This window comes from Pan paniscus, chromosome 9, assembly GCF_029289425.2.
Source record: "Pan paniscus chromosome 9, NHGRI_mPanPan1-v2.0_pri, whole genome shotgun sequence".
NCBI lineage: Eukaryota > Metazoa > Chordata > Mammalia > Primates > Hominidae > Pan > Pan paniscus.
The window spans coordinates 89,129,454-90,054,298 of NC_073258.2; the positions used below are offsets into that span (position 1 = coordinate 89,129,454).

Genomic DNA, 924,845 nt, shown 5'->3' on the forward strand with positions numbered 1-924,845 from the left:
ATTGTTAAGAGGAAAATTATGGTGCTAAATGGCTACTTTAAAAAGTTAGAAAGATTTCCGCTTGAACCTAGGAGGCGGAGGTTGCAGTGAGCTGAAATCATGCCATGCACACACCAGCCTGGGTGTTAGAATGAGAGTCTGTCTCAAGAGAAAAAAAAAAAGAAGAAAGATTTCAAATTGACAATCTAACATCACATTTTGAGGAACTAAAAAAACAAGAACAAACTAACCTCAAAGCTAGCAGAAGCAAAAGAAATAATTACAATCAGAGCAGAACTGAATGAAATTGAGACCCAAAAATCTATATACAGAATCAATGAAACCAAAAGTCAGTTCTTTGAAAGGATGAACAAGACCAATAAACCGCTAGCTAAGTTAACAACAACAACAAAAAGAGTAGAAGTTCCAAGTAAGCTCAATCAGAAATGACAAAGATGACATTACAACTGATCCCACAGAAATATAAAAGATTCTCAGAGACTATTATCAACACTTCTTTTGGCACAAACTAGAAAATCTAGAGGAATTAATAAATACCTATAAGCACACAATCTCCCAAGATCAAATCAGGAAAAAACAGAAACCTTGAGCAGACCAATATCAAGTTCCAAAATTGAATCAGTAATTTTTTAAAAAATCTTCCAACCAAAAAGAGCTCTGGACCAGATGGATTCACAGCTGAATTCTGCCAGACATACAAAGAAGAGCTGGTACCAATTCTACTGAAGCTATTCAAAAAAATTGAGAAGGAGCTACTTCTCCCTAACTAATTCTACAAAGCCAGCATCATGCAGATATGAAAACGTGGCAAAAACACAATGAAGAAACTACAGACCAACATCCCTGATTAACATACATACAAAAATCCTCAAAAAATTCTAGCTAAATGAATCCAACAGCACATGAAAAGGTTAGTTCACCATGAACAAGTAAACTTCATTTCTAGGAAGCAAGGTGGTTGGTTAAACACATGTGAGTCAATAAATGTGATTCACCACATAAAGAGAATTAAAAACAAAAGCTATGTGATCATCTCAATAGACGCAGAAAGAGCTTTTGATAAAAGCCAACATCCCTTCATGATAAAAACTCTCAACACACTAGGTATCAAAGAAAATACCTCAAACCAAAAAAGATCCATCTATGACAAACCCACAGCCAACATCAGATTGAATGGGCAAAAACTGAAAGTATTCCCTTTGACAACTGGGACAAAGTTGGAAGCATTGCATTATCTGACTTCAAACTAGACTATAAGGCTACAGTAACCAAAACAGTATGGTACTCTACAAAAACAGACACATAGACCAATGGTACAGAGAAGAGAACCTAGAAATAAAGCTGCGTACCTATAACCACCTGATCTGTGAGAGATTCAACAAAATAAACTCCCATCCAATAAATGGTGCTGGGATAGCTGGCTAGCCATAGGCAGAAGAACAAAACTGACCCCCTGCCTTTCACTATTTACAAAAATTAACTCAATATGAATTAAAGATCTAAATGTATGACTGTAAACTGTAAGAATCATAGCAGAAGATCTAGAAAACACCATTCTGGACATCAGCATTTGGAAAGAATTTATGACTAAGTCCTCAAATGCAATTGCAACAAAAGCAAAAATTGACAAGTGGTACCTAATTAAAGTAAAGGGCTCCTGCACAGGATTTGAAACTATTGACAGAGAAAACTGACAATCTACAGAATGCAAGAAAATATTTGCAAACTGTGCATCCAACAAAGGACTAATATTCAGAATCCAAAAGAAAGTTAAACAATTGAACAAGAAAAAAGCAAATAACCCCATTTAAAAATGGGCAAAAGACACTTTTCAAAATACATACAAGTGGCCGAGAAACATGAAAAAAAAAATGCTCCATATCACTATTCTTTACAGGAGAAATACAAATCAAAACCACAGTGAGATACCATCTCACACCAGTCAGAATGGCTACTACTAAAAAGCCAAAAAACAACACATGCTGGTGAGGCTGCAGAGAAAAGGAAACGCTTATATATTGTTGGTGGGAATGTAAACTAGTTCAGGCACTGTAGAAAACACTTTGGAGATTTGTCAAAGACCTTAGAGATATCATTCAACACTGCAATCCCATTACTGGGTATATATCCAAAAGAAAATAAATTGTTCTACCAAAAAGATACATGCTTTTGACACATATCATTATGTTTACAACATTTTACATTTACAACTGTTTTTAGGCCATTCTTGCATTGCTATAAAGAAATACCTGAAACTGGGTAATTTTTGTTTTTTAAGAATATTTTATTGGCTCACAGTGCTACAGGCTACACAGGAAGCATGGCAACAGCAACTGTTTCTAGGGATGGTTCAGGAAGCAGAAGGCGAATGGGGGCAGGCATATCACACTGTGGAAGCTGGAACAATGGAGTGGAGGTGCCACACTTTACAAAACCAGAACTCACTCACTATCACAAAGACAGCCATGAGGTATCCTCCCCCATGACGCAAACACCTTTAACCAGGCTTCACTTCCAAAATTGGGTATAACATTTCATATATATATATACTTTATATATATATATATAAAATATATAAATTTTATTTATATATATAAAGTATATATACTTTATTTTTAAAAATTTTTATTTTAAAAACTTATTTTAGGTTCAGGGGTACATGTGAAGATTTGTTACATAAGCAAATTCATGTCACAGGGGTTTGTTGTATAGATTATTTCATCATCCAGGTATTAAGTACAGTATCTAACAGTTATCTTTTCTGCTCCTCTCCATCCTCCTACTCTCTGCCCTCAAGTAGACCCCAGTGTCTGATGTTACCTTCTTTGTATTCATGAGTTCTCATGATTTATCTCCTACTCATAACTGAGAACATGCAATATGTGGTTTTCTGTTTCTGCATTAGTTTACTAACGCTAATAGCCTCTAGTTCCATCTATGTTCCCACACACACAAAAAAACATGATCTTGTCCTTTTTTATGGCTGCATAGTATTTCATGGTGTATATGTACCACATTTTCTTTTACCTATGTGTCACTGATGGGCATTTAGGTTGATTCCATGTCTTTGTTATTGTGAATAGTGCCGCAATGAACATTCACATGCATGTGTCTTCATGGCAGACTGATTTATATGCCTCTGGTTATATACCCAGTAATGGGATTGATGGGTCAAATGGTAGTTCCACTTTTAGCTCTTTGAGGAATTGCCATACTGCTTTCCACAATGGTTGAACTAATTTACACTCCCACCAGTAGTGTATAAGTGTTCCTTTTTCTCTGCAACTTTGTTAGTATCTGTTTTCATTTTACTTTTTAATAATAACCATTCTGACTGGTGTGAGATTGTATCTCATTGTGGTTTTGGTTTGCATTGTTCTAATGATCAGTGATATTGAGCTTTTATTCATATGCTTATTGGCCAAATCTATGTCTTCTTTTGGAAAGTCTCTGCTCATGTCCTTTGCCTACTTTTTAATGAGATTATTTAATTTTATCTGGCAAATTTGTTTAGGTTCCTTATAGATGCTGGATATGCATAGTTTGCAAATATTTTCTTCCATTCTTTAGGTTGTCTGTTTACTCTGGTGATAGTTTAATTTCACATGGAAATGCTCTGAAGTTTAATTATATCCCACTTGTCAATTGTTGCTTTTGTTGTGATTGCTTTTGGTGTCTTTGTCATGTAATGTTTGCCTGCTCCTATGTCCAGAATGGTACTGCCTAGGTTGTCTTCCAGGGTTTTTATAGTTTGGGGTTTTACATTTAAATCTTTAATCTTGAGTTGATTTTTGTATATGATGTAAGGAAGGGGTCAAACTTCAATCTTCTGCATATGGCTTCTCCATTACTTGTTTTTTTCAGCTTTCTTAAAGATCAGATGGTTGTAGGTGTGTGGCCTTAATTCTGGGCTGTTCTGTACCATTAGTCAATGTGTTTCTTTTTGTACCAGTACCATGCTGTTTTGGTTACAGTAGCCTTGTAGTGTACCCTGAAGTTAAGTAAAGCTAGCTTTTCTCTTTTTGCTTAGGATTGCCTTGGCTATTTGGGCTCTTTTCTGGCTCCAAATAAGTTCCAAAATAGTTTTTTCTAGTTCTGTGAAGAATGTCATTGGTAGTTTGATAGGAATAACATTGAATCTACAAATTGCTTTAGGCAATATGGCCATTTTAATAATATCATTCTTTTTATTGATGAGCATGGGATGTTTTCCATTTGTGTGTGTGTCTTCTCTGATTTGGTTATCTGTGCTTCTAGGTATTATATTACTTTTGTGGCAGTTGTGAATGGGAAGCCTTCCTGATTTGGCTCTCAGTTTGGCTGTTATTAGTGTGTAGAAATATTAGTGATTTTTGTGCATTAATTTTGTATCCTGAAACTTTACTGAAGTTTTTTATTAGCTGAAGGAGCTTTTGAGATGAGACTACAGAATTTTCTCGATACAGAATCATGTCATCTGCAAAGAGGAACAGTTTGACTTCCTCTCTCCCTACTTAGATGCCTTTTATTTCTTTCTCTTGCCTGATTGCACTGGCTAGAACTTCCAATGCTGTGTTGAATAGGAGTGGTGAGAGAGGGCATCCTTCTCTTGTGTGGGTTGTCAAGGGGAATGCTTCCAGCTTGTGCCCATTCAGTATAATGTTGGTTGTGTGTTTGTCATAGATGGCTCATTATTTTGAGGTATGTTCCTTCAATATCTAGTTTATTGAGAGCTTTTTAACATGAAGGGTGTTGAATTTTATCAAAAGCCTTTTCTGCATCTATTGAGATAATCATGGTTTTTGCCTTTAGTTCTGTTTATGTGATGAATCGCATTTATTGGTTTGTGTATGTTGAACCTACATCACATCCCAGGGATGCGGCCTACTTGATCATGGTGGATTAGCTTTTTGATGGGCTGCTGTTTGGTTTGCCAGTATTCTGTTGAGGATTTTTGAATCAATGTTCATCAAGGATATTGGCCTGAAGTTTTCTTCTTTTGTTGTGTCTCTGCCAGGTTTTCATATGAGGATGATGCTGACCTCTTAGAATGAGTCAGGGAGGAGTCCCTCCTCAGTTTTTTGGAAGTTTCCTTTGGAATGGTCCCAGCTCTTCATTGTACATCTGGTAGAATTTGGCTGTGAATTCAAAAGGTCCTGAGCTTTTTTTGGTTGGTAGGCTATTTGTTACTGATTCAATTTTGGAGCTCATTATTGATCTGTTAAGGGATTCAATTTCTACCTGGTTCAGTCTAGGGAAGGGTGTGTGTGTCCAGGAATTTATCAATTTCTTCTAAATTTTCTAGTTTGTGTACATAGAGGTGTTTGTCGTTTCTGATGGTTATTTTTAGTTCTGTGAGGTCAGTGGTAACATTCCTTTTGTCATATCTGATTGTGTTTATTTGGATCTTCTCTCTTTTCTTCTTAGTCTAGCTAATGGGCTATTTTATTTTATTTTTTTTTCAAAAAACCAACTCCTGGAATCATTGATCTTTTGAATTTTTTTGTGTGTCTCAATTTCCTTCAGTTCAGCTCTGATTTTGGTTATTTCCTGTCTTCTGCTACCTTTGGGGTTGATGTATTCATGTTTCTCTAACTCTTTCAGTTGTAATGCTATTTTATTAATTTGAGATCTAACTTTTTGATATGGACATTTTAGTGCTATGAATTTCCCTCTTAACACTGCCTTAGCTGTGCCCCAGAGATTCTGGCATGTTGTATCTTTGTTCTCATTAGTTTCAAAGAAGTTATTCATCTCTGCCTTGATGTTATTAACTACCCAAAACTAATTTAGGAGCATGTTGTTTAATTTCCAGGTAATTGTATGGTTTTGAGCTCTTTTCTTAGTTTTGACCTCTATTTTTATTGTGATATGGTCTGACAGTGTGTTTGGTAGGATGTTGGCTATTTTGCACTTGCTGAGTATTCTTTTTTGTCTAATTATGTGTTTAATTTTAGAGTATGTGCCATGTGGCAATGAAAAGAATGTGTATTCTGTTGTTTTTGGGTAGAAAGTTCTGTAAAGGTCTATTAGATCCATTTGGTACAATGTTGAGTTCAGGTTCTGAATGTCTTTGTTAATTTTCTGCCTTGGTGATCCATCTAATACTGTCAATGGAATGTTGAAGTCTCCTGCTATTATTGTGTGGAAGTCTATGTCTTTTTGTAGGTCTCTAAGAACTTGCTTTATGAATCTGAGTGCTCCTATGTTGGGTGCATGTAATATTTAGGACAGTTAGGTCTTCTTGTTCAATTGAACGCTTTAGCATTATGCAATGCCCTTGTTCATCTTTGTCTTTTTGATCTTTGTTGGTTTGAAGTCTCTTTCATATGAAATTAGGATTTCATCCCCTGCTTTTTTCTGTTTTCCATTTACTTGGTAGATTTTCCCCTATGCCTTTATTTTGAGCCTATAGGTGTCATTACATGTGAGATGGGTCTCTTGAAGATAGCATACCACTTGGGTCTTGATTTTTTATCCAGCTTGTCACTCTGTGTCTTTTAAGTGCATTTAGTGCATTCAACCCCTTTACATTCAAGGTTAGTACTGATATGTGTGGATTTGATCCTACCATTGTGTTGTTAACTGGTTATTATGTTTGTGTGATTGCTTTATAATGTCACCAGTCTGGGTATTTAAATGTGTTTTTGTACGAGCTCGTAGCAATCTTTCTTTTCTATATTTAGTGTTCCTTTTAAGATCTCTTGAAAGGCAGGTCTTGTGGTAATGAACTCCCTCAACATTTGCTTCTCTGAAAAGGATCTTATGTCTCCTTTGCTTAGGAATTTTAGTTTGGCTGGATGTGAAATTCTTGATTGAAGATTTTTTTTTTCTTTAAGAATGTTGAATATAGGCCCCTAATCTCTTCTGGCTTGTAGGGTTTCAGCTGAGAGGTCCACTGTTAGCCTCATGGGGTTCCCTTTGTAGGTGACCTGCCCTTTCTCTCTAGCTGCCTTTGATATTCTTTCTTTCATTTTGACCTTGGAAAATGTGATGATTATGAGTCTTGGGAATGATCTTCTTGGGTCAAATCTTGCAGGACTTCTCTGTATTTTTTGAATTTGACTGTTGGCCTCTCTAGCAAGATTGGGGAGCTTTTCATGGATGATGCCCAGAAATATGTTTTCCAAATTGTTTGCTTTCTCCTTCTGTCTTTCAGGGATGCCAATGATTTACAGATCTGGCCTCTTAACATTTTCCCATATTTCTCAGAGATTTTGTCCATTCCTTATTATTCTTTTTTCTTTATTTTTGTCTGACTGTCTTATTTCAGAGAGCCAGTCTTCTGGTTCTGAGATTCTTTCCTCAGCTTGGCTTATTCTGCTGTTAATACTTGTGATTGCATTGTGAAATTCTTGTATTTGTTATTCAGCTTTGTCAGATTCATTAGGTTCTTTTTTCAACCGTCAGCTTCTGTATTATTTTATTGTGCTTCTTAGTTTCCTTTAATTGGGTTTTTCTGTTCTCCTGAATTTCTATAATCTTTGTTCCTATCCATATTCTGAATTCTATTTCTGTCACTTTCACCACCTCAGCCTGGTTAAGAACTCCTGTTGGACAACTGATGAAGTCATTTGGGGGACATACAACACTCTGACCACTTGAATTACCAGAGCTCTGGCATTGGTTCTTTCTCATCTCTGAGAGTTTGTGAGTTTGTGTTCTTTTTAACTGCAGTGTAGATTGAATACAGTCAAGAGACTTATTTTCCAGATGTTTTCACAGGGCTGAGGCTTTGTGCAGTGTCCTTATTTGAAGCTGACTTCTGGTCTTTGGTTTTAGTGTGGGGTATGTTAGCAAGGTATTTTTGGTGTTGAAGCTTTGGGGTGTTATCCAGTAGGTGGAACTTAGGCAGACTGGTCAATTGGTAGATTCTTGCTCAGTTGTGTGGCTCCCCTATGTTTTCTCACAGTTGCAGCCACATTCCCTGTCAACACTCTGAAAGTGTGGGTTCCTCTCCCCCTTGAGTGCTGGCTATAGATCGTGGCTTGGCACTCCTGGGCTGCCCACTGCATCTCTGGGGAGATCTCAGTGTTTATGTTCCTTCCCCAAGGTGGAGGCAGCAGATGAACAGACCTTAGCAGTAGTCATGGCCAAAGGTCTTTTACTTGTCTCCTGGGGGTTCCAACCTAGAGAGATGCAGGTCAGCAATTTCTCAGTACACTCAGCCCAGGATGGAGGGTCCATGCTATGGGCCTAAGCAGGGGGTTTCCTGTCTAGTGACAAACAGTGTGTGTGGAAGGGGGCACATGGCAGACAGACTGGACTTCTTTTTTTGTGTTGACTGTAGCTTTTTGAAGGTGTAGATAAGGCACTTAGGGTCTTTGCTCCTTTGTTAGTCCAAGGGTAGCAAGGGCAGTTCCACTGTAGAGACAGTGGCAGAGAGGCTTTCATTTGCCCCTGGGGGATCTGACCAGGGAGTAGCAGAGCTACGGACTCAATTGCTCTGGCAGGGGATTCCTGGAGGCCCAGGCCTGGAGGACCTGCCTGGTGAGGAGATATGGGAACAGGCACCCATGTAACAGTCTGACCACTTTTCCGAAGGGCTGCTGTGATATGCTGGGTATTCAGTACCTAGTCACCTCAGATTTTCTAGTACCTGGAAGTATCAGCAGAGAAAGCTGTCAAACAGCAAAGAAGCTGGTCTGCACCTCCCTTTAGGAGCTCCATGTCAAGGAGGTATAAACCTGTTGCTGGCCCAAATGCACCTGCAGGAGGTGGCTAGAGACCCCATTTGGGAGGTCCCACCCAGTGAGGAGGAACAGGACCCACTTAAAAAAGTAATGTGGCCACGTTTTCATAGAGCAGCTATTCTGTGCTTGGGGTCTGCTTCAGTCCCTGTCACCTCAAATTCTCCAAAAACCCAAAGCTCAGAATGGCTAAGTCACCCAAATAGTGAAGTTGGTGGCCTGTCCCTCCCTCTGGGAGCTCTGTCCTAGTGAGGTTTCAAATCTCCGTCAGCCAGACAGCACCAGACAGACTGGCTGGAGACCCCAGTTTGGAGGTCCCGCCCAGTGAGGAGGAACGGGATTGGGGACCTGCTTTTAAAAGCACTCTGACCAGGTTTTTGTAGAGCAGCTACGCTCTGCTGGGGGACTGCTTCCACCTCCAGTTGGCTTGTACTTTCCAAAGCCCAAAGACTGGAAATAACTAAGTTGCCCAAACAGCAAAGATGGCGGCCTGGCTCTACCTCTGGGAGATCCATTTCAGGGAGATTTTAAATCTCTGTCAGCTACTGGGGGTGGCTGGAGATTCCAATTGGAAGGTCCTGACACATGAGAAAGAATGGGATAGGTGAACCACTTAAAAAAGCATTCTACTCAAGCCTTTAATCCTAGCACTTTGGGAGGCCAAAGTGGGTGGATCACGAGGTCAGGAGATGGAGACCATCCTGGCTAACACAGTGAAACCCCGTCTCTGCTAAAAATAGAAAAAAATTAGCCAGGCGTGGTGGCAGGCGCCTTAAGTCCCAGCTACTCCAGAGGCTGAGGCAGGAGAATGGCGTGAACCCGGGAGGCGGAGCTTGCAGTGAGCCAAGATGGTGCCACTGCACTCCAGTCTGGGTGACAGAGCCAGAGTCCGTCTCAAAAAAATAAATAAATACATAAATAAAAGCATTCTAGCCCCTTTTTGTAGAGCAGCTGTGCTGTGCTGGGGGATTGCTTCCACCCACAGTTGGCTTGGATTCCCCAAAGCCCAAAGGCTGGAATGGCTAAATTGACAAAACGGCAAAGATAGCAGCTAGCCCCTCTCCCTGGGAGCTCCATATCAGGGAGGTTCGACGCTACTACTGGTGGCTGACAGAAATTCTAAGCCAGTGAGTCTTACCCTGTGAGGTGCCATGGAGTGGAGCCTGCAGACTATTTTGGCTCAGCCCCTTGAATTCAGCGCCTCTCCAAGGGATAGGTAAGGGGGTATAACCTCCTGTTTTGCCAGAGTTGCAGCTACTTTTGCTGGAAAGCCTGGAAAGCCCAGGTATCTAAGGCTCCCGGATATTTGTGTGTTCCTGAGCAGCTTCTCTGCTGACATTCCACGTAGCTCTATGTGTCAGACAGAAGATCCTGGTTGAGTGAGTTCACAAGTGGATTTCCTGACCCAAGGGTTGTAATGATCCATAAGGGAAGCATAAATTCCCAGGATCGCACATTCACTCACCACTTCCCTGGGTGCAGGAGGTTCCCTTGGCTCTGTGTCGTTCCTGGATGGGCCATTATCCTGCCTTGCTTTTCTTCACTCTCCATGGACCAAACTGTTTCCTCATTTGGTCTCAAGGTATGTACCTGTATGTTTCAGGTGAACATGCTATGTTTACTCACCCCTTCCATTCCTCTCCATGAGCACCACACACACTAGCTGCTTCTAGTCAGCCATGTTGGCCACCCCCGAGATTACATTTCAACATGAGATTTGGGTGGGGACAAATTTCCAAATTATATCAATAAAATTTAAAAATGTGCTGTAACAGTACTGCTTCTGTGTTTAACTTTAGTTCTGTATTTAAATAATTTCAGTGCTAACATTTTTACTCTAACATGACAGTTTATCTATCAAAAAGTTACAACTAACTTAATAGTTAATAATGAAAGACTGGATGCTTTTCACCAAAATAAGGAAGAAGAGCAAGAATCTTGGGTCTTATCAGTTCTACACAATGTTGTACAGGAGCTTCTAGGCAGGGCACTGTGCAAGAAAAAGAAATAAGAGGCATCAAACCTGGAAAACAAGAAGTAAAACTGTCTTCTGTGCAACATGTACAAAACCTATGAAATCTACAAAAAAATCTAACAGAAAAAGTGATTTTACCAAGGTTGCAGGATTCAAGGTAAGTATATAAATTATATTCTCATCTACTAGCAATAAATGATTGGAAACTGAAATTTAAAAGATCACATACAATTGTATAAAATAACATTAAATACTTCATAATAAATCTGACAAAACTGGGCAAAATATGTACAATAAAAGTTACAAAATATTGCAGAGAGAAATTAAAGAACATCTAGATAAGTGAAGAGATAAACCATGTTAATGACTAAAATGTGTCTATGTGCAAAATTGTAATTTTTTCAAACAAATAGATAAATTTAATGCCTTTCCAATCCAAATCCCAGAAGAATTTTCTGTAGATATTATCTCATTGTTTCTAAAGTGTAAATTCATGTTACAAGAACCAAAACAATTTTTTAAAAGAACAAAGTTGGATAATCAGGGTGATGAGGTGAAGGAAGATGGCCAAATAGAACCCTCTAGCGTTCATCCTCCCTGCAGGAACACCACATTGAACAACTATCCATAAAAGAAATCACCATCATAAGAACCAAAAATCAGATAAGCAATCACAGTACCTAGTTTTAACATCATATCAAGGAAAGAGGCACTGAAGAAGGTGGGAAAGGCAATCTTGAATTGCTGACACCACTCCTCCTTCATACACTGGCAGCAGCTGTGTGGCATGAAGAGAGAATCTGTGTGCTCAGAGTAGAGAGAGCAGAATGATTGTGGGACTTAGCACTGGAACTCAGTGTTGCCCTGTTGCAGCAGAAAGAAACATTCAGCCAGCATCCATAGAGAGAGCATTTAGACCAGCATTAGCCAGAGTGGAATTATCCATCACAGTAGTGGAAACCTGAGTTTCAGCAAGACCTACACCAAAAGCCAAAGTGCTCTGGGGTTCTAAGTAAACTTGAAAGGCAAGCTAGACCACAAGGGCTTCAAATCCTGGACAAATCTTGTTGCTATGCTGTACTCAGAGTGAGTGAACTTGGTGTGTATGTAACCTAGCAAGACACCAGTTAGAGCAGCCAAGGGAGTACTTGCATTTCCTCTACCCCAACCACAGGCAGAACAGCTCACAGCTCTGGGAGACTCCTTCCTTACCCTTGAGAGGAGAGGAGAGGAGAGGAGAGGAGAGGAGAGGAGAGGAGAGAGTGAAGAGGACTTTGTCTTGTAAATTGGATACCAACTCAGCCAGAGTAGAATAAGGCATGAGGTAGAGTTATGAGGCTCAATTTCAGACCCTAGCTCCCAGACAGTATTTCTAGACATACCCTTGGTCGAAAGGGCACCTGCTTCCATGAAGAGAAGGACCCAGTCCTTCTGGGACCTTCCATGAAGAGAAGGACCCAGGCAGAATTCATTACCTGCTAATGAAAAGAGCCTTTTGTCCTTGAATAAACATCAATATTAGCCAGATATACTCACTGCAGGCCTTGGATGAGACCTGGGGCTGTGCTGACTTTAGGTGTGACCCAGTACATTCCCAGCTGTGGTGGCCATGAGGAGAGAATCCTTTCCTTCTGCTTGAGGAAAGGAGAGGAAAGAGTAAAGGGGACTTTGTTCCTAAGCTTGGATACCACCTCAGCTACAGTCGGGTAGAGTATCAAGTGGCTTCCTGGGGTCACCAATTCCAGGACTTGGCTCCTGGACAGTGTTTCTGGACCCATTCTGGGCCAAAAGAAAGACAACTGTTCTGTAGAGAGGGACTTAGGCCTGGAAGCATTCACAATCTGATGGAAGAGGCCTTGGGTCTTGAGTCAACACTGGCAGTACCCAGGCAGCACCTGCTGCAGGCCTGGGGCAGTGGTGGCCATGGGGAGAGACTCCTTCTACATGAGGAAGTGAAAGAAAAGAGTGGAAGGACTTTGTCTTGTGGCTTGGCTGTCAGCTTAGCCACAACACAATAGAGCACCAACTATATTCCTAAGGTTCTTGAATCCAGGCCCTGGTGGACAGGGGGATCTCACTACGCTAAGGGAAATGCCACAAGTCTCGCTGGATTTGCCACCAGTTGATTGAAGAGTTCTTGGGCCTTGAGTGAACATTGGCAGTGGCCAGGAAGTTAAGTTAAGACACCCAGCGCTGTGCTGGCTTTGGGTCTTACCTAGTGCAATTCCAGTGGTGGTGGACACAGGGGTGCTTGTGTCACCCCTCCTCAAGCTCCAGGTAGCTCAGTACAGAGACTCTTTGTTTGGGGGAAACTAAGGGAAAAGAACAAGAGTCTCTGCCTGGTGGTCTAGGGAATTCCTCTGGATTTTACCCAAGATCCAAGGTAATATGTCTATGAACACACAGGAGTCACAGTATTATTGGGCTTCAGGTACTCCCTAATACTACAGCCTTATCTTCAGGTACAGATACAGCTGCAATGACCAAAGATGTAGATCATAACATTCAACTATCTTTGAATACTTGTAAAGCCTTCCCAATAAGGTTGGGTACAAAGAAGCCCAGACTGAGAAGACTACAATAAGTACCTATCTCTGGCCACGCGCGGTGACTCACGCCTGTAATCCCAGCTACTCAGGAGGCTAGGGCAAGAGAATTGCTTGAACCCGGGAGGCAGAGGCTGCAGTGAGCCGAGATTGCATCACTGCGCTCCAGCCTGGGCAACAGAGCGAGACTCCACCTCAAAAAAAAAGAAAAAAAAATCCAGTAAAATATGGCCTCACTAAATGAACTAAATAAGGCACCAGTGACTACTCTCAGAATAACAGAGACATGTGACGTTTCAGACAGAGAATTCAAAATGGCTGTTTTGAGGAAGATCAACCAAGTTCAAGATAACACAGAGAAGGAATTCAGAATCCTATCAGATAAATTTAGCAAAGAGATTGAAATAATTTTTAAAAATCAAGGAGAAATTCTGGAGCTAAAAAATGCAACTGACATACTAAAGAATGCATCAGTCTTTTAAGAACAGAACTAATCAAGCAGAAGAAAGATTCAGTGAGCTTGAAGACAGTCTATTTGAAAATACACAGAGGAGAAAAAACAAAAATAATAAAAAAGAATGAAGCACACTATAAGTTCTAGAAAGTAGACTGAAAAGGGCAAACCTATGAGTTATTAGCCTTAAAGAGGAGGTAGAAGGAGAGATCAGGGTAGAAAGTTTATTCCAAGGAATAACAGAGAAATTCCCAAGCCTAGAGAAAGATTATCAGTATTCAAGTACAACAGGTTTACAGGACGCCAGATTCAACCCAAAGAAGACTTCCTCAAGGCATTTAATAATCAAGCTCCCAAAGGTAAAGGATAAAGAAAGGATTCTAAAAGCAGCAAGAGAAAAGAAATAAATCACATATAAAGGCACTCAAATACATCTGGCAGCAGACTTCTCAGTGAAAACCTTACAGGCCAGAAGAGAGTGACATGACATATTTGAAGTGCTAAAGAAGAAAAAAAAGACTTTTTTATTCTAGAATAGTATATTCAGAAAAAATATCCTTAAAACATGAAGGAGAAATAAAGATGTTCCCAGACAAATGCTGAGGAATTTTATCAACACCTGTAAAGGGAATTCTTCAATATGAAAGAAAAGCATGTTAATGAGCAATAACAAATCATTTTAAGGCATAGAACTCACTGGTAACAGTAAGTACATAGACAAACACAGAATATTATAATACTATTGTAATATTATAATAGCACACTTCTCACACCTTGAGTAGAGAGATTACTACACACCACTCATACCTTCAGTAGAAAGACTAGATGAAACTATCAAAAATAATAACTAAAATAACTTTTCAAGAGAAAGATAGTATAGTAAGTTTAAATGAAAACAATAAAAAGTTAAAAAGTGAGGGAGGGAATGAAGTTAAAGTGCAGAATTGTTATTAGTTTTCTCTTTGCTTGTTTGTTTTTGTAATCAGTATTAAGTTGTCATCAGTTTAAAATAATGAGTTACAAGATGTTATATGCAAGTCTCATAGTAACTTCAAATAAAAAAAATACAGATACACAAAAAATAAAAGGCAATTAAACACAGCACCAGGGAAAATCACCTTCACCAAAAGTAGGACAGGAAGGAAACAAGGAAGAGAAGACCAGAAAACTAATAACAAAATGGCAGAATTACTTACTTATCAGAAATCACATTGAATATAAATGGACTAAACCCTCCAATCAAAGACATAGAGTGGCTGAATGGATGAAAAAAACAAGACCCATTGAATTTTTGCCTACAAGAAAGACAACTCACCTATAAAGGTACATATAGACTGAAACTAAAGGGATGGAAAAAGATATTCCATACCAATGAAAACCACAAAATAGCAGAAGTAGCTATACTTATAAGACAAAATAGATTTCAAGACAAAAACTATAAAAAGAGAAAACGATAGTCTTTATATAGTGATAAAGAAGTTTATTTGGTAAGAGGATATATAACTATTGTAAATAGATATATGCCAAACACTGCTGCATGATGATATATAAAGCAAATATTATTAGAGCTAAAAAGGGAGATAAACCTCAATACAGTAATAGCTGGAGACTTCAACACTCCACTTTCTGGACAGGAAATCAACAAAGAAATATCAGACTTAACCTACACTATAGAACAAATGGACCTAACAGATATTTATAAAACATTTCATCCAGTGGCTGCAGAATACACATTCTTCTCTTCAGCACATGGGTCAATGGGTCACTCTCAAGCATAAATCATGTTAAGCCTAAAAGCAAGTCTCAAAAAACTGAAAAAACTTGAAGTTCTAAGAAGTATCTTCTCTGACCACAATGGAATGAAATTGGAAATCAATAACAAGAGGAACTTTGGAAACTATACAAACTGGAAATTAAACTTCCACCAAAATTAATGCTCCTGAATGACCAGTAAGTCAATGAAGAAAGTAAGAAGAAAATTTAAAAATGTCTTGAAACAAATGAAAATAGAAACACAACATACCAAAACCTACAGGACACAGCAAAAGCAATACTAAGAGGAAACTTTATCATAATAAGCATCATGTCAAAAAAAAAAAAAGAACAACTTCAAATAAACAACCTAATAATGCATCTTAAAGAACTAGAAAAGTAATAACAAACCAAACCCAAAATTAGTAGAATAAAAGAAATAATTAAGATCAGAGCTGAAATAAATGAAATTGGAATGAAAAAATACAAAAGATTAATGAAACATAAACTTGAGTTTTTGAAAAGATTAAAAAAATAGATAAATCTTTAGCCAGACTAAGAAAAAAGGAAAGAAGACCAAAATAAATAAAATCTTGAATAAGGAGACATTACAATCGCTACAGCAGAAATTCACAGGATTAATAGACTACTATAAGCAGCTATATGCAATAAATTAGAAAATCTGGATGAAATGTAGATACATACCCCCTGCCAAGATTGAACTGTGAAGAAATCCAAAACCTGAACAGACCAATAAAAAGTAATCAGATTGAAGCTGTAATGAAAATCTCCCAGCAAAGAAAATCCTGGGACCTGATGGCTTCACTGATGAATTTTACCAAATATTTAATGAAATAGTACCATTTCTACTCAAACTATTCTGAAAAATAGAGGAGAAGGGAATACTTCCAAACCCATTCTACAAGGTCACTATTACCGTGATAATAAAAACAAAGATATATCTAAAAAATACAGGCCAATATCACTGATAAATATTGATGTAAAAATCTTCAACAAAATACTTGCAAACCAAATTCAGTCACACATTAAACAGATTATTCATTGTGACCAAGTGGGATTTATCCCAGTGATGCAAGGATGGTTTAACATATACAAATCAATCCATGTGATATATCATATCAACAAAATGAAGGGCAAAAATCATATGATCCTTTCAATTGATGCTCAAAAAACATTTGATAAAATTCAACAGCCCTGCATCATAAAAATAAAAAAAAAAACTGACTATAGAAGAAACATACCTCAACACAATAAAAGCCATATATGACAGATCCACAGATAGTATCATCCAGAACAAGGAAAAACTGAAAGCCTTTCCTCTAAAATTTGGAATAAGACAAGAATGTTCACTTTCACCACTTTATTCAATATCGTACTGGAAGTCCTAGCTAGAAAAATCATACAAGAGAAAGAAATAAAGGGCATCCAAATTGGAAAGGAAGGAGCCAAATTATCCTTGTTTGCAGATAATAAAATGGAAAAAAGACTCCACCAAAAAACTATTAGAACTGATAAACAAATTCAGGAAAACTGCAGTATACAAAATCAACATACAAAAACCAGTCACGTTTTTACATATCAACAATGAATAATCTGAAAAAGAAATCAAGAAAGCAATCCCATTTACAGTAGCTACAAAAAAATAAGATACCTAGGAATAAATTTAACCAAAGATATGAAAGACCTCTACAAGGAAAACCAGAAAACATTGATGCAAGAAATTGAAAATGACACCAAAAATAGAAAGATATTTGTGTTCATGGATTGGAAGAATCAATATTGTTAAAATGTCTATACTACCCTAAGCAGTCTATAGATTCAATGCAATTCCTATCAAAACACCAGTGACATTATTCATAGAAATAGAAAAAAATCCTAAAATTTATATGGAACTACTAAAAACCTAGAGTAGCAAAAGACATCCAAAGCAAAAAGAACAAAACTGGAAGAATTGTATTACCTGACTTTAAATTACACTACAGAGCTATAGTAACCAAATCAGCATGTTACTGGCATAAAAACAGACACAGAGACCAATGGAACAGAATAAAGAACTGAGAAATCCATGTATCAATGAACTAATTTTTGGCAAAGATTTTAAGGATATACATTGAGGAAAGGACAGTCTCTTCAATACATTTTACTGGGAAAACTGGACATCCATATGCAGAAGAATGAAACTAGACACCTATCTCTCACCATATTTAAAAATCAAATCAAAATGGATTAAAGACTTAAGTTTAAGACCTCCAACTATAAAACTGCTAAAATTAAACATTGAGAAAACTCTTCAGGACATTTTTCTGAACAAAGATTTCTTGAATAATGTCCTGCAAACCCAGGCAACCAATGCAAAAATGGAGAAATGGGATTACATCAAGTTAAATGTCACAAAGGAAACAATCAACAAGGTGAAGAGACAACCTGCAGAATGAGAGAATATATTTTAAAACTATCTATCTGACAAAGGATTAATAACCAGAATATAAAAGGTGCTCAAACAACTCAATAGCAAAAAAAAAAAAAAAAAAAATCTAATACTCCAATTAAAAAACAGGCAAAATATTTGAATAGACATTTCTCAAAAGACATACAAATGGCAAACAAGCATATAAAAAGGTAATCAACACCATTGATCATCCGAGAAATGCAAATCAAAACTACAATGAGATATCATTTCACCTCAGTAAAAGTGGCTTTTATCCAAGACAGGTAATAATGAATGTTTTGCAAAGATGTGGAAAGAAGGGGACCCTTATACAGTGTTGGTGGGGATGTAAATTAGTGCATCCACTATAAAGAATAATATGGAGGTTCCACAAATAACTAAAAACTCTGATATGATCCTGCAATCCCACTACTGTGTATTTATCCTAAGGAAATGAAATTAGTATGTTGAAGAAATATCTGCACTCCTATGTTTATTGCAGCACGATTCACAATAGCCCAGATTTGGAAGCAGCCTAAGGGTTGATCAACAGAAGAATGGATACACAATGGAGTACCATTCAGCCATAAAGAAGAATGAGATCCTGTCATTTGTAACAACATGGCTGTAACTCAAGAACATTATGTTAAGTAAAATAAGCCAGGCACAGAAAGATAAACTTTGCATAGTCTCACTTATTTGTGGGAGCTAAAAATTAAAACAAGTGAAGCCATGGAGATAGAGAGTATAATGATGGTTACCAGAGGCTGAGAAGAGTAGTGTGTGGGGGTAGGAAAGTGGGGATGGTTAATAGGTACAAAAATATAGTTAGAATGAGTAAGTTCTAGTACTTGATAGCACAACAGGGTGACTATTGTCAATGATAATTTATTGTACCTTTAAAAATAACTCAGAGTATAACTGGAATGTTTATAACATAAAGAAAAGATAATGACTTGAGATGATGAATACCCCATTTACCCTGATGTGATTGTTATGCATTGTATGTCTGCATCAAAATATTTCATGCACCCCATAAATATATATACCTACTATGTATCCATAAAAAATTTGTTTAAAAAGAAAAAAAGAACAAAGTTGGGGGACTAACCTTCAAGAAATATTATATGGCTACAGTTTACAATTATGTTTTTAATCTATACAATTATGGCATTGGCAACAAGATAGACAAATAGATAAATGGAAAAGAATAGAACCTTCAGAAACTGGTCTGCATAACTGATTTTGATGGACAATTGATTTTCAACCTAAGTGCAATGGTAATTCAGTGGGAAAAGGATTGTCTTTTCAACAAATGGTGGTGGAATAATTGAATATCCATATACAAACAATGACTTTGATCCATACTTCACAGTGTATTTTTTAAAAAGTAACTCAAAATATATTTGAATCTAAAAGTAAAACCTAACAGCATAGATAATTTAGAAAAAAAAAGAAAACCTTTCTTATATTGGTTAACAATTAATTTCTTAGTTATGACATATGAAGCACGATCCACAAGAGAACAAACTGATAATTTGTAGTTCATCAAAATTAATACCTTCTGCTCTTTAGAAGACATTGTTAAAAGAATTACAATACATAGCAACAATCTGGGAGAAAATACATCAAATCATGTATCTGTAAAGGACTTGTATCCAGAATATATAAAACTCAATAATAAAACCTAAAAATTTAATAATAAAAAATGTAATCAGCAAAATATTTGAACAGACACTTCACCAAATAAGACATAGTGGTGACAAATATATACGCAACAAAGTACTAAACATCATTAGTCATGTTAAAAATGCAAATTAAAACAAAAAATGAGATATTGCAATATAGCTATTACATGGGTTAAAATAAAAAAAGACCAACCAATTGGCAAGCATGTCAAGGAAATGGAACTTTCATGCATCGAGGCTGGAAGTATAAAATGGTACAACCACTTTGAAAGATAATTTGGCAGTTACAAGTTAAACATATACCTACTATGTGGTCTAATCATTCACTCTTTGGGTTCTATTCAAGAGAAATGAAGCATATGTCACTCAAAGACTCATATATGAATGTCCTAGAAGCTTTATTTATACTGTGCAAAACTTGAAACAACCCAAATATCCATCAACAGTGAATGAGAATCTGTGATATATCCATAAATGGAATATTATGCAGCAATAAAAGGTATAAATTATTGGCTGGGTGCAGTGGCTCACGTCTGTAATCCCAGCACTTTGGGAGGCTGAGGTGGGTGGATCAAGAGATCAAGACCATCCTGGCTAACATGGTGAAACCCTGTCTCTACTAAAAATACAAAAAGTTAGCTGGCGGGCACCTGTAGTCCCAGCTACTCGGGAGGCTGAGGCAGGAGAATGGCATGAACCCGGAAGGCGGAGCTTTCAGTGAGCCAAGATTGTGCCACTGTACTCCAGTCTGGGGGAAAGAGTGAGACTCTGTGTCACAAAAAAAAAAAAAAGATGTAAATTATTAACACATTATAACATTGATAAATCTCTAAATAATTATACCAAATGAAAGAACTCAGACAATAGAGAGGACATAAATGTATGATTCCATGGACATAAAAGTCTAGAAAATACAAATTAATTTATAGCAACAAAAAGTAAATCAGCTGTTTCCTAATGGGAGAGGGGTGCAGGCAGAGAGCAGCCGGAGAGAAAGGTTACAAAGGAGCGTAAGTAAACTTTTGTGGACAATCTATATGTGCATTGTCTTTACTATGGTGATGGTTTCATGAGTGTACACATGTGACAGAACTTATCCAATTGTGTATTTCATAAACATGCAATTAGTTAAACATTATCTCTCCATATCAATTTTTAAAGTAAGAAAATCAGAACATCCCCATGAGGATGGGCCAAACACTTTAAATGAATAAAATTAATTAAACTTTTCAATTTTGAATGTGAAAAATCTTAGACTTAAAAACTGTGATGCTGAAAAGAATGAGGTATTTAATTACAGAGATACAAATAGGCTAACAATCAGTTGAGAAAACATTTACTGTGTCTTAATTTTTTATTGAAAACATACACACACACACACACGTACACACAGAAAGAGGAATAGAATAATGAAAGAGAAAAAATTAAATGAGAGGAAAGAAAAAAAAACAAAAGAGCATCACTTCATTTTGAGCCACCAACAAGTATTTAAGAAGCCAATGTCCAGTTTTGAATATGACTTTCCATAAAGAAGTCTAGACCTTAACTCTTTTCCTGACATAAAATTTGAGAACACTTTGTGTGGGACCAAGCAGAACAAAGAGTTTGTAATGGAAATTGGTGGATAAGAATGTGAGAATGGCAATAATAACCAGAATTATAGTTATTATGTTCATGATCCCTGCTGACCTCAAGAACAGCCTCAGGGTGCTGGGTAGCCTGGGCATGTTCTAGCATTATTATGATTCTGTCTGAGAACTTATCAATTCTGTGTATTCATCTCAGCAATTTAGCTCATAGGCAACATGCTGCCCACCTACCAGGCATATGAATTAGTCATGCAGCAAAACATCCAGGTAGATAGAATTAAAAATTCATGTTATGAGTGGAGGCTGCAGGTCCACTTCACATAAATTTTTGCTATTATAGGTAGAGTCCTCTCAGTAGCAACCTCTAGATGTGAAAATTTAAAGTGACCAGACATCTATTGAATTGAGAAAAAGATGAATAGGATCTCTTGAAGTTCAGAATAGGCTGTCCCTTTACTCTTTGGTACACAGAACTGGCAGCTCTGTCTCTTGTCCTACCCACAACACACCTTATTCCTTTGCTCAAAGCCCATGCATCATATAATCTCTGAGAGAGAATTATAGAGTTTAATCCTCTGTATTCTCCTAAATAGCTACCAGCAGTAAAGCAGCAGTGAGGATTTTTAATTTTCAAGGAAATATATCTTTAGCCAAAATGGTAATTGCATTATAAGAATACATGGAAAATATAGAAAAAAATCAGTGCTGCTGTGTCTCAAAAAGATAACAGAGCCAGGTATAGAGAACTCAATGCCCCATTTCTTATGTCTGCTTCTGTTAACAGATCTTGCCCACTCCTCTTCTCTCTCTCTCTCTCTCTCTCTCTCTGTGTCTGCCTCCCCTTCCCTCCCCTTCCCTTCCCTTCCCATCCCATCCCTTCTCTCTCTCCCCCCGCTACCCCTCTCCACAGATTGGCATCCTATATTTAAATTACTCAGGCTCATATGAATGGGCTACTCTCTCTATTGAATTGAACTGATAACACCTATTGAATAAGAATATGATTACGATGGTCGTGGGAACATGAAGTACCTACTTTGGATGCCTGAAAACAGGGATAATAATACCTATCCAATAGGATTGTTGTATAAATTGGACAAAATCATATATGGAGAAATCCAACAGAGTTATTGACACATAGGAAATTACAAATCAATTAAAGACCCAACTATAAAGGGCTTGCCTCCTGTGTCAAAGATGATATGATTTAGCATTCATTAAACACTTACTGTGTGCCAGGCACTTTTTGAATGGCCTTAGGTAAATTATCTCCTTTAATACTCTTAACAACTGTATGTGGTATGTGCTATCATTTTCCTCAGTTTTCAGAACCCGGAACCTGAAATACAGATGGGTTAGTATAAAGTTGAACCTTAAAGCTAGCCAGTCTGACTCAAGGGCTAGTGCTCTTAACTTCTATGTTACACCAACTTCTCAGGTTGAATTTTAACTTAAAGACAATAGTAATCTCTTAAAGGTTTAAACTAATGCAGTTTTAGAAATAATTTTAGACAGACTTGGTTTTCATAAAGATCACTCAGATGATAAAATAGGGAATACTTTGTGGTATGAAGATTACCATCTCTCAGTATTGCTAGTGAAATTAGGAGCAAAAACAATCATGTGCCAAGCAATTGGAGATATATGTGGTTCAAAATAACTCAGATAAATATATAACAACCCTGAAACCATTTGATGATTTTAAAGGGTTCAGACCAAAGTTAACCTACATGCTATTTTTTTCAGAAAGCATAATTCTCCCTCTTTTCTTTTATGAAACAAAATCTAGCTTAATGGCAGGACTAAGGACTTTTCAGTTACTGACAGCATGCCAAGCCTTGGGATAAAACAGCTTTGGGCTCATAAAGAGATCAGTCAGGTATTCAGTATTTGCACGATCAGATTGCAAGTGATACATGAGGTCTGAGTTTAAATATCTCCAAAGCACAGGCATTCAAAAAAAGTAACCATGTGCTGCAAATTCTACATTCTAACAATTGCAACTGGAAGAAAGCCTAATCAAAAACAAAGAAAAAAAAAGTCTCATCTTTATTCCAGCACGGTGCCAGTTTCCATTTGCAAGTTGATGACAAAAACTTAAATTTTTTTGTGGCGATTGGCCTTCACTTCTCAATTTCTCTTCTCTCTCTCTCTCACTCTTCTAAACACACACACATATATACATACATATGTACATATACACATAAATATGTAGACACAAATATATATATATACATACATATTCATGCATTCTTTAGTGATCAAAAAATTTTACTCTGATATATTGTGTTTAAATAAATTCAGCTCCTGACAACATGGATATTCTTTTGAACACTTTTAAATAACTCATGTTCTCTTTGATTCCTTGTGTTATTTAGTAATTTAATTTTATGTTCTGGATTTCTTCAAAGCCTCAGAGCCTGCATCTATAAGTAATACATTCAAAACAATAAGAAAGAGCCTGTTATTTTCTAATAGAAGTATCATTTAATCCAGCAATTCCACTACTAGCTATCTACTCAAAGGAAAACAAATCCAGGCTGGGTACGGCAGCCCATCCCTGTAGTCCCAGCACTTTGGGAGGCCAAGGTGGAGGATTGCTTAAGGCCAGGAGTTCAAAACCAGCCTGGGACACATAGTGAGACATTGTCTCAACAAAAAATACAAAAATTAGCCAGGTGTGATAGCATGGGCCTGTAGTCCCATCTACTCAGGAGGCTGAGATGGGAGGATCATTTGAGCCCAGGAGTTCAAGGCTGAAGAGATGTTCATGCCATTGCATTCTAGCCTGTGTGACACTGAGACCCTGGCTCAGAGAAAGACAGAAAAAGAGAGAGAGAGAGAAAGAGAGAGAATTTACTTAATGGGTAATGGGTATAATGTACATAATTTGGGTCACGGATACAGTAAAATCCCAGACTTCACCACTGTGCAATATATCCATGTAACGAAATTGCAGTTGTACCCTTTAAATTTATATAAATAATCTCATTAATGGATATATACCCAAAGGAATACAAATTGTTCTATTATAAAGACACATGCATACATATGTTCACTGCAGCACTATTCACAACATCAAAGACATGGAATCAACCTCAATTCCCATCAGTGATAAAATAAAGTAAATGTGGTCCATATGCACCATGGAATACTATGCAGCTACAAAAAAGAATGAGATCATGTCCTTTGAGGGGGATGGATGAAGCTGGAGGCCATTATCCTTAGCAAACCAATGCAGGAACAGAAAACCAAATATTGCATGGTCTTGCTTATAAGTGGAAGATAAATGATGAGAACACATGGACACATAGAGGGGAACAACACTTTCTGGGGTCTAATGGAAGGTGGAGGGAAGAGGATCAGGAAAAAATAACTAATGGGTACTAGGCTTAATACCTGGGTGATGAAATAATCTGTACAACAAACCCCATGATACAAGTTTACCCACATAACAAACCTGCACATGTACCCCTGCACTTAAAAGTTAGAAAAAAAATAGTAAAAAAAAAATATACATACACATTTAAAAAAAAAAAGTCACCCATCTAATACTTTGCTGTAGGAATCAGTTAGCTTTCCCCTTTTTGACATATCTATATCCCTGTACATAATATGTTATGCCTTCCTTTCTCCACTTATGCGATGCTTTATTTGCTCCTACTTTCTACTTTTCATTGAAAAGCACTCATGTATTTTTCTGTGTGTTTATTATGAACCTAATGCAATGAAACAACTAAAATAAAATTAAATTCATCATAGTTTATAATGTCATTAGAAAGGTATGATACAGAAACAGAAAATAAATGTTAAATGATTTGGCAAGGGTAGTTTATCCTACAGAAACTTGGGTGAGAAAGTCTGACGAGGATGAAGGTGAGACTTGGACAGTGCTTTGAAGATACCAATAGCTTCCTAACTGATCTCACTGTTGCCAATCTTGCTCTTCCTCTTATGATTTCCTTACCAACAGATAACAACATTACAAAAGCAAAGATCTGATCATAATATTTCTCTGTACAAATTCCTTCTCCCCACTGATTACATCCTCACCAGCATTTAATTTATTATTAAAATTCAATGTATATGGAAATAAACCCAGATGCAAAGTTGCAGACTTTCTTCCTTCCCAGAACCTTGAATATCCTCCTAGTTTGTATTCTAGTTCCCCCATCGACCCCTGCCCCATTTTCCTGGGTCTAGATACCATGCTCAGCTATTACTTTGCTGGATCATGATACACTATGCCCACCTACCTCACCCAGGCACTAACTCACTGGGAATCTTTAGCCAAAATTTAGAATCATGTTACTGTCCCTATTTGTGCCCCAGAAACTTCAGCAGCTATGTTCCATCAACTTAGAAGATGCCTCCTTTAAATATCTATACTTCCTGGATCATACTACTATATTTCCCTGGAATCCATAAATTGAACTGTGACTTCCTTTTATTCTATACCAACTTACATCTGAAGTGGTAGATTACTTCATATGGGTAGATTTAGAACACTGTGTTTCATTTGACTCTTCCATTTTACTTTCTCCAAGAAAAAGAATGGAAGATAATAGGAAGCAATATGTATAAGACTGAATTAAGACAGAATTATTATCAAATTGAAAGACAGTGAGTTATGTTATTGGCTTTCAACATATATCAGACAGACCATGCCTCCTTGTCTAATAATAAAGACTTCATTTGGAGGTCCCAGAACACTAAATGATATGAAGCTATGGGTTAGGGGATGGTCAATTTACAGAGGCATGGGATCCTGGTTAACAAAAATTTTCTAGAAAGAAAAGAACATGAGTAAAGCTAATTTAGGGCACCATGATACATCTACTTATGGACATATTTGTAAACTACCAAGACCACCCTGTTTTATAATAGCCCAGTCATAGGTAGAATAATTACCTTTAAGAAGAGTATAAAGGTACTAATGCTAAAGAAAGCAGAAATAATTCTCTAAGTCATTATTGGCTAAGAGTGTTGTATAATTTGCAGGTACATTTAAAGGAAGAATTATAACTCAAGGCCTACTGCATTGCATTTCAGAAAATATACATTGAAAATAACGTGACATAATAGAGAATAGGTAAATGTCTGTAGCCATGGGCTCGAATACTGATTCTTCCAAATACCCTGAGCAAGGATCTTGGTCTACTGAACCTCAGTTTTCCTATCTGTAAAATGGGCTTTTAAAACCTGTTCTATTGATAGATTGTTTTGAAGAATAATACAAGTAATGCACTGCCATTCAAAAGGTAATTATTTTATCTATTGTCATCGCTATTTAGGCAGGCACAGTGTCTCAATATCAGGTTAATATAATGTCTTATTTTTGACATGTAAATGGCCATTAAGTGTTTTAAATCCTTCTTTAACTAAACAGGAATTTGAAGATCAGCTTTTGAGTCCAGAGATTTGGGCAGAGGCCAAAATAATTCAGCTGCCAGCTACAAAGTACCACAGCAAGTGCCAAAAACGCTACTCATTTTTGAATGAGAAAAATATCTCTGCCAAACCAAATCTTAAGGGTTTTTATAGTTCTTTCCCATATGTTCCTATAAAAAGGTCATTTTTTACATCTCATTTTTGAATGGAGCTGTCAGAATAACAACTTTCAACTGTTTCCCAAGCCTCAAAAATTGATCCAGTTAAAAAGAATTTGAGGATGGGAAGTATTTTTAGAGAATCCAGTGACTTGTGCTTTGAAGTCATGGACAGCACAGATTGAAATAAACACAAATAACTGACCTCTAGTTTGTACTTGGTCCATCCAGGTCTGCTTCTGGAGAGACAGCTCCCAAACAAACATTTCAGAACTCACAGCACCACCTTCTGGGGGTAGTATTTGGGGCAATATTTGAAATATTTGATAACCAGTCATGTTACAACTGACTAGAAAATACCATTTTCACTCTTATTTACACCTATTCCATGGCCAGATTAGAAAAACGAAGAGGAAGTTTGTTAAAGCAGGCCACACAATCTCTAAATTCCAGGCGGCTAGAATTTCATATGGTCTGGGGAGGAATTAGTGGTCTGAACTGATTGTGCAGGTCCCTGTCTCCACCAGGAGGAAGGGGCATCATTTTCCCATTCCCATATTGGCACTCTGTGAGCTAGCAGAAGCCCTTGGAGATTGAAATATTACAATAAATAGGTCTGAGTTTCTCAGAACTGCCATGAAACTTCTAATATGTGAAAATGTCTGGAAAGTTATAGAGTGGAACTGAAATATCTTCAAGGGATACAGCCTTCCAAATAGATAATGTTCAAAGAACAATTGATAGTGGTTACTGAAAACTAATACAACTGTTTTGAGTTTACATCTCCCATATCTGAGATTCCACACTAAACAACTTATATAGGGATTTTGCATATTATTCAAATAGAAAGCTAGATTGTTCACAACTCTGTCACTCAACTTCACATATTCTTACCAGCTAAGATTTTCCTGAGTTTAAATTTTTGTAGCCTGTATTGTGGAAATCACAGATTTATTGAATGTGCATTTTCAGAATCACTATCCATATCCATCTTGAAATATTTTTGAGCTATGGGAAACCAGGTGAGCATTTTAAGCAGGAATGTGGCATTGTCACCACTGGTGTGGTAAGGACTGGAAGAGAGCAAGACTGGGAGTAGGAAGGTATGTTAGGAAGCCATAGCAATGACATAGGTTACAGATCATGATAGGTTAAGACAGACATGTGGAGAGACAGATGTAATAGGTATTTAGAAATCAGAATTAATAGCAGCTCATGATTAATTGAATGTTGGGGTAAGGAAGACGAATAAATACCATAGTTTTCTGATTTTTGAAAAGTTGGTGAATGGAGATGCCATTAACTAAAAAGATGGAAATGAGCTGCCTTTGGGAATAGAAAGATGATGTATTCAGACTTGTGCATGTTGCATTTAGTAATAGGACTTGTGCCTTGTATCAGTGGAGAATGAGATACAGGGTTTAGAATTATAATAGGCAGCCTTTATGAGGACCCCCAATGAACTTACCTCCTGGTATATTCAGGCTTCATGTAACACTATCTCCTTCAGTAATGTGCTTCTGACCAACAGAATATGGAAACATTGAGGAGATGTCTCTTTCATGATTAGGTTACAAGACATTATGAATCCTGTCTTGCAAGTACACTCTCTCTCTTGCTTTCATAGCTTGCACATTTTAATGAAGCAAACTGTTGTGTTATAGAGGCCCACATGGCAAGGTCCTGAGAGTGGCATCTGGTCAACAGACACCAAGAAACTGTCAACATAAAATAAAAAAATTCAAAATCTATTTTAAGAGAGTTTATTCAAGCACAAAGGTTAAGGACTGCAGCCCAGGAAACACTTCCAAGTTGCCTTGGGAGTGCTCTGGAGAACAAAACAGATGCTCAAGTTTTTAAAGAAAAAAAAGATGAATCAGGAGAAGGAACAATTACAAAATTTTTTTGTCAGGAATTCTCATTGGTTCACAGAAATAACGTTAGTTAGCAATTGGCTATACATTGTGGAACTATAGGGTGTATGGCATTTTATGGCTACTTGGGATCAGTTAGTCTAGAGCCTGCAAAGGAAGTGGCTTGGAGAGATAGTGATTTAGCTCAAGAGGGAGTGAGATGTGACTGTTGCCACATGTTAAATGCTTTTCTGGGCCTGATTATTTAAGGGAGCTCACATGCCTAGAGGGAAAGTAAAGTTTAAGGAGGACCAGGAGCCTGAAAAGAATACTGCAAAGAAATACAGATCTGAAGTCTGGGAATTCCAAGGTTAAAGAAGGTGTGACCAAATAAATACCAACTGCTGAAAGACTGAAAACTATTTTCAGCAACAAGGTGGATTTTATCTTGATGTGAACAATTTCACATTAAGTGACCTGGCAGAAGGCAGATTTCAACAGACTGAGGAGAAAACACAAAGTGAGAAGGTAAAAGAAATTTCCTTGAAGACACTTAAATGTTAAGAAAAGTATAATGTGATATTTGCAGTAGGTGAAAAGTTGGTAGCTGATATGGTTTGGCTCTGCGTCCCCACCCAAATCTCACCTTGAATTGTAATAATCCCCATGTGTCAAGGGTGGGACCAAGTGGAGATAAGTGAATCATGGGGGCAGTTTCCCCCATATTGTTCTCATGATAGTGAGTGACTTCTCATGACATCTGATGGCTTTATAAGGGGCTTCCCCCTTGCTCTGCACTCATTCTCTCTTCTGCCGTCCTGTGAAGAGGTAACTTACGCCACGATTCTAAGTTTCCCCAGGTCTCCCCAGGCCTCCCCAGCCACGTGGAACTGTGTCAATTACACCTCTTTTCTTTAAAAATTACCCCATCTTCACACCAGTGTGAGAACAGGCTCTTATAGTGGCTTTTTGGAGGAGAGAGAGACTTGAGCTTATTTATGTGATAAGGCCTCCTTGGTCATGCAAATTTTTATTACATTTTCTGTTATTTATACCATAGCTATTTTTCATAAGAAAAACAATAAAGGAAATAAGTACGCTTAACCATTCATAATCCTCTTGCCCTTTTGAAGGCACTAACATATCCATTTGCATTTTTCATAACAAAATACAGCATGATTTTTCCCACATATAACGTAAGTACTTCTTAATGTTGTTATGTTAGTGCCATAGTTGTTTTTAATATTGTATAATATATTGTCAAGTTTGTGTACTATAAATGATCTATTTTCTATTTATTGGGCCTCTAGGTTGTTTCCAACTTTTTATAACTGTAAATGATGCTGTGATTAATTGTGCAAAGTTGCTCCAAAACAAAAACAGAGAAGCTTCCCATAAGAGTGTTTCCTGGATGCTTGCCAAAGTCAGTACTCTTCATGCCAAAGGGCTCTGAACTGAATTCAATAAAAGTTCATGCAAATACTGCTGGGACTATTCCTTTTTTTTATTTTTTATTATTGAAAACTTCAAAAGCCCAGCAGATGGGTAGATCAAATATACAGAAAGAGATCACTGAATGCCCAGATTGACTTTAAACTTTCTGTGAAACCAAATGTATTCTGTGAACTTATTCTAGGTTGATATCTTTCTACCAACATCCTGAAGTACATTAAATACAGCAGAGAGGGCCTCAATAATCTTTCTTCTTTTATTTATTTATTTTTTTATACAGGAAGGAATGTTGCTGTCCTTAATACCTCCCTTGCTATTGCACTTGCAAGAAAAATAATCCACTTTCCCTTGGAGGGCTGAGTGTGCTGCCAAAAAAAAAAAAAAAAATTGAGCTTATAGCATTTGTTGCAAATCTGCTAAACATTCTGTTTGCCAAATTCTTCCTAAAAATTGCTACCACATTTCTGGGAAGACACTTGCTGAAAGGAAAAGCTTGTACTGCTTTAGCAGTGGTCAGCTGAAATTCAACCTCTTCAAAGTAGAGCTTGTCATCCGTTGCCCACCACCTCCCTCCTGACTTAAATTCTAGGAGGCCACCCTTCTTTTATTTATTCTAGTTTAAGATGCTGAAGGTGTCTTCTTATTTCTCAGGACTTGTGCAATTACGATAGTTTCTTACAAAAAGATAAGGAAGAACAAAAGAGATCAGGATCTGAAATATCAACAAACTCCTGGGAAAAGCACAGGAAGAACATCTTGAGGGAAGTATGGTTAAGAGCTATGGTGCTAGAACAAAGAGACCTGGATTCAAATCCCAAGAAAATGGATGACTTCCTTCGCTTGTCTTATTCCTTATGTGTAAAACAAAATCTATACCAGGAATTCAATGAGACGTTGTATGCAAAGAGCTTACCATACCACCTAGCACAAAGTAAGACCTTGATAAATGGCAGCTATCATTATTATTACCAATAAAGGCAAAACTAACTGGGTCAAAAATAAAGTATCCACTTGGTGAAGCTGCTACAGGGGACAGTCAAGGTATAAAGAGGCAGCAGTTGGGTTCAAGGGGAGGGGCAGGGGGAAGATAATATTTGCTCCTGGGTACAGCAGGAGCACAATGATGGGGAATCCAGGTGCTGCACAAAATGCCCAATTCTTGACAGCACGTAGTGAGCATTAGAAAAAGTCTCTCCATTGGCAGAAGGAATCTAGTTCCCAGGTGGGATTTTACTGGTCAGAGTCTTGGCTCTAGAGACAATGATAGCATGAATAAGACTACATCTCCACCCCAGAGAAACAGACAAAGGGCTGAGGACTGAGAGAGCCACTAAGGGTCAGGGAACAAATGGAGAGCTCAGTTTCCCAACAGGTCTGACCCCGGGTGAGATTATGGCTCAAAGCTGAGTTATCTAACTGGTCTAGCCACCTGAATCTCACCTGCCAAGCCTTTTCAATGGTTCCTCCCAGCCTATAACTGAAAGAAAATTTTAAATAGTAACAATATTGGCATTTTGGAATGGCTACTGCCTAGGGGAAGAGGCACCCATACACATAAAAGTTTACTGCCAGTACTGGGGCTTACACATTTTCATAAGCCTAATGGAATTTTATGCAAATATGGGATTAGTAAGTGAACTTTTCTGGAGAAAGGATCCATAGTTTTCATCATTCTCAAAGCAGCTTATGACCCAGCAGGCATGAAGGATCAATGCTTTAAGTAAAGATGTTACAATCTACCTCTTCCCTTCTCATCCTTATTTTGATGAAATGTTGAGTGAGTTGAATGGTCTCATCTTCTATGGCAGAATTTTCCCACAAGCTTGGGCCTTCAATTATCACAATAACTTCCCATTTGCTCCCCTCACTTTTTCTTATAAGGGTTTATCACAACTTCTGGTTCATTAAGACATTCTATTCTTATAAATTGTGGCCATGTATTTAATACATTTTATACCTTTTATAGTCATGTCAGTAGGTTCTGTTGGGTGGGGATTACTGCAGAATGGGGTCAATCTGTCACCTTGAAATTGAAGGGAAGTGTCTTAATCTTCTCTCATTGCTTCTATCTTCCCACAGTCTCTTGGCCTCCCATGCCTTTTACTACGCCCCTTGCTTTTTCAAAGCTCAGCACAAGTTCCAAATTCTCTTTGGAAGCTTCTGGGATTACTTCAGCCCTCAGAATTCTTTCCCTCTTCCAAAGTATATAACATTCATTTGGTGCTGGGAAAGTATATAAAGGAATTAGCATGTTGTAGACAGGACTTTTTCAACCTCAGGACTATTGACATTTTGGGCTGGTTAATTCTTCACGTGGAGGCTTGTCCTGTGCACTATAGAATATTTAGCTGTATATCTGGCCTCTACCAACTAGGTGCAGTAGCACACTCCCATCCTCGCCCCAGTTATGACAACCCCAAATGTCTACCAACATTAGGGGCAAAATTACCTCTAGTTGAGAACCAGTGTTGAAGAATGATCCCCATGTATCAGGTAACGTACTAGATTATATAGCTTTTATTTCACGGGTATATCCTACTTTCCTACGTTTATCTTCCCTTTAATTCAGTTCACTCACTTATTTTTAATTTATTTTACATTGCGTCTTAACCTTCGCAAAGCACTTTAAATCTTTTTAAAAAACAAGGCAAGTTATATGTAAACACTCGTTGCTTCTTTTAAACCTTGGCACAGCCCTTTAAAAAAGATATTAGCAATGCTGTTTAACAGGCAAAGACACTGACTACTAGAAATCTCTGTTCAATAACTGAACAAAGTCCAAATAACAAACATTGGTGGAGCAAAGACTCAATATCAGGATTTTCTGGTTCCAAAGACCATGACATTTTTGTGCCACAATGCTATTTTTAAAAATTGGTACACATTTGTGCATATTTATGGGGGTACATATGGTATTTTGATACATGCATAAAATGTGTCATAATCAAATCTAGGTATTTAGCATATACATAACCTATAACATTTATCATTTCTGTGTTGGGAACATTTCATATCTTCTCTCCTAGTTGTTTTGAAACATACAATATATTATTATTAAATATAATTACCCTACTGTGCTATCAAACACTAGAACTTATTCCTTTCAACTGAATGCTTGTACCCATTAACCAACATCTCTTTATCCTCTCCCCCAATACCCTTCCAGCCTCTGTTAACCATTATCCTACTCTCTACCTCCATGGGATCCACTGTTTTACCTCCCACATATGAGTGAGAACATGCAATATTTGTTTATCTGTGCTTGGCTTATTTCACTTAATATAATGACCACAGGTTCCATCAATGTTGCTGCAAATTGCAGGATTTCATTCTATTTTATGGCCCAATAGCATTCCATAGTGTGTATATATACCATATTTTATTCATCCATTGATGGACAGCTGACTTAATTCCATATCTTGACTATTGTGAAGAGTGCTGCAATAAACATGGGAATGCAGATATCCTTTTGATATACTGATTTCTTTTTCTTTGGATAAATACCCATTGGTAGAATTTCTGGATCATGTGGTAGTTCTATTCTTAGTTTTTTGAGAAACTTCCATATTGTTTTCCATAATAGCTGTGCTAATTTACATTACCACCAAGAGTGCATAAGAGTTCCCTCTTCTCCACATTTTCACAAGTGTCTTTTTACTTTTCGTCTTTTTTATAATAGCCATTCTAACTGGAATGATGTCTCATTGTGATTTTCATTTCCCTAATCATTAGCGATGTTGAGCATTTCTTCATATACCTACTAGCCATTTGTATGTCTTCTTTTGAGAAACGTCTGTTTAGATACTTTGCTCACATTTTAAGGAGATTGTTTGGGTTTTTTGTATGCTTGTTTTTGTTTTTTGATGGTGAGTTGTCTGAGCTCTTTTTATATTCCAGATATTAGTCCCTTGTGGAATGAACCATTTGCAAATATTTTCTCCCATTCTACAGGTTGTCTCTTCCCTTTGTCGGTTGTTACCTTTGCCATGCAGAAGCTTTTTAGTTTACTATAGCTCCATTTGTATACTTTTTGTTTTGTGTGCCTATGCTTTTGAAATATTAACCATAAAATCTTTGCCTAAGCTAAAGTTCTTGGGCATTTCCTATGTTTTCTTCTAGTATTTGTATAGTTTCAGGTCTTACATTTAAGTCTTTAATTCATGTTGAGTTGACTTTGAGTATATGGTGAGTCATAAGGATCTAGTTTCATTCTCCTCCACATGGATATCCAGTTTCCCCAGCACCATTTATTGAAAAGGGTGTTCTTTTCCTAGTGTATGTTCTTGGCACCTTTGTCAGTTGGCTGAAAATCTATGAATTTATTTCTGGGTTCTCTAGTGGCACAATGCTGTTTTGTTTACTTTCTTTCCATAGGCTTATCCTTTTCACCCAACTGAATTTTAGCCTGCTGAACTAGGATTGCACCTGCTATCTCTTGGGAATAGTGCCCATTTCTTATAGTGGCATAGAAATAGTCAATCTAAAAGAAAAGCAGACTTTTAGTTCTTCAGAAACCCCCAAAAAGAGAGAATGAAGGTATAAAAATCTGATATTAAAAGCACTTATTTTCTGTCATTTATCTTAAACTACAGTGAAACTATTCAATACTTTTGAAGGTCCAGAAAATACATTACAGAAAAAAAAAAATCATCTCAATGATTACTTTAATGCACAACCCTTAGTTTTATGGCGTTTCCCTCATTTCCTCAGGAGAAAGCTATTTCTCTAACTTATTTCTTTCAACCGATTGCTAGGATTTCAATCTCTTTAAGACCTTTTGCATTAGAGGAAGAAAGAAGTCTGCTATTTTTTTCTCAACTTGAGGAGTCTGAAGTTTCTCACATTCTTTCCCCATTTAACCACCTACAGACTTGAATTTCAAGAAGACAAATTGTCTTTAAGAACATAAAGTTAAAAACCAAAGTATTACATCAGCATCACATCCTCAAAGTTGGAAAGGAAGAGGTTAAATTTCTTCTACTAACTCTTAAAAGAGATTTAAAGAAAAGGGATATTGAAAAATGGACTTCTCAAAGGAAAAAGGAAAAACACACACACACAAAAGGCATGTGCTGCATTTTCTGCCTGAGTTAGTTTATCTCCTGAATTTCCAGTTTGCTATCACTAGGAGGACATAGTATGGCATGACCAGAAAGTCTGCTGAAGTTCCAATTATTTTATGTCCCAGGCAATTTCACGCAAATTTGCACTTTTAATCGGAACTAAAATTCAATGAGGTCAATACTTTACAGTTAATATTTCATTAGGCCCAGTGACTGACTGACCCACTACCAATACACAATTCTAAGTCCATGTGCTGCCCATCAAAGAAGATTCTGATATATCTAAAGCTCCCCAAACTTGGTCAGGAAGATTCTACTTAGCTTTAAACCAAAAATAAACCTTCATTAGCGTTAAGAGATATAACTATATTAACATCACTATATTTAGAAGAAAACTGTTATATTAATCCTTCCAAACCACCACACATGGATTGGCACTCAGAGTACCTGCCCCAAAGAAATGAGAACAGGATTTCTGGGAGGTGGCACAAATCTTGGAGATGATTTTAAAGAACAAGGTGAGGTTACTGGTCTCACAACATTTAAGAATGGAAACATTATTTTGCCATTTTTCTTAATTGGAAGGCAGCAGGTACAATAGAAAGTTCTGGACATATTGAAGCATAGATTTATCTTTATTAGCTGGAAGCTCAGGCATGTTACTTTACCTCTCAAGGCCCATTTTTAGCAAGAGGTGGACTAGATAACCTTCCAGCATTAATGTGATGTGAATCTGTTATGCTTACTTTATCTTCATGCTTTTAGAACCTAAATAGGAAAATCAAATTATTATGACTTTACATTACCTTCAGTCTTTTTCACTTCAAAGTTGCAATGTCTTTTCCCTGGCTGGGTCCTGTTACTCATCCCTGTGGTAGTCTCTCAAACTCCATCACCTCTCAGACTTGTTCTCTTCCCACAGGCAGCAACACAAGAATGGTGGTAGTGAGGGATAAAAAAATTTCATAGTAAAAAATAAAATTAAAACCATATGCCTAACTCATAAAGCTTTTTGCTTTTCTCTGTGGGTTTCCTTGTGCTAGTGTTCCTCTGTAGGTTCTTTTCACCCTTAAAAAAACAAACAAAAAACCCCTCATAAGCCCTTCTCTATCCTCTTGTCGTAGAGCTTATTTATAGAATACATCTTATCTGATTCCTCATAGCAAAATATTATTTTACAATTTGAGTTCAGAAAAAGATAATATTTATTTACTCCTTACCATATGCCAAGCACTGTTCTACATACTTCATATATATATATATATATATATATACGGCATTTAACCCTCAGAGAACTCTATGAAATATGTATACATATTCCTTACTATCCAAATCTATTCAGTTCCTGAGTTCTGTGAGCAAGTTTTTATGATCAGGGAAACTGCATTGTCTTTAATTATCTTTAGCACCTCCATTTGGAATGATGAAGGGCCTGAGTTTAGATAGCAAGTAATGCTGTTAAAAATGCAAATACAAATACATTTAGTTCCTTTGTTGCAATGGTAATGGTTCAGAGAGGACAAATTCATTAGCCAGGTATGGTGGCATGCACCTGTGGTCCCAGGTACACAGGAGGCTGAGGTGGGAGGATGGCTTGGTCCCAAGAGGTTGAGGCTGCAGTGAGCATGACTCAAAAAAAAAAAAAAAGTCAGAAATTTGGACAGTGAGAGAGATATCTAAGCCATTTTCTCTACTTTTACAGCAAAGAAAGAAAAGAAAAGGAAGGAAGGAAGGAGAAGGAAGAAGGAAGGAGAAGGAAAAAGGAAGGAAGGAGAAGGAAGAAGGAAGGAAGGAGAAGGAAGAAGGAAGGAAGAAGGAAGGAAGGAGAAGGAAGAAGGAAGGAAGGAGAAGGAAGAAGGAAGGAAGGAGAAGGAAGAAGGAAGGAAGGAGAAGGAAGAAGGAAGGAAGGAGAAGGAAGAAGGAAGGAAGGAGAAGGAAGAAGGAAGGAAGGAAAAGGAAGGAAAAGAAAAAAGAAAAGAAAGAAAAGTAAAGAAAGACAAGAAAAGAGGGAGGGAGGGAAGGAGGAAGGAGGAAGGAAGGAAGGAGAGAGAGAGATGAAAGAAAGAAAGAAAGAAGAGAAAGAAAGAAAAGAAAGAAAGAAAGAAAGGATGCACAGTGCATAGGTAGATAAGGAAACTTCCCAAGGTTTCATGGCTAATAAGATACAGAGTCAGAACTCTTATCCAGGCACTACAGCTCCAGAGTCAATATTATGCTTGTGTTAGACTGCCCAGCTAAATATTATTTTTCTTCTTTGTGACCTGTGGCATCATTCATGTAGATAATCCTTGTAGATTTTCTGGGAATGTCTTTGGGGAGGTTAGCCAGAGTTCCCATCTGATTTTTTTTTCTAGAGCTCCATTTGTTAAAAGACTCTGAGTATGTGTTCTATTAGCATCAATATAAAAAGTTCTAGATACTGACACCAACTGCTTTTTGTACAGCTTAACAGTCTAATCGCATGGTTTGTGGAACCCTAATGTTCCATTTAGTCACTGTATTTGATGAAATCTGCAACATGGATGATATAAATGATCTTTCTGTCATACAGAAACAGGAAAAGCAGACTTCGACAGTAGATAAATCCAAGTTGAAATGTAGTCTATCTTAAGTTCTTATTCTGGGCAATCCCTCCTATAATCTCTGAAAACCTAGGGCCTCTTAAATCATTGCTTGTCCTCAAGCAAACATGTTGTATAATCTGACTTCCATGCCAGTTAGGTTCACACCAGTATTTAGCCATTTAATATTTCCTAAAGTATTTAATGAATGACACCAGCAATGAATTTACTTAAGAGCCAGTCAGGGCCCTCATGAAATACCGCAAAATCACAGGCACTCTACATCATGATGAGTTGTTCTCATGTGTCAGCCGACTGCTGTCCAACTGGAAAACTAGAGAATAAATTCATGCTTACATGTTAAATAGAATTGCGTTTGTTAAACTGACAGATAGTATCTTCGTGAATTTTAGTGAAAAAAATATTTATGCTTGATTTCAAAGATCTGTTTATATGTTCACATAGCAGTGAGGCTGGGCACAAAATAGGATGGAAATTACATTCAATCAGTAACAATAAAAAGAAAATGTATCTCATCTCCTTGGAGGCCTTCCAATGATTCCGACCCTGGCTATGCCTTCCAGTGCTGTTTCTGTGCCACCATGTGGTGAAAAGATCAAAGGTATGTGGCAGCATGCCAGGAGGTCCAGGAAGCCAAACTTTAAATGGTGCATACTCCTGGAGCCCTACTGCAGTTCAAGGAGGGTAAAAACATCATTATAGTGAATTTTAATGCAGAAAATACGTGGGTTTTGCACAAAACTCTGAAACTCAGAATGTTAAGGTGAAATTTCCAAGCATGCAGCTAGTATCCCTGGTGATTGCAGATACTCTGGTGGGAAATGCTGAGATTCAGTGCTCGAAGGTGCTCAAAGAGAACTTGGTTTCGAAGATCTAGGTTTTAAGCATGACTCCATCACTTGCCAGCTGTGTGATCTTAGACACATCTCTTGCCCTCTAAGTTGAGTCTCTATCTGTGCAAAGAGTTTAAATTACATGATCTTTATGGTCCTTTCCAGCTTGAAAAGGGTGTGGTCCGTGTTTATGTTTCAGAGCTCTGACTGCCTTATTCTCCTGTTACATAATTTCTAAGAGAAGGCATATGTTACTAAGCATAGAGGTTTCATATCCACTGTGAAATATCTCTGGGAGATTCCAAAAATCTATTTAAATCTAAGCTGCTAGTATTTCACTCATTAAGCTATTATTGCTCACCTACTGAAGACTAACCAATACTCCCAAATACAAGATACACACCATAGAAAATAAATTCACCAATATCCAGATTTTGTCAAAACTCTTATTTCTTTTCTCTGAGGTCTCAGACTCATCAAACATCCAAGGATAATTTTAGGATTCACTAGGCATTATCTGAGTATATCTTCCTGTCATAAAGGTTCATAGTTTTGTTTTTAATTGAAATATCTTCAAATGCTTTTCCTTCTTAAATAAATGCTTACATAGGTAACATAAGTGAATCTTACTGAGTCAGTGATAAAAATTCCCTGAAGTGAACATAAACTCTATAATGCAGTTATTTTTAAAACTTTATTTTAAAAATATGAGCATCTATTTTAAAAGTTTTGATAATTATTGTCATTATTTTCTTGTGATTGGTACAATTTAAAAATAAGTCTATGTTTTCACATTGATTTAAAAAAAATAGCATGTTTGAATTACAAATGATTAAGCAAACTCTATTACTTCATAGCTGACCATCTTCCAGAAAATTCCCACTTAATTGAATACTTAGAAAAAAATGGCCAGTGGCCGATTGAAAGGTATATTAAAATTAAGGGCAGTTTTAATTCTAAAGACAAAAATCTTCATGGAAATCTATTTGTAAGCTTCTGAGATTGCTGCTGAAAGTCTACAGTCTGTGAATATACCAATTCCCCTTTACAACTGATGCAGATCATTATGAAATACTGGAAGGCATACCCTACAATTTAGGAATTGGTGTGGCTGCCACTGCTATGCTCTCAATTGCACACTCATCAGTTCCTCTGTGGATCCGGAAGTAGCCATCCTCACCCCAGCCGGTGCCCCAGCTGTTTTTAACAATCCAGTAATCCATCCCAGAGGCTGAGTCAGTGCCATAGCCCACAAGCAGAACAGCATGATTAGTCAGCTCAAAGGGGTTGAAAGGGTCTCTTAGACCAGTGTGGTGGTAGATCCCCTTTTTGTAGTGGAGGAAGTCATCATATACTTCAAAAGCAACTGCCATGGGCCCATGATGGACCAACTCAAGCTTCATCAGGGCTTCATTGCAGCCTCCATAGAAACCTCCCACATAGTGGTACTCAGAGGAGTAATAACGAAAGCAGTCTTCCTTCATTTTGCATGGAGAATCAGTGCCTGTGTAGGGGAAGCAAGCTTCTTCCACCAGCCCAAAATCTTGGGCGTACTTTCCTGCAATAAGGTATGGGAAGCCGCCTTCACAGCCTGAAGATGAATAACACACATGGTTACCCCTTAGTAGAAAAAGGATTATCCCATTTTCTATTTTTTCTTCTTTGCTCCATTATTCTTTGCATGTTACCCCTGAAAGTTGTTCTTAGCTTAAGCATCACTTCATTCATCCATCCATTTTCCAACTAGCTAACTATCCTTTCATCCTCCTTCTACTTAACAGATATCTAATTAGCACCTAATATGGATGTAGCTATGGCAAAGTGGTTAAGTGGGGAGGCTCTGAAGCCTATATAGGTTTAAAGCCAAAGCTGTGTGAAGAGTTTAACTTCTCTGTATCTCTGCTTACTTACCTGTAAAATCTAGATGGTAGTAGTACTTTCCTCATAGGGTTAAATTAGTTACTTCATGTAAAAATAGCAAAAGTTAGGTATTATGGTCATTGCTAAGCAGCCAGACCCCACATCTTGGCTCTTTCTCAAGCAAGTCTTTTCCCTGACAACCTCTTGCCGAAATGTCTTTCCTACCTTCCTCATGCAGTCCTGGCCCTATTATATATATTATAACTGTGTACTTTTTCTTCACTGTTCTTCACACTGTTGTTATAATTATTTAATCTCTATCTCTTACTTAACTGTAAGCTTCATGAGGATAAAGATTGTCTTGATATATTATAGCCCCTATAGCCTACAAGTCACAACTAGTATTACATATTTTAGAAAGAATGAAAGGCTCACTGGCAAATAATCACTCATCAGCAGTTTCACTAGTGAGCTGGGAAATTCCTAGTGGCCAAATCTGGGCTTGACAGCATAAACCTTAAAATGGTAACGTTTCTCCCTCAATCAATTATAGCTGTGTTTTCGACATACATCACATACAGCCTGATCTGAAAGCCTAAGTACAGATTTTTTTTTTTCATAACAGGGCCTCACTCCGGTTGCCCAGGCTGGAGTGCAGTGGCATGATATCGGCTCACTGCAGCCTTGACCTCCTGGGCTCAGGTGATTCTTACACCTCCGCCTCCTGAATAGCTGGGACTACAAGCACACACCACCACACCCAGCTAATTTTTTGTATTTTTAATAGAGAAGGGGTTTCGCCGTGTTGCCCAGGCTGGTCTCAAACTCTAGGACTCAAGAGATTCACCCATCTCAGCCTCCCAAAGTGATAGGGTTATAGGCATAAGCCACTGCGCCCAGCCCTAAGTACAGAATTTAAAATTCTCCCAGAGAGAAACCAGTGTTAGTATAGTTTTAATAAAAGTTGGGTTTTGGAGACGATGATTAGAAGTGAAACTCCAATGCTAAAAGCTGTGAGACCTTCAAATTATTAGAAAAATTTCTTAGTTCCTGTTCCCCGCCCATAAATAGGTATTATACTTACTACTTCTCAGAGTTTTGAGCATTGTTAGGCAATATATGTAACAAGCAGAGCTCACTCAATATATAGTAACTATTGACATTTTGCTGGATGGTACAGTAAATTCCATGAGCAATCATCCATTAATAAGTGATAGGGCCAGACTTGCACTCAGACTATAGACACTGCGCTCTCTCTACTGCATCATCCTTTTGCCTTTGCCAACAACAGCCAGCTGCACACAGGTAAATAGCTCATAAATGGTGTCTGAAATGCAACACTTACCTTGAGCATACTGGCTACAAGACACAACCTCCTGAGGGCTTAGGATTGGGGTCTGAGAATTGTTGGTTAGTATACGGATTCTCGCTTCTAGCATACCCATAGAAGCAAATGAGTAGCAGCTGCCACAGGATGCTGGCGATGAAAAAAAGACACATAATCCAAGAGACATCTGAAGCCTCACAGAGAATCATGCAAAAACCTTAGTGAATCACATACATTAATGTTTATACTGAATGTTGTTGTTTATAAGAATCAGCACAATAAGAAGACTCAACTAACAAGCATTGTTGAGCTTATTAAGGCAATCATTAAGATTTCATCCTTTTTCATCAAAAGGCAAACATTAGTACATGGGACTTTCTTTGAGAATATTTTAGAAACTAAAAAAACCCCTCATAATTTCTGAGAAGCTTTTGGCAATATTCTTGATAATGATGAAAGGATTTATGTCTACAATGTTCAAAGCCATCAGGTTGGGTGAAAACTGTGGAGGAATACATGTGAGCTGAGCTTTCAAATATCTCTAATGCAATGAGATGAAGGTTTATGTCCCTCCAAAATCATGTTAAAACCCCAATCCCGAAAGTGATGGTCTTAGGAGGTGGGGCCTTTGGGATTAGTGACCTAATACAAAAGGCTCCAGAGAGAACTCTCATCCCTTCTACCATGTGAAGTTATAGAGAGAAGTCAGCCTGTGAGTCCTATTTCCTTTTAACTACTGCCATTTCTGATGTTCCCTAAAATTCTCCCCCTAAAAATCTCAGATTGACCATATTGTACACTGTTTTGCTACTGAGAGATTATCTAAATTATGAAGATTAGAAAAGCACTTGGAAGAAGGTCCTGTGAATTCATCTAGTGTACAACCTGCTCACTTGATAGATAACGTGTAACGGTGGCTCAGAAAGAAGCAATGAGCTGTCCAAGGACACACAGCTAATAGATAGCAGGGACAAGTGCCTTACTGTCTCCTAAGGCAGGATTAGTGTCCTTTTCAATTTATGGGTCTGTGTCTACTTTAACAAATATTCAGATTTTCTCTCCCTGTCTCGTAGTCACTAGACACAGCAAAATTAGCTTATATCTTTTGTTTTCAAAACCATGCAGATGATACTATCCATAGGACCCATCCTTCAAATGATGGAATGTCAAAGAACATTGTACATTGTACACTGAACATATAACTGTGTTCAGCAGTACCTTCCAACAGTGAAGAACACACTGAACTAGGAGTGAGGATACTTTTTTTTTCCTCCTTTCTTGTTTTGCCCCTCATTAGCTGTGCAACACTGGACAACTTACAAATACACCTTGGCGCCTCATGAAAGGAAACCAATGTCAAAGAAATAACACAACCCAGGAGAGTCTGGAAAGGGTCCCTTTCTGACCACCCAGCTTTCTTGGCCCATAGCAGCCATGGAAATAATCTCTCTCAGTACTGGTCATTAAACTCCCATTATCTGACCATCGATCACTGTGGGAGGCACAGGCTGCAAGTGCATTCAAGGGCTCTGAATGTGTTCTATTTACAGAGCAATCACAGGAACAAGGGAAGAAGATAACCTTCATCAAGCCCCTGACCTGTAAGAATGTGTCAGCTACCAAGGTAATTAATGCCTCATTTCAACAGCCAAGGCCAATCTGATTCTAAAAGAGCCATTTATCTCTTAAGAATACTGCAATGCAATAAAGAATAAGAAGTGAATCTAGCCCAGCCAGAGCTCTGCAGTAATCAAATTTCTACAATCTCAAATAGATAGTGTGATCTTCATATGGTATAACTATGTTCAGCAGCACCTTCTAACAGTGAAGAACACACTGAACTAGGAGTCGGGAGTCAGGATTCTTTTTTTTCCCCTCCTCTCTTGTTTTGCCTATCATTAGTTGTGCAACACTGGGCACTTGACCTTTTGACATTGTTTTTTTCTTTTTAATCTTTTGTGTAAAATGAATTGGGTGGAGCAGTTTAAGGTCTCTGCCTTCCTGCTCAAATAATATAAACAGCATTTTGAAACAAGACTTAAATGGACTAGACTTTATGCATTATGAAAACACTCTGTATTTCCTAATTAATGTGACCCAGGAGAGGCACTTCCCTTCTCTCTTAAAAATACAATAATAAATAAAAACAGCATAGCTGGGAGAAGAACAAAGAAAGCCCATTCTGCCGTATTTCTAAGCTTCTCTTCCCTCTCATATCTCAAAGTATTAAGAAATCTAGGTATAAGGCTTGTTCTTAAATCTGTTTTCAAGTGTAAAGGTAAAACCTCATTTGTCCTCCCACTATTTCTTTTTTCTTTAATTTCAATTTGCTCTCTGACTACAGAAAAGCTGTGAATTCCCTTAACTGCAGCTAATTCTGAATTCTGGGTTATACAGAACACTGGTATTGGCAAAGTTGGTGGGAATTTTCAAGTAGCCCAATTAGCGGGAAGAGAAAATACTTTTTTCCCCAACTTACAGTATAGAATACCAAAAGAAAGTCAAAAGAGGAAACTTTAAGTACATTATTTTCTCAAGTACCTGACAAGATACTGTAGATGAGGGATCAATTCAAAAGCAATTAATCCATCAAAGCCCTCTGTTTTGAAATTGTCATTTCTCTGTACAAATCATACTTATAACAGTCAAAGAATAAAGAACATGGGAGAAAATAACAGCTTTTACCAAGCTATATGAAAACCAATGTCAAATAATTTGGCTTTAGAAAGTCGAATTTCCTTTCCCTGAATTATTATCTCATATAACTTGTCAATCATATCTTTTGGGAAGGGTTTGCTAAACTATTCTACCTTCTCTTATGTTACCAATGAATTTTAAAAATGCTTTATTAAAGTAGTTATCATGCTTTACTTTAATGTTTTGCTTGTATGTCTTGCTAAACTGTAAATCACTAGGACAAGGACTATGTCATATTAGTCTTCATTTCCTCTGCCATTAAAAAAATCCTAACATATTTTAGATGTTCTCGTAACAACACCAGAAGCAACACTATAGTATCAGTAGCTCAAATTATATCATGCCAATGCTATCATGTGCCAGGACCTCAATGATAAAGTCAACACATAATATGCACTATGAATTAATCCTCTCAAATAGGCATAAAAAATCTATTTGGTGATAGCATAACTTGCAATCTCTTAACATGGACCCTTCAATTTCACTTTCCATTCATTTCTCAATTATCTTCAAATTTATCTTATTTCCAATCCCACTTTCCAAAGAAGCCCTCCCCAGGAAATTGAGACGGTAGGGAAAGATTTCAGGACCTATACTTTCTTTAGAGCTGAAGAGCCCAGAATAACTGGTAGAAAAGCAAAGAGACGAGACCCTTGGTGTCTGATGAAAAACAGAAATGTTGCTGACTGGCTGTTATAAGACCTACTTGGGGCTCTCAACATTCAGAACACTGCAAGAATTCAGTGAGATGGGAGCTTAGAGGGCAAGTGATGAAAATGAGACATGGCAGAGACTGATTATCACTAAAAGTTTAGGAAAGGGAAACAACAGTTTATCTTTGGGTACTATAAATTTATAATCCTCCCAGGAGACACTAATCAGAATGTTTCCAGACAGCAAATACTAAACCTATTTTATAGTAACAAATCAGCCATGGGTAGTATTATCTTCAAAATGAGCTTAGAAGTAATAAAACTGAGTATTGCATAGATTCTCCAAGTCATTGTTGCCTACAACTCAGGATAACAAGGTAATTTGCTATCAAGTGCAGTTAGAGGACATGTTACGAAATCAACTCACATTGTATCAAACTTCTGAAAATAACTGGTAACATTCAATAATAGGAATACTTTTCATGAACCTGGGCTCTGCCCTCATGCCATCGCTCAGGAAGCTGGATTAATACTTACCATCACATATCGTATTCTAACGTAAAGTGAATTGAAAGGTCCTTACACAGCTCAAAAAATCTACCAGGAAAATAATTTAAGGATTTATTTTACGGGTTCACGTAGTAATTAATGACAAAATTAATGGGGGTGGGGGAATAGAGGAATAGGTATCAAAGAAAGATTCCAACAAACCACTTGCAGAATGGTACACAATTCTTTGCTTCTACTAGAATCTTTCCTACTAGGAGGACAAATGAGTTTGTCTTACATATCACTCTGATTGTCACTAGCTACCTGGAAAATATATTGAGAAGAGTACTGAAGAAATGCTAAGCGCAGTAGAAAAGAAAATTTTTTACCAAAGTTTGTCATGGATATAAAAGGAAAGAATAATTCATAGGCCACCTATTTTCTATTTCTGTAATAAGGGGATCATGCCCATTCCATCTAGGTATCCCCGAAATCCATCACACAGAGCAACTGTTCAATAAATAGTTCAGAACAAATTAATAAAAAACAGGCTTATTTTTTTACCTTGGTTTCGAACAGGACTGACAAAATTGATACCATGAACATTTCTCCAGTCCCAAGATGTTGGCAAATGCAAAAGCTTTTGCTGTATTTCAGCAGTCAGTGGTGCAGGTTTGGGCCTAGAAAGGAAATATACATTTGATATCAACATATAATCTTTCCTTTGAGGATGATTTCCTAAACTCTACTATAATTCTATGATTTCAGCTACCAGACTAGCTAGGATCTAGGTTCAGACCCAGAGCACCTGTTCTATGAGTGATTCAATGTGTCAATTACACAATGGAGTTGTGTAAATGGCTTTCATTCGCTGTTTCTTTTTCAGGATCTAGTATTGATAATTTTCCCTTGTGAAATGACACTGGCTTTGTATATCACTGTGATGTTATTTTTAGTTTGCCTGAATAGCTGCATTCTTACTCATTTTTGAAAGATTTTTGACCAAGAAAGAGATGAGAAGTAGAAGATATAAGAAGGGTTTAGAGAAAACAGAGGAATCACTGATGTTTGACTTAGGAGACAGACACATTGGTAGTGGGGTGGCTGTAAAAGAAGTGAAGTTGGCAAAGGGAAAAAAGGGTCTATGTGAGGCAGGAGAACAGGTTCTGGAGGCAGGGAACATAAGGCCAATTCACACTGACTTCCTAGAACTAAATAAAGTGGAAACACTTCAGCAATGGCAGGAATGTGAAAGGCTTTGTCACTTCACTTCATCCTCTCCATTTACATGGGCCACAACCCCCAGGAGTAACACCCTCTCCATTAACACAGGGCCCATACTGAGTAAATGACTTTGTAACTTAACTCCACCCTCTTCATTTACATAGGGCATACACCAGGTAACCAATGGGAAACCTCTAGAGGGTATTGAAACCCCAGAAAATTCTGTAACCAGGGCCTTGAGTCATTTACTTAGGCCCACTCCCATCCTGTGGAGTGTGCTTTCATTTTCAATAAATCTCTGCTTTTGTTGCTTCATTCTTTCCTTGCCTCATTTGTGTGTTTTGTCCAATTCTTTGTTTAAGAAGCCAAGAACCTGGACACCCTCAACCAGTAACATAAGCATAACACAGGCTGACTAGCTCCGTAAACAACAGATAAAACTGTTTCATTATAGAACCACACCTTATATGATAGTGTTGGGCTGTAAAACACACAAAGGAGAGTTGCCTAGGCCCATGAATGAATGGACATTTTTGGGAAGTGAGAAAATTGTTCTAACAGCTTCTCTGTATTAGCGATTTCACACATACATACACATGCACACACACACAAACGCACACACACACACACACACACACACACAGAGAACCACAGCTTTAGACACATTCGACTTCTTGGAGTTTCCCCAAGACTGCCAAATGGCCTCTCTGTTCTGTATCTTTATGCTGCTGCTCCTGTAACCTCAAGTGCCTGTTGCTCACCACTTAAAACTCCCCTAAGAGTTTTTCCCTAACTTCTAATTTTTAAAACTGCTCATAAAGTAGCCTCCACTCACCAGCCCCCAGCGAAAACTCACTTCCTCTCTCTCTCTGCTCCTCCAAATTTTTTTTTAGGGCACTACAGTCACAATGTGGTAAAAATTATTTTTTGTTACTATAAACTATTTGAATTTCTTATTCAACTGGGCATTGTCATATCACACTGTTCTAGTTTTTCAGTGGTTACCACATGCTTTTTACTAGGCTAAAATTTAGTCAATGGCAAAGATTCTTTCTGGGCTACTTCATGCCCTCTGCACCTATCCACAAATGGTCCCGTCTCTCACAGCTTCTCTTAGAGATAACACACGTTAAGAATACATGACAAGGGGCCAGGCGCGGTGTCTCACGCCTGTAATCCCAGCATTGGGAGGCCGAGGCGGGCGGATCACGAGGTCAGGAGATTGAGACCATCCTGACTAACACAGTGAAACCCCGTCCCTACTAAAAATACAAAAAAAAATTAGCTGGGCGTGGTGGCGGGTGCCTGTAGTCCCAGCTACTCGGGAGGCTGAGGCAGGAGAATGGCGTGAACCCAGGAGGTGGAGCTTGCAGTGAGCCGAGATTGCACCACTGCACTCCAGCCTGGGTGACAGAGCAAGACTCCGTCTCAAAAAAAAAAAAAGAATACATGACAAAATGGAACTGAGATGAAACAAAGAGAAAAACAACAATGATTTCTTCAAAAATAGCAATTGTAACCTTGACAATTGTATAGACTAGAGAAACGCTAGTTAATTGTTCACTAATTTTTTCTCCTAAGCCAGTCACATTGGTTGAAGATATACATGATACAGAGATAAATATAAGATGGTCATTAACAATATGGAAGACAATGTTAAGAGACATAATATACACAAAGATTACTATAACAAGTAACAGTAATGCTATAAAACACAATTTGGACAAAGTCTAAATAATCAAGGATCATAAAAATCTGTGCCTCATAGGTAATTTTATATACAGGGTGAGAGAAAAAACAAAGTTTGGACATTTCTTCTAAGATGTATAAATAAAAACTAAGATGCAAACAAACTATTTCCATCTTTGAATGGAAATAGTTTCTGTGGTTTCACATTGAGAGAGCATGTTAAAGAAGAAACTCAATTTTTTTTAATTCTCTCACTGAACACTATCAACTGTCAACACAAAAGACTTCTGTGATCAAATGCATGTGGGTTTTTCCCCACAAATCAAGCAAGCAACCAATTTCACAGTGAATACTAGCTGGGTGTCCTCCAATCCAGTTTTGACACTGTGTACCTAGAGATGGCATCAGATCTCACAGGCTGAGGGCTCCATCCCACAAAACTGCCCCCTACTTCCAATGCCAATTGAAAGCCCTAGGTTGTTTACCTGTGCTTCTGACCAACCAGCTATAATGTGGGGATCCTATGACACCCTCCTTGGGTTCAATTAATTTGCTAGAGTGACTCACAGAACTCAGAGAAATACTAACTAATGTTTAGTGGTTTATTATAAAAGATACTACAAATGAAACAGATGAAGAAATGAGTAGGGCAAGGTATGGGGGAAGGGGCACACAGCTTCCATGCCCTCCCTGAGCATGCCACCCTCCAGGAACTTCCACGTGTTCAGCTATCTGGAAGCTTTCTGCACCCTGTCCTTGTGAGCCTTATATGGGGACTTCATCAAATAGGCACAAATGACAACCATGTAGAGATGTGACTGGACATAAAGGGAATGATGTAAACACAGCAAGGCCTGTCCAGATTCTTCTGAGCCTCTCTCTGTTCAGCATTCCTTCCTTTAGGGTATGACACAGGACATCTTTGGAAATGAAGGTCTTATGATCCAAGATCAGAAAGGCAGGAGAAAATTAGAGTGCTGCCCTGGACAGGTGAGAGGAGGGCGGAAGAAGATCAGAGAGAGAGAGATTCTGTTTTCTGAGGCCTACTTCTGAGGCCTAATGTGCCCCAAAGTTAAAAGATAGTGACAAGGGCTATGGGAGTTAGGAGCCAGGAACTGTGGACAAAATCTAGTATGTGTTAACTAGCTGTCTTGTTTAAACCTAAGAATATACTAATATAAAGGATAAAAAAGAAATTTAAGTTTGGCAGCATAATGTAATTTCAGGGCATATGATTTTATCACTTACTATCTGTGTAACATTTGGCAAGGAACCTAACATTATGAAACTACAGTTCACTTCTATTAAAGTGGGTATAATCATGCTTACCTCAAAGGGTTGTTATGAAAATTCAATGTAATAATGGGTAACAAGTGCTTAGAACAGTGCTTTTCTCTGATAAGTCCTTAATAAAATGGCAGCTGTTATGAAGATAACATCCATATCATTAACAGGACTAAATAAGATGCTGACACAGTTTAAAGCAATTATCTGGCACAAAACAGTCATTTCAATATTAAGTTCCTTTTTTCTACCATCCTATAAGGCAGAGATTTGCCCATCATTGCACACACAAACAAAACAAAAACAGTGTGAGAACTAAGGCTTAATGATGTTGTCAAAGGTGTTTGACCCAGAGCAACTCCATCTTGAATAGGAGCTGGGTAAAATGAGGCTGAGACCTACTGGGCTGCATTCCCAGACAGTTAAGGCATTCTAAGTCATAGAATGAGATAGGAGGTCAGCACAAGATTCAGGTCATAAAGACCTTGCTGATAGAACAGACAGGCTGCAGTAAAGAAGCCAGCTAAAACCCACCAAAACCAAGATGGCGATGAGAATGACCTCTGGTCTTCCTCACTGCTACACTCCCACCAGCACCATGACAGTTTAAGAATGCCATGACAGGCCAGGCTTGGTGGCTCACATCTGTAATTGCAGCACTTTGGGAGGCCGAGGTGGGCAGATCACCTGAAGTCAGGAGTTCAAGACCAGCCTGGCCAACATGGCAAAACCTTGTTTCAACTAAAAATACAAAAATTGGCTGGGCATGGTGGGTCATGCCTGTAATCCCAGCTACTTGGGACGCTGAGGCAGGAGAATCATTTAAACCCAGGAGGCAGAGGTTGCAGTGAGCCAAGATTGCTTTACTGCACTCCAGCCTGGACAACACAGTGAGACTCTGTCAAAAAAAAAAAAAAAGAATGCCATGACAATGTCAGGAAGTTACCCTCTATGGTCTAAAAAGGGGAGGCATGAATAATCCATCCCTTGTTTAGCATATAATCAAGAAATAACCATAAAAATGGACAACCAGCTGCCCTCAGGGCTGCTCTGTCTATGGAGTAGCCATTCTTTTATTCCTTTACTTTCTTAATAAACTTGCTTTCAATTTGCATTGAGGACTCGCCCTAAATTCTTTCTTGCACAAGATCCAAGAGCCCTCTCTTGGGGTCTGGATCAGGACCCCTTTCCAGTAACACTGTGAAAATGAAGAGAGAGCAAGAGGAGTTTGGGGGATAAAAAGGTGAGAATTACAAACATTTTGAGTACAAGATACAGGATTGGCTCTTAATCTTTTGGCCCACATTCTTTACAAATCTAGTGAAAGCGCTAGATTCAGAAATGCTCATAAACAATAAATGCTGTCTGTAATTTCAGCAGTTTCAAAGACTCCCTATATCTCAAGTTAAGCATCTTTGAGAGTTTCTATTAACGTCATTGGATTCTTAGAACAGAACTAATTTATATACAAAAATGCTAGTGAAAAATCAGGAAGCCAGACTATAATATCTGCTTTCATATTTCCTACTTCACTCAATTCCATCTCCTTATCTTAAACCTTCTATAAAGCTTTAGTCATGAAAACAGTCCTTCATAAACCCAGTCCTTGTCTAAAACAAAAGTGGTTGGCTGGAGGGAGAAGGGAGCTTTAGCAGGAGTCCTCAGAAACATAGCATATGACACTTGGGAAAGCAGCTGTGACTGAGGCTCCCATCTTTCAGGCAGGAGCCACAGTCTCCCTAGGCTCAAGTGCTAACACTCCTCCTCTTGATGCTTGTTTGGATTTTTGTTGTTGAATAGATCTCAGCTTCCTGTCTCATACAGATACATTAAGACACATTAGGACTTCACTTTAGTGAATTTGAGAAGGGGATATGATATGCTCCGTTTTCCAATTTTGATTAACTAGAGCATTTCACAGACAAGAAATTCCCTAGAATAAACTTTGAGAAATACTGCAAAAGATTCTTTTAAGAAAGGGGTAGAATTATGGGAGGATGCCATCAGTTGGACAGGAAAAACCTTCACATAGTCTCACAGTTGAAAAATGCCACACCTTAGCATTATTAGTCTGCAGATGAAAAAGTTAGTAATGTTGATATGGACAGGAGACAGGGAAATACTGGGTAGAAGAGGGTGGTCCCTCAGCAAAGGCCCCACCCTCAAGCCTGAAGACCCAAGGCCCTAAGTGAAGACAGGCATTTCTGTTTTCACACCAAAAAAGGTGCCTTTTGGCCCACCATGCCCCCCATCCTTCCCCCATATAAACCCAAAATCTTAGCAGGCACAGACACAAGGAGCTGAACAGCCAGAGGAGCAGAGGAACAGAGCGGCACAGAGCTGCGGAGAGTGGTGGGGCAGCACAGCAGAAAAGGAGGGAAGAGGTATCTGAACCCAGAGGAGAACAGGAACAAGTGGACTCCCCGGGAAGAACACCTTTCCTCTCCATCCTCCTTCTCTTGCTGAGAGTCATCTCGCGGAGAGCCACCTCCACCACTCAATAAAACCTTGTGCTCATCCTTCCAGCCCACGTGTGATCCAATTCTTCTGGTACACTGAGCAAGAACTTAGGCTGTCACATTGGCCTCCTGTCCTTGCAATAAGGCATGGGGTCTAATGACCTGATTAACACAAGCCATCTGCAGACGGCTAAGCTGAAAGAGCACACTGTAACACATGCCCACTTGGGCTTCAGGAGTCTCCAACATCCACTCCTAGACACTGCTGTGGGGCCAGAGCCCAAAAGCACCCCCCACGGCCTCTGCACCTGCTCCTCTGCATGCTCCCCCTAGGGGTTTGGGTGGTAGGGCAACGGGCAACCAAAGGTGTGAGAAGCCACACCTCTGTTATATGCCTGCGAGGGGGATAAGGGAACTCTCACATTTCAAAGTGTTTTAGTTGAGTAATTATTAATCAATTAGTAGTTTATTCAAATAATACAAATTTGAGCCATGAACTCTACAGATATTAGAGGATTAAACATTGTATTCTCTGCGAATTTGAGGCTATTTCAATGTATTAAGGAAAAATAACCTACCTATATAATTTTTCAAATTCTGCTAGCTCCCCATTGCTTTCCAATTCCTTACCCCTTAGTCACATGATCCTAAAGCAAAGTATGGCATTACAGGACTTATCTGTGGCCATTTAACAAATGTTAAGGAACTATATTAGATAGATGTAGATCCTAAGCTAGATCCAGCTATACTTTCAGAAAAATAATTTTTTTTAAATTACCTAAATTTCTGACTAGACAGATTCAAAGTATTATGATATAATTTCCCAAACTAAGAAATATACCATGGGGCTTATGGGTAAAGACGAAAAATGCCACCTCTGGTTGAGAGTAGTAGAGCTATACTGATAACTTTTTTTTTTTTTTTTTTTTTTTGCTGGACATCAAAGCATAGATAGGATTTTGAGACTTTTTTTTAGGTGGCAAATTTTACAGTTACTGTAGGCAAGTTGAGGGCTATTTGAGGCAAAGGGAACAGCACAAATGAAGATGAAAAATGAAAGTTTTCATTCATTGTCATATCGTTTGAAAGCAGGGCAAGGTGATAAATATAGTTATGGTCATAATTAGATGGGTTTGGATACCAGGCTAAATATATCCATTAGGTAGTGGGCAGTAACACAGTCTCGTAATCACCCAACGGGTTCTCCTTCCTCACGGCCTACACAGAACTGATTATCAAGACAGGGAAATTGCAATAGAAAATGAGTTTAATTCATGCAGAGCCGGCTGTATGGGAAACTGGAGTTTTATTATTACTCAAATCAGTCTCCCAGAACTTGGTATAAGAGGATGAAACTAGAAGCATTTCATAAAACAGCTAAGAATGGGAACTGGGAGAGGTAGCGACCAAAAAGATGGCAGGCATGAAACCGCCTTTGCAAAAATTATACCAGTGAGAAAACTATGAGAGTGAAAGAGAGCTGAGCTAACCCATCCCCCATCTTGCCTTCCACTTAAATATTCCTGGGCTATTGGGCCAAGCTAACTTTGGAAGTCATTTCGGCTACAGTTTAAATGACAATGGGCCTTGCCCTGAAACCCAACCACTTTTGTGAAGCTAATGGAGGCAGTCAGGCTGTGGGGAGAAGAGGAACCTGAGTCCAGCTAAGGCGCAGACTTGAGAGATTGTCAGCCATTATTCCAGAGGTTATAAGACATGCAACTCCATCAATTACTCCAGCAAATAACATCATTATTGTAGAATCTAAGACTGGCTTTTTGAAATATCTTTTCAGGGAAATTTTATATGTATTTTATTTATTATTTTATTTTATTTTATCTTATCTTATCTTATTTTATTTTATTTTATTTTTGCATGTCTGACACCCATGGCTCTACCTGGACCCAGCAACCCCACTCCTATGACCCCACCTAGAAGCAATTCAGCCCACAGGAGGACAGCTTCAACTCCCTGTGATTTCACCCACCCCAACCAATCAGCAGCAAGCATCTGTTACCTGGCCACCCCCACCCCCACCCCTTCCCCCAAGCTGCCTTTGAAAAACCCCTACCTATGAGCTTTGGACAAGATAATTTGAATATGAACTCCATCCCCCACGTGGCGTGGCAGCCTAGTGTCTCTTAAGCTCTTTCTCTACTATATTGCCATGGTTTTTCTTTATGCAGCAGGCAGGAAGAACCCCTCACGTGGTTATGGGCAGGAGGCTAATCCATAGCATGGGGGAAACAGGACAAAGCTGCATGCCAGAGTGTAGAAAATGGAAAGGGGGCAATGGAAACAACAGACATGTGAAAGAAAAACTCATAAATAGGACTTGGAGAGTGACAGAATATGTATCAATAGGAGATAAAGATCGTTAACAGATCACATAAAAAGTTACAACTGGGATGACCAATAAAATGGCGAGCAATACTGGTAAGACTGCTTAGGAGGGAGGATGGTATTCAGCATTCATATTTTTATTAATGATAAAATGTGTGCTTTATTACCTTGGGATTTTTCGACTGTGGCCACCACTTCTCCTAATCATATCTCCCAGGGTAAGAGTCTCATATTCCATGTATGTAGTTGCAGTCCAAGACTTCTGAATGGCATTGATAGCTTTCACAAAGTTGTGATCATACTTGTAGAGCCTATTAGAATACCTGTCCCCAAAAATGAGATCATTTCAGATATAGTCTTTACTGATGTAAATAGAGTAATTAAAACAGGCATTCACACTCTGTGCCTAAGTGGAAAGTGGTACAATCTTTCAGGAAGGTAATTGGCAATATGTATCAATAGCCTAGAATAGCCTGGCATGTCTTCTCTAAAAATAAAAGTTCAAGTTAACTAAGATGCATGTATAAGGATTTTCCATGAAGTACTTTTAAACTACTAATAGATTGTAAATAACCGAAATAAATATTCTAAGATAAGGGACTGATTAATGATATTTCATTTTCTATATAATGTATTCATTTAAAATGTCTAGAAAGTTATTTAATGATATGGAAGAGTGCTCACAACTATATTATATTAAATATGAGAAGATATCAAAGTTTATACATAATCATAATCAATTTATCAACTCTTGCACAGTAATATATGTGTATTATATGTTTATTAATGTATATGTATAATACATACATATATATGTATGCACACACACACGCGCGCACACACACTATAAATGCATTTTTAAAATGCCAAACATGGTTACCTCTGAATGGTGGCATGAGATGCCAAGCTTTCCCCTACTCCCTACAGTTTCTACAGTGTACCTTTATAACCTTTTTAATAAGAAAAAAGAGAACAGCAAAACCTGTATGCAACATATATACAAAATGCAAGCATTATAACCATATGATACTAAAAGAAATTATACTTTATGGACATTCGGTTTATACTTGTTACTCAGAATTTAGTTCTTGAACCAATATCAGTAGCAACACCCAGAAGTTTATTAGAAATGCATACTGTAAGTACTCAGCCCAGATCACCTGAATCAGAATCTCCTTTTTTTTTTTTAACAAGATCCCCAAGTGATTCACAATAACATTAAAATCTGAGCCACATTGGTTTACCTTGTGCCAAATGCTTGGATATATGTAAAAATAGATTCAACACACAAAGAGCATATTTACAAAGTAGAAAAATTCAGGAAGCTGATTATTCACTTAATTAAAACATTTATCATACCTGTGTGCTAGATGCTAGGAATTATAGAACTCACCATATTATTACTATTAAAAAAGAGTCTGTGGTTTCAGAGTGACTCACTATCTAAGACTTCCATAAACATTCAACTATGCAAAACAAGATATAATTAACCTGAGGAACATTTTAGGCATACTGCAAACTTTTCTTTCTCTTATAAATCATGTGTGTAGAGAGAGAATTTTGATATGGTCTAAAAACCTAAGAGCACTGAAAATAATCAGAAAAACGTGCAACCAGGTTGATAATGTTTTAATGTTTTTGTCGAAGTTCTTTCCCACTTGTTGCAAAGTGTGAAAAAACCAGAGACGTACCCTTATCAAGCAGATTATAAAACTGTATCATATGTATGACTACACTAACACAATAACAAAAACAAGTTATAGTTGTTTCATTGTTTCTTTGGGCAAAAGAATGTATTTTAAATTGTAAATAAAATACTTTTGAGATATTTTCCGACAACGCCAGTCAATATTTCATTGACTGTAGATATTTGAGGAGCAGTAGCCTGCTCTGTTTCCCTTGCTTTATCATTAACATCTAGCAAAACCTCGTGTGTTGACATGTGCATTAAAATAATGACAAGATAGCATCCTACGTCTTAAATACTATTATTCTTGGTGTTTAAGATCCAACAAGATTTAAAATAATGTATCTTACTATGGGATAACAGATCATTAAGAGCTGAAAGAGACCTCAAAGGCAATTCAGTCCCACATGCTCATTTCACAGGTGAGGCAATGTAGGTTCTGAGCACTCCGGTTGGGAGCTTCTTCACTAAATGAGAGAATGTTTGGAATATCAAATAGAGTACAATAGTACATAGCATATCCTAAATGATAGGGTACAAAGTAAACAAGTTAAAAGTAAATGTGTAGCTCTAGGATCAAGCCAAACAAAGCTATTTAAAACCTAAACTTAAAATGAAGGGGATGGATTAGTCTAGATCTTGCCCAGCACCTTTGCAGACAATTCATCCTCCTTTAAATCATCTCTCTTACCTCTGTGCTGCAGTCATTCATTACTAATGTTGCCTGGCTTGGGATGATTTGTACATGTACATTTTTAGTGGCTTTTACAACTACATAAAACAGAAAAAGTAACAACATTTCATCTCTTCCTTCCAAAACTAATAAAGTCTAATTTGAAATCTCCTGTTTGTGTGGTTTAGTCAGTTATAGATTTAATTTAACAGTAAGCATTAACTGCAGTTTATAGTCTGAATTGTGTCCCCCTCAAAATTCATACGTTGAAATTCTAACCCCCTGTATCACAGCCATATGACTGTATTTGGAGACAGAGCTTTAAAGAGGTCATTAAGGTAAAATTAGGTCATATGGGTGGGCCCCAATCCAATATGACTGATGTCCTTATAAGAAGAGGACATTAGGACAATCAGAAAAGACTGTTTAGGAGCCCAGTAAGCAAGCAGACATCTGCAAGCCAAGGAGTGTGGCCTTGGAAGAAACCAAACCTGACAACACCTCAATCTTGGACTTCTAGCCTCCAAAACTGTGAAAAAACAACCTTCCTTAAGCCACCCAGTCTGTGGTACTTTGTTATGGCAGCCCTCGCAAACCAACAGGCTGCATAAATACTAAGAACTTTGATTTCAGTTATTTATGGTCTTGTTTAAAAGTTGCCCAATTAGTATCACCTATACTTGTTGCAGCATAAACATACGTATCTACTTGTATCATGCAACATGTTATTACATGGCAATAAGCAAAATGGCTTTTCTTTATTAGTAATTTGCAATTCTGTGGTCCATTACACGATTTCATTTAAAGTAATCATTGGTCCATTACTTTTGGAACACTTTGAAAAAATACTCTCAATAATGTTGGTCAATTTATTTTTCCAGTAAGGTTTTACATAGCATGCCTAATATTTCTAAGCCAAAGACATTTTGTATAATCAAACTAAAATTCCAAAAATGTACACACATATTCATATATACTATAAAACAAAACTAAACGTATGTCTCATTTGTAGCAACTCACTTTTCCTGAGAATTCTTAAGGTGTGCTGTGTTGACATACACATTCTCAGAGGCAGTTCCCACCTTCTTTCCGGTGAAACAAGCCCAGTTCCGGCCCAACACATCATGCACCCACCCAGTCATTGTCTCGTTGCAGTAAGTGGTCACCTTGCTGCCCTCTTCTTTATACTACAAACAAATAAGAGAAAAGAAAACCAAGTAAAATCTGGCCCCTTTTCACCCTGTGCCAATCAAAACAAAAACTTCACCCTGAGAGGTTACATTGTGAGAATTATTCTAGAAAAAGAAGACATACAAACTTTTCTGTGGTTAGCACTGTTGGCCACCAAACAAAATGTATATAACAAAACACTTCCAGGAATGAAGGCCAAGGGAAAACAAAACAAAATAAAACAAAAAAGAAAGAAAACAGACCATCTGGCATATTCAAGGCATTTTTCAAAAGTGACTTCACAGTCCTTACAAGAAGACTATAAGGATGCAGATGATAATAACCACATTTTACCAAGGACAAAAGGAGCTCAGCTCAGAGATAAGGAGCTCCTACCAAGGCAACAGGCTAAGTGGCAGAAACAGAATTCTCCTCAGTCTATCACACTACAATTTTCCACTGAGACAAGGGCCACACTAGGAAACTACAAGAACAAATGATGAACTTTTTTTTCCCAGGGATGGAGTCTTGCTGTGTCGCCCAGGCTGGAGTGCAGTGGTGTGATCTTGGCTCACTGCAACTTGCACCTCCCAGGTTCAAGCGATTCTCTTGCCTCAACCTCCCGAGTAGCTGGGATTAAAGGTGCTTACCACCACGCCTGGCTAATTTTTGTATTGTTTAGTAAAGACGGGGTTTTGCCATGTTGGCCAGGCTGGTCTTGAACTCCAGACAAGTGATCCACCCACCTCGGCCTCCCAAAGTGATGGGATTACAGGTGTGAGCCACAGTGAAACAGAATCCTTTTTTTCTGTCAATCTCTCAATTTATTAGCATATTCTGATCATGAGGGGGCTAAAGTAACCTGAGTATTAAATATATTCTTTACACTTTATTTCAGTAATATGGCCTTTTGTCTTATTTCAGTGTTAGAACTGTAAAATAACTATTATTTTTAACAGATCCAGGATTTGAACTAAGATGCTCTGGCTCCAGAGCCTAGTCACCCTCATGTTAGAACATCTCCTCATGGAGGCGGGGCACATGATCCAGGATGACTGTGTAGCATGTGGGAGACAGAAAGGGAAAATGCTGTGCTAAACTTCTGAGGAGAGACTTGGGCACAGACAATTTCAGGCTCTGACTTAATTTAATAGAAAAGACTATTTGTAGAACCTTGGGCAAGATTTTACGAGGCTTTAGTTCTCTTGCCTGTAAAATATGGAAAGTAGAAAAAAAAATCCTCAAAGGTATAAACATTCTGGGATTCCATGATCAAATGCAGGGTTTGGTAAACACTTCCTATAATGGCCAGACAGCAAAGACCACTAGGCTTTGCAGGCCACTTAGATCTCTTGCAACTGTTCAACTCTGCCCTTGTAGCACAAAAGCCGTCAAAAGCAAGACTCAAACAAATTGGCACAGGGGTCAACTATGTTTCTATAAAACTTCTATTTACAAAAACAGACAGGGTGGTTTTGGCTCCAGAGGTTGTAGTTTGTGGACTCCTGCTCTACTCTAATACACATTATTTCACTTGTTTGCAGAGGTTGGCAAACTTCTTTTTGGACTAGATAGTAAATATTTTAGGCTTGCAGGCTGGAAGACCTCAGTCACAACTACTCAACCTAAAAGGTGCAAAGGGAATACATAAATGAATGAGCTAGGCTGTGTTCCAATAAAACTTTACTTACAAAAAGAGGTTTGTAGTTTGCCAACCCTCAGTTTAGAGAAATGTGTGGGCTAAACTACACTTAAAGTTAAAATTACCTTATTGCATCTGACTCTCTGAATTCAAATCATATTTAGGGGGAGAGTTAAAAATGTATGGCTTTAGAATCCAGAAAAACTGGACTTGAATTGTGGGAATCACCACTCACTATGTTATATAGCACAGGAAAAGTTACTCTGGGCTACTCATATCCGCATCTTGCTTTTATCTTTGGTGATATTCATGATATTCTCTTTTTTTCAGACAGAGTCTCACTCTGTTGCCCAGGCTGGAGTACACTGGCGAGATGTCGGCTCACTGCAACCTCCACCTCCCAGGTTCAAGCGATTCTCCTGCCTCAGCCTCCCAAGTAGCTGCGACTACAGGCATGTGCTACCAGGCCTGGCTAATTTTTGTATTTTTAGTAGAGATAGGGTTTCACCATGTTGGCCAGGCTGGTCTCAAACTCCTGACCTGAGGTGATCTGCTTCCTTCAGCCTCCCAAAGTGCTGGGATTACAGGTGTGAGCCACTGTACCCAGCTGGTTGTTCATGATATTCTGAATCCCATATGTCTGCTTCTAGTGAAGAATGGCTTCACTAGCATGAGTTCAGTTCCCAACTACTCAAGTCCCTGCTAAAACCCTACTCAATATGATGACCATGGAAACAAAGGCCCAGGACATTGTTGGGCAGCAATATGAGAGGGTGTGTTGTGTGAAAAGGTTAATAAAATTAACTTCATACTAAACTATGTAAAACTTCTACTTTGGTAGATCGAAACAGTGTAACATGGTAACTTTATAGGATGCAACCTAAACTCCATAAAGTTGTATTATGTGCTTCTCTCTGGCACTGGCTCTTGATCCTATTCTCTTCTCCTTGGTTGCATGCTGATAAGGCAGGCCAGGTAGGGTTAGGCCGATGCTCCCTCCCACCTCTGCTGTTTGAGGAAGCAGTCTGACAATGTTTCCAGAGTTCTTAAGAGCTACTTTATAGATATTGACACACATACACAAACAAAATGCTACACACAGGAAGACATTCACTGCAGTATAACACAAGTTAAAAATAAAAACAATAGAATGTCCTAGAAAATGCCCCAATTTAAAAAGTATTAGGTAAACAATTTATTCAAAGGAATGATGTGTAACACTGTATATGATAAAACTGAGTTCTATAGGAAAGGGGTGAGCAAACTAAAATTGGAGAAGGCTGCCTATTTCTATAAATATAGTTTTACTGGAGAACAGCATGCCCATTCATTTATACATTGTCTATGGCTACTTTTGTGCCACAATGGCAGAGATTTCATACTTTATAAATATTGTACAGATTACTCATAAATCTTACAGGTTCAAGAGAACACAGAAATGATATAGTCTTGGGGGACAAAAAAAAGACCTAAGGAAGTGGTGGAACTAGAACTAAGCATCCTACCCAATGCCATCCTCCACTTCTTCCTACAATTTGTCTTCTCACGAAGAGCCAGAGAGCTAAACAATTACTAAAATCACTGATGGGAGATACCCAGAAATGACAGAAAAGGCTTTTTTTTAAACCCAAAGGGCTTCCACCTATATTATTTGAGCCTCATGATAATCTCTTTGGGATAAAATTTCTTTCTAATGAAGAAAAGGTGACTCTGCAAAATTAAATGGAGAGGAAAGGATTCAAATACAGGTTTACATGTTACAAAGGTCATTGCTTTATCCACTGTATTCTCTAAAAAAAAAAAGTTGCAGAGAATTAACTGACTAATGAGTCACGTTCAAATTGTTGCCCAAGGCCTTTAAAGGGCTGCCTAAAATTTCTAGCAGTCCTCATAGGTGTTTTCCCACTCTTCAGGTACCTATGTTGCCTTGGCTCTTTCAGTCTTTTTACCATGCCTGCCTAGGGTTTTTGACGCAGAACAGAAAGAAAGAATAATGCCTTCAGGCCTAGACTACCTAGACTGCTCTGCCACTTATTGGCTGTGTGGTCCTGAGCAAGTCACGTTCCTCTCTGTACTTTCAGTTTCCTCATCATTAAAACAGGAGCAATGGCCAGGTACAGTGGCTCATGCCTTTAATCCCAGCACTTTGGAAGGCCGAGGTTGGGGGAATCACTTGAGGCCAGGTGTTTTGAGGTTACAGTGAGCAATGATCCAGCCACTGAACTCCGGCCTGGATGACAGAATCAGATCCATTCTCTAAATAAATAAATAAATAAATAAATAAATAAATAAATGAAGCAGGGATGATAATTACAGACTCTATCTCATGGGCTGTGTTTTATGTATACTAACTCATTTATTTTTCACGATAGTCTATCAGGTTGTTCTTTCCACAAAAACATAACTATGACAATAGGATTTTTGTTTATTCAGTACCTAGAAAACTATCTGGCACTAGGAAGTAATTAATTACTAAATGAGTGAATAAATGAATAACAGAAGAGGAAGAACAACAAATGTCAAGTCCTATTTCAACAGTTAACAAGGCACTGAGAATAGGTAAGTTTATAATTAACAGAGGTGTGGTGATGCCAATATATCACAATGTCTGACAGTCCAAATCACAGTATTACTTCAGAAGTGCAAATGTTCCTCTCCAAAGCTGCTTCCCTATCTGTAAATTTAGGTTGACCTAGAAGTTCCAAAAATTTCCCTTCAAGCTTTCTAATTGCAAATCCTTATATCTGTGGTTGTCTTATTTTTTTTTTTTTTTTTCAAGATGGAGTCTTGTTCTGTCACCCAGGCTGGAGTGCAGTGGCGCGATCTCAGCTCACTGCAACCTCCGTCTTCCGGGTTCAAGCAATTCTCCTGCCTCAGCCGCCTGAGTAGCTGGGATTACAGGCATGCGTCACCACGCCCGGCTAATTTTTGTATTTTTAGTAGAGACAGGGTTTCGCCATGTTGGCCAGGCTGGTCTTGAACTCCTGACCTCAGGTGATCCGTCTGCCTCGGCCTCCCAAAGTGCTGGGATTACAGGCATGATCCACCATGGCCAGCCTTCTTATTTAACATTCATAAAGCCAGTAATTCTTAATAGACACACTATTTATATGAGTAATCCTAAAAAACTACAACTTTGTTTTTGTTGTTATAACTTAAGCCCTACACATTCCATTAAATTGATGGAATTATTTTCCCTTTTAAAATTTTATTTTATACTATTCTTTAGTCTTCACAATCTGAAATAATGTATCAATTTTAGAACCTGAAATTATTCTGTAAAAGTACAGAGCTGCAATGCCACTCTGCACGACAACAACTTAGTAAAAGAGAGGCATTTACCAGCGGGGAAGCCAAGTACGCAGTACCTTAAGGGGGACCATCCACTGTACCCCTGTGATTTTCTTGATTTGAATGTTTTCGGGGTATGTCATTTTTTCCTGTGAAATACTTCTTTTGTGATTTCTGACGTTGTATCACCAATTAAGAAGTTGAAGTTTTGACCCCGCTATCCAGCTTGAAATGCAGCCAAAAAATTTTTCTGAGTTTTCACTTATATAAACATCAGTCTCTGAAGACTGCCTTGCACAGATGAGATAATTTAAGTTTCCATTCATTTATGCTAATTTCTACTGCAACAAATAGATAATTTCCTAAAATATGAAGATCAAGCCCTAGTATTTAAGTTTAAAAAACTATTATGATTCAAAAACTATCCATTTGCTTCTTCAATATTACCATTAAGTTGCCACACATTCTCAAAATATCCCTTCTTCAATTTCCCACTCATTTTATCAGCTATCCAATTAGATCTACCTAGTCATAGGGAAATTTTGGAATTGAAGTTATTTTTGGGAACTGAAGTTATTTATCTTGGATCTTTTACTTGACTGCTTTTTGACACTGAGGAGAGGGAAAAAAAATTGCTTAAACCTGTTCTACTGTTTTCTTGATTAATAATATACTTAGCCAATGTCTGAATACTTACTTTACATAACAAACTTGGCTAGAAGACAGAGGCAGTTTAGTAAAGTGGACTCCGCCCTTTAAATCCAGTCTGTCACTTATCATTTACGTAACCTTGAGCAAGTCAAAACTAGTGAGCCTCAGTTACTTTATCTGAAAGTAGGAATGATATCTATAACTGATACTACTTTACTGGACTGCTATGAAAGATATAGATGAAATTGAAGTTGGAAGAGTTAAAAAGTTATACAACATTAAACAAGTGTCTATACTAACATTACCATCATTACCATGAAGGATACTTCATCCATGCCTTCATAGAACTTATATTCTATCCAAAACTGCCAACTGGGCAGCTGACACTGGGACCTATCCTTTCAAGCAGTGGTTTCCAGCGGAACATTGGAAACAAAGTGTTGTAACTCCCATATATATTTCTAACATAAAAATACAATTGGCCGGGCGCAGTGGCTCATGCCTGTAATCCCAACACTTTAGGAGGCTGAGGCGGGTGGATCACCTGAAGTCGGGATTTTGAGACCAGCCTCGCCAACATGGTGAAACCTTGTCTCTACTAATAATACAAAAATTAGCCTGGCATGGTGGCACATGCCTGTAATCCCAGCTACTTGGGAGGATGAGGCAGAAGAATCCTTTGAACCTGGGAGGTGGAGATTGCAGTGAGCTGCAACCATGTGCCATTGCACCCCAGCCTTGGCGAAAAGAGGGAAACACCGGCTCAAAAATAAATAAATAAATAAATAAATAAATATATAAATAAACTAAATTGAAAACTTCCACTATTATTTAATATATGAAACAACATTGGTGTGCCCATCAGATCTAATATCAGATGTTCATCTGTTATGTACAGTGTGCTAGTAAGTCCCTATAAGATAGTTAAGGCACAGCATATTCCCTTTTTCACATCTGCCTGCTTAAACTGACTTGAGCATCTTATCTGAACTAATCAGGCTAACACTCATAAAATGAACAAGTAGTTTAAAATATACTTGCAAAGAAACAAGGATTTGCAAATACTAATGATGCAAACATAAGAAAATGGCAAAGTTTATAATTACCCTATTCTGACTTCTGTCAAACATATTGACAGAAGTTTTTAAAAACAGATGTTTTGAAATGGTTCCATCACTATAATTTTTTTTTAGTCTTAGACATCAATAAAGCAAATGTTTCAGTTAAAATTTGTCTATTAAAATTGTCATCCCTAATACCAATTGATAATTATTCTAAATCCTTCTAAAGCTGTGACACTTTCATACTTTTAACAAAAATGTGTCAAAATCTACTGAAATTCTTTAAGATTTTAAAACACATCAGAAAATTTTGTTTCCAAATGTTGAAAATTTACAGTCATGAAAATTATCAGTAACAGGGACTCTAACATTACTTTTGGCAACAAAATCATAATAATGAAGAATATTTTACATTATTTTCAAATTATATCTTCTTAAAATATATTTTGGGTAGGGCACAATTTTATGACATTAATAAAGTATTATTTAATCGCTTAATATTTCACATTTTATAACAAATGTAGTACAGTGATACATGTATATATAATTTTCAAAATGTACCTATAGATAATTTAGAATACATAATAAAAAATTTAGACATCTCAGTCTAATCCATCAAGATGATTTGTAATTTTGAAAAGAGTACTTTGCATGGAGTTGAATGATTTGATGATTAACCAAATATGGAAATATTATATTCCAGCAACATTAAAAAACAAAAAATGTTTCCATTTTTGCCCTTTGTTTACTGTAGAAATCTATATACGTACAATTACCTCCATTTGCTGTCAGAAAGGAACCAGGCAAATTTTACTGAATTGGTATTTTGCCAAATCCATCAGAGAGTGTCACATCTTTTCTCAGAAAGAAACCAACTTCCCTATGTCAGTTCCAAGGAATAGCTATAGTTTTCTGCCTATTAACTGGACTGAACCATGCATTTAAAAAGTCAAATTGTAATAAAATGCAAAACTGCCAGGAAATAGTTACAGTGGTTACAGCCAAGCAACTTCCAGCATTTTACTGAAGGAACTGGAAGTTTACATGTGAAAATGGAGGGTCATAAATCTGCTTATTTCCAGTGCTGAAAGGACATTACATTAAAACCAAAATACACACTCCAGAATTAGCTAAGAAAACAGCAATTTACTGCACAGCAAAGTAGTCAAAGTCCCTGGGCTCATTCCTCACTTACTTACTCATAAACTCAATCTGTAAAGTTGGAAAAAAATCTTAAGAGTTCATCTAATCCACTCCTCAGCTCATGTTCCTCACTATACTCAACAGAGGTGAGGCACACCATGCAGCATTTCAAAGCTTCGGTCCTCCAGGCTTTGGGGAACCCCTGCAGTCAGAACACTCAGGATTTCCCTTGATAGCTAATTTTGTTTTTAGTAGTTTTGAAAGTTAGAACATCACTGTTTTTAACTCTGAGCCCTATCTTGGCCTCTATAGGCTTACACAAGATTAAAACATAAATAAATAAATAGAATAAAATATAAAAGTCTAATCTCTTTTCCACTAAATCATCCAACATATATGGCCTGAGGGTCCACCGTAGCCTCTAAGGACACAAAGGTAACACTTCAAAGAACACATCAATAAAACAATACCACATGATATATTACATAATATTCTTTATTTTACAAATATTTATTGAAGGCTTATTATTGGTCATATATCATGTAATACATAGGGAATCAAATGGTTAGTAAGATGGAGTTGATCCTTGCCCTAATGAAGTTTAAAGACCAGAGAGGAATACAAACAGGCAATTATGACACAGAATACTAAGCCTTATTATATTCAGGGATCTTCTGACACATGTATCTGCAATTTTGTACTCACTGAATCTTCTCTTCCATAATAAAAGCATGTTGATGCAAAATTACTCAGATAAAAGAACTCATTAGTAATTTTTAAAATTCCATATTAAATATATATACATATATATTTTAAATTTTTTAAGTTCCAGGGTACATGTGTACGATGTGCAGGTTTCTTACATAGATAAACATGTGCCATGGTGGTTTCCTGCACCTATCAACTCATCACCTAGGTATTAACCCATTTATGCCAGAGGTTGCAATTTGTTGAATGTGAAAAATCAGACCTTGGCAATGACCTTGAGCAGGATATAAAGAACTTCCACATGCTTAGCATTCCAGAAATGGAACACTAGGCATAAATGGGTTAAGCCCAGAATGCATTAGCTATTTTTCCTAATGCTCTTCCCTCAGCTTGACCCCCCACCCCCTGACTGGCCCCAGTGTGTGTTATTCCCCTCCCTGTGCCCATGTGTTCTATTGTTCAGCTCCCACTTATAAGTGAGAACATGTGGTGGTTGGTTTTCTGTTCCTGCATTAGTTTGCTGAGGATAACAGCTTCCAACTCCATCCATGTCCCTGAAAAGGACAGGATCTCATTCCTTTTTATCGCTGCATAGTATTCCATGGTGTTTATGTTCCACATTCTCTTTTTCCAGTCTATCATTGATGAGCATTTGGGTTGATTCCATGTCTTTGCTATTGTGAATAGTGCTGTAATAAACATACATGTGCATGTATCTTTGTAATAGAATGATTTCTATTCCTTTGGGTCTATATGCAGTAATGATATTTCTGGTTCTAAATCTTTGAGGAATCACCACATTGTCTTCCACAATGGTTGAATTAGTTGACATTCCCACCAACAGTGTAAAAGCGTTCTTATTTCTCTGCAACCTCACTAGTATGTTGTTTGACTTTTTAATAATCACCATTGTGACATGAGATGGTATCTCATTGTGATTTTGATATGCATGTCTCTAATGGTCAGTGATGTTGAGCTTTTCTTCATGTTTATTGGCCACATGAATATCTTCTGGGAAGTGTCTGTTCATGTTCTTTGCCAACTTTTTAATGGGGTTCCTTTTTTCTTGTAAATTTGTTAAGTTCCTTGTAGATTCTGGATGTTAGACCTTTGTCATATGGATAGATTGAAAAAAATTTCTCCCATTCTGTTGGTTGCCTGTTCACTCTGACGGTAGTTTCTTTTGCTGTGCAGAGCTCTTTAGTTTAATTAGATCTCATTTGCCAATTTTTGCTTTTGTTGTAATTGCTTTTGGTGTCTTTCTCATAAAATCTTTGCCCATTCCTATGTCCAGAATGATATTGCCTATATTCTATTCCAGGGTTTTTATAATTTTGGGTTTTACATTTAAGTCTTTAATCCATCTTAAGTTGATTTTCGTATATGGATTAAGAAACAGGAACAGTTTCAATTTTCTGCATATGGCTAGCCAGATATACAGCAGGATTAATTGAATAGAGAGTCCTTTCCCTATTGCTTCTTTTTGTCAGCTTTGTCAAAAATAAGAGAAGAATCAAACAGACACAATAAAAAATGATAAACAGGATACCACCACTGATCTCACAGAAGTACAAACAACCATCAGCAAATACTACAAACACCTCTATGCAAAGAAACTAGAAAATCTAGAAGAAATGGATAAATTCCTGGATGCATACACACTCCCAAGACTGAATCAGGAAGAAGTTGGATCCCTGAATAGATCAATAACAAGTTATGAAAGTGAGGCAGTAATAAATAGCCTACTAATGAAAAAAAGTCCAGGACCAGATGGATTTACAGCTGAATTCTACCAGAGGTACAAAGAGGAGCCGATACCCTTTCTTCTGAAATGATTCCAAACAATTGAAAAGGAGGGACTCCTCCCTAACTCATTTTATGAGGCCAGCATCATCCTGATAACAAAACCTGGCAGAGATACAACAACAAAAAGAAAACTTCAGTCCAATATCCCTGATGAACTTCGACGCAAAAAATCTCAATGAAATACTGATAAACCAAATCCAGCAGCACATCCAAAAGCTTATCTACCACAGTCAAGTTGGCTTCATCCCCAGGATGCAAGGCCGGTTCAACATATGCAAATCAATAAACGTCACTCATCACATAAACAGAACTAAAGACAAAAACCACATGATTATCTCAATAGACACAGAAAAGGCCTTTGATACAATTCAACATCGCTTCATGTTAAAAACTCTCAATAAACTAGGTATTGAAGGAACGTATCTCAAATAATAAGAGCTTTTTATGAGAAACCCACAGATAATATCATACTGAATGGGCAAAAGCTGGAAGCATTCTCCGTGAAAACTGGCACAAGACAAGGATGCCCTCTCTCACCATTCTTATTCAATATAGTATTGGGAGTTCTGGCCAGGGCAATCAGGCAAGAGAAAGAAATAAAGCGTACTCAAATAGGAAGAGAGGAAGTCAAATTGTCTTTGTTTGAAGATAACATGATCCTATATCTAGAAAACCCCATCATCTCAGCCCAAAAGCTTCTTAAGCTGATAAGCAACTTCAGTAAAGTCTCAGGATACAAAATCAATGTGCAGAAGTCACCAGGATCCCTATACACCAACAAAAGGCAAGCAGAGAGCAAAATCATGAATGAACTCCCATTCCCAATAGCTACAGAGAGAATAAAATACCTAGGAATACAGAAGAAGTGAAGGATCTCTTCAAGGAGAACTACAAACCACTACTCAAGGAAATGAGAGAGGACACAAACAAAGGGAAAAACGTTACATGCTCATGGATAGGAAGAATCAATATCATGAAAATGGCCATACTGCCCAAAGTAATTCACAGATTCAATGCTATTCCCATTAAACTACCATTAACATTCTTCACACAATTAGAAGAAACTATTTTAAAATTCATATAGAACCAAATAAAAGCTCGTATAGCCAAGACAATCCTAAGCAAAAAGAACAAACCTGGAGGCATCATGCTATCTTTCATACTATACTACAAGGCTACAGTAACCAAAAAAGCATGGTACAAAAACAGACACATAGACCAGTGGAAGAGAATGAAGATCTCAGAAATAAGACCACACATCTACAACCATCTGATCTTTGACAAACCGTACAAAAACAAACAATAGGGAAAGGATTCCCTATTTAATAAATGGTGCTGGGAGAACTGGCTAGCCATATGCAGAAAATTAAAACTGGACCCCTTTCTTACACCTATACAAAAATTAACTCAATGTTAAATTTTAGACAATGTTACATTTAGACTTAAATGTAAAACCCAAAACAATAAAACGCCCTAGAAGAAAATCTAGGAATGCCATTGAATATATTTTTTACATATCATTTGCTTTGGTTATATTTACATCCTGAAAGTCAGCTTGAAATATGCAATTCTTTTAAAACTCTGCAGGAAGGTAACCTGATAATATTCTTTAGAGCAGGGAATCAAAAAAGATGTATATGGCACCATTCCTGATTTGTCTTTCTAGAATCCTACAAAATTAATTCTTTGTAAGTTGGTAATACTTGTGAAAAGTCTGCAAAAAGAAAACTGTGGTGCATTTTCCAGGTACCTACAAAGTTCTATGTGCATTAGGTGTTGAAGATATACAGGGAGAAATACAGATTTTCAATCTGGAAAGAGATGAAAACATGCTACCCAATCACTCCATTACAGCATGGCATGAAAGCAGAGGTACCTGCGATATGCAATGGGAACCAAAGTTCTGATGTTTCTCACGGTAATAGAGAGAGCCGGGGAGGGTTTCAGAGAGCAGCGTCATCAAGGTCCTGAGTGATAAAGAATTTATCAGGTCCAGAGGTGCGATAGATAAAAGTTTCCAGGTGGGAGCAGTCCACTGTACTCTTAATTCATCTTTATGAAATACTTCTTCTCAGAATAGCAGAACAGTATACCTCTCAGATCATACAGAGTCATCTGAATCAACAGAGTAAGGATGACAAACTACTCTCTAGAGAAAAATTATTCTATTCAAGCAGAAATGCAAGAGAGGAAAGTCCACCTAGACAATATGAATTAAACATAACCCCATAATTTCAGGCTTACCAAAGCTGAAAGAAGTCAGCTCTAAACCAACAGAGCAGGAAACAAGACCATTATTTGGCAGGAAAGAGCTAGAAGATAGCAATCAGTTGAACAATACTGTAATTAAGATTAGTAAATTTGACTATGACACTTAGTTTGTACTTAATTTGAAGTTTACAAAGCTCTTCTACCAATTTCCAAACTACAAACTGAAGGAGAAGGTAAGTTTTGGTCTTCAATGAAAAAACCCTGGTTTAGGCAAGAAAGTCAGTAGCCTAATAGCTAAGGAAACCTAAGCTTCAAGGCAGTTCTTCTCTTAAAACTTCAACATGAGCCCACGCAACATTAAACTAATATCCATGATGCTCACAGACTGGAATTTACCAGGAAATCCAAATATGCCTCTAAATACCATTTACTTATTTGTGAAATGGCTTTTTTCACTGTTTAGCCCCAAGGAAGTCTTTAGGCTTGAAAGACAAGTTCTAGCATTTTACAGTTAGAAACTCTGTGAGCTTAGCACTGTAAGAGATTAATTTTCTCTATCTATAAAATGAAACTAGTTATATCTACTTTACAGAACTTTTGTAGCTTATAGTATGTCAACTTCTTAGCACAAAGCTTGTACCTAATGAAAAAAGAAAAGAAAAAAAAAAGGGTGTTTACGATACCATCTTTCTGGCCAGAGGTACTGGAGGTCTATAATCTGTAGAAGTATACTATAGCAGTCTGACATATCTGAGAAAGCCTCTTTTTTCCCTTCTTTAAATATGTCCTCCATAGGACCATCTTCCCTTCAATAACTTATATCTGTGAATCTCAACAGATCCAAGGGCCTTATTTTCTCCTTACAACAGGCTCTTGGGTTCCTCAAGGTAATTAGAGAAAGGAAAGACACTCAGGCAGAGACAGTTAAACTGTGAATAAAATTTACGCTGTGAATAAAACAAAACATACACTTCAAATCCTGACAATCTTAGAAAAAAATCACTGTAATAGAAGGGATTTCAAAAGAGAAAAAGAATAATGTGTTGTATATTGTTCCTTTTATTAAAAAACTGAACGGTGAAGCCACCCAAGATTTTGCATCTTCCAGAATTTTTTTTTCCTTTCTCCTGTGTAGTCTCTGGTTGTTCACATTCCAAAATGATGTTTACTGTTTTCCAAGGGAGTGTTCAGGAGGGCAGCTGCCTTGGAGGTAGGTCACCAGGACTCCTTTGCATTTTGCATGCAAATAAAGACTCCAGAAGGGACTGTAGCTGCTAGAGGCCTTTGCTAGCTGCTACAGGTAGGTCCACACTGTCGCAGGCTGCTCTGTCTCTTAGCCCCAACGTCTGTTCATGGCTGTGGTTTTAAAAGAGTCCCTCAACAGATGTTCTATTTAATAACTACAAGACAATAAAAACTAGGGTTACAAGCCAACAAGGATCATATTGTCTCTTAATATTTAATCACATCAATTTCTTTGAGTAAAAAAAAAAAAAAATACCAGCACTGATATTTGAGATCCTGGTATTTTTTTGTAAATGTTAAGACATTCACGAGAAAGATGCCATTCTGAAGCTAAATGCTTAAGCAACATGTATTGCACATGCAACCAACATGCTTTAGAAGCACATGCATCTGAAGGTAACTGCCACTGAAAAAAACGAATATGTTTCTGAAATATACTTAAGAAACAGGCTAAATATAGTAACTTAGATACATTAACATGTATACCTTGCAAACTTTAATTTAGGCTCAGTGCTGCCTGAATCCACATGACTAGGTACTAGGCTATTTATCCCATTTACACAACAAATTACCAGGGTTTATCTTTTCTACTGGTGGAGCGGTCTCCCTAACTAGGAGAAAGAGTGAAGAGTTAAGGATAAAATTTTGTAAACTGTATTTTGAGAACAGCTTATTTTTTGTGGAAAAAAAAAATAGTGAACCTATCTGGGAAAAGTTTCCTATTGCATCTTCCTCCTAAGCTACCACCATACAATATATTACAGACTCTGAGAAGTTCTGAAATAAAGAAAACTATTTAATACATTCTATATTTATTCAACTACCAGAAAGAACTGAGAAGAAACAGCTTATTAATTTCAACCCTAATGCTCACTTTGATCTGTTATTAGTGGCTGTATGGAACATTGCTGAAGCTTAACAAGATAACGTGACACAACTGATGAGCAATTCCTACCTGGCAGATGTGTGGGCCACTGCTGGTTCATTATGAAGTTTGGAAAATGCTAATATAAGATAAACCTATGGTGCTTTCAATACTTATCCCCAGTTCCCTTTTTCATATCTCACTTCTGGTATTTAAGAGCCAAGTAACAGAGGAAGGAAAAGGGGAAAGAATATTATGTTAAAATGCAAGGAAGGGTAAGTCTCTATTAATTTTACTCTCTAATCACCTATTTCTTCATCAACATTTTAGACATTTATGGATCCAGTTGAGCAATGATTTAAACATCTATTCTGAAAATGTGAAGAGAATGTAAAGAGTGAATAAGATTCTCTCCTCCTCAGTGAATAGTCTATTAAGACTATTTTAATAGAAGCCAGTTTTACAAAGCTGGGTCATGTCAGATAAGTGATGAGTATGTCAATTTCTCTGTAAAAGCCACCTTCTCTGTGGAAGACAGATCTAAGCTGCTGTGGCCTCACATGTTTCTCTCTTGAGGGATTCTTTTCAAGAAAAGAATAAACAACCTAAGGCAGCATAACTACTCTACGAATGTGAACTGAACTTGAGTCAACCTTTTTCTTAGCTGGGTCTTTACCCTTTTCGGTTCACGTCTACTTAGGTTACAAGTATCATTCTTGGGAGAGCTGATTTGACATGTGAAAACAGAACATAATAAAGTAGAAAATTACTCACATAAAATAGTGCAGACAACTTAGAAACAGCAGACAAGCAGGCTCAAGCAAGAAATTCATAAGAAAACCATAATCTCTCCAGTCACCCTCTGATGAATAAATAGGCATTAATTTGCATAAGCCATCAGGAAGTGAGGAAGCTTGCTTTTAATAAGAAAGTTAGAAATTTTTCAATGGAGCTCACCCAGTTTGTTCCTCAGATGTGGCAAATCATATATCCCCACAGTTCCCAGCTGCATGAACAAATGACTGATAAAATCAGTGACATCCTACAAAGAGTTTACAATGGTAAACTGAGTCATTATGTTGAGATTAAGCATCATCATGAAAGAAGACATAAAATAGTTAGGCGGGCACTCAGTGCTAAACTTCTGATACTTTTCCTCCACTGAAATACTCTTACAAGTAAACCCAAAGTTGTTTAAAACAAAACAAAAGACAAAATGCTGAGCTTGATATATTGAATCCATATTTTAAAAAGTATACCTATCTCAATAAGTCTTCTAAAATTGTCATATCTTAATAATGAACCCAGAAGGCTCAGTGAAAAAATGTCACAATATTCCCAAATCTTTTATTGTAGAAACACAGGCGACATTTCTGGCTGTGTGATAAGCTTGAAATTTATTAATCATTACCACACAAACTGAGAAATTAAATCCTCTAGTATGGATTTCTCAACATAGAGTTCTTGTTTCTGTTTGTTTTGTTTTTGAGACAGAGTCTCACTCTGTCACCCAGGCTGAAATGCAGTGGCACAATGTCGGCTCACTGCAACCTCCACCTCCCGGGTTCAAGCGATTCTTCTGCCCCAGCCTCCCAGGTGGCTGAGACTATAGGCGTGCACCACCACACCCGGCTACTTTTTGTATTTTTAGTATAGAGGGGTTTCACCATGTTGAGGCTGGACTCCATCTTCTGACCTCAGGTGATCCACCAGCCCCAGCCTCCCAAAGTGTTCTTGTTTTGAGTAGCAACTTGCTTTAGAAACACTGATGGTCATTTTTTTTTAGCTTATAGTTCTATTAAGATTGGAAGGCTCCAAACAAGAGCTCAATTAGAAAGCCCTAAGATTTGCTTCACTATCACCAAATAAAATTTCCAGCCATAATGAGTCTACTTCCCCTCTACATATTTCCTCAGCCCTTGAGTAGCTTAATCTTCAAAATAAAATCTGAGTTCCTTCTCTATTGCTCCCTTTTAGAGTCAGTTTCTTTTACTGCCTCAGAGAAAGTAAAATGAGCAACAGGAAAAGGTTAGAAAGCCTATTCAGGCTGGGCATGGTGGCTCACACCTGTAATCCCAGCACTTTGGGAGGTCTGGGCGGGCGGATCACTTGGGGTCAGGAGTTCAAGACCAGCCTGGTCAACATGGTGAAACCCCATCTCTACTAAAAATACAAAAATTAACTGGGCTTGATGGCGGGCACCTGTAATCCAATCTACTCTGGAGGCTGGGGAAGGACAATCTCTTAAACCCAGGAGGTGGAAGGAGCGAGGACCTGGGAGACAGAGCTAGACTCCATTTCCAAAAAAAAAAGCCTATTCAACAGGAGGTCATTTTTTGGAGCTTAGTTTGTTCTACAGGACTTCCTGTCTCTGGGCAATTTGGTGGAGAGAATGCTACACAGAGGAGCTTTATACATGATCATCATTAAAAATGAACAAAGTACATAAGAGCATAAAGAAGAAAAAATAATCACATATCCAGCCATCATGTAAAGTCAGACATAATTAAGCATTTTCACAGTATTCTGTTTCGTGTTGTTACATTGTGTGTGTGTGTGTGTTTTGTTTTGTTTGGAGACAGAGTCTCACGCTGTCACCCAGGATGGAGTGCAGTGGTGCAATCTCAACTCACTGCATGCTCTGTCTCCAGTGTTCAAGTGATTCTACCGCCTCGGCCTCCCAAGTAACTGGGACTACAGGCGTGCGCCGCTATGCCTGGCTAATTTTTGTATTTTTAGTGGAGATGAGGTTTCACCACGTTGGCCACGCTAGTCTCCAACTTCTCAAAGTGCTGGAATTAAAGGCAGGAGCCAAGCTAGCCTGCATTGTGTTTTTAGATAGGAGATTGCCTGCAGGTACTTTTAAGAAGTGCAAATTTGCTAAAGTGTGCCAAGTACAATGAAATGGTAAATGCTACTAAAATCTGATAATCTTAGAAACTGGCCTGTAGATAGTATTGTCTTTTGTTTTGGCCAGCCCAGTGTTTTAAAGGAAATTTGAATTTGAATGCCTCTAAGACTGTTTCCATCTTGCCACAGGCCTAATTACTCCTTATTAGTTTACATAAGGTTATTTCAAATGCTTAGATACCCACCCACCTGAGTGGGCCCTAAATGTAATATGCAACTCCCATAAAGTGCTCAGATAATAAAATGCCTGGAGGATGCTGAGTAAGAAAAGATCTTTCATTTATTATTATTATTATTATTATTATTATTTTGAGACACCCAGGCTGGAGTGCAATGGTGTGATCTCGGCTCACTGCAACCTCTGCCTCCTGGGTTCAAGCAATTCTCCTGCCTCAGCCTCCTGAATAGCTGGGATTACAGGCATGTGTCACCGCACCCAGCTAATTTTTGTATTTTTAGTAGAGACGGGGTTTCTTCATGTTGGCCAGACTGGTCTCAAACTCCTGACCTCAGGTGATCGCCTGTCTCGGCCTCCCAAAGTGCTGGGATTACAGGTATGAGTCACCGTGCCTGGCTGAAAAAAATATTTTAAAAACATACCTAGTACCTCCTGCTCAACTCAAACTATGCAAAAACTTTAGATGTCAAAGTTTTATTCCTTCCAAACTTTTATCTAGCTTGAAGTCACATACAAATATATGTATCTCCATCCCTACTATACCCCCAATTTCTCAAGCTGTTAAAACCAAGTTTTAAAATGGCTTAGAAATCTCAAATCATAAAAAGTGTTTCTCTTTCAGATAAGCCCTGAATAAACAGAACTTAATAAAGCAAGTTTCTAGCAATAGGAGCTATTCTGATTGATTCCGAAGTGGAATGCCGAGAATGGCGAAGAAGCTGTGTCTCTCCTGGTGAGATGCAGGATGCTGAGGGAAGCAGAAGGTAAAAGCAGGAGCCAAAAGAATGCTGTGGTGTGGAAAAACTACTCAACGTGCTTTTTCCTATTCTCAGTCAGCAACAACAATCAATACAAAAGACTTCGGTGACCCCAAAATATGTAGGAAGTTCTCCCCACCAGCAAGCAAGCAATCAATTCTGCAGCAGACACCAGCTCAGTGCCCTCCAGTACAACTCCAATGCTACCTACCAGGAGACAGTTTCAGATCCCGTAGGTTGAGGGCTTAGTCCCCAAGACTGCCTGCCCACTTTAGACACCAGTCTCAAGTCCAGGCCTCCAGAACTTCTGATGGACTGGCTTCAAATTGGGGTTCCCATAACCCCCTCTTTGGGTTCAATTAATTTGACAGAGTGGCATAAAAACTCAGGGAAACATGTTTATGATTTATTACAAAGGATATTTGAAAGGATATAAATACACAGGCACTTGAAGAGATACATAGAGCAAGTTCTGGATGGGTCCCAGACACAAGAGCTTCTGTCCCTGCGGAGTTAGGGTGGACCACCCTTCCAGCATGATGAGTTCTTCTTCACCTTCCTGTCAGACCCTACGTGTTTAGCGCTTCAGAATTCCCTCAAATCTGTTCTTCTTGGGCTTTTATGGAGCGTTCATTGAATACACATGATTAAAGCATGGATAACCATGTTGAAATATAATTAGGTTATAAGGACATGATCTAAACCTAACAAGGCCTGTCTGTTCAGATTCTTCTTGGTGTCTCTGTGCAGTGTTCCTTCTGCTATGGTATGGGGCAGAATACTCTCTGGTATGAGGGTCTTAGAACCCATAATCAGATTAGAGTTCTGCAGTGGGCAGATGAAAGGAGGGTAGGAGAAGATCAGAGAGAGAGATTCTGGTTTCTGTAACAAGGGTCTTGGGAGTGAGTTATGAGCCAGGAACCATGGACAAAACCTATATATGTCATAACATACAAATACTCTGCATGTACCAACTACTCAACAAACTCGAGCAGCAAGAACAATAAGAAACAATCTACTTCAAGCATATCTGAAGCATATATAAAGAGGATAAAAGGAAGCAAGTTGTAGGGTTCCAGTCAGTGGAGAGGCGTGAAAATCCAATTGATTTGTAGGATAACAACAACGATGGCAGGTAAGCATGGCAAGAATTTGTCAAATATTTCTGTAATGGCAGTAGGTTGAGTATGTTTTCGTTTATGTAAGGCTCTTTGAATAGCAAATACTACTCAAGTTTTGATGTTTTCTCTTTTCACAAAAATAAATTTTAATGTAAAAGATGCTTTCTAATTCTATAGGAACAATTCTCACATGCAATACTTATTACATGGGCTTGTGTTTTCCTTGAGTTACGCATCCTTTCAAGCACGGTTTCCCCAGCTGCAGGAAATACCCTGACGCTTATGGTAAAATCTGTAAACTTTCTGTATTAATAAAAGTCACCCATCAACAGTGGATGACTTTATTATTCAAAGTTAACTCCATCTTAATATCTTTCTTAAGTTTTTAAACTCTGCTCCCATCACTCTTGCAATTGGATTTACTAAAATAACATGATATTTTATCACTTTGCAAACTATGTTTATCTGGAACTACCTGATTATATTAAGTTTCAAAAACAAGTATCCTATTATATTCTACTCTGCCTAAGGAAATTATGGTGCTTGTCATAAGACCTAATTACTGACCAGAGTGGTTGATTTTTCTGCAGAAAAAGAAAACATGGCCCTGATAATGGTTTTGTCAAATGGGCACTTTAAAATAGACATATCCTGAAATCAGTAGGGCAGGAGTATTTTTTCTATTGTCATTCCTAATGAAAGAATAAGGATTCGATCAATGCCATCCAGAACCATATGATTAGGCAGGGTTCTACCCTCCAACAGCATATATATTAATTCTTTCCAACTCATGGTTGGGAACACATATAACTTTATTTGGCTTTAAAAAGTGATTTTCTATTGACCTAATGTGACTAATGTTCTTAGGCAATGGCAAAACACCAAATGTGCTTACACCGTGATTCACAAAAAGTGATACAATTCCTCATTCAGCCACCAGCTAATTCCCTCTGTCCCTGCCAGCTTTGGACTACTATTTAAGCTAAGAACTAACTGATGAAAAAATAATAAAAGAAGAAAACTGCTTTTGTCTATATCTATTACATCTCTGGTAATTAAATAATGATTTTAGAAGTTTCCCCACCAGTTTCTCCAATTCTGCAGAATTTAAGAATCAAAAGTTTTCTAAGTCAAAAGAATAAACTATGTACTTGTCTATTTTTACCTACTCCTCATCTCCTAAATAATTTATTTAACCTATTTCCCAACTGAATTCCACTTCATTCATTCATTTTTTTTGTAATAAATTGACTAGGTGTCTATTGTGTGTCAAAGAAGAAGGGATAGAGACAGAGGAAAAGAAAATGACAAAAAATTATGTACAAGGTTTATGGTACATGGTAACAATTGCCTTGAATATCTCTTCCTTTGCACATGCATTCCACATGCAATTGATTCTTAATCTGAAGTCAAAGAACCTTTGAAGGGCTGTGACAGAGTAACTGTAAGAGGTCTGCAAAGGCCTAGGCTCATCAACATATACACCAAAGATTATTTTCAGGTTAAATATACCACATATACATTACAATTTTAAAAATTTATATAGATACTATTGTAAGTACGTTTTTTACAAAAAAAAAGCGTAGCATCTGGAAATGATACTAAAAATAGTTAACAACTGGTTAAGCATGGGTTTCCACTAATTCAGTGGACTGGTGGCCATCAACAGCTAGCATGGACAAACTGGTTTCCACCAGCTGCATATCATACCAGCAAATCCAGTTGAGGAGAGGCAACCTCTTCCTCTCTATTTCATCTTTTTTTTTCCATATTAAAGAAGGTCCTTATTTTAAAAATATTTCTGGGAGTTATTATTCTAAAAAATATTGTAAACTTGCTTGGACCGCCATAACCTTGTGACAAACCACAACTCCCATGAGAAATTATAACAAGTTTAGAACTAGGCCTTTGTTGGTGCTTTGTCTTTTATCATATTTAACAGAGTTACTCCCTACTTTCCCACTTCTTCCCAGATGTTTTAAAGGCTGTAAACCTTTCACCATGAAAAAGTCTGTCTTAATTTATACTCTATGTATAATGAGAAACGCCTAGTTTCAGGCTTATGTATCCAATTTACTTGAACCATTTAATATTTAGCTTACAAGAAAAGTTCCAGCTTGTGAATAACAAATGAAATGGGCTGCAATTTGTGCTAAACTATTTTAACCCTGAGTATGTTTGCAATTGGAATAAGTGTGTTATGAGAATGAACAATAGTTCTTTCCTAATGAGAGAAGGAAACAAGCTGGGTTGACTTGGCTACCTTTCACTTTAACCAGCCTAAGGGAGTAACTCCTAGGTTCTCTCTTTCTCTTAGTTTAGAAGAAAAAATCACTCAACATATTTAGTACATTTAAGATAATGAATCATTTAGGCCTATCACTACCTCACAGCCAACAGGTAGTGATAGGAAGGACAGCATAGTAACTGCAAGAAAACAAAATGTGTAATCTCTGTATCTTTCCTACAGATTTAGAACAAAGCCAAATGACTATGGCAACATTTAGAAATAAAGTGGTAGTAATAATGAAAATAAATTAAGAATTTAGTCATACTTACTAAAATGTAAATTTTAAACATAATTTATACATATTCAAATGTAGCATTGGTATTTCATAAACCTACTAAAATCATAATTTTAAATAAAGTGGCAAAATTATACCAACTACTACTACTCTTGGGAAGAGTGGTGTCAATTCCGGTCATCTTCTTAATCTAAAATTAAAATTCTCAGGGTCTACTAATCAGAAGAGGTTTCAGATATCAAATCATTGAAAATGTAAATCCAACTTCCAACAAAACTAACCTTAAAAAAGGCAAACCACTTGTAGTCATTCAACACAATCTCAAAGCCTTGGTTGTAAATGATGGTGAAATGGCCAGAATTGCCAAGGTCATCATATGCTGTATCCAGCTTCTGAAGGTACACCACTACTTTTTTTTCTTGTGGTCCTAAAGAAAAAAAAAAAAAAGCACAATAAAGGAAAATTATTTGGATTTCAATAGGGGAAAGAATCCCCCAATTTCAATTATAATTGTGCTGCTTTCCTTTCATGCTACCCAGTTTAAGCACAGTCTGCCTAGTGAAGAAACCAAAGGCTCCATCTTGTTGCCTCAAACAGTTCCCGCTCCGAGGCAAGACTGTGAAGTTAGGCTCTAAAAATTTGAGATAATGCAAGCAGAAGCAGTGGCTCACGCCTGTAATCCTAGCACTTTGCGGGGCTGAGGTCAGAACTTCAAGACTAGTTTGGGCAACATAGTGAGACCCTTTCTCTACAAAAATAATTTTTAAAAATTCGCTGGTTATGGTGGTGCATTGCCTGTAGTCCCAGCTATTTGAGTGGCTGAAGCTGAGGTGGAAGGATTGCTTGAGCCCAGGAGTTGGAGGCTGCAGTGAGCTATGATTGCACAACTGCATTCCAACCTGGGCAACACAGTGAGACCTTGTCTCAAAAAAGAGAGATATGCTATGCAGCCCAGCAGGCAGGGAGACCCCCAAAACTACAGTACCTTTCCAGAGCATCCCAACACTGAAGAAATTTTTCCACTGAACAAAAGGAGAAATGCGGAATGTTGAAAATTACAGGCTTCCAGAAACGGAGAAAAGGCAAAATACTAGTCAAAAGTGGGAAATGCAAGAATAAAAGGTATGACAACAAAAAGATAAATAAACAGACTATCAGATCCTAAGGAAGACAATGTGCTAAGCCCAGGAGAAGACACAAAATGATCTATTCGGAGAAGAAATGGGGTACCTTTCTCCTCAAAGGCTCTACAGTTTAGAACCTCATAATCTGAATCCTTCCAAAGTTTATTCAGCAAACTAGAGGTTTGTATCCTATAAAACCAATTAGTGCTGATAGGAATGATACGTTTAACCTTCATAGATGAGGGCTTAGACCTGTGGGTGCCTTTAATTACTGAATTAAGGCCAAAGGTAATTTTATAGGCAGAGCCTTCCTGAAAATGGTTCAGCTGTGTCCATCTGGAGAGTTCTGTATTTTAAAGTTTTTCCATGTTTGAGATTAATGCTCTGACATGGGAGATTGCATGTGACAGGGCAGTGCAAATCCTGATCTCTTTCTGCCCCAACCTTCAAACTTAAATTAAAAAAAAAAAAAAAAAAAAAAAAGGCCGGGCGTGGTGACTCCCGCCTGTAATCTCAGTACTTTGGGAGGCCGAGGCGGGCGGATCACGAGGTCAGGAGATGGAGACCATCCTGGCTAACACAGTGAAACCCGTCTCTACTAAAAATACAAAATATTAGCCGGGCGTGGTGGCATGTGCCTGTAATCCTAGCTACTCGGGAGATTGAGGCAGGAGAATCGCTTGAACCCGGGAGGCGGAGGTTGCAGTGAGCCGAGATCCCGCCACTGAACTACAGCCTGGGTGACAGAGCAAGACTCCATTCTCAAAAAAAAAAAAAAAAAAAAAGTTACAATGTTCAGGATTATGAAATGCTATACAGTCAGTTAAAAAGGTATTTCTTTAGTAACAAATGACTTAATCTTTGTTCTGTTGACAAGAAAATTATAGCTGATTTTTTACTGACTCTGCAGAAGTCACAGGCTGTAAGAGGGTTTGGGTAGACCACAGTGTGACTCTTCTAACTAGTGATTGTCTTTTTTCCACCCCACCCCCTTCACTAGGTTCTTTGTTCTAGGGGTAACCATGTTATCTGAAGGCATATGGAATATCTCCAGTACGTTCAAACACTAGGTATTTATTGAGAGCCTTCCATGAGCCAAACATTGTGCAGACTCTGGGCATTTCTAATTACTAGGTTCAGAGTTAAGTTTTCTTTGTTATTAATTTTTTAAAAAAATTTTACCTCCTTGCAATGCATGAAACAATGCAGAGTGGTACTAGCCGTTTTCTAGTACTCATCAACACACGCTCAAACCAAAATCGCTGGGCAGAAAGTCCCTTTCCCACCATCTAACAAAAAGAGAAAACTTCCTGCTAGATCCTCGAGAGTCTTTGAGCTCATCTATCTTCACTAGTACAATAGTAATAAAAAATAAAAATAAATTTTAAAAATAACGCTACCAGATCGGACTGGAGAACCAAACGATTGCAGTTCCCAAGTCTCTCTCAAAGCAAACAAAATTAAGCGGGAGGAATAAAAAAGTTCTTGATAAAAGTGTTGAGTCCCCAAGATAACCAAGAAAGTGTGGAGTTAGAAGTTCTCAGCAGATGAACTTTAACTTCGCGAGCCTGGCGGGGAAGAAGGTCCCCAAGGGTCCCCGAATCCAGTCAAGATGCTCTGGCCACCCACAAGCGTCTGCCTGGGGGGGAAGCGGTAGTTGGCGTGGCGCTGCGTTACGGGCTCAAGGGCAGAAAGGACGACCCAGAGGACTGCCGAGCCGGCGGCTTACCCATAACCGAGCAGTTGACATCGCGCTGGGAACCGCTGGAGCCCACCTGGAAGACCCAGGTGCCCAGCAGGTCAAGATAAGTGCAGTTGGCAGGTGTGTCGCAGCGCACGGCGCGGTCGCCGGAGAGAAGGAGCAGGAGGGCGGCGAGCAGCAAGGCGGGCCCAGCACCCATGCTGCAGGGAGCTGAGAGAAGAGGTGAAGAATTACCAGGAAGCCGAGCGCTGCGGGCTAGCGGTGAGTCCACCGCGAGGCGCGCGCCTTGAAATAGCTACGCCGGCCCGGAAACCCGGGGGCGGGGTCACTGAGCAGCAGGGGATTGGGGGTTGGGCGCCAGGCGCGTGCCCGTCTCTGAAGCGGGGACTTGGGAGGGCGCGCTGCCCCTCACTTGGCTGCAACTGGACCCAGAAGTAGGGAAGAGCCCAGGGACAGATTATTATTATTATTTTTTTTAATTTGCCGAGGGACGTTTCAAAATTTTGCACGGCCAGGGTGACAAAAAGAGGATTTAAGAGCCACAAGCGGTCCGCACATGACCCAGACTTCTTTCCTGTGCAGTAACGTAGGGAGAGAAGGAAAGGGTGTGGAGGGAATAAGGGAGTGGGTCAGGTGAAAGAGCGCGACAGAGGGAGAGATCTAGCAAGTGGAGTTCTGTTTTACTTGCTATTCTTCCCCTTTAGTCTTTTTTCTCAGGTCCAGTTGCCTCATAACCAACTTTTTGTTTTTTCCTCTGAAAAACTTCGCTAGCTAACATCAACTATTCCAGCTGTTTGAGAACTTATCTTCCTTCCGTTTTCCAGTTCTTCCTACTTTTTTATGTGCTTGATTTTGTTTTGTTTCCTGGTAAATGCTGTTTGCCTGTTTGCATTCAGCAGAATTCAGTTGTTGTGCAAACCTGCAGTTTTGGTGTATTAGCGTTGTGGGGGTTTTCCCTCTGGCACGCACACACATGGCGCTCTCAGAGATGATATTGCTCAACCCCTTTTATGTTACAGAGGAAAAGCAAGAGGCCCAGAGAGAGGAAGCGGCTTGCCCAGGGTGAGAAGGTTGAGGAAGGAAGCTAGCCAATGGGAGAAGGCTGGTCTTATGAACCGTTCTAGTGTGCCAGTCTGATCGCCAAAAATTATTAGGTAGCACTATTTCCAGGTGCCTCCTTGCTCAGTTTAAATATCACCTTTTTCCGTAAGAGCCTCCCGTTCTTTCCTGGCTTTTGTTGGTAATTGGGGCTCCTTTCTCCCACTGAGCCTACTAGGTGTCAGGCCCTGTGGACGCAGTGATGAACAAGACAGACCTGATGTGTCCCCGTTTTCTTTGGGATATGAATTTTTTGCCCCCTTTGCACTGGTCACAAATCAATATTCATATGTCCATTTTTTTTCCACCAGATTATAAACATTCAAAGAGAGCAGGTCCAAATTATTCACTTATATCTCCCTAGATTCTGGTTTATTCAGAAAGTGTCCTTGAGTGTTAAAATAAGTGTACTTAATATTCTTATCTTGGTTGCCAAGCTTGAAAGCCAGTTTCAATGAGGCAAAAGGAGTTGTCCTTGAAAGTTCAGAGGTGAAAATACTCTTCAATGGGGGCACAAATTTCAAAAGCCTGGGGCGGGGTTGGTGGGGGGGGGGTTGGGGAACACCTTGCTTTTAGGTTTTATATACCTTCTTAGAATTAAAAGCTGACATTGTATAATTAAGCTAACACACTATTTATTTAAAGATACCCTGACAGATTAAGCTTCCCTTCCTGAATCTCTGGGAAGGTGTGTTACTGATTGTTAAAACATTAAATTTGTATTAGGTCATCAATATTGAAGAGCCAGTTTAGGTGGAAATTTCTTTGATGAATGTAATCAAAGCAACACACTTAATTGTAAAGAAAGTTTAAAACAGTCTTTATTCAATGATTGAATAATAGAAAAAGATCTTGTGGACCTCTTAGTCTAATGGATTCATTTTAAAATTGGGAAATGGAGATTCAGAGAGTTAAATCACTTGCTGAATGTCATATTGCCACTTAGTAAGATTTAAGAATGAACCTCAGGCACATTGATTTTCAGTTTAGTTTATTTCTACTAATCTAATAATTCCCATACTGTTCTCTCTCAAAAATAACTACTAACTCTCCATTCCACACACACACACAAAATTGATTCTCAAACTGATCAGACCCCAAATCCTTTACTTTCTGAAATGAAATTAATGTATAAACTGCTTACACACTTAATAAAAAGAAATGTAATGCCAAATGTAATATAAAGAAGAAATCAGATATTTTAAATATATTTTTAGTATAATAAGTTATATCCCATCATGTAAAATGTTCAAGTATGACTGTGTTGGAAAACATAATGAGGCACTCAGATACTTGCTCTTCACACTTCTGTAACCACCCAATGGATTGACCTGGCCTGCTGCCTAGACAGAGCCAATTTATCAAGACAGGGGAATTGCAATGGAGGAAGAGTAATTCATACAGAGCCAGCTGTGGGGGAGACGGGAGTTTTATTATCACTCAAATCAGTCTCCCCGAGCATTCAGGGATCAGAGTTTTCAAAGATAATTTGGTGGGTAGGGGCTTGGGAAGTGGGGAGTGCTGATTGGTTAGGTTGGAGATGGAATCATAGGGGGTCTAAGTGAGTTTTTCTTGCTATCTTCTGTTCCTGGGTGGGATGGCAGATATGGTTGAGCCAGATTGCTGGTCTCAGTGGTGTCAGCTGATCTATGGAGTGCAGGGTCTGTAAAATATCTCAAGCACTGATCTTAGATTTTACAATAGAGATGTTATCCCCAGGAACAACTTGGAGGGCGGGAGGGTGCAGACTCTTGGAGCCAGAGGCCACATGACCCCTAAACTGTAATTTCTAATCTTGTAGCTAATTTGTTAGTCCTGCGAAGGCAGACTGGTCCCCAGGCAAGAAGGGGGTCTTTTTGGGAAAGGGCTATTATCAATTTTGTTTCAGAGTCAAACCATGAACTGAATTACTTCCCAAAGTTTGTTCCACCTATGCCCAGGAATGAAAAAGGACAGCTTAAAGATTAGAAGCAAGATGGAGTCGATTAGGTCTGATTTCTTTCACAGTTATAATTTTCGCAAAGGTGGTTTCACTTCTATGTAAAATTGTAGAATCGTGGTAAATGTGATAGGAACTTTTTTCTGAGAACACAAATGATTTCTGATGAGTTATAACTCAAATACCATATCAAATAATCACTCAAACACCATACCAAAGTTGTTGATGTTAGACAATTCTTGGTCAAATTCCCAGGAGAACAAAGTAGAATTTTCTGTTGAAGGTTTATCAAGAAGTTGCATTCCCAAAAATTCAGTATATGTTAAAATTATATAAAGCAAAAGTGAGCTTATGTGCAAAACATGGTCTGTCACTAGGCTCCCATCATTAAAAGCAGGTTTACAGAGAGGCAGCATTACTTAGCAGTGGTTCTCAAAGTGTAGCCTAGGACCAGGGACATCAGCATCTGTCTTAGTCTGTTTTCTGTTGCTAGAACTGTACCTGAGACTCGGTAATTTAAAACAAAGAACATTATTTTTCATAGTTCTAGAGACAGGTAAGTCCAAGGTCAAGAGGCCCTATCGAAGGGGGCCCTTCTTGCTGGTTGAGACTCTTTGCAGAATCCCAAGGTAGTACAGGGTATCACATGGCAAAGGGGGTCATGAGAGATGGCCAAACTAGTGCTTATTACAGACCCACCCTCATGATAACTAATCCTTGATAACTCCATAATCCATTAATCTATTAACCCCTGATAGATTCATCCATTCATGAGGGCACTGCCAATCACTTCTCAAAGGTCCCACCTCTCAACACATGACTTTTGGGGGACAACCTATATTCAAACCACAGCATTCTGTCCCTGGCCCCCAGAATTCATGGCCTTCTCACAATTCAAAATACAGTCATTCCATCCTAGTAGTCCCAAAAGACTTAATTTGTTCCAGCACCAACTCAAAAGTCTAATGTTTCATCTGTGAGTTTGTGAAATCAAAACAAGTTATCTACTTCCTAGATACAATGGTGGGACAGGTATAAGGTATGCACTCCCTTTCCAAAAGAGACAAACAGGCCAGAAGAAAGAAGTAACAGGCCCAAGCAAGTCAAAAACTCAGCAGAGAAGACTTAAATTTTAAGGCTGGAGAATAATCTTTCTTGATTCCATGTACAGCATCTTGTGCACATTGGGGGATGGGGTATTTCAGGAGGCCTCAAGGCACCCTGGTGCCCTCAACTTTCCCAGGCAGGTATTGCATGCTGCTGGTGGCTCTACTGCTCTGGGGTCTTGGTGGCAGTCTGGCTCTTACAGCTGCATTAGGCATTGCCCTTAGGGGGGCTCTATGCAACAGCCCCAGTTCCACTGTTCCACTTCGTATTGCCCTAGTGGAAGCTCTCCGCAGTAGCTCTACCCTCAGACAGTCCAACACATTCTTCAAAATCTAGGTGGAGGCTGCCAGGCCTCCACAGCTCTTGCATTCTATGCACCTGCAGAATTAGTACCACATGGATACTGCCATGGTTTACCACTTGTACATCCTAGAGCTGCAGGTTAATCTGCACCTGTGGCTGCCTGAACCACAGCTGGGGGCGCTGAGGAGCAGTGTGCTGGAACGCAGGGAGTAGAGACCCAAAGCAGCCCTGGGCAGCAGTCCATCCCCCGGAATTATTCTGCCCTCTTAGAGCTCAGGGCCTATGAGGAAGGGGCAGCCTCAAAGATCCCAGAAATGCCTCTGGGGTTTTTAATTTCATTGTCATGGATAGCCTTTGGCTTCATTCTATCCATGGTGACCTCTTTAGCAATCTCTTGACCATACCCAAACACCCCTTTCACTCTTAAGGTGGCCAGCCTTCAAATTTTCTAATTTTTTTCTATTCTGTTTTTTCTTATATCTTACTATAAGTAGTTAAAAGAAGCCATTTAGTAGCCTAAATACTTTGCTGCTTAGATATTCCTTCCACCAGATATCCTAGCTTATCACTGTTAAGTTCTGCATTTCATAAAGTCCTAGGACATGGACACAATTTAGCCAAGGTCTTAGCCAGTTTATAGAAGCAATGGTATTTACTCCAGTTTCCAATACCTTGTTCCTCATTTCCATCCAGGACCTCATTGGAATGGTCTTTTCTATTCATATTTCTATCAGCATTCTGATCATGACCACTTAAATGATCTCTAAGGAGTTTCAGACTTTCTCTAGCTTTTTGTTTTACTAAACCCTCACCAGAATCACCCTTAATGCTCCATTCACAGTGATACAAGCTTTTTCTAGCGTGCTCATCCAAATTCTTCCAGACTGTTCATTACCCAGTTTCAAAGCCATGTTTATATTTTCAGGTATTCACTATTAGCAACAGCCCTACTCCTTTGTACCAATTTTCTGTGTTAGTTGATTTTCTGTTGTTATAACTGAATAACTAAGACTGGGTAATTATAAAGAAAAGACTTTTACTTCTTACAGTTCTGGAGGCTAGGAAGTTCATGGTCAGGGGGCCACAACTGGTGAGGGTCTCCTTGCTGGTGGCGACTCTCCAGAGTCTAGAGGTGGTGCAAGCCATCACACGGTGAGGAAGCTCACGAGAAATGGAGAAACTGGCTTTTATAACACATTCACTTTCATGATAACTAACTCACTTCCTTAATAGCCCATAATCCATTAATCTATGATTGGATTAATCCATTAATTGAAGGCAGAGCTCTTATGACCCAATCACCTCTGAAAGGCCCCACCTCTCAACACTGTTGCATTAGTAACCAAATTTCTAACACATGAATTTAACACATAAATTTTAGTGGACAGCTATATTCAAACCACAGTAGCATGCCCTTGGAATTTGTTAGAAATGCAAATTCCTGAGTCCCATATCTACCAAATAAGAAAATGTATGGGTAAATCCCAGCAATTTGTGTTTTAACAATTACCTTTGAGAGGATCCTGATATAAACTAAAATTTGAGAATCACTGGCTTACATATTAATGGCAAGGACTCCAGCCAGACTATCTCTATTTGAAGTCTGGTTCTGACACTCAGCAGCTGTTTAATTTTGAGAAAGTTATTTTACTTCTTTTTGTGCCTTGGTTTTCTCACCTGTAAAATGTTTGGAATTATATTCCCAATGACTACTACCTCACCTGGCTTCGAGAAGACTAAATAAGATAATACAGATCTCTGTGGAGATCTGACTACATACATGTATTACTGTGTGTATTTCTATTGGAATATTTTCCTTATTAATTAGACAGTAGATTCCAAATCTAGTTCAATGTAATCCTAGCAATCTGAATAACTCCTAGCACAAAATAAATGTTCAAATATTTGTTGAATAAATGAACATTATGATTGATATAAATTTGTCTATAATTCATAATATTTGGCAAAGAGCAGTATGATTTCTATGTTCTCTGCCTCATGAATAAATTGGAAAAACTATGCTAGAATACATATCAAAACTAAGAAAGATCTTAGAGGAAGAATTTGATATATTAATATTCTACTATGTTGTTTGCTATTGTATATACCTCTGTAATTAGTAGTAATGATAATGATCATAATAATTTTATTTACTACTTTACATTTTACCAAAATAACAAACATACATTAATGTTATCCCATTTAATCATCTCACAATTGTATGAAGAAAGTATTACCTGATTTCTATTTTATCTCTGATCAAACTGAGGCTCAAATAATCTATTAGAGAGCAATGCCTGTGAAAGAAAAAGGAGGGAAGGAACAGGAATAAGAAGAGAAACTCTCAGATGACAAGGTAGTTCTCTGACACCTGCTAAAGAAGGAAGGAAAGAGGACTGGGGCAAAAAAGACTTAGAGATACACCTCTGAGATAGCCTCGGCCAGCCTAGCAGGGAACTCTGGTGCAAAGACTGCCCATAAGGGAGCTTGGCTTAAGCCCAAATGGTCAGGCTTGATACCTGTGCTGCACTTAGCAGTTGGCCTTGATTGAAAAGCTGAGGTGAATCCTGAAGTCGTGATGGCTGGAAGCTGTCAGCAAAGGACACCCCTATGACAGGTGCTCTCTGGAAGAGAAATGGGAGCAGAGTGCCACCATGGCAGCCACAGTGGGGAAACTTCTGTTTGAAATTTTGGGTTGATTCAAACCATAAAAAGGAGGCTGGACTGTTTGTTCAGGCCTTATGATGTCCTGGGTACTGTACTGTTTCTGTCCTCCTGATCTTCTAGGCAGATGTCAAAACTCTCTCTCCTATGACCCCATGCTCCTGCATTCTTAATTGATTATAATTATCTGAGTGAATGACTGTCTTTTCCATAAGGCTCCATGCTCCTTGACAGCAGGAATATATTATTTTCATACATCAAGGTTCATCACAGAACCTGGTCAATGTTTATTCATTTATTCACTCAATAAAATGTGTAAAAGAAAGGAAAAAAGATACGAAGCTAAGCAGGAAGGAAGGCAGAAGGAGAGAATAATGAAATTTCTGTGCAAGAAAACTCAGCTAATTAGGCCTTACTATCATGGTGGATGAAAAGAAATAACAGGTTTGCTTTGGTAATGCTGCCCAGCTTGGTTGATTGCACAATACCAATGTTTCTCAAAGTTTTGCTCTCAGGACTCCTTTGCATTCTTAAACGATATACAGAACCCAAAGAGCTTTTGCTTATATGGTCAATATCTGATAACATTTACCCTATTCGAAATGAAACGTAAAAAAATAGAATATTGACTTATTCATTTAACAATAAAAAATGAAAGTAACACTCTTGAAGATATAGCTGTAGTTCCAAAACAAACAAACAAAAATTAATGGGAAGAGCAACATTATCTTATAGATTTGCAAAATCTTTAATATCTGGCTTAATGAAAGAGTGCTATCTTATCTACTTCTGCATTCCACCTATTGAAGTATGTTGCTTTAGTTGAAGAATATGAAAAAACCAGCATTATACAGATATATAATTGAAAATGAGGAACGTAGAGAACTCCTGCAAGGATCCCCATAGGTCCTTGGAGCACACTCTGAAAACCTCTTCACTGTAATAATTTTCCACTCTGAGATCTCTCACTGACAGCTATCTCAAAAATATGTGCCCTTTGTCATAAGGCAAAGAGGGATGGGCAGAGAGTGTGGTTGGATGACTACGACACAACTGCAAGAATGGAGAAACCACAGAAAGCATAGCCCTTACAAATTGTGGCTCACTAGTGTTACTTTTGTATATCAGGCATCTGAATATTCTAGGTTTATTCAGTTAAGATATGTAAAAAATAATAGGGGAACATTTTTTAATGTGATGGAATAAGAGTTTATAACATTAGAAAAATAATCATTATGCTTTGTATTTGAATAGCTTATTATCAGCTGCATAGTACATTCACATTTTATGTCAACCTGAGAGTCATCTTCCAGATATTATTACTCCCATTTTACAAATAAGGAAACTGAGACTCGGAAGTGATAAGTGACTTTTTAATAAAAATACAACTGGTGAATAGAAAGCTGATAATCAACAAGACTTCTGGCTTTAAGTCCAATTGTTAGAGTGGAGTTAAGAGAATGAGATTTTGTCTAATTACTGATGCAGACAAATATGAAATCAAGAAAAACAAAGATTTTACAAATGAACTATCCACATGATGCATGTTGAGTCACCTGTGGAACTGTGAATTACTGAGATAGTTTCTACTGTGTGATCCCATTCTCACTTCACTATTTCTGTTAAATAAACCAAGTTTTTGAAACGAAAATTTTCAGAAGCATTATTGTTTGCTAATAGATGAGGAGTATCCCATAGACCACACTAGCAAGAGCAACGCTGAAGAGACAAGGACAAAATTCATGAATGTGTCCACTTTGCTCTGTTTCCACCAATACCACTCAGGTCCAATATGCCATAATTTCTTGCTGGACTATAGCAATTACTTTCTAATTTCATTTTCTTTTCATTGAGTTTAATGCACAAGCCAGGAACCTAAGCGCCTTCCTTGGCTCTTCCCTTTCCTGTCTCCCACCCCGTATCTGATCAGTGAGTCCGACTGAGTCTACCGTCACCACTTTGCTTTTTTTAATTTAAATGTGAATCATTAATTCCCTTGCTTAATACTCCTCAGTAGGCTACCTTTTTATCATGTTTGAATAAAATCCCACAAGACCCTGCATCATTGGCCCCATCTATCCCTTTGATCCTCTAGTTGTTCACTCTCCCAGGAACCTGCTTTCTCTTTGATCCTCAAATCCTCTAGACTTCCCTCTTCATTACCTTTTCACTTTGTTATTTTTCTCTGCCTGAAATAATTCACATCATTTTTCAAAAAACTGCTCATTCTCACTGTTCGTGAAATTCTCACTGATAAATATTTTACCTTCTCAGAAAGACCTCCACTAACCATAATATCTATGGTGGCCTTTTCCAGCTATTCACTTTTATCACTGTCAACTGAAAAATGAGAAAGTTAATACAGAAAAGAGAGCTTTGTTTCTTATAAAGGGTTGCAGCCTGCAGGGTGGCCATTCTGACAGGCCACGAAGTGTAGCCTCTGGCCAGAAGCCAGAAACAGATATTTTGAGAGTGAAACGAATAAGACAGGGATTTATACTGAATGAGGTGGACAAATATACATATTCAATAAGCTATAGGAGGAGTCATGAATATTCATGAAAGGAGAAATACGTGCATGTGCAATTTTGCTCCATGCCTCTCTGTGGGACCCATGTGCAAAAAATGCGGCATTAGCACCATCTGAGGGTGGAGTTTTTAGCCTTCTCATATCAAAAGGTGAAGCAGAGGACGCAAAAACCCTCACTACTCATCTTCCTGTAGACTTCCAGAACCACTCCATGGTCGGTGGTCTCTCATCAGGAAGGAATGATGGTTGGCTGTCTTGTTGAAACAGCAAAAAGAAGGGGCAGCATCAGGCATTGGTTGATACTACTGATGGAGCAAGTACTTCCAAAGGGCTGGTTTCTGTTTAACTCAGGGTTGTCCAATCTTTTGGCTTCACTGGGCCACATTGGGAGAAAAATTGTCTTTGGCTATGCATGAAATACACTAACACTGGCCGGGCGCGGTGGCTCATGCCTGTAATCCCAGCACTTTGGGAGGCCGAGGCGAGCGGATCACGAGGTCAGGAGATGGAGACCATCCTGCCTAACATGGTGAAACCCTGTCTCTACTAAAAAATACAAAAAATTAGCTGGGTGTGGTGGTGGGCGCCTGTAGTCCCAGCTACTTGGGAGGCTGAGGCAGGAGAATGGCGTGAACCTGGGAGGTGGAGCTTGCAGTAAGCCGAGATCATGCCACTGCATTCCAGCCTGGGCGACAAAGCAAGACTCCGCCTCAAAAAAAAAAAAAAAGAAATACACTAACACTAACAACGGCTGATAAAGAAAGAAAGAAAGAAAGAGAACGAAAGAAAGAAAGAGAAAGAAAGAAAGAGAAAGATACACACAAAACTTAAATCTCATAATGTTTTAAGAAAGTTTACAAATTTGTGTTGGGCCGTATTCGAAGCCGTCCTGTGCTGCATGTGGCCCATGGGCTGTGAGTTGGACAAGCTTGCTTTAACCCTTAGGAAAGAAAGTTTAATGGTGGTTAGGAAGCAAGGGGGCTTAACGAGGCATGTCCAACTTCCCATCCCACTGTGGCTGGTAACTCAGTTTTCAAGGTTTCTCTGGGATACCCTTGGCCAAGAAAGTGTCCATTCAGTCTGTTGAGGAGCTTAAGTTTCATTTTTATTTTTCATCACGCTATTTATTTCCAGGTAATACTTAAAATTGCCTGTAATTGTTGGAATTTCTTGTGTATTATGTATCTGCTTCACTGGAATATAAACTCTATGCAGCTTGAGCCTTGTCTGTCTTATTCACTACTATATCCCTAGCACATAATAGGTGCTCAATAATATTTATTTAATGTTGATGGAAACTACTTACTCTCCAGGTTTAACTTTAACAACAACAACAACAACAAAAGAGTCAGGTTTATTGGGAGCAAATTTTCCTTTGCCAAGTATTTGTGTCAATAGATGATAAATTTTATATTTCTTCTTTTTTTTTTTTGAAACAGTCTCGCTCTTTCACCCAGGCTGGAGTGCAGTAGTGTGATCTCAGTTGTAGCGTCTGCCTCCCGGATTCAAGCCATTCTCCTGCCTCAGCCTCCTGGGTAGCTGGAACTACAGGCACCCGCCACCATGCCTGGCTAATTTTTGTATTTTTAGTAGAGATGGGGTTTTGCTGTGTTGACCAGGCTGGTCTCAAACTCCTGACCTCAAGTGATCCGCCCACCTCGGCCACCCAAAGTGCTGGGATTACAGGCGTGAGGCACCGTGCCGAGCCAAGTTATATTTCTTACCTCATACTGTTCACCTTTGGAGATATTCATCTAGCACAAGGACTTCATTTTCAGAGATATTTATCCAGCCCAAGGGATCTGGTGAGCCCCAGCAGCATCAGGGATGTTACATCAACATGCTAGTGTGGATTAGTTTGGAAGCTGTAAAAGTTGACCCTGGATGACTTTACATATATTTAGCTTGCTAACTTCAATTCAAGTTATAAACATGCGTTGGGCAATAGGATGTTAAACCCTACGTCAAAGGGTTTATGTTCACAGTTTTGCAGTGTGACTTGACTCCTCTTCTCCTTATAGGCTATTGCTTAGAGGGAAACATGAAGGCAAACAAGGCCAATTTTAAACAAGCAAAACTGTAGAGAGTCTTGGCATGAAGAGAGCAAAGCCAGGCCAGCAGCTGGTCTAAGGATGGCAGGTTTAAAGGTCAGAACTATCAGTTTCTCCCAGTTGAGAGATTTCATTTCTTTTCCAAGAATCAGATAACTTACCCAAGTAATGACAGGGGGATATTTAAAATATTGTATTTGCATAATCAGTTGCAGAAATCAGGCTCATTAATACATGACTTTTCCACTTTATTTTTTATTTTTATTAGAGACAGTCTCATTCTGTTGCCTAGGTTGGAGTGCAGTGGCATAGTCCACTGCAGCCTCCAGCTCTTGGCCTCAAGCAATCCTCCCACCTCAGCCTCTCAAAACACGGGGATTATAAGTGTAAACTGTTGCAACTGGCTTCTCCTTTCACTTTAAACACAACGCCCTTCAGACGGATAGCTAGCTAGCTAACTAGCTAGATATAAAAATAGGAAGAACGTGAATAAATAACTTTGCTGCAGATACGAAAGACTAAGGTAACAGAACTCTGAAGAATAAAAGACCTCATTTTCATTGGTGCCTACTCCTTTCTTGTCTTTGTTTCTTCTACTTAACTATATTTATATTTATATTGTATGATGGAGACATAAAATTCTCTAAATTTTACTTAACATTACACCAAGTGCCTTTTGCCATTGTGCTGTAATTGTCATTGTTCTTTTCCTTAACTTTCCTTTCCCCCCTTTCTCTTGCCATACACACCCTGACAAGCAAGGTAACGTATGTTCACTCCCTGGTGTGTATCCTTCCCTCTTTTATTAAACTTACTTAGCCATTTACAAATATGCGTAAGAAGTAGGGGACATATTACTTAAGGGCACAGATTCTGGAACCAGAATGCATGGTTTGAATCTTGGCACTGACCCTACCTGTGTGACTTTAGGAAACTTACTTATCTTCTGTGACTTGGTTTCCCCATCTGTAAAACCAAGATAATAAGAGTACTTATCTCATAGGGTTATAATGAAGTTTTAAATAAATTATTATGTGAAATGCTTAGAACAATAGTGTCATAGAATAAGCACTGTAAAGGTGCTATTATTATTATTTTGATGCATCTATGTATGGATTTTTGTGGCTTTTTATTTTCATGAAAAGGGAACATACTATATACATTTCTTCTCAACCAAATTTTCTTTCTTTCATTAATTCTCCTTAACCTCATTTCATTCTTAACAAAATTCTTCCATTCTTAAAAATACATTACAGGTATCTCTTGACATCAAGAAATTGAATTCATTTATAGAAAATAGCTGAATGGGATTTAAGGTCTGTAACACATCTATTTAACTGTTTTCTTATCAATGGACATTTGGATTATTTCCAGGTATTTCAGCATTATCATTTTTTTGCCAATGCAAACAATGTTGCAATTAAAATTTTTGAACATATATCCTTTCTACAGATACTTTTATTTCTATAGGAATGTGATGAGAACTAATTGCTAGATCAATGGACATTGCTGGATTAAATGTCCAGAACAGACTTAGCTAATCACATTTCCACCAGGAATGTCAGTCCTTTCACGTCCCACCTGGCCCTTTCCTCAAACACTTCCATTCTCTTCTGAGTTGCTTTAAACATTTTTTTAATTTAAATATTTCGAGTTGTTGAAATATTTCAAATAATTGTTTTTTAATTTTAATATCGTCTCTCTGAAACACCTAAAACCTAGTTTTCTATATGGTGTGATATATAAGTTAAGTTGTCTTTTCATCTAGTCAGTGTTACCAGAACCATTTAATAAATAAATATCATTTTCCAGCTGAGCACGGTGGCTCATGCCTGTAATCCCAGCACTTTGGGAGGCTGAGGTGGGCGGATCACGAGGTCAGCAGATCGAGACCATCTTGGCTAACATGGTGAAACCCCGTCTCTACTAAAAATACAAAAAATTAGCCAGGCGTGGTGGCGGGCGCCTGTAGTCCCAGCTACTCGGGAGGCTGAGGCAGGAGGATGGTGTGAACCCAGGAAGCGGAGCTTGCAGTGGGCCGAGATTGCACCACTGCACTCCAGCCTGGGTGGGGGACAGGGCAAGACTCCGTCTCTAAATAAATAAATAAATAATAAAAAATAAATAAACAAATATTATTTTCCCTCTAAATTTCAATAACAAATTCTGGAGTATTTTGCTGTTTTGTTTCAGTAATTAGCTTTAAAGCAAGTTCTGTCACTATTCTTTTTTATATATTTCTCAGCTTTTCTCTGGCATTTTTTCCCCTCCCTGTAAATTTTAGAATCACAGTTTTTGTTTCAAGATTTTTTATTACTTACAAAATTGTATATTTTTATTTAATGAAGCATTTGATGGATCTAAATTTGGATAGAATTTTTTTAAAAAAAATCTCATCTACCCTGATATTTTGTTTATTTTTAATTTATTAATTTCATCTTTTATTAGTTCTAATTTTTTCTTCCTACTTTGTCTCAGTTTGTTTTTTCTATTCTAATTTATTAACATAGTACTTAGTACCTCATTTTCAATCTTTTCCTTAAATAATAAAGACACATTAGGCTCTAAGTTTTCTTCTAAGACAAACTTGCATCCCGCAAGTTATAAAGTGCTTCTTTTCCTTTGTATTAAAAAGTTTATAATTTAGGTTTGATTTCTACCTTGTTCTATAGGTTATTAAGGAGTCAGTTTCTTATTATAACAAGTTCAATTTTTATTATAATTTATTTTCTTATTTTAGTAGTTAGTTTGGAGAATGTGGCCTATAAAATGTCAATATTTAAGATTTTATTAATGCTTTCTTTGTGGCGAATTTTATGAAATGAACATATAAAAAATTATATTTTACTGCTCAACAGGCCTGTGATATACACTCAATATGATTGTATTAAATATCTTTATGAACTTGCTTTTTTTTCTTTTGTCTATTACAACTTTCAATTCTGAAAGAGTAATTGAAATCTTTCAATGTAACTTCACTCTAATTTTTCAGTTATTTTAATTATTTGTTCTTAATAGATTTAGTTGTTATGCTATTTGGTACACATCCATATATGTACATTATATCTTGTTTGTAACTTATACTTTTTGCCTATTCATAAGTGTTGCACTATAGCCCTCTCCTCTGGAAATTCTGCCTAAGCCTTCAGCCACAAATGTTCTCTCAAACACTTGTCAGCTTGCCGGTGCTGGGTTTTATCTCATTCTAGCATCTAGTTAAGATTGAATTTACAAGGAGAGAATTCCAGGAATGCAAATTCATACTGTTATTAGGTGGCTTATGTTTTTAATTTCTAATTTTTTTTTCGTTTTTTGACTTCTATAATGTTAATAGGCCTTCTCACTGATGCAGGGTACAAATTACTGACAACAGTATTATTAATAAACTAGAAGGAACAAAGAAATTAAGTTAAAGGTGAGTGCTTGGAGAGAGGCTGCAGGTATGGGTATAATTCATTTTTTTGTTTGTTTGTTTTTTTGAGATGGAGTCTCGCTCTGTCACCCAGGCTGGAGTGCGGTGGCACGATCTCGGCTCACTGCAACTTCCACCTCCCAGATTCAAGTGATTCTTCTGCCTCAGCCTCCCGAGTAGCTGGGATTACAGGCACACGCCACAATGCTCAGCTAATTTTTGTATTTTTAGTAGAGATGTTTCACTACGTTGGTCAGGCTGGTCTTGAACTCCTGACCTTGTGATCCCCCTGCCTCGGCCTCCCAAAGTGCTGGAATTACAGGCGTGAGCCACCATGCCCAACCTCATTTTTATAATAACAGTTACTGTTTATTAAGTGTCTATTATCTATAGACAATTTGTACATATTCACACTGTCTAATCCTTACAGGTGCACTATAAGGCAGGCATTATTTACTTCGTTTTGGAAATGAAAAAGTGTTACAAACAAAGAGATTAAGCATCTCAATAAACATGCAGTTAATAAGTAGCAAAACTAGAAAGCTTGGTTGATTTTCAATTTATGAAAAGTTAGATACTTATTTCTTCCCAGTGTACCACACTGCCTTACTTGTATACAGACTAAAAAGATATTCTGGTTATACTGAATAAATGGTCATCCATATATAATATAATAAATATAATACTTTTTAAATCTTAAAAACTGTATTTATTCAATAAATATCTATTCAACATGGAGTACCTACTGGTAAGTGTTGCAGCTACTAAGCAAGAGGAAATGACAGGAGAGTAGATATTTTTGGAAAAAAGTTCATTCAAATGGGGATATGTATTTGAAGCACCTGTGGGATATAATAATGGAGTTGTCTAGTAAAAGGCTGGGAATATTGATGTGGGACTCGGGAATGGTCATTCACTCTTGCAATAAATATTTATTGAGCATCTACTCTCTTCATGGAATAGGCAGACAGTGAGAATACTTACAAGGTGTTCAGGTTACCTCAGGCGCTGGCTAACACAGTTTTTATTAGTCATCACTAAATAAAGGAGAGCTGACGTTACAAGCATAGAGATCACCCAAAGAAAGGCTATATCATGCAGGGGAAAAAGGGGGAAAGAAAGGGCTGAAGATAGTTTAAAATAAAATTTAACAAAAATGTTTAAGAAAAGGGGTTCATAAAAGAGAAATTAAGATATGCAGAAAAAGGACCAAGTAAGAAAGAATGATATGATGAAAGCAAGGAAGTTTTGAGTCTAATATTTGATGAATGAATTTTTACTTCAGCCATCCCTAAGTCATAGCCAACTTTGGCTTCTATCTTCAGGACCATATGTCAAATTGGTGTCCCATTTCTTGGGCTCCTGGCAAATATTCCCAGCTTATTGGGACACTGATCAGAAATCTAGAGTCAACAGCCCCCAACTTTCTAGAGAACTTAGGGCCCCCTGAAACTGCAGTGTGGCCACTCCTGACGCACATTACTATGAGCATGTGGTTCTGTGCTACAGACTGAGCAGCATGTTAAACCTGATAGTTTTCATTATACCGTTATACCACAATGTGTCATATACTGAGATGCTTTTTAAACATTTTAAATGTCAGCTTATCATTTTTCTCTCATAAAAGGGTACAGAAACATTACCACAAGTTGAACTTTCTAGTTGCTTAGAACCTGGAATGAGGAGGAATAAATAAAGATTAGTGTCCCGTGCTGGACTGTCTTTCTTGATTTTTCTTTAGAAAATTGAAAAGCTGTAGGCAACAAATCTGTTGCATAATTGCAAGAGTTAATTAAGAAAAACCCATCTGCGTGTGATTCACATGACATGTCTGAAAGTCAAAATGAAACTATCATCTAATTTTCTGAACTAAGTTTAACATGGTTCCCTAGAAGGCTGAAAAAACAAACTGTTCCCTCTGTGATTATAATTTCTGATTTTGTTAAATTGAATCCATTAATAGAAAAACCATTGATTCAGGGGTATTATTAGGTATCTCTATAGACATAGAGACAATAAATATTTAGAGAATCTCTATGATTCTCCCTAGAACTCAATTTGCACAAAACTGTCATTTTAAATCACAGAAATACTCAAAATATCTGAAACATATATTGGAAAAAGTATCTGCTAGGAGCCAAGAAACCTGGCTTATAATTATATCTCTCTCACCAACTCATTTGGATGTTGAGAAGATCAAACTATTTCTGTGATTCATTACAGGTTAAATTAGGGATAATTGCCATGCCTGTCTCACTAGATTTTTATGAACATTGAAAAAAATTCACTTTTTCAATAAAGATTCATTCATTCATACAAGTGCATATTTACTTACTCCATGCTAAGCTGTGTTAGCAGCAAGGAGTCAGCAATGAACATGGCAAATGAGACCCTTGCTGTCATGGAGCTTAAATTTAAGCCAGAAATAAAACTTCAGGTACATGTGGGTTGAGTATCACAAAGGTAAGTGTCAGTATCATAATGATAACGTATGGTAGTTTATGAAGTCAGAGAACTCTCTGAGAAAGTGATAGGCTGAGCTCTGCTGGGTAAGAGTTGTGTATGCCAACAGCATTTAAAGTCAAGGGAAGAACATGTTGAAAAGGTCTATAGAAATTTGAGGAAGTGTGAATAATCCAGAATAGCTAAAACCATGAGTGGTGGAGAAGAAGTGAAAGACTATAGTTATGAAAACACATTGTGACATGGCTAGTGAGAATACAACATGGTTTGAACATTTTGGAAAGCATTTTGGTAAAATGAAATAAGAATCTCAAATAATCTTTTTAGCATTTTATTAGATAATTTCACATCTGCACAGCTATCCTATTAAAAATAATATAATACACAGACAAAATTAAGAACAATGATGTTTATTAATGTATATTTGTAGTAGAGAAAAATAGAAAATTATATAGGTGTGAGCAAAAAATTACAGTTTGTGTAAATGAGGAAATATTTATAGCTAATAAAAATCTGTACATGGAGTTCATAATAATAGAAAATATTTATTTAATAATATTAAAAGAAAGAAGGAGGGGGCAAGGCAGACATGGGCCCAGGTAAATAATAATCACTCCATGAATCTCTGTCACAATTGAGGAACTCTCAGATGAGGATATCCTAATTTTATACAGGGATTTCTGGCAAACCTCTCCACCTCTCCTCTGGAAAAGACAATATCTTGATTATGCCGGATTGTCTCCAGGAAGGAGATGGAAACATCTCATCTTTGATATCCTGGTCAGCAAATAAATCTGTCCTTTGACCTGTAAGGAGACACCATTTCTAGCTTCCAAGAAGCTCTTTGCTATGGGAACAACCTTGAAAAAACAGCCTAACACAAGATCTATAGAAATGCCATGGAGAAATGCCTCTCCAAAGTCCTATTTTTTTTAACTTTTAAATTTTTTTTTTACTGTAAATATTTTTTAATGTTTTAGAAAGGGTTACTATTATGAGCACATGACATTCATTATTGTGGGAAAAACAGAAAGTTGGCTACGTAGTGACTTGAGTTTCTTCCTGCCTCATAAATGTTAGCTAACCTAGGAAAGTTTCTGACAGTAGTTAGATGTAGCAACTTCTCTGAGCCGTTTCCATTAAATGACAGCTCAAGACATACTCTGTCTAAACTTGAATCTACTTTAAATTATATGATTTAGTTATTCCATGTAGCAGGGGCAAAAACCCAAACCTACAATTGAATGAATAATTGAAATTACTTAATTTAAAGGAAATTTCCCAGTCATAATATTAACAGTATATAGTTTAATTACTTGAGTCAAGTGATCCAATACATTATGTGCAGAAAGATCTTTATAAATATATTTTAAAATAAAGTTCAAGTAGTTTGACTCTATGCACATGGAATTAGAAATATTCTAATTCCACAGAATATTTCTGGAACAAAAACAGAACTTGCAGTTTTGAAGATAAATGTTAAAAATTGTGATAAAAATTACTGGATAGTTAAACATAAGAGGCAAGGAAACTATAAAGTTCAAGAATATGTAGCTTATTATTTTCTCCATTCAAATCCAGTATGATGTCCTCAATTTGTAAGATGTTATGCAAAGAATATTGTCTCAAAATTACATTAGAGAAATAACTTTAGCGTTAGAAGACCTAACTTTGGCAGCTGCTTACTAAATGTATTATCTTGCGTAAATTCTCTGAGGTTTAGATATTCTCATAATGAAACAAAGATAATTCTTGGCTGGGAGCGGTGGCTCACGCCTGTAATCCCAGCACTTTGGGAGGCCGAGATGGGCAGATCACGAGGTCAGGAGATCTAGACCATCCTGGCTAACACGGTGAAACCCCGTCTCTACTAAAAATACAAAAAATTTAGCCAGGCGTGGTGGCGGGCCCTTGTAGTCCCAGCTACTCGGGAGGCTGAGGCAAGAGAATGGCTTGAACCTGAGAGGCGGAGCTTGCAATGAGCCGAGATGGCGCCACTGCACTCCAGCCTGGGGGACAGAGTGAGACTCCGTCTCAAAAAAAAACAAAAAAACAAAAAAACAAAAAAAACCAAAGATAATTCTCACCTTAAAGAGCTGTTGTCAGGATCACATGTGATGATATATGTGAAACTATTTTGTAAACTGTAAGATTTATAATAGAAATGTAAAAGTTTATTACTACTAAACTGAGTGGTAGTGACTTTAATACGCAGAATATGATAAAGGCTGTGAGTTTTAAATACAGTGTGAGGAGAGCATGAAGAAGGGAACCATTAATTCTTCTAAAGGCAAGGAAGAGATTTGAATCTGAGGAGGAGAGGTTATAGCTAGTCTGTGATGGTGCAGATGTTTTGCTTTTAGAGTAAGAGCGAGAGTGAGAACTAGAGCTAGTGAGCAAGAGAGAGAAGGAGAAGATGAAAGAGAGACAGAGAGACAGAAAAAGAAAAACTGACTTAGGTAGGGTGACTTAGCAGAGGGAAAAATTTGGCAAAGAGACATGAAAGTTTCTATTTTGTTTGCATAAAGTTTCAATGTGACAAAACAGTGAAATTTAGCTTAGGGGTAGCAATTTTTCTACTAGTTTATCACTGATGTCTGAAATTTCACTTTTATGATGAATTCCTTTGGGTCATTGAGAAAGCCCTCCCTGTTATACCAAGAATGCTTAGTCATTCCTTCTTCTGTACAACAGCTACACAGCGTACCTGCTTTCATCACCATGTTGACTGCATGCTTCATTTAATCTATTTATTTGTCTGCCTTCCTTAGCATCTTTATAGGTGGTGGGCATGGCAGGAAGGTCCTGTAATTGACACTATTCAGGTTTAGAATAGGCTCCAATAAATATTTATTGAATGTAATTGCCTGTGGTTAAAATACAAACACTTCTGAGAACTGTAACAAAATACGCGTACATTATGGCCTCTCCACTAATACAATTTAAAAAATCACTTCTAACATCAAAGTTAGCTAAGATTATTTTTCCCACAAAAATCCCTTAGGGATACTAGAAAAAGTGGTAAAAGATTTGAATTTATACAAAGCCCAAAGAGAACATCACAGCAGGAGGGCCCTGGGCCCTGAAGTGTGGGAGGTTTCCAGAGATTAAGAAAAAAGGAAAGGAGAAACATAGAAAAATAAAAAACCTTCGTCCTCTTCATATTTTTTCTAAGAATCTGCTCTCCCAACCTTCAAGAAATTCATAGTTCTTTTGAGAAGAAAAGAGTAGCAAGCAGAAAACAATAAACAAGGAAGAACTTTATATCCGGGTTTTCCAAATTCAGACCATGTGAAGTTGATTTATGGAGTGGAGGAAGCAAAATGCATCAAAGACACATATTAATCAGTAGTATGTCTTCTATTCATGCATGACTTTCTCATATGTGCATATTAATAGACCCTGTTGCGATTAATAAAATACAAGTTATATAAGATAATTCAGAGCTATTTAATCAAAATATATGTTATTTAGCAACTAACTATAAAGGTAGTACTACCAAGTTGGGGAAAATGGAAGTTGTCATTGACAAACAATTTTTGTTTGAATAATTTAAAATGAAAATGTGGGAAGGACTACTGCACACCAGCTTTGAAAGACTGCTTTTGGCATTTCCTACCTCTGAGTCGTGAAAACTGATGTCAGGCCACACTCTACCATTAACTAGCTGGTCATTTGGGGAAAACCACTTTTTCTCACCGAGTCTTTGACTTAATTTTTCTGTGCTAGTAAAATGTGGATTAGAATAATCAAGAAAGAATATTTTATAATTGTGAAAAGTATTTGAATGAGATTCAGGCATGATAATTCCCCTGTATAAAGATTTACCAAAATTCCAGTGATGTGAAATTTGGTTATTTGAATTTCAGAAGAAAGGAGAGAAAACTGCTTTTATCAAACACCTGCTATTTCAGATATTTTGAATTACCTTAAAAATATAATCCCCATAGGCCGGGCGCAGCGGGTCATGCCTGTAATCCCAGCACTTTGGGAGGCTGAGGTGGGTGGATCACCTGAGGTCAGGAGATGGAGACCATCCTGGCTAACACGGTGAAACCCCATCTGTACTAAAAATACAGATATATATATATATAATATACAAATATATATATAATATACAAATATATATAAATATACAAATATATATATAATATACAAATATATATAAAAATACAAATATATATATATATTTCCCATAAACCCTGAGATAGTATAATAATCTGCAAGTTACTTATCTTGTAGAGAGTCCACAGCTTGTAAATAGCAGTGTCACCATTCAAACCTTGGTCAGTGTCCAGTTCCCATGCTCTGTCAGTATGCCATATACCGAATGCACCCAATTTTTAATTTTATAAACATAAAAGGAAAGATTCTTATCCACTCAGACATGAAAAATCTAGCATTATCCTGAGCCTCTGCTTTCTCTTTGCAAATTACCCCTGTAGCAACTCAAGAAGCATTTATAGTAAGCAAATATCTGTTACTTTAGGAAAGCTTCGGAGTCAAGAAGCTAAGCCACCTTGCACAGCTCACAAAGCTGCAAGGCATGATCTTTCACTTGTTGATGAGTAGAGTAATTTTTAACACCCTTGTTTTGAAATAAGAGTAACTACTGCCTAGATGGATCCCATAGCACATAGAAGTGTAATGTGGGATGTGAGAGGAGGTGAGTGGCTACAGAAGGTGAGGAGTGGAAGGTGCACGCAAGCTTCAAGGGATTAGTAAACTAACACTGAAAAGAGGAAGTGGTTTCTGTAGCTGCTGATAAAACCCTCATATGCCCTGTTGGAATACATATGCCACCTAAACTCAATGTTAATTTCCATTTCTTTTTCTCCTTTGCTTCATTTTTTCTTGTACAAATGAAGGGTGTGAAAGGGAGGAACAGAATGTTTTCACAGGGGGAAGTATTTTAAAACTTTTGAGTCATGCTTTCTTTTTCCTAAAAGTAGAGAATTTGACTATGTTTATTCTTTTAGTTTTGATATCCTGATATCACAGTTTTACATTTAAAAATGTATTTTAAATGGGTAGCGATAAAACATTTAAAAACATTTGACATTTTTAGAAATAGACAGAAATGGGCTTATTCAAACATGGAAAGCACAAAGCATCTATTGCTTTTTTTTTTTTCTAGCAAGTGAATATAGCTAAATAGAGTAATACTGCTATCAGAAGTATATACTCATTGAATGTAAATTCAGTATCTCTCGAATGGGGTGAGGAGATCAAAGGAGGTTTTACTGAAAAAAAACTTAACCAAATAAGAAAAAAACAATGTAGGAATGGTTTTCAGTTATTAACTTTGCTAAATAATTAGTAACAAAAAATTACCCAGTAAAAGAATAATTTAATGTTTTACCATTATGTTTGTTAAACAATAACCCAAAAGCATGTTCGCCAGTCCTGTATCTTCTTTCTCACCCCATTCTGACAAGTTTCGCAAAATGCATCAGTCTGTATATTCATCCCTATTTACCTTCACCCCTATTCATCCACCTGCCCCTATCCTTCAACCTCCACTGAAGACCAGGAGGAGAATTGTTTTTCTCCTCACCATTAAGCGGTACTGAGCACATCTGTTTTATCCTGCTGTAACCTCATTAACTAGCAATTACCTGTTGAGTGGATGAACTAATTTTGTTTTTTAAGGTGAAGTGTCTCAAGCACAGGCAGAACCCGCCCTCCCCAGTGGAAAACTGAGAGCCCTAATGTTCAACTCTGGTTTTTGGCTAAGATAGCTGTTTTCATGAACAGAAGGCCTTCTCTGCATTTGAGCAAGGAAGAAGGGCAAAGCCAGCTCGAGCAATAATTGTCAACTTTGAATTCTCACTCTTTCTGCTCCTTAGTCAGGGTTTTTCTACTCTCCCTAGCGGTAAATGATTTGCTTCTCCCAGGGAAAAAAAAAATAAATTTAACGTGAGTCTTTAGTGATTGCATTTCAGACTTCCTTTTGAACAAGTACGTATTCTTTACTAATAAAGAAGAAACCCGGCCGGGCGCGGTGGCTCACGCCTGTAATCCTAGCACTTTGGGAGGCGGAGGCGGACGGATCACGAGGTCAGGAGATCGAGACCATCCTGGCTAACACGGTGAAACCCCGTCTCTACTAAAAATACAAAAAATTAGCCAGGCGTGGTGGCGGGCGCCTGTAGTCCCAGCCACTCGGGAGGCTGAGGCAGGAGAACGGTGTGAACCCGGGAGGCGGAGCTTGCAGTGAGCCGAGATCGCAGCACTGCACTCCAGCCTGGGGGACAGAGGGAGACTCCCTCTCGAAAAAAAAAGAAAAGAAAAAAACCCAATAGAAACATGAACCAGAGATACATATTAGTCGTTTAAATGAAATAAAATAATTCTGATCAATACTTCAAGATGCATATTAAAATATATATTAATTTTACCTATAAGATTGATAAAAATGTAATAGATTAATCATATCCAGTTTGGATGAAGACATGTGAAAACAGGCACTTTGCTGTACTATTGATGGGTACAATAATAGAAATGGCATTTCCTGAAGAGCAATTTGTCAATGTTGATCAAAATTTTAAGTTCATGTGGTGCTTTGACTCTACAATTCCATGGATAAAAGGTTAATTACAGTTCGGGCACAGTGGCTCACGCCTGTAATCCCAGCACTTTGGGAGGCCGAGGCGGGTGTATCACCTGAGATCAGGAGTTCAAGACCAGCCTGGCCAACATGGTGAAACCCCGTCTCTACTAAAAATACAAAAATTAGTCAGGCATGGTGACGCATGACTGTAATCCCAGCTACTCGGGAGGCTGAGGCAGGAGAATAGCTTGAACCTAGGAGGCGGAGGTTGCAGTGAGCCGAGATCCTGCCATTATACTGCAGCCTGGACCACAAGAGCGGAACTCTATTAAAAAAAAATAGTAAAGTAATTATAGCATTCTTATAAACATAAATAGTGAGTAATATGCAAGTGGTTAAGAAAATTAAGGAAAACACATACTATTGGCCAGACACGGTGGCTCACGCCTGTAATCCCAGCACTTTGGGAGACTGAGGCGGGTGGATCACCTGAGGTTGGGAGTTCAAGACCAGTCTGGCCAGCATGGCAAAAACCCATCTCTACTAAGAATACAAAAATTAGCCAGGTGTGGTGGCGCACACCTGTAATCCCAGCTACTCAGGAGGCTGAGGCAGGAGAATAGCTTGAACCCAGGAGGCGGAGGTTGCAGTGAGCCGAGATCCTGCCATTATACTCCAGTCTGGGCCACAAGAGCGGAACTCTATTAAAAAAAAAAAAGGAAAGTAATTATAGCATTCTTATAATCATAAATAGTGAGTAATATGCAAGTGGTTAAGAAAATTAAGGAAAACACATAATATTGGCCAGACATGGTGGCTCACGCCTGTAATCCCAGCACTTTGGGAGGCTGAGGCAGGTGGATCGCCTGAGGTTGGGAGTTCAAGACCAGTCTGGCCAGCATGGCAAAAACCCATCTCTACTAAGAATACAAAAATTAGCCAGGCGTGGTGGTGCACACCTGTAATCCCAGCTACTTGGGAAGCTGAGGCAGGAGAATCGCTTGAACCCAGGAGGCAGAGGTTGCAGTGAGCCAAGATCGCGCCATTGCACTACAGCCTGGGCAACAGAGCAAGACTCCATCTCAAAAAAACAAAAACAAAAGCAAAAACAAAAACAAAAACACATACTATGGAATATTTATGGAGTTGTCAAGAAAAGAATAAGAGCTTTAAATACAAACATAGAAGGATGGCCAAAATACATGATGTGCAACAAAAGTTACCTGGTAAGAGAATATGTGTAATTTTATGTTTGTATATGTATTTTTAAAAAGTCTTAGATAACCAGAAAACTCTTAACAATGGTTGCTTTGAGGTGGGGTAGGAGGGAAGGTACCATGTTTGTAACTCTGTGTTCCAAATGTAACTTTCTCTGATATTCTAGGAGGCTACGATTTTTATTGCCTGCTTTTCATATTGTAAATTCAGCACAGAAAAATTTAAAGCAAAATTTAAACTCTATTTAAGAGAACTGTTTTGTTTTTCTATGTTCCTTTTCCCCCACTTCATATATTATTTGACTAATACATCTGTGCCATGCATCCTACTGGACAACTGCAATGCTGCAATGCATAGGCAAGCACACTCTTATACACACACACGTCCCTGGTCTCACAGAGCAAACACCCTCCCCAACCCCAGCCATACTCCCACACTAATGCCTCTGCTCTTACAGAGTTAACAGACTTTATCTGTGTACATATATTTGTTTACATTGCTGTTACATAGAACTTATGCCTACTATTATTTTGTGTAACATAGTATTTTATTATCTGAATTTAGTAATAATTACACTGAATATGCCATCAAAGAGAAGCCTCAAAATATATATAATTATTCCCCTATAGTTGGGCATTTGGGATATGTACACCTTTCGCCTTTAATGGATCTGTAATCTAGTGAGTTGTTAGTGTCTACACATAAATCGTTGAGGATGCTAAGAAGAAAATTAGGGATGGGATCCCAGAGATTTTTCCTACAAATCCTCTTACTGCACAGACAGACCCTAGTGAAGAAACAGCTATGTTAATACCTTCTGCTTCTTGTGTACCTCCTATAAGCCAAACACTTTGCATTTGCATCTCTTTTAATTGTCACAGTAACAGTACAGTACTAGTATCCTTATTTTACCAGTGAGAAAAGAGAATTCAGAAAGATTTTGTAAGGAGGAAATGACTCACCATCACTTCAAAAAGTCTCCTCTTACTAGTGCCTCCTTCAACTCAGGAACTTGATTAATGCTTACATAATCATCACATTTAATCTTCCTACAACTCCAGTCAGATACATATCCTTATCTCAAATTTATATCTGAGGGAATTCAAAGAAAATAAAATATTAGGTTCATATCAGAAACTCTTCCTATGAGACACTCTTAGCAAGGGTATTGGGCAACATGAAATGGTGATGCCATCTCACTGTGAGACTCCCACCCCACCCGCAATACAGGGTTGAGGCCTCTGTTGCAGGTTTTTCTTGATTTTCGTTACTGGATAGCCTCAGTCCTTCTTAGGTGAGATCATGCTGTTCTTCTTCCTTCATATATACCTAAGACTACTTTTTCCATTTTGGTTGAAACCAGAGAGATTATAAAAACACAGAATCACAGGCTGCTGAGGCACTTGATGTGAGGAGCGCAAAGACAAAGAGGTGGCAAGGTGAGTTTAATGCAGAGGCTGAAAATACATTTATCTTTGACATTGTGTAGTGATAAGATCACCCCTAAAGAGAAGCTTCTGTTCCTTACACAAACACAATCCACCAAAGAGAGTTCAAAACTGCTTCCCTGCAATGTCTGGAATCTTGGCGTTCAACCTATACACATTCATTTATTAAAGAACAGTCTTGTCACTCATTTCAGTTGTGCCTAAAGACAGAGACAGATCCTCAGGCTATTTCACTTCCCCAGAGATAGGAGAGGTTGTGGGCATAAAATTTTAAGTTAAAAGATTTGAGTTAGAATCATGGATCTTCTTGTGATTAGGCTTTGGCAACTTATTACAGCTCTGAGCCAGTTTCGTCAAAGCGAACATTAGGTTTTTCCAAAAAAAAAATCATTGTGAAGATTGAATACAGTTATTTAGCATAGGTGGCTATCATCATCATTCATCATCATCATCATCATCATTATTTTACAAGTCAAAAAAACTTTATATCTTCCATCTTGGGTTATGTGGTCCATTCTTTCTAATCCCCATATTTGGAATTACTCTCAGACATTAACTCATTTCTCATTTCCCCTGATTTCCTTGGGGTGTGCCCCAGTTCTCAGGGTCTATTTCTAGCCTTCAGACCCCATTACTTTCCAAGCTGCCAAGTGACATCCTGGGTGACAATGCTTCTGTTGTGCACCATCAGGGCCAATCTGAGCAAACCTCCCTTTCGTGGTACATTGACTTTGGCCAGTACCAAGAAAAGCTTTGGCCAGTACCAAGAAAGCTTCTAAGATTCCAAAAAAAGCTTTTCTGACTCCTGTAACCTAAACCTTTAACCTTCCAACTCTGCGTTTTCAAGCTTTCTCCCAACTTCATTGTCATTCATTTATTTTTGCGCAAAGAGTGATTTGTGTGAAAATTTTGGGGGAATTATAACGTGCTATAGAAACATTGAAATTGCTATTGTTTCTGTCTTCCAGCCAGCTGCTAGTAAATTCTTAGCATTAAATTATAATCATTAAAACTAAAAGCATGAAAAACCTCATTTACATTTTGATTTCTTCTACATTTTTACATCTACAGCATACAGAGGTACCCTTTTTTATGTTTTGGGGGAGAGGGCTTTACAATCTCATCTTTATTGTAAAGCACTTTTTCAAACATGGTAGGACCTAATGCAGTCTGTCTCTCAATTCAGTAAAGCCTTCCTACATAAGGAAAACCAGGAATAAAGTTGGGCTTATTTAAGATGAATTAGATGTATTTAATTCTTTATCAAGAAAAGCAGTTTTATTGGTTTCAATTAATAATCTCAAATTTATTAATCAAGTGTTGACAATCTACAATATTTGGAAAATTGTTTTGATAAAAAGATACATAATTTATAATTTATTATGAGGCATTTCTTTGCAAGCAATTGCTTATTATATGTTCAAACCCTTTTTATGGGTCAAATAATGTCACAGTAATGTTATTTAAATCGTGTTTTGCTCTGCTACCTCATAGATACATTGAGTCAGTTGATAAATATTTGTCTTGCATATTAATAATAAATGTCAAGGAATCCTATGAAACATGAAGAAAGAATATGAACAGCCACTTAACATGAGAAGTAATAGAAATAATCAATAAACACTTTAAGAATGCTTACAGTTTGAATAAGAAGCAAAATTAAAATGAGGCCTTGATAAATGTATCATATTGCTGCTGCAGTGTTGGATCCTGTAGTCCCCATTATTTGAGAGGCTGAGGTGGGAGGATCACTTGAGCTCAGGAGTTTGAAGCCAGCCTAAGCAACACAGCAAGACTCTGTCTCTAAAAAAAAAAAAAAAAAAAGAAAAAAAAGAAAAAAATTATATTGCCCAAAATGTAAAAGATTCATAAAGATTCATGACACCCAATGTTAACCATAAGTTGAGGTAGCACTGTTCAATAGAACTTTCTGTGATGATGGAACTTTCTGTATCTGTGGTGTTAATTATGGTGACCAAAAACTACATGTAGCTAGCTATTGGTCAGTTAAAATATTGCCAGCTAAGTGTGGTGGCTCACAACTGTAATCCTAGCATTTTGGGAGGCCCAGGTGGGAGGACTGCTTAAGGTCAGGAGTGTGAGACCAACCTGGGCAACACAGTGACCTTATCTCTAAAAAAAAGAAAAAGAAAAAAAATTAGCTAGGTGTGGCAGCAGGCACCCGTAGCTCCAGCTACTCTGAAAGCTGAGGTGGGAGGATCTCTTGAGCCTAGGAGTTTGAGGCTGCAGTGAGCCATGATCACGCCACATCACTACAGAGTCTGGGTGACAGGGCGAGATCCTATATGGAAATAAATAAATAAATATTGCCAATGTTACTAAAAATTGAATTTTTAATTTTTTAAAATTTAAATTTAAATAGCTACATATGGCTAGTGGCTTCTGTGTTGAACAGCACTGGTTTGAGAAAATAGGCAGTTCAATAAACCTTTTATAGTGGTATAAACTTATATACCCCTTTTAGAAAATAATTTGAAAAAATGTATTGAAAAAGCGTGCGTATTTTGACTTAGCAGTACTGACATTGGCAACCTGTAGTACAATAATACTTGAAAGTATTCAAGAACTCAAATAATAATGTCAGCATAATTTGTGAGAATTAATAATTCGAAACCAATTAAATACCTTAAATAATCATTAATAAAAAAGAAGTTAAATAAATTGTCATATCTTCATACTATGCCATTTTGTACAGATATTTTTAAAAGTATATGTTAGATCTTCCAATACTGACTTGAAAAGCTATCCATGACAGTCTAAGTGAAAAAATAATTATATAGTCAAAGTATACATAGTATGGTAAATCAATTTTCCAAAGGGAAAAATAAAAAGTTTGTGCATGTGTATTTGTCTATTCATAAAGACAAACCCACCAAAGGGTGGGTTTATATACTGAAGTGTTGCTTGTATATTCTGAAAGCATATTTTCTTCTTGAAATTAAAAAATCTATATAAATATGTTAATTTCTTATTTTACACTCACTAGACCTTAGCCAGGATTCAAATTATGCAAAACTTGTATTCTATCTTTTAAGATTTTACAATTTTATAGAAAAATAGACAAAATATTTCATAAACAATTGTGAACATTAGAATGTTGACTACACCAACATAAGAAAGGGAGAGGATACATGACTCTACATTTAATCTCAGTTTGGAATGGTGTTGCTAAGGGTAGTTGCAATGTTTGTGCGGAAGTGTGGGTGAATGATAGGTGCAGAATCAGCTGCCTTTCAATGCCAAGATCACGTGGTATTCATTCTGTACGGAGACCCACAGGAGTTGCTAACCAAGTGCGGCCTTTTGCTGATAGGGATCTCCTTTAAGCTTTTCTCAGGTCTTGGATCAAAGGAAGCAATCTTTCTAAACTATAAATTTGATCTCACTTTGTCTTTCTCTTACTTAAAAAAAAAAAAAAAAGCTTTAGAAGTCTCCACACTGTTTTCAGAATACTGTCAAGTCCAAACTCCTTAGCTTCTTGTGCCAAGACCTTCACAATCTGTCCCCAGTTTAATTTTTCCACCTTTATTTTGCACTACTTCCCATTCACTTTCCTCTCACAACACATTACTCATTTTTTCCTGAACTTTGACAAGCACTTTTAAACTTTCATGTCTTTTTTCACACAGTTTTCTCACTAATGCCTTTAATTACACCCCTCTGTCCTTATCTACCTGCTGTACTCAAGGCCTAGCTTAATGTCACCTCTTTGAATCCCTCCTTGATTCCCATAGGCAAAATTAATTTCTCCCATGCCCTCTGTTTTCTGAAAGTCTCAGTAATTACTTCTATCTTAGAAACAATGTTTACACATCAAATTAAAGTTAATCAAATTAAAGTTAATTATTTGCATCACTCATTATCATTTTTCCCAATTAATGATGAATTGCTGGTATCATGTCTTATTCATCTCTGCATGAAGTAATGCATGTATAACCTGGCAACCTGGCGTCCAATAAGCCCTTGATATATGGAGCTATTATTTTGTTGTTTATATTAGTGGTGCCACCTCAAATGTATATTACAAGACTTGGCATAGCACATACTTTAAAGACTTCTCTATCAGCTAAACCCTGGTTGAAAACAGTACTGTGACGTTGCTCACCCCTATGCTTTTGGGAACCCTAAAGTCTTTATCTTCCCTACTTTTAGCATATCATGCTGCTAATTATCTTTATATCTTCATTTAGTGTGTCATTTGTTCCAGAAATACTTATTTGAACACCCATTATAAACCAGATAGTTTGCTAGACACTGAGGATATAGAATTAAATAAGATGATAATTATTTCTGCCTTCCTGAAGCTTATCATCTAGCAGGGAAAATAATAATTAAACACAAGACTATGTAATTAAAATTTCATATCTGCTCTGCAGGAAAATCATAGGGCATTGTGAATAATTATTTTAAAAAGCTCTGACTTCATCAGATGGGTTAAAGAAATCTCCTTGAGGAAGTAATATTTAGGCTGATATCCAAATAATGGGCAAAAATTAAGTAGAAAAAAGTGACCAGGGATGGTGATGGAGGTGGGAAGATGGGAAAGAATTTCAGACAAAGAGAACTAAACCCAGAAAAGTAGTCAGCATGTTTTATAGAGCCAAGTTGTTCAATAATGAGTATAACTGTAATTCTCAGTGGTACGTAAATCCTGGCCTTTTGCTCAGTGTTCCCGGACCTGAAACCTATTTTCAATATTTCCCTTCAAACCTATGCCTGATCCCCATGGACCATGTTCCTACTCAGACTCTTCTGTCTGGTTGCAATGTTCCATCTCTCACTTTCAAATTTTACCCATCCTTCCAGAGCCAATTCTAATCCTGAGGTTCTATCTTATCCAGCTCACCTGGCAACAATGACACTTTCCTCTCCATCATTTCCATGTCACTTTATTTCCATCTATCTCACTATCTATATCTATATATGCAATTCATATTTGATTTGTCTCTATACCCCCTTCTCGAAAAGAGGTCTGGCAGAATCCCTGTACCAAGTACATATTTAATATATTTTTATTGAATAAAAATGGCTTTTAATGAGTCATGTGTGACACTGATGAAGTAACTAAGAGGGGGCATCAAATGTCTACAGAGTTTAAAAAGCGAAACTATTCAGTCAAACATTTGTTTAGTTAGAAGTTGAATGTGCATTTATCACATGTATTGTTGGAGGCCAGTTAGCTCAGTTGGTTAGAGTGTGGTGCTAATACCATGTGTAGCATGTAAGGTTGCAAACTTTGCAAACAAGGAAGCATGAGAAAATCGACACAATTCTTGCAACCACAGTTGGAAATCAAGAGCACAGACGTGTAGCCTAGTACTTCAGTGTTTCCCTACTACTATCCCTTCCTCCACACACATATTATGACAAAGACATTTACTTCTATTAGTTTTTAAATAAAAATTCTAAAATTAACCTAGCTCTCTCCCTCTGAGTACCTTCAGAAATCTATGGTTTGTGGAAGCCATGACACTATTTTCTTGTGCAAGGTTAGCATAATTCAGAAGGACAAGTACAGTCTCCTCCTTTAGCTCTGAGGCTGAGAGAGGCATGTATGTCTCTGGGTTATGGGACCAACCTCTTTCTCCTGAGTCTACTTAAAAAGAAATATTGAAAGATCTCACTCTATCATTATCTTCCCCTTGAAGCATCAGTACATCTTCCTTCTGACATGAAACTTTATTTTTCTTTGGGCAAATTGAGGGACTCACATCTCTCTTAATTTCAAACCTTTGGGATAAGATAGCTATGTTGTCCAGGGCTCTGGGTTGGTTAATAATGATCTTGGAGAGTTAGGACTTAGTGTTTTCAAAATTTAGTGTCTGCAGAGGTTCCTTTGCTGTACATTGAGAAAAAACCCTAATCTATGGTCACAGAATGAACTGCTAACCTTGGCTGGGCATCTTATAAATGTGGGCCTTTGGTCATAAGTGTGCAAAACAGGAAAACTATTGATCTTGTATCAGTGGCCCCTTTTTTACCTGGAAAGGATGTAGAGTGTGTAGAATTTTTAAAATGGGGAAGAATTTCTCCCCCGACTCCACCACACCCTGTCGTAGGAAATTCTATGCCAAGGTGTTTTCATCTCTCTTTAAGTACAGTAAAATAAAAAAATTTAAAATGAAAATAATGCGAATGGGCCAGGCATGGTGGCTCATGCCTGTAATCTCAGGACTTGGAAAGGCTGAGGCTGATAGATCACTTGAGGTCAGGAGTTCAAGACCCGCCTGGTCAACATGGTGAAAACCCATCTCTACTAAAAATACGAAAAATTAGCCACATGTGGTGGCACAAACCTGTCATCCCAGCTACTCGGGAGGCTGAGGCAGGAGAATTGCTTGAACCTGGGAGGCAGAGGTTGCAGTGAGCCAAGATTGTGCCACTGACCTCCAGCCTGGGTAACAGAGCAAGACTCTGTAAAAAAAAAAAAAAAAAAAAAAGAAAGAAAGAAAGAAAGAGAGAGAGAGAGAGAAAGAGAATGAACGAACATAATGTGGATGGAGCAAAAATGATTGAAGTAATTCTATTGAACTCTTCAAATTACACTGACAGCTACTGGTTAAAGAACCCAATTGATTAATATTGATTCCTTAAGGATTCAGTCAGCTGAATCATAGGAGTACATAAAAAAGAAATTTTCTCAACAGAGGAAACTTCACTTGATCATGAGAACAGGAAATATGTTAGTCTCAGGTTCAGATTGCACCAAATGGTTTATATTCTCATCGAAACTGACTCTGAACCAGCTAGCTTTGCTCTCTCCTGCCTCCAGGTTCTTTTTCTTTGCAGGGTTAGGCACATTTGCTTTTCTGATTCTGCAGCTTTTTCTAAACCAGAGGCAAGAATAATCTCAGTGCCAGATAAAGGAGATATAATTTCAGTGTAATGTCGCTCTGTTCTTTTTTATTTTCCAAGAATTTTATGCACATTGTCAAATGTGACTGAAATGTGAGGGTTGCTTATATTTTACTGGTGTTTTTCTAGAGATGGAGGCTTGGAGGAAGAAGAGTCTGTAATCCATAGCACCCTGAGAAAACATCTCTTCTCTTGTCTGTCTTCTCTCTAGCTACACGTGCCTTCAGAGCAGGGAATTTAGTAACTCTCACTACTACATCTCCAACACCTCTCTTATAGTCTAGAATGACAGTGAATGTCTCTGGAATAAAAAAAAAAAACTTTGCAGAATAGGAAGATTAGTTTAGAAACCTGGAGAAGTTTTGCAAGATTAAAAAAAAAAAAAAAAAGACCTCAAGGGGACATGAATGTCATCCATTAGTTTCTTAAGACTACACAATTGGACGTGAAAAAAAGACTTCTCAGTGTTACTATAGACAGCAGAGAGCAAAGTCCAGAGTCAGAACCCACAAGTTTGTGGAAAAAAATATTTCTCCTCCAAAGGTCTAGTGCTTTTAAAAATTATCTTGAAGACTCGTGTAGTAGCTACATCTGCTAATGTGAGTTGAGTATTTTCAGAAGATTAAAAGGAAGTTGGCATTAAATTGTGATTACTATCATTCCTTTTCAAGTACACAGGTTATGCCATGCATTTTATGACACCGCAGGCTCATTTGCCCTGTGAACCTCTCTCTAACCTCCCCTCCAGTTGAGAATAACTAATTATTCTGCATTAGGAGAGTACTTTGTACATCTCTTGGCATAGCACTGCCACACTGAAACATATTTTATTTGCACCAGATTGACAGCCTTCATGAAAAAGGAAATAAACAAAAACTAAGGATTGAGTTACTATGTCAGACACAGTACTGGATTTTCTTTAGCATTCTGTACTCTTCTTTATTGTTAGACTAGCTTGAGGACATTGGTATTATTTTCCCCATTTTTCAGGTTAAAAAAAACAAACTAAAGAGAGATGAACAGAAACTGACCATATGCCACACGTATAGTAAGCGCTATTCCCAAGATTAGAACCCAGATCTGACTGAGAAGAGATCTCAAGCCCATTTAACTCCACCACACTTAAAGGCAGAGGACCATAGTAGCATTGGTTCTAGAATCAGTTTGCCTGGGTTTGTATCTCAACTTTGTCTCTCACAGACTACCTAATTTTTATGAATCTCTACTGTGGTTAAATGTACTATAAATGAAAAAAGTAATAAGTACACAACACATAGGATTGTTGTGAGGATTAAGTAAAGCAATACTTATTAATCATTTAGAAGGGTTCCTGAGACATGGTAAGTGTTGAGTAAAGGTTAACTATTTTTGAGAACAGATAATAGATCATTTTCTTTTGTGTCAATAGAACTTAGCATGGTCCATAATTCGATGTTAGGCAGTTAGTAAAGCCTGAAATAATGATTGCGGATTTTAACTATATGTTGATGAAGAGGCAGAATTAAGAAAACTTACTAGAATTTTCTGGAAAATATTTCATAGTTCATACAATTCAGGAAATGTAGTGTGGGGTACCCTTATTACTCGTGGATACTCCCACAGTCCTTTTTCACCTGTGTTTTTTCAAAGCGCAAGCTTTTGAATGTCAGTTAATAAATGTGGAAATGATAATGAAATTAGAAAAATGTGTGACCTTAATCACAATGATTTTCAGGCAAGAATTACCAACTGATGCTAAAATTGGTAGATGAGGATGTCCATTTCTGCTTAAGATGTAGAATGTGACAAGAGAATGTCTTTCCCTTCTTAACAATGAGAAAAAGTTAGACAATCTACAAAATCATAAAAAATTTTTTGAAATCATAAGAGAGCTGACATTGCAAGGCAAACCAACTGAATTCCAATGAATGGCATACTACTCTGAAAAGGGATGGGACAAAAGAACTATTTCATTTCTGACAGAACATAAGAGGAAAAAATATTGCTGTCCTAAAAGCAGGTACAATGTTAAAAATCAGTTACAATGTTACCAAATTCTTTAAAGCAATGTGTGGGATAGCTTATTCATGACCATGAGAACCTAAACACAAAAGGAGTTGGCCCTAACTCACATGTTCTTTTCCACAGGCTTCCAGAGGTGTTCATGCAGAAGACTGGATGCAGGACCCTTGGTGGCACCAGTGTGCAGATGAGCAGATAGTGACTGATTGCCACTGGGGTAAGTTGGAAATTACCACTCACTTCTCTGGATTCATGTCTCAAATAAAACAAATTACTAAGCCACTGAGAAAGAGACAACAACCCCTCCAACATTAAGGGCCAGAAAAATGTCCTCTGCTTATATGAAAGTGATTACATAAAATGTAGGAAAACCTTCTTTCTCCAGGACCCAGAAAAAGACCCATTCCTTCTGGGAGAAGGGTAGAATTAAAATATCTCTACCTCTTGGAAATTTGAAAGAAAACTTTTGGGCCCAGGTTCCTGGACTGATACAAAGCAGAGGTCTGCTACAACTGGAGTATGGGCAGGATCCAGGGGGAAAAGGGGAGCAGGAATGCTGAAAAGCCAAAGCTTCAAGGCCCGGGTGTATAGGATCTGCCTAAGACTGAGACTGGGTCATTAGAGCCAAGAATCTCATCTTCTCTCCAAGAGCTTCAAACTGAGTAACCAGCAATAATAGTCTACCAACTGGGACCAGGACAAAGGGTGGTAAGAGATTCTCTCTGTGGTAGAGAATGGCTGAAAGCAGGGGATGGATCAGCAATACTGAAAAAAACGTTCTGGTACCCAAGGAACCACTCTAAGCACAATGTACATATTCTATCACTGGAGGAATTGGAAGTGTGTGGTACACTTCAGGTAACAATAGCAAAAACAGTTACCAAATCTAGTCTAACTACTAACTAGATTGACTCAACTCAGAAGTAGAGGTACACACATTTCCAAGCGTAAATACTATTTACTTTTGTATCTGCTGTTTTTCCACATACAATTACCAATATTTAGTAACAATTATGTTCTGTACCCACAAAAACAAGAAAGAATGACCCCATTGTCAAGAATAAGAAGCAAGAATCCCAGCACTCTGGGAGGCCAAGGCAGGCAGATCATGAGGTCCGGAGATCAAGACCATCTTGGCTAACATGGTGAAACCCCGTCTCTACTAAAAAATACAAAAAATTAGCCAGGCGTGGTGGCAGGTGCCTGTAGTCCCAGCTACTCGGGAGGCTGAGGCAGGAGAATGGTGTGAACCTGGGAGGCGGAGCTTGCAGTGAGCCAATATCGCACCACTGTACTCCAGCCTGGGTGACAGAGTGAGACTCCATCTCAAAAAACAAACAAACAAACAAACAAAACAAAAAAAAGAAGCAAGAAAAATCAGATTCAGAGTTGAGTCTGATAGCTGAAACTATAGTTGAAACTCTCCGACTGGAACATTTAAATAACCATGATTAATCTAATAAAGGACCTAAAGAAAAAGGAGAATGACATGCACAAAGAGATGAATTTCAGCATAGAGATAGAAACAATAAATATAATCAAGTGGAATTGCTAGAAATTAAAAAAAGATAAGGGAAATAATATTGAATATTTATAATCAGACTGCATGCAGCTGAGAAAAAAAGTAAACTGGAAGATGTCCATAGAAATTATCCAAACTGAAACATAAAAATAAAAAAGATTGATAAGGCCAGTATACAAAAATGCATGCTAATTTTACATACTAGCAAGGATAATTTAGAAATTATTATTATTTTCCTTTTGTTATGGGAGATAAGATGCTATTTCTTTGAAGGCCCCTTCTCTTCTTTAGCTCTTGATTCCACTCTTTTATATTTTCACGAATCCTCTAATCTTCGTGTGTTTCTGTCTCTCTCATCAGCTATTTTACTCTTTATTAAATTATTTGCTTTATCATTTAGACTCTCTAGTAGTTGCATAAAAAGAAGCACAAATAAACCTCTTTGACTCCCTGTCTCTCCGCCACCTGCCACCCACCTCACTCCCTCCTCAACATACACCTACCCTGGTCTTTGTTCCCATTACTACCCTCAATCAGCTCTAGTCAAGAGAACAAGTATAGTGGTTACTTCTCTGCCATTGACTTAGCCTATTAAGAACTCTTGACCAGCAGTCACTCCTGCTTTCTTGAAACATTTATTTATTCTGCCTTCCTTAACACCACACATTTCTTTTTCTGCCTCACTGAGACCTCATTCTGTCTCCTTTTCTGGCTTAAATTATCCTATTCAACCTCTAACTGTTGATGTACTTTAGGGTTGAGTCTCAGATTCTTTCTGTTGCCTTCTTACATTTTTTCCTATAGAAAAGATCCTCCAGTAATAGGGTTTTAAGTACTACTTGTATGCTGATGTCTTCCAAATTTCCATCTGGACATCTTTTGTGAGCTCCATCCTTGCATACACAACTAAATTCATGACATTTTCACTTTGAATATCAATAGGCATTTCAAATTTATCATTTCCAAAAAAGAACTGTTAACTCTCATCCACCTTCAGCAAATCTATTTCTCCCATAAACTCCCTCATCTCAGTAAAAGATACCATTATCTGCTCAGTTGCTCAAGCCAAAAACTTAGGAGTTGTTTTTGATTGCTTTCTTCTGCTCACTCCCCATGCCCAATGCAGCAGCAAGTGACATCATTTGTACCTCTCAAGTATATTCTGAATCTTTCCTTTTGCAGCATGTCTATGTGCATCCAAGCCATTTGGATTATCATATTGGCATCCTAACTGGTCTTTGTGCTTCAACTCCTACTTTTCTAAACTCCATCCTCACAGAGCAGCCAATGTACTTTTAAATATATATATATGTGTGTGTGTGTTATAGATATGTGTGTGTATAGGTATGTATGTATTATATATGTGTGTGTGTATGTATATATATATACACATATAATACACATACACATATGTATATACACATACATATATTTTACATACATACATACATATATATATATATTTCCTACTGTGGTCTCTATGGTTTCTGACCACCTCTCTGATCATAACTTCTTTCACTTTTCCTCTTACTCACTGTTTTTCAACAACACTGTGTTTTTTTCTTGAACAGAAAGAGAACTTGCTCCTGCTAGTTCCTTTTCATTCATATGGAAGCCTAAGCATTTTATCCCCAGGAGGGCTTCCCTGACTATTGTAGTTAGCATCCTACTGCTTCATTAATACAGTTCTAGCTATTCTCCATATTCTTATGAGGAGGTGAGTAGAGACAGCAAGATGGGCATGGGAAAAAAGCTAACAAAATATTGTCTCAGATTGAGACTAGCTTCATTCTAATTTCACAGAATCTCTGGAGAAAAGTCTGCTACAGTGTAAATATCCCTTTGGAGTAAGGCAGTGGCCTTTGGTACTCCTCCATCAGTCATTGTTTTTTTTTTTTTTTTTTTTTTTGCCAAGGTCCAAGGGATGGACAGTGAGGTTAGCTGACCTCCTGAGCAATGAGGCTGCCATTGACCAAGGACAGTTCTTTACAGAAGGGAGAAACTGTGGGTGGTAGACAACACTGCTACTTCCAGCAACTGGAGGGGTCAGGGCAGTGGGTAGCAAAGAGAATATTGGCAGGACATCAACAGCCTCTATTATACAATGTTCATCTTTGGGGTTTGTTCAGCTTTTTAAATATGTAGGTTTGTGTCTTTTGCCACATTTGGGACATTTTTAGCCATTATTTCTTTGAGTATTTTTTAGCGTATCTTTTTTTTAACTTTTTTATTGTGGCCAACTTAGTCTAATATAGCTACCATTTTTTCCCCTCTTCTTTTGAACTGAATTAAATTTTAGGTGGAAAGATGGGTATAGGATTTGAATAACATAGTTTCAAAAATTCTTTTTAATTCTAACATTTTATAATTTTGTAATTGTAACAATATCATCTAAGTTTATTCATGATAATAAATCATAATACTGACACAGATTTTATTTCACTTTTCTAAGCATTTGATTTACATTATGATACATAGTCAAGTAGTGAGACTTGATTATGCTTTTCAGAATTCATTAGATCTGTAGAAATTACATCCAGGTCTGCAATCACACTGACCCACCCTCAATCATCTTGTTTACATTCTATTCTACCCTAGTCAACTCTAGCTGTAATAAGCCTACTGGAACTTTAACATCGCATCTTCTGCGATTGCTTTCCTTACCATTGTAGGCTAAAATTACTCCTCTCTTTACTCTAGAAAATGATAGTACTTAGCACATTACACAATGATGTCATTAATTTTGTATAGCTAAGGATGATCTCAGTGCCCAAGATTTTCTAGTAGTTAAATATTTTCTCATCTCAAACACATTCAGAGTTCCTTCTGACTTTTACAAGTCTTACCCCCATTAAACTCATTTAAATCTACAAAAAAACTGGAAAATAAAGACAAAATCTGTTTATCTTCTCATTATTTTCCCTTTTATTTCTGTCAGCTCTTGAAATAAACTGGTTTTGCCTTTACATCTAATTTTTTTTATTTTATGCAGGCTGAAAAGGAATTTATTTGTTCGAGCAAATAATGTCATCAACTTATAATGAAAGAATGTATACTGTTTTCAACTGGCTGGAGATTGATATTCCTATTTAGAAAAATACTTACTATAGCATGACAATAAGATGTATGGAAAATAAAGGTCTAAATAAATTGCTTGGAACAAATAGACTTGGAACAAAAGCAAAGGTTGTTGGCTCAGATTGCTGGGCAATACATGAGACCAATGTTTCACAAACTCTGTGTTTCTCCAGCTGTTAATAGATTTCCCCTGAAATGAACAGTTAATTTCCTGGTCAAATACATCGGAGGAAATGCAGTATAGTGTGATTTAAAAGATAAATTAACCATTTAAAAATGTTCAGAAGTCCTACTGAAAAGAAATCCATTATTCTTAAACACTTATGCAAACATCTCTCAGTTCACTAATAATTTCAGATCAGTCAGGAAACTTTTGACTTGGACTATGATACAGTTATTCCCAAGTATATGTTCTCTTGTATTAGTTGATTCTGTCAGTCAGTGTTTGGTTGCAGAGTACTGACTCTACTGTAGATAATTCTAGGAGAAATAAATTATAAATGTGTGCTAAATGGCTAACAGAATTTGGGGAATAAATGAAATAACAGACTTTTACGCAGAACTTCCAAAAATCACTTGGAAAACCACATAACAGAACTGTGTCTCTAAGGGTTTTTCTCTTTCCATCATAATCAGGAATCTGACTGTTGAATTGAGAAGCTGCTGCTACAGAAAGTTCCATACCCTCTCTGTTTTGTTGTGACCCACACCAGCAAAATAGAGGTCTCACACCTGGCCTTTCTCTGTACTTAAAACAATTTAAATTCAGATTTCACTCTTGTGCATCTGATTGGTGAAACATAAACATATCCAGAATCTCAGCTTCAAGGGAATCTGGATAATGTGATTTTCAGCTTTCCAGCCTCTGCTTCACAGTATCCTATACACCATAATCGTTTTGTCCCAACATATACTGTATTGCAAGATGCTAAGGTTTCTGATGATGCAATGGGATGAAAAAAAATTCTAAAAATTCTGGCCAGGAATGGTGGCTCACGCCTGTAATCCCAGCACTTTGAGAGGCCAAGGCAGATGGATCACTTGAGCTGAGGAGTTCAAGACCAGCCTGAGCAAAAGGTGAAACCCCATCTAAAAAAATACAGAAAAAAATAGCTGAGTGTAGTAGCATGCATCTGTAGTCCCAGCTACTGGAGGGCTGAGGCGATAGGATGGCCTGATCCTGGGAGATTGAGACTGAAGTGAGCTGTGATCACACCACTGCATTGTATGTAGCCTGTCCAGCCTGGGTGACAGAGCAAGACCCTTTCTCAAAAAAAAAAAAAAAAAAAAGGAAAAAAATCTAAATAAAGCTAGTTTCATAAAGTTTCATGAAGCCAGAGATTTATTATATGAGCCTAATTTAATGTTTGTAATCAAATGGGTACTCAAAAAACAGTGTCATTTAATGAATAAATGCATGAGATTATAGGATCACCCTGCCAACCCTGTTGTTTTCCTGAAGATGAAACAGAACTCTAAAGCGGTGAAATGACCTGCTTACATTCTCCACAATGGAATCCATCCAAGTTCTGTTATCTTAAGTGTGTTCTCATTTTATTGTTCCATATTCTCATATTGTAATACAGTGTTTTGCCTTTTAAAAAAGATTACAAGGTGAAAGCAATGCATAATTGTGTAATCGAAAGGAATAAAATTAAATAGAATTAACATATTAACGAGCAGTTAAAATATGCAGAATGCTATGCTAAGTATTGTAGGAAACATAAATACAATATAAATTCTTATCCTTCTAAATCATCAACAACATTAAATTCTAATAATGGACTTTCTGTCTCTATACTACCATACAGAATGTTAGAGCAACATTATACATGTAATGCCTGTAGCCAATTTTATTTACATGCTCCTAAACTTGAAGCCCACTGGTTTATGCTTCTGTTAAATAGCTTTCTTTATTATTTTAATGTTTAAAAATCTTTTGCTAATTTTACATTTACTAGTATTTTCTTCCTTAACATTATTCTCTGTAGTTATTGGCAAATGACATAAGGAAGGTTCTTACATTCATCTATATTTAGCCTTATGTAACATGGAGAGATTTTCTGTAAATTGTAATTCCATCTGTTTAAGAAGATTTCTGTTAATACCTGTATTAGTCTCCCATAACAAAATATCATAGATGGGTGGTTTAAACAACAAAAATTTATTTCTTACAGTTCTGTAGGGTGGGAAGTCCAAGATTAAGGTGCTGGCAAGGTAGGTTTCATTCTGTGGCCTCTTCTTTTGGCTTGTAGGTGATGACCATCTGGCTGTGTGCCCTCATGACTTCTTTGTGTGCATAGAGGAAACTAGATAACATTCGTAGGACTAAACAGTACCTGTGTTGCTATTGCTTCACAGTAGCAATAAGGTTTATAGTATGTATCTTTATCATGATTAATCTTTAAATGATGTTTTTGTACTTCATATATAATGAAAGAAATTTACAGCAGAATATTTTCATATAGTTTCTCTAATACTTTGTGGTACTGTTATAAATGTTTATTATAATCTTCAGAACAGCTGCTAAGAAACTTAAAGTTATAGCTAATGAACTAATAATGGAGATAATATGAATATCATACTATCTTATATGTAGAAAATCATAAAGACCACCAAAAAACTGTTAAAGCCGATAAATGAATTCAGTAAAGTTGCAGAATACAGAATTAACCTAAAAAACTCAGTAACATTTTTAGGCAGTAACAATGAACTATCCACAAAGAAAATTAGGAAAACTATCTCATTTATGAGATATCTCATTTATGAGATATGAGATAAAAAACTCATTTATGAGATAAAAAACTATTTATGAGATAGGAAAACTATCTCATTTATGAGATATCTCATTTATGAGATATGAGATAAAAAACTCATTTATGAGATAAAAAACTCAGTAACATTTTTAGGCAGTAACAATGAACTATCCACAAAGAAAATTAGGAAAACTATCTCATTTATGAGATATCTCATCAAAAAGACTAAAACAATTAGGAATAAACTTAACCAAGGAAGTGAAAGACTTACACACAGAAAACAACAAAGTATTAATGAAAGAGATTAAAGGCACAAACAAATGGGAACATATCCCATGTTTATGGATTGGAAGACTTAATATTGTTAAAATGCCCATTCTACCCAAAGCAATCTGTAGATTTCATGCTATTGCCATCAAAATACCAATGGCATTTGTTAGAGAAATAGAAAAAACAATTTTAAAATTCATATGGAACCACAAAAGACCCAGAATAGCCAAAGCACCCTGGAGTAGAAAGAATAAAGCTAGAGTTATCATACTTCCTGATTTCAAAATATATTACACAACTACAGTAATTAAAACTCTATGGTACTGACATACAGACAGTTATATAAGACCAAATGAACAGAATATAGAGCCAAGAATTAAACCGACACGTATGTGGTTAACAGATATTTGAAAGAGTACCAATAATACACAATGGAGAAAAAATAGTCTTTTTAACAAATTGTGTTGGGAAAACTGGGTGTCAACAAGCAAAATAATGAAATAGGCTTTCTATCTTACACTGTACACAGAAATAAACTAAAAATGGAGTAAAGACTTAAATGTAAGATCTGAAACTGTGTAACTCCTGAAAGAAAACACAGGGAGAAATCTCCATGACATTGGTCCTGACAATGATTCCTGGCTATGACACCAAAAGCACAAGAAATAAAAGCAAAAATAGACAAGTGAGACTATATGAAACAAAAGGTTGTCTGCACAAGAAAGGAAACAATCAACAGAGTAAAGAGGTGACCTACAGAATGAGAGAAAATATTTGCAAGCCATGTATAAGGGGTTAGTATATAAAATATACAAGGAACTACTATAACTCAATAGCAAAAAAGTATGACTTAATTAAAATATGGTCAAAAACCTGAATAGATACTTTTTCTGATAGAGGCATACAAATAAAAGGTCAGCAGTTATCTGAATAGATGCTCAGCATCACTGACAACCAAGGAAATACAAATCAAACTGAAGTGAGATATCACCTCACACCACCAAACAAAAGTTGAATTTTGGTGAGAATGTATAATACTTGGAACCTTTTTACACTGTTGGTGAGAAAGTAAAATAATGCAGCTGCTATGGGACACAGTAGGGAGGTTCTTCAAAAAATTGAAAATAAAACTATCACATAATTTAGCAATCCTACTTCTGGGCATATACGCTAAAGAATTGAAATAAGGATCTCTAAGGGATATTTGTACTCCTGTATTTATTACATCACTCACAATGGCTAAATTATGGAAGCAACTGAAATACCTATTGAAAGATGAATGGATAGAAAACAATTGTGATTTTTTTGCTTACAGTAGAATATTATTAAGCCTTAAAAAAGAAGGAAATTCTGCCATTTGCCACAACATGGATGACCTTGAAGGACATTATGCTAAGTGAAATAAGCTAGTCACAGAAAGATAAATACTACATGATTTCACTTATATGAGGTATCTAAAATAGTCAAACTCAAAAACAGGTAGTAGAATAGTGGTTACCAAGGAGCAGGGGGACAGGGAGTTGTGGACTTGTTGTTCAATTGATATAAGGCTTTTGTTATGCAAGATGAATTAGTTCTAGAGATCTGCACTATAGAATAATAGTTATAGTTAACAATACTATATTATGCACTGAAAAATTGTTGAGGGTAAATTTTATGTTAAGTGTTTTTATCACAAAAAGGAAACCCACAACCAAACAATTAAACAATGGGACATAGGAAACTTTTGGAAATGGTGGATATGTGCATTACATTGATTGTGATGATGGTTTCATGAGCATATGCTATGTCAAAACTCATAAACTGTATACATTAAATATATACATTTTATTGTATATCAGTTATACCTCAATAATGCTATCTAAAATAAACTAACAAAAGAAGAACAAATTAAACCCAAAGTAAGAAATGGAAACAAATAATAAAGACAAGAAAATAAATGAATAAAATTAAATTGGAAAACCAATAGAAAAAACTAGTGAAACCAACAACTGCTTCTTGTCAAAATTCAATACATTTGGTAAATCTCTAACAGCAAGAGTTAGCACATTTTACTAATATCAGAAATGAAAGGGCAGGAGGAAGCATAAATATATATTGTTCTAAATTTAACAGAATATAAGAAAATATTTTGAACAGCTTTATGTCAAAAACTTCACCACATAGATTAAGTGAACAAATTCTTTAAAAGAACAAAGTAACAAATTTCACCAGGAATAAATAAATAACCCATATATCCTTGTATCTACTTTACTTAGTTTATTTTTATCTTAAAGGTATGTTGAATTTTGTCAATTGTTATTTCTGCATTTAATGAAATAATCTTATGGCTTTTCTTATTCAGTCCAATAATAGTATAGAAATTACTGGTTGACTGATTTCAAATAGTAAACAAAACTTGAATTTTTTTTTTTTCTTTTTTGAGTTGGAGTCTCACTCTGTCATTCTGGCTTGAGTGCAGTGTTGCCATCTGGGCTCACTGCAACCTCTGCTTCCTGGTTCTCCTGCCTTAGCCTCCTGAGTAGCTGGGATTACAGGGATGCACCACCATGCCCGGCTAATTTTTGTATTTTTAGTAGAGATAGGGTTTCGCCATGTTGGCCAGGCTGATCTCCAACTCGTGACCTCAGGTGATCCACTGGCCTCAGCCTCCCAAAGTGCTGGGATTACAGGTGTGAGCCACTACGCCAGGCCCCAAACCTTGAATTCTATAGTAATCCCTTATTTGTTCATGATATATTTTCCTTTCTTAAGATACATTTCTGATTTGACTTGCTCATTTTTTAAAATTATTAATATTAATCTTTTTTTAAGAGTATCTTGTTTTGCTGCTAGAACAATGCTGGCCTCAAAAAATAAATGAGATGTGTTATCTGATATACTAATTTCAGAGTTTCAGGATAAATATGAAGAAAAACTCTAGCTCTTCACGGTCAAATGATTAAGAAAACAAAGGTAAAGGGAAAATCTTGAAGTCAATCAAAGAGAAAAGAAACAATTTCTACCAGGAAGCAAAGATATGAAATAGCAGACTTGGCTTCTGAAACGAGGCCAGACAGAAGACAATAAAGTTGCTTATTTGACATATGGAAAGCAAACACAGAAACAGCAGCTCACCACCTACAATGATGCCCTGTGAAAACATCTTGCAAATAAGAAAGCAATGTGCTTCTCAGACGACAAAAACTGAGATAAATTATTGCCAGCCAATTTGCATGAAAAGAGATGTTACAGCAAGATCTGGCAAACTGAGCATGATATCAGATGAACTTCTGAAGGAAAACACACAGACACACTCATGCACATGCATAGACACACTCATGCACATGCATAGACTCACTCATGCACATGCATAGACACACTCATGCACATGCATAGACTCACTCATGCACATGCATAGACACACTCATGCACATGCATAGACACACAAAGACATTTGGACACAGTAATAATGTGGGTAAATATAACAGACTTTAGTTTTTTAAATGTCTTTAAAATATAATTGCCTTTAAAATATAATTTACAATGTGGGTGTATAGAACAGATTTAATATTTGTAAATATCTTTAATATATAATTGAAATCTCTTTAAAATAAATTTGTCCTGCTGCTTAGGTTTCTCTGAAGCTTCAGGAACTCTGGTTTATTATCTTTCATTACATTTGAAAAAGTCTTGGCCTTTATCTCTTCAAATATTTCTTCTGCTTCATTCTTTCTTCTCCTCCTGAGATTCCAAGTATGTGTATATTAAATGATTTTGTCTGGTTTCACAACTCTTCCATGCTTCTGTTTGCCTTTTAGCTCTTTTTTTCCTCTTTGTGTTTTAATTATCTTCAAGTTATTGCTGCTTTCCATTTCTCTGACTATTCTGCTGAAAAGCCTGTTGAAGTAATTCTTCATTTCTGATATTGTGTTTTTATTTTCAGCATTTCCATTTGATTCTTTTTAAACTTTCCTCCTTCCTTCTGAATATCTCCCATCTTTTCATGCATGGATTCACCTTTTCCACTACCCGATTCCTTCAGTGTATTAGTCATTGTTATTTTAAGCTCCCTGTCTGACTGTCAACCTCTGAGGTGTCTCCATGTCTGCTTCTCTTCATTTCTTTTCTTTCTTGAGCATATGTCCTTTTACTTGCTTTATGTGTTCCATAATGTTTAGATAAATGTCAGACATTGTTAGTAAAAGGAAGAAATTGAAACTAGATGAATAAACTGAGACGAGGTGACTAAAATTTATGCCTGGAAGTTTTCAGTTTTTTCTTCTATCAGGCAATTTGAAGGGAAGGGTTGAGTAAATCTGGTCTGTTGCTGAGCTGGTTTTGGGTTTTTTGGTTGCTAGGTTCCTTCTGTGTACCACAGACTTCAAATTCCTTTAGTGCAAACCCCCACTATCTTGTGCTTAATGCATGGCCCAGAGTGCTAGAGGCTTTCTCTTAGAATTCCTGTTCCACCGTTGGCTTTCTGTAGGCCTGCACTCCTAAACCACATTGGCGGTTTCTCTCTGAGCCCTTGCCCTTCCCTTAGTGATAGGCTGGTGATGTTTGTTACTGAGAGTAAGGCGGGAGCAGAATTTTCTTGGCTCTCCTGCTGCAGCCTCAAACTTACATAGTCCCTGTCCTAGTCCCTGTCCACAGAAGCCTCAGCATTCCTTTCTATTCCCAAGTGGCAGCCAATCCCCACCTTATACTCATGCAGGGCCTAGAGTACAAAATGGGCTTCTCCAAGTGCTCCTCCTCCACCCACACACCTAGCCAGGCGCAGCATCCCATGTCACTAATGCAGCTCTTTCAGGTCTCTGTCCCCGTCCCCACCTTTCTCGTGAACACGTGATGGATGCACATGGAAAACAACTAGTGAGGCCAGGTGCAGTGGCTCATGCCTGTAATTCCAGCACTTTGGGAGGCTGAGGCAGGCGGATCACCTGAGGTCAGAAGTTCCAGACCAGCCTGACCAACATGGAGAAAGTCGGTCTCTACTGAAAATACAAAATTAGCCTGGCATGGTGGCACATGCCTCTAATCCCAGCTGCTTGGGAGGCTGAGGTGGAAGAATTGCTTGAACCAGGGAGGTGGAGGTTACAGTGGGCCCAGATTGTGCCATTGCACTCCAGTCTGGGCAACAAGAGCAAAATTCTGTCTCAAAAAACAAAAAACAGAAAAACAAAAACAAAAACAAAAAAAACAAACTAGTGAGGGCTACTCTGGGCACACTGCCTGTGGGGTATCCCTGCTCTGGAAGGGGCAGTGAAACAAACAAACTAGTGAGAAAGAATGGGCTTCCCATGTATCTAGGACTCCCAGGATATTAAACTCACACTGATCTACATCTAGCTTTTAGAAATTCATTAAAATATCAGTTGTATTCTTCTAACTGCTTTTATGATGATCATCTCTTCCTTCTGTGTGCTCCCAAATGTAACATATTTCATGTGTCCCATCTCTCATCAGGAACCCATCACTCCTTAGGATTCCATTTCCTTGATTGCTTTGTGATCTCAGTTCTCTGATTGGCTCAAATACAATTACAATTTGTAGACTTTTTTCTACTTTTTCTCATTGCTTGGGTGAAAGTGATGTGATTTTTCAGGCTTCTATATCCTAACTGGCTTATCTTGAAATTTTCTTGAAGAATATAGATCATTTAATTGTAGATATCTCTCAATTTGGGTGTTTCATATGTTTGTGTGTATCAGCATGGTATATGGCATCTATTAATCACATTACTTGTGACGTTAACTTTGATTCCTTGATTGCTACATTTCCGAACTGAAAATTACGTTTTTTCCACTTTTTACATAATGTTGCTATGGGGAAATACTTTGTATATTTGTAAATATCCTATATTCTCTCAAATTTTATCCACTAGCTTTAGCAAGTATTGACACATTTTGCCTGGATCAATTATTATGATGGTTGACAACTTGTAATTTTGTAATTTTATATTTCCTTATCCATTTCCTTATCCACTGGGAGGACAAACTTTCCATTTTTTAAATTTATATATTTACATATTTTATTTATATCAGTGTGAACTTAAGAATTCTTTATTCATGGGCTATAATCCTTTGCTATCATTATTTTAATGTTCTTTTTTTTTTTTTTTTTTAATTAAGACGGAGTTTCGTTCTTGTTGCCCAGGTTGGAGTGCAACGGTGCGATCTCGGCTCACCGCAACCTCCGCCTTCCCGGTTGAAGCGATTCTCCTGCCTCAGCCTCCCAAGTAGCTGGGATTACAGGTGCCCACCATGACGCATGTTGGTCAGGCTGGTCTTGCACTTGACCTCAGGTGGTCCACCCGCCTCAGCCTCCCAAAGTGCTGGAATTACAAGCGTGAGCCACTGGGCCTGGCAGTGTTCTAATTTTTCTAGGTTTGCCCAAGGGAACCGCTTAGAGCTGGCTCCTGTGTCCTTTGACAAGCCCTATCATTATTTAGACTCTTCGTACTTTCTGTTACTAAAAGATGTTCTAGATTCATCTTGTAATTTCTCTGCTCCAGCCCATGAGCCAGTCATTTCTCCAATGAGTGCTCATTTCATTTCATGGAGAATGGTATTTAGAAGTCAAGATATGGGCAGTCATTTTTATTTTTAAAGTAATACCCATAAACTAGGAAATGACATGAAACAAATTGATAATAAGGAATTAACCTACAACTTGCCTGGAACATAAGATCCTCAATATAAGTTTATTGAATGAGTGAACAGTATTTAAAAAGTAGATTTTAGTAGGTAGTCTGCATTTGACAATTTTATCCAATCCCGCAGTTTTTCTCCTCTCCCCAAATCTCTTGCAAGAATAATTTTAATTCCCCTAAGTTTCAGATTTAAGTCTGCCACTCAGTTATTTAAATATGCTCTTATATTATCATTTGCACAAAATCTAAGCTTCTTGACTTAACGTTACAGCTCAGACCCTAATTTATATGTAAATATCTACGCTTCCATTAACTGTGTGTTCCAATGAGAATTTGCTAACAACAAAAGACGTCTTACTCTATCCCTATATCTTTCTTATATTGTTCCATTGGTTGAAAATATATCTACCTTACAGAACAAATGTTACTCATCCATGAAGCTTTCTCTGATTTCCTCTAGCTTGGAATGATTTACAAATTTTCAAACTCATAAAATGATGGTCTATTAGTTTATTTATATTGGCTCATCTCTCACACTTCTCATATAAGAAGCATACTAGATTTGTATTACCTTTGCAAATAACATTTGGATAGATTGACCACTTACCACTTTGCCAGGACAGATGCATTATAATACTACTTAGAACCAGCTTGTCATCACTTTGAGAAAAAAGTTCATTATTTTAAAATGATGAAAGTATGCACCTGGCCAGGTGCAGTGGCTCCTGCCTAATAATCTCAGCACTTTGGGAGGCCAAGGCGGATGGATCATGAGGTCAGGAGTTCAAGACCAGCCTGGCCAAGATGGGGAAACCCTGTCTCTACCAAAAATACAAAAATTAGCCGGGCGTGGTGTGGCGGGCACCTGTAAAGCCAGCTACTCAGGAGGCTGAGGCAGAGAATTGCTTGAACCTGGGAGACAGAGGTTGCAGTGGGCCAAGATTGCCCCACTGCACTTCAGCCTGGGCGACAGTGAGAGACTCCGTCTCAAAAAAAAAAAAAAAAAAGAGAGAAAGTATGCACTTCATTATCAAACAGTTTTAACATCTAGAAAACATATTAAACATAACAGAAAGATGCACTTCATTATCAAAGAGTTTCAACATCTAGGAAACATATTAAACATGACAAAGATATGATCATATATTGCTTAATTCTATGATACACAACTAGCTAGAAAGATATGTTTATGTCAATTTTACAAATGAAGCAACTGTAAATATTTACATGGATTGCCAAGGTCAAGTTACTAATAAGTGGAGGATCCAATTCTAAAATCTAGACTAACTTCAGATCTTTTCTACCTTCTCCTATAACAGGAAAGCTCCCAAATATTTATAATAAACAGACATGAAACAATACAAAAACAAAAACAAAACGATTAATGCTTATTAAATGAGGTGTGGAAGGAATAAACGATGACATGATTCAAAAATCTGACCACTAATGCTTATCTAAATAAGGCATAGAGCTTGTTAGATGATCTTGCATTGAGGTTAATGCAACAAAGGGAACTTTATAGGCTGAAGTTCATCCAGGCTACATCAAAAGGCAGTTTTAAAATAATCAATGGGAATAAGCTTTGTAGCTCTAACCTCACCTCCTATAGAAAGCTTTATCTAAAACTCCCACACTGGCTTATGTGCCCTTTTATGGGCTCCACAGAACGCTCTCTCTTTATCTTTATACTTGTACAAATATCATTGCATTATTTTTTCTCTTCTTTGTGTCTTTCCAGATAGAATATGAACTCCTTCTTTAGAGATTTGACCATTTTTAAATTATTTTGTGTGGTGCTGAACCCACTGAGAGCTCATGATAAATAGGTAACAAATGAATGTCCTTGTGACCTGAAAAATCTTCACATGTATTTGTATTTAATCTGCCCAGTGATCAAAAAGTAACTATAGCTACAGTATTTGTCATAATTTATCTAGCAAATCTTTTGTAAATATTTGTGTTTCCAAAGTGTCGGGTGTTTTTTTCAGAAGCATAAATTAGTTTTTTGAATTGTCCCTGTCTATAAAAGAATTAAAGTTATTTCTAGGTAGGTTTAAACTATTATTAAATGATAAATATTATTAGATACAATATTAAAGGAGATTGGCAAATTGAAGTAATTTCTGTTGCACTGAAGAATACTTGTATTTCAAAAAAGATCCTTGAGTATTTTCAGAATTTCCCTTCATTATAGTGAAGACCAAATGCAGTGAGACTCTCTAGTTTCCTTTTTATCTTCTATGTGTGATTAAGGGAACCCAAATACTCTAGTGCAATGCTTTCACATTGTTTTAAAACAGAAAAACCTTCTAGTAAAATACTGCATGAATGATAAGTACAGAAAATATATTCGGAGTTCTATTTTGTCCTGATTGCAGTAGAACTGGAGAGATTTTATTAGATGTATTCCTTCCCACACTTTTCCCACTTACACACACACACACACACACACACGCACACACACACACACACGAGTCTCTTAAAGTTCAAGGCAACTGCAGGGTCCTGCATAGGGAAGACTGAAAACATTTGCACCAGAATGCATCATTAACAGGTTATCAGAGGTTGAATAACACCCACTCCATCAGGTCATTCATGATTCTTAATTTTTAAAAGTCCTCCAGGTAATTCCAATATTTTGCCAGCTTTAGGGATAACTAAACTGGGTTCTCTTTAGGGTCTCTTTAAAACATATGACTTTAGTATTGTTTTCCCAAAGCCTAAATTTTTCTCATCTTTTTAAAATGTTCTTATTTTTCTTCTTTTCCTCCATACTTTACTTCATTTCTTTTCTCTTCATTTTATTTCTTTTATTTTTTTCTTTCATAAATCATTCAGTCCAAAAACATTACATAGCGCACATTGTAGATGTCTGTCCTGGGAGGACACCCATGGTGGCACAGAGTGGGAGACAAAGCCCAAAGGGAATGGGAAGGCATTTTTATAGGACGATGCTACAGTGATGGCCTCACAGCCCAAGAGTGAGGGAGGTGGCCTAGCACAGGGTGCTGGAGTAGGAATTGGATGAAGAGGATGTCCTTATGGTAGGGCCAGAGCAGTAGAAGGTACTGTAGCTTGAGTGGAGTGAGGAGTGTATCCACATTGGAGGCAGAGGGCAGGTCAATGAAGTATGTCTAAAACTACTAATGGATATTTTGGTTCCTCCAAAAGGCCTAAAATCTTCCCAAAGGCACTGTGTTTCCTCCATGACCTGGCTACTGCTTCCTTCTACCTTTACCTCAACTTACTATATTCCTACCCCACTAGCCCTCCTTCAGTTTCACCAAGGCTCACACCTTGTTCAATGTTGTTCAACTTTAGGCAATTCGAGAGCTCCTTCCTGGAATTCTCTTCCTGCCATTTCCCATTTAACAAACTCCTAACCATTCTTAGAGATACACTTAAAAGCCATTTCTTTGAAAACATTTTCCAAGCTGCCAAATTAAACTAGACTTTATTGTTATTCTTTCTCATAGCACAGGATTCCTTTCTACAATAACTCATGTTTTAATGTATAATTATATAAGTACTTAAGTAACTAATTGATTTAAGTCTATCTCCTCTATCCAACTGCAAGTTCTCTAAGAAAAGGAGCCATGTATGTTTTGCATCCCACAGGGAAGTGCCTAACTTACAGCAAGTACTGTATGCATACTTTTAAAAAGCTTCAATTATTAGATGGATGTTTGTATGGAAAGATGGATGAGGAGATGGATGAGAGTAATTGAGTACTTAAAAGCACATTTGAACAAAGAGTTTTACATCTTGGGACATGTATTAGTCCGTTTTCATACTGCTGATAAAGACACACCAGAGATTGGGAAGAGAAAGAGGTTTAATGGACTTACAATTCCACATGGCTGGGGAGGCCTCACAATCATGGTGGAAGGCAAGGAGAAGCAAGTCACATCTTACATGAATGGTGGCAGGCAAAGAGAAAGGGCTTGTGCAGGGGAACTGCTCTTTATAAAACCATCAGATATTGTAAGACTTTTTTATTATCATGAGACCAGCATGAGAAAGACCATCCCCATGTTCAATTACCTCCCACTGTATCCCTTTCACTACATGTGGGAAGTGTGGGAGTTACAATTCAAAATGAGATTTGCATGAGGACACAGCCAAACCGTATCATTCCACCACAGCTGCTCCAAAACCTCATGTCCTCATATTTTAAAATCAATCATGCCTTCCTAACAGTCCCCCAAAGTCTTAACTCATTTCTACATTAACTCAAAAGTCCACAGTTCAAAGTTTCATCTGAGATAAGGCAAGTCCTTTCCACCTATGAGCCTGTAAAATCAAAAGCAAGCTAGTTACTTCCTAGATACAATGGGGGAACAGGTATTTTTAAACACAGCCATTCCAATGGGAGTAATTGGCCAATACAAAGAGGCTGCAGGCCCCACAGAAGTCTGAAATCCAGTGGGGCAGTCAAATCTTAGAGCTCTAAAATGATCTCCTTTGACTCCATGTCTTACCTCCCAGTTACACTGATGCAAGAGGTGGGTTCCCCTGGTCTTGGGCAGCTCTACCTCTGTGGCTTTGCAGGGTACAGCCTCACTCCTGGCTGCTTTCACAGGCTGGCGTTGAGTGTCTGTGGCTTCTCCAGGTACACGGTGCAAGCTGTAGGTGGATCTATCATTCTTGGGTCTGGAGGACAATGGCCTTCTCATAGCTCCCCTAGGTGGTGACCCAGTAGGGACTCTGTCTGGGGGCTCTGACCCCACATTTCCCTTCTGCACTACCCTAGCAGAGGTTCTTCATGAGGGCCCCAACCCTGCAGCAAACTTGCCTGGACAGCCAGGCATTCCCATATATCCTCTAAAATCTACGTAGAGGTTCCCAAACCTCACTTCTTGACTTCTGTGCACTCACGGGCTCAACACTATGTTGAAGCTGCCAAGGCTTGGGGCTTGCACCCTCTGAAGCCATGGTGCGAGCTCTACATTGGCCCCTTTCAACCACAGCTGGAGCAGCTGAGACACAGGGCACAAAGTCCCTAGACTGCAGACAGCACAGAGACCCTGGGCCTGGCCCAGGAAACCACTTTTGCCTCCTAGGCCTGATCCTGTACTGAGAGGGATTGCCGTGAAGACCTCTGACATGCCCTTGAGCCATTTTCCCCATTGTCTTGGGGATTAACATTTGCTCCTCATTACTTATGCAAATTTCTGCAGTAAGCTTGAATTTCTCCTCAGAAAAAGGGATTTTCTTTTCTATCGCATTGTCAGGCTGCAAATTTCTCAAACTTTTATGCTCTAATTCCCTTATAAGATGGAATGCCTTCAACGGCACCCAAGCCATGTCTTCAATGCTTTGCTGCTTATAAATTTCTTCTGCCAGATACCCTAAATCATCTATCTCAAGTTCAAAGTTCCACAAATCTCTAGGGCAGGGACAAAATGCTGCAGTCTCTTTGCTAGAACATAACAAGAGCCACCTTTGCTCTAGTTTTCAACAAGTTCCTCATCTCCATCTGAGACCATCTCAGCCTGAAACTTATTGTTCATATCACTATCAGCATTTTTGTCAAAGCCATTCAACAAGTCTCTAGGGAGTTCCAAACTTTCTCACATTTTTCTCTTTTACTCTGAGCCTTCCAAACCTCCAACCTCTGCCTCTGCCTCTACCTCTGCAGTTCTGAAGTTGCTTCTACATTTTTGGGTATCTTTTCAGCAACATCCCACTCTACTGGTACCAATTTACTGTCTTAGTACAGTTTCACACTGCTGATAACTGAGACTGGGAAGAAAAAGAGGTTTAATGGATTTAGAGTTCCACATGGCTGGGGAGGCCTCACAATCAGGGTGGAAGGCAAGGAGGAGCAAGTCACATCTACATGGATGGTGGCAGGCAAAGAGAGAGAGAGCTTGTGCAGGGGAACCCCTCTTCGTAAAACCATCAGATATCATGAGACTAATTCACTATCATAAGAATAGCCCAAGAAAGACCCTCCCCCATGATTCAATAAACTCCCACTGGGTCCCTTCCATGACACATGGGAATTGTGGGAGCTAAAATTCAGGATGAGATTTGGGTGGGGACACAGCCAAACCATATCAGGACATTATTCTTTTATTTATTTATTTTTATTATTATTATACTTTAAGTTTTAGGGTACATGTACACAATGTGCAGGTTAGTTACATATGTATACATGTGCCATGCTGGTGCGCTGCACCCACTAACTCCTCATCTAGCATTAGGTATATCTCCCAATGCTATCCCTCCCCCCTCCCCCCACCCCACAACAGTCCCCAGAGTGTGATGTTTCCCTTCCTGTGTCCATGTGTTCTCATTGTTCAATTCCCACCTATGAGTGAGAATATGCGGTGTTTGGTTTTTTGTTCTTGCTATAGTTTACTGAGAATGATGATTTCCGATTTCATCCATGTCCCTACAAAGGACATGAACTCATCATTTTTTATGGCTGCGTAGGATTCCATGGTGTATATGTGCCACATTTTCTTAATCCAGTCTATCATTGTTGGACATTTGGGTTGGTTCCAAGTCTTTGCTATTGTGAATAGTGCCGCAATAAACATACGTGTGCATGTGTCTTTATAGCAGCATGATTTATAGTCCTTTGGGTATATACCCAGAAATGGGATGGCTGGGTCAAATGGTATTTCTAGTTCTAGATCCCTGAGGAATCGCCACACTGACTTCCACAATGGTTGAACTAGTTTACAGTCCCACCAACAGTGTAATAGTGTTCCTATTTCTCCACATCCTCTCCAGCACCTGTTGTTTCCTGACTTTTTAATGATTGCCATTCTAACTGGTGTGAAATGGCATCTCATTGTGGTTTTGATTTGCATTTCTCTGATGGCCAGTGATGGTGAGCATTTTTTCATGTGTTTTTTGGCTGCATAAATGTCTTCTTTTGAGAAGTGTCTGTTCATGTCCTTTGGGCACTTTTTGATGGGGTTGTTTGTTTTTTTCTTGTAAATTTGTTTGAGTTCATTGTAGATTCTGGATATTAGCCCTTTGTCAGATGAGTAGGTTGCGAAAATTTTCTCCCATTTTGTAGGTTGCCTGTTCACTCTGATGGTAGTTTCTTTTGCTGTGCAGAAGCTCTTTAGTTTAATTAGATCCCATTTGTCAATTTTGGCTTTGGTTGCCATTGCTTTTGGTGTTTTAGACATGAAGTCCTTGCCCATGCCTATGTCCTGAATGGTAATGCCTAGGTTTTCTTCTAGGGTTTTTATGGTTTTAGTTCTAACATTTAAGTCTTTAATCCATCTTGAATTGATTTTTGTATAAGGTATAAGGAAGGGATCCAGTTTCAACTTTCTACATATGGCTAGCCAGTTTTCCCAGCACCATTTATTAAATAGGGAATCCTTTCCCCATTTCTTGTTTTTCTCAGGTTTGTCAAAGATCAGATAGTTGTAGATATGCGGCATTATTTCTGAGGGTTCTGTTCTGTTCCATTGGTCTATATCTCTGTTTTGGTACCAGTACCATGCTGTTTTGGTTACTGTAGCCTTGTAGTATAGTTTGAAGTCAGGTAGCGTGATGCTTCCAGCTTTGTTCTTTGGCTTAGGATTGACTTGGCAATGCAGGCTCTTTTTTGGTTCTGTATGAACTGTAGAGTAGTTTTTTTCCAATTCTGTGAAGACAGTCATTGCTAGCTTGATGGGGATGGCATTGAATCTATAAATTACCTTGGGCAGTATGGCCATTTTCACAATATTGATTCTTCCTACCCATGAGCATGGAATGTTCTTCCATTTGTTTGTATCCTCTTTTATTTCCTTGAGCAGTGGTTTGTAGTTCTCCTTGAAGACGTCCTTCATATCCCTTGTAAGTTGGTTTCCTAGGTATTTTATTCTCTTTGAAGCAATTGTGAATGGGAGTTCACTCATGATTTGGCTCTCTGTTTGTCTGTTATTGATGTATAAGAATGCTTGTGATTTTTGTACATTGATTTTGTATCCTGAGACTTTGCTGAAGTTGCTTATCAGCTTAAGGAGATTTTGGGCTGAGACAGTGGGGTTTTCTAGATACACAATCATGTCGTCTGCAAACAGGGACAATTTGACTTCCTCTTTTCCTAATTGAATACCCTTTATTTCCTTCTCCTGCCTGATTGCCCTGGCCAGAACTTCCAACACTATGTTGAATAGGAGTGGTGAGAGAGGGCATCCCTGTCTTGTGCCAGTTTTCAAAGGGAATGCTTCCAGTTTTTGCCCATTCAGTATGATGTTGGCTGTGGGTTTGTCATAGATAGCTCTTATTATTTTGAGATACGTCCCATCAATACCTAATTTATTGAGAGTTTTTAGCATGAAGGGTTGTTGAATTTTGTCAAAGGCCTTTTCTGCATCTATTGAGATAATCATGTGGTTTTTGTCTTTGGTTCTGTTTATATGCTGGATTACATTTATTGATTTGCGTATATTGAACCAGCCTTGCATCCCAGGGATGAAGCCCACTTGATCATAGTGGATAAGCTTTTTGATGTGCTGCTGGATTCGGTTTGCCAGTATTTTATTGAGGATTTTTGCATCAATGTTCATCAAGGATATTGGTCTAAAATTCTCTTTTTTGGTTGTGTCTCTGCCCAGCTTTGGTATCAGGATGATGCTGGCCTCATAAAATGAGTTAAGGAGGATTCCCTCTTTTTGTATTGATTGGAATAGTTTCAGAAGGAATGGTACCAGTTCCTCCTTGTACCTCTGGTAGAATTTGGCTGTGAATCCATCTGGTCCTGGACTCTTTTTGGTTGGTAAGCTATTGATTATTGCCACAATTTCAGAGCCTGTTATTGGTCTATTCAGAGATTCAACTTCTTCCTGGTTTAGTCTTGGGAGAGTTTATGTGTCGAGGAATTTATCCATTTCTTCTAGATTTTCTAGTTTATTTGCATAGAGGTGTTTGTAGTATTCTCTGATGGTAGTTTGTATTTCTGTGGGATCGGTGGTGATATCCCCTTTATCATTTTTCATTGCGTCTATTTGATTCTTCTCTCTTTTTTTCTTTATTAGTCTTGCTAGCGGTCTATCAATTTTGTTGATCCTTTCAAAAAACCAGCTCCTGGATTCATTAATTTTTTGAAGGGTTTTTTGTGTCTCTATTTCCTTCAGTTCTGCTCTGATTTTAGTTATTTCTTGCCTTCTGCTGGCTTTTGAATGTGTTTGCTCTTGCTTTTCTAGTTCTTTTAATTGTGATGTTAGGGTGTCAATTTTGGATCTTTCCTGCTTTCTCTTGTGGGCATTTAGTGCTATAAATTTCCCTCTACATACTGCTTTGAATGCATCCCAGAGATTCTGGTATGTTGTGTCTTTGTTCTGGTTGGTTTCAAAGAACATGTTTATTTCTGCCTTCATTTCGTTATGTACCCAGCAGTCATTCAGGAGCAGGTTGTTCCGTTTCCATGTAGTTGAGCGGTTTTGAGTGAGATTCTTAATCCTGAGTTCTAGGTTGATTGCACTGTGGTCTGAGAGATAGTTTGTTATAATTTCTGTTCTTTTACATTTGCTGAGGAGAGCTTTACTTCCAAGTATGTGGTCAATTTTGGAATAGGGGTGGTGTGGTGTTGAAAAAAATGTATATTCTGTTGATTTGGGTTGGAGAGTTCTGTAGATGTCTATTAGGTCCTCTTGGTGCAGAGCTGAGTTCAATTCCTGGGAATCCTTGTTGACTTTCTGTCTCGTTGATCTGTCTAATGTTGACAGTGGGGTGTTAAAGTCTCCCATTATTAATGTGTGGGAGTCTAAGTCTCTTTGTAGGTCACTCAGGACTTGCTTTATGAATCTGGGTGCTCCTGTATTGGGTGCATATATATTTAGGATAATTAGCTCTTCTTGTTGAATTGATCCCTTTACCATTAAGTAATGGCCTTCTTTGTCTCTTTTGATCTTTGTTGGTTTAAAGTCTGTTTTATCAGAGACTAGGATTGCAACCCCTGCCTTTTTTTGTTTTCCATTTGCTTGATAGATCTTCCTCCATCCCTTTATTTTGAGCCTATGTGTGTCTCTGCCCGTGAGATGGGTTTCATCAGGACATTATTAGGAAAAACAGGGTGGTAGATTTAGCTGGCCACATCTTTTCTAAGATTGTTGGTTCCAGAATTTTTATGGGTATGTGTGTGTGTGTGTGTGTGTGTGTGTGTGTATCCAGTGAGAGAGGGAGATGGGGAATTGCACTCAGACCAACAGGTATAATCTGTAAAGTAACTAGTACTGTACCTCACATATAATAGATGTTTCATATGTCATCATTATTGAAGAAATGAGAGTTTATATATGTAAAGAGTGAGTACTCTGCAGACACATTTTGCCCTAGATGTGTTAGGGTTGATTGTTAGAATCTTTTTAAATTTAATTTAAGAAATAAACATTTTTGAATACTGGTATTATTTGGATGGGCACCCCCTCCAAATCTCACGATGAAATGTAAATCCCAGTGTTGGAGGTGGGGCCTGGTGGGAGGTGTTTGAGTCATGGGACAGATCCCTCAAGAATGTCTTGGTGCCCTTTTTGCAGTAATGAGTGATTTCTCACTGTGCGTTCATAGGAGAACTGGTTACTTATGAGCATTTGGCCCCTCCCCGCTCCCTCTCTTTTGCTCTGTCTCTCACCATGTGACATGCCTGCTCTCCTTTGCCTTCTGCCATAATTGTAAGCTTCCGGAGGCCCTTACTGGAAGCAAATGCTGGAGCTGTGCTTGTAAAGCATGCAAAACCTCAGCCAATTTAATCTCTTTTCTTTATATATTATCCAGCCTCAGGTGTTCCTTTATAGCAACACAAATGGACTAACACAAATATTCTTGCATTTTGTTTAAATCGAAATCCCTAGAGCAGGCAGGAGAGCTCCAAACATGAAAAGGCTCTGTCTATTCCCATCTTTATATAATTAGAAGCAACCTAGTTTCCATGTTAGTTTAATGCTCTGCAGAGTAAAATGGCAATGATAGAAGTATTTTCAACTAGGGTCATAACACGAACTCTTTTATTTAAAAAAGCAACTTTTAGCTTCAAGGCTTCAAGAAAAATGAGGGCATGAAATATATTTAGTTGTCTTTATTTGTTATTTTAGTCCCAATTCTTAATTCTACTTAGTAACCACTTGGTAACATTTAGTTTCTTAGAAACACACAAGGATCAACGACTTCAAAGCTAAAATTCAACTTCCTGAGAAACGAATTTGGGAACAAGATCTTAATACTAACACAAAGGTGAACCTTACATACAGTAGTTCCCTTTCATCCCTGGGGGATATGTTCCAAGATCCTCATTAAATGCCTAAAGCCATAGATATTACTGAACCTTACATATACTATGTTTTTACCTATACATACATACTCATGGTAAAGTTTAATTTATAAATTAGGTGCCATAAGAGATTGACAACAATAACTAATAAATTTATTATTAGTTAAGTATTGTTAAGTAAAATAAGGGTTACTTGAACACAAACACTGTGATACTGTGACAGTGGATCTGATAACCTGATACTGTGACAGTGGATCTGATAATGGGTAGGAAGCAAATACAGTGTGGATAACATTCGACAAAGGGATGATTCATGCCCTGGGTAGGGCAGAGTGAAACAGCCCCTGATTCATCACTCTACTCAGGACAGTGCACACTTTAAACTTATGAGTTGTTTATTTCTGGAATTTTCATTTAATATTTTTGGACAGCATTTGGCCATAGGCAACTAAAACCACAGAAAGAGAAACCATAGATAAAAGGAAACTACCATACAGGGAAACAGTTTGGTGTATTTATTTTTGTCGATTTCCTGTGGGATGAAAAAAATCTGTGTATCTGAAATGCAAAAAATATTTTAAGACCACTTTTTTTTTTTTTTGCTGTGTACCTCAAATTTAGAACTTGACAAAAATCAAGTTTCTCTCTAGTATACATGAATAATTCGTCATGTGCTGCAGTCTGTCTCTGTTTGCTTACACCAGATATGCCTAGAGCTTCCCCACAGTGTTTGGGAAATAATAGTTACAGAATTGTGTGTGGTTCTATCACATAATTTCTTGATAAAAATTGACCCAGGAGCTTAATTTCCCTCATCTGGAAGTCATCCTTTCTCACTTCTTACAGAAAGAAAGAAATGGAAGAAGTTATGAAATGAACTCTTAATGGTAACTGTAGAACAGGCACGATTTTAACTCAAATTTTATCCTACTTCTAATAATAATTCTTAGTGTTTGTCTAACATTCTATAGTTCATATAGTATGTTAATGTTTACTGAGATATATTTTGTGCTTGTTTATATAGGATTCTTGAATGTTTGTGTGTTTCCCATGTTTATATACCTTAGTTTAAATCTTGACACCACCCTCTTTTCTGATGAGAACCTCAGTGCTCATTTATTGGGTTTATGCCATGGATGAATTCTACTAACAAAAACACATACATGCACGCAGAGACACATGCTTAAGGAAGAACATCTGAGCATAATGTAAAATCCAATGACAGGGAGAGGACAAATGCATAGACACTAATAATACAAGGCAAAATGTGGTATAATATGTTAAATAAATGATACAATAAAAATGCCAAAAACATTCTGAGAAGAATAGAAATAATTATTAGGATTATTGAGCTTCTATTAGACACTAGATACTTTGCACTATACGTTGTTTTGGCCATTTACAATTATTCGGTAAGATAAATGACATATCTTTATTTTACAGATGAAATTTTTAAAAAAGAACCTTGAAGTCTGTGAGTGACCAATCAAAGATGAAAATTAATAATGGAAGACCTGGGATATACAATCAAGTCTAAAGCCTAGATATCTGGTTATTTTAGAAAAGCTTCATAGGCAAGTGTCAATGGAGCTGTGTTATTTGAGCTGAGCTGCACCTTGAAGAACCAAAAAAATTATAAATGGAAAAATAAAACCAAGTGCCTACACCAAAAGAATTCTAATGCTTAGAAGAGTTGCAGAATAAAATATGTTGCATGGGATGTCAATAGTAAAGGTCAAGATAGAGGACAAAGAAACACAGAGGAAGGAGGTTAATGGAATGAGAGAAGAAAGTCTTTTCAGAGGAAGTTGATATTTCACCTGAGTTGTAAAAGGTATGTACGTAGAGAAGAAAGGTAAGTGAAAGGGGTATAGAGCCACTTCTGACAGAGGGACTAGAGCTTACAGAGACATTGAAATGCAGGATCACAAAATCATCAGAAAATAGCAGGTAGTTCATAATGGCTGGAGCCTGGAACAGAGATCCCAATGCACAGGACGTGTGAGTGAGCCAGGGAATTGGTGAGGGAGGATGTGTACCCGTGAGAAATGAGTCTTGTGATTAGCAGCCAAATGGACCTCAAATGAAACTCTCCCCTTGACTCTATTCACAGGAATTTTCTAACCATTATCTTTTTCCCCTCTTAGGCACACACATGGAACTCAGTTACTATATATACATATGTCATTTTCATTTATTTATTTTTATTTTTTTATTTTTATTTTTTTTTAAAGTAGTCTTTTTTTTTTTTTTTTTCTTTTTTATTGATCATTCTTGGGTGTTTCTCGCAGAGGGGGATTTGGCAGGGTCACAGGACAATAGTGGAGGGAAGGTCAGCAGATAAACAAGTGAACAAAGTTCTCTGGTTTTCCTAGGCAGAGGACCCTGCGGCCTTCCGCAGTGTTTGTGTCCCTGGGTACTTGAGATTAAGGAGTGGTGATGACTCTTAACGAACATGCTGCCTTCAAGCATCTGTTTAACAAAGCACATCTTGCACCGCCCTTAATCCATTCAACCCTGAGTGGATACAGCACATGTTTCAGAGAGCACAGGGTTGGGGGTAAGGTCACAGATCAACAGGATCCCAAGGCAGAAGAATTTTTCTTAGTACAGAACAAAATGAAAAGTCTCCCATGTCTACCTCTTTCTACACAGACACAGCAACCATCCGATTTCTCAATCTTTTCCCCACCTTTCCCCCCTTTCTATTCCACAAAACCGCCATTGTCTTCATGGCCCGTTCTCAATGAGCTGTTGAGTACACCTCCCAGATGGGGTGGTGGCCGGGCAGAGGAGCTCCTCACTTCCCAGTAGGGGCGGCCGGGCAGAAGCGCCCCTCACCTCCCAGATGGGGCGGCTGGCCGGGCGGGGGGCTGACCCCCCCCACCTCCCTCCTGGACGGGGCGGCTGGCCGGGCGGGGGGCTGACCCCCCACCTCCCTCCCGGACAGGGCGGCTGGCCGGGCAGAGGGGCTCCTCACTTCCCGGTAGGGGCAGCCGGGCAGAGGTGCCCCTCACCTCCCAGACGGGGCGGCTGGCCGGGTGGGGGGCTGACCCCCCCACCTCCCTCCCAGACGAGGAGGGAGGATGCTCCTCACTTCTCAGACGGGGTGGCTGCCGCGCGGCGGGGCTCCTCACTTCTCAGACGGGGTGGTTGCCAGGCAGAGGGTCTCCTCACTTCTCAGACAGGGCGGCCGGGCAGAGACACTCCTCACATCCCGGACGGGGTGGCAGGGCAGAGGTGCTCCCCACATCTCAGACGATGGGCGGCCGGGCAGAGACGCTCCTCACTTCCCAGATGTGATGGCAGCCGGGAAGAGGCGCTCCTCACTTCCTAGATGGGATGGCGACCGGGCAGAGACGCTCCTCACTTTCCAGACTGGGCAGCCAGGCAGAGGGGCTCCTCACATCCCAGACGATGGGCAGTCAGGCGGAGACGCTCCTCACTTCCCAGACGGGGTGGCTGCCAGGCAGAGGCTGCAATCTCGGCACTTAGGGAGGCCAAGGCAGGCGGCTGGGAGGTGGTTGTAGCGAGCCGAGATCACGCCACTGCACTCCAGCCTGGGCGCCATTGAGCACTGAGTTAACGAGACTCCGTCTGCAATCCCGGCACCTCGGGAGGCCGAGGCTGGCGGATCACTCGCGGTTAGGAGCTGGAGACCAGCCCAGCCGACACATCGAAACCCCGTCTCCACCAAAAAAATACGAAAACCAGTCAGGCGTGGCGGCGCACGCCTGCAATCGCAGGCACTCGGCAGGCTGAGGCAGGAGAATCGGGCAGGGAGGTTGCAGTGAGCTGAGATGGCAGCAGTACCGTCCAGCTTCGGCTCGGCATCAGAGGGAGACCGTGGAAAGAGGGGAGAGGGGAGAGGGGAGAGGGGGGAGGGGGGAGGGGAGAGGGGAGAGGGGAGAGGGGAGAGGGAGCTCTCATTTTCATTTATTTTTAATATATTTACACTTGATTTAAACCAGGAACTATTATTTCATGGGATGGAGCTTAAGTGAATATATCTTAATGAGAGACCCTGATCCTGTCTGCAGTTTTGCAGGATCCGTAATGTGATTTGATTACCTTCTCCAAGGATGAGCAGGCCCTAGGGGACTGCATCACACTAATGAAACTTACAAATCAACAAATTTAATGCCAATATTGGGTAAAGGAAATGTCATTTAGTGAGAACCTACTCCATACAATAGTAGACACTTCACTCATATTATTTAAATTAGTTGTCACTACAACACAGTGATGTAGTTCTTTCTTTATCCCAATTTTATAGATGAGAAATTCAAATGAGATCATTAAATAATCTCACCTCATTTCAAAGCTACCAAGTTTTGAAGCAAAGAATCAAACCTAAGATTCTTTGATGTCTACTTCATGCAATGGGCAGAGAATACTCACAGTGGCTGAAAAAAATGATGATGATGATGATGATGATGATGGTGGTGGTGGTGATGATGGTGGTGGTGATGATAATGATAATGATGATATAATTAAAGTAATTATAATTTATTGAATGCTTACTTTGTGAGAGTAATACATTATATACCTTATCTTTTGTAACCTTCAAACAATTCTATTTGATGGGAAATTATTTCCATTTTAGAAATGGGGAAAGAGATGTTCAGAAAGTTTAAATAGCTTTCCAATATCCAAACCTGGTTAGGTGATGGGGCAGATATTAAAACCACATCTCTCTGACCACACAGAACTTTTCACCACTAGCAGAGTAAAAGAATATCTGATGAAAATAATACCTGAGTAGGAGAGTCAGAGTGAAGAGAATATATTAGTTGAGAGAATATTTCATCTAGGTTGTAGCAAAGAACAGAAAACCATTGACATTCTCCCAGTGAGGACACTGATCATGTATCTTTATAACTCAATGAAACAAACATTGAACACTTTATACCGTTGTTTTTCACTTTTACTAATAATTCTTATCAGTCACAAAAAGCTCTGGTGACTGTCTGTATTCATGATAGAAAATATGTGTTCTAATTTCAGTATATATGTCTCACCGTTTAGTAGGAGAAATTTTAGGTAGTGAGAAAGAAACAAATGTCTCAAACCTGAGCAAAACATTAATACTTTTTGATACTTTAAGAATCGTTCTTTATCAATTAGTAATACTTCTGATTAACATCCCAATCAGTGAAGTTAGAGTTTAGCCTACAAAGCTGATACATGTGTGATAGTATTACAAACTTAAAATCTTGTGAATAGATCAAAAACTTTAGCAGACATTCCTTTCTAGTACCTAGACTAACACTCTTATCAAGATAATAATTTTTTGTCATTTTCATTTATTTTGGCTTTTACTAGAAAGACACTCTTTGCAGAAGCAACATTTGAATTGGCTTTCTTTGAAGTGAGTACTCTTATTGACAGTTTGAAATAAACCTAGACCCTTGCTCAACATCAATACATCTGGGAAATTTTGTCTAACATTCCTTTGTTCCTTTAACCTAAACTCCTTGAAGAGGGGATTGACTTATTTCTACTATAACCCAGTTATCTGGTATGAGATTTGGTAAAAATAAACATGATTTCTAAATGTTAGTTGAAGAAATAAATATTTGAATGAATTTACCAGCTTTAGACCTTGTTTCAATTTTACATTGCTTACATTTTGGAAAGATGTTCCAGATGAGCCGTCTCATTCATTTATTTTTATTATTTTGCAAAGAATGTCTTTGGGGGCTGCTTATCAAGATTTCCTGTGTGTGTCCTGTCTGACTTGGTATCCTCCAGGCTCTGGTGAGTTTCCTCACCAGCCTGGGACACTTCCGTTTTTCCTTCTCCACTAACTCACATCACATTTCGGGATAGGGCTTCTAACCGCTCTTTTAATAGACACAGTTTTTAACAGCATTCTATCTTAAACATGAATAAACAGTTGGAATGTAGGCAACTTAGAGAATGTTTAAACAAATGAGAAGTAGCTGGAAGGTTGAGAAAAGGTCACTACAGTTATTGAGAGGAGTCTGACTCATGAAACAAAACAAAACAAAGCAAAACAAAAGTTACTTAACTGACAAAAAGCAAATCAGAGAAAAAAAAATCATGAGAACATTTTGGGTGGCTGGCTGAGGCAATACCAAAACTTCAAGTGATGAGAATGGGAAGTTAATCAGAAAAGACTGCTCCTAGGGTGGTGAACCTAGTGTGACTCCTGGAGGGAGGCTTTTTCCCAGCTGTCTTTCTGACTTTTCTGGGTATCTGCATTCTCACTTGTTAAACAAGGGGGTTATATTAAAGTAGATATAATATTATTTCCATTTCTAATCTTTTACATTGGGCTCTAAGTTTCTAGCAGACTAAATTCTTATGTTTTAGGGAATATAGTTAATCTCATATAGTTTGGTCTTTATATGTTTTTCTTCATTATTTAACCCATATTTATTGAGTGACTCTGGTTTGAGCACTGTGTTAGGCAGTGTGCAGGCAAGATGAGTAAGACAAAAGCACTATCATCGAATGCCTCATAGTCCGAGGGACCACCACATTATTAACAGTGACGTAGCAATCAGGAGAAGAGGAGATGGCTGGGACAGGGAGGAAAGGATGCAGGGATGGAGATGGAATGAAAAGGATAAGACCGAAGGAAAATATTTTATCATCTCCTGAAATACATGAAGGTTACCATTTTATCTTAGAGAATAAAAACTGGTTATGATTTTTGTTTTTACTCCTTTGGTTATAAATGTGTTGAGCTCTGGATCAACTTGCTGCACTAAGGATGGTAGTGCTGACTGGGATTACTTAAAAGGTTAATGAGGAGTTCACTAGCCTTTCCATAGTTTCTATAATAGAAGATAGTTAACTCTTAGTTTTATTGATGTGGGGCACTACCTAGCCTGGCCTATAGATTTGTGTTTACCATGCAGTAGCTGCTTGGAGATCTGGGAGGCTGCTTGGTGATTCCTCATACAGCTTGATGCTGACCTGAAAGATTAAAATGCACAGAGCAGCAGTGAGAATAGAAGAGCCTAGAACTGCTTGGGAAATTTGAATGCTCTCTTGGGCCATCCAGGTGGGCAGAATATGTGAAACAGATGGGCAGAAAATAATAGTAAATGGTATGGGCTAGTAATTAAATGGAAAGAGCGTATTTCACCTACATGTCTTCAGATTCTTGTTTCTTTCCTCACTCCTTCATGCTGTGAACCCTGTGCCTGAAAGCACAGAACAGCCAGCCCTAAGTCTCAGTTTGAGAGTTATCGTGGCCAAGACAATTCTTTCCTTCACTATGGCTTTCGAGGCATAATGCCTGATCATTGCATGGCATACTGTAGCAGTTAAGTAAGGAAACATTGTTTTGGTTGCTGTTCATTTGTTTTTATCTCCCCTTGTCTAAAAACATGCTTAGGTAAGTAGTAAATATATCACTAAGATGTTATTGGGAAACAATGCTGGATTTAGAGCTAAATATATGTAATTCGTGTAAGGGATTTTAAAGCATTTTTAAAATTAAAATAATGCATAAAGAATATAGAAATACAGAATACAGGCAAAATCCATATAGAAATGCATACAGAAAAGAGCACATAAAAGCACAAACTGAACATGCCTACATTAAAATAAATCACAACATTATCAACATCATGGAAGCACCAGTCCACTTCATGCTCCTCTCTAAGGATTATTTTTAATATCAGTTGGCAAAGTGTCTGCCTTCTAGAGTCACCAGTAGAGTTACAGGTTAATTTACTTATTACTTCTCTCTTCATGTGATGAGAGACGGTGGAAAACATAAGGGCAGGAACTAAGATTTTTTCTCCTTTGTATCCATGTATCCATGATACATCGATTGCAATGGCTCATACAAAAGCAATCACCATCTCAAGTTTTGTTTTAAAATATAAACCCTGAGACAAACATTAATAAGTAAATGTCTCTCAGAACCCCTAAGGAAACAAATGAAGGGTCTGGGAAAAGCTTGAGGGTGGCGAGGTGTGTATCAGTATTTCTTGAGAGTGCAGCTCATTGGGGACTTCCCTGATCCTGGATTCAGAAATGCTGGCAGCAAGCAGGAAAAGGCAGGTGTTTGAGCTGGATAGAAAGAAGTAAAAAGGGAGATGAGGATTCAGAAAGTGAAAGTGAATAGAGATCAGTTTTGGATTTTGTGTTGATGACTTGACCTCGCTTTCTTCATCTGTAACATTGAACCAATAACACTTGTTCCGGGATTCTTCAACAAATTTCTATGTAAATTTATTAAGCTGTGGGTCAACTTGTAGTCTCTGGAGCCCAGATATCTAATGAGAAGCTGCAGAAAAAAGTCCCATTGCCACATCACATTTAGTTTCTAGACTCATCTATTTGATTTAGCTTTTTAAATGTATGTAGAGCTCTCAGCAAAGAGGGATATTCTAAATATCTCTCTGAACATTAAAAGGCTAGAATAGAAGGGTGATGATAGTGAAAGGGGTTAACTAGTGTTTTTCATACATTAGATAATTCACAGCTGCTTCATTTTTCATACATTAGATAATTCACTTCAATGAACAATATTGAATATTCTTTGGAAATGTGTTTAGTGGAAATTCCCATTTATGCTTGTCTAAGTGGGTTGATGAGGCTTAGGTAATCAAGTTGCAACACTGGGGAAAAAAAGAGACCAGACAAGTACCAACAAGGAAATTCAACTGAAGTGTTGTTGGTGTGCCACATAGCCATGGGAAAATGAGGGCAGGATCAAAACTTGCTGGAAACTAGCTTCTCTATTTGTTTTCCTGTCTTTCTTTAACTGAAGTATAGGGGAAATTTTGATAGGCATAGATTTCCTTTGGATATCATCTCTTTAGCTACAGATTTGCCTCTGATAATTTCTGATTATCCTTATGCCAGTCTTGTGTTCAAATGCTTCTGAGCACCAACTAAAAGAGATCATACTCTATACAATGTAGAGATTCAGTGAGCTGTGACAAAAGAGTGCAATAGCCAGTCTGGAAACATCTGTGGGAGTTTTAATTAGAGGAGAGCCACAGGCTAAATGACTGACAGAAAAAAACAAAGAAAGTAGATGACTCATCTCTGAGCCAATGACAACAGGAGTACTCATGGATTTTCTCTGCTTTTAAACACTGTGGTTGGATTAAGTGTCTGAACTCATTCCCTGCATGCCCTATATTATTGAAATCTTTTCTTTTGGTTTAAATTTCCTAATTTATGAGTCTTTCTCAATGGTAATCATCTTTGAATAGTAGATTTCTGATATCTGAATTAGAAGAATCAGAGTAAAGCCATCACTCAATGAGGGCTGGTAGTGTGGTAGTATGATTTCAAGGACACCAGAAAAGCCTTTACTCACATTTCTTTCCAATTGAAGTTCCTTGGTCCGAACGCGAAGAATTCCTTGTTTCACCAAATGCAATCACCATCTCAAATTTTCTTTTAAAATATAAATCCTGATACAAACATTAATAAGTAAATGTCTCTCAGAACCCCTTAGGAAACAAATGAAAGGTCTGGGAAAAGCCTGCAGGTGGGGAGGTGTGTAAAAGTATTTCTTGAGAATGCAGCTCATTGGGGACTTCCCTGATCCTGGATTCAGAAATTCTGGCAGCGAGCAGGAAAAGGCAGGCGTTTGAGCTGGATAGAAAGAAGTAAAAAGGGAGATGAGGATTCAGAAAGTGAAAGTGAATAGAGATCAGTTTTGGATTTTGTGTTGATGACTTGACCTCCCTTTCTTCATCTGTAACATTGAACCAATAACACTTCTTCCAGGATTCTTCAACAATGATCAGAAGAGACTCTTTTTCCTTTGTCACACAAATTAATTATTTTTTTTTCTTTTTGTAAGACAAATGGTTTAAGTTTGGGATTTCAAGATAAATGTGTGTATGTGTGTGTGTGTCTGTGTGTGTGTGTATACAATATGTATTTCCTATTTATGTTTTTTGGGCCTTCTTTTGCTTGAGATTTTAAAATTTTTTTGAAAGACTTATTAAAAAGATCACCTCCCTCTTTAAGGATGAAGACAGGAAACTAAAAGAAGTCTGCCCAAGTTCATAGTTCATGGACATGATTTGATCAGTAATTCAAAAGGGCAATATGACCTTATGCTTTTTTAATCTTTCTTTGTTACCTAAGTAATCACTGGGAAAGGCTTTGATACTATATTCGAGATTAGAGCCACAAGTGACTTGATCAAACTTAATTTTTTCCAGGAGAGAGAGGATGGTTTCATGTCACATGTCTGTGAATCGTGACCCTACAAGCCTTTGAGAACAGTTCAGGATCACTGCACTTTACATCTCTAGGTTGAGAAGAGCAAACTTGATAGTGTATGAAAAGTGCCTAGCAGAGAGACTGCACTTAATAGGCATTCGGAGCAATTTATATACTAAACAATGATGAGGGTGGCTTCCCTGGATTTTTTACCCCCAATGTATTTTAGGCTACAAAGTGGACTGTCTTCTTTCACAGATAGAATAGGTAAAACATGGGCTGACAGAAAATTCAAATTTCAAGACACACTATATTTGTTTTATGGATACCCAGTAATGTTGTCACCACTAAATTAGCACATTGTGTTAATACCAAGCTTACTTGTTTACAAAACTAACCAACCAACCAACTAACCAACCAACCAAAGCAACAAATAAAAAACCAACTGAGTGATTCAGCAACTAGGAATGTTGAGATATCTTAAAATTTTTAATTCTCAGTTGACTTGGAGACAATTTCATGTACTAATTTAGACTTTTTCTGAAGCATTTTTTAGTCTGTAGCAACTCTTGAGGTAAAGAACTTCATGAATTTATTTCTTAATATAAGAGATAAGTCTCCTCCTCCTTCTCCATCTCCTCGTTCTTGTGGTTAAATTAACTCTTTTAAGCTTCAAGCAGAGTTTCCTAGGTGTAATAGATTAAAATTTCCAAATTATGTTTACCCATAAACACAATCCAATTTTGTGAGCATCCTTCACCAGTTTGGCTGTCAATCATCACCAGTCTATTGCCAAATATTTCATTCCTGTCCTTTCCATCACACAGAAAAAATTGGACTCCCACTCACTTTGATGTTAGGCATACTCATGTGCTTCACTTTTCTTCATGAAATCTGAATGAAATTGGCATATGGCTGCTTCCGAGCAGAAATTTTAAGAGCCATGATTAATTTGCTCCCATCTCTTTCTCTGCCAAAATAATTGTTGAAGATTAAACCCTTATCAGAGTGGGTGCCTGCGTTACTAGTATGAGCTGTGCTGACCTGAAATTTACAATGAAAAAGAGAAATAAATCAATTATTTTTTGGATGCTGAGATTTGGACGTTGTTTTTAAATGTAGTACAACCTAGCCTATTGTGATAAAATAAAATTGCATTACAGATTTGCAACTTTTCTCTCCTCAGACTAACAATGTTGGTTTCTAATCATATCTTTAAGTCAAGGCAAACATGTGCCATCTGTTGATTCTAAGGTCTTCTTATACTTTTTACTTTCTTTTTTTTTTATTTTGGCTGAGCACAGGGGACTTTATTGATGGTTCATGACAAGGAGGGGCTCCCTAGGCATCTCCCTCTTCAGGGGGTCTGCATGGAAACTGTGAGGAGGGGAGATTCTCAGTGTGGTGGGGAACTGAGTGCAGCAAGGACTCCCCAGCAGTGAAGGCCTCTCTCTTCCTCTCATGCTCTCGCTCGGGTTGGCAGTCCAGGGGTCTTACTCCTTGGAGGCCATGTGTGCCATGAGGTCTACCACCCTATTGCTGTAGCCAATTCATTGTCATGCCAGGAAATGAGCTTGATAAAGTGGTTGTTGAGGGCAATGCCAGCCCCAGCATCAAAGGTGGAAGAGTGGGTGTCACTGTTGAAGTTGGAGGAGACTACCAAGTGCTCAGTGTAGCCCAGGATGCCCTTGAAGGGGTCTTCTGATGCCTGCTACACCACTTCTTGATGTCATCATATTTGGCAGGTTTTTCCAGATGGCAGGTCAGGTCCACTACCGACACATTGACGGTGGGGACACAGAAGGCTTTGCCAGTGAGCTTCCTGTTCAGCTCAGGGATGACACAGCCTTGGCAGCACCTTGGCTTGTCCACAGTCTTGGCGCACCAGTAGAGGCAGGGATGATGTTCTGGAGAGCCCTGCATCCATCACACCACAGTTTCCCAGAGGGGCTATCCACAGTCTTCTGGGTTGCAGCGATGGCATGGACTGTGGTCATGAGTCCTTCCATGATACCAAAGTTGTCATGGATGACCTTGGCCAGAGGTGCTAAGCAGTTGGTGGTGCAGGAGGCATTGCTGATGATCTCGAGGCTGTTGTCATACTTCTTACGGTTTATGCCCATCATGAACATGGGGGCGTCAGCAGAGGGAGCAGAGATTATGATCCTTTTGGCTCCTCCCTGCAAGTAAGCCCCAGCCTTTTCCATGGTGGTGAAGATGCTGGTGGACTTCACCATGTACTCAGCCCCAGTGTCACCCCATTTGATTTTGGAGGGATCTCACTCCTGGAAGATGGTGATGGGATTTCCCTTGATGACAAGCTTCCCATTCTCAGCCTTGATGGTGCCATGGAATTTGCCATGGAATCATACTGGAACATGTAGATCATGTAGTTGAGGTCAATGAAGGGGTAGTTGAGGTCAATGAAGGGGTCATTGATGGTGACAAGATCTACTTTACCAGAGTTAAAAGCAGCCCTGGTGACCAGGTGCCCAGTATGGCCAAATCCGTTGACTTCCACCTTCACTTTCACCATGGTGTCTCAGGGATGAGGCTGGTGATGCACGAGAAGATGAGGCTTTCTGTCAAATGGGAGGAGCAGAAAACCTATACTTTCTACTTTCTTTCTATACTTTCTGATAAAATTCTGGCTTTAATTTCTTTACGTTTTACCATCATCATCATCATCATCATCATCATCACCAACATTATCAGTGATGTGCTTAACAGTAAATTCCAAGCTCCTAAATTTTAAGGGATAAAATAAGTTATTTTTCCAACAGCCTTATTTTAGAAATGAGACAACTCAGATCCTCCTAAGATAAGAGATTTATCCAGGACCATACGGTAGACTTCTTCTCAATTTTAACTTGCAATTTTTTTTAGGTCTTTGTACTTCATAACTCATGCCATTCATTTATTTATTCATTTTTGTGGTTTTTTGTTTGTTTGTTTGTTTTTTAGTAGTGTCATCCATGATGGATATTCATTCAAGTTAAATTTTTAAAAAGTAACTGCTGGCTAGTGGAAGAGCCAGGATTAGTCTCAATGACTGTAGCTTGAGAACAATGCTAAGTGTATTAGTTTTTTTAGGGTTGTCATAACCAAATAGCACAGGCTGGTGGCTGAGACAACAGAAATGAATTGTTTTCATGTTTTTGTTTGTTTGTTTGTTTGTTTTGAGACAAAGTTTAGCTCTTGTTGCCCAGGCTGGAGTGTAGTAGCGTGATCTCAGCTCACTGCAACCTCCACTTGTGGGTTCAAGCAATTCTCCTGCCTCAGCCTCCCAAGTAGCTGTGATTACAGGTGCCTGCCACCACGCTGGGCTAAAATTTGTGTTTTTAGTAAAGACAAGGTTTCACCATGTTGTCCAGGCTGGTCTCGAACTCCTGAGCTCAGGTGATCCACCTGCCTCAGCTTCTCAAAGTGCTGGGATTACAGGCATGAGCCACCATGCCTGGCCTTGTTTTCATAGTTCTAAGGACGAGAAGCCCAAGACCAACGTGTCAGCAGGTTTAGTTTCTTCTGAGGCTTGTTTTCTTGGCATGCAGATAGCTGCCTTCTCATTGACCACTCCCTTGGTGTTTCCTCTGTATGCACACACACCTGGCTTCTCTTCATTTGTCTAAATTTCCAATTCTTGTAAGAATGCCAGTCAGATTGGATTATGGCCCACCCTGACAGCATTTTACTTTAATCACCTCTTCAAAGTTCCTGTCTCCAAATACAGTTACATTCTGAGGTACTGGGGTTAGGGTTTCAACATCTGAATTTTGCGGGCACAAAATTCAGCACTATGATATGACAAATTGATCACATTTTAAATTAAAAACAAAGCAAAACCTAAGGTTAGAATCTCAGTATTATTTCTAGCAGCTTTGATATTTATGGAGTATCAGGTCATAGAATTTAACATAAAATATTAACGAGACTTCAGAATCATTTGCCCATCTAACAAAAGGCATTTAATCCCAGTTTTTACAAAATATTCATCCTGATTTAGCTGATAGTTGAGGTCCTTGTGCTGAGCCATCTGCTAATTCTGTGGAAGACTGACCACACCTTTGAACGGGGAGCCTCCCAGGTGCCAAATAGAAGAAATTGTGCAGAATAATCTGACTCACACTAACGATAGTCATCATCCTTACCTTCTCCTTTTCTCCCTCCCTTCCTTTTCCTTTTCTTTCCCAGGTCTTCTGTGAGTACACCGACAATTTCAAACACTATACTAGGAACTGAATTTGGATAAATCATAACCTGCCCCAGGGGCTCACTTCTAGGAGAGGGAACAGATAAGTAATTGCACAATTATAATATAATTATAACATACTATATAATGCTCTAGGCTGTATGAGTATATGAAAGAGGAATTTATAAGTCACAATTTGGGGAAAAGAGTCTTATAACTTACATCTCCACAAATGTTTTTTCTTTTCAGGGGATGCTCCTAAATTACCGCCATTATATCACAGGAGATAGAACATGTATGAGGCACAATGGCAAAGCATAGGATCAATGTTTTAACTAATGAATGGTAAATAGGCTCCAAAAGAAGATTGCCCATTAAAGCCATCCCCTTGAGAGGCTATTAATGAATTCCAAAGATGTTGCCTTTCCTTAAAGCTTTTTTGGAACTTGTATTTGGTTAGACTCTGAGCTCTTCTAGAGCAGAACAAAGCTTAACTTAATGCATGGTGCATGATTAATGTTTATAGAACAAATAAGTGAACTCAGAGACAGTGGCTCATTTTTAATACCATAATTGGTGAGTAATACTTGTTCCTGGGGTGTTTGGGGTTTTTAGAGGCTTAAGACATCCAGATTTAACAAAACTGTGATCAGACTAACAGTGTTTAGAGTTCAAAGTGAGGCATAGCTCTACAGTAATGGAAGTGGATTTCTTGCAAACCATCTCCAAAGAATACCAGAACAAAAGCAGGAAGAAAAGAAAGTGTGTTTTTTTTTCTTTTCTTTTCCTTTCTCTTTTTCTTTTTTTTTAGACGGAGTCTTGCTCTGTCACCAGGCTGGAGTGCAGTGGCATGATCTCGGCTCACTGCAACCTCCGCCTCCTGGGTTCATGCCATTCTCCTGCCTCAGCCTCCCAAGCAGCTGAGATTACAGGCACCCGCCACCACACCCGGCTAATTTTTGTATTTTTAGCAGAGACGGGATTTCACCATGTTGGCCAGGATGGTCTCGATCTCTTGACCTTGTGATCCACCCGCCTTGGACTCCCAAAGTACTGGGATTACAGGCATGAGCCACTGCACCCGGCCAAAAGTGGGTTTTTATGAATAGTAACGTCATCCTCAAATATGAAGAGTATTGGTTGTAATGTTGCTTGGAGGAAATTGATAAGCACTTTTTAAGAAAAGTAGATTGTATTAGAAGCATGCTTTCTTTTTTTTTTTTTTTTTTTTTTACTTTAAGTTCTGGGATACATGTGTAGAATGTGCAGGTTTGTTACGTAGGTTACGTAGGTGTACATGTGCCATGGTGGTTTTCTCCACCTATCAACCCGTCATCTAGGTTTTCAGCCCCGCATGCATTAGGTATTTGTCCTAATGCTCTCCCTCCCCTTGTCCCTCACCCTCCAATAGGCCCCAGTGTGTGATGCTCCCCTCCCTGTGCCCATGTGTTCTCATTGTTCAACTCGCATTTATGAGTGAGAACATGTGGAGTTTGATTTTCTGTTCCTGTGTTAGTTTGCTGAGAATGATGGCTTCCAGCTTCCTCTATGTCCCTGCATAGGACATGAACTCATTCTTTTTTATGGCTGCATAGTATTCTATGGTGTATATGTGCCAATTTTTTTAATCCAATCTATCATTGATGGGCATTTGGGTTGGTTCCAAGTCTTTCCTATTGTAAATAGTACTGCAATAAACATACTTGTGCATGTGTCTTTATAATAGAATGATTTATAATCCTTTGGTTATATACCCAGTAATGGGATTGCTGGGTCAAATGGTATCTAGATCTTTGAGGAATCATCACAATGTCTTCCACAATGGTTAAACTAATTTACACTCCCATCACCAGTATAAAAGCATTCTTATTTCTCCACATCCTTGCCAGCATCTGTTGTTTCCTGACTTTTTAATAATCATCATTCTAATTGACATGAGATGGCATCTCATTGTGGTTTTGATTTGCATTTTTCTAATGACTAGTGATGATGAGCTTTTTTTCATATGTTTGTTGGCTGCATGGTTGTCTTCTTTTGAGAAGTGTCTGTTCATAGCAGAAGCATTTCTTCTGGGAACAAAAGTACCATCCAAGGATTATTTAAACACCAGAGGATTTTGAATAAGCAAAAATGTCCTTTGAGCTGACTTTTGGGATTGGAGCCTGTGAGAACTGCATTACTCAGCATGGCATGAAAAGCATTTGGAGTTGCTAGGAGCAATCCTGGAAGTCCACTTTAAAAAAGATCATAGGGAAGAGAAAGAGAGAAGCCACTGAGATGAAAAAAGAGCCCATGACACTAGTGTGCCTGGGTGGACAAAAGACAAGGGGTGGATTGTTTCAAATAGAGGATTGGTTCACACAGGGATTCGGTTCTTTGCTCCCTACACTGATGTTACAGTTGCAAGCACCATATCCGCATGATATTGTTGATATTTTTTAAGATCAAGGAAAAAACCTGAAAGTCCATATCTGAGTGAAAGTGGTGTAAGTCAGGGGCAACATTCAAGGAAGATAAAATAATTCATAAATAGAACTGATTTATGGGAGCAGGAGCTCAGAACTGGAAGTAACAATAGAAACCCAGATCCTCCAGAGATTCATAGAACTCTTAGAAAAAACTTCGACTATGGCCTGGGGGTTCTGAGTAGCCTTAGCTTAAGTGGAAGCCTTACCCCAATTGACACATGAGTTTCATATAAAAGATAGCACTAGACAAAATCTGAGCACCTCTATTTTGATTATAGAAAATTGGTTCTGAAGCTTTTTTTTTTCTTTTCAGGAATTTTCTTCTTTCTTTACTAAGAAAAAAGTTCCACCCTGCTACTGCTGCCCCTACAGAGTCGATCATGGTATTTGCTGGGTTCCCACTGTATTTTCTAGAGGTTTACATTTTAGCACCTGTATAAGTTTTGGATAATTTAGAAATTTTCTGCTCCTTTAGATTCTGAGCTACTTGAGGTTGGGGAACATGTCTTATTTTTGTTTATCCTGAACCCTTTGTTTCTATCAAATATCCAGTAAATGTTACTGAATAAATGAATGAATTAATGATTAAATGTATGTATGCATGAATCAATGAATGAAGATGAGTATCTATGCTCCTAGAAGTTATAACCTAAATACAGGGAATTTTAAGTAACAGAGTACAAGTCTGGGCATAAATCAAAACTAAAGCTTTTCGGCCGGGCGCGGTGGCTCACGCCTGTAATCCCAGCACTTTGGGAGGCCGAGGCGGGCGGATCACGAGGTCAGGAGATCGAGACCATCCTGGCTAACACGGTGAAACCCCGTCTCTACTAAAAATACAAAAAAATTAGCCGGGCGTGGTAGCGGGCGCCTGTAGTCCCAGCTACTCGGGAGGCTGAGACAGGAGAATGGCGTGAACCCGGGAGGCGGAGCTTGCAGTGAGCCGAGATCGCGCCACTGCACTCCAGCCTGGGCGACAGAGCGAGACTCCGTCTCAAAAAAAAACAAAAAAAAACAAAACAAAACTAAAGCTTTTCAAATATCAAAAAGAATTTTGTTTGACTTCCTTCTTAGAGACTGTTTTGGTTTGCTTGTTTTAAACATCTTTCATCTCCATCCCTTGTTTTCTGGAATTTCTATAAGCTATCACCATCCTCCCCACCACCACCCTGCTAAAAAAGGCCCTTTTCTGAGAAACAGAAGAAGAAATAAATGAAATTGGTTTGCATGCCTTAGTGAATTCTTATGATGAAAGGGTAACCTGGAAACAATTCCCATTACACTTAGCAAAACCATTTTTCAGTCTATACAGCCCACTATCTAATTACAGTATTGGAATACTGTTAAGAATGGAGCAAAGTTCAAAGAATCAGTTATATCCCCAATCAAAGCGACCGGCCACACTTTCAGTAGCTGGTGAGAGTGAAGAGGAAGTCACTAAACCAGAAGATCTAATCAGTCTGTTTATCATGTGACAAGAAGATCTTAAGTATTCCTATTGCTGTTCTTATGGAGTCTTCATGTCACCCAAATGGAGGCAAGGGACCTCTTTAAAGAGATCAAACAAGGTTGGTAACAGAAGTCCACATGTGAACCTGAACCCTGGGGAGGGATTATTGAGAGAAAACTGGAAGCGTCAATTTGCCCTGTTCCCCAGCTTCTTCGGAGACCTATGTTGAGAGCTGGCCAGCATGAGTCAACTATTGTTGCCTGGCAGTCATCCAAAATACAGTCTATTACTGGAGAAAAAGCAGTGCATGTGGGAAGGAACTCAGCCCTCTTTTGTGGGCCTTGTATTGTTACTGCACAGCAGAGGATCCAGATAGAGGAAACTAGCTGTAGTGGCATTTTTTTAAAAAGGATAATACTTGATTTGAACAAATAGAACTGTGTAGCCTCCATAAAATTCTGTTTATTTTGTTCAATTTGTTTCCAAGTATCTTTGGTACAGTTTAATCCTGGTGAGGGGTATGATGCCATGTAAGCAGAATAAAAGGTTGACATTAAGAAATCATTTTAGGTCTAGAAATAAATGTGGGCTGGAGGAAGGAAAGGATGTGGTCTGGTGGCAAGGAGAAAAGAGGGTGTGCCAGGTGAGAGGCACATGAAATGTGAAATCCTATAAGCCAGTCTGTTTCTGGGGTTGGAAGGCAGGGCTATTGTGTAAAGAGCAAGGCTAGAAAACCACTGTGAGGCTGAAGAGTAATTATATCCTGGGGAGGAGATGCTTCAGCCTCTCAAGTCAGATCCACGGACATTTGCTTCGTTGTTTGTTTTGATAAGTAGGGGCTACTGTTCACATCTGAGAGGAACGACATGACTAATGTGATGCTCCTGATAAGTTCTCAACCTTGGTTATATATTGGAATCACTTTAAAATTACTAATGCCTTGGCATTTTACGAAGGTCTCTAGGTGATTTTAATATGCCACATGCTAGAAGGAGCACCCTCACTTTACTTGGGCAAGTTCAATCTTACAATATACCTGATAGTACTTCTTGATTTCTTTGACTTTAATGACCATCTGCAATGTGGTTACCTGCTGATACAATTGCCTCCTAAACTAGTGGTTTTCAAATGTCAAGGTGCATAGGCATTTCCAGTATATCTTGTAAAAGACAGAAAAAAAAAAACACAGATTTGACTCAGTAGATCTGGGGTAGGGCTTGAGAATCAACGTTCTAACAAAAATCCCCTCTTCTGTTCCTCAGAACACACTGTGAGTAGTAAGCTCTTGAATTACAACTCCTCACAGCCTTGTTCCCACTTCCATTTGGTGTAGCCCTCAAAAGTGCAGGCTTTGGGTTTAGAACACTCTGGCCTCTACCCTCTACTAGCTGAATGAGTCTGGGCCAGTTGATTAACCTTAATTACCTAGTTTCTTTGCCTATAAAATGAGGATAAATGAAGGTTTTGTGAGTACTATAAAAGATTAACTTAAAGTGGACTAACAGTGCAGGGCCTTGCACATGGTTAGTCCCTAGCTTTCTCTAACTCCTAAGATGCTTTGTCTTGTCACAGCTCCTTTAATTATTTTTTGGTCTCCTACTTTATAACTTCTGTAGAATCTTATAGAAATTCTCAACTGACCTCTAGTTCTTGGAATCCTCCCAACTTCCCCAAACTGTTGCTTCTTTTCTGGCCTCTATTCCCTTTCCACTCAGCCTGTGTTCTCTGGTCAATCATGTAGACCATGGCTTCTATCCGTTCATTCATTAAACAAACATTTACTGAGCACGCCATATGTGCTAGGCATTGTGATGAGCTCTAGGAGTATATTCAATGCATTCAGTGGTGGGCTGGTAAATGTTTCATGATGGTGTAAAAATGTATGTTTATGCACACATACATAAATGTATACTTTTTAATATAAAACATTAATATAAAGAATGTATAGTGTACAATTTACTCTTTATTTTAAATGTAATATAGCCATTTTGTTTCCACAGAATTTTTTTATTTTATTTTTTGCTAAACTATTGTATTTTTAGCCAAGCTATGGTTGTATCTGATTAATGAATATAGTTCATATAAGAATATTACTTGATTCTTTTGTATTAATAAGATTAAAGTAAAATTAGGTGGTAAGTTGTAACTTCCTTTGTTTGTCAATATCATGAGCTGCTTCTTTGCTGAATCACAGGTTTTAGATACCGGAAGAATAATATTTCTTTAAATTTTTGTGTAATGGCTATAGACATGACCTGCTTTAAGCTTAATCTGTGCTGTTAACATTTTTACTATCATTTTCTCAAGTCTAAACAATCAAATAAACAATACATCAAGATGTCAACTACGCCGGGCGCAATGGCTCACGCCTGTAATCCCAGCACTTTGGGAGGCCGAGGTGGGCGGATCACGAGGTCAGGAGATCAAGACCATCCTGGCTAACACGGTGAAACTCCGTTTCTACTAAAAGTACAAAAAATTAGCCGGGCGTGGTGGCGGGCGCCTGTAGTCCCAGCTACTCGGGAGGCTGAGGCAGGAGAATGGCGTGAACCAGGGACGTGGAGTTTGCAGTGAGCCCAGATCGCGCCACTGCACTCCAGCCTGGGCGACAGAGCCAGACTCCACCTGGAAAAAAAAAAAAGATGTCAACTAGTGTTGCTGATTTATTTGGTATCAATACATCCACTATTGTCAATTTCAAGCTACCAACATAATGTATTGTAATGGCAAAAACTACAATTACTTTTGCGCCAACCGAATAATGGCACTGAACAGGAAGTTGAAAAGATGTGAGGTAGCCATCATTAGATAGTATTTCCACCATAAGGATTGAATCGGGGAAAATAACTTCAAGAGAATAAATCGTAGTAAACACTATGACAATAAACAGGAAATGAATTAGAGCATTTATTATGTTTTGAGAATATAATTTGTTTTTTAAAATAATAGCTATGTTTAACAAACAGATGGAAAAATTCCTGAAAATTTAATAATAAGCACTTCTTAGCTAGTACAAGCCAGCTGCAACACATCAGGTTTGTGCAGTAGACATAGTCACTGACATCATGAAGCTTATACTCTAGAAATGGAGGCAGAGAAATAAATGAGCATGAATCTTATAAGAAGGGCCCCTCAGCCAAATTTGATGCTATAATTGTGATAGGCAGAATGTTGGCTTCCCATGGACTTCACTCTCTGGTGTTTATATCCATGAATAGGTTATATTAAATGGCAAAAAGATTTTGTAGATGTAATGTTACAAAGCAATTGACCTTAAAATGGTGAGAGTATCTTTGATTATCCAGATGGGCCTAATGTAATCACATGAATCCTTAAAACAGAAGGCAGAAGCAGAAATCAGAGTCAAAGCACAAGGATTACCAAGGCACCATTGTTGGCTTGAAGAGAAAGAGGACCATGCAGCAAGGAAATAGGGACCACAGTCCCACAACCATGAGGCACTGAATTCTGCCAATACCCAGTGAGTGTGGAAGAAGACCATAAGTCCCAGATGAGAGCTGCAGCCCTGGATACTACCTGGATTTTAGCCTAATGAGACCCTGAAAAGGTAAACCAACCACACTGTGCCAGATTTCTAACCTATAGAAATAGTGAGATAAATTTGTGCTGTTTAAAAGTGCTACATTTTTACAGCACAGTAATTTGTTACACAGCAATAGAAAACTAATAACAACTAGTAAAAAAAAAATTATCAAAATAACAGTAATCCAGGAATAGCAGGGAAAAGAATGTTTCAGCACTTTCAGGGATTTAGAGGTGTTGAATATGCCTGAGTGGCATGTACAAGAGAAAGAAAAATGAGAAATCAAGATAGAAAAAAAGTGTTCCTTCCTGAAGAAACTTTTAAGCTAGGAGAATATTCTGAATGTTTTCCCAAGAGCAAAGGGAACCAATACATCATTTGTCATGATCAATTTATGTTTATGGAAGATAGATGAAAAGGGTGTTGAATGGCAGGAGGCAGATCATTTAGGAGGCTTTTTCAGATCAAACAAGCATGGTGAGGATGGAGAAAAGCGGATTGCGGTGCCTTACCCTATATGCTCACTATTGTCTACTGTTTGTTCTTTCTCTCGTTTGCTTTTTAGTTGTGCTCAACAATCACTGTTTTAGCACTCTGTGCCAGGCACCATGCCAGGCAGTGTGGATACCACTTCAGGCTCCCAGACCTTGGTAGGGATCATGTTGCTGCCCTTTTTCCCCCAGAAGCTGTGTAAAGTAATGTAAATACATGGTTTATGAATTCAAAAAACTAGTTCTGCCACTTATAAAGTGAACAACCTAGGGCAGGTCACTTAACCTCTCTGAGTTTCACTTTCCTGATTTGCAAATAATTGCTATAGCTACTTCAGAAAGCTATTGTGGCCAGGCGTGGTGGCTTATGCCTGTAATCCCAGCAGTTTGGGATGCTAAGGCAGGAGAATTACTTAAACCCAGAAGCTCATGACCAGCCTCGGCAGCATAGTAATACCCTGTCTCTATTAAAAATAAAATAAAAGAAAATAGAAGGCTATTGTGAGCATCAACTATAGAGTACATAAAAACTTTAAAAGTCATAAATGCTTTCCAAATGGTGGGCTGTCTTCTCTTCATCTCTTTACCTTGCATGTGTTCCAGCTTATCTCATGTTCTTTCTTTCTCCCATGTCTCTTTCATTGTTGTTAATAAATTAGTTCAATGAATAATTATTTAGAGTCTATTATATACTATTCACTCAGCTGGAAGTTTTTATGTATTTGTTTACACATTCTCTCACGCACATATCTACACACACACATACACACACACACACACTTCTTGTTCTTCAAAGAGCTTACTCTCTGAACACTTAAGGCTATAACAACACTCATATTTTTAAGTAAAATATAAAAGTAGTTACAAAATATATAAGATTTTGCATACCTACATTTGTGTTTATATAGGTGTGTTGTGTGAAAGAAAAGAAGATAGAGAAAAGTGTGACTATATACATAGAAACAAACATTGGAAAATGTACCTCAAAATGTTAGTACATTTCTCTCTGAATAATTTCCTTTGTCTTTTTTCATATTTTTCTGTATTTTTCAAATCGCCTGCTATAAATACACTTTATGAATAGAAAAATAACTGAAAACATTTTAATAAAAATATGAAGTAGCAAATACTATAAAGGAATTACATGTAGGACATTATAGGTCTATGTAAAAAAATTTTTTTTTCAGAATTAAATGATGCCAGAGTAGAGATGAATAGAAATTTTGCAGGAAAGAACCTACAGAATGCCATTCTAGGAGGAGGACCCAGGAGAAGTAGAGGCTCAGCATGGAGTGGTCAAGAAACACTATCATGTGTATATAGTTCCTGTCACCTGAAGTGCAGCTTGGGGTAGAGCAGGAGACAACTCCCGAGGAAATCGGGAATATCATGCTAGGCATCTTAAATTCTATCCTACAGATGCTAAGACATTTAATCAGGGGATTCACTAATAGTCATACTTGCATTTTTGGTAGATTACAGCGGTAGTAGTGTGACATATGGGGAAAGAAGAGGTTAGAGGCAGGTGAGAAGCACGGAGACTCCTCAGGAAACCAGTTTCAGGTAAAAAAAAAAAAAAAAAAAGATGATGAAGGCCTGAACTAAGACAATATATTGGGAATGGAGAAAAATATTTTACAGATGATTAGGAAATATTTAGGGCTTAATTCCTATGCTGCTTAGGTCGTACTGTGTGGCTAAATTAGTAACACCAAAACTCACATAAAAGAATACTTGTATGCGTACATATCGTGCCTGCGTAATTTTCCCACTGGAAGAAGAGTCTCAAAGGGGATGGGAAGGCCAAGAACTGACAATGAAGATTTCACAATCTGTCTTTAGACTAACTTCTGCAAGCCCAGACGAGGCATTTGGGATGAGAAATTGCTGCCCTCTGTCGCAGAACCAGGCTGTGGAGAGACAAGAAAGAGCAATGAGTTGGGGACAGGATTCCAGAGAAAGACCTGCAGGACTTGAGGGCAGATAAGAACAGATGAGCAAATGTGGAGTCATGTGATGGTCACAGAACAGACTGTGCAGAAACACAATTTTGGAAGAAAGAGAGGGAGTACTTTTGAGTCATTTTTAGTTTCTGCGGCAGCAGGATTTCCAACTGGCATAAAGATAGTCAGGAATGAACAGAAACAGTGAAGGGCCTGAGTGTGTCATGAGAACAGGATATCAGGACTGGTTTGCTGTCAGCCGGAAACAACTTGGCTGTCCCTGCTGAGGAGGGACCCAGGGCATAGGGGGGAGTGAATTTTGCAACTCTTTCCAGCCCATGTTTCACCATATTCAATATCTGCCTTATGTTTGGGCTAAGTGAGCAAATGTTTTTGTGGTATAATTTTGAGGCTTCCCTTAAACTTCTCTTCTTGGTCATATAAATAAGAAGAATCTAAAATTCTCCAAGTCAAGAGCAAATCTTCTCCTTCCTTACAGTGAGTGTAGGGATTCAAATTCAAACTGAGCCATATGTGATTGATCTCAGCCTTCCTGCTAGCAAGATTTGATAGACATGAAGGAGATGGGATGTCGGTACGGATAAGAGAATCCTAATACAAGATGGAGAGGGAAAACAGAAAGGAAGTGTTCTGGAGACAGTAAGGCTTTGCAGTAAGTGCAAAGAGCCTGGGTCCAGAAGTCTGAGGCACCTCTGACACTTGCCTCCTGGGGTGATGCCCAGATAGGATCATACCATCATTTATTTGAAGAGCTCTCTGAATTATGTTGCTTGGAGAAGTCAAATCTGGACTAGTCTAAGGGGCTAGACTACTTTAAAAATAAGATTCTTTCCATTTTCATAGTCAGACTCTATGGACAAGTAGGACTTAAAACAACAAATATTTGAAGCTTATGCAGAAAATTAGAGGAACCTTATAAAAGTGAGTTTTCCATAATGAGATAACAGAGGATTTAAGCTGAACTAGCATAGAAGACCCTAGGTTAAAGTCACAAGAGTGTACTATTTTTCAGTGAGGCCTGTTCTAAGTTTCAAAGGGCCATTCCTGCACTAGTTCATCACTAAAATATATTTGGCATTTGGGAGGGTGTGTTTTTACTCAAAGGACAGTTATTTATTAGGTGAAAAGCCCCAAAGCACAGGAAATATGAGATAGCAGTAGGTAGTAGGGATAGGGGGCCAGGGTTGCTCTTGACCTCAAAGTCTTCAGAATGAGTGCTAGGAAGTAGCCTGTCATGTGGCCTCCAGGAACCTGAAAACTGGAGGAACCACTTTTCTGAGAAGTCTTACTCAGCAGACATACCACCCACAGTTTCCTCTTCGCAGTTTCTCCAACTAAGACAAGAACAGCTGTCTTAATTCTTCCTCTCCCCCCCCCGATCAATGAGGCTCAGAAAAGCCAGTAATTTGGCTTTATTCTTCAGAGGGCAGCTCTCTCCCAGTGGTAAACACTCTAATACCCTCCAGGGGACTTTTTTTTTTTCTTTTTGTTTATTGACTTTCTAAAAAATATTTCTTATCTTTAACAGATTTTTTTTAGAGTAGAACAGTTGACAATGAGACAGAATGAGGTTTTATCATTTTAATGCTGGTTAAGCCTATCGGGATATGCAATAAACATTTATGTTATTGTTGTTGTTGTTGTTCATAATTTGTTTGGGTTACACTTCTATCAGCTAGTTTTTTTGTTTGTAGTGACCAAAATTGTCCTGGGTTAGGGGGATGTGGGTGGAGTAGAAAAGTCAAAAAGGTGGGATAGGATTTCTGTATTAATTACTGGGTAAAATTGTGTGTGTGTGTGTGTGTGTGTGTGTGTGTGTGTGTAAGACCTTGACTTAGAAAAGGTAATTATCTTTCTAATTGTAAAAAACAGAGCATATAATTTGATGAACAATTTTAAAATTGACTTTTTCCTTTTTTTTTTTTAACAGACTAGACCAAGCAGTAAAAACTGAATTTTAATTATCTACTGGAAATTCCTCCAGAATAAAGGGTCTGGTTCAGTTTCTATATTGACTCTATGGGTCCCAGTCTGTGAAATGCCAAGGCTTGGACTGACTAGAAGTCTTCAGATTACCTCTCTCTTCTTTCCACCCCTACTGCTTCTTGCCTACCATATGCCATAGTGCCAGCCGGCAAAGTGTACCTGTTTAATTCTCTAGGTTAGAAAAAATTTCCTAGATTTTTCTCCTTGTCTTTCTATGTCCAAATGCTACCTACTTTTTAAAACAAAGACAACAGGCCAGGCATGGTGGCTCACGCCTGTAATCATAACACTTTGGGAGGCCAAGTCGGATGGATAACTTGAAGCCATGAGTTTAAGACCAGCATGGCCAACATGGTGAAACCCATCTCTACTAAAAATACAAAAATTAGCTGCGCATGGTGGTGCACTCCTGTAATCCCAGCTACTTGGGAGGCTGAGGCAGGAGAATCACTTGAACCTGGGAGGTGGAAGTTGCAGTGAGCCGAGATCGCACCACTGGACTGCAGCCTGGACGACAGAGCGAGGCTGTCTCAAACAATAAATAAATAAATAAAATAAATAAATTAAAACAAAACAAAACACAGACAACATACCTCCTTCATCATGAAGCCTCCTTTAATTCTTACAAACAAACAAAACCTTCCTAAACTTTCAACGGGCGTTTAAGAATACATACCAGTGTTTCATTAATCTTTAAGGAGAATTTAGTGCATGCTAGGTTCTGGGTTAAGCATTTTACATTTATTAACATATGTAGGTAGATACAATTTTTACTTCAATTTTGCATTTGAGCAGAAAGGTGCAAAGATGATAAAGTGACTTGCTCAAGGACATGGGTAAATGGCTGAGCCACTTATTTGCTGTATTAATAGAGATGATGTCCTTCATCGTTTACTGATGTTTTTACCATGTCTTATCCATACCTCGTTAAGTCTTTACATTTTACCCATTTATCAGCTAATTTATCTCAAGAACATACTAGTGATGTGGCTATTACCATTTTCTTCATTTTATTAATTTTTTCATCTGTTTTCAGGCTATAACAAAATATAATAAACTGGGTACCTTAGAAGCAACAGAAATTGATTTCTCATCGTTCTAGAAGCTAAGAAGTTCACGATCAAGGTAGCAGCAGAGTTGGTGCCTGGCAAGGACCCATTTCCTGGTTCATAGATGATGCCTTTTAGTGGTGACCTCAGATGATGGAAGAAGTGAAAGAGCTCACTTGGGCCTCTTTTATAAGGGAAAAAATCCCATTCCCTAGGGCTCTACCCTTATGACTTAATCACCTCCAAAATGTCCCACCTCCCAACACCATTACATTGGCGACTAAGTTTCAACCTGTGAATTTGGAGAGGACACAAATATTCAGACCATAGCAATCAATGAGTACAGCTTTACCCGTCCATGGGAAATATGTTGCAGAGCAAAAATTGGGCCAGGTAATTTGACTAAGGATTGCATCCTTCCCATGCTTCTGAGCAGCCTTGCCTAGCCTCAGTCAGGGTCAGCATGACCATGATTTTTTTGGCCAGACCTTCTCCTTTACCACAGCCACCTGAAGGTCTAAATTGTGGAGATGGGCAGGGCATGGCCCACACTGGCCCAGGCTTAATTGAAAAGCCTCCTGAAAGAGAGTGTGGGCAGTTCCTTCTGAAGTTATACTACTTCCAACAGAACTGGGGGTATCACTTTATTACTGGCCCATCATAGTTGGTCATAGAATATTAGGAACCAGGTCAATATAGAGATTATCCAATGGCTTTCACTGGCCCACATCTTGGTATTGGTTCACAGAATGGTTCCTCCTCTTCTCTGAGAATGGAATAAAGGTTCAGTCTCATTTGGCCAATATACACTGTCTTAGCTTGGGGTGTTATAATAAGATGCTACCAACTATATTGTTTAAACAATAAAAATTTATTTTTCACAGCTCTGGAGGCTGGAAATCCAACAACAGAGTGGCAGCATGATCAGGTTCTGGAGAGGATCCTCTTCCTGTTTGCAGACTTCTTATTGTATATTCCAATGGTAGAAAGAGAGCAAGAGAACTCTCTGGAGTCTTTTTTTTTTATAAGGGTGCTAACCCCATTTAAGGAGGTTTCCCCTCATAATCTAATTATCTCTCAAAAGCCATACCTTTCAACACCATTGCATTGAAGGTTAGGATTTCAACATGTGAATTTGTAGTGGGGTGATGGGGAGAGGGACACACAAATATTTAGTCCATAATGCATACTAACAAAAACTGGGGTAAAAGGTCACTGAAGTGAATCCTTGCAGTATTAAAGGACACGTTATAGTTCATTTATCCTTTTGGTCAATAAATATTGAGCACACACTATGAGCTAAATTCTAGGTGCATGTTAGAGCATTGGTGGTACCACAATAAAATAGCCTTTTCCCCTATCCTCAGGGATTTTATAATTTTGTGAAAGAGTTATGCAGATAGGCAGTTAACCTGCAGGTGGTGATTGCTCACAAAGAGAAAAGCAGGGGGCTGTAAAATTAGAGAAGCTAAGCTCACTTACCCTGTATGGAGTTGGATACAGAATGTTTGCTAGAGGAAGTGGTGCCAAGTAGATTTAGATAAAGAAGAAGGTGGTGATGACAGGACGGAAGTGATCGAAGGAATGAAAGGTAGTAGAAAGGAAATAGCATGCGAGAAGCTGTAGGAGAAAGGAGAAAGCGCACTTCCTGGCAAAAGGGATAGCACACACATAGGTTAGAGGTAAGAGGGCACGGCAAGGCTGCAGAGGCCTTGGGAGCTCAGCATGATTCGAATGCAGTTGTACAGGAGGACTGGCACACACTTTGCTTCTTGGAGGTTACAGCAACTGCTACTCTCTGAGGGTTGTGTTACTTATCTATCTACTCATCTAACAACATGTCATAACACACTGAGGGAATTCCTCCAGACCTTTGAACAAAAATGTTCTAACTTGGTTCAAAATAATTTACACTCAACATTCTTAGTATCTTGCTTCAAAAATAAATGGACGAAGAATAGTGTTCTGGCTACAGTTCCGTGTAACAAATTGCCCAACTGTAGTGGCTTAAAATGACAATTATTTTATTATGTTCACATAAGTGTAGGTCAGGGGCTCATAAAGGGCTAAGGGAGGAAGCTTTGCACACATCTATGGTGTGAGGCTACCTCCTAGACAAGACAAGTAATGGACCACTTGGCTTGTTTAGTGACTGTGTGGTAAACAGGGGCATGTGAGAGTTTGCTTAAAGGCAGACTTCCTCCTGTGGTCAGTTTGGTCCAGCCCATTCAATTGTGCCTTGCCTGGCCTTCCAGTTTCTGAATTCCTACTTAGCATCTGAGATGGCTTGACCCTCATTCTGCACGAGAGTTTATAAATGAACTTTTGTGACTGCACCAGACTTCTAATGTCACAATGGCTCCGCCTGCATACCCTTCTACTCTATGTGGTTTCATTCTTCTTCCCTTCCTGCTCAGAATTAAGTCTGAATTGAATGCTCCAATAGTCTCATAGATATTCTCATAGATATAGATGTTCTCATAGGTATTCTTATATATCTTGGTTCATTCCTGAGGGTTCTTGAACCTCTCAGTTATTTTTTCTTCTTTCACCCCTGCATAATTTGAGAAAACTTATCAAAGCTGGGAATAGGAACCATGTCTCACTGGTTTCTTTTAAAATTTCTATTTAAAAATATTTACTTATTTTTTTGAACAGGTAATATATTCACATAGATAAAAATCCCAAGATGAAAATATAAATAAATAGGTTCCCTTCCTCCATACCATGTGCATCATAAATCCCCCCAATTTGTCTAGTACAGGTTCTCAAAACATTTACTGAATTTTTATAGTCAAGTTCCTCAATACGTACACCTAGTACATTGGTTGGATTTACTATAAAGCTGACGAATCTTAAGCCTCAGGGCTCATCACCTTCTGGGGCTCCTTCCAGGTCCTCTTCCAGAATCATCATCAACTTGCTTCTATGTCTTTGTAAAATATACAATTGTAATACATTTAAACCACATCATTTCTGTCTGTTGCCCCTTTCCACTGCAACCCCTTGGCATACTCTGCCTCCTATAAAGGGGCATTAGAGTAGCCTGTGGCAACTTTAGGATATAGAAAAGGGGAAATCGAAATAGGAGTACATTTTATTTGGGTTTAGTGAGAGTTTATGAGCTTTGCGGTCTTTTTGTAAATAGCTAAGCAATTGTTAAGTATAGCAATGACTGTCAGTTCTATTCCTAACCGCTCACCATGAAGTTTACTTAGTATCATAATGTGAACCTGCAGGGCCAGAGTTATTCTGCTATATATAAAAGTGTCCTATAGCATCTACAATTGGGAGTATGTAATGGAAAAGAAGATAGTGTTTATTAATACAAATATTGTTATTTTTCTGAATTTTGTGATGTTTGTGGTATCCATCAGCACTTTTATATTTGTAAATTTTTCCCATTTCTTTTCTTCATTTTCTAAACACTTTTCATACAATTTATTTGTTACTTTGCATTCCTTTTTTCTTAGTGCGGTGTCCAAAATTGTAAGAATCCTTTATCCCACAAAAAATTGATCCTGTCTTTTACAGAATTGCCCAGCAGATGTCTTTTTCATTTCCTTTGCTTGTGGTTTGCCCATCTGTCAGCTGTGAATGACCCAAACAACGTGACACGCTATTTCTAACTCAACAGTCCTGGAACTTTCTTGACCTTTGACAAAGCCACCAGATCACCATCACCATCATTATTGTTTATAGAAACATGAAAATTCAACCATAAAAAGTCATCTTGGGCTAAGCATGGTGCTCTAACATGTAATCCCAGCACTTTGGGAGCCTAAGGTGAGAAGATCACTTCAGGCCAGGCATTGAAGTTCAGCCTGGGTAACATAGCCAGATCTCATCTCTACAAAACATAAAAAACCGATTAGCTGGACCTGGTGTACATCCCTGTATTCCTGGCTACTCCAGCAACTGAGGTGGGAGGATCATTTGAGCCTCAGCCTCTGGACTAGCTAGGACTACTCCCCAGTAGTGTGAGTGGTGTGAGCTCTGATCACACCACTGCACTCTAGCCCGGGCAGCAAAGCATAACCCCTTCTCCAACCAAAAAAAAAAAAGAATAAAAATAAAAAAGAAAGAAAGAAAGAAAAAAATCATCTTGGCTATGTCAATGCCAAAGTTCATGAGTTGAGAGATGAAGAAGACAAAAAAGAAAATCTTAAAGACATGATAAATTGGGGCAGGAGGCAGGAGATGGCTTCTTTGCTGCATTTTCTCCAAAAAACATTTCTGATTTTATTTCCAATTTGCTTAGCAGGTATGCTCACTCTTTCACTAACCTTGAGAGACATTGTCAGATGTGCATAAGGGAAGAACATGAAGGACGACGGATAAACTGTACACAGACACAGCACATGGAGTCTGAGTCATTTGTTTTCTCTGACAGATCTTTACCATGCTGGATTGGAAGAGAAAAGACCATCACTAAAGCAAATGGATCAAATGGAATTATAAATCAACTCTGTACTCTACAGGATTGACTCAACTGCAGACATCTCCAATACACTCCCTCATGGCTTTATTTTTTCTGCTTATGTGGAAAAATAACAGTAAATACAGTTAACTATCCCAAGACAGAAGAGTATTATTAAAAAAGAATACAACGTTATTGATTTTTCAAGACATAATCAGATATTTTTAAACTCTGATTTAATAAAACATAATGTAATTTCTTTTATGGGATTTTTTATGCTTTCCCAATGTTTATTACCCTGTGTGTTTCACACTTCAAAATGAGAGTATCGTAATAAGATCACTTGAGAGGATCCTGATCTAAGTTACAAAATCCCCATGGCCTTTATATCCATGTTGTCACATTCCCCCAGTCATCTCTTTCTACTTTATTGTATCTATTACCCTTTATACTTATTTATGTTTTTCTATTTACTTTATATATACAATATCATGGGGTACATAGTATAAGAGGAAGGAAGGCACTAGAAAGTATTCCTAAGTTGGTTTAGGGAATGGGAATAAGGGTAGGAAGTTAGGAAAGCTTCTTAGAAAGTTATTAAAGCTTTTTAAAGTAGTACTATGGCTGTTTTGTTCTCCATTCTTTACCTAGCACGTAAGGGTTCTTGACATTTGGGAGTTATTGTGATATAAGGAAGGGATATATGAGTAGATAAAAAATTATTTTCCAGGTAGACAACAGCTTGTTCAAAGAAGAAGGAATGACAGAGATCTGTATTTATTATTCATTGAAGGCCTACAATATGCTAAAAATGCTATATGGATATGGTTAAAGATAAATTTGAGTAGTGATCACATTAGTAAACACATCCACATCAGACCTGACAGCTTCACAGTTTTCAGCAATATTCAAAAAGAATATTACTTGGAAGGAACCAGGCAGTTGGCAATATAATTGGGCTACAGCTGAAACCCTCAAACCTCTGAATTGCAATTTGTATCAGGACATAAGTTCCCTTTGTTATTTAAGTCAGTTTGAGGTGGGTTTCTTTTATGTGCAACTGAAGCAACTGTGCTTTATGTCAGATAAGATAAAGATTAAAAAGGAGAAAAAGTGACATGTTCTCACAGAGCTGTTCTAAATGTGGTCTGAAGAACAACAGCAATAGCAGTACTGCCTTGGAACTGGATAGAAAGGAAAATTCTTGGGCCCCATCTGAGACCTGCTGAATCTCTGCGGGGGCAAGCTAGGCCTCTTCATTTAACAAGCCTTCCAGGTGATTTTTATGCAGGCTGAAATTTGAGGCCTGCAGTCATGTGAGTTCCACAATCTGCATTTCTAATAAGCTGCAGGTACTCCTGGAAGGCAGGCCACCTTTTAAGTAACACTGTTGTAAAATATTCTGTTTATTGAGTGGGCTCAGGCGAGGGCTTCAGAACTTCAAGGGATGTATACTGCTTTCCTCACCAGAGGTAAGTCCCAAATAACTGTGAACACATTCAGGCTAGTTTCTTTCAAAAGGAAGAAGTGAAGCAGCTGGGAGAATCTCTCTTCGCTGTGTCAGCAGATCAACAGTAAAGAAATATTTATCCCGTGGAGCGCGGTGGCTCACGCCTGTAATACCAGCACTTTGGGAAACCGGGGTGGGTGGATTGCTTGAGGTAAGGAGTTCAAGGCCAGCCTGGACAACATGGTGAAACCCCATCTCTACCAAAATGCAAAAATTAGCTGGGTGTGGTGGTGGTCGCCTGTAATCCCAGCTACTCGGGAGGCTGAGGCAGGAGAAGTGCTTGAACCCAGGAGGCTGAGGTTGCAGTGAGCTGAGATTGCACCACTGCACTCCAGCCTGGGCGACAGTGCGAGAAAAAAAAAAAAGAAACGTTTATTATCTCTTGTTCTTTGGCTACTAGCAACATGTATCAGTCTTTAATGATGATGAACAAACAAAAAGTGAAAATATTCTGAGTAATTAAAAGATAAAGAACTCAGTGCAGCTTGCAGCAGCAGAAATGTGTAACCGTTCTCTTTAGAGTAGTACCACTGGATGACTTAGTTACAAAGATCTTGTACTCTTGTGTGTCTTCACTTAAGTGTGTCATTCCCAGCAGGAAAAGATCGGCTTAGCATTGGGCCCTGTTATCACCCATGTGTTTAGGGTTTTTGGGAGTTCATGATTGGCTGGCTTATAGTAATCACATGCAGCAGCTGAGATGCTGTTCGGATAAAGAGTTGCTGGAGATACAAAAACACAGATGTTCACGATAATGCCTCTAATACAGAAAAAATAAGAAAAAGAAAGTAATATATGGAATAGAAAGTTATATAAGAAAGCCAAAAGCTGAGGGATTAGAATGAATTTTGAAAAGTTATGACACTGATCTAACATGATGCATATATTTAATAAGAATACAAATAGTTAGCATATGGTAGTTACTGTGTATTCATGGTAGGTATGATGCTTGTTTCATATACAGCAGGGTTTCTCAATCCGGGCACTATTTACATTTATTTCCTGTTTTTTGGTGGGGTGGGGTGGTGTCTTGTACATTGTACTATGTACTGCAACGTCCTTGGTCTCTACACACAAGATGTCAGTAGCTCCCCCATTCTTCACTCATGACAAACATAAATGTCTCCAAACTTTGCCAAATGTCCCCTGATGTCAAAATTGCACTTGGTTTAGAACCACTGATTGAGATAAATTAGATCTTGGGAAACACATGCTCCAGTAAGAATAATTTTCAAATAATTTTAGGTAAAGTAAGTCTTGCCTTTGAAGGTAGGAGGCAGGTACCCGTTATCAGTGATTAGTAACTTTCTACTGATTCATTTAGATGCAAATGAATGTAAACATCTTTATCCTTCAGGAGATGTCCTATTTTTCCAAAGCATGTATTGTATAGGGGAAGGATAAGTTTTGGCAAAAGAGTTAACCATTTCTTGCTCTTTCTGACTTGGTGGCATTTGAAAATATAATGCTTTCTGAGGTTTGGGTAGAAAGTTGAAGGAAGTAAGGACACTACAGATCCCAGGTGGTATGTTCAACATTTCCTCCTATCCAGAAGACTTTAAAAGAGAAAAATGATCGTGGAGTTGAACATTTGGCTCCACAGATGGTATTGGCAATCATCTGAATTTCTGGACAATGGCCTAAGATATTGGAATGATGAAACTTGGATAATGTAGCTCATCTCACTGAAGTGGGGGACACTTGCTTGTCTGGAATAACTCTTCTCAATATGTGGTGTGCAGAATACCAATTCTTGGGCCTTATCACCAACTTACTGAGTTCAGCAGGAAAAGGGGGTTGGAAGACACTGAGTTAGCTTCTGTAAATTAGCTTTACAGGTGCTCCTTATGCATTGAGTTTTGAGAATATATGGCCTACTAGATAGCTTTTTTGTCAATTAACAGCACTGAACTATGGAGAAGGTGAGAGAAAATACTTTAAGATACAGAGTAAAGACAGAAAAACATCAAGTATTTTATAACTCTAAAAAAAGAAAATAATAAAGAAGACCAGAAGGGGTATATGTTCATATTCATATGTGAAATTGAGATTAGCACATCAGGCAATCAATACAAATATATTAAAATTACTGAGACTTTCTGGGTTGAAGCTCAAACTTGGAAAATGGTGGCTTAAGGGTAAGCTCTTTCCAAAAACAGTACATTTTTGTAGTGTGGGAGTGTCAGATCCCAGGGTCCAGGTCCAGCCCATGCTGTGGTCCGAGGGGAGTGAGTGGATGGGCAGAAAGCACACGTGGGGGGCTGGGGGTGGGGTGGCAGCGGGAGGGCGGAGGAGGGTGTAGGCAGGTGAATATGGTTTTATTCAGCAGCCGCTCTCATCAACAACTTACTTACACTAGCTCTTTACACTGTGCACCTTTATCTTGGCCATCTACTCCGGCTCTGTGGCTCCTGCTCTCCCCATGCCTGCAGCTGCGTGGCTGGCTGTCCCTTGCCTTCAGGGTCAGCAGCTTAACTCTTTCCCTCCCTGGGCACCAGTGCGGGCCATGCTGTGGCTCTCCTTTGTCTGCAAGATGGACAGCTTTGGCTCTCTCTCTTTCTCTGGACACCAGAGCTTGCACAAGAGCCATGCTGAGCCAATCTGAGCCCCAAGAGCCCCTGTACAGTGTTAGCAGTGCAATTATACCTTTTACAGAAAATAGTGGTTCAGAACCAAGTATGAACTTATACAAACAGGTTATATAACAAATAGAGGTGTGCACCTGTGCGCCAAACTATCTGAGTCATGAAGGCCTGGATATCTGCCTTGGCCTATCCTTGACCAAAGCACATCTATGTACCTTACACTCCACCCCCTAGGCCGAGAGAGACATTGGTTTTGGACACACAGGTTATGCATATAAGCTTTGCACACACAGGTCCAGTACATACGTATAGGCTTGACACATAAGCCTGACACATAAGCTTTGGGCACACAGGCCTGATACATACATAAGCTTCTGGGCATGCAGGCCCATTACATATACAAGCTTTGATAAACTGCCCAGGTATTGGCGCAGATTACAGTAGGTGTCACTTCCTTGGTGATTACCATCCACATTGCCCTGAGTTTAGCTTATTGGCGACTTTGCCTACACTTGGTTTTAAACCACATGGTGTCAGTACTAGGCTGGGCTGCACCAGCAGTCCAGGCAGCAGTAGCACCCCAGCTAGACCCAGCTGTGTACCATGCCCTATTAGGAATGGGGGGATGCCCTTCCTAATGGTGAAGGCTCAGGGTCTAGGGGTGCCTCACGCCCCATGGCCTTATCTTGTATTAGGACTACAAGCCCTAAAACCTCTTGTAACTCTGCTGCTAAGGGAGTTGTACTCAGCATACTCCGCTGCTCTAAGTAGGCACCCTACTTCATTAAAATGGATGTCTCCACCATCCTTGTCCAGGGGCTCATTATCCACGAATGCACCCATCCAGCTACAGGGCAATTTGCCTGCATGATGACTGTAACCCATCCTGCCATGCTCTTATGGGCCTGAAGGGCAGCATATGCAGTCACTAGCTGCTTTCCCAGTCCAGGGGCTGGTTACCCAGGAACACACCCATCCTGCTATTACTAACTGCTTCTCTATTAACACCAGAGCTCAACTCCCTTCCACAGCTGAGACTAACAGCCCACTGGCACTTCCAATCACTCCATGCACTGCTATAGGCCCCAGCCAAAACTATCTGTGGTTAGATGTACATCTAGTGTAAATGGGCACCCTTGATTTACTACACAGAAAGGCTGTCTTAGCCTCATCATCCTAATTCCAGACAAGAAAGGGCACTGCCACTTTTCAACCTGCAAGAGAATCAGAGGTTAACATTACATTATTAACAAAATCACAGCATATGTTGGGGCCATACAATAGCCCTGCAGCAACACTGTGAAAGTTCATTGTTGCCTTCCCATGAAGGCAAACTGTTCCTGGCTCTCAGTGGACTGTCCCTATTCTGTTGTCAAATGGTCCATTAAGCCCATAACAGACATCACAGTTACCAAACCATGCAAAACATTCAGCCCCAGAATGCATCAGGTATGGGAGAGACACAGTGCATACACAGAGAGCCAAGCGGCCCATGCCAAGATGCAAAGACACAGGTTTTCATTTTCACTGACTGGTCTTCACAGCCATTAATAAATGCAGCTCTGCCTGGAAATTTATCCAGGTTCAGGGACCAGTAGATTGCCAAGTCCAAAGGTAGCTCTGGTTGTCCGGTGCCCCCTACAAGCCGCGCTTCTCGACCAGTTCTCTTATCAAACAGAAAAGGCTTTACACTCCCGCTAACGGCAGCAGGTACTCTTTGAAGTGGAACGCTAGGGCAGGACTGGGTCGTGAAGCAATATCCTTCTCCCAAATGACCTGCACTAAGTCTGTACGTGACTGCCGACATTACTTGCTTAACTCCCACAACTTAGCGGGGACACAGGCAACAAAGGTAATGTGTTTCACCACAGTAGTGGGGTCTCTGGCCCATCCTTGGGGCCTGACAGCTGCTCATGCTCTATTTTCAGGTGGATCACTGGGTGAGCCTGCAATGGAGGTTCTTCCTTCTCCCCGTGCTGCGTCCTGCAAGGACTGGGCATGCACGCCCTACAGCACAGTCACAAATGGCCATCTGACTCTGCTTGTAAAGGCATGCTTCTTGTCAATGCTTGCACTTCCAGGTGATGCAGTGCCTTCTCCACACTCCCAGGAGACCCATCCACTATCATTTATGTTTCCCATCCATGCAGCACCGCTGCCACCAGGTACCACAGCTCATGCTGCAGCCTCATAGCCAACCAGGGAGCCCTCAGGGACTGAAGATCTGCCCACCTCTTCCCATCCACATTTGTCAATTGTCAGATCGTGGGGTCCAGGTCCAGCCCATGCTGCAGTCTGAGGGGAGTGGGTGGATGGGTAGAAAGAGCACTTAGGGGGCTGTAGGCAGGTGAATATGGTTTTATTCAGCAGCAGCTGTCATCGACAACTTACTTACACTACATTACAGTATGCACCTTTATCTTGGCTGTCTGCTCTGGCTCTATGGCTCCTTCCGCCCTCAAGCCTGCAGCTGCACCACTGGCTCCCCCTTGCCTTCACGGTGAGTAGCTTAACTCTATATCTGGGCACCAGCGTGAGCAGTGCTGTGGCTCCCCTCTGTGCATCTGCAAGACGGGACAGCTTTGGCCCTCTCTCTGGGCACCAGCACAAGATCCATGTTGAACCAAGCCGAGCCCCAAGAGCCCCTGTACAGCTTTAGCAGAGCAATTATACCTTTTATAGGTAATAGTGGCTCAGAGCCAAGTATGAACTTACAAAAACAGGTGATGTAACAGATGGAGGTGTGCGCCTGTGCCTCAAACTTGCTGAGTCATGTAGGCCTGGATATGCACCCCGGCCTATCCTTGACCAAAGCACATCCATGTACCTTACGGGGGGCAGGGTTCTACTGTATATCAAAGTGAGTATACTGTGGAAATCTTTACATTAGATTTTAGAGTCCATTTTCGTGGGGATAGCAGGAGAGGAACAGAGGTGACATCATAGTAGCTGTACATACAAGCAGCAGATACCCATAACAGAAACGAGCAACATGTCCCAACTGTCATGCTCGACCCATATTTCCTTCAGTAGGGATAGCATCATGTATAAGAGGCCAAAGAAGGGAACTAGAGCCAGTGAATAAGACATAGGATTTACTGAGGGGACTCACATGCAAGGTGGTCCAATAGTAGCAGGCTAGACTGGAGAACTGCAACCACTTGTAAAAAATATGAAGTTTATATAGTATTTTCACTTAGCACCCTCCCCTTAGCACAACCTCCACCTGGCAATCTTCATTTAAGCCCATACAAAGGGCCTCGATCCTCTGTATGACCTGTATTCCATGGGATGGACTGAGGGTTCATATGTTCCTCATACATAAGGCATAAATCTCCAGGTTGGCCACTCCCAGATTCCTTAGCTCAAAACTCTGAACACACATTCTTCTTAGACCATAGGGGCATTCTCAGGGTATGCTGTTACTGCCATCAGGTGCATCTGCCATACACCAACCAAAGAAGCACACAAAGCCAATCCCACAGCATCTGCAAAAAACACTCCTTCAGCTAAAAGAGTAACAGATTCTTGACTCTTTGATGATTTTGTTCCTGAGAAAGAGAAAGTACCTAGGGGGAACTGACACTTGAGGCCTAAACATATAGTGAAGTGAAAGAGACTTGCCTGTGAGTAGAAAGCTGCCATATGTTGCTAGTTTGTAATAGTGAGAGCAGGAAACAGTAAGCATAGCCTGAAGTTTGCTTTAAGAATCAGATTTGAAGAAATTCGGAGAAAAAACGATAATGACACAGCATCATAAGACATCTGGAAGGGAAGTCTACTAGAGAAATAGGAAAGTTCTAAAAAAAAAAAAAAGCAATTCACATTGTATATTGCAAGTGGCCTCAACCAACAACAAAAAGACATGATTTTAAAAACCAGTGTTGTCATACAGAGAGTTTGCTGAAATGGCCAGATTTTTAAAAGTAGTATGTATATGTCAGAATAATTGATCAGATATTAAATTGTTTTGTTTACCTTTGTTTTTCCATCTCCCATTCCAAAAAATATTTCATCAGGCTAATTCATTGCCTCATTATTTTCTCTAGAGTGAGAAACAGAAGCTTCTTAGATCTATCACTCTTCTTTATTTTTCTGTAAAAGACTTAAAACTTATGGAGATTATGCTATTCATGTCCCTGAAAGGTAGAGATGACAGTGATATAAATACTTTTGAGAGATTTCCTTAGCCTGGGAAACAGATAAAGGTTGATGGGTTCTGAAAACAGCAAGTTCTCATGTCCCATTATGATTCACCCTCCAGAGTGTTTTCAGCACCATAGAGCATATGGCTGTGTGGAGCAGCTAAGGATAGCTGTATGCTATCCATATGGTAGCCATTGCCATTACCCAACTTAGATAAGATGCCTGTGCCCCAGGGAATCAGCAAGGCAGGATCATGTACGTTAGGTCCATGAACATCTAAGAAGCCATCCGTATCGGCTGATATACAAGGACGTTCCTAATACTCTGGTGCCTACCTTGGAACTTTCACACAAACTTCGATAAAATAGTAAAGAACTCCAACAATACATTATATCAAATTTATTATTAATAAATTATGTTGAACTCTTACTAGTTGTGTGATGTTGAGAAACTTAATTAGCCACTTGAGCTTCAGCTTCATCTTCTGTAAAATAGGAATGATATATCTTATAAGGTATGGAAGATTAAATAAGATAATGTAAATATGGTGGCAACATAGTGTCAGAGACATAATGGGAACTGAGTTAATAATTGCATTCTTCTTTTTCTTTTCCAAGTTAAAAAAAAGTTCTTGAGATTTCTGGCTGGGCTGACAATTGAAGGACTATTTTAAAGTCTTCATAGGAGGACTTAGCCCACTCCTTCATGAGTGAAAAAAACTGGAGATATATTTTCTTGAGAGACTGAGAGAGGCTATGGATTTGGGGAGACTCAACAGAACAGTAAAGCTCCGTACTTAAAACAGTATGTATCGGTCACGTTTTGCATTCCTATAAAGAAATACTTGTGGCTGAGTAATTTATAAAGAAAAGAGGTTTATTTGGCTCATGGTTCTTCAGGTTGTACAGGAAGCATGGTGCCAGTATCTGTTCAGCTTTTGGTGAGGGCCTCAGGAAGCTTACAATCATGGTGGAAGGTGAAGCAGGAGGCAGGTATATCACATGGTGAGAGTAGGAGCAAGAAAGAGAGGGAGGATGTGCCACACTCTATTAAACAGGTTGAGTGTGAGCTGGGCAAGAACTCATCACCAAGGGGATGGTGCTAAGCTGTTCATGAGGGATCCACCCCCATTATACAATATTTACCACTAGGTCTCACCCCCAACATTGAAGGTAATATTTCAATGTGAGATTTGGAGGGGACAAACATCCAAAGCAAGTCAGGGGGATTAGATTAAAGTCTATATTGAAGGTAAGATTTCCCATCCCAGATCCATTTGTTCAACTAGCTTCAAAATGTCAGTAGCTGGGCTTATATCCCCTGATAGAAGTTTAAAGGATTCTCCTCTGGAGGAAAAGTGAAAGAAACACAACTGATTCAGAGATGGGGCCTACATATACTGAAATTTGGAGAAGTGTAAAAAAAGTCTAAATACTTCCTGGTCAGTTTAGAGTGATATATACCAATTAAGAAGCCCTGAATATATGCACAGAACTTTCAATAAGCTCTTTAGGGTCTCACTTTTAAATATGAATAAGAAACAATCACTGAATATTGTGGGACATACCTAAAATGAAAGACAGAAATAAAGCAAACAGAAACGAAAGAGGAACTTAGAAAAATTACGGACAATCCAATAAGTAGAAGAAAATATGAAAGAAATTATAATTAATAGCCACAGAGATAAGGGAAGATATTGTATTGGTGAGCTGTAATCCAGGTGCTTTAAAAAACAATCAGAAAGCAAGAAAATTATCAGAAAATAAAATATGGTATTCAAAATTTTTAAAAATGTAAAATGTTTAGAATATAAAGTCAATGAAATCATCCACAAAGTACAGCAAAAAAGGCAGAGATAAAAATGGAAGAAATAGGCCAGGTGCGTTGGCTCACGCCTGTAATCCCAGCACTTTGGGAGGCCGAGGAGGGCAGATCATGAGGTGAGGAGATCGAGACCATCCTGGCTGACACGGTGAAACCCGGCCTCTACTAAAAAATACAAAAAATTAGCCATGCGTGGTGGCAGGTGCCTGTAGTCCCAGCTACTTGGGAGGCTGAGGCAGCAGGATGGCGTGAACCGGGGAGGCGGAGCTTGCATTGAGCTGAGATAGCACCCCTGCACTCCAGCTTGGGTGACAGAGCGAGACAATGTCTCAAAACAAACAAACAAATAAAATAAAATAAAATTTAGGGCATTACTTTAGAAGGTGTTGTTTAACCAAAGGATTTTGGGAACAAAAGGAGCAGGAAATGGAAGGAAGGAAATTGTCAAATAAATGATAAAAGAAAAATTCTTAGGAGTTTCCTGGTGGAAAAGGCCCACTGAGAATTCACCCAAAGAAATAATCATAAATTTACAATGATAAAGGTTCATTTTAAATTGATCTAGGTAGTAAAAAACAGTATATATAAAGATTAAGATGTATAAAATTTAAGATTCTTTATGTTAAGAATAAAAAATTGTAGATAAATGCATTAATTTTTTATTATGTACTAATCTAAATTTTGAGAAGAAATTTTTTTTTCAGTGTAGAATCATAGCCCAGCTCACTAATCAATCAGGTATAAGGTAAATTTAAAATAGTTTCAGCCATATAAAATATTTGTCTGCATGTAGGTCTTCTCAGGAAGCTGCTAGATATGTGCACCACCAAAAAAAAAAAAAAAAAAAGGGAGTAAACCAAGACAGGACAACATCGAATTGAGGAAGCAGGGAACCAAACACAGGAAACAAGTGAGGAGAATTCCCAGAATGATGACAGAACTTCCAGGTCTTCCACCATGCAGCACAACTTATGTAGACCAGCATCCGGAGCAAAGTACAGGACAGGGAATCTCAGCAAAGTCTCTGAGGGGGAAATGGAATTGGCTATCTGACAGGTGTTCTGTGTATAAAATTGTGTATAGTTGTCGAAAAAGTAGGGCCAAGGCGTAGCTATATATTTACTCTAAACGAATGGGACAAAGAGGAGGTTTTAACACCAGTGTAAGTAGGAATTTATTCAAGAAAATAGATGTAGTGATAATAGGCTACCTGTTTCATCAGTGAATAATATTTATAATAGCATAATTATACAAATACTAAACACAGATTTAACCAATACTTGTCATAATAACTATAATGGGGGAAGAGAGGGATGAAGGGAAAGGGAGAATAAAAAAAAGTTAAAATCCTCATTTTCCATAATCGGAAGTCAATTAAGAATGTTTAAATATGATCACACAGAAGATAACAGTAAATATGTATTTTAAATTTTTTTGCTTTGTAGTAATGTATAGGAGATTGCAAAAAAAAAATGTCGAAGAAATCTCATGTACCTTTCACCTAGTTTTATAAGAAACTGCCTTATTCTTCCAGACCGGTCGTACCAGTTTATATTCCCACCAGCATTGTACGAATGATCCAGTTTTTCTGCATCATCAGGATTTCTTGTTATCACAAGTTTTCATTTTAGTCATTCTGATAGATGTCTGGTGGTTTCTCACTGCCGTTTTAATTTGTCTTCTTTTAATGGCTAAAGATACTGAACATCTTTTTATATGCTTATTACCATCTATTCATGTCTATTGCTCATTTTCTAGTTGAATTCTGTAATTTTTTACTGTTGTGTTTTGAGAGTTCTTTACGTTTTCTAGATACTATTCCTTTGTTGAATATGTGGTTTCTAAGTGTCTTCTCTCAGCCTGGATCTTACTGTCTTTTTATCTCCTTCACAGGGTCTTCTGCAGAGAAAAAGTTTTTACTTAAAAAAAAAAGAGATCAGTTTTACATTTTATGGAGCATGGTTTTGTGTTAAGAATAGGAACTCTTTATATCGTTTTAGGTCCTGAAGATTTTTGCGTATGTTTTCTTCTTCTTTTCTTTCTTATTTAAATTGACGTGTATTTTTCCCCCCAATCTGTATGTCTAATTAATCTGGCATGATTTTTTTGAAGACTGTAATTGCTCCATCAAATTAGCTCTTGGACCTTTGTCAAAAATCAGTTGATGATATTTGTGTGGGGCTCTTTCTGAGCTCTTTGTTGTGTTCTATTGAATTACGTGCCTATCCTTCTGCCAAAACTACATTGTCTTCATTGCTGTAGTTGTGTAATAAGTTTTAACATTAGGTAGGGGGATTCCTATCACTTTATTCTTCTTTTTCAAAATTGTTTTAGCTATTCTAGGTCCTTTAACGTCTGTATATGTTTTATAATAATTTTGTCTATATTCACAAAAGTTTTTAGTGGGATTTTAATAGAAAGTTTGTTAAACCTATGGATCAATTTGGGGAGAATTCATACCTTTACTGTTTTCGGTCTTTCGATGCATAAATGCAGTATGTCTCTTCATTTGTTTAGGTCATCTTTTATTTATTTTATTAGTATTTTATAATTTTTATCATATAGATATTGTACAAGGTTTTTATATTTATACTCAAGTACTTTGTTTTCTTTGGAACATTTGTAAATGCCATTTTGTTTTTAATTTTGCTAGTATGTAGAAATGCAATTAACTTTTGTGTGTTGATTTTGTATCCTGCAACCTTGGTGAACTCACTCATTATTTTTAATATTTTTTTGGTAGATTGCTTGGGATTTGCTATGTAGACAATCATGTCTTCTGTGAATAAGGATAGTACTACTTGTTCTTTTTCAATTTATATGCTATTTATTCATTTCTCTTAACATATTATGCTGGGTAGAATTTCTAATACTATTAATATGTTAAATAAGAGTGGTGAACACTTTTTTTTTGGTTTTTGTATCTTCCAGTTTTAAAATGTTTTTTTAAATATCATTTCTTTGGTAATATTTCTATTTTTAATTGTTATAGGACTATTTGTAATGTTCTTATTTTTGTTACATGTGCTTTAATATCTGTGTTAAATAATTTCAACATCAGATTTATCTCTATGTCTTTTGATTGTCTTTTTGTGTTCAAGTTGAGATTTTCCTCAGCTTAGCATAGGACCTTTTATCCCAGCAGAAACCTAATATACATTTGCAGAATTGAATTTACTTATATTGAATTCTTTTTTTTTACAGCAAAGTGTTTTTCTCATCCCAGAAAGATAATAGAGCAATGAAAAACCTATCAACTTTAGGAATTTTGATATTCATATCTTTCCAAATGCTTTCTCTCCCCAAATCCAGCTTTCTAGATATGTAGCTTCTCATCCAAAGGAAAGTGTTGGTGTGGTGTAAGCAGTGCCAGATCCAACTCCAGCTCTCTTTACTGTTTATCCCCCCCTACCCCACCAATGGAAAATTCACAGGAAGACAGACTAGGCAGCTTATGTCATCTTGCTCTGGGAAGCAGCCGAAAACCAACTTTTAAACTCTATGTGATGCCTAAAGCAAGTTACTGTCTAGCCCACATGTCTAGTATTTTGATCCTCGGTTCTTTTATTTATATATATATATATATACACACACACACACACACTTTAAGTTCTGGGATACATGTGCAGAACATGCAGGTTTGTTACATAGGTATATACATGTCATGGTGGTTTGCTGCACCCATCAACTCATCATCTACATTAAGTATTTCTCCTAATGTCCCTCCCCTATTCCCCCAGCCCCCGACAGGCCCCAGTTTTCCCCTCCTTGTGTCCATGTGTTCTCATTGTTCAACTCTCACTTATGAGCGAGAACATGTGGTGATTGGTTTTCTATTCTTGTGTTAGTTTGCTGAGAATGATGGTTTCCAGCTTCATCCGTGTCCCTGCAAAGGAGATGAACTCATTCTTTTGTATGGCGCATAGTATTCCATGGTGTATATGTGCCACATTTTCTTTATCCAGTCTATCATTGGTGGGCATTTGGGTTGGTTCCAAGTCTTTGCTGTTGTGAACGGTGCCGCGATAAACACACTTGTGCATGCGTCTTTATAGCAGAATGACTTATAATCCTTTGGGTATATACCCAGTAATGGGATTGCTGGGTCAAATGGTATTTCTAGTTCTAGATCCTTGAGGAATCACCACACTGTCTTCCACAATGGTTGAACTAATTTACACTCCCACCAACAGCGTAAAAGTGTTCCTATTTCTCCACATCCTCTCCAGCATCTGTTGTTTCCTGACTTTTTAGTGATTGCCATTCTAATTGATGTGAGATGGCATCTCATTGTGGTTTTGATTTGCATTTCTCTAATGACCAGTGATGATGAGCCTTTTTTCATATGTTTGTTTGCTGCATAAATGTCTTATTTTGAGAAGTATCTGTTCATATCCTTTGCTCACTTTTAGATGGGGTTGTTTTTTTCTTGTAAATCTGTTTCTTTGTAGATTTTGGATATTTGCCCTTACAGGTGTCCCTCTTATGGGTAGGCAGAAAGAATATTTTTGGTACAGCTATTTTTAATCAGAATAAAATATCCCCTGAGGTCACTTGAAGTCAGAAAAATAATACTACTTAATATAGAGCTCCATTTTAATTCCTCAAGTTCATTTATGAGAAAGATGTATGTCTTTAACGGATCTTAGTCTGTCAATCTCTTTCTCCTACGCTTAATGTATTGAATAAGCCATGTCTTTATCCTCCAGAAACTCACAATCTGGTGTGGATATGGCCACATTAACAAACAATAATTGTATATACTATTTGATACCCTTTAGGTATGTACAAGTTTCTGTGGAGACATAGGGAAGGAACAATGAACTATTTCAGGGTCTCTGGAAGGGTCTATTCAGTGTTTGAAATCTATGGCAAGTCTTAAAGATTGAATAAGAGTTTATTAGGCAGAAGAAAAAGGTATATTCCAGAGTGGGAAGGCATGGGTAAAGTCATATGAAAGAGCCTGGAGTATTTTTCAGTGACCACAGAGGAGTTGAGAATGGCTAGAGGACAGCATAGATGAAGGCAAGTGGCAAGAGTTGATGCTGGAAAGGGGTGCAGTCTCCAGTCCTCCTGGCTCCTTTACGTCATCACTCCTGTCCCCTAGAAGACACTAGGGCAGGAAGTTTATGAAGAGCTCCACCTTTATCTTTCTCCAAAGTGTCTCCTTTACCCAGTCTTTGCACCATTTCTGTTTGTTCTGCTTCAGACTTTTTGAATTTACTTCTGGGCCTCAGGCTTTTGTTCTCAACCCTTAAAATTTGATATTATGCATTCCTGCTAGTTTCTGTGCACCTCTTTTAATACATGACTCCTGTTCTCTGTCCCAAGAAGACTTTCTGAGAGCACCTCAGTCCTTGGAGGCTTGTTCTCTAGTCCTGCAACTGTGAGTGGCACTACGTTAGGGCCATATCACAAAATGCATTATGCAGCATGCTAGGGAGTTTGAATTTTGTTTTGAGGCCAACAGTGAACTATTTATGATTTGTAAGCAAGGGAGTAACATGAACAGAATGGTATTTTGGAAAATATGTCTCTGGCTGCAGAATGGAAACAAACTGGCAAGTGATAAGAATAGAGGCAGGGCAATCCACGGGCAAGTTTTTTAATGGTTGAGACAATGTATAGGTGATGAACAGATAACAGAATGGAGATAGGGAAACAAATTCAAGTGGGAGCTAAATAATGTGTATACAAGGGCATAGTGTGTGAAAGAATAGACTTTGGACTGGGAAGGGTGGGAAGGTAGGAGGAGGCTAAAGGATGAGAAATTACTTAATGGGTATAATGTACATTATTCAGGTGATGGCTACACTAGAAGTCTAGACTTCACCACTACACAATATATCCATGAAACAAAACTGCACTTGTACCCCTTAAATTTATTTATTTTTAAAGGGGTCAGTCAGTAGGTGGAATGTCCTGTTATTAACAATCATCATAATCAACTTAGGCCAATCTTCCCTTTTACTTCTTAGAAAGACCTACTAATTTATTTACGTTTTTTCTTTTTTTTTTTCTTAAATTCTTCTCTTCAACTAAAATAAACAATTATTAATTCACAGAAATAAACCTTAAAAGGTAACTTTGACATCATCTAAGACCCTTCATTCGCTGATGACAAAATAGAGGCTAAAATTGTCAGAGGTCACAAATACAGTTGTTCTCCTGTTTTCTAATGTAGTTTTCATGCCATTATACAGGGCTTTTGTTTTTCTTTCTACTCCTTATTTTTGCTTACATAAATTCTCAGTCAAATAAAACTATGCATTGTTTTCACATTCTGAGCTCTTTCTCCAGGGAGCAGGCAGGACTTAGAAAGGTCTTGTGAGAGAGAAACAAAATCCATCTACAAGTAGCAAAGATTCTACTCACCCACAGAGTCTCATCCCTCAGTCACTGGGCTGTAGAGCTCTCTCCTGAGTTGTTTTGTGTTATCATCCCGCCTGCTTCCAGCCTGGTGCTTATGCCTCCCCCTGGAAAGCTCACAATGTCTGGTTGGGGTGACTTTAAATGGAATGTCACCCCAGTGACACTTTTGTGGCTTTCCATCAGCATCTTCCATTAAGTGCAGCCAAGTGAGTGTCTGATGGACTGTGCAAAAGAGGCAATTTCCCAATTATGAGGAACTTCAGTTGTTTTAACAGTACCAAACCCTGTCATACACTTCTACTAAGGGAAGATACTGCTTTTTAGTAGTCACAGAGTACGATTCCCACACATAATAGTTTCTGTACTGCACTGTTTACCTTTAAAAGTCCATCAGCTACTTCCATGTAACTCGCAACTGTTGTTAAATTAAATTTCTAAGTCAAATAAACAATATGTTTTTGGGGGGGATTCAGGACTAAAGAGCTTTGTGAATATCAAATAGCTTTGTCTAGGTTCACTCCAGGAATATTTCTTTTTTTTTTTAATCCACTGTGTATAGCTAGTTTCAGAGTTTGAAGGTGTCCCAGAGTTCAGGAATGATTCTGTGTTGTTTACATGCCATTGCTAAAACTCTTTAGTATTTCTTTAGCCTCTCCCACAGAGAAAATTTCTCCCCAGCCTTATTTTTTTCTTTCAGTGAAATTTCTCCTTAGTACAAAATGAAATGCAGCTTCAGAAGTATCTCAGTATAGAATTTATTTTTCACAGATGAATATACTTACAGTTTCAAAAAAAAAGGAAGTATTATCAGCTGCAGCTCATTAGTAGACTTTATGATCAAGAAGGGACTTCAGAGGTCCTGTGTCTGATAGTTTGCAAATCAAATCATACGTCAGCATCAGTGTCACCATCTACCAGGAGGGATACGGAATGTGGGACAAGAAGAAGGGGAATCTGAGCCCCAAACTCCTACAGAGGAGAATGGTGAAAAGAATAATCACAAAAGGCTAAAGTATTTGCTGTACTGGTTCATTGGTTGGTGGGTAGAAAACATGGATCTAATTTCCAGATGAGGAAAATTGGACAGAGAGAGTCAAGGGTTGCTCAGTGTCACACAGCTAGCCACTGGGCATTTGGAGTAGCAACTCTGAGTCTCTTGGCTCTACGGTTGTTTTTGTTTTAACTTTTAGCTTCAGAGGTACAGGTATAGGTTTGTTATATATGTAAATTGTGCACCATGGTGGTTTGGTGTACAGATTATTTTGTCACCCAGTTAATAAGCATAGTACGCAATAGGTAGTTTTTCTATCCTCACCCTCTTCCTACCCTTCACTCTCAAGTATGTCCCGGTGTCTGTTGTTCCATTCTTTGTAATGTGCATCTTGTATATGACACCATAGCTGCTATTGGGTCCACGCTTATGCCAAGTAAGACTGTCAATAAAGAGAGATGGAACCTGCCTCTCTTTCCTTAAGAGAACAGCTTTTGGAGTCTGAGAGGTCTGAGTTTGAACTCGTCTTTCTCCACTGTGTGACTTTGGGTAAGATGTCAGGTTTCTAAACTTCAATCACTTCATCATTAGTATGGCAATACTGATGGCAAATATATACTATACCAGGTATATATGAAGATCAAACAATAAATGTATACTTTTTTTTTTGCTGGAGCCTGGCAGTATGCTTAATATAAGTTATCATTATTATTAAGATTTTTAATCTTAACCATGAGTTTCCCCCTCATTTCATCTCTCTTATAAGGTGGGAGACTTCTCTAGCTTCCACTTTATTCTTAGGGTCCTCATTAAATGCTGCTTTCTACTCTTGCCTTGGGACTCCAAAGAGAGGTCTTTTAACTACAGACTCTTTAAAATTCCCTTGAGACGTTTTAGTAGTGAGAAAGCACCATCATGTCCTACCAATCAACCATGACATTTTCCTAGAATATAATCAAATATCATCACTCTAACAAAACATTGCCAGATGCCTACATTGTCTTTAATAATGCAATCAATTGTCCTTATAATAACATTTCTGTCTTAGACATGAACATAATCTTTCAAATGCTTGTAGGCATATTTTTAATGATTTATCATCTTTAACTAATCAGTCACTAAGTCTTATAGATTATGCCTTGAGCTCCTCCCCTCAGTCCCATTGCTACAGTGTTGGTTCAGTCCCTGTTTGTCTTTTCCTTATCCTCAATATTTCTCCATAGAAGTCAGGACTTTTCACTGGCACCAGAATGGTCTTTCTCAAACACAATGATGAGCTCATCTTTCCCTACTTAAACTCATCAATGACTCAGTATTGGTATTCTCATCATCCATACCTAAGGATTCACTTTAGGGTAAAAATCAAAGTCCTTTATGAAGATGAACCCCTTATGTGAATAATTTTGCCATCTCTACAGCTATGTTTCTTGCCACTTTTCTGAGATCTGCATTCCCATCTATCCCCTCCACACTGTTGCAAATTATATCTATTTGAAATGCCTTTCTACAACTCTGTTTATACCTCACATTCCCCTTCATGTCACTTTTTCTGCTTATTTTGCTCCTTTTATTCTTCACATTTTTAGACCATCACTGTGGTACACAAAATAATGGCTCTACAAAGATATTCATTTCCTAATCCCTGAAATCTCTTATTATGTGTGATGGTCAATTTTATATGCCAACTAGGCCAAACCACAGTACCCAGATATTTGGAAACTTGATTTCAAAATATTCAGAACTGTAAGATAACACATTTGTGTTGTTTTTAAAAATAATTTGCTACAGCAGCGATAAGAAACTAATATAGATTTCAGTATCTAGAAGTGGGATGTTGCTATATAAATACCGAAAATGTGGAAGTGATTTTGGAATTGGGCATTGGGCAGAAGAAGGAAGAATTTTGAGGGGCATGATAGCAAAAACCTAGACTGCCTTAAATAGACTGTAGGTATAAATATGGATATTGACTACTCTGCTATTATGGACTCAGAAGGAAGTAAGAAACACAGTAGTGAAAACCTATATTGTCTTAAGAGAACATCATAAACAGATTGTTGGTAGAAAAATGACATTAAAAGTGCTGCTGGTGAGGGGACAGAAGAAAATGAGGAACTTGTTACTCAAAACTAGAGGAAAAGAGAACCTTATTCTATAGTGGCAGAAAGCTGGGCTGAATTGTGTCCTATAGTTACATGGAAAGCATAACTTGTAAGTAATGAAACTGGTTATTTACCGAGATAGATTTCCAGATAAAGTGGTGATGATATCAACCAGTTTCTTTTTGTTGCTTAGTAAAATAAAAGAGAAAAGAAATAGCTTGAGAGAAGAACTGTTAGGAAAAAGGAATCAGAACTTTATTATTTGGAAAGTTCTCAGCTTATCCAAATTGTAAAAGATGCTGAAATTAGGAGATTCTCTGTCAGGAAAGCATGCTAAAAAAAAGGAAAGGAAAAAAAAGGGAGGCAGGGAAGCATGCTCTGGACAGAATACCAAGGGTGTGCAGATCGATGATCAACGTTTTGCCAGTTGTTTGGAAGGATAAAAAAGTCAGAGTATTCAGTCACATGGTAGGCTCTTAGAAGAGACTGGGAATGTGACTCATGGATCCCCTCAGCCATATAAGTGGAAGTCAGGAATAGAGATGGAATTATATAGGAAAGAGCTGTGGGATGAGCCTCTTGTCTAATGGAGTGAATTTCTGAGACATACATGAGAGTCCCCCAAGGATTTTAAAAATGTTCTATCATCAGAAACACTGCTAGCTTGAACTGAAAAAGATGGAAGGAAGACAAAATACAAGAAGGCTTTTATATTCCCCAAATTCTGCAAGAAGAAACAGGCTGAGAAAATGCTTCTGCTGCAAACACATGCTACCCTTCATGAAAAAGGAAATGATGACATTGGGGCAGAGCTGGGAGCTCAGATGGCAGAGCTAAAAACTGTTAGACCAAACTGCACCATGTTGTAAGCTGCCTGCTCTTTTGCAGACCTTGGTCAGAGGGAAACGTTTCATGGGAGTTCGGGCCTTGAGAAACATCCTGCCTAACCACCTGACCACAAGGTAGTCAGAGTCCCAACTAAAGAAACATCCCTATCACATCTTGCTGGACAAAGTTCCAAGGAACACCACGATGACATTCCGCTTTAACAAGAGCCAGAACTGCCTCATTATGGGAACATCTTATCAATATCTTGCCAGGCAGCAAGCTACTGACCAGACCCCTCCCACCCATACCTGTAAATTGCCCCAGCCTGTAAGCTGCGGTGGGATCTGACATTGGGCTGGTTCCCCACTTCTATAGGTTTTATGCTGGGCATAAAGCCTGCATTTACTGTTGAGCTGCCCTCTTTCTGTGTGTGTGTGTGTGTGTGTGTGTGTGTGTGTGTGTGTGTGTGTGTGTCTTTAACCCTTGCTTTCCCTTGAAAACCTAACACAAACCACAGAGGATAATTCCCATGCTTTAAATCCTAAAGAAATTTGTTCAGTAGTATTTCAAAGTAGCTTGGGACCAGTGACTTTTTATTTCCTACTACCATTTTCTGTTCTATTTTGGGGAAAGAAAACTTGTTTTTTTGGGCTTCACAGGTTAATAGATTAAGAGAAATTTAAATAAAAACTACAATGAGATATCATCTCACTCCAGTCAAAAAAGTTTTTATCCAAAAGACAGGCAATAACAAATAGTGGCAAAGGTATGGAAAAAAGAGAACCCTTATGCACTGTTGGTGGAGATGTAAATTAGTACAGCCCCTGTGGAACAGTTTGAGTGTTCCTCAAAACACCAAAAATAGAGTTACCATGTGATCCAGCAACCCCACTGCTAAGTATATACCCCAAATAAAGGAAATCAGTATATCAAAGAGCTATCTGCACTCCATCTTTATTGCAGCATTATTAACAATAGCCAAGATTTAGAAGCAACCTGAGTGTCCATCAGTAGACAAATGGACAAAGAAGATGTGGCATATATACACAATGGAGTACTTACTATTCAGGCATAAAAAAGAGTGAGGTCCTGTCATTTTCAATATCATGATAAAACAGGAGGTCACTATGTTAAGTGAAATAAGCCAGGCACAGAAAGACACACTTTGCATGTTCGCACTTATCTGTGAGAGCTAAAAATTAAAACAATTGAACTAACGGAGCTAGAGAGTAGAACAATGTTTACCAGAGGCTGAGAAGGGTAATGGGAGATGGGTGGGTGTTTAATGGGTAGAAAAATATGGTTAGAAAGAATGAATAAGATCTAATAGTTGATAGCACAAGAGAGTGACTATAGTCAACAAAAATTTATCATACTTTTTTTTTTTTTTTTTTTTTGATGGAGTCTCACTCTCTCCCCAGGCTGGAGTGCAGTGGCGCAATCTCGGCTCACTGCTAGTTTTGCCTCCCGGGTTCATGCCATTCTCCTGCCTCAGCCTCCCGAGTAGCTGGGACTACAGGCACCTGCCACCACGCTTGGCTAATTTTTTGAATTTTTAGTAGAGACGGGGTTTTACGGTGTTAGCCAGGATGGTCTCCATCTCCTGACCTCGTGATCCGCCCTTCTTGGCCTCCCAAAGTGCTGGGATTACAGGCGTGAGCCACCGCACCCGGCCTATGGTACATTTGTGAAACTGAAAAAGTGTAATTGGATTGTTTATGACACAAAGAAAGGATAAATGCTTGAGGTGATAGATACCTTGTTTACCCTGATGTGAGTACTACACATTGTATGCCTGTATCAAACTATCTCATGTATCCTATAAATATATACACCTACTATGTAATCAACAATAATTAAAAATTAAAAATTTTTTAAAAAGAGAGAAATATGCTTGTAGGTGATTATACCCAGGATCTCACCCATACCTGATTTAGATGTTTTAGTTGATAAGATTTGGGACATTTTAACTGACATTTAGATGAAATTTTAGACTTTGAGTTGATGCTATAGTGGGTTGAGACCTATGGTGATGTTGACATGGGTGTGTTTTAACTTGTACGTGGGATGAATGTGAAGCTTTGGGGGCCAAAGTGTGGACTGTCATAGGCAGAATAATGGTCCCCAAATATATCTATCTCTTGATTCCCAAAACCTGTGAATATGTTCCCTTACATGAGAAAAGGGACTTTGACGATTTGATTAAGCTAAACATATTGACAAGGGAAAAAATTCCCATATTATCCAGTTAGGCCCAGTGTAATAACAGTGTTCTTATATGAGGGAGGCAAGACTGTAAGAATCAGGGAGATATCTGAAGATGTTGCCCTGCTGACTTCGAAGGTGAAGGAAGGGACCACAAGCTAAGGAATACAGATGGCCTCTATATGCTGTAAAAGATAAATAAATAGAATCTCCCCTACTGTCTCCAGAAGGAAGACAGCTCTGCCAACATCATGATTTTATCCCAGTAAAGCCATTTCAGATTTCTCATCTCCAGAGCTGTAAGAAAATACATTTGTGTTGTTTTAAAACTATTAAGTTTCTGATAATTTATTACAACAGCAACAGGAAACTAATACAACCATCTTTCTAGGAAGACTTCCCAAGTCTTTTCCACCTATATTCTCTATGAAAGTAATTTATTCCTTCTGAAATGCTTTAGCATTTTAATCTTGCTTCTATTATTATGCTTACACACTAATTTTTATTTTTATGGTGATGCATTAGGTTGAACTCATTCTCTTGCTTGGCTGCTATATTCTCTAATAAGAATTTCTACTCTAAGCTTATGCAAATCCTTAACCCCTAGATCACATGGATTTTTTGTCTTACTTTTTGTTTTCCTGAATGTTGGTCTGTTTTGTTGCATACCTCTGTGTCCAGAGCTTCTTCCTCTTTCTCTCCTTTTACACAGAGCTCACTGGGCTAGCCGAAAAGTAAATGTTGTTGAAGGCATTTGTGAAACTAAGCTAATAAATCTGTACCCTAATGAACCATCTGTCACATTTCCTGGGCAACAAATGCTGGAGCTTTCAAGCAGAGCCTAGAGTATTTGGTAAAGATCTTCATATCTACCATTGAGAACAGACAATGTTGGTGTAGTGCCATAAATCAGCCTAGTGATCAACAGTGAACAGTTCAGAATTAAAGGTCAGAGTGTTATAGGTTTTTTTAAAAAACTTATTGTGTAGAGATTTATGATCTATTAAAGAAAAGATGGTGCTGAGCTTTACAAATATTAAGGTGAATACATATTTGCTTCCCTTTCTCACCAGCTGAACACATGGGAATTTGAACAGATAGCTAAGACTTCCCTACTCAGAAGGGTGAGGCAGTCTTGGAATTTTCTTCTAAGTATACCGTGAAGCAGAGAGCCTTCTCCCTAGTGCCTTAGTAGACAACTGACAAATTGGTAGTTTAGGTAATATTGGTCCAGAGATAAAGACTAATATAATGTGACCATGCTTATTTTGCTTTTGCTGTATTTGAGCTCAAGATTTAACCATGAGTAACTAAATAACTATAAATCGCACACTCAAGGGAGCCAAAAGCCAAATAGAAGATGAAAAGTAAAATGCTCAGACTGGGAAATTTGTAGCAAAATACAATTGAGGTAGGCCACCACTGATAACTCGAAGTTAAAAAAAGAGCCTGTATGGAAATTCACCTATAGTACATACACATATTTCTGGTTCCAAAAATTAATTTTTCAAATTTACAAATTAGATGAAGAGAAGAAGCGGACACTTTGAGACAGTGATTATTATTTTGGAAGATCAAGGGGAAAATATGTCCAAACATAAAATATAAGGAGATGGCAGGAATGAAAAAAAAGATAAAGGACTTGGAAGAAAAAAAACCAAAGGATTTAACTTGCTGTCAATAGTACTTATAAGAGAAAAAGCAGCTGATGTAAGAGAGGTAATGATTAAATACATGATAGAAGAAAATCTCTCAACATTTAAATCTTCAAATTTAAAATCCTCATCAAGTTCCTGGCAAGACTGATAAAATAAAGATATGCACATACACATATTCTGGTAAAATATGTGAACTCTAAGAGTAAAGATAAAAATTTAAAAGTTTTATGATATAAAAAGCAAAGTCACAAAATTAAAAAAATAGCATTGGAGTATGTTAGACACTTAGTCTGAAGTAGTAGAATCTAGAATATGAAGAATAACATTTTTAGATGACAAAGGGACTGCTACACTAGACTCATACACAATTAAAACATTATTTATATGTCAGAATAAAAGGAAATAATTTGGAGATATTGAAAGATTTGCAGAATATATCTATTTAATAAAAAATATTGTTTAAAGGGTTCTAATGAGGCAAGAAATAGAACAGACCAATGAGTTATAGAAGAAAATGAGGTGGTGAGCAACGAATCAATCTCTCTCTCATTCTTTACTTCCATGTAAGGATGTGTGTAAATGGATAATTGTAGCCTGGTAATGAATAAGAAAAAACTTGAAGAATGACTCTTAAACTAATATAGGCATACTCTAAGGGAAAGTTGATAATCACTTGTCATTAAAATTTCCAAATTATCTTAAGAAATATAGGTATTCAGAAAGTAGTAGACAAGGTAGAAATGTTAAAGGTTTCTAAGCTTTTTATCCAGGGAGTAAGATAAAGCTTAGGGTAGTAAAATACATTAAAATGTTTATCCTAATACAAAATGCTTATCCTAATACAATTGGAAATATGTCAAGGGTAATATGGAATATGGAATGCAAGTGAAGATGATTGTTGGTATCTTCTTTTTTATAATAGTGAAATCATAGATTTATAGAGATGGGTATTTAAGTTTCAGGAAATAGAGAGTAATAGTTGTTTCAAAGAATGCAAATCTCACATAATATAAAAAGAAAAATTATGAATAAAAACCTACTATAATTGAATTGAATTGGAAAAGTAAATAAGGAAAACTTACATAGTGAACATACAGTAAAATAGAAAGAATGAAACCAAGTATATCAGTTGTTACAACAAATGTGAGATGGGTCTCATTAAAATACAGAGCAATGGAGAAAATACATATATTTTTGATAGATACTTTCAGACAATTGAGTATTCATCAGTAAATAAGTAAAATTAGATGCTTACCACTTATGGAACAATATACTAACTTTAGATAGTTTGTAGACTTACATGTGAAAGAGAAGATTATAATGCTTTCAGAAGATTACATAAGAAAATATCATTATGACCTAGTGGTAGCTCAAGATTTAAAAAATTAAATATTATTGTCATTTTGCATAAGGAGAGAAGGGAAAAATTAACCATAGGGTGAAATATTAACACCTTAAGGAAAGTGAAAAAAGACATAAAGAGATATTTGCAACATGTATAACTGGCAAGAAACTTGTACCCAGAATATATGAAGACATCTGAAAAAATGATAATAATACAGGAGACTAAATAGAATATTAAGTAGAAGATTTGTACTGTTAACATCTATAAATAGGAAATTCAAATGACCAATAAACATTAAAAAAATACAGAATCCGAAAAACTTAAGCCAAACTATGCCTGAATAATAAAAATAGAAAAGTCTGACAATACTACATATTATCAATGATGTGGATAAAAATATATTCTTATTTCCATTTGTAGTAGTGTAAATGATTTCAGTTACTCTAGATGATGGTTTGACATTATCTAGTAAAGCTGAAGATGCTCATGATCTATGATTCAGTCATCCTGCTCCTGGTATATATCCTAAAGCACTAGGATACATCAAGAATGTTTAGAATGGCATTGTTCACAATGATCACAACTTTAAAAAAAAAAGAATGAAGGAAAGAAAGAAAATTTTCATCAACAGGAAAGTAGATAAATAAATTGTGGTGTTTTCATAAAAGAGAATTCTATATAATAGTAAGAAAGACTAAACTTGAGTTACATGCAAGAACATGAACAAATTTTGCCAACATATTTTTGAAAAGAAGGAAAAGAAATAATGCATATGGTATGATTCAAAACAAGGTGTGCTTTTCAGACTTAAGGATGGAAACAGTACTGTAGCCTGGATAATACATTATCTCTCATAATATTCCCATACTCCTATCAAATGTTTGTAAACAATCTGTAGTAAACTCTTCTCAAATTCTATAGTTTATATGTATCACCTCTTTCTGCTGGCTTCCTAACAGATTCGATTGTCAAAATTATGGTACATTTAGTTTGGAAATACTATTGTCGATGATTATATTTTCCAAAGATAGCCACAAAAATATTTTTCATCACTCATGCTCTTCCTACAATGCTACATATATCCTATAGGTGGGTGACATTTATGTTTTCTCCTTGAAACTGGTTGGGCTGTGACAACTGTGCGGTGCTATTTGACCTCTGAAGGTAGATCAGAAAAGGTGACACAGCTTCATCTTTCTTCTCTTGGGACTTTCACTCTTGGAACTCAGTCACTGTGTATGAGAAAGCCTAATCAGCAGTATTCAGTGATCGTTTCTAGGTGGTTATATATAGGTATGAGGTCCCACCACATGGCCAGCAAAATCCAGATGTCAGTGAGTAAACATTCAGATTCCAGATCTCAGCTACTGAGTCATCCCTGGTCATTGAGTCTTCCATCAGAAGCCCCAGGCGTCATAGACTAGAAACAATCTGTCCCTACTATACCCTTTCTGAATTTCCCAATTTATCAAAAAATGTCTTTTCCCCACTGCTGTGTATTCTAATGAGACCCATCTCACATTTGCTGTAACAACTGATAATACTTGGTTTTATTCCTTTCATTTTACTCTCTGTTCAGTATATAAATCCATAAGTATAATAAAATAATGGTTGTTTTTTGTCACTAAGTTTGAGGTCATTTGTTATACAGAAAAAGAGTAACTGAGAGAGATTTGGGTACCAGAATTTGGGTGCTTCCATAACAAAAACCTAAGTGGTTATCATTGACTTTGAGACTGGATACCAGGCAAAAGCCAAAAGAGCTTTAAAAAGAGGGTTCATGAAGACAATAGAGTTTTGAGGAGGCTATCAATGAAGGCCTGAAGGCAAGTAAGTAACCTTTTATCGGTAGCTGGAGGAAGGGGGACCCTTGTTATTTAGGAGTGGAAAGTTTAACAACACTATCACCTGTGGCAATAGGGAAAATGAGATACACACCTAAAGAATTTGATGATCTAGCTGAGGAGGTTTCTAGGAAGACTGTTGAAAGTGCCATTGGGCTTTCTCTCACTGCCTTGAGAAATATGAGAGAAGAGAAATGAGCCTAAAAAAAAAAAAAGCCAAGTCTTAATGAGCCAGGATTTGCATAGTTCAAAAATGTAACTGTATATCATTTCCAACTTCTCCAAAAATCAAGCAATTCTGAGTTTAAGAAATGGGTACTAGTTAAAGATCAGAATTAGGGTAGACTGCGGGATCATTTGTTAAGACTGCAAAATGATGCAAGGTGATATCCTATAGAACATTTGAGACAGACAGACCCTCTGAATGGGATGCCTTCAAGATCCTCTCCAGTAGGGTTTCTAAAAATTATGAAGGCATTGTCTGATAGAGGTCTTATGGTATGATAAGGTGGAGAAGAGCTTATCTCAAAAAGTTTTTTTTAGGTATGGCTTTTGTCTGATGACATGACCTACGTATTCACTAAATTCACACACAAGAAATCCACAACTCCCCTTCCCTTCCCTTCCTTTCCCTTCCCTTCCCTTCCCTTCCCCCTCCCCCTCAGTTCCCCCTCCCCCTCCCCCCTCCCCTTCCCCTCCCCTCCCCCTCCCCTTCCCCTCCCCTTCCCCTCCCCTCCCTTCCCCCTCCCCCCCCCTCCCCTTCCCCTCCCTCCCCCCTCCCCTTCCCTTCCCCTCCCTTCCACCTCCCCCTCCCCCTCCCCTTCCCCTCCTCTTCCCTCTTCATCATTTTAGACAGAGAAAGAGAGCACACAAAATGAAAGAAAAAGGCCTTTGGAACTTCATATTCCAATTCCAGCAGTCAGGCTGAGGAAACTTCTCAGTTACAAACACAGGTGATGTATTATGTAAAAGGTGTATGATTGAGAGGTAAAAGCAAGAGCCCCAGAAAACATCTTCCAAGTAGTAGTACTGAAGCCTAATAGGAACAAGCAACGTGTGATTTCAGAACTTCTATGGAGTGGTAACTCTTGTGTGCTTCCTGTTTTCCCCTTTTTTGAACAGGAGTTTTTGTAACAGTTTAACAGTTATCCTATGCCTGTTTCTCCATTGCATGTTGATGCAAGAATGGCAGACAACATGTCTTTTTAGATCACTGGTTTTCAAATAAAAAACAACAATACTCGAGGAATTATAACTGAGGAACAACACCTGAAGAGTCTAATCCATATGTGGACCTTATTAAGATGATAAAATCCTGGGCTTTGAGCTAATGCAGTAATGGGATGACTCGAGGGTCTTGGCGAGAGAGGCTGTGTATGTTTTGCATGTGGAAAATATATTAATTGTGATCAGTGAAGGGATTATGGCAGATTGTGTTTTCAAATGATGACTGCATTAAATCACATGTGATATTCTTACAGCATAACTCTGATGCTCCTTCCATTGAGAGATGTTGCTTCTCCTTGATTCTAGGTTGGCTTCTCTTCATGGCTGAAGTGAATCTCTCAAGGTAGGGTTATAAAAAGCAATATAGCTTCTACCTACTTCTCTTGGGACATTTACTTTCAGAACCCAGCTGACATGCTTTAAGAGAGCCTAAGTAATCATATGAAGATATTATATATAAGTGTTCTGGCAAAACGGGCCAGCTAATGTCCCAGCAGATAGCCAGCGTAAATAATCAGAAATGTGAATGAATGGGTCTTAGATATTTCAGATTCCAATTTTCAAGTCACCCCACACTCTGAGTCTTTCCAATTGAGACCCCCATATATTATGAAGTGGGGATTACCCTGTTCTTTTTTTGTCCTTGCTTAATTCCTGACCCACAGAATCCATTAACATAACAAAATGAGTGTTGTTCTATGCCACTAAGTGTAGGGTGGTTTGCTATCATTGCAAAAATAAAAACTGGAGCAAATAAAAACAACTAGAACATCTAAAGTTTTTGGTAAAAGCCAGGATTTCAGTTAACGCTAGGGCTAAGGAAAATTAATATGATCAGAAAATACAGATGAGTACTCTGGTATGCTGACAATTTTATATATCTTGACCTAGATATGATCCTTAATTTATAATTGTTTATTTTGCTGTAAATATATGTTTTATGCACTGTTCTCTATTTTTGTATTTTTCCACTTAAAAATACTAAATAAAAAAGCTGATTTAAATTTAAATAAACAAACTTCAGAATAGAATACCAAAACTATTAACTTGGATTGCAATATGTTCATATCTATGTTAGTATCTTTGAAATGTTAAATATTGTATCTGAAAATGCTAGCATATATGGCTCTTTACATATGAGTATATTTTATTTCTTTTTAATTATACTTTAAGTTTTAGGGTACATGTGCACAACATGCAGGTTAGTTACATATGTATACATGTGCCATGTTGGTGTGCTGCACCTAATAACTTGTCATTTAACATTAGGTATATCTCCTAATGCTATCCCTCCCCTCTCCCCCCACCCCACAACAGGCCCCAGTGTGTGATGCTCCCCTTCCTGTGTCCATGTGTTGTCATTGTTCAATTCCCATCTATGAGTGAGAACACACAGTGTTTGGTTTTTTGTCCTTGTGATAGTTTGCTAAGAATGATGGTTTCCAGCTTCATCCATGTCCCTACAAAGGACATGAACTCATCATTTTTTGTGGCTGCATAGTATTCCATGGTATATATGTGCCACGTTTTCTTAATCCAGTCTATCATTGTTGGACATTTGGGTTGGTTCCAAGTCTTTGCTATTGTGAATAGTGTTGCAATAAACATACATATGCATGTGTCTTTATAGCAGCATGATTTATAATCCTTTGGCTATATACCCAGTAATCGGATGGCTGGGTCAAATGGTATTTCTAGTTCTAGATCCATGAGGAATTGCCACACCAACTACCACAATGGTTGAACTAGTTTACCGTCCCACCAACAGTGTAAAATTGTTCCTATTTCTCCACATCTTCTCCAGCACCTGATGTTTCCTGACTTTTTAATGACTGCCATTCTAACTGGTGTGAGATGGTATCTCATTGTGGTTTTGATTTGCATTTCTCTGATGGCCAGTGATGATGAGCATTTTTTCATGTGTCTTTTGGCTGCATAAATGTCTTCTTTTGGGAAGTGTCTGTTCATATCCTTTACCCACTTTTTGATGGGGTTGTTTTTTTCTTGTAAATTTGTTTGAATTCATTGTAGATTCTGGATATTAGCCCTTTGTCAGATGAGTAGATTGCAAAAATTTTCTCCATTCTGTAGGTTGCCTGTTCACTCTGATGGTAGTTTCTTTTGCTGTGCACAAGCTCTTTAGTTTAATTAGATCCCATTTGTCAATTTTGTCTTTTGTTGCCATTGCTTCTGGTGTTTTAGACATGAAGTCCTTGCCCATGCCTATGTCCTGAATGGTATTGCCTAGGTTTTCTTCTAGGGTTTTTATAGTTTTAGTTCTAACATTTAATTCTTTAATCCATCTTGAATTAATTTTTGTATAAGGTGTAAGGAAGGGATCCAGTTTCAGCTTTCTACATATGGCTAGCCAGGTTTCCCAGCACCATTTATTAAATAGGGAATCTTTTTTCCATTTCCTGTTTTTCTCAGATTTGTCAAAGATCAGTTAGTTGTAGATATGTGGCACTATTTCTGAGGGCTCTGTTCTTTTCCATTGGTCTATGTCTCTGTTTTGGTACCAGTACCATGCTGTTTTGGTTACTGTAGCCTTGTAGTATAGTTTGAAGTCAGGTAGCGTGATGCTTCCAGCTTTGTTCTTTGGCTTAGGACTGACTTGGCAATGCAGGCTCTTTTTTGGTTCTGTATGAACTGCAGAGTAGTTTTTCCAATTCTGTGAAGAAAGTCATTGGTAGCTTGATGGGGATGGCATTGCATCTGTAAATTACCTTGGGCAGTATGGCCATTTTCACAATATTGATTCTTCCTACCCATGAGCATGGAATTTTCTTCCATTTGTTTGTATCCTCTTTTATTTCATTGAGCAGTGGTTTGTAGTTCTCTTGGAGAGGTCCTTCACATCCCTTGTAAGTTGGATTCCTAGGTATTTTATTCTCTTTGAAGCAATTGTGAATGGGAGTTCACTCATGATTTGGCTCTCTGTTTGTCTGTTATTGGTGTAAAAGAATGCTTGTGATTTTTGTACATTGATTTTGTATCCTGAGACTTTGCTGAAGTTGCTTATCAGCTTAAGGAGATTTTGGGCTGAGACAATGGGGTTTTCTAGATATACAATCATGTCATCTGCAAACAGGGACAATTTGACTTCCTCTTTTCCTAATTGAATACCCTTTATTTCCTTCTCCTGCCTGTTTGCCCTGGCCAGAACCTCCAACACGATGTTGAATAGGAGTGGTGAGAGAGGGCATCCCTCTCTTGTGCCAGTTTTCAAAGGGAATGCTTCCAGTTTTTGCCCATTCAGTATGATATTGGCTGTGGGTTTGTCATAGATAGCTCTTATTATTTTGAGATATGTCCCATCAATACCTAATTTATTGAGAGTTTTTAACATGAAGAGTTGTTGAATTTTGTCAAAGGCTTTTTCTGCATCTATTGAGATAATCATGTGGTTTTTGTCATTGGTTCTGTTTATATGCTGGATTATGTTTATTGATTTGCATATGTTGAACCAGCCTTGCATCCCAGGAATGAATCCCACTTGACCATGGTGGATAAACTTTTTGATGTGCTGCTGGATTCAGTTTGCCAGTATTTTATTGAGGATTTTTGCATCAATGTTCATCAGGGATATTGGTCTAAAATTATCTTTTTTGGTTGTGTCTCTGCCCGGCTTTGGTATCAGGATGATGCTGGCCTGATAAAATGAGTTAGGGAGGATTCCGTCTTTTTCTATTGATTGGAATGTTTTCAGAAGGAATGGTACCAGCTCCTCCTTGTACCTCTGGTAGAATTAGACTGTGAATCCATCTGGTCCTGGACTTTTTTGGTTGGTAAGCTATTAATTATTGCCTCAATTTCAGAGCCTGTCATTGGTCTATTCAGAGATTCAACTTCTTCCTGGTTTAGTCTTGGGAGGGTGTATGTGTCCAGGAATTTATCCATTTCTTCTAGATTTTCTAGTTTATTTGTGTAGTGGTGTTTATAGTATTCTCTGATGGTAGTTTGTATTTCTTTGGGATCAGTGGTGATATCCCCTTTATCATTTTTTATTGTGTCTATTTGATTCTTCTCTCTTTTCTTCTTTATTAGTCTTGCTAGTGGTCTATCAACTTTGTTGATCTCAGAAAACCAGCTCCTGGATTCATTGATTTTTTGAAGGGTTTTTTGTGTCTCTATCTCCTTCAGTTCTGCTCTGATCTTAGTTATTTCTTGCCTTCTGCCAGCTTTTGAATGTGTTTGCTCTTGCTTCTCTAGTTCTTTTAATTGTGTTGTTAGGGTGTCAATTTTAGATCTTTCCTGCTTTCTCTTGTGGACATTTAGTGCTATAAATTTCCCTCTACACACTGCTTTAAATGTGTCCCAGAGATTCTGGTATGTTGTGTCTTTGTTCTCGTTGGTTTCAAAGCACATCCTTATTTCTGCCTTCATTTCATTATTTACCCAGTAGTCATTCAGGAGCAGGTTGTTCAGTTTCCATGTAGTTGAGTGGTTTTGAGTGAGATTCTCAATCCTGAGTTCAGTTTGATTGCACTGTGGTCTGAGAGATAGTTTGTTATAATTTCTGTTCTTTTACATTTGCTGAGGAGTGCTTTACTTCCAACAATGTGTTCAATTTTGGAATAGGTGTGGTGTGGTGCTGAAAAGAATGTATATTCTGTTGATTTGGGGTGGAGAGTTCTGTGGATGTCTATTAGGTCTGCTTGGTGCAGAGCTGAGTTCAATTCCTGGATATCCTTGTTAACTTTCTGTCTTGTGGATCTGTCCAATGTTGACAGTGGGGTGTTGAAGTCTCCCATTATTATTGTGTGGGAGTCTAACTCTCTTTGTAGGTCTCTAAGGACTTGCTTTATGAATCTGGGTGCTCCTGTATTGGGTGCATATATATTTAGGATAGTTAGCTCTTCTTGTTGAATTGATCCCTTTACCATTATGTAATGGCCTTCTTTGTCTCTTCTGATCTTTGTTGGTTTAAAGTCTGTTTTATCCGAGACTAGGATTGCAACCCCTGTCTTTTTTTGTTTTCTATTTGCTTGGTAGATCCTTCTCCATCCCTTTATTTTGAGCCTATTTGTGTCTCTGCATGTGAGATGGGTTTCCTGAATACAGCACACTGATGGGTCTTGACTCTTAATCCAATTTGCCAGTCTGTGTCTTTTAATTAGAGCATTTAGCCCATTTACATTTAAGGTTAATATTGTTATGTATGAATTTGATCCTGTCATTATGATGTTAGCTGGTTATTTTCCTCATTAGTTGATGCGGTTTCTTCCTAGCCTCGATGGTCTTTACAATTTGGCATGTTTTTGCAGTGGTTGGTACCAGTTGTTCCTTTCCATGTTTAGTGGTTTCTTCAGGAGCTCTTGTAGGGCAGGCCTGATGGTGACAAAATCTCTCAGCATTTGCTTGTCTGTAAAGGATTTTTTTTATCTTTCACTTATGTAGCTTAGTTTCACTGGATATGAAATTCTGGGTTGAAAATTCTTTCATTTAAGAATATTGAATATTGACCCCCACTCTGTTCTGGCTAGTAGAGTTTCTGCCAAGAGATCAGCTGTTAGTCTGATGGGCTTCCCTTTGTGGGTAACCTGACCTTTCTCTCTGGCTGCCCTTAACATTTTTTCCTTCATTTCTACTTTGGTAAATGTGACAATTATGTGTCTTGGAGTTCTTCTTCTTGAGGAGTATCTTTGTGGCTTTCTCTGTATTTCCTGAATTTGAATGTTGGCCTGCCTTGCTAGATTGGGGAAGTTCTCCTGGATAATACACTGCAGAGTGTTTGCCAGCGTGGTTCCATTCTCCCCATCACTTTCATGTACACCAATCAGACATAGATTTGGTCTTTTCACATAGTCCCATATTTCTTGGAGGCTTTGTTCATTTCTTTTTACTCTTTTTTCTCTAAACTTCTCTTCTCACTTCATTTCATTCGTTTCATCTTCCATCACTGATACCCTTTCTTCCAGTTGATCGAATCGGCTACTGAGGCTTGTGCATTCGTCACGTAGTTCTCATGCCATGGTTTTCAACTCCATGAGGTCCTTTAAGGATTTATCTGCATTGGTTATTCTAGTTAGCTTTTCCTCTAATCTTTTTTCAAGGTTTTTAACTTCTTTGCCATGGGTTCAAACTTCCTCCTTTAGTTCAGAGAAGTTTGATCGTCTGAAGACTTCTTCTCTCAACTCATCAAAGTCATTCTCCATCCAGCTTTGTTCGGTTGCTGGTGAGGAGCTGCATTCCTTTGCAGGAGAAGAGGCACTCTGATTTTTAGAATTTTCAGTTTTTCTGCTCTGTTTTTTCCCCATCTTTGTGGTTTTATCTACCTTTGGTCTTTGATGATGGTCATGTACAGATGGGGTTTTGGTGTGGTTGTCCTTTCTGTTTGTTCGTTTTCCTTCTAACAGTCAGTACCCTCAGCTGCAAGTCTGTTGGAGTTTGCTGGAAGTCCACGCCAGACCCTGTTTGCCTGGGTATCAGCAGCGGAGGCTGCAGAACAGCGAATTTTGATGAACAGCAAATGTAGCTGTCTGATCGTTCCTCTGGAAGTTTTGTCTCAGAGGGGTACCCGGCCGTGTGAGGTGTCAGTCTATCTGTACTTGGGGGTGCCTCCCAGTTAGGCTACTCGAGGTTCAGCGACCTAGTGAGGAGGTAGTCTGTCCGTTCTCAGATCTCAAGCTGTGTGCTGAGAGAACCACTACTTTCTTCAAAGCTGTCAGACAGGAACATTTAAGTCTGGAGAGGTTTCTGCTGCCTTTAGTTTGGCTATGCCCTGCCCCCAGAGGTGGAGTCTACAAAGGCAGGCAGGCCTCCTTGAGCTGTGGTGGTCTCCATCCCGTTCTGGCTTCCTGGCTGCTTTGTTTACCTGCTCAAGCCTCAGCAATGGCGGGAGCCCCTCCCCCAGCCTCACTGCTGCCTTGCAGTTTGATCTCAGACTGCTGTGCTAGCAAAGAGTGAGGCTCCATGGGCGTAGGACCCTCTGAGCCAGGCGTGGGATATAATCTCCTGGTGTGCCATTTTCTAAGACCATCAGAAATGCGCAGTATTAGGGTGGGAGTGACCCGATATTCCAGGTGCCATCTGTCACCCCTTTCCTTGGCTAGGAAAGCAAATTCCCTGACCCCTTGTGCTTCCTGGTGTGAGGCAATGCCTCGCCCTGCTTTGGCTCACACTTGGTGTGCTGCACTCACTGTCCTGCACCCACTGTCCGACAATCCCCAGTGAGATGAACCCGGTACCTCATTTGCAAATGCAGAAATCATACGTCTTCTGTGTTGCTCATGCTGGGAGCTGTAGACTGGAGCTGTTCCTATTCAGCCATCTTGGCTAGAGTCCCAAAAATCATAAACCTATTTTGTTTCTTTATAAACACTCTGATTAAGAATAATTCCCAAATTTCTATTTTTAATTGCTTTAATATGAAATCGTTTCACAGTCTTTTAAGAGATTTTCCTCATTGATAACTGTATATGTTCTTTATTTGAACCATGAACTTTAGGCAGAACATGAGTACCATTCTGATAGAAATATGTAAATACCTAGCACTTTCAATTATTAATGACAAATATTTCTTTTTAACTTTACGTTTTAATTTTTGTGGTTATATAGTAGGCATGTATATTTATGAGGTATGTGGAATATTTTGATACATGCATACAATATGTAATAATCACATCAGGAGAAGTGAGGTATATATCACCTCAAACATTTAGGCTTTGTGTTACAATTTTCTAGTGTCATTTTCATCAAACCTTTATGTTTCAAGCAATAATATGTCACTCATTGATATTTTTTGGTTGAAATAGTCAATTTGGCTTTCTTCTGACTCTTCCACATCATCGATATTCCAGGCTTTTCTGACTTTTGCACACTATCAAAAAAAATTCTAGACCATGGTTCATTGTCGATGTACTTTTTTCTCCTGTAGATTTAGAAGATTCATTGAAATGCAGAAGTATTAGTCAAAACATAATTGGAGGAAAATGATAAACCAGTGCTTCCTCTAAAGCACAAAGTGTTTCATAAACAATCCTCAGATTAGCCTTGTGACTGACCATAACTCAGGCCCACTGTAAGACAGAACCATGACTGTTTGGCAGATGCTGCCATGATAGCAATCTAATGCCCCAGTGGTATTCTGTGGCATCCTAAAAGAATCAGTGTAAACCAATGAAATGAATATAATACTTTGTTATTAATCTTGCTGTTTAGCACAATTACAATTCTATTAGTTACCAAATGGTATGAAATTGTCTTAATTTGTAAAGACAACAACAACAACAACAAAAAGCAGTGTGGCTATTTCAGTACTGAACTGTTAAAATGAAGTTCTGAGAACATAAGAACCAAGACAGTATGACTGGAAGCAGGTAGACTTAGATGGCAAATTTAAGAATCTAAGCAAATAAAGAAGGAAATATATTCTGCGTCAGATGGCAGTGAGTGTCATACAGAAAAATGAAGCAGGGTTGTCGGGAGATGTTGAGGTTGGATTTTCTGTTTCATGTTGGAGAGTCAGGGAAGACTTCCAAAAATGTCAGTAACATCATTCTGTTATGATAATTTACTGAGCTAAAAATTTATAATTTGTGTACTTTTCTGTGTACTGTTTCAAAAATATTTTAAAAATTCAATCATCAACAATGTTTCAACTATTCAACAGTTTTACTCATTTAAAAAATTAAAATGTAAAATTCATGACTTTGAATTATTTTTGTGGTTTATGCTTATCTTGTGGACTGTTATAGACATTATATAAAGTAATATATGTAGTTTTATTATTTATGACTGAGAAAAGAGGGATTACTGAGAACTTTGAAAACTATTAAATCTTCATGCAGATGGTATAATATAATACTAAAGAAAGAGACTAGAGTTTCAGCCAAAATTTTGAACATTTTTTGATGTTTTCATTGGTACTGTCTCCAAATAAAAGTTCCTCTGGACAATGCAATAATTAGGTAAGTCATTTTAATCATTTTAAAATTATATTTTCTCAGTAAATTTTATATTTACTTCTAGTCAACTCATAAATATCAAGGTGAATTAAATAGTATGTCTGAGGAATTAGAAATTGTAAATTGGAAGAATTTTTATGACAGCGAAATTGGCATCTCTTGTGTTCTAGCTGCAGAAATGGTTTGTAAATTGTAACAGGTCTTAGATATTTACCTTAATGGAAGTTATAAAATGGAAATCATTAAATATTTGAAAATTAACTTTTTAGCTAGGTTTGGTTTTTCTAAATGATATATTTGACAGAGATGCCAGTATTCCCTTTCCTTTCATAAAAGATGTATCACTAATAAAGCTGATAGATTAATTAGATAAACAGTTCAAGTAATTGAATGTATAAAACAAAACAAAGGATTCATAAAAGAGAAGTGAAACTAGAAATGAAGAAACATAATATACTCCTTGAAGCAAAACAAAGTAACGGTTCTAAAGGCTTAGATTGAGATTGTCTACAAGTTATATGAAAATGCGCTTGTTGTAAGATGATAAACATGAAAGTCAAAATAAAATTTTCCATTCCTTTCAACTTGTTGAGTCCTGAAATTTGGCGCAATGATAAGTGCAAAACATTATGAAATAGCAGTACAAAAATAGTAATAAAATCAAGATAACAAAATCACATTCTAGTAAATACTTAACAAAATCTAATAAATGATTTTCCTCATTTAGTAAAAAGTAGAGAGATTGAATATATGTTTTTAATTTGTTATTTTAAATTATTATGGACACATAACACGTTGTATGCTTGTATCAAAATATCACATGTACCCCCAAATAAGGTATGCTTTTATCAAATTGTACCCTATTTTTGGGGTACATGTGATATTTTGATAAAAGCATACAATGTGTTTTGATCAAATCAGGATAATTGGGATATCCATCACCTCAAGGATTTATCATTTCTTTATGTTAGGAACTTTCCAATTCCACTCATTCGTTATTTGAAAGCATAACAATGAGTTAATGTTAACTGTAATCTCCTTATTATGCTACCAAATACTAGATCTTATTTCTTCTATCTAACTGCATTTTTTGTACTCTTTAACCATGCCTATTTTCTCGCTCTCTCCCTACAACCCTTTCCAGCCTCTGGTAACCATCATTTTACTCTCTCTGAGTTCAATTTTTTTTTTAGCTTCCATTTATTAGCAAGAACGTGCAATATTTGTCTTTCTCTACCTGGCTTATTTCACTTAACATTATGTCCTCCAGTTTTATCCATGTTGCAAATGACAGTATTTCATTTTTAATGGCTGAATAATATTCCATTGTCTAACTATGCCACATTTTCTTTATCCATTTATCTACTGATGGACACAGGTTGCTTCCATATCTTAGCTATTGTGAATAGTGCTGGAATAAACATGAAAGTGCAGATACCTCTTTGATATATCATCTTCCTTTCTTTTGAATATATATCAAGGTGTGGGATTGCTAAGTGATATGGTAGTTCTATTTTTAGTTTTTTGAGGAGCCCCCATACTGTTCTTCATTCTTACTGTATTAAATTACATTCCTACCAACAGTGTATGAGGGTTCCCCTTTCTCCATATCCTCATCAGCATCTGTTATTGCCTGTCTTTCGGATAAAAGCCATTTTAACTGGAGTGAGATGATATCTCATTGTAGTCTCAATTTGCATTTCCCTTATGATTAGTAATGTCAAGCATTTTTCACATATCTGTTGGCAATTTGTATGTCTTATTTTGAGAAGTGACTATTCAGATTTTGCCCTTTGATCAGATTACTTTTTCCTATTAAGTTGTTTGAGCTTCTTATATGTCCTGGTTATTAATCCCTTGTGAGATGGGTAGTTTGCAAATATTTTCTCCCATTCTGTGAGTTGTCTCTTCACTCATTGATTGTTTCCTTTGCTGTGCAGAAGTGTTTTAGCTTGATGTGAATCCCTTCTATCCATTTTTGCTTTTGAAGTTTTACTCGAGAAATCTTTTCCCAGACCAATGTCCTGGAGTGTTTCCCCAATGTTGTTGTCTTCTAGAAGTTTCAGTTTCAAGAATTAGATGTAAGTCACTAATTCATTTTTTTAATATTGCAAGACATAGGAGTCTAGTTTCATTCTTCTGCATATGAATATCCAGTTTTCCTAGCACCATTTATTGAAAAGGCTGTCCTTTCACCAATGTATGTTCTTGGCACCTTTGTTGAAAATGAGTTGACTTTGGATGTGTGGATTTATTTTTGGGTTCTTTATTCTGCTCCAATCATCTGTGTGTCTATTTTTCCTGCTGGTGTCACACTGTTTTGGTTACTATAGTTTGAGACTGAATATATTAAACTCTCATGTAATACTAAAAGAGTATAAAAACATTTTGAATGTAATTATTGTTTAAGATATACTCAGAGAGGATTCAGCACTATGAACAATGTTATCTTTGTTAAGAGACTTTTTTTTTAACTTGTTGAGGTTACATCTTTAATGGAAGTATTCATTAAAAATACAAATGTGGTGCTCTCTGTTAAAATCTGTCAAAATGTGACACAGAAAAAGGCATTTATCTAACAGCTGAATCAATCAAAAAACACCCACCACCAATTTCTAAAATAAACTAATTATTTTGAAATTATAAGAATGATCTAATAGATAATTATTCCTACAGCTTGTATCATTTAGTATTTGACTTAGAGAATAAATTTTAATGTTTTAGACTTAGAATTTTCTACATCTCTACCAGTTATTAAATATTTCTAATACTACACAACTTATCACCTTCTAGGTTAATACATGTTGTCTTTATTTGTTGTATATTATTGTGGTTTTCTGTAAATTAGAATATAAGATCCTTAGAGTCAGACACTTTCGTCTGTTGTGTTCTCTGCTTTTTCTGCAGTACTCATAGAAGTAACTAGCACATTACAGATGCTTCATTTCATCCTTTCAAGAGAACACACACATTTTTACATATTAATATAACTAACATATGTAGTCATGTACTTAGCTATAAAACATATTTAATTTTTTAAAAGTAGAAAAAGGATTCTCTGATAGAAAGCTAACATATTGGAAATAAATAATAAAATAACATAAGTACTTGTAACCTTTAGAAAATGGTAGAAATAAAAATCAAATTACTTAATTCCTGTAAAAAGACAAAATGTGAACACTTCAAACCAAACCCATGGGAGACAGCTAGAGCAATTAACATAAAAAATGCATAATTTTATTTTGTTATTATTATTATTTTTTAAGGCAGGGCCTCTGTCACCCAGGCTGGAGTGCAGCTGCTTGATCACAGCTCAATGCAGCCTGGACCTCAGGGGCTCAATCAATCTGCTGCCTCAGCCTCTTGAGTAGCTGGGAATACACATGCAAGCCACTACACCCAGCTACTTATTTTTTCTTTTTTCTTTTGATAGAGATGGGTTTTGCCATGTTGCCCAGACTGGCCTTGAACTCCTGGGCTGAAGCAGTCCACCTGGCTTGACCTCTCAAAATACTGGGGTTGAGGTATGAGTCACCACACCTGGCCAAAAATGCATACTTTTAATATCTTCATTATTAAAGAACAAAAAGACTAAAATCAAGAAATCTAATATGTATAACACTAATTTAGAAGATAAAGCAATTAAAAATCATCCAAAACATAAGTAACATAATCAATAACTTTTCAAATTAACAGAATTAAAAATAAATATATTAGAAAAATGAATTCTGAAGTTGTCATTTGAAAAGGCCAGTAAAATATATAATGCTTAAGCGAAACAGTGAGAGAAAAGAAAAACAGTTGAAATTAGGAATGAAAAAATATATACAGTTGAACCTTGAACAATGTGGGGGTTAGGGGCACCAAAATTTTGCACACTTGAAAATCTATGTATAAATTTTGACACCCCAGAAACCTTAACTACTAATACCCTACTATTGACCAGAAGCCTTACTGATAAGATAAACACTCATTAGCACATATTCTGTATGTTATATGTATTATATACTGTATACTTATATTATAATAAAGTAAGCTAGAGAAAATCATAAGGAAGAGAAAATACATTTTTAGTACTGTACCGTATTAGTCAAAACCATAAGTTTATGTCATCTGCTTACAAGATGAACCATCTGTCTGAATTAGTCGCCAACTGTAGCTGCAGACCTCACTCTACGGTATATAACAAGCAATTCAACTTTCATTGTTTGTCATGACTTTTCTCTGCTTCTCAGGAGTTCTAACTTCATTAGTGGCACGTTGTTGAGCCCCATGGGTGGTTATTCAACGTTTACAATATTGCAATAAACACAGTGAAAAGTTTCTGAGAACTGTAGGAGATCAGTCTTTACTGTGATACATAATTTACTGGAGAGACAAGATGCTTACGTGATGACTAGTGTCACATGGTATTTTAAGTGAATACTCAGGACACGGGCTCGCTGCAATAGCAACAAGAGATAACTATGAAATTTTTACAGTGTTGCAGTTAATTTTATGCAGTTATGATTTAATACTGCATCTTTACATTTGTTTACGTTTCTCTGAACTGCAAATGGTGCCATGTATGGTCTGTGAGTGATCTTGTGTGTGTTTTGATAAATTTTAACTTTTTATGATAGATTTGTGTGTATGTAATGGTAGTAAATGATAAAATAGACTAGTATCTACATATATCGTATACATTCATGACATGCATCACTTGTCCTTAATATTTTCAGTATCTCTAGACTACATGTTTCATCTGTAAGTTTTTTCAAATTGTCACGAATCTTTAAAAACCCCTTCAATGTATTTATTTAAAAGTCTGCCTCTAAGTGGACAGCACAATTTAAACCCATGTTGTTCAAGGGTCAGCTGTACATCCAGAGATACATTTCCTCATGAAATTGAAGCAAACACATATAAGAATATTATGTGCAACTCTTTGACAAAAACCTTAAAATCTAGAAGATGCAGAGAGTATCATAACAATTGTTATGATGGTTAATTTTACATGTTAACTTGACAGAGTTGCCAGCTGCATTTGGCGGCCACTTCAGACAATTCATTTTGTAAACAGATGATATGAACTTATGGTATTGATTAATACAGTACAGTACTAAAAATATATTTTCTCTTCCTTATGATTTTCTTAATAACCTTTTTTCTCTAGTGTACTTTATTATTATATAGTATATAATACATATAACATACAAATATGAGTTAATCAGTGTTTATGTTATCAGTAAGGGTTTTGGTCAATAGTAGGGTATTAGTAGTTAAGTTTTGAAACAAATAGCTGATAAAGCATGCTTCTTGGGTTTGTCTGTGAAGATCTTTCCAGAAGACATTAGCATTTGAGTCTAGGCATAGACTGAGTAAAGATCTGCACTCACCAATGCAGGTGGGCATTATCTAATCTGTTGGGGGCTTGAATAGAACAAAAAGGTGGAGAAAAGGCGAATTTGCTCTCTTTAGTTAAGTTGGGACATGTATCTTCTCCTGCTCTTGGACTTTGGTGATCCTGGTTTCCAGCTGTTGGATTTGGACGGGGACGTTACGATATTGGCTCCCCTAGTCCCCAGGCCTTCCAGTATGGACTGGAGCTACAACAAAGACTTTCCTGGGCCCCAGCTTGCAGAGAGCAGATCTCGGACTTCTCAGTCTCAATAATTACTCATATACTTTTAAAGATATTTATATATATAAAGATATATATATCTGTATTTACATATATACATAAACATTTTTATATATAAAGACATGTGTATCTATATATGTAAGATACATAGTTTCTTATCTATATATCTTACATATATAGATACACATGTCCTTATATTAAAAAACTATATAAATACATAAATATATATTATATATTTTACATACATTTTAATATATATTTACTGTTTTCTATCTATAATATATAAATATATAAACATATATAAATGTATAAAAATATCTTGCATATGAAGTTCTTTATATATATATGTAAAAATGTGTGTGTGTATATATATATATGTATATTTTCCTATTGGTTTTGTTTTTTTGGATAGTCCTGACTCAGATACATATTAAAAATTGTCTAGCTGGGCGTAGTGGCTCATGTCTGTAATCCCAGCTACTTGGGAGGCTAAGGTGGGACGATCACTTGAAGTCAGGAGTTTCAGATCATCCTGGACAACATAGCAAGACCTCCTTCTCTTAAAAATAAAAATAAAAAATTATTTGGGCTGTAGTTCCATCTACTCAGGAGGCTGAGGCTGGAGGATCGCTTGAACCCAGGAGTTCGGAATTTGAGGCTATAGTAAACTGTGATTGCAAAGGTGAGCTCTTAGAATGGTGTTTGTTCTATCACTAAAGTTTAGACAAGTAAAATCACAGATGTGAAATTTGGGCCACAGCCATCTAATGCCATCCAAGGGAGTAGAAGTCTTACACCAAGACAGGACCTCCTCTATTATGAGGCGCCTATAACAGGTTTGCATATAGTATCATGCAGTTACACTTCTGATTCGATGTACAGTCATCCCTTAGTATCATGGAGGAATGGTTCCAGGAACCCTCATGGATACCAAAATCCACAGATGTTCAAGTCCCTTATAAACAATGGTATAGTATTTGCATATAAACTATCCATATCTTCCTATGTACTTTAAATCATCTCTGGATGATTTCTAATACCTAATACAATGTAAATGCTATGCAAATAGTTGTTATACAGTATTTTTAAAAGTTGTATTATTTTTATTGTTTCCCATTTTATTCAGTTGTATATATTAGAGTCTACCACTGAGAAATGGACCTGCCCTCCTTGTGCTGAGCCTGCAAAGCTGAGGTCCAGACTGTGATGCACGATAAGTTAAACATATCGAAGTGATAAGGAAACTGTGACGGGATTTCTTGGCACTTAGGGCCACTCTCTTTGCCACAAATGACAAAGACCAATCTAAACTTGTACCTGCATGTGTTAGCAAAACTGGTCAGCAGACTTTAAAATACAGTAGTCCTCCCTTATCCTCAGGGAATACATTTCAAAACTCTAGTGGATGCCTGAAGCCACTGAACCCTATATACACTATGTTTTTCTATGTGAAAACCAAGTTGACTGAGGGACTAATGGTCAGGTAGTATATAGAGCATGGATGCCCTGGAGAGGTTTGATTCACATCTCAGGTGATATGGAGCAGGGCGGCATAAAATTTCATTCATCACTCTACTCAGAACAGCGTGTAACTTAACATGTATGAATTGTTTATTTCTGGAGTTTTCCATTTAGTATTCCATTTAGTATATTCCATTTAGTAAATGGAGTGTTCCATTTAGAATGGAATTCTGGAGTATTCCGTTTAGTATTTCCATTTAGTATGGACTGAGGTTGACCAAGGGTAACTGAAACCATAAAAAAATCATTATCACCAGTAAGGGAGGACTACTGTAATTTCTACTTGCAGTATCTTTCTTATTTTCATCATAGTATCAGAAAAGATATTTTTAGTGGAATTTGATAAATATGGAAACTGAGGTTCAGGGAAGCATAATGATTCGACCAAAGTCATAAAAACAGTTGAAGAGCACAAAAACCCAGTTTTTCTAAATCCTGGCCAAGTACTTTTCCCATTATTTTCCTGTAATTCTGTCAGTACTTAACAATTAACCTATAACTATGTCATATCAGAGATCTGTGGCTTTCAAAATCTGTTCAGGAAATTAAATTATAATTGATTTGTAAAATTTATTTCATCATCAGAGTGCATTTCTGTTTATTCTTTTTCTGATGATTAAATGCAATGGGATTCTCCAATGTATTTGTGTCTTAATTGCTTTGAGGCTCATTAAGTAGAGGATTTGTCACTGTTTTATGCAGTGCTGTTGAAAAAATCATTTGGAATTTATATTAACAGACTGGTTGGGTGTGAGAAACACAGTATCATCAATGTTTACTTGGAGGTAATAACAGAGTTTTAAGTTATGTTAAAGTGGATTCCCGTTATACAGGACCAATGTTAAAATGATAATTTTCTATGCACATATTAGATATATTTATAGGATAAATACATGTGATATATCTTGTAAGCCTAGAATTATCACCTTACCACATCTTAACCCAACAATCACTCCAAATGATATGTGAAGCTCATGACTCCAAAATCTATACCTCTACTTGGGTTCTTGAGTGCCATGTTCTGTTTCACATCTTCAGTTGCATATTGTTTATTGTGAATTTCCTTTTTGTACTTCAAAATCTACCGAGCATAAACCTGACACCAGTCAGTCTCCCTGTGCAAACCTGCTGCCCCCTTGTTCCCCAGCTCTCTTTCTGCTCCTTCTTAGTAACCTGGAATCATCTTTACTTTCTTTGTCTCACAGCATCAAAGCTTTCCCCCTAAATGTCCCACTGAGTTTATCTGTGAAATGTCTCTTGCATTCATCACATCTTTATAATACTTTAATCAAACACGTATAGGGCTCAGTATATGCAGGCATTAACATATTTAATCAAGTAACTCTCTGGGGCCACAAAGCTATTTAACCCTGAGAAAGCATTCAAAACCAGGTACTCCGGTCCTAAAGGGTCTTAGTGACTGCATTGTGTTGCCTCCTGCTGCCTGCCCATTGTAGTACTACCAACATGATTCAGCTTTGTTAATAGCCCAGATGGTCTTTCCTGCATCTAGTAACTCTCCTTTTCCAAACCATCAAAAAGGGAAAAGGGGGTAAAGGGAGGGAAGGGAAGCACAAAAAAAAAAAAATTATCTTGTTCTTATTACTTTATCTTCCTCCCGCTTAAAACCTTCAGACACTCTCATTACCTACCCCTTTCCTTCCTCTGCTCAAAATTCTCCCAATATATGCCTTTCCTGTATAATATGATCCCGACCAGCTATTGTCACTTTCCTTCAAGTAGCTCCTTTGATCGGTCTCATCTGATAAAGTGCTCTGTCCTGCCTCAGTACCTTGTATCAGTGCTGTTCCCTGCTTTGGAATGCCTTTTCTATGTCAAACCACATATTCAGTGCTACTGGTTCCTCAAAATCAAGTTCCTCTTTTAAAGCTCTCCTCCATAAACATATTTTGAGTTTTAAATTAAGTAATCTCTTGCTCTCTGTTCTTGTGCTATCACAGCACCTCATTTATAGTACTGTATGTAAATAATTCTAGCGTATAGGGAAGATGGAGCCCATGAAAATGGAAAGAACAATTCCATTTAGGATATAGAATACTCCTCTATGGAATGCCGGTGTTAAGTAAACCACCTACTTCAGTAACCTTCTTTTACAAGTAAGGAACTTAAGATCTTATGAGAGAAAGGGACTTGTTATGTATTGACAGAAACTGCTGTCTCTGATTCCAGGATATTTAATCAATACTATCCATCTGCCTTATCATCCATAAAATAAAATGCTAAGCAGCCACTAAACATGATGATGGAAACCTTGGAAAAAATATCTATGGAAATGTTCAGAGAAGAAGATTAATAAAATGTTCATTGTATTTGATTTTATTTATATAAGATTATGTATGCATATGCACAGATGTGTGTGAGGTGTGCATGAGAGAGGAAAAAAAGAAATAGAGACAGAGAAGAGATATCTGTCGAAGAATGTTCATCTAAGTTCTAACAATGTTCACGTCTGTGTAATGACATTTTTTTCTACATCATTTTTGGGATCATTTAAAATATTTATTACAAGAATACATTATGTTTATGATTAGAACAAAACACAAAATGGCTGAATTAATATTTGGAAAAGGATAGGAAATTACTTCCTTCATATATTTACTTGGGAGATGCAACACAGATTGTATTAGAGGATCTCTGTCATTTTTTAAAAATGTCCATTTTGATGGTATTTTCAGAAAGGACTTTTTAACCAGGTAGTAAGGACAGAACTGACTACGTTCTCTGTTCCTTTCAAATTCAACCTTAGGTAAATTAACAAAGTTGCTGTAGTTCTACTCCTATTAAAAAGGAAGAACACAATTTCCAAATAAAACATCTGTATTTTTTTTCCCTGAGGTATTTCATGATCATATTACCCAAGAAGATTGAAAGTTTCCTGTGTGTTTCCTTTAACAATCTGTGTGACATGTTTATAAGCAATTTAAAAGCATGGCCAAAAGGGACATGGATGGACTGAAGGATCACACTTTAAATAAATTCCATTTAAAGGTCACATTATACCTATGCAGTCTTCCCAGAACCAGGCACACTGTAACTTTTAACAGCATTCCTGATTGACTCACTGAGAATATTTCACTAAATCTCTGACTGTTCCTCATAACAAGGACATGAGGATTCTGTTTAAACAAAAATGTTTTAACATTCTGGGAGCAACAGATTTTTTTTTCATAGGCATGTTCTTTGATTGTTTGTCCTGGTTCCCATCAGTTGGTACACTTACTTCTGCCTAGTTTCAGCATCTGTCCTGCCCACTTAAGAGCCTGTGCCAATGTGCTAATCATAACTCCATGTAGTTATAATTTGGGCAGCATCTGTTATTTCACATTGCTGAGGCAGTGCCATGTGGTGCCAAGAGTATGGGCCTTGGAGCCAGACAAACTTGGGCTTGTGCCTTGGTCTTACCCATTACCAAGTGACCTTAGATAATATGCTTAACTTATTTGAACCCCAATTTCCTCATGTGAGAAAGAGAGTAATACTAAATCCTGGTCATTGTGAGGAATTAGGAAATCAGTGTATGTGTTTGTAGAGTGTTTAGCAGTGATTGGCATATTGTAGGTTCTCTACAATGTGTAGGTATTAAGAATCTAATTAAAACCTCTTCACTTCTCTCCTAAGTGATACCATGATGCTTTTTCTCTATGATAATTGTGATGTGAAAACTGTTAGGTAGTTCATGGTCTTTTCTATAGCAATATGCGTCATTTGGACTTTAAAATATTTTATTTTACAAAGTACCTCTGAATATAGTATGTTACCACAACAATCCCATGAGATGTATAGGTATACATACATATATATACACATATACACAAGAGCACACACACAAACATATAATATCCTCATTTAACTGATGAGACCATTGAGGCTAAAATGGTTAAGCCTTAAAGTACTTTAGGTAGGAAGAGGGGAGGTTAGTAATAGAATCCAGGTGTTCAGAAATGAGGAACAATTGTCTGTATAACACATCCATGTAGCCCCCCAGCTTTTGACTGCTAGTTTACAGCGATGGCTGCAAGTCTTGCTTCAGGTTGGTCATAGAAACACAACTACCTATTCAATTTAAAATATAAAAAAACTTGAGTTCTTACTGTTTGTCAGGCATACTGCTGGATATTTGTACAAATATCACATCATGTAATCTGGGTAGCAACTCTCTGGAGTAGGTATCATCTCTATTTTACGGATAAGGTCAGTTGACTTGTCTGTGGTTGCACCACCACTAAGGGTTGGATGCAAAAATGTTTGAAAAATATTGGATAAAATGGCCTATAAATCCTAACGAGTTATTTACTTTTAGGCTTCTTTTCCCCAAAGACATTGCTTATGTGGAATTCTAACTTTTGGAAGTGAGTCATTTTCATAATTTCTGAGATCAACTAAGCAAATCAAGAGAGCACAAAACTAAACAGCAATAAGAGTGATCAATCTACAAGTGCTCCAACCATATGGATGAATTTCCCAAACATAATGTTGAGTGACAGAAGCCAGATACAAATAGTATAAATTGTATTCCATTTATAGAGAGCATAGAAAAAGACACATCCCATATAGGATGTTAGAAGTAAGGAGAGTGGTTAGTCTTTGGGAGAGGCAGAGGCAGAGGCAGAAAGGAAGCAGAAGGGGCCCTTCTGTGTGTTGGTTTCATCTGTGTTCAGCTTACACTTCTGGTATGTACTCTTTTCTGTATTTATTATATTTAATAGAAAGTTGTTAGAAAACTATGTGCTTGATGCTACATGAAATTAACACTAATTGGCTATTAACTTTTAAAAATATGGTTAGATATGTTTTAATTTGGGGCCTCCTTCGGGTTGGCCTTTCAAAGAGCACAAACCCAGGAAGTAGTAAGAATGACCTCATTTGGAAGCCTGGGGATACTGGTAAGAAGAGAAGATTCTAAAACTTCTATAGGGAGTGTAAGCAAAAAGGATTTTTCTGCAGAGGCTCTGTGTTCAAAGAGTTTGCTGAGCAAGGAGTGTAGCAGTGCAGAGGAAAGTCAGCGTGCAGTCAGCAACCAGCAGCAGAGCAAGGTGAGAGAGCTGATCCTAATGATCCTGGGCACAGGCTAATAAAAGTCAAATAAGCAGCATGATGGAGAATAAGAGTTGAAGCTTTGGATGAATTGGCTTCAAATCTTAACTATTATATCAAGGAAAAGTTACTTAAACTCAATGAGCCTCATCTACCTTTTTTCTCAAATGGGTATCATAATGCCAACATTGTGGTATTAGGAAGATTATATGGGGTAATTATATCAAATATATATTAATAGCATAGTATTCAGCAGGTAGTAAATGCTGACTCTTCCCATTCCCTCATCTCCACACTTTGAATTTTAAAATAAAGATTAAATGTGAATATTTGGAATCAAAAGGCAAGGGCTTTCCAGGTATCAGGAAGAAGATAATGCAGTGCAGAGAGGTAGCGAGACACAGCCTGTGTGCTGGGGACAGGTAGAGTTAAGATTTAGGCTGGGATAGGGTTATGGAGGTTCTCAAATGGCAAAGTTCAGATTTTGTGTTTTAGGTCCTGCTGAGCTGTTAAGCCGAGTTTCACTTAATGCAGGCACTGAGGATGGATTAAGATTGGAGAACACCTGAAGATGGAGATGGCATCATGGAGGTTCTTGTTTCACTCCAACGATGAAGTTGAATCTGAGTGAGGCTTTAATATAAAATAAAAAATAAACCATCCCCCAAGCTGCATTGACTTTATGGACCCAGAATCCCACTTGAGAGAAATAATGTAGAAATTTGACATCAGCAGGATTAAATTTCCCATCTTTCAATCAGATTTATTGAGTATCAACCACAGCTCAGCTGTCATGCTTTCCCAGTTCTGTTTGGATTAAAGCTATTCTGCTCAAAAGGTTAAAAAAAAGCCACTGACAGTGAGCTGCATGGAAAATCCTAACACAAATCGCTTGTTGTCTCCCAGATGCTGCCTCTGGCACGGTTTTTCTGGGTCAGGCTCTTTATGAAGACACTCAACCTTCTCATGGGGAAAACAAACAAACAAACAAAAAAAAACCCAAGAGTTTTAAAACAGGGACCAAAAGGAATAGCGTATTTCAGTCTTCTACTCTGGTGCAATAAAGAGGCTTAAGAGGGGAAAATGTTTCTTGTTTCTTAGGAGTGAAGAATAGTACTTTTACAGTGAATAATATATGCCCCCCAGCCCCACACCGCCCCCCCAACACACTTTTTTTTTTTAAGTCATTTGGTCCAGGTGAGCTTTTCTGCTATAATCAGGATATATGTCCATGGTGCTCTACTCTCAGAGTGTGACTTACTCTGTAGGTGAAAAACATACAAGCACTTGCTTCCCTTGGTGTGGGGTAAAATGAGACTGGCATTCGTCCTAGGTAACTGGGCATTGTCCCCATTTCTCTCACCTCCTCAGCCAGGGCCATTAACTCAGTGTGGCAGCTTCTGTTGAAAGAAGCCCCAGTTAGTAAAACACTGTGCCAATAAAATAATCATGTACTCTAGGGGAAACAGCCAGCTGTTACGTGCCATGCTGGAGTGCTTTTCAATTTGGAGACAACCATCCTTTTCTTAACAATGACTGCCAAGTACAGATTTGTCATTCACTGAAGATGTGAGGAAGCTTGATATTAAGACCTGTTTCTTTGTGTCCTTTCAATATCAGGTGTAAGAGATGAGAAAGTCAGGGAAAAAATAGAAAAGGACAAGAAAATAAATGGCCTGACTATGTCATTCATAGAGTTATAATGAGGGCTCTACAAGTTTACTACTTGCTATCATCATCAGGATGATTCAGCGTTTCAGAAGATACTCAAGTATACTCTTTTCCCAATTTCCCTGTCTCTAACTTACACATCACCTCTAGCTCCAGAATGAAGATTTCAAAAATACCACTTATTTATTCTCTTCTGTCTTTTTCCTTTAGGACATTGTTTCTATGATCTGAATGTTTGTATGTTACCAAAATTCACATGTTGAAACCCCAGTAAATAATATTCAGAGGTGGGGTCTTTGAGAGGTGATTAGCTCATGTTAGAGTCCTCATGAACGAGATCATTGCCCTGATAAAAGAGGCCCAACAGCTTGTTTGCCCTTTGTATTATATGAGGATAAATAAAAATGGGGATGTCTATGAAGCAGAAAGCAAGCACTCACCAGACACTGATCTGCTGGCATCTTGATCTTGGACTCCTCAGTCTCTAGAACTTTGAGCCACACATTTCTGTCATTTATAAATTACTGCATCAAAGGCATTTTGTTACAGCAGTCTAAGTCGACTAAGACAATCATTCATGTCAGTTTTCCTCTCTGTGCTCTAGCAACAACTTGGACCAGGTCCTCAATAATTCACACCTAGTCTGTGGCCATATTCTTTTGGTTGTCTTTAGTGCCTCCTGGCTGTACATTTCAGCTCAATTCATCTTCTTTAAATGTCAATTTTATTATAACATTTCTTAATTTAAGCTCCTTTAATAGTTTTGTCTCTGAAAGTCCATCACCTGGCTTTCAAGCTCCTCTATAATATGGTCCCATCTCAATTTTCTACCTTTTACTGTTACTTAATACCTCTCTTTTATTTATGCAGACTCTCCATCTGTTCATTAGTCAGGAACTTATGGAACACTCAAGCCCATTCAACTATGAGATCTGGCACATAAGAGAGTTTCAGTTAAAATAAATCTGTGAATCAAACCTCCCCTTTCCAATCTTTGCTATATGGAGTGGCCTTTACTGATCCCAATCCAAACCCAGCAATCTTTCCAGGCCCAGGTGACATTCAAGCTCTCCAGGGAACCTTCTTCTATGCTGCTCATTTTTCTCTGAGTTTGTACAGCACTGGCTGTATTTACTGCACCATGAAGTGTTTCATTAGACACCAATTTCTCTTTTAGTTTTATATGTTTTATTGTTTATTTGGATAGTCTGATATTTCAAAAGTGAGCTCAAACTTTGTGAAGAAAAACTACCTACTTTGGGCTATGTTGTATCTTTTTCGTAAGTCCACAATTAGTCAGGACTAGTGAAGGATATTGGATAATTTGGTGTGTCTACCCAAGTCAAACTCTCTTCTCGTATAATATACTCTTGCACATAGTTTTGGCTAAGTAAACACTGTAGGCACCTTGAATCTTCCCTTGTAGTTTATCAGACCCAAGCAAACATCTGAATCAAAGTTTGGCTATCTCAACTGCTGCAAAAAGATAACCTGTAATTTGCATTTGGTTTACATATATTGATAAACTGAATTAGGGGGAAGTAGAAAAAAAGAGGTGAATTTGTTGCACACACAACTACTGAGTTATGAAAATGGCGGGCCTCCTGGAGAAGACTCTTGCCCTTTACTAAGGTTTCTAGCCCCAGCTCCTAGAATGCCCAGCTACACCAAATGTCCTGTACTAACATTTTTTGAGCCCCAACATATTCTAACCACACCTCCCTTCATTTTTTTTCTAAGCTATAAATAAGGCCTTACTTATTAACATCTCTTCCTAGAGAACATACTCCTTTGGGAAGTGACCAAGATTTTCCTTCCTTCCCTGGCCCTCTGCCTAGATATTTTGGCTTTTTATTCTTTGACTCAGCCATTCTCACCATTTTTCTCATGCTTTCCTTTTCTTTTTCTGTAGGACCTTACTTTGGAACTAGAAGTGAGTGAGACTGACATCCCAAGGCAGCAATAAATTACACAAATTTCATGAGCCATAAAACCAAATGAACACAATAAATTAATTTATCATGGAGCCTTCAACATATTTGTCATGAGAGTCAAACCAAATGTTTTCCAAAAGACTCCCATGAAATAAATTAAAGACAAAATTAATATGTATCTTCCCTACAAAGACTGAAATAGAGCAAAACCAGAGTACTAACTCTTGTAGGAACAAAAATCCAAACGCCCAATCATATTTCATTTGATTAGATTAAACATTGTTTTTTGCTGTTAGATGCAGTGGTTGACAGTAGTAACAATTTCTCATGTTTGGATAGTGCTTGGTAGGTTACTAGGTCCCTTCATACCCATGTAAGGAGTGGTTAAAAACAGACTCAAAAGCTATGTTTCATAGTGTATTGATTACAGCTGTGTGAGCTCGGGCACATTTTCTTATCTTCTCTGATTCTCAGTTTCTTCTTTTGTGAAATGGGAATAAATTGGCATCTATATCATAGGGTCAAGCAGAGAGTTAATGTCAGTAATATACCAAACACTTAAAACAGTGCTCGTGCATGATAAGCACTTTATTAATTTTAGCTATACTAGAAAGCAGTTATTCCATTTGGCCCTCATAATCACCCTGTGAGGTAGACTGTGCAAGGATAATTATGAGTATCTTATTTTCGAGGAAATCAAGACCCAGAGAGAACAAGTGACTTGTTAATGGTAGTTGTATAACACAAATCTAAGTTTAGGCCTTTTCAATTTCAAGTCCAAGGATGTTTGATGATAAAAAGTCGGGTAGACTGTGCAATTTACAGTCATTGCCAAGGAATAACTGCCTCTTATATCAGAGATGATCCCTCCAGTAGCTGTTGTTAGTGGGGACCTTAGACCCTAATGACTGGACCGAGTTGGGCATCTACTCACACTTCAGTCACAATTCCTTTCTAGGGATTTGGCATTAGATAGAGAATAAGAGTATAAATAAGGATAAAACTGAGATAAAAAGAGTGAGAGACCCATGGGGGCTACAACTCAACTGTGTAAACTCAGGAACTCTGGGTTGCCATGTTCCTCTGGTTGCCATAATCCACCAGGTGGCTGGTGAGGCAGAACTGAGAGATCAAAGCTGAATACTGCTTTATTTGCCACCCGTTTTCCTATTTTTCTTTTCATCCCTTCCTAAAGGATGGCTACATTCCTTTTAAGGGTTTGGTATTTTGCAAGGCTAATGTTAACCATGGGGAGGTAATGTTGACTACTGATTAAGAGCCCTCTGGACTGGGCTATTTGGATTCAAATGCTACGCCTCTCCTTTATCAGCTATGCGACTTTGGTTAAACCTCTGGTGATATGAAAATACTCTGCTCATATGAAAATAGCACCTACCCTACCAGTACTATGAAGAGAAGGTAAATAAGATAATAGCTATAATGCATTCTTAATAGTTCCTGGCGATGTAAATGTTCAATAACTAGTAGCTGTTACTCTGTTTATAATAAATTCCCACTTAAGGCTTACATCAGGTCAAAATGTTCTGCAACTAAAGTGTTTTAGGACATCATCATTTTCCAAGCAATCCAACTTGAAAATCTCAGTCAGTCATCTGACTTCTTTTTTCCCTTAATTTTCTGAATCTAATCAGTCACTAAGTCCTATTGATTCTTTCACTGGGAGCCCCTGCTACTGCTCTGTCCTATATATCCTCATTTCATCATATGTGGCCCACTGGATGGCCCACATGTCTAGCTGTCTTTTACACTCCTCCCAAAGTAAAGGATTATAGGCTCTGAACTGCATTGCAGAATGCAGTTGATCTGCCCTATCTGAATAAGAGCTGTCCATTTCAAGTAGAAAATATGTCTCCTATTCCCCACAAACTCTAATTAGAGAATAGCATCTAATCTCAATCTAGAGTTCAAAGCTCTTCATAATCTGGACCCCACACAGCATTCAGTTCTCATTTCCCAATTTATCCTTGACATCACTTATACTCCATCTTCATTAGACTGATTATTCACTTTTCTTAAATCCATCTAGTCCTTCTGTATCTTGATATCTTTGTTCCCTCTGGAATCTTTCCTGCCTATCACAATCCTACTTATTCCATGAGCCTGAATCAAGGACTTTGTCTCACAAGAAATAATCCTTGCAGAATGTTTAGGCAGATTGAGGAGGGCAGGGCTTGGGAAGAAAGATGTTCCTAGCACATCCCATTTTTCTTGCTGTCTTTTGCTTTCTCACTGGTAGGCGGCAAAACTTGCAGACATTGTATAAGAGGTAGAGTTCATCTCACAGATAATGTAAACTGACATGTTATTGAAAGGCTACAACTGAGGAATTTGGCCTTTTTAACATCCCCAAACAAACCACAAAAGAAAGCTACAAAGAGGTAAAAATTGGACCATTTAAATTATCTTGTTTCCTCCAGAATAACGAGAAGGCTTTGTGCGTGTGTCATCATTCAAGTCAACAGCTAGTTATTTGGAAAGAAACTACAATCCAGATATGTTGAACAAAATAGTGATGTGAAATGAAAGTATTTTCCCACAAGTCATTAAGTGTGTCATGTGCAAACCATTATCTATGTCCCCTTCAAGGGTGTGGGTCTCATTTCTTAACTTAAGGGAAAAAGACAGTTGGGAACCCACTGCATGTATGTATTGGGAAGAAACCATTTTATTCACCTGCTGTTTACTCTGTGCCATACCAACATTCTTTGCACATTATTAATAATCACTACAGCCTTATGAGTAAGAAACCAATATTATTTGCATTTTTAGTTGATGAAACTGAGTCTTTGGGAGGTAAAGTAACTTGCCACAGATGCCAGTTTAAGTAAGATTTTTTTCTTAACTCATGGTACCACTAGTAAGTAGAAGAGCAGGGATTGGAATGTAGGTTTGTCTGACTCCAAAGTCTGTGTATGGTAGAGGTACATCCAATGACACCCATCTTTGACTTCTATTGTCTTCTTATATTTAATATTCATGCATATATATGTATATATATATCTATATATATCTGTCTCACATAATTTACCAACCAAATTGGTACACTTTGAGAGTGACAGTAGGTACTATCAAAATTATGCTGGTTATTCCTTTTCACAATTGCCAAGAAAGAACAACAAGGATTTTATTTTTTTTTAAGTTCACCAGGTGGTTCTGACAAGTAGGCAAGGTCATGCATCACTTTCTAAGAGCCTCCTTTTACTTATTCTAAACAAACTATCCCAGCAGTTCAATCAATAAACAGTCATGTATTGGGCACTCATTATATAGTAGATACTGGGTGCAGAGGATATAGCCCTAAATACAACAAATCCTGATCTTATAGCACTAAAGGCAGTTAAAGCCTTAATTTCCAGATAGGTCAATCCTGGGAGAAACACTGACTGTAGGATAAACTCTTGTGGTTTATGAGGAACAAGTCCCGAGATTTTCACAAATTTTCAAATGTTTGAAGAGAGAACAACAAAGCCAAGGTGAAGGTTCATTCATTAGCTAAGTATAAGAGGTTTTCAAGTATATCATGGAATAGTTAAAGTCAAGACTGTAAAATTTGTGAAAATAAAATTTCTGCTAAGTTCACAATAAAATAAAAATTTATTATTACCTTATTTTTTATGTTGTCTGTTCCCTGACTGACAGCTGATATTCAAAACATATCTTTACATTTGCTGCTTTCTTATTTGTTTGTGTAATTATTTGATTTATCTTTCCTCCTGGATTAGATGGCCCAAGAGAGTGACAACTACATGTTTCTTTTCACCATTGCATCATTAGTGCCTAGCACTGTGCCTTACACATAGTAGGCAGTCATAAACCATCTGTTGAATGAATGAATGCATGAATGAATGAATGAGAGAGACACTTGCCCTAGTCATCATATGAGAATATTCACATTCTAAAGGATTTAGAGCACCTACAGGTAGTACCTTTGGGAAACTTCATGTTTCCCCTGATGAGTTTAGTATTACTAAATCATTTATGGAAGGCAAGAAAACCTGTCACAGACTTTGTCAAATTAATATTTTTAACAGGAATTAAACGTTATAAATTAAAGGTGGCTTTTATTTTAAGAGAAAGCCAAAGGTCACACAGTAAATAAGAAGACAATGAACATATTTGCATATAAATTTTGGTGTTAATTCCTGGGAAAATAGCCATTGCCAAAATTCTTTCCAGAGAAGCTGTGAGTTTACATTCATTTGGATGAGATTTTTTCCACTTTGAGTGTGTGACTGTTGTGTATGTTGAGTAGCATTCTTTTTCTCTGCTTCTTGTGCTTTTAGGGGGCCAAAGATCTGTATAAATTCCTTGGTTATAGATGGCCTTCATGTAGTGGTTTTCTTAAATGCTGGTTGTTTGTAGATTGTAGCAACAGTGTACTACATGTGTGAGCAGGCTTGTTGTCTCTTACAGAGATGGGAGGTGGAGGTCTCTGGAACTTTGTTCCTCAGTGCTGTGCACATGTGTCAGCAGGAATTATATTGGCTTTTGCAGTTCACTCTACCGGCCTGTAGGTGGCACTTTCAAGTATGAGCTGCCTGAGTGCTCTATAATGGTGTCAGGAGAAGTTGTGATGACACATATAGGTTGACCTTCAGGCTAATAGGTGGCACTTGCAGGCGGGAGGTAGTTGTGGTGGTGGCCGTGGAAATTTTACTTGACCTTTGTATCCTTGGCAATGGGCTGGACCCTGGAGTTTCCAGGGGTTCCCGTCCTGTGCTCTGCCACCCAGGCAGCTGGAGGAAGCAAATCTGGGTGGGGCTGGGACAGGCAAACCTGTGACCATGCTCTCTGAGGTGAGCACAAGCCCCAATCCTGGCACGGCTATAGGCACACTCTCAGGCAGCTGGGGCCAAGGGGCTGAGTTGCCTCTCCTGTGCCACAGAGTCTGCTTAAGGCAAATTGGGTGGCCTGGGGTTTTCAGCCCAGCAGGCAGCAGTGGGACTGGCCCAGCTCCCACACCCCTGGTGCAGCAGGTCTCCCTCCAACATTCTGCTGCTGACAGCAGGCCAAAATGGTTAGGCTAGACTCAAGCTATCTGCATTCAGATCACTTAGTCATTCCAGGTGTTTTGGGCTGTGAGACTCCCTTGAACAGAAACCATGGCTATCAGGCCTCACCCTTCCCAGTCTAGTCTTATGAAGGGAGGGATACCCATCTCCCATGCTACTACATGAACCTGTGCTACACTTTTCTCTTTGTTCTGAGTGGGGGGTTCCTCCCTGACTCAAGATCACTACGAGCGGGCTTTGTCTGCCAGTCTAAAGGTCCACACGGGTCATGGAACTCTCCTGTAGCTAGGATCTCAGAGGTCTATGGCAGGAATGTTATGCCCTGAGGTTCCTTCACTCATCCCTTCCTTGGATCTGGGTCCAGGTCTGGAGGCTGGTCCTGGCACCCAGCAATGCTGAGCAGGCAGCCCTGCTCCCTCTCTCTTCACTCATGGTGTCTTCTGTTGCCTCTTTATTGAATTTCGGTGTTCTCTTTCAAAAAATCTTTTCAACGTGTGAATGTTTACCTGATATTTTGGTTCATCTTTGTGGCAGAGGCTCATCCTGGCTGCCATCTGGAACCCTTCCCTCCAAAATGTTCTAATTTTTTTCCTTGCTTTGTTTTTCTGTGTTCCTCCACCACCCCCCTTTCACTCTCTCTCTCTCTCTCTCTGTGTGTGTGGTGAGTGGTGTATATGTGAGTGTGTGTGTTTCTTCTTTATATAATCTCATAATGTGGAATTGCTGCTTTGGAGAACAAAACTTTCTCTCTTGTTTCATCTCTTATCCCAGTAGGAGAGCTAGTTACTTCTATTTTCTTTTATCCTGTTTCTAATGGGTCTTAAGGTTCTAATAATAACACTTACAGTGTGAGAGTGACTTTGAAAAGGAATCAGAAGAAAATAAAAAGTGTGATGTTCACTTGTTCTGAATCTTGTATATGAGGGTTTATCAAAGTTGAAGAGATCATTTTCTCTGGTGGAGCTGGCCTAACTTGGAGAAAATACGTTAGTCAATGTTTGGCTGCATATTGACAAGTGTTCCCTGCTAGATTGTACAAAGAGGTTTTTGGTTTTAGTTTCACAGAGATGAAAAGAGATATTTTATCTCTAAATTTTTAGATATCACTTAAATTTTAGACACAGGGAATCTTGAGATTAAATGATACACAAGGCAATGTATATCCTTGTGACAATAGCCAACACAATGCCTGACACATAAAAAGTGTCAGTAGATACAAGTTTTCTTCTGTACAAAACATAAAGCATAAAAAGTATTAATATCTTTTTTGAGGTCATAAAACATGACAAAGAATTTTGGTTTTAGAATAGTATTGCCAGGCCAAGCATTGCTGCTCAATACATGCCAGTTGTGTGATCTTAAGTTAAATAATCTTTCTGTACCTTGTTTCCTCAATTTAAAATAAATCCAATTCTGTAGCAGTTTGTGTTATGTTTGGAATATACAAAGAAAGCCCAAAATAACAGTTGCATATTTCCTTCTTATGTAAAAAACTTACAAAGGCGGAAAAGCCAGGGAAGGTATAGTGGCTTCTGCTATCATCAGGAATCCAAGCTATTCCTATTCTGCATCCTTAGCAAGTGACTTCTATACTTAAAATCACTCTACAGTCCAAGGCAGCTGTTAGAGCTCCAATTATTTTGTATATATTCTATGCATCAATACCCTTTAATGAAATTGGGATTCTTTTTCTAAGGATGAATGAGAGAATTGCTAATGTGGAGGAATATAGAAATAGTTGCCATACATTATGTCTTTTTTTGCAGGGTTGGTAGGATAATTAAACAGGATGATGTGTGTAAGATGTCAAGGACAATGTATGGAACATAATAATAGAACACATAAATGATAATTACTGTTGACAAATATTATAAAGCAAATCAGTCACAGAGTCAAAACTTACGTCTAGGACTCCAGATCCCCTCTACATTTCATTTCTCATGTATTAACTAAAGATGAATGAGAAAAAAGTAGTGGAGTATTTACCAGAGGCTAATATATAGTCTTTAATAGGGTAAACCTATACTTGATCCTCTCAAGACCTGGAGGTTTACAGGTTCAGAAAGCTGACTTTGTTGATATATGGCTGTGAATGTGTCTCCTAGAACAAACTCACAGTAAACAAGTACATGGAGATTGATGTATGGTTACTAGGATGTCAATTATTAATTTACACTGAGAAGCATAACTTCTAAAGGAAAGGATACTGTAATCTTTTGCCCAGATATCCATTCCATGATGGTGACCTAAGCATAACTCAAAATTTTATTTGAGGATTATTAGTGAATATAATGACAAAACAAATAAAATAAAATGACCTTACATTGGAAATTGCATCATCTGATTACATCATCTTTTGTGTACTATATTGAGGTGATACTTTCTATATCGGTTTTTATTTTTCCCCCATCATCTAAGCCTCTGTCTTCCCCTAAAATTATTAAAATTAGTCTTAAGCAAATTATTTCTAAAATTTTTTATCATTTAATACTGTGTCATATACCTAGGTGTTTGGTCAGATCCACTTAATCTGAACTTCTGGGAACTTCCAGAGAAGTAGCTTAGAAACATGTTTTTAAATGTTCCCCCAGATGATTCTGCTGAAGAATTCTTTTAAATCTGTTTTTGGGAATCATTAGGCTAGTTTACAATTTTCTTTTTTCTTTATTGAGATAGGATCTTGCTCTGCCATTCCAGCTGGAGTGCAGTAAGACGATCATAGCTACTGCAGCCTCAAAATTCTGTGCTCAAGAGATCCTCCTGCATTAGCCTCCTGAGTAGCTGGGACTAGAGGCACATGATATCATGCCCAGCTAATTTTTGATTTTTTTGTAGAGATAGAGTCTCAGCATATTTTCCAGTCTGGTCAAGCTCCTGGCTTCAGATGACCCTCCTACTTCCATCTCCCATAGTGCTGGGATTACAGGCATGGGCATCACACCCAGCCAGCTTATGACTTCAACATCCTAATGAAGTCAATACATTGATGTGAGAGAGAGAAGGAAGGAGATGTGAAAGGGATAGCCCAGATCTCTCTGAAAGGGTACTTTACTCTGCAGCAAAGTATTGCCTTCTTCCATCTCCTTCAACTTTCAACCTTAAGTTCTGAAGGACCTACTTTCTATTTGCTTGGAAAAAAATGTTATAATGAGCGACACTTACTAACTTTGTCTTCAAGGAGTCCATCAGTACTTAGCAGACATACCCAGTGAGTTAAGATGTGTGGAAAATGACTTACAGACTAAACTGGAAAGACAAATTATGGGGGTAGAGGGTAGAGGAAGGAACAACCACAATTGACTGGATGGATTAGTTGAGGATCCAGGAAGGCAGTTACATCTAAACTCGGCCTTAAATAGTGGGTAGGATTTTGACGAGAAAATGCAGTTAGGGCAAAGTGAACACTGTCTGCATAGACATAAAGGCCTAACATTGTAGAATGGTCTCTTTTGGTTTTAGAATAAAAGTCAACATTGTTTCCTCTCTTGACTTGACTATCAGGTGATTCCCCTAACTTTTGGAGAATTTCAGGTGAATGCCAGGTGGCACCTATGTTGAAAAGTTGGTTTCTGAATCTTGGAGATCCTAGTTTAAAGCCAAATTTTGTAAAGAAGCAAGGAAACAACAGCAGAAAGGGAACTGGCTTGAGATTAGGTCAAGCCCTGTCAGAGATGGAGGTAAACGGTTTCGTTTTTTCTTAGGTAGTCTTCAGAGACCAGGAGTTGTGTTGACACATATGTTCTGACTCATTAGCTAGACAGCTTTAAAGAAATAAAAGCCTCTTGGAGGTTATTGTAAAAGTTTTGGCTTTCACTGTCGTAAAAGTCTAGGAAGATTTTGAGCAAAAGAGTGTCTTGATCTGACTTATATTTTAAATAAATCATTCTGGCTATTATGTTGAAAATACACTGGGGAAAGGAGCAGGGAGGCAAAGTGGAAGCAAAGAGACCCTTTAAAAAGCTATTGCTGAAATTCAGACAAAAGACAATAGTATTTTGAACCAGTTGGGAGTGGATTGGTGTGAAGTGTTCTGGTTCTGTATACACACACATTTAACTGACACATGGGAATTGTGCCTATTTATGAGGTACAATTTGATGCTTCTATAGATTTATATCTTGTATAATGATCAAATTAGGGTACTTAGCATATGCATTACCTCATGCATTTATCATTTCCTTGTGGTAAGAACATTCAAAAGCCTTTCTTCTAGCTGTTTTGTAATATACAACACCTTAGTGTTAACTATAGTCACCCTGCTGCGTAGTAGAACACCAGAATGTATTCTTCTTACCTAATTATAACTTTATTCCCATTGAACAACCTCTCCCTTTTCTACTTTCTACTTCTATTATCAACTTTTTCCCCCTAGGTTTCACATATGAATGAGATCATGTGGTGTTTGTCTTTCTGTGTCTGGCTTACTTATTTTACTTAACATGATGCCCTCTAGGTTCAACCATGTTGTTACAAATGACAGGATTTCATTATTTTATATGATAGAATAATATTCCATTATGTATATATGCCACATTTCCTTTATCCATTCATCCATTTTTAACCACTTAGGTTGATTCCATATCTTGGCTATCATAAATAGGGCTGCAATAAACATGGGAGTGTAGATTCATCTTTGACATACTGATTTCATTTCCTTTGGAGATATACAGTATTAGGATTGCTGGATCATAACCAATGGTTCAATGAGGAAACCAAGGGGAAATTAAAAAAAATTCCCATGAAAAAGAAGAATAGAAACACATCATACCAAAAACCATGGGGCATCGCAAAAGTAGTTCTAAGATAGAAGTTTCTAGTGATAAGCACCTGCCTCAAAAAGAAGAAAGACTTCTAAAATACCACAAGGAGCTAGCAAAACAAGCACAAACTAAGCCCTAAATTGGTAGAAGAAAGGAAATAATAAAACTCGGAGCAGAGAAAACAAAATGGAGACTAAAAATCCTTCAAAACATCATTGAAATGATGAGCTGATATTTTGAAAAGAAGAATCTACCAGCCTTTAGCTAGACTAAGGAAAAAAGAGAAAACACTCAAATAAAATTAAAGATAAAAAGGAGACATTACAACTGTTAACATAGAAATATAAATAAACATAAAAGACTAATATGAACAACTAAACAAATTTCATAATATAGAAAAAAATGGATAAACATCAGGATATATACAAATTATCAAGATAAAATTATGAAGAAATAAAAACTCTGAACAGACTAATGATGAGTGAGAAAATTGAATCAGTAATTGAAAGTCTTCCATCAAAGAAAAGTCCAGGACCTGATGGCTTTACCGCAAAATTCTACCAAACATTTAAAGAAGGACTAATACCAATTTTCCTCAAACTATTCCGTAAAACTGAAGAGGAGGGAATATTTCCAAGCTCATTTTACAAGGCCAGGATTACCCTGATTCCAGAACCAGACAAAGACACAACAAAGGAAGAAAAGTATAGACCAATATCTCTGATGAAACTTAGATGCAAAATTCTCAACAAGATACTATCAAACCAAATCCAACAGCACATTGAAAAGATCATTTACTATGATCAAGTGGGATTCATCCCAGGGATGCAAGGGTAATTCCACATATGCAAATCAATGAATGCGATATGCCACATTAACAGTAAGAAAGACAAAAACAATACGAGCATTTCAACAGACAAAAAGCATTTGACAAAATCCACCATCCTTTCATGATAAAAATTCTGAACAAATTTGGCATAGAAGGTATGCACCTCAACATAATAAGGGGCATGTATGATAAACCCATAGTTAACATCACACTGAACAAGCAAAAGATAAAAGCTTCTATTCTAAGGTCAGAAACAAGACAAAGATGCCCACTTTTACCACTTCTATTCAATATAGTACTAGAAGTGCTAGCCATAACAATTAGGCAAGAGAAAGAAATAAAGGGCATCCAAACTGAAAAGGAGCAAGTGAAATTGTTCCTGTTTACAGATGACCTGATCTTATATGCAGAAAACCCTCAAGACTCCACTGAAAAACTCTCAGAACTAATAAATAAATTCAGTAAATTCACGTGATTCTGTACATATTTTGATGTTAAATGAGAGCTATGAAGACATGAAAAAGGAAGAAAGGAAAAATGAAGTCAAGGTTAGATTTTGACTAAGCAACTAGAATCGAGTTGATAGGAGATTGAACAGAAACATTTCAATATTTTAGTGCTTAGTATAACAGCTAACAGCTAGTATTTTTCATAGTCCTTTATAATTACAAAGGCATTTGTACACATTATAAAATTATTTTAACTTCAAAGCAACACTGAAATAGGCTGGACACAATTATCTTCTTCATTTTACAGAAAATAGAATTATGATTCAGGGAAATTCAATTATGTGGGCTAAGATCCCACAGCTGGTTAGTAATGGACTCCAATTTTAACCCAGGTCTGTTGAAACCAAATCTAGGTCACTGTCTGTCTGTTTGCCTCTTAATTTGCTATTGCTCCAATATTTATTCAAACTAAAAGTATTTCTACTTTCACACTATTTTCTTATATTCCAACCTATGTAACCAAAGCAGCTGTCATCTAATACCATTCTGTGGAGATGCAGACACAAGGTGAAGGGAAAGAGGAATGTTAAACTGCATGACTGTGCTTCTCTAAGAAACAAACACCCTTAGCCATGTTCCTTTGTGACCTGAAAGTGGCAACTTCCTTTACAAATGCTGTGTTATAGCAGAGTTTAATAAAAAGGAGGAGAAAATGTGGTATTGTGAAGGTAGTCCTTACATCAGGACAGAAGTTAGAAGATCTAGTTCAAGTTTTAGCATTCGAACATACTGGATATATGATCACATTCCTAACAAAAAGCTAATGCAAATCTTAGTTAGAATGGAGCTCATTATAATGGAGATTAATAATAATTAACAACTAACATATGACATTGATCATAAGCATTATTTTGCTTCAGCCACCATTTATCTTGCAAAGAAGGCCTTCCTTCTTTGGTAAGGATTTTATAAGGATTTGGTAAGGATTACCTTTGGTAAGGTAAGGATTCTGAGAATGTTAGTAAGAAGCAGACCTGGGGAGATTACAAATCCATTGCTTTTTGTATGAACCTTCCCATTCTTAGTCCTCTGGAAAACCTAGGTCAACCTTCTCTTTATTTCATTTACCAATAATTTTGACTAGAATTCACAAACCTATTTAAAACTTTAAAATAAAAATGCTATCAGCTGGGCACGGTGGCTCACGCCTGTAATCCCAGCACTTTGGGAGGCTGAGGAGGGCAGATCATGAGGTCAGGAGTTTGAGATCAGCCAGGCCAACATAGTGAAACCTCGTCTCTACTAAAAATACAAAAATTAGCTGGGCATGTTGGCGGGCACATGTAATCCCAGCTATTCGGGAGGCTGAGGCAGGAGAATCATTTGAACCTGGGAGGCGGAGGTTGCAGTGAGCCAAGATCGCACCACTGCACTCCAGCCTGGGCAACAGGGCAAGACTCCGTCTCAAAATAATAATAATAATAATAATAATAATAATAATAATAATAATAAAATAATAATAAAATAAAAATGCTATCTAAAAGCTTGCTGAGCCCCTCCTTTCCCTCTTCTACCTCTCTGTGCATTCTCTGTCCAGATACAGTTTGTCACTTCAGTCAAGGCTAGATGCATGGCAAGGAGAATTTATATTGAGTTATTTGCCTGGTTCAGATAACGGCATGTCTCTTAGCACTCTGAATGCCTCTGATGCTACGCATGTCCTTCCTGAGCAGCAGAGGGTCATGTGATGGTGAGATTGAGTTAAAATAAATTAATCAAAGTGGACTGAGTAGGGAAAGAAAGGTATAATCTTGAAAAGCTACCATTTTCATTTAGACATTATCCCATGCAACATTGCCTATCTGTTGGAAGAATGGATTTTTAGCATATTGTCCACACAGATAGATGATGTTAGCAGTGGCTACAATCTCTTGGCCAGGGCTTCTGAGCCAGAAGTGTATCAGACTCATCTCTGCAGAATGCTGAGAGAAATGCTGCTCTATACCCTGTCTCACTCCTTTGCTGCAAATGTTTGCAAACTGGCAATTGCATGAGCGCATGATATTCTTTATTTTAAAAAAGTGAGAACTTATTTGGGACCATCCTGAATTACTCTCTCCAGGAAAGAATTTGGAAGGAAGAAAGAGTTCCAATTCTGATTCCAATTTTGTAGAATCATTTGAACCTGGATGTCATCCTGACCTTGGCTTGCCAGCTGCTCTGTTCTGCCTCTCTAGAATCCTATCCATTTATGGTTTTCAAGCCACCTGTCAGCATGGCAAGCAGGAGAAAGGCTACAGCAAGAGGGCAAATTAGATGTAAATGTCTCCGTGGGCTTTCCTGCTAATGAAATTATACATTGAACAAGCAGGGTGCCAAACCAAAGAGAAACAGCATGCTGGAGCAGAAAGCCTTTAGAATGAGAGCTAGGAAATGGGTACCAGTCTAATCCACAATGGCTTTTGCATGAGAAAAATGACACTTTATGTCTTCCATTTCGAGTTACAGGCTCATAGCAGGTGCTCAATCCTTCTTCCTGGTTGTGACTCTTTTATGAATTAATGGTGGCATTGGGCAAATTAGTACTCTCTGCAACCTCATCTCTAACTAAAAAAGACATGAAAATTAAACAAATACATATTCAGACACAATATTGCTAAGCACAATTCTAGGGTTTTTTTAAATATGTAAGTTTAATATACAATGAATGCCTTAATTTATAATTGTGTTTATTCTCTGGTTTCATGTGTCCCCATCACAGTGTTAGTTCCTAGTTACACGAATATTCAGAGATATGGAAATGATAAGCTGTGGTAGGTGGTCTCCATGGTCTTTCCTAATTTTCATGATTTGTAGGTTTTACAGATACGGTTTGGGTCTGTGTCCCCCCCAAATCTCATGCCAAATTGTAATCCCCAGTGTTGGAGGTGGGGCCTGGTGGGAAGTGATTGGATCATGGGTGTGGATTTCCCCTTTGGTGCTGTTCTTGTGATAGTGAGTAACTTATTGTGAGATCTGGTCACTTAAAAGTGTGTAGCACCTCCCCCTTCTCTCTCTTTCTCCTGTTCCGGCCATGTAAAATGAGCCTGCTTCCCCCTTGCCTTCCGCCATGATTGTAAGTTTCCTGAGGCCTCCCCAACTATGCTTCCTGTACAGCCTGCAGAACCATCAGCCAATTCAACCCTTTTTCTTTATAAATTACCCAGTCTTAGGTATTTATTTATAACAGTGTAAGAATGGACTAAAACACTGATTTTCCTGGTTATCAGGAAATTAGGATTACATAGACATACAGTTGTCAGTGTTACTTAAAACATATAATACTGCATCGATCCAAGAGTGACTGATTAAAGTGTTGGTAATGGGCAGTCTCCTAGGCTGATACAAGGAACAAGCTATGAGAGTTTAATGACTACCCTCTCCTGGGTAAGCATATCTCATGCACTCAACTGCCATACTTCTAGGCAGCCCATCTGAGATGTGAGGGCAACTTTGAAGACAGGGAATATGACATTTCCCAGTTCCAAGACCACAGCGCCTTTAGGTGGCCCTCTCCTATAGCTGCAGCTCTTATCCATTAAGTAAATTCTTCCCTTACCCATTCAGGGCTGGGGATCATGGTAACTTCACATTGTTACTAGTTCTGCTAATCCCTAGTTAATTTCCTAACCCTGCTCCTGTCTTTGTAATTTTAGTGTATCCATTAACACATTTTCAATAATCATTTTGGGTGTGCTGTTTCCTGCTCATTCGCTTTCTCTTTCCTGAGATCTACTCCCTTTATCCACTGTTTACTGGGCATATTGACTGTAGTTTTACAGTCATCTCAACTCTGTAATCCAATATAGAACTCATCACAAACCTGCTCCTCAGCTCAGCAATTGATGCTATTCTCTGCTAGTCAAAAGACAGCTGGTGGCATCTTGGACCACTCCATCTCACTCTTTTTATATCAATTTATATTAATCCTCATTCAGAAAATTTTCTAAATTCACTGCTTCTTCACCATCTGCACAATTCTTGCTCTGATTAGTTCCCAAGTCCAGTAGATTATCATCTACATTGGCCTGACTTCTCATCCACTATTTCTTTGTTTTCATGACTATCAAAATCATATTTTAGAAAAAAAATTTACACATGCAAATGTACTCTTAAAACCCTTTGAAGTCTCCTTATCACTTTAAAGATAAAGTCTAACTTTCTTGGTGAAGCATATAAGCCCTTAAATTTTTTTAACCTGTTTTTGCTGTTTTCCTAATATTTATAAGAACTCTGTACTTCAATTCCACCAAACCACTGGTTGTTTATTACAGATAGTTGCATTTCAGACTCATGTCTTTGTACATGCTGTTTCCACTGTCCAGAATATCCTGTGGGTAGTAGTCCCTCAATCCTACCTCTAGCATCACCTTCTCTAGAAAACTTCCCTAGATAACCCTCAACAACTAGTCTGGGTGCCTCTTAGTTGTTGCAATGGCTCCTTAACTTCAGGTGATGGCATGCCCCAGGGCAAAGTGCTCTGTGTTCTGCTGGATGAAATACCACCACTTCGTCCTTCTCTATGCCCCATGAACACCAGTACACTTATGCCTGCTCTTCTCCTTAAGGTCCTATCTCTTTCCTGGCTATAGAATGAGGCGTAGGATTCAGATGTGGGCTGTTTTGGAGGGAAGCATCTTATTTATGTCTCATGATGTAAGATGTGCTAGAATGATTGATGGATCTTGGAGTCTGAGATAGTTTTGAATCCCAGGTCTTCTGCTGACCAGCTGCATACTTTTCAAGAAGGAAAAGTTTGGAGAGTGTTATACCAACAAATAGCTTGTTTAAGAGTGATGTTGAGTCCCCAAGTTTAATGGGGTAGTTTGTGGTAAGAGTATTAGTGAAACTGGCTCTGTACTTTGCCTTTGAGCCAGCCAGAGCTAGGATTGAGGTATTTATTGATCAAGCTTATCTCAACTACAACATGGAATGTCTGTTTTTCACTTGTGAAAAATTATTGCTCAGGTAGATATAATTTAAAGCTTCCATTTCTATTATAAAGTTCAGTGATTTTTAAGCTAAAATTAACTATAAGGATAATATAAAAAAGTATTATTCAGTCTTTGATTAGTGAACCCCTTTCATAGAGATATGTAATCTCACAACATCCCTTAGGATTAAAAAGGTGATAATTTTTAAGTAGTAATGATTAAGAAGTAACTTTAAGCTTAAAAATTTATTTTTGATCTATATATATAACAATTACATATTACATAAGATTTGCTCCTATATTATCTTTATTCATTGATATATGTGGATATGTGCATGTGTGTATATATTATATATTTATATAAATATAGATATATAATATATATATAAATAATATATATCTATATATTATATATATATTATATATCTACATATGGATATATAGATCTTATAAGATCTCTGTACTTCAGTTCCACCAAACCGCTGGTTTGGTTATACAAATATAACCAAATCAGAAGTATATTATATTTAATTATATAAATTAAGGAGTATATATAAAATAACCAAACCACTGGTTTGGTTATATAAATATAGTTATCTAAATATATGTATATATTCACAATAGCTAGGATGTGGAAACAACCTAAATGCCCATCAGTGTATGAATAAAGTATATACATACAATGGATTATTACTGTAATATACAGCAATAATACTATTGAAAAAAAAGAAATCTTTCATATGTGACAACATGGATGAACCTGGAAGAAATTATGTTGAGTGAAATAAGCCAGTCATGGAAGGATGAATGCTGCATGATTCTACTTATATGAGGTATCTAAGACAGTCAAACTCATAGGCTAAAAGAGTAGAATGGTGGTTGCCAGGAGCAAGGGTTAGGGGGAAAGGAGGAGCTGCTAATCAAAGGGTACAAAGTTTCAGTTATGCAGTTGAGTAAATTGTAGAGATCTGCTGTAAAACATTGTGTCTGTAGTTAACAATAATGTATTGTGTAGTTAAAAATGTTCACAAGGGTAGATCTCATATTAAATGTTCTTACCACAATAAAAAAAAAGAGAAGTTAAAATGTATGTTTATACTGCCTTAATGGTGTTAAAGTTTTAGAATAACTGAAATTTTTGGTAACACTGATCTAAGTATGACAGTTGTTTTAACTTATAAAAGAAAAAAGATGGACAGAAGGGGGCTTACCTGAATGAAGGCGGCTCCAGAACTGAAGAAGTCTCTTCACTAAAGTCATATATAATGCAGTTTATATTCTTCTAAAGTTTCTTTCTTTCTCTCTCTCCAGTTTTAAGTATTTTGATTCGAACACCAGGTCTTTGCCACATTTCCCATTTTTTTTTGTAATTAAGTATTCCTTATGTATTTTCATTACTTACTAAGCAGAAACAATTTCATTCACTTTTTCATTTAATCTAATCTGGTTATAAATGGCTATATCAACTCATTTCTTATATTTACTTCTGATATTTGTTGCAACAACATGAGTGATTAGTATTTTTTTGTGTGTTTCAATTGTTAGGGAAAGATACATATATACACAAGAATATAAGCAGCAATAACTAATTTTGAATGGGAATATTGCCACTCGTGTTTTATGTTTTATATTTTAAATATTTTATTAGTTAGATCTAAACTTCTAACACTGCTACTATTACCACTACTACTACTACTACCACTAGTAGTATTACTACTAAAGCAGCTAGCATTGAAAAAACATACTGTATGTTCCATGCTATGCTAGGCACTTCATAGAGTTTTATCTAAAAGGTTAAATATTTATTGAATAGTAATAAAGTGGGCTTATGTCCTAGTTTGTTCAAAAGAGTCCAGATATAAGCAGTTTTCCCAGGTAAAGCCATTCTCCAAATACCACTAACACTTTATTTAACTCTCAGAAATGACCTGTTTTGGACAAAGCTTACATATTCACTTTAGAAATTGTGCATATATGACATTCTTCTTTTACACCTGATTTAATGGGAATTCTTCTAATATTTTGTTATTAGTATTATATTTGCTATAGGTGTCTGATTTTTTTTGCCACCTTCAGAAAGTTTTCTTTTAGTTTTAGTTGCTAATTTATTTTGTTTTAGTCAGAAATGAGTGTTGGATTTTATCAAATGTTTTTATATTATATATTACATTTTCTGTTTAATATGTTAATGGAGTAAACCATATTCATAGATTTTTCTAGTTTTGAATAAAACTTACAATCTAAGGGCAAAATATACTCCTTCATAAAGTATTTAATAGCTTATTAGGTTTTATAGTGTTATATATAAATACTTTAGTATTTTAAAAAATAATGATATATATTTGATATTTGATCAAATGAAATTTGACTATAATTTCCTTTTATTTCCATATTTGTCTGATTTGTGTACCAAAGTTATGAAAGCCTCATGAATAAGCTATAAATATTTCCATATTTTTTCATCTTCTATATTTATATGTTATGGTGTAATTTACCTGTAAAACATTTAGGCTTGTACTTTGTAGAGTAAGATATTTTAAAATTCTCTTTTACAATATTCTATCATTATGGTCTAGGGTTTTTTTTACTTTTATTTCAGTTTGGTAATTATATTTTTTTAGAATAATATTCATTTTACCTATATTTTCAAATATATTAGCATAAACTTCTACTTAGAAATTTGATATGTCTATATTTCTATGTATATATTTTTTATTACTAATTTTGTTTATGTTTATAATTTGTGTTTTCTTTTACTCAATTAGATTTGATGAATGTTAGCATGTGGGTCTTTTCAAACAGATGACTTTTTTTTTAAAATTTCATCAAATTTATTTTTTCCCTTCCAAATCTATTGAGGTGCTTGTGTATTTTCATGTGATAAATACATCAATAATTTTTCTCACACTGAATTATTATTACTGAGACTTAATTGTGTTTGGACATTATTTCATTTTGTTTTAGTTTTTATAACGTTTATTTCAGAAGACCGAAATTGTTTGCCCTAATTTTTATTTCCATCAAAAGGGAAGGAGAGCTATCATGGTTACTTGGGTCTACTCTTTTTTTTTTTCTTTTTTATTATACTTTAAGTTCTGGGGTACATGTGCAGAACGTGCAGGTTTGTTACGTAGGTATACATGGGCCATGGTGGTTTGCTGTATCCATCAACCTGTCATCTACATTAGGTATTTCTCCTAATGCTATCCCTCTCCTAGTCCCCCACCTCCTGACAGGCCCTGGTGTGTGATGTTTCCCTCCCTCTGTCAATGTGATCTCATTATTCAACTTCCACTTATGAGTGAGAACATGTGGTGTTTAGTTTTCTGTTCTTGTGATAGTTTGCTGAGATGATGGTTTCCAGTGTCATCCATGTCCCTGCAAAGGACATGAACTCATCCTTTTTTATGGCTGCATTGTATTCCATGTTGTACACGGCCACATTTTCTTTATCCAGTCGATGACTTTGGTTTTAATTTTTTACTTTTAATTTTTTAAAATGTTTGCTTGTATTACTTTCATTTGTTCAATATTAATTATTTGTATTGTATTTGATTTTTATTTATTTTACAACATCTTCAGTTGAATGTTTGTTTTCAGTCTTCTTAAAAACATATACATTTATGATAAAACATTTTTTGAGTACTCTGGCTGTTCTATAGATTTTAATATACAGAACTGTCACCAATGTTCATTTATAAACAGGATGTGATTTTAGTTAAGTTTTTCTCTTCATTCCAGAAAGCTATCTTAAAAGAGAGATTGTAAGTGAACGTATTTCTTTTGGATAACTTTTGTTTTAAATTTAAGATTTCTTTTAGTCAGTGAATGTAGCCTGTTTAATTTTTGTTTCCTGGAATTTGTTAAAATTTTCTTCCTGGTTTAATCCAAGGTTAATATTTATGAATGTTTTAATGATGAGAAAGAGAATGTCTGTCCTCTGTTAATAGGAACAAACCTCTAAGTAGATGTGTTTGATTATTCTTGCTATTTGTGTTACTTAATTACATAGATTTTTTTTTCTTTTGCCTTCTTGATGTATTTGCCAGTTAAATATATTAAAGCAAGTCATTGTGATTGTGGATTTTTTTTCCTCGTGTGTTTCCAATAATCTTTGTTTTATAGGCTTTGAAGCCCTATTTTTAAGCACATATAGGTTCATCACTGTTCTATCTTCTGTGTAGATTTTTTATCAATTTTAAATATTTCTTTTAATCCTTTTAATGGCTTTTATTTTTAATTATTTCTTATTGGACATTAATATTCTTACACCTGCCTTTGTTTATCATTTGCTCCTTTAAATGCTTTGTATATATCAGAACTGGTTAACTGATGGTGCTGGTTCAGCAAATACCATCACTTAAGGACATGGTTGCATTATTCTTTTTCTGAGTGCTTCTTAACTTTCTTTAATTTATTTGGGCATTTAAGTCTGTTTGTTGGCCCTGTGGTCATCACTCACATTTTTCTTGCGCTCCTGACCTGTGCTTTGTCAATCAGAAATGGTTGTATCTTAGTCTTATTCTTTAGGATCTGACTTTTGTGCTTGTCTTTCTTTTTCTTTCATTCTATTTGTTGTTGTTGTTGCTGTTGTTTGAGACAGAGTTTCATGATCTCGGCTCAGCTAAGTTTTGTATTTTCTGTAGAGGCAGGGTTTCACCATGTGGCCAAGGCTGAACTTGAATTTCTGGGCTCAAGTAATCCGCCTGCCTTGGCCTCCCAAAGTGCTGGGATGGGTCACCCGACCAACTTTGGTGCTTTTTTGTTATAGCCATACAAAGAATAAGAAAGCATTTCCACTGGCTTCTTTCATACTGACTGGATAGAACTAGCTAGGATGTTCTCCTAATTTTGTTGCTAAGTTGTCTCGGGTTATTAGAGTGGGTACTTGTCTTCCCAAAACAAGATCTTTTTTTCTCTGTATACATTTAGATTGTTTCATTCCTCTTTGAAGAGTAAGATGAATTATTAGGGCTAATGATGGGATTTAAGCTCTTCAGAAAATATGATAGAGAGTACCACATATATAGGGAAGTAAAGGGCTAAAGTCATTATCTTAAATATGCAAGAGTAGAAATGCATTTATGTGGTACGTGTTATAGATGTGTTCATGTAGTTTTGCTCTTATGTTTTTAAATTAGAAAGAGTTTCTGAAAATAGCTTCTGGATAATGAGCTGATAGACTTCTACTGCTTTTGAAATACATTTCACTGGTTAGGCAACATCTATTAATGCTGTATCTCACATATTGCTTCATCTGAGGCTGTTGAAGTTAAGGAAACTTAATTTCATTTGGTTCAAAACGTTTTGAACAAAAATGAAAGAACATAAATTGTAAAAGAAATCCCTCAGCTTGACCCGTGAAAGTAAAGTAAATGTGCTGACAGAGGTCTAAGAAATAAAAAAATGGGAAGAGAACGAATAATAAAATTGAGCAAGACTTCCAATGGTTCAGTAAAATGGCTCCTGAAGACAATGTTATAACTCTATCAATCTGTGTTTACTTCTCTAAAGGCCTAAGGAGATCATCATGGAAATGGCAATGAATTTTGAAAACTAAAAGAAAAAGTGTGTATAAATTATAACTTTTATATCATAGCATTTCCAAAATTCTTTTCATGAAACTCTACTCTGAGGAGACAGCTTCATTAGCAAAGTTAATGGATATTAGAATACTATAAATTGGGCCGGGCACGGTGGCTCAAGCCTGTAATCCCAGCACTTTGGGAGGCCGAGGCGGGCGGATCACAAGGTCAGTAGATCGAGACCATCCTGCGAATGGTGAAACCCCGTCTCTACTAAAACTACAAAAAATTAGCCGGGCGATGTGGTGGGCGCCTATAGTCCCAGCTTCTTGGGAGGCTGAGGAGGGAGAATGGTGTGAACCCTGGAGGCGGAGCTTGCAGTGAGCCGAGATCGCGCCACTGCACGCCACTGCACTCCAGCCTGGGCGACAGAGCGAGACTCCGTCTCAAAAAAAAAAAAAAAAAAAGAATACTATAAATTGGTAACTTCCGAAGTGAAGATAGCCATTTAACTTGGAATTACTACATTTTTCAAACTTTTAAGACTCTAAGAACTTTTATGAATCATCTATTACTATTCAGCAGTTCAGAAAAGCCACAATTTATTATATTATGTGGTTTTCATGGACATAGAACTTGTATAATTTAAAATATAACATCTATCTCATCATAGAAATCTGATAGTATGAAAATTTTTATTTTTAATGTCAATGAATAAAAATACAAGCTATACATAAATAAGCCAAAGTGTCTGATACGTATATCACATAGCTATCCTGTATATAGATCATACCTCAAAGAGACTTATGTCCTGGCAAAAATAAATGTCTTTGTCCTGGTGTAACAGTAATTTAAAACATTTATTCTAGTAGAGGTTAGGTGTTCCTGGAAACTTTTGGTTCAGGATTCTAAGAGTGGCTGGAGAAGATGAGTTTAAACATTCTCTTCATAGAACTTATTTACTAACATAATAACCTAAAAGTAACAAACAGAGTGAGATGTAATAACTGATTCTGAGTTTTAAAATACTGTGAGAGAAAATGTAAACACCAAGCTTTTGCTTAAGGAGATAATTTCATTAATATAATTCTGCCTGTCTATGTACTTACCTACCTTTCTGCCTAGCTATCATACAAAGTAAATATTTGCAAATTGTTTATGTTCTAAAACTGATCATTCATGTACAGCATAACCGAAAACTTGGCCAGCATTCAGCAGCAATTATAACAGAGGAAAAGCATTCTCTCTGTGGTGTTCAGTATCAGTTTACTAAGTTGTCCTTGATAGACAGTTCCAAGGTTGCATATGAGTTCAAACCTCAATAGGTTTCCTCCAGGATATATGCTTTAAGTTGGACAGGAACTTGTTAAGCTCCACAAATAACATTGATATAACAAATTTAAGCTTCCTGCTGAATATTAACTGCATACTAAATACTGCATTGCCACTAATAATAGCTACTATTGAGCATTTATCAGGAATGTTGAAATGATAGAAACTTCACAGATTATTGTAACTCACTTCTGCGTTTAAAGCAAGAGGAACAAGTTGTAGAGAAATCAGAGTGATTTATCCAAAGTCAGTTGGTTACAGGGTAAGAGATCCTGGCTTTTAATTCAATGCTATTTCTATTGCATCCGCTGGTTTTAAATGGCCTTCCGTAATTTGATGGAGTCTGATAAGGCTCTTTGGATTTTTAGAAGGTAATTTCCTGTACCTGGTTTGTATATGTCACTTCATCCTCAATTTTATGTGAACATATTACCATTCATATCACATTAGAATAAAAGATACTGAAGGGAAGAGTCTGACAAAACAGATAAAATGGCTTTCTTTGTTAAGATCAAACACATTCTGTATAATATATGTATCTACATATGTATATATATCATGCATTTAATACAATGTCAGAAGCATAAATCAAATATATTTTTAAATATACCTTGTTTTTCTCTTCCATACATCAAGCATCTGCCTTATATTCTGCTGTTAGTTTTTCACTAATTTGTGTCCAGGGAATGTATATTTGCTCAAGAATCAGTCAAAGTAAAACTTTTTTTTTCTGGAAAAATTATGTAATATGCACATACATCTACACACAAACACACATATACACAGAGACACACATGCAGATGGACTCAAAAGTCAAATGTCTATATAAATATGTATGTTTGTAAACACACATCTATACACACAAATAATCTATTTTATCTGTGTGATGTTACCTCTATCAACACATATAATTATGAAACTATTTCTATAATTTGTATGTCTAGATACATAAACAATGCATATTTCATATATTTCTTTTTTTTTAAGTACTTCTTTATGTAACAGTTGTTTGTAGATGTGTTTGGGGACAACATCTGTGGTTGGTTTGTGGTTGGTTTATATTTTCATTTAAATCTATACAGTCCACTGCTTACTTTGTAAACCCCATAATTCAAATGTATAGATCATCCAGTATTCAAGATTAATTAGTATCATGGCTCTTTTCATCTCAGAAAACACTATTAAGACAACATTCTAAACATTTGAGGGGAATAATCTTAAAATCATATTATAGGTTTTTTAATTTTTTTGAAAAGTAACTGGCTTCACAAACACCAAGTACAACATGATTTAGACAACTGAGAAACAGGCAAGTATATTTTGAAGTGCTAAAATAAAACATATTTATACAAGTACAAAGCAAAACAATGCTGATAAAAATGTTAAACTTTATGAAAAAAAATCATTTGCAATTCACATCAAAATAATTTAACATTCTCTATTATTTTAATAGTACAAGCTGCCACAACAGAGAAAGAACAGATACACGCACACAATTTTAAAACCAAATCAGTTATAAGTGCAGAAAAAAGTAAGTACAAGCACTTTTAGCCCACACAAATCTTTTAGGATTGGCACCATCTTTCTAAAACATCTATAATCTATATAGATTTCTAATTACAACACCATCAGCAGCTGCCATTGATTTCTAGAAATACACACAATATACATAGTATATTTGTTCACATTGGGAAGATCAGTGAAATTCAACCAACTATTTTATACATGCCTCATTCTTCAATAGACAGTAGAGACTCTCCCAGGCCTCAGACCCTCTTCAAAGTGAATTCTGACTTGTCTTTATGCTTTCACTGATCTGTATTTTTTCACAGTATAAAATTGTAAATGGTAACTATAGAGATTCTGACAGCTTGAGGGTTATTAATAAGCTGTTGCTAAATGTGAACTCACATAATACCTTTGAAGTCTCCAAAACATGTACATTTTACTGGGAGACTAGCATAGGAAATGCTTTTGTTTTTTGTTATTCTTAAAAAGAGCATTTAATTCCTGGCTTGGAAGTCACAGAACTGCAGCAGAGCTATTATACAATTCATTTACAGTCAGAAATAGCTCCTAGTCTTCCTGATCACTTGCTGGTAACAGCAGTAGTTTGGGAAAGATAGTTACTTTCAAGGATTAGCACGTTTGGGGATTTGCTTTTTTTCCTTGCTTCAGTCAAATCTCTTATAATTTTTCTTTCCATACTCCCTTTCTGTTCCCCATCCCTAGCCCAGAAAGACGGTTCTTCCCAATTCAGATATGTTCTTCTTAGGCTGCCCCCACTCCTTTCCCAAAATAGAAGGATGAGTGGACTGCTTAGATTAGTCAGTATAACTTGGTTAAACCACGTCTTCTTCTTTCCATCCTGGGACATATCTCTCATTTAGGGTCACTTTGCTGAGCCTTAGCATATCCCCTTCCTTTTAGTCATGCTGGTCCCGACTGAATTATCACTGGGCACCAGGAACAGATTGTTTTGAAGGAAATTCAATAAGAATGTACCCAAATGAATTGTGAAGTTCATATCCTATAGCCCTAGAATGAATATTCAGTTCTCTTTGTACTGTAGAGTTATTACTTGGAACCTGGTATTAGAATTGGCAAAGAGACAGAGTTAGCATCATTCCAAAATAAAAGATCTCAAGAATGCGTTACTAATAATCTTATGTCCAACATACAATGTATTCAATGGAGTGGCAAAAGTTACAGAAATACAGAGAAAAATATATCTTGTTCTCTTCTAATTGGATAAATCATTTTTATTATTACAGTTGATTATGATAGCATGTGGAAGTATCAGATGGCAATTTACTTGCATTAAATTTAATTTCTAATGAAGTTTTTTATAAGGTAGTGTACTTTTTAAGAGATATGTTACTAAAAAATAGAAAATGAATTTGACCATGAACAAAGTTTAAACATGTTCTTCAGTTGGTCAAGAGTGAAACGTATTGTACTTGAGAATAAAATGAAAATCAACATAAGGATTTTATGAAACAAATTTTAAAATGTAGAGCATATCAAGAAAGGTTTTTAATACCTAAGAAGTCAAGATAGGAATCCTCAGGTGAATGCCATCCTTTTGATGAGGATCCAAAGGGTATTAATACCTCAAAAGATTTCCATTTGTTTTTCAGATAGAGGCAGACATTTGCTTTTAATGAAACCATGAAACTTAGCTAGATTTCACTTACATTTTAAAAGCCTCAGTGTAATATTTGGGATCAGGGTGCTGTGATGATGTTATTTTCAAATCTAGCATGGGAGGCTCGATTTCTTTTAAATTAATACTTTAGTACATTAATGTTAGCTTTTAATGTTTTGTATTGGGAGGTTTGACTTAAAGTTGCAAGTAAGAACAAATAGCAGAAAAGAAAACTCAAGCAGAATATTTATTAGAATTTTTTAAAGTGAAGAATGATAAATTATGCCAATGGACTGACTTCTATTTCTCAGTTTATTTTCTGTTAAGTAGATGTGAAATAAAAAAAAAATACTTACCAAAGTAAGGATATTGAGCTAAAAGAAAAAGTTTTATTTATTATTCTCTCTGCCAAAATATACTTCTGCCTCACAGCACATATTTTTCATAAGGCTATCTTAAGTATAAGGCTGGGTCAACTGAACTTTAAATTTATAGGACACCTCCTCCATTTATTACTATCCTTATTTAAAAATCAAAACATTTGGTACCTGAGGATAGCTGCAATGGGAGGAAGAAAGAGATGACAGTGGATTCAGGTCTTGAACTATGAATTCTACCTATTTGAGACTATCAAAGCACACTTGTTTCTGTTATACTCTAAATCTCTTTTCTGCAGTTTTAAAAAGTGACAGTATGAAGTGCACAAAATCATATTAATCATTATTTTAAAAAAGAAAATAAGAATTGCTTTGCCTCTTTTTGGAATGGCTAAGAAAGACTGTGTGGTTAATATTCATTAAGGTTCCTCTTTTTTAGTATTTTGTATTGCTTTGAAAAATCTACATTTGTCATAGTTCATAGCTGCCCTGTTTAAGCAGCCAAGAATAGTTAAAATCACTGCTCACTGGCATAGCTAAATCTCCACTAAGCTGACTTGACACAGTTAAAATTGTCAGTGTATTAAGATTGTGTTAATCCTTTCAACAACAGTCTCTCAAATCATGACAATGTCTTCATGGGGTCTATGGACCACTCTTCCAGTGGTGGGACTCGAAAAGAACAAAGGAGCTCTTTGTGCATCAGGTTCTCAAAATAAAGGAATGAAGAAGCCCCAATGCATATTTTAATATTTTAGTTGGCAATGCAAACGGAACAGCATTCCTAAAGAGTGGCCATGTTTCTTGAAAGAGATAGCCAGGCTGGAGCTCAAGAATGATTATTATAAAGAGAATTTCCAGCTACAATGCACCCCAGTGAGGGAATTACAAAACAGTATTCCAGAAAATATTTTTTTTGCTACTCCAGTATTGATTGGCAACATGGTGAAATAGTCAAGAAATTTTCCACTGGTTTTCTTGGTTAATGGAGGTGAATCTGAAATAAGTAGGTGGAATCCCCGATGCAGGCTTTTGGAAGAGTATTTCACAACCCAATTGGAGAGGAAAATCTCTGGTAGAAGCCCTACGTAGTACATTAGCGCAGCACTCACTATCCAGTAGTGTGTTATGCATGGGACACATTCACAACGCCTCCGTAAATACTGGACCCAAGTTACTGCTTTTCAAGGTCTTTACAGGAAAGAAAAACAAAAAGAAAGAAAAAAGAAAGAAAAAAGTTGATGTTTTGGTCCCAGATTTTGAGTTTGTTAGAAAATGTACATTCATGTTTGGTGAATCAAAGACTCTTCTGGGAAAAGAATTAAAGTAAACAAATAAAACTTTTTACAGTTGCTTATTAACTATGCTCTTCACCCTCCGTTACGCTGTTTCACACGCACTGCTTCCCTAGAGCAAAGCACTTGGTATGGAACTGTTTGAAGAGACGCCTTGTCAGCCCTCAAAGATATCAGCCGTGTTTCTTAAAAGCCCATGTTTTCTAAGGCCACTAGAAGAAAATCTGCCAAAAGATTTGTCGTCGGTTTCTTCGTCGGTTGTCATGAGATAGCACTATTGATCTCGCGTTTCCATTAAGGGGTGCCCTTGGCATCTTCCCCCTGGGCCGTAACCAGGCGACTATGCTTGCCATTGTGTGTGTGAACACGGGGGGCTCCGCTCCGCACGCGCAGGCCGGCGCGCTTTCCAGGGACATTCACAACGACGAGGAGCTCTGAGTGTAATCTCTTATGATAAGAGTGTCATATTTGGGAGACGATGGGATACAGAGGGCCGACTCGGACACTGGCGAGTTGGGGGTTGTGCTCCCCGAGTCCACCGAGTCTCTGAAGGGGGACGGCGGGGTGAGAGCCACCAACTCCTCCAGGTCTGGCTTGGCGGCCGCAGCCTCGGGACCGGCCGCGGGGCTCTCCCGGGCCGCGTCCCCAGCCGCCTGCGCCCCTGCCGCGGGCTGCGCGCCGCCCGTGACCTCGATGGCCGGCAGAGGCTGGATTTCGGCAAAGGTCGTCATGGTCGTGGGCAACTGGATCTCTTTGGGGATCAGGTAGGACGAGCAGAGCGGGGCGCCGACGCCGGGGCTGGGGGCCGCGGTGGACAGCATCATGGAGTTGAGCTCGCTGATGTTGGCCGTGAAGCGGGTGACCACACTGCTGATCTGCTCCATGAGGGAGCCCTGCGAGGAGCTGCTGCGCGCCACAGGCTCCGAGTGCAGCGACGGCACATCGTCGTCCGTGCGGCTAGCCGAGCCCGCGCGGTGGCTCAGCGTGCTGATGGGCGACGGTGAGCGCGGCCGCGCGGGCGCCGGGAAGTGCTCCTCAGCCTCGGCCACATCATACAGCGCCTTGGGGCCGGCGTCTGGGGACTCGGGCCCGCCTGGGCCGGCGCCTGCGCAGCCCGCACCGCCCGTGGCCCCCACGCCCCCAGCGCTCCCGCCTGCGCCAGCGCCCAGGCCGCGGCTCTCCGTGCTCTTGGGGAAGGGCTTGATGACGGCCGTTTGGTTGGGGTTTTCTTTCTTGTTGATGTGGATGGACAGGCGCTGCCACAGGTGCTGCCCCCGGCTGCTCTTCTCATTCTGGGCCCACGTGACGGATTTTCCATTGGAACTGAGGAGAGAAGGGAGAGGAAAGGTGACTCAGCGAGGTGCCCAGGGGGCTTGGATGCCGCTTCCCCAATGGTGGTTGCTCATGGGCCCCGGACTGGGGAGGACTTTTCTCATTCTTTCAGGAAACACAGCATCAAAAGGACATTATGGAAAGAGACCTTGGGAGTGGCTTTCCTTTGCTTGTTTTGAGTTAAAGACTGCTTTCTATATCAGGGCTTCAGTTTATCATAATCGTGAAAATGTGTCAAAGGGGATGCTTGTCAGGATGAAGGAGTGTTTATTAGGATTCTGTGGGAGTTCTGAGCCCACCTGTGAGTGCAGCAGCACACAGATGCAAGGGCTTGCAGTGTCCCGGCTGTGTGCACAAGTGCCTGGTACAGGACAGGGGCTTCCTAGAGTTAGTGGCCTCTGAAGGAAAACATTACCACTAGGACCCAAACTCACCAACAATCATCAGAGAGGAGGGAAGGGGTAAGAGAGTCAGGGATTACCAGGAGGTAGTCAGTGGTTCCAGTTCCGCCTTTATTCTGGAAGTTGGTATATATATAACTAGGGTTTTCTGTCTGAACCCCTGATTTTGAACATAGTGTTACTTAGGCTGCCTTACCTGCTGGAAAATAAAAATTTAATGAACACACATTTCTAATGAGAGCTTCTTTACTTCATAGAAATTCACCTCACAAATGTATTTTGAGTTCTATACTTCAATAACAGTTCAATGAGTGAGAGTGCTGTATAATGCCTTCGGCACTTAGCAGAGTGATCTCAAATTAGGATCCTGGTGAATATTGTGGGACTGATAAGTTTTTTAAAGGCCTTTCGCTCTCTTTCTCCTTTGCACTTCCACCATGGGGTCTGAAAGCCACTCTCAAGATGTGATTGGTGCCTCAGCCTCAGCGCCCTAGTACCTCTCCTTACCACTAAAAGCTGACACAGTAGCTTCTGAAGCTGCAGACGTTCTTTCAGAAACTTTACAAAGGTCAGAGAATGTGGCCTGACACTCAAGATTTTTTTTTATTTTTTATTTTTTAGACTGAGTTTTGCTCTTGTTGCCCAGGCTGAAGTGCAGTGGTGCCATCTCAGCTCACTGCACCCTCGGTCTCTGGGATTCAAGCAAATCTCCTGCCTCAGCCTCCTGAGTAGCTGGGATTGTAGGCATGCGCCACCACGCCCAGCTAATTTTGTATTTTTAGTAGATACGGGGTTTCACCATGTTGGTAAGACTGTTCTAGAACTCCTGACCTCAAGTGATCAACCTGCCTCAGCCTCCTAAAGTGTTGGGATTACAGGCGTGAGCCACCGCGTCTGGCCAGGAATGTTATATGAAGAGATTCTGGTGTAGTTTCCCATCACAAAGTAATCCAAGATCTCTGTTACTAGGGGGTCTGTTATTTTCAGTCAAGACGGCTCTGTTCTAGGGGCTGTGACCAACAGATAGCCTTGAGCAGCCTGACGACAAAAGAAGTTGAAGACTACAGTTTTATCATCACAGCCTATGGTTATTAAACTAAATTCTGTGTAAGACTCATCTAGGGCATTTGTCAAAGATATAAGATGTGACCCCAGGAGAGTCTGATTGTCTGGATTGGCTTCCAAGGATCTATGCTTTTGACAAGCATTCTGTTCTTCTGCTCCCAAAGTAATTCTGAAGCACTTTGTTTCTCAGATTCTTTCACAATCTGAGAAACTCTGGCAGAAAGCCATCCTTTTTTTCTAAATCCCCATCGCTCCCCTTGGGCCCCCTTGCTGGAGGGCTGTCTTGCCTTTGAGGGGCTGGGGCGTGTACCTCATTTGGAATCCACCAGCCTTGAGGCTGCCTGACTGGCCCTGCAGGATCCACTCTGTCTGAGAAACCCACTCCCTTGGTAACAGACTGCCATTTCTGCATCCCCTTTAATGACATGCTTTTTGCCTCTTTCCACACTGCTTCCCATTTCTTTATCTGTTCCTTTCTACTTCATGGTCTTTCTTTCTCCACTCTTTCCTGTGAAATTTCTTTCTGTGTAATCTACCCAATATATTGTAGTCTCATGTCCTTCAGAATCCTGGAATATGAGCTTCTTCCACCCCACTCTGCCCTTCCTGGAAAGGATGAATGAACCATTTCCAGGTTTGGAGGTTGCTGTGCATCCATAGTAGCAGAGGGGGCACTGCCAAACAGTTGGTGTTCCTTTCTAGTAGTTTCAGGATTTATTTTTCAATTTTGCATTAGCCTGACTTACGTGTATTACAATTCTTTTTCCCAGGTGTCCACTAGCTTCTGGAACATGGCAGAGAAGAAATGGGCCAGTTTATTTACGAGATTTGATTGGGAGGATGGTTGCCAACTACACCCTTTCTCCTATCAAAAGGATAAGAAACAGGTGTTTCGAAAGGTACAAGTATTATTTCAGGTCACTAAGGCCCCTTTTAATACAAAGCATGGACTTGAAATCAGGAGACTAATTGGATTTATTCCACCAACTTTTACCTTAGGGACACTCTTGCTCCTAGTACAGAGAGGTTTTGCAAACACTAGCTTTTAAAAGTTTCTCTCTCTCTCTCTCGAATGCCTTTAGTTGAACATGATGGAACATAACTTTGGATGTTAGCAGTAACAGTCTTTGGAATCACCTGTAGCCATGCCCCAAAACATGATAGCATGTTGCAAAACCTCTAGGTGAGTGTGTGATGAGGAAACCATCCTAATCAACCAATTCTGTACAAAGTATTGACATGTTTTTCCTGGCTGTGCCTTTGCTTACAGTGCCCATGGCCATAAGGGAGAAAGACCACCAGACCATCTGAATAACGTGAAAGTGGACACAGGAAACACCAGACACCCAGAGAAATGGAGTCCAAATGTGAGTACTTCATTTCATTCTTTTGAACATGAAAGCTTTTTTTTCCCTGAAGTAAATGAGAACTCTTAAGAAAAAAAAACAAAACAAACTCCCTACTCACGACATTATTCTGTTTATTAGTAGAATGTACATTCTATGAAGACACAGATCTTATCTATCTTTTTCAGTGACACTCAGCATGATCTTAATAAGCATTTGATGGATGAATAGGATTTTTAAGTTAACAGGGCCACTGTGGGGTGTCATGGAAGGTGCAATAGAATAGAGATCCTAAAATCCGGTTCTTATTCTGGATCTGCCATCCCAGATACTTGGAAAAGAATAATATTTTTAAGCCTCGGTAAGAAGCAGACAGTGTCTCATTTGGTTAAGGTTGTTTTGAGATTAAATGAGACAATGTAGGTGAAAAGAGCTGGTAAAGAGAAGGTGTCTAAGGATGTTCAGTTTTTGTATTTTATGTGAATACAGCATTTCAGAAAATAAAAAGTATACTCAATGCCATTTTGAACCCTGGTTTAAGGAACAGAGAATTCAGTGCAAAGTAGAATATTTGGTAAGCCATAAAACCTTTCAGGTTCTTTCTCTTTTACCTGACCTGGAGTTCCATGATCCGTGGCCTCTTCACACCCTAAACTCTCTCCTTGGGTGATCACCTCTACCCCATTAAATTCCAAATTAACCTTTTTCCTCAAATGCTTTCTCATTGTGCTACATCCTCTCTTCCTTTTTGCTTAACTGTATCCTCTTTTTTTCTTATTTTATTTTACCTTAATTGTCTTGTCTTAAAGAAAGCTTTCCTGACCCTGCTAGGCTAGATTCCTATGGCACCTGCATTCAGGCATATCATAACTCTTTGCTATATGTCTATCTCACCTGCTTGATGGGACATTATGAAGGCACAGATGGAGGGTTTGCTCTTTCCTATATGCCCAGTAGTACCCATGCATTGTTTAGAACATGGTAGTGCTCAGTAATATTTTTGGGCCAATGATTGAGTAGATAAAATGCAGTTTATTTTTAAAATTTATACTGAATTGTTTTCCTGTTAGAATTAAGTTTTTAAAATAATTCAGTGTTAATGAAACTCTATTTTGCCTTATGGATCTACTTTTACTTCTTATATACCTCCCTTTAATCAATAGTACTCAATGTCTACATATTTTAAAAATTTCATTAAATATGAAAATACAAAGCTTGATATCTGCCATGAAAATCACAAAATAATTACTTCTTTATAACTCATATCTGTCTTAGTAAAATTGCTCAGTGGTGAAATCTTATCGAGGCAGTAGTGATAGTGGAAAGAGAGAAAGGACCCAGATTCTCAGTCCAGGAACTGACTCAGAATGATGTTGAGCAAATCACTTGCCACCTTTGAGCTTCTTTCTTTATTGGAAAAAGAAAAGAAAAGAAAAGAAATAAACCTCCCTTGCCCACCTTGCCTGATGTCTGGGAAAAAACAAAAGGATAATACATATGAGGGTACTTCATAGAGCATAGCCCTTCTGCAAATGCAAGGGGTTATTCATTAACATTAAATCTTCTATTCAGTTGAGCTAAGATGTTGTATTTATTATTTAGGCTGAGATTTTTTTTCAGCATCCATGTTATATGTTTGTCCTTGGGGGCTGAAGTAAGAAAAATGAAAGGGAATTTTTCTTTACCCATCTATGGCACGTCACCTTCCCTCACTGAATATTTTGGACATTAGAAAAGGAGAGGGAAAGAAGAATGAAGGAGAAAGGGACAAGATGAAATGATCTGCCACATCTGAGGAGGGGGCCAAAAGTAACTTCTTGCTCTCTTCCAGGCACCATTTAACCCTTTTGCAAAATATAATATGATGCCATCTAATGTTCTCTCTGTTATAATTATTTGCTCTTTATTTCTGAAAAACAAAAAGCAGCATATCAATAATGTTATTTGAGGATTAAGTTTTTTGTTTATTTGTTTCATTAGTTTTTGTTTACATTTTGGGTCTGCCAAAATGACACTGTCTATCTTTATTCTCAGAGGTTTATTTTTCCTGTTTTTCCCTTCCATATCAGACACTTAGCAAATTTATTCATTTTCAAGCAGGCTCTGAATCTCATGTCAATGACCTCACCCAGTTTCTCTATTCCTCTGCTCAAACCTGCAGATATTAGAGTATTCTGCTATGGTACACCATCATTAGGAAGCAAACATTAATAAAGGAAAAAAAAGTTTGACCATCAAAGAAGTCAATGGAATTTATAATTCAATACAGGAATACAGTGTTAAGGTATTCACAAGTGTTACAGAAATGAGGATGGAAAGGAATGTACTGACATGAAAACTACTGTGGAAAAAAAAAGACTTTGGGTTTTTCTTATCAGGATTAGAAAAATTCAGAGAAAAAGTTGTTCACTGAGGAAAGAAGTTTCAAGGAAGGATTTGCAAATAAAGTGGTTATTAAAGAGGAATTAAAGCTTGGGGATGTTAAAATAGCATGGATAAGCAAATCTCAATTAATACATGTATTGCATATATGGAAAGGAAACTAATTCTACATGTCTAATCCCATGAAACTCCTCCAACAGCCCTAAGTGATGTGGATTTTCACCTCTCTCTTAAGTAGCAGTGGTTACATGTTTCCACGATAATTCCCCCAGAGAATCTTTCTTACCAGGCATTTAATCCCTAATAAATTCCTGGTGGGAGGAGAATCACTCGACCCTCTCTTAACTAGTCTTTGGTTTAACAGCAACAGGAAGCCTTTTCAGAAGCTACATGTTCATTCACGGTGGGTTATTAAAGTGCTTAATGGTGCTAGTACAGTCGCTACTTCCCCTGAGTCCTCATAAGGAGCAAGCACCTTAACAAAGGAGAATATGACACGGGAGCATATGCCAAGCATTGGAATTGTGTTGAGTCATCACAGATATTTCCTTCTCAAATCAAACTATTTATTTTGATCCACAATTCTGTTACCTGGACTCGGCTTCAAAACTAAACTACTCTAACTGGTATTAGTTGGTAAAGTGATACAAAATTACAGCTAGATACAAGGAATGAGCTCTGGTGTTCTGCAGCATTGTAGGGTGAATATAGTTAACTATAATTTGTTGTATAGTTTCAAGAAGCTAGAATAAAGGATTTTGAATGTTCACAACACAAAGAAATGATAAATGTTTGTGGTCATCGCTATGCTAATTACCCTGATTTTGTCATTACACTTGGTATACATGTAAGGAAGCATTCCGTATCCTATAAATGTGTACAATTATTAAGTGTCAACTAAAAATAAATTTAAAAAAATCTCACTAAACTACTCTTCATCCTGACATTTAAGTTCTAGGTCTTAGCTGAGATGCTTTAACAGCGATTAGCAAGAATTTTAGATTTTTGTACTTTTTTTTCAAAACAGGAAATGATTTTTACCAGCAATTACTATAAAGTCAATTATAATTTAGTAAATAGAGAACAAAGCCAGACATAGCTGTTTTGTGTCTAGAAGCTGCTGCAGTCAGGAAGACTTTGTGGAGGAATTCAGCTTGATTTAAACCTTGAATAAAACATGGAATTGGGATTGGTGGCAAAGGAGAGGAGAATCCTGGAATGATAATAGTTTCCATTTTAATAGAACTTTTCAGCTCACAAGGTGTTTTCACCTATGGCATCATATTTTACCTTCATAACAGCTGTCTAGGATAGCATTTATCAGAGAGTTTTTTAATTACTTATTTACAAGTCTGTTCCTGCACTAAACCTAGAGCATTCCAAGGGCAGATGCTACATGTATCTCCTGTGCTTAATATGGTGTCTGGTGCAGAGTAGTGCAGAGGAGTGTTAGTGAAATAAAGTGAACTACATGATCTTGAATGTTTGATATAGACAGGTATTATTAACCTTCACTATAGATATGAGAAATGAGGCTTATGGAACTTAACTAAGTTGAGCAAGTCAAAGTAAATGGCAGGACACTTCCCCAAATCTGATGCTAAATCCAGAGTCATTCCCATTGTCTGTGTACTGAGTGCCAAGATACACACAGGAACCAAGGGGCTAACAAGACATACCCCTGTGGAGCATCCAAGATGGCAGTGCCCCAGGTTTTGCCCATAAAAGAACCTGATAAATTCTAAAGCTCTGCATCAACATTGCTGAGATAAATCCTGAGGGACTGTAAGATAAAAGTTGTCCCAGGATGTTTAGAATGGTTGCTGGGAAAATAATTCCTGTTTAGGCAAAAGACTCCTTTCTATCTTAGAGCACCTCAGCTGAAGCTTGTGACTTAAATCTGATGTACGAAGGGGATGTTAGTTATGAGGCTTGAATCCTGGGTGCAGATTCACCACCAATATGTTTATTGTCAGTGAAGTCTCTTGGTTTAAGAAGGAAGTTTCTTGATTATCCTGGTTTTTTTTTTTAATTGGATAAAATGGGCACATGCCTTATATCTGTCAGTCCTAGTCCCATTTCCTGTGGAATTCTTGGGATGCTGAGCACTGTATCTTTGTACTATTAAAACAAATTTAAATCTACCATGGACACCATTATTTTGCTTAATGTCAATCTTGTTGGTTTCTCAAAGACAATAGAAATCTTTCCTTTCTCTGGACCCTTAAAAATTAATTGGGTAGGTTAATTAAGACATTTCCTTAATATTTCCAGATTAAGATATTTTGTTAATATTTCCAGATTAAGATATTTCCTTAATATTTCTAGATTAATTGTGTACCCAATTAATTGGTTATACAAACATACAGCTATTCCTGATTAATGTTTACTTTTTTCTTACAATTGTAATATATTGGCTTCTGTACACACACACACACACACACACACACACACACACACACACACACGTTTCTGATCCCCTCATTTACATTCTTTTAATCTTTAAAAATATCTGTGCATATGTGTTGTCATATGCATGCTATTAAATTGACTACAAAACTGAGGATTAGAGAGGTTCAAAGAACTTGTGTGCATAAAAGTAGAAAATACTTAAGGTATAAACATCTTGGTAAAGCCAAGATTTTTGATGAGCTACTGATTCTTGAGGAATGGAAGACAGTGTGTGTGAAAGCTTAGTGTGCTTTGAAGGCATGTGAGACACCGTGGCAAAAAAAGTTTTAAAAAATGATTAATAATAAATAACATTTGTGTTGAAGAATCAGTTCAAACTAACTCATTAAACATGGGATTAGATAAAATGATTGATTTAAATTTTCAGAGCACTCAGCTTTGCTGAGTAACTTTCGTCTACATTTCAATATTACCATTATACATAATGGGAATATGCCAATAAGATTAGTTGGACACAATTCCCAAATTTTATCCATATCTTTAGGTGAGACTAAAAGTAGAAAGTATTCCTTAAAATTCACTTCCCTCTCGAAAGCATACAAGTTTGGACTTGATGACTACATGTCAGGCTGTTCCCATTTTGGCTTGGCATTTTCCATTAGAAATGATTTTGATTTCCTTTTTCACAGAAAATTACAAGCTAGCAAATCTATTGTTTCAGATAAAATATATGCATATATATTGTATATAACTACTGAATTATCTACAAAAACTATACATTTGTACATAAATGTGTGCATATAGATGTGTGTGTACATATATATGTCTATTTACAAAATGTTTTTCAAAGGCAAGAACAGCAGCCTCACACAAGGCTTTGACCAGCTCCTCCTTTTTTTCAGTAAAAAGAGTATTAGATAAGAAGAGAATTGAGCAGAAACTGAGATGAGAGAGTCATAGAATTCAAGTATTCCTGTTACATTTCTGTATTACATTTTTTACAGGCTAAGAAAAGAGACTGTTCAATTTAATAATATAAAAAATAGAATATGTTCAATTTAATAATATAAAAATAGAATATACTCTGAGTAGTTAGTAATTCTTTCAGAAAAATAAGGAAAGATAATTAGAAATCTGGTTAATATTTGTGGTATTTAATAAAGCTAGTAAATTTAATTCCAGTCACCAAACATTAGTTAATCTTTTTGGTTTTTGCTGGTCTTATAAGGACTTATCTGGAAAAATGCTTATAATAAGATTTCAAGGATTACTATAAGCTACTCATCATACATAATTTTGATGCTATGTTTTTTGATTATTTTTTTATAAAATTAATTGGTACATGGTATAGAAAGTAAGAATGACAATAGATGGTTCATGAATAAATAGTTTCATGGTCAAATAAATGGTTTCAGGGTCAAATAAGTTAAACAAATTAAACTAATTTCTGATGAATTTATCAATTTTTTATGTAACTATTCACTGAGAATTTCCAAGAAGGGCATACGAGCATATATGTTGGCTCCATTATTGTTAGCCATACTGTCATCCCTGCTTCCCTCCAATCCTGACCACCATCCAAATCTTGGCCTTATTATTGGTACCACAGATTTAAAATTTTAATGTAGACTATTGATCTTGCAGGTTCCATCAGAGCAAGTTTTATTTCTTTATTAAGATTGTCATTTCCTTTAGGGTGGAGATTATTTTATACTTCCCCAGACACCCCATGGTCCCTAAAACAATGCTACCTACATACACAAAAATTATCCAGGCACTTTTATTGAGTGGTGGATTGAATCAATAGACTTCTTACACTGTTGAGTACTGAAGATGTAAAAGTGAACAATACATTTTTGTTTTGTGGCCTTAAAAACCTCAAGTTTAATGAGAAGACACAGGAAACTAGATAATATGCAATATCAGATGTAAAGGTAAAATACATTAGAATTATGAAGTTGGGCAGAGTTTAGCTAGACTAAGACTTTTAAACACATCAAGGAGGAATGGACATTAGAGTTGGGTTTTGAAACCTGAGTAGGTTTGCTAGGTGGAGCAGCAATGGGAGTTCCTTCTCCCTGGAAGAAGATGGATAGAAAGAGAAATGAAGGATAATCCAGATAGAAACACAGCATGTCTTAAGTCTTAAGATGTGCTGTTGTAGAAAATAGTTAGCATGTTTGGAGACTTGTATATCTGGGATGTCTGGAAAGGAGAACATATGTACAGAAGCAGAAGGAATAATGGTCAAATAGTTAGGTTAGGGTTAGTTTATGAAGAACCTTGTATTCTGAGTGCATGAGTTTGTATTTTTTTCCTGGGTGGCTGATAACATAGTGATTATAGTGTGTGAATTGCAGAATCAGACTGAGCTGGGCTCTAATATGGGCTTTACCAATTTTTTAAGGAAGATTAAATGAGCAATCATGGAGATAAAGCATTTGACACAGTGTCTCATGTATCTAAGTACTCAATAAATGTTGGCTGCTTTTATAGGTAAACATGGGAGAACATGAATTTTAAAACAGGGAAATTATATCATTGAATTTATTCTTTTGTTATCATTAGATTTTGTTTTACTTACTTTTCCAGAATTGATTTTTGAGCAAACAACCATGGTGGCAGGGTAGAGAAAGACAAGACAAAACAGTAAATACGTAAAAAACAACCTTTCTAAACTGGGTGGCCTTGGATAGTAAGAGCACATGCTAAAATTTATTGAATGCCTATTGTGTGTCAGGCAATATGCTAAGTGCTGTACTTATATAATTCCATTTAATTTTTACAGCATCACAGTAAGATAAGTGCTATAATATAATCTGACGTTTATAGAAAATTGATATTAAAGAGTTGAAATGACACTCCGAGTTCACACACTGGCTAATGCCAGAACCAGATATTGAAGTTCCTTTGATTTTAGAGTTTTCATGAGATTGCTCTACTGTGTATGTTATTTTATTTCCCTGATCCTCATTTTCCTGTGTGTACCATGGAAAGAAAAAAATTATACCTTCTTTATATGTTCTTGGGAGAACTTAATGCAGAACCTCCATGAAGGGACTTAGTATAGTGTGGGATACATGGTAATCATAGCAATGTTACTAATTCTTCTTCTTCTTATTTTTTAGAATATGTTAGAATATTAATATGGAATTGATTTTGGAGATAAAGTGAAGGTTATTGTAGAAATTCTAATCTATTCTCAAAAACCAGCTGGCTTCTATTGTCTTTACTGGAAAGGCAGAATCTTTCTCTTATCTATGGAGTTTAAATTATATAACTACATGCCTTACACTTTCTGAATACTCAATTTACATCTGTTATTATGTGTTATTCTATTACTTTTAATTCTGTTTGTACTGGTACAAACTATAGCATGTGGTAAGAAATGGGGACTTAATCTGAGGCATAAACTCCCCTGTGTTAGAGGAGTTTTATATTGCATTGCAGTTATCTGTTTTTCTGCCTGTTTCTCAATACACTGCAGATTTTCAAGGGCATTAGTCATATCTTGGTCATCCATTTATCTCTAGAGTCTTTTGAGTCCTTGGTTCATAATAGGTGCTTAATAAATGAGCTTTACCTGAAGGAAGAAATAATTGAATGAATGAAAGGCAATCCTAACACAAGACATTCTATTTGGGGCTATCTGAGGACTCATTTAACAAGGACTATTATGACATGACTCTTACCAAATTCTCCAAGGTTTTATTAAACATATATACCTACTAAAATTAGATGCTGCATATCACAGGAGAAAATCAGTTACTCAACTAATTGAAAGTTAATAGTTTGCATAGCTTATATCACAAAAGAGTAATACTAATAATTCTCTTTTTGTTCAAAAATAACCCCATCCCACCCTCCTTCCTTCTGGCACTGGAGGGGGACTACAGAGCTGTCTATTTCATTTGACTGACGGAACCCTTCCTCAAAGAGAGACTAGGAGGCTCAGAATGTCTTTGTTTCTCCTTCGTGGCCTACATCATGAGCACATCAGAAAGCAGATTCCAGCCAGGAGTGGTGGCTCACGCCTGTAATCCCAGCTTTTTGGGAGGCCTAGGTGGGTGGATCACAAGGTCAAGAGTTCGAGACCAGCCTGGCCAACATAGTGAAACCCCGTCTCTACTGAAAATACAAAAAAATAGCCAGGCGTGGTGGCGGGCATCTGTAATCCCAGCTACTCAGGAGTCTGAGGCAGGAGAATCGCTTGAACCTGGGAGGCAGAAGTTGCAGTGAGCCAAGATCGCACCATTGCACTACAGCCTGGGTGACATTGCAGACTCTGACTAAAAAAAAAGCAAGCAAGCAGATTCCAAGTACTCCAATGCCATGCCCCTGCTGACACAGAAGATAATAACATTCAGTGTTGAGGTTTCAGTCATTCAGTCATTCCTGAGGCTGGACCATCTTGCTAGGAACTCACATGGTAACAGTGTTTAGAGAATTTCTGTTCTTAGAGCCACCTCCCTGTTTAGGACTCTCTTTTACTTCTCCTGCAATCAGGAGGATTCTGCTCTGAATCACACTTAGACTGTCCACTGTGAAAATATGAAAAGATGACAAGTTATACTATATTCCGACATGAGGTTAAAAAAAAGCCTCTTCACATAAAGGGAAAACAGCAACATATTTCAGGAAGCTAGTGTGCTATGGGGACATGTTATATTCTCATTCCTTTCCCAGCATGAGGGTTGAGGGAGGAAGACAGAAGTAAGGGAGCATCTGTCTAAGGCCCTGCTAATGTTACAGATCAGAAAATAGTGCTCTGCTCTGCTTCAACTGTAAACATTGTGAAATGCTTTCTTTCCCCACCAGGCAACTTGGCTCTGGGATAATCATCCTAGGCATGAATTCATAGAGTACTGTCCATTCTACAGCTTCATTATACAAAACAGGCAAATGAGATGCAGAGTGACACTCTCGGTTTTCTGTGGTTGTTTGAGCTCCCCTTAACCCCTCCCTGGAACTAGCTATTCAATAATGGCCACAGAGGAGTCCCAGATGTTTGCAGAGTAAATGTGATGCTTGGCTTTGACTCCTGGAAGCAATAGGGGGTGGAGTAGGGATGAATTACAAAGAAAGGCCTTATTGGTTGACACTAAAAGTACCTATAAAAGTCTCACATACATAGAGTTAACCTTTCTTCAGCCCTTCTATTCAATTCCTGAGTAAGCAAATTTGGATTAACTACTTCAACCCCTTACTTAGAAACGGCTTCCATCACAGTTATCTCCTCTCTGACAGCTTTCTCTTAATGTTCATTTTAAACTTATTTCTCCTGGATAAATATGTGTGTGCAGGCATGTGTGTCTGTATTTATGTGAACAAATGTGAAGTTGGAAAAAAAGATACCAAGACCTTGTGAATTTTGACCTCTCTTTTCATATGTCTCTAGGCCTTTTCTACTCCCTAAGGGAAAGCTTAAGCATGGCAGGTCTCTCCTCTCTCTCTCTCTCTCTCTCTGTCTCTCTGTCTCTCTCTCTCTCTCTCTCTCTCTCTGTGTGTGTGTGTGTGTGTGTGTGTCAGTTTTTATATAGTGCTAAAGAAATGAGAAGGAAGAGATACTAGGAAGGGAAGATCATTTGTTCCCAATTAACTCTGCTTATCTGTGTGGCTGAGGTGGATGATCTAACACAATTTATTTTATTATTTATTGTAGTATGCATTATTCCCCTCTCCTCCACCAGGATATATCAGTGTAATAAGCCTTTCTATTATCTTGGCTATATCCAAACAAGTGAGGAAACAAAAATTAAATGATATCTTGCGGTTGTAGAGAAACTCAGACCATTCTTGCTGGAGATACATCAAGTGAATACCTTTGTAGATCTGTACCTGACCCAAGGAAGCCTGGTATGTTTATCTGGGATCTCCTACTCTCTGTGTACTACCCTCTCTGTCCCTTTCCCCTCATTCTCAATTAAGACAGCCTTGAGCAAATTTAATTACTGGGATGATCAGATCTAAAGCTCTAAGTATTGACTAAACACTGCTAAGAGCATCGAATTGCATAATTGAGACCAAATGCTTGCCACAAACAGCTCCATGTCATCTCCTACATGAATGGATTACTCTAAAATACCAGTTCATGCACTGGCTTCTTTGAGATGACCTAGGAAACTTGTTACATGACAGATTCCTAAGTTGTATTGCCCAATATTTTGCCTCAGTCTGTTTGATAGTCAGCTAAGTTTGCCAGGTTTAGGAACTCCAGTTTTAGACCTCAAATTAGAAGTCACTCTGGGAAGAGCCCTTGAGCACTCATTTGGTGAAGTCACTTTAACCTTGTCCAGCTTACTCTGGTGCTGTTTGCCTAATTTTCAAGGATATGAATTATGCTACTTTGTTATATCGAAGTGGAAGGAAAATAGGAGCCCCAATAGCATTCTGTTGAGTCACTTCCACAAAATGATCCTCTGAGACTCATTTTGCAGATGCATTGAGATCCAAAGATAGCTGTATGAAGGGATTGTAGGCATAAGGCCATCAGATACACCAAAGTGCACACATATATGCCTACACATGTACACACACTATCATTGCCTTGTCTCTGAGAACCATAGACAAAGTTGGCCAAGCCCTTGGCCAGGGCTGTTGTGAATGATTGCTCAAACTGTATGCTGAACAGTTCTGGGCACCATTTTCATAGACTGAAATATGAATAGTCCACCAGCAGTTGTGCAATATGGTGGGCCTTGGAAAAATTTAGTTATTATTTTGAAAATAGGAAGGAGCCCACCACTGAGGAAGCAAACAAAATGTTTGTGGTGAAATTTCAACAGGATTATCTTCTTGTTATGCAATTAGGTCTCAAGCTCTGCTCTCAGCACATGGACACGCATATGCACATACTGTACTTATTGAATTTTTCCTTTTCTCTAATCCAGGATGATTTGCAAAAGTTTTCCTTCCATACCTCTACACCACAGATGGATTGAGAAATGTCACAACAAATTAGAAGTGAAGAGTTAAGTCATGGCAAGTGACTCCTCAACTCAAGGCTCCTTCAACATTCTGGAACTGTTTAATGTCAATCTTGACTTTGTCTCCAGGGCCCTTTTCTTTTTTCTTTTTCTTCTTTCTTTCTTTCTTTCTTTTTTTTTTTTTTGAGACAGTTTTCACTCTCGTTGCCCAGGTTGGAGTGCAATGGCATGTTATCAACTCACTGCAACCTCTGCCTCCTGGGTTCAAGCAGTCCTCTGGCCTCAGTCTCCTGAGTAGCTGGAATTACAAGCGTGTGCCACCATGCCCGGCTAATTTTTGTGTTTTTAGTAGAGACGGGGTTTCACCACATTGGCTAGGCTGTTCTTGAACTCCTGACCTCAGCTGATCCACCCGCCTTGGCCTCCCAAAGTGTTGGGATTACAGGCGTGAGCCAATGCGCCTGGCCCCAGGGCCCTTTTCTTAAAACCAAATCCCATGCAATAAAGCACGTTTATTTCATGCAACACAGCTTAGTTAATGGTTATACTTCCAAATACTCCGGTTTACTAGGTACAACTCAATCAGGAGTGCCTAGTATAAAGGAACATGCACAGCACAGCGACAGAGAATGTTCATCACCAAACACAAGGAAGCAAAGGAGATGCAAAGCTATGGTAGCTAGAGGAGGATTAGCTTTCCTGATTTCAGTTTGAGAAAAGCCACTTGTCTCTACAGTCCACTAGTTTGGCAAGGCATTTGCCCTTGGCTGTGAGATGATGTTACATTCAAAGTAAGGTATATTAATTTCCAGGCTTGTCCAGGATCAGGGGCTGGAGTCTTCCTTCAATAGTAATCCTTTCCTTAAAACCAGTTCTAAGCTTTGTATTTGTTTTATTAAGTGATTGGATAGCACTGAAATATGAGTTTCCTCCAATCTCTTCCACTTTGCAAACTCCAGAACCATTTGACCAATAAGTTAAAACCCAGAGGAGGACTGACTGTGAGCTAAGGCTTCAGACATGCAAAGCGCACAACCCTGGGAAACAGCAGCATCTGGGACAGGAGGCTCCCATTACTACACATGAGGGCGTCATAGGTTTTGCAAATCAAACACACATAGAAAACCAGTAGTAGCCCGGGTTGGACACACTGTATGAGTTGCACAGTTGAGTGAGGACCCAGACCAGGGAGCCACATGTTCCTCTAGCTTGCATACATTTATTTCACACCACCTCAGGCCACTCATAGTTTGCTTACCTGCTCATTGTTGCTCTCCCACCATTCCCCATACTCCCTTTGGGGGTGAAACACTCTATTTCCGACTTGTGCTGGGCCAGTCTCCTGTCTTTGTACCTGGTGAGCATGAACAAGGACAGGAGCAAACAGAAAGACGTGATTGTGTGCTTAACTGCCAGGCTGAGGAACGGCCGTGACTGTGGAGATGGTCACTCTGTGCCAAAATGGGGGTTCCTGCTTCTCAATGCAATGACCAACCTGTGATACTTATTAGATGAATGTGATGGCATATGGACAACATCAGGGATGATGTTGTTACTTTTTGGTTAAACCACATGTAACCCATTCTTTCACATTGCCTATTAAACTGAATATGTCACATTTAATAGTCAATGGTAAAGGTGTGCAATTTCTAGCATCTTAGAAAAAGATGAATATCAATCAACACATTAGAATCTATTCAGTGCTTACCATGTGTCAGACACTATGCTAGAACTTTACCTAAATTGTATCCTGGCAACAGCCCTGGGCCAGAGGCTTTGTTATCATTTCCATTTTACTGATGAAGAAACCTAAGATTATAGAGGTTAAGCAAATTAATCAAAGATTAGTTAATTAAGTAAGTGGTTGGGCTGGATTTTGAATACAGGGAATCTAAGTTTAGAACCCACACTTCAGTCATTATAATGTGTTGCCTTCCATTATCAAGTTTTAAAGCTAATTATTATCTTGAGCAAGCCCTCATTGAGTGATACCATTCTGGATGTTGTTAGACATTGGCAATAACAGGAGAGAAGACATGTTCTTTGGATATTAAAAGTTTCTGTAACCATTAAGCTGAAGTTTTACTGTCAGTATTGGGATGCCGCCATTATTTTTGTATTATAATTGGCAGTTCACCGCCCTTTGAAGATACCAGATATTTCATCTAAAATAAGTGATGAGATTCCCAATATTACTCTTCTACGTGGTGCATCAAGATGAGTTCTTGTATCTCAATGACAGTTTTTTGAGCTAACATGATTTCACAGAAATAACCTCTTTTACTCATTGGTTCGATTCTGTAAGGTTTTTAAAAAAGAACTGTTATTTCCATTTGCCAGATGAGGAAGCTAGATTTACTTAACTGACTTCATGAAAGTCACAAGCCTCATCAGTAGAGAATAACCACTGGTAGAGCTTGCAGGGGCCCAGAGCTCTTAAGGTTTTATTACCTTTTCCCTAATTAAACTGGAGCCTGGTATAACACCACTTCATCCATCTTCCTGGTATCCAGTAGGCTATGATAAAGGCAGTTACTATAATAAGACTTGTTTATCTCAGTACAGTCACACTCTTTTTAGTTTATTTTCCTGCTGTTTCAAAAGTAGTATAAAATAAAATAAAATGCAACAAAGTCAACATCATTATTGATCCTGGGGCAGAGGACTTCCTCTTAATTTTTTTCCCTTCTAAAATGTTTAAAGTATCTAGTATTTGAAGAAAAATGGCTTATTACATCAAGCAAAATGAATTTAATGGATTACCTATTTAACGGACATTAGTTGAGCATTTATTAAATCCTAGGTAATGGACTTTGCACTACAGATGTAAAGATAAGTAATCTGCAGGCCCCACCTGTTAGAATTTACCTAACAGTAGGAGAAGGAAGGAAATAAGAAATACGTACATAAGTAATTTTAGATGTAGGCATAAAGAAGAGAGGAAAAGAACTTAGAGACTTTGTTAAAGGAGGTAAATCATCAGACCAAGCTAGATTGAGTAGACTTAATTTTACCAAGAAAATACCTTAGAAGTACAAATGGCCAAATGATGCTCAATGTTTCAATGCAAAGTATTTTGTGCTTCTTTGTGAATTGGATTGTTCAAGCAAAATACTGCTCTACAGCTCAAATTAAAAGAATATTGATAGAATAATAAATTATTGGTGGTCATTCACTTCCTTACAAAGGGATCCTTAACATATTTTTGAATATCTTCTGTTAGGCTAATTGTGAATTAATCATTAAATATTTCATAGATGAGTTAAGAAACCTACAGTCTTCATGCTTATAAGCTCTTCTCTTTCTTTCTTTCTCTCATGACCACACACACTCTGCCAGGTGACCTCTGTTTATGAAATATGGAACAGATCCTAAGCATCTTATTCTATCAAACTCTAACCTCTGTGAAGAAAAAGGAATGCTTACACACTGCTAGTGGGAATGGAAATTAGTTCAGCCACTATGGAAATCAGCTTGGCAATTTCTCAAAGAACTTAAAGCAGAACTACCATTTGACCCAGAAATCCCATTACTGGTCATATACCTAAAGGAATATAAATCTCTCTATCATAAAAACACATCCATGTATATGTTCACTGCAGCACTATTCACTATAACAAAGTCATGGAATCAACCTAAATGCCCATCAACGGTAAAATTGATAAAGAAAATGTGGTACATATACATCATAGAATACTATGCAGTCATAAAAAGAATGAGATCATGTCCTTTACACATGGATAGCACAGGAGGGCATTATCCTAACCAAACTAATGGAGAAACAGAAAACCAAGTACTTCATGTTTTCATTTATCAATGGGAGCTTAACACTGAGTACGCATGGACACAAAGGGAAAAATAGACACTGGGGCCTCCATGAGGGTGGAGGGTGGGAGGAGAGTGAGGATCAAAAAACTACCTACCAGATTCTATACTTATTACCTGGGTGATGAAATAATCTGCACATTATACCCCTGCAAAACACAACTTACCTATAAAACAAACCTGCACATATACCCCTGAACCTAAAAGTTTAGAAAAACCATAGAAACAAAACGAAAAACAAAAACAAAACCTAACTGCTTTTGGTAAAAGCTTTCACTGACATATAAAAAAATAAAATAATGAAAATTCAAAACAAACAATAATAACAAAACTCATTTTAAAAATGTGAGCAATATCTTAGACTTTTTGGAACTTTCAAGCAGTTTTTGTATTCAATGCAAGCTGAAAATGGCATTAATACAGAATGGGAAACTCATCATTGCTTTCAGATAGGACCCTACTTGCCTGTCTGTACCTGTAATTATATTCACTAGATATTTAAATAGATCATATTTTTATTCATTCACTTACTCATTATCCCATTTACCAGTAATATGCTGTTCAAAGTTACTAATAGCTTTAATAGTCTCAACTGTTGAGTTTAAAAACTCAACATTTTTTTCCAGTTGAGTTTATTTTAGAAATATGGAATTGTCAATTAAAAATAGTTTAAGCTTTTCAGAATTTACAGCTCATGGAATATCAATTTTAAAATTTCTTTTACATAATAAATTTATATATCAGACACTAAAACACCTATACACTCATACTTGTAAGGCACTGTTTCAAGTGCTTTGCAAGTATTAACTCACTTTTCAAATGAAATGTTTAATTTACTATAGTTATATTCAAAGTTATAATAAAAAGTAATAATGACAAAATATTGAGCATGCCAGGCTGTTTGCTGTACACTATTGTAAATTATTAAAACAGCCATACAAAGCAGCTGCTATTATTCTCATTCTGAAGAGGCAGACACTGAAGATCAGTGTCAGTAAGCCCAACCTCATGTGGTTTATGAGCAGGGAGCCCAAGGTTAAAAATCAGGTTTCTCTGATTCTAATGCTCATGCTATTTCCATTAATTTTTCCTCCAAGTAACAATGTTACTATGTTTAAAAACAAAATTACAAAAGCTTATTATTTACCTTTTCTCTTCTTGACCCCGTTTTGCAAATAAGTAGCAGAGTTATCAAGTACAGGCAGTAGAGAATCTAGTGATAGGACTTTAAATTTTGTTACTTCATTTAGGTCCCTATGCCTGTACCAGGCAGGTTTAGTTGACATCATTCAAAACCGTTTACTGAATAGTCCATGTGCTGGGCACTGTGATAAGGAGCATATGGGTGATTATGTCATTGATAAGGTCACAGTCTTGAGTGAGAAGATGAAATGTAAACAGATAATTTCCAAACAATGTAAGAAGTTTTATTATAGAAACAAATACAAGAAGGGTTACTTAACCCATACTAGATTGGCAGAGAACACTTTAGTGAGCTATGATACGTAAGACAAATCTGAAAAATTGAGCAGACATGCACCGTGAAGAGAAAATCAGGTGCAAACATGTAGAGAGGTTTAGCAGCATGGTGTATGCTGGGAAACACTGTTTAGTAATTTTTATTGTAAGAAGTATAAAATAGGAGGTCAAAGGGGAAAGCAGATGGAGAAGTATATAAAAATGATGAATTTGCTTGTTGATTATGAGATGTCATTGTGGAATCCTTATGCTACATAAAACAGGATCAGAGTTGACATTTAGATAAAATGCAATGGACTTGAAGGAACAAAACTAGAGAGATAGAGAAATACTACTACAGTTATGCATGTGAGAGATGATAAGCTAATGCTTAGGGTAGTGATAATACAGATGAAAAATAGAGCACAGTCTCAAGACTATTTGGGAGGCAAAAATGAGCAGGATTTATTGGATGATGAGTATAATAGGAAGAAGTATAGAATGATACCCCAGTTACTGTGTTGGATGGTGCAGTTAACTGAGTTAAGAAAATTCAAGAGAAGGAGTATATTTGGGGAAGGAAGTAAAAAGCTTCATTTTGGAATATTTGATTTGAGATGCTGGTGGGACATCCAAGTGGACATATTCAGCAGACACATGAGTATAAACATTTGGAGGTTAGAGGATTGTTATACACAGGGGAGCTCTCAGCATACCGATGGTTACAAATACAATGAGAATGGTTGAAAATATTCAGAACAGGAAAACTATGTAGACAGTGGAAAGAAGAGGTGAATAGCCATGCTCATTCTACCTGTCCAAAAACTTTTATAACACTGTTAGTGTAAGCATTCCCTTAAAACATTTACTGGAAAAAAAATCTGCTGAGTGCCTTGTATATGCTAGACATGGAGTTTAAGGCTCTTCAATCTTGTAAACCTGTAAGTTTTTTTATAAACTCTGGATTTCTAGATTTATGCCTAATACAGCTTTGACACTTTAGTTTATAGGCCAGAAGCTTGGCATGAAAAACTCTCACAATAGATTTAATAAATTTCAGAATGACTTATTCTGAAATAAGTTTTGCTTATCTTCTGTAAAGATTTTTGTTGTTGTTGTTGTTCTTCTTGTACCTTCTTTGTCCAGGAAGTTCTAGCTCTTCTGTACTGAGTTCTACAAGAGCCAATACTCATCTGGTAAATCTAAAAGATATGCAGGTAAGAATAACTTAGGATCAGATAGTAAATGTAATTTTCCATTATTATTTGGATAAAAAATTTCATTTCTTCACCTCAATTCCTCTTTCCTACCAATATCTACTGAATATTGGATTACTGAAACTTCTATATTGGCTATGTGATTCAGAATGCATAAATGAGTGCAGAATGAAGTGAAAGACTAGAAGAAAATAAACAAGTTTAAATAATAAATGTGTATATTAGGTGAAGTAGCAGATAGATGGAGAATTGTGCCTGAAGCTGGCAGAAAAGGAGAGATTTTGATATTGGAAATAATGATGCCTTATGTGAGGCTGATCAAGTTTGAGTAAGTGACCAGGAATAGGAACATTAAAATGTATTAGAACTGGGGGGAAGAAAGAAGCTTGGTACTCATCTGTCCTTTATACAAGCACTAAATTCACTCAGAATGATAGCCGGGCTTGGGATAGACAGAAGTTCTTTATCCAGAAGTTGGCAGTAAACAGTAGTTATAAATGAAGCTAAAAGATAGAGGGATAACTAGATTCCATGAGTCTAAATTCAGTCAGAGCTTTAATTTTCACATTTTTGTATGTAAGGGTGTGAAATATGCCTGGAAGCAGCGTTGAGTTGCTGACCTCCATCTCTGTGTCCTGTGAAACACATGATATGGAAGAATAAGAAACTTTACTTGAGAGAGATATGGCATAGAAATGTCCTTAGGAGGGAATTGGGTTTCAATTTAAGAAAACAACAGTAAATGGAGTGTTTAGTGAAGCGGTTGAATAAGAAGGGGGGTTTAATCATTAAATAGGAATTATAGACAGGGACTCTATATGGTTTGGAAGGGAAAGGTCAGTGGATGAAGCAAAGAGCAATATATAGAAGTAGAATTTACAAATGTGCTACAACTTATGAGATGCTAGGAAGATTCCATTGATGAATTCTTTCCTCATTTTTCTCTGATACCAAGGAGCAAATGTTCTCCATCCTGTATGAGTGAGGACACTCAAGATGCAAATGCTGTTGTGAGTATCCCATGGCATACTTAGAGACATGTTTTCTGATAGATATTGCAGACTCTCTGAGAACATATTTGGTTAAAAATGAGTGGAGAAAGAGCCTAAGTTTCCTAGAGAGTTCAAGAATGGAGGGGAAAAAACACAAACACAGCAAATAAGAAAGCTAAAGGCACCAGAGGCACATTTCCTTTACTCCAGTTTTGTCATAGGCTTATCCTGCTCCAGGTTTTGTTCTTTCCAATAGATAAAATTGTCTTAAAAAATAATTTTCTTTCGCCACTTTCTCTCTCACACTGACATCTACTATGGCCCATAGTCTTCCCCTTGAAGGAGCATTGTGCTAAGCCTTGTGAGCACTTAAACTCATTTTCCATTCCTAAGCTAGCTGTCATTCAGCTTAGTGAAAACCACAGGGAGATATTTTCTTATATGTGTAGAAACCACAGTATACCTATTTTACTTCATGCTATAATGCTTTAAACTATTCATAGAAAAAAACAGCATGATTTCTCTAAGAAGTCTGTGAAAGCGAGTTGGAAAATGTTGCATATTTCACATATGTCTTATGTGTAAATTTTAGTAACTCAATATGGAATGGACACTAATGAGGCAGGAGGGTAAGTCTGGGGAGTAAGTGGGTAGGAGTGTGTTCTTCAAGGAAACCTCTCATTTAAACCAATATAGATGCATCCCATTTACAAAGCAAATTTAAATTCTCTCTTTCCTCAATTACTTTTTATTATTTAGAATAGAAGTATGGTATGAGCAGAGAAAAACAATATGGGAGGAAAATAGTCTTTTTGGCCAAGAAAGTGCCAAAAATAGTAAAAGTTATTGAATGAGGGACATTTGAACTATAGTCATATGACAAGCCACTGTGAATGTTACAGAAAATCCTATAAGGGATTTTCATACCAAAATTGCAGTAAAGATGGCAGAGTTTTAGGACTAAGCTTGAGCATAAACATGGAAATGCAGAGACTTAAAGAAAAATGACCATGTGAATAAACGTTAAACATAGCGCCTCCATTATGTAAGCCCTCAACCAACATTTTCTGAGGGAATACCTCCATGAATAAATGAATAAAATGGAATTGTAACTTTAGGGATGATCAAATCTCCAATGAGATTTGCTGTTGTTATTTGTTTTGTTTTTAATAGTAAATAGAAACTGAAGACATTCTGTACATGTTGGTCAAGAGATCAAGGAAGATGGAAAATATTAAAGATGTTTACAGAAATTGGTAACTAATGTACAGAGTTTTGAGATAAAGTAATTGTAGAAAAAAGGAGGAAAGAACAGACCTTTTTGTAATCAGTCAGCATATACTGCAGGCCCCATCTGCAAAACATACCTAAAATCTGACCATTTCTCACCAGTATTTATTACCTTGGCCCAAGCCACCAATACCTGTTAAAATTTTAACAGTTTCTCAAACTGGTTCTGCTTTGTCTGTTACTAAATTTCCCCAACCCAGACCAAACCCATTCCAACCTCCACCCAGCAAGCAGAATATCCTGTCAAAATATAAATCTTTTCATATCATTCATCTGCTCAAAACGCTGTTAGTTACCCATTTCTCTGAGTAAATTATGAAATTTTTTATCATGGTTTACAAATCCCTACACTTATCTCCCACTCCCTGACTATCTCTCTGATCCCAAAACTCACTTTTTCTCCCTTGCTCACATTGCTTCATCTACAATGATCTTCTTGTTGCTTGAAGACACCAGATATCCTCCCAGCATAGTGTCTTTGCTTTGGCCATTTCCTCTGCCTTTAATGCTTTCATTAAAAATATCCTCAAAGCTTACTTCTTTCAAATTTTTGCCTAAATGTCACTTTCTCAATACATCCTGCCAGACCATGCTATTTAAAAAGGCAACTACCACTCTACTCTTTCTGTTACCATTTCCTGCTTTTATCAGGAACACTTATCTAAAATAATTTATATTTTACTTATTTATTTTATTTATTCTCTGTTTTCCCCCAGTGGAATCTGTGATAGAATGCAAGCTCTATGAAGTCATGGGTTCTGAACTGTATGCTTCACTGCTATCTTCCCAGTGCCTATGATAGTATAGGTAATAATATTTATTGAATGAGGTATGCATGAATGACTGATAAAAAGGAAAATTAAATTATAAATTTCCAGGAAATTTGCATAAGTAATGAGGAGCCAAATGTTAATCCCCAAGACAATGGGGAAAATGTCTCCAGAGCACGTCAGAGGTCTTCAGGCAGCCCCTTCCATCACAGATCTGGAGGCTTAGGAGGAAAAAGTGGTTTCGTGGGCCAGGCCTCGGGTCCCTGAGCTGTGTGCAGCCAGGGACTTGGTGCCCTGCATCCCAGCCACTCTAGTTATGGCTGAAATGGGTCAACATAGAACTCAGACTGTGGCTTCAGAGGATGCAAGCCCCAGGTCTTGGCAGCTTCCATGTGGTGTTGAGCCTGTGGGTACTCAGAAGTCAGGAATTGAGGTTCAGGAACCACCTAGATTTCAGAAGATGTATGAAAATGTCTGACGTCCAGGCAGAAGTTTGTTGCAGGAGTGGGGCTTTCATGGAGAACCTCTGCTAGGGCAGTGCAGAAGGGAAATGTGGGGTTGGAGTCCTCACACAGAGTCCTTACTGGGGCACCGCCTAGTGGAGCTGTAAGAAGAGGGCTGCTGTCCTCCAGACGCCAGAATGTAGATCCACTGACGACTTGCACTGTGTGCCTGGAAAAGTGGTAGACACTCAACACCAGCCTGTGAAAGCAGCTGGGAGGGAGGCTGTACTCTTCAAAGCCACACAGGTGGAGCTGCCTAAGACCATGGGAGGTCACCTCTTGCATTAGCGTGACCTGGATGTGAGACATGAAGTCAAAGGAAGTTTAATATTTGACTGCCCTGGTGGATTTTGGACTTACATGGGACCTGTCACCCCTTTGTTTTGGCCAATTTCTCCCATCTGGAATGGCTGTATTTACCCAATTCCTGTACACCCGTTGTATCTAGGAAGTAACTAACTTGCTTTTGATTTTACAAGCACATAGGTGGAAAGGAGTTGCCTTGTCTTGGAAGAGACTTTGGACTGTGCACTTTTGAGTTAATGCTGAAATAATTTGAGACTTTAGGGGACTGTCAGGAAGGCATGATTGGTTTTGAAATGTGAAGTTATGAGATTTGGGAGGGGCTGGGGCAGAATAATATGGTTTGGCTCTGTTTCCCCACACAAATTTCATCTTCACTTGTACTCCCATAATTCCCATGTGTTGTGGGAGGGACCTTGTGGGAGATAATTGAATCATGGGGGCAGTTTCCCCTATACTGTTCTCATGGTAGTGAATAAGTCTCACAAGAGCTGATGGTTTGATAAGGGGAAACTTGTTTTGCTTGGCTGTCATTCTCTCTTTGCCTGCTGCCATCCTTGTAAGATGGGACTTGCTTCTCCTTGCCTTCTGCCATGATTGTGAGGCTTCCCCAGCCACGTGGAACTGTAAATCCAATTAAACCTCTTTCTTTTGTAAATTGCACAGTCTCGGGTATGTCTTTATCAGCAGCATGAAAACGAACTAATACAGTTACATGGAAGATACTTATTTTTTAAGATATTTGCCTTTCCTTTGCATTGTCACATTCTTCTTAACAAGCCATCCCATCCTTACCTTCACGATGTAGACACTGATTAGACTAAGATGATAATAGTAATTATCAGATTCACTTGCCACTTTACTCATCAGTTTTAGCCAATGATCATGGGAGAGAGTCTTCTGGAGACTTCTGAGAACGATTTCTTTAGTATTAATAAAACACTGGAAAACATAGTCTCTTTTTCTGTGGACAGTGGTCTGGATGTGATACCTGACAATGCTCCAACCATATGGCAGGCATGAGAGAAGCTAAGCCAACATTTCAAAAACTGTGGTCCAGTGATTCAGTGGTAGACTGGAAAGGTCGAAATAAGTAGGTCCTTGAGCCATTGTGTCCTTTGAGCTACTGAATTAGCCTTTTTAGTGTCAGAAATTCTTTTTATGTGAGATTAATTTGTTATCATTTAAGCCACTTTGAGTTAGGTTATAGACTTTCTGAGGCTGAAATCCTCCTATCTGCTATACTTGGTTTCATTAGTTTTTCTTCCAAAACTGAGTCTAAGAATTTCTGAAATTGTTATAGCATTTACTTAGGTTTGACTGTTTATAAATACTGTGTGTGTCTCTGTGTGTCTACACATGTGTGTGAGTGTATATATATGATGAATCTAAAGAAGTTACTACTAACAAATACTTTAGTTTTACTTAGATGTTTGTGTTCTTTTAAATAATGCTCCTTTCTATATGTACCATTTATATAAAATAAGTGTGAGAGTTAATAAGTTAGATTTGTAAGGAGCAAAAAAGAGAGAGATCGATTGGGTAAAACAAAGTATTATTTTCTCAATAATCCACACTTAGAGAAAGCCTAAACAATTGGTCCTTATAATCATGGAAGAAATACCCTTGTTCATTTCCTGAAAGCTATGCTAGTTACAGTCATAACCAGTTACTGTGGGTTTAGTGTTACATTCTTAAACTGATTAGGTCATGGGAAATGATTCAGCTCATAGTACTGAAGCCTTATAACTACTCTGAAAACGCTTTTGTTCACATATATTGAAGAATTGGCATGGGCTTATACATATTTAACAAAAATTGTTTGCAATTATCTTTTGTGTAATTTGAATAAGAAAGTGTCACACACACAAAAAAGAAAATGAACCTCAGTGTGCTTATGTGCTTATTCCTTATTAGTCAGTGACAGATCCATATACAAGTAATCCTGGCTCAACTCAGTGATGATTTAGGAGTTCTTTCCAGCCACCATCTTCTTTGAGACCAGTTATAGCAAATTTTGGAGCCAGTTTTTATTTGTTAGCTCTCTCTTTCCCTTTGCCTCCCTGCCTTGAGACAGAATTTTTCTGACTTTAGTTTTTAATCTTGACTTTGCTGTAGTTATTGTATCCACTCCCCCTTTGTACCAACACAAAGCTTTATAACAGCTTTGAGCACATTCAATTCTGTTCCCTTGTTGGTTCCTTGAACACCAGCCAAGACCTCAGCTTTTCGACCTCAGGTGAAATTTGGATCAAACATCTACCTCTAGATGATATCTTTAGTGATCACCCAGAAACACAGTTTATAATTTTAAAACATCTTAGGGAAAATATATGAGGTAGAATGCTGCACATTGCATCTTATTCTACAGATTTATTGCCACATTCCTTTTGGGACCATCCTAATTTTGGATCTTGGCAGTCATAAAGTGAAGAGAGAAACTATGGTGTAATATACTTTTGAATAGCATTCACATTATTATAGAAAAACTTTCCCTATATCATTTAATTTTCTTAACAAACTCAGGAATATAATTATCCCCATCCAGCAGATAAGGAAACTGGCTCAGAAAGCTTCACAATCTGGTCAAGACCCCATAGCTTGTAAGTCTCAGAAGTGCCACTTGAAACCAGATGTTTTACCTCCAAATCTCATGCTCTTCATTAACAACTTACTTTTTCTTTATTTCATGCTTAAAAACCCCTTATTTAAATAATCTGATGGCACATTTGAGAGACTGAAAAGGTCGTACATGAAGTTAATAGTGTATACTTAGTGGAGCTAGGCTTTGAGCACAATATACGCTTATTTTTTAAAAGGTCAAATTTGACTACATAATGGTCAAGTGGAATAAATCACCCTCTGGCCCCTTGTTAACATGCAAACAGATTGGCATTTCTCTGGCTGGAGTTTTCCTAGACAGAATACACCAAAAATCTGAAGGCTGTAAAAGAGGCATCACTGAGAAGAGCTGACAATCAGTTTCGATGTGTGGGATACAGTGTGATAGCAGAAGACAGACAGGGACGAGATGGTAGAATATTTTAACAACTTCAGAGTGTTACAAAGAGAGCTGAAGGAAAGCCCAAGTCAGCCTTCCAAGTCTAACTGATCAGAGGAAAATTCTAGATGAAGGCAGAAGGGAAGTCATTATGGATCTTTAGGTTAGAGGGAAACAGTGAAAGCCACATTTAAAAAGACCAATATTATGTAGTACTACTGCAAGGTAATTCCTTTCTTCAATATCATCTCTCAACCTTCTATGTATCTATATATGTAAATATATTGGAATGATTTACTAGATATTCCATCAGATCTTGTGGTCTCCATGCGCAGAAAAACATCTTTTGCACAGACTTGAAATGTCAACTTGATTCCTTCAGATAAATCAGATTAAAAACAAAAACTGAGCATGATTAATAGCTCCAGAAACTAATGGCAAAGTGAACATAAGTTGCAAAATGATTTGAGAAATTGCCAGGTAACATATTTCACTGTGTTCTGTGAAAATAATGGAAAGGTAAAAGCTGAAAAGTGGGGAAGCAATGCAAATAAGGAATTAAAAAGTAAAAAATCAGCTGTATTGACTTAGTAATTCTAGGAATTTATTCTAAGGAAACAATTCAACATAAGCTCAAAGGTTTCTGCACAAAGATTTTTTCCTTCAATGTTATAGAAAACAGAAAAAAAAAAAAAACCTCAACAAAAAAGAACAAACCAACCACGGGAGAATAGTTTAATAAATTACAGCATAGCAATATTATGGAAATGTGTTAAATTTTGTATTGAGTAAAGCCTTTCATTTAGCTTCTGAAGAATTCCCAAAGGATGTATTTTAATCCTACTTATGATGAGAGCTTGTTTTCAGATATGAATCATCATAAGTCATTGCCATTTTATTGTGTACTTTCCTTCAACATTACTATTTGTTACACAATCAATAGAAATTCAGGAAGATACAGATTTCAAAACCAATCCTAAGGTGCTTTACAAGCTTTATACAACATCCTCAATAGGGAAAACTTTTCAGGGAGGAACAAAATGTTAACTATAAGAAGGGTCTCCATAGGAAACATTTCATTATGGCATTAATTAAAAGTTGCTAGTTTCTATCTTATAGGACTGAGGAATTTTCAGACAGATAACTTACTGTTTCTAAAGAGAGATAGGTAGTTTTCCAACAGAGATTTTTCCTCACATTTTTATACATGAACAATTGGAAATGCAGTGAAGTCAGATGAAGCTAGATAATAAATGTAATAACAGCCATCACTTACTGAGCACTTGGAATATTCCAGACACAATTCTAAGTCCCTGAATTTACTGATTTAATCATTACAACAGTCTTTTGAGTTAGGTACTATTATTATTCCTACTTTACAAATGAAGAACTAGGACACAGGAGATCAAGTGATTTGCCCAGGTTACTGGAATGGTCAACTGTGAGGTAAATTGCTTCTCACTAAAATGCTGGCTACAAATAGTAGCTGTGCCATTTGTTAAACCTAGTTCTGTCTTTAAATGGCCTAAGGGATACAGGTAACTGTACTATTTTTCAAACCTTATCATTTTTTTTTCCCATAATCTCCTTGGCTTGAGCCACTGCCTATGCTTTTACTTGAGCCCTTTCTACCCTTTTGGATAGGAAGACTGATTCCTCTGTGATACTAACTTTGATTAAAATTTGCACCAGCAACTAAATTTTCTCAGTCTGGGGACTGATGGAGCTTAAACCTCAGTGGTGCTCGATGGAAGCAGATTTGCTTTAAAGCTGATGGAGTGTCAGGGTCCCTCACTCACAGATGCCCCTGGCAAGGCCCTGTTTCTATTTTTGTATTCACATTTTGTAATCTTTTTGTAAAGCTTTTTTGTAAAGCTCCCCAAGTGGAAGGAACTTTAGGTCTCACAAAGCCTGGATCTACTTGTTTACCAGAGTTTGCCTTTGACCCATAAGGGAATCATAAACTGTGTTTATGTTCATAGGGTTAGTTATGCTTTCTGAGTTACAATTTCTCCATATATACAATGGAAATATTGAGGATCAGGTAAGACAATTCATGTAAAATGCTTGATTTTATAGTTGTTTCATAATGTTCCTTTCATATCTGTCATTTTCTTCTGTACTAATAACTTCTATAACCAGGCAGGCTTCTCCCAGATAGCTCTGATACAAAATATTTGTCCTGTTTCCTCCACACACCCCCTCATACTTACGAAATAGTGCTTCCTCATACGAGACATAACCAATATAATCTCCATTAATTCTTTTAAGTTAATGCATCTTTGATTTTCTTACCTCCATCTGGACCTACCTCCATCTGGACCTACTTCCATCTGGATCTGTCTGCTCCCACATACCCTAATTTATGCTGCTGCGATTTAGGCTGGATTTGAAAATGATATAGAGACAAATGATGCTCTTCTCTTTACTTTGTCTCAGCCTGTCTCCCTTGTTAATCTGTAGTAGGGCCTATTCTCTTCCTTCATACCAATTATTACAAATTATAATTAAATATCTGCCTGACTACTAGTTTAGTAACTGTCTTTCTCACTACACCGTAAAGTTTATGGCTACCTGGGCACGTCTGTTCTTTTAACAAGCATCTAGGATAGGGCCTAGTATAGAGCAGCAACTCAACAAGTGAAATGGTAAAAGCAGGGACATTTATGAAATGCAAGGCAGTACTATTTATCTAAATCTAACTACATCAAAACTAGCCTCCCCCTTCTATCACACACAGAAGTTCATTCACCAGTTCTTGTCTCAACTAAATCATTCCGTTTGCCACCCTCCTTTCTTTCTCTAGCCTTCTTCCTTTACCTTTGTTGCCCTTTTAACCCCTCCTGTCCTATCTCAATGCATAAAACTTGTCTTTTTTTTCCTCATTCCTTTGTCTTTGGACAACTTAGAAACAAAAAAAGCTTTCTACATTTTGCCAAGAAGCTTAGTTTCCATTTATTTCAGGATTTAAAATAACTGGATTTTCACAAGAACAAGATGAGATGGGGTGGAGGAAGGAGATTGGGATGTTTCTTTTGCCTATATACATGCGAGGGGTGAAGACTGAAGGGAGGGGAATCATGCTTACTTTTGATAGATGCAGCTGCCCACGAGTGGGAATGACACCCAGGGAGAGAGAAGCAGTTCTGGAAAGTCCTGGGCATGCAATTACAGGTAGCCAGTGTAAGTTGTGCACTTACATGGCCATCAAAAGTATCATCTCCACTTCATGACACGGGGAGGAGGGAACTCAAATCACAAGTCTATGACTAGAGATTACCTTTCCACTGCCTCTATTCTTCATCACATTGTCTTTATTTTTATTTCTATTTTTTATTTTTATTTTTTTGAGACAGAGTCTCGCTCTGTCATCCAGGCTGGAGTGCAGTGGCGTGATCGTGATCTCAGCTCACTGCAAGCTCTGCCTCCTGGGTTCACGCCATTCTCCTGCCTCAGCCTCCTGAGTAGCTGGGATTACAGGTGCCCACCACCACGCCTGGTTAATTTTTTTTTTGTATTTTTAGTAGAGATGGGGTTTCACCATGTTAGCCAGGATGGTCTCAATCTCCTGACCTCGTGATCCGCCCGCCTCGGCCTCCCAAAGTGCTGGAATTACAGGCGTGAGTCACCGCGCCCAGCCCCATCACATTGTCTTAAGAGTATTATTTTAATAAAGGTAATTATATTTCTCCTGGTATTAGGATAATGTTTTATGTTTAATTATAATCACACATGATTACAACAGATGGATTTCCTAATTCTGTCATTTCCAAGCAGATTTCCACACTGCTGAGTGTCTATCACAATAAAGGAAACTGAGATTACTTTAATTTCACAATGCAAAATATCCAAAGAAACATTTACTGATGTTTCTTAAGTACTTAGTATTTGCTAGGTCCTAAGCTAGGAGTTTCATTGTGATCTGTTATAGATATTAGGAGTTTATCATGTCAGAGTGTGATAAGCTAATGCATGAAGTTAAGTGGTATCATCTGTATACATACAAGTATATAAGCATATATAAATATATAGACACAGATACATGTATATACACACATACAATCACACACTTATACATATATAAACATACATATAGATAGATATACCATAGCTCTTCAGATTTGTCTAACTTGACTGGGCTTTAGTTTGCCTGAGATGGGCAATATATTATGGTAATTAAGTGTACTGGATTTGGAGTTAATTAACATGGATTTTATTCTCAGCAATACCACTTACTAGCTATATTGTTATGAATAACTTATATAACTTTTTCTCAAATTTTCTTTTCGCATAATGGAAGAAATACCACGTAATTTACAGGATTGATGTTTTATGTAGATTTTAGCATTTAATTTCACTAAGACACTTATATGGTTTGGCTCTCTGTCCCCACTCAAATCTCATCTCAAATTGTAATTCTCACATGTCAAGGGAGGGATCTGTAATCCCCATGTGTGGAGGAAGGGAGGTGATTGGATCGCGAGGGGGAGTTTCCCCCATGCTCTTCTCATGATAGTGAGTGACTTCTTGTGAGATCTAAAGGTTTTACAGGGGCTCTTCCCCCCTAGCTTTCTCTTCTCTCTCCTGCTCCCTTGTGAAGAAGGTACCTGCTTAACATTTGGCCATGATTGTGAGTTTCCTGAAGCCTCCCCAGCCATGTGGAACTGGGAGTCAATTAAACCTCTTTCCTTTATAAATTACCCAATCTCATGTAGTACCTTTATAGAAGGGTGAGAGCGGACTAATACACTATGACATATGTACTATTATTATCCCCCTTTCACCGATAAAAATAACTGAGGCACAGAGTGGCTGGGTAGCTTGCTGAAAGTCACACAGTTAGATGAGGCAAAGCCAGGACTCATATTTGGGCTGTTGAACACTGAGGCTTGTATTGCAGAACACTAGATTAAAGAAAATAACCAAAATTACCAAAGGCATGGCTAAAAAGGAAAAAACAAACAAACAAAAATCAAGTAGAGGGCAAAGAATAAAGAAGAGAAAGAGGAAGAGCAAGCATACCTAACAGGCACTATACTCAGAGCTTTTTAAACATTGTTTCAAACATTGTCTCTTTACAACCCTAGGGAGGGGTATTGATGATCCTGTTTAAAAGAGATCTATTGGTCACAAAGTTTATAAATGTTGATGTTGGAATTCAAAGCTAGGTTCTTCTGTTTGTAAATGATATACTTAGACATATATTGTGTATTTTCTAGATACCTGGCATAGTTCTTGGTTTTCTACTTGACATCCAGAAAATACATTTCACAGCCTCTCAACTCAAGGAGCTTAGAATCCAATGGGGATGATAAACATTGGCTGTCATAGACAAACAAATAGAGCACACTAAACTCATGGTAAAGATATTAACACCTGCCGTGCTTGGTGGCTTATGTCTGTACTCGCAGCACTTTGGGAGGAAGAGGCTGGTGGATCACCTGAGGTCAGGAGTTCGAGACCAGCCTGGCCAACATGGTGAAACCCCGTCTCTACTAAAAATACAAAATTAGCTAGGTATGGTGGCACATACCTGTAATCCCAGCTACAAAGGAGGCTGAGGCAGGAGAATCACCTGAGCCCGGGAAGTGGAGGTTGCAGTAAGCTGAGATTGGGCCACTGCACTCCAGCCTGGGCGACAGAACAAGACTTCATTTCAAAAAAGGTTAATAACACCTAGGTGTCCTAGAATGAAAAAATAAATCTCCTAGAACTAAAATGGAAAATGCCATGGTGTAATTTGAACTTACCCTGGCCTGAGAGGCACAAGCTTGGCACACTGTGCACAACAACTATTTGTTAACTGCATAAGCGATAAGAGCTGATTAAGTGAAAAGACATGATATTCTTTATCTGTTACCTTTCTTTCTCACATGGGGCCTTGTAGAGCTGACCGTTTAAGCTTTCTCCTTCAAGCCTAGGAAGAGGGCAGGGTGCAGAATGTGTCATTGGAGGAAACAAATGGGTGCAAGCTGACTGCCTTGCTTGTGACTGTCACGTTCACCACAAATAAAATAGCAGAAGGTTTCTGAAGGCAGGGACCATGTATGTATCCCAGTGCCCACAACAGTGAGTGGGGCCTGGCAAGACTCAATAATAAAAAAAGTGCTGAATGAGAGAATAAATAAATGAGAAAGAAAAATATTATTTCAGGGAAGACATAGAGAAATCAGAGAAGAGGAAAAAAAAAAAACCCACAACCAGGACCCATACCATCATGTTATCCTTTTTTTTTTTTTTTTTTGAGGCCTTTCCTGTCCTCTCTCATCATTATTTCCCTTTTTGTATACCCACAAAGGATCGAGTTATCTATACTTCTTTACTAACATTATTTTTTATGAGTCTGAATTTATTATGAAGAGAAAAGTTATCTGGGGGAAGGATGGTATTGTATTCATTTTTATATCTCCAGTGCCTAACCTATCATCTAGCCCATAGCAGACAACATGGTTGCTATAGCTTGGAAATGTCACCAAAAGTTCACGTGTTGAAAACTTAATTGCCGTGTAACAGTATTAAGAGGTGGGACATTTAGGGGTGATTTTGTGAGGGCTCCGCCCTCACGAATGGATTAATGTTGTTATCATGGGAGTGGGTTAGTTATTGGGAGAGTGGGCTCCTGGTAAAAAGATAAGTTTGTCTCCCATTTGCTCTCACTCTCTCTCTCTCTCTCACATACACATACACATACACATGCTCTCTTGCCCTTCCACCATGGGATGACCCTCCCCAGATGCTGGTGCCATGGTCTTGGATTTCCCAGTCTTCAGAACTGAGAAATAAATTTCATTTAAATAGTGTTACCCAGTCCGTGGTATTCTCTTATAGCAACACAAAACAGACTAGGAAAATGGTGAAATGGTACCTGTTTATTATGATTGCTTGGGTCATAACATTCACTGAGCAGACAGCCTTGCTTTCTGTGACTGACTTCTGGTCACTCTTTTCTTTCCTAGCCCAGCCTTGTGTTTGCTGTCTGGTTCACATTTTAGACTTTTCTACTCCTTGTATTATGGACTTCCTTCATTTCACAAAGCTTAACTTCATTCTCCGTAAATGTGTGCATTGCCTCCTTGTGTCTCCTTGAGTGAAACTCCCCACTAACCTCTGTTTTGGGCTTTCTCCCCACTCCTGTGAGGCTCTGCTGCCCTCTAGGGGGCCTTGTTCATCACACACTTCTCAGGGCCCAGTTGGATCTGCACTTGGCAATACAGTCCTAGTGTAGGAGTGTCATGACAGTGCTGCCAAGCCTCAGTGCTCCTTTTCCTGCTCCTACAGTCCCCAGTATAAAAATGTGTGGCTATATAATGCAGTTGATTTAGGAACATTAAACTTGGGCATAAGCAAGCAAGAAGTCTGTCAAGAACTGAAACTCATTACAAGAGGAGGCTGGAAGAGGCTACTACAGGGTCTCAGTGCTCTTGGTACCAACAAAATCCTTGGCTATGAGTATCACACCTGCATCTTGATAGTTTGCACATTATATTAAGGTTTGCACTATAGAATCCGGTAGCCAACTAATGAGAATGTTCTATTTGACGAATTAACGTTGATTTACATCTTTGCCTGGGCCTTTGGGAGACAAAAAACTTCCTCAAAGAGATGGGACCTGAAATTGCTTTTTGCTAAACCCTCAACCAACATCTGGTTTCCATACCCAATGATGACTCTTAACTCTATCTAACCTGACTCATCTGCAACTGGAACTATTGACTACTTCTTCATCTTTGAAACACATTTTTCCTGTCATGCTATCACTTGTATCTGGGTCTCAGTTCTTGGACTTTCTTTATTTATCTAGTCTCTGGGCTCTGTTCTTGGTTCTTCCAAATTGTGCTTACAAACAAACCCCAAACTCTCCTAATTATTGGTCCAATTTTCTTGCAGTTTCCTGGACTTGTTCACTTAGATGTCTCTTAGAAATTTTAAATTTAATAGTTCCAAAAACAAACACATATTTCTTCAAACCTATTCTCTTTTACCTTACCCACCCCAATCCAAATTATTTCTAATTTAGTCCTATTATTATCAAATGCAGTTGGCCCCCCCTCCCCCACCCTTTGATTCTCTAGCCTGAACCTTTCTTTGAGCTCATAGGACATAATATAAACATGTCCAAACTTAGTTATCAATTTTACCCTTCAAACCTCTTCTCCTTGAGGTTGAATTACACAGGTCCAAATCCTCCATTCACAAAGGTAAAATCTAGCACCCATCTTTAAGTATTCTCTTTTCTTTATACGCAACATTCAATCAGTTATTAAGTTTCATCATTATACATTCTAGTTGAAACCATCGTGATTTCTCACCTATCCTGTTGCAATGGACATCTGATTTCCCTCTTCTCTTCTTGTCACTCTAAATTTTATTCTATCTACAGAAACCAGAAAGATATCTTGAACATATTAATCTTATGATGTAACTCCTCTTCTCAAAGCTTCCGAAGCTTCCTATCACATTCAGGACAATATACAAAATCTATACCTCACCTAGTCTGATCCCCAAATACCAGTCCACATTTTTCTGTTGTCATTCTCTCCTTTTCTCATTTTACTTTAATCACAATGGAGTTTTTGCTAGTCTCCTAAAATGAAAATCTGTTTCCTGCCTTAAGATCTTTTTGGTTGTTGCTGTCTTTGCTTGGGATACATACCTCCACCTCCCAGAACTCTGTGTGTCTTATTTTCTCGCTTCATTCTTCCTTCTCTTTAACTTATTCAGAAGGCTGTTCATGACACTATATCTAAACGTATCTAAAATTAGTCCCAAATCAATTTCACTGTAATACCTCATCTTGCTTCTCCTTTTTTAATGGCAATTAATACTATGTATTTGTTTATGTTTTATTGGCATTCTCTCTGACTATAGTTGAAGTTCTTTGAGAGCTGAGATTTTAGGTTGTTCTTCATTTTATCCTCAGAGCATAGAACAGTTTCTGGCACACAGCATATTCTCAATGAATAGTTACTGAATGTGCTAATGAGTAAAGTCAAGATATTAAATTATAGCTAAAGTTCCCCAGAATTGTCCTCTATTACAATGACTTTTGCTTTGCTTTATGTTTAATAATTATATATGTTAAAACTTTTGTTGCAGTTTGCTTGGAATTTGGCTAAATGGAGTTTTCTTTTAGGAAGATGTATACACATATATATGTTCATAGCCATTTCAGTGAATGGTAAAGTCTTAATATGGGCCCTATGTGTTCAAAACTTCTGTAGACTAGATAGTGAAGAAAGACTTTGTACGTGGTGTAAGCTTGATGCGTGGGGATAAATTTCATGCTAATGAGATTCATGTAAATGAATTTCTGTAAATTCAATGAATTTACTTTGTAGAAACAGCAATGTACAAGAACAATTTGAGTGGTGAGGGAGCTTGGTTTATGCAGAAGATTAATGCTGAAGAGAAGCATAAGGTTAAATTGAAAAGGTAAGAAGAGCAAGCTGAAGATACTATGAGGAATTGCCAGTAGTGTATTTTTCAACAAAAATGGGGAGGTATTGAATATTTTTTAGTTGGTCAGATGTATTGGTTTCTCATTCTTCTATTAATTAAGATGTATAGATATATGATATTCAATTGTATAGCAATTGTGAAAATTAAAATGAGGATACAAAATCAAAACATTAAAGAACAGTTTTACCTATATCTGATTAAAAATGGGTAAATTGAGGACCAGGAAAAATTAAACATGATTGCATTTTCAGAGTGGGAAGTAGAAAAATTTGTTGCATTTAATAGAAAACTGGGAAGAAAGAAACTATTACAAATGGATTTATTTGATATAAAAGAAAGTGAGTTTGGATATGTTAAGGTTGAGGTGATCCCAGGTATGAAAGTGGAGCTATCTAGTTGTCATTTGTAGACTCACAACCAGAACTCAAGGAAGACTAATACTCCAGAATTGAAAGTGTAATGATGGGATGGTTGAATTCTCCAAAGAAGAGAACAAAAGTAGACAGAACTCAAGGACCACAGATTGACCTTAGGGAATACCCTCAGTTAGGAGATGGGAGACTGCCTCAAGTAGCCCCAAACCTTATCTTTGTGCCTGCTGTTATCTCTTGCTGGAATGCCTTCCCTATATAAGCAACTCAAACACTCCCATTATTCTTGTACTCAAGGCTATCTCCTCTATGAGTTCCTTTAATAGATCACTTGAGAGTTGAAATTCTATACCTGATTCCATCTTTTCAGACTGACAGGCAAATATTTTTCAGCTAAAGAATAATGGAGGCTATAATAAGGCATAGTATGAAGAGCACAAGGAGTAGGCTGGCAGTCATGGGTTCACATCAGCTCAATAACAAGCTGGGCATACAGGCTCAAATTATTTCACCTCTCTGAGTCTCAACTTTCACAAGCATAAAAATTAGCATATTTTTATTTTACAAGGCTATTGTACAATGAAATAAGATATAATATGAAATAGCACACAGTACTTTGAAGGAACTTGATAAATATGTTTTCTTCTTTAACCAGCCACCAGATATATCTCTATGCCTACCAACTAATGGAAATATTTGATCTACAAAATGCCTTGTGGGAGGTGGGGAAGGGAAGGAGTTGGGACATAGAAGGTGAGACCAAAAATGTGTGTCCAGATGATTGAGAAAAGGTAGAAAACTTATTTTAGCCAAAGGGCTAGAGAAAAGGATATTCCTATCTTTTTCTTGTTTAATTTCTTTCCTTGTTACCAAAGGAATGCTGCTTGGGAGAAGAGAGTTGTTACCTCACAGAATTATGCCTGAGGCATACTTTTCTCTCATATTAAGTGTTATGTTCTGAAGGAAATATGATTTGCATGCACCAGATACGGTGCAGCAAGACCACTTCTAAGCAGGACTAATGTAAATAAAAGGAAAATTTCTTGAGACAGAATTTTGAAAATAAAACTGCTTAGTTTACCTTACCATTCAGAGAATTTATAACAATTAATCAAAAACATTTCAATCAAATTTAAGTAGTAACAAATGAGGCCACTAACATCACATGCAAATTAAAAAAATCCACTGTAATCACAGCACTTAAAAATATCAATTCATTATGCGAAGGGAGTGTTTTAGATGCAATTCATCAAAATCATCCAGACATAGTCTTTAATAGCTCCACAAATATACTTCAATTATTACGGAGCCAAACCATTTAATTAATCACTACAAAGTATTTCTTCCCTCAAAATAAAACACTTTAAAATATATCATTCATAACATTATAACCTGCCAGATCTAAATCTTCTTAGCATTTACCTTCTACATCTCCAGTGAGAGACATTAATATATTTAAAAAGTATATTACTAGGCACTAGTGGAGCGCTTGGAAAGTTGACTTATTCTCTTGGAAAATGAACTACTATTGAGTGTTGATTCACATTAAGGGAGGAGCTAAGACTTCACCAGAGACTAGAGAAGTAAATCTTTGCTGGTCACCCAGCACATATTTATCAGATAACTTGCTAAAAACAAGCACCAAATTAGTTGCTGAGGGTGGAGGGAAAGAAAGCAATGCCTGCAAGAAATTTACAGTCAAGCACAGGGGAAAAACATGCAAATCAATGGTACAATATAACCTGATGAGTTTTATAGGAGATCTAGAGAATCTAATGGAAATAACAGTTGATAAAATAAGTGAAACACTTGGGTTAGGAATTGGAGAGTAAGAAGGCATTTTCTAGGTAATAGAAAGGGAGATAAATTCAGGCATTAGTAGAGGCAGGAAGAATACCAAAGAAATGGCCAGGAGGCCTGGCACAGTTGCTCATGCCTGTAATCCCAGCAATTTGGGAGACCAGGGAGGGTGGATTTCTTGAGCTCAGGGGTTCAAGACCAAGTGGGGGCAACACGGTAATACCTGGTCTCTACAAAAAATACAAAAATTAGCCAGGTGTGGTGGCATGCACCTGTGGTTCCATTTACTTGGGAGGATCACTTTAGCCCAGGCCATGGACGTTGCTTATGCCACTGCACTCCAGCCTGGGTGACAGAGCCACACCTTGTCTCAAAGAAAAAAAAAACCCCAAACAAAATGAAACAAACCAAACCCCAACCCCCCAGAAAACAAACAACAACAACAAAAGAAATGTCCAAGGATTGTTGAAATTGGGAACTATATGCAGTTTGGCACCGTGTTATAGTATGTGTTTGGAGGCTATATAGTATGGTATACATTTTATATAGCCATACTATATGACTATATAGTATGTGTTTGGAGGTATAGTATGGCACTGGTGGTGGGGGCTCTAGGGGCTTGATGTAGCAGACTGGTGGCTGGATCCAAGGTTGGGAAGGCCAAGTCATCAAGGGCCAGGTCACTAAGGCTCTGTGAGCCATGTGAAAGAGTTTTAGATTTTTATATTGTAAGGCATGTATACCCCCTGAAATCAATTTGAGTATTGAATAATGTGATTACATTTTCACTTTAGGAAGATTACGCTGGTAGCTGCTGGGACAGGGTGGTGGATCAACAAGAGAGATTTAGAAAATTATGTCAGCAGTTCAGACAATAGGTTATGAAGACCTCATCCATGAAGATATCAGTGTAAATGCAAAAGATAAGGTAAAATTAGTAGGAGAAATGACTGGTTGGATGTGAAGGGTCAGAGCAAGTAAAAATGTTAAGGATGACACAGGTTTGGGCAATTAGTTGAAGTTACAGCTTTTATCCAGAGAAGAAATAGAAGAAGAAGAAGAAACTTCAATCAAGGTCTGGAGAAGTGATGATAAAATCATCACTTAATTTCTTGGTCAAAATAGTATTTTCTTCTAATGATCTGATTTAAATATTAAAATTATCCAGATTGTCAAGTACACTTAATTCTAAAAATTGACTTAAGTATTTCTACTAGGTAGGTGCTTAAGAAATAGCTGATGAAATGGAACTGTACCTGACCACTTTCTAAAATATATGTTCCACAACAACTTTAGAAGTAGTTTTCATTTGAAGAAAGGAAATAAAAATAAAACTGATAAAATGAAACCGTGTACTTCATCTGAATCTGTCTTTAGGACACACATCCAACTCCTTGTACCAATTTAGTTCAAGTCAGCCCTGCTTGCATTATGCAGACATTTCAGCTAAGAAACTTAAATGTGCTTCTTGTGTACATTTGCTTTCATGACCAAACCATATTGTCTTCAGACGTTGACTGGATTATAATACAGATGAGTACCTCAGACAGTGGCTTTATATCTTCTGAAAGAGAAACTGATAAGGGAGTGGGGGAATAAAAAAAGAAAACAGGGAAATGGATAGTCATTTATTCAGTTTATCAAGAGGCTTAAATAGGAAGATTCCTAACTGAAATCAAGTTTTAATGATGATAATTTCCCAAATGTCTTTCTCAATACTGACATTTCATTGATTCCTACAAATTCTTTACCAGTCTTTCAAATACAATCTTAGTGTTTATAATTTCTGGTAGCTAAGCTAATGGACTCTAGAGACAAACTGCTTAGATTTGAATTTAAAGTCCAATCCTTTCCAGCTGTTTGTCCTTGGGCAATTTATTTAACCTCACATGTCTCAACTTCCTTATTTATAAAATGGGGATACTAATGTTACCTGTCTCATGGGGTTGTTTTAATGGTTCAGTGAATATCTATGTGGTATTGACAGTAGTACCTGCTACTGTCAGTCTCAATTTCACATGTCTCAATTTCCTTATTTATAAAATGGGAATAGTAATGTTACCTGTCTCATGGGGTTGTTTTAGTGGTTCAGTGAATGTCTATGTGGTACTGACAGTAGTACCTGCTACATCATAAATGCTCATTGAAGTTAGTTATCATTAGCCCCTATCATCCCCTTTCCACATCCTACACTCCACTTTCCCTTCTGTGGGTTCTGCCTATTTAGACTTCAGCTGGAGTGTCCAAGAACTTGACTTTAAATCCTGTGATAGTTGCAAAAACAGTCTGACTTCACTCTTGGTCTCTTTTCTCATCTACCTCCCACCAGCAGACCTCAACCTCTTCATACTTGCATTGAGCACTTACTTAGGTATAAAATGTTGCAGACTCGGACATATTAATTTTCCCTGATAGTAAAAGGCTACGTGCCGCTTCACAATTCTTTTTTCCCCCTCCAGAAATGGGATGAATAAGCATGTGACAAGGCAGATTCGATTCTTATTCACAAGGTCAAGCTTTAGAGAAATTGATACATTTTAGTAGATTTTAGAGCTAAAGTTCTTAACCTCAACAGTTGAATTCAAACCTTAGTTTAGCCACTCACTGCCTTGGGCAAGCTTCTTTCCCTCTCCACACTTCAGTGTCCTCATCAGTATAGGGGTCTAATAAACTTTTCTTACAGGGTTATTGTAAGAAGTGAATTAGATTAAACAGAGAGTACACATGGGCACATGGTACATCACCAATCAATGGAAGATCATGGTAGTTTGACTCTGAAGAATTAACACTGGAAGCAGAACTCATTGAATTGTAAAGGCATTTTCACTGTCAAAAGTGACTGGTAGGAGGATATTTAGGCAAGGCTTCTTCTATGGTGTGTGAGGTGTATGTTTTTAAAATCTAGCATCAGCATTCTAGGAAACAGCTACAGCTCATTTTTTCCAACTTTTAAATGTCACATTTTTTTTTTTTTTTTTTTTTGAGTCAGGATCTTTGTTGCCCAGGCTGGGGTGCAGTGGCATGACCATAGCTCACTGTTGCCTCAAACTCCTGGGCTCAAGTGATTCTCCTACCTCAGCCTCCTGAGTAACTGGTATGATAGCTGTCTGTCACCACATCTAGCTATTTTGTTTAATTTTTTTGTAGCGATGGGGTCTTGCTGTGTCATCCAGGCCGGTCTTGAACTCCTGGCCTCAAGTGATTCTTTCCCACTGGCCTCCCAACATTCTAGGATTATAAGCATAAGCCATCGTGGCTGGACTGTTATATCATTTTTATGGTTATGGAAATGTGATATCAATGATGATCAGCAAACCAAGAGATGAAATTTAGAAATTTGTATTAGGAATCTTCTTCAGCTGGTCCATCTGGGAATCAGCACCTCTACTCTTACCATTGCTTCTGCAAAAGTTTGTCTCTGCTGCTTACACTGAGCTCTCTGTGCAAACCCACAGTGGTAGTCTTTGATTATTGCTACACAAGCTGAGTGCATCTTGGGCAGAAAGGCTTTCTCACTGGAGTTGCCCAAAGAACTTCGCCTGCCACCTACTGGCCAGGAAAGGGACCTGGTCGACTGACTGCTGGGGGCCAGGTTAGGGGTTGAGGGGAGAAGAAAAGGAGGAGGAAAAACAGTCCATAGACTGTTGACACACAAGGTCTGATTCTTCTCTAGCATTACTGAGGATGGTCAGAAATGCCCCGGAGTTTAAAGGCTGTCTGCTCCTCTCAGCCCATAACTCGTAGTCTGTCTGGCACTATTCTCCCTGGAGATATAGTCACAGAGCAGTGTCTGTACAGTGAATGCAATTAAACAAAAGCCTCTAAAAACTTCCAAGGGGAAATTAGATAACATGTGCTTTGATATAGGGATTTGGAGTTTGAAGGTGAAAAAGACAGCCAAGACATCAGAAGTCTGCAACTGCTTAGCTCCAGTTCATCACATTAGCATTCTGCTAACATGTCTTTTTTTTTTTTTTTTTTTAAGTTTTTCACTAAAGTCAATTTGCTCAGTTTTTCTCAAGTACCGTCAGACATTTTAAACATTCTTTAGATTAAGACAAGTCCTGAAGTTGGACTTCTGTTGTGAGTGAATGATGAAATCAATTTTTCTTGGGTTTTATTGGTTAATCAATGAAAGGGAAAAGCGCTTGCTAGTCCATTTGGGCTAGAACATTTGGTTCTCATTTTGCTATGCTGGCAGGCCCTAGCTCTGTGCATGGACGAGAAAAGTCTACTTTTGTCCTGGTCCATTCTCCAGCAATAAGCTGTACACTCAGCTGTAACCAGTGGCTAGATAGTTCCTGAGAGATGTGTCCACAGTTCACTCAGAGTTCCTGTTCCCCCTCATTTTCCTCTGATGTTCCTTCTGTGCCTTTTCTGCATTGTCATAATGTGTCTGCCTGAGTCAGAGCACAATGTCTGGTGTGCCTGACTCTCACTAATGGGCCAAGTGTGGTCCTGCTCTCTTCAGCTTCTAATCAAGACTCCAGTGGGATCCAGAGTAAAGTGAACAGGCCACAGCATAGGGGAAAATTAAGATGGATGGTATAGCACAGCAGGAGCTTGTTTATCCCTGAGGAATATAAGTAGGGGGAATTGGTAGGACTTGCTCTCATTTTTACACCTTGTATTACCACGACAGTGATTTACTGAGTATCTACTTAAAGCCAACCTAGGGATGAATATATTCTTGTCCTCAATGATCTCTGGTAGAACATGCATGTTGGGGGGAAAAATACAGTGACTTTCTGTGTGATACGTATGACCAAAGTAAAACCTTGTAAGATGCCATAAAACCTCACAGGAGTTTTGGGTAGGGAAGACCAAAATCTCCTCTCCTTTTGCCTAATCCAAGATAGTCTACCTTTTAAGGAGTGTTGTGGTTAGGAAAGGATCATTCATCTGGGATCCAGATCTTATGAAGGGTGTATTAGTTTTGTATTGCTGCTTTAAAAGTTGACCACAAATTTAGTGGCTTTAAAGCAAAAGAAATTTAATATCTTACAGTTCTGGAGGTCAGAAGGCTGAAATGGCTTCCACTGAGTTAAAATCATGGTGTCAGTAGGGCTACATTCCTTTCTGCAGGCTGTAGGGGACAATCCATTTCCTTGTATTTTTCGGCGTCTAGAGGCTGCTTGCATTCCTTGGCTTCTATACCCTTCCTCCACATTCAAAGCCAGCAGAATAGCACTTACAGATGTCTCTCTGACTCTGGCACCCCGCTTCCCTCTTGTAATATCTTTGTGATCATATTGGGCCCACTGGATAATCCAGGATCATCTTTCCTTAACATAATTGCACCTGCAAGTCCCTTTTGCCATGTAAGATAACATATTCACAGGTTCCAGGTAATAGCATGTGACCATGTTTGGGGGCCATCATCTGGCTACTAAAGAGGACTTCCAGGTTGATATTATTCTATCCTATTACTTCCCTTGTTTTATTCATGCTATTGAAGATGTAATAAGATTTTTTTGTTTAATTTAGCTTTTGTTTTTACAGCAATTCTACATGATGATGCTGAGATACTAGCCAACTTATATCCCAAGTTCTTTTCTAATTCCCTGTTAATTAACTATGTTCCTGCATCTGGCACTGATGCAGTTGTTTGTTTGGACCTGAATGTAGGGGAAGGGCAAATAGTCTTTTGGATTGGACATTGGCTCCTAGTGAGGTGAAAAAGTGTTCCCCTCAACCAGAAGTAGAGAAGGTGGTTGAAGACTTTTCACATAATCTCTGAGACTGCTATGGAATTTACCAGATGGGCAGAGTGGAGAGTATGCTTAATAACCAATAGCAAGCCTCTTATAATGGCAGTGTTATTATCTTACCCTCAGGTGGGCCAGCAATGTCCTAGAGTTTAATGAATCTGCAAAACAAAAGTTTGAATATGGAGCAAACAGGAAGGAGGGAACAATTACCCACTTGACATATCCTCTTGAAAGCTTACCAATCATGGTACTGTGGAAAGAACATGCTGTTTGGACTCAGACAACCTTGGATGTCAGGACCATTTGTGTCCCTTACCAGCTATGTAATCTTAGATCACTTAACCTCCCTCAGCTTCAAGTTTCTCACTTTTAAAACAGAGTTAATAATATCTGACTCATATCACTGTTGTGAGCTTAGAATATGTAAGTCCATTGTTCTCAAAGTGAATCTATGTTGTGATTCCTAACCCAGGAATGTCATCATTACTTGGAAGTTCCTTAGCAAAGCAATCTCTCTGGCCCTACTCCAGACAAACTGAATCAGAAACTCTGGGTTGGGAAGTCTTACCCCATAAAATAGTAGTATGCAAAACACATGGAAAAGAGTCTCACGCGACTGGGACTTACTTAACAAATGCTGATTGTAATTATTCTTTTCACTGGGAGCCTCATTATATTCACCACGCTTTTTGCTTTTCAGTTACTGTTTGTTTTGGAAGAGCATGGCCAATGACAGATTTATGTTTGTTTACCAAGTTGTGGTCTCTCTTTTTTCTCAAACTAAAAAGTCACATAAATAAATGAAAGAAACAGCATTATTAGTTTGTATTTCTGGCTGTGCCGTTTTAACTCAGCAGAGGGGGAGTCACGCACTCTGGCAACTTCTTTATCCAGAATGTGCTGTCGTGATGCCACAGAGCAAGGCTAGGCAGAAAGCTTATGCACCTGAGAGATGCTGTGACTATTTTCTTCAATTGCTTTTTAAAATTTTTTGACTAAATATACATGAAAAACATAAGTGCACACATACCTCACCAAATACAGCTTCATATTATATGATGCATAAAATTTATTGCAGTGATTCATCATTTAGTTTCTATGTAATTAAGTAAAGATGGATCCACATGTTCTGGGCCAAGTTAAAACTCATATTTTTTTATGAAGAATCATAAATGCACTGCCAAACCACAACAGGAATGAGGGAAATGGCTAAACCTCACAAACCGCCTTTAAACCCTGAGGAAAGTCTGACTTCTAGAGAAGCAGTTAAGCAGAAACTTATTAACTTGCCACCGAAGGATGTAATGAAAATTTGGAGTGCCATGGATCCCCAGGATAGAGCAATGATTTCCTAGTAGTTCAGGCAGGATTCCTGAAGTCAAATATTTCCATGTCAGTAGCATTCTAAAGAATAAAGTCATGTAACCTACTCTTAGATTGTCACCAGGACTGTCTATTAGGTGGGGTCATGAGATGACCCCAGGATTAGTGAAAAGAAAACTCACATTTCATGGATATGAACTGTGGGACACATTCTTTTCTTTTCTTTTTTTTTTTTTAGATGGAGTCTTGCTCTGTCACCTAGGCTGGAGTGCAATGGCTCAATCTTGGCTCACTGCAACCTCCACCTTCTGGGTTTAAGCAATTCTCCTGCCTCAGTCTCCCAAGTAGCTGGGATTACAGGTGCCCGCCATCATGCCCTGCTAATTTTTATATTTTTGGTAGAGACAGGGTTTCACCATGTTGGTCAGGCTGGTCTTAAACTCCTGACCTCATGATCCGCCTGCCTTAGCCTCCCAAAGTTCTGGGATTACAGGCATGAGCCACCATGCATGGCCCTGTGGGATACATTCTGTATTATGTTCACAGTGGACCTTTGAGCACAATACAGAGTGAAATGAATATTTTTGTCCTTATTTTCTAGAGGCTCTGAGAATTTAAGTGCTTATTCTAGGGTCCTGGCTTGTAAATGTCAAAGTCAGGATTAGAATGCCTGTCTTCGCTGACAAGGCTCACTTCCCTATACCACACTACTTCTGTCAAATTATGACATGAGAGACACCGACGGCTACCTTGTTCCATCAGGGTCACTTGGACTGATTTGCCTATATACCAAAAAAAGAAAAAAAATGTTGCCTTTAGGGTTATTTCTCTGAGACTAACAATCTGTGTCAAAATATGTGGCAGAAATACATTCATCATGACCTTATTTATCAACAGTAACAAGAACAAAATGAGATACATGCTTGAGAAAATAAATCCACCAGTAAAGCAATGTTGGAATGAAAAAGAGCTTTGAAGATACATAGACCTGCGTTTGAATCCTAAATTTTGGTTCTACCACCTATTAGTTCACTAACTAAAGGCTATTAGGCCTCTATGTGCTTCCGTTACTAATTTTTCTTTATATGTGGATAGGCGATGATAGTTTCTATTTTAAAATACTATGTGAAGATCCAATGAGATAACAGATAAAAGTACTTAGCACAGTATCTGTCATAAAGTAGTTGCTCATTAAGTGTTTACTGCATAAAAGATGAAGCAAGCCATTATTAATCCTTATCATCATAGCACAGATTAATTTATCTCTTCTCTAGCAGAGAGGAGGGGAAGTTTTGATTGCATATGGTGTGTGGAGGCATCAGGCTGATGCTGGGGAGGTAGCCATGAGTATTATGGAATTGGATGTCTAAAGTGGGTGTTAAGAAGGGAAAAGAGGCAACTGAAAGGAAATTGGGAAAGCTGGAAGGTGGTTGGCTGATGGCTCCTTGAGGCTAAGCTTATAAGGAAACAATACAGGATCCTCCTCTGCCCCTTCCCTGTCAGCTTCATCTCCTGTTACCTGCTGACACACATTTTACATGCTTGTGATTCCCTGCACACACCATGTTGTTTCATACTTCTGGGCTGTTGCTCCTGTTGTTTCCCAGTATGGTGTATTCCACGGTTTTCACGTGGCTTAATCATCCTTTTTTTTTTTTTTAATACTTTAAGTTCTGGGGTACATGTGCAGAACATGCAAGTTTGTTACATAGGTATACACGTGCCATGGTGGTTTGCTTCACCCATCAACCCATCACCTACATTAGGTATTTCTCCTAATGCTATCCCTTTGAGATTCAACTCAAGTGTCACCTTTCCTGAAAGCTTCAAATTGGACTCAGTTTATTCTTCAGTGACTTCTGATTTCTCTGTGCATTTTTCTCCCTCATCACTTCATACTCTAAAACATTGCTTTGTGTGTGAATTGATCTCCCCCACTACTCTGTGAGCTTTTCCAAAGGGCAAGCTTTGTGTCTTGTTTATCTTTATTCTCCCAGAACTCAGCAATGTACCCAGTATATAATGATTATTCTAAAAACTCTGGTTGAATTACACTGGACTGAACCAAGGTGGGAAGCATAAGGATCCTTTGCCTATTTCATTTCACTTCAGATTAGGCACTCTCTCCAAAGAAAAGTAACTATATCAGGGTTTGTGACTCAGCTCTTGGCGATTTATGGCCAGGCGAGTTTGTAAATACAGCCCCACATTCGAAACAACAATCCCAGCTTGTTGTTCTCACTGCTTTTGCGAGCTGTCATTCCAGTCAGTGTTTCTGCAGTTCCTCATTCATTGTTATTATCCAAAGTAAGCACCTGTTGAATGCCATTGTGCTAAGGGATAGGTGGGATTTGGAAAAGGGTTGCAATTTCTGCTGTTGAGATTTCACAGGCTGCACTCCTGTAATTTTGTTCTAAGGGGAGAGAGTGGGAAAGGGTTAGATGACTTGAAACATTGACCTGCTGGCAGGTGGATCATGAGGTCAAGAGATCGAGACCATCCTGGACAACATGGTGAAACCCCATCTCTTCTAAAAATCCAAAAATTAGCTGGGTGTGGTGGTGCGCGCTTATAGTCCCACAACTTGGGAGGCTGAGGCAGGAGAATCGCTTGAAACTGAGAGGTGGAGGTTGCAGTGAGCCCAGATCATACCTCTGCACTACAGCCTGGCAACAGAGTGAGATTCCATCTCAAAAAAAAAAAAAAAATATATATATATACAACAAACAACACAAAAACAAAACAGCATAATTCTCAAAGTATATTTATAAAGTTCTATTTTTTTAAGTTTGTGGGACTTCTTGGAGGGAAAAATTAGTAAATAGAAGCAGAGTAAAAATGTGGTTTATAAAGAGCTCATAATAAAAGTTTATAATAAAAACTTTGTAACTAAAAATATTATACCAAAAAGTAGTGTAAGTCTTCTCAATTCCTGTAAAAATATTATACATAATAAAAATAAGTCAGTCAGATTTTATTCTCATAAAGAAAATCTATACAAATATTTGAAAATCACCACCAAATTTCAGGCAGTTCTTAAGGTTTAAATTTTATCTCAGAAGCTTTTGTGTACTCTATTCACAATCAAATTTGGTTCATTCAGGATATGATGGAATCAGAAGTGTGCAGTGCAATAAAGATGCAGGGAGCAGTTTTCAAGGAAATTCCTTGGCGGGGAGTTCTACTCCTCACTCATTAATCTCCGTTTTTCCTCAGTTAGGGCTGCCATGTTTGTCATAAGGGCTGGAATAAGGAACACAGCTTAAAGGTTACCTGAGTGGGCTATGAAGCTAGCTTCCTTTTATTCTAATCCTTCCTCTTCTACTTACTATCTGAATGGGGAAGTCAATTAGCTTCTGTTTGCCTCAGTTTCCTCATGTGTACAATAAATGAGCTAATAATGCCTACCCCATAGATTGTTGTGGATATAAAAAGATTCATTACATTTAAGGGGTTTAGAGCAGTGCCTGGCCCATAGCAAGTGCTCAATAACGATTACTCCCTAGCTTCAGCCTTTTCTTGTTCACTGGCAAATGCCAGTGCAGCTCAGACTTTAGTTATTTATCCATGTATTCATTTAACAAACATTTTTTGAGTATTGAGTATGTGATTGGCACTGTGCATGGTGCAAATGATACAGAAAATGAGTAAGATACAGCTCCTCTCTTTAATAAGTTCATGGTATAGTGTGTGTCTGTGGCGAGGCTAGAGATGATGGTGCAAAAGAGTCTTTCAATTAAACAGACAATTCTAACGTGGGATGATAAATGCTCTGTAGTGAGAAGCACATGGCTCATTTGGATCATAAGGAGGGGAACTTAATGCAGTCTCAGAGGGCCAGGAGAGGCTTTCCAGCAGAATTGGTATCTAAGATGAGTATGAGTTGGCCAAGTGAGAGTTGAGGGTGAGATGGGGTAGGTGTATTTCATACCAAAGTAGCTGCCTCTCTAGAGGCCCTAGAGCAAGGAAATTGTATAAGGATCAGTGTGGAAAGTCAGGCAGGGGGTGGCCAGAAGCAAGGCTAGCTAAGGGTGAAGGAGTCAGATTAGCAAGGGCCTTTCCTATTATGCAAAAGAAATTTATGGCTCTATCCTGTCCTACTGGGCAGAGAAGCCCTGAAGGCTTCTAAACAGGGTTTAAAACACTTAGATAGTTTTTCTTGTTTGAATGAGTATCTTTTAAACATTATTTCTAATTTCGGACAGAATTTACTACTTCTACCTTTGGGTCCTTCTGTTTCTCTATAGGCTCCTATCATGGCACTGTATTGCTTTATTGAACTTACTGTTTCTAATCCTGCCTTTCCTGGGAGACTGAGGGCTTCTCAAAGATTGTTTTTTATCTATCTCTGTATCCCTAGGATCTGGAACAGTTACTGATGCTGCTGAGTAGGCATTCAATGGAAGCTTGATTTTAAAAAGAAAAGTTGATTTTAGAAAGAAAGCATTTTTTTTCTTATATTTTTAAGACAAAGCATTATCAGATAAAATCTGGCCCATCAAGTCAGCAAAGTGAGTAATCTTGTTCACTCTGAAGGCAGTGTGAGCTCCATGAGGTGCTGCCCAACAGATCTCTAATCCACCTGTCCTTCTGTGTGCTCTTTATTAATCACTGCATGGCAAGCACTGTGCTAGGCACCAAGGGAGATATAAATACGCTGAAGACAGCATTAGATAGTTGTGAAAATGTTACATATGTATACAAAACAAACTCAATATCCCGAGGGCCTAGCACAGTGGTGGTATTGCTCAGTCCTCAGTCAATGTCTGTGAATAAATAACAAGTGAAGAAAGGGTGAGTGATATGTGTGAAATATATGGAATACATAATAAATGCTCCAAGAGTCCAGATGGGGGAAAATCTGTGAGATGGGTAAATCTGATAGGGTCTCATTGAGGTGTCCTAGCCTTGGAAGATTAGTAGGATCTGGAGAGATAGAAGGAAAAGGTGGAGGACTCTAAAGAAAGAGAAATAGCATGAACATCACTTCATGCAGACTAATAATGCCTGAAGGAAATATAAGCCATTGGAAATTATGAAAGCTCTGATAACAATTGGAGTATATTGGAATTCACACAAATGAACCAGTTTTCTAGGCATATCGTAATTCGGCCAATGAATGTGGGGAGACCAGCAGTTGCTTTAGCAGACAGCCAAAGTGGGCCCTCGTGACAATGCTAATTAAAGCAAAGTTAATTAGTTAATTAAAACAGAAGTGGCAAATGGCAGTTTCTAAATTTCAGTTAAGGTGGAGGCAACACTAATGATTCTGCCCCCTGACTAGAATCCCAGGGGAGGGTTTTGCCTTCTGAGAAAATTTATAACTTCCAGCTGTAGGTCTCTGTCATCAATTTAGCCATGAAAGGCCCATTGCATTTTAGAACCCCAGTTCCATGTGCCTGGAAATTCTGAATCTTGCAGAGCTAGAACTTTAGATTCATCAGATTCAATGCTTTATTTAGGTCAGAACTGGCCTTGTGTTCATTTGTCAATTTGCAGCTGAAGTGAATGCCTTAAACGGAAGCCTGGCATTATCTGCTTGACAATGATTTGATGCTGCACCATGTTGTGCTGGAAATTAGTGTCTAGAACCAAAATGTTAATCACAGGGACCTCTATACATTGATGGCATAAATAGCATGTTTCCATATAAAAAAATCTGTAGTGACTCATTTCCATTTAAATAAAAATCTCCCTTTGCTATTTCAGTGAATTGAATGACTGATTCCGGGCCCTTTTCTATTTGTGCTCTAGGTTGAGCCAATTTAACTTCACAGAAAATTGTTGGATCTGTTAGAATTACCTCTGTTGTCTCCTTAGGTGCTCAGAAAGCTCAAAGTGATTCTTTCTCCATGATGAGAGGTGGAAATTTGCTTCGTCTAGCCCCCTTCTCACTAAAGATATGAACTACTCTTCAGGCCCCATAAACATGTCTTCTCTTGGGTCTATGATGATGTTTTCCAAAGTAAGTTCTTTGGAGCATCAGTTCTTCAGAATGTTAAGAGGTTTACTTGGAAAAAAATGGTCTTATATATATGTTTGCAAAATGATAGAAAGAGTTAACAAATAGATGATAGGTTTCTACAGTGCAAGACTTCTCAGTGTTTATCTCCAATAAGAGAATAGAGTTTTTTCACCTTTTTGACCAAATAATTTCTTTTTCATGGAGCTATTTAATTTTTCAAAGAATACACTAATTTTCCAAAGAAAACAGTCCATATATGCTTAGCTCTAGTAATCATCAGCTAAGACCTTAATTTAAAAACTGCTCCATTACTCATTAGTCATGAAACAATAGGCAAGTATTCTCACCGTGCAGGACCTCAAATTCCCCATCTGAAAAATGGGAGGACTGTTGCTTCAACTTGCAGTATTTTATGACAATTAGAAATGTTAGACTAGTTATACATACAAAAAGTTCTGTAAGGTGGCAGAACATAGTAGGTAGGTAATAAATGAACCATTTTGGGGGACTACTCTGATTTGAAACTTTTTTCCAGTCTCCTACTTTGTGCTCCACTTCTTCTTACTTCTTTCCTCTTCTTTGCCCTCTTCTCTGTTCCATTCCTCTTCCTTCTGCGACTGCTACCACTGTGACTACTACTAGGTGCTAACATTTTAGGCACTATGCACTGGATTATCTAACAAACACCTGACACGCCATTTTTTCTTTCCATTTCCATGATAGAGATGGAAGAGGCTAAATGTCACTTTCCCATATTCTCTTATATTAGACAGTTTGGGCCAGTGAGACACAAGGGCAATTCTTATGGGACTCTGGGAAGACTTTTGTTTTCCCTAATGAAAGTACACAATGTATGGAACCATGACAACTATATTACAACCATTAGTAAAAGGCCTAGAGAATGGTAGAAGTGTTTGCCTTTGCATCACTGAACCAACACCCAAAGAAATCTCCCTCCACAATTTTTATAACATGAGGAAAATGAACTCTAAAGAGTATAAGTGTTTGAAAACAGGCTTTCTGCTACTTGCAGACACAATTCTAAAAGGTTGAGGTAGCATTTATTGAATACTTTCTATGTGCTGGTACTAAACACTTAATGCATATTACCTCATTTACTACTCAAAATAGGAATTATTATCTACCATTTTACAGTTGAGAAAACAGACTAAAGTGCCTTATTCAAATTCATAGCTGAATTGAAATCCAGGTGTGGTTCCAAAGCCAGAACTCTAAACTAGTATGCTGCCTTTGCATTTTCCATCTGTGTACATACACCTTTCCAGGAGCCTGTACAAACTTTTGGAGACATAGTTACCATAATCTTAGATATTATTATAGTCTTCATTTTGAGGTACACAATTAGTATCCTCTTTAAGATAGAGAGCCCTTACCATCTGCCATTCCATGTGGAAGGGACACACACGACCCCATGCAGAAACAGAGGGCACACCCAATCTCAGATTATAGCAGCCTGTTTCTTCATACACCTGACAGAGGACAGCAGAACAGGGCTGGGTCGAGCATGGTAGATGCTTCTCCACCAAAGACCTACATCCAGAGACTTGATTTACCTATTTAAGCCCACATGACATCCCAAGAGATGGGCTCAATAGCATATTAAAATTTTCATGCCTGAGAAGCACAACTCATGGAAGCAATTTAGAAGAAAATGTAAAAATATTAGAAATACCTGAATTTATTTGTTTCCCATTAGCTAAGCTGAAGTGTGGTGAACCATGTGTTATACACTGGCTTTTTATAAAAGTAATTATCAAATGGGAGCTGAATCCCTGCATAACCAGCTATATCCTATAGTGTAATAAATATGCTAAACATCACAGATTTTGTATCACAGAGAAGAAATATTTAGTTTTGGAGCTCATGGAAGCTATAGAGGAAAGGAATTTTAGTTTGCATCTCTTTCTAATGACTGTGGGTTAAAAAGGAGAGCAGATATCAGATGCATGTGATACAAAAGAATTATAGCTTTCCCTGCCCCTTTTTCTTATCCATATCAAAAGCAGGTTCTAGCTTGAATATGCCAGTTGATGTCAAAAAAGAAATCTCCATATAATCAGACTGTGGCCTGTGTCAGCTATAATCACATAGACAGATCAAGATTTGCCAAGATTGCAGAAAGAACACCAAACACTAGCCAAAGGTTTCTCTTTACCCTCTTTCAGATTCTAACATCCAAATGCACAGATTTCAAAATTGTAAAAAACTACATGGCCCTGTAGGAAAAACAAGTTAAAATATTGCAACAAAAATCTTTAGAATTTCCGTTTTCTAGTGGTTGGCACTATCAGTAAAATTTGTTGCTTTTGTTTGTCCCTTTGTTTATTAAATTAGAAATAAAACAGTTGAAAATATTTATTGAATGTTACTAGAGAAACATTATAACTATAGTAAAGCAAGGGATCAGTGATCCGATTCTAGAGCAGAGACTGATGACCACAGGAGTGAGAGAGATATCTGTAATACAGGGCACTGTTGCCTTAATCTTATAAAAGTTAATAGTACAACTAGGGAGTAAGAGTGTGCACATTTGAAGACAAGCAAAAAAAGTACCTACCACATTAATACCATCCCAAATTCATTCAACAAACATACCAAAAATCATTATTGAGCATATTCTATGTGTCAAGCACCCTTCAAGGTACAGGTAGGTATTGGAGGCACAGTGATGAGCAAGGTAAAGAAGGCCTCCATCCCTAAGGAGCTTGCTCTGCTTAAATTGGAAGACAGGATGTGCTATACAGAATGGCAAAGAGCTGGACAACATGAAGATCGAGATGCCCTGTAAAACTCAGATTGTATAATCAATGTCTCCATAGGTTTGTGCTGCCGTTTATAGTGCTGTCTTTGTTATTAAGATCATCCAGATTGTGTATTGGGTACAGTAACTTTCATGAGTAAAAGAAGACTGACAATGGTTAACTTAGTTAATCAAAATAACAAATACTTAAGAAGGGCTTCCTATGTGGCAGACACTATACACATGTTAACTTATTCAGTCATCACAACCAGTCTATGAAGTATGCATTTCTTTATCTCCATTTTTTCGGGGGAAGAAATCAAAGCATAGAGAGGTTAAGTGAATTTGCCTAAGGTTCTGCACCTGCTAAGTGATGCTGCCAGTATTTAATCCCACTGCTCTCCAGCACTATACTGTGCTACCTTCAATAAAGTGCCTGCTATGTGCCAGCCATTACACATATTATCTCCTTCACTTTTTACAATCCAGTTTGTCAGATGATAGAAATAAGGTGCAGAGTAGCACTGCTGTTGTTCAAACCCAAAACAATCTGGCTAGGCAGCCGGTGTTCTCTGCCACCACTCCATGCTGTCTCCCTAAGGGGCTTTCTCTAGTGAGTTTTTTACATGCTCAGACATAGACTCACAATTCCCTTCCTCCATCAATATCCTTGTTTTATATACCAGGCTTTCCTGGGAGATTCTGTTTACAGATAGGACTTGAAGAAAAGCTGATAAAACAAAAGTTTGAAAAATAAATTTTCTTAGCCAAAAGGAAAGGCTGATCTTGCAGAAATTTCAGAAAAAGAATGGTTCATACAGGAGTCAGGAAGGCAGATGGAAAATAGGCCAGCAGGTTAGATATATGAAAGGCCTGCTGTGTACAGACCATGACATTGCCAGGATTTATTGAAAAAGAAGACATGAGTTACAGTTTAATTGAATGTCGTTTACAATGTATGTAGAAAGAGATGAGAAGTGTAAAACAAGTAGAAAAGAGTTGAAAGAGGTAAGAGTACAAGTTAATAATGTAAACGAACTGGACCTTGTGGATAAAATCCAACTATCCTCTGATTTATTTTCAAACTTCAGCAGACATAGTATCTTTACCATCATAATAAGTCATACTTTGAAGATTTAGGGCTGACAGAAAAGTAGGACTTTCCTGCAGGCTAAGTGATAGTATAGGAGAATAGTTCAAGAAATGTTATTTAGATATGTAGCTTCCATTTGAAATCTACATATCTTCCATTTATTTATCTAGATTTTAGAAATACTGTTAAATTTCAGAAGAGTTAGCAGGGCTGATGTCTTGACCAGCTCTTTTGATTACACATTACACTTCTTAAATAGAGGTGATACTTAGTCCCAGTTATCAACAATTGGTGTTGCCTTTTTCATACTTCAACATTTTTCCCAAGCCACTGATAACATGATCTTGTCTTTTGAAGTGCTTTGGGATCATTTATCACATAAGGAAGTTCCTTATATGGGGGGAAATCATTGGCTTCTGGCTTTAGATTCTTTTCAGATTGAAATGGTCGAATAACTACTACCTGTGATATTGAACTTGGGGTGGGATGAGACTATAGGCAACAAAGAATTGGGAAAATGACTGGTTGTTTTTATGTGCAAAGTCACTTTGTTGTTTTGCCCTTTTCAGCTGCTTAGACATCTCCTAAATATTTCATCTTGCCCATTAAGAACTAAAATATAAATCCTACATTCTTGTACCTCTATTGGATGGGCATTTAAGTACTCTTCTGGCTTGAATAAGGTTTAGGCACGTGCAAGTGCAGTCTGATGTGTCGAGTTCTTGGCATTTTGCTCTCAGTATAATCTTTGTTAGTAACATATTTTTACTGTGTTCTGGTGAACTAGAATTTAACCCACAGTATAACTCTGTCCCCTCAGAACTTGAGGGTCCTTGCCTTGGCTTTGTGAGCTAACTCTGCTCTGTCTGCCCTCTCGACCTCACTCCCCCTACGCTGTAACTCTGCTTTATTAGAGATTTTGACTTCCATGTTTCTAGACTTGGCCTAAGTAATTGGACCCACATCCCATTAACCCCATAAATGCCATTTTATGAGAAGGTCCATGCCGTAAGTCACCCTGCCTCACATGGTTTCATTTACCCAGATTTTTCCCATTTAAAAGACCCAGGAAACACATGCCTCTGCTCCAGTTTTAGGGGCCAGCATCCCTCTAAGCCCCCACAACTTTTACCTTAAGGTTTCCCCAGAGGAGCCCCTTCTCTTCCACAGGTTGACTAGGCTGCTGGATCTGCTGGCTGCGGAGGATGACTTGCCATCCCCTACATGCATGCGCACCACGGTAGATGTGGTGAAGGCGCTGCGCACGTTTCTCTCTGGTTTGGCCAGGATGATGTACACCTTCGGCACAAACATGCAGCCTAGGGCCACTGTGGCACTGAGGCTGACCGAGAAACACATGGTGATGATTTTGTAGTTGCTGCCAAAGTAGATTGGCACAAAAGCTAGCCATATAATGCAGGTCGTGTACATTGTGAAGGCGATATACTTGGCCTCGTTGAAGTTAGCTGGAACATTTCTGGTCTTGAACGCATAGAAGGTGCAGCTCAAAATCAACAATCCATTGTATCCAAGTGGAGTGACAACTCCTAGGTTGGTGGTGTTACAGATCAGGTAGACTTCTCGAATGCTTGGGTAGTCATGCATTATGTCAGGAGGCTCCATTATAAAGAGGGCAACGATGATGCCCAACTGGATGCATATGAGAATGAAAGCAATCACTAGCTGGGCACAGGCACTCATGAATCTGGGCTTTTTGGTACAGATCTTCTTCTTGCTGCCAGCCAGGATCCTTGCAATACGGTTGGTCTTTGTTACAAGGGCTGAGTAGCTCATGGCTGGGGAGAGACCAATGCCAATTCTCTGAAGGTAGCAGTAAATCTGTTTGGGCTTCGCAATGAGGCAGAAGGTACATAAGTAGCCCAGGCAGATGCCAGCAAGGATAATGTAGCAGAGTTCCCTGCTTGAGGACTTGACTACTGGTGTATCACGGTAAATGATGAAGACTACAGTAACAAACAGGGTGGCCAGGAGGCCAAGGCAGGCAAACACCACAGCTGCAATGGGTTCAGGGTCACCCCATCGAAGATACTGTACTGGGATCAAGTCACAACCTGCAGAGACACAAACACATATTGTAAAGGAGGGAGAGATGTTGACTTGGGTCACATATCCCTAAGTTACAAGCAGCTGTTTATGACCATTTCAGTTTGTTCCCCATCTACCTTTCTAATTTCAGAATCTCCTGCTACTTATTGTTTCATGTATTCATTCAGAAAACGTTAATGATGATATTACTGAACATGTACATGGTCTGTGATAGGAACTATTCTAGGTTCTGAAACAAAATAATGCAGAACATGTTTCCTGCTCTCATAAAAAAAATCAGTGGCCTTTTAAACAACTGTAACTGTGATAAGGGTCATGAAGAGGTATAACATGGGTTCTAAGCAGTCTCTTGAAGCAGCAAAGGCCTCCTACAATAGGAATGAGCAAATAAATTTGTTGGTTTGATGGAGTTGGGGATTTCATGGGCTTGGCAAACTTACAGTTAAACTACATTAACTGTAAGGAAGAGAGGCATGAAGGGAAGCCACCGTATGACAGTGTAACAAGTGGCCTAAGATGAGGCTGGGAGGTAGGCAGGAAGGGGATCTTGCAGGTTAGAGAATCCTAGATCAGTAGGAAGTTATTCTAAGGATCTTTGTAGAGCAATGACAAGCTCAGATTTGTGTGTGCGTGTGTGTTTTAAACATTTCTTTGGTTTCTATGTGGGTTTTGGATGAGATAAAGGTGTGCACACATTTAAGACTTATTTTAGAGCCATATAGAGTGTTTGAATGGATGTGGGAGTGTGTGAAAAGTGAAAAAGATATGAAATATGACCAACACTAGTAAAGAAGAGTTGGAATTTTCAGAGAATCTTGTGGTTTAGATGTTTTAGAAGATTCTGTTAAAAAAAGGAGGATGTTCATTTTTATAAGAAAACTGACCCCAAAGGCAAACAATTGGCAGGCAAGGGAAGTGCACCACTCTCAAAATCGTTCCTTATTCTTTATTTATGATATGGAGTTTTTAAATTATTCCTTGATTATATAGCAGAAAAATAGTGACAGAATATAGCATCATTTGGATTATCTGTCTTTTACAATTTTTTAGGACAGTGGTTCTCAAAGTTGCCTACACACTAGAATCACCAAGACTACATATATACATATTTACACACATATATAAAATCCTGAGACCTGGGTGTCCCATTGGTTGAGCTTCTGACTTAATTTGTCTGAGTGTGACATGGGCATCAGGATTTTTTAACAATACTGCAAGTGCTTCTAATGTGCAACCAAAGTTGAGAACCATTGTTCTAGGAGGATCATTCCTGTCAGTTAGACTTTAAAGAAAATGGACTTGAGATAGCTTCACTGAGTAAGTAGGAAAGGAGGCAAGTAATCTGGAGCATTGGGCATTTGAGGAATGTAGCAGAAATGACTAATTGCATGTCAATATCTATTCTCCCCTTCATTATCAGCAATAGACCTCTAATTTCATTTGGGATGGTAAAGGCATTAGTTACAATACTACATTTTTCATCAACCATTGCTGTGAAATGTGGCATAGGAATAGGTTTCAGCCAATAACATGTACACAGAGGATTCCTGAAAGGAAAATGACTCATGGTAGAAAGTAACCTTTTTCCCTTCTTTACTTTCTTCTTCTGCTGCCTGGCACATAAACATGATGGCTACAGCTCCAGCAGTTGTTTTGGACTTCAAGGTAACTTGAAGGACAGAAAATGTGTTCTGGGTTTGGAAGAGAAAAATAGAGGGGGCTCCACTCCCTGAGAACCATGGACCCCCCACTACCTGTAGACTATGCATATCCACATCTTCTTTGTTTAAGCTCCTTTCATTTATTTATTTTTTTGATATATGCAGGGAAAACAAATCCTTATTGATAAGGAGTAAAGTTTTCCTATTAACTTGTCCTATCCCATGATCAAGGGTGTTGCAGTCAGTGGCTTTGAATATCAATGGTTACTGGGAGGTAGGGGAGGCAACAACAAGTAATGACAGCAAGGAAGCATGTAGTTCTTTCAAAATATGCCTAAGGGTAGCTTCGTTGTAGAAAGGGAAGGGAAGAAGGGAAGGGAAGAAACAAAGGAAAGAGAAGGGGAAGGGGAAAGGGAAGGGAAGGGAATTATTCTTCCCCTTATTTCTGCCCTGCTGCTGTTTTGCTTTAAGATCTCGCATTTCAGATAGTACTATTAGTACTATAATTAAAGTCATAATGGATTTAATAGGAGTTATGAGCTAGCCTGTGATTCTCAGCACACTTTGCAAAATGTTTCTATGGGAAAATGTATTCTTACTCTAAATAATTGTGCATTTAATATTGAAACAAAGGGCTTTAAATTTTAAAAAATTGTGGATAGCTCAGACTAAATATAACTAAATACAAAACAGTTGTGTTATATGACCTCATTAAGTATAAAAATACATATCTCATTGCTAATTAATATACCTATATCTGTATTTCTAGTCATCTACATTCCCATGTGCTTCCTATATAGTTGGAATTCAACCTCTGATACTTTAGTATGCCATAGAGTTTAGGCTTATATTTACAAATTTGCTCCTTGGAGAGGCTGTTTTACCAAAAAAAGTATTAATCATATATATATATATATATATATATATATATTTTTTTTTTTTTTTTTTTTTTTTTTTTTTTTGAGACATAGTCGCCCTTTGTCACCCAGGCTAGAGTGCAGTGGTGTGATCTTGGCTCACTGCAACCTCTGCCTCCCGAGTTCAAGCGATTCTTGTGCCTCAGCCGCCTGAGCTGGGATTACAGGCACGCCCGGCTAATTTTTTTGTATATTTAGTAGAGACGGGATTATGTTGGCCAGGCTGGTCGAACTCCTTGCCTTGAGTGATCCACCTTCCTCGGCCTCTCAAAGTGCTGGGATTACAGGCATGAGCCACTGTACCTATCCCATTCCTATATTTATTATTTTATATTAGTTCATTTATAGCAATGATTTGACAATAAAATTTATTAAATATATAGAGGTCTGTTTCTACTGCTAGGTCATGTGCTGCTAATGTCCATAGCAATTTACTTATATAGGAAACGTTATGTTTGTATATAGGGCAGGAATCTTTTCATTACCTAAAAGAATGAGCTGGAAAAAGTAATTAAACACTTAATTTTACCCCAGTTTTTCCTACTGTTCTGCTAAATCTTAATTGTTTTCATCTTAATGTAATTAAGTTTAATTTCTAAATACTTTGCATAGAATAACATTTACTACTATTTTTATCAGATGTATTTTTGAACTCTTCATGTTCAGCTTACTAACATCTGTGTGAAACTAAAGAAAACTCATTAGATATATGTGTTAAAAATGTACATGAGGCTTGTCTCTAATGTGATGTAATTATTTTCACAAATCTTTCAGGATTTATATATTAAATGAATGTTTCTTTTATTTAATGTAAACCATTTAGAAAGTCTTACATTTAGTTTGATGCCTTCATTGCAAAAAATACTGTTGTAACTATTCTCTAAGAATAGCAAACTGGACTCTGATTAAAGGGTTATAATCACTGAATCTTATAATTGAATTAGATCTTAGAGTTTCCAAAAAATGGATGCGTATCACAATCACTTGGGAAGCCTACAAAACTGTAACTCAGGAGTCTAAACTCAGAAGATTTTGAGTCAGTACATTGTGGTGGGGCAAAGGAATCTTTATTTTGAATAAGCAACTTCAGTTATGCTATATTAGTCTTTGGTGCAATTTAACCTTAGAGATTATCAAGCCAAATTCTTACCCATTGTGCAAATGCCTTATATGATAACTCCAAGATGTAATCATCCTAACCTTACTTAAGGCTTTTTATAAAATATATCATCTCAAGGGCAGGACTGGTGGTGGTGTGGGGAGATAGATTGAAAAGGCAGGAGGCTGTGATGGCAAGTGAAGACTGGAAATGAAGAAACCAGTCAGAAGACTATCACAAGGAGACAGGGATGATAAAGACAAAAACTAAGTAACTGTACTAGAGAAAACAATTAGTTGGTAAAGACATTTCAGAACTGGAATTGAAAGAAATTATGAAGAAGATAGAAGAATCAAGAAGAAAGGCTTTGTAGCTGATAGCAATACTGTTAACTAAGATGAGGGCTTAGGAAGCAACGGGTCACATTTCATGGGAATGATATCTAGCTCCAGTTTGAGCATGCTGTTTGTACTGAGTCTGACCTAGTGAGCTTTGAAAAGCTATCAGTGTGGAAGTTACAGCTTTAGGAATCATCTTTTTATAGAAGCTGAAAATGAGAGACATGGAAATAAACACAACCAATGAGGAAATTCTTAGATGTGGATGAGAGCAGAGCCTAGCAGTCTGGTGTAACACCAATACTAATGAATGAGAGAGGGAGAGAATATGTCAGGGAAGATGTAACATCAGACAGAAGGAAGGAAGTGTATCAGAAGCCAAAGGAAAGTATTAATTGGATGGCCCACCACAGTCTCCTCTAAGAATATCAGTTCTGTTTTACTTCTTAAAATTCTTACCCAAATAGCTTGCACAAAGCTTCAAGCTTCAGGTTCACAGATATCTCTTCTGACATTAGATAATTATATGTTTTTTCCCCTTCACTAGTATTAGATTTATTTCTTTTGAATAAGGGATAATATACTTTCTAACATGAAACAAGGTCTACCAAATCTCAGAATCTTGAAATAATGCTAACCTCATTATGATATAAATTTAAATTCTCAGTGATAACTACCCTTACTATGTACACAGTTGTACAAATATCTGTGTAGTTATTGTTCCTAACTTCCTTATTTTCTTCTAATCACTGGGCATTTTTTCCATCAATGGTTGTATTTTTTATCCCTGTTTCATCCTTACTGTAATGGTAAGTTACTGGAAGTGTATGTAGAGGTTACCTAAGAGTCTAAAGCGCATATAATGTATAGTTTTATTATGAATTTAATCAATTTAGCATATGTTATTATATTTTAAATTAAATAATCTTGATCATGTCAGTGAAATTCCTTCCTAACAAGCATATTGCCATTTCTCTGGTTCTCAGAAAATGCACAGTATTATATTATTTTCTAGAAATGCAGATGAAACATGGATTAGAAAACTGCGGTCCATTTTCTAATAACATCTATTTAGGTATCTATTCGCTTTTAATTTTTCTTCCCTTTTATACTTGATTCGTAAGTCTGTGGTTCTCTTGTATAATCCATCTTTTCAAAACTTGAACTGACATATATTGAAAAGACAAGTTTTTCTTTTTTTAAAGAGGGAAAGTGAGCTGCCAAAACTATATTGTCCACTTTCATTCTATTACTTCACTAATGTGTTTCCCATAAGTCTAATAGCAGAATGGATGATCTACTGATTTTCTGGACCCCTAAAAATGATGTGACTCCTCATTCACAGCTGGTACTCATGCTTAGATTGTTAGTTTTGCAGTATTAATATTCCTGTAGTTACTAGTTTCTAGACTGCTGCATTTTTCAAACCCTGTTCCAAGTGTCTCTTCAGGGAGAGATGCCTGATGTTCTGTAAATTGGGCTGAACAAGAGCTCCTTACCAAGCTCCTACATTCCTGTATATTTTGGATAAAGGAAGTTGCTGTTTAGAATCTCTGAGAATAAGATGTATGTGCTCTCAGCTGCTGGTTAGGTCATTTCAGGTATACAATGAGAAGGAAGATATAAGATAGATTATAAAAAACTGATCTATTAAAACTAATATGGGGATACAGAACTGACAAGGGGCTGTTGTGGGTTTCCTCTTTGATATTTGAGCAACAGATCTGTCCAGAGCACAAGGTGTTGACTGGTGACTAACAACATCATGCTTGCTTTCCATCTATTTAACCAATAAGCCATCTTTCTGCCTTTCCTTCTTTCTTTACCTCTCTGGATTTGGATCTCATGGATGTTGAACTGGGATCACAGGGTGATACAGAATCAGAATTCTTTCTCTAGTGTTCATATCCCTGATCCTTTAATATTTTTTCTTTACTTAGCCTGAGCTAAAGTTTTTCATCACTTCCATAATTCAGAGAATTTGAAATGGTGGGTGTCTGTGTGTGCTGTGAGACATTGAGGAAACTCATTTCTCTCTGTAGCACTTACTGTATTTATAATCTATTTTGTGGTAGGGGGAGTTTGATTGACTGTATCATTAAGGTCTGTCTTCTCTACTTGACTAGAAGCACCCTGATGATAGGGAGTTTGTCTCTTTTGCACACAAACGGGTCCTCAGTACTGAGCACAGTGCCTCACTCATATGGTTAATATAGCATTTTACAAATTAATATATTTTGTATACAATTAAATAAAGAATTCTAATTCTAGTGCATGGATAAGTCATTCTCAAAAAACTTTTGCGTTGCCTTTAGAAGTCCCAAGTTACAGAACTATTATGTAGTGTTTTAGACAGAAGTCTAAAATCAATTCACTACACCTGAATTTGAGTCTAGTTTCTGGAACCCAAAGAGGGCAAAACTAGATAAGCAGCTCAAAAACTTACTTCTGCCTAGGGATGTGACATGTTTCATATTAGAAATATTCCTCGTGGGCAGGTGCAGTGGCTCACGCCTGTAATCCCAGCACTTTGGGAGGCCGAGGTGGGTGGATCACAAGGTCAGGAGTTCAAGACAAGCCTGGCCAATATGGTGAAACTCCATCTCTACTAAAAATACAAAAATTAGCCAGGCATGGTGGCAGGTGCCTGTAGTCCCAGCTACTCGGGAGGCTGAGGCAGGAGAATTGCTTGAACCCAGGAGATGGAGGTTGCAGTGAGCCAAGATTGCACCACTGCACTCCAGCCTGGGTGACAGAGTGAGACTCCATCTCAAAGAAAAAGAAATATTCCTCATGCTGACTAGTCATTTGGGACATTTTTTATGACAGATTAATCTAATTTTGAGTAATTCATTGGATCTGGGAAGTATGTATAGAGGAAAGAATGAGACAGTAACCAGTAAAGTCATTCTTTAGAAAGTGCCATCCAACTATGAAGGTCAGATAGATGTACTTTTCTTAAGGAGGCTGTTAATTGTAACTTTTCTTTTCTTTTTTTTTTTTATTTTAGCATAGAAAAAAAAATAGAAAAGTTCCCAAGTTTTCTTCAAGGAAGGCATATTCTACAGTTGATTGATTTTTACCATTACCTTAGCACGAAACAAAACATGGCATGATTGCTTTCTCCAATAAAAAGAGAGTCTTTATCCAAGGTGTTAAGCAAGTTTTATTGGTAACTGCCTCAACAGGAAGCTGCCATATTCCTCTTTATGTCAGTATCAAAAAAAAAAAAAAAGAGACTAACATTTATTGAATGCCTACTATATATCATGTGTTATTCCAGAAATTTTATGTAATCATCATAATAAAAAATGAGGTAAATATCATTATCTCTATTTTTCAGAGGGGACAATATGAAGTTTAATTAGATATGTTAACTTTCTGGGACTGAGATTAAAACTCTGTGGTTATCTACTAACTTATTTATTTATTTTATCTTTGCTACATCAGGGGAGGCAACTTGGCCAGTTACTCCTCTGAAAGAAGTCCTGAGTCTATTTAGTAGGAAACAGAATCATGATTAATTAACAATGTCTGCATGGGCAAGGTGGGGCTAGTGGTGGCATAAATATTTGATAGCTTTATCTTGATATAAATCCATGCTTCCTCTTGAGAAATCTCATTGGTTCAAACCCTTCAGCAAGATTTTCATTCTGGGCTATATGTCCTTAGAGTTGCTGCCAGAGACACTGATTGATCAGTTGTTTTTCTTGGGTTCCTAAAGTTTTCTAGCATAGAAAATGTTCTGAATGATCATTCATGGGACATTCCCAACTTTGCTACAGAGTAGACTCACAGCCATCCATTTGTCATTGGACCTAGCCTATTCCCCATCCTTCAAGGTTTATTACACATCTCATTTTAGATTCCCTTAATAGAATTCCTTCACAGAGCTGAAAATTCAGAGCTGTAGTTTTTATTTTTGTTTTTTAATTGGTTATATTTTATAGGGGAATTTGAAATTGTGTGCAAAGATTTATTTTATAATTAAGACATAAAGAATGATTTAATAGTACTGCAGAGTACTAAAGGGAAATGTGATCACAGATGCACATTTGTAGGAAATAGCTTTGAAAAATATGACTTCCGGTCATACTGCACATGAATAAGAGTGGAAAAACACAGCATGTGAATTTAAATAATAAAGTGTGCTGACTGGAATAATTCCCTCCCTTTCTACTTTTCTCCAGTCCCTTTTTACTAGCTAATTTCTCCTTATTCTTCTACTTTCCAGATTCTCCTTGATGAGTATGACTTTTCTGATTCCCTGAAGCTGACTGACAGGTTCCTCTCATGTGGTCAAATGGCTCCCTGGGCCTGTACCCGTCATAGCACTTGCATTCTTACTAATTGTGTATTAGTATTGTCTCTTTGAAATGGTAGATTTAGCAATTTGAGAGGAGGAGACTGTTTCTTTGCTTATTGTATTTCTAGTGCTAGTCATAGTACCTGGCACACAATAGGCAGTTAAATAAGTTTAATGAATGAATGAATGAATGATTAACAAAGAAGAGGGCAAGTAAGGAATAAGGAGGCATGCCCTTCATTTTCAGCTTGCACACAAATATTTCCTATTAATATGAGCCTTTTACTCTATGTCTCAATTTTTTCATATATAAAATGAAAATAATACAGACTTATCTTATCTATAATTAGGGTTTTAATCTGGAGAAACCCTTGCAGAAGAATTCACAGATGAGAAATTAAAGACCAATGACCTGAAAAAGGTCAGTGAAGCAATTTCTCAGAAATAGATTTATGAAATGCTTAAAGTTGTTTTTGTATTTTATTGAAATAAAACATTAAACTCATCATTTTAAAACCGATAGGGTATCAGTGGAATTTTGCACACATAATAGGAGCTATAATTTGGATTTTACGATTCATTTCTATTTATCCTTGCTAGCTTGCCAGACCCTTGTCAAGATCCCTTTCCTGCAGTTTTAGTCAGACTCATAAAATTGCTTATTTTGCAAATAAGCTGCATACTAAAAAGCACTTTCCTACTGTAGCTGGTCGTTCATCCAAATGTTCAATAACTTTCTGATTTTGTGACTCAGAATTTTGCAACCACTCTCCAGGCCCCACTATATTCCTTCTGTGTTCCCATATACCCTTGATTTTTTTTTCCTTTGAGGCATACCAGGATTATTCTAAGACCTGAAATTACATTACCTTTCCTAAGGAAGGTTGCAAAATTGTATGCATATTCTGCCACAGATTTTACCTCCTTTTTCTCTTTCCAAGCCTATTTGTTCCTAAATTTTAAGTATCGTTAAGTATTCTCCAGTTGAGCTATGGGCATACATTTAACTATTCAAATGCTCATGTTTATTACAGAAAGAAAATATGGGGACAAAGTGCACACATGTAAGAAAAATGTACAAGGGGAAAGATTAATGCCTCATCCCACCCATTAAAGAGATTGAACATTGTTCACACAGCACAGCTACAGCATTTCACTCTTGAGCACCTACACCATTCATACCACTTGGTCCACACTATGGTGATAGAAAGGTAATTGTTTGTTCCTTTAAAATAATGTATTGACCAAATGCTCAGGCTCTGTGACTTTACTCTGCTAGTCATTGTATTGAACACTTTATTCTTATTACCTTCTTTAATACCTACAAGGTCCTCATGCGATAGGGACCATTATTTCATCTATTTTCAGTTAAGGAAACTATTTTCTGTTGGAACTAAAGAGCATTTGAAAGGAACCACAGAAAGAGAAACACAGACATAGAGAAAAGCAGAAGAAATGTAAAGGAAACAGCCAAAATGCAAAAGTCAGATATGCAGAGGAAAAAACTCTACAGCATAGTAATGTATCAAGAGAATTACAATGTCTTTGGGAATTATTGCTGATAGTTCAGATGGGGAATTAGCAAAAGCTTTAGGAGGGAAGGTGATAATACCTATCTGCCTACATCTCAAGGATTAGTGTGAGGACCATATAAAATAAATTGGACAGTGGCATAATAATTATGAAGTGAGAGAAAGTGGAAATGGGGAAGTCTATATACAAAACGGTGTGACTCAACATCTGCTAAAGTGCCTGTTTTATTAGATTATCCTTTATTATTCTGGGGAAAAGCCAGGCTACTTTCTCTCTCTAGCTTGTTTAGGTATGTGTTGCCCCAAGTAAATGGTATTATGTTGTCTTAAATTGTTTGTAAGTACAAGACAGCCCATAATGCTTTGAATTTTTCATCACCTCAATTAATGTGATTTTTTAAGAGGTGTCAAGATAGGAGGAATTTATCTGCTTCATATTACTCATATAATATATCAATGCTTTGTGAAGCATTTTCCAAGTAGGTTAGATAATGCGATAGTTAGCACTGTATCATAATGTTTCTTGTTCTAAGGGGAAAATGTGATAATTTATTTTGGGTAAGCTACATTGACCAAAAACTGAAATCAATGAAATCACATTATTGTCTTCAGTCTGGCTATGTCAGAGTGGTTTTTGACCACAATGCCATTGTTTTGGTCAGACCACAAATTTATCATTGTGAAGAAGAACATGGTGAACATTTTTCATCGAGTGGTTTCTGGCAAGATGAAAACTGGTTTATGTTCTTTTCAGGGACCTGTTTTGATAAGTTCCACTAAGAGAGGGGCTTTCAGCCCTTTTTTTCTTCTTTAGTCAGTGGCGTTTACAAGTTTAAATATACTGTCTTTTTGACTCATCTTGTAGGAAGAAAATTATTAAAAGTTAATGAACATTGAGAAATTGGAAGAGTAAGAAGGCATTTTAGAATTTATCAATGTGTGTAAGCCCTGGAATCTCGTTTTAAAAGAACCAAAACACAACATTGTTGTTTTTAGTGCTAACTGAAACAACTTTATCAAGCTTATTGTTTGAAAAAAAAAGACAGTGCACAAAATTTTTCATTGCATTTTAGAGATCCTGTTAGAAAGAATCCAGTGATTCACAGTCACTTCCATATTTCTTGCAGCATCATGTCAAGGAAAAAGCACTAGTTTTACAGAAAGATGGAACAGGGTCTGAGCCTTACTCTCCTGCTTACTGTGTGATCATGAGCATGGATATTTTCAATTTTCAAACTCAATTTTCTGTAAAATGGAAATCATGATTCCAACCTTTTTTAAAGTTTATTTTTATAATTTTAATTTTTATGGGTATCTAGTAGGGATTCCAACCTTTTTGAGCTGTCAGGAGGATTAGGTGATAGAACACAAACTTCCTATTCTGATAGGTGACAGGTACTCAATACATGGGGATTTCTTACCTTTCTTCCATCCTATATTCACTTCTTTAGTGAATATTCATTGAATATCTACTGTGTTCTAGCAGCCTGGTATTCTCAAATGAGGAAAATATACAAAAGTTACTGTATTTTGGCTTATATCCTAGCTGAAGGATCAACAGTATATGATCAGTGAAAATACATTAACACATAAACAATATAAAATAGTATGAGGTGATATAAGAGGTAGAGAAAAGAAGAGGTAGAACTGGATATGAGGGGGGTTAGTTTGTAGTATTAAACGGGTTGCTCAGGGTAGACATTTGAGCAAGGACTTGAGGAAGGAAAGAATAGTGGTCATGTGGTTATCTGCAGTAAAGCCTTCCAGGCAGATAACTGCTAGGGAAATTACCCTGGGATAAGAGCCTTTCTGACCTTTTAATGGAAGAACAAAAAGACCAATGTATTGGGAGGAAGAACCAGATGAAGTGAAGGGAAAAGTAGGTCAGACACATGAGAGAAGACCAGGTCATACAAAACAGGAATTTGTAAGTACTTTGGCTTTTACTTTGAATGAAATGGGAAATCATTGTAGATTCTTATACAATGGAGTAACATGACCTGGCTTATTTTGTAAAAAGATATCTCTGCCAGGAATGTTGAGGAGAGACCGTAAGTAGGGGCAAGGGTAGAATCAAGGAGAAAAGTTAGGAGGTTATTTTCAGAAGAAAGATGATTAATGATGATTGTTAGGCACTTTTACTGGAGGTAGTGAGAAGTGGTGGAATTTGGGATATGAAGGATTAGCCAATGGGATTTCTTTACTGACTAAAGGATGTGCAAGACGTCAGTAGATTGACTCCAAAGTTATTGGTCTTACCTAATGAAAGAATGGGTTTATTATCAGATGAAATGTAATAGTAAGGATAAAGCAGCCTGGGAGATTAAGAAGGTAAAGACCTGGATTTCAGTGATGGAAGTGTAGAATTTAAGATATCTATTAGATATTCAAATAAATATGTCAAGTAGGCAATGGAATATTTAAGTCTGGAGATTAGGTGAGAGATCTGGACAAGATACTTTACATCGAAATGTTTATTGTGTAGATGATATTTAATGACACGAATGAAACTGGGTATGATCACCAGTGAAGCAAGTGTAGACAGAAAAGAGGATAAACACTGAGCTCTGGAGCACTCCAGCGTAATAGCCTTCATTTTATTTGAAATTCATAAATGTAAAAATATCAGTGGCAATAGATGCTAGATCCTTTTTGGGAAGGTTATTTTTTTATTTTTATTTTGCCAGTGAGGAAAATATCAAAAGTGTATAATGAAGTGATCAGTGAAACTAGAAACCTTTTTTATCAGGGACAATGATAAGATAGAAAAACAAATGGCAGGTGCCGTGTAGTATTGTCACGGCTTATGGCTTTCTGGGATTTCCAAGTCACCATTAAACTTCTGCAATTTATTCATTTAGAATCAGAAGGGCTATGAAGCTAATCTAAACGAAGTTAAAAGAGATGTTTATAACAGTAAGCTTAGTTCAACGAATAAAAATTGTCTACTCTCTGCCATTGATTGTGCTAGACAGTCATTGACTTAAAGGGATCTTACTTTCAAATGTAGAAGACATTTAATAAACACCTGTTAGGCCAGGCACAGTGGCTCACGCCTGTAATCCCAGCACTTTGGGAGGCTGAGGCGGCCTGACTAACAAGGTGAAACCCTGTTTCTACTAAAAATACAAAAAATTAGCTGGCATGGTGGCATGCGCCTGTAGTCACAGCTACTCAGGAGGCTGAGGCAGGAGAATTGCTTGAACCCAGGAGGCAGAGGTTGCAGTGAGCTGAGACAGCGATGTGCCACTGCACTCCAACCTGGGCGACAGAGCAAGATTCCATCTCAATAAATAAATAAATTTAAATAAATAAATAAATAAATAAACACAGGTTAAAACTTTCCCCAAATTTTCTTCTTCATTCATTCTTAAATCAATCCATCTATCTCTCTATTCATTTTTCATCACTATATTTTAAAAACTTATTAACAGTAGAGTGATAATAGTATTCTTGAACAGTTAATGCATACGAAACTTTTTGTATGCTATAAAATAGCTCTAATAATCTTATGAACTAGTTACTACTGTTATCTCAATTTTATGGAAGAGAAAGCTGACACAGATAAAAATTTCCGTGCTTTAAGTCGCACAATGAGTCACTGGTGGAGTGTGAATTTGAACATGGGCATGTTTGACTCCAAAACCTTTTGATTTAAACCACTACACTCTTAGAAGAAAATAAAGATGAATTGTTGCAGATTGGTATTTTATGCAGCACAAATTCTCAGCTGTACTTTGTTACACTACATTTGCCATAAATTCAACTTCCTTAGATTGTACTGGTGAGTGTGTAATGTAGTGAACTTATCTAGAGAAACCTAAAAAGTGCTTTAGAGACCTGGGAATTCTATTGTTAAACAAAAGCCACTTTCTTTTACAGCTGATCACCATTATGATGTTTGGTATTTAGGAAAGGATAGTTCCCATAATAGAGGCTTTGATGAAAAAGCGACCGTGAAATGGTGGTGTACTTGCTCTGAATGTTATACTGGAAAAAATATTTTGAGACACACATACATTCCTTAGATATGACATGTATCATTCCTTATGGTCTTTTTTTCTGCCTGAAAATTCATTTCTGCTTTACATCTTATTTTCACATACATGAATTCCCTTTCCACCCAGAAGCTACCTCTGAACTTCCAAGACCCAGTTAATTTCCTCTCATCAACGTTTACTCCCATCCTAGCACTTTCTTTCCTTCCTTCATTCATTTCTTCATTTCCTCCCCTCTCTTTTATTCCTTCATTATACAAACATTAAATTGGTTCCTACACTATGGCAGGGATACTTAATGTATTGAAATTGCCTCTTTATTTGCATATGTCTCTGCCTAGGCTCTGCGATACTTGGGAGTAGGAAGTGGGGCTCGATCACCATTGTGTGCCCAATACTGGATCTAGTGCTATGTTTGGCACTAGTTGGAACTCAAATATGTGCTAATGAATAATTTCATCCTTTGTGCCACCACTGCATTTGGTGTGTGGTTTAACTATTGTATGCATTATATGTATAATTTAATGCAATTATTTAAGTAAGGTTAGGTACCTTCCATTTATATTTGTATCATCAGAACTTAGCACACTGTTAAAAAAAAGAGTAGGAATGTGATAAAATCTTTTGCTGAATGAATTAATGAATGATAGATAGCCAGCTGTATAGCATATGCTCCTGTTCAGATTACTATCTAACCTAGAAACCAAGAAGCTAGATAGCAGAATTCTGAAAGCTATTCCAGTTTCAATATTAACAAGAAATATTTATTAAAATTGTAATAATAAACTAAACTTATTTCTCATCAAAACTCATCAGAAATTTCCCCTAAAGAATCAGAAACAAATAATATTTAATAGATGCCAAGAATTTTCCCTCCTTTCCTCGTCTAAGTTTAATTATAATAGTCAAATAGCACATTTTAAGCACATTTGGAATAAAAAATATCAGAGCAGCCTGGAGATAATTAACATGTGACCAGCTTGAAGCCGATTTTTTTTCCTTCTATAATTTCCTGAAAATATGGGGCTCTAAAATGTGATTGTGGGGAGAGACAGGTAGTATAGCATAAAAACCCCAGAATCATAGCACCTGGGATTTCTTTTCCACCAGTTTTGTGGTCTTGTCCATGTATAGAATGTTCCTGAGTTTTGTTTCATTCAACCGTAGAATAATAATATCAACCTTAAAGGATTAAAAAAGATAATGCTTAAGATAGTTATAATAATTGGAAATGAAAAGAAATCTTCCCCATGTTTTTATTTAATGTGCTTATTTATTAAAAGGTAAAAAAAAAAAAAAAGTCCCAAGAAAAGTAGGACAAGCTGAGGAACACAAATTAAATGCACATTTTTAAAAAGAGAGCAATTCCAATGCGGGAGTTATAAAACCTGCCAGTGGTTACACCTCTTGGAGCTCATCCTCTGCTCCCTCCTTGATTCTTACCAACATCTCTTTGTTTAACTCTGCGGCTTTTTTCCTCTTAAGTGAAGAGACAAATGTTCCAACCTCCAAAGCAATTAGGTAACTCAGGGAACCAAAGGAACTTCCTAGAGAACGTCCCTATTGACATTAAGCTGTTGATACATATTGCCTTGGATGGAATAAAATGGAAGCGTTTTACAGCTTTGGACTTACGTAAGATACATTTCTTTTATGATTGAAAAGCAGGAGATAATGCTAACTTCCTGTCATAGGACTTCCCACCTGGTTACTTCTTGAAAGACAGGCTATTTTTGCTCTTTCCTTTTACTTAGTTTATTGGAAGGTTGGCAGCATCTGGTAAGCCCCACCTGTAAGTGTTTCTGTGGCTTTGGACTGGGGACCTAAAGATCTTTAGAGCTCTTACTACTTATATCTCCTCCTAAATTCTTTGATACAAAACAAATTAAAAAATTCTTTCTAGGACAGTTTTTGCAGATATGTGGCAGGGAATGGTGTCCCAGAAAAAGTGTCTTGGCAAATGTTTTTCAGATAATTCTCTGAACATCTAGCTCAAATTGTTGCCTTTTATTACTTTTTCTCCTTTCTCTCTCAAACCAGACTACATTTTTCTGAGAACTAATTACCTTGTTCTATTGATTTTAATTCCTAATCAAATCTTTGTTGCTTTTGATTCACACTACATTATCCTTACCCAAACCACTGGTAGATTCACATGGATTTTTGCAAAATTTTCTTACCCTTATCCTCTCTTTATAATTCCCAACTTAGTCTTATATTTTAAAATCTTATCTTTTAGTGTTAAATATTTAAATAGCGCAAATAGTATGGAATCATTTAAATTATAAAATTTTTAAATATGCAGAGAAAAGTATAAATGGTATGGAACAAATAAAATCTATATTAAAAAATGTTAATATTTTGTCATATGTTTCAAATTACACACACACACACACACACACGTTAAAGCTATAACTAAAACCTGTTTTGTAACTCCCATCTAACTCCCTTTCTTCTCTTACTAGATGATACTGCTATTCTGAAATCTGTATCCTTCCTTTTCATGTTTTTATACAATATCTACTCTTCACATTGTGACTATGTAAATAATATTTATAAAGCAGCCCATCATGATTGCATTTTCTTTCTTTTCTTTTCTTTTCTTTTTGTTTTTGAGATGGAGTCTCGCTCTGTCGCCTGAGCTGGAGTGCAGTGGCATGATCTCCACTCACTGCAACCTCTGCCTCCTAAGTTTCCCAGGTTCAAGCGATTCTCCTGCCTCAGACTCCTGAGTAGCTGGGATTACAGGCATGCACCACCGTGGCTGGCTAATTTTTTGTATGTTTAGTAGAGACAAGGTTTTGCCATGTTGGCCAGGCTGGTCTCAAACTCCTGACCTCAGGTAATCCACCCAATGTAGCCTCCCAAAGTGTTGAGATTACAGGCATGAGCCACTGCACCTGGCACATTTTCTTTCATATTCAATTTTTGAATATTCCTGGAGATAATCACCTTGCTTAAAACTATTCTCTCCACTAGAATGTAAACATTATAAGAGCAGATAATTTTACTGGTTGTGTTCATAGAAATATTTTCAGCATTTAGAACATTGCCTGAGATGGGGTTCACAACACTGTACTCCAAAATATGGCACTTTGGCATATTGAATTTTTTAAGCTGAAGGAATTTGAGAAACAGCAAGTGCAGAAAGACTTTATGTCCTTCTCCCACCCTTCACCCCTGAAGCAGGTCATAAGACCCTCATGTGAGAGGTGCCCTTCTTAGACCTGGAGGGAAGGAGCATCCCTATCTCAGAGGAGTCTGAAGGAACAGGCCTTGCTAAGTTTACCTGAGTTTACTTAGGCCCTTTGTCCTATCTTCTTTCTCTACAACTCTTCATTTTACATCAAACCTAGCATACGAACAGCCAGGTTTAACTGCTTCTTCAGGTCCTTAGGAAGGTTCCAGTGTTACATAAAACTTATATTAAATAAATGTGTATGCTTTTCTTTTGTTAATCTATTTTTAGTTACAGGGGCCCCAGCCAATGAACCTAAGATGGATAGAGGGAAAATATATATTTCCTCCCCTGCAACTGGAACAGTGAAAGTGCTAGATACACATTTATTGAATGAATGACTAGATGACTGAATGAATAAATCTTTTTAAATTTCCCTTAAGATAAACTTTAAAATATTTACCATAGTTTACCAGGCTCCCCAAAAGGTGGCCTTTGCTTTCTTGTCTCATTTCTCCCTTATACTCTCAGTTCCATTTCAGTTCCTGTGTTCTGTGTCCACAACACTCTTCTCTTTCATTTTAGTTTGGCCAGCTCCCATCATTACTCCAATTTTTGCATGCCCACAATTCATTGAAGAGGCAATTTTAAATATCACCTAAGTTAGCTTTTACTGTTATGGGCTCTCACACCATTCTGGCCTTCTCTGTTGTCAATACTCAGTATCTTATTATTACTTGTCAATATTTGGAAAAATTATCTCCATGAGGGCAGGGATCCTCTTTATCCTATTTACTGCTAGCATAGGTACCTGTTAATTATAAGACAAAGGAATAACTGCTTGCTGTCCTCAATGAAAATAAGTTGAATTGAGGACATGGGCTATGTTCTGACCTCATCCTCCATTTATTTCTCATTTCTTTCATGTCTTCTTGGTTTTCATACCAGATTCTTTATTTGTCTACCTAATTCTGGTGTTCCTAAGAATTTATGACTGCTATTGAGAATATGGCTGGCTTAAACATAATTTTAATGATTTTTATTGATGAAGATACATTCTCATAATATCATTCAATGCTCTGCATACATGTTTACACACACACACACACACACATATTCACATGTATTTATGTGTAAAAAAAGGAACCTGTAATCCTACCACCTGTAAACAGCTTAACGTTAGGTAGCCTTCATTTAGGATATTTCTATGAAAAAAATTTATACACATACAAAAAGTATATGGCTAAATATATAGGTAGACATTAATGTCAGTTGATTGCTACTTTAAGTTGTTTTCTGAACAATTGTTTAATTCCAGGTGGGCTGAGATCTCTTAGCCATGCTGATAATCTTATAGGATTGTGTTGACATAAAATGAAATAACATTTCCAAGATGCTGCAAACAGTTCCTGTCACATAGAAAGCATTATATATGTACTGGTTGTTATTATCACAATGAAGGCACTGACCCAAAGGTAACTTGAGCTGTCACATTATAGGCTGAAGTAAGGTAACTATAAGCCAAGTGCATATAAGAAAGGCTTGCAATATTTCCTAAAACTGGCCCCAAGCCTTTCTGTGGCAGGCTTTGGAATAGCTGAAGCCATCAGGATGTTCTTCTAGCTAGCAATTCCGAGTGATGTGTTACTTTGAATCAGAGTCACTGAGGTGGGCTTGCACACAGCTATAGGCTCTTTGGAAAAGTGCTGTAGATTCCAGTTAAAGGTTAAACTTCACATAATATCAATGCAAAGGCATTCCTAGGTTTGGCATTTTTCCCCTACCCAGACCACCCACACACATACACACACTCACATGTATGCACCTAGCCAGAGACAAATCATTTTATTCTTCTGTTTGAAAACCTCCACTGGCCCCACACTGTCTATATAGGATAAATTCCAAACTCGTTAAAGGCTTTACTCACAGGCTGGCCTTAATACCTACTTTAATCTTCATTTGTAACACTCTCCATCATTTTACTGGAGGTTGACACATATTTACCGAAAGCTTACTCTATGTCAGGCATTGTATTAGGTGCTGAGATTACAAATATGTTTAAGGGACAGCTATGTCCATAACATTTCAGTTATGGACTCCTACTAACATTTCAGTAGGAGTGGCAGATATGTATACAGATCATTAAAATCCAGTTTGCAAAGTGATTTAAAGGGGAAAGCAGAATTTGTTTTAGAAATACAGAAGGGGAAACTTAGCAGTCTAAGTATATCAAAGAAAGCTTCATAGAGAAAGTAACACCTGAACAGAGTAAGGGAGGGTAAGTGGGAGTTACTCAAGTAAAGAAAGAGGGGTAAGCACATTCCAGGTGGAGAAGACAATATGTACACAGACAGGGAGGAATAAAATAGCATTCTGTGTGGATGAGAATTATGAGCAGTCTTTGACAACAGAATGTAAAATGAAAGATGGAAAGCAGTGGTGATTGAAACTAGAAAGATCATAGGAGGGTGGGAAAGAGGACATTTTGTATGTCATGTTGAAAGCTTGGAATATATCATACAGAGTTATAAAACCAGTGGTAAGTTTTGAGTGATGGGATTCAGGACACACTACCCTGAAGTGTGGCACCTTGGCATTTGAGAAAACAGCAGAAGCAGGAAGGTAACTCTCACCTTCCCCCCAACATTCTCCCCTGAAGCAGGTCATAAAACTCTCATTTGACAGGTTCTCTCTCTGTACCCAGAGGAAGTGAACATCTGTATATCTCTAAAAATGCAAGGTCACTGACAGCAATCTGAACAAACACGAATAGCTGAGTTCTCCCCAGCTAACTATCATTAGATCATGCTTTTTTAATCCAATCATACTCCTCAATGACTTACCACTTCTCTATCAAACCTAGCATAAAAATACACAAGTTTTCCTGTTTCTTTGTGTTTTCCTTTCCCTATGTAAAACTTATATTTAATAAATGTACATGCTTTTCTCTTGTTAGTTTGTGTTTTGTTCCAAGGATTTAATCCACAAACCTAGGCTGGGAAGAAACGATAATTACTTTCTCCTACATGAGCAAGGAAATAAAAAAGACAGATCTGCATTTTGGATACATTATTCAGTAGCAAGGTCATCTTCTCCGGTCAGCACCTTCTTCAAGTAATGTGATGACACCATTTCTTGTGTGCTTGGAAAAAGTTTCAGCTTGCTGTCTCCTTTGTTGTTTTAAAGAAGTGTTAGACAAAGCATTGTTTGCAAAATCTAGGGAGATAATGGAGTACACTTTAATTTGGAATTCTGTGTGAGCTATGATCTAAGTTATTGGCTCTTTCCAACTTTAAAAATTTCTGTTGTTAAAAGCACCTTGCTTAGGAAATTTTAAATATTTATGTCTGCAACAATTGTCTCAAAATAATAAACTGTGCAATTCCTGTCATTAAAAAAAGATCTGAATTCTCCCTGAAAAAATAGCAAGATCAAAAGTGGATTAAGAAGCATGTGGCATAAATCTAGGGGCAAGGGAATTGGAAAGTTACTCCAATATTTAAATATGAGATGATGAGAACACCTCTTCTGACACTGTTCTCCTACCTGCTTACCCATATACAGACATTCACATGTGCTGTTACCCCAGACTGAAATTTCTTCTTAGTTATTATTTGCTAAATATTTATATTTATAATTTAGGTCGCAGTTAATTTTTACTTCTTCAGAGAGAAATTATATGACCACAAATTTAAATTACGACCTCTCGGATATTTCCATGTTTTTATTCCTGTTCTTTGACTTCATATACAATTTGTCAGTGAGGCACACAAATAGCCCATTAGCAAACAAAGAGCTGACTAGCCATGTGCATGTGTTGTTTTATGTCTCTTTCCCCACAAGATGGTAAGATGTATAAGGACCAGGATATAGGCAATAAGTGACACAGGAAGCATTGCTGTTTTTCCACCTCAATTTCTCAAGTATCTAATATTATAATGAAAATAGTAATAATAAAATATTTATCTGTTGAAATAATGAAAGAGTGCGTTCATTCTCAATATCATAGTCTTACAGAACATGAGACAAAAAGTTACATCTGTATATTCATTCACAAGGTGCTTAGCCATGCAAGTTAGTTGACGATGCAAGACAGTTTTTTATTTTCACAATAATCCAGTTTAAAATTAGAAAAAGATGTAAATAAATAGTATAAAGAAAAGATAGGAATACTGCTCCTCACCCTTCTTCAAGAAAACCAATCACAGTATTTTTTTCTTTTTGGCATTTTTACTGTGTGTGTGCACACAGGCACACTATAGATCATCTATTCAACAAAATTTATTTAAGGCTTTGTGTTTAGAACTGGGGAAAACAGGATGAATAAGAGCATCAGAAAGCTCACAGTCTAATGGCGAAAATAAGATTCAAATGCGATCAAAAGGCACTTGGATGTTTTATTAAATCAGATTTTTTTTTAAGAAAAGCAAAAGTCTCCTGTATACATACCAATCACCAAAAAAAGGTGAGCTGTCTTGAAAGACCCAGGATCATGGAATTTTTAATAACCAGACTTTTTAAATAAGTGAATACAACTACTATGAGTAAAATCATTCATCCTGGGAGGGATGGAGTCTAATACTGATGACTTTACGATCTTCTAGCCTCTAGAAGTTTTGTGCTAAATCCATCTGAATTCTAAAACCACTAGACAACCTGACATACCACATGGAGGGCTCTCTGCCTGCAAGGCTTTTTTCCTCTTTTTCTTGCATACTCAGTTCATGGGTGCCCTCCTCATGCTCCCATGTCTATAAATCTATGTCCTCTTATTATATTGTAATCATATTTTTTCTTTTTTGCCTCCTTTATTAATCTGTGAACTTCATTAAGATAGAGGTAGTACTTTTATTTCTATATTTTTATTTTAGTGGTAGGAAAATAAGCACTTGAGTGCATTTAATAAATGTTTATTGAAGAAAAATTGGAAGACAGTATGAAAGGAATCATATTCTGTTTATATATTGTAAAAATTAGAAAAGACTATGAAATATAGACTGGAGAACATGATGACATATTCTTTAACATCTGTTGGCGCAAAGAAGCAAAAGCTAAAACAAAACAAAAAAGAAAAAAAATAAACAAGTAAAATCAAGTCTTGCCCTGTGCCAACAATACTTAAAAGCTTATCAGTTGGAGACTCCTGATTTCAATTAATAAAAACAATTAAGAGAAGAAAAGAACTTTAGATGACATTCTGCCCAATTCGGTGATAGCTTTTTGTTCTTGGATATGTCATGACATATTTTCCTCACTGGCTGAAACTTCTTTCTCTTCACCTAAAATGACACACATAACTGGGACCCTATTTAGGAACTTCTGGGAATGTCCTGGGCATGAGGGAAGAATGCCCAGTAGACAAGCTAGGAATACTGATCTAATTTTGGAGTGAAGACAGACATATAGGCAGATCTCTCCCAGAGATCTGAAGATTTGAATAAGTAGCTCAGACTTTGGGAAGCTTGTGTTCCCAAGGAAATTATTTGTTCCATAAATAAGACTACCCAAGATGAGTAACGCTTGGGGATGTGACCCCCCTCTCCCACGTCTGCACCTTTTTTCAGTTAATTTATATGTGGTGAGATTGTGATAGATTACCTGTGAGATCATCAGTGGGCCAAGACCCCAGTTGGCATGCCTTGCATGTGTACTCATCAAAGACATACTCATTCTCCTTACAAGGTGTACAGGTCCAACAACAGCTGACTTCTCCCTTTCGGATCACCTAAGGCAAATATTTGAAATTTAGATTTTTTTTTGCATAGATAAAAATCCAACAATTCTATATTCCAATGTGCTGTTTTGCAAAGCAGAAAGGCCTTTCGCATACATTATTTTAAATGTTTTCAGATAAGCAGTACAATTTTTAATATTAATTTATAATTAAAGAAAATAAGGCTGAGTTTAAACAAGTCCAGCGTCATAAAGTTAGCTTGTGGCAGGATAAATAATTAAATTAAATGCAAGTCTTTGGATAATTAGCCTTGGAAACCTGTATTTAATTAAGTACCTGTGCTTGTGCTCATATGTAGATACACATAACTGAATTCACCCCAGGATCTGCTCTGCTTCTCCTTTCCTTAAGTTAAGAACTTCTGCTCCCTGGATTTACCTTAGCTTCCTTCCCTCCATTAGTTGAATAATTGTGAGCAAAAAACATTGTATATTTCCTAATCTTCTAAAATCTGTCCATATTGATAAAAATAATTAGGAATTTGTATTGGGTAGAACATAGCAAAAGATTAAGATTTTCCTGGAGATGATCTCTTGGTCTCTTTCTACAAAAAATCTGATTCAACAATTCAGCCCATTCTTTCCTATTTTGGTAGCCTTGTTTTGTTTGAAGGTAGATGAGGTCACTGAGACTATTATATACCTCTTAATCTATCTGACTTTTTTAAGGTAATGGAAAATAATTGAAATAATTTAACAGTTGAAAGAGTCACAGATGTTTTTCTTTCGAAATAGATGTACCTTTTCTTCCCCACCATTGGTGCATGAAAAGCCTCTCCGGAATAGACAGCATTCATTAAATGTTCTTTTAAATAATTAAAACTGTGATTAATATTCAGCAATGACCAGACACAGTAATGATTACACTTTATATTTCTAGTCTTAGATGCTGACTCTAGTAATGACCTTTGATAATAACATCAGCTAGATACCTATAGCCAAATATAATTGTAAGCTGACAACTGTTTGTTACATTTTTGTAGTATTTCTTGTGTTGACTCTTAAAACTACAAAAATACAAGCAGGGAATAATGGCAAAAGGGCCTGAAATAGCTTTTCCCTAAAGTAACTAAATAAGTGAGGCAAAATTGCCCCTTAGACCTGATTAAAGTATTCTTCATAATAATATCGACTATTTCCAGGCTCTTTAGTACTTGTCACATACTGTTATCCCATTAAAACATTAGAACAGCTCTGTATGAAGTAGCTGGTTTATTTTTTTCATTTTCTTAGGGGAGAAAACTAAGGTAAAGTTAGCTCACATAGCATGTTAGGGTAAATAAGGGATCAAACAATGTATGTTGGACTTCAAATGCTCATGCTTATAAACATTGAGTCTTACTGGAAGATAGACTGCATGATATTTTGAAAGACGCAGGGGAAAGAGCACTGGCTTGGGAATCAAGTAGCACCAGGGTTCTAGTCTTATTTATAGCCACTAAGTAGTTGTGCAGCCTTGAGTAGTCCTCCAGCTAATGCTCAGTTTCTTTTAACTGGACCTGTTGCTTTTAAGATAATAATATCTACCTTATAGGATTTCCTTAGGATTAAATAAAACAACACAGTGATTTGTAAAGTGTAGAACACTCTAATAATGTTACCTATTTCATTAATAATATGCACATAAATGTCCATATACAGAAATGAAGAATTTCATTTTCAAGGTATACCACACTTGGCAAAACTATCCTTGAACAATTATTAGATTTTGTAATGCAAACAGGCATATTGCAAAGCTGAAGGAGTGTCTTTCAGAACTTAGCAGGGATTAGCAAATAAAAGCAGCTGCATTTCCCCCCACTAGAAATACCTTGATTTCTTATGGTTCAGTTTTCATTGGTTTGTGAATTTCAGGTGTTTATTAAAATAAATTCATGCCCTTTTCCAAGAAGAATTCCAATATTACAATCTCTTTTTGAATCAATAGTGATAACTTAATATGTTTTCCTCTGATAATTTAGAAATTGTTTTATGTTTTCATATTTTATGTTCTGTTTCACATCTATTTTGAACACGAGGTAGTGACAATTCTCTTTCATGGCAATTTAACATTCTGGAAGTAGTGGTGCTTTCTTTTTTATTTATTTTATTTTTTGAGACAGAGTCTTGCATTGTTGCTTAGGCTGGGAGTGCAGTGGCGCCATCTTGGCTCACGGCAGCCTTGACCTCCCCAGCCCAAGAGAGCCTCCCACCTCAGCTTCCTGAATAGCTGGGACTACAGATGTGTGCCACCATGCCCAATTATTTTTGTTCCTTATTTTTTTTGAAGAGATGGGGTCTCACTAAATTGCCTAGGCTGATCTTGAACTCCTGAGCTCAAGGGATTCTCCCACCTCGGCCTCCCAAAATGTTGAAATTATACTCATGAGCCACTGCACCCACCCAGCGGTGCTTTCTTTATGAATAACAATATATAACATATCTGAAACTTTACTAGACTAAATCCTTTCATGGAAACTAAGTTTACAAACTCTGGACAATGCCATGAGATGTTGATATCATGAATGAAATCGCTGTTAAACCATATTAAGAAAATCTTCTAAATTGTACATTTAATAGAGTAAAAATGACATCTGGTTAGGAAAATGGAGTTTGGGATTTTTAAAAAAGGACTAAGCAAATATTATTACAAAATGACCAGTATTAAAAATATGATTATAGGCTGGGTGCGGTGGCTCATGCCTGTAATCCCAGCACTTTGGAAGGCTGAGGTGGGCGGATCACGAGGTCAGCAGATCAAGACCATCCTGGCCAACATGGTGAAACCCCGCCTCTACTAAAAATACAAAAACATTAGCCAGGTGTGGTGGCACGCACCTGTAATCCCAGCTACTCTGGAGGCCGAGACAGGAGAATCACCTGAACCCGGGAGGCGGAGGTTGCAGTGAGCAGAGATCGCGCCACTGCACTCCAGCCTGGAGACAGAGCAAGACTCCGTCTCAAAAAAAAACAAAAAATTCTGCATGTGGAAGTTACATTTTCCCTTTCTTCCTTCCCTCCCTCCCTCCTTCGCTCCCTCCCTCCTTCTCTCTCTCTCTCTCTCTTTCTCTCTTTTTCTCTTTCTTTCTTTTTGACGTAGTCTCACTCTGTCGCCCAGGCTGGAGTGCAGTGGCGCCATCTACGCTCTCTGCAAACTCTGCCTCCCGGGTTCACGCCATTCTCCAGCCTCAGCCTCCCAAGTAGCTGGGACTACAGGCGCCTGCCACCTCGCCTGGCTAATTTTTTTGTATTTTTAGTAGAGACGGGGTTTTACCATGTTAGCCAGATGGTCTCGATCTGCTGACCTTGTGATCCGCCCACCTTGTGATCCGCCCACCTAGGCCTCTCAAAGTGCTGGGATTACAGGCGTGAGCCACCCCGCCCGGCCCTAGAAGTTACATTTTCAAAATGTATTGCTGTGAAGGGTCAAAAATAAACAAAAATTATGTGGTAATTTACACTGTGTAATCTTTCTACAGGAAGCACTGGAAATTATGAATATTGATATTCTTGGTGGATATGTAAATAATTGTACATGAATTTAAACCCCTCATAATGAAGAGTTTAACTGCAAGATAATTGGCCAAGATGAAAACCTCTTTTGTCTTGATATAACAAGTGTTAGCAAACTTTTTTTTGTACAAAGGACCAAATTGTAAATATTTAGGCTTTGGGCCATACAGTCTCTATTGCAACTCAGCAACTCAGCTATCCAACTCTGCCACTGTAGCAGGAAAGTAGCCATGGAGACTATATAAACAAATGAGCGTGGCTGTATTTTAATAAAACTTTATTTACAAAGACAGGTAGTAGGTCAGATTTAGTCTGTGGGCCATAGTTTACCAGCTGTTGCTGTATACCATAATAAGACATACAGAAAATTTCAGATATCTAATATTTTGAGCCATTTAGCAGACATTAATTAATTTATTTTTATCTTCATTTACCTTATCTTTCTTCTTTCTGGTCTTATGCTTTCCAAATCTTCAGACCTACCCTTTGAGGGCCTTACTATCAGTATTAAAATATTTCAGTTTCAGTCTTAATCACAGATGAAAAACACATGAAATGTCTTCTAAACAGAGTGAAGGTAAGGTTGATTGAAAACACCAAGTCCAATGGCTCTAGGAATACACTGCCTGAAATGTGGTGTGGTAGTGCTTCAAGAACTGTTTGATTAGCAAATAAATTATTTTGATATCATTTTTCCCTACGGCATTGCATACCAATAGCTGCCCTAACTCCCTTTTTATTATATCTTTGTCTTCTCTTCCTTCATTGAATTTTCATTTCCTGTAAGTGTGGCCACATCTTCTTTAGCCTAAGAGTAATTTTTTAATGTCCTCAAATTACCAAATTATCCATTACATGCTTTTTTATCACATACTTCTTTTTCTTACACTCTTTATTTTTTTCAATTGACACATAATAATTGTACATATTTATGGGTTACATAGTGATGTTTTGATACACATATAACGATCAGATCAGGGTAATTAGCATAGCCATCATCTCAAATATTTATTATTTCTTCATGTTAGGAATGTTCAGTATCCTCCTTCTAGCTATTTGAAACTATAGATTACTTTTAACTGTATTCATCCTACAGTGCTAAAGAACACTAGAATTTATTCCTCCTATCTAGCTGTGATTTTGCTTCCTTTAACAAAGCTCTTCCTATCCCTCTCTTCCTCCTTCCCTTCCTACCTTCTAGTATGCTCTGTTCTAATTTTTACTTCTGTGAGATCAACATTTTTTATCTTGCACATATAAGTGAGAACACGTGATGTTTAATTTTCTGTCCTTGGCTTATTTCACTTCACATTCTGTTCTCCAGTTCTGTCTACGTTGCTGTGAATGGCAGGATTTCATTCTTTGTTATGGTTGAATAGTATTCTATTATGTAGATAAACTACATTTTCCTTATCCATTCATCTTGATACTCAATTGCCATTACATTCTATTCAATCTGGCAGGCCCAGATGAAGGGTGAACCCTCAATTTTCATGCCTTTCCCTCATTGTTCCTCTTCTTTGACCTTTCTCTTCCACTGACTACCATCTTATGTGACAGTGTGCTCTCTGGTTGTCTATCTCTCTGTACCTGTTGCTGCTCAGCCTCTACCTTTTCTTCTTTTTTTGTACTTTGAAAGCAGAAATTCTCCAAGGTATATTCTTGGTCCGTATTTATTTTTTATTTACACTTTTAGGTTCTGCAATTTTATTTATTTTAATAGCTTCCACTTTAACTCTATTCAATCAATTCCTAAATCTGTATTCTTAGCTTTATTTTTCATTGCTCTAGACCAAGCTTTTAATCACTGGATGGCTATTTTAAAACCAACATGCCCACAAACTAACCAATCGCCTTTTCTCTAAAGCCATCCCCATTTTTCTATTCCTGGAAATGCAACCTTTTAGTTACTAACACTTAGAATTTCAGTTGATTGTGTTGACTTCTTTATCTTCCACAACTCGGCATCAAATTGGTTGTCAGCCTGATTGAATCTACAAATGTTTTCTCCAAATGTGTCTTCTGGCCCCTTTTCATTCTGTTTCTTCCCTAATTCAAGGCCTTGTTACCACTATCACAGCATCCTTCTAACTTGTCTCTTCTTTCTTGTTTCATAAATCTGTTTATTCATCTTCCTTACCACAGCTCAACTTATGCCAGCATCTTGGTCAAAATTATTCTCTGACTCCAGTTTAATAAAAATTAAGTTCAATGTATTTAGTATGATGTTCAAAACTCTCCACAAATCTGGGTTCAACTTATTTCAACTTTCTCTTTTATAATAACCATTTAGAGCATTGCACTCTAGATTATTCTCTTGTTGCTGGACAGTCTTCAATTGACCACTTTTGTCCCTTTTCTTTTACTGTTCTTTCTATATGAATGTTCTCTCCCTGAAATCATATTCATTTTCTATGGTCCATTGTTTGACATTTTATTCAGTAGAAATATCTCTATCCCTTTTGTACAAACTTATATAGTCCTCTTCTTTTCTTTCTTAACAAAATCATCACATTTTACATGATATTGCTTATCTGTGTCCATGATATTTTCTCACATAGACTGTAAGTCTTCTGACAATAAAGCGTGTCTCATTTATTTTTGCCTAATCAATATTAACTATTATATGAATAAACATTTGATGAATATTTATTAAATAAATTAGAATTAGTGTCTTTTCTAACTGTAAACTTTATTCCCAGGAAGTCATGTCTTTAAAGGCTTGTATGAGCAGAAACGGTGTGGGCAAACATGACTCATCAACTGGTTCAATCAAACCAACTAATAAGACTATTGTGAGTTGCACATGGGATTTCACAAGGAATGAGTGGGAATTTCTGACATTAGAAGCTTACAATATAAAAAGTAAAATAAGTGTCTAAAATTTTTAAAAATAGCCAATGATAATTCACACTGTTGAATTTACAACGAAAATGAAAGAAACATAGATTCCATTTTACCTTGATCTGGCCTTTCTCACATGGTTCACTGCACACAGATCTGATGATGTTGCTTTTCTTGGACCATACTTCATCATCATCCATTTTTAATTCTCCATTGTCCCAACTTCCAACGTTGATATAATCAAAGTAATCTTTTCCCATTTCCTTGAAATTCATTATTTCATACCTTAGGAATAAGAATATGATAATTATGCAGCTTAAGATGTAAATATTCAGCTTTGAAAAGGCAATATATTTTATTCCCAAAAATGTGTCTCTTGTCATATAAGTAGCACTGGAATTTTCCATGACAGTACACTTAGAATAACAAAAAAAATCTGTCTATTTTACTTTCTCTGCAGAGACCATTTTTGTACTTTCAAGCTTACACCTGAAATAGAAAGTAATCCCATGTGAGAAGGTGACTTGACCCCAGCAGGATGAAAGACAGTTTCGAAATAACTTCAAGAAGTTTAACCGAGTACTGTTAGGCTTCTACAAAAGAAAGGTTTTTGTCTGTATTCAAGTAAAATGATAAAACTTACATTTACTAACCAAGTGAGAAATTTGGTAAATCTTTCATCTTATTTTCAGCTTTAGGGGATATAGGGATAATTTACAGAGGGCCTCATTTTACCTTTCTTACTTTGCCCATTATCAATGGCTAAATTCATTGTACAAAGATAATTGTGAGAGTGATGTTTTAAAAAGTTTGAAAATAGCTTCTAAAGCACCTCATGCAATGTAAACATCCTGGAAGAGAGTAGTTCCTTGTGAGTTCTCAGCCTTTGCTAGCTATTGTTTTTTGAGTATGTGGATAGAAATGTAAAAAGAGAAAATCAATGTGCTAACTTACAAGTCTTTTCTTATAAGTAAGCTCATTTCTAGAGAACAATCTCTGAAATAATTTTCCAATTTGAGGATATTGGATAAGCGATATCACCACTATCTCAGTTTCTACAGGTATGTCTCAGGTACACACTGTGTTCACGTAATATTTTATACTGTTTACCCCCTCAGGACTTATAGTACTGACAGATAGACATATAAATGCCTCCTCCAACTTCCTATGCTCAGCATGTGTAGCTATCTGGAAATTGATATGAATGGAAAATGTTCTCGCTTTTGGATTCAAGTGATGAGATTACTATACACAAACCAATGTTCTGTACAGAAATACTGAGAACAAAACTGGCATCAATCTATTGAAACTTATGTTATAAAATGATGCCATTCTGTTTTCACTCCCAGTCACATTTTTTACTGTAGTTTTTTTTTCTTCAGAATACTACCTCATTCTTGTTTTGTTGGTTGTTCAGTAACTTGATAATTTTCCTGCAGTCAGTAACAATTTGGTGTAACTGTCTAAATTCTACTTCTAAATCAAAAATACCAATTTATAGGATACTTTCCTTCCCTCTCGGTCACAATTATCCTGTGGCCTCTGTGCATGCAATGAGTTGAGATATTAGAGCACAGAGCACTGAGGTAAAAAGAACTCACGTGTTATGTCATTGGCTACTTCAAATATATGAGCTTTAAGTATTCAAAGGGTGACTTTCTATGAGCAAATAACCTTTGAAGATTCTAGGATGGGAGAAAGAGAAATGTCAGTGTCAGACTTGTTTCTTTGCTGCTGATAATTTGAAGAAATATGTGGGTGTCATTCCTTACTCAAAAATGAGCTGTCAACTCTGTTTCTAGCAATTCTTAAGTCTGAAAAGTTTAGTTCACACTGTTAATTTTACAGATAATGGACTGAAGCTCAGTGAGGTTAATTAGTACAGATTACAGAGTATGTAAGCATCAGAGCTAGGACCTAAACCAAGCCTTTAGATTTCAAGTCTGCAGTTCCTTCTTCCTTATTAGACTGCTCCAAATCCTGGGTACTGCTCCAAATCCTGGGTAGAGCTAAGAGATCATATTTTCCTTGCTTAAATATTGTAAAAATTTGAAACAATTTATATAGTAAGGCTTTTATCTCTATATCCATGCCTCTTTGTTTTATGTATGACAAATGGTAAAAAGTAAAGAGATCCAGTTTTTGAAAAATAAACATGAAAACTCTATAGATTGGAAAATCACATTTGACAGGGAACTTGTTTTAAGGAAAGTTAAACCTTAATTTCAGTTGAACTCAATAAATTTGTTATAATTACATTAGAGACAATGAACCCTCCCTTTGGAATTAGCCTTTAGATTTCTGGTCATTGTTTCTTAATACAAGGCAAACACAAAGATATTATCACTCACGGCTTAAGCTGTGAAAATAGAACATTGCTTTAAAAATCTTTTTTTAGTACACTAAAAAAAGAAATAGATAATATGTCTCCACAAAAGAATATTCTCCCGTTCACTTGTGAATTGGTATGAGCCTTTTTAATTTTCAGAGATAGAATATAGCTTTTATTCTCCAACAAAAGGAAAATAAAGTGAGTGTTTAAAATATACTCTTATGTAACTTTTAGTTAAGAATCAAAAGACATAATGGCTTCTTGCAATCTTTAGCCATGATTCAATCTAGAAGACTGTATTTTGTTTTCCAATAAAATAACAGGAGGCCAGGCACGGTGGCTCACGCCTGTAATCCCAGCACTTTGGGAGGCTGAGGCGGGCAGATCATGAGGTCAGGAGATCGAGACCATCCTGGCTAACATGGTGAAACCCCGTCTCTACTAAAAATAAAAAAAATTAGCCGGGCGTGGTGGCAGGCGCCTGTAGTCCCAGCTACTTGGAAGGCTCAGGCAGGAGAATGGCGTGAACCCGGGAGACGGAGCTTGCAGTGAGCCTAGATCGCGCCACTGCACTCCAGCCTGGGTGACAGAGTGAGACTGTCTCAAAACAAAACAAAACAAAACAAAAAAACAGTAATTCAGTGTGCTCTTTGTTTTTGATGACTTTAGTAAAGATCCAACTTGCACATATTCAGTGTCAGAAGCAAAGATTAGTGTGTCATTCCAATCACAAGACACTTTAATATAAATCTCCAGCCCAGTTTCTTTTTTCTCCTTCCCATCCCCTTCCTCCCATTTATCTCCTCCTCCTTCTCTTCTTCCTCAATCCTCCTCCTCCTTCCTCCTCCTCCTCTTCCTCCTTCTTCCTCCTGCTCCTTCTCCCTCTCCCTCTCCCTCTCCCCCACCCCTTCCCCCTCTCCCTCCCCTTCCCTCGCCCTCCCCTGGCCTTTCTTTTTCATTGCACCTCTTGGTTTCTATATTTCTCTGCTTCTGAAATGTTTTTCTCAGCACAGTGTGTTTGTATATGTAATTTATCTTCTTTAATACCTGTCCCTTCCTTCCCCTTACTCTCTAACTCCTCATGTCTGCTCTTCCTTAACCAGCCAAAATTTAAACCTAGAATATTCTAAATAATTTTAAAAATAAATTTTATATATTGCTCAAAATCAAAATAAACAAAATATGTTACAATAACAACAACAAAAAGTTCTATTAAAGCATTTAAGGTAAACTAGAGAAAGTCAGGTTTCAATTGAACAGAAATAAGGAAATTTCTAAATGGCTAGAACTCTGAAAATTAGAGAAGATTGTCTTCAGATGATAATGAGGGATTTATTCAAGGGGCTGAAACAGGGTTGTTGTTAGAGAAAGTGAAAAATCATTTGGAGAAGACTGATGAGTATTACTTTTATGTGGGTCCTAAGGCTCTTTCAATCTATAATTTCGATGCTAAGGTGCTTTTGTTAAAAATTCTTAAATGTGTGCTAAATTATTTGTGGGTTGGCATAATACATACTCCCAAGCCCTGGTCCATACAACAAAGCAATTACAATGATCTGTGCCTTTGGGGTTGGACAATCATAGAGTAATGAGAGATCACAGAGTTAGTTAGACCAAAAATGTGAATGGCACCTAATAATGCAACACTTTTATACTGTATGTTAATACATTGAACCATTTCAAATGTAATATAAGAAAAAAAAAGAAGGTAAATTTTTACTTGATGATTGTGCCTGAGATTTGTGTATGTCCTTGCCCTGTTATTTAATTGACTATGCAACCTTGGACATGTCTCTTTCTTTCTATGACACAGATTTTTTTACCAGGAAAATCTGGATATTGAAGCAGAACATCTGTTTCTATGAGCAGAGACATATATCAAGAATCCGCGTGCACACAAAGTCGTTATCTGCCATTTCTACTATTCTAGCCTCGTATTTTCTATTTACCGCATCTGTTTGTGCTCCTCTGTTCTTTCTTTCCTGCCCTGTTTTGGGACTTTTCTTTTCTTTTCTTTCTTTCTCTCTCTCTTTCTCTCATTCTCTTTCTCTCTCTTTTGTTCTTTCTTATCTCTCTATTGGCTTTTAAATACTCCTCTTTGTATTAAAATTTTTGTGGTTGCTCAAGAGATTACAATATGCATTTTTATTCTACTTAATATTGAGTCGCTTAATGTAAAATATAAGAAATTTGGCTGTGTGCAATTTCAAATTCTTTTTCATTTTTGCCGTTGTTTTCAAATACTTTGCACCCATGTACTTACAAACCCCACAATGTAATGTTTTAGTTTTTTGCTTTAATTAGTTAGTTGTACTCAGTCTAACATTGGGTGTCCATGTTTCCCCTGCCTATTATGGTCAATTCCGGGTGGCAGCCACGCATCTTAAACTTTAATTCTCAATGGAGTCCCTAAACCCGAGATTAGCAAACTTTTGCTGTGAGGGGATGTATGGTAAATATTTTAGGCTTTGAGATGGTTTCTATTCACCTCTGCCATTGTGGTGTACAAGCAGCTATAGCACCTAAATAAATCAGTGTGACTGGGTTCCAAAAAACCTTTCTTATAAAAACAAGCAGCAGACTCCATGTGGTCTGCAGATCACAGTTTGATGACTGATGACTGGTGATCTAGTCTGTTAATGGTAAAATAGTAAAGGTCCATATTTCTTATCGGTAATTGTGAAATCTTTAGAGCTCTGAAATTTTTTTTTTTTGTAACTCACTTGGCAGCAAAACATGACATTACCTGAACTTTATCTAGGGTTGAAATGTGACTGGAACTAAATGAGGCTATTTATAGTCTTGTTTATCACAATGTGAATATTCGTATGTTTTGCTGCAGAAATATTAATGTGTTTATTAGGGAGTGCTATTACATATTATGTTAGGGGCATTATATGATTGTTTAGGCTTTTGTAAATTCAAAAATTCTGGGTTCTGTAACACCTGGCACCATGGTTTTCATTAGAGCATTGGGTACTGATAGTAGACTAATCAGATGAGAGATTTAAAAACCATGATTAAAACGTGCTAACAGTCTGCAAGTGTGTGCCAGAGTGAGTTGCCATCTCTCTTAGCTTCCTCTGTTTAGGATCCTCCACTTTTAACTCTGGAATTGTAGAGGATTCCTTAATCACCCCAGGATCCTTTGCTTTCTCACTCAGCTGGGAATGCCTTTGATTTGGCAGAATGCTTTTGCTCCACAAAAATAACAACCTAATGTCTACAAATAAGTTTTCCCAGAATATAGTGTCTTTAAAATTTTGATCCTGGTTGATTAATTGTCAGGCTGTTGTATAATGTTAGAAGTTGAAGCCCAGGAGACAGAGTTAAAATTTTGACTCTATCATTTACTAGACTGTGTTTTTGGGCAAGTCATTGAACTTTTGTAAGCCTTGGTTTTCTTTAGCTGGAAAAAAGAATGGTAACATTACTTACCTCATAGGATTAAAAAGTAGAACACTTGGCTTAGTGTTTGGCTCAGAACACACACTCAATATATGCTAGTTATAATTTTTTTTGTAAAAGTAACTGGATTATTTGGAGAAACAAAAGGTGGTAAATCACCTTTTCCTGAGTCTGCTTCATGCCCTTAGAGGCCAACTCTGATAATTTATTCATGGGTTAATGTTATACTCAAACCTGGTAGTGCAAGGATAGACTCGAAGCAATCCTGAATTCCCAGAAGTTGTTTGCAAAATTTTAAGTATGTTGTTCTTGAAAGAATATCTATACATTTTGTCTGAGTCTTGAAGGGATGATTGTTCCAAAAAAATATTAAGAACCCCTTACAACATATTTGGATGATTATGAATAAGGTAGCGATGTTCTGCCAGATCCATCAAGGTTTCCCATTGGAATAGAGCTGGACCTTCTGAGGCATCTCCTCCCTCCCTGGTTTGCAGAATGGTTTGGGTACCTGATATAAAAACTCTTGAATTGGTGGAGCTACAGTCATCAGATTCTATCAGCAAGTCCTAAGCTGATGTCAGAACTCTAGAGATGCACATGGGAATAATAAATTCCTGTGCAGATATCTGAGCCCAGGCCTTGACCTGAGCCTAAAGACTGAGCTCATTGGTCAGCCTGCCCTTAAAAGATTTACAACTGTGAAGTTTTGTTTGGCCCTGAGAAAATGCTTGTATTTTTTTCCTTCATGGATATACGGAAGAGCCAAAAAGTAGAAAACAACATGTGAAAATTCAGCTTATTTTGGCAAACAGCCTAGTTATAGCAATATTCTTCAAGTCTCTGGAATAGAAAAAAAAAACCTGGGTTTTCACTTGGCTGTATGACCTGAAACTAGCTATCACTTATAAGTCTGGCATGTGAAATAGTAACAGCTGCATTTGGGATAAGCTCCAGCTCATCTTAGAATGTAGAAGTGTGATAAACCAAGGTTGCTGACAGAATGTGTGGGCACGTGTGGTGTGAATTGTTGAGGATTCATGAAATCTTTTGGCAGGGTCACCTACAAACAGAGTGTATAGACAGTTTTCCAAGCACAGTTGTTAAGTATGAGCTATTGCTAGAAGGGCACTGAGAGACCAAAGGACCCTATTGTTTTGATACAAGGCTGAGTGAAGACTCAGCCCTGCTACAATCAAAATATCATTTCAATGGCATTATTCCTTATAGATTAAAAGTGTCTATAAGTCTTAAATGACTATGTAGAGTCATTTAAGAATTTGGAGTAGAAGATAAATGTGAATTATGGTAAGTTCTGGGTACTTAGTGATTTCTCTGGGGACTGACCTATACTTATGAGTTTATGTTCCTCAAGTTCCTCTACAAATAATAAAAGGTAAAATTTCAGAGAAAAAAAACAATTTAGTCCTTAACAAGGAAGAAAGTGATCCAGCTGGAGAATAATAAAATAAAATATGACTTATAATTCACTTGCTGTAGGTACAGCAAACAACAGAACAGAACCTCAGCCCTATTTCTGGATTACCAGAAATCAAATTGTTCCTATTTCAGAATAGTTCTATTACACAAGAAAATATCTGAATACGAGGAATAACATGACAAGCATGTACAGAGAAACCACAGAGATGGTTTTTATTTATCTGTGATCATGTGAGTTTCCTGCCTCTTAGTTTAGGTCTCTGAAATGTGATGATTCGCAAAGCACATTTTGGACATCAGCACAAATGCTTTTTTCCTGGCCACAGGAAATGGGGCTTCTTCTCTCTATCTTTGCTCATTTGGGATGTCAGGGAAGGGGAAACATTACCAGGAAACCTAGATTAACCACAAAGGAGAGAAAGAGACATTTCAGGATCAAGAGTTGGCTGTTATTCAGTCTCTACTGTCCAGAGGAGAATTGTAACAATACCTTCCTGGAGAGTCTCCATTCTCATCGAATAGGATCGTATCTCCAGAAACCCCAGTAAAATTGGTTTTCATCAGGGACTCCAAAAGTTTCCGTCCATCAATTGGCTTCATGGCATCACAGAGTCCTGCATAGCCTGGGCAGAGGGACATCTGCATGTTGTGGAGCCCATAGGCCATCGAATAGATGGCGTTGATCACAAATCCCATTTTGGAATCCTGAACATGATGTGTTTTCAGAGTCAGAGAACCTGTTGGGAAACAAATTAAGCATAGCTTTGAGATACAAATCTACTCTCGCGACATTCCTGGGTACTGAATAATGGGTTACCTGTAATTAGAGAATGTACTGGAGCAATTTTATCAGAGTTAGAACCATGGGTAACACTGAGAAACAGTACCAACATAATGGGCCTGATAGTTATCTTCTGTATTCAGGTTTTTCTTCCAAAACTCTGAAAAAAGTTCTGAATCACCAACAGTAGCAAGATCCACTTTCTTCCGAAACCAAACTCTAAGTATGAATGCAGGATAGAACTGTATTTCTGTACCATAAAATGTATCTTAAGGACAGATTCATTTCATTAGTATGCGCTGTGATAATATACCTTTTTGGTTCAGAAATCCTCAACAAACCTCCAGTTTCTAAACTACTATGTTCTCTTACCTGGCGATACTAGATATTCCACCATCTGATATAAATTTACCTATTTAGATTTATCACCCAGTACTTCTAATCTCAAAGCATATGCTCTCTGTAAACTGGTCTATTTGAAAGTTATAAAATGTAACATTTAAACTCCTTTAATTCATTAATTAATTCAGTAAACATTTATTAGAGTCAGAATATACACAAAGCTGTGTAATTTATCATCTAGAGAAAAAAGAGATGATTTGAACATGGAGCTTGTACATAAGAAACTTGTCCAATAACAGAGATAAATTATGTAAATACAGTGAAAGGTAGAATATAATAAATCTGTAAAACATGTGGAGGTAAAATCTATAGAGGCCCAAAGGAGTGAGAAATATTCCTTCCAATAAAAGGTTCTTGGGAACTAAGGAACTAAAGGAACTAAAATTTGTTATTGATGATTGATTTGACAAATATGGACTTAGTGCCTGTTATTTCTAACTGCTCAGAACTTGCTCCGAGTGAGGGACATCATGCTGAACAAGATAGAAGTGATTCTTGCTCTCATTTACTTAGAGTCTAAGGGCAGATGAGCATCTATCTAAGCAGGCAATTATAATGTGTTTTGATAAGTGCTGAGACAGGACTGAATAGTGAATCAGAACCGGAAGCTCTCTGAAGCTGAGCATTAAGCTAAGTATCAATCGGATGAAGGGGGAGAAAGAGTGGTCCAAGCATTTCTGAAGAATAACAGATAAGATAGAGCATGCTATGTTTGGGAGACTTTAAGGAAATCAATGACCAGCACAGAGAGTAGGAGGTAGGAGAAAAGAGAGAGCTGAAATGGTAGAGGAAGGCAGAGATGCTTAAGCCATGTTAAGATTGCTGCCTTTTGGCTAGGCGCGGCGGCTCACGCCTGTAATCCCAACACTTTAGGAGGCTGAGGCGAGTGGATCACCTGAGGTCAAGAGTTCAAGAACAGCCTGGCCAACAAGGTGAAACCTTGTCTCTACTAAAAACACAAAATTAGCTGGGTGTGGTGGCAGGTGCCTCTAATCCCAGCTACTCAGGAGGCTGAGGCAGGAGAATCCCTTTAACCTGGGAGGTTGCAGTGAGCCAAGATGGCGCCATTGCACTCCAGCCTGGGCAACAAGAGGGAAAGTCAGTCAGCCTCAAAACAAACAAAACAAACAACCAAAAAAGATTACTGCATTTTATGATAAGAGCTTTGGGATCCATTGAAGTGTTGAGGCTAGGGAGGGACATGATCAGATTTCTGTTTTAGAAAGACCAATCTGGCTACATTGTGGAGAAAGGTTTAAAGGGCTGTAGGAGTAGGACTGTCAGGGAAACTCATTAAGAGGGAATGCAGTGATCCCAATGACAGAAGAAAATGTTCCTGCCTGTGGAAGAGGCCATGATTATGGCAAAGGTGTCTAGGAAGTGAAATCTATTTCCAGGCCTGGTGATTATAGAATGAATAGGGTTAAGACATATAGGAAGAGTGTGGTTAAAAAAAAAATAGGTGAAAGAAAGAGCTGAGGTAAAGCCAGAGCTTATCATTTTGGAAGAAATGTTTTCTTTAAGAAAGGTGTTTTTTTTTTTTTTTTTTTCAACAGCAACAAACAACAACAACTCTCCAAAGATAGTATGTTGCTTTATGGCTTCCCAAATTGTAGAGGCTTATCATCTCCATCTTGATTGCTGGCCCAAATACTGACACCTTAAATTTCCCCAGTAGAGAGTCTCCCTAGAGAAACTGGCATAGTGCATTCTGACATAATATAAGATGGGAAATCCTGCTTCCATCTCAGGACTAGACAATGGTCCCAGGCTACACTCTAGGCAAATCTTACAATTTCCTTCCCCACACAGACTGGATTCATATTTCCACATTTTACCTCACACTGCTGGAAATTCCATTATTCTAGTTGCCAAGTCAAACACTTTTGAATCACTTTTGACTCCTCTTTTTCCTTCATACCTTCACAACTCTTATTTGATTTATCTTCAAAATTTATCTGGAATTAGACTACTTAGCACTAATCTACTTCTACCAGACTCAGTATATATCCTCTCCTGTCTAGATTACAGCAATAGTCTTCTAACTGGTTCCTGCTTTCTCCTTTTGCCCGTCTTCCCTGCACTCCAGCCTGTTTTTAGCACAATAGCCTTAACTAGAAGTCAGTCATGACAATCCTCTGATCAAACTTCCCAGTGACTTTTTTCTCATTACTAGAAGTAAAAGCCAAAGTCCTTGCAATGGCCTTCAAAGATATACAGGAGCGTGCCTCATGGTATTTCACCCCTTATTCCTTTGACTCAATCTCTTAATACTCTTCTCGTAAATTATTCCGCCCTAGACACACTGACCTTCTCCCACATCTTCAAACATGCTAGGCATGCCCCTGCCTCTGAGCCCTTGTAATTGCTGTGTCTTCTGCCTAGAATGCTCTTCCCACAAGATTTGTGCAGGACAATTCTCCAGATGGCCTTGGACTGACCAGGTTTTTCTCCCTTTCTTGCTTGTAGTTCTCAACACTAACTGTATGATGGTCTGATAATGTAACTTACTGAGATAGAGAGAGACTGGCTAGAAGAGCCTAGGCTCTGTTTCAGTCTCACCAGAACAGCATGTCCTTCAATGATTTAGCACGGTAAGTCATGTGACCCCGGGATATAACACCCAGGGCAGGCTGCTTTCCAGGGTCCCTTATCTGCTATGCAAGTGGGTTACATGCAATTGAGACTCCATCCACCCTAGGCGGATTTCTGAGCCTTGGGGGAGCAGCTCACAATGAGTCCTAGGCTTCTGATGTTTTTTGCTGCCTATCTGTAAGTAATAAACCCATTTCCCATAACTTGCATATGAGTATGTTCTGTCACACAAGTTGGTAACCAGTGCATGGTGAGCTTGCTTCACAAGTTGCAGGGCATGTTTCCTTCCCAATTTATGACTTTACTCAGGCATAATCCTCTCTGTGAGACCTTCTCTGGATATCCTGTCTAAATTGCATCTCTACCTCCCCCCACCAACACTCCCTATCTTCTTTTGTGACATTATTTTCACTTTACCAACACCTAACATATTTTATAAATTTACCTTATTATCTTGCTTATTGGCTGTCTCAAACACCACTCACTAAAATATAAGCTCTATGAAAACAGGGATTTTTTTTTTTTTTTTTGAGACAGAGCCTCACTCTGTGGTCCAGGCTGGAGTGCAGTGGCGTGATCTTGGCTCACTGCAAGCTCCACCTCCTGGGTTCACACTGTTCTCCTGTCTCAGCCTCCCGAGTAGCTGGGACTACAGGAAACTGCCACCATGCCCGGGTAAATTTTTTTGTATTTTTAGTAGAGATGGGGTTTCACCGTGTTAGCCAGGATGGTCTCGATCTCCTGACCTCGTGATTGGCCCCCCTTGGCCTCCCAAAGTGCTGGGATTACAGGCGTGAGCCACCGCACCCAGCCCGGATATTTTCTTTTTTGTTTTCTACTCAGTGCCTAGAACAATTTCTGGCACACAGTTGGCCACCAATAAATATTTGGTGAATGAATTAAATTAACAAACTGTCTTCTCTAGACTACCCTTCTATTTTACTTTTTCTCCCTAATCCTACACTAATACTAGTCCTAACCATTTTCTTCCTCTTACTTTTATTTAGGTTCAGGGGTATATGTGCAGGTTTGTTACATGGGTAAATTGTGTTGCTGAGGATTGGTGTATAAATGATCCTGTCACCAAGATAGTGACCATAGTTCCTGATAGGTAGCCTTCCAAACCATAGCTCCCTACCACCCTTCCTCTTCAAGCAATCTCCAGTGTCTGTTATTTCCATATTTATGTCCATGTGTATTCAATGTTTAGCGCCCACTTATAAATGAGAACATGTAGTTTTTGGTTTTCTATTCCTGCATTAGTTCACTCAGGATAATGGTTTTGGGCTTGATCTATGTTGCAGCAAAGGACATGATTTTATTTGGCTGTGTAGTATTTCATGGTGTATATGTACCATGGTGCATGGTACCATGCATGCATATGTACCATGTCTTTAACCAGTCCACCACTGATGGGCATCTTGGTTGATTACATGTATTTGCTATTGTGAACAGCACTGTGATGAACATATAAGGGGATGTGTCTTTTTCGTAGAATGAGTGCTTTTCTCTTGGGTATACACTCAGTAGTGGGATTCATGTCTGTTCATATTATTTGCCCATTTTAAATGGGTTGTTTTTTGCCTGCTGATTTGGTTAAGTTCTTTACACATTCTGGATATTAGACATTTGTTGGATACATAGTTTACAAATATTTTCCCCAATTCTGTAGGTTGTCTGTTTACTCTGCTGATAGTTTCCCTTGCTGTGCAGAAGCCCTTTGCTTAATTAGGTTCTATGCGTCAATTTTTGTTTTTGTTGCAATTGCTTCGGGGAATTTAGTCATAAATTCTTTGCTAAGGCTAATGTTCAGAATGGTATTTCTTAGGATTTCTTCTAGGGTTTTTATAGTTTTAGCTCTTACATTTAAGTCTTTAATCCATCTTGAGTTAATTTTTGCATATAGTGAATGGTAGGAGTCCAATTTCAATCTTCTGCATACAGCTAGCCAGTGATCCCAGCACCATTTATTGGATAGGAAGTCCTTTCCCCACTGTTTGTTATTACTGACTTTGTTGAAGATCAGTTGAGTGTAAATGTGTGGCTTTGTTTCTGGGTTCTATATTCTGTTTCACTGGCCTATGTGTTTGGTTTTCTACCAGTACCATGCTGTTTGGGTTGCTGTAGCCTGGTAGTATACTTTGAAGTTGGGTAGTGTGATGCCTCTGGCTTTGTTCTTTTTGCTTGATTTGAGATCTTTTTGATTCTGTATAAATTTTAGGATGCACATTTCTAATTCTGTGAAAAATGAAATTGGTAGTTTGGTAGAAATAGCAATGTATCTGTAAATTACTTTGAGTGATATGGCCATTTTAACAATATTGATTCTTCCTGACCATGGGCATAGAATGTTTTTCCATTTGTTTGTGTCATCTCTGATTTCTTTCAGCAGTGTTCTGTAATTCTTACAGAGATTTTTCACTTCCTTGGTAAACCGTATTCCTAGTTATTCCTTATTATTATTTTTAGCTATTGTAAATGAGATTGTGTTCTTGATTTTGCTCTGAGCTTGGACATTATTGGTTTATAAAAATGCTACTGATATTTGTACATTGATTTTGTATCCTGAAACTTTACCGAAGTTGTTTATCAGTTCTAGAAGCCTTCTGGTGCAATCTATGGGGTTTTCTTGGTATAGATTCATATCGTCTGCAAAAAGAAGTAGCTTGACTTCCTCTCTTCCTATTTGGATGCCCTTTATTTCTGTCTCTTGCCTGATTGCTCTGGCTAGGACTTCCAGTACTACATTGAATACAAATGAAGAGAGTGGATATTCTTGTCTTGTTCCAATTCTCAGAAGGAATGCTTCCAGCTTTTGCCTGTTCAGTATGATGTTGGCTGTGGATTTGTCATAGATGGCTCTTATTATTTTGATGTATGTTCCTTTGTTGCCTAACTTGTTCAGAGTTTTTAACATGAAGGGATATTGAATTTTATGGAAGGCTTTTTCTGCATCTATTGAGATGATCACTTGGTTTTTGTTACTTCTGTTGATGTGGTAAATCACATTTATTGATTTGCATATGTTAAACCAACCATGAATCCCAGGAATAAGGCCTACTTGATGGTGGTTAATTAACATTTTCATGTGCTTCTGAATTCTGTTTGCTAGTATTTTTTGAGGATTTTTGCATCTATGTTCATCAGGGATATGAGCCTGTTGTTTTCTTTTATTGTTGTGTCTCTGCCAGGCTTTGATATCAGGATGATGCTGGCTTTGTAGAATGAGTTAGGGAGGAGTACCTTCTTCTTGTATTTTTGGAATAATTTTAATAGGACTGATACTAGCTCTTCTTTGAACATCTGGTAGAATTTGGCTTTGATTCTATTGGGCCCAGGACATTTTTTGGCTGGTAGGCTTTTTATTTCTGATTCAATTTCACAATTTGTTATTTATCTGTTCAGAATTTTTATTTCTTCCTGGTTCAATTTTGAGAGGCTGGGTGTTTTCAGAAATTTACCTATTTCTCCTAGGTTTTCTTGTTTGTGTGCACAGTGATGCCGACAATAGTCTCTGAGGATATTTTGTATGTCCGTGGGGTCAGTTGTAATGTCCCTTTGTCATTTCTAATTGTGTTTATTTGGATCTTCTCTTTCTTTCTTTATTAACCTAGCTAGCAGCCTATCAATATTGTTTAATCTTTCAAAAAACCAACTTTTGTTTTCATTGATGTTTTGTATGGATTTTCACATCTCAATTTCAATCATTTCAGTTCTGATTTTGATTATTTCTTATCTTCTGCTAGCTTTGATGTTGTTTGGCTTTTGTTTTTCTAGTTCTTCTTCCTTTCCTGGGTGTGATGTTAGGTTGTTAATTTGAGATGATTCCAACTTTTTGATGTAGGCGTTTAGTGCTATAAACTTTCCTCCTAACACTGCTTTAGCTATGTCCCACAGATTTTGGTATGTTATGCCTTTGTTTTCATTAGTTTCAAAGAATTCATTTATTTATTTATTTATTTATTTTTTTATTATACTTTAAGTTTTAGGGTACATGTGCACATTGTGCAGGTTAGTTACATATGTATACATGTGCCATGCTGGTGCGCTGCACCCACTAACTCGTCATCTAGCATTAGGTATATCTCCCGATGCTATCCCTCCCCTCTCCCCCCATCACACAACAGTCCCCAGAGTGTGATATTCCCCTTCCTGTGTCCATGTGATCTCTTTGTTCAATTCCCACCTATGAGTGAGAATATGCAGTGTTTGGTTTTTTGTTCTTGCTATAGTTTACTGAGAATGATGATTTCCAGCTTCATCCATGTCCCTACAAAGGACATGAACTCATCATTTTTTATGGCTGCATAGTATTCCATGGTGTATATGTGCCACATTTTCTTAATCCAGTCTATCATTGTTGGACATTTGGGTTGGTTCCAAGTCTTTGCTATTGTGAATAGTGCTGCAATAAACATACGTGTGCATGTGTCTTTATAGCAGCATGATTTATAGTCCTTTGGGTATATACCCAGTAATGGGATGGCTGGGTCAAATGGTATTTCTAGTTCCAGAACCCTGAGGAATCGCCACACTGACTTCCACAATGGTTGAACTAGTTTACAGTCCCACCAACAGTGTAAAAGTGTTCCTATTTCTCCACATCCCCTCCAGCACCTGTTGTTTCCTGACTTTTTAATGATCGCATTCTAACTGGTGTGAGATGGTATCTCATTGTGGTTTTGATTTGCATTTCTCTGATGGCCAGTGATGATGAGCATTTTTTCATGTGTTTTTTGGCTGCATAAATGTCTTCTTTTGAGAAGTGTCTGTTCATGTCCTTTGCCCACTTTTAAAAATATGGAACGCTTCACAAATTTGCGTGTCATCCTTGCGCAGGGGCCATGCTAATCTTCTCTGTATCGTTCCAATTTTAGTATATGTGCTGCCAAAGCGAGCACTCAAAGAATTTTTTGATTTCTGCTTTAATTTCATTTTTTTATCCCAAAGTCATTCAGGAGCACATTGTTTAATTTCCATGTAACTGTACGGTTTTGATAGATTTTCTTAGTAATTATTTTTAATTTTTATTGTGCTGTGGTCTGAGGGTGTGTTGGGTATGATGTCAATTTCTTTGAATTTGCTTGGACTTGCTTTATTCCTGAGCACGTGCTCATCTTAGAATTATGTGCCATGTGCAGACGAGAAGAATGTATATTCTGTTGTTTTTGGATGGATTGTTCTGTAGATGTGTAATTAGCTCCACTTGGTCAAGTCTTGAGTTTAAGTCCAGAATATCTTCATTAGTTTTATGCCCTGATGATACGTCTGACATTGTCAGTCAGGTGTTGAAGTTCCCCAGGATTATTGTGTAGCTTCCTAAATCTCTTCATAGATCTCTAAAAACCTGTTTTATGAATCTGGGTGCTCCAATGTTGGATACATATACATTTAGGATAGTTGAGTCTTCTTGTTTGTATTGTAACTTTTACCATTATACAATGCTTTTGTTTGTCTTTTAAAAATTATCGTTGGTTTATAAGAAAAGCTACCCCTGCAGTTTTTTGTTTTCCATTTGCCTGATAGATCTTTCTCCATGTCTTTAGTTTTAGACTGTGGGTGCTGTTACTTGTGAGATAGGTCTCCTGAAGTTAGCAGACAGTTGGGTCTTGCTTCTTTATCCAACTTGCCATTTTATGCCTTTTAAGTGGGGACATTAGCCCATTTACACTCAGGATATAAATTGATATGTGAGAATTTGATCCTGTTATTGTGCTATTAGCTGCTAACCATTTTTAAAGGATCCAAGAACACTTCCTTCATGAAGACCACCATGATTGCAGATATTAAAATTAAGTTGCACTTTGAACTCTGGATCATTTTCTCTAGACCTCTCTCTGACACTCTATATACCTTATTATAGAATTGTGGGAATACTTCAGGGGAGCAGAGTTTGAAACATCCATTTCCCAGGTCAGTCTTATAACCTACCTTTCCCTATTTAACATGCTAAGTAAAGAAGAGGTTACTCACACGATCCAGAAGATTGGGTATTCAGTGACAATCTCTGAGGCCACACTTACGTGCTTTACCTTGACCCTAAGCCATGTTCTGCAACTCTGCGTCCCAACCACTATCAGAGTTCAGCAGTACATGTTTTTCTGGCTGTTATAAAAGGTGGGTTTGAGTCTCATTCTTTTATTTTTCTCTCTTTTGAACAGGGTATGGAGATCTATGTTTGAATCCTGTTATGTGTCTTCCTGGCTCTGTGGCTTGGACAGGTTACTTCAATTACTTAACATTCAGTTTAATCATCTGCTAAATGATGACCCTTCTTTTACAAGGATAATATGAGAATTAAATGTTATAGAAAAGTCATAGGTACCTCACACAGAGCCTGGCACAAGATGCTTCCTAAGTAGTAACTGTGTCAAAATGTAAATCATAATAACCTTTAGTCACTATATATTTCTGGTCAAGACTTTAGAGTATAAAAGTAAGTGAAAGGTCTCACCTGATAGGATGCCCATTAGACTCTCAGGCAGTCACTATTTAGCTTTTTTTTCTGATTTTGGTTTATGCCTGGTCCACAATAGACAGCAACTGGTGCAAAGGCAATTTTGAGCCTTTTTAATTTGTAAATTAAATCACAGTGTGTAGGGCATGCTTACAACACTGTTTATTGCATTGAATGGGGACAATATTGACAATTTGCATTTGCTTGGCACTTTTCAACATAATTTTGCATGTATCTGATATGTGCCTAAACACTACAAGATAGACATGCACAGCAGAAACTATCCACACTGTATATATAAAGAAACTAAGCTGTAGACAAGTAAAGTCGATTTTCCGTGGTCACTCAGGTGGTAAAAATCAAAAGTAGACAGAAACTTGTAATGTCATGACTAGTTTTCTTGTTACACTATATTGTTATTCATTGGAAAGAAGAAATCCCTGTATCACCTTTTTAAAAATTATTCTAAATAAGAGATAAACTTAGGGAAAACAAATGGCAACGATATTGAATTTTTCCTACACAGTTCCATGTGTCTGTTCTCTCAGATAATGCCTGCTAGCACTGCCCAAGACCTGGGCCCAGGTATGTACAGAAGGGGCCGATCAAAAACAAGAGCTTAAAAGCTGACGGATGTACATGTTTGTTCACAGTTCATTAAATCATTTGTTATTATTGAGCATCTGGGAACAACTGGCCTATTTGAGCAGCATTAGGATCTTGTAGAAGTGCCTGGTGACTATTTTTCCTAATCACCCAAAGACCCAAGTGATTGCAAACTCCTCCCCCTCAAAATGATAATAATAAAAATAATAATAATTGGAAAACCAACAAAATACCAGAAGAGAACAAATAGAAGTTTAACTTTTGTAATTTCTTATTAAGTCATTTTGATGCTTATGTATTTTACAGAAAGTCATCATGATTTGTTTCAGCATTCATGAGGCATCAGGACTTCAAGTCATAGAAATCCAAGTTTAAATTCTGCCTGTGCCATTTCACCTACTTTCCAGCCTTCTTCCTTCACCAGAGAAGGAAGCACATAGCTGACCTTTCACCTTCTTCAGGTAGCTGAGACAGCTCCATTGAAATGTGTGCTAACAAAATCAGGACTTTACAAAATGCTTTAATCTCATAAAACCCAATCAGCTAGAGGCTATTTCCACTATAGATTAAGAAACTAAAAAAAAAAAAAAAAAAAAAAATCAAAGTTACTGTGAATAGCTGGCAAGCTTAGCTTTTTTTTAAAATTGGGGCCAGATGTGGTTGGTATCCACATTTATAAGAGACATTTGTTAATACGTTAGTCTCAATATTATAGATGTGGTGAATATATTGGTAAATTGGGGAATTTTCTTGCCTCTTATCTCTCCAGGTTTAGGTCCCCATCTATCTTCACTCCCTCCATAATTCCACACATGGCTGAAGGGGGTGAATATGCAAGATGACATCGCACTTTGTGTAGAGAATGCCTCTCAACTATTAAGAGAAGCAGAGCATAGCATATAAGAGCACAGATTCTGGAAGTAGACAGAAGGTTATAATCACTGTTCTGCCATTTTCTTGCTGTTCATTGTTACTAGCAAGTTAGTTAACCTTTCTGTGCCTGAAAAAAATGGTTTTAAAAATAGTATCTAGCAGACTGAGATGATACTTAAACAAGTTTATACTAACAAAGCATTTGATAAAATAAATTGATTTATGTTACCTGGTCCCTGACCCAAGTTTTGTTAATAATAATATGATTTCTTCATATTCAAAATATAAAGATCTGGGAGAAGTTTGTTGCCAGAGGCATTAGCAAGTGCAAATATGCCTAATATGTTCTTTGAGGAATAAAAGAAATGCTGAAACATAACAAGGGGAAGAGAAATAGGATATGAGGCAAGAGAGATGGGGGTTGGATAAGATAGGGCTTTGGAGTGGTTTTTTTTTTTTTTTTTTTTTTTCTTACCAGAGAAACATTACAATCTGATTTTCATTAAAAATTTTTTACTTTGCTGCATGGAAAATAGAACAACAGTGGGAAAAGGGGGAAACACAGGAAATACTGTGACAGAATGCTGAGAGATTATGGTAGCTTAGTCCGGGGTAGGATTCTGAATATATTTTGAAAGCATAGAGGATAGAATGTACTAATGGATAGGATGTGGAGTGTTAGGAAAAATAAAGAATGAAGGATGAGTCCAAGTATTCAGTTAAGTAAGTAGACGGATTAGAGTGTCATTAATTGAGAAGTGAGAAATCACTAATACATAATTATGTTTCTGTTCTGTTTTCCTATAATACTGGTACTGATTTTTATCATATATTAAACATTCAATACAAAAATTGCCTGTTTACATAACTATCTCTAACCTGGATCTAAGGCTCAGTTTTGCTGTCTTGTAACATTGGCGGTGATCTGTCACTGATTTCCAGGACACTGTGGGCTCCCTAGAGACAAGGATTCTGTGCTCCTCACAGATGTAGCCCTTGTATCTAGCATAGCACCTGACATAAAATTGGCTCTATTAATATATGTTAAACACATGAATGAGGCCAAAGGTATGACAGGGTGCCTCAAGGAGTGTGATCAAATAACAGGTCTCATTCTCAGATTGTCAAGTCAGTTTACCAGACAGAAAGCATTCCTTTGTAGAACAGCACTTGTTTAAGCAAAACTAAACATAGCAATGCCAATTTACAGCAGGATCTGTTAGGTGGGCCAGACAACCCCATTAAGCAATCTTGTGTATTTTTACCATCTAATAAAACTACATGGGAAAAATTTTGGTCCAATCAAGATGGAGTAAGCACACTCTGATTCTCCCACTGAATACAGCTAAAAATCCTGGACAGAGCTGGAGAAGCTAGTTGAGAACTCTGAAAAATGAGTAGTAATAAGTGAATTGGGGAAAAACAACAGAACTCAAAACATCACTGAATCATGCATGAGTTTCTTGGACCTTTTTCCCCAATATCTTCAGATTTAGACTCAAAAGCAGCCAAATCGTGGAACTGTGCACCAGATGTAAGCAGAAAAAGCTCCAACAGAAGTTTTTTTCCAGTCTGAGGAAAAGAAAATGACACCCTACAAATCAGAGAGCATGGAGAAAATTCTATTTTTGTTTTTTCTTTTCTTCTAGTTAAGCCCCCAGGTAACCCTGGCAAGGTGATGATAGTAAGTGGTGGGTGCAAAGGCAACAGTGTCTGGGTGGATGCTTATAACTCTAAGGATGGAAACCCTTCTCTGTGACCAAAGGAACTGTATCCCAACAGTGTGCGGGGAAAATTCTCTGTTGGTTTGTTCCTTTCTCTAGCCTTTCCCCACTTGGTTCCCATGGCAGGGTGATTTCAGGAACAGAAAGTGAGAGGCAGAGGTGAAAACTAAAGTCTCAGATTTATAGCCAGAAGACCAGGAGGTGGGTAGGAGAGGCTGGAACCTGGAGTGGGACAGGGAGACAGTAGGGCAGTGAGGTGGGGAGTGCTAAGAAAGTAGTCCTATAGCATTGAGTATGAACTCTTAGTTTCCCCCTAAGTTGTACAGGCATTGATTTGACTCTGGTCAGCATACCAACTTTTGAGAACTCAACCATGGGATGGAACAATGCCCAGGGCTAAAGACTGACCACTCAATGAGGCATATGTTTGATAAACTTTGATAGCACTGCAAAGGCTTTGAAAACTGATAGTTGGAGGCGCAGCCTAAGAAGGTAAGTGGGAACTTACAGACTAAACTAACCAGGTTGTTTGCCTATACTTAAAAAAAAAATCAATATTCTCCATTAGATTTAAACAGCACCCAAGATTGCATAACATTATATTTGAAATGTCCAGAATATGGCAACTGTATACAATTATTTGGAAGTGATGTAAAGAGCCCAGAAACTTTTACTAATCTTCTTGCTTCATTTTTAAACTCAGACTGTTGATACCATCTTTCTTTAAATGATTTAGTAGAATTCACTGAGTTATATTCAATTCTTTTTTCTTGCTTCTTTGGCCCTAGAGAGAAATTCTGGCTCATTAAATAATTTATTAGTTGACTCATTCAGAGATTAAGTCATTGATTGAAAAGACATTTATTGAGTACTTACTGCATGTCAGACACTGTGCTGGATGCTGCTGACAGAAACATAAGTAAGATGAATCTGTGTCCTCAAAAAAAAAAAAAAACAATGATTCAACATATAAGTATGGGCTCAGTGGTAGAAGCTTGTGGGGACCAAAGGAGTTTCATCTTATTAGGCAAACTTTAAAGTCTTAAGTGCACATAATAAAATGGTTTGTTTTATTCAAAGTTATTTTCTTATCCAGTAAATGGTAGGCATGTTAATTAGTTGGCATGATAGTGCACCAAAGAACAGGACTTCATTCAGTAGTATTTACTTTGTTCAACAATTATTTTTTAGGGTCTGCTATGAGCCAGGATTAACCTAGCCATGAGGTTCTGTACTAAGCCGACTTGACTTGCCAGGTGCTCTCTGGCTGGATCTGCCTCACAGCAGCATGTAGAGAGGAAATGGAAGCAGGAAAGGGCTGCTTTTCCTTCTTTTTTTCTTTATTCAAAACTACATCCTTGAGTTAGACCACTTAACATTCACTCCTAATTTTCATATTGTTTAAACAAATCAGAAGCCTCCAAAAGGATTAGCAGAAACTACAACTCTCCAATCTGTGATTATAATTTAACTTTACAGCCGCTCAAAACATGTTCTTTAATTCATCAGGGAAACTGGAACTTTGAAGTAGCTGTTAAACAAAGGAAAATCAGACTGTCTTAACAGTGCAGAATCAAAGAATGTCTGAGATGCAAGAGATTTCAGAGAGCATCTACTTCACAAGCTGAAGAAAGGAAGCCCTTGGGCTGAATTTGGCCTTTAGATATGTTTTATTTGGCCTAAATGCCGTTTTATGGAAATCTCACATTAATATCAAGCTTTGTGGATTCTCTTGATAATTCAGAAGATGTGACAACACTGGCTCCATATTCTCACATGGCAAATGCTCTGGACCCTGTCTCATCCAAGATTGTGACCTTCTAATTTGGTCCAATAAACTAATTTTAAAGATAAGGAAAATAAGACCAAGAGGACTTCCCTAAAGTCATACCTCTAGTTAGTAGCAGCTAGCCTTAGAATACTTGCCTCCTAATTTCTTGGGTAGTGTTATTTTCATTACGTGAGGCTAAGGAACCACTGTTTAAGAATGATTTGGCAAATTAACTCATGACCATAGAATAATAAAACAAGCAGCAGTTTATTTTTAAAAAATCTTGAGTTAAATCTTTGTGTTAGTTCTTATTCTAGGTACTAAAATACTTTCAGATTGTCCTCACTGTTTCTTCTGTACCCATTAGTAAGTAAAGGATAGTAAAAGGAAGGAAGATATAAGGGAAGGGATCCAAGTATTTTCTTGGAAGATGATTATACATCTGGAAAACACCACTGGATAACATACTATAACATTGCAATGAAAAAAAAAACTGCAGTGAATCAAATTCTCCCTACTGTCATTTATTTTGTGAATCTACTCATTCTTTATGCATATGGCAAATGGATTTCAGTTATGCACAGTGGATGATACCATATTTTTTCTGCTGTGACAGAAGGGCAGAACATCCCTCCCTCCAAGCCAGAATTAATCTTTTGCCATTATATGCTCCCACAGAAATGTGTTTATATCTCTATTACAACACACAATACTTTCTGTCATGCATTAGAATTATCTATGTGCTTGTCTATGCCCACCACAGAGTAGGAACTCCCTGAAGGCTAACATTTGTCATGTTTATCTTGGATCTTCCATAGTTTCTAACACCATGGCTTAGACTAGGCAATCCATTTCTTCATTTTGCATTTGCTAAATGCCTATTCTGTGCAAAAGCCTCTAAACATATCATGGGATTCAGAGATTACTTCAGAGTAGAAAATCAGCACTATGTGGATCAGACACACATTGATCTTGTTTATCATTGTATTTCCAGCACCCAGAACACTGCTCGACATTGTCAGGAATATACCAGTGGATCATACTTATGATGGTTGAAGGTGGAATAGACTTACTGTATGGAATCTAACATAAAGTGGGCCCAACAGAGAAATGAATGTTGTAATGAAGGTGCAGGTAGCTTTTTGGGAACATAGATCAAGTTTAATAAAACAAATGACTAGCTATTGATTTAGGGCTTGGGCGGTGACTGGTGTTGTAGGGAAGAAAACAAATAGTCTATGAAAAGGGTGGAGTAACTGATGACATCACATAAATCATTCATCCTATGCCTAACACTATACTGCCTATTCTTTGTCAGGCAGCATGGCAATACTGGAAACCCAGAGCTGTATCCACATGCCTGTAGAGACACCAGTTCATAATATTTGCAGTGTCTCCAGTTTATTTTGTGCCCGAAATACAGGCAGTTGACCTCTGAATGCTCATATTGAAATGCAAATGAACACAGCAGCTGCAGAAAGAAGAGGCTTCTTCAGGGAGCTTAAAAAATTCAACAGGGATTGCACACTTCTACGTGCAGAACATCAAATTTTAAATTTAAATGATTCACCATGAACAGCCAGTTGGCAGCCCTCTGATATGGATATATTATTTTAGATACCATATCTCTCATTCACATTACAGTATTTTGCAGAACTTCCATATGGTGTGTAAATGAAAGAATTCCACAGGGACATGAGGGCTAATGGTTATGATATTATTTAAAAGATTGTGTGGCAAAAACCATAGCATTAGAGTCGTCTTACTATACTAAGATCAAACTCCTAGGCCAGACTTTTCCCACTTGGCCCTGTCTGTTTATCTTCATCGCCACCATTCTTTTCAATGAGTTATATTTTAACTGTGTTTTATAATGTTTCCTGAGGATGTGGCTTTCTCATTTTTGTCCAATTAGCTTCTTATCATACGTTAAGACACAATCTAGTGGTCACTCTACGATGAATCCTTGATAGCCTTTCCCAGGTAGAATTGAAAATGATTCTTTTTTCAGGGCTCCCTCACTTTGAAAAGGAGAAAATACTTTCTTCTAGAGTTGTGAGAATTAGAGATAATACATATGGAAGTTATGACCCCACAACAGGTACCAAATAATTAGAAACTTGCTAATTGTTATTGTACATCTAGTACAATTTACATACACAAGATCACTATTAGTATATTTACATAATTGACACTTTCCATCTTTGAAAATTTGAGAATTACTGTGCTTATTTATTCACACAGTGTTCTAGAGTTTATGCTTCTGACAATAAGAGATGCAAAAAATTTAAGTTCCTTCAAGATTTTATTTCTAATTAAAAATAATGAGCATGCTAAATGAAGATTCCATCTCTTATAATAAGCACTGTAATTGAAATGAAGTGGAAAATTGCAAAAACGAATTACATTGCAGTATGTAAACCTACAAAGAATTGAACCAGAAAATGCAGAGTTCACATGTTGCACACATGAGAGATTAATCATCATCTCTAATACAAGAGATTTGATTAGGGTAGAAAGTAGATCTATATAAAATGATTAATATTGAATCCTTTTTATCAAAAAGTATTTATGAAGCTCCCTCTTCTTAGTGTAGTGGCTATTGTACCAATGGTACAAATTTTGTAGGACATAGATATTCCTTTAAAATCACAACATTATTTTCAACCATGGCAATAATTATTTTCTATAAGCCATTTTATTCTGAAATATTTCAAAGGTAGCCATTAAAGAAGAGATAGGAGAGGAAAGTAGCACCACAGGTGCTACATTCTAGATGCTTTACACACTTATGACCTCATGTAGCCCTCACAGCAAACACATAAGCTAAGCATCATTTTCTACCCTTGCTTAGATGAGATCCAAGAGTTAGAATAAAATGCTAAATGACATAAAGCTAAAACATACCTGGGGAGAATTTCAAACCCAGTTCAATCTGACTCTTTCAACTATGCTATCTGCAGTATACCTAAAACAAACATTTTCTAAATTATTATCATGTTTAGAAAGAAGTAACAAAGATAAGAAACTGCTTAAATACACTATCCACCTTACCACTATGAATACACATTTATTTCATTATAACCCAGACTTCAATTCCTTTGATTTATGGGATCACCCAGCTCAGCACATAGCTCAGGAGCTGCATGCTGGAGGGAGCTATGAGGAAGGGGTGGGGGCGGCAGACACCTGCCTTTTGACATCTGATCTTTTAATCAAAACATGATATATATGCAGGTATTTATTCAACGAGTATGTATTGAGCACCAACTGTGTGCCAGGGTGTTCTAGTTAACAGAGATTTCAGTAAATATTTGTTAAGAATCTAGTGTGTCCTAAAATCCGTAAAATTGCAGTAGAGGAATTAGTCTCATGCGTATGCATATGGTTTAGCTTATTTGGAGTCATATAACCTAGGTTTGAAACTATTTTGCCACTTACTAGTTGTGTAATCCCGGGCAAGTTATTTACTCTGTCTAAACATTATTGGATTTTTGTTAAAAGGACACTAATAGTAATTATGTCATAAAATTTGATGGGAGCATAAAATGAGATAGTATAGGGAAAGTGTGGGTAAGAATAGAGCCTAGCAAGCAACTGCTTGTTAAGTGTTAATTATGATAATGATGATGGTAATAAGATCACTTATTTTTTATTTTTTATTTTTTTGAGACAGTTTCACTCTTGTCGCCCAGTATGGAGTGCAATGGCACAATCTCAGCTTACTGCAACCTCTGCCTCCCAGGTTCAAGCGATTCTCCTGCCTCAGCCTTCCGAGTAGCTGGGATTATAGCTGCCCACCACCATGTCCGGCTAATTTTTTGTATTTTTAGTATTTTTTTGTATTTTTGTATTTTGTAATTTTTTGTATTTTTTGTATATTTAGTAGAGACTATGTTGGACAGTCTGGTCTTGAACTCCTGACCTCAGGTGACCTGCCCGCCTCAGCCTCCCAAAGTGCTGGCATTACAGGTGTGAGCCACTGTGCCCGGCCAGAGACCACTTATATTGTCCTCAATTATCAAATTAAGCTATAGAAATCTTCATGATTGGGCTGCATAGAATACAAATTGCTTTTCTAATTTTGATGGACCCCTTATTTTACCTAGATTATGGAAAACTATTATTCTTTCATTTGGGAAATTGAAGTAGCTTTTATTCTCCTGTATTCCTTTTACTTGACTGCCAAGCAATGGGAATGTAACCCAGGCTCAGTAAATTGGCAGCTGTATTCCAGGAATCTGGAGAAAGCTAAGTACAGCAAAAGAATGATCAGTATTTATTTGCAATCAAGTTCACGATAGGGTGCAAATGTAGTCATACTCTGGCCAAATTGCTAAAAGCAGAGTTTCCTGCTGCCTGGAATCCTTTGGACCTGGGCCAACTTTCCAAACTTGGTCTTCTAGCTACTAGTACATCCAGGTGGTGGGGGTGGGCAATATTCTTTAAATTAATACTATTTACTTCATTTATTTATCCTAAAAAAGTCAAACTAAAATTGGTTTTTAGTGATTGCAACAAAATCTCTGTCATGAGTCAAAATGTTGTTTGGAAAAGCAACCTACAGTCAACTGGATACATATTTACTAATTATTTAAGTTCCAATTCAACTATTGATTTTCATAATAATTAGTGGCTTGGCTCTATTCAGTGTTTGATGGGCTTGTATGAAGGCCTATAGTCCAAGAGAATTAAATTATTCAACTTTATATCAAAGTAGAACCATGGACCAAAAGTTTTCCTGAGCCAAATTATTTAAGAAAGAAAATGCAAACATCAAATTCAGTTCACTACTGGCTTCTCCTGATCTGGAATAGCATATGCTTTGCACCCTGGAACCTGATTTCACAAGGGAGAATACCTTCCAATTATCTGTGACTATTTGAATCTAGTAATTCTGTGTAGAGAAAGAATCACCAGATGAATTTTCTTCCTTTTCTTGTCTGCTGAATAAACTTAATTAAACATTGCCTGAGAGGATAAGAGAAAACCCGGGGCCATGCCTTATGGACGTACTCATGTATGTACTCCAAAGAGAATGATAAATATGGGAGGAAGGAACAATGACAAGAGGGAAACTGAAACAAGAAACTAAAAATTTCAGGCTGGGTATGGTTGCTTATGCCTCTAATCCCAGTGCTTTGGGGGACCAAGACGGGAGGATCTCTTGAGCCCAGCAGTTTGAGGTTGCAGTGAGCTATGATGGCACCACTGCACTCCAGCCTGGGCGACAGAGCAAGACCCTGTCTGTAAAGAATAAAAATTTAAAAATTCAGGCATCAAGGGAACCCTTATTGCAGAAAATTTTCTATGTGCTTCTTAGACAATCAATTAAAACATATGTTTTGCTTTCTAAATTTTTCCATGTGATGTTCAATAATACCTATTCAGGATTTTTTTAAAATCCCCCTTTGAAGTTATTTACTATGTTTCAGACTTAATTTTCCTCTGTGCTAGAGACAGAGGTAAGATTTTGATACAACTAAGATGGTGTTATTGCTAGGGGATCTAGGAATACAGAATTCTATAAAACTATAGCCACTGTTCTGCATGAGGTTTACTTATGTGATACAGTCTTACCAAACAATGACTGTACCTCGTATGTGAAATTAAAATGCCTTATTATTCAAAACATGGTCATTTGGAATGAAATAAACCTAAATTTTACATCAAGGGGACCTATTCCTCAGCCTCAGATGCAAATCTTACAATAGTAAGATGTGGCAGCTCTACAGGGAACAGGTTAAAGAACTCAAGGGTGCCGAAGTTCCAGAGAGCCAGGATTTCTACCTCACTCAGAGAACAGGGAACAAAATGGCCAGGCTTGCCTCCAGATAAGAATGTGCCCCACTTCAACTTATTTCCATAGCAAGAGTGTATGAGGAAAGAGAGAAAAGGCTATACCCGTGTCCCTGACTTTGAATCCATAGTACCTCTGCACTCTATCACAGGTGGCCCAGTAAGTATCCTGGAATCTAGCCAAATTATTATACAAAGAGTAATTTTTTTCTAAGGAAAAATCCTTAGAAAAGGAGTATTTGGTGGATTTTCTTCTCCAGGGGTCACAATTTGACCTTCATATTTAAAAATTATTAAGCACTAGCATCGTACTGGCATTATCCTATAGAATTGTGGGCATGAATAGGCCATGCAACTTACTCTTAAGATGTTGTAACCTAGAGGGAATGTTTAATTGGAGAGAAAGGGAGGGGGGCAAGGGCTGAAGAACTACCTGTTGGCTACTGTGCTCACTACCTGGGTGATGGGTCTAACCATACCCCAAACCACAACATCATGTAATAAACCTTTGTAACAAATGTGTGCATATAGCCCCAATTCTAAAATAAGATTTGAAAAAGAAATGAAAATAAAAGCAACAAAAAAATCAGACAAACAGCAACAACACAAATCCAAACTCTTCCTAGAAAAGAAGAGATAATTTGTAGCTTTGGTCAAAGGAGAAAGCTATAATGATTTCTCCTGTGCCACAGTCTAGGCAAAACACAAAAATTCCAGGTAGAATTCAGAGGCAACAGGCAGTGAGCTCTAAGAAATGTCACACATATAGAGCAGGTCTTAAGTGACTAGCTTATTTTTTTTTTTTACCAGATTACCTCACACTAAACTTTCACAGACATACTTCTTGGCCAATATTTCCAAAAATTTTGTAAATTGAGAGCAGCCTTTACAGGTTACACCAAATATAGAGAGATTTAACAACTTGCCCAAGGTTACAGAGATAGAAAATGGCAGAGAAGCACTACTGCTACACACAGCTTTGTATAATGCCATGGATTACATAGCTATAGTATAGATAAGAGGTTTTAGACCACAAAACATTCTTAAACATTGCTTTTATATTTTGCTAGAATTTCACAGATGTAAAATGTGACAATTAAAGCAGAATATATAAAACAGTCTAATCGGAAACCTTCTGGCAATAAGAGTTTGCACTTAGTTTATAAATGCACAAACCTCTCCACTGTGACTCATAGAGATTTCTGACTTCCGTTTATTTGAGTTTCATTTCTCCATACAATGTAATTTTTGGTTGAATTCTTTCTTAGATTTACATTCTTTTATGTGTTTGGAAGTGTTGCGATTCTTGGCTCTGTGAAATTGCTAGAAAAAAAGTGCAGAAGAAATATTCCTAATATTGTTGTAATTTATTGAGTTTTATTAAATGCCAGAGACTGTGTGTTATGGACTAAATTACGTCCCCTCAAATACCCTCAATATGTTGAAGAAACTCTAATTCCTAGTGTGATGGTATTTGGAGATGAAGTTTTGGGAAGTAATTAGGTTTAGATGAGCTAATGAGGGTAGCCTGTTCATGATAGGGTTAATGTCCTTAAGAGAAGAGATACCAGTGACATGATAAAGAAGATACAAAAAAAATTTGTTTCATGCCCTGAATTTCTCTCCCTTTCTGCCAAGTGTGGACATAGCAAGAAGGAGGCTGTCTGTAGGCTGGAAAATGAGCCTTCACCAGAACCCAACTATGTTCACATCCTGATCTCCGGCTTCCAGCCTCCAGCGCTGTGAAAAAAAAAAAATTTTTGTTTAAGCCACTGTGTCAATGTTATTTTCTTATGGCAGCCCAAGCTGACTTAACACTATGTTAAATGCTTCATAGGTACTATTCCATGTTCTTCTCATAATATCTCTATCTGCTAGGCATTTAATATTATCCCAAATTTACAACTGAAGAAAGTGAAGAAAGAAAGTTTAAGCAATTTGTCCAGTGTCATAGAGCTATTAAGTGGCAGAGCCAGGATATAAATCTAGCCTGTCAAATGCCAAAGCTTGTACAAAACCACTTTACTGTGATGTCTTCAGTGTGCATAACTTTTTATTTCCATAAACCCACCACTCACAAATCAATCAATTTAATCACATTATCACATTTATTAATATGAGATACATGAGTTTACCCTGTATTTCTTTGTGGAACATTTTTTAGGTCTGATGGACCCAGCTCTTCCTGCAGTTACTATCTGAAAGATGCACATTAGGGATAGTTTCTAGCCTTCTATTCACTCTTAGTAATTTTGCACCAGGGATTCTTCATTACCACTGCATGTCATTAAGATGTCAGATATACTCCTCCTAATTGGCTGTACAACAGCCACATGTGCATATTTCAAATTTGAAATATTTTAAGCAGAACTCATCTTCTGTACCTCAATCTCACCCCTTTCCCTATTTCTCTACTTACAAAATTTTCTCAATCACCTAAAATTGAATCTTTTAAGTCACCCTTGCCTTCTCCCTTTCCTTCAGCCCTGCAGAGGATCACCAAGTTTACCTCATTCTTCTGTCACCTAACAATAACTTCTGTGACACCCTCAAATTCCCAGCAGCTTAATAAAATAAAGGTAATCTCTCCCTCACCCAACAAATTCTGAATTATACTGTCAGATTAATATTTTTAAATATGGTTTTTGATTACATCGTTTTCTTCAAAATTCTTCAACAATTAAGATATAGAAGAAAATTCCCCAAATCATGGTTTGGCATGCATGATTAAAAAAATCTTTTCAAACTTGCATTCCCAGCCTTATTTGTTACAATCTATGACACTGAGTAGGACATGTATTTTCTCAACTCCATTATTCAGTTTGCCAAACTGTTTAAGCTTGAAATACTCTGCCTCCAACTCCCTGTCTCACAGCCCAACTAAACTTCAGGATTCAACTCAAAGACTAGCTATGTCATTAATCCCTAATTTCTGCAGATGCATGCATTCTCTACTTCTCTAATGCCTAGAGCCCTTAAGTCACATTTCAACTATTTTCTACTTATCATGTGTAACCTTGTATTGAAGGTATTCCCAGATAAATTATAAAATACCTGATGGAAGAGATTAACCGCTAACTATTCTTGGCCTCCTCTCTTGTAACTCTTAAAACAAGTTCAGGATCTTGCTTAATGGATGTAAGAAGTGATAATTTGATAAAGAAGATATGAAAGAAATTTAATTCATGCCTTGAATTTGTATCAATACTTCATTGGAAAGAAATCATGTGCCATTTAGGTTATATTTAATATCTGCTCTGATAGTCATGAACCCTTGAGCTGATCAGTAAAATGTTTTCCAAGCAACAGCTCAAATATCCTGGATCTATTCCAAAATAAATTGAATTGGCAGGGTCAGTGGGAATCACTATGGTAACAGATGGATCGTTTAACTCTTGTAGTCACTTTGGTGTAGATTGGCATTTACATATCATGACAAAGCCCTGCTGCTGTCCATCAGGAGCAGGAGAAAGGTATATCAAGTCAGGGTGATTAACAATAGCTGCTATGACAACAGACTCAAATAACCAGTAGCTTAATACAATAAAAGTTTATTTCTTGCTTATATCACAATCTAATGTAGATTGTGAAGTGCTCCTGAGTCTTTTAAGTGACTCAGGGAGCCAAGCTCTTTCTAACACATGATTTTGCCATCTTTGGATCCCTTTTTTTCTAGTCACATGAATGTAGGAGGGAGATTGAGACCAGGATCTTTTGTGAATTTTTAGAACGCAGGCCTCTAAGTAGCACACATCACTTTAGCTCATATTCTATCGACTAATTCTAGTCAAGTACTGCAAAGTAGGTTTGTAAATGGTGCTTTCCTATGTGCTCAGGAAAAGGAAATGGATTTGCTGAACATCTAGCCTATCTTTGCCATGCCAAAGCTTCAGCACCTGAAGGAATTTGATATCTGGATCTGATGGTTATTATTCTGGAAGAAGGACCCTGAAAAGGCATTTGCCCTGGGTCTATTGGTAGCGGCAAAATTCTTTTAACATAAAATTCCTTCAAATAACCAGACCTTCTTTAGTAGAATTCCATGGCAGGGCTATGCTCAGTAATACCCAACAACTTTGCATTGGTATTCATTCTCTAGCTCAAATATGTCAGCTATGCGCCATACATATCTATAGTCAGCTGCACCTTACCTATCCCACTTTATTTCTACCTATGTATAGTGTCTTCTCTCCTTGTTTTAATCTTCCTAATCCATTTCTGTCTGTGAACATGGCAGGCAAATTCTGAGACCCCCTCCAGAGTTAGAGGGTTTTGGGAATTAGAATGCCTTCTTTATTGATCACGGACAAATAGAAAACCTCTTCATGATGGACTCTTCTACTCCAGCTCCACTTCCCTATTTCCTCAGGCTATTCTCTCTACTTGGCCACTTACCCATACCACACCCGCTTACCCACAGGATACCCATGCTGTCTCCTCCAATTGCCCTTGGATACTCTGACCTGAACTGATTTCTCCTGTCCACAGACTTCCATGACTTACTCTTTGACTCACACATTCCAGTGATGTTTGATAATCAGACAATCTGCTTACAGCTCCATGGCAGTCAATGTTATCTGCTACAAAAAAGGCCAGTTCAAGTCTTGTCTTTGTCTAAGTCCTCTAGTGGCTTCATGTCTCAATTGAGTAAAAGCCAAAGTCAGCACAGTGGCCCACACAGCTTTCCAAGATCTCACCTTCTGTGACCTCTTTGACATTATCTTCTACTTGTTTCCCCAACTTACTTTGCTCCAGCCACTTTGGTCTCCCATCTGTTTCCTTACCTATGACAGTTCCCACACCTCTCCAGGCTTTATTCCTGTGATTTCCTTCTCCTGAAATCATCTTCTCCCTTAACGACTTGGGTCACACCTTCCTCACTTTCTGGGCTTTATACAAAGTTTCTCTCTTCAGTAAGGTCACCCTCCCCAACACTCTAAATCCTATCTCCCTGCTTTATTTTTCTTCTAGCAATTATCACCATCTAATATAATACATATTTCACTTATCTATTTTGTTTTACTCTGTCTCCCCTAACAGGAATGTATGTTCCACGAAGGCAAGAATTTTTGTCTGTTTTGTTTACTTCTGTAACTCCAGTATCTAAAATGCCTACTGATACATAGTAGTTATTCAATAAGTATTTGCTGAAGGGATAAATGACTCTTCTAGTTTTAATCTTTTAGTATATCTTTTATTCCTTAGCAGAATGTAGAGACCCTGAAGTTAAGTACTAGATCATATATTTTCCTTGTATTCCACTCCAGGGTTGCCCAATGTTGCAAAGGGCTTAATAATAATTTACTAATGTAATACACACACACACACACACACACACACACACACACACACACACACATTGTGATGGAGTTTCATTCTTGTTGCCCAGGCTGGAGTACAATGGTGCGATCTTGGCTCACTGCAACCTCTGCCTCGCGGGTTTAAGCCATTCTCCTGCCTCAGCCTCCCAAGTGACTGGTATTACAGGCATGCACCACCACGACTGGCTAATTTTGTATTTTTAGTAGAGACGGGGTTTCTCCATGTTGGTCAGGCTGGTCTCGAACTCCTGACCTCAGGTGATTTGCCCACCTCGGCCTCCCAAAGTGCTGGGATTACAGGCATGAGCCACTGTGCCCGGCCATTTATTATATTTTATAAGTCAAGATCTTTCACATCATTTCTTAGTGACCATATCTTTGATAGAAGGCTCTCCTGTCTTCAGTACCATGTCACAGCTGTGGGGACAGCGGTTTCTTTATTTAGTAGACATCTGGACTAGGTGTCAGTTCTCTGTAATTTTTAAAGGTAGTGACACTGGCAATTACTGAAATGTCAAAACACTAGGCCAACCATGAGGGCTGTGGCAAAAACCTTCCCACATAGTTGTCATGGTGATGTGGGCAAACTCATATATAGCATCTGACACTCAGCCATAAAATTGAAATTAAAGTTAGGTTTTTATAATATCTTAGAGAATGGCACCTGTTATAAAACAGGTATACCGTACCAAAACACCTACATGCATATGAAGAATAAGGTTATGAATAGGCAGAGGAAACATCTGTTTTTTGTTTTTATATTAAATGTTATATTCTAGTAATATGCTGTAAATCATCATTCCTAGCCTAGATATTATTGGGATATATATTTACTAATACCACATATTGTATTTCTTTTCCACAACAATCTAAATGCAAATATTTTCTAAAGCACAATCGACTGTAAGTGTAAAGTTTTAATATAATATTTCTTGAGATCCTTTCATAGGATCTTTACCTATATCATGCCATTTTATCCCCATCATGACTCTAAAATATAATTATTGTCTGAATTGTATAAATGAAGAAGGCAGGGCTAAGTAACTGGCCCCCGGTTACACAGTGAGTGAATGGTGGAGCTGAATTTAACATAAGTGATCACTCCAAAGCTCTCACTCCTGTTCATTTCACAGCATGGCTTACCTGAGCCATCTGAGAGACTGGGAGAGAATGAATCACTGAGCAGCTCAAAAGGGATAAGCTTAGGGATTAAAAGCAGGAGGAGAAAAACATCCCTTTGTAAAGTAAATTTCCATTTGGTTACAGACATCAAAATCACAAAAGATATGAGAGAGAAGGGACTTGGTTATTTGCTAGAATTCTTTGAAGCCTGAGAAATAAGTCTGAAAGAGGATTATTTTATGTTTTATAGATATATATGTATAAAAGGACAAATAGATATTTGTTCTTATACATTTCTGAACAGGTTTATTAAAGTACTATTGACATAGAATAAACTGCACATATTGAAACTGAACACTTTGATAAGTTTTCACACATATATACTCTCATGAAACCACACAAAAGTCAAGATACTTAACATATCACCTCCACGACGTTCCTCCCGCATCTTTGTAATCCATCACTCCCCGTTCCCATCCCCAGGCAACCACTGATTTGCTTTCTGTCACTCTAGATTACTTTGCATTTTCTAAAGTTTCATAGAGATTGAATCACACAGTATGTACTTTTTTTTTTTTTTTTTTTTGACAGGATCTAACTCCTTCATCCTGGCTGGAGTGCAGTGGTGCAATCCTAGCTCACTGCAGGCTTAAGCGATCCTCCTGCCTCAGACCCCCAAGCACCTAGGACTACAGGTATGCGCTGTCACACCTGGCCAATGTTTCTATTTTTTTGTAGAGTCGGGGTCTCCCTATGTTACCCAGGTTGATCTCGAGCTCCTGGCCTCAAGTGATCCTCCTGCCTTGGCTTTTCTGGCTACTTAGACTCATAATTATTTTGATTTTTGCTGTGTTGTTGGGTGTATTAATTGGTCATTCCTTTATGTAGATGAGTAATATTCCATTACATGAATATATCACAGTTTGTGTATTCTTTCACCTGTTGGTGAATATTTAGGTTTTTTTGGCGTTTGAGCTATTACAAATAACATCATTTTGAACATTATTCCTTAAATACTTAGGAGTAGAATGGCTGCACCACATGGTGGGTATATGTTTAACTTTTTAAGAAACTATCAAACTATTTTCCAAAATGGTTATAGCATTTTATATTCTCATCAATAGTACGTGAGAATATTTGTTCCTCAACATTCTTCCCAACATTTGATATGACCAGGCTTTATAATTTTATCCATACTAATAAGTGCATAGTGGTATCTTATTGTGGTATACATTTTTGTTTTCCTAATGATTAATCATATTGAGCATCTTCTCCTGTACTTATCTGCAATCCTTATATCTTCTTTGATGAAATAAGTGTTCATCAATATTTTGAACAAGCATGTTTTGAATAGTCATTTTATCAAAGAAGATGTATGGTTGGCAGATAGGTATAGGAGATGCTCAATATCAGTAATCATTAGGAAAGTGAACATTTATACCACAATAAGATACCACTATACACTTATTGGGTCATGTATCCTGTAAACACATAAACCACAAAAATTAAAAATGACTAAAAGAAATGGCTTTTCATTTTGCTCATTTTAAAAACTGCATTGTTATTATTTTTTAAGAATTTCTCATCTACCCCGATTATAGGTAAATTATATAGAAATTCTTCCAATCTGTGCCTTTTCTTTTCCATTGTCGTTACAGAGCAAGTGTTTTTAATTTTGATGAAGTCCAACACAGTCATTTTTTCTTCTACTGATCGTGTTTTGCTGTCACGTATAAGAAACCTTTTCTAACATAAGGTCATGAATGGTTTTTCATGTTTTCTTATAGATATTTTATAGCTTTAGATTTCACATTTATATCTATAATTTTCATTTTTTGAGATGGATCCTTGCTTTGTAACTCAGGGTGGAGTGCAGTGGTGCAATCATAGCTTACTACAGTGCTGAACTCCTGGGCTCAAGCAATCCTTCTGCCTTGGCCTCCCGAGTAGCTGGGACTATAGGCAGGCACTACTGTGCCCAATTACCCGACTAAATTTTTGCATTATTAGTTTTTGTAAAGAGGCAGGGGGTAGTTTCACTTTGTTGCTTAGACTGGTCTTGAACTCCTGGCCTATAATGATTCTCTTGACTTGGCCTTCCAAAGTGCTGAGATTATAAACACCAGCCACCGTAACTAGCTAAAATTAATTTTTAGTTAATTTTTATATACATTCATACATCACTTAATGACAAGGATATGTTCTGAGAAAGGTGCTGTTAGGCAATTTCATCACTGTTTGAACATCTTAGAGGGTGGTTATGCACAACCTACTAAATACATAAGCTATATGATATAGCTGGTTTCTCCTAAGCTACAAACCTGTACAGCATGTTACTGTACTAAATACTGTGGGCAATTATACAAAGGTATAAGTATTTGTATATCTAAATGTAGACAAAGTACAGTAGAAGTGTGACATAAAAGGTTTTAAAATGGTATACTTCTATAGGATATTTACCATGAATAGAGCTTGCAGGACTGGAAGTTGTTCTGGGCAAGTCAGTGAGTGAGGGTGAGGGAATGTGATGGCCTAGGACATTACTGTATGCCACTATGACTTTATAAACAATACACCCTTAGGCTACACTAAATTTATAAAAAATAGTATTTTTCTTTCTTCAAATTAACCATAGTTTACTGTAACATTTACTTTATAAACTTTTAATTTATTTTTAACTATTCAACTCTTTTGTAATAACACGTAGCTTAAAACACAAGCACATTGTATAGCTGCACAAAATATTTTCTTCTTTATATTCTTATTCCATAATCTTTTCCTATTTTTTATTTTTTAAATGTTTTTGTTAAAAACTAAGATACCTACACACATTAGCCTAGGCATGCACAGGGTGAGGATCATCAATATCACTGTCTCCCACCTCCACATCTCATCCTACCAGAAGGTCTTCAGGGGCAATAACACACGGAGCTGTTATCTCCTATGATAACAATACTTTCTGGAACACCTCCTGAAGGACTTGCCTGAGGATGTTTTACAGTTGACTTTTTATTTCTTATAAGTAGAAGGAGTACACTCCCAAGTAATGATAAAAATATATAATAGGAAATACATAAACGTTATTATTTTCAAAATTATGTTGTATACATAATTGTATGTGCCATACTTTCATGCAACTGGCAGTGCACTGGGTTTATTTACATCAGCATCACCACACATATGAGTAATGTGTTGCACCATGACATCACTAGGCAACAATAATTTTTCAGCGCCATTATAATGTTATGAGACCATTGTTGTATATGTGGACCATCATTTACTGAATCGTTATGTAGCACATGACTCTACGTTGCAAGATGTAGACTGAATTTTGGTGGGGAGGAAGGGCACGTGGATATACAAATTTTTCAGTAGCATTTGTTAAAAAGCTTATCCTTTGGCATTTAGATTATTTCCACCTCTTGGCTATTGCAGCTAATGCTGTGATGAGCATTGGGTACAGCTACCTCTTTGATATACTGGTTTCATTTCCTTTGGATATATATCCAGAAATAGGATTGCTGTATCATGAGGTAGTTTTATTTTTAATATTTTTAGGAAACTCCATCCTATTTTCCATAATGGTTGTAACAATTTACATTTCTACCAACAGTATACAGGGTTCCCTTTTCTCTACACCCTTGCCAACACGTCATCTCTTTCATCTTTTTGATAGTAGCCATTCTAACAGGTGTGAGATGATATCTCATTGTGGTTTTGATTTACATTTCTTTAATGGTTAGCAGTGTTAAGCACTTTTCATATATCTCTTGGACATTTGTATATCTTCTTTTGAGAAATGTGTATTCAAATCCTTAGTCCAGGTTTTAGATATGTTATTATTTGTGTTTATGTGTGTATGTTTTAATTTTGCTATTGAGTTGTTTGCATTTGTTTTATGTTTTGAATTTTATCAGATATATGGTTGCAAATATTTTCCTCCATTCCTTAGGTTGTCTTTTCACTCTGTTGATTGTTTCCTTTGCTGTGCAGGAGCTTTCTAGTTCGATTAAATTCCTTGTCTATTTTTGTTTTCATTGCTATGCATTTGGGGTCATACCCCCCAAAAAACCATCGTCCAGGCCACTATCAGGAAGATTTTCCATATGTTTTCTTCCAGTAGTTTTATGTTTCTAGGTCTTATGTTTAAGCCTTTAATTCATGTTGAGTTGATTCTCGTCTATGGTGTGAAGTAAGGGTCCAATTTTATTTTTCCACATGTGGATATCCAGTAAATGATACTAATGTATTAAAATTTTAGTTTCTAATTATTTACTGCTATTATATAGAAATACAATTCATTTTTCTATAATTCATATCTTCTATTACAAAAATGTAATAAACTCACTAGAACTTAGTTTGTAAACACCACTGCTTTTCTAGAAAGACAATTATACCATCTGTTAATAGAGTTTTACTCCATTCTTTAAAATCTGGACATCACTTATTTTTTTCTTGACTTATTTCACTGACTAGAACCTATAGAATTGAAAGCCAACCTCCTTTCCTGACCACAGGGAAAAATATTTTTAGTAGATTGAAAAAGATTCTGCCAGGCACGGTGGCTCACGCTTGTAATCCCAGCACTTTGGGAGGCCAAGGTGGGTGGATCACTTGAGGTCAGGAGTTCGAGACCAGCCTGGCCAACATGGTGAAACACTGTCCCTACTAGAAATACCAAAATTATCTGGGCTTGGTGGTATGCTCCTGTAATCCCAGATACTCAGGAGGCTGAGGCAGGATAATTGATTGAAACTGAGAGGCTTGAACACAGAAGGTGAGGTTGCAGAGAGCTGAGATTGTGCCACTGCACTACAGCCTGGGTGACAGAGCGAGACTGTCTCAAAAAAAAGAGTTTCTGTCTATTTTTAGTTTGTGAGTCATTTCATCAAAAATTATTATAATAGGTTTTCTCATTAAAAAATATTATATGTTAATACAATTCCGTGGATCAATTTTTGAATATTAAGCCAACCTTACATTTCAAGATAAACACCACTTGGTAATAATGTGTTATACTTTTTAAATGTGTTATTAGTTTTTGTATAAGGTGTAAGGAAGGGATCCAGTTTCAGCTTTCTACATATGGCTAGCCAGTTTTCCCAGCACCATTTATTAAATAGGGAATCCTTTCCCCATTGCTTGTTTTTCTCAGGTTTGTCAAAGATCAGATAGTTGTAGATATGCGGTGTTATTTCTGAGGGCTCTGTTCTGTTCCATTGATCTATATTTCTGTTTTGGTGCCAGTACCGTGCTGTTTTGGTTACTGTAGCCTTGTAGGATAGTTTGAAGTCAGGTAGCGTGATGCCTCCAGCTTTGTTCTTTTGGCTTAGGATTGACTTGGCAATGCGGGCTCTTTTTTAGTTCCATATGAAGTTTAAAGTAGTTTTTTCCAATTCTGTGAAGAAAGTCATTGGTAGCTTGATGGGGATGGCATTGAATCTATAAATTACCTTGGGCAGTATGGGCATTTTCATGATATAAAGACTTAAACGTTAGACCTAAAACCATAAAAACCCTAGAAGATAACCTAGGCATTACCATTCAGGACATAGGCATGGGCAATGAATTCATGTCTAAAACACCAAAAGCAATGGCAGCAAAAGCCAAAACTGACAAATGGGATCTAATTAAACTAAAGAGCTTCTGCACAGCAAAATAAACTACCATCAGAGTGAACAGGCAACCTACAAAATGGGAGAAAATTTTCACAACCTACTCATCTGACAAAGGGCTAATATCCAGAATCTACAATGAACTCAAACAAATTTACAAGGAAAAAACAAACAACCCCATCAAAAAGTGGGCAAAGGACATCAACAGACACTTCTCAAAAGAAGACATTTATGCAGCCAAAAAACACGTGAAAAAATGCTCGCCATCACTGGCCATCAGAGAAATGCAAATCAAAACCACAATGAGATACCATCTCACACCAGTTAGAATGGCAATCATTAAAAAGTCAGGAAACAACAGGTGCTGGAGAGGATGTGGAGAAATAGGAACACTTTTACACTGTTGGTGGGACTGTAAACTAGTTCAACCCTTGTGGAAGTCAGTGTGGCGATTCCTCAGGGATCTAGAACTAGAAATACCATTTGACCCAGCCATCCCATTACTGGGTATATACCCAAAGGACTATAAATCATGCTGCTATAAAGACATATGCACACGTATGTTTATTGTGGCATTATTCACAATAGCAAAGACTTGGAACCAACCCAAATGTCCAACAATAATAGACTGGATTAAGAAAATGTGGCACATATACACCATGGAATCCTACGCAGCCATAAAAAATGATGACTTCATGTCCTTTGTAGGGACATGGATGAAATTGGAAATCATCATTCTCAGTAAACTATAGCAAGAACAAAAAAACAAACACCGCATATTCTCACTCCTATGTGGGAATTGAACAATGAGAACACATGGACACAGGAAGGGGAACATCACACTCTGGGGACTGTTGTGGGATGGGGGAAGGGGGGAAGGATAGCTTTAGGAGATATACCTAATGCTAAATGACGAGTTAATGGGTGCAGCACACCAGCATGGCACATGTATACATATGTAACTAACCTGTACATTGTGCACATGTACCCTAAAACTTGAAGTATAATAATAATAAAATTTAAAAAAAGGTATTATTAGATTTGACTTAAAAAATTTTGTTTAATATATTTACATCAATGTTCATGAGGTCTATATGAGGTATATTGGGGTATAGTTGTTTTGTTTATTTGTTTGTTTTGTTTTCCATGAGATATTTTCATCTGGTTTTGGTATCAGTAATTCTGTCTTCGTTGATTGAATTAGGAAGTATTTCTACTTCTTTACTTTTCTGGTAGAGTTTACATAGAATTGATGTCTGTTTTTCCTTAAATGTTTGGCAGCAGTTCACCAGTGAAACAAATCTGGGCCTGGAGTTTTCTTTGTGGGAAAATTTTTAACTACAAATTCAGTTTAACAAATATAGGACCATTCATATTTTCTCTTTATCCTCCAGTGAACGTTGGTAGAATGTTAATTTCAATGAATTTTTTTCATTTTATCTAAATTAAGTCATAAAGTTGCTCATAGTATTTATTTTCTTTTTCATATCTATAAAACCTGTAGTGATGTTGCCTCACCCATTCCTGATATTAGTAATTTGTATTGTTTCTCTTTTCTTTTTTTCTGATCAATTTGGTTTTTCAATTTAATTGATCATTTAAAAGAAAGAGGCTTTAATTTTATTGAATTTTCTCTATTGTGTTTCTGTCTTCTGTATCACTGATTTTCACTCTGATCTATTATTTCCTTTTTCTACTTACTTTGTGGTTAATTTGCTTTTCTTTTACAAATTTCTTGAGGTGGAAGCTGTGGCCATTGGTTTGTGTTTTTTTTTCCTAATATTTAATGGTAGAATATGTCCTTAAAATATTGTTTGAGGTATCTGAACTACGTGTTTTTTCCATTCTGACTCCGTTACCATATGATTGCTGGGAACAGTGTTCTGTTTTAAGTGGTTCTGTCCCGGGTCATGCGTGTTTGATGAATACTCAGCTGAATGCTCAGGAGGGAGCCTCTACACATCTCCAGCATTCTCTCTTCACGCAGTTCTTTCCTCTCTGATTCTGTGCTCTACAAACTCTAGCTTTGTTGATCTCTCTGAACTCAATTCCATTTTCTCACTTTAGAAGGGTCACATCTTTTATTTCTTGTCTCTTGAGAATAATTGTCTTCATTGTTTGAGGTCCAGTGTCTTGCAAACTTGTTTTCGGAATTTTGTCTGGTTTTGCTGCTGTTGTTATTTCAAGCAGGAGAGTAAATTCCATTTTTATTACTTCATCTTCAAAAGAAGCAGCCATTTTCCCATACATCATCATATTTAAGCCTCATGATAATCTGCAAGTTCATTTTTTTTTTTTTTTTGAGATGGAGTCTCGCACTGTCACCCAGGCTGGAGTGCAGTGGCACAATCTCTCCTCACTGCAAGCTCCACCTCCCAGGTTCATGCCATTCTCCTGCCTCAGCCTCCCGAGTAGCTGGGACTACAGGTGCCTGCCACCACACCCAGCTAATTTTTTGTATTTTTCAACAAGCTTATCAGGTCTCAATTTGGTGAATTTTAAATATCTTTAACACACCTTGGGTTCAAATTCTAGTGCCTTAGGAGTTTGTAGAAAATTGGTCTTTTTAAATTAAGGGCTTTCTTCTGGGATCTCATTGAATATTTTTTGACAGTGGATATTTATCATTGAAAACTGCCTGCACTAAACACTTACTTGAGTGGATAATTACAATCATTTCTTAAACTCTGGAATTTAAATAAGAAATGTGTAAAATTATTTCTCTCAAAACTTTCATAGCTGGGGCTTTGATATGGCTTTATGTTCTATTTCCTTAATGCTGACTCCAACATGGACAAACTTTCATTCCTTTGGCAATGAAACATATCAAAATATAAATAATTCAAGAATGGGTATTAAGCCAATAGTGTCACATGAAATTCTAATTAATTTTGTCTGATATGAAGACACAAATGGGCTTCTGATCGGGATATTTTACTACATGCACTAGTATCATGTGATCAAAATTTTTCTTCGATGTCTGTTATTATTGTTCTAGTACAGTCTTTCCTAATGTATGGTGCTAATCAGTGTTAAATAATAATGTGAGTTCAGAGTTCTGAGAGTAAAAACTTGAACTGTACTTTTTCTATTCTCTCACTCAACAACAATCATCACAGAAGACTTCTGTGACCACATGTGTGGGGTTTTCTCCATGAATAAGCAAGCAATCAGTTCTGCAGCAAACACCAGCTGAGTGTCCTCCAATTAAATTCTGATACTATCTACTTGGAGATGGCATCAGATCCCACAGGTTAATGGAGTCCTCACAAGACCACCTTCCGTCTTCCCACCAGTAATAAGTCTGGGCCTCCAGAAATTTAACCAACCGGCTCGAAGGTAACATTCACATGACCTCTGGTTGGGTTCAGTTGATTTGCTAGAGTGGCTCACAAAACTCATAGAAACTTACATTTATCAGTTTATTATAAAAGATATTACAAAGATACACATGAAGAGATGTATACAGTGAGGTATAGGGGGAGGGGTGTGGAGCTTCCACGCTCTCCCTGGGTGCATCATCCTCAGGAACCTCCATTAGTTCAGCTATTGGGAGTCTATCTGAACCCTCTCTCTTTGTAATTTATAGAGATGCCATTAATTAGACATGACTGACAATACTGTAAAAATATGATTGGATAAAAAGTGTAGATTCTTCTTGGCTTCTGTGTTGGGGGTTCTTGCATTGCTATAAAGAAATACTTGAGACTGGGAACTTAATAAGAAAAGAAGTTTAATTGGCTCACAGTTCTGCAGGCTGTACAGGAAGTATAGTACAAACATGTGCTTCTGGGGAGGCCTCAGGAAGCTTTTACTCATGTTGGAAGGTGAAGCAGGATTACACACATCACATGCCAGAGCAGGAGCAAGAGAGAGAGTGGAGGCTGGGACAAGTGCCACACTTTGCAATAGCTAGATCCTGTAAGAACTCACTCACTGTCATGAGAACAGCACAAAGGGGATGCTGCTAAACCATTCATTAGAAAACTTCCACCATGATCCGATCACCTACCACCAAGCCCCACCTCCAACACTGGGGATTACAATTTGACATGAGATTTAGAGAGGACACATTACCGAAATATATTATGCTGCCCCTGGCCCCTCGAATCTCATATTCTCACAGTGCAAAACACAATCACTTCTCAACAGTTCCCCAAAGTCTTAACTCATTCCTGCATCAACCCAATCAACAGTCCCAAGTCCAATATCTCATCTCAGACAAGGCAAGTCACTTACACCTATGAACCTGTAAAATCACATAAGTTATTTACTCCCAAGATACAATGGGGGTTTAGGCATTGGGTAAACATTCCCATTCCAAAAGGGAGAAATTTGCCAAAAGAAAGGGGCTACAGGACCCATTCAAGTTTGAAACCCAGTAGGGGAGTTATCCAGTCTTAAAGCTCCAAAATAATCTCTCTTGCCTCCATGTCCCACTTCTAGGGCATGTGGGTGCAAGGGGTGGGCTCCCACGGCCTTGGGCAGCTCTGCCCCTGTGGCTTTGCAAGGTTCAACCCATATGGCTACTCTCACGGGTTGAAGTTGAGTGCCTGTGACTTTTCCAAATGAAGGGTGCAAGTTGCCAGTGGATCTACCATTCTGGGGTCTGGATGATGGTGGCCCCCTTCTCACAGTTGCACTAGGCAGTTCCCTGGTGGGGACTGTTTGTGGGGGCTCCAAGCCCACATTTCCTATCCACTCTTCCCTGGTAGTGGTTCTCTGTTGGGGCTCCAACCCTGCACCAGGCTTCTGCTCGGGCACCCAGTTTGTCTCATATAGCTTCTGAAATCGAGGTAGAGGCTGTCAGGCATTCTTCACTCTTGCAGTCTGCATGCCCACAAGCTTAACACCATGTGGAAGCCACCAAAGCTTATGACTTCCATTCTCCAAAGTGGCAGTGCAAGATGTATGTGTTCTCCTTTGAGCCACAGCTAGAGCTTGAGTGGCCTGGATGTGGGTAACAACATTCTGAGGCTGCAAAGGGCAGCAGGGTCCTGGACCAGGCCAACAAAAGCATTCTTCCCTCCTAGACCTCTGGACCTGTGATGGAAGCAGCTGCCACAAGGGTCTCTGAAATGCCTAAGCGGCCTTTCCCTCATTATCTTGGATAGCACTTGGTTCCCTTTTAGTTGGGCAAATATCTCTAGCAAGTGGTTGCTCCACAGCCTGCTTCAATTTATCACCTGAAAAAGATCTCTTTCTCTGCCACACAGTCAGGCTGTAAATTTTTCCAACTTTTATGTTCTTCTTCTCTTTTAAATGTAAGTTCCAATTTTAGGTCATTTATTTGCTCCCACATCTGAGCACAGACAGATAGAAGCAGTGAGGCTACATCTTGAACACTTTGCTGCTTAGAAATTTCCTCAGCAAGATACTGTAAATCATCACTCTTTAGTTCAAACTTGCACAGATCTCTAGGGAATGAACAAAATGAGCCAAGCTCTTTGCTAAGACATGACAAGGATGACCTTTTCACTAGTTCCCAATAACTACTTAATTTCTATCTGAGACTTTATCCGCCTGAATTTCACTGTCCATATCACTATCATCATTTTGGTCACAACATTTAACTAGTCTCTAAGGAGTTCTAAACTTTCCCTTATCTTCCTGTCTTTTCCTGAGCTCCCCCAAATCTTTTGACCTCTGCTTGTTACCTGGTTCCAAATGTGCTTCCACATTTTCAATTATCTTTATAGCAATGTCCCACTCCTTGATACCAATTTCCTGTGTTAGGTCATTTTTACATTGTTATTAAAAAATACCTAAGACTGGGTACTTTATAAGAAAAAAATGTTTAATTGGCTCATGGTTCTGCAGGCTGTGCAGGAAGCATAGCACTGGCACCTGCTGCTGGGGAGGTCTCAGGAAGCTTTTACTCATTGCAGAAGGCAGAGCGAGAGCAGGCACATCATATGGCCAGAGCAGGAGCAAAAGACAGAGTAGGATAGAGGTAAGGTGCCATGCTTTACAACAACTAGATCTGGTGAGAACTCATTCACTATTGCAAGAACAGCCTCAAGGGGATGGTGCTAAACTGTTCATTAGAACATATCCCCCATGATCTAATCACCTCTCACCAGACTCCACATCCAACACTGGGGATTCCAATTCAACATGAGGTTTGAGCAGAAACAAATATCCAAACTATATCAGCCTTTCTGTGCAGCATTCCTTCCTCTAGAATATGGAACAGGATCCCTTCTGAAGGAAGATCTTATGATCTACAATAAGATTAGGGAATAATCCCCAAAAATGTAACCATGGAATCCTTTTCTCACACTAGATTACTGTTCTCTCCAAATACAATCTTGAAAATGTTAACGTGGTGCAAGGATGAGGAATCTCAAATCTGGGTGTTAGCTGTAGCAGTTATTTAATTTAATTTTATTTGGCTCTTAAAGTACTATTCCTGTATTCTAGCTACTCTCTCCCAAGCAATTCTTTTCTTTCAGTAGACTTTTTTATTTTCCCCAGTCATATTTTCAGTTTGAGAGATACTCAAGTGTTCTGAGCTATGGCTAAGCCATTAATGAACATTTCAAAGGGCATAAAAGATGGCAGAAGACAACATTCTGATGCATAAGGAAGTATCCTCTAACAACCCACTTCAAATACTAGTGAGACATATTCATCAGAGAGATTGTAGACAACTCTAGATTGAAACTTACTTTAAGAGAAGAAGAAACACTTCTAAGCTAGTGAGACTAACCTTTTTGAATATAAACTCTTTGAATGTGAAAAACTTGCACACATTCTACAAATATTATTTGTACTTTTAGTATTTTTGATTTAGTAAGCACATAATGGCCGTAAACAACTATGATTTCAATAATTCTTAATTTATGATTTTGTAATGGCAACAGTTTGTACATACACACAAGAATATGCAAGGCACACTTCAGTCCATGAACAATGGTCAGTTATATGAGGATTTTAGACCCAGGCAAAGTATCTACAGTGACCCAGAGTCCCTGCATCCCATAAATTGGGGACTGCGGTCCTAGGTCCTCTAGCTTTTTAACACTATGAGAAATAAAGCAGCATTTATCTAACAACATTTATAAAATGCTTGCCTTATATTCAAGGCATTGTGATAGGGATTTGGAAAACAGAGATGATAAAGATAGCGCCTCTCCTTGAGACATTTATAATTTAATGGAGAAAGATGAATATAAAATGTTTGCATGCTGGTCTAACAATTTGAAAAATTCTACTTATTTGTTGATGTAATACAGCAAGAAAAAATTCTATTGACTGTAGTTACTTCAGCATCTGTGGATGGTATCATTTTTCTTTCTGCAGTAAATTACTTTCTGTGTGGCAAAGTAACTTTATCCCAAAGCAGTTTTGGGTTCAAAAGGTGAGCATCTCTGTCCAAGGGTAGAATTTTTGAAGAATACAAGGAAACAAAGAAACAGCTAAATAGCTCTACACATGAAGTGGAGAGAAACTTGTGTTAGTGTGTAGAAATACTGAGAAGAGAGGAGGGAAAGATTACAGAGAAAGAAAGGGAGAGAATTAAGCACCACGGTGGCAAAAAGCTTGTAGAGGAGTGGGAGTGTGTACAGGAGAGCACTGTGGGGAAATGCTACAGGGAAAGAAATTTATTTTGGTCACTTTATTAGTGACCAAAGGGTCACTTTTATAGGGGAGTGGTTGTTAAGGTAAACACTTAGACAGTAAAGCATTAATGTAAAGAAGTTCAAAAACCACAATGGTACATGAATTGTTAAGATAAACACACCCTGATAACCACCATTGAATCAATAAATGACATTGCTACAACCCAGAGAAATCTCATTGCCAATGTACTTTTACATTGCTCTGAACCCGTTCATTTAATCTTCATTTTATTAACAGTAGTTTGGTACACATAGTGATGGTTGTGTGAGTAGTTCCTTGGGGGAACAAAAAATGGGGAAGTATATCTGTGCTCAGTGTCTGGATTCCCTTGTAGCAAAAAGAAGACAAAAGGTAAATGAGGTGAAAAGTGAGAAAATTAAAGTCAAAGTAAGAACAGAAAACTGGAGCGATTAGAAACCATGAGAGTGTAAATTCATTGGAACTGATACATGTCTTGAAGTGGACTTTTCACTGAGCAAGATTTAGCATGTACAGAAACACAGGAGCTTAACTGGGCATGCAATTTTAAAATGAAAGATCACAATTCATGAAATGGTGGGAACACAGATTTTGTGGGTTTAAGAAATAGGAGATGAGGCATAAAGAATATAAATGACCAATTTGAAGAGTTTTGACTGAGGCAGAGTTTGGCTTCCTTTTGTAGACATTGTAGAACCAAGGATGATCTTTAAGAATGGGAGTAACATTGATGAGATTTGCTCTTTAGGTGAAGACCTTTGAAACTAATTTTTAGTATCAAATGGGGAAGGAAAAAGCTGTTATCAAAAACATTAGATAGGGGGATTTTAATATTTAAGGTGAGGGACAATAAAAATTATACTGAAAACAGTAGAACAGAGACGTGAATTCAGGTAACAATGAAAAGGAGGGAACAGAAGTATAAAATGGTGTAACAATAGAATGAACACTATTTTGTCACCAGTTGGCTATGCGGATGGAAGAGGTGAGGACTACTCACTCCTACACCTTGAGATACAGCATGGATGAGTGTATCATTTACTTCAACTGGGGATATAAAAAGGACGAACCTAAAGTTTGAGGTGGTGGTTATAGAAGTTATAATGAAGTTAATTTTAGATGTTTAAGTTTGAGATGCTTTTAGGAAATTTAGGTGAAAATGTCTGTTTGTTGTCTTAAGTGACACTCCTGGAAACTACTGGAGATGACAGGGAGAAATTATAGAAAAGATACAATAAATGAATGTCAGCAAGTGACAGTATGGCTGTAAAGGAAACCATCCTTAAAAAATAGAATAGCATAGTTATTAGGAAACAGTTTTAACTTAATTATTTGTAGCTTACTTTATTACTGTTAAATATACTATTAGAGAAAAATTATACTCTTAATACTTCTTATTACTTTTAATTTATTATTAAATTCGACTTATAATTTAAGTTTTCCATAATTGTGCCATTTAAGTAAAACATACTGAAGTCAGGCTCACTGTTAATAGTATATATTTCTGGACTCAAATAATACCAAGTAGTTAAAACATTTAAGGGCCATAGTAATACTTAGATTTAAGTTTTTAAATGCTTAGAAGGAAAACAAAAATTAACAAGGCTACAAACACTTTAGACATTGTAAGTGACAAGCTTTATTTATACAACAGCATTAGGATTTCAGAAGTAGCAACAACTAAGAATAAAGAGTAGAGGAAGAACTGGTGTTAGGTAGGATGGAGAAGGAAGCAAATGAAAATTCCTTTACTGCATACTTGAAAAGGTGAAAGAAATGGGAAAGTCAAAAATCTTAAAGGCAGTGAAGATATATAGAAGCAACAAAGACAAAATGAACTAACACAAAGAGAAGAGCAGCAAAGAAGGAGGGTGTCATCAGCTTCTTTTGTGGCCTAGGATACTTGCAGGTTCTGACTGCAAAATTCAGTTTGAGGATCTCTCTTGGTTAAAATGAAGGAATGTTAATTTTCTAAGGTTGCCATTACAAAAAAAAAAAAAACACAAATTGGTTGGCTTAACACAGTAGAAATTTATTTTCTTCCAGTTCTGGAGGCTAGAAGTCTGAAATTAGGTGTCAGCAATGTCATACTCCCTCTGAGACTCTGGGTAGAATTCTTCCTAACTTCTGGTGATGACCGTCAATCCTTGATATTCCCTGGCTTGCTTCTGCATCAATCCAATTACTGCCTGTGTCATCCCATGGTGTCCTCCTTGTCTCCCTTTCTGTCTGTATGTCTCTTCCCCTCTTTTTATAAAGACATCTATCATACCGAATTAGGGGCCTACCCTACTACAGTATGACTTCATCCTTATTAGTTATACTTGCAATGAGCCTGTTTCTAAAGAAGATCATACTTTGAGGTTCTGGCAAAAGACATGAATTGAGGAAAAGGTAGCAAGTGGTAATTCAACCCAGTATAAGGCACTCCTTAAAAAAAGTATAAGACACTCCTTAAAAAAAGAAGAACCAGTAATGCTTTTGGTTATTAAGATGACGCTTTATAAATTCCAGGAGCCCCAAAAGTATGGTAACCATTTTCTCCCATGATTCACTTGCTGATTCTGGGGGCTACAAGAGAGGCTCAAGAATCAATTCACGATGCATTAAAGACTTAAACGTTAGACCTAAAACCACAAAAACCCTAGAAGAAAACCTAGGCATCACCATTCAGGACATAGGCATGGGCAAGGACTTCATGTCCAAAACACCAAAAGCAATGGCAACAAAAGACAAAATTGACAAATGGGATCTAATTAAACTAAAGAGCTTCTGCACAGCAAAAGAAACTACCATCAGAGTGAACAGGCAACCTACAAAATGGGAGAAAATTTTCGCAACCTATTCATCTGACAAAGGGCTAATATCCAGAATCTACAATGAACTCAAACAAATTTACAAGAAAAAAACAAACAACCCCATCAAAAAGTGGGCAAAGGACATGAACAGACACTTCTCAAAAGAAGACATTTATGCAGCCAAAAAACATATGAAAAAATGCTCATCATCACTGGCCATCAGAGAAATGCAAATCAAAACCACAATGAGATGCCATCTCACACCAGTTAGAATGGCAATCATTAAAAAGTCAGGAAACAACAGGTGCTGGAGAGGATGTGGAGAAATAGGAACACTTTTACACTGTTGGTGGGACTGTAAACTAGTTCAACCCTTGTGGAAGTCAGTGTGGCGATTCCTCAGGGATCTAGAACTAGAAATACCATTTGACCCAGCCATCCCATTACTGGGTATATACCCAAAGGACTATAAATCATGCTGCTATAAAGACATATGCACACGTATGTTTATTGTGGCATTATTCACAATAGCAAAGACTTGGAACCAACCCAAATGTCCAACAATGATAGACTGGATTAAGAAAATGTGGCACATATACACCATGGAATACTCTGCAGCCATAAAAAATGATGACTTCATGTCCTTTGTAGGGACATGGATGAAATTGGAAATCATCATTCTCAGTAAACTATCACAAGAACAAAAAACCAAACACCGCATATTCTCATTCATAGGTGGGAATTGAACAATGAGATCACATGGACACAGGAAGGGGAATATCACACTCTGGGGACTGTTGTGGGGTGGGGGGGAGGGGGGAGGGATAGCATTGGGAGATATACCTAATGCTAGATGACGAGTTAGTGGGTGCAGTGCACCAGCATGGCACATGTATACATATGTAACTAACCTGCACAATGTGCACACATACCCTAAAACTTAAAGTATAATAAAAAAAGAGAAAGATTTTCAAGAGAGAGATTCAAATCTCTCATTGTTTTGTAATATTTGTAAGAAAAGCTCACTTGAGGAATGTAGACTCCTCACACTTTAGTTGGCCTTTTCCTGAAGATATAGGCCAAATTTTCTTTCTGAATCATAGAAAAAAGAAAAGACTACACAGAGAATAAGTCATATGTGTGACATGGTAAAATGGCTTAACAGTGGTGTAATTGGGTAGTAGGAGTGGAGAGAGAAATGCAGCAGAAGGAATGTTTAAGAGGAAATTTTTAAACTGATGCAATTCTTTATTCTACAGGCTTAAGGAGCTCTGGAAACCCTAAGAAAGTAATATACAAAGGAAATAACACCAAAGTTCATTATGGTCATTAAAACTTAATATATATAATATATAATATATATATTATAATATGTAATACATATATTAAAATATATAATATATATTAAATATATATGTAATATATTTATATGTGTAATATGTTTATTACATATATACATACATGTGTATGTATATATTATATATCTTATATATAATATATATACACATATACACATATATGTATATATAGTGTATATATTACACACATATGTATTACATATATTATATATTATATATGTAATACATATATTATACATTACATATTACAGATATATGCAATACATATATTACATATTACATATATTATACATAATATATTATATATTACATATATTATGTATTCTATATTATATATTGCATATATTATGCATTATATATTATATATGGCATATATTATGTATTATATATTATATATTACATATATACTATATATAATTTATATATTACATATATATTATATATATGTAATTTTAAAATTCTTGAAATTTTATTTGCTAATTTTATTTGCTATATTGCCACCAGGGGAAACACATTAAGAATGATGGCTAACTTCTCAATGAAATCACAAAATCTGAAAGAAAATGAAATGACATTTTTTAAGAAAAAAATAAGAATGAAGCAAGCAAACAAAAGACAACCTGCCAATATCAAATGCTATACTCAGTGAAAATATCTTCTAAAAATAAAAGGTGAAATGAAAATGTTCTAAGAAAAATATACACTAATACAACTTCCTGGCAGTATATCTGCATATACAAGAAATACTAAAGAAATTTCCTTGGGCTGAAAGAATTATAGATGGGAGCATGGAAGTACAAGAAGGAATGAAGAACAATAGCCTCAATAAATATAAAACTATTGATCATCTATGATAATCATAACACAGTCCTGTGGTATACAGAGTACATATAAAAGTAAACTATATGGCAATTGCAAAAAAAATTCTGAAGGGGTATATAGATTTAAATATTTGCAAGCTTCTTGAATGTGATAAGAACCAACTTAAAATATTCTATATTAAACCAAGGACTCAGTTGGTAATTTCTGTTGAAAACTCCAAATAAATTATAGAAAGAGATGAAACAAAAATGTTAAGAGAAAGGGAATAATAAAAATTATTGATTAATACAAAACAGCAGAAAAGACAGAGGAATAAATAGCTAAATAACAAATTGGACAAAAAGAAAACAAGTAGTAAATGAGAGATACAGTAAGGTAATAAAAAAGCCAAACTTCTGTTTTGTCAATTTTACAATTTATATAGCTGACAAAGGACTCATGTCCATACTATATGAGGAATTTTTCCAATAGATATTAAAAAGATAATAAACTCAAAGAAATGTTCAAAAGTCTTGAACAGACACAAAAGAGGATACCAGCTTTCCAAAAACATGAAAAGGAGCTTAACTTTGAAATACATCATGAAAAAGCCAATTGAAATCACCGTATGATAGAACTACACACTCACAGATTGTCAAATACAGAATAAAAAACCAGGTATTAACAAGGGTGTGGAAAAACTTAAACTCTCATACATGATAGGGAAGAAATGTTCAATTGATATTGGATTACATAAGAAACTAGGGTCAAAAGTAGTGGGTAGTGAATATTTGAGTACCTTTTATTGCACTTCATAGTAAGACATAAATCTAATAATTATTTTCCTGTATCTTTGAACTATATATTGACTATTATATAATGCAGATTTGATGGTGGTTTTTAATCTGTTATATTTAATTTATTTAGCATGTTGGCTAAACTCTAGACAAATCTGAGTTCAATTTTAAGTTCCAATGTTTAATAGTTATATGACTGGAGGAACTTATTTTGTCTCTCTAAATCATGCTTTTGTTATATTTAAAATGAGGATAATATTATATATCTCTCATTAAGAAGAATAACAGAGGCAGTACATATAAAGTGTCCATGCCTATGTACCAAATGACATCTGTTGTCAGACGAGATTCCAAGGGGGTGGACTAAGTGGTGCTTTCCATGACTGCAGTAAAGAACAGATTCTGAGCAGAGATCACACCAAGGTGCTCACATGAGAGATAGAGAGCTACAGCAGCAAGGTCAAGGGAGGATTTTACAGAATGGTTTCCATAGAAATAATATTTTCATGGAAATCAAGTAAAGTTTTCAAGGCTGTATTTAAGCAGGACTTCCAGGAAATAAAGAGTCAGAGAAACAAATAACTATTTTCAAGAGGAGGCATTTCAGACCAAAAAACAGTGGGAAAAGAAGAAATTAATAAAGAAAGAGGGTGCAGGCCAACTGGAAAAATTCCCTTAAATATACCGGTTAGTGTTGTCACTAATTCCTCATAAAGAGGAACTAAAGATGAGATCAGAGCTACTGCTTACCTTTCAGAACTCCTTCAATGAAGCTACACATAGTAATAATTATACAAACATAGAATAGACCACAGAAGGACATATGATCCCCAAATCTCAAGAGAGAAAAGAAATCTGTTTTCTTCAGAAACTAGATATAACTGTTAAAATATGAAATTAGCTACAAATTTGAAATTGTGAGCCATAAGTGACAGTGCTATTTTTTCTCACATATTTTGCCATAAAAAATGAAAGCAAAGGAAATGCGTAAGCATTTGAGGATTTGGTCAGAGTTACAAGGATCTGAAGTGGGAGAGAAGCAAACATACTCTCACACTATGTTGCAATGATTTCTGGATTTCATTGATGGGTGTATTATCCCACACTCCAGCATTCCTCCCTTCCCCTTCTACCCAAATAGGAACTGATATGAGATTGCTGGGTTCTTGTTTTATGAAGCAATTACATTTAAAAACAATCACAAACCACCATTGACTATCTCCATCATTTCCCAAAAGAACAAACTGATACCAGAAACATAGGATGAACATGACCTCAGAGGGAGAAATCTTTATGAATAGCTCACTAAATTGTTTCTGTTTTTATCATTTTGTTGCTGGTATGTGACAACCTCTTTGTGGACTAGAATTGGGTAATGGACCAGGATTTCAAGCCCACTGCCCCACTGAATTCTGGTGTTCCAGCACCATGGGTAAAGGCATCTATACCACCAACTAACAAAAACTTATCAGAGCAAGTATTTACTCTAGTAAGATTTTAGATAATTTATTACTATTTATATCATTCAAAAATTTGAACAATGTTTCATGTTCAATTTGCATTTTCCTGCAATGCAAATGCATATGGGTTTCTTATAACACAATGTAGGATAAGTCAGTTCCAAAAAAAAATCCTTTGTCAATTTTTACAAACTTTAACCTTTGCAGGCACAGATATTTGATAGACAGATGATACAGATAGATAAAGTATATGCTGGCTCTACCTGGTTATTAGAATCAAGATTCTTTTTGGACATGTTACAAATAATATTAACCCAAGCTCTTATTTTAAACACTTAGTTATCATATCACTTATAATTTTCAATTGCAATTTTTGCTGGCATTACTATCTCCCTTCCAAGATAGTAAACCTTTGAGGGCAGGAACTAGCTTTCTCCATCTTGGTATCCTTACAACTAAAGCAAAATTTGGTACATTCTTAGCATCTTGTAAGTATTTGTTGAATGCTTGAATGAATGGCTCTACATAGGTTACGTTTCCTGAAACATCACAATTTTATATAGCAAATCCCTGGTACTATTTTATGGTTTATTGATGGAAGTAGCAACTCGATCTGTCCTTCAACACTCATTTATTCATTCTTTGTACATATATGAAACCGTTACTATGTGCTTCCACTGTGCTAACTACTCCGGATAATAGAAATGAGCAGAATGCAGTCACTGCATTCAAGGATGTCAGAAATAGTTCCATTCTGGAGCTCATGTGATGTTTTTAGCACAATGCCTTATGGAAATACATTCAATTTTTTGAATGATACAAATAGAAATGATCTAATCACATAAAATATCACTAAATACTTGCTCTGATATGTTTTTCCTAATGAGACTAAAACCTGTTTATCACCATAAGTGGCAATATCCACTCTACTTATGTAAGAGTCCTCCCTTGTAACATATTACAGCCACTATCCCCATGACATGGTTTACTTAAATTGGAACCTTAGCCTTATGCATTTTAAATGAAATAATAAATCTGCTTACTATTGCAAGTCTTGTTGTATTTGCTGTTCTCCTGTGGAAACCCTTCCAGTCGGCACTGAAAACGATGCTGCCAAAATTCTTGAAACCAAGGGTTTCGGTGGTTTGTTTCTGGCCGGAGCTTCAGATAATAATCATCAAACCACTTGACATCGGGAGATTGGAGCTTGATTGTGATGCCACCAACAGCTTCTCGCTGATATCCATCTGTCACATCATACCTGTCAGCCCAGCCATCACTGTGGGGAAATAAAAAAACCCTCAGCTTAGAACAGATATCTCCTAAGCAAATGAGTCCATTTGCTTTCCTTTTGACAAGATTAGTCATTAAATGGATACCTCAGGCCACATGATGGTCCTATATTACACCGACGTGATTATTGATATAGAAGCTTGTTAGAATAAAAAGTGCAATAACACCATGGAAATTTTGGGCCTAAGAGTGCTAAAAGGCACTAACCTCACTTACCTTAAACTGCAGAAAATAACCTGGAGATTCTGGCACAATTTTACTGGCTGCAAAATATAGTATATACATGGAAGCTGCATAATATCATCATTCACATTTTTAATGGACATTTAATAGCCAGGTAAAGTTAACTTTAAATACATTATTTTCTTTGGCTTTATAATAATAATTATAATGATCATAAAATAAGAATTAAAAATATTCTCCAACATACCTAATATTAATTAAATCATCCTGTGACACAACATTTTTGTTCAAATTTTACAAATGAATAATAGGTTTAAAAAACCGTTTGCTGATTATGGTTACTCTATTAAATGTTGATTTGCCAAGCCTCGAACTGAAATCTTTGTAGTCCCTAGTCCATACACTATTTTCTATCCCATGGAATCTCTAAAATACATTAAAAATGTACATCTGAAATCACATTTTATATTAGAGTGCCCAAAAGAACTTCTGAACAATGTGCCATCAAAAGTGGTGAAGGGATCATACTCCTCAACATAACTATCATTCTATGCACTGCTCACTCAAAGTTATTTAGGAATTTTAAGATAAAAGTTTTTGAAATCAGAGGGCTCATAATATAATGCTAGAGGAGAGTATAACAGAATAAGAAAAAGTAAAGTCTTCTACAATGATTTGGAAAATACATGAAACATTGTATTGGAAATAAAAATAAAAGGCATGAAAAGATGTTTGTATACAATTTGGGTACACCCTAGGGCATCTAAGGAAGAAGGAAAGTGACTTGTCCCTCTTCACTGCCATTGGTATATACACAGTTTGTGCTGTATGTCTGCTGGAACCCGGTGGTACTGTCTTTCCCTGGAAGAAGTGCAAGTGCTTGTAAAGGAAGTATGGGGAAAGGGAAAATTTGACTAAGTTACAAGTAACCTCAAAGAGAGAAGAGAAGGAATATAGAGAGATTTAAGGGGAAGAACAGACTAGAGCCTCCTAAATGCAAAGCAGGAAAAAGTGTTAGGAGGTGAGCTGGGAGTAGGGGCAGTGGGTAGTGGGGAGAGGACGTGGGAAGAGATTTACACTACCAATCACTGCTTACCTCGGTGATATTCAAATATTTCCATTTAACAGAATGTTAATTTATTTTTACTTTCCTTTCAATGCATTTTTGCCCTTAACATTTTTTTTTTGTATGCAGAAAGCATGGTCCAATATTTTGCATAAAAAATCAGTGCCAAGAAAGTATTATGTAAGTAATTAATTTAAATTATACAGAAAGCATGCACTTTTTTCAGTATGCAGTGCTGTGCCAACTTTGATATAAATATTGATAATTGGGAGTTATTCCAAATGTCATATATTACTTATTAAGATATCATAAGGGCTTGAGATGACTTGAGATATTAGCTAGGGCATCAGTGGGTGGAGAGAAGGGAAAAAATAAACAGAAAGAACACTGTTTTTCTCTAAGTCCTCCATGGCAAAAAGATATTAAAAATTACCTATAGTGAAATTTCAAAAACTTTTGTGGCAGATCAAGACAAAAATATAGTAATGTAGTATGTTTTGTCCCAATGTTGAATTTGGTTACTTCACACATTATCTTCCCTCAAGTTTCCCATTTTCAGCTCCAGAAGATTTTATTTAAAGCTGACAAGTTGAAATGAAGTGGGCTTGTTTGCCTCATTTTCTCCTCTGTTTTGGAGGGTTTATTATATCACTGAGATGAGAGTGTGGGTCTCATTGGCACTTGAGGAGCAGCATGGGCGTGTTGCAAATGGGACAGGAAGCTCTGTTTGTCAAGCAGAGACCCATTCTCCAAGGAAGTGGGAATTTAAATTGCTCCTTTTGTTAACATTAGCTCGCTCTTATGTAACACTATGATTATGAATATTACATAAGAAATGTAAGATTATAATGGCTCCAATTTACCCTTCACAGTTCATTCATTGAATTTAACAGGGATTGTAAAAAGTTTGTCTTGATAAACTTTTTTCAGGTGATATTTCCATAAAAGAAAACTGTCAGGATGAGAGTGATAATTTACTGATCTCTCATCATGTACTTTCTCTGTTTTTTTTTTTTTGAGGTATATATCTTTTCTGTAAGTTTAATAACTTAGAAAACTATGATGTTTTATTATTAGCCTTATAAGTTAGAGTTGTGAGTTTAAAATAATTTTTGTTTCAGATGTTTCCAATTAACAGCACAATATAAATCATAAAGGAGATAGTGTGTAAACAGAAAATCCCAATATCTATGTGACAAAACAGGGTCATTCTATTTAAATTTTTGGATAATATCTGCTATGTTAATCCCAAAAAAGACAACTTAACACTGGCTAAATTAGAGGGTGCTGTATTGACTTTAGCTTATTAAACATTAACATTTTTATATAAATATGCTTTTAAGATTTGCATTAAGATGATAGGGCATCTTTAAGTATGATGCAATAAATTCAGCAGTAAAATGAAATGCTAAGAAAAAACCTTTCTGCCACCTAATGCTTTCTATTACTTTGATAGAATGGACCTTCAATATTCTTGTACTACTTTAATTTTTTGGGTGACATGTATTTTACCAAAGCAAGAGAAAACAAAGGGATAAAGATGGGGAAGGAAACTAACATTTACTAAAAGTCTACCACATTTAAGGCACTTTACTAGATTTATTATTTATCCATCCATCCAATTTCTCCCTCTTCTCACTGGTGGGCATTTTGCCCAACTCCTCATAATCCATTTTATTATTTTCCGTTGTTTGGATTTACAGTTGATCATCATTATTTACAGATTCTGCATTTACAAATTTAGCTACTTGCTGAAGTTTATTTGCAATACCAGAATCAATATTGGTGGCATTTTTGCAGTCATTCATGGGCATGCAGAGAGTGGTACACATTTGAGACTACTGAAGTTCATGTCCCCATCTGAGGTTGAAAAAGGTGACTCTGCTTTCTTGTTTCAGTTTTCATACTACAAACTTACAGTATCTATTTAGCACCATCTTTTGCACGTTCGTGTTTTTTATTGGTGATTTCAGTGTTTAACTTGGCCTCCAAGAATAAAGCTGATGTGTTATCTAGTGTTTCTAAGCACAAGATGGCTGTAATATACATAGAAAATATAGTCAGCCCTTCATAACTGTGGGTTCCATATTCACAGATTTCATCAATAATTAATTGAAAATATTTGGAAAAATAATAATACAAATAAAAAACAAGACAGTATAATGACTATTTATATAACATGTATGTTATATTAGGGATAATAATCTAGAGATGGTTTAAAGTATAATGGAGGATGTGTACAGGTTACATGTGAAAACTAAGCTACCTGGTATAAGAGACCTGAGCATCTTTAGATTTTGGTATTGGTGGGGTGAGAGGAGGAAGTGTCCTGGAGCCAATGCTCTGCAAATATCAAGGGACTAGGGATAACTGTATATAGACAGTACATATGTTAAATAAGTTGCATGAATAAAGTGCTGTTGCTGCAAGTTCAATGTTAGTGAGTCAACAATATATATTAACTAAGATGTCTTTAAACAAGAACACACATAAAACAAGGTTATGTTTTGACTAGTTGATGAACACGTTGTGACGAAAGGCTCACAGCAACCTAAGCTTGTATTTCCTCCAGGAGTAATGGTCATTATTCACTAATTTACTGTTTGCTGCATGTTTATAGAACATTACTGTGAATGATAAGAATTGGCTGTAATTACATATAGTCTTAATCTGGATGTTGTTTTAGTCAGGTTTGTAGCCTTTCTTTGGCTGTGGAATCAGAATAACTTGGACATTTAAAATAGAAAAATCATTCTTAACTTACTTAGCTTGGCTTAACTAAAGGAGGATTCTTTGTACATATGTACTGGATTCTCAAAACACCTCACTAGCAGATACTTAGATCCTTTAAATATTCCCTGCAGACATCTTAAGGACATGCTAATCTAGAGAGAATTTACTTTCACTTTCTTCCCAAGATTGCATTACCAAAAATATACTCTCTTTCTCTACAATCTACTCTTCCCCTTTCTCCTTTCAACTCTAATTCCTATGATTTCTCATAAAGAGAAACTCATGAAAGCTTAATTTTTCTTTCTTTTCAACAGACAGTTCTTGTTTAAAACAAAATTGACTCTTGAATTACCCTGCTATTTTTTTTCCTAGGTCTCTATAACCTTCCTTCTTTTCTTCAACATTTATTAAATATCTACCCATCTTAGACTAAATTATTTTGTCACAATCAATAGTCCCAGTATCTCACTGGTATAGAACAGAGGTTTATTTCAGCCTTTATATTCACTGCAGATGGCCTATAACTCTGTTCTATGTCATCTTCATTTTGAGTTTGAAGTCTAAAAGAATAGTCTGTTTCTGGGACATACCAATCTTGTAGAGCAGGAGTCCCCAAACCCCAGGTTTCAGACCAGTACCTGTCCGTGGCCTGTTAGGAACCTGGCTGCACAGCAGGAGGTGAGCCCTGGGTGAGTGAGCATTACCTCCTGAGCTCTGTCACCTGTTAGATCTAATGCAGAGGCATTAGATTCTCATAGGATGGTGAATCCTATCGTGAACTGTACACGTGAGGGAGCTAGGTCGTGCGCTTCTTATGAGATGGAACAGTTTCATCCATGAAACCAGTCCCTGGTGCCAAAAACGTTGGGGACCGCTGTTGTAGAAGGAAAAACAGATGATAGGGGAATCATACAATGGTTCTTAAGATTCTGCTTAAAAGTGGCACATGTTATTTCTGCTCACGTTTCACTGACTGAACAAATCATATGGCTAAACCTGACCTGAATGGGACAGGCATCCATGGTTTTTCCCACGGAGAGGAGCAGTGTATATTTTGAAGAAAATGCAATTGACAGCATCACTGTGTGTTGAAATTGTATTGAAACTGAGAAAAAACATGAGTTAAATAGATTTTAGAGACTCTGCTCCAGCAGTTCACAAGTCTAGTGGAGGGATGAGAAAGGAGGACAGATATAAATAAGTGACCACATACAAATGATTATTATGGGCATGTCCTAAATGCAGTGGGACAGCAGATCAATAAATAATTGACCAACACTTCTTAGGGAGATAAGAGTTGAACTAAGTTTGAAAAGTATGGATAATAGAGTGATACCAGCATTTTGAAATATTGTTTTCTATATATTGAAAGAAATTGTTAATCAAGGAATAGTGAATATGGAGCATTGCAGCTATGTAGGGTGCACAGGTCAGAGAAGTAATGAGAGGGTGAGCTGAAGAGAATCAGTTGTGAGTGTTCTTTTGTGCCATCCTAAAGATTTCCAACTTTGTCATACAGGTAGTGGGGAACCAGTGATGGCTTTTAAAGTGGGAAATGATACAAAGACATGATGAGAAGTAGAGGAACTCTGCTAAAAGCTTACATGACAGATTAGAGCTGTCGGAGATGAAGGTTAGGGAATCAAGTTAGAAAATATGTTGCAATGGTCAAGGAAACCAATGGAGAACTGAATTAAGGGAGTGGCAGTAAGAATGAAGAGCCATATTTATAAGGAATCTTAATGTAGAACCTCCAAACTTGTGGGGCATAGAAGGTAAAGGAGCATTTTAATGATTTGTGGGAGGAGAATAACAACATTGCATGTAGCTCCATGTCCTAGGCTGGACAGTATTGGAAAAGAACAGGTTTTTTGTGAAAAAGGAAGAAAATGAATATGAGTTGGGATCTGTGATGTTCAGATTTATCTTTATACGATCTCTCACGTTTCTTTTTCTCCTGGATTTCTACATATTCTCTCCATATGCAACCAGTTTGAATGTTAAAAATGCAAGTTAACAATGTTCGTACCTGTAGTTCCAGTATGATATTAACCTACTCTGTTGTATTATTGTATGTATGTTTTTGTTTGCTGTGCAATAGCTGTTGGCACTCAAAAATATGAGAGAAAAATGGTAATTATACATCTGTAAAGATTTATACCTTACACCATTGTATGCTTATACTAAAAGTATTTTAACTTTATAATTATTTCTATCATTCATTATATTAAATTTATGAAATATAAAGCAGACCAATAGTTATAGTTATAAAATAATTATGATAGGACTTAACAACCAATAGGCAGAATATCACAATCTATTTTTGCTAGAATGTGAAACCTCCTGAGTGCTATATGCTAACAGGAATATATAAAAATAAATCTTAGACAATTATGAAGATAAAAGTCTAAGGATTATGGAATGTTAGGGCAGCGATGCCAAATAATTTAAAAATCTATCTCCCTTAATGAAATCTAAATCCATAAAATGCAGACAATATAATTTTTTCTTTCTTTCTTCATTTCCTATCAATATATGTTATAGGTTATTGCTATGGAAAACAGAAAAATACACGTAGCCCTGAAAATTGCATTGAGTGATCCTTTAGTAACAGTCTCAATGTTTTATTCATTTCAATTTATTAATTCACTAAACATTTGAATGCCTCCTCTGTGCCAGACACTGGTAGGTTCCAGGCCATGCCCTCAAGGAGTCAACAGTCCATTAGGCATGACCTGCCTGAATGGGCATTGCCAGCTTCCAGTCCATTGGGTTTTTCTCACTTATCCTTCAAATTAAACATTCCCTTTCCTTTTAACTCAATCTTTCCATAAACAGTAGAAATCATTAGATTTCCAGTCACTGAATTATCATTTACTGAAAATCACATTCCTTTCTTGCCTCCCTAAGATTATTCTCTGATCACCTCAATTAGTATTCTGGATATTTCCAAGTTCTTAATTCTTACATTTATAATCTCTTGATTTATTTATATGGAAGACTAATTATATACAATGGGCATGGATTTTCACTAGTTGAACTCTCAAATGGCAACATGGTTATTTATTAATACTACAACTCCATGGAGATTTTAGGAAGGCATCCCATGGTGCTACCTGCCATAGGCAAACAACATAAGTACGTTCTGTACCCAAAGGAGCAATACCAATCTAAAAATGTTGGAATCTGCATGAATATTCCTAGAAGTTAGTGGTCTTTAAACTTGTGTCAGGAAATATAACTATGTGTGGGGCATGCTAGGGCCACACAGTTATTCCTGCCCACTGAAATCATTAGTTATGCTTATCATGATGAAACTGGTACTGCTGAGACGAACCTCACACATCCTGTTCATCGGAGACATAGAACATTGATTCTTATTCCTTAGATATGTTAATAGTTTCACACTCCTAAGCCTTTGGGTGTGCTATTCCCTCTGCACAGAGTGCCATTCTTTTAACTTCTCACATGTTTTCTGATTTGATAAAATGTAATTCATCAAGCAGACAGATTTAGCTTGAATGCAACTTATCAAAAAGCTCCTCTGGGCTTAATGGTTCCTTCTGCTCTGCTTCTAAAATACAGTGACATTCATTGCTTTATTCACTGAACAAGTATTGTGTAACTAATATTCTAAATATGTCGATATAGTGGTGAACAAGGAAGGCAAGATTTCTGCTCTCATAGAGGTAACATGATGCTTTTAGTTTTGCAATTGTCATTGTATTAAAGATAGCTACATTTATTTTTCTTCCCCAAAGTAGACTACAAATTTTATACTTTGCACATCTTTGTATCCTTAATGCTTATTATAATGCTCAGTACATACCAAATACTCAAGAAATGTTTAGTATAACTTGTTTAAAAATTAGGTTTTAAAAGGAAAACTTCAAATAACACAGATTTCTTTTCAGATAACGACATCTACTCATTTGTTAATTGAGAAAATAACACTGTCAAATGTGCCTTATAAATGACTCTGAAAGGCTGAGTTGATTCCCCCGTGCAGAATGGTCCTCTTGTTATCTACCTGATGTTATTAAGGTTAATGAATGTATTCATTAGGCTGCATCTCAGTATTTTTTTTTTCAAAATCTGTTTGCAACCCACATAATTATTATGGAAACTGCTGTTCTACCCACATGTAATCATCATCCTGCCAAATCTCTTAATAATAGATTTTAACAGATATTTTGGGATTTAAAAAAATTCTAATAGTGGGAGTCTACGGACTACTTGGCTGTTTTCACATAATATTGCTCCGTGCACCCCAGGAGGAGTAGGAAGTCTCAAATCTCTACACACTAGTGAAAAGCAAGGAAAAATATTGAGACTCTATTTTATTTTATTTTATTTATTTTTTAGATACAGTCTCAGTATGTTGCCCAGGATGGATTCAAACTCCTGGGCTCAGCCTCTGGAGTAGCTAGGACTACAGGCCTTTGCAACTGTGCCTGGCTTTGAAATTTTAAATTAAGGTTCTTATGAATATACCCCAGCCAACACTAATGAATTAATTCCAAAAAGAATCAAAATCTAGAATTGTTGAGAAACAGATAATGTTATCAACTGAAAATCAACTTATTTCTGAGGTGTATAAATCTCAATATTTCTCATTTCAAAGGATTCATAAAAAGTAAGTAGAGGTAGATTGGAGGAGTGATATCAGAACATTCAAAAGAAGGGAAAAAGTCAGGAACCTGAAATTTGCCACCTGTATATCATAAGATAATTTCCACTGTATGACTTTTTCTAAAGTTCTGCAGGCCTTAGAGATAATTATTAGCCCTAGTTTTTACATCTGAGGAAACTGGAGGATTAACTAGCCTTATAACTGAGGAAATCTGAGGGATTAAATAACCTACTCAAAACCCCATGACAAATGTAGAGGGGATATAAACTCAGATCTTGCTAATTCCAAAACTCCAGCACCTTTCATACTTCATAAACCTGCTAAGTAATGACATACAGTAATGACAGCAGAGAACTGTGTCTTGATGAATTTTATTTAAGAGACATGTATTGGAAAACAGGGATCAGATTGTATATTGAAAATGTGTAGGTAAGATTCTAAAATGGCATCCAAGATCTCTGATCTTTGGGGTATACACACCTCTCTTAGTTATTCAATCAAACACTCATCTAGATAAGTGCTTCTCTGGAAGGATTTTAAAGATGTATTTTAGGTTCCAAACAAGCTGACTTTAAAATAGGGATACTACCCTCCATAAATCTGATCTAACTAGGTGAGTCCTAAAAGGGACTGGTGATTTCTGATTTAAAAAAAAGATTCAAATGAGGGGGACTTGACATGAGAGAGCTAGAGGAGAATCTCCATTGTTGGCTTTCCTGATGGAGGGAGCTACAGGGAAAGGAATGCAGGTGGTCTCTCAGAAATGAGTATGGCCTCCAGCAAACAACCAGCACCAGAATGGAGACTCAAGCCTACACCCACAGACCACCAAATTCAGCCAAAAACTTGAATATATTTGGAAGCAGATTCTTCCAGAAAGCCTCCAAAAAGAAATGCAGTTCGCCAATACCCTGACTACAGCCTGTCTGACCCTGAGCAGAGAACCCAGTTGCCATATCCAGACTCCTAACATCCAGAAAGTATGAAATAATACATGCATTTTTCTTTAAGCTGCTAATTTTGTTATAATTTGTTACACAGCAATATGAAGTTAATACTCACTTCCCAACTCTATTCTGCATTTCTTCAGTTGGAAGGCCAATGCCTGTTAATATTTGAAGAGATAAAATCTTAGGCGGTCTGACCTAATTCTGGGTGTGGTCAGTATAGACTGACTTACAAAGACGTGGGGATGACAGGAAATAACAGATAGTAAGAAAAACCTATTAGAATAGTTGGAATATCCATCCTGTCTTGATTTTGGTCCTAGGATGGCAGGCATTATCTCCTCTGGTTTAATGTCTTGTGGCTCCAGGGATGCTTCCACGTCATATGCATGCTTTAAATAGGAGAGGCTGATAAATATCTTTATAAATAGATTGATTACATTGTGTGTTACCCAATCTTTTGTTTCTCTCATCATATTATAGCCATTTGGAGAAATGCAAAAATTGAGGCTATTGTATAAAATGTGCAACAATTTAGTAAGCAAAATTATCCATTTCAACAGAGAAAACACTTTGAATGAGCTATTGTATCCATAGCTTTATATAACCTTTTCTGTTTTTTCATGAAGTTTCCTTTCTTAGGATGATCTTCCAGTTTTCATGCTATAATCCCTTCTTCCACTGAATTGGACTAATTCCTTCTGTTAAGCTTGCAAATTTTTATCAGTGGGACTAGTGCTTAGAGTTTCCTGTTACATGACTGTGCTAGGATAACACCTTTTCAAAAATATTTCTTCTCTTCTTAATTGCCTCTTTTATGAAGGCCAAACAGCCTCTGAGAGCACAATCAAGGTGATTGCACGGTGCTAAGTGCAATATTAAATCAGTAATTTTTTTATTGAACACCTAAGCAATAAGACAGTCTTCAAGAGGATATCAATGAATATAAACCTCACCTCCCAGTTTGTTTTATTTCTTTTTATATCATAACAGGTCACTAGGGACTTCATAATTTCAAATCTATATTTTCCTCATACTTTCCTCAAACTTCCTGCATTATTTAACATTACTGATTCATTTAGTAAAATCTAACAAGTAACATTGTACTTGCTAAGTTCTCTGCAGAGTGCTGCATATGAGGAATAAAGAGAAGAAAAATTATCATTCCCTTCAACCTTAGAGTCAGGTAAATGAAAAAAATTACTTGAATGATAACTATGATAATGTATGTAGTGTTTTTTTCCTACCAAACATTGTCCTAAGCAATATATGCTTATGCTTATATTCTGCTAAATATTATATATACAGTTGGCCCTCCGTATCCCTGGGTTCTACATGTGTGGAATCAATCAACCCAGATTAAAAAAAAATTGGAAAAAAATGGATGGTTGTGTCTGTACTGAACATGTACAGACTTTTTTTCCCTTGTCATTATTCCCTAAACAATAGAGTATGGCAACTATTCACATAGCATTTTCTATTCTTTTTTCTTTTTTTTAAAGATAGAATCTTAAAAATCTTGCTGCCCAGGCTGGAATGCAATGGCATGATCTTGGCTCACTGCAACTTCCGCCTCCTGGGTTCAAGCAATTCTCCTGCCTCAGCCTCCTCAGTAGCGGGGACTACGGGTGTGCACCACCATGCCTGGCTAATTTTTGTATTTTTAGTTGTGACGGGGTTTCACCATGTTGGCCAGGCTGGTCTCGAACTCCTGACCTCAGGTGATCCACCTGCCTCGGCCTCCCAAAGTGCTGGGATTACAGGTGTGAGCCACAGTGCCCAGCCTCACATAGCATTTTCATTGTATTAGGTATTATAAGTAATTTAGGGATTATTTAAAGTATACAAGAGTATGTATATACTATATGATAATGATTTGAGCTATTATAAAAGTGACTTGAGCAACCACGAATTTTAGAATCCACTGAGGGTCTTAGAATCAATCCCCCACAGATACTAAGGAAAGACTATATGTATGAAACTGAAGTACATAATTTTACATGTTCACATTCCACATGAGGAAACTGTAGCTTGCAAAGCAAGCAAATTGCCCAGGGTTGCACAATATTTAAACCCACTCTATCTAAATCTAGACATTAAAACTGAACTAGAACAATGTATTAAATGTGATCTTTAATACAAATCTGTGTCCAAAGGTATATACATAAAAATGTAGATAGAAGAGATAATTTAATTTATTTACACACACACACACACACACACACACACACACACACACACACACACACACACCCCTCTTGGAATTTCTTTCTTTTTTTTTCCTTCTACCTGAATCGTCAAATAGAGAACTGCCTTAAACCATTAAATTAATATTCTGATAAAATGTCTATCTCTATATTGTTCAGTACCCTGTCATTGTTAGTAAGAGTCTCTCTAATAACATGGAAAAGACCAATTAGAAGATGCTTAAGAGACCTTGATTTCTGTACATAAACACAGAATGGGCTCATTTCCATTCACATTTCACTTTGAGGCAACATGTTTTTCCTGGACAAAATATCCCCACGACACTCAGAAACCTATTGTGAACTTCTCACATTTATTTAATATAGTTTCCAGATAAAACTTATAGGTATAGAGGAAGAGTAAATAATCAAAAATTACACTGGGATTCAGATTAAGTTTTAGAAATAATCATTGTACAAGAAGTGACACAAAATTCAAAACCTAAGTTCCTGAAAAATTTAGGTATCATATGCCCAATAACTAATCCAAGTAGACTTAAATTTTAAGTCACATAATAGAAACTGAACAGCTACTTCCACATTTTCCTGTGATAGATTAGGCAAGCCCTCCTCTGAAGACAACTAGAAAGGCTGAATATTTTTTTTAAAATTTGTTTAAGTTGTCAGAAAGCTATCTAGTCAGCCAGTACTGAGGGGGCCATGATCCATGAGAAAAAAAAAAATGGACTGAAGAAAGACTTTCCCTTTGAAGTATGTGACAATTCATTGAAGTTGAACTCATTGATAAGAAGCTAAGAAGTTGGGACAGAAGCACCAGGTGAGCTTTGAACATTTTTGAGTTCTGGGCTAATATGACATTTAAAATCTTATCAGTGAATATCTGGGAGGGAAAAGAAGCACAGATATCTGAAGCAGATATTATTTCCTCCCTTGAATTCTTTGCTAATTTGTAGGCATTTACTGAAAACGTCAGAAGTGGCTAAGAGATTGGACAGATGAGAAGAGCTTTAGGCAGTCATACTGAATTGAAGAAAAAAAGAATTGTAATTGTTCATTAGTCCATTTCCTGTTGTTTATAAGAGAATGCCCACAACTGGGTAATTTATAAAGAAAACAGGTTTATTCTACTTTTTATTCGGCAGGCTAAGAAGTTCAAGGGCATGCCTCTAGCTTCTGGTGAGGGCTTTTGTGCTGTATCACAACAAGGTGGAAAAGGAAGTGGACACATGCAAAGAGGGGAAACTTGAGAGGTGTTCTGACTTTATAATCACTCACTCTTCCAGGAACTAATCCATTCCCATGAGAATCAATCGAGTCTCTCAAGAGTGAGAACTCACTCAGGAGGAGAGAGGAGCAACAAGCCATTGATGAGGGATCTGCCCTCATAACCCAAACATCTCCCACTAGGACCCACCTAACAACATCACAGGGGGGATCAAATTCCAGCCTGAGTTTTATTGAGAACAAACAAACCATTGCAGATAGTAACCACTTTGAGTTTTTATTTGGGATCATTACAGGCTATATTTTAGTTGTAAAGACAAACTGGAAAGTGATAGGCTCCAACAAAAATGGAAACTGCTTCAGATCCTCTCACTATCAAGCTAGCTTAAAATGGTCTTCCTCTCTTTTAACTGCTATAAACAAGCAACAGCAAATTCTCTCTGGATGAACATACAACCAGATGTAGCCTTAGATTACCTCTACAATTTTTATACATGTTGTCTATCATTTCAGTAGTAAATGGACAGGCATATAAAGCATTAAAGAAAAAGAATGAAATGATTGAAAACCAGGAAAAACAGTCAATGAAATCAACCCCATCCCAATCATTAGAATCAATAGAGTGAATTTAAATACAAATATGAATAATATATTCAAGAGAATAGATGAAAAGTCAGAGAAGTAAGTTGAAAGCAGTAATTTTTTTAAAAAAGAGAAATTTAAGAAACTAAACATTTAAAAATTTAAGAACTCAATGGATGTGTCACCTTCAGCAGAATAAACACAACCAAAAATGAAGTTTAGAAAACTTAGAGGAATAGAATATATCCAGACTGAAACATGGAAAAACACAAGTTTTGAATATAGAAAAGTATAAAATATGATGAAAACATCTAAGTCAGATAATTAGTTTTCCAGGGGGAGAAGAAAAAAGAGAATAGAGTAGAAATCATATTTGAAGAGATAATGATGGAGTATTTCCAAAACCAAATGTGCAACCAGCATGAAACCTACCAAAACACAGATTAATAAGTATGATGAATCCAAGCAAAATGAATATGAAGTGATTCACACTCAGGTTTATCATAGTAAAGCTGCTAAAAATGAAAGGCAAAGTTATTGAAAGTAAAATACAGGAAGTGAGAAAAAGAAGCACATTAAACCCTCCAAAACTAGAGGTCATAGAAAAATAAAAATTTATGGAGAATTGCTTAAAAAAAGTATAGTAGAAAGAAAAAGGCCAGGCGCAGTGGCTCACGCCTGTAATACCAGCACTTTGGGAGGCCAATGCAGGCAGATCACAAGGTCAGGAGTTCAAGACCACCCTGGCCAATATGGTGAAACACCGTCTCTACTAAAAAAACACAAAATTAGCTGGATGTGGTGGCAGGCGCCTGTAGTCCCAGCTACTTGGGAGGCTAAGACCGGAAAATCGCTTGAACCTGGTAGGCGGATGCTGCAGTGAGCCGAGATTGAGCTACTGCACTCCAGCATGGGCGACAGAGGGAGACTCTATCAAAAAAGAAAAAAAAAAAGAAAAAAATGTCAAAGTCAAAATTGATTCTTTGAAAAGACTAATAAAACTGATGAACATTTATGAACACTTGGCAACAATGAAAGAAATGAGAAATGCACAAGTTATACACTAAAAAGTAATTGTAAAAGGGCAGCCAAAAAGAATATTGTGAAATATGTTATGGAAATAAATTTGAAAATTTAGATAAAATAGAAAAATCCCTACATAAGTATTAAATTATGAAACAGAAACAAACATAAAACAGAATAATTTTATATCTCTTAAATCAGTGGAAGTTTATTTAAAACATCTGCAGAAACTCGCACACACACACACACACACACACAAAGACAGAATAATTTTATATCTCTTAAATCAGTGGAAGTTTATTTAAAACATCCCCAGAAACTCGCACACACACACACACACACACACACAGAGTCTGGACCACCAACTTCACTAACAAATTATTCTATACCTTTAGACGAGAAATAACACCAATACTCAACAATTTTTTTTCAAAAAAAAGCAAAGAGGAAAACTTCATTTTATAAGTCCAGAAAAACAGTAATATCTAAATATTAAAATGATTTCAAAATAAAGACAAAATGTAGGCCAAACTCTTATAAATATCAATGAAAAATCTCAAATAACATATTAGGAAACTGTCCAGCAATGTATAGAAATGCCAATACTCATTCAAATTTGGTATACCCGAGGAATGAAAAATTATTATTGTTATTATTGTGGTAAAAACGGGTAACAAGAGGTCTGTCTTAACAAATTTTTCACTGTACAGTACAATATTGTTAACTATAAGCACAATATTGCACAGCAGATCATTAGAACTTATTCATCTTGCAGAACTGAAACTTTGTATGTCTTGAATAGCAGCTCCCCATTTCCTTCATCCCCCCAACCCCTGGCAACCACAATTCAGCTTATGCTTTTATCAAGTTGACTATTTTAGTCATCTAAGTTGAATCATGAAGTATTTGTTTTCCTGTGATTGGCAGACATTATGTTATTTCACTTAGCATAATGTTCTCACAGTTTATCCATAGCAAAGTGGTGCAACCACTATGGAAAACAGTATGTAGCTTCCTCAAAATATTAAAAATTGAATTGCCATATGATCCAATAATCCTATTTCTGGGTATTTATTTTGAAGAGATATATACACCCTCATGTTCATTGCAGCATTGTTCACAACAATCAAGATGTAGATACACCCTAAATGTTCATTAGTGGATGAATGGATAAAGAAAATGTGGTATATACATATATAATTATTTTAATTTTCGAAAGCTGGTCAGCTTAATTTACCACATTAACAACATAATGCCGTCAATACATTAAAGAAAACGTGACAAATTCAACATCATTCTGATAAAATGACCTTGGCAACCTAGCTAAAAAAGATAACTTCCTTAATCTATGCCAGAGTCTTTACAGTGAAGATAACACAACAGTAAAATGTTGAAATATTTCTTCCTGATATCCAGCATAAGTAAAAGATGTCTTCACTCACTACTTTTTCCCAATATTTTATTGAAGGTTCTAGCAAGTTCAATAAGGAAAGATAAGAAATAAAAAGGAGTAAACTGTCATTAGCCAAGAATAATGCAATTATTTACCTAGAAGATCTGAAATAATCTATAGATATACTACACATACACTATTACAAATAACAAAGGAATTTAGAAAATTGGTGCATACTAGTTTGGCATACATAAATACATTTAATTTCTATATATCCAAAACAAATACAAATTAAAAATTTAAATATATTATTTAAAAACCACTTAATACAAAGAAATAAACCTAAATAATATGTGCAAGATCTATTCATGCATGCAAGATAAATTATGGGAGATTTTACTTGATAAAGAGTTATACTGTATTCATAAATTGGATGAATGAATAATATACAGTTAATTCTCTCAAAGTCGATTACAGATGGATTGTAATCTCAATCAATATTCCAGTGAGTTTTCCTTGGTGGGGTTTAGGTGGAGAGGATATTTACAAGTAGGTTCTAAAATTTATAGGGAAATGTGAAAGTTCAAAAATAGCCATGATAACCTTAATAAAGAACAAAGTTTATTTGAAAAATGTAGTATTAGATATTAAGGTTTTAGAAAATTAGACATAATTTGTTGAAATTATGGGACCAATAGAACAGAGTCCCACATGCATACAGAGACTTAATTTCTAACAAAGGCAACACTGCAAAGAAGTAGGAAAAAATGCTCTAATAAAAAAGATTCTAGGTGAATCATATGTCTTTATGAAAAAAGAGTCTTGATACTTAATCCACACTGTTTACAAAAATCAAAATTCAAGATAGATTGTAGACCTAAATAGGAATGATAAAATAATAAATCTTCTAGATAATATTAAAAGGAGATATTTTCACCATAGAATAGGAAAGATTTTTCAAAAAGGGCATAGAAAGAACTATTAAAGTCAAAATTGTTAAACGTATCTATAATATAACTAATAGCTTATTTTCATCGAAAGACACCACTAATTGAATAAAAATGTAGGCCACAAATTAGGAGAAGATCTTGTAGTGTGTGTGTATGTGTGTGTGTGTTGTGTATACAGATGACAGATACCAAAATGATAGCTAGATAGGCAAAAAGATAGTCTGAAAACGACTCATATTTAAAGTATATAAATAATTTCTATAATTTAATATAAAAATAGAAAATCCTATAGAAAAGTAAGTGGTCAGGAAGCTTGAACACTTCACACCTCACAAAATATGATTTGAAATGACCAGTGAATGCTTTTAAAGTGGTTAACTTTAATCATTAGGAGAATACAAGCTAAAACCACTACGAATAGCACTACTCACAGACCAAAATGGCAAAAAGTTAAAAACGATTGACATAGTTCAGTATAAAATGAAAAGCAACTGCAATTCTCAATCATTGATTTTAAGAGCATAGGTTGGTACAACTGCCTTGGAAAACTATTTGGCAATATCTCCTACAACTGAATATAAGCATACAATATAACCCAGCAATTCTGACCCTAAGTATGTTTCTAACAGAAATGCTATTAAATACACACCAAAATGCATACAGAAGAATGTTCACTGACAGAGCAGGAGCATCGCCATCTTGGACAAGCCCCTCATTCTAAAGTTCACCTTAATAAAAAACCATCTAAATCCAAAGAGCATCAGCTTAGTGGGTAAGGTCAGCACGACCATAAGCCAAAAATAACATCTCCAACAACAAGAAACATTCCAAAATCCTCCCCAAGCAGAGACATGCTAGACCCTAGATAACCCCAGTCCAGGCCAGAAAGATGTCTGCCCCAAGATAACCTCCCCTTCTCCCAGACAGATTCCAACTCTGCCATAAACTTCTCCACATACACAAATATTCCAAGCTTGTAATAAGTTTGCTTACCCTAAAACCAATATATACTCTTAGTCTGTAAGAGAAAGTGCTCCTGACCAAGATCGTCCAAGAGCACCTCTCAGGTTTTGTCTAAAGTAAACCTGTCTTTAACTGCCAGCTGCATTTAGTGTTTGTTTCCTCTTTTTTCAACTCTTACATTCACAGTAGCACTATTTGAAATAGTCTCATTTTAATAACAACCAAAATGTTCATCACCAGTAGAAAGGATAATGAATTGTAGTTTATTTATATAATACAGTAGTAGACAGCAATGAAAATGAACAAACTACTGTTACATGAAGGAAAATGAATAATATAATAAACATAATACCAAGTTAAAGAAAATATACGGAAAGGAGAAGATTATACATATTCCACTTACATAAAATTTTGAAGAAGACAATAACCCAGAATATTGGAAGTTAAAACATTGGTTCCTTTTGAAGAGTGTGTTAGACTTGAAATGAGCAAGCTGGAACGTTGGGACCTTGCTCACTGGAGCACTGGTAAAGTTTTATTTCTGGATCTGATTGGTGTTTAAATGGGCTTGTTAATTTCATGCAAATTCAATGTACTACACATCATGGTTTCTGTGCTCTTTTGGTTGTACATTATAATGCGTTAAAATATTTTTATTTAAACAGAAAACTTAAAATTTAATTTCTGATTAGTCAAGAAATTTATAATGCTGACTTGTAAATTTTCAGCAGCAAATTCTGCTTAAAGGAGATTCATCATTAATTCATTTCATTCTTAGGAGTCTTCAAATGCTCAGGCATCTTTAAGACTATCTTGGAGTCCTTGGCCATCACTTTTTCAAAAATCCAGTGATATAATGATAAAACCGATTATAGCTAACATTAAGTTATATTATCCATATTTAGGCTTAAAAATTGAAATTTGTAATTCTTAGAAAATCCTTTTGGAATCTGAAAATAGTGGACCAAATTCAGTACAGTCCAAGTACATCAACATTTATTAAGTATCTACTATGTTCCAAGCCTAAGTCAAATTTGATGACAAACATATTATATCTGTCCTAAATCAAGCTTATACTCTGGTGGAAGACTTGAAGAAAGAAAGACTTGAAGAAGGAAAGACTACAGAAAAGTATAATTTAAATACAATTGAATAATATGTATAACAAAGACCTATACAAAATGAGACACGAGAAATTGGGCCCATGTCTTGAAGAAAAGTAATTTTATTTTTTATAAGTTGATATCTGGTCTCAAATCTAAAGTGTCAAAGAGCTGACAATTGGTGAAATGTACAAAAGTAAGGATAATTTTGAGAAAACTCTCTTGCTGAATACAGCAGAAATATTTTTACTCAAATGTGATAGGAGCAAACACTATGGTCCAGGAAACAAATGTTCAAAGTAAAATATAAAATTCTAGGCCATATTTATATAATACATAATAATTACAGCAATAATGTTATAAAAAGACATTGCTAATAACTGGAAAAACTGAAAGGTACTAAAAAGTAAAATGGACATGATTGAGACAGAATAAATCAATCAGCAAATACATATTAAGTGCCTGTTATATGTGAAGCAGTTTATTATATGCTGAGGGTACAGTGGTAATCAAGACAGAGAAGTTACTGTATCGAGTCTTGAAGTTTTTGCAAAATTGTCAGATATAAAAATGGAGATGGCATTTGCAGCACTGCAAATATCATGAACAAATGCAAAGAGGCATGAATCCACATTTTTTTATGTAGGGAAAATTCCAGCCACTTAATTTTCACAGAAATTTAAAACGTGAACATGACACAGTCTAATTTATACTATTTTATAGATGACTCTTCTTTGCGAATGGATTTAAACGTTTTCCATTTTCAAGTACTTATTAGGAGGCCATTTCCATAAGTCAGGTGAGAAGTGATGATTTGAAACAAGGAAGTGATTATAGGATGGAAAATAAGGAACTGAAGTAAGAAATACTGTATTTATGAGGACAAAGAGGCAGGGTTTTGTGACTAATATTCTATGGAGTATGAGGAAGGAAAACAAATCTAGAATGACACCGAATTTTCTGATTTGAGTGATTAGTAACATTTACTAAAGAGAAATACGTTTCTTGGGGAAGTTTAGTTTTAAACATGTTAACTTTGAAACGCTTGTGAAACAATCAAGTGAATGTCACAAATGCAGTTACACATATAATCTGAAATGTAGAGAAGTCTGGCCTGAGATATTTAATTCAGATATCATCAATAAATCTATATTTGGTAGAACTGGTAAAGGGAATGTGATCACCCAATGAGGATGCTGCATGTTACGAGCAATTGAGAAATTCATTTATTATAATTTTTTAGTCTGACAAAATTTCTTTTCTAGTTTGTATTGCCCCCAAATGGTTTAACTGTACTGGCTGTTCATACTTGAATGTCCAGTTAGAGCATAAGTCATATCTCAGAGAGAAAGAGATAAAAATCTGTTTAGGGAGATGTATTGAGTAGAAAACATGAACCCAGGCTACAAGAGAAGCGTAGAGAAACAGGCAGTGCCAAATGGTTCATAGTTCAGTATCTGTAATTTCAGATCAGGGGATGTGACACTATTTTGAAAAAAAAAAAAAAACATACTCTAGAGTATAATTACCAAGCATTTCTGTTGTAGGTTGTGTTTGGAACAAGCAGATGTGAAGGTGAAGCTTAGACCTATATAGAGAGAAGCACTGAGAGGATTCAAACAAGTACGAGGGAAGAATCAACACATCTCATTTGTATGCTGGATCTAAGAAATGTCAGTGTCAGAGTAAAGTGAAGAATCATTCAGGGTTGTATTTAGGTGTGAGAGGGAGTGTTGGGAGTCACTGACCTTTGCTGCATTTGAGATGGTTGACTACTTTCTCCTGGAAAATCTCATCCCATGGCTTCTATAGTAACAAATTCTCCTAACACTCCTCTTGCCACCCTGTTTTCTTCCTCTCTATCCTCTAGGTGAGTCTCTCATCCTACAGGCCAAGTTTAGATATTTCCTAGAGCTTTGTCTTTGAAATTTTTCTATTGCACTTTTGTATAGTTTCCCTTTTGGATTTTATCCTATGACTCCAATTACCATTTATATCTAATTACTTCTACATATCTATCTTTAGCCTTGTTATTCTTCCTGTGCTCTAGATTAAAATATCCAACACCTACTAGACAGCTTGCTCCAGAGGAACCTCCAATAAAACTGGCCTAAAATATCAGTACTGTTCATTTCACCAGTAGAAATTATTGCCCTTTCTGCCATATATCTCTAAAGGAATGCTACCATTGTTCCTCTAATTGTTCAAACAAGGATTATAGATTTGGGGCAGTGTCACTCTTTCTCACCAGGAATCTGCTCCTTCCAGAGACAAAGTCATGATGATTCCATTGACTCAGTGTCCTGGGAAGCTATTTTTTTTCCCTTGATTGTCTCAGTGATGGCTTTATTTTGAACCTTATTATCTCTCACTTGAATTAGGTGCTACTGTTCTCCCTTTGCTGTTATGAGTGAGATTTCTAAAACACAAATGTAATAATATTACATCTCTGCTTAAACATTTAAATTTGGCTCTCTTTGTCTTTAAATAAAGTCCAAACTCCTTGAGGAGGCACGTAAGATCCTTTATCCTGTAATTTCTCAGTAGTCTTTCTTTTCATTCCCCTTTTCTTTCTGTATGCCACATTACTGTAGGTGCCTGCAAGATATCACATTTTTTATTAATCATCCCTACTATGGTACTTCATGTTCACTTTGTCCAGTGCTTTTTGTTTTCATTTTCCTATATTCTGGCTGTTTTTCTAACCCCATTTCAGATGCCTTTTATTCTAAGTCTTCTGTGATCCTACATGTGGGAAAAAGCAGTTTTGTACTTTAAACACTGTGTGCTTAATTCTGCCTTAGCGTGAATGACATTGTAATTTTAATTGTTATGTGCTTCCCTTTTTCAAGACACTATTTCATTCCATCGTCCTAGCACTTCACTGGATTCATTGCTTGTCAATAAAGAAGGTGTCTTTAATATTGAGTAAATGGACGGAGTGAGGCAATTGTTAGAGAAGAAAGACTATTATAAGAAGAAAGAGAAAGATATGTCGGCAATTTAAATGAGTAAGGATCTTTGGAGGTTATGCTGAGGTTTAGGCTCAAGGAAGATATGAGCCTGTCTGCAAGAAAATTAGAGTATTTATGTCTTCAAGAAAATTAGAGTATTTTGGTTAACAAAATTTTGATATAGGAAACAACTTAGAACAACCCGAAGCTATATATAAGCAAATGGCAGTTATTATAATGTATGCATTCAGAGGAGTTGAACTGTAAGGTTATTTACAGGAATAAAAGTAGTGAGAGTAAGCTTTAAAGAAAAGACAAGACTTAAACTGAGTTTTCTCCCCAGTTAGTTACTCTGTTTGGACTTCCGTCACGTCATCCTAACCCAAAACCTTGGACTCATTGTCCCATGTTTCTCACAGAGTCAAAGACGTGTAATAGGCATTCTGTAAATGTTTGTATAATCAGCAACAAGCAAGAATTGGGAGTCCAATGTGGCCATGTAGAAGGTTAAACACAGGATTGAATATGGAAGTACAGAAATAACAGATGGCCATATTGAGAGTCTAAGCATTCTCACACGTAAGAGAATCATAGTATTTGTAGAGTGATAAACATCCAATGCTGGGAACTGCAGCTCTGGTTTCATGAACTCTTGGATAAAAACCCTGAGGCTAGTTATAATAAAGAACTCAGAAAGGGGGATCATTAGGAAAGTCAAAGTATTTTATCCTTTAGGGAAGTTACCATCATTCTATAAAAGATAATTTAATGTCCTGCATTTTATTATAACACTCTCAAACAATTCAGTTTATAATTCAGTGTTTTATTCTCCTAATTGATTGATTTTTTAACCATGATTGATTGGAGCCCCACTCCCAGTTTCCAGAGAAACTGAGTGAGTTGTAAAGTTCTTCAAAGGACATTATTTATTCAGTTTCACATGCATTATTTGTAAAGGTAACAAATATTTATTAGGCACCTATTATATGCCTATGCTATCATTTGAGATACAATGACAAGCTGTTCTTTATTCACCTCTGCCTCCACCACCACCCCATACACACTTGAAGTTCCTTGGGGGCAGGAATTGTATATTGAATATATTTATATTCCAGTGCTTGGCAAATAGTAAACATTGAATAATTATTTATTAAATTAATGAATGACAATTTAAACATTATAAATACAATGACTTAAATATGCACAAGATGCTATAGAAACTATAAAATGAAGAATAATTACTTACTGCCTAGCACAATATATTTCAGAGAGATTTTCAATTGTGTTGATAAATTTTGGAATGAATAAGTGTATGAGACACTATGAATCCCTCAATTCAAATACTCCATTGTTTTCTAGATGCTATATAATGAAAATACTTTTAAAGTGAAAATTATAGTCTTGATAAGTTAATGCATCTTCAAAACTTGAAGTTAATTAATTCATTTAATTAACACATTTTTATGTAGCACTTACTGCGTGCAAGGCATTGCATTTAATGCTTGTGCTCAAATGGGGACAAGAAAAAGTCATTTTGTTGAAGTAACTCAGTAATTCATCTGAATTTGTAGAACAGCTAATTATATGAGAAATAAAAATATAATCTCTTCTGATTACCTAAGTGCTTGAAAAAGTACTTGAAAACTGTGGAAGTATGGTTAGAGTAATAGGATGAAAGGTTGTATGGTAAATTAATTAAGAACTATACACTTCTTTGATGGGCCACCTATAATTTCATATTTGTATTTATGTTAATGTCCAGTAAAGTTAATTTTACTATATTCATTTATGTGACTAGAAGATATATATACAACACGTAATAACTTTTATTCAGTTGTACATTTACAGCATTATCTAGAAGCCCTGACTTTTAATATAATGGGTAATGTTTTTCTTCCAATATTCACTCCTGTGCTCTCCTGTAGTAAATTCATATTTTAACTCTAGAGGGTCCAGACTTGTCTCTGTCAACCAGAGTAATTCTTCTCTTTGCTTTAGTTATTAGTTTAGGTAACCTTAGTCAAGCTGTTTAGCACTTAGATTTCTCTTAGCCTACTCAGAACATTTCCTGGGAATTGTGGGACACAGATATTCTCTTTCTCTCACTGGACAATAGCATATGAGGTTGTAAGGCTGGTGATTGCTACAGTGATTCTTCTACAAGAGAAATTAGCCCAAGAATGAAGTTGAAATATGGAGAATTACAAAGAAATGGAGCCAGAATCCTGATCACCCTATACCTTAAGCCTGACCACTTTGAACTTTTTAATTACATAAGCTAATAAATCCTCTTTAATGCTGAAACCAATCTACAATGAATTTTCCATTATTTACATCAATGGCAAAAATATTAAATGTTATAAGGAGGTGTTAAATTGAGATGTGATTATCAATTTCTCATTAATCATTAGGCTGCATCTTTCCATTTGATTTGCTACATTAAACATTTAATTATAAGAAAGAGACATCTTATTGAATATTAGAAATTGGCAAGATTTTAGCTTGATAATGCATATTACCACAATACATGGAATGCTGTTACTATATTCAGATAATTAGTTACCAACAGTTGGGCTGTACACATTTAAAAATGTTGAAATTAATAGATAGTATTGAAAATTGACTTGACTTAAATTAAAATCACAATATATAAAGTGGAATTAAGATTACAAACGTGATGCATTTTTATTCATTTTTAATTTCTGAATTTTAATTTTTTTTTAGAGACAGTGTCTTACTCTGTCTCCCCGGCTGGAGTACAGTAGCATAATCATAGCTCTCTGCAGCCTCAAACTGCTGACCTTAAGTGATTCTCCCATTGCAGTCCCCAGAGTAGCTAGACCTTCAGAGGTGTGCCACCATGTTCAGCTAATTGTTAATTTTTTTGTAAAGATGGGGTCCTTCTATGTTAGCCAGGCTGGTCTTGAACTCCTGGGCTCAAGTAATCCTCTTGCCTTGGCCTCCCGAAGCACTGGTATTATGGATGTGAGCCATGGTCCCCAGCCATGTTGCATTTTCAACTGCTCTAGTCCATCTTGAACTTCGCCTTATTTGTCCATTATCTGGACCACACCATCTACATAATTACTTCTTTCATCTGCTCACCATCAGTACTCATTTTCAACCTTTCAACATAGGTTAGCAATTAGCTCATACTTTCTCCTCCATAATTTTCTCATTTATTCTTTCATCTCTTCAATTGCATTTATTTAGCATATCCTGTATGCCAGTCATTGAACTCAGGTACAAAATACCCACTGAATATACCTTTGATGCCATAAGAGTTAAGAAAAATGCTAATACCAAATTTAAATGATATTTTTTCATTACAAATTGATGACCACAATGGAAAGAAATATAATGAAGAAACTGATTTTATCTACTCTGAGGCTAGAAAGAATTCCATGAATAGTGAACATTTAATCTCAGATCCAAAGATGAGTGGTAATTAACTAGGTGAAGAAATATGCCAGTATTTATTAGTCAGGTAAATCAATATCCCAGGAAGAAAAAGTATCCCATTTGAAGCTCTGTGGTAAAAAGAAGCTTGACTCATTTAAAAAAAAAAAGTGAAAGAAGGCCAGTACAGTGAATGAGGAGGATAGTGGCAAAAGACAAACTCCACATCATATGGAAATCACAGGCCATTTTAAAGAGTTTAGTTTTCATCCGAAGTTCAATGCAAATACATGAAATGTAAATAGGCAATGAGAGGATCAGATTTATATTTTAGAAACAACTTTCTATATATTAGTTACAATATGAAAAATTACAGAACAGAGGCAAAAGTGGAAGATGCAATTGCAAATTAAGTTTCAGTTGCACTGATTCAGGAGAGAGGACACTGCAGTTTGGATCATGGCAATGGAGATGGGAAAGAGTGAGGACATTTAAGAAATACTGAGGAATGGAGCTATGAAATTTTCAGAAGATTATATGACTTCTAAATTTCTTGCTTAAACAACCATTAAGAAAAAGAACACAGAGAATAACTAGCTTTGGGAACAAGATTATGAGATTTATTTTAAGTATAGTGACTTGATATTCAAGTAGAAACATTACATATACTACTTTAGAATTTCAAATATTTTACATTGAAAATATGAATCTGAGAATGATGAGTCAAGCCTCTTTTGGTTGCAGTATATATATAGTATGTATATTCAATCTATCTATCCCTCTATCATCTATTTTCTATCTATCAGTCTATTTGGATTTTATTGCCTTGTATTACTAGAAAGTTGACTCAAAGTTAGCTTCACATATGATAATATCCTGGGGCTCAAATACTTTTATACTTTTATGAGTCCCTTTAATTTAGAAGCTGAGAGGAAGCTAGATTGAATTTGGCAATTCTGGAAGGTGAATAGTTGAACAGCATGTGTTATTATTCTCAGCAATATCTCTGTTGCTGTCACTTAGCTTCACCATACTTGATTTATATTAATTCAGTAAGACAAAAGCTTTACCACATGCTCAACAAATCGATTTTAAATAAGGCACCATTCTATTTATGAATACACTTTCTCTTAAACCTTAGTTTCACCTTCCTCATTCTTCATCTTCTTAATCTGTTTAATAAAAACAAATAAGACAAAAACGCCTGAGAGTTGAAACAACTTCAATTATTAAACCACTAATTCTCTTACACCAAATGTAGTCTATTCTCTGCTGTTGTGCTGGTAATCTATGGGGGTTAATTCTGTGACATTCTCAACATCAAACTAATTTAAAAAATTTTTTTTTATACTTTAAGTTCTAGGGTACATGTGCACAACATGCAGGTTTGTTACATATGAATACATGTGCCATGTAGGTGTGCTGCACCCAATAACTTACTCGACATTTACATTAGGTATATCTCCTAATGCTATCCCTCCCCACTCCCCCCACCCCACAACAGGCCCTGGTTTGTGATGTTCCCCTTCCTGTGTCCAAGTGTTATCATTGTTCAATTCCCACCTATGAGTGAGAACATGTGGTGTTTGGTTTTTTGTCCTTGCAATAGTTTGCTGAGAATGATGGTTTCCAGCTTCATCCATGTCCCTACAAAGGACATGAACTCATCATCTTTTATGGCTGCATAGTATTCCATGGTGTATATGCGCCACATTTTCTTAATCCAGTCTATCGTTGTTGGACATTTTGTGGAGAAATAGGAACACTTTTACACTGTTGTTGGGACTGTAAACTAGTTCAACCATTGTGGAAGACAGTGTGGCGATCCCTCAGGGATCTAGAACTAGAAATACCATTTGACCCAGCCATCCCATTACTGGGTATATACCCAAAGGATTATAAATCATGCTGCTATAAAGACACAGGCACACGTATGTTATTGTGGCACTATTCACAATAGCAAAGACTTGGAACCAACATCAAACTAATATTTCACACCTTGATTTTTCATCATGTCTACATCCCACCTTCTATTACATCACCCTTATTGTTTTCCTTCTAGGGCTTTCCTGATGGTCTAAAAAGCACTCTGAAATAATTACATAAGGAATATGGAGAAGGAGGAGTAACAATATGAGATCCACCCTGTAATTCATCACAGCATCAAATACTATGTGAGAAAGATAGCTGAGAAGTATAGATGAGAGACAATTACAGTAGGAAGTATGCAATATTCTGTGGTTTTTGTAAGATATCCTCATGACTCATTCTATGTCTCAGAGTCACTGTCTTCATTGTCTCTACACCTCAGATTTTTCCCTTCAAGACACATGTATGGACTTGCTCTCAGAACTCTTGTCAGTATTTCAATTTTTCTCATTGAATTTCACCATTTCACCCTTTCCAGGACATTCAAATTTACACAATTCTCAAAATCTTTTTTTTAAAAAGAAGTCTTAATTTGCTCTCATCCCCTCCTGAGTTATATTTCTCTCTTTCTGTTTACTTTCAAACTTGTATTAATGGAGCACATTTTATACTTCCATTCCTTTATTAATTCCTTGCCTTCTGAAAGTCATCTTCTCTTCAAAACTTCCTACAAAATTGCTTTGTTAAATGCTAACGTTCTTTTTTGCAATTTACTTTTTGCTCTTTGATTTCTCTTGAACCCTTTCTTTTTGAAATTCCTTCTTCTCTTAGCTTTTGTATCCCAGTGCTATTTGTTTTGGAACTACTCTTCTGAATTCTTATTTTTCCTTTTCATTTCTGGATCATATTTCCCCTACTGTTTATAAACTCAAGAGGTTGAGTTCTTCCTTTTTCTTTTTTTGAGATGGAGTCTTGCTCTGTCACCCAGTCTGGAGTGCAGTGGTGTGATCTTGGCTCACTGCAACCTCCCCTCCTGGGTTCAAACGATTCTCCTACCTCAGCCTCCCAAGTAGCTGGGATTACAGGTGCCCATCACCACATCTGGTTAATTTTTGTATTTTTAGTAGAGACGTGGTTTCACCATGTTGGCTATGCTGGTCTTGATCTCCTGACCTTATGATCCACCCACCTCAGCCTCCCAAAGTGCTGACATTACAGGCATGAGTTACTGTGCCCAGCCCTCTTTTTGTTATTCATGTTGTATACTCTTTTCTTTTTGTGAAAGTGGAAAACCATTTTCATGGTTATTCCTTGTCCTACTCATTAAATGATCCAAACTGTAGCCACCGACTATACTACCACACATTTAGCTATGAAAAATATAGTGTTCACCTAGGATAGCAAGATTACCAATACTTGTAGTACAATTTAAAAATTATGGTTACTGTTTGATTTAAATCCAATAAACTGATTTTAAGTAACTGAGAGTCAGGGCCTCCAATAGATAACTTACTTCCCTATGGATTTGACAATCATCTCTATTGATATTGATTCTGAAATTTATTGTATCCAGGCCAGACCTCTCTGCTTGAGCTCCAGGCTCATCTACTCTCTATGTATCAGTATATGCCTATTTAGGACACCAGGAAGGTGGCTGAACTAAGGAGGCAGGGCCTATGAGATGTAAAGCAGCATCATGCAACTTTCTTGTGAATAGAATATAAACATTTAGCAACTACCTAGCCTTGGGGAATAATGATTTTAAGTGCTGAGCTTACAATTCAAACCAGAAAAAAGCAAACAATGGCTATAATCAGGTTATGTTGTTGAATATAACCATGTGTATCAGTAATACACAGGACAGTGAGATACCTATCTACTTAGCTATGTGACAACTATCACCAGAATATCAGTTACTCAGCAACTGAAACATTTTTTTTTCTGTTTAAATCTTGCTTTCCTTCAAGGATATATTCTGGCATTAATTACTTTTTGACAGTTACCCAATCCTCCCTTCTCTCAATAATGAATTTATTTTTCATATATCTGCCTATGATGCTTTGTTTATATTTCTGTTAATGCAGTTCTCTCTAATCATAGTAAGACAGGGTATATTAGGTGTTTACCTGTGCATGCTACAGCTAATTTCTGCTCTCTATGAATTAAAGAAATATGGACTTTTTCCCTCCTTTCTCACTTCTTCCCTTTCTCTTCACCTTCATTCTTTCTTTCTTTTTTTCTTTGTATTTCCCACAATGTCTGGCTCATTATAGGTGCTCAATAGCTTACTGGTGTTTAAACGGAATAGTTTTTTTTTTTTTTTTAAGTAATCAGCTGACATTTTAGGCAACCATTTCATATTAAACATTTTACATCAATTTCATTACAACTTTAAGTAGTTAATTTCTTAACTCATAACAGAAAACAAGATACTTCCCTCCCAGCTTATATCAGCATTATGTTATTAATAAAATTTCTATCCTATTTTTCCAGGCACTTTTCCTTCTAATAGTTGCTGACAATGAGTCATAGCTACAATGCCACCACAGGCAGGTCTCAGGGGATCATTGTCCCCACAAGGCAGTGCATTAATTTCACACTGTGGTTCCTTAATGGTATTGTCAATGCCCCCATGGGGTATGGGTGTTTGTGAATCCCTGATGTTTCCTGATTACTTGGTTTGCACTCTATTCCTTCTCCAAAAAGTCATTCCCACTATGCTGTCACCAGCGAAAACACTGCCTAGTGGTACATCATGTAAACTATGCACATAGTCACATTCTATTACTTTAGCATTTTATATTGCACCTGTTGATTTTATTTATAAATTGATTTTCCTTCTGCTAGGCTAAAGCATGTTAATGATTTTCTGGGTATAATGTGATAAGCTATGCATGGAACTTTCAGATGAATCTGTCAGTTCTCATTGTCTTCAAAACTCACTAATATTCCCTCAGAATATTTTGAAAAGCCTTATTTGGAAATTAGTTTACCATATAAATTAATTTATAGTTGGTAGTTTAAAAGTAACTCTTTCTGCTCTTGTGTGAAATTCAACATCTACTTTAGGTAAATGTAAATTTATTATATAGGAAAAAATAATTTAACAGCTAAAAATATTTGATAAGTGCTAATATGTGTCAAGCACATGTCTAGGTACTGGTAATATATGATAAGAGATAAGAAGGGCGTTTACTTTTATGGGGCTTTTGTTAGAGAATTTAGCAGAAAAAACAAATACACACATACTCATAGATAGATAATATATTTAGATAGCAATACATGCTGAAATAAAACAGTAAAATGCAATGGAGTAGATAATAATGCTGGAGGGGATTGTGGCACTGCAGCTAGACTGGTAAGGAAATTGCATTTTGAGATGGCAGCATTTGAACTAAGACCAAAAAAATTAGAAGAGTCACATGGAGGTCTATGAAAACAATGTCCTGGGAAGAAGACACAATGAATGAAGAGGCTTTGGTGCAGAAATAAGCAGTGGTATGTTCTAAGAATAGAAGGAAGAACATTGGGGCTGGAGCATAATGTGCCAAAGGGAGACTAGTAAGAGATTACTTTGAATAGGTAGAGAGGAACATGATCACATTTGATTTGTAAATCATTTTATTCTAAATATGATATGAAACCATTGGAATGTTTTAAGCAGGGGAATTATATGATTAATCTACGCTTAAAGATTATTCCAGGTACTCTGTGGAAAATGTACTAGAGAGGATCTAAAATGAAATTAGAGGATCAATTAGGAATCTAATATGCTAATCCAGGTAAGGGATGAAGATAGCTTGGAATTGAGAAGTGCAAATGTTAGCGATATATTTTGAAGGTAAACACAATGTAATTTGCTGTTGAATTGGATGTGCGGAGTTATAAATAGAGAGGAGCAAAGGGTGAGCTTAAGGTTTTTGGCTTGAAGAAGGCATGGTAGAAACATAACTGAGGTGGAAGTGTCTGGTGCTGAAGCAAGGTTTAGAGGCATAGACTCCAATATAGTTTGGCTCTGTGTCCCCACCCAAATTGTACTCCCATAATTCCCACATGTTGTGGGAGAGACCTGGTGGGAGATAATTTGAATCATGGGGCAGTTCCCCCGATACTGTTCTAGTGGTAGTGAATAAGTCTCACAAGATCTGATGGTTTTATCAAGTGTTTCTGCTTTTGTATCTGCCTCATTTTTTTCTTGTGGCTGCCATGTAAGAAGTGCCTTTTGCCTCCTGTCATGATTCTGAGGCCTCGCCAGCCACATGGAACTGTAAGTCCAATTAAAACTCTTTTTCTTCCCAGTTTCAGGTATGTCTTTATTAGCAGCATGAAAACAGACTAATTATAATAAATTGGTACCAAGAGTGGGATGTTACTGAAAAGATACCCGAACATGTGGAAGCAGCTTTGGAACTGGGTAACAGGCAAAAGTTCGAACAGTTTGGAGGGCTCAGAAGAAGACAAGAAAATGTAGGAAAGTTTGGAACTTCCTAGAGACTTGCTGAATGGCTTTGACCAAAAGCCTGATAGCGATATAGACAAATAAGGTCCAGGCTGAGGGGTTCTCAGATGGAGATGAGGAACTTGTTGGGAACTGAAGCAAAGGTGACTCTTGTTATGTTTGAGCAAAGAGACTGGCAGCATTTTGCTCCTGCCCTAGAGATTTGTGGAACTTTGAAATTGAGAGAGATGATTTAGGGTATCTGGCAGAAGAAATTTCTAAGCAGCAAAGCATTCAAAAGGTGACTTGGGTGCTGTTAAAAGCATTCAGTTTTATAAGGGAAGCAGAGTGTAAAGGTTCAGGAAATTTGCAGCCTGACAATGTGATAGAAAAGAAAAACCCATTTTCTAAAGAGAAATTCAAGCCAGCTGCAGAAATTTGCATAAGTAACAAGGAGCCAAATGTTAATCCCCAAGACAATGGGGAAAATGTCTCCAAGGCATGTCAGAGATCTTCATGGCAGGCCCTCCCATCACAGGCCCAGGAGGCCTAGGAAAAAGTAGTTTCCTGGGCCTGGCCCAGGGTCCCAGTGCTGTGTGCAGGCTAATGACTTGGTGTCCTTCATCCCAGCCACTACAGCCATGACTAAAAGTGGCCAAGGTATAGCTTGGGCTGTGGCTTCAGAGGGTGCGACCCCCAAGTCTTGGCAGCTTCCATGTGGTGTTGAGACTGCAGGTGGACAGTAGTCAAGAATTGGGGTTTGGAAACCTCTGTTTAGATTTCAGAAGATGTATAGAAATGCCTGGATGCCCAGGCAGAAGTTTGCTGCAGGATTGGGGTGCTCATGGAGAACCTCTGCTAGGACAGTGCAGAAGAGAAATTTGGGGTTGGAGCCCCCACACAGAATCCTGACTGGGGCACCACCTAGTGGAGATGTGAGAAGAGGTCGACTGTCCTCCAGACCCCAGAATGGTAGATCCACCGACAGCTTGCATCATCTCCCTGAAAAAGCTTCAGACACTCAACATTACCCCCTGAAAGCAGCCAGGAGGGAGGCTGTACCCTGCAAAGCAACAGGGGTGGAGCTGCCTAAGACCATGGGAGTCCACTTCTTGCATCAGTGTGACCTGGATGTGAGACCTGGAGTCAAAGGAGATCATTTTGGACCTTTAAAATTTGACTGCCCTGCTGGATTTTGGAGTTGCATCGGCCCTGTAACCACTTTGTTTTGGACAATTTCTCCCATTTGGAATGGCTGTATTTACCCAATACATGTACCCAAATTGGAACCAGGAAATAATTAGCTTGATTTTGATTTTACAGGCTCATAGGTGGAAGGGACTTGCCTTATCTCAGATGAGGCTTTGAACTGTGGACTTTCGGGTTAATGCTTAAATGAATTAAGACTTTAGGGGACTGAGGGAAGACATGCTTGGTTTTGAAATGTGAAGGCATAAGATTTGGAGGGGCCAGGGGCAGAATGATATGGTTTGGCTCTGTGTCTCCACCCAAATCTCATCTTGAATTGTACTCCCATAATTCCCATGTGTTGTGGGAGGGAACTAGTGGGAGATAATTTGAATCAAGGGGGACCTTTCCCCCATACTGTCCTTATGGTAGTGAATAAGTCTCACAAAATCTGATGGTTTTATGAGGGGTTTCCGCTTTTGCATCTTCCTCATTTTCTCTTGTGGCTGCCATGTAAGAAGTGCCTTTCACCTCCTGCTGTGATTCTGAGGCCTCCCCAGCCATGTGGAACCTCCTTTTCTTCCCAGTCTCAGGTTTGTCTTTATCAGCAGCATGAAAACGGACTAATACAGACTCTCATGGCACTGACCAGATTTTGCCTCCTATTACAGTTTTAAGATTTATCTATCTCCTCTACTAAACCCACAGAGAACAGTCATATCTGAGAGTTCCATTCAGGCTGACTGGAAATGTTATTTCCTTTCCCAAGCCCTGACTACTCCCAGCATTTCATCTGGCCTATATTTATTCGTTTGGCTATTTCCTCCCCAAAGCCTTCCTTCATCCTACCCCACCATCTAAATTAGGCTCTGGTACAACTCTAGATTCACATTCTCTGACAGTAGGAAAATCATTCAGAAGTTCATCATAAAAAATATATTCTGGCCAGGAGCAGCGGCTCGCGCCTGTAATCCCAGCACTTTGAGAGGCTGAGGCAGGAGGATCATGAAGTCAGGAGACAGAGACCATCCTGGTTAACATGATGAAACCCTGTCTCTACTAAAAAATATACAAAAAATTAGCCGGGCATGGTGGCGGGTGCCTGTAGTCCCAGCTACTCAGGAGGCTGAGGCAGGAGAATGGCATGAACCCGGGAGGCGGAGCTTGCAGTGAGCCGAGATCGCTCCACTGCACTCCAGCCTGGGCAACAGAGCGAGACTTGGTCTCAAAAACAAACAAACAAAAAATACACACACACACACAAACACATACATATATACACACACAGACACACACACATATATATTATATATATATAATATATATAATATATATATTATATATATAATATATATAATATATATATTATATATATAATATATATAATATATATATAATATATATATATATTCCACATGTGCCTACCTGATGGAGGAAAATGAATTATATGTGCTCTGCATCTAAAGCTATTTCTATATAGTTGCACTAGGAAAAATGGTAATTTTCAATACTATATATACCCCTGTAGGGTGCTTTATATTTACAAAACCTCTGTCAGCAACATTATTTAATTAACTCATCTGAGTTCTCCTGCTAGTTAACTATTTATTAGTATTACTAAACTCTATATGAGAAAAGTAAGGGTCAAGACTCTTCAGACATTTTAATTAAGATTATGAGATAGTGATAGTACTGAGAATCAAATTTAGAACTCTGTTACAATTGCAATCTTCCTTCCGCCCTAACACAGCTTTTTCTGAAGTCCCAAATATTTAATTTTAACCTTGATTTAATTTTTAATCTTTTGCTTTCCTTCACTACATGTATTCACATACACACATTCACAGGTTTTGCATATAAATATCCATTTACATTAAGAGGTCAAGAAGCTTGGGCACTTTGGAAAGGTCTTGGACAAAGTGAGGAGAGCAGTGACAAGTGTGATTATAGTTCTGTAAAAGTGAAGCTCTATAAAGATCTTCCCTCAGTACTGGATGTAAATAGTAAATATTTAAACTCAGAATCAGTTTAAATAGATGTCCTGAAGGCACTAAATAGTGGATAAAATATAGTTTACATTTCAACAACTAGTTATTACATAATCTCTTTCAATTTTCCTTAATTGTACTTAATATTAAATCATTTTATTCCCACTATTGGGGTATCAGAGGATATTTACAACTATAATAAGGGCAAATGGACAATAAGAAAACTAATTTTCTGATGCTTTGGCCCTATGAAGCCCAGATAAGAACTGAGAAAAATATACTGTGGATTTCAGTACAAAGCTCAATAGCATCCATAAAATATTGACTAAAAGTTGGAATTCTTAAATTTTAATAAGGCCTATTTGCTTTCTTAATTAAATATAGCCTAATGAAAAGTAATTAAGGTACATAGAGAGATCTAGCTAGAAATTTTTTTACTAGTCCTGAGAATTTTGTTTAGTTATATAGACAAGTTCCAAAGGAAACAAAATCATCCAATTATTTATTCACTATTGTCAAAGACATCAAAGATGAACAAAATCTCTCTATTTTATTTGCTCACAAAATTAGAAAATTATATTAATTATAAATATTCATAGTTGCATAGTAGGGAAATAATTGTCTTTGGATCAGAGAGACCTGGGTTTGATTCTAGCACCTCATCTTGTTAGGCGATTAGACCTGGAACAGTTAGTTAACCTCCATGAGACATGCTTTCATTAGCTGCAACATGTGAGACAAAAGAACCAAATCTACATATTTATTGTTATCATTAATGTTAAAATACTAAAAGCACCCATATAAAACGGACACGAAATGAAAGGGGTCATTGTAAGATTAAAAAATTAATAACGTAATGCTCACAGAATCTAGTACAGTACCTGGGAACTTGATAAATATTTGTTGAATAAATAAATACTAGATACTGCTAACTGTGATACTAAATAGGCTACTCAATGTTTCAGTAGTTTCCTTCCCATTTGTAAAAACAAAACATGCCTCCTTATTTCATTCAACAAATATTTACCAAATGCCTGCTCTGTATTAGGCACTGTGTTAAGCTCTAGCTACTGGGAATAAGTTCAACTTTCAGAAAAATTAGTAAAACACGTCCCTGAATGAACTATTTCCAGACACTATGATGGGTTTGGCAGCACAAAGAACGATATGACCTTATAGAAAGTGTTCCCAGTGTAGTTTCGAGGTGTGAAGACTTCTTAGAGAATAACTGAGATGTATAAGCCATACAAAAATGGCAGAAGAACTGAAGTGATGAAAGTAAGTTATAGGTGAAAGGAACAGTATAAATACTAAGAAAGCATGGCTTATTCTGGGCTCGTGTGGTTTTGGTGTGAAGAACTTGTATACTGCAGATAAACTGGCTAATTTTCTTAATTTGTCACTCATCAACTTCTTTAGATGCTGATCTTAGACAGTCCCTAAGACACTGTTGTTTTCCCTTTCATCTGGATTCAGCTTTAGCAGATCACTTTCTGATCCCCAGCTCTGTTTTTCTTCTACCTGCTCAGCTTTAAGGTCACGCCTATGCCTTCTGGTGTCTGACGTCAGTTCATGACCTTCACTGACTTCCTACCTGTGCACTGTTCTTGCCAAGAAGTCAGAGGCTTGGCTGTGGAGCATAGCGATACGAATAACCAGCAGACACTATCTAAGACTAAGCCAGGGAGGTATAAACAGGCCTGATCTCTTTATTCCAAAATTAAAAGAACATTTTTTTTTTGTTTTGTCCTTTATTGAAGAGATATATTTAAAGTTCCTTCCTTATGCCAGACATTGTCATAGGTACTGGGGAATCAAAATAAACTGTCCTTTAGGAGCTTGTTCTCCAACTGGGTAAATAACATAAAACCAAATACATAACACAGCAAGGGAGGCGCTGATAAAAATCTATGAAAATGTCTATAACACAGAGATGATTCTTATCTGGTAGTAAATTTTTTTAAACTCAGATACATAAGAATACAACTGAGCATATATAACAGAGGCATCACAGTTTTATTATTTTCTGCTTTATGATTAAATCAACTTTTTTTATTACAGTAATGGTTTTACAATATGAGAAACTTGCTTTACCCTGAATTTCAGATATTTGATTCTAACTTAATTGTCCACATTTTGTTTTTGAACAGAAATCCATTTGCTTTTTGGGAGAAAAGAAACTCCATCATTATGGGAAGGCATATTATAAACCTTGAACAAAAAAGTAATATCATGAAATAGATTCATTCATTAAAATAGGATATTATGCACAACTCCCCAGTGATATTTTTATTCATGCTGCTTTATTTTTTTTAAAAAAATGAGTTCTGAAATGAATTAATTACAATTTATTTTTAAAAATTTCCTAATTCCTAAGGATCATCATAATTTGGCATTGATAGGTAAATAACTAAATTCTGAAAACTGCTGAGAGTGCCTATTTTGGATTTGATGTCACAGTAGGTGTGGAGATGCCTCAAATGAATGACAAGGTCCCTCCCCTCAAGGATTTGTCACTTCAGTCACAGACAGATAAAAGCTGTTCTGATGTGGTGTGGAAAGTGCTCTTTTATTATAAATCAGGTTGGGTTGGCAGTAAGAGGGGGCCATACAAGATTTCTTGGCCAGAGGTACAACCTGCACTGAGAATTAAAAGGAAATTCTATAATTGTGGAATCCACATTCAATTTCGACTTCACCTCTTTATTCATCTTTCTGCTCAGTGGTTTTGTTTACCTCTTTAGATGGAACCTAAATAGGTAGAGTTTGGACAAGAAGCAATTTAAAACCAGCCTATGGATCAATTTTTTAGTCTGATATGTGAAGTTTGTAAAGCACAAAGAGGCTCCCTGCCTTTAAGGTCTTCTGTAAATAAGTTTCCACTGACACTTGAAGAGAGGGTGGAAACTAACGTTAAGCCCTTCAAATTGCAGAGAGTGATGGGCTGAGAAGGGGGCTGGATGAGGAGAGCAGCACAAAAGGTGGTGTAGGAGAGGATAGTATATTTCTAATAAAGTTAAGTAGAGGCTTAAATCAAACACTTTTTCTACCATAACCATAGTTTTATTTTTTTCTTGATCACTGGAGAAAGGGTCACATTTTTACATAATTTAATTATTGTATTTATCCATGTAGTCATTTTCCCATATTTGTGAGAATAATGTATAAATGTGTCAAAATTTTGGTGTGTGGTGTTTCAAAAAATAATAGTTACTTTAGCCATGTAGAATAAACTTAAAGTGACCTTCTTATTAAAAGTACAAATCACTATGCAGCCAAAGCAATTAGAAATATGGTTGGATATAGCAAAGATTTCACCTACATCCATAGTTTTAACCAATATCTCTTTATCATTGACTATTTTATACCTCCTGATCATACTTCTCACCTTCTCTTTGCTATGTCTGCTCTCTGCCATCTGGGTATTTTACAGACTTCAATCTCAACATCTACTTTCATTTTGTATTTTCTAACACTGTGATAGATGTGCATTCACTCATGTATTTAAGCTGGAATTTTAGGGTTTATCCTGAGTTCCCACTTGTCTCTTTTCTATGACTTACACGCCCCAAAGCCAGGCATTTAATCAGGATTCTGTTCTGTTATTCTATCATAAAAATCTCTTAAACAGGAGTCTTTTCCTATTAGACAAGGAATACGACAACAATCGACAATCTGGTTCTACAATAAACTTTTTATAATGTAAATTTTATAACATGATCCTCCCCTTTGAAGCAGCTCCCTGTGAGCAACAGGAAAGTCCGAAATACTTGCTTAGCATGGCCTATGGGCTTCTTCAAAATCTGGCCTTAGCTGGTGCTCAGTTCTCCTAATCTGCTATACCTCTCTCCAGAGAAATATTCTGCCCCAGAAACACTGGAAGCTGCACACCATTTTCTTTTGCTTCTTGTTAATGCCTGCTAAAGTCTCAATGTTCAGCTCAAACCTCATATCCTTTATGAGATTGTTCTAGACCCAGGATAGTTAGAACCTCTCTTTTATCCTTTCTTAGCTCCCTTACCTTATTATAGACTTTATCACTAGGTACTATACTAATTCATTTTCTGATCTGTCATTCATTGTGGGCTCTTTAAAGGCAGAAACAATGATTTGCCTATATCTGTCTTTAGCAATTCCTATTGGATTTTATACAGAGTAAGTGCCCAATAAAAGCTTATTGAATGTTTTAAGGCATAGATGCATTAATGGATGAATGAGTGAGTAAATGAATGAACTAGATTATTATTAGCTACAGAATAGCTTCAAATAAAGAAGAATGCTGAATGAACAACTCCAATCCCCCCATAGGCCCTTATGACATCCGAAAGTCCCATCACTGATGTTCTCTGTCACCTCTAGTGAGTCACTTAGTCTCTCATCTGTAAAGCTTAATTAGTGCTTCAGCAATAAGCTCAAGCTCTTAAAATGCTAAGTGTTAAATTCATTGCTTCAGAAAAACTGTCATGTTCATAGTCATTTGGAATAAAACTGTAAGATATGCAACAAGACTCCATTTTCTGTTAAAAATGCTAGGTTTCCTCATGCCTAAAATAGACTTAATGGCAGCTGGCTCCCAGCTACTCCTGAAGATGTCACAGCTTCAAACATGGGGGTATTGCCACTTCTGAGACTCGAAGTTCCTTCTCTTAATTTCAGGGCCACCCTCCATGCCTCCATCCTGGAGGCCTGCACAGGGTGGGTAATCACAGTCAACATGAGGAGAAACAAACAGGCAATTCTCCTAATGGGAACAGTTAACTGGCTCACTGTCAGTCAGAAGGCTGGCAATTTTATAGCTTCTCCACTGTGCCTGAATCACTGCACTGAGTGGTCTACTGCAGAGAGGAGAAAATGGAGTTTGTATCTCCTACGGCTCTTAACAGACTGCAGAATTAAGGAAAATATAAATGGAAAAAAAAAGTTTAAAGCTATACACGAAGATTACATAGCACAGAAACAATTCAATTCAATTCAATTCAATTCAATTAAACACATGTGTTTTTGAGGTCCTACTATCTACAAAATACTATGTTAGGTACTATGGGAGAAGCACTTATAAATGGGTGAGAGAAATAGTTCTGAGCTTCTGCAGTTTCATACAGAGAGTTGTACAATTTTCCACTAATATAAATGAACATGTATAAAGGCTAGTATGGAAATACAAAGTAGTGAGGAGATAGGAAAGGGAAAGGTGATTTCTGACTGGGGGCCTGGGAAAAGCCTTTCGAGGAAGCAGAACCTGGGATTTTGGGCAGCCTCTCAAACAGTCTCCCTCATTCCTGTCTGATTCTGAAAATGTTGAGAAACAAAAGACGGAGGAAAAAAAGTATTCACCATAAATACTGATGACACTAGGCTGGGAGCTTAGTCTAATGTCAAATGGGTTTGCTGAAACTGACCCCTGAAAATAGGCAGACTTACCCACCGATCACGGTACTGGGAGACTGGGCTCACCTCTCCATATGGATGGGCTGCCCATGTAAGACTTAGAACCCCAGGATAGCTCTTTCTCTAAAAGAATTTTCAGTCCCTAAGGAAATAAGGTAAAGATGAGCTGAGCCTAGTTACTCTTCTGAAACTTACCAAATAAGTCACTCCTCCTCCTCTGAGAAGAGCCTAGAGCCACACTAATTGATCTCCTTCTAAGGAATGAAATGTTAGGTGTGGGCAAAATACATTCCTAATGTGTGATAGGATCTTAATGGTGAGAGGGACGGAAGGACATCTCAGGCTGGGTAATAGATAAATGTGAACTTTGTAAGCAAGTCCTGAGGAGACAGAAAAATGTCATGATTAAGAACACTCTTTTTGTAGTAAAACAGACATGGTTTAATCTTGACTCTTTTTTGATCTGAATAAGTCACCTAAATGCTCTGGCCTGGTTTTCTAATCTGCAAATTGGAGATAACAGTACCCGTTTCATAGAACTCAATAAATAGTTGCAATAATATTTAACCACCAGCATAATTGAGCATGGGGATATGCTGCATAATCAGACACTTCCTTTACAAATTAATTTTGGAATTTTAAGTTTTATTAAATGATCTATTTCCTTTTAATTTATCAGCTTGGTGAGATCAAATTCCTGTGTATTGTTTTTTTCTTGAAGTGAACTGTACCTTTTACACACAAGTCTCCTATATTGCTATTATATATCAGTACAGGAGGAGAGTGGTATGGATTGTGGGGACAGGAGAGAGCAGCATAGGCAGGTACAATGAATAGCACACAACAAAATGTAGAGGTGAATGCAAGGATGTGACAAAGTGTAAGTGATGTGGTATGAATTTAAATGAAGACTACCAAAGGGGAATACAGGTGGAAAGAACAGCAGGCATAACTTCATTTCCAGCTCCATCCTTCTTAGAGAACTATTTTTTTTTTTTTTAATGAGAGCACACCAATGAGCTTGAAAAGTGTTAAACTGAACCAAAAAATGATATCTCTAATTCTTCAGGGTCCCAGATGCTTTTAAATGCATGATTGGACAATCATAAAACTATCATGACCATATAACTGAAGATGATTTAAGAATGTACTTTCTTGGTTATTTAGAGAGCAATGTTATGGGTGTTTTTCTTTTATTATATAGATATGATTGCTTATGATTGCAGTATCACATTAGGTTATTGATTACATGGTACTCTCGGGACAGATTATTTCTCTTGTATATGTATATGCTAGGATGCTAAAGGACATCTACCACACAGATAATTTTTGAAGAAGATGACTACATGAAATACTGAGATCTTCAAATGGAAGCATTTTTAAACTCCTCAGTGAAGCATCTACTCTCACATGAGCTCTGAACTTAACCATATAAAACATGGCCTTGTACCAATTTAATGACTGATGCAAGAGAGATAAGTTATGCATGTGGGTCAAAAGCTATGGAATAATTGAGAGGGTTTATTCACAGCTCTCTAGGTATGACATCTGACAAGGAGAGAGAAAGAAACTAGCAAAGAGCTTGCATGTCTTTTCGTTTCCATCAAATATATTTTCAGAAGCAGACCAAAAGGAGTTGTCTCTGAAATTTAATAACCTCTAGAAATAGTTACATAACATGTAGAAATAAGTTTGTTTTATAATATGCAGTTCTTAGATGTTGAAAAAAAAAGATTGCTTGATCATTTCTTAACCCAGCCATCTTCCAAGTATGTACTTCCATTATTTATATAGTGGAGCTGTCCTACTTGCTTTGTAAGGCAAAATACTGAAATTCACTAAAAAGAACTTTTCACACAAAGGTACATTTCTACTTTGTGTGATATTACTTACTGCTTTGAATGGCCTCAGGTCAGTATTTTTAGGAAATAACTATGACTTTTTTGACTAAGTCCTGTAGATCCCAAGTAATTTTTATCTTTCCCATTGCCAAAGAAACATTCATATAAGTCTAACAAGATGACTTAGATTAAATTCACTTTTATATTTGAATATTTCCTGGGGCTTTTCTATACCTTCCAAATACAATGGTCCTGAAAGGATATTTGTAATTGAGTTTTCAAGGAATCAACACCTATTTTTGGTAGTTGTGTTATTGAAACGGGAGTGTAGTTCCCTTATCCCTCTCACAGGGCGTGAGACAGGGTGTGGCTCGCTTCTTCCATGCTCTGCTGCTAGAAGCCCTAGGGGAAGCATGCAGAAGGGTAGGTTGTGTGGAGCATTTATGGGCTCCCACCCCATCGGCGTTGTCCAGGGTTGAGTGTTTGCAGCTCCAGAAACCTCAGTGGGCATGTGTTACAGTTTGCTCTTTCAGTTTTGCCCTCTTCAGGCGACTTGTGTGAATCAGCTCAGTTAGACCCTCTGCCTTACCACAAAGACAGAAGGCTTTCTGTATCCTGGATTCTTGCCCTAGTGTACCAGAAAAATTGGGTCACACTTGGGCTTGGAGGATAGATACAAAGTTTTATTAGCTGTCAGTGAGATGGATGGGGAGGCCAGAAGGGGGATGGAGTGGGAAGGTACTCTTCCCCTGGAGTCCGATTGCCCAGCGGTAGGGCTCTCCTCCCACTGCTCCTGGCTGAATTTCACTGTTGATGGTCTGCCAGCGTCTGCTGGTTTCTGTCTGTGGGTGTTCTCTTCTGCTCCTCTCCATGTCCAACTGCTTGTGTCTGTGCCTGCTAGGGTTTCGGGTTTTTTATGGGCACAGAATGGGGGCATGGCAGGCCAGAGTGGTCTTGGAAAATGCAACATTTGGGCACAAAAACAGGAGTGCCTGTTATCACTTAGGTCTGTGGGCACAGACCCGAGGGTGGAGCCTTTGTCAGGGACCCCACCCTTCTCTACCCAGCACTTCCCTGCCTCCCTGCCTCCCTTCTGTGGTTAAGAATGACATGTGATTTGAACATTAAATAATCATTATGTCCACCTTGGTGGGGTATGTGGTTTAAGTGAAGTGGTCATCTGTAAGATAATAATTGGGATTTCCAAGTCAGACACACCTGGATTCCGACATTTGATATTTGATAATGAAGCCCTGCTGGGAAAATTATGTAACATTTCTGACTCTAGTTTATTTTTTAGCAGAATGGGTTTTATAATGTTACCTATCTCATTGAATGGTTGTAAAGATTAAATGACATGAAGTACGTAAAGTGCTAGCACAGTATTTGGCATGCAGTAAGCCCTCAACATGTAATTTGGTGTTATTACCTTTGAATAAGATAAATGGAAGAAATCTTTGATAACTTATCACTAAACTCCAAAAAAAGACTAAATTTCATGTCAAATGATTGTGAAATTTTAAAAGAATCTTTGGAGAAGGTGATGCTATATCTCTGTGTATGTGATTTTCCTTTAAAAAATTTTTCTTTCTAAGCCTACCAGCTGCAACTTAAGCACATATCCTTTTTTCAATATTTCCAGATTGGCACAAGAGCTGATTTGGCATATAATTTATGTCTCATGTGTATACAGTATGTAGTGTATATAATTGCTATATATAGTATTTTTTATAAAATGTTCATCATAGAATTAGATTCTAAGTCAGCAATTCTCTTTCAAATGCAGCTGCATCCAAATGACTCTTTCCCTGGGGAAGGAAATTTTTTATTTTCCCCTAAGGTCACACAAAGCCATAAATGTGAAGAGCAGCTGACAGAAGGCAGTTTTTCTCTGCGGCACTTTTTCCTGACAGTAGTGCCATGGTGACCCTTGTGTTTGGTTCTGTCACTAGGATTGATGCGCTTTTGTATGGGTTCCCAGAGGACCATTTATGTTTTGCAATTCCTTCCACAGATTAGGATAGTGCTTTGCAAGTGCTCACTCAATACTCATTTGTTAACCAACAGTAAAATACTACAAATGGATACCTGTAGAAGCAATGCAAGATCATGTTCTTTATCTTCCAAGTTTGTTTACTACAATGTACAAGTGCAGCCACAAGGTACACATTATAAAGATTTAGTGGTTTCCTAGCCTCAGATCCATGGACTACATAAATGCCATGTGATATGAAACTTACTTGAATGAAGCAGACCCACAAAATACATGCACAATTGTGACTAGGAAAGTGCTTTTGTCTAGACAGAGGTTTTATAACTTTTATTAATTTCCTAAAGGATGAACAATTCAAAAATCAGGGATGATAACACTGACAAAAGCTCTAAAGTAATAGATTTCTCTTTGTATGCAAGTGAACTCTTTAAATATATAATCACATTTTGCCTGAGAATGCTTTCATGTTTATATCTTGGCACTACTTCCATTCAATTGTGCTAACCAAAAACCCAGAGAGTCATACTGGACATCTTCTTGCTCATATGTAATCCAGTATCAAGTGCTGTCAACTTTACTGACTAAATTCTGTTCAAATCCATCTGCTTTTCTCCAGCTCTGCTAGCACAGTTAATCCATGCTATCATCATCTTTCATCAGGAAAACAGCAATAGACTCAAAATTCTTTACTGTCATTCAGACTCGTCCTCTGCCAATCCATTCTCCACAGGGTAGCTAGGGAAACTTTTAAAAATGCAGATCTGATTATTAACTCCTCTGAATAAAAAGTGGTTTCCCATTTCTCTCAGGGTAAAGACAAAAGTCCTGAACATGACCCTATATGGTCAGGCCCTGCTTGTCCTGCAGATTCTCTTTATGCCATGCTCTTGTTTGGTCTCTCTATTCCAGCTAGAATAACCTTCTTTTTATTCTTTATGTGTGTCATGTCCTCTTCTACCAAGGCTTCTCAGCATGTATTGTTTCCTCTGCCTGAAATACTTAAAAACATTTTTTCTACAAATTCACTCTTAGTGCTTCTTATATGCTGCACATATTACTTTAGCAAAATCTTCCATGACTTCCACTATTATACAAATTCATGAAACCATATGCTCTGTTTCAGAGAACTTGTTACCTTGCTAGCACAATGGGCTCAAGAAGAGAGTAGTTATTGGCTACGTATGGATTCAATAGCATGGGATCTTATTCTCCAGATTTGATCTAGTTACTGCCACCATCAAAGGATCTGCCTAGAAGTAACAGAGACCACAGCTGAGTCCCCAGTGTGGCAATATGTTTTTATTTCCTTGTTAATAATTTGATGAATGTGAATCTTTCCAGTTAGACTGCAGGCTCAGTGAAGAGAAGTATTCTTAATGGTCAAATTTTCAGGTCTTGGCATTGCTCCTGGTACAGAGAAGACATCCATATGAACAGACTGAATGAATGAAAAAAATGGTCTCCTTCATTAAGCATAATATTTGTAAAAGTAGAAATTATGAATGTATGGTGGATTGAACAAAGTGGAGAATTTACAACCATCTTCCTTGAGATCAAATGCCCTTTCCATCTGCTCTCTAGCTATATGGTCTCAGATTATACAAGTGGTTACAACCTATGAGTAAGGACTATTGCTATTTCAAGGTACAGATGGAGAAAACTGAGACTTAGAAAACGAACAATTCTGCATTAGTCTCCCATTCTGACAAAACAAAAAACAACAAAAAAAACCAAGTTATTCTCTAAGGGTCATTCTTACTTACGGCCTCTAAGAAATTTGGGAATGACAATGTGTTCTATATTCACAGTCTTTACATGGGTCAGCTGTGAAAGTGACTTAGACTTGTAGGTAGAGACAGAGGCTTTGAACCTAACTTTTCACTACAGCATTTTTTTAAAAAAGCATATGAATGAAAAACTCATCGTGGAATCAGATCCCAAGCAGGGTTGAGAGTTTCCAAACTTCTCCCATTTCCTAGGCCTTATCTCTTTCTTATTATCCTTTAAAATGTGTGCAGTAGAAGCTGTGAGGTGCCATAAAGATTTCTCTTCAGGACCAAGGCAGTCATTCCTTTGGCTGCCAGGAGTGTTGATTGCTGACAACTCACAGCTGAGTCTCTGTCTGGGCCTCTCCATCATCTTCATCTAAGAGCAGCTAGGAAGCTGCCTTACCCTAGGCACTCCCATTCCATGGGGACAGCCTGCTTCGAATGAAGGGTATATGTACAAGTATAAAAGCTGCCCTCTTACTTCAAATAGAGACAACTCTGGAGGGGGCAGTAGAATTTCATTATAAGATGTAAATGTGATACATGTGGATCAAGCATGAGCAAGACTAGTAGACACTAATTTGCTGCACGAGCAGAGTGTCCAGGTCTAATGCCTTTCACTTAAATATTGATTTAAATACGTTATATCAGCATTTCTCCCAGAGCTAACACCTGTGGCTGCATGAGAAGTCTCCTATGACTCGATGTCAGAGGAGACAAAAGGTAAGCTTGATTCATGAATGAGCAAGTTCTGTGTATGTTTATAGCAAAAGAGATTTGAGGATGACACTGTGCAGTTGGAGGCATTCTATACCATAGACCTTAGGGGAGTCCTGAAAGATAATGGTAACAGGAAATCCTCCCAATGGATAAAACTTTAGTGAATATCTACTTCATGAGGGAAGAAAAGTGGCCCAAAGTGAATAAGTATGAATTATTGGACAGAGTTGAATGGCTTGGCTGATTGATTAGGAAAGGCCTGCAAATAAAATAGATAAAAGGTAATCAGGATCACCCAGAAAGACTGGGGAAAAGGTATGTATGTGAACCTATGGGAGTGGCCAGGGTATGAAGATCTTTGTATTTCATGTTAAGGTTTATCAGAGACCATCTAGTACACAGGAGGTATCAAACAATCATTTAATATTAGCTATCCTCTGTTATCAGGCATCCCATTGCTAGCATGATGGGCTCAAGAAGAGAGTAGCTGTGGGTGATACATGGATCTGAAAGCATGGGATCTCATTCTTCAGAATTGATATAGCTACTGCCACTTTCAAAACTACAACCTAGAAGCAATAGAGACAACAGCTGGGTCCCCAGTATGGCACAACTGCTCAAGGAGACCAACCAGCTATTTGGTGGAATGTTGTCTGCATTGTACTTCTACTTTGAAAGGGCAAATAACTTATTTTGACTGAAATCAAAAGTATTTTCCATGTGAAGATTTACTGTTCCTTTTCACAGGGTCTCAGCTAGAACCACTATGGCAGCTCATAGAGTAATCTACCACCATGGCATCCTTTATAATGTTGCACTAGACAAAGGGACTCACAGAACAGCCAAGGAGGTGTGACAGTGGTGACATGTAGATGGGACCCACTGGTCCTACACATTTGGCACCTACCAGAAACTGCTATACATATACAGCAATGGGACAGGCTCTTCAAGGTACAACTGAGATACTGGCTTAGGTACAATGCCCTGCACGGATGGGGTGCCATTTTATAAGATGAAATAAACAGCTTTAACCAATACAGTGTTTCTGTGTCCCTAGGAGGCAGAATACGTTTGTGCAGCAATAAGACAATTGATATATGAGTGGTCCCACTTAACCATCACTCCAAGTGTCCCATTTGGGTTTTCTGTGCTTTTCATCTCTACAAATCTGGATTCTGTGGCTCCAGAGGTCCTGCTTCCCAAGGAGGGAATGCTTCCAGCAAGGGACACAGTGAGTTTCCCAATAACCTTTTAGATTTAGCTGCCACTCAGCCACTGTAGGCTTCTTGAATGAAGAAGTCAACAAGCAAGGAAAGAAACCACCATCTTGTTAGAGCAGTGGGGCTGCAGATACACAGTTTTTACCATGACAGGGAAGAGTATAATCACTGGGGTGTCTTTTGGTACCTCCTTGCCATATCTTGACAGAAAATTGACAAGTACAGTGGTCATGGACTAAGAAGGACATGGTGATCAGGAAGTCAGACCTCTCAGGGATGACATTCTGGGTCACAATTAGATAAGCGATCAAGACAAGCATAGTCAAGGGTTCTTGGAAGAGTGAGGGAACTTTAGAATGCACCGGAGAGGATAACAATAGCAACAGCTGAGGATTCAAGGTCAGCTTCAGAGGTGGGGCCTGTAGTTTGTTCCACCAAACTTGCTTTGTATATTTTCCCTGGAAAAGAAACCAACCAGAATCTTTGAGCAGCTATTTCTAGTAGAGACTGTTAGGTCATGATTCTGTCTTATACATTTTAGGGAAGTAGAAGTTACGGACAAAGTCATAAATCGATACATGGAGGTTACATTGGTTTGGCCCAAAAAGGTAGAACATCTTGAAGCAGGGGCTTACAGGTCATAAATGCGTTCTTTAATTTGCAATTAGTTACAGGAGTAAAACTTTTCTAAAAACTTGGAGTGAGAATAAAGGAATGTTTAGGTTAAGACAAGGAAGGCTGTTAACCAATGTACTGGGTCAGCGTGACCTGTAGGGTTACATGACTTAACTCTTGTCTGGCGTACTTAGGTAATGTTTATAATTTGATATCTTATTATCAAAAAGAGTGTCTTTTGTTAGTCTCATGATCTCTATTCTAACATTAATGCTGGCCAGTTGTTGTGTCTAAAGTCCAAAAAGGAAGGGATAAAATGAGTCATATTTGACCTCCCTTCCTATTATGGTAGGGAATTCAGTTTTAAGGTTGTCTGCTGTCCCGTTAGCCAAGGGGGCATTAATTCAGTCTGTTGGTTGGGGGTTAGGATTTCATTTTTAGTTTACACACTATCTAGTTACTATGAAGTAACTATATCTACCATATAGCCTGTGGTAGATAGATACAAGGAATCTGCCTTATCTGAGGTATTCCCTATCCATGGCAGCAATCTTCCAATACAGAGGTACAAAAAGGAATAAATACCTCAAACTGGGCCTACCCTGAAAGGTTATCCAGCTCAAGAGTTTCAAATGGTCAGTGAAAGATCTCTGTTGCAACTGCCTCAAAGTGCAGCTTCTCTTTCTGTCCAGTCCTGCTTTGTTCAGCTCTCACAGGTGTCACCAAAATTACTATCCAATAAAACCCCTATATTTGTTGTGATCCCAAAAAGAAATTCAGCTACTCCTAAATGTTTGGTGTTTACTTGGCTTTCTGGGAAGGTAACATGTAGTTGACAGTAATATGAAAGATATTTTAGGACCATTTCATATGATCACAATCATATGATCCATTGAAGACTCATTGATAAGGTGTTATGGACTGAAATGTGACTGCCCAAAATTCATATGTTGAAGCCCAACCTCCAGGACCTTAGAATGTAATCATATATGGAGATAAGTATATAAAGAGGTGATTAAGTTGAAATGAGGCTGTTTTTGTGTGGTCATAATCCAATGTAACTGATGTCATTATAAGAGGAGAAATATACACCAGGGGCACCATGCACAGAGGGACAGCCACATGAGTAGGCAGCTTGAGGTCAACCATCTGTAGGTCAATGGGAGAGGCCTCAGAGGAAACTAACCCTGCCAACCAACTTGATCATAGACTTCTAGCCTTCAGAACTATGGAAAAATAAATTTATGTTGTTTAAGCCATTCGATCTGTGATATTCTGTTAGGTCAGCCTAGCAAACTAATACCTAAGCATGCTTTAAATTGGGGGATATTATATCTTGTTTGACTTAATTAGCAAATATTTTCTCAACATGGGCAATCCAAAATGAAGAATCCAGTCTAAAATGTTGTTGTATATAAACTCTAAAGCATTGGTAGATGTCTGTAACCTGGAGAAAGGGCTGGGTCCTCTCCCCAGATAACCCCGTTCTGTCCCATGTTGTAAACCCTTTACACCTCCATGGATTAATCAAGATCACTAAGACAAATATTTAAAGAAAGAATAATTCTCTTTTCAATCACAGTAGTTCCTATTTATTTTACTGTACTCTAAAGAATAATAATTGCAATCTTTTGCAAAGAAACTTGTCACATTGGGATAGTACTGGACACCTGAGGGATGGTATGTAGACATCTCATGTTACCTTAGAACACTTTGTCCCCAATCTGTGATCACAGTGGGACTATGGGTCAAACCAAACCTAGTTCAATTAGGGGTTTTTAGTTTGAAACAAAAGGTTGGGCAAATGACAAGCAATATGTGTTGGGTCTGTGTCCTCAGCCAAATCTCACCTTGAATTGTAGTTCTCATAATCTCCACATGTCATGAGAGGGACCCGGTGGGAGGTAATTGAATCATAGGGGTGGTTACCCTCACGATATTCTTGTGATAATCAGTATCTACCCCTACCAACTCCTAATTGTGTGGTTTCTCACATCCTGGCTTTTTGCTGTCATCAGTGTGAAGTGGGAAGGATCAAACTATAATCATTAAAATAATAATACAATAAATGCAGTACGACAATACAAGGTCTAACTTTTATAAGCACTGACAATATGCTAAGGTCCTAATAAATTCATGTGCATCAACCTCATCAACCCTTCCAATACCTGGGATATACCTATCTTAGTCAGTTTGGGCTGCTTTGCCAAAATACCAGCGACTGGGTTTTTTCAACAACAAACATTAATTTCTCATAGTACTGGAGGCTAGGGAGTCCACAGTTAAGGCCCTAGTAGCTTCGGTGTTTGGTGAGGGCCTGCTTCCTGGTTTACTGTCCTCTCACTATATCTTCAGATGGCCCTTTTGTGGTGCATGCATATGGAGGAAAAGAGATGTCTTGTCTCTTTCTCTTTCTATAAGGGCATTAATCTCATTATAAGGTCCCACTTTCACTACATAATCTAATCCTCTTTATCTTCCAAAAGCCCACCTCCAAATACCATCACATTGGGGCTTAGGGTGTCAATATATGAATTTGAGGGAAACAGAAACAATAATCCATAGCAGTACCTATTTTAAGAAAACTAATGCTAAAAGCAGTGAAGGACCTTGCCCCAAGTTAGGTGGTAAGAAACAGGGCCTGATTTTAAAATCAGAACTTACTCTCCATTGAGACCACACTCTTAAACACAGAGCATCAGTAAAAGTCATGTCTACATAGAACACCAAACCTAGGATGAGAACCACTGATAATTCCTCTGCCAAAGAAACTCAAAGCCATTTCTGCCAGAAAAATAAGCCCAGCATATAAGAGGAACTGCACATTTTGAACATTATGTTCTCATCTCTGAGACTGTTCAGCCAGATTTAATGGACCAAGGAGAAAAAGCAGTTGAGTAACTGCTTGACCCTTTTGCCCTCTCCATGCCTGCCTTTCTTCCATCTATCTAGACCTTAAATAAAACATGGGACTAGTCTATTTGCAAAGTGCTGTCCTTGGTGCTGAGGATGGAAAATGAACAAATTAGGCACAGCCCTTTGCTTTCACGGAGGATTTTTTTTTCTTCCTCTTCTTCGCTCTATACTTTTTCTGTTCTCTCCTAACTACCATTTCCCCATTCACTCTGGAAGGAAGCTAGTTTTTCCTATGATAACTAGCCTTGTCTTCCCTTGGTCTGTGAAATGAATGCATGGTCTCACTTCATATTGTTTGCATAAACTCTCCCTCTACCTCTTTTCCTTTATTTTGTAATTTTCCTTTCATCTCTTATTTTATCTCACCATCTCTAGCATCAGCATAAACATAACATATGATTTTATATCAAATGTTCAAGAGGTTCTAATCTTGTTACAAGTGTGTAAGAAACTACATATGTTATAGGTAAGACAGTTAACACAATAATTACCCATATCATAAAAGAAGCAGAATATCTGAGACTCACTTTCTACTCTGTCCAGTGTGGGGTTGGATGAGATCAATGGGGGTTCTTCAGCCTGGAAGCACATTAGAATCACCTGACGAGCTTGAAGACTCAGCAGTGCTTGAGCTGCACTCCCAGGGACCCTTACTTAATTGACAAAGTGTGAGTACTCAGGATTGGTATTTTGAAAAATCTCCCCAAGAGATTTTAATGGCAGCCAGGCTGGAGAACCACTGGACTGGACCATTCCTTTAGGTATTTTCTGGCTTTAGGATTCTGTCACCTCTAAATGTATCTTTTAAAAACAGATGCTAGAAGTATCACTGTTTTGAAGGCCCACATTTCATCCCCACACCTTATTTTGGTTAATTAGCTTTTGTGGTGAGGATGCACTATAGCATGGTGAAGGTGAAGGTTTTGACATGGAGTTAGGTGGTGCTGCATAAAATGTTTCCTGAGTAGAGCAGGGTTTTTTTTTCTCCTACCTTGCTGCCATTCATCATCGACTGCAACATCTTTTCTCTCTGCTTTCTGCTAATCTCATCTCTATTCCATCTTCCACACACTTGCCAAGAATGATTAATCTTTAAAAAATCCAATCTGATCTTATCTCTCCTCTATGTTTCTCTCCCCTTCAATAATTATTTCCCTTAGGATCAAATGCAAACTTCTTGGGTATGTCACCCAAGAATCTGTCTCCATCTCTCAACTTATGACATTCACAATACATATATCAAACTTATTAAACCAATCTATTAAAGCACTTACTATGTATCACACACTTTTTAGAGTGCTTAAATGTATTAATTTACTGAAGCCTTACCACAACCCTAAGTGTTAGATTATCACTATTCTCCATTGTACCAATGAAGAAACTAAGACTCACAGAGATTCACTAACTTCCCAAAGGCACACAGCTAGAATTTCATAGTCTTGGGATTCAAAATCTGACATTCTTTTCCCAAATCCTGTGCTTCTTGATGAGTATGTGTTATTACCTGCCTTACATAACCCATCAAAGTTCACTTGTTTTCCTTCTATTTTGAATGTTTATCTTCCATCAGATCTTCAAGTACTGATCAATATCTGTGATCTCTGAACGTCCAGTTGTGTTACCATTCCTGGAAGAAGTCCCTAAGCCCTCACCCTTCCTCACTCAAGATTTAGGGCTTCTTCTCTACTACCCAGGCACATTGTTTCAACATCTGTGTCCTGGCATTTATTGCACTATATTGTAATTTTCTATTAAAGTATCTCCCTTAAAGCAGAGTAAAATCCAGTCTGTGAAATCCTTGAAGGCAGCAAATATGTCTCTTATCCCTGTATTAGTATCCTCCACCACATTGAAGAGTGAAGTCCCCAATATGAAATGTTCTTTTAGTAGTATTGCGATACAATTTATCATCTAACCCAGGAAATTTTGGAAGGTGCTATTAATAATTTTCCTGTGATGATAGGTATGAACCCAGATGGATGGTCACCTTATTTTTAAAACTGCTTTCTAAGGTGATTTTTCTAATGCCTTGTCTACCAAATCCTCTCAGAAATAATACAGAAAATGTTCTGCCTTTAAGTATTTTTTTTATTTTGTGAGTCAGATTGTACAAATTCTCCAAGATATGAATGCTTATAATTGCTCAACATCTACACCTTTGCTTGTAGCTTAGTGTAAGAATTAGCAATTGAATGGAATCAGTATCTTGTTAAAGGAGGTGGTACTTAGTTAAAATGACAAATGAATGGTGTTTTTGAGGAAAAGTTCTTGAAGTTGACGATCTTATATTTAAGTTTATTGCTGATTGACATGTACACATATTGCAATGTTTGAGGATCAGTGAAGTAGAACCTTCTTTCTGTGTCTTATTTCTGCTGGAAGTGCTCCAAGGAATGATTCTGCATCGCTCTGCACAACTCATTTCTGAGTCCCTCCAGGAGAACACTTGTGGATGATCAGATTGATCCTGGCTTAGTGATTAAGAGTGTGGTATTGGTACTTGAGTATATGGGGTTCCCTCCTCCCATTAGCTGTGTGATCTTGGATGGATTACTTAACTGTGCTTCAGTTTCTTTATCTGTAAAATATTACAGTACCTATCACATATAGAAATTTTGTGCATTAATATCTAAAAATACTTAGGTCAGTGCCTGGGATTTGGTAGGTTCTATATAAGTATATCCTAATTAAATAAATGGATAGTGTCACTGTAAACGTAAAGGCATTCTTCTCTTTTCCACCCACATGAGGGGAGATAGAGATGTCTTCCTATCCATAACTACTCCACTTCTCTCATATATGACACCTGTCCATATATTTTTCTCTGCATCTGGCTGAGTGTGTTGGTCATCACTTCAAGTTTCTATGCCACAGGGCCTCCAGCAGATAATATAATTTTGAGGTTTAAATCATCTAGAAATAATTTAAAGTAGACAGGAGGATGTGTGTAGGTTACACCATTTTATATGAGGGGCTTGAGCATCTGTGGATTTTGGTATCTGTAGGAATCCTGGAACCAATCCTCTGTAGATACCAAGGGATGACTGTGGCCAGCTAATGAAAAGTGTTACTTTCCATCTAATATATAAGTTCTTTAGGATTATTTGGAGAGAAAGGACATTTAGCAGTACAAGATTTGAAAATTCTTTGTGCCTTTAACTAATCTCATATCATTAAAACCACATGCTTTTATTGACTGAAGAGCATTAAGTAGTGATAGATCAAAGAAAGATCAGGTAGCCTACAAACTTATAATTACTCTGTTACCATCACTGGAAGGCATTTCTGATTTTCCAGATTATGGTCTTTGTTTTATCACCTTCATGGATTTCACCTTATTTGAGAAACACCTGCACTACAGTTTTCCTCAGTTTTCTTTATATTCCATATTTGAAAACTTAAATATGTTTAAAGAAAACACTATGTCAGTACTATAAACATAGGAGCAAAATTGCCATTTAGCTTATCATAAATAGAAGACAGCCTAGAAATAAATATGATGACAAGAAAACAGTGATTAAGCAGATACTCCTGCTTGCCAACATGTTGAGTCCCAGGTTTGCTCCCCTTTTATTGCAAAAATACCTTAGCACATTTTTGTAAGTAAATGTGTCCCAGCACCAAAGGGAGACTGTCTTCTAGAGTTGATCTAAAAGGCTGAATGAAACAGGGAATAATTTTTTCAGCGTGAGATTCAGTGGTATTTAGTGCCTTTTCTTTTCATAAATCTCTTGTAGACATCTCACATTTTGGGAAATATTGAGAGGAATAGGAAAGAAGCAAAGCAACATAATATAAAGACTAAAGACTTTGAGGTATGAGTATTGTTTTCGAATTGTGTCTCTGTCACTTAACATGTAGTTTGATCTTACAAACTATTTTCCTTTTCTGAGATTGTTTCCATCTCCAAACATTGAAGACCACATCTACACCAGGGATTTAGTGACAATCACATTAGACAATGTATGTAAAAGTTCCTCCCACACTAAGCCTCAAACATTCAGGGTTTAGTAAATAATTTACTTTTTCTAAATTTATTTAAAATTTATATAGGAAAATTAGCTTTTTCTATATCCAGCTCCCAAGATTTTAGGAGTAGTAAAGACTTGCTTTCCTAATTCTATATTGGATCATATCTGAATACTCTAGAGATACCACCTGGTTCATCACCCATAATATCTCTTTTGCTAATTGGAAAAAAATTCCTAAGAGCCTAATACGAACCAGACATTGTGGTAGGAACTAAGTTACAGAAGTGAGTGATTAAACACTTGTCGGCAAAGGTCTAATGGCAGAAGCAAGTTAGCAGAAAATTATAATACCATATTTAATCAGTTCTGGTTAGCCCATTTTTTTTTCATATTTTCACATTTATGTGAAATGTGCCTTATATTTGATGCCATCTTGTAAAGATGAAAATGGTAAGTACTATTTTGGAGAGAAGTCCCTGGACTTCTGGTGCTCTTGGCAGGGCAGGAAAAAGTAGACCTCAGAAAAAGCACTCCAAAGGAGGAGTTTCTTAGTGATATGGACCAAGGGAGGAGGAAATTGGCAAGAAAGGGAGTGGCATGTGCAAAGACATAGCCATGTAAGGGATCATGTTCAGGGCCCATGAAGCATTCTGTGCAGCAGCAGCATGAGGGGAGAATGAGGGGATGGACCATGAGGATAAAAGGTGAGTTATAGGTCAGATCATGGAGAGCCAGGGTAAGTGATCTGGACTTTTTTCTGAAGAATAAGAAATCCTTTAAGCAAGGATCTGGGATGACTTGATTTGCAATATCCATAGATTTCACTGGGTCACTGGCATGGAAGAAAGTAGGCAATGACATTGAGGAGCAAAATGAGGAAGAGACTTATCAGAAATCAAAATCCAACCCACCTCTCTGAAGTGAACTAATCAAGGAAATGCTCTGGAGAGGAGGTCACCTCAGTGTCATCCTGAGGGGTCAGAGCAGGAGCCAGCATGCTCTAGACATGAATCTGTGGCACTGGGTGGCTGGGCTGTTTGCCTGGACTCACCCTAAGTCAACAGAGGCTGTATTTCCATCACCATTTCCGGGCAAGCTTGTGCTTCTGGCATCATCTCCATGTGCCCTGGGGGCAAATTTAGCTGAGTTTTGAATGTGTGAATGCCCCATTATATCTGAGTGTCTGAAAATCTCTCTCTTCACAAACATGCACTGAACAAACAGAATCTGTTCTCAATAGGAAACAACTGTGCCACTGGAGTTGGCAGGAGGAAGTTGGAAAGAAAGCAAGTCACAGCTCTGCTGCCTACCAAGCTGCCTCTTCCAGCTTCCTGTTGAAGGCCCCTTTGGTTCTCTCTCCACAAACCAGAGGGAAAATGCTGGGTATTCGCATTCACAACTTCAATTGTTTCAAATTAAACTCCCCCAGGAGCCGAATTACCTGAGCTAATGTATCTCATTATTGTGCCTCAGTGCAATCTAAGAGGTTTCAAATAAGATTTCCTGAAGATAGCCATTATTCCTTCATCTGTTCAAAAATAAGGCACTTGCAAAATTGCAATCATGTTCACCACAGAAAGTGTTGCTTTGTTTGGTTTCATAAAAGTAGTGGGTAGAAAAAACATATTGACAACAAAATAGAAAAAGAAAGGTCTAGAAAAAATAGTCTCCACCACATCTGTTAAATATTTTATTGAAGCCCCTTGTATTTTTAGGGCCTGACAGAAAACCTTTGTTGAGCAGCATGCAGAACAGTGTTGCCTGGGCCTGCCTCGCTAGGGAGAGCCCAAGAGGCATGAATTCAAGCAGACCTGGGATTAAATCATGGTACTGTCACTTACTACTTAAGTTTTTCTTTTTAAGCAAGTCACTTAAGTTACTCAGAACTCAGCTTTCCACTCCCACAGAATATGTGTTAGGAAAATATAATATGCTACTATAAATTGCTCCATAATAATAGGACTCTAAAGGATAAAAATTGTTCAAGAAAAATTTGAAGAAGGCAGTCTCTGGCTTTTAATTCTGCGAATTAACTTGAAAAATATTGAGATCTATTATGTGTGGCAGGTAGGTTTGTTGAGTGTGTGTGTGCATGCATGCGTGTTTGTTGGGGTGAGGGGAGCAGTGAGATTGAGAAGGTGCATTCTAGGTAGAAGAAACAGGATACGTAAAATCTCTACAAAAAGAAGGTGCATCCAAGTTTGAGGATTTAAAAAGGCTCATGTGACAGTAATGCTGAAAAATGAATTAGAAAAATTAGACTATACAGGGTGAGTTGGGACCAGGAATGCTCATTTAGTGCTTTATAAAACTGGTATTTATCTCATTCCCTGGAGGGAATAGATGGGACACTCAGGTTAAAATAATTTAGGGAAATTTGAGGAAGATAAATAAAGGGACTGTTTATAAAGGTGTCAGCAAGGTGCAATGAAATCACTAGTGATAGTGCACCATTGGGGCCTACTTACCAGACCTAAAACAAAGGGATAATGGGAGGGAGCAATGGCCTTGAAGAGACCCAAGGATACAAAAGTTTGAATGAAGAAGGGCTCTGACAGCAGAGTTTGTGAAAGGAACACAGACAGCCCTACAGGAAGGAAACTCAACAAAGCCATAAATATTCTGACCTCACTTGCCTTCCTCTGTCTATCCTCTTGCTGGTACCTTCCACTGACTGAATTCTACCGCAGCCAAAGGCAAAAGAGCCTACTGATGCCATGATCCACTTGTGTCAGCTCCCAAGGCACTAGCCAGGGCAAGGAAAAAGGGAGAGTGGGTCTGGAGGAACAAATGAAAGGGACATTCTTTCTAAAGGAATATGTCTAATCAAATGGCAAAGAGAAGCTTCTAGCCTCAAAATCCTTTGCCTTCTAGCACCCATGGTTCTCATGCTGACAGGTACTTCTCCACTCTGATTGCTTGAGTTGATGGCCTGTACTAAGCACTTGTTGGCTAAGTAACCATAAACAAGTCATATCATCTCTCAGTTTCTTCATCTATAAAATATGAATAACAATAGTAATTTTGATTGGGATTATTGAAAGGATAAATGCAATAATACATTGAAAACATGTAAAACAGTGTCTGACAAATAGCAGGCACTACAAAAATGCTTCCTCTCCTGACTCAGATTATTGACATTTCAAAGAATAAGGAACAAAAGTTTAGAGACTTTTCCAAAAACATCATATAACTAGTCAATGTGAGAACTCAGAGAGAGAGACAGAGAGAGAGAGAAAGAGATTCCACTTCAAAATAGCAAGTCTAATAATGGTAATCTACACTCTCCCTGACCACTCTCCTACACTGTGAATTCCTTTAAGGCAAGCATTATGTCTCGTTCATTTTGCATCTCAGGAACCCATTACGCACAAGAGTTTTTTCTCAGACAGTGTTTGATGAATGAGTATATAAAGCACAGTGACAGAAGGTATAGAAGTAATTACTAGAGGACAGAGGAGAACTTTCCTTGCAAGTCTAAAATCCTTCTCTCTTGTCTTGTATAACTAATTCTATAAATAACAAGATATAACTTGGCTTTTTCAACAAGGTACTGAGATTCAGTAATATATTGTAAAAAATTAACATATTGTATGATTACTCTGAGGTCCATTATTTTTGTTGAATATTTGAATCACCATTTCTGAAGTAGCCCCGTCTCCAGGACATCCCATGTATGTCCTACAAGCAGAGATGATCTATATCTTGTAGGAGCATGTTAGAGCCAACATTCTCTGCAGTCTAGGGTGTTTGTTATGGTTTGGTAGAGAAATGATGTCTTATTTAACATATGTTTTTAGTGGTCTCATTGGAGTTTTATTTATTTCATCTTGCACTGAAAGTATGACGACAGCCTGGGGATTCTCTGTGAAATTGAGTCTGAAAGTGTATTACCAAGGTGATCATCTTAACATCTTACTCGCATGGAAATAAGGTAGGATTCTTAAATTATAGTAGAGGCAACTCAGTCATCTTAGGGTTAAAATGGTCTTATAATGAATACTGTTCATAGTTTGATGCCCATAAAACCACACAGAAAATAGACTAGGAGTCAGGAGACAGGGGCCATGTCACTGATAGTCAGACAGTTGTTTCCTAAACATTGAATAGTTGTCAATTTGGCTTCATGTGAATTCAGAGTAATAACTTGCCTTGCCACCATCTCAGCAATGACATTAGAATCAGATGCAATTTTATCTGTGAACATGCTGTGAATAATGTAAAGAATAATGTAAAGCCAAAGTTATTATTCTTCTGTTTACTGTATTTGACAAATATACATTCTTTTTCCTATGTGGTATCTTTGATATTCAGTGAGGTTTGTTTCTTCCGTTTGGTCAAGGCCTGGGGCTATGACAAGTGTAGGTAGGCTCCAGTTTACGAAAAGGAATAAATGCCTTCTATTCCCTTCTAGATTTGGGTAAATATTAGTGGGTTTATGGCAAAATTTTGGAATATTCACAGCTTGCAATTGTATACCAGAAAGCATACTGCTATATTGTGCCTCTTAGTCACAGTGAACATTTAGTTTAAAAAAACAAATATTTATTAATCACGTATTAAAATTCAGGTGCTGCGTTAGCTAAGGGGTCTCTAAATAAAATTAATAAAATTTGCTGTTTCCTAGGGATGTTCATGGCTTATTACGGTGCAGTGCAGATATAGAGTAAGAACTTTGGGTAGATAACCTGATGTCTCTCCATACCTCCATTTCCATCATGTGTAAAATATGGATAATTATATCTACCACTTAATGTTTCTATGAAGATGAAACAAGTTTGGTCATTATAAAGCTTTAATACATTGTATGTCATGTAATAGGTGCTGAACTAATGCTGACTAGTTGTTTATTATTAGGAAGGACACACAAAGAAACAGATCTCTCTATATCTGCTACATAGTGACAGACAGAAATGATGCTGTTATATGAAGAATATTTACCCATCTTCTTTTACTCTCCCAGGGTGGAGGCATGTTTTCTTGTACACTCAAATATTAGAATGTCACAGACATGAATATGATGTTGCAGAAATCATAGAAAGAAAAACAATATTTTTTCTCCAGTGGGAAATATGTGTGTTTCTGTTGGTCCCTGCCAGCATATACAGGTACTCTCTGATGAAGGGACATTTTAGGAGACTTAAATTCATTTGGGGGCCTAAATGATTAAAATGCTACAAAAGAAAAAAATATTCCAATTATCTCTAGGAATTTCCCAAAATTTTGATTGTTCTTCATGAAATTAAGAAGAAATTGAAAGCAAATTTCTTTCAATTGCTTTCAATTGAAAGCAAAATATATTTCAAGGACTATGCAGAAACAAGATTGACACTTTGTAAAATTTTAAGATTTATGAATCTTATGGGCTATAATTAACTTATCAAGAATCTTTTCGAGTTCAAATAGGTGGATGTTTTTCTGTGCAAAGAACATAGATTTTAGCTTTCATATCTTTCAATTCTAATTTGATACATACTTTAGGATTTTGTTTTGTTGTTTCAGTTAACCAGTGACAAAGTGGCATAGAGAATAACTTTTGGAGAAACTTAGAAGGTGGGGAAGTCACAACAGGCTACAGTAGGCTGTGGTTTTCTTTCTAAAGGATACAGGCCATGTACTGGGTTTTTAGGGCCCATTAAGGCAGTGGTAGGTGAAAGGGGAGGGGTAGGAAGGTTTCTCAGTGAGCAGTAAAGGCATCCCTGATGTCAGGCATGCATAAAGGTGGTGGGTAGAGGGATCAGCAGACAGGCCAGCTGCAAAATGTGACATCTACATCCATCTTTGGGAAAGCATTGTGTTCATTCATGGTAAAAATGGGGGAAAATTATTGTGGTAGAGACATTCTTAAAAAAGTGATGGAAACCTAAAGCATATATTATAGTTTACATGTATAACCATATAGTATTACAAATCTGGACAGTCCTCCAAATCCCTATAATCTCTTCTTTGAGATGTAGTTGCAGTTTGATTATTTCCTAGATGGTAATGAATTTGCATCTGCTGCTTGCAAGTGGATTTACAGTCACTTCATAAAGCCCTTAAACACACTTGTGGAGGAGCTTCATGCTCATCAGAATTAGTCTGGACTCATGTTTCCTGTGATGCATATTGAGTTCATCTGTAGTACAGCTGCATCTACAACTCTGTGAAGATGCAAACTGCTAGTTCTTCCTGAGGACAAGTCAATGTGAAAAATCCCAAATGAGACTGTAAGTTCCACTAGCACTGCATGAAAAATCAGAGCCTAGATACAGGCCAAAGACCTATTTTGGACCCTAACCTCTGACTGAGTTTTCTTCAGAATTAGAATATATTTTCAAAAGGGACATAAAATTATTTTCACAAAGATATTTTGGGGTCTGTACATCACTTGATGAAAATGAAAGATGGGGAAGGGAATTAACATTGAATGACTGCAAATATACAAGGCTTTTATGTATATTTTGCCTTCATAAAAATCCTCTGAAATAGACATAATTATCCTTGTAAATAAAAGCATTACTAGGGCAGTGGTTGTTGTCAGTGCTTAAAATAGTACCTGTTACATACTATAATAGATGCTCAATTAGTATTTGTGAAAAAGAGTAATTGAATTGAATCTTGTAGCTGAAGAAATAGTAGTAAAGAAAAGTTAAGTACTTTTCTTAGGAACGACCTGCAGAGAGACTTTGGGCTAAGGCATGGTGCATGTGGGAAGTGAGAAAACTCAGATTGGGATGCAGGTCTATCTGACTGCAAGACATATGATTCTTCAACTATATTTTAATATCCCTCCCTGATGGCATTTTTTCATGAAAAAAAAACTATATAATTCTCAATAAGGTGGATGTTACTGATTTCTAAGTTATCTATGAAGCAGGCAGAGCTGCTGACCTCCCTGGATTATTCTACAACGAAATCCTCCCCTCCTGATCAGTAGAATAGAGATAGATTTTACACGAATCTTTGTCAGCTGCCTCAAATCCTTTTTTTGGAACAAGGATGAGAAAACATAATCACACAAATAAGTAATGCTGACGGTGTACTGTGATTTCATTTTCATTTCAACAGGTATTTACTGTGTGCCAACTATGTTTTCCTGCTTTGGGTATGCAGTATTAGAAAAGGAAGATATAGTGGAGAAAAGATACAATTCCTGCCTGAATTTGCTCAGTTTTATTTTCGGTGGAAAGAAGAATCCAATCAGTGCTTTTAAAACCTGGTTGTATATAAGAATAACCCATGGTGTTTGCTGAAAGAACAGAATTAGACTATCTGGGTTTGGGTCTGGGAATTTCTATTTTTATCAAGAGCCCCAGATCATTCTGATGCACAGCCACATTTAGGAAACACTGAATTAGATGCAAGCTAGAATCCCTTCCAGCTTTTGAATTCTATGACTTTCTATCATTACAGAACTTTCTCACAAAAATAGGGAGAAAAAAGAAATGTATGTTTCTGCCAACAGAGCATTAAGGCAAAAAAAGGATGAGAGTTTGTAAGGCGGAGATTTTGTTCTGTAAGGTCAAGGGCAGCTTGGGCCAGCACCAGCCCAAATTCTAAATGGTTCAGGCCAGATGTAGATTCCCTAGGTACTTGATAGGAAATAGCATGGATTATGTTGGAGGGGTAGTGAAAAGTACAAAAGAGTAGGCCAGGAAGGTTTAAATGAGTGCATTTAGCATAGTGTATTGCACATAGTGAACTGTCAGTGAATTTTTGCTTAAGCGATGATTATTATTAGGGTGGTGGGTGGGTGATTAGGCTGAGCATTGAGATAGGAAAGCACCCACATTTGATCAGCAGTTAGAAAGGAGATTGAATTGGCCCCAATGAGGAATACCCAAAGGAGGTTTTAAATAAGACAAATGAAGCTGCATTCCCTCGGCATTCTATGTAGTGTGTGGGTGATTTGTATTGACTGCTTAATGCTTTCAGAGTGCTAGTCAACAATGTTAAGATACAAATATAATAAAAGAAATCAGGAGAGGCTTAGTATTTCTTGAGCACCCAAACTGTACCAAATACTGTAAAGTGGCTTGCATGTTAAACCATTTAATGCTTAGATTTACCCACTGAGGCAGGTGACATTAGTCTCATTTTCCAGTAGGGAAACTGAGACTCAGTTATATTTAACCCATGGTTATGTGAAAGCCATGGTCTAAACTTCAGGCTGAGTTGAGAAGTACTTACCATTCTCTTTTAACTGTCACTTAGAAAAATCACCATGATGGTTTTTATTCTAGCATATGCCTTAGTGACCATAAATTCACTCATTTTTTCTAAGGTCCAGAATGCCCCACTGTTTTATTTGGTTTGCTTTGCACTTTAGTTCAGGTGTGGCTAACTCAAGGGACTTAAACTAATTATGAAGAATAAGCCAGCCCTGTTGTTTGTACTTCCAATGGCTTTTCTCTTAGTAACATAGTAAATTATCATGTATGTCTATACCTTATTAGCAAAGCTAAAGAATGCAACTGTTTTCCTTCTTTAGAAAAAAGAAACTCAGTACAAAATCACCTTCTCTAGACAAAGCCACTTAAATAGGAATCAGTTCTCTTCATTACAGATAATCAATATAATGGCCATTGAGAATTACATGCTTTAAAAAAGAGCCATTTATTAGTCTTTGTGTAGGCTAGGGTTGTTTTATAAACACTAAAACATAGACAAACAGTTGTTAATGTTTTATTATACATAAATGACATTTGTTAATCGTGTTAATGATCATAGTGGCTAACATTATTTATTGAATGGTTATTGTATCTAAGCATTAGGCTTTTGAAATGCTTTCCACATTTTATTTGATTTTCATAAAAACCCTATATACTAGATCTCTTTTGATCTCCATTTTACTGATGAAGAAATTAAATTTTACAAAGATTGAATTCCTTTAAATACCCTGCTAGTAAATTTAATGCAAGGCCTAATTTGGTTTAACTCTTCAGCCCATCTTTTGAAACACATCACTGAATTAGCTCTAAGTAAATAAATCTTTTCATATAGCAAAATATCATTCTACAACTATGTAATTATGTTTCTGAATAATATTTAAAGGCATGAGAAAATGTCCATAGCACAAGAGTAAGGGTGTATGACACATATCAAGGAAATGTATATATACATTTAGGAAAATACTTCAAGGAAATACATCGAAACATTCACATTTTTCACTAAATGGTTGAATTATATATGTACTCTTGTGTTCTGCTCAAAACATCTCTGTTTTCATATTTTCTATAATAACTATTTATAGTTAGAAGGATAATTACATATTAATAATTAAAATAGAATCTATTAATGTAGTAGGATTATAAGGAAATACATCAAAATAATGAGAAGGTTTTATTTAGGCAACAGACTATGAAAATGCAAAAATATAATTCTTTTGCTTATAATTTTGACAGGCTCATCATAGAAAATATTTTAAAAATTGAAATGGCTGAGTTACCATACAAGATCCTTTGTAATCTAGCCCCTGGCTACCTTTCCAGAATTAATTCTTAAAACTCTCTGTAAGATATATTCTACTTCCTGATTTTACCATATCACTTGAAGGTACTATATTCTTTCACAAGTCAATGCCTATATATGTGATTCCATTTGCCTGCAATCACAAAACTATAATGTTTTTGAGAGCAAAGGTCATATCATCTTAACTCTGGCATCCAATTTTCCTAACACAGTACTTACAATACAGTAAGCCTTTTAAAATGTATATTTGTAGAGCAAATAAGTGATCTTCTTTCACCTATTCCTCCCTCTATTTTCAGTTTAACAAAGTGATTAGATGATCCAGGCTTTAGAGACAGTGGAATTAAAAGAGTGGTGTATAACATTCACATTTACTCTATGCTTTCTGTTTCAAAGTTTTACAGTGCAAATGTATTCATATATTACTTATATAATTTAAAATCAAAAGAGGAGGAAACATATTTTATTAAAATGTTCTCTACAGAAAAGTAAAGTTGAGATATTATTATTAGGCATTGTCATCTTTTAATCCTTTGTTCAAAGACTGCCTCTTTTCTAAAGCCTCCCTGAATTCCTCATAGGCTCAGTTCACTTCTCTATCTTCCTAGTTTCCATTTTGATTTTTGCTTCTATACCTACACATTCTGTATGAAATTTTTCTATAATTTTCTTTAATGTGAGTGAAAGCACAAAGTCTAAATCACCTTTATAGACTAAAGGCTTAACTCATAGTATATATTGGCTAACAACTGAACATGCACGTGGAATCCTTTCTCAAAGAAGTCACAGATTCTGTAAAAGACTTCACTGAGAAATTGACTTTTGATTAAATGTTTTGTCTTCTCCTTGTTATTCTCAGTGAAGCATGTTTGGCCACCCTATCTAAAATTGCCTCATGCTATCCCTTGTCAAACACTATTCCCCTTCCCTCTTATATTTTTCTCCTTAGTATTTATTATCATCTGACATACTTTTTTTTTTTAACTTTAGTTTAAGTTCAGGGGTACCAGTGCAGGTTTGTTACATAAACTTGTGTCGTGGGGATTTGTTGTATAGATTATTTCATCACCCAGATATTAAGCCTGATACCCATTAGTTATTTTTACTAACCCTCTACCTCCTTTTACCCTCCACCCTCTGAAACACCCAGTGTATGTTGTTCCCTTCCCTGTGTTCCTGTATTCTCATCGTTTAGCTCCCATTTATAAGTGAGAACATGCAGTGTTTGGTTTTCTGTTCCTGTGTCTGCTGAGGATAATGGCCTCCAGCTCCACCTATGTCCCTGCAAAGGACACAGTCTCATCCTTTTTTATGGCTGGATATAATTACATGGTGTATATGTATCACATTTTCTTCATCCAGTCTATCATGATGGGCATTTAGGTTGATTCCATGTCTTTTCTATTGCTAATAGGGCTGCAATGAACACACATGTGCATGTGTCTTTATAACAGAATAATTTACATATTTTGGGGTATATACCCAGTAATGGGATTGCTGCATCAAATGGTATTTCTGTCTTTAGGTCTTTGAGGAATTGCCACACTGAGTTCCACAAGGGCTGAACTAATAATTTACACTCCCATCAACAGTGTATAAGGGTTCCCTTTTCTCCCAAACCTCATCAGCATCTATTGGTTCTTGACTTTAATAATAACCATTCTGACTGGCATGAGATGGTATCTCATTGTGGTTTTGATTTGCATTTCTCTAATGATCAGTGATGTTGGGCATTTTATCATATAATTGTTGGCTGCATGCATGTCTTCTTTTGAAAAATGCCTGTTCATGTCCTTTGCCCACTTTTTAATAGGGTTGTTTGTCTTTTCCTTGTACATTTGTTTAAGTTCCTTATAGATACTGGGTATTAGACCTTTGTCAGATACATAGTTTGCAAAAATGTTCTCCCGTTCTGTAGCTTGTCTGTTTACTCTGTTAATAGTGTCTTTTGTTTTGTAGAAACTCTTTATTGCTTGACTCTCTTCCCTAAAATATAAAAGTCCCATGAAGACAGAACCTGGCATTTAGGAGGTATCCAATTGATAGTTGTTGAACAAATCCATGTCACGTACAAAATCACAGAGATATGCATGGAAGACAGGAAAAATGGAAGGTCTCTACTATACACCATCTAAGCTCTTTTTTGAATATTGTTTTGACAATAAATGAGTGGCTGTGAACTTTTAAGATAATACTCTGGAAAAAGCTTTGAGGGGAAAGTGTTTATACCTATGACTGAGTGCAGATATGTTTTCCCTTGCAGACAATTAAGTGAAGGTGGAAGTAAGCATCATTTTATTACATATAAATAATCTGCTAAGAGGCCACTCTCAGCCTCTGGTACAAGGTAACTTGAGATAGGAGTTGCCTGCGAGCCAGCCTTTTACCTTAAAATCCTGTTCAGGATCCTGCCATTCATACCAACTGGGTGAATAAGGCTATGAAGTTTTACCCCACAAATCATAGTCAAAACAGTTTTAGCTGAAAACACTCAATGCAGAGAAAAACAGCTACTGGCCACTTTTTTTTCTCTGTAATAGGGAGACATATTCAGCTTATCCAAAATGAACACATTTTAGAAAAAGTTAAAAATAATACTGGAGAGCGTCCTTCTGTCTAATCTCCATTAAAATTGTTATGTGCCCTGTGCAAAAGCCATTTATATGGACAGACTCACACAGGTTTGCAGGAAAATCATTACTGTGTGTGTGTGTGTGTGTGTGTGTGTGTGTGTGTGTGTGTGTGTGTGTGTGTGTGCCTGTATTGAATTTATACTGCTTGGCACAAAACCAGTCCCTATCAAGAGCAACAAAATCCAGTAAGGTTCACAATATCTCAGATGTGTTTTTTCATAATTTAAAAATAAATACACAGTGGTTAATGTGGTATAGCCATCACGTAGCATTTCTATATGTGGCTTCAAATCCTGGCTCTACCACTTTACCACTTGTGTGATTTTAAGTACATTCTTTAACCTTCCTGAAATTTATTCTCCTTAGGTGCAAAAATATGGTAATAATACAACCTTAAAATAGGATTCTTAGGGAGATTAAATGAGAGAATACATGTAAACATTTAGCACCACGATGGTGATACAAAGCACACTCAACAATCGTTGGCTATAACAGTGAATATTTTCATCATGAAAAGAGCAACTAATTTTCCTCCTTTCTAGAAATTCAATCTTTTTTGGTGGGAGTGCAAGGTTGAGAAAGGTCCCTGGAAGAGTTCGCATCTTGTCATTAAAGCCACCCCTGCATCATTGGAAAATTTGAACTAAGAATGCACTATTTCATATTTTATTGATTCTATTAACTGAAGAATATAGCACTGCAAACTGTATAAAAGTTAGACCACTCTTCTTAATTTCTAATGTTTACCAAGTATCTGGTGGTTACAAAAACACAGTCTAATATTACAGTTTATAGCATTATCTTTCACAAGTGACTTTAATCATACATGCTTATACTGTTAATATAAATGTTAATAATTATTCCAAACAAGAATAAACATCTCCAGTTTCATACTGTTACAAATGCACATCCATAACTTGATTTTGTGCCATTTGGGTAAGTCTCCATCTTGTCACTGATGGTTGGAAATAAGTGAAAAACATCCTATCTATGAACTCACTTTCAGTAATGAAGTTTTTATGCCTCTCAGTAATGAAGTTTTTATGCCTCCAAGGTGAATATAGATAAGAACATCCTCTTTTACTGAAATCATCAAATATGTGAAAAGAAATTGACAAAGGAAAAGACAGCTTTTGTTCTCCACAGTACTGGATGCAAATTTGAAAGACTGTTCACTTTTATGAAGATATACCTCATTACTTCTTCTTTCCAGAAAAACAGACTGGGGATGTAAGGTGTGACTAAATGACTAGTGATATCTAATTTTCACAAACTGAACACATGGCCCGACACTGGGTATTTGGTCAATTCACATTTCTAAATTAATTAGCAAAGCAGTGAGAAGGAAATATCAAATAATGGAATATTCTCTTGGTTCACATTTGGTCAAAATTTCATTGCCTGGCTGAGAATTACTAACAATTAACACCTGTGCATTTAGCCTGCAACCATATTTGGCATTATGTTTGGTTTTAGCCTTTATTGGAGGGTGGAATGGCAGAATTATACTGTTAAACCACTCCTCTAAAACTGTGGAAAAATGAGTTGGTATCACTGTAAGGATGCCCTGATGACCTGGTGTGAAATCTGCCTCCAACCATTTGTAGCTTCTCAGGGAATCTGCTGAGCTTTCTGACACAACTCCAACCTGCCTCAGGGCCCTTGCTGTGACTGCATTTTCAACACTTCTCTAAGTGTTGAGCAGAGGGAGAACTCGGAAGTGAGAGGAATTACTTTATGGTAACTTTTGTACATTTCAGAAGCCATAACATGCAGAAATCTCAGTGCAGCTGCTCTACTTCCTAGATCTCTCAGATTTGTCCAGGAGGGACTGGCACAATCAATCTTTATATACTAAGACAAGGGAGATACCTGGACAAAAAGCTAGACATATACTATTGTTTACTGTATAACAAAATGGTCTGTTTTGTTTGGATTTTCCAGCAATTCATGGCTATGCTATAATTTTTTTAATAAGTAGATTTTAATTTTTAGCATAGTTTTATGTTTATAAAGATAATAATGCAGAAAATACAGATTTCCCATATACCGCCTCATCCCCAGTTTCCCCTAATATTAACATCTTGTATTATTGTAGAATAGTTGTTACAATTGATGAATCAATATTGATACATTACATTATTATTGACTGAAGTCTATAGTTTACTTTAGGGTTCACTCTGTGTTGTACATGCTATGACTTTTGACAAATTTATAATGACATGTATCCACCATTATAGCCTCATACACAATAATTTCAGGCCCTAAAAATCCCCTGTGCCCTGCCCACTCATCCTTCTTCTCCTGCTCCCTCCTCCCTTGAAACCCCTGTCAGCCACTAATATTTTTACTGTTTCCATAGTTTTTCTTTATTCAGAATGTCATATATTAAGAATAATACAGTATGTAGTCTTTTCAGATTGGCTTTTTTTTTCTTATAGCAATATGCTCTCAAGGCTCCTCCATGATTTTTCATAGCTTGATAGCTCATTTCTTTTCATCACTGACTATTATTCTATTGTATGAATGTGCCACAGTTTATACCATTCACCCACTGAAGGACATCTTGGTTGCTTCCAAGTTTTGGCAATTATGAATAAATTCATGAATACATATTTATGTGTAGGTTTTTGTGTGGGCATAAGTTTTCAGCTCAACTGGCAAAATGCAAAGGGGCATGATTGCTTGATAGTATGGTAAGAGTATGTTTTGTTATGTAGGAAACTGTTTGTTCGTTTGTATTCCAAAGTGGCTATACCATTTCGAATTCCCACAAGCAATGAATGAGACTTCCTGTTGCTCCATGCTTTTTTTCTTGCTTGTCTCTCAAACAAATGGTTGTTACTATGGAAGAGGTCATTAAGCTACATGAGTTCTACAAAAGATGTGGGAAACCTCTGAACTCAAGCAACTAGATAAAAACCTTTCACTGCGGAACATTCCTTCCCCTTATCATTGAGGTTTTAAACAGCAGTGTCAACATTTGTGTACTCACTCCATCACTCTTCATAGCTCCTAGCATGATCCTTATCTTAGCCACGCATCAGGACCCTCTAACCTCATGCTTACTCTTGTAGCATCACTTCAGGCTCTTTCTTTGTTCACTTGGCAGCCAGGATGCCCTTTTTATTTATTTATTTTTTACTTCTTAAATCTTGTTTCATTTTAGATTCAGGGAGTACATGTGCATGTTGCTATATGGGCATATTATGTACTGCTAGGGAATGGGCTTCTATTTGGATATCCATTACCTAAATAGTGAACATTATACTCTACTCAATAGGTACTGAGAATGCCCTTTTAAAAATGAAAATCCAAATTTAAACTCTCTTAGGAGATAGTTCAAATCCTTAATATAATCTATGAGGACTTACATGTGCTCGTAGCTACCTATTCCTCCAGATCCATCTTTGACCATTTTCTTTCCTGCTTAGTTTAACTCATCTCTATTGGCTGCCTTCTCATTCCACATGAGTGTTGTTACTAATCTGCCACTGAGCCTAAGCACATACCGTCCCTGATAGTGGAAAGGTATCTTCTTTCCTACCCAATCTTCACCCGTTAAAATCATATTCTTTCTTCAGGTCTCTTCTGCACTGACCTTTTCTCAGGAGGCCGTCCGTCCCTGCCACTCTGCTTACACTGTGTCCTAAAGTTACTTGCTTCCCAATACTCCATACTTACTCCTAACTGTGCCCTCCATGGTGTTATTGCACAGTTCTTAACTTGATATTTATCTTCTTCTCTAGATAGTATGTTTTGTGATGGTAGGGTTGCATCTATTTTACTCACTAGTTTATTCTTTGGACCAGTAATAGTGATGGGGCATTGTAATATATTAATAAGTACTTACTGCATGAATGGATGGATAATAACAAACATAGGTGGCTGGCAAGATGGCCAAATACGAACAGCTCCAGTCTGCAGCTCCCAGTGAGATCAATGCAGAAGGTGGGTGATTTCTGCATTTCCAGCTGAGGTACCTTGCTCTTCTCACTGGGACTGGTTAGACAGTAGGTGCAGCCCATGGAGGGTGAGCTGAAGCAGGGTGGGGCATCACTTCTTCCGGGAAGTACAAGGGGTTGGGGAACTCCTTCCCCTAGCCAAGGGAGGCTAGGGCTGTGCTGTAAGAAACGGTGGATTCTGGCCCAGATACTACGCTTTTGACAAAGTCTTCACAACCCGCAGACCAGAGATTCCCTCAGGTGCCTATGCCACCAGGGTTTTGGGTTTCAAGCACAAAACTGGGTGGCCATTTGGGCAGACAGCAAGCTAGCTGCAGTTTTTATTCATACTCCAGTAATGCCTGGATGCCATGATACAGAACCATTCACTCCCCTGGAAAGGGGACTGAAGCCAGGGAGCCAAGTGGATCCCATCCTCATGGAGCCCAGCAAGCTAAGATACACTGGTTTAAAATTCTTGCCACCAGCACAGCAGTCTGAAGTTGACCTGGGACACTCAAGTTTGGTGGGGGGAGAGGTGTCCACCATTATCAAGGCTTGAGTAGGTGGTTTTCCCCTCACAGTGTAAACAAAGCCACCAGGAAGTTTGAACTGGGCAGAGCCCACCACAGCTCAGCAAAGCTGCTGTAGCCAGACTGCCTCTCTAGATTCCTCCTCACTGGTCAGGGCATCTCTGAAAGAAAGGCAGCAGCCCCAGTCAGGGACTTATAGATCAAACTCTCATCTCCTTGGGACAGAGCACCTGGGGGAAGGGGTGACTGTGGGCGCAGCTTCAGCAGACTTAAATGTTCCTGGCTGCCAGCTGTGAATAGAGAAGTGGATCTCCCATCACAGCACTCAAGCTCTGCTAAGGGACAGACTGCCTCCTCAAGTGGGTCCCTGACCCCCATGCCTCTGGACTGGGAGACACCTCATACAGGAGAGCTCTAGCTGGCATCTGGTGGGTACCCCTATGGGATGAGTCTTCCAGGGGAGGAAACAGGCAGCAATTTTTCCTGTTCTGCAGCCTTTGCTGGTAATACCTAGGCAAACAGGGTCTGGAGTGGACCTCCAGCAAACTCCAGCAGACCTGCAGCAGAGGGGCCTGACTGTTAGAAGGAAAACTAACAAACAGAAAGGAATAGCATCAACATCAACAAAAAGGATGTCCACAAAAAACTCCATCTGAAGGTCACCAACATCAAAGACCAAAGGTAGATAAATCCACGAAGATGAGAAAAAAACAGTGCAAAAAGGTTGAACATTCCAAGAACCAGACTGCCTCTTCTCCTCCAAAGGATCACAACTCCTTGCCAGCAAGGAAACAAAACTGGATGGAGAATGAGTTTGATGAACTGACAGAAGTAGGCTTCAGAAGGTGAGTAGTAACAAACTCCTCTGAGCTAAAGGAGCATGTTCTAACCCAATGTAAAGAAGCTAAGAACCTTGAAAAAAGATGAGAGGAATTGCTGACTAGAATAACCAGTTTAGAGAAGAACATAAATGACCTAATGGAGCTGAAAAACACAGCATAAGAACTTCATGAAGCATAGATAAGTATCAATAGTCTAACCAATTAAGCAGAAGAAAGGATATCAGAGATTGAAGATCAACTTAATGAAATAAAGTGTGAAGACAAGATTAGAGAAAAAAGAATGAAAAGGAACGAACAAAGCCTCCAAGATATATGGGACTATGTGAAAAGACCAAACCTGTGTTTGATTGGTGTACCTGAAAATGATGAGGAGAATGAAACCAAGTTGGAAAACACTCTTTAGGATATTATCCAGGAGAACTTCTCCAACCTAGGAAGACAGGCCAACATTCAAATTCAGGAAATATACAAAAACACCACAAAGATAATCCTCAGGAAGAGCAATCCCAAGACACATAATCGTCAGTTTCACCAATGTTGAAATGAAGGAATAAATGTTAAGAGCAGCCAGAGAGAAAGGTCAGATTACCCACAAAGGGAAGCCCATCAGACTAACAGTGTATCTCTTGGCAGAAACTCTACAAGTCAGAAGATTATGGGGGCCAATATTCAACATTCTTAAAGAAAATAATTGTCAACCCAGAATTTCATATCCAGCCAAACTAAACTTCATAAGTGAAGGAGAAATAAAATCCTTTACAGACAAGCAAATGCTGAGAGATGTTGTCATCACCAGGCCTGCCTTACAAAAGCTCCTGAAGAAAGCACTAAATATGGCAAGGAAAAACCAGTACCGGCCACTGCAAAAACATGCCAAATTGTAAAGACCATCAATACCATGAAGAAACTGCATCAACGAATGGGCAAAATAACCAGCTAGCATCATAATGACAGGATTAAGTTCACACATAACAATATTAGCCTTAAATGTAAATGGGCTAAATGCCTCAATTAAAAGACATAGTCAGGCAAATTGGATAAAGAGTCAAGACCCATCAGTGTGCTGTATTCAGGAGACCCATCTCATGTGCAAAGACACACATAGGCTCAAAATAAAGGGATGGAGGAAGATCTACCAAGCAAATGGAAAACAGAAATCAGGGGTTGCAATCCTAGTCTCTGATAAAACAGACTTTAAACCAACAAAGATCAAAAGAGACAAAGAAGGGCATTATATAATGGTAACTGGATCAATGCAACAAGAAGAGCTAACTATCCTAAATATATATGCACCCAATACAGGAGCACCCAGATTCATAAAGCAAGTTCTAAGAGACCTACAAAGAGACTTAGATTCAAACGCAATAATAGTGGAAGACTTTGACATCCCACTGTCAATATTAGAGAGATCGATGAGACAGAAAATTATCAAGGATATTCAGGATTTGAACTCAGCTCTGGACCAAGCGGACCCAATAGACATCTACAGAACTCTCCTCCCCAAATCAACAGAATATACATTCTTCTCAGCACCACATCACACTTATTCTAAAATTGATCACATAATTGGAAGTAAAACACACTTCAGCAAATGCAAAAGAATGGAAATCATAGCAGTCTCTCAGACCACAGTGCATTAGAACTCAGGATTAAGAAAGTCACTCAAAACCACACAACTACATGGAAACTGAACAACCTGCTCCTGAATGACTACTGAGTAAATAACAAAATTAAGGCAGAAATAAGTTGTTTGAAACCAATGAGAACAAAGACACAACGTACCAGAATCTCTGGGACACAGCTAAAGCAGTGTTTAGAGGGAGATTTACTAAATGCCCACAGGGGAAAGCGGGAAAGATCTAAAATCAACACATTAACATCACAATTAAAAGAACTAGAAAAGGAAGAGCAAACAAATTCAACAGCTAGCAGAAGACAAGAAATAACTTAGATCAGAGGAAAACTAAAGGAGATAGAGACATGAAAAACCCTTCAAAAAAATCAGCGAATCCAGGAGCTGGTTTTTTGAAAAGATTAACAAAATAGACCACTACCCAGACTAATAAAAAAGAAAAGAGAGAAGAATCAAATAGACTCAATAGAAAATGATAAAGGGGATATCACCACTAATCCCACAGAAATACAAACTACCATCAGAGAATACTATAAACACCTCTACACAAATAAACTAGAAAATCTAGAAGAAATGGATAAATTTCTGGACACATACTCCCTCCCAAGACTAAACAAGGAAGAGTTCAAATCCCTGAATAGACTAATAACAAGTTCTGAAATTGAGGCCATAATTAATAGCCTAACCAAAAAAAAAGCCCAGGACCAGATGGATTCACAACCGAATTCTACTAGAGGTACACCGAGGAGCTGGTACCATTACTTCTGAAACTATTCCAAACAATAGAAAAAGAGGGGCTCCTCCCTAACTCATTTTATGTGGCCAGCATCATCCTGATACCAAAACCTGGCAGAGACACAACAAAAAAAGAAAATTTCAGGCCAGTATCCCTGAGGAACATCAACATGAAAATCTTCAATAAAATACTGGCAAAATGAATCCAGCAGCACATCAAAAAGCTTATCCACCAGTATCAAGTCAGCTTCATCCCTGGGATGCAAGGCTGGTTCAACATATGCAAATCAATAAACACAATCCATCACATAAACAGAACCAGTGACAAAAACCACATGATTATGTCAATAGATGCAGAAAAGGCCTTCGATAAAATTCAACACCCCTTCATGCTAAAAACTCTCAATAAACTAGGTATTGATGGAACGTATCTCAAAATAATAAGTTATTTATGACAAACTCACAGCCAATATCACACTGAATAGGCAAAAGCTGGAAGCATTCCCTTTGAAAACCAGTACAAGACAAGGATGCCCTCTCTCACCACTCCTATTCAACGTAGTATTGGAAGTTCTGGCTAGGGCAATCAGGCAAGAGAAAGAAATAAAAGGTATTCAAATAGGTAGAGAGGAAGTAAAATTGTCTCTGTTTGCAGATGACATGATTATGTCTTTAGAAAACCCCATCATCATAGCCCAAAATCTCCTTAAGCTGATAAGCAACTTCAGCAAAATCTCAGGATACAAAATCAATGTGGGAAAATTCACAAGCATTCCTATACACCATGAACAGACAAACGGAGAGCCAAATAATGAGGGAACTGCCATTCACAGTTGCTACAAAGAGAATAAAATACCTAGGAATCCAACTTACAAGGGATGTGAAGGACCTCTTCAAGGAGAACTACAAACCACTGCCCCCAAAAAATAAGAGGACACAAACAAATGGAAAAACAGTCCATGCTAATGGATAGGAAGAATTATATTGTGAAAATGGCCATATTTCCCAAAGTAATTTATAGATTTAATGCTATCCCCATCAGGCTACCATTGACTTTCTTCACAGAATTAGTAAAACCTACTTTAAAATTCATATGGAACCATAAAAGAGCCCATATAGCCAAGACAATCCTAAATAAAAAGAACAAAGCTGGAAGCATCATGCTACCTGATTACAAGCTATACTACAAGGCTGCAGTAACCAAAACGCATGGTACTGGTACCAAAACAGATAAATAGACCAATGGAACAGAACAGAGGCCTCAGAAATAACATCACACATCTACAGCCATCTGATCTTTGACAAACCTGACAAAAACAAGCAATGGGGAAAGGATCTCCCATTTAATAAATGGTGTTGGGAAAACTGGCTAGCCATATGTAGAAAACTAAAACTGAACCCCTTCCTTACACCTTATACAAAAATTAACTCAAGATGGGTTAAAGATTTAAATGTAAGACCTAAAACCATAAAAGCCCTACAACATAACCTAGGCAATAGCATTCAGGACATAGGCATGGGCAAGGACTTCATGACTAAAACACCAAAAGCAATGGCAACAAAAGCCAAAATTGACAAATGGGATCTAATTAAACTAAAGAGCTTCTGCACAGCAAAAGAAACTATCATCAGAGTGAACAGGCAACCTACAGAATGGGAGAAAATTTTTGCAATCTACTCATCTGACAAAGGGCTAATATCCAGAATCTACAAAGAACTCAAACAAATTTACAAGGAAAAGACAACCCCATCAAAAAGTGGGTGAAGGATATGAACAGACACTTCTCAAAAGACATTTATGCGGCCAACAAACATATAAAAAAAGCTCATCATCACTGGTCATTAGAGAAATGCAAAACAAAGCCACAAAGAGATACCATCTCATGCCAGTTAGAATGGCGATTATTAAAAAGTCAGGAAACATGCTGGAGAGGGTGTGGAGAAATAGGAATGCTTTCACACTGTTGGTGGGAATATAAATTAGTTCAACCATTGTGGAAGACAGTGTGGCAATTCCTCAAGGATCTAGTGCCAGAAATACCATTTAACCCAGCAATCCCATTACTGGGTATATACCCAAAGGATTATAAATCATTCTACTGTAAAGACACATGCACACATATGTTTATTGCAGCACTGTTCATAATAGCAAAGACTTGGAACCAACCGAAATGTTCATCAATGATAGACTGGATAAAAAAATGTGGCACATACACACCATGGAATACTATGAAGCCGTAAAAAAAGGATGAGTTCATGTCCTTTGCAGAGACATGGATGAAGCTGGAAACCATCATTCTCAGCAAACGAACACACGAACAGAAAACCAAACACCACATGTTCTCACTTATAAGTGGAAGTTGAACAATGAGAACACATGGACACAGGAAGGGGAACACCATACACTGGGGCCTGTCAGGGAGTCGGGGGCTAGGGGAGGGATAGCATTAGGAGAAATACCTAATGTAGATGATGGGTTGATGGGTGCAACAAACCACCATGGCACGTGTATACCTATGTAACAAACCTGCACGTTCTGCACATGTATCCCAGAACATAAAGTATAATAAAAAAACATAAATATTACCATTCTGGATAGTAGTTACTATGAATTAAGAGCAATTTATTAATGCACTACTGCAAACAGAAACTTCTATTATCCACAAAAAATGCCATTTTTTTTAATGGCTCCAGAAAGCTGAGAAAGTCCTTTATGATACACACTTATCATATGGACAAGGTTTTCATGACTTCATTCCTGCCCACTTCTCCAGCTTCATAATTCATCACTTCTACTTATACATGAGTCTCTAGTAATGTTAAACTGCTTCCTAATACCCACAGGCATCAGGCTGTTTTGTAGCTCCATGGCATTGCTTAGTATTATTCTACTGCTTGAAAAGCGCACTCCCATTGCCTGACAAACCACCTTTGATTCTTTCTTTGGATACACCTTAGACCTCACGTCTTTCAAGAAGCCTTCTTTGAACACCAGTGCAGACCAATTATATCTCTATGCCGTCACATCACTCTGTGTAGTCCTACATCATGGTGCAAATGTTCAACAAATGTTTAATGGAAGAAAGTGAATCACTTGTCAAGTTCAACCAACATCACTGGAATATTTTGGTTTATCTTCCTATCACTCTTGAGACTAGGAGTGACATTATTGATGGGATTTTGTTGTTGTTGTTGTTGTTAACTGCAATATCCCCAGTGTCTTACAGTGTGCCTGGCCTGGAGTAGCCACCTGACCTATATTTACAGAAATTAACTGAAAGATCAAGGTAAACCAGTATTAAGATGTGTCAGATTTGCTCAAGAGTAGTTTACCGAAACAATCACAGCATCCATTTTGTTCATCCTAGATAACCTAATAGTTTATTTAAAATTGAATTTTCTGACTTTCTGAACAGCTATCAGAATTTATTCCTTTTAGGCTATAAAAAGGGTGTGTTCCAGCTGCAGGCTGAGCTGACCTAAGACCATTGAATCAATGCTCAGTATAAATGATGCCTTGCAAAAATGACCACAAAAGTAAGATTTGTCCAGAGTCTCTTGGATTACATTCTAGTGTCCTTTTCACTAATTGAGGTAATAATTATTCATCCAATCCCTCTTTGAAACATCCCTGCCTACCACCAACTTTGACCACTCCTTTCTCTGAGCCCCACTACACACTGTACATGTCTCTATCATAGCACTTAGCAAACTAAACTAAAACCAATTGTTGAAATGTAGTCTCCTGTTTGACTGAAAATTCCCTGAATGCAAGATTACTTTATTAATTTCTACACTTCAAGAATCTAATCCAGTGGCTAGCCCATGGACATATCAATTAATGTTTTTCGAATGAATGAACCAATGAACCTATGTCCAAAGGAATTAGTTGAGTTGTAGTGTTATTAATAAATGTCATAAATATATAAAACAAAAAATTGCAATATTTGAAAACAAGATATAATTAACCTTGACTCTGGGGAAGGAACTGACGTTTGCTGAACTTCTATGATGTGCCACACACTGTGCTGGGCACGAGGGACTTTGTCAATGTTATCTTGTCACACCTTCACAACAATAATAAATTTGTAAATAAAATCGCCTTATTTTTCAGATGAGGACACGTGAATTTAGAGAAAAGGATTATAAATTTAAGATAATTCTGATATCAAAGTTTCTTTTCCTGCTGTTCAGAGAATATGACTTAACGTGAAAAATACTCAGAATGAGTGTGAATATATGAAGAAAGAAGATAAAGAGATTTCTGATTAAGGGTTAGTGGAGTGAAAAATACTCTTTACCATGCAAAATTTTTTGGCTCAGATTACAAGGTCTCCTTCCATCCACTTGACTGTCCCCTGCCCACCCCTCTGGTTAGATAGAAATCATTCTGCCCTAGAGACTGTGGATGTCCTGTCCTGGCTATAGTTTTCCAGGACTGAGTGGCAGTGATAGATGCCTTAAATTAAGGCTCTTGCCAAAGAAGACTTTCAAAGCAATGATTTCTTCAGTGCATTTTCTGTTTGTTTATGAATTTCCTTAGTACTTTTATTATAGCACAATCTATTGATCTTGCTAAATGAATTTCATAGACATGACCCAATAAATCTATTTATCGATATTTAATTATAACAGCAAATGGAAAAATTCATTTTCTATAGGATAGAACTCTACCTTGTACTATAACGTGTAGTTTCTCTGAGTATTGATGCATTATTCTCCTCACTAGATTAGAAGCTTTTTGAAAGTGGAAACAAATTCAGCTTAGCTTAGCTGCTTATCCCCAGCATCTAAGATAATATCTTGAGTATAACAGCTGCCAATTAAAAAGAGTCAGTCATTGAATAACTTAAAATATATATCATCCTCTTATCTGTTTGGGAAGGTTCTGGAAATCCTGATAAAAATATACAGGTTAAGAAATAATTTTTCCATTATATATATATATGAAATATGAGACTCAGTGAAATCAAATACTTCTCAGACTATGCATTGTGAGGGATGGAACCCACGTTCCAGACTCTGAATTATCTCTTTTCAATTTAAGCATGTTGGAGGCTAGGAGTTGTCTTAATATGGCATACCTTGAAAACCCAGCAAATTTTCTATGAGATTTTCTGTTTTCAGAAATTGCAAGCTATTATTTAAGCTATGGTAGTTTTAGACACATTAACAAGTGAAAATTAAGAAGCCAAAAATAGCAGTCTTTGTGGTTACATATTAAGATTTCTGAGAGTTGACCCACAGGTCTAGACATTTTCTCTGCTTCTTTATGTTATACAATAGCAGATAAACTTCTCGAGAACGTGTAAATTTTATTCTTGTAACTGTTTTTTGTCCTAGGGGAGTGCAAGGACATTAATAAACTTTAGAGAAAGGCAGTTGGCATTCATGAAAACAAAATGCAGTAGTGAGAGAAAAATAGGGAAAAAGAGGGTCTATGACCAATCCCACCCTTACCTTAGAGGTTTCTTGCTGATTCTAGATCACTAGTTTCCTGCTGTCTGCTTGCTTGGCATTTCTAAGACCATGAACAGTATTTACCAAAGTATGGCGTAAGGGATGCTGGGAATATACAAGATTATTTTAGGTCATTATTGATGAATATTTTTATTTCAATAGTCATGCATTTTTATAATTAACTTATATTTATAAAATTGCTGTTTTTCACTTAGAGGTGGAATTCCTGCAATTCAGTAGCAAAAAATTAAATAACCTAAATAACAGAGGAGCAAATAAACATTTCTCCAAAGAAAGCACACTAATGGCCAATAGGTATATGAAAGGACCCTCCATATCACAAATTACGGAGTGATGCAAATCAAAACTACAATAAGATATCATCTCACACCTGTTATTATTATTTTTTAAAAAGATAAGTGTTGGCAAAAATGTGGAGAAATTAGACCCCTTGTACACTGTTGGGAGGAATGTAAAATGGTACAGTAGCTATGAAAAACAGAAATACCATATAATACAACAATCCTACTTCTGGATATATATCTAAAAGCATTGTAATGAAGATCTCAAAGAGACCCACCCTCCCATGTTTTTTGCAACATTATTCACTATAGCCAATTATTTCCAATAAATGAATGACTGAAGTTCAGGAAACAGTTACAACATAAGTTGATACAAATATCTTCTATTTTAAATTTTTTCTTGCAAAATAGTAAATTCTCTTGGTTACAGTTACTTAACATGCTGTAACTTTGTAACTTTTTAGATTACAGAATATTTTCATCATTTTCTGTCTGTCACAGATGCTAGTAACAAAATTCTGTGTATCATTTTTCTTCAAAATATAACACTTGGTACAGTAAGTGCTAAACAAAGACAACCAATTATGGATTTATTAAGTGTTTGTTATTGACAATGAATATGGAAAATTGGAAATGGATTCCAGAGATGGAGTCAACAATATTTGGTAACCAGATGGCTGTGCTAGCTGACCAAGGAGAGACATCATAGATGGATTCTGGGTTTGCTAAATTAGTATTTTAATTAGATAGTAACATATTAAAATAAATAAGTTCTCTAATCTACTCATAAACTAATTTCATCTTATTGAGATTGCACATTTGATTTTTACAATTCAAAATAAACCTATCTTAAGATCTTAAGCTAGTCCTGCTTCTCTAACACTTGAGTTATTCATTCTTAATAAAATCATCTTATATAACTCGAAGAAATACATTGTTTAGTTTTATTTTTTTAAATGATGATATTCACCACATTCTCACTCCTGTCTCATGGGCTTTTCCTTCATTTGCCCAAAGATAGCTGTTACTTTAACAGTGATATGAAATCTCTCAGCTTCTCTGGCACTTTGTGGTCAGTAAATTTTGTCTAAAAATGTAGCTTTGCCAACATTCATTTTGCTGAAAAATGAAACAAAACGAGTTTTCAGGATAAACGTTTTCTGTGCCCATTACCTTGTTGTTTGGTTTCACACTGGTAAAACTTTGTTTGTTCCTGTTGCTATCATCTTTGCCAACTTTCTCTCCACATAGCAATCTGCAATAATAACTTCCCCAGGAGTGAGCTTAGTCCTCAGTCTCTGAGCCAAGGAAATCCTGGAAGTAGGTTGGGGCTTCCTTCCCACTGACTGGTAAACAGGATCTGAAATGGGTCTGCTGCCTTCACGCCTGATATCCTGGGCAGGTAGGCAGCCCCAGGGTGTACCTAGGAACAATGCCACACACTTGCATTGACATCTGTCTGTGTATTCTGTCTTCCCATTAATTTATAACTGGAAAATAATTCAACATCCTTTCATTTTAATCTCAATTCTGTGAAGTCACCATGTCAAAATGTCAGACCGTTCGGGAGACATTGACTGCGTTAATACTGTCCTTCACACTACTGATACACTACATGCACAGCCAGCCACAGGCTCTTTCCCAAGATCATGAAGTGGTGTACTCATGTAATTGATAACCAAATTCAAAAGATATAATTATTAATTATTTCTATGCTGGAGCAACCATATGGCCTATGTTTTCCTGTGACATTTCCTTTTATGATTGTTCTCCCAGAGTTACAACACTTCTGAGCACTCTCGAAGTTAGACAATCATTTGTGGTCATTTAGACAATCATTTAGATAATCATTTGTGGTCAACCTATTTATGTCCTTAGAAAAACCTGTTCACCTGTTTTAGTCTCAGTTAAAGGTACTGAACACTATGATTTCTAATGACAATTTCAGTTTTAACATTTACAAAATATAAGGTCAGCCTCAAGTACACAGAAATGCAACAAACCTAAAAAAAACTTTCCTGAAAGTAACGGATGCCTAATGTTTACATGAAATTAACTTTATTTTTGGATACAGAAACTGACTTCTGCGGGATCTTTGTGTTTTAATGTGCAAATTGATTTTATGCTTATCCAACCCTTACTCAGGTAAAGAAGGGTAAGTTCTGAAGGTCCTGGAGGCTGGTTTTCTCCCAAATTTTTGTATCTCTTTGCAAGTGGCTAGATGTGTATATCTTAGTCAACTCAAAAACAGGGCAGGTTGATGCCAGCAACTGAATTTTGGAGCCCCCCTTTACTAAAAAGGCTATTTTCTCAACCAACAAATGTCTCTTATTACATAGTAGAGTTAATGTTCCCTGATTTCCTTTCCAACTTTGTTACAAATATGTGAGTGTGAGGGGCATGGGGTCCTGCTTTGCTGGCATTTTTCATGGTGCCTCCAGCTGGTCTACTCAGGCACATTTCCCTGCAGGATGGGAATTGAAGGGGATTCTGGATAATTCACTGATTCTCTGCCATGTAATCCCTTGCATGAAAATACTGTAATACACCATGACAAGATTAAAGTGCCACTTTCATGGTATCAGTAGCCATTATACTAGGGACACTGAACTGTTTATCAATATACTAAAAATGAGGCAGCTCAGTTTGACAAGAAAAGTGTTGGAAAAGGTCTGACCCCTATGCTAAGTTTCCCGTGCTGTGCCTCAGCAGGCTTGTCGCACAGCCTCCAAGTCTGTCCCTTCATCTAGGAAATACATGCAGTGGATAGATCAGATTAAATGCTAAACCAATAAGTTATCTAAACAAATTGATTATAGAATCTAGGATTAGGAAGAAGGAGGTCACTAGAGGAAGAAGGAGAAATTGAATCACACATACTGTGTTGAGACCTAGGTGTACCTGCAACTTAAAGCTCACACTATGAAAAGATTTCATGTCTTCAATGAAGATGATACATTCTCATAAGTTACTGCTTCTTATGCTCAGACACAGATTTCATTGTGGATGCCTCCTTTAACAGTATAATGCTATCAGGGCACACATCTAGGTCTCAACCTTTTCACAGACAGAGGTAAGAGTTGAATTGTCCCTGCATGTGTAGCCTCTACAGCTATGTTGAAGTCAAGAAGAGTTTTTTTTTCTCTGGGAGGCTTGGTGCTTTAATCCAGTAGGTATTCAATGAACACTTAAATGTTGATTAAAAGTAATGAAATTCAGGACTGTATAACATGTATTAAACATCTTTTATGGGCTAAGTTTTTACAGGTAATTTCTTGCTTCAAAAATAAGAAAATTGAACTTCAGAGAGTCCATAATGCTTATGAATGGAACAATAATTACTGATTTTTTGAAGCCCAAGTATAGTGATCTGTCCTCTGTACTGACATGCCAGTTTGGAGACAACAACAAAATAGTTACATGAGAGTCTTGTACAGAACATTTTGTGATATTTTTTCATCATATATTTAGAAAATAAAAAGGAAGGGAAGAAGCTTGTCATAATTTTAAGCAGGCTCATCTTGGCCATAGATTTTTATCACATCTAATCTTCTTTCACATCTATCTATACTACAATATGCATGATCCATTTAAACAGATTTAAAAGACAAACTGAAATTTAGCTTTAAAATAACTTTTTAAATGTCATCAAGTTATATTTGGAAACTTTATGAGAGCAGTTATACAATCCTATAATTATCATGTTCATGAACCTTTCCAACAAATATACAATTCATGATTACAATGTTTTTGAAAGATAGATGTGAAAATGAATAAACTAGAATAAAGACAGTTGTGAAATTTCATCTAGTGAAAATAGATTTTTAAAATTCATGTATTCAGAGAGTATTTTTGAAGCAAGACAGTTTGAGTCTGGCTAAATGATTGAAATCACAAGAATTTTTTGAAATGTTTCTGTATTTTATGTTATTTTATTATTTGTACTTTAGCACAATTATAAAATCTATTTTTATTATACTATGTGGCAGAATAGAGTGAAAAAAGATTATATAAACTGGTAACTTAAGAAACACATTTCAACATTTGTGCAATAAATAAATATTTAATAAATGTTGTGGAAAAATCAATGATCAGAACCACAGAAAAATGTTGTCTTCAGATTACAGAATTGCACTTGAAATGTTGCATTTCCTAAATTTTGTTATAATTAAATATGTATCCACATCCAAGCCTTTATTTAAAGCTGTCCCATCTATTGTAGGAAAAGCTGGGTAAAAAAATGTATTAAGAGGTCTCTTTAATTCCACCATCTGCTTCTGCAAATGTGAAGAGCTCTGAGTTCATGATTCTTAATCAGTCCATTTAAACATGAACAACTATTTCACAGTTAAGAAAGCAATGCAAATACCTGTGGAATACTTCTTCTCTTAATGTTGAATGTTTAAATCACATAAAGTGGTCAATGGATATGCCCTGATCCTTCCTTCCACCTCATCTAACACAGTCACTCTTATACATCTCTGTTTACCAATCTTGACATTATCCTGCCCAAAAAACTTCCATGGCTTCTTACGGACTACTGAATGAAATCATGACATTTTGTCATTGCTTTCAACACTTTCCCTAATGAAATCTCAATACTCATGCCCAGCTAGCCTTCTACAAATACCCAATGCTCCAGTCCTGAACCTTTCATTGAAATCAACTCCTCTTGGCTCTTGGTCACGCGTTTCTTACACTCTCTTCTTCACCTATCTTTACATGCTCCAATTCCAGATGTCATTCAATGTGTGGCTAAAATGCTGCCTTGGTCATGAAGTATATTTTTCACTTTCCATTAGAATACATTTCTATATTTCCAAAATTTCCATAAAATTAAAATTACGTATTTCATAGCACATAGCATTGTTTACATTGTCATTTTATATCCTTTACTAGACTATAAACACTTGGACTTATAAATCCTATGTTTGCTTTCTGTAACCTTCTTAGAGCTAGAACTACTATTCTCCTTGGCATATGGTAAACAAGACTTACAAAAATCTCACTAATGCGTAATTCTTTTGCATTCTTCACTCAAATTCACCAAATGTTGACATATTACATAAACTAGTACAGTTTTTCAACACCAGGGAACACCATTTCTAAACTATTAACTAATCCATTGACCTTTTTCAAAGTTTATCAATTGCCCCACTAAAGTATTCTATAGGCAAAAATCTTATTCAGGATCATATACTCCATATACTTATTGTATCATCTTACATTTATTTTAATTTAGGACAGATTTTCAGCCTTTCTTTGTTTTTGATGACTTTGTGAAGAATAATGGCTGATATGGTTAGGCTTTGTGTCCCTACCAAAATCTCGTCTTGAATTGTAATTCCCACGTGGGGAGGGTGGAAAGTGTTTGGATTATGGGGGCGGGTTGTCCCATGTTGTTTTCGTGATCACGAGTGAATTCTCACGAGACTGGATGGTTTTATAAGTGTTTGACAAGTTCCTCCTTCGCTCACACTTCTCTTTTCTGCCACCTTGTGAAGAAGGTACTTGCTTCTACTTACATCATGATTGTCAGTTTCCTGAGGCCTCCCCAGCCATGTGGAACTGTGGGTCAATTAAACCTCTTTCCTTTATAAATTACCCAGTCTTGGGCAATTGTTCATAGCAGTGTGAGAATGGACTAATACACTGGCTAATTGTTTTACAGAATATAGCACAATTTGGTTTGTTCCATATTACTCCTGATTATATTTAATATGTAGATTAGGCATTTATAGTAAGAACACAACAGAAGTTATTTTGAGACTTCTTGGGACATTATATAAAGAAGCTCATGATACTGATTTGTCTCATTATGTTAGTGTTCAATTTGATCACTTGGCTAACATTACTTTTATCAAGTTTCTCCAGTATAAGTTTACTATTTTTACTTTGTAATGGCTAAGTACATTGTAGAATACTTTCAGAATATGAAAATATCCTATTTCTCATTACTTCCACACACTAATTTTAGCAGTTATTGATTACTGAAACTATTATTTTGGTGTTTACCACAGGATAATTTTTTTCCATCTTTTTAACTTTTTCTATATTCACTAATTCAAATTCTGCCATGGGGAATAATAGCTTTCTATTGCCTCCCTTATTTGTTTATATTTAGTTATTTACCTTTCTTATTATTGACTCATGGATGTTTGTTCAACTAATATTTTAATAAGACTATTAAATATATCTTGGAGCAGTACATATATTTTTAGAGAATATATGTTTAAGATTCAGTTGGGTACTGTTCTCAGTATTCCACTTGTTTCAACTATTAATTGTCATAGTAACCATAAGAAGTTGGTAGTGTTACCATACTCATTTCAAAGATAAGGAAGTTGAGACACAGGAGAATTAGGTAACCTTCCCACATTACTCCACCAGAGTGACAGAGTTGAGATTAGGACCTCAGCAATCTGGCTTTAGAGTCCATGCTGTTAACAAAAATAATAAATTTAATCTAATAAGGCTTCGTGAGACTCAGGAGTAGTTTTTCTCTCTCTCATCATTAGCACATCTTCAACCAAAGCCAGTATGTGCACAAGGCATGCTCAGATCTCAGCATCATGGGACCAGGAGATGGTGAAGGAAGCTAGGATTAAGCAGAATTTGCTTCCAAGAGTAAAGGATTTGGCAGGTTGGAGGAAGATTATCTAGCCACAGAGGTAAGTCCTAGTAAGGATGGTGGAGCAATCTGAGATATGCCAGAATACGGTCCCATCATAGCCCAAATGGGATCTGTTGGTGGTATCTTCCTGCTATGTTCACTGCTATAGTAGATTAGGATTGTATACTGTGTGTTCAGGATAGAAGAACAGCTTTACCTGTAGCAATTAATTAGTCAAATATAGAAGGCAGACAAAGAGTTGGGAAACTAGGCGGCAACCACAGCTTAAGAGGAGTTCACTGGTAGGTAATTAAATGATATTTATGATGAAAATAACAAATATCAGGGTGGCTAGTCAGGACCAGCTGACATTACTGGTCTGGAATACCATGAAGATAATCAGGCAAACTACAGAGTACAGAAATGAAGCAAAAATTCACTTTTGCAACTGGACCAGTACAGTAGGGAGAATGAAATATTGCAACTTGGTTGCAATAGGGCACCTGCTTTGGTAGGTGTAGCAACACAGTAACCTCACTCCCAGGTTTAGGCCTAGAGTGATTAGACTTCTTGCTAAACTTCATTTGATGGGGCTGAGACTTCTGACATTCTTATTGCTTCTGCCAGGAAAGTCTTTACAGTTCCAACTCAAAAACTAAATATTTGAACCTATACATGGGATTCCTTTGACATTTATTCTTACATTCATGCATTCACTCCTTATCAAACACATACAATGTGCCATGAAAATGTGCAGGGGTTAGACCATGACCAAGACATAATCTATACTATAGTATATTAATCTATACCATCAAGTAATTTATTTTCTAGTAAGGTAGTTCTTCAATAATATATGCAAGACATAATCTATACTAAGCTATACTATCAAGTAATTTATTTTCTAGTGAGGTAGTTCTCTAATAAGTACTGAGCACACATGGAAAGCAGTAGTGGCTCAAAGTTCTGGTGGTGTGTGTGGGTGGGAGGGTTAAGAGAGGATTTCCTGGAGGAAACAGATCCACCTGTGAGGATAATGGAGGCAGAGAAATGTAGACAAGCAGCAACAGGAACATACACCTGTTTAATAAAAGCAAACACATTTAAAACAATATGGAAGTGGCCCAGCAAGATATCTACCCCAGTAAAAGAAATTCATGAAAACCACCCCCACTGCCATCTGATTACCATGTTCAGCTGCAGTGAAGTGGAAGGAAGGTTAGGCTGTGCCACAGATATTTATAGACTCTTAAATAGCTGTAAAAGCATGGCATTGAATGACATTTGTGTAACCCCTTTCCTAATAATAGGGATTAGAGCTGCAGAAGATCTAGGTGGTCATGTAGTTCAATCTCTGATCATTTCTAATTCTAGAAAGGTGTAATAATAATTATTTACATTTGCATAATACTTTATAAAGCACTTTCATAGCCATTATCTTATTTGCTCCTCAAAACAGTTTTCTGAAATAAGCAGGAATAATATCATCAAAATTATAAAAAACAATTTTCTGAAATAAGCAGGAATAATATTATCAAAATTATTATTTCCTGGAAAAGGAAACCTAAGATGGTAGGAAATTTACATTAATGGCTACAGATGATAACACTAGGGAGTGGAGTCAAATCTGGGATCCAGATTTCTAACCTCTTATCCAATGTTCTTTCCATAATACCACCTGCTTTAATTTGCTAACCAAGGGAGAGCTGATACTTAGCAACTGGGAGTCTCATATCCTCTCTTGGTGACTCTCCAGGTATTTATTGTTCCTTTCTATGAAGAGCCTATGAGGAGAGGGAGAAATCATGTTACACAGAGAAAGTCCTTCAAAGTACGACCTCTCTGGAACACCTATCTTAGTTTCTCTTTGGCAGTTTGTAGAAAAGGAATGTTTTTGTCCTTACCTCAGGCTTTCTATTTGAGAATCTATGGGTGTGAGGAATGCATTTTTAACAAGCCCATTTGGGAATATTGATGCCATCTGGGAAGTGTAAAAGTAATTACAGAACTGCTTCTACAGAGTGTTGGTAGGCTCTACCATCTAAGACCCCCTACCCCAGTCAGAATAGATGAAGCAGAAACAAGACCAGGAGGAAGCTCCAGTCAGCTCCTCTTCATGCAGAAATAGCATCAAGGACTAGTATTAGAGAGGATATAGCCCCCCACAAATTCTATCAACTTCTGAAAAGATGCATTTAAAAACAGCGAGATTGCTATGAAAATATACCTTCAAGGAGACTCTCCTAGGCTCTCCTTCCAACAGAATTGCCATTTAGCCCTGTTTTATAGAAACCCCATGTCTGTTCTTGCATGGGCTATTACAGCAGGACCCACAGTTTTAAGGGAGAAGGGTGATGGACCATCTCACTTCTTCTGTAAGAATCCAGTAGGCAAGTAAATGTGTAAAGCTCTGAGGAAAATATCAAGAGAAAATATCTACTCAAGTTGCCACTACTTGGCACCAAACTGGGTACACGATAGACTTCATGTTATGTTCAGGTTTTACTAGTACAAGATTCTAGGAGGAAGGGGAAAGTGGTGAGCAGATGATATTTTCATAACCTGAGTATAATGGAACTTTATCTCAATCTCAGTTTCCAAACATCTAGGACATCCACACTTCTCATGCCAAATAATTTGCCTCACTGCTGGATTAAGTTTAGGGTGACTGGAAATGACAGAGCCAGGCCTTTCTCATAACGACCCTCAATGGTGACCTCCTCATAGAAGGCATTGTATCTTTTCTTCTGTGGACTCTCACAGGCTGAATGGGCTTGCAGGATTCAGAGCCAGTGAGAGATATGATTACAAAGCCTCAGGATAAGCCTTAGGCCATTTTACCAGGATCCAAATTATCAGTGAACCAAACAGCCTGGCTGGAGGAGATTTGAGGCAAATACAATCACATTGCATCGTATCAGAAACCGAATAACAATTTTCCACAAGTAATCACTAACCAAAAATGGCATATTGTAGCCCCATAAGCAGCAGATACTTCTAATTAGCTCTAGATGATTGACTACACATACAGATTTGGCTATACATGCTAGAAGTTACTGCAGTTAATTGTCAATGGTAATGAAGCTTGTATTGACTAGTTAGGCAAACATCAAAAGCAAAATTCAAAGCTGTTTCAAGAAAATATTGAAATGATACAAAGGTTGCTGAACAAGGCAACTGTCCACAGATTTGTGAAGTTAATGTAAGAAGCATACTAGTAAGGTTCCATCCTATATCACAATTTTAAGGGCAGATTAATCATATACCTCCCATTTCCTAAGGTCTAAATTTAAAAATCTAGGACCATAGTTAGATAAATAACTTTGCGTCTTCTTGCAGTGGAAAGCCAAATGAGAGCAATTTGATTTACATTAAGTATTTTCAAGTGAATAATATTAATGAAAGGCCAGAGGGAAAAAATGACAGGAAAGAAAATTATACCGAGGCCTAATAGCAATACATTACAAACAGACAGGGAGACATTAACAGCTAGACATTCTGTGCAGCAAACCATTATTTATGACAAGGTCACCTTTGCTTTAAGTAGATATTCAGCAGTCATTGCATAATAGGCTAGTGGGGACTTCAGAAATCTTAAAACCTCGCCCCTTTATTTTATAGCTTTTGCAACTAAGCCCAGGAGTGGGGAATGGAAGAGAAGGAAAGGAACAAGTATCGAGCACCTATGGTATGAAAATGCACATTTCTATGCCTTTCACACACCCCACCTTTCAATCCCTACATGAACCTTGAAAGGCAGGTGTCACTGGTCTCAAGTCATGCTTTAGGAAATTAACGCTTCACAGCAGAAATGGTAGGGCGTGTCCTACTGCACCATGATGCCTTTCTAAAAAGAAAATAAAGGTGGCTCATTTGGTGAACCAGCACTGCTCTGGTATTAGAATCCAATCCTGACTCAGGAATCAATCCATAACAACTCTATCAGAGGTACTTTCGAGAATCTAAAAAATAATATCCAAGAACCATTTAAAAAGTGAAAACATTTGGCAAACACTGAGTTTAAGGTTGAGGTAAGTCCTACGTACTCCAGAATATGTATCTATATGCTTACTCAGAAATAAGGAAGTCTAGTAGAGTACATTGATTAAAAATGATGACTGACATTGATTGAAGAGAGAGTGTATGCCTGTCTGTATACTAGACTATTTTAATTGATACTCAATTATAATTGTTATATTTTACAGATAGCAAATAAATATACCGTAGAATTTTTAAGTGACTTCACAAGTTATATAGTCAAGAAATGGAAAAGCCAGATTTTAAACCCAGGGTTATGGTCACCCAAAGCTTTTGCTTTTTCTCTACTACTCACTTCTCCTAATTTTTTTTTCTTTTTCTTTTTATTTTATTTTTTTTCTGAGACAGAATCTTGTTCTGTTCTATCACCCAGGCTGGAGTGCAGTGGTACAATCACAGCTCACTGCAACCTCAACCCTTCGGGCTCAATCCACCCACCCACCTCAGCCTCCCAAGTAGATGGGACTACAAGCACGTGCCACCCCACCTAGCTAATATTGTATTTTTTGTAGAGACAGGGTTTCACCATTGTGCCCAGGCTGGTCTTAAACTCCTGAGATCAAGCTATCCACCTGTCTCAGCCTCCCCAAGTGCTGGGATTACAGGCATGAGCCACCATGTCCAGCCTGATACCCTTTACTCTTCACTATAACATTCTTAGGCTGAGCAGTTCGTTTGGACCTTGGCCTTGTAGATCTTGTAATCTTGTAACTTCTATCTTTTATTTTCTTCATATTTTGTAACTTCCAACTTTTATGTTTCTTTTCTGTACCAGTCTTGTGTCTCCAAAAAGATGGAAAACTTAAGTGTCTCTCTATTTAATTCCAACACCCAGTGTGAGACCTCACAGATTGTTGGCAGAGAAAATGTCAATAGTGATATCTGTGAGAGGAGCTGCTTTTGGTAGGCTGTAGTGATAGAGCCTCTAGCAGCCAATCCACCTCAGCGTTTTTATTCAATCACTTTTTGCTCATGCTGAGAAATTCCTGAGGCATTCAAGAAGTAGGCATTTCTGAAAAGCCCCATCTACTACTTAAGTGACCTTGGGAATATTATTTAGTCTGTCTGTGTCTTGGTTCCCTCATCTTTAAAATGAACCTAAGATCACATATCTCAGAAGCTTGAGTAAAAATTGGAAGAAATAATTATTTGTTGAGTGACTGGCATGTAATAGGCATGCAATAAATGTTGATCATTATGGCCCCCTTTGGTTCCAACCTTTGCTAATCACCCTTGAATAATCCTTAGATTGATAACCCTTGGAATCCCTCTGCTCCTCCTTGACCTCTTTAACACGGCCCAACAAACAGCTTAACTCAGGTGTTGTCTCTCTAGGAAGAGCATCATCATTATTCTTACTCCCACAACTCTGGCTTGGTTAATAATACATTTTTTGTGTGTTTCCTCTGAAATATATGTAGACTTCCACAATAACTTCTACAACACTGTAAAGTAGTTTTTCCCCTTTAATTTTCCTTTTTCCTTCTACTGGGCAATAATATGCTTGACAACAGGGATGGTGCCTAAGGTATCTTTGTTTAATGTGATTCTAGCCTAGTAAGTGTCACATTTGTGCTGAATTAATCCCAGATATCATATACAAACAAATTATTCCTATACTGGAGACTATAGTGGACAATTTATTTTCTTGAGGCAGAAATGGGATTCAATTTGGCCTCAATGATTCTGGAGACAAAAAAAAAAATAAGCTTAAGCCAACATCTTTTTCCAATATATGAGCTGATTTATTTTCACCTGCATTCATCATATACTAACTGCTTATTAAATGAAAATAAATTATCTGAGTTTCTGACTTCTTGCTATAGCCAAAGATAGAGACTGTTAATATGCTAGAATAGCTATTTTCTATATATTCACACATCAAAGATGGTTGTAATCAGAAAAAAAGTAGCATGTAAGAAGTTGGGAATAAAGAAGTATGGCTGCTGTTGCCAATATCAAAATTTAAAAATTTAATGGAGTCAAGAAACCTAACCATAAAAATCCAAAAATCAATGAAGCATATCGTTTAGACCTTGTGTTTCTTTCTGAAACTTTCAGGTATACAGAATATCCAATTTAAACAGAATTTTTAAAAATGTCATATATTATTTTTTACTTTGAAATGAACAAGATTCACAAAGTATACTGTGAGTATAATATTGTCATTGCATAAAGAAGACACCCCGTTATCCAATGATTTTAATGAGATAATATTCCATTTCTAACAAACAACCTTCTGTTTCTCACTAAAACCAAAGGCTCTCAACCTGGTTTCCCATTTTCTGGTAGTGACGAGTTAAGGCTTCAAAACTATTTTCAAAAACACAGCTCATTTTTCCACAAACTCTAATGATTTATTCAGATGCATGTGGTTTTCACCATGTCAATGTGAATACAGCATAACAAGCTGGGTAACACATTCCTTAGACTTAAGCATCGGAGATAAACAGACTATGACTGAAACTGACCTAAGACTTGGAGTAGATATAGAACGAAGATAAATGCCTGAATTTAGATAAACATGAAGCTTCTTACTTATGTTCCTGTTAAACTACCAGATCACTAGACCCCACTAGAATATTTCTGAACTCTAGGCTGTACGTGTACCTCTAAATTTTAAAAAGCCTCTCTAGATGATAGATACACACAGTAAAGTGTAAGGACTACAGAGTGATTTCCTAAAAATGGAAAGGTGTCAAGTAGTTCTTCCTTATCTAACATGCAGGTAGATAAGAAAAATTCACTAGAATATACATACTTTACTTCTCAGATTTTGTGGTAAGAAAAAGTGAGTGCAGTTTGTCTAACCGGCTATCCAGAAAAAAAAAAAAAAAAAGATCACGTAACAAGGAGTAACACAGAATAATGGACTAAAAACATATAGAAATACCATTTTAATAATTGTTCGACCACCTTCTGCTTAGAAACTGATTTGTGTTATTTTTTATTAAAATTAATTATTCATTGACCCAGAGGGCCAATTAGAAGCAGCTGTGGTCTGCAGCACTCATGGAGAGGAATATAAAAGGGTGAGTGAATTCAGCACCTTCGACTGAAATATCCAGGTTCTTACATTGGGATTGACTAGGCAAACAACCTGACCCACGAAGAAGGAAGAAAAGTCAGAGGTGAAGTATATTCCACTCTGGAGTGGCAGAGAGCCAAAGGAACCCCCATCCCCAGGCAAGGGAAGTGGTAAGTGATTGTACAACCCTGCCCAGGAAACCACACCTCTCCCATGGATCTTTGCAACCCATGGATCAAAATATCCCCTATGAGGTGATCCCCACCAGGGCTTTGGGTCTGATAAACAGAGTTGTGTGGAGTCTCAGCAGAGCAGCCACTCAGGCACACACAGAGACTGGGAGTTTTACATACTCCAGCCCTGGGATTCCTAGCAAGGCATGAAAGCCAACCATACCTATACCTAGGAAGGGAGCTTAATCCAGGGAGCCAAGCAGTATTGTTCTGCAGGCCCTACTTCCATGTCACCTCACAAGTTAAGAACCACTGGCTTGGAATCCCAGGCAGCCAACAGCAGTGGGTTGAGGTCTTCCTGAGATGGGTCTGAGTTCCCAGGGGGAGGGGTAGCCATCATCTCTGTGGTTCAGTTGAGTCAGCTGCTCCAGCCTGCAGGCTGTGGAGAACATAAGTGGTCTGGATGAGAAAGGGTTCACCCCAATGCAGTGTACCTGCTCTACCAGAAAGCATCCAGACTGCTTCTCTGGGCAGGTCCCTGATCCCGTTCCTCCTGACTGAATGAGACCTTCCAATGGGGGTCTCCAGCCACCTCCTACAGGTGAATGCAGGCTGGCAACAGGTCAGTACCCCCCCAGGACCAAGCTTCCAGAAAAGACACTGGATGCCATCTTTGCTATTTCACAGCCTTCACTGGTGATACCTCCAGGTATGGGAAAAACTGAGGCAAGTGGGTTCTGGAGTGGACCCCCAGCAAACCACAGCAGCCCTACAGTAGAGTGGCCTGATTGTTAAAAACAACCAAACCGAAAACAACAACAATAACATCAACAGAAAAACCCCACAGAAACCCCATTCAAAGGTCAACAACCTCAAAAGTCAAAGGTAGATCAGCCCACAAAGATGAGAAAGAATCAACACAAAAATGCTGAAAACTCAAAAAGCCAAAGTACCTCTTCTCCTCTAAATGACTACAACACCTCTCGAGCAAGGACCCAGAACTGGGCTGAGGCTGAGATGGCTGAATTGACAGAAGTAGGCTTCAAAAGGTGGGTAATAACGAACTTCACTGAACTAAAGGAGCATGTTGTAACCTAATGCTAAGAAGGAAAAAGTGATAAAACAATAAAGGAGCTGATAGCCAGAATGGCCAGTTTAGAGAGAAACATAACTGATGTAATGGAGATAAAAAACACAAGAGAACTTCACAACGCACTCACAAGTATCAATAGCAAAATAGACCAAGTGGAGGAAAGAATCTCAGACCTTGAAAACTATCTTTCTGAAATTTGACAGACAGACAAGATTAGATAAAAAAGAATTAAAATAAATTAACAAAACCTCTGAGAAATATGGGATTATGTAAAAAGACTAAACTTATGACAGATTGAAGTACCAAAAAGAGGTGGGGAAAGTGGAACCAAGTAGGAAGACATACTTCATGGTATCATTCATGAGAACTTCCCCAACCTAGCAAGGCAGGCCAACATTCAAATTCAGGAAATACAGAGAAACCCAGTAAGATACTCCACAAAAATATCAAGCCATAGACACATAATCATTAGATTCTCACAGGTTGAAATGGAAGAAAAAATATTAAGGACAGCCGGAGAGAAAGGCCAGGTCACTTACTTACAAAGGAAAACCTGTTAGACTAACAGTGGACCTCTCAGCAGAAACCCTACAAGCCAGAAGAGATTGGGGCTAACATTCAACATTCTTAAAGAAAAGAAATTCCAACCCAGAGTTTCATATCTGGACAAACTAAACTTTATAAGTAAGGAGAATTTTTTTTTGAGACAAGCAAATGCTGAGGGAATTCTTCACCATGAGGCCTGCCTTGCAAGAGCTCCTGAAGGAAGCACTAAATATGGAAAGGAAAAACCGTTGCCAGCTACTACAAAAACACACTGAAGTACACAGACCAGTGACACTATGAAGGAACCACACAAACAAGTCTGAAAAATAACCAGCTAGCATAATGATGATAGAATCAAATTCACATATATCAATACTAACCTTAAATGTAAATGGGCTAAATGACCCAATTCAAAGACACAGAATGAAAAGCTGGACGAAGAGCCAAGACCCATTGTAATGCTGTCTTTAAGAGACCCATCTCACATGCAAAGACACACACAGGATCAAAATAAAAGGATGGAGGAAAAGGGATAGCAAGAAAATAGAAAACAGAAAAAAGAAGTGGTTGCAATCCTAGATTCTGACAAAACAGATTTTAACCAACAAAGATCAAAAATGACAAATAAGGGCATTACATAATGGTAAAGTCTTCAATTCAACAAGAAGAGCTAACTATCCTAAATATATATGCACCCAATGCAAGAGCACCTGGATTCATAAAGCAAGTTCTTAGAGACCTCCAAAGAGACTTAGACTCCCACATAATAATAATGGGAAACTTTAACAGTCCACTGACAATATTAGATCATTGGGATAGAAAATCAACAAAGATATGCAGGACCTAAACTTAGCTCTGGATCAAGTGCCCTGATAGATATCTACAGAATTCTCCACCCAAATTCAATAGAATATACATTCTTACCACCACACATCACTTTAAAATTGATCTCATAATTGGGAGTAAAACACTCCTCAGCGAATGCAAAAGAACTTAAATCATAACAAACAGTCTCTCAGACCACAGCACAGATTAGAACTCAGTATTAAGAAATTCACTGAAAACCACACACCTATTCTGTTCCAGAATGACTCTTGGGTAAATAATGAAATTAAGGCAGATGTCAAAAAGTTTGTTGAAACTAATGAGTATAAAGAGGCATCTCTGGGATGCTGTAAGGCATGGTTAAGAGGGAAATTTATAGCACTCAATGCCCACATCAAAAACTAGAAAGATCACAAGTTAGAAACTTCACATCTCAACTAAAAGAACTAGAGAAATAAGAGAAAAGAAACAGAACTAGAGAAACAAGAGGAAACAAACAAACCCCAAAGATAGCAGAAGACAAAAAAAAAAAAAAACCCAAAAAAAACCAAAAAACAAAATCAGAGTGGAAATAAAGGAAATAGAGACATGCAAAACCCATCAAGAAATGAACAAATCCAGGAGCTGTTCTTTTGAAAAAATTAATAAAACAGACCACTAGCTAGATTAAAAAGAAGGAAAAAGAGAAGAATCAAATAAATACTATCAGAAAGGATAAGGTGCATATTACCACTTACCCCATAGGAATTTAAACAACCATCAGAGAATATTATAAACACCTCTATGCACATAAACTAGAAAATCTAGAAGAAACCGATAAATTTCTGGACACATACACCCTCTCAAGACTGAACCAGGGAGAAACTGAATCCCTGAATAGACTAATAATGAGTTCTGAAATTGAGGGAGTAATAAATAGCCTACCAACCAACAAAAGCTCAGGACCAGACAGATTCACAGCTGAATTCTACCAGAGGTACAAAGAAGAGCTGGTACTATTTCTACTGAAACTATTCCAAACAATTGAAAGGGAGTGACTCCCCGTTAAGTCATTCTATGAGACCAGCATCATCCTGACACCAAAACCTGGCAGAGATACAACAACAAAGGAAACCTCAGGCCAATATCCTTGTTGAACATGAATGCAAAAATCCTCAATAAAATACTGGCAGACTGAATCCAGCAGCACATCAAAAAGCTTATCCACCATAATCGAGTTCGCTTCATTCTCAGGATGCAAGGTTGTTTCAACATATGCAAATCAATAAATGTAATTCATCACATAAACAGAACTAAAGACAAAAACCACACGATTATCCAAATAGAAGCAGAAAAGGCCTGTGATAAAATCCAACATCCCTTCATATTAAAAACTCTCAATAAACTAGGTATTGAAGGAACATACCTCAAAATAATATAAGCTATATATGACAAATCTACAGTCAATATCATACTGAATGGGCAAAAGCTGGAAGCATTTCCCGTTAAAACTGGCACAAGACAATGATGCCCTCTCTCACACCTCCTATTAAACATAGTATTGAAAGTTCTGGCCAGGGCAATCAGGCAAGAGAAAGAAATAAATGGTATTCAAATAGGAAGAGAAAAAGTCAAATTATCTTTGTTTGCAGATGATGTGATCCTATATATAGACAACCCCATAGTCTCAGCACAAAAGTATATTAAGGTGAGAAGCAACATCAGCAAAGTCTCAGGATATAAAATCAAAGTGCAAAAATTGCTAGCATTCATATATACCAACAACAGGCGAGCCAGAAGCCAAATCATGAATGAACTCCCATTCACAATTGCTACAAAAAGAATAAAATACGTAGGAATACAGTTAACATGGGAAGTGAAGGACCTCTTCAAGGAGAACTACAAAACACTGCTCAAATAAATGAGAGAGAACACAAACAAATGGAGAAACATTCCATGCTCATGGATAGGAATAATCAATATTGTGAAAATGGCCATACTGCCCCAAGTAATTTATGGATTCAATTATATTCTCATTAAACTACCTTTGCCATTTTTCACAGAATTAGAGAAAATATTTTAAATTTCATATGAAACCAAAAAAGAGCCCAAATGTGCAAGACAGTGCTAAGCAAAAAGGACAAAGCTGAAGGCATCATGCTACCTTACCTGACTTCAAACTGTAATACAAGAGTACAGTAACCAAAGCAGCATACTACTGGTCCAAGAACAGACACATAAACCAATGGAACAGAAGAGAGAACTCAGAAATAAGACTGCACATTTACTTACAACTATCTAATCTTTGACAAACCTGACAAAAAACAGTAATGGTGAAAAGATTTCTTATTTAATAAATGGTGCTCAGAGAACTGGTTAGCCATATCCAGAAAATTGAAACTGGACCCCTTCCTTACACCATGTGCAAAAATTAATTCAAGATGGATTAAAGAATTAAGTGTAAAACTCAAAACTATAAAAACCCTAGAAAAACATCTAGGCAATACCATTCAGGACAGAGGCATGAGCAAATATTTCATGATGAAATCACCAAAAGCAATTGCAACAAAAGCAAAAATTGACAAATAGTATTTAATTAAACTAAAGAGCTTCTTCAGAGCAAAATAAACTATCAGACTGAACAGACAACCTACAGATTGGGGGAAATTTTCTGCAATCTATCCATCTGACAAAAATCTTATATCCAGATTCTACAAGGAACTTAAACAAATTTATGAGAAAAAACAACCCCATCAAAAACTGGGCAAAGGACATGAACAGACATTTCTCAAAAGAATACATACATGTGGCCAATAAACATATGAAAAAAGCTCAGTATTACTGATCATTAGATACATGTAAATCAAAACCACAATGAGATACAATCTCACACCAGTCAGTATGGTGATTATTAAAAACTCAAAAAATAACAGATGATGGTGAGATCGTTGATAGAAATGTAGATTAGTTCAACCATTGTGGAAGACAGTGTGGCAATTCCATAAAGACCTAGAGGCAGAAATATCATTTGACCCAGCAATCCCATTACTGGGTACATACTCAAAGGAATATAAACCATTATATTATAAAGATACATGCATGCATACATTCATTGAAGCACTATTCACAGTAGCAAAGACATGGAATCAACCTAAATCCCCATCAATGATAGGCTGGATAAAGAAAATGTGTTACATATACACTGTATTAGTCCATTTTCACACTGATGATAAAGGCATTCCCGAGACTGAGCAATTTACAAAAAAAAAGGTTTACTGGCCTCACATTTCCACATGGCTGAGGAGGCCTCACAATTATGGCAGAAGATGAAAGGCACGTCTCACATTGCAGCAGACAAGAAAAAAGAGCTTGAGCAGGGAAACTCCCGTTTTTAAAAACATCAGATCTCATGAGACTTATGCACTATCAATCACAAAAACAGCACGGGAAAGACCTGCCCCCATGATTCAATTATCTCCTGCTGGGTCCCTCCCACAACACGTGGGAATTATGGGAACTACAAGATGAGATTTGGGTGGGGACAGAGAACCAAACCATATCATACACCATGGAATACTATGTAAGCACCAAAAGGAATAAGATCATGTCCTTTGCAGGGACATGGATGGATTTGGAAACCATTATCCTCAGCAAATTAATGCAGGAACAGAAAACCAAACATCACATGTTCTGACTTATAAATGGGAGCTGAGTGATGAGAACACTGGACACAGGGAGGGGAGCAACACACACTGGGTCCTGTCAGGGAATGCTGGGGAGGTTGGTGGAGGGATTGCTAATGGATGCAAGGCTTATTACCTAGGTGATGGGAAGATCTGTACAGCAAACCACCATGGCACTTGTTTACCTATATAACGAACCTGCCCATCCTGCTCCTGTACTCCTGAACTTAAAATAAAAGTTGAAGAAGAAAATTAGTTATTCATTATAATGTAGGTATATTGACTCTATCAGGTGTGGCAGGAAAACAACATTGAATATTCTACCAGAATGGAAGGGAACCAATACTCAAAGGTAGGCACTTGAATATACATCTGAGATTCTCAAAGGTGGTCATTACACTCCCAGATGTATCCTTATCAATTCCTACATTTTCTATAAATAATTTACAGTTATTGGGTATTACATTTTTTGAGAATTATAAGTGCATATGTGAGGGTCTGTATGTATCTGTGTTCATACATATTAACTATCATCATCATCATATTTTTCCACCTTTTTATCCCCTCCTAAATTCAAAGATGGGGAAACTCAAACTATAACTTGCCAAAGTCTGACATCAAATTCTGCAGTTATACTACAGTTGGGGTTGCTCTGTTCTCCAAATCAATTGTCTCTGTGCTCTGCCTAAGTGCTCCTAAAGACTTCAGCTTATTTTTGGGTCATCACTCATAGGCTGTGCAGCTCTGAACAATTTTACAACACTTGTGTAGGCCTTGCTCTCCTCATATGCAAAACAGAGATATATAATCCCCACTTTCTCTACAGAATTACTGAGATTCAAATGAAATATTATATTGAAGAACACTCTGTAATCCTGGTAAACACTAGAGAAATATAATGGATTAACAATCCTTATAAGAAACTGAAGCAAATGTGTATTTAGGTGTTTCAATAAGGCATTTGGAAATAGAAGATATCTCATCAAAGACAAGAGCTTGGGGATTCTCAAGAGCTCGAATTGTAACTAGCTTCTCCCAATAGTTTCAGAAAACAGAGTCTCAGAGAAGGTACAAGATGCCGTAAATTAATATATCTGAAATGGGTAAAAACATAAAGTAGAACGACTTGGTCAATATTAACATGAACTTGACCAAATTAATTTTTTCATATAAAGTTATGGTTTAAAGATGAGACCTACCATATCTGTGTAGGTTAGGAAGAGTTTTTAATCATATGGTAGGAAAAAAATGAATTTCTTTAAGTGAAGAGTGTCCTATCACAATGGAAATGTAAGTACCTAGAAAATCAGTATTTTCATTTTATATTTACATTGCAATAACAGATGTTAGCATGATTTTGTTGCAAACTCTCTATATCCACCCCTGCTAAGACAAACATAATTAAAATAATTTATGGAATTGTAGTATGCCTAAGCAGTTTTTGAGTTAGAGACACAGCAAGTTTTTTCTATGCCCAAAGATGGCCTCTATGATCTTTAAGTAGTTCTGATATTTACCAGGACCCATTTGCCTCCAAACAGAGAATTAAATAATTTTGAATTTAGAAGCTGCCCTTGAGAATATTGAATCTGGCACTTTTATTGTCAAGGTGAGAATTTTCTACCTTAGGGAATGTGAGGATTTACACAGAGTCACACAGGAAATGGATGCCAAAAGTAGGATACTGTGCCAGGTTTTCTAACTACAGGCCCAGTGATGTTTTCCCTAAATTTCTTACTAAAACAAAAGCCAAAAAAATATGACTCTACAAAACAGAGGTTGGGACTGATTGTCCTCACCATGAACAAGGCTTATATTTACCTCTTTGTATCTGCTCCTAGCAGCCATTTTCTATCTCTACATTCTACCCATCTAGGGATTGGTGATCCATAAATTTTTGCCTCCAATAGACATGGAAACAGCCTTACTTTAGCATTCTAACAGTCTGACTCTGTTTCGTGTTATTTCAGTTTCATCTTCAATAAAATTGCCATTTAGAATAAAGAAATACTAGTCATGAGTGGTCATAAATGGAAGAGATCATATAAATCATGTATTTCAATACTCAAATTTACAGATGACAGACTAGAACCCAGAGAAATATTCCATCCAAAGACAGAAAATCAGTAGAAGAGTCTACATTATAATTCAAGATTTTAAGGTCTCAGATCTTTTCATTTTATACATCTGTGCTGTCATATTCAGTCAGCAAGAGTTCACTAGGCAGTTATTCACATGGCATTTGTAGTTATAAAATAAGAGATAAGACATCAGCATGACAAGATTTTATAAAAAATATAAAGTCGAATTAATATGTCTCATATAGTACTATATGATTTTTTGAGTTTCTATAAAATGTAAATGATGAATACATACAAAAAATTATATAGCAACTATGTTATATAAACTCTAAACTATAAATTATAAACTATAACTTTGTTGTATAAACTATAAACTATAAATTATACATTGTATATTACACATTAAAATCCACAAAATTGAAGATAGGACAATGGAAATTATTGAGTCTGAGGAACAAAAAGTAAAAAGGTAGGAGAAGAGTAAAAAGATAAGGGACCTATCTGTAGGACAATATCAAGTAGGATAACCTATGTACTGTGGCAGTCCCAGAAGAATAAGAGAAAGGATGACAGAGAATATGTGAAGAACAAATGGCTGAAAACTTCACACATTTGATGAAAGACATGAATATAAATATCTAAGAAGCTCAATGAACTCCAATTAAATGGAACTCAAAAAAACTCACACCAAGATACATTAAAATCAAACTTTTTAAAGACAAACACAAAGAGAAAATCTTGAAAACAATCAGAAATAAGTGGCTCATCACATGCAAGGGGTCCTCAAAAATAATATGAACAGATGTTTCCTCCAGAAATATTCGAGGCCAGGAGCTGGGGAAAATATACATTCAAAGCAGTCAAAGAAAGAAAAAACGATCTGTCAAATGAGAATTCCATATCTGGCAAAAATGTCCTTTGAAAGTTCGGGAGATACACTGCAAGCTTCCTTCGGGACTGCAGCCACCCTCCACATCATTTTGCCAGTGCACATGTATGCAGGTAGATTTTTGCATTCCCTGTCCTGCTAGCACATGTGTGCATGTGCACTCTGCCATGCCTCTGCTGCTGGTGGAATGCACTCCACCCCACTTCCCCTACCCTACTGCCATTGCAGTTGGAGCCTTTGTGAACACAGAGCCTGCCAGCCTCACCCCCACCAATGCTGTGCTCCTGCAACAACACTGCCATTAGAGTGAAACTAGTATGGATGACGGTGGAACCACCCCTGCCTGCTCTGAGCAGCCACAGAGGGTGCACACAGACTTGTGCCCACCAGTGTCTCACCCCCATCAATGTCCCACCCCCCTGCTAACACCACCACCAGTGGAACCACAAACACTGTCACCAATAAGGGATGCCCTCCTCCAGTTACGCTGTCTCCCCCACTGCTACGAATGCAATACAGAGGCAGGAACCTTGGCACCCACTAGCCCCCTGCTGCAGTCAATGAGTGTGAACCCCACCATGCTACCTCTGCCACTGGCATATGTGAACAAGAATGGATCCTGCTGCCATAGCCCTACAAAATGCTTTGGCACCTCCCACTGATGTTTAGGGACCAGTGGTCCAAGAGCACCATGGCTTCCCCAACCTCCCACCGATTGTAGTTGGTTTCTAACCTTGAGGAGCCAGAGAGGAAAGTCAGACTCGCAAGTCCCCTAGAGTTTGAGGGCACAGTCCAGGAGATGGAAGCTGAGCCTTGCCCCCCTAAAATCTCCCAGAAATAAAGCCAATCAACTGAACCCACCTTATACCACAATCAAATCCTCAAATAAAAAAAACAAAAACCAATCCAAAGGACAGAAACTTCAAAGATTGAAGGAACACCAGCCTACAAAGATGAGAAAGAACAAGCACAAGAACTCTAAGTCAGAAAGGCAGAGTGCCTTCTTTCCTGCAAATCACTGCACTACCTCTCCAGCAAAGGGTTCTCAATCAGGTTGAGATGTCTGAAATTACAGTAGTATTTGGAATTGGGTAGGAATGAAGATCACTGAGAGGCAGTAGTACACTGAAGCCCAATCCAAGGAAGCTAAGAATCACAGTAAAATGATGCATGAGTTGACAGACAAAATGGCCAGTATAGAAAAGTATGTAACCAACCCAATAGACGTGGAAGACACACTACAAGAATTTCATAATGCAATTGCAAGTACTATCAAGTAATAAGCAAAATAGACCATGCTGAAGAAAGAACCTCAGAGCTTTAAGACTGGCTTTCTGAAATAAGACAGTCAGAGAAGAATAGAGAAAAAAGAATAAAAAGGAACAAACAAAACTTCAGAAAAATATGAGATTATGTAAAGGGACCAAATCTAAGATTCACTGGTGTTCTCGAAAGTGTTGGGGAGAATGGAATCAACTTGGAAAGCATATTTCAGGATATCATTCATAAGAACTTTTACAACCTAGCCAGAGAGGCAAATGTTTATATTCAGGAAATGCAGAAAACTCCAGTAAGATTCTTCACAAGAAGATCATCCCCAAGACACATAATCTCAGAATCTCCAAGGTCAAACTGGAAGAATAAATATTAGTGGCAGCTAGAGAGAAAGCTCAGGTCACTTACAAAGGGAAATCCATCATGCTAACAGTAGACCTCTCAGCAGAAACCCTACAAGCCAGAAGAGATTGAAGCCAACATTCTTACAGAAAAGAAATTCGAACCCAGAATTTCATATCTGGCCAAACTAAGCTTCATACATGGAGGAGAAATAAGGTTATTTTCACACAAGCAAATACTGAGGGAACCTGTTACCACCAAACCTGCCTTACAACTCCCAAAGAAAGAACTAAATATGGAACGGAAACTTCATTACCATCCACTACAAAAACACACTGAAGTACACAGACCAGTGACACTATAAAGCAACCAAACAAGTCTACATAATAACCAGCTAACATCATGATGACAAGATCAAATCCACACTTATCAATACTCATCTTGGATGTAAATGGGCTAAATCTCCCAATTAAAGACACAGGGTAGCAAGCTAGATTAAGAAGCAAGACCCAATGTACAGTCTCTTCAGGAGACCCATCTCACAGGCAATGACACACAAAGGTTCAAAATTAAGGGACAGAGAAAAATCTACCAAGCAAACAGAAAACAGAAAAAAAGCAGGCATTGCAATCCTAATTTCAGACAAAACAGAATTTAAACCAACAAACATCAAAAAGAACAAAGAAGGGAATTACATAATGGTAAAGGGTTCAATTCAACAAGAAGAGCTAACTATCCTAAATATATATGTACTAAATACAAGAGCACCCTGATTCATAAAGCAAGTTCTTAGGGACCTACAAAGGGACTTAGATTCCCACACAATAATAGTGGGAGATTTCAACACCTCACTGACAGTATTAGACAGCTCATTGAGGCAGAAAATTAACAAAGATATCCAGGATCTAAAATCAGCACTGAATTAAATAGACCTGACAGACATCTACAGAACTCTCCACCCCAAAACATAGGAATATATATTCTTTGATTGCCACATGGTACATATTCTAAAACTGACCACATAATCAGACATAAAACACCCCTCAGCAAATGCAAAAGAACTGAAATTATAACAACTACTCTCTCAGACCACAACAAAATCAAATTAGAAATCAAGACTAAGAAATGCACTCAAAACCATACAATTACATGGAAATTGAATAATGTGCTCCTGAATGACTTTGGGGTAAATAATGAAATTAAGGCAGAAATCAAGAAGTTCTTTGAAACTAATGGGAACAAAGATGCAACATACCAGAATTTCTGAGACAAACTAAGGCAATGTTAAGGAAATTTATAGCACTAAATACCCACATCAAAAAGTTAGAAAGATTTCAATTTAATAACCTAACATCAAAACTAAAATAACTAGAGAATCAACAGCAAACCAACCCCAAAGCTAGCAGAAGACAAGAAATAACTAAAATCAGAGCTGAACTGAAGGAAATTAAGAAACAAACAAACATTCAAAAGATCAATGAATTGGGGAGTTGGTTTTTTCAGAAATATTATAAAATAGACTGCTAGCTAGACTAATAAAGAAGAGAGAAGATCTAAATAAATAAAATTAGAAATGACAAAGGTGATTTTACCACGGACCCCATAGAAATACAAATAACTACCAGAAAATATTGTGAATGCCTCTATGCACACAAACTAGAAAATCTAGAGGAAATGGGTAAATTCTTGGATACATGTACTCTGCTAAGACTGAACCAGGAATAAATTGACTCCCTGAACAGACCAATAACAAGCTCTGAAATTGAATCAGTTATAAATAGCCTACCAACCAAAATAATTCTCAGGGCCATATGGATTCACAGCCAAATTCTACTAGATGTACAAAAAAGAGCTTGTATCATTTCTGCCGAAACTATTTCAAAAAATTGAGGAGGGAATCCTGCCTAACTCATTCTACAAAGCCAACATCATCTTGATACCAAAATCTCACAGAGATACAACAAAAAAAGAAAACTTCAGGCCAATATCCTTCATGAACATTGATGCAAAAATCCTCAACAAAATACTAGCAAACCAAATCCAGCAGCTCATCAAAAAGCTTATCCATCATGATCAAGTAGGCGTTATCTCTGGGCTGCAAGGTTGGTTCAAGGGATGCAAATCAATAAACATGATGAGCCACATAAACAGAACTAAAGCCAAAAGCCACATGATTATTTCAATAGATGTAGAAAAGTCTCAAAAAATGCAATACTGCTTCATGTTTAAAAACCCTTAATAAACTAGTTATTGAAGGAACATAAAACAATAAGAGTCATCTATGACAAACCCACAGCCAACACCATACTGACTGGGTAAAAGCTGGAAGCATTTGCTTTGAAAATCAGCACAAGATGAGGATGCCCTCTCTCACCACTCCTATTCACCATAGTATTCGAAGTCCTGGCTAGAGAAATCGGGCAACAAAAAGAAATAAAGGGCATCCAAGTAGGAAGAGAGGAAGTCAAACTATCCCTGTGTACAGATTATATGATTCTATACCTAGAAAACCCCATAGTCTTGGCCCAACAGCTCCTTAAGCTGATAAACAACTTCATCAAAATTTTAGGCTACAAAACCAACATTAAAATGTTCACTGGTATTCCTAAACACCAACAACCATCAAACCAAGAGCCAAATCAGAAAGACATTCCCATTCACAACTTCTCCCTTAAAAATAAAATAACTAGGAATACAGCTAACCAGGAATGTGAAAGATCTCTACAAGGAGAATTACAAAACACTGCTCAAAGAAATCAGAGATGACACAAACAAATGAATAATCATTCCATGTTGATGAATAAGAAGAATCAACATCATTAAAATGACCAGACTGTCCAAAGTAATTTATAGATTCAATGCTATTCCTATCAAACTATCAATGATACTCTTCACAGAACTAGAAAAAACTATTTTAAAATTCATCTGGAACCAAAAAAAGGTTCCAAATAGCCAAGGCAATTCCAAGCAAAAGGAACAAAGCCAGAGACATCACACTACCTGACTTCCAGCTATACTACAGGACTACAGTAACCAAAAAAAGCATGGTACTGGTACACAGACACATAGATCAACAGAACATAATAGAGGACCCAGAAATAATGCCACACTTACAACCATCTGATCTTTGAGAAAGCTGAAAAAAAGTAATGGAGAAAGGAACCTCTATTCAATTAATGGTACTGGGATAGCTGGCTAGCCATATACAGAAGATTCAAACTGTTCCCCTTTCTCAAGCCATATACAAAAATCAACTCAAGATGGATTAAATACTTAAAAGTAAAACCCCAAAAACCTTGGAATACAACCTAGGTAATACCATTCTGGACATAGGAATGAGCAAAGATTTTATGACAAAGACACCAGAAGCAATTGCAACAAAATCAAAAACTGAGAAATGAGATCTAATTAAACTTAAGAGCTTCTGCACAGCAAAAGAAACTATCAACAGAGTAAACCAATAACCAACAGAATGGGAGAAAATTTTTGCAAACTGTGCATCTGACAAAGGTCTAATATCCAGCATCTATAAGGAACTTAAATCTACAAGTAAAAAGCAAACAACCCCATTAAAATGTGGACAAAGTACATGAACACTTTCCAAAATAATACATATTTGCAGCCAACAAGCATAAGAAAAAACATTCAGTGTCACTGATCATTAGAGAAATGCAAGTCAAAACCACAATGAGATACCATCTCACACCACTCAGAATGACTATTATTAAAAAGTCAAAAAATAAAAGATGCTGGCAAGGTTCCTTAGAAAAGGGGAAACTTATACACTGTTGATGGGTGTGTAAACTAGTTCAACTATTGTGGAAAGCAGTGTGGTACCTCCTCAAAGAGCTGAAAGCAGAAGTGTCATTTGACCAAGCAATTTCATTACTTGGTATATATTCAAATGAATATAAATTGTTCTATCATAAAGACACATGCACATATAAGTTATTCATAATAGTAAAGACATGGAGTCAACCTAAATGGCCATCAGTGGTAGGTAGACTGGTAAAGAAAACATAGTACATGTGCACCATGGAGTACTATGCAGTCATAAAAAAGAATGAGGTCATGTCTTTTGCACGAACATGTAATCGACTGGAGGTCATTATCCTTAGCCAACTAACACAGGAACAGAAAACCAAATACTGCATGTTCTCAATTACAAGTGGGAGCTAACTGATGAGAACACATGGACACATAGAGGAGAATAACAGACGTGGGAGACTACCAAGGGTTGGAGCGGGAAAGGAGGGAGAGGATCAGGAAAAATAACTGATGAGTACTAGGTTTAATACCTGGGTGACAAAATAATTTGTACAACAAACCCCCATGACACGAGTTTACCTATATAGCAAACCTGCACATGTACCCCTGAACCTAAAATAAAAGTTTAAAAAGTGAGGGAGATATTAAGACATTCTAAGACAAGTAGAAGCTGGAAGAATTAATTAGCACTAAATCTTTTATACATGAAATAGGCCTTGAGGGAGTCTTGTAGGGTTAAATTAAGGGACACTAGATAATAACTCAAAGCCATAAGAAGACATAACAATGTCACTGAAGGTAAATATATCCACAGTCATAAAAATTACTACCATTGTAACAATGGTTTACAATGCCACTTCTTGTTTTCTACATGACTACATTACATAATCAAACACTAAAATTATTAGTTTAAAGCTAGGATTAACTTTGGTTAGTAAATCCACATTTTATTTTCCTCATAATTTATAAGACAAATGTGTTTAAAGTATTATTAGCATATGTGTTCGGGCTCACAATGTGTAAAATTGTAATGGTAAAATCAACAGCTCAAAGGCGTGAGGACAGAGTTGTTAAAAGAACAGAAACTCTATATGTTATTAAAGTTATTAAAGTTAAACAGGTATAAATTCAAATTACAGTGTTAAAAGTATAAGGTGTTAGATGTAATCCCCATGGTAACCACAAATAAGATAGCTATAGAGTATCTACAAAAATAAAATTTGTCACGATAAAAAATCAGATAAACCCAAAGGAAGTTATTAATGCAGAAAATGAGGGCATATAGAAAAGAAAAAGCAAAATGACAGAAATGTCACTCCTTATCATTTATTGCCTTAAATGTAAATAATTTCTCCAATTAAAGGACAGAGATTGGCAGAATGAACAAAACAATTGATCCAAATCTGTGTTGTCTACCAGAGACCCACTGAGATTCAAAGGTACAAATAGACTGAAAGTGAAAGAATGAAAAAAGATATGCCATACAAATACAAACCAAAAGACAGAAAATATTATTATATTACTGTTAGAAAAAAGAGACTTTAAATTTAAAAGTGTCACATGAGACAAGAAGGGCATCACATATTGAGAAAATATGTTCAATACAACAAGAAGATATAAACATCTACATACACAAGAACAGACAATCAAAATATATGAAGCAAAAATGAACAGATTTAAAGAGAGAATAGTCCTATCATAATGGTTGCAGACTTCAACACCTCATTCTCAATAATGATTACAACAACAAGACAAAAGATAAGGAAGGAAATAAAGACAACACAATAAACCAACTAGATGTAACAGACATATACAGAAGAACACTCTACCAAACAACACAACATAGACATTGTTTTTATGTGCATATGGGACATTTTCCAGAATAAAATATACATATTTTACCACAAATTAAGTCTCAATAGATTTTTTTATAGATGTCATACAAAGTTATTTTCTCTGACTACAAAAGAGTGAAATTAGAAATCAGTAACAGGTGTAAAAATGGAAAACTTACAAAATTGTGGGAAATAAATAACCATTCTTAGACAATACATGAATCAAAAAAAACAAATCACAGGGGAAATTGGAAAATACTTAAAGATGAATGAAAGTGAAAAAACAATATACCAAAAATTATGGGATGCGGCAAAAGCAGTGCTAAGGAGGAAATTTATAGCTATAAACACTTATATTAAAAAATTAGAAAAATTCAAATCAGCAACCTAACTTTAAGATACTAGAATAAAAACAAACTAAACCCAAAGATAGAAGAAGGAAGGAAATAATGAAGATTAGAGCACATATAACTTAAATAGAAAAGTAATAGAGACTAGAAAAATTATAGAGAAAATCAATAAAACCAAACTTGGTTTTTTCAAAAGATCAACAAAATTGATAACTTTTAGGTAGATGGACAAACAAAAAGGGAGAAGACTCAATTACTAAAGTTAGAAATAAAAGTGGAGACATGATGAAAAATTCTAGGGAAATAAAAAGGATTATAAAAGAGTATTATGAATAATTGTACAGTAACAATTTGATAACCTAGATGAAATGAACAAATTCTTACAAACACACAAAACCTCCAAGACTAAATCATAAAGAAATAGAATATCTGAATAGACCTGTAAGTAGTAAGGATATTGAGTCTGTAAGCAAAATGTCTCCCAAAAAAGAAAAGCCCTGGGAATCAAAAAAATCTCCCTACAAAGAAAAGCCCTGGGTCTGATAGCTTCATGAGTGAATTCTACCAACTGTTTAAGGAAAAACTAACACCAATACTTCTCAAACTTTTCCTAAAACTAATATGGAATTTCAAGTGAGCTCAAATAGCCAAGACAATTTGAAAAAAAAAAAAACAAAGTGGAAGCACTCACACTTTCCAATTTAAAACTTACTACAAATCCATAGTAATCATAACAGTGTAGTTTTAGCATCTAGATTAATGGAATAGAACAGAGAGCCTAGAAACAATCCTTCACATATACAGTCAAATGGTTTTTGAGAAGGGTGTCAAGACCATTCTTGAGAAGGGAAAATGGCAGTCTTCAACAAATGATGCTTGGATAACTGGATATCCACACACAAAATAATAAGGTTGAACCCTTACCTAACACCATATGCAAAAATTGACTCAAGTGGATGAAAGACCTAAATATAATTCTTAAATTATACAACTCAAAGAAAAAAAAACTTAATGAAAATGCTTCATGGCATTGTATTTGGGAATGATTTGTTGGATATAACATCAAAGGCACAGGCACAACAACAAAAAATAGACAAATTTGACTTCAGGAATATGTTTTAAAATTGTGTATACAAAGACCCTATCAACAGAATAAAAAGGAAACACACAGAATGGGAGAAAATGTTTGCAACTTATATATATAAGGGACTTATATCCAGAAAATATAGAGAAGTCCTAAAACTCAACAACAAAATCACTCTGATTCAAAAAAAGGCAAAGAACTTGAATAGAGATTTACCCAAAGAAGGTATCTGAATGGTCCATACACACATGAAAAGATGCTCATGGATAGGAAGAATCAATATTATTAAAATGGCCATATTGCCCAAAGCAATTAGTAGATTAAAATGTCATTCCTATCAAACTACCAATGATATTCTTGACATGACTAGATAAAACTATTTTATAATTTCTATGAAGCCACAAAAGAGCTCAAATAGCTAAGGCAATCCTCAGCAAAAAGTACAAAGCTGGAGGCATCACATTACCTGACTTCAAACTATACTACGGGGCTCCCATAACCAAAATGGCACGGTACTGGTACACAAACAGACAAATAGACAAATGGAATGGAATAGAGAGCCCAGAAATAATGTCACACACCTACAACTATCTGATCATTGACAAACCTAGCAAAAAGAAGCAATGGGGAATGAACTCTATTCACTTAATGGTACTGGGATAGCTGGCTAGCCATATGCAGAAGATTGAAACTAGACCCCTACTTTACACCACACACAAAAATCAAATCAAAATGGATCAAAGACTTCAATGTAAAATCCAAAACTATAAAAATCCTGGAAGATAACCTAGGCAATCGCATTCTGGACATAGGACCAGGCAAAGATTTCATGACCAAAGATGCCAAAAGCAATTGCAACAGAAACAAAAATTGACAATTCTAATTAAACTAAATAGCATCTACAGAGCAAAAGGAACTATCAACAGAGTAAACAGACAACCTACAGAATGGAAGAAAATATTTGCAAACTATGTATCTGACAAAGGTCTAATATCCGGTATCTATAAGGAAGTTAAACAAATTCACAAGCAAAAACCAAACAACCCCATTAAAAAATGGGCAAAGGATGTGAACAGATATTTTTCAAAAGAAGACATACATGTGACCAACTAGTATATGAGAATATCCTCAACATCACTAATCGTTAGAAAAATGCAAATAAAAAACTCAGTGAGATGCCATCTCACCCCAGTCAGAATGGCTATTTAATTTTTTTCTCTTGTTTGATACAGCTGGAGTGCAGTGTCATAATCACAGTTCACTGCAACCCCATCTTCAGCCTCCCAGTATGCTGGGATTAGAGACCTGAGCCATTGTTCCTGGCCGAGAATGGCTACTATGTAAAATTCAAAAAATAAAAGATGCTGGTGAAGTTGCAGAGAAAAGGGAACACATATACACTACTAGTGGGAGTGTAATTCAGCCATTGTAAAAAGAGGTGTGTCAATTCCTCAAATAACCAAAACAGAATTGCTATTTGATCCAGAAATCACATTGTTAGGCATATCCTCAAAAGAATGTAAATTTTCTACCATAAAAACACATGTATGTGTATATTCATTGCAGCACTATTCACAATAGCAAAGACGTGAAATCAACCTCAATGCCCACCAATGGTCGACTGGATAAAGAAAATGTGGTACATGTACACCATGGAATACTATGCAGCCATACAAAAGAATAAGATAATGTCCTTTGCATCAACATGTGTGAAGCTGGAGGTCATTATCCTAAGCAAAGTAATACAGGAGCAGAAAACCAAATACTGCATGTTCTCACTTGCAAGTGTGAGCTAAACAACAAGAACACATGGATACTAGGAGGCGAACAACGGACATTGGGACCTACTTGAGGGTGGATGGTAGGAGGAGGGAGAGGATCAGAATAAATACCTATTGGATCCTATGCTTATTACCTGAGTGGCAAAATAATCTGTGCACCAAATCCCTGTAAGACCCAGTTTACCTATATTAACAAACCTGCACATGTACCCCAGAACCTAAAAAAAAATTGAAGATGCTTAGCATAATTAATCATTAGGGACATTCAAATCAAAACTATGAGATACCACCTTACACCCAATAGGATAGCAACACTATAAAAAGAAAAAAATAATAACAAGTGTTGGTAAGAATGTAGGGAAATTGGAACCCTCATATGCTGTTTACAGAAGTATAAAACAGTATAGCTGCTGTGGCAAACAGTATGATGGGTCCTTAAAAAATTAGAAATATAATTTCCATATGATCCAGAAATTTCACTTCTGGGTACATACCCAAAACGTTGAAAACAAGGTATCAAAGAGGTAATGTTTACACCCATGTTCAAAGTGTATTATTTGCCACAGTTAAAATGTGAAAGCAACCCCAGTGCCCACTGATGGATGGACGGATGGATAAGAAAACATAATATATGCATACAATGAAATATTCAACCTTAAAAAGAAGGAATTTCTTTCATAGCTATAACATGGATGACTTTGAGGAGATAATGTTAAATGAAGTAATCCAATCACAGAAAAGACAAATGATGTATAATTCCATTTATATTAGGTACTTTGAGTAGTCAAAATTATAAAGACAGAAAGTAGAATGGTGGCTACCAGACGCTGGTGGGAGGAGAGAATGGATAGTTACTGTTTAATAGGTATAGAGGTTCACTTTTACAAGATAAAAAGAGTTATGGGGATAGATGGTGGTAAGGTTTGCACAACATTATGAATTTAATACCAGTGAACCATACACTTAACAATGTTGAATATGATCCATTTTTGTTATATGTATGAACCACCTATAAAAATTGAAAAAAAAGAGATAATTTAAAAATAGCCACACCTGAAAGGTCATCACACTGGTCCTTATATGAAAGAGACAAGAGAGTGAATGGGGAGAGAGATGGGATGACAGAAGTTGGCATGATGTGAAGAAAAGGCCACGTGAAGGGGTGATGAGGAGTTATTGAAGATGGACCAAAGGATACAGCCAGCCTCTGGAAGCTGAAAAAGGCAAGAAAAAAGATTTCCCTCTGGGCCGGGCGCGGTGGCTCACGCCTGTAATCCCAGCACTTTGGGAGGCCGAGGCGGGCGGATCACGAGGTCAGGAGATCGAGACCATCCTGGCTAACACGGTGAAACCCCGTCTCTACTAAAAATACAAAAAAATTAGCCGGGCGTGGTAGCGGGCGCCTGTAGTCCCAGCTACTCCGGAGGCTGAGGCAGGAGAATGGCGTGAACCCGGGAGGCGGAGCTTGCAGTGAGCCGAGATCGCGCCACTGCACTCCAGCCTGGGCGACAGAGCGAGACTCCGTCTCAAAAAAAAAAAAAAAAAAAAAAAAAAAGATTTCCCTCTGAAGGCTCCAGAAGGTGTGTAGCCCAGATGACACCTTCACTTTATACACTGGACCTCCAGAAATGTAACAGAATAAAATTTTGTTGTTTTATGCTTCCCTTCAAACCTCCATGAATAAAATAGCCTCACCAAGGAGTTGCTGGCCTAAGTTAACTTTAGAAATGAATGGAATCTGTAAGACTAGGCTAAAGAAACTGCATGTAAGTACTGCGCTCTAGTCAATAAATTTGTTTCCCATAGGGATATGGGGTAACAATTCTGATTCTGATATATAAATATTCCTTAAGGCCGGGCGCGGTGGCTCACGCCTGTAATCCCAGCACTTTGGGAGGCCGAGGCGGGCGGATCACGAGGTCAGGAGATCGAGACCATCCTGGCTAACACGGTGAAACCTCGTCTCTACTAAAAATACAAAAAATTAGCGGGGCGTGGTAGCGGGCGCCTGTAGTCCCAGCTGAGGAGAATGGCGTGAACCTGGGAGGCGGAGCTTGCAGTGAGCCGAGATGGCGCCACTGCACTCCAGCCTGGGCGACAGAGCGAGACTCCGTCTCAAAAAAAAAAAATAAAATAAAATAATAAATAAATAAATAAATATTCCTTAAGCAAGGAAGCAAATGAATAGCTCATGGTGGCAGCCAGGTTTTCCACTTCTGGAGTGGGAATTTGTGGATTGGCATGGTGAGGAGGTGAGATTGATCCATATGGTAATTGTTTAGACTTGGAGACAACAATAAGAACTCATGTTCAACTTAATATAGATATAGATCATTACATGTAGAGATATTTATGGACATGTGTATATACACAGGTCATTATACACACATTTATTTCTTTGTTTTGCCAACTGTAAGTGTCTAAAAGAAATGGCACTAGAGCAGTAATGAGTATACGCAACACCCAGATCCAGATCTTGATTTCTATTATTATTTTCCAATGAAAGTAACCAGTGTTGCTTGGAGAAATGGCTGGTTCAGGTGCAGGAAATATAAAAGATGAGCCTGGAGCATGTTGTGGTTCCATTAGGTAAGGAAGCCCTCACAAAGCAACAATAACAGCAACAGCAAGAACAAAATACATTGATGGCAGTATGTCAAAAAGGCACGAGAATCAACTGAAAGAACTCCTAGTGGACAAAGATTGACAATTTGAGCAGCAAAATAGTGCTGGATTTTAATTCTAAGTATAAGATTAACATCTGCAAGTCCAGACTGATGTGAATAAAAAATCGAATAAATTAATAAATGGAGGACAATAATCAACCATGCAAAAGAATTCCAAATAAATTATGTAAATGCTTCATCCTAAAGGAGGGAGAGCAAAACTCTCCACTGTTAAGTATGAGCTGTGCAGAGTGACTTCCTTCTAAAGAGTAAAGTATGGAAGTGGGGAGGAGATAGTAAATTTACAGCAGAGAAACCTGGCACACACTACTTCAGTCAGGTGATCAAGGTCAATACCAACAGTTATAAATCATGTTGATAGTATACACCCTGGATATGATGTGATTAAAATAGCACTTTACCTCTGTGATCTACCTCTCTAAAACCCATAACCCTAATTTACCCATGAGACAAATCTCAATTTGGAGACATTCTAAAAAATGCCTGACCTATACTCATCAAAACTTTCAAAGTAATTGAAAGTAAATAAGGTATGAAAAACTGTTACAGCCAAGAGGAGCCTAAGGAGTCCAGATAACTACATGTAATATGGTATACTGGATGCGACCCCAGAACAGAAAAAGGGCATTAGATAAAAAGAAAGGGAATCTTAATAAACTATGGACTTCTTAATAAATATTCTCTTACTAAATAATTATGTATTGATATTGTTTCATTAATTTTAACAAATATACTACACTAATGTAATGTGTTAATAATAAACTCTGTGTATGTCAGAGGAAAGAGAGGTAATGTAGGAATTCTTTGTAGTATATGCTCAATTTTTTAGTGAATCTAAAACTTTTCTTAAAAATGAAGTTGATTCATAGAAAATCAATTGAACAAATGTTGCTTTTGGTTAATTGATGATATAACTAAATAGTTCCTGTTTTAACCTTGTGGAAAGCAGAAATTGTTGGCTTGGTTATATATTTGATGTATTACTATGTGATGGATGGTATGTGTCACCAAAACTGAACAGAATTTTATCACATGAAAGGAGTAACAGGAATATGCTTCCAGAAAAGAATGTATTCTTGACAGAAATTGATAGGGGTTACAATTTGGGGGCATCTAATGATTTAAATCTTTTATGACACATGTATTACTAGAATTTGTCAGAACGTTAATCTAAATATAATCATGTGATAATGTATTCGGTTTGAAACAGAATAACAAAGGGGCATTTGTCACTTAGCGTCAGAATGGATTCCTGGACAGATATGACCATATTGCCACTCAGCAGTAGCCAAGAAATTTAAATGACTTTTCCTCATTTTTTAGTCACTTAAATCAGACATGTATCCCTTACTACATGGCAAACCATGTGCTTAAGAAAAATAATACTTGATAAAATCAGAAAACAAACATCTTAATATGTAGCTAATAGCATAGACAGACAGGGAAATATTTTTAGAGATCACCTAGCCCTGGCCTGTCGAGTATGGTAGCTTCTAGCCCCTTGAATGTGGCTAGCAGGAATTAAGACATGCTTGTATTAGGGTTCTCCAGAAGGATAGAACTAATAGGATATATGTATATATGAAAGGAAGTTTATTAAGGAGAATGGGCCCAGACGATCACAAGGTAAAGTCCCACAATAGGCCATATGCAAGCTGAGGAAAAAAGAAGGCAGGAGGGGCTCAGTCTAAGTCCAACAGCCTAAAAGTATGGAAACTGACAATGGAGCCTTCATTCCACGGCTGAAGGCCCAAGAGTCCCTAGCAACCCACTGGTGTAAGTGCAAGAGTCCAAAGGCTGAAAAACCTGGAGTCTGATGTTCAAGGGCAAGAGGAACAGATGGGAGCATGTAGCATGGGAGAAAGATGAAAGCCAGAAGACAGCAAGCAAGCTTCTCCCACCTTCTTCTGCCTGCTTTGTTCTAATGGGCGCTGGATGGTGCCCATCCACATTGAGGGTCTTCCTTTCCAGTCCACTGACTCAAATATTAATCTCCTCTGGCAACACCCTCACAGACATACCCAGAAACAATACTTACAGCTATCTAGGCATCCTTTAATCCAATCAAGGTAACAGCTAACATTAATAATCACAATTATGTGAGTGTGAAATACACTCACGGTTTTGAAGACTTAGTACGAAAAGAGAAAGCAAAATAGCTCAATAATTTTTATATAATCGGCATACAGAAAAGTTTCATCTCCCTGAACATCTCCCTCCATTCCCATGGCAATCACTGGTTTGTTCTCCCTCACTATGGTTTTGTCTTTTTGAGAATGTCATAAACATGAAATCATGTAGTTTGTAACTTTTGGAGACTGACTTCTTTTACTCAGCATACTGCCCTTGAGTTGCTTCATGTATCAACGCTTATCAATCTTTTTTTTTTTTAACTGAGCAGTATTATGTGTGGATATTCCACTGTTTATTTATTCACCCATTGAAGGACACTTTGTTTTGTTTTACTTACTGTATCTTGAAACTCTTAACATTTTATTTTAAACATAAAGATATCTATTGAAACATTATTATTGCTCTTAGTTTAAATTCAGGACTAATATGTGATTGGTAAAAACAAAAATGAAAGCAAAAAAATGTAAAAGAGAAGAAACAAAATGTGGGTTCACTCCTCTGACCCTCAAATACACATGAAGGCAGTAAGAAGCTCTTAACCGTTTTCTTTGCCTCATTGCAGACTTGCTATATTTCTTACATTCCTTTTTGAAAACTCTTTTAAATATCAATCATGTACTTTTTTTATTTTTTTTTACGATCTGGCCCTTTATTTATTTTTATTTATTTTTTATTTTATTGTACTTTAAGTTCTAGGGTACATGTGCACAATGTGCAGGTTTGACACATAGGTATACATGTGCCATGTTGCTTTGCTGCACCCATCAACTCATCATTTACATTAGGTAGTTCTCCTAATGCTATTTCTCCCCCAGCCCCCCATACCCCTACAGGCCTCAGTGTGTGATGTTCCCCGCGCTGTGTCCAAGTGATCTCACTGTTCAATTCCCACCTGTGAGTGAGAACATGCGGTGTTTGGTTTTCTGTCCGTGCGATAGTTTACTGAGAATGATGGTTTCCAGCTTCATCCATGTCCCTACAAAGGACATGAACTCATCCTTTTTTATGGCTGCATAGTATTCCATGGTGTATATGTGACACATTTTCTTAATCCAGTCTATCATTGATGGACATTTGGGTTGGTTCCAAGTCTTTGCTATTGTGAATGGTGCCGCAATAAACATATGTGTGCATGTGTCTTTATAGCAGCATGATTTATAATCCTTTGGGTATATACCCAGTAATGGGATTGCTGGGTCAAATGATAACTCTAGTTCTAGATCCTTGAGGAATCACCACACTGTCTTCCATAATGGTGGAACTAATTTACACTCCCACCAACAGTGTAAAAGCATTCCTATTTCTCCACATCCTCTCCAGCACCTGTTGTTTCCTGACTTTTTAATGATTGCCGTTCTAACTGGCATGAGATGGTATCTCATTGTGGTTTTGATTTGCATTTCTCTTATGGCCAGTGATGATGAGCAGTTTTTCATGTGTCTGTTGGCTGCATAGATGTCTTCTTTTGAGAAGTGTCTGTCTGTTCATATCCTTTGTCCACTTTTTGATGTGGCTGTTTGTTTTTTTTCTTGTAAATTTGTTTGAGTTCTTTGTAGATTCTGGATATTAGCCCTTCGTCAGGTGGGTAGATTGCAAAAATTTTCTCCCATTCTGTAGGTTGCCTGTTCACTCTGATGATAGTTTCTTTTGTCATGCAGAAGCTCTTTAGTTTAATTAGATGCCATTTGTCTATTTTGGCTTTTGTTGCCATTGCTTTTGGTGTTTTAGTCATGAAACCCTTGCCCATGCCTATGTCCTGAATGGTAATGCCTAGGTTTTCTTCTAGGGTTTTTATGGTTTTAGGTCTAACATTTATGTCTTTAATCCATCTTGAATTAATTTTTGTATAAGGTGTAAGGAAGGGATCCAGTTTCAGCTTTCTACATATGGCTAGCCAGCTTTCCCAGCACCATTTGTTAAATAGGGAATCCTTTCCCCATTTCTTGTTTTTGTCAGGTTTGTCAAAAATCAGATGGTTGTAGATGTATGGTATTATTTCTGAGGCCTCTATTCTGTTCCATTGGTCTATACATCTGTTTTGGTACCAGTACCATGCTGTTTTGGTTACTGTAGCCTTGTAGTATACTTTGAAGTCAGGTAGCATGATGCCTCCAGCTTTGTTCTTTTTGCTTAGTATAATCTTGGCAATGAAGGCTCTTTTTTGGTTCCATATGAACTTTAAAGTAGTTTCTTCCAATTCTGTGAAGAAAGTCATTGGAAGCTTGATGGGGATGGCATTGAATCTATAAATTACTTTGGGCAGTATGGCAATTTTCACGATATTGATTTTTCCTATCCATGAGCATGGAAAGTTTCTCCATTTGTTCGTGTCCTCTTTTATTTCGTTGAGCAGTGGTTTGTAGTTTTCCTTGAGGAGGTCCTTCACATCCCTTGTAAGTTGGATTTCTAGGTATTTTATTCCCTTTGTAGCAATTGTGAATGGGAGTTCACACATGATTTGGCTCTCTGTTTGTCTTCATGGTGTAGGGGAATGCTGTGATTTTTGCACATTGATTTTGTATCCTGAGACTTTGCTGAAGTTGCTTATCAGCTTAAGGAGATTTTGGGCTGAGACAATAGGGTTTTCTAAACATACAATCATGTCATCTGCAAACAGGAACAATTTGACTTCCTCATTTCCTAATTGAATACCCTTTATTTCTTTCTCTTGCCTGATTGCCCTGGCCAGAACTTCCAACACCATGCTGAATAGGAGTGGTGAGAGAGGGCATCCCTGTCTTATGTCGGTTTTCAAAGGGAGTGCTTACAGTTTTTGCTCATTCAGTATGACGTTGGCTGTGGGTTTGTCATAAATAGCTCTTATTATTTTGAGATACGTTCCATCAGTACCTAGTTTACTGAGAGTTTTTAGCCTGAAGGGCTGTTGAATTTTGATGAAGGTCTTTTCTGCATCTATTGAGATAATCATGTGGTTTTTGTCCTTGGTTCTGTTCATGTGATGGATTAGGTTTATTGCGTATGTTGAACCAGCCTTGCATCTCAGGGATGAAGCCAACTTGATCGTGGTGGATAAGCTTTTTGATGTGCTGCTGGATTCAGTTTGCCAGTATTTTATTGAGGATTTTTGCATTGATGTTCATCAGGGATATTGGTCTAAAATTCTCTTTTGTTGTTGTGTCTCTGCCAGGCTTTGGTATCAGGATGATGCTGGCCTCATAAAATGAGTTAGTTAGGGAGGATTCTCTCTTTTTCTATTGATTGGAATAGTTTCAGAAGGAATGGTACCAGCTCCTCATTGTAGAATTCAGCTGTGAATCCTTCTGGTCCTGGACTTTTTTTGGTTGGTAGGCTATTCATTATTGCCTCAATTTCAGAGCCTGTTATTGGTCTATTCAGAGATTCAACTTCTTCCAGGTTTAGTCTTGGGAGCGTGTATGCGTCCAGGAATTTATCCATTTATTCTAGATTTTCTAGTTTATTTGCATAGAGGGGTTTATAGTATTCTCTGATGGTAGTTTGTATTTCTGTGGAATCAGTGGTGATATCCCCTTTGTCATTTTTTATTGCATCTATTTGATTCTTCTCTCTTTTCTCCTTTACTTGTCTTCCTAGCAGTCTATCAATTTTGTTGATCTTTTCAAAAAATTGGCTCCTGCATTCATTGATTTTTTGAAGGGTTTTTTTGCATGTCTATCTCCTTCAGTTCTGCTCTGATCTTAGTTATTTCTTGCCTTCTGCTAGCTTTTGAATGTGTTTGCTCTTGCTTCTCTAGTTCTTTTAATTGTGATGTTAGGGTGTCAATTTTAGATCTTTCCTGCTTTATCTTGTGGGCATTTAGTGCTATAAATTTCCCTCTACATACTGCATTAAATGTGTCCCAGAGATTCTGGTATGTTGTGTCTTTGTTCTCATTGGTTTCAAAGAACATCTTTATTTTTGCCTTCATTTCGTTATTCACCCAGTAGTCATTCAGGAGCAAGTTGTTCAGTTTCCATGTAGTTGAGCAGTTTTGAGTGAGTTTATTAATCCTGAGTACTAATTTGATTGCACTGTGGTCTGAGAGACAGTTTGTTGTGATTTCTGCTCTTTTACATTTGCTGAGGAGTGATTTACTTCCAATTATGTGGTCAATCTTAGAATAAGTGCAATGTGTTGCTGAGAAGACTGTGTATTCAGTTGATTTCGGGTAGAGAGTTCTGTAGATGTCTATTAGGTCTGCTTGTTTCAGAGCTGAGTTCAGGTCCTGGATATCCTTGTTAACCTTCTGTCTTGTTGATCTGTCTAATATTGACAGTGGGGTGTTAAAGTCTCCCATTATTATTGTGTGGGAGTCTAAGTCTCTTTCTAGGTCTCTAAGGACTTGTTTTATGAATCTGGGTGCTCCTATATTGGGTGCATATATATTTAGGATAGTTAGCTCTTCTTGTTGAATTGATCCCTTTACCATTATGTAATGGCCTTCTTTGTCTCCTTTGATCTTTGTGGGTTTAAAGTCTGTTTTATCATAGAATAGGATTGCAACCCCTGTTTTTTTTTTGCTTTCCATTTGCTTGGTAGATCTGCCTCCATCCCTTTATTTTGAGCCTGTGTGTGTCTTTGCATGTGAGATGGGTCTCCTACCTACAGCACACTGATGGGTCTTGACTTTATCCAATTTGGCAGTCTGTATCTTTTAATTGGGGCATTTAGACCATTTACATTTAAGATTAATATTGTTATATGTGAATTTGGTCTGGTCATTATGATGCTAGCTGGTTTATTTTGCCCATTAATTGATGCAGTTTCTTCATAGCATCGATGGTCTTTACAATTTGGCACATTTTTGCAGTGGCTTGTACTGGTTGTTTCTTTCCATGTTTAGTGCTTCCTGCAGGAGCTCTTGTAACGCAGGCCTGGTGGTGACAATATCTCTCAGCATTTGCTTCTCTGTAGAGGATTTTATTTCTCCTTCACTTATGAAGCTTAGTTTGGCTGGATATTAAATTCCGGGTTGAAAATTCTTTTCTTTAAGAATGTTGAATATTGGCCCCCACTCTCTTCTGGCTTGTAGGGTTTCTGCTGAGAGATCTGCTGTTAGTCTGATGGGCTTCCCTTTGTGGGTAACTTGACCTTTCTCTCTGTCTGCCCTTAACACTTTTTCCTCCATTTCAACCTTGGCAAATCTGACAATTATGTGTCTTGGGGTTGCTCTTCTTGAGGAGAATATTTGTGGTGTTCTCTGTATTTCTTGAATTTGAATGTTGTCCTGCCTTGCTAGGTTGGGGAAGTTCTCCTGGATAATATCCTGAAGAGTGTTTTCCAACTTGGTTCCATTCTCCCCCTCACTTTCAGGTACACCAATCAAACGTAGATTTGGTCTTTTCACATAGTCCCATAGTTCTTGGAGGCTTTGTTCATTTCTTTTTACTCCTTCTCTAACCTTGTCTTCTCGCTTTATTTCATTAATTTGATCTTCAATCATTGATACCGTTTCTTCTACCTGATTGAATCAGCTATTGAAGCTTATGCATGCATCACTTAGTTCTCATGCCATGGTTTCCAGCTCCATCAGGTCATTTAAGGTCTTCTCTATGCTGTTTCTTCTAGCTAGCCATTCATCTTATCTTTTTTCAAGGTTTTTAGCTTCCTTGCAGTGGGTTCAGCATCCTTCTTTAGCTTGGAGAAATTTGTTATTACCAACCTTCTGCAGCCTACTTCTGTCAAATCGTCAAAGTCATTCTATGTCCAGCTTTGTTCCATTGCTGGCGAGGAGCTGCGATCCTTTGGAGAAGGGGCGCTCTGATTTTTAGAATTTTCAGCTTTTCTGCTCCAGTTTCTCCCCATCTTTGTGGTTTTATCTACCTGTGGTCTTTGATGTTGGTGACCTACAGATGGGGTTTGGTGTAGATTACCTTTTTGTTGATGTTGATGCTATTTCTTCGTGTTTGTTAGTTTTCCTTCTAACAGTCAGGTCCCTCAGCTGCAGGTCAGTTGGAGTTTGCTGGAGTTTCACTCCATACCCCATTTGCCTGGGTATCACCAGTGGAGGCTGCAGAACAGAGAATATTGCAGAACAGCAAATATTGCTGCCTGATCCTTCCTCTGGAAGCTTCGTTTCAGAGGAGCAGCCACCTATATGAGGTATCTGTCGGCCCCTACTTGGAGATCTCTCCCAGTTAGGCTACACAGGGGTCAGGGACCCACTTAAGGAGGCAGTCTGTCCATTCTCAGAGCTCAAATGCCATGCTAGGAGAACACCGCTCTCTTCAGAGCTGTCAGACAGGGACATTTAAGTCTGCAGAAATTGTCTGCTGCCTTTTGTTCAGCTATGCCCTGCCCACCGAGATGGAGTCTAGAGGCAGTAGGCCTTGTTGAGCTGTGATGGGCTCTGCCCATTTGGAGCTTCCTTGGCCACTCTGTTTACCTACTCAAGCCTCATCAGTGGTGACACCCCTCCCCCAGCCAGGCTACAGCCTGGCAGAGTGATCTCAGACTGCTGTGCTAGCAGGGAGCAAGGCTCCATGGGCGTGCGACCTGCTTAGCCAGGCATGGGAGAGAATCACCTTGTCTGCCGGTTGTTAAGACCTTGGGAAAAGCACAGTATTTTGGCAGGAGTGTCCCGTTTTTCCATGTAGTCTGTCACGGCTTCCCTTTGCTAGGAAAGGGAAATCCCCCAACCCCTTGCGCTTCCCAGGTGAGGTGATGCCCCACCCTGCTTTGGCTCACCCTCTGTGGGCTGCACCCACTGTCCAACCAGTCCCAGTGAGATCAACCAGGCACTTCAGTTGGAAATGCAGAAATCACCCGTCTTCTGCATCGATCACACTAGGAGATGCAGACTGGAGCTGTTCCTATTTGGCCATCTTGGAATGCCCACTGCTCTTCATTTTTATGTTGTTATTAAAATACTTGAAACGATGAATTGGATTATATTTGAGTCCTCTCACACTATAGTTTTATTAGAAAACATTGGTCTAGTCTAAGTTGCTTTTTATGTAAAGAAAGAACCTATGGCCCAGAGAACTTATGATCAGTGCCAGGTCCTGTTTTTAAGTGATCTGGATATTTTTAAACAAAAATGTTTCTCTATTTAACTGGGGAGAAGAGTTGTTTCAAGTTATCTATCACTAAGAAAATTTTCACTTAGGCTTCATGAAGTTCAAATACATTTTACATAACATTTTCACTGTTTTCTACTCAAGGAAGATCTTGGCCTACTGCCCTTCTGGGTTAAATAAAATGAGCTACCATTTATTGAGTGCTTACGCCATGTAGACCAGTGCTGCAATTTGTATAATAAATAGCTTACATAATTTATTATTGAGTTTAATTCTCACAAAAATCTTTTATAGATGAAGAACCCGATGCTCAGAGAGCAATTTGCTTAAGCAACCACATTAATCAGAATGTGGTAAACATAGTATTTAAATGGGGTTCTTGTTCTAAAGCTTGTGTTCTCTCCACTGTTCTCAACTGCTTCTGAACACACAAAGTATTTGTGTAAGCTGCTACAGCTGTCAATAGGAACCCTGTAAGGATTATTTAGCCTTTCACAGCTGTTTGGGATTAGTAAGAAGTTGATATTCCTTCAATTCTTCATCTGGCAGAACCTAGCATGGTAATATTTGCTCTAAAGAAAATAAGAATCTCTCATATTTTTTTCCTCTGGTGCCTGGAATACATCAGACTCTGCTGGGTTTAGAGGATCATACTGCAACAGAAGTTAAGGAGGAAGGAGCACCGTCGAGTCTAGATAAGTGCTCAGTTTTCCTGCTGTTTAGCAAACCCCCAATTATCTGAAAATTTCAATAACAGAATTTTTTTCTGTGCTCTTTCAGAAACAAGAGGAAATGACATCAAAGTTTTCTAATTTCAGAATTAAAGAAATTAATATACTCACACACACACCCTCATACCCACCCACGCACAGAGCTATACAGGAGATTCATCACCCTTGGAGCTGCTGCTCCTCCTCCTAAGTTCTATATTGCAGCTAAAATTTTTCCTTATTTGGATTCTTAGTCACCAAAAAGCAAACACCAGAAATCATCTGATTCAAATGATCCATTTTCACCTCGTACATCAACACTGTTGCTAAGGTCGGTGAATTCCAACTCCATGATGTTTCTTGCATCCTTCCCTTGTTCTTTGTCATGGCAACTGCCCTAGTCACTGGTCCCATTCCTTTTTCCTGGATTAGTGCCCCATCTCCCTCTTGTTCACTATGTTCCAGTCATTTTGTTTTTCTTTAATCTCCTCAGAATCCAGAGCTATGCCCTGTGCCTGGAATGTTCTCCCCATGCCCTCTTTGGCTAAGTCTGACTAATTTTGCAGATCTCAACTCTTCTGCAGAATCCCTTCCTGACCTGCACAGATGAGGGAGGTCTTCTTTTAATAGGCTCTCATGGTATCCTGTTTTCCTTGTGGCACTTACAATGATAACAATTAATTGTACAATCATATCCTTAATAGCTGTCTTCCCTGCTGGAATGCCCTTAAATATTATGCTGGGCTGCTTTATACTACACTGTGCTGCTTTTTTCTAATAAACAATTTCCTGTATTACTTCCATTGGGGCATCTTTGAAAATTTCTAAAATATTTATAAATGCAACAAGTGCTTATTCATTTATTTCTAACTCCCATTATAGATGGTTGAGAACATGATTTTATAGTCATGACTTAATACTCCTCTTCTTACCCTCCCTATATAAGGCTGATCAAGCTGCCGTTACATTTTATGATGTTGGGAGAGTACCTTAGCTTGTGGGTGAGTCAATCTTCTCAACTGAAAAATGGGGATAATAATAGTACTGAACACTTCAGAGCTTTACAGATAAAAGTAAATCAGGTAATATTCAGATGAAAGTTAATTCAGATAATATATTTGAGGGTACAAACAAAATGTCCATGAAAGTTGGCAAGTATTAATTTACATTTCAGGGGTATCTGTATATTTATTTATTCATTATTTTTATTAAAAAATGTTGTAAAGATGGGGGGTCTCACTATGTTGCCCAGGCTGGTCTCAAACTTCTGGCCCCCTACATCAGCCTCCCAAAGTGCTGGAATTACAGTCACGAGCCACCATGCCAGACCGTGTATATTTTTCCTATAGAAAAAGTGTTCAATATAACTTCTCAGAAGCAAATTCCAATTACCAAGGGGAACAGCTCTCAAGCGTGAGACAAATTTGCATCCTCCTTTGATCTATTCATACATTTCATTTCTGTAGTCATTAAACATGGCTTTTTTTTCCCACTAAGAAATCTTTAAACTTTTTGAAAATAACCTCAGGCTGATCCTAGTCTTTCTTAGTAACTGTACATATGGCATATAGAGCTGGAAAAACACATAAATTAGACAATAGAGAAGCAACCAAGCTGTGTTTTATATATATACATATATATGTGTGTGTATATATATATATATATATATATATATATATTTGGTGTATCCTTTTGTGCAGAGGCTTATTTTGAAGAGCACATGGGAGAGGAAGTGTTTAAGAAAATAAGAATGAAGGGAAAGAGAAAATTCAACATCTGTAAGACGCATGTATGTGATTATCATAACTGGGCATGTCTGACTCTAAAGAGTATTAAAATATGCTCTGAGAATCAGCAGCAAAGAACTGGAAACACTACATAAATGGAGATGGACCTCACAAGATACATTCAAGCATCCTAATTATACAGGTACACATCTTTCATTTGTTCACAGATATATTCAGGACCCAAACTACTGTATTCAGACCTCTATGCCCATATTTATGTCTGGATGTACACTTAAAGGAGGCAAAGGCACGGTGCAGTACTTTGCTCAGAATTTCCAGGCAGGCTGATTGTCCTGGCTATGATTCCAGTCATCATAAATACATTTGATTCTCACAAATGGTTCCCTGGTTGCATCCAGCAGGTCCATTTGTAAGGCAAGTAGTTAGCTTGTTCTGCTGCTCTGTGACTTTTCGAAGAGTTCCTGGATTCCTGCTAAGCATGAACAAAGCAGGAAGACATTAATGTGCTGACCACAATCTCCTCTGGCCACCACAGGGAAACTAGCATCATGGATTAAATCATTTCTTTGCTAAATGACACCTGTTGAAACTGACAAGCCAACAAAGCTGAGATCCCATGCTGAGCAGAAGAATTACAAGCAATGGGGCTGCCCACAGCATTGCTGCATGACAGTGGGTGACTGAGAATCACATTAACACAGTAGTGAATCCACACACTTGATTTCCAAGCATTCCTCACATGCTATCCTTCTTGGGTGTAAATTTTGCATTTATTCATTGAAAAGTATTGTGATTCATAAAATTATAATTTTTATTATAATTTGGATTCTCTACAGATTTTGTTACTGTATTGCATGGTATTTATTAATATGTATATTATTAAATCTAACTTTTTTACAAAAGCTTTTAAAACATGAATTTCTAATAAGAAAATGACAATTCTTCTCGAAGTAGCAGTGATAATAATAACAATAATAATAATAATTGCTGTATTAGTCTGTTTTCACACTGCTGATAAAGATGTACTTGAGACTGGGCAATTTACAAAAGAAATAGGTGTAATGGACTTACAGTTCCACGTGTCTAGGGAAGCCTCACAATAATGGCAGAAAGCAAGGAGGAGCAAGTTACATCTTACATGGGTGACAGCAGGCGAAAAGAGAGCTTGTGCAGGGAAACTCCCATTTTTAAAACCATCAGATCCCATGAGACTTATTCACTGTCACAAGAAAAGCACAGCAAAGACCTGCCCTTGTGATTCAATCACCTCCCACGGGGTCCCTTCCACAACACGTGGGAATTCATGATGAGATTTGGGTGGGGACACAGTCAAACCATATCAATGGGTAACTTTTACTAATTGCATATTTTTTTGACGTAAACTTCCATATCACCTTATATATATTGGCTTATTTAAGATTGTCCCTGTTATAAATGAAGCTTTAAGTCTCTGTTCTTCGAAAATTGGAAAGCTTTAGGTTTCACCATGTTATGGAAGAAAAATTGTCTCTGTGAATATAATTCCCAAATAATTAAAATATCAATTCACATGGTCCAAAGCTGACGGGTTGTTGTTCCGGCAGGTTTCAGAGGAAACATCAATAGTGATAATGGCTGAACTCATTCATGGACCACTCACTATATATGCCAAGCAGAGTGCTAAGCGCTTCACAGATATCATTTACTTTTATCCCGGCAACAAATGTATTAGTTAAAAATTAATATTGTTTCCTTCTGACAGATGACAATTGAAGTTTGGAGATTAAGCTATTTGCTAAGGATCACCATGCTAGATTGTGGCAAAACTAGATCCAGAACTAAAGTCCGCCTGACTTAAAGGCTGGACTCTACATTACTATGCTAACTGGTGGTATTTAAATCAATTATTTCCTAAACATTTTGTTTGTGTCTACACTTTTAAAAGGGAGAGAAAACATTTTCCCATAATCTTAGGGGTTTAACTATCCCCTCTTACAGTAATTTTGGGACATCTTCAAATCAAACTCAACATAAAGGACTTGTGTTCAAATGATTTATGAATTATAGTCAGACCTGAATCTTTAGAATCCTGTAAACAATCAAACACTAAATTTTGGGTATCTTCCTCACTGTCCATACACATTATCATTGAACTTCTGTGAAATAATATTTTATCACTCTAGATGTTATTTATCACATACAAGATGGCTATTTAAAATTTTACAGGCACTAGCACACTAAAAAGAAAAAAATAATAATGCAGGTAGGTAGGTGTGTCAGAGCTGTAATTGGAATAAATGCAAAGACAAGGGAAACAATAGAAGCAAATGTCATAGTTTGAGCAGCAACCATATTGTATAGTTAGGTCTATTAAACAATAACCATGATTTTCCAAGAGTTTCACTTTTAATTCGAATGTTTTGTTTTCTCCCTCTCCCTCTCTGGAAAATGAAGGCAACTCTACCCATACTCATCTTGGATGCTAGAACATCCATGTGACTGAGGCACAGATGATATATGAATGACTCAAAAGGGCACTTCTGTGTCTTACTTTTTTGTATGCACTTAGAAAACATCTTAGCATTAGTTCTCTTATAAAAATGAATGAAAATACCTACTTTTCAGGGTTTTAGGAGGATTATATAGGTTAGTACCTGCAAAGAATCTATACACTGGCACATAGGAAACATTCCATCTTTTGATCCCATAAATCTGCTAGCAGTGAGTCCTTCTGTACAAAGAAGAAAAAGTAATTCCCCATTATCAGTGGAGTACTGATGACAGCCTCATACCAGCTTATAGGAGCCGATTACATTAATTTCTTCCCAGCTTCTAATGATGCTAAAAATTAAGCTCAATTTTTATACATTTACCACTATACCACCATGGCCATAATTTATCTTCCATATTCTGTCCTCTAGGAAATCTTTTAGTAGCAGGTAGGTTAGAAAATAACTACTGGAAATAAAACAAGCATGTATCTTGTTTGTGTTAGGCAGCAGCCTCATATTCTGCTGAGATGTCAAAGACAATGCAATGTGACCTAATTATATACTGATCCATTAGATGAGATTTTCAATATCTTAGAGTGAAAATCTGCTAGTTCAGAAATACCAGTAGGAAGCACACTTTTCCTATTCTCCACTTATGTGCCCACCATAGGAATAACTGATCAATACACTCTTCTCACTGAGTTTACACATACTTATGTGCCACATATTACACTAAGTGCTTTGAATACAAATCATATTTAATCATGCAAGTAATTTTCTTTGATAGGTATCACCCACCACTTAATATAAAGGAATAAAATAAGGCTCACAAGGCTAAGTAAAGGACCGAATGTTGAAGAGCTGTGTTAGAGATTGACTGGCTAGAACACAGACTGCAAAGCTTGTGTTCTTCATCAGTGTATTCTATCCCTTCCCATTCTATTGAATAAATACTGTGTTGTAATGGGTAGAAATTATTCATTTTATAAATGAAGGTAACTGAGGGATTAGGAAATGAAGGCTTTTAAAACATGATTCCATAAATGCAGGATTTCATTTCTCCCTATAGAATTACAAAATAAAAGCAAGTCCATAAACCCGATTAGCAGATACAGGGCTGCCCGTCTTTGGGAATGTTAATCTCTGGTCACATGTTGCAAATGTTTAACTGTTCTATCCATCACATAATCTCTTCTTGTAAATTTATCATGAAATATATTTACAGCTCTCTATATGACATATAAATCATAGACCAAGAGCTGAATTTAGCCAACATTTTGAAATCATTCTCAAGAGATGTTGCGGTATAAAATTTTATATTCAGTTTAGCACACTATGTTAGCGAACACACTAAAACCGCAGGACATTTCAATTACTAGAATTAAACAGACCTCTTAAAATATTCCAAATGTATTCTGCAGAGGCTTGTCAGTGGAGGTGGAGTGTATGGGATTATCTTTCTATCTCAACTGAAATGATCCCACAGTAAGCGTTTGGTTACTTAGTAACACTAAAATTGCAATTAAGTTCCCTTACAATTAGTGGCCTTCAAATAAATAGTTTTGAGAACTAATTACATACTTTGGCAGAATTTCATTCTTTCTGTTTTGGTAGTTATTCTGGTAAATTTCTAAATGTAGTGGGCATGATCTTCCTCTCCAGATGCTTTTTTACGTTTTAAAGAAGAAAGGCTAGTTTGTACTGAAACTTGATTTGGAGATGAATAGATCAAGAAGAAATGGACGTAAGTTGTTCAAAAAATAAATTGAAAAAGATGAAATAAAGATTTTTGTCCTATTACTTATGACCTCAAAACATCTATAGTTAAAATAATTAGGCAGATGAACAATCATATCTAAGAATATTTGTGTACTTACGATGTTAAAAACATGATAGAAGATGATGTATTATCCTCGGAGACACAACATCATGCAGTCAAAGCATTCAGTTCTTTGGCCTAGTTAGTCATTTCTACTACAGGTATTTGCAAATTTTAGGAAAACTCTGTTGTGACTGATGAAGTGAAGCCTCAAATTTTTATTGAACATTCTATAATTAAAGAAGTTAAGAAAGAGTATCCATATGTTACCATTTTTGACATGGTTAGCAACAATAGTAGTGACTATGCACCATTTATCTTCAGGCAGGGTGGAAAGTAAACTACTGGAAAGAAAACAAGCTGATACTTGATGTGTAAGAGCACTTTCCTGTTTTGCTCGGGTTCCAAAGACAATAAATGTTACCTATTCATATATTGACACATTAGATAGGATGCCCATTCACTTAGTGTAAAAATCTGCTAGTTCAGAACTACCAAGGGGAAGCATACATTTTCTGTTCTCTGCTTTTATACTCATGTGTCCAAGAGATATCAAATATTTGTCATACACTGTGCCAGGTATATGAATATGACATGGTCCCTAGTACAAAGAGAATTGTGATCTGAGAAATAGATGATAAACATACAACATAGTGAAATGGAACTATCCATAAGACGTAGCAGCAGGTGATGGAGGTAACACTGGGCATGTGTTCTGAATGTGAATAGGAATTTGATAGGTAAGAGTCATTTCATCTCAGCTATAATTTTCTCCAATAAATCATTGTTGACATTGCTCCCTTGCACCACCCAGAATGAATTTGAGGTGGTACCTCTGAGCTCAAAGAATTCTTAATGCATTGCTTTGCCATGACTTGATATAATTAGCTAACATCACAAATCCTCTGAAAGCTTCCAAAAGCCAAAGTGCTTATAGTTCTTACATTAACCAATCTACTCTCTTTAGCTTTTTGAACTCATCTCTTTCAACTCATCTCAGCCAACTAGACTCTTTGCTACTTGCGCAATGTGTGGAACATGTTCTACTTCTGAGCTTTTGTTCTTGCTGTGCCCTCAACCTGGAGAGCTCTTTCCATAGGTACCAACATGGCTCCTTCTGCCCCATCTTTAAGTCTTCTCACATATCATCTTCTCATTAAGGACATTCCAGACTACCTTATTTTAAAACATCATTCCCACAGACACTTTTTTGATGCCCCTTTCCTGCTTTATTTATTTTTTTACGTTACATACCTTTCTGTGTCTATTATCTATCCCCTTTCCTCGCTCCACTTAAATATGAGCTTCATGAAGACAGGGGCTTCTGTTCGTTTTGCTAATTGCTGGACTCTGGGACAAGAAGAGCTTCTGGCACATAAGAGGCAATCTATAAATGTTTGTAGAATGATTTAAAACTGAAATAATGTATGTATTATTCAGAATACACAGTAAGTTTTTATAATGTTTCAGATGCCTTTTGAAGATGGCTGTTAGGTGGAAAAGACTGACAGTATACAAGTAAATAAGTAAATAAAATGTACTAATTACAGATTGTAGTTAATAGAATGAACAAAACAAGCAGATATCTTTATTTAAAAATATGATATATGATATGATATGATGTGTGTGTGTGTGTGTGTGTGTGTGTGTGTCTTTTAAACCAGGACAATCAGAAAATGCCCCTCTGAAGAGATAAGCTGAGATCCGACATCGAAGCATCACTCATTTATAGAGTTGGTGAGCAGAAGTCAGTACTATTCAAAGCAGAGGATGGAGTAACTATTAAAAAATATCCAGGACAGGAAAGAAATGAAATTTTTTTATATCACAAAAATTAAAAAGGAGAGGATGTGGAAGACAGTGGAATGAGCAAGGGTTATTGGTGGAGGCCACACCATACAAGGTTGTAGGAGACATGATAAGGCATTTGGATTTATTTGAAGAGTTTTTGGAAAGTATCAAATGATTTTAATTAGGGAAATGGCATGATTTACTATAGATTTTAAAGAGTCTTCTCTTTTAAAGATCCTGTGTAGTGCGTGAATAGGACTGTGACAAGAATGGAACTGGAATAATAGGAGGCTCTTATAGCCATCCAGGTGAGATCCCATGATTTGGGTTAAGAATATTAATGATGGTGATGCATGGATATGTTTAAGATTGACTTTAAGGATAGATCATTAGGTGTTGGATTGCATTCAGGAGGTAAAGAAAAGAGAGAGAGGAAAAACAACTCATCATTTTCTGGCTTTGGTAATAAAATAATATCATTTATTGAGATAGGGAATGTAGGGAAATGAATGGGGAAAAAGGGATAAAAAAGGGATAGAAATTTGGTTTCTTTCTGGATATGTTAAGTTTGAAAGGCTTATGTGATATCAAAGTGGAGATGTCACGTAGGCAGGTCAATACATAGGCTAGATCTATGCCTGTCTTCATCATTATACAATGAATTTCCCAAGGGAAGATATTTTACTGTATTCGTCCCTAGGTCAGCAGTTGGCAAAATGGTTGTTTTATAAATGTTGCCCTAAAAGACTACTCTCTTTATATCCTGCTGGGCTTACCAGCTAGACACGCTGGGCACTCTAGCTTTGGGAGGAACATCTCCTTATTCTTCTTTGCTCCTTAGATCAGAACAGGCCATTGCATATAAATGGTTAGCTCCAGAATAACTTTTCAAAAATATTTTACTTCATTTTGAAAATAGACCTGACAAACCCTTTGGATATAACACAATAAGCTAGATGGTGTATTTTTAGAAGAAACAAAGCAGATCAATCATAATAGTAATATTGTAAAAGGAAATATGAAAAATTTTAGACTCAGGGATCCTGAGAGGGATTGGAAAACAGCGGGAATAAAGTCAAAGGAAGCCATGGGCCATGTGAGGTGTTAAAGCATATGGAAAAAAATGGGATGGTAGGAAGAATTTTTATGAACAAGCAGATCATATTATTATCCAATAATTCCATTTACCAAAAGTATTGAAATTATCATTTTATATTTTATTCCACAGGGTATATATTTCACATGACATCTCTTCTAATTGAGAACAGAAACATAGTCCAACTTGGCTCTAAAAGTTGTAAGGATAAATTACTAAAAATATGTTAAAATATTTGAGATATTTAGAAATGTGACTATCTGATGGAAGTAGATTAAAACATAAATGCTTTTTAATTTCCAATTCTGTTTAAAGAAACTATGCTGTTTTCAAAATTCTGTCAGTTGCTAGGGAAACTAGAAAGGGGGCTATTAAATTGTATATGGAAAGCTATTTTCCAAAATACATTAAGTGGAAGATGTGAGTAGTTAGATAAAACTTTTCATAGGCAAGAAAACGTGTGAAATCCTAAGTGAAGGATGAACGCCTCCTCAATTGACAGTTTGATAGAGATTCTGTGCCTCCTTTACCATGAACCATTGTTATTTTAGAGGGCAGCAATGTTCTCATTGTCCTCTTGGGGAATGTATTCTTAAGGAAGGTGAGTAATCCTGGAAGAAAAGCTAAGATCTTTTTGGACTAATAATGTTAATATAGTTACAGGAAAGATCACTAGGCTAAAAATTAGGAGAATCGTGTTCTAAACCAGACCCAGATATGAACTTAGGAAAGCTAGTTCTTCCCTGGTCTCCAATTCCAGCATCTGGATATGAGTGAAATAATTGTTAGAGTTCCTTTTGCCTATAATCATTTAATCTGTGAGTGACAGGTGAATGGCAATCCACAAAGTAGAGGATAATACCTTTAACAAGAAGGAAATTGTGGGTGATGAGATCAATTGTCAAGGTCTGGAGGCCAAGTTCCGTTTAAATAACATAAAAGCAAAGAAAAAAAAGAAAAAAGAAAAAAAGAAAGAGAAGAAAACTTTAAATGAAAATTTAAGAATGAATTATTTCGGTAAGGCTTATCTGTAAGTTAATGTACCTGCTAATATATAATGATTTTCATTTTTGTTATAAATTGAACATTTTTTGTTCAAGTACACTGTATTTAGCCATCTTTGATATTTTTAATACTCAGAGAATTTATAAACATTCCTAAAATCCTTTTATGAACCTTATCTTTTAGAATGATAGAAGTCTCTTGATTATTCCCTTGTGGTACCATATTAAAAATGCAAAGGAAATTTTCTAACTCCTCAAACCCCACACCAGTGGCATTCCAAAGCCTACAGAATAGCTAGTGAATATGAAGTTAACCAGTCCAAATGACCTTTCCTTCCACTTATTCTTACGGTAAATTATATGCTGTACCAATATTAATGTACTTGCAGCTTCCTAAAATTCAACAATATTTATTGAACATCTACAATGTACAAGGCAAATTTTTTTTTCTTTTTTTGATATGGAGTCCCACTCTGTTGCCCAGGCTGGAGGGCAGTGGCGCAATCTTAGCTCACTGCAACCTCTGCCTCCCGGGTTCAAGCAGTTTTCCTGCCTCAGTCTCCCAAGTAGCTGGGAGCTGGGAGATTACAGGCATGCAACACCACGCCTGGCAAATTTTTGTATTTTTAATAGAGATGGGATTTTGCCATGTTGGCCAGGCTGGTCTTCAATTCCTGACTTCAGATGATCCACCCTCCTCAGCCTCCCAAAGTGCTGGGATTACAGGCATGAACCACCGCACCTGGCTCGTACAAGCAACTTCTAAGAATTCTCCCATATCCTGTATGCTATTTTTGCTCTAAATCCATATTTTCTTCTATCTACCCACTAATTCATTCATAATGTATGAGTCATATTATTTACAAACACAGAACATCACACACTGCACTGTGTTTATCAATCTTTGTGTTTGTTTTTCCCATCAAACTTTGAATTGAGTAACATAATTCTGTCTTGCTTGTATTTGCTGAATAAGCAAATTCATTTTTAAAAACTATGCATGAATTAATTTTAAAGATACTCCATAACAGCAACTTTGGCTGGAAATATTTGTTCTATGAAAAATTTTACCATATGAGTGTTACAACTTCAGATGAAGCATGAAACTCTTCTTTTTTAATATATAGAATAGTACTAGGAGAGAAGGTATAATAACTAATTTGAAAAATAAATATATGAGGCTCGATGTATGTGACAGATAGATCAACTCTCAGGATAGTAGGAGAGGACAGGATGCCTAGAATGGAAGAGAAAAAGCATGAAGTACAAATCAGGAATAAGGACAAGGGGTAGGGTATCTTAGGCAACAGAGGTAATGGTTTGAAAGTAGGAAATATCACGATATACTGTAGTTTGGAAGGGTAAATCTGGAGCATTTAGGAGTAAGAATGAACACAGTAGAAGATAAGTTTAGAAAGGAAGGCAACGGCTAGCATATGATGGGCTGCAAATGCAATGACAAATAATTTGAACTTTATCTTGCAGGCAATGGGGAGCCTCTGGAAATTTATAACAGTTAGAATTAAATTTTAGAAAGATCACTGGCAGCAATGTGGAAGATGAATTGCAAGCACAGGAGAGGAAATGGAAACAGAAAATACTAGACAATTAGAATGGCAAGAAATTACAAAAGTCTGCAAACAGTGACAGTGTGAACGCAGAGGAATGAACACATAGGAAAGAAGTTAAACCAGTAGCATGAACAGGATTTATTCCTTAATTAAAATTTAGGGATAAAGTTGTAAGAGAAGATTATATCTACTCTCATTGTTTTCAAGACTTAAACCAAGAGGACAGGAGGAAGTGGCAATGGTAAGATAATGCACTGGCTGGGTTTGAGATGCTTACAAAAAAATGTACTGGAAATGTCATATAAGCAGCTGAATATGCAGGTGAATACGTTAGGAGAGAATTGTGAGTTGAAAACATACATTTAGGAAAACATAAGATGCTTGAGAAGAGCAAATTTGTCTTGTTTACTCTTTATTCTCAACTCCACACATAAAGACTGAACCTTCAGCAAATGCTGAGCTGCTACTGCTAATGTTGAACTGATACTATCACCCACTTCCAACCTCCCTTGATTAGAAAACTAATAGATGCAAGTCTCCTGACACATAATAAGGACGCAATAAATGGAAATTTCATTGATAACTTGATAACTTGGACAAGGACAGCCCTTTTTGTTTCTATTATATATTCTAGAATATAAAATATGAATACATGACAAATGACCAACATTACGATATATACTGAAGTATATGGGGCAAGTGCTATTAAATAAAGGACATTTAAATTATTTTAAGATACTCTATCAATATTTTAAAAGCATACAAGTTTGTGGCATAATCAGTATTGAAATGAAATAAATTCTAATTCATGTTTGACTTCTAGTTAGAGGTTTATATTCTTTCATTTAATCAGGGTTTACCTTGTATTCTGTAAATTCATTTGGTTTTCACTGGGCTTTTATGTCATTAATTTCTTATTTAATAATTTGTAACATCCCATTTTAGCTTAGCTGAAAAAAGAGTAAAATGGATTTTATGGCATTGATCAGTGTACTACTTAGGTCAATGTAAAAGCTAGGTAGTAGAACATGTTTTGAAACCAAAGAAAGTTGGGAGAGCATGTTAGTCAGAATATGGAACCCCAGGAATAAGACCCACTCTTTAGGTTATTTCATCTCAGCACCCAATTTTATTACCAACAACCTAGTTTTTTAAAAAAATATTGTAGTGGCATTAGAAAGTTGGGCTTTACACTAAAATCAATAGCCCTGTTTTCTTAGTAGGGGCCTGAAAATATCTCATAGATATTATTGCTCTAGAAAGAGTCCATTTCATGCACAGATGAGTCTGCATGTATGAATCTTACCTGGGCAATATCAGTTATGAGGAACTTAGGACATTTATTCTATTGTTCTAATTTGGGCTATTTATAGGCCAGAATTAGCATCTTTGGTGCCCAATCTCTAAATAGAAAAAACAAAAAGCTAAACATATGTGGTAATGTGGTGACCAAGAAAACTACTCTTTTTATGAGTTTCCATTAACATACTGTGTTCAAAAAGCAAAACATGTTTATGACAGGACTCCTATTATTTCTGGTATCAAAGAAATGACAGTAACATTACAACTAGGGTATATTTCTAGAGATTGGTCTGATAAAGCTCCAGCTTACTTCTCCATTGTAAAAAAAGTTATCTTAAAGATGGGAATTTTTCTATACAACTCAATCAATATTTAGTCTGCACATATTGTGTGTCCCACCCAACATACTGAGGTATTTGGGAAGGGGTATGAAAACTATAAGACATGGTTCTGAGGTGAAATACTGCTTTTTAAATTGTCTTTTCTTAAACCAATTATTAGTGTTTTTTTAATGAAATTATACCATAACCATTTGTATTTACATACACTTAGAATATGTGCAAGTATTATTGAAAAATATTTAAAAATTACAAAGTTTCAAACATGTAAGATGGGCCTTGTGGCCCATGTAAGATGGGCATGATCTATTTCTGATACTATTTAGAGACTATTTCTGATACTATTTAGAGTAAGACGGGCCTTGTAATATGCATCATCATGATCTATTTCTGATACTATTTAGAGTATAGCACTAGCCTTATGTTTATGATCACTATGCATTCTTATAGTTACAGATTATACCCTTCTGTTCAGACTCTTATCTCCAAATTGATGATATGTATTACAGAGCAGTTGCCACCTAACTGAATAACTCATATCAATCCTAACTGAAAGCACAACAGCACTTAAATATATAATCTAGCCCAAACTTAAACCTAAGGTAGGGATTTCTATAGGAACAAGAAAGCATATATATGAACTGTATTTTTTCATTGTTTCAATTAATTTTAACCTGTGGTATAAGCTATGTGCTTTCCAGATTTACACATATATAAAAATTTGACATATAATTCGAGAGAATTAATGGATTTTATAGTGAACATCTAAGGACTGCTAGGTATTTCTGGACCTCAGGTTTAAAAACATGGGAATAACTCATTGATGGTAGAACCGTAGTATCAATCTGGCATTTAAGGTATGGTATATTTTTGCATATTCTGAGGAAGGTTCTTCTTTTTATAAGACACAGAAATAGAAATAATAGTATTGGGAAGAATTTTAATTAGATCTAAGAATAACATTCCTAATGTGGATATAAAAATTAAGATGTGTTTCTGGGATTCTCAGTAAAGCTTATATTTTATGATATAGTCATTACATAATTTTCCAGAACTATAATAATTTCAGAACAAACCTACTGGGAGGGCCAATACTGGAGTCAGGAAGCACTCAAGAAGTTAAGTAAGAAAGAAGGATCTGAAAGAAGCAGGGATAGGTTGGGAAAGGAAACAACAGAGAAGACTGTTTTTGTTTGTTTGTTTGTTTGTTTTTGTAGAGACAGGTCTTTCTCTGTCACCGTGGCTAAAGTGTAGTGGTGTGATCACAGCTCAGTGACACTTCAACCTGCTGGGCTCCTGTGGTCCTCCTGTCTCAGCCTCCTGAGTAGCTGGGACTACAGGCACACACCACTATGCCTGGCTAATTTTATATACAGACAAGGATCTCTTTATGTTTCTCAGGCTGGTCTTGAACTCCTGGCCTAAAGCAATCTGCCTGCCTCAGCCTTTAGCCTCGAAAATTGCTGGGATTGAAGGTGAGAGATAATTAATATAATGGTTTGGAATCCTTAATATACCTGGAACATGCATGTTCTTAAGCATTCCCGTCCCCACTATTCTGCTTCAGGAGACCAGCATCTCTCACCTGGACTAGTGCAATAACCTCCTGAATGGTCTACCTGCCTCTAATCTTACCCCATGTTCAAGCCACTATTTGCACTAAATTAAAATGTTTCTAGTAATATGAGTTATTTCACTTTCCTCTGTAACACCATTCTGTGGACACTTTTTGTTCTTATCAATCTGAATTATTTACCATGGCTTAAAATTCCCTGGCAGATCTGTGAGAGTGTAGTCAGCCTGGAAAATTGGGTTACAGTCAGACCACATACTTTGAATAAATTATGTTTTTTATTTTTTAAAAAAATATTCTGTTAGACATTTAGAGGATGAATCAAGGTGGAAATACTAGAGGCAAAATGATCAGTTAGAAATCTATTCCAGTTGACATGTTAGGAACATAAAGTAAGGTGAGTCCATGGGCATGGATGTGAGGAGCATCATGGAGGTAAGTTTAATGGAACTTGAAAATAAAGTATATGTATTTGATATTAAATAGCTTCAAACCTGAGCAATAAAGAAGATGATGATGAACGAGTGTTAAGGTGAAGCATCATATCCTGTTACTGGAGGGTTATTATGGTTACTTTGTCTGCTTGGATAAAGAATTAGGCCAAATAGTACATTTCATAATAAATCTTCCTCCTAGATGGGCTACACATAGCATCCAATGTTCTTCATGAGACCAGTTAGTGCAAAAAAATAGCTAAGATAGCTATGGCTGTAAAGCCCAGAGATCTCTGATATGGTGTGATTACCATCCTTCACGATCTATTACATAAGAAAGAATTTCCACTGTGTGCCTCCAATGAAAGACCAAAATGCAATAAGTAGAACTTACAGAAATTTCAGATAAGAACAAACAAGAATATTTTAACAATCAGAGCTAGAACATGTAGAAAAATGGTAGAATTCCCATTATATGAACATGAGACTATATTGAGAGGGATTGAGATCTCCACATGTAGAAGTTCTACAAATATTAAGGCATATGGAACTGAAAGGGCCTTTAATTCACAAGCGAGAAAGCAGTATCCCAGAGAGGGGCAGGCAACTTGGCCAAAGTCGTACAGCTGGTTACAGATTCTGATCCAGTTTCAGATTCACAGCCCAGTGACCTCCATGCTACATAATAGTGGCTACCCAAGGCCAAGGAGCAGTGTTGTGACTACCTCAAAGACATCATAAAGGAAAGGCTTGAAGTGGACTATGCAGTTGGAAGAGAAGGGAAAATAAGTTGACCATGAACAAAGATACTCTACTAGGATGGATCATATACTAGGGAAGGGCAAATATAATAGTGAAAGGATTGCTTTCCATTTGAAGGTATCTGTGAAGCCATTAGAAATAACTTATTACTGATAGGGGGAGGAGCCAAGATGGCCGAATAGGAACAGCTCCGGCCTACAGCTCCCAGCGTGAGCGACGCAGAAGACGGTGATTTCTGCATTTCCATCTGAGGTACAGGGTTCATCTCACTAGGGAGTGCCAGACAGTGGGCGCAGGCCAGTGGGTGCGCGCACCGTGCGCGAGCCGAAGCAGGGCGAGGCATTGCCTCACCTGGGAAGCGCAAGGGGTCAGGGAGTTCCCTTTCCGAGTCAAAGAAAGGGGTGACGGACGCACCTGGAAAACTCGGGTCACTCCCACCCAAATATTGCGCGTTTCAGACCGGCTTAAAAAACGGCGCACCACGAGACTATATCCCACACCTGGCTCGGAGGGTCCTACGCCCTCGGAATCTCGCTGATTGCTAGCACAGCAGTCTGAGATCAAACTGCAAGGCGGCAGCGAGGCTGGGGGAGGGGCGCCCGCCATTGCCCAGGCTTGCTTAGGTAAACAAAGCAGCCGGGAAGCTCGAACTGGGCGGAGCCCACCACAGCTCAAGGAGGCCTGCCTGCCTCTGTAGGCTCCACCTCTGGGGGGAGGGCACAGACAAACAAAAAGACAGCAGTAACCTCTGCAGACTTAAACGTCCCTGTCTGACAGCTTTGAAGAGAGCAGTGGTTCTCCCAGCACGCAGCTGGAGATCTGAGAACGGGCAGACTGCCTCCTCAAGTGGGTCCCTGACCCCTGACCCCCGAGCAGCCTAACTGGGAGGCACCCCCCAGCAGGGGCACACTGACACCTCACACGGCAGGGTATTCCAACAGACCTGCAGCTGAGGGTCCTGTCTGTTAGAAGGAAAACTAACAAACAGAAAGGACATCCACACCGAAAACCCATCTGTACATCACCATCATCAAAGACCAAAAGTAGATAAAACCACAAAGATGGGGAAAAAACAGAACAGAAAAACAGGAAACTCTAAAATGCAGAGCGCCTCTCCTCCTCCAAAGGAACGCAGTTCCTCACCAGCAACGGAACAAAGCTGGATGGAGAATGATTTTGACGAGCTGAGAGAAGAAGGCTTCAGACGATCAAATTACTCTGAGCTACGGGAGGACATTCAAACCAAAGGCAAAGAAGTTGAAAACTTTGAAAAAAATTTAGAAGAATGTATAACTAGAATAACCAATACAGAGAAGTGCTTAAAGGAGCTGATGGAGCTGAAAACCAAGGCTCGAGAACTACGTGAAGAATGCAGAAGCCTCAGGAGCCGATGCGATCAACTGGAAGAAAGGGTATCAGCAATGGAAGATGAAATGAATGAAACGAAGCGAGAAGGGAAGTCTAGAGAAAAAAGAATAAAAAGAAATGAGCAAAGCCTCCAAGAAATATGGGACTATGTGAAAAGACCAAATCTACGTCTGATTGGTATACCTGAAAGTGATGCGGAGAATGAAACCAAGTTGGAAAACACTCTGCAGGATATTATCCAGGAGAACTTCCCCAATCTAGCAAGGCAGGCCAACGTTCAGATTCAGGAAATACAGAGAACGCCACAAAGATACTCCTCGAGAAGAGCAACTCCAAGACACATAATTGTCAGATTCACCAAAGTTGAAATGAAGGAAAAAATGTTAAGGGCAGCCAGACAGAAAGGTCGGGTTACCCTCAAAGGGAAGCCCATCAGACTAACAGCGGATCTCTCGGCAGAAACCCTACAAGCCAGAAGAGAGTGGGGGCCAATATTCAACATTCTTAAAGAAAAGAATTTTCAACCCAGAATTTCATATCCAGCCAAACTAAGCTTCATAAGTGAAGGAGAAATAAAATACTTTACAGACAAGCAAATGCTGACCGATTTTGTCACCACCAGGCCTGCCCTAAAAGAGCTCCTGAAGGAAGCGCTAAACATGGAAAGGAACAACCGGTACCAGCCACTGCAAAATCATGCCAAAATGTAAAGACCATCAAGACTAGGAAGAAACTGCATCAACTAACGAGCAAAATCACCAGCTAACATCATAATGACAGGATCAAATTCACACATAACAATATTAACTTTAAATGTAAATGGACTAAATTCTCCAATTAAAAGACACAGACTGGCAAGTTGGATAAAGAGTCAAGACCCATCAGTGTGCTGTATTCAGGAAACCCATCTCATGTGCAGAGACACACATAGGCTCAAAATAAAAGGATGGAGGAAGATCTACCAAGCAAATGGAAAACAAAAAAAGGCAGGGGTTGCAATCCTAGTCTCTGATAAAACAGACTTTAAACCAACAAAGATCAAAAGAGACAAAGAAGGCCATTACATAATGGTAAAGGGATCAATTCAACAAGAGGAGCTAACTATCCTAAATATTTATGCACCCAATACAGGAGCACCCAGATTCATAAAGCAAGTCCTGAGTGACCTACAAAGAGACTTAGACTCCCACACATTAATAATGGGAGACTTTAACACCCCACTGTCAACATTAGACAGATCAACGAGACAGAAAGTCAACAAGGATACCCAGGAATTGAACTCAGCTCTGCACCAAGCGGACCTAATAGACATCTACAGAACTCTCCACCCCAAATCAACAGAATATACATTTTTTTCAGCACCACACCACACCTATTCCAAAATTGACCACATAGTTGGAAGTAAAGCTCTCCTCAGCAAATGTAAAAGAACAGAAATTATAACAAACTATCTCTCAGACCACAGTGCAATCAAACTAGAACTCAGGATTAAGAATCTCACTCAAAGCCCCTCAACTACATGGAAACTGAACAACCTGCTCCTGAATGACTGCTGGGTACATAACGAAATGAAGGCAGAAATAAAGATGTTCTTTGAAACCAACGAGAACAAAGACACAACATACCAGAATCTCTGGGACGCATTCAAAGCAGTGTGCAGAGGGAAATTTATAGCACTAAATGCCCACAAGAGAAAGCAGGAAAGATCCAAAATTGACACCCTAACATCACAATTAAAAGAACTAGAAAAGCAAGAGCAAACACATTCAAAAGCTAGCAGAAGGCAAGAAATAACTAAAATCAGAGCAGAACTGAAGGAAATAGAGACACAAAAAACCCTTCAAAAAATTAATGAATCCAGGAGCTGGTTTTTTGAAAGGATCAACAAAATTGATAGACCGCTAGCAAGACTAATAAAGAAAAAAAGAGAGAAGAATCAAATAGACGCAATGAAAAATGATAAAGGGGATATCACCACCGATCCCACAGAAATACAAACTACCATCAGAGAATACTACAAACACCTCTATGCAAATAAACTAGAAAATCTAGAAGAAATGGATACATTCCTCGACACATACACTCTCCCAAGACTAAACCAGGAAGAAGTTGAATCTCTGAATAGACCAATAACAGGAGCTGAAATTGTGGCAATAATCAATAGTTTACCAACCAAAAAGAGTCCAGGACCAGATGGATTCACAGCCGAATTCTACCAGAGGTACAAGGAGGAACTGGTACCATTCCTTCTGAAACTATTCCAATCAATAGAAAAAGAGGGAATCCTCCCTAACTCATTTTATGAGGCCAGCATCATTCTGATACCAAAGCCTGGCAGAGACACAACCAAAAAAGAGAATTTTAGACCAATATCCTTGATGAACATTGATGCAAAAATCCTCAATAAAATACTGGCAAACCGAATCCAGCAGCACATCAAAAAGCTTATCCACCATGATCAAGTGGGCTTCATCCCTGGGATGCAAGGCTGGTTCAACATACGCAAATCAATAAATGTAATCCAGCATATAAACAGAGCCAAAGACAAAAACCACATGATTATCTCAATAGATGCAGAAAAAGCCTTTGACAAAATTCAACAGCCCTTCATGCTAAAAACTCTCAATAAATTAGGTATTGATGGGACATATTTCAAAATAATAAGAGCTATCTATGACAAACCCACAGCCAATATCATACTGAATGGGCAAAAACTGGAAGCATTCCCTTTGAAAACTGGCACAAGACAGGGATGCCCTCTCTCACCGCTCCTATTCAACATAGTGTTGGAAGTTCTGGCCAGGGCAATCAGGCAGGAGAAGGAAATAAAGGGTATTCGATTAGGAAAAGAGGAAGTCAAATTGTCCCTGTTTGCAGACGACATGATTGTTTATCTAGAAAACCCCATCGTCTCAGCCCAAAATCTCCTTAAGCTGATAAGCAACTTCAGCAAAGTCTCAGGATACAAAATCAATGTACAAAAATCACAAGCATTCATATACACCAACAACAGACAAACAGAGAGCCAAATCATGAGTGAACTCCCATTCACAATTGCTTCAAAGAGAATAAAATACCTAGGAATCCAACTTACAAGGGATGTGAAGGACCTCTTCAAGGAGAACTACAAACCACTGCTCAAGGAAATAAAAGAGGAAACAAACAAATGGAAGAACATTCCTTGCTCATGGGTAGGAAGAATCAATATCGTGAAAATGGCCATACTGCCCAAGGTAATTTACAGATTCAATGCCATCCCCATCAAGCTACCAATGACTTTCTTCACAGAATTGGAAAAAACTACTTTAAAGTTCATATGGAACCAAAAGAGAGCCCGCATCGCCAAGTCAATCCTAAGCCAAAAGAACAAAGCGGGAGGCATCACACTACCTGACTTCAAACTATACTACAAGGCTACAGTAACCAAAACAGCATGGTACTGGTACCAAAACAGAAATATAGATCAATGGAACAGAACAGAGCCCTCAGAAATAACGCCGCTTACCTACAACTATCTGATCTTTGACAAACCTGAGAAAAACAAGCAATGGGGAAAGGATTCCCTATTTAATAAATGGTGCTGGGAAAACTGGCTAGCCATATGTAGAAAGCTGAAACTGGATCCCTTCCTTACACCTTATACAAAAATCAATTCAAGATGGATTAAAGATTTAAATGTTAGACCTAAAACCATAAAAACCCTAGAAGAAAACCTAGGCATTACCATTCAGGACATAGGCGTGGGCAAGGACTTCATGTCCAAAACACCAAAAGCAATGGCAACAAAAGCCAAAATTGACAAATGGGATCTGATTAAACTAAAGAGCTTCTGCACAGCAAAAGAAACTACCATCAGAGTGAATAGGTAACCTACAACATGGGAGAAAATTTTCGCAACCTACTCATCTGACAAAGGGCTAATATCCAGAATCTACAGTGAACTCAAACAAATTTACAAGAAAAAAACAAACAACCCCATCAAAAAGTGGGCGAAGGACATGAACAGGCACTTCTCAAAAGAAGACATTTAAGCAGCCAAAAAACACATGAAAAAATGCTCATCATCACTGGCCATCAGAGAAATGCAAATCAAAACCACTATGAGATATCATCTCACACCAGTTAGAATGGCAATCATTAAAAAGTCAGGAAACAACAGGTGCTGGAGAGGATGTGGAGAAATAGGAACACTTTTACACTGTTGGTGGGACTGTAAACTAGTTCAACCATTGTGGAAGTCAGTGTGGCGATTCCTCAGGGATCTAGAACTAGAAATACCATTTGACCCAGCCATCCCATTACTGGGTATATACCCAAATGACTATAAATCATGCTGCTATAAAGACACATGCACACGTATGTTTATTGCGGCATTATTCACAATAGCAAAGACTTGGAACCAACCCAAATGTCCAACAATGATAGACTGGATTAAGAAAATGTGGCACATATACACCATGGAATACTATGCAGCCATAAAAAATGATGAGTTCATATCCTTTGTAGGGACATGGATGAAATTGGAAACCATCATTCTCAGTAAACTATCGCAAGAACAAAAAACCAAACACCGCATATTCTCACTCATAGGTGGGAATTGAACAATGAGATCACATGGACACAGGAAGGGGAATATCATACTCTGGGGACTGTGGTGGGGAGGGGGGAGGGGGGAGGGATAGCACTGGGAGATATACCTAATGCTAGATGACGAGTTGGTGGGTGCAGTGCACCAGCATGACACATGTATACATATGTAACTAACCTGCACAATGTGCACATGTACCCTAAAACTTAAAGTATAATAAAAAAAAAAGATTAAAAAAAAGAAATAACTTGTTACTGTTAATAACAATAATACCTACAATATTGAACAGATTTTTTAATGCAAGCTTCTGTGATGTGTTCAATATATCATGACAACCCTATCAATGAGATATTATTAGCACTCTCCATTTTACATATGCATAAATGAAGGCTTAAAGAGGCTGTATAATTTGCCAAAAATCATTTCTGTAGTAAGCAGCTGAACTGAGTCCCAGAATTCAGCCTATGTTCATAACCATTTTGCCATATTGCTAATGTGGGTATCATAGTGGATCCCTTAGCCTGAGAAAACAACGAGTTTAATAGTTGCATATGTCCCTATTGTGTAGGAGAGCCCTGGAGAGATATTTTAGAAGCTTTCTTGATAAAAAAAGAAAAACAATTAGCTAATCATCTGGATTGTTACTTATTTAATGAAACGTATTAGTAATTTGAAATGGACTACAATGAATTACTCAGAGAAAATGGGTTCAACTAATTGGTTCAGAAAAGTCTTCTGAAGGATATAATTAAATTGCCTAGTGTACTATTACTGCTAGCATAAACACTATTACTGATCTTCAGGACCACTTGCATTTCCAACGTAATTTAAAATAAGTAGTGGGAGAGACAAGATCCATGGACACAATGTGTTTCAAGGAATCAGCCATGTGGTTAGCTAATGAAAGCAAAGCAAGGTCAGTATTTGAACTGTTTCCAGCAATTAGCATTCTGTTATATTTTTGTTCCTATGAATCATCAATTTCAAATAACTATTAAACACCTTTTTAATAGAAAATTTACTATCTTATTTAATACCATACTTCTGGGTCCTAGTATGCTGTTTGGAATAAAAGATCCTTAATAATGTATGCTGAATAAGTGAATTAAATTTTTATAAAAAATGTCTTTTCTTTTAAATTTTACAAAAGACATAATTTAAAATATACATATGACACTCACCACATGACTTAGTGAAGATTAGATCAGAACATAATATTTGACTTCAATTCTGTATGGTTACTTCTGTGAAGATTTATGATAAAAAAGCCAGGAACAAGTGGTAAGGAATGCAATTATTTTTTAAGTGCCAAGATATTTTCATGACTGATTTTCATTAAGCATGGGAAGTCATATCTGCCATGGATCCTGCATTATATATGTCTTATAAATAGGCTAAAATGATTTGAACTTCATAAACTGATAAAAATGCTCTGAGATCTTAGGATCTTAGGATCTTTACATAATTCTTTGTCACAAGTTGACTTCTGTGAAGATCATGAAGCAATATTGTTCTCTAGGGAAGATGTGGAAAGAAACAGGTGCCTGTATTTCTTTTTGTGATTACCTAGATGAAAGGAAAGTACACACACACACACACACGTGTGTGTGTGTGTGTGTGTGTGTGTGTGTGTGTGTGTGTGTGTACAGAAACAAGCATAGTTTTATTACACTCTTAGAACCTGGATAATTTCTTAGTACAGAGTGGACAAACAGGAAATGTTTGCTGTTGAATTAATGTATACCAAATTAGTTTCAGAGACTGTACAAACATTGATATCATCTCTGCAAAATCTAGGTGTTCAACATGAGAAGACTGGATTCTTTTACTTGTTGTTGTTGTTTGTTTTGTTTTTTGTTTTTGTTTTTTTAGAGACAGAGTCTTGCTCTGTCACTCAGGCTGGAGTGCAGTGGTGCAATCTCGGCTCACTGCAACCTCCGCCTCCTGGGTTCAAGAGATTCTCCTGACTCAGCCTCCCAAGTAGCTGGGTTTACAGGCATGCACCACCACGCTCCGCTAATTTTTGTATTTTTAGTAGAGACGGGGTTTCACCATGTTGATCAGGCTGGTCTTGAACTCCTGACCTCCTGATCCATCCGCCTCGGCCTCCCAAAGTGCTGGGATTATAGGCGTAAGCCACTGTGCCCAGCCCAAGATTGGGTTTTTAATTATAAACTCACTTAAAAAAATCCTGAGAAAATGCCAGATATAATAAGCATATCTTAAATGACCTAAGCAATAGCACAAATAATCTTACTATTAAATTATTCTAATTTGCTTGAGATGATACTAAGACACTGTAAGCAGCAGAAACTAGAATTTAGTAAGTCCAGCATCACTAATTTTACAATGCTAATAATCTCTTCTTTCTTTTGCTTTTTAAAATAGGTTCTAAATTTGTTGGATTCTCTTACCTGTCACAATATAGGATCCTATTTTGGTATAAGATAATTAAGATGGGTTTTTGATTATTTCTATCTAGATTTTGAATATATTATTTACTGCATCCCTTTAAACATTTTCATGAATTGCTGTTGTTAAAAAAAAAAGCATTATGGATCTTGATCTCTTCCTCTCTCTCTCTCTCTTGCCTCACCTCCCTTTATATTTAGTTGGGGAGCTAAGAATAAACATAGAAAATAATAACTCTTAATATGTCATGAGTATCATGACACGTGGTAAAATACCATGCTGATTTTTCCTTCCATGCATATTATAAAGTTTCCTTCATCCCATGCTTCTCTCTCACTGACTGGAATCTCATGCTCTCCTGTCTGCTCTTTCTCCTTTCTCTTAGCAAATAGCAAACTCTTCTTTTTTCCTTAAGTCCCAGGTCAAGTATCAATTTCTAATGGAAATTATCTTTCTAAGACTACATGTTCTCTTTTACCTAATCAGTGTTGAGTGATATTTAGCTTTGATTTCAATCAATGTTATCATTGGATATGACAATATCGTTCAATTTTTTTCTCCTATCCTCTTCATTTGTCTGAAAAATGCCTTGAGGGCAGGCACTATGTCCAATTAATCTTTCATCTATCAGTCCCAAAACTTTTATTAAATATTTGCTATGTGTAAAGCACTGTATTTGTTGCTGGAAATTCTTGACCCTAAGTTCAGTATATTACACAGAAAACACTTTTGTAGAATGAATAAATGGGACTTTATAATACATCAAGGAAATTCTACAAGGCTTATTTTAAGAAAAGGTCTTAAATGAAAAGCTGGTGAATGTGGGGCAGCGATCAAGGCAGGACAAAGAGCAACCATCTTCATCTCACATCATTAAGTTTAAAAGTTATGTCTTTTCCCCAGGTTTAACAATATTGGTCTGGAAAATAAATATGTATGTTTTTGGAAAGCCTGTGGTGTTGTAAAAGTTATTTATCACGGTCATAATTGTTGTTTTGTGGATAGGAGCATTTGAGAGAAAGCTGGGATTGAAATCCCTGACACTGAGTCAAAGTCATGAGTGTTTCTCTACTCTTTGCTACCTAATGAAAACACCAAAAAAAAAAAAAAAAAAAAAAAAAACAAACCTACAACAGTGGAGCTTATTTTATACGACAATCCAGGGAAGACTCAAAAGGAGTAAAGCATGAAACCTTGGCACCTGTTCTAAGCTAGATCTAGATGTATGTTAAATTAAAAAGGTATAAAGAAAAAATAAAAGCTTTTGTTTTCATAAATAAATCTCTGTTTAGTATCCAAAGTTAGTAAAGATGTGAAAAACAGAAACTCTTGTGCCCTTTTGAAGGGAAATTTTATAATACGCATAAAGAGTTCTAAAAAGTACATGGCCTTTAACTTAAAAAGTATGTGGCACTTTTAGAAATTTCTCTTAAAAGCTACTAAGAAAATGTTCACATATTTTATATGAGAATTTTCATTGAATTGCTGCTTATAATTATGAAAATTAGATTTGCATTAATTTTCTAAATAACTTACAGCAGAACCTTAAAAAAGATTAAACACATTAAAAATGAAGATTTAAAGCTAACCATTTAACATAGCAATTTATCAACAATAGTTAAGTTAGGGACTACAAAATAGTATATATAGTATTAATATCATTTTTTGTAACTATCTATATATGTATACTTCAAGAGAATTAGGCACATTATTATACATGTGATGCATTTTGATATAGGTATGTGAGTGCATGGAAATTTTTGAAGCATACAAACAAATTATGTTTTATTATGAATGCAGTGGAGTTATATATAATATGGATAAGTAGACAACGAAATAAATAATACAAAGAAGTAGAAACTCATACAGCAAAGATATCCCAAACTTAAAATAACACACTCATCATCTTTAATGGAAACTAGATATGCTTTCAGCCTAAGTTTAAATATGGACATATACGGCCCCCAATCTCGAGTTTCCCTAGAGCAACATTAGCTATTTTGTGTATCCATGGTCACAGTATTTCTACGATAATAAAAGTCAGAAGATTTCTCCTTTTTCTCATCCTTCACCTACAGAAATGAAAATGACATTCATAGTTTGGAAAGTTCTTAGCTCAAACTAAATACTGGATAATGCAGTAAAGCACATATCAATAATCCCAATTGAAACAGTCTGGGCTTTGATCCCAGACTTCCTGGCAAACAACAGACTCTGTGGGCCAATAGGCAATGGAAATGAGAATCAACCTCCCAGTGAAAAGAGAAACCAACATCATGAATGAGGTCCTAACTTGAAAGAAAAATCTAAGAAGCAATTTCTGAAACAGCCCCACAGGGAGTTTATGCACATTTGTGAGAAAAGTAAAAAATAAATAAATAAATAAACAAACAAAACCTCGGGGCTGGCAGGGAATTTACCTATCATTTAGCTTGATTCTTTCATTTCACAGATGAAGAAATTGAGGCTTAAAAGGAGGGCAAATTGCCAAAGTTGCTCTAAAAATTAGTTCTATAAAGTCAAATCTCCTGATTCCCAACCTACTGCAGTTCTTATGTAGGACTCTCCAGCCAAAACAGTACTGTTTTTGTGTGCTATGCAATTTTCTTGACAAAGAGAGATTGTCATAGCAATTCCTTTTCTGACAATCACAGGCAGAGTTATGTAGTTCTTTCATGGTTCTACAGCAGTTAAAAAAAAACCTTCTAGATTACTTGCAAAACAATATCAAAATTTTTGCTTATCTATTTCCAGTAGTAAATTTTGTGTTCCTGAAGGACAAGAATCATATTGTGTTTACCTTAAATCCTTAGTGCCAATTGCATTGCACAAAATATAGCAGGTACTCAGCAAATATTTCATAAATGAATGATTGTTTTATTCTGTTCATTAGATTCACTAGTGAGGAGAGGCACTCCTAATGGACTAGCCAAGGGACATTATGATATGATGGAAACAGCAAGTTCTGATAGGTGACACCTGGATTTAAGTCCCTCCTCTATCAGTTCCTAATGGCAATGACACCTTCAATTGCCCTGAGCAACACATTCCTTATTCATAAGTTGGGAGAAATCATACCTGCTAGGCTACTTTCCAGTGTGGCCATGAGGATCAATTGTGATAAATGTGAAAATAACAGCAATTTTATTAATAGCAAATTATTACGTGAATGGAAGGAATATGTGTGGGGGGCTTTTAAACAGGGTCTAGCTTTTTCAGGGCATACCATTCAAACACAATGCCCACTATAGTAAAAATAAAATATATAGGATTGTTTCTACTGATAAATGCTATATGCTTCAGGTATGTTTTATAGAAATCCAAAGTCATTGGCTATATTGTACTGGGGTAATGACAGCCCAGAGGCATACCATTAAGCCTTTGACTTTTGAGTGATGCATCCACAGATTTAGGGATTCCATAAACTTGTAGAGATTTTAAGTTCCAAAATTTTCTCCTAAAATGTATAAATAATTGCTGGTAGGGAATAAGAAAAGTACATTGCCATGTAGATACTGAGAAGCTGGCCAAAGGATTTGATCCTGTATGTCTCCAGATGTGAGATTTTTATTTGTGTCTCACTGAAGCTATAAATTACTGTTCAGTTGGTGCAAAAGTAATTGCAGTTTTGCCATTAAAAGTAATGTAGTTACTTTTTGAGAGGAACCCTCAAAGGTAATTTGCACCAGCCTAACATGGTTCGTGCTTCTGGGTTTCTTCTAGTATAGGAGACATTGTAAATGTTAAATTCCATATTGCCAGCAGTCTGCTAGAACTGCACAGAACAATTTAGTTATTTGAGACAAATATATCTACTTGTAAACAATCATCCATGCAAGGGTTATTAGCATCAAATTAAGGAATAACTGAATCTTAACAAAACCCACAAACGTAAATTGTATGAGTTAAAAGAGTGTATTAAGAGGACAATGTGGGGGGCATAGGTGAGAGTGAGGCATAGGTAAAAAACGCACATGCTAGAATAATTTGACTTCTTTCACAGAGATAGTAAGTATAGTGAAATGAAAGGCACATTTGCTTCAAAGGCACACATTTCTCCATTTAAGTTTGAATTTCAATTCTAGTGCTGCTATTTACTAGTTATACATTATCAAATTTTATAACCTCTATGAGGAGAAAAGCTCCTCATGGTGTCAGGAGCCAGAGAATTTAGTATGCTGAGCAGAGGTTACCCCTTTTCTGGTTACACCCATGTGGATGATGCAATAAGGGTCAGGAATATTCCTAAGCTGCAGGAAACCCCTTCTCTGCACCAAGCAGAAACAAGCGTGGGGGAGGGAAATGTGGAGAAATGCTTTAGAATATCTCTTTTAAGTTTCAGGAAGCGAGGTTCTATTTTTTCCTGGGTTTCTTTGATTTTATGCTTGCTTTCAAATCTTGCAGTGACAGTGATGAGAGCTCATGGATCAACATTAAAGAGTAGGGTCATAAAGACAAAGAACTAAGAAAAACACTTCTTCTAGTGTAGGCTTTAAGACTCTGAGATCCAGCTCAGCCCACAAAAATCAGAAGTTCTACATAGCAAAGACATAGAATCAACCTAAGTATCCATCAACAGATAATTGAATAAAGAAAATGTATATATACTATTTATAGTGTATACATAGTATTCTGCAATTGAAAGAATAAAATCATGTCTTTTGCAGAAACATGAATGAAACTAGAGGTCATTATAATAAATGAAACAACTCAGAAACAGAAAGTCAATAGATGCAGAAAAGGCGTTTGACAAAATTCAACAACCCTTCATGCTAAAAACTCTCAATAAATTAGGTATTGATGGGACATATCCCAAAATAATAAGACCTATCTATGACAAACCCACAGCCAATATCATACTGAATGGGCAAAAATTGGAAGCATTCCCTTTGAAAACTGGCACAAGACAAGGATGCCCTCTCTCACCACTCCTATTCAACATAGTGTTGGAAGTTCTGGCCAGGGCAATTAGGCAGGAGAAGGAAATAAAGGGTATTCAATTAGGAAAAGAGGAAGTCAAATTGTCCCTGTTTGCAGATGACATGATTGTATATCTAGAAAACCCCATTGTCTCAGCCCAAAATCTCCTTAAGCTGATAAGCAACTTCAGCAAAGTCTCAGGATACAAAATCAATGTACACAAATCACAAGCATTCTTATACACCAATAACAGACAAACAGAGAGCCAAATCATGAGTGAACTCCCATTCACAATTGCTTCAAAGAGAATAAACTACCTAGGAATCCAACTTACAAGGGACGTGAAGGACCTCTTCAAGGAGAACTACAAACCACTGCTCAATGAAATAAAAGAGGATACAAACAAATGGAAGAACATTCCATGCTCATGGGTAGGAAGAATCAATATCATGAAAATGGCCATACTGCCCAAGGTAATTTATAGATTCAATGCCATCCCCATCAAGCTACCAATGACTTTCTTCACAGAATTGGAAAAAACTACTTTAAAGTTCATATGGAACCAAAAAAGAGCCTGCATCACCAAGTCAATCCTAAGCCAAAAGAACAAAGCTGGAGGCATCATGCTACCTGACTTCAAACTATACTACAAGGCTACAGTAACGAAAACAGCATGGTACTGGTACCAAAACAGAGATATAGATCAGAGCCCTGAGAAATAACACCGCATATCTACAACTATCTGATCTTTGACAAACCTGAGAAAAACAAGCAATGGGGAAAGGATTCCCTATTTAATAAATGGTGCTGGGAAAACTGGCTAGCCATATGTAGAAAGCTGAAACTGGATCCCTTCCTTACACCTTATACAAAAATTAATTCAAGATGGATTAAAGACTTAAATGTTGGACCTAAAACCATAACAACCTAGAAGAAAACCTAGGTATTACCATTCAGGACATAGGCATGGGCAAGGACTTCATGTCTAAAACACCAAAAGCAATGGCAACAGAAGCCAAAATTGACAAATGGGATCTAACTAAACTAAAGAGCTTCCACACAGCAAAAGAAACTACCATCAGAGTGAACAGGCAACCTACAAAATGGGAGAAAATTTTCGCAACCTACTCATCTGACAAAGGGCTAATATCCAGAATCTACAATGAACTCAAACAAATTTACAAGAAAAAAACAAACAACCCCATCAAAAAGTGGGCCAAGGACATGAACAGACACTTCTCAAAAGAAAACATTTATGCAGCCAAAAAACACATGAAAAAATGCTCACCATCACTGGCCATCAGAGAAATGCAAATCAAAACCACAATGAGATACCATCTCACACCAGTTAGAATGGCAATCATTAAAAAGTCAGGAAACAACAGGTGCTGGAGAGGATGTGGAGAAATAGGAACACTTTTACACTGTTAGTGGGACTATAAACTAGTTCAACCCTTGTGGAAGTCAGTGTGGCGATTCCTCGGGGATCTAGAACTAGAAATACCATTTGACCCAGCCATCCCATTACTGGGTATATACCCAAAGGACTATAAATCATGCTGCTATAAAGACACATGCACACGTATGTTTATTGCGGCACTATTCACAATAGCAAAGACTTGGAACCAACCCAAATGTCCAACAATGATAGACTGGATTAAGAAAATGTGGCACATATACACCATGGAATACTATGCAGCCATAAAAAATGATGAGTTCATGTCCTTTGTAGGGACATGGATGAAACTGGAAATCATCATTCTCAGTAAACTATCGCAAGAACAAAAAACCAAACACCGCATATTCTCACTCATAGGTTGGAATTGAACAATGAGAACACATGGACACAGGAAGGGGAACATCACACTCTGGGGACTGTTGTGGGGTGGCGGGAGCGGGGAGGGATAGCTTTAGGAGATATACCTAATGCTAAATGATGAGTTAATGGGTGCAGCACACCAGCATGGCACATGTATACATATGTAACAAACCTGCACATTGTGCACATGTACCCTAAAACTTAAAGTATAATAATAATAAAATAAAATAAAAAAACAAAAACAAACAAACAAAACAAATACTGCAGGTTCTCACTTGTAAGTGGGAGCTAAATGACATGTACACATGGACATATAGTGGGGAATAATAGATATTGGAGATTCAGAAACATAGGGGAGTGGCAGAGGATGAGGGATGAGAAATTACTTAATGGGTACAATGTACCTTATTAGGTGATAGTTACACTAAAAGCCCAGACTTCACTACACAATATATCCATGTAAAAATGCACTTATATCCTTTAAATTGAACAAATTAAAAAACTAAAGAAAGAGAAGTCTTATGCCAAAAGCTTGATTGTAATAAATTCAGTGATTTTTGTACAGACTATTTCCTGTAAATGCATGTGTTGGAGGGATTGTTGCAACCCTAGTAGGCAGTTTGTTAAAGACCTGGAGCCAGAGTTTCTGTTGTATCAACTTTCACATGCATCAACTCATGAGTGCTGATATTTCTCCATACACTTATTTTAATTTATTTTATTTATTTATTTATTTTGAGACACAGTCTCACTCTGTTGCCAGGCTGGAGTGCAGTGGCGTAATCTCGGCTCACTGCAACCTCCGCCTCCCGGATTCAAGCGATTCTCCTGCCTCAGCCTCCTGAGTAGCTGAGATTACAGGCATGCGCCACCACGTCCGGCTAATTTTTGTATTTTTAGTAGAGATGGGGTTTCACCATGTTGGCCAGGATGGTCTCAATCTCTTGACCTTGTGATCCACCCGCCTTGGCCTCCCAAACTGCTGGGATTACAGGTGTGAGCCACCACACATGGCCCGTATACTTATTAAAAACAGAAAATATTGATTTTTAATATGTTAAATGATGGTTTCCAAAAAAAAGAGCAGTTTAACCATCTTCATAGCTTTACTAATACAAAGCAAAAAGAAGTTTCAATGCAAATGGAACAGTATTGATTTGACTACGAATCTTCACTCTTCTAATCAAATATTCTTTTAAAAATTCTAAAGACTTAGAGAGTATGTCTTATGGTTAATGTTTTGTCTTCTCCTTCCTTTTGTTCTCAGTGATTAGCACATAATATGTACTTAATAATGTTTTCTCAGTAAGGGAACCCATCAATCTCATGAATAAATATATCTCTCTGACGTTTTTCCCCTAATTGACAATTACCTGAACTTTTGGGTGTAGGAATCTTCCCTTTATTTTTTTCCTTGACACTGACATATTAAATTTCTGATCAAGGCTTCTATTTCTATAACTAGCTTTGATACTCTGCCCCAGATCTCTAGGGTCAGACTCTGCCAGAGGCAGCTGTCAAGTACTGCCAATAGCACTGGAAAGGAAGATAATAATTCAAATCCCAATTCTGCATCTACTAGTTGCATGGCATTGAACAATTTGCTTCATCCCTTTGGACCTCAGTTTTCTCATCTGCACAATGTAAAGAAAAAACTTTGTGGTTCTTAACTAGAAGTGCTCACCAAAATCATCTATGGACCTCTATTAAACATACACAAGCCAAGACTGATACAAAGAGATTCTGATTCAGTAGGTCCACAGGGAGGAGGAGAGCAAGAAAATGTCTGTTTTTCTAAAATGATCCATAAATTTCACAGTCTGTAGTTTCAGAAATTCCAGGAATTCTCAATCATTTATTTGCAAGAATTTATTAAAGATATGGTGTGTTCTTTTTATTTTAAATCCTCTGGAAGAAATACACTAGATGTTTCAACATTGACTTAATTCATTTTAATTATTCCATTAATCATCAATTTTAATGGTCAATTTAATTATTAACAAATGAGTTCGAATTCCTTTGGTTCCTGCCTATAGTTAATCAAGTTCTAGAGGCAAGAAAGTAATATAGAATATTTTAGGCAGTTGATCTCAACTGTGAAAATAACTAGCTTTCAAGAATTGACTAATGCTAGAGAGGATAGCTCTGTGGCTGACAATACTGAGGTTACTTTACGTGGGGCTAGATTTATACCTAATTATGGAGTAGATTAAGCTCATCTCTGGTTCTTTTTATTCCCTTCAACCCCCTCATCCTGGGAATCATGTGGGCATACAGTATTTTAGGATTTTTTTTGGTATCCTGTGAAACTTTCCCCATCTTTTTATACTTGTATTCTTTCAATGTGTTAAGGTTCTAATACACTAATTGATCCCCAGATAGTATTGTTACCTCTCCACATCTTCATTTCTTTACCCCAAACTGTAAGATATTGCTTAAATTTTAAAAGAGAACTTCAAGACAATGATTATCTTCTTTTAAGACTTGATTCAAATATTGCTTCTTCTGTGAAGTCTTCCCTAACTTGCCCAGGCAAAACAAGGTTTTACTTTCCCTAGGCTGTATTTGCATTTTATTTTATGTTGTACAAATTATCTGTTGACATGGATTTCTCACTGGACTCTACATCTCTTAATGGTAAAGACATTGCCTTTTTACCTCTATATCTGCATTTTCTGCCATAAACCTTGACATAGACAGTTTTAAAAAATGCTTATTGAACACATGAATGGGTGGAAAATGTCAGAATTTCAAAAAGTGTTTAAAAGCTGTCTTAAACCTTCAGGCAACCTTAGAAAGGGGATCTTTGGAATCCTCTCAAATGAAGCATATTACTGAATTTGTACCCTACCTACAAACCTATACTAGACTCAACTCTGTCCCTAGCCTGTAATGTCCATTCAATAAAATCTTGTCACTTTATTTTATTTTAGAAAGCTTATCCTATCTACAATAGGAGTGTTATTTTAAAATCTGAAGAGAAAAGAAAAAGAGAAACTGGTTAGGAGACTTTTGCTCAAATGGGAAGCAATTAAGATTGAAACTAGATTGGTGTCAGTGGGAGAATAAGAAAAGGACCCACTTGGTAAGCACTCACTGCTGGGCCCTGTGAGTCGAGCAATTGATGGTATGCCATCTTTTTGAGAAACCTTCTAACAACAAGTTATCATTGGTAATCAGTCTGTTAAGCAAGTCTGTCACCAAAAGAGAGATCTGATATTCAAATTGCATTTAGTGTTTCAAAAAACAGAGTGCAGGCAGATTTTCTTCATATAAACTACTTTTTTTTAGGCATCTGAAATTAATGAATTGCAAAATTCAAATAACATGTTTTATACAATTTGAATAAAAATGTGCTAAGAGAAACTGAGTTATACGTATTAGTCAATTAACAAGCTGCTTCTCATTTGCCATGTAGTTTTTATAACACTTTAGAACATTTCTTTCTCAGTATTTGTTATAATTTATAGAATAATTTTAATCCCCAAAATAGGCATATTAGACATTTTATAGCATATGTTTTCGTAGAATATTCATTTATAAATTTCTAGATACTGGTTAATCTATAATAGGGTGTTTACTGATTACACTATATAATATCTACTATTCAATAATTGTGTATGTGATGGTATATATATTACATACTGGCAATTATTTATAGAAGAGACATTTTACATAGTATATATATGGAATGCACAGACATGTGTATTTAAGCCTTGTTACTTCCTATCTCATATTTGAATTTTCCACTAGAATATAAGTTTTGAAATGACTTTATTTTCTAGTCTCTAATAGCAAGATATAAGAAAATCTGGCTGTCCTTAGATACTGTATATATGTACTTTACAGTCATAGAATTTTAGTTGCAGCATGCAGGGTATGTATTTACCATGTAAACTGTATAGTTAAAATAATTTACAGATGGTCAGATAAATAAATAGAAAGAATATTAAACAATGTGTTTGCATTTAGATTATTATTTTTAATGTTTCCACTATACAGGAACAGATAAGCAGAGAATGGCATGGATCTTTATAGTTAAATAGCATGGATTTGTGAAAAACCACTTTAGTGAAGTGAAAAAGTATATTTCCACAGACATTATTAAGAGGTGAGAATTTCTCAAAGCCACATTGTAATATAGTGACCATAACATATGACACTTCTCAGTGTCATCATGTTATATTGGAATGTAAAATATTATTGCAAGAAAGATAATAAAAATGGCATCAAAATTAGCTACCTTAACAGCTTCTCTTTTTCAATCTCTTAGTCTTCCTAGATGAACTCCTGGCTTGGCAGAAATCTCTGAATTCTGCTCGTTCCATGTTCATGGATACTAATAATGTACCTCGAAATATGATCCCTTAACATGAATTAATTCTGCTTCCCAGGATACATTTTTATTTTTCACATTTCACAAAGATTTATGAGAAATAATTGTTTGGCGTTTATCGGCATCCATGTTCCACTAATTAACATCCTTGTATATCCATGGGGAAGAATAGACAGAATCTCACAATCCACTTCCTTTATCTTTTAACAACGTGTTTGTTTCTGTTTGGAGACTGTTAATTAGTTTAACCTTAGACCCTTTAAAAGCATTTTATTTCTTTTTTAATTCACAAGTTACTGAGAAAAAGCATAGAGCAACTGATTCAAATTAAGAACAAAGCATTATCTCATATATTTCTTATAAGGGAGGAATTAATTGAAAAATAATCTCATCGTGGAGAGAGGGAAATATCCAGCTGGAGGAGAGGAGGTGATAAGTCACTGTATTTCCTTATGTTTCATCAGACTTCTTTCCCCTCTAAGGGGCAAGTTAGAGGCTTATTCTAATAAGCTCTTAACTGTAGCCAGTTTATTCAAGTTTAAGCTCTCAGCTTCATCTTGTATTGGCTTTTCAATCTTAAGCAAGCCAGTTAGGATGGTGGCAGAGGAGTGTAGAGGTTATATAGATTCATTTGGTCATTTGTTTCCTTTGGTCAGCCAGGCACTTTGCTTTATGTAGTTCATCTCATTTAATCTTTGTAAAGATTATTATTTTTACTGTTCATCAAAGTAGGCATGATTAACTTTGCTATATTCTAGAAAATGGAAACCCAGTGATATTAAACAACCAAGTTAATGACTGGTAAAGATAATAAGCATACACTTGGGCAACTTGGGGAAAGAAATAAAATAATATATGTACTTTGAAAACAAGGCAGCATTAAAGACATGTAAGATATGACATCATATAGGGACATTCAATCAAGATGAACTGAGACCAGGAATAATGCAGTTAATATGTCAAAAAAAAAAAGTTGAGAAGATTCTTCAGGAATAGGGTTGCCAGATTTAGCAAATAAAAATATCAAATATCTGTTAAATTTGAATTTTAGAAAACTAGTTAATTTAGCATAAATATATCCCATGCAATCTTAGGGATAGCTGATACTAAACAAATGTGTTTCTTAAACCTGATATTTGAATTTAATTGTGTGTCTTGTATTTTATCTAACTGCCCTACTCAGGGACTTTCCTTTATAAGAAATAAAGGCTAGAGAGGCCTCTACTACTGAGGACAGGAACTGGGAAAGCTGTTACAGTAGGACCTCTGTGCTTTGATTATGCATCTAATATGATGACTTTCATTCTTGGAGATTAGGCCCCAAGTATGAGTAAGATTGAAGAGTAAAATGGTTTGGAAAAACTGCAGCCTAGATTAGCAAGTTTGAGATAATGGAAGGGTGCTATGTATGGCAGTACATAGCCAGTAATAATTAGGTTTGGATAGCTGAGTAAAGCTTTGATTAGAAAAACTTGGGCTGGCTCTTGAAAAATGAGTATATGAAGAGGAGTAAAAGAGGATTAGTCTCTGGTGGCATTAGTAAAAATAAAACATGGGAATGAGTCCTTTTCAAATATCAATTCTGTACAAACATCTGTAGCTACATAAATATTACATGAAGAAACAGCTGAGAAAAAAGTAAATGCTCATAAATAAGATTAGCAAGGTATGGTTGGGCCCAGCAAGACAGGGATTAAATTAGGAAGAGAGTAGATACTGAAGATCGGTCAGGGAGCTGTTACAGTAAGCATCCTGCAGAGCGCATCAACAGGCAGAATGAATCCTGTTTGTTGCTCCAACAAACATGCAGCATAGGAGGAAGGGAAACAGCTTTTACTGAGAAGTTGTATTTGTGTCAGTCATTGATATTTTATCATATTAAATATTCAAAGTTAAATTAATTGTGAAGTATAAATATGTATGTCAGTATGAAGATGACCAATGCCAACCAGGATCATTGAATAAAAAAGAGTTTTGTTTAATCTATTTATTGCCATCTATGTCCAAAGAGGAAGTCAATATTGGCAGATAGTCTCCTTGTGCTCAAAGAGTTCAAAAAACTATATCACTACTTAAGAGAAACAGAACTGGAATTAGGAAATCTGGTTGTGTTATTAACAAGTTAACAGAGTTTATTCATCTGTAAAACGGGAACAAGATTATCTCAGAGAAAAAGTATAAAGATTCTATTAGATAAGTTTTGGGCAAAGATTATCTAAGCTCTAATATTCCAAGTTCCCTCCTATGGAAAAGCCATTATTCTAGAAACACCTTTTTTTGGTTTTTTTTTTTCCATTCTCAAGATGCTATGCCTTAACAACACTGGGGGTGGATCACTTAGAAGGACAACAATTCAAGTATTCAAATACGTGTTTCCAGCAGGACAGAGACTAAGCTGGTGCCTTTGAGGACAAATAACAGAATATTTTTTTGGAAAACATTCTGAACACATTTTGATAGACTTTGTGACAGTTTGGAGAAAAAAGATACAGAGCATTAAAAGCGGGATATGAAATCTAAAATATAAGGAAACAAGGACTTTGGGAATCTGAACCAGGAAACAGAAACTCAGTTTGAATATTTTATAACAAAGACCTGTTGTAGAATCCACAGTATTCTCTACTATTCTGTGCTGTAGAAAAATTATGACCCTGAGTTCTTTTAGATACAGAGAGAAGAAAATATTCCAGCAGGTCTCTCTTAGAAGTAGAGAAGAACATTTGCTTTTTGGTCTGATATCAGCCTTAGAGCATTTTTGCAGATTGGGCTCACTCTGTAGAATGAAAGTAGAATGAATTCTCAAAATTAGGGAGAACGGTCCCTATAATTTAGTACCTATAGGACAAACTATATGCATGACAAGATGGGAAGTAATGATACAAAATTATGTACTGTTGTATGTATTAAGTGAGATATCTTACATAAAGCATACCACAGGCACACAATATATGGTGATTTCCTTCCCTCTCCAATCACACCCTGCCCTTCCAGATCCAATGCATATCCTCTTCCAGGGGTACCATGCGCCAATTTACCCAGAGCCCAGTGGTACAAATTTACAGCACCTATCAGTGATAACAGCCAGAAATGACATACTCTTCCCAAAAAAGACTTTTCTCTGCAGTGTAGAGGGTAGAATTAGGTCAGTTACGTAAGACTCATATTAAACGAGTACACTCTGGGCCACTTTGGTGATATTGTTAATGTTTCTGCCTTCAAGTGGTTACAAGAGGAAGGTGAAGTTAATTTCCCTTGCTTCGGAAGTTCTGTTTTATAAGTCTGAAGGGTACAATATTGAAATGATAACCTACATTCAATATTAACCATTTGCTGCCAAAGTAAATACTGTATTTCGATAATTTCATAAATATCCAAGAGAAATTGTCCCAATATTCATATATATTGAAGTTAGCTCAGCAGGAAAAGCCATTTTAGTGACGAGGCTCTGAAGAGGCCCCCAAAAATTGAGATAATTATACGTGATACGTCAACTGCAAAAACCATATGTGTGAGAGCTGCTCAGTTATGTCTGAATAAGAATCTTAGAATTATAGAATGTTCCAACTGGAGAGGATCTTGTCTAACACATTTATCATAGAGATAAAGCAATTAAGACCTGGAAATGTTAAATTATTTGCTTAGGATTGCCCAAGAAATGGAAGAGATGGTTCTGAACCAGGTCTTTTGACTTAATTTTTTTCTAATGCATTTGTTATAGAGATAAAGCAACTAAGACAAGGAGATGTTATTTGTTCTGCATAGTTCAGTAAGTGGAAGAGACAAAAATATTTTTCAATCAACAAACTCTTACTGTTGATGTTAATATGGCTGACACTGTCTGTCTGCCTTAAAGTGTATTACAATAAAATGCAAAGACACCTATGAAAACCTTTCATCATAAAAGACGAAATTTCATTTTTTCCCCAAAACCCAGGTTTTAACACAGAAAACTTTGAGCTCCAAGAATTAAAATACTCTTTTTGAAGCTAGAATACTAAACATCCAATTTTGCATGTAGGGAAATAGAAACAAATATTTTAAATGTTTTGAACATAGTTTTCACAGCTAGAAAATTACTTAAATAAAGGCCTCTCAATCTCTGTCTATGCTTGTTTCATTCATATTTTATAGCTTTTCTCACCTGAATTCTGGTAAATCCTTATCTTTCTGTCTTACCTCCCTATCACTCATCCTGAATTTCATATATTTATATTTGATTTTTGTTTTAACTCCGGGGAAGATTAGTGTTTATCTCATTTTAATATTTTCTCTTTGTGCATTTCAGTACATTGCTTTAGTATTCTAATGTCCTCCAAAATTTAGATTTCTTGCAAAAGAAACTGGTGATTCTTACCAGGTTTGTATCACAAATAAATCTTTTAAATACCGTCTTTTAGTCTTCCAACAAGTTGCTGACATTTTATTCATGTTTGTATCCCTGTGACTTGCAGGTAGGGGGTACTAAATGCTGTCTGCTAAGTGCATGAATGATTAATGGAACAGCACAAAGGGGAGCACCCCAGGCTGGGATTTTTTAGTTCTCTCACTAGGTTTGCCAAGATGTTTCAATCAGTATTCCTTGAGTACCACTTCAGAGTCAGCCTGAGTGCGACTTATTCTACCACCATCTACTTTACTTCAATTTTCTATAACTCATTTAAAAAAAGAATGCCAACGAAAATTCTGCCATATGCTTGAAACATTTTGGGGCTCATGTTAGTGGAATGACTTCTAGTTTTCCCAGCTTCTTCCAGTGCAAGTTTTCTAAACATATCTCAAAAAGCCCCAGTTTTATATCACAACAGTTTCATGAGAAAGTGAAACAGACTATGAACCTTTTGTACTGATCCATAGTATCTCTAGAAATTAAGCAAAGTAGATACACAGATGAGTATGCATATATTTTTACATATAACATATAAAGATTCCTATAAAATGTTGGATCATCTGGAGAATTTCAGGCTTGGGTAGGAATATACAATACTGAATAAAGTGGATCATAATGTTTTAGAAAAGAAATATTATATTTTTATTTCATCTCATTTGACTCCACCTATATATCCTAAAAACAATTTTTACAATAATACTTTCCCTGATTAACCATTAATTCAAAAGATAAAAAAAAAACAAGACTTAGCCTTCTAAATTCCAGTTGCTTATTGGATGTAATAGTACTTTTAATTACTAAATGATTCCAAAATTAATACTACTGGACTCTGACTTCTGACCATAATGTTTTAACAGAAATCAGATAAACCATCCTATGTGAAACAATTAAAAAACTGGACAAGATATACAAAACAATAGTTTTCAAGAAATACAATATTGAACAATGTAGGAGAGTAATCCCTGAGAAATGAGAAACAAACAAGATGAACCCTACAATTGCTCTAGTCCATAGCCACAAGGGAATTTCCAGGCCATTGCAACAGGAGTCTGAGGACACAAAGGCTTCTAACATCTACAAGATAGAGGACTAGAGAAGAGGACTCTGGCAATCCACAGAGGGCCTTTTTTGAGTATTTAGCAAATAATTTATCAGTACCTGAATGTGAGTTAGCCATTAGAGCCTGCAAAACATACAGTCTGAAAGTATTGGATTGAACAGTACTCAGGATACACACAAGACCTGGAATAGTGCCTGTACCCATAAATCTAAGTAGGAAGTCTTATAATTCACAGACACAGTAGAATACTCAGAAGACTATTGCCTCTGCAGTGGAGAATATTTCTATATATATACTAAACACAGCTGTAGTCCTACCTAACAAATTATAAAATAGTAGCAGTAAAGAACAAGCTGCTTCCAGCTAACTGAACTGCATCCCAGAACAAAGTTGAAGAGATTTATAAAGATAAAAAGAATACAACAATCACAAAAGTAAAATTTACAATATCTGAATTGCAATTTAAACAAGCTACCAGGCATACAGAATAGTGGGAAAAAAACAACCAATAATGAAAAAAAATAACAAGTAATTGAAACTTTCCCAGAATTGAAATAAACATTACCATAATTCAAAGTGTCAATTCATTAAGTAGTAGAATAATACTAATCATTAAGCACCTAATAATAGGTCTGTAAAATACATAAAGCAAAAATGAATGAAACTGTCAAAATAAAAATAATTCACAAGCACAGTCATAATTTAAATGTCCCTCTCTCAATAACTTGACAAAACAAGTCAACTGAAAAATAAGAATATAGTAGACTTGAACAACCCATCACTCAACAAGGGCTAACTGAAATTTATAGAATATTCCACCAAACAATGGCAGCATATACATTCTTTTCAAGGACACACAAAACGTTTACCAATAAGGACCATATTCTAAGCCATAAATCAAGCTTTAATAAATTTAAAACAATTCAAGTCATACAAAGTATACTTTTGACCACAATAGAATTAAATTATATATCAGTACCAGAAGGATATCTGAAAAATCTTCAATATTTGGAAACTAAATAAAACATTTATAATAACTCATGTGTCAAGGACAAAAATCAAAATGAAAATCAGAAGATATTTTGAAGTATATACAAATAAAACACAACATATTAAAATTTGTGAGTTATCAATTTAGGGCATTATATGCTATATTAGAAAAGAAAGAAGGTTCTTAATTGAGTTTGTGTTGCTATAACAGAATACCAGAGACTGGGTAGTTTATAAAGCAAAAAGCTTAATTTGGCCCATAATTTTGATGTATAGAAGGTTCAAGATTGGTCATCTGCATCTGGTCAGAGTCTCAGGCTGATTTCACTTATTGTGGAAAATAACAGAAGGGAAGCTTGTATGTGCAGAGATCACAAGGTGATAGAGGAAACAAAGAAAGAGGGGAGGTGTTAGCCTCTTTTTAACAACCACTGCTTGTGGGAACTAACAGAGTGAGAACTCACTCATCTCTGACAGTGGGCATTAATCTATTCATGAGGAATCGGTTCCCATACCCACATACCTGTCATTAGGCCCCACCTCCAACATTGAAATCAAATTTCAACATTAAATGTTTGGAGGACAAACATGCAAACCAGAGAAAAAGGTCACAAATCAGAGGCTTCAGCCCCTGCCTTAAGAAATTGGAAACAGGCTGGGTGCAGTGGCTCATGCCTGTAATCCCAGCACTCTGGGAGGCCTAGGCAGGTGGATCATGAGATTAGGAATTTGAGACCAGCCTGGCCAACATAGTGAAGCCCCATCTCTACTAAAAATACAAAAATTAGCCGGACATGGTGGCACGTGCCTGTAGTCCCAGCTACTCAGGAGGCTAAGGCAGGAGAATTACTTGAACCTGGGAGGCAGAGGTTGTGGTGAGCCGAGATCATGCCACTGCACTCCAGCATGGGCAACAGAGCAAGACTCCATCTCAAAAAAAAAAAAAAAAAAAAAAAAAAGGAAAAGGAAAAAGAAATTGGAAACAGAACAAATGAAGATAAAAATAAGCAGAAAATAGCAAATAAAAATCAAAGCAAGAAATCAATGAAAGAGAACACAGAAAAACAATTTAAAAAATCAGTGAATGAAAAAAGCTAGTTATTTGAGAAAAATCAATAAAACTGATAAATCTCTATCCAGATTGGTCCAAAAAAAAAAAAAAAAAAAAAAGAAAGAAAGAAAAGGCACGAATAACCAATACGAGTTTTTAGAGAAGTTATATTGCTACAAATTATATAATATTAAATGGATCATAAAGAAACAGTGTAAACAATTTTATGCCCACAATTTTGACAATTTAAATAAAATAGAAAAGTTCCTTCATAATTAATTCTGGAAGAAACAGATAACTCTAACAGATCTATCTATCTGTCTGTTGGTCTGTCTATCTATCTATCTACATAAATTTGAAAAATCAATGTGTACCTTTTTACCAAACAAATGAACAAGCAAAAAACTTCATATTTTATTGTTGAGTTTATTTTAATAATTTGAGATTGGTTTATTAAATACATAATTAAACTAAAGAACCAAAATATCACTCCATGAAGAGAACAAAATTTGGCTCATATAGTTGATTAGTGGTAAAATATCTTCAAATTGGTTTGGAATTTTTTAGTAGAAACACATATGGATATTTTACACAAATAATTTTGGATACGTTTGCTTATTTTGCCACTGTTTACATGTAAACAGTACATAAAATGCCCTTTTGATTTAGGAAATTCTAATATTAGATACTACAGAATTTAAATTTCTCTTTTTTTTTTCTATTGATTATTTTTCCACCAGACTTCTTTGTTTGAACTTGTGGACCTATCCAATTTTCAGCTGTACTTGATACAATTCCCAAACCCTGAAAAATTATTTTCCAGTTTCATGTCATCATGTGATATCAACTCAAAAAGTGTTAATATTTAACCATACTTAAATTTTTGCATTGATTTCTAATTTCTTTGACTAATGTTTATAAAAATACCATCAACTAGTGTAAGATATTTTTATTACCTACCAACCAATCAACATACAAAAATTCAAAATCACTCTGAATGTGTTAGAAAACAAACTGAATGCTCCTTGAGGGAAATATAATAACACTGAGTTATTTATTAAATTATTGGATGCTAACATTATGGTAGCCAGGTACTAAGTCCTTTAAATATCTTTTCTGTTTCCTACAAAAATGTGAGATTAATTTATAATCATCATTATGCATGAGAAAAATGAGGTTTAAATAAATTAAGTAACTTGGCTGAGATCTCATGCTGATAATCCACAGTGTTAAGAACTGAACGAGCTCTGTTAAACTTTGAAGTCTATATTTTTAGCCAACATGTTACACTGCTTCCCTAAGTCTGTTTCTTTCATTTCTATAGTCATTGTAACTTAGAAGCAGTAAGTACTCACAGAATGCTTATTACATGCTGAGAAAGTTGATTGCTAACATTTTCATTACTTAAACTAATCTAAACCTCAGTTCCTTTTTGGTATGAAAAGATAGTTTATAAAATATAAACATAAAAAACTATAAATCTATCTCTATTATAAAAAAAGAAAAAATAAAAATGAATGAACTGGCTAAAGGATCTGTGAAAGCCTGATTTTTATAATGCCTTGGAGGACAGATGAAATTTTATATGTCTTAGTTGGGACACCACATTTGGTTTACTTGCCACCATTATTGCTGGCTTTATTCAGCAATATGATGTATCATGATTATGACAGAAAAATAATCAGCCTGTGACATTCCTCAAATGCCTCCATTCTGTGCAAAAGTATTACCCAACCTGTATCTTAAAACTATATACATGATGATTTGCTGACTTTTGGCTCTATAAAAATAAGAAAAATTATTTTATTCAGTAAACTTGGAGAAGTAGAATGATGAATACATCTTTAAGATGTGAATAAGTCATGTTCTTTCTAGTAGCAAGATTAGATTTATAAATGTAGGACTGCTTTGATACTTGTATAATTTTCTTATTATTTTTAAACACTTATTACATAGGAATTATTGCTTTGCAAGTGATAGTAGACCAGTATATTTATTATATTTGCAGAAGGCATTATTCATGCCTGTCATTCAAATTATTATTCTGAAAGTAGCTCTAATAAAGTAGTTCATTTGCAGAACAAAGCTGACTAATAAACGTATGTCTCTAAATCACAGTTTATATAAATATTCAATGAAATCAGCAGAAGACACTAAAAGTAAATGCTGATTTCAATTTTATGCAAAGGGAAATAAAAAAAAGACAGCATTATTGTATAGACTCAAAAAGTTGTTATGGTTGGACAGAACCCCCAAAGTCATTGAATCCATTAATTGAATCTATTATGAGAGTTTATATTTGTCCTTAATAAATTTCAACTTACTAGAATATGTCCAGTTTTTCCATCAGAAAGGATTTTTTCCTTCCAATTCTTATTCTATAATTAGTCACATTGGTTTAAACTTCCAGCTCTAGGTGAAGGACAAATTTCAAAAGCAACATTTTCAAGACTTCATACAAATCACTAACAAGAATGCTTCCAAAGAGAGAGAGGCAGTCCTAATAGAGTGGAAAGAGCATAGGTCTTGGAATCAAAATAAATAGGTTTGAGGCTTGATGCCATAATTTCTGAGCTTGTGACCTTGGCCAAATCACATAACACTGTGAACTCCAGCTTTCTCCTCTGAAGCAGAGAAAATGTATCAAAATATGAAGATACTTTATCAACTGAAAATGACTATATAAATTTACATATTTGTCTAGATTGTGCAGTAGGTATGCTACTGAAGAATATTTTTCAGTTGCTATTAATAAACATTATTTAAATAATGAATCGGTCTAAATTAACATGTAGCTATTAATTCATCTAAACACACATTTATATAACCTTAGACAATAACTGCACAGATTTTTCCCAGATATCTTGCTAAGTTTGTTATCTCAATAGTCATTTTTTGAAACAAAAATGAAAGAATTCATGTTGTTAATGGCAATAGCATGATTTGTCATTAATTCTTGTTAAAAATGAAAATAAGTTTACTTTTTCTTAAATCGTCTTTAGCAAATATTTGCGGGTGCTCACTTAATTCCTTTTTAAGGACTTCGTCTTAGTTAATTTTGTGTTGCTATAACAGAATACCTGAAAATGGGTGGTTTAATAAGAACACAGATTTGTTTCTTACAGTTCTGGAGGCTGGGCAGTCCAAGGTTCAAGGACCCATATCTGGCAAGTGCTTTCTTGCTGCTTTATCCCATGTTGGCAAACAAAAAGGCAAGCAAATATGTGTGCGAGAGAGAAAGGAAAGGGGCTGAACTCATCTTTTTTACTAGGAGCCCACTCCTGCCATACGTAACCCACTTCCATTATAATATAATTAATCTATTCATGAGCTCAAAGCCCTTATGACCTAATCACCTCTTAAAGTCCTCCCTCTCAACACTGTTGTACTGGGGATTAAGTTTCCCACACATGAACTTTGGGGGACATATTCAAATCATAGCAGATTAATTTTTAAAAATAAGCCAATGTACATGCCTGTAATCCCAGCACTTTGGGAGGCCAAGGCAGGCAGATCATGAGGACAGGAGATCGAGACCATTCTGGGTAACACAGTGAAACCCCATCTCTACTAAAAAATACAAAAAAAAAAAAAAAAATTAGCTGGGCTTGGTGGTGCACACCTGTAATCCAAGCTACTCAGGAGAATGGTGTGAACCCGGGAGGCAGAACTTGCAGTGAGCTGAGATGGCATCACAGCACTCCAGCCTGGGCAACAGAGCAAAACTCCATCTCAAAAAAAAAAAAAAAAAGCCAATATAATCAGTAATATCAGTAATATTATTTTTCCATTATTGCTATTCTTTCTCGAGCCCTGTACCTTTTGAAAATAAGGTGTTCACTGGTTTGCTGGTCTTTGCAGAGAAGTATTAGATAAAAGCACTTTATAATTTGAAAAACTATGATGAACCTGGCTTTTACAGTTATTAACCCTGCAATCTTGGGCAAATAGCTTTGCCTCTCGGAGCACTGAATTGCTAACTGATAGAAATGCAGAAAACATTTTTTAATTTGTTAATTTGTGATGAAAATTAAAGGAAATAATGTATACAAAATATTTAGTAAATGTCTAACTCCAAATGTTACCTCTCTATGTTTTGTTTTGTTATCATCTCACTTTCCTCTGTGAAACAGAATGAAGTATTTCTAAGTGTGTCCTTTGGAGGCATGGATTCCTAAACATATAATACAAGTAGAAAATACAGTGAGCACTAAAAAATAGTTTTTCTAAAATTTGCATAAGCCAACAAAAGCACAAAAATTATTCCTGATGAAAGTGATTTTCTTTAGGGGCACTGGAAAATATAGCCTCATACAAGGAAAGAAAAATTATTTGTATTCTGATGTATAAGACATCATTTTAGAAATATATACAAATGGAGGGTGTTGCCTACAGATACACATCACTGAAGCCAGGAAGATTTTCAGCCAAGGTAATAATCAATGACCTCAGTTGAATTCCCGAAAGGGCTCTACATCAGTGTTAAAATGGCCATAGATAAGAAGATAATTAACTATCTGTCCTGAGAATATATTTGAAAGAGGTGTTCTAAGTTTCTGAGAGCAAACCATTAAAAACAGAAAAGTGAAAGCAGAGAATTTGGGCTTATTCCATTCACTGGCTTCCTGTTTTCTATTAAAAGGGTTGATCGTAACTCCCTTATTTTTTGTTCTCTGCATCTTTGAACACTTGCTTGAGGGGCCAAAAAAAAAAAAAAAAGAAAAAAGAAAAAAAAAAGCAAGGGGCATAAAGTAGGAGGAGGAAGGGTCATAGTTCCAAAATATTTCCAGACCATCCCCAGACAAAGAGCAGCTCAGCTTTCGATGTCACCTTCCTCCATGATTTGTAAGCCATATCCTTAGTTTCTCTGTTCCTTCTCCAATACTACTTTGCTTTCAATCCTGAGCAGTTCTTCTCTGGACTATTGCAATGATAGGTCAGTTGATATTCCCAAGCTCTAGTCTGATTTTCATTTTGATTCACTTCCATATTACTCCTGGAGTGATCCTTTCGATACAAAACTTGCTCCTGAATTCCCCCTGCTTGAAATCTTCTATAATTCTACTGCTTTCAGGATAAAGTTTAGTCTGGAAAAGAAATCACTTCAAATTTTGAACCTATGTTTCCAGAGTCTTCTCTAGCCACAAAAAATTAAAACTTGAAAAACACCCTTAACTCATGAACACCATGAACTCATTTGTCCCTGTTAGATGAGAGACAAGAGTCAGGCCCTCAATACATTCTCGGTGAAGAATGAATTATTGAATACTGGAGTTCCCAATTTCCTACTTACATTTTATCATGAAGCGGCTTATGCTTAATTCTTTTTGATGACTCTTTCATGGAAAATCATTTCAGTGGAAGTTTTTATACATTATTTTTTGAATTGAGAAGAGATGATTACTTTCCCAGATTATTGTTTAGATCAAATCATTTAAGTGACTTCATATACCATATATTTTGTGAGCAACTGCCAAGTGCCAGACACTGAGAATACAATGGTAAAGAAATAGATATAATATATGTCCTCTGGAATTTATATCTTAGTTGGAAAGAGAATTAATTAAATGAATAATTTCTGTACAGGATGACGCATACTTTGATATTGACCTATTGTGTTATAGCCACCGTGCTATACATAGTTAAGCTTATGATCTTGCCAATAAGAGATCTATAGATAAAAATGCCGAATAATATTTAATCACAAATTACATAAAGGCAATGATTTTAAGATGCAGGATAATAAGCAATCATGCAAAAGAGGTGAAGTTATTTTAGGTAGCAAGGGAAGACTTCACTGAGGAAGTGACATCTACACTGATATTTGATGGATGAGTAGGAATTAGCTGAGCTAAAACTGTAAGAAGATCATTCCAATTAAAAGAATAGCATGTGCAAATATGGAGGCAGAGAAAAGCTTGGCATATTTTAAGAACTCAAACAAATGCAGTTCAGCTGATAAAAGATGTGGAAGTGTGGCAGCACACAGGGCTGGAATACAATTATCTTCTTAAGAATATTGACTCTTCCGGTTCCTGAATGTGGTACATCTTTCCCTTTAAGGCTTTATTTCTTCTCGGTGACATTGCTTGCCAGACTTTTCAACCTTTCAATCCATATTCTTTCTCTCTCTCTTTCTCTCTCTCTCTCTCCTTCCCTCCCTTCCTCCTTCTCTCCCTCTTTTGTCGCCCAATTTCTCTCTGGAAATTTGAGGTATCTTTCCTTTCTTTCCAGTTTTTTGAAGTGTGACTAAAATGCAGCTCAATAGTTTTCAACCATCCAGGAATTAAAAGGGTAATTTCAATCTTGAAATTCATGTTCTTCAGTTCTGAGGATTTTTCTTAAAACATGATTTTAATAATTTATTCAATTCATTTTCTCTATTCTTTTGCAAGTTTTTCTTATTCAAATGCTGGGAAATCCCAGAGCAGTTCTCCAGTTTTCTTGTGTTTTCTCTCCTCTATTCTATTCCTTTGCCTTTTTGTTTTACATTTTTAGATATTTCCTCGATTTGTTTCTTCATACCCTTCTATTAGATGTTTTATTTGTTACATATGCTTTCATTTTAAGACCTTATTATATTCCTTTGTACAGCGTTTCCTTCCACTTTTAAGGATGCTGTATATTTTGTTTTGTGTTTGAGGATATTATTATTAGTTCTTTAACTTTCCACCTCCCTGAAGAGTTTCTATATCCTTCAGTATTTTAAGTTTATTGGTTTTGTGCTCTGTCTTCAGTGTTAGAAGTTTTCCTCAGATGTACTAGTGATGTGAAATGGTCTCTTCATAATTAATGTTAGGGGATTTCAAAAAAAAAAAAAAGACTAGAGACTGTGTCTGTGAGTGGGGCCTGTCTATTATAGATTTTACATCAGGAAGTACTACTGACTAGGATGCTCTCTGGCTGATCCCTCATGTTGAGCTGGTTTCATGGGTCTCAGGGAAGGAGATACTCTCACTTTCCTGCATAGAGAGAAACTTCTGGCTACCTGCATTCTAGGATCCCAACTGGGGAAGAGAACTTGGGCTATCAACATTTAGTTTGTAAAAGTTTTCTTATTTCCACATTTCAGTATAGTGCCTTGCCTCTCACCTGATGTTGGGACCTTCAATCCAGAGATCCTCTTTTTCACCCTGTACTCTGGATACATTTCAACTCTTTGGCTAACTAGATGGGATTCTGGGGATGCTTATTGCTTAAACAAACTTTTTATTATTCTTGCTTCTTTTGGTCCTACGATCATTCCATCTTCCAGAAGTAACTGCTATCACAGATTCCCAAGCTTTTGGAGGGTTCTATACTGCATATTGGATTACTCCTTGGCTGAGAATTTGGCTTTCTTTGTAAATTAGTTACTACTTGTCCATTTTAAAATTTGTGTTACTATCATCTCTTCTTGCATTCCTTCGGTCTTTGTAAGATTCAAGGGCAATGTTTCTTTATTCTATTTGGAAGCATTAAGAAAAAAAATCCCTGAAATTAAATGTCAGTGTTCAATCTGCTGTCATTATGGGAAGTTGTTCTGATTGGCTTTTGTGGGCTTCACAGAATTTTCTGGTGGAGGGAGAAGGACTGAGGATATTAGCAGTCTTCGATGAACATATAAGGAACTACCAGAGCCAGATTACATGGAAAGATTCTTTTATCCCTTGGAATCGCTATATGAATTGCTCTCCTCCCCACCATCCTGTACACAAGCACTGTGGCTTATTTAGAAAGCTGTAAATCAGTAGCCTTCAACTTTACTGGCACCAGGGACCAGTTTCATGGAACACAATTTTTCCACAGGACAGTGGGGCGGGGCAGGGGGGTGGTTTCAGGGCGAAAGTGTTCCACCTCAGATTATTAGGCATTACATTCTCATAAGTAGTATGCAACCTAGATTTCTTGCATCTAGAGTTAATAATAGGGGTTTTACGCTCCTATGAGAATCTAATGCTACCACTGATCTGACGGGAGGCACAGTTCAGGTAGAATGCTCACTTGCCCACTGCTCACTTCCTGCTGTGTTGCCTGGTTCCTAACAGGCCACAGACCTGTACTGGCCCTTGGCCTGGTGGTTGGGGACCCCTGCTCTAAATAATTTACCAGTACCTACATATGGGTATGTGTGTGTGTGTAGATGGGTATGCATATGTATATGGCAAACTGAGGTTTCTTAACTACCATCATCTTTTATGAGTCATATTTCGTATTGCATGTTCATTTTCAGAGTAACATATACTACATGCATAGTCATATTTATAAATCTAAACATGTGTTTTAATTTTAGATATATAACACAGATGAGTTAATATTTATGAGCTCATGTGAAAACTTCACTAAGCACGAAGTTTGCAACTAAGTACCCTGCACATTTCTTAGTGCCTTGGTCTGCCGTGTTTTCTTTTTTTTTACTTTTTCATGTGCAAGTCTATATTTTTATTACCTATCTGATGGCTATTTAATTTATGCTAAGGATCATCTCAGTTATTTCACTTAACAGGATAAAATCAACTACACTGGATCCTGAACTTTTTTTTTTTTTTGAGTTAAGGTTTGTTATTTTCTTAAGTACTGCTGAATTTTTTCTTTGTTGATGTATATTGTTTTTGTGAACACCCCTCAAATAAGATTGAAACAGTTTTGCTATTTCATCCATATTATCAGTTGCCTTCAGTTTTTCCTCTAGGGGTACTATATTTACATTAGCCCAATCTGCTCAGAAATACCAGAGGCAGTCTTTACTTTCCTTACTTGCCACTCTACCATCTTCATTATATTGAGAAATGAGTTATGTCTTAAATCAGCAAATCAACATTTTCTATGACTTTTATCAAGATGAGGGAATAGATATTTGACATACAGTGTGGGTGTCTCTTGTAAAAGAAATTGACAACACAAAGCACAAGTGGGATACAACTAATGCTAGAGAGCTGCTTTATGTTTTAAATATGAATAAATCTCTCAAAATATGAAAGTGGAAAGACAAGCTGGACTCAAATGATTACAGCCTTTAGAATTAAAATAAATTAGGGCAAATACTGGCTCTAACCACAGGAGAGATTATCACTGTTTGCCTATTTCTGAAGGAACCCTCAAGGAAATTAAGGTGGCTTGGGTTTTAGTGCAAATAACACTACATGTTTTCTTTAATATTTCCATTTCTCCTTAATTCATTTCACCTGTTAACACAAGGCATGCCCAAACATTACTCTAAACATTAACCAAACTCCATGTTCTAAGTTAGAAATAAAATGCATTATATTTTTTTGGACAGTCACTGGGTTATGTAGGAAGAAGTAATTATTTTTATATAAAAGAAAATGATGAATCTCACTCTAGGTGTTAAGCTGGTGTGAAGAGGTGTTTTCTTCTAGAATAATATCCTTAAAGGTATATGAACAAATGAGGGAGGCCTTGAATGGTAGTTCGCAGAGACCATTATGATGTCAAAATAATGTAAGGCCAACAGAGTACTGACAGTTCAATTTTCAGTTTTAGTAATTTTTAAGCAAAACAAATTACCATAAATTACTGTCATCTAATACAAGAAAGAGTATTTTACTTACCAAAATAAAAAAAAAATAGTTTCTTCATTGTACTTACCAAAATTAAGTATTAAATATTTAGTACATATTTGCTATTTTTCTTAGACCCTAAGTTCTATAGGAATTAGTGATGAAAAATCATTTTTAAAATAAAGGCCATCATCAACTACAAATACACAGACACACATGTATGTACAAATAATTATATATATAATTATTTTATTTATTTATTTTTCTTTTATTTTGGACCTTTGAAAATTTCATTAAAGCCTTCCAAGGGCCAATGGACCAGCATCTGGTAGCCACTAGTCCAATGTGTATTAGGTAACTGATGTCCGTTTTCCACCATCTGGACATATTGTCACTGGTGACTGTCATATATTTACTGGACAAGAAGGATTAAGTGGCATAATGCCCATAAAAAGCATTTTGTAATCTTTAAAGCACTAAATAAATATAAGGAATTAGTACTGTTACGGTTATGATATTGCCTCAGAATGCATGGTAACAAATTCTAAGCTGAAAAAAATTCCCTTTATCTACTTAAAAATCACAAGACTATGTAGACTTTTAGGAATAAAATTTTCCCATAGGAGTGGTAATCACCAACTTTTTCAATTGTTTTGCTACATAATCCAGCCTGCTATAGAAACTTCAAAAATGGAAAGGTGGAAGTGTCAGGCTATAACAATCTCTTGAGATGTCATATTAAATGTAAATACATCTTGAAAGTTTCTTGGCATATCATTAGAGCAAGATTCTATTGTAGGAAGCAAGAGGTTTATTTGTAATGGAGAATTTTTTTTAAACAGCACCGTCTTCTCTGGCTAAATAAGCAATTTGTACAAATGACAAATGTGTTTATTTTGCTTGAGAAATGAGGACATCTGAACACCAGTTATTTACAAACGTCTATGTAAATAACTTCAAATGCAAGACCTATGTAAGTAATTTAATCAATGTGCTAAGGGCAGTGCCATTCACCTCTCCTGTAATTCCATCACCCTCACCTACTGACCTCATTTGGCACTACTCCACATCAGCAATGTTACATTTTCCTCCCTTAATCTTCCAGCACACTTCATCTTTCTGGATGTTTAGTCACACATCCTTACATGCATACTCATATTTCACAGAGATTTCTAGACCTCATATTTCATGGAGATTTCTAGATCTTTTAGTTTTTAGTTTTCTGCAAATATGTTATGCTCTTCTTGCTATGTAAACTTTGCTTTAGGACAAATGAAGAGTCAGCTAGTTCCCCTGCTTACGCCATTTTCATTTCATCCTAACACTCTTTGAACAGCTGACTGTGCTTATTTTGTACCAGAACATGAAACTACTCACTTGGCTGGTTGTTTGAATCCTGCTGCTTCTTCCAGACCTGCTATTTTGATCTCAGATGATTCCAGGATTCTAAATGAGAAACTTTAAAAAATCCTATCTGCTAAAATATGGATTAAGGTTTCTTCAGCTTATTTATTTCATTAGGTGCTTATTTTGTACCAGGTATTCTTTATAGTGACATAGGATAGAGCAGTAAACAAAATCCCTTTCCTCATGGAGCTTACCTTCTAGCATAGACTAGAGAGACAATAAACCAAATAAATAAGAAATTTTGTAGCAAATGTGCTACATGTTATAAGGCAATACATATTATTGACAAAAATAAAGTGGGTGGGGGGTAAAGACTATCAATGGTAGCGTATGTTTTATGTTTAAATGTGATGGTCAGAGATGTTTCAGTGAGAAGGTAACATCTGAGTGCAGATTTTACGTGACAAATCTATTGATGTTGATATCTGGGGGAAGGTTGTTTCAGGCAAAGAGAACAGTAAGTGCAAAAGCCCTGAGGTGGAAGTGAGACTAGGAACAGCAAGAAGACCACTGTGGCTGAAGTGAATTGGGACAGGGGAGGAGCAATAGGACATGGATGGGAAAGGCAGAAGAGGTATGTGTTAATCTGGTAACACAGTGTAAGACTGTGGGTTTTACTGTAAATAAATGGCAAGTAAATTAGATGGATTGTTAGAGAAGAAAAAAGATAAACTTGTATACTTTAGTTACCATCTAAACCAGAATCCAGATATAATTGTTTTGTGTTCCTTGAGATATAGGTAATTGTACATTCACAACTTAGGATCCTAATTTTCATCCAATCTTATTTGTTCTAATTTGGGCATATATGTATTTTTCTTTAAAGTGTTTATTTGGAACTGGAGATATGAGGACCCAGGATCATGACAGGACAATATAAGAAGAAGAAAATAAGTAAATTGATAAAGACAAAAATATAAAATGTTATCTCTAAATAGTAAAATAACAAACCAATCCCATAAAAAGTAAAGAAAAGGATACTTGTTATCACAATTATTATACAGCAGTGATTAAAAAATTTTAGTGAATGTAATAAATCAAGAAAATAATATCATTAGTATAAGGACTGGAGATAAATTGACTCAGATACTTTGTGTTAATAAAATTATTGTGCATGTTTAAAATCCAAAACTTCTGGAGAAAACTACAAATATTAAATAAGAATTTTGAATTATACAAACATTAAGTGGCTTTTCTCATTATTAGCAACAATTAGTTGGAAATCAAAAATATACTAACAAAATTACAAAGGGTGGTAATAATTCAAGAAAACGAAAATATTTATAAAGCAATCTGTCTTTATGGCAGAATGTAAAAATAGGAATTAAATTTCTTCTCTTTTTTATTAGAATATTTAATATCATTAAAATTTCAGCCCTCTAAATATTAATATTTAAAAACTTAATTTTATAATTAGAAAAATAATCTTAAAAAATTCTTAAAGACCAACAATATTTAAGAGAAAAACAAAATTAGTATATGAAAACTAAAAATAATTAGAGTGGCATGACTTACAAGTATTAAGTATAATAGAAAAACAATGTAATCAAAACACTATGTTGGCCGTGCTTGGTGGCTCATGACTATAATTCCAACGCTTTGGGAGGACAAGGCAGGCAGATCATTTGAGGCCAGGAGTCTGAGACCAGCCTGGCCAATGTGGCAAAACCCTGTCTCTACTAAAAATACAAAATTTGGTGGGTCGCAGAAGCACATGCCTATAATCCCAGCTGCTAGGGAGGCTGAGGCGAGAGAATTGCTTGAATCTGGGAGGTGGAGGTTTCAGTGAGCTGAGATTGTGCTACTGCACTCCAACCTGGGCAACAGAGTGAGACTTGGTCTCAAAAACAAACAAACAAACATCCACCTACTATGCTGCTACAAAAGAAAGATAAATAAAACAATAGTACCAAAGAGAGTATCTAAAATGATATAATAGTATACAGAAAATATATAATTTAAAATATGTACAATTGTAATGAAATATGAAGAAGTGTTGTTATTTCAATGGGAAAGAATTATTTACTAAATCATGCAGGCACATCTGATCATCTATCTCAAAGGACCTCGCAATGCACCAATTTTAATTTAAAAAATTGTAGTTGGATTAAATGAATAAAGGTACAAAACAAGAAAACAAAACTGCCAGTTTTCAGAGAAATTTTTTGGATCAAAAAGAGGAGTGAAGAAGCTATAAAATAACTTTTAAATATGTATTTGATTATGTACAAGCAAAAAACGGCAAATTTAGCATAATCAATATCCTAGAACCAAAGTATATATTCAGGGGAAATCTGTATGTCAATGATTATAAAGCCAAAGAGAAATGTGAGGAAGAGAATGTCCATATTCACATTGGTTACCTGGGGAGAAAGTAAGAAGAGACAGGAAGAAGGGAGAGGAGAAGGTAGACAGAAGGAAAAACAAACAAACAAACAAAACCACAAAAACCAAAAGAGATAATGGAAAGAAGAAAACAAAACAAATAATGGAAAAATAAAAAAATATATATGCACTAGCATAATGTCTACTTATATTAATGTTACATGTTAAAAAGGATGAATGGACACATTGCAAAGCATCAAAGAGGAAAAGGCAAATGAAAACAAAGATTTGATTTGGGGATTGGATTTTGGAAAGTATTCTTCTGACATTTAAAATATATTTAAATAAAATATATTTAAAATATATTGAAATAAAATATATTTAAAATATATTGAAATAAAATATATTTAAAATATATTGAAATAAAATATATTGAAATAAAATATATTTAAAATATATTGAAATAAAATATATTTAAAATATATTGAAATAAAATATATTTAAAATATATTGAAATAAAATATATTTAAAATATATTGAAATAAAATATATTTAAAATATATTGAAATAAAATATATTTAAAATATATTGAAATAAAATATATTTAAAATATATTGAAATAAAATATATTTAAAATATATTGAAATAAAATATATTTAAAATATATTGAAATAAAATATATTTAAAATATATTGAAATAAAATATATTGAAATAAAATATATTTAAAATATATTGAAATAAAATATATTTAAAATATATTGAAATAAAATATATTTAAAATATATTGAAATAAAATATATTTAAAATATATTGAAATAAAATATATTTAAAATATATTGAAATAAAATATATTTAAAATATATTGAAATAAAATATATTTAAAATATATTGAAATAAAATATATTTAAAATATATTGAAATAAAATATATTTAAAATATATTGAAATAAAATATATTTAAAATATATTGAAATAAAATATATTTAAAATATATTTAAAATAAAAGTAAGAGAGGCTTCAAAATGGCTGACTGAAGGTATCTGGTACTTGCCTCCTCCGCAAAACAAAAACAAAAGTAAAAAATCTCCATGCAAATGGATAATCACACTTTGAATGTATTGCCTTAGAAAGAATGCTGAAATTCAACAGAGAAGTAACAGAAAACACCTAAGGCAGAAAAGAAAGGGAAGTGAGGCATCCTTCTCTGCCAGGAGCCAGGAGAGACTTCCCAATGTGGGGAAAGAGTAAGTGAGCAACCCCTAATGGTCCATATCCCCACCACGGATTCCTGCAATACTTGCCAGAGCCATTCTACCCACACTGGCTGTGAGACTAACAGAGAGAGCTACGTGAAGACAGCTCTGACAGCATGGCTCAAGAAAGGGAGGTCACACTGTGTATTCGTCTGTTTTTATGCTGCTGATAAAGACACACTCAAGACTGGGCAATTTACAAAAGGAAGAGGTTTAATTGGATTTTGCAGTTCCACGTGCCTGGGGAGACCTCACAATCACGAAGGTAGGCAAGGAAGAGCAAGTCAGGTCTCACATAGATGGCAGCAGGCAAAGAAAGAGCTTGTGCAGGAAAACTCCCCATTATAGTAACCAGATCTCATGAGACTTACCATCATGAGAACAGCATGGGAAAGACCTGACCCCCATGATTCAATTACCCCCAACCAAGGCCCTCCCACAACACATGGGAATTCAAGATGAGTTCTGAGTGGGGACACAGCCAAACCATATCACGCTGGATCCCGCACACATCTCAAGCCCTAAACAACTACAGTGAGGTACCATTTTGAGAGCCCAGTAACCACCAGTCTGTATCCTGCATCTCCTTATTCCTGGAGTAAAACTGACATCCCCTGATCACAGGTGGATGCTGCTGTCAGATGCTATGGCCAATGCCAAGTACAAGCCATTGGCAGCAACCCCAACTGACACAAGTAGCAGGGCCATCATGCATTTAAAAGTGCCATGAAGAAAGGCTATCTCACTTGTAGCCACCACTTGGGGCTAAAGCTTGAACTCCCAGCCTCCTGCCTATGGCTTTTGCCACTGAAAGCAACTCCACCATTCCCAGAAGCAGGGCCACAGTGCAGCCGCTGCCTCCCCAACCAAGCATTCTGCCAGGAATCTGGGCATCATTCAGCCCATGCCTACCACAGCCAGCATCAGCATGTACCTATTTGGGACCTCATGACAGTCACACCCCATTCAAGTATCCCTCACCCAGTGCCTGAACATGTCACTTGGCATCTGGGGGTTTGGCAATCGCTCTGCCCCATCCACCACCTCTCATGGTGCTGAGGATGAGCCCACCCAAATTGCCACTACCACCACAGCTGGCATCTATCCACATGCACCAACTGTGGGCCAGCGATTGCAGCCACTGATAACACCAACTTGGACTGCTTGGGATCCAAAGGATTGTTCTGCCACTGCTACTCCCATCACCAACACAACACCCACTGCTCAGGGACCTGAGTATCTACCTACCTGCCCAATGCAAAGCTGCCACTACCAGCACCTGAGCAAGCTGTCTGGAGGCCAAAGAATCAGCTAGCCTGAGCCCATTAACATTGGTGCCAGTGAATGCTGTGCTTGGTGAGACCCAGGCACATTTAGCCTGCCATTGCCACCACTGGGGCCTGAGGACTATCTCAGTGGATGTTCCTGTCTCCAGCAAAACATCACTACAGACTTCACTACCAATTGTACCATAAGCTACTAAGGAAATCACAGACAATACTGACACTGCCTATACCCAAAGAAATCATACAAAAACTACACTACTGCACACACTCAGAGCCAAAGTGCCCTATCCAATCAATACCACAGATACTAATTTGTAGATGACATGATCTTACATATCTAGAAGAATTTAAAGACTATACCAAAAACCTTGTAGATCTAATAAATTTAGTAAAGTTGCAGGATGCAAAATTAAAATACCAGTAGTATTTCTATACACCAATAATGAACTGGCTGAGGAGAAAATAAAGAAGGCAATCCCAATTACAATGGCTATTAAAAAAATCTATAAGTATACTTAGCCAAGGAAGCAAAAGACCTTTACAAAGAAAACTACAAAATTCTGATGAAAGAAATTTAAGAGAACTTAATTGAATATGAAGACATCCCGTATTCATAGATTGAAAGAATTAACATTGTTACAATGACCATACTGCTCAAAGCAATCTACAGATTCCATGTAATTCCTTTGAAAATACCAATAATATTCTTCACAGAAAAAGAAAAAAAATCTTAAAATTTATATGGAATCAAAAAAGAGCTTGAAAAACCAAAGCAATCCTAAGTAATAACAACAAAACTGGAGACATCACACTACCTGACTTTAAAATATATTACAAGAATATAGTGACCAAAACAATATGGCATGATAGGAAAAATGGTACATAGACCAACAGAACAGAATAGAGAACCCAGGAATAAATCCATGCGTTTTTTATCCAAATGATTTTTGGAAAAGTTGTCAAGAATATTCAATGAGGAAAGAACATCCTTTTCAATAAATAGTGCTGGGAGTACTTGATATCCATATGCAGAAGACAGAAACAGGACTCCTATCTCTCATGATATATAAAAACATCTTAAACGGATTAAAGACTCAAAGTAAGACCCTAAACTATAAAACAACTAAAAGAAAACATAGAGGAAACACTTGAGGACATTGGGCTAGGCAAAGATTTTACAGCTAAGACCTAAAAAACACAGACAACAAAAACAAAAATAAACAAATGGGATTGTTTTAAACCAAAAAGCTTCTGTACAGTGAAGAACACAATCAACAGAGTGAAGAGATAACCTGTTGAATGGAAGAAAATATTTGCACAATGTTTCATCTGACAAGAGAGTAATATTTAGTATATACAAGGAACTTAACAGCTTAAAAAAAAACTAACTCCCACTGCCCCCCCAAAATACAAATAATTGCATGAAAAAGTGGGCAAAAGACATGAATAGACATTTCTCAAAGACGTATAAATGGCCGACAGGTACATGAAGGAATGCTCCACATCAATAAGCACCAGGGAAATGTAAGTCAAAACCACAATGAGGTATCATCACCCCAGTTAGAATGGCTATTATTAAAAAGACAAAAAATAAAAGATGCTGGCCAGAATGCAAAGAAAAGGGAAAGACAATATTGGTAAAAATGTAAATTTATACAGACACTATGGAAAACAGTATAAAGGTTTCTCAAAAAAGAAAAAATAAAACTATTGTATGATCCAGCAATTCCAATACTAGGTATGTATCTGAAGAAAAGGAAATCAGTAGATCAAAGAGATATTTGCACCTCCATGTTTATTACAGCACTATTCACAAAAGCAAGATATGAAATAAATCTAAGTATCCATCAATGGATTAATCCTTAAGAAATGTGGTATATGTAAACACAATGAAATACTATTAGCGCATAACAAATAATGAAATCATGTCATTTTTAGCAACATGGATGAAACTGGTGTTCATTATGTTAAGTTAAATAAGCCAGGCACAGAAAGACAAATATTACATGTTCTCACTCATATATGTGGGACCAAAAAAAAAAAGGTTTTCGCATGGAAGTGGATACCAGAGGCTGAGAAGTGTGTGTACATGGGGAGGGCGTAAATAAGAGAGGTTGATTAATGGGTAAAAACAATTGTACAATTAGATAGAAGAAAAACATTCTAATGTTTGTTAGCTGAGTAGACTATCATTAACAAAAATATATTGTTTGTTCTAAAATATCTATAAGAGAGAACTTGATATGTTCCCAACACATACAAATGATCAATATGTGAGGTGATGGATACTGTAAATACCCTAACCCTAACATGATCATTACTCATTCTGACTGTAAAAAAAAATCATGTGTACCCCATAAATATGTACAAATATGTATCCATGACAAAAGCAATTTAAAAAATTACTTTTTGTAAAAAAAATGCCAACTATTTTTTTAAAGTAAAATTAAGTAAGAAAACAGATTTTGGCATGTACAAAAAGGTAAATTGAGAGAATCTCTATAAATCATCTTGAAGCATAAAGACTTGTATTCATGACTTGATAAGCTATTAGAAAACAATAAAGCTTTAAAATATTCTGAACTAATGACTGAATGATATCTAATCAATATTCACTTTATTACCTGGCAAGTCTAATAATATGAAGTCAGAGTACTGAAGAAACTACATCTATTTTCCCTGCCTTTGAAAGGAAATAAAACCTATGAAGGCTTCCTTTAAAACAGCACATGTGTCCAGGAATGTATCTGGTCTTCCTTGTCTCACCACTTTACTAATAATTTGACTTTTCCTATTGCAAGTGATTGATTAGTTGAATGCATGTTTAAGCCTCATAGAAAGTGCTCATTTCTTCAGACGTGATTTGCAAAGGCCAGAAATTCACCATTCAGTAAGAAAAGCTATGAAATAGACCTGTCATAAACTCATGGGGAGGGTGTCCTAGGGAGTCACCTCTGTTCTCCACCAAGAGACTTTTAGCTGGCTTACTTGCAGAGAAACATATATTTAGTCTACTTTTTCACTTTTAGGGTGTGAGAATCCTGCCTTTTACTTAGGCTGACTGAGTTAAAGAGAATCGTTTTTCTGCCTCTCTATTACTGCCAATTTTTTTCCCCCTGCAGTTTCAGCCACTCTAAAATATCTACAATGTGTTAGGTATGAAAGGTATGAAGATTTATAAACCTTTACCCACACTTTCAAGGAGCTTATATTCTAGTGTAAGAGGAAAAAGAAGAAAACAGAAAAATAAAAATGAAAAGTTCCAGGGATATTTAAGGGGTCTGTGGAAGTCTTACTGGAGTTCAGGATATCTTCCAAACTGCCTGGAAATGCCTTACATTATAAACCTGATACATAAACCTGAGTATATAGGTAAAAGACAGGGAAGTAATTCCAGGGACAAAACAGTGTAGGTTACACTGTAAGCTAGATATGTTCAGAGAATTGTAATCATTTTGAGATAGAATAGGTGAAGATACAGCAGTGGGAAGGTGGAGAAGTGTGTCAATTCTGATATTCGGCTGGTATGCATCAGCATGAATTAACCCATTGGTTATGACTTGCATCTGTTTTGATTGGATCCACATCTTACTAGTTGTTACATATTTTAAATCTCACCTTTGAGTATCATAGGAAGTGATTGGCAGATTTTAGGCCATGTAGTGTATGCCAAATTATGGAGTGGAATATGATGGCAAAGGGGAGTCAACTAAGATCATTTTGCAGAAGGATGACACAATTACATTTGTTTTACAGAAAAAACAACTCTGAGGAAACTGGGGATGATGGGATGAGGAAAAAAGAAAAGAAGCATTTTTAATCCATGTTATTGATACGATTTAGCAAATGAGAGGTGTAAAAATAACTGTATTAAAAAGACTAATATCTATACCCAAAGAGTACATTTCTTATTAAACTTAGCACATTCTTTTATTTTAGGTAAAATTAAATCACTTAGGGTTGAATGAGAAGGTAGTTCAAATGCACTGCCTGTTGCAATTGCTTTGAACATTATGTTCCAGGATGTTGAAGTCAAAAAAAGCTCCTTTGTTCTGGGTCTCCTCTCCACTGAGAATCACGGCATTCAAGCCTGTACCCTCAACTCCAACCAACACTCCTAAGACTCTCCGATCTCATAACCCATCAGAAGCCCTTAAACCTCAAGAAGGATTGAAAAAAAAAGTGGAGTTTATGTGCAAACCATGACTACTTTTGAGTAATATTGAAAACTTAATACTGCTATGTAAGTAGGCATATTCATCTTCACAGATGAAAAAACTCTGGATCAGGTAGCAAACCTCTCCTGTAAAGGGTCAGATAGTAAATATTTAAGGATCTATGGGACATATGACTTCTATTAAAACTGTTCAATTCTGCAATTATAGCCCCAAAGCAGCCATAGACATTATGTCAATGAATGCGACTATGTTCCAGTGAAACTATCGTACAAAAATAGAATTCAGCTGATGGGCCTCAGTTAATCAGTCACTGTTTTTAGTATGATTTATCACAATGCCTGTCAACTAATAGAAATATACATATGTATATATGTGTGTATATAAATCTGTATGTGTGTGTATATATATGTATGATAGTTCACATCTTCTGTTAATTCCACCAAATCATGTCAATCTTCTAGAAAACAGGCCAGGCGCGGTGGCTTATGCCTGTAATCTCAGCACTTTGGGAAGCTGAGGTCACTGGAAGTCAGGAGTTTGAGACCAACGTGGCCAAGATGGCCAAAGCTCATCTCTAATAAAAAATATACAAAAATTAGCTGGGCATGGTGGTGCATGTCTGTAATCACAGCTACTTGGGAGGCTAAGGATGGAGAATCGCTTGAACTCAGGAGACAGAGACTGCAGTGACTTGACATACCGCCACTGCACTCCAGCTTGGGTTATAGAGTGAGTGAGATTCTGTCTCAAAACAAAAAACAAAAAACAAAAACAAACAAACAAAAGAACAAATCTAGAAAACAATAAAGAGCAAATGTTTTTGACTGGAATTCAGCACAGAATAATATTCAGTTTTCCTTTGTTTCTCTGTAGATGTTTACACACACTTATAAAGCAACTTCAAACTTTTCTGTTTACTAAAAACTAAAGTTTCATCAAAAAGTTTAGTTTCCTGAGAAAATGGAAGTGCAGTTTGAATAGTCCATCTAATTATTAAATTTTCTTGATTACAGAAAGTGTAATTGCTCCTGGTTTGTTAATCTTATTTTTTTTAAAAAAGAAACATTTTCAGAATCACCTTTTCCTTTGTTTAAATTATCTATCTTGAAAATAGAGAAAAACATATTATCTTATAATGTAAGGACAAAATTTATTACTGAAATTGAGGATTATCAAAGATCCAGAGATGGTTTTCCAGAATGGTTTAGGATACAGGTTATCTTCTAATATCCTCACTGCCATTTACTACCTGTGGGACCTTGAGCAAATTAGTTGTCTCTCTGTGTCTCAGTTTCTTCAGCTATAAAATGAAGTTAATAATAATAGCTTACAAATAGAATTGCTATAAAAAGTCAATAAATTAATACATGAAGATCAACCACTTAGAACAGTGCTTGCTAAATAAAGATCACTCTATAAAAAGTGATTATTATCAAAATGTTTTAAATATTTATCTAAACAAATGTTCGCAGTGCAATCAATCTCAAAGCCACCAGCGCACTTTGAGATGCAGATTACTTTAAAGCACAAGCTCTAGTATTAGAAGAGGGCTTCAAAGTCCTGGGTTGGTTTCATCCTGGACATAGGAATACTTCATTCAATAACATCAAAAGCCCCTGTTCATTTTCAGTTGTCAGACCTACAGCACCTCCCACGTCAACTGGTATTATTTACATTTCAGCTTATATCTAGCAAGCAGAGTTGCCTTTAAAGACATAAGTTAAGTCGGCCGGGCGCGGTGGCTCACGCCTGTAATCCCAGAGCACTTTGGGAGGCAGAGGCAGGTGGATCACGAGGTCAGGAGATGGAGACCATCCTGGCTAACACGGTGAAACCCCGTTTCTACTAAAAATACAAAAAAATTAGCCGGGCATGGTGGCGGGCGCCTGTAGTCCCAGCTACTTGGGAGGCTGAGGCAGGAGAATGTCGTGAACCCGGGAGGCGGAGCTTGCAGTGAGCCCAGATCGCGCCACTGCACTCCAGCGTGGGTGACAGAGCGAGACTCCATCTCAAAAAAAAAAAAAAAAAAAGACATAAGTAACGTCTCTGAGTTTCAGATTCTTCATCTATAAAGTTAGGTTAATATTACTCACTTCAGAAGGGACTTGTGAGAAATAAAAGAAATATCTCATTCTTTACATTTTAATAGGGGTGTTTGAGGGGAACTTTTATGCTCCAGGAGAGAAAAGCATGGAAGGAAAACACACAGCTTCATTCCACTATCTTCCTACTATCCCTTCTGGGGATAGTGACTCACCTGTCTGGTGAAACTGGAGAAGGGGTTAAGTGTGTACGACTCCATCTCTTCTTTTTATGGAGCAGTCTGTTCTCTGAACCTAAGAGTTTTTCTGTTGTCCTTCTGAAAGCTACCTATTAAAGCGAGCAAGTCCTGTGATTGTTCAGCCCTGTCTGTGACTGTGGGGATGGAGAAGAATATTTGGTCACAGATCAAAGATTTGGTTTTCATTTAGCTAATATATACTAACTCCATGACTTCTTGCTGGTATTTAATTTGAGGAAAGGGCTATTATTTAATGAACCTTTAAATCCCTAACAGTGAGAAATTAATATAATACTTTATGTGACTCTACAGTTACAAATGTTAAATTTGGCCTTACTTTAAAAATATCTTGCATTATAGTTTAACAAAATCTTTCTCTCCTCATTGTTTATAACAGATGGAGTAATATCTTTCAAAAATAATAAATGAAACCACTTATTAGCAGTATAGGTTTCCTGGTTTCCAATCTCCACTGACTGTTTCTCAACCCACTGCCACACCCCTTATGCTACACACACACACACACATACACACACAAACTTCCTTCTCCACTTGCCTCCAAATTTAGGAAGAAAGGCCATCATGTGATTTTTCTATTTCTAAACTTTTAAGCTATATCTGCCCCAACACATTTTTAAATTTCTGTTCTAGTTCTGTAGTACATCTTCTCAGTTGGTTTCCTCCACCTGGACTTTAAATGCCACCCCTTCCCACATTTTTATGCATTTTATACTATTCGTAACCCTCTTTTCATTAATTAAATCACCTATACTGCCTGGATACCAAAATTAACCAATTAAATAAACAACTGACCTTTGCATGCAAGATACAGATACTATATATCATAAAATGTTAAAAATCTAAAAATTATGAAGCTTGGCATTGTCTGAAGATCATAAAGCCCAAATTAAATGACAAGAGTAAAAATATTTTCAACATATTCCAATGAGCTACCTTCCTTACTTTATAAAGTTTTTAGAAATCAATAAGGAAAAATAAACAAAAAATAGTTTTAGTACATGGATAGGTAGCTTTTAGGAAATATTGACATAAGATAATATTTACTATCTTACTCATAATTTTAAAACTACAAAATAAAACATTATGATGCCATTTTCATTCATAATATTATCAAAGTGCAAATGATTTAATAATACCATGAGTTGACACAGAAATACAAGTGCTTTTCACTATACATTTTGTTCACCACTTAAATTATTTTTTGTGATTATAAATTACATCTTTGGAGAGAAATAAAATGTTAATGTTAAAAAATCTCTCTTTACCTCATTTTCCCTTAAAATATACAGTTGACCCTTGAATAATGCAGGAGTTAGATGCAACATCATGTTACACAGTCAAATATCTATATATAACTTTTGACTCTCCTAAATCTTAACTACTAATGGCCTACTGTTGACCCAAATCCTTACAAATAACATAATCAGTTGATTAACACATATTTTTGTATGTTGTATGCATTATATACTGTATTCTTATAATAAGGTAAGCAAGAGGAAGTAATGTTATCAAGAAAATCATAGGGAAGAAAAATATATTTACTATTCATTAAGTAGATGTGGATCATCATAAAGGTTTTCATCCTAATTGTCTTCATACTGTAGGCTGATGGGGAAGAGGAAGGGAAGGGGTTGGTCTTGCTGTTTCAGGGGTGGCAGTGGTGGAAGAGGCGGATGAGGTGGAAGGGGAGGCAGGAGAGGTAGGCACACTTAGTTTAACTTAACACATTTAAGGAAATGCATTTTTGCCTTTTTTTTCATTTCTCTAAAAATGTTTCTATACAGTACCAATCCTTCTTCCACTGTTAGCTTTAATTTCAGTCCCTGTATCATAGAAAGGATCATGTCATAAAAGAAGTCAAAAGCAGTCTTGAATAACTGAAACCCTCCTGCCAGATTATCTAATGTCAATTTGCTTTCTGTTACTACTTCTTCAACATCATCTTCCTCCTCATCTGGCACTGGTCCAAAAGCACTCATCTCCATCAAAGTCATCTTCTGTTAATTCTTGTAGTGTGATGTCTGTTAGCTCTTGAATTTCTCCAAGATCCATATTCTGAAACCCTTCACCCCCACCTTTTTTTCCCATACCTATGATCTCATGATTTCCTTGATTGGCTCTATCATAAATATTGTGAAGTGATACACAAGATCTGGAAACAGTTTTCTTCAGCAGGAATTTATTGTATCAGGCTTGAGGGCTTTCAGGGCTTTTTCCATAACAACAATTGTATCTTCAGTGGTATAATTTTTCCAGACTTTCATGACGTTGTCTCTATTTGGATCCTCTTCAACCAGTTGATGATCCTTTCCATAGAGTTCTGTGTGTAATGAGCCTTTATGGTCCTTATGACCCCTAATCTAGAGGCTGAATTAGAGACTTTGTGTCTGGAGGCAAGTAGATACTTTCCATGTTGAACTCATGAGGTTCTGGGCGGTAAGAGGCATTGCTCAATAGCAAAGGAACTTTATAAGGTAGTCCTTCCTAGCCAGGTACTTCATGACTTCAGGGACAAAGTGCCGATGGAAACAATCAAGGAAAATAGCTCTAAATGTCCAGGTCTTCTTCTTGTACAACCAAAAGACTGGTAGCTGATGTTTATCTTTTCCCTTCAATGCTAGAAGATTAGCAACTGTGTAGATAAGAAAAGTCATGATCATAATAAACCTGACTGTATTGTCAAAAAACAGGAGGGTTAGCTTACTCCTTCCTGCCTTAAATCCTAGTGCTCACTTCTATTCTTTACTAATAAATGTTCTTTGTGGTATTTTTCTGTACAGAATAGAGCACTTTGACACACATTAAAAACCTGTTGCAGCAAATATTCCTTCTCCTCAGTGGTTTTCTTAATGGTGTCTTGGAACTTGTCTGCTGCTTCTTGGGCAACAGAAGCTGTTTTTCTCATTATCTTGACAATTTTTAAGCCAAATATCTTTGTAAAATTATAAACCATCCTTTGCTAACACTAAATTCTCCAGCTTTAGATCCTTCACCTTCCTTTTGAGTAAGTCATCCTTTAATGACTTTGCTTTTTCTTGAATAATATTAGACTCTAAATGTATGCCCTTCTTATACCCAATCATACACCTACATAAAAGCTGCATTTTCAAAATTACATAAAAAGGTATTTCCCCAGAAGAGCAAGGTTTTCACATCTGCTGGTGTAGCCACAGGGATGGCTTCATACGTTTCCTTTTCTTTCGTTACGTTGGTCTTTCCTTATGCTGGATTTGTTTATCTTGAAATGAAGGGCATCTGCAGCTGCAGACCGGAATCCACAGTACATATTAAGCAACTCAACTTTTTCTTGTAATATCATGACTTTTCTCTTCTTCTTGGGAGCAGTTTCAGCATCACTACTGACACTTTTGTTCCCATGGTGTTATTTAAGGTTCACAGTATTGCAAAAGACATGATAAAAAATGTGCAATAATCAGGAACAATCACTTTTCACTGTAATGCGTGATTTAGTGGTGAAATGCACAGTTCACAGAGAGATGATTAGCCTCATACTGTGATTTAAGCAGATACTCACAATACTTGAGATCATTGCAATATCAATAGGAGGTGGCTTTGAAATTACTACAGTAGTACAACATGTACTACAGTTAATTTTATGTAGTTATGATTTAATAGTAAATCTTTGTTTTCTCTTAATCAGGAATGGCTCACAAGTGTGCACAAAAGTTTTGATAAATTTTAACTTTTTATAATAGATTGGTGTAGATTTTATGGTAGTAAATGATAAAATAGTATATGTAAATATTACATTCATTTATCACACATATTTTCTTATTTTTAAAAAAATATTCCTAGGCAACATGGTTTGTGTGTGAGTTTGTCCAAATTATTGCAAATCTCAAAAATAAATTTCAACCTATCAACTGAAAAAAATATGTAAATGGAGACCTGCACAGTTCAAACTCATGTTGTTCAAGGGTGAACTGTAGATTTCATTCTTCATTCCTTATTAGTTCAACTTCTCAAAATACTGGCTTATATGTCATGGGTTCATTTTCTCACCATCTACTCACTTCTTAGCTACTTCATTGTTAATCTGCTTTTATTACTCTATTCAGCCATGTCTTGTTAAATTGCCAATTTTCTCCACCTCAATAAATCCAAATGGCCATTTCAGTGTTATTTTCACTTGATCTCCTAAATTCAGTTGACATTGGTGGTCTTGCCTGTAAATATTCTCTTCCATTGGCTTGGATGACACAACACTCTTGGTTTCCCATCAACATCTCTGGATTTGCCTGTTCCTGTCTCCAATTTTGAGTTCATCTTTTTTTTTCAACCTAAATGCTGAGGTCCCTCAAAGATAATTTCTTTGAATTCCTCTCTTAATTTTAACAAACACGTCCTTGATTTGCTATTATCCTGATGATTCTCTCAGTTCTATTTACAGCCTATATATCTCTTCTGAGCTCTCAACTTACATATTCTCCTACCTAGTAGACTACTTTATCTTTGAAATGTACCTGAACTCCACTTATCCAAAACTGAACTCATGATCTGCTCTTTACTTCATATCTGACATTTCCCAATGACCTCAGTAAAGGTACTATCATTCCTATTGTTAACTTTTATCCCACATTACAAATTAATGACACTGAATGGCCCAGTAGAAGAAAATTATGGACATGCCTTTTTAATGCACTTGATTTTATTGTAACTCCACAGATATTGCATTTTTTACAAATTGAAGGTTTGTGGCAACTCTGTCCTACACATCTGTTGGCACTATTTTTCCAATGGCATGGTCTCATTTTGTGTAATTTTGTTAATTCTCACAATATTTCAAACTTTTTCATTATTATTATATCTGTTATGGTGATCTGTAATCAGCGATCTTTTTTGCTTATATTATTATTTCAATTTACATGATAATTATACACATTTATGGCATACAGTGTGATATTTCCATAAATGTATACAATATATAAGGATCAAATCAGGGTAATAAACGTATCCATCACCTCAGACATTTATTATTTCTTTGTGTTAGGAACATGCTACTGTTGTAATTGGTTTGGGGCATCACAAACTGTGCCTATATAAGACCGTAATGAGGGTGGTATGTTCTGATTGTCCTACCCACTGGCTGTACTTCCGTCTCTCTCCCTCTCCTCAGGCCTCCCTAACCCTAGAGACACAACAGTATTGAAATTAGGCTAATTAATAGCCCTACAATGGCTAAATGCTCAAGTGAAAGGAAGAATTGTAAGTCTCTAACTTTAAATCAAAAGCTAGAAATGATTATACTTAATGAGGAAGGTAAGGTGGAAGCAAATATAGGCCAAAAATTAGGCCTGTTGCAAAAAACAGCCAAGTTGTGAATATAGAGAAATGATAAGAAAGAGAAACAGCCTTATTGCTGATGTGGAGAAAGTTTTCATGGTCTTGATAGAAGATCAAGTCAGCCACAACATTCTTGTAAACCAAAATTCTAATCAAGAGCAAGATCTTAACTCTCTTTAATCCTATAAAGGCTGAGAGAGGGGAGGAAGTTACAGAAGATGTGTAAAGCTAGCAGAGGTTATTTCACGAGGTTGAAGACAGGAAACTGTCTCTATAACATCAAAGTGCTGGGTGAAGCAGCAGGTGCAGACTGATAGAGAAGTTTCAACAACATATTTTCAATGCAGACAAAACAGACTTTTTTTGGAAGAAGATGCCATCTAACACTTTCTCAGCTAGAGAGGAGAAGTCAAGGCCTTGCTTCAGATTGTCAAAGGACAGGCTAACTCTTCTATGAGAAGATAATAAAACTGGTGACTTGAAGTGGAAGCCAACAATCATTTCCATTCTGAGAAGACTAGGAAACTTATGAATTATGTTACATGTATTACTGTGTTCCAAAAATGAAAAAAACAAAGCCTGGGTGACAACACATCTCTTTAAAGCATGGTTTACTGAATATTTTAAGTCTACTTTTGAGAATTACTACACACACACACACACACATATGTATATATATATATATATATATACATACAAAAATCCTTTCAAAATACTACTGCTAATAATTGACAATGTGCCTGGCCAGCCAGGAGGTCTGATGGAGACATACATGGAGTTTAGTGTTGTTTACATGCCTGCTAACACAATATCCATTCTGCAGCTTATGAATCAACAAGTAATTTTGACTTTCATGTCTTATTATTTCTAAAATACATTTCATAAAGCCATAACTGTCATAGATGGTAATCCCTCAGATGGATATGGGCAAAGTAAGTTGGAAACCTTCTGGAAAGGATTCACCATTCTAGGTGTCATTAAGAACATTCATGAGTCATGAGAGAAGGTCAAAATATCAACAACAGGAGTTTGGAAGAAGTGATTCCAACCCTCATGGATGACTTTGAGATGTTCCAGTACTTCCAGTGAAGGAAATAACTGAAGATGTAGTGAAAAGAGCAGGAGGACTAGAATTAGAAAGTGAGTTCAAAGATGGGACTGAACTCCTACAATCTCATGATAAATCTTAAATGGATGAGGAATTGCTTCTTATAGATCAGCAAAGAAAGTGGTTTCTTGAGGCGGAATATACTCTGGTGAAGTTGCTATAAGCATTGTTGAAATGACAACAAAGAATTTAGAATATTACCTAAACTTAGTAGATAAAGCAGTGATAGAATTTGAAAGGACTGACTCCAATTTTAAGAGCAGTTCTAACGCGGGTAAAATGCCATCAAACAACATTTCATGCTACAGATAAATACCACTTCCTTTTGTGAAAGGAAGACTCATTTGATGTGGCAAACTTCATTGTTGTCTTATTTTAAGAAATTGCCACAGCCACTGCCACCTTCAGCAATTGCCACCCTAATCAGTCAGCAGCCATCAACATTGAGGCAAGACCGTCAACTAGCAAAAAGAATCTAACCCACTGAAGGCTCAGATGATCACTTGCTTTTTTTTTTTAGCAATAAAGTATATTTGAATTAAGATTTATATATTTTTAGACATAATTCTATTGTGCACTTATTAGGCTACAGTACAGTATAAACATAACTTTTTTTTTTTTTTTTGAGACAGAGTCTCGCTCTGTCGCCCAGGCTGCAGGACAGTGGCGCAATCTGAGTTCACTGCAACCTCTGCCTCCCGGGTTCGCGCCATTCTCCTGCCTCAGCCTCCTGAGTAGCTGGGACTACAGGCGCACGCCGCGACACCCGGCTCCTTTTTTGTATTTTTAGTAGAGACGGGGTTTCACTGTGTTAGCCAGGATGGTCTTGATCTCCTGACTTCATGATCCACCCGCCTCTGCCTCCCAAAGTGCTGGGATTACAGGCGTGAACCACTGCGCCCGGCCCACTTTTTATATGAATTGGGAAAACAAAACATTTGTGTGATTTTTATTGTGATACTGTTTTATTGTGGTGGTCTGAAATCAAACGCACATTTTCTCCAAGGAATGCCTGTATACTTGTTTGAAAATGACTTAATTTGGAATAGACATTCTTGCTACATGTAAAGATAAAGAATAATATCTACCTCTGGGGAATAGCCACTATCATAGTTTGACTAGCAAAACTGTAATTTCATTGGCAAGGATATTTCTTACAGTAAGTTCTTATCATTTCCATTTTGAAAAATATTGATGTAGATTGACCTCTAAGAAATGCTTCTTATAATCCTCAAGTACTTTTGAAATTTAAGTACATTTCCTTTTTGTGGTTTTGTAATAATCATCGTAGTAAAGAATATTCTCAAATTATTCAAATAAAGTTAATTATAGATCAAATGAAACTATCTTTTCAGTTGGTAATTTGCTAAAAACTAGTTGTTTCCAAGTCTTATTTAAATTTCTAACTTTTAAATAATGTATTTCAAGTAATTCTTTCCCAGATCTAGAACAAGACATTGTATTCATTCTAGAAAATAAGCCCCTTAAGAAATGCCATTACTGTTCAGATTATTGATCTCAGCTTGCTGTCAGAGCCAAAGGGTTTAGCAAGACTATTTCAGGGACCTGAACAGGATATTTTTATTGGCAATGAGACAGCAGATTACCCATAGCTCAAATGGAAAGACCTAGTGGCGAGGTGTGTATCATTCTAACATTCTATTGATGTGCAGCGCAGATAGTGAGATGTGCTGATGGATGAGGTTGTCTCAGCAGCAGAGTTGTCTTAGTCCTGCCAAGCACTTAAGTTGAACGACCTATTAAACATGGTTGACCTAAGGCAGTTGGAGATATTTATAAGTAACTACAGCTATTAAATGTGGACCTTCTAGTAGGCTCTAAATATAGCCTTTTTTTTTTTTCCACATAGCTTTGACTTCTAGTTCCTAAAGCCATTCATTCAAGTTGAATTGGGGAAGAGAAGGAGCAAAAAGAGAGATTTTCAGAATATCTGTAAACAAAATAACACTAGAATACTGAAAGAAGTTACAGCGTGAACTAAATAAAAATTTTCAGGAGGTAGCACTGATATAAAATACTAATTAAAATTAAAAATTTGAATTATCTAAAATTTTAAAAAAATAAACTCAGGTTCTATGTAGAACCTAGGGTTTGCTATCAAATAATAACTTTCCCTCTGTTTCTACTCTACAGAAGACAAGTTAGTAGAAAAGTACACTGGATTATAAGTTATGGTAGTTGGGTAATTGTGTCATCCAAATTTTGGAGGTATCAGTTTCCTCATTTGTAAAATTAGAGTTAGTAGATGTAAACTTTTTCTTACAAACTATTAACTTTTGCTTTTCTGTTCCATTTCACACATCAATATTTATTGAGTCTTACTTAGAACTCCTGTGTATAAAATAGAATAGTACTTGATATTTAGGTTGTTCTTAGATATGGGTTTTTTCATAACACTTATATGACCTTCTATCTAACTTATCTGTAAGTATCATAAGGGCAATAATTATTGTTTTTTTGCTCATTGATTTATTTCAAGCACTTTTACATATAGTAAACACTCAACATTTGTCAAATAATGATTAAATGAAACAATACATGTAAAGTGCTTAGCACAGTAATTGGCACAAAGTATTTGATAAATGGTCCTATAAATGGTTCTGATAAGTGGTTTTATGAACACCCACAGTGCCATCTCACTAAGATAGTTGGAAGAAGTTGGGATATTTCAAAGAGAAGTTGGAGAGTACTGAGGACCACACTGTTGTTCCCAAATATTTGAAAGAGCATCACGTTACTTTTAAAGAAAAAAAACATGGGCCAAGAGACAGAAACTACAGGGAGACAGTTTTAAAATTTGGAGTAAGGAAGACCTAACAAAACTGCTCAAAAATGAAATGAACTGATGTTCAAGTAAATGTCAAATTACTAAATAGCCAGTTAATGTGGGGATAAAAAAAATCTAACTAGAGGCTATAAATTTAGTATTCCATGAATTAAACGATATGGAAAGAACTCTATGTTTATCATATACAAAATAGATTTTAAAATACCCAAAATATAAAAATTTGCAATGCTTCTGGAAATAAAATCATACATGGAAAATGGCAAATATTGTAAAAGCCAATCTATTTACTTAGTGTACATGGGATCAAAGAACATTTGCTTTTTGGCAAATACACCATATGACTGAAAACAAATGCTGCTGATTTTTCTTATTAATGCTGGCAAATGGAGCAGATAGGAATCGTGGAATTCTTTATTCCCTATCAGAAAAACAGAACTACTTAAAGCCAGATTTTTTTCTTTTCTGTTCTTTTTACTGCGGTGGTAACACTGCACTTCAGAATACAGTATAAGAATATTGGCAGTTGGCATGTTTGTGGGTTGTATGAAACTAACTGGTACATCATTCCTGCCAACTAGCGATGATTTTGACAAAATATATGACATTGATAAAAAAGGAATCTCACTCAATATCATTTTTATTGAAGGATGTGTGGCCTCATACCAAAATAGCCCCATCAATCTATTGCCATCAGATCGGACAGAAAAGAATTGGGTACATAAAATGGCTGTCATAAAATGTATCCCAGCTGGAGCTAAGTCTGATCACAGACGGTCAGTTAAGCATTTGGAAAATGAAGGAAGTACATTTCCCTTAATAAGCCATCAAAAGTTAATAACAAGTGACTTGGCTCTCTATTTGGGGCAGAAATCCTGAGAAAGATGCAGTGGATTCTAAGGTTTTTGCTGTTCTTTACATTGGCTACATGTTAATAAAAAGATATATGGTACATAATGTTCTAAAGGTATGCAATGAAGAAGCAGCTTCCCTACCACTTATAAGTTCCAGTGTTACCATCTCAGAAGTGCACCTCATTCACACATTCAAAACTACGATGTTGTCTTACTAATTATGATAGTTAATTTTATGTGTCTAGTGCCTGGGCTATGAGTGCCCAGACATTTTAACAGACATTAATCTGCCTGTGTCTGTGAGAGTGTTCTGGATGAGATTAACATTTGAAGCAGTAGACTGAGTAAAGCAGATTGCCCTCTCTAATATGGATGGACTTCAAACAATCAACTGAAGACCTGAATAGTATTAAAAGGCTAAGAGGTAATGTTTTTTGCCTGATAGCATGAGATGGACATTGGTCTTTTTCAGCCTTCAGACTTGGACTGAAACATTGGCTCATCTTGAATTGCAAGCCTACCAACTTTCAGACTGCAAATTAATATTATCAACTTTCATGGTTCTAACACCTTTGGACTTGGATTGAAACTACATATTGGCTCTCTTGGGTCTTTAATCACATGAACCAATTCCTTGGAGTAAATATCATATGTGTATATATATATATACACACACACATATGTATATACACACACACACAAATTTATACATACACATATATATGTGTGCAGGACACATATATGCATATTTTTTATTATATATGTATATACTTTTGGTTTTAATTCTCTGGAGAATTTGACTAATACACTGATTCAGCCACAACAACAGGGAATGTGCTGAGTTGTGTCAATCAAGTGAATTATCCAGATAATTAAAGTCAATCTCTGTAGAAGCTGGTATTTTGGTATCTTGTCTAGAAACAACATAGGTCACCAGGCACCTACATTTTTGTGATATAAAATAACAAGCCAATTTTCTAATGCTTTACAAATGTGCTCTGAAAGCAATCCCTCATTTTCAAACCCAAAATTCTATGATTCAACATTATAAACCAAGCTCATGTAGTCATTCTCAAAATCAGCTTTAAAAGCAACTATGAGTTTGAGTCATGTTTACTTTCCAAATGAATTACTCAAGCATATAAAAATCCATTTCATTACCTTACAGTCATGGTTTTTAGGACTTAAAGATGCATCAACTTCATTTGTTGATTCCTGTTACTATTAATCAGCACATGGCGGATCTACTTATTTTCCGTGATTTTCTCCAGGCACAGGTGCGTTATGAAATTTAAGCTCTATTTCCACTGCACAGATTAAGCTTTGAAAGAATTTTTTATCATATACTAAAAGCTACCCTTCGGTGCTGCCAAATTCCTGGTATTAACTCCATGTAAATTTTCTTATTATCACTCACCTGCCCAGAAGCAGAAATTCTCCCGCTAGACCCAGGCGCCTCATGGCCATCAGCAGACCTCTCACCGTCATGCCCTCACAGAAGCAGGCCACCACCCGGGCCTTGGGCAAGTGACTTGTGAGCTTCTTCAGCAGCTTATCAAAGCTCTGCTCCCCTGCATTACTGTAGATTTTGTAAGAGTGGGCGATGCAAATCCCTTCCTTCGCTGACATATCTTTGAAGGCTTCCATCCCACTTTCTCCATAGTTGCCTGTGTGAAAACATAGATAAGCAGAGGGATAGTGAAATGAGAGTGTTGCATTAATTGGGTATAATCAGAATGCAGGTGTTAGGAGCATGAAAGTCATTGGTATGGGACTTGCAACCTGAAGACCTGAATTTTGGTTTTTGCTCTTTTGCCGAATTGCTTATTTTGGGCAAATTACAATTGAACCACATTATATATGCATTGATCATTTATATTTTCACTGTGATGGAGAGAATAATATAAAAAGCGTAAGCAATTCATCATCCTTTTATGACTCAAAATAGCTCTTATTCTAAATATGAGTTGATGGAAATATTTATCTGCTATTTTTTTGCATTCTATCTCACTTCCCTTTACTTCTCATTGATGACAATTTCATCCCACTGAGATTTTTGTATTTAAAGATATAGTACATATAAGTAATACATGTAGTTTATATAGTATAGATATTGCCATATAAATATTTTATAAAGTATTATATTATATATAATATTCAGTATATTATATACTTATAATCATGAGAATTTATGGTTTGGTCTTAATTGAAAAACTGAGATCCTTGCTTAAGATTTAGTCTTGTCGCAGGTGAATGTGTAAACTTATGAAAAACATTTACAGTTTTATCCTATACAACCATGGGGAAGTTATTGACAAGGATAAAAAGTTCAAAGTCTTTTGCAAAATTTGGGGACTAAGGACAAATGTTAGTCTTTTAAAATTAATGAAAAGGGGGATTAATATTGACAGTCAGCTATATGCCAGGACACAAGGACCTTTATATATGTGATCTAATTTAGCACTCGCAATAAAATATTGATGTAGATATTATGGGCTCCATTCCATACTTAGATCAGAAAACAGAGCAGTTAGGTCCATATTTACCTTGAGTTACACTAGCAGTAAGTGGAGGGCTGAACTCATTCACAGATCTAATAGCATAGGTTCTGCTCCCTCTACTTGTCTAAGGCTGACTCTTAGGAGTCTCAGAATTCTAATTACATCCGCATTTCTCTTTCCCATTTCAGAGTGACAATTCTCCAATTTTAGATATTTTTGGAACATTTTAAGGCTCTATATTTTATACAGGGCTCATATTCTGAATTTTCAAAATATTAGATATATGAGGGGGATTGCTTTGAAGAATACAAGAGGCTATTACAAGATAACCAAGCTGTAGAACATATAAGGATGTGACTGACCTAAAATTCAACTTGACCTAGGAACTGGAATCTCATCAGGAGGAGTAGATATCAAATTAATAAGGAGCACTGTGGGCATTCAGTTGCATAGGGTTCACTACATGTCTATAACTGCAATAAATACAACTCCACAACAATTTGATTTTGGGAAAGTCAGTTTATATATGTTAGCTCACTGCTCCTTACAACAACTCTGTGATAAAGGTTAATGTTCTCTTCCCTTGGCTGATAAAACTGAAGTTCAAATACAGATAGTAGGTGTCAGGATCTTAGTTTGAACATAAATCTCTGATTCCTGTCCTGATGTGGGTGCTACCATACCACAGGTACCTTGCTGCAAATGAAATCTGTTAACTTTGAGGGTGGATTTTGGTGGTTTTATCTCCATGAACAAACGCAAAGGGCAGAGCAGAGCAGGTCAGCTTGAATCTCAGCCAAAAATACTGGTGGGCCAGCTGCATCTTTTCCCTCCTTCTCCAGAATTAAAAGCAACAAGAAGCCTCTGTCATGATGGCAGGTGGGCAATCTAGTTATTTTGCAATTAACAAAGTTTAAAGGGCACTTTCTGAAAAATGTGCCAAAGGGCCTAAATTACCAGTTTTACACTAATGTGAGTAATCTATTATTCTTTGATTTATTTTTAGCTAACTCTGTTTTTCAACAGACTGTCTTGCATTTCATGTTTTGATTTAATGCAGAGGTATTTGCATAAATAATTTGAAATTAGGTAAGTGATTGTGATGCGAATTTATTGAGAATTTCACATCATTTATTTACTTTTATTCTCAATACATTCACTGTTAACCAAGAAAAGACATCTAAAAAATTCAGATTATTTAGCATTTTGTTCCTAACAGCTTTAACACTGTTTATGTTTATACAATATGTTGTAGAGAAGCAGCTTGAAATAGTGGAGAGAACTTTGTTATTAGAGAAACCTGAGTTCAACTTCAATTTATATAGTCTTTTTAATCTCAGCTTTCTGAAGTAACACTGCTTAATATTCAGATATTTTAATATTATATTTAATGTATGTAAACTATCTGGTAGGTCACCTGAACCCAATTAATTGAACCTACTGAAATTATAAAGAATATTCTAGACAGAGTTTAGCTACTCTTTACTGAAGCATCCAAAACAAAACAGTGGAGAAAATGGCACTATTACTGTACACTAGGCTAAAAAATTAAGCTTACACTAGCAGAATAAAGTATTATTTTCCCAGAGCAAATCCCAAGCTGTACTCTTTAAAATTAAAAAAGGCAGGGGGTATATGAAAAATTTTCACTCAATTTTGCAGTGAATCAAAAACTGCTCTAAGAAAGAAAGTTTACTTGAAACATTTAAATAAGAAACAGTTTTAACACATGTGTGACATAAAAATTTTACAGAATATAATTTTGATTTAACAAAAGAAATCCTTTGTAAGCTGGGAGACAAAGAGAATATGTCTTCCAATAAAATGGAAAAGACTGAAGTGTTGAGACTTTCTGGTAGTTGATAGAAACACTGTATTCTATAATTATACATTTTAAAATAATGAAAAAATGCAGCAAAAAAAGTCTACAGGCTTCTCAAATAAAATTAGAACACATTTCAAGTAATATGTAGAATGAGGGAAAAGCTAAGGAAGCAACTATTACTTTTTCCAAAAGAGGGAAACGAGTAACTGAGAAAGAAAGCTGTGGTATAAAATATGAAACTAACATGTGACTTCATTTTAAATAAATAGAAGTAAGACAGAATCCATAGAACGTTCTTCTTTAGGTAGCAGAGGGTTTACAACTTGGAATTATGTGGAGAAAATGTAATCATAGCCCAATGTCTTCACTCGTAGCTCACGCTACTTACAGGTATAATGATGCAAATGTCAATCATTGATTTTCAACCTTAAGAATCCACCTATAGACAAATGGAAAAACTCATTATGCAATAAAATATATTTGTTATCAACTTTTACAATGACAATTAAAGAGAAAGATGATGAAGTCTGAGAGGTAGATGCAGGGAAAGTTGTTGGGAAGAGGAAGGCCATTAAAGTCACTCACTCCCAATTTGGAAGTCAAGATATACAGAAAATAAAATGTATGTGATTAAGGGAATTATTTGATGCTAAAATAATCAGGAGGCAGCTAATGTAGTGAGATAATTATATTAAAAGAAGGAATAAGAAGATGTACAAGGTAAGAGATAATGTCTATAGTCATTTAAAAGTAGTTACTTTTAAAAAGACATATTCATATTAGAGATATGGAAGTGAAAATAAAAGGATGAAAAACTAAAACACTTTTTTTCACTTTAAGCTCTGCTGTACTATTTGACTTTTAAAAATATGAAAATATACATTTAATAAAAAAATAAACTAGCATACTTAAAAGTCATTGAAAGGAGAGAGTTGATGCAGATAATTTTTAAAGTAATTGTCTTCTCTCTGCTTTATCATTTTATCCTGTTTTAGGGATAAAATTCACAGAAGTTCTTTATATGCTACTCTTGATGGAAATGTAAATTAATACACCCATTAATAGAAAACTTCATGGAAGTTCCTCAACAAAACTAAAAACAGAATTATCATATGATATAGCACCCCTACCTCTGGCTACCTTTCCATCTAATTTTAACTGCACTCCCATGTTCATGGCAGCATTATTTACAAAAGCCAAGTTATATCCATCAACAGATAAATGAATTAAAAAATGTGGTGTATATATATATATATATACACAATGAAATACTAGTCAGCCTAAAAACCCTAAAAAATGGGTTTAAAAAGAAAAATTTCTGCCATTTGCAACATCAGTATATTATTCATTTTTGTACCGCTAATGGAACCTGTTAGATAACTAACACATGTTGAATAAAGAAATAAGTTATTGAATGAGCAGTACAAAATAATCAATATCTATTTCCAGATTAAAATAATTGCCCAACTATGTGACCAGCAATCAGGATTGCCATATTGTGTCTAGGGGGCATCACTCTAATAAGCTATTATAAAATATTTCACTTAAAACATGAACAGAGTTGCACAATAATCAAAATATTTACCCTGAGGACCCCAGTTTTTTCCTCAGATCATAACAGATTTTAATAATTCAACCTCAAATACTGTTTAAAGCTAGTGCTTTCACTAATACTATTTGACCTGAATTTCATCAGCTGGGATCTGGAAGTATCTGCCTACATTGACCCTATAAAGCACACATTGGAAACAGGATTTGTTAAAGAGTAACTATAAAACTTTCTTCTGTAACAGAGACTGGGGACCCCAAAAGGGAAGAGTGTAGGAAGGGCGTAAGGGTTGAAAAATTATTTATTGGGTACAGTGTTCACATCTGGGTGATGGGTACACTACAAGCCTCAAATCCAACAAAGGGCAATATACCCATGTAACAAACCTGCACATGAACACCCTGGATATAAAATTAAATCAAATTAAATTAAATTAAATTATAAAATAAAAAACTTTCTGCTAACCTAGGAAAAATGTTTTATTTGAACTGTATATTAAAAGGCACCAAATCATACTTTAGTAAGTAATTTGTAATCATAGGTAAATGCTATTTCAGATGGTACAAATTCAATATCATTAACAACTGTGTTACATTGGCCACTTTAAGATAAAGATAATAAAGTATAACAGCATAGACAAGGTGTACCTAGTGAGATATTCATTTTTCTGGCAAAATAGCCATTAAATATATTGTTTCAGTTTATCAATCTCGTGTGGTAGGGAAAACTATCATTAGAATCAAAACCAAACTATTATAATAATAGTAAAGATACAAGTAATTTTGTTTTCTTTGATAATTTTCTTTTTTTCATAGTATCTTTACTTCTCTTTCCATAAATCAGACCCCGATTCACTGCATAGAAGCTTGTATACTATTTTATCTATCATCTCTTATTTTTCATTTTCCCAAACCCTACCAACCACTATTTTTTGTTTTGTACTTTTTACTATTCTCTTTCATATGTATCACAGACACCCCACATATTGTCATTTATTTATTTTTACTAATGCTGTTCTTTCTACATGGAATACCTTTTTCCATGTTGTACAAATTCAATTCCTTAGATTCCTTTAGGCTGGAGACTACATCTTCTCCATAGTTCCATTATTTAATTACGGTATTTGTATAATCTCTGTAATTTGTAATTGCTAAAAAAGTTTATAATTGTGGATCCTTCACCTTTATAACAAGGCTTATTATACTCGTGATTTATTTGATGCTGAAAACTTGGTTAAAAATATAAACGACGATGTTGAATTTTTTTCTTAGGAAACATAACTCACTTTAAATAATGTGTTTTATCATGGGATTTCTAAAATGCCTCAGAGTCAGGAAATGAGTTAAGGTACTAAGTATTATAATAAATTAAAATAGATATTCTGTATTATATATGTTGCCTATTGCATATATTCATTATATTTTGGATGTATTTACATATCCTTCTTTTCAAAACTGTGAGCCCATAGAGGGTAGTTAATGCTTTATTTAACTACATATCATCACATGGTAGGTACTTACGTATTTCTTGTACAGAAAAGTAGTAAAGAAAAATAGGCAAAAAAATTTTGGAAGAGTAAATACATTTTTCTAAACAGAACACCAAGCAGATGCTAAAAGAATGTGGAAAATACTTTTTCAGACAGTATTCGCTTCAGGAAATACTAAATCTTTGCAAAGAAAAGGAATAAGTGTAACCTTCTACAATAGAACTTTATTTTCCATCTTAGTTGGTCCAAATTATCTTTTCCTCACAAGGAAATTAAGATTCCCAATATAAACAATTATTTTAAAGTATATTTCAAGTGGCTTTAACTACTAATATTCTGTTGCTACTGTAAACACAGTTCATTTTACTGACAACTACTAGTGAAGTAAAATTTTCTTTCCTTATGTCCTTATTCTATGAGCTTTTTATTATTTAATGTTGTTGTTTTTGTTTTTCTTACTTTTTAAACTTTTTTCTTAAAAGTAAAGACACAAATAAACATATTGACCTAGGCCTACACAGGCCAGGATTGTCAATATCACTGCCTTTCACGTCCACTTCCACATATTGCCCACTGGAAGGCCTTTAGGGGCAATAACATGCATGAAGCTGTCATTCCCTATGATAACAATGCCTTCTTCTGGAATACCTCCTGAAATATCTGCCTGAAGCTAATTTATGGTGAATTTTTAAAATGTATATAAGTAGAAAAAGTACACTCTAAAATAATGATAAAAATATAGTATAGTTAATACATAAATCAGTAAAATGGTCATTTATCATTGTTATCAAGTATGATGTTCTGTACATAATTGTATGTGCGGTGTCTTTGTACAACGGACATCACAGTAGGTTTGTTTACATTTGCATCACCACAAACACATGTGTAATACATTCTGCTATGACATGACGATAGCTATGACATCACTAGATGAGAGGAAGTTTTTAGATCCATATATAATCTTATGGGACCACTGTGGCATATGCAGTCTGTCATTAACTAAAACATCATTATATGGCATGTAACTTTTAATTTGCTAAAATTTGCAAGTAGGGAATGAGCAAACAACAAAGACTGATTGTATAACACGCATACTGATCTTTTTCACTCCAATGGTCTTTTTCATATCTGTATGTGTATAGATGATACTTAAGTTGTGCATAGTTTTTCATGATTTTGAACACTGTTACAAGAAACAAATTTCCTCCATTTTTGATTGTTTTCATTTCCATAAAGTAAAATCCTGAAATAAAAATGAAATTTCTTGGTCAAAATTTGAAATATTGGTCAAACAGTGTAACTATTTAGTATTTTAGCAAACTTGCTCTCCAACAAGTTCCCACCAATTTATACTTTGGTTAGAAGCATATGAGAATGCCTGTTTCTCCACACCTTCACCATTACTGGTTATTGTCATGTTCTTAAATTTTTGTCACCATATTGCTTGAATAAATGAGAGTTGTTTTAATTTTCAAAAAAATAAAAAATAAAACTCAGTCATCTCTCATGTGAGTTGTGACATTAGTCTGGCATGATATCATCCCCTAAATATACATATAAGCAGTGTCCAGTCTCCACTTCGTGTCCTTTAATGTGAATTAGAAGTGTTCATCAAGAGATCTTAGCCCAAACTGCCCATATTGACAGGGTTGTGGCTTAAACTAGTGATTAACCAAAATGGCCAGGAGTGGGAAAAGCTTGACAGTGAAGCACCTCTTCTTATTTTATTAACAGTTTCATAAAAATGTTCTTTTGTTTGATGCCATTTTTCCCACTACAGCCATATGTGCAATGGATGTGGCATTCTAAACTCTGTATTACACTCATTTGTTTATATTTAACTCCTGTTACTAGACAGTGTCCTTTAATGCAGATATTTATTTCACAACAAAACATTGTATATACTTATTTGTATGCAAATAAAGAAGGAAGTTAAATGATGCAAGAAATGTGTATACATATTTTTATGGAAAGAAAGAAGGAAGTTAAATGATCCAAGAAATATTCCTAAAAATTCCTATATAATTGAGATTTAGGTGTTTAGGAACCTGGACATATGATTAATGTGAAAGTTTTAAAGCCAAAGGACTGGAATTAAAAGTTATCATTATCATGCACCTTAATCAAGGTACCTGAATTATAAACGTCATGGATACGAAAACTTTGTTAACAAACAGTTTTCCAAGTTTTGAACAATGGCCCAATTATTTCTCATCCTGCCCTGGAGTCTTTCTATAACACGACCCGTATACCACAGCATTAAGCATAAGGCACGGCATTATTGAATCTCATCCAAGGTGTTTATTATTGGAAGTACCAGAAGGATCTCATTTAGAAAATTTGCTTTAGTTATTACTCTAGGAATGGATTATGTTGTAACATTTGATGAACTCTTCAACAGTAAATTAAGCAGAAAACAAATTGCTAGTATAATTATGTAACAAATGTAGATAAGTTATAAGTTTATAACTATGCATCGCCCCACTCGTGGATTTTAAACTATATGTATAAAACATTATTTAAAGGAATACTAACCAGGGCTACTGAATATTGCCGTAAAAGTACATGCCAAGTGGTTTGCTGAGTGGTATGCTGAGTTGGTGAATTTTCTTCTGGCTATCAAGTATGGAGTTAGAGAAAGAAGTTTGATCTTAAGAGCAAAGGTACATGTTGACCAAATAAATTTAGATATGGTAGAAAACAGGAAATCAGATTATTTAAAGAAGAATATGTGACAGTTTTAACTGCCATACATGTTGAGGACAACAAGTTTGAGTGTCATATTTGGTTTGGTAGATTCCTGAGCCCTGGAATCGAAAGTTGATTCTCAACATGTATCTACTCCCTCCAGCAACTCTAGTTCATATAATTGGGTTGAATGAACTGATACAAACATAATTGAAAGAAAACCAAATTTGGAAAGAAATTTTTAAATTTCTGTGAAATAGCCAAGTAGAAATGCCAAGTAGGAAATTAAATAAGAACACTCTGGCTAAGAGAATAGAAGTCTGAGTTGGAACTATTTGGGAGTCCTCAGTATATGGATAGCAACAATTATAGATAAAAGTGTAGGAAGTGAAGGAAAGAGAGCTCTGAGTTATACCCTAAAGAATTCAAATATGTGTGCATTAACTGAGAAGGAATAGCTCACAAAGACAATGAAGAAGAAGAGAAACCAAGATAATATATTCTTATGGAAATCAGGAAAAGAAACTGTTTTTACATTCTTTTTTTTAAAACACTTACTCTGTTGAAAACTAAAGTAAGATGTGTAGTGAAAAAAATCCACTAATTCTGGCAACATAGTAGAAGATATATAGGAGTAGGCTTGTGTGAATGGGAGTAAAAAAAGTGAAGACAATATATTTATACAACTTTTTTGAGACACTTGGCACTGAACAAGAGCTAAGAGTATGGTGGTGATTAGAAGAGAATCTGGAAATTCAAGAAGTTTTGTTTGCTCATATTAAGAAGGGGTTATTTTAGGTAAAGTACTTAGCCCAGAGCATGGAACAGAGTAAGCACTGAATACAGGATTTTTTTTATAATCATCATCATCACCATCCTCAACATTTATCTAGATCCTGTAAAATTATGTGGTAAAAGGTTAATAATAACATGAACAAATTATTGCACTATTCACTCCAAATGTGTTATTATTAAAACCAACCAACCTAATGAAGTTGCTATTATTTCCCACATTTCTAAAGAAGGTGTTGATGCTGAAACAATTTGCCAAATAATTGACAGCTAGTAAATAGAAGAGCTGAAATTTCAACCCTCATTCTGTCAAATTTCAAAGCCCATGCTCTTTGCCCTCCATATATTGTTACTCTTAAGACACTGGGTAAAAATTGTTCAATTTAGTCCTGTGGTTCTTCCAAAGGCCTGCTACTAAATGTTTCATTTGAAACTAATTCCAAATGCTACTGAATTGAATTTGTCTCAGCAAACATAATATTTAATATATAAGTATTTTGCTTAATTTCCAAAAGATTATAGATGTATGTGATTTAGCACTAAATGATTCAGTCCTCATGTTGCTGATAGTTGGTGTTTAAATCTCAGAGCCTTTCTACAAAATACACAACGCTTAATCATAGCTTTTCTATGGACAAAGTCCTGTAAAATAAGAGGGGGTTCTTGAAAATAGACATACCATATTATCTTGTATTAGTTACTTAACTACATCATTGCTGAAGAGGGAGAAACTTCAGAGGGACCATAGAAAATGACAAAAACAGTGATTTTGGTGTTAAATTTTTTGTAATATTCCAAGCTTTTATTATTTTTTAAAATGGTTTGAGATTTGCATAATGAAAAAAATCACTTTTTTAATCTTCTTAAAAATATTGGAGTCTTCCTCATTTTTTCCCTCTGGCTATTCTTCCTAGAGGAAAATAAAAACTTGAGACAGAAGCTATGACCCAGATTCCCACTCTAAGCTTCCGGAATTCAACTTCTTTCTGCTTTCTTTGTAAGCTGTCAAATTCACAGCTGAAGACTTCGGTGCATGTCTCATTAAAAGTAATTCCGTTTCCACAGAAAGGAGAAAACTCTATACGGAGCTGTGTGTCAACGGGTCGGGTGGATTGGTGAGTTATTTATTTTGCCTGTTTTAGCTCACTAGTCACCAATGATCCTTGATTCTAACTGGATCTAATGACAATGCAGAAATTCTCCCATCACCAGCTGAAGGCAAAAAATCCTCTACAGCGCAGCCAAAACTCTTCATGTTTGACAGCTTTTGCTGAAAAAAAGTCGCTTCTTTGACAGCAGCTCCCTGGCCTGCCGCTACCTTCTCCAGTTTAGATCTGTGCTGTCTGGGTTCTGTTGTAGCCAGATTCCCTTTGGAAGGACTTGGTGTCTAAACAAAGTACTGAGAGGAGGAACTCACTTTGGATTCAGAAATGGGAAGGAAGAATTAAAATGTAGTATAATGGCTGTGCTGTCATTGTTGCCAAATTTTGAGCCTCATTTAAGAGTGGGTAACTATGCTGTGTTCAGGCATTAGAGCCTTGGTGACTTTCCTCTGTAATTTAGACTGGTGCTGTCCAGTTAGTAGCCACTTGCCACATTGAGATGTTCAGTGTAAAACACAAAATACATTTCAAAGACTTAATACAAAAGAAAGAATGCAAAATATCCCATTAATATGTGGATTACATGTTAAAATGATAGAAGTTTGGATATATTGGGTTAAATAAAATGTATTATTAAATTTAATATCATTTATTTTTACTTTTTCTTAAAATTATAAATATAGCTAGCATTATATTTCTATTAGACAGTACCACTTTAGGCATGCAAAGAAATTTAGATCCTATACATTTCAGGGTAGAATTCAAACTTCTTAGGATATTTAATGGCATCCAAACTTTTCATGGTCTGCTGCTTGACTCTTCTCTCCAGTCTCACTGCCTGCCTTTTCCTGAGGCACAGCACATGCTCCAGCCATAACAAAGGATACGTAGATCAAATACACTAGGCTTTTTTACATCTCTAAACTTCACACAATCTCTCTTATTCCTGGAATACCCTTCTATTTAGCTAATTCCTACCCATCCTTCAAGAGTCGGCTGAAAGTGACAGAATTCTCTAAATTAAGTTTTTATTGTTGTTGTTGTTGTTGCTTTTTCTGAGACAAGGTTTCACCCCTGTCACCAAGGCTGGAGTGCAGTGGTACAATCACGGCTCACTGCAGCCTCAACTTTCCAGGCTCAAGTGATCCTCCCACCTCAGCCTCCCGGTTAGCTGGGACTACAGGCACACACTACCACACCCAGATAATTTTTGTATTTTTTTGTAGAGACTAAATTTCTCCATGTTGCCCAAGCTGGTCTTGAACTCCTGGGCTCAAGCAATCCCAGGAGGCTTTGGGAAGCCTCAACCTCCCAGAGTGAGTTCTGGGATTACAGGCATGAGCTACCACACCTGGCCCACAGTTCTAAACAGATATCTTCCACTGTGCTGTCATTGCTCAACTCCCCTCCAATGTCATAGGATATTGTTTGTGTTTTATTGTAATTACGTATTTGTCTTACTCCATAAAAGACTGTGAGATAGTTAAACAAAGGGGTTAATTACCCTCTTTATCTCTAGGGCCTAGGCAACCTAAATATTTGTTGAATAAATAAATTTTAGAAAATGAGCAGCAATTTTTCATAAGTAAATTACTGAGCATCCACTATGAATCATTGTGTATAGCAGCTTCTGTTACTGAAGCTACTCTGCATTCATTGTGATATAAAAGCACTAAACTGGGCTAAGATAAGATATATTATCAAGGACAGCACAGCTTAGTCACAAGTGCCCTCGACAGAGTGAGGAGACAGTGATTGAAAATCTATTTGTTTGATTTATCACTTACATGGTTTTTGGGAAATGGCTTACCTTTTTTATGTAAATTTGTCTCCTCAATTACAAAATTGTATGTATTCTAAGAAATCTTAGAGAGTGGATTTTTAGACCTGCTTCCTACATTGTTTTGTTATATATATATTTTTTCTTTTTGTGACTAGTTTATTTCACTTAGCAAACTTTATTGTTTTTTGGGGAAATATAGTCATTTTCATAAAAACATTATTTATGTTAACATGCAGAGTAAATGAATAACAAACACTTAAAAATCCTCAGTTTTAAATTCAAATAGAATAAATGTCAATAGATATATCCACTGCATATTTCTATGGTGTCAATAGTTGCATTACTCTAATTATAAAATTTAATGTTTGTCTTTTTACTATATGGTGACTAGTGTGACAAGGACTGTGTAGTATTGATATTGTATCTACAGGGAAGATTTTATTTTTTCATTTTTTTTAAGTTCTGAGACACATGTGCAGGATGTGCAGGTTTGTTACATAGGTAAACCTGTGCCATGGGTATTTGCTGCACCTATCAACTCATCACCTAGGTATTAAGCCCAGCATGCATTAGCTATTTTTCCTGATGCTCTTCCTAATTATCATCAGAGCAAACAGACCATCTACAGAATAGGGAAAAATGTTTACAATCTATCCATCTGACAATGGTCTAATATCCAGACTCTACATGAAACTTAAATAAATTTACAAGAAAAAAACAACCCTATTAAAAAGTGGGCAAAGGCCATGAACAAACACTTCTCAAAAGAAGATATTTATGCAGCCAACAAAGATATGAAAAAAAGCTCAACATCACTGATCATTAGAGAAATGCAAATCAAAACCACAATGAGACACCAATTCATGCCAGTCAGATGGTGATTTTTAAAAAGTAAAGAAATAACAGATGCTGGTGAGGTTGTGGAGAAATGGGAACACATTTACACTGTTGGTGGGAATGTAAATTATTTCAACCATTGTAGAAGATAGTATGGCAATTCCTCAAAGGTCTATAGTCGAAATGTCATTTGACCCAGCAATCCCATTACTGAGTATATACCCAAAGGAATATAAGTCATTCTATTATAAATATACAAGCATGTGTATGTTCATTGCAGCACTATTCACAATAGTAAAGACATGGAATCAACCCAAATGTCCATCAATGATAGACCAGATTTTAATAAAATGATACATATACACCATGGAATATTATGCAGCTATAAAAATGAATGAGATCATGTCCTTTGCAAGGACATGGACTAAGCTGGAAGCCATTATCCTTAGCAAATGAATTGGGAAACAGAAAACCAAACACCACATGTTCTCACTTATAAGTGGGAGCTGAATGATGAGAACACATGAACACAGGGAGGGGAACAACACACTCATATATATTATGTTGACCACATAGACAGTAGAGCTGAAAATAGCCTAAAGAGCATAGAAAACTGTAAAATATGTTAAAAGGAATTATGTTTAATTAGAATTGTCTGATATTTAACTTTTATTTTTTATAGCTTAATTATTGTTTATAGAATTTAATTTTTAATAATGGCTGTGTTTAACAAGAGACACTTAAAAATTTAACATTTCTCTTACAATTGCCTAGATGAGCTGGTTCCAGCACAACACTGGACTATGCCAGTAAAATATCCTAAAATTCTTCTACTCAATGATCTCTGTCATATTTTCAGTTACTCCATGACTTTGAAGGGACCACTGACTTAACTGGCTATAATAGAGACTACCTTTTTATAAAGATCCAGTACAATAAAGGTGAACGTTTAATGATGTAGAATGGAAAATATTGTTATTTCTGTTTTGCTGTACTAGGAAAAGGTCTGTTCATAAAGTATAATTTAAATGTGACCCTGCAGAAGGAGTTGACTTTGGCATTCTAGATGGAGTAAACAGAGCATAGGCAGGTTAAAGTGGGTAGTATGTGGTCAAAATCCAGTCTGCCTACAGTTGAGGCTATATGATGGGAGGGCAAGTAGGCTAAGATTACAAGGGGGAGGCCCAAACTTGATACATAAAGAGGTGCAATAGAAGAGGTTTCCGAAGGCAGGTAACATGAATTAAACTGCAAGTAAGACTACACTGGCAATAATAGGATAAGAGAGTACAGTGGCGCTCCAGAAGGATACAATAGAGTATTACAATCACAGAGTTTAAAACGAACAAAGGTGTATTCTTAGGTATTTTATTCCCTTTGTAGCAATTGTGAATGGGAGTTCACTCATGATTTGGCTCTCTGTTTGTCTATTATTGTTGTGTAGGAATGCTTGTGATTTTTGCACATTGATTTTGTATCTTGAGACTTTGCTGAAGTTGCTTATTAGCATAAGGAGATTTTGGGCTGAGATGATAGGGTTTACTAAATATACAATCATGTCAACTGCAAAGAGACAATTTGACTTCCTTTCTTCTTATGTGAATGCCCTTTCTTTCTTTCTCTTGGCTGATTATCCTGGCCAGAACTTCCAATACTATGTTAAATATGGTGAGAGAGGGCATCCTTGTCTTGTGCAGGATTTCAAATGGAATGTTGCCAGTTTTTGACCATTAAGTATGATATTGGCTGTGGGTTTCTCATACATAGCTCTCATTATTTTGAGATACTTTCCACCAATACCTAGTTTATTGAGAGTTTTTAGCGTAAAGGGGTGTTGAATTTCATCGAAGGCCTTTTCTGCGTCTATTGAGATAGTCATGTGGTTTTTGTCATTGGTTCTATTTATGTGATGGATTACATTTATTGATTTGCATATGTTGAACCAGTCTTACAAGGGATGTGAAGGAACTCTTCAAGGAGAACTACAAACCACTGCTCAAAAAAATAAGAGAGGACACAAATAGGAAAACATTCCATGCTCATGAATAAGAAGAATCAATACTGTGAAAATGGCCATACTGCCCAAAGTAATTTGTAGATTCAATGCTATCCCCATCAAGCTACAGTAACCAAAACAGCATGGTACTCATATCAAAACAAATATATATAGACCAATGGAACAGAACAGAGGCCTCAGAAATAACACCACAAATCTACAACCACCTGATCTTTGACAAACCTGACAAAAACAAGCAATGGGGAAAGGATCCCCTATTTAATAAATGGTGTTGGGAAAACTGGCTAGCCTTATGCAGAAAACGAAAACTGGATCCTTTCCTTACACCTTTTACAAAAATTAATTCAAGATGGATTAAAGACTTAAAAGTAATACCTAAAACCATAAAAAACTCTAGAAGAAAACCTAGGCAATACCATTCAGGACATAGGCATGGGCAAAGACTTCATGACTAAAACACCAAAAGCAATAGCAACAAAAGCCAAAATTGACAAATGGGATCTAATCAAACTAAAGACCTTCTGCACAGCAAAAGAAATTAGCATCAGAGTGAAAAGGCAACCAACAGAATGGGAGAAAAGTTTTGCAATCTATCCATCTGACAAAGGGCTAATATCGAGAATCTACAAGGAACTTAAACAAATTACAAGAAAAAAACAACCCCATGAAAAAGTGGGTGAAGGATATGAACAGACATTTCACAAAAGAAGACATTTATGCAGCCAACAAACATATGAAAAAAACTCGTCGTCACTGGTCGTTAGGGTAATGCAAATCAAAACCACAATGAGATGCCATCTCAGGCCAGTTAGAATGGTGATCATTTAAAAGTCAGGAAACAACAGAAGCTGGAGAGGATGTGGAGAAACAGGAACACTTTTACACTGTTGGTGGAAGTGTAAATTAGTTCAACCATTGTGGAAGACAGTGTGGCGATTCCTCAAGGATCTAGAACCAGAAATACCATTTAATCCAGCAATCCCATTACTGGGTATATACCCAAAGGATTATAAATCATCCTACTATAAAGACACATTCACACATATGTTGCAGCACTATTCACAATATCAAAGACTTGGAACCAATCCAAATGTCCATCAGTGATAGACTGGATAAAGAAAATGTGGCACTTATACACCATGGAATACTATGCAGCCATAAAAAAGGATGAGTTCATGTCCTTTGCAGGCACATGGATGAAGCTGGAAACCATCATTCTCAGCAAACTAACATAGGAACAGAAAACCAAACACTGCATGTTCTCACTCATAAATGGGAGTTGAACAATGAGAACACATAGACACAGGGAGGGGATCACCACACACTGGGGCCTGTCAGGGGATTGGGGTCTAGGGATGGATAGCATTAGGAGAAATACCTAATGTAGATGACAGGTTGATGGTTGCAGCAGACTACCATGGCATGTGTATACCTATGTAACAAACCTGCACATTCTGCACATGTATCCCAGAATTTAGAATATAATAAAAAATAAATACATAAAAATAAAAGCACATAAAATGAACAAAGGCCTGATTTTGGATGTTTACCATGAAATGAAGCATTGACAATATGCAAGGCCACTTTTTAATGTAATTTGTTAGAGTTTGACATTCTCCTGGAATACAAAGTAAATAATGATCTTTGGAATTATGCTATACAATCTTGGCTTTTGTTGCCATTGCTGTTGGTGCTTTAGTCATGAAGTCTTTGCCCATGCCTATGTCCTGAATGGTATTGCCTAGGTTTTCTTCTAGAGTTTTTGTGGTTTTAGGTATTAGTTTAAGTCTTTAATCCATCATGAATTAATTTCTGTAAAAGGTGTAAGGAAGGGATCCAGTTTTAGTTTTCTGCATAAGGCTAGCCAGTTTTCCCAATGCCATTTATTAAATAGGGAATCCTCTCCCCATTGCTTGTTTTTGTCAGGTTTGTCAAAGATCAGGTGGTTGTAGGTTTGTGGTGTTATTTCTGAGGCCTCTATTCTGTTCCACTGGTCTATATATTTGTTTTGATATGAGTACCATGCTGTTTTGGTTACTGTAGCCTTGTCGTATAGCTTGAAGTCAGGTAGCGTGATGCCTCCAGTGTTGTTCTTTTTGCTTAGGATTGTCTTGGCTCTACAGGCTCTTTTTTGGTTCCATATGAAATTTAAAGTAGTTTTTTTTCTAATTCTATGAATAAAGTCAATGGTAGCTTGATGGGGATAGCACTGAATCTACAAATTACTGGCAAACTGTTACTTCATTTGGGGTTGAATATGAGAAAATTCAAGAAGCTTAGTTTAGAGGCTAATGTAGTAAGGAGTCCAGATGAGAAACAACAGTAACTTGAAAGAAAGTGATGAAAGCAAAGACTATATCATACATGGGCTGTTCAGTTTTAGGATGTTTTATTGCGTCTTTTTTCATAAGAAGTTTATATTAACTTCTTAGTGTCATGTCAGAGCACTGCTGGCTTTTGTTATAGGCCAAACTGTGTCTTATAGAAAATTCCTATGTTGCAATCCTAACCTCAAGTACCTCAGAATGTGACTGTGTTTGTATACAGGGTCTTTAAAAAGGAAACTAAGGCAAAAAAAATCGTATGGGTGGTCCCTAATCTAGCTGAATGGGGTCCTTATAAGAAGAGATTAAGAAATAGACATGCACATTATCATGTGAAGATGCAAGGAGAAGATAGCATATACAAGCCAAGGAGACAGATCCTCAGAAGGAACACAGCCTATTGACACCTTGATCTTGGACTTCCAGCCTCTAAACTATAAGGAAATACATTTCTGTTGTTTACAAAGCACTGAGTCTATGGGTTTGTTGTTACAGTATCTCAAGCTAACTAATATAGTCCTCTGCAGCTGACCAAAACTTGCAGTCACAAAAAGTACCCAAATCCTTAGGCTAGATGAAATTAATTTTATTGTCATAGAGATCATAATACTTGGAAAGGGCATTGGCCTTTGCCATATATAGACTGAGTTTGATTCCTGTATCCACAATTTCCTAGATACATGACCTTAGGCAAGTTATTTAAATGTCTCTGAGCTTCAGTTTCTTTAATCATATCAGATACAGTAGGCCAATCACCAGACCAAAGTCTGGCACAGGATAGACACTCAACAAAATTTAGTTTCTGTCTTAGCTCTCTCATAATTTCTTCTTCTCAGTAGGCAATCATAAAGAGCTCTTATGAGAATGGCTCTGAAATTAGATGAAATTTGAACTCCATTTGAATTAATCAAAGCTGATTTCAAATCCTGGCTCTGACATCTACTAGTTTGGATGTTTGAGCAAGTTACCTAATCTTTCTAAGTCTTTGTTTTCTCATCTATAACATTTTCATAAGGTGGTTATGAGGATTAAATGCAATTTTGCATGGAAAGTGCTTATATCAGAGACTGACATATAAATAAGGCTAGAGTAGTATTTTTTAATATTAATTACACACATTTTTATGAGTTCTTATTTTGCTACTAACTTCTTAGTTGTTGGTGTTTGTCACAACTATGACACACTCCTGAATGAAAACCATCTATTCTCCGTGTTTCACTAATACCTATGGCTCGTAACTTATATTCTCAGTTAGATACCTGGCAAATGTTAATTCAACTATTGCCAAGCATTCTTCCTAGAAATTTAAAACTAAAACTGCTCATTAGATATGCACTGAGTATTCAGTAGTTTTTCCAAAGTAACAACATCTTAGTACTTCTTAAAAACATGGTCCTTGTCTCTATTGCTTATGTAGGCACCTCATGAAACAAATTAGAACAGATATAACCCCTGTAATCAGGGATCTTAATAGCTAAAGCACCTTGATTGGATTCCCCTAGTGTTTTAATAAAATCACTTATGGTCTAATTCTCCTGTCCTCATTTTGCTGCTGATGAAATCCCACGATAGTACCAAAGTATTGGCTTTTTTCAACTCTGCTGCACTAATATCTGCTGTTTTCCTTCCACACTAATCCTTTAATCATACCTTTGAGATACCAGAATGTAAAAACCATTTGGGATTACCTAACACACAGGAATAACAAGTTTTGCTCTGAAGCAGATGGAAGCAGCCAACGTGGCTCCTTTTTTTCCTTTAATCTCAAGATATCTGTAATTCTGCCCAAGCCTCCAGGGGACACTTCTGGCTAAGAAAAATCCTGGAAATGGAAGTCCTATCTATTCCTATTTCACTGAAAGGGTGAATCAGTTTTAGAAACATTTCAAGGACTCAGGATTACACTGGGTCATGAGCTTATGAAATTGTGTAGGTAGCTATGGAAAACAGGAAATAATCATGGATGTGCTTTAATTAAAAACTCATTATTATTAATACAAAAATGGTACCTGTCCAGTTTCCAAGAATTCCAGCAGTGCAATGACTGTTCATAATCCCTTTTCCTGGAAATAGATCCCTGTTTCTCTGTTTATTTGATGTGTGTACATGATCCACTTTACTTAATAAATTGTAAGGCATAAATTTTTAAAAGTATTATAATAATTTATATTAATAAAGTATAATTTTATTTTAGATTTATAACTCTTCAACCCCCTAGCCTCAGTTATTGGCTTAAAGGACTGAGATGTTACCTAAACTGCTCATCGGGCCTTTTGTTTATGTTTTTCAAACTCAAGCTAATAGAGAATCACTTTATTCCTTGAAAAATATTTTTATTCTCTTCAAAAATGTGAGCCAACAGCAGTCATTAGCCATGGTTCCAACCTCATGAAGAAATGAAAAGAGAGAACAACGCCTCTACAAAAAAGAGGGGAAATTAATAGGTGTAAGGAGGTGAATCTGTCAGTACAAAATCCCTGGTTATATTTTTTTAGTGGCCCCTACTATATCCCTGTTTTTTCACAATTACATAAACAAGTAGATACTTTTTGCTTGATTTTAATTTCCATAACTTACAGTGATAGCATCCTGTCTTTCTAATAGAAGTAAGAAAAAATATAAGGGAAGAAATAATTCTAGGGAGAGGTTAGAACTTTAGTTAGGCCACAAAGAAAGGGTAGAAAAGAAGAAATACTTCACTGTATGACAGGATATTCTAGATATGAGACAGAGCTTTATAGGGAGTGGAGTGACAGATACGGATATAAATTATGTTTTTGGTTGTCATTAGATTTTTCTGAGTCATAGGGCCCATATGGGTGAACAATGGGAGAAAGCACTAAAATAAAGAGAAGTCCCCAAGTCAGACAGAGTTGCAACCTAGTAATACACTAGGCAATGCAGACAGTTTATGTCTCAAGCATGAAAGTTATAGAATTAAAATAATATTTAAAAATATTTTTCTGGCAATGGTTCATAAGGGTGACTGGAGGCAAAAATGGTGTGTGAGAGAGATCCATTGAGAAGCTACTGAAAAAAATCCAATTGTGAAATGACAAGAACTTTAAATAGGTCACAGACAACAGAAAGCAAAGAAAGAGTTAATCATAAAGCCACTTCTACAAAGAAATCATGGTGTTTGGTACCATATTTTGTCTAGGGCTAAGTAATACATAAAAAGAAAGAGTTAAGAATGATTTCATAGTTTGTAGTCTGACAGACCAACTAACAGATAGGATAGCCAGGCAGTAGAAGCTGATGTTTGACAGGGAATGTTGTGTTCCATTGTGGATACATGGATTACCACAAGGAATCTACAAAACGACATTTTGGACTCAAAAATTAACCTAATAATGGAGCTCTCATGAGAGGTCTGGGCAGTGGGGGATATGGGTGTACGTGTCAAAATGAGAGGTAAAGCCAAGAAACTGAGTGAAGAGAAAGAACAGAGAGCTTACGCCAGAGCTTTTGCTCAGAATTAAACAGATGATTAAAGGGAAGAAAGGTTGTTTAAAAATAATAATAATAATAGATTGAATGTTCCCACCCAATACAAACAAATGCTAAATGTTTGGATGATGGATATGCTAAATTAGTGTGATGTGACCACTATACATTATATGTATTGAAAACACCACTATGTACTCCATGAATACGTACAATTATTGTTGTCAATTAAAAATAAAATTTAAAAATGTTGAAAAAATGTATCAATGGCATCTAACATTATTGAGAGTTAGAGTTGGGTAAGCTTTTATGCACATAATCTCAATGAATGTTCAAAACAACCCAGTGAGACTGGAATGAAATATTATCCTCATTTCCCAGATGAAGAAACTACAGCAGAGAGATTAAACAACTTACTCAAGGTCAAATAACTATTAAAGGGACACAGAATAAGAACTTAAAATCAGTTCTAATATCAAAGCTTAGGTATTTATACACAAGCCTGTTCAACCTACTGCAGGAAAGAAAAGTGGTCACTGGAAATAGAGGAGACCTACATGCATCTAAGAAAGACGATGATCCCAGAATGGAAAGGTGCCCTATAGTGTTAAATGCCATAATGCAAACAAAGATAACTAGGACTGAAAGAAGGCAGCAAGACATGGTGGTTAGTGACCTGTAGCAGCATCGTCTTAGTGAAGCAATAGAGCATAAATCAGACTTGAGTGCAAAGTTAGGATGAAGAATAGGAGGTAAAAAGAATATTTATGGAATGCAAATTCTAGTATATGGAAATGAAAGAAAAGAGAGAATCCATCTAAGTCAGGTAAATCCACATTAGCAAGGAAGACCCTAGCATATTAAAGAAGATTTTATTCATGTGATATTTTCATTCTTCAGAGTTATATAAAATACTGTGTGTACTGAAAAGGAATTTATAGGTGTTGAACAAATTGCTGTAATTTCAAATTACATAACTTATTAAAGTTATTTACTAGACTCTTAAATATCTTGTAATCCCATAACAGAAAGGAGATAATAGGTTAGAAATAATTATACCCTATAAACAGATTAAAAAAATAAAGTTCAATAGCATACTGAATAGTTCATTAACATACTGAAGGTCACAAAATTAATAAATGTTAGGGAAAAAACAGGCTGCTGAATTTTATCAAGTACTGTTTCTATTATATCACACAGAAACCTGTAAATCTAATTATCATTCAACTAATAGAAAAACCTACATTTTTAGTGAGAAATAAAATGAGATGGACAGAGAGGAACAAATTAACATTATTAAGCATTGTTAAGGTATTCCTGGAAATTTTTGTGAGACTAATGAAAGCTACATGTTTCAGAAGATATCATATTATCATAAATGCACAGAGTAATGAAATATAAAATTAATCACCAAGGAAGAAGCATATTAAGATGCAGGAAACAAGGCACTAATACAATGTAATAAGATAAATTCAATCATCTAAAAATTATAATACAAAGAAGTGATGCAAATTAGTAATCATTTAAATTTTACATTTTATTAAAGTGAGCCTTCTAAAAGATAAATTCATGATAATTTAAGGTGAGGCTGCAATTATTTCTCCTTCAAGACCTTTATTTTTTATATATTAGCTATTATTATTAAGAGATAGGCAATATTTAAAAATATATAAATTGTGAGGGAGGCAGAAGAAGAAGGCAAATAGAAAGCTACAAAGATCTTCCCTCTCCCACTGCAAGGAAGGGATGAAAAATATATTTCACACAAATAGAAACTAGAATAAGAGATTTTAAGAAACAGACCTGAATCACTGACACCACCCCTTCCTCACCCTGGCAGTGACATAGAGCATCTCTGGGAATTTAGAGAGGGAAAACACAGCAATTGTGAGGTATTGAATAAAAAACAAGGAATCAAAGCATACTACTAGAAAAAATCACTTAATCACAAAGAAAAAATGTAAAAGAAGAAATGAAAAAAGGATCAACAAATCAACTGGAAGACAAGTAACAAAATGACAGTAGTAACCCCTTACCTATCATTTACCTTAAATGTAAATGAAATTCTTCAATCAAAATAAAACAGAAAGGCTGAATGAATTAAAAAAAAAAAGACCCAACTATATGCTGCATACAAGAAACTCATTTCCTCTAAAAAGACACATGAAGACTGAAAGTGAAGTAAGGAATGAAAAAGATATTCCACACAAATGGAAACTAAAATAAAGCAGGAGTAGCTACACTTACATTAGGCAAAATAGAGCTTAAGCCAAAAACTGCAAAAAGATAAAGACATTCACAATGATAAAAGAGTCAATACAGCAACAGGATATAACAAGTATAAATATACATGCACTCAACATAGGAGTGCCTAAATATATAAAGAAAACATTAATAGACTTAAAGAAAGAGATTGCACTGCAGTACAATAATAGCGGTGGGTTTCAACACCCCCCTTTTGGCAATAGACAGATCATCCAGATATAGTGAAATATCAGTTTCTTTACAGAGTTAAGCCACACTGTAGACCAAATAAACCTAATAAATGTTTACAGAAATATTCATGTAACAGCCTCAGAATATGTATTTTTCTCAGCAGCACATGGAACATTCTCCAGGATAGACCATATGTGAAGTAAAAAAAATAGTCTTATTACATTTAAAAATGTTAAAATTATATCAGATAACTTTTCTAACCAAAATATAATAAAACTAGGACTCAATAACATGAGGAACCTTGGAAAATGTACAAATAAATGAAAATTAAACAACATGCTCCTGGGCAACTAATGAGTAATGAAGAAATTGTGAAGAAACATTTTTGAAGAATATTGATACAAACGAAAATGGAAACCCAACATACCAAATCCTATGGGATGCTGAAAAAGAAGTTACAATAGGAAAGTTTATAGCAAAAACACTTACATCAAAAATGTAGAAAGATTCCAAAGAAATAAGCAAAAGTTGCATTTCTAAAACCTAGAAAAATGAGAACAAAATAAACCCCAAACTAGTAACAGAATGAAGAAATAATAAAGATCAGAGCATAAACAGAATATAGACTAAAAATAAATATACCACAGAAATACAAAGGATCATTACAGACTCTTATAAACAACTATACCCCTAACAAATTAGAAAACCTAGAAGAAATGGATAAATTTATGAATATGTACAATCTACCAAGATTGAATAATGAAGACACAGAAAAACTGAGCACCTGAACAGACCAATAATGAGTAATGATATTGATTCAGAAAGGAAAGTTCAGCACTGGATATATTCACTGCCAAATAATTCTATCAAGCTTTTAAAGAAGAAATAATACCAATCTTTCTGAGATGATTAAAAAAAAAGGAAGTACAAGGAATCCTTGTAAATTCATGCTTGCATGGTATTTGCATAAAAAACAGACATATAGATAAATGGAACAGAATAGAGAACCCAGAAATAAATCCATGCATTTCCAGCCAACTGCTTTTTGACAAAGTATCAGAACACACATTTGGGAAGGGACAGTCTCCTTAATAAAGGGTGATGATAAAACTGGATACTCACATGTTGAAGAATGACACTATAACCATATCTCTTATCACTTACAAAAATCAACTCAAATTGGATTAAAGACTTAAATGTAAGACCTGAAACTATGAGATACTAGAAGAAAACACAGGAAAAAATGCTTTATGACATGGATCTGAACAAAGGTTTTTGCAATAAAACCTGAAAAGCAGAGGCAACAAAATAAAAAGTAAACAAATAAGAGAATTATATCAAACTAAAAAGCTTCTGCACAGCAAAGGAAAAAATCAAGAGTGAAGAGACAACCTGCAGAATGGGAGAATATATTTGCAAACTATGTACCTGAAAAGGGGTTAATATTAAGAATATATAGGCATACATGGGAGATATTGCTGTTTTGATTTCAGACCATTACAATAAAGCAAATATCACAGTAAAGTGAGTCACACAATTTTTTGCTTTTCCAGTGCATATAAAAGTTATAATACCACACTGTAGTTTATGAAGTGTGCTATAACATTAGGAATAAAAAATGGACATACTTTAATTTTAAAATACATTTTTGCTAAAACATGCTAATGAATATCTGTGCCTTCAGCAAGGCATAATGTTTTTGCTGATAGAGGATCTTGTCTTGATACTGATGGCTACTGCTTGATCAGGGCGGTGGCTGCTGAATGTTTGGGTGGCTGTGGCAATTTCTTAAAATAACAATGAAGTCTGCCACATGAATTGACTGTTTTTTTTTTTCATGAAAGATTTCTTGGTAGCATATAATGCTGTTGGATAACATTGTGCCCACAGTAGAACTGCTTTTAAAATTGGAGTCAATACCTTAAAACCCTGCTGCTGCTTTATCAACTAGATTTAGGTAATTTTCTAAATCATTCTCATTTCATCAAGGCTCACAGCATCTTTGCTGTAGCAGATTCCATCTCAAAAAAGCACATTCTTTGCTTATCTATTAGAAGCAACTTCTCATCCACTCAAGTTTTACCATAAGATTGTATAAATTCACATTGTCAGGCTCACCTTCTAACTCTGGTTCTCTTACTCTTCTACCACATCTGTAGTTAATTCTTCTACTTGAAGTCTTGAACCCCTCAAAATCATCCATGAGGGTTGGAATCAACTTTTTCCAAATTCCTGTTAATATTGATATTCTGACCCACTCCCATGAATCACTAATGTTATTAATGGTAATTAAAATGTTGAATCCTGTTCTGTTCCATTGATCTATATCTCTGTTTTGGTACCAGTACCATGCTGTTTTGGTTACTGTAGCCTTGTAGTATAGTTTGAAGTCAGGTAGTGTGATGCCTCCAGCTTTGTTCTTTTGGCTTAGAATTGACTTGGCGATGTGGGCTCTTTTTTGGTTCCATATGAACTTTAAAGTAGTTTTTTCCAGTTCTGTGAAGAAAGTCATTGGTAGCTTGATGGGGATGGCATTGAATCTGTAAATTACCTTGGGCAGTATGGCCATTTTCACGATATTGATTCTTCCTACCCATGAGCATGGAATGTTCTTCCATTTGTTTGTATCCTCCTTTATTTCATTGAGCAGTGGTTTGTAGTTCTCCTTGAAGAGGTCCTTCACATCCCTTGTAAGTTGGATTCCTAGGTATTTTACTCTCTTTGAAGAACAGAGCCCTCAGAAATAACGCCACTTACCTACAACTATCTGATCTTTGACAAACCTGAGAAAAACAAGCAATGGGGAAAGGATTCCCTATTTAATAAATGGTGCTGGGAAAACTGGCTAGCCATATGTAGAAAGCTGAAACTGGATCCCTTCCTTACACCCTATACAAAAATCAATTCAAGATGGATTAAAGATTTAAACGTTAGACCTAAAACCATAAAAACCCTAGAAGAAAACCTAGGCATTACCATTCAGGACATAGGCGTGGGCAAGGACTTCATGTCCAAAACACCAAAAGCAATGGCAACAAAAGACAAAATTGACAAATGGGATCTAATTAAACTAAAGAGCTTCTGCACAGCAAAAGAAACTACCATCAGAGTGAACAGGCAACCTACAACATGGGAGAAAATTTTCACAACCTACTCATCTGACAAAGGGCTAATATCCAGAATCTACAGTGAACTCAAACAAATTTACAAGAAAAAAACAAACAACCCCATCAAAAAGTGGGCGAAGGACATGAACAGACACTTCTCAAAAGAAGACATTTATGCAGCCAAAAAACACATGAAAAAAGGCTCATCATCACTGGCCATCAGAGAAATGCAAATCAAAACCACTATGAGATATCATCTCACACCAGTTAGAATGGCAATCATTAAAAAGTCAGGAAACAACAGGTGTTGGAGAGGATGTGGAGAAATAGGAACACTTTTACACTGTTGGTGGGACTGTAAACTAGTTCAACCATTGTGGAAGTCAGTGTGGCGATTCCTCAGGGATCTAGAACTAGAAATACCATTTGACCCAGCCATCCCATTACTGGGTATATACCCAAAGGACTATAAATCATGCTGCTATAAAGACACATGCACACGTATGTTTATTGCGGCATTATTCACAATAGCAAAGACTTGGAACCAACCCAAATGTCCAACAATGATAGACTGGATTAAGAAAATGTGGCACATATACACCATGGAATACTATGCAGCCATAAAAAATGATGAGTTCATGTCCTTTGTAGGGACATGGATGAAATTGGAAACCATCATTCTCAGTAAACTATCACAAGAACAAAAAACCAAACACCGCATATTCTCACTCATAGGTGGGAATTGAACAATGAGATCACATGGACACATGAAGGGGAATATCACACTCTGGGGACTGTGGTGGGGAGGGGGGAGGGGGGAGGGATAGCATTGGGAGATATACCTAATGCTAGATGACGAGTTAGTGGGTGCAGCGCACCAGCATGGCACATGTATACATATGTAACTAACCTGCACAATGTGCACATGTACCCTAAAACTTAAAGTATAATTAAAAAAAAATGTTGAATCCTTTCCAAGAGATTTTCAATTTACTTTGCATAGATTAATCTGAAGAATCACAATCTGTGGCAGCTATAGCATTATGAAATATATTTCTGAAGTAATAAGAATTGAAATCCAAAATTTCTCCCTGATACATGAGCTTCAGGATAGATGTGGTCTTAGCAGGCATGAAAACATTAATCTCCTTGTAATTTTTCATCAGAGCTCTTGGGTGCAGTCATAAAGCAGTAATATTTTGAAAGGAAGCTTTTCTTCTTAAGAGTAGTTCTTAACAGTGGGCTTAAAATATTCAGTAGAGCATTCTATAAACAGATATGCTGTCATCCAGGCTTTGCTGTTCCATTTTTAGAGCACAGGCAGAGTAGATTTAGCATAGCTCTTAAGGGCCTTGGGGTTTTTGGAACAATAAAAGAACACTGGCTTCAACTTAAGGTCACCAGCCGCATTATCTCTAACAAGAGAGTCAGCCTGTCCTTTGAAGCCTTGAAGCAGGCACTCACCTCTCCTCTCTAGCATGGAAGTCTTAGATAGCATCTTCTTCCAATACAAGTCTGCTTTGTCTACATTGAAACTGTATTGTTTAGTGTAACCACCTTTATCAATTATCTTATATCTGGATGACTTGCTGCAACCTCTACAATAGTATTTGCTACTTTACCTTGCACTTTTAGGTTATAGAGATGGCTACTTTCCTTACACTCCATTAACCAACTCTGCTAGCTGCAATCTTTCCTTCTGAAGCTTCCTCACCATTCTCAGCCTTGAGCCAGTTGAAAAGATTCAAGGCCTTGCTATTAATTAGACTTTGGCTTAAGTGAATGTGGTGGCTGGTTTGATCCAGGCCACTAAAACTTTCTCTGTATCTGCAATAAGGCTGTATCAGATTCTTATAATTTGTGTGTTCACTGGAGTAGCATTTTTTAATTTTTCTTCAAAAATTTTTTATTTGTATTCACAACTTGACTAAGTGGCACAAAAGGCCTAGACTGGTTAGTGTATCGGGGCTTTTGACACACCTTCCTCATTAAGCTTAATCATTTCTAGATTTCATTTAAAGTGAGAGGCATGTGACTCTTTCTTCCAGTTGAAAATTTAGAAGCCATTGTAGATGATTAATTGGCCTAACTTCAATATTGTTCTGTCTCTGACAACAGGGAAGCCCCAAGGAGCAGGACACAAAAGGGAGAGTGGCCCATTGGTGGAGCAGTCAGAACACAAACGTTTATTGATTAAGTTCACCAACATAGATGGGCATGATTTGGGATTCCCTAAACACAGATAAAAAATGTGGTATATAAACACAATGGAGTACTATTCAGCCATAAAAAAAGAATGAAATGGTGTTATTTGTGACAGCATGGATGAAACTGGAAGACATTATGTTAAGTTAAAGAATTCAAGCACCTAAGGCCTAATAATGCATGATACCAATCATAATTGGAATCTTAACAAGTTGAGCTCATTGAAGTAGAGAGTAGGATAGTGGTTACCAGATGCTGGAAAGAGTAGCAGGGAAGAGGGGAGGGGAGAAGTCAATCAAATGGAACAAAATTACAGTTAGATAGAGGAATGAGTTCTGGTGTTTTATTGCACAGTAGTGTGACTATAACCAAGAATAAGGTATTATATACTTCAAAGTAGCAAGAAGAGATGATTTTGACAAGTATTTGAGGTGAATAATATGTTAATTACCCTGGTAAATTAGCACATGAAAATATTTCCATCATTAGACATTAGAAGAATGCAAATTAGAAACAATTAGATAATTTCACACAAGTATTAGAAAGACTACAGTGAAAAAAAGAAAATAAATGCTGGCAAAGATGTGAAGCAAGGGCAACTCATACATTACTGGTGAGAATACGAAATGGTATAGATATTTGGGGAAGAGAAATATTTAGCTTTTTCATTAAGCAGTTTATTATTATTATTATTATTAAGGCAGTTTATCATTAAGAAATATAACATATCAGCCTGGCCCAGTGGCTCATGACTGTAATCCCAGCACTTTGGGATGCCAAAGCAGATGTATGGATGCATGGCTTGGGCACAGGAATTTGAGACCAGCCTGGGCAACATGGCAAAACCCTGTTTCTACAAAAAAAATATGAAAATTCGCTGGGCATGGTGGCACATGCCTGTAGTCTCAGCTACTTGGAACTTGGGAGGCTGAGGTAGGAGAATCACTTGAGCCCTGGAAGCAGAGATTGTAATAAGCCAATATGCTGCTGCTGCACTTTAGCCTAGGCGACAGAGAGACTCTGTGGAAGAAAAAAAAAAGAAGAAAGAAAGAAAGAAAGAAAGAAAGAAAGAAAGAAAGAAAGAAAGAAAGAAAGAAAGAAGGAAAGAGGGAGGGACAGCATTGGGAGAGATATCTAATGCTAGATGACGAGTTAGTGGGTGCAGCGCACCAGCATGTCACATGTATACATATGTAACTAACCTGCACATTGTGCTCATGTACCCTAAAACTTAAAGTTTAATAATAAAAAAAAGAAGGAAAGAAAGAGAAGGAAAGTAAAATATACCATATGACTCAGCAATCTTATTGTAATCATCCAAGAGAAACAGCAATTTATGTTCACAGAAAATCTACACAAGGTTTATTTATTTACTCCAGGTATATAAAATTGTCAAATTTGGAAAAAGCAAAAAAGCACAGATGTTCTTCAATAGGTGAATTATTAAGCAGAACATCATGCACCAGTTGCCAATCCCTGGAGAGGACTCCAAATATTTCTGCCCATTGCATTTTAGTATTGCAGTTATCATGGGAATCACAACACAGTCAAGCACTGGATGGAACAACTCTTTATTCACATAGAGAGGAAACAGAGAAAAATTCATTCTGAGAGTATTTTTCAATACCCCATGGCCAGGGGGTCTCTCCCAGCAACGAATGCAGGGTAATTGTCCATGCACACTCCTTGAGTGCCGTAGAAGGTCCCTATTCCCTCTCCACAGTGGAGCTGGCCAAGTGCCAAGTGATACACTTGCTTAAACAGAACAAAGGGACATATACTAGGCTGGCAATGGAGAAAGATATTCTCACACAAGGCAATAGGCCCTGCACAGGTGGTGTGCACTCTTTTTACCTTGGTAAGAAAGTATTCCAGGCCCAAAATCCATTAGGTGGCTAAGTAGGAGAAAGACTGTACTCATGAGACTGTCTTTTCCAAAATGAATGAATTAACAAAGTGTAGTTCATCCATACAATGGAATACTCATCATCAATAAAGAGAAACAAACTAGTAGTTCATGCAATGGCTTGGAAAAATTCCAAATGTATTATGCTAAGAGAAAGAAAATAGACTCAAAAGGTTTCATACTGTATGATTCCATTTAGGGCTTTCTGGAAAAGACAAAACTATAGGAATAAAAATCAGATCAGCAATTGCAGAAGATAAAAGAGACTGGCACAAATTACGTTTAGGCAATTTGGCGGGGGGGTTGATGCAACTTTTCTGTACCTAGTTTTGGTGATAAAAATGTGTATATTTGTCAAAAGCAATAAAGAGAGAATTTTTTCAAAAAGTGGATTTTGTTGTACATAAATTTAGATGTCAGTTATAGGATAAGAAATACTATGGAAGTTGTAAATAAAATATAAAATGTGAGGAAAAATTTTGTATAAATATTTAACTGAGAAGGACTCTAAATATAAATGTAATAAAAGGGTTTATGAGTGCAAAGTGAATAAATAGGTTAAAATGTAACATTTTCCTCTCTTAAAAATAACAAACTGGGAGGAAGTATCTGGTAATCACAGATCTGACTTGTATCCAGAATATAGAAAGTAATCTTAGTACTCAACAACAAGAAAATAAACAATTCAATTTTTTAAATTGGGAAAATTTTAAATAGAGATACCATAAAAGAGCTTAAGTCTTTAAGTTAGATATTAATATTATATTAATAATTAATAAAAAATGGCAATGCTAGTAGAAAAATGAATAATGGACAATAGCAAATTTCAAAAGAGAAATTTAGAGTAATAAATAAATGTAAGAAAAACACACACATTAAAAAAGCTGGTGAGAAATCTACCTGTAACCAGTCTCCTTCCCTTTGTTTCTTTTATAATGTCAGCCATATGTTTCCAAGATTTTCATCACCTTTCTATATTTATATGAGCATATTTTTCCTCGATTAATATGAAATAATTCCTGAGTAAATATTTTTTACCTGTTTATTTTATCTACCTTTCATCTACCTTGATAGATGAAATGATCAGTATGGCAAGCATTATCAGATAATCTGCTTTTAGTACTATGAGGCTCTCAGCAGATTGCCTATAGAGCTGAAATCACAGCTCTTTCTTTGCAGCAAATTTTCAGTCTTTATTAAATATTACTTAATATTTCCATGAGGATGGAAGGTGGGGTGGGAGGAAACAAAACTAAATGCCAGCCTTATTATAGAGAAATAGATATATGTATTTAATGAAGAAAATGAAAAAGACTTTAATGAAGCGGTTCGGGTACACAGGGAATTTCTGGAGAAATGCTTGAGATTTCAATATGAAAGACTGGAGAGGAGATGGTATGAGAATTTTGACATGAGCCAGCCAAGTCTTAGACAAGAATAGAAGCATCTTTTGCTAGGCATGAAATAGACAGCATGCAATTTTTGGCTGTTTGATTGCCAACAAAGAACGCTGTGAGGCAGGGAAGAGAGAGAAAAGAAGCATGAAATAAAGGAAAAAGAAGGTCTTAACAGAAACAAAAATGTGAAGAGCAAGCAATGCGTAAATATTAGGCAGAGCACATGAATAAATAAAATGGAATTGCAAATATGCATTGAAGAGATTATGGCAATAGGAAAAAAGTGAGTAAAAACTGTACATTTTGTATATTTCTCTAACTCATATTATTCATTCATTCTAACAATATGTATTAGTCAGCTCTTTTGTGAATAGGACCCCAAATTGGTATAGTTCTATATAAGAATAACATATACTGAATTAACCTTATAAAAAGCCTTCCTTATATTTATATTTAAACAACAACCCTGGAATACAATTCTTTCCTCATTTTAAATTTGAAATTTCTGAATTACTTTAAAGTTATTACTGAGCAAGAACTTGGTAGGAGGTCTTCTGACCCTGGTCCATTGTGTTTCCCACAAAACCATTTGACTTATATCATGACAAGACATGTGGCTTCAAAAATTTGTTATCCTATCGGGAAATCTTAAGCAAATAGAATGTTTTAAAGGAAACAAGATTTACTGACAAAGGAGAGGTACAAACAATTAAGTGTGTTGGGAAGTGTCTAGACTTTAAAGTCTTATTGGATTGGGGTCAATTCTCTCTGCACATACTATTTGTGTAACTTTACACAAATTACTTTAACACTCAGTGTACTGTCTGGGGAAAAAAATTGCAATACCTATCTTATAGAATTGTTGTGAAATTAAATAGTTAATATAGGTCAAGAAGGACACAACACTGACCCTCAATAAATGACAGGAATTATGGTAAAAGGTAATAACATTGTATATTAGAGAAGTCCAGGAAAGCCTAAATGAAGGTGGCATTTTCTTTGATCCCTTAGTAGGATTTATATAGTCAGGGGAGGGACATTAAGTGACATGTATTTTTCAGTGTAAGCTTCAAATTAAAAAAAAATTATTAGAAATAAGACTGTGTTAACTCCATCTCATTTTCTTTTAAAGGAATCCTCTTAAAAACTTTAATTTTTAATGGATTTGAGACTTTAAAAGTTTGAGACTATCATAATGATTTTAAACAATTTCTCTAAAAATGTTACCATGCTCAAACATAATAGGCCTCAAGAAAAAAAAAACTGTCACCTTGATTTCTTCAACTATGATGATCAACAAGAGATGAACTTGATGGATTTAATAACTGTAGAAAGTTACTTGGCAGAGGGCAAAAGATAAACATCTTCTGCGATAAAATAATGATATTAAACTATAATATATCAAAAGAATCTGAAAACTTAAAAAGCAAGTTAGTTTGGTTTCAGTTATATGGAATAGCAAGTAAGCAAGCACGTATTTATTTTCTCTTCACTAGAAGAAAAGCAGTAACTCTTCAAAAAGATGAAACCGAGTTCAAGTATAAATGGAGACTGTAGTAACAAAGGATGAAAATCATGTGAACTCAGTTCTCTTAGACTTTTCTAGTTCTCATTTAAATAGTGGCCATTTGTTTTGCTCTTGCTAACTTCAGCTTCAATACTCCAATTTCCTATGGGAGACTTTCAGGTTTTGTGAAACACAAAACAGAAAAAAAAATCCTTATTGTTCTGTGAAAATTACAAACTAATTATTTAAAAATTTTGAATACAAATCATATTCTACTTAAGAAAGAATCCAATGGCATAATAAGTACTTATATAAAACTGTTTGAGGCTTTGGAGTTCTTAGAAATTTTTCATTTTCTATACAAAATACAAATCAGAATTGATGGAATGCTGGGCACGTTGGCTCACACCTGTAATTCCAGCACTTTGGGATGCCAAGGTGGGCAGATCACTTGAGCTCAGGACTTTGAGACCAGCCTGGTCAACACAGGGAAACCCCATCTCTACTAAATATACAAAATTAGCTAGGTGTGGTAGCATCTGTAATCCCAGCTATGCAGGAGGCTGAGGAAGGAGAATCGCTTGAACCCAGGAGGTGGAGGTTGCCATGAGCTAAGATTCTGCCACTGCACTCCAGCCTGAACAACAGAGTGACACTCTGAATCAAAATAAGTAAATAAATAAATAAATAAATAATAAAAAGAAAAATATCATGCCTGTAATCCCAGCACTTTGGGAGGCCAAGGCGGGTAGATCACGAGGTCAGGAGATCGAGACCATCCTGGCTAACACGGTGAAACCCCGTCTCTACTAAAAATACAAAAAAAAAAAATTAGCCGGGCGCGGCGGCAGGTGCCTGTAGTCCCAGCTACTTGGGAGGCTGGGGCAGGAGAATGGCATGAACCCAGGAGGTGGAGCTTGCAGTGAGCCGAGATAGTGCCACTGCAGTCCGGCCTGGGCAAAAGAGCGAGACTGTCTCAAAAAAAAAAAAAGAATTGATAGAATGAAATTCACCTCTCATTCAGCCTCTTGTAAAATTGTGTGGAGACTACAATTTATTTATTATATTAATAAATATGTCAGGCTATAAATAGCTAATAATTTCAATAATTTCATTGAATTCAAGATCAAACAGCTGATGTTATGTTTATTATTATTATTAATTATTTGTATTTCCATATGACAAGGTTTGGCTGTGTTCCCACCCAAATCTCAAATTGTAGCCCAAATAATTCCCACGTGTCATGGGAAGGACCCAGTGGGAGGTAACTGAATCATGAGGGTGGGTCTTTCCCATGCTTCTCATGACCGTGAATAAGTCTCACAAGATCTGATGGTTTTGTAAAGGGGAGTTTCCCTGCCTATGCTCTCTCTCCTGCCTGCCAACACATAAGACATGACTTTGCTCCTCTTATGCCTTCTGCTATGATTTTTGAGGCCTCCCCAGCCACGTGCAACTGTGAATCCATTAAACCTCTTTCCTTTATAGATTAACCAGTCTTGGGTATGTCTTTAATAGCAGTGTGAGAACAGACTAATACAGTAAACTGGTACTGGTTGAGTGAGGTACTTCTGTAAAGATACCCCAAAATGTGGAAGCAACTTTGGAAGTGACTAACTGGGAGACAATGGAACAGTTTGGATGGCTCAGAAGAGGACAGAAAGATGTGGGAAAGTTTGGAACTTCCTAAAGACTTGTTGAATGGCTTTGACCAAAATGCTGATCATGATATGGACAATGAAGTCCCATTCAGGTGATCTCAGATGTAGATGAGGAACTTGTTGGGAACTAGGTCACTCTTTCTATGCAAAAAGACTGTGGGCATTTTGTCCCTGCTTTAGACATCTGTGGAACTTTCAACTTGAGAGAGATAATTTGGGGTATCTGGTGGAAGAAATTTCTAAGCAGCAAAGAATTCAAGAGTTGACAGGGCATAAAAGTTTGGAAAATTTTCAGCCTGATGATGCAGTAGGAAAGAAAAACCAATTTTCTGGGGAGAAATTCAAGCCAGCTGAAGAAGTTTGCATAAGTAACAAGAAGTCAAATACTAATCACCAAGACAGTGGGGAAAATGTCTCCAGGGCATATCAGAGACCATCATGGCAGTCCCTCCCATCACAGGCCTGGAGGCTTAGGAGGAAAAAAATGGTTTAATGGGCAGACCCCAGGGCCCACTTGCTGTAGGCGGCCTCGGGACATGGTGCCTTGCATCCCAGCTGTTTCATCTGCAGCCCCGAGCCTTGGCAACTTACACATGGTGTTGGGACTGTGGGTGCACAGAAGTCAAGAATTGAGGTTTGGAAACTTCTATATACATTTTAAAGGATGTATGGAAATGCCTGAGTGTCCAGGCAGAAGTTTGCTATGGGGTCAGGGCCCTCATGGAGAACCTCTGCTACAGCACTATGGAAGGGAAATGTGGGATTGGAGGCCCCACACAGAGTCCCCACTAGGGCACTGCCTAGTGGAATTGTGAGAAGAAGGCCACTGTCCTCCAGAAATCCAGAATGGTAGATACACCTATAGCTTGCACTGTGTGCCTGGAAAAGCCACAGATACTCAATGCCAGCTCATAACAAGAGCTGGAGCTCTACACTGCAAAGTCACAGGGGCAGAGTTGCCCCAAGACATAGGAACCCACCTCTTGCATCAGCATGACTTGGATGTGAGACATGGAGTCAAGGGAGATCATTTTCGAACTTCAATGACTGTTCTATTGGATTTTGGACTTGCATGGAGCCTGAAGCCCCTTTGTTTTGGCCAATTTCTTCCATTTTGAATGTGTATATATACCCAATGCCTGTACCCCACTGTGTCTAGGAAGTAAGTAACTTGCTTTTGATTTTACAGGCTCATAGGAGGAAGGAACATGCCTTGTCTCAGATGAGACTTTGGACTGTGGGCTTTTTAGTTAATGCTGAAATGAGTTAAACCTTTTGGGGACTGTTGGGAAAGTATGATTGTGTTTTGAAATGTGAAAGGGACATGAGACTTGGGAGGGGTAAGAGGTAGAATGACACAGTTTGGCTGTGTCTCTACCCAAATCTTGAATGATAGCTCCCATAATTCCCATGTGTCATGAGAGGGACCCAGTGGGAGGTAACTGAATCATGAGGGTGGGTCTTCCCCATGCTATTCTTGCGGTAGTGAATAAATCTTATGAGAGCTGATGGTTTTATAAAGGGGAGTTCCCCTGCACATGCTCTCTGTCTTGCCTGCTGCCACATAAGACATGACTTTGCTTCTCCTCTGCTTTCCGCCATGATTCTGAGGCCTCCCCAGCTATGTGGATTTGTGAGTTCATTAAACCTTTTTCCTTATAAATTACCCAGTCTTGGATATGTCTTTATTACCAGCATGAGATCAGACTAATATACCATATTTGTCCTTAAAATTGAATAATATTTCCACATTTCAAAATTTCCACATTACTGCCTTAACTGAATTACTCATTCCTAAGATCTGAAAAGAAGCCATTTTTTAAAATAATATTTTATTTATATATGTTTATAAATGTTTCTGAATTTATATATATTATAAAATGAGGTACATCCCATTCTTGTTTTATCCTATTTTTTAGGCTCTAGTTTAAATCAGTTTAAATATATAATTGTTATGTTTTAGATCTTCCATCTACTGAACCACAACTCAATGTGCAGAAAGGAAAAAAATACAAATCAGATTAAATCCTCTGAAGCATATGTTTTATAAAGACACAACAAGTGGCAACTCAATAAAAGTATTATGATTATTCCACTTAAATTTCACTATAATTAGAAATCCTTCTATAGAAAAATCCATTGAGAACTTTGATTTTTAAATTACAGTCATCATTAGTAAAATTTCTGAATTCTATAGTAGGTACCATTTTTTTTTTTTTTGGTAAACCAGCTGTGTTTGAAGCTGGGAGTTAGGGGACTTTAGAAAGGTATTTAAATAGTACAGTATCCCTCCTTAAAAAGTTTTTCAGCTCCAGTAAGAGAAACAAATTAATATATAAATAAGGTTTCCACAGATAACCTGCCTTTAAAACAAACCAAACCAAAGAGGCAATATGCAGTTCTCATAAAAAAAATCTCCAGTCTCTTTGATATAGAAGTTAAAACGAAATCACTTAGGAAGATAGCAAGGGTTTGGGAATCCTCAGTCACACTTTTTACCTCATGAAAAGCAGCCCCAAATCATTTACTAACAAAGAGCAACCTGGAAAGCTGAGCTGCAGAGGTAGACAAGCGAGCTGGGAGCTTGCACAGGTGAATGTTGGCAGGAACTGAGGACTAGACATTTGCAAGATGGCAGCTCCATTCTTCCCTTCTCTGCCAGCCATGTATACTGTAAAGAGCAGACAAGATGGTGCCGATCAACTGGAAAGCCTATTTGCATAATAAGATTAAGGTGGGGTGACCAGCCTTCTCTGCACTCTGTGTAAACATCATACCTGATCAAACCAATCTATGAGCCCTATATAAATCAGACACTGCCTCCTCAAACTGGACTATATATTTTGGTGCATTTGCAGCCAGCCAGTCCTTTCCACTCAGAGACCTGTATCTCTATAGAGAAAGCTGTTTCTCTTTCTCTTCTCTTCTGCCTATTAAACCTTTGCTTGTAAACTTCTTATATGTGTCTGTGTCCTAAATTTTCCTGGTGCGTGACGACAAACCCTGGGTTTACACCCCAGACATAGCTGCTTTATAATGGGGGCTCGTCCGGGATAACAACATGCAACATTCATCGAGATGGTGAGTAGAGGAGCAGACTCCAACTCTGTCCTTTTATTCTGAGGCCCTTGGCTTCCATTTTAGAACCAGATCAAACCAAATACGGGGCCCCTTTCAGCCATTTAAAAATGATTAGCATGGCTGCCAGCCTTACAAGACTTGGGGGACAGGATTGCTAGGGAGAACATGGAGCATCCCCCAGTACCCATGGGTCACTGGGCATACTGGCCCTGTTTGAACCAGCTTCCTTTCACGGAGGACTTAGCTGTCATATGGGGCTGGAAGAAGTCCTGGTGTACCTGAGGATTTCCGGCCAGGGTTACCACCATTGTTATCCAAAGGTATTTGGACGGACCCCAGCCTCTGACTACCCTGATGAGATGTCGGCAACAGAATCTCCAACTTTTTATCATAATTTCCTCCTTTCCTGTCTGCGATCATCATATCTATTTCATCCTCTCTGTGTATGCAATGTATGGGAAATTTTATAGTTCAGGGAGGTAATCTTGTTTGGCAAGATCAGGGAATGTCATAGTAACCAGGGATATAGCTCAAGGGAAGGCATCTTTGTGATTTTCAAGGAACAGAGGGTCACCCTCACCACAGGGAGCATCTCTCTCTGCCCTTGGGCTGAAAAGCACATGACATTTCAAGGCCAACAGCCCCACCTAGTGGAATAGGGATCTTTTCCATGAGGCACATCGTTGGTCCTTTACCCAAACACTCTAGCTAACCAATTCTCTCCCTTTTTGCATCCCTCTACTAGACACCATGCTTTATGCTGCTTCTGTTAACAGGAAAACTCTAGCTTCAACAATTAGGATTAAAATATCTTCTGGAACCAAATGTTAGTTCTTGATACTGTCCCATCAGCAGGAAAATTGCCATTTAGTCCATACATTTTAAAGGCACCTATTCTGCCTCCAATTAGAATGGTACTTAATTAGTAAGGGGATTTTAAGTCTGGAAGTTAACCAGAACCATTCTCTAAGGGAAAACGCTTTAGTACAGCCCATAATATCAGGTATAGATTTCAGTCTAGCCCCTCCATTAAAGAGGGCTTGCCCAACTATTATGTAGTTTTTTTTTGAGATCTATTTTTCAGGGAGCCAGACAGGTCACACAAGTCTAGGAAGTCAAAGGGAAATCACAGGCAGAGGACAGAGGACTAGAGCCACTTGGGTGAGTGTGACAAACCCCAATCTCTAAGTGCCTCTGTTTCCATAGCTGGCAGTCATGCCTGCAACTATGGGTGGCATGTTCAACAAGGTGCCGGGACCCAGGAACCATGGAAGGAATATAGCAAGGGGAATGCCCCCACTGTCTTCCTCTCCACTCTGTCACACGAAAAGGAAGGAGACTAAAGGGATACTATTTTGTCATTTCTCTTTCTAGATGGGTACCATATTCAGCCTGCACTCCCCTGGAGTGCATTCTGAAGCACAGGGACTCCTCTTAACCTGAGACTTTAAAGAAAAAGCAGCTCATTTTCTTTTGCACAAGGGCATGGCCTTTTTACTAGATCCTTGCAAGCACTGCAAAATGAATCCAGCTCTTTCAGCAATCATATCAGGCAGGCCAAAAGAGAATAATTCCCCAAAATGAGAAAAGCAACTTCCAGGGGAACCATCCGAGGCAGCTATTGAGTGTACCAGCCCTTCCAGTCTGCCTTAACCGGGGCCACCTCCAACCATGCCACCAGTTCTTCTACCTCCACCATCTCTAAAATTTTCCATTCCATCACCTTCTCACTTACCCCTACAGAAAATACATAATTGAGGTGATGCCACCAGGATTCAAGTACCCTTCTCATTGCAGGACCTCAGGCAATTAAAGGGAGACTTAGGCCAATTTTCTAATGACCCTGATATGCATATAGAAGTTTTCCAGAATTTAACTCAGGTATTTGACCTCTCATGGAGGGATGTTATGTTGCTCCTAAGCCAAACCCTAACTGCAGCTAAAACAGACAGCTCTGCAAGCAGCAGAGAATTTCTGAGGTGAGCAATAGGTCTCCTATAGTAGGCCAAATGGGAAAAGAGAAGATAGAGAAAGTGAAGAAACAGGGGAAATACCATTCCCAGCAGGAAGAGAGGCAATACCTCTTGAAACCCTAATGGGAAGCCCCAGACTCTTCTATGGTGTTTTTCCTTTTTTCACTGTTTTCAATGGCCCTTTTATGATGTTCATTCAACCTGGGAGAAGTTAATTTACCCAAACCTTAAAATGCTTGGCTTACAGTTGAGCTTGGGGAGAAAGAAAACCCAGAAGCATGACATGCCGGCAAAAAGGTAAAAGTTTTTTTTACTAGTTGGGTTTTCGGCTTCTCTATCCCTGTGCAAACCGGTAAAAGAAATAATAAGGATCACTATTTATATTTTCTGAAAAGTTTTAATTAATGAGAAAGGATTTGTGAGGTTGGCCTTAAGTTGTAGACAATCTGGTGTGCTTTGTGTGTCTTTCTGTATGGTTCTGTCCAAAGAAAAGTTACTTTAGGTTAGGATGCAGACCCAGGACCTGCTAAGCCTGCTGTTCAAGCCAGCCCAACAAAATGATCAGTAACAAACTTGGCTAAAGGCCTCCATCTTGCTTCTTGTCCTTGGGAACATGACCTGTAACCATGTGGCGAATAATTTGTTTTAGTCTCCACCATTTTACAATGTTTGCTGACTTCTTATGCTAAGTCAGTTTCTGGGTAACGGCCACAAAATCAGATAAGCCAGTTTGTCAATAAGGGAGCTGCCAGCTGATTGATCAAGGGCAGGGTTTACAAAATATCTTAAGCACTAATCTTGAGGGCTAAGTTAAGAGATGGTCAAAATCTTGTAGCCTCCAGCTGTGTGACTCCTAAGCCGTGGATTTTAATCTTGTGGCTAGTTTCTTGGTCTAGTACCCAGGCAAGAGGAAAGTATATTTTAAGAAAGGGCTGATATCATCTTTGTTTTAGAGTCTAAACTGTAAACCAGGTGCCTCCCAAAGTTGGTTCAGCCTACACCCAAGGATGGACAAGGACAGCTCACAGGCTTGAAAAAAAATAGAGTTCTTTGGGTCAGATCTCTTTCACTGTCTCAGTCACAATTTTGCAATGACAGTTTCAAAAGCTGCTTATCACCCCTTTAAAAACATCTTGTATACTCACTGTTACATCGTAACATAATTAAGGCTTGTTGGTTTCACCTGTGAGGTTACTTTTTGTAAAGTTCAGAAGCTGAAAATCTTAACTGCTTGGCATAGCTAAAGTTGAGTAACAGTGGATTTAAAGGGATTTTGTTAAAGAGTGCTCAGCTTAATTAAAACTGGGTATTCAAGTAATAAATATATTTAAAAGGCCTTTATATTTTTCTCTTCTTGGATCTTGTTTTCTGGAAAAAAATTTTTATTTTTCTCAGTTGACTAAATCATCTTTCTCCATTTTATTTCTTGACACTCTTAATGCATGCATGAGAGGCCCTAAGATAACTTCTGGTAGTCCTTGGGAAAAACAGAGGAGGTGCCACAGACCCCGTTGTGGGGAAAAAAGCAAACAAACAAACAAAAAAAACCCCTTTCTTTTCCTCATGAAACCCCAGGAATTAAGAGCAGATAGTGCCCTCTCAAAATTAAAGGTTCTGTTCAGTTTTGCTTTGTGTGTTCTGACCATTTTGAGTTTTGGGTGTATCAAAATACTTCACATTAGGAGAGAGCTTTGATGTGTAATAAGTAGGCAGGAAGTACACTTTAAGGGATGGCAAATAGTAGTTATAAATCAGAGAAGCATGCTCTTGGCCACCTGAAAGATATGGAAACATCCCCACCCCCGACTGAGAGATGATACCCCCATGGGGGATAAAGCTGATTAGCTTTGGGTTGCCTTGCAATGAAATACATGGTAGAAGCAATGCACCGTTTTCTCCCATAGTATCTCCCTCCTTTAGGGGACCAAAAATCTAGTATAAAATGGCACACTTAATTTTAGGGATCTGCCTTTGCCTTCAGCTGTGCCTACTTATTAGGCCCTAAAAATGCATGCTACCTGGCCCAGTTCCACCAAAGGCTCCACCCTGAAGCCAGTAATCCAATTAAGAAACTGACAAATGAAAACTCTTACAAGTGCTGAATATTCTGTTTGTGTTGCTATATATGTGTTGTGTGTAATGTCTACAATAAGAGCTCTAATTAATTGGCTTAAAAAATAGTGCTTAAATCAAATATGTTTTAGTTCATGTGACTTTAATTTTTAAGAAATAAAAATAATCTTAAGGATTATTGGTAAAATGCAAGGGTCATCAAAATCCAAATAGGTGGTCTAAATCGTAAAACAGATACTAGGTTTGCTAAATGTTCAAAGGTTGTATACTGCCTGATTTTCAGATAAGTAAGGCCTGGGACACATGGAGTTAGATGCTAGAAAGAGTCAGATCTTATATGCATTTCTGCCTGGGTCCTAGGCTCCACGCCTGGTACATAATTAAAATTGCTTACTAACCAGGTTTCTCACCAAATGTAAAAGTTGCTAAGAGTTAACAGTGCAGCATGTATTTGAGATCACTGAACAGTTTTAAAGGCAAGGTGTATAAAAACAGTAAAATGTGTTTTTTAGTAAAGGATTATAAGAAACCATAGAAATATAAATATTGCCCAGGGATGAGGAATTATCTTAAATTTGATAAGATAAAGCTACAGGTTTAAGCATGTTGTGGAAAGATGGTCTTTTCATAAATTGAGCATTGAAATAAAAGCACTGTAAGGCTTTCTTAAGCCACTAATCTGCCCTTTAGCAAAATGGGTCATAAAAAGGGTTTGTAAGGATTTCATCTCATGGTCAAATTGGTTAAGATTAGATGGAATTGTCTTTAGGGTGGCATTTAATCAAATTGGGGTTAACATTAATAAATTAACGCAAAGGTAAAATTTGGCTTTGAGCAGGATTTTTATGTAATAGTAAAGGCTTATGAAAGGTTTTTGCCTTTTGAGTCATCATTTTGGCAAAATAAGTAATTTATGACTATCTGGAATTCTATTTCATAACATCAACTGTTTTAAACCTCTAACATTTAACAGACATACCAAAATCAAACCTCAAGTTTCAAAATTGTCTTTCCTGATGCGTGGCTTTCTAGATTGTTCAGGGGGCCCCTGAAACATTCAGAAAATAGGTGAACAGGATTATTTGACATGTTTAATCACATTGGGATTGCCAAAATGATGTCCAATCTTAACTTATATTTTTGTGAATAATACCAATATATGTTCCAAAATTGTATGGGATTTCTAAAATTCTAATGTCTAAGTATATGCTATCAATCATAATTAATTTAAAAATTATTGTAAACCACGGAGATAACTAAACTTCTTTGTCAGTCATGTTTTTAACTGTAACTACCCTGAAAATTTTGTCACTTACAGACAATTGTTATCTTGCTATGTTCCTTCTCAAAAGATGGGATATAATCAAGCTATAAGACTTTAACAGCTGTTCTCAAATGCAGATTTCCAATAGCTTTGAAGATTGTAACATTGGAAAAAATGTACAGGACTATGAAGAACTGAAATGTTTATGAATACCAAGTGAAACAAGAGTTGACTTAAATGGATTGTACTCAGAAAGCTAAAGCAATCTTTTTGACTTTTGCTTAGAATATTGCTGATCCTTATTTTGTTTTTCAGAGTCAAGGAAACGTATTTTGAACTATGTGCAGCCTTTAATAATTAAGTAAGTTATACTCTTGTGAACAAAATTCGGAGCAGGTTTGTTTCTCTGTACCTGGTTCCTCTGGAATTTGGAAACCATCTGTGAGTAACCTTAACTTACGGCAATATAGTTGTTTGCATCAGTGCCACAAGAAGTCTTTTTTTTTTTTTTCAATAAGACACAATTAGAAAAACTGGTTATTTTATCAAAGCTTTGACAGGAAGTGTATGCTTCCCCCTTTAAAGAGTCAATCTCAGCTTGCAGAGCTGATAAAAGCACCTTGGGGAAGACTGGCCTCATACCTTGTCTACACAGTCCCTGGACAGGTTTCTTAACCTGTAGTCAGTAAAGAATGTCACTTTTTAACATGTCCAGGACATCCAAGTTTATCTTGGGACCTTAAGTGTAAAGTATTTGGGGATAAAAACCCATTGCTGAACTTGGCTTGAAGAGGTATTATCTGAGATTCCTTATGGAACAGAGTTCCATCAAAGCCAACCCAAAAGGCCTATGTAGGGATAATTATTCTTGCTGCACTTTATGCAAATATTCACGCCAAGTATAAGGCTAAAGTTTATTCTACAAAGAACACAGTCCTATCATAATTTGTTTTTACCAAAAATGAGCAATGGAGAGAGAAATTGTGCTCCAAAGCTTATCATACATTTGTCATTAAATCCTAGTCACAATAATTGTTTTTAAGCTTTTTACCTACATTTTAGACTAACCCTGCTTATTTCTGTGAATCAAGTGGTGATCTCCTGCAGCTTGGAAGAAACAAAGAGAGATGGGTAATGTGAAAATCTGGATAAATATGCTAGTTCTGGGCAATTATTCTGCAAATTCTGCCAGGTAATGAAAGTGAGTAGGGTGCCCATAACCCAGAGGTTTATTTGTTTGGGAAAATAAAGCCAAGAAACTTCATAGACTCCCCAAAGGGAAATTCTATATCTTGGCAGGTACAACTTTAGATGAAAATTATCTACTACACCACACTTGCAGAAATTGCTATACTCCCTCTACTATTCACAGTAGGGCTATACACAGTAGCACCTTCTAACTGGAATATCAGACAGAGAGTTTCCACTGCTATAGTATTTTGCTTAATTATTATCCTTACAGGAGGGATAATAGTCACCAAAAAAAAAAAAGAAAAGAAAAAAGAAGTATGAAAGTTTTACTATCACTGAATCTGCTAGAACTTCTTATTGGGTTTGGTAATGTCACACCCTGGCTATATACAAAGGTTATAAAGGAAAAAGTATTTTACATAAGAAAGGATCTTGTATGATAAATACTTCTCCTAAAGAGAACAGTTGGTTGTTTAAAAGAGGGACGTTTAGGAGAAGTCAGAAGGTTTGAGCATGTTATAGATGGTTGTGGAAGTCATGAAAAGATTACAAGGATGGTAAATACCTGTCCTAAAAAGAATAGTTGGTCGTTTAAAAAGGATGTTAGGACAAGTTTAAGCACTTCTTAGATGGTCTGTTGAAGTAATGAGGGAATTAATAATTACAGGAAAGATTTAGCCAAGGTTAACACTAAAGTTACTCTAGCTACCCAAATCCAATACCACTTATTCAAAAAAGAATGTTACTTGTATATTAATATTTCAGCAGCACCTGGTGGAGGAAAACCAGTATCACAACCCATTGGAATGACTGACAGCAATTAAACTCCAAATGGAGCTTTAGACTGAACAACACATGGATGCATCTTTCTTCCAGGAACCCTTAGATCGAACCAAGAGGAGCCCTAGCTGCTGTTCCCCACATGATGTCCCTTTTCAGCAGGAAGTAGCCAGAAAGAGTCATCATCCAACACCCCTTAACAGCAGTTAGGGTTACCACTCCAGAGAGGGGAATGATAGAGGAGTTAAGAAGAAATCACTTAGGCAGATAGCAAGGGTGTAACAGTCTTTGGTAATGCTTTTCTTTTTAATGAAACACAGCCCCAAATCATTTACTAACAAAGAGTAGCCTGTAAAATTGACCTGCAGACATAGACAAGCAAGCTGGGAGTTTGCATGGGTGAATGCTGGCAGAAACTAAGCACTAGACATTTTCAAGATGGTGGCTCCATCTTCTCTTCTCTGTTAGCTATGTGTACTCTAAGGAGCAGACAAGATGGTGCTGATCAACTGGACAGCCCATTTGCATAATAACATTAGGGTGGGGAGACCAGACTTCCCTGTGCATTATGTAAACATCATACATGATCGAACCAATCTATAAGTCCTGTGTAAATCAGACACCGCCACCTCAAACTGGACTACAAAATTTGGTGCATTTGCTGTCAGCCAGTCCCTTCTGCTCAGAAACCCCTTTCTCTATAAAGAAAGCTGTTTATCTTTCTCTTCTCTTCTGCCTATTAAACCTCAGCTCCTGTACTGCTTGTGTTTGTCCGTGTCCTAAATTTTCCTGGCGGGTGACAACGAACCCCGGGTTTATACCACAGACAATGTAGCTGCTTCATCTTGAGGTCTGTCTATGGCACTAAGGTACTTTCTCTTTGGTCCCACCACTGCAATTTTCTAACCTGTGTTCTAGTGCCTCCCAGGCACTAACCTTCAGAATTTCAGAACTTTTTTCTGGCTGTGTGCTTGAACTTGGAACTTAATGGCAGAATTGGTTTTATCTTCACTGCTTGTTTGTTCCTATTCCTGTTTGTGTTCCCCTCAAAAAATCATATGTTAAAATCCTATCCCCAAAGTGAGAGTATTAAGAAACGGGGATTTGGGGACAATATTAGGTAATGAAGACAGAATCCTTATGAATGAATTAGTACCCTCATAAAAACAGAAATGAAAGAACACATTTTTTCTCTCTCTGCTCTCCCCAACATGAGAATACAATGTGAAGATTGTCATCAACAAACCAGAAAGTGAAGCCTTTCCAAACAACAGATTTGCTGCCACCTTGATCTTGGACTTCCCAGCCTCCAGCCTGTGAGAAAAAATAATTTCTGTTTTTGAAGCCACCTGGTGCTATTTTTGTTATAGTAGCCTGAACTGACTAAGAGAGTAGACAACAGTGGTAACTCTGGATGAAAATATACATATTACTGGAATTAAGTTAGTGTAAATTTGAAGCAGACTGATAAATTGAGATATATATTGTAAGCCCTATTGAAACAATTAAGAAAATAACTAAAAAAGTTAACTAATTAAAAAAAGACTGAGTTGATTTTTCATTGTAGAATTCAATTGTTTTGGACAGGGGAAAGTGATTTGTAACACATAATTAAATAATTACAATCTTTTTGAAATAGTTTCCTCATCAGTAAAGTGGAGGTAACCCTACATCCTAGTTAGGCTATAAAGAATGATGAATATAAGTTTGGCAGTAGACAAGTTGGAATTTTTAACCTCAACTTGTAGCTTTGTGACTTCAAGTGCATCACTAAACCTTAGGCTGTCTCTTTAACTGTAAAGAGGGAACAATAACCATGATCATATCTTAAACCATTATAATTGAATAATATAGTAAAAATTTTGCACAATCAACAATGAGTATTAACTATCATAATTGGATTGTGAAAATATTTATAAACTCTGAATAATTTATTACTATTGGTATTCATTATTTTTTCCCACAAGCTAATCTGATTATTTGTAAAGGCAGAAATGGAAAAAAACAAGTCCACCATATAATTATCACTTGGTTTCTTAACATCTATGCTACTTTTAAACAATAATGTCAATATGTGAACTATTTTAAATTGGTTTTTCTATGAAAACATTTGCTGCTTATTGACATACACTGTGCAATAATATGCCTCTCACATCTATTATAGAATTAAGGTCTGTGTGATCAAATGTAATTCAACAAATGTTTATTGCACCTTTTAAGTGTTAGTCACTATGTTAGGTGCTTGTGATGTAGAAGTTTAAAAACGTATGTTTACTAGTAAAAAACATTAGTTTTTATAATATTTTAGAAGAAACAGCACTAGAATTGAGAAAAGTAACATTAGGATGAAATTAGAATTTTGAAGGAGGTTCTCCAGGCAAAGAAATGGACAAGGCATTTCAAATTGTATTATTAACTGCCTATTAGAGAGAAGGTAATATGTATTGAAAGTTTTGCAACAAACATATCACTTACACAATAACTACTCCATTTCATAGATGAATTTAATGAATTTGATGAGGTAACTACATCTAGTAGAGGGTAGGCCAAGGCTCAAATCTAAGCTTGCCTGTTTCCAACACTTGTGCATCTAATCACTGACATACATAAATAAGGCAATTATCAGAGAAGCATTTCAAACTTTCCTGAACATTCCAAAAGGGAAAGGCATCGTATCATAAATAAGAAGATAACAACAAAGATTTCGAAAGGAAGATATGTAGAAAGGGATACGAAAAAAAGGAGGAAATAAAACAATAGCAAGTATCAAAAACAAGAGTTGAGATGGGGCAGAGTGGGAAATGAGATTATTTTAGGGTTCAACAGAGAAACAGAAGCAATAGGAGAATCTATTATCTATCTATCTGTCTATCTATTAATATAGAGAGGTTTATTTATTGTAAGGCATTTGCTTACACAATTATGGAAGCAAAAAAATCCCATAATCTGCAAGCTTGAGACTGAAGAAGACCAGTGGTGCAGTTCTGAGGACCAGAGGGCCCATGATGGATGAGTCCTAGTCTGAGAAAATAGAAAGAATGGTGTCCCAAATCAAACAGAGAGAGTGAATCCTCCCTTCCTATCTTTTGTTTTATTGGACATCATAAAAGATTAGATGATGGCCACATACATTGGGAAAGTCAGTCTGCTTTTCTTAGACTACTGATTCAAATACTAATCTCCAGAAACAACCTCAGAGATATAATCAAAAACAATATTCAGCCAAATGTCTGAGCACCCTGCAATCTAGTCAAGTTGACACATAAAATTAACCATCATAAAGTGCAAAATTTGTTAAATGTCTGAGCTTGCAGATCCTTTTAGGGCAACATCCCAGACCCTGAACTCCAGGACAAAATACCCTAATCAAACAAACTGCCCAACTAGTGTTCTGAAACACAGGATGAATCATCAGTTCAATCATGGATGGCTAAACCTAAAAAATTATTCCTTAATAATAACCATATGTCTGGAAGAAATCAACCTTCTAAAAAAGACAAAGTTGAGGAACTGCAAAGGAATTTCAAACTCCTCTGAAACTCTTAACAGGCAAGAAAAAATATGCAGTTGGATAAACTGACATTCACCAAACTTAAAATTTTGATACAAATATTCATAGGGTTCATCCCTTTTCCTCTGTCTAGCACTACTAGCTAGAAGTCAGAATTTATAAAGGACAGCCCAATATTTCCCCTCCTGGGCCCACAGCAGACACAAAAAATTCATAATGAAACGTTTTTTCTTTAATCTGCAAAAAGTCTATTATTCCTTCTTAATACCATGTTTTGGGCAACTACTCTTAATCAGGTAAGATGCATGAAATAAATTTGCTTGCAATACTGTTGCTGGGTGAACATCAGCAAGTTACTGATGGTAGTCGTTCTCTGCAGGATCATTTTTGCCTCCTGAGGGACATTTGGTAATTGGGGACATTTTTTACTGTCTTAGCTGAAAGAGGTGCTGCTGACATCTAGTAGGTTGAGGTCAGAGATGATGTCAAACATTCTACAATGCATAGGAAAGACCACCTGAAAATATATGTATATTCAGTTCAAACTGTCAATACTGCTAAGGTTGAGGGCCTTAGGAGTTAGCCTGAACTCACAAAATTTTCCGATAAAAGGCACTTTCCTTTCCCTTCCACCTTATAAGCTTTAATTCGTCCTTAAAAGGTTTTGGTGAAGATAATTTTCTTTGTAAAGGAGAAAACATGTAAGCTTTGGAACCAGGAAAGGATGATTGTGCATCACTACTTACTAGCCCCATGTTTGACCAACTTTGTTTCCTTGAGCGCTATAACAAAATACAATAAAACAGGTGCCTTAGAACAACAGAAATACTGTCTCACAGTTCTGGAGGCTGGAAGAACAAATTGCAGGACCATGCTCCCTCTAAAACTTGTAGGGAAATTCTTCCTTGCCTCTTTCCAGCTTCTGAGGGTTTGACAGCAATCTTTGGTGTTCCTTGGCCTATGGATGCATCACTCCAATCCTCCATCTTCACATGGCCTTCTCTCTGTGTATGTCTGTCTCTGTATCCAAATTTCCCTCTTTTGTAAGGAAACCAGTTATACTGAATAAGGGCCCACACTAGTAATGTTTAACTCAATTAATAATAATAATTAATAATAATGTTTAACTCAGAATATGTTTAACTTGATTGACTCTGTAAAGGCCCTATTAAAAATAAGGTCACATTCTGTAGTAATGGGCATTTGGACTTTCACATCCCTTTTTTGGAGGCGGGAACATAATTCAACCAAAACATCAGTTTGCTTCATTTCCCAAAACTTCAGTTTCCTTATATGAAAAATGCAAATAATACTGACTGTCTGTAGCATTAATTGAAAGATTAAAATAAATGGACTAAGAAATAAACTATGGAAAACCAACTAGTATAGCAGCTGCTGTATCACAGGTGTTCAAATATATATACGGGCACCCTGTTATCCAGTCATATGTGTCATATATACACACACACACATAAACACACAGATTTGTGTATGTGTATGTATAAAACTTTCCCTTTTCTCCCAGGTATTTATGTCTCTTTGGTGTTCACACAAAACATGGTGTATTTTTCTTTCCATTCGTTACATTATATTTGAACTATATATCTATTTACCTATCTGGCTTGCTACTACTTTGATATTAGAAACTGTTGCAGTAATTTTTAGACTGATACCTAACTTTGTTTACTAATTAATAATTTACTTATCAAGTAAAGGACTAAATGGAAAAATGGATAGATGAACATGACTACAGCTTACCAAAAATGCCCTTTATACCTGAATTTCTCTTAGTGGGTCAGAGTTTAGGTGGTATTCGAACGAATCAAAGGGATATACGTATTTTGCTTTTGGTATGTGTTTGTGTACATTCTCATTATTGTTACTTGTCAGTTTCCTAGGTTTCCAATTGTGATCTTTAGATTTTTTTGACTAGCCTGCAAACTTAGATTTTTAAAATACTAATGACATCTACAGCAGTTTCCCAGGAGCTTTCTTTCAGAATATCTGCCAAAATAATTTATTGCTGTCTTAGGTTATTTCATCTTGAGCAACATGAACATTCCATCAAGCAGAGGGTATAGGGAGAAGTCTCATCAGTAAATAAGCTGGCTAAAATTTAGACGTCCATCAATCTCTGTTAAATTTTATCTCATATACCCTGAGATAGGAGAGTAATATAACCATTTTAAAATAAAACTTATTTCTTGCCCATTTACTGTATTTGGAAGAAAAAAATAGTGGATAATTAGGAAGTGGATAATTCTGGAAGAATATAATTAGTAGACTTACTAATTATTTATGAGGGAAAGAACTGAGAACAGTAATTTTAAAATATATCCATGTTCTTGAATATTTCCACCCTTAAGTAACTACAGAGGAAACGGACTGATTTACCACCAAAGATTACTTTATAATAATAACCTACAGTTTGAAATTTAAGCTCCATTTAGGAGCCAGAACCAATTATTTATAATACTAGAATGGCCTGAAATAATCTTGTATTATCCTGAAAAAAAAATCTGAAGTGGGAATAAGCCCACACCTCATTTATGTGTGTAAAACAATCTTAGCTTTACATCTTTTAAGAAAAGTCTGAATAACTGCCTTATTTCCACATTTCTTTGCATAAATAAGGCAGTGCAAAAGTTTTGTCAGCTGATTAAATTTATATGCAATTTTGGTAAGACATTGTTTTCTAGTTCCACAATATATTTTTGTCCAGTCCACCGAAATTTGAGTTTGATTCACTCACAAAGCTGATCCTCCCAACTTCATTTAATAAAATGTAAGAAGACTTTAAAAGATATATTAGGAATAACTAGTTAGATATGGAGACCGTCTCATATTAATTATTTATTTTATGAGTGTCTGCTAAATATATAAACAACTCTGCTGATAATTATTTATGGGTACCCAGGTGGCATAAAAAATGAAGCAGAGACAGAAAATTAGATGTAGCTTCTACCGTAGATTGATAAAAACCATAAATGCAGAACTACACAGACTAGAGTGGATAGTATTAAAAACTATATGTATAGTGATGTACTGGTAAATGTATAACAACCTGGTTTCTGAGGAAGAAAAAAATCTCTGCTTTCTAACATTAGTTGATTTCCATGGCACAAGCACTCCTACCATGACCAGTTTCAAGCCACAAATGTGAAATCACTGAACATAGATTTGGGAAGGGATGGACACAACTCTTGAAAGTCAGTGTGACAAACTGAAACACAGCACTGCTTACATATAGATATATAAAGTGGATGACTATTTTAACAGATACAAAAGCAAAGAATCTATGTGAATTTTTAACGAAAACTGAAAATATTATATACCTAAAAGCATGTTGGTTAAAATGATCATTTTGAATATCTAAATCTACATAGTCATAATTATACTGATGCTATTAAGACATGGTATAATGGCCTTCTGTATGGAGCTCATATTAATTGTAATAAATATTCAATTATATAAAATTTTAGAGATCATCTACTGTATATTAGACATTGTGCTATGAACAGGAGTTGCACAGATGGCTAGGACTTAGTTTCTATTTTTAAATTATAAAAAGGGCCACCAAATGGATAATTCCAGTAGATAAAATAATAAATACTAAGATAGAGGTAAGCATCTGTCCCGCAGTACAGAGAAGAGCCATTTAGCCCAGTCTTGTTTGGGATGGTTTTCTGGGAAAATGATGTTGTCAAAACCACCTTATGAAATGCAGGCTTTGTTACTTTAGAGTTATTCCTAGTATTGCCAACTACAACTTCGATCCCATATTTGAAGTGATCTCTATAAATTTTGTTGAAGGTAAAGCAGGTCCATGATTTTGTGGGGATGGTAAACAGAGGCTTAAAATAAGATAGAACTTTTAGGCCAGTTATCAGATCTTTAATGGAACTTAAACATATTACCTGACGTGGACAGGTAGGGAGAGCCCTAGAGGAATGCTGATGGATTGGGTAACTTGTGAGATCCGTGTGTGAGCTTAGTCAAGTCATTTTCTGGTATGTCGGTTTCCTTATCAATGGAAAAATAACGGTTTGGGGTGGATAATAATAATAAAATCATAGCTAATATCTATTGATTGACTTTGATGTTGTTATATCCTTTAACATACATTAATTCACTTAGTTCTCACAACAATCCTATAAAGTTGATATCCTTCTTTCTCTTTTTATATTAGATAAATCTGAGATAATTGTAAGCTATATACAATTTCAATGTTAGGAAAGACCTGAGGTAGAATTCCAACCTAGTTCTTTCTGACTCTAATCTCTTAGACATTCCCTGAAGTCGTTTCCAGCCTTCATGTTCTTTGACCCCAGAAGTATCTTGGAATGTTTCCCTAATTGCTGTGATGGCAACACAGCAGAGCTAGGGAAATCAAAGACCTAGGCTATGCCCCTTCATGTTTGTGCATTATGGTGAATGAGCTCTGAAAGTGCCAGGGAATTTTGCCACCAAGTCTTCACATTAACTTTTCAGCAATATTCCTCAGTTTAGGAGGGAGGCCTATCCACTCCTTGTCCTTTGAAAAGTGATCATTTGCTTGATTGCTCTCAACAGAAGTCTTCCCATAGCCTCTGATATTTTCTTTTCATTTCTTCTGAGTTGTTTATTTTTAATTACTTAACATTTTTGACGATGCCTTTTCCGAATGCATCTGAAACTTAGGGCTAAAAAGCCAAATGCTTCAACTTTGTTTTCCCATCTCTTAGGCAAACAGCCAAAATAAATTCCATAGTTGAGCCAGGTTTTTCCATAACTCTGGAATTATATAAGTAGTTCCCATTTCAGGGCGTGGTTCCCATCCTTTTCTACATTTCTTAGCATGGCTAAATTCTCCTTATTCTTTATGGTTTAGACGATCCCCTGAGAAGGTCCCAAAATGCCGTGTGTTAACTTTATATGCTGCTTTTCTCTTTCTGGCTTAGGCTGCAGACTGCCTAAGGGCAGAGAAAAGTTTTTTTGGTTTTTGTTTGTTTGTTTGTTTTTTTAATGAGTTTATCTTTTGAACCTGATGCAATGCCAGTATAACTTAGGGTGGAAGAACTTGGGATCTGTAGTTAGGATGTCTAGGTTTAAATCTTACCTTTGCTACTTAATAGTCATGTGGACTTGGGAACATTTAAAAATTTCCCCCAGACTCACATTCTATCTGGGAAGAGAAGATCCAACAACTTACTTCAAAAGGCTTTTGTGAGGATTAAGTGGTCCATGTAAAGCACTTGGCATGGTATCTAGCACATACTGAGTAGTCAAAAACCATTATATTGTTATTAGGTACTCAAATGTTAAATGAAGAGTAAGAAAATGAATGTAATTATTCATTCAGAAAATATTTATTGGTGCTAGACCCATTTCTAAGACCTGGAAGGGTAGCAGAGAGCACATCCAAGTTGCTCCCTGGTTTTTCTAGAGCTTACATTCTCTCAAAGGGAGAAAGACACCAAACAGAAAAGTAAATATGTGTGAAAATAAAGCAGAGAGGCCGGGTGCAGTAGTTCACGCCTGTAATCCCAGCACTTTGGGAGGCCGAAGCAGGCGGATCATGAGGTCTGGATTTCCAGGCCAGCCTGGCCAATGTGAAACCCTGTCTCTACTAAAAATACAAAAATTAGCCAGGCATGGTGGTATGCGCCTGTGGTACCAGCTACTAGGGAGGTTGAGGCAGAAGAATCGCTTGAATCCAGGAGGCGGAGGTTGCAGTTAGCCGAGATCGTGCCACTGCACTCCAGCCTGGGCGACAGACCAAGACTCCATCTCAAAAAAAAAAAGAAAAAAAAAAGAAAGAAAAGGAAAGAAAAGAAAGCAGAGTAAGAGGACAAGCAACAGCAGGGGAAATGTTACTTTAGATAAGGTAGCCAGAGATAGACTCCTGTTTATGATAATATTTATTCGTGCACCTGAGTGAAAAGAGGGATAGATCTGTAATTCTGTGGGTTGGGGCAGGGGCGAAGCAAATGTGAAGGCCCTGAGGCTAGAGGGTTTCTGTCATCATCAAAGAAAAGCAAGAGACAGGACTGATTTGGTAGAAGAGGAGATATGAGAGGATGTTTAAGAGGGAGAATGTTAGGAGAAGAGGGTGAGCATCAAAGTGTGACACATTTTTAAACTAGTACAACTGCTATGGAAAACAGTATGGAGATTTCTCAAAGAACTAAAAATAGAATTACCATTCGATTCAGCAATCCCACTACTGGCTATCTGCCCAAGGGAAAAGAATTCATTATACCACAAAGATGCCTGCTCGCATATGTTTATCACAGCATTATTCACAATAGAAACAATATGGAATCAACCTAAGTGTCTATCAAGAGATGATTGGATAAAGAAAATGTGGCATATATACACAATGGAATACTATTCAGCCATTAAAAAGAACAAATCATGTCTTTTGCAGCAATGAGGATGGAACAGGAGGCCATTATCTTAAGTAAAACAAATCAGACACAGAAATACAAATTCAACATTCTCACTTATAAGTAGGAACTAAAATAACATGTTCGCATGAATGTAGAATGTTTAATGATGGATAATAGAGATTAGGAAGATTGAGTAGTGGAGAGGAGCACAGATTATGAGCAATTACTTAATAGGTACAACGTACATTATTTGGGTGATGAACACCCTAAAAGATCTGACTTTACCGCTGTGCAATTTAGGGATATAACAAAATTATAGTTGCGTTCCATATATTTATTAAAAAAGATGTGACAGATTTTTAGGGATTGTTGGCCAAGTAAAAACTATAGATTTCATGCTGAGTGAGATGGAAGGAATTTCAGGGTTTGGAATAGCATTATGAAACGAATTGAAGATGCTCTCATTGAGAATGAAATAAATGATTAAAGGGTCTCGAGATAGATTCAGATAAGTAAGGGTATAGTAGCCAACTGATGAAGAGGATGCATTAAAAAGATAACATTCGGGGAAGGGCAGAGAGTTGACAAATGAGGTGTTAAGAAGTAAAACTAGACTGACCTCACAAAAGAGAAAATTAAGACAAAGGCATTGTGATTTATGCACAATTGTCAATTTGTATGTGTACATATATGGGTCCACTTGTCAAGCTTTCATTGCCTACAGCTCTTTTGACTATTTATTTTCCTTCAGGAGCCCATACTTTAAAAACATTTTCTCAACCAAAGATAATTTATTTATAATTAATTCATGCCATCATATTTTTTCAAAGCCATAAGTGACCTCAATCTCAACTTCCAATGGGTGACAGCAAACCAATGTCATCCTCTCCTGGAGTCACCATTCTAGCCAAGAGCAAATGAACCTATGATTTCCATCAACCTGTACTGCCTTATTGCAATTAATATATTCTATCCCTTAGTTTCTTTTAAACACTGGAAATAGCTTTAGCTTGTATACTCCCTTTTCTTTTTCGGTGGAATCCCAGGAGTCTCTGAATCATAAGTGTGGGATTCAAATTACTCATGTAAACCTACAGATACAATGTGTATCTTACATAACCATTATATACATATTCCATCCTATATGTGCATGTATTACACACAATGCATTTTATCTCTAGAATATATGTATATATTGTGTATATAGTGCTTTCAAATAAGGTCATATTCACAGGTTTACACAGTTAGAATGTGTACTTATCATTGTAGGGAATACCATTCAATTCACCGCAGAGGTATTTATTGGAAAAATGTGTATTGGAAAGGAGAACTATCAGGCTGCATTATTTGTTAACCATCTAAGATTATTATGTTAATATAAAAGATCTCATAAACAGAAGCTCTTATTACCTAGTCAATAGTTGTTTTATTTCTTATTGATATATGATTATGCTGCTGAATTGTGAATTTAATTTGGGGCATGAATGTGTCATACATCTTCATCCAATCAGAAGATTCAGTTCAGATGTGTCTATATAATATATGTGTTTATCTTTCAGAAACTTTATAAGTAAAGAATATTACCCTTACAGATAAGTCACTCTCACTGGAGAGAAGATCGTGAGGTAGGGAAGAATGTGGAAATTAACATCTCTGAGTACATGTTCCCAACGATAGGGCCATATTGATGAGGGGTCGGAAAGCAGGAGCCTGCCAAAGAGCAAAAGACAGGCCCGTGTGGACAAGAGGTTACTTTATTATTTATTTATTCATTAATTCATTCATTTATTCATTTACTTATTTTGAGACGGAGTCTTGCTCTGTCACCCAGACTGGAGTGCAGTGGTGCAATTTCAGCTCACTGCAGCCTCTGCCTCCCGGGTTCAAGTGATTCTCGTGTCATGCCTCCCGGGTTCAAGTGATTCTCGTGTCAGCCTCCCGAGTAGCTGGAATTATGGGTGCCCACCATTACACCTGGCTAATTTTTGTATTTTTAGTAGAGACAGGGTTTTGCCAGGTTTGTCAGGCTGGTCTGGAATTCCTGACCTCAAGTAATCTGTCTGCCTCGGCCTCCCAAAGTGCTGGGATTACATGCATGAGCCACCATGCCTGGACAAGGTTACTTTATTAAACGGGGTAGGACCTCTTATTAGATTGGTTCACCTGGAGGATGGTCTTAGTGATACCTGACTTTGAGTCTCTTTCAGTCTCTCTGCAAAGCTCATTTTGAAAGACATTTCTGAGTCTCCTACTAAATGCCAGACACTGAGATGAGCAAATGAACAAAATAAAAGTCTCTGACTCTAGAGAACATCAACCCTGGAGTGTGGCAAGGCAGAAGGCAGTGGTGGGGGACAAGGAAGAGAAACATATGCATTCTCTACATTCAAATCTTATTATACTTTAATATTTTAGAGAATAAAACAGGAGGGGAAGTCAGAACAAATAAAGGACAAGATCTGAAAACTGTTAAGGACTTTAAAATTATATTCAAATTTATTTAAGTACCCTTAAATTTACTTAGTGTATAACAGAAGAGAAAGCTGAGTTATATTGGTTACCTTCTGTTTTGTAAACGCAAATTAATTTTACAGTGTCTCTCTTAGCCAGATAAAACCATTGATATTTATTGACAAGTAAATCAAAAGCATTTATGGTTACTGGCTTCTTAATTTCATCTACTCTTGTTTCTGTCATTGGGGAGTTTTCAGCACTTATATTGGTCTATTTTGATGAAAGACTCACAACAGAGGGCAACTAAAACAAGAGTGTTCCTCAAATGATTTTTCTAGGATGTAAGACATAGATTATTACTTTATTAGCCCTCCCCAAATTTTGAGGACATTCGTACATAAATCTGAGAGTTATTTTCACGAGATTATCTCACCAGATGGCTTACTTAAATATTTGTACCATTGTAGAAGTAATTACTTCATCTGGGAGAAAAAAAAAAGTTCAAAAGCCCTGGATTATTTTTGTCTGTTTTCATTTGTTTCATTTCTATTTTACTTTCTAGACAGGAGTAAACTTACATTTCTATGATAAATAGATGTTGGTAAGGTTTTGGAAAATACATATATGTCAAAATATAGGAAATTCTCTGTGTCAGAAATAACCACAATTATGGTGTAATGAATGCAATACTCAACAGAGAGTTGGAAAATAAGGCATAAATTTTGAGTTTTAGTAAATATGAGCTATGTAACCTTGTGCAAGTCACTTAATCTTACTAACATCATATTCACCTGCTAAAAATTGAGTAAATAATGGAAACTCCATTGAGCCATTATATGAATTAAAACATAATGCCACATTTGAAAGTGCTAAGGAATCCACGCCAGAAAAGGTTAATTAAGGAGTTAATCAATTACCATTATCAATTTTTTAAATACTAAATAATTACTAGTTTGAACATCTAGTACTGCTAGTAACAGGTTATATTTTGCCTAGCTATTCGAAGCAGTTAAAAAGAGTTCCTTTGAGGATTTGAGGCAGTTTGGCTAACAGGGAAAGAATCCTGGCCTGGAAGCAGATACCCAAGTTCAATTTCTCGGTGTTCTATTTGCCTGAAGTGACACCTTGGGTAGATTATTTGACTTTTCAGGGCCACATGTCCTCATCTATATAATGAGGATGGTTATGAAAAATAAATTACTACTTGTAAAGTACTTAGAGGCTTGTCTGGAATGTTATGTCAGCCCTGTGGATGTTAGCTAGTAGCGATCATCACTGAGTTTTCCTGAAAGCCTTCCAACAGCTGGGAGGCCACAGCTGGCCACACTCTAGTGTCCCACAGAGGGACCACAGGAGTCTCCTCCTCTTGCCTTCCATGCCCCCACTCTGTCCAAAACTGCTAGTAGTGCCACACAAGGACATAGAAACTGAGAGCAAGACTGAGAGAATAAGACTAAGAGAGAGAGAAATCTGAAAATAGAACAAAATGCTATTTTATCAAAACAGAGCAGTTTGGAAGGCTTCTAGTGCTCTATCTTCTCACTAAATATTTGTATGACTTTAAAATGTCACAATTTCTCTGCAGCAGTATTTACTCATGCGAATATTAGAAATTATTATAATTACATGGAACATTTGTTTAGGGTTTTACCATTTACAAGGTGGAAGAGCAGAATAACTTAATCGTGAACACCAGAGCTTTGGAATCAAGCAGGATTAGATCCCAGGTTTGTTGTTTACTAGCTGGTCAAGTCATTTAACTTCTCTATGCCTCAGTGTTTTAATTTGAAAACTAGTAATTCACAAATGTTCCTCAGAATTATTAAAGATTTAAATAAAATTGTTTATTCTCATATATATATTTATAGAATCTCATAGCAGAAAATTTGGCAGTGGTGATGCACATAAATGGTAGCTTTAAAAACAATTTTTTCTGTCTGTTGTATGTAATTTATATAATTTGCGTGTAATTCCACCATGATTAGAAAAAATATTATCTGAGGAGACTAAATGCAGCATAAGACAATTTTGGAGAAAGTGGTTATAAAACAATTCCACAGAAAACATGGGAATATGCCCTAAAATATTGACTATGGTTATTAAAATGAGGGAAAATATGAGGCAATATTTCTTATCTATACTTATCCATATTTTAGCATTCCATACAAACATCATGTTTTCCATATTTGAGAAAATTATATGTGCCATGAAAATACTTGTCAACTTTGTCCATCTTGCAAACCTACTCTCCCCTGTCTTCTACCTAGGAACTGTAATAGGAGGTATTGCTCCTGAAAAGTCTATGATCGCATGATATATTTTGAAAATAATGGTCATAATTCACCATATTTTCTTACATGATGGAAAAAATTTGTTAGTCTCTTTTCTAGTAATATGAATAAAAATGATCATCTTGGGTTTGGTAAGTAGTGACTGCATGCTTACTACCATCCCTGCTAGGAGTTTCTTTCCTCTGCACCACCTCTTTCACATATAGCCCCCAGAATATATCTTTCTAAACCCAGATTCGGTAACTATCTTTCCACAAGCTTAAAAATGACTGCTCAAAGCATAAAAATAAGAGGCTATTTTTTTTGCCTGTTTTAAAAAGTAGTATGGCCTTTTCTATTTTCAGCTTCTTATCCTATTATACCTTATTTTAACAAAGTATCTCATTTTCTAGGTATAATGGAATACAGTCTTCAAGTTTGGGGTCATTTTCTCTCTCTGACTGACATGAATTATGATTTCCTCATTATTCGACTGTGAAAATCCTTTTAATATCTCAGTTCAACCTAATACTTCACCAAAAGCAGATATTAAACTGTTTGTTCAGATTTCAGAATGCCCAGTGAATGAGTCACATTTACAAAGTGTGAGTTTACCTATATGCATATGGTGGTCCCTTCTCTCCATACTGCAAGGAAACTCGTTATTCTAGCATTCTTAGTTGCCTTATATTAGTACTCTGATGGTCAGAAACTCTAATCACTTTGAACTTGGCAGCCTGTTAGTGGTAAGACTTGGACTTTGAGGCCGAAGTCCTTTCTTGGAGACGTTGAGTCCAAATTTATATATTGTACTTGAATCCAGATTTTTCAAAACGTTTAATTGGCAGTTACAGGCAATGCCCCAACTAAAATTAAAGTGGAACTTTCATTTCTCATTTGTCCTTGTTCCTTGAGTATATTATTGCCTTGGAAGCCTTGTGGGAAATAAATGATTTATAAAGCATGGTTCTATTAATCCTGGGTTTCTCTAGCCAAACAACATTTAACAGCAATCTAAAACTTATCGTACATGTAGTATATTAGCAAAATTGCCATCCTATTCTTACTCATATACTTCCTCCCTCAAAGTGGCTGGTGTCTAAGGTAAAAAGTGTCTCCAGACTTGTTCATATTATTCTTTTCTACTTTCCACTGCCAGGTAAATCAATGGCCAGACTACATTGCCATCCCTTTTTTTTCTGAATTTTTGTCTACTTTTTTTTTTTTTTTTTACTCTGAATCTCATGCTTCTTTTTTAATAAAGCAGGATGTTCCCAAACTCTTCATCCTCACCAGTACACACACACACACACACACATGCATTTTCTATTTTCATCTCTAGCTTGTTTCCGTGATGGCACTTATAACTTAAATTTGCTTCTTTCTATGTTTGCTTGTTGTTTCTTGGCCATCCTCACTGTTATCTCCAAGATGCAGAGGGTGTGCCTTTCTTACTCACCTCTATAACCCCAGTTACCAGAGCGTGTCTAGCACAAATGAGAAACACAATAATAACAAATTCATTCTCATCTAATATTAGTGCCCAAAGCTCTGGAACATGAAGCCCACCTACTGCAATAATAGTCATTTTGGGGACAAATACGATTTTTCCTGCTACTTGTGTTTTTCCTCTAGAGATTATGAGTATATACTTTTTTTAATTGTGGTAAAATACATATAATCAACTTTTCCATCTGAACCATTTTAAGGGTAAAATTCAGTGGCATCATACACATTCACAGTGCTAAGTAACTATCAGCACTATTTCCAAAATCACTTCACCTCAGATGGAAACTCCATCCCCACTAAGCAATCACTCCCCAGTTCCCACTTCCCCAGTCCCTGGTAGTCTTTACTCTACTTTCTACCTCCATCAACGTATCTATTCCAGATATTTCATATAATTGAAATCATACAATATTTGTCTTCTTGTATCTAGTTTATTTTTTCAGTCTAGTGTTTTCAGGGTTTATCTGTGTTGTGGCATGTATCAGACTTCATTCCTTCTTAAGGCTAAATATGCCATTATATGAATATACAGGACAACATTTTGTTCATCTATTTATCTACTGATGAACACCAAGTTTATTTGGCTATCATAAGCAATGTTTTTATGAACATTGATATGCAAATATTTGTTTGAGTTTCTGTTCTCAATACTTTGAGAACCTAGGAGTTCTCAAATACCTAGGAGTGGAATTTTTGTTTCATATGTAAACTCTACATTTAACTGTTTGTGGAACCACCAAATGGTTTCCACAGCAGTTACATCATTTTACATTGTGATGGGTATAGTTTTGATTGGCTTTCTTTCTTTAGCTGAGGCTGTGAAGAGGGAGTGAATTAGACAAAAACCTGAAAAATTCTCAAACATATATGTTTAGACTATATATGTCTAAGATTGTCAAATGGTTAGACAAAGAGGAATATCCTATATGGTTTGAATCATCAGCACGTTTAAGCAAGAACATGATAAACCATACATTTAAAATGTATTTCAAGCAAGAATCCAGTAGGTGAAATGTCTATTCACGTCAATATATAGCCATAGAAATGGGCTCAATACTTAAAAACACACAATGTAGAACATATTTTTTTTTGTTTCAGATAAAGTCCTAAAATATGCAACCCAAAATCCAAGAAATATTTTAAAATTGCTGGTCTCTCTCTCTTTTCAGTAGCTAGAGAATGGGAACAAAAACAAATCCAAAGTTCTCCTGAATTTTAAGGTTTAAATCTTTTATTGAAATGCTCTAAAATAACAAGCGAATGCATCCAGTCATGTTTGGAAAAAAAATGTTGCTTTGTAAATAAGAATATATTTTTTCCTAGTCACTTCTTGATTTTTCCATGCAAGTCACATGTTCCCAAAGGATGAAAAAGATTAAATATTTACCATAGAACATCTAAAAACAATAAAAAAGGGACTAGTCCCCACTGTATATAAAGCTCTGCTCCAGGCAGAAGGATAACTAGTTGGAGTCTCTGGGCACTCATAAGAGAACAGATTCATTTTTAACAAGTCCTTCGCCTACACAGAACTGTAATTGCATAGCTTGTGTGGTGTCTGTATCTTTATCATTTTCTATTTATTCATCTATCCTGTGTTTCCTGTTCATTTCCTGTGAAAAATGAATAATTAAATAAGCTAACAAATTAAACAAATTTAACAAATTAAAACAAACAAATGAGAAAGCATATAGATTTTTTGTACTCAACAGTGACACTTTCCCTCACTGTTGGAATACTCTAAACACCTTTCTATCCATATGATGGGTAGTATATTTAATTCGTGTACCACCCAGGTAGCATAGTGTATAGAAAACAGCATTAGGGTTCACAGACTTTGTTTTTATCCTGGCTCTACTTCTAATAAGCTGTGTGACTTTGAATATGTCACTAAACCTCTTTAGGCTATGTTTCCTTATTCGTAAATTGAGCAAGTTGAACCAGATCACTGGTTTACACATTGTGTTGCCTCAGAAGCTAAAATTGGAGATGAGGGGGAAGTAAATTAGTAGGGCTCTGTGCTCACTGTGCTTACTTTAAATACAGTGGTTTTACTTTCATTTGCCTTATGCATTTGGCATCTGTGCACAGTTTTATTTGGGAAGAAGAAAAAGTCCCTCTTTTGGAAATGGTGGTGGGGAACCTAGAAATATGGACTAGTCAGTAACAATTCTTTGCTACCCAAGTATGAAATTATTTATTGTCTTAATATACAACCAGTAAAAATAACAGCATCTAACCAGTTGGGGTGTTGATGAGAAGTCACAAATAAGTATTGTACAATACTGTAAGTATTGGCGAAGTTCAGAGGAACGTGTATCTGTATAACTTCCTAAAATGACCAAATGAAGAGTATTAGAGCATTCAAAAATTGAGATTGTGAAGCAGGAGTATTGCTTCAAAAATAACATTGTTATTTTTCAATAGGTATTCCCCATCAAGATAATACATTTTTAAAAATGTACATACTTTGGTATAACTAAAATAATGATAATGCAACATTTTTCAATTTACTGCCATCAAACAAATTGATGTTTGTTACTTTCTTAAAGGGGCTGACTTATCCTAAAGAACTTTATTCTCTCATATTTCATGGAAATAACATTAGACTAGAAAACAAGGCTCTCCTCTGGTCTTGGCTTCCTAAAGTGCACAGGTAAAGGCCTGCATTTGCCCTCTATGCATTTGATTTGCTCTCTCTTTCTCTGCATTGTCACACTTTTGCCATGGAGATCATTATATGCTGTGTATGTATATGCATGCCTGTGTATGTGTTGGTGGGAGGGGGGAGGGCTCAGGCTAATCTGTCCATAATGAAGAATAATATCTCAGTTCATAAGTTTTTTAAAAATGTCAGATTTCTCAACCTTTAGAGTTGAAAGCATCCATAATAGTCATTTTGTCTAACATCCTTGCTAACATTCAATCTTTCTATAGTATCTCTTAAAGATTTTCCAGTAATAGAAAGTACATTCCATTACGAAACAGCTGAACTTATTTTAAAACAAACAAACAAAAGCACTTGATAAAATTCCATTCCTTGGATGTGAGTTTTACTCTCTTAAGACACAGACTAATCTTCACCTATTGACCTGTTGTCCTCATGCCAGTCCCTTAAATGCCTGATGGAGGCTGACATGTTCCCAGGTCTACATACATGAGCATGGAACTTGGGATTGCAAATCTGAGTAGCAATATGCTTGATTCAATCCTCCCTGTTGCTATTTTAATATTCTTAATAATTTTTGAACAAATGCTCCCTGATTTTTATTTTGCAGTGCGCCTTGCAAATTATGTAGCCGGTTATGCATAATCCTTAAATCATCTATTCTCAAGCTTAATAACCCCAGTTCCTACAGTATCTGTTCATGATCATTGGTATTAAATATGTTTGTTTGTCAATGACCATGTTAGAAGGTAATGGCCAATCGAGTACAGTGCTCTAGGTGTGGTCTGATCAGTGAGAAAATCAGAGGCATGATTATATCCCATGGTGATATCTCCTGTGCCTCTCTATTCTCACCCGCCCAAGATCCAGTCTCTCGACAATTCTCTGCCCTGCTCTGAGCCCAAGAAGGCCAACTCATGCAGATGGTAGCAGTTGAGATCCCTTCCTGCCTGGCATCCAGCTGGGTTAATGGAAGGCAATAGGGGATGGCAATGTAGAAGAGAGAATTCAAGGTATTTCCTTCCCCTCCCCTGTCTCAGAGCTGCATCCCTCTCTGTGGTAAAAACTGCATCCCTCTCTGATGAGAATTCCTACTGGTTGGTCCCTCTTTTACAGTTCCATATCTTCTTTTTTTCCCTTCTCTCTCTCTCTCTCTTTTTTTTTTTTTTTTTTTTTTTTAGGTGGAGTCGTGCTTTGTCACCCAGGCTGGAGTGCAGTGGCACAATCTCGGCTCACTCCAACCTCTGCCTCCCAGGTTCAAGCAATCCTCCTGCCTCAGCTTCCCAAATAGATGAGATTACCAGCATGTGCTCCCACGCCAGGCTAATTTTTGTATTTTTAGTAGATACGGGATATCACCATGTTGGCCAGGCTGGTCTCGAACTCCTGACTTCAAGTGTTTCACATACCTCGGCCTCCCAAAGTGCTAGGATTACAGATGTGAGCCATGTGGCCCACAGTTCCTTATCTCACTGGTCACACAATACTGTTTTCTCTCCTTGTTCCTTCAGCCCTAGTGGGTATTAATGGTTTCCTGCTGCTTCTGCTCCTTTAATCCTGATCACATACCATATGCATTCCTTTCATAGAACCATCTTCATTTGAACAATATGGGGTAAATTCTGTACCTTGCCAATGCTCTGATAAATCAATCAGCATGTTGGTGTCATATGTCTCTTAATGTCTCCAGTTAGCATACATTTTGGACATTTCTCTAGAAGGATGAAGTTGACTTTCTTTGCTTCACTGAGTCACTGATCTAGGGTCTCCTTCCACATTTCCAATCACCTTCTGAAAAGTGACAGAAGGTGCTCAAATTTCTATCTTTGAGACATCATGCTTCCAGAATATCATTAATTCAAAAATATGAAGAAATAGTTCCTACACATCAAGCATTCTCTCTCCCAAGAACTGGAGATATAGTAGTGACCAATCACATCAAATTCTCTATCCTAATGGAGTTTAGTGAGATTCTTGTGAGAGATCAAAGATATAAACCAGAGGCCTCTAAGAAGCTAAATAACATGACTGGCCTAATTTAGAAGTTTTACTCTGGTTGCTGTATTCAGAATACACTGCCAGAATCCAGGAGAGGCAGCAAGAACAGTTAGAATAATACAAGTGAGGAGACATGGCAGCTTGGACTAAGGCAGTGGCAGCAGGTGGTAAGGTTATTCTGTGACTCAGCACACATCCTTGCTGCCCTGTTTCTCTGTTCCATTGAATTCCAAGGTAGGAACCATATCTTATCCTGTACTTTACCAGCTTACTACAAACAATTTGTGAATAACTGCATAGTGAATTAAAGGTCAACAATATCCACTTTACATTCAAGGAAAATAATTTTCCTTTTTCTTAGCAATCATACTAGGTATTTTTCTTCTTTTCTCAAATGTAAAGAAAAATGTTGTAATATTCCTGGGGACTATGAAAGAAATTAAAAGTCAAATGAAAGTGTTCATTGAATTATTCATGGAAAATTATCTAAAATGAAATGAAAAAGGGGATTATCATCTTCAATTTGCCTCAATATTCAGGTATGGGTAAGAAAATACTCAGAAAATTAAGGTTTCCTTAACAAGATTTTTAATGGTTTTGTTAGTAACTTTTACAAAAACAAAAAGGTCACATTTTCCAGAAGATGGAATAATCAATAACTATACTATTTTGAGAACTAGGTTTGACTACTTCTGCCTACTCTTTGTAGAATAAAAAAAAATCTAATTTTCAGTTATACTGAGAGCAAGAGAAGTTCATGAAGGAGGAGGACAGAGAGGAGGAGGAGGAGAAAAGAAAACATCAATAAATACACTATGAAGTAGTTCCCCAGAAATAAAGCTGCCCGATAGAGCTTTCCTAAAGTAACAAGGTTGGTGGTTTATAAAACAAAATGCAACCATCTTTTGTTGTTGAATTGTAAGACTTTTTTTTAATGTGCAGCATAAGTTTGATTCAAAAACCAGTGATATCGAGGTCATATTAGAATAAATTAGTGGAGAGCTGAAATGTAATTAATTGAAAATAAGGGGAAGGGGATAAGTTCTTGCTCCCTTGCCCCATTATGGAGAGTATCTGTTTCTATTACAGCTGTTGCAGCTATCCAAGACTAAATTCAATTTTCTTGCAAAGGTCATATATTCTCTCATTATCTAATCAAAAATATATTATTAATATATAATGCATTAATTAATTTAAAATTCCATTAATACTTATGTGACAGGCTTTTGGACCTGGATCTTCAACAGTTATTTGACAATCCGTTTCTTCAGTTCTTAGGAAATAATCTGACAATATGTATGGGCTGCAAACAGGTTTCTTTGGAGGATCTTCAAAGCACCACTACCAACATCTTCTAACTTCATATCTGCCAGTCAGGAAGAGGCTTGATAACTAGAGGTTTTGTTGTGCAGACATTATGTTCCTTAAGAACAGTTTTTTAGTCTCATGGTTGTCTACAAAACTGAAGGCCAAATAGTCTTTTATCTTCTGAAGAAAATGAAGTTTTTACTTAAGTAAAGAAAACAAAAACTACCACAGAATAGTCAAACAATCCTGAAAGGCTATGGTCACAATAAATTTCTTATAAGATAAGATAATAATAAGATAAATTTGAGAATTAGGTAAATAATGGCTGTGCCATTTATTCTTCTTAATTATTCATTTGGTAGGAGGAGAAACAAGATGGCTGAAGAGAAGCATCCAGCAATTGTTCCCCTTGCAGGAACACGAAATTGAACAACTGTCTACATAAGAAAGCATCTTCATAACCAAAAATCAAGCTAGCAATTACAGTGTATGCCTTTAACCTCATATCAAGGAAACAGGTATGAAAGAAGGTAGGAAAGACAGTCTTTATTTGCGTACACCACCCCTCCCCCATCCCCCAGTTCATCACAAGGCAGTAGGACAGAGAATCTGTATGCTTGGGAGAAGGAGAGTGCATTGATTTTGAGACTTCACATTATAACTCAGTTCTGACTTGTCACAGGGGAAAGTAATGCAAGGCAGAATTCAGCCAACCTCCAAGGAGGAAGGATTTAGACCAGCCCTAGTCAAAGGGAAATAGCACATCTGAGGAGTAAGAACCTGAGCCATGGCTAGCACCACCACCATGAGTTAAATTACCCTGAGATCCTAAATAAATTAGAAAGGCTGCCTAGACCACAAGGACTGTAATTCCTGGGCAGTCTTGGTGCTTTGCTGGGCTTGGAGCCAGTGGACTTGGGGTGCATGTAACTCAGAAAGAAACCAGCTGGAGCAGCAAAGGGAGTGTCATCCCTCCCCCAACTCTGGCAACACAGCTCACAATTCTGGGAGAATTCCTCCAGCTTGAGGAAAAGAGAGAGAAGAGTAAAGAGAACTTTGTCTTGCAACTTCGGTAACAGCTCAGCCGTAGTACAATAAAGCACAAATCTAATCCATAAAGACCCCAATACTAGGACATAGCTCCCAGATGACATTTCTAGACTCACCCTGGGCCAGAAGGGAACCTGCGGCCCTGAAATGAAAGACCTAGGCGTGGCAGGATTCAGTACCTCTGACTAAAGAGCCCTTGAGCATTGAATATACAGCAGCCATAGCCAGACATTAGTCACCATAGGCCTTGGGCAAGACCCAGTACTGTGCTAGCCTCAGCTGTGACCAAGAAGAGTCCCAGCAATGGTAGTCACAGGAGGGCTTGTGACACACCTTCTCCAACTTCAGGCAGCTCAGTACGAAGAGACATAGAGACACTGCTTGGGAGAAAGTAAGTAAAGAGAACAAGACTTTACCTGCTAATACTGGGAATTCTCTTGTATCTTACTGAAGATCACCAAGGTGGCACCTGTATGAGTCAGCAAGACTTAAAGTGTTACTGGGCTTGGGGTGCCCCCTAATGCACACAGTGACCAAAGATTTAGAACAACATTCAATTCCCTTTAAATACCTGGAAAGCCCTATCAAGAATTATGGGTATAAATAAGCTCAGACTGCAATGATTAGAATAAACTAGTTTTTCAATGTCCAGACATTGACAAACATCCAAAAGTATTAAGACCATCTAGGAAAACATGACTTTGCCAAACTAAATAAGGCATCAATGAGCAATCCCAGAGTGACAGAGATATGTGACCTTTCAGATAACTCAAAATAGCTGTTTTGAAGCAACGCAATGAAATTCAGGACATTACAGAGAAGAAATTCAGAATTCCATCAGATTATTTTAACAAAGAGATTAAAATAATCTTAAAAACTCAAGCAGAAATTCTGGAACAGCCCTATTAACTGACAAACAGAAAAATGCATTAGAGTCTCTCAAGAGCAGAATGGATGAAGGAGAAGAAAGAATTTGTGTGCTTGAACAGGCTATTTGAAAACACACAGACAGAGGAAAGCAATAACAAAAAAATGAAGCATGCCTACAAGATTTATAAAATAGCATGAAAAGGGAAAATCTGAGAGTTATTGGCCTTAAATAGGAGATAGAAAGAGAGATTGGGGTAGAAAGCGTATTGAAAAAAATAACAGAGAACTTTCCAAACCTATAGAAATATATCAATATTTAAATACAACAAGGTTATAGAACACAAGCAGACTTAACCCAAATAAGACTAACTCAGGAGATTTAATAAGCAAACTCCCAAACATCAAAAATAAAGAAAGGATCATAAAGGCAGCAAGAAAAAAAGAAACAAATAACATACAAAGGAGCACCAATACATCTGGCAGCAGACTTAAAGTCTTGACCTTACACACCAGGAGAGAGTGGCATGGCATATCTAAAATGCTGAAGGAAAAACAAAAACAAAAACAAACCAAACAAACAAACAAAAAAATCTTTTATCCAAGAATAGTATATCCAGTGAAAATATCCTGCAGACATGAAGGAGAAATAAAAAAATTCCCCTGGCAAACAAATATACCTAATGCTAGATGACGAGTTAGTGGGTGCAGCGCACCAGCATGGCACATGTATACATATGTAACTAACCTGCACATTGTGCACATGTACCCTAAAACTTAAAGTATAATAATAATAATTAATTAATTAATTAAAAAAAAACCTGAGGGATTTCATCCATACCAGATCTTTCCTAAAGAAAGTTTTTAATCTGAAAGAAAAGGACATTAAGGAGCAATAAGAAATCATTTGAAAGTACAAAACTGACTGGAAATAAGTACACAGACAAATATAAAATACTGTAACTGTAATTGTGGTGTGTAAACTACTCATATCTTGAGTAGGAAGACTAAAAGACAAATTTATCTGAAATAATAACTCCAACAACTTTTAAAGACATACATAGTATAAGAAGATATAAATAGAAACAACAAAAAGTTAAAGAGCAAGAAGTATGAAGTTAAAATGTAGAGTTTTTATTAGTTTTTGTTTTTGCAATCAGAGTTAAGTAGTCATCAATTTAAAGTAATGAGTTATGTTATTTGCAAGCCTCATGGTAACCTCAAATCAAAAAACCTAAAAAATATAAAAACACACACACACAAAATAAAAATCAAAAAATTAAAACATACCACCAGAGAAAAACACTTTCACAAAAAGTAAGACAGGAAGGACAGAAGGAAGAGAAGACCCCAAGACAACCAGAGAACAAATAACAAAGTGGTAGTAGTAAGTCCTTATTTATCAATAATAACATTAAATATAATAGGCTAAACACTCCAATAAAAAAAAGAGTGGCTGAATGCATTAAAACTAAACTCAACAATATGCTGCCTTCAAGAAACACACCTCACCTATAAAGACATACACTGAAAAAAAAAAAGATGGAAAAAGATATCCCACACCAATGGCATTCGAAGAACAGCAGGAGTAGCTATATATATATATCTGATATATATATCTGATATATATATATCTGATATATATATATCGGATAAAATAGATTTTAAGACAATAACTACAAAAAGAGGCAAAGAAAGTCATTATATATTGATAAAGGGGTCAATTCAGCAAGTGGATATAACAATTTTAAATATATATGCGCCTAACACTAGAGAACACAGATATATAAAACAAACGTTATAAGAGCTAAAGAGAGTGATAGATCCCAATACAATAATAGTTGGAGACTTCACCATCCCACTTGCAGGATTGGACAGATTATCCAGACAGGAAATCAATAAAGAAATATCAGACTTAATAGGCACTATAGACCAAATGGATCTAATAGATATTTACAGAATATTTTATTTAACAACTGCAGAATATACATTCTTTTCCTCAGCACATACATCATGCTCAAGGATAGACTATATGTTAGGCCACAAAACAAGACTCACAAAATTAAAAGAAAATGAGATCATATCAAGTGTTTTCTCAGAGAACAACAGAATAATATTAAATAGCAATAACAAGAGGTACTTTGGAAACTATAAAAACACGTGGAAATTAAACAAAATGTTCCTGAATGACCAGTGGGCCCATGAAGAAATTAAAACAAAAATTTTAAAAATTCATGAAGCCAATGAAAATGAAAATGCAACATCCCAAAATCTATGGGATACAGAGAAAGCAATGTTAAGAGGAAAGTTTATACCAATAAGTGCCTACATTAAAAAGGCATGTAAATTTTAAATAAAAAACCTAATAACACATCTTAAATAACTAGAAAAATAAGGGCAAGGCATACTCAAACTTGGTAGAAAAAAAGAAATAATACACATCAGAGCAGAAGTAAATGAAATTGAAACAGGGGAAAACACAAAACATCAATGAAATGAAAAGATGGTTTTCTGAAAAAAAAATCAACAAACCTTTAGCCAGACTAAAAACAAAAGAGAGAAGATCAAAATTTTAAAATCAGATGAAAAAGGTGATATTACAACTGATACCACAGAAATCCAAAGGATCATTGTAGACTACTATGAGCAACTATATGCCAATAAATTGGAAAACCTAGAGGAAACAGGTAAATTCCTAGACACATACAAATTACCAGTATCAAATGATGAAGAAATCTAAAACCTAAATAGACCAATAACAAGTAAGAAGATTAAAGTCATAAGAAAAATTCTCCCAGCCAAAAAAAAAAAAAAAAAACAAACAAACAAACAAAAAAACCTCAGGGCCCACTGGATTTATGGCTAAATTCTACCAAACACTTATGAGGAACTAATACAAATACTACTCAAAGTGTTCCAATATATAGAGGAGGAGGGAATATTTCCAAACTCATTGGAAGTACTACTAATTCTATGAGGCCAGTAATATCCTGATACCAAAACAGGACGAAGACACATCAAAAAAACAAAAATGCAGGACAATATCTCTGATAACCATAGAAGCAAAAATCCTCAACAAAATACTAGCAAACCAAATTCACCAATGCATTAAAAACATCATTCATTTTACTTTAAATTCTGGGATACATGTGACATGCCAGTTTGTTACACAGATATACATGTGCCATGGTGGTTTGCTGCACCTATCAACCCTTGTTCTCTGAGAGCCCAGTGACAATACCTGCCTCACCTCACATTACCCAATGGAAAATAGGAACAAATCTACTTTGACAGGCAAAGTGCTACATAAGTGTATGGCATTCTTATTTTTTAAAAACATATATGTGCAGGTTATAATGGCTTTCAAAGCTGGCCTCCTTATAAGTGAATGAGATATCAGCAAATTAATAGAATCTATTGTACCCTCAGTCCTGAAAATATCTTAATATTCCACACTTAAAAGACCACTGCGTTTTTTTTTAATAAAGTGAAATCTCACTGTGTTAAAAATAGTGTGATTAAAAACAATATTGTTAAAAAAAATCATTCACCATGACCAAGTGGAATTTATCCCAGGGATACAAGGATGGTTCAACATACACAAATCAATCAATGTGATACATCATATCAACAGAATGAAGGATAAAACAATATGATCATCTTAATCAATGCTGAAAAGGCATTTGATAAAATTCAGCATTCTTTTATGGTAAAAATCTTCAAAATACTGGGCTTAGGCCAGGCGCAGTGGCTCATGCCTGTAATCCTAGCACTTTGGGAGGCCGAGGCGGACAGATCACAAGGTTAGGAGATTGAGACCATCCTGGCTAACACAGTGAAACCCTGTCTCTAGTAAAAAACAACAACAAAAAAAATTAGCTGGGCATGGTGGCGGGCACCTGTAGTCCCAGCTACTCTGGAGGCTACGGCAGGAGAATGGTGGGAACCCGGGAGGCTGAGCTTGCAGTGAGCTGAGATCATGCCACTGCACTCCAGGCTGGGAGACAGAGTGAGACTCCATTTAAAAAAAAAAAAAAAATACTGGGCTTAGAAGGAACATAACAACAACTGAAAGCCTTGGATCTAAGATTTGGAACAAGATAAGGATGCCTACTGTCCCTACTGTTATTCAGCATAATTCTGGAAGTCCTAGTAAGAGCCATCAATAGAAAGTAGTAAATGGCTTCTAAATTGTAAAAGAAAAAATCAAATTATCTGCATTTGTAGATGATAACTTATATTTAGAAACTCCTAATGATGCCATCAAAAACCTTTTAGAATAAATTCAGTAAAGTTTCAGAATACCAAATAAAAATACAAAAAAAACTGTATTTCTATATGCCAACAGTGAAAAATATGAAAAAGAAATCAAGAAAGTAATCCCATTTACATTAGCTACAAATAAAATAAAATCCCAAGGAAAAAACCAAAAAAGTGAAAGATCTCTACAATGAAAACTAAAAAACATTGATGCAAGATATTGAAGATGATACAAAAAAGGTGAAAGTATTTTATATTTATGGATTGGAAGATTTAACATTGTTAAAATGCCCATAACACCCAAAGCAATCTGTGATTCAAAGAAATTTCTATCAAAATACCATTTACCTTCTCACATAAATAGAAAAAGTATTCTAAAATTTATGTGGAACCACAAAAGACTCAGAACAGCCAAAGCTATCCTGAGCAAAAGGAACAAAACTGGAGGAATGACATTACCTCCAGTTATACTACAGAGCTATAATAAACAAAACAGCATGGTGATGGCACAAAAACAGACACACAGACCAATGTAACAAAATAGATAACACAGAAATAAATCCATATATCAACAGTGAACTCATTTTTGACTAAAGAGTCAAGAAAATACATTAGGGAAAGGACAGTCTCTACAATTAATGGTGTTTGGAAAACTGGGTATTCATATGCAGAAGAATAAAACTATAATCTTTTCTTGCCGTATACAAAAATCAAATCAAAATGGATTCAAGACTGAAATCTGAGACCTTAAACTACAAAACTACTAAAAGAAAACATCTGGGAAAGGCTCTAAGGCATGAGTTTGGGCAAATATTTATTGAGTAACACCCAACAACTACAAGCAACCAAAGCAAACATGGACAAAGGGGATCATATCAAGTTAAAAATCTCCTTCACAGGAAAGGAAATGATCAACAAAGTGAAGAGACAACCCATAGAATGGGAAAAATGTTAGCAAACTCTACATCTGACAAGGGATTAATAACCAGAATATATAAGAAGCTCAAGCAACTCAATAGTAAAAAATCTGATAATCCAATTTAAAATGGGCAAAATATCTGAATACACATTCCTCAAAAGAAGTTATACAAATGGCAAATGAGTAAATGAAAGGTTTCTCAATATCATTGATCATCAGAGAAATGCAAATCAAAACTGCAATATGATTTCATCTCACCCCATTTAAAATGGCTTTTATCCAAAAGACAGGAAATAACAAATGCTGGCAAGGATATAAAAGACTGGGAATATAAATTACTACCACCACTATGGAGAACGGTGTGGAGGGTCCTCAGAAAACTACAAGTAAAACCACCATATGATTCAGCAATTTTACTGGTATGTACCCAAAAGGAAGGAAAACAGTACATTGAAGAGATACCTAGACTCCCATGTTTATTGCAACATTATTGAAAATAACCAAGATTTGTAAGCAAACCGAAGTGTTCATCAGTAGATGAATGGATAAGGCAAATGTAGCGCATATACACAAGATAGCACTATTCAGGCATAAAAAAATGAGACCCTGTCATGTTCAACAGCGTGGATGGAACTGGAAGACATTATGTTAAGTGAAATAAGCCAAGCACAGAAAGACAAACTTATGTTCTCACTCATTTGCAGGGGCAAAAAATTGAAATAATTGAATTCATGGAGTAGACAGTAGAATGATGGTTACCAGAAGCTGGGAAGTGTAGTGGGGAGTAGAGGAAAAGTAGGGTGGTTAATAAGTCCAAAAATATAGTTAGATAGAATGAATAATATCTAGTATTTGATAGCATAGCAGGGTGACTACACTCAACAATTTATTGTACATTTTTAAATAACAAAAAGAGTATAGTTGGAATGCCCATAACACCAAGAAAGGATAAATGCCTGAGGTGATGAATATCTCATTTACTCTGATTTGATTATTATGCATTGTATCCATGTATCAAAATACCTCATGTACCCCATGAATATATATATTCGTATATCTGAATATATATATTCATATATATTCGTATTTATGTGAGTATACATATGAATATCTATTCACATACATATTAATATATATACCTACTATATACCCATAAAAATTAAAATAAAAAAATTAAAGGGAAAAATAAATACTAAATAATAAATAAATACTAAAAATGGGCAAAAGGTCTGAATAGACATTTTTCTAAGGAAGACATACAAATTGCCAACAGACACATGACAAGATGTTTAATGTCACTAATCATCAGGGAAATGAAAATCAAAGCCACAGTGAGATATCACCTCACACCTGTTAGTATAGCTATTATCAAAAAAAAAAATAAGAAATAATCATTGTTAGCCAGGGTGTGAATAGGTAACTCATGTACACTGTTTCTGAGAATGTAAATTGGTACAACCATTTTGGAAAATAGTTTGGAGCTTCCTTAAAAATTTTAAAATATAACTACTATAAAACCAGCAATACCTCTGCTAGGTATCTATGTAAAGGAAATGAAGTCAGCACCTTGTAGAAAGATCTACATTCCCATGTTTATTGCAGCATCATGCACAGTAACAAAGGTATGAAAACAACTCAAGTGTCCATCAGTGGATAAATAAATTGTTATTTTATATATACATACAAATGAATACTATTCAGCCTTGAAAAAGAAGGCAATCCTGCCATTTGCAACAATATAATGAATCTGAAAGACATTATACTAAGTCAAATAAGCCAGACACAGGAAAATAGATACTGCATGATCTCACTTACATGTCGATTGTAAGAAATGTCAAATATATGGAAACAGAAAGTAGAACACTAGTTACCAGGGACACAGAGGAAGAGAAAATGGGGAGATGTAAGTCAAAAATGTACAAACTTGCAGCTACGTAAAATGAATAAGTTTAGATATCTAATATTATAATGTACAGCATTATAATATTATTAACTACAGTTAATAATATTGTATTATATAATTAAATTTGCTAAGAAAGTAGATTTTAGGAACTCTCACCACACATAAGTCACCTATGGAAAGTGATGGGAATACTAATTTGCTTATCTATAGTAAGCATTTCACTATGTATATGTTTATCAAAATATCATTTTGTATATATTAACTATACACAATAAAAATAAATTAAAAAATCATTTTGGGGGAGGGAAGCTGTAAATATCTCACAGATGTTTTACTTCAGCTAGGAAAAAACCTGAAGAGTTATAAGGATCATGTGTTTTTATTAAAATTATGTAGTTATATATAACTACACGTGTTGTTGAAACATAGATAGATACCAAAGCAAAGAAATGATCGATTGGCCTCAAGATAGACAGGAAGGATTTAATTAGCTCAACAGTGTCATGATTTAAATAAAAATAATAATGATAAAATAACTGACACCTATAAAATGGCCACTGTGTCTCAATGTGATTTTAGTGCCCAAGAAAAGAGCTATTACTCTTTCAGAGTTGAGGAAAAGATCAGAGATACTGACTACTTTTTGCTGCTTTATTTTATTTTTTTCCTTTTCCTTAGAAACTAGCTTCATCTCCCAAAGTCCCACCTCATCCTCTGCCTTTACTTTGTACTATGCTTGGCCCCATTAGCAACTTAATTGCTGACCTGTCATGTATTTCTCTCTGATATTTGACATATCACATCCTTACAACATAACCTTATTCACCATCAGGGGTTCCTAATCCAAATTTCAAGGCATAGATAATAGTTTACTGAGTCAATTGTAATGTGTTACACGGGTTTAAACACTTACCTAAAAATCAAAAAGCACCTCAAGAGTGTTCTAAGATGTGGCACTGGCCAGGTGCTGTGGTGGCTCATGCCCATAATCCCAGCAATTTGGAAGGCTGAAGCAAGCAGATCACTTGAGGCCAAGAGTTGAAGACCAGCCTGGCCAAGATGACAAAACCACAACTCTACTAAAAATACAAAAATTACCTGGGTGTGGTATATGCCTGTAATCCTAGCTCCTCTGGAGGCTGAGGCATGAGAATAGCTTGAACCTGAAAGGCAGAGGTTACAGTGAGCCGAGATTGTGCCACTGCACGCTAGACTGGGTGACAGAGCAACACTCAGTCTCAAAAAAAAAAAAAAAGTGAGGCACATTTCTTCTTTTCCTGCCCATTAAAACTTTCCCTTTTACTATATCTGGAGGTAGCTAGGTACACTCTTAAAGGAGCCAGGATTAAATCAAGCACATGAAATCCAAATTCTGGTCCTGTAAATACAAATGTCCAGCCACTGATTGACCAGCTATTATATGCACAACACTATGTTAGGTGCCTCCTGCACCTTTTCCCATTTGATTCCCTAAACTCTCAATGAATGCATTACTTCTGTGTCTTACAGATAAGGTCACAAGCAGCAGTCTGCAGAGCCCATATTCAAAACCAAATCTTTCTAAAATCAAAAACCAGGCTGACTCCCCTGGATGCTATTCTAAAGTCAAATTTCAAATTATACTTTGTTTTCTACAGTGTGAGTTGTGAAAAGTAGTACAAATTCACTGTGATTACCACTAGCATGTTGAAAGGTAACATTTTATGGGTAAAATAAGTACTTATTGCTTTAAAATGATAGCCACAGATATCATCCAGGCATTAAGTTTATATCTACGGAGAGTGTTCATACAAAACTTACGTATATATCTACTGATGGTGTTCATATAAAACTTGACCTTTCCATCCATTCAGTCTTTATCTCTTCACATATACCTTTGTATTTGCTTAAAGACTACTTTGTCTATTTAGCAACTCAACTTTTGGTTCATTGGAGCTAGAATTTTCACCTGTATCTCTACAAATCTATATTAATTTTATTTCAAAATGACTGTTTTTTATTTGTTTTCCCAGATCTTACAGTATGCTCCATTGGAACTAGACTTCTAAATCATAGAGAAATCTATTTCTTAAATGATATCAATCTAAGATCCACCAAAATGTTAACCCTATGAGGGCAGTTCTGTGTTCTGTTCATTGTTTATCGCACACCTAGAATGGCTCTTTACATCTATGGGAGCTACTCAGCAAATACTTGTTCAATGATTGAGTGAATCTAGTCCATCTATTTTGACTACATAAATTAATTATTTGATAATTATATTTCAACTATTTAACTAACAGTTACATATTTACATTTCAACTATTTACATGTTTGAACTATTCACAGGAAAATGCTATGACCAATTTCTTTTCTTGTAGCCTTTCTTTTCAGGAGACTAAAAAACTTCAATGCATGCAATGCTAATTTGTTGTCAGCCTCATGACATCTTAAATAAAGAAAACCCTCTTTATCCTGGGGTGGTTTGGATGAACTTAGCGGAATGCTCAAAAACTAAAGGTGAACCAAAAAGAAGGAAGTCAATATAGTTCAGGAAGCTCCCTCCTCCTGTTGGCCTTATTTCGATTCTTCTAGGGCTATTTACACGTAGCCAAATACCCCAGAATTTAAAAATTAAAGCCTTTGGAATGTCTGGCAGAAAGAATATATTCTAGAAGTAAAACCTCAGACTTAGATTCTTTTGACTGTTTGGCATCATTATTTTGAATTTGCAATGTGAATGAGAAACAAACAAATGAAAAAGATAAAGTAAAAGAAAACCCTCAATTTCAAAGTTGCACATATTTGTCATTATTTAAAAAGAAGAGTACATGTTAGGCCTAAATATTTTAAATAAACATTTTCTACCACAAAAGATAGCATTTTATCATAAAATTGGCAATTTTTAGACCATTGAACTTAATTTGAATGGACTAAACTTTGTCTCTTGGCAACCAGAATCCACACAAATTGGTAGGCACTTTCTCTGGAGGAAGATCATGCTTCTCAATATTTATGAACTCCTAGCTAAAGGCTGGCTTTACTACTGAAAACATCACAAAGTTAAGCCACCAGTATAGACAGGAAGGATTTTAAGTTTCTATTTTCTCTTGTTTGTGTGTGTGTTCAATTAATTTTAAAGAAATAACAGTGAGATTCAGATTTCTTAAAAATATTTTTAAGGACATTATTAATAGCTCAAATAAAGCCATTAATACATGCACATTATGATGATCAAGTGATCCTGGTTAAAATTGAGGGAAAGGTACACTTTAAAAATATGATCTAAAAACCTCCCCCAATCACTTAACTTCAGAAGCAGGGCCCGGTAGCCCACCCTCTCCTTGGTTTTTAACATAGAAATTAAGGTGGTAGCTTCGGCAGGTGTTATTACCAGGGGCTCATGAGTAGACCCTAAAAGGTTTGTGAACCCTCTTAGGATTATGTGCAGCGTTTCACATGGATGGGCACATATGCATTTCCCTGGGGTAAAAGGCATCTGATTCTCAAAGGAGATATCAACAAAATTGATGAGAAATTTTGGTGTAGGGAAAAGTACGTAAGACCAACATTTAGGAATTCTGGGTTTTAATTGTAATAAGGTGCTTACCAGTTATATAATTGTAGGCGAATCATTTCTCTGGGCCCCAGTTACTTCATCTGTGGTTACTGTGGGCCCCAGTTACTTCACTGTGGTTCCACACTTGTGGGTTGCAATAACTACAACTCCAAAGAGTAGTTGTGGGTCTGTGAATCCATAAGTGTACCAAGCTTCATCTATGGATTGACAACCTATCGTGTGTGTGTGTGTGTGTGTGTGTGTGTATATATATATATATATATATGTACTATTAATTCATAATGAGTGGTGATGTTACTGTGATTTACAAGAACACAAAAGCATTTTAAAATATCCTTAAATTTATTGTAGTTTTTGGTCACTACATGTTTTCTGAATCAATCACTGATAAAATGACAATTATAAGTTTTGCCAAAACACATTGGAAGGACTAGTTCAAACAATTCTAAGCTGTGTCCAGCTCAATAAGTGTAATGTTTAGATATTTTATTAAATATTCCAAACGTGGGTCTGTGATTTTATGTTTTAATTTATAAGTTTCTGTGTAACATATACCAACATATTTTTAAAATGTACACTGTTATCAGTGCAGTAAATGGATAGTAAGAAATATGGATGAAATTTTTTTCCCTTATTGGTTTTTAGAGAGGTCTGTACCTATGTGTATGTGTGTGTATATATATATATACACATACATATACATATATATATATATACATATACACACACACACACATACTCAAGAGTTTATTTCTTTGGTACTTTGGCTGCTGAATATGAGATTTAGTTTTAGACAATTTTAAGTTCATAACATTGCTCTTTCTCTCACCAAAAAAGTGGTCAAGTAAATAGACATATCTAAATTCAAATTCATCATGTAAAATTGGAATAATAATAACCAAATCATGGCACTACTGTTGCTCAAAAATTAGAGCCTACAATCTACCTCTGATAGGTCCTTGGTTCTGGCTTATTGGTCAGCCTGCACTCCCATGGATAGGTGTACCCAACTAAGACTAAAGAAAGTTCTTCAATTATCATTTAAAGACAATTATTTATTAAACTATTAAACTAGTTAAATATTAATAAGCCCAATAATAAAAATATGCTTTGTAAAGCAAGATTTAAACAATTAACAACATACAATTTACTTTTCATCTTTATTATTAAACATGAATGAAATACATAAATTAAAAATACATTTAATATGTTTAATTGGGAAATTTAGTTTTTCATATTTAAACTATCCTATATATATCCAAAAGCAAGATAAAAACTCTAAGGCAATTCTAATTTATCATGAAAAGCTTTTGCTCAGTCTAATGGCCTATTTAATACTAACGAAAAGTCCGGCAACAGAATTTGGGTTTCTTAATGTTCCTTTACATGACTAAGCATTTTGTGTTATTATTCAAAGGTATTTTATTATCTTGTAATCTTAAATTTATGTTTGTCAATGAGACCCCCACATTCTTCATTTTTAAAATAGGTAACAATATGAAATTAAATGCATTTATTACTTATTAGTGAAGCTCTATATGTGGCTTCTAATTACAAATGAATAGTTTGGTCAAGAGAGGCCTCAAAAAAATGAGAACAAGTTTTCCCAGTTCATCTGGACTGAATCACTATATGCATAAGTGATACATGTTTTATTCTCAAACACTTGGGTTTTGTTTAAGCACACCAAGGATTCTAGTTTGGCTGTTTCCCAAGTTTGCTTTAAAGTAAGATTATTGGATCAGACTGGTGTTTCAAAGAAATAAATCAAAATGTACATAGTCAAATTTGTTAGGCAGAAAAAAAACTGTCATCTCTCCAAACGTTTTTTGGTGCCTATGTTTCTCAAGCTCAAAGAAAATAAGACATGCCAAAAAAGGAGCATCTGTCTTAATGTAAGTAAAGAAAAGTGATAAAAAATAATTTGTGCTGGGTGCAGTGACCTGTAATACCAATGACTTGGGAGGCGGAAGAGAAAGGATTGCTTGAGGACAGGAGATTGAGACCAACCTGAGCAGCATAGTGAGACCCAGTGTTCACCAAAATTAAAAAAAAAAAATTAGTTTGGCATAGTGAAGAATGCCTGTAGTCCCAGCTACTCAGGAGGCTGAGGCAGGACAATTGCTTGAGCTCAGGAGCTGGAGGCTGCAATGAGCTGTGTTTGTACCACTGTATTCCAGCCCGGGCAACAGAAGTAACATCCCATCTCTAATAAATACATAAATAAGTAAGTAAATTATCAGATGCATTATTCAAGGAAAAAAGGAAAGCAACTTTTATCATGTGGCCCTCAAATACAACTTTACCTCATATTGCCAACTTCTTTGTTTTTTTGAGATGGGAGTTTCACTCTTGTTGCCTAGGCTGGAGCGCAATGGTGAGATCTCAGCTCACTGCAACCTCTGCCTCCTGGGTTCAAGCAATTCTCCTGCCTCAGCTTCCTGAGTAGCTGGGATTACAGGCATCCGCCACCACGCCCAGCTAATTTTTTGTATTTTTGGTAGAGATGGGGTTTCACTATGTTGGCCAGGCTGGTCTCAAATTCCTGACCTCAGGCAATCCACCCACCTTGGCCTCTTACAGCGCTGGGATTACAGGCATGAATGAGTCACCACACTCGGCCTCATATTGCCAACTCCTTAATGGTAGAGAACAAAAGTAAATAGATATATGAACCATTTCAATTCTAGATGAAGGGAAGTGTAGTAGGTCTTTCTTTAAAAAAAATGGGAGATTGTAGTTGCTGATTTTATTATTTCCAGAGGTGGAAAGTATATAAAGCATGCTTTATACAATTATATTTTATGTACAGGTATATAAAAATGGAGGACATTCTTTTAATGAGAGTTTTTTAAAAAATGCTATTATATGTGCTATAGATAAATACATGACTATTTTCAAATGAAAAGCTTAAAACTTCTCCTGAAAATAATTCAGTGTCATTTTAGTGATTCTCCAATGAGTTTCAAATACTATATGCTATCTGAAAAGCATTACAAATAAAACACTTTATCTTACTCATTCAACAAATATTTTATGTACTTTGCCAGTCACTGTAATATTGAGTTCTGATTATGCTACACAATTGAGTAAAATATATACCACTTTAAGGAATATGCATAAAAATGAGAGAAATGACTTTATTAACACCTAACCATGCAAAATTAAAATGAACACAAAGATAGAGAAAGCATATTGAAAGATCCAAAGTAAAAAAAAAATCATCCTAATTAGAGAGATTAAGGAAGGTGCAAACAGACACTAGCCTTTGATCTGGGTCCCATCGATAAGTACAATGTAAACAGGCAAAGAAGAAACCAATAGCAGGGCTGGAAAACCATGTTGAGGAAGTAGCATGAGCAAAGACAGAGACTTGTGAATTTCTAGCCCCACACAGGGCTCTAAAAGAGATAAAATGCAGTTGTTATTGTTGTTGTTTTTCCTTTGTACCTGCTCTATATCATAAACTGAGAATTATTTTATTGTGGGTGATGTCACATCTCACCTTATTTCTTATTTATATTGCCATTTGTTATTTCTGTATATGAAGAAAGTGGGCTGAAATATTTTTGAAGCGTTTTCATGGTTCACCTTTGAACTAAAATGATAGTATTATTTATATCTTCGCTACTGTCTCTGATATATAAACACATTATATATGTCATGAAAACACACTGCATGGTTCATCAATTAAGATATCCTAATATTTGATCTCATCTATTAGGAGAAAGAGTAGCAATTGAGTGCATCCATAAATTAAATAAACCTGACTGTTTTTAAGACTGACCAGTCTCATCAAAGACTAAAACACATAAAACCAGAGTCAGCAAGGATGTAGGGAAGGAAGTCTCACAAAGTTTTATTGGGTGTATAGACCAGCATGGGATTACTGAGTTTATAGTTCAACAATCCATTTCAAAAACCTCCCTGTTTTCTATTTTTTATCTTTTGATACAACAGCTAAATAATGAAATTTCAAAGGAACATGTAAATGTTTTGGTTTGGGTATTATACTTCTGACAATTTATCCTGACATAATACATTTGGATGCACAAATTAAAAAGAATCTTATGTTAGTATATATAAACACAAATATTTGGAAATTACATAAATGCCTAACAATAGTTTATTGGCTAAAAAAGTTATAATCATATAATAACACACTATGCAGCTATCAAAACTTACAGTGTATATGCACATAGTTAGCTAGTGATATGGAAATTTTCATAATATGTGTAAGTGATGCTTAGCCTAGTTCCTCATATATAGTGAGCACTTAATCCAGTTTAGTTATTATATCTGCTGTTGTGTCTGTTATTAATAAGATGTTACATAAATATATAAAAAAAAAGCAGGTTTTATATCTGTAAATACAGAATGGTCATAGAGAGATAAATAGCTATATATGTAACAACTTATTAAGAGTTGTTATATTTAGGACATGATATTTTGGTAATTTAAAAATCATTTTTTATGAATAAGAAGGGGTTCTGTAGACATTTTCCAAGGTTACCAACATTTCTATATCACATTGGCTCACTTCAAATTAAAATTCACTCTAGACAAAACAGTGTAACATGGAAGCTTCAGTTCCCTGTTGATTCATTAAATAAAGTCTCTAATGTCTGATGTTGCCGAAATGCCTGGTAGGAGTTCATTAAAGACTGCCTAAACTGTAAACATTTTATTTGAAATTAGTTATCTTCTTTCCTTGACCCAAATATCTCTAAATCATGTGTATGACCTTTTAACAAATCAATTTTATTTGGAAAACACACTATCTGAGATTCTTTTAAATCATCTCAGAGACAAGTCTTCCAAACGGGCAATTCAGAAAGGTCACTCATAAGTAATTTACATTTAAACTTTATATTACTTTCTATCTTTTAATAAACTCCAAAAAATTGAGAGGTTTTCAGAAAATACCTCAGGTCTGCAATTCAAATATTTGGGGCATTTTTTTTTTTTTTTTTTGCTAAGCATATGTTTGATTTGCCAGTGGAACAGAATTGTGTTATCCTTCTCCTCAAGTAACATTTAACTAAGTGCAGGGTTCATAATTAAAAAATAATAATAGCAGCAATGAAGGTGTAAGTGAAAGTACATAAGCTGGAGTTCCTCTATTGGTGAAAGGTCTTTGCTGCATCAGCTGGGACTCTCCTGACTTACTGTTCATTGCTAAACTTCAAACTGATATATTGAGACCAACTTAAAAGCAATTTCAACTGCTCATGTATTCTACCTTATCTCCCAAAATCTATGAATGTGCTACTCTTTGGACAGATTTCTTCAATTTTTAAAAGTTTAAATACTTTCAGTAGTGTTCTCAATTTATCACTCCATGTCACATATTCAATTTAGTCGTACTTGTAAGACCTATTTCGTTTGAATCGTAAATCAATCTAACACCACACAATTGCATAAGTCAACTTTTACTATCTTAATTCTATCCATTACTTACTGCTGCTCTAGATTCAAATCAATGAAACCAAGAAATCACACATTTGAGAATGTTACTTAATTCATTCATTTGCTTACACATAGGCTACCTAAATCACTCCAAGGGGTAAAAATAAAGTATCTTTTAAAATATTCTGCAGATAATAAAATTACTCCTTTCTTCAGTAAAGGGCTTGGAACATCTCTTACATATGTTTGACACTGAAGGAAATATAAAAGTGAACCAGACCTGGGCCTATTAAAATTAAAACATACCCTAAGAAACCAGCAAAAAGAAAAGGACTTTTAAGGACAGATAATAAGATCTGTCTTTATCTTGCTGATAATTTTCTTTCTTTTTAAAAGGGATTCAACATCATAAAAGTAAAAAGAAAAAAAAGCAAACAAAAAAATCTTCATTTCACACTGCCACACAACTCACTTCTCTAATTTTTACTATTTTAATAATGTCACAATCATCAAAACAATTACTAGAGGCCTTCTTCTTGATTCCTGTATTGGTCTTTTAATACAGAAAGATTTTCAAGCTGTGATCTCTATTTTTTGATAATAGAGTTCACAATGAGCTCTAAGAATGTGTCAAACTGTCAATTGATTTCAAAGATAACCTAACAAGGTTAATAACTCTTATCTTCTGGATGATAACCTAATAACTAAGTATTGCACATCTTTAGTGCCCAAAGCTGCTCTATTTGTCATGTTATTTTTCAGGAAAATACAAATGGCTATTCAAAATTTACATGATGCATTTGCACCAGGTGAGGGTTAAATCATACCGGGACCCAATGCTGAAATAAAACATTTGAATAATTTAAGTGAAAAGAGACTCAAGTCATCACATAACATAGTGAGGTAGAAGCATGATGAATGCAAAAGTATATCCAGTACTACATTCAGTTGTACATTGTGATTTAATTTCAGAAAGATAACATCCTCAATCACATTAACTTAATGATTTTATTTGAATTTTATTTTATTTTAATTGTATTCAAACCTTATTTGAAAATTTGCTCTGGTCTTATAATTGAATATATGTTATACATATTAGGGTCTAATTCATAATGCAATGGTTTTATATTTTAAATATTATTATAATAAAAATGCATAAGTTAGTGGCAGGATTTCAGGCAAATGTTTTTCTTTTAAAAGGAGTTGAAAGTTAAGTCTGAAAAACACTGGACTATAGAAACAGGCCGCCAATAGACAATAAGGTTTGCCAAATTCTATGATCTAAAGCTTTCGTGAAGCAACAGGAAAGGGCAAATTAATACCTGTCAATTGCCTACTGTGGGCCTATTATATCTCAAGCACTGTGCTAGGTACTGTTGTGATTAGCAATTTCATTTAATTCTCACATGAACACTATAAATCTGCTATCAAACTGTTAATATCCCCATACCACGGGAGAAAAATTAGGACATATAAGGATTTGGTGACTTCACCAAGCTTTCAACTTCATTAACAACAAAGCTGAGATTTTTAGACCCTGATTTTAGTTTTCTCCACAACCCCATGTTCTCTTCCAAAGCAATTGTGTTGGCTGTCAATTTTCAGGTTAGAAAGTGACAAAAATAAAAGGAATGTATAAGGTGACAAGAATGTTTAGAATAGTGAAGAAAGATCACATAGATGAAGACAAAAAAATAGTGTGTGTATGTGTGTGTGTGTATAATTTATATATAAATAAAAATCATCACTCTTCCAATTACTGACTTCCTATTTTGCATATAAGGAAATGAGGCTGAGCAAGTTACATTGCTAAAAAGGGGCAGAGAAGGAAAGATCAATCTTGCTTGCTTAGGCCCAAAGGTAGTGCCCTAGTTAATATGAGCAACTGTGATTCTAAACAGAGATTTCTTTAGGAAAATCCATGAGCAAGGTGTAAACTTCCCCCATTAGGTAGAGTGTGATGGTCAAAAGTCCCTCACTACAACAAAAGGCAGCTTGGCACAGGATAAGACTCGTGTTCCAGCCTCACTCCTTCAACGGATGAATGAAAAGGGAAATACTCTTTTTGAAGACCTTCAAAGGAATACATATTTTACAGGATGGATATCCTTCATATATAAACCACACATTTTAGGTTGTTCATATATTATTTCCCGTTAATTATATTTTTTGTTAAAAGATTTTTTAAAAGATACAGTCAAACATTTCTGAAAAGAGAATATTGCCTCATTAGTATAGAATTTATTTGGGGTAACACTAATTAAAAATTAAACTAAATACAATCCCAACTAATCCTAGTCCCTTTGACAACATTTAGATGACATCAAGAATAAATCTATTTTAATGCTTTTGTCACATATTATTCTACAAAGTAAATCCCACAGTTCATTTTTCTAATTATTAATAGAGAGCCAAGAGGAGATGCTGATGATTAATGGAGTCAGGTACAAGACTACAGGCAGGTGTGAAAAGTGTGTCAGAAAGACTTGCGCTCAGATCTTGTCTCAGCCAACAGCAGCTATGTGACTTGATCAAGATAATTAAATTCCCTAAGATTTAGGTTGCTAATCTGACTAGCATCTTCCTTGCAGGATGGTTGTAAGAGATTTAAAATAACAACATAAATATTTAAACAAAGGCCTAGAATTGGCAAGAAGTCAATGTATGGTGAGTATTATTATTAGCCAGATGACCATATTGTTTTAAGCCTAAGTGAAAACTTAACAAATAAAAACATTTATTAAAAGAAAAAAGAGGTTTGACTATTAGGCCAATACCAGTAAGATTTATCTGGGTCATCAAGCTTTTTCTCATTATAATCTCTCATACTTTCTTCTGTTTACTAGTATGTTGACTACTATGTCAAATAAAGAAAAGCTGTGAAAACATGGAAAACAATGTGAAATAAAGTATCTTTTAACATAAACCAAGGAAAGTTGATAAAACTAAACAAGACACATGGTAAGAACAAATACTTGATATGAAGGATGGAAATATTAATTGGATAAAAAGCTAAGTTTAAAATACCTACCTGTAATATTTTTAAACTGATAACTTTAAACAGTCATTATGAACGTTAATAAAAATATCATTAACCCATTTATTCATAAACAAACACCAAGATATAAGGGCATTGAAAAAGCCCAATCACTTTACCCTTTCAGTTAGTTTTGTTTGGACCAATTGAAATATTAAAATTGAACAGCCCAACATTGAGAAAGGAGCAAAGCCTGGACATAGTTTATGAAATAGTAATCACTTTGAATGCTAATGGTATTTTAGGTTTAGCTGTTTTAGGTTTTGAAGTATAGGATGTGGAGGATGGAAAGATTAGAAGCTGGAAGATTCCTAAAGAAAGAGAAGTTCCAATATTGGCTATGGTATAATTTACAATTTATTATAGAACAAATAAGTAGCATTGTTGAGAGTAATTTAAAAAAACTCACTAAAACTCAAAGTGATCTATAACATGTTCATTTGAGTCTGGAATCTTTAAGAAAGGTGAGTACTGAGCTTAATTTGAGCTCAGAGGGACCAACTGGGTTTGACCTTAACACGTGGAAATGTTCTCATCATTTCTTGGATAAAACATGCTACCGCATATACTGGCGTTTATGGTACTTAAAATCAAATAAATAGTAAATGATATTAGTAATGATATTCTCTGTATAGAGTATAAAAAACTTATAGTTTGAGAAGTTGATAAAGTAATACAGTATTTATCTTTGCTTTACTTGTCTTCTTTCAACATTTATAATGACTTTGAAGTCTGACAGATTTCTCATTTTCTAAACAATGACAACACAGCCTTCATCCTTTCTGCTAACAATTTGCATAGCTTCATTTATCAGTAGTATTATAACATATGAACCAAATAAGAACAATTATAGCAAAGTTTCTCTTATCCAGCATTCACATGGCTGGATATTTACACAAAACACAGTCTTTTAACTAGAAGGAAACAAAATGTTTCCAAACAAATTCTGTAACACAAGTTTGTTGGAGTCTGCATGTCTTTTTCAAGAGAGCCCACCAGGCCCTCAAATACAGTAGAGGATCTTTTATTTTATAGACAAATTTTAAAGCAAATTCAGTCCTCCAGTTTCCAAGTTGACTGCAGAATAGAAGCAGAAAATTAGAAGAGGTGTTTGTTATATTCACATACTAATACCTGTGAGCAAAGCCAGTGGATATGTGGGCAAACAGGGGAAGTAATGCATGAAATTGTATCTCACACTATCACTGTCATTTTCTAAAGAGGCAAACAGTTGTAATGATTCAATAACTTTAGATAGCACAGTTGAATTAAAATAAAATGTGATTACAAATATTCATAATGAGCATGATGCCTAGAGTTGAAAATAATGTATTATATACTTGAAAATTGCTATAAGATTAGATCTTAAATATTCTCACGGCCAACAAGGAAAATGATTATGTGAGGTGATGGATATGTCAATTAACTTGATTTATTCATTTCACAATGTGTACATATATCAATATATCAAAACATCATGTTATACACTAAATACATAAAATTTTATTTGTCAGTTGTATGTCAATAAAGCTGGGAGGAACCAAATATTTATAATGAGAAGTGTGCTAGATAAGAAGCTCTTAGCCTTATCACATTTTACTCCTCTTAGGAAGAGAAGAAAGTATTTAGTATGACTTTGATTTTTGTGTTTTAAAGCAATACATTGTTATTTTAAATGGGAGAGACATCTTTTATATTTTTCATACACGAAGGACTATATATCCATTATTTAGAAAATTTACTTAAGAAACAGAGCCTGATATTCAACAAGAAAAAGAAAAAGATAATTATTGGGTCTGTATTTAGTGTTAAACATTGTACTAATTCTTTTTGTATACTTTCTAATTTAATTCGCACAATATTTTTATGAGGTATTACTTCATTTTTTTTTTTAAAGAAGAAGGTACACCCCAGAGAAGTCAAGTAATTTGTATAAAGTTACATATTCAGCAAGCAGTAGAACCAAATCCAGCCATTCTCATTCACTGGGTCCTCTGCACAAACACTGTTTATCTACTCACTGTCTTCTCATCTCACCTCCACATAACAGGGTTCAAGTAAAAGTAGGTCATTCATTTGAATGTCTTTTTTTAACGAATATTAAAATTGGATTATGTTTTTACATCTATATATCAGCACCAAATTTAGAAAAGCTTACATATATTTTTGATTTCCTAAGTTATATAAGGTTTGCATCTTTCAAGATGGTATCAAACAAATTGTCTCCATTAACATGTTCCAGGATGGATTCTAGTCCATATTCTCTTTTCTCTCCATAACTGTGAATTTGTACTGTTTTCTGCACTACTGATATTTGCCTAAAATGTTCTTGATTGCAGTATATTTTAAATTCACAATTGCTCTATTTTTTATCTTCTGCAATAATTTTCCTTTTTCTTTGCATATTCTATATTTTTAGTTTATGACTAATTCATCTGTGGATGACTCAAGAATTCTGTTTTATTCTGGCACATCTGAAATAATTTCTCTTCTCTTGAGATCACCAAATATATATTCAAATTTTATTCTCTAAATGTCACCACTGAAGGCCTAATTGTTTACTCAATTTTGTTTTGTTTTTAACTACCAGAACTTTGGTACCCGGTGTGCTTACTTTAAAATAATACTTTTATAATGCAAAATAATTTTTAATCAAGTAATACAAGGGTGCCCACATTAATCGTATTTTCATGAAACCCAAACATACCAGATGCACCAACATTATCCTATCATGGCTCCTGAAGATAACAGTAGAGAAAAATAGGCCAAATGAAGCAAAAAACTTTTAAAAGTTGTAATGTGTGTATTTTAGCTGCATATGTGGGCAACAAAGGAAGAAATCATGATCATTTTTCTTTAGTAATTCTCACTTGGCCTTTTAACGATATTTACTGGATAACTCCATGTACAGCATTATCCTAAACCAAGTAGCTCACATTTTAAAAACAGATAAGCAAACACAACACTAGATTAGAATAATTATTCCAATATGATTAGAATAATAATATTCTAATACGTATGTGTGCGCGTGTTTGGCGAAGCAATATGAGCACACCTGACATTTAGTACATAATGAATAAACAAATGTTGAGAAATAGAAAAGGGAAAGAAGTACCTGATGTCTAAAAAAACTTCTATTAAGAAGTAGTAGCTTCCCAGTTGAAAAAATAAGTCAGAGGAGCATTGCAAACAATGGCTAAAAGTACAGAAGTGAGAAGCAGCAGACCATGTGCAAATAACTGTACATAGGCTGGGGTGGCAGTAGTTGAAAGATCAAAGTATATAACATGAAGAGTGAAGAATTCAGTAATAAAAGGAATCAGATTGTAGAATGTCTTTTATATTATGTGTTATCTTGCTCAAATATCATTCAATGAAGCTTACTGATTTCTCTCACACCTTAGTGGCCTAGTTTTAAACTTCAGGGTTCTTAACACAAAATTAAATATGCCTGCCCAAATGAATCAGATTCAGTCTTCTATTAGTGCCCAGGCCTTAGGTGATATATTCCATAACTCTGAAGAAGAAACCAATTTTAATTTTCTTTGTGTTCTAGCATCTATTTGCAACATTATTTAAGTGGCCCATTTTTTTCCTGATTTGAAATCATCTCACATAGTGTGATCTCATCCCAGGTTCATGGTTTTTTTTTTTTTTGGAAGACCTTTTAAAAGCAATTCAGCCTCCAGGGACAATTTTTTTTTCTTTTTTTCTTTTTTTCTTTTTTTTGTCATTTGCTTGGGGAAAAGAACAAGCATTTATTTATCTTTTGAACAATAATGTCTTACTACTCAAAATTAATATAAAAAATAAAACTGAAATTTAATAAAAATAAATACAGATAATCCTAATATGATGCAAAATAGTAACATATGGAAAATTTAATGGAACATTAAATTCCATAAACATATGGAAAAAATAATTCAAGTAACTCTGAAATACATCATGTTGACTATAAACCTATGGAAAGTATAGCATAAAAATAAAAACTGAAAAAATATTGAACTTTGATTAGTTGATTTCCTGATAATAGTCTTGGTGATGCAATTCTGAAGCTACTCTGAGTATATTGAAAAAAAGTGACTAAACATACATATTTTGATAAATAAGAATATTCACTATAGAAACAGAGAAATACAAATATCAAATGGCAGAAGATGAGAAACAAAACCTTGTAATGCTGAATTTCATTTGAGGCAATCAGTATGAACACACTTACATGTGCACTCATATGTGACAATGTGTTGAGTGCATACGCACAGTTTTCCCCCTAACTCTATCATCAAAAGGGCCAAAGCACAATGAAACAACCAAGAGGCAACAAACACTCCAAACTTAGATCTTTGTTTCTAAACAAAGATCTTTTATACTAATTTTAATTAGTATAAGTCATTTTATACTAATAAGAAACAAAGTTTTTCTGAAAATTGCTTATTTCATACTGAGGCAAATAAAAGTACAAGGTGATCCTGAAGCACCTTAATGTGCCAGAAAATAAAGAAATGCTCAAAGTCTAATGGGGACATGTGAAAAAGGCACAGAGGTCAGTTTAAAGGTGACCCCATTAACAAAACTGGAACACTCTGAATATCAAAAATAATCATGAAACTAATGGAACATAACACATTTGAACTTAAAGAAATAAGCCATATATACATAATAACGAGAGAGAGAAAGAGAAGAGGAGAAGAGAACAGGGGAGAAGAGGAGAAGAAGCGAGAATAGGGGAGAAGAGGGGAGAAGAGAAGAGGGGAGGGGAGAGGAGGGGAGAGGAGAGAGGAGGGGAGAGGAGAGAGGAGGGGAGAGGAGGAGGAGGAGAGAGGAGGAGGAGGAGAGGAGGAGAGGAGGAGAGGAGGAGAGGGAAGGGGAGGGGAGGGGAGGGAAAGCGGGAAAAAGCTTCCTTACAAAAAAGACTGCCAACTGTAAATGTAGAACAACTATAGTCAATTATTTGGCCTAACAAATGTTAGGGAACATAATATAAATTTTAATTTTACAAAGTTTAAAAATTCCTTTACAATGGAGATATTTGATGGTCAGAATCTTAACCAAATAATGGCACATATATACCTACTGACGCAATGATGTGGGAGACAAACAACATCACCAATAGCATATTCTTGTTTGAAATGCTAGGTGTAAGTTTATCTCATTAGAAGATAGGCCTTTCTATACTATAAGATATTCTGCAGGACAACGGACCAGGACTTTTCAAATAATTCAATGTTACACAAAAAAATTAACATGAGGAAGACAGTTGCTTCATGAAGGGTGACTAGGAAGAAATAATGCAAATATATACACCTTAATTGGATTTTAGACATAAAAACAAAAACAAAACACAGAAATGCAAAGACAAAGCATGAAACACAGCCATAAAGGACATCTTTTAGATAACTGGGGAAATTTGTATGGGCTGTGTATAATGATAGTAAATTAATGTTGACTTGTGCTGTAAGTATGCTCAGGCTGTGTCAGAAAATTTTATCATTCTGAAAATATACACATTTTAATATTTATTGATGAAATGTCATGACATTTATAGTGTATTTTCAAATGATTTGGCAAGAGGGAAGTGTGTGGTAAGATGTTAACAAATGGTGAGCTTGGTGAGGGATACATGAGTATATATTGTACCATTCTTTCAACTTTTCTAGTGTAATTTGTCTGTTTCAAACTAAAAACAAATAGAACAGCAGGAAATACAATTTGACGAGTCTCATTCATCCTAAATCCCAGATAAGTGCATCCATTCCTTCTTCTGGGCATGAAAATTGCAGTGGGGACTGGCTTCCTGCTTCCTGCCAACACCAGTTTCTAGTCTGATGGCCCTCAAAGGTTTTCCTAAAATTATATATTCATAAATTAAACATAAGCCTCTCACACAAGAATACTTTCAATGGTTCTATTGCCCTATGGGAAAACTTTTAAGCTTAGTAAAGCATTTAAGAGCTTTCATTTGATAATATAATGACCTAGATTTGTCATTTTCCCTGTAAAATGACAGTGTTTAAATTAAAAAAAAAATGGGACACAACTGAAGTTTGAAATTACTTTGAAGTTTTGAGTTGAATTGATTTTAACAATATTTTATTTGCTTTTATAGAACCTCAACAAATATGTTTCAACATCATTGTTATCTCAGATCTATCACTTTTATTTTGTTCTAATAAACTACAGGATACAAAGTAGAATGCCAGACCAAAAGTTTTGGAGCACATCTATCAAGCAAGCAACTTCAATTGTTCTCCCAATATGGCACCATTTCTTTATTCCTTCCAATCCCCTAGGAAGCCCAAGGACAAGTGGTCCCATATGAGTACATTATTGCTGTTGTTATTAATAACTGTTGTTACTCTGAGGCTTAGAGAGATTAACTGATGAACTCTGCCTAACAGGGCTTCATATAGGTGTCGTTAGGAAAGAACCACTGAACTCTAAGACCAACATTATGTCTTCTGTAATGTGTTAGGCAATTCCTTTTGATGTCTATGCAGTTTTACAATTTAAAGTAGTCATTTAATCAAACATAACTTTCATTTGTGAAGACTGTATTCCAGAACATTTCTCCAGATATCTAGAAATCATCACAAAATTTATCCGTCTTTCTTCTATACATTAGCTTCACAATTAGCAGCAATCAGTTAATCTTTTTCAGATAATCATTTTCACCATTTCTTCTACATAGAAATGCTCCCAATTCTGAAATGTGAAAGTCTAGGTCTGACTGTAATGGCTAATTTTCTATTGTACATATATGTGGAAGCATACTGCTACTACTCACTCATAATATTCCAAAACAAAAACAAAGCTTATGGTCCTCTCCTAAAAATTCGCCTTCTTCTGTAATTTCCTTATAAGTTAATGATGTACACCAAGCTCCCAAGTGGGAACTCTTGATGCCTTGTAGGACTTTACCCTTTCCTTCCCACCAGCAACAAAAAGTAGTTTTAGTATAGGAGAAATAGCAAAAGAACAGGAGTTGATCTTAATAACATTGAATTTGCTTTTACCTCAACATATAGGTTTCAATATCATTCATATATCCAGATTTCTCTCTTTTTGTTCTAATAAACTACAGTATGCAATGTAGAGGTCCATATATAGGGGTCTTGGCATCCATAGCTACAAATTCACATTTTCACTACATGTTCAACCAACCGAGCACAGACCCTTAATAGTTTTGGCCCTCAGTTTTGTTTCTCTTTTCTGAAATGGAGATGTCTAGCCTTACCTCAAGAAGTTGTAAATAGTAAACATGAATAATCAATGTCAAATGCTTGGCACTTTAATAGTGTTTGGCAGCAAATAGATGATCCTAAAGTTGTGTTGCCTAAAGCGAGATGCATTTGAGCTGCATCTTGAAGGATAAGTTGGTTGTTGCTATGACCTCATGAAAGGACTTTATTGGCGGGGGGGGGGGGGGAATGAGAATTTTACTCTGAAAGAATAAATGATGTAGACGCAAACAGGCTAAACTTGAAGCCAGAAAAATAGAGAGAAGCCAGATTATAAGGAATTTCCTATGACAAACTAAGGAGTTTGGATGCTAGAGAACCAATAAATGTTCATAAGTAAGAGAGAAACATAATGGAGCTTTGTGTGTGTGCATGAGTGTGTTTGGGTCACAGTGGGAGAATTAAATAGTTGTTAAATTATTCCTTTATTTTATTGAATATATTCCAAGTTTAAAACGTGATATTTTGATATATATATTTACATAGTAAAATGATTACTATAGCCAAGCTAATAACATATCCATCATCTCATATAGTTACCCTTTGTGTGTGTATGGCAAAATTACCTAAAACCTACGTGCCTTTTTTTTCAAATTTCTGGTTTATGACTCAATTTTATTAACTATAATTCTCATGCAGTACATTAGATCTCCAGATCCCCTGTTTTTTTTAAAGAAGGACAGTTGTGTGCAGCTTATAAAAAATACACTGGATTACAAAGGGCTTAAAACAAAGACTGAAATTCACTAGGATGCTTAAAATTTGTCAATTACCCAGCTATGACAAAACCACCGCCAACAATATACTGAATCAGCAAAGCCTGGAAATATCCCCCTAGAGAACTAGAACAAGACAAGGATTCCCAGTCTCACCAATCATATTCAATACAGAATGGAGTGCTAGCTAGAGCAACAAGGCAACAGAGAAAAATAAAAGGCATCCAAATAAGAAAATAAGAACTCAAACTATTATTCTTTGTGGATGAGATGATACTATGTCTAGAAAACCATAAAGACTCCACCAAACGGCTCCTGGGACTGATAAATAATTTCAGTAAAGTTTCAGGATACAAAATCACTGTACAAAAATCAGGAACATTTTTACACATGAATAACATTCAAGCTGAAATCCAAATCAAGAATGCAATTTCATTTACAATAGACACACACACACATACACACACACACACACACACACACATACACACAAAATGCCTAGGAATACATCTAACCAAGGAGGTGAAAGACCTCTACAGGGACAACTACTTCAAAACACTGTTAAAAGAAATCATAGATGACACAAAACTAATGAAAAAACATTTCATGTTCATTAATTAAAAGAATAAATATTATTAAAATGGACATACTGCTCAAAGCAATCTATAGATTCAATGTTACTCTTATCAAATTACCAATGTCATTTTTCACAGAACTAGAAAAATGTATTGTAGCATTCATATGGAACAAAAAAAGAGCCTGAATACCCAAAGCAACTCTAACCAAAAAGAACAAAGCCAGATACATCACATCTTCTGACTTCAAACTATACTACAATGCTACAGTAACCAAAACAGCATGGTACTTGTACAAACACAGGGAGATAGACCAACGGAACAGAACTCAGAAATAAAGCTGCACACCTACAGCCATCTAATCTTCAACAAAATTGACAAAAATAAGCAATCAGGTAAGGACTGTCTATTCAATCAATGTTGCTGGATCAGCTGGCTAGCCATATGCAAAAGAATGAAACTGGACTCCTACCTTTTACCATATTCAAAAATTAACCAAGATGGTTTAAAGATTTAAATGTAAGACCTCAAACTATAAGGATCCTAGAAAAAAGCCTAGAACAAACCATTCTGGACATCAAACTTGGGAAAGAGTTTATGACTAAGTCCTTAAAAACAATTGCAACAAAAACAAAAATTGACAAGTCAGACCTAGTTAAACAAAAGAGCTTCTGCACAACAAAAGAAATGATCAACCAAGTAAACAGACAGCCTGTCAGAATGGAAGAAAATATCTACAAACTATGCATCTGACAAAAGTCTAGTATCCAGAAGCTATAAGGAATGTAAACAGTTCAACAAGCATAAATGAATAACCCCATTAAAAAGTGAGTGAATGACATTAACAGACACTCCTAAAAAGAAGACATACAAGAGGCCAACAAACATGAAAAAAATTATCATCGCTCATCTTCAGAGAAATGCAACTCAAAATCACAAGGAGATGTCATCTCATACCAGTTAGAACTGCTATTATTAAAAAGTCAAAAAGCAAAAGATGCTGGCAAGGATGCAGAGAAAAGGCAATTATTATATACTGTCGGTGAGAATGGAAATTAGTTCAGCCATTGTGGAAAGCAGTTTGGTGATTTCTCAAAGAACTTTAAACAGAGCTATCATTTGACCTAGCCCTCCCATTACTAGGTATATATCCAAAACAAAACCAATCTTTCTACCCAAAAGACATATGCACTTGCATGTTCTTTGCATCACTATTCACACTAGCAAAGATATAGAATCAATCCAGGTGCCCATTAAAATTATGTTCTTTGCAGCACCATGGATGCAGCTAGATGCTGTTATCCTAAGCAAATTAATGCAAGAAGAGAAAATCAAATATTGCATGTTTTCACTTACAAGTAGGAGCTAAACATTGAGTACCCACTGACATAACGATGGCGATAATAGAAACAGAGGACTACTAGAGTAGGGGTGAACGGGAGAAACAGTTGAAAAATTTTCTATGTCCTCTCTTCTGGATCTGTCCATGCAAAGTAATCAATTATTTTAGAGACCAAATTATGTTTTGCGTTTTTGACATTTTCAGAAATTCTTTCTTTTGTGGGGGTTACTTATTCAATCTGGCCTCCCTACAGGGTTCAGGGAGAAAATGAGAACAGGATGGCATTCACATTACTGACAGAATGCCAGTCAATGAAACATTATCTCCTGGAGCCATTCTCTAACTGCTTTATTATTTTTGTGCTTTAATCAGTGAGAATGTTTACCTATGGGGAAAATCTTTGCATAGGTAGACTCACTGAGGAATCTAACAAGTCTATCAGTAGAAAGCTTTTTGGCTTTAAAAATGGATTGAACATATTGAATTTTTTAAACAAAGAACTAGGAAACATATTAGAGACCAAATTTTTAATAATGTAAGTAAATCAGAGGTTGTAATGAGAATTGTGAAAAAAAAGATTCCCTTTTACTGTATCACTTATTAGGCCTCACATGACTTAAATAATTTCCCCATTTTATCCTACCTCCTGCATTAATATTTTGCTGTTCTTGCATGTTAATGTTTATAGAAATTTCTATTTTGGTATGCTCATTTTTTTCTGTTGAAATATTTGCTGAGTTAACTCTGGTTACTTTAAACAACATTTCCAAAAAGCATATTTACTTGCCTGCCAATGCCTTCCACATAGGGATAAATGCAACATCCTCACTAGGACAATAAAGTCACCCACAAGCTTCACCTCCTGACTCAAATGTTGTACTTACAAATACACATCATGGAGGTTTAGGTACCTAAAATGTGTTCTTTTTACCATTGCGTCCTTGCATTGTTAGTTTTTTTTTTTTTTCCCCTATTATCCCTTTCTAATCTTTGCCTGGTGAACTCATTATTTAAACACCATCTCTGGCTTTAAGTATTATATTTGCTAACTACCCACTTATCTGTTGGTATAGATTTAGTTGATTAATAAAATAATATAATCCATTATGACTGGAAGAAAAAAATCCACTTTACTGGGTGGGGGGAGAGGGGTCACCAGGGCTTCTCTCCCCTTATTGAACAACCTTGTTCAGAGCTAAAGGAAAAGCAGTAAATAAATATCTACTATGTTTAAAGTTCAAGAAGTCTTATCATCTTTCCTCATACTACTATTAATAATATAAATAACTTCCACAGTGTAAAGATGTCCCTTGGAAACAACTGTTTACTTGTAAGAACAAGCTCTGGAGTCAGAAGTCGCAAATTGGATAGTGTAGCCGCTGGCTTTCAAATGTGATGAGCAGAAACAGAGCTTTCATGGAAATGCCTGAGAGGTGATTGGGAGAGTGGCAGGAAAATGGAGGCCAAAATGATAGGTGGAGGACAAGAGAGGGGAGCTTGGAACAACCTAACCTAATCTCAGCCAGAGAAGTCCCGATTTTATCTGTTTTACATATTGGCTTTCTGTATGACCGTCCTTTTCTTAAAAGAAAGAAAACAAAAAAAGCTGCTTTTTTGTATGTTAATTGAAAACTACTGGTATAAACATTCTTACTGCCCATATTAGTGTTTTAAAGCATTAAGAACTTTATTCTGCAATTAATGAATCAGCTATTGGTATTCAAACCAGTTTGAGTCAGGTGCAGGTTTCTTTAATTAAGCTCCCAGTGTGGTTCACAAAAGACAGGTGGCTACAGTTTCACTGCTTTACTCAAGGATGGCATGCTGCTTTCAGTTTCCACTGTTATCTAATGACTAGAAATAAATTTTTACCAATGATACTGAAAAATGAAATGGTCACATTATATCCTTCTTTTACACCTTTGTGAAATTCACCTAACAGAAGAAAGCATTATGTTTCCCAGTTAACTTAGGTCTAACCTGGCTAAATGCAAGGGTTCAAGTTTGAGAATTCATAAAATTCCTAGAAGTTTTATGACAGTACATGGAGATCATTCCTGTTTTCCTGTATTCTGTCCAGCTAACATGCACACACCCTTTTTATTTTCACTGTTAGAAATAAACTAATTTCCAAAAGAAAATATGAAATCAAGAAAGCTATTGCTCTCCTATTATGTGCAAATATTAGTTTCCAAAGAAATAAAGTTAATTATGAAAACAATTCAAAATGCACAATAAAAGGATAAGATATGGACCTAAGAAAGTAATACAAATAAGGAAGAAGAGCAATTAAAGGCAAGTGCAAATAAAGTAATACAAGAGCAGAAATGAAGAGCAATTGTGTTCAAAAGAGGCGACAGATGAGAAACAAAAAATGGTCACTTCCTAATTTTACATCTGGAAAGATATTACTGTGTGCCCCAACTAAACATGAAGCCCAGAATGGCTTGCTTTGTTTCCTCTTTACTGTCTAGATAGAAGGTTGATGTGCAGATACTTGATTTTCTGATTGTGCTCTGAAGCCACTCCCCTAGATGAACAAGCAGTTTCTGACCACTAAGAGTAGGATTATATAATAAAAGTACAGTGCCTAAGGCATCAAACCCTGATTTTAGTCCAGGTGTTGTCCAGAGGGAGCCAACTTTGTTTCACCATGAGCTCACATTCTTCCAATTGTTTCACCTTTATTGTTGTGCTCTTCTACTTTTGTGCTCCCACAGCTCTGGATATCTTCCATCAATAGAATCCTCACACTATACTGCACTTACCTGTTCAGTATGTCTCTTTCATTACTGTAATTCTTATGAAGGCAATACGTTGTTCTACTTGATTCCCATTACATACCCATTGTGTGTCGTTTTGAAATACAGTAGGTATACTAAATAAATATTTGTTAAGTGAACATATTTTACCATAAAACATACAACCATGAAACATTATCCTCGTCGAAGAAACACTCCAAGTAATTGACCAGATTAATGATTGAGACTGAGGCAGTGCTCCATGGGCAATTTATGAAGTAAGAGTTTAGTTGTTAAAATATACCAAATGTAAAAATAATGAAGCATAGATTTTTAAAGAAAGTTAAAGCAAAACGTAAGGAAATCTTTGAAATATATTAGTTTTAACATTATTATGAATGCATAAAAATTGTTATCTACCAAGATACTCATTGCAATATTTTTAAATAGCAAAAACTTTATTCAATACCCATACTATACAATAAGAATACAATCATTAGAAACAGTATTTTAGGAGCCAAAAATGATATATAATCAATGTAATCAATATGCAATACTTTTTTCAGGTGGGGTCTTGCTCTGTTGCCCAGGCTGGAGTGCAGTGGCGCAGTCTCAGCTCACTGCAACCTCTGGCTCCCGGGCTCAAGTGATTCTCCTGCCTCAACCTCCCAAGTAGCTGGAACTACAGGCACATGCCACCAAGCCTGGCTAATTTTTTTTTTTTTTTTTTGTATTTTAGTAGAGGTGGGGTTTCACCGTGTTAGCCAGGATGGTCTCGATCTCCTGACCTCGTGATCCGCCTGCCTCAGCCTCCCAAAGTGCTGGGATTACAGGCGTGAGCCACCATGCCCGTCCGAATTTCCTTGTTATCTATTAGACACCATTAAGGGCAACTACTCTTTATTATTTACATTTTGTATCTGTGTTTACAAAAATACCAGGAATATGTTCTATGCTGTACTGTTGATTGAAAAAAATAGGTAAATGAAAATATTTCTAAACAGAACCTATTAAGAGATATTTGTGAGATAAGTGTGTGTGTGTGTGTGTGTGTGTGTGTGTGTAACATATGCACAGAGAGGGAAGTAAGTCAAAAAGAGCAAGACAATACCAATGATATTCTCTGGGAAAATTTTAGTTTTTGTTTTCACTCAGAAATACCTTCTTAAATTTTTGCACTAAAATGTTAATGACAAGAATTAAAAAAACAGAACTAGAAAATAATGTGAAAACTATTGAAAATAATACAAGTTTTTATAAAGTGAGATCCTTTGACATGTGACAATTCATTATTAGAATGGCAAAAAGAAGTGCAAGACTAAGAAATTAGAAAAAATACTGCAAAAAGCTGTCAGGGAGTCCTCCCAGATATTCCAAAATATTATCCTCTCCTTATTGCAAGAAAATGCTCTACTTCTGTCATTATTTGCTGTGAGAGTAGCTACCCAAAAAGCTATTTTGTAGCAAAACCAGTTTTATTGTTATCATTGAACAGAATTTTTGCCTCACATGTCTGACCCAAATTCCAGTGTGATTCTAATTCACAGGTTTGCCATTAGGATCAAGGGAGATACTACTTGTGAGAGAAATTGTAAATGTATAAATGTATAAATCAAATGCAGTTATACTCCAGTTTCATGAGACCATCAGTGTTGGGAAAAACCAAGACTAGAAACCAGAAAATGAATTTATTTAGCAGAGAAAAATCAGTGTAGGAATTTTTACTTGACAATTTCTTTTTCTCAAATGGCAGATTAGAGTGTGTGTGTGTGTGTGTGTGTGTCTGTGTGTGACAGAGAGTATATGCATTAGTTTTTAAAGCAACGAACAGAGGTCTATGTATTTCATTTCTGCTATGCAGGAAAAACTGTGCTGAATTCAAACCTGAAAGAGAGTGGTTAACATTTTCAGAATCAATTCCATTTCCAGAACAGTCTCTGCTTTTACAATGTTTTACTGTAAGAACTATGAGGTAAGAACTAAGATTGAAGTAAAAGAAAATTATTCTAGGGTTAAATGGGATATTGACAAATTAGATTTTGGGAGATAAGAGAAGTTAAAGGGGAAGAACTTTCGCATACCGGGAAGCTCTAGGCCTCCTTGCAAGTGTGCAGGTTATATGGCCTGTCTGCCACTGAGCCTGCTGAACTCTCTATTTTGTGTTGGACGGTAAGAGCTGATGTGTCCTGTGTTTGCTTTTCCAATTTATCAATCTCAACAATGGCTCATATTATTCCCTTGGGTTGACAGTTCAATAGAGAAAGAGCACAGTATGGTAGACACAGTGTGAGTTTTCGTTCAGAGAAATATTGTCTATTTAACAGAGGAGAAACAGTAGCAACTTGCTTATCCCCTGTGAGTCTCAGTTTTCTTTCTATAAATTGTAAACAACAATGTCTATAGTGCAAGGATGTTGTGAGGCTAAAGATATTTTAAGTACAATTGTTGGCACATATTAAGTGCATAATAAATGTCATCATAGTTACTAATTACTGATTCTGGCATGGATGTCTGTTTGCATGTGTATGTATGTGTGCAATGTGTATTTATACATTATTAAAGAAACTATGCATTACTTCACTTCTCAAGCATGGGTTTCATTCAGTCTATTTGCTTTTGACTGCTCCATATTGACTGTTCTGGTCACTGTTTCATTTATGATACAAAGAAGATACTTCAGGCAGAATTATCTTTCTGAAATGCAGTTCTGTTCCTGCCACTCTTCTCCATATAACTCATGTCCCAGCCAACTTCTCAGGTGTCAGCTCTCAGCAAAGTCTCGCTCTCTTCTACCATGTGCACATACACACAAACACACACACTCACACATTGCTATAATGCACAATGTTCTCTGCTTTTTCTTTAAGCTAACTCACACCCTGTCCCCATTTCCTGGGATACCCAGTCTCTGCCACTTTTCTGAAAATCTCCTATACATCTTTCAGGTTTCCTCATTGAAACGTTTTTATGACTTCCTGGACTCTCTAATGTGCCCATATAGCTCTCTGAACTTCCAACTGTTACTCAGTAGCATTGTATAGATTGTAATCCCTGTTAATTGGTATGTCTCATACACTAGCCTGAAGGCTGCACAAGAATGGGGATTTTCTCCCTCTTCCACTGTCTCATTGCTGGTAAATTGTAGAGTAAATGGTATTGGTATGCATTCAATGAATATTGGTTGAATGTTCTGATGCAAAATTCATATCCCAAAACGTAAAGAAAAATTTCTACCATTAACTTCTCAGTACCGCCTACTACCTCTTGTAAATTCCATAGTAAGTTAAAAAGGTGAACGCAGAAAGAGAGCTTTTTTTTTAAATCCCCAGGAATGCTAATGTGGAAAGTCACAGTGTTTTTGATGATGTCAGTATTTTTATTTTTCTCTTAATATGTATGTATAGAGGAAATCAAACAATGGGTATCCATTTTAAAAATAAATCAGAACAATTTATTTTCAGCCTTGGGCAATCATTTCCATTTCTTAAATGAGAAAAAAAGAGAAAATAAAACAGGAACAGATGTCTATTTCCATCCATTATCCCATAATTGTTTTTATCTGTAAAACATCTTCTAAAAGGAATATACAGAAGACAGTAAGAAAAATAAAAATTTAATAGTTATTATATTTGAGCATTTGGATAATGGAGGATTTTCCCCTTTCTTTTCTAAACTTTCTATAATGTTAAACTATCTTTAATGCAATGAATAAAATGAATAGAGAGTGAAGAAAGCAATCATGTTTCTGAATTACCTTCATTTATCCTTCTGCAAAGATAGTGAAATAAAAACCCTGATGTTCTAGATCAAATTTATTGCAGCCTATTACAGTACCTTGCAATTTGTTAAGACTCATGTTTATTGTTTACGGATTGAGGGTTTTGAGGAAAGAGAAAGGATCAAGACACAATTATCAACATTCCACTTTTTAAAAATTCATGCATTCATTGTAGTGTATACACATCTACACACACTTGTATGCATACACACACATCTATGCCAGTAGATTAAAATCCCATACCATAGAATTGGGCAGGTAATAGGCTCTCAGAATAAGACCTGGAGAATTACTAATTTGTTTCTTTAAATTGCAACAGCCTACTTTATCATGTTTTTTTCTTTCTTAAGTCAGTATCTTCAAAGAAGCAAAAGAAGGTACATGAAGCAGAAATGTAAGCCAAATATATACACTCTGATGGCCTGTTAAAGTCACAAAGGGTGACCTCTTCTAAACTATAAAACCACATGAACCTCCACCTTCATTTGTTTCCTCTGTCCTTGCCATAGGCACTACCACAGTGCTCCATGGGGCGCTGTGGCCAGTCGCTATCAGAAAAGCACATCTCCTTGGTATCCACAATATCAACATTGCCTATGTTGGATACTTAATTCTAATATCCATGCTGCTGAATCACGTAATTTATGGTGAAAAAAATCAAAATGTCATTTAATGGAGAAAGAAAAATTGTGAAAGAATCATACAATTGAGTGCTTTATGCTGCTAAAGATATTTCAAGCAGTCATTTTCATATGACTTTTGTAATGTAGCAACTTGTCTTACAATGTTTTAAGAGAAGTATTTTACCTAAATGTGCATGTCTTCTGACCATTGCATGGAGAATAAGCTTCTGTAAACACCACTGAAAGAACATATTATGTTTTATGTTAACACGTTATATTTCATGTCAGTCTTTTGGTTCATAAATGGTGTAGATAAAATTACTGTTCAAAGAATGGTTATCAACCTGCTGTTCTCCTTTCATTAAAATTAGGTTCATATTCTGGTCATTTCTTAGCAGTTTTATTCAATGTTAAGTCCATAGGTTAGCTAAAATGCTGTGTCTTCCCAGTGGAAGAGTTGGGAAAGCACAATACCAGTCATGTGGTGCCTTCTACATCAACAGTATCAAAACTGTTCCACCTAAGATGGAAATGCTGCATATCTTAAAGAAAATTAGTTAAGAATTCAAAAGCTTTTCATTGACCTCATAAGCCCTCCAAAAAAAATACAGAGATACCTAACATTTTGTAGTGTTCTTCTAGAGAGAATGCTAAAAAGTGTTTTTGCTTAACATTTGTGTGCTCCCTAAGGTAAGTAAAGTGAGTGTTATTATTCTTATCACATGCTGTATAAAGAAAAACAAGACCAGAGAGACTAAATAAAGGATAAACGTTTATTTAACAATTTAGTAATATAATCAGGTCTAACGTGAGAGCCCAGCACTGCTCAATAGAACTTTCTGCAGTGATAGAAATGGTCTATAAATCTAAGCTGTTTGATACCAGTGGCTATTGAGTACTTGAAATGTGGCTAGTGCAACAGAGAAACTGCATTTTTAATTTATTTAATTTTAATTAATTTTAATTTAAGAAACCACATGTGGCTAGTAGCCACTGTAGTGGACAGCACAGCTCTAGTCATTCCCCCTGTGTTCTGTCCTGTAATCACCTGGCTGATTTTGTTACCATTGTTGGGAAGCTTAGTCTGCTTGCTGTAATTGTTCTAACCTTAAAGCCTGGTGGTAGGTATGGTACAGTGTGGAACAGGTGCTCGGATGGGTGAATGTAGAAAGGCTTCAATGGCAAGGGCTAAGGATTAAAATTTAAAAGACTGAATGTAAAAGACTTTTAGATCTATTTATCTTTCCAAAATAATAAAATACATGAGGATACTTTCCCATTTACTAAGTTCCTGAAAAATGATATGGACAATTTCTATAATGATTTATGGCCTGTCCAACACTTTCACGTGTTTTTTTTCCCCTCTGGCATTAATAGTGGTAATACAAAGCCAACAAGCAAGTGATTTTGTATTGTTTGTATGCACACACAATCAAAAGCAAAGATAAGGTGAGTAACTTGTTCAGTTACAGAACCAGAAGGAGTTTACTGTTATCATTCTTCAAGAATAAAAAGAGCTGGGACAATTCTTTTCAATCTGCTACATAAAATATTTCAAACAGTTCAGCTTATGTTTTAGAGTCATACATTAATCACTAATGTGTATAAACAATGACACTAAAAGATCTTATGGTGATTACTCAGGTTCAATGGTAACAGTTAATGACGATTACGTATGCCTTACTATAACCTCTTGAAAATTGGTAAATTTTGTAAACCATGTGTGTTAACTCTTGATGAAGGCACATGTAATAAAACTCATGTAATTATAAAATTAACAAAAAATCTACATTTCCACAGCGTACAGAAAATAATTTGCCATATTTATTTCTCCACTTTCAACTTCTTTGTTAGCTTAAAATGCTTTTTTTTTCTATCTAATTTCTTCACATTTCATCTACACTCTGATCATACCTTGTTCCTGTCCTTGTCCCAAATGTATCCTGAACTTCCTTGCTTCTTTTCCATTGTGTGTGGAGTTGTGTTCATTCAGAGTGCTCTTCCCACTTATCCACCTACTAAACCTTAACATTTTTCAGCATCTAGATCAAATGCCTCCCACTACAGAAAGTCTTTTCTCTCATCAGAATTCATCACTCCTTGTTCAGTATTTTCTTAGCAAATCTGATCTTGATCTCACACTTTGCACAATAGATATTTATCTGAAAGCCTTGTTATTAGTTGGTAGTCTGAATGTACCATGAGTTGAAGACCATTTGAATCTCTTTAAAGCTCCTATAAGATAGGTTCTTAAATAATGCTGGTTACAAATTATTTTTTTAAAAATCCAATTGTGAAACAGCATTTGTATTTTGTCTTGCTAAAGTCAGACCAGTTTCACAAAACAGCATCAGAAACTCAAACCTCTATTCAGGCATTCCTGATACTATTCACAAGTGAGAATCTGAAAGTGCAAAGCTTAGAGTAGCAGATTGGCACAGAATCCCCTCAGTTTGAAAATTTTGTCGGAATAAATAATCACATAACACTCTGCCTTCACACTCTTTGCACGTAAAAGCTAAAGTGTTCAGAATGCAAATCCCTTAACAAAATTCCAAAGTAGAGCAGTCAGAGAATAACATTAAAATCTTAGTGATAGACGGTATTTATCATGGTACACTGATTCTAATTAAGTGAATTATTTTGTTGCAAGTATTTTATTCACTTATTCAAGAAATATTCATTAAGCATACATCATACGCTAGGCACTCTGCTAGGCTAGAGATTGAATACAAATATTACATTGTTCCTATTCTCAAGAATTCATAGTCTCCTAGGAAAGGCACAGTATGTAGTATATTAAAAAAGAAAAACTGGGCGGGCGCGGTGGCTCACGCCTGTAAACCCAGCACTTTGGGCGGCCGAGGCGGGCGGATCACGAGGTCAGGAAATCGAGACCATCCTCGCTAACACGGTGAAACCCCGTCTCTACTAAAAATACAAAAAATTAGCCGGGCGCGGTGGCGGGGGCCTGTAGTCCCAGCTCCTCGAGAGGCTGAGGCAGGAGAAAGGCGTGAACCCGGAAGGCGGAACTTGCAGTGAGCCGAGATAGCGCCACTGCAGTCCGGCCTGGGCGAAAGAATGAGACTCCGTCAAAAGAAAAAAAAAAAAAAGAAAAAGAAAAGCGTCGGTACAATAACTTCTATTTTGTTCTCAGCTTGATCAACTAATCTGAGCCTATTTCTTCATCTGTAAAATGGAGACACTAAAATTACATACCTTACTGGGTTATTGTGAGAACTTAGGAAGCTAATGTATGCAAATACATGAAGTATTTAGTCCATTGTTTGGAATTTAATAAATGCTCAGTAATTATCAGTAATAATAATTGCAGTTCAAGGTGAAAAGTGCTATGAACAAGGAAAACAGAATATACTATGCAAATGTGAAAGGATGGGACCTCATTCTGTCAACGTAAGTTGGAGAAGCCTTCTCAGAGGAGGATTGTTGAAAGACTTGAACGATGAGTAGGAATTTTCCAGGTGACATCACTAAGAAAGGAATGGATGCTTCCGATGAAAAACACATCCTCAGAAGAATATATTCAAGAGAATTGTAAGCAGCACAGTATGGCTAAAGCAGAAGGCGGATGGAGAAGAGACTAAAGAACATGACAAAGAGATCTCATAAACATTCAGAAGAGGAGGACTGTGGATGTATTTCCATTTTACCAAAAGCAGTGTGGGATGAAATACACTTTAGAGTGCTGAAGCATTAAATGAGAAAACAAGCTGTAAGTTTATCTCAACAGTTCCAGGACATAGATGACAAGATCTTGAACTTAGTTCTAAACAACGGGGATGAAGATAAGAAAAAAATGAGGTTGTCTTAAAATGGTGTAATGATTGGTAATGGAGATTGAGACATCACTATAAAATCACAGAAGAAAGTATGTTCCTGTTTTTTCACCAACTTACTATAATGAAAATGGACATATAAATATATTTCATTTATTGCTGGAAAACTAACAGGATCATATCAGAAAGAATGAAGATAATTTCTCTCTATTAGATTGAAGAATATTGCAGGATTAGTTCATGCTTTAAAATGATCTTCCCCCATAGAGACAATATTTTTTATTTTTACTTTAAATAATCTTCATTAATATTTCATTCATTTTAAAATTTAAATAGAGTTTACAAAAAAAGTATCCAAATTTATCCCACAAAAGCAGAAAGGGAAGATTAGAAATCTCTAACTGTGCATAGTGTTCTAATTTTTAAATTCTATAATTGTGTTTTATCCTACCTCAAATTGTAGAATCTTTTTAAGAACTATTTTTAATTTTAGAAATTTATATTTTTTATAATACCAAAGATTGAAGTTGACAAGGTATAGAATTTTTCAACACCTAAAATTATCAAAATAATTAACTTCCAGGACAACACTTTAACTCAACTACTTCCCCAACCTATGCCCTCCAGCCACCAGAAAGAAGCCTTCAGGAGTACCTACAGCACCCACACAGGTCCTCTCCAGTTTTCCCCCTCCCTTCCTGATGCTGTGAAAACCACAGAATAAATGTTTATCACTTTCAAAAATATTATATATATATATAATGTATATGAATTTTTCTTTTTACTGCACATAATATAGTACCCTGTTCACCTCTCAGATAAATAAATCATAATTATCATTTTCTGCTTTTAAATACCCTGAAAATATAATATAAAAATTACATAAAATCAATTTTTTGAAACATAAAAAAAATTAAAAGAATTACAAAAACAACTTGTTCAATAAATTTTGTCTTATAAAATATCTGCCAAAGAAAATATTCTAAAGAGAATAAAAATGATTGTTCCTCTAAGGCTTAGGCTTAAATATTCACACATTTCAATACAAAATATAACTAAAGACATCTTTCATTTAGCATAAATTGTTCTGATACCTATTAGATAAATCAGTATTTGCAGTGAAGGTATTTTAAGATAAACCATTATAGTTTACAATAGCAATTCTCAAACTTTCTAAGTTTCATAACACCTTTGCACTCCTAAGAAGTACTGAATGCTCCAAATGACTTTTGTTTATGTGGGTAATATCCACTGGTATTTACTATATTAAAAACTAAAGCACAAATTTAAATATTCATTGATCTTAAATAACCTATTACATGTTAACGCAAATATTTTTATTGAAAATTGTATATTTCCATAGAAAATACAGAAATATTTTTAGTGTGAAGGGTGGCATTTTTAGTGTGAAGGGTGGCATTTTTTCTTACTTTATTTTTAAAAAGTTTGCAAAGTGTCAGACTTCATAGAAGATAGTTGGATTTTTATAGCTATCGCATTTAAAATGCTGTGATACCATGTGTCAGAAAGGCTACAGAAAATTCGATCATAGATTCATAAGAGAATGAGAAATAGAGACATATGGCATTCTAATACTATATAAAAATAGTTTTGACCTCACAGGACCTGTGAAAGGATTCTGAATCTCCAGGTGTCTTTGGATCACATATTAGTAATTTCTGCTCTTCAGGAAAATGTCATTTGGAAGTGTAAACAATTTAAATTTTAGTAACTGAAAATACAAATTTTAAGATGATTGTAGCAACTTTATAGAAAAAATAAAAACTGTGATGTCATGTTGAAATAAATATATTCATAAAAATACCAGTGACTCCATCAGAGACAGATATGTCTAAGAAATATTATGCAAATTTTAACTAATAATCCAGATTTTGTCATTTTTAATGTTCAGATGCTGAACATAAAATATAAACATATTATAATTAATTTTATATACATTAATATATGTAAAGTTTCTAAATAACTTTATTTTTATCTGCATTTTAGATTTTAAAATGTCAAATTCTAAAGTAAACATAGTTCTACAGGTATAAATTGATAAAAACATACTAATCATCTGACAGTTATAGCTCTTTTTAAGGCAGTTTTGAGATACTCTATTTCAAGAACAAATAAGAGATTACTAACACCCTTCCTTCCCTGCTCCACGTAACAGTTTCACCTCTTATTTGAGAGAATGTTCAGATATTGACCTTAGTTGAGTCAGCCAGAGACACAGAGCTCCGGGTTAGAACCACTGCCTAGCCAGGAAGAGGGAAATGTAATAAGAGGTCAGTGTATTGCTAAAAATCACACTCCTATCTATGTTTAGATAAGATGAGATGGAATAAATCATGAAGGCAAACAAAGTCTTCTTGACAGAAGAAAGTATATATACAGCTAGACTTTGGAAAGATTTTCTTTTCTTGTTTTCCATAGAACATTTTAAACTCAGTTTAACATATGGTGTTTAGCAAAGTCATTGCTGATAAGATGACATTTGAGTAGACATCTGGATGAAGGGAGGAAGCAAGCCATGTAGACTCCGGGTAAAGCATGTTCTCAGCGGAGGAAACTGCACTTGGAAAGGATCTAAGGCAGACTTGTGCTTAGAATGTTTGAGAAAGAGCAAGGAGACCATTTGGCCAGAGTAAGATGGATGAATGGGGCAAGTGAAAGGCATGCAGTCAGAGAAGTAGTAGGGAACTGATTATGTAGGTCAATTTATATTTAGAATGGATGAATTTGGGAATGACTGGAAGGCTGTAAAAAGAACAGAGACATTATCCAATAATTAACACATATTACAATTACTGTGTGTCAGGCTCTATTCTAAGTACTTTATATAAGCTTGTGTCATCCTCACAAAAAAAAACTATGAATTAGGCACATAAAGGATATTGCTAAATATTAAAAGGGCTTTGTGAAGTTCTTCAGATTGACTTTCTAAACCACCTTTGGGCAAAGACAAATATTTCCTAGGAAGGAACATCCATTGCTAACTAAAGTTGAGTGAGTGCTGGTTAATGCTTGGTGCAACAGACCTAATATCTGATTTAAAAGAATCACATTAGATAGTCTTAAGAATAGATAGTAGTAGGGCAAGTGTGGAAGCAGGAAGATGAGTTGGGAAGCTTACAATACCCAGAAATTTTAGGAAACTTGGAAAAATGTGTGAGATGAACATATTTGAACTGATTTATCCTAGATTCCCCATCACTGCTGGTGACCTAGTAGATTAGTTGCAGTTGACAGAAATGGAAGTAAAGGAGACCACTAAAATAACATCACAGATCTGAAACCAAATGACCGTAAGATATTTTCCTTAGTATAAACAGTAAGCCAAAAATGAATTCAGGTGAAGTCAACCATTATTTCTGATTACATTATATATAAAAAATATTCTAGATGAAGCGGTTTTTAACAGATATTAGCACTCCCATGATATTGATAAGAAAACAAGTTCAGAAAGAAGCATGTATACTGAAGAACACATAGCTAAGAACTGGTAGAGTCTGGATTTCAATCCAATGGTGTTCAACTTTGGGGCCTAAAATAACTGCTAGATTATATCACTGGCTCTTTAATTTATAGTTGCTAGGGGTCCTGTGAATCTCTAGGTGAGAAATTCTTCAAGAATAGCCTAAATAATTCAAGGAGGTTTAACTGGATCCAAGTGGGGTAAAAGGAGAACACCAAAAGTAGGCACCATATATGAACTCACTGTTTTAGAATATTGTTCTTAGCATCTAGACAGGTGGGTAAACAAATGGGTGCAATGTACAAGCAGCTCAGCTGTTCCCAGTGATTTGTGTTTTGTCAAAATAACTCAGCCAAGTTGTCCTCAGTAAAAATGTTACAGCTTTTTTTTTTTTTTGCTTGTTTTAAAAACACTGGCGAACCCAAAGAGACACAGCAGCCAAGAATTGAGGCTGCCATTTGCAACTGTGCCAGGGTCAAAGTCACTGTCTGTCCTTGGGCCATTCATTCAAATGTTTTGAGACCTCATTTGTCTCACAGATAAATGGAACTCTTGCTACTTATCCATTTTTCCTTTGAGATCCTTCAGATAATTTGCAATTTAATGAGAAGTATGGGCAAGATATTATCACCTTCTCTCTGCTAATTAAATTCTTCCTTTCTTTACTTCCAAAACTTCAACATAACATTCCAAGACTTACTTGACTATTCATGATCCTTTTCTTTTTCAATTTTATCATAAATTTGTCATCTGGCATTGAGCATTCCCTTCATTTTAATGGTGATAATCCTTTTATGCATGTGGCCTGTCTACCCAGAGTTACTAGGAGATCCTAGAAGGCAGAACCAAGATTACATATATATTTCCATGTACACCCGGTGATCAGTGAAATGCTGTGCAGGAAATTAGAACTGGCTGAGAATTCGATGATGGTAATGATGACTGTAATAGCAGTTACTGTTTATGGAGCACATACTTTGTGCCAGTCACATTATATAATGTCTTATTTTATCCCCACAAAAACTTGCAAGGCATTTATTATAATATGAATTTAGAATCAAGGAAACTGAGATGCATAGATAAACTGAGATGCATAAGTAGTGCATAAAAGTCAGAAAGTCAGTGGCAGAGGTATGATAAAAATCCACACTGTTCTAACTCTCAAATCAGTGCAGAATGGCAGAAGTGTCATTTCAGTTATATATGTATGTAGGATCCATTCGCCATGCACTCACCAATACACTTATGCATCAGTTTATCCATCAGTTTAATAATTTAACCATCCACCCACCTTTCCTCCAAATATCCACTCTTCCATCCACACACTCATTTGTTCTTATATTCACGTAGCCATTCTTCAATTCTTCTGTTCACTTACCTTGTCATCCATTCCACCACTCTCTTCATGCATTCAACTAACCATTCACTCATACACTAAATAATTCATTCATATATCTACTCATCCAATTATTTTCTAACTTATCCATTTATTCCCTAACATATTTGTATATTGAAACCATTACCAATCTGTTGATTTATTCATTTAGTCACTGATTCATTCATTTATTAATTTAATAATTCCTGACATCTATCCATTAATTCTATCACCTATTCAACTATTTATTAAAATATATCCATTTATTACCATTTTTAAGTATCTTCTTTGTAGCAAACCCTTACTAGATACAAGGAACACTAAAATGAGTAAGATGTACTCTAACCTACAGTATCTTACAGTCTGATTCAAATAATCTAGAAAAAAATAATGTGAGGCAAAGGAGAAAATATCTTTGTTGTGTGGAGAGAAGCAGTTCAATAAAAACTTACCATCCCAGCACGGTAGTTCACGCCTGAAATCCCAGCACTTTGGGAGGCCAAGGCTGGCAGATCACGAGGTCAAGAGATAGACACCATCCTGGCCAACATGGTGAAACCTCGTCTCTACTAAAAATACAAAAATTAGCCAGGCATGGCGGCACATGCCTGTAGTCCCAACTACTCAGGAGGCTGAGGCAGGAGAATCGTTTGAACCCAGGAGGCGGAGGTTGCAGTGAGCTGAGATCATGCCACTGCACACTCCAGCCTGGTGACAGAACAAGGCTCTGTCTCAAAACAAACAAAAAACAAACAAGCAAACAAAAACTTACCAAAGGAGGTGATATACAAATGCAGGCTTAAAAGAAACAGAGAGGTTTACAAGTTGGAAAACAAAGGAAACATTTCAGACAATGGGAAATGGTAAAGCAGATGCAAATTTACATTAAATAACAGGATATATGTGGCATACTGTTGGTCATTCCCCAATATTTATTATGCCTTTCTAATAGTAATAAAATTACGAATTAAAAGCTAGGCAAAATAGTTGCCCAGAATCAAATTTACTTTTTCAGCCTCACTAACCATACAGTTAGTTAGGTATTGCCATTTATGTTAGTTTTGATCACTGAATGTGAGCAGAAGTAGTGTTTGCAACATCTGTGTTATGTTTCAAAAGGAGAAGAAGTAATAAACTTGCTATCCCTTTTATCTTCCTTCTGGCTGAAATACAGTTATGCTATTTAGCCATGTTGGACCATGCAGATAAAGCAACCAGGTAGAGGTGGCAGAATTATAGGATGGAAAAATTCTAGATCCCATGACATTGTGCCGGTCAACCTCTTCTAGCTTTGGCTTTTACTTTTTTTATCTTGTTTAAACCACTTGTAATTTCTTAATTTGGATGTTTTATGGTATGTGACCCTTTATTCTATACAATGGACTGTTTCACGAAACGAATATAAAATACATGGCATTCTCTTTGAGACAGTAAGAGAGGCTGTGAAGATACAGATATCACATCTTGGAAAGCTGAAAACTCTCAGTACATTATGGCCAATATTTGGTAAAACTTGTCCTAATACTTGGAAAGAAAACTCCTTCCTGTGAGAGTCTATGCTCAAGAGGAAATGTTTAGAAATATTCTTATTCTTATTTTATGTTTTAGTAAAGGCCCACAAGAGATGAAGGATACTAGGATGGAGATTTAGTTTACACAGATTGGAGACTCTACAGATCAGTGCAGGGACACACTCTTTATGTGCAATTTGTAATCTAGGTTGACTGAAAATTTCATAATTTGGGGCCTTATATATTCAAAAAGTGAATTGATTTTGTAACTTAGGTTGAAAAATAATAGTAGGCAGCCCTGAAAAAGTACTTTACCTGGAGAATAGAATATGGCACCAAGTGTTTTTAATTAAAAATTGTTAGTGAGACATTGGAGCCACCACAATAGCAAAAATCGAATTAAGGATGTTACCTTCCCATCCAAACATATTATTTTAGATGACTCGAAAGATAGCTTTCATTTTATTTTTCTGAGAGTAACAGTAGAATAGGCAGGATACAGAGGGGTTTTTTTTTTTAAAGACTAGACTCTCCAGACTTAAAACTATTTTAAATTCTATATTTTGCTCAGTAGTTTTGAGAACTAGAACATGCACATTTTTAAAAAGCCAGGCAAACAGCAAGTTCACAAATTTTATTGAGCCCATCTGAGTGCTGTGGTCACAGGACAACCAACTGTCCACCAATAAACAAATAGACAGACACCTGCAGGGAGAAGTGAAACATAGTAATTTTCCAAAATTATTGACTGACAACAAAGCATGTATCCAAGAAGCTGAGAACAAAAAGCACAATACATATCAAAAGTGCTGTAACTTGGCACATCATATTCAAGCTACTGAGAACCAAAGACAGAGAGAAGTTCTTCAAGATAGCCAAAGAATGAGGTCAAATTATATACAGTGAAATAAGAATAGGAATTATATCCATTCTCAGCAATAGACTTGGCCTACTTTTGTATATTAAAAAAGAATTATATCGAATTATATAAGACTTCTCAGAAACTGTGCAAATTGAAAGATAATAGAATGACATCTTTAAAGTGCTGAAAGAAAAACTGTGAAAATTGCATTAAAAAGTTGCTAAGTTAACTCAAGTGGTCAGAAAAAGAACAATAAAACAACATATTGAACAAATACAATATACCTAGCAGATCTTTATATTATAATCCAACTACATCAATAATAGCATTTTCTATAGGTGTTATAAACACACCAATTACAAAATTGTTAGACTGAATAAAAATCTAAGGCATATAGTTACATTCTATCTACAAGAAACGTACTTGTTTTATTCAGTTCAGGCTGCTTTTACAAATACCTTACACAGGGTGGCTTATAAACTTTAGAAATTTATTTTTCACAGTTCTGGAGGCTGGAAGTATAAGATCAGGTTGCCAGTGTGTTGATTTCTGGTGAGAGGCCTCTTGCAAGGTTGCAGACTTCCCATTCTATCCTCACATGGAGGAAAGAGGGCTAGCTCACTCTCTGGCCTTTTCTTCTAAGGGCACTAGTTCCATTCATGAATTAGGTCATGAACTCCATGCTCATGACCTAATTTCCTTCTAAAAACCCTACCTCCAAATACCATTACATTGAGATTAGGATTTCAACATATTAATTTGGGTTGACATAAACATTCAGTCCATTGTACTACATTAAATATATAGCCTTATGTATGATAAAAGTAAAAGGATGGAAAGAGATTTGACAAACACACAAACCAAACAAAGGAAAGCTGGAGTAGCAATATTAATAACAGACAAGGTAGAATTCAGAACCAGGTATATCATCAGGAGTAAAAAGCTACACAATCAGGTCATTTCTCTAAGAAGGTATTTTTAAAATCTTAATTTGGTATGTAGCCAACAACATATGTAAATACATAAAATCTGTTGGTACATAAAGGAGACATATACAAACACACAATTGTAGTGGATTTGGAGGCATCAACACTCCTCAGTAATTCACAGAACAAGGAGACAAAAAGTCAGGAAGCTTACAGAAGACCTCAAAAATACTAGCTACTACTTGATCTAAGTGACATTTTATGCAATAGTTTACTGAAGAACAGCAGAATATGCATTGTTCCCTCAAGCATACATGAAACTTTCATCATGACAGAACATAGAATAGTAGGAAATTCAACAGACTTTAAATTTACAAAAGTAAAAATCATACAAAGTATATTAGACCGTAACATAATTTAAATAGAAAGAAATAATAGAAATATATCTGGGAAACCTTTAAGTACTTGGAAATTAAACAACACATTTCTAAGTAACACAGAGGTCAAAGAAGTCTCAAGGTAAAAATATTGAACTGAATGAAAATGGAAATAAGACATCAAAATTTGTAAGACACAGCTAAATAAATATTTAGAGAGAACGCTATAGCATTAAATGCTTATGAAAGAATAAAGACCTTAAATCAATACTCAAGTTCTAGCTTAACAAATTAGAGAATGAAGAGACAAACTCAAAGCAAGCAAATCGAAAAACTAGGAGCATAAATCAATGAAATTAAAAACAGAAAAGCAGTTTAAAAAAAAGCTGTGTTTTTGGAAAAAATAAAACTCTAGTCATACTGGCAACCAAAAATGAGAAAAGACATAAATACCAATATCAGGAATTGAATAAGGGACATAATTACATACCTTCACAGACACAAAAATAACAAGGGAAAATTGTGAGCAACTCTATATCCACAAATTTGACAAGTCAGATGGACATTTTAGTGTGGTTATACTGTTCCTACTCTACTGTTGCATTTTGGGTATGTTATAGGCCACTGGATCATGAAGAACCATAGATAGACCTAATAAAGTTGAGTACTCATAACCTCAAGTTCATGGACTTCAATGGACTTTCATGAATGAGACTTTGAAGTCTCCCCCCTGGGTATGAGAGGAATACATTCTCTATGTGGAAGGAAGTGTACACAAATGATTTTGGCTGACCAAGGCGCATACTATGGCAGATAATTCTGGTTTTCCTTTAATATCAAGTGTTTTCTCCTCTCATGGAATAAACAAGAAGCATAATCTTTAGCTGTGTGTATGGCCCTCCGGAATAAAGACTGCATTTTCCACCATCTTTCAAAGCTAGCTGTGGCCATGCAGCTAGGCCAAGAGAAATGCAAAATGTATGTGTGGAATTCAATGTCATACACCCTATCGGACATAGTACATCTTATAAAATTTGAGACCAATCTAAGTGTTTCAATCAGATGATATTTTATAGAAGACATTTTTACACAGTGACAGACAATCCAAGAAGCCAAGCATAATGAATTCCTTAATAGCCACAATTTATCAAAACTCACTAAAGAAGATATATGTGTGTGTGTGTATATGTGTGTGTATGTATATATATATACACACATATATATATATATAATCTTCTGAAGAGTATTTCATCTATTAAAGATTAAAAACAAAATGATGCCCCTACCACTTATAGGGATAGAGGGATAGAGGGATTGTATGTTGCTGTAACAGAAAACCACGGATAAATTATAATGAACAGAAATTTATTTCTTATACTTTTGGCACCTGGGAAGTCTGAAGCTACGGGGCCTACATCTAGCAAGTCGTTCTTGCCATGTAATCCTACAGCTGAAATTCAAGAGTGCATGCATGAGAGAGCAAGCAATAAAGGGGCTCAGCTAATTCTTTATAAGGACACTACTCCTGCAATAACGGCATTAATCCATTCATGAGGGCAAAGTCCTAGTGTTCTAATAATCTTTTAAAGGTCCTACCTATCAACACTCTTTAGGGATTAAATTTCAACATGAGTTTCAGAGGGCATATTCAAGTCATAGCAACAGATAATATGATGAGTCCAAAAGCTAAAGCTCCCTGCTGATGGATGCATGTTGAGAATTGAGTGATGAGAGTATGGGCCATTTGTCTGAGGCTAGAGGCACAGAGAAAAGACAGCTTCTACGGAAGATGCACCCAAGACAGACCAAGAGGAAGGAAATACCTAACCTACCAAGGTCATCCATTGGATGATACAACAGAAAAGGAAAAAGTGAAGACTACACCTAAGAGCAAACATAGAGTGACCATCAAATTTACAGGTGAGTCATGTTTAGGCCTTCCCCTTCCTTTGAATTCGAATTTGGATGTGATGTCTATTGATGGTGGAGCAACAGAATAGAGAGATTTAGGACTGCTAAAAATTTAATGAAGAATTTTATGTGAAAAAGCCCAATTCAGGCTTATACAGAAAGAAATACATGTCATACTAAAATCATTGTTAATTTTGAATGTCCAATACAGTAGTCAATCTGTATCTTAATTAAAATTAATACAGTATGTTACAATTAGATCTGGTCAGCTGGAAGAATATGAAAGATGGAGTTACAAAAGAGAGAAGGCTTAAACAGGCAGGAATATATTGTATAATTTCATTTATGTGAAATGTACAGAATAGGCAAATCTAGAGAGACAGAAAGTAGAATAGTGGTTTCCAGGAACTAGGGGTAGTTACTGCTAAAGGGTTCAAGGACTGAGCATGGTGGTTCATGCTTGTAATCCCAACTGTTTGGGAGGCCAACTTAGGAGGATTACTTGAAGCTGGAAGCTTGAGACCAGCCTGGGAAACAAAGAGAGACTTCATCTCTACCAAAAATAAAAATAAAAATCTTAGCTGGGTGTGGTGACTTGCACCTGTAGTCCCAGCTACTTAGAAAGATCGCTTGAGGCCAGGAGTTTGGGGCTGCAGTGAACCATAAATGTACCACTGTACTGCAGCCTGGGAGACAGAGTAAGTCCCTGTCTCTAAAAAATAAAAAATAACACAAAGTGTTCAAGATTTTTTTAGGGTGATAACAATGTTCTAATATTAGACAGTATAAGTAATTTCAAACTTTGAAAATACCCTAAAAAGCCACTGAATCGTATACTTAAAAAATAAAAACCAAACTAAAAAATAAGTATGTAAGAGTCAGATAATCAAAGGGTTTAGATGATATGACAAGAAATCTTTAATTATTTCTCTTGGCTGTGGATAGCCAGGATCGGGTTTTTTAGATGTAGTAACAATAAGATTAGATTTTTTAAAAGAAAACTTCAGCATCAGTGTGGAAGGTGTATTATAGACAGCAAAGGACAATCCTGAAAGTACGACAATTATTTAGCATAGACAGGAGGAAATAAGGGCCTGAACAAGAGCAATAGCAATGAATACAGAATGGAAGTAATGAACAACAGGTGAGGAGAAAACTAAGTGGATAATATAAGAATGCATTTCAGTCATTTAACTTTTGTTCCCATCAATTGTGCATTCTAAGAGATGACCTAAAACACCTATGCTTTAAAAAATTTTTATATTTTTTCTGTCACTGATTATATATATATGTATATATTTACTTGCTGGAAAAATAAGATGCGAGTATCCAAGCATGTGAGAAACACTACCCAATGCTTGGGGACAGTATTTTTATACCCCAAACTAAACCTTCTGCAGGTAGTTTTAGGTACCAAATTACCCTCTAAATTAAGATCTAACTGCTTCTTGCGGAATGCATCAAATCTAATTTCCCCATCAAAAGAACATCTTTATGTCAGTGATTTCTTTACTGAAACCAATCAGTGATCTCTTGGAACTCCTATTAAGAAAATGCTCCTGGGTACTAACAAAATAGAGTATAGCAAATGAGCTGAAATTACTTTTAACTTTATCAAATATGTGATATAAAGGTGTTAATGTTTATTAACATGGCTTCATGTTAATAGCTCCATCAAGGATCAGATGTTTATAGCAGTAAGAATTCTGTATGATTATTTTACATCTTTTGCTTTAGACATGAGACCATCATTAACAGGGAAGAAATAAACTGATGTCAAAAAGAAAGAATATGTATATACTTTGCATTTTCCATTGAAATGCTAAATTTCGTGCACAGAAAGAAATTCAGCATGACATATACAGCTTTATATTTCCATGACTGTCTTCATACATTTTGAGTTATAGTCATATCAAGAAACTTGACTTCCCTTAAACACAGTATCCACTGCCTCATTTGCCGTACTTTTATACATGATGTTATCTCTAATGGGAACATAATCTTATTTCCTGCTTCTTTAATTAATACTTATTTTTTCCAATACTCAAGTAGGTATTACCTCCTGTGGGAAACGTTTCTTGATTTTCTTCCGTATCTAACATGTATTAAGTGACCTTATTCAGTGTACATATAATATACTATGCATAACTATTCAACAGGTATAATATTATAAAGATAATATTAGTTTAAGATGTTGTGTGTGTTTGTGTAACTTGAATAAGCTTCTGTAACAAATAGATCATAGGAGGTATAGTGGCTCCAAGATAAATGGATGCTTTTTTCTCACCTACCTAATAGTTCAACGCGGGTGGCTCTGCTTCACATAGCATAACTTACGAAGCTCTGCTTCTTCCATCCTATGGCCCCTGCTTCCCCTAGATTTTCACTGAAATCTGCATCCATCAGGCAAGACTGAAGAGGTAGTGAAGGAGATATAGCTTCTTCTTAAACGTCTTTGTCTGGAAATGGCACATATCACTTCTACTTGCATTCCAGTGGTTAAAACATAATCATTTGGCCTCAAGTAGCTAAAAAGGAAGCTGAAATGGAGCCTTACTCTGTACATAGGAAGAAGAAACATTGATTTATCTTGGACAGCTAGCAGCAACATTAAACTGAAAGTAACTAAACTACTACATTAGTCAAGCTTTGGGTAGGCATGCCCAGTGGGGACAGAGAACAGCATGTCAGGGCCCACTTTGGGCCAACGCATTGGTATGATGAGTGTCACATATCTGGAATCAACAGTTCTAACTGATAAATTTGTCTTCCTTTTTCTCTTTCCCTTTTTGAAAGTTCAGCTTTCAGGTGTTGTACACAATATGTAGGCAGTGGGAAGTGGGCAGTGGGCAGGGGTATGTAGGGGCCCAGCTATGAGCCAGCATATTAATACAGGGAAATGAAATTTTGGGGTTGTGCTTTCTAAATGTCCTTTTCTTCACCCTTTTTTCTGCCCTCTTTTACCTTCTTCCTTTCCCTACTTCTCCCCTTCCTTTGTGTGAGCTTTTAGCCAGTACACCCAATATGGATGTGAGTCAAGGACCCTGCTTTCTGCTGTCATGGTGAGGAGTTTGTTAACACCGGCAGGACTGAATAAATTAGGAAATTCATTTAGGGTAGTGGAAAACATATTTCTCATTGTTGAAAATGGGACTTATGAATATGGAAAGGAGATAGTTTTGGAATGCAAGTAGAAGCACCAGTGTGCACAATGATCAAATATGATAGAGATCCAGTTAAAATTAAAATATAAAAACATATAGATATACGCATATGTGCATATTATTTGTATACATAGATTTGCTTTTTTAAATTTAACTGTTTTTAACTTTTATTTTAGGTTCACCGGCACATGTGCGGGTTTGACATAGAGGTAAATTGTGTGCTGTGGGAGTTTGGTGTACAGATTATTTCATCGCTCAGATGATGAGCATAGAAGCTAATAGTTTTTTGATCTTCACCCTCCTCCCACTCTCCACTCTCAAGTAGGCCCCAGTGACTTTTTTCCCCTTCTTTGCATCCATATGTACTTAATATTTAGCCCCCACTTATAAGTGAGAACATGTGGCATTTAGTTTTCTATTCCTGTGTTAGTCCACTTAGGATAATGGCATCCAGTTCCATCCATGTTGCTGTGAAGGGCATGATCATTTTATATTTTATGGTTGCATAGTATTCCATGGTGCATATGTACCACTTTTTTAAAAATCCAGTTTATTGTTAATGGGCATTTAGGTTGATTCTATATCTTTTTCACTGTGAATAGTGCATAAATAGATTTTTTTATCTGACTCTCTTTAGAGGACATACATGTAATTACACCACAGTTATGAGGAGCACATATAGTGTCTTATTATTTGTTTCTAGATACTAGGGAGCCAGAGCTTCCTGGGGAAGAGTACCTGACTCCAGGGCTGAGGCAGGGAAAATACAAGATGATCTGGTAACATCCCGTTGTGCCAGAGGTACTCTAGGGGCATGTGCAAAAGACATAAGAACCAGTTGAAGGAGCTTCCACTAGTCAAGTCTGGGACAAATTGAAATAAGTGATAATTGACACGGCAGGAGCATCGCCATCTTGGACAAGCACTGCCATCTTAAAGTTCCCCTTGATCAAAAACTGCCTAAATCCAAAGGGCATCAGCCTAATGGCTAAGGTTAGCATGACCATAAACCATAAATGACATCTCCGACCAGAAACATTCGAACCGTAATATAAACCTCTCCCCGACCAGAGACATGCCAGCCCTGAGATAACCTCCCTTCCAACCAGAGACATTCCAACCCTGACATAAAACTTCTCCCCCACACAGAAACATTTCAAGTCTGTAATAAGCTCCCTCACCCTAAAACCAATACATACTCTTAGTCTATAAGAGAGAGCACTCCTGACTGAAATTGGCCAGAAGCCCCTCTCAGGTTTATTCTCCAAAATAAACCTGTCTTTGACTGTTGAGCCACTTTTTGTGTTTCTTTTCTCTTTAACTCTTAACAATAATAATGATCAGTTATAATATTTTGAGTAAAATAAGAATTTATGAGATTTTACTAACATAAATGGATACATATAAAAATTGGGGGTGGTGCTGGAATTGGAAGGGAATTCTTTCAGGCCAACTTATCAATCTACAAAGAATTATGGAATTAGGAGATTACCACTTGATAATCATCAGTGAAAACTCATTCAGGCAGAATTCATCAATGAATGCCAAATCTGGTGTGTAAAAGACTGATGAAAAATGGAGTATTCACATAGTCTCAAAGTAACTTTCCATAAATGCCTAATGATTATTTATTGATAACATACTTATTAACTTTCTAGTGTAGAAATCTCACAGGCACCATTAATTAAATAATAAATGTTACCATCATCAATAATGAAACAAAATCAGCATGTATACCTTCTGATATACACACTGCAAAGAGCTCAGCATCACTTCTGTGGTATTCTTGCCAGAAACATACAAATCTTAAATATAACAAAGATTACAAATGGAGTCACATTCTACACGGTAACTAGGCTAAGTTTTAAAAATGTTAGGACCATTAAAGACAAAGAAAAAATAAGGAACTATTCCAGATTGAAAGGTATTAAAGAGATATGACAATGAATAAAACCACTGATTATGGATTGGCTAGTGGGCCTAAAAAGGGTATATCTGGGATAATTAGGAAAATGTAAGTGGGGTCTGTGGACCAGAAAATAATATTGCATCAATACTTATTTCCTGATTTTGATGGAAACATTGTGGCTATGTGGCAAAATGTTCTTGTGCATAGGAAATATATATTGTAGAATTAAGAGGTATGGTAGGAAGAATAATAGCCCCTAAAGGTATCAGGTTCTGAAACCTACACCTGTTTAAGTGTTGTCATATAACAAAGAAGGTTCTTTGCAGATGTGAGTAAGTTAATGATTTTGAGACTGGGAGATTATCTTGGATTGTTCAGGTGGGCCCTAAAATACCACCACAAGTGATCTTATCAGAGAGAGGCAAGGTGATACTTAATCCAGACAGAAGAGGAAAAGAAAGTGTTAAGATGGAGGCAGAAATTGGGTTAATATGGAGGCAAGCCAAGAAACATTGATAACCAACATTAATTGAAAGAAGCAAGGAACAGATCTCTCTCTGGAGGAGACCCCCATCCTGCCAATACCCTGATTTCAATCCAATGAGGCTAATTTTGGATTTCTGGTCTCCAGAACCATGAAAGAATAAATTTCTGTTGTTTAAATCCACCAAGTTTGTTGTAATTTGTTAATGCAGCCACAGGAAACTAATACAAGGAGTAATGGGGTATCATAACTGAAACTTACTCTTAACTTTTTCAAAACAAGAGAAATGTTAACAAGGAAATCTGGGTGAAAGTTATACAACAGCTCCCTATATTTTTTCAATTTCTATGTAAATTTTAAATTACCGAATAATGCTTTTAAGAATTTAAAAATTAGAAGATTAAGTAAAGGTTAAAAGCTATTGCCTGGATAACATGAAATGGGAGGAAGATCAACACTTTCTAGAGGGATTCAGACACTCAATATTCTACTATTTTATCCTCTCAAAATGTTGGCCTTTATCCTAAAGCTATTTATTTCCTAGTTCTAAAGTGGCTATAGTATCTACAGATATCATATTTGTTTTCAAGATCAGAAAGAGAATAGAGAAAGATGATAAAGGTTCATGCCAGTTGAACCTGTGTCTTTTTTATCAAGAAAGCAGATGTTGTTTTAGGTATCTCCAGAAAATATTTGTTTAAATCTTGGTAGCCAGAACTATACCCAACTGTGAGGGAAGCTGTGAAGGTGGGCATTTGCCTTCCCAGCTTCTGGAGTAGATATGAAAATGGAGAAAAAGTTTGAAAAACATCTGTTGAGTTGGCTAACAAACAGTGTTATCTCCCTGGCAATAGAGATAGATAGATAGATAGATAGATAGATAGATAGATAGATAGATAGATAGATAATAGATAGATAGATAATCTGTATTTAGAGAGCCTAGCACAATGCTTTAAATATATGTTCAATAAATGCTTATAATATTAATTGGTGTATGTATGAATGAATCATAAATGGATGAATTAAAGAATCTTATATTTCAAGTTTATATTAGCCACGTGAATAAATGTCAGCTTTACTAGAGCATAGTCCCCAATATAGAATCATTTCAGAATACCTTAACACCCTAGGCCATCATTTGTGTTTCAGTTTGTAAGTTTTACATTCTATCATGATTTTTTGTCTTAGATTTTCTTTTGTGTGCCCAATTTTATGGTATTACATTAAAACCATATCAACTTTTAGCATGAATTGTTACAAAAATCTCTTATCTCTCATCTCTTTAATGTCTTCTCTCTCACCCCATTAAATGAGGTAAGTAAGTAGGAACATACTAGAAAGAAAAATAGGAAAGACAAAACTTGGTAAATAATTAGGTGTAAGAAGTGATTCATAAGAAGTAGTCAATCAATATTCTGAAGACCTTGTCTTAGATAATTGCAGTGGATGGGAATATCAAACACAGAAAGATAATTGAGAAGACTTATCATGTAAAACTGATGAGTGCTGTTTTAGACATAAGGAGTCTGATGTGTCAATGGGACATACTTGTGCAGATAAATGTGTATTTGAGAATTAGACGTTTAGGACTTAAACTAAGAGAAGTTAGAACAAGAGATATAAGTTTGGTATTCTTCTGCAGGTAGGTGCTAGTTAAAGCTTGTGAATAGATAAAATTTCTCAAATATATCATATAAAGTATAAAGAAAGAGGACTATGAATAAAATCTTGACGTTTCACAAACCGTGATGGCAGCCAATTCCAGCACTGGGAGAAACAATCTGGTATAGAGGAAGGGAGTGAGAAGACATCATTTCTTTTTCTGATACAAATTCAATATGCGATTTACATTAATGCTTCTCAAACTGTAGTGTGAACAAAAATTATCTTGAAGTCTTGTTAAAACACAGATTTTCAGGTCCTATTTCCAGATATTCTAATTCAAGGGGTTTGAAAGGATGCCAGGGAGTTTGAATTTCTAACAAACTCTCACATCATGCTGATGCCTCCCACCTAGGACCACCCTTCATTATATCTCAAAGCTCTAAATTAAACCTTCTCACTCACAGTGTGGCCCATGGGCCAGAAACATTGGCATCACCTGGGAGCTTGATGGAAATGTAAAATCCTAGGCTCCAACCCAGATCTACTGACTCAGAAACTGCCTTTTAACATTATCCCCAGTTGACTCATATGGGCATGAATGTTTGTGAAGCACTGCCATCTAAATGTATTATATAACATGTTGTTTCATTTCTGTTAAAATGACAATGTTGGTCTCATTTTGATTCCAACATACGATGAGGTAAAAAAATTAGGCTTTGAAGCCAAACATTGGTAAGTCAATTGTGCCTCCACTAACCTTAGTTTCCCCATGTATAAAATGGAGATCATAATAGTGTCCTCCCTTGGTTATAACAAGAATGAAATAATGTTATGAATATAATGTGCCTAGCTTCCATTTGAACAGAGAGCTATGGTCTCACGTTGGTTTTACACTTTCACATGAATATTCAGGTTGCAGCTAGCACATGGCTGCTTGTGAAATTGCTTATTTGTTATGTTGGTTCCACCTATTTGATTAGTTAATTTGATAAATTTAATGATGCTTTAAGTGAAATGATTCCAGTTAATGATTTTTGATTTTAACCTCAAGAAGAGGAAAATAAAATTGATTCCTAGGTAATTACAACTTAAAATACATACATTGAGTGTGTGCAGATACTGACTGATTAAATATAATGAATATTTAAAAACTGATATAAAATTGTGACCAAGTTGGAGAGAATCGGATTGTGGCTGTGACAGTAATTAAAACAAAAATTGAGAGCTGGCTGGAGTGTACTTCGGTCTCATGAATCTTGCGAATCTACCATTTCCTCTCCTTTCTTCAATGCCACTTTTTTTATTTCTCAAATAGAACTATGGTAGCCTGAATCTTATCTTCCAAAGGTTTTGTTTCTTTATCCAATAAATAGATATAATACATCTAATACATGGGGTTGTTGTAAGAAAATTTAAAAATCCAAGTGCTGAACACAGGGCTTGGCAAAAAAAATGAATTAATAATTGCTGTTATTATGTCAATTTTACCCATAATAGATTTGAGGAGGAGGTTGATGATGCTGAGTTTTTCAACACTGTATTCTTTAGGATTAGTAGCACTCTATTATATACAGAAGCAACACTCAATAATTGTTTGCTGAATTGAGCATCCAGAGTAAGTTTTTATATTGTGGTAGTTGCAATTAAGCAGTAAATCTGACACACACACAAATTGTTTTTTCAGAGATAAAAATGGAAGTTCTTTTATGCTGCTAGTGAAGACTTAACTTCCTCCAACTCTTTTCTATAAATACAAAAAAAAAATACTTAGATATGCTAATTTTTCCTGTATACTTAGCATATTACCCTTAAATAATACTGTTGGAAAGAGAAAAAATGAATAATGTCATCCCTAGTAAACTAGTCAATATTGAGGGAGAAACTCTCAGTTTAATTTTCTAATAGATCAAATAAAACTCTATTTCTCATGTGGGGAGATTTAGAGTCTAGCAAGATTTTATTCTCAAATAATAGATTCATTTGAAGAGATTAAAACAAGTCTTTGTCAAAATGAAGGAACATTTTTAAATGAATTTGAGAAATTCATCTCAGGTGATTTAACATAAAATATTTTTGTTTCTATTTTTATATTATATTATTTTATTTTATTTTTTTGAGATGGAGTCTCGCTCTGTCACCCAGGCTGGAGTGCAGTGGCACGATCTCAGCTCACTGCAAGCTCCAATTCCCAAGTTCACTCCATTCTCCTGCTTCAGCCTCCTGAGCAGCTGGGACCACAGGCGCCCGCCACCACACCCAGCTAATTTTTGTATTTTTAGTAGAGATGGGGTTTCACAGTGCTAGCCAGGATGGTCTCGATCTCCTGACCTTGTGATCCGCCCACCTCGGCCTCGCAAAGTGCTGGGATTACAGGCGTGAGCCAAAGTCTTTAAAAAACTGAGTTCATTAACAAAAATAAAGTTCCATTCAGAATGCAGAAATTTAAATTTCCAAAGTATTATCTACTTGCTATCAGCTATGAAGGTCTTGAATATTTGAAGTGGTGTCATATGCAAGAATTTGAGACTAGCTCAAAGTAAGTGACCACAGCAGGTAAGAAGCACATTTCTGCAAGTGAAAGATTAAGATTTTAATTCAAGATTTCATATTTTGTTGCCCTGGACATTCAAGGAGAAGCCACTTGCTATAGAGGGAAAGACAGATGCAACATGCATAGAATTACCTCAAAATTCTGTGCTGCTTATGACAATTGACATGAATGTTATTTGGCATCACAATGCCCTGGTAAATATAGGTAGAGAGAACAATTACTTTCTCTTGCACATCAACACACCTCCCTTGTCAACACATACAAACTCATAGTAATCTTGCACAAAATTGTTTTATTACCCTTTCATTCAGCATTTCTGCTTATACATCCTTAAGTATATCATCTACTTTATTGGGTATCATATAGAAAACTGCGCATTTTCATTTGTAGTAGATCAGTTTCTGCTCCACTTGTAGCCAACCTTCCTCACAATTAGCCTGCTCTAAAATACAAGATAAATAAGTCCTAGGTATTTACTGTACAAACATAGTGCCTATAGTTAATGTTGTATTGTACATTTAAACACTTGCAAAGAGGGTAGATCTCATGTTAATTGTTCTGTCAGAAAAAGTAATAATAATAAACAAGAAAGCTGGAAGAAACTTTTGCAAATGATGGATATATTTATGGCATTGGTTGTGCTGATGGTTTCATGGGTGTATATTTACCTCCAAACTCATCAAGTTGTATCCATTAATTATGTACAGCAGGGGTGTCTACTCTTTTGGCTTCCCTGGGCCACACTGGAAGAAGAATTGTCTTGGACCACACATCAAATACAGTAACATTAACAACAGCAGATGAGCTAAAACAAACAAACAAACAAACAAAAAAACAACTCATAATGTCTTAAGAAAGTTTATGAATTTGTGTTGGGCAGCATTTAAAGCCATCCTGGGCTGCAGTCGCACGTGGCTTACAAGGATAAGGGTTGGACAAGCTTGATGTGCAGTATTTTGTATGTCAAGAAATTAAATTTTAAAAATGTTGAAAAGATAAAATGTTGATGTTGGAGAGAAAAAAAAAGCAGTTAATATTTTGAGCACCTTGCATGTGCCAGTAACCATAGAAAAAGCTTTCTGTTACATCATAGAATCCTCCCATTCTCTATTAGGTATCTATTATCTCCATTTTGCTAATGAGGTAACTGATGCTCAGAGTAGGAAACTTGTCAAAGACACACATTCAGTGAGTGGAAGAGCCGAGATTGAACGAGGATTCCTAACTTCAATTTATATTTCTTTAAGATTGCACTCTTTACTGTGTGAGAAAAGACATAAATACTATAGAGTGTATCAAAATCCTTCATACACCTCCTACCATCTTTAAAACAGACCTAGTTTTAAGAAAAATTCATTTCACAAAGAGCCATAATTTTTCATCTTCTTGTTCAGCAGTGCAGTTTCATTCCTGATGCTGCTATTAACTCTTAAATAATCTAAACCTAATGAATAATGGGAAAGTCATAGGCAGATGAAAGGAGAATTGGGGCCTTGGAATTCTCCTGTGATGAGTAATTAGTTTATCCTGAGAGAAACCAGTCTTTTAAAACAACAGGAGCCTCTCAAGTCATGGAGGGTCTAACTAGTCTCACTATCATGATTTCATAACGCCAGGAGGGTTTATTGAACTTCTGATTCCAAAAGGTAAACAAAATGATTTTTTGAAACACTGGGACCAAATATTTCCTGGAATAAGAAACTGCACATTTATTCTCTAACTTAAATATTAATACACATATCAAGTGATAAATGTTCTGTGAGTCTGACATAAATTTCCAAGTCATTACCTTACAGGTATTACAAAAATATTAATCCTTGCTAGGAGACTATCTTATTTGTGTCAAGATTCTTTAGAGATGTCTGATTATTGCTGATCTGTTTTGTGAGTATACCATGCCATTTGCTTTTTTTCAGGGCCCATCTTACTATTTGTAGAAAAGCCTTCAGCTTTGCCCAGTTGTCTTTTGCCTCATCTGTTTAATATTCTGGTTCTGACGTTCTCTGTGCTTAGGTCTGATGCTTCTGTGAATTCCTGTCTGTGGCTCTCCTGTGCTGCAGTAGAGAGAGGAATACTTTATACTCCTTTCTTTGTGGAAAAAAAATCACTTCCTAATAGGGGCTTGAGCTGAAATCAATGGTAACTGAGCAGACATGTGAGACAGACATTAACATTTTTTTTTTAAACACTGTTGCTGTTGAGTCACGGTCTTTCTAATTCCCAGATTCTTATTGAAGACCTCACATTGGCCTAACGAGGGCAAAAAGCTTGGAAATCTAAGGCATTTTATTGCATGGGCTATTTACCCAATAAAGGACTATACAATTTTAAATGTTGGAGGTAAAGAAATGTGGGAGATTCTGAAGATATGATCATTGGGAGATAAATAGAGTCTTAGTGTGCGGAGGTTGGATTTTGCAGACTTCTATCCACAGACTAATTCTTCAGTGCATATTTTTAGAATTGCCTCCTAGTTTTGTAATTGAAAAAACACAGCTGAAAATTTTGGAAATATTAATCAGAAATACAATATCTCTATTACCTACTCAATTAAAATGGCTAAAAATAAGCACTCAAATTTTGGTAAATGTGTTCTGAGTAGTTAACAAAAAATAAATTATATCTAGGCAATGTTTGTTAATGAAATTAAGAGAGTCCTAAGTGAATGTGGTTTCTGAACATTAAGCAGGAGAGAGAACTATTGATGTCCTCAACCTAATCACTACCTCATGTTGGTGAAATATCTAAAATCTAAGAAAGATCTAAGAAATGAACTCCTAAAAAGTTAGTTTAATTAAATAAAAGTGTTCTTATTTTTTCTAGTAGTTTTTCCATTATAAAAATGATATAACCTGGCCGGGTGTGGTGGCTCACACCTGTAATCCCAACACTTTGGGAGGCAGAGGCGGGTGGATCACCAGGTCAGGAGATCTAGACCATACTGGCTAACATGGTGAACCCCCGTCTCTACTAAAAAACACAAAAAGTTAGCCGGGCGTGGTGGCAGGTGCCTGTAGTCCCAGCTACTTGGGAGGCTGATGCAGGAGAATGGCATGAACCTGGGAGGCAGAGCTTGCAGTGAGCTGAGATCTCACCACTGCACTCCAGCCTGGGCAACAGAGTGAGATTCTGTCTCAAAAAAAATAAATAAATAAAAATAAAAGGATATAACCTGACCTGTAGTAGTTTAGTTAATAGTATCATACCAATTGTTTGGACAAATGGTGATGTAAAATATCATTAAGGAAAACTGAGGGAAGGATATATAGAAATTATCTGTACTATTTCTACAACTTTTCTTAAAACTAAAATAGTCCCTAATCAGAAAAAAAATGAGTTTTTTAAAAAAATCTATGGTTAGGAACTATTTTTTGCCTATATTCTCTTCTCAAAGATAAAGATGTTAATCTAGGCATACAAGGTACTCTGTGATCTCTGCCTCTTCAACCTCATTTCATCAATGCTTTCTTGCATTTGGCTTCATCAATATATGCACGTGTTTGTTCTATGCCATACACTTTGTTAATATTTTAGATAGGCCACTGCATTCAAACATTATATGAACCTTTTTACCCAAATATTAAACATGAGGAAACTGAAGCTCAGAGACATTAGGTAATTTATCTAGTGTTACATATATTCAATGAAACATCAATATGTACAAGTCTGTGACTTCCAAACCTAGACTCAAAACTGTCCAGATTAAAATAATAATAATGAATCAGTATAAAGTTAAATTTTTAAATGGCAAAAATTTCACATGGAAGCTTAATCTAGTTAATTGTGATCTTTATGCTATTTACAGACAAAACATTGGAATGGATTACCAAAGGATTGCTCTCCAAACTATGAGTCAAGGAGAGACAGTCATTCGTTCTGGCTGATTTAGACATTTATTAGTCAGAAATAGTATATACAAAAAAAAATTATTTCTCTACCCCCCACCTTGCCATAAACAACTGGGTTCTTAGTTTCAGATTATAAAATTGAAATACCTAATTGATGTTTAAGTGAAAAGAACACAGAATCAGGAGTCATTGAACTGAAGTTCGTATCTCAGCTCTGCCCTCAAATTCTGGTTACCTTCTATAGCCCTCACTTTCTTCATCTGAAGAATTAGAATAAGTCCTTATATCACAGATAGCTATAAGGGTTAAATTAGATCAGGCAAATAAATTGCCTACAGGAGAAATTGGCATCTAGGAGGCTGAATTAACTTTGAACCTGAGCTGTATCTTAATATTGATCAGCCATGTTAGTTTTTTCTTCCCTTTTGTATTCTTACAATGCAAGATAACTTGAATTTTCTATCCTCAATTTATTATGATGTATTGCTCCAACATGTAAAAAACCTTAGGGAAAGCAAAGTGACATTTCAAAATCCTGCTGTTGGTACTGGGTAACCAATATTTTTGCAAGTCAAATAGATTCCAATTTTTTGTTTCTATCAAAATTGAAGGAAAATTCAACAGATGATCAGCTGGTCACTAAAATTATTTTCTCATGTTCTTCATGTGATTTTTGGAAAATAGAAAGAATTAAAAACATTCAATGTCACTGCAATAGAATTTCTTCTAGCCTACTTGTTCATTTATGTGAACAGTAGTTCATAGCCCTTATATTTATAATACAATCTAAAAAATACAAATAAGTGATATATAAACCTTTAGCTTACATAAGTCTCAATTCTAATAGGAAGTAATATTTATCTATGGATCCATGAATCATTTGGAAAAAGAACTCCACCCATCTTATAAAAATTTGTCGTTGCCAAATTATTTTATGTGTAATAATTCTTTTAATTTGTAATATAGTTATAATGTTTTGATCAATTTAATACTAAATTATTTATGAGAATAATACTGTTCAGGTTTTTAAAATACAGGGAAATAGACACACACATATATACATGCATCTGTACACACAATTTATCTATTTTTTGTTTTATACACACACAATAAATTTTTAAAAGTATATCTTACATTATAATTAAATTTTGTGAAAGAAATGTAATGAAAATACAAATTATAGAGGAATATTAATTTTTAACTGTTAAAATCAGTACATTTGTACTGATTTCCATCTTATATAGAAGTTGGCCGGGTGCAGTGGCTCATGCCTTTAATCCCAGCATTTTGGGAGGCTGAAGCGAGTGGATCTCCTGAGGTCAGAAGTTTGAGACCAGCCTGACCAACATGGAGAAACCCCGTCCCTACTAAAAGTACAAAATTAGCTGGGCATGATGGCACACGCCTGTAATCTCAGCTACTCAGGAAGCTGAAGCAGGAGAATTGCTTGAACCTGGGAGGCGGAGGTTGCAGTGAGATGAGATCACGCCACTGCACTCCAGCCTGGGCAACGAGAGCGAAACTCCGTCACACACACACACACACACACACAAAATTTAGCTAATCTTTACAGGCATGATATAGCCTCCTTTTTCAATGTTTCTTTGGCCAGGTATTCAAATTCACATTTTTTAAGTGTATGCTATAACAATAACAGACAAATCTGGACTACTGACATAAATCTGTTGGATTATATCATTACAATTTTTTCTTCCTCATAGCAATTCTCTTACTACTTACATTCACACACAAATAAAACTCTATTGTCTCCTTAGTTGTTTCTCAAATTTATCTTAATTGGCACCTAAAGAGTTCATGTGCATAGTAACTACAGTTATGCACCACCTATTGCCAGAATGTTTTGGTCAACAAGAAATCATATATGCAAAGGTGATCCCATAAGATTATAATGAAGCCAAAACATTCGTATTGCCTAGTGATGTCATAGTTATTATAATGTCATAGTGCAACTCATCACTGGTGTTTGTGGTGATGGAGGTGTACAAACCTCCTGTGCTGCCAGTCTCACAAAAGTCTTTTTTATAATATCTCATAAAATCTAACACATACAGTTACATACAGTACCTAACACTCATTAATGACAATAAATCACTATGTTACTAATTTATGTACTTCTGATAATATACTTTATACTTTTTATCATTATTTTAGAGTATACTCCTTCTGCTTGTGAAAAAAGTTACCTGTAAAACAGCCCCAGGCAATCTATCAGGATGTATTCCGGAATAAGGCATTTTTACCATAGGAGGTAATGGCCCCATGCACATTATTGCCCCTAAAGATTTTACAGTGAGAAAAGTGGAAGACAGTGATATTTACGGGTCCTGATTCTTTGTAGACCGAAGCTAATGTGTGTGTTTCTATCTCAGTTTTTAACAAAAAGTTAAAAAATAAAAACTTTAAAAAATATTAAAAAGCATATAGAAAAGGAATATAAAGAAAATAATTGTGCACAGCTCTTCAATGTTTGTGTTTAAAGCTGTTATTATGATAATCAAAAACTTAAAGTTTATAAAGTAAAAAAGTTACCGTAAGTTTATTATTGTAAAAAGGTGTCTTAATAAATTTAGTATGGCTTAAGTTTACTGTGTTTATAAAGTCCACAGTAGTACAGAGTAATGTCCTAGGCCTTCACATTCACTTGCCACTCACCAACTCACCAGAGTAACTTCTAATCTTTCAAGCTTTATTCATGGTAAATGCCCTATAAGGTTGTACTATTTTTTATCTTTTATATTGTATTTTTACTGTACCTTTTCTATGTTTATATATGTAAACACATCATTTTGTTACAATTGCCTATAGTTTTCACTACAGTAATAGGCTGTACAGATTTGTAGCGTAGGAGCAATAGGCCATACCACATAGCGTAAGTGTAGTGTAGGCTATCCCATCTAGGTTTATGTAAGTACACTCTATGATGTTCACAGGATGAAACTGCCTAATGTTGCATTTTTCAGAAAGTATTTCCACTGTTAAGTGACATATGACTATAAATGTATATTATGCAGCTAATTAGCAATATCTTTATTATCTTAACTCTGAGAATTACCTTCCTAAATTTAAATAAAGATTATAAAATTAGAATAAATGATATTCACTTTAAACTTGTAAGACCTATATATTTTTAATCAAAAAGGGTTAAAAGTTTATGTAACATTCAAATGGTTTATTAAAGCTATAGGAGAAAGAAAGGTATTTATTTGAATTACAGCACTGCTGGGGAAACAGAGAGAGAGCACTTGGATGTTTTCATTTTCCAGGGCATCATATACTATAGAATCATTCCATCTAATTTCTTCAAATCTCAAGAACACACACCTGGCAAATCATGAAAATAAATTTTATGTTGTTATCAATGATATTTTTAAATGCCATTTTAATAATTTGACTCACTTTTTTTCTAATCACAGTATTATGTGTATCATCAATCTGGTACTCAATTTTACTCCATTCCACTTAATCATTTATTAAGTCCTTTGGTACCAGGTCCAGTCTAAGAAATAAATACACAAGAGCCATAAATCCCACTCTAAAGGAATAAAGCCTGCCATTCCACTCTCACACCCAGTTCTCTTAATCTCACCATGTTTTTTAAGATTTGGTTGCAGTATCATCATTTCTCTGGAAAAACTATTTTCATACACACAATTCTAAAGGTTAGATGCCATAACTCATGCTCCTATATATATAACCAATTTTGTTTATTTATTTTTCCCGAGACTCTGGCAAATTTTAGGTACATAATAAAAATCCTTTGAATGATTTCATTTTAGTCATAATTAAGAGAATGGATAAAATTATAGGTGATTCTTCTGAGTATAAACTAAGAGTCAAGCTATTAGAGAAGCATTCCCTAAAGCAATCAAGATAACTAAAGGCACAATTTATTGTCTGTGGATCTCAGTAGAGCTTACCCCATGAGTCCTCGTATACTGATCTCATGAAAACTCATGTATGCTTCGGACTATGTTTTAATAAACAACACTTTCTGACATAAAAAATGATTTATCAAAATGAAGTCCTAATCATACCAAGAACACCAAATGTTTCACTTTTCCATATTAAGTTTAAATGCAGCAGTTTTCAAACATGGCCAAGGATGCCTTTGGTGTCCCCAAGACACTTTCAGAAGATCTGCAATGTCAGTATTATTATCATAGCAACACTACAGCATTTTTTGTCCTTTTCTACTGTATGGACGCTTGCAGATGCAAGTATGCACATCAATCTATGTCCAATAGGGTTAGCTAACAAAATAATACAAGTGAAAATCAGGGTAAGTTATCAAAACATAACTGCTAGTGTGTCTAAAATGCAAAATTACAACATCAATCATTTATATATTGCTGATAGTAGTATAAAATGGTATGTCCAACTCTGGAAAACATTTTGGCAGTTTCTTAACAATAATAAATAATAAATAAATATTCCACTACCATACAACCCACCAATTGCAATCCTGGGCATTTATCCTAAAAAATGAAAAACTATATTTAAGTATAAATGTGTACACAGATGATTATGGCAGGCTTATTACAGATATCCTTAAATGGATGAACGTTTAAATGACTATGGTACATCCATCTCATGGAGTACTATTAGGTAACAAAAAAGAACAACCTATTGATACTAATATATACAACAACTAATATAATCTCTAGAGAGTTATGCTAAGTGAAAAAGCCAAAAGTCATATATTGTATGGTTCAATTTATATAACATTCTTGAAATGACAATATTATAGAAATGGAGAACAGATTGGTGGTTGACAAGGTTCAGAAAAAAGAGAAAATGGAGGAAGTGGTGTGGCTATAAAAGGATAACATGAGGTTTCCTAGTGGTGATGGAACACTTCTCTTTCTTAACTGTATTAATGTCAATATCCTGGTGGTGATTTTATACTATAATTTTGCATTTCTATATTTTCTTTGGAAAGATGTCTTTGGGAAAAAATGTTTATTCAACTCTTTTGCTCATTTTTATTTGGGTTACTTGTTTTTTGCTACTAACTTGTATGGGTCCCTTATACATTTTGGGTATTAAACCCTTCCTAGATATGTGGTTTGCAAATATCTTCTTCCAAGCCATAGGTTGCCTTTTTATTTTATTGCTTGTTTCCTTTGCTGTACAGAAATTTTGGTTTAATATAGTCAGATGCGTTTATTTTTGCTTTTTTTTTTTTTTGCACTCTTGGTATCATATCCTCCCCCAAAAATCATTGGGAAGACCAATTTCAAGAATCTTTCCCTCTAGTTTTCCTATAGAAGTTTTATGTTTTCACATCTCACATTTAAGTCTTTAATCCACTTCTAGTTAATTTTTGTATGTAAGATAAGAGTCCAGGCCTGGCGTGGTGGCTCACGCCTGTAATCCCATCACTTTGGGAGGCTAAGGTGGGTGGATCAAGAGGTCAGATCAAGATCATCCTATCTAACATAGTGAAACCCACCTCTACTGAAAATACAAAAAAATTAGCTGGGCATCGTGGCGGGTGCCTGTAGTCCTAGCTTCTCCGTAGGCTAAGGCAGAAGAATGGTGTGAGTCCAGGAGGCAGAGCTTGCAGTGAGCCAAGATTGTGCCACTGCACTCCAGCCTGGAGGACAGAGTGAGACTCTGTCTCAAAAAAAAAAAAAAAAAAAGACAAGTGTCGAGTTTCATTCTTTTATATATGGATATCCATTTTTCCCAGTGGCAGTTATTGAAGAGACTTTTCTTCCATCATTGTGTGTTCTTGGTACCCTTATTAAAGATTAGTTGACCATATATTTGTGTTTAACTCTGGGCTCTCTATTTTGTGCTATTAGTAAATACGTCTGTTTTCAACTGAGTACCATACTTTCTAAATTATAGTAGCTTTGTAATATAGTTTGAAATCAAGGAATGTGATGTCTCCAGCTTTGATCTTTCTCAAAATTGCTTTGGCTATTCAGAGTCTTTTTTGGTTCTCAAAGATAAACTGTTTTTGTGTAAAGGTAATGTAATATTATATATAGAAAACCCTAAAGACCCCACTGAAAAGATATGAGAACTGTAAATGAATTCAGTAAATTTTTTTTCTGGTTTTATTTCTGGTGTTTTTAGTTTGTTTGTTTTTTGAGACAGGGTCTCACTCTGTTGTCCAGGCTGGAGTGCAGTGATGTAATCATGGCTCACTGCAGCCCTGAGATGCCGTGATGAAGTGATCCTCTCACCTTAGCCTCCTGAGTACGTGGAATGACAGGCATGAGCCACCATACCCAACTAGTTGTTTTGACTTTTTGTAGTTACCTCCATATGTTGCCCAGGCTGGTCTCAAGCTCCTAGGCTCAAGCAACTCTCTCGCTTTGGCCTCCGAAAGTACTGGGATTACTGATACAAAGCACTGTACCAACCTCAGTAAAGTTTTATAATATAAAAGCAATATACAAAAATCAGCAGCATTCAGTCACTAACAATGAACTATCCCCCCAAAAAAATAAGAATATAATCTTATTTATAATAGAATAAACTATAAAAAGAATTAAATGCTTGGGAATATATTTAACCAAGGAGGTAGAAGATACATACAAGGAAAACAATGAGACACTGATGAAAGATATTTAAAAAAGACACAAATAAATTAACAGATATCCTGAGTTCATGGATTAGAAGAATTAATATTGTTAAAATGTTAATATTACTCAAAGCAATCTACACATTAAATGCAATCCCTATCAAAATTCCAATAGCATTTTTCACAAAAAGAGAGAAAGTATTTTTAAGTACCTGGTAAGGTGCCTGACACAAAAACCCATTATTATTATTTATCACTGTAACTGATTATATATGTGTGTGTATATATATATATATATATATATATATATATTTTACAATTGCTGCAAAGTATTGATATGACAATAATATAGACATTGTAAATCCTCTGAGAGAATCTTGGAGACACCAGAGTTAGCCATGGTCATTCTTTGAAAGCCACTGAATTAAAGCATTACAGAAAAAAAAAAAAAAAAAAAAAAACAGTAAAACACTTCGTTGGTGTTCCTGGGATGATTTGGATTTAACTCAGATTAAGATTTTAATTTACTTTATATCAGAAAGTTCTTTTTGATTTGTTTTGTTTTGTTTTTTTACAAAATCTTTGTCTCAAGTGTGTATGAGGTTCCATAAGATCAAGATCCAAGGACTGGTTGGCGGTGAAGTTCTATTGATATCTATAGAGCTTCCCTGTTACTGTACATTATAGTTTTAGTTATCTTAATTGTTTTAGGGAATGCTTCACCTATAGCTTGCCTCTTAGTTTATCCTCATAACATTTACCTATGCTTTCATTCCTTCCCATAACCATAACTAAAATGAAATTATTTAAAGAATGTTTATTACTTACCTATAAATTGCCAAACCCTGGAGATAAAGAAATGAGCAAAATGGTCTAGCTGTAGAGCTCCTAAACTTTGAGAATTGTGAGCATGAGCCTGGTTAGAAAAATTCCCAGAACAAAGATGATACTGAAACTAAGCTTTAAAAATCATAGAGTAATTTGAGGAGAGAATAGGAGACAGTTATTTTAGCACCCACATGTAACAAGATATGAAATAAGAGATCCAGCAAGAATTGGTTGTACAGAGCAAAAGTGAACATATGAGTTAAAATAAGGCCAGTGACCAGGCACGGTGGCACATGCCTGTAATCCCAGCACTTCAAGAGGCCAAGGGAGGTGGATCACAAGGTCAGGAGATCAAGACAATCCTGGCCAACATGATGAAACACCATCTCTACTAAAATACAAAAAATTAGCCAGGCGTGTTTGCAGGCACCTGTAGTCCCAGCTACTAGGGAGGCTGAGGCAGAAGAATCACTTGAACCCGGGAGGCAGAGGTTGCAATGAGCTGAGATCATGCCACTGCACTCCAGCCTGGCAACAAGAGCGAGACTCCATCTCAAAAAACAAAACAAAACAACAACAAAAAAAAACAGGCCAGTGAGGTACATGGTATAAGGTACTGAAGTGGTGTGCACTAATGTTGTAGAATATATTCTTGGGCAAGGACAATTAAAGATTCTCTGGACTTGACAACTATGATGGCTGCTGCAATCTGTAGGATGTAAATCATTTGACATTTTCTAAATATCAGTTCTCATTTCTAATAATATGATTGAAAAATGGTATATAGGTTGTATCAAACATGTGAAGGGTACCCAGCAAAACTCAAATCTTGAAATTCCAAATACAATATCTACAAATGTATAAGAAGAATGATTACATATTGGGGCTCTGGGCATGGAAAGAGGAAGAACAATATGGCTGCTTTCCTCACCTGAACACTTCATCCAAAGACTTTCCAGAAATTGACATCTCCCTCAGAAATGGGCATCAAAACCATAACCAAAGAAAAAAAAAGAAAAGAAAAAAAAAAGAAAAACCTCACACAGAAACAATAGTATATAGCTGCTAGTCAAAGTAAATGTATGCTTGTATGAGATCTTACAGCTTCACGTTTTTTAGGACAGTTTTAATTATCACCCAACGTATTAGTTTCACAGTTCAACTCAGCATGATAAACCCTGTGGGAGAATTTTACTACAAAATGGCCTATTTCCTATACACACAATTTGATTACAGCTGTGTCTTTATCTCTGAAATCCATGAGAAATATGATCTTCCTTTGGAGAAGAACAATACTGATAAACTTCCAAAGGACATCTCTGAGCACTTCTGAAGAGAAGAAATGGTATTTGTTGTACTTGGGCTTCATAAGCCATGCAACACAAATCAAGTTATAACAATTCTGACACTATCTATGGCTGCAACTAATTACTTGCCAAATTTGAATGATGATACATCAGGCCATTATACTATAGAATGATAAAAAAGAGGACAACCCAATCCTAAAGTTATATGCAACCAACAAATCTTCTAGTAATGTGAAGCAAAAGCTGATATAATTTAAGAGAAAAAGGGACAAAACCACATTTTAGTGGGGTACTTCCATGCCACTCTCTCAAAAATTGATAGAACTAGACATAAAATCAGTAAGGATATAGACAAACATATCTAGTAAAACATCTAATTGGCATTTATAGAACATTCCATCCAAGAGAAGAATATGTTCTTCTTTTTCACGTGCCTTTGGAACATACACTAAGATAGAAAACAAACCACAACAAACTTGAAAGACTTGAAATCATGCAGAATGTGTTGTTTGAAAGTTGACAATATAACAAAATTTGTGGAACACAGCTAACACAGTGCTGAGAAATGAACAGCATTAAATGATTTTATTAGAAAAGAAGAAAATCTCTGGACGGGTGCAGTGGCTCACACCTGTAATCCCAGCAGTTTGGGAGGCTGAGGTGGGTAGATCACCTGAGGTCAGGAGTTCAAGACCAGCCTGGCCAACATGGAGCAACCCCAGGTCTACTAAAAATACAAAAAAATTAGCTAGGCTTTGTGGCAGGTGCCTGTAATCCCAGCTACTTGGGAGGCTGAGGCAGGAGAATCACTTGAACCCAAGAGGCGGAGGTTGCAGTGAGCCAAGATTGCGCCACTGTACTCCAGCCTGCGCAACAAGAGTGAAACTCTGTCTCAAAATTAAAAAAAAAAAAAAAGAAAGAAAGAAGAGAAAAATCTTAAATTGGTAGCATGACTTTCCACCTCAAAAGAAAGAGCAAAATAAATGCAAAGCAAACAGAAAGAAAACAATAAATATAATAACAAAAATTAATAAACTTGAAAATAAAAAATAGAGAAAATCAAGTTACTTCGTTTAAAAAAATCAGTAAAATTTGTCAATCCTCTAAGAAGACTGAAAAAAATGAGACAGAGAGAGAGAGGACATGAATTCATGAATTACCACCATCATGAGTGAAATGTGGAACATCAATACAGAGCCTTCAAATATTAAAGGAATAGTAAGGGAATACTACAAATAGCGCTACAAACACATACTTGAAAACTTTGAGGAAATTAATCAATTCCATGAAATGCATAGACAATCACAATTTACTCAAATACTTAAATATAAATAGATAACTTCAACATCCTATAACTATTAATAACATTGACTTTATAATGTAAACTCAAAAAAGTCATCTCCAGGCCAGGATGATTTCCCTGGAGAAATTTATCAAGCATTAAGGAACAGTTCAAATATGTTTTATACATTCTCTTTCAGAAAAGAGAAGAGTAGGGAATACTTCTCAATATGCTTTATGAATATAGCACATTCATGATACCAAAACCAAAGAAAGTATTCCCTGGTATGAAAACTAATAATAAAAAAAATGAGAGGGGGCAGGAGAAGAAAAATATGAGAGGGGGAGAGAGAAGAAAAATAGTAAAGAGAGAGAGAGGAGAAGCGAGCAGTAAAGAAGGAAGGAAGGAAGAAAGAGGGGGAGGGAGGGAGAAACTACCTTGCAAATATAACCACAAAAATTTTTAACAAAATATTATTAGGTAGAATTCAGTAGTACATAAAAACGAATTCAGCAGTTTATACACCATGACCAAGTGGTGTTTATTCCAGGGATGCGAGGTTGGAGTGATATTTGAAAATCAATGTAATATACCATATGACATGATCATATCAATGAATGCAGAGATACCATTTGATAAAATTCAACATAAATTCATTGATTTAAAAAAACCCAACTCTCAGGAATATAGGAATAGAGAGAAATTACTCAGCTTGATGCTTGATAAAGAGCATCTCCAAAAAACCAGCAGTAAATGTTATACTTCATGTTGAAAGATCAAATGCTTTAGTCTAAGATTAGGAACAAGGCAAGGCTGACCAATCTTCCCATTATTCAAAATAGCACTAGATGTTCTAGCCAGCGCAACAGGCAATAAAAGTAAATAAAAGGTAAAACTAAGATTAGAGATGAAGCAATAAAACTGGTTCCATTAGGAGATGCCATGGCAGTCTAAATAGAAAATCCCAAGGAATCTACAAAAATACTCCTAAAACTGACAAGTGAGTTCAGCAAAGCTTCAGTATTCATGATAAACATAAAAATCAAATGTATTTTTATATACTAGCAATGAGCATATGGACATTGAAAATAAAAAATTACCATTTACAATCACTAAAAAATGGTGTATAAATCTACAAAGTATACAGGCTTTTTCTATATATAGACAAGATTATTCTAAAATGCATATGGAAAGGTAAAGGAACTAGAATGCCGCATGTCTACAACTATCTGATCTTTGACAAACCTGACAAAAACAAGAAATGGGGAAAGGATTCCCTATTTAATAAATGGTGCTGGGAAAACTGGCTAGCCATATGTAGAAAGCTGAAACTGGATCCCTTCCTTACACCTTATACAAAAATTAATTCAAGATGGATTAAAGACTTACATGTTAGACCTAAAACCATCAAAACCCTAGAAGAAAACCTAGGCAATATCATTCAGGACATAGGCATGGGCAAGGACTTCATGTCTAAAACACCAAAAGCAATGGCAACAAAAGCCAAAATTGACAAATGGAATCTAATTAAACTAAAGAGCTTCTGCACAGCAAAAGAAACTACCATCAGAGTGAACAGGCAACCTACAGAATGGGAGAAAATTTTTGCAACCTACTCATCTTACAAAGGGCTAATAATATCCAGAACCTACAATGAACTCAAACAAATTTACGAGAAAGAAACAAACAACCCCATCAAAAAGTGGGCAAAGGATATGAACAGACACTTCTCAAAAGAAGACATTTATGCAGCCAAAAAACACATGAAAAATTTCTCATCATCACTGGCCATCAGAGAAATGTAAATGAAAACCACAATGAGATACCATCTCACACCAGTTAGAATGGTGATCATTAAAAAGTCAGGAAACAGCAGGTGCTGGAGAGGATGTGGAAAAATAGGAACACTTTTACACTGTTGGTGGGACTGGAAACTAGTTCAACCATTGTGGAAGTCAGTGTGGCAATTCCTCAGGGATCTAGAACTAGAAATTCCATTTGACCCAGCCATCCCATTACTGGGTATATACCCGAAGGACTATAAATCCTGCTGCTATAAAGACACATGCACATGTATGTTTATTGCGGCACTATTCACAATAGCAAAGACTTGGAACCAACCCAAATGTACAACAATGATAGACTAGATTAAGAAAATGTGTCACATATACACCATGGAATACTATGCAGCCATAAAAAATGATGAGTTCATGTCCTTTGTAGGGACATGGATGAAGCTGGAAACCATCATTCTCAGCAAACTATCCCAAGGACAAAAAACCAAACACTGCATGTTCTCATTCACAGGTGGGAATTGAACAATGAGAACACATGGACACAGGAAGGGGAACATCACACACTGGGGCCTGTTGTGTAGTGGGTGGAAGGGGGAGGGATAGCATTAGGAGAGATACCTAATGCTAAATGAGGAGTTAATGGGTGCAGCACACCAACATGGCACATGTATACATATGTAACAAACCTGCATGTTGTGCACACGTACCCTAAAACTTAAAGTATAACAATAATTAAAAAAAGGAACTAGACTAGCTAAACAATTTTGAAAAGGAAAAATAAGTCAGTCTACCTGGTTTCAAGTTTTATTATATAATTACAGTAGTCCACAATATGTTATACTGGCAGAGGAACAGACACGGGTCAATGGAACGGAATAAAAAACTCAGAAACAAAACCACATAAATATGCCCAACTGATTTTTGACAAAGGTATTAAAACAATTCAATTCATAGCCTTTTTAATAAGTGATATTGGAGTAAGTCATCATCAGTGGGCAAAGAAAAAAGAAACGAATCTCAACCTAAACCTCATAATTCAAGCTGGATCATGGACTTAAATGTACAACTTGAAATTATTTTAAAATTTTAGGAAAAAATAGAACAAAGTTTTCATGACTTTGGACTAGGCAAAGAGCACTTAAATTTTACACCAAATACAAGATTAATAAAAGGAAAAAAATTATAAATAGAGCTTCAACAAAATTAAAAACTGCTCTGTACAAGACCCTAAAAGAATTAAAGAAAACCAACAAAAAATAAGCTACAGACTGGGAGAAGATATTTGCAAACCACGTATTCAACAAAGGATTACTATCTAGAATATAGAAAGACTTAAAACTCAATGTTTAAAAAGAATGCTCATTAGTATATGGGCAAAGTCCTGGTCAGACATTTCACTGAAGGGAATATACTGATGAAAAAAAAGCACATAAAAAAATTCCAACATTATTGGCCACCAGGGAAATGCAAATTAAAACCACAGTGAGATAGCACTATACCCTTAGCAGGATGGCTAAAATGAGAAAATAAATAAATAAATAAAACCACCACCAGTCATTTATACATTATTCATGAAAATGTAAAATAACCTGCTAGGTTATTTTACATAACTCCAGGAGACAATGTTAAGGTTTCTTGGTGGAAAAAAAAAATTGCCAAACTACATTTTCCACTATCATACAATACAGCAATCACTCTCCTGGGCATTTATCCTAGAGAAATGAAAACTTCTGCTTGCACACACAAAAAGTGCTAGAATGTTCACAGCAGAATTATTTGTCATAATCAAAAACCAGAATCAGATCAGGCATCCTTTGATTGGTCAATGTTTAAACTTCAATGGATGGTATATCCATATCAGGGGACAGAGATATTGATACAGCCAACAACCTATATAAATCACCAGAGAATAATGCTAAGTGAAAAAGCCAAACCCGGAAAGTCATATTTGTATAGTTCCATTTATAGGACATTCTTGAAGTGACAAATTTATAGGAATGGAGAACAGGTTAGTGGTTGTCAGGGGTCAGGGACGTAGTGGGTAGGGAAGCGAATGCTATAAAAAGTAAACATGAAGGATCTTTGTGGTGGTGGAGCTGCTCTGTTCTTGACTGTATTAGTGTCACTACACTGGCTATAATTTGTACACAGTTTTGTAAAAGGTTACCATTTGAGGAAAAACTGGTAAAGAGTACTTGAGACCTCTCTCTATATTTCTCACAATTGCATGTGAGTCTACAATTATCTCAAAATAAAGGGTTTACTTTAAAAGGGTCCTAACATCAGCAACCTGGCTTATTAAAAATGTCATCCGAAGACTTTCATATCACATTAATCATAATTATGTCAACAAAAACAAGGTACATATATTTTAAACAGACTGTCATTTTTAAAACAAAAATACTAAATCTTATTTGTTCTTAATGCTCTAATTGAAGGGTAATTTTTACTTATACTAAAACAAAAAGTACCTACATTTCTTATATGTGAGCTATTTTCTCCCTCTAGAGAGCTGGAAATATGGTTGATAACAACATTTTAAAAGGCATGTGGAAGGACATAAAGTGAGTGCCTGAAGCTCATATTGTCTTCTAAGATTCTTGGATTGAACACATTTCTATTTTAAGTTTAACTATTTTTGGCATGTTTTCCAAACAGTATCTAGGCTAAGAAAAATGTAACATGCCAAAGTAATGGTAATTAATAATTCCAGAGGATTATGCTTTAAATAAAGTCATAACAAAGAGCTAACATGCTTTTATTAAAATGTGTAAGTTATTTGCATCAAGGAAAGAGCTAGTGGATATATTTAGCAAACCGGATATGCACTGGTCTTGTTATTCAAGAACATTAGATAAAGTGCACAGAAGAATCCTGTTTGGGAGCTCTGGCTTCCTAAAAAAAACTCAAAAATAAGAGGCTGCCAATGCTAATAACTAGATTTGTTGCCCCTGATTCTCACGTAAAGACAAGCCTCTTTTGTAATGAATCCTGATAGGTTATCCCCTTGGCAACCTGTCATTCAAGTTCATTAGTTCATTTATTCATCTACTAAATATGTTATCTGCAACAAGGGCAACTTTTACTTTGCATGGGTCACTTACTACTAAAGCAAAGAACCAGTAGAGATGAGTGTTTAATAATCTATTGCAGGACATTTTACCACTGATTATATTCTCCTGTATTTTCACTTGTGTATTTTAACACAAATCAGAGAACCTCATCCTTCTGTTCAAAACCCTCCAAAGGCTTCCATTTTTATGAAGGATGCCACACTATTCCCACTGCTCAGAATGCTTCCCCCCCAGAGAGCCACCTAGGGAGCACCTTCATCTCTTTCAGATCATTGCTCTAAAGTCCTCTTCTCAGTAAGGCTCACCCAGAGAACCTTATCTAATATTCAATTTAGCCTATCTCGCTCTAACACATTTTAGGGTTCATTTACTTTTCTTAGTGTCCATCTTTACATTTCCTTTATAGGATTTTTTTTGTGTTCTTGTTCACTGCACTATCCCAAAAATTTTTCTCATGACAAGAACAGAATATATGCTCAACAAAAACATGTTAAATGGAAGAACTTACGTTTTTCTTGGTTTGCTATGCTTTCTACAAACACTTGCTTACTATTTATAATGTACCAGGCATAATTCTAGCAGTGGAATCAACTACATGCTACACAACCCTTGCTCTCACAGGTCTCACTGTGGAGGAAAATATTGCAGTTGGGGTGAGAGGAAGGTATTAAAACCGGACGGATAACCGCAGTACAATATGGGATATAGTGCCAGGCTTCTTGAAAAACCCTGAGATATAAAAACAAACGAAACACAGCACAGTCCTTGAAACTCTTATCCTTAGGAATCTAATTACCTAATGAGGGAATGCCATTTAAAAGAGAGAGCAGGGTGAGGGGGGAAGATAAATAAACAGAAAAACTTTTAAAAGCAATGCAATATAGCATGCATTGAGATGAATGCAAAAAATGGGGATTCTTAAAGCATGGAAAAAGGACTAGCTAGATGGCCTGGAGAACTCTAAGAATAACAATGAACCAAGTCTTAAAATATTAATGGCAAATTTTTAATAGTGCTTTTTAAATTATAAAGCTAGGATGAGTTTCAAAGGAAATCTGCTGAGACCCCGTCTTTGAACATTTAAACAACTTATTATTATTATTTTGGAGAGTGGGAGAGTAAATTGATGAATAAAATGTAGTTGTGGTATTGGCCAGAAGTAAATTAAAGCTATATAAGGTTTGTGATAATAAATTTAAGTAAAGCCAGTCAGTAGTGTTTTGTGTTTGATCCAGCCCTGTTGAGTGGCCCAGGCACAGGTGTAAATTAGGCAGACAGGTAGAATTAGCCAAAGCTGGAGTTGCTCCAGTCAAGTATGGTGACAGGTACATGTACAAGGGAATATAGAGATATCCCAATAAGTGATTATAAAGCTGAACTGGAAATATAAGCTGAATAAGGTCGGAGTGAAGGCTTAAGAAGGATAATGAACATTGAAGGGTAGGCAAGATCAATAGTGAGTTGTAGATCCTTTTGAGATCAAAGAATTATTGGAGTTCAGGGCGTTGAAGAGGTATAATTCAAAATAAATCAAATAGCAGAGGTCTTTGCAAATTAATAGGTACTAAATGCTATGTTTTCAAATGAATACTTAACAACTTTCTCTTAAATGCAAGAGGCTGGACCAAATGATCTATTATCCTCTATGATAAATTATAAGAGAGATGTCTAAGGTAGGTTTTTCATTTCATTCAAGTTTAAATTGTTTGCTGTATGATTTTATTGGGGGTAGATTATTAAACAGAAATAATATTTTAAAAGTCTCTAATATTGACATCTATATGCTGGAATTTAAATGACATTGAACTTCTCAAATTATTATAGATTTGATTATCTCTGTCAAAAATCTCTTATACTTGGATCAAAGAGCTTTCCTTCCTTAAAATACTTTCTTACTAACCAGGATTGGGGACCACTGGTGAGTACAAAGTTTGGGCACATTATATAAGGAAAGCTTATGGAATTTGAGAATGCTTAACCTGAAACAAAAAGAAAAAATTTAGCAGTCCTAAGATGTTGAAAGTGGGCATGCACAAGGTAAGATCTAAATAGTTCCGAATTTAGGCTCTGGAATCATTTAGATCTACATTTGAAATGTAGCTTTGTGACTTGGGCAAGTTACTTATCTTACTAAAAATTATTTTCCTCTTTCTGAAGCATTTCTGAGGAAGTCATTTGTAAGGTTGGTGAGAAAGGGAATTTGATTACATGAACTTAAATCTACAATTACTTAATCCCATATGCAAATAGATGAAATATTTATGTTTTTGAGACTAGAAGCCTCTCTTCTATTTAAAGACACTGTCCTTTAAACAGAGCTCTTCTTCGTTCCTCAGTCTAATCAAGAACTCTAAAACCAGGAAAAACAGCATATGGGTTACATGCAATTGAAAACTCAATGATTCCACCTCCAAAACTGGAATACATTTTGGCAGACCAGACTGCCTCTAGGCTTAGGACATTACTGACTTCTCTGACTATGGGATTTCACAGCTGGGAGCAGGACCAACTTAGCAAAACTCTTACATAGATGAAATCTATCTTTGGATTTATGCTGACAAGTAAGATTCTGCAACTGGTTTTTAAAATATTTTACTAAATTTTATGTGTTTAAATGTAAGTATGAAAGAAAGAAATTTGAAGCTGTCAGAGCTTGTTGAAAGACTCCTTATTTAAGCAGAAGTTGACAAATTTATTACATTGTGTACTAAAAGCAGGCTATGCATTTCATATCGGGAAGGAATTGGAAAGAGCAGAAATAACAGGAGTCAGGAAGAACCACTTGCTTGTATTAGATTGGCTTGGCTTGGAGAAAATATCCAATTTGTCAAGCTAGGGTCAGGAAAGTCAAGGTGTAATTTTCCGTCTAACAATGGATAGTTATAAAGGGCCAAACAAAGGTAACAGTAATGGGAATGGATATATTATAATCTACATCGAATATCTCTGGATTCAGAATGCCTTTAATGTTGAATTCTGGAGTATGTTACCTTAGATAAGTTACTCGGTTTTTCCTCAGCTATAATATATCTATTTTTAGAGATTGTGCGAGTATTAAATATGGCAAATTAGTAAGTATTTATATCTGTGCCTGGCATTTAGGAGGTGATCAGTAAGGTATTACCAGTAATGTAACGGTGGATGCCTTCAGTGATCATTGGCCAGAAATGTTGTATGAAGGATATAGGGAATGTTTGAGGGCTTGACTTAAATGGTTATCACAAGCATTCATTTAATTTAAAATTTGTTGCTTACCTACCATATTCTTGTCATTTTGCTAGGTATTGGAACTATACAAATAAAAGCCCTATTCCTTGTATTTAAGAGTGCATAGTCTAGTAGAGAAAGAATAAAACAACAGGAAAACAAAATGTGCTATGAAAGCACAAAGGACAGATATTAGCAAAGACCGGAAGCATAAAGGGGCAGTCGTTGAAAAAGGCGTCCAGGGGTTTGAAACAATGGAAGCATATTTCAAGTTGAGAAAAAAGCAAATGAAAAGTTATAACATGTAAAAAGCACAGCGTTGCAGAATACGGAAAGACAACAGTATAGCAGAAAGAGGACGTAATTTAGAATTAAAGAACCTGGTTTCTGTGGCCTGGCTATGCCATATACTGCCACAGGACTAAGCAAATTGATACAACTTACCTAAGTTTCAAAGTACTGATCTGAAAAGTGAGATTCATAATATCTACCCTGCCCTGGCATAGTTGTGAGGCTTAAATGAGATAAGTTATGCATTTACTTCAGAAAAGTATTTCTTTTTATACCCACTATTTCCAAATGAGCTGACAGTCTTCCTTTCTTTTGGACTCTAGTCATTAACTCTAACTCTCTCCCTGCTTCCACCTGGACCCCTGCTCCTAACCCATTCTCCACCATCCAGGCTGAAGAACCTAAATGCACACCAGATCAAGTCACATCCCCACTTAAAAGCCCCCAACGACTTCCCATTGCTCCTAAAACCAAATTATTAATGACGGGCTAACAGATCTTTCATGATTTGTCTCCTGCCTGTCTCACTAAAGTCATTTTCACGCCTTGCTTTCCTCACTCTCTGTGCACCAGCCACTTTGGCCTTCTTTGAGTTTATACATATCCATGCCCCTTCCTGCTATGCGTATTTTGCATATTACCTTTACCTTATCCTTGTCCTCCTCTTTCTCCCACTTTGCCTACATAATTTCAAATCTTTTTTTGTTTTGTTTTGTTTTGCTTTGTTTTGTTTTGTTTTGAGACAGATTCTCTGTCACCCAGGCTGGAGTGCAGTGGCGCAATCTCGGCTCACTGCAAGCTCCGCCTCCCAGGTTCACGCCATTCTCCTGCCTAAGCCTCCTGAGTAGCTGGGACTACAGGCGCCCGCCACCACACCCAGCTAATTTTTTGTATTTTTAGTAGAGACGGGGTTTCACCATGTTAGCCAGGATGGTCTCCATCTCCTGACCTCGTGATCTGCCCGTCTTGGCCTCCCAAAGTGCTGGGATTACAGGCGTGAGCCACCACGCCCGGCCCAAATCATTTTTAAAATCTTGCATCAAGTGTGCCTATCCCACCCTTATTTATTAGGCCACATGCCCCTATCATAGGATCTCCCAGGACTTGCTTCCTTTACTTTTTAGCACACAGCAAAGATAAAATTTTGCATTTGTTAAGTGATAATTTGCATCCTTCCAACCAGACCATGACCCCAGGAGAGTAGTGAATATTTGCTTTTTCTTGTACTATAACACCACTGTTCTTTTCATGTCAGCATATCTCTCTGCTAAGTTTAGTGCCAAGTATATAGTATGTGTTCAGGGGCATCTTTTGAGTGGAGGAATAGATGAAACTTCAAATCCAGTGATTGGTCACATTGTTAATAATCAATCAACAAGAGTGATTTTCATTACTGTCATTATCATTCTGCTGCTATTTTATGTTGAGGGTTTTTATAAATAGAGCATAGATGCAAGACAAGAAGGGAGAAAAGTGATGCTGGGGGAAGTACAAAGAGACTAGATAGGTAATAAAGGTTTATTTGTTTTATACCTTGTTAGGTCATACGGGTTTTATCCAAGTGTATAAGAGGAAGAATTAAAGGGGCTTAAGCAGAAGGGCATGATGAATAGCTCAATGTTTAAGAACCTCTGGTGGCAGAATGCAAAATTAATTACAACTATGAAGTGAAGACAGGGAGAGCAGTTAGAAGACTCTTATGAAATCAAGGTGAGAAGTAAAAGAAAGTACTGAATGAAGACTGTGAATCCTCAGTTTCTGTAGTTTTCTAATCTTCCTGTGTTTAATGCTGTGTCATTAATAACTTCACATGATTGGTGAAAGTGGCAACCTTTCATTCCTTGTTTAATCACTCACAATATTAATGTATCTATAATATAACTTCAAATAAAGAAACACAGTCCTGGATAATACTTAAAATTAGAATTCCAAACTTCAATACCATTGTATGTACTCAGAAAGAAACTATCTTTGTTGTAAGAGGAGAAATATGTAATACAATTATATGTTTTTTTTCTGAGTCTTGATTTAAAAGGAAACTGTGAAAAAACAGTATGGCATAAAGAAGAAAAACGTCTCTTTGGACCAAAATTTCTTCTTTGAAAACATATGCTGGAAAGAATTCGTATGCAGTGCTGACATGTAAATTCAAGGATATATAATGTTTACTACTTAAACCATTTACTTTACTAACCAAAATAAAAGACATGGTTAGCTGGATAATCCAGCAAATATTCAAAATAAAATTAAATTTAAGTGTGCTCAGATCTCTATCATAAATCATAAATTTCCTCTGGTGTTATTTCTCTCCATTATATGTAAATAGACAAGGACTATTCCTGCAAAATTGTTTTACTACACAGTCTGTATTTATGCATCTAAAATTTTATTCTTCATGGCTATGTTTCTATAGACATCAAGGTTATATAAATTTGATTTTGATAATAGTATATATATCCAAAATTATGATAAGTGATGGTTCACTAGTTGTTGGTACTTTTGTTATAATTGAACTCAAAGAACACAATCATGTTGTTACTGGTTTCATCGAAAGGTTAAGTTCTCCAGTATAAAATTTCATTACTAGGCACTTATGTGGGAGAAAATAGTTTGGTCTACTCTATTGTCTTTATATATTCTGCTATTTCTAATTCAAACTCATGAAAAAATGTTTCTTCACATTACACTACAAATATGATTACCATCCATAAGTAATGATTTACAGTAAAAGGCAATCAAGAAAAATCATGTTTAGAAGATAGAAGGAACAATAAATATGCATAAGTTTTTGAAGAATATTGTTGCATTTTCATTTGCCTCTGGTATTTCTTTAGTTTGTTTCTTAATTAAGGGCATTTTAGCATAATTTTAAAAACATAACTGACAAGTGATAACTTTTTACTTACAACTAATTAGGAGCCTAATTTACCTTTAGCCCTATTGTTTTACACACCTCATAAAATATAACATCAATGTCTGATCCCTCTTACGCATCTCTTCCTTCTTTGCCCCTCTACCTAAAAATAAAAATAAAAAACCTTAAGATGTATAAGATAAGCACAGGTTTTATAAGTTAATTTTAAGTGTATAAATGAATTAACTTGTTAACACAAAGGTAAGTTGACATATTAGCATACCAAGATGTAATATCACTAAATTGTAAATCAAGTAATTACACAGAGTTTATTCATACCTCTTTTCCTTCTTTGGTATTCCTTAACCTTTTCAAGTTTAATGAGCTAATTTCAATTTTGATAAAAGGAATTGAGAATTAGATAATTATATCCAGCTTTATTTTAACCACTAATTGACCTAAGTTTCTTAGCAGCCCATTGAGAAAATTAAAGCTCAGAGAAATAGAGGAATTTACCCAAGATTATCAAGTTAACAGATGAGAAAACTAGGACTCACATAGTGGCCATTATATTCATTAATATAATAAAGTATGTATGAAATTGTGCAGAATACAAAAAGTGTTTAAGATCTAAGAGCAATGATCTCTAAGCCATAAAATAAAAACAAAAAATCAAAATGTTTACAATTGCAATAAATATATTTAAATTGAAACATCAATTAGCTACAAACTCCACATATGTATATACACAGATATTATATATAATATAGATATATATATTATATCTATACATGTATATTAACATATATGTATATATGTACACATGTATATGGGCATATACATTACAAAGGATTGAGGCAAATATTGAGCAAATGATTATTAAATGTAAATTTTCAAAGTCTTAAGATCATGGCCTATTATACAGGATTATATGCAATAAAAGCATGCCCACAGAATACTCTCCCTTAAAGTTAGAGTGTGAATATATGACGTAACCATGATTTACATTGAGATCTTTTGGATTCCAAAGTCTAAGATTTTATCATGACACTACCCTATAAACATGGCCCACAGAAACTGTGTAACTTGGTCAAATCTTACAGCAAATTCAGAGCTAGAGAATGTGTAAAATATACATAACCCCTGCTTCCCAATAAACCCTATGAGTATAAGCTATTTGAGAAGGAATTTAAATGCCCAAGCATCACAGAATTATGAAGGTATCATGTGGCCACGTAGATTAGGGTCCTTAGCCTAGAATTCATGCAACTGTAAGGGATTTAGGGTGGCACAGAATTTTTAAAATGATATATAGCTGTATTTTGTGAAAATTTCATGTTTATGCCAATTAAAATTATAGACAACATGTTATTCTTAAAGGGAGTTATAATTGTTAAAAGTTTAAAAATTATTGATATAAACAACTTTTTAGATGACTAAGTGGAAACACAGAGAGCCAAAGTGACTGTGGAGAACCATACAACTGGATAATGGGAGAATAGTTATTAGAACATAGGTTTCTTCCTTCCTTTCCCTCCTCAACTGACCATGTCATGGTGCCATATGTATTAAGCCACACCATGAGCTTGCAAAGCAAAGCTAATATCTGCAGAGGATGGCACATGATTATGAGAAAATGAGAAGCCTTAGTGGTCTGAGGCATCCTGATAGACTCTAGGTAACTTCCTCCTTTGCTTTCCAAAAGAGTAATAAGAAAAGCTATATTTAATTTAATGTGGTTCCATTTGTAGAGAGAAATAATATCTGCTGCTTTAATAACTTATGGTGCAAGGATAACTCAGGCCATTTTCTAAGGAAACTCAATGAGTTAGAATCTGCTAACCTCAGTAAACAAAACCTCAGTTAGCTGTAATTCATGTTCATAGTGCATCTGCTTAATTTTCCTAATGCACTAGCCCTTTTTTCTTTCGTTTTCTTTTTTTTTTCTTTTAAAACTTCTGTAATTCTTCATGAGCTTTACTTTCAGTAACTTATGGGGAGGTTTCTTAATCTTATTTTAACATGGTATTGCAATATTAATTTGAATTTTTTTGATGGTGGAGGGATTTTAAGAAACAGTTTTAAAACAAATAGGTCTATTCATCAAAATGTTCAGGCTAAAACAGTTGTGAATATCGTGGGAATAACTTATAAGGGAGACATCTTCATTATTAGTTCAGTGGTGTCTAGTTGAAAATGTCTGTATTACAGAGAAGTTGGCAGGAGCTGCTAAAGAATGCTTCAGCTTGTCCACAAGTAAGAATTAATCCTAACTGATTACTGAAAACCAGAGCTTTGCACAAAATTGCCTTTTCATTCATAGTGGCATCTCAACATTGATTATGTGAAATCTGCAATGTACTTTCAAAGAAACTGAGATGATATACTTGATAAGGCATAAAAATTGATCTCTGCCACCACCACCAACCATGAAGCAGCCTACAGCATCTTGACCATTAAATGAATTGACTATTAGGGGCCATACAGTCTGCTAAATACATTGCATACATTATTTTATGTAACCTTCATGGGACTGCTATTATATAGATGCAATTACTCTTAATCTATCTACATTATAGCAATGTTATTTCATAGATGTTTTCATAGATGAATAAATTTGCATTTAAGGAGAATTAAAAATTTGATCGTTTCACAGAATGATTAAGGGAAGAAAGTCTGGATTTGACCTCAAATTACCTTGATTCCAAAGCTAGTTCCATTAACTATCAAGTTACACCGTTTCCCATTCTGATAGCAATAATGCGTAGGCTAATGGATACTTTTTTATAATGATCAAAAAATTACAATGAAAGAAAAAAAGGGTGGGAAAAAGAGAGAATGGAGGGAGTGAGTGAAGAATGGAAGAGACAAAAGAAGAAACAAATAATTTAGAAGTAGAAAATCGACAATCAGAGGAGAAGACATTGAAGATAAAAATAAACAGCAAAGTAAGAGTAGACTTTTTGTTGCAATGGAGATTTTGGAAATGAAGGTAAAATGTATCTGCATATAATACTTGCAAATAAAGATCTGTAGGGGTAGCAGGAATTCCTCATGCCAATGAAGTAGGTGCCCAGCAGGAGGAAGCTGACTCGCACTCCTTACATCAGAGCATCCTGGCCTAATCCGGCGAATTCTGACATCAAGCTCCCATGAGCAGACTCTGAACCATTTAACCTAGCATGGTGAGAGAGGCTATTTGGTCATCTTTATTGTTGCAGATAAGGGTATTTTTTGGGAAAACGTATGATGCATAAAAAATATAATTACCTTATGACTCTACATTGAATGCATACATTATTCTCTCTCTAGGATCAAATCCACTAAGAGAATCAAGAACTGCTGCACAGAAACCTTTGATAGCCAATGTCCTAATACGAAGAAGAAGTAAATGAACAGAAGGAGACATAGACTCAAAGCTCTCGCAAAATTGAACAATATTTCAAGGCCCTACATTGACCAAACATTAACATTAAAAGAGCCTCACCATGTCAGCATTCCAGCCAGCCCAAATTGTCAAAGAGCAAGAAAGCAATGCTAAAGAACAATGTGAAGGAATCATTACATACTGTTTGAATAGTTTCCTAAATTCCCTCAGTGCTCTATCTATTATTAGCTATAGCACAGAGAACTTGTTTCCTATTACAGATGGTAGAGAATTTCTAGTTTGCATAAAATCAACATCCTCTAAAGTTCTGAAAAAACATATGTTTGCAGACGCTTACCCAAAGATAGCAATGGAACATTCATTATTCATTAGCTGTTTCATTTCAAATTTTTTATGATCTATTTGACATATTTCACTGAATCTAAGATCTTGCGGACAAAGTTGATAGGTACTCCCTTTGTAATACAGTTAAGATCAGACTTTAAGATAGCACGTTGTGTTGCTACATGTAAGAGTTCTGTAAGTCTAATGCGATAGATGACAAATATTGGAAGCTAAGCATACGTGTTATTTGTCTGCATTTGTCAATTACTATTTTTAGAGGAAATATTTAGGCTTTCCTTGCTCATGTTCCTGACTTGGTCCACAGAGAACAAATGTCCACAAATAATCTTGTCTTTATGGGAATATTAGAAAGAAACAAATAACTTCTTTTTCATTTTATAGCTTTAAAAGCACAAGAAGAGGGAGGGTACTACTTCATTCTCCATGTATGGCTTGAATCAAGCTGGTTTACGGATCTCTGCATTGCACATTAGGAGCATCATATATTGGTCAGAATCTTGATGGTGAAGTGAACAATACAAATTCAGGCATCAAGCCTCACTCGCACACCTGACAATTCTGTGTATTTTGAAGCACTCCGAAATCTTTATGAGGGTAGACTTGCCCCATACTACTATCAGGGAAGAATTATCTTACTTCTCGGTGCAAAAATAGTTGTAAACTGTCAAAGCTATTTATCTTCTCATGTCAACTCCCTGCTCATTATTAGAGGTTCAGGGAAATGTCATTTCTACTGAGAAATGGTTTTTACAACCCAAATCCAAATCCAATGCTACCTCCCTTAACAATTTTAATCTTATTATAGCACTTATCACAGCCTACCAGATAGTTATTAAAATTATTTGAGCATGCACCTTGCTCATTGACTAGAAGTGAATCCCTAGTGGTTAGAGATTAGGTAACACTTATTCATGTAGCCTCCCACTTCTTATAAAGTACATTACGTTTGAAAAGTATGGAAAGACTTGAATCTTTAAGGCTTATATTTTTTATTCTAGTTCAGAAAAGACAGTGTGCCCAACATCAGTAAGTCAGGTATTCTGGAGATATTTGCTACATAGTCACAAGTATATCCATTATCATATGCACACATACATATACACAAACATACATATATATGTTTGTGCATGTGTGAAATACACACACAAACACATAATCACAAATACAACACTACAGGTATCTTCCCTTTTCTTTTCACAATTGTTGCTAGTAACTCCACCTCTATTTCTTACTAGAAATTTAGACTACTTAAGGAAAGAAAATTGTAGAGATCATAGAGATCTACCAAGACCATTAGTATCACAGCACATGGTACAGAAAACAGAATTTGTGTTACTGGTCAACAGTGCTGGCTCATCATAAAAGCACAAAGACAATTTGTTGAGCTGAGCTGAGCTTGGTTTCAATGCTATTACTTCAATTCATTTTCCCCTAAAGATAGGGCTATTTTTTTGCCTCTTTCAATTGAACTAATGTACATAGAGAGTAGAAAAATGGTTACCAGAGGCTGGGAAGTGAAGTGGGGGCGCTGGGAAGTGGAGGCACAGATGATTAATGGGTACAAAAACAAAATAGAAAGAATGAATAAGACCTACTATTTGATAGCACAACAGGGTGACTATAGTCAAGAATAACTTAATTGTATATTTTTAAATAACTTAAAAATGCAATTGGATTGTTTGTAACTCAAAGGATAAATGTTTGATGGAATGGATACTCCATTTTCCAGGATGTGCTTATTTTATATTGCATGCGTGTATCAAAACATCTCATGTAACCTATAAATATATATACCTACTCTGTACCCACAAAAAGTCTTAAAAATAATTTTTAAAAAATTTTAAAAGCTTTGCTTCAATTAGTCTTGAATGCTTGGTTCTGGCACCGCCTACTTCTTGTGGGCATAGTGCCCACTGTACGTGTTCAAGTGAGCTGCACTCATCCATCTTTCACTAGGGCTGATTCATAGGGTGGCCAGAACCCTATTTAGAACCATAGCTTGCTGCTTACATAAATCAATGAAATCATATGAAACACAATATAACATGGTTTCATTGAAAGAGCACAGGTGTCAAAAGGATGTGAGTTTACATATTACATAACTTAATATTTATTTGAACTTGGACTCGTCACTTAGCCTGGTTGAACTTCAAATCCTTTATTGGTGAAATGAGCATCCACTCATAAAATTTCATAAGCCTATTTCATAGGATTGCTACCTTATATAATTTTATAAACTATGAATTCTGATACAAAAGTCAGTGATACCAGATCACACAATTTAAAATTTATAGGCAGACACATCACTACTTTTGCTTCCCTTCACTGTGAAGTAACACATGATATCACCTTGGTGGCACTTGCAGGGTATTTGTTGGCTGGCTGTTTTATTGGGCTTCTTCCTGCCACTCAAGTGCTCATGACTGAGAAGAAATCAATGGGTGTCTGTTGGCAGTGTTTTGAAAGACATATTTCTTAGGTAATACAGGTAGTCACTCATAAAATTTTTTTTTTTCTGGATATTAGTCTGCCCTAGTGGATATCTCAGGGCCTCATACTTCATCAGGCAATGGCCAGTTCATTTTTTTAATCCAAAGCTACACAGAGTGAAACACTTTATTCTGTGTGTGTTTTAAAAGCCCAGGTAGCACTAAATACCATTTTCCAGGAAGTGTGCCAAGTACTTTGGAGGATGTACATTGAACTTTTCATTAGAAAAGCTTCCCAATTGGATAAGAGTTATCTGACAGAAAATAGTTTCATATCTCATTATACCTTTGAGTGTGATTACACAAACCAGCTTGGAAGACTACCAGGCAGCACCTGGCTGTTCTCACCTTGACTCTACCATTAGCTAACAATGTGAGTTAGGGGGCATGTCATTTAACCTCATTGCTTTTGTTTTATCTCCTGATCTAGAAGGCATGATATATTTGCCACTTGAGGTCCTCCCTGTTTCTAAAAGTGATCAAATGTGGTTTTTAGTAGAGCAGATTGCAGATATTGAAACAATCAAAACCCAGTTGGAAGGAAAGAGAAGATATCAGTGATCTACAGGGAAAAAAACACTATATTCAAAAATTTATTTTAGTGCTGAGCTTTCTAGTGTTAAGGTAAAACTAACTAAACACATGTAAATTATATCTATATATAAATATGTCATAAAATATATAGAACCATTATATATGTTATGTATTATACATATATTTATTTATATATACCATAAAACATATTTGTGCTTATCTATAACACATAACATATATAATATATATTCATCTTTCATATTTATTATATATACATTATACATATATGTACATGTTATGTGCATGGGAATAACGGTTTTTCATATAGAGAGATATTTTCATAAAATTTGTTTCAAAAGTAATTTTTATGCTGACATGTCTTTATATAAGGACTTTGAATAACAATATTCTTATTGTCTTTAATAATAGTCTTATAGAAAGAAATTAATATTACATTTCCAATATTTTGTGGTGGTAGTATTTGCTAGCCAATGCATAATCCTTTATATACACTGTCTGTTGTTATTTAAGTGTCCCTGAAAAGTAATTGTTATCTCCTGTTTGAGAAAGGATGAAATTAGCATTTAGAGAAGTCGAGTGATTTTCTTATTGTCAATTAGCAAGTATAACAGTAAGCCATTATGATGCGGCTGTTTCTACACATCTGGGTGTACTTTAGTGGGCATGGTGGCTCACACCTGTAATCCCAGCACTTTGAGAGCCTAAGGCAGGTGGATCACCTGAGGTCAGGAGTTCAAGACCAGCCTGACCAACGTGATGAAACCCCATCACTACTAAAAATACAAAAAAAAAAAAAAAATAAGCTGGTCGTGGTGGTGGGTGCCCGTAATCCCAGCTACCCAGGAGGTTGAGGCACGAGAATCACTTGAGCCCCGGAGGTGGAGACTGCAGTGAGCCAAGAATACACCGCCACTGCATTCCACCTGGGCAACAGAGCAAAACTCTGTCAAACAACAACAACAACAAACATACCCTTTCATCTCCAATACTTCCCAAATTTCGGAGTGGAAGGACTATTTCTGATGCCAGAACCTGTAGAAAAGTTTCTGCTATAAAACAGGAAGACAAATCAGACACCTTTGGTTTAATCATTCATATGATTCAATGAAAGAGGCTGTACTGCCTGAGCGACGTGACATGGCTCTGGAGGCCCCTCTTATTATGATTTTCTTCACACACACAAAGAGCTCTGTTTTATGGGCTGCAGCTGCAGCAACCATTAGGAAGTACCTCATAATCTCAACAGTGCAAAATCTGGGCAGGGACAGGGTGAGTTCAGCCATGCATGGTTTATGGAAGGTCAGGGAGGTAAGCCAAAGCATTACCAATTGTTAATTCTCACTATTCCAGGTGCTGAATATACCTTATCTAATTTAATTTACCCACATAATTACCATGTGAGTTAAGCATTTCCGGTCCTATTTATAGTGTACAAGTAAAAGTCTCAGATAACACAAAATAGTAAGTGCAGAATTGGAATTTAAGCCCAGGTGTTTGGACTTCCAATCTCATGTTTATAGCATCAAAAGACATTTTAGGCAACAATCCAACATTAATAATATGTCACATCCATTTTCCACCACAGATTGTTCAGAGCATGCTCCCTTACAGGAAACATTCTTAAGCTAAGTCATCATCTTTCCTGTAATGGGAGAAATAGTAGAAGTCCATACTAAGAATGTGGACCACAGTAGAATTTAGTGATAGACTGTTGGAACTGCTAAAGATCAGTGGGTGCTGACAGTCAGAGAATTAAAACTATAACACTGTTAGAGGAGTAAAAACAAGCCAAATTATGGCCATGATGGTCCTCATTCAATTACACTAGTAGGTAGTCCACTTAAAAAACTCCATATAATCTGGTCTACATGTCCTAGACACAGAACTGGAGGAACCATCGATTCCAGCTTCATGCCTATCCGGTTTCTGATGAATTAATGATCCATTATCCCTGTGAGACCATTCATTACATATTATTCTATGTTAAAAATAATAAGTGTGACATACATTTATGCAATATGTACTACGTGCCAAGCATGATCCTTAGGGCTCTATTAATCATTATCTCATTTAATTCTCAAATATCCTTCCATGTAATCACAATGAATCTTATTTGGCAGGAAAAAGAAAAAACTGACTTAATGGGATTAGTGCTTTCTAATGGTGGCAGAATTAGGGCTCAAATGCAGGATATTCTGTTTACCAAGGCTATTTCCTTTCCAATACCCTGTGAAAGTTTCCATGAAGAATGATAAATAATACATTTGACCACAGTCCCCTCATTTCACCATCTAAATTCCAGGTCATAGTTATCTTTACACAACTTCATTAGTGAATACTGAATGGACTTGTTATTACAACAGTCTGATACTCAATATTTTGAAGCTAATGAAAAAAAGAACAGAAGGGATTCAGTGGATATTTGGAGTCCTAGAAAAAAGAAAAAGCTTTATGAAGTTCCTCAGAAGTCCTCTGCTTCCCTCAATGTAATAAACAGAAAGCAAAATGTGCAGGAAGAAATACAAAAGAAAATATCATTAACAAGGTCACTCCATCACCTGCACAAGCCTCTTTAAAATCAGCCCACAGCCAAGGTTCCTGCTGTCAGCTCACTGGACTGGCAACTCATTGGATAACTGCTTCCTTAATCCTATCTTTCTGCTTCCTTGATTCTCAAGGAAGTTTCCAAAAGCTGGGGCTGTATATACCAAAATTATTGGGAGAACAGGTGGTATGTAAGGTTGCAGTATTCATTTCAACTCAAGAAAATGATTAACTGCACAGCTCAGCACAATTTGGAGAAATTTTCAAGTGCAGGCAGTCAGTACTAAAAAACTGCAGCTCAAATTCCCGTGATCCCTTGAAAAAACTGGAGACAGATATGTTAAAAGGGGAAAAATCATGTGAAGATGAACGGTAGAGCTAAGAAATGCAATTTTTAGAATTGGAAAGAATTGAGCTGTAAACTCTAGACTCTATATTTTTTGGGCATGTCACTTAAGTTGTCAGAGTCTCAGTTTGTCTATGATGGGGTTATAACGTCTTCCTCACAATGTTACTCACTCTTTAAGTCATTCATTCATTCAAAAGTATTTTTTTCCATAGATATTATGTACCAGGCTGCCCCTGACATTTGGGATACAACTGTTAATATATTAGACAAAGTCTATCTCATGGATTTGGGAAAGGGGCAGACAATAAACAAGAGAATGAGTTAAACCACATGAGAATTTGAGATGATAACAAACGTTCTTAACAAAACAAAACAGAGTTTTGTGATAGATCATATCCTGGGAGGGGCTGGTGAAATATTTTTCCCCAGCATATCACATGGGGCCTGGTTTATAGCAGTTATTCCATTTACATTTTAACTAAATACATGCCTGGACTCTAGTAAGTGCTCATTTCATGCATTTTCTTTCTATACTTGTGAAAGCTGGTTTTTGTAGCCTAAAGGAGCCAATATTCACTATACACACTAACCGTAACTTCAACTATTTTGATATTATAGAACTTTTACTCCATATTCATCATATACCAACTACTTAAATATGAATATGATACACCACAAGGTAGAAGTTATGCAAGATTAAAAATAAAAGAATAGGCTGGGCGCGGTGGCTCACGTCTGTAATCCCAGCACTTTGGGAGGCCAAGGGGGGCAGGTCACAAGGTCAGGAGCTCGAGACCAGCCTGGCCAATATGGTGAAACTCCATCCCTACTAAAAATACACACACACAAAAAAAATAGACGGACGTTGTGGCACATGCCTGTAATCCCAGCTACTCAGGAGGCAGGGGCAGGAGAATTGCTTAAACCTGGGAGGCAGGGATTGCAGTGAGCCGAGATCCTGCCACTGCACTCTAGCCTGGGAGACAGAGGGAGACTCCATCTCAAATAAAGAGATAGACAGACAGAGAGACAGATAGATGGATAAAGAGTATTTTACTCTTTTTTACTTTCCTTACTAGTCTGGCCTGGGAGGTAAAATGTGCTCAAATAGAACTGCAATAAACGACAATGCATTATAAGGTCCTTTAGTATAAAATGTTTTCTGTGTCAAGAAGTGGATCACTTATCATGGGGCTAGAGGATTGTTCAAGCAGGAAATGGGTTTTGAACTAGGTCTTAGATTTAAAAATGAAAATGTAGGAGCAAATGCTTTGTAGGAAATCTGTTTAAAATGTCTCATCCCCAGAGTTTCTGATTCACAAAATCGGGGATGGGTCCCAAGAATGTGTATTTCTGACACGTTCCCAGGTAATTTTCATGCACGTTTCCAGCTATGTTTTTTCCAAACAGTGATGTACTATACTTGGAAAGTTACTGTATCACTGCACCCTCCTGTACTATTATGGGGCATGAATGAAGTATATGCAAACAGTGTGTGTGTGTGTGTGTGTGTGCGCGTGCACATGTGCGTTCATTGTGTGGGTACATGGAAAATATCAGAATAATGATGAAGAATCTTTCATACACCATCAGGGGGGTAATTGTTATCCCTTTCTTTTGTCTCTGCTTTCCATCTTACACAACGTGACCCCCAAACACTCTTCTTCTGCTCTCTTCTCCATACTTCCCAGACGCATCCTACCTATTATAATGTTAAATCAATGGAGTATTGCTATCAAGTTGAGATTAAAAACTGCTGGGGTCCTTAGAACCTCTGTAGTCTCAAAGTAACACAGAGTAGATCACAAATCTAGTCCCACACATACCAGGGTCTTTCCTTGTCCAGCCATGTGTGTTCATCATTTCCTTAGTATTTTACCTTACAGTGGGTCAATTAAGAAATTTTAAGGCCAGGGGCTGTGGCTCACGCCTGTAATCCCAGCACTTTGGGAGGCCGAGGCAGGTGGATCATGAGGTCAGGAGTTCATTACCAGCCTGGCCAACATAGCGAAACCCCGTCTCTACTAAAAATAAATAAATAAAAAAAATATTCAGGCATAGTGGCGCATGTCTGCAGTCCCAGGTACTTGGGAGGCTGAGGCAGGAGAATTGCTTGAACCCAGGAGGCGGAGGTTGCAGTGAGCCAAGATCACACCACTGCACTCCAGCTTGGGCAACAGAGTGAGACTTCATCTCTAAATAAATATAAATAAATAAAAATAAATTTTAAAATAATGATCTTAATATTAAAGTTGTCCATCAGAGGCCAGGCCCAGTGGCTCATGCCTGTAATCCCAGCACTTTGGGAGATGGATCACCTGAAGTCAGGAATTCAAGACCAGCCTGGCCAACATGGTAAAACCCCATCTGTACTAAAAATACAAAAATTAGTTGGGCGTGGTGGTCTACATCTATAATCCCAGTTACTCGGGAGGCTGAGGCAGGACAATCATTTGAACCTGGGAGGCAGAGGTCGCAAAGAGTTGATATCTCCACGGCACTCCAGCTTGGAGGACAGAGTGAGACTCTATCTTAATAAATAAATAATAAAGTTATTCATCAGATACCAAGTATCTTTTTTAATCCCAAAGATACTCATTGAAAGATTACATAAATACAGGTTCAGACAGCTAGCCTTGCCGGGCCAGAGACACTGAGGAGACTATGCCTAATGATCCCTCAACTGCACCATCACTAAATTATCTGCAGCCTCCTTTAATTTCAGACTCTTATATCAGGATCTTCATAGCAAAAATAATTCTGATCATCTACCAGATTAATGAAGAAGCTTATTTTGGCATTAAATTCATTTTTAATTTGCTTCAAATAATATAAGTTTTCAATTGAGGTAGAGTTTATTAAACATAAAATACTGGCAGGGATGTTTATGTATATCTTATTGCCTCTTTAGCTCAAAGATCTCAAGATCAAAATAACAGAAAATATTTGTATTCTATTACAATATATTATGACCAAAAATATCGGGAAAACAAATATTTTCTACTTTGTCCAACTTTCAATGACATATTTTCAATTCTTATGTGTATTACTGGAAAAAACAAATCTAATACCTTGGCCAATAAGCTTGAAGTATGAATCAAGATTTGCAATATAATATTGGACCTTCACAGTCTGCTAACAAATTATCTACACCTTGGCCCAGAATTGCTTCATAGTAGACTCTCTAAATAACCATAACTGACTGTTAAACAAGTGAATATCTCAAAGGACAGGTAATCAAATGAGCTCTACACCACTAATAGACAATTTTTCCACTAAAAAAAGATTTATTTATATCTTCTTAATGTCTGCCTCAAGCCACAAATCTATACAATGTTAGTTAGCAGGAGAAGCTGAAAATTAGGTGTGGTAAGAATGAAATCTAGAAAGTCATCTTCACGATATATTGGCTTCATTTTTTCTTCTGTATCTTGTAATGTGAGGATGTGGGAGTACTGGCATAAGGAAAAAAATGTTATGAACCATCCTTTTCTAGTCCGAAGAGAAAACCTCCATTTGTGTCTCTAACTACCAGGAAGCAACCTTAACTCTGTTCAAGAGATATCACTAGACTGGATCTGCCCTGGTGGCTGACAATAAATTGTATGCTCAGTGGCTCAGATGGACAGCAAACTTATGTTTGGAAGTTGCTAAGGATGGCAACAAGAGACAACATGGAAAGGTAAAGATAGGTCATATTGCTGAAGACTTCAGTGAGAGTGAAAATATGAGAAAGGTTAATGCAGACATAAGGAGCATAGAGTCAATATACTCTACACTCTTTAATTATAAAGGAGCATGCAATAATAGGAACTACGCAATAACCTGGAAGTGATCTACGCTTACAAAATGCATCAGATGGAATTGAAAACGTGTTCATGATATATTATTATTGTTTTTTAAATTAAGTCACAAAGGAAGGTGCAAAAATCAATCTCAATTTTTGTTCAAATATGATTTAATAAAATATAAAGATAGAGAGGGAAGGAGGAAAAGAAATGGATGGTGAAAATTTATGCTGGCAAGGTTGCATAGAAAAAAGAATACATTGCTGGTAGGGATATAAATTTGTTTAGCTGCTATGCAAAACAGTTTGGTGATTTCTCAAAGTACTTAAAACAGTACTACCATTCAACCCAGCAATCCTGTTACTGGTTATACAACCAAAGGAATATAAATTGTTTTAACATAAAGATACATTCATGCATATGTTCCTCACAGCACTATTCACAATAGCAAAGACATAGAATCAACTTAGATGCTCATCAACTGTGGAGTAGATTTAAAAAATGCGGTACATATACACAGTGAAATACTACACAGCCATAAAAAAAGCAAAATCATGCCCTTTTTGGCAACACACATTTTCTAAGCAAATTAACTCAAGAATAGAAAAATACCACATGTTCTCACTTGTAAGGATGAGCTAAATATTGAAAGCAAATGGGCACAAAGAAGGGAACAACAGACCCTGGGGACTACTTGAGGGTGGAGGGTAGGAGGAGGGAGAGAATAAAAATCTACCCACTGGGTACTATGCACATTACACAGGTGACAAAATAATCTGTACACCAAGCACCCACAACACACAATTTACCCATGTAACAAACCTGCACATGTACCCCCTGAACCTAAAGTAAAACTTAAGGGGAAAAAAATTAGAGAAAAATTAGAAAATTTAATGTGAAACTGCCAATAGTAGTTGACTCCATGAGTAGAATTGAGGGTCAGGGTTTCATATAGACACTTTATACTTCTTTAGCATCTGCATTTGGAACACTGAATATAGATAGCATGGTGTAATAGAAAGAGTCTTTGGAGTGAGAAACATCTAAAATAAAATGTTGTCTCAAGTTTACTGTGACTTTGTAATATTACTTATTTTCTCTGTACCTTAGTTTCCCTGGTTCCTATAAAAGACAATTATATCTGCATTGTAAGACAATGTGAAAATAAAATGAGATTCTATATATGAAAATACTAACACATGAGAGTCATTCAGTATATGCAATCTACTATTATTTCTCATATTCTAAGCCCTGCTGGAAGGAAGGAAAAGGAATACATTAGATTAATCACTCTTTCTTTACCTTTAAATGGAATACTTTTAAGAAAAGAGAACTCCATAGGGCAACAGGGAAAGTCACCTGGAAAATTAATCTTATGACTAGTTATTTCTGTCTTCTCACAGTATTTCACAACCTATTGAAGTCATATGTTTTAAGTAACCCATGTGATGAAGTGGAGGTATTGAAGTAAGGAATGGTCAAATGATTGCACATGGGACAGAAGAAAAAGGGCTTCATCCCATCTTCTCAAGAGACAGAGACAAGTTTTCATTTCCAGGTGTTTGCCTTCTCTGTTATATTGGATGCTTGCTCACTGGCCACCCCCACAAAGCTGTACCACATTTTCTTTCTTTTTTCTTTTCTTTTTTTTTTTTTTTGAGATGGACTCTCCCTCTGTTGCCAGGCTGGAGTGCAGTGGCGCAATCTCGGCTCACTGCAACCTCCGCCTCCTGGGTTCAAACGATTCTCTGGCCTCAGCCTCCCAAGTAACTGGGACTACAGGTGCATGCCACCACATCCAACAAATTTTTGTATTTTTGGTAGAGACAGGGTTTCACCATGTTGCACAGGGTGGTCTCGATCTCTTGACCTCGTGATCCACACTCCTCAGACTCCCAAAGTGCTGGGATTATAGACGTGAGCCACTGCACCTGGCCGGCATTTTCTTACTCACTCAAATATTTTTCAAAGCCTGAAGGAATTAGTTACTAAGTTACAGTGCCAAACAGGCTACTGAAACAAGGAAGACTAGGAAGTTTGGTTTATTAGATGAAAATAGTTTATGACAAAGCTTCTGATTTTCACACTTCTACATTAAGTAAAAAATCCTAACCCTGGGGTTGCAGTACTGACCAAGCTCTCATAAATTAGTCACCCTGGTCTAGTCTACAAAATAAGACCGTGACATCTAAATCCTGATAGGAAACACTTCCGTATTATTTAGCATTTCTGTTTTCATTAGGGCATATGAACGTATTTAAATTCAACATTGAATAAATATAATTCACTATGTATTTATTTGACCTCCATGTACTCAAAACTATGGCAACTGCTATGAACAATGTCAAAGAAATTTAATATCACTGCTATGGTCTGAATATCCTCTCCAAAACACATGTTGAAATTTGCCCTTGTGGTGGTGTTAACAGGTGGGACTTTGGGAGGTGATGGGGCCATCAGGGCTCTCCCATCATTTGTAGAATTAATGCCATTTAAAAAAAATGAATTAGGCCCCCATTTGCCCTCTTTTCCTTGGATCTTCTGCCATGTGAGATGAAGTATTTCTTCCTCCAGGAGGACAACACAGCATTCAAGGCACTATCTTAGAATCACCAAATCTGCCAGCGTCTTGACACTGGACTTTCCAGCCAACAGAATTGTGAGCCAATACATTTCCATTTATAAATAATCCAGTCTGTGGTAGTCTGGTATGGCAGCACAAAACTAAGACAAACCCTTACTACAAGAAGCCTACATCCTCATTAATTATAACTAACATCCACACAGCACTTATCCCAATTTTTATTATCTGTTTTTTTAACAATTTAAGTATCAAATTTTGGCAGACATGGTGGCTCCTGCCTGTAATGCCAACACTTTGGGAGGCCAAGGTCGGAGGATCACTTGTGTCCAGGAGTTTGAGGCCAGCCTTTGCAATATAGTGAGACTATGTGTCTACAAAAAATGAAAATGAAAAATTAGCCAGGAGTGGTGGTGTGCACCTGTAGTTCTAGATCAGGGACTGAGAAAGAGGCTGAGACAGGAAGATCACTTGAGCCTGAGAGGTCGAGGCTGCTGTGAGCCATGATCATGCAACTGTACTCAGCCTGAGTGACAGAATAAGACCTTGTCAGAAAGACAAAAACAAATCCAAAACACATTTGAAGTACTATAATTTTTAGCCATATATCACATGATGAAAGTGTTTGGTAACCCTTAATAAACACACAATGTAATGATCTTAAAAAGGAAAGATGCCTCAGTACATCTCTAAAAGAATTGGTTGATTTCATTTTGTTAGTAATAGAAAATTAAATTAACCTTTTCTGTTTTTTAATTATACTTTAAGTTCTGGAGTACATGTGCAGAACATGAAGGTTTGTTACATAGGTATACACACACGTGCCATGGTGGTTTGCTGCACCCGTCAATCCGTCATCTACATTAGGTATTTTTCCTAATGCTATCCCTTCCCCAGCCCCCCATCCCCCTACATACCCTCCCTGTTCTCCTTCCCATGTCCATGTGTTCTCATTGATCAGCTCCCACTTACGAGTGAGAATATGCATTGTTTGGTTTTCTGTTCTTGTGTTAGTTTGCTGAGAATGATGGTTTCCAGCATCATTCATGTCCCTGCAAAGGACGTGAACTCATCTTTTTTATGCCTGCGTAGTATTCCATGGTTTATATGTGCCACATTTTCCTTATCCAGTCTGTCACTGATGGGCATTTTTCTAACCAAAACATTAAAGAATTTGTAACACAAATAAGCTTAACATGTTAATGAGAAAAGGAAAACTACAAGTTATCTGGTAGAAACACTGTTAAAAAAATTTTTGGATTATTCTGTCAGTATAATATTTGAAGGAATCATTCAATACAATAGGAAATAAGCTGTGATAATTAGTGACATAACAAAGTCAGATAAATTAACTCAACCATACTTAGTGAGAAGGTTGATAGAAAACTTAAGTCTCCTTAATACTAGTGTTTTGTTCTTCAGATTCTGGTATAATTTGATAGCAGGACATATACATACGTATAGCATATATTTCAATAAATCTATAGAATGCTTTTCTAGTTTTCTATCACAAGCACTCTGAACATTAACATTACACATGTTAAAATTTAAGCGTTGAGTTTATTGAGGCTTTCTTCAAGTTTTCTTAACACCAGAATGCTGTATACTTGATTATTCCAGATGCATCCCTAATGAGATTTTACAGGAGTCATTGTGGTTGTGCATGGTAAGGATGAGGCCTACTGAAACTTTTTATTTCCTAAATGCCTTATATTAAAAAGTCCTTACATCTCTTATTCAAGATTTCCTACTAAATTGTTTACAAAACTTCCTTGCTGAATAATCACGGTAAGGTAGTTAGCTGGGTAGTAGACACTAAGGAATGCTGGGTTTCCAGGGAAACAGTGCCACGGGAAGCAACAAAAGAGACAACCAAAGCTGTAGATGTTATATTACACAACATTTTGTTTTTACTACTGTTATATTGTTATACTTTGTTATTCTTGCTTTTTCCTTCTTTCTGGGAGACAATGTCTCTCTTTAAGAACTCTAAAATTGACACCAATAAGAACACACAAAGCATGACATTAGTATAAAATCTATTAACCAGAATTCATCTTTTTTCAAAATAATACAATGACAATGGGTGCAATTATGAAACGTATTTTTTTGATCAGCTGACCCTAATGTATTTCCTAAATGATAAAACTTGGATATTTGACTTCTTCCCTAATTCTTCCAGTAAAATTCTTTTTCAATAAAAGTGTCTTCAGAATGATTGGCCTTTATAAGAGAGCCCAAATACTTTTTTTCTTATACAATATATTGTGTCTCTTTGGCTTTATCAGTGGTTACAGAGCTTTGTGGTAATCTCAAAATATCAACACCATCCATCCTGGGGAAGTATTTTCTCCAGCAAAAGGAGAAAAAGCAAGACAGAAACAATCATAAGGCCATGTGAGGTTGACTTTCTCAGGGAGCACTTTGATAAATACGTTCTTTTATTTAATGTCTTTGTGCCTTCATTTCCTCATCTGGTAAATGGTAATTAAAAGTACTTAACTCATAGCATTACTGTAAGGACTAAATAAAATAGAACCACAATGGCTGGAACATATTAATCAGTTAGTATTAGCTATGACAATAAAAGTAATCATATATTTAAAGAATAACTCTTTAAAATATATAAAAACAAAGTCCTTAAGATGGGTTGTTTGATGTTCTCAAGTTAGTATAAAATTGAGAATCTTAGGAACAGATGATCTGATTCAAAATTCTATGATCTTATGCCCTATTATACTTAAGAACACTGAATTATTGGTAAAATATTCTAATACTATGGACAAACACCCTATAGTTTACATGTGTATTTGACTAACTAGTCCATGGTGGAAGTAAAACTAAACATGATTCTAAATATAAATGTGTCTAGGAGGGGAAAACTTATCCAATTAGATGATTTAAAAAATTATTGGAAGAGTTGAAATAAAAATTACTTGTAGAGTTAAGAGTAGAACTTATAAAGAAAAATTAAAGGATGATTTACCTTAGAGTTGAGGTCTAACAAAAGTTTAGTAAAAATCTTACTCTGGATATACGGACACATTATATATTTAAAACTTCAAAATTATATTTTGTAGGACAAAAACTTTATTTCAAAAACAACTTAAAGTGGGTTATCCATGGGAAGGGATAGGCACAATGTTTTCTTTCTTAAGCCAGTAGTAAGATGAGTGTTTTTATACTACCTAAACTTTTTATGCCAGCAATTATTTATTTAAAACACTTACAATATTGCTATTATAAGTAATAAATCTTAAAAACTATTAATATATTTTCAAGTTGTACAAGAATTTAATCTTTTTGATTATTTTTGTTTTTGTTGTTATTAAGTTAATTAGATTTTTTAAATACAGAGATAAATATCACATATTTATGTTCCTTTATGTGCTTTTTGGAATTCTGAAAAATAAAAAAGACTCTGAGGGCTCCCAAACTGGCAATGTTGTGGAGAAAAGACAGAATATTATAATGCCACGAATAACAATGTCCATAAAAAGTATGAATAACAAGAGAAAATGTGCTCCTTACAATGCTCAGTAAAATGGAAAAAAATGCAAACAAAAACATCCAATATTATGTATATAGCTGCTTTTTTAAATTGTGCATAAGATAATTAGAAATGATGATAAAATGTTAAAAGGTTTTATTTCTGTTGCAATATTAGTGATTAAAAATTTTTTCTTCTCTTATTTCTTTTCTAAATGTTAAATAATACCTAGCTATTAAATCACTTTTATATTTGGAAATCATGTATCTTTTAAAATATATTATTTGCATCCTCCTTATTTTCACTTAATACATATAGTTCAAGTTGTTCTCAGACACCAGAATATTAGGAGAATAATTCAAAATGCAAAGAAAGGACTCGAGAAGTTACACTTGAAACCATGGCTAGGCCAAAACAAAAATAAGAAAAATAGTATTAACAGATAGCACTTATTGACTGCCTATTATATACTACACATCATAAATATTGCATACATATTTTTAAAAATACTATTAATTTAATTTGCATAAATATTTTATGTTTGTTTACCATTATTTTCATTTTCTGTGACTTGGTTTAAATAAATTAATGAATGCAATGTGCTCAGAAAACTGCCTGGACACCTGATAAATTTCATGTAATTGTTTTCTAGCAGTAGCAGCAACAATCATTTTACAATTGATATAGTTGAGATTTACAAAGGTTAAATAAGTTGTTCAAATTCTAGTTTATTTAACCATAGAGTCTAGATCTATGTCCTTACACACAGTGATAAAAACAGTAAACTAAAAATAGCATATAATATATACATACATATTTCAATTATAATTGAACATACATTTGTTGTGAGAATGAGTGCCTTAAAATAAATATTATCTGAATATTAAGCATATTTTCCCAACAGTACCCTGGCACCAGGAGCCTCGTTCTGTGCAAGCACTCCTACTCACCAGCTCTGTGACCTTAGACAAGTTGTTTAAATTTCCTAGACCTGAGTTTCTTTTCTAAAAATGAGGAGGTTAAAAAAGAACAAATACTAGCAGGAACTAACATTTTTGAACCCTTATTGTGTGCCAAGTATTACGCTAAATTAATGATCACAACTGTCCTATGAGCCAACAATATTGATAATCATCCTTTTTTTGAAATGTGGTAATTTAGGCATAGGGAACTTGCCTCATTTCCGCAGCAAATAGTGATGGACCAGCAAATAAGATAACACCTGGTATTTAAACTCAAGTGTATCTGAATTCAATGTCTGCACTCTTTCTTGATGACCACTCAGAGCTCCCACTGTTAGAACTCTCAGATCTGTCCCTTCCAGATCTGAAACTTTATGAATATTGTTAATTACTGAGGGAGCATAAATATGTGAAAAAGGAGTTTAACTTCATCCCCCAGCCAAGCAATATCTCACTGTTTTTGCTGTTATAAAGACATCATTAATGAAGTCTTTGATTAGCACCTAATTTTCAAAGTACTGTACTCAATATTTTGTAAGAAAACTTAAAAGCCTAGTCCAAGTGCATAGATCTTGGCACATAGTGAGTGTTCATTTAATAATTAATTTATCAGGCAGTCTTACACTTACAAAGTGCATTAAATGATTATTCAACTGACCATCATAACAAAACATTAGTACAGAAAGTGCAGGTACAGCCATCTGTCATCTTGCAAATGAGGATCTGTGTATTTATAAAGGTTAAGTGAGCTGCCCAAGGTCATCTCAAAGTGGAAAATAAAATATGGTTTCCAGAGCAATTCCAAGATTAATACTCTTTCCACTGACCTTGAAACCAAATTGTTTTTATTTTATAAAAGTATCAGAAACAAAGTTTTACATATTCAAGCTGAATTACTTCAGCATTAATTTCTGCTCTTTCTTAGGAATGGTTAAAATTTATTTCAGTTGCCTATGATTAGAAATTGTGTACAATCTACAAAACTCCACTCATGTCCACTTTAGTATTTCATATATAAAATGTTGAATTTTTAAATTTTTCTTTTTTGTGTTTCTAAAGGACATTTTTTTATCCAGCTAATGGCACAAGTGTTATACTCTCTTCAGCCTCTTCAAATTTTTAAATTGTATGCATTAATTTTCCATGTATTGATAGATTAAAGGTAAAAGCAAAAGTATGCAACAGGTTTTGAAGCTAGGAGAAAAATTTCCAGCCAAACAAACTCAAATTACTAATCTCTAAAGTCACAAATAATGCAGTCTCCTTTAAAAAAGGTACATTCCAAATACGTGAAAGCAATTCAATCCAAACATCAATTATATTGATTATTCAAAAGAAGAGAAAAAGTAAAAGGCTAAGACTCAGAAGAAAACAGGAATAAAAATAAGATTGAGAATTTCAAAAAAGAGACAGATACCAAGAAAAATTTGAGATTATGAATCAATTCAGTCAAAGATGTTAAATTTATACCAAGAAAAATGTAGCATGGTTAAAATATAAAAAGTGTTTATTTAAGTCTTTCCAGTGTTCCGCACAGAAAATTAGATAATTATTATGAGAGGTCGAATAGTCCTAAAAATAAATTGTTTCACTCTTAAATAAGCCAGAGAATATCTTAATTACTTATTATGGATTTTATAGGTTATTGTTTAAAGTTGTATGCTATATCTGTCAGTGTGGAAGATTTAAAATCTCACTCTTTTATAAAAAAAGATATTAATGGTGTGCAACTCAGACTTCCTATCTCCAAGGGAACAGTACTGATGATCTTCATACTGAATCAGAGCCATTCAATAGCATAAACAAAAAGGAATTACTACACCATCTACGGTGCTCTAAATGATATAAAATAACATTGTATTAAACAAAAACACGACACAATTTTTTTTACTTCAACCAAAGCTATCCATACATATTCTATTCATCTCTTGCCATATAGATAACTGTGTGAGTTTCTGCTTACATATGAACATATTCTTTCTATGAGGGGAAATGTTCTATTTTTATGCAGCCATGGCTTGGTATATATCTGAGAAAACTCATGTGCTAGCAAGTGCTTCCATTTCACTTTTTTCACAGTATCTACCACAGAGCTGAGTACAGAGTATCTACCCAATAAATATTTGTAGACTAATGAATAAAATAATTTATTTATGGTAGTATCACATGGACCTCAAGCTCTATTTGGTGTGCTTTCATGGACTATATATTTGCATTGAAATGCAAATATCTGTATTTCATTGAAAATTATATTTTGTCCAAAAATTTCTCTCAAAACACAAGTTTTAGGTTATTTTTGTAAGTTCAAAATCTTGTCAAATTAAAGTACTACCAAGCCCTCAAATCTTTTTTATTTTTTTTGGGAGGGAATGTATTAGGTATAAGAGGCTTTGCTGTTATCAATTTTATATAAATACAAAGTATAATATTGCAAGCTTGATTTTTAGCATATGTATTTTAATAAAACCTATAGTTTTAACATAATATATAATGGAATCTATAGTTATTTACATGTGTTTGTATCCTCTGAGCAAAAAATTACTATCAATTATTCTCAATCATCCAAATTATAAGAAATGAATAAATGTATTGAGAATCGAAAACAATAAATTTCAATTTTATTACAAATAATATAACCAGATAGTATAATATTTCTCTGTCTTCACGTATTTCCTGTTTTATGAAATCATTTCCATAAAAACATATTGTCAACATCATTTATATCTTTTTTTATTATACTTTAAGTTCTAGAGTACATGTGCACTCATTCCATAAAACTGAAATTAAACTGACATGTACTTCAGTATGTCTTACTTAACTTTTAAATTTTTTCAGCTTCTCAAAGGATAAAATGCTATCATATGTAATTCAGTAATATATTTTTCATTAACAAAAATGGTGCTCTAACTTTATTAGGGAAAGTCAAGGATTGAAATCCTAACCCAAATCTAGTGAAGGTCAAATATATGACAGTTGAAAAGAGGGTATATAACCAAGCAATATGAAGACAGTTTCTGAAGAAATCATTAAAAATACAAATAATTATATTTTTATTGTTCTTGAGGAAAGGAATGCAGAAATATCTTTTCATTCTATTTTTATTCTATCTACTTTTAATTGCAGCTATGCATGAGACTACTGACTTTCAGGTAGTATTAATAATATATTAATAACAGCACAAAAATCTACCTTGATATCACTTTATAGAATAAAGGAACTTTGACAATTTCTGAAAATAAACACTTCATAAATAAGTTATATATTCATTGTTATAATTGGAACTACAACAATCTGGCAGAGCATTTAATTTAGTTTTCAAACTAAGGCAGCAATTAAATGTAATCTGCCTATTTCCTAGGGTCCATGTTATTTTTTTTGGTTTTAACCTCAGGCCCATGGCATATCTCAATGTGCTACAACTTGTTTCTAATAACGAAGTTTCTAGTTGGACAAGTAAAGGCACATGAGCATGTCCAATTTGAAATTTACAAAGAAGTTATCTATCTACTGCTTGCACTTATTTTTTCACTATAAAATTTGCTTATGCTTGTTGAAAATGTAAAAAAGAATTCAAAAGTACTTGAAGTATAGCATTAAGTTTCCATCTTTAATCCCCTCTAGTTTCATCTCCTACACCCACGCACATCAAAGATAACCATGTTCACAGCTCTGGAACTGTCCAGGCCTTGCTCATCTTACCACAGCATAATGCCTCTCAACATATATCACCAATTGGAGGAGGAAAGCGTGGGGTGTATTTGTACTTATGCCAAAGCAATAAGCACCCTACCTTTTTCGTGCAATTGCAAACTTATCTTCTAAAGTGAAAATTAGTAAGAGTCTGAAACTCACTACATATATTGGTAACTTTCCTGACCAATTCTCCACTCCATTATGTTGTCAATTATAACTGGGCAACGATGAATTGAAACATCATTTATGGTTTTTTTCTTCAAGGCCAAGATAAGGCAAGACAGGTTCTTGGCAGGAAAATTTAGAAGATACTTACTGAATGTTTTCTATGTGCCAAGCTTGATACTAAGTGCTTTATATTTAGTTTTCAAAACAATCTTATAGGGCAGGTATTTTTATCTCAATTTGATAATGAGGAAATTAAATGTACTTGTCCAAAGTCCCTCAACTAGCAAGACTATTAATCAGTATTTGTACTCAAATTTGCCCCAAAGTCCCTCAACTAGCAAGACTATTAATCAGTATTTGTACTCAAATTTGCCTGGGTTCACCCTACTACTTAAATGAGAATTATTTCAAAGTGTCAAAAAACAGATTCCAAAGATATTTTTGCAACAAACTGTGAATTTAAGTTATTGCACTGTAGGTTACTTATTTCATTAAACTACTTTTATAATACTTTTAAAAGCACACTCTCATATATTACCATACTATATTTTACCCATAGTATTTGGTCCAAGCTTCTCATTCTCAAAAGAAGTCTAAATTTTAGACTTGAGTATATATCAAATGAAATTATTCATATAATTTTTGGGACACTCAGAGAATAGTGGAAGATTGCCACTTTATATATTTAAACTTGTGGCTAATTACACATAGTGCACATGTGGTGCACTATGACTTGTTTATATAGCCAAAAAGTTATCTTGTAAATGGCACAAATGCCTTATATTTTATGTGCTTGTACCTGTATGTCTCTGTGTATGTGTGGGGGGAAGTTAGAAATGTTAATTTGTTAAATGTAAATGTTTAATGTCAAAATAATAATATTTTTGGCATTTATTTCTTAGTGTACTATACCGGGATATTAAAAATTAAAATGCTCCCAGCCTGTCTTTATCACTGATAAAAACTAGGACTAGAAACTCCCCTGACCTCCTTGTCTAGTATCCACTCCATTGTCCTATCCTGATGCGTATACCATTTACCAAATTTATACCAATTATTTACATAATTGGTATAATTGTTCAATGAGTAACCTACAGTGCAATAACTTAAATTCACAGTTTGTTGCAAATATATCTTTGGAATCTGATTTTTGACCCTTTGAAATAATTCTCATTTAAATAGTAGGATGAACCCAGGCAAATTTGAGTACAAATACTGATTAATAGTCTTGCTAGTTGAGGGACTTTGGACAAGTAAATTTAATTTCCTTATTATCAAATTGAGATAAAAATACCTGCCCTAAAAGATAGTTGTTCAATGCTTCTATCATTTCCTACCATGGGTGCCTTGAAATTTTTGCTTGTTTTAAATAAGACCTAAAACCCATCACTCCAGAAAATATAAATTAAATGACATTGTCACAGAATAATAAATTCATGTGTATCGGTTACATTTCTCTAGAAAAGTATTTAGGAATAACATGAAAAAGAGAAGTAGAGTAAGTCACTTTCAAACTTTTAATTTTTTAGCTTCAAGACACAGAAGAAATATATTTTAAATGGTAACCCACAGGCTATTTATGGCTATGTGTAACTAAGGTGAAATTTACAAAATATCTAACCTATGTTGTAATACATGTTGATATTTATATTTTACTCTAGTCTATTTTAATGTATTATCTACTAAATTCTGATTTCAACCCTCTAAATTGGTTTTACAAATAACTTATGAGTTATCCACTATTTGAAAAAAAAGAAAAACACGGACTAGATAATCTTTCTTTAGAATCTCATTGTGTGTGTGTGTGTGTGTGTGTGTGTGTGAAAATCAATGTGTAAATGTAACATTGGGCTGAAATCACTTTACAAAGTCCCCTAAAATAAATGTATTTGACTATTACACCTCTTGCCAAAACATCTCCTCAATTCAACATTTGAATGTTTGATAAATCTTTCTGGAGTATTTGCAAATGTGCCAAAATGAGATTTCATAACCCACAACCCTGATGAATTCCAAAGAATTGCCTTTCATATATAAGGCTACATTATTTAACAATATATCCTCCAGCTCTTAAAAAATTCTGTACCATATTGCTTCCTGCTATTATCGGCATCTGAAGGACAGAGTGTGGAGCCTGTGATGGAGATGTAAATAGAAATAACCAAGCACAGTCTGTGCTTTTCATCAGACTCACGAAGAGGTCTTCTGTGAGGTCAACTTGTTACCATAGGCCTCCTCCTTAATTTGTTTTCTTTTCACTATAATTAACCCATTCCATGGGAACAAGGAAAGGTGCTGCTTTCAAAGCTAGATAAAAAGACACAAAAATATGCTCAAAAGATACTCTCAGTGGAGAAACAAGTAGGGTTTTTTGTTTCCCAGGGAAGGAAAAAGAACCAGGTGATATCCATTCTACTTTTCCTTGGAGCCACACCTACTCCAATGTAAAGGAATGAGATTTAGATTTGTTTCAAAGGAGTTGGCTTTAGATCTAAATCGTTGCTCTGCCACTAACTTCAGCTGCAGAAAAAAATCACTCTTTACTTGTCCATTCTACTAAAATGGTTACTTTATCAGACTGTGTTATGAAATAAACAAACTAACCAAATTTAAAATATAGGATATATGGTCGGGTGCGGTGGCTCACGTCTGTAATCCCAGCACTTTGGAAGTCCAAGGCAGGCAGATCATGAGGTCAGGAGATCAAGAACACCCTGACTAACATGGTGAAAACCCCTCTCTACTAAAAATACAAAAAATTAGCTGGGCACGGTGGCACGCACCTGTAATCCCAGCTACTCGGGAGACTCAGGCAGGAGAATTGCTTGAACCTGGGAGGCGGAGGTTGCAGTGAGCCGAGATCACGCCACTGCACTCCAGCCTGGGCGACAACCTGAGACTCCATTTCAAAATTAAAAAAAAAAAAAAAAATATATATATATATATATATATATATATATAAATAAAGTGATAATGTTTCAACTCACAACGTAGTAAGATCCCAATGGCAACTGATTGTCAACATTGGGAATTATCAGAAGAACAAATAGTCCAACATCGTTCTTTCCTCAACTGAGGTTTAAGTCCATTTTTCCAGAGTCCTCCAAGTGATTGTCCATTGCAGGTTTGTGCACAAGGAGTTACAGAGAACTGACTCACTATCTCCTAAGAGTGGCAATTCCTTTATTGAACAGTTCTGCTAATAAACAAAAAAAATTTTTTTTAATTCAACCATACTTTGTTACTCTTGTATTTTAGTAATTAGCTGTCTCTGTCAACTGCTGGCCAAACAGAGTGAACCTAGCTCTTTTCCACCTGAATTTACAAATATCTAAATAAACAAAATATGTAAATATATCAGATACCTAAAGGTAGCAGTCAGGGCCCTGCCATGTCTTGTCTTCTCTCTACTAAATTTATTCTCTGAGGATATGATTTCAAATTGCATAACCATTTGGGCTACTCTCCTTTGAACAGGCCCTGCTTGGCTGCATTTGATATTGGTCTTGCCCTGTCACCCAGGCTGAGTGCAGTGGTGCAAACTTGGCTCACTTCAGCCTCAACCTCTTGTCCTCAAGTGATCCTCCTGCCACAGTCTCCCAAGTAGCTGGGTGCACACCACCATGTCTAGCTAATTTTTCTTTTTCTTTTTTTTTTTTTTTTTTTTTACTTTTTGTAGAGATAGAGCCTTATTATGTTGCCCACCCTATGTCCAACATTTAATGTAGCCCAGCTGTAGTCTGCAGAAGTTTGAGCATAGCAAGTTACAGAAACTTAGTCTTGAAAGAAATCTGTATGAACATTCTTTGTAGTGCCTGTTTGTTTAAAAAAAAAAAGATGCAAGGAGTTGAAGTGACTTTCTTGGAGTCACAGAGTAAAATCCTTAGTTCTCATGTCAGTTATCTTACTTTTAGCACAGTTAGTCATTTTAACTTATTTTTCCAACTCCAAGATAGTATTAATGTAATCTTCATATTTTATCTATTCAATATCAAATTAACAGGATAATGACCAGACTTATAGAAGAGCCTGCAAAAACAAAAACAAAACAAAACAAAAACACTTCCAGTTAAAAAGAGATGAGGAAAAATGATAAATAAGAAAGAAAGACAATGTCGGTTGTGGTAGCTCACACCTGTAATTCCAACACTTCAGGAGGCCAAGGCAGGTGGGAGTTTGAGATCAGCCTGAGAAACACAATGAGGCCTCATCTCTACAAAAAATTAAAAAATAAAAATTATTCACACGTGGTCACATGTGCTTGTAGTCCCAGATACTTGGGAGGCTGAACCAGGAGGATCGTTTGAGACCAAGAGGTTGAGACTTCAGTGATCTATGACCATGCCACTCTTCTTCAGCCTGGGCAATAGAGAGAGACCCTGTCTCAAAGAATAAAAAAGAGAGAGAGAAAGGGAGAGAGACAAAGAAAAGGGAAGGAGGATAGGAAGGTAAGAAGTTATAAAGGAAGGTAGGAAGGAAAGAGAAGGAGGATGGAAGAAAAGGAGGAGGGAAGGAAGAAAAAAAATTCTCAAGATACTCCCTCTAGAGTTTTGAGGATCTCTATTCTTGCTTTCTCTTACATGCTTGCTTAGTTTATGTTGGGCAGAATTTACTGTGCATAATTTGCTTTTCATTCTGTGTTTTATGTGTTTCAAGCTGTACATTGGAACATAAACATCTCACAGCATGCCCTCTCATTCCCCAGCATTCCTTATGCAGAAGCAACTTCAACAGAAGTGGCTGAACACTATAAACCTAGAAGCTAAAAGGTTTTAATGACATCTGGAATAAGAGTGACCAAGGGAAAACATGCATGTGTGCAGCTGCCATCCATAAGATGGGTAAATACTGAATACCTGATAGGCTACATCCTAAGAGATGATCTTCACATTTAGGTAAGCATCTGATTATTTAGAACTGTGGAAGTGTCCACAATTGCACATCACCAGAGACATTTCTGCATTATGGGGGAGCAGTGCAGTGAAATCCGCTGAAAACAAAATTCCTTTTAACTCAGCTTAGTCATCCTGGACATGGAGTATTTTTGGGAGTTTTCTAGTATTTTCAGCAATTGATGACAGCAATGGTGCCTAAGAGAGAGGAAGGTGGGAAGCTATCCCAGGCATTAGTCTCTTATAGGTGAGCCAGAGTCTAAGCCAGAAATTGTATCATTAGAAATGAATCTGAATATAGCAGAAACACTGCCCAAACCACATGTGGATATGTCAGCAAGCTCTATATTTTTCTCTGAAAGAGGCAATAATAACTCTCTTAGAAATTATTTACTGAGTCCATAGGCTGTTCCTTCTGGAAGGGAAGAGGAGGGAATGCCCCTCTAAACGCTCTTTCCGGAGCTATCTGTATTTTTTTCACTGTTAGCAATGAAGTTTCTGACAGTGATATATGAATATGAAAAACTGTTTCTTTACAATTAGAGTTGCCCACTGTGTTTCCCAGATTACGGATCCAGATCCAACTTACTAAAGAATTCCCCTAAAAGTTTCTGCATCTTCTAAATTGTATATATTGTTAAGTCAGTGGTAACCAATATAATTATAAAATCAATCCATAATTTCAAAGATTTCTGGGGATCTCATGTTTTCAGAATTTTTGTGGAGCAAAGGAAAATCTTTCAGAGTTTCCGCAAACCTTCGATACGACACAGGAAAAGGAGCACTTCATCTAATTTACAGATCAAGAGCAATTTGATCATGCTATTTCTCAAGGCTAATTTTTATTTTTATTTTTTGAGACAGTTTTGCTTTTGTCACCCAGGCTGGAGTGCAATGGCGTGATCTTGGCTCACTGCAACCTCCACCTCCCAGGTTCAAGCAATTCTCCTGTCAAGGCTAATTTTTAGATGAATTATTTCATTTGTGGTCCCTTCTACTATTTCAGATAGTTATTAACACTTTCAGCCAATTGTTTAGAAATATTGGTGCCATTGAGATAAAGGGAGAGTGAATAAAACAATGCAATGGAGAGGTAGAAAAATGGCAAAAAGGAACCTGACTAATAATCTCCAGCAATGTTTTGGAAACCAAGTTCTGGACAGAAATCTTGAGTTCCAAGACACAACTCTGCAACTAATTATCTGACAAGCAAGGTAGAGCTATGTGACCTTTCTATTTTAGTTTCCTTAACCGTAAAATACAGAAGATTAAATGCTGGCCTGAGACACAGTGTTAACATTCTATGGAATGAATAGTAATTTATGTGTCTTTATTATTACCATGATCATCCCAAAATTTGTTTTAACTCTCAGCACTGTTCAATTCCTGGAGAAACAAAATAAAGTCCCTTTAAAAATTATTCAGTAGCTTCCACAGTGCCATTTATTATTTTTCCAAGCTAAATTGTCTTGTGTAATGATAATTAGTAGAAATGCTGAGATGGGAAAAGTGTACTCCCAGTTTTTAGAAGTCAAACAAGCATGTAGACTATGAATCATACTGAAGGTCCTTCAATCAAAGGTGGATTGTTATCACATTTTTAAGTAAACAACTGATGGGAAGTCATATTATAACCTGAAATTGCAATCTCTAGGTTAACCTGAAGACCATATCTTTAATAATGTATGCTACCAGTACAATTTATTGGTACATTTTTCTCCCCAGAACATCACTGATTTGTTTTTTGCTGTAACAAATTAACATTCCTGTCATTAGACAGAAATAATAAATTCAAGAACCAGTGAAAACAAAAAATGAAGTGTAGCGTGAACAGGATTTTACAATTAATCAAGGGAATCATTTTGACACCTCATTTTTATAAAGAAGCAAAACTAAAAACTTACAAGTGCCTGCTATTTATCCACATACTATATAGTCATAAATAGTGAGCTACGTACTTTACTAACACAAATTCCTCTATTCAGCAAATAGTCTTTGAGCACATATTATATGATGGGCACTCTAATAGGCCCTGTGGATATGCTGTAGATTTTCAACTAAAGTCAGGAAAACTAGTGAAGTGTGAAATCTTGTCAATCACCCAGGAAGTACAATATAAAATTTTTTTGTATAAAACACAATACAATAATTACTTTTCTCAATGAAGTTGAACTAGATCAAGGTAAAGAATATAACAATGAAATATATTCAAGTGCTTAACTATTTGAAACATTCAGACTTTAAGGGAACTATCACATCTCTAGCCACAGAAGTATAGGCAAAGCATTCTAAATATTCCTTCTTGCCCATAGCATATATTCTGTTTTATTTCATATTCGAATTTCAAGAATATTAATGCATGCTAATTTATTTTTTTGCTTTTGAAGTTTAAGCAGTAGTATCTTATTTGGGAGAAGGGAAGTTAGAGACTAAAGTGAGAGGGATGAGTATGTTTATACTGGGAATCCATCCTGAAGGCATTTTTTATTGCTAACAATAATAGTCAGCTGGGTAATGTTGAGGGTTTCAGCTGGGCTCAATTATGTGATTGCAATTAGCTGTGGGTTGGAAAGGCAATTTTGTTGATCTGCATTGCACGCTCTCACATGTTTGAGGTCAACTGGTCTAAGATGCACTCATTTGGAAAACCTGGGTGCTCTCATACTTCACAGGGTGACAATAGGGTTCCAACACAAACTAGGAAGAAAGTTCTCGTGTCAACCAAGTGCTATTGGTCAAACTGTCAGAAGGCCAGTGCTACATGAAAGTAAAAGGGAATTATCAAGTCAAAAGCAAATGATGTGAATACAGAAGAGCCATTAGTAGACGTCATCAATGCAATCTGCCACACTGCTAAATGGGCAAGCACCATCAATCCTGTGTCATCATGGGCACATGTATCAAGGTTTGCAAAAGTACTAAGGCAAAGGACCCTTTACATTTCCTTAGTGCAGAGAGAGTTCTTACTCCATTAAAAGAAGTGATTTTACTTTTCTTCTGAGTCATTGCATATTCCTTTCCTCTGCCCAGTTGAAGAGCTAGTTTGATCTGCTCTTTAAAAAATGCTTTCTTTTTTTTTCTCCTTCTGTTTTATACTATGAATCTCTTTGCCTAGAAGTTCCAGGCATAATTTCTGTGTAATAGAACAAGCCACAGTAAATACCCAGTCACACAGCCTACTAAAGCCATAAATCACAGGAAATAGCAAGTGTAAGAGATTAACATCGAAGCTGAAACCCAGTTTTCCTTGTACACTCCTCTGGAATTCTGTGATGACATACACTTTCCTGAAGGAACATCTTGTGGTACCCGTGACACAGTACGGTTAGGTTTAAGTATAAAACACATAGGCAATTAGGAGAAAAAACGTTTTTTGAAAATAGGACCACGTCTTTTCACAGACCTTAATGGTTCATGTGAAAGCATTTGGAAATTTCCATACTCTTCAAGAAAGAGAATATTGATGGAACAAAGGAGAATAATTCTAAGAATATGAAGATAAATTATCAAGTACTGGGATTAATTCTCCTAATGCTAGAGAAAATCACCTCAACCCAGTGAGAGAAAGAGACTGGATGATAACTGACACTATCATTTCATGGAAGATCCCACCAAGACTTTCTGAAAAACCAAGTGGGGAGGAAAAAAAAAAAAAAAAAAGCATGACCTTAGAGAGTTCCCACAGTACCCAACAAAGCTGTATCCTGTTTGACTCTCACTTTTCTGATCCTGGAGGTGAGTTTCACCTTGTGAAAATTCCTACCATGCCATTCTTATGCTGATAAATCATAAGACTTAACACTACATAACCTCGTTATCCACATACTTGCTTGGGATCAAAGCAAGATAAATATTTCTTGACACAACCACATAAACAGTAAGCAAAGGAGTATTTCTTCCAACTTTTGAATGTCCAATTCCAAGGTTTGTTCTCTCCTGAATCCTGGTGGTACAACCTAAATATTTTGCCTGAATTTGGCGTTGCAATTTCTATTGTCTCTTGTTTGCCCACAAATAGAATGTTTTCATGTAATTGTTATATTTCAGTAGGTAAACTATGTATTTAATATAGAGCTTAAAGTGTATGTATATAAAAATTATGCATAAAATATTCCACCTCATTTCTTAACTTAGATTTCTTCTCAGAAGCAGCAACTCTTAGTAGTTTTGCTCTTCTCTGAGAAGAATTCTATGAAGATGCAATCAAATTGTTTGTATAAAAACCCCTTTTAGAAAAAATAAAATGTTATATATACAGAAATGCCCCTTGTTTTTTTCACCTAAGATGATCTTGGAAATTATAATCATTACCTAGTAGAATGTCTCATTTATTTTAATAGCTAAATGATAATGCATTGTTTGAATACATCATAACTTATTTTATTAGGTTATTAGATTGTTATTGGGGTAAATTCAGGATAAAACAACAGTTTAAACTAGTAAAAGCCAAAGGTCATGACTAAGAGTTTCCCTTGGGGCACAATTGAATTAGCATTTGCCACACCATGACCAAGCCCTGATCTTCTGAAGCTAGAAGGGAGTCCCTAATAAAATGCATGATTTATTTGATGCAAACCAAAACATACCTTTACAATTGGCCTTTTCAAGCACATTTTTACTTTCTCACCTAGTCATATTTTCTTATGCTTTTCACTGAAAGCCATCCCTGGTAATTTTCACCAATTGTCAGTATTCTTCTTGTTAAATTTCAATTGTCAAAATCCATTTCCTTCTGTAAGATTCCCACCATGACCCCCATAACCACAGAGGAGGAGGTGATTTTTTTCTCCATCAATTTCCTTTAGAGTCAGATTTGTAACATTATGTCATTTTGAATGATTATGTAAGTATTTGTGCATGCCTCATCTCCTTTGCCAGATTGCAATCCCACTGAAGTCTGTGATATAGAAAACAAAGGGCTATCATTCACAGGACGGTCAGAGAGCCTTGCATATGTATTTGTGCATAATATGTGTTGCATAAATATATTCCTAACCTCTGAAGTGGGGTTAGTAACTTAATTCCACATTTTACCAGACCGAAATATTCGGACTATATTGATATGTTAATGCAGAATTTTAAGAATCTCAACAAATACAATAATTCGATGATTTATAAAAAGTATTTTGTATCTTCTTCAGTATTCTATAGTGTTTAATATACACATTTTGTTTTTCTAGAAGAAGAGCTGCATAACAAACGAGTCTGCCCATTTGGGTCACAACCTCTGTAGGTCAAACAAATTTTTTCCAAACAGCCATGGTCAAGAACTAATGATTTTTAAAACAACATAAAAAACAAAGGGCTACTTATTATTAACTATTATAAAACATCAGTCAGATTTTTCTTTCCTCACTATTCTTGGAGCACAAAGAAGCAATAAATTTTAAAGCAAACATGTTGAATTATTTAAAATTATACTTCTCAAATATGTTCTATACAAGGATAAAATTAATTTATTCTTATCTCCATTTTGGATTTGACCATGAATTCTTCTGAAAAAATAGCTGTAAGACCAAACTTTTTGGTAATTCTCTATAACAACACACCTAGGTTAGAACTGGCTACTACCTTCAGTCCTATGTGTATTTATGTGTACCTTGCTTTAACTATTAGAAACAATAGGCACCTAGAACAATCGTAAAATGACAAAAATGTGAGGTGTTCAATGAAGATATAGAGACTTAAAAACCTCTAGTAATGAATATAAAAAATCATTATAGTAGAAGTATAATATAGCATCAGTATAGCAGAAGTAAATAATTTAATTCACAATTAAAACAAAATTATATTTCACCAAATATTGGCCACATACACCCTTCTGTAGTTTAAGTCTTTGTCTCTCTAGATATATGCCATCCAGTCTGTTCTTATAGTACTGGTAAAACTCGGACAATTCAAAATATCCAAAATAATTAGGAATAGTTTACTCTTCCCAAACCTGAAATTGTAACTGTTGAGTGCATAATAATATATACTCGATTTATGCAAAGGAAACTTACCTTCTGTGTGCACGGCTGATACATAGGTCCAGTTGTACCTCTTCACTATGTCCACCATGGCCCTTGCCTGCTGAGCATCTGAAGGCACAACCCTCATGAAATATTTGAACAGAGTCTTGTCACTCAGATCCATGCTGGTTGCTGAGTAAGCAATCTGAGGTATGTTGAAAAGCTGGAGCAAATTCTGGACCTGAATGGCTACAGAACTGGAGCCAGGCCCAATGACCCCTACTATGGGCTTCTTGGAGCGGAAGGAAGAGGAGGAGCCATCCACACAGCGTACCAAGCCCTCTTCCTCTTCTGAAGAAATGAGGGAATCTCTTATGAACTCAATGCTCTGCTCTAGGGCCACAGCCGAATGCCAGCAGGAGTCCCTTATCTCACAGCCCAGTGTGATGTTGGGCAAGAGTGTGGGGTCTGAATTGATCCTTTCCAGGGTATGCAGCATGGCCTCCACTCTCTGAATGCCATACTGTTCACGGACCGCCCCACACTTCCTCTCATGAACTTTGTCCACAGTAGGCTGGTGATGAACAGAAAAGAGAGCTCCAATAATGATGTCACCCGGCATGTGAGCCACCACCCTCCTCTCACTGGACTGTGCACTCCCACGGACATCTTCTTTCAAAAGTAAGACTGACAGGATCAACAGAAGGACCATTTTAGGAAAGGAGTTCAAGCTAATAAAGATAGCATGGTGGGGAAAATTCAGGAGGGTTCTGATAGCTACGAACAAGCGATGTCCTACGTTGAGTCGCAAATCAAGAAATTAGCCAGCAATTCAGATGTATTTTCTAAAGGACCATTGTGTCCCCATGTACCATTTAGTTAGATGATCCATGTGGTCATGATCTTCTAAACCTGAAAAAAAAAAATAACATGGGTCTTTAACAAACATACATGCAACTAGTTTTGGGAAGTTCTATAATCCATGTTAGCAGAGAAAACATTTTGATGATGCAGATAACAAAGAAAAAATAATTCAAAAACGTTTCTGACTTTCCTTTGTCTGCTTCCTTTGTGATTTGATGAAGCAGCTGATGTAGCTTCTTGACCTTGCCTTGCTTAGATTAATAGTCTTTTTTTGTTCACTTGCAATACATAAAACCAAATCTTGTGTGTGGCAGGCAGAACTGTATTGTAATCTCAGGCAGAGATGACAGAGCATCCTAGAAGCAAAACTACACCATGAACAGAAAACTTCAAGAAGTATGCACCCCAGAATGTTAAACATTGGTGATCTCTTGGTAATGAAAGTGTGGATAACCGTTGTTAAATTTTCATTAGGCTTTCTTTTCTTTTGAAATCTTTAGCCTTGAGCATGTAATTAATTATGCAATTACAAAAATAAAATTATCTTTTCAAAAATATCCCACATATTCTCTCTCTAAATACAATGTCAAGCAAGTTGAATAATCTTCTCAGGAATAAATAAGTATTGTCTAATGAATGTGGAAGATATAACAAAAACAAATGAAGAAAGGTGGGTGTTTCATGTTAAATAAACTGTAGAAGAGAAAGGAAAAGGTTGGGAAATTATAGAGTACAACATCCCCCAAATAGGCTGCAAGGAAGAGTCAAATTAGCACCAATTTTTAGAGAAAAGAATATTCACATTTCAATCCCTGTTCTTATATTAAGAAGTATTAGTAAACTGTTTAACCTCTTGGTACCAGAATTTGCTCACCTGAAAAATGGGGATACTATGTGCTAGGCTATCCCTTATGGGAATCAATACAAGATATCAACGAAATAAACACTTTACAAATTAAAAAGTGCTATATATATTCAAAACAACATCTTGTTGTTATTAAATTTTCAAGGGCATTCGTGGCTAGGTCATGAAGACAGAAAATTCTCTGGCAACCTACTTGGTCCTCCAGAGAGTCTTCAAAGTAATTACACAGTCTTGCAATACAATTCACAGTAATCAGTCCTCTAGGCCTGATCCAGAAAAAAATTCCACATCACTAAGGCTCAAAGGCTAAAAGGATGTATGTTTGGAACTATTCTGCCAGGTAGAAATTTAGTATAGCTATGAATGTCATCATCTATTTCAATTTAAATTCCTGGGAAGAAAGAAATTTTGTCCCAAATTTTCCATGGCAAATTCTAGCATAATTTGTAAAAGAGAACTGACAAATTAGTGATTTGATCACTTAGTGGAATTGTGTAAGAGACTTATTTTGTTATCAACTTTGCCAGCCAAGGATCTCAAATTATTTTAAAGTGACTAACTTTCTAAGTACCGACTTTCAAAAACAGGTGATGTTTCTTCAGGAATGTATGTAAATATCACACTTTTACAAGAATACTAATGGTTTCAAAGGTCATCAAATCTACAAAAAGTTAAGTCCAGACACAAAATGAATGTAATTTGAATCATGTTTCTAATCACTCCTACCATCATTTTCACTATTTTCTTCTACTGTTTCCTATGGCAACAGAGAAAGTCTTCTTTGTACAGTGACAAAAGCTAAACTTTTTAATATTTCATCAAATAACCAGATGTTCCAGAATAACTAGACATTTGGGAATATATAGAAAAAAATAGTTTTGGTACAAAAGTTGGCAGTGTAGATACAGAGGAAGAAATGAAGACTGTTAGATTTTGCATTGGCAAGTCATTTGAATATTACCAAACCTTTCTTTCACTTTCCTTAGACCCAAGCTTAAAATAATTATTCTCATGGTCATGTGAATTCTGCTGCAGACAAAAAGAAATATCTAAAGTTAAAGAAAGCACAATTTCTTATTAAATCAGAATGTTAGCGAGTGAACGAATAACAAAACACGACTCATTTTTTATGTAAGAACATCAAAGTGATATGAGAGACCTGGTGTCCTGTCAGGCTCGTGTGGCTGAAATATCAATCCCATGCATTTTATTCATTTCAGTTGCTTTATGAAACCCCTACATATTGAGATACAGTATACATATTAAAACACTAAGATATTGCCTTTTGAAGTTATGCAAAGTTTGTTACTTATTTAACAAAAAATTATTAACTATTCAGTGAAAGAGACTAGTGTAACAAAGAACTGTAATAATATACATTGGTAAGTATCATTATTATCTTTCATTGAGCACCTAACATGCCCCATGTATTCATTAACTCACTTAACAAATATTTATGGTATGTATATGCTATAATTCTGTCCTGGGAATTGAATATTCAAGAATGAGCAAAATATACAAGCTCCCTATACTTGTGGGCCTTACATATTTGTATTCTAAAGGGTAACTTTAGCTGAAACCTGGTGAATACAAAGAAAAATAAAGATCAAATGGTATTTCTGTCTTTAGGTCTTTGAGGAATCACCACGCTGACTTCCACAATGATTGAACTAATTTATACTCCCACTGCAGAAATTCTATTCAACCCTGCAATCCCATTACTGGCTATATACCCAAAGGAATATAAATCATTCCATTATAAAGACACATGCACACATATGCTCATTGCAACATTACTCACAATAGCAAAAATATAAAATCAACCTAAATGCCCATCAGTGATAGACTGGATAAAGAAAATGTGGTACATATACACCATGGAATACTATACAGCCATAAAAATGAGATCATGTTTTCTGCATGGACATGGATGGAGCTGGAGGCCATTAACCTTAGCAAGTTAACACAGGGACAGAAAACCAAATACTGCATGTTCTCACATGTAAATCAGAGGTGAATGATGATAACACATGTATACATAGTGGGGAACAACATACTCTGGGGCCTACTGGAGGGTGGGAGGAGACAGAGGATCAGGAAAAATAACCGGCGGATACTTGACTTCATACATGGGTGATGAAATAATACGTACAACAAATCCCCATGACACCAGTTTATGTAACAAACCTGCACATGTGCCCCTGAATTTTTAATTTTAAAGACTTAAAATTAAACTTAAAAAAAGAAAAGATAGTCCCAGCTACTCGGGAGGCTGAAGCAGGAGAATGGCGTGAACCCGAGAGGCAGAGCTTGCAGTGAGCGGAGATCGTGCCACTGCACTCCAGCCTGGGCGGCAGAGAGAGACTCCGTCTCAAAAAAAAGAAAAATAAAAATATACAGAAGAATGAAAAAAAGGCAGTCACGTAAAAAAATATGCCTACAACATGAAGAAAATGGGAGGCATGAGGATACAAGGTGAAGATGGCAAGGCAAGAAAGGTCCAGGCCATACAGGATGTTGCAGGCTCTTATAAAATAATTTTAATGCTGGCCAGGCGCGGTGGCTCACGCCTGTAATCCCAGCACTTTGGGAGGCCGAGGCGGGCAGTTCACTTGAGTTCAGGCTTTCAAGACCAGACTGACCAACATGGTGAAACCCCGTCTCTACCAAAAATAGAAAAATTAGCTGGATGTGGTGGTGCACGCCTGTAATCCCAGCTACTCAGGAGGCTGAGGCAGGAAAATCGCTTGAACCTGGGAGGAGGAGGATGCAGTGAACCAAGATTGTGCCACTGCACTCCAGCCTGGGTGAAAGAGTGAGACTCCGTCTCAAGAAAAAATAATAATAATAATGTTAATTACAACAGAAAGCCATTGAGGAGATTTAAGCAAATGACTGGAACAATTCAATCTTAGAAAGGATTATTCTGGCTGCTCATTTTCCTGGATAATCAATTGAAGAAATCTTATAAAGAAACCTGTAATAATCTAGCAAGAAATGATGGTGACTTCTCTATGATTGGTGACAGTAGATATTGAGAAAAGTGGTCACAGTCAGATATATTTCCAAGCTGAATCAACTGTATTTGCTGATAGACTAGATGTAAGTAGTAAGGTAGAGAGAGGGATCAGGGTCTACTCCTAGCTTCTAGTTTGACAGCCTAGTGCATTTTGACAGCATTAATACAGATAGGGTAGACTAGCACATAAACACATGAGGGGCAGAAGAAAATTAATGATCTTCTCTTGAAAATGCAAAATTTGAGATGCCTTGGAGCTTTCCATGTAAAGATGTCAAACAGGAAAGTGAACATGTGAGGTTGGACTCAGGGGAGAGTTTTGGTTTAGGCATGCAAACTGAGGGTCATCAATATATAAAATATTTAGAATGCATGAAATCGCCTGGAGAGGAAGTATAAATATTGCAAAGGTACAGCTAAAAAATAAGCTCTGCTGAGGGGCCAGATTTGGGAAAAGCCAGCTATGAAAAGGAGTCAACCCAAAAATTAAGAAGATAAAGTGAGAGTAAATGACGTCATAGAGGGCAAAAAATAATGTTTTAGGTACTTTATTTTTAAAGACATATGCAAGACTTATATATTTCAGAGAAAAACGTATCCGATTCACATGGAAGATACTATATTCCATGTACATTCTATACACTGAAGATTTCTGACACAATGGCTATGTCTTTGAGAGTGTCTGTATGTGTGGCATATGTATACCAAGAATCCTTATAACAACACTAAAATGTAGGTACAGGTTGAACAACCCCTACACAAAATGCTTAGGACCAAAATTCAGATTCAGAATCTTTCAGATTTTGGAATAGTTACATTATACTTACTTACTGCTTGAGCGTTCCAAATCCTAAAATGTGAAATTGGAAATATTCCAATAAGAATTTCCTTTGAGTGTCACATGGGTACTCAAACATGCTGCAATTTTGGAGCATTTCAGATTTTTAATTTTTGAATTTGGGATGTTTGAACTGTATTATTTTATTACCTTCATTTTATAAATGATGTAATGGGTTTTGATAAGTTAAAAACTAGCTGGTCACTTAGAAAATAATGGAGCTAGAATTTATGTCTATGCCTGTTGACTTTCTAACACATTGTTTTAACTATTCCTTGCTGCCTCACAGCCCCTTCCTATCAAAAAAATGAAAGATACTACCAATGTCCATGAAAACAAGAAGGGCCACCCAGACACAATTTGAACATCCAAGAGATATAGAATCTTACAGGAGTTGCCTTTCAAACTATACAGTAACGAGCATTCCAGGGAAAACATGATTCAGCTCATAGAGACACAGAAGGTACAGTGTGTAGGTTATCTAGTACAAGTGTGTTTACATTGCCTGGATATCCACCCCAAATTATAGCTCATCAGATTATGAAGCCTAATCTGATGAGGCAGATATTACCTATGAACTTAGATACCTGGAATATACTTTTAAAAAAATTATGACATAGAAATGCGAAAGAACTGTGCCATTACTCAGATTATTATAAGGTTAAATAGAAAGTCATCTTATGTGCAATCAAAATACAAGAAATTCATAGAGTATAAATTCCAAATAGACCTGAAAGGAATACATCAAATCTATCCGCATCACTCATGTGTTTTCTATAAATGTTTATTGAGTAGCACACCCTTCTATGCCCCAAGGATCCAGTTATGGACAAAATAGATATAAAGTCACATCATTATGGAGCCTATACTCGAAGAGGGTTTGCGAGACAAGAAACAAAATAAATATGTAAAATATTGTGTGCTACATGGTGCTGAGTGTTTAAAAGCAAAAAAACAAAATGCAATGAAGCAGTATAGAAAGTGCCAGAGATATAGGAAATTTTGAGTAATGTGGCCAAAGAAGCATAAACTGAAAAAATAACATTTGAGTAAATAGCTAAAAGAATTAAAGGAATGAGTCATGCAGATCTCTAGAAAAACAACATTCCAGGTAAAGGATAAAGCAAATACAAAGCCCCTAAGACAGACTTAATGTTTAGTGTGCTGAGGAGTAGCAAACAGGCTCATGTGGCTGTAGAAAAGTTAAAATGCAGAGAAAGGAAGACATGGAGAACAAGAGGTAATGTGGTGATGTTGAGCCTGTTTGGACTTTAAAAGACTTTGGCTTTAACATTTCATGAGAACGTTTGTCTGAGAGGATTCCAACAGAGGAGGAACACATTCTACCTAAAATTTTAACAAGAATAAGGGCACGAAGGCAGAAAATGAGGAGCAATTAGGAAATTTGCACTAACTTAGGTGAGAGAGATGATAGTGGTTGGATTGGAGATACGGTAAGTACAAGTGGTGAGAACTGCTGGGATTCTGAATATATTTTGAAGGTAGAGTGAACAAATTGGCTATTAGAGCTGACGTGGGATGTTGGAGAAAGAGAAAAATCAATGAGGACGCCAAGATTTTCAGCCCGAACACAAAAAGGATGGAGTCGCATCGGCTGTGGTGGAGAATGCGGCGGCAAAGATGTGGATGGAAACAACAAAACAACATAAGTTCAATTTTGACATATCAAGTTGCACATACTAGAAACTCAAGAAGAGATCATTGAATGAGCAGGCAGATGTAGGGGGCTGAATTCTGAAGAGAGGTCTGAACAGGAGATAAAATGTGAAGGTGTGAATATACAGAAGTCCTTTTTGTAAGCCATGAAACTGGATTAAATCACCGAGGAAGTGGAAAGAGAAAAGAAACTAGTGCCAGAGGTTGTGCCCCAGGGAATTCCAAGGTTCAATGGTAAGGAATAATCAGCAAAGGAGACTGAACGATTTTTTGAATAGAAACTTCCTTTTGTGAAGTGAGGAGAGAGAAGCAGTAAAATGTGAAGTATTCATGTTGTATCATGCAGAAATAAAGGGACGGTATGCTTTGATTTTCTCAAGAAATATTATGGGTGGGCATGTATGCATACATAAAGACTGGAAACATATACATTGACATTAATAGAGTGTTCTCTGGGTAGTAAAAATATAGTACTTTTAATTTTATTTCTTGTCTTCATCTGTGTTTTCTAAATTTATAAATATAGTAATACAACATATTTACTATTCATTCGTATTTTTAATTTGGAACTGAGGGATATGCTTTCTAAATTTCTGCAACTTTCTCCCTTGACACCTTATCTGCTTCTATCCATTCCTCCTTGGGAGCCTATTAGTCAAGTTAGGCTCTTGTCCAAGTATACACTGTTTTATTCCAATGGCTTTGCACATGCTGCTTCTGATCCCTGATATGCAGTTGTTCCAATGGTCTTCATGGCAGAGTTGTTAAGAGCATGGGCTTGGAGTCCAATGACCTGAATTGGAATCCTGGCACAGTCATTGACTGGCGGTGTGTCTTTAGGCATTTAGCCTCTCTGAGCCTCATGCCTTTATTGGCAATTGGAGTGACAGCAGTACCTATCCCAAAGAGTTTTAGTGAGTATTGAATAAGCTAATATTTAAAAATAGCCCCTTCCTAAATTATTACCATATCCCTCACCTGGCAGTGTTTGCTCTATCCTCCAAGCTCACATGGCAATTTATTTATACTTTCTTACAGTATTCATTACCAAGCTAATATTGTAGGATGTTTAAGGAAAATAGCATCACAAAACTAGAGAGGGCCCTGGAGATGATTCCATTTAACTGAGATCCATGGAAAGCAAATGATTCATAGCAGACCTGGGACTTGAATTCAACAAAATGTCACTCAAAACACAATTTTAATCATAGTTTACAACTTGGTATCAGCTCTTATATAATTTTCAAAGCTTATAATATTTTATTTTTTATTTAAATAAAATTTTAATATGAAATCTCTCTCATAATATATTTTTATTTTCTTTGTATAATATAAATATCTTTCATATCAGTTCATTTGGATGATGGGGACAATTATAACAATTAAAATATACAGAGGGCATATCATGTGTTGTTCACTTTGCTAAGTATCTCACATGAAATGACATTTAGTTGTCATACAAACTGTAAAATAAGTTATGTATGCACATTTTACAGAGAAAAGAACTGAGGCTCAGAGAGATACAGAGGCTTGGCCCAGATTCCCAAGCAAGTGGGTAGTACCAGAGCCAAGAGTCACATTTAGAACATTTATTTAATTTTATCAGTTGCATGGCATTCAATTATATGTGTACCAATATTTAATTATTCCTTATTGTTAGATATTAACGTTATTTATAGATTTGTCTTAATATCATAAACAATGTTGCATTTTGCTTGCTTTTGAAAGTATCTTTGTAGCACAATTATTTAAAGATGATATTTCTGGCATAAATGTTTCTCATAGTTTACAATTGATGAATGTAGAATATAAAAGATGATATCAACTTCACTCCAAGATCTGTCTCATTAACATCATCAATTCTGAGAACTATCCAATATTCTTTCTGTGAGGATCTACTCTCTCTTGCTTCTATATAAGTTCCTGAGTAAGGCCATTTCTCCTTGTGGTGAGATTTCTCCTGTGCAACCTCACCACAAGATTCATTCATTATTTTAACAAGTGTCTAGTAAAAGATGAAGAAAAATACCACAATACTTTATTTTCAGCGTAAAGAGCCTTTTTTCATTCTTGATCTCACATCTACCTAAAAATAATACTTCTAGAAATGTCTAAGAACACCAATTTCTTATATTAGGAAACAAACTCTCAAGTAAAATAAATTATTTTCTTTAGGTTATAGCTTTTAGATGGTGGGGATAATATGTCAGTAGAAATAAAGGGGCAGGTTTATCCTGTAGATAATGGGGAGGCATTAATTCTTGTAATGATAAAAAAGCTTTTAAAATGTTATGATCTACACTCTAATAATATGGTGACATTTAATTCACTAAAAAGTGGGTAAATGTATTAATAGTTTGATTATATAGTATATTAGTTCAAGTACCTATTTTCAGAAGTATGCTTTACTCAGTGTTATATTTGTGGGTCCTTAGCATAGTAAATTAATTACTAGCACATTATAGAAAACAATAGACATATTTGAAATACATACAAAAGTATTTCACATCAGGTAACCACACACTCTCATATTATATCCTAAATGATATGAAAAAGAGATATTGATGGATAAACTTTGCCATAAATTGCAATCTACACTATATAATCAGATTCACAGCTCACATTGTCCTTTATTTTCAACAATCTTCTAAAATACTGACCATCTTTCTGGCACAGATGTCTCTTATATAACTTAATCTCCACACAAGCAAATCACACAGCTCAGGACATAAACACTAAAATGATTTCTTCTGCCTGATCAGTGGCCTCATCACAAACAGTCAGGGGTGTCAATATTGCATATGCCATCAATGCATCTGATATATTTTTCTGAAAACAAGTGCATACCACAGATAAGAGACAGTCTGAGGTGCAATGATACAGAGAACCCTGTAGTCTGAGGAAAGCTCCATTGTCATTACTATCTCAATCACACATTTGTGACCTTGTTAACAAGAAAATGCAGCATCCCCACTGTTTAGCCCCACAAAGTATAGGCCATATTTTAACTGAAACCCCCTCAACAAAAAAAGGGCCATAAAACACTATTGTACAAAGATGAAATCTGTAATTTTATCCATTAATTAAAAAGTTCTGGCAGTTCAATAGAGCTCACTAAATCATTGTAAATCATTTAAACAAGTGGTTTAGCAGTCTATGAAGACCTGGAACAGCCTTCTGCAGCAAAGCAATAAACATGATGCAATCCACTGTTAACTAGTCTCAGTTTAATTATAAAGCAGGGATTTTAGACTTTTACCCATCCTGTAGCCTTCAGCTGATTTCTTGTTATTAAGGGTATACCTCTGAAGACTGTAAAGCATTATTTATATATTACATTACGTATCATTAAATGCTTGAGACTGTGGTTTTACATTTCTATAACATGATCTCCACTTACTTATTAATACATAATATTTATAAAGTGCCTTCTTTCTGCTAAATAATGTATAATAATTATTTAATGTAAGACTCACAATAACCCTGTAAGGTAGGTATAATTACTACCTATGTTACTACCTCTACAAATCGAAGTTTAGAGGTCAAGAATCTTCTCCAAAGTATCAAACCTACAATAAATGGCAGAACCAGGACATGAATCCAACTATATTTGGCTCCAAAGCCCAAACTTAATAAACAAATAACGAGGTCTCCCCACAAAAAAACAAGTGAATTGGTTATTCAAACCTCATGCATTGATTGCAAAGCATTTTGGAGATTCTGCTTTCCATTAAATTCTTATGTAACGTACATAAATTCATCAGAAAGCATACAAACAAATCAAGTAAATATAGGAAACTCTGTTTCCTAGCATCATTTAGATAAGGGTTTCTCAACCTGAGCACTATTGACATTTTGGAGTGGATAATCTTTTGTTGTGGGCGGATGTTGTCTGTGCACTGTTGGTTGTCTAGCAGCACCCCTGGCTTCTGTTCACTAGACGACAATGCCATCCCCTCCCAGCTCTGATAAACAAATATGTCCTCAGATATTAGCAAATGTCGCCTGTATGTCAAAGTCACTTCCAGTTGAAAAACACTAATTTACATGAAAGTTAATCCTGGCAAGGTCGACATAATCATGAAAGAAGAGCATACCTAAGAGCCAATCATCTGGACCCATCAGTCTTAGAAATTCTCTACCTGAAACTTCCAAATAATGCTAAGGAGAGACGGTTGAAATAGGCTTGCCTTCCTCAATGTTTATGTAGTTATTTGTCTGTATTATCTTGTTGAAAAGGTAGAAATTTCAATTTGAGAAAGACAAATTTAAGTTTTAAGAGTCAAGGTTGATATTACCTTACATTAAATATGCATAGTTCTAAGTATCACAAATTACAAGAAATGAATGTGAGGAGAGTATCCTACGATATACTTCCCAAATTCAAAGGCTGCTCTTGATAGGAAATGCAAAGTTTATTATAATTTTAACAAGACTACAACAATAACGATAACTTTATAAATTAATTTACACGTTGATTTTTCATTTTATTTATTTTTAAACAATGATATAATAGTGTATTATTTACTTCTATGTCTTTGAATAATTCTACATTACTATGCATTTAGACAAATTGTTTTTCAAAAAATATTTTTGATTATTATTCTGTAAAATATAATGAATGTAAGAAGGTTGCATTATTAAAGTGCTCACTATTATCACTGTGATTACAAGATTTCATTTTCCTCAGAACATTTATACTCAAAATTTTAAAACCCATGGCCTGAACCAGCATTATTGTGAACAACTAATCATTAGAGAATTTTTCTTGAATCTGATATATTTGCAAGACCAATAGAATCATATATACAGAAAATATATATTTTGCATCTAAGTCTTTCTTTTACACTTCTTCTACAGTCTGACTAAAAAAGGAGATATTTGAGATAGCAATTATGTATTATTTTGATTTCTGATTATCTTCAAGCATTTGCATGTTTATTTTAAAATATTCTTGAATATATGAGAAAAGTAGATATTTGCACATTCCCTTGCAGAGGAAGGGCTGCTGACTCAAAATTAGTAGAATTCAAAAAAATTGATATATGTGTGTAAGCTGTAGGTCAGTATCATAAAAGTTTGGAAATCAGATGATCCTAGATTTAAATACCTGCTTTGTCACCTTTGTTTGTACTGTGGGACATTGGACAAGTTATTTAATATATGTTAGTATTATGTTTTATCATTAAAGTCATAAAATAAAAATAAGGCACAATCCATAGGGCAGTTGAACATTAAATGTAATAACATAGGAAACGCAGAAAACTCGACATCCAAAGGCCTGGGTAGGATTGATAGTTTGCGCTCTGTTCACTATGGGTCAGATACTTTATTTGTTTAATTTATTTTTCTCTTTATGTCTTCTAAAAAAAATGGGATACATGTGCAGAATGTGCAGGTTTGTTACATATGTCTATGTGTGTCATGGTGGTTTTCCTTCTGCACCTATTGTTTTTTTCTAATTTGTGCAATTTATTCATCATATTCACTCCATGCCATGTACTGCTATAACCCATCCCCCAATTTGAAAATAGTGAAACTGAGGTACATAAATTTAAGGAACTTGCCTAAGGTCACACAAGTAGTAAGCCACAAAGCTGAGATTCAAACCCAGGCAATTTGAAGCCAGAGCCTGTACTTCCAATCATACTACAACTCACTGGAAACCACAATAAAATAAACCCATAATGTTTATTGTTTAGCCACACCACAGAGTAAAGCAGCTCAAAACAAAGGAAACAGGGTAAATTTTAGTGCCAAACAAATCAAATCTCTCTCTTTTGCGTATGTATGTATATATATTTCCATTATTTTTGTCTTTTACATATATGGTAAATGGTATATATATATATATATATATATATATATATATACACACACACACATATGAATGAAATATATGTTTCCTTATTTTCAAAATGGGGGATGGGTTATGGCAGTACATGTTATTAAATAAGTATAATGAATTAATTGCACAAATAAAAATAAAGTGACCCACAGTGAACACTGCATAAACTATGCACTGTTCTTTGACAGTAAAATAAAAAACATAGTTTTTATAACTGAAAAGGAAAAACAAATAATGCCTTGTATTGTTGATATGATAATTAAATAAAATAACATACCTACTGCTTAGCATGATGCCTGATGTGCTTAATAAATAGTAGTTATTAGAGCAGGGATGAGTCTGCACCAAGACTTTTGCCTGATGGCCCTTCTGACAAAAGTTATATATAGTTAAAAGATGATTCAGAAAGGTAAAATATAGATTTTCATCTCCTATGAATTTAAAAGAAATGAAAGCAAACCTATGCCTTAATGTTTTTTAGAAACACATTTTAAACAACTAAGATAAAGGAATATCAAGATACTATCTCATTTACAAATAATTGAAAATTCAAAACTAAAAATTGAAGTTTCTTTTCTTGGGTTATATAAATACATCATGCACTAAAAATATTTCTTTTGATGCTCATGTCTTCTTATGTTCTCCTAAGCTTCACTCACTGACTAAAATGACTAGAATTAATATTTCTCTGAATATGAATATAACACATAACACATATTTCTAAAGTGCAGAATCTTCCTGCTTTGTAATAATACATCTTCAATATATCCAACCTCTAAACCAGCCAAATCAGCTTTATCATATAACATATATATATATCAACATATATAAAAAGTAGTATCTAATATTTTATAAAGTTGGTTTACACATGATCTATCTATATCGAGATACACATAAAAGTACCTCACATGTACGTATACATAATACAATAAGAATGTGTAAGATAAAACATTTGTATATAGCTCTGTCTTCATCCCATGAGGATAGAAAACCTGGGATAAAATTGGTATACAAATAAATACAATATTTTTAATGATCAACCTCATCTCACATTTTCTACTTGTAGTACCACCTACATTTTATTGACACTTAATTTAGTTTCTCTAACCAAAATGATCATTCTGTAAAAGACAATATAGTAAGACTCCTATAAAATATTAAATGGGTTTTGGAAAGAAATAAGAAAAGTAGAATTATTAAAATGCTTTAGTCACAAAAGTGAGCACCTTTGATGAGGTAAGTCATTTTAACATGAAACACAACAATGTTAATAATCAGAGCCAAAATTAAAAATGGTATGTAGTTAATCAAGTATTCCCAAAGTCTGGATAGTTTTTGCTGGTTGGATATAATAGATATGAGTGAATTTTTCAATTTCCCCCTGGGTGTTTGTCATCATGTCCATAAGGTATACTATAAAGTGATAGTAAAGGCCTGTCTACCTATGGAAGTAAAGTGAAAAACTTGGATTATTCAGATACCAACTCCCTCTCCCAAATAATCTCGACACATCGTTTCATAAGTGAACATTGAAGAGTTTGGGCTTTTTGTGAGTGTGTAGTCCACAGCCAAAACATTCCTGTGTGATAGCACAAACCTCTAGGGGGTGCAATTAAAATATCTAGATTGTATATTTTGTCATGTGGAGTGTAAATGACTAGGGAAAGCTTTTTCTCTTAAGAGAAGCTGTTATTTAGGAAGTGCTATGTACATTTTTCTCCTAAGAAACTTGAAAGATCTGTCCAGAGTGCTGACAAGATTTCACGGGGAGAAGGCTGGAAATTTGATGGGACGCACACTACTAACCCAGTGAGTTCAGGACGCAGTATTTTCAAGTCCTAAACCAATGGCATGTTTAAATGGAAATAAACATGCATAAAGAACAGAAATAGCCACAATTGATTCTTACATGTGTAATTACATTGAGGTAACTGAGAAATTAAAGGAGGAAACTCCCTGCACTCCGTAAAGAAAACAGCATAAAGCACACCTAACAAGAGGTAGCATACCCGAACACTCCACAGCTGACAGTAGAATGTCATGCAACTAAGACTTCCACAGAAAACCCCTGCTTATGTCCCACTGGAGGAAGGGCTGCACGTAGTCCTGGTCAATGCACATTTGGCTGCTTCAAATGGCCAGTGCCCAGGATTAGAGACACAAATTAGCTCTAGCTTTGTCCTGAGAAACTCTGAACAATAAAATCCCATGTAGCGAATGGAGAAGAAGGTGAAAAGGAGAAGCTGCCTTCTCACTGGTCTGTATCAATTTATTATTGAAAAAGTAAAGTATTGGAGACCCTATCTCCCTGGTTACTCGATGTTAACAGTCCAGCTAAGGCAGCATCAAGATTGTGTCTAAATAAGCACAAGCGCTTGTTATCCTCTCCTAAATTTCCCTTCCACACAGCAACTCCTCTGAAAGGAAATGAGGGCAGCTGTAAATTCGAGTACCAGGTGAAAGAGCCCTCCAGGTAGACCTGTCACTTCCCTGGAGAGGTCCTAATGCACGTTGGGCTCGGGCCAACGGCTAGCCTCCGCACTCATGGGCCTGCCCTGGGTTTTCTTCCCTAAGTCGCTGTAGCCTGGGCTTCCTCCTTGGCATGCCGCTCATGCTCCCGCCGTGGGATAACTAGCAGGCTTTGTGTTCGAGGGGAAAGATAAATCCATGGAAGAGGAAAGAGCGGGAGGGCTCAGGCTGGTGTTCAAAGAGAGGCAATATAGCCTGAGTGAAAGAGATGTGCTTTCAGCACCACCCGCTGTCCCCCCTCTTCCTGCAGCAGGCGCCACGAAGCGGCCCCTAACAGATCTATTGAAAAGCAATTCTCCGTCCTCTTTTCCTCTCCACCTTTGCTTCTCACAATTCCGAGCCCTCGGGTGGTTTGTGGGAGCACACTCTGCATTCGAAACCACGCGCACCTGGCCTTAGAGAGCGGGAACTCGGATGCGAAGGCATGCAGAATCTCCTTTTCAACCCTTGCAGCTCTTCCCTCCTTCACCCCATTGCTCGCGCCTTTTTCCCCAACAGGTTTAATTAAGGCTGTTCGCAAATGGAACAGACTTGAATCTTGTCAGCTTTGGCCACCCCTGCTCCACCCGCATCCCCCTCCCCCAAACCACACTATGAGCTACTCAGCAAGCCTATAGATGCTAAATCCTTCTCTGGCCAGGGGACACTTGGGCACACAGACACTTAGCAAGCTTACCCCCCTGTTGGCTGCGCAGCGAGCAGTGAGACTCGGTCTAGCTAGCCCCCCGAAAAGTTGGGCCACGGGGATCAGCAGGGCAGAGCCGGCCTCTCCAGTCCCTGGCTTCCCCCCCAAGATGATCTCAAGCTCATTCCCTCCGCTCAGCGTGCGCAGAACAGCCGAGCTGAGGGCGGCGTGTGCAGCAATCTCCCCGCTACTGAGAAAGGGGGGATGGGGGGAAGGGGAGAGAGCGGAGGAGGGAGGGGTGGTAGTTTGTATTTATAGAGAACAGAGTTCTTTGCGCAACTTTTTGGTGCCACCAAGTGGCACAGTGAGTTCCTTTAGGAACATAGACTCCTGGGTGAATCTGGATGGGTAGACCAGCTCTGCAAACAGATGCTCACATGGCAAGGGAGCTGGAGGCACTCCCAGGACTTACTTTTCACATGTTTACCGTCATATCTCAGCACCTGGGATACAAATCCCTAAATTCTAAGAATAAACCTGTATTGAGTGAGAAAGGGCACCTGTGCCTTCCTCAGACAGGTGGAAGGAGTGTCAAGGACATGGTAGGTCCCAGTTGTCTCCTAGGAGTGTAGACATCCTTGTCTCAGGGGGAATATCCATTATCTTCCTCTTCCTAACCCCTCTGCCCAGATTACATTGCATTTATGTTTTACTCTAAAACCTTCTTCTTGCTGCCCTGACTACCAAATCTTTAAACTGGACTGACACTTATTTTCCTTGCCACCAAACCTTCTTCCTCAGTGCTAACCTTAAAAATAGCATATGACTTGTTCACAACGTGCAGGTTTGTACCCTAGAACTTAAAGTATAATAAAAATAAATAAATAATAAAACACTAAAAAAATAGCATATGACTTTAGGCTCTCTGGATCTGAACATTTCTAAACAGCTCTCAGAACTCCAAGTTCACTGAGCTACAGGCTGGAGGTTGGATTTTCCTCACTCATTTCCACAGACCTCTCAGCATGCTTTATCCCAACAGCACAGTCAGGATCTTGCCAACTGCCTTTAGTACTTTGAGGAAGAATCCCCTGAAGCTTCCTTTATCCATATTTTATGAGTGTTCTTACTTCTTAGTATGCAGATCTTCAAACACATACATAGACAGTACTGCATGGGACCTTCATGTCCCCAAATGCAGAAGATCCTCTACATTGTTCAATAGAGAAACTGAGTACATGAAGGTTAAGGGGCTTGTTCAAGGTCATGTTTCTCTAGAGATCTGCCCAGGAACTACCTAGGGTAGAACTGAATGAACGCAGTGATGCCAAACCCGATCACCCTGTTCTTGTTCCTTCTACTACCCTACTCAGCCTATTCAGGCATATTCAGCTCCCTTCTCTTCCCTGTATTCATTTTTCATATTCTCTCTCTCTCTCTCTCTGTGTGTGTGTGTGTGTGTGTGTGTGTGTGTGTGTGTGTGTGAGAGAGAGAGAGAGAGAGAGATTATTTTTGCCAAAGTTCCATAAAGGAACCAAGAGTAAACATGTCTTCCAAGCTCCACTGGGAGTATATGAACTTGAGTTTATAGGTCCAGAGTTGCAGGTGTACCATCTTTACATGACCCACAGTTCCAGAAAACCTCTCCCTCCTATGCTGTAGTCCTTTTAGAAATGGAAACTGACATTTACACCCAGTCGGGTCCCTTCTTCGCTGCCTCTTTTTGGGGTGAAGCACCAGCAACTGCTATTAGCTCCCCCAAACACCTAATGGGCTCAAAGATAGAGGAGCCCATCTCCCTTCCTAAATCCTTGCCTTTCGTGCACATGTATTGGCATCACACACACACACACACACACACGCACACACACACAGAGGGAGAGAGAGAGAGAGACAGACACACAGAGAGAGAGATCCAAACGTATCCTTTGGCTCGGATCTTTATCTTTTCCTCCTCTGATTTTTTTTTTAGTTCGTTTTCTATGGAAACAAGCCCACTTAAATCCCTCACTTATGCAAATAAAAGCAAAATGATCTTCATAAACCTCCCATTGGAGCGATACCGCGGTAGCCCAGGCTCCTGACTTAAATTTATGTCTGATTCACACAGCACACGTCCTTGCAGGGTGACTTTTCTAAACTTGCAGGACCTCGTAGCGTTCCTGGCTCTACCAGCCCTCCACCTGCCCACCACTTGCCCTCCTGGGTCTTTTTAGCCCCAGCTCCCGCCCCTTGCTTGATTGCTCTCCATCCCTGCACTGGGGGAGGGGCTCCAGCGGTATCCTATATCCGTGGTAACTACAGCCAAGAGAAAGAAAAAGGCGCTGTGCTTACCAGGTGCGCGCCCTGAGCCTTGCGCCCCCAGGCAGCCGCTCCTCGAGGGCTTCCTGCGCTCTCGTAGCGGCCTTGGCTGCAGCTGGAGCGCTAGTGTCGGCGATGGAGGCAGCGGTGACAGCAGGCAGAACGGCTGCGGGGCCCGCGGCGGTGGCGCTCGCTCTCTCGCGCCAGCGCCGGGAGCACGTGCCGCGCTCGGGCAGACGCAGCTGGAAGCGCAGCGCAGGGCTGGCTTATACTCCCGCAGCGCGCGGCGGGGATTGGCAGAACGGCCAGGGCATAGACTCAGTGGGTGAATAAGGGTCTTAAAGCCTCGTCGTTTCGGGGTTCAGGCGAGGGTAGCCTTGGTCTCTCTCTCCTGCTCCTCACGTTCCCTCTGGGAGCCATGGGAGGAGGAAAACTGTGCGGAGGAGGCGTGGGTGGTGTGTCACTCAGAGAGAAGCTGGGGGAGCAGGTAGATAATAAGGTTCTTTTTGACTATGGCACTGAAACCCCTGACAATGTTTGGGAGAAGGGGCGTCACTGCTGGAGGGTACAGAAAGCTAGGAAGTCAGGGAAGCCCGAGATGATTCAGAGGTGTGACTGGTTAGAAAGAACGGCCTCTAATGATGTTACTTATTAATAATACCATTTTGCATTTTCTGCACTTCTTACAAACGATTCTTCCTACATCCGTTAAAATTTATTCCTCGTTGGCAGTTGAATGTCTTTACTTTCTCAAATGACTTTGCTTCCCTTCCTTCACCACCCCCATAACTGCCCAGGATTGTCAGCTATGCTGAGGTTATCTTTAAATACAAAAGCAGACTTCATTTCTGCCTCTGAAAAGGAGATTGGTATAAATTACTTGCATAGCTTAATTTAAAGAAAAGAAAGACATTGCAGTAATATGATTATTATTCCCATTGTATTTCCCTAGCTGAATTTTGGGAACCAGGTGCTTGCAGCAGCTGGGTCAAAGATTAAAAGATGAGTGCACTAAAGTCAAGGGGATTGATGCTGATGCATTCATTACTAATGCTCATTAGATTTTCCACCAGACCCTTGTCAATAAGGTAAGTTATTGTTTGATAGCTTCAGGATTTAACAACAAGAAAAAGAGATGTATCTACCACACCTTGTTGCGTTTTACAATGGCATCTTTCTTCTTGCATTTTCATGTCTACTGATGGGATCATTGTTACTTTTTGTATTTCTTTGACTGCAATTCACAAAACAAGTTTTAGTACTTTGGAGAGAGGCCAGGAAAGCTGTGAGTGAGCTTCCTTAATTAAAAAAGAAAGAAAGAAAGATGGCATAGATGAGAAAATAGAAAGATGGCATAGGTGAGAAAATACAAAAAATAGTGAGTTCGCAAGAAAATGGAGGGTGACATGACTAGATGACTCTGGTGATGTGATTAAGTCTGATGAATACAGTGATTTGTTTATCCAATTTTCTGAGGCGTTAACAATAAAGATAAGGTCAAATTTGGGTTTCTGTATGAGACATTTAGCTTTGAGTGAGCATAGGGCACTCCAAGCTCCCAGTTTTTCTCCATCAGTTGGAGCTGGATCAAAATACATTAGTGAATGGGAAAGGAGGAGATATCATGTTGGCCACTCAGTCACTTAAAGCTTTCAATTTCCTACACAAATTTCCTTCTCTCCTGTCTTCCAGTGTTATGATGAGAGTGGGATGACATAAGACATGTCAAAGCATGTCAAAAAAAATGACAAAGCACTCCACAAATGTAATACCTACTTACCAATAAATATCGACTTCCTATGCTCTAAAGGCTAAAATGTGAAGGACATTCTCCATGTTGAACAATAGTAAAATTTTCAGATGAGAAGGAAAACGTGATTATATAATCTTAAAATTGCTCAGTGACATTTTAAAATATAGCTTCATCTCATAATTGTAAAGTGCTGAATTAGGCAAAATTAAAATTAAAAGGAATATAGAAACAATGTTTTACATTCCAATAGTAAGTTCTGATTATAAATTGCTCAAGGGTATAAATTTTGCCTTAGGATGAGCTATTAATGAACAAAATATTTTAATTCTTATGTAGAACAGTAGAAAAAAAAAGAATGGAAAACACAGTCATTCTCAGAATTGATCAAGCTTAAAACTCGAAATCTCCATTTATTTCTGTCCTTTCTTATATGTGAGAATTTGTCATGAAATTCTGTTAGCTCTGCCTTTAAAATATATCCTAGAATCTTACCACTTCTAACCACCTTCAAAGAGAACCTGTTGAATCCATCAGCTATCATCTTTTACCTGCCTTACAGGAATAAATTCCAAACTAGTACAGGCTACATTCAGCACAGCATCCAGAGTGATCTTTTAAATAATTTATCTTAAATCGAATCTCTCCAGTAACTTCTGATTTCACTGAGTAAAAGCCTAAGTCCTCTCAATAAATATTTAGAATATTTAAATGAATATTTATGAAAATAGAGGTATACCTGTTATATCCTGCCCTTCATTGCACAAGTTGGCAACACTGATGGTAAATCATGTGAATGTTTGCAGGAGGTCTGAAAGACTACTGAGTGACAGCACCTTTTCCGAATATGGGCACACTTACCCACTTCTTAAATTGTGTTTTTGCATTTGTGATTCTCAGACTTAGCTAGCTCATGTTCTAGACTTCAAGGGGGTAATACAAATTCTAAATGTTTTGCAAGTATGTGGTTATCTGAGCTCATTAAATAAAAGGTTATAAGTGGCTTAAAAATTTTTGAATGTTTTTATCAATTTAATGAACACTCATTAAACATTTATTATTGCCATTATTTTTTGCCAGTTACTGTACAAAACACTATGATAGAATGATACACAAAATATTAACATATACTTACTTGGCCTTAGAAAACTTAAAGTTATTACATACATGTGTGTGAGTGCATATGTGTTTAAATTTATTCATTCATACCATTTATTAAATATTTATTAAACTATCATGTACCAGGAATGGCTAGGTGTTGGAGATAAAATGATGAATGAAATAGAATTCGTCTCCTGTCCTGTGAGGCTTAAAGTAAGGAACACGTGAATAAACTAACTGATGTGTCACAATTTATGGGAAATACAATGAAGAACAAGGTACAGTTATAAAGAATAGCAGGGCATGAGGAGGGGGCCTGGTATCTTGTTTTAATTGGACATTAAAAATAATTCTAAGACAAATATTAAATCAAGACCTAAAAAAGTGTATTATGATGCAAAAAATGTGACATGTGTCTATGTTTCTGTTTGAGTTAAGAGATGTGATCAACAAGGGGTGGCTGATCAAAGAGTGGGAAGAAAATTAAGGGGGTTTACAGGCAGAGGGAACAATATGTGGAAGCTCTGAGGCAGAACAACATTTGCTGTGCTTTAGAAACTGAAAAGACATCGGAGTAGATGAAGTAGAGCTTGACAAACCTTAACTATAGCTCAGCTTGTTCAACTCCCAAATGAAGGTAGTTTTATCTAATTTTATTTACTAAATTTAATCTGCAAACTTTCTAGATGTGAATGAGTCAATTATATATGTTATTAAGAATGGAAAATGAAAGCCATGCAGAAAAAGGAAATGACAAATACTCCTATCATATTGACTAAAGTGGTTTACCAGAAAATATTTAGTTTATCATTATCTAATATAAGAAATTTAATCTGTTCATAGAAAGAATTTTATTATTGCTGCTGTTACTAAATGCTAGTACTATTATATAGACCCTTATATACATGGTCCCTAAAAACTCAATGTCTTCAACAGGGATTTTGTAGCAAAACTAGGAACCTTTTTTATATTACGCACTCTTATATAAAGCTTCAATTTAAGATCTAGACAAACCATGGAAATTTAATTCAAAGAAGCTGTTATTTATGAATCTATGTTTATTCATCTCTCTATTTTTCAGAGAGGACAGACCTATAAATATAGCCCTGTGAATTAATTTTTGTTATGATACTTGGTAAAAAATACAGTAAGAAATGTATTTAGTCTTTTAGTGCTTTGGAACTACAACTCCTTTAGACAGTGTTTTCCAAGATGAAGTCCTCTGTCCAAGCAGACTCTTGACACATGTATGGCAAACACAGAGATATTCATCTTCACTCTGGGTGCACAAAATATAGTGTGTGTGTGTGTGTGTATGTGTAACTGTCTCATCACAAGGTGCAAAGGACTTCCTTTATATCCCAGGTGAAGACACAGAGCTCTTATCCAAGGGTGAGGCAGAATGTCCACTGGATTTCAGTCCTAACTGATTGCATTTGGAAACTGAATTTTGGCTGTTTCTTGAGTAGGGCACTTGGGCAAGCTGCTGAACCTTGGAACCTCCTTTCCTTATCTGGAAATGGGAAAATCAAAAAGGTAATGTAAAAAATACCTAACTTTCTTTGTTATACATAAAGTCACTCTGGAAATCAAAAGTGCTATAAAGTCTCAGCAAATCGTGGTCCTTTTTTCCCTCATATTTCCTCACAATATGGCTCTCTTTGTTCCAGTACAATGTGATGTATAGGCAAGAATTTGAATAACGGTGTTGGATTACTAGGAAGGGTCATGTATAACAAAAGAAAATCCTTTTCTAAATTCTGTTTTTATGTTGACAGGAAATTTCTTGTTTTGTTTTTTTCTGTAAAATGTGAATAATAGTACCTATGTAGAGGTTGCTAAGATAAACAATAATAGATGTGAAGCAATTGTACAGTCCTTGAAATGTGGCAGGTACAGGGTATTTGGTGGTGATGATGATGATGATGGGAATGAGGATTGGTTTATTTTAATTTCCAGTTATTTTCATCCCACATTAGCATGACCAAGACACTAAACATAGCCTGGGACATAAAGTCCACTTTTTAAGATACTTGGAAATTTGAAAACTACTTTCTAGTCTAGTAGAGCTCATCTCTTTGTAAATATATTTAAATTATAAGACCAGGTCTTGTAGTAATTCTTCATCAATACTTTTGGCAAAGATAGTAAAATTTTTCACTTACAATAAAAAATAGGTTAAGTAAAATGGCAGCAGTATTCTGAACTGCGTGTAAATGACCAAGGGTATACAGAAGTTTTTGTCATTCCAAACAGAACCTCAGACTCATTGCTTAATAGAATTGCTGGGAATGTTTCACTATATATATAAGAGACAATTATGCTCTTAATGGCTTAGATATAGTGTTGCAACTATTTATAATACATTTAGTCTTGAGGACTCTAAGCCACCTGAAATCTAACATTATGTTTAACACACTATAACTCTAGTGACTTGGGAAATTTATGTTGTTTTTCAGTGTTACATTTCCTAGAAGCAATTCATTGAGCTAAAGCCAGTAATTATTTTAAATTATGTAGTAAGCAATGAAAGCCAGAATTTTGAAAATTGATGAGGTGAGAGCTTATTTATGTTACTAAATATTTGCTTTTTATACCTCTTTAAGATTAAGTAAGAATGTTGAGTTGGGCTAGACACACAGATCTATCAGAAACGTTGATGGATAGACCAAGAGCCCATGTGCTTGTTGAAGCAGTAAATCATTCAGTTCTCTTTCTCAGTGTTTTTATCTGTAAAATGGGAAAAAATGCTAGTTCCGTAACTTATCTTATTAACTTATTGTGAAGAATAAATTAGTTCCACTTGCAAAGTGCAGAGCTTGGTACATGGTGAGCATTTAACACACTGTAGCACATGAGTAAAAGTATGATCTCTGAAGCCAATCTGCATGGATTTGACACTTGGCTGTGTTGCTTACTAGTTGTGTATTGACTATTTAAGCTTTCTGTACCTTAGTTTATTTATTTATAAGTAGAGAGAAAGATTAGTGACAACTACTTCATAAAGCCATTGTTAGTATTAACTGTTAACTCCTGCTAAGCCATCAGAACAGTGCCTTGCTAATAGTAATCATACAATGTTAGTTATTATTAGCTTATAATAATTTAGTAAGCACTTTAGATCCAGGCATCACTCAACTTAAATGAGTCCTATAATCAAATTGAACCTGACAATTCAAGTCCCAGGAACTAGGAAACACTGGGCTTTCTAAACCTTATATTGGAATGAATATCTTCAGAATATTCAGAAAGAGTAGAAGTTCTCACTAATCTCTAATTCCCCTTTTTCCCTTTTATCATGACTCTTTATTGTTTTGAAAGACATTTAATATTAATCTCCTTTTTTTCCCTCTAATGAATGCATGTTTACCCTTCAAGATTAACTCCAGTGAAACACTGCCTGCCCAACTCCCTTGAAAGGCTGGACACCATGTCTTTCAGCTACCATAAAACTTTGCTAAAAAGCCCTAGCGTATCATATTATATGGCGATTATTCATTAGGTTCCTGCCTCATCAGGTTGCCTTATATAATGCAAACTCTTCTTAGGCATTTTATTTTATGCATTCTCTGTACTGGCTATTGTGTCTAGCATGTAGTGGTTACCAAACACACTTTTAATAAATAAATTAATGTGTTCTAGCAATTAATCCAGATTTTCGCAAGCTAGATTCTAAAGTAGCATAAAGTAATTCAGATACATAGACTTTTTAGTGCAAGGATTCTGAACTTTGGCTACATGTTAGAATCACGTGGGAGATCTTTTAAAACCACTGACTTACTTGATATCAGGTGAGGCCTCAAGGAATGTTTAAAGAGTTTCACAGATGGTGCTAATGTACTGCCAAGATTCAGAACCACTCTTCAGTCTTTTTTACATCCTTTGTGTTTATTTTAAATTAATTTGGTACAAATGACATAGATATGAGTGTAGCTGCCATTTTATCAAGTAAAGCATAATTTGTCAACATGAGAATAAATGAGCTTCTATATGATTAATGCCCTGTTTACCCCTTCTGAGAATGAGAATTTTTTTTCCAATGGATACCACCATTTCAGATTTGTAAAAATTTTAAGGCATACTTTATGTCAAAAATAGACATATCTCTCAAATATTCTTCCTATCAACTATGGGAAGTAACTGATGAGACCCAAAGAGGTGAAGTTGTTAGCACTTACCATATTTTTTTTAAGAGGCAGGTTCTTGTTCTGTTGCTTAGGCTATGCAGTGGCAATCACAGCTCACTGCAACCTCGAACTCCTGGGATTAAGAAATACTCTTGTCTCAGCCTCTCCAGTAGCTAGGACTACATATGTGAATCCCCACACCTGGCTAATTTTATTTATTTTTTTGTAGCAATGGTGTCTTGCTATGTTGCCCACACTGTTCTTGAACGCTTGGCCTCAAGTGATTCTCCTACCACAGCCTCCCAAAATGCTGAGATTACAGATATGAGGCACCACACCCTGCCTACCGTACAATTTTAAAATAGCAACTCCAATATGTAAAATCATATCCTAGAACCCCAAACTTGTGCTATTTCCAGTTATCTTATGCTGCATCCTAACTCTGTAAACACTCTTCCCCATTGACTCTTAAACTGTGTAAATCTTGAATATTGACATACTTAATTCACATGTACCAGAATAAAATATTTTTGTTATAAAATCTCAAGTAGACATTACAGCATTTCTAGAAAAATTTTTAAAAGAAAAGTCATATTAGCAATTCATTATATAAAAATATATTGGGAATTAAAATGTTCAAAATATTACAAGATAATTTATTCAATATTTTATGTGAAAACAAATAGGATGACAAATATTTATTGTCCAGTAAATTCAAAATTAAGTGAATATTTTTCGCATTTTTTCAACTGTTAATATATATTTGTACTTCTGTGCATCCATGTACTTCTTAAGCAAATATTAGTTGAGCAGTTGTTATATGCTACACCCTGTGCTATGTATAGAGGTTACAAAGAGCAATAACCTCAAGGTTCTGAAAGTCTAGTTGCATATATGCTATACACAAAATCCTAGCTTTTAATTGTTTTACTTGAAATTGTTTTCTAAATTATTTCCTATATTTGTAAATACAGTGGCTAATGATTATTTTCAACTACATATTTTTCGATTTTATTCATATATAAGGATATCCTCAAGCAAGTGTTAAAATTAAAAAAATTTACATTTAAGCTCATACCTATTTATGAGTTTACTCTGAACTACCTAGAATATTTAAGCAATCCATTTTCCAATTCTTGCTCACACTTCTATTTTTAATAGAATGTATTGCTTTCCCCACTTATTAGTAATATTTTGAGTGTAGAAAAGCCAGGAGATTTGTAGGCTTATCTGTAGATCATAGAACTCTGGAAGGGAATGTGGCTGGAACTGTCTACTAGCCAAGTCACCCTGTGAATTGAACTGAAAGTGCTTTATTTCTAAAGAATGACAATAACTAGGTTGCTATAAAAAACCTTTCTGAATGTGATTTTGAGAGAGAGTGTATATTATCTCATTTCTAGAGAAATGACTAGAGGCCTAGGTCAATTGACTGAGGTCAGTAATGGTGGTAGCCCCCATCCATTATGGGGAGTTCTCTATTAGGGCTATTACCCCCTTGCTACCTCTAACATTAATTAGTCTGGCAGACAACCTCAAAGGAAAAATTAGAAGCAATATACCTGTCCTTTTCCCTGAATACTAATAGATGGCCTTCCTCCATCCTACATCCTCCAAAGACCAAGTGGTTAAATGTATTTTTGTTAATATAAACAAACAAACAAAAAAACCTTTCTAACTTTTTTCTCTCATTAACACTGGTTTCTGCACATATCCAGAAGCTGACCACTGTTACTATGAATGGAAATCTTTAGACAGTATTTCATAAGCATCTTCATTGTATGCAAACAGAGACAGAATACTATAATATTTTAGGTCAAGAAATATGAAATTTCAAAAATTAAATAAATAAAAATAAAAAAATAAGAAGTTGGAAAAATAAAAAAGGAAAAGCCAAGAAAGTTTTCTGTCATCTCCTTTCTTTTTGCATGTCACATTGTCACTCAAAACAATGAAGAACAATGGCAGGAAAAGAAGAAAGAGGAGAAAAAAATATTTAAATAGGAGATATGGAAGAAAGGGAGGGAGGGAGGAAGGGAGGGAGGGAGGAAGGAAAGAAGAAAAAGGAGAGAGTGTGAGAATAAAGTGTGGGAAGAAGACAGGAAGGAAGGTAAGAGGGAAGAAGAAGAGAAAACAAATGCCACAGAGAATTATGCAGAAATTTAAAAATCCAAGGGCTATGTAATCTAAAATAAACCTCAGAATTTATAAAGAAGTAATCATCAAATGAGGATTAAAATTTATGTCAAATTTCCAAATTTAAGACTGAGAGTCTCAGCTCAAGACCTCTCTTCTGATCTCTTGATGTTCCATGGACTCATGTCTTGTTTTCATAGTGACCGTTTTCATGAGCCTTTTAAGTGAGAAAAATTGATTTTCTCTCAACACTTGTTTTCAGAATCTTTCCTCCATTCCTGAAGCAATCCAAAGAAAATTGTCTTTAACTTAAATACCTTTAAGTTAGGTATAAACTATCAATGGCTCATTAGAAGGAAGAGAAATGAACAAGAGGTATTGAGCACCATAAATTAAATATTTAGAGATATATAGATAGAATAATATAGCCTTGTATTTATTCCTGAGTAAATGGTTATAAACTTAGATTTCCATCTTTCATGGAAACATGGACTCTGTAAACTAATCAAGAGCTAGCAAGAAAACAGAAACATATTTGGAGCATAAATTTTGCTATTGGGGGATCAGTTAATAACCAATAACTGCTTTTGATTTTTATATGAAACAAAGTCGAAATATTACTCTCCTTCATTAAATAATCTGAAAAATACAATTCAGAAAGTTCCCTAGAAACCTTGGCCTATTCAACCAGAAACATGTGCTATCTAAATGTGAGCATTCAATTATGTCAGATCCATAATTATTAGTTCAAAATTTTAACCTTATTATTTTTCTATTTGATCATTATATATCTTGTATCACAGTAATCAATTTCCAATTAGCAAAACTAAATAATACATTGAATTAATGTATAACAGTAAACACTAGTGGCTTCCTGATATAAGCTTAATAATCTCCACCTCACTCATATATCTTGACAAATTGCCTTCCTTAAAGTATGAATCAGGTCGATTTTGTCCCAAAGTCCCACAAATTTCTATAATCACACAATTTCACAGTATATGGTCATTTACTATTTATTTTAATGATTTCGTTTTATTTCTATGAACATATGGCCAATTTTATCTTTATGAAAGTTCATTTTTTTCTATCATGTCACCTCTGCTTAGAACATGTCTGCCACATTTTAGCCACTTAATAAATATTTACTGAATGAATACATGAATTGACATCCTTAAAGTTGCCTTTCATTTACTTCAATAACTTATTAATTCACAAGAAAAAAATTGAAATGAAGACCTATTCAGATTTATGGTTAAAAAAATTAACAGCAGAGACTAGGATTGCAACCCCTGCTTTTTTTTGGTTTTCCATTTGCTTCGTAGATCCTCCTCCATCCCTTTATTTTGAGCCTATGTGTGTCTCAGCACATGAGATGGGTCTCCTGAATACAGCATACTGATGGGTCTTGACTCTTTATCCAATTTGCCAGTCTGTGTCTTTTAATTGGAGCATTTAGCCCATTTACATTTAAGGTTAATATTGTTATGTGTGAATTTGATCCTGTCATTATGATGTTAGCTGGTTATTTTGCTCGTTAGTTGATGCAGTTTTTCCTAGCATTGATGGTCTTTACAATTTGGCATGTTTTTGCAGTGGCTGGTACCAGTTGTTCCTTTCCATGTTTAGTGCTTCCTTCAGGAGGTCTTGTAAGGCAGGCCTGATGGTGAGAAAATCTCTCAGCATTTGCTTGTCCGTAAAGGATTTTATTTCTCCTTCACTTATGAAGCTTAGTTTGGCTAGATATGAAATTCCGGGTTGAAAATTCTTTTCTTTAAGAAGGTTGAATATTCGCCCCCTCTCTCTTCTGGCTTGTAGTGTTTTGTAGTGAATTTGAATGTTGGCCTGTCTTCCTAGTTTGGAGAAGTTCTCCTGGATAACATCCTGAAGAGTGTTTTCCAACTTGGTTCCATTCTCCCCGTCACTTTCAGGTACACCAATAAGACGTACATTTGGTCTTTTCACATAGTCCCATATTTCTTGGAGGCTTTGTTCATTTCTTTTTACTCTTTTCTCTAAACTTCTCTTCTTGCTTCATTTCATTCATTTGATCTTCAATCACTGATACCCTTTCTTCCAGTTGATCGAATCAGCTACTGAAGCTTGTGCATTCGTCACATAGTTCTCGTGCCATGGTTTTCCGCTCCATCAGGTCATTTAAGGTCTTCTCTATGCTGTCTATTCTAGTTAGCCATTCGTCTAATCTTTTTTCAAGGTTTTTAACTTCTTTGTGATGGGTTTGAACATCCTCCTTTAGCTCGGAGAAGTTTGTTATTATCAATCTTCTGAAGGCTTCTTCTCTCAACTCGTCAAAGTCATTCAGAGTGAACAGGCAACCTACATAATGGGAGAAAATTTTTGCAATCTACCCATCTGACAAAGGGCTAATATCCAGAATCTACAAAGAACTTAAACAAATTTACAAGACAAAATCAAACAACCCCATCAAAAAGTGGGCGAAGGATATGAACAGACACTTCTCAAAACAGACACATGAAAAAATGCTCATCATCACTGGCCATCAGAGAAATGCAAATCAAAACCACAATGAGGTACCATCTCACACCAGCTAGAATGGCAATCATTAAAAAGTCAGGAAACAACAGGTGCTGGAGAGGATGTGGAGAAATAGAAACACTTTTACACTGTTGGTGGGACTGTAAACTAGTTCAACCATTGTGGAAAACAGTGTGGTGATTCCTCAAGGATCTAGAACTAGAAATACCATTTGACCCAGCCATCCCATTACTGGGTATATACCCAAAGGAGTATAAATGAGGCTATGAAGACACATGCACATGTATGTTTATTGCGGCACTATTTGCAATAGCAAAGACTTGGAACCAACCCAAATGTCCATCAATGACAGACTGGATTAAGAAAATGTGGCACATATACACCATGGAATACTGTGCAGCCATAAAAAAGGATGAGTTCATGTCCTTTGTAGGGACATGGATGAAGCTGGAAACCATGATTCTGAGCAAACTATCACAAGGACAGAAAACCAAACACCGCATATTCTCACTCATAGGTGGGAACTGAACAATGAGAACACTTGGACACAGGGTGGGGAACACCACACACCGGGGCATGTCATAGGGTGAGGGGAGTGGGGAGGGATAGCATTAGGAGACATACCTAACATAAATGATGAGTTAATGGGTGCAGCACACCAACATGGCACATGTATACATATGTAAGAAACCTTCATGTTGTGCACATGTGCCCTAGAACTTAAAGTATAATTTAAAAAAAAGAAAAACTTTTAGCTAACAGAAAAAAATTAGCAGCACATTACATGTATACATACATAATATATATGTATAATATATATGTATGTAGATATAGATATAAGAATATAACCCAGACTACACTACTTGATAAAAGGGTTAATTTTTTTAAATTCTGATTGCTATGGACTAAATCATGTCCTTTATTATTAAGTGCTATTTAAAGATAAAATTATAGAATCTTCAGGCTATGATACATCTTTAAAGTAGAGTTTTCAGATAAAATACAGGAAGCTTTTAAATTTGAATTTCAGATTAACGAATTTTTTAAAGGATACATTCATAATGAAAATTGCATAACTCTGTGCCCCAAAGATTTCATGGGACATTCTTACACTAAAAATAAGGCTGTTTTACTGAAATTCAAATTTAACTGCGAGTCTTTGCGGGGAAAACAGTGGTAATATGATCTGATGGGTGCCAAGATTATGTCCAGTTGCTACATGAGGGCAGATTACAAGCACTTTCGACGCATTCACAAGACACAAATTTAAGATCTCGAGGTCAAATGTTAGAAAGCCATAGTATAATATGAAGCTACATATACTGAAGTCAAAAACATATAACTGGCATACAAGAGTGGGATTATAGTGGAGGGCCATGGTAAAATTCTTTCAGGTGTTTTGAAAAGGCCCTTTTTCCTCTTTAAGCTGAATTGTGAAATCAAAGAGGCTACATCCTGTGGTAATTAATTACAGTAGATATCAAAGAAGCACCATCAAAAAGCAACACCCAGACTAATACAACGTAGCTATTGATGAATTTTTTAAGATGCATGAAAGCATTAGTACATGAAGCCTCCGGCAGTTTCTATGAAATTTTGAAAGTAATTTTGATGAAAGTTACCCTAATAATACTTGAGTATCTAAGAACAGCAACTCAGCCTTACACATCTCAGTATTTCTAGCACTTAGCACAATGCCTGATACTGAGTTAGTATGTAATAATATTTTTAGAATAAATGAGTGAATAACTTCTCACCCCCTTAGTTATTCTTTATCCTCTCTGCTTCAAATTCACTTTGTCTAACAGTTGGTCTACTGGGGATTATCTCAGTTAAGACTCAAACTTACAGGGACTATGGAAAATAACTTAAGTCGTAGAGCTTCCTTCAAGGAAGAAATACAACCAGAATCTCTGCTCACAGTATGCAAAACAGGGTAGCAAAGTTATACTGGGTTCGAATGGGCATCACCATCTCTGAGAAGCAGCCTGGTACATACATAACAATGGCATCGAGGTGGCTGATGATCCTTGAAGTCAGATAGATGGAGGCATTCTAGTGTGTGACCTGCCAGGGCCCTAAAGAGTAGCAAACACCTGTTTTCCCCTAGCGGAAATGATCAGGCCCAGGTTATGCCATTTTCATTATGAGAAAGATGTGCTGAGGTTCGTAACATTCAATCCTAACAAGAAATGGCAGTGTGGATAGTGTATGGTCAGTGTGACATAAAGGTGTAGGAAAATAATGTTATATAGTGAATGAGATCTATTGGACACCAGGACAGATTTATTTTAGGATGAATAATGGTCCTAAATCTCCCCACTCAAAACAAACAAAGAAAAGAGAGAAAGAAAATGCTTAAGGTTCACCCCCATAAAAATTCAAAGAAAATTTAAAATTATCTTTTAAAAAGTTCCAAAAAGTGTTACAATGTTTTGATTTATCCCCATGATAGATGCTTCGATATTTATTTTCAAATAGCAAGAATAAAACAGAAAATCTTTTTTAAAGTAGTGCATGTTTTTCATGCTCCTGCAACACTTGTGATTAGTTTGCCGTTTCAGTAGCCCAGTAGTAGGTGTAAGATGCCAAAACTAATTCTAGCCAGCCCCTTCCTACTGCTGAACCCAGGCTAAAATTGTGACACCTCCATTGGTAACATATGATTCTGTGATAGGTAATTCCATTCAATAGTCAACAGAGGCAGTCACGTAGGATATACCTGTGTGCTGACTGTGGACGCTTTGTCACTATGTCCTTAATGCATTTAAAAATTGTATTTACTCATTGTGAATATCTTATAAATGTACATGATATATCATTTAAAATATATAATACATTAATGAGTAAAAGTAAGTATACCTCCTGTTTTCTTATGTCCTTTCAGATGTATCTGAAATGTTTATGTGTTCTTTATTTTTATATAAATTGAGTATAGCATATTAAGCACACTGTTCTACACCTTATTATTTTATTTTTCAGTACAACTATAGTGGTTTCATGAATGTACAGCATTCCTTTGAAGTGATGTACTGTAATGTTTTACCAGTGCCTATAAACAAGGTGATTCCAGAATTTTTGTATTATCAATAATATAACAAATATTGTTATTAAATATATCATTTTGCACAACTGTGAATATGTTCTAGAATATGTCCAAATTGTATTTTCAGTTGTTGTTTTGAAGTATATTTTCAAAATTCCTTCCTTTGTAGTTGTTTTAATTTACACATCAACAGGAATTACTTGGTTTTGAAATGCTCATAATTTTATCTCCTTCTTTTCCTAATAACTACATATCCATCTTTCAAGATCAGCTACTTCCTCATACACCCACCAATGCAGCATGTCATCACACATGTGATCTTGGCAAACAGGACATAAGAAAGATTATATATCAATATGATCTTAATTTGCATTTCTTTTTTATGAATATGTCAAAATATTATTTCATATGCTTAAGAAACAGGTATAATTTTTCTGTCAACCATTCCTAATCTTTACTACTTTTTGTTTTGAGTTCATCCTGTTTTCTTTATTGATCTGTAATCTTTTCTTAACAAGGAAAGTAACTCCTTGTGATTCAAGTTGAAATTATTTTTCTAGTTTCCCATTTATCTCTTGACTTTATCTTGTTGATAAAATGAGATTTTTAAAAATTTTTCAGGGATCAAACTTGTCAATCTTTTCTAATGACTTCTGAGTTTTGTTCCTATTTAGAAATATTATTTTGAATAATCAAATTGTTTATTTTCTTCTAAGACTTTTATAGTTTATATTTCATGTCTATTTCCATTTCATTGTGTGAGTTATCAGAATTTATTTTGTTCTAAAGTGTGAGGTATAGATCTATTTTGATTTATTCCAGAATTCTATCCACTTTTACCAACCATAAAATTAAATAATCTATTTTTCTCTACTAATTTGAAGATCGTATTTATTGTATATAAATAGCCAATTATATTTGGATATATTTTTATATCAGTAGGTATTAAATAACGGCAACTTTGCGACTTTGGGGACATTTGGCAGTCTCTGGAGATATTTTTGATTGTCACAACTAGGGAGAGATATTGTCATTTTTGGGTAAAGGCCATGGATGTTGTTAAATCCTACAATGTACCAGACAGCATCTGACAAAAAAGAATTATCCATCCCTAAAGTGCTAAGACTTTACTAATGTTCTAGTTACTCACTACTCTTCTAGACTTTATATTCTGGTCCATTGATCTGTTTGTTTATATCATACAGTATAAACTATTACAGTTTTCTGGTATAATATCTGTGATGGTTAATACTGAGTGTCAACTTGATCGGACTGAAGGATACAAACTATTGATCCTGGGTGTGTTTGTGAGGGTGTTGCCAAAGGAAATTGACATTTGAGTCAGTGGGCTGGGAAAGGCAGACACACCCTTAATCTGGATGGGCACCATCTAATCAGCTGTTAGCATGGCTAGAATATAAACAGGCAGAAAAGTGTGAAATGAGAGACTGCCTAGCCTCCTGGCCTACATTTCTCTTGTGCTGGATGCTTCCTGCCCATGAACGTCAGACTCTTTTCTTTAGTTTTGGAACTTGGAATGCCTCTCCTTGCTCCTCAGCCTGCAGATGGCCTATCGTGGGACCCTGTGATCATATGAGTTAATACTTAATAAACTCCTATAATATATATAGACTACATGTAATTATTTATTTGCCTTGTTTTGTAGGAAATAGAAAAGAATTTTGTGGGAAATAGAAATAATATGAATTTATTAAGCATATATATATAATAGAATATATATATAAATAGAATGTGTATACATATATATATATATATATATATATTCCATTAATTCTGTCCTCTAGAGAACCCTGACTAATACAACATCTAATAAGGCTATTCTCTCCTCAGTATGTATCTTTTTATTTAAAAAAAAAAAATCCTGGTTTTTACTGATTGTTTACTTTAAAAAAAAAAAAAAGAAAAAAAATGTTTCCCTACACCCCAAGCTACTAAGTAAATCTCAAAGCATTTTTGTTGACATGGTGTTAAATGTTAAACAATTTAGGGAGAATCGCTGTCTTTATATTTTAACACCTCTTATTTCAAATCATTATTTGCACTCAACACCTTCTTTTGTATCCCTTTTGTCCTCTAAAATTTTCTTTATTGAGTCCTCCTGTGCTCGTTATATTTACTACCTTTTAATATTTATTTGAAATGGGAATTTACCTTCATGATATTTTTGTAGTGTTCTTTGTTTTAAACGAATTGGTTTTTATAAATTAATTTTCAGCTTAATTATTTTATCCTTTATAAATATTTTTGACTCTACTAAGTTTTGAAAAAATTTTGTTTTACAGTAAACAATTACAAGATCTCCAGAGAATAATTTCATATCCTTTCTAATTTTTATACCTCTTATTTTCCTTTATCTAATTGTATTGTCTTATAGCTCACAGACAATACTATATAGTGGTGGTAATAAAGAGTTTCCTTGTTTTGTTTCTGGCTTTAATGAGAATGCTGTTTTCCAATAAGCATAATATATCTCTAACTGTTGCTATTTTGTACAAAATAAATGTTAAATTCTGACAATTTTTATAAACTTTTTTGAGATTATTGTGATTTGTCATTCCTAAGGAAATTTGTAAATAGGTTACCCAATAATAAAACATTGTTTTATTCCTGGATAACTGTAGCTGGTAATGATTTATTATACTTCTAATATGTTTCTAGAATCTGTTTATTAAGCTTTTTAAAAATGTTTTGTGGTAAAGTATGCATAATGATAAAAATATTAACGCATTTTAATGCAGTAATAAAATATTATTGACATTTTATCTTTTTATATTGTGGTAAGATATGCATAACATAAAATGTATCATTTTAACCATTTTTAAATGTTCAGTGATATTGGTTACATTTACATTTTTGAGTTATCCAAACAATTTTACTCTGCTACTCATAACTTTAATAGAATCTTTAAGTTGTGCATTGCTGATTATTTTTTCAAACTATCTTATTTGGAGTTTTATCTTTTATCTTCTTTCTTTCTTCTTGTTAACTTTGATCCATCATTAAAGTATTCTCTTGAAACACTTTAAAATTCTTATGTTTTTACATTTAAACAACAGGAAAATTGGAAAAGAATGTCACAAATATAACATGTTATTTGCCTAATGCTTTATCCTTTCCATGGCTCTTTCATGTTCGTTATCTTATGTGAATCTCCAGAGAGTACCCATAGGATATACACAATGACTATCATAAACAGCAGTCTCTATTAGTACATATGATGTAACTGATTACAATGCAGATGTTCATATTTAGACAATGTGCAATAAAATAAATATTTATTACTTAACTACTTCTTTGAAAACCAACTGTAAATTTATAAGCTTAACAACTTCAGGACTAGCATATCATAGTCATCAATGTAACACTACTATGGATGTTGCTAACTTTTCCAAAATTCTTTTCTATTGCCTACAAAACAAGGCAAATAAATAATTACATGGAGTCTTTGGATGAAAGTTTTTTGAAAATAATAAGAAATTTAGAATACAAACATTGTGTTCCTGCATAGCATTCTAGTTTTCATTCTAGAGTCACATTTTTAAATTTAAAAACCATCTGACGCCCCAAGTGGATTTACCTAATAAATAATCATGTGAATGTCCATAAATTGAAATCACATTTAGAAATTTGGTGAACAATACTGAAGTAAAGTGAAAATATTTACTGACTCCTTCCTACTTATCCTTCAGATCTCAGCTTAAATGATTACTTTATCAGGGAAACCATAGCTCTTCAGGCCAAGTTAGATCTCCATGTTAATATACACTAATTACATTCTCTTTGTTACTTCTGCAACTCTTTCAATTGAAATGAAATAAGAATGTGTATTGTCATTTCTTTATATATGTTTCTCTTGCTAGACATGACCCTGGTTAATATATCATAGTATCAATATATTATTATATCTGTCACAATCCAATATAGAGTTAAATAAATGAGGTAGCCATCAACTATACAGTTTTGGACTAAGGCATGTGAGACAAACCACACAGTTAGGGTTTTACCCTCAAAATGTTCATGATTGGGTATCCACAGGGCACTTGCGTGAAGTAGAGTTGAAACCATTCAACAAATACTTATTACATGTCTACTCTGAGTAAGCTCCAATCTGAGGATTGTGAAGCCTACACAAGCATCCAAATGGTACAGAGTAATAAATTACAGATCTAATTACTAGATCAGAGTGGCATAAAATTTTTCATAAAATTATTCTTTACCTTCTGAAGGAGCAGCAAAATGTGACTTGGAAAGAGCAGAGAGATATTTGTATGTGCACGGAGAAAGCATAAGCTCTTTGTGAGAGATGGCAAGGATATTGGTTTGGCTGGCTGAGTCTCAGTAGCAGGAAAAATGAAGAATGGAACTGGTTGTCTTTGTTCCCTTAACAAAATGAATTATTTCTCACAATAATGAAGAAGGAGGTCTAAAGAATTTAAATAGAAACAAAGAAAAATTTATATAATTTTACATATTTTATTTACATACATATATACATATATGTGTATATGTATATATGCATGCATGTGTATATGTATACATATATGTGTATGTGTATATACATACACACATGTTTACATGTATATGTATGTACACATATGTGTATATATATTTTAGTATGTATGTGTGTATATTTGTGTGTGTGCGTGTGTGTGTGTGTGTATTTTACACCAGTCCCGGTATCTCCTCTTGAGTGACACTGCATGGCATGCTGTGTTCTCCCTAGGGAACTATGAGTAACAAAACTCTATAACTCTTTCAAGTTTATCTCTCTTGATCTGTGTTTGCCCTCACAATACCTCACACAAAGTAATGTGGGCAAACCACTGTTAACAGGGCATAAATATTCAATCAATTTCAGCAAAAGTATTTTCAGTCTCAGAATCAAATCAACTGAAACTCCCAGAGCAACTTATTTGTCAGCATGACCCTAATCGTCTGTGTATAAACTGACAAAGGAAACTGAGACATTTAGTTCTGTTATCTAAGAGAGTAAGCTGGAGAAGTTGAACCAGTTGAATGCCTGTGTCCAAGCCAGTTGTTAACTGAAAACATTCACAATGTCACCAACCTGTAGGAGGACACCCAACTCTAGAAAAATAAAAGAAAATATACTTTTAATTGACAAGAACAATTAGGTTTTGACATCTTAAAAATAAATCAAGACAACAGCTAAAATTTATTATAAGCTTTTTCCTGTAAAATTTGCAAGTATATCAAAATAAGAAAGCCTATTGTAAATGTAATGAAATAATTTTACAGTTTTATACAACTAACTGAATGTTAAGTTTTAATTCACTTAAGAGCTATTTTTCATGTCTTGTTTTAATGGATCATTTTCTGGGGCTTATTTTTAAAGAGACTTGAGATGAAGGAAGAAATAAAAGGGACAGGATATGGCTTTCCCCAGGAGTACTCAATGAACTTATTCTGTAGCAGCTGTGTTTCTTAGGCATCTGTATGAGTCCAGGAAAGTTTCAGGTTTGAAATAATAATACTATGAATCACTATTAGATGTATTTATCAAACTGTGTTGTTAACCTAGCTCTAAAATTCTCTGGAGAAAAAGCAGTAACAAAATAATTTATAATTTTGACTTATGTCCTACTCATAGCCTGGGGCATCAGATGTTTTTGATTCCTTTCTCTATTAGATAAATTACAGCTTGATTTATCTAAACATCTTTTTGTCAAGTTCTGTTAGCTACTTTTTGCTTTTATGGAAACATTAGATCTACTTTCCTAGGGAAAGAACAAAGACCTCTGGATTAGTGTGTGGTTAAACATCAAGGATCTGACCTAATTTGAATTCCAGATCCTAGATTTACTAGTTGTGCAAGCTTGAGATGATCACTTAAAATCTCTGAGCATCTGTTTCATATCTTTAAAATATCAACAATGATAGCTTTCTTTTAGAGTTCTCAGAATTTAAAGAGCTAATGCATATGAATACTCTATATAAAACCTTCTACATAGGAGGTGCTAAATAGTTTGCAAATGTGGGTATAATTTACATAGGCTGTATATCTGTACATATTAATATAAATTTAAGCCAACAAAAGAAGAATTTGCCTTTCCTGATCAATGTCTTGCCTTCATTGTTATCTTCGGCCTGATTATAATAAACACTGAACTTATATTTCATGATACATTTAACACTCCAGTGCTTTCCTAAGTATTTTACACAGAAATGATTGTTTTTATTTTAACAAAATTTAAAAGCTACCATGGACTGAACATATAATACCTACCAATCATCATACTAAGCATTTTGTTTTAATCTGAAAATCTTCCTTGGGTTTGGTGTTTATTTGTAGATTCTTTCTCTCTTGTTTTCTCTCTCTTCCTTCCTACCTTTCTTCCTTCCTTCTGTTCTTATTCCCTATCCCCTTTTATATATTCTATGTAGAGTTTATACAGAGAGAACACCTAGCCCTCCTTGTGCACAAGTTTGAACTTAGTCAACATTTATTAATAGTTGCCTAATTTAGCAATCTATGATTGTTAAAGCAAATTATTAATAGTTTTTTAAAAAACTGAACATGTTAATATTGCAAATACTAAACTTCACCATTTAGGACACCTTCAAAGGAGAACTATACATGTTCCATGAAATTGTTGCCTAGGAAACAAATGATTTCCTCTTATTTTTAGCATAGAGCTGTAGGTGTATGGAAGCTCTGAATCGGCCCACACACAGCATGAACACTGATATTTATGAAACCAACATGACAGTAGGGGAGCTTCTACCTAGTGGTCATCAGAGATGAAATGTCTAAATTTTGTCTAAGAATTATCTGACAGATTATATGGATAGGGACTTTCCTCTAAATTACTGAGAGAAGATGGAAAGACAGGTCATACGACTAGACCCTCAGAATAAGGTGACCAAGTAGATTTCAACAAGTATTTTATTCCCTTTTCAGATAAGGAGTATGAGTGCAAGGACTAAAAAGGGAGATTTAGTCCACTCAAAGAAACTACCAAATATGTATAAGTAAGCAGCACTGAAATATTGCCACAAAATGTCTAGACTCTGCTGAAGGAATAGGTCATACTGTGAATAAAGGTGCAGTTCAGTTTATCAACCTAGGCAAAAGAATAATCTGTGCCCTGTCAGGACAAGTAAGATGCAGGTACAATGATCTGAAACAATCTAATACCAACACCTTGGAAGTATAATCAAGGTATACTGTGTCCTCCTTTATGGTTTAACCATTTAAGTGAACTATGTTTAATATATTTTTCATGTTTAAACTGCTTAGCTAAGTTGCATATAAATTATTTCTCCTCAAAGTTCTCAGTATACATATCCAAAAGTTTAGCTTCAAGGTCATACTTTTCTCAGAGAACAATAACATAAAAATAGTGCCACTGGTTTCTTGGAGAACTTCCAATATTTGAAGTATTAATATAAACACATATTTATTAAAATTATTGCTTCTTAATGTGTTATGTTTCCCAATGTGTTATGTTATTTATTAAAATTATTGCTTCCCAATAAGGTGGCAGAACGCTTCAAGGAAGCTTATGTTAAATACATAATTACTTTGTTTACACTGTGTTCTTAAGACATTTCTTTTCAGTATAAAACATAGTTTTCTTATCAGAATCCTCATTCTCTCCATTCTATTCACAAAAAACTTGAAATTTGAAGAATAGTAGAGGACAAAGATGGTTGATTTATTCTTTGAACATTTTTCCCTGATTTAGCACCTGGAACAGAAGTAGATGACTTTGCCTTTAAACGTCCTTCATGTTTTCTCACTATCCTAGTTTCTCGTTACTTTACCACTGAGGCAAAGAAGAAGAATTGAGAAAAAAATAATCCTCTTTTGTGGCTGCTGATATGGTAGTATAGAGAAGGTACCCCTGACCTTACTCAATTTGATGCTCAGATGCTCCAGGGGTATGTTGGATTCTGTATTATTGATGAGCCTAGTTTTCTGATGGTATCCAGATTCATTTAGTTATCTCTCTTCAAGAACCCACTCATACAATACAGCCAAGCTCCTCAACAATGTCACCAAAGATATATGCTGTCAACCACTTCTCTAGGTTGGGCAATTTATTGCTTGACCATTCAGCTGGCTAGGATGCTTCCTAAATTACGTCTCCCAGCTAACTTTCATTAACTTTATGTGGAGCTATTGGAACACTGGAGCCTGCTTCTGCACTTCCAAGATCATCAGAGAATTAAAATGTTGTAGGGTCACCACCATATTTTCTTCAGACACCATATTTTATCTTAGAGTTCTGCTGGCCTAGGTTGCTCTAGAAGGCTCTAGATTTAAGATATGCCTATACTAAAAATAGATACCAAATATATCTATCTTCATATGTATACCTACACTTTAGGTCAAGCTCCCTCAAAAATAATCTCACCATGCCCCAGACTGACAGGCCAGATAATTTGTTTTTCAATCACCACTACTCAGGTAGTTAATAAGATACCAATATCCTCTTTTCATAAACCAACCCTTTCTTAATTAGAGATTCTCCTGGGACACTCTTTACTAGATCTGAAGGAAGATAACATCTCACTTTTCTTTTTCTTTTTTTTTTTTTTTTTTTGAGATGGAGTCTTGCTGTGTCACCAGGCTGAAGTAGAATGGTGTGATCTCGGCTCACTGCAACCTCCACCTCCTGGGTTCAAGCGATTCTCCTGCCTCAGCCTCCTGAGTAGCTGGGACTACAGACACATGCCACCATGCCTAGTTAATTTTTGTATTTTTAGTAGAGACGGCATTTCACCATGTTGGCCAGGATGGTCTCGATCTCTTGACCTTGTGATCTGCCTGCCTCGGCCTCCCAAAGTGCTGGGATTACAGGCAACACCACACTTTTCTCTCCCTTTCAAGAAAAATGCTTGTGCCTATGCCTGTGCCTAATCCAACAGCCAATGTGGTGACAGCCCAGTCCTCCAGAGAGCCCACCACACAGCCTGTTGGCACATTGTGCTCATATGCACCCAACATGACCAGCCCAGAGACACAACCTCAAGCAATACCACACCACCACCATCACAGACTCCTATAGCCTAGACCACAGAGGCAATAACAGATATCATGGACAAGGATTTCAACTGAAGTAACTGCATGGAGATCATACTACAGAATCCATCCACAGCTAAAGGCAATGCACCATACCCAACTGACGTCCTAGGATCCTTCTTCAGGGAAAAGTCTTTTCTTACAAAAGTACTCATAAAATAGGGGAAAAATGAATGTTCTACTAGATTTGCAGATATCAATACACAGGCACCAGACACATAAAAAGACAAGGAAATTTGACACCCCAAAGGAACGTAAGTCTTCAGAAACAGATTCCAAAAAAAAAAAGTATTTATGAAATGCCTTAACAGGAAATAAAAATAATGATCTTACAGGAACTCAGGATACAACAAAATACAGACAAACAATTCAATTAATTCAAGAAAATAATTCATGATATGAATGAGAAGTTCAACAATAACATAAGTATCATATAAAAGAACCAAGCAGAAATCTTAGAGCTGAATAATTCAATGAATGAAATAAAAAACACAACTGAGAGTTTCAACAAAAGACTAGCTCAAACAAAAGAAGGAATTTCTGAACTTGGAAACAAGTCCTTTGAAATAACAAAGTCAGAAAAATATAGAAATAAAAGAGAATAAAGAGATACTACAGGACTTATGAAACATCATTACATGAACAAATATTTGGAGCATCATATTATTGAAGGAGGCACAGAAAACCTATTTTACACAATAATGACTGAAAGCTTCCCAATACTTGAGCGAGATATGGACATCTAAATCCAGGAAGCTAAAAATTCCCCAATTAGACTCAGTGTAAAAAGATTCTCTCTAAGCCATGTTATAATCAAAATGTCATTTGTCAAAGACAAATTTTAGCTCCCACATATGAGTGAAACATGCAGTATTTTTCTTTCTGTGTCTTATTTCACTTAGCATAATATCATCCAGGCTCATTTATGTTGCTGCAAATTACAGCATTTAATTCATCTTATGGTGGATAGTGTTCCATTGTGTGTGTGTGTTTGCGTGTGTGTGTATATATCTCCAGATATAGTGTTCCATTGTGTGTGTGTGTGTGTGTGTGTATCTCCAGATATAGTGTTCCATTGTGTGTGTGTGTGTGTGTAACATTTTCTTTGTATATTCGTTTGTTGATGGACACTTAGGTTGATTTTATGTCATGGCTATTGTGAATAGTGCTGCAGTCAAGTTGTGCTCATAGAAGTAGAAAATAGATTTATGGTTATTAGAGGCTGAGAAAAGTAAAAGAAAGGGGAGGATAGGGAGAGGTGATTAATACATATAAAGTTACACGTAGATAGGAGAAATACATTCTCAGGTTCTATAGCACCATAAGGTAACTATAGTTAATAATGATTTATTATATTTGTCAAATAGCTGCAAGAGAGGTTGTTGAATGTTCTCAACACACACACACACACACAATGTTTGAGATGATGGATATACTAATTACCCTGACTTGATCACCACCTATTGTATTCATGTATCAAAATATTACTCTCTACCCCATAAATACATATAACTATTATGTTTCAATTAAAAACAACTTTTTAAAAAAGTTGTAAACAAAGAATTCTAGAAGCTGCAAGAGAAAAGCATCTAGTTACATATCAGCAAATTCTTATTACTCTGTCAGCAGATTTCTGCAAGCATAAAATTGCAGGCTGGTAAAGAATAGGGAGATATATTCAAATTGGCAAAACAAAATGCATGGTACTCAAGAACCTATATTCAGCAAAGCTAGTATTCAAAAATGAAAGGGAAATAAACACCTTCCTAGACAAGCAAAATCTTAGGAAATTCATTACCACTATACTGGTCTTACACAAAATGCTTAAGGGAGTGCTACAACCAAAAATGAAAGGATGGTAATTACTATCATGAAAACATGTGAAAGTATAAAGCTCACAAGTAGAGATAAGTTCAAAATCAAACTCAGAACACCCTAGTGCTGTAATGAGCCATGTAAATCTTGTATTCCTCTAGTATCATGGTTTATAGTCAAAATGATCAAAAACAATAGCTACAATTAGTGGCTAAGGAACCCATAGTAGATAAAGATGTAAATGAAGGCAATAAAAATACAAATTGTGCAGTGTGAGGAAGAAAATTTAAATGGTATTTTTATGTGGCCAAAGTAAAATTTTTATTAGTTAAAAATAGTCTCTTGTAACTACAAGACTTTAGCTTCATGATAAGTATAAAGAAAAAAATTACAACAGATATACATATAAGAAGGAAAATAAAGTTTAGCACAACAAATAACCACCAAACAACAGACAAAAACAATAAGAGAGGAAGAATGGAATAAATAATCTATGACAGAACCAGAAAATAATTAACAAAATGGCAGGAATATGTTTTTACTGATCAATAATAACATTCAAGTAAATGGATTAAGTTCTTCAATTAAAAGATATAGATTAAATGGATATAATAAGACACAACTATATGCTGCTTATAGGAGACTCACTTTATCCTTGAAGATACATGTAGACTGAAAGTAAAGGGATGGAAAAAGATATTCCAAATAAATGGAGACCAAAAGTGAGCAGGACCAACAATGCTTAAATTAGATAAAATAGGCTGTTACAAAAACTGTAAAAAGAGACATAATAATGGGGGGAAGAACCACATGATCATCTTATTGATGTTAAAAAAATAGCACTTTACAAATTGCAGCATACTTTCATAATAAAAACACTCAAAAAACTAAAAATAGAAGGAAATTTTCTCAGTAAAGGCCATATAGGAAAAACCCACAATTAACATCATTTTCAACAGTTAAAACAAAAAGCTATTGCTCCAAGATGAGAAAGAAGGCAAGAATACCTACTTTTGTGATTTCTGTTCAACATGGTACTGGAAGTCCTAGCTGAAACAATCAGGCAAGAAAATGAAATTAAAGGCATCCAAATTAGAAAGGAAAAAGCAAAATTATATCTCTTTATAGTTGAAATAATCTTACTTGTAGAAAATACTAAAGATTCCACAAAAAAACTTAGTAAAATTAATAAATTCAGGAAAGTTGAAGGATACAAAATCAATTTCATATACTCATGAGGAACAATTCACAAAAGGATATTGAGAAAGCAATTTTGTTCACAATAGTATCAAAAAGAGAAAATTACTTAGGAATAAACTAACCAAGAAGGTGAAAGACTTGCACACTACAGACTACAAAATATTGATGAACAAATTAAAGATGTAAATAAATACAATGAAATGTTCATGAATTAGAATAATCATTATTGTTAAAATATTCATACTACCCAAAGTGATCTACAGGTTCAATACAATTCCTATTAAAATCTCTATGGCACCTTTTTCTTAGAATAGAAATCCTAAAATTCACATAGAATTCCAAGGACCCCAAATACCCAATACAATCTTGAGAAAGAAAAACAAAGCTAGAGATCTCATACTTTCTGGTTTCAAAACATATCATAAATCTACAGTAACAAAAACATGGTACTGCTATAAAGACTGACATATAGACCAATGGAACAGAATAGAGAGCCCCAAAATAAACCCACACATATATGGTCAATTGATCTTTGAAAAGGATGCCAGGGTTACACAATGTGAAAAGGAGAGTCTCTTTTTCAAATGGTATCAGAAAACTGGGTATCTACATATGAAAGAATGAAGTTGAACCCTTACCTTATATAATGTACCAAAATTAACTCAAAATGGATTAAAAACCTAAACATAAGTCTTGAAACTATAAAACTCCTAGAATAAAATTTAGGAAAAAACTTTATTACATTGGACTTGGCATGATTTCTTGGAAATTACATTAAAAGCACAGCAACAATGAACAAATTAACAAACTGAACTACATCAAATTTTAAAACTTCTCTACCAAAAAGAAAACAATCTGCTAACTAAAAAAACAGCCTATGGAATCTGTAAAAATATTTACAAAGCATATATCTGATAAGGCGTTAATATTCAGAATATAAAAACAACACCTACAATTCAGTAACAATGACAGCAACAAAACAAATAACTTGATGGAAAAACAGGCAAAGGACTTAAATATAAATTTATCCAAAGATGTAGAAATGGCCAATCACTATAGGAAAGGATGCTCAACATCATGAATTATCAGGGAAATGCAAATCAAAACCACAATGAGTTACCACCTCATACCTATTAGAATGGTAACTATAAAAAACAGAAACAGAAACCAGAAAATAACAAGGATCAAAAAGGATGCAGAGAAATTGGATTCTTTTATAGTACTGGTGGGCATGTAAAATGGTACAGCACTTCGGAAAACAGTATAAAAGTTCCTCAAAAAATTAAAAATAGAACTACCACACAATCCAGCAATCTCACTTCTGGGTATGTACCCAAAATAATTAATAACTGGGTCCTGAAGAAATATTTTCACACCAATGTTTACTCTGCAGTGTTCACGTTAGCCAAGAGGTGAAAGCTGTCTCAATGCTCATCAACAATGGAATATTCAGCATTAAAATAAGGAAATCCTGTCACATACTACAACATGAATAAAGCTTGAGGACATTATGCCAAGCAAAATAAACCAGTCACAAAAGACAAATATTTCATGTTTCAATTTACAAGACATATCTAACGTAGTAAAACTCTTAAAAACAGAAAGTATAATGGTGTTTGCCAGAAGCTGGGGGAGGGCAAAGGAAGAGTTGTTCAATGGGTATATATTTTCAGTTTTGCAAAATAAAAATAAATTCTAGAAATATGTTGCACAACAGTGTGCATAGTTAACACTGCTGTACTATACACTTAAAAATGGTTGCAATGCTGAATTCAGTTATGTGTTTTACTATAATAAAAATTATTAAAATTGTTTGGCTATTTAGATTTTTTGTCTTTTCATATAATATATTGTCCCTTTAATATACGCAGTGTCTTTTTTTCCTAATATTGGTAATTTGTACTTTTTATTGATCCTTTTGAACAGAGATTAATTTTATTGATCTTTTTGAAGAAACAGCTTTCAGTGTCACTTTTTCTCGATTCTTTTTAGTTTCCTATTCTTATTGTACTGATTTCTATTTCATTAATTTATTCCCTTATATTTTTTCTCTCTTTATTTAGAGCTTACTCTTCTTATTCTAGTTCCTTAAATTGAAGGCTTAGACCATTGATTCATTGCTTTATTCCCCTCTAACATTAATATTTAGTGCTATAAATTTATCTTTAAGTTGTATCTAGCATTTTAATATATTGTACTTTTCTTTCCATTTATTTCATTTATATTTTAAAATTTCCCTTGAGATTTCTTCCTTATCCATGTGTTACTTACATTTCCAAATATTTGAAGATTTTCTCATTTCTTCCTTTATTTCAATTTAGTTCCATTGTGCTTGATGTGCATACATGATTATAATCATTTTATTAATATTTTATAGGTCCAGGATATATATCTTGATGTGTTCTGTGCACATGTGAAATAATGCTTTATATGTTTTGTTGGCTATAATGTTCTATAAATAACAATTAGGTCAAGTTGGCTGATAGCTTAGTGCAGATCTCCTATATCCTTACAAATGTTTTTCTAATTATTTTATCAATTATTTTGAGAGAAGCATAGAACTCTACAAATATAATTGTGTATTTTCTATTTATTCTATTAGCTATTTCTTTTTGTATTTTGAACCTTGTTATTCTTTGCATACCCATTTTGGATTATCACATATTCTTATTGAATTTAACCCATCATAACCACATAACCACCTTTGTCTCTTATTCTGAAGTCAACTTGATTATAATTTGGCTAATATTTGCCTGGTATATCATTGCAAATTGAATCCAGCCATATATCTTCAAAAGTGTAAGATACCATTATTAAATAAGTTTAATTTTATAAATCCAGCATTATGTCAGTGGAGATTAAATTACTGGAGAGTAATTTAATTAAGTATATAAACAAAATACAAAAAAGTAATAATTATCTCAACTGACCTACACAAATATTTGACAAAAATTCAAAATTTATTCGTAATAAAAACTTGCACAACAGTAAGAATTGAAGAGAATTTTCTCAAACCATTAAAGTGTATCTTTGAAAAAACTCACGTAAGAGTGAAGAATTAAATGTTTTCTCTCTTGAAAATCAGAAACAAGTCAAGCATATTTTTTCTAAAATCTCTTTAATATTGTACTGGAGATAGATCATTACTAAAACAATATGACAAGATAAAGACAATGTATATGAATTTGAAAGGAATAAATGAGTATTTATAGATGTCATGATAGTCTATGTAAAAATTCCCACAAAATACACCCCTCAAAAGCTACTAGAACTAATCAGTTTAACAAAATCACAGAACAGAAAGTTAACATACAAAATGTAGTTGTATTTTTTTACACTATCCACGGTGTTATTAAGAGAAGTCAAAAGAGGTGCTTAGCACACAAAATTTAGGATGGCAATCACTTTCAAGGCTGTAGTACTAGCAAGAAACAATTTTTAATTAAAATTTTAAAAATGTTTGCAGTACCATCAAAACCCTAAAATAATTAGTGATGAATCTGTAAGGTAAGATATAAAGTTGAAATTATAAGGGTAGAATCAGATTTTTTTGTTGTTGTTTTGGTAAGAGCTAGTGGTTGGGGAAGAGTAATTCCAAAATTAAACCAGGGAAGATTCTATGTCTTGACTATGGTAGGGGTTACAAAACCTCATACAGTTGGCCAAATTTATGTAACTAAATTATTTAAAAGAGTATATACTCTGTGCACATTGAACATCAATAAACTTGACCTCATCTGCAAAATATGTCAATGAAGATATATGAATTGCATAAAACCTAGTATTGATTAATCACATCAGATTACTATATTAGTGACTCAAATGAATGTCTTGGTTCAGAATGATACCACGTGGTCACTATCAGCTTTCTCACATTCACCTATTTTAACACTCACTATGCTATCACTTATTCATTTGTTCACTAAATCATCCTCACATTTATCTATTCAACAAATCTTAATGTATGTGCTGCAGGACAATCATTGTACATAATAGAATAACTTAAGGGAATAGATTCAGGGGTCCTTTTATCTGAGTCACAGTTCACCTCTATTTTATCAGTGTGACCTCAGGGAGTTATATTATGTGTGATGCTCATGCTTTTTCATCTGTAAAATAATGTTAATATTTACCTCCATGTAAAGCTGTCTTGGCACAGTGATTCTGTAATATATCATGTGTGATTCTCATGTTTTTTCATCTGTAAAATAGGGTTAATAATATTCACCTCTTTGTAAAGTTCTCTTGGCACAGTGTCTGGCACATATACATAATAGAAAGTAAAATATTTTCCCTTCCCTTCCCTTTATGCCAGCATTTCTACGGTATGACTTCTATGCTTTTGGTGTCAGAATCACTTGCTATATATTAAAATCTAATCTTTTAGAATATAATTGCAGAAAGTACAATTTATTAAGCATTGAAATTGGGCATGCAATGATCATCTGACGCCCCTAGGCTTCACTTGTTTTCACCTTCTGCCTCCATTCTTTTTTTTTTTTTTTCCCACAAGCAAAATTCCCACCTGCACAATCTCCCTTAACCTCCAAAAACAATTTTAACCTTGAACTATGATGGGTTTTATTTTCCTAAAAGTGTCATCAGAGGGCCTTCTGTATTATTTTGAGGGTGCGTAAGAATTCAGATTTTGAACGTCAATCCAGACCCACTGAACTATAATTTGGGGAGGTAGGAATTCAGGAATCTTCATCTAAATAAGCCTCCCAGGTTATTCTTATGCTCTGTTAACATTTGAGAACTTTAGCCAAACCCAACAATCACACTTTCCAAAACTCTGATGATATTTGGGCTCAGTTCTGGCAACCCAATTCATATTTACTGTCCTGTTCCTGGTCCTCACTATCTAAGCAGCAGGACTGGGAGACCTCATTGTATTTTTACTATGCAGACTTTGTCTCAAACCTGCAGCCCCATGAATGAGGGTTGTTTCCTACTGATATCTCTTTATTCTGAAAGTATTGATTGGGCAACTAGTGGGTGTCAGGTCCTAATATAAGTGAGGATATAGCAGTGACAAAAGAAAAAACAAACAAAACATGTTTTCCTGGAGCTTAGTTTTTAATAATATAGACAGTCAACTAAGAAAATTGAACAAACATAGCATGTTAGATGGTAAAAATGCATTATAGAGAAAAGGGAAACAAGGATGGACATAGAAATTTGAAGATATTTTAAGCAAGATGACAAGGAAAGGCCACACGAGGAGGTGCTGGTTTACCTGCTGCTGCTTGTGCTTTCTAATATTGCTGAATGAAAAAGTAATATTTTCATTGTTATTGACATGCCTACCCTCTTATTGGAAGCATGACAGTAATTTAGCATGTCCCTGGCCTCATACAGCCTGCTTGCCTGGCCCACGACATGAAGTCTCTTGCCATAGCCTTAAGATGTCAGATTCCGCGAATGGACTTGGTTTTCTAGAGCCAGGAGCTGGGTCTGGCTATGTTTTCTGCCCCATGTCACTTTTCCTAAATTGGCCATTACCAACCACACTTAGAAGAGATTCACCTGGATTTGAAGGGTTAATTGCAGTGACAGGCTACCACCAGAAGAGGGTAGCAGAGGGTTGCAGAGTAAGAGCTGCTGCTGGCCTAGGTCTTCCCCTACTGAAGAATGAAGTTGTCTTCAAACAAATGACTAATATAGTCAGTCAAGAGGTGAGTTCACTGGCTAAAGCAATGGCCTGAGAAGAATGTTATTTATAAGAGCTGGGACTGGTCTTGAATTTCACATGCCTTGGAAGAAATAGGGAGTATAGTGTATCAGAGACGATTCTAGTGCCCTTAGATAATATAGATCCCTAAAGTATATCCCATAACATGAATGTCTACTCTACTATGGCCTCTGTCTATTCTTCAGGTTCCTCTCCTGTCATTCCTACCCATTCAACCCCTGTTAAGTTCCACCCAATGAAGAACACAATGGCTTCTAAGCATACCATGAGATCTCAAGATTCAGACCTTACTTTTCTTTCTTTCTATAGTAAACATTTATTAATCTCAAGTCCCTTGCTTAAACTGGGTATATAAAACTGAAGCCTCAGATCATTCCCTTATTTGGGAATAACATGAAGGTGGGACCCAAGACAACCTCTGGGGTTTATCGCTGCAATTCCAGGGACTAGCACGGTACCTGGTACCTTATAAACACTCAATAATTTTTATTGCAAAAATTAATCAGTTTATTATATGAGGTAATTAACACAAATGGGAATTATTACAGTTCTTCTTTCTTAAAAGGGCAGCAGGATGACAAATTTTATTTCTACCTTGTGCTCTGCAGAAACCAGATATAATACCTCCTCTGTGAGGCATACCTAGCAGGAAGCCTCCCACATATTGAATGCTTTGAGCAGTCCCCTGACAGCGATATCAAGCAGATAAAGTTGAAAATGTATTAGAGGGAAGCAGTAGTTTCTTAAAACGATCATCACCCATGACCCTTGGTTCAAACCAACCCAGAGGTCATCCTTGTCCCTTGTGTTCCTCAGGGCCAGGACACTGCCACCTGTCAACAGCAGCAGATTTGCCGGCATCTCTCTCAAAACAAAACTAACAGGAATTCTGGTTTAAAAGCCACACAATATTCTTACCATCTAAAGCTGAAAAAATAAAACAGAGAAAGGAATAAGGATTGAGGTTTTTGTTTTTTTTTCCTTTCCGACAATGTTGTAAAAACGAACAAAATAAGACAAAAAAAAGCATTTATCTTTCTTAACCTTTATAAGATACCTGCAAAAATGTATTATTTTAATTATTATCATTTGCCTCATTTCTGAGAGGTAGTGAAATAAAGGGATGTAAAAAGGCTTGTTTGGGTCAGCCACTGAGGTCTTTACATTTTAGAGCCCAGGTTTGTTTGTTTGTTTGCTTCTTTTCTGCCATGTTGCCTCAATTCAATTTAGTGTAACTCATGTATTGTGTTTTATAATTTACAAAGTGTGCTAACATTGATTTTCTAACCTATCCATCATAAGTACCCTATTGTACAGATAAAATACTAGTTCTATCTTTGGACAGATAAGGATACTGAAGTCATAACAAGAACACATGAATTTTGACTGTAAATATGGTCTTCCTTGAGCAAATGGGCCCCCCTTGCAAAACGATTCAGTCTGCTTAAATTATAACCTAAGAATAGGCCAAAAGCAGGTCTTTGCAAGGTGAAATCTGTGCTTTTAGTCTTACATGGGTGCTTAACTGCAATTCAAACTTGTGCATATATAAGGCAGTAAAAACTTATACAAAAATTGCATTTTCTTTATTCAAAATGCAGAAAAGAAAGCAAAAATCAACATTATCATTTAATCCCAGTCCCCACTGCTCTGTCATGTATTTGTGTTGGGGAGGGAGGGTGTGGATAGCATTAGTATCATTATTATCAGATAAGTAGAGGAAGAATAGAGACCAGGTGGAATTGGCCCAGTTGTTTGGCAGAGTGAATTAATGAGTTTTGGGTTGTTTAAAAAAAAAAAAAAAAAAGTAAACGTTAGTGCTTACTTTGGCAATAGAGTCTTATAAGGATTAAATTAGTTACATAAGAAAATTAGGGGAATACATTTGGTTTTACCTGAATTAATACCAGGAGGTAATAAAGGGAAATTCCCACAATAGCAAAGAATGATACTTCGGCAGACCTGAAATCCAAATTGAAACATGACTATGAGAACTGACCTTCCTCATAATGTCAGCAATATTAGAGAGAAACTCAAGTATGGAACGTGGGGTTCAAGCTAATGCAATGCAGAAATTAAGAAGTAGGGAGAGCCTAACTGAGATATAGATTATACTTGAAAATCGCAAGATGACTAGTCAATTTTTATTGAGCAATTATTGTATGCCAGCCTTATTTAATGCATTTTCCATATATTTTTAATTTAATTATCACAATTCTATTAAGTAAATACAATGATCATCAACACTGTACAAATGAACAATGAGGCTTAGAGATATTAATTTTTTCTCAAAATCCCACAGGAAATAGAATCAGGCTGAGAATAGTTAAGTCTATCTGATCCAAGTGCCTGTGACCTTAATTACTCTTCTTCATAACTTCAAGAACCTGGAAATATAATTTATAGCAGAAACTTTTTATCTCCAAATTATTCATTAATTTATATTCAACTCTGTCACATAGAGTTAACAAGACTTCCAAAAATTATGCTATTAAAGCCATTGCTTAGGATGCTTCCTTATTATCACCATTTAAATTATAATCAAAATGAGCTATTTCAATGAAATTATCTCACAGTTTGCAAGTTTCTCTTCATTATACCCAGGAACCAAATGCATATGTCAAGGAAAAGCTTAGGTGAGGCTTTCCTATTTAGCTTTTAGAAATGTTGACTTCCAAGGACAAATTGGTGTTATAGAATTGTTTAACAACTCTCAGTTTATTTGCATCTATATAATGGAAGTGTGAAGCAGCCTCCATATGCAAAGAGATAATGATGGTTCTGTACCTACAGCTAGTTTGAAAATGTTCATTTCAATAAGCATGTCCTCTGTGACTGGGTGTGGTGTCTCACACCTGTAATCCCAGAACTTTGGGAGCTGAGGCGGGAGGATCATTTGAGGCCAGGAGTTCCAGACTAACCCAGGCAGCATAGTGAGATCCTGTTTCTATAAAACAAAACAAAAAATAAGTATGTTCTCTGAGTTGGGCTGTGATTGGTTGTGGCACTGGGGATGAGGGGAAAGGACTAAAAATAAAGGTAACATTTGAACCCTATCCAGGAAGAATGTATGCTTCAAATGAAGAGACTAATTTATTACATATTAAATAACTGAGAATTTTTTCAAGAAAATTCACCAGGGAATGATAATATGCTGCTTTCATAATGTAAATGGATACCAATTCCTGAGTGATTTCTACTGCCAGGCACTATGAAAGAAAATTTTCATAGACTATTGCATTTAATCCTCACAACAGTTCTATAAAGTATTTATTCTTTACTTTCATCTTATGAATGAGGAAACCCAGATTCTGTCATGGTCATGGATATTTTGGGAATGAAAGATATGGGCTTTCAGTTTGAGTGTATGAAGTTCTTGGCTTCCTTTCAATCTGGGATCCAGTGGGTCTTTGAAATATTGTCGTCTAGAACAAATATGAAATTACTTCCACCTATCAAAATCATATAATGTCTTACAGTGCCTGCTATGCCTTATTCACTCTAAAATTGCCTTGTTGGATGATCAATGTATCAGTTAGGAGTGTTTGGCGATGCAGGTAAAGAAAACCTGTTAAACGATGACTTAAGATACATGGATTACAGCTCTCACATAACAAGCAGTCTGGCAGTAAGATGCTGCCAGTATGGTTAAAAGGTTCAGTGAAAGCTGAGCCAACATTATATTGTTCTCTTTGCTGTTTCCCATGGTGACATGAATGCTGCCCCAACTTCAAGTATCATATTTTCACGGCAGTAAGAATGAGTAAAGGGATCAGTTCATCTCTGTGGGTCTCCAGGTAGCTAAAATCACAACAATAATAACCATAATAATAACTTCCATGCATTTGTTGCTGCCTGTTTGCCAGGTTGTGTAATATTTTTCTATAGTTTTTCACATAACTCTTATAATAAAATGAGATGGCACTATTATTATTATCCTCATTTTACATATTATAAAATTGAGACACAGAAAAGTAATGTCATATAGTCAAGGTCCTACAATTAGTAATAATGAAAAGCAAGATTGCAGCTCTGTTCTTTCTGGCTCTAAATGTGGTGTTTTTAATCCTGTGCTATGCTGATTCTTACAATCAGTAGATAAGGGCTTGAATATATGGTTATGCATCTAACCTTTAGAGCCTATTTGAGGTGTCTCCTTCTACATCAATCCCTTCATAATCCACCACACTTTCAAATTCCCTTTCCCCTCTTTTCATTTGCTATGTATTTGTCACATCTTTTACAGCACTGTATTTTTTATTCTATTAGTCATTTACCACATTTTCTTATTTCTCAGATTCAGTTCTAAGAACCTAGTAGGCAGGATCCATGTCCATTATTAAGCGCCAGCATGCCGCAGGTGTTTAGTAAATGTGTGTTGAGAAGTCAGCTGAAACCCCTCTCCTCTGGTCCCGCTACTTGCTACCTAAACTCTCTCAGTGCCATTTTAAAAAGTATGCTGAAGCTGGGATTTCCTTTGGCTAAGTCCTATTGCTTGGCTTCTTTTTTGACTAGATATGATAGTCATTAAACATAATTTATGATTTTTGGAAATATAAATAGGAATACAGTAAGTCAATGACTGTTATACTCAGCTATTCTCACTAATAATCTATAAAGTAAAAAAACACAGCCTTTTTTCCCCCTTCATGACTTCTCAACACACATTTACTAAACACCTGTGGCATGCTGGCGCTTAATAATGGACATGGATCCTGCCTACTAGCTTCTTAGAATTGAATCTGAGAATTCTATAAAACAAGTAAGTAGTCTGTCTTTGTGGTATATGAAGTATTTGTAATTTATAAGGTACTGATCCTTTTAGAATCAATGTAATAATAATTGTCCCTATCTCGTTGCACATGACATCTCCTTACTCTAGAGCTATTCTTATATATTTAATATTCATCAGGTATCTTCACAGTGCCATCTCATCTGTTAATTATTTCCTTTACCCGTAAAATATTTAATAACATATTCTGTGTATGTCACTGTATAAGACACTGGGAATATAAAAATATTTTAGTATAACTATTAAGAAGAATCATATTCAAGGCACATTAACAGGCAAAGGAAGGAGTTGATGTTCATTAGGGTGGTATGGAAGGCATTATAGAAATTATGTAACAACATCTTGAAGGAGGATAAGAATGTTATCAGATAGACAAGGAGGTAATAGGATGAAGGAAAAATTAGATATAAAGATGTTAAAAAATATGACACTTTGGGGAAATGTAAATAATTATATGTGTGCTAAGTATGAATGGCAACAAAGGAGTGTAAAAGCCAAGTTAACACAGTAAGTTTTCAATAAGTCATTGTACAACATACCAGTTCAAGGTGCTTTCAGTCCTTCTGCAGACAACAGCTCAGGGAAAATTAAGTAGCAGAAACCATGTCTAGATACTACTGTTGTTTAGTGATCATATGGATTCTACCATTTTTTTTTTTTTTTTTTTGAGATAGAGTCTCGCTCTCACCCAGGCTGGAGTGCAGTGGTGCAATCTTGACTCACTGCAACCTCCCGCCTCCCAGGTTCAGGCAATTCTCCTGCCCAGAAAGTAGCTGGGACCACAAGTGCACACCACCACACCTGGCTAATTTTTGTATTTGTAGTAGAGATGGGGTTTCACCATGTTGGTCAGGCTGGTCTTGAACTGCTAACCTCAAGTGATCCACCCACCTCTACCTCCCAAAGTGATGGGATGACAGGTGTCAGCCATACTCCCGGCCTTCCACTTCAATTTTTATCAGGTGAGACAATAAGACAGTGTGATGCTCAGATCAGTTTCACCACATACCATTATTCTGGACATGTGGTGTATTAGTTATCTATTTTTGGTGAGTAGAATACCCCCAACACTTATCAGCTTAAATCAACATTTTATTCATATTAATAGTTTATGAGAATCAGGGATCCTGGAGCAGATTTGTGAAGGGTTTGAACTCAAGGTCTCACACAAGGTGGCAGTCAAGCTGTCAGCTGGGGCTGCAATCATCTGGAGGGTTGACATGGGCTACAGAATGTGATTCAAATATCAATTGTATAGGTTTGTTTATAACGAGAGAGAGAGAGAGAGAGAGAATTTTCAATGTCTTTTATGTCCTATAGATTCCAAAGTCTCACCCTGTCTCTTCTGTTTTATTCTATCAGACACACAGACCTTCCATAATAGAATGTGGGAAGGGAATACACAAGGACATGAGTACTAGGAGGTGGGGATTAGTTGGGGGTATCTTACACGATCATTACCACAGTGTGCCCTCTGGCTGTAATGATATGCATACCTCCCACATGTGAAACACACACTTCTATATACATTTACAATTCCTTTTCAATAAAAGAGAGAAATGAGCGGCACATACTAGTCTTGGTTTCTAGCAATTCTGAGATCCAACTGGGAAAATGTAGCAAGTTCTTTGATTAAGTCTCAGTTTGCTTCTGCCCAGAAGTCATAGCCCTTGGCTTTCCCTTCTGGATTCTTGTTTCCACTGAACCACTCTTCCTTTTATAGGAGATGTAGTATGTATTTGCAGGTAAGTAGTCCTTTCAGCCTATTTCCTGCTAGGAGAAATTTGGCAGGCCCAAAGGCCTTTCATTTTGTACCCCTTCTGTCCCTTTTCATCCAAGCTGGCATGGTTTCTATTGATATATTATCTTAAAAACTTTTTAAATCTCTTGTGAATCTTCTTGCAGTTCATTCCATTAGGTAAAATCCACACCCACAAATTTCTCCAAAATAAGCCCTTCTTTACCTTGGATTTCTACAGATAACACTCCTAGAAGCCTAGTCTGTCTGGAAGGACTTTTACCTGACAGAATGGTGTATGTGGAAGTACCATCTTCAAATTATCTAAGATAAACATAATTTTTAAACATGGTATTTACTGCATCTTTGGACCTTGTTTTCCTTGCTCTTTGTTCAGAGGCCATGTCTTAATTTTAAGATCTTTTGCTACCTGTGGAAGCTTAAAAATTTAAAACTATGAAATCTCAACTTTTTACACATATATTAGCCTTTCCTTTTATTTACTTCTCTCATTTCTCATTTACTATAAGTAGCAGGAAAAAAAAGAACACATGCTCAACATTTCAATGAACACTCTTCTTAATATCATTTCAGCTTGTAACCACTTCCTAGTTTTCAAGTTTTTAGATATTTGTTATGATAGCATACCCACATTGCAGTAGCAGAATCAGTATTACTTATCTAGCCTGCATAAAGTATTACTCCAAAATTCAGTGATTAAACATTTAATATCTAACATAATTTCTAAATATTAGGAAACTGAGTAGTGTAGCTAGTGATTCTGGCTCAAGATCACTCAGAAGGTTGCAGCCAAATATATGCTGAAGCTGTAGTCATCCAGAAGGTTGACTGGGGCTGGAGGAGCCAATCCAAGTCACTTGCATGGCAGTTGGTGGGAGGCCTCAGCTCCCTGTGACATGGACCTCTCCATATGACTGCTCATACAATGGCAGTTGGCTTTTCCCAGAGTAAGTTATTTTAGAAAGGTCTCCAGAATCACAAGCTGGCATTTCTTTGTTTCTACTTTATTCTACTGGACACACAGACCAGCCCTGATATATTTTTGGAGGCAACTAAGCAAAGGGATGAGCATCAGAAGGAAGATCTATGAGGTCCATCTTAGAGGCTGGCAACTATGCGTGGGTATAGTCACAGTCTCTACCTTCAGTGCTTTCATATGTGAAAGAAGCAGTTTTATATCTGTTGTGGAAAATACAGGTAATTAATTCAGCAGGTTAATTCTGTTTGATTTCTATAAAATTTGGAGGGGGAAGGATAGGAGCTGCAAGACTAATCTGATAAAACAGTAAAAAGTATTTTCTGCTGTAACACATTTCAGACAATTCTTTTAAGGGGATAGATTATCCTCTATTTCTTCCTCATAAAATAAGAAATTATGTTACCTTATGGGCTAAAGTGCATATTCAAATTATGCTAATTTATTTTTGATTAAGGAGAATGAGTGGAAGAGAGAAACTAACATTTGATAAAACTCTTAAAAAGTAGAGACATTATACCATGTCTGTATCAAGGTCAATATTATTTAATCCTTACCATAACACTGTAAGGTAATGATAATATCCTTCATTTTACACTTCCAGAAAATAGAGCTATGAAAAGTTGAGAAACTTAGTTTAAACCATACAGCTAACTTTTCATTTACAACCATTATAGAATAATAGGGACTGGTTTTCCTTTTCATCTTAAGTTGTTGAACTTAAAAAATGGGCGTAATAAATACAAAAATAGTTTTCAGTTATTTCACAACCACTATTTAGGACAAGTAATTACCAAGATATGGGAAATTTCAAGGTGAGCCCTACTATTATGCCAGGTTGCTTTCTGGATAATGTCCAGGTTTTAGCATGGGAACTGGAGTCCTGAGAAAGCCTGGCACTCTTTCTCTCTATCAAAGTGACAGGATTGAAATATGAAGAGGTTGTGGTGGCTACAATTTTGGGGGCAGGTACCAGAGCAGAGAGTGGCATACAGTGGAGGGAACTACGTTGTTTGCTCTAATTTGGCCTCGAGGTGTTTTTCTGGAAAGTGACTATAATCAGTAGCTTTACTCTCATGGGAATCCAAGGGATGTGGTTTTGAATGTTTGCAGTTTGCCTTTTGGGGGATACTTTTTTTATCCTGGCGAATAACCTAATGCCTAAGTATCTGACCCATGACCAGGTGTTCCTCTCAAAATGTGTTGTTTATACTCACATATACCCTTGTATATCTTTTCTTACCCTTGTCCAGTTTATTTCTAACATCATATCTACTCTTAAGGAGAGCCTTGACCAGGAGAAAAGTTAGGTCCATGTGGGTAAGTCACGTGAGACACAGAGGAGTCAACAGAACAAAAACACATATTCTGTTGACTATTTATTATTTATAGGTATAGAAGCCATTTATTATTTATAGGTATCAAAATAGAAGTACCAACAAGGGCCAATGGAAAGATCACAGGGGCCATGTGTTCAACCTGAAAGTGAGGAGCCGGAGAGACAGATGGACCTATGGACCAAGGCCTTTACAGGGATCCGGGGTGTTATCCAAGGAACTTTCCTGTGGAGAGTTCTAATTCATGGGTTTAAAACAAGCATTCAGTGGGGCCATACTGTGACTAAGAGGTGATCATTAAGAGATATCTATGCAATCCATGTGGAGTGTGGGTGTCAGTGGGGCAAGTCAAGTAGATTGTATCTCTAAATCCCACAGGGAGGTGATCACCAGCTGTAGTTGTATAAGGCAGATATCTGTCTTCTATAATGAAAAACTGGGAGGAAGCAGAAAAGTGTAAGTTGTGTTAAGAGTAACTAAGCCTTGCTTCTGGTATGAGAAAGTTAAACGTATATTCAAAATGGATACCAAGGTGACATAAAATTACAAGAATTCACTACAGCCTACATAAAAAGCAGGCGAGATCTACATAGAGTTCCACCTGAATCTTCCACTGAGTAATGGCTGTGCATGAGTGTGATGAATTAATCAAGACCAAGGAAAGAAACACCACAAAGAGGCAAGAGGAAGAAGCTGTGAAGCTCACAAATGGCCAGAAACAGTTTGTGTTCCCACTAAACAGGGTGAAAAATGTCATCATAATTCATGAAGCATCAGGTAGAGGACTCAGGAGGCTATCACCTGAATAGGGTGGAAAAAAACGGCACTGTTCCAGACCAACTTAAGAAAACTAAGAAAGCAGGCTTCAAAGGAAAAAACTGACCCTAAGAAATTGAACTGCACCACAGAACCACAGAATAAAGCTCAAGAATATTTAAGGAAACTAATACCTAGTACTCATCAAGCTAAAGTTCACAATGCCTGACATCTAATAAAATATCGGCAGATGTGAAGGAAGCGGAAAATATATGACCACTAATAAGGAGAAAAATAAATCAATAAAAAGCAAGAAGACACAGGTGACAATTAGTAAACAAGAACATAAAAGAGTTAAAATACATTCCATATGGTAAAGAAAGTAGGCAAAACCATGACCACTTTAAAGAGAAGCATAAAAGACAGAAAAATGCAAAATTGAATTTCTAGAGATAAAAACTAATTGCATGAGATGAAAACTATCCTGAAGAGGGTAAGGAGCAGAATAGACACACTGGGAAAAAATATTGGTGAAATTGATGCATAATAAAAGAAACTGTCTAAAATGAAACACATAGGTAAAAGTAGTTAAAAAATCATAGCATCAGAGAGTTATGGAAAAAAACTAACTCTGCCTTATATTATGCATAATTGGGGCCATAGAAAGGCATTAAAATACATGAAAAAATAATCGCCAATACACATCATAATGAAATTGATTAAAAATTGGTAAAGATAAATATTAAGGGTATCCAGAGATAAAACAGAGATATTTTGTGCAGAGAATCAGAGGTAAAAATGACAAGGAAATTATTTATTGTTAGAAACAAGGCTTGTCAGAAGACAATGAGGCGGTATCCTGAAACTTCTGGAAACAAACAGAACAGTCAACTAAGAATTCTGTGACCAATGAATAGGTCTAACGAAAATGAAGATAAAATAAAGTGTTTTTCAAATATAAAATGTTGAAATAATTCAACAACAGGTTTTCACTAAAAGAAATTTTAAAGAAAGTCCTTCAGACAGAAAAAAATAATAGATGGCAAATATGTGAATGAATATATTTTCTCTTTTAAAAATATGTTTGAAGATAATTGACAATACAAAAACAATAACAATGTATTAGAGTTTATGAAATATGTACAAATAAAATTTATATTAACAACATTACGAAGAATTTCAGAAGAAGAATAGTGTTCTGGTGTTACCAGTGTACAGAGAGTATATCACTAAATAATTTAAAAATGTATGCTATAAATCCTAAAAGAACAACTATAAATCCTAAAGAATAACTATTCATATTTTATTAATACATAGGTAAAACTAATAAACTAAGAAAGAAGATAAAGCAAAATAGTTAAAAATGTTGAATTAATCTAAAATAAGTCAGAAAATGAGAAAAATATTGATAAAGTAAAAATGAGACAAATGGGAATAAAGAGCAAGATGGAAGATGTAATCCAAACTATATTTGTAATCATATCAAATGTAAATGATGTAAATACCAATCAAAAAGCAGAAAAATCAGACTGAATGTTATCAAGGCTCTGTGCTGCCTAAAATAAATTCATCTTAATTATAAAGACAAATCAAATGATAGGAAATACTATATCATGCTAACACTATCAAAAGAAAGGTAGAGTGGCAAACTTAATATCACAGTATAATTCAGAGTAAAAATTATTACAAAGAATAACTGAATAATTTTATAATTACAAAGAATTAATTCATCAAGAAGATAATAATGCATCTAATAGCAGAACTTCACAGGACAGAAAGCATAGTCTTATACTAATAAAAGGAGGAATAAATTCAAAATGTATTTGAGCATATCTCTCAACATTTCACAGAATAAGCAGACAGACAATTAGCAAGGATATATATAACTTTAACCTCACTATCAACTTACCTGATTTATTTGACATTTATGCAACTCTTCATCCAACATCATAATATGTGCATTATACAAGTACATAAGAAACATTACAAAATTAGACCATCTTCTGGTTCATTAAACAAACCTTATTAAATGTGTATTTTCTGACTACAATGAAATTAAACCATAATCAGTAATAGAAAGACAGCTGGAAAATTACCAAATACTTGGAAACTAAATTGCACACTTACACACGGTTTGTAGAAAAATAAAAAAATAGAGATTAGAAAGTATTTTTAAGTGAACAAAAATAAAAACATGGCATTACAAAAATTGTAGATGCAGCTAAAGCAGTAATCAGAGAAAAATTAGAGCACCAAAAGTCTATGTTAAATAAGAATGAAAGTCTCAGATAATGACTTTTTAATTTTTGCCTCAGGACACTTGGAAAGTTGAGCAAATTAAACCTATAATAAGTCGAGAAAAGGGAACAATGAAAAGCAGAAATCATTAAAATAAAGAACAGTTATACAATATAGAAAATCAAAGAAACCAAAAGCTAGTTTTTTGAGATAATTAATAAAATTAATAAACCCCTAGCCAGACTGCAGAGAGAGAGAGAGAAAAAAAAAATCAACATTAAAGGAATAATAGGAAAATATTTTGAAAGGTAAAAATTTCATGTCATTTATTAATTTCAACCACTTCGAAAAAAGTCAAATTCAAATTTGAGTAAAGGAATAACTTAAGCGTGTGTGTGTGTGTGTGTGTGTGTGTGTGTGTGTGTGTGTGTGTAAATTTCCCACAAAGAAAACAGGGGGCTTCATTAGTGAATTCTATTTAACATTTAAGGGGAAAATACTGATTATATTAGGTTGGTGCAAACATAATTGAGGTTTCAAACCATGAATTTCAAATCATTATAACTAGGCTCAAACACATCTTTATTAATCAAAATAGGAAGCATTATAATCAACACATTTTTGCCAGCAAGATATGTTTGTTTATTCCTGTAGCATAAAAATCCATGCTTCAAGATTTGACCAAGTCTTGGAAAGCGAGTAGTCTGTTTTGTCGGAGACTAGGATTGCAACCCCTCCTTTTTCTCTTTTTCATATGCTCATAAATTTTCCTCTATCCCTTTATTTTGAGCCTATGAGGGTCTTTGCATGTGAGATGGGTCTCTTGAAGACAGCACACTGATGGGACTTTACACTTTATCCAGTTTGCCATTCTGAATTTTTTAATTGGGGCATTTAGCCCAATTACATTTAAGGTTATTATTGTTACGTGTGAATTTTATCCTATCATCATGATGCTAGTTTGTTATGATGCAGAGTTGTTTATGTTGTTGCTTCATAGTGTCATTGGTCTGTGTACTTCAGTGAGCTTTTGTAGTGGCTGATAATGGTTTTTCCTTTCCATATTTAGTGCTTCCTTCAGGAGCTCTTGCAAAGCAGGCCTGGTGGTCAACTGATTTTTGTTCAAAAGTACTAAAGTGATTCAATGTGGGAAAAGATAACCTTTTCAATAAGTTGCCTCAAAACTATTGAGTAACTATATATAAAAAAGTAAATCTCGAACCTTTCCTCATAGAATGTATGAAAATTAACTGAAAATAGATTACAGACCTAAAGCTAAAACCATCAAACATCTAGATTTAAACAACAGAAGATTTTGGATTTGGCAAAGGTGTTTTAATAGGACATAAAAACATAAAAGAATAAATAGGTCTTTATAAAAATGTAAAAGTTCTGCCCTTTAGGAGACACCATTAGATAAAAGAAAGAAGAAACCCATTGACTGGAAAAAACATATTTGCAAAACATGCACTTCACAAAGAACTTACATTTGTAGTATATTAAATAGAACACTTCAACTCAATAATAAGTAAAAAAAAGGCCAATATTAAAACTGGAAAAATATTTCAACAGACACCTTATAAAAGGAGATATTAAGATGGCAAATAAGTATGTAAAAATTTACTCAACATCAGCCATTAGGAAAATGCAAATTAAAACCGCAACAAGTTAATGCTTCACAAACTGCTAACGTCCTACAGTTGAATGGTGACAAGAGTTGGTGACAGGCTAGAACTTTAATACACTGCAAATTGGAATATAAAATGATATAAGCACTTAAAAAAAGTTTTTCTATTTTTCCAAAAGTTAAACATAAGCATCCTATGCATTCTAGCCATTGGATTAGTAGGATTCACCTAAAAAAATAAATAAATAAAAGCAAACACCCAAAGATTTGTATATAAAATTTCACAGCAGTTTTATTCTTATTAGCCAAAACATAGAAACAACCAAATTATCAATCTCTGTTTACTTTTCCTGTATTTGTTTCCATGCAAATGAACAGCCGTGTGTTTGTGTTCTAATGTCTCTTTTTCTTATACAAATGTTATCAACATAAAGTAGGCTGAGGAGAGGAAGAGGAGAGGTTGGTTTTGTTGTCTAGGTGGTGGCAGAGGCAGAAAAAAATACACATATAAGTGGACCTGCACAGTTCAAACCTGTGTTATTCAATTGTCACCTGTATGTATGTGTATATATATGTGTGTGTATATATATACATACATATATATACACACACATATATACATATGTACATACATATATATACACACATATATACATACATACATATATACACATATGTGTGTATATATACATATATGTGTATATACATGTATATGTATTTATATGTGTGTATATGTGTGTATGTATATATGTATATGTATATATGTGTGTATATGTGTGTGTGTATATATACGCATATATATGTGTATATATATACATATATATGTGTATATATATACACATACATACATATACATACATATATATATATATGTTGCAAATGTATTCTCCCAGTTTGTCAGTCTTTTAATTAACTTCATTTGTAGTGGGTTTTGTTTTTGCTCATGAAAACTGTTTTTAGAAATTATATGTACTCAAATTTATCAATTTTGTAATTGTATCTGGATTTTGATTTACAGTTAGAATGCCATTCTCTACACCTATGTAAAGAAGAATGCACTGCAATTTAACCTGTTTTATTTAAAGGGGAATAAAACATTTACAAATGTTGCTGTCTTCCATTACCTTCATGGTGTGATGTCTTACTATTACATTGCCGATCTTTTCAGAGTGCATTCTTAAGGACGGGACAAAGGATGGATCAAAATTATATTCCGAATGACTAATTGTCCCAGTACCATCTATTAAAAAGTCAATTGTGACTCAGTGATTTGAGGTGCCGCTTTTTTGTACTCGATAGACTTCCATATTAATTTGGGTCTATTTTTATGCATTCTACTCTATTCTGCCTGTTTTTCTATTCTTGTGAACTTTCTGTCAACTTAGATTAACACATACTTTTATACATCTCATGTGTCTAAGATTTCCCTTCTTATCACCAACCTAGAGAAATGTCTTCTGCAAGTTTATATTTGCTCCTGGAACACTGCTATAAAGTTTGCCCAAAATTTAACATCTTACCTGTTCCTTTCACTTCACTCCACTCCATGTGAGTCCTCTGATATCCTCTTAGAAATACTGAAAAATAGCAATCAAGTGATTTCATTACTTTACAATAAAATAATTTGACACAAAATAAATACTCATCTTAAGTTTGATGGTCCTGTCAGTACTGAAGTACTTCCTGAATACTATTTTATCTGTACATCATTGCATGGCTGTCAGGGGTTCAGCTTTATCCAGCAAGAGCATCCAGCACATGAAATTCAAAGCTGTGCTTTAATGCTGAGACAAAATTTGGAGCATGGAACCTACCATTTCTTGGGGTGTGTAAATGGAAGGAATATGAAAATCTAAACATTTGTCTCTCAAAATAACTTTTATTTACTTCTTTGGTGATGGTAGATACAATTGCTTGTTCAGTTGACAACAACCAAAAATGGAGTGGATAAGTCAGCCAAATGATAGGCAAAGAAGAAATATGAGATATTCTTTCCTGCAATATTGGTTTGTTTCACACGTGTCATGGCAGAAACATAGGTTGTTTAGATTAAGGTGTTTGGTACAGGCATGCCTCATTTTGCTTTATTGCACCATATATCTATATCTATATAGATATATATAGTGTGTGTGTATATATTTTTTAACAAGTTGAAGATTTGTGACAACCCCGCAAAGAGCAAGTCTACTGGCAGCATTTTTCCAACAGCAGATACTTATTTCCCATCTCATGTCACGTTTTGGTAATCCTTACAATATTTCACATGTTTTCATTAATATTGAATCTGTTACAGTGATCTGTGATCAGTGATATTGATGCTACTATTATTGTTTTAGAGAATCACAAATCATGCCCAAATATAAACCATGAACTCAATTGATAAATGCTGTGTATGTATGTTCTGCCTGCTCCACCAGCCAGTCCTTCCCCTGACTCTCCCTCCCCTTTGGACTTCTTATTCCCTGAGACAAAATAGTATTGAAACTAAGCCAATTAATAACCCTACAAGGGCCTCTAAGTGTTCAGATGAAAGAAAGAGTTGCACATCTCTCACTTTAAATCAAAAGCTACAAATGATTAAGCTTAGTGAGGAAAGCATGAAGAAAGCCAATAAATAATGAAAGAACGGCCTCTTATTCCAAACTGTTAACAAAGGAAGAGTTCTTGAAAGAATTAAAATGTTACTCCAGTGAACATATGAATTATAAGAAAGTAAAACAGCCTTATTGCTGATATGGAGAAAGTTTTAGTAATCTGAATAGAAGACCAAACCAGCCACATTCTCTCAAGCTAAAGACTAATTAAGAGAAAAGTCCTAACTTTCTTCAGTTCTACAAAGGCTGAGAGAGGTGAAGAAGCTGCAGAAGAAAAGTGTGAAGTTATTAGAAGTTGGTTCATGAGGTTTAAGGAAAGAAGCTGTCTCCATAACATAGAATTGTAAGGTGAAGAAGAAAGTGCTGATGTAGAAGCTGCAGCAAGTTATTCAGACATTCAGAAGCTCTGACTAAGAGAATAGATGAAATTGAATGCCTGATTTAAAAGGCTAAAAGGATAGGCTGATTCTCTTGTTAGGGGCTAACACAGCTGATGACTTTAAGTTGAAGCCAATGCCCTGCTAGCATTCCAAAAATTCTAGGGCCCTTATAAGCCCTTAAGAATTATGCTAAATCTACTCTGCCCATGCCTATAAGTGGAACAACAAAGCCTAGATCACAACATATCTGTTTACAGCATAGTTTACTGAATATTTTTAACCCACCATTGGAACCTACTTCTCAGAAAAAAATAATTTTATTTTAAAATATTACTACTCATCAATAATGCACCTAGCCAAGCAAGAGCTCTGATGGAGATGTACAGGGAGATTAATGTTTTCATGCCTGCTAAACAACATCCATTTTTCAGCCCATGGATCAAGAAGTAATTTCAACCTACAAGTCATTATTTAAGAAATAAATATTATAAGGCTATAGCTGCCATAGATAGCAGTTATTGGGCTGATGGATTCAAGCAATGTAAATTGGAAACCTTCTAAAAGGATTCATCATTCTAGATGCCATTAAGAACATCTGTGATTCATGGGCAAATGTTAAAATATCGTTATTAACAGGAGTTCAGAAGAAGTTAACTCCAACCCTTATAGATGACTTTGAGGGATTCAAGACTTCAATGAAGGAAATGACTGCATGTGTTATGGAAATAGGAAGAAAACTAGAATTAGAAGTGGAGTCTAAAGATGTGACTAAATTGCTACAATGTCATGATAAAACTTGAATGGATAAGGAGTTGCTTCTTGTGAATGAGCAAACAAAGTGGTTTCTTGAGATGGAATTCAGTCCCAGTGAAGATACTGTGAAAACTGTTGAAATGAGAACTAAGGATTTAGAGAATTACATAAACTTAGTAAAGCAGGGACAGGATTTGAGAGGATTGAGTCCAATTTTGAAGGATGTTCTATTGTGGGTAAAATGCTATCAATCAGCACCACATGCTACAGAGAACTCTTTTGTTAAAGGAAGAGTCAATCAATGTGGCAAAGTTCCTTGTCTTATTTTAAGAAATTGCCACGGCTACCCGAGCCTTCAGCAACTACTGCCATGATTAGTCAGCAGCCATCAATATTGAGGCAAAACTTCTCACCAGCAAAAAATTATGACTCACTAAAGGCCCAGATAATCACTAGCATTTTTAGCTATGAAGTATTTTTAATGAACGTATGTACTTTTTAAAGACTTGAACACTTCATAGACTACAGTATCATATAAAGATAAATGTATATGCAATGAAAAACCAGAAAATGTGTGTGACTTACTTTCATATGACTTTTTCTTTATTGTGGTTGCCTGGAACCAAACCTGCAGTATCTCCAAGGTATGTCTGTATTTTCTATTTTGTTGTTCATTTCAAATGGACCATGTATTAAATTCCTCTTGAAATTTGGTTCTATGGGGAAAAAATGCTGTTTCCAAGGCTAGATCCACTACACCTAAATAATCTCATAAGCTACATTGTATCATTTTGGTGGGGCTTGAAGGGGGATGGAGCATCAAACAATCAACCAAATAAATAACTTTGTAGTCTTATGGTGTCCAGAAATAGAAAAATAGATGCTTGTTTGACATAATCACCGCAAGGAGCAGCGTAGTAGTGGGGCAAGAAAAGAAATCTTTCAATACGAAATTAAATGGACCATGAAAGGTAAAATCAAGCTAATTGATTATTCTGACAGGAAAAAGTCAAAGATATCTAAATGCTGATATTGATACCTCTGTTAAAACAAATGAAAAATCCTTCTTCAAAAAATTTGCCTTAAGTTTTAAATTCACCAGAAAATAAATTAGTCAAAATGTTAAATGATAAGTATATTAAACCTTTTATCTTGCTTTCCACAATGGTAAAGGACAGATTTTGAAGTTGTGGAGTACAGTATTAAGATTAGTGACAACACATGAAGTGAATTGACTGATTATGCATACTCTCTACTTTGGGACTAGACATGCCACTTGATAATTAAAGTGTCAGTGAAGTCAAGAATATTTGTAAAATTTGTGTAAAGAGATTATTACTGTAAGATTTGTTGATTTTTCCACGCAAATGGTGTCATTAAATAACGTGTATTTGCTACGAAGATTTTATTTAATGCCACATAAATATTTACAATAACGCATCTCAACACAACTTCATGGGCCAAATTTTTAGACTAAAGAGGAAAACCAGTGTAAGAAATTTTATGTTAACTTGTCAAGAATGAGAAACAAAGACCCAGGATCACTTTGGGCCTTTGAATGGTCATTTTTATATATTTTCTATGCCCTTTATTTCACGAAAGCTTTATTCTTGCTTTTATATAAGTATTTTATATATTTTCTATGCCCTTTATTTCATGAAAGCATAAGAAGGAACAGAAGAAAGTCATTGGTAGCTTGATGGGGATGGCATTGAATCTATAAATTACCGTGGGCAGTATGGCCATTTTCACAATATTGATTCTTCCTATCCATGAGCATGGAATGTTCTTTCTTCACAAAATTGGGAAAAACTACTTTAAAGTTCATATGGAAACAAAAAAGAGCCTGCATTGACAAGTCAATCCTAACCCAATAGAACAAAGCTGGAGGCAACATGCTACCTGACTTCAAACTATACTACAAGGCTACAGTAACCAAAACAGCATGGTACTGCTACCAAAACAGAGATATAGACCAATGGAACAGAACAGAGCCCTCAGAAATAATACTACACATCTACAACTATCTGATCTTTGACAAACCTGATAAAAACAAGAAATGGGGAAAGGATTCCCTATTTAACAAATGGTGCTGGGAAAACTGGCTAGCCATTTGTAGAAAGCTGAAACTGGATCCCTTCCTTATACCTTATACAAAAATTAATTCAAGATGGATTAAAGACTTAAATGTTAGACCTAAAACCATAAAAATCCTAGAAGAAAACCTAGGCAATACCATTCAGGACATACGCATGGACAAGGACTTCATGTCTAAAACATCAAAAGCAATGGCAACAAAAGCCAAAATTGACAAATGGGATTTAATTAAACTAAAGAGCTTCTGCACAGCAAAAGAAACCACCATCAGAGTGAACAGGCAACCTACAGAATGGGAGAAAATTTTTGCAATCTACTCATCTGACAAAGGGCTAATAACCAGAATCTACAAAGAACTCAAACAAATTTACAAGAAAAAAACAACCCCATCAAAAACTGGGCAAAGGATATGAACAGACACTTCTCAAAAGAAGACATATGTGCAGCCAAAAGACACATGAAAAAATGCTCATCATCACTGGCCATCAGAGAAATGCAAATCAAAACCACAATGAGATACCATCTCACACCAGTTAGAATGGCAATCATTAAAAAGTCAGGAAACAACAGGTGCTGGAGAAGATGTGGAGAAATAGAAACACTTTTACACTGTTGGTGGGACTGTAAACTAGTTCAACCATTGTGGAAGACAGTATGGTGATTATTCAGGGATCTAGAACTAGAAATACCATTTGACCCAGCCATCCCATTACTTAGTAAATACCCAAAGGAATATAAATCATGCTGCTATAAAGACACATGCACACATATGTTTATTGCAGCACTACTCACAATAGCAAAGACTTGGAACCAACCCAAATGTCCAACAATGATAGACTGGATTAAGAAAATGTTGCACATATATACCATGGAATACTATGCAGCCACATAAAAGGGTGAGATCATGTCCTTTGTAGGGACATGGAAGAAGTTGGAAACCATCATTCTCAGCAAACTATCTCAAGGACAAAAAACCAAACACCACGTGTTTTCACTCGTAGGTGGGAACTGAACATTGAGAACACTTGGACACAGGAAGGGGAACATCACACACCGGGGCCTGTTGTGGGGTGGGGGGAGGGGGAAGGGATAGCATTAGGAGATACACCTAATGTAAATGACGAGTTAATGGATGCAGCACACCAACATGGCACATGTATACATATGTAACAAACCTGCATATTGTGCACATGTACCCTAGAACTTAAAGTATAATAATAATAAAATATATATATATATATATATATAAAGGACAGAATATAACTATAAGCAGTTTGTGTTTCTTCAGTATGATATATAGGGCAAAAAATGGTGACAGACAATGTTTACTGAATGCTTACCATTTCCTGAATATTGTGATATACTTTTATAAATATCTTAAATATTCACAAAATTGAAGAAAATTACAACTCAGGGAAATTAAGCAAATTCTTAATGACGGTGCTATACTACAATAGAGACTGACTGAAAATTTTTAAGCAAGAAAATGATGTTACTGTGTATATATTGTTAGTCCTCTATTATTGACTCCTAAACGAGTTCAAGGAATATTAAAGCTATAATGGGCCTTAGAGACCAGCTAGCTCAACAATTTAAACCTACACAATAAGGAATTGGACCTTATAGAAGCATATTAATCTGCTAAGGCCATACAGATTTGGTGGTAGAGTATGATTATAATCAAGGACTCCAGATTTATCCTGCATCTTTATGCTGTACTTCTTTCATTAACACTCTCTTCCCAGCTTTTTTTTTTTTAAATTTCAATCATCTGTTCAAACCAGTTGCAATGACTCTAACTCTGACCCTAAGGGCATCTCCTTCTTTCCTTTGTTTTTCAAATTTGTCATATCTATTGTGCAGTTTAAAACACAAAAGAAGCTGACAATCCTTTTCCATTACATGGAATTAGAATAGTTGGCATTCTTTCATGCTCATTTAGTCATTTCAAACAGACTTACTTTCATCCTATTAGAGCTTTTTGACCAAACTCCTGATAATTACCTCATTAAATTTAACTCTTCTAATAAGTTCCCCTGAGAATTGTCAAGAAGGTATTTTTGAGATGGTATTGGGAAAAGATTGTGGACTTAGGAGCCTAGATAGCAGGGCTAATGGTCCTGTTCCATCACCCACAGGTCTAGTGATTAGGACCAATCACTTAATACTTCAGTGCATTAGTGGTGGCATTAAATTACAACCTTGCCAACTTGTTGTATAAAACTCCTACCACGATAAATAGGCATATTTTTGTGTTCAGCACATACTTTAGGAGAAATTAAGTTTTTTCTCTTGAAAAAAAAAGTTATTTATTTTAAATTTACACATAATACTTGTACATTTTGTGGGGTACAGTATGTTTTAATACATGCATACTTTGCATATTGCTGATGCTGTGCAATGTACACATGTAATAAAACATCACACTGTACCCCATAAAAATATTCTAATTACACATCAACTCAGACATTTATCATTTCTTTTTGGTGAGAACATTCAAAATCCTTTTGTAGCTATTTTGAAATATATGTTTTATTGTTAACTATAGTCACCCTAATGTGTAATGAAACACTAGAACTTACTCCTCCTTCGTAACTGTAACTTTATACCCATTAACCAACCTCTCCTTATCCTTCCATATCCTTTACTTTTTCAGCCTCCAGTCACCATTATTCTACTCTCTACTTTTTTCAATTTCACATATGAGAGAGATAATGAGGTATTTGTTTTTCTGTGCCTAGTTTATTTCATTTAACATAATGTCTTCCAGACTCATCCACGTTGCTGCAAATGGCAGCATTTCATTATCTTTATGGCTAAATAGTATTTCATTGTGTAAATATACCATATTTTATTTATCCTTTCATTCATTTATGGACACTTGGGTTGATTTCATATTTTGGCTCTTGTTAATACCATTGCAATGAATATAGATGAGCAGATATCTCTTTGACAAACCAATTTCATTTCTTTTGGCTATACACCCAGTAGTGGGATTGCAAGATCAAATGTTAGTGCCATTTTTAATGTGGGGGCAAACCTCCATACTATTTTTCATAATGGCTGTATGAATTTACATTCCCACGACTAGTATACAAGAGTTCCCCTTTCTCCACATTCATGTCATTTTTTTTTTGTCATTTTAATAACAATCATTCTAACTGGACTGAGATTATATCTCATAGTGGCTTTGATTTATATTTCCCTAATTATTATTAATGTTGAGCGTTTTTTAATATACTTGTAGGCCATTTGTATGTCTTCTCTTGTGAAATGTCTATCCATATGTTTTGGCCTTTTTTAAGTCATTATTTGATTTTTTTGCTATTGAAATGTTTGAGTTCCTTATATATTCTAGATATTAACCCTTTCCAGATTTATAGTTTGAGCATATTTTATCACATTATGTAGATAATGTAGATTATTTCTTCACTCTGTTTATTTTTTCCTTTTCTGTGCAGAGGTTTTTAATTTGATATTATTCCATTTGTCTGTTTTTATTTTGTTGCCTGTGCTTTTGAGGTTTTATCAAAAAAACTTGCCTAGACCAATATCACAAAATAAATGTTTTGTATATTTTTTCTTCTAAGAGTTTCATACTTTAGGATCTTACATTTAAGTCTATTCCTTTCTGAGTTGATTTTTTAAGTACCGAGTAATAGGTATCTAGTTTCATCCTTCTGTGTGTGGATATATAGTTCTCTCAGCACCGTTTGTTGAAGAGACTGTCCTTTTCCCATCCTTGTTCTTGTCAAAAATCAATTAGCTGTAAATCCATGGATTTTCTGGGTTCTCTATGCTGCTGTCTTTATGCCGGTATCATGCTGTTTTGGTTACTATAGCTTTGTACTATATTTTGAAGTCAGATCATGTGATGCTTACAGATTTGTTCCTTTTTCTCAAAATTGCTTATGCTATTCAAGGTTATTTTTGTTTCATACAAATTTTAGGATTTTTTATGTGTCTGTGAAGAATGTCTTGAGTGTTTTGTGACTGTAGATTGCTTTGGAAATTATGGACAGTTTAGCTACATTAATTCTTCCAATTCATGAACATGGTATCTTTTTCATGTATTTTGTGTCCTCAACTTCTTTCATCAATATTTTGTAGCTTTCCATCACAGAGATCTTTTACTTCCTTGATTAAATTTTTATATATGTTTTATTTTTGTTGATATCTATTGTAATGGGATTGCTTAATTTTTTTGTCAGATTGTTCACTATTAGCATACAGAAAAGCTACTGAAATTTATATGTTGGTTTTATATCCTTCTACATTACTAAATTTGTGTACTCATTCTAACAGTTTTATGGTGTAGTCTTTAGGTTTTTCTCTATATAAAATTATGTCATCTGCAAACAGGGACAATTTGATTTCCTCCTTTCCAATTTGGATGTCCTTTATTTATTTCTCTTGCTTAACAGTCTGGCTGGGCTTTCCATTATTCTGTTAAATAAATGTGGTGAAAGTAGGCAACAGCTGTGGATTTGTCATATATGTGCTTTATTATGCTGAGGTATGTTCCTTCTATACATAATTTGTTGAGAGTGTTTATCATGAAATGGATGTTTAATGTTATCAAATGCCTTTTCTGTCTATTAGTCATATGATTTTTGTCCTTCATTCTGTAAATGTGATGTATTACAGTTATTAACTTGCATTTGTTGAACCATCTTTGCATCCCTGGGATGAATCCCACTTTACCAGGGGAGTAATCTTTTTGATATGCTGTTAGATTTGGTTTGCTGGTATTTTGTTGAGGATTGTGATATTGGCCTATATTTTTCTTTTTGTGTTGTGTTCTTTTCTGGTTTGGGTATCAGGACAATGCTAGGCTCTTAGAATTAATTTCAAATGATTCCCTCTCCTTCAGTTTTTTGGAATAGTTTGAGAAGAATGGGTATTAGTTCTTCTTTAGGTGTGTGTTGGAATGCAGCAGGGAAGCCATTAATTAGGTCTTGAGCTTTCCTTTGATTGGAGACTTTTCTATTACTGATTCAATCTTGGCACTCTTTATTGGTTTGTTCAGGTATTCAATTCCTCATAACAATCTTAGTAAGTTGTTTGTGTCCAGGAATTTGCCTTCTTCATTCAGGTTTTCCAATTTGTTGATATATATTCATAGTAGTCCCTCATGATTCTTTATATTTCCATGGTATAATTTATAATGACTCCTTTGTCATTCCTGATTTTATTTATTTGGGTCTTCTCTCTTTTTTCCTTAGTTTAGCAGAAGGCTGGTAAATTTTGTTTATCTTTTCAAACAACAAACTTGTTGCTTCATTGATCGTATTAGTCCATTTTCATGCTGCTGACAAAGACACACCCAAGACTGGGCACGTTGCAAAGGAAAGAGGTTTAGTGGAGAACTCACAGTTCCACATGGCTGGGGAAACCTCAGAATCATGGCAGAACGCAAGGAGGAGCAAGTCACATCTTACGTGGTTAAGGCGAAGAGAGCTTGTGCTGGAAAACTCCCTGTTACAGCAACCATCAGATCTTGTGAGACTTACTCACTTTCACAAGAACAGCACAGGAAAGACCTGCCCCCATGATTCAGTTACCTCCCACTGGGTCCCTCCCACAACATGTGGGAATTGAAGATGAGATTTGGGTGGGAACACAAACCATATCATTGTACATTTTTAGTCATTTATACATTTAGAGCTTTTGCTATATCCCATAGGTTTTGTTATCTTGTGTTTCCCTTTTTGTCTCAAAAAATTTTTGTCAATTTTCTTAATTTATTCATTGAGCTATTGGTTATTGCAGAGCATGTTGTTTATTTCCATGTATTGTATAGATTCTAAAGTTCCTCCTGTTATTAATTTCTAACGTTAGTCCACTGGGGTCAGAGAGGATACTTAATACAACTTGATTTTTTAAACTTCCTTATGACTTGTTTTGTGGTCTAACATGGTCTATTCTGCAGAATGTTCCATGTGCTGTTGAGAGTAATGTGCATTCTGAGGCTGTTGGATGGAATGTTCTTTAAATGTCTATTAGTTCTATTGTGTTTAGAATGTAGTTTAACACTAATCTTTCTTTGTTGACATTTTTTCTGAATGATCTATTGCTAAAAATGGGGTGTTAAAATCCCCTACTTATTGTGGTCTGACTCTGCCATTAGATCTATTAATATTTTTTGTATATATTTAAATGTTCTCATATGGACTGCATACGTATTTATAATTGCTAAATCCTTTCCCTATAATGTCCCCTTCATCATTACATAATGGCCTTCTTTGTCTCTTTTTACAGTTTTTGACTTAAAGTCTATTTTACCTGATATAAGTACAGCTACTTCTGCCTTCTTTTGGTTTCTGTTTGCATGGAATATCTTATTCCATTTCTTCACTTTTAGTCTCAATGTTTTTAACAGATGAAGTAAGTTTTTTGTAGACAGCATGTAATTTTTAAAAAATCAATTTAGCTATTCTATGTCCTCTAATTGGAGAATTTAATCTATTTCTATTCAAGGTAACTACTGATGGGTAAGAACTCTGACTACAGCCATTTTGTTAATTGTCTTCTAGTACTTTTGTAAACCCTTTCTTCCTTTCTCTCTTATTGTCTTTCCTTGTGCATAAGTGTTTTTTTCTCAGATGGTATGTTTCATTTCCTTCCTTTTTATTTTTAGTGTCTTTTATAGGTGTTTGTTTTATGGTTATCATCAGGCTTACAAAAAGTATTCTATTGTCATAGCAAGTTATTTTAAACTGGTAACAACTTTGAGTGCAAAGAAAAGCAAATAACAAAAAAAATGTATATTGAACTTCATTTTGTCCTTTAAAATTTTTGATATTACATTTTATATTTTCTTATTTATTTCATAACAAATTAATGTAAATACTTTAGAAGTTTTGTATTTAGTCTTTATATTAAAGATATGCTTTACAAACAATGATTACAATAGTAAAGTATTAAAGTAAATATACTTTGTCTATATACCTTATTTTACCAATGGCTTTTATGTCTTCAGGTATACTTTTATACCTTCAGGTTTTCTTATTACATGATAGCATCGTTTTTTTCAGCTTAGAGAACTCCCCCAACCCTTTTTTTTTTTTTTTTTTTTTTTTTGCATTACTTGTAGGACAGGTCTGATAGTAATAAATTCCTTTAGTTTGTTTGAGTGGGAAGGTGTTTATTGCTACTTTACTTCTGAAGACAGCTTTCCCAGGTGCTATACTAGTGGTTGACAGTGTTTTCTGTTTCTTTGTTTCAGCACCCTAACTATATGTCCCCACTCCCTCCTGGCCTGCAAGGTTTCTGCTGAGAAGTCTGTTGCCAAGGGTATTTGAACACTCTTATATGTTTGCCTCTTTTCTTTCACATCTTTCAGAATCCTCTTTGTCTTTGACCTTTGAGAGTCTGATTATAATATGTATGTATTTTCAAATAGCTTATGTTCAAGTTAAATGATTCTTTCTTCTGTTTTTTTGACTCTACTGTTGATTGTTTCTATTGTATTTTTCATTTAGCACATTGTTTTTCTCAGCTCCAATATCCTGTTTTTTATTTTTATCTCTACTGAATTTCTCTGATGAGTTTCTGGACTATTTCTTTGTGTTTTCTTGAATCAGGTTTTGCCTGTGCTCATTCTTCTCATTGGGCCTTCTAGAGGTTTTAACCAGACTGTTGTGTTGCCAGAGCCTGTCACCACTGCAGCCATCTAAACCCTAGAGGGTGCTCTGGTGCTCTAAGCACAGGTTTGCCACAAGTCTTGCAAGGGCTCTGTGCTCAGCATGATTTTTCTGGCCCAAATGGACCTGGGGAAAACTCAAGGTAGGGGTACCTCGGCTTTGTGGGAAAGCTGGCCAGAAACTTCAGCCAGAGATTTTCCCAGTGGCCCATACAGGTACACCCCCCAAGCACTACTCCTTTAGAGTCAGAATGGTCCCTCAGCGGCAGGAAACGGGTTGGAGCAGGGATTGGGCCCCCTCAGGATCTGTTATGAGACAGAGGCTGGTGACTTGTTTCATTGGCTCTGCCAGGCATACATCTCACTGAAGCTCCCTGCAGAAGTGGGATAGTTCACCAGCTGCAGTGAAAGGGCTTGGAACTGAATGAGGGCCCATTCAGAATCTGCTGTCGGTTAGAGGTTGGTGCACCCATCTCCTTGGCTCAGATAGGTATGTATCTCCTAGCATGTCTCTCCACCAGTGAGAGTGGTCTCCAACTGCAGCACAAAGGGTCAGAGCTGAGACAGGGCCCCTTTGGGATCTGCTGTGGGATGGCTGTGAGCCTTTCTCTTTGGCTCAGATGGGTGCATGTATCTCAGCAGCACCTCAAACAGGCAGGAGAGGTTCCTGACTACAGTATGTGTGGCTGGAGGTGAGCTGGGCCTCCTGGTGATCTGTTGTGAAATGGAGGTTGGGAGCCCATCTCCTTGGTTCAGATGGGTGTGTGTCTCTCAGGAGGTCTTGGCACAGGTAAGATAGGTCTCTGACTGCAGCAGGAGAAAATGGAGCTGATAAAGGGGCTTTCTGGCCCTCCTGTAGGATGATGGCTGTCAAGCCCATCTCACTGAGTAATAAGGCAGGCATGTGTTTCCCAGCAGGATCCTGCACAGGCAGAATAGTTCATGGACTATAGTGTGAGGAGCTGGAGCCAAAATAGGGCACCCTCAGAATAAGATGTGAGACAGAGGCTGGTGAGCCTGTTTCATTAGCTCAGCTGGATGCACATATCCTTGTGGGTCCCTGCACAGGTGGGATAGTTTTCTGATTGCAACAAGAGGTCCCAGAGGTGAGACTGGGCTTGCTCAAGATCTGCTATGGGATGAAGGCTGGTAAGCCCCTTATTTTGGCTCAGATTCTGTGTGCAACATATGGGAAAGTCTCTCTGTGGTCCTTGTGTGAGCAGTTCTAAGCTGGAACTTCAACTGGGCTGGACTGGAATTGAGCCACAGGACAAGTTTCAGTTCCATTGCAGAGATCAATGTCAGCAGGAAAATGATCTTTTCTTGCTGAGACACTGGTGTTCATGATTCCTTCTGGCTCCCTTGGCAAATGGTTTTAGTTGTAGGCTCAAGGCCAAATGGTGCTGTAGCCAAAGACTTTGGGGAATGGAACTGATTCTGGGTTTGAACCTGAGAACATCATCAGTGGATCCGCAACCTGGTTGCTGTTCTGCATTCTCAGAACAGTCTTCCTGGGTCCTGTGCTTTACCAGGGTTTCACAAAACTCCTTCCTAAATACCAAGGCCACTGCAGAGAGACTTTTACCTGTGAATGGCTACAGAATTCTTGTTGTTGGGGAATTTGAGCGCATTGCCTTCTACTGTGTCATCTCGATGTCACTTTTCCTCTTTTTGTTATTTTTTTGTAGTCCACTACGTTGCTAAAAGTAAAGTAGTCATACAAATGGATAATAAATTGTAAGACCTTAGTTGCTTGTTAATTAACATACATCTGAATGCCGGGTGATGAAAAAAATGTAATTTTTTATAAGAAAACAATTTTAAAGATTGATTTTTCTCATGAAGCTATGACAGGCATTATACAACTTTAGAGTAGTTAAGAAAAAATATCTAAAATATGGAAACAACACAAAAAGATGATTTTATGTTTTTCTGTGCCACACTCAAGCACTAATAGACCTATCCAAATTTTCCAAGAGTATTTAAAAAATGCAAAGTTATGTAACCACTAAAAAAAGTAATGTGAAAATGGTTTGCTAAATAAAACACATAATTAAAGGTTATCTTGTTTTTAAGGTGAATGTACTCATAAGTAAATTTCTCTTGCTATTGATTAGGACCCTACTCATAGATTCTATAAATATTGCGAATTCATTAAACTAAAAAAAAAATTTTGAACTTGTAGATTTTTTTAGAAAAAATGGAGATTATTTTTGTGTAGTAGAAAAGATAACCCCAAAGGTTATAGTATAAATGGCATGTAGGATATTAGCCAGTTTTGTATTTTAACTTGACAAATGTATTTATACATTTCTTTTCTGGCTGATTGCAAAAATCTGTACAAATGTTTTTTGAACCTACTTTACCATCTTGCTGGCTCCCTCAGAGAATTAAATACATTTTGAAATGTGTTCAATATATACTTGTATGAAAGCCATCTCTATAAATATTTTTTAAATTATATTTTCATGGAGTGGGCCTTTTCATCTTATTGTTCTAGGAAAAATCTCTTGATTGTTTCTATCTAGCTAAGGTCATATAAGGAAAGATGGTCCTTGGTACTCTAGCAAAAAAGTGTGGAATAGATTATATTTGGTAAGTGGTGGTGGTTAATTGATAATGTGTATTTACTTAATATCATTGATGAGTGGGTCAAAATATCTACATAGAAACCAAGTAGCCTCAGAGAAAAATACAGGTCCTAGATTCCAACCTTTCTTTAATTTGTTTTATACTTGGTTTTTGCAGGTATATTGTAGGTATATATATTTATGGTCAACCTTTCTCTTTTTGAGACTCAGTTTCAGTAAAATCTCTCTGATCTCATGGCTTGAAGTCAACTAGGCTGAGGAATGCTGGCAGAAAGTAAATCAAGGTCATCCAAGGGATACTCACTTGGAATAGTCTGGGCAGGTGAATCAGGCTTACTTCCAGAGCTGTGTGGTCATGGAGAAAGAAGTATCCAAAAAAATGTGTGGAAAAGGCTGAAAATCTCTGTTTCTCGTTACTTTGGTCTTGAGGGGCTGATATGGAAATAGTCATTTAGCATATAATGCCAAAAAAAAAAAAACAGTGATTTTGGAAACCACAGGGAGGGCACCTCTGGACATTTTCCAAATAAGAGTTGCCACAGACTGTGGAGGGATGTGCATCAGCATGAGTTGCTCAGGGACAATCAGTTTGATAGACCAAACTGTCCATATGGCCACTAATACTAACTGTCCATATGGCCACCAAGCATAACACTTTGGGGAAGACTTTTTTTTTTTTTGGCCCTACCTTCCATAACCTAAGTAAGTCCTGCCTGACTAGTAGAGGAGCTACTGGAGTAGTGGACAACATGAACATCTTCACTATATGTGTGTGTGGGGGGGGGTGGGCAGGGGCGTTCTTCTTACAACAATGACATTATATGTCAGTGATGGAAGAAATGGCACCAGGAATAAAAAGGCTACTACTAGAATAGATCAAATCCATTAAGCCTGTGGTTCTATGGTCTCATTCCAGTTGTTATGAGTAGAATTGTTCCCCCCCCCCAAATTAATATGTTGAACTAAATTGCAGTGCCTCAAATTATGACTTTATTTGGAGATAAGGTCTTTATAGAGGTAATCATGTTAAAATGAGATTATTTGAGTGAACCGTAATCCAAAATAATTGATGTCCTTATAATAAAAGGGACATTTTGACACATAAATGTGTATAGGGAGAATGACATGTGAGTATGAAGGCAGCCATAACAAGCTAAGGAGAAAGACCTTGAAAAGAGCCTTTCCTCATAGGCCTCAGAAAGAGCCAACCACACCAACATCTTGTTTTCAGACTTCTTCTACCACCAGGACAACAAGATAAATTTCTGTTGTTTTAAACCACTCAATTTTTAGAATTTTGTTATGGCAGCCCTAGCAAATGAATGTGTGAGTTTTTATTTGGACAATTATCTAGACTTACAAAAACATATAAATTCACAAATACTATATAAAATCTTAATGTATTTGTATTATATCATAAATATTTCTATTTGCAAATGTTCACTCAGTTTACCCTTGTAAGAGGAGATAACTCACACCAATGATGCAGTTGTTGATCAAAACCATTTTAGAAACTAATTTTAGTTTTACTGTTGGCATCTGTCTAATAACTCTTATTTTCTGCTTCCCCTTGGACTGCAAGCACATGAGTGGATATATGCCCAAGACTGACTGATCATGTTATCTCCTGCACCTAGCACTATGATTCATCTGGTCATGAAATGTCTTCAAGATAGATGCTTTTGTTGCCTTCCAAGAAACTTCTCCCAATTTTAATAATCTATTTATTTCAAATAAATAATAAATTTATTTCAAATAAATTAATAATTATTTATTTCAAATTGTTTTCCTGTAACTTACAACTGAAATGTAAAAGTCTTGGTCAATACGTTTTCTTAAAAAAAAAAATCTTTCCTTCATAGTAATACCCACAAAGATTAAGTGTGGTTATAAATCTTAGATATTTTTAGAACTGGATTATTTGACATTATAGAATTGGAAATCTGGATCACCCTTCCATGACCACACAGTTATAAATAGAATTAGAATTAGAAACCAACCCTTATAAATTAGTTTAAAAAAACATATAAATTACCTCTTGGAGTAAAAGGGAGAAATAAAACTCACATATTCTAATTCCCAGTCTAATATTTGAATCCTCTTGATAAAAAATATTAAATTAATATGTCATATTTACTATACCACCTTGCCTTCCATCTTGATGGAAAAAATAAATGATATTTAATTCTAAATATTCCAAATGAGGAAAATAGTAATGCTGTTTTGTTCTAGGCATGCGGCAGGTGTATAAAGTAATGGATCTAGTTTCCTATGGAGTTTATAAATGGATTTTACAAAGTTTAAAATCAAAGATGCTCCATAGTCTTGATTGGATGGCTGGCTACCAAATTTGTCATGTAGAAATAGTTAACATCAATAATAATATCTATGTAATAATATTCACTCTTATGACAGCTTAGAAATACTGACATATTATATCCCAGACTTGTGCTTTCAGGTATACAAAAATACATTTCACTTGGCATAAGATTTCTTTTTAATATTCAAAACCCTTTTTCTTGCATTGAATAGAACAATGTGGGGTGTGAGTGGCACAAGATAATCACTATAGAACAATTGTTCTTTTAGTTCAAATATAGAATATGTATTCCTATGTAGGGAAATAATACCTAAGGCTAAAGTCTCATACCAGATGAAATGCTGTTTCGATGATCACAAATCAAAGTTATCTCACAGGAATTATGTAAACTAACAATTCTATTATTGTATACCAAGCACTGAGGGAAAAATACTCATGAATTTATATCTATTAGATTTGCTTATTTTAATCCACTCAAAATATAAACAAATTACATATAAAACAACTAAGACAATATTACATGAGGCAATTAATTTATAAATCATATTACCTTGACTTCTCTGCTACTACCAGATTTTTCCAGTTTTTATACCAAAGATCCACAGTTAAAATAGCTAAAATTTAATAGGTACTTATTATCTACCAGGTATTCCTGTAAGCACTTTACAATGTATGTTTGTGCCAGAAAGTGCTGGTTGTCCCTAATATCTATTAATTACTTCCTCTACTGTAATAGAATCCTTTATCCTCAACACATGGCCACCCAGAATGAGGATTTTATTTCTAAGTTCTAATTAATGGGGAGTTCATTGAAAGCATGGTACAATTTTCAGACTTGCCTTTAAAGGAGTGGCATCTCTATGTTGGCTGAAATGCTGATCTTTTTATGTGCCACCTAGCAATAAATATCATAAGATAGTGGGAAAAAAATTTTAGAAAACTGAACCTGAGACCATTTCAGAAAGTAAGGCTACATATTACCCTGAAATTTTATGTGAGGAAGAAATAAATTGCTATCACAGTAAGATTTCAGAATTGGGGGTTTCGGTTAAGCAAATGTAGTTCATATGTACTAGTATAATCCAGTACGCCTCTATGAATTATAGGCCTTTTCTACAATAAAGTGTGTATCCATGTGAATTTTGTTTAAATTTTTGGGTATTCTTCTCCTTGCCGAAGTCCATTCATTTGCATTTGAAACTGAGGTTAGAAATCATTGATTTAATGAATCTGTAAATTGCCTTGGGTACTATGGACATTTTAACAATATTAATTATTTTAATTCATGAACAGGATATTTTGCATTTACTTGTATCTTCTTCACTTTCTTTTATCAATATTTTATAGTTTTCAGTGTATAAATCTTCACCTCCTTGGTTAAATTTTCTCCTATTTTATTTTTTGATGCTATTGTAAATCAAATTTTAAAAAATTTCCTTTTCAGACAACTTGTTGTTATAGAAATACTACTGATTTCTGTATATTGATTTTGTAACCTGCAACTTTACTTAAATTTATTAGTTCTAACAGTTTTTTGGTGGAGTCTTGAAAATTTTCTATGTATCAGGTCATGTCATCAGCAAACAGAGACAATTTTACTTCTTCCCTTCCTGAATGAATTATTTTTATTTTTTTTCTTCCCTAATATTCTGGCTAGAGCTTTTAGTATTATGTTGAATAAAAGTGGAGAAAGTCTTAAAATGTCCATGCAAACTAAGCTATCTACGGAGTCAATGAAATTCCTATTAAAATTCCAATGTCATTTTTCACAGAAATAAAGAAAAAAATCCTACAATTTGTATGGAACCAGAAAAACCACGAATAACCAAAGAAATTTTGAACAAAATGAGCAGAGCTGTAGGCATCACACTCTCTTTTTTCAAAATATATTATAAAGCTATTTTAAGACATTATAATATATTATAATCAAAACACATGGTACTGCCATAAAAGTAGAGACATCAACCAATGAAGCAGGATAGACAGCCTGGAAATAAACTCAAGTATTTATAGCCAAGTGATTTTTGACAAAGATGTCAAGAACACACAGTGGAGAAAGGACAGTCTTTTCAATAAATTATGTTGGGACAACTGGATATCCACACACAGAAAAATGAAATTGGGCCCTTCTATTACACCATATGCAAAAATAAACTTAAAATGGATTTTAAATTTGATCCAGCAATCTCACTTCTGGGTATCTACCCGGAGGAAAAGAAGTCATTATATGAAAAGGATACTTGCACACACGTTTATAGCAGCACAATTCACGATTGCAAAATCATGGAACAAATCCAAATGCCCATCAATCAACGAGTGAATAAAGAAACTGTAGTATATTTATACCATGGAATACTACTCAGCCATAAAAAGGAATGACTTAACGGCATTTGCAGCAACCTGGATGAGACTGGAGACTATTATTCTAAGTGAAGTAACCCAGGAATGGAAAACCAAACACCATATGCTCTCACTAATATGTGGGAGCTAAGCTATGAGGATACAAAGGCATAAAGTGATACAATGGATTTGTGGACTTGGGGGGAATGGTGAGAGGCGGGGAGGGATAAAAAACTACAAATATGGTGCAGTGTATACCGCTCAGGTGATGGGTGCACCAAAATCTCACAAATCACTGCTAAATAACTTACTAATGTAAAGAAAGGATCTCACTATCTATTTAATTTCCTCTATACAAAGGTAATATTCATATGCTAATGAAGCAGCTTTGGTATGTGGTTACAAAAACTCGTGAAAATATAAAAATAATGTTACATTTATGGGTCACTGAAGAATGTATCTAAATTTAACATTTAAAATGACTCATAAAATAAAATGCTGATCCTTACAAACATACCTCATTGTTTATAATTTTATTTTCAGAAAAACACAGCACATAGTGCTCAGTCATTTTTATTAATAATAGTAATATTATTGCCTTAAAGGTACAAAAGCAGTACTTCCCCAAGTGGTTTCTTTCTGGAAATGTAGTTATTTACTGTTAATTTTATCTTTTGACTTGATAGCAACATTTACATCATAATTATTCTTGTATTGTTGGCGGAAGCACCATGTCCGTCATTTATTGGCTGCCTCCCACCCTTGTTTTAGTTACACTCAATTTAATAAATTGTTGGGGTAAACCCAAGTCCTCACCATTTTAACAATTTGTGCTAATGCATTTGGAAAAAATTTTACTTCCAACCTATAAATCCATTATCTGTGTTAACAGGAGGCATTTCTGAACACAGTACCAAGGCTCATTTTACCTTTTTACAGTTCTTTCTTAATGTTTGATCTTTATCAGAGTTATGTTTAAAGAAACATTAAAAATTTAATGTTAACAAAAAAAAAACTTACTAATGTAACCAAATGCCACCTCTACCCCAATAACTTATGGAAAAAAATTTTTAAAAGATCTGAAATTTCAAAGCTACTAGAAGTAAACATAGAGAAAATCTCCATGACATTGGTTTTGGCACTGACTTCATAGATACAACATGAAAAATACAGACAACTAAAGCAAAAATAGACAAATGTGATTGTATCAAATTAAAATGTTTCTGCACAGCAGAGTAAACAACAGAGTGGAGTGACAACAAATGGATTGGAAGAAAATATTTGCAGACCACATATCTGATAAGGAGCTAATATCCAAAATGTATAAAGAACTCAAATAACTCAATTGAAAAAAAACTATTAATAATGGGCAAAGGATCTGAATATACATTTATCAATAGAGGACATACAAATGGCCAACAGATTCATGAAAAAATGCTCAACATCTCTATTTTGGAAATGCAAATTAAAAACAAAATGAGATATCACCTCATACCTGCTAGAATGGCTACTATAAAAAAGATGTATAAGTGTTGATGAGGATGTGGAGAAAAGGAACTCTTGTACACTATTGGTGGAAATGTAAATCAGTACAATCATTTTGGAGAATACATGTAGGTTCCTCAAAAAACTAAAAATATAATTGCCATATGATCCAGCAATCCCATGTCTGAGTATGTTTCCAAGGAGACTGAAATCAGTATGGTAAAAAGATATTTGCACTTCCATTTTCATTTCAGCATTATTTAAAATAGCCAAGATTTGAGAGTAATGTAAGTGTCCATCAACAATTGAAAGGATAAAGAAAATTTGGTATACACACAATGGAATATAATAAACCTTAAAAGAGAATGAAATGCTGTCATTTGTAACAACACGTATAGAACTGGAGGACATTATGTTAAGAGAAATAAGGCAGGCAGAGAAAGATAACTGCTTATAGTCTCCCATGTACATAGAATCTAAAAAAGTTGGTATCATAAAAACAGAGACTGAGGAGGGGTTAGGGGAGGCCAAGGGATAGGCAAAGTGGAGATGCTGATAAAAGGATACAAAGTTGTAGTTAGACTAGAGGAATAACTTTTAGTGATCTATTGTACTGCACAGTGACTGCAGTTAGTAATTATGTATTGTAAATTTTAAATTGTTAAAGAAATAGATTTCTAACATTCTCACCCCAAATAAATGGTGCTGTTAGTGAGCTGATAGATAAGTTAATTAGTTTATTGAATCTTATCTACGACATATACATAAATCAAAACATCACATTGTACTTCATAAATGTACACAACTATTATTTTTCAATCAAAAAGAAAGAAAAGAACAAAAGAAGGAAGGAAGGGAGGGAGGGAGGAAAATAAAAGAATCATTGGTATAATGGATGAATGACTTTCCCATTAACAAAATGTTACTTAAAAATAATGTTAATCTTGAATACCCTTAGCTTTCAAGCCTTGATAGTTGGTACTGCAAAAAAAAGTCATTAAAAAACAGTATATATGTACATATTTATTTAAAAATACCACTTAAAAACAGCATATACATGTTAAAACATGTATTTGTTAAAAACAGCATATATATATATATATATATAATATTTGTTGTACATAAAACAAACTATTTTCAAATAAACTAAGTTGCTTGGTTATTGATAAGGCCTAGAAATAGTCTGTGGGGAGCTTTAGCACCTGCCCCTAAATAATCTACATAAAATCCAAAGGTGAAATCAAATATTGTTTCATAAAGTAGTACTATTTCATAAACACATTGACATTTTAAAAATTTTACATAAAACCAAAAAGAAGCATTTTAGAAGGTGTACTTGCTCTTTTTATTTGTATTATATAACCTAAATAAAAACAGAGTGCCTTCTAGGCACATCCAGATTTAAAACTGCCTTGACTGACCCTTCCACCAGACTGCTGCTCCCAAAATCAAGCTATACAAAAATTTTGAGCTGTCACTAGGAAATAGCTGCTAAAAGTCGGCAAAGCAAAGACAACTTGGTTGAGAAAATATGAGTGCTTGGCATCACAATTTACACAAATAAGAATTTGTATTCCATTTATTTTATTTTCTTTCTGTTTTTCATCTCCAGAATATAGAGGAGGTAACAGTCTTTGGAGGGTAGTAGGGCAGAAAAGTGAATTAAAGCCTTCCCCATGATTCAGTCAGACAACTCAGACTGAGTGAACAGAGCCTGTGGTCAAGTCAGAAAACATGTGACTGCTTCAAAGATAAGTGGCTCTAGTCTTTTGATGTTCAGTAAGGGTTTCCAGCTCTAAAATTCTATAATTTCTTATAAAACCAAAAGAACTAGCTAAGACACAGAGGGAGATGACAAAAAGTAAAAATTGATGAGAATAACATAAACCTTTAAAATATTTAGCATTACATCTAAAAAAGTGACCTATGATGAAGATTAATTTATATCAGATACATTATTATATATCTGATAAAGTAAACATATAAGAAACATAATATAGTACATTATATAATACATAATACCTAAAAATGTTGCAATCTACCTACAAATATCAATACAAATGCAAGTATAAATATGACAATTGGACTTTAGTTGAGAACTATGCCCAAAGACGTTATGTAGATCCTGCTTTGGGCATGAATTGTTATAATTTCCAAAATGATTATCTGGTGATCTGATGATCTCATGGCAGTATCACTAACTTTAAAGAGATTATTACACACACACACACACACACACATATTTGAGCATATATTTATATATACACACATATATACACATATATATGTGTATATAAGGCTATATGTTTTATATAGTTATGTGAACAAAATAAAGAAAATGCCATACTATCACTATACAAAATTGGCCCATTAATCAAGCCTAGAAACATTCAGATGATAAAATGAATTGCTGAATTATAAGTAATGTTTCCCTGAAGAATTATAATAATTATAATAAATAAATTATAGACATCCAGCAATAATCTTAAATAGCTATTACCATGGACATCTTTTCACTCAGGCAAACAGACAGCATAGTCACCATAAAATATGTACTTGCATTTCAACAGACCATGTCAACCTGGAGTGATAATGATGAGGTCTCTGCATTGACTGTTCAGCATGTGTGGTATTGTAGAGAATACACAGGGTAAAAACTTGAGAGGGTTATTCATCAGGCTGAAAAAGAGTTATGATCTTAACAGCTCACAACATATTTCCTCTTAAGGAATTAATTATACTTGTGTTAAGAAATCATTTTCAAAAGTCACTTGGCATGTATGGTGAGACATTGAAGGCATCGGTAGATAGTAAGTGACAAGACGTCAAAAAAGACAGTTAAACTGCATACATTAGAAATGAACAGAAAGATAGGATTAGAGGAAAATTTAACAGAAGGAGAGGAGAGAAAGCCAAGGACAATGTTGCAATGGCCAAAGACTTTTTAGGACAAGCATATTTAAGGTATCATTAGACCTACACATATCTTAAGTTATTTATACTGCCTTTGAGGAATCTGAGCAGCTCGTATTCTCATACTTATAACTACCTTCCTCATTGTCCATGAATTTAGCTTGTCAGATTACCTCTTTGCTCTTGGAATGAGTTATTTTCCATAAATTTCCTGAGTGCATTTTACAAATAGGTCCTTGGCAGTTCGGCTATACCAGCTGTCTGGACAGGTCAGTTACTCTGAATTCCCTAACAGTAAGCAACATGACGCTTCAAATTGGGCTCCCAGCTTGTTAAATCCCAGTTCAAATCATTGCCCATCTTAACTTTTAAAGATTAATCTCAGGAATAAGAAGCTGTCTTTTCTGTGTTGATCATGACCTTCCTTTGAGGCAACAGTGGGGAGATAGGGACTCAAATTCAGAATGTTTATGAAAATAATTACAATGTGACAATGTGTGTCCAATCCCTTTCTTGGAAAACAGGGCAGGAGAAGCAATGGGAGAGAGAAAGATCAGAAGATAAGTGTTGTTGACTGTAGATATGAGTGATATCAAAACCAAGGGGGTAGAGAGGGATGAGAGTCAATTGGGTGAGGTATCAGGCAAGGTTCCTAAAGCAGAGAGGGACTCTAAATAAGCTATCCAAGAAAAAGCCTAAGCCAGAAACAAAATTTGATTGTAGAAATTGGACAGTCTAAGGGGAACAAAAAGATAAAACATACCAAGTGATAGGACAATCTGGTGGTGATAGCTCGATTCTGGGTAGAACTTAAAGAGACTTGAAGGATGACCATTTTTCAAAGACCAAATAATGACGTTGATAATGCAAGGGTAATATAATGAAATTTAAATCTGCTGCACAGCCCTGAACATAAACTAACTACATCATTCATTACTCACAAAAGAGACATCTAATATTTGGAAAGTACTAGTTTTGTTGGGGTTGAGATACAAGATAATCATCTCCTTGAATATACCTTTCTTAGGGACTTTCAAAGTTTATTTTGACTATGTCTAAGGTTTGTCACTAGCCACCACATGTGAGACTGAACAGGTGGAAAGATAGACATGTAATCACACTAAATTCTCTAGTCCCATTATTGTTAACATACTCAATATAATTAACAATGAGGGTAATGTAACTCTCTGAAAATGTTTGTTTCTTGAACAAAAGGATGTATAGATTTAACATATTTTAGTAATATGATTCTTCTCTGACTCAGAAAACATTCTGATAACATTTAAATAAGTTAGACGGAAAATCATTCTATATTTAAAGGAAAATGACAAGGATCATCTCTCTCAAGTATGCAGAATATATTTGCTATTTATTTTTGTCCTTGAATTTAAAAAAATATTATCAATTGTATAATTTGGTGAGTGATCAAAATTTTTTTAATCTACATAGAATCACACTAAGAAAACATAAGTTGATTTTATAGTACAGTTATTTGAGCTATCTATTTTGCTAGACTGTAAAATTTATGAGAGTAGGGACCACATCTGGTTTTCTGATTTAGCACACCATTACAAAGTATAGGTTAAAACATGTTAAATGAGTCAGTAGCTCTCCTTATATCAGATGCGTGGAAAAAAAAAAAAAAAACCTCAATAATTAGAATTATTTTTAAACCACAAATTTTGTTAAATAAATTTCCCTGAAATGAATGAGAGCATTAGCATTTTGCACTTAAATTCAAAATATTAAGTATTGATGATGTATCAGACAGATACATAATCAAAAGGTTTTTTTTTTATCATTCAGTTAATATGTATATGGTGTTTTCTATGTGTCATGCTTTTGTCTAGGCTTTGTGGATACAGCTATAAATACAAGATTCTGAATTCCTGAAATTCATATTTTAAAAAGGAAGACATAATAATCAAATAAATATAAAATACAATTTTAGGTAGTATGATTGGTGCTATGAGAAAAATTAGAACAAAAGAAGGAGCCAGAGAGAAATAATCATATAAATTGAGAGGGGATTGTCAGATACAGATATTCTGAATAATGGACGTCTGAATAAAGGACAGAATGAGTAATATCTGGGACATAATCATTACAGACAGACAGAACAGCAAGAGCCTGTCCTCAATCGTCTTCTCATCTAGTTTCCAAATAATGGAGACAATAAACACAAATGCAGTCTAAAGAGAGATCAAAGAATACGTTTACTAACAGCTAAGAAAATGTTCAATTATCCCTAAATTTAGGATTTCTGGAATGATGAATTAGAGAGTATGGATTTAAATTGGTATTACAATGGACCATCTTACTCTCTCCTTGAATCTAAACCTTGAAGCATACTGATGGGGACCACGGTTTGATATCACAAGTTTCATCTACTTTGCCAGGCATCTGCTCATGCACCAAATTGTCTGCAAAGTGGACAGCTCAAGAATGCCAAGTGAAATTCTGAGAGGGAATGACAGGTTACATTATGGCAGGTCAGGGAATTGATCTATCTTTTTCTGATGGTGTGTTAACTGCATGGATGCAATGTATATTGGAGAAGATAAGATAATATGTGTACCCACTGGAGAGTGAATATAACATAATTCAAACAAGAGACTATGTCTTACATGAGCAGTGACTTTCTGAATACAGCGCACCCACCATTAGGAGAAACATGGCCTATTGACAAGTTCTCACCAGTCCAATTATTTGTTCTTATTGCTAAATGGAAAAGTAAGGGGAAAGGTGGGATAGCAAGATATTACAGAAATTTCCTTAAGTATTTCTTCAGACAAGCTAAAGTGAGACTATTAGACAAAAGTTTACCTTCAACATTCCTCAAATATTGTTCTTTTATCCCAACAGACAATGACAACACCTATGGTCAACCAGGAGTGTGTGTGTGTGTGTGTGTGTGTGTGTGTGTGTACACATACATTGGCGAAAAGACCAACAACAAATCATGGTTGTTCTGAAGTTCCCTTTATCATGTTGTCCCCTAATCTCTACTACCAGTAAGCCTTTGTGTTATCCTAGGATGAGGCATGGGTGGTTCAGTGTTTATAATAAGATGAGTCTAAAAGGGACAATAAAGGGATTTTAGTTATATATTATTTTATTTTTTGTCTTAAATTTTCCTTGTCATGTAGTCCAGTGTGTCTGGCCAGAGGATATAGGACAACCAACACTATGAGGTGGAATGAAAGTATTCCGGGCCAGGTGCAGTGGCTCATGCCTGTAATTCTAGCACACTGGGACGCTGAAGCGGGAGGATTGCTTGAAGCCAGGAGTTAGAGACTAGCCTGGGCAAAAAAGTGAGACCACCCCCCAACCCAAATCCATAAAAAAAAAAAAAGTATTTAAAATAATATAACTTTTGCAATATAAAAAGTACGCAGGGAAAAAAATCAAACCTCTCAATAAGAAAATTTAAGTCTAAAAAATTAAATGACTGACTCTTTATAGTCAAAAGACATTCAAATCAGAAGTTTTTAACTATTTAATATCTTAGTATGCTCAGTCTCCACCCAAAGAATTTCTCTCAAATAATATCCGAGTTTCTCTGCACAACTCTGACTCCTTCAGCATCTTTAGATGGATATCACAAATTGTCTCTTCAACTACACATGCTTTTTCTCTGTAAAAAATGCAAAAATAATTATAGTACTTTAAAAAATTATGCTAAGCAGGATTTTGTTTTCAGAAACTAGGACTTAAAAGAGTTTAGATCGTCATTTTAAAAAAAAACCATAGCAAAGACATCTGGATGGTATTTTGGAAAAATGGGAATTAGAAAAAAACAAAGGCATGTAAAGAATCTCAAATGCACTTATATTCTTTCAAAACTTAAACATTCGCAAATATGTCACATCTAGACACCAAGTCTTACTGAGGCTTCCTTCCTCCCCACGGTGTATTTCTCCCATCAATATTTAATTTTTTTGGTCTAATCCAAAAAGAGTCTTATTTAAATGGAATCTGGTTTCCTTTGTAATAGTTGCCCTCTGAAAGACTCAAACTTTCTCATTTATTCTGCATTTTTAGAAGAATCTGAATCAATATAACCACAAAATGGCTGCTCCCACCTTTTTCCCAATACTCTGCAACCACCTCCGTCCAATACACCAAATATGCTGGAGATCAGGTAGGAGGGAGGGTGTCCTACTGGTTCTATATGATGGGAAAACTAGAAACAAGAAAATAAAAACAAAGTGAAAACCTTTTAATCAGCAAAGCATATGCCTACTAACCCCAAAGCACACAGTGTTCATGGTAAAAGTGGATTTAAGAATGTGGTTTAGATAGACATCAAACAGGATCCTTATATATTCACCCATGTTTATAGTCTGGAACACTCAACCTAAGGAAGGAGCTGAATTTGCCAGGTACAAATAATTCAGATCTTCCACATTTACCAGTTACTTACAGGAAAAGGAGAGAGGAAGACAATGAGAGAAACTGACAGAAAACCCATCCAAAGATAGGAAAACAGAAAGGAGACAAAGAGAAACACAGAACAGATGAAGGGATAGAGACAGGTAAAAAGAGAGACAGAGAGAGAGATGAGGTGTGGGGTAATTGAGGATATTTGGCCTGCCTTTAGAAAGCAACTGTAGGACTTTGACCCAAGTGTTCATACCACATGGAAGCAGAAAACAGAGAAGAGTACTTCCATTGATCTTCCTACTCATCTATGAGGTGGTCAGAGCAAGGAGAATGGTAAAGTATATTTCCAATGTTGCTCACTCTACATCTGAGTTTCACAAATTATATTAGCTACTCTTTATCTTATGAGCAGGGGCAATAAAGAGATTCCTAGAAGATGGAAACTGCCTTCTTAGCATGATGCCAGAGGACACACGGTCTAGAGAAGTGCTCTCCTCTGAGAGCCCAGATAGGAATGTAGGAAAAGGAAAAAGATTTCGTCCACCATACACAGCACTTTGCAGATTTTAAGGTGGATTTCTATGACAGGTTGTATAACAGTGTCTGCAGCCATGAACAGAAAAGTGACTGAAAAATAGAAATGTTGGAGAACTTTATGCAGAGGAGGTAACAATTGTAAGAAGCTATAAAAATTAAGTAGGATTTTCATCAGGTTGTCAAATGAAAAAGACCATTCTAAGTAATAAGAGCAAAAACCTAGGGATATAAACTATATGTCTTGTTTAGCAAATAACGAGATTCAGTCAGAAAATGGTCGTGTGACTGGAATTGATAGAGAAGGAGAAATGGAGAGGTGGTGTATGCCTGTGAGTGTGCCGAGGTATGTAAAGAAGGCTACTTGTTATTATGATGTGGTTATTTTAAATGTCATACTAAGAATTTATATCTTAATCTTCAGCAATGGAAAACCAATAAAGGAATGTTCAGTAGAGGAATGACAGAATATGATGAGTGATTTAAGAAAAAATATCTTTGGTGGCCATTTCAAATGTGAGAAAGAAAAACTAAAGTTGAGGTGATCACAAAGTCTTTCTGGCCCAGGCAATCTCATCTACATCACTGGTACAATGGTCCCCATGAGGTATGAGGTTTTATATTTTCACGAGACAGAACCTCTCTGACAACTTTGGGCCTCTGTAGCTTTTGGTAATGCTCTGAATGAGTCTTTGACAAATCTAGCTATGATACCAGCAGAGTTCAAGGCTTTATGTAATAGGCCAAAGACAATGGGGAAGATCTAGACTCAGAGAGTTGCAGTGAATAACATTCCCAATTGACAAACTTAATCATCCTGTTCTTTGTGCCTAGTGACCAGCTACAAAATAGTTCTCAACCTTGGATGGCATCACTGACTTGAAAGTGCTAGGTAATTTATGGGAGTGTGTTTGATTACTGAAATCACTGGGGAGTGCTGCTGCATTTTACTAAACGGGGTTCAGAAATGCTAACCTTCCTGAAACATGTAGGGAAGGTCCTTAGCAATAACTAGCATCATAACAATCCCATTCAAAATGCCAACAGTGCTCCTATGAGAAAAATTGTTACATCAATATTTACCAAAGTGTTCTGGGGAGCATTTTAGTCCCAAGGAATTCTTTGAAAAACAAACCAGTACCCAGAAATAAACTCACATATATTTAGTCAACTAATTTTTGACAAAGTTGCTAAGAATACACAATAAGGAAAGAATAGCCTCTTCAATAAATTATACCTTGAAATGAAAAAGAATGAAATTGGACCCTTATAATACATCTCACACAAAATCAACTCATAATAAATTAAAGACTTAAAAGTAAGAACTGAAACAATAAAGTTTCTAAAAGAAAACATAAGGAAAAGCTCCTTAACATGAGTCTTGGCAATGCTTTTTTCAATTTTACACCAAATGTACAGGGGACAAACACCAAAATGAATAAGTGGAATTACAGCAAACTAAAAGTCTTTGCACAGCCAAGGAAACAATCAACAAAACAAAAAGGCAATCAAAAGAATGGGAGAAAAAAATGCAAATCATATATCTGATAAAAAGCCAATATTCAAAATATTAAGAACACATGCAACTCAATATCAAGAATAATAATAAACACAATTTTAAAATAGGCAAAGGACCTGATAAGATTTTTCAAAGAAGACATATAAATGACCAACAGGTATATATAAAAATGTACAACATCACTAATCATCAAGAAAATGCATATCAAAACAGCAATGAGCTATTACTTCACACCTGTTATGATGGCTATTATTTTTAAAAATGAAAGACAAGTGTTGGTGAATGTGGAGAAAGGGGAATCCTTTAACACTGTTGGTGAGAATGTAAATTGTTTAGAGCCATAATGGAAAACAGTATGGGGTTTCCTCAAAAAACTAAAATTAGAACTACCATATGGTTTAGCAATCCCAATTCTGAGTTCATAGCCATGGGACTGAAATAACTGTATCAAAGAGATATTTGCACTATAATGTTCATAGCAGCATTATTGACAAAAGCCCATCTACAACTGAATGGATAAAGTATGGTATATATTATTCAATTGAATATTATTCAGCTTGAAAAAAGGAAATTCTATTTTTGTGACAACATGGAGGAACCTGGAGGACACCATGTTAAGTAAAATAAGCCAGACAGAAAGAAAAACATTGCATACTCTCACTTATATGTGGAATTTATAAAGAAGTCAAACTCATAGTAACGGAGAGTAGATTGGTAATTATTGGTGGCTGGGGGGGTGAGGGAAAAGGGGGCATATTAGTTAAAGGACACAAAGTTTCATTTAAAGATAAATAAATTTCATGGACCTAATGTACATCATGATTACTAGAGCTAATAATAATGTGTTGTATGTTTGTAATTTGCTGAGAGTAGATCTAGGTATTCTCACCACATACACACAAACAGTAACTATGTGAGATAATGAATATGTTAATTATTTGTATTGTGGTAATTATTTCACAATGTATAGGCATCTCAAAACATCAGTTTGTACACTATGAATGCATGTAATTTTTATTTGTCAATCATACTACAAAAAAGCTGGGAGGGAAACAAAGATACTGTTCTGCAATAAGTTAGTTTGCCAATTCTGAATACTATACTTCCTCCTAAGAGAAATTCATACATTTGCATAGGTAAAGAATTAAACACTTCTGTTATGCTTTAAGTAATTTGATTTTAAAAAACATATGTGTTTATAACATCCTATGGACCACTTTCAAATATGTACACTTCAAATAGCAAGGGAAACTGCTGGTTCTCAAATTTGCTTTTGATTAGACTCAACTAGGGATCTTTTAAAAAACAAAAAATTCCTGGTGTAAGATTCCCACCTCCAGAGATTCTGGTGATGCCTATGCATCAACGTTTTTTAAACTCCCTTGGGGATTTTAATAATCTAGCCAGGTTGACAACTACTGCTTTGAATTATCACTGCCTTTACTCAATAGGCACTCATTTCTCATGACAGATGCCAATGGCATTTGTTTATTTGTTTATTTATTTATTTAGAAGCTGTCTTAGTTTGAATTAGTATAACAGCATGACAAGCAAAAAATTAAAATCAGGACTATAATCATATTTGCAGGTCTATCTTCAGATATTAGAGCAACTATAGACTCATGTCTTTCAAGTTTCATTTTTCTAATTTAAGAAATGACTAAGTACGCATTGGTTTATCACATGGCAATAATAAATTGAAAGAGAAATAAATATTACGTTGGATGGAGCACATTTTGAAGAGACATAACAAAAATCACTACAGACCAAGGAGAGACATGTTTAGGCACATATTTAGAAAGAAGGCTCCAGCAAATTACAGAAATAGATGCAAAAAAGAGAGACTAGAGGTGGGAATGGTCAGCAGGACTTACCAAATAACCAGAGAAGTGATTATGAAGCTTCAAATTATGGCTGGGCACTAAGGATGAAGGAAATGACTCAAGTAGAAGAAGTATTTCTTTGTTAGGATCTTGCTGGAATGCTTAGAATGCTTATTGGTATAAGTGAGAAAAATGACAAAATGAAAATTTTTACATATAGCTCCCAGATTTTTAGTTCAGGAAGCTAAAATACAGGAAAATGAAATAATTTAGAAGACATACATTTAGAATCACTTTTTTTAAAGTAGATATTTAAAACTATTAAAATTTAGATATTTATCCAGGCAGAAAAAATAAAGAAATTAAAGGAAAAGACAGAGAATAGAACTTGAGAAACATCTACATAAGGGATGACAGGCAGAAGAAAAGCAAGTGAAGGAGAAATAGATAAAATGATTAGAGGATGACAAAACCACAGAAAACCAAAATGGGGAGATATTCAATGGGGAAGAGGAAGATAACAGGACCAGGGTACAGAGAAATGTCAAAGAACGAGAACAAAGAAAAACTCATTGTTCTGGCCACTAGGAACCTACTGCTGACCTGTGAGAGTTGTGTTTCCTATGCTGAATGGAAGTATGGGAAATGGGGAGTTGGGCTGTGAAATGAGGGCAAGGAACAGCAACCCTGAAAAGGTCAAGAGAAAGTTTATCAATGGAGAGACCTGACGAGTTTCTGGGAATACTGAAAGGACTGAAGTAGGGTGTCATAAGGGGATGGAGGTGGGGTTTGGGAGGACAGATGAAAGAACAAGTTATAAGAGAAATCAAAAAATAAGGGTAAGGGTAGAGAGAGTATTAGCTTCTGAAGGGTAGAAAGTCTCCTTCTGAAGCAGCAGAAAGTTTTTAGAAAAGTAAGACACCAAGTATGATGGCTAATTTAATATGTTAATTTGCCTGGCCCATGGTGTCCATATATTTGGTCAAACATTATCCTGGAGGTTTCTGTTAAGGTGCTTTTGAGACGAGATTAACATTTAAATTGGTAAATTTTAAATATGCAGTTTACCCTACATAATCTCATACAATCAGTTGAAGGCCTTAGTAGAACAAAGACTGATCTAGAATTCTACCAGAGCAAGAAGGAATTCAACCAGTAGACTGCCTTTGGACTTTAACTGTGACTAATTCCTGAGTCTTCAGCCTTCTGGCCTACTCTTACCAGATTTTGGATGAGCCAAGCCTCCGTAGTCATGTGAGCCAATTTCTTAAAGTAAAAAAAAAAAATCTCTTTCTCTCTCTCTGTATAAACACACACACACACACACACACACACACACACACACATATGTATATACAGGTACACATATATACAGATCTGTGTATAAAAACACATACATATACATCATATTGCTTCTCTTTCTCTGAAGAACCTTAACTAATACACCAGATTATCTGCCAAGAAGAAGAAAGCATGTGAGATAGGTGTCGAGCATCTACTGTGGAAAAAACTCAATAGTAAGTACCGAAGGTCCAGTTGAAGTTTAACAAATTTGTCTTATATTTACCTAAGATGTCCTTTTCCTAGTGGTGACATTCTGGGAATTTAGGAGAAAAATGTTATTAAAAAATATTACTGAGTTTCTCACTTATTTTGAATAGAAAACAGTGTAAAAGAAGTCTCTATAATATTAGTGAGAATTTTTTTCTTTAGCAGTGTATTAAAAGATGAAAAAACAAATGTCAGAACTATTAACGTTTCATCCTCTTCATGATCACAAAACTGATGACAAAAAATATCATAAGCTTCTGACTGAATTGGGTCATTAGTCTAGTAACAACTCTAAAATTGGTGTGAGTGTGAAAACTTGGGCCAACTGAGGGAAAAAAATAATCTCTGTCATCAGCTTCCTATAAGTGATTTTGACTGCTCAACAAATACAAAAAGATGTTTTAGGTGATTTATTGCCTGTCATAACAGATTCAGGCTCAAACCCTAGGTATACCTTACTCAGTGTCAATCTGATCTATAAAAAGATAAGTGGCACTCCTGAAGTTTTATAGACACAGAGGAAATCAGGAAAGAAGTTAAATGTAAACATTGCAAAATCCATTTCTTATTTGTCCAGTGTCTACTGTTATAGCATGTTTGAATAGAAGTTCAAAAGGTAGTGTGGCCCAAGGAGAGAGCATTTAGATGAAATTACTCCCATAGATGGAGTAATTACAAAGTCCTCAATGACAGATTTGGAGCATGTCAATATTCAAACTCTCAGAGACTTCATTTTGAAGTCTGCAGAAGTCTCAATTGCAATTTACTGTTCTTCACCCCATGGAGTTTTACTAAAAATGTGATGAGGAGTTAAAGTAAATTTAATAGTAGTTATTGATGCCTATAGTGTCCACACAGAAATAATCATCACTATGTTTTCCACTAATTAGGAATCAGTAGTGTTCCTGTCATAAGTTACCCACACCATCCTTTCCCTTTTTAATGGATGTGGCCTTTTGAGGGATCAAGGTATTCTTATGTGAAAATATAATACAGAAAGAAGTGGAAGCCATTTGTCTGGCAGATCTTAGGAACTTTTACTGATGCATGACCTTGCTTTGTAAGCAGAGATTTCACTGCTTAAGAGTTAACATTGAAATAGCAAAATACTACAACCAGTATCCCACAGTTCCTGCCTCTTCTCATCATCCCACATAATACAAAAGATTAAAAAATGTTTAAACCTAACTTGTCCCATTGCCTTCCTTTATCTTTGCAAGAATTATTCCTTTACCAAAAATTTGAGGACTGTAATTTAGAGAAGCAACCTCTTATTACAAGAGTTTTTCCTGTGTAGGAGTGAAGAAGAAAATACAGCAGTGGTGTTCTAAAGGAAATTTTTTTTAGAAAAACAGAAAGAATTGAGGAATGTCCAGATAAATTATGCCAATAGTAGTTATTCCCTTTTGTTATCCTTTGAGGAGCCTTGGTAAAATTGGGAGAGGGTAGTTAGTCAATTTTGATTCAAAACATACTTCTTTAATACCCTTTAAAATGTACTCAAAAATATGGAGAAAACTGTAAAAAGTAAAAATCTGTTTCAATTCCAACCTTTAAATTTTAATCCTACAAAGAATTTTAGCTCTTTCAATACTCTAGAACCAGAGGCAATCACAAGTAACAACATTAATATGTATACTTCAATTTTTTGAGAACTCACAGAGGCATATTTCTATTCTTAACATATTTGCACTTGTCAGACTTCCATCAAAATGCAGTCTGTTTCTCTATTCACTTGAATCAGGAGACCCTGTAACTTCTTTGATTAAAAGATGTTAAACGAAAAAATGCTATGCTGGTTACAGGTCCAGCCCTTCATTATACTGACAACTTCTACTTCCTCTTTCTTAGAACGTGCTTTGGAAGCTCCCTCTCTGAACTCAGTTTTCATGTTGTATGAAGCCTGTACATATAGCAATGTCTTGTGTAGCAATCTCTTCAACAGCTCCAGCTAAGCTCCCCTTCAGTGGTAGCATCAATTGCCATCTATGGGATGCCTATCCTGGTGTCCTCCAATTCCTGCTGTCACTTCTATCAATGAAAAAACATGCTTAAGAAAACTCAAGAAAGAATGGCTTGGTTTAGCCAAGTCAACCTATAGAACCATGAAAGATATATATATTTTTTTGTATTAAGACACTCAGTTGCGGGTGGGTTGTTATACAGTAATAGATAATTGAAACAGCCTTTTCATATTTTGAATTTTCTACTAGTGGAATTACAATGACTGTGGTAAGAAGATATTTCAGTGTCATTTGCAATAACATTTTTCTCTCTTAACAGTACATAAATTAATGGTTCGATTTATAATCAGTACATCTAATAATTAATGGTGTCTCAGATTCAATAAAATATAATTCTTCATGATGCTGTGAATGAAAGCCTAACAGTTGTGATGATTGAGATGTGTTGGGGTATGTGTGGAGGACTTGGTATGCAGATTATGCAGACCCTAAACAGCCAGGGTTGCAGGACCGGAGATAAGAAGTGACAAAAAGGAGGGTACAGAACAGGGTGAGTAGGAGCACAAAAATAACTTATAAACTCCACAATATCTAGTGGAGCTTAAAAGTCAAGCTGTTTGCAAGGAGGTATCAGAAAATTGATCTGGAGGTAGAAATTGTATATTTCAGGATAATAGCTATATTAAAGTGCAGACCTCTAAGTGCTAATAATGAACTTAATAAATTGTGAGAAATTGGGCAAGGCATTTTATCTTCCCCCATTTCAGTTGCTTTATCTAAAAAATGAAGAAAATTATATTTTTCTGCAGGATTATTGTAATGATATTATAAAATAATGCTTATGAAAAAATTTTAAACTGTAAATTGATAATACATATATTTTATTAATATTGTTAAAGTCAAGTGATGGCTTATACCAGAATCATATACCAGAATGGCTCAGAATCATATACCAGATTCTGAGCCAAAATTTAGCCCAGGATTCTATCTTTATCTTATTTTAAAATATTGAGCCTATAAAGCACATGATCATATTTAGATCACAGGGATGCAAAAATTTCTAACAAACATAAACATATCAGATACAGCAACGTACAAAAAGTATAATACCTCATCATAAAGTGGAATTTATCCCAGGAATATATGGTCTGAAAACAATTTAAAAATTAAACATTATAATTCACCACACTCATTGACTGAAAAGGACAAATCATATGATTATCTCAGTGCAGAATTAAATATTTCACAAAAATTAACATCCATTTATGATAACCACAATAAGGAAAGAAAAACTTTTAAAAAACAATGAATAGAAGAAAACTTCCAAAAAATGATCAATTGTATCTACAAAAATCCTATAACTAACATCATAATTAATTTTCAATGGTGGAATGTTTTGCCCCTAATATCAGGGACAAGACAATGATTTCTTCTCTCACCAATCATATTCAAGATTGTGCCAGGTATTATAGCCAGTACAGCACAGAGAGTAAAGACATACGGTTGGAAAGGAAGTCATAAAATTTCTCTTTTTTTACCAGATGACGTGATACAACATACCAGAAATTCCAAAGAACCACAAAAATTATAAATATTAATTAAAAATTTGTCTGGAAGTGGTGGCTCACACCTGTAGTCCCAACACATTGGGAGGCCAAGGTGGGCGGATCACTTGGGGTCAGGAGCTCGAGACCAGCCCGGCCAACATGCTGAAATCCTGTCTCTACTAAAAACACAAAAATTAGCCAGGCATGGTGGTAGGTGCCTGTAATCCCAGCTACTTGGGAGGCTGAGGCAGAAGAATTGCTTGAACCCAAGAGGCAGAGATTTCAGTGAGCCAAGATTACGCTACTGCAGTTCCGCCTGGGCAATAGAGTGAGACTCTATCTTAAAAAAAAAAAAAAAAAGAATACAAAGTAAACATACAAAAATTACTTGGATAATAAAAATATCATTTGCAAAATAGTATTAAAATGTATAAAATCCTTATGGATAAATCTAACAAAATATGTACAGAAACATGTACAAAATTTTTGTGCTGAAAACTATAAGACATTGAAGGGAGAAATCAAAAACAAAAATTTTTGTTTTGTTTGTTTGTTTATGGTGATGATGAACAATGCGCCATGTTCACAAATTGAAAGTCCCAATATAGGTGATATATCAATTCCCACAAAATCTATCTATAGATACAACATAATTTTAATCAAAACTACATTAGACTTTATAGAAAATGGCAATTTAAAAACTATGTGGGAAAACAAAGGACCTCAAATAGTCAAAATAATTTCAAAATACGAATAAATATGCAGAACTTATATGACTTCATGGCATCATTTGAAAAGAGCAATTAAAGCAGTGTGGCATGGGCATAGCATAGATATAGATTTCCATGGAACGGAATAGATTGTCTAGTTGTAAAGATCTCATATACTTCTGGTTGGAATGGAAAGTCACACAGCCAGTTTTGAAAACAGGTTAGTAGTTTAACCAGTTTAATCAAATACTTAACATATGGCCCAGCAATCCCAATCTTGTTTTATTCAAGAGTAATAAAAATTTGTGTCCACACAGAGACCTGTACCTCAATGTTTATAGCAATTTTATTCATAATAGTCAGAAAATAACAACCCCATATTCATCAACCAGTAAAAAACAATTTTTCTACATCATAAGGAATTGCTGATAGATGACATAACATAAATGGATCTTGAAAATATATTATGTGGAAAAGCCAGGTTTGAATGGATTAATGTATAATTATTATACGATTCAATTATATGGCATTCTGGAAAAGACAAACTATAATGAAAGAAGCAGCCATTCCTAAAGGTTAGTGGGGTGATGGAGGGTACTCACTACAAAGGGATGAGGGAACTTCCAGCAGTAATAAAAATAATCTTGTTTATAGTGATGATTACAAGGCTGTGAATGTTTTTAAAAATTCAGCAAATTACACACCTTTAAAACGTAAATTTTTTTCTATGTAAGTAATCTTTATTTATTTATTTATTTATTTATTTATTTATTTATTTATTTATTTTTGAGAAGGAGTTTCACTCTTGTTGCCCAGGCTGGAGTGCAATGGCGCAATCTTGGCTCACCGCAACCTTCACCTCCTGGGTTCAAGTGATTCTCCTGCCTCAGCCTCCTGAGTAGCTGGGATTACAGGCATGTGCCACCATTCCTGGCTAATTTTTGTATTTTTAGTAGAGATGGGGTTTCTCCATGTTGGTCAGGCTGGTCTTGAACTCCTGACCTCAGGTGATTTGCCCACCTTGGCCTCCCAAAAATCTGTACTTTAAAAAGTAAACTATGTCATTTATCACAATAATAGAAAAAAGAGAAAAACATTCAAGTCAATAGAAGCAGAAAGGTATTTTGATAAAATGGATAACAACTGCATTCATTTTAAGAAAAGAAACCCAAAACCTCTTAACAAACTAGAATGAGAAGGAAATGTCTCCAATCTGATGAAGACTGTCTAATCAAATTGAAGAACATAATTAACGGTGATACAGTAAAAACTTTTCCCCTGTGAAGGAGACCCATTTTGAATGCTTATAGGTTGCATTCTGCATAAAGTCTTTGCCAGCACATTAAATAAAAAGAAATATAAAAATTGTATGAGAAGTAGTGTAAACGTCATTATTCATAGAAAAACCATTATGTAGAAAACTACAAAAAATTACACATATAAACAATTACAATAACTGAATTTACCAGTATCAGTGGATATAAGATCAATATTAAAATAATATGTTGACAGCAAAGAGAAAAACAAACTGTCATCATCTATTCAGGCTGCTATAACTAAATACCTGAGACTGGGTGATTTATTTAAAAAATTAGAAATTTATTTCTCACAGTTCTGGAGACTGGGAAGTCTAAGGAGAAGGCACTAGCAAACTTGGTGTCTGGTGAGGGCCTGTTCCTTAGTCCTCACATGGTGAAGGAGCAAGATTGCTCTCATTTACAAGGATATATATTTTTTTAAAAAAATAAAGGCACTAGGGAGGCTGAGGAAGGAGAATGGTGTGAACCCAAGAGGCAGAGCTTGCAGTGAGCCAAGATCACACCACTGCACTCCAGCCTGGGGGACAGAGCAAGACTCCGTCTCAAAAAAAAAATAAAAAATAAAAAATAAAGGCACTAATCCCATTCATGAAGACAGAGACCTAATGATTTAATCACTCCCCAAAGGACCCTACTCTTAATACTATTGCATTGGTGATTACGTTTCAACATACTAATTTTAGGGGGACACACAACTTCAGACTATAGAGCAAACTATTTTTAATAATACACTTACATTAGTGTAAAAAGGCCACATATACTTACAGAATAAATCAAAGCTCCACATACACAAAAGTACAACATATGATTGAGATAACTAAGATTGAGTATTTCAACGAATGTGTCCTGTGTATAGATAGAAACACTTAGAATTGTAAATTTATCAATTTACAAATGTTCTCTAGATTTGAAATAATCCCCAGGAAAGCATCCCAGCTGCTTTTCTTATAGAAAATGTCAAAATTATTCCAAAATTTATATGAGAATATAAAGCCCAAAGAACAGCCAGGACATATGTGAAGAAAAAAATTTTAATTCTTGTTGATATCTAAATTTACTAAAAAGACACTTTACTTGCTAAACTTACTAAAAAGACACTTTAATTATGACAGTGTGACATTGGTGCAAGAAAAGCTAAATAGATCCCTAGCACTTACTAAAAAGTCCAGAAAAAGATTCACTGGGACGGTCACTTGATATTTGATAAAGATAAACTGCAAATGATTAAAAGAAAAGCGGACATTTTAAATGAATTATATGGGTCCAACTATATAACTATATGAGAGAAAATAGACTTTGATTCCTACTTTACTACAATTCCAAGTGGATTTTAAATTTCACAGTGAAATGTAAAACAGCAAAACTTCTAGATGATGATATAGGAGAATATTAGTATTGTCTTGAGTTAAGCAACAATCTATTAAAGGGTCACAAAATGTACTACTAATAAAGAAAATGAACAATATATTGTAATACATTAAAGTTATCTGGTCAACAAATTATTCCTATGAGAGTAAAAAGGACAAGTAGAAGGATAGGAGACTATATTTCTTACACATGTATCTGACAAATAACACATTTAAGATATACAAAGAATAGCTACAAACCAAATAAGGAAAAAAAAAAGGAAATGATTTGCCTATCTACTTTTTAAGAGAAGATAGTATAATTATCAATAAATGTAAAATAGTGCTCAATTTCATCCATCAGAAGGAAGCAAATTAAAATCACAATGAGATACCACTATATACCCACCAGCATGGCTTAAATTAATAATATTAATAATTCCAGTGTAAGTCAAAATGTAAAGCTATTGGGAGTCTCATATTCTCCTGGTAGAAGTAGTAAGTGGGTGGTATTGCCTAGGTTTTCTTCTAGGGTTTTTATGGTTTTAGGTCTAACATTTAAGTCTTTAATCCATCTTGAATTAATTTTTGTATAAGGTGTAAGGAAGGGATCAAGTTTCAGCTTTCTACATATGGCTAGCCAGTTTTCCCAGCACCATTTATTAAATAGGGAATCCTTTCCCCATTTCTTGTTTTTGTCACGTTTGTCAAAGATCAGATGGTTGTAGATATGTGGCATTATTCAGGACATAGGAATGGACAAGGACTTCATGTCTAAAACACCAAAAGCAATGGCAACAAAAGCCAAAATTGGCAAATGGGATGTAATTAAACTAAAGAGCTTCTGCACAGCAAAAGAAACCACCATCAGAGTGAACAGGCAACCTACAGAATGGGAGAAAGTTTTTGCAATTTACTCATCTGACAAAGGGCTAATATCCAGAATCTACAATGAACTCAAGTTCACAAGAAAAAAACAACCCCATCAAAAAGTGGGCAAAGGATATGAACAGACACTTCTCAAAAGAAGACATTTATGCAGCCAAAAGACACATGAAAAAATGCTCATCATCACTGGCCATCAGAGAAATGCAAATCAAAACCACAGTGAGATATCATCTCACACCAGTTAGAATGGTGATCATTAAAAAGTCAGGAAACAACAGGTGCTGGAGAGGATGTGGAGAAATAGGAACACTTTTACCCTGTTGGTGGGACTGTAAACTAGTTCAACCATTGTGGAAGTCAGTGTGGCGATTCCTCAGGGATCTAGAACTAGAAATACCATTTGACCCAGCAAGCCCATTACTGGGTATATACCCAAAGAATTATAAATCATGCTGCTAGAAAGACACATGCACACGTATGTTTATTGCGGCACTATTCACAATAGCAAAGACTTGGAACCAACCCAAATGTCCAACAACGATAGACTGGATTAAGAAAATATGGCACATATACACCATGGAATACTATGCAGCCGTAAAAAATGATGAGTTCATGTCCTTTGTAGGGACATGGATGAAGCTGGAAACCATCATTCTCAGCAAACTATTGCAAGGACAAAATACCAAACACCGCATGTTCTCATTCACAGGTGGGAATTGAACAATGAGAACACATGGACACAGGAAAGGGAACATCACACACCGGGGCCTGTTGTGGAGTGGGGGCAGGGGGGAGGGATAGCATTAGGAGATATACCTAATGTTAAATGACGAGTTAATGGGTGCAGCACACCAACATGGCACATTCATACATATGTAACTAACCTGCACATTGTGCACATGTACACTAAAACTTAAAGTATAATTAAAAAAAAAAAAGTAGTAGTAAGTGGGACTGAAACATGTAAACAGTATGCTGCAGCAATGTAAATCCCAGGTATAGTCCCAACAGAAATGTGCCCCTTTTGTTCACAAAAATCATGTTTATCACAGCACTATTCACGGTGGTAAAAAACTAGAAAAGGTTCTCCTCCTCAAATGAACAATGAAAATAAAAGCCGCAGAGCAGAATGAAGAAATTGTGTGTGTGTGTGTGTGTGTGTGTGTGTGTGTGTGTGTGTGTGTGTGTGTGTGTCTTTGATTACTATGCATCATGAAAATGAATGAACTAGAGCTACCACATCAGAAACTGCCGAAATGAACTGATGGTGTTTGGATAGTGGTTACCTGTTCTAAGGATAGTAATAAATGACTGATAAGAGGCATAGAAGGAGATTTTGGGTGTTGCACTGTTCTCAATCTCGCTTTCTCTTTTTTTCCCTTTCTCCCTCCCCATCTGTATTAGTCAGGGTTCTCTTAGAAGGACAGAACTAATAGAATGGATAGATGGATGGATGGATGGATGAATGGGAGCAAGGGAGGGAGGGTGGAAGGAAGGAAGGAAGGGAGGGAGGGTGGAAGGAAGAAAGGAAAGAAGGAAAAAGAAAGAAAGAAGGAAAGAAAGAAAAAGAAAGGAAAGAAAAAGAAAAGAAAAAAAGAAAGAATTTATTAAGTACTAACTTACGCAATCACAAGGTCCTACCGTAGGCTGTCTGCAAGCTGATGAATAAGGAGAGGCAGTCAGAGTCCCCAAACGGAAGAACTTGGAGTGCAATGTTAGAGCGTAGGAAGCATCCAGCACAGGAGAAAGAGGTAGGCTGGGAGGCTAGGCCCATTGTCTCCTAGCTTCAAGTTTTTATGCCTGCTTTATAGTCACTGGCAGCTGATTAGATGGTGCCCACCTGAAAAGGGTGGGTCTGCCTTCCCCTGTCCACTGACTCAAATGTTAATCTCCTTTGGCAACACCCTCACAGACACACCCAGGATCCATATTGCATCCTTCAATCCAATCAAGTTGACACTTGGTATTAACCACCACACCATCCCCCTCTCCTCTTTCCCCTCTCTCTTTTACCAGTGGTACACTGATGAGTTTTCATTAAAAAAAATAATTTCAACTTTTAGTTTAGATACAGGGCAAATATATATATATATATACACACACACACACACACACAGATATATATACACATATATATAATATATACACATATATACATATATGTACACACATATATATGCAGGTTTGTTACATGGGAATACGGTATAATGCTGAGGTTTGTGGTACAGATCTTGTCACCCAGGTAGGAGCACAGTACCCAATAGGTAGTTTTTCAATCTATGCTCCACTCTTCTACTTCCCCCCAGTAGGCCTGTAGTGTCTATTGCTCTCATCTTTATGTCCATGTGTACTCAATGTTTAGCTCCCATGTAAAAGTGATAACATACAGTGCTTGGTTTTCTGTTTTTACATTAGTTTGTTTCGGATTATGGCCTCCAGCTACATCCATGTTGCTGCAAAGGACATGATTTTATTCCTTTTTATGGCTATGTAGTATATACCACATGTCTTTATCCAGTCCACCACTGATAGGCACCTAGGTGGTTGGTTCCATGATTTTGCTACTGTGAATAGTGCTGCAATAAACATACAAGTGTCATTTTGGTAGAACAATTTATTTTCTTTGGGGTATATACCTAGTAATGGGATTGCTAGGTTGAATGGTAGCTCTGTTTAAAGTTCTTTGAGAAACCTCCAAACTGGCAGTCAGTTGGGGCTAGAGTGTCTCAGAAAGACATGAAGAGTCCTGGGGGATGGGCACTTATGGCTATGCTCCATCAGAGATGCTCCACGCCAAAAAAATTTAAAAAGCCCCTGGACTCCAGGGCAGCTGAAATCCTGATTCTGACTACTCCCCAGTTAATTTAGCCATTAATTCCACTGCCAGCTCAAATGTCCATGGGTCCATGGGAGACATAGGGTCTCCTTAAAGCTAGGATCCTAGAGGGTCATGATAAAATTAGTCTGTCAGTCCCTTCACTCACCACTTCCTTAGGAGCCATTCTGGTATCCTATGCATTGTTCCCAACTTCCTTGCTCTTCAGCCTCAGAGTCTGTACCTCTTTATCCACTCGGTGTTTTCTCTTTGAGGTCTGCTCAAAGTATGTTGGTTCACTTGATATTTTGGTCTATCTCAGTGGGCGTGGCACTTCCTTGCTATGTCTAGTTGGCCATCTTGTCCCTATAGCCATGTCCTTTTTTGGAAAACTCATCTATCCAAACACTTATAATTTGTTCACTTATATCCATATGTGCTACATTTTGATTAAAAGTTAATTATAAAAATAACTTGATGACTTACTACTTTCCTGACCTCATCTCCTTCTCCTCTCTCACTCTATAGGTCCACCCAAATTATATAAGGCGCCTTGCTCTTCCTCAGACATACAAGTCTCAAACCCTTTGCAAGTGCTATTCCTCCACATAGTAATCCTGTGCTCTCTCTCTCTCTCCCTTTCTCAAATATCCCTGTCACTGCCTAATTCTCCTAAATAATACATTAACTCTTTTCCTATCCTCCTCTTTTTAAATTTTCTGTTTCTGTTATTCTGCTTTTATCTCCATAGTACTTAATCCTCATCTGATGTTTAGTTACTACACTCACTTGTTTATTGACTGTCTCTGTCTGCTAGAATCTAAACTGAATTGTATTTATTTATGTATCCCCAGAACCTAGAAAACTGCCTGCTTGTAGTAGATGGATGCTAAATATTACTTGTAATGATAAATAAACTCCTATTCCCAACACCAAGTCTTGAAAATGCTCATTTTATATATTTGCTTCAAATCCTATTTTATAATAGGAAGTATTTATGGATAAAGTTTAAGTACCTTTGCCTCCATTTCCAGTCTTAATGTGAAATCCTTCTCTGGGGCAAAATTGCCATGAATTTTATTCTTATCTTTCAGTCATTTTATTTTACATTTGCTGCTGTGTACCTGTAAATCATATACAGTATCTTAAGCTTTTTAAAGCTAAATAAATAGCATACTATATGTATCCCTCTGAAACTTGCTTATTTCACAGTGCACTTTCAAGATCCCCCAACGTTGTTTCAGGACCTAGTCCATTCTTCTTAACAGCTGAGTTATATTTTATAATTATACTCCAACCTAGTACCCATATTTTTATGGTTGGTATTTATTTTTAATTACAATTTTTACATCTGCAACAAACAATATTGTAATAAAGAAGCTTGTACGTGTCTTTAGGTAGAAATACAAAGTTTCTCTAAAGCAGTGATTCCTAAAAGTGTGGTCACCAGAATTGCCTCATCATCATGTCTCAGGAAATATCAAAAATTTAAAATAAGTTTCATCTCTTATTTTCCTAGAACATATTTCTAAAAATGACTAATACCTTTACAGAGACTTTAACAGTATTTGTTTGACATACTAATTGTCATACTAATTGACAGATTGTTTTCAGTAAGTTCAGACAAATTATATCTTTCCCCAGGCAGTATTTAAGACAGCTTGTTTCACAACCATCTCATAAACATCTTTTTTAAAAGTATTATTTATCTTTTCTAAAAAATATTTTTGATACATAAAAAATTATAATGAAGCTACATAATAATTTTGAGATTATTAGTTAGGTTGAAAATGTGATTTTGTCTTTTAGTGACATTATATTTCCTTTATTTATTCTTTTTTATGGAATTATATATTTATATCCTCTGACCCCATTGCTTTAGAGAAATTAATAGTTTTAATAGTAATTAATTGTATATATCAATTTACTTATTTTGCTTTTATTAATACAGGGTTATTTTCTAAACTAGGGCCAATAAAATTCACACATACTTGCTTTTGACTTTTTATTTGAATTAACAAATAACAAATAACAAAAAGTCAAAAGCAAGTTAACAATATACAAATAACAAATAACAAAAAGTCAAAAGCAAGTATAACAAACAACAAATAATAAATAACAAAAAGTCAAATAACAAATAACAAAACATTAACAAATAACATAAAGTCAAAAGCAAGTATATGTGAATTTTATTGGCCCTGGTTTAGAAAATAACTCTGTATTAATAAAAGCAAAGTAAGTAAATTGATATATATATAATTAATTACTGTTAAAAATATTAATTTCTCTAAAGCAATGGGATCAGAGGATATAAATATATAATTCCATAAAAAAGAATAAAGGAAATACAAATAGTTAATTCACTAAAAGACAAAATCACATTTTCAACCTAACTAATAATCTCAAAATTATTATGTAGCTTCATTATAATTTTTTATGTATCAAAAATATTTTTTAGAAAAGATAAATAATACTTTTAAAAAAGATGTTTTGTTATTCACTCGCCCCTTTCGTTCCTCTCCAAGAGTGCGGCAGACCGCAGCTGCTTCTAATTGGACATCTTGGCCCCTCCCCTCCCCTACAACATTTTTATGAAATTTGTATCCTTCCTATAAAGAGAAAAAGAATTATAAGAATTCAAACAGATAAAATAAGTTATCTGTAAATAAGTAAAAATGAGGTTGGCCTCATATTTCCCTGTAGAACCAAATGTCTGAAGTCAGTGGGTATTGCTCTTTAGATTTTGATGGAGAAAGCTTCTGACTTAAGAGTTTCTGTACAAATAGATTATTGTTTGTATCAGCTAGGGTTTACAGTTTCTGGCACATCTTTGCTTTTTTTTTTAATGTTGGAAATTTCTTCAGGAATTGGGTGATGTTTGCTCATACTTAAACTTGAATCACTATAAAGTTTATTGGTAAATGTGGACACCTGGAAGAGTCTTGTAGACTGTAATCTACAAGCTTAATCAAGGAGAGGTCTGAAGAAGTGATTTCACTGGGAACCCCCACTCATAATTTGTATAGTTACTTGTTTTCTAGGGCTGGTCAGACTTTTCAGAAAAAAAAACTTCCAATCTCTTCCCTAACAGGAAAATAAATAAATAAATAAATAAATAAATAACAGCTTCCAGAAATCTAGGAACTAAGTTGAGGATGAAGATTGAGGTTTGGCAGCTCAACTGTCAATGGAGAGTTTTCCAGTTCCTCTGTTTTAAAAGCCTTACACTGTGTCTTGTGTCTTTCAATGCAGAAATTGCAGAGGTCCTCCTTAGAGAATATGGCTGTGCTTCTGACGGCAATTTATTGCAATGGAGACAACCTCTACCTTTGCAGAAACTGGGATGTTTGATCCGGAAGCAAACTGCATCTTAAAAAGACTTTAAAATAAGCACGTTGTTTTTGGTTTTCCCTCCACACCCATTCCAGAGGTACATTGTTCAATTCCTGAGCCTTTCAGAATTTCTGCAGTGCACGTTGCATAGCTTTGTTGCTGTCCACTCTTCCAGTGTAGGGTTCAGCTTGATCAGGACGGCTACCATTACTATTCACTCTTTTCATCCCACCTTCCCAGACGGGTATGATCTCCTCTTCTTTTAGGCATGTCCTTGTGAGTTTATTCATTTAAGAATCATCTTTATCATGTGTTTTTGTTTAACTTTAGCAGAAAGTAACATTAAGTGGTTTAACCAAAATCTATTAATGAATTTTCCAATTTTATATCATAACTAGAAGAGTGACAGATGAATCTTAGTTGGTCATGTGGGTTTTTAATTTCTTTGCTAGTTTTGTTTGCTAAAATTTTATTGAGATTTTTGCATCATGTCCATTAGTGATAGTCCCCTATGGTTTTCTTTTATCTTGTTGTCTTGATTTGGTTTTGCAATAAAGTAAACTGGATTCATATAATTAGTTACAGAGATGTCTTCCATTTTTATTGTCCATAACAGATTAATATAGAGGATATGTGTTCCTAGTTATTTTGAAAAAACATAATTGTAAAACCATCAGGAAATGTTACTTTTTCAAATAGACATTTTAATACTTACTAAATTTCTTTAGTAATTTTGGTTTACTTAGATTTTCTATTTCTTTTAAGTCAACATTGTGAATTGTATTTTCCCTTAAATATATACATTTTATCCCAGATTTATAATTTTATTCATAAAATGTTTGGTGAAATTATGATTTTATTTAATGACCACTGCATCTATAGTTATAATGCTTTTATAAGTTAAGAGTTAATTTGTGCTTTCTCTTGGTTTTCTTCATTAAATTTCTCAGAAACCTATTTTACTAGTTCTCAAAAATATATTCTCTTTAAAATATTTTAAAAATTACTAATCTTACATTTATTTTTTATTTTGTTCTATTTTTCTTTTTTCTCTAACATTTTGTATTTAACATTTAAAGAAATAAATTTTAGTTTTACCTCTATTGTAATATATGTTATTTGAGCTATGAGTTCCTATCAAAAAGCCATTTTTTCTTCATCTTCCAAGTTCTGATATATAAAGTTTATATTTTTCAATTATAAATATATGGTCATTTACATTAGGTATATCTCCTAATGCTATCCCTCCCCGCTCTCCCACACCCCATAACAGGCCCTGATGTGTGATGTTCCCCACCCTGTGTCCAAGTGTTCTCATTGTTCAATTCCCACCTATGAGTGAGAACATGCGGTGTTTGGTTTATTGTCCTTGCAATAGTTTGCTGAGAATGATGGTTTCCAGCTTCATCCATGTCCCTACAAAGGACATGAAATCATCCTTTTTATGGCTGCATAGTGTTCCATGGTGTGTATGTACCACGTTTTCTTAATCCAGTCTATCATTGATGGACATTTGGGTTGGTTCCAAGTCTTACATATGTAACAAAACTGCACGTTGTGAACATGTACCCTAGAACTTAAAGTATAATAAAATAAATAAATAAATAAATATAAGGTGAGATATATTTTTACTTCTTCTATAATTTATACATTTACAAATATGTCATTTGTGGTTTTTGGCTTTTTGCAATTAATTTATATTTTTATTACGATATGGCCAGAAAACACATCTGGATAATTTTGCTTATTCAGTATTTTTTAATATTTAGTTTTTGGCTAGGTTGATGGCTGTTTATTAAAACATTTCATATTTTACTAAACAAAGTTTGATATATCACTTTCTGAGAGATTCATTAAAATTGTGTGTTACAGTTAAGGATACTTCTATATCAATGTTCAATTTTGTAGCTTTATTGATAGGAGCAAAAATATTTAGGGAATTGTATATTTCTGGTACAAAATTGTAAAATACTTAGAATCAAACAACAGAAACTATAATTAAAATTTTGTATAAAAATAAAATGCTACTGAATCTTAAGAGCCTTTAATTTGTATGGTAGAGAATTATTGCTTTTCTTGTCAAGAAATGATTTTATCTTTAAAAAATATTTTTGGCTTAAAGACTATTTTATGTGATAATCAAAGTTATAACAGCTTTAGTTCGGCTAATAATTTCCTGGTTTTCTTTTTCTATCCCTATACTTTTAACCTTTTGGTATATTCACGTTTGTATTCTAGATTGGGGCAATAAATAGGTATACACAAATTTAGAAAATGTTTAGCTATCTGGTAAATGAATTGGTTCTTCCATCTGTAATAACAGCTTTTTTTAATCCTTAATAACAATTTTAGCTTAAAGTCATTTTCTGTGTTATGTATAATATTCTAGTTTCACATCATTTTTAAACCACTGAAATTATTTGTCATCACTCTTGTTTTTATGGTCAGTGTATTTCTCACATTTTTATCTAGTTATTTTAAAAATTTATACAAGAAAATTTAATATAAATGTGAAGTTTTCTATTAGGTTTCCATGGACATGAACATCAAATTAAAAATAGGAAAAAACAGATGAATGCTGGAAACTACAAAGAGAACCATTCCAGTTCTTTCAAGGAATTTTAAATAGATAAACCATAGAATTGAAGAAGGCCTGGTGGACACACCATTTTCCTGACAGTGAAACTATAAATTGCTTTTTAAACAGTTTTTTGAGATATTATTTATATAAAATAAAAACTTGCACATGTTTAATGCATACAATTTTAAGATGATAGATATTCATATACACTCAGGATACCATCACCACAATGGGGGTTAAAAAAAAATCCATCACTTTCAGAAGTTTCTTGATGTCCCTTTGTGTGTATGTGTGTGTTTGTTTTGTTATTGTGGTAGAAATTCTTAATCTAAGATATGCTCTCTTAATATATGTTTAACTGTATAATACTGTATTATTAACTGTAGGCACTATGTTGTATAGCAGATCTTTAAAACTGTTTCATATTGCATAACTGAAACATTGAGAATGTAGAAAGATACTGCCATTATGAAAAAACAGTATGGAGGTTCCTCAAAAAGTTAAAATAGAACTACCATACAATCTAGCAATCCTGCTACTAACAATCCTATATATATGAAGGAAATGAAATTTGTATCTTAAAGACACACATGTACTCCCATGTTTATTACAGCACTATCCATAATAGCTAAGACATAAAATCAACTGATGTGTCCATTGACATGCATGGATAAAGAAAATGTGGTATATATACACAGTGGCATACCACTGAGTCTTAAAAATGAAACAAATCCTGCCAATTGCAACAACATGGATGAACTTGAAAAACATTATGCTAAATGAAACAAACCAGCCAATAGCCTCTGAAAGAAAAATGTTGCATGATTCCACTTATAAGGTACCTAAAATATTCAAACCCTCACAGAAACAGAAATTAGAGTGATTCGTTGCTAGGAGATGAGGGAAGGGGAAACAGGTTGTTTTTAACTAGTTATTTTTGCTCACTATTGTTTCTGAATTCTTTCCTCCACAATCACGTACATGGTTTAGTCATTCTCTCATTGAAAAGCTGTGAATGGTAAATATTTGCAGCCTTTCCCCTCAAAACACCTTTATTTAACTCCATTCTTAAATCATAATACATTAAACTGAAATTCTATGTTTTGATGCTATTTTTTCTTAGTACATTGGATATATTCCTTTATTATATTTTTAATTGTCTAATTTGGGGGTGGGGAGGAATAATCTGTTTTTTCTGTGAGGTTTCTAAGATTTGTGTTTTATTTTTGTTTTACTATAATATTACTATAATATTTAATTATAATATAATATAGTAATATATTACTACAATGTTTTAGCAGTATATATATCATTTAGCAGTATGTATATACTGCTAAAATATTATAGTAAAACCATGTATATATATACACACATATATATATATATATATATGTCAACCTCCATCTCCCGAGTAGCTGGGACTACAGGCATGAGCCACCATGCCCAGCTACTTTTTGTATTTTTAGTAGAGACGGGGTTTCACCATGTCTTAAATTGTGAGCTCAGGTTCTATGACTCTATAAAAGTTTATATCTTTTGCAGCTGTAACTTTCCTCTTCTGGTGGATGTTTTTCCCATCTCTTCCTGTAAGAGCAGCCTTTTTACATTGCCAAGTTTATGCAAGGTTTTCTATTTCAGCTCTCCTTTTCTTACATGCCTAGGACCAAATCTCCTGATGAGCGCTAAAGTCTCATATCCCAACATCAAGAGTCTATATCTGGATTATTAACCTCCTAGAAACTAAGTGCATCAGATTGAAAGATTAATGCACTGGCTTTAATTTAATTCATTTCCAGAACCAATAATTTTTTTCTTATTTGATTTTCAATAATTAATGTTTATTTAACTATTTTTCCAGAAGCTAAATTTATTTTAAATGGTGAGAGTCTGGACCAGTTTTCTCTCTGGATCATGTTTCTGTAAATATATATTATATTTATAATCTAGAACAAGAAAGAATCACATGAATTCCGAGGAGTTTAATAACCATAAGCTTATATCTGATAGCTTCTCTTACGCATTCGTAATGTAGCTGCTAAAAGAAAATTGTATAACTTTTATGAAGAAAATAAGTCTGCTAGCCAGCTCTTGGATGGAAAAATTCAAAAGCATTAAATAACAGCTTTGACAAGGTAGCCTAACTTTGAGGTAGGGCCTAGGCTGTCAAATCAAAGAAAAGCCTCCCTTTGTGTCATTCTGAAATAGCCCTGATTTCCTTAGTTCACCCTATGTACACTTTAGCCTTTTTTAAAGCTTTGTATTTAATCATTATACCTCAACAAAGTGAAACTGAGTCATACAGTTATCATAAAAGTATATCTGAACGCATAGAAGTACATCAGTGCTTCATATATTCCTATTTTATAATAAACTATCATCTCTTGACAGAGTTAAAGATGGGAAGCAGGTTGGTTTTATAGTTATTGGGAGGAACTGAAGTTGTATATAACATGATGTGGGTAGGAGTTCTTGCTTCTCTGGACAGATGGACAGTGAATGTAGATGTTGAAACCGGGATTTTTCCCCAGTTTCTCTTTACCCAGACCTCCATCATAAAATAAATGAGATGTGAGGGCATTTGCCTGATCTCCAGCTTCTTCTACACTGACACAAGGCAAAAAGTTCATACTACATCAGAGTTGCTTTCTTATGGTATGAAACATGTTTTCTCTATTTCTCAGTGCCATTGATCATATGATATAAATATGTCTTCCTGTACAGTAGCAATTTTCATCTGATGATATAAAAGACTTTACAAATGTGAGATCCTTAGGGGATTAAGGGATCAAAATGAATTGAGAATTCTAGGCCTGGGAATTTAGTTACAACTATGAAACTCTCAAAGGATCAAGAAAAAGTTTCTTAATCCGTCAGCCTGTTTTCCTAGCATATAAAATAAAAATAATATAGAATCTTAGTAGCACAAATATAGATTACTAATTAATAAATTGATACAATGGGTGATGGAAAAAGTTCATAATTCAAAATTCTGTATATTCTTTTATATTCATTACCTAACTTCTTTTAGAAATGCTACTATAAGAAGAAAACTGGATACAGTTTGATTCTGTATCTTTAAAATTCAATTGTTTTAATATATAATAGATGTACATGTTTTCAGGGTACATGTGACCTTTTTATAGGTTCATATAATGTGTAATGATCATAGCAGGTAAATTGGGATATATGTCACCCCAAACATTTATCTTTATGCTGGGAACATTCAAATTTTTCTCTTCCAGCTATTTTAACATATATAAAAGTTATTGTTAACTCTATTCACCACACTGAACTATGGAACACTAGATTTTATTTCTTCTACCTGTTTTTTTAATCCATTAATCAACGTCTCTTGTTTGAAGATGACAGGATCTTAGATTTAGAAAAACCTAAGGACTCCACTAAAAAACTGTTAGACCTTATAAACTAATTCACAAAAGTGACTATATACCAAATCAACATACAAAAATCAGTATCATTTATATATGTCAATGGCGAACATCTGAAAAACAATCAAGATATCAACTTCATTAACAATATCTTCAAAAATATAAAATATTTAGAAACAAATTTAATCTATGAAGTTAAAAGAGCTCTGCAAAAAAAAAAAAACTGTAAAACACCAACGAAAGGAATTGAAGAGAACACAAAAAGCTGGAAAGATATTCCATGTCATGGATTAGAATAATATTCCAATGAATATCATTAAAATGTCAATACTACCAATCCCATAAAAATACCAATGACATTCTTCAAAGAAATAGGATTCCACATCTGTTTGTTTTCCCTGTCCTTCCTAAGTCAAGTAATGGCATGTCCTCCAGAAAGGAGACGTATAAAATATGAAGTGAAGTATATAGACTATTTAGGGATCTGGGAAGTAGAAGCTTTCTTTTATGAAGACATTATCTAATTCTAACAGTAATGCTATGAGGTGATTTTACTGTCCCTATTTTACTTAAAGAGAAACTGAGGAACAAATGAAGTTGATGGTTTATATAAGACAAAACTTTAGTTTTGTATGATGATCTATTTTGTTTCAAGGGCCATTTTTGTGTGTGTTTGTTTCCTTGATATTTCTATGTATCATGATTGTCCCTAGATAAAAGGCTGTATTTTTGGCCATAGGATAAAAGAGGCATGTTTGACAAAAACAGTAGAGTTTATATGTAAGTGATATGGGGACCACACTATAACAAATGTACTATTATAGAATTTCTAGAAGTCTTCATAATATCTTTGTAGCCTTGCATTATTGATTGACATTTTTACATATGCAGGATTTATGATGAAGCTGTGAGCCACATCAATGGCACAAATTATATTGTATACAGCAGTAACAGTTATACATTTCATAATAAAACTTCTGTAAATTGTTGGCATAGACCTCAAAAGTGATAAATTGAGGGCCAACGGTGAAAAAGATGGGTTTCAGTAATAAGAAAGCACATTATGTCTTTGTTGTAAAAATCTTTCTATCTCCCTTATTTTCACCTAAAATAATCCTATTCATTTGTTCCTATGAACCTTAATATGTACACACAGTGAGACATAAACCATACAATCTTTAACTCATCTAAATGTCCCTAAATTATGTTAATTTTTCACAATGCTACTATAGAGATCATATTTTCTCGTTACTTCTGCCCTCTCTGTTTCAAACATAATCAACTACTTGAAGTCCTAAAAGAATTTGTCATCTCTATATTTGGCTGCCCCCTTTACCTGGGCAACAGTTTCTGTCCCTTTTTTCCTCTCTATTTTCTTACACCAATCTTCTTTCAAGCTCAGTTCAGGTATCATCTCTCTCTAGGAAGCCTTTCATGGCAATCTTGCCTCCCTTGGCCCATTTGCAGATAGTATGAACTACATGTTTCTCTTGTGGTCCCATAATTTCCTACACGTAAATCTCAATACACAGACCTGGAGATGTAGCCACACTGGTGAGTTCAAACCCTGAATCCACCAGTTACTAGTTGCATGCCCTCGAGTAAGTCGCTTAAACTTTGTGAACCTCATTTTCTTCATTTGCAAAATTAAAATAACCATTTCCTACAGGGTAGTTGCAAAGATGAATAACATTATATAAAAAGCATAGAGTAGGCATTTGTGTTAGATATTATTCCTCTGGCCCCTTGGACCTATTCTTTTCCCTTCTCCACCTTGTTCTGGGCCCCATGAGGCTGACTTGTAAGAATTGCATCAATAGGCTTCTTGCTCCTCTGGCTTGAGCTTGGCTTCATCCCCAGAGGTGCATGACTAGAAGATCAGAGGGCAGAAGAAAGTGACTTCTGTGGTCAGGATATTTAGTTCTCAAATCTCTCTTTGCCATGTAGCCAGTGGTTGCCTGCATCCTTCTGTAAGGCCACAGATACTGCCAGCAGGCTCAGTAGATACAGTGATCTTCTCTATGTTCCAGTTCAATTGTTCATTGCCCTTGCCCTTCATTCCCAGTGTACTGCGTGATTACTTGTTTGATTCCTTAAACCCTACTCCCAAAATTGTAAATAGTCTCTTTGTTAAGCCCTTCTCAAAAAAACAGCTTCAGTGTGTCAGCTGTTTCCTGCCAGGGCCCTGACTGATACCACATTCCATATTTTGAACAATATGCACTTAATAAACTGTCCTGAAATTGTCTCTTGATTTCTCTGACTTCCTTACCAGGCTGTGAACCACTCCAGGACAAGGACCATGCTCATCTGTCACTGTTATCATCTGTTGTCGTGCACATGGCTTGGCACAAAAATTAACATTAAATAAACAATTGTTTGATTAAATGAAGGAAGGGAAGTAATGCATATTGTTCTGACACCTTAAAAATAGTCACTGCCTCATATTTTATCTGAACTCTGGATGTGGTACTTCATACTGGGTGTCTAAATAAATGTTTTCTATAATGGTTGTAAATTTGTTCAGAAATAAGAGTGTGAGATGATGAAAAGGAATGTTTCAGGGCAAATTAATCTTGTGAGCAATCAACAGGCCATCAGGTTAAGCGCCACATTAAATAAGCTTAGGAGGATAGGCAGGGCAGGCTGAACTCTAAGGGAGGCACACAAGTTGACATCAGGTATGTTAAAAGACAAATTTTAGGCAAATTATACTTAAGAGTTTTATTGAGCAAAGAATGAATTTGTAAATCAGGTAGCCTCCTGAGCCAGAGAAAGCTCAGAGAGACTCCAGTACAGCCACAGAAAATGGAAAGTGAAGTATGGGAAATGGAAGTGAGATACAGAAACAGCTCAATTGGTTATAGCTTGGCATTTACCTTATTTGAACACGGTTTGAACAGTTGGCCACCTTTGATTGGCCAAAACATGGTGTTTAGCATAAGAGTAGATTACAGTCTGTTTACACATCCAGTTAGGTTTCAGTTTACCTGTAGGGAGATAACCTTTAGGCTGAACTTAAAATATGTAAGGAGGCAGCTTTAAGCTAAACTTAATTTAACAGGTAAATATCTCTGTAAACCCAAACTTAGTTTGGCAATTTATGTAAGTATTTGGAGAAAGGTGATTGAGAAATAAGCATGATATTGATAATTTAGGTAAATATGCTTTTCAACCACTGACTTGAGTAACAATATTTGGTGCATCTATTTGAAAAGATATCACTTGAAGCTTAATCACTGAGATTATTTTCTTTTCATCATAGGAGGTATGTTAATTTTGCTAATTTGGTAGAAATTTTAAACTTTTGAGAGTTGAAACTACTTCTTCCGAAATCTGAGTCCCTATCACAATTCACAATTTCTGATTGTCTACTCAAAACCTGTTGTCCTTTGTCTATGCCTAAGCAACTCCTACTGTGCCTGAATGTCTAATTATCTCTATGATACAGAGATTGTAATGCTCAGAATTAGGCCCCTGGGGTAAAGAAGAATCTAAACAAGCAAGGCCTTCTCCCCCTGAAGACCCACCTGTCACATGAAGCTCCTCTGGGGAAAAGGAAGGAGGTCAGAGAAAGACCTTCCCAGGTTTTATGGCTTGCTTTGGGGAGTTCTGGATTCTATGACCCACTTCAAGGGAGAAAAGAGGCCAGGGGAAGGGCAGAGAGACCTTCTTGTTTCTGTGGCACTCCCAATCTCCTTCAGCGGAAAATACTTAGCACACCAGGAAGTCATCCTTTGGGGGTATCCTGTTCTGAGCTCTGAGATAAGAGAATCACTTTACTGACAGTTTGTGTCATTATTTATATTCAATGAATATTGAAAGCCATGTGCTTTCTCCTAGAGGATCTGCACAGTTTATTGACATTAAAATGAGTGGGTTTTTTAAACTTGTGAAGGTTGTACATTTTAGTTCTACATTTTGGTTCATCAGCTAGTTCTGTTCTGAATTCATCCGAGGTTGTGCTGTCTCTCAGCAGCCATTCTTCAACTCTACAGTTATATTTTCCTGCTAGCCCATTTTCTCCATAACGTGTCTTAGATTATTCTTGCTGTTCTTATAAAGCATATTTTGCTCTTTGGTAATGCTATTTAAATAATTTTAATAGATTTTAATTACAAGTGGTATAGGCATTAAGTGAGAGCAAAACTAGTTCTGCATGTAGTAGAATATATGTAATCAAGAAATTGGCTTCCCAGAGATCAATACCCTCTGCCATTAAAATAATTATAGACAGTTCAACTGAAGCAAAAAAAAAATATAAGTCATTCAACATTGTGGCGACCACAATTTTCTTAACACTTCAACAACCTATGAGGATCAGTTTTAGGAGGGGCTTTAGTGCATGATTGAGGTTGTGTCACTTACAAAGAACACTTTGAAACTGGAGCAGAGGGTGGCTAAAGACACATCTGTATTCTAGAAGCCTATCAAAAATGTAGCCAAGTAACTAAAGCTGACATTCAGAACAGATATGAGAATACAGAACATGAAAAGTATGAAGTCTAAAACTAGAAGCAGGATTAGTATAGTCAAATGCAATCAGCAAGTAAAACTAACATTAGCATGGAAGATAACACAATGAAAATATCTGTGAGACATGGAAGTATGCAGAAAGACATGGCTCTGCAGTTTAGTAGTTGCTTAATCTTAAGCATAAACATCAGGTTATTTAACTATAAAGGGATACAATATGTACCTCACAGTCTTGTTTTGAAGACTGAATCAGAAAAAAATGCATGCAAAATGCCTATCTCAAAGTTGACATCCAATAAATAATGTGGAATTAAAATGATAGTTGAATAAATCCTAGGTAAACACTTGTCTCCTCCTTCTAGCTAGACTTCTACCAAGGTTCTGGTAGAATTCGTCCCTAATTCTGTTCTGTGAGTCTCTTCTCATATTAGGCCTTCTCATCTTCTCTGCTCTATGCTGAATGTATGGATGGGTTCTGTCCTGCATGACACTTCATTCAATATAAGAGCTAGTCTCATTCATACTTTTACCCTTCCTCCTCTAGCTCTGTTTTTCGTGTGTCCGAAATGATACTATGTGATCTTAAAAGTGCATCCATTAGTCTAAAATTTTAAAATTTATTAAATAAGTAATGAATTCATGAGTGCTTATTGTTTATGTTTTTCTGCATGTTTGAAATATTTTAGAACATGTATTTTACAAAATAAGGAAAACAAAAGAAGAAATTGAACTGTTAATTCACTCATCCATCCATTCTCCATCTCCTAAGACATTTTTAACATGCAATGTTCTAGGCATATGGTGTGAAACACATTTTTACTCTTAAAGGATTCATGATATAGAAAGGGCATGAGAAATATCAGTAGATTTTATGCATTGTGGTGAGTGCAATGACAAAGGTGAATTGAGGGTAGAATGAGAAAATGCAAGATAGTCCTCCAGCTTATCCTCAGAGAAGGTCTGTAGATCAGAAAATGCTTTCTTGAAGCTATGACACCTGAGATGTATCTTACAGTATGTGTAGAAATTATGCAAGTGAATAAAAGAGAAAAACACTGTTTGTTAAGAGAAAGAACATGTGCTAATTTCTAAATTCTATAGAAGTATGACATCTCAGTGTTATTGCAGAAGTTCAGTATCCTAAGGAACAAGGTTTTAATTGGAGAAAAAAAGGCAATTGAGGTTGCTAACATGAGAAGGAGAGACCAATTTAAAACAATGATATTTAATTATATCCAATAAAATACTTATTCCCTAGCTCTCTAGACCAAAAATAGCCTAAAAGTATTGAAAGCATTATAGTGATAAACACTAACAGCATCAATTTATGGTCTTTAACGAAAATGGTGAACATTTATTAAGTACTTAATATGTGTCAGATCTTATATTGAATGTTTAATATCTATTAAATTATTTAAAACTCCAAATAGTCCTGTCTAGTAGAGTTGAGCACACTCAGGTTGTGATAAGTGAAATTACTGAACAAATCTTAAGTATATGCTAATTCTCTTCCTCCTTTTCTCTTGCCATGGGGCCTGAGACTAATAACTGGCAGACCTTGGATATTACATCAGAGATTCTAACTTCATAACATCAAATTAAGGGTCAGTGACTTATACAATTTGTTTATGCCCCAGGTATTTACGATAAGGTGTTAGGAATAATAGATGTTCAATATTTATTGAACGAGTGAGTGAGTGTAAACTTCAAATATAAAGAGTTGATGGCTACATATTTTTTTCTTGAACTCCAAACATGCACACACAAACATAATCATAATGATCATTGACTCACAAATCATAATGTAGGTTGACTAATATCCACTAATTAGCAAGATATTGAACACAAATGCATCAATTTGTCTCCCAAAAGAAATGCACTAAATACACAAAACTTTAGAAGTCTTCACTACAGTTAAAAATATATCATGTTTAGAGGTTGTTAGGTAGCCACATTATTATTCTGAAAATTGAAAAATGAAGGACAAGAATCAAACATTTACCCCGCTTTTCTTTTACAGGGTAACTAAATAATTCATGAAGAAAGTTATTCTTTACAAAAAAAGGGGATAACCATTCTTGCAACCTTTAATAAAATACCAAATGTAGGATATACTTATCAGTGAAAATAAAACCATATAAAAGTTTGCTAGAGAATTATGTAATTGAAAGGACAGTCTGACATCACTTCAAGCTGCCGATAAATTTTAAAAACAAATACTGAGAAAACCAGATAATATGGTCCTCTAGTATATCAAAATAAGTATTACTTAACAATGCCTGTGAAGTAATTGTTAAGAAAAGCAATAACAAAATTCAACCTGTATATAATAAAATCTCTAGATCTAACTCCCTGATTGCAGAAAATGCAAGATATTATTATTGAAAATGTATAAAATGATAGAAAATACTGGATAATGAGCATGTTAAATTCATAGAGATAAAAGTTGTTAACCCCGAAATGTGAGAAATCCTGTAGGGCAAAAACTCAGTTTCCTCTAAAAATAAATTGCATTTTTTTTAAAAAAAGGAAACTTATAAATTAATAGAAATTGATAAAATAGATCAACCAAAATGCAGTGTATATACCTGTTTGAATCTTGACAAAAATACTTTTGAGATAATTAAAGTAAATTAACCATAAATTTGATACCTGATATTAAAGAATTATTGTTCTTTTTGTTTGAGATGTGTTTGTGTGAGATACGTGGTTTTGTTTTTATGTTCTTAATTGTTAGCTATATATACTGAAATTAGAGGTAGAATATGCTATCTGAGTTTTGTTTTAAAACATTCCAGAATTTTTAAACTAGTAGAAACAAAACAGAAAAATGCTGCATGTTGAAACTTGGAGGTAAGTAAATGCTAGTTTATTATACTATTTTTTACTGATTTGAGCATATTTCTTTCCACAGTAAATTTTTTTCTTTAAGTGGTAGCTACTGATACTGAGATAATTATATTAGTTGTATTTAATAAATGGTAGCTACTGTTATAATTGAAAGGAGGGCTGAGAAACAAAGACAGAAAATGGATTCAAACTACTACCAAATTAAAGAGCAAATACCAGTGATCTGAGTGAGGAAAATGAGGAAAATTGACCAGGTTAACACAAGTGAGTTGCTGAATAATCTATACAAATACCAGAAATAGAGGACCAGTGATTGTGGCTAGTTTATATTCAAACTCAACTTATCTAAAATTGAGCCTATATTCAATTCCCATAAACATTTATCCTCTATTGTTTCTTATTTTAGTTAATGGCACAAGCCAAAAACCTAGCACATAGCCCTAAATCTTCTTTCCCTTCACTTCTTACTGCTCTTGAATTTATCACCTATGTATCTCTCAAATTCATTAACTTATGCCCATCTCAGAGATCATTACTCTAGTCTAAGCAATGTCATGTTTGCCTGGTTTACATCAATAATATCCTAACAGTAGTTTCCACATTTAATCTAGCTCCCACCCCACATCTGTTCTCACCTCAGTAGCTTGAGTGAAAAGTTTTAAATTCATGAATCGTTACCCAAAATTTTGCTACAAAGGCTTTATGGACTATGAGCTGGTCCATACACACACCTTCATTCTTATATCACGCCTCTACCATTTTGGGGGTTGCAGCCACCTTAACTGTCCTTAAATCCCTTGAATATACCAACCTACTTCCACTTTGGAGACTTTGCACATGCTATTCTCTCTGCCTGGAAAGCTCACACTCCTACTGTTCTCCCTTTCATCAAACAGACTTCTAGTGATCCCTCAAGTGTCACTTGAAATGTCACTTCTCCCATAAAATTACCCCTGACTATCCCTTCTCTTGTGAGACTAGAAAGGCCCTTCTGTCATGTTCCCTAATTTCTCTCTTTAATTTTCTCTTATAGAAACCTAAAAAGTAATTTAATCCATAAAAAAGTTATTTAAAGTAATGTAGTTAAAATTATTTAAAATTACTAAAATTAAAATAGTATTTTAAGAGACAATATCCTTCCTGATGATAGAGATTTTTGTTGTGCTTACCATCGCATTCCCATCTCTCCCCATGTCTACAAGTAAATACTTGCAGAGTATTTACTGAACCCCTAATTCTACTTTATAGAGCATTGCAGTAATTTCATGTCAGGTCATACAATAATCTCCCAAAATAGGATAGGACCCTTTCAAATCCCACAACTGAAGATACCTAAAGAATGTACATCTAGAGTCAGGAAGAAAGCACTCTAAATGGGATTTAATATTTAGGAACCCAAGACTGGCAATAAGACTGAAGACTACAACACATGTAGGCCAGAGGAGACAGTGGCCTATACTGGGGACAAATAAAGAGGTCTGTCCTATTTAAGAAAATCAACCCTGTAAAGGAAATTAATAGGACTAAGTACATTTTAGTAATTCCTCTAAGGCTCTAAAGATTATGAAAAATAGATGGGACAGCAGACACAAAAGCCCTTAAAGAGCATGATGAAGACTTTCTAAGTTATTTCACTGGAAGCCCGATAGTGGGGCAAGTGTAAGGCAAAATTCTTAATTAAATTGAACATGAGAAGTTGAATTCTGTCTGCAAGTACATAGAAAAGAATTATGAAATGCCACATGTGGTTACAAGTAATGCAGACCCAAGGCTCCCCAGGGACAAGAAGTCTTGTGTTAATCTCTTTGTGGCTCTGAAAGAGAGAGAGAGAGAAAAGATTAAGCCTCCTTGTGGAGATCATGTGATGACTTCCTGATTCCAGCCAGAGGCAGCATTTCCATGGAAACTTCTCTTCCTCTTCACCCACACACTGCTCCATGTACCTGCAAAGCCTGCTCTGTCTCAAAAAAGTTGTTTGGAGGAGCCGTGACTTTTTTTTTTTTTCTTAAATAATGAGACAAACTCCAGCAAAAAGATAAAAAAGCAGAGCAGTCTGACATTCTGGCATCATCGAAATAGTGATGGCTTTTCCTAGAATGCACCCAAATACTAATGATCTCCTCAACGCTTTCACTTTCTTTTCCTTTTTCATTAATTTCAGTGGATCCCCCAACTTTAAGTATGGAGGAGGACAAAGAAGGAAGCTTCAGAGGGGCAACTTTGATTTGACTACTCTTTTTGTCACTCTTCAGCTCACAAAAGAGCTCACTTTAGTTCAAACCACAAAGTCTTTAAGCCCCTCCATAGATTGGTCCCAGGTTTAATTTTCTATGATGTGTGGAGGCCTCAGTTTAATGCTCCAACTTGATAGATGAAACACAGTTCCCACCTCTACACATTTCCCCTGTCTCAGGTGTTGTATATATTCTCAATTGTCTGTCCAACTTATGCCCACTCTTTGAGATATTAATCAAGGCACTCCCTTGATAACACTTGCATATTATTATCCAAAATTATGCAATTCTTTCTAATATCAGCCCACAAATACATCTCTTCCATTAAAAGTTTGACTTAATTATCTATACTACTCATTTGAAAACTAACATAGTTAAGTTGTATTTTTAGCCATGAATTTCAGTTTCCCTAGCTCACTATACACAGAGAAGGAACTTTTGAAATAATTGAGATGATCAAAAAAATTTGCTGAAGAAATAATTTCTCCTTTTTCATTCACTCACTAATTGAGAATTTCTTTGCACAAAACACATTGCAAAAACATTTTCAAAAAAATTCCTAATTTCTAGAATTTATAGGAAAAACAACATGGCTACAGCATTGGAGAGAGAGAGGAGAGAGAGAGAAAGGAGGGAGGAGAGAGAGAGAGAGGAGAGAGAAAGGAGAGAGAGGAGAGAGACAGAGGAGAGAGAGAGAGGATAG

The 924,845-nt window shown here is 36.3% G+C and overlaps 2 protein-coding genes, 1 long non-coding RNA gene, 1 other non-coding gene and 1 pseudogene across 11 annotated transcripts; 1 reads left to right on the forward strand and 4 right to left on the reverse strand.

Moving 5' to 3' along the window:
- Positions 1–39,129: 39,129 nt before the first annotated feature.
- CTSC (cathepsin C) lies at positions 39,130–83,584 on the reverse strand. Of its 4 annotated transcripts, XM_003832987.5 has the most exons (7): positions 82,978–83,429; positions 80,406–80,551; positions 57,860–58,026; positions 54,647–54,802; positions 46,045–46,160; positions 41,660–41,791; positions 39,130–40,045 (listed from the first exon to the last, which is right to left on the reverse strand). In XM_003832987.5, exons 1-7 carry the CDS (start codon positions 83,147–83,149, stop codon positions 39,543–39,545), a joined length of 1,392 nt encoding a protein of 463 aa, XP_003833035.2. In that variant the 5' UTR covers positions 83,150–83,429; the 3' UTR covers positions 39,130–39,542. The 4 variants fall into 4 exon arrangements, with proteins under 4 accessions (XP_003833035.2, XP_008956733.1, XP_008956735.1 ...); XM_008958485.5 differs by lacking the exons at positions 39,130–40,045; positions 41,660–41,791; positions 46,045–46,160; positions 54,647–54,802; positions 57,860–58,026 and adding exons at positions 71,447–71,922; positions 73,407–73,494; positions 73,590–73,674 and having other exon boundaries at positions 82,978–83,584; XM_008958487.7 differs by lacking the exons at positions 39,130–40,045; positions 41,660–41,791; positions 46,045–46,160; positions 54,647–54,802; positions 57,860–58,026 and adding exons at positions 71,447–71,878; positions 73,590–73,674 and having other exon boundaries at positions 82,978–83,572.
- On the forward strand, positions 83,084–176,096 carry LOC117974993 (uncharacterized). Of its 2 annotated transcripts, XR_008620236.2 has the most exons (6): positions 83,084–83,211; positions 118,740–118,830; positions 145,544–145,934; positions 158,468–158,572; positions 165,725–165,951; positions 166,493–167,152. It is a non-coding gene; the product is annotated as an uncharacterized LOC117974993 (long non-coding RNA). The 2 variants fall into 2 exon arrangements; XR_008620235.2 differs by lacking the exons at positions 158,468–158,572; positions 165,725–165,951; positions 166,493–167,152 and adding an exon at positions 175,682–176,096.
- LOC100987786 (glyceraldehyde-3-phosphate dehydrogenase-like) lies at positions 155,370–157,875 on the reverse strand (annotated as a pseudogene).
- A 75,340-nt stretch (positions 176,097–251,436) lies between the features above and the next one.
- Positions 251,437–814,174, reverse strand: GRM5 (glutamate metabotropic receptor 5). 4 transcript variants are annotated; one of them, XM_003832988.5, is made up of 10 exons: positions 813,851–814,173; positions 795,303–796,163; positions 605,436–605,685; positions 401,887–402,122; positions 353,449–353,695; positions 345,895–346,063; positions 339,308–339,434; positions 315,746–316,685; positions 274,030–274,125; positions 251,437–258,230 (listed from the first exon to the last, which is right to left on the reverse strand). In XM_003832988.5, exons 2-10 carry the CDS (start codon positions 795,961–795,963, stop codon positions 257,324–257,326), a joined length of 3,633 nt encoding a protein of 1,210 aa, XP_003833036.1. In that variant the 5' UTR covers positions 795,964–796,163; positions 813,851–814,173; the 3' UTR covers positions 251,437–257,323. The 4 variants fall into 4 exon arrangements, with proteins under 4 accessions (XP_003833036.1, XP_034789402.1, XP_057155194.1 ...); XM_034933511.3 differs by lacking the exon at positions 813,851–814,173 and adding an exon at positions 811,568–811,763; XM_057299211.2 differs by lacking the exon at positions 274,030–274,125 and having other exon boundaries at positions 813,851–814,174.
- Positions 361,531–361,637, reverse strand: LOC112441344 (U6 spliceosomal RNA). The gene has a single exon (XR_003029265.1). It is a non-coding gene; the product is annotated as a U6 spliceosomal RNA (small nuclear RNA).
- Positions 814,175–924,845: the final 110,671 nt, after the last annotated feature.

Coding starts and splice junctions, on each gene's coding strand:
- CTSC (XM_003832987.5), bottom strand. CDS start 83,149: ATGGGTGCTGGGCCCGCCTTGCTGCTCGCCGCCCTCCTGCTCCTTCTC. Junction 58,027..80,405: donor AGTGGTTTGCCTTTTTTAAG/GTTAGTTTTGTT, acceptor ATTTGTTTGTAG/TATAAAGAAGAGGGCAGCAA. Junction 41,792..46,044: donor CAGTCCTGTTCGAAACCAAG/GTAAAAAAATAA, acceptor TTTCATCGCCAG/CATCCTGTGGCAGCTGCTAC.
- GRM5 (XM_003832988.5), bottom strand. CDS start 795,963: ATGGTCCTTCTGTTGATCCTGTCAGTCTTACTTTTGAAAGAAGATGTC. Junction 605,686..795,302: donor ATCAGCCGTGCACACAGAAG/GTAAGTTTCCTT, acceptor GTTTTCACACAG/GCAACTATGGAGAAAGTGGG. Junction 346,064..353,448: donor AATGGAGACTCTCCAGGAAG/GTATTGTTACAA, acceptor CTTATTCCTAAG/GTATGAAATAATGAATTTCA.